Raw genomic sequence first — 1,153,433 nt, 5'->3', positions numbered from 1 at the left:
GAGAAAGAGTGCAGTAATATAAAAAGAAGAAAGCCCTCACCTTTGTGAGTAGCAGCGCCGTTGCCGAAAGCTGATGCCCCCGCCACAGCTCCGACTGCACTCGCTCCATTCTCCCCAGCCCCCCCAGAAATCAATCTGCCGCTTCACCTTGCGGGCCTGTGAAAACCAAACATTCAAGCGAACATGGTGAGACAGAACAAAAACAGCAAAATTGAAGTAACTACAGCATGCTGTACCAAGCAAAGGTGTTACCATTCCCTCTCCCTAGCTAATGGGTAAGGAGATAGAGGAAAAGGGACAAGAGCCAGGAACAAAAAGCCTTAAGTACTAGAAGAAGCAGCTAGTGCCCCACCCACACACGGGATCTCAAGCCCGAACATCTAAACTGCCATTTTATGGCCCTGCAGACCAAGTCCTGCGATCTTGAGCCAGCTGATCTGGGCCCGCCATGGCTGTGCCACAAGTCTTTTATTGCAGCATAGGCATACAGGCCAACTCTATTCACCTTCAATCCATTCGGCTGCCTCCTAGAAAGGATCCCAGCTCCTTCGGATGTTACCTCTCTTTCTCAACGCTCTAGACCAGCGGTTCTCAAACTGTGGGTCGGGATCCCAAAGTGAGTCGTGACCCTGTTTTAATGGGGTTGCCAGAGCTGGCGTTAGACTTGCTGGGGCCTGGGGCTGAAGCCAAAAGTCTGAGCCCCACTGCTCAGAGCTGGAGCTGAAACCTGAGGGCTTCAGCCCTCGGCGGTGGGGCTCAGGTTACAGCCCTCACCCGCCCAGGGCAGATGCCCTCAAGCTTTGGTTTCGTCCTCCCAACCCAGGGGGCAGGGCTCAGGCTTCAACTTTGGCCCCCCGGCCTGGGGTGGAGGAGTTTGGTCTTCAGTCCCCGTTCCCAGGGTCGTGTAGTAATTTTTGTTGTCAGAAGGGGGTCGTGGTGCAATGAAATTTGAGAAACCCTGCTTTAGACACAAAGCACTACTTTCCAGATTAGACAAAAAGATATGCTGACATAGGCATCACCATCCCAGACAGATCAATGGTGCCATCTACTCCTTTATCCTGTCTCAAGGCCCAATTCTTAAGAGAAAGGCATAAAACACCCACAATGCAGCTGTCTGCAATAAGATTCCAGGGAGAGACATTTTTTCCTGACTATCCTTGCTGTGCGCATCAGCACTGATAGCCCTAATCATTTTTGTATTGTAGATGGTATAACTGAGGTATGGTGTCAAGGGAACCCATAGAGGTACTTTAGACTAAGATAAGATATTGGTACTAAGCACAATGCTACCAGTAAGAGAACATTGCCCCAGAAGGGTATAGAATAATGTAGCTGGGGGAAACCTGGCTCATCACAATCAGCATGATCTGTACAGAGAAGGATGTGGAACTCGGGGAGGAGGGAGATATTCTGAGAAGGAATAATGATTGCAGGTGTGCAACGAGATTACTTACTATGAGATTAATTGGAAGGAAGAAAGGGGGAAAACAGTGCACCCCATGGAGAGATGGGAGTCCTGGAGCAATAATACATTCTGGATTTCGAATGGTAATTGAAAATAAGGTTTGTAACTAGGGTTGTGTGTCTGTGTCCATAGGGCTCTGTTTGAAAATCCTGTGGTTGAGAGGGGCTAAGCGTGCTGCTTGGCCAGTGAACCAATGTTGCTACCGAGAGGACGATGGAGCTGAGACAGGTATAAAAGGTTGCAACAGGAGTCAGGAGCTGTCTTTACAACCCCTCCATTTCTTTTGCCTTTTAATGTTATAATTCTATCCAAAAAGCAACTGAGTTTATTTGGCAGGATTTATGAATCCAGGATGCCTTCTGCTAATGGTTACATCACTCTCAAGGGCCCAGAGCCTGGACTGCATCCAAGCTATATTGGGTACAGCTCAGGAAAGGAGGGGTGAAAAGGTGACAGTGTCTTTGGGAATATATCCAGAGCTTCCCTAAACATTCCTGAGCACTTTAAATATGAACACATATAATAGTCAAATCTTAGACTATTTACAGCCTTGCAGAAAAGAGCAGCAACAGGCTATTAACCCCCTGTGTGTTAACTGCCACTGCAACACCTGTGCAATGAAGGCATGTGTGTTCTTGATAAAGCTGGCATTCCCCTGCACCCAGACATCATCTTCCAGTCGCACTCTGGGAATGGTCTCCTGCTGAAGAACAAGCTGTTGCAGGCTGGCATCTCAGCATGATGACATCACTCATTGTGATTTTATGTTGTAACAGAATAGCTGTTGGGTTGGGTCGGATCAGGCTGATCCTAAGACAGTTGTTTCAGATCTCCAGTACAACTGTTGACCCAGCCATAGCTTGACCCGGCCCTTGTAAACTATCAAATTAGTCCTTCCCCAGAAAACTGGGTGTGTAAATTCCCCCTTGTCTCCTGGAGATGGCTTTTTTATTTTCTACCTATATTTCCCTGCTCGTATACGAGTCCTTGGTGTAACACCCGTAGCTGTCTCTCCTCCTCTTTCCCTCCTGTACAGAATGTTTCTCCCTTTGCTGATACAACTGTCACAGGAATCATCCCACTATATTCCTGTAACTGTTACCAAATCACACTCATGATTGTCTTGCTGCAGCATCCCCTTGAGTTCTTCCTACCTATTTCCTGTGACGCCCTAGCATCTGTAAGGATGCACTGGAAGAAGTCGTTCCTTCTCCTTGCACTTTGCTGTCCTGTTTGCGTCATACAAGCTATGTACAACCCTCTTCAACCTCTTCCACTACAAGTCTACAATCCAAATCCCTTGAGATGAATCCCTTCGTGCTGACCATCTCTCTCTTCCCAGCTACAGCATGCCTGACTCAGTGAAACTGCTCTCTCTGAATTACAGGCACTTCCATGCACTTTTCCCCTTCTAGCCAATATCTCTCTGGCCAGACCACCCATTGCTGGTGCATAGGGTCCAAAGCTGATCTCTTATTCTTCAGTCTGTCTCACTCATTCATGCATTTCCCCTCGGTCAGAAATAACCTGCTGGATGTCTGTCTCTCCTTCCCACCTCGCCATTTTAGGAATGGTCCCATCTGTGGAGTTTAGGGCCTCTCAATCTTTTAAATGATCCTCCAGACCCCTAATCCTGTCCTCTGAACTGGTATCAGTCTGTATACTCCTTCTCTCTCCTCCTACCTCCTCTGCCGTATACACAGATGAATGAAACATGCTACAGTTCTGTTGCTCTGCAGTGTTTCTCCTCTCTACCAGCTGGCTGATTCAGAAGCAGCATTAATTCACTCTGGAAACAAAGGAGCTTTCAGTCAGCAGAAAGAGGAAGAAAACATCTAGATCAAATCCTGACGCAGGGCAGCTGAGAATCAGGTAACTGGGACGGGGGTAGAAAGGCAGCAGCTGCCCTCAAGCCCTCCCTTAGCACACGGCCCTGTGCGATAAATATTCAGGCTTTTCTGCCATAAGTGTATTATTGTTCTTTCTTCTCTGTACACAAATGGACATCCCCAGGGGCGCTTTACATTAAGGTTTATGGGCCTGCAGAGCCCAGGAGCAACCACCGACTCAACACTACTTCGTTTAGCCACAGCGCAAAAGGGATATCTCAGCAAAAGAGCCCTTGCTGAGCAGTACAGCGACAGGGGAGTGTTCCATTCTGAGCTCACTGTTCTCATATATTCAAAACAATACACTGGGCTTGTTTTGTGTGCATGTGTACAGACTTGCGTAAATATAGAGATATTTTATAGGTCTGTGTATTTATGACAAATACGAAATCTATTATTATAGGATCCTTATAATGAGCTGTTTCTAGATGCCATTATCCAGTTTTTGTCCCAACAGCCTTCCTTTGCTCTGCTCAGCCTCTGGTATGCTTTCATCTATTGTCAGCCACGATGACTAAACCCCTGTCCCTGCTGGACCCTCGAGCAGAATCTACAAAGTTCATTATTAGTGTACCACCCAGCTCCATTTTCCTGCCTTCAGCAACACACATCCACAGAGTTCTCTAATTTGCAATGGGTGTGCCTAGGAGAACATGTTCTAACATGCCAGAGAAAGCAATACAGGGTACAGAACTGCCCTGTCTGATACATAAAGTCATCAGAAATACAAGCCCTGGTTAGCTCTCCTTGTTGGGCAGCTGTCCATTGGGTTAAAGCAGTAGAATGACCTATGCCCCCTTGCCAACTGTCTCCTCTGCTTGGACGTCTTGTACTCCAAGGACATGGAGGATTTTAAAGAGTCAGATTACTCAGGAGAATGGGATATTGGGGTGACATGCTCTCCGTGGTCTGTGGCAGAGTGAATGGGCTGCTGTGCTCCAGAGCCAGCACTAGGCATAAGCAGACTAAGCAATTGCTTTAGGGCCTTGAGCAGCTCAAGGGGCCACCTATTAGATTTTTATTATGTTTTAGTGGGGGGGGGGAGGCAAAATATTCCTGTTTATGGCCCCTAATGGGCTAGCACCCCCACTGCTGTGCTCTGAACCAAGTGGATCTTTTAAAGGTCATTTCTAAGTTTAGTGTAACATTTGTAACTCCTGGGTTAGGGTATTGCTGACCTGATTTGTGTCATCTTCTGCTTATAAAGACAACTGTGTCCAGAGTAACCAGTTAGCAGTGTAAAAGGGATGCCTCCAGCTCGCGTGAGGATTGGTACTCACCCTGCCTCTGAGAGCAATTCCAATACACACAGTGCTCTAAGGAGCCCCTGAACCAATCAGGATACAAACAGAACTTATAGTACAAGGTACTGTGGGGAGGAGTAGAGAATGTTGGCAGTACCTGTGTGGTGTTGACCTTTTGGAGATTTCTCAGCTGCTCAGGGAGACGAGAGACAGATAAGTAGATAAGTAAAGAGAGATTTACTTACTCTGTGTATTTCAGACAGATAAGGTGGGTGAGGTAATATCTTTTATTGGACCAACTCCTGCTGGTAGGAGAGGAAAGCTTTCGAGCCACACACAGAACTCTTCTCTGAAAACTTCATAGAAAGCTTGTCTCTCTCATTAACAGAAATTGGTTCAGTAAAAGAGATTACCTCACCCACCTTGTCTCTCTAATGTCCTGGGAGTGACATGGCTACAACTACACTACAGATTGCAAACAGAGACAGCACTGGCAGGTATCAGGCATAAAATTCCTGTTGGAGACGCAATGATTTTATAATTATAGCATCACTTTATGGCTAAGAAGGAACTTACATTCTAAGGTCCTATTTTTTAGCATTTAGGGTCCAATCCATGTCACTTGAAAGGTTTTCATTGGCTTCAAAGAGCTTTGAATCAGACCCTTTAGAAGTTTCCCAAAGAACTGCACTGGACGCTGTATTTAATCAGCCCTGTTCTCCACTAAGTTGGCAACTTTATATTGTGAGCTGCTGTTCAAAACTCCTTGGAAATTCCTCAAAAAAAATCTGTTACTTGAGCCACAGTTAGCATTTCTGGGGCTTACTGAACCCAATAATCCAATTGTTAGACTCTACATTGATCTGGTACAAACCTTGCTTATTTGGGTGCACAAGCTTATTTCCAGAAAAAGAGAGGATGAAGAGTGCCTTCACATTGGAGGATTAGCTACAAGAGTCTGCACAATGTTACCTGCTGGAAGAGAAGGTATGGCTATCCACTTCAGTGATAAAAGATTAAAGTGGACTTGGTTCCCTATGTCTCATTGTCAAGTCACGTAGAACATTTGTAGCATAAAACTACAATCATACCCAGAGACTGCATAGGTCATTTCTCATATCCAGTTTGATCTTACAGTACTTTGTATTTCTTAGATAACTTTCCATGCTTTTATTTGCTAAGTCTGTTTAATGGCATCAAGTTTATCTTTGTATTGATGTACACCTGAAGTCTAATCAAGGGCAAAGGTTTCCATTTGGCCATTGTTGAGATATGTGATTGTGGAGTTGGGGGAAACAGTTATTTCAACACACACAAAAATGTTCTGATTCTTCAGGTTGATCTCAGTTTGTTTCATAATGGATTCACTGTGACAGTCCACTCTTGCCGTGCATGGAGTCCTCAGCAAGGAATGTGACTTTGCTGTGTTTGCATAATAAGTTGCTGAGAAACAAAGAAGTTATCAATGAGAAAAAATGGTGTTAATGGTCTTGGACCAGGTCTTCCTCCACATGTGGAAAAATCCTAGCGTCTGTGGCGCATTATGATCATCTAAGTAATAATAATCTGTATGTCATTTTCCTGAGTGACTGAAGGCCCAATCCTACAAGGTGCTGATCCCTCAACTCCCATTGACTTGAAGGGGAGTTGATGGTGCTCAGCGTCTCACAGGCTTATCCTGTAGAAACATGACAAGTGCAGTTATCTGGGTATTGATATCTGGGCAGATGGATTGATTTGGGATATACAACTCATTTTAGGCTATTGGTGTAACAAAGCAAATCAGAAATAAACGGATGTTCTATATAAAAGAAAAACCCTCAACACAGAGTACTGCAGGAAGCTGGTGCTGCAGGCAGGAAGTGAAGAAACAGATTGACAGAGCCAGACGGGTACCCAGAAGTCACCTACTACAGGACAGGCTCAACGAAGAAAGTAACAGAACGCCACTAGCCGTCAACTACAGCCCCCAACTAAAACCTCTCCAGCGCATCATCAAGGATCTACAACCTATCCTGAAGGATGATCCCTCACTCTCACAGACCTTGGGAGACAGGCCAGTCCTCGCTTACAGACAACCCCCCCAACCTGAAGCAAATACTCACCAGCAACTACACACCACACAACAAAAACACTAACTCAGGAACCCATCCCTGCACCAAACCCTGGTGCCAACTCTATCTGCATATCTATTCAAGGGACACCATCATAGGACCTAACCACATCATCCACACCATCAGGGGCTCGTTCACCTGCACATCTACCAATGTGATACATGCCATCATGTGCCAGCAATGCCCCTCTGCCATGTACATTGGCCAAACCGGACAGTCTCTACGCAAAAAAATAAATGGACACAAATCTGACATCAAGAATTATAACATTCAAAAACCAGTAGGAGAACACTTCCATCACCCTGGACACTCAACAACAGACTTAAAAGTGGCAATTCTTCAACAACAAAATTTCAAAAACAGACTCCAACGAGAAACTGCAGAACTGGAATTAATTTGCAAACTGGACACCATCGTATTAGGCCTGAATAAAGACCAAGTGGATGGGTCACTACAAAAACTAATTTTCCCCCTGCTGATACTCACACCTTCTTGTCAACTGTTTGAAATGGGCCACCTTGATTACATTGAACTCATTAGCATGACAAAAGTGATTTTTCCTCCCTTCTTGTCAACTGTTGAGAATAGCTCACTTCCACCTTAATTGAATTGGCTTGCTAATACCCCTCCTCACATTTGGTAAGGCAACTCCCATCTTTTCATATGGTGTGTATTTATACCTCTCTACAGTATTTTCCATTTCATGCATCTGATGAAAGCTTATGCCCACAAAAGCTTATGCCCAAATAAATTTGTTAGTCTCTAAGGTGCCACAAGAACTCCTCGTTGTTTTTGATGATACAGACTAACATGGCTACCACTCTGAAACCTAGTGCTGCCTGCCTGTATGTATTTCAGACAACAGCTAAATCTCTGCTCATTCTGGCCATGAGTCTCAGACACTCTGCTGAGGCTGGACCCAGGCAATCATTTCCAGTAATTCTGTCTGAACTCCTTATTATTCTTGCCTCAGAGACACAACATGTTTGTAAAGAGCTTTAAAGGAAAAAAGTGCTAAGTATCATTATTATGAATAATACAAAAGTCATCAAGGAAATGCATTCAAACAAAACAGGAACAACTGAAACAAGGTAGAGTAAACAAGGTGGTGGCAGCAGGAGAGGAAACACTAAATGGTATAGAAGTAGTGAGCACCAGATTAAAGAACATCACATTAACCTATGCACGTAGGTGTAAATCTAGAGATACCAGTGGAAGGTAGGAGTCTCCAGATTAATATACACTGGGCAGGATTTTCAACCAGACTTCAAAACAGCCTCCTGTTGCAATTCAGAGTGGGGGCAAATATGAGTCATTAGACATCCTCTAATTACCTGAACGACCAGATCGTATACCCCTTACAATGATGAGCAGTTACATACTGAAATAGCCTGAGTGACTTCAAAGGGACTGCTTTGATGATTGGGATTGCCACCAGCATGGGTAAGGGATTTGTAATCTGGCCCAAAAGATGCAAAACATGCAGGGTGCAGGTTTCAGAGTAACAGCCGTGTTAGTCTGTATTCGTAAAAAGAAAAGGAGTACTTGTGGCACCTTAGAGACTAACCAGTTTATTTGAGCATGAGCTTTCGTGAGCTACAGCTTACTTCATCGGATGCATCCGATGAAGCGAGCTGTAGCTCACGAAAGCTCATGCTCAAATAAACTGGTTAGTCTCTAAGGTGCCACAAGTACTCCTTTTCTTTTTATGCAGGGTGCAGTTATTTTCAGGCAGAAAATTACACTTGCAAAAATGGAAGCCAGGACGAGGCCTGGCTAGAAATCAGGCCCATTATGTGCTAGACAAACCTCAGCATGATAATCAAAATCTGCATAGCCAAGAGGGAAGGATGACTCATGTGCAAGAACTTGAGAAAGTGGCTGTCATCTGAGGCTTTGTCTACAGCAGGAAAATTCACTCTAGTCTCCCGTGGCACAGCTCCACATGCAATAGAAGTGGTGGAAGCTGTTCTGTAGACAGAGCTTTGGCAGTTTTACTGTTGTGTTATCTCCCCCTGCTCTGAGTCTCAGTGATAAAAAATGCCTCAATCCTAGCCTCCACCATCACTACCATTGATCCCAACTTTCCTAGAATAGAAGCAGCTTTAGGGCTTGTCTACACTGAGGCCTTTGTCTGTGTTGTCCATCTGTCTTGTCTTGTCTGACACCTAGAGCGTAAGCTCTAGGAGGCAGGGACTGTCGTCTTTGTTACTTGTCTGTACAGCATCTAGCACAATGAGCCTGTATCCTGCACCTAGGCACTACTAATACAAACAACAACAGAGGAGATGCTGGCAACTGGGCTGGTCTCCTCCCTGGGTCCCCTGGGTCCCCTGTATGGAGCCTGGGGTCCCTCATGTGTTGGGAAGAGGAGGGAGAGATCCTGCCAGTTCTGCTTGCTACCAGCATGTTCTGGCTGGCAAGGAGGGGAGGCAAAGCCTGGGACAGCAGGTGCTGCTGAGGATGGAGCACTGGGAGAGAAACTCATATCAGCCAGCTGGTGCTGCAGGCAGACAGTTCATCTGGGGAGCTACCTTCTGCTAGCTATTGCAGGCTGCAGCTCACTCTGGCCATGAATCTCAGACACCCTGCTGAGGCTGGACCCAGACAAAATTCTCAGTTGTTGCCTATGCCAGCACCTTCCCGCTCGGTTATCTGCTGCCTTCCCTGGTCTGACAGTTGATGTCATTAAAATAAAAAAGTTTGCCTACTTCAGACTAAAACCAAGAACATGAAAAGGGAGAAGAGAAGGAAAAGAGCAGCCACTAGGACACACCCTTCAAACAAATTAGTTTAAAGGAGTGCTGTTCACAAGCAGGCACACACACGTAAGCACACACCCCTGCCTGCAGCTCACACAAGTTGATTTCTATATTTGCATTATCATTATTAATTTGTATCGTTTCCAAGTCCATGCTCTCGAGCCACCTCCACTGAAGGCAGTCTGTTTTGAGGCAATGTCATCACATGGAAGTGGTCCCAATCAGTGTAGCCAGGCAGCATGCGTCCTTTAGGGCACACGGTTCATTGTCAGAAGGTCTTCTTCCCAAATTCCCCTCCCACCCAATGATACCTGGGAATTTCAGAAGCCAGCAGACTGTAATTTTTGTAGAAAGTTTTGTAGATTTGTGTGGGCACACGCTCAATTTTGGAACGCACTGGGCCCACTCCTACTCTCAGTCATGTCAGCGTTCAAATTCCCATTGACTTCAGTGGGAGCAGATTCAGACCCATGATGTGATTCATCAATCTCCACTCGCTGTTCTCAGAGCTGAGACAGCTGGATTTTCCACAACATTCACAGCTACTAAAAAGCCGGGGCGGGGGGGGGAGGCAAAATCCCTGTGTCCGCATACATCCTTTTCAGCACCCCTGCACACATCCTCCTTATGTGCTTCTCCTCTTACTGTTAATCCATGAAGCCATAAGGGGTTTGCTGTCATATGCTAGCCTGTCCATGTACCCATTCAGCTGGGGAATCATAGCATTCAGCCAATGACACTGTGGGAGCAGGGCAGGGCATGTAGATTCTTTTTCAGGCACTGGTGTGGGAGGCAGGGGAATTAATTTGATTAATTTTATTGTCCATGAAAGAATTAAAGGCAAATACTGTACAGTGCAGGAAGGCACAGCACAAGCCTCTCACATATAGCTCTCCCAGAGCCCCTCCAACTCAGCTGCATCATCCTTATTATTCAATCCCTACACAGCTTTGGGAATGGACCTCTTTACTGACTTGACACCTCAACTATGTTTTCGATCTGAGCACATTGCCCACGAGGCAGTGATAGTAACTCTGTAAGTTCCTATCAAGCTGACCCTCCAATGCCCCTGCTACTCCAGCTCTGGCTCCTCTCAGAGTTTTGTCAATATATCTCAGTCCTGCACTGCAGTACCCCATCTCTTTCAAACCTACATTTATTCTGAGCAAAGACTGGCCAATAATATGGACATGTTGGATTTGAGACTAGGTAGGGACACACATGTCACTTATGACATATGTGAAGCATGAAAATAGGTTTCAAGAGGTAAAATATTTATTATTATTATTAAATTATATAGCAGCAAAAGTATGCTTGTGTTTTGGGGAGCTACCTTCTGTTAGCTAGCCCCTTCTAAAAGACTACATATAGAGAGCTTTTAATTCATTTCCTGGGTTTAGATTTCCAGCAAATGTGAAGGTAACTCATAAAGTTCTATCCTTCTGGCACCTACCAGGGAATGTTCTAAATTTGGGCTCTTTTAGAATAGCAAAAACCCAGTGTCAGCTGGTACAGCATGGACTTTTGACCTGGGGCTTCTATAGAAGAAGAAACATTAGCAGTAACCTGATATTAGTGGTTTTATGGCCCAATGGAAGATATGTGCTTGACAGTAGTGATCAGAGGTATTTAGCCAGATGTTTTTGTCCAAGGGCCCTGGTTTGTTACTCAACCCTTGACAGAACATTGTGCATTTGTATAACACAAAATGTCAATAGCCTCCAGCAATGACAGTTGCCTATGCTCTGATTCATCAGAAAAACTTCTGTCTGTATTTCTAGGCAAAAGGTTGAGAACGGTTTACAACAGAAAAGTTACTGTGTCTACAATGAAGCCCACACATGATGGTTAGTTTTTTTTTCATGCTGCCATGTCACTGGACAGTCCTTTAAGCCCCTTTTGGAGTACTGTTGACTTCAGAGGTCCATACTACTCTGGCAAGGCTGAAGGGTGAATTACCTTTATACAAATACAACCATCTCACCTGACTCCTATTCTGCACGTGACTTGTTTGACAGTGAACACAAAACAACTGTTCCTGCCTCAGCAGCAGGGCTGCTCTGGGATTAGCTCCTACTACATCAGAAGAGGAGTAACAGAGCTCCACCATTTTAAAGACACAATATCTTTCATTAGAGGAAAACTGTGCCTCCAGCAAAATGTTTAAGTGCACCTTCCAGTTCAGTTATTTTCAAATTCTCACTGATCTCTGTGATTGCAGGAATCACAAATGGGGTAGGGACATTTTTAATGCCACGTGAGGCAGATTAAGCGTGACATTCCCTTTATGACTATGAGGAGTTATGCCTTTAATCTGTCATGGAAGGAACGAGGAATGACCCATCTGAATGCGTTGGTGCTTCCATTCCTCTCTCGGCTATTAAAGAGCATCTCCTCACACCTTCTTAGCTGGGCAGTTCCAGCATCCAATGTGGCTCTCACACCACAGAGGCACTTAAGGACAGACTGTTAAACTTTCCCTCCTCTACAGATGCACCACCGTTTCCATCCATTACACATTCTTTCAAGAGAAGTTACTGACTTTAGGACACATTGTCTAATATCAAAGACGAGCAGCGTAAAGCCATCCCCCAAAGATTCTCCCGCTTCACAGTTTCATGGAACAATGTGGTACGTTGCTCACATGGGATGAACTTTTTTGGCTCTTTTTTGGCCAAGGGTGCTGGTTTTGAACCAATTGTGTTAGCAGCTAGCAAGGAGAGATTGTGTAGCATACCCAACTACCTCATGGACCTTTTAATGCAATGACTAGCATGTGTGTGTACCACTATCCTCTATTGTGGGGTGGGCAAACTTTTTGGCCCAAGGGCCACATCACAGTTGCAAAACTGTATGGAGGGCCGGGAAAGGAAGGCTGTGCCTCCCCAAACAGCCTGGTCTCCGCCCCCTATCTGCCCCCTCCCACTTTCCACCCCCTGACTGCCCCCCTCAGAACCTCCGACTCATCCAATCCCCTCGCTCCTTGTCCCCTGACCACCCCCTCCCAGAACCCCCCACCCCTAACCGCCCCCCTGGGACTCTGCCCCCTATCCAACCCTCCCTGCTCCCAGTCCTGACTGCCCCGACCCCTATCCACACCTCCGCCCCCTGACAGGCCCCCCAGGACTCCCACACCTATTCAACCCCCCACTCCCTGTCCCCTGACCACCCCCCCTCAGAATGTCCACGCCATCCAACCGCTTGCTGTCCCATGACTGCCCCCGGGGACCCCCTGCCCCTTATCCAACCCTCCCCACAGCTCCCCGCCACCTTACCACTCCACTCAGAGCAGCAGGAGCTCGCAGTCCCACCGTCTGGCCAGAGCCAGCCACGCTGCTGTGCTGCCCAGCAGGAGCGAGAGGCCTTAGCGCTGGTGGCACGGTGAGGTGAGATGAGGTGAGGCTGCAGAGGAGGGGCTGGGAGCTAGTCTCCCCAGCCGGGAGCTCAAGGGCCTGGCAGGACAGTCCCGCGGACTGTAGTTTGCCCACCTCTGCTCTATTGGATACTAGAAAGTCAGACTTGCTCAAGTGTAGATGATCTAGTTCCCTGCTATTGGCTGGAAGTGCAGAGCATACAATCCTTATGACAGCTAACAGAGATTCTCCCTTATCTCAAGTGGCAGAGGCCTGTAGTTTTGGAGCAGAAGGTTCACAGTTTTAGCCCCACTGATGACAACCATTAGGTCTAGGTGGCATACCTCATGATTGTTTAGTTCCATGTAGCCACAGAATCACTATCAGTGACTTACTATTAAAACTGCCAGTATAGACTTTCTAACATATATACCTCAGTGTGTGTGGTGACTGGGCCCCTATACCTTGGTCGAGACGTGGAGGACAGATACAACATCAAGTGTATGTCAGTCAAGTATTAACTTTTTCAAGTGCATGTATGTAGTCATTTTCAAACAGGACACCAATTACCCTAAGTTCTCTACAAACACTTTGGCTGCCAAAGTTGAAACCCTCTACTCCAAGTTTCATGCCATCCCTGGTAACAGCCACTCTTGAGAAAAGGTGCTTAACTTACTGAAGATGCAGGAAGTGGCATCATTGTTAGCGTGAGCAGGAGGAACAAGTTCTTCATCGTCCTCTGTGGAATAAAGAGAACATTGATCAGAACTGCTGGTTTCTTACTCCTTCATGGCTAGAACTCTCTGTGGAGCACAGGTCAGGGACGGAAGGGGGCAAGCTGGTCTGGTGGGAGATCTGATGGAAGGGACTATGGAGTGAAATAGAGATTTAACAAGAAAAGATGATGGACTGAAACCAAAGGCAAGTAAAAGGTAGTTTGTCACTATGTATCCCAGACAAATCAAGGCAACTGTGAAGACTGAAATTATCCTCCACAGCAAGCCAGCATGTAATTACTGATCCCCAGCATTTCTCCTAAGCTTGCCTTTGGCATAATGAGAACACCATCACAGGGCATGTAGGGGAGGGGAAAGGGAGAGACATGCTGTTTCTTGTCCTCCCACCCACCCATTTATGCGTACAACATACCTTTTAAAAAAAAACAAAAAAACCCCTATGTATTTAAAATAATAATGTTCTGACTTCAGCCAATCAAAACCAGGAAATTCGCAGATTAAAGATTCTTTCTGCATCTGACTCACCCTGTTTGAGTTGGAGGAGTTTCAGGAGCAGGGTCTTAGAATACAGGAGGTGATCTTGCATGTCTAAAATCTTCAAATTTGGCATCTAAAATCCATATTTAGGCATCTAAAGATCTAGCCTGATTTTGGAGAGGTACTTACCACCTGCAGCTGCCTTTGAAGTAAATGGAAATGGTCAGGTGCCTACATTTATTTAGATGCCTAATATGGAATCAGGTGTCTAGCTTTAGGCACCCAAGTTTAAAAGAATGTGCCCCATATGAGCAGCACCAAGATACAAGAGTTTGAGTGAAGGGCTGAATATGGAAAGTTTAGAGGGAACATTGCTACAGCAGGATCAAACACCTGACTAGATGAGATATATTGTCAAGTGTGGGCTCCTTAGCAAGGTGTCCAATATTTAAGATGCTCAAGCTGCATGAGTATCATTTGCCAAGCCCATCCAGCAACGCCTCTGGCCTATAGGGCTCCAGAGTCACTGGGCTTGCCGGCATTAACACAGTCAGCAAGTAAATACAGCTTACATGCTGTTCCTGCCTCCAGGTTTCCTCAGAGACATTGCTTAGTAGTGAGGACAGTATGGGGTCTCTTCACCATTCCAGCACCATTCCTACCATGTCAGCTTATATTTCTCAGAACAAACTTCCTCTTTTGAGCATTAATGCCATTTCATTCCTTCGAACTGCCCTGCCCCACTGTGCCCACAATAGCCATGACAAGGCTCATTCCAGCCACCGGGGATTGTCAGCAGTGCTCAAATTTTAGGAGAAATTGGGGGGGGGGGGGGGGGGCCCCAGAGAGAGAAACCAACCCCTAAAAGTAGTAAGGTGGCTATCTCACTTCTGTCTAATGGCCCTCTTACTTCTCACTGCTGTTTAAATAAAATCAAGGCACTTGACATTCAGGGCCCCCCTACTTTTTTCTCCAAAAGTCAAGCACTGATTGTCATAATCCAAGGATGCCTTGGTCAATCCATCTTTTCTCTTCATCAGCCCCAGGAAGTAAAGTTGACATAGGAGCTGCTACATGGGTTCAATGCCTCCAAAGCATCTCTTCCTTCTCAAGCACAGACATGGACCTAAACCATAATTTTTAGCCTGTCACTTTAATACTCTGTCCCTTTAATATTAATACTTAATACACACGATTAGTTCCAAGCTCCCAGTTGGCTGAGATGCAGAATTTATAATATTATTGAGAACAGTGTTGATATTTAATAATTATCATCAAGACTAAAACCTTTCCTGCAGGAAAGTATCAAGTCAAGAAAAAGACACCTGAAAGTAAGGCTGTCTAGAGTAGCATCTTCTTTTCTAAATGCTCCCAAAGTTGCTTTGAAACAGGAAGCTGCTGTTCTGGGAATTTCACAGCTGCTGCAAAACTTCCATGGTGCCATGTCTTGCGTCTGGGGAGAATCTCACTGCTCTTAGCACTGACACATAGCAGATAAAATAACATACTACAATGCATTGAAAATATGCACATGGGTTCTGGTAATGCCCACTATCCCTGTATACTGGGGCAGAAAGGTTTACTCTTTACTGTTTCTTCCATGGGCCTTAGAACTACAAAGTCCCGGCAGGAATCCAGTTATACAAAATTCCCAGGGCAAAATAATAGAGTAGAGGGGAGAGGAAACAGAGAAAACAAGCATGAGGAGATCTCTCTTGAGAAGCTAACTATGTAGATCATGAGAAAATGGAACTTCATGGGGTTTTTTTTAGATGGACTTCAGTGGGCTTGAATCAGGCCCCTAGTTCTTCCTCTGAGACCAGTGGAGGATTATGCACGACTGTATATGAGAATCTGTCAAGTGTTCTCTATTCACATTTTCACTTTTTCACATTCTTAAAATCTAGGGAGAAATGGCCTTGACATTCTCCTAGGAGAGATAATTTCCATGTCCCCATCCCAACCAATCTACTGACTTCTGGCTGGAGAGGTGGAACAGGCGCACAAGGCTCTCTTTACCCAAGTGAATCCTGTACAGTGAGCAACCCTGAAATAGGACTCAGGTCTTGTGTGAAAAGAGCCGCAACAAAACTTGTTTTTCTAACACCTCCCTCAGTTGAAATGTTCAGGAAAGACCATGTGTCCATGCTCCTGACCAGGACTTTGGAACAACCAGAGTCAGGACAGTCACTGAATAATCCCAGGTCTCCAAAGAAACCAGACTCTGCATGCTGGGACAGGACACTGTGTGAGTTTCAGTTAATTCCAGTGATATGCCTAGCCATGCCTGACAGATTCAGTAAACTTATTTGTTCTGTCTTTTAACACTGAGTCTTACTGTAAGAATTAAAAGCTCCTACTGACCAGGGTCACAGTAGCAGCTCTGTTCATTTCCTATTTCTCCTTGCATTGGGAGTGTGGGGTGGAGTTTTGCTGCATGTGGGCTGTGAACTGAAGCTATGGGAAATGACTGGCCCAATGCTGCTGCCTTGTGTGCCTCCTGTCCCATTATAACTCATTACACCTTTCCTTATGGTTCAAAAAACACTCCCTTTTCATTCTGTGCTGGAACTGCATGGCCTCTCCTTCCCCCTCCCTCCATCCAAGATGCAACAGCAGAATGTGAAACAGCTGCTGGGACACTCCCTATATGAACATTTCTGCCACAGGGCTGAATCCTGGTCACATTAGGAACAGGGATAAGAGGAATAAGTTCAGCATAAATAAGCAACCTGAACCTTTGCCCAGAATTAGAGAAGGGCCTGGCCAAAACCTCAGCTCTGAACATTGCTGAAGGTTGGGAAGAATCCAAACTTTGTGGCTATCTTTGAAACGAACACCTCAGAGTAGACTGGTGAAGGGGATGAACTAATGCTTTGGATCCAATCACTTAAACTTGGTTGAAGTTTGGGTCCAGAGCCAAACTTTGAGACTTTCTTGCTCTGTAATGGACCAAACCAACACTCCAGAACCGAGCACCTTGAATGTTGGACAAGATCTGATCTGGGTGTGAATTTAGCAGCTCAGGGCCACCTGTCTCTGTCCCGAGAACTCAAACTGAGCCCCAACCTGAACCTTTTTGAGATTTGAAAGGGTGGGCCTGGAAGCAGAAGTGCCAGAATACTAAGAGGGGCTGCTTGGTTTGAATCCAACCTGGCCAGAACGAGATCCCATCAATTTTGTGAGAGGTGGCACTGGTAAAATTTGCAGCCCAGCTGTGCAGTCCCAAGAGGCTGGGATAAGCATCCAGACTCTCAGGTTTAACACTGAACTCACCCAACACTGAAGATTTTGAGGTTCACCCATTGCTAGCAATTAGGAGGCCTGGAAAGAGCTGATAGTCTGCACTGTAGCAGTACCTCCACCGTAGCTTTGACTACACCAGTGGAACACTGTGGCAATGGAAACTAGAAACTCAGTGAATCTCATTTCATTGCAAACTCCAAACTCGGACCAGACTCAGTAAGGCTCGCACCTTTCAGCGAGCTCGGGTCTATGTTCTGACACAGCCTCGGTCCAACTTATAGCTTCATGTGAAATCCTGGGCACCTTTACCCAGCTCTATGGGTGTCTGCCTAAACAGCTTGTGCAAAAATCATATCTGCATGTGCAAATGAGGCCATAGGAGCTCAGGATGAGTCACTGCACACCATACCCTTTTGGTCATGAGGAAATGGCTGATACGATTTAGGCAGCTGCTTTTCAAAATGGGTTACCCATCTCTCTCTCTCTCTTTTTAAACTATATCTTTTCACAAAATCATTGGACAGACAGCAATGCCTGGTTTACATGGTAAAAGTCCAGACAAGAGCAACAAAAATGATTAAAGGTCTAGAAAACATGATCTATGAGGGAAGATTGAAAAAATTTGGTTTGTTTAGTCTGGAAAAGAGAAGACTGAGTGGGGATATGATAATAGTTTTCAAGTACGTAAAAGGTTGTTACAAGGAGGAGGGAGAAAAATTGTTCTCCTAAACCTCTGAAGATAGGACAAGAAGCAATGGGCTTAAATTGTAGCAAGGGAGGTTTAGGCTGGACATTAAGAAAAACTTCCTAACTGTCAGGTCTGATTGCAGTCCTAAAATTCTATTCCAGGACAGATTTTCTGGGAAGTCTAGAAGAAAAACAAAAGAAAAAAAAATCCCAAGAAACATACCAACTAACCAATCAGAAAGGGAGTTTTAAAATTATGGAGCTTGATTCTTAAACTGGTTTAGTCATAGCTGAAAGTTTACATGAACAGAGAATCTGGCCCATGATGTTTTAAAAAAAAGTTTCCCTGTTTATTTTCTTAAAATGTTCCTAACTTTTGTTTTGCTCACCATATGCCCAAAATGGCTCAACTCCATGGGTTTTTTTTTGGTTTGCTGGCCTTGCCAGGGAGAATCAGGTAACTTTTTTAGGGTTTGTGGAGGGATTAGCACAGGAATTAGAGATTTAACATGAAGAGCGTGAGATGGGGTGAGCAAGTCCTATACAGAGGTAGGCAACTAGGGGCTCACTAGAGCAGCGATATAAAGAGGCTGGGAGAAGCCATATGAGGGTTAGCTCTCCCCTGGCTGGAAACAGGGTTGGGAAGGTCTGAGGACCAAGCGAGGAAGCATAGAGAAACTGATCCTTTGCCTTAGACAGGAGGATTAAACTGGGTCCAAGAGACTTCTTAACTTAATCGCTGTTTCTTTTCTCCCCTGCCTGAAGCAAACTGTCTTTTATTTGACATTTCTATCTCTGTTTTTGACCAAGCCAAAGCAAGCCCTGGTCCTGACTCCCTTTGAGCCAAGGTGGAAAAATACTCTGTATAGAAAATGAGCAAGCAAGTGTGTGTTAAAATGGTTGTATTGTGTTTCCCTTCCCACTCTCCTGTAACCTGCAGCAAAGGCCTGGGACACACTCAGACAGAGCTACGTTTAATATTTTAAAACGTCTGTACATATAAACTGGCTGGAAATGCTAGGAGAGAATGGAGGGATGGAGCACGACTAGGAGACCAGAGGGCAAACAGTGGTCCGACTTGGTGCTTGAGAAAGGTTTACATGGCAGTGGGGAACTGGCTGGATCCCCTAACTCTTCATTTCCATACTCGTTAACGTTTGACCTTTTGTAAAAAGGTGCAGGATTCTAAAAAAGTAATTTTATTTTTGTATTAGTCATCACTGAAACATGCTTTCAGCCGTAACTTTTTTCTTAAATGAAGTTGTTACGTTTTTAGATTTGAGGTGAATTCTGAACTTAAAATAAGATACAGACGATAGCATCAACAGTGAGAGCACTCTCTTACTTCATGGTTAAGCGCAGGTGCTTTGTAAGTTTCCCCTGCACAGCTGTCAACATACTTTAATTTCAACCTGCAGCATTGCCTGCTATTCCAATCGGGAACCCATGCAGCTCTGCCAACACACCTCAATCCTGACCTGCAGTACCTCATGCTATTCCAGTCCTATCCACCCCTACAGCTCTGCCAATGCACTTCAGTTGTGATCTGAACCATGCCTGGCAATTCCAGCCCTGTGAGTAAAGCTACGTTTGTGGTTTTGTATTAAGGACTAAACCAAGACACCCATACAAGCTTCTGACCCAATTAGTACTGAGATCTCCAGTCACTACCCCATCACTTTGACACCTAAGTCCCCTGTAATTTGGGAGGGAGAGATGGTGAGATCTGGGGCACTGTTCACAATAGACATATGATTATATCTAGATCACTGATAGGGCCCACCCAAGCTGGCCACATTATCACAAGGGAATCTTACAACAATGCCAAGCTTAGCAGAACTTCAGGAGAATCGATCAAGAGTAACTCATGGCAGACACTGTTGGACCTGAGAGTCAGGAACAAGCGTGGACAGGCAGACAAGAAGCTTGTTTCAATCCCACCACGTAGGCACTGTGAAAAGAGAAACTGAAAAACCATCAGCTACAACAGTGATGTCAGATTCTGGCACCTCCTGACCAAGGGGATTCCACAGTGAGGCTTCACCTGCACACACCCACAAGGGGTGGGATGGCAAAGCGAGATGAGGCTATGTCTTTGCAGAAATTGCACATCTGTGGCTTTCCTACCCCATGAAATCCACAGTACAGTCATATTAGTGATGTAGATTGAACACATTTGTAGGTATGCCTTGAGCATCAGAGAAGAGGTAGTGGTTGTCCCAGCCTGTAATGTTCCATTACAAGGAAAAATACAATATTTCATGGGGATAGTAATAGGCAGACAATAAGGGATCTGTTCAGGTTTAGCCCTCTGCAACAAGCCTTCCAGAGTTAAGGTTGCAACCAGGGTTCCATTACAAATTTCTTCAAAAAAATAAAGATGTAATTGTAACTTGTAGTTTAGTAATCTCACTGACTACACATGTTGATTAAGTCTCTATTACATTCCCCCATGTAAAAAATTTAGACAGCTACAAGCCACAGTAGAATAAACCTACAGAAAATACATGACAAGAATTAAAATTAAAAAAGCCTAAGCATTAAAAGGAATGAAAAAGACTAGCTAAGGATTTACATTCATATTCTAATACTGCTATGGGTCATTAATTTGGGGTTTGGATAGATTAGGAAAATGAGTGCGGTTTTAAAAGTTTTAGCTAACGTGTATTAACTAACATGATTTTAAACACTAGCACTGAATGTAGACAAAGACAGTGATGTTTAAAAACTTGTTATCTGGCTCTGGTTAACACACGTAACTTTGGGAAACTTCTTAAGAACCTAACTAGAGTCTAGATGCTGGGTAACTACCTCCAATTAAACTATTCCTCCCTCCTCAACAACAACAACAAAAGACAATTTTCTCAACCATACAAGTATTGTAATAGTCCAAGTGTAAACGTAAAAATAATCTGAACTGTTTTCTTTCTCTCTTTGCGCCTGTGGGGCCCGAGTCTCCTCTCCCTTAGTGGTGTAAATCAGAAGTATGTCTGAGGAAGTGATGGAGTTACACCAGTTTTACATTGCTGTGTAAGTGGCAGGAGACTAAAGCTAGCAGAATTGAAAAATCCTTTTGACTCCACTAAAAAAAGTTAAGAGGCCGTACCTGCGCTAGGAGAAACAGAGCTTCCGTCTCCAGGGCTGCCAGCCCGGCGTCTTTCAGCAGTTGCTAAAAATTACCTTAAAAAAAATAGCTTTATGAATGTGTGATCACTCCTGGCACTGCAGTGTGATACGAAAGGAAGCGCATATGGGACTGTGTGATCAGAGAAAAATGATAACTGTGTCATCTAAAAATAAACCTGCTGTTTGTTCCGCAAAGACCCATCACTGTGCTTCCCTAGTAGCAGCCAGAGCACAGCAGTCACTGCTCTTATAACTAAGTAGCAAAATAAACAATTCATGGGTGGTACAGTTTTTCCAGACATCATCATACATTTGCATGTTGAGTGTGTTTGTGCATTTGCGTGAGTGAGCAGGAACACATGGCGTGTACATATGCACAAGCACATGTGTAGTTAATCATCCAGTTCCATTCATATATGCCCCTCTTCAGAAACCAGAGATGCCTTTTAGTCACTGTCAGAAACAGGATACTGGATTTAGATGGACTATTGGTCTGATCCTAATGGAGTCAAATAAGAGACAACCTTGGGTGGACATACACACAATGAGCTCCTGCAGAGCAAAGATTACAATGGGAGATGGCTCTATTATCCTCACAGAAGAGTGTGTAAATTCCTCAGGATTAAGGGACACCTTTAAGGATTTACGAATGTATGTACTGGATCAGACCAGTGGTCCATCTAGCATCAGTATCCTGCCATTAACCATAACCAATATCGGATGCTTCAAAGGAATCCATGTCTACACTGCAATAAAAGACCCACAGCTGCCAACTGACTTGGGCCCACAGGACTTGGGCCCGGAGCACCGGAACCTGCATAGAAGTGGGCTGACCACCAGTGCCAGAACCATGCCCCCATCCCTGCTCCTCCTCTTCCCAAAAGGTCCCTCCCCCTACTCCTCCCCTTTCTCCCAAGGCCCCGCTCCCTAGGCAGGCCGGATAACCGGAGCCAGGCCATGGTAAGAGCTGCCCAGGGAGCCTGTGCCACTGTGGGGAGCCCCAGATCCTCCACCTGCTCTGGATAGGGAGCTGGAGAGCAGCCCCCAGCCCATGTCCCTGCCCCCTGGTGCATACCACCCAAGGCAGGCGGAGGGTCTGGGGCTCTCCACAGCAGCCTGGGTTCCCTGGGCAGCTCTTAACAGCCCGGCTTCAGCTTCCGGCCTGGCCAGGGGGCAGAGCCTCAGGAAAGAGGAGGAGCAGGGGCGGGGCCCCATAGTGGGGGGACTAAGGCCCACCTCAGCCCCCCCCACCAGGAAGAGGCAGGCACCACTAGCAGGGGCTGCACTTTGTGGCAGGGGAGCTGACCACCTTTTCAGCTCCCCTGCTGCGAAGCGCAGCCTCTGCCAGGCCTGCCTGAGGCTACTACACCCATGTTAAAAAGTGGATCCGATGAAGTGCGCTGTAGCCCACGAAAACTTATGCTCCAATAAATTTGTTAGTCTCTAAGGTGCCACAAGTACTCCTGTTCTTTTTGCGGATACAGACCAACATGGCTGCTACTCTGAAACCTGTTAAAAAGTGGGAGGGCCATGGCTCCCCTGCACACACACCCTGGTTCCAGTGCCCTTGGCTTGAGTCACAGGGCTATAACATTGCAGCGAAGCCATTCAGGCTCGTGCTGGAGCAGTATTATGTCTCTGGGAGAAAAATTATTCCTCCTGATCCCAAATGGTGATGAACCTATAGCCTAAAAGGAGAGGATTGATAACGCTCGTAATCCCATCCTAGGTACTATAATGCCAGATGCTATTCTTATTCACAGAAACAGCTCATTCTTTTATGAGACTTACTATTTGCACATGCTGTGCTCTGAAGAATCACAAGGCACAGACTTGGTTTCTTTAACAAAGTGTTTATCATTTTACAGATAAACTTTCAAGAGTGAGATAACCATCAGCAGCCTAAGGAGTAAACCCTTCAGGACAGGGATTCTCTCTTTTTTATGTTTGTACAGCACCCAGAACAATAGGACCTCAATCCAGATTGGAGCCTTTGGGCAATACCGTAATGAAAGTGTTGTTAATAATAATAAAAAAATTCCCAAGTTGCTCTACAGAGCAGCTGGGTCTCTAGATTAAACACAAGGCAGCACCAATGTATCACCTTTCCTAGCACATCATGCAAATTGGAACACAGCTACTCACATGCACTCCAGCTGAGTCCACGTGCATATCTTGTGAGATAACTAACCCCTTAATGACTAGATGAACTGACACTGCAGAACACTTACATCACACTTGATAAACACCTGGACTCAAAAAGGGGTGAGCCAAAACCAGAAACAGACGGCATCAGAAGGCAACCAGCTTATAAAACACCACCATTGCAGGTTATCCATTCTCTAACTTCTGTCTGATGCTGCATCCCAGCCTCAGAGTTGCCATCCTTCTGTTTAGAGAGAGACATTCATTTACAGCTTACTTTTAAAAGCAAACAGATTCAAATGTTTTTTTAAACTATTAAGGAGAGAGAGAATATGGAGAGACCTAGCAACAAAATTTTGCACCCCTGCTTGACATTTGCCACAAATCATTTGGAGTTCTGTCTCACAGGTTACATTTACAGGGGATGTCTTACTAGCCTAGCCTTAGGTGTGTAGATTCTATGGAATCAGAGTCTCCAATATCAGGGGGTCAACTCAGGCCTTTATCCATCTAATGTAAGTACATCAGGTTCCACACAATTTACTGTGTGGATGCAGTAAGACCTTACGGGGTCATTGTAAAGGCAAATTTGGCCTCAAAGTTGTTTTTTGTTGTTGGCTTTTTTTTTTTTTTTTTTTGGGGGGGGGGGGGGGGGGGGATAAACAACACAGGACACTTACAGAACTGAAGAATCTGAGAATGAAAGTGACTTAAAAAAAAAGTGAAACTAACATATCCTCATTGTTCAACCATAGAGAAATAATAAAGTAAACACAGAACATCTATAGTGGAAATTTTAATTTAATTTTTGAAAATTTTCATTTTAATCTGTTTTAGTAATGTAGGTAAAGCAATTTATCTTTTTAAATGATGTTTAAGTTACTATGCCTTTAAAAACCATGGCCCTATAAGTTTTGGTAGGCATTAAAAATCCCCCAGCACTTTCTATAAGAGCAGTGTGTTTGTCCTGCTATCCCTGGACAACAGTGCCTACCACACACACACTGTTGTACAGTGGGCTGTGCTCTTGCTTGCTGACCTCCACCCCAGAAATAGCTGCATTTTACTGGACCTGTGTCTATACCATTTATGAAACATTCCAGGATCAAAAAGCATTACAGAAAGAGAGGGGATCACATCTATCAAAGTACAGAGAGGAATGGGAGTATGAGTCCCAAAGCTGTCTACACACAATCTTGCTGAAGGGCTCTGCGCTGGTGCAATGTAGAAATGGGGAGCGTACAACCTAAATGTAGTGCAAAAGTTTCCAAGATCACTGAGTACAGAGGTACAAATCCTTTTAATCAAGCTTTACAAACAGACCCACCTAGCCTTCGTCCCCCTCCCCGTGCTCCTATACCAAGTCTAGTACCTCCTGATCTTGGGAACTCCTTGCTGGACAGCCATGAGGGTTTTCTGAGCTGTGTAAGTCCTTTAAAGCAGCTGGCCCTTCCCCAGGGAATACCATGGCACTTTGCAAATCCTATGCCTTTAGATTTAGCACAGCACTTGTCACAACAATAGCCATCCTTTTACCATCTCTTTCTCAGAGTGAGCTTCCAAAGTAGCCTTCTCAGCTGACATGTTCACTTGCTTAGCAACAGGAAAACCACAAAAGATGTCAGCGTGGGGCCTGATCCTGCAAACCCTTCCTTGAGAAGAGGTCTGCAGGATCAGGTGTAAATTCTGAACAGGTGAAATAGGTGTGTAATGATCAGGATAGAGAGACACTTCCTCTGGAAGTAGGCAGGTGCTCCTTCAATCCACACAGCTGTCTCCCATAGTAATGGTTATTTGAGTATTAATTACCAATAGGCACAGGAATCCACTGGCACCAATACAAGCCCTGCTAAACTTATATTGCTTTCTACACTCATGCTGGCAGGATCTATTTAGGCACCTAGCCCCTAGGCTCATCCAACATTAACTGATACCTCTTCCCTCTCCCCCAAGAATGTTAGTAATGGCTGTTTGATTATATTAGCCCCTGGACTAATTAACTTGGGAGTGTGAAGCAGCAGGGATTAACATTCACTGAATATATGGGTGCCTTCTCCTTCCCTCTCTGCCAGGAAATCTGATTTTGCAATCACAGGACTCCATTCAGCAAACATCTCTCTTGCCCTTTAAACTGTAGCCAGGCTGATAAAAAGTAGTTGGAAATAAAAAGCCATAAATGGCAAAGGAAAGACAAATAGACAAGTGGTAAATGAGATGAAGAGGAGAGGAAAGAAGCGACCCATAATGCAAAACTAACTCTTACCTTCTGCATCAGTTTGTTTGAAGGTGAGTGTAAGATTTAGAGGCACTAAAGCCACCCTGTAGCCCAGCTGTGTGTCCACTTCCCCACTTCTGTAGCTTAATCAGTGGCTCCAACACTCTCCTCTCCTCAGCTTCTGTTTGGTTACTAATCCTTACTGCACAGGAAAAGGAGAGTTGGATTTCATTTAACCCCTTGAGCCTCAAAGTTTCTTCATGAGTTTCCTGTTTTGCCTTTGAAAGCCAGAGTTGTAGCCGTGCACACATGGAAGAGCCTGATTTGGGATGATTTCCAGTTCCCTTTGAATGTGTGCGTGCTTTAATTGAAAATTGTGCTGCAAGTTATTGCCTGGGTGGAGCCCTTCATAACTAGTTTTATTGTAGCTGCCGGCAGCATTTCAAGAGACAGATACAGTAATTCCTAGTTCCACTTACTGTTCCTCATTTTCAATAAATTCCCAAGTCTAAATAACAAAATATTGAATTTAATCACATTTCCTTTGAAACTAGAGAATGGCCAGAACCACAAGTCATCAGCCAGGCATCCCCCAGACCGTGGGAAATTTGAATCCAAATCTAGTTCACAGCTGGCTCCATATCTATGACGGGCTTAACCAGACCCTCAGATCTAAAGGTCCAAGCATTTTGGAGGAGTTAGGCTATATCCAGAGATGAATATTGCAGCTCGGGTCCATCTCCATTTGAGATGCTCTTTTCTCCTTTAACATGCACCATGTAGTTCACATCCCTTGTGAAAAACCAGCAAGGAGAACAATTTAGCAACAGTAAAAACTGCTCAGGAGGAAAGAAGCTGACAGAATGCCAGTGTAGCTAATGGAGGACAGTGAGTTCTTGCTCATAGTTCGTAGAATATCAGGGTTGGAAGGGACCTCAGGAGGTCATCTAGTCCAACTCCCTGCTCAAAGCAGGACCAATCGCAACTAAATCATTCCAGCCAGGGCTTTGTCAAGCCTGATCTTAAAAACCTCAAAGGAAGGAGATTCCACCACCTCCCTGGGTAACACATACCAGGGCTTCACCACCCTCCTAGTGAAAAAGTTTTTCCTAATATCCAACCTAGACCTCCCCCACTGCAACTTGAGACCATTAATCCTTGTTCTGTCATCAGCTACCACTGAGAACAGTCTAGATCCATCCTCTTTGGAACCCCCTTTCAGGTAGTTGAAAGCAGCTATCAAATCCCCCCTCATTCTTCTCTTCCGTAGACTAAACAATCCCAGTTCCCTCAGCCTCTCCTCATAAGTCATGTGTTCCAGCCCCCTAATCATTTTTGTTGCCCTCCGCTGGACTCTTTCCAATTTTTCCACATCCTTCTTGTAGTGTGGGGCCCAAAACTGGACACAGTACTCCAGGTGAGGCCTCACCAATGTCAAATAGAGGGGAATGATCATGTCCCTCGGTCTGCTAGCAATGCTCCTACCTATAAATCCCAAAATGCCATTAGCCTTCTTGGCAACAAGGGCACACTGTTGACTCATATCCAGCTTCTCATCCACTGTAACCCCTAGATCCTTTTCTGCAGAACTGCTGCCAAACCATTCGGTCCCTCGTCTGTAGCGGTGCATGGGATTCTTCCGTCCTAAGTGCAGGATTCTGCACTTGTCCTTGTTGAACCTCATCAGATTTCTTTTGGCCCAACCCTCTATTTTGTATCCTATTCTTACCCTCTGGCGTGTCTACCTCTCCTCCCAGGTTAGTGTCATCTGCAAACTTGCTGAGAGTACAATCACACACCATCCTCCAGATCATTAATGAAAATATTGAACAAAACCGGCCCGAGGACTGACCCTTGGGGCACTCCACTTGATACCGGCTGCCAACTAGACACGGAACCATTGATCACTACCCGTTGAGCCCAACAATCTAGCCAGCTCCATGGTGTGCTAGAGAAGATGCTGCAGCCGGCACTGGATGGTCGTACGTTGTCTCTGCTGTAGCCGGACCAAGCGCTTCCTGAGCAACCTGGCATACAAGCTGTGGGTGGAGCAGCCCAAGGCCCTGCTGGAGAACCATCCCCAAGCTGACCAGAAATCTGTGTTGCCAAGTCTCATGATTTTATAAGAAGTCTTGTGTTAGCTGATGTTTTTCTTAACGCCCCAGACCTTGGCATCGTGTGAATATACCAGCCTCTCAGATTGTAATATTTTTTTAAAATAAATTTCTCGGCTCACAGTTGTGGAGAAAAGCTTGTAAACATGATCCCTAAAGCTTCCAAAGCCAGTAGGCAAATAAACAGAACTCCAAATGCCTTGTTTTAGAGATTACATGATTTTTAAGCCATTCTCACAATTTTTGAAAGCCTGGGTTAGGCAATGCTGCTCTTGTGACTGACAATTGAAGTTACAGGAGGAATTTTGGGAGGAGGAATGTAATTGCCCACACTGGAATCTAGCCAGGACATAGCCAAGAAACAGCTATGCCTACTTTGCTAAAGCAGACACTGGCTGAACACAGCATCTGGAGATTTTTAACCATAAAGATTGAAGAACTGCTCCCTGGGGATGTTGAAATAAAATCAGAACTGACCAGAACTTTCACTCCAAACTCAAACAATCTGAAACTTTGGTGAAGTTCATTTTATCAACCAAAAAAAACCCCCAACAAAACAAAACAAAAAAAACCCAAACCCAACCACCAGCCAAACAAAAAAGGCCTTGTACCTCACACTTCCTGATTCCAACAGGAGGGCAGGAACATGGGAAAACAAAGGCTGTTCTTGTGGGATTTTGATCCAGGCCCAGCTCATCTCAGGAAGTCTGTACTATAAGTCTCACAAGACAGCTTGAAATTGCAAAATTTCCAGGCCAAAGTGGTGCCCTAAGGATACATTCTAAGCAACGAAATGATTGTGTATAAATGTGCAACAAATGTCTCCATGGTGACCCCACGCTTGCTATTGTAAGTAGTTAAAGTGTACACTGTTTCTGTGAAAGAGGAAGTGATCCCTGTATACCTTGTAAGTACAGGAAACACTTTTGAATGAAAAAAGAGGTGACAATGCACTGATCCAATTTGACAGTGAACCTGAGATTTATGATGCACCAAATCTACCACCAACTGGAGGAGAATTTGGGTGGGTCAGGTCACCTGTTTTATATTGTTAATTAAACATTTTTGGCACGAAGCATGTTGTGAAGGAGATCCCTTCTGTTGTGCTGTTGATCTCTTAGGCAGGGGTCTGTCCTGGCAGCAGCAATTCCAGCTTTTCTTCCAACAAATCCTCAGAGCACTTTTAATGGAAAGGAACCACCATACTCCCTTATTGCCAGGGAGATTCCTTTCTCCTTTCAGAAGGACTGATTCATATAAGAATACAGAGCTTGACAAGCTTCACATGACTGATGGGCTGTTGCTATTTAAGTTTTCCTTCATTATTTTAGCAGGATCCAGTAATATCTGTGTACTTCCAGCATGGAACTGAGAGACAGGGACTTGGGTTCTAACCCCAGTTCTGCCATGACTCACTTTCTGATCCTGAGCATGTCACTTGATCCCTTGGACTCTCGGCTTCCTCATCTCTAACACAGGGATGACTATACTTACCTACTCCCAGGAGCACTAGCCTGTGAGAGTCGTTAATGTTCATGAAGCACTTTGAGCTACTCAGATGAAAGCTAGAAAGTATTATGAGACTTCCCTTGTAGATGGACTCTGCTGTGTGACTACAGCAAGGTGTGACCTGCTGAAGTGAAGAAACAGATTGACAGAGCCAGAAGGATACGCAGAGTCACCTGCTACAGGACAGGCCCAACAAAGAAAGTAACAGAATGCCACTAGCCATCACCTTCAACCCCCTACTAAAACCTCTCCAACGCATCATCAAGGATCTACAACCTATCCTGAAGGATGATCCCTCACTCTCACAGACCTTGGGAGACAGGCCAGTCCTCGGTTACAGACAACCCCCCAACCTGAAGCAAATACTCACCAGCAACTACACACCACACAACAAAAACACTAACCCAGGAACCTATCCCTGCAACAAACCCCGTTGCAAACTCTGTCATATCTATTCAAGGGACACCATCATAGAACCTAACCACATCAGCCACACCATCAGGGGCTCGTTCACTTGCAGATCTACCAATGTGATATATGCCATCATGTGCCAGCAATGCCCCTCTGCCATGAACATTGGTCAAATTGGACAGTCTCTACACAAAAGAATAAATGGACACAAATCAGATGTCAAGAATTATAACATTCAAAACCCAGAAGGAGAACACTTCAACTTCCCTGGACACTCAACAACAGACTTAAAAGTGGCAATTCTTCAACAACAAAATTTCAAAAACAGACTCCAATGAGAAACTGCAGAACTGGAATTAATTTGCAAACTGGACACCATCAAATTAGGCCTGAATAAAGACTGGGAGTGGATGGGTCACTACAAGAACTAAAAACTAATTTCCCTATGCTAATTTCCCCCCTACTGTTACTCACACCTTCTTGTCAACTGTTTGAAATGGGCTACCCCGATTACCACTACAAAAGTGATTTTTCTTCCTGTTGATAATAGCCCACTTTAACTGAATTGTCTTGTTAGAATTGGTAAGGCAACTCCCATCTTTTCATGTACTATTGTATATATATCTTCCTACTGTATTTTCCACTCCATGCATCTGATGAATTGGGTTTTAGCCCACGAAAGCTTATGCCCAAATAAATTCGTTAGTCTCTAAGGTGCCACAAGTACTCCTTGTTGTTTATACCAAACAAGTTACTTGGAATAGTTATTTTTTACCAGGAATTCTTGCACTGCTTCGTAACTGCCTCTCTGTTCCAGGGGTCTGGCCACCTATGCACTCCTGTGATATGTCTCCTGGAGTGCTGAGGACTGGCCCACTCAGTGCAGTGTGATCAGTTTAATTAACAGAACTTTTGTATGATTACAATTATTAGCAGATATGTTCTTTCTGTGGCATCTGGGTATAGGGCTCAGTGGGAGTCTGGTCAGGTTAGGAGAGGGGGCAATAGTATCTGAGTAGGGTGGGGTAAAGTACATGAAAAATAATTCCCAATATTAGCAGGGCTACAGCCACATGAATCAATAATCTGTGAGTACTGCTATTATTATAGTGTTTTTGACACACATAGGCTTGAAATGAAACAAAGAATTCAGGCTAACAATTTCCAAAACGAGTCTAAAGTCAGGCTCCTACATTCATATTTAGGCACCTGCCTGATTATCAAGTCCTGAACACCCAGGAGCGACCACTGATGGGCACTCAGCATTTTTTAAAACAAAATTTTCATATGGTTGTTTCTCATTTGCAGGGGTGAGGAGTAGGGGACTCTAGCTCATCCTGCCCAGGGTGGATACCAGCTGGGGCTCTTTCACCTCTTGATGCAAGGGACTGTATGTCCAGGCTATGTGGGGGGGTACTGACCTTTCATTCCAGCCCACCACTTCCCTTGGGAGTTCTTCCCCATGCATGAGCATGCTGGCCGAGTAGAGAAGGCCGGTACTGGATGGATGCTCTGGGCTTACTGCTAAGATGCAAGGGGTGAGTGCTCCCAAACAAAGCTATACTCCCGTTCATTCATGCCCCTGAGGGGCTGGGAGAGTCTGGCAAAGTCCTACGCTCAGTCTCAGCAAGACGACTGCTGAAATGACATGAGCTGCCAGCCAAGGATTCCCATACATCCGCTCATGGTACATCCCCCCCGAAATACAACCTTGATCAATAGTAAACGAATGGGCTTGTGTGTAAAAATCTCAGTGCGGAGCCTGAAGCTGGAGGTGCCGCTCTCATTCCCATTCAGATTCTTTACTCGGGCGCATCAAGACAGGACAGTCCAGTGAAGTCCAATGAAATCAGTCAGCACCCTGCCACTGCCTGCACCACCAGGGAAGAGTGATTGATATAAGAGCCTAGCCTAGCCGCTACTGGGTCAGGCCATGCAAGGCTTCCTCTTGACTAATGCGGTAGAGCTGCCTCCTAGAGACGAGGAAGGTGATGGGTTCAATTGTCAGCTGTAGTAACCCGCAGGACTCACCTGCAGCGGCAGAGGCACCCCTCTCCTAGTTGGGTACAACGACTTTATTCTCTGGCTGCTGCTCCAGCACAGCACAGCCTGGGCTCTAGAGTTCGTGAGTCAGATTCCGGCCCCTTCGCCAGCCCTTTGTGTCAGCTGGGCTCCGATTCCCACGCTGCATTTCCCCAGAGGGACAGCACACGAACTGACCTTTTGCATTCAGAGAGTTAGGCAGCTGCCCTTGCCCCTCTCCATTGCCAGGCAAGTGATCAGCCTGTCACTAATTATTTTTGGTCCATTTGGTCCTTTGGTGGCCTTTGACTGCAGGAGGTCAGGCTAGATGATCTGGTCCTTTCTGGCATTAAACTCTATGACTCTAGTTCCAACCAGTTGAGATTAAAATCCTGACCTGCTGGAGAGTCCAGGCCAGGTGAAATGAGAAAAACCAAGCACAAGCTTCTCATCCTTACCTTAAAAGAGAGGAGGAAAAACATGTCTGAATAATTTTGAAATTAAAATCTTCCAAAGTCCATGACTAATTTTAAGAGAAGATACTATTCTACATCTGAGAGTTTCTCTGACAACAAAACCTCAGAATAGACTGGAGTGGGGGAAGTGACCTGCTGGAGATGGACATGTGAAGATTTGGATATAAAAACAGAGGGTCCAGTTCTAATCTCCTTCATGCTGGTTTTAAATCAGTGGAGCTACTCCTGAGTTATACAAGCAAGAGATCAGGATAAGACCAAGATCAGTGGGCATGTTTTCAATTCCATTAAAAAAAAAGAAGAAAGCATTGGGATACATTTCACATCCCAAACCCCCTGTTTTAGGACATTTATATATAGTCATTTCACCATTCCTAAACAGGGCAGGATTTAGGGTCAGGCAACTGCTGGGGTGCCAGGCTGGGGGTGCCAGGGTTGAATGCTGTTTTTGTTGTTAGCAAAACAAAAATAGAATGTTTGAAGTAAAATATTTCAGGTATTTTGTATGTGGATTCATTTTTCCACTAACCTTCCAAGAATGTTCTGGACCTTTGTAGAATCTTGTGGAACCTTCCAGACTTTTTGAGAACTACATCTTCCTCGAACCTCCTTCTAGATTTACAGATTCTAGAGTGCACGTTTCTCGGCTTATATGAGAGAGAGAAATCGTGCATCAAAGTAATGAAATTGGCTACAAATGCAATAAAAAATAAGGTATTCAAAAGTTTAACAAATGGGCTTGGGGGCACCAAAGATACTCCTGGCCTGGAGTGCCATTTGGTCTAGGGCTGGCCCTGTTCCTAAAAACAGACACACACACTAAGGGTTTGTCTTCACTAGCAATGTTAAAGTGCTGCCAGCTTTAACGTGGCTTTGTAGTCATGGCACCAGTGCTGGTGTAAAAAAACCACCCTCAAGAGGGGCATAGCTGGTGCAGTGTCTACACTGCCACTTAACAGTGCTGAAACTTGCAGAGCTCGGGGGGTGTTTTTTCACACCCCTGAACGAGAAAGTTGCAGTGCTGTAAAGTGGCAGTGTAGACAAGGCCTTAGAATTCTCTTAATTGCCAAGAAACTGATCACAGGTTCAGAGAAATTGCCTTTTCCTCCTGGTGTCAAGGATTTAAATATAGAGTGAACCTGGCAGCCAGAGAGAGAATCCCATTTTGAGTGATTAACTTAGGAACAGTGAGTAATCTGCGTGGTCTCCATTAGTCCCTTTGTTGTTCCACAGAATTGAAACTGGAATAATTATCTTAGAGTAAACACATACACATACACACACACACAGAGCATGATATGAACGAAGTGAGAAATTACCTTATGCAGAACAGAAGCTCCCACAGCTGTGCATATAACATTTGTTTTACTTTTTATTATTGGTTTACATATTAATTATTTTAAAAAAAGTAGAAAAACAAAGAAAAGGTGGATTGGGGCTAGAAAATTAATTTGAAGTGAAAACATTCATAAGAACAAAACACAAGAAACTTAGTTCTGGATCCTATGTTTCTTGTGCCCTGCAAACTCCCATTGGACTGCAAGGAATGCAGGGTCAGGCTCAGACATTTCTATTCAGGTTACACTTTACAACGTAAAGGAAAAATCTCTTATCTCCAAAGTGTTTTTCAAATATTCTAGTCTGTCCCACCCAAAACAGAAGAGCTAAAGTTAAACCCCGGCCAAGATGATACAAATGGAACAAACTGTTATGGAATGGATCCTGCTTACACTGATCTCTAGAGTGAAATCTATTTCTATGAAGTAGAATGAAAGTCCCGGTGCACTGATTGCAGTTCAGACACAGTGACTCTGCTCAGAAGGCCTGATCATTGAAATCAATGGAAGGATTGTCTGGACTTCAATGGCTTTGGACCAGGCCAAAACTGAGGCTGTCTTGGAGGAGAAAAATGCATCTAACTTCACTCTGGGCCTGACTCTGCACCCTTTAAAGCCAATGGCAGAACTCCACTTGGCATCACTTGTGCTGGATGGGGACCCAGTAGAGCAGTGGTTTTCAAACTTTTTTAGCTGAGCCCCTCCTCCCATTTTGAGTTTCAATTTTTGGTTATGCCCCCTTCCCCAATACCTGCCCCTCCCGCCTTGGGTTTTCAGGGTTGGGGAAGCTGTGTGTGAAGGTCTCTGGGGGCAGAGCTAGCACTGGGCACAGAGGCATTGACACTGACCCACAGGCTAGGTAGCCCATTTAGGTGAGACAGAGGGCGGAGGTGATGCTCCCTTCACGAGCTCCCCCTGCACGGGACTGGCCCAAGCCCCCTGGCATCGCTGCCCCTCCGCCCCCCTGAACATTCCTCTGCACACACACACACACACACACCCCCACATCTTTCAACACAGGGTTTTCACTGGGACGCCAAAGCAGCCAACCAAGCAACTCCACCTCTCTCTTCAGACACAGGATCTAAGGACTCTCAGCATTAGCCATTCCCCTGAGCCTCTAGGTCAGTGATTTTCAACCTATTTACCATTGTGGGCCACATATGCAGCTCTCTATGTGTTATGAGGGACTGCATCCACACACTATATACACTACCTGTACTGCTCTGAGGACATCACATGGGCTGCAGCTGTGTGCTGATTGGGCCGCGGGTTGAGAACCAGTGCTCTAGGGCCTTGTTCTGTTGATCAAAAAGTGACACTGATTCCGTCAAAAGCAAAGAACATTATATTTTACAGGATAGCTAATCATTCGGGAAAAACAAACACACCCAACAGCTGCACACTGGCTATGAGAGGTGATGATTTGATGTTGGCGGTTTTAGAATTAGTTTTCCCTTTCAATTTCCCCTCTCTGCCTGCCCTTTGGCCCTCGCTGTGTGTTTGAGTTTGCTGCAAAAGAATAATAAAGAGAAGTTTTGAAGGATAAAAGGAAGCCGATCATAGAACAGTTGATGGGAAGAAAGATCCTCCTGGAACCACTCCAGCTATTCTGTTTAAGCTCTGAGGCTGTTTTCTCTAACCAGCCTCTCCCACACACACTCCCACCTTCTACCCCTCCCGCTATTCATTGTATGGTCAAAAGTCACCTGTTCTTAGCTACATTCAGCACTGAACATCCACTGCAGTGCTGGTGACAAGACAGCCATATGACAGAGACAGTGAAAGCAAAACAGCCTCCTGACAGTACTTTCCCCCGCCCCTCCTCCTCCATTTTCTTCCTCTAATTCCTGGTCCATTAATACACAGTTACTGAGATTTAATAAATGTAAATCTGGTGTCAAAATATAGCTCTTCAGTTAAAAAGTGTTAAAAAGTCAACCAAGATTTAATTCTAACACACCAAACACTCCAAATCATCATGAGCTGACTACACTGAAACAGAAATTTAGACAGAAATCCCAGCAAGTTTTACATTTCAGCTTGGAATGGGAAAAGGACAAGAATGACTGTAATAGCATTAACAACCTCTGTCACGCCTTTAGTAGCCAGTGCTTGGAAGCGTGAGGCTGAGACAATGCCACCTCTGCAAGTGTCTTTCAGTCGGGCAGTAAGAAAGTTTACCTCAAGTGAAAGCCTGACTGTATTGAAGCCTAATGCTAGCACAGAAAAGTCCTGCATATACTGTGACAAAGTGGAGTAATGAGAAGACAATCTCTCTCTCTCGCTCTCCTCTATGCAGTCACATAGTCCAATCCCCTCCAGCAAACTCAAAGTGGGTCCAATTCCTTTTCCGCAGCTCTGTCCTTGTGTGAACTCCATGGCAGATGTGATGGTGCCATGCTCAGGTTTTGCTGGTCACCACTACAACTACAATTTATATCTCTATGATCCAGGATAGGGGTCAGGGATCTTCTCCCAGCATGATGAAATGTGCAATCATTACTAAGGGGCATAGGATAGAATCCAAGCTGCACTTCTCTTGCCTTTCTGAGATCTCACCCCCACAAATAGGTGACTTTTTTTAGCGTGTCCCTTTGGTCTGGGGAGGATGTAGTCCAGTTCAGTCCAGTGATTTCTGGTTCCAGTGGTAGAAGGTTTAGGTTTGATTTTAGGTCTGCTTGGGAAATCTCATGCATCTCCTTTGTATTGCTTCACAGCTGCCTGTTGAGCTTCTGTGCTTGCCGTTCCTTCGCCTCAAAGGCAAACTTTGTATCCTGAAGCTGGGCAATGGTCTCCTTGGCTTCCTTCAGATCCTGGCAGATGCGCTCATACTTCTGCATCAGATCCTTGTTTTCCCGGCGCAGCTCCTGCACCACCTGGTTCACCTCCTCTGTCTGCTTAGTGCAGTGGATCTTCAGCTGCTCCACCTCGGACAGCATGATCTCCATGTTTTTTACCAGCGACTCCAGTTTCTCCTTCGACATCGTGCCTGGTATGGTTCCGTTCAACTGGCCTATCCCGAAACCGAAGGGGCCAAAGACAGGTACCCTGAGTAACATGCACCAGGAAGCCTGGCACTTGCACTCCTACTGTCTCTTTTTATGCTCTCCTCTGCTCATCCTCCCCATTTCCCTTCCCCAAAGCATCTCTAATCCTCTTTGCTGTGTTAATCTACTTATTTTCACTGCACTGTAGAAATCTGCTAAAGGGCTGACAACAGTAACATATGCACTGTGTAGCAAAAGGCCCAACAACACTCCCTCTATGCAGCCTCTGAGACTCGCCCATCACTCACCATGGAGATTCACCCAGGGGCTCTCTGCAGTGCTCATCGCTCACGTAGACTAACTGCACTTATTGCTCAGCCAAGCCTCCTGCAAGCCAGCACCCTCCTCAGCGCCTGCTAAGAGCATGGCCTGCCTCACCCGTTACAGCTTCCACTGGCAGCAGTTGCTCCAGAAAAAGGTATTACCTTATCTTTCTCTTGTCTCTCATATCCTGGGGCCAACATGGCTACAACAACCCTGCAAACAGACACCAGTGTCAATCAGGAGTAGCTCCAATGAAGTGAGCCATACAGTGGTATAAAACACGTGTAGGCAAGAGGAAATTCAAGCTATTTCTGCTCTGGGTAAGGGGGAGCGAGTGAATCAAGTTTAAACTTCTCACTCTTGCACAAAATACCCTACTGAGCTCCATACCATCCTGAAGCTTAAACCCAATCTCCTACTGTTCTCCCTCACTCCATCGGCTATCTCAGCTTTGCCAATGATGCCAACCACACAAATGACACAAAAATCATCTAACTATACACTCCCCAGATTCCCCTGGGCAATGGGCTGATGCCATCAGCCACTGGAGCCTGTGAGCGCTTTGCCCACTCTTTGGTCATGTGGGTGGGTGATGGGTACTTCTCTGGAAATTCCGTTAATTTAATAATAAACTTGCCCAGATAATAAGGATCATTCATTTGCTTGTGATCCAGTGTAATGACATTAACCCTGAGAAACTCATTCAGCTAAAACAGGGATGTCGCATACAATTCCACAGGAAGGAAATTTGATGTAGGCTAGTACTGGCCATCTGGTCAAAGCCTACACAGAAACTGGAAAACAGGCTCAAAAGATACCTTTTGCAAAGTAAGGACAAAAAGTAGCCCTTCATATTACTCCAGTCCATGCCTACACACACTCTTTCTATTCACACGTGTTCTACATGCACAGACATGTACAATCCCACTCACCCAACAGAGCACGTGTACAGAGACAGAGACACTGATACTGCTTCCATCAGACCGACCCCCAGCCTAGTTATGCTCAGGTACACAGCTCTTTGTATTGCATTTTATTTTGTATGCTTAGTGACAACTGGTCTGCTTAAGTGGGAGCCTTAAGTGGCCTCTGTGGCACTACCATTTGTGTTAAATGCCAGTCTGACTTAGAAAGAGACAGCCGTGTGCACACCTTGCTCCCAGAGAGACCTTCTCCCTCCATCCATCGGCCTCAGATCCGGACATTCTCTCTCTAATCTTGAGAAGTTTTAGGTGCTCATTCTAGAGCCATCCCCCTCCCCCGAGCTCTGACTATGCAGAGACAATAAATCTCCCTCACACAGGGAGTGGCTCCTCTCCTCCATGCCAGCTTAAGCTGAAGGCAGTGATGGAATCATGCAAGGCCTGACAGTGTTCAGTATTGGTATTTCAAGCCAGAGCCTTGGAACTTATCACGATGGGAGGTTAAAGGGGCCAGAGTCATACAAGAAACTAGCACTGGCAGGTGGACCAGAGCACTTTGCAAAGGCTTGAGGGAAAACTATGTACAAAAGGGAAGGAGGGTAGGGGGGAGTATAGACATAATTAAAATATATGTCCTAAAATCCTTGTAGAAACATTTGCACTGGCTTCCAGCCCAGACCCCACGTGACACGCATGGTAATGGAATAGGCTGGAACACAACAGCATTACAAAACTGCAGGTCTTCATTAGTGAGGAACCATCCCTGCCAGCACTGAGACGTACACATGGCAGGCCTACACAATTTAATGCAGATAGAATTACAACACCAATGCCCAGAGAAGGCAGTAGATGGGTAATTTAGTTGGACTTTAGTACAGCACGTGAAACACGCTCTCTCACAGTCTTACTCTCAAAACTCATTCAAACTGACTTGGATACAGACACTGGTTGTGGGAACTGAAAACTTCCTGAAAGACCATGGTAACATTAAGTTGAAGTGTGTGCGTGTGTGTGTGTGTGTGTGTTTCTAGTGGAGAAAAGCAGGAATCACTTCTAGCTCTGGTGTTATTCCATGTTTTTACTGATAATCTGGAAGAAAAAGTGAACTGTGTGTTCATGAAATTCGCAGGTGATACCAAATTGGGAAGGAACTGCAAATACCCTTGAGGGTAGAGAAATAATGCAATGGGACTTTGGGCATGACTTCAATAGGCATTGGACTGGGCCCTTAGAGAGGAATTGGAGACCTGGGCAAAAAACAACAAAAGGAGATTTTTCTTAGAAAAATGCAGGCTAATGTACATGGGGGAAAATAATTCAAACCACAACTATTCAGTAGGGGAGAGAACAGACTAGCAGCAGTGTAGAAAAAAGATGTGGGGGAATGGTATGGGACAGCACAACTTCAACAGGAGTTTGGGATTCAGTATCGCAGAGGAAAATAATTAAGCAGTGCTGAGCTGCATCACTTACAGGCTTCATGTCATGAATCAGCAAGGTTAATATCATTCCTTTTAAAGCTCTCGTACAGTGATTCTCAAACCGTGGGTCAGGACCCCAAAGTGGGTCGCAACCCCATTTTAATGGGGTCACCAGGACTGGCTTAGACTTGCTGGGACCCAGGGCCAAAGCCTGAGCCCCACCGCCTGGGACCAAAGGCCGAGGGCTTCAGCCCGGGGCACTGGGGCTCAGGTTACAGGCTCTCTCCCAAGGGCTGAAGCCCTTGGGCTTTAGCTTTGGGCCTCCCTACCCCAGGGTGGTGGGGCTTGGGCTGGCTCAGGCTTGGGTCCCCCCTCCTGGGGTCATGTAGTAATTTTTGTTTTCAGAAGGGGGTTGTGGTGCAGTTAAGTTTGAGAACCCCTGCTCTAGTACAACCGCTCCAGGGACCCGGTGTTTAGTTCTAGGCGTCTCACTATCTGAAGGGGACTGACAAATTGGAGGATGTTCAGAGAAGAGCAACATAAATGATCAGGAGGCTGCAGGGATTGGTTCATGAGGAAAGGTTAACAACTGCATGGTCCAGGGAATTTTTGGGACTGTTTTTCAGTCGTGCCTAAGCCCCAAGTGCTCTGGGGAGATGACTGGCACAAAAAAAGTGCTTCCATCGCATTATTAAGGAAGGGGCTGGCGTACAACCAGTGACTGCTGGTCTAGTCACGTCAAGGTCATACTAAATCAGAAGGCTTGAGTTAAGCCACTCATTGGCTGCTCTAGACACACTATACCCAAAGACCCCAACTCCTAAATGACCACCAACCCCCGCCACCCAGGAGAGTACGCGTTTGAGAAAGAGATGCCAACAGATGGGCAGCACTAGTGCTACGGATAGGAGAGACAGGAGCAGGAGAGCAAGAAAATTACAGGGAATAGCACAGGGTGAGGGAAGGGGCTTCTTGGGGTTTTCCATACTGGTTGGGAACTGCCACTACTGGCTGCAGCAGTACCCTCGACCATACTACCTTTCCAGCCCCAGAGGCAAGAGAGAGAGGAGGGGGATCACCAAGAAGGGCACCTGAGACACAAATGATTCCAAAGCACAAGCTCACCTAACACGTACCTGTGTGTCGAGCTGAGGGGTGCTTGGAAGAGGGTGACACAAAGGCCTTTCATCTCCCATTACAGCAACTGTACCCTGGGCATTTTCGTTTCTGGGCTCTTCCAAAGGGGCACAGGAGACACCCCTGGGATAAGTCAGTGTGTTCCCTCACACTGCCTCCAGGCATTCCTCCACACTGCAGGGAGCACAACTTGAGAACAGACATTTAAATTTGCAACCAACCAACCAAGCCCATTAGTGACAGTGGATGTTAAAGACAAACACATAAAACCTGGGAAATATAGCGTAAAGCCATATATCACACACATCACCTTCTCACTCATACACTCACCCCCCTTATCTACCACACAAAACAACAGTAATCAACCACAGTCACCAAGGTGACACCCATACAACCTTAATTCTTAAGAGTAGCAGCGCTGTATTCCAGAGTCAGGATCCTTATGAGTGGTTTATGCCTTCTACTTCCTTCCAGTTGGATTTTTTTATATGTAACCCTTCTGTCAGGTGTCGTCAGAAGCAAAAACATGCCAGGTACAGTTTTCTAAGGGTTGCTATTGAAAACTTAAACATCAGATTGAGCTCCGGCCAAAAACCTGGGAAGCTAAATTACCTCCCCTGGGTCTCCATGACAGGCAATATTTCCCAATCTGCAAGCATTGAGTCCAGGGGTTTAAAACAAAAATCTTTTTATATAGGGGTGGAGAAAAGGAGAGACAGAATGAACTTGGGAAAGCCAGCTATTAACAAATCAACCATGTTCTGCAGGGTGTCTGAGCAACAGTCTTAACCTCAGACCCTCTCTCACAGCTGAGAGTGGCTAACATCTTCTAGCCCAGTGGCTCTCAACCTTTCCAGACTACTGTACCCCTTTCAGGAGTCTGATTTGTCTTGCATACCCCCAAGTTTCACCTCACCTAAAAACTACCTGCTTACAAAATCAGACATAAAAATACAAGCGTCTTAGCACACTATGACTGAAAAATTGCATACTGTCTCATTTTTATCATCTCATAATTACAAAATAAATCATTTAGAATATAAATATTATACTTACATTTCAGTGTATAGTATATAGAGCAGTATAAACAAGTCATTGTCTGTATGAAATTTTAGTTTGTGCTGACTTTGCTAGTGCTTTTTACGTAGCCTGTTGTAAAACTAGACAAATATCTAGATGAGTTGATGTACCCCCTGGAAGACCTCTGGTTGAGAACCACCGTTCTAGCCACTTCTCTCCTTCTCCCCACTCCCTCACTCACAGTTTGTTGTCTAGGATAGGCAGAATCCAAAATTCAGGCAGGTCCTTCTCCAGCCCCTAAGGGAAGTATTGTCATTGCAGCACCAAGAACTCTACCACCTGACCCAGCTGAAGTGATTTCAGCTTTGATTGCTGGATAGGGAGGCCCACACCTGAATCCCTTAGCTAAGCTGTGGCACTGTCTGGCTTCAGCCCAAGCCACCTCAGTGCTGTTACCTATCTCAGCACTGCCTCTGCACTGTCTGCTGCCTCAGCTGGCCCCCTTGAAGCTACCTCAGCCCAGCTCTGTATGCTGCCTCAGCTCGCTGCTGATTTACAGAAGGAGCTATGGTGTATAAAAGTGGTTCTCACCCAGGAGTCTGGGGCCTCCTGGGGGGCCTTGGGCAGGTTTCAGGGGGTCCACCAAGCAGGGCTAGCATTAGACTTGCTGGGGCCCAGGGCAGAAAGCTGAAGCCCCACCACCTGGGGCTGAAGCCAAAGCCTGAACTTAGTTTTACAAGGCCCCTTTGGTGTGGGGTTCCGACCAACTGCCCCGTTTGCTACCCCCTAACCCTGGCCCAGGGTTTGATATACAGAAAAAACTGTTGTTGTGGCACAGGTGGGCCGTGGAGTTTTGGTAGCATGCTGAGGTGGCCTCAGTAAGAAAAAGGTTGAGACCCCTGGCGTATAAGACCCTTTACAGAGTCCTTACCACCAGTCAGGTACTCCCCTCTTCCCTCCTTTTCACCCTCTCCAGCCTCCCTTACCAAACTGTTCCTGACTGCAGTCTTGGTCATGGCAACCCCCTACCCCAGGCACATTTAGTGCTGTTCTTTCATTCCCCAACAGGGATAATAGCATTTTATTGCACCCCAAGCTCAAAACTTAACTGAGTTTTAACGAAAATGCCCCAAACTGCCAGGCCCCTTCAGTTGTTTTCCTCCCCCCGGCCATGGAGCCTTTGCCCATCTGGAGTTCTCAGGCAACTCTGGGTCATTCTTCTCCCTGTTCACCAACAGGTGTCAGTAATGAGCTCCAAGCCCTCTAGAGCTTCAGGCCTTGGGGCTTACATACATATTGCTAATGCCCTCATCACATTGGGAGCCAGAATACCATGTTAGATGGATTATTGGGCCACTGCAAGATGACAATGCCTGGGTCCTTGCATACACTATCATCACTTCTAAGTATAACAGAGAGTGGCTGATTTCCCATATCACTACATATGTATGTTTGCCTTTATACTTTTCAATCTCGTGGAATTCAAGGCAGCCTTTGTAGGTTCAGCTGCATGTACAGCTACATATTTTATTTATTTTGAATTAAAACTCCACACCGAAGGGTTCCCATCCACAGCCCTGGCCACACTGACTTACCTTAGAAAACACAATGTTCGAGAAGTTTACAAAATAAATCAGAAAATCGTTGAAAGCAGCAGCACGTCTTTCCCTCCATGCTTCATCTAGTCACCAGTCAGAAGATCAACACGCTACAGAATGGGTTTTATATCAGGTGGCCGGGCAAAGGAAAAACTGTTGACATTTGAGATCTTTCAAGTGCACTTAATGGATTTGTCTCAAAATCAGCGTGATAGGGAAATCAAATATGGAATAGCAGAAATCAGTTCTAAAAGTGACCACAATTACATTAACTCCCTCCTGGGCATTGATAGGTCCTTTGAAAAATAAAAACAAATGCCTTAAACCCACCCTATTAACACATGAAGAAGATGGGAAAGTCTCAAGTTATTAATAAAGATCTAGATACAAGGTCACCCAGACGTCAAGCTGAGAGAGACGAATAGCTGTGACCTACAAATTTCTGAATCCTTGCCTGACTGAGAATAAAACAGACTGAAGAGTTTTGTACTATCACCTTCCTTGCAAATAAAATGAGATATTCCATGAGGCTATGCCTTATTTATATAAGTCTTCAAAGCATGAGGAAAAAAAAAAATCTCCCATTCACCATCACCCCCGTGACAGAGTGCCGTAAGAGATTTCAGTCCACTGTACAGAAGTCGATGACACTGAAAATATTCATATACACACACACGCCATACATTTTACTTTCTGGGCAACACAGCGCCAGGCAATGGTGGGGATAGGATGCGTTGCTGCACAAATTATGGTAGCTGAATATGGGAGGGAAGGGGGTGCAATGGTACCTTCTTGGAAGTATAGGGGAGGCAGTTAGGTAGAAGGGTGAGTGCAGGAGGATGTCTGCTATAGGGGGGCAGCGGGGTGTCCAGCATCTGGAACCAAGTGGGAATGTCTGTGGGAGCTTGCAGCCATTGTGGTTGGAATTAATAATAATATTTATATGGGAAATCAGCAAACACCAGTTTATTAAATCCAAAGGCCAAATGGTATTTTATGCAGCTGCCTTAAACATGTCTAACAGCCTAAAAATAAACACTCACTACAATCAATACAGTAACAAAGTATTCATAAGCATGTGTTCAATATACTTACAAATAGACCAGACCTAGGAATGACCATCTCATTTTGGCATATTCCAGCATGATTAGGTAGAGTCTGACAAAGAACCCTTCAATTCATAACCCTTTAACAAACAAACGTCATCACCAATCAGGGCAGGCCTTAGGGAAAATGGCACCCTGGGCAAACTTGTATTTTGGTGCCCCCCCCAACACCCCTGCTGTCTCCCCACCCATCCCCCCCAGACTCCCGCTACTTCCTCTGGCCCCCCACCCATTGCCCCTGCCCCCCACTGCCTCTCCTCCCCAGGGTCCCTACCCATCCCCCCCCTCCCCCAAGCTCCCATTCCATGGCCTCACACCCAAGGCAAACCCCTCTCCTTGCATCTTGGCCATGGTGCCCCAGGCTGTCAACCACTTTAGCTAAAAACCAATTTGAGACAGTTCACCCTTATTTCCATTCTTAATCCAGATAAGATTTACAACCTCCTTTCTTCCCAAGGTTTTTCCTCCCCTCCTTCTTACTGATGAAGAGTTTTTGCACTTGGGTTCACATAGGCCCTAACGTCTGAGATAACACTGGCGTGTGGGTGGGGAAGGGCCATGTTGGTTCATTTTAAGACAGATTTCTTGTGTCTTATAGAAAGCCTCTGCAGTCACCCCTATGTCAGGGGCCTTCTTTTTAGAAATTTCCCCTTATCTCATGAAGTTATTTTTTGAGCCAGACATCCTCCCTACTTCATTCCACCTGGCCTCTTTACTCATTATTTTCAAGGCCTTCCTTCTACTTGCTAGTCAGGGCCTCTCTTTACAACATATATATATTTTCTTAAGGAAACTTAAGATAAATATAAAAGTAAAGAATTAGAGTTATCCTACAATTGTTGTGCCCCTCACCTTCTCTTCCCACCACCACCACCTCTTCTTCCTCTCATCTGCTGCTTCCCAGCTTGGCCCAAACAGGGAGAGTAGAGGTCCTTGGCAGTGAGCAGCAATTACAGGCCATCTCTAGGGCCTACCTGGATGTGTGACCTCTCAGCCTGACTGCAGCAATGTGTAACAGGACGGCCAAATGCCTAGGTGTGACACAGCCTGTGTGACCCTTGGCAGCCCTCTGGAACAACATGAGTTTGGCAACCCCATGTTAGATAAATGAGTAATCAGACAAATCACATTTTTCTACAGATCTGCAAGACACCAAACAAATCTTATCAAATAGATGTTTTATGATTAATAAAATATTTGAGACCGATAGAAGCATTTTAGCATTTCACTTTGCAAATCCACTCGGGGAGGAAATAAAAAAAGGGCTGGATGATAACTGATTGACGTCACAGTAATGTCACAATCCCACTAACAGGGACAGAATGACTGGCTAGTCTAACTCCAGTGTCACAATCTCACCACTTAGTACAGAGTTGTTCAGGGCTATAGAGCAGGAAAGGAGGAAGAGGAAAGAGGAGGTAGGAGGTGAAGTTATCTCTGTCATCAGAACCCTATGGAGGGGTGATCAGCTATGGATTTAGTACAGTGGTTCTCAAACTTTTGGACTGGTGACCCTTTTCACATAGCAAGCCTCTGAGTGCAACTCCCCCACTAAATTAAAAATACTTTCTTATATATTTAACACCATTATAAATGCTGGAGCTAAAGCAGGGTTTGGGGTGGAGGCTGATAGCTCATGACCCCCCCCCCCCCCATGTAATAACCTCACGGCCCCCTGAGGGGTCCCAACTCCCAGTTTGAGAACCCCTGATTTAGTATTTGTCAACCAGCGAGCACCACTTTGGAAACACACTTTATGCAAACCAAATGGTTTTATTTATACAGGTAAAGCATGCATCATGACAGGGGCTTGTCTCAGGTTTCAGAAAACACAAAAATGAAACAAGGTATATAGTAGAATACAGATACAGACAAAACCTATCAGCTTACATGTACAATGCTCAGTGGTTTATTTAACTCCAGCCTTCCAGGGAGACTGCAGTGGAACTAACTATAGTAATCTAGTGATGACTAGAGGCCTCAGTTCTTATGCTCAAAACCAGAACCGCCAAATATTACTCATTGGGAGGAAAACTACCTCAATCTTGGATTCATAAGTTTAGAGTCATTCCTGGTGGCAGTGTAGAATTTTGCTGTGTGTTTCAATGTGACATTTAACCCCCCCACCCCGCATTCAAATTATGACAGCTTTATAGCCATGCTGATCTCCAAATGCAGATTTAGATGGTGTTGCCCCTTGCAGAATTTGAAAAGTTTTCTGCAGGTTTCTGATGACCCTGCAGCCACAAAGTGGTAATCTAAAACAAACAAACAAGCATGCCCTACTTTGCAGATAGAGAGTACATTTATCCAAATATATTGAGGCACTGCACAAAGAGGTATTTCAAATTCACTTTACAGACTGAGTGTAAGCTCTTGAGGGGAGAGACTATCTTTCTGTACGTCTACCATGCTTTTATGGGTCCCAAATCCCTGACTGGGGTCTACAAGCACTACTGCAATATAAATAAAACAGGGAAACCGAAACACAAAGGATGAAGCAATTTGCTCAAAGATGATTCTATTTTTACCTCTGCCATTGGCAAACGTAGGTTTCTTTCCTAGGTCTAGTTCTCCAATCCCTAGCCCATATTGCCCGCAAAAAGGGGCTAGTACATTCACATAGTCATAGCTGTGGGAGGTCTGCCCTATCACTTTCATTTTGCATTGTTTCCCTAGTGGCATTCTTCCTGTTAACCCTTTGTAGAATCCTCACTTCAGGAAATCCTCATCAAATGGTATCAGACTGGACAGCAGCTTTAAGACTTATGGACGCAGTCAGTAATATCTCTTCACGCTGTTGTCTCTGTACTGTTCTCTCGCATAACCTGCCTCGAAGATTCCAAAGTAGATAATCAAATGACAGCTTCAGCTCCTCAGGAAGTGAGATTAAAGGATTTATTGCTGCTATGGCAACGGCCAAATTCTACTGTCCTTAAAATAGTTTTGAAACCTTAGCAGATAACTGGGAGTTAATCTATGACTCACCTACAGGATTCAGTACCAGTTACCCAGAGTCTTGACACTCACTTTATAAAAAGAAACCCTATTATAAAATGTAACACTTTCTTTTTAACGTGTATTTTCATCCTGCACTTGGAACTCCCTGTTAATTGATGCTGAGAATAGAAACAGTGGTTGGATCCTTAATTATAGCACTCTGATCACAGCTCTGTAAATTATATTTGGTGAGAGTTTGCCCCAGATATTTTAAATTGAGGGACCAGCTCCTGTCTCAGTTCTGTCCTCCACGTGATGCCTGTTTAATGTCCCGAGTTGGGGACAAGTCCCCTTTGCTGAAACTGGATGACACAATAAGGTAGTGAATAAATAACCAAACGTAGTTACAACATAAAGACCAGACACCACCATCTTTGTCAAACCTCCCCTTGGCATCTGTGGGTGTTTTGCTGTGGACTGAAGGTAGGGTGTAATCTTACATTTATATCCTGGTGCACTGACCATAATTAAAAAATGGAGGTCCTGTGCGCCAAATAAGTTTGATACCTATGCAGTGGGCCCTGATACTTCAGGGGACAACACAGACACTAACTGCGGGAGTTAGGACACTTCTCTTTGGGGCAGATTATTCCATGATGGAGTTGTTTGCAGTGTCCTCTGCAGATCTGGCACTGAGTAGAAGGACCATTGGGCTTATATGGTATGACAATTTGTATGCATCGATTATGCTGGAGAAGAAACAGAATTAGCTTGTGCTGTCTTCTGAAGAGTGTTCTCCTTGGTGTTCAGCCATCACATCAATGAGCCTAGAACCGTGCTTAGTTGTGGCTAGTGCTAACCAGATCAAAGGGGTAAACCGATTAGTCACTGAAATCTGGATTCAGAATCTCCTCTTCTGACAAGGGGAAGTTCTGTTGAGTAAGATGTTTCCCTTTTCACATAGTTTACAGATGAAAATTGCACTTAAAAAAACAAGAGTACACAGGAATTATCTATTAATACCATCTGAAGACAAATTAAAAGCACCACCCAAATGTAAATGCAGTTTTAAAAACAGTAAAGGCCCCAGTTCAGACTTGGTGTAGCCTTACTGAAGGCTAGTATTTATTTATTATAGCACCCACAGTGTACCAAGTACTTCACAAACAATGAAGAGGGGTGGTCCCCTGCTCTGAGCGGAGGAGTTACTGCCACTTACAGCAGATCAGAATTTGATCCTAAACTTTTGCTAATGAATTCAGTCACCTCTCATGCCTCAGTTGCAATTTCCCTGCAATTCAGAATCTAACAATATCTATTGCAGGCAGGGCAGCCCTTTCCATGGTAATGGAGGGATGGCAAGATCTTAAACATCAACTCAGAGTAATCTCATGTTACATAGGCCAGGCGATTACATTAGAGAGGAAGGAAGTAAGAAAAGAGATTCAAAGTGAAGGGGTGGATACATTGTTATCATTTTACTTTGCAAATCCTGAGATTTTAGAATGGTAAAGCAAGTATTCTCAGTTCTGTATTTAAAAAGGATACACATTTCAGCAAAACAATAATTCTTAGAAAGACCCCACAACCTGAATTAAGTCCAAAGTCTTCATTCTGCAGAAGGTGCTGCCTATCTGAGCACATATACGTAACCTTGAACGATCCCAAGATATCAGACCTTAAAATTGGGACACCATTTAAAACATCCCTGAAATGTTATTAGCTAGAATTTCTCCCTCCCAGGCCTTATGTGGTTGGATTCATGGTGACTATACCAGACTTTATAGGCAGAAGCATACAAAAATAGTACAAATAGTTTGTTTTTTAAAATGGAACATTTCTTATATGTTAAACAGAATGGAAAATTTCTTACCAAAACTTTCTGCAGCCCAGTATCTCCTACAATTCTGGACGTCTGAGAAATAGCAAGCCATGAATAGATGTGGGGAGGGTTATGAAACCAAAGTTCTGTATGAAAGAAGTACCCCTTATTTTGGTGAGCTTGCTCAAAAGTTGGTATTTATTTCTGGGCCACCGCCTGCAGCACCTTTAGGCCAAAGGAGGCCTCAGCAGAAGATCCACCTCATAGTGCTTGGTTAATGAAGGTGTTAGCTGTAGACCCACATGGCTGCTGTGAGAACTCCAATGAAACCCATGCAAACAATTTACAGACCAAAATTATGTACTGAATCATTCTTGAACAGCTATATTTGAGAAAGTCTTAAGCTGCTTGTGGACAATTCAACAACAATACAGCTAAGTTCATCACAAATTATTTGCTAAGGTATGTTCATAATTTGAGTTACATTTTCTATTTTAACAGAGACAGGACAAATCTCAGTAAAGGAAACCTCAGTTTCCACACAACAATGGTAAAATTTACTTACATTTGCATCACTCAATAGGAATAACACTGAAATGTTACTGTTTGAGGGGTGTAAGGCTTTTCCCTCACTCTTACAGCTGTGAAATCAGTATTCAGTGTTGTACATTTAGATGGTTTATGAAGTGATTTCTTCCCGAGTGACCTACATAAATGTTGCCTGACTATGATTATTTTTGCTGCATAAAACATCCTGAATTTCAACAATTTAATATAGCTTATTTCACGCCTTAATTATGTCTCATGTGGGTTCCTATAATTGGTTTTGACAGATTCTCTAAATTAAAATGAACGGAAGCTTTAAAAATGTGTTTTTATGGGAATCTAGTTTGAAGAAATTATTCCTTTGGGGAAAAAAAGGCTTTTAAACATCTCTTTAAAACACGATTCTTGTTCTTTAAATACTGAAGCTAAAATCTGCAGTGTTTAGGCATCCAATACAAGTTTAATGTTTAATATAATCATATTGAAACCACGACAATCAGCAAAGTTAGGATCCATGCATTCTTTATTTTAATGATTAGACAAAGGAAAATTTGCAATAATCTATAAAACTGTATCTTATCAAGAACTGGAAAGGTGTTTAAAAAACTTATTCACATTCAATTCAGATTATGTACAAACCAGTGTCTGTAAAAAAGAAAACAGCAAATGCTTGAGTGTAAAATAATCCAATTCTAGTTCATATTCCAGCATTCCCAATGACCAAATTTATGCTGTAAAACAAGATACTACCGTAGTGCAGACATGTTCCACAGTCTTCATTATACTGGTCTCAACAGCATAGCTGTCAAAAACAGTTTCCCCACCCCCTTTTATTTATTTAAAGTTTTTTTGAGAAGTTTCCTAACACTTCTTCATCCGTCCTGAAATTCCACTCAGATGTAGTCCAGGATAATTCTTCCTCGCTGTGGCAATGGCAGAACGAGTTGCCATGTACAGTACCAGAGTCCAAACAACAAACGCACGGTCTGCTTTTTACTCCAAGGAGGTTAGCCATTTTCAGCAGAGTTCAGCCCTTGAGTATTTGGCTTAAAATCAGGATTTGCTCCCAGGACAGTTTGAACATGGTGCTCTACACAAGCACGTAGACCTCCAGACTCACCCTACACTGACTGCATCTGAATGCAGATGCACCACAATCAGAAGGAGCTTCCAGTTATTTATAGTAGCAGCATTCAGTATAGCCATGAAAATAATTCCCCATTTACAAATATCTGTTATAACCATCTGCTCTGGACTAAATCTGAAAATAAAAGCAATGAGGAAGAAAACATATGGTATAAGTCCAAGCAGACATTTTTAAGCACTCCTACAACTCAATGATGTTTTGGTTTACGATATTTTGCAGATGAGTAGCCATTAAAAGAGAATAATCACTTATGAAAATTTGAAAAGTAGGGAAACTATCAGAGATGACAGAATTTAGTCTTGAAACCACAACACTTACTGGTTAATCAAATGTGACAGACATGTTTGGAACACAGAGGAGAAAGATCCACAGCTACTGGGATAACACAATAAAAGCTAAGAGCTTCTGCAGACTAAGGTGTTGTCAATAGTGTTCTAATTTAGGAATCAATAACCCCCTCAAAGAGCTACAAAATATACCAGAAATCTCTGGATTATACAAAGTAGACCAGATTGAAATAATCCAACAACAAATTAGATTTGTATTTTTATGGAAGGCTAGAAGAGAAATTATGTCAGGACTTAACTTCATACTTGTGCATTAAACTCCCAAATCCCAAGAAATGCAGAATGAACACTATTCTTAATTAACCCTTCTGGACCAAGTACTGAAGTGGTCTAGCATCACAAGATCGTATTCAGCATGTGTGCTACCGTACTTCAGTGTAAAAGGGCAAATCAAGGAAAGAGTTTCAATCTTACTTTTGCATCTCCAGGCTTTAGCAAGTGTACTCAAGGCTTAATGTTATTATATTGGTGTATAATCTCCACCACAACCTTCTGTAACATAGCTAGAAGTTAAAACTCCAGGATGGCAGAATTTTAGGCAGTGGAAGACTGGCAATTTAAATGTTTTGAAGATTCTGAGTTGTTCTTTAAGGGCCAGATTCAACACTCACTGAAGTAAATGGAAAGGTTCCTATTTACTTCAAACAGGCATTAGATTGGGCCTTAAGGGAGTCAGAGTTCCAGCAGTGACTATTTCAAACAAAAGATAACCTCTGCATTTTACTAATAACTCTGTTAACTGAGACTTGGCTCAGATGTACAAATTGATGATAGTGATACCAACTTTTGGCAATCCTTTTCTATATAAACGACAAGCAATAGTTAGAATGCCCAACAAAAAAAAAACAGCTGAATTTCTCAGAGATTAATGCTGATGAAAGGATCAAGTAACAACAGTAAAGAACGCTCAAACTGCAGAAAACTTTGTATTAAAAATCCCATTTAAATGAAGTTCCACTCAAGTAATATCTGGGACAGTGAACTAGTCCTTACAATTACACAGGCAGTTCTGACCTAGACAGCCAGAATGAGGTACCGAGATGTGGTTACTTTATTAATGCTATCCATAATGAATTCAACAGGCAAATGCAGCCACTACCTAGAATGCAAATACTTTCAGATTAGAAGAGCGTGCGCACCTTATTTGATGTAACTGCCCTGATTTGCAGATGCCAACATTCTGTGGCTAGTTGAGGTCACACTGAGCAATATACAGAAGTTCCCAGGACATTAAAGATGAGGCAGTTAAAGAAAGCAAAGCGTTCTTGGTATGCAACACAAATGCAAACACCTCACCATATTACCTAGTACTCAAACAACAACTTGAGAATGTGCATGAAGTCTCAGTCCTACTACTACTCCATGTTTTCTGAAGTTGAGCTCTTTCTGGAGGGGAGAAAGTTTGCTTCAGAGGCTCTGTTTATACTGGTTTTGTCCATTAGGTGTTTAGAAAGGACTCCAATATTAAACTTATGTAAGCTGCAATGCCATCAATAGTCAGACCTTTCCATTCACCCTATGCTTCATTGAGGTCAGCTGCACCAAAACCAGGCTCTTCGCTTGCACAAAAAGTTTTTCTCCAATCTCATCCTCCCAAAAATGTCCTATTCTAAAAAAACGTTCACTAAACACCAAATCATGTTAGTTTTAAATAAACAACAACACCACAACAAATTAAGGTGGGGTTATTAAGTTTAGTTTCAATTTTTCACTTTGTATAAAGGCTAACAACCCATGCGCCTTCTTTCAGCTGTTCTGGGACTCTCTTCTCCCTCAAGCTTCTCCAGGTTTTGCCAATCTCCTATTCCATCACGCCTCATTATAACTGGGAAAAAAGGCCATACTTTTTATTCCCAGGCAACACTAAGTGATGGCTCACTTGACTAATGAATATTCATTTATCAATACACTATATAAAATAAAATCACTCAGTGTTAGGTGTTAGCCTGAAATAAGCTTGAGCGGCTGATCCTAAAGCTTAACATGTAACAGAGAAGTCAACTGAATGTTACTTAGGAAAAACACTGCCCTTCATTTTAATTTGCTGTAATCCAGAGCCTTTCAACTATATGTTTTTGGAGAGAAAGGTTTGAAGGAAACAGTGGAATGCTACTAAAAATAACTCTCCATTTCTCTACACCTGACAATAGAAGGTTAAAATCCTGGAATGCTTTGGACGGAGATGCTGCTGCAAATGTCTGCCTATTTCATATGCCCAAAGATCCAGTGGCGGAGAACGGGAACTTAGAGCAATGCAGTCCGGTGTGGCAAATGGCCATCTAAAGGCAGAGTTTGAATTGATGTTATTCTAGCAAAGACGTTAGCGAGACGACAAAAATAAATCCAGAAATTGTCATGTAATTTTAGTAAAGAAAATTTTAGAGTATTAGTCCTCCAACTTTTTACAAGGATCCATGTTAGGACCTCATGATTGACTTGTTCCACACTATTCAGTCCAATCCTTGGTAGCTACATCAGAAATTGGCGGCAGTAGGACAGGATGCACGCTCTATCTTGAGAATGCAAAGCGTTAGTAAATTTGAGTACAGGCTCTTGTTCCAGTGTGAAAATAAGCTTTTAGATTTATCAAAACCAAGCACACTTAGGCACAGAGGCTATTAAGGGGTGGAACTCTCTTTAGGAGAGACTATTCTTTCTCCTTCGGTCCCATTGCTGCAATACCTGGCCCTTTCCTACTGACCCAAAGTGGGGTCAGGACTCAACTGGTGAAAAACATTGCTTTAAAGGTTTATTTTGGATTGACTCTCTTCAAATGGTTTACATGTCAAATCAAACAACTTTGCTAACTTCTTTTGTTTAATCTCATGGCAGTCCTGAGTGCCTTCAGCATTGGGAAAATATCAACCTGTACCCAGGGCTCACGTTGCTGGTAGAAGCATTAGCAACTTTACACAGGTGGTCCTTATTACATGTTTACAATTCAGAAATTGCTTGTGACTTAATGGCATCCAAGTTAGTCCATCAATTGAGAAAAAACCCTTTTTACACAGAAGAATCATATGCTACCCAGTGCAGTAGCTCAGGAAAACATGGGAGGAAGTTGCAATGATTCAGGCCAGAAATCTTGAGCATTGAACTTCACTGTCATGTGAGGACCAAGTAAAAAATCCCTTTTTCCTCCCAGATTTTCTAGAGTCAATATAAATGTCTGTGGAATATCAACTTCATGTGTGCTAGATATAAAACTGATGGAATGCTAGCTGGTCCATAAAGGGCTGCACCAAGTTATCTGTGGCAAAGTAGAAAACGAGCCCAAAGGTTATGGAGATTGGAAGAGCTGGTAAAGCCTTCTTAAAGATGGCAAGAAGCAGTAGAGTAAGGCACAGACCCTGGAAAGAAGGACAAGGAGACGTTACATGGTAAAACTCATGACAGCAAAAATATGTATTACAGAACACATCAAGATGAAGGGCTGACAAAAGGGTTGGTAAATTACATTTTTTTTTGCTTTTCCACACTGAGTGCTATTAATGTCAGGATTAACACTTACTACGCAAAGTAACTCACTAATGAGCCCACTCAGTAAAGCACTGAAGCATATATTTAAAATCCCACTGAAATCAATAGGACATAAACATGAACTTAAGTGCTGTGCTGAATTGAAGCTTAAGTGACTGATCCTGCTCCAACTGAAATCCACAGCAAAACTTGCAGTTTAAGTCCATGATGGTAAGATCAGGCACTGAATAACCAATATGCAAAATCCCAAAGGAAAATATACAACAGCAGCCCCCTTGGCCACTGAAGAATGCACTGAAGTATCACCACCATCACCACCACATTACATTATACTCACAATTAGTATAGCTACAAAACAGGCTAAAGTTGTGTTCCAGTCTCCACTTGCTGTTGCTGAGGCCTTGCCAACCAGAACACTGTAGAAAATGAAATCTCCTAAACCAAGCTTTACTCCCCCTGCAATGGTAAAAATATGGAAGCGTTACATAAAGACCCAAAACAACTCCCACAGCAAATGACTTCCATTGTACGTATCTGACAGAATAATCCAAGGAACCCAAAAGAAATTAGCAGATTCTTCTTGACCCTCCCGCTGCAGAGCTGTTCCAGTCACCAATACACATGAATGTGTCATGTCGCAGTTTGCCAGTACACTTCATTGTATCAAGTTATAAACAGATTAAATGTCACAAATCAAACACAAGAGATATTTTTTTACACATACCCCCATTTTAAAATTAAGTTAGCAAGGAGTCAAAATGGGAGGCTTGGAATCAATGAGAAGTAGAATTTTTTCAGAAGCTGTTTTAAAGCAACAAGGGAAGAAGCACTTATCTGCATGACTATCTCTTCCAGATAAACACGGACATCAGAAAATGGAATTTAAAAGGGAAAAATGAATAGAATACGCAAACATAAAATGTTCTGGAAAAAAAGGATAGCCAAAACGCAGTTCACAGAGTTCTACAATGTAGCTGATTTCATCTTTCGTCAGAGGTGTGGCTAGGTCCCAACAGAGTACTCCATTTTGACACAAACGGGTCATTTCTAACATCTCTAGAGTAAAAAGGAGGACCTCTGCTCATTTGCTCCACTTTATGCAAATCAGAGGAGGTCTTCAGACTCCTAATAATTGCCAGCGTGACTCTGAATTGAGCAAGTTTGGATGTTCCTGTTATATTTGTTATAGATCTAAGCCACTTTCAGTTGTTTCATTTTACAGCAACATTTTGCCAAAAGACTATTCCTATTGCCTGGCCTAGTGGGCAGATGAGTCATTTGTCATTTTGGAGTTTCCACTTACATATCTTCCAGCTTACATATTACCAACACCCAGCAAAACATTCCAGTGACCTCTTGTGTCTTCTACAGAATCCTTATTCTGATAGCTCTGAAAGGCTCTTTGTGTAATTATGATGCATCTTTCAGATTAAATGGATGTTTGTGGTTCTGCAGTACGTGGACCCTTCAAAAGTGCATGAGCCAATGTGCTCGTTTTTATGGTAATTACCACCTTGGCAGGGACTTTAGTAGCATAATATCCAATTAACAGCATTTCTGTAAAACAGAAGTAAAGAAGATTTCCTGTATATTTGTTCCACTACATAAGGCTCAGACAGCGCCATAGCTTTTTCAAAGCCTCTAAGTCAAGGCTGTCAAACACCCGGATGGTGGGCAAGATCCAGCCCCTTGGATACTCTCATCTAGCCCACAGCTCCCTTTCTCACAACAGTGCAATCCAGCTCTAGGCTCGTTCTGCAGGAACCAAGGGAGAGCTGGTGATTGAGTGGGCACCTGCTGAAGAGGAAGAGCCGAGGAGTGAGCTTATGCCTGATTGGCCACATGCAAGGAAGCCCCAGCCCCTTCCACCTCACCTCAGCATTCCTCCTCCTGCTATGGCAGCTGCCTCTGCATCTTCTGCCACCAGGACTGAGCCCCGTTGCTTCTGAACTTCCCTTGCCCCTCAAATTGTTTCTGTTCATCCTGGCCTAGTGGGAAGGGCCCCAGAGCTCTGCTACCCCAGATGAGGCACAGAAATCTAGGACTCCTCTTCTCCACAGCAGCTGCTCTCTCCTTCTCTCTTCTCCCTGTCTTTGTCCCCTTCTTCCCTCTCCCTCCCTGTCCCCTTCTTCCCTCGCCCTCTCCTCATCTTTCCGTCAGGGTTCCAGATAACCCCATCAAGCCCTGCAGCACCAGGTTTATGGGAGTGGGTCCTCCTCTTCCCACCATGTTTTTCTTGCCACTGCTGCCTCCACCAACCAACCCAGCCGCCTGTTACTTTTCAGACAAGTGGAAAGGAAGAATTAACGTAGCTAAACAGACGCACTCTACAGTCAGAGGATGCTGGAAAACATGCTCCTTACCGGTGAGGTTTGTTTCTCTGGCCCACAAACCCCAAGTCAAAGTACACTTCGGCCCTCACCTCAGAATTAGTTTGACACTCCTACTCTAAGTTATAATTATTGGGTTTTTCTAGAGAGGTCCTCAACAGTTCCCTTCTGAACTCAGAGGAGTCCCCATATCTTAACCATTCCCCACATTTATTTTTCAGCCTAGGTCTACACTGAAAAATTAGATCAACCTAGCTACGTCACTCAGGGCTGTAAAAAATTTTGCACCCTGTGTGACATAGACAGGTTCACCTAACTCCCCCGTGTAGACGTAGCTGGGTCAACAGAACAATTCTTCCGTCAACCTATCTGCTGCCTGGATGGATTATCTACATCGATGGAAAAACCCCTTCCATAAAGGTAGGAAGGGTCTACACTAGAGCGGCACAGCTGCAGCACCATAGCTGTGCTGCTGTAGTGTAGACATACTTCATTCATATGAGGCTATGGCCATTAACTGGATGAAATGCTCTGCATCCCATCCGCACTGATCTTTGATTTGCAAGGTGGTCCCTCGTTTTGCAGGGACTCAGCATGGTTGCCCCTGAGCCTCTGCTAGCACAGGAGCGGGGTGTGACTGTACATCCCTTCCACTTAGTTCTTGTCCATGTTCACTAGAAATTTCCTGTGAATCTGGGAGGACTGCAGCTCAGGCTGCAACAAGTGTGGGGAGAAAACTCCTAGTCTGCCTTTAGACAGACAGTCCCATGAAGGACAGACTCCAGAAACCCTTTTCTTTACTACCTCTTAAACCTCTACAGTGGTTTCAGCTCTTTCAAACAGAGAGAGACAGTCCCAAAACCACAGGGTTTGTAGTAAATCAAGATTATTGGCGAGGGGAGGGGAGGGGAGGGGAAAAGAGATTGATTGATTAAAACAAAAGAAACAGTCTGCATAAAATAGCTAGTCTTCAACCAGGCAAAAGCCAACTTAGGTCACTACTGGAAATCAGAAGCACCTTACACTTCTCATCTCCCTGGAGTCCCTCAGTACCACCGCTCAGGTTACTCTGATCTGTTCACTGTGATCTCCCCTAAGACTTAACCATTATGTGTTTCCTAAATTCATTCAGGATCATGTTCACTGCTTTGGACCAGCTCTTTTGGTTCCTGTTTATCCTGTAAGAACTTTTACAGTTTGGAGCCTTTTGAACATGTACACACACAATAGTCTCCCAGCCCCACTCCAACATCTCATTTACAAGGATAGTTTCCCATACTCCTAAAGGCCATGCTTTCACATGCCTATTGTCTTGACTGGAGATGCCAATCTAAACCTAACTCAATCTGTCTTTAAAGAGACAGGTTGTATTGTTTTATAAGTCACCCTTCACTTTATTGTACTCTATCAGCTATGAAGCACTTTCAAATTAACACTGATCTGTCACAGAAGATACCAAGCTAGAGGCCAAGTGAAGCACTGCATGGCAGCACATTCCAATCCGACTAGATTACCAGGCTCCAAGAATATTAACAACTTTTTTTTTAACTCCTGGTGAAAAGGTTCATTGTTAAAACTAAAAAGTCATTTTGGAAACAACTTCCGAATATCTAAAACATCTAGAATTGCAGCTACTATTCAAAATTTAATTTCTCATCATATTGAGGTCTAATTTAATGGAAAAGGAAGTATTTGAAAACTAAAAGAATTATGCAGAGTTAGGACTAGCAGTTGTCCTGATCTCAGTTCTAAAGGGCTTTCAAGAGACAGCTGTAGAAGGAAATTAATGCCTTACCGTTACTTATCACTGACTACAGTGATTAATAATCCAAGCTCCAGAGACACATGCTAAACTTTAAGAGAAAAATTCAGTAGGAACCTTACTGCATGGATCCAGTACAGAATTTGTTTACTTACCTTTATTAGCAAAGTGACATTAAAAAAAAAAAATACTTACAACATCCCAAATCACTCTTAAAAAACACAAAACTAGTGGGTTGCAGTAACAGACTATCACTGCTTGCTCTGCACAGTGATCACTGCATGCTAAAACAATTCTCTCTCAAGTCAAGTTGTGTTGAACAGTAACTTGATGAAAAGGGGAGTGTTGAGAATGCTGTCTTACCATGCTGATGATATTAAACATTTAAATACTGCTGCAGTGTATTAAACGCTCAGCGATCAGTACAATGGCTACAAAGCTACTGCCACACAACGTGAATTTCCCAGCATACTTCTAACAAGTTATTGCTGGCTGACAAGTATGACCAGCAGCACTGTAAATATGCTACTAGAACTACTGATTGTAGAAACAGAGGGAGAAAGACACACATCTTGGAACAATTTATTATTTTCTTCATTTAAAATACCCACATGGGCAGGGAGAAAAAGTGCCTACAGCTGGGACAGGAGTCTAACACTTACTTTAAATAACAATCCATTCAGAAAACTATAACTGTCTACTAACACAGCCAGTCTACACATAAAAGAATTAGATCAGTTGTTAAAAGACTAAAATACACTCCACCCCACTCCCAAGATCCCTGTGCCCCTAAGTGTCCTTCCCAAAAGCTCTAGCAAAGAAAGAGGCTTTGCAGTTCACTCTGAAGGTCAACAGAGATTTGGGTTATTTTGGAGAAAGGCAGGCAGTAAACTCCAAAGATGCGGTTATGAAATACACCCTACTAACATCCTAGCACTTTCAACAAGTGCCTTCACAACTATGGCAGTAACGCACGGGGGGGGAGAGAGAGAGAGAGAGAGACAGAGAGTCTGCCAGACAGGCAGGTCTGAAAATGCTTAGTGCTCTACAGGTCCAACACCACCTTAAATTCCACCTGGAAACGAAAAGCCTGCCTGTGCAGATCCCTGACTCCTGATGTTATGTGCTCACAGCGAGACACTGCATTTAACAAGCAGGCTGCTACAGGGGGAAAAAACAAAAACCAAGCAAGCTGCAACATCCTGCATTGAACTTTGGTTTCTAATTAGACTTAACATTTAGTTTTGTGCAGAGCGTACTGCGGTATTCTAATCTTGAGGTGACAAAAGGCATGGATCGCCGTTGCAAGGTCTGTATCCAAATGGATGACCATCTCTGACCATCAGCAGATTGAAAAAAGCCATTCAGGTCATTACTGTTATATGACAGTTTAAGCAGATAGGGAGCTAACACAGTTGATCAATAGCAAAATAAGAACACTTATCTCAATATCCCCCCTCTGCAGCATCTCAAATGAAAACGAACAAAGACACCTAAATGGAGCTCCATCCAGTCCTGTGAAGGTCATCAGGTGGATCAACATGTCCTCATCATTAGGGACTTTTCAGCCCGTCCTTGCAATACAGTGTACTATGTAAGTAACATATGAATGAATAGACACATTATCTTTAGCTGACTGAAAACCAAATGTACATTTATTCAGTCTTGGAACAATACTTACTCTCTTCTGGGTCCTCGCTGGCTTGGGAGTTACTAGGGAGAGCCTGAACAGCAGCCCGGGATTCAGGAGTTGATTCAAGGGGCCCTATTCGGGTATCCCTTTGTTGCTCCCATTCCGGATTGAAACCTCCGTCATCCATGTCAGCATCTTCATTCTGAGTCTGGTTCGGTGCGGCTCAAGGGAAGAAAACAATAGTATAAAACCTATTTCAAAAGTGTTTCTCATACAAAAACACTCCTGTTAATACAGTCAGACACATGGGGTAATTGTCCTCCTCTAGTTGGCACTGGTGAGACCTCAGCTGAAGTACTGTGTCCAAGGTTAGGTGCCACACTTTAGGAAAGATATGGACAAATTGGAGAGAGTCCAGAGGAAAGCAACAAAAATGATGAAAGGTTTAGAAAACCTGACCTATGAGGAAAGGTTAAAAAGACTGGATATGTTTAGTCTGGAGAAAAGAAGACTGAAAGGAGGGACCTTCAAATATGTTAAAAACTGTTATAAAGAGGACTGTGATCAATTGTTCTCCATGTCCACTGAACCCAAGACAAGAAGTAATGGATTTAATCTGCCACAAGGGAAATTTTAGGTTATATATTAGGAAAAACTTTCTAACTATAAGGATACTTAAGCTCTGGAATAGGCTTCCAAGGGAGGTTTTGGAATCCCTATCACTGGAGGTTATCTAACCTGTTTTTTAAAAAAAACACCTGTCAGGGATGGTCTAGGTTTACTTGGTACTTCCACAACACAGGGGCCTGGACTTGATTTTTCAAGGCCCTTTCCAGCCCTTTTCTAACATAAGAATGGCCATAGTGGGGCAGACCAGTATCCTGTCTTCTAACAGTGGCTGATGCCAGATGTGTTAGAGGAAATGAACAGAACAGGGCAATTTATCAAGTAATCCAGTTCCATCTTCTGGTGGTCAGAGGTTTAGGGACACCCAGAGCACGGGGCTGCATCCCTGACAATCTTGGCTAACAGCCATTGACGGATTTATTCTCCGTGAATTTGCCTAATTCTTTACTAAGCCCAGTTCTACTTTTGGCCTTCATAACATCCCCTAGCAACAAGTTCCTATGTTGTGTGAAGTACACTTCCTTATGTTAGTTTTAAAACTGCTGCCTATTAATTTCATGGGGTGACCCCTGATTCTTATGCTATGTGAAGGAATAAATAACACTGTCATTCATTTTCTCCACACCAGTCAAAATTTTACAGACCTCTATCATATCCCCGCTTAGTTATCCCTTTTCTGAACTAAAAAGTCCCAGTTTTTTTAATCTCTCCTCAGATGGAAACTAATAATTTTTGCTGCCTTTCTCTGTACTTTTTCCAATGTAATATATCTTTTTTGAGATGGGGTGACGTGAATGGCAGGCAGTATTCAACGTGTGGGCATACCATGGATTTATATAGTGACATTAAGATATTTTCTGTCTTATTATCTATCCCTTTTCTAATGGTTCCAAACATTTTGTTTGCTTTTTTGACTGCTGCTTCACATTGAACTGATGTTTTTAGAGAACTATCTACAATGACTCCAAGATTTCTTTCTTGAGTGGCAACAGCTGACTTAGACTCAGTCATTTTATATGTATAGTTGGTATTGTGTTTTCCAGTGTGCATTACTCTGCACTTATCAACAGTGAATTTCATCTGCCATTTTTGTTGCCCAGTCACCCAGTTTTGTGCAATCCCTTTGTAACTCTTCTCAGTCAGCTTTGGACTTAACTATTCTGAGTAAGTTTGTATCATCTGCAAATATTGCCACCTCACTGTTTACCCCTTTTCCAGATCATTTATGAATATGTTGAAAAGAACTGGTTGCAGTTCAGATCCTTGGGGGCAGTCCGCTATTTACTGTGAAAACTGATCATTTATTCCTACTCTTTGTTTCCTATCTTTTAACCAGTTACAGTGAGATTGTTGATGCAATATGAGGTTACAGCAAAATGTCATCCCATTATATCATGATCTGACATGACAACATGAGGACATTTTGTCAGCAGAATGTCTTTGAATCTCTCCAGTGAGACAACAGCTCTATACCACATGCTCACTGGATGGGAGCCCTTAGAAAAGGGAAGAAAGCAGAACCACTCAGTGTTGTACAGAAATCTGTGAATGGACTATCAGGAAACCTGATCAAATCCTGCCCTTTCAATGTGGCCTTTAAAATCTCATTTTATAAACTTTGCCTTTCCCTGCACATGGATGTTGCCTTACCACAACTATCCTCTGCACTGAACTGAGCTCAGTCAGTACAGGAACTCCTCACTTAACATTGTAGTTATCGTCCTGAAAAATGCAACTTTAAGCGAAACGATGTTAAGTGAATCCAATTTCCCCATAAGACAATGTAAATGAGGAGGTTAGGTTCCAGGGAAATTTTTTTCACCAGACAGAAGACTATATACTTTTTGTGTATATATATATATATATATACACATACACACACACACACACACACACACAGAGTATAAGTTTTAAACAAACAATTTAATACTGGTACACAGTGATGATGATTGTGAAGTTTGGTTGAGGTGGAGGAGTCAGAGGGTGGGATATTTCCCAGGGAATGCCTTAGTGCTAAATGATGAACTAGCAATTGGCTGAGCCCTCAAGGGTTAACTCTCACACTCTACAAGGCAGCAGGAAAGGAGGGAGGGCAGACAGAGACACACACCCTGTGTGTGTTTGAAAGACAGAGATGTGCATTTCCCCTTTAATTATGAAGAGTGGGGTCAGAAGTACATTGACTTGTTAATTAGATCAGGAAGCTGAGACCGACAACAGCTGCTGCTGCCTAAGGCAGCAGCTCTCTCATCCGTGTGTCCCCCCCCTGCTCTATGGACGATGGGGTAAGCAGGGTGCAGGAGCTGGGGGGGAGAGGGACACCTTGACATTAGCCTCCCTCTTCTTCCCCTCCCCCCCAACGGCAAGCAGGAGTCTCGGGGAGCAGTTCCAAGACAGAGGGCAGGAGCAGCACATGGCAGTGGGGGGAGGGACAGCTGAACTACTGGCAATTGATAGCCTGCTGAGCAGCTGCTGCACAGGGAACTTAAGGGAGCAGGGAGCTGACAGGGGGGCTGCCGATCCACCCTGGTTCCAAGCCCCCACCAGCTAGCTGCAACGGGCTGCTCTCCCTGCAAGCAGTGGACAAAGCAGGCGGCTGCCAAATGGCATTATAAGGGAGCATTGCACAGCTTTAAACGAGCAGGTTCCTTAATTGATCAGCAAGGTAACCATGTTAACCGGGACAACTTTAAGTGAAGAGTTCCTGTACTTGTTGAGACAAGTCTCTTAAATAGAAACCAGGAGCTCCATAATAATGAATAGCTGCAAGAATATTAATTGCATATTAACTGAACATCATTTGCAGTCAAGACAGATTATTTCTAGTGGGGCTTTCACTCTTAGGGAGTGGAGAACCATTTGCTGCCCGGTCTGTGCAAAAAGAGTGTTTAAAAAGCTCCATCTGAAAGCAGGGACAGTTCTCTGTGAAGATGTTCTATAGTAAGAAAACATGCAAAAGAAATCCTCACCTTGTTTATCGTAAGTGGAGCTTTTGGAAGCTTTCCGCTGGGCTTCCGGGTCTTCCTCAGCCATGTTCACTAGCCATATCATCGTTGCTGTTGAAGAAAACACGCTGGTCAACATGTGCCAGCAGACAAACTCTGGTCTCAGCATTGGGCTATCGTTTCTCTACTACCTTTTTTGCTGCAACTATCTTCTGTCACAGGCAGTTTTACTTCCTTTTAAAATACTTAAAGGCATACTAATAGATGGGATTAAGTCAGTTTCAGCTACAACACATCTTCTAGATCTGACTGGATACAGACTGGTCATAATAGATGTTATAAAAATGATAAGTCAAGTTGCAGCTGCCTTAGAGATACAGTTTCCTTTTAAGAGTACACACTGAAAAACTGAACTGAACTGATGATTCTTCTCCTACTCTCTTGTACAGAGCAACCAGATTTTCATTTGGAAGTAGAATGACTGGTATTGAAGTAGCACCAGTTTACACAGGCAGTGCTGGTAACTGAATCTATAGAAGTTATTTTTCTTTTTAAAAGGCTGGTCACTTCTCCTATTCTTTTACAATTCAACTGTATTCAATTTAAGTTGTTTATTTTTTAGGGCTGTTTCCCAGCCCTAACTTCCACTTCTTGGGCATACAGAAGGGCTGAGCCAGCTATTGGCGGATGTTACCAGTACAACAGAACTAAGATGCATCCGATGACGTGAGCTGTAGCTCACGAAAGCTTATGCTCAAATAAACTGGTTAGTCTCTAAGGTGCCACAAGTACTCCTTTTCTTTTTGCGAATACAGACTAACACGGCTGTTACTCTGAGAACTAAGATTGTGACAGATAAGTCAATCCTCACTCCACCCAACTCTCTCCCTCCACCACACTTCTCTCCTAAGCAGCCAACTGGAGTCTACAACATAAGACATTTCTACTGTGCTTGACATTTTAATACGTTTTCTGAATCAACATGATATTTGCTAGGTTTTCAGGACATCATAGTATACCAAAGCTAGTATGTATGGAAAATGTCAGTGGTGGATACCCTAACAGATCAGATCTCCAAGTCACAATCTGTCTGATGAGTTGGACATCACCACATACACCCACCCTTCTATATCTGAGATGGCAATATCTAGGTAATAAACTGCATTTATCATGCACTTCTGGCCAGCTTTTAAAACACTGATCTTTAATGTTGATTTTTTTTTATTTTGGATAAAAACATGGCAATTCCCCTTAAACTACTAGAGTCTTCCATTCAATGTCAAAGTATTTTGGATTTTTTTATAGCTTGCCTTCTATAGAGCCTTTCAGATGATCTCAAACAGTTCCCCCCCCCCGCCACAAAACAAGCCTCACAACACCCCTGCGAGATAGGTATTGGCCCCATTTTATACAAGACAACTGAGGCAGGGGGATGATCAGATATCGAGTTAATGTCAGAGCTAGGAAAAAGACAACTCCTGACTCCCTGTCATCCCACAAGAGCACAGTCCCTCTCCCAATGGTAAGGTCTTACCCAGTCGGCTTTCTTATAGTGTTAAAATATGTAAGCGGTTTAACCAGATGTTCTGAATTTATCCAGTCTGAATGAACAGTGCTTAAAAAGCTCTATACACTCCCAGTAGCCAGAAATCAATATGCAAGATAAGCAGGAATCCCCAATAGTGAGCTCCATGGGTGATGCCCTGGTGAGAAGACCAGCTGCTGGTAAGGGAGAGGAAGCTGGCATTACCATAGTGGACCTCACTAGGCGGCTCAGGTTTTTTTAATCAGTTTCCGGCTGCTGGGTACCTGATTAGTCTAAAATATGGCTGCTGGAAGGGAGAAATAACTCTCTTCCCACTATCCCAGAGACTCTTAGCTGCTGGAGGTGAAAGTGTGTGTCTGGTACTTTATCTTCACCTGGCATTTTAGTTTCAGTTCTCCTCCTCTTTCATCCCAGAGTTTTCCGGAGCAGCAGCAAAGTAAAATTGGTTGATTCTTGACAATTTCACTGCTGCTCCCAGGATTAGCAACAGCAGCAGTGAAACTGATCAGATTTGTGCTAGTTTTACATTGCTGCTGCTTACTAGAGCTGGGCAAATAACTGATTTTTTTTGGTTCTACTTGAGCCAAATCTAAAAATTTGGAAAAAACGTTGGTGAATTTCAACCCAAAAAGGTCTTGTTTCCAGGCATTTTTAAAGGCCAGATTCACAAAACTGCCAGAGGTAGTTGTGGTCCTTACCTTATAACTTTTAGCTCAATGGTTAAGACATTCACCCAGTATGGGGGGGACCTGGGCTCAATTCCCCCATTTGCCTGATATGGAGCCAGGACTTGAACTTGTGTCTTCCCCCACTCTGAGGAGAGTGCCTGGACTATAGAATATCCTGAGACAGGTCTCTCTCCTATTGAAGCTATCCCACTTTGTATAAAATACTTGAATAGTTATTGGAACATAGAGAGAAAGTAAGAACCACTCTATAGCTCAGTGGTTAGGGCACTCACCTGGGACATGGGAAACCCAAGTTCAAATCTTTGCTCCAATGCATAATTATGTATACAAGGTAGAACAGTTTCAACAGGAGAGACTGAGAAAGATCATAACACAATATCCCAGAATACACCAAAATATAGCCCAGTGATTAGATGGGAGGATGAGGAGAGACCCAAGTTCAAGTCCCTGTTCCATATCAGTTGGGGGACGGATTGAACTAGGTCTCCCACTTACTGGGTGAGTGCGCTAAGCACTGAACTAAAAGTTACAAGGTGGGCACACCCCACATATACTTTGTGAATATAGCCTAAACATGTTTTTAGGTTAAAACTAGTCTGCAGATTTGTGTCAAAATTGCAAATAATTTCAGGTCGACAAACTATGAGCAACACCAGAAGCAGACACACACAGAGAACACAGAAGCAGTTCACATTTAATAAGGTATTCCTTGCAACCATAAGCTAGAAACATAATTTTTAAAAGTCTGAAGAAAATTGGTTTTTTGCAGGAATACATGGGATAGGATCCCCTCGCTCTGTGGCGAGTAGATTGTTTAAGCCTTGCAAATGGATAAATATTTCTAAATAGAAACAAAGCCTATCCTAAGCGTGCTACAGTCACATTCTACTGATGCTGTTTTGGCCAGACCAAGATCCTTTACCATTTTTTCCCATTTTAATTTAAAAAGAACAATGTGTGCTGTTTTTATCTTGGAATATCTTATAAAGAACATATTTCAGGTTTCTGAGTAAATAGCAAATTAAGAATTGAGGCCCAAGGAAATGAAATGTGATCTCCAGCTGCGCATGCAACAGAACATATTAAAGCAAAGGAAGCCAATGGGATGATTACATCTCCTTTCCTCAAGGTCAGGCAAGAGATTACAAATCTAAAAGCTTTAACGAAATATACTTACAGGAATAAATAAGTGCTGGGAAGAGTGTTTCATTTCTCTCTTGAGCTGTTTCAACCAACATACGAAGAGGACCTTTAGGACATAGGACAGCAACCAGATCTGCAGGGGAGAGCACACAGAAAAGATCCTGTACTACAGTATTACAGACTTGGTTTTTAAAAAAGTTTTTATGTGAGATTGGCTGCAGGGATATGGTAATGGGATACCCTCTAAGATGCTGCCTGGAATATAGACCAGGTTAACGAGTTTGTCCCAGTCCTGTTTTCAGTGATAAGATACAAGCCCAGTGGATGTAGATATTGATGGTAAATAGAGTTGATAGTTTATTATATCTAAATTATGTGGCAGGGACCCACCCCCGGTCAAGCCCTCTCCACCATTCACTATATCCCTCAATTCTACTGCCACTTTTAATGTCTGGCATACAGAGGTGTCAGTGCATGCCGCACACTTGCTCACTGTAGGAGGTGCAAGAGTGGAAGACTGATGGTCAGAAGTCTGGGCCTTTGGCATAAACACATAGGTTTTCCATGTTTAACTTCTATGATGTGCAAGTGCATGGTTCTCTTTGGTTCCTTCATGTTCCCCAGGGTCTGTTGCCCTCCATCCATTTTAGGTACTTACATGATCTCTCTCCCCTCCCCCCCGCCATCACTGCAGTAATTGAGTGCTTCTTTAATGTATTTATCCCCACACCACCCCTATGAAGCAGGGCAGTATTATTATTCCTGCTTCACAGACTGAGAATTTAGGCACACATGCTGAGTGACATGCCCTTGGTCACACAGAAACTCTGTGGAATTGAACCCAGGGAACTGAGTCCCAAAACAGCGCCATAAACCACTGAGCCATCCCTGCTGGCTCCAGTCATCAGGGCACAACCTGAGCTCCACAGGGAGAAGAGCCCTACTCCCAAGAACTTTAGGAGTAAAGACGCTTATAACTCTGTGGGCAGCTGGACTAAAACCCTGCAGCAGGGCTCCCTGGTTTCTCCAAGAAACTGGAAATTATGGCAAATTCAGATAAACTCAAATATTGGGAATTTTAATAAATTAAATAAGAATGCAAATACAGTGGAGTTGCATCTTACGCGGGGGTTAGGTTCTAAAGTCAGCATGTAAGGCTAAAATCGTGTATAGTCAAAATTACCCTTGAAAATCCCTTAAATCGCCCATAAAGTACAGTATACTGTACATGGTTTTGTGTATACAACCCTGTACAGTAATATGTATAAATGTATAATGCACACAGTAATGCACAGTATATAAGAGTACATATGCAAAATATAATTTTACAGTACTGTATTTTTAATTACAGGGGGTCACTGGGGCTTGATGTCGAGCCAGGTGATGGAGAGCTTGGGTGACGGGGAGCGAGTCGTAGACGAAGTGGTTGGCTCTGGTTCAGCTCGAGAAGTTGATTGCGTTGACTCATCTGATGCTGGTTGTTTTTCCTTGAAAAAACATGGTGATTGGCAACTGTTGCTGTTGTTTCTTGAGCTGCTCATACATTTCTTGATACAGTCTCAAATTGTCCGTAATACAACGTGTGATTTTGAGGCTGTGTTCCATAGAGGGATCGTATTCAAAAATTAAATCATTCTTCATTGACAGATGCAGCTTCACCAGTAGTCTGCACGTTTTTGAGGTTGAAGAGGTTCCTAAAATTGTTAAACCAACCTTGGCTGGCTTTGAATTTCTTCTCATCGGAAGACTGTCCCTCCTCGGCGGGAGGTTTGCAACAGCGCGTAGAGGCTAAGAGCCTTTTCTTGCAACATGTTGGCATCGATAGGCACACGTTTACGGTTCATGTCTTCCAGCCATAAGTTTAATGCCTTTTCAGTCTTCACTAAAGTCTTATCACGCACCTGGCTCATCACTTGAGCAGTTATTGGAGCACTTGATGCCACAGCTTGATGAATTTCTCTCTCTCTAATCTTGATGGCACAGATGCTAGATTCATTGCAGCCATATTTACATGCTACGTTGGAGACGGACATACCGTCTCTCAGTAAGTCCAGCACAGCCAGCTTTTCCTCCAGCGTTGGAACAGATCGCTGTTTCTTCAGTTGAGCACCAGATGAAGTAGTTGGCTTGCGTTTAGGGGCCATGTTGTACGAAAAATACGTATCTTTAAACACTAGAATCACACTCAGCACGGCGAGATGCTCACACTATGAGAGGCACGCGGGAACTGAGACAGACTGAGGGAACAGCAGATTCACATCTCCCATCTCACGCTCACTCTGGGGCATATGCTCATTGAGTGGAATGGTGAGCAGAATCGCCCGCACTATTTACAGGTATCTTGTTATGTTTCTTTTTTTTTTTGCCGAGCGCGTATAGTTGAATTTGCGTAAGTTAAATACGCGTGTGATGCGACTCACCTGTACAGTAATTAACATATCTCTGGAGCTATTCTGACATTACTTTTAACGAAATATTACTTTTAATGTTTTTCATGCTGTCCCCAAACTGTTGTTTTTCAGCATGCTGTATATTTTTAAACTCAGACCATGTAGTTTCATCACAGAAGCTGGTAGAGGCATGCTTGGGGTTTTGATGACTGGGTAGTAAACAATGCAGCATCTGACAATTTTGGAAACCAGGAAGCAGCTGAAGCTTTGTGTACTGGGGAGGTTGTGAATTCCTCTCCCTGCCTTGTAGGCAGGGATGGGTGTAACTTCAAATTTGAAGCAGGATTTCATTCCAAATTCCTCATTCCACACCCTTGCTGCCCCACTGCACTCCATCACAATACCTATGGAATATCCACCTCAGCACTCGGGGATAAGCACTCAGTCTTGAGGTTTCTGCTAAAATTATAATAAACGGACAACTCTGAAACTTAATGACATTGTTGATGTTTGGATTGCTAACAGTCCATTGCGCACACATTGTAAAACATCTGGTAGATCAATAAAGAAAGGTTAATCACTTTATGATAATGGGAGTCCTTTGAGATGCATGGTCCCTATGGCTATTCACTGCTCCCACAACCAGAAATTCTTCAATAGCAGTGTCTGTTGGTCCACACCAATGCACTGTGTCTCCTCGCGCTGCAAACAGAGGGTGTGAGTGGTGGGGCAAACCAACTGCCTCTCCAATTCCGACTCTGCTGTGAATCACGTGAGAATCCAAAGCAGAAGGGAAGGAAAGTGGATTGTGAATACCCATAGGAACCACACATTTCAAAGAACTCCTGTTACTATAATGTAAGTAACTTCCTTTTCTTCGAGTGCTAGTCTCTATGGGTATTCACTATGAGCGACTCCCAAGCAATGCCTATTGAGAAGGCAAGTGCGAGGAAGAGCTTTGCACCATGGGCGGTGCGCAACGGAGGCTGTGGGAGGCTAAGCCTCCCCAAACCTCACGCCACTGGGGTAGGAGAAATGGTGGATTTGGGGCCCCCAGAAAAATTGCCCCACCCCACCACAGCCCTGGGGTCAGGGCAGGGGCACAGACCTTTTTCGGTCTCACAGCCACAACAGGGAGAAGGAGAAGGGGTGAAGCAGTGAGTGGGGGCAGGGCCTCGCGGGGGGAGAGAAGAGGCAGAGTGGGGGCAGGGCTGCAGGTGGAAGGGGCAGAATGGGGGAAGGGGTCCAGACTCTCAGCCCCAGCCAGAGCCAAGAGCTGTGTGCAGTACCAGCCAAGGCTGAGAGCTTGACTCCGGCTGGGGACGAGCTCTTAGCCCCCATCCTCATAGCTCTGACTGAGCCCCAACCCCCACCCCCCCCACCCCCTGGTCAGGGCTGTGGGGGGGCTGAGAGCAGCAAGCGGGGGTGTGGCCTTGGAGGAAAGAGGCAGGGCTGGGGGCGAGCCTCCCCAAGGGGAAGCTTCAACCGCCACCCATGCTTTGCACCACAGTTAGCAGGATTGCAGAAACGAAGGAAGCACCCTCAGCTGAGGCTTGAATCAGGGAATAGTGCCTGGTAACATGCCAATAGAGCCAATCTGCCAGTCTATAGGTTTCCAAGAGTGGGACTCCTTGAAAGGATGCCACCGAGGCAGCTTGCACTCTGGTAGAGTGAGCCCTGACAGACTGGGAAGGAGGGGCTACTGCCCTCTCATAGCAGAGAAAGATTCAGAATGGATTTCCAGCTGTGAGTCCCTGGAAAGACATAGCCTCTCCCTTCATCCTCTCAGATATGGAGACAAATAGTCATGGAGATCTTCTAGGAAGGTGTACATCTACAGGTCTGACCAGTGCATAAGGAATGCATCCTCTCTGAAGCAGTTCTGTGAGCATCCAGAGAGCAATAAGTTGAGCACCTTCTGTTGTCCTGGGTTGCAAAAAGTTGGAAGATGGGGATCCCCAATGGGAAAAGATTCATTGGGTGACAGATAGGTAGAGCTCCCACTCGTGAAAATGCCTGCTGAGGCTATCTGCTAGGGAATTCATTATCCCAGGCAGATGCACTGCAGAGGATGATCTGGTGCTGGATGCACCAGTTTCAGAGGTGTACCACCTCTCTGCAGAGTGATACAAACCTTGATCCTCTCTGTGTGTTTATATACTAAGCAGTGGTCACACTGTCTGATCTTACCTGGACCCGAATGGATTGAATGAAGGGGAGGAATTGTTTGCATGCTTTGTGGACTGCTTGAAGCTTGAATCGGTTGACCTGGTGTATGCACTTTTAAGAAGTCCAGGAGCCCTGAGCTATCTGGTCACCCAGGTATGCCACCCCAGCCTCAGAGGGACACATCTGTCACGAGTGTCTTTGTGGGTGGGGCAGAAGCAAAGGGAAACCCCATCACACACAAACACTCTCTCTCTATTCCCATCAGCTGAGAGATGTCCAGACACTGGGAGGAAGCGCGACTCTCTTATCCAAGGAATCTCTTTGGGACAGACCTCACGCAGCCAAACTTGGAGCCTGCATAGGTGAAGCCTGGCGAAAGGGGTCACATGGACGCATGAAGCCATGTGGCCTAGAAGTACAAAGCAAGACCAGACTGCCATCTGAGGACCGAGACAGATTGGCTACCAAGCTCTCTTTGCGAAGAATCCGTACTGTGGCTACACATGAGTCTACGACCGCTCTAATAATATCTATAGTCATTATGGGTGTTAAAGTGGACACTCCTGTATTTACTTGAAGTTCCAAGGAGTGGCATATGTATAGCAGGGCAGCAATTGCTATTCGTACTCCTGATATGATTGCCCCTTGAGGAGCCAGTGACAGACTCACAGGGTTGGTGCTATAGCCCCAGCTTTGGAACAGTCGTTTGGATTCTCTAAAGTAACATTACAATTTAAGAGAACAGGTAAGTGGAGCGTACAGAGGTATTTTATAGAATGTGCAAGTCTCACACAGGCTGCCAACCTGCCTGCTCCCCCTTGAACAAGAGAAAGCGTGAATATTTATATATGGAGAGTTTGAAAAAACTAGGATTATTAAACTTGGAAAAAAGGAGTATTTGCAAGGATTTGACTGAGGTATTCAAAGTGATGAGCAGCATAATGAAATATGAGCAGCCCCCTTTTTCATCAAGTCCTCTGGTTCTTGTACATGGGACAATGAATGAAACTAAAAGAAGTAAATATAAAATCAAAGGAAGTCACTGAACCAGACATATCAATAAAGGTGGTCATAAGAGTATAGCTGTAGGAATACACTACCGACCACTTGACCAGGATGGGCATTGTATTATGCTCAGGGAGATTATGAAGGCTACATAAAAAGAAAAGCCAATAATAATGGGGGATTTCAACTATCCCCATATTGACTGGGAACACATCACCTTGGGATGGGATGCAGAGATAAAATCTCTGGACATCATTGACTGCTTCTTGGAGCAGTTAGTCCTAGAACCCTCAAGGGGAGGGGCAATTCTTGATTTAGTCCTAAGTAGAGCACAAGATCTAGTCCAAGAGGTGAATATAGCTGAACTGCTCCGTAACAGCCATCATAATGTAATTGAAGTTAACATCCTCGGGGGGGGGGGGGGGGGGGGGGGGGGGGGGAAAGAAACCCATCACAGTAGCTTTTAACTTCAAAGAAGGGGAATTACACAAAAATGAGGAAGCTAGTTAAACGGAAATTAAAAGGAACAGTCACAAGAGTGAAATGTCTGCAAACAGCATGGAAATTTGAAACGTCAGAATAGAGACTCAAACTAAATGTATACCCCAAATAAAAAAAACCAAACAAACTGAAAGAGGACCAAAAAAAAAAGTCACCATGGCTAAACAGCAGAATAAAAGAGGTGGTTTAGAGACATCCTTTAAAATTGGAAGACACATCCTACTGAAAACAGAAAGGAACATTAACTCTGGCAAGTCAAGTGTAAAAATATAATTATGCAGGCCAAAAAAGAATTTTAAGAGCAACTACCAAAAAGACATAAAAACTAACAGCACAAGTTTTTTTGAAAAGCAGCAGAAGCAGGAAGCCTGACAGAAAAATCAGTGCAGCCACTGGACGATCAAGGTGCCAAAGCAGCACTTCAGGAAGACAAGGCCGTTGCAGAGAAGCTAAATCAATTCTTTGCACCAGTTTTCACTGCAGAGGACATGAAGGAGATTCCCATACCTGAGCCATTCTTTTTTAGGTGACAAATCTGAGTAACTGTCCTAGTCTGAGGTGTCAATAGAAGAGGTTTTGGAACAAACTGATAAATTAAGTAGTAGTAAGTCACCAGGACCAGAATGTATTCACCCAAGAGTTCTGAAGGAACTCAAATATGAAATTGCAGAACTACTACCTGTGGTATGTAACCTATTGCTTAAATCAGCTTCTATACCAGATGACTGGAAGATAGCTAATGTAACGCCAATTTAAAAAAAAAAAAACAACTCCAGGGGTGATCCTGGCAATGACATGCCATTAAGCCTAACTTCAGCACAAGGCCAATTGTTTGAAACTAAAATGAAAAACAGAATTATCAGACACCTAGATGAACTTGATTTGTTGGGGAAGCGTCAACACAGCTTCTGTAAAGGGAAATCATGCCTAACCAAAATATTAGAATTATTTGAGGGAGTTCAAAGCATGCGGACAAGGGTGATTCTGTTGATTAGTGTACATGGACTTTCAGGTTTCAGAGTAGCAGCCGTGTTAGACTGTATCCGCAAAAAGAAAAGGAGTACTTGTGGACTTTCAGAAAGCCTTTAATAAGTTCCCTCACCAAAGGCTCTTAAGCAAAATAAGAAGTCATGGGATAAGAGGGAAGGTCCTCTCATTTTTCAGTAACTGGTTAAAAAATAGGAAACAAAGGGTAGGAATAAATTATAAGTTTTCACAATGGAGAGAAGTAAACACCGGGTCACCCAAGGATCTATGCTGGGACCTGTGCTATCCAACTTATTCATATATGATCTGGAAAAGAGGATATGATATAAAATTACTGAAGATAGTTAAATCCAAAGCTGATTGAGAAGAGTTACAAAGGGATCTATCTAAACTGGGTGACTGAGCAACAAAATGGCAGATAAAATTCAATGTTGCTAAGAGCAAAGTAATGCACAATGGAAAAAATAATCCCAACTATACACACAAAGTGATAAGAACCATTAGCAAAGGGATCGATAAGATGACAAAATATCATAATGCCGCTATCTAAATCCATAGTATGCCCACACCTTGAATACTGTGTGCATTTCTGATCACCCCATCTCAAAAAAGATATATTAGAATTGAAAAAGGTACAGAGAAGGGCAAAAACAATGATGAGAGGTATGGAACAGCTTCCATACGAGGAGAGATTAAAAAGACTGGGACTGTTCACTTTACAGAAGAGAAGAGTAAGGAGGGATATGACAGAGGTCTATAAAATCATGACTGGTGTGGAGAAAGTGAATAGGGAAGTGTTATTCACCCCTTCACATAACACAAGAACCAGGGGCACCCAATGAAATTAACAGGCAGCAGTTTTAAAACAAACATAAGGAAGTACTTCTTCACACAATGCAGTCATCCTTTGGAACTCATTGTTATGGGATGTTGTGAAGGTCAAAAGTACAACCGGGTTCAAAAAAGAATGAGATAAGAATCTGATAACTGTGGAATTCACCCCTACCAGGTTGAAAATAGTCCAAATGTGGTGACCTTCAGGTCACGCTGTGAAGCCTGTGTTCCTTGGGCTAGCACTCAGGGAAGGATAAGGTGCTCCGAGTGTGGGGTTTCTTTGGGGAATCCGAGGGGTGGGGATTATTATTATTATTGGGTAACTGCCTATTTTATATTGGACAGGAATTGCTGCTGTTTGTTATTGTTATGGAGTGTATTTCACATGGATGGGACAGTCTTGTCTAAACATCTACATTGTTCAAAGTGAAATAAATAAAATCTTATGACTACTAACCCTTGGGTTCATGCCAGCTGTGATACAAGGGCCTAATAAGCAGTTGACCTATGAAAGCCAAGGAAGACTCTCCCCACCTCATTCATAACCTGGGTCAACCAGCTAGTGCTATGCGCATAAGGAACATTTTCACCTTTTTCTGAGGCATCAGATACCTAAGGACAATACTGGCCCAAGATGGACAAAGGGCCAATCAAGTCTGATTAATCCTGTATTTCTACAAATATGGAGAAAAAAAACAAACCAGACCCTCACCTTTCCCGCTATCAAGGAATTTCAGACTCTGTGTTCATCTGCAATTAAAATTCATTTCTGTGTTTCCGAATTAATTCAAATTCTTTATGAGCAAGTTTGCATTGATCCTCCTCTTTGCTATAAGAAATTTCGATTATACACTAGGAGCTAGATTATACACAAACACATGCTTGCGTTAGCTCTTGTCTTGGTCACGTGAGTATCAATAGCAGTGTAGCATGGCTAGCGGAGGTATGGCTGAGCCACGCCAAGTACAAACACACCCAAAACCAGGGGTTAGGTACTCGGCACAGCTCAGCCTCTGTTGCCACGATCCATGCTACCACCGCTTCATTGCTACTTATACTCGCGCTAGCTCTCATCAAGCTAGCGTGAGCATGTGTACACAAGCAGGGGAAATCATACGCCTAGCTTGTCATGTAGACGTAACCTTAGATATTCTGGCCTATTATGTAAACCAAATCAGTCTTTGAGACACATCTGCCCTTATAGCAAGATCATGAATAGCATAAAATACAGAGTACCATTCCTACTGAAGGGTTTCAGTGCCCTTTAAAAGTGTATGATAACTGTCTGAGACAGGTTATGTGATCTCTAGATATAGTTTATTGCAGCCTTCTCTGGGATGAAACAGAATGTGATAATCTAGAAAAGGAAATGACTACTATAGCAATTTGAACTGTGGGAGAGTGTTTAACCATGCCATGACTAGATCCTCCTGTGTGAAGGGACTTTTCCCTAAGGAAAACTCCTAGAGGAATTTCTGAGATTACCCCCTTCTTGTCAGGGGATGGATTGGCCCCCTTGGTATCTGGAAGACCCTAGGGAGGCCACAGCTACCCACGTCAAGCCCTTGTACCCAGGATGTGGCTCCAGCCTCCCAAGGAACTGCTTCACTCTGGAAATGCAATAGCTCCCAAGGGCCCTTAAGGGAGTGGGAGACACAAGAGTTATTTTCAATGAGACCAGGAGGAGAACTACAATATGGGTCACATGCCTATCCTCTCCTCCCTTGTACTACCCCAATTCCAATCCCATCTGCACTTCCTGCAGACCTGGAGCGGGCCCCTCATAAGGTCCAGGGTATGTGGACAGAGACAGTATTGCAGGGGCACTCAGAGGTAACAGCCATTTGAGGGGGACTTACCCATGGGTTAGATGTAAGGGAACACAATCTGGTCCCTGGAATTTGAGTAAGACATTGCAGTAAAACCCTTGCCCTGCCTGTGTTTGGACCCTGGGTTTTATGTCTGATCAAACAGATGGAAGAAGTGAAAGTAGGAAGAGGGCATGCCATCATCATTGCTGGTATTATGCTTTTTTCAGGATCTTACCATATACTGAAATCACAGCTAGGATAAGCCATGCAGTCCATTCAGGAAGGTATTTAATGAATACCAGCGCCATGAGAGCACTGATCATAATGAGATATGCTTGCTGGAGCCGGAGCGGGCCTTTCCAGTGAATGCAGATCATTCCCACCACACCGAAGTTCCAGATCATGAGCGCAAGGGTGATGTAGTCCATGGCAACGTTATAGGTTTTAAAAACCTCACTAAAACATTTAAGAAAAGGAGATTAGATAAAGAAAACAGGCAACTGTTTCCCTAAAGCAATGGCAAAAAACAAAGAAGGCAAACTTGAGAATTAGATTTTAAAACTCTACACTCCATGTATTTTAACAAACGAAGTTGTTCTTTTATTAGATCTTAATTAGATCTGACAATGACTCAAAGAAACAGTTTGCTTTTTGAGGAAAAGCTAGTTTTACAGGGTGTGTTTCATTTAAACTATTTCAGGTTTACTAATTCAGTTTTCTGCAGTACAATCCTCCACTGACCCTCCTTTCCTTCTCAGTCACAGATCAAAAAGCTGTCAGCACAGGACATCAATGCAAAGTAGTTACCTTGATTAACCTACAGATGGTCCTCCATTTTGTAAGTAAAATTTCAAAAAAATAATTTCCTGGCACACAAATGGCTCTGTTAGCTACCTGCATGGAATGTCAACTAGACACATAGCACCATTGTGTCAACCACGCAAGGGAAGGAGGATGTAGTGTGAATGCTTCAGCTGATCAGACATTGTCCTAGGCCCTAATGAACTGATTTTTTTAAACTGAAGAGAACAAAATATTCTGTGAAATAAATATATCTAAGAAATTTAAAGTTATGACGGCTCTCCAGGAATATAAGCCTGGGGTTCTTCATTCATTTTTGTCCTATTAGATGAAATCATAGTGCTAACTCAGGGGTAAGAAATGCATGCTGACTGTAATAGAGTGTTTGGGGTCTGCATCACCATTATAGCTGCCCACCATTCCTAGAAAGTAAAAATCTCCCTTGAGGATGGAGCTATGTTTCTCAATCAGATATGAGAGATTACTGAATACAATGAATGGAAAAACTACCTCGCAGGGAACAAGTGTATTTTCTCCAAGTCATAGGTAACTTCCACTGGCCTGTGAAAAATCAGTGCTTGAGCTTGCTGAACGGCCATTCCTGATGAGGTGGTGAAGTGCTGCTTCAGGATTTGACTTACAAGACAAGTACAAAGCCTTGAAACATGGGTCTATTCTGCTGTAGATGCAAGTGCATAACTTCCATTAGATATAATAGAAGTGTGTATCGGTGACAGAACAGATTCCTTTCAGTAGATTAAGTCTTTGAGACTGTTCCCAAATAAATACCCTTTGCATGGCTGACCCACCAATTACCATGGTGACATGAGGACAACTGTTTACGTATGCTTATGGTGAAGAGACAAAGATTGGCTGGAAGGCAAATTCTGAAGTTGAAACTCTTGTAGACTTACCCCAAGTAGATGAATGAGAAAAAGAAAAGCAGCAATAGAGAAGAAATGATAAGCCAGCCATGGATCACCTGAAAGAGAAAGACACATCAATAAACATCTCCATTTCAAACTGGACATTTTAAAGTTAATTACATCTTTATCAAAAATGCCTTTTTAAGGTTCAATTTCATAAGCAGAAGATATAGTAATATCTGAGCCAGTTTTCAGAGTACCACTTACAGCCCCCAGCCATATTAATATCTTGTGGTTAGAGCAAGGGAATGAGATTCAGAAGTCTTTGGCTCCATACCATACTCTATACTGATACATTGATTTTTGGCTAGTCCCTTGACTTCTGTGCCTGAGTTTACTCATCTATAAAATGGGGCACTACTTAACCAACCACTGTAAGTTGCTTTGGAATCCTTGAATAAAAGGTGCTCTACAAGTGCAAAGTATTTTTAGCATATTAACTTACAGCACTTTGATAAAGTTGGCTTGATGTCAAAGCAGAAAATACTGCATTGTAAAATACATGGAAAACATCTATTAATTTTTCTATTATTTAAAGAAATGAACAGCCCAGTTTCCAAATCATTAGCAGAATGTATGTGTAACCTTATGGATGAAGTTCAACGTTAAAGTGTTATATTTATGAATTCTAGCATATTAAAATCAACTAGAATTAGCATAAGGCATCACGTAAGGAATTAATGAATGTAAGCACCTTTTTATTGCATATGAAGAGCAAATACTAACACACCTAATAGTGTGATCTATACACATCACACAATTTGATAGCAAAATACATCACCATGTATATCAAGATGACAACAGTGTTTTGAGATTAAAGTCTAGCAAGACATACATGAATTTTACAAAAAAAAATTACATTAGAAAATATCATCAAACCTTGTTTTAAGGAGTGAGCATACTTTGGGACAAGTCCTTCATACTAATGTCCCAGACTAAAAACAAAGATTGAAGAGAATTTGGAAAGCCCTATAACTATGATCATGTCTGAACTGACAGGCTGCAAGACGACAAAATGCTAGATTTCCTAAGTACCCGATTACAAAAAACAAAGCTCTGAAATGCTACATCAAACTGGTAGAAAATCATCCAAAACCCAGGGAAAAAAGCAATAGAAGAGATCTTTCAAAAACAAGTGAAGGAGGGGAACGGACAGTCTCTTCAGAAAAACAGATTCCTAGAATTGTAAGTCAAAAACTCCAACCTGTTAAAGACTTTGGGCAAGTTCTGGCCTTAAGAAGAGCACCTTTGAGGTGCAATGGGGTATGAAAAACATGAAATATAAAGAAATATTTTTTCTTCTAGACAAGGAACCTCACACACAAGCTAAGACATGGACCCCACAACTAGTTTAAAGTTCTTTGTAGATAAAGAAGTCAGAGGCAGTAATTTAGTACTTGCTTGAACTGGTTAAAATGGCACAAGGAATCCTACCTGTGTTGAAGCCAGATTCAGAGCAGAATTTACTATTCAAAACAACTATACATCCAAGAGAACTCAATCTTTCTGATCTGGAGTTTTGTTTTTTTCTCCTTATTTCCCTCCTTGCGAATGGTTTATATTGGATTTTAAACATTTTTAAAAACAATAAAAACTTATGAAATTTAATGTTTTACCTTGTAGAGATTATTTCTGTTTCACTAGTATTTATTTTACTTACATGAAACAGCAACAACCTTCTAACAAACAAAAGAGAGTCAAGTTTCATATAGGTTTTAAATGTATTTTCTTAAGTGTGTTCAGAGTCCTCTGCAGGATCTCTTCCACTTTCTGTCTCTTCCTCTGGGCCATCCTTCATGATGTATCCCAGTTTACAAAAAAACCTCAATGTAACAAGACTTGTTGGCAAGCCAGGGTAACCTCACAGGTTAGCCTCTCTCTATATCTGATAGAGCCGTCTCAAAAAATAAAGGATGCGCAGCTTTCTCCTTTGCATTAAACATTCGGTTTTTAAATGCTGTTGGCAGGGAAGACGTCAAATTTCTGTCACCAACAACTGTTACAAGGAGAAGAACTCTGAAGTTGGGGATCAGCTTTACAAATAATGTGTAAGGCTACAGATAAGAGTGAAAGACTGGATTTTGTTTTTAAAAACAAAATCTTTTCAGGTCACTTTGATGGACAAGATGACATAACTTTATGGTTAAATGAAAGACACATTAGCAATAAGAAAACCCCAAAGAAAACTGTCCTACTGCCTAGGAAGAGAAGAGACCTGGAGGTCCAGTGTGCCTGAATACTAATGTCCCATTCTAGCAAAGAGCAGGTCTGCTCTACTGAACAAATGCCAAAAAGTGCATAACTAAGGGAGTGGTTCTCAACCAGTGGTACACAGAGGTCTTCTAGGGGGTACATCAGTTAACCTAGATATTTGCCTAGTTTTACAACAGGCTACATAAAAAGCACTAGTGAAGTCAGTACAAACTAAAATTTCATACAATGACTTGTTTATACTGCCCTATATACTATACACTGAAATGTAAGTATAATACTTATATTCCAATTGATTTATTTTATAATTATATGGTAAAAAGGAGAAAGCAAGCAATTTTTCAGTAATAGTGCACTGAGACACTTTTGTATTTTTAATGTCTGATTTTGTAAGCAAGTAGTTTTTAAGTGAGGTGAAACTTGGGGGTATGCAAGACAAATCAGACTCCTGAAGGGGATACAGTAGTCTGGAAAGGTTGAGAGCCACTGCTCTAAGGCCCCAATCCTGCAATACTTACAAGTGCTTAACTACCGTGAGTAGCCTCACTGATACCTAACTGAAACAATTTGGTGTATCACACCACTTTCCACGCCAGTAATGTGTGTTCTTCACATTACATGGCTTTTCAAATATTAAATCGTTTTCAAAACCACCTGTCCTTTTCTCATAGAAGTTTCTCAACACACGACATGTGAAAGACAAGTGTTATCCAACATATTTCATAACATGTCATGGCAAGTTTCTAGACTTCTGATTAAAACATTCCCACGTCTCACCTGACAATGACTCCTAACTGATTTGTTGGTACAGAGTCAGCTTGCCTGCTAAAAACCTGAATAAAAGGGACTCGCCACGGTTTGCAAAATACAAGGAATTAAATCTGGAGCTCTGGCAGTAAAAGAATTTGCTTAGACAGACTAAAAATATGGGGGAATTAAGGCAAAAATAGAAATACATGAAAGAATAAGAGAAGCTACTCAGACAAGCTGAGAAGGCTTGATTTCTGGTGGTTAGAGTCAGAATCTGAAATCACGACCAGCTCTACTATTGATTTGCTCTGTAACCTCATGTAAGACACTTCACATTTGGGCCTCAATTTCTCCAGTTGGAAAATTGGGACAATACTTTCCCTACCTCAAAGGCATTTTCCCAGACATAATGCCTGAATGAAAGGCACTACAAATGAGCAAAGTAGATAGCATACTGCCACCACCTGGGATGTCAAATATTTTTTTGCTAGAAGTTTGTTTCTGTTCACTAAAATGTAAACCAACAGTGATTCTCTACATACCCAGCAGAAAATTAGATTTATATTCAGCAACTGGGTGCCTGGATTTTTCAGCACTTCAGTGCAACGCTTGGAGATATTGTGTTAGCTTCATTAAAATTCAAAAGTTCAACATTTTTCATGAAGTAAACATGAAAATAAATACAATCACTACCAAAGCTCCAATATTTATTTTGTCATTAAATTTAGTTTTATGCAGTTTACATATTCACTTTCTGATGTGCCAAAGATCTTTGTAATGACAGTGCACAACTGCACTGTAGAAATGGCCAAGGGGAAGCTAGAGGTTTTGGCAGCTTGGTAAGCACAGGTGAGGCTTCTGGCATCTGGAGAGGCCCAAAAGACAGTTTGGGATTGCGAGTTTAAGCACATCAGTTGGCCAGTTCTACTAAAATATCAGCAGAGAAATAATTTAAATATCTATTTTAAACTATCATTGTTTGGGGTATTGATTCAATACCCCATTGTGATAAATGGGGAAGTTAACACCTCATAAATCTTGTTCCGGAGTGTCTGCAGACTCAGGCAGATGTCACTGCATCCATCACAATGTGGTGACATTTTCAAAAGGCTTTTTTTCATTGCATCCATGCAGGTTAGAAACTTCCCTCAAAAATCTAAGAAGCTGGAACTAAATTTTGAGGCAAGTTTGATAGCAAATTATGTGACTGTAAAACACAGATATTCAAGGGTCTGACTAAAGAAGACAGTATATCATTTTGTTATTCCACATCCTGCTTTATTAAGCATTAAAGAAAAAAACACAATCACTGGGCCAAAAGTAGCCCACACCCACAGCTTTAACATGGAGCTTTGACATATGGAGACTGTAAGTTCTAGCAAGTTGATGCGACCCTCATCTAGATTAAGTTTGAGCTCCCATCAATAATACCATTATGTATTTTTGAGTCCTGATCTCAGGTGACATACTGTCACACAAAAACATTGCTGTTGAAGTGCATTTTATTATTGGCAATGCCAAGATCATGCCTTGTCCACTTTTACTCCATGAAAGACTATGTACTATCTGATCAAATAAATTGTCCATTCCCCCCCACAATATGGGGAACAAGGCTCCAAAAACTAAAGCAGTGAACATCCGCAACTGATGCTGCCAGTTTAGTTAATCATGATTGCTCTTTCCCTGATAATACATTTCAGTAAATAAAAGAAGGTTAGCAGAACTAATTACCAAGGTTAACATTTGTGCTCACCTTATAGCACCTGTATTTGTAAAGCACAACAAGGAGTATGGTCATGACAATGATGACACTGATCATGATGGCAGCATTGAGAATAGAGTTCAGAGCTCTCTGTCCCACGGTGTCTGTGTCTTCAGTGAACGGAGTGTAGATACTACAATACAGACCAAAAAAAGAAATGAAATTCCAATACATATTCCACATAAAAGTTTTCTAGATAAAAGCTCAGGATCAATAGGTAGATATTTAAAGCCAATTTCTCTCTTGACATCTCAGTACTTATCTTTCAAATCAAAGTTACAAAAGTGAGAGTTATTTTCTGCTTAGTAAGAGAGCAACCAACATTTAAAAACTATTTTATTTATAGCAGTAGTTCTCAAACTGTAGGTTGTGACCCCAAAGTGGGTTGTGACCCCATTTTAATGGGATCACCAGGGCTGGCGTTAGACTTGCTGGGACCCAGGGCCAAAGCCCTCAGGCTTCAGACTTGTGTGGTAGGGCTCAGGTTACAGGCCCCCCACCTGGGGCTGAGCCCTTGGGCTTCAGCTTTGGTCCCCCCACCCAGGGCAGTGGGGTTCGGGCAGGCTCCGGTTTCAGTCCCAACTCCTGGGGTCGCGTAGTAATTTTTGTTGTCAGAAGGGGGTCGCATGCAATGAAGTTTGAGAACTTCTGATTTACAGCATGCAAGTAAATGTGAATTAGGTCACACTAAATACATTTGGGCCTTTGTACATACACCATCTAGTGGATATTCAATAAAATGCAACCTGAAGATAAAAATGAGTAGTGCAGGGGAGGAATTAGATTTTCTGTTCTGTGGGAAATTCCACGAGTTTAAAAAACACCTGTTCCCAAAACAGAATAAAACCAAAATTTTAAGACTTCCTAAATCAATGTAATTCAAAAACAGTAATTTCAGATCAATGTTTCATTCTGATCTTAATATTTTAAAAAATTGAATTTTTTTGCAATATTTATTTTGAAGCCACAAACCAAACATGTTCTGACATTATCAAAAAGTTGTGTGTCAGTTTTTTTCCTCCAAAAATGCGTTTTTGTTAAATTCAACATGTTTCCACAAAATGTTTCTCCATTGGACAATGCAGATCTGTTGAAATTGAAAAATTTAGTTGGAAAATTTCTCGACAGCTCTTGATAATGTATTTATTTCTTTGTCAACAAGCAACATAAACAAACCCGAACCCTGCATACATATGGATGTTCATTAAGCTCTCATTTTTCACCACTAAGGAAGCTTTAATTTTTAATGGAGTGCAACTTTCATGGCCTGTGCTCAGAATTAAGTCCATATCACGTAAACATCACACAAGAGGCACAAACTATTCAGTTAAAGGCCAAGATTCAGACGAAAGCAATGGTGAACAAATTATCTTGAGAGAGATGCTTCTACAAGGGAGACTTGAAACTATTGGCAAAGCTGCAAAGAGAAACTTCCGGTTTCATCGTGGTAAGTCCTTTAACTTACGCAAGCACAAGAAAAATTGGGTTGATCTGATAGGAAAAACCAGTCTGGATCAGTCTCCAGGCTGACAGGAGCTGGGAACAATGTTGAAAGTAGGGCTGCTGGACTCCAGAAGGACCAGCATCAAACCAGGGCTTGGGTTAGAAGAAAGTTCATTGTATAACATAGGCACTTGAAGATGCGCAGACACATAGTAAAGGAAAGGATCCCCAGCAGATCCAAACCAACAAAGACAATAAAAAAAAAAAATTAGAAGATTTGATACATACAGCTGTCCATCCTTGCGTGTATAAAAGCTGACAGACTTGATGGTTGCAACAACTACCACCATGCAAAGTGTGACAGGTGCAAAGAGCATAATCACATGCTTTGCCCCATATTTCAATGTCAACTCCTCATCTTCTTCATCCTGTTCCACCACTTGCTGCATGCTATTCTGTGGCTGCCCATTAGTCTCTGATTCAGGGTTGTCATTGCGCCTTCGCTCACTATTATCATGGCGTCGTCTCTCACTGTTGTCATTCTGCAAGATAAGTAATCCCATTTCCATAAGCATCTATTTGCCATGTGTTCTGTATGCTACGCCAAGGAGGCTGTGGAGTGGGGAATATACACTGTACTATTGACTGTCATATAGTTTCAGCAGCAAGGACCTAAACAACAGCATTTACAATACACTGCATGAAAACTGTGGACAGAATGGAAGTATATAAAGTAGGGCTGTCAAGCATTAAAAAAATTAATCACGATTAATCGCTCTGTTAAACAATAAAAGAATACCATTTATTTAAATATTTTTGGATTTTTCTATATTTTCAAATATATTGATTTCAATTACAACACAGAATACAAAGTCTACAGTGCTCACCGTATATTTATTTTTGATGAAATATTTGTGCTGTAAAAAAAAAAAAAAAAGTATTTTTCAATTCACCTCATACAAGTACTGTAATGCAATATCTTAATCATGAAAGTTGAATTTACAAATGTAGAATTAGGTACAAAAAATAACTGCATTCAAAAATAAAACAATGTAAAACTTTAGAGCCTACGAGTTCACTCAGTCGTACTTTTGTTCAGCTAATCATTCAGACAAACAAGTCTGGTTACATTTTGCAGGAGATAATGCTGCCCACTTGTTGTTTACAATGTCACCTGAAAATGAGAACAGGCGTTCTCATGGCACTGTTGTAGCCAGCGTTGCAAGATATTTATGTGCCAGATGCACAAAAGATTCATACATCCCTTCATCTTCAACCACCATTCCAGAGGACATGTGTCCATGCTGAAGACAGGTTCCACTCGATAACGACCCAAAGCAGTGCAGACCGACGCATGTTCACTTTCATCATTTGAGTCAGATACCACCTGCAGAAGGTTGATTTTCTTTTTTGATGTCTCAGGTTCTGTAGTTTCCACATCAAAGTGTTGCTCTTTTAAGACTTCTGAAAGCATGCTCCACACCTTGTCCCTCTCAGATTTTGGAAGGAGCTTCAGATTCTTAAACCTTGGATTGAGTGCGGTAGCTATCTTTAGAAATCTCACATCGGTACCTTCTTTGCGTTTTGTCAAATCTGCAGTGAAAGTGTTCTTAAAATGAACAATATGTGCTGGGTCATCATCCGAGACTGCTATAATATGAAATACATGCCAGAATGAGGGTAAAACAGAGCAGAAGACATACTATTCATCCCCAATGAGTTCAGTCAAAATTTAATGAATGCTTTTTTTTTTTTTTAAATGAGCATCATCAGCATGGAAGCATGTCCCCTGGAATGGTAGCCAAAGCATGAAGTGCCATACAAATGTTTAGCATATCTAGCACGTAAACCTTGCTATGCCAGCTATAAAAGTGCCATGCAAATGCCTGCTCATACTTTCAGGTGACTTTGTAAATAAGAAGCTGGCAGCATTATCTCCTGTAAATGTAAACAAACTTGTTTGCAAGGTGAATTTGATTTAAATCACTAGTCAGGAAGACTCAATTTAATCATGGATTTCTACATAAAAGTGCATTCTTGTTTGTTGTTATACATATTCTTCACAACTCAAGAGATAGATGTAGGTTTCATTTGTAGAAGATATACACTATAAATTTTTGAAGTGATTTATTCTGAAAACTTTTCAGATTAGTGTTACAGCTATATCAGAAAACGAAAGATTGTTTGGTTATTTCATTTACCAAAGGTAATTGAAGCAGACATTTATGAAGTCATTGGGAGGGAATTATCTCCAATTCAACAGGTTAATTATTAATATTTGGAGGATTTTCTTGTCATGCTGTATTAGGAGGAGAACATCACCAGACAGACATTTAAATTGTTTTAACTAAAATAACGTTATGTATTCCGGATTATTTTCTTCAACAGCAAACATATAATATTTTAACAAAACAAGCATATGAATTTTTGAATTTAGTTAAACATTCAAGTTTTTTAAATCAGGTTTGTTTTTGTTAAAATTGTTTTTAAACTAAAATAGTTAAATGAATTTTTTTTAAACACAAATCAAAAATTAAATAGACTATGTCAGCCAGGTCAACATGAGAAACTCAAAATATTGGCTTCTGCAGCTAACTCAGTCGTCTTCACCTTCATTTTCCCATTTGTTCATAATCTGGAAAAGAAAAACAAGCTTTCCTGCTTTTTCAAGTCCCAAACGGTTTCTCAATTTGGAATGAAATAGTCCAAAGGAAGAAAATATTCTTTCTACACCAGCAAAAGAAGCTACTGCTGTTAAAAGTGAGATTATCACTTCAACAGTCTCTGAATCCAAGTGACTTCCACCAGTTCACTTCTTTAAAACATCATCAGCAAACATATATTTCTTGGATGGTTCTTACTCCCAAACCGGGTCTCCTTTACAGCCTGCTGCCATTATAGGTTTTCCCTTCTCGTGAGAGAATGGTATGGTAGGTCTCAAATCAATGACGGATACACTCAGAAAGACCTCAAGACTTCTGGAATATACTGGTCAGACAGTTTCACTTATGTTTCTATTGCCAGTCCCTCCCTTCTCACATTTATCTCCAGACCTCTTCTCCTTGTCCAGATTGATTCCGTCCCCAACAATCTTCTATTCATTGAACTTTCTGAAACTTTGCACTTTTAGAGAGAGGTAAGGGATTGACTCTGTGTACACAAATATTCAGAGGGACAACTGGGTTGAGGTCTGTTATTTCTCACCTCTATATATTAGTTATTTTAAAACATTTTTGCTGTTAACAAGCATGTTATCTCTGCAAAACTAAGTATCCACAGTTTGAGAACTGCAAAAGTAAGCATCTCTGATGGTATCTTCTAGACTGAGCACTGAGTTCCATTTGGTAGATAGAAAGATTAACCTAAATAATCTATACAGAAGCCCCTGCAACTCCGTAAAATTGGGTCCCTAATCCATGAACTATTGGAACTCATTTACAAAACTTTTCTTAAACATTACATGAACATATTGTCTCATACTATAGAATTAGAATTTATAATCCCTATTCCATGATGAGATATCTTTGAGCTGTAATGTATCTAATTAAAGCTATCTTTAGGTAGGTTTTTTCCCTCAAAAAGCATTTTATCAAAAAAATCCAATTTAAATAATAAAAATCCAATTATTTTTAATTTTTTTAAAAAAAGTCATTGATTTTTATCCACCCTGCTTGTTTGTGTTAGCGACTGGCTGAATAAGGAGCAGAACTGAGTAGACTTGTAGGCTCTACAGTTTTACATTTGTTTTGTTTTTTAATTCAGTTATGTAACAAACAAAATCTACACTTGTAAATTGCACTTTCACAATAAAGAGATTGCATTATGGTACTTGTATGAGGTGAACAGAAAAATATTTCTTTTATCATTTTTACAGTGAAAATATCTGTAATAAAAATATAAAGTGAGCACTGTACGCTTTGTATTCTGTATTGTAATTTAAATCAATATATTTGAAAATGTAGAAAAACATCCAAAAATAGTTAATAAATTTCAACTGGTATTCTATTGTTTAAGAGTGTGATTAATTGTGATTAATTTTTTTTAAACGTGATTAATTTTTTTGAGTTAACTGAGTGAGTGAACTGCGATTAATCCACAACGCTAATATAAAGCAATATTAGGAACTCTAAAACAAGACAAGTTGTTAAAATTGATGTTGCTTTTGTCCAACAGCATGGATGTGTCTTCTACATAAACTGAAATTACACAAATTGAAGGGCCTATTTTTTTCCTTGGGTGGAGATACTGTCTAGGCATGAGCATCTGAAAGCAGATGTTAGCGCAAAGTTTGTAACAATTCTAACTTCTTACACAGTTACTGAAGATGGTGATAATGTGACATTTATGACACTTGTTGCATGAAAGCCCCATGAAAATTATTCTGAAACCAGTCTTCATGCAGTTTACATTCACTACACTATACTGGGCAATTTCTACCATTATTAAAGCTGGAAAAAACTCTACAAATTGGTCTGGCATTGCATTTCCACAGTTTTACAAGCAAGAAAACTGACATATGAATAATTTTTAAAAACTCAGATACTTCTCACATTTTTAAAATTAAAAAGACAATTCTCATGCGGAACAAACAAACTTGTGGCGTGAGTATATCAATTTTTCCCCCCTACAAAAAGGGATTTAGTTTAGATCAGCAGTCCTCAAATTTTATAACACCCTTTCCCTAACAGACCTTTCCATAACTAGACCATCCCTGACAGGTGTTTCTCTCATCTGCTCTTAAAAACCTCCAATGACAGAGATTCCCCAACCTCCCTAGGCAATTTGTTCCAGTGCTTAAGCACCCTAACAGGAAGTTTTCCCTAATAACCAACCTAAATCTCCCCTGCTGAAATTTAAGCCAATTGCTTCTTGCTCATCCTCAGAAGTTAATGAGAACAACTTTTCACCCTCCTCCTTGTAATAACCTTATATGTACTTGAAAACTGTTATCATGTCCCCACTCAGTCCTCTCTTCCAGACTAAACAAACATTTTTTTTTCAATCTTTCCTCACAGGTCATGTTTTCTAAACCTTTATTCATTTTTGCTGCTGTTCTCTGGATTTTCTCCAGTTTGTCCACATAATGGGGCACCCAAAACTGGATGCAATACTCCAGATGAGGCCTAATCAGTGCGGAGTAGAACAGAAGAATTTTTGTGTGTCTTGCTTACAACACTCCTGCTAATACACCCCAGAGTGATGGTTTTTTTTGTTTTTTTTTTTCCCCCCCCAACAGTGTTACACTGTTGACTCATATTTAGCTTGTGATCCGCTACGGCCTCCAGATCCCTTTCTGCAGTATTCCTTCCTAAGCAGTCACTTCCCATTTTGCATGTGTGTAACTCATTGTTCCTTCCTAATTGGAGTACTTTGCATTTGTCCTTATTGAATTTAAGCCTATTTACTTCAGACCATTTCTCCAGATCATTCTGAATTTTAATCCTATCCTCCAAAGCACTTGCAACCCCTCCCAGCTTGGTATCGTCCACAAACTTTATAAGTGTACTCTCTGCCATTATCTAAATCACTGATGAAAATATTGAACAGAACTGGATCCAGAACTGATCCCTGGGGGACCCCACTCGTTATGCCCTTCCAGCATGACTGTGAACCACTGATAACTACTCTCTGGGAACGGTTTTCCAACCAGTTATGCACCTACCTTATAGTAGCTCCATCTAGGTTGTATTTCCCTAGTTTGTTTATGATAAGGACATGTGAGACAGTAGCAAAAGCCTTACTATAGTCAAGATATACTACATCTACCGCTTCCCCACTATACCCAAGGTTTGTTACCCTGTCAAAGAAAGCTATTAGGTTGGTTTGACACAATTTGCTCTTGACAAATCCATGTTAACTGTTACTTATCACCTTATTATCTTCTAGGTGTTTGCAAGCTGACTGCCTGATGAAGTAGTTTGTTACTTACAGTATTGCTCAGGTGGTTGTCAGGGAAGTTTTCTGTCAGCTGCCCATGCTGGAACTGAGGTAGGTGTGCAGATAGCTCTGTCATTGGGACAGCTCTGTGGAAACCAATTATTGCTACACAAAACAGAACTTTCCTCTTGAGACACTGCAAGGAAAAGCAGATCTGTTAAGATTCCATATTTACCAACTCTTTTTTAAAAAAAAAATTTCATAACTCATGTAGATCAAGGATAACCATTTCCCCTTCTTCTCTTTGGTGATGTACAACCATGCTACATTTTCATGAAAATCTACCCGACGGGGATTTCCCAGCACAAAAATAAAAAATTATCAGAAAAGTTAGTCAGCCATGAGAGTAAACAAAAGAAGTGCCAAGTTTAGGATTCTATAAGTTATTGAGAAAGAAGATAAATTCTTTATCTCACCTTGAGCAATTATGCAAACATTCATTGCACATTTGTTCAAAATGTAAACGATATACTTCTATTTTTAATTAGACTGCAGAACATCCTCCTATAACTTTCCTTAGCCACATTACCTCACACCACACCCCACAGCCAAGTAATGATAAACCAGATGCAGGATTCTTCACTCTTGGCTCACTCATTCTCAGGTTGGAGATCTCTCAGCTTCTGGGTACAAGTTTATAGTTTTAAATCTTGACATTTGAAAAACTGAAGTTTGACGTATAGCATTTAGTATCTTTAATGCTCTGGCAGTTGCCTGGAGTTACACAGAACAATACTTCCATTCAATTACTAAGCACAAAAACCTTCAGCAGGCCTTCAAGTATTAAGGCATATTCACACCCCCTAATGGATATCTCTTGGGCAAATTTACTCAAACGTGCCATGCATAATATACGTGATAGCCCCAGTTATTACTTAAAATCTATGCAAGCTCTAATGTAAAAACAGTAAGATACATATGAATGAATCTCTCCCCCTCCCCTCCCACTTCCCCACCCAACAGCTAAGTACTAGAACCAGGAAACACGACTGTAAAAGCCAGGACACAGGAAAATAATTCAGTATGAGTTTTAGAAAAAACTAAGTGACAAACGTGGGGGTGCTGTTTAATAAATAATATTGTATCTGGATCTCTCACTAGCTGAGTGTTTCCATACCATACATGGAAATTGATATTTCTCCCTAGAGGTCTGTCTGGGTAGCAGAGTCTATCCACCTCAGGAAAGAGACAGGAAACTCTTTCTAATAATGACTTCCACTTAATGGTCATTAAGAGACAATGCCAGAGTGATCAGCTCTAATGGCTCCAGCCTGCTCTAGTAACATAAGTGGTAAGTCCATCTAAGGTAGAAGTCAACAACCGGTCGATCACTACTGACTGGTCGATCCTAGAGGATCTCCCAGTGTGCGGAGCCACATGCTCCCTGCCCCAAGGGGCGCGTTGGCCCCTTCCGGGAGCAGTGTGGGGCTGGGGTAGGCAGGAAACCTGCCTTAGCCTCGCTGCGCCCACCGCTGACTGGGAGCCGCCAGAGGTAAGTGCTGCCCAGCAGGAAGCCGCACCCCAACCCCCATCCCTGAGTCCCCTCCCAGAGCCAGCACCCCATACCCCCTTCTGCACCTCCTCCCAGAACCAGCACCCCAAACGCATTCCTGCACCCCAACCCCCAGCCCCTTCCTAGAACCAGCATCCCATACCCCCTCCTGCACCCCAACACCCTGCCTCCTCCCAGAGCCAGCACCCTGTGCCCCCTCCTGAACCGCAACACTCTGCTCCAGCCCTGATCCCCCTCCCAGAGCCAGCACCCTCTCCTGCACCCCAACCCGCTGCCCTGACCCCCTCCCAGAGCCAGCACCCTGTACCCTGTCCTGCATCCCAACACACTGCCTCAGCCTGGAGCCCCCTCCTGCACCCAAACTCCCTCCTAGAGCTTGCACCCCAAACCCCCTCCTGAACCCTAACTCCCTGCCCCAGGCTCAACCCAGAGCCACCTCCCACACTGCGAACTCCTCCACCCCAGCCCAGAGCCCGCACCCCTCCTGAACCCCAACTCCCTACCCCAGCCCTGTGAGAGTGAATGAGGGGGGCAGGGATATGGAGTGAGCGGGGCAAGGCTTTGGGGACAGGGCGGGGCAGATCCTGGGTTGCCCTTAGATTCAAAAAGTGATCTTGGGCATAAAAAGGTTGGAGACCACTGCACTAAGGCTATGTCTACACTAGTACTTTTGTCAGTAAAACTTTTATGGGGGTGGGGGGGAAGGTTTTATGAAAAATACACCCTCCTGAGTGACAAGTTTCACTGACAGAAATGCTGGTGGGGACAGCGCTATGTCAGCGGGAGACGCTCTCCCACTGACATTGCTACCGCTGCTCGTTGGTGGTGGCTGAATTATGCCAACAGGAGAGCTCTCTCCCATCAGCATAGAGCAGCTACACGGGAGACCTTAGAGGCGCAGCTGCAGTGGTACAGTTCTGTTGCTGTAAGGTCTCTAGTGTAGACGTAGCCTAACTGAGGCTTGGTCTACATTGGGAACTTACATTAGCATAGCTGCGTCTCTCAGGGGTGTGAATGTTCCATGCTCATGAGAGGTGCAGCTATGCAGACCTAACCCCCAGCACAGACAGAGCTAGGTTGATGGAAGAATTTGTCCATTAACCTAACTACCACCACTCAGCGAGGTGGATTAACTATAACGACAGGAGAACCCCTCCCTCCCATCAGCAATGGTAGTGTCTAGCTGTGCCGCTGTAGCTTTTTAAATGGAGACAAACCCTAATGTGCACCTAGGCTCTTGGTTTTAAAATCTTTTCCTCAAAGGTCATCTCTCCACTACAAAATTATGTCAACCTACGTTATGGCAGCATACAGTCCCCGCACTTATTACATCGTTTGTGCGTGTCCACCCTACCCTCCTTGTGTCAGCAGTGCGCATCCTCACCAGGAGTGCTTGTATCAATGCAGAGTGCAATGCACCCTGGATAGCTATCCCACTGTGCAATTCACCACCATCCAGCACAGGATGTTTTGGGAAGTTTCTGCAATGCCTCTTGGGACAAAATGAGTCATGCAGGGGTGACTGGGAGCATGGATTCAAATCCCCATAATGCAGTGTTCTTCACCCCATAATATTTAGTGCCTCTCTTCAAAAATCCCTGCAAATCCCCACGTCCCTCCTTGCTGTTTGCCATCTGTGACAGAAGCATGGATCCTACACAGCTCTGCACTATTGTGATAAGCTTTGCAAGAATGGGCCGCCTGATCCTGCAGTATTTGCAGAGCTGCAAGAACAGGACGATTCCCTGGAGGCTAGATTTCTGTGAGATATAGAAAGAAACAATTCAAGGTTGTTAGCAGCATTCAGGGAGCAGCTGCAAATGGTTGAGGGTTGGTTCTGGGCTCAAGAAACAAGCACTGACTGGTAGGATCGCATTGGCATGCAGGTTTGGGATGACAAGCAGAGGCTGCAGAACTTTTGGATACGCAAGGCCGCATTCCTGGATTTGCATGCCGAACTCGCCCTAGCCCTTCAGCACAGGAAGACCAAAATGAGAGCTGCACTAATAGCTGAGAAGCAAGTGGTGATTGCACTGTGGAAACTTGCAATGCCGATTGCTATTGGTCAGCTGGGAATCAATTTGGAGTTGGGCTGTTTTGATGCAAGTGTACAGGGCCATTAAGCGCCTGCTACAGAGGACTGTGACTCTGGGCAATCTGCAGGACATAATGGATGGTTCTGCAGCAATGGGCTTCCTGAACTGCAGTGGGGCGACAGATGGCACACATATCCCTATATTAGCACCAGACCACCTTGCCACAGAGTATATCAATAGAAAGGACTACTTTTCTATGGTTATGCAAGTGCTGGTGGCTCACCAGGGATGCTTTACCAGCATCAGTGTGGCTTGTCAGGGAAGATGCATGACGCGAGCATATTTAAGAACATAGGGACGTTCAGAAAGATGCAAGCAGGGACTTTCTTTCCCGACTGGCAGATTACCATTGGGGATGTTGAAATGCCAATTCTGATCCTGGGAGACTCAGCCTACCCCTTTCCCCCATGGCTCATGAAGCCGTACGCTGGTCACCTCGACAGCACCAAGGAACACTTCAACTACAGGCTCAACAGGTGTGGAATAACAGTTGAATGTACCTTTAGCCCAGAGGTGGGCAAACAATGGCCCGTGGCACCATTCTGCCCGGCCCCTGAGCTCCTGACCCAGGAGGCTAGCCCCTAGTCTCTCCCCCGCTGTGTCCCCCCCCACAGCCACGCTGCCGAGCGGGCAGCACCCTCAGCAGCACTCTGGGCAGCGTACCTGGCTCCGGTTGGGCGGCGGCCAGATATGCTGCTCTGAGTGGCATGGTAAGGGGGCCGGGGCCAGGGCATTGGATAAGGGGCAAGGGATCCCAGGGGGGCAGTCAGGGGACAGGAGGCGGTTGGATGGGGCAGAGGTTCGGGGGGGGGCGGTGTGGTCAGGGGATGGGGAACAGGGGGCAGTTGGATAGGGCAGAGGTTCTGGGGGGAGCAGTCAGGGGACGGGGAGCGGGGGGAGTTGGGTCCGGGGGAGGGAGGGCGGTTGGGGCGAGGGTCTCGGGAGGGGGTGGTCAGGGGACAAGGAGCAGGGGGGGTTGGATGGGTTGGGAGTTTTGAGGGGGGCAGGCAGGGGGTGGAATGTGGGAGGGGGCAGATAGGGGGCATGGGCCAGGCTGTTTGGGGAGGCACAGCCTTCCCTACCCGGCCCTCCATACCACTTTATACCCCGATGTGGCCCTCGGGCCAAAAAGTTTGCCCACTCCTGCTTTAACCATTTGATGGTTCACTGGCATCGTCTACTTATGAGATTGGACCTCAGTGAAAAAAAAATCCCAATGACAAAAGCTGCCTGACGTGTCCTGCATAACACCTTTGAAGCCAAGGTGGGAAGTTTCTGCTGGGGTAGAGGGCGGAGATGGAGCAGCTGTCTGCTGAATCTGAACAGCCAGATACAAGGGCTATAAGAAGAGCTCAACGAAGAACTATATGGCTCAGTGAGGCTTTGAAAGACTGTTTTAATAGTGAGGCAGAGAGGTGTGTGCAGCTGTAGCGTGCTCTGCCTGGCCTTGCTCTTTTGCTTACTGAAGTAATCGCTGAGTGGCATGGGAAAGCGTCCTAATGCAGTGGAAGAAATAAAGCAGCCCTCCCCAAAAGTCTTCGGCAAAGGATTTCAGACTACCCTCACTAAAGTTTAATCAAGGTTGCTATTCAGGATTCACAGGACCTCCTGGTGCATGTAAACAAACTGCTCCACACAGCCCTGTGCACCTAACTCTAGAGGGAAATGAAATGCAGATAGTAACTCTACCTCTCTTGATTGTTTCACTACCTCTTCTAACACAAGTAAAAAGAGTAAATCAACAGATTTGTCCTGCTACTTTGGGGGTTCCATCCCTGTAATTTCAAAGCAAACCACGTACTTACCAGAGGTTCCTTCCTCTGCATCAGTGCTCGACTTTCGGGACTGGCTGGACTGCGGTGAAGTAAAACACATGTCCTGGCTCTCACAGCTGGATACCCCAGTTGCCTGTCCCCCCAGCTGCCTGTCCCCCATACTCTTCCTCCACTTCTTTGTCCACTTCCTCCTCCTTGCTGTTCATGGCAGGAGCCTGTGACTCGGGCTCCTCCTAAGCATCCACAGGGCTGTTGGAGGTGGCGGTGGGGCTCTGCTTATGGCACGAAGCTCTTTGTAAAAGCAGCAGGTCTGTAGCTCTGCACCAGACCGATTGCTGGCCTCCCTCGCTTTTGGTTCAAGTCTTTGGCTTTCACATGGTACCGAGGCTGGTCCCTCTTGTAGCCCTTCCCCTACATGCCCCCAAGCAATCTACTCATAGATGTAGAGGTTTCTACAGCTGAATCGGAGCTGTGCCTGCACAGCCTCTTCTCCCCACAGACCCAACCTAACTATGTAGTGCAGACCAGGCCTAATGCTTTGTTCAAGCTACTAAATAAAAATACTTGGTTTTAAGAAGGCTCTTGGTCAATATTACTGATCACAGGTTCCTGAAGGGAAGAAATGCACTTGGACCTGCTGGGCAATAAGAGGTTGGTATAGCGTACTAAGTCCCAGTCTAACCATCGCAAGATTCCACCCCGAGACAGATAAGGGCAAAAGACCAAACACGAGATGGGGTGCACTCAGAAAGACCTGAACATCAACAATGATACAAAGCCGTGATGTCAACAGTGATACAAAGTATCAAAGAAAAAGAAAAGAGTGGCAAGGAATCCATAATAAAAGGGCACCGTCTCAAATGGGTCAAACTCATAAAAACAATCTTTAATAAAATCTAAATCCAATACAAATGCTTCAAAAATTTTTAGCAACAAACGAAAATAAAATTGCTTTAAAAACCAATCAACATTACCTGAAATGAATCACTTGGCTAGGTAAAGTGGTATAGGGTTTGAGTTTTGAGTAACACTGGTCTAACTTCTATAGGGAGAGGCGGCTGTATAGTGTGGATGGCCTCCACCCCAGTAAAAGAGGAAACCATCTCTTGGGAATAGGTTAGCTAGAAATGTCAGGAGGACATTAAATTGACAACAAAAGGGGAGGGTAAAAAGAGGGAAGATGTGATCGTTCACTGAGGATAAAATCAAGATGTCGAGAACAGCATTAATTAAGGAACCAAAGGATAAGGAGAAAAGAAATTATTTAATTGCCTCAACACCAATACTAGGAACCTGGATAATAAACAAAAGGAATGGGAATTGCTCATTTATATGCATAAATTTGATCTATTTGGTATTACTGAAACCCACTGGGATGATTTGCACTATTGGAATGTTAAAATCAATGGTTACAACCTATTTAGGAAGGACTGAGTGGACAAAAGAGGAGCAGGAGTGCCACTCTATGTCAAAAATGGCATTATCTGTTTCTGAGTCACTGATAACTCAGAAGAAAATTACCTTGAATGCTTATGGATCAATGTCCTAACACAACGAAGATGGGGTATTAGCTGGTGTCTGTTATAGAGCATCAAACCACACTAGGGAACAGGATGAACATTTCTATCTATAATGCGTAAAGAATAAAAGAGATGCATGATCATGGGGGACTTCAATTCGATGACTTGCTGGAGATCTCATGCTGCCAGTACTAAAACATCCTTGACATTTCTAAATATTACAGATAATGTCCACCTAGTCTTGATGGGACAAAGGGAAACTGATCACAGAACTAAAAATTAATGGTAGCTTAGGTACAAATCTTCATGACTTGATCACATTTATAATGGGCAAACAGAATAAAGTCCAAACTAGTGGAACATATACTTGGTGCTTTAAAAGGGCCAGTTTCACAAAGCTGAAAGCAATTATGAGTGAAATCAGCTGGGAAAACGAATTTAATCAGAAAAATATGAATGATAATTGGGAATTGTTTAACAACACTTTAGTGGATGCCCAAAAAGCCGCAACTGAGGAAGGATATATAGGTTAAAAATCCCACCTGGTTTAAAGGGGAAGTGAAGGCAGCTATAAACCATATATATATATATATATATATATATATATGTAAAAAACAAATGGAAAAAAGGGGACATTGACAGTAATGAATATAAATCAGAGGCAAGGAATTGTCGAAAATTTATAAGGGAAGCAAAGGGACACAAGGAGAAATTATGTCCAGAAGAGTTAGGACAATAAGAAGGAGTTTTCTAAATATATTTGGAAGAAAAAGAATCCTAACAATGTTACGGTTCATTACTCGCTGGAAACGGTAGAATAATGCAGAAAAGGCAGAACTATTTATTGAACATGTCTGTTCTGCATTTGGGGAAAAACAAACAAAAACCAGGTGATGTAGTCTCATCGTATGATAACACGCTTTACATTCCACCAGTATTACTGGAGATTATTAACCAGCAGCTACTAAAGTCTGACATTTTTTTAAATCAGCAGGCTCAGATAGCCTGTATTTAAGTTTTAAAAGAGCAGGCTGAGAAGCTCACTGGACCATTAATGTTGATTTTCAATAAACCCTGGAACATTGGGGAAGTTCCAGAAGACTGAAAGTAAGCTAATATTGTGCCAATATTTAAAAATAGTAAATAGGATGACCTGGGTAAGTATAGGCCTGTCAGTCTGACATTGATCACTGTCAAGATAATGGAGTGGCTGATATGGGACTTGATTGATAAAGAAATCAAACGGGGTAATATAACTAACCCTAATGAAGATGGGTTTATGGAAAATTGACCCTGTCAAACTAACTTGATATCTTTTGATGAGATTATAAATTTGGTTGATAAAGGTAATGGTATTGATATAACAGACTTATTTCTGTAAGGCATTTGATTTGGTACTGTACAACATTTTGTTTAAAAAAAATGATAACATTAACATTGCACACATTAAATGGATTTAAAACTGCCTGATAGCTCTCAAAATGTAATTATAAACAGGAAATCATCATTGACCAGGTGTGTTTCTAGTGGTGTCCCACAGCAACCTGCTCTTGGCCCTATGCTATTTAACATTTTTATTAATGACCTGGAAGAAATCACTGATACAATTTGCAGATGATACAAAAATTGGGGGAGTGGTAAATAAGAAGAGGACAAGTCACTGATACAGAGTGATCTGAACTGCTAGGTAAACTGGGCACAAACAAACAAGATGTGGCTAAGTGTAAATGTATACATCTAGGAAGAAAGAACATAGGCCATACTTACAGGATGGGGGATTCCTTCCTGGAAGCAGACACTCTAAAAAAGATTTAGGGATTATTGTGGATAATGAGCTGGACATGAGCTGCCAGTGCGACACTGTAGCCAAAACAGCTAATACAATCCTCGGATGCATAAATAGGGGAGTCTTGGGTAGGAGATTATGTTACCTCTATATTTGGCACAAGTGTTGGATATTAGGAAAAACTTTTTCACTAGGAGGGTAGTGAAGCACTGGAATGCGTTACCTCGGGAGGTGGTGGAATCTCCTTCCTTTGAGGTTTTTAAGGTCAGGCTTGACAAAGCCCTGGCTGGGATGATTCAGTTGGGAATTGGTCCTGCTTTGAGCAGGGGGTTGGACTAGATGACCTCCTGAGGTCCCTTCCAACTCTGATATTCTATGATTCTATGTGACTGCCTGCTGCCGAAATACTGTGTCCAGTTCTGGTGCCCACAATTCAAGAAGGATGTTGATGTATTAGAGACGGTTCAGAGAAGAGCCATGATAAGAATTGAAGGATTAGAAAACATGACATACAGGATAAACTCAAAAAATTCAGTCTAACAGAGACAAGGCTAAGGAGCGACCTGATCACAGCCCATAAGTACCTACGTGGGAAATTAGTATTGAATAATGGGTTCTTCAATCTAGCAGAGAAAGGTATAACATGATCCAATGGTTGGAAGTTGACCCAAATTCAGACTTGAAATAAGTAGGGCCCTACCAAGCCACAGTCCATTTCGGTCAATTTCATGGTCATAAGATTTTAAAAATAGTCAATTTCACAGTTTCAGATGTTTACATGTGAAATTTCAGGGTATTATAACTGTGGGGGTCGTGACCCATAAGGGTGTCGTAAAGCTATTGTAGGGGGGAGGTCACAGCGTATGCAGGGTCATCACTTTTCGGGGAGCAGGGCTGGCCTTATTGGTGGGCAACCACCCAGGCCCCATGGTCATGGGGTGCCATGGTCTGTACCCCCCCCCCAGCAGCTAAAGAACTCTTTAGGTCTTGAACATTGGGCCTGGAGTGGGTGAGGGGCAGGGCTTGGGACGTTTCAGCCAGGGCCTCGTACCACACATCGGGCTCGAGCTGCTAGTCTTAGCAGGGCTGGGAAGGGACAGGACTTCCTCTTCCCCTGCAGGGGCTGCTCCCAGGTCAAATCCACCTCCAAGAACCTTCCCCAGCTGCAGCAGGGGACGAGGAAGTCCCATCCCTGCCCAGCCTGGCCATGATTAGCAGCTAGATAGGAGTCCTTGGCTGGGGCACCCCCAGCTCTGCCCCTCTCCTATACTAGCCAGATTTCACAGGGGAGACCAGATTTCACTGTCCACAATGCATTTTTCATGGTTGTTAACTTGGTAGGGTCCTAGAAATAAGACACTTTTTTTAAAAAAAAAAAAAACAGAGCAACTAACCATTGGAACAATTTACCAAGGGTTGTGGTGGATTCTCCATCACTCTCAATTTTTAAATCAAAATGGGGTGTTTTTCTATGTTGTGGTTATGTTCTATGTAGATAACCATTGTTGTGGTTATCTAGTGTGGCATCTTGTATAACAGAGGGGCCACAGAACTTCCCCAAAATAATTCTATGACCCTAAAACGTCTGAAGTCAAAATATTACAGTACTGAGAAGAACCTAGAAGTGAACAAGTATAAGCAAAACTGATTATTTTCCCCATTAAAATGAAAAAGGAAACAGAGCAGTGAGTTACGGTCATGGTAAATTTAATTTTAAAAACTTTACATTTAATCATCTAAGTTATTAGTAATGTGTAAACAAATGTGTTTCTTTCTAACACTATTAAGTCAAGTGTCTCTTTAAATTAGGAACAGAAAGGAAAGTATTTACCCAACCAGAAGGCAATTGTTTTAATTACCAAACACTCCAGAGTCTATTACAAACTTCATAACAGGACATCATCTGTTTTAGCAGTATTGTATATTCCTTCTAAATTTGACAAAGCAATTTTGCTATAGACATTTCAACCTGCAAACTTATCTTGTAAAAATATTTCTCAGTCTAAAAACCACAGAAAGGTAAACCTTGCATTAATTTAACAAATTACTTGAACTGGGATTTTGTTTTAATTGCTAGCATAACCTCAGCGTTGATCTAGAAGTTAGAGATATTACTTTACCATCAGCAGCAGTCTGACAAGGGATTCTGAACAATGCTATCACCAGCGACATTTCCTGGCAGTTTCAGCGCTGGTGGTAAGATCAGTGGGTAGTCAGATGTGGTCAGTACTCTCCCTTCTCCAACTATTCACAATGAAGGAACCTGCAGGACTGAATTGGCTATTGTCACTTAGAGGACAGCGAACATCTGATTATATGATCTGGTAACTTCAATAATCCCACGGTCTGGCCTACCATGCCACTGGCTGTGGCAGAATTCATTGGATTCTTAACCCTACACTGTGAAATAGCATCAAAACAAGTCAACCAGTTTCACTCCTCCCTATAAATCAGTCTGCTCAATGCTTTAGTTTCTTGTATGTCCAATTCACTGTGATCCTCTTAACCCCACTTTAAAGTAATTGCCACAACATGCATCTAACAAATATGTCATCCCTCGGAACAGTAATGCAATGTGGAATTCAGTTACATTGTTAGGACTTCTTATTTCCTGAAGTTGCAGATATACAGCTAACAATGCTATGGAAGCAACAGTAGGACTGGGAACTAGACATCACTGCTTGGTGACCTGTTGATTTAGAAGAGGCATAGACAGACTGCAAAGGAAGTCCTTTCAAAGGGGGTTTGTAACCATAAAGTAGTATCTGAGAGGTGCAATGCTTAGCAGATGCCTCATTATCAGAAATGCTCAAAATCCCAACAATAAGACACTCTTCCTTGAGAGCCCAGTAGATCTGCCTCTGCAGCACTCCTCAGAATCAGAAGCAAGCACTAAACTCAGTTCCTCCAGACATTGAGATCTGGATCTCTTCACTTTGAGTGCAAAAGAAATCAGTGTTGACCAATAAGATGACAGTCCCACAGTTAACAAAACAGCTGTAGGATAAAGCTAAATTACAGGAAATACATATCCTAAATATGTCGATGATTAGTGCAGTATAAAACCCTATATTAAAAGGACCCAGGAATCCCTGCTACACTCTTCTTCAGGACAAATTCTGTTTCCATCAATGGCTATGGCCAATGGGTCAGCCACTTCACAAGAATTTGCTAGAAAGGAACCTCCTCTCTCCATTTGATCATTTTAATGTTGTCAGAATTGACTGTCACTGTGGTACTGGACAGTTTCACAATCCAAAAACGTCTTCAGTTCTTACCACACATTCTAAATTTTGTTTCAAGAGCAAGCATAACTCAAACCTTCCATCAACCACACGACTAAACTGGCTTCTACATAGTAAAGCCCAGAAAACTGTAGAATAAGGGCTAAATACTTAGGTCTCGCATTAATGAATTAAAAGCTTCCCTCCGGTCTCAAGTCAGATGCTTAAAAGGTGGGAGCACCTTACAGCAGACATGATGCAACTTCAAGTAGCTGCTGCCCTGAAGAATTTTTACTGAAGTCTAAAGAAGATAAAAATAGATACACATGATTCTGCACCTAAAGTCAAACCCCTCCTGTATGAGCGATCCTTGCCAGAGCTTTTGTTTGTTTGACGTGTAAGAATATTTGGTGCAGGTTAAAGATGTCAGAGTTACGGCCTGGCTACAGGAGGGGCAGCGGCAGCAGCAGCGCCTCCAACCTGCCCAGCAGCGCCCCCACCCCCTCAGATTGTAAAGCTCTTTGGGGGCAGGCACCATCTTTTTGTTCCGGCCTGGGCAGCGCCTGGCACAAGGGGGCCCCTGGGTCAGGGCTGGGCTCTGGCGCTCAGGTAACACAAACAATCAACTCGGGTGTGGAGGAAGGAAGCACTGGGAGGAGGAGCCCGTGTCCGTCCCTTCAACCCCCGCCGCTCTGGCCGTGGGCCTCCTACCGGCCCTGCTGCCCCGGAACACAAGCAGGGACCGTCCGGGCGCCAGCCCCTCCCTAGGCCCTGCGGGGTCAGCGGCTCCCGGAGCCCAGCAGCGCTCAGCGAGCGGGGCCCAGGCCCGTACAAGGCGCACCCAGCCCGGGCTCCGGGGTCGGCGCAGCGCCGGGAGTCACAGGGGCCGGAGCCGCCCCCGCCGGGACTCACCCGAGACTCCAGGCCCCTCGGAGCACGCGGCCCCCTTCCCCCGCCACTCACCGCCGCTGGTTTCTTGTTTCCCTTCCGAGCGTCCGGCCCCAGCTGCTTCCGGCCCGGGCCCCGCCCCCACCCGATGACCTCACTTCCGCTTCCCGTGTAGCTGTTCCGGTGACCCCCGCGCCAGTAGCGGGGCGGGGTCCGGCGGCCAGAGGGCGAAGAGCGCGGGAATTGAGCGCGGCCTTTGCATTGACGCCAGCCCGCCAGGGCCCGCAGCCAGCCCAGGGGAGCGGCCGGAGGGACGCTGCGCACTTGTCGTGCTGGGTTTGCGGTCAGGGAAACGGGCTGGGGGCAGCCCCGGCAACTGTGGAGTCACCGTCCTGCCCTCGCGTTCCGTCTGCAGCCCGCAGGACCTCGGCGCCCCGTGCTGAGCTGCTCGGGGCGGGCGCAGGGAACGACTTAGAATGTGCTGTTGCGGGTGGTGATCACTCAGCCTGGAACTGCACCTCCACGACCAGGAAAAAACTGAGCCATAGCACCCGAGGAGAGGTTTAGCCCTGGAGTTGGAATAGAGCCTACATCACGGCAGAGCCTGTCCTCCTTCGTAAACTAGTTGGACCTTTTCCTCAAACAAGCACCTCCACGTGTCGTTAGCTGCTAAACAACTTTAAATACTACAAAAAAAGGGTAGGAAGGACTTGGCTTTCACGAGGTAGATCGCAAAAAGAAAAGGAGTACTTAGTCTCTAAGGTGCCCCAAAAAATTTATTTGAGCATAAGCTTTCGTGAGCTCACTTCAGCGGATGCACGAAAGCTTATGCTCAAATAAATTTGTTAGTCTCTAAGGTGCTCCAAGTACTCCTTTTCTTTTTGTGAATACAGACTAACACGGCTGCTACTCTGAAACCAGGTAGATCATGATACTAAAAACATAGGGTAGCATAAGTAGCATCCTCCTTCCAGAAAAGAGTCTGTTCTTGAATAAGAAGGGCTTCTTATTCACCTCAATTTTAGAGAAAGCGATCACCTATTAACAAGGTAGAAGATTTTAGGCTCTTACATAGTGTACAGTAAAAGTACTATGGTGGAGGCTCTTAGGAGATCTTGTCCTTAAGTCACTTGATGGTAACTTCTTTGCAATCCAGAAAGCAAGGCTAGAAGTGTTCTAAAAATAACTTAAGTTCATAGCAGGATGAAAAGGTAAAATAATTGGAAAGTGAGAAACCTTCTACAGCATGCACAGAAATTTCTCACCCTGAAATCCTTCAGGCTCATTGTTGACATCAAGCAGCATGAAGTAGCATAGTCAAAGGAAAGCAGCCAAGTAAATTAAGAAAAAAAAATAAATATGCACAAAATCTTAGCATAAATCCAAGTTTGGCAGAAAACCAGAAAAGCTGCTGCAGATTCAGCTAATAGACCATATCCCATCTTCACATATGTAATTTCTGGTCTACTTACCCTAAATATGGGATCACTAAAAGTCATCCCACCCAACCCATCATAGGAAAATGTTAGCATTCTGCCCTAAAAGAAAAGGAGTACTTGTGGCACCTTAGAGACTAACCAATTGATTTGAGCATAAGCTTTCGTGAGCTACAGCTCACTTCATCGGATGCATTCTGCCCTAGTTCCACTACACTGTCAAGGGAGCTGTCAAGACAAAAGGGATAAAGCAAGACCAGCTTTCCTCAGAGGAAGACAAGCTCAGGTAGGGGTTAAAAAAAATACCATTGACAGAAATTGGAAAGCATTGATCATCAGTTAGACTAGAACAATCTCCCACAGAACTGGAAAGCCTGTTTAAGATATTCAGAATTGAAGTAAACAAAACACTCAATATAAGCAACAATCCTGCAATTACCAAGAGATGGACTAGGTCTTAAAATTATAGGAAGAAGCTGAGTGGACAAAATGTGTGAAACAGGCTATTGCCCAAGTTAGCTATTTTATCTGAAACTTTGCCTGAGTGTTACTCTGCCAGGCGAGTCTAGCTCTCAAATCAACTTTTCTTGGTGTTGCAGTTTTAGTGAACTAATATGAAAATTTTCACCTCCAATAAGTTGCTATTGGGCCTTGAGCGTTGAGGTTGTGCATTGTGGGCTTGACAGGCTTCTCTGTTTGACCAGGGTAGTTGCATCTGTTCACAGTGTTCGAGTTAGGAGCTGCTAGTGGGTTTTCTTTGGATTGATATAGGCTACTGCCTCACAATTGTCTTTGCTTTTTCTACCAAGGTAGGTTGGTTCAGTGGGGTGCTCTGAATACAAAAAAGGTGTTTGGTAGTTGGTATGCCACAAGTTACAGTCTTCGTGCTGCCTTTAAATAACCCATAAAAAACAGATGGCAGTCTACATAGCTGCGTTCTTCATTTTCCTGTTGTAAATTAGTAGTAATGAGCTTGTCCTGTTTGATCAGTCACCAGGTGGAGGGAGGACTAGGGGAGGGGAATGCTTGAAGAACAGGGAGCCATTGCCCTATGACTCATCATCTGACTGACACTTAAAAATATTCCCCAAATTGAGGGGTATATCGCCTCATTTCAAGATTTTAATTTTTTTTAAATCATTGTAAAAAAAATCTAAGCTTCATGTAAAGTCAGTAAGCTTGCTTTAGTAAGAATACAGTAATTGGGACTTTGTGGGGATGGAGGCAAATTCAGGTTTGAAAAGGACTAACTTACCTTATTATATTTGAAGGATGATCCTGAATTCCATTTTCAAAAAGCCGAAAACCCTATTTGAGATGGCTATACACCCTATAAAATAAATGGGATTTCTTTAAAATCTAGTGTAGACACTTTAGACAATCTTGAATTTTACACTGGGAAGGATTCTGTATTTCTCTGTTTAACTGTCTAGTGCTGGGGGATACAAATGGTTATCTAAATGAGAGAATTCAAATCAGACCACCACAAATTCCTTCAAACAAACACTGTATTTTCAAACTGAAGTTAAGCGAAAAACGCTGAGTAGCCACTATAAATCAGCCAAAATTAAATCAGACTTATACTTTGGTACATGTGTCAGCTTTCTGTGGGGTCGTGTGGACATGCTGAGTGTTTTACAGTACAATAGTCAGTCATAAATTGTGAGACAAATTGAGTCAAACTAGTGCCTGTAAAAATAAGGCTAGTCAGTAAGGTTATCAACTAGGGCTGTCAAGTGATTAAAAAAATTAATTGCACGATTAATCATGCTGTTAAACAATAGAATACCATTCATTTAAATATTTTTGGATGTTTTCTACATTTTCAAATATATTGATTTCAATTACAACACCGACTACGAAGCATACAGTGCTCACTTTATTTTTTATTACAAAAATTTGCGCTGTAAAAAAAAATGTTTCAGTTCACCTCATACAAGTACTGTAGTGCAATCTCTTTTTCATGAAAGTTGAACTTAAAAATGTACAAAAAATAACTGCATTCAAAAATAAAACAAAATGTAAAACTTTAGAGCCTACAAGTCCACTCAGTCTTACTTCTTGTTCAGCCAATCGCACAGACAAAGACGTTTGTTTACATTTGCTGGAGATAATGCTGCCTGCTTCTTGTTTACAATGTCACCTAAAAGTGAGAACAGGCATTCGCATGGCACAGTTGTACCCTGTGTCGCAAGACATTTACGTGCCAGATGCGCTAAAGATTCATATGTCCCTTCATGCTTCAACCACCATTTCAGAGGACGTGTCCATGCTGATGACAGGTTCTGCTCGATAACGATCCAAAGCAGTACAGACCAACATGTTCATCATCTGAGTCAGATGCCACCAGCAGAAGGCTGATTTTCTTTTTTGGTGGCATCAGAGTGTTGCTCTTTTTAGACTTCTGAAAGCAAGCTCCATACCTCGTCCCTCTCAGATTTTGGAAGGCGCTTCAGATTCTTAAACCTTGGGTCGACTGCTGTAGCTATCTTTAGAAATCTCACATTGGTATCTTCTTTGCATTTTGTCAAATCTGCAGTGAAAGTGTTCTTAAAACGAACAACATGTGCTGGGTCATCCGAGACTGCTATAACAAAATACATGGCAGAATTCGGGTAAAACAGCAGGAGGCATACAGTTCTCCCCCAAGGAGTTCAATCACAAATTTAATTAACCCATTATTTTTTTAAACGAGCATCATCAGCATGGAAACATGTCCTCTGGAATTGTGGCCAAAGCGTGAAGGTGCATATGAATGTTTAGCATATCTGGCACGTAAATATCTTGCAATGCCAACTACAAAAGTGCCATACAAAAACCTGTTTCACTTTTGGGTTACATTGTAAATAAGCAGGCAGCATTATCTCCTGTAAATGTAAACAAACTTGTTTATCTTAGCAATTGGCTGAACAAGAAGTAGTACCAAGTGGGCTTGTAGGCGCTAAAGTTTTACATTGTTTTGTTTGAGTGCAGTTATTTTACAAAAAAAATTAGTAAGTTGCAGTTTCACGCTAGAGATTGCACTATAGTACTTGTATGAGGTGAACTGAAAAATACTATTTCTTTTATTATTTTTACAGTGCAAATATTTGTAATCAAAATAATATAAAGTGAGCACTCTGCACTTTGTATTGTGTTGTAATTTAAATCAATATATTTGAAAATGTAGAAAACATCCAAAAATATTAAATTTCAGTTGATATTCTATTGTTTAACAGTGTGATTAAAACTGCGATCAATCAAGATTAATTCTGAGTTAATCGTGTGAGTTAACTGCAATTCAACAGGCCTATTATCAACATGAAAACCAACACAGAGAAGACACCTTGTTGGACATTTCTACTGCTCATATTACTGACACTTAGATTCCAAGGTGGTAGCCCCCTTAGCATTTCTTTACATTGACAGCTTTACAAGTCTGCCTGCTAAGTCATGACTTGCCCCATTTGACAGATCCTACCCCTTTATACACAAAGGTGAAATCCTGGCCCCCTTGAAGCCAATGGCAAAACTACCACTGACTTCAGTAAAGCTAGGATTTCGCTTCAAGTGTCAATTACGTGGTCCAAAATTATGTCACCTAATATAAGTTGATAGATGCATGAAAATATCAAGTATTAATCTGCCTTTATGACACCTGTATACAAAGTTACGTATTTTCCTTATCTGTAAAATGGGGAAGAGGGCCAAATTCATCCATGGTATTACTCTTGAAATTAATGGAGTTACAGCAGGGATGAATCTGACTCAGAGGTTAAGCAAGAGGCTTAAGGTTACTAAGGGAGCTGTGTCAGCAAAGGCTTTAAAACAACTCGAGTTCCTGGCTGTAAGACCCTGAGCTCAGTCTACCAGACCATTCAAGATTGCAAACAGTAAGGTATCCACCCTTATTTAAGCTATGAGAAATCCTTCTGGCCCTTACCTGTATCACGGTGAAACAGTGAACTGGTAAGGCCTTTCTAAGGCAGAGTTCTAGTCCTCCCAGAGAAACTAGAGAGCAAACACTACTAAATATGCTTAAGTGGCATATAGTGTCAGTTTCTCCCTTTTTAAAGAAAAGGTGGGGCACCATAAACATGAACCATTTCTAATCTCGCAATATTAAAAGCTTTCCCAAATCTTCATAGTTTAATATCTCAACACTTGTGTCATAAATATAAAGGGAAGGGTAAACACCTTTAAATCCCTCCTGGCCAGAGGAAAAACCCTTTCACCTGTAAAGGATTAAGAAGCTAAGATAACCTCGCTGGCACCTGACCAAAATGACCAATGAGGAGACAAGTTACTTTCAAAGCTGGAGGGGGTGGGGTGGGGGGGACAAAGGGTCCTCTCTGTCTGTGTGATGCTTTTGCCGGGACCAGAGCAGGAATGCAGGTCAGAACTCCTGTAAAGAGTTAGTAAGCCATCTAGTTAGATATGCGTTAGATTCTGTTTTGTTTAAATGGCTGATAAAATAAGTTGTGCTGAATGGAATGTATATTCCTGTTTTTGTGTCTTTTTGTAACTTAAGGTTTTGCCTAGAGGGATTCTCTATGTTCTGAATCTGACTACTCTGTAAGGCATTTCCCTTCCTGATTTTACAGAGGTTTTTCTTTTACTTTTTCTTTAATTAAAATCAGGTTCTTAAAAGAGAATTGCTTTTTCATTGTTCTTAAGATCCAAGGGTTTGGGTCTGTGTTCACCTATGCAAATTGGTGACGATTTTTATCAAGCCTTCCCCAGGAAAGGGGGTGTAGTGCTTGGGGGGGATGTTTCCAAGTGGGCACTTCCCCTGTTATTTTTGTTAGACACTTTGGTGGTGACAGCATAAAGGTTCAAGGACAAAACATAAAAGTTTGAACCTTGGGGAAGTTTTAACCTAAGCTGGTAAGAATAAGCTTAGGGGTCTTTCATGCATTCCCAACATCTGTACCCTAGAGTTCAGAGTGGGGAAGGAAACTTGACAACTTGCAGTTCACTGGAAGACGTGAAAGCAAGCTAAAATGGTTCAGAAAAAGACTTAATACTCAATAGCTGTTTCATTCTGAGAAATTAAAAGCATGAAGTTTCTTAGTGAAATGTAGTAACTCTGCTTAGAGACACCTGAAAATTGGAAGCAGTAATTTACTAAAATACAAAATATTACCCCGAGTAAATGTTTGCCATCTCAAATTTTTTTAAATGAGGTTTTTATATCTCCTAATTTCATATGTTTAACTCCCATTAATGGGAATGTGCATATATCAAAAGAATAGGATCCCATCAGTGAGAACTTCTGTCCCCATTATGGCAACAAAAAAATGAGCTAGTATTGAATAGAATCACTGGTATTTCTAATTTGTTGTGTTTGGAGGTGGTGGAAGAGGGATTAAGGAGGAAAAAAAGCCATAAATTAGCAACACAAAAGGAGAGACTGTGACGGTATCAACTACCCCAAACCACAGACTTGACAAAGAATCTTCAACCCTGGATTCCAGATTGACCTAGGGGGTTCAGCTACAGCTGTAAGGTCAGTAGAGAAGACATACTTGGGTAGCAGTGTCACACCTTCACTTATCCACATCAGACATGTGTATCAGCTCCAGAAAGTCTTCAGGAGTGTAGACTCTACAATGTTGAAACAGTTACTAATGAACAATGGGCTGAAGATGCCCAGCTGTAAGTATAATACAGCATCTGAAAGGAATGGCTCAGCTGTATAAAGTGGAATCTTTGAATACTTCAGGAATGATAGTGTAGTTCCTGTAAAGTAATCTCTTCAAAGAAACCATTTATCTGCCCAGTGCCATCAGACTGCTGCAATAAAAATCCAACAGAACAGGACCTTCCTTGCCATTTTATGTGCAATGAAGCTAAGCATCTTATTTGTGGTTCCCCTTTCATTTCATTATACATACTAATGAAAAATGAAGGTTACTTGGAACCCAAATTGAGAAGACTCTACATATTTACACCTATGGATGTGGCACTGCCTGGTGGCACCTAACAGTAAACCCTCCTCCAAGAAGTGCCCCTTAGAACACATGTGCACTGCCTTCTCCTTACATCAGCATTTCCAAACATTCCCAGGGAAAGGCTAATCTGAGCCTTATTTTTCTTAACATAGGAAACAAAAAAAATCTAGATGAACTCCTAACACTCTGATTTCAATTTTAATAATATGCAAGATCCATTCTAGCATCTGATGTAAGTAACGCAGATTCCCCTTTACTGGCATGAGGTTTTGGGGGAAAATTGTAAATTTATTTTCTGATTGATGTGAAACTCATAATATGTTTGGTAAAAGCCTGGGATCAGGTCTCAGAACCACCTCATCTTTATGAAAATTTGTAAATGGCAAGTCAGCCATCAACCAGAAGGGTGAATGAATCGCACACCCTCATGGTATAGCAATAGGAGACCACTTTAATAGACAAGTAAGGAACATTCCACCAGAAGCTCAAAAGGTAGCCTCATAAGCATAGACAAAAGTCAGATTAAGGAACTGTATCCCTTAGAGGAGGATACATGTTAGAAAGTTTACAAATGGGTTATCTAAACAATGGTAGAAAGAGAGATCTGCCATCAGCCAAAATATGATAAGCTGAAATAGCTGCCAGGTAAACTTTTGACGAATAAGATGACCTTTCAGATTTTAAGTACATTAAATGTTTCAAAGTACAGGGTATGGAAGCAGAAACCGGAGAATCAGATTTTACCTGCATCTAAGGAACAAATCTAGACATTTTAAATGGTAACACTTTCTAGTAGATAGTTTTCTAGAATTAAGCAGTATATTCCGTACTAATGTGGATCATAACTATTCAAGACTAGTCAAAGTCTGATAGCCCAAACAGTCAAATGAAGAGACACTAAAGATCAAGATGAACTATACTGCCCTGTTGCTGTGACAAGAGATCCTGAGACAGAGGAAGACACATATAAAGACTGTCTGACACCTAAGCAAGTCTGTATACCACTGGGGAAATCAATATCGTTTTTGCCCTGTCCTGATTAATCTTCACCACTTTCTGAATTAATGGAAGGGGTGGGGGCGGGGGGGGACATACAAAAGACCCCTTCCCTAATATAGAAAGAAGGCATCCGAGATGGACTCACTGTCCCTCCCCACTCTTGAACATAAGCGAGGACACTTTTTATTGATCCTTGTAGCAAACAGACCTACATCAAGCCAGACCCAACAGGAGAATGTCTTGTGCTACTTGATCCTTCAAGGACCACCTGTGAATCTGAAAACTGTCTCTGCTGAGACAATCTGCTAAGCACATTGCTCTCCTCTGCTAAATGCAGGATAGATATTCTGAAGAATGCACCCATCCCATAATCTGACAACTTTGGCATATAACTGGAAAGAATGAGGACCCCCTTTTTTGTCCATGTAAAACAGAGCGGTTGAATTGTCTGTCACTAACTGAACAACTTTTCCTTTTATACAAAGAAGGAAAGATACGAGGGGCAAATGAATGGCTCTTAATTTCAAATACATATTGCAAGGTCTGTTCTTGAGAAATGCAGTAATCTCAGATTGTAAATTGACATTAATGGGCTCCCCATCCACTGTTTAATGCATCTGATGTTATAATGACCAATGGCGAAGTGGGACTGAACAGATTGCCTCTGGGAACATTTGCTCTCTCCATTTACCACCGTGGTGAATTTAGAACATCCTGAACCATGGGGACAGGACATTTTAAAGACTTTCCAGGTAAATTGTGTTGATTTGAGACATCTAATGCTGCAACAGTCTCATTCTGAGATGAGCAAATAGAGTTAGTTAAGTGGTAGCTGCCTTCAAACCCAAGAGATCCAGGAAGAGCATAACTTCCCAGGATTGGCAGGCTCAAATTAGCAAAACCACTTGCTCTACTTTTAGAAATATGTCCTCTGGAAGAAAAGCTTTCCCTGCTATTGAGAACCTATTTATAGAACCTATAAAAAGAACTCTCTGAGTTGGACAGAGATTTTATTTTTTGACATTTAGAAGCAGACCCAGAGCTGAAAAGAGGGACACAGTTAACATGATGTGAAGTGACAGATCCTTGCTTGCAGCAGCTTTTGGCAACCTATAATATGGGTAAACAAAAATACCCTGTTTTCTCATGTGCGCTGTTACCACAGAAAGGCACTTTGAAAACACACTTGGTGCTATGGTCCCAATGGACAGGCACCTTGTACTGGAAATTGCATCCCACCACCATGAAACATAGGTAATTTCAATGACCATGTCAGGTAGAGATATGAAAGTAAGCATCCTTTAAAATAGAGAATGGCAAACCAATCCATAGATGCAAACAGGAGAATTACAGAGGCCAGGGTTAACATACGAAATTGGAACTTCTAGATGCATCTGTCCATTTTTAATTAAGAAAATTGTACAGACATACACACCCATTTTTCTTCTGTACCAGAAAGTATCTTGAATAGAACCTCTGACCCCACAGATATTTGGGAACCACCTTGACTGCTCCTATCTGGAGCAGTCTGTGTAGTTCTGTAAGTAGAATAGCCTCATGGCAGGGTTCTCTGAAAAGAGGAGGGTAGGGGGAACTGAAAGAGGATAGTCTTTCAAACTGAATGACATAGCCTCTCAATTTCTAGTGCCCGTAAGTTGGATGTAATCAGCCTCCATTTGTTGATGAATTGGGCTAGCATTAAATTAAAAAAGGACAGATGCTCACTGATTGGTCCACAATTCTCACATCAAATCTGAGGCCTGGTGTTCAAAGAAGACAAAGAAAAGGGAGCAGATGTTTCATCTTAGGTCTGGATCTGAAAGACCTCTTTTTATGCTGGGTTTGAAATGAAGCGGGGGGTTGCTGTTGCTGACATCTCAGATTTGAGGAAAAATAAGCAGACAATTGAGGGTAATATTGCTCCAATATCAAAAAGGTGTAGACTGTCCTTTCTGAGCCAGGGTTAAAGACCCAGAGAGTTAGCAGTGGATCTAATTTCCTTTAATTTCTCCAACAAGTTGTCAGTCTTATTGCTGAAAATATCTGCCTTTCAAAGGGGATGGTCTTTCACCTTAACTGTAGTGTTTGCAGACAGAGAAGACGAAGGGAGTTAAGCATGCCTCCTCAAGTTAACTGTGGATGCAAGTGCTATGGTGAAAGAGTCTGAAACATCAAAAGATGCTCTGAGGGCATGCTTTCCCATGTTCTGTCCTACCAAAATAGAATTAAGCCAGCATTTTATCATCTAGCAAATCTTGGACAAAGAAAGCCAAGCTTTCCCACAAGTGGAATTGGTAATGGGTCACACAATTAAACTCCCAAAAGCAGAGTGAGTTCCGCCAGACCTAAAGCTGTTACTGGCAGTACACAACCAGGAAATTTGGCATAGATTCAGGGGGAATCTGATACTGTTAGCCTATTTCCAAGAAAGCAGACAGACAGGAAGCAAGAGATAACCAGCCTTAGGCTGCAAAAGACTATCCAAGAATAGGAAACATAACCTTGTTCGTGGACGTAGCATCAAGAATGTCAAAAACTCAATGAGTTGTTTTCCTCCACAGCCACAATGGAACTTTTGAGCATCCTCCGAAAGGGAGAAAGCAGAAGCTACACTCACGTGCTCATCAGGTGACAAATCACATTCAATATAAATATCCATTTGTTCCTGCTCAAAAAAAGGGAGTAGTCTCCTTATCCTCTTCTTCGGAAAGCATATCAGGTCTCTTTTCAGAAGCAGCAGCAGATTGTTTCTTCTTCATCACCAACTTCCTGTCAGATCTAAGGAACACTCAAACACAAGAAGGTGCACATCAGTCACCACTGTTAACATCCTCTTTGGATCTGAGGATAGTCCTGGAACAGGAGTGGAGGATGGAACTGGTGCCATAAGCCTGGAGAGTATCAGACCAGAGAAATACACAGGTCCACAACTCTGGACTTTGAAGTGGAACCCAGAACCGATTTGGGTTTCAAAATCAGAAGCACAGAGGCTATGTCAGAATTGGGTGGCTCCAATAAGTTGGACATTTAGGATCTTGCACTGCTAATGCTGGCCACCTTCACCCTCAGCTTTTTAAGAACCAGTACAGTTGGAACTGAGATGGCTCTAGGTTCCTTAGCAGGCAGTCGGCTCTTGTCTACCAACGGTGCCTTGAAGCCTTGACAGCTTTAGTCAAAGAATCAGGAGCCAGGACCGACAAAGATCCCAACAACCTGGAACCCTTACACAAGTTAGCCTTGCTATATGGAAGTAACCAGAGCTGAAACAGGGCTCTTGGTCTTTGGATCCCACGAACCTTCAGAACAAGACAGTGTAAGCAGCAAGAGCGTCTTAAAGCAGCAGTTTTAGTCTGTTCCGCCAGTTCTTGCATGCTCTGGGTGTGAAAAATCTGGTAAGCAGAACACCCGAAGAGAGAGTAGGAAGGCAGCTGAGAATGAAGCCCATCTCATGAAGCCCAGCTACTGCTTCTGCTGTTCCACCATCACATGGACCCAACCATATGTACTATCTAAAGGGCCTTACCAATTTCACGGTCATCGGATTTTAAAAATAATAAATTTCATGATTTCAGCTATTTAAATCTGAATTTTCAGTGTTGTAATTGTAGGGGTCCTAACCCAAAAAGTAGTTTTTTTTTTTGGGGGGGGGGGGGGGGAGGAAGAGGAGGAGGATTGCAAGGTTATTGTAGAGGGGGTTGCAGTACTGCTATCCTTACTTCTGTGTTGCTGCTGTTGGTGGCACTGCCTTCAGACCTGGCCAGCTGGAGTGTGGCGGCTGCTGGCCAGGAGCGCAGCTCTAAAGGCAGAACTGCTGCCAGCAGCAGCGCAGAACTAAGGATGACATGGTATGGTATGTTGCCACCCTTACTTCTGTGCCGCTGCTGGTGGGGCACTGTCTTCAGAGCTGGGCACCCAGCCAACAGCCACTGCTTTCCGGCTGCCCAGCTCCGTAAGGGTGGTAACACCGTGACCCCCCCCCACCCCCTAAAATAACCTTGCAAACCCCCCTGCAACTTCCTTTTGGGTCAGGGCCCCCAGTTTGAGAAATGCTGGTCTCCCCCCGTGAAATCTGTACAGCATAGAGTAAAAGTACACAAAAGACCAGATTTCACAGGGGAAGACCAGGTTTCATAATCCCTGACACGTTTTTCATGGCCGTGAATTTGGTAGTGTCCTAACTATCTATACCTAAAACTACCTTAATACTAAAAACTATACTAAGAACTTCTGTCTGGTGCAGCAGTTGGAAGGAACTGAGGTGGTAGTGGGTGCAGCGCCCCCTTATATAGCCTCCCTCTTGGAAATGCCAAGGGAAGGGGTAGGAGGGGGCACATGTGCGCTCTAATAGGCACTACATTTGAAGAAGGTTCTACTGTTAGGCGCCACCAGGTGGTGCAACACTCAGTGGGAATATGAACCTGATATTTCAAGGGAAATTGTGCTATATTTGTATATTGGTATTAATGCTGCTGGGTTATTCTCAGGATATTCAGAGCATCTGTATGGTTTTTTTGTTTTGTTTTGTTTTTAAACCAAAGTTAAATTGTAGTGCCCTGCACAATGGGGCCCTGATCCATGACTAGGGCCCCTTATTGCTTCCAAAACAGATACATATTTTTCCTTTAATTTGTACCACAGTGAAACGTATCCCATGATAAGAACAAAAGTACTTTATGTGCTGTTGTAGCACACCACACCAAATTTCCACCAAAGTTTATGGGACAGTTAACCAAAAGATCTCATGACCAATATATAGTTAATCCACTTCCTCACTGTACTGACATGTCAATAGTATGTATTCAACAAGCCCAAGTTTCCACATGTTCAGAGAATAAAATAATTTAGAATGGTCAGAGTGTCAAATATCCATCAAAATAGTTTATGCGCTGTAGTCATGTTGGTCCCAAGATATTAGAGAGAGAAGGTGGGCAAGGTGAAGAAGAGCTCTGAGTAAGCTTGAAAGCTTGTCTCTCTCACCAATAGAAGTCAGTCCAATAAAAGATAATACCTCACCCACCTTGTCTCTCAAAATAGTTTACACAATCAACTGTAGCAACTCTTTTCTAACTGTATTTTGAAATAACCCTGTTCCTGTATGTTGAAAGAAAAAAACACTTAAGGAAGAGACATTTTATATTAAGAATTCTGCAGCGCTATTAGGGATTACTTTATTCTGAAATCCATTCCAGCAAATAGCATTTCTTCCTTTTCTGTATACTAGTGACGTCAATTCCATGTAATGCTTTGAGATTTAAAAAGCCTAGAAACATCAGAAATATAAGTTTTCAAACACTAACTGATTGTTTTAATAAATATGTTTACAGGAATCCAAGGGGAAAAGACTTAAGTCCATAAGCACAACACAACCATAACCAGAGAACATCCTAGAGGATATTGATCTTTGTATATTCACAAAAACTAGAATCATCCTCCTCTAAGTGGGTGGAAAACAGCTCAGTAAAACTAGTCTCAATGGGAAACCACATTAATAACTTAAGTAACATGTGCAACAAGAAACAGGCAACACTAGCATAAAAACTTTACAGTCAGTGTTGCATTCTGAAGGGGGGGGGGGGGGGGGGGGAATCAGTTATGAACCTGCAGATATCCAATCTTGTGCACTCACTACCAAACATACATGAGTGATATAAAATTCTCAACTTCCTTAAAACCAATTTCCAAATAAATCACTAATCCAATAGTTTACACACTTAAGTACTATTTACCCAACTAATCCATATTTGCTTAACATTCCAATTTAAATTTTACCAAAGTCTTGTCCACCCAGATCTTCATTCAACTCAGTTTCTCTAGGAAGCAAGTGCACAAGCATTCATCAAATTCATTAACATCATTTAATAGGCAGGTATGTAGAGCAATCCTACTGGCTGAGTGTGTTCTGCTAAGCAGAGATCTAGCTTCAGTTTCATAATCTGTTGGGGTGTTGAGCAAAATACCAAGTGCGGAGAGCAGTTTGTGTCTCAGTGACATTTGCTTGGCATTAAAGATCAGTTCAACTTGCTCTGCTACAATACCATTAGGGACAGAGATGGGAAGATTGTATTAGAGGGAACAAATAAGGCCTTGAATTTTTAAGTTCAACCAGCTCTCCTTCCTCCCCTTCTCTCTTCATTCCCACCCTGGAGTTCATAGCTTCAAATTTCATCAGCATCTGGAAGAGCCCCCGAAGGTGGTGGTGGTGGAGGGGAAAAGGGTGCCATTGGGGTAGTATCAAGCGGCAGTCATACACGTTGAGCAAAAACTAGTCTGGAGGAGGTTGGAGTGTGTGTGGGTGTGCGCAAAAAAACAAAACCCAAACTAAACCACAACATAAAACAATATTAGATCTCAACCCAAATAAAGAAAAGCACACTTTAAACATACAAACTCAAAGGGATGAAAAAGGGCAAGTTAGGAGTCGGACCACATCTGCACTCTTCCGTTAAGCCCATATAGAGGAGTTAAAAAGCCTCTGTGGACATTTGTTCTGGTTCCTGACCTGGAACAGATATGTTCAATAAAATGGCATGCTGTATGAAACTCCAAAAGAATTTGAGCCCCCAAATCAAATATATACATTTTTAATATTTGAAATATTTACATGGCGGAACCTTTACACGATCCCATTTGTTAAGAACAGTGTTTTCAAATGTCCTCTTAAGATGCAAGAATCTAATAACTCAAGGTCACAGTTATGCTTTCTAAACAGGTCAACCTGTATCCTTCAGTTAAATACAGTTACACAGATACTTGAACAGCTGTACTTAATTTGTTTGCTATTAAGAATTGTGTTTAAAAATTAAAAATGTTTGAGATTGTTTTGCTCCCTGGAAAACGTTCATCCTGCAATCAAGATGGCTCATCGCACATCATCAGTGCCTTTTTACCTGGGTATGAGATAAAAAATGCAGTGTACAGTACATCTCATCATTTATACCACATCAGCTTGTTTATAAAAATCCCATACAGACAAGGCAGGAAAATATCACCCTCTTTCAATGACGATACAGACTGCTTACAGTACAAAAAATGAAGGAAAACAAAACCAGGGCTGGTTTGATAGTAGACATAAAAACAGACTTCTACATTGTTTGAAAAAGTATGATTTAGTTTTATAAACTGCTATGGTTAATTATATCCTTCAACCTTTTCTTTCCCAAAATGTCCTAAACTGGCATATTAATTTCTCTTCTAAATTCTAAAAAAAGGTGTTTTAAAAGTAATTTCTTAAAAATCAGATTATTTTTGGAGGTAGGAAGGGCTAGCAGAGAAGGGCTAAAATGAAATAATTGTGCACAAGACATCTGAGGTAAAAAAGCATTAAATAGTGCTCACTGAAGTCCTATCGTCAACATAACAGAATAAGAAGCATCCTGCAATCTACTCCCTTTATGGGAAGGTTGAGCATCTGCAGGAGGGATTCTGGCCAGTTTCACAAGGAATTCTAAATTGGCAAACACCACCACCATTTTTCCTGCAGGTTCACATACAATGAAAAGCTTAAGGCCACTCCTCTCCCTAAGTCAGATGAGGGGGACAAATCAACAGTCGCAGGCACGCTCACACACATACTGTGAAAGCCAAGAAAGTCGCTCCATCCACTTATTCTATTTTTACAATTCTAATTTCAATCCTATTATGATCGTTCTTTAAATTAAAGGGGGGGGGGAGAGAGGATGATACACTTTCAGTAAAATCAATTATCTTGGTCTGTATGATATAGTTCCACATTAAGTGCAAATGTTTTGCAAAACAAGGGAGTCTTTTTAATATTTACAAGGAACAGATTTGCCGAACAAGATCACCAGAGACTTGTACAGTAGCTGCATCTTATAAAACATACCAATAATTGTACCTGGTGAATTATAAAGAGAACCAACGCAGGATTCATATAACCATAACCGAGGGGGGCAGAGTGGCCTCAACTGAGCAGAGGACAAATTTTTTTTCACATTTTCTACATAAAAAAATACAGGTCTCACAAGTGTCTCCGAGGACAGAGAAAATTCAAAGTTCTTGAGTGATGGAAAAGGAAAACAAAAAAAACAAATGGAACCCTAAAAGCAAGGAGAGTGCTTTACTTCACTAGACCGATTTTCTTGGCTTCTGTTTCGTATATCAATAGCCTCCACATTTTGACTATAAACACTTCCGCTTCTTCATCTAGTACCTACAGGTGGGGGAAAAATATATATTAGGTTATGGTGGGTTTCTAGGTAGTGACACTACAGTTAAACTTAGCAGAAAGACTTATTACTTTGGTAGTGTTCATAGGAAAGAAACGTCTGGGGAGCAAAATAAATTGAGTTATAAAGTTATTTTCCATCATTAAGCAGCAATATTAAGTTGTTCCTGGAAAAAGTTGTATGTATTATTGTCAAATGGTAGGTGATATGATCCTAGTACGCAAAACTAAAAAGCTTTTGAATTTTTCAGTAATGCATTATATAAAGTTTAACAAGTATGGCTAGGGTCCTCTGATTTGCACAAGCAGATTGCAATCACTTCACATATTTTAGTTTGAAAGTGAAGTGAACCCAAGGTATCTTATTTCATTAAGTTGACTTCATGTCGTATGTACTTATTTTTATTATAACTCCAAGTAATCAGTGCTACATTTAGTCATCTAGGGAAGGCCATATTTTATTCACAAATTAGGGATAGGGCCAACTGAAACTCTGGATGTGAACCCTAAAGTTTGGGAGGATGGGAGTGGAAGTGTCAAAAGTTCTGATCCATATCTAAACTTTGTGGCTGACTCCTATATCTTTAGGATGGGCCAAACCAAAATATATGTTTTTCTGAGCCTCCCTCTGAAATTTGGAAATGTTGTAATCTGGATCCAAATTTTGTGACTAAGGGTTATCTCTGCAAGCTATACAAGCAGTGGCACAGATAGTTCGTATTGGAACCTCTCTTTCACACTGTGTGTTCTATCACTATTAAATATCTGTGCATCATGGTCCCCAACCACTCCTTCCACCATCAACAGTTGTTTTACAGAATAGCAACTGAGCAATTTTAAGTTTCAGAAACATGACTGCATGACAACGATCCAACAGGCTGAACTGCAAAGCAGTGTTATCCTCTTATCCCATTCTCCAGCACAAGTGACCATGCTGCTATCCTCCCTAACACAGAGATCTGCAATCTGGAGGTCACTGCCAGCTCTTCCTTTTTCCTACACAATATGCCCAAAACTCAAGCTTTCTTCTCTGTGTAAAGCATTAGTCCCAATCTGAGCACTACAGCCACCTGTGGTCTGGTCTTCCCCACATCCCACCTGCCCCCTTTTAATGTGAACAAAACACAGCCAGTAAGGTCAGAATCTGACCTCCCTATTGCTTCTTTGGATTCTTCCAATGGATCTGTTTCACCACATCAAACCTCAAGTTTCTCAAAATCATCCCCTATGTAACTCTGCCCCTGCCTACTTACTCTCCCATGCATTTGTTGCCCCATTGCACCACCTTGATGCTGTTTGTCTGCTCCTCCAACTGCCTCATAATTTATTCCATGCTGCTCCCTATCCTTCTATAGGATGCCCTTCCTGAGGTGACTCACATGGCCACCACCCTCTCCTTTAAATCCCTTCTGAAGACTCACTTCTTCTGCAACACCTACAAGAAACTAGCTAAGTCATCTATTTCTCTTTTCCTTTATCTATCTTATGAATGAACTGTTATTTATGTGGAAAGGGAAGACAATGTTGGGAGGGCATAGTGAAGCTTGCAATTGCATTTGCCTCTCCCATCTCTGTAATGGAGCTGAACTGTAGGAGGTGGTTGGGGTGGGGAATTTCATGTGTAACTTAAAAATCCCAAACTAAGATGCAACTGAAGATGTGATCCCCCCCATCCCCCAATGATCACTTTGCTTGTATGCTGTACTTATTTCTTAACACAGCTTGCCCATCTAGAATCTACACAGGTAGAAACCATGTATGCCTCTATATTTAGAAAGTGCCTAGCATATTTTGGGCTCCATCACAATCTAAACAACGAACCGTATGAATTTTGCCTAGCATCAATACTGTTATTAGTTTAACAAACAAATATGAACTGCCTAGGTGCTTTCTCCAGGAGGAAGAAGTTGACTTGTGCATGCTTGACAAGATACCTTTTCCACCAAAGGAACAAAACCCTTCTCTCCAGTACCAAAGAAATTTGCAGTTTTAGATTTTACATATGTCAAATCATAAAGGCAAGGATGTGGAGCCAGTCTACTTGTAAGTGGACTGATTTGAAGTATGTAAAACCTAGAAGATGACTATTTTGGAAATGTACATCCATTTCCAGTTTCCTTCTGAACATTAAACATACTACACTACCCCAATTAAGAAAGTCCATCACCAATGACTGCATAATGCTATCATAGTGTATCAAACTTCATCCTAAGTTTGCTGTCAATTGCTATACCCAAACTGCTGCAGAGAAAGGGTCCATAACTGATGAATACTGGCAGAGAGTCAAAAAAATTCGAAGTTAGAAATTCTGAGTTTGTAATTATTAGCTTCTACATAATGTATACGAGGCAACAAAACCCACCCATCTGAATTGAGAGGTATGAATGGGCCAGGGGGAAGCATGAGGGGGGAAAAATAGAAGATAATTGATATTCAATTTCAGCTTACCATGGCAACATCATCCAATATGCTCTGCGGTGAACTATGAGCCATAACCTGAAACAAATAAATGGTTTTCAGTCTACAAACTGAGAACTAAAGAACTGTACTCATATTAAAGATCTCTGAAAAATGAACCTAAATTTGAAATTGCTATAGCGAGCAGCCCACTGTTTCTCCACAGCAAGTTAAGAATTCTTAAAGACTGCATCTACTTTCACAGTAGTGTTAGTATCAAGGTCAACATGTGGGACAAGCACCAGCACTGACTAGCTCCAACAAGCCACAAGGGACTCATTCAACTAACTGTTCCTACACTTCGAGCCTGGCTGTGCTAATTTGGGGAGTGAGGGGGAAGGAATTCCCCCTCCTCCAACCTGGATCTGCTACTGAGAGAGGATAGGGGGAGAATAGTGAGTGGGTGGGTATCAATCATCCCCCCTCACTTTGTTTTATTTGTTAGAGATTTGAATGGATTTATTTTAACATATTTGAAATTGTTTTTCAGAGCTCAAAGTCCTTTTCCAGGAGAGGGTGGCATTATATATAAAATTTAATAAAGTTTAAACAAATAAATTAAATCTTTGCTAAAATTAATACCTCCTATCAGAACTGTGCTCCAGAAGCCAGGCTTTTATTTAAAAAAAAATAAAATAAATGTTTCTAGCTCTGTGGCTGTGAAGAAACCTTTTTAAAAAAGTGAACCAAATGTAAAATCAGTCCAGTGGTCTCTGCCTGAATCTGCAAACAGCTTGTTTCAAAGCTGTTGCAAGTATCAACTGCCACATTCATTTCAATGATCTATTAAATCTGAAATCTAACGATGCAAGTATCAGTATCACCATGGTTAAATATTTCAAATACATTCATTTTATATCCAACGTGCTTATTCCACACTCCCAAAGTGTCTCCCACATTTTTCTCAGATGTCAAAAGTCTTCTGAACCAAAAAAGCAAAACCTCCTGCTTCCTTCCAAGAACTTCTAATAGTTATGGATTTTCAATAAAACACTAAAAATTAAGACCTATGGAGCAAGGTAAAAAACTGAATTAAGTATGAAAGTGAACAGGGATAACATACTGATTATTATTTACTTTCCTATTTAAATTATATAAACATCTCTTTTTTAATTCATCTGAAGTTTCTGCAAAATCTCATCTGCTGCCCTGGAGGGTCTCACTACAGAAATCCAGTTAAGTGTGCACCACACTGCAAAGAGCCTTGGGTATATGCATACTACGAGTAAGTATTAAAGGAGCTGTCTTGTAATTGGGTACATGTACTAAATCAGTGTTGGCTGCTTGCTGCTGGTCAACATTGCAAACTGGTAGTATCTTCAAATGGTTATTCTCCAGCCATTGTCTTTTTAAACTGGAAAAAAAAACCCAGATGTTTAGAAAGTTATTCGGAGGAAAATTATATTAACCTTTGAACAAACAAAATCAACTAGTGTGGCTTCTTCTTCACCAATATATTCTATTATTTTCTTGTTGATCCATGGTCTAATTCGACGTTCCATTAATGTCTGAAAAGGAAAGAGAACACCATTTATGTCAGACTTACCATCATCCTTACTGCCCATCAGTAGTACCCAGAAGCCAGCTACTAACAGTGATGTAGAGGATCTAACACACAAATAGCTAGTGAAAGATCCAACATTATATAAATGTCAGATCAATAATTTAATTCAATTAATACCTGCCCAACACACATGCAGACCAATTTTCTGCAAAAAAACTTGTTAGAACTTGTTAGAAATCAAAAGCTATTCCTTAGGGACCTGGTGACACAGTAAATTAAATGTCCCTAATTCTCACCTATGGTTTAAATCAAAAGTTTTGTAAGTTTCTGGTGGACTTTTGGTCCTATCATAAAACCATTATATAACTTGCATCATTAGCTGGGGAGAGGCCCAGGAGCTAAAATAAGCAGGCATGGCATGATGCAGAGTAGATGCTATCTGTGGACAGGAAGTACAGCATCAGCTGTCATGTTTGATTCGAGTCAGCACTATTGATCTGACTCATGGTGACAAATGTTTTGTCTTTTAGTGAATACCATGGTGCATCACTTGGCAGATTATGCTCTCCGATCAAAATTAGCTTTATTTTTTTTAAATTAAAGCAACGGTTACTCACTGAATCCACAATAGACCAATCAAGAGGATAAGCAAAGAGCTCTGGTTTGGCCGTGGGAATTTTCTCAATAAGACTCTTAATATGTTTGCGCTTTTCTTCTGTATTGACATTGCCCTTGGAGGAGCCTTTATCTTCTTCACCATAATCTAAGGGGACCAATTTCCTTTTCCGGGGCACATCATCACTGTCTTCATCCTCAAATTTATTGAACACACTGTCCACGGGGAGCTTCTTTCTCTTCACAGCATTGGGCTGGCTCGGACTATTGCAGGCACCTACAAAAAAGGCAGGAGAGAATAATAAAATATTTGCAATTTACTACTGAAGGTAGTTTTGTTTGTCTTCACAGTAAAATTCACACCCCTAAATAAGGAATAGGGATATAAAAATTGTTCTCTAGTGCTCAGAGCAGAGAAAATGGGAGTCAAGACTCTTGTTCCATTCTGGATTATCACCAGTTTACTGTGCTGCTCTGGGAAAGTCAGCCTCTCTATCCCTTATTTTTCTGGTCTTTGTAAAGGGTGTTATGAATAAATGTTTGTAAAGCATTTCAGACCAGAGCCTACTGAAGTCAATGAACAGATTTCAATGGGCTTTTGGTCTGATGCTTAAAATGTCTTTTGTCAGAAGACCTGTAAGTGCAAAGTATTAACAGCTCACTAGCAGAGCACTCTTTAGGAAACCACTCACTTAACATGCCTAACCTGTTTTCTTCTGCCCAGATTTTAGACAAATTAGCTAATATTTTAAGATACCTGTGAGCAGGAAGAGCATCCTAGGTATTGGCAATTTAGCATATCAAGTTGCTCGGTTTTGCTCCCAAATCTACAATATAATTTGGAAAATTGAATTGCTTCTCAACTTCCTATGTTTCTTCTCTCTCCAAACCCTCAAGGAAAATTTAAATGAAATGCCAACTTGCCCAATTTGAGGCTAAGTCCTATTTTAGGCCTATGCTCCTCTGGCTGTTGCTGATCAGGCGAGTTTTCATGAGGGATGATGATGCCACAGGGAGATTCATCACCAGGGGTGTTAGGGGTTGCATTGCCACTAGCAGATGAAACAGATGGGGCAGAGCTGATGGGTCGTAGGGTTGGTTTAAGGCAAGGCTTCTGTTCCGGTTCCTCCTCCTCTTCCTCTGGTTCTTCCTTTTTTTCCTCTTTTTCTGGCTTTTCCTCCTCTTCTTCCTCAGATTCCGGCTCCTGTTTGATTTGTGGCTGTCGGCGCCTTTCAGCCTCTTGTTCCATCTGCAAATAAACAGCCAATTAGAGAACATAAAAACTTCTCAAAACCAAAATTGTGCTATTTGGGAAAATTCTGATAAAGGACCTACTTAAATGTCCTGCCCTCTACCCCATGAAATGTCCACTGCATAATCTGTTATTAAGGACTAAAATATACACACACAAACCCTACTGCTGTCTTCATAATCAGATAATCCTGGTAAATCCAAATAATCTTTTAAACTCCACTTTATTTGGATTTTTAAAAAAATCCAGATTAACAATTTTATGATACTTACATAAAGACTGGAAACCAAAAAAGCTTTCCATATCTACATTTGGACGAACAAAGCATATATTACCACCAGATCAGCTATAAACCTCTAATTTATTAAATATGTACTCAAACATTTAACTTTGCCTAATACTATAAAAATATCTATGCATTTTCCTTTGTCAGACCAGTTGCTGCTTACCCTCTGGAGTTCTGCATCTGGATCCGGATGTCCTTCTGCCAGAAGGCGCTGCCTGATTTCTTCCAACTCTTCTTTCTCCCTCTTCCTATCTCGTTCATCTCCTTCCATTTCTTTCTCCCTATCTCGCAATCTCTTTTGAAGAGCACTACCCCTGAAGAAGATACAAACTTTGTGTTTAAAAGTTAAGAGCTAATGAAAGCCATCTAAGACACAACTGCTTGCATTCATTTTTCCATTAAGTAAAACCACAAGATGTATAAGTGCACCTTGAACCCTCTTTTCTCATAATGGGAGATGCTAAAATGTCAACTCCCATTCTATACACAACTCCAAAGAATCAGCATCATCATGCTCAGCAGATAATGAGACATGCCGAGAGACAAGTGCTCTTTCTGAAATCCTGAATGAAAAAATTATAGTTAGAGTGGGATCACTTATAAAGCTAGGAAAAGAATAGTAAGTGCTCTATAGACCTTAGTGAACCTGTACTTGATAAGAACTCCTCCCCATTTTAATTCATCAGTTAAGTTTTTTGGGTATTCCCATAAGAAGGATCCTCACCACCCAGACTTAAAATTTTTCTGAATATAATTCACAGCCCTAGCATAAAGAGCAGAGAAATAAGTTTATATAAAGGTCCACTCTTCCCTTCCTTTCCCAGTTTTGGGACTACTTTGATCTCATGTTCTGCCTCACCCTAATGCAATACCTTCGTCCCTGTTAAAGGAGTGGGAAAGAGAGATGCTCCATGAATCAGTAAGTGTTACCCAGTTCCCTCATTTTTAATGTATGGACTCCATGAGGTAATCTAGGTTCTTATGATCCCTATCTCCACAGTATTTGAGTGCCAAGTTCCCTGTACACTCATGCCTCTTATTTTCTACCAGTAACGATGACAATTTTATTAAACAACTAGATAACGAGGATTGGATTATACCGCTTGGTTGCTTACTCAAACATACCTGTAATATTTTGGATCATCTCGGTCATCATCATAATCTTCTAAAAATTCTTTTAGCCGTTTGGCTTCTTTTGCCTGTAGCAAGTAGAGACATCAACATTACTGTAAAGGTTTTCTACTCCTTCCTCTCAGACAAAATCCATCCAGTTTCATTCTATCCCTGTTTAAACTACTAAATACAGATTCCCCCTGCCAGCAGATGGAGAGCTTTTGGAGTGGCATCACCCCCCTCCTCCCATATAAGTGTGTGACAACTCACTAATGTATGTCCATCTCTGACTGGTAGGATAAATGTCCCTCACTGGCAAGCACTGAAGTTCTCATTATCTAACATCTTGAAGCTTTTTCATATGGTCAATATTCTTGTGTCCTAAATAAGAAAACCACAATAGGGTTCTTCAAATAACCTTGTTAAAAGTCAGTTTAATGGATTTGAAAGTGTCAGTTTAAATGGGCACTATCAGTTCCATTTAGTCTTGAAATTTAGATTTTATAAAACCAAAAGTCTAATCAACATAAATAATTCTAATGAATAATTTTAGCTATAAATACGCCTTTGCAATGTGCTGCAGCATTGAGCTCATCCACGAGCCAAAACGTGACAGAGGAACAGAATCTTAAACCAAAAAAAACCCCAAAACCCTCATTCTGCAGAATCTGAACATGCCAAGCATACCACAGGAGTACATCCAGCAGACTAGATCTGACCAATGTCCTATACATCAGAAAACAGACTACGTTTACACTGAAAACTTGACAGGTATGTTGGTCACAGTTGTAACATTTCATACTGAAGGTGCAATTCTCTGTAAGACAACTAGAGTATTTTGCAACTGCCTGCCTCTCTCCCTGTTTTGCTTCTGCTAGACCCAGGCAAACAAGCTTTATTTTTCCAGGATCTCTTACCTAACGCTTCTGCTTTAGGTTTTAAAAGCCAACTAGCAAAATTATGTGGCTAGTTAGCTTTAAGCTATTGTATACAAAAATCCATGTGTTCTGTTGATATAAGTAGGACAATAAATTACAGTATATTTCACAGTAGCCCTTTATGTGACGAAAATTACAGAATCTGCCTCAGTTCTAATTCAGACACAGGAAAAAAAAATTAAATCCAATTGCAAATAGCAAATCTTACCATTTCCCTTCGTCTTTCTTCTTCCCTCTCAGATTCTTTTTCATATTCTCTAGTTTTCTTCCGTTCTCTGATCTCCCAGTTTTTAAGACGCTGCAATAAAAGTATATGAAATACTCTCCAATCTCATGAGCATTAAAAACAACTAAAAAACAAAACCAGTTTCTACACACTTAGAAATAATTAGGTCAAGATATACAAATTCGCTACTTCTAGTTTAAGCCCTTGGAAGAAATGGGCCAGAAATTGACCCTCCAGACGGATTTAATTTTGTAGAACATTGTGTTCTGAATCGTGTCATCCAGTGCCAAAGGGTTAGATATGGGGTTGGGAAAAAAGTGGACTGTTGTGCAGTAAGACAACCACCAAGAAACACACGATTAAAAAGTCACTGACATCAGAAGTGACTTTCCAAGGTAACCTGAAAGGTTTGAAAAGCAAATCGACTATCAAACTACCTCTTGATAAGCAGCTTCCTTCTCACGCAGTTTCCTTTCCAGCTTTCGCCGTTCATAGGCGTCCTCTTCATCTTCTTCTCGGTCCCTTTTCTTGTCCTTTTCTCGCTCACGCTCCCGTTCTCTCTCCCTTTCCCGCTCTCGTTCTCTCTCCCTTTCCCGCTCTCGTTCTCTCTCCCTTTCCCGCTCTCGTTCACGTTCTCTGTCTCTGCTTTTCTCTCTAAGGACAAGGACCAATATAGTTAAGCACACAACCAGATAGCTTATCTCCTCTACCAAACAAGAACAAACAAGTATTGGATGTAATTTCAAACACGTAATACAGTATTGATGCCTTCTCTCAGGGTGGATTTGATTTAAATCATTAGTCAGGAAGACTCGATTTAATCATGGATTTCTACATAAAAGTGCATTCTTGTTGGTTGTTATAACCTTAATACATATTCTTCACAACTCAGAGACAGAGGAGACCCAAACTGGGTCTCATCTACTGCCTACTGCCATTATAGGTTTTCCCTTCTAGTGAGAGAATGGTATGGTAGATCTCAAATCAATGAAGGATACACTCAGAAAGACCTCAAGACTTCTGGAATATACTGCTCAGACAGTTTCACTTTTGTTTCTACTGCCTGTCCCTCCCTTCTCACATTTATCTCCAGACCTCTTCTCCTTGTCCAGATCTATTCTGCCCCCAACAATCTTCTATTCATTGAACTTTTTGAAACTTTGCACTTTTAGAGAGAGGTAAGGGATTGACTCTGTGTACACAAATATTCAGAGGGACAATTGGGTTGAGGTCTGTTATTTCTCACCTCTATATATTAGTTATTTATTTAAAATCATTTTTGGTTTTAACAAGCATGTTATCTCCGGAGACACGAATCCACAGTTTGAGAACTGCAAAACTAAGCATCTCTGATGGTATCTTCTAGACTGAGCACTGAGTCCCATTGGGTAGATAGAAAGATTAACCTAAATAATCTATACAGAAGCCCCTGCAACCCTATAAAATTGGGTCCCTAATCCATGAACTATTGGAACTCATTTACAAAACTTTTCTTAAACATTACATGAATATATTGTCTCATACTATAGAATTAGAATTTATAATCCTTATTCCATGATGAGATATCTTTGAGCTACAATGTATCTTACTTAAAACTATCTTTAGATCGGATTTTTTTGATAAAATGCTTTTTGAGGAAAAAAAGCAATTTTAAATTTTTATTTTATTTTTTTTTTAAATCATTTATTTTTATCCACCCTGTCTTCTCTGGAGTTATTCCTCTTGTTATTGTACAAAACGATTAGATGTAGTGATGGTGTTGATTATGTAAATCTGTATTTAATTTTTGCTGTTTTTTTTAAACCTATTACTTAGTCAGCCCAACCATAAACACTTGGAATCACTAAGCACATATCGCAGTAGCTAGTATTCACGGGTCAATGTTCTCTAGTAGTTTTCCACATACATGCCCCAAAGCTATTAGTCCCCTTTATTTTCCAGGCCATCGTTTTACAGTTTAAATAACTCTTAAGGTTTGTGCTACTTGCAGAAATCTCAGTTTGAACTGCAAGCTCAGTCCCTCATTCTTCAGACTACCAGGAACAGAGGTATGTCAGGTTAATCTTGGTGACAGGGAGAGCAGGTCTTGCTGAGCAGAAGTTGGTTTCTTTTTATTTATTTATATTTATATATGAAACTTTCCCTTATCCTCTTAACAAAGGGTATCACCTTGCTGCAGGACTATTACAGGGAGAGAAAAGGAACACCTCAGGACGGAGGGCAGATGCTCTGTCTGAAGAGGCATAAAGCGATCTTTGGTGGGGATATAGGGGGTGTAATGCAACCAGTTATGAAAAAAATAACCCTCAAACCCAGTCTGTATGAAAGACTCACATCCAGCTGCCTCACCCAGCCCTATAAGGATTCTTCTTTTCTTTCTCCCTACCCACCACAAAAGCAGAAGACAATAAGAACGCCAGATAGTTGTGCAAGGTATGAAAGATCATCTTTCCATAAACCACCACCCCCCCCCGCCCCCCAAAAAAGAAGTCAGACTGGACAACTGCCTTAGGTATGAATACTGCCCCGCTCTATTTTTTATATAGGACATAAAAAATAAGTTTACTGCTGGCCTGAAAAGCCTTGTATACAAAGCTTCAATCTTAAATGAATTTAAGGGTATGTTACCACCTACTGAGAGATATTCACATTTATTATCTTTCACATTATTTTTAACCCTCTACTGCCCCATAAGCATTCCAATTCTGACACTCTGTAATACCTCTATCTGGCTCTACCTTCACAAGACAGAGGCCTCAAAAGCATTTAGTCAGTCCCTTAAATTTAGGGTGCAGACACTGAGTGCCAAGGCTCATATGTGTACACCTCCTTGAAACAAACACTCTCCCCTCTTCCCATTTGGCTCACAACCTGCATACAGACTTTGCATCACCATGTTTAGCCACTAGCTTCGTTGCAGTTTAGCTCTTTTCATACTGCCGACTGGCTAGGATGACAGGTTGAGCAATAAGGCTTCACCTTTTGTGGGAACGGTCACATGCTTTGTGTGCTTTTGATGTACAAAATAAAAGTTTTTTAAAATCATATTTCCTATTCTACATGGACCTTTTTTTAACCTAGGATTGAGAGCTGTCTTTTTTCTAAGTGGAAAAAAAACAACAATATATTGAACTATATTCACTTGCGTAACTAGAGTTCTATTTCAGCAACTCAAACTTTTATTTACCTTGATCTGCTTCGATCCTTGTTGCGGTCTGAGCTCCTTTCACGGTCTCTGTCACGGTCTCGATCCCGGTCTCTGTCTCGGTCTTTAGTCCGGTCACGATCCCTATCCCGCTCTCGTTCACGCTCCCGTTCTTTCTCCTTCTCTCGTTCACGCTCCCGTTCCCTCTCTCTTTCGCGCTCCCTCCTCTCTCGTTCACGCTCCCGTTCCCTCTCTCTTTCTCTCCGTTCTTTTTCAATTTCCTGTCTCTCTTTCTCTTTTTTGCCTTTCTCCTCCTCCAGTTTCTAAAAACCAACAAGAGAACTTTCACAGTTAATTCCATAATTGCAGGAATCTGATAATCCCGGCGCAACACGTAAGGCTAGTAATGGACGTACCAAAACCGCCAGTGATTTAACATTTAATGTATTAAATAGTTTGTTTGGAACTCATAAGTATGAAATCAAAATGCAACAATCACAAGACTAGATTTCGTGCAAAAGCATAGATCTACACAGACCAGCAATCTCCAACCTTGGATGGCAGGGTAGGGCTGGCCTTGGATTGTTGTATAATGACTGGGTGCACATACACCGTGCACTCCCAATCATGGTTCACAGCAGAGCCACAGACTCCACAGGTGCAATGAACCACTTGGGTACAAACAAAATGAACTTTTAGCTAACAAAATTCATTCTGCTCAGCTGGACAAACAGGATTCAGTGGATGCCCATTGGGACAGAGTTGTTTCCCCATGGTCTCAGCAGACCATGTCAACCCTATCTGAAAACTTGGGGTAAAGAAATTCATCCATTTGCACACTGGTGCACATGCCTCAACAGTGAGCAGGGAGCTGGACCCCTCCCGCTTTGCCCTTCCTAAAGGGCTCTAACTCTTCACTGGTAAAAAGTGAATTCTGCCGAACGGAATCCTCAACTTTCATCCCTACATAATGGAAAGATTAAAAAAGGTTGGAAATCACTCATTTGAAATATAGAAACTAAAGGGTTATCTGCTACTGTTTTACTAAAATTGTATACAGTTGCAACGTTTCCATTTAAAAACAGTATCTATAACCAGAACTCCTATAAGACAATAGAAAATACATCAATAGAATGATAGATAAATCCATCCTTGGAAGCAATTGTTGTGTGTTAACTTACAGATGCTGTGCTAGGACATGGATCGCCAACACTGGATTAACTTTGCCTATAAGCTATGTTTCTGGGAGGAAGAGCAAGTACACGGTTCACAAAAATACCAAACAACAAAGACAGACCAAGATTGTCAGCCTGACAGATGCCAGAACCCCACATGGTTTTTACACATACTGAGCAGAAAAAACAGGTTTTATCCCCTTTGGCTCCACGTTTACCACCACTGAAAAGAAATTAAAAACCGAAACAATAAAATGTGCATTTTCTTTTCTTTTTTTCTTTCTTTAAACAATGCATTTAAGACAACTTTAAAAAGCAATCTTACCTGGTAAATATTCTTCTGTCATGTGCCCATGGACCAGAGAACTGACAAAGGGTTACAGAAATAAAGCTAATTCACAAGAGATCAATATATCCAGCCACCATACCACACTGTATTGATAGTAAAATACAGGCATGCTAGTGTTGGATACATTGAAATCACAAAAGGAAAAAGGGATTAAAAAAATGGTAGGAAACTGATACTATGAAAAAAACAAAACTTAAATTCTACAAAATAGAGGGGTGAAAACTTAGAAACTAAGTGAAATTCTTTTATAGATGTCTTAAAATGTAACAAACTAATACAGTAAGATGTTAGATTATGCTATGTCAACTTTCAAAATCAAACTTACCTCAATTTCATATACTTTTAAAGAAAAGTTTATATACTGAAATAGTTGATACTTACAGATTATTTTAGATGTTCCAATAGAAATTTCTTTGCCTGAATTCCTGGATTTCCCCTCAAATACTTTGTTCATAGCAAAAATTGTCTCAGAGACATCTTTTCTCTGTACGAGTTATGGTCTCTTATGACCTATTTTATAAATTTGGTTCCTTAAAAAATCCAATTAAAAAAAATGAACTGGCCTATCTAGTTCATATCAAAACCGCATTTAACCAACTGCTAGCAGTGTAAACAAGAGAGTCTGAAGGGATAATGGGATGGAAAAAGCATCATAGATACACTGAAGTAATGAACAGAAAAGGGCAGGTAGAAGAATCATAAATCTTACCTTGAGCTCTCTTCAGACTCGTCCGTGCTGTAAATGGACGCCCCCTGCAAGGCTGATACCCTGACAGTCTGTGGTTATTGTTTTATAAACTCATATTAAAAACATGCAAAGGTTCACTGTGCTCATTAGCCAGCTGCTATGGATTCAACAGCCCTTTTAAATCATTCCACCCCAATATATGCAATGGCCACTTATAATTAAAGTTGATTTTAAAAGTTAAGAAATCCAAAATATCCCCCCAATAAAACAGATCAAAGGCAGTAAAATGCCTGACAGCTTCTGAAACAGTGAAGCATATTTTAATTTTTTTAAACCACGTGATTTGTTTATATTTTGTACCAGTGACTTGATAGGGCCTGGAATTAAACACAACTCTGCTATGTCTCACCATTGACCAGTTTCGTATTTAATTACTGAAATTCACCAGAAGATCTCTTCTGGAATTCTTTTCCTTAGGCTTTCATTCCCAAATTGAGTGGAGAGGAAAATGCAGTATTTACATTGCCAGCAGTGTTCCTTTTGCTTTATGTTGATAAAGTTGTCTGAAAAAGTACCGCCCAACAACTGCACAAGGTAAAGCTGAACAACAGGGGTACACTTCACCTTATTGCACCTTCAACCTTTTCATCAATGTCAACTTCGGGTATTCAGAAAAGTGTTTGCTCAAACTGTGAACACTGGTTAATACTTCAGTGTGTCATGGACCACCTCCACTCTTGCTGGGGAAAATTAATACCGCCTTATAAGCTAAACATTGAAATATATTACATGCACAGTTTGCATTTCACTATCCATTAGTACCACCTTCCAAACCAGAAACATTCATAAATGCACTGACATTAACAGAAACTTCTGTAGGTTGGAACCCTGAAGTGGGATTTGCTGTGCACAACATTTCCAAGCCAGTTACCCCTTTGCATATTTTTCTGAGGGGGCATCCATAAATATAATAAAAAACAGAAGCTCATACTTACATCCTATTCCATGTTACTTTCCAAGCTGAGAGTTTCATCTTGCATTAGTCACCATATGATCTCTATCATAATGGTGGGGGTCAATGAATAGATTAGCTTTATGGGAATTTACAATTCTTCCATGCATCTAAATTTTGGTAATTCTGGTAACCACTGACCTATTTTTAATTTTCCCCCACTCAACTTAGAACTATTAAAATAAAAAAGTCTTAAATTTAAAATTAAAGTTTCAGCTCTCCATAAAAAGTTTCCTTGGATTACGTTATAACTGTCTACAGAAACACACTCAAGTGTATGTCTTACATTGCAGCCTGTTTAGTCTTTAGTTATAAATATATCTAACTTAATGTATGTGTAGAAACTTAAGTTGTGTCTATTCATGATAAAGTGAGAAGACTGCAAAGCAATCAATAGCACCTAAAAGTCTTACAAATGCCAAGGACAACTTAACGTGGTATGTGTCTTTTGCTGGCTTTTAAATAGCTCTCTCTCTCTCTCTCTCCATATATATATATATATATATATTACACCTCATTATAAACAGTATTTTAAGTGATATTGTAATGTATTGGTAAATTTTATAAAAGTGGGGTTTTTTGGGATTCTGTAAAAGCCTAATTTTGTATCAAGTGCAAAAACAAGAATACTACCTTGTGTGTGTCTCTGAATTTACTGATCTCTCTTGATATCAGGTCTCTTTTGTCTTCCTCCATTTCTATAGCATTTATATCCTCCTAAAAAACAAGGGGGACAGGAGGAAAAGCATTAAGAGCCATCTGTACATACACAGAAGAACAAGAGAAAAGTTTTTAAGGTTAGAAGTTTTGTACCAGTCTTGTAAGAGATAAATATACCCCTTCTGCAGTACCAAACCTGACAGTCTGATGTTAATGAGTGAATAATCAGATGGACAAGAGTCACAAATCTGGCAACTAGCAGTAAACATAGTCATTGTCAAAGCCTACAATGTAAACGAACCTTGGTGATGAGTGGATAAGGTATCAGTGGGGCCACTGGAAATCTGCGGAAAATCTGCGGAAAAATCCACGGAGATTTTTTTTTTTAAAAATAGATTGCACACTACTCTGAAAAACAATGTTTTGTATGTTTGAACTATAAGCAATATTGTATTGCTGTGATCTTATTTTTTTGACTCAACAAAATTACAGAAGAACCTCGCTAATTCTCCCTTCACTGATCTTTTTCTCAGCAAAGATTTAACAGATGTTGTAGTGAGGTCTCATATTAGTAAGACATCACAGAATTACAAAGCGTACTACAGGACATTAGTACACTATAATAATTTCATCATCAAGAAGACTAAACTACACTTGTCAAAATAAGTGACCAATACATTGTGGTGCATAAATCTTGCTTTATTTACTCGCTAATTCGCAAAATTTAGTCATCTGTAATGGATCTCCTGGTAGTTAGTGCGAATTAGCGAGGTTCCCCCATGCTTGAAATTCAAAAACAGATTCCACTCATTCGCCACTCCTCCCACACACCCTCATCTCCCCCACATCATCCATCATTCCTTCATCCAGTGGAACTAGTGAAGGACTCAGCTGCTATCCGCAGCAGTTTTCTTCCCATCCCCTTCAGGGGGACAGAAGCCCCAGAACAAGCAGTTTTTTTTCATATGGCATCTGCCCCCATCTTCCTTTCCCGCCACCCACAGATTCTCTTCCCCCTCCTTAAAAGTCAAAGGAGTGATGAACTAGGATCATCTCCCTGCTGCCACCTGCACCCCCACAGGCCAAAGATGGTAGCCTCCAAGATTCTCGTTTTCCTACCCATCAGGGAGAGAAGACAAAGTGCAATTTCAACCCAACAGCTGCTGTGTCTTTGGCAGAACATATTAATCTGCTCTGCTAGCTCAGACTGGTCTAAAACTAGATCATGCAGAAACAGCAGAGTTCCAAAAAGTACACTTAGCACTCAGTTTTTGCAAGATTATGGTGGCATGGCAATGTGATAGTATAGTCATCTGTCATTATCCATGACCATAAATAGCCACAGCACAATAAACATTTTACAGTCTTTTTTGTTTGCATAAAATACAGCCCACAGCATTAGACAATGACTTCATTCTTAGATTCTCATCCAAAAAGTTTTGCCCCAAAGAAAGGGTGAGGAAGGAAATCTAAATTCTCAACTCAGGACTCCTATACCTCCGGTTATTTTAGACTAAGAATGATGTGGGGATGATATACTCCCAGAGGGAGAGGAGTTGCTTCTTGCACTGCTCTTTCACACCCCATCAGCAGCTGAAGCTGCATTACTGCCTTGGAATGGGAATTATACAGTAGATTTAAGCAGGTAAAAATCTCAGTCCAACTAGATTCTGATTTCTTGCAACATTGAGTGGAGGTTGAGAGGTGTCAAGAGCCCATTTTCACATGGTTAGAGACTCAATTGCAAAAGGAAAGTGTTAGTTTGCTAATTGTAAATTCTTGGTTTTCCCCTCTTCTCCAGAGTTTATTTTAGTACACTGAAAGGATCACCCATGAAGGAGGTTTGCATCAGAACACTTCTGCCAAACACTAGATTTTTCTTGTGTCACAAAGCATAGGAAAGCCAGCTGGTCAAACAGCCACACTAAAACATTTTTATAATAGTAAATTATAGTAAAAATAATAAAATTATAACATGCCTTTCATCCCTGGAGGATCCCAAAGCGTTTCAAAACTATACACATATACCACCACTGAAATGCAGCCACCTCTGGGGTGTAAAGTAGCAACAACCAGCTGACTCATGGCATGCTATCGAACAGTGGGGAGAAGAGGAATTTTTGGCAAAGGACACCAGAGCAAACCACTACGCTTACAAAGTGTTCTGGGATCTTTAGCTGTCAACACAGAAAAGGCAGGACCTTGTTTTTTAATGTCTCATCTGAAAGACCTATAGACACGCAATAAACTGCACTGAATTCAATGTATCTACCTCAGAGGGATGAAAGGCTGAGTCAAACCTGCCAGGATTCAAACCTGTAGTTCCAGGAAGTCTAGGTGCTCAGACCCCCTAAGCCATCCAGAGGGGATGGCATCTAAAACTGACTAGATTTCAATTTAATACATGAAACTGCTGCTGACATCAACGCTTGTCGATTTGTTTTCTCATCAGAAGTTTTGGGTTAAAGTATTTGCACAGGGTTTGCCCATTATATAAAGGTGAGTTGAAGAAAAATCTGTTTTGTCCAAAATCAAAACACATACGTCCTCCTTCTTTTCCTTTTTCTTCTTCCTGGGGTGAGAGTCAGATTCCTGGGAAGGGGCATTGAGCTCGCTGGAATATTCTCGTATTAATACTTCAATGGCCCCTTTAATTAACTGATCTCTTCTCTTTGTTTCCTCATCCAGTGCTTCGTCATCATCATTTGTAGACTCTGGTCTGGAGTTCTAGGGAAAGCGGCAAATTTAGAGAAATCAGCAAACTGTCACACTAAATCCCACTCACGTGAGAGGAAGAATTTTGTCCCAAATGTTCATTTTTTATAATCCTGCTAGTGCCTCCACTGTGTTTACCAAAGTTTAAGAGCAGCTCTCAACTGCATCCTATTGCTCAGACCTCCTCACACTAGCAGTGCCAGAGAGGGACCGCATTCCAGGGTTTTACAAGTGGAACGGCTGTAGACTGCAACAGTAGGATTGTGATAAGACTGACAGGTCAAGGAAGAGACAGAGGGAGCAAATGGAGTATAAACAGCTGTGGCCCTAATGTTGATCTACCATAGCTTCTGATTTCTCTCTCTCAGGAACTGTGGGCCACTTCAGTAGCTCGCCTCTAACCCTTTTTTTTTTTGGAAGCCCACGAGACTATCATACAATAAAAATATGTTTTCCTTTTCTAATTAACTTTAAAGCAGTGAGCTATGGGGAAAGAGCTATTTTAAAGCAACTTTTCTAGAAAGAAAATACCATACCATACAAGAAGTTTCCTTATTGTTGATCATATATTTATCATCACTTTTTTCTCTTCTCCCAGTGGGGAAGCAGGACTAAGGGAAACTCTGGGAAAAATCTCCTTGCACCAATGTTATACAGAAGTTTATGAATACTTTGGATAAAGAATATCTTGCCCATTTACTGGCCCCTCCCCCCCATTTTGTAAAAAAATGGAATCTCACCTGAGAATCCAGCTGGGTGTCCCATCAAGCGATAGGTGGTAGGTAAAAGAGGGATAGCGGGAGGGAGGGAAGGGTCTGATGGAGCAGCAGCTAAGAATGAGGGGGGCAAGATGGGTTCACTTGGAGCTGAAGGGGCTGCCAGGTCAAGGAGGAGCAGACTGAGAAGAGCTAGAAAGCAGTGACAGGGAGTGGAGCTGAAGAGGTCCAGGGAGAAGAGGTGATCATGAAGAGGAGCTAATTAGATTAAAGTGTTGCTTGGTTTATCTCCCTCATATTAGAAATTAAGTGTTGCAATGTATATTAATACAAAAAAAAAAAAAATCAAGAAAACGAGTTCTGAGAAGAGCACTGCAACTTTCTGATCTGACAGTGGCCCTTGCATGCCAAGGAAGACATGAAGGGGTTAATAAAAAGGAACTGCAAGCACTTTGATAAACTTGTAATGCATTTACTATAACTCATACTAGTGTTTCAGTGGAGGTAGTATTTCATAACTTCTTACATCAATATTCCTCAGCAACTCACATTTCCTTCAACCACCAATAATGAGAACATACCAGGGTCTAATTTGTCTAGATCATTAGAAAGATGCCAGTCAAAACTATACGAAATCAGGGTGCAGAGCTTTTCTACATGGCGATCAACAGGTTACTAAAAGAATGTATCCTAAAAAGAATTAGGAATTTTCACTATATATTAGTGATTAAATTTATTTTCATCAGAAAGCTTCACAATGTCACAACTGACCATCTCTGCCTTCCTACAAAAAAAAACCCCACAAAAATTCACAGAAAGCACAATCCTTCCTGTTCATGTCCTACAGCTGCACTACAGTCTTAAGGTTACTTACAATCCCAGCCGTAAAGCATAGAAATTACAGCTGCTGCCAGAGGGGAAAAGGAAAGCTTTGACAGGAGTGAGTGCTCGAGTCAAACTTTCCTCCCTTAATCTAGGTTAGCAACTAGAGTACTTGTGCCATATGGATTTCACATGGTTAGCACTTTGTTGTTCTGAGCAATAGTCTTGTGACTCCTATATGCTAGGCAGACAGTCAAATTATGTTAAAAACCTGAGGTCATATTTATGCCGTGGGTCTGACTGGACAAAAAGTATTCATATTTCCTGCATATTCTGTGTAGCTTTCCGAGCTACTACAAAACGCTGACTGCAAAAGTTTACCAACCTTTTTGTGTTCATTATCTATAAAATGAAATTGAAAAATCTACTTTGGCCAGCTAGAACTATGAACAGTTGTTGCTTCAAGGAGCGAGCGTCCACTGGTACATGCCTTTGCTTGGGGCAATTAGAAAAAAAGTGCAGGTATTTTAAATGAATGAACACGCTCTATTACCCTTGCTAAAGAGAAGCATTAGCAAAAAATGGGCTGCATTAATCTTTGGTATAACTACTAGTTTCAAGCAAGTTACACCCGTGATGAATTGGCCCAGTAAATCCAGCACACCAAACTACCCCAGAAAGACAATTAAATAATTAAACTTGAAAATTGAGAATGAGTTAGATGGACAGTGACCCTGGTTTGATCCCCACAGGTGTTCCGTCAACTCAAAGATGGGGGGGGGAAAAAATACCCCACATGCTTAATGTTACATCTGCTTGTGATCTGTTCACAGCCTTATAACAGCACAGAAATAAATCTACTTCTTGGTCTTGCATGAGTTTTAAACAATTGTGAAGAGAAACTTAATTCAGCTGCAAGAGAAACTTAATTCAGCTCCCTCAGTCGGCTCATAAATTTTGTAACAAACATTTCTATATGTCACTTTTTAAACAACATCTCAAATCTCTAATTAAACATTAAGTTTCAGAACACGTAAGGTACAGTATAATATGTATTACTCCTCTTTAGAATGGATATAAACTGAGAATCATAGGTTCAGGCCTGGCTGATATACAGTGATGCATCAATTTAAAGCTGTGATTTTGAACAAATTTAGTGCAACTTTGCATGCAGACACCCTTAAATCAATTTAAACCTAGCTTATAATTGTAAATGTAAATTTGTAAATGTACAAAGGCAAGCTAAACTGACAAACAGTTGTTTGCATTGGTTAAATATGCAAATTTATGTGCAGACAAGCCCTACGGGTAAAATTCTCAAAAATGCTTAAGTAAATTAGGCTCCCAAGTCCCACAAACTTTCAAATGGGATTTAGGAGCCACAGTCTCGCCAAAGTCATGGAGTGAGTTAAGAGCTGAGATAGGAATAGAAACTAAGAGCCCTGGCTTCCAGACCTATTTAACTACTAGATAACCCTGTCTCCGCCCCTCATTACATAGTGCAGGTCACACCTCGCATACCTACCCCATTGGAAGCCCTTTTCTTTGCTTTCCATTCATCTAGCTGAGCTTTTGTCTTGGCATCTACTTTAACTAGCAGCTTCTTCTCTCCAATCTGGAGGTCGTGGAGTAGTCTCAGTGCTCGTAGAGTGGATTCTGGTTCTTTGTACTCACAAAACCCGAAAGCTGGAGGTTGATGATCAAGATGAAAAAGCAAAAAAAACCATGTCTTCAGGTAAATATTTAGCAGCTTTTCCCTTACAGATCATTAAGTAAGTTACATATTGGGAGCTTAGAACTAATAGGTTCTCAAACTTTTTAAAAAATATTCCAGAAATATGCATCATAAAAGGGAAAATATTTACTCTGCAAATTTACAAAAACATTTCACTGCATTATTCTGAAAGAATTACAAAATTTAAGATTTTGACCTTGTTCCTTTTTTGTAAAGATTTAACAGGAAAAATTGTCATAAGCAACTCAATTTAAATGCAAAATATTAGAGTTATATTAATTTGTCAGTATATACTTTAAAAGCTGCCTGATAATCAAAATAAATCAATCTGATCAGGATGCCAAAAAGCAACACTTACCTTGAAGTTTTCCAGATGCTCCTTGCACTCTCTTCCAACTCAAAACCAAGCCACACTTCTTGAAGGCAAAATTAAGAAAGGAATGTTATCATTTAATAAATTTAACGGTTGCTCACACAATACATAAGCAAATGTACCATTCTGAGAAAGAATCAAAACAGTAAGGGTTAATTTTGCTAAAACTCTTCTGTATTCCTATTTGGTACTAGCTAAAAGAAAGCTATTCTGGTCAAACTGATTGTTTGCTTTAAACACAAATCTAATGAACATGTCATTACTGCACCATCAGTGCCCAACTTCACCGCTTGTGAATTAATCCCACCACGTTTACAGTGATGACAGAATATTTACATTACACACCAGCTGAGGATGAAGTCTAACAAACCAACCACTACACTTACAGCTAGGAGCTGTCTTATAAGCATATCTGATGCCTTCTCAGAAATGTTGCCCACAAAGACAGTGGTAGTGGGACCGCTGTTTTCATCATTTTCTTTATTCTTTAGGCCTGGGTGCTCTTTTCTGGCTCCCAAGTGCTTTCCAACCATGGACACTGTGGTAGGAACTAAGACCTATGGAGGAAAAACAAGATGTCTGTATCTATTTTATAACTTACCAGAAAATGGTTTAGAGTAGTAAAACAAGGAAGAGTTGGAGATATAAAAGGTGTTTCACTACTAAGTTTCCAGCATAGCATGGTAATTGCAAGCCAATACAGCAGGACAGTAGTTTTAAGATTCTACACAGAATATAATAGATATTGCCTATTAGATTCAGAAGTATGAAATTGTTATTTTAAAATCATTGCTGGAAATGCAAGGCAGAAAGAGGTACATTTGTGCAAACAAATCACTTTTGGATAAGATGTTATGAGTCATCTTTAACTCAGTACCTGCTCCAAAAATGAACAATGAGCCTGCCATCCTTTGTTATATTGGTACACCTTAACATCTTATGGGAAACAGATTCTTAACAGTTATAACTGTAAATAGAAGATTAATTCTGGCTCAAAAAACACACTCATAGCATCAAGTACCATGTCCTAATACTTCCAGATTTTACACAGAAACCAATGTTTTACTTTATCAATCCACACCCCTCCTCTACGATAGCCTCTTTTCTTGAATGTGAAGAAGAAATGGTTTGGGAACTGGAGAATATGTAGTTAGGTATGGAGCATTCATGTGTGTGCACATCTTCCAGTCATGTTATAAAGAGGGATTTAAAAAAAGAAAATTCATTGTGTACATGTGCTTATTTCCTCCTCATCAATTCTTTAAGGCCAGGGGCAGAACCTTATTTCTTCCAGGATACTGAATAATGCATTTGTTCTAGCATCTTACTGCTATAAAATACATAATTTAGCATGAGTATATTTCTCTTAGAGACATTAGGTTTTGGACTGATTTCTTCAGCAGATTCCACTTTTGCAAGATTTTAGTAACAGCAGTCCCATTAGTTTAGATGGAAAAACAGCTAGGAAATGGTTTTAATACCTAGAATGAACCCAGATTTTATAGTCAAAAAACAACCCTACCTGCCAGTAAGAATCCATGTGTATAGATAAAACCACTAAAAGCTGTTTTTCCCTCAAGGTTTCCCTAAGTCCTGAGCATCTTTCCCCTCCCACAGCATTGTAGCCAAAAAGGACTTGTCAGAACTTGCTCAGTAGCTTGTCAGCACTGACTCTTCTGGTCAGTTTTGGTGAGTGCATCACCCAACACTGCTTCTATATGGGCTACGGAATACCTCATGGCACCCCGCAGGCCTATTGATCTGGTAAACAAGAGATGAGCCAGCCAACCCTGGTGTTTTGCACGGCAGTGCAGAGTATTATCATGAGGCCATCTCTAAATTATTTCATTTGAGATATAAATAAAAGTTGAACTTTCTATTTTCAAACAATAGCTGTTTCAATTTCTTGCAGTTAGCAATTCCAGATATGTCCTTTTAAAACCTTGCCCAAGTCAGAGTTTAATATATCAGTCTAACATTTAACACCAAGCTTTTCCTTTCATGGTTGTGAATGTTAATGAATTGGGGGCAAATTACATATAGAGTAGTTTCAATCAATAAAGCATGTTTTGTGCACATTACTTTGCCTCTACTCCCAGTACTACTTACCGTTGGAGCAGGAGCCATAATGCCCATTGGTACAGGAATCATGGGGGTCCCTGAGGGAGACAGAGAGAATATCAGTGTTACCCACAAACACTCCAGAATAACAAAAACAGAATACATCTGAGCCAATCATGTATCATTGTATGCGAGGAAAAAGTAGTAAGTAACACTGGTATGCTACTGTGCAGACATGCCTGCAAATCAGAGAACAAATTCAGAGCAAATATGAAGTTCACAATGCATAGAATGGACTGTGCTCACTGTATGGATAGCTAGTCAACATTTTCCTATTGTTTCTGTTTATTCAGATCATACCATGGAACACCATGTATACTGCACAACATCCAAATCTTGCACTGAAAACAGAATTAATTTCCTCCTGGACATCTCTGATATTCTTTGTCGTATCTTAGTTCTTTAAAAACATTAATGAATTTACGTTCACAATACCCCTGAACCACAAGACCATTCTCTCTTCATGAAGTTCCCTGGCTCATTCACTACACTTTCCAACCTCTCCAACAAACGAGGCCTTACAAACAACAGCCTCATTCCATACTTGATTCATTCCCACAACATCAGTCCTATGCACTCAATGAGGCAGGGGGTCCAGTGGGGGGAAAAAAAAGTATGTGGTCATATAATTAAAGACGGTATCATAATGCATATGTACAAGAGGGCCAAATTAGGGTTGCATGGGCAACTTTAATTCAGGCATTTCCTAATTTGTGAGAGCTTGAGTTTGCAACCTTGATGTTCTTTTAATGTAGTACATTACATAAGAAACCTTCAGTTTTTTAATAACAAAAACTGAAAAACACAAAAAACAGTTAATCAGGTGAAACTATATGGATGTTTCTCTCCTCCTTCTTCCCCGCCACCCCAAAAATGGGTCACTGGGAACTTTAAACCCGCAGCACCCCACTATTACCTGACCTAATGGAGTAACTGTAAGCAGTAAAAAGGTTGTTATCTCCGATGGCAGGTCCACAGAGAAGAAGGATGGAGACACTTGGCCAGTGAGTGCTAATCGCTAGACAGCAAAGAAGCATTAAGACTCCAGAACAAAGGATTCAGAATTCAGATTCTGTAGGGGACTGTTCTCTAGTGGTTACAGATCCAAGTTCTGCCCATCCTACCCACTCACTCATTTCCCAGATACACTCCCCTCCTCCTCTTGTCCTCATATCTCTCTTCTTCCTGCTTGCATTTTTGTACCCCACTGCTCCTGTCCCTATCTTCCCTTCCCAGTTCCTGCTCCATTTCCTCATCTGTTGCTATTTTCCTCCACCCACATTCCATGCCCCTCACCCTCAGCTCCTCCCCACCCCCCACCAAATCCTGCTCCTAACCTCCCTCCCCCAACTGCCCTGCATCTCTTCCCCCACCCCCACTCCCATTCCTCACTCCTCTGCATTTAGGTCAGGCTGCTTCCTCCTCTTCCAAACTGCCTGGGCATCAGCAGAGGGAGCACAGAGAGGACAAGAGAGACAGTCTGCTCGCTCTCAGATATAGTGCCTGGCACCACAATGGCCCCCTGCAGCCACAAAGAGCAATTGCATGAAAAGTCTCTCAACATTTGAAGCCCTGGGATGGACCATGCGCAGTCTACTCCTGCGGGAATTCTGTGCCCCCAAAATTAAAAATTATGTGCACAATATTTTAAAATTCTGCCTATTTTATTTGTTAAAAACAATATAATCACACCACTTTCATTTATTTTGGTAATTTATTTTAGAATCTCTCTCAGTAAGTACGTCTGCAACAATACAGACAACAAAAAAGATTCAGAAAGAGTTTTGACAAAGATTCCATGCTAGGCATATTAGCACATCTATATGGTGCCACAGAGCAAATGGTAATACTAATATTTCCATGTATATCAAGCACAGAAGACTTTAAGGGTATGTCTACATAGCAAAAAACAAACAAACCACACACACATGGCTGGTCCATGCCAGCTGACTCTGGCATATGGGGTTCAGGCTGTGGGGCTGTTTCATTACTGTGCAGACTTCCAGGCCCAGGCTGGAGCTGAGCTTTGGGACCCTTCATCCCTGCAGGGTCCTAGAGCCTGGGTTCCAGCCCCAGTCTGGAAGTCTACACAGTGATGAAACAGCCCCACAACCAAAGCCCTGCAAGCCCTAATTGACTGGCACAAGCCAGCCACAGGTTTTTTCTTTGCTGTGTAAACATATCAAAAGGGCAGTACATCCTTAGGAGTAAAGTTAGACCGTGATTTGGCACAGCACTTAAATGTGTGCATAAAGTTCAGCACCTGAGTTTCCCCAGTTAAACTAGTGTTTTGCCAGATTGGGGCCTTAGTGAGTGGCATGGCTAAGTAGTACTCAGCAAGTCACGTACAGTCACTGGTATGTACAGTCACTGGTCTAGAACTGAAATTGTTGAAGATAATAAATTAGAAGGGCAATGGAAGTGGAAGATCCAGCACGGCAGTGGGGAGCGCAGGCCACTGGCTGCACGGAGGTGGAGGATCACCCTGAAGCCTCCCCCTCCCCTAGACACAGACCTGACCCTGACACAGCACAAGGGTTGGGCCTGCTCCAGCAACACCCTAAGGCCTTTTCTCTCCCCAGCTCCAGGCACTCTGCAATAGCGAGCAAGAGGAACAGAATCTTGCACGCACCCCCAGCCCTGCCACCCAATCCAGGTGTGGGGCAAGCAGGCTCAGCCCGATCCAGCTGTGTGGTGATAGGGTTGTGTGTGGGGCAATCTGGATGCCAGCAGCTTGGTTGGGGGTCTGGAGGATCTCAATGCATGGGGCTTGCTGGGGGGTGCTGAGTGCAGTGGGAATGGGACTCTGCAGGTAGGGATCCAGGTGAAGGTGTTGGGGCTCAGCAATAGAAGGGGAAGCCTAGGTACTGGAGGAGTGGGGGTCCAGGTGCAGCTGGTTGGGGCTCAGTGGGGTGGGGGTCTGGGTACAAGGGGATTAGTGGAGCGATCCAGGTGCAGGGAGGGTGGGGCTTGGCAGGGGGTCTGGGTGTATAGGGGGCAGCTCCCCACACAGTGAACCCTCCCTCCACAGCTGGGGAGCGATGGGGACAGGAAGTGGGAGTGCTGAGCTTCCTGCAGCTGGGGGAGGTTCCCAGGGATGGGTCTGACCCAGCCACTGGAGCAGCACATGCAGGGGAAGAGATGGCAATTTGTATCTCCCCAGGCTGCTCCCCATGCCCAAACCAGACGTGCCTACTTGGGACTGCTGCTCAGGATGGGCGCATGCATCAATTACTCTGCAAGGAAAGAGTAAAATCTGCAGGGGACATTAATTCTGCACTTGCACAAAATTCCCTCAGGAGTAGCAGTCTGGTCAACTCAAAGGAGCTGTCTGTGTATGGAGTATACCCAACGTTGACAATCAAGACAATTTAGCTGCTAAACTAAGAAATCTATACTGAGCATACAGACAGGTTTCAGAGTAACAGCCGTGTTAGTCTGTATTCGCAAAAAGAAAAGGAGTACTTGTGGCACCTTAGAGACTAACCAATTTGAGCATAAGCTTTCGAAAGCTTATGCTCAAATAAATTGGTTAGTCTCTAAGGTGCCACAAGTACTTCTTTTCTTTTTACTGAGCATACAGGAACTGTAATTTTTCAGATGCTTATAACTAGGTCATATTTAGGTGAATTTTCATAGGTAGGGCAAAAATTCACATTTCTGACACCATGACGAGACACACACGCACCCTTGCCAAAATTTCACCCCGTGTCCCATTGTAAAGTATGAAGGTGCTAGCGCTTGTCATTGAATCAGTTGTAAGATTTTTTTTTAAATATACAAAATAACCTTTTCCCCCCCAACCTTGTTTCCAGAAACCACCAAACTGTTTTAGCTGAAACTCTCCAAAAAAAAAAAAAAAAAAAAAATTCACCCAGAGGTAGATACTTGGCATAGGAAATTTCAGCCCAAACAGTTAAAGTCTGGCAAAACAACTGAAAACAAGATCTTGTAACAGAAAAGTATATGGCAATCTTAACTACAAGTGTCACTATTTGCCTGTAGTATTAGTCACAGAAGAGTAGAGAAGTGAGAAACCAGTGCCCCCTCTTTAGGGAAATAGGTGTTATCCCCACAGACTAGTACATTAGCGATGCAGATCATGCTTTCCAGTTGCAAGAAAGACTATGATATTTTCAAAGTCCTTCTCTCTTCCTGTTTACACCCCATATGGATTGCTAGTACTGAAACAATTAATTTGTTTTGTATAAGGTCAGACTTTGCAAGAGGAAAGTTCTTCTTCCTCTTATGTGGTAACAAGGAAACCTTCAAATAACAGAAGCTTACATGTATCAGCATATACATCAAACACTTTAGAATAGATTCTTTAAAATGCCATTGGGAAAGAAGAGAGATGGTACTCAGGTAATACTACAGAAAAAAATAGGCTTTAGAAAGTCTTGCAATAGAACGGAAACATGTATACACACTCAGGACATAGTAATGGCAAACAGGGTTACAGTTTTAAATTTCACTACAAAGTTTTCAGTGGCAGAACATGTTTATTTAATCAAAGAAGTGCAGCTTTAGCAGAAAAAAAGATAATAGCCTGTTGATCTCAAAAACTTCTATTTAAGTTTTAAATAATGTAATGCAAGAAGGGATTGGTGGGTGTGTGTGTGTGTGGTGGGGGAGAGGAGATGAATGTTTTTATATTCTACAAACCATTCCAGAATTACCCACTAGGACACAAAACTGTGTTAACATTTATAGCCATACATGAAATAGTTCAGCCACATGGCTTCTGAAAATATTTTACTCTACAAGACACCAGTGGATAACCCATACAGCCACACACAGGGTCAGCAAGGCATTTTCTGTAGCCCATATGCTGTGCAGCATTTTGCAGCAGTTTACTTAACTGCAACATAATACAACAGCTGCTCTCACCCTTCTCTCCCGCTCCACCAGCCTCCAACTACTCCCTGCTCCCAGCTACAGTGCAGAAAGAAGAATGTGCTGTTAGCCTGAAAAAGTAAAGCTTCTGTCTTTAGACTGAGGCTAGCCTATGCACTGGGAATGCGAAGAAAGAATGAGCGATCAATATAAGAGAAACTAGAATGATTGCTCCTAGTGCTTAATCATTGCGCTGAGGAAGAAGAGACACTGGAAGGGGAGCAGAATGGAAACAGAGGGAGAGATTTAAAAATGGAAGAAGGGAGACCGGGAAGTATAAGGAAACAACAATAGAAAATCAGAAGGAAAGGAATGAGAGAGAAATTTTAATGTTACAACAGACAGGTTTAGCAGAGGATTTTAACTTGCTTTTTGCATTAAATGTGCTTATGAGAGTCCAGTCAAAGCAAGTTCCGCCCCCCCCCCCCCCCACACACACACACAAAAACAGGTCTAAAAATTAGGCATCATGAGGTACTAATAGGTGTGTCTTCACCATGTAACAATGCCAGAAAGGGCACACACATTCCCATATGAAGCAGTATTGGGATAGTTATCCATATGGCCTGCTGACATCCTGTTAAAATATAGAACAGGATATTTAAGTTGTATCTCTTGGAGGAGAAACATGGTCCACAGAGTTCTTTTTTATTTTAGGCAATTATATATGTTCTTAGAAAGTTATTCCAAACCAAAATGTGCAGAAGTAATATCTTCAATCCCAGGGATCCACCTTGTTCCTTATGAAATCTCAGAACACTCCCCATGCCTCCAGAACATTTTGCTTGCTTAGAAAGTTAGAGACAGAAATAAACTCAGGGCTCCCAAGCTTCAATACAGAGAACAACAACTTCTTCTATGTTAGGGGATCTCATGGTCCCAAAAGTTGTCAACCTTGATAGGAAATATTTAGATTTGACAGAAGGATTAAAATAAAACCTGTATTTGTAAATTGGACTAGATTGTAAACTCCTTAAACTATAAGCCATGTCTTCACACAGTGCTTAGCATAAAAGAGCCCCATCTTGACTGGGGCCTCTCAGTTTTACAGGCAGTCCTCAACTTTACGACGTTTAACTTACGACGAACGGCACTTACGACATTTCTGAATTGACACCCTGATTCGATTTACAACAATTGGTTTTGACTTTACGACGCTCGGTCCCGCAATGGAGTGTATTGTGGTTCTGAGTTATGGCGTTTCGACTTACGACACAATTGGTTCCTGAAAATTGCGTTGTAAGTTTGAGGACTGCCTGTATTGTAATATAAACAACAAGGAAGGGTCCTCAGTGTGCAAATTAAAACCATGGCCAAGGGACTGCTAATGGACTCTGTAGCCTTTCACCTATGGGTTCAAGTTGAAAACAGGCTAGCAGCTACCAAAAGTTGCTGCTATATTTTCCTAGCACACATTCCCAGGATATCCAAGTGCCTTCCATGGTGTTTGGGTTACCATCCCCAAATGCTGTTACAGTAGCCTATTTGAAAAATGTTGAAAGCTGCAGTCCATTGCCAAGTAGGTAGGTGTCATAAAACCCATCACCACAAACAAATGACGTTAGGAGCCAATCTCAGTGGAGAGGATGAGGAATAATTAGACACAGAAACTGAGCTATTCTCACTCTAGAAGCTTTAATTTCTGTTCAGAGAAACATTGGGCATACCAGCGGGAAGCTTACTCATATTGTACATCTCTATGGATAAATAGGGTCTTCAACCTTAAAATACATGTATGCAATTGCGTAAGTGCAAGAGTGAATACAAAACGTTTAAAATTTAGTACAGGAAAAATTACTTAGTTCCGTAGTTGTTCTACTTGCTAACATCACTTACCAGGAGGTACAGGTGGAGGAAAACCAGGAAATTGTGGAGGTGGAATCCCAGGTGGAAGTGTTGGGATTCCCATAGGAGGGCGATTCAAGTGAGGTGGAAAAGACATTCTTGCAGCAGCAATCTGGAGTGGGGGTAGGGGGGGGAGAAAAAAAAAGATAGCCTCAAAACATCATCTATTCAAAGTGGAGTGAACTGACAATCACCACACTAACTCTGATTTTCGTGCTTCTAGGGACTGCCTGTTGAAATGCAAACTTCAGTTCATGTTTCCTTTCCCCAATTAAGCAATAACAAAGCAGTAGTGGAAGACTTCTTTTCTAATAGTGCTATTATTAAACATGAAAGTCTTGCCTTTTAGGATGGACTGATGCAAGAGATTAAGCTAATTCTTTATGCCAAACATTTCACAAAGAACTGTTTGTAGATAACGAGCTCAGAGAAAATACAATATGCCCACAGGAGTTACTTTTCCAATATCTAAAATCAGAAATAAATTCAGAATAAAGTTTTGCAATAAGCCAACTAGCTCTCCTGCACAGATGAAATAGTAATGTATTAGATGTTTATGAATCAAGTTACCAAGTTACCAGAATCAGCTAAAAGCAATATCTATTAATGGGACGAACACAAGGAAAATTTCTAACTTCAAACACAGTTGATAAGCATGCAGAGGGTTCTCCAGTCTATTTTTAACTTGCCAGTTCCCATGTCTGTTGGTTCAACTTGGCTGGTAGCTGATGAGCTGAAGAGTCAGCATGCTACCTACCCATAATAAAGAACACTCTAAAATGCACTCACTATCTATATATACACTTACAAGAGACCACTTACAATTTGAAAAGTGCACACACCTCCTACCAGCACAGAAGGGAGGCATATAGTCTTAGTTTCAGCACCATCATAGCAATTATATTCACAACTATTATTAAACTATCTAAAAAGTAATCTAGCTTGTTATTCAAATATCTGGTCTTTACAGATGAAACTGGTGTTAAAAAAACCAAAAAAACCCATGTGCTCATCAGCCTTACTCAAGCAGATAACGTGCACATAAAGTCTCATACATTAATGCATCGGTAACTATTACCATGCAGATACCCTACCATGAGCCTATATTCTTAAGTAAATGGGGTACCACTAAGTCAGAATGCCAGACTCAGCCACTATCCCTGAATCAACAGGGTTCCAATCCCTTCTGGAGGTGTTTTCTGTCCAGTTTTAAAAATGGGTTTCATTTAGCAAGAGCTGGTTAGAGAGCGATAATTTGGGGAGGGAAGGTGCACCCCAAGTGCAGGAGCCAGAATGAGCAGGAAATAGGTCTGCATGTGGATGGTGCAAGAGCTAGATATATGAGGAACAAAAACATTATCTATACCCCACTCGTGTTGGAGCAGGGAGGAGCAAGAAACGAGAGCCACTGGGCCTAGGAGTACTATACCTTCCATACATGGGAGCAAGCAGGAAACATGGTAGTGCTGTGATGTTAGCACTAAAAGCTAATACCACTATCCTACCATGATAACAGATAAAGAGAGACCTCGGAGTCTAGAGGAAGGAGTTACATGTGATTTTAGAATTCAGAACCAAGATTATTTTCAGAGTCTGGGAGAACTATGGAAATAAGCAGGCATGTACACCAGGGGCAGTGAGTCCAAGCATATTTGGTGGTGTTACTCTTGAGCTCACATCAAATATATCTCTAAGCAGGAGCAGAAAAAGCAGCTATTTTTTAAAGTTCAGTTCCTACTATTTAAAATGGAGCAATATGAAAGTTTAGCTTTTTTTTTTTTTTTTTTTTTTTTTTTAAGTTAGCCAATTAACAAAAGATTAAAGTAGAGACAATGTCCCTTTAACTGGCCCAAGGGCATCCAGCTCTTCCCACCAAAAGTAAAGGTAAAATGTATCTGATACAAGGCCTGAGGTGGTGGAGTAAACCAGGTAGCAAACAGAAGACTTCTCACATTTATGAGATCTAAGCTATACTTACATCACACAAAATAGACAAACTTTTCTACTGTTCAATATTTTTTAGCATGCCTCTCCTTTCGCTGTCCCTTTCACCATTAAGCTTTGAGAATCAAAAATCTACTGCCACACACAAGACAGTTTAAAGTGGCTGAAATACTAACATCTACGACTTTTGCGGTGGGAGAATGAGGAGATTCCCTTCTCCACCTAGGTATTTCAGTTGTGTACTTTCCTAACCAAAAGCCAAATGCACCCTGCCAAGCAATCACTTCCCAGGGTCCCAGGAAAGGAGAGATCTGAACAAAGGGACTCCTCCAAATGTGGGTACATAAAGACAGTTTTGGGGAAGGATGGCAGGAAAGAACTATTGGACCCAGACTTGTTCCAAATGAGCTGGAGGCTCATATGTCCATATAGGCTAAGTTTGTTTTTGATCAAAATCAAAGCAAAACCTAGCATTCAGTGGAATAACCTTTAGCCCTCAAGATGAATAAAAAAGAGTTGGTACAGAACAGACAGGGTTTACAACCTTTCACGTCTAGGCCTACAGTGAATAAAATGTGTTGCTATGTACACAGCTTGAAAAATTCACCAATTTAAACTTGTTTAAAAAAGGAACAAGTTTCTAGCCCTTGAAAAGATCTTACTAACGTGAATCAATTCAATGATATAGTCCTGAGTGAGTAGAGAGAGCTTCAGTACCTCTGCTATCCATAGCTTTCACATGCAACAGCAAAATTAAGTTAAAGGGAATAGCATATGTTTTTCTGCTGCTGTGTAAAATTCTCTTGGAAGAGTGAAACTGACAAAGATGTCAGTTTCATTCTCTGGCTATTAAGGAGAGCTCTGAAGAGCAGCAGTAGATACAGATATTGAAGCTATTCTCTGTGAAGGGAAGGTAGGGGAGAGACACCTTGTAGAAGCCAGGAGGTTGTTTTGGGTTTTTGTTTGTTTGTTTGTTTGTTTTGGGGGGAGGGGGGAGAGAGAGGCAGGAACCAGAAAGAAGAAGGAATTGAGTAGCAGGATTTCTCCAGTGACAATTAGTAAACTCATAGATAAGGGAGAGAAGAGGGCATGTGCTCCTTCTCCCTTCCATCAGTCAGAAGGGCCTTGGTGGTTCAAGCTAATCGCCAGGGTTGCCAACCCTCCTGGTTTCGCCGGGAGTCTCCTGGAATTACGCCCTATCTCCCGGAAGCTACTGAAGCCAAACTGGGAGATTTTAGGCACTGAAAGTCTGGCGGTGCAGTGGGGCTAAAGCAGACTCCCTGCCTGCCCTAGCTTCACACCGCTTCCAAAAGTGGCTGGCACATCCCTGCAGCTCCTGGACAGTTCTCCATGCGCTGCCCCTGCCCCGAGCACCAACTCTGCAGCTCCCATTGGCAGGAAACTGCAGCCAATGGGAGCTGTGGGGGTGGTGCTTGTGGGCACAGGAAGAGCACCCAGCTACCCCCAGGTGACACAGAGACATGCCAGCCACTTCTGGGAGTAGCAGAGGACAGGGACAGGCAGGGAGCGTGCCTTAGCCCCGCTGCACCACCAACCGGGAGCCGCCCGAGGTAAGCGCCTCCGGGCCAGAGCCTGCACTCCATACCCCCTCCTGCATCCACCCCCTACCCCAGCCTGGAGCCCGCTCCTTCACCGAAACGCCCTCCCAGAGCTTGCACCCTGCACTCCCTCCTGCACCCCACACCCTGCCCCAGGCTCAGTCCAGAACCCCCTCCCACACTTCAAACCCCTCAGCCCCAGCCCAGATCCCATGCCCCACTCTAACTGCCTACCCCAGCCCAGTGAGAGTGAGGGAGAGCAAGCGATGGAGGGAGGGGGGATAGAGTGGGGTGGGGCCTTAGGGAAGGGGCGGGGCATGGGGGAAGGGGTATTTGGGTTTGTGTGATTAGACAGTTGGTCACCCACAAACCAAAGGCTAATACAGAAAGATATGAGCATCCAAGCACAGTCCAGAGAGAACACCCTAGTAGGCATCCTGGCAGTTGGGGTACGGAGCTTCTCACCAGGTGCTGCCCTTTCATACTGGCCAACAATTAGTAGGGTTAGCTTTCTATATCTGATAAATTTTTCAAGCTCTGTCCACTCAATAGGTATATGGTAAACTTCAGATTTCTCCAGAGTGTTAAGAAAATGTGTGAAGTAATCACTTAAATGATATCGATATATTTTCACAAGTGAGAAGAGTTTACAAGTGTATATTATAGTTCTTGTTTTTATATTACCTTACACAAAGTTACAGGTGGCTTTCACTAATGCATTAACATAGTAGGACTTTACATGAAACTGAGCCTACACAAAATGTGTCAGTGATTAGAGTCCAGAGTTCAATACCTGGAGAATAGGTATCTAAAACACACAAGTCACCATCACAAGTGATGTCATTCCAAATACTGAAAAAACGTGGAGTGTTTACTACTGTCTCATTATGAAGCACTTCCATTGCATCATGGTTCCAGCATATTAGCAAGAAAGCATGGAAAGCTTGCACTGCTGATGCCATGTTCACATTCTGTGGCTAAAGAAACTAAAATTTCAATTACTCAGAGTACTTCTAAACTTTAAATATATAGAATATATTTTTAATAATGGTGGGTGAACAGACAGGGCTGTAAGTAGATCATGAATTTCTCATTACTAGAATCAGTAATGTAATTAAAACAATCAAGGACATCTTTAATTTTTTATTAAATTGGCAACTAAGCCTCCTTGCAGAAGTAACATCTTGATGACAATAACTTTGGACCCTATTAGCATTAGCCCCCAGAATAATTTTCCATTTGTTTTAATATTGGTCTTTTCAAAACCTGGTTGAGCAAAATGTGTAATTTCCTTTCCAAAGGTAACTAAAAGATTGTTTTAAAAACCTACAGAAAACAGCATTCAGAAGTCTGTATTCCTCATGCAACAGTTAATTACAACACTGTTAAACTGAGGCTGCACTACACAAGGTGTTAGTAATATCAATTGTAGCACAGGAATTACAGAATCTTCAACTCTTGCGAGCTGTGTGAATAAGTGCTTAATTTTTTAAAATATATATTTGAAGGTAAAGATACATATTATGTCATCATAGTAGTGATGCTATGGTCAAGGCTCTTCTGACTATTTCCATTTTAACTCTGATTTTACCTCACCTCCAAAATTCCTCCAATACTGTCCTTTTGCATTTCAAAGTCTGTATATTTAGTCTACAGTAAGGAGATTTTTTGCCAAAACATGAGGCAAACAAGAAAGCAGTTTCTGAAATAAGGGAATGCTGTTGGTGCAATTCACTTTTGGAAAATTCTTCTATTACTGTTTGGTTAACCAATTCCCAAAACAACTTTGTCTAGATTAGAAATTTAAGTTTGGTTTGTTCAAGTCTTAGGCAAAATCTGGTGCACATGCAGATATATTCCAATTCTTATTTTAGTAGTGTTTTTTGTCTGGCGTGGAATGCTTTACTGAAAGTCTAATTTTATATACAGCTGGTTGCAGAATTATGCTGGGTAGGCTTGTCAATTACATAATCAGAATTGCTCAAATTAAAAGGATGTTACAAATATTCTGCCCCTGATTTGAATACTATGTTACCTTGTATTTTGTTAAAAATGTGCAGTATTTTCATCACATCAGTGTTTTAAATACTTTCTAAAACAAGCAAAACTCCTAGGGTGAAAAACATTAGACAATTCTGACAGTACATGAGTCTTCAAAGGCTAGTCCTCCTAAGTAGTACCACCACCAAAGAATGAATAAATGCCCATTTATATGTTGTCCTAAAATAATTTGTACATTTTTCATTTCACTTAACAGCACAGGTTTGCAAGAAAAATATCCAAAAAATTTTAGAACAGGATGACCTCTGGAAGAGGAAACAACTGAAGAAGAAAATTGTTCCGGTCAGTATTGCCATTGAGTTCAATGTATGCAGAATCAGGGTCTAAATTAGGTCAATACAATCCTCATTATAGAATTTTAAGCTATTTTGAAGTAGAAAACAGCTAAAACTCCAGTTTGCCATCATTCTGAGGTTCTGTTATTGTATTCTTGGCACACTGGGATTTCGCTCAATACAGCTGCATAACTCAGGGGTGTGGATTTTTACCTTCTATGCATGCAAAGGCTGCCCAAGAGGCAGCACACTCTACCAAAACAGCAGACAGCCATTATCCTTCCCATTATCTTCCCTGCATGCCCTGCCTGACTGCAACACACTTTACTGTTCAGCCCCTGATTCTGTAACTTCTTGTGCCCACACAAAGCTCACTGTCAATGCGTGGGCTGCCTGCACCTCAATCCTGAGAATGGGAGGAGGATTCCTCACCAACATGATTAGATCTCCTCTGTGTGGCCAAGGCTACGGCATCCAATGAGCCTCCTTTCTCAGGAAATCTTTAGAGAGGAGCATGAAGACCCAGAAAACTATTTGCAAAGCAACTACTGTGGGGGTGTCTAGCCCCCATAAAAAGTACAAAAGACTATGATTTGGGCTTCTCTCTCTCAAGGCCTGACTGGGCCTAGAACCTGAACTTCCACACTTATGCACTGCACTGCACCAGTGGTGGTGGCTTATCTCGGGGTGGGCAAACTTTTTGGCCCAAGGGCCACATCTGGATGGGGAAATTGCATGCAGGGCCATGAATGTAGGGCTGGGTCAGGGAACTGGGGGCTCAGGGCAGGGGGTTGGGGTGCAGGATGAGGTGTGGAGTGCGGGAGGGGGCTCAAGGCAGGGGGCTGGGGTGCGGCAGGGGGCTCAGGGCAGGGGGTGTGGGCTCTGGGTGGCAGCGGCGTGCAGCAGGGCTAAGGTAGGCTCCATACCTGCCCTGGCCCTGTGCTGCTCCCCTTTGGCACCACGTCCCTGCGACCCCTAGTGGAAGGGGGGAGCAGTAGGCTCCACACACTACCCTCACCTGTGGGTACCTCCCCCAAAGTTCCCATTGGCTGCAATTCCCCATTGCCCCCTGCAGCTCCCATTGGTTGGGAGTGTCTGCAGGCAAGGGCAGCGCGTTGAGCCCTCTGCCCCCCTCCCCCAGGGGCCGCAGTGCCAGCAGCTTCCGGCGCAGCCACGGGGCTGGCAATCCCATGGGCCAGATCCATAGCCCTGACAGGCCAGATACAGCCCATGGGCCATAGTTTGCCCACCCTGGCTTATCTTCACCTCACAAACTGATAAAGACAGAGAGCATGCATGTGTGGAGGAAGTTGTTAGAGACTCCCCATTTTTAACTAAAATGAAGGGAAGACTATTCCCCTCTAACAGAGAAAGCTTCCATCTCTTTCTCAAAGCTTGTGTAGACATATCTGGGGAAATGAGAGTTGTTTAAAAATATTCTTATCAACACTTTTAAAACACTTGACTCCCTAGAATCAGGTTGAAAGTTTTGTTAATCACAACCAGCTAACATATTTTTGAATATGATTGTCCTTGTCCATATTTCACATTTCAAAAATCACATTTCACATCATGTTAGTTAAAATGTTCTCTTGCAATACATTTTACCAGTGTAGACATGATCAAAACCAATACAGTTTAAAAGCAAAATAGCTCGTCTTGGTCAATCCTAGTGGGATCCATAGCCAGCTAGCATGTTCTTAAACACCATGGGTTTTGGCCAAAGTAGGTGCTAAGTCGCCTTCACTGACACATGTAACTACCACCACTCACTCACCACTGGATCTACACAGGGCTAGGCAGTATGGACGAAGAAGTGCCCCCCCCTCCTCCATGGGGGGATGGCTACGCTCCGCGTTTCCAAGCTAGAGTATGGCAGGTGGCCCCCACCCCTCAGCGAAGGGACGTCCCCGCCTCCTCCGCTCATAGGGCAGAGACTCTCCGCTTGCTGGGGGAGGGGGAGGGGATGCACCAATACACACCCCAGGGCGCGACTCGCCCCCACCCCCGGCGCTGGGCAGCCCCCTCGTGGTCCTCGGTGGAGGGGGCGGGTTCTCCCAGGCGGGGGAGCGGGGGGGGGGAATTCTCCCCCTCCCGCCGCCGGGGATTGCGTCTCCTCCGCGGGCGGGTGGCTGGGCGCCGATGGCGGCTTCTCTCCCCACCTGCCCTCGGGACTCACCCTCCTTCCCTGAGGGGCAGGAGCCGCGTCCGGGGCACCGCCTCAGCCTCTCCCGCACACGTCAGCCGGGGATGGGGAAGGCCTGTCCCGCTCGCCGCCTCCGCCGGGCTTGGAGGCCTCTAGGCCGCGAACACACCGCACAGAACCAGGCGCGCCGCCGTGCTGTGCTGGGGGTCACGTGAGCCGCCCCTTCCGCCAGCGTCCCGGCCTGCACCGCGCCGCCCGATCATAGAGGCAGCCTGGGAGTTCTGATAGAAAGTCCGCGCTATACGCACAGAGACACAAAGCGCGTCTTACCATAGAGTGGTGATGGCTAGAAGGGCGTAGGGAGAAAAGGGGTGGCCGGCGCCATCTTTGCTGGGGGCAACCAGGAGCGGTAACCACTTGATTGACCCTTACTAGAGTCGCCATCTTGAGGTCAAGTGGCCGAGGCTGCTGGCGTCTCACCAGCCTAACACAAAAGCTTCACGGGGTAGGCATCCCCCTTCCCCCCAAGCCATCGCGGCTCAGTGCAGCCGCACCCCATCCTCAGCCCTGGCACCGTCCTGCCTGCCAGGTGCCAGCATCGCCCCATTGCCCTCAAGGCCATGAGCCGCCCAGGACACGCTGGTGTAACTCACAGCAGCTACTGTTGGTGGGGGCACACAGGGCGACCTGGGTGCCTGCCGCTGGCTTCCCTGGCCCCTTGCCCGCAGCGAAAGCGCGTTAAATGACATTTAAAAATACAGAACGCTGCCCCCTCCCCAGACTACTTTCCCCTCTAGGCAATTACTGTAGTTACCAGGAAGATACCATGAAATTGCCAGTGGAAAGAGGAAGTCGCTGTGAGCGTGAAGGGGAGGAAAGAGATTGTCTTGTGTAGACCATTAAAAGCTGGGCCACAGTAAGCGTAAGTTTGAGACTCCGTTTTACACAATAATTCAGCTCATGTCACATAGATCAGAAAAGGCATAAGCTACCTCACTCTTTCTTTTTTAAGCTTTCCATGGATTATAGACACAGTACATAAAGATAAGTCTTTGCAGGATCAGGGCCTAAAGATGGATGCATTGGTGGTTTAGTGGTGAGCCTAGCTGCTTTCTAAGGAGTTGACTCGGGTTTGATTCCTGGATCCCAATAAGGCAAGGAGGCATTTTCTAACAAACACCTACAGTAGTGCAACTGGTTAGTGTGTGTGTGTGTGGGGGGTACTCCTGGGGTTGTGAGTTCAAGCCTCACTCAGAGCTTTGGTTTAGGTTGGACATTAGGAAAAACTTCCTAACTGTCAGAGTGGTTAAGCACTGGAATAAATTGTCTAGGGAGATTGTGGAATCTCCATCACTGTGGACTTTTAAGAGCAGGTTGGACAAACACCTGTCCGGGATGGTCTAGATAATACTTAGTCCTGCCTTCAGTGTAGGGGACTGGACTAGATGATCTCTCGAGGTCCCTTCCAGTTCTGTGATTCTATGGCCAATCCAGTCCACCCACTTTCAAGTCAAGAGGACAGTGTTCACAGCAAGTGTTGTATATACAACAGCTTAGTGCCTCAAGTCAAAGAGAGCAGAGGGTGCTCACACTACAAATGTACAGCTGCTTTGTAGTGGTCAGTTTACTCAATGTTTCAATAGTCAGAAGGGAGGTTCCAAGACAATTTTCAGGAGAGTATGGGACAATACCTGTAATACAGACAAGTAATGAAGAGAGCAATGCGTGGGGTAAAGTTACTGTCCTATGAAGAAATCTATTTAATATATCTTGTTACAAAAACAATGCTGGAGAAATTTGCCAGATGTTCTAGATGAACAATAGCCTTCACAGAGAGCCTGCCAGTTTTTGTTGGCCTGCCTTGTAGAGGCTGAGACAATATTTCAGTTGCGATAGCACATTTACTCCTTGACTTCTGCTAACAAAATTGTCAATTGTGGCAGCGGGTTGGAACATTCAGCAATGAGGGACCAAACTGAGTCCACTAATTTGTTTCACACATACTCCTGAGCAACCAGCAGGCCAGTGAAAACATCAGTCTAGCACACCATTTCCCTTTAAGCTGTTTCCATTAGATTTGTATAAATTATTAGCAAAGATAATGCTAGATTTGCATATGTACAAGGATGAACAATTTTGGCAGTAGTACACTGTTTTATGAATACCTGACTCTTCTAGAAGTAACATTTCTTTATTATAGGCTGTTAACTTAAATAGGATAATACATAGATTAGCTACAGTTATTTCTCCAAACAGTAGCTACAATTTATACTTCCCCATAACTAATAAATAAGGCTATGTTTTAGTCACAGGTATTTTTAGTAAAAGTCATGGACAGGTCACGGGCAGTAAACAAAAATTCACAGTCAATGACTTATCCATGACTTGTACTATATACCCTTGACTAAATCTTGGGTGCTCTGGGGCAGAGGGTGGCCCAGTGGTGGCACGGATGCTCTAGGGGGGAGATGGCCAGGGGGTACCACAGGTGTTTGGGGTGGGGCAGCAGTGGACAGCCCAAGACCCGCATTGATGCAGGGGGCAGTGGCCCGCTACCTGGTACCCCCACTGCTGCTGGGGGGAGCAAGTGTCAGTGCGTGGCCCAGGATCCCCGCTGGTGCTGGATGGGGGCTACAATGAACCGAGACTGTCCCAGCAGCGAACAGTGTGGCTGGCCCCAGGCCAGATGCACTGGCCGCTGCAGAAGTCTCAGAGGTACCGGAAAGTCACGGAATCCGTGACCTCTGTGACAGACTTGCAGCCTTACTAATAAATATAAATGTAACAGTTGCAGTATCTAGCACTATTAGTCATGAAAATGTTTTATGAACATTAATTTATCCATGCAGTAGACCTGTGAGGCAGACAAATCTTATCTTCATTTTACAGATGGGAAAGCTGAAGAAGAAAGAGAGGCAGGATTGAGAAACGTAAAATTCCTGGCTCCCATCTCCTGTTCTCACATCACAGCTTGTTGCTTACTCCTTTTGAGACTATAGTCTTTCTGAAAAAAAAAATTAAAATCGAAATTCACAATACCACTTCCAGAGATACGAATAATTCACAAGACAATTGTAATTTTTCCCCATTTTGAACCTTATTAAGAAATCCATGTTATTTTGGTACTTTGACTCACACAGACACCAGTTCACCCATTCGTTATTAGGTATAGACATCTACCTATTGCGCTTTACTTTATCCTAAATATTTAGACCCCACCCTCCCCCTTCCCAACTAGTCTCTCTGATCAAGAAATCATGTAAATTGTTCAAGTATAGAGATCAGCAACAACACTTCCTTCCCACATCCACCTGCTCACCCATTATTCCAATATTATAAAAATTATCTTTCTCAAACCTAGCCAAATATGTTGGCTAGTCAGAGACCCCACTTTCCAAATGCCAATCACATATTTGGTTTATCCCAATCCACTTTATGTTTACTTGCTATGGGCCCCAGAATACTTTGCTCAACACAGCCTAGTACATTACTTAGTTACAAAAGAAAAGAAAAGAAAAGAAAAGAAAAGAGAGTTAACTTATCTGCAGAATGTATTGAATTTTTAATTCCATTTTTGAAATTGTGGTTGTTATAAGTATACTAGTATCTGTTATATACATGGTGGGCAGCTATACAGAGTGCAGAGTTAAGGTGGTTTCTGAAATATGCAATGTAACATTTTCCAAACTTAAAGTCAGCACTAGAACTCAAGTCCTTAGCTCTAAAATCCTTGAATTAAAGGGAAAGTCTTTGTTTTGGTGGTGAAATATAAGTGAATCCTTATGTTCTTTCTAAGCTGCAGCCAACAAAGGGTAGATTGCACTCTCTCACACACATTATAAATAATTATTTACAACAATCATTAACTATTTACAGACTATTCTCTTCAAATATAGCCTATGCATTGGTTTTCAAAGAAGGGGACCGAAGGTCCAGGAATTGTCAGAGTTCACCTTGAAGAGTTTTTTTCCAATACTTCCCTCAGTGAAAGAGAGTTTGGGAAGGCAATGGGGGCTCTAACGATATAGAGCATAGGTGATCCAGAAAGACAAGAATATTCCTACCTTTGTAGCTCCTGGGACATCTACATTGATTTAACCCCATCCCCATTCTTCCCTACCAGCACAGCTCCCTCACAAGCAATGGTAGTATTGTTCCTCTTTCCCTGCCCCACCATGCTTTTCTGTCTAAATTTAATTAAATTAAATTAAGGGATTTAGGTGATTAAATCCCTTAAATTTAGTGCCTCCATTTCCTCATCTGTAAAATGGGTGAAATAATCCTTGTACATTTATCACACCTCCCCTGCCCCCCCAAGGATACATCACTTAATATTCAATGCTAAACCTTAAACTTAAAACATTTTTGTTAAGTAGGGAAGTATTATCATCTTTTTACAAGATGAAGCTATTGAAGCAGAAAGAGAAATGGTTTGCCCTAGGTCACCCAGGAGATCAGTGCAGAGCTGGGAATGTACTCCAGCCATTCCACACTCTCCTTGCTGTGCATACTAGCAAGCCTGCCATAATTTCTCTTTCACTGAAGTTTGAATAGTCTAAAATTTGCATTACAATTATATCTTACCATATAAGCAATAAGCACCAAAATATTATTTAACATTGGTTTATCTGCACTGCTTTTTATAATTAATTATTTTCAGTCTTCTAAGAGACTGTTAAAACAATTGAAATTAAAGTTTAAAACTAGCTTTTAACTATGGTATTTGACAGTGTTTTTTCATATCTACACATTCTTTTCAAGAAGTTTGGCAACTACCAAAAATCAGTGTTCTAATAGGAATTAGCTAATCAGGACACGTGGAAGGTTGATAATTGAATATGGAGGATTTGATATTTGGAGACCCTACTCATTCAAGAATATTTGGATTCTGGGGGGAAAAAAAGGTAAAATGATGGGAAAAGCCACATTACAAGAGCAGGCAAATAGGGAAATGAGGTTTGTTGGTGTTTTTAAAGTTGTTTTCTATATGGATGCTCATACCCTTTCAGGAGATAGCCATGTAAGGACATAAATAGTACTGACAAGAAGATGGATGGTATGAATAGAAAATAAGAGAAGTTTTTTCAATGTCAAACAAGATGATCCAATCATCACAGTCACCAAACATGCAGTCAGGATGGAAAAAGGATATATATATTTTGGGTGTGGAGCTTGACAATAGCAAAGTCCTCTTCTAACAACAACAGCAACAAACTGTTTCCAGCAATGCCAGCACACAGAGCTCTCGAGGCATGATTATAAAATGAGTGTCCTGTGACAGCCTAAATCCAGCCACTTTGGTGCAGAATCCTGCACCACTGAAGCCATTGGGCATGGGACCAAGCCCATACTGGATAATGTAATAGAGGTATCTAAAATAATGACTGGTATAGAGAAAATAAATCAGGCTTCCCTATTTACCCTCTTTCCTATAATAGAAGAGCAAAGGGATGCCCAATGAAAGTAAAAGGCAACAATACAACTTTTAAAAATCCACACAACTAACCAGTACAGCCAGAGTTGTCCATTGACCATAAGGATTTTACATCATCCTCTGAAATATTAAGTCCTGGCCACTGTCAGAAACATGATATGGGACTAAATGGGACCATCAATCTCATCTGGTATAACAATTCCTGGCTGTCCTATGAATAGTCTTGTGAGATTTGAAAGTTTCCCCTCTCACCCTTGCGTGTGTATGCTGTGCCTAACATCCAGATGCAAAACATTTTCCAATTGCTATTTGAAGACATTTGGCTCAGCAACTGGAGTTGATATTGATATTCTTCCACAAATTTGATTCACCATCTCTACAGACGATCAACTAAACAAACAATGGACTGCAAACAGATTACCATAGGATTCTGAAATGGAACAATAAGACATTTAATTATCATGCAACTCTTCTAGTTGTTTATTCTCTTCTCTGGTAAATCTCTAGACCAAATTGCGATTGGTGGGGAAATGGAGAAACCAGAGATGCACACACACAGAGCTTACCAGACCATCCATGCTGCATGTAGAGCTACATCATGGGGGGTGGGAGGGGAGCGGTATTCTAGTTCCAATACAGTTGTCTGCTGACACAGTTAAAGCACATTTCCTTATTTGTAGCATAGATGTGACCTTGTGTGCTTCCAAAACATCCCTGAATTGTATTAAAGTCTTGGACACATCCAAGGCTTTAGCATGATTCAAGAACACTGTTAAGGTCTCATGTGTTGCAACATGGACTCCCAACACAGTTCTGGTTATCATGCAGATGATCTCATAGGTGAGTTAGACATCACTGAAGTCAACCCATTTATGCAATTCAATATCATCTGGATGATGTTTGTGTATAATCAAACCAGGGAGGCCAACTCGCAGAGCACTTCCTAACTGCATTTGAGAGAGAGTAGGCTTTTCACGGACATGGATGCTGAAAGTGTTTGTGAACACCACTTTGAAGATGGAGAGTACGTCTCTTTCCAGTTGTGACTAAAGTTCACTCAAGAAGTGCAAAGGTAAGATAATCCATCTCTCTATGCGAACCAAGGATTAAAAATTGATCTGTGGTTAAGACAAAGGACTGGGAGTTTGGGGACCAGGATTCTATTTTCCAGCTCTCCTGGAGCCTCTCTGTGGGACACTGGGCAAATCACTTACCCTATCTGTACCTCAGTTTGCTCATATGAAAAGTGGGAGGAATAACTACCTACCTACCTCATGACGGTGCTGAGGCTAAACTAGGGTTGCCAACTTTCTAATCGCACAAAACCGAACACCCTGTCCCGCCCCTTCCCTGTGGCCCTCCCCCTTGCTCACTACATTTCCCCTCCCTCGGTGCCTTGCTCTCCCTCACGCTCTCTCACTTTCACTGGGCTGGGGGTTGGGGTGTGAAAGAGGGTGAGGGTGCGGGCTCTAACTGGGGGTGTGGGCTCCAGGGTGGAGCCAGAAATGAGGGATTCAGAGTGCGGGAGGGGACTCCGGGATGGGGCAGGGAGTTGGGGTGCAGAAGGGCGTGAGGGCTCCAGCTGGGGGTGCGGGCTCTGGGGTGGGGCTGGGCATGAGGGGTTTGGGGTGCAGGAGGGGGATCCAGGTTGGGGGGTGAGGCTGAGGGATTTGGAATGTGGGAGGGGGCTGTGGGTTGAGGCAGGAGGTATGGGCTCTGGGCTAGGGGTGTGGGCTCTGGGCTGAGGCTGGGGATGAGGGTTTGGGATGCAGGAGGGGCTCCAGGTTTGGGGGGGTCTCAGGGCTGGGGCAGTGGGTTGGGGCACGGGCTTACCTTGGGCAGCTCCCGGTCAGTGGCACAGTGGGGCTAAGCAGGCTCCCTGCCTATCCTGGCTCTGTGCTGTGCCCCAGAAGTGTACAGCAGGTCCAGGTCCTACGCGGGGGGGAGCAACCAATGGGAGTGCGGAGCCAATGCTTGGGCAGAGGCAACGTGCAGAGCCCAATGGCCCCCCGACCTAGGAGCCGGACCTGCTGGCCATTTCCAGAGCGCAGCACGGTGCCAGGACAGGTAGGGACTAGCCTGCCTTAGCCTTGCAGCACCACTGACCGGACTTTTAATGGCCTGGTTGGCGGTGCTGACCAGAGCAGCCAGGGTCCCTTTTCGACCTGGCAACCCTTGGCTAAATTAATACAGATTTCTAAAATCTTTTGAAATGCTTGAGTTGAAAATGCTTTAAGAAAAAAAAAAGTGGAATGCATTAAAGAGGCCCAGTACCATGAAGATGGATAAGATATATCAGTTACTTTAGTAACATGCATGTTACCAGATTGCCAAAACTCAGCAACAGAGCTAGGCCCAACCACTTAGCAAGAGTTTCTTGTTCCCCACAAACACAAAGAAAGAGGGAAGAGTTCATTATTGAGAACATTCACATCACTGTTCAGCAGCCACTCTACTGAGAAGCATTGGCAGGCTCAGAGAGAACTGCATCCAGTGCTCCTCAGATGGTCATTAGGACAGAATCATAGGACTGGAAGGGATATCGAGAGGTCTGCTAGTCCAGTCTCTTGCTCTCAAGGCAGGACTAAGTATTATCTAGACCATCCCTGATGGATGTTTGTCTAACCTGCTTTTAAAAATCTCCAATGGTAGAGATTCCACAACCTCCGTAGGCAATTTATTCCAGTGCTTAACTCCTTGATAGCTAGGAAGTTTTTTCTAATGTCCAACCTAAACCATTCTTGCTGCAATTTAAGCCCATTGCTTCTTGTCCTATCCTCAGTGGTAAATTAGAACAATTTTTCTCCCTCCTCCTTGTAACAACCTTTTATGTACTTGAAAACTGTTATTATTTCTCCTATCACTCTTCTCTTCTCCAGAGTGAACAAATCCAATATTCTCTCATAGGTCATGTTTTCTAGACCTTTAATAATTTTTGTTGCTCTTCTCTGAACTTTCTCCAATTTATCTATGGGCATGGCTACACCTGCAGATGTAGAGTGCTGTGAGTTAAACCAGTCCTCAGAGAGTGCAGTAGAGAAAGCACTGCAGTATGTTCACACTGTCAGCTGCAAGCTTACTGGCGTGGCCACATTTGTGTACTTGCAGCGACATTGGGGGCGGTGCATTATGGGCAGCTATCCCACAGAGCACCTTTTCCCATTCTGGCGCTGTGGCTTGTGGGAAGGGGGCGAAGGGGTGTGGGGCATTCTGGGTCCTGTCCCAACACCAAGTGATGCATCAGTTCGCATCCCAGCAATCCCTGTGCTTCCGACCACATTTGGCGCCATCTTTCAGTTATTTTTATACTGCATGCTCTGTCTTCCCTTTCAGTCTGTGGGAATGGATCCTGAAGTGCTGAGGAATATGCTGATGGGTCTTGCCAGCATGCTGGGATGCGAACGGTCGACTTTTCCACTCCAAACTGGTTAGTGACCGATTGGTAGCTGTCTGGAGTTGCTGGCTTCCAGATTGCAATAGCCACCCGCTTCTCCATCATCAGAGCAGCTCTCAATCTCGTGTCCTTGCACCACAGGGTGGGGGCGAGCCCCTCACACAGACCCATGAAAGTGGCTTTTCTCGTCCAAAAGTTCTGCAGCCGCTGCTCGTCATCCCAGACTTGCATGACGATGTGATCCCACCGCTCAGTGCTTGTTTCCCAAGCCCAAAAGCCGCATTCAATGGTGGTGAGCATGTCAGTGAATGCCACAAGCAATCTTGTGTCATATGCATTATACAAGTCGACATCTTCATCAGACTCCTCACTGTCAGTTTGTAGCTTAAGGAGTAACTGGCTGGCTAAAATGCATGGTGATGGGGTTGAGTGCAGTGGGTAAGGGTAGTAGTTTGCAGGGCTGGGTGGTGAAGCTACAGGTGTTGGAGGCAGCTGGTGGCGATAAGAACCTGGATGTTGGGGAAAGTGGATTGGAGGTGACATGGGGTCACAAGGGAAAGAGTTTTGGGACAAGGGCTGCAGGGCGGGGCAGGTGCGGAAATGCTCTGCCTACATTGCTACGAGCGCCTGTATCGAGTCCGCTTGGCATTCCATAATGCTTAGCAGCTGCTCCATGCTTGGGTGCGAGGGATCCGCATTCTGCTGACAGACCCTCCTTTCACTCTCCCATCACTCCTGTGCTTTTTGATTTTCATTAAGGGTAATCATTGCTTCATGCAGCATGTCCTCTTTGCTTCTACATGGCCGCTTCCTAATTCTTTGGAGTCTTTCGTCCTTTGATAACAAGGACGGCTGAGATCTCAAGGTTGCATCTGTAAAGCCAAAATGCAACACTTAACAGAGGCAGCATTGTTCACACCAGACAGAGCAATGATTCGCCCATACTTAAAGAGAAGCACAGTCTACACAATAGCAGAAATTGCCCATCCCAAAGCGAGCGCACATAACCCACAGGAGCCCCAAAATGGTAAGTAAGCACAGGGGCAAGGGGGACTGATTGTTTCACGGCTGTACTGTGATTCTGTGCCTTGGGGAGAGCCAACAGCAGCAGGGGGCCCCTATACTGAACACTGTCCCCACATTTTCCACAGAAGTTCGTCCTGGAAGATATCTCGCTGCTGAGGGAGACCTGGGAAGCAAGGGAGGGTCTTCTGCCACAATGCGGCTTCTGCCCTGGCCCATACACAGCTTGCCTGTATGCAGCAATGGTCCCCCCGCTCCCCAAGACACAGTGATGCGGACATGTTAGCCTGACTGGGACAAGGAGCAAGTAGCTCTGCCAAGGAACCTGTGCAAGAGGTTTGCCCAGCTTCTGCATGAGACCTTTGAAGAGATCACTGAGGCCAATTACTGTGATGTGAGCACATCAACACCCTATTCCGCATCTAGGAATGCATGCAGCCCTAACCCTCCTTGCCCCAAGAGCCCACACTGAACAACTTCCTTCCCAAAATAAAAGCCACTTACCGGGCACCTCCTCTGGTGTTTGTTCTTCCCCAAGCACCAGCCGCTGCAACTGGCTACCTTCCTCCTGGCTTAAGAACAGCTCCTGGCTGCATGCATCTAGGGATGCCAGGTTGTCCTCCTCAGTACCCTCGCTCCTGCTTTCCTCCTCCTTCTGCCTTTTTGAATTGGGCTCTGAAGTGTCCATGGTGGTCTTCAGAGTGGAGGTGGGGTCACCCCCAAGTATTGCGTCCAGCTCTTTGTAGAAACGGCAGGTTGTGGGGGCAGCACCAGAGTGGCGGTTTGCCTCGCAGGCTTTGTGGTAGCCATTCCGCAGCTCCTTCACTTTAACCCTGCACTGCTGTGCGTCCCGATCATGGCCCCTTTCCATCATGTCCCTTGATGTCTGCCCGAAGGTATCGTAATTCCTACGGCTGGAGCGCAGCTGGGACTGGACAACTTCCTCTCCCCAAACACTGATGAGATCCAGCACCTCACCATTGCTCCATACTGGGGATCGCCTGGCGCTTGGAGGCATGGTCACCTGGAAAGATTTGCTGAGAGCACTCCACACCTTGCTGAGCAAACAGGAAGGGGATTTTCAAAATTCCCAGAGCATTTAAAGGTCTGACAGTTGGTCACCTGAGGGCAGGGCAGCAGAGTTCAAAGTGATGACCAGAGTGGCTAGAACTGGTATTGTGGGACACTTCTGGAGGCCAATCAGAGCGCATTAATAGACCAGGGCATCCATACTGGCCACACAGCGCTCCAGCCAGGGCACATCAAGCGTTATGCTTCTCGTCGAGGTGGATTACCAGGAATGTTCCAGCCGCAGAATCTGGGTGCTCTACGTGCCTTGTCAGTGTGGATGTGTCATGAGTTAGGGTGCCTGGGGCTGCTTTAAAGCGCTCTAACTTGCAAGTGTAGTCATGCCCTGAATCTTTCCTGAAATGTGGCACCCTGAATGGGACACAATACTCCAGTTGAGGCCTAATCAGAGCGGAGTAGAGCGGAAGAATTACTTCTTGTGTGTTGCTTACAAGACTCCTACCAATACATCACAGAATGATGTTCACTTTTTTTGCAACAATGTTATACTGTTGACTCATATTTAGTTTGTGATTCACTATACCTCCGGATCCCTTTCCGCAGTACTCCTTCTGACCCCCAGATCCATAGGTGCCGACTCCATGGGAGCTGCAGGGCTGGAGCACCCACAGGGAAAAAATGGTGGGTGCTGAGCACCCACTGGCAGTCCTCCTATCAGCTCCCTCCCATCTCCCTATACCTTGTGCCCACCGGCGGGCCCTGCAGATCAGTGCCTTCCCCTTCCTCCCCCCCGTGCCTCCCACCCACCACGAACAGCTGTTTCACAGTGTGCAGGAGGCCGAGAGGGGGAGTGGGGAGGAGCGAGGATGCGGCACGCTCGGGGGAGGGGACAGAACTGGGCGCAAAGAGGCAGGGTGGGGGTGGAACGGGGGCAGGAAGAGGCGGGGCATGGGTGGGGCCTTGGGGAAAGGGGTGAAGCCAGGGGTCGAGCATCCCCTGGGACTTTGAAAAGTTGGTGCCTGTGCCCAGATCCCTTTCTGCAGTACTCCTTCCTAGGCAGTCATTTCCCATTTTGTATGTGTGCAACTCATCGTTCCTTCCTAAGTGCACTTTGCATTTGTCCTTATTGAATTTCATCCTGTTTATGTCAGACCATTTCTCCAGTTTGTCCAGATCATTTTGAATATTAACCCTATTCTCCAAAGCACTTGCAGCCCCCCTCCCATTTTGGTAACATAAGGGTCCATCTAGCCCAGTATCCTGTCTTCCGACAGTGGCCAATGCCAGGTGCCCCGGAGGGCATGAACAGAACAGATAATCATAGATTCATAGATATTTAGGTCAGAAGGGACCATTATGATCATCTAGTCTGACCTCCTGCACAACGCAGGCCTCAGAATTTCACCCCCACTCCTGCCAAAAACCTCACACCTATATCTGTGCTATTGAAGTCCTCAAATCGTAGTTTAAAGACTTCAAGGAGCAGAGAATCCTCCAGCAAGTGACCCGTGCCCCATGCGATAGAGGAAGGCGAAAAACCTCCAGGGCCTCTTCCAGTCTGCCCTGGAAGAAAATTCCTTCCCGACCCCAAATATGGCGATCAGCTAAACCCTGAGCATATGGGCAAGATTCATCAGCCAGATACTACAGAAAATTCTTTCCTTGGTAACTCAGATCCCACCCCATCTAATATCCCATCAGAGGCCATTGGGCCTATTTACCATGAATATTTAATTACCAAAACCATGTTATCCCGTCATACCATCTCCTCCATAAACTTATCGAGTTTAATCTTAAAGCCAGATAGATCTTTTGCCCCCACTGCTTCCGTTGGAAGGCTATTCCAAAACTTCACTTCTCTGATGGTTAGAAACCTTCGTCTAATTTCTAGTCTAAATTTCCTGGTGGCCAGTTTATATCCATTTTTTCTTGTGTCCACATTGGTACAGAACTTAAATAATTCCTCTCCCTTTCCGGTATTTATCCCTCTGATATATTTATAGAGAGCAATCATATCTCCCCTCAACCTTCTTTTAGTTAGGCTAAACAAGCCAAGCTCCTTGAGTCTCCTTTCATAAAACAAGTTTTCCACTCCTCGGATCATCCTAGTAGCCCCTCTCTGTACCTGTTCCAGTTTGAATTCATCCTTCTTAAACATGGGAGACCAGAACTGCACACAGTATTCTAGGTGAGGTCTCACCAGTGCCTTGTATAACAGTACTAAAACCTCCTTATCCCTACTGGAAATACCTCTCCTGATGCATCCCAAGACCGCATTAGCTTTTTTCACGGCCACATCACATTGGCGGCTCATAGTCATCCTATGATCAACCAATACTCCAATGTCCTTTTCCTCCTCCGTTACTTCTAATTGATGTGTCCCTAGCTTATAACTAAAATTCTTGTTATTAATCCCTAAATGCATAACCTTACACTTCTCACTATTAAATTTCATCCTATTACTATTACTCCAGTTTACAAGGTCATCCAGATCCTCCTGTAGGATATCCCTGTCCTTCTCTAAATTGGCAATACCTCCCAGCTTTGTATCATCTGCAAACTTCATTAGCACACTCCCACTTTTTGTGCCGAGGTCAGTAATAAAAAGATTAAATAAGATTGGTCCCAAAATCGATCCTTGAGGAACTCCACTGGTAACCTCCCTCCAGCCTGACAGTTCACCTTTCAGTAGGACCCGTTGTAGTCTGCCCTTTAACCAATTCCTTATCCACCTTTCAATTTTTCTATTGATCCCCATCTTATCCAATTTAACTAATAATTCCCCATGTGGCACGGTATCAAACGCCTTACTGAAATCTGGGTAAATTAGATCCACTGTGTTTCCTTTGTCTAAAAAATCTGTTACTTTCTCAAAGAAGGAGATCAGGTTGGTTTGGCACGATCTACCTTTTGTAAAACCATGTTGTATTTTGTCCCATTTACCATTGACTTCAATGTCCTTAACTACCTTCTCCTTCAAAATTTTTTCCAAGACCTTGCATACTACAGATGTCAAACTAACAGGCCTATAATTACCCGGATCACTTTTTTTCCCTTTCTTAAAAATAGGAACTATGTTAGCAATTCTCCAATCATATGGTACAACCCCTGAGTTTAGAGATTCATTAAAAATTCTTGCTAATGGGCTTGCAATTTCGGGTGCCAATTCCTTTAATATTCTTGGATGAAGATTATCTGGGCCCCCGATTTAGTCCCATTAAGCTGTTTGAGTTTCGCTTCTACCTCAAATATGGTAATGTCTACCTCCATATCCTCATTCCCATTTGTCATGCTACCATTATCCCTAAGATCCTCTTCAGTCTTATTAAAGACTGAGGCAAAGTATTTGTTTAGATATTGGGCCATGCCTAGATTATCCTTGACCTCCACTCCATCCTCAGTGTTTAGCGGTCCCACTTCTTCTTTCTTTGTTTTCTTCTTATTTATATGGCTGTAGAACCTTTTACTATTGGTTTTAATTCCCTTTGCAAGGTCATCAAGTGATCCACCCCTGTTGCCCATTCCCAGTTTCTGACAGTTTGTGGTATCGTCCACAAACTTTATGAGTGTACTCTCTATGCCATATTATCTATATCATTGATGAAGATGTTGAAGAGAACTGGACCCAGAACTGATCCCTGTACTTGATATGCCTTTCCAGCTTGACTGTGTACCACTGATAAGTACTCTCTGGGAACAGTTTTCCAACCAGTTATGCACTCACCTTATAGTAGCTCCATTTAGGTTGTATTTCCCTAGTTTGTTTATGAGGTCATGTGAAACAGTATCAGAAGCCTTACTAAAGTCAAGATATATCACATCTGCTGCTTCCCCCCTATCCAGAAGGCTTGTTACCCTGTCAAAGAAAGCTATTAGGTTGGTTTGACACAATTTGTTCTTGACAAATCCATGCTGAATGTTACTTATCACCTTATTATCTTCTGGGTGTCTGCAAATTGATTACTTAATTATTTGCTCCATTATCTTTCACAGTACTGAGGTTATGCTGACTGGTCTGTAATTCTCCGGGTTGTTCTTATTCCACTTTTTATATATTTACCCTTTTCCAGTCCTCTGGAAGCGCACCTATCTTCCATGACTTTTCAAAGATAATCGATAATGGCTCAGATATCTCCTCAGTCAGCTTCTTGAGTATTCTAGAATGTATTTCATCAGGCCTTAGCGACTTGAAGACATCTAACTTGTCTAAGTATTTTTTAACTTGTTCTTTCCCTATTTTAGCCTCTTATCCTACCTCATTTTCACTGGCATTATATGTCCAAGCGCTACGAAACTTTTTGGTGAAAATTGAAACAAAAAAGTAATTTAGCACTTCTACCATTTCCATATTTTCTGTTATTGTTTCCAGCCACCCCTGAGTAATGGGCCTACCCTGTTCTTGGTCTTCCTCTTGCTTCTAATGTATTTGTAGAATTTGTTTTGTTACCTTTATGTCTCTAGTTAGTTTAATCTCATTTTGTGCCTTGGCCTTTCTAATTTTTTCCTATATGCTTGCATTGTTTGTTTATATGCATCCTTTGTAATTTGACCTAGTTTCCACTTTTTGTAGGACTCCTTTTTGAGTTTCGGATAATTGAAGATCTCCTAGGTAAGCCAGGGTGATCTCTTGCCAGACGTCCTATCTTTCCTATGCAGTGGAATACTTTGCTCTTGTACCCTAAATGATTTCTCTTTGAAAAACTGCCAACTGTCTTGAACTCTTTTCTCCCTTAGACTTGCTTCCCATGGCATCTTACCTACCAACTCCCTGAGTTTGCTGAACTCTGCCTTCTTGAAATCCATTATCTTTATTGTGCTGTTTTCCCTCCTACCATTCCTAATGATCTTCTTAAGATCATTAGAATCATGAACTCTATCATTTTAAGAAAAGGAGTACTTTTGGCACCTTAGAGACTAACAAATTTATTTGAGCATAAGCTTTCGTGAGCTACAGCTCACTTCATTGGATGCAAGCTCACGAAAGCTCATGCTCAAATAAATTTGTTAGTCTCTAAGGTGCCACAAGTACTCCTCTTCTTTTTGCGAATACAGACTAACAGGGCTGCTACTCCGAAACCTATCATTTTATGATCACTTTCACCCAAGCTGCCTTCCACTTTCAAATTCTCAACCAGTTCCTCCCTCTTTGTCAAAATCAAATCTAGAAAAGTCTCTCCACCTTCTAGAGGACCTAATTATTTGCAAGAGCTCAAGATACTTGAGATGGTGGTGGAAAATGAGCTATAAGTTGCTTTCCCCCCTTCCCAGTCAGTTCTGGAAATGAAAAGAAGGCAGGGCGAACTGTCAGTTTTCTCCACCTCTTGACCTGACATGAGCGAGAGGGTCGGATCTGAACTGGTGCCAATTTCCACTCCAGTTTTGCTGCTAGAGTGGGAGAGGAGGCTTTTGTGTGTGTTACTGGGTCATCAGTGAGGATCCTGAAGATATATGCAATGCTCCACCTGCCATGGCATCATGCTTGTGCCCAAGACAGCGCATCAGCAGAAGAGGCTGTATCCTCCTGGCTCTGAGAGAGATGTGGGAGAAGCACCCAGACCCCAGGGGCTTGTGAAAAGCCCAGCAGCAGCACACAGACTTCTGGGTGTAACTCCCACGTGAAAACTGTGGTAACCCAACCTGAGAAGCGGGGGGGAGGGGCTCTTTCAGTGAGTGATTACAAGAATAGGAGCGGGGAAATCACTAGTAGCATGAGAATAGGGTGGAGGCAAACCACCCCCCCCCCCCAACAAAACGTCAGCACAGTCCCTACGATAAAGCTCCCCTCTCCCTAAGTCACCAATCCACGCGCTCAGCCCTGCGCAAGTCACCCTCGCACCCCCGCTTCACCCGACCGCCCCCAGCCAGATTCTGTGGGCTGTGCGGAGCCGGCCTTGGAAACCACAATTCCCGGCCGCCTGTGCGCGCCGGCGGCGCCTCGTTCCGCGGTGCTCACCCTGGGACGTGCAGTCCGCCCGCGCCTCCCCAGGCATGAGGGCGCGGCGCGGCCGTACTACAACTCCCGGCGTGCCTCGGCGCCCTCTGCGCCTTCTCCGCTCTCACCTTCCTGTCTTCACGGCGAGAAAATAAGCCTGAAGTTCCCTGCGATCAGCTGATCCCCTCTGACAAGAAGGGGAGACGGAGGCGAGGAGCTGGGGAACTGGCACAAGCACCCCGCGGGGGCAGCCAGCCTGCCTGGTGGGGCTAACACAGCCATCCCGGGGGCTACACCTCAACGTGGTGGGGGAGCAGGAGAGAGGCAGACTCCCCCCAGGCTGCTGAGAGGAGGAGGAGGAAGAGGCGGCCGAGATCTGACTCCTTAGTCACTAAGTACTGGAGGGAGGAAGAGGAGGAGGAGGAAGGTGCCTGCTGTTTTGTAAACAATAGACAGGGTCGTGGAGTCCCTTTCGGGGGGCCTTCTTTGTTTCTAGACACAGTATACACCATCCCCCTCGCAAACCCGCCTGCCCGGTGATAGTGTTGCTGTTGTTTAACAGAAGGAATTACTGCTTTTTAAAAAAACTGTTTAAAATGACAAAATGTTGTTTAGTCTGGTTTAAGGTAGGTGAATGGTGAAAGAATGAGCAGGCAAGCAGCCGATACTACTGTTATTTAGTAAATGTAGAATTGTTTAAAGAAATGTGAAGTGACTAAAGAAAACATTTGTTTTAGCTCCAGGCAGAGTCTGTATTTGGAGTGATCAAGACACAAGTGTAAACAGCGCATAGGTGCAGTTTAACTCTCCTTGGCACCTCTCCCCCTGCCCTGTCATTGATGATATTTTTTAATAAGTTATTGCTTTAAACAAGTGTTTAAAATGACCAAGAAAAAAATTGTTAGTTGTTTTGATTTAAAGTAGGTGAAGTACCAGGCCACAAATATAATCAATCAGCTTCAATTTTTAAAAAGTTGTTTGTTTTTTACATATATTTTAAAGGACAGGTTAGCTGACTTAGTCACGATAGGCTTTGTGTATGGGGTGGCAACTGTAAACAAGTGTGGTCAGACAAAGACTAGTTGATCTGCAATGTACATGTAGCAGCTATTGGTTTTAGTAGCCTTATTTTGGAAATACTGTGTGTGTGAGGGATGCAAACAAACATCAGTGTGGTTATAATAACTTAGATTTTGTATCCAGAATCACAGGGCTGAGCATACAAGGAGAATTTCTTCTTTGGGAAAGCAGATCAGGAAAGTCCCTGGAGTGCTGTGAACTCTGAGGGAGGAGCTTAACTGTGGGGTGAGACTAGTGAATTTTCTAGGGAGCCAATGCTGGACACTGTGCATTTCTAAGGTTATCTACTTTCTTCTTAAGCTCATATGTTACTAATTAAAAGAAACCTTTTTTCCCCCCCTCGGCTCTAGGTGTTCCAGGGAAACGTTTGAACCTGCCTATTGAAATACCCCAGTCTGATTTCTCTACATCACTGAAACTACAGCTTCAAGTTAAGCAGAAAACCCTGTGGGTCAGCAGTTGAAACAACCAACCTTGTTTAAGGTTATTTTAGAGAAAGAACACTTCATCTGCACTTTACTTATCATTAAACCTTTTGGGGGGGGGTAGAGGGAAAGAGAGATTCAATGTTCAGGCGGGTACAGATCTTTACAGCAGCAGTCGTTACATTGTTTATAAAGTTAAGAATCCAAAGTCTTTTTTTGCAGCTTTTTGTCCTTGTGAAGACAGATTAATTTTACAACTGAAAGCTCTTGAAAACCTGTATATGTTTCCATTAAAAAAAACAAAAAACCTGGTCAGATAAATACAACTTAAAAAAGCTGAAGATGAGTGCTCACGCTCCAACAGCCGAGAAGGGACTGAACACAGCGCTCCTGTGTCAGGAAAGCTATGATTGCAGTGGGAACGATGAAGCAATCTTTGAGTGCGATGAGTGTGGGACCCTGCAATGCCAGTCCTGTGAAGAAAAGTTGCACAAGCAGGAAAGGCTGCGAAACCATGAACGTACCCGTATAAGACCTGGCCACATCCCTTACTGCGACAACTGCAAGGGTGCCAATGGGAATATAATGCACAACAATGCCACAGGATCCAGGCAGAGGGCAGCAATGAGGTGCCAGATGTGCAAAACAAACCTATGCGTGGAGTGTCAGAAGAGGATGCATGCTGGGGGAAACAAAAGAAAACACCCAATTACCATGTACCATGGTAGCAAATCCCAAGAGGAAGAGGAGGAAGGGATGGATGAGGAGACCAAAAGAAGGAGGATGGCAGAAAAGGTTGCTAGTTTCCTCCTGGTGGATGAAACAGAAGAGATTCAGGTAAGAACTATTGTATCTTTTGAACAGACAAGATATTTTAGTTTCTGTGTTACCCACACTTCTTGATAGTTCTGTTAGACTAAAGAATTCTTCAAGTGGAGTCTAAGTAGTAAGACACTTGAATCGTAAAACAGCAGTAATGATGAAATTTGGATAATCTGCTCTTGGTGCTAAATTAGCATCCTTGGCCAAAGTGGACTCCTCATTGTTTTTGCTGATAGTGCTCAGGAATTTTCTTACATGCCTAGCATATGAAAATAGTTATCATCCAAGAAGGGAATCCTCTCCTGCTGAGGTTGTCAAAAGATAAGCCCTTTGCACAGCAGAAGTCTTCTCTGGGAGAGATCATGTGATAATGAGCAGAGCTGTGGGAAGAACTGGGTGGACTAATGGAGAACAGATCAAAGTAAGCTCTTAGCTCAGAATGACCACTGCAGGAGAGCCTATTTTACCATCACCCTGATTAGTGTATAATAAATACTACTACCAGGCATGAGGGGCAGCATGGGAGAAAGCACAAAGGTACTGTTTTGAAAATTATCAGAGAGATAGCTGTGTTAGTCTGGATCTGTAAAAGCAGCAGAGTCCTGTGGCACCTTATAGACTAGACTAAGAGACGTATTGGCGCATAAGCTTTCGTGGGTGAATACCCACTTCGTCGGATGCATGAGTATTCACCCACGAAAGCTTATGCTCCAATACGTCTGTTATTCACCCACGAAAGCTTATGCTCCAATACGTCTCTTAGTCTAGTCTATAAGGTGCCACAGGACTCTTTGCCTGTTTTGAAAATGTAACCAGTGGATGGTGGAGGCTGGCATCAGAGGTGGGTGACGGACTGATTGGCAAGAGGAGTCAACATCATCTCTCACTATGTAGAAATACTCTGAAGGGCCTTGAAAGTGGCTTATATGTGATGCAATAGAGAAGTGAGAGCCAGTGGAAGGGTTCAAAGACGGGGTGACCTAGACAGAGTGATGAGCTAGGAAAATGACCTATCCAGCAGCATTCAACATGGATAGGAGTGGGGCAAAACTGAGTTTGTTAAGGCTAAAGAAAAGGATGTTGCAATAGTCGAGACATGAGATGAGAGTTTTAGTTGTACGGATGGTTACAAGAGGCCATATCTTTGAGATGTTCTGCAGAAAGAATCTGGAAGATTTAGATGTAGCCTGAATGTGAGGACTTAGAGAGAGGTCTGAGTCAAAAATCATTTCCAGGTTACAGGTCTGAGTGACCGGCAGGATGGTGGTGGTATCCACAGGGATCAAGAAAGAAGTAGTCTCCCTTCCCCACAAGCCCTTCCCACTAAGCGCTCTCTTTTAGCCACAGTGAGGTTGAGCTGACTGCTAGATATCCATGATGGCACGTAAGAGACAGGCTGAGATTTTATTTTAACAGGTGCTCCCTGTAAACATCCTTAGAACTTGCTCATTATCTTCAAAACTCTCCTTTGTCATGAAACCTACAAAAAACTTAGCAGTGGTTATGCTGCTGGTGTGTTGAGTCCACTGCTTATCATGCTGACCAATCCTGTCTTATTGTTTCTTCCCTCTCTGTATCCATCTGTTGTGTCTTGTCTTATACTTAGATTATAAGCCCCTTTGGGCAGGGACCATCTTTTTGTTCTGTGTTTATACAGCGGTTAGCACAATGGGGTTCTGGGCTCTGAGTACGGTTCCTAGGCACTATGGTACTACAAATAATAGGTTAGCTTTACTAAACTTTTCATCTTACCTCTTATAGTAGCTTTGGCCTAAGAATCACAGAGAACTGATATAATGGGTGGTTCTTACCACAGAGTGTGAATTCAATCCTTTGGTGTAGTCTCACCATTAGTAGCAGGTGGGATAATATCAGTTTGTCCAAGACTACAATTATGTAATGTACATGCTTAGGTAGAGTAAGCAGCCTCCTGGGCTCCAGCTGATCATGGAGATGGATCATGCAAGTGCTGGAGGAACCAGCTAGGGGCAGAGCTCTTCTTGATCTGCTGCTCACAAACCGGGAAGAATTAGTAGGGGAAGCGAAAGTGGATGGGAACCTGGGAGGCAGTGACCATGAGATGGTCGAGTTCAGGATCCTGACACAGGGAAGAAAGGAGAGCAGCAGAATACGGACCCTGGACTTCAGAAAAGCAGACTTTGACTCCCTCAGGGAACTGATGGGCAGGATCTCCTGGGAGAATGACATGAGGAGGAAAGAAGTCCAGGAGAGCTGGCTGCATTTTAAAGAATCCTTATTGAGGTTACAGGGACAAACCATCCCGATGTGTAGAAAGAATAGTAAATATGGCAGGCAAGCAGCTTGGTTTAACAGTGAAATCCGTGCTGATCTTAAACACAAAAAGGAAGCTTACAAGAAGTGGAAGATTGGACAAATGACCAGGGAAGAGTATAAAAATATTGCTCGGGCATGCAGGAGTGAAATCAGGAAGGCCAAATCACACCTGGAGTTGCAGCTAGCAAGAGATGTTAAGAGTAACAAGAAGGGTTTCTTCAGGTATGTTAGCAACAAGAAGAAAGTCAAGGAAAGTGTGGGCCCCTTACTGAATGAGGGAGGCAACCTAGTGACAGAGGATGTGGAAAAAGCTAATGTACTCAATGCTTTTTTTGCCTCTGTCTTCACGAACAAGGTCAGCTCCCAGACTGCTGCACTGGGCAGCACAGCATGGGGAGGAGGTGACCAGCCCTCTGTGGAGAAAGAAGTGGTTCGGGACTATTTAGAAAAGCTGGACGAGCACAAGTCCATGGGGCCAGTTGCGCTGCATCCGAGAGTGCTAAAGGAATTGGCGGATGTGATTGCAGAGCCATTGGCCATTATCTTTGAAAACTCATGGCAATCGGGGGAAGTCCCGGATGGCTGGAAAAAGGCTAATGTAGTGCCCATCTTTAAAAAAGGGAAGAAAGAGGATCTTGGGAACTACAGGCCAGTCAACCTCACCTCAGTCCCTGGAAAAATCATGGAGCAGGTCCTCAAGGAATCAATTCTGAAGCACTTAGAGGAGAGGATAGTGATCAGGAACAGTTAGCATGGATTCACCAAGGGCAAGTCATGCCTGACTAATCTAATTGCCTTCTATGATGAGATAACTGGCTCTGTGGATGAGGGGAAAGCAGTGGACGTGTTGTTCCTTGACTTTAGCAAAGCTTTTGACGCGGTCTCCCACAGTATTCGTGCCAGCAAGTTAAAGAAGTATGGGCTGGATGAATGGACTATAAGGTGGATAGAAAGTTGGCGAGATTGTCGGGCTCAACGGGTAGTGATCAATGGCTCCATGTCTAGTTGGCAGCCAGTATCAAGTGGAGTGCCCCAAGGGTCGGTCCTGGGGCCGGTTTTGTTCAGTATCTTCATAAATGATCTGGAGGACGGTGTGGATTGCACCCTCAGCAAGTTTGCAGATGACACTAAACTGGGAGGAGAGGTAGATACCCTGGAGGGTAGGGATAGGATACAGAGGGACCTAGACAAATTGGAGGATTGGGCCAAAAGAAATCTGATGAGGTTCAACAAGGACAAGTGCAGAGTCCGCACTTAGGACGGAAGAATCCCATGCATCACTACAGACTAGGGATCAAATGGCTAGGCAGCAGTTCTGCAGAACAGGACCTAGGGGTTACAGTGGACAAGAAGCTAGATATGAGTCAACAGTGTGCCCTTGTTGCCAAGAAGGCCAATGGCATTTTGGGATGTATAAGTAGGGGCATTGCCAGCAGATCGAGGGACGTGATCGTTCCCCTCTATTTGACACTGGTGAGGCCTCATCTGGAGTACTGTGTCCAGTTTTGGGCTCCACATTACAAGAAGGATGTGGAAAAATTGGAAAGAGTCCAGCAGAGGGCAACAAAAATGATTAGGGGACTGGAACACATGATTTATGAGGAGAGGCTGAGGGAACTGGGATTGTTTAGTCTGCGGAAGAGAAGAATGAGGGGGGATTTGATAGCTGCTTTCAACTACCTGAAAGGGGGTTCCAAAGAGGATGGATCTAGACTGTTCTCAGTGGTAGAAGATGACAGAACAAGGAGTAATGGTCTCAAGTTGCAGTGGGGGAGGTTTAGGTTGGATATTAGGAAAAACTTTTTCACTAGGAGGGTGGTGAAACACTGGAATGCGTTACCTAGGGAGGTGGTGGAATCTCCTTCCTTAGAAGTTTTTAAGGTCAGGCTTGACAAAGCCCTGGCTGGGATGATTTAGTTGGGGATTGGTCCTGCTTTGAGCAGGGGGTTGGACTAGATGACCTCCTGAGGTCCCTTCCAACCCTGATATTCTATGGTTGATCATGTGCATTCTGCCTTCTGTAGCATGAGGTGACTGACTTATGAACCTAGAGCAGCAGTCATAAGAGACAGCTAGGCCTCTTGTTTTCAGTCAAAGTGGGGCAAGGAAAAAAGCTTTGTTGCTAGAGTTTCTTAACAAAGAGAGGAAGAAAGCTTCCTGCAGCGAGTTACAAGGGCCTAGGTTCCTGGAAGCCACAATGTTAAATGGAGAAAGGAGGGTCCACTTATTGTTGATTCTCTCAGCTGAAACTCCCACAGCAACCAACGTCTCCCTCTCCAATGTAAGAATTTTACTTTCCTTGTTAACAGAGCAACCCTTTCCACCTCCTGAGTGCAGCCCCATGCTTGAGTTTCTCTGTAACCCCTGTAGTGAGACACCTTTTGTCAACTGTTGCTCAAGGGTATGGAATTGAGCTTCTTCCTGCTAAACACTGCACAGGATATATATACTGCTCCATGGAAACACTAAAGAAAGTTTAGGTGCCCTGGATGACTGCTGAACATAAAAGATGGAAAGGAAATTACATCCTGTACTTGGCCCAAGGATGGCCCATTAAAGATGATCTGGTTGGTCATTTTATGCAACTGTTGGGCAATAGATTGCTCTGCTGTTGGGGTCTAATGTTCCCTCTAATTTAAAAGTTACATGCACTATTGATGGAAAGCTGCTTTAAGGAGCATTGCTTAACTGCTTCACTCCCTGAATAGTCCTGAAAATACTTTATTACTTGCTAGCTTGAGCCAGGTCAGAGTCCAGAGGTGAAAGGATAGAAAGTCATGGGACACATTTTCCTAAAGAGGAAATCCTTAGCAATCAAAACAAACTAACAAAATGACTTCTGTCTTTGGAGAAGATCTCATCTCTGTGTTTTACTGCTTGCCTCTGTGTGTGGAGAAGCATTTGTGTGGCAAATGCTCCCAGTTTCTGTAACATCTTCCCCCCGCATCTGCTGATGTGGGAATATTTTGATGACGCTGTCAGCCTGAGCTTTTTGCCCAGGACTTTTCCCTGCTTTCCTGAAGCCTTAAGTGCCACAGTGGGGCCTTTGCAGCAGACTTTTAAAAGGAGGCAGAATTGTGGCACCAATCAGATGCAGGGCTTGCACAGAGGTTCCCAACTCTTAGGGGTGGGGCCTCTTGTTTGCATGGTCTGAAACTGGGGCTTCCATGTCCCTGGCATCTGTTTCACTTGTTTTCCTCTCTCCCCCCCCCCCCCCCCCGCCATTCGATTTAGGAAGCTTTTCTTTCCTATGTATCTTTGTGAATTTGTTTCTCCCCAGCTTCTATGAATGTCTCAGCTCTCAGTCCCTGTCATTCCCTCCCCAGCACTTCCTCATATTTCTCCTACTCCTTTTCCAGTTCCCTCTCCCCCACTTGGTTGGCTTTCTGTTCTCCCAGTGCAAAGAATGGTAGCAACTGAAAAGTGTTGACAGATGCAGTGCTCCTACAAAAAGAAAAAGGAGTACGTGTGGCACCTTAGAGACTAACCAATTTATTTGAGCATAAGCTTTCGTGAGCTACAGCTCAAGTGAGCTACAGCTGTAGCTGTAGCTCAGCTGTAGCTCACGAAAGATTATGCTCAAATAAATTGGTTAGTCTCTAAGGTGCCACACGTACTCCTTTTTCTTTTTGCGAATACAGACTAACACGGCTGTTACTCTGAAACCTGCTCCTACAAAGCAGCTCTTCACTCTCTACCTCCTGGGTCTGTAAGCATTTTGGAGAACATTAGGATACTTTTTTCTTAGAAGTGCAAGAGGAGTCATACAAAACTCAGCAGAATACACAACTCTGACAGTGGTCCCCAGCCTGACTCCTGGCTGATTTGAAAAATAATTCTTGGAAAGCATTGTATCATCACTTTTCTCCCTATGGCTTGCTTGTTCTACCTTCCCCCTGGGCAACTGGCTTCTTCTTGCCTGCAGTGAGAGTGTAGGTTCCCTTTCCTGCTTCTTGCCATTCACCACTGCATGTGTGGTCACACTTCTGCCCTCTTGCTGAACTAGGCACAGCTCTGAAAACAGGGTGTAGGCTACTTAGTATTTGCTTGTCCCTTAGTCTCAGGATGGTTTTTCAAAACCTAGCTAAACTAGGATTATTGGCAGATATGCTGGTGCCTTCCTGATGCTTACCAACGGGCTCTTTGTAGGGTTCCAGTGGAAGCAGAAGACAGGCAGACAGAACAAGTAGAGGCTTGAAGAGAAGCCATGGGAGGCAGTCTGGTAATCTCCTGACCACTTTTCTCCTCTCATGCAGTCTCTCTTGGCCTTTCCCACAGCTGTACTCCCCTGTTCCAGCCAGGGCCAGTCAGGGTATGTCTACACAGCAATGTAAACCTAGACCCCTTTGTGTCCACACAACAGTTGTGCTAACCTAGGGTCCCAGGACCCTGCAAGGCTGGAAAGTCTGAGCCTGTGTTAAGCTGGGATCTAAGGTCTGAGCTCTATTGCTTTCATATGTGCACACAGCTCCGGTTTGATTCGGGTCACAGATGTATCCCAGAGTTCCTTGGGCAATTTACTTAATCCTCTTTATGCTGACAATCTGTGGTACAGTCTCTTGCACTGTATTGCAAAATGAAGCCACACATCTCTTTGCAAATGGCAGCAGCTTAGGTCAGCGTTAGCCCATTGTCTGCTGAGCACTGGTCTGGAAGTGCCTTATCAGAGAGCCTACAGGGTTTTCAGTGGAGACTGCAAAAAGCTTCTGATCGAAGAGAGCTGCTTTCTGGTCACAAGAGCACAGCCCAGGTGCCTCAGTGCATACAGCCCCAGGGAGGGCCTGGGAGCAAGGGCCAGAGAGCGGAGGGGGGACTAAGCAGCTGCCCTGCAGGAAGAAGGAGCAGCACAACTGGGGGAGGATGACCCCCAATACCTTGGCTGCTCCCCTTCCCTGCACATCCCCACTCTGCTCTTTGCCCCTGCCCTACTCTCCCTGGGGCTGCATGTGCAGAAGTGCCTGGGACACGTGCATTATCAGGGAGGCGAGTGGGAGTCAGCCCCAAAACCTCCCCGCAGCCTCCTGTTGCAGCTGCTCCGTTTCCTCCTCGCTGCTGAGCAGAGCTTGCCTGGAGCAGGGAGCAAAGCTGATGGGTGGGAGACAGCTCCCGGCTGCCAGAATGTTGGGGGTCACCCCTCCCACAGCTTTGAGTCAGGAACTCTGCTGCTCTCCCTCCCTGCAGGGCAGCTGCTGGTTCCCCACTCCACTCTGTGGCCTTTGCTCCTGGGCCTTCCCTGCCCTCCCTGGGGCTGCATGTGAAGGGGCACACGGGCACTGTGAGGGTGGTGAGTTGGAGCCAGGCCCACAGCTTCTGGGGTGTAGTGGGGGCAGGGATAAAGGATCCTGGGGGAGTGCTGGAATACACTGTATCCCAAGCCCTGGGGATGCACTTCACTGCTCCGGAGCTGGCAGGGGCCAGGCTGAGGCGGGTGTGTGTGGTTTTTTTCCTCTGAAACCTACCTTTTATGTCAAACTTCAACACACACGCACACAAATAAATAAAAAAACAACCAACTAAAACCACCTTCATGGAACATCCCATTTTAAAAATTAAGAATTGCCAAGCTCCATTTGAATAGTCTGACAGCCCTGGAGCCTGATGGCCTAATTATCCTCAGGACAGGAGCACGTGGGCATTTTCCTGCCAGTGTGACTCAGCCTAGAGGTGAAGAGCCCAATTCTCATATTAGATGGTAGTTCATTCTACTGACAGCCACGAGAGGATCTAATTATGCAGTCCATGAGCTCCATATGGACACTTTGGACTCCATATGTCCCATTAATAGCACCCATCACAGTTAGGAAAAAGGGTGGGCAGCAGAGTTTTCCCACAGTACAACACATTTGTAAGGCTAGTGTGTCGACATGGGAAGGGGTGTGCTAGATGCTCTGGGCTAGGGTTACTTTGATTCAGGTCTGTGCACTGCAGTGTGGATGCCAGAGCCCTTGATTTGAGCACGCGTCAGAAAGTCATAGATTCATAGATACTAAGGTCAGAAGGGACCATTATGATCGTCTAGTCTGACCTCCTGCACAACGCAAGCCACAGAATCTCACCTACCCACTCCTGCAAAAAACCTCACCTATGTCTGAGCTATTGAAGTCCTCAAATCGTGGTTTAAAGACTTCAAGGAGCAGAGAATCCTCCAGCCAGTGACCCGTGCCCCATGCTACAGAAGAAGGCGAAAAACCTCCAGGGCCTCTTCCAATCTGCCCTGGAGGAAAATTCCTTCCCGACCCCAAATATGGCAATCAGCTAAACCCTGAGCATATGGGCAAGATTCACCAGCCAGATACTACAGAAAATTCTTTCCTGGGTAACTCAGATCCCACCCCATCTAACACCCCTTACCTTAGGGTTAAAATGCAGTGTACGTACTCAAGTCCAGGGTTCCCTGACATGGGTCAGCTGACGTGAGTCCCACTAACCCTAGGCTTACATTGCTGTGTAGACGTACCCTCAGAGGCAGGTACAGGAGCAGCCCTTGGAGCTCAGTGCCTCCCATTGCTTTTTCCTCACTATTGGCTGAGTAGCTTGGTGGTCATATGAAACTGGAACTGTCATATTCCTCCTAGTGAGATCTTGACTCCCTGCCTTCCCCCTCCCCCATCCTATTTCACACTTTCCCATTGGGCTCATAGGGGATTAGATTAAGAGAGAGTTTATGATGCAGTATGTAGAAAATATTCATAGAATCATAGAATATCAGGGTTGGAAGGGACCCCAGAAGGTCATCTAGTCCAACCCCCTGCTCAAAGCAGGACCAAGTCCCAGTTAAATCATCCCAGCCAGGGCTTTGTCAAGCCTGACCTTAAAAACCTCTAAGGAAGGAGATTCTACCACCTCCCTAGGTAACGCATTCCAGTGTTTCACCACCCTCTTAGTGAAAAAGTTTTTCCTAATATCCAATCTAAACCTCCCCCATTGCAACTTGAGACCATTACTCCTCGTTCTGTCATCTGCTACCATTGAGAACAGTCTAGAGCCATCCTCTTTGGAACCCCCTTTCAGGTAGTTGAAAGCAGCTATCAAATCCCCCCTCATTCTTCTCTTCTGCAGACTAAACAATCCCAGCTCCCTCAGCCTCTCCTCATAACTCATGTGCTCTAGACCCCTAATCATTTTTGTTGCCCTTCGCTGGACTCTCTCCAATTTATCCACATCCTTCTTGTAGTGTGGGGCCCAAAACTGGACACAGTACTCCAGATGAGGCCTCACCAGTGTCGAATAGAGGGGAACGATCACGTCCCTCGATCTGCTCGCTATGCCCCTACTTATACATCCCAAAATGCCATTGGCCTTCTTGGCAACAAGGGCACACTGCTGACTCATATCCAGCTTCTCGTCCACTGTCACCCCTAGGTCCTTTTCCGCAGAACTGCTGCCTAGCCATTCGGTCCCTAGTCTGTAGCGGTGCATTGGATTCTTCCATCCTAAGTGCAGGACCCTGCACTTATCCTTATTGAACCTCATCAGATTTCTTTTGGCCCAATCCTCCAATTTGTCTAGGTCCTTCTGTATCCTATCCCTCCCCTCCAGCGTATCTACCACTCCTCCCAGTTTAGTATCATCCGCAAATTTGCTGAGAGTGCAATCCACACCATCCTCCAGATCATTTATGAAGATATTGAACAAAACCGGCCCCAGGACCGACCCCTGGGGCACTCCACTTGACACCGGCTGCCAACTAGACATGGAGCCATTGATCACTACCCGTTGAGCCCGACAATCTAGCCAGCTTTCTACCCACCTTATAGTGCATTCATCCAGCCCATACTTCCTTAACTTGCTGACAAGAATGCTGTGGGAGACCGTGTCAAAAGCTTTGCTAAAGTCAAGAAACAATACATCCACTGCTTTCCCTTCATCCACAGAACCAGTAATCTCATCATAAAAGGCGATTAGATTAGTCAGGCATGACCTTCCCTTGGTGAATCCATGCTGACTGTTCCTGATCACTTTCCTCTCCTCTAAGTGCTTCAGGATTGATTCTTTGAGGACCTGCTCCATGATTTTTCCAGGGACTGAGGTGAGGCTGACTGGCCTGTAGTTCCCAGGATCCTCCTTCTTCCCTTTTTTAAAGATGGGCACTACATTAGCCTTTTTCCAGTCATCCGGGACTTCCCCCGTTCGCCACGAGTTTTCAAAGATAATGGCCAAGGGCTCTGCAATCACAGCCGCCAATTCCTTCAGCACTCTCGGATGCAATTCGTCCGGCCCCATGGACTTGTGCACGTCCAGCTTTTCTAAATAGTCCCTAACCACCTCTATCTCTACAGAGGGCTGGCCATCTCTTCCCCATTTTGTGATGCCCAGCACAGCAGTCTGGGAGCTGACCTTGTTAGTGAAAACAGAGGCAAAAAAAGCATTGAGTACATTAGCTTTTTCCACATCCTCTGTCACTAGGTTGCCTCCCTCATTCAGTAAGGGGCCCACACTTTCCTTGGCTTTCTTCTTGTTGCCAACATACCTGAAGAAACCCTTCTTGTTACTCTTGACATCTCTTGCTAGCTGCAGCTCCAGGTGCGATTTGGCCCTCCTGATATCTTTCCTACATGCCCGAGCAATATTTTTATACTCTTCCCTGGTCATATGTCCAACCTTCCACTTCTTGTAAGCTTCTTTTTTATGTTTAAGATCCGCTAGGATTTCACCATTAAGCCAAGCTGGTCGCCTGCCATATTTACTCTTCTTTCGACTCATCGGGATGGTTTGTCCCTGTAACCTCAACAGGGATTCCTTGAAATACAGCCAGCTCTCCTGGACTCCCTTCCCCTTCATGTTAGTCCCCCAGGGGATCCTGGCCATCTGTTCCCTGAGGGAGTCAAAGTCTGCTTTCCTGAAGTCCAGGGTCCGTATCCTGCTGCTTACCTTTCTTCCCTGCGTCAGGATCCTGAACTCAACCAACTCATGGTCACTGCCTCCCAGATTCCCATCCACTTTTGCTTCCCCCACTAATTCTACCCGGTTTGTGAGCAGCAGGTCAAGAAAAGCGCCCCCCCTAGTTGGCTCCCCTAGCACTTGCACCAGAAAATTGTCCCCTACGCTTTCCAAAAACTTCCTGGATTGTCTATGCACCGCTGTATTGTTCTCCCAGCAGATATCAGGAAAATTAAAGTCACCCATGAGAATCAGGGCATGCGATCTAGTAGCTTCCGTGAGTTGCCGGAAGAAAGCCTCATCCACCTCATCCCCCTGGTCCGGTGGTCTATAGCAGACTCCCACCACTACATCACTCTTGTTGCACACACTTCTAAACTTAATCCAGAGACACTCAGGTTTTTCTTTAAATACAACCCATCAAAGGCCCTTGCATAAGATGCTTCTGCGCCACAATGAAGTTAAACTTTGTTAGTATGGAGGGAGTGTTGTCTAGTAATTAGAAAAGATGTCTAGGAGTCAGGACCACTGGATGCTATTCTTGGCTCTGTTACTGACTTACTGTCCACTGGGCAAATCACTTCAGTTGCCTGTGACTCCCTGTCTGTATTAGTAAAATGGGGGTGATAATACCTGTTTTCCTCACAGCACATTGGGAGGCCAAATTAATGTCTGAGAAGGACTCTGAATACTATGAGCAAAAAGAATGAGGAGTACTTGTGGCACCTTAGAGACTAACAAATTTATTTGGGCATAAGCTTTCATGGGCTAAAACCCACTTCATCGGATGCATGCAGTGGAAAATACAGCAGGAAGATATATATATATATATATACACACACACAGAGAACATGAAAAAATGGGTGTTGCCATACCAGCTATAATGAGAGTAATCAGTTAAGGTGAGCTATTATCAGCAGGAGAAAAAAAAACCTTTTGTAGTGATAATCAGGATGGCCCATTTCCAACAGTTGACAAGAAGGTGTGAGTAACAGTAGGGGGAAAAATAAGCATGGGGAAATAGTTTTACTTTGTGTAATGACTCATCCACTCCCAGTCTTTATTCAAGCCTAATTTAATAGTATCCAGTTTGCAAATTAATTCCAATTCAGCAGTTTCTCGTTGGAGTCTGTTTTTGAAGTTTTTTTGTTGTAGTATTGCGACTTTTAGATCTGTAATCGAGTGATTGGGGAGATTGAAGTGTTTTCCAACTAACCCAGGAACCTATCCTCGCAACAAAGCCTGTTGCCAACTCTGTCCACATATCTATTCATGGGGCACCATCATAGGACCTAATCACATCAGCCACGCTATCAGAGGCTCGCTCACCTGCACATCTACCAATGTGATATATGCCATCATGTGCCAGCAATGCCCCTCTGCCATGTACATTGGCCAAACCGGACAGTCTCTATGTAAAAGAATAAATGGACACAAATCAAATGTCAAGAATGATAACATTCAAAAATCAGTCAGAGAACCCTTCAACATGAAAGCTTATGCTCAAATAAATTTGTTAGTCTCTAAGGTGCCAGAAGTACTCCTCGTTCTTTTTGCTGATACAGAGTAACATGGCTACCACTCTGAAATCTGAATACTATGAGTACAAAGTATTATTAACATTTCTGCTCCATTCTTGTCAGCTGTTCTGAAAAATAAATAACCCGGTTGGATTCCTCACAGAGCAGAGGAAGTATTCATTGTTCTCAGATTAGCACAAAAATAAAAAAGAGTACTCCACCTAGGGGATCAGTTACAAGGGGATCTATCTACCTTGCTTTCAGAAGTTGTTAGAAAGCTCGTTAGCTGTTTTGTACCACACAGCTGCCCCTTATGGATGTAACCTCCCTGGTAATTGCTTGGTTCCCAATTACTATCCTGTCTCAGGGTAATGGGTCCTCTTTATAGTTTTTCCCCACAATATGCCTGGTGTGCCTCAAGACCTTTGAAATTGGATTCATAGTCTCCATTGCTTGCCCAAAGTTTGTAAAAAAAGGTTTTGTTACTCCTGCCTTCTTGCCTTTCATGGGCAAGAGCCCAACAGTCTCATGTTCCATGCGTGGGCAGCCTGTACTTTTCAATAATAAAGTTACGTTATTTTTTTAAATGCCCAGCTGCGCCAATCAGGATTGCATTGTGCTAGGAGCTGTACAAACACACATGAAGCTACTGCCTCCACCCTGAACAATTTTCATTCTAAGAATAAAGATGGTCCTGATTCTCTCTTTACACCATTCCATAGGCAAAAAGAGGGTACAGTGGCCTCCCCTTAGGGATACCCTCAGCGTAAGGGGGCTTCCCTGGTGGAACAGTCCTATGCAACTCCTTGCAGCCCCTAGCACAAGGGGAGAGTTAATGGTGGGAAGGGGCATGGCTGGAGTGAGCTGTGTGTTAGGGGGCTTATTCCTTCACCCACTTACTTCCCTGGTCCTTCTCGCATGAACAGAGAGCGACAATACCCGAAGTCCAAAGGTGCAAACAATTCGATGTTTATTGGGGTGAACTTCCAGCAAGCATGATTCCAGTTTCCTTCCTTAGTATCCTCCTTCCCAGCTCTGACACCACAGAGCCTTACACCTGTGTCCCTGTTCCCATTCCTGCCCTTAGCAAAACATTATTCCAATTTCCTTACCCCCATTCCCTGTTCCCATTTCCCCAGTTAGCAAAACATGATTCCAATTTCCTTACCCCCATTCCCTGTTCCCATCTCCCCCACCCACACACTTCCTGATTGACTGCAGACTATATAGTAAAACTTGACTTCCGCTTTGCTATACCTTAACCAATCATGTTCCTGAAATTTAACTAACCAATCCTAACATTGTAACATGATTATGTACCCAATTATATCCCACCACCTTAATTAGTTTACACCCAGCAAAATTAATTATACAGCAGACAGAAACAATCACAGAACCAGACATAGATAATACAGACAAACAATAGCAAAGTGGGAACTATAATGACAAAACAATACAGAAGTGAGAATTTCACATCCCAGCTATTGATAAGTGAGTTCTTGCCAGACAGGATGCTATCAAACTAAGTTTCCTTTTACATTTTCTAGGCACTTCCCTTTCTCTGGAGGTGATAGGCACTATCAGGACAGGATTGTATCCTAACAGCCCAATAGCACCTTATTTCAGTGTGACTAGTTTGGAATGTGAGGATGTGACCGTTCCCTTCCCAGCTTATGGCTGCCTCTGTTGCTTAGCCAAAGGCCTTAGCCTAAGAACAGGGCCTCAGACTGTCACAGTAAGAAAAGGCCCTTACACCGGCAGACAGTGATTTTGATTCTCTTTTGTACCTCTATAACTAGCCAAGTGATAAGAATACACTTAAATTCTTAGAGTATAGGCCTTTACAGACAGGCCTGAATATCTATATCCTAATACTGTGCTCTGACTGTTCTGGGCTGACAGTGGCCCATAGGCAGCTGTGGGGGCCACATATAGAATTCTAGAGGCACAAAGTTGATTTAAAGCCTCTTTTGTTCCCTTCCCTCCCCACTGCCTGGGCTCTCTCTCAGAATTAGGGCCTATGATGGTATAAGGCCTTGTTCCTGCAAACACTTGTGCCCATGGTTACCTATCTTTATTAGTCCTATTGAAGTCTATGAGACTACTTAGGGTACTATAAAATTAAATGTGCAGAAGTGTTTGCAGGATCAGGGCGTAATTCACTATGAAAAATTAGATTTTAATTGTAACTAAGGAATACTTGATTTTATAAATTAACTACTTTGCATAACCCTTTTGGAAAGACTTTTCACATTAGCAAAAATCTCATGACAAGAAAGAAGAAATATTAGCTCACGAAAGCTCACGCTCAAATAAATTGGTTAGTCTCTAAGGTGCCACAAGTACTCCTTTTCTTTTTGCGAATACAGACTAACACAGCTGTTACTCTGAAACCTGACATTAGATAAACTGAGTAGGAAATCAAATCTACAGATTACCTTTTAGACTAAACGCTCAGCTTTGATCCTTCTGGCCCACTTGTCACACTGCCTGCTAAGAATGGAATCTCTAGTCTCTGAGGCATTTGAAAGCTGGAAAGGAGTGGTGGAAACAGGGTTGAATTAAGGCCTGAGTCCCTAGGCGCACCATAACATAGAGGCCCCACTGTGGCCCCATCCACATTCCATGGTCCTGCATTCCACTTGGAGTGGCATGGCAGAGGAAGGGCTCCCTCCCCTTGTAGAGAATCCCTTTCTCCTGGAGTGACAACAGGGACTTTCCCCTGCTCCCCTCCACTGAGGGGCAGTGAGGACACCAACAGGAGTCCCCTCTGGAGGTGTAGGGGCAGGAGCATGGGGTCCCCCAGTAACTATCCCAACAGCTGAGGTACATTGGGGTTGGTGGGTGGGCTTACTGTGCTTGTCTCATGGCACAGTTTCCTCCGTTGGGTGGTACTGGTGGGGCTTCCCAAAGCACTGAGATGCATGGAGTAGTTCACACCTCTTAGAGCCATTCTTTCAGTTTGCAGAACCAGACAGATATCATTCCATCTGTTATGCTCTGTTCATATTTTCAGACTTTAATTCACAACCATATGGCCTAGATTTTGGGTTTTTTTTTCCCCCAAGGAAAGCTGAGATTCTGATTTCATTGCCTGATTCCAGGAGCTGGCATTTTAGGCCTGGGTCTGTAGTGCTTCAGCCTTAATCCAGCCCTGGATGGAGCCCTGTAGTTTGAATAATTTAAAACTGAAATGGCCAAAACATTAGTATCACAGCGAGCCATGCTGCCTTGGGAGAGATGGACTGGATCTCTTTGATTTCCAACTTCTATGATTTAAATGCTAACCCTTTCTGAGATTCGCTGCTTAAAAATGCCTGACTTCTGCATTTCAAAAGTTCCGTGCTGTCTGTTATGGAGGCACTGGTTGAGACCACACAATTAAAATTGCAACTGCTGTTCCATTATAAAGCTTAATTTGACTCTTTCCCACTCTGACTTTAGTTGAAAGAGCCATTGGTCTGAATTTATGTAGGTATTACCTGTTTTAAAAATGATTTTTAGAAGTGTAGAAATAGAATGGTTTGTATTGCATAACTTTAAAAAAAACCCAGTAATTTTCAGAATGAAAGAAGTCCTTTTGTGATTCATTTATTTTTGCTCTTTTTTTTCTAGACATTGATTTATTGCAGATATTTGAAAACTGATATATATGACACATATTTGAACACACTGCCAGGAATCTTGTCATTTATTTTTCCATTGATTTCTGTTTTTTGTTTTGTTTTGTTTTTTAAATATACACTTTTAAGCGATGCAGTGGTTGTATGTTGGGGGATGTTGTGGTATATTGGTTGTCAAAAAAGTCTGTTGAATGATAGATTTGATGTTTTATACGTTTGGCATCTAAAACTATAGATTGCCAACACTTTTAAGTTTTAGTCACCAGAAATGCTGGGCCAAAATGAACCCAGTCAAAGAGTAGGATTTAAAAAGCAACAATCAATACAATTCAAACTAATAGAATTCCAAACTTCAGTTCAAGACTATCAATACAACACTACCTGAATATCATATGAAGCATTGTTGATTTTGTGAATTGTGTATGGCTTATGAACAGGAAGGCTTTGTACAACCTTTGCATGAATAAGAGTAAGACATAAAAGGTCCTATGCACAGTTCTGAGAGGAGAAAGTTCTGTGAAAAATGGATAAGACTAATTTAGATGTAGTAGTCATTGTGAGTGTTTTGTCTGTGGGTCAGAGTTAAGGTTGTTTGGGTGCCAGTCATTGAGAATGTTTTCATTTTATGGGTTTTGTACATGAATTTTAACATGTATTGTTAATGAATGAGATTGGTTTCAAGAAATTCATGGATAGGAGGTTCATCTTAGGAGTCTTGGGCTATCTTTTTACCTTCTCCCTGATCCCATCAGTTCATATGGCCCATAAATCTGTGGAAAGATATATGTTGACTTCAGTGGGCTTTGGATCAGGCCCTTTATTGGGTAAAGTTCAAAACAGTGTACTTAACTTCCAGACAAGTTAATATCCAAGTTTTTTGACAGTCTATGTTTCATGTCCTCAGGATGATCAAGAGAAGTTATGTTAATAGTTCTCTTGCCTTTTTGATGGCTTTGCTTTTATTATTGCTCAAGTCTCATGTTATTAGATTAGGTGTTATAAATTTCTGAGTATATAATTCCCTCTACAAGTGACAAGTGAGCCAAACATGAACCACATTAGCACTATGGATCTTTGTCCCAGTCTGGTGGCTGATCCACACAGAAGGATAAGAGTCTACTGATCCTACCAGCTACAGAAGTGATCCCTTTAACTGTAGTGGTAGAGTTTCATGCTTTTAGTGCTGAAGGTTCCACATTCAAACCCATTAACAACCCACTCAGGGGATGTCATCAAAAGTGCATGTTAGAGAGGGGCTTTTATGTAAGTATATGACAATTATTAACACAAATGCAAATAATCATAAATACTTATACCGAAAATAAGACTAAACGTGGTTATAACCTGTGATATGGGGAATAAGATAAGATTTCTTTTTATTAGAGGTAGAAGAGTGTGTTTATCAGTTATGATCTCTAAGTATAATAAAGCTGTAAATTAATCTCCAATGGCAAAAGGGAAGAAAGAGCACTATGGGCAGGGGGACTAGGGCTAAGGAAAAGGCCACACTTTTTAGACAGGTTTGTGCAGTTCTTTCTCTGAAATCAGATGTTGCAGTGTCATTTATGGGTGTGGTTTTGTTCCCCCCGCCCCGTGTCCCCTGATATTGTCACTTTAGAGGTGTGGTGTTATGCAGCATGAGAAATTTCCACAGCTGTGTTTGTATTAGATGGGCTGCCACCACCTAGGCCTTGGCATCAACACCAGGAGATGCTGTTGTTCACCGTGGCAGATCTGTGCCTCTTTAGCCTCCCCAAAAAAGGGGAGCAAGCAAGCATTTGAGTTCTAGATCTTCATTGCTTTCAGTTGGGATGAAGCTTAACAATTGTCATTGGCTGGCATAAATGGACCAAATCTGGGAGGGGAAATTGGTGAGCCAGTTGCTGTGGCTGGATTTTACACAGTTGTGTTGTATTCTCTAGGGATGCCCAAGTGTATTCAGTGCATTGGAAAGAGGTGAAACAGTTCAGTGTTCAGGTCACTAGCATGGTGTAATTTTAGAAGAGTGCGTGCTGAACAGTAACATTGGAGCTATGCAGATTCATATCACATTAATGCCCCTGCCCAGTGCTTAATTTGTAATGAAAGAGGTGCTGGGGCTCACTGCCCCTACCCAGTGAGGGTCTGGTCCAGGATCAGGCCCCTAATGAATTACAAACCTGTTGCTGGGAATTCTGTATGGAGCTGGCCTCCTCTCCCTCTCTCTAGTGCCTTCATGCTGCCAACATTGCTGATCCTCCCCCAGACCCAGACATCCCAGACCAGACATCTTGACCCCATGTAACCAAAGACACTGAAATATCCCCACTTGGTTGCCCAGCCAATAGTTAAGCAGTTGTATTAACAAAGCTGTTGCCCATCTGGCCTCCAGGGAGTGCCGAGGCCGTAATAGTCAGGCACTATGGTTAGTGCTAGCTTCTGGGGCAGAGGGAGGGAGGGGTTAAGGACAGATTATTTTTTCTTTAAAGACTGGCGTCCTCGGAAAAGGGCTGAAGTAGGAAACCTAGCAGATGTTTTTAAAGAGCCAGGCTTCTGCATTGAGCCTTACAGAGGCAATTGTCTTAATCAGTCACAATATACTTGAGCATTTGAAGCTGTCCCTTAAACACACAGCTGTCAAAAACAGGCACACTCCTGCCCCCAGCTAAAACCCGGGTGTGCCTTCGTCCTTCCCACTCTGTCCCTGGAAAGCCTGATAACTCCATGTAAAGGCATGGATGAGAAGGAGAGGTGCTTCTGGATGGTTTCCTTCCTTCCCTCATGTTGTGAGGCTGCCTGTAACTATCCTGGCCCCATACTCTATAATTTCTCCTTCTGAATGCCGTTCCAAGCCTTTCCCTCGAACACAGACTCTCTTTATTTTAATGTACAGTCTACATCTTGCTCACAGATTTCACCATAGCAGGGTGGGGCTTTAGAACCTGAATCAGTGATCTAAGAATAAACCTATTCAAAGAATCCATTGACTGCCTCCTGACCTCTGTGGATCCTGTGTTCTGAGATGTTCCAACCATACTGGCCTGCAGGGGAGGGGAGTTTTGGGACACTTGTGAGAGAAGTAGCATATGGGAAGAAATCTTTTCTATTCCTTTTCCTTGGAGATCACCCAGGCCTCCAGAAGTTAGTGGCCAGTAGAAGGGAAATCCGGCCCTTCGCTATTGAAGGGAACTCCATGGGAGGAGTGAAGGGGGGAATGAACTGAATTTAATCCCTCTCAGTAAGTGTTTTTATTTTGCTCTTCTTGTGACACAAATTGTCTTGAGCAAACACCTATTGAAGGAAGGATGCCTTGTCCCTATGTGAACACACATGGCAAACTACAATAATCAGACCTTCAGCAGGACAAAAACTTTGAACTCTAAAGCACTGTTATTTTCCAACTAAAATTAGGATTTAAGATGAGCCTGCCTTGTCTATCTGATCATCTCTTTTATCTGAGCCCCATTGTTGTGCTATCTGAACAGAAATGTCTCACAATCTGCCATTAAATAGTATGACAAGTCTCACTTATCCTAAGTAAAAGCCCCGGAAACCAGATGTATTGAAGGCCAGATGATGTGTTTTTTGTTTTGTTTTGTTTTTCAAACTTTTGTGGCTTAAAAAAAAAAAAGGCCTAGTCAAGTATATTACAAGGTGGAATATCCGGTCTGTCTTGCAGTTTTGAAAAGCCTGCTTTAAAAATTGCTTTAATCCACTTCAGAAGTGTGGATCTAAATCTCTGGCTTTTTTTTTTTCTTTCTACTCATCCCATAAGATGTATTGCTCCGGGGTGCTTGGAGAATTAGTGATAGGATATGGAGGAGCTGTCATTTGGCCACTGATGATGGAGGGCAAGAGCACCTACATGACTTAGAAGCCTGGGTCCCATTAAAAGTCAATGGGACTTAGGCACCTACAACACTTTGGTGTTTTTGAAAATTTTGCCTGGGACTCCTGTATGTTTGTAAGGTTTATAAAGGACCTAAATGGAAGTTGCTCATCCTCACGAACCCTGTGAGCCCTGAAGCCAGCTCTGTTTTTAGTGTTGTCTTCTCTAGTTTCCCATCTATAATGTTGTAATTTTCTTATTTTGGAAGGTGATGAATGAAGAAGACTTTATTAAGAAACTGGACTGCAAGCCTGACCAACACTTGAAGGTGGTGTCCATCTTTGGGAACACTGGGGATGGCAAGTCACACACCCTTAACCACACTTTCTTCTGTGGTCATGAGGTTTTTAAGACATCGCCAGCTCAAGAATCCTGCACGGTCGGTGTATGGGCAGCCTATGACCCAGTCTGCAAAGTGGTGGTGATTGACACAGAAGGTCTGCTTGGGGCCACAGTAAACGTGAGCCAGAGAACGCGGCTGCTTCTGAAGGTCCTGGCCGTTTCTGACCTTGTCATCTACCGTACGCATGCTGACAGACTCCACAATGACCTCTTCAAATTCCTTGGGGATGCTTCAGAGGCCTACCTGAAACATTTCACTAAGGAGCTGAAGGCAACCACAGCCCGCTGTGGCTTGGATGTTCCTTTGTCCACTCTGGGTCCTGCAGTCATTATCTTCCATGAGACTGTGCACACCAAGCTATTGGGCTCCGGTGAGTAGAGAGAAAGAAACAGTGAATCAAAATATAGCTAAATGTTATTTGTTAATTGGACTGCCATGTGGAAGATCTGGGTGAAAGTCTGGTCTTGCTCATGTTTCAGGCTGGCAGAGGGTCTGCAGAGGCAGCATGCTATGCTCTGATGGTGGAGTGAGGGATTTATGTCACAGGGTAGCAACCCAGTTAGCCAGTTAATGATCAACACTGATTAGTCCTGAAGGGAGTCTCCTGTGATCCTCCTCAACATAGGACAGTGACTGTGGCATTGGACCATGAAGATGGGTAATAGAACAAGGCAAAGTGAAAGTGGGGACCCTAACATTATAATAGGGATGTAGAGGACCCTGTCACAAAAATAAATGAAACAGATCATACTTACAGAACGAAATGGGTAAGAGGTATGAAATGGACTTGTTTATAAACCTGCACCCTTCCCTGGGCACTGGGATTTCTGGGGATTGGTACCATTCCTAGGCAGGCATTAATTCTAGGAAACAGACTGAGTGTGTGGTCGCCAATGGCTGGTGGGTTGTCCTGCTTCTTCCTATGGGAGTCGCTCAAAATACGCAATATTGCCAGTAGGTTTTCCTTCAATGCCTTACATGATGTCAGCACCACTATGTTGTCATTTCTCACCACTGTCTATTTCCTTCTTCAGCATTTTAACTTGGTTCATTGCATGCCAGACTAAGCATATTTAAGTCATAGTGCTTGTTTACAAATCTATGAGTGAAATCCTAGCTCCATTGAAGTCAGTGGGCGTTTTGTGATTGACTTCAAAGGGACCAGGAGTTCACCTACTCTTTCAAAGTGTACACTAAAGCCTGTTTTGGCTTTGCCCACCCCGACCACGCTCTAATATGTTGGGGGGAGCCCTGGTCAGTGCACCTGGCTACATCAGTGCAGATGGGGTTTAGCTTCCTTCTGTTTGTGTACATCCAGAAGTGCCCTGCTGTGCAAGACCACAGCAACTCCCTGCAGGCCAACAATATTGTTGCTGGCTTCTTCAGGGTGGGTGTTTGCTGACGACAAGGCCCTCGGCAAATAGAAAAAACAAGGAACTCAGCCCAGCATCTCCCTACAGTTATTTTTCAGAATGTATTTTTAAGCAACAAAGTGGCTATATAAAAATGGCATCACCGTCTCACCTTGGTAGGTAAATGTAGAACAAATAAGGAAGCAGGATTTCACACAGCATGTAATTAGCTGCTGGAATTTACTGCCTGAGGAGGTCAGAGTCAAATGCTGTAGCTGGTTAATTTTATGACCAATAATGTCAGTTGTAGTTATATGCACAAAGGCAGGGTATTAAAAACATATACTTCAGAGCATCAGCTGATCTCTGTGGAAGCCAGAAGGGAATCCACCCCCCTAACACACACCGTATGCAGCAACGCACAGTTGTCCAGCTTGACGGACAATGTTGGGATGTCTGAGTTGTGTTTTTTTAAAAGGGGTGGGGATTTGCCTTCCTATGAAGCATACACCATATGCCATTGCTGGAAGCATGTTCTAGGAGTTGGTAGACTGTTGGTCTGACCTGAAATTGCTAATTCTGTGTTGCTTGTTTTTTCTGGGTGAGAGTAGACCTAGACACTCCCTTTCCTGCCATAGGGTCTGCGCGTAGAATGAACATATAAGGAGTGGTGGGAATGAAGGCACTAACGCTAAACCTTTCACGGTATGGCCTAGTGGCCCGGAGCCAGGAACTGCTGAGTTCTATCACACTTTAGCATAAAGTTTGTTTTTTTATGTCAGATATGTCAAATTGGCCTCTAATTTTGGGTGCCCAGTTTTAAGACCAGTAAGCCCAGACTTTCAGAGATGCTGACCACCCACAGTTCCCATTGATTTCAGTTTTAGCTGTGCTAAGCAGCTCTCAACTTCGGTTGTAGGGGGCTAACACTGTATCCAAAACAGAGGTGACTTTTGAAAATGTTTCATTCTGCCCATGTGTCAAATGGGGAATACTTGTTTATCTGCATCACAGAAGAGTGGTGAGGAGTAGTTAGGAATGTGAGTATAGCACTTTGCGTTGTTAAAGCACTTCCTGGTTGTTAAATAGTGTTATGCTAAACCAGCAGTTGTTAATACACCTGTTACTGCTTTTGAATGGGTTTAGATCACCCCTCTGAGGCACCTGAAAAACTCATCCAGGAACGCTTCCGGAAACTGAGCCGCTTCCCCGAAGCCTTCAGCTCAATCCACTACAAGGGAACGAGGACTTACAATCCCCCCACAGACTTCTCGGGACTTAGGAGAGCTGTGGAGTACCAGTTGGAGAACAATACCACCCGTTCCCCACGACAACCTGGGGTTATCTTCAAAGCACTGAAAGTAAGTCATTTGCTGAAGAGTGTGGCTCACCAGCGGTTGGGGAAGAGTCTCCCAGGGTCCTTATTCATGTCTGTCGCACCATTCCCAAGTATCGTGTACCCTAATAAAGTTCCACACAAAGCTCTAATGCAGAATTGCAGATATCTGGAGAAAAGGCAAGTCTTCAATGTATCTCATATAGACGGTTGAATGGGCTGGGTGGATCTATCCTGGGGGAAGACAGCAGGACAGGGGGAAAATAAAGAAGAAAGGAGGGAGACCCGCTAAGGAATCAGATGGAAAGGTTAAAGGAGAACCAGAAAAGCAAAATCTCAAACCCACACCTGGGAGAAAGCTGATTGGGGGAGGAAAGCGTGATAAACTTTATTGCAAGTGACAAACAGTTCATGGAGGATATTTATAAAGATGCTCATGGATCTGGCCAGGAGGAGGTTATCAGTAACTTTCTTAAGAGCAGCATCAGTACTGTAATAAGGGTAGAAACTGAATTCAGCTCGAAAAGAGATGACTAAGAGGGGATATGATAGAGGTCTATAAAATCATGAATGGTGTGGAGAAAGTGAATAAGGGAGTAGGTTTTTTTTATTCCTTCAAATAACATAAGAACTGGGGTCATCCAATGAAATTAATAGGCAGCAGGTTTAAAACAAATGAAAGGAAGTATTTCTTCATGCAACACACACAACCTATGAAACTTCTTGACTGGGAATGCTGTGAAGGCCAAAACTACAGCGTGGTTCAAAAAAGAAAAGTTCATGGAGGATAGGTCCATCAGTGGCCATTAGCCAAGATAGTCAGGGATACAACCCCATGTTCTAGGTGTCCCTAGTCTCTGATTGTCAGAAGCTGTGAGTGGACAACAGGGGGTGGATCACTTGCTGATTGTCTGTTCTGTTCATTCCCTCTGGAGCACCTGGCATTGACCACTGTCAGAAGACAGGATACTGAGCTAGATGGACCATTGGTCTAACCCAGTTCCTAGGTTCTGATTGCAAGGGATCTGAGAGGTGAGGAAGTAAAGGCACTGGGTAAAGACAGTATACTGAAGGAGCTGGGAGGCAAAGGGAAGGAGGGAGATGTGGCAGTATCTGGAGAAGCAAGTGAGATCAAGGGAGGGATTGTTAGGATTAGAGATACAGTAGCATACTTGAGGGCCGATGGAAAGGAGCTGGGGGGGGTGGAAGAGAGGCTGAAGACCTCTCTAATATATCTATTATATTATCACCATAATACCACTGGGCTTCCTAAGTATTTAAAAATAAGAATAACAATCACTCTCTCTCTGTAGGAGAAAGAGCATGATTATTTTCTATGTATGTATGCTTGTGATGAACTTGGTTCTCCCTCAAAAAGTTGAAGAAAAGAGTTTTTTGCATCTGGTTCTGAAAATGGTTATTCCTGCGTCCACTATTATTTCCTGAGGGAGGGAGTTCCCTGATCTGGATCTGGCTTCTGTGAAAGTTCTGTCCCCTGCACTCATACGCTGCCTCCTGTTGGTGGGCATTTTAATTGCTCCAGGGGAATGTAGCTGTCATGGGAGGTCATGGTTGGGAAGGGAAAGGTTAGTTGTCAGGTGGTTAGGGCCAGCCTCAGAGAGGGCTGTGAATATCAGAACATGTGACTTGAACTGGACTCTGTATTCAGTGGATAGTCACTGCAGATAGCGGAATGCTGGGATGATGTGTTCACAATGATCTGTGTTACTAAGCAGACTGACTGCTTCAACTGGCTCAAAATACAGCAGTCAGTTCTGACAGGGAAAGGTTAGTTGTCAGGTGGTTAGGGCCAGCCTCAGAGAGGGCTGTGAATATCAGTATGTCGCTTTGTTTCTAGATATGAGTTGCAATAATCAAGTCTGGAGGTCACCAGTGTGGGAATCACTGTCCAGGTTTGTATCCGATAGGGTGGAGAGCAGTCTATGAGCCACTACAATGGGTATTTTTTGGCACCATAGCTATGTGACCATCCAGTAGCTTCGAGGAGTCCAAAAGAACCCCAAGGCTGTGATCTGACTGAACAATCTGAGAGCAGATGTTCACAATTGAGGGAGTTGTTACCGCTATAACAAGTCCTTTAGAGCTCTTCCCTCTCTTTCTCAGCATTGCCTCAATTCTTCTCTGGGTTCAGACTTAGCCAATTGCTCTTCATCCTGGCGCTGATTTCAGCTAGGCATTGGGAAAGCTGGAAGCCAGTACTGTTTACATTTGACATAAAGGAGACATACAAGCTGGGTATAATCCAGGTGGTGCTGGCATTACAGTCTGTATTGTTTCACCAGCTCTGCCACTGGCTTCCTATGGATGTTGAATAATATGGGAAAGGAAGGGACCATTGCCCATAGGAATGGCCCTACTGGGTCAGACCAAAGGTCCATCTAGCCCAGTATCCCGTCTTCCGACAGTGACCAGTGTGCTAGGTGCCCCAGAGGGAATAAACAGAACAGGTAACCATCAAGCGATCCATCCCCTGTCGCTTATTCCCAGCTTCTGGCAAACAGAGGCTGGGGACACCTAGAACATGGAGTTGTATCCCTGACTATCTTGGCTAATAGCCATTGATGGACCTATCCTCCATGAATTTATCTATTTCTTTTTTGAACCCTGTTATGGTCTTGGCCTTCACAACATCCTCTGGCAAGGAGTTCCACAGGTTGACTGTGCATTGTGTGAAGAAATACTTCCTTTTATTTGTTTTAAACCTGTTGTCTGTTAATTTCATTTGGTGACCCCTAGTTCTTGTGTTATGAGAAGTAGTAAACAATACTTCATTATGTACTTTTTCTACATCAGTCATGATTTTATAGACCTCAATCATATCTCCCCTTAGCCGTCTCTTTTCCAAGCTGAAAAGTCCCAGTCTTATCCATCTCTCCTCATACAGAATCTGTTCCATACCACTAATCATTTTTGTTGCCCTTTTCTGAACCTTTTCCAATTCCAATATATCTTTTTTGAGATGGGGCAACCACATCTGCACACATTATTCAAGATGTGGCGTACCATGGATTTATATAGAGGAAACATATATTTTCTGTCCTATTATCTATCCCTTTCTTAATTATTCCCAGCATTCTGTTTGCTTTTTTGACTGCCACTGCACATTGAGTGGATGTTTTCAGAGAACTATCCACAATGACTCCAAGATCTTTCTTGAGTGGTAACAGCTAATTTAGACCCCATCATTTTATATGTATAGTTGGGATTATGCTTTCCAATGTGCATTACTTTGCATTTATCAACATTAAATTTCATCTGCCATTTTGTTACCCAGTCACCCAGTTCTGAGAGATCCTTTTGTAGCTCTTCGCAGTCTGCCTGTGCCTTAACTATCTTTAGTAATTTTGTATCATCTGCAGATTTTGCCACCTCACTGTTTACCCCTTTTTTCCAGATCATTTATGAATATGTTGAATAGGACTGGTCCCAGAACACACCCCGGGGGGACACCACTATTTACCTCTCTCCATTTTGAAAACTCACCATTTATACCTATCCTTTGTTTCCTATCTTTTAACCAGTTACTAATCCATGAGAGCACCTTCCCTCTTATCCCGTGGCAGCTTACTTTGCATAAGAGCCTTTGTCAAAGGCTTTTTGAAAATCTAAGTACACACTATCCACTGGATCCCCTTGGTCCACATGCTTGTTGACCCCCTCAAAGAATTCTAGTAGATTGGTGAGGCTTGATTTCCCTTTACTAAAACCATGTTAACTCTTCCTCAACAAATTATGTTCATCTGTATGTCTGACAATATTGTTCTTTACAATAGTTTCAACCAGTTTGCCCGGTATTGAAGTCAGGCTTACAGGCCTGTAATTGCCGGGATCATCTCTGGAGCCCTTTTTAAAAATTGGCATCACATTAGCTATCCTCCAGTCACTTGGTACAGAAGCTGATTTAAATGATAGGTTACAGACTACAGTAGTTAGTAGTAGTAGTTAGTAGTTCTGCAATTTCACATTTGAGTTCCCTCAGAAGTCTTGGGTGAATACCATCTCGTCCTGGTGACTTTTTGCTGTTTAATTTATCAGTTTGTTCCAAAACCTCCTCTAATGACACCTCAATCTGGGACAGTTCCTCAGATCTGTCACCTAAAAAGAATGGCTCAGGTTTGGGAATCTCCCTCACATCCTCAGCCGTGAAGACCTATGCAAAGAATTGATTTAGTTTCCCTGCAATGGCCTTATCATCCTTGAGTGCTCCTTTAGCACCTCGATTGTCCAGGGGCCCCACTGGTTGTTTAGCCGGCTTCCTGCTTCTGATGTACTTAAAAAAAAAATTGCTATTACTTTTTGAGTCTTTGGCAGCCATCTAGCTTGAGTTGGAGAAGGACCTGAGATATTTTGATCCAGGGTGTTTGTTAACCCCTGCAGTTTCTTGGATTTGAGCCAGGATTATTTGGTGACTGGGTGAACCAAATGCCACAGAGAGGTCAGAGCAAGATGAATATGGGTGTACTTTCAATGTCTTATGGACAGGAGGTGATCATACACCAGAAAAATAAGTGCTGTCTCTATGCCATGTTCTGGCCTGAAGCCTGATTGAGAGGAATCCAGGAGACTGGCAAGCTCACAGATGGTACCGGAGACTCTTTTTTGCTAGCTTCTTGATGAGTTTGCAATTCCATAAGCCAAGGGGATACCAGGATGGCAGCTGCCATATTGAAAGGAACAGGCTGGAGCAGGGTGGGCAAACTTTTTGGCCCGAGGGCCACATCAGGGTGCGAAACTGTATGGAGGGCCGGGTAGGGAAGGGTGTGCCTCCCCAAACAGCCTGGCCCCCACCCCCTATCCGACCCCTCCCACTTCCCACAGCCTGATTGCCCCCCTCAGAACCCTCCCCATCCACCCCCCCCCCCCCGTTCCTTGTCCCTTGACTGCCCCCTCCCAGGACCCCCGCTCCTAACCGCCCCCCGGGACCCCACCCCCTATCTAACTCCCCCGTTCCCTTTCCCCTGCCCCCCCCCTGAACCTCTGCCCTATCCAACTGCCCTCTGCTCCCTGTCCCCTGACTACCCCCCGGGACCCCCTGCCCCATATCCAACCCCCCAGCCCTGGTCCCCTTACCATGCTGCTCAGAGTAGCATGTCTGGCAGCCGCGCCACCCAGCTGGAGCCAGACACACTGCCACGCTGCCCTGCATGAGCACACAGCACCGCTGCCCAGAGTGATGCCCATGTGGCGGCATGGCTGCGCAGCAGGGGGGACAGTGAGGGGGCTAGCCTCCCAGGCCAGGAGCTCAGGGGCCGGGCAGGACAGTCCCACGGGCCGGATGTGGCCCATGGGCCGTAGTTTGCCCACCTCTGGGCTAGAGGGAGCTTAGGTAAGGAGGAACAATTTAACTTGCCCTTCCCACCCTGGAGTAGCACTACTAAACATTTAACAGAAGAACATAAAAATGGCCATACTGGGTCGGCACATTGGTCCATCTAGCCCAGTAACCTGTCTTCCGACAGTGGCCAGTGCCAGATGCTTTTGAGAGAATGAACAGAACAGAGCAATCATCGATTGAGCCATTGCCTGTTGTCCAGTCCGAGCTTCTAGCATACAGAGTACAATGGATGATACCAAGATGGGAGGGGTTGCAAGTGCTTTGGAGGATAGGATTATAATTCAAAATGATCTGGACAAACTGGAGAAATGGTCTGAAGTAAACAGGATGAAATTCAATAAGGACAAATGCAAATATTCCACTTAGGAAGGATCAATCCATTGCACACATACAAAATGGGAAACGACTGCCTAGGAAGGAGTATTGCGGAAAGGGATCTGGGGGTCATAGTGGACCACAAGCTAAATATGAGTCAACAGTGTAACACTGATGCAAAAAATGTGAACATCATTCTGAGATGTATTAGCAGGAGTGTTGTAAGCAAGACACGAGAAGTAATTCTTCTGCTCTACTCTGCACTGATTAGGCCTCAACTGGAGTATTGTGTCCCATTCTGGGCGCCACATTTCAGGAAAGATGTGGACAAATTGGAGAAAGTCCAGAGAAGAGCAACAAAAATGATTAAAGGTCTAGAAAACATGACCTATGAGGCAAGATTGAAAAAATGGGGTTTGTTTAGTCTGGAGAAGAGAAGACTGAGAGGGGACATGATAGCAGTTTTCAAGTACATAAAAGGTTGTTACAAGGAGGAGAGAGAAGAATTGTTCTTCTTAACCTCCAAGGATAGGACAAGAAGCAATGGGCTTAAATTGCAGCAAGGGAGGTTTAGGTTGGACATTAGGAAAAACTTCCTAACTGTCAGGATGGTTAAGCACTGGAATAAATTGCCTAGGGAGGTTGTGGAATCTCCATCATTGGAGATTTTAAAGAGTATGTTAGATAAACATCTGTCAGGGATGATCTAGATAATACCGAGTCCTGCCCTGAGTGCAAGGGACTGGACTAGATGACCTCTCAAGGTCCCTTCCAGTCCTATAAGTCTATGATTCTAGCAGGCAGAGGTTTAGGGACACCCAGAGCATGAGGTTGCATACCTGACCATCCTGGCTAATAGCCACTGATGGACCTATCCTCCATGATCTTATACAAAAAAATTTTTTAAGCCCAGTTATACTTTTGGCCTTCATAACATCCCTTGAAAGACTTGTTTTACCAAAGCAAATGGACAGATTAACAGTATGGTACTTGTCTTTTCCAAAATGCCTCACAAAATAAAATATTTGAGGAGTTTTAATTATATTATTATTTTACTTTGTGCATAGTCACCCAAGGGACCATCAGGAATTGATTGCCTGGTAGAGACTGATATATACATAAAAGTCAAACAATATTGTATTAAAGAATGTGGTAACTCTTTAAAGTAGTAGCATGATATTTAGTTCATTTGTTCAGCTCTTCAGTATTATCATGACGGGCTCCAGGAAAACCTTATATAGATAGAGTTGCCTATTAGAGGTGATGTTTAGTTCAGGCTTCATGGCAAACAAAGCCTGTAAAAATGAAACTTTTAAAATAACATTATTCTGCCTCTTTAAAGCATTAAATGTAGCTTTTTAAATACTTTATAATACAGGTATAAGAACTAGGGTTGGACCCTGAAGCTCATTGTTAGCAGCGGTAGGCACGTTATAAATGCCCAAGACAGACACAGTTCAACCATTTTGGTACAATGGAGAGATCTATGTTGTTACCAGGGTAACTGGTCTCAAGGCAGTCACCTAGACATAGATTTGCAGCAAATGTTTTCCTCAGTGTCCCTACAAGAGAAAGTATTTTCTTGCCTTTCTTCTCTAGATAAAGATCTGACCCTTGGGATCAGTGAAGATCAGGAACATAGCTCCACCGGGGCAGTGCATAGTTCTGAGTATCTAATGGGGAAGGGGTGTGGGCAGAGTCTGTTATTTTGCTTTGTTGGTTTTTTAGTGAAAGAAGAAAAGTGATTTCTTTTGAAGAGAAGAATATCAACCTCTTCACCATTCCCCCAGCATGTGTGCTGTGGTGGTTTGTTTTTCTCACGTATTTAAGGGCTAATGCCACATTTGGTTTATGGTGCTGCCAGTTCACATCCAGCCCACATCAGTAATCAAAAGGCTGACATTTGAGAGCCACTTAGTGGTTTGTGTGGAAAGTGTCTGGTCACAGTCCAGGGGCTGGTCTACGCTGGCCATGCTAAAACGCTGCTCTGGCAGCGCTTTAACATGGCTTATGTGGTTGCGGCGCAGTGCTGGGAGAGAGCTTTCCCAGTGCTCTAAAAAAACCACCTCCATGAGGGACATGGCTACCAGCGCTGTCTACACTGACGCTTTACAGAGCTGAAACTTGCTGCTCTCAGGGGGGTGTTTTTTCACACCCTGAGCGAGAAAGTTGCAGCATTGTAAATTGCCAGGGTAGACAAGCCCCAGGTCCCAGTGGAGACGTCTCCATCACAAAAGCTACCATCACAACTGGCCCTAATTATCAAGCTTGTTTGCAGTCTGAGCTCAAAAGCCAAGGACTGAATGGACCATGGAGAGCGAGCTCCCTTTTCATCTCATATGTGGTCCCTGCAGAATAGGATTGAGGCACTTTGACAAAGCCCCAGGAGGGAAACTTTCACTATTTCACCATCACTAAAAGGTTCCCAATGTCCTTAATTAATGCTAGTTAATGTAAGTCACCTAGCTCAAACCTTGCATGGTGTGTTGAGTATGTAGGACCAAATGTTGTTTCCTTTGGTGTGGAATCCAAAACCCTTTTTATCCAGCTATTTACTCTGTGCAACCTTCTTCCTCCAACCCCTTCTGCCCTATCACAGAAGTTAAAGATGGAAAAAACCCTTGAGATTATCCATTCCATCTCCCTGACAAGTGCAAGATTGTTGATCTTGTTTGGTCTGTATTAGAGGGAAGGCAGGGGGGATTATAGTTTTCCTTTGTAGCTCATACCCGTATGGTTTCCTGGTCAGTGAACCATGATTTGTTAGCTACACAGCCCAGCTGGCCCTCTCCCAGAGAGGAACCCATGGAGTATCCATGAGAAGCCTCCCAGGATGTCCATGAAGATGTGTACCTTTCCAGAAGGCTGTCACTGGCCTGGTGAATCAATGTCCTTGTTGCTCTGAATTCCTCAGCAATTTCTCTCACTTGGTCTGACAGGCATTGAGCGACCGGTTCAGCGGTGAGATCCCCGATGACCAGATGGCTCACAGCTCCTTCTTTCCGGATGAGTATTTCACCTGTTCTACTATATGCCTCAGCTGCGGGTAAGTAGGCAAGAAACACACCCTCATCCATCTGGGAGACCGTACTGTCAAGATCTGCAGCATCAGAATGCACTGTCATAGTGAGGTCACAAGTACTCTGGAGAAGCATCATCAGCATAGGTGGTGACATCAGTGTGATAACTCCTTAGTCTGAATACAGAATTTGTATGTTTCACCTGACACCAGAACCCATTTGAACTCCCTGAAAAGCAGTTCAAGGTGTGTGCTGTGGGGGGTGCTGTCTCTGTGTCCCAGCTAGGCAATAGGGTCTCCTTTTCATTTATCAGCAATACCCTACTTGAATTACGGGACGAGGGTCAAAAAACTGTGGCTGAATTGCGGACAAGCCATGGAAAATTGAGGAAAAGTAATAATGGACCATATTATTTGCAGTAATAAAGCCCATTATTACTTTTTCCGTGATTTTCCATTGTCGGCCCTTGAGGCTGAGAGCGGCCACCCGGGGCTCCCGTATCAAAATTGCCGTCGAAACCTAAAATATTGTGGAATCTGCAATATCGCAAGTTAAGTATCAGTGTAATCTCTTTTTGCCCACATTGCTTCCGTAGTGTTCATAAGCATGTCGTCTCAGAACTGGCAAGTCCCTCAAAGGGCAGAGTGTGAAATGAGTGGTCTACAAGAATCCCTTGAAGTCAGAAATAATTGCCCTGTGAGACTTTCTGTCATAATCATGACATAAACGTCACCAAAACATACATCCACCCAGCCTTGGACTGTGACCTATGGCCTGTGACTAGAAGCCACACCCACTGGGGCTGATGAGATTTTGCATACTAACCAGTCAGATGCCTCAGAACTTGAGTGCAAGTCCTGTCTAAGGAAAGCCCAGGTGGTATGGGAAGTGGTGCTGGTAATTCAGTAGGTTGCAGTCATCCCTCTGAGTCTGTACTGAGCTGTATCAACATGGTGCTATGGAAGATTGTGCTGCTGGAAGTTCTGTCTATCAAATAAGATGTAAAACTAGGTTCCCTGTCTTTTGTGGTCATTAAAGATTCTCTAGCTCTTCTTTGTGAGAGATGGGATGTTAGTTCTCATGTCTTGGCCAAATTCCGAACTTGGTTAGTTCCATCTAGATTCCCTCTGCAGCTTCTGTTGGATAAGTATTCACTTCCTGTACTAAATTGCTGTATAACGTTGCTGTGAAACCACTGCTTACCCCACTCCATGATGGCTGCATTTCAATGGCTATACAAACATAAGATATTGAATAAAACCTAGTTTTAGTTCTGGCAACTTAGCTGACCTTATACCGAGATCTGTCCTGTATCAGTGACTCTCTAGCCTGCTCACTGTTTGCTTCTGAACTCCAGGTGTGGCTGTAAGAACAGCATGAACCATGCGAAAGAAGGAGTTCCTCATGAAGCCAAGAGCCGATGCAGATACTCCCACCAGTACGATAACAGAGTCTATACCTGCAAGGTAAGCAGAACCTTAGGGACGGGGTCCAGTACCTGGAGAGGGAGAAGTGTTACTCACATGTGCCTGTGGTCTTGCTCCTCTTTTCTGTTGAAGACTCGTGGCAACAAGATTCCTGTCGATCTTTAACAGTTCTTTGGTAATTGTTCTGTTTGCCGGCAGCCCAGTCGCACTGCTTGCGTGTTTCACTGGCTGAATCACCGGGGGCTGCACTGCTGCCATTTCCCAGGACAGGTTAAGCATTAGATGTTGCTCTTCAGTCTCAGTACACTGAATGGATAAGCCCCTGAATTGCTCTCCCTATTTCCTTCCCTCCACCCCTAATGTTGATATTTTTGGGGGGAGTCTATGTAACTCAAAGGTCACGTGGAGGAGCCTGGGGGTTACTTCACCCACAGCCATATTTTTATTGTTGTTTAGACAAATGACATCATTTGGGTCATAATGCACAAAAATTCCGTTATCAATGATGGGGTCCATCATGTGGCCCCTTTAGCAAACCATCTCCACAAACACACATCAGATAAGGCCTTTAAACCCACTCGTGACCAAACAGTCACATGGGACTCAGTGTCTGGGGTACCAAAACTTGTGATTCTAATCAAACACTCCTGTTCCAGGCCTGTTACGAGCGTGGGAAGGAGGTCAATGTGGTGCCAAAAACATCTGCTTCCACTGATTCCCCTTGGATGGGCCTTGCCAAGTATGCCTGGTCAGGGTGAGTACTTTCTGCTCTCCCTTTCCTTTCCTTTGCCAGCTCCTTTGGGCCTCCAGCCCCTTGCTAGGTAACCAGTTCTCCTTGTTCCTCACTGCAGATATGTGATTGAGTGCCCCAACTGTGGAGTGGTATACCGCAGCCGGCAGTACTGGTTTGGGAACCAAGATCCTGTGGACACAGTGGTGAGGACAGAAATTGAGCACGTCTGGCCAGGAGTAAGTCTTGTTGGGGTGCTTTGGAGATGTGGGTGGTTTCTTTCTTTCTTTTTTTTTTTTTTTGCATAATGGCAGAAAAAATGGACTGACTCTCGCTATGGCAGCTGCTGCTTGAAGTATGGAGCCTCTTCGAGGATGGGCATCCTCAGAGCAAGAGGCAGCCAAGTTTTGCCCAAGTGGACATTAAAAACTGGATTGGACAGATCACGCTATTGCAGTGGTCCCCAAGAGATGAGTCAGAAAACCTAACAGGTCTTTCCCATCTCTGATTAATAAGTAAAATGATTTCTACATTTTTATAGTGGGCTTTCATCCCAAAATGCTCCTTACACACATCCCCACTGAAATATAGCCACCTGCCGCACAGCATGCTGAACAACCGTGGGAATAAGGGACATATGAGCAAACCTCTTACTCTTACAGAAAGTGCCATGGGATATTCAATATCCACATGAGACAGGAGTCAGGACAGGACCTTGTTTTTTAAGGTCCCACTGAAAGTCTTGCACACAGTAAATTGAACAGTGCTCAGCCTACCTTGGAAGGATGAAGAACTGGGTTGACTTTATCAACATTTGGACTCCTAGTGTGAATGTTTAAACCATTAAAACATCCCCTCTCTCTAAAAAAGATGGGAGTGTGATTCTTCCGGGTGGTGTTCTCCATTTTAACAGCAGCAGTGGACGGGCATTTGCTCCAAGAAGCATCTGCTCAGGAGAAGTAAACGTTTCCTTCTCTGTTTTTCCATTTTCATGTAAATCCCCATTGTGTTATAGACAGATGGATTTCTGAAAGACAACAACAATGCAGCTCAGCGCCTGTTGGATGGGATGAATTTCATGGCACAGTCTGTGTCTGAGCTCAGCCTGGGACCCACAAAAGCTGTGACCTCTTGGCTGACGGACCAGATTGCCCCTGCCTACTGGAGACCCAACTCTCAAATCCTGGTATGTAGCAGCTGCCGTGCTTTCATGCTGTTGAGGGAAACTGCTCCCTTTGCTGAGCTGAACATAACCCTTCCTCCACACCTTCTCCAAAAAATAAAATGACAAAGTAACCAGTTAAAAAAAATCTGATAGATTTCAGGTGCCTCGTCTACTGTGGATTGCAAACTGCAGCTCACCCACCTCCTGCAGCTCTTCAGAGCCAACGGCAGGGACCCTTGCTATTCACGTTCTTGGCTTGGCCTGAGAAAGATCATGTCAGATGCCTTCTTCCCTGGATGTGCCATTTGTCCCCTTATTATTCCACTGACCCTTCCTGCTTCTTCAAGTTTGACCCATTCCCACCATCAACACTGCTGATAAAAATGCTGGCTCCCACATACTTGCTCTTGAGTATACAGAATCAAAGTTGAAGTCCTGGCCTCCCATTTTTGCATTCCCACTTTTGCAAGTGCAACCAATTTGTACAAAATATGAAGCTGGATATGAATACTTGGCCCTTACAATTCAATTAGAGAGAGACTTCCAACTCCTTTGAGAAAGCATATAAAAGGAATTGGGCAGATGACTAAACTGGAAATGACCATCTTATCTTTGTTTTCCAAAACCTTCAGGTGTTCACAGGTCAACTGCCCAGTGCTGTAGGCACCCAAGAAAGCATAGGTGTAACAATTCATGGCTGTAACCACAGGGTTCATGGTAATGCTGCTGGCCTAGCCACAGCATGCTTGTCTTCCCACGGGTCCTTTCTTTGGGTATGAAGTCACTGAGCCAGAAGGACAATGCTGGCACCACCCCAAGTGGAGTCTATGCCCAAGACACTTCAGTGAAAGACATCAAAAAGTCTCTGCAGTGCAAGTACAGATCAGTTAACTGTGAGACTTACAATACTTTCCCCACTCATGCAGGATCCAGTCACTTTCATAGGTGCCACGGTCCCTGCCATCTCGTGATCCAACTCTCGGACGCTTTTCTAATTGGAGATAATTAGGAAAATCAAACTAATAGTTTTTCTTTCTGGTTTGTCTTGTTCAGAATTGCAACAAGTGTGGCACGTCCTTTAAAGATAATGATACGAAACATCACTGCCGGGCCTGCGGGGAGGGCTTCTGCGATAGCTGCTCTTCCAAGACCCGCCCCGTCCCTGAGCGGGGCTGGGGACCGGCGCCAGTGAGAGTGTGTGACAACTGCCATGACAGCAGGGGCATCCGGTTAGGTAATGCTGACCTGACTGTGCTCGTTCTGGGAATGGAGGGAAATTCTCCACCTTCCTGTCAGCATTAACCATATGTTGTGTCTGAAATCTTACCACTGATTTTCTATCAAAAGCCCCATTCTAGGGCAGATAGGGAAGTTGGCTGATCCAACCTGCCAACTGATGCCCTTGTAATGGGTGTAGATGGTGCCATTCTTTTGGGTACACACCACCTCAGAGCAGGATTTGAAATCATGTTTGTGAATGCTTCTGGTGGGGAAAGCAGATGAACTCTGAGAGACCCTTTTTACTGCAAATACCATTCACAAGAAATTACTGAAAAATCTGATCTCTTGGAGGAATTATTTCTAAATTGGACTTTATCCCAATATCCCAGAAGGCAACATCTCCTGCTGGTGGGGAGATAGCATCCCTCTGCACTGGTCTTGAGCAGTCTGTGTCTTGTCCACGTGGGTGGAGGAAAAGCGTAACAGTGAAGGTCATGCAAATTTCCCCAGGGAAGGCACGGAGGGTGTGAAATAAAGGCTGACTGGTGTTTGGCTACACTGGGATGCCAGAGAGCCCCAGGCCTATGCTATGGGTGCTGCACCTAACCAACCAAGTTACCTTGGTTTAACATTAGTTTCTCTGATAATACAAATTAACTGAGACTTGGCAGGAACTGTGGCTTGCGTTTTGAACCATAACTCTTCTATCATGCAGATGTGCCCGAGTCACAGACAGAGGAGGAAGGTGGGACACTGATCGCCAGGAAGGTCGGTGAGGCAGTGCAGAACACTCTTGGAGCTGTGGTGACTGCCATAGACATCCCACTAGGTGGGTGCTCTTTGCTTCCAATTGTTTTTCTATCTAAGAACATGTTGGTTGCGTATGTCAGAGCTGTTTGTTAAACTTCAGTGCTTGAAATGAGCTGGCATGGCACACTGACACTTCCTGTCTCAGGGGGCCAATGTAGGTCGAGGGTCCCCCTTCTGACTTCTGCTCCTGCTGGGCCGTGGGCCCTGCCAAGCTCTCTCCCTATGTTTCCTCTACTTTCTCCGCATTTTTTTTTCCAGTTTACGCCTCCTCACTTCTGTTCTCTCCACAGTGCAGCATCACAGATCCTTGAGTTCTGAGTGTCACTTCTTCCCGCTACGCCCGTAGGGTTATTGCAGTGATCTGCCAGACTGAGTTTCCTAGGCTGTACTTAAAAAATCGTGGCCAAACTATGAGACATTTTATCAGGTTTTTTAGCGGTTCTGAGTGCCAGCAGCTGCAGTTGACATAACTGGGATCTACGGGTGCTCGGCACTTCTGCAAATCAGGACCAAGACATTTAAACATCCAGTAACTGGGAGGATGGTTCCTAATGCTGAACGTAGTACAATGACAGTGGGCTGGTTGTTCGTGCACTGGGTACCAGCCCAGGTGCCGCAGCAGGGACCTGGGTTTACATGTTGTTCCACAGCTGAACGGCTGTTTGTTCTGCTGACCAAACCCCCACAGGAGGTAGACAGCAGTAGGGAGTGATGAATTGCATTAACCACTGATCAGACCTTCTCTCCATTGCTCTGTCTGGAATTTAATCAGGCTGGCAGATCTTTTATTATCTAATAAAATGGAAGCAGGAATGAAGCTGCCAGATGTTGGTGTTACCACCATTGTACACGTACCTGAAAGAAGAAAAGGAGGACTTGTGGCACCTTAGAGACTAACCAATTTATTTGAGCATAAGCTTTTGTGAGCTACAGCTCACTTCATCAGATGCTGTAGCTCATGAAAGCTCATGCTCAAATAAATTGGTTAGTCTCTAAGGTGCCACAAGTCCTCCTTTTCTTTTTGCGGATACAGACTAACACGGCTCCTACTCTGATACCTGAAAGAGTGATGGTTAGATTGTTTTGACCACCCAGCTGAACCCAATGGACAGAAGATAAGGCAGAGAAAGCCAATGTTCTCTGAACGAGTCATGGCCGGAGGAGGTGTCCACCTCCACTTACCCTGGATGGCCTTCTGCAAAAAATGGCAAAAAAATAGCAATGTGGGGCTGTGCTTTTTTCCCAGCCCAGAATCTCTGCCTTTCTTGGCATAACACTCTGATTGTGGGATCATTCCAGTCATTCAGGGAGATTTGATCACCCTGTTCTCTTGAGGAGCCAAGACTAGGGGTTAAGAATAATAGCTGCCCTACTTCCACATGTGAAGTACAAGAAGCCCATGACATTGTGGGCTGTATGGCCCCCCGAGATCTATTAGATCTACTTAACTTGATATACCAGACTGAATAAGATTTAATGCAGGAATTTTCATGTTTAGGTCACTGGTCCAAATCTAGCCAAGGTCAGTAGTCACCAAGTGTTGTAAGCCACTGATGCTATTTGGTGCCTGATGTGAAATGAACTGGAGTTCTCAGTCTGGTTACTAGTAGACAGGCATCCACATCATGTGCTATAAATTGGTATCCTGGATGGCAGTCTTAGCACAAAGGTCTAGGATTGAGAGAGACTTGGAGACTGATCTGCTATCTGGCCCCTGACTTGGTCAGGGTTGAATGTGGAGGGGAAGCTTCCAGTGCATGTTGTGCCTATTGGATTTCATTCTCTAGGGCTACCAAACCAGCTCTAACTAATTATTAATTATTATTATTATTATTTATTAAACAGTGGTGTAGTGGTGGTAGGGTCCCCATTAAAACAATGCCATTGAATTGTACAGGGGCACAATATGAAAGATTTGGAATAGCCTGAACTACTAGCAGATGCCTGCTAGAATGAAGTGTTCTGTGGATCTTTAGATCTTAACAATTTCCATAATGAGCTCCTTGAAAAGGCCCAGCCGTGGCTGGTAGTCCTTGGGTCCTTCCCCTCCTCTGCCTTAGAACAGGAGACATTCTAATTGCTGTGGTTCTTTCTCATCCTTTGTAGGTCTCGTGAAAGATGCTGCTAGACCTGCGTACTGGGTGCCGGATCATGAAATCCTGCACTGCCACAACTGCCAGAAGGAGTTCAACATCAAGCTCTCTAAACACCACTGTCGAGCCTGTGGCCAGGGATTCTGTGATGAATGTTCGAACGAGCGCCGAGCGGTCCCTTCCCGCGGATGGGATCATCCAGTGCGAGTCTGTTTTAACTGCAATAAGAAACCCGGTGATCTTTAACCCCAGCTTCCTGTCTGGGTCCTTCACGATTCCGTAGGTTCTCAGGGTTAGAAAAAAATATTTGGTCTCCCTTTCACCTTTAGCAGCTAGAGTGCATGTTTCTGATCTCCGGCCTGCTCTCATGTTCTACCCATCTTGGAATGCTGGGACATGAGCTCAAGTGAGTAAACTGGACCTTCAGGTTTTAATTGTAAACTGATTGGGGAAGGGGGGAGCTCATGTAAATGAGCAACCCAAAATCCAGTGTATTTTATTCCAGTTTAAACATCTATATCTATATAATTTAGTATGTTAAGGATACCGGTGGCTAGTGAAGTTTTGAATATTTCTAGTTCAAATAAGAGATGCAGCTGGACCCTGCTGTATTGGGTTGAATTCATAGCCACTGCAGTGCCTTCTAATTCTTCTCTTGAAGCATTTTGCTCATCACATGGTCCTATTGTAAAGGTTTGGACCCTTTGCTGCCAAGAGGGTCCAAGGCTCCCCAAACATAGATGCATGAATTGCATCTGATAATGGGAGGGTCCCTGCCTCTGGAGGCTCCACCTGCTGGCACTAAAGGGTTTGCAAAATCTATTTGAATTGTGGTCACAAATACTAGTCTGGCAGGTCATGGGACTGCAGTGCAGGCGAGTGGAGGTGAACCTAGCACCATGGCAGACACCAAGCTAGAGTTGTTGAAAGGAAGACAAATGATATGGAAAATGCTAGGGCATCTGTGGTAGAAGCCATTTCCATGTCAGCACAAGATCACAAGGTAGCAGGGCCTCGCTCTTCTTGACCACGTTCCCATGCGCTTGGATTTCTTTCAGGAGGACTTTAACTGCTTTATGAGGTTTGTCAGAAACTAAGAGGCTTGTGACCAGAACGAGGCAAGTGCCAGTTTTCTGGAAGATTGCATGACCTGCAGTCTAGTGTTTGCTAGGCTTACTAACGTTTTAAAGGGTCCCCAGATCCATGGTGCCACCAATGGTCTTGCAGATGGCTGCATAGAAACGGCACAGATTTGACTGTGATCTTTCTCATAAAAACAACCACCAACCAACCAAACCTACAGATCCAGCTGGAAAACAGGAATCTCTTCTCAGCTCCTAGCAAGTGGCACTCACTGGACTTTACCCTTCCATAAAGGTCTGCATTGAACCACTGAATTTATCAGCAATGAGCAAACCACTGTGCTCAACTGATGTGCTCCCTTTCTGTGGATTTTAGCTCTCATGACAAGAAATAAAGAGACCATCATGAACTGAACTTTTGGCTTATGTAGACAAGGGATGCTCCCATGGAGGGGACTTGTCTCCAATTGTAGTGGCTGGAGTTTGACACGATACTCTGAAACTGATTTAGTCCTACCTGCTGTGTAGCTCAATGATTGACACCCTCCGTTAGGACGATATTATTAAATTAACTGCTATAAAAGACTAGACCCTCTGAACAAGTGTGCTGGCTTTGGCCTTTTAATTAATAGTTCTTGCTCTCACCCCCAAAGGAACCTGTTCGCAAAGTGACTGCCCCAGGCATCTATTCCCAGACTTCATGCCGAAGCTGAAATGGAATGTGTGGGAGGAAACCTTCCCTGCTGGTTAAACTTCCAGAGACTAACTTGTATTTTGTAATCAAAGGCTGTCATAAGCTGATAGTCACCTGGAAGGGAGTGGGGGATAGGAGTGGGTAACAGTCCTGTCTTAGAAAAGACATTTTACAGCATAGCTCTGCACTTTGAGTTGTTTATTTTTGAATCGGTGATGGACAATACAATTAATATTTGTTGTTGGTTTGAAGGCCATGCCCTATGTGGCTTCCATGCATGTAGCTTCACTACCATGTTAATGCACAAAGAGAAACCATCCATGACATTCCTTGTATAAAATCCTCACTTCAGAATCTCTGTGTCAGTGACTTGTCAGAATGTTGTCCTGCCACAGGCAGACGTACTGCCTCAGTCCATTTAAGACAAAGTGATGTCTATGCATTTCTAGCACGCACATTGTGGTGGTATCCAAGGGCTTCTTAGGACATGGAGTCCAATCCCAACTGACAGTTCTAGTGCTCTGGGCTGTTGGGACCATGCTGAGATCTTGTCAGCAAAGCAAGAGCCCTTTTGTTGTGCTTACCTGAAATGGGGTTGATGTCGGGGGAAATGTTGTAGCTGAGCATCAGTAAAATAAAGAAGAGGGCAACAGGTAACCCTAAATAAGGTAGCAACAGGAAAGGTAAGAGACTCGGCTAAGGCCATGTCTACACAGGAAAGTTGCTCTGGTTTAACTAACATCTCTTTTCAAACCAGTTTAAATTCCCGTGAGGACTCTTATTTCAGTTAAGTGGCTTATTTCAGTTTAATTTAAAGCTGTTCCTAATCCATTTAAACTAATGTGAAATAAACCAGTTTTATACCAGAATAAGTGTGTCTACATGGGGGTTTGCATCAGTTTAACTAGATTGGGTTAAATTCACACCTTAGGTTATACTGGTGCAACTTTCCCAGATAGACAAGGGGCTTGGCTGCACTTGCGAGTTACAGCGCAATAAAGGAACCCCGGGCGCACTAGCTCATTACCCGTCCACACTGGCAAGGCATGTGGAGCGCTCTGACTCCGCGGCTACAGCGCTGCTGGTACTCCACCTCGGCGAGTGGAATAACGTTTGCTGCGCCCCCGCTGGAGCGCCGCAGCGCCAGTGTTAATGAGGTGTAGCTTTGCTGCGCCCTGATCAGCCTCCGGAAATGTCCCATAATCCTCTTGAGTCAAGTGGCCACTCTTGTCATTGTTTTTGAATCGCTGCAGGAATGCGGATATGCCCTTTGAAAGCTCCGTTTCTGACAGCCGGCTGCTTATCTGCTCCGAGACAAAGCAACCATTACTGTGGAATGCTGTGGGAGGGGGGGCGGTCTGCTGCTGTCAGAACTTAGAAAACAGCATGCTGACATGCTCTCAGGCCCCCCAAAACCCACTCTCTCTCCCTCCACATACACACAACACACTCCCTGTCACACTCCACCCCACCCCGCATTTGAAAAGCACGTTGCAGTCACTTACATGCTGGGATAGCTGCCCACAATGCACTGCTCCCAATGCCGCTGCAAGTGCCACAAATGTGGCCACGCCAGTGTGCTTGAAGCTGTCAGTGTGGATAGATTGTAGCACTTTCCCTACTGCCCTCTACGAAGGCTGGTTTAACTCAAAGCACTCTACATCTGCAAGTGTAGCCATGCCCAAGGCCTAAGTTTTAATGTACTGTGCTTTGTCCTATGCTATATAGGAACTCCACACTTAACGTTGTAGTTATGTTGCTGAAAAATGCAACTTTAAGCGAAACGATGTTAAACGAATCCAATTTCCCCATAAGACTTAATGTAAATGAGGGGGTTAGGGTTCCAGGGAAATTTTTTTCACCAGACAAAAGACTATATTTTATATTTATATATATACACACACACACACAGTATAAGTTTTAAACAAACAGTTTAATACTGGTACACAGCGATGATGATTGTGGAGCTTGGTTGAGGTGGAGAAGTCAGAGGGTGGGATATTTCCCAGGGAATGCCTTACTGCTAAATGATGAACTAGCAATTGGCTGAGCCCTCAAGGGTTAACTCTCACACTCTACAAGGCAGCAGGAAAGGAGGGAGGGCAGACAGAGACACACACCCTGTGTGTGTTTGAGAGATAGAGATGTGCATTTCCCCTTTAAGTATGAAGAGTGGGGTCAGAAGTACACTGCCTTGTTAATTAGATCAGCAAGCTGAGACCATCCTGCCCCTGCTCTATGGAAGATGGGGTAAGCAGGATGCAGGAACAGGGGTGAGGGGGTCACCCTGACATTAGCCCCCCCTCTTCTACCCCTCCCCCCCACAGCAAGCGGGAGTCTCAGGGAGCAGCTCCAAGGCAGAGGGCAGGAGCAGCACATGGCAGCGGGGAGAGGGACAGCTGAACTGCTGGCAACTGATAGCTTGCTGGGCGGCTGCTGCACAGGGAACTTAGGGGAGCAGGGAGCTGACAGGGGGGCTGCCGATCCACCCTGGTTCCAAGCCCCCACCAGCTAGCTGCAACGGGCTGCTCTCCCTGCAAGCAGTGGACAAAGCAGGCGGCTGCCAAATGATTTTAGAAGGGAGCATTGCACAGCTTTAAATGAGCATATTCCCTAATTGATCAGCAATGTAACCATGTTAACCTGGGCGACTTTAAGTGAGTTCCTGTACTGCTCTAAGCTGTCTACTGTGGGCCCTCCCCTCTCCCTGTTCTGACAGCATCACGTATCAGGAGTGTGGGGAGAATAGAGCCTAGTCAGACTTTTTCTTTAGACCCTTCCCTGTTCCAAAAGGAGAGTCAAATTCAAGATCCTGCTTTCATGTTGGAATAGAGTCCCCAGGAGAAAGCCAGGGGTTCCTTGAGGGCTCAGCACTAGCTGCTGGTTGAGAGCCTTGTTCATCTCCTAGTGAAATCAATGGAAAGATTCATGTTGACTTAAATGGGCGTTGGATCAGGCACTTAAAGGAGATAAATATGCCTAGAATGTGTGCATTAACTGAGCCCAGCAGGAGCTGGGATTACCAGATTTCTATGCTTGAGGCATTAGTGTTTCATAAGAAAATGGCTTTGAACAAGCTCCTCTCCCTTGAACTTGGACAATGCTCTGTATTTCTGCAGCAGCATAAACTAACTGGGAAAACAATCTGAAAAATGAGTGTTACCTGCTTAATGCTTCAGAGTGTTAAGCAGGTAACACTGCAGCATCCAGGACAGGAAGTGGAAACCCCATTTTGAAGACATGGGTTTTTATTAGGAAAAGAAGGACCCGAAAAACTCATTTTTGCTCATTATTATTATTTATTTGTATTACCATAACAATTTAGGAGCCCTAGCCATGGACTAGAATCCCATTGGGCCAGGCACTGTACAACAGACACTCCCACAGCATCTAAATGGAGTGACTCTTGCAAAAGTCCACCTCCAAGCATCAGTAGCCTTTCCTGAGCTCTGGAAAAGCCCAAACTGGAGGTTGCTACATGATGTCAACCTGGAAGAGGTCTAGTAGTTGAATGAAGTTCACTTGGGAGATGAGGAAAACACTTATTATTGGAATTGAGGAATGAAACATCACTGGATTAAAAGCAAAACCTTATTTCCCTGTTAAATGAAAAATGCCATTCTCTTTCAGTATATTTCCAACAGACTAGTTTGTGGGTTTTGTAGATTACTGATTAGTGAGTCACAGTTAAAATCTTGTAAATCAAGGTGGGAGTTTGGCCTTTGCACCAACTTTCACAGTTCACTGTAATGGTAATGTTTCAGTGCTGCAGTGAACACTTGTCTTGGCAAGATTATTAATTTCAGTCTGTCCGAGATGTGACAAGATAACGGACTGTTTTGATTTACAGAATGAAGTAGTCTGTGTTTCATAGTATTTTTTTGCCAGAAAAGTGATGGCAGATTCACAGTGGATCAAGAAACCTCTACATCTTTTCTAGCAAATGTGGAAAAAAAAATTGATTAAAATAAGAATCGTGAATTGACATGCAAATATGCCTGACAGTTTGCTCAAGTGTGAAAATAATTCTTTACACAAGGTGTACAGTAAGCAGCTCAGATTTCAGGAAGAGGAAACATAGATGATTTTATTCTTTGCTCAGACTTATTTACTTCAAATGAGCTGACTGTGTCAGTTACATGTAAAGTGGTGTAAGTTCCTCTGAATAGACGGATGGATTTTCCTCTCCAATTTTGAGCCAGACACAGTAGGAGGTTTATCTGTTACTATAAATTTGTTCACTTTCAGATGGCCCCACACTGTGGAAATCTTTGGGCCAAATTCAGCAGCAACAGAAGGTATATATATAGCACATGGTGACTATAGACTACTAGAACTTAGACAGCCAGAGGGTGGAAGAGCAGGGTTGTGACAGGAAAAGCATCTAGCAGGAGGATATGAAAGAAAAGGAACTTCTGTCTTTGACCCTCCTGTTTTGTGTTTTTCCTGCTATAACCTCACCCTTCCGCTGTCCGTGTGGACTGTGAGTTATATTCTCTCCAGTTTACTCACTTGTAACTGACACCCCCTGATTTGTCACTCCTGCATTGGGCCTTTTGTCCGTGGTCTGGAAAACAAGACAATCCCTCCCCTGACCATAGTCTCAAAACTGTGCTTTTTTTTATATTATTTCTTGATCCATAGCTCTGCCATGCCCCACAACAACTAGAAACCACCCATCTGCCTGCTACCGCATCCCCTAGTGCCCCAGCTGAAGCCCTGGGAGACTGACCAGTTCCCAAGATGTTATGAATGGGATTAGCCTGCGTACTAACAGCATGAAAGCTTTTGGGTTTTCTACCTGGTCATACAGAGAACTAACTGTGGCTCTTTTACATGTAGTTCCCTTACCTCTAGCCAGCCTGCTAGAGTTTAAGTGCTGGCCTCTCATTTTTGTCTATGGAACATCTTCCCTTTTTCATGTGTAATCGGACAACCTATGCTTTCAATGACTGTAACAGCAGCTAGTGTAGCTACATGCAAGTATCTGGAGTTAAGTCTCTGTCAGAAACAATTTGGCCCAGATCCTCAAAGATGCTTAGGTACCTTAATTCCTGTTGATTTCAATGGGAGTTAGGCACCTAAACACCTTTCAGGATCTGGAACTTTGGTAGCAATAGATTTGTCCTTTAATAGATTAAAAGGGATTATTGGCTTTTCATTTTGATGGGGGGGGGGAGGGAGGGTCCCCTTTTCCTCTCACTGTTTTACTTTACAAAAAGTGAAAGTAAGGTGGGAGAATTAGATTTGAAAATTTTTCATTGAAAAAAAATTCATGAAAAATTACAGAAATGGGAGAAAATATGTATCAAGGATGGCCAAACTTACTGACCATCTGAGCTGCATACAATAATCTTTGGAAGTTCGAGAGCCAGGCACACCTACCAGGGCTCAGGGCTTTAGCCCTTCAGTGGAGTGGTGTGGCTAGGGTCTTCTGCCCTATGGGGAGGGGGATCTCGGTGCTTCAGCCCCACAGGAGGCACTTGCCAGGGTTTGGGACTTCAGCCCTGCTTCTCCTAAAGGCCCTAGGCCCAGCAGGGGTGCCCCATAGGGCTAAAGCCCCAAGCCCAGGCAGGTACCTCCTGCAGGATTGAAGCCCCTAGTCCCACCACAGGGCAGAAGCCCTGAGGCCCCCCCCCCCCGGAGAGTATGGTAGGTGAAAAATGGGGTGGTGGTGGAGCATGTGGCTCCCAAGCCATGATTTGGCCACCCACGATATATATAGTTTGTAATTTTCCACAAAAGTGGAAAGGTCCTTATTCTTTGCTAATCAGTTTGTGCAGGGCCACAGCCATTGCCACCCAAGTGCTACTGCTAAGGGCTTAAGAAATGAAGATTGCTGAGTAGTTAGCACAAAGTTACAGCAGGTGGAGCTAAAAATGATTGAAAGCATCAGTTTTCAAATGAAATCAAGATGTAAAACAGCTGCCTGGCTTCAGGGAGGAAGCTGCCTGTGAAAGGTACTATTGGGTAGAGCAGGGCAATGCCAATTGTATTTTTTAAAAAAATACTAAAGAAAGGGGAGGGGTCTTGCTTTCCTGCTGTTGCCAAAATCAAATAAACTATTCATTTCAATCCATGTTACATTTTTCAGCAATAGCAAAACACTCAGAGATTTTATTACAGAATGAGAGGGAATCATACCATGCATATGCATATGAAAATTACAATCTTTCCCCCAAACATCTCTGCTTATTACAGAAAGCTATTCTGACTCGTGTATTTTGTTAGTCACCAAGCATAAGTCACATAATGCATTTTGGGACTATTCAAGTTCTTCACAGTGGAAAGACTTCAGCTGAGAGATCTCAGCAATGCCAGAACATAGGAAAATTACTGTAGTCAAGCCTTGCAAATCAACAATTCATGTGACAGGAAGTTAATGTAAGTTAACAACGTGGCAGCTGCCAAAGAGCAAGGTCAGTTATTGTAACTAAGCAATGAAGTGTATTTAGTTTTCTGACTTTTACCATCTGTTAAAATGACCACTACCAGTGTGAACAATTCCCTTACAAAAATCCAAGTATATGCTGTAACAGTAACATCTCCAATGTAATAAATCATTTGATCACTGCATTGAATTACAGATTAAGTCACTAATTAATGTAGTTTATATATTGCATAAATAAAAATGTATCCGAAAGCTCTGCTGTTGCAAAGCTGGGCTTGTAGAATTCAGCTTCCTTTAGAAATCACAGTTTCACTGGAGTTAAATAAGTTCCCCCCCACCCCACTTTTAATTGTAGAAATTTCCTTTGGAAGGCTTAGGAACCTGATTTCTATTACTTCCAAATGGGTGTTAAATTCTTCCATTTCTACTCTGGAAAGCAGTTCTAAAGCATCAGACTGGACTTCTTAATGGGAAGCAGTAGTACCTAAAGGGTGGCTGTCAGAAAAACATCACAACTGTTCATAGCTACAGTGATGATACAACAGTGACAGATAGCGTGGACAGCTGTGGTCTACTGCAGTGGCCCCCAAGCTTTCTTGTGGGAATAGCATATTGCTATTCCCAGAAGACTGTGGTGGGTGCCAAACACCCTGCCGCCGAAATGCTGCCGCAGAGAAGCAGCAGCGGGAAGAAGCGGGAAATACGGCAACGCTTCTCAGCGGCATTTTGGTGGCGGGGTGTCTTGCGGGTGCACAAAAATGCCCCTGCAGGCGCCATGGCGCCCGTGGGCACTGCGTTGGGGACCCCTGGTCTACTGGTTGGAACACAGTCAGGAGAACTGCGGTCTGTCAAACTCGGCTTCTGACTGACTTGCCCACACCTTGAAAACATCACTTAATCTCTCTGTAACGGGAGGATAATAATTTTGTGAAATGCTTTCAAATCTATGGCTGGAAAAGGCGATCTAGAGAAAGTAAATTGTGCTGTTAGCAGATAGGTCTGGATCCTGCAAACACTGATGTAGGTGCTTAACTTTAGGCATAAGAGTAGGCTCATTGACTTCAATCTGACTACTCACACGCTTGAAGTGATGTACATACACAAGTGTTTGCAGGACTCAACCTGAAATGGCACCCGCCCCTGCTAAACAAGAACACCATTTACTCAAAGAGCCATGTTATGAAGTTTTGTTTTTAAAAATTCATTTTCATTAGCAAATCTTTAGTTAAACAGTGGTATTCAAACTAGCCCCTGCAATTGCTCTTACTTTGCAAGACCTACATGTGGAGCAACGAACGAATGTGAAAGGCCAGGAAGCTTAAACTGATGTTGGATTCATTCCTAGGGCACGAATACATTTTCAGCAGGAGATGAGGGCAATCAGCATTTTACAGGATTGGGCCTACGGTTCATAGTCATGAACATAATAGCAGAGCCACTGACGTAAATGAGAGTTTTGTCACTGGCTTTTGTGCAGCCAGGACTTTTCTCCATGGTTCTGTGGTCGTGGGCAGAGAGTGATGGAAAAGCAGCCAGGGAGAAATACTGCAGCAGTTGCACTCAGTAGGAGCAATACCCACCTTGTCATTCCTGTAACTTCTAGTTTTGGGGCTGCCATTTTTCAGTGTTCCCTGTGTGACTTGTGGAGCTCAATGCTAAAAGAGAAATCTCATTCAAGAGCAGAGAGAAGTGACTAATAAGAGGATCGTATGCTGCTTTCAGTACCTCATGGCACACACACTAACATGTTTCATTAAGGTAACAAAGATGGACTCATTCTCTGCTGAAATGAAGCTATAACCATAAGGAGAACAACTGGGTGTCTGTAAGGTTCTTTACTTCAGTAAACCTAGAGGGGCTCTTCTCAGAACTTCTGCTCGATTCCTGTATCCATGCAGTCCCAACCCCCAACAGATGTCAGCTACAGTGCTGTCCGATCATGGCTTGCCTCCGGATTAGGCCCAACTTCTTCCCCTCACTCACTGGGAAACTCTGCTCTTGTTGCTTGGAGCATGTCCATATGCTGGCATTGGATAGCAGCCAGCTGGGAAGGACCCCACCACAAAAGACGTTGAGTTGTGCTTTCTTTGGAGGGTATAGGGAAGCAGGGAGCAAACAATTGCCGCTGGTCCTTTAACAGGGAGGGAGGAAGCAGCTGGAGCCACTGCTGTTTCTAAAGGAAGGGGAAGGAGCAGAGTGACATCTTGAAGCAGACAGAAGAATGAAGCGCCCAGCTATAGGAGGGGAAAGCAGAGGGGATAGCAGTAGCCACAGCCAGCAAAAAGTTAAGTGCAGGTGGTGGGTTTAATTGTGGCTAGGGAGAGAGTATAGACTTGACTGGAGATAGCCTTGATTTATTAATATTACCATAGCACCTAGGAGCCCCAGTCTTGCACCACATTGGGCTAGGTGCTGTACAAACACAAAACACAAAGACGGCCGCTGGCCCAAAGAGCTTACAATCCAAGTACAATACAAAAGATAATGCACAGATACAGACAGACAAGGGAACACAAGGATACAATGAGACGTTGGCCAGCACGATAGGCTGTGGTTTCAGCACATCAGCAGCCTAACTACTGGCAAGTTTTTTGCAGGCATCATGGCAAAGGAGGGTTTCTAAGACCAGCATGAAGTAGCTTTGAGGATGTTTACAGGAAGCCGCTCCAAAGCGTGAGAGGCAGCAGGTAGAAAGCATGAAAGTGCTTGTTTGAAAAGTGGGCAATGGAGATTGGCATGACGACGGGCCAATCAGAGGTGAGCACTAACGGCTCGATAGCAATGAGAGATGATTGGTAGGGGTAGGCATAGACATAGAAAATGAAGGGCCTTGAAAGTGAAGACAAGCAGCTTGTGTTTGATTCAGTCTCAGAACCTATATAAAATAGAATGCAACAGGGAAGGAGGAGCCAGTGTAGAGATGCAAAGAGAGGGGTGACATGGTCAAAGCAACAGGCAAGGAAAAGTATCTTTGCAGCAGCATTCTGAACGGTAATGAGAGGGGCAAGACTGTATTGGTCAAGCCAGAGAGAAGAATGTTTCAGTAATAAGACGCAATATGAAAGCCTGGACAAGAGTTTTATCTGTGTGAATGGATAGAAAAGGTTGTACCTGAGAGGAGATGTGTGGAAAGAATCTGCAGGATTTAGATGTAGGCTGGATATGAAGACCTAGAGAGACTACCTACAGGCCAGAATGACAGGCAGGGTGATGGTGATATCCACGGGAATTGAGAAAGGGAGTAGTGGGAAGGGAAGATTTAGAGTTCTGTTTTAGCCATGTTGAGCTTGAGCTGATCACTAGACTTCCATTAGGCAAATGAAGAGCGTCACTTGAAGTTAAAAGTTTGTGGTTTTGGTAGCATGGCAGTGCAGGTATTTTTCATGAGGGCTAATAGGCTTAGTCCTTGGACAAACAGGTGTTGGGGAAATTTTTAAGCTCTGCTTCTCAGTCTTCCTCATTACGAGTAGATCCCTGTGCAGATATAAAATTTGAATTAGCATCCATCTGCGATCCACAAAAGTGGTCTGTGGATATCTGCGGATTTGCAGGGCTTTACAAATGAGTGAGTGAACAAGCATGCCTTCTGACTAGCAGAGACCGAACCTGAATGACTTCAGGTCCAGTCTGGGCATTTCTTGCTAGACCACAGTCCCTCTGCTGGGACACCAGGGCAGAGGAAGTAGATTATTTTGATATTGGAGTAGCAGGGCACTGGGACCTTTCCTTTCTAGCTGCCTTACCTACTGGCTGCTTCAACACCCAGCTACTGCTGCTCAAAAGAGGTTATTCTAGTGCCTTTAGCCACTGCCTGCACACTTGATCACATCTTGTTCCCCTGCACCCCCAACACTTCCTTTGCACCCCCATCACAAGCTTAATTAGAAGCCTTAGCTAGAGGGACTTTGGCAGGGGGTGGGGATGAATGTGTGTGCAGGGGCTCATCATGAATGCTTAGCTCATGGAAACAGCAGGCACAGCAACTGAGTTTCTTGCAATTTAATGGGCTTTGCCTGAAGGGGAGTGAAGAAAGCACTAGGAAAAAAAACAAGATGCCTTCCTGCCACACTTGTTTTAGCTGGTGTTCCCACATCAATGGTACACAAATATTACAGAATCCGTATCCTATCCAGGATGAGGATCTTGACTAGAGCTGGGAGAACAGTGGGGAAGGGGGTTCTAAATGTACTGCTTTAAATTCAAGAATGAATTTTGATTCAATGGAGTTCATAACCCTGTTTGTTTTGCTTTCTATGAATGTTCAAGCAGCTCAGGGGATACTAGCAGAAATGCCTGTACAAAAGACATTTTTAACTTCAAAATACTCCAAACACCAATTCTCAATTGAACAGTAGATGGTAACAGTCACCATTTGTACCAAGTTGTACTGGATATGGAAATCACTTACCCAGTCCAACTGAAAAACAGAAACAAACAATCTAAATGACTTAAGGATATAACCAAACAAAGCATGAATTGCAAACTGCAAATATTCTCAACAAACAGCCACAAGCAGGCCAAGAATTAGTAACTGGAGGAATTAGCCTAGTTGTTTGTTCTGTAAAGTTAATTTGAGAATTTTTCAGTCCGTATGCAAAAACATTACAAACAGGGAAGACCTCTATGTATATTATTCACTGGCATTTGTCCAGACACAATACTCCCACTAAGTGACTTTTTTTCCAGTAAAGGAAGCATTCTCCTTAATGTTTCACTGTTCTAGCAGGGACAGAGTTTTGTGTTTCAGCAATAAGTGGTGGTGTGGATAAGAAATCTGAAGACAAAGATCCAATGGCATAGAAAAGAGGGGACAGCATGCTGTGTTGGGAGAATGCAGAGAGCATCAGAGAAAGGGGATGGGGAGTAGAAAGAGGGGGGCTCAGAGAGGCAAAGTGGCTAGGCCTAGAAAGACACTACACAAAATATCAGTGAGTATGGAGCCCTGTGGGATGAAGAGAACTCCGTATATTAAATACATTCACTGTAATCTCTGAGGTTGCTTGTGTTCCTGGAAGCCTGACTGTTCCAGTTTTAACGAAATTTCTGTCAGGTATTAGAGAGCAGCCTTACTTCCTGGTCTGTCTGGGGTGCTCTCCATTACCTTTTCATTTATCTCCCTTATTGGAGAGACAGTAGAACAGTTAGCTTTTTCTATGCAACTTTTGCCAATGAGTTTCAGCTACTCGCTGAAAGTCAGATCCCACAAATGATCCTTCCTTCCAAACTCACAGCTGAATTAAAAAAACCTGTTCTCTGTATGAGCAGTTCATCACTTTTATTTACAACTGCCTGGTAGTTTTAGAGCAGATACAGTAGAAATTTGCTGAACCTGCTGGGCAAAGTTCAAAACTCCACACACAGAGCAGGCACACAACTTGAGTCAGTGCAATGGTGACAATAAGAGGCCACACTTAACAGCTGTCTCTTGAGACACCCAGGGGGGCTGGAAGATCTGTATCCCTGGTCTAGGGACAACATGGATTATCTGAGTTGTAGGAGAAGTGGTAGAGATCCTGCTTGACTGCCATGAGCAGGCCAGGAACTCCTCGGCTGCCTCCGAGTCTTGAAGAGAACACCACACTGGGGATGGAGTCCCTGGATGATGGGTGTGGAGAGGGAATCATTCTGAGCAGATGGGCATCTTGGAGACCCCAAATTCTTGTGTAGCAATCCTGACCAACTGGGGAGGAAAAAAGCACTACAAATCAGGACAAGGAAATGCTTCCACACAAATGATCATAACCAGCTTTGAAAAATTCTGATCCCAGAAGAGAAAAAGGGTATTTAACACACTAACAAAAGAACCATTGCCCATCTCCATCCATGCATGGAAAAAACCCTGAGCTCCTCCAAAAAGGAAGAACATGACTCAGATATTTTACTCTACATAGGGTGGGATGGATAAAAATAACTGTAGGCAAGAGCTCAAACAAAATCAGGCAACACAGAGCTTAATATGTCACTATCCAAAGCAGTATCCCAATTGCTAGGTTCTTTATTATCCGTCATAATGAGAAAAAAAAAGAAGCTCTTATCATAATTGTGCTGCTTACAGAGAATTCAAGAAAATGCGAACAAATTCAGGAATATCTTGGTGTTTCTATACCCCCTGTAAAGGGGTTCCCTTCACCGCAACAGCACCTCCTGGTGGCCAGGCATAGTGTATCAGCTGTCATTTGGTGTGGCACCCCCTAACGACATGCGCTCTGTCACGACAGCGGTGCGTCTTCCCGTAACCCAGCCCTCTGGCCAGGTCACAATATTTATGTCTGCCCCTTTTGGGGTAACAGAGTACAACCAAACTGTAGTCCAATTACCTTATTGCAGCCTTCCTTCTGTCTCTGGGCTCTGTTGTCCTTAAATCCCTTACTGCAGGTGGTTTCACCCTACCTTTCTCGGTGGCTAGTAGGGGAACCCAGGCCCTCCCTCTACTATGGGCTCAAACCCAGAGACCTTGTAAGCTGGCAGCCAAGGCCTACTCCCTCAGACTCTTTGCTGCCTCCCTAGACTGCTTCCTACCTCTTCTATCCCCCCACAGAGTGACTGCTGGCTCTCTCCCTGCACCCCCTTTCTGCCACAAACTTCCTAGCATTATAATCACAACCCAGCCCTTCCTCAGTGGGGTTTCATTATCAATTAAGCCTGGCTCTCTCTCTTGCAGGTGCTGAGAAGTATCTTAACTGACTTCTCAGGCCCACATTAATCCCTTCAGAACCTATGTGGGGGTACACATCCCATCACATGCCCCTTCATCCTACTGTTTCCTTTGGATATCAAAGAAAAGACCCAATATACTCCTGTTATTTAATATGACTTACCAGGATGTCTATCCTTCCATGTAAAATAATTACCCTTTTTATGGCCTCATGAAGAGGTTTAGCACTGTTTTCCTTTACTTCTAAATCAAACACTGGCCACTTTCGCTCCCATTTTGTCTTCCAATGTCTTTCCTAACTTCTAACGGAGAAATCCTACTGGCTGGAGCATATCTTTTGAAACCCAGAGGACCATCCTCATAATTAAAATGCATCCAAATAATTTTTGTTTTGAGTTACGCACTTGTGGTTTATTATTCTGTTCCCAAAGCCAGAAAGGAATGAATGCCCACGTAATTTCCAATAGCCTCTCTCTACAAATGCCCCACATACCTGGGTGTAGAGAACCAAACATACACGCACTACAGAAAAGCTGACACACCTGCTGTGACAAGCCCTTCCTCCTCATTTATTTGCAGAGGGAGAGTAGCATATTCGTTATGATGGCCCTCGTACTGTTTCACACACTTCACTGCTCTCAGATCCCATAGCTTTATCTGCAAGTGGAAATGGTAATAGAAGAGAGGACATTTTAGTGAAGCGGGGCAATTTTTGACAGTTTTTGCTGGTGATAGGGAGAGAAAGGAGCAGACACCCAAAGTTTTACAAGCTTCCAAGTGAATTCCTTCAGTTTTGGAATTACCACCTAGCTACAAGTGGACACCATTATTTGAAGCACTGGTTTAGGATACTGCCTGTGAGAAACCACTTATAGAAAGGCTCGTTCCATTTGTTTTACTGCAGGCAACTTGTCTAGTGGATTGAGCAAAGGACTGAGTTTTAATTTTGCTCTGCCACAGAATAGTTGGGTGGCCTTGGGGAAGTCACTCCACCCCCCATCTTGGGTCAGGGAATCCCAGTAGAATTCCAAGTTCTTGAGTGAGCGTGTTGTGGCTACTCCAGTTGTGGAAGTAGATAAAGGGAATTTGGATGCAAGCCTCTATATTGAGCAGGAGTCAGGCTAACTCTAGCTTTAATAACGCGAGATTTGTAGAAGCGGGGATAGTGCGAAGTGAGTGGAAAACAACTGTGAAAGAGGCTGTTGTGACCTTGTATTAGATAAGACTAGAATGCAGACTATAAGAGAAATGGTAAGAAAAATAAGAGATCATGAAGGAATATGTATAAACAATCTGCAGTTGTTGCTTATTATTGTCTGTAATAAAGGTATAAATACTTGCTCTAATTGTTTATCTGGGAGAGACCTGCATAGGTGGGGGAAACCCTGTGTCCTAGTGCACTCTCTCCCTCTGTTGCAATTGCTTGAGGTAATAAAGTGTATCTGATTTGCTGCACCCAACCTGAGAGTGAGAACTGTGTTTTTCTCCAACACAGCGCTCCGTGCTTATGCACCAGTTGGAGAAGACAAAGGCCATGTCTAAACTAGCAAGCTTATAGCAGCACAGCTGTTTTGGTGCAGCTGAGCTGCTGTACAATCACTCATGTAGCTGCTCTATGCCGATGGAAGAGAGCTCTCCCGTGGACATAATTAAACCACTTCCAATGAGCAGTGGTAGTATGTCGGCAAGAGAGTGTCTCCCACTGACGTAGCGCTGACCACACCAGCGCTTCTGTCGGTGTAACATATATTGCTCAGAGGGGTGTTTTTTCACGCCTCAGAGTGACAAAGGTTATACCAACAAAAGTGCTTGTGTAGACATAGCCAAACTCCAAGTATCTCAGAAACAGGAGTAAAGAGCGGAGAATACACACATCTGCAAACCATTCACACCTTCCTTCTGACCAATCAGTGAGCTGGAAAGCTTTGAGAGATTGGGTAGGGGACAAAGAAGAACTAACACACTTCCTAAAGACAGTGGCATCCTCTTTCAGGTCTGGGGTGGGACCCTGGCAATGGCCAATAGAACATATGAGACACTATCTAGCTTTCCATAAAAAGAAACTCTACCTTTCCAGCCATGTCCGCTGCCATAAGATAGTACTCAGCTTGGAGAAGGCGAACAGATGTGACTGCTGAGTCATGGAAAAGACGGACAGCTTTCCAGCTGTGACCCCTCCGGCTGCGCTGACGAATGTCAATGCTGAAAACCTCCCCTGAACGGCAGCCATTGTACAGCACTGGAGTCTAGACGAACCAGAACATGCAAGGCGATGAGTTTTGTAACATTTAACAGTATCAAACAGGTTTCTCTAGTCAGTTGTTGTGGCCACTTTCGTAGGAAGGGTTCAAGATACCCCTTTACTGTAGTGCCAGAATAATATCACCGTACATGGAGGATGACAAGAACCAGAATTGCATAGTCATGTTGTAAAACATTGCAACCAACTTAGGACTTTCATTCTGCTTTCAAATATTTAGCAGTAAAAAAGCAATGGAAACTTGGTCTTGTGGTTAGATCAGGGGAAGGGGAGTTGAGTCTCCTAAGTTCTAGTTCCACCTTTGCAACTAACTTTGACTGAGCAAGTCATTTAACCTCTCTGTCCTTACTTTCCCTATCTGTAAAATGGGAACAATACTGATACTTAGTGTGTGTGAAGTGCTTTAAGATGCACTATGACTGCAAAGCCTTATTATAATTCCTTTCATTTGTTGTTTCACTTTCTTTTTAATCTTTTTCTATTTAGCAAAATTGATTCCCCCCCAACCCACCCCACATTTCCAATGGAGCTTGAAATCAGTGTAGCTTATTTTTGTTGCTTTTCCATGGTCAGCCACATCATCAAGTGTCAACTTCATTACTGAGCAGCTACTGAATCCACCACAAAAAGTAGTCACAGTGAGTACAGGGCTGCTGGTTCCACAAAATCAGCAATGCGTAACATATCCCTAAGAAATCAAAGACCCATGTCCCTTTCTACCTGGGTGGCAAACTGTTGTGCCAGTACATCACTGCTTGTTCCAAATGTCTGCCGGTGACCAGTCATTGCATTGGTTACAAGGACTCGCCGCATCAGACCTAAGAAAGACAAAACAAACACATGGCCATCATTTGGGCAATACAGCTTGGAGGCAATGATGGTGCAAATCTTTCCTCTTGAGAAGTAGTACAAATACACTCCTGCTTACCTGTGCTGAAGCAGTTATCAGCCTGGGGGTTCAGGCACCAAGCACAGGACCAGGCAGTGGAGATCTTGAAGCTGCACAGCATTCCAGGCTGATCTCCTAAGGGTGGCAACAGGGACGAGAACAAACTGTGAAGCCCTCAGGCACCACAAGGAGATGTGGGAGGAAGCTTCAAGTTAACTGTGCCCCTAGAAAATTTCACCAGGCCGCCGTACCTCTTACAACTTTCAGGGTTTCTGCTTCCAGTGCACTAAACCACCCAATTACAGGCCTGCTGCTACCCACCCTGTTCTTCTGGAAACAAAAGGTTGCTCCACCAGATGCTTGAGTGATTGCCAAAGAACACTGCCATGAGAACTACTCTGTAGTCATAGGCATGACTCTGGGGGAAGGAAGGGAAGACTGAAAGAAATAGCTACATAATGCACCCACATTCTCAAGGTTTATAAAAACTGGGTACACACAGTGCTTTAATACAACTGCATTGGAACAAGGACACCATTTCGCCTTCCCCAAGAGCCAAAGCCTATCTATGCCCCTGCCTCTCCCCTTGATGGAGAATTCATGAGGATTTTCAGAAAGTAGCACGTTGGGCACTGAAATTATGTTTATGTGGGGGGAAGGAATGGGGGAGAAGTGAGGAAGGGTCTTGTTTGGACAAACACAGCTTTGAACATGCTACACTGCCCCCCCCATCTGCTGAATGAGCAAAGTTTAACTATATAGCAACAAGCGAGATTTGTATTGTGTTCCCTCAACTCCCAACCCAGTTCAAAACCAACCCACTGACAGTTCCTAAGTTTTCAGTTTTTATTCACTTCACACAAGTATGTTAAGACCAAGCCCTCAGCTTGGGGTTAGAGATGACACTGTAGGTGTCTTATGTATCTGAAGGCAGTGATTTCCAAAATTACCTTAGAACAGTGGTCCACAAACTGTGGGGCGTGACCCCTCTAAGGGGGCACAGTGGGGCCAGCCACCACAGGAGGCAGGGAGGGAGCACTAACCAGCCCCCCTCTGCCCCCTGCTTGAATCTGGCCCTGCCCTCTACCGCAGCTGCAGCTCAGGTGCTGGCTGCAGCCCCGTTCCTGGCCACAGCTCCAGCCTCAGCCCCCGACCATGGCTCCTGACCACGGTTCAGGGTGTGTGTCTGCACGTGGAGAGGTTCCATTATGGGTAAGGGAGGGGCATAATGGAAAAAGTTTGGGGACCACTGCCCTAGAACTACTTTTGTCATACTGGTAAAGCATCCTGCAGTCTTCAAACAGCAACCCTTCCTGTTAGCACTAACTCTGTGACTGTTTGTTTTTAAAAAGCCTCTGGAAATAACTCCTGTATTTTCACCCCATCAAGGTGCTTTACATGTTTGTCTTCATCAGACACTTCTTTGGTGTAAATTTAACAGTGGCCAAACTTGCACAGGACACAAAAATTAGAGATGTAGCAAAATTACACAATGACACTACAAAGAGACCTGGAGAGAGCAGCATAGTGAGGACTTAAGTCAACTAAGGGAGATTCCACCCTTATGAAAAGGAACAGCACAAATACAACATAGGGGAATGTAGCCAAACACATCAAATTAAAGCCAATTTATTTTAACCATCTCTCTTTAATATTCATATGTTTTCATGTGATTGAACACTATACACAGTGCCTGTCATGGGCTGGGAGATCAGTACTGGGAGAGGAGCAGAGGGACTTACAAGAGGACTGCCATCTCAAATAGTCCCATCAATAAACGTATGTGAACAATTACTGTGGGCAAAGGTCATACCTGGGAGAACAACTGTGCACTGGTTCACTCCATTTGAAAGGACCAGATAGCCCAAAAGGTGCTCACTCAAACTATTTATCTACCCAGGTTCTATGTATTAAGGGAGGCCAAATAACTTACATAGGGAAAATTCCAAATAAATATTTACTTTATAGGTGAGTACATTTTCTGCCAAGTACCATACAGTTAATATCTGATGCCATAAGCTATCCTTGTTAACTAGTTCCTAAAGTTATTACTATCCAAATCAGTTCTTGGGCTTCATTACACAGTGTTAATATTCATTCTTGTGACACTTACAAAACCACTCGAAGTATTAGAGAATGAAAATACAGAAGTCATCCCTCATTTAGGCCCTGTTCAGACTACAGCTTCTAACCAGAACAGAAAGGTATTCTACCTGGGTTAGAGTTGCTGAATAAGGATGCTGGAAGCAGACTGGCACAGCCTGGAGTTTCTGCAATCCCCATGAGGCACAACTTGCTGGAGGCTGTTAAAGAAAACCAAGATTTCTCCCAGAAGTGGCACATGTTGCATAAAATTACTCGGGGGGGGAGGAGAGACTGGTACACATAATATTCTGCCCTTCAACAGTGCCTCTTAGATTAACTTTAAAGTGATTTACAGTCAGTAATGAATTAAGCCTCATCACACCCTTCTCTCATAGGAATTAGAGGACAAGATCTGTAATTCTATGATTCTAATTTTAATATTTAACGTTACCCAACAGGGAAGGAGAGTGGGAGGAATAATAAAACCTTTCCTGGTCTTTCCAGTCATAAAATAATATCATCCACATCTAGAACTTTGGAGAGTGAAGACATAAAAAATAACCTTTTACCAACTACTTTGGGTCTGTCTTCCCCAGTGCATACATTTTTTTAAAATTGGGTTGTATCACATTGCCCTCTGGAGGTAGTAACAGGTATGGGCAGGATTTAAACTTATTTTTCCAGATCAGTGTGATGGAATTATGATCAGATAGATGGGGGAGAGTGAAAACTCCAGGCCTGCTGCAGTGCACGTCTGCAACATGACTCTGAAAAGTCCTCTTCCTCTCCCTGTAGTATGACCATGACACTCTGCTCCCTCACTCTATCCACTGGCTTCTTGACATTGTCTGAATCATTTTTTTGAACTCTTTGTTCTCCCTTTCAAGGGTCTTCAGAATCCAACACTTGCCTACATCTCCCCTTGTTTGCTAATACTCCAGCACACACCCTTTGTCTGCCAACAATCTCACTTCCATGCTCCTTTCACATTCTCCCATTTGTGTCCCTGCACCTTCCACGCAAGCCTCCGTCAGTACAGATGCACATCTTTTGTGTAAGCATTCTGCCACTAATCTCTAATCAGACATTCCCCATTGCCAATCCCAAACCTGACACCCTGATGGGTTCACAAAAGAAAAAAACACTTTTTCTACCCCAGCCCATTATTTTGTCATTTCTGCTATTTCCTCCCTATACCCAAAAGTGATTTGATGTAATTTATTCATTGTGTTAACTCTGAAGGTTAGGTTGTAAGATCCTTGTCTTTTGCCTTACTATATATCTGAATGCTGCCATGTGTACTTATGACTTAACAGCATACTTTCTTTCAACTTTAGGGCTTCTCTGGTTATTTTCCAGTGAACCATTAAGCCCTTTTGAGACCGGTACTTGGGATTTCTTGTTGATAAGTGGCTGTCAGTCAACCCGGGGAACTCTTTGCTAGAGGATGTTGTGAAGGCCAAGACTATAACAGGGTTCAAAACAGAACTAGATAGTTCCTGGAAGATAGGTCCATCAATGTCTATTAGCCAGGATGGGCAGGCATGGTGTCCCAAGCCTCTGTTTGCCAGAGGCTGGGAATGGGTGACAGGGGACAGATCACTTGACGATTACCTGTTCTGTTCATTTCCTCTGAAACACCTGGCATTGGCCACTGTCGGAAGACAGGATACTGGGCTAGATGGACCTTTGGTCTGACCCAGTGTGGCCATTCTTATGTTCTGTTTTGTGAAGCAATTTGTTGTCTAGTGGAAGCAAGCCTGAAGCTTTATTTATTTATTTTAAAAAAGGATATAAAACGTGAGAATCTTGATGAGTCAGCGATGCCCAGCACACAGAATTCACCTACAAACAAAAGCAAGACAGACCAATACTTGCTGTCTCCTGTTTAATTCAGGAAAGTGAATTTTCAAACATTCCACATAAGTCTGAAAAACTGAGCACACACCCTTAGTATACTGGAGAATGCCAAGAACATCCTGGAAAAAGACTAGTGATGACTAGCCCAATAAAGAGAGACAGGCATTTCAGCCTCTTGCTAACACTTGCATGAAGTAGAAAAAGGTCAGCACCCAAAAAAAACCTCCCCAAACCTGGATGGGTCCATTCAGCACATCTCTTAATTAAGACAGGTCTTCTCCATGGAACTGGGCACCTACAGGTTGTCGTATTTTGTCCTAAAAGTTCTTCCCATTCAAAGAGAGGCATGGATATTTTGTTTTGTTTTGTTTTTTGTTTTTTTTCTGTCTTAAGAAGAAACAGAGCAAACAAATCAGCAGTAGAATTAATCCCTCAAAGCCTCTCTTTTCAAGTGATGCCAAGAGTAATTCTGTGGTAATATACTGCTCATGAAAGGTACTGGACTGACTGCTTTGTAACACCGTTCTCCAAAACCAATTCAGGAGTATCAGGGCTCAGGTCTCTGTGGATTCTACATTTACTCAATCCCTTATTGCTGGATTCTTCCATTCTCTCTTCCTTCCCCCTGCCCTGCCCTTCCCTCCCCCCTTCCTCATTTCCACTCACACATCCCATGTTACAACATTTTGAGAGTTCCAGAACAGAAGGAAATCCTTCTGGATGAGGAGCCAGTGGAAGAATGGTACCTTGCGGTTTGTGAAGTAGAGGTTGTCATACATCTCCACCGTGAGAGAGTCCTTCCCTAAGCCACTGAGGTTGATGATACCATATTTACATCCTCCATGCTCTACATCATTCACAGTGAATATCCGCTCACAAGCTGTGTCTGCCTGCAAAAAAAGTGCATCACTATGGGCAATTAAACTAGACCTGGCTTTAGGTTGTCTGCTTGGGTCCCCAATGAGAAATCTATTAACTGTGCTTTCCCACCACCACCTGATTGCAGTTCAGCACCACAGACACTGCATGTGTGTGGCCATCTGCATTCTAGAGAAATTCACTAGAAAAACATTTAAGATACACCATTTTCCACTTCAACACCTGACAATAATGAACGCTGTCTCTTATTGGCTGAGTTCTGGGATGGCACTGTGGACAGATCTTGCTGTCATGGGGAACCATAATCAGTAAGTACAGGCTCCAGCATATAAATGGGGCTCCGCATAAAGAATTTTCATTCAGTGTAAATGTAGACTTTTCTGTCATTTGAAAGCCTCCTTCCCCTACTGGATCAGATTGGTGCCCTTGCAATCAAAGTGCTGGTCCTGAGTTCCAGATTTTTCTCTCATTTAAACCAGTGGAAATTTTCAGTACCCCCACTGGCTTCAACAGCTTTCACTTACATGGACCAGATCAGCAGAGAGCTTCCAAGGCAGCCTCTGTAAGATGTCTGCCCATAAAAGCTGCTTCACACCACAGCACCAGTCATAGCAGGAGCCATGGAGTAGGGGTAAGTTCAGGGCTTCTCAGCCTGCTTCTCCTCACTCCCATCTACATAGCCAGGACTCAGTGTGGGTGAGCTTCCCAGGTAGCCTCTGCTATCAGAAGTTCTCCCCCAACCCACAAAACCCCCCTTCAGATCCAGAGACTCGTGATGTCGCTCTTAACATCTACACAGACTTTTTGGACTATAAAATCTGCTCTATTCACAGACTTAACTCTTTCACCCCCATTCACTCCATCAATCTCATTCTTTTCCCTTTCTCCTCCCTCCCTTGTTATACTCCATTACCCACCAACCTCTCCTCCTCTCTCATCAGCAGAGCTTGCCAATTATCTTCATGACCTTTCCTCCCACCCTTCACCTGGCTCTGTCTTTGCAGACTGTAAGCTCTTCAGGCTAGGTGTTAAGAAAGCACCCAGCACATTTTGGGCACTACTACAATATAAATAATATGTAATTGAGAGCAATATTTGACACAAGGATTTATTCATTCCACCAAAAGAGTGAAAAAGAGTCAGTGCAGACTGCTTAAAGGAGAATGGTCACAAGGAAAAGACAACATATTCATGCCTGGCTAGCCCCAGAGCTCCCCAAGTCTGGAATACCTTCTGTATGGGAGGAGAAACTGCCAATACAATCTGCTACAAAGAAAAGCACTTCCCAGTGTATATAACCTATGTGTTGGGTCATTACAAATCCCAGAGCTCACAAGAAAATAACTACAGCCAAGTGCTCTCTAGCCTTAAAAATTGAAGTGCCCATAACATACCACTATTAGTTTAAAATTGTTGGTTCCAGTAACTGAGGAATCTGGGCTCCGAATCTCTACCTTCCTCCTTTGCATGCAGTTCACCTTTAATTCGTGGACCAATCTATAAACGAAAACATGTTTAACTATGCGGATATTTAATGCCAATGAAAGGAATTCCGGGTAAAAGGCATCGAGATGCTTCTTTATCTCAGCAGGTTAGGCAACAGGTAAACAGCCCAGGGAGCTGGCGGGTTGCAGCCCCACCAACGTATAGCACGAGCAACCTTCAGACCCCAAGACTCATGAGGTCACCAATAAATAATCTTTGGGGCCCCCCATCTGTATGTACACCAGCCTTGTCACACCACTGCAATTTCCCAATCAGCTTCAACAGCAGAAGACAGGTTGCTGGCATCTGCTGACACACTGTCTACAGTAGCGCTCTCACTTGGACCACTGAAGCCACACAAGTTAAGGAAAAGAGAAATTTCCTGTAGACTAGGTCCGTTAAAGTGTATTTACATAAGGGAAAACTCCACAATATGCTTATAAAGTGCAGGAGAGTATATGTTAAGGATGGGAAATTTCACACTCAAACTATTCAAAACCTGATGATCAGAAAATATTTTCTTGCATCTGAATTCTTGTCATTTTAGGGAAGACTTGCTGAGCCATTCTGTAGGCACGTGCAGTATAAAATGTAATGGAAAAGCTGCACAGAAAACAACGGGATGTCTTGAGAAAAAGGCAGTGTAGACTTTTGTATCTATTACTGATGCTTCCCCAGCTCTGTCCCTTACTGGAACAACAAGGTACGCTACGAGATTAATGGCAAAGAAACGTTAGCAGTAGGACTTTATAGAGTGAAAAAGGGATTTGAAATGATCTTACCTGCAATAATTGGTGGAGCTGAGTAACCCTAACTGCCTCTTGCGTAAGACAAGTGATGAGTTCAATCCAGCTCTGGATGTTTTCTATTAAAAAAGAACAAATGAAAGCGTGCAGTTATGTGTTGCATAGGATCAAAAGCAGCCCATGGTCCCTTCATGTCTGGGATATTTGGGGAACAATTTATCCCTAAGCCCTTGTATTTACAAGCTGTTTTTCAAAGAAGAACAAAGCACTTCCCATCTTTTTTTTTTTTTTTAAAAAAAAGTCAAAATATGCATTCTGAGGTAGAAAACAAATTAGAAAAGTCTCTGGCTGCTTCCAAACACAAAACTAACTGAATGCCCTTCAGTTTACTGAATTCCACATAGTTATCCAATTTTTGCTTAATACTATGTGACTATCTCATCTTGAGGTTCGAAATACATGAACCATTTTCACTACAAAATAATGTCTCAAGTTCTTATCTTAAATCAAAAACTCTGAAATACAATATGGCCACCTACTGCTGCCATAGAAACTTTAGCTTTGGCATTTCCTTTTTTATTTTAACTGTGCAACCTTAATGTTGCAATAACCGAGCTTTTCCATTTGTCATTTTACAGTTGGGCTGAATACTTTCAGTGCTCATGAAAGCAAAAGACTGAACAGTAGACAGAGCTGGGGCAAGGCAAAGCATACCAGGTTTTTACAATCCATTTTGTAGTCTGAACATAGACTGAAAGTCACTTTTTAATCAAATAGGTAGCTGGGGACTGACTTTCAGTGGCGCTGAGCACCCACAGCTCCCATTGAGATTAATAGGACCTGCAAGTGCACAGCGCCTGTGAAAACTAGCCCACTGATGTAGTCACTTTTTTAATGGAGGCATCGGTAGGCATAGCGAAGAAAGCATATCCTGCCCCAAATGATAGTATTTACTCTCTCTGAGAATTCATTTGTTCTGAAAACTTAAAAATGAATCAGTTAAAGAATTAAAATTAAACTAAAAATGTGCTCTTTAAGAAGTTTCGCACCTTGTGTCAGATTTTTTTTTTTGCCCCATGATCTCAGTAACATGACACCATAGAAACATCAAACTTCCCATAACTTACTAAAATCTTGTCCTCAAGCTACATCTGAATAAGTGTTAAGGATTAATCATCATTTTTCTTGTTATTCTTCATAGAAGTTTTTTTCAGCAGATGCTAAAGGACACAATGTTCTACTATAAAGAATTCTACAACAACTGGAAAAAATGACTACTAATCCTTTAAAAAAAAATGCATAGGCATGAGGTTTTAGTGAGTTTTATCAGTGAACTGTTTGAAGACTCTGTGACAGGGAAGAGTTAAGGTTTTAAGTTTAACCTTAACTGTGAATTTCCTGACTTTATCATACTTGGTTTTGAGATAATTACCTCATCCCTGTACTGTATTTTACCCTAAATTACTGATTATGTAGTCTCAACCATAACTCCATCTTAACATAGCTTTTGTTGGGGGTATGGACAAATGTTTGAACATCTGACCTTGAACAGCAAGCATTAGAGGCGATTATACCAAAGTTGAAACTGGAGGGTTTTATAACCTGTAGCCCATCCTGGTGTCTTGGGTCACAGCACAGTAAAGTTTAAATGACATTTCAGAGACATGACCCACCTTCTTTTGCTTTTCCTCCTCTTCTAACAGCTTCAGTCTCTTGCACTCCATCTCCTTGTACTGGAGGCTCTCTTTGGTGAGAGGGTTGTAGTTATTATGCCCAGGGAGCAGTCGGAAATAGCGGTTCTTTTCAGGGTCATAGTAAAATCCTGGTAGTTCTATAAAGAGCATTTACCAAACAAAATCAGATTGAGAACAAACTTTTTCTATTGTCCTTTGACCTCACCCAATTCCAGAGTAGCAGACAAGAGACCGCCACTTTGGGGATTCCAAGTCAAAAAGAACATGGAAACTTCTGCTTCCAGACTGGCAGGTCACAAATGGGGAGAGGTATTGATTACATTAATGGCCACCTCAGCAAAAGCCAGACCATGCTCCTACTATCTGCAGAAAAAAATGTCATTACAGGGATAGAGGGAGACCAGCAGTAATGGAGATTAAATTCAGCAAATAGAAATGGGGAAACACAGGGAAAGGTGCTCCAGAACAAAGACATGGCCATTCTTCTTGAACATAAATGAGTCACACTGCTGACAAAAAATTTTTTTTTATGATATCCCAAACACCAAGAACAATGGACAACTGATCATTGACCTAACATAAAAGCAGCAGTCCCTTTCCCCAGGACAAACACCCTTTCCTAATTACACTTCCCAAATCAAACGCTTAGATACCTACAATCCATGAGACATTTCAATTGTGGACTGGGCTGGCTCACTCAGGGTACGTCTACACAGCAAAGAAAAACCCGCAACTGGCCCGTGCCACCCGACTTGGGCTCACGGGGCTTTGGCTGTAGGGCTGTTTCATTGCTGTGTAGACTTCTGGGCTCAGATTGGAGCCCGAGCTCTGGGCTCCTCCCATCCTACAGGGGTGTGTTGTATTGTTACATTTTCTTTGTCTATTTAACATAACTCTTTCAATAACGTAACTTTTAGAAGATCTCTGCCTTGATGGCTATGGATATTAGAGAGGCGAAGTAAACTATGACAGGATCGTCTGTCTTCATGCACCCAATGTTTAGGTGCTGATTTTTGGCCCCTGAACACAATGGTCCCTTACCAGGTACTGGAGAGCTATGACATACTTCAGAAGAGGATCCACTGTTGCTGGTGTCTGCATTCAGTGAGTTCCATGGTTCCTCTTGTTCACACCTAACAATAATGCACTGTTATGTTCAGCTTGCAAAACTGTCTTAAATTTATTAGCCCAGACGCAAGATCTCCTCACACACCTTTTCTATGAAGATTATTCTAATGAAAAAGCTATTTTGCTTTGCTAAAAACAATGATTTTCCCTAGGTGAGTAGAATTTGGTAAGGCTGTTAAGTACATTGTGTATACACAGCATATGTACACAGAATGAACACACAATGTGAAAATAGTAATATTTCATTTTCATCTTCAAGGTATTGTATAAACATTAAAAGGTCACCATCATCTTAAAATCTAGTCAATTTTACCTGAAACTACTTTTAATGGGCTTTTTTAGTACAACTGCCCTGAGTTTTCTTGTCAATTTTTGTGATTTGCTCTCTTCCTGCCTCCATGTTGTTATGTAAAAGATCCACACAAATAACAGGGGAAAACACTGTCTCTACAGTGAAACTGACACCATGGGTGAAACCCTGGTCCTGCTGAAGTCAGTGTGAGTTCTGTCTTCAATGGGGTCAGGATTTCACCCAAAGTGTTTTGAAATGCACAAAGTAAACAAACTGAAGAGATCAGAGAAAATTACTTCTTTATTTCAATTACAGTGAGCTTAGCTATTTCTTGCAATAACAGTAGGTATAAGACTTTAAAAACAGAAGTAAGCTATTCTAAGTTGACGAGGTCCATACTTTAGGTTGAATTTCCCTGGGTTATTTTCTTAAGATTCTATTTAAAATTACATGCATAATGTGTTACTAATTCTCAGTGTTTCTGTTCATACCAAGCTCTGTAATGGATCTTATATCCTGTCATTCTGAAAGCAGTAGGTCAAGTTGGTTTAGAGGCTGCATGATTTAGTGTTCTGAGAACAGGATTAGGAGCAAGGAACTTCTTAGTTCTAATCCTGGCTCCACCCACTGGCTTTCTGTGTGGGATTGAACTAGTTACTTAAAGGACAACAATTAACACACAAAAAATCACTTCAATCTGAAACCCTTTTTTAAACCTGTTTCCCCCATATAGTCGGAGTGAGGGTCCAAATCCTGCAAACACTTAAACATATGTATAACTTTCCATGTGAGTAGTCCCAATAAAATCAATGGTCCACAATGTTTTCAGAATTAAAGCCTTAGTCAGTTTCCCCTACTATTTGTGTGAGTATCTCATAGCAACAGGGGAGAGAAAAAAATTTAATGCCACAAAAAATTATCAGAAAGACTCACAAAGGCAGGTGTAATATCTAAACTACTTTTTATTGTAAAAAATGGGCTAGATTTCAAGATAACAGAATCCCTATAAACTTTATCTCAGTTTCCCAATCTGTAAAAAACGGGAAATAATATGTACCTATTTTACAGTAAACATTAACAAAACAAATTAAGAAATACAAAAAACAAAAACAAACAAAAAAAACCCAAACCCCCAACCTTCCTTCCCCCAAACTACCTTTGTGAAAGGTCCTAAAATCTACAGCTAAAGTATTAAACTGTGTACACTTGCCTTTCAGTAAAGCTACAGTGGTTGTGTCTTCTGTAGTAGTTGGGATGGTAGGTTTGTCTGCGACTGCTCCACCCCTCCTTTTCTTTACCTCTCCAATTGTTTCTCTTCATGCCCGTCACTAAAACATACAGATACATATACAATCAGAATTTCCGTTCCAATTGTCTGGAAGGGTTCAACACACAGGGTATTCTCTTAATACATCATTTTCCTCATATTTCAAATTTGTCTTGACCCACTGCTGGTCAAAACTAAAGAGACAGTGAAGTGAAGGAAGAAACTTATTTTAGGATGAACACAGAGAGAATACAAAGGCCACATACTTGTAATATAAGTAGAGAAAGAACAACAGCTTGAATAATTTAAAAATGAGATTGGACTAAATACTGGAGACAATATAGTATGCAATAATCCTTATTTGGCCCACAGGAGAGCAATATAATGACGTAATATATGTTTTCCTCTAATTTCTATGTATGTTTATGTATGAATGCCCCGGTACCTAGAATTTCTATGGCCCAAATTCAAGCCTGGTGTAAAAAACTGTAAATCAATGGAAATACGCTTGCTAACATCAGGGCTGAATTTGGCTCTATGGAGACGATATGATGGCAGCAATAATATTCTTCCCTGCCAAAGTAAAAATTGCGGTGAGTTGAGTGCAGTGCTTTAGATTATAACATCACATGCTTTTTTGGGTGTCAAGTCTCTTTCTGTAAGGAATTAAGATATCAGATTGATGGAAGAAGAAATATCAGTTTTACAAAAACGACTTATTTGCCTGAGTTTTAGTTAACTTTTGGATGACCTATTTGTTAAAGCTTGGGTTATACTGAATATTTTTTTAAATGATAAATTCTGGTTATCTACATGAATATAATACCTGTTTTGTTTTTGAGTATTTTACTCTTGCAGCATGATGACAGAGATGACATTTACATCACAGTAACAATACACATAACACCCAGCAATTCACAATCAGGAGCGGTGTCCCATTATGCTAGGTGATGCATGGACACCTACAACAATATGGTCACTACAGGGTTTCATGAACAACTCCCCCCACCGCCCCATGCCCAATAACATGAGTCAGGCTACAGTGCTTGCTGGATTTCCTGAACACAGAGCAGCCAGGTGACGGGCTGTGCTTTTTTATCTGCTCTTCACCAACCTGCTTCTGAGAATCTCCCTCCTGTACCTTCATGACGTGCACAGCTGAACTGCTGAGGACCAGGTCCCTGCTGAACTGAGACTCCCCCCCCCGCCAGTAGCCCCAGAGGAGTCAGGGCCCTGACCACGTGCCCCCTGCCCGGGGTCCCCACCCACGGCCCCAGGGCTTGCTGCCTAGCGGAATCATGCAGGAGCGAGGCCCGCACGGGATGGGGGAGCCCGGCTCCCGCCCGTCAGAAACCCACCTCTCTGGGCCTACCGCTCCCGGCCGCCACACGTGAAAACGGCCCCGCCTCCTGCACTCGGTCCCGCCTCCTTGCCGCTCCCAGCCCGCTCACTGGTTCAACTGTCGCTTGTTGTAGGCTTCTGATTGGTTCTTAACAGTATCTATCATATGACATACTGTTTGCCCTGCCAGGAGAGCAAAGGGTCAGGCCTCAGGTGATCACTCGCTGAGGCTGGGGGGGGTCACGTCACGTCACGTCACGTCACGGTCTGACGGTAGAAGAACGCCGCGGGCTGCAGTGGGCTGGTCTATGCGGGAACGGGCTGGGGATTCTGGGCTGTGCGTGCGCAGTTGTAACGGTTGGGGGAGGTGCCGGTGACATCGCCTGTGACTGCTTGTCGCGGCGCCGCCCTGACCTGCGGCTCCACCGCAGCCGGGCCCGGGTCTCCGGGGCCCGCTCGTTTGTCTGCTCTCGGCGGAGGTGGCCCGGCCGCACCGGCTGTGCGGTTAGGGCCGGTTTTGTGGGTACCTGCCCCTGGGTAACTGATTCCCCGGCTCGTTTCCCCCGGGCTGCTCACCAGATAGGGCAGCCGCTGAGGTGGCGATGAGACGTTCCAGCCGATCCTCGCCCTCCGCCCGGATTGCACTAGCCCGAGGTCCCTGGCTCCCAGCCCGTCAGGAGTCTGAGCTCCTGCCGCCTGTCCCCGACCCACCACTCCCCGGAGGTTCGGGATCAGGGTTTGGATGTGGGCTTGCTACGGGGTGTTAATGGCCTCCTGTAGGCACACGCATACCGCTGTTTTGTAGGTTTGCTAGCTTAAGTTCAAAGGAGAAACTGAATTAGTAGAACAACTTCACTTCTGCAGTGTTTTTTGTTTACACTGAACATTCCTGGTTCTGGGACTGGGAGCCACAATAGCAAATATTTATGAATTAGTAGAACAACTTCACAATTAGTAGACGGCTGCTACTCTGAAACAAATTCTACTGTAATTCCATTGGCAAGAACCTACCCAGTGCGTCATGCACATTACGACTGTTAGATTATCTTGTTTACCAGCAATTAATCTTGCTGTTAGAGATCAACAGTAAGTTCCTCCTCTTAGGCCCCAGAGAACTCAGCAGTTCCCACAGCCTCAAGCTACAATTTGTTCCACAAGGACTCCCTCAAAACCTATACACTGTATATAGTTTATTAATGTTAAAAGTTATGTTAGTCTTTTATTGTAAGTCAGGTTTGTGCCTCAAATTCCTTTTCATCTGGTAGTTTATTCAACTGCATGAGGAATTTAAATTGGGGCTTTAGGGGGAGAATTGAGTTCTATTCAATGCTCTGCTGACTTGCTGTCTTACCTTGTGCCAATCACTTACACTCAATGTCCGTTTTGACCTTGTGAAATGGGGACAATAATACCCACTTTACAGGGGTGTTGTGAGATCAAATTCACTTTGAGAGCCTTGATCCTTCTATTCTTGGATAGAAATGCAGAATATTGTTCACTGAAGCACTCTAGGAGGTTCCAGTAACATTTTGGTATAAATACACCTGAAGTGAGGCTAGTATTCTCTGATGGAATTGGGGAAAGTTTTACGAAAGAAAAGACAGGTAAGTACAGGGAAAGAAATGAGTGTTTTCTCACTGAAACCCAGCTTCTACTGAGAGATTTGGAAGGGACACCTGACACCATGGAGACATAAAAGTTCACATGTACTCCTCCAGCACCAGTAAGGCAAGCTACAGGTGTTATTTTAAAAAATGAGCAATCCTCCTATACAAAGGAATTGAGGACCCTGAGCAAAAATCAGAGGTTTGGAAGCTATGCAAGCTGTCATGGCTTCTATGCCCTCTGAAATTCCTTGTCTAAAATACACGAGAGCAGTAAGTACAAGTAAGTAGATTAAAGGAAAACCCACTTTGAAATGTAAATGTAATTAAATGTCACATTCTCTCTCCCCAAAATTAATTAAAAACTTAGAACCTCATTTTCTTTAACAATTTAGGGAAGGGAAACCACACCCTTCTGTCAAGACAGATTGTTCCAGGAGGGTCAGTTCTCTAGTCCTTTCTTGCGTTCCTGAATAAAATAGAAGAATTGCAAATAAAGTCTGGGCGGGACAGCTGGAGGACCATAACATAGTAATTGGAGGTGAAAAGGTGGCAAGGGTACAGGACAGTCCTAGGTGGGCAGCAAAAGGCAGGCAGAAGGGGGGCAGGACAGGAGATAAGGAGAGAGGGGTCAAGAGGCAACCATAAGCAGCAGGAGGTTAGGACAATGGTGGGTAGGGAATAGGGGAAGGTTGTAGAGGCAGGTCGCAGAGATAAATGGCCAGCAGATGGCAGGAAGCATAGGGACTGGATTGAGAAGGGGTGGTCAGCCTGAGGCCCTTGGGACTCCTAAGAATTGGCCTTGAGAATGAGCGTGTTATGAAGAAAAATATATTTTATTACTAACTGAAAATGTGTTCCCTGCAAACTATTTTTCAGGAAGAGATGAGTGAAGAGCAAAGCAGCCTCTGAGCTCCTGCTCCTTTAAGAACAGAGAAAGCAGAGGGTTGGAGCCATGTAACCTTCTCAAGATTGGGAGGGGATTGGGGGCCAACCAACCATACAGCAGCTGATATAGGAGGCGCTGGGGCATCCAGGAGAGAGAATGAGTGGTGGCAGGAATCCTACAAAAACACGTAGCGTGCCTGTCATAAATATAAAGGGATGGGTAAACCTCTTTAAAATCCCTCCTGGCCAGAGGAAAAACCCTTTCACCCGTAAAAGGTTAAGAAGCTAGGATAACCTCGCTGGCACCTCACCAAAACGACCAATGAGGAGACAAGATACTTTCGAAAGCTGCAAAAAGAAAAGGAGTACTTGTGGCACCTTAGAGACTAACCAATTTATTTGAGCATAAGCTTTCGTGAGCTACAGCTCACTTCATTGGATGCATCTGAAACCTTTCAAAAGCTGGGGGGAGGAAGAAACAAAGCCTCTCTCTCTGTCTGTGTGATGCTTTTGCCCGGGACAGAACAGGAATGGAGTCTTAGAACTTAGTAAGTAATCTAGCTAGATATGCGTTAGATTCTGATTCCTTTAAATGGCTGAGAAAATCAGCTGTGCTGAATGGAATGTAGATTCCTGTTTTTGTGTCTTTTTGTAACTTAAGGTTTTGCCTAGAGGGATTCTCTATGTTTTGAATCTAATTACCCTGTAAGGTATTTACCATCCTGATTTTACAGAGGTGATTCTTTTTACTTTTTCTTCTATTAAAATTCCTCTTTTAAGAATCTGATTGCTTTTTCATTGTTCTTAAGATCCAAGGGATTGGGTCTGTGTTCACCTATGCAAATTGGTGAGGATTTTTATCAAGCCTTCCCCAGGAAAGGGGGTGTAAGGGTTGGGAGGATTTTGGGGGGAAAGACGTTTCCAAACGGACTCTTTCCCAATAATATACCGGTTAGACGTTTGGTGGTGGCAGCGATAAAGTCCAAGGGCAAAAGGTAAAATAGTTTGTACCTTGGGGAAGTTTTAACCTAAGCTAGTAAAAGTAAGCTTAGGAAGTTTTCATGCAGGTCCCCACATCTGTACCCTAGAGTTCAGAGTGGGGAAGGAACCTTGACAGTCCCCCTACTGTAATAGATCTTAGAAAGATTGTGGGGCCTTAGCCACTGACTTTAATTGATTTGGGGGGATTTTAGGGGTGGGGTGGATTTCCTGAGAAGCATGGCGGTTGGGGAGAGAAGAAGGGAGAGATTTGGGTGCTAGGTTATGTTTTTGGGATTGCTGGGATCGTGTTAAAGGAGGGAGGCTGAGTTCCTTAGGGCTGGTTGGAGGGAGGCAAGGGTGGGTGTTTCTGGGAAAGAAATAGTTTACTTCAGGCATTGTGAGTGAAGGTGATGGTTTCACAGGGGATGGATAGGGAAAGAAGGCAGAGCTGGGCATGTTTCTGTAGGATGGTGTGATTGGATGTGTATTCCGCACAGGTCCTGAGGGGGTTAATGTGGGTCTGAGAGGTCAATTAACATACCTGGGGGGGGGGAGAGACAGCCAGGATTAATTGGTAATCCCCGCTGGGAGTTGGATGGTAAGTATAGAGTCTGGAAGTTGGCTGTGGAAAGAGAATCTAATCGCCCTCTGTGGGATAGAAGAGGTAGGAAGTGGTCTGGGAGTCAGTAAGGAGTCTGAAGAAGTAGTCCTTAGCCGCTAGCTATAGGGTGTCTGGGCTGGAACCCAGAGTGGAGGGAGGGCCTAGGTCTCCTACCAGCTACTGTGGCAGGTGGGGTGAAGTCTCCTGGATAAGGGGTGTAAGGACCACAAATCCCAGCGACAGAGGAAAGAGCTGCTATGAAGTCATTGGACTGTAGCTGGGTTGGGCTCTCTGTGTCCTGGAAGGGATGGACTCTAAAGTGTGACCTTGCTGGAAGCCCAATTTGCAGGAAGAGAGACCACTGCAGAATGGAGTGGCTATTAGTGGGGGACATCATATGGGGAGACAGCTGCTATGCCATGTCTGGCCATATGGAGGTGCTCCTGCAGTGAGTGAGCCCTTTTATAGAATCCCCTTTTATATATATTTTATAGAATATCAGGGTTGGAAGGGACAAAAGCAGGGCTCTTTAAAAAGTTATCCACTGTTTCACTCTCCAGGCCCAGCTTCAACTGCTTAAAATCTAGTTTGGCACGGGGAACATGAGTGGGGAGTTGCCGTTATAGATTGCTCAATTTCTAAAGAATTTAAGGCAGAGTGAGAAGGGGGGTGGGGGGAATGGCAACTTTAAACTGCCCGTCCCCTCCTACCTGTGGCTCTTTGAAATTTTGAAATAATCCTTTTGGTACTTGGCTCGAGGTGGTTGGACAACACAGGGTTATTGGAAGGTGAGCAACGGAGGGACAGATCAGCAAGAGGGCACTAGTAGGAAACAGACAGTTGAGAGCTAGGGCACTGGCAGGCAGGTGGGCAAGGAGAGGCAATCCTCAGGTGGGTAAGGTGTCAGGAAGAGCCAAGGACGGCAATCAGTCAGCAGGGTGCTAAGGTAGCAGCAGCAGAACAACAGGAGGAAGGAAATGTAACTGGTGGCTTCTTCATATAGTCTCTTGCTTAAAACAAACAAACAAAAACAAAAAAAACCTTTCTTAACCTGTAGTTGTTTGTTTCTGCACAACTGGCTTTTTTGCCTTCCTCTCTTCATCCAGGGTGTGGAGGTTCCAAACCGAATGTTAGAAAACAGGAATGGTCAGGTAAGGTCTCCACCTGGGCCTCTCCAAAATATTGTCAGGGTTACAATAAAACACAAACCCCCCACTTAAGAAAACTGGGAAATGCTGAGTTAGGATCCCCCTTGCAAAATGCCAAAACTAGATTTTTGCCATTCCCAAAAGTTTAATTTAGAAAACTCAAACGTTGGGGAAACCAGGAAATCCACTTACTTGTTCTGTCGAATGTTTTGTCCCCGTTTTTCTTACTTAGCCTTCACAGGCTTGTTAAACAAGGGAAAATGTGCTGCTCGGGAGGTGCGTGTGGCATGAGAGCGGTTCTAAGGGGCTGTTCTTCCAGGATTCAACCCTTGGTTCGGTGACTTGTGCTTTAACTTTTAAGTACCTAGCACTAAAAGTGACTCAGAGCAAGGCCTGTGGAGATGCAGATGGTTGGAAAATTCCCAAGAGGCTGTGATAGGCTACCCATTTTTTGTTTTTTTGTGGGGTTTTTTTTTTTTGACCTGCTGCTGCCTGCAGAGCTGGGCCCTCAGTCAGCTGCCACCACTCTCCAGCCACCCCGCTCTGAAGGCAACAGCTCAGAAGTAAGGGTGGCATCATGGGCAGTGGATGGAGTCCCCCTTTGGGGAGGCTAGCCCCAGCTCCACTCCTTCTGCCTGCCCCTTTCCCCAGAGCAGGAGCTCCAAGTCCGCCCCCCTCCTCAGCCGGAGGATTGCTGAGCTGGCCGGAGCCCCGAGACACCCCCTCAGCTACCCAGAGGAGCCCCCAGCCAGCTGCAGCCCCAAGCTCCCCTGCCCAGAGTCCCGGGCCAGCTGCAGCCACACCGCGCCTCCCCTCCCCAGACTCCAAGCTGCTTGGAGAAAAGCATGCATCTCTTTTCTCCCAAAGACGCTTTTGTTATGCCCCACGCAGGTTCCAGGGCGGCTGAGGTGAGTACCTCCTCAGCCACCCTGCAAACTGCATGGGGCATAATAAATCAAAAACTTCCCCCCAAAATCCTACACCCGGGGGTCCGGAGGCTGTGGAAGCCTCCCCTGGCCTATTATACCCACCACCCATGGGTGGAATGGTATGATATTGCCACCCTTACTTCTGCACTGCTGCTGGCACAGCGCTGCCTTCAGAGCTGAGTGCCCAGCCAACAGCCGCCGCTCTCCAGCTGCCCAGCTCGGAAGGCAGCGCATAAATAAGGGTGGCAATACTGCCACCCCCCTAAAATAACCTTGCAACCCCCTTCCCCCACCACACCTTCTTGTGTCAGGACCCCCAATTTGAGAAACGTTTGTCTCCCCATGAAATCTGTATAGTATAAGGTAAAAGCACACACACACCAGATTTCACAGGGGGAGACCAGATTTCACGGTCTGTGACATGTTTTTCATGGCCATGAATTTGGTAGGGCCCTAGTTATTGAATTCTGGTTTATATCCTCCTGCATTAGCTTGTGAAGGCAGGAATTGCCACAAAACATCAATAGCTGGATTATGATAGCATACACTAACAATCATGATCCTCCACTTGTTGCATTCATGTGGCATCTGAGAACTTGTACTTCCAGTACATAGGTGTCTGCCTGTCAAGTTAGAGGTGTAGCTTCCCTAGACATGCCAGGGAATCAGTCTATAAACTCTGGTTTCAGAGTAGCAGCCATGTTAGTCTGTATTCGCAAAAAGAAAAGGAGTACTTGTGACACCTTAGAGACTAACAAATTTATCTGAGCATAAGCTTTCGTGAGCTACAGCTCACTTCATCGGATGCACAAAAGCTTATGCTCAAATAAATTTGTTAGTCTCTAAGGTACCACAAGTACTCCTTTTCTTTCTATAAACACTGGAACAGATCTGATTCCATCCAGTAGAGGGCAGTAATGCACTTACAAAAACACAGTGCAAGATCTGCAGCGTGTTTCTTTTGGAGTATTCTTGTAACCAGCTTTGTGCCCGTATTGCAATTCTATAATAATCAATTTAATATTTTAATGTGTATTTATTTGTATTTAAGTCCCAGAAGATGCTGAAGATGCTTAGAGAAGATCTACTGAAGGTGTTTGAAGAAGCCTGCTCTGTATCCTACAATATCAACTTCATCTCCACTGAAGGAAGGAGGTTCCCAAATACACCAAAAAGATGGAGAGTAAAATGAACTTTCACAGTAAAGTCTTTTACATGTTATAGCAGTTTGTAAAATAAGACGTGGTGTATGCAATCGTGCTGACTGTGTTAATGCAACATTACAGTGCTGCTCCACTCTGAGAAGTGATTCCTTGATAATTGCATTGTGGGTTCTATACATATTGGCTCTCAATATTTTTCATATCAAATGTGTTTAATAATGTGTGTGTATGTATAATATAATATATAGTTTTAATCTACTAGCCTTAGTAATTCACAATTCAAATTGGACTCAGTAAGCCTAGCTTCTTTCCTTGACATTCATTGTAAGCAGTGAGAGATAGTCCGTAAGTAAAACTTTGCCCTCTGCTGCCCCTTTGTAGTCCTACTGTGTGTGAGATTAGTCAGGTGTAAATGATTTGGGCTTAATACACTGTTCTGCTGAGGATGCATAAAGAGAAATGGAATCAAGCTCATTGGTTGATTCTGCAGAGCTAGCAGGAGTAAAAAGTAGTAAAAATTTTAGTTTAGAGTAAAACTTTCAAAAACATTTAAGTCCCATTTTGAAAAGTAACATTCGCATTTAGAAGCCCATTGAAAGTCAATGGGACTTAGATTCTTAAGTGCCTTAGTCACTTCTGAAAATGGGACTAAGGCCTTGTCTACACTGCCACTTTACAGTGCTGCAACTTTCTCGCTCAGGGGTGTGAAAAAACTCTCCCCTCACCCCCCGAGCCCTGCAAGTTTCAGCGCTGTAAAGTGGCACTGTAGACAGTGCACCAGTGCTGGGAGCCACTCCCCTCGTGGAGGTGGTTTTTTTACAGCGCTGGGAGAGCTCTCTCCCAGCGCTGGTGCCGCAACTATACAACCACGTTAAAGCACTGCCATGTCAGAGCTTTAACGTTGCTAGTGAAGACATACCCTTAGTTTCCAAAGTGACTTAGGTGCTTTGAAAATGGCTTGTATTTAGTTTCAAGGATGCTGATGTCAATGGTCATTCTTATATCTTGTTCCATAGTCTTAGTCCAAATCCAGTGAAAATTCTGTCTCCTCCCAAAACTGCCCTATGGATTGATAGTATCACTGCTCTGGTGGAAGGAAGCTGTTGTGGAAGGTCGTGGAAGCGGAGGTGATCCCATGGATAGCTGAGAATGTCAGGACAGAGAATTTGAGTTGGACTCTGTATTCAGTGGGGAGCCAATACAGAGTGAAATACTGGGATGATGTGCTCATGGAGAGGCTATGGGGAAACACCCTCACCACAAAAAAGTGTGCCATGATCTGCAGATGGTTGGTATCTTGTTATAAGTAATATCCTTTGAGGAAAAGACTTTGCTGGATGCCACTATTTTTTTTTTCTCTCTCTCCCCTCACCCCACCCCCTTCCTGCTGAGTCATTGTATCAGTTTACAGATTCTTAATGCAGTGTTTGCTGGAAGGTTATCCTGAACTGCAACATATTCATGCAAGGCGTGATGAAAAGTGGAAAGAACTGGCCAGTATCCCAGAGGAAACATTTTGCCCTAGATATAATACTATTGTCAGCTACTTCAGCCCCTTTTTAGTCTCCCTCAGATGTGAAGTTGAACCTTCATGCATCTGGAAAATATTTCCCTTCTACTGAGCAATACCAGAGGGCAGGGCCTTGGAGGTTGATTTTCTGTTGGAGTAGCAATCAATGGCATGGAGTCTGGTTATCTTCATAGGCAACTTGTTTACTTACAAAATACACAACATTCTTTGAACAGAGGGGGTCGCATATGGTATGTAGGCAAGATCCCTCTTTCAGGACTCTTAGCCCCAAACCAGTGCTTGCTTCCCAGGAAACAACTCTGTATCAAGAATTAACTCTAATTAGAGATATGAACACAGAGTATGAACTCTGTTGCTATTTGTAACAGCTCCTCCCCAAAGAAACTGTATGACAAAACTGACAATAATATAGCGTTTCTTCAGACCCTGTACCCTGTTCCCATGTGAAGAAAACAAATTTGTAAGATTATGTGGAAGAGTGATATCTAGTTACTCCTGCCATAACAATATCTAATGTTGGACACAGGACAGCCTCCCCCTCTGTTGGCTGGAGATTTATGTTGTTGAATCTCCTGTATCTGAGTGCTCTGTGTCTGAAGAAAAAGGGAGGTGCAAGGTTTTATGAAGTATGCAGGCCACTGTTGTGACAACTGGACCTACATATTTATCCAAATTATGAGCTCAACTGTAAAAACTATGTAAAAGTTCATAAGATCTTACAATAACCTATAATAACAAATGTTGATGGGAAAAGGTCTGATAGGGAGACAGAATAACTAGATTAGTCTAAACAAAAAAGACCAAGTTGATATGATTCAAGGACTGTGTTGAGATTCTACTTGCTAAAAGCAAGAAATGTGGAGCCAGAAGTTAATGAGCTTATACTGGGCTTAATTGTTGAACAAAATAATGAGGGGATGGGCTATTCCACCCATCACCCCCTTTTTAGTTCCTTAAAATAAATGTTTTTGTGGGGAAAGAACAAAAAGAACAGAGTGAAAGAACAGATGGAGACTACTGGAGTGAGCTTCACCATCTTGGCTGCCACCCGCACTGTCTCCTGGGCCCCCCTCTTCTTTGCCTTTGTACTGAGGGATGTCCTGACCTGAGAGAGGGACCCAGATGACATCACCACCCTGCTGGCCCCAGCTCAATCCCAGACACCACCAGGGATGAACAGTTATTATTACCTTTGATACTAAAAGACTGTCAAATAAGGGGGCTTTTCCTTCTAAGATTGGACTTTAGCAGCAGCAATGACTCCAGCCCATTTCAACTAATTTCTCTCTTCCTCAAAAGGACCATTATTACCATCTTTAATGCAATCTAGAAGACTGTCAAACAGGGAGTTTTTTCTTCTAAAAACTGTCTGCAGCTAAAGAGAAAGGGAACAAGGGCTGCTGTTTAAAATCAAAGCCCTATTTAACACTTTACATTTCGAATGCTTAGGCTGTTTTTCATTTTCCTCTGTATCTTTCAGAAAAGGTTAAATGATGTTTAATGGTGTATTTGCCATGGTGCTAAGCAGGCTGAGGTCTCTGTATGCCAATCCCCAGTCTTTGTTTCCAACTGTTTGATGTTGGACAGTGACTGGGTTATGTTAACACCTTTAGCTCAGTTATTCCATCTAAATTCATACAACACAACTCTCAAATTTTCTCCTGTTAGAACAAAAAAGACTGGTTGTGGGAGCTTTCCAGTCACTTAAAATACCTAGAGTGTTTTTCATTTGAGGCCTTTCAGGAGTACTATGCTGAAGGAAAAGGGATTAGAGCAGGGAGGGTTAATGTGGGAAAGTAGGTGGTTCTTTATCAACCGTATCAACATATGAAGCGGCTACATGTGGGTGGTTTGGCTTATTTGTTGGGGTGTGGGAGAATGTGAGAGGGAATTAAAACAAACAATGTCAGGCTCCAGTGGCCAGAGTGTGCCCATGAGGATGAGATTGCAAGGTTGGGTTCTGTGTCTATGAAACTGTAAAACTTACTTAAAAAATTGTACATGGGATGTGCCCTGCTCAGCTCCCTCTTGCCTATCAAAAGCTGTGAAATAATCAGGTTGGGGGGAGAAAGACTCAGGTCTACACTACAAATGTATATTGGCACAGCTGTGCCGCTGTAGCATGTCTGGTGAAGATGGTTTAAACTGATGGGAGAGAGCTCTCCCATTGGCTTAATAAATCCACCTCCACAAGAGGTGGTAGCTATGTTGGCGGGAGAAGCTCTCCCACAAACATAACGCTGTCTACACAGTGTGTTAAGGTCGGTATAATGATATCGAAGTAAGTATATAGTGTAGACCAAGCCTCAGACTTATTTGGAAGCAGTAAACTGTTTTGGAAGGAACTAGTAGATGAATCAAACTTGTAAACTAACAAATCTCTACAAAGAATGTATATGTTGCCCCTATTCTTAGTAAAGTCTAGTGAGAAGGTCTTTAGGAGTAGAAAAGAGACTGAAACTGGATGCCTATGTTATGGAGCTGAGAGACAGTTCTAGTCTTTCATATTTAAAATACTGGTAGCTACATAACTTCCTGGTATATAGGTTCCAAAAATCTTTGACTTTGGACTTGATTGGATGGAAATTAAAGGAATAGGTAAGAGCTATTAAAAATGACTTAGAGTTGGTTGAGTTATCATTCCCCACAAGAAAGTACTTTCTAATTAGGAACTGGAAATCTATCCAAGTCCCCAGGAAAGAACTGCTAAGGTAACTGGCTGTAGGATCTAAATGGCATACTCTGTGCTATGACCTTGTGGGGGATCAGGAAGGATGACAGATGGAGTACGCTGTATGAAATGGCTGAGAGCTTCCAGAGGCTACCAGACCATGGGGTATAAAATGGATTAATTACCTGACAAGATGTAATTGATTTTTCTTCCTAGGTAACAACTGAGTGTAAATTGACTAATAGCCATGTACTCATTTTCTCTATAAAACATACCTGATTTTATAAAGGACACAGAACAAGATAAAGGAGAGGTGGAAAGTATACTGCAATTGTGTCAACTGGTGGAGCATCCTCACCCTGAATACTGAATTAAGGTTTTGTTACCTCTGGTCAAAATGACACACGAGAAAGAGAAAATAAACAAGCGATTCAGTGCAATATACTGTTCATGTGTGTAGTTGGGGGCAAGGAGAACTTTCATATGAGGAGAAATTAAGAAAATCATATTTTATTTGAGGATAAAAGATCATACTAGAATATGACAGAGGTATATTAGAATAGTTCCCATCATGCAAGAGCAAGGAGGCTCAACAAAACTGAGATGATAAATGGATGTTATTGTTTATGTACTGCAGCACTCTAGATTCTCTGTGTCAAACAAATGACTGCTTTGTTCCTGAGCTGAAGAGCTGACCATTTCAGACCCTCATTCTCCAATTGGATCCATGTGGGCAAACCCTTATGCCTGGCTGGAGCCTCATTGTGTCCACTGGCACTTGGCATGGGCATGTGGGTACATCCATGCGGGATCAAGGCCGATCCTATAAAATGCTGAGTAGACCTGGCTTTAAAAATATTTGTTTAAATTTGGGATTTTTTTTTCTTTTGGTGGAAATCTGAAAACAAACAAAAAAGCTTCAGCCAAAATGTGAAATGCTGCTGTGATGCTTCATGGGAGTCGCAGTCTGGATAGTTCATACTCCCATTCTTCTCTGTAGGCTGCACATCAGGAGAGACATAGTCCATCTGGGCAGCATGGCTCATAGAAGAGAATGAGGACACCAGGAAACTGAATTTTCATGAGGCATGGCAACAGCATTTCCAGAAGTGTGCACAAATGATGAAGTGACTTGGTATGACGTTTTTCATAATTTACTTTTGGGCTGTTATGCAACCTGTGTGTGGGTCTCTTCCCTCCCCCCATGTCCCCAGAACAGATCACTTTTGAAAATTCAAAATGAAATAAGAAAAAAGATCAACTTTTGAGCTCTTCTTTTTCTTTTTTCTTTTCTCATCCTGAATAGAACTCAGAACCCACACAGACTGGTCAGTGTGCCTCACGGAACAGGTTTCTGAAGGTGGAGAGTGGGCTCTAGAATTTTCAATGGGAAGCTCTCCAATGCATGAGGGTACCACGAAAGGGGGAACGAAGTAAGGAGCAGATAGAGACAGGTGTGTCTAGCTTCTTAATTGTTAGACTTGTTTTCTGTGTACTGCTCCTTTAAATTTCTAGTTATCTGCCTGGGCAGTTGCCATTTTGTGACTTAGAATTGCCGCAACATAGAACAACAGAGATGGACACTGGTTTCTCTTATGGAGCTTTTACTCTTATTCTTTCTTGGTTTTTGTTTTGGTATGAAAGATTCATTCACTCTCAGTATATGATCTGAAAAACAACAGACAAAAAGGACAAAGGGAAGTCTGGAAAATGGGAAGTAGAAGCTTGTGTGGGAGCCAGTGAGATCAGAGGTATGCTGAAGTGGGGGCAGTATTATGAAGAACTTTCAAAGTCTGAGAAGCATGTAAGCTGCATAGAATTCTACGGGAAGCCAGTGGAGAAAATCAAAAAGATGTGGAGATGTGGTCAGAGGAAGCTTATTTAGATTTGTAATTATTAAAGAGTGCCTATCTGAGGCTCTGGGCTCCCTAATACTTATACAATATAATGAAAACCTAGCAACCCTGAAATCATTCAACCAGGAACTCAGCCAGCCCCCTGTAGAAACTCCTTTTATTTGCTTCCCATGATGATAAATGGGTGGAAAGGAAACATTTTTTTTAATTCAACAGATCTTTTGGAGCTATATTATCATGGGGCACTATTGATGCAAATAATTGTAGACCTCAATCCACCAGATCACCTAAGCACATGCATAATTTTAATGATGTGAGTAACCCCACTTATCTCAATGCAGCTACTCTGGTCTCTTAATGTTATTTCATGCTTACATTCTTTGATGGATCAGGGCCTTAGCCCCCAAGACTAGCTATTCGTATCTGGATAGCAATGGCATCTTCTGCTATGCTAGCTGGAGTGAAATATGTATGGCTGTCACTGCTTCACAGCAAAAGCAGACCACCAGATGGAGTCAGGAAGAAATGTTTCCACCATGGTATAATAATGCACAATTAAGCTTTTATGCTTTCTTCTGAAGCCTCAGGATTTGCTCACTTTAGGAGACAAGATGCCAGGCTAGATGGACCATTTTGTTCCTCTATGGTGACTTGTATTTGTGACCATATATGGTTATTTGACTAATGGCATCTGAATATATATTTGAATGTGCAGACACAGATCCCATAATTCAGAAAGCTGCTCTAGTGAGTAAACATCAAGTGAAGGATTAATCTTTATTTGTGAGGAATCCATTCTAGCAAGAAATTAAACTCCTTCATCCAAAGGAGGGGGGCTATTATTGGTGTGGTGTGGAGAAGAATCTGCTTTGTTTGTTGGTAGGTTTTATAGTCCTATCTTAGGCTTTTAAGCAACAGCCTAGGGTACTCTTTTCACATGATTGTTTTCCTCTCTGCAGTCTGTGTCAGCTAGTGGCCAGGTCCAGCACTGCTTAGCTTTTAAAATTAAATGAATAAGCCCAACTACAGTTGAACCAGTTTTCCCCTGTACCTTCACGGAAGTGCTGCCCAGAGGCTGGGGCAAAAGGGCAAATCCATGGAACAATATGATTATTGGATGAAACATGTCTACTGTGTACAACCCAAATGTACATATATGAATTCAAAAGACAATATAATGCTGAAAATGACTATTCATTTAAACAATTAACATTTTTAAAAATCATTTTACTGGCCACTTTCTGGTTTAAGACGCTACAAGCCATTGTCGAAAGTCGTTTACTTCAAGACTCTGAGCTTACATTTGATGATGAATCAAGGCTGATGAAATCACTTCTAAGTGCACTGGAGGGCCTTTGAGAATCTTGGCCTCTGTTTTTTGACAAGTCAAAATTTGTAGCAGCTGGTCTGGGCCTTGAACAAGATTTCAAAAAGAAAAGAGGAAAACATTCCATGATGAAGACAGGACCACTGCATGTGGCCAGGAAAATCAAGAAACTGAGTTCAAAGTTGATGTTTTTTACATTGCTCTAGATGTGCTTATATGCAAAATTACAAGAAGATCTGAAACAACTGAAAAAATCAGCAGCATATCTTCACTTATTTGGAGCCTGACAACAAATGATGCCAAGTACAGTATCTCAAAAGTTCAAACTATCAAAATGCTACCCAATAGATTTGATGGAAGATGATTCTGTTGAAGAAACTCACCTTTTAAAATAAGCTGAGAGAGTGACTATTTGAAAAAGTGATTTTAATTAAGTTGTTAAACAAGACTTACTAAAAAGGACTGCAGAATATTTCCCCACAGATCTGCATTGCTCTAAGGATTTTTGTCTCTATGCTGATTTTGGTTTCCCAAGAGGAGTGATCCTTTAGCAAATTAGCCCTGCTGCTGCTGCTGCTTTTTTTTTTTTTTTTTTTTAAAAAGCCTCCACTCTACCATGGGTAAATAGTGTGTATTGGCCTTAGTGATGCTGTCGATAGAGTACGATCTTGCAAGGAGCCTAAATTATAACTCATTTGATGCTATCTTTTTGTTTTTGTAAAGATAACGTGGCGTGATTTCTTTGGTGATAATAAATCAGCTTTAAAGTTTTCAATAGCATTCTTTTTATATTCTTTCATCTCCAGGGTGACTTTTCTGGAAAGGGGGCAGAGGTAGCCTCTGTTAAGCTGTCCTACAGTGGCTCAAGAACCTGAGTACCAAACTCAGGGCAGACTGTTAAGAGGCAGGGCACAGACCCCAAAGTAGCTGTGAGGTCTAGACTTAGATTTCACCAACCAATTATCAAGTGTAAACTCCTCAAGAACTACAACAGTCTTAATGTGGAGTCACAGATAGACCAGAGTACCCAAGGGAACTATCTTGCCACCCAGGTAGGCTTGCCTTTGTGACAAATGATCCCTTATACCAAAAAACACAACAGTATTCAGGTTACTCCCAGTACCAAAGGACCAGTCACTTACCTTAGGTCAAGTACACCTTAGATTTCACACCAAAGACAATGGCTGTAGCCAATCCTGTAATAAACTATCTAAAGATTTTATAAACTCAGAAAAGGAAATGAGTTATTTGTAACGTTAAAGCAGGTAAACATATATATGAACAAATGAGTTTCTATCTAAGTAATAGAAGCTTCTCTGATAAGCAAGCTCTATATGTCCTTTAGGGCTAAGGCAGGCCAAGCACTGGGGATCTTTTGCTTATGCTTAGTAATTCTTGCCCCTTAAAGCCCAAGTAGCATAAAAGATACAGTTCCTCCTTGTTAGGGCTTTTTATTTCTCTCTGCCCTGCCCCCTTCTGCTTCCAGTTGCCAATTCAGCTGTTGGGAGGAATTCAGTTGCACATCTCCTCTTCATGGAGGGTGACGTGAGGAGGGGACACAATCTGTCTTCTGATGTTCCACAATGGTTCGTCTGGTGTTAATGGGCCTTCTTTTGTTGGGCTAGAGAATACCTCCTGTTGGAAACTAGAATTTCACACTTGTTAATGCTTCTCTCATGTCTGATTTACGGTTACAGAGCAAACACTTAAATATTACCTTAAAACATGGGATACAGGTATAAGTGAGATGATGAAATGCTTGTAAATTGCTGCATGCCTTAAAGCCTAAACACATTTTTATAACTATTTATAACTGATGCCTATTTTAACAGTACTAACCCACAGGTCAGCCAGACTGGCTCTAGCTATGTACTTGTCAGTGTTCAAGAGTTTTGGCATGAGCTGGCTCCTGATCTGCCAATGTCACAGCCTCAGTTTCAGATTTTGCTCCACGCCCCCAGAAAACTCTGTGCAGCCGTGCCTTCAGGGATCCAGCTATTGGCACTTTAATTGAGGCTTCCTGTGACTTCCATTATGTATAAGTGAATTGCAGGAAGAATACATTTGAAATATCATTCTTGTCGTTTGGGGTACCATTAATTTAAAAATGTTTAGCCCAATGGTCAGGTGACAAGTAGGTTAGAGGGTAATTGTTTTGAACAGTGTCACTACTCACCTAGAGTTAAAAGACAAACTCTTTTCAGTGGGTACAGGGGGCACTTGTAAGCTAGCTACGATGATCTGTAGTTCTGAAAGAGAATGCTAGCTCTTTCTTCTGTAAAGTCATGTGGAATCCCGTGTAGATGAAACTAATCAGATAACTGTTTTCCAGGTAAAAGGGAAATGTATGCCCTGTACCTAACTGTCATATATCATGCAGCAGTAGCTAGCCACTCCATTCTTAAGTTTACAGCTAATTTTGTCTTTGAAAGCAAATTAACTTAATTTCATAACCAGATTTCTTCACTTAAGATCAGATATATTCCATTCTAAATCTGAAGCTTTAGAACAAATGAGTTGCCCAAGTGTGTTTTTTAAATCCCAAACCCACTCAGAGAACAATCTTTGAGTAAAAAATAAGTTTTGGGTTTTTTTGCATTCATGGAAGCTCCTTAACTTAAAGAACTGAGACTTTAGACTTTATTGATCATGTTTGCACTATATTAGTATTCCTGCATCACTGATTAGACTCCATGTCCTCTCCCAGCATGGACTGGGTTTAGTTTAAAATCTGGAAGCACTGTTTTCTGGGCAGTTCCTAAGCTGTTCCAGAGTCCTAGTCTGGACCATAGTTGGGATGTCCTCAGAACAGCATCTTGTGTTAACTCCAAGCTTCTGAATCAGTGTTATTAAGAGTTTTGCATGCACAACTGCCATTTTGGCTTGACACCAAGTATAAAAAAAGTTCAGCCAAAGTTATCTGTGACTGAAAAAGAGGACTTTAAAATAAAATAACCATTATAATCATAACTATTGACTTGCTACTGTAGTTCAGCTTTACATGTAGAGAAGATACCTTTCTCTATATTAAAAATGGCTTTTATGGAGCATGTCTGTACCAGTACATGTAAGTATTGCTAATCTGGATGCAGGACTGGTTTAAGAGGTAACGTTAAACATGTCTTGGATGGTTAGCTGCAACAAATCCTGCATCTTGGCAGGGGGTTAGACTAGATGACCCTTGTGGTCCCTTCTAAGCCTATGATTCTATGGTGTGCTCTTCAATAAGAGAAGCAGTTAAAGACGTGCATTGAAGAAAACCATTGAGGATCTTTGAAATCTTTACCCATTCTAAGACCAGTTGGGGCTATCAGGGCAGCAGTGACCCCACCAGTTTAAGAAAAATAACTCTCCTGAACCTGTGGATCTTCCCAAGAGCAGGGATTGAATTGGGCCAGTGCAGGGTGGCTTGGTGAGCTGATAGTTTTTTCTGGAGGCTGGTATTTTATGTTCAAAAATTTAAACTCTCTCTCTCTTTGTGTGTGTGTTAAAGTTAAGGTTTTAGCCCTTTGGGTTGTGAAGGAAAGCTTCAACATGAGCCAGACTTAAACAGAGAAGAGATGTCTGCAGACAGCCTGAAACAGGAGCGCCAAGAGTACAAATTGGTATACCATTAATTTATAATAATTATTAATAATATATTAAGTTCCTAATAATTTTTAGGGGACAAACCCCAACCAAGAAAATCCCTTTGTAATAGAATCACTGCTGGGCTTGTGGTCACTGCTGGGTCCCTGCTTGGGTGGGTGCATAAGACAAAGGCTTTTATTTGGCTATCACCCCTCTCAGGGAGGGCCCCACCTGCAGCAGTCTGTCCCAGCAACAAGAAGGCAAATTGACACAATTGTCCGGCATCAAGCCTCTCTTCCATGAGGGTGGCTGTGGCAGATAGCAGTCTCTCCAGTCATTCTTGATCCCAGCCAGGCTTCTCTCATGAAGTGAGAGCTTGAGGTCTCCCACCCCGCCATCATCCATCTGTGCCGGGCTCTCCTCCTGGTAACCCCTCCCACAAGCCTGCACGTGTAGTAGAGTTGGGCTGATTTTGCTCACAGCAGCTCATTAAGCCCTGCTCTTGGACCACTTTAGCCTAGTACTTTGAAAGGAGGTGACAGTTGGGGACTGGCAAAGCTGATAGCATCCTTTTAACTCTCAGGTGTCCCTGTGTAGTGCTTAGGGTTGTAGTCCTATTCATTCAGCAAGCATTAGCAAAGAGCTGCATTTCTGCTGTACCATGCTGTGCATATTTAATAATTCACTACAGGTCAGGAGCAGAGCTAGAACCCACACTTCAGCATGAAAAGCACAGGCGTCTACCTTTTTAGCTAAACTCCTTCAGCTGTAAGTAGCAAGCTCGTATTCTCTTTGGGGCCAGCCACTAGGAGACATGTTCACACATCCTTAGGCTATTTGTTACACATACAACTGCTAATTCTGCCTCCTCTGATACCAGTAGCAGAGCTTGGTGTAATTTAACACTGGGTACATCTACAGTGCACAAAACCCCCCAAAGCCCCAAAATCTGCAAGTGAGTCTCAGAACCCTGGTCAATTGACCTGGGCTTCCATAACGTGGCTGAAAATAAGTGTAGACGTTCCTGCTTGGGCCAGAGTCCAGGCTGTGAGTCTCACTCTCAGATTTTTGGGTGGTTTTTTTTGGCACTGTAGACGTATCCAGTGTTAAATTACAATGTCAAGCTCGGCTCCTGGCTTCAGAGGAGGCAGTATCTGAAGCATCTTTTGCATAAAATCAAGAGCAAGAGTAGACTTCATGGAGTGTCTGGCATTTCTCCCTTCTTGGGGTAAAAACCCGGCTAGCAGTAGGGTTTGTGTTTTCATTTTTTAGATTTTATTACTTTTTCTTCTTCTTGTTCTAGGTAGATTTGTTTCAGGGGATTGGCTTGTGATGGAGTATACAAATCCCACGCTGGCCACACAGTGCAAGTCTGTCTACCCAGGCTGGATCATGATTTAAATCAAGTGGAAAGCCTTGATTTTAAATCATTGATTTTAATCAACTTTTCCATTTGTACTTTTATTTTCTAAAGAGAGGTGCATTCTCACTGATTGATTGTAACCATTAAAACATGTTGACTTACAACTAAATAGAGCCTTTACACAAAATTTGGTACATCTTTTTGCTACCTAGGAGGGTATGCTATAAACATATACATTTATTTAAGCAATTATGTACCTTAATATGGTCAGTCTTATTAATTGTACATTTTTAGTGTGTTATTTTGCTTATTTAGTAGATAATAAATAATTTTTGCTCATGATTTATGTCAAGATGCATTAGGATGGTAACTGGAATTTACCACAAAACAGCATATTAATTTATTTTTATTAAACAAAACAAGTCCTTAATACAGTACATAATCTATTGTGCCATAATTGTAAAGCTTGACCTCACAAATTAGATGTTTTTTTTCTCTGATTTTTTCTTTATATAGAAAAGCAGCCTTTAACTCCTTTTTTTTATAGTGGCTCATGGATTCAGCATATTTATTTTATTTAAATGTTTTAAGAGATTATAATAAGTTTAGGCCTTACCATATTTTGTATTAAACTCATTTAAAATGAAATCTGAGTTTATTTTTAAAAGAAAAACTTATCATAATTTAAATAATAAAAAATCCAATTTAAATACAATTCAACTTTTTTGACAACCCTGCCCCCCCCCCAAGTTTTATCCATCCTGCTCCCAGATGGAGTATAGAAATACCTGAAGAGGCCACAGACTGAAGCCCTTTCTGTACCCACTTGAAGATAAATTGTGTCCTCTTCACTCACCCAGCAAGTCCCATTGAAGTAAATGGGTGAACAGATTTTGGCTCAGATTTCTGTTCTGTTCAGGTTCTTAATGCCCTTATCACATAGAATCTCATCACTGTAGAGTGCAAGTTCCTTCAGAATTCTTTCTTCCCATGTGTCTCAACTCTGAATGAGAGGGGCCACTTTTAAGGATGAGATGACAGTTCAATCACCAATGCCTATTTAGACCTCGGGGCCTCTCTTGAAACAGCCACCAAGAATGTAAATTAGAACAAATGGGATAGTGGTTTCTATTTTGCTGAAAACTTGTCCACTGGGAACTGGAATGAGACTGTCAAATTCATTCGTTCAAGTGTTTCTCTTGGAAATTAAATGCTGTAGCATAGATCCTCGTACTTCAAACAAATTAACAAAGTAGGGTGCACATGGTTCAATAGAAACATCAAATTTTGCTGGTGTGGACCTTTGTTTGTGTAAGATCTACAATAAATATAATTTGCCTGTTTCAGTTTTTTAGAATAATTCGGTCCACTGTGCTCAGCTGGCGGAACCCAACCCCCAATGTCAGAAAGACTGCTTGGTGTATGGAAGGCGGTCACAGCACTACAAGCCCCCCTCCTCCCGCTGTTTTGCCAGCCATAATAACATGTACAAAGGGACAGGGCTGGCCAGAGATTGGGGAGGCAAGGGCATCAGGGAGATACAGTAATGGAGGGCCTGAAAGAACTGGAAAGACAGCTCCTGTTGACTTCAGTAAGATTTGCGTCGAGCTCTGCATCTCAAAAGGGAGTTTAAAACTGGTCTCCTTTGACTGAAGCAATGATAGTGCTCCAAGGGTTGGGATGCAAATTGCACTTTCCTACTCCTGCAAGGATAAATCAAGCCCACTGAATTAAAAAAGAAACACAAATGAAAAAAGAAAATATAATAGACTATGTAACTTTTAAAGTATTCTGGGCCAAATTTGAAATGGAGCTATATACATGTAAATGAGGGCAGAATTAGGCCCTCTGTGTTATTTTTGGCTATAACAACTTGATAGTGTCCTGTTAATGTCCCCGTTCTCCATGATGTTGCTGGGCAAATTATAGGGTTTCACTTTTCTGGCCTTTGCATCACATTTCATCCCAAGCCACCATACCACTTGCTTGCCTATAGAAGACTATTCTTTACATGTTTTACTCACATCTCTTTGCTCATTGACAGTGATCTGGATCAGATATTGCAGCTGGCTTTTTGTCAAGCTATTCCACTCTGCCCCCCTACCCATCTGTTACTGGAGTCAATGTGTATGGGTGGGGGGGAAAGAGTGGGAATTTGGTCTGTATTAGCTATGACAACAGTAATGTCCTACCAGATTTCCAAAACTCTCAAGTGAGTAATAGCAGCTACATTAATGCCTGACGCGAATGACTGAGAACTTGGTTCAGTTTCTATACCCTGATACAAGGACCATCCCTGGAACTATGAACGCTTAAGCAGAAACCAGCCAATTGTAAAGAATATTTGTCTATAGACATTTGGGCTGTTAAACGATTTCTGTGCAACTTTGGGGATGATTGCTTTGATTGTATATTTTTTTAACCTCTGTCTTTTGAGATGGGAAGTAATGGAGTATGAACGTATTTTGATGTCTGAAAAAAATATTCGCTCCATTTGATATTATGGATAGATAGTTTTACCATAAGTTAAGTTTTTACCATAGTTAAAGCTGAAATATGCCTTCCATTATCAACTTGATTTTGACCTACCCTCTAACTTTTCGAAACCAAAACCAAACTCCCCGACACTTGGAATGTCATAACTGGAAAATGGTTTGATCTAAAAACTCCAGACTTGTTTTAATTTTTCATGACTAGTACTGATGCCTTTGACTAGGTTTTTGGGAAGTGGGATGTACAAACTTGCTGCGCACTTATGAAAAGTGTTTTAAATACTGCAAGCTGGCTTGTTTGAAATTTAAGAAACTCCCTATCAGACAAATAAATGCCCCCTATATTCTGCATCAGTTATAATGTATGTTTAATAAATCCTACATAATAAATCCCACATGAACCAAGGCATATACAATTGACCTATCCTTAAAGATCATCTGATGCTTCATGGAAAATTGTAACTACTATTTTTATATATAAACTATTCTACCTATTATATAATGTTTTCTGTCCTCCTCCTCCCTGTGTTTTTCATGACTAAGAACTTGGGCATGAAAACAATACTTTATGCTTAAGTGTTCCTCTGATCCTGTTGCTTATTCCTCAAGTGAAGTGTCATCATAATCGTCTCTCAAATCCAAATTGCTGCAGTACAAATGACTAAAATGTCACGAATAGAATTATGACTTCAGCTGGGGAGAAAACAGCAGGAGCAGATAAACCATTAAAAGTGAAAGACTGGCTTTCAAGCAAATGTCTCTATTGTAGTAAACCAGAGTGGGAAGAAAAACTAATAGTGAAGTTGATGTAGAATTAGTTCTAAATGTTTTTCAAGACTTTCCTGGTAGGGTATCAACTGCCTTTTAATGTTTTTTATCCTACCAGTGGAACCACTGATGCTTCTGGATGCAGTGATAAGTAGTCCCAAGGTTACCAACCTGACTTCAAAGATTAAATGACATTCTTTGTGTATGTACAATATATATTACATAAAAAAGTTAAAACGTTGAGGTTGCAAAGTCAAGTGCTCAGAAGTTAGGAAATGCCAGAGTTAAGGTTGCCTGTGCAATCTTAATTCAGCCCCCTTGTGAATATGCTTTATGATATTCTTTGATTACATGATCACATGTTATGAAAAGTGCTATATAAAAGCTAGGTATTATTTTTCCCTCTTTCATGCTGCCTGGACACTAGCAGGGTGAACACTGAGAGCACAGGAGTGACAGTTGCCCTGCTCTCAGTTCTGGTATCTGGCTCCACAGTGATCCTTTGCTGTTGGGAACAGAGAGAGGACAGAAAGTCCTACTCATCCCCATAGGCCCTAGGGCCATGCCCATTACAGATGGACTCTTTGGATGTGTTAGTTGCCAGACTCTACCAAGTCTGTGCAAACAGAGATTTTTTTCAAAGGCTTATAACTTAGCCAAATGTGGTGCTTTGTTTCTGACCCCAGGGCAACCCCTCTGCTAAATTTCAAGCCCTTGCTCCAAAGCATGAAGGAATTGGAGCTTCTCAACAAAATGGTTGTAAAATTTATTTTAATGAGGGGAAAACAACCTATTTTTTCCCTATCTTGTTCTTGGAAATGGCTGAACCATTTTTGCCAAAACTTTCAAAAAAGACAAAAACAAAAAATTCACCTGAGGCAGACGCCATACATGGGAAATGAACTGTAGCCTGAATGGCTGAAGTTTGGCAAAGCTCTAAGCAAAGGAAAATAGGGTTTTATAGATGTCAGGCAGCACCTGTGCCACCTATAATCCCTGTGTGTGTTTGTATCTTACATATATAAAAATACATACAAACACAGGAATCCCTTCATCCACTGTTGTCTTTCCTGAGCTGAAGTATGACAGCTTCAGTTTACACAATGAGTTAGAGGAAGTGAAGAATACTGTATCTAATTGAAATTGCAGGGGGAATTTTAGGCAGTCAACATTTTGTACGAAGCCTCATATGAAAGGTGGCACAGTGCCCCCTTAACACTAACTGCTTACTCTATGGGGAAAAGTACTATCCACAACAGCTCTTCACTGAGAAGTGAATCCAGTCAGATGGACTGACAGACACTTATCTTAACTTGTACCTCCCGCATAACAGAGGAGGCTTGTGAGGGCCGGTGTAGCGTCGGAAACTGCACCGGCTCATGAGGTGCTCTCTGGTAACAAGAAAAGGAGTACTTGTGGCACCTTAGAGACTAACAAATTTATTAGAGCATAAGCTTTCGTGAGCTCCAGCTCACTTCATCAGATGCATGCAGTGGAAAATATAGTGGGGAGATTTTATATACACAGAGAACATGAAACAATGGGTGTTACCATACAGACTGTAACAAGAGTGACCAGGAAAGGTGAGCTATTACCAGCAGGAGAGTGGGGGGGACCTTTTGTAGTGATAATCAAGGTGGGCCATTTCTAGCACTTTACAAGAACAGTAGGAGAGGAAATAAACAAGGAGAAATAGTTTTACTTTGTGTAATGACACATCTGCTCCCAGTCTTTATTTGAGCCTAAGTTAATTGTATCCAGTTTGCAAATTAATTCCAATACAGCAGTCTCTTATTGGAGTCTGTTTTTGGAGTTTTTTTGTTGAAGAATTGCCACTTTTAGATCTGTAATCGAGTGACCAAAGAGATTGAAGTGTTCTCCGACTGGTTTTTGAATGTTACAGTTCTTGACGTCTGATTTGTGTCTATTTATTCTTTTACGTAGAGACTGTCCAGTTTGGCCAAACTCCTTCCGTTTCCTAAAAAGAAAAGGAGTACTAGTGGCACCTTAGGATATGTCTACACTATGAAATTAGGTCAAATTTATAGAAGTCGTTTTTTTTAGAAATCTGTTTTATATATTCGAGTGTGTGTGTCCCCGCAGAAAATGCTCTAAGTGCATTAAGTGCATTAACTCGGCGGAGTGCTTCCACAGTACCGAGGCTAGAGTCAACTTCTGGAGCATTGCTCTGTGGGTAGCTATCCCACAGTTCCCGCAGTCTCCGCTGCCCATTGGAATTCTGGGTTGAGATCCCAATGCCTGATGGGGCTAAAACATTGTCGCGGGTGGTTCTTGGTACATATCGTCAGGTCCCCGTTCCCTCCCTCCCTCCGTGAAAGCAAGGGCAGACAATCATTTCGCGCCTTTTTTCCTGAGTTACCTGTGCAGACGCCATACCACGGCAAGCATGGAGCCCGCTCAGCTCACTGTCACCGTATGTCTCCTGGGTGCTGGCAGACGCGGTGCTGCATTGCTACACAGCAGCAGCAACCCATTGCCTTGTGGCCGCAGACGGTGCAATAGGACTGGTAGCCGTCATCGTCATGTCCGAGGTGCTCCCGGTTGCCTGTGTGAGGTCGATCAGGAGTGCCTGGGCAGACATGGGTGCAGGGACTAAATTTGGAGTGACTTGATCAAGTCATTCTCTTTAGTCCTGCAGTCAGTCCTATTGAACCATCTTATGGTGAGCAGGCAGGTGATACGGATTGCTAGCAGTCCTATTGCATCATCTTCTGCCGGGCAGGCAAGAGATGAGGATGGCTAGCAGTCCTATTGTACCATCTTTTGCCGAGCAGCCATGAGATTTGGATGGCTTGCAGTCCTTCTGCACCGTCTGCTGCCAGCCAAAGATGTAAAAGATAGATGGAGTGTATCAAAACAAGAAATAGACCAGATTTGTTTTGTACTCATTTGCAAACACCCCGCCCCCCGTCTAGGGGACTCATTCCTCTAGGTCACACTGCAGTCACTCACAGAGAAGGTGCAGCAAGGTAAATCTAGCCATGTATCAATCAGAGGCCAGACTAACCTCCTTGTTCCAATAAGAACAATAACTTAGGTGCACCATTTCTTATTGGAACCCTCCGTGAAGTCCTGCCTGAAGTCCTTGATGTAAAGCCACCCCGTTTGTTGATTTTAGCTCCCTGTAAGCCAACCCTGTAAGCCGTGTCCTCAGTCGCCCCTCCCTGCGTCAGAGCAACGGCAAACAATCGTGCATCTGAGTTGAGAGTGCTGTCCAGAGCAGTCACAATGGAGCACTCTGGGATAGCTCCCAGAGGCCAATACCGTCGAATTGTGTCCACAGTACCCCAAATTCAACCCGGCAAGGCCGATATAAGCGCTAATCCACTTGTCAGGGGTGGAGTAAGGAAATCGATTTTAAGAGCCCTTTAAGTTGAAATAAAGGGCTTCATTGTGTGGACAGGTGCAGGTTTACATTGATTTAAAGCTGCTAAATTCGACCTAAAGTCCTAGTGTAGACCAGGGCTTAGAGACTAACCAATTTATTAGTTTTGCATTGCTCAAAATGCCTTTCAAGAACCACTAGGGGGAGATGATGCATCAGGTTAGGCTGTGATTAATCTGCTGAGTGCGATTCCAAGGTTGTTTGACATGTTACTATTGCCTCCTCACTTTCCTAACTTCAGGGCAAGGAAGTTATAACAAAAGTTATAATTGATCAGAGACAATATTTGGTAATATGGAACAGTAAAGAGGAGAGATGAAATTAAAAAGGGGTGTCTATGACATTAGAGATTCTGTGGACATAGCTATTTGCTGTGTCTAATCCATGTTAACTTCTAACTCCACCACACCAATATATGATGTGTATATCCAGAGAAGCTAGCAGATAAATTAACCAGTTCATATACAAAGTGACACAAAAAACCTTCATGCGTGCAAATCCTGCCTTTGTTTACTCAGTTTGCTTTTTCAGTATGTTTTTATTAAGGTCACTTTTTCAAGAAGAAACACCATATATGGGCCAAATTCTGCTCTCAGGTACACTGATGTAAATCTGCAGTAATTCTTCTGAAGTCAGGATTTCCTAGCTCTCATGCTGGCTGTACACTACGCCCCCTCTCTCTCTGGGGATGAATTTTATATAAACATGGAAATCTGCATTGAAATTGAAAACTCCACTGATATAGTGTGTGGGGGTTTTAAAACCCAACTACGCATATACCATTGTAAATGCAGATAGCTCTGTTGGTTTCAGTGCAAATTAGAGTTTGATCCTGGGAAGTGCTGAGCACCCTGACCTTCCACTGAATCCAAAAACTCAGCACCTTGCAAGACTGAGCCCTTTCTCTAGATTTACTTGGTATCACAATCTGGCCTGCAAAGCTTTTGGTCTTTCAATTGTTATAGCTTAAATTTTCAAGTTTAGGAGCCTAAAGCTAGCTATCTAAATCTATATTTAGGCAGTCAAGAAATAAGAGGTCTGATTTTTCAAATGTGCTGAACACCCACAGTCCCACTAAGATCAAACGATGCTGTGGGTGCTCAGGTTTTTTTTTGTTTGTTTGTTTTGAAAATCAGACCTCTTATTTAGCTGCTTAAGTAAATATTAGGAGCCGAACTTTAGGCTTCTAAATTTGAAAATATTGGTTTATCTTCAGCACTGATATTCCCAATCTTTGTAAACTCTCATACAGATAGAGATGATACTCTGTGTTATTGCAAAATTATCACTGTCATGTACAAACTGGTCTAGTTATATATAATTCTTTACTGTTATAAATCAACTATCTATTTAAAGGTAAATTAGAAATCCAGATCTGAACACCCCAAATCTTTAAGACAAAAATTAGGATCCTCATGTGATCTTTGATGCTGATTCCTACCTCTATAATGGACTGAACCAAAATCCCGATCTAACCACTCCCACACTTTGGATCTTTATGTAGATCGAAACTTTGTGAATTGGACCCATCTCCAGTTTACATATTTTTCCTTGTGTGTTTTAAGACTGTACCCAGTAATATTTTTAGACTAAGAGTTAAATACTTTTTAAAAGCAAGAATTTAAAGATGAAACAAATATCTCTGCATGGGATGAAATAGTTCCGTTTCGTATTAGAAGTCTTGTACAGGGGATTGAGGCTACATGGAGCCTGGATCCACCAAAACTTTGTTCCCTCCCCCTGCAAAAATATTCCCCCTCAGTTTGTGCCATGAATGGTGGTCATCAGAATCACATATCTTCCTTTGGGATGTATTGTGGCATGACTCAAGAAGTTATGGGCGGCACTGTGGACCCAGAAGGATGCCCTTTGTCCTCTTCGGATCCGGTGTCTGTGGTAAATGGCCATCTTGCAGCAATCAAACAATACATTGGCTCATCCCTCCTTTTTTCAAGGTCTCCTACAGTCCTGGGCCCTTGCTCTTAAGGGGTCCTGCCTTATTCTACTGCCTCAGTGGAATTTTTGATTAAAATCATGACCCAGTTTCAGGAATGGAATGATAGAACTAAACCTGCTCCAGTACCCTATCTCTCATCTGTTCCACAGTCGTGGCACACCACCACTTCCTGAATTGTTCTCCTGTCCTGTCTGACCTCATCCCTGCCTGGTCCCCAGGGCTAAGACCCGTCTTCTCATTTAGGTCCTAGTCCAGCAATGTATTTGAGCACATACCTAACTTTAAACAAGTGACTAGTCCTGCTGACTACCCATATGCATGTGTAAATATCTCTTCTGAACTGGGGCCTTATACCCTTAACTCCTATTTTTGAAAACAATATAGTTCCTATGTTTCTCCCACATGCCTTAGAAATGCCTATAAATAAAATAAAGACCTTAGGAAAGTTGTTTAAAAATATGGTGGTTTCCTCATTGGGCCATTAGTCTGTCACCCTCCTGCTTTTCACCACCTTGCAGAGCATGAAAATAACATTTTGCTGCTTGTGCAGACATGCAGGTCAGAGTTCATTTACATGCTCAGTAGTATTAGGATTCCACACAATAACCACCTATTCCACGAGCATTCTGAATACTGTGCTAGCTGAGAAAACCCAGGCGTGGGTGTCCCCAGTACCACAGCATCCATTGGAATATAACATGGTTACATTTGAATTTGGAATACAAGTGGAATTCTCATGTCCTATAAAAGTAGGGAACGAGTGACTGAGGGAAACAGCTGCATGGCTCTGGCATGGCAATTTGCATACTGACCCTTGGTGTGTAACCTCAGTGCTCCAGAAGTTGGAATCCATTTCAGGAGGTGGGCATTTATTTACCCGGGAAAAGTGCGAGCTGTTGAATTATTCCAAGTGTATAAATAGAGTGAGAGAGTCGGCTGCTTGTCTGACCCCAGTGCAGACTTAATTAGCATGTGCCTTTCACCTGCAGCAAATGTAAGTACAGTAAATCCCAGGCTGTATTTTTGATTTTATCCTTCCCCCTTTTCTCAAAATGGACTTGACCAATGCATCTGTCTGGGAGAGCAACCAGGGGTGATCATGGTTGCCTGAAGGGATTAATATTACATAGAGAGAGAAAAGGCTATTAATAAAAAGTATTCAAGAAGAATGACCTGAAGGTTAGGAGATAGTGGGAAGCTACTGTAGGCCCAGTGCGGGCAGCAAAGCATACAGCTCAGTTTCATTTCTTGCTGTCATTTCTAAACGTTTGAAGAGTGGGCAAGATGCAACTGTAGGGCTTGATCCTGTAGCCATTGTGTGCAGAGAACTCCCAGAAGCTTGGCACATGTCGCAGCTGCAGCATTGGGATCCAAATGCTGGTATTTTGCAGAGAGAATGATAAAGCCCTTAAGGAGGGGACAATCTCCTTCAGGAAAACTGTGTGATAAAACAGACTATTTTGTAGTGCTCCAGCTTGCACAAAAGCAGTCATGGTATTGTCTTCATAAATATTTTTATTTACATCTAAATTGTTCTAACACCTTTGAGTCCTAGTGCCTAAGTTCTATTGTCATCCACCAGAAGGGAGGAAAGGGTGTGCTGTGCATGAGTGGGACATACCTTTGCCCTTCTCTGACCCTATTACACCATCTATGAGGATTACAAAAGTGAGGGGTTAGCACTTGACCAATCCCTGGCCCCACCCCTCCAAATGCTTTTGCCCACTAAAAAGACCCTAAACTTTTGACACCCCTGATCTTAGGCCCTGAGAAATCTTAGGCGTTCTGAGGTATAATCAGAAATAGTTTGTTGGCATCTTTTCTGATTTTGAAGATGGCTGGTGCACCCTTTCAAATATAGTGGTTGAAATGCCCCCGGGTTGGCTCTGTCCTTCAGCAAAATGGAAAAGGATGAAAGCAGCCATTGAAAGGAATAAGAAGATGGAGGGCATGTTGGGGTGATGGAGATTGTGAGCCTTACGTGAAGATGGTGTGCTTGGACTATCACTTCACCCTGAAATACTGGGTGGTAACAATTCTTTTCTGTCTTGCTTGAGTGAGCCCTTTGGGACTTGGGTTACACACCTGGTATTGATACTAGTGATACTTATGGTGTCCTAGAGGAAAGAATATATGATTCTTGGTCATACCAGCAAATATCTTGACTGGAGCCACTGGAGCCTGCCTAGCCTCATAGATCCCAGGTACTATCTGTGGTATCGGGACGATACACCTCTGATTCTCCTCTCATTGATGCTGGTGTAAATCAGGAGCACTAGTATCGCCACTGAAGTCAATGGCATTTTGCTGATGTAAAACCAGTGTGAGAGGAGAATCAGGCCCTATATGTATGCCTAGTATGTCCCTTACCTGGCAGCCTTACGCAGAGTCACACAAGGATGCTACAACAGAGTTGTACACGTAGCCTGACAAGCCGCATGGTTAGTAGCAAAAATAGTACTGTTCCCTGCAGCAAGCAGTGTCCCATCAGCCGCCGCCTTCACTCAAAATTACATAATAATCTTTGAGAGGTATTTTTCAGCTCTCTTCTACTGAAGCAGTGCGATATAATGAAGTGAGGAAATGACCAGCAGCTGAGAATACCAAAGTTCTTATACTGTTTTGACACTAAGGGCCTTGTCTTCATTAGGGAAATTTATGCAAGGTAGCGACAGAGGTACAAGTCCCTAAAGTAGACACACTGCACAGGTGTAATTGCACAACTATGACTTAAACTAATATAATTTACACCTGGTCTATACTTAAAACCTAGGTTGACATAGCTATGTTGCTCAGGGGTGTGAAAAATTTGCACCTCTGAGCACCATTGCTATGCCATCCTAATCCCTGGTGTAGACGTAGCTATGTTGACAGAAAAATGCTTCCACCAACCTAGCTACCATCGCGCAGGGAGGTGGAGTTCCTACAGCAATGGAAAAACCCTTTCAGTTGGTGTAGGCTGCATCTACGTTATGGGCTTATGCTGACATAGCTATGGAGCCGTAGCTATGTTGCTATCGTCCATGTCATGTAGATGTGGCCTTATCCTGGTAAATTACCAGGATAAATCCTGTGTTGCACCAGTCCAGCATGTCTATATTAGGGGTTGCACTGGTCTAACAACACCACTGCAAATTTCCTTAATGCTAGACAGGCTCAAACTTAGTCTGTGTCTACATTTAAACTGCTACAGCTGGTTGAAAAATAGAAAAAGAATTTTGTGAAATTTGTTGGAAGTTGATTCAATTTTGCAGGATTTGAGACAAAACATTTTTTTCAAAAATGTTCCAGAATATCTTTTTTGGGAAATAATTTTTTTTTAATCCCTCTTCCTCCTCTCTTTGACAATAAAGTGCAATCCAAAAATATTAATAATGTCCAGGTGTCCTTCACCCCACACTTTTTCATTTGTTTTTGACAAAAATGTATTTTTTGATTGGAAAGTTTTTTGGAAAAATTTAGACTAGCTGTAGCAGAAAGTGAAGCTAGTAATATTTCAGTCCCATATATGCTACAAAAATAAACATTTTGGACCACGTTATAACATGGCTTTTTTCCTTGCTTGTGTTAACGGAAAAAAAATAATAAACAAACGGCAGACTGGAAAAAAAATGGTGGTGTTTTCTCAAGCTCTGCCCACGACCTAAGGCTTCAACCGCCATCACTTCCACCCACTCATGATGCCAAATGAAATTATCAGTCTCAACAAATTGAGCATGTCTTCATAACATCTTCATCATCACTCTCCTTTCTTATATGCAGTGATGTTGATGCTTATTTCAGAGTTAACACCCCATTGAGATGAAAGGGCCAATTTATACTTCTGAGAGCTATTGTTTAAACCTGCTTGCACATTCAGACCATGTCTATGCTACAGGACTATAGCTGCATAGCTGGTGCTGTAACTACACTAGCATAACCATGTAGCATAGATGCAGACTGGAGCAACAGAAGAGTTTTTTCCCAGTGTGGTAGGAAATTCACCTCCTTGAGCAGTGATAGTTAGGTTTATGGAGGCATTCTTACATTTACCTAGCTGTGTCTACACTGGGGGTTAGGTTGGCGTAGCTGTGGCACTCAGGGGTGTGGGTTTTTCACACTTGTGAGAGCCATAGCTATGTTGACCTAAGTTTTAAGTGTAGGCCAGGTCTCAGAATTTATCTTCACAAACACAAGGGCTAAATAACTTCTTTAAAAATTAAATAATAATAATAATTAATAATACCCAGCTTTAAATAGAGCTTTTCAGCAGTAGATCTCAAAGTGCTTCACAGAGGTGGTCAGTAAATTTACCAGGATCCTATGACTGCAGAGGTGTTAAGGGGGGGTCCCTCTACCTTGAAAGGTCCATTGCAATATGTGCGCTCTACTTATGCTAAACAATCTGTTCCACCTTGCATGTGGTGTGACACTGAAAGTACCTTTCCCAGACCTGAAGAAGAGTTCTGTGTGGCTCAAAAGCTTGTCTTTCTTGCCAACAGAATTTGGTTCAATAAAAGATACCACCTCAACCACCTTGTCTCTCTACCAAGGTTAAAGCATGGTTACCTAACATGGTTATAAAATGTACTTTTCTATTCACACAGGCAAACGGAAGTCATGTTATAATATTCTTGGGCCACAACCATGTTTAAAAAGAGTTACAGCTGCATATAGGTAGTGTCTCAGGCTCCACCTACATCACAGTTGTAATTAGACTTGTCAGAATTTAATTTGTATCTTTTATCATATCAATGGATAATATCGATGTTTATTTCTAAGCATTTTTTATTTGTATTGTTTTATATTTTCACAATTATGGGGAAAGGATGGGGGGGTTAGATGATAATTATTTAATGACAGTAGGTGTTGAGATTCAAAAAGTTAAACTTTATAACCCTTAACACAGAAATTGTCAACAGCACATGTCAAAATATTCAAAGTACATATCCTTAAATTGTACATTAATAAGTTCTCAAACAGCATTTTTCTTACTTTTCCTATCTGTATATTTTGATTACTGTTGATGGAAATATTTTTTTCAGTGAAGTGACTGTTTACCAACATTTACTGATGAAAATACAATCCTTCCAGCTACAATGGTGGCAGGAGACCAGGTTGCCTCATGTCTACCCCGTGACCTTATTAAAATCTAATTAAAAATTATAGGGAAGACAGAACCTAACTGTGATCCTGGACAGTGTAAATCTTTTGCCTGGAGATGAGAACACAATTAAATCCCCATCTATACTACAAATCTGATCATGTTTATATCTCGGTCAGAGAACAAATGTGGTCCCCTGATTTGGTTATTGCTGTGCGGTAGACAGGGTCTTGTTTACCTATCTCAGAGGGGTGATATGAAGATTTATTAGTTAATGCTGAAGATGGAAAGTGCAAGGTATTATAATCTGATAGTACTACACCACCCCATTTACTACTGTAAAGTTTCTGTGTTCTTATAAGGCAGTTTGGAATAATTTAGTTTTCCCCAGTGTGACTCTTTGCATATCTTATTCGTAAAGGTGTTCCTACCAATCATTTATAAAAATACCTCAACTTTAGCAGGGCATGCTGAATACACCAGTGGCCAGGCTAAGAGGGGCATTCAATGCATTATTAAAGTGGAGATAGACCTGAACCAGAACCAGAGATCTGAGACATCCTTCCTCTCTCCCCAGGCTTTGGGAAACTTCAGCCTGAGATCTGAATTCAGATGTGAACTTTGCAGCACTTTCTCAGCTTTATTTGAACAACCCATTTTTAAACTAAAGGGACCTAAATCTGATCCTCCTGGGATGGATGTAAATCAGGAGTAACTAAGTTGGAGAACCAGTGGAGTGATATTGGCATAAAACTATGTGAGATTAGAATCAGGCCTCATGTGCGTTGAATAAATCTTGCTAGCCTACAGGCATTCAGCACATGTTGTTACAATGGAGGGAATTTTGCCTTTTAAAGAAAAGATTGCAGGTCACCTTTTGAGAATGTGACTCCTGAAGTAGTAAAGAATGAATCCTTGGTGCTGATTATACTTCATCCATGCAGCTCTGCAGTTACCCTTGTTCTGCTGACTATATAAGATTTGGGTGATGTGTTTGTAGAGGGTGTTGAGTCTGGAACTTTGACACTCTGATATCTTTCTCTCTTTACTTTGAGTTAACTGAACTACTGGTGGAGATCAAAGAAAATGGGGAGGAGGACTGACAAGGAACAGTGCATGCAAGATGTCTGCAGAGCTTTAAATAAATAAAAAGGGGTTAAGATCCTCAATCAGTTACAGAATATCTGTAGACATGGGGCCCTGTTTTGCAAACACAGAGCTGCACCTAAAGTTGAGAACTTCCATGCATGGAGCACTCTTACAGGCTTAGGTCCTTACAAAGCACTGTCCATATCGAATCCACATATTACAAATATAATTGTGTGCTACTGATCACACCTTAGATTGTTACAGCTGAAATAATGTTTTAGCTCTAGTAGCTTTTTGCCTTTTTTATCTATTAGTTTGCCTTTTGCATTTTCTTCAGCCTGGAAAATTAAACAGGCAGGTCAATTTCACTTCAGTTTCTAGTTGACTTCACTTTCCAGTTCTCAAGCAGTTGTCTTTATGTTCCCAACTTTGTTGGGGAGCGTATAAGTAAAAATCTCAACAAACTCCATTAAAACTCAAAAAAGAGAGAAAAATAAGGAATCTATTTCAAAAGGGTGAAACTCACCCATGATGCACTGCACTCCCAGAAAAAAGTAGGCCCTTAATATAGGCGGTGCAGGGTGATCAGGAGCCCATGTGTCCCCTACGCTACACAGAAAGGAGCACTGCACTGGCCCCATTGAGACCAGTGCAGAGAAGTCTGAAATGGGGGTAGGTCAGAGGAGTAGTCACAGGAGTCAATAGTCCAATGGCTGCAACGTCCCCATCACCTATGCAACCGGTATGGAGGACCTACAGCTGCTGTTCTGCGGCAGGGGTGGGACATGTTGCACATCAGCCCTGATTTGAAGGGGTGGGTTTCTCCTCTTCAAGCCCTTCACATTCCATCCACATAGAACTCAGGCTTTGTAGTGGGTAGAACAAGATTTTATTAAAAAAAAACAACGCAATAAACCCAACCTGCTCCTCCCACCCCCGCATCACCACCAAGTTTTGCTAAGGGTCTTGTGCAGCATGCATGAGTTTTACCCTACACGAATAGATTCATTATTTTTTTCTCTCTTAAGTTTTAATGCGGTTTGTTTAGCTTTTTATTTGTTCCCTGTACTGCTGGGGAGCATATACCTACCTACTTTATAACACTAAATATTTTAAAAGCATTTCCATCTTCTAGCAATCTCCCTGCTGTGATTTAGGTGGCTTTGAGTGATGTCATCAGCTCTTAAGTGGGGATCATAGAACCCTGAATTCAGGACTTGGTGGGTTAATAAATGAGAAAATGTGTGTATTTTGGTCTTGATTCTCCACTGACACTGCAAATCGGCAGTAACAATTGATCAGTGGAGTCACACTGGTATAAAACCAATGTTCGTGAGAGAAGAATGGGTCCCAAAAATTTCATTCACATGTAATCAGTTAATGATGAAGGTTGTGTGTGTGCTAATGGGAATAAAATTGGAATCCATGATAGTGTGATGTAAAGGTTTTATGAGCATGAGTTTGTGGTAGTCACATTACTCACACGAAGTGAAGCCACAAGTAAATTGTTTAGGTCATTTCAAACACAGGTCTATAAAACCTATCTCCCACACCATACCATCATATATTTTTATGACATTACACGTTACTAGACAATCTATTTTAGAAATGTTTTAGAGTTAAAAAATTATTGATACAATTTTTATATCCTGCCAGTAAAGCTTGATGCCTTAGTTACTATGGGCCAGATTCTCCATTTCTCTGGTATTGCAAAGTTGCCCTCAAGCTGCATACAGAGATCCTTGAGTGGCATAACACTACTGTAGTTACTCCTATGTCATGCCCTTCTTCTGACCATTGGCATATGGCAGCGGTGGCCAAATGTACTGACCCTCTGAGCTGCACAAAACAATCTTTAGAAGTTCGCAAGCCGGGGCACACCTGCCGGGGCTTGGGGCTTCAGCCCTGCAGCAGGTTGGTGGAGCTAGGTGATTCTGCCCTGCGGGGACGGGGTCTCAGGGCTTCAGCCCCATCTGTTGCGCCTGCTGAGGCTCGGGACTTCCGCTCCGTGGGAGGCACCTGCCAGGTCTTGGGACTCCACCCCAGAAGGAAGGAGGGTCTCGGGGCTTCAGCCCCATGCTTTGCGCCTGCTGAGCCTTGGGGCTTCAGCCCTGCACGAGGCACCTGCTGGGGCTTGGGGCTCCAGCTCAGTTGGAAGGGAGGTCTTGGGGCTTCATCCCTGCAGAGTGCACCTGTTGGGGCTTCAGCCCCATTCCTGGGAAACCCTGAGTCCTGGCAGGTGTGCCCTGTGCGGGTGAAGCCCTGACACCTGGTGGGCAGAAGCCCCAAGCCCCACCACCCTGCCGCAGGGCAGAAGCCCTGAGTGCCCCCCCCCCCCCCCCCAGTCTGATAGGTGGAGAATGGGGGGCTCTGCAAGCTGCACTTTAATTGTAAAAGAGCTGCGGCTTGGCTACCCCTTGCATATGGGGAATGGTAGGGGAAAAGAGGGTGCGTCAAGGGTTTTTCTTATGCCCAGATGATGGTTGGCTGCTGTAACAGCCCAGATGGTTGGGATTGATGGCAGCTAGTATAAATTAGAGGCTGGGACTGGCCTAGCGTCTGAATGGCCTAAGGATCAGGGGAGCACCAAGATAGTTTCAAACTTTGCAACTCCTTCCCTACCCAGCGTCACCAAGAGCTTATTGCCCACAGGTCATGCTCCCATGAGTCCAACTGTACAGGGCCCAAAGAGACTCATTAAACTTCTAAAGATGACCTAAACCAGCTTTTGTATACTTTAAAAATGTCATCATTTACAGTACACTATCATAGGACTTACCATTGTTTGGAGTGAGCATTGGTGTCTCCCCTTCCCAGTGGCATCAATCTCCAACTTCTACCACTGCAGGGCTAGGAGATATTGAGCTTATTTTCTTTTATATAGAGAAAAATTGTCTGTTGTCCATCCTGGGCCTCAGGCCAATACATTAAATTAGGTTAAAACTAGAAGAAGAATCAAAATAGATCAATACATTCCTCATATCTGTAGGGTGGGTGGGCTGTAGGTCTGGAAGCAAAGTTGTAACTTTGTGGGAGGAAGTTCTACATTTTGGGAAGAGAAAGACAAAACATTTCTGGAGCAGGTTTGTTTAACTCAGTGGTTCTCAACCAGGGGTATGCGTATCCCTGGGGTATGTAGAGGTCTTCCAGGGGTACATTAACTCATCTAGATATTTGCCTAGTTTTACAACAGGCTACATAAAGCACTCGCGAAGTTGGTACAAACTAAAATTTCATACAGTGACTTGTTTATGCTGCTCTATATACTATACACTGAAATGTAAGTACAATATTTATATTCCAGTTGATTTATTTTATAATTATATGGTAAAAATAAGAAAGTAAGCAAATTTTCAGTTATAGTGTGCTGTGACACTTTTTTGTATTTTTATGTCTGATTTTATAAGCAAATCTTTTTTAAAAGAGATATAACTTGTGGGTACACAAGACAAATCAGAATCCTGAAAGGGGTACAGTAATCTGGAAAGGTTGAGAGACATTTTAACTAAAATAACAGCTGTCTGAAGTTGTTCAGGGACTGGGAATGTTACAATAAATTCTGCGGAGATGGATTAGGGAGCACAATACAACTGAGGCAGTGAAAGGGACACAATAAGTTCTTTATGCACATAGCTTTGCAATTTATCCCATGGTTATAAAATGTATCATGGTGCTGCAGTTTACCACATGGTGCTGCAGTTTACCTTCATGCATCTGGTACCCAGTGTTCCCTCTACTTTTTCCCGTGCATGTGCAGAATGAATTTTGTTATGTGCACCAATATGAAGGTGATGTATGACACATCACCTCCATATTGGCGCACATAACAAAATTCATGTGTTGGGGGTGGGGCTAAGGGGTTCGGAATATGGGAGGGCGCTCAGGGCTGGCGCAGAGGTTTGGAGTGCAGAAAGTGTGGGGGAAGGACTCCGGCTGGGGTGCAGGCTCTGGGGTGGGGCTGAGGATGAGGGGCTCAGGGCTTTGGCAGAGGGTTGGGGTGCGGGGTGCGGACTCCAGCTGGGGGTGCGGGCTCTGGAGTGGGGCCAGGGATGAGGAGTTTGGGGTGCAGGCTTCCCCAGGGCTACAGAAGGGAGAGCAGACTCCCACCAGCTCTCTCTCCCAGCAGCAACACCTGGGCTGGCGGGAAGAGGTGCCTCGCCCTCCTGTGGCGCTTAATAGGCTGTTGCGCGGCCGTGTGGCTTAGAGGGAATTTAGTGGTACGCATCGGTTTATAAAAATAAATGTTATATAACCAAATCTATGCCCATCTAGTGATAATTGTGACCTTTCTGTGTGGCAGTTCATGGCCAGTAAGAATTTTTCTGTGGCAGTGGAGATAGAACCAATATTCTCCTATCATTTGACCTAAAGGAGAATGTCTGTCAGCAAGATAAAGCCTATGACAGACAGGTTTCAGAGTAGCAGCCATGTTAGTCTGTATTTGCAAAAAGAAAAGGAGTACTTGTGGCACCTTAGAGACTAACAAATGTATTTGAGCATAAGCTTTCGTAGCTCACGAAAGCTTATGCTCAAATAAATTGGTTAGTCTCTAAGGTGCCACAAGTACTCCTTTTCTTCCTATGGCACGCAGTTAAGCAGTTCTGATGTCCTCTAGCATAGGTCATTGGTACCTGAACATGTTATCCTGTTCATTTCTCTCTTTCTCTCATGGAGTATGTCACCCATGCGTTTACAAAAAGTTTGCAGTTGACTTTTTCTGTGGCCAACAGGGAAGTGTCAAACATGAGGATCCTAAGTCACATCCAGTGCCATCTGGGCCATTATTATATTAAATACTATTATAAGAAGCTTTGGCCTCTTTGGCCCCTTTCTTAATTCAGCCCTCTGTTCCAGAAGTGCTGCTGTCTCAAACCTCGTTTGACACCCAAACAGATCACAAAACATTGATACTTCCAACTGTCTGGGTTCTGAATGATTGAAATCAAAGGGCCACGATCCTTATTCTCCTCTCCCTTATACTGGCTTTACACCAGTATAATTTAATTGACTTCACTTGAGTTTCTCTAGATATTTATTGGTGTGACGAGAGAAGAATCAGGCCTATGTTTCCTTATTTGGGGTTAGGGGATGCCTGAAGGGAAGGGAGACCTTTGAGAGGTAGAGAAATGTTGTAAGGCAAAGCCTGCACTAATATCAGACAGGAAGAAACTTCTTAGGTCTGTCTGAACTTGATTATACTAGATCAACGCTGGTGTAACTTCACTGATTTCAGTGGAGTTACTTCTGATTTACAGTGGTGTGAGATCAGAATTAGCCACGTCTCGAGCGTCAGCTCATGCTGGATAATTCATTTGCAAACTCTTTTAATTAGTCACAGGTAAACTCTGACTTCCTGGAGTTGGTGCCTCTCCCAGAAATGGACTCTTAACTACAGCTGTATCTGTTCCAAAACTCTTGCCTCCAAGTTCCTCTTCTACCATGCAAGTAGGTGTCATATGAAACATAGGTTAAAATCCTTCCCCCTCCCTCTCTCCATGCTGAAAGATCAAAGGCCCAGGTCTCAACATGCTAGACAAGACAATCACTTCAGAAGTTGCTTTGTGGGAAAAACAGAAAACAGGCAGGCAGGCAGTTTGGCCACTGTGCATTATGTAACCAGTGCACTGGCTGCAGGAGCTGGATGACTGACATTGAGAAATTCCTAGGGGAGGGGGAGAGGGTGCTGCCCTGGAGTCACTGTAAGCGCCAGCAGTTCCAAGCAACCTGAAGGGGAAAGTGGCTTTCGGTAAAAGGAAACAAATTGGGAATAATAACAATAAAGCTGGAAAATCGGCTGCAGTACCAAATGTCAGTACACATGTCATTTATTTTCCTGATGAAATGGCATGCATCCAACCCTTGCACATGAACAAGGGGGCATGCCATTTGGGAAATGAAAGGCAGCCACAGCAATACAAAAAGACAATGTATTTTCCCTCATTCCTTTCTCTCGATTTCTTGACATGAAAAGCCAGATAACTCCAAAGAGTCTTGTGCTCCTCATCCTAGACCCCTAAATCTAGTTCGGTGTGGTGACAGCCCCTTGGATGTGTTACTGCCCCTTTAAGACCTGCTCTCTTCCAGTTCCACAGAAAGGGAGTGACCTCTGGGCTTTGACAGCTCCCCTAATAACTAGTCCAGCCCAGGCTCCGCCCACAGCGCCGGATTGGGCAGCGGGCCGGTATCCCATCCTCTGATTGGCTGGGCGCTTCCCCTAAGCGAACCTTTAGAACTCTGAGACACAATATTCTGTTACATTGTAGCAAAATGGCGACTGTCATTCACAACCCCCTGAAAGCGTAAGTAGGAATCAAAAATGTACATATTCCGCGTGGTTTAAATATGAAAAAAGGCGCCTTTCCGATGCTGCTGCCTGCCTGAGCCCGGTGCCTCCAGCCTCCCAGCTGATCTCTCCTCCCTCCCTCTTTCCTTTCTGAGCTCCTCTCTTTTTGTGCAACACACACAGACGTCTTGCGCTGAAATTAACAAGAAGAAATTGTTACATTTGTGTTGTGATTAATTGGCTGGCCGGGAGGAAGAGAGATTTGAGTTCTGAAGGGGAGGATGGCAGCGGGGTTTCTTGCAGCTCTTGGGGCTGCGTGGATCTTGGAAAGAGCAAGATCCTGCAGGACCCCTGAGGGGGGGCTTGCACTTGACAGAGTCCCGAGCCTGACGTCCGGGCAGGCTCCCCGGCTACCAACCCCGTGTCCAAGGGAGAGGGATCAGTCCTGGGAATCGGGGGCATAGTTATCGGTTTTGCCGTGCTCCGACAGCAATTCGGAGTTTTCTTTTGCAAACCTTCTTGGAGTTGGGATGACTTGAAGAGGGGGAAAGAATCAGCCCCAGCGTTTGCTGGCTCTGTAGCAAAGGGGGTTGCACCGCTCGTTTCCTAGCAGGGCAGCAGGGGCATTGCAATTACACTTCGGTTTGTGTGCGAGGAAGAGAGAAGCCGGACTCTCGTGAAATGAATGACTCGGGGTCACTGATGGTTGATTTTTAGGCAGGAAGTCTAGAGAGCTCTTTGCGTGCGGGAGGTTTTCGCTTTTAAAAGTGGCAACGAGAGTTGATTGTGTTTCCATCTTTGGATGGACACACTGATTACCGAAATCTGCCCGGATGTAAGGGCAGAATTTGGCCAACTGTTTGCGAGGAGATATAGGAAGAGAGGAAGGGGGCAGGTGCCTCTGCTACAGAAATGTGCTGGGTTCTCCGCTCTTGAATTAAGGCAGATGTAAGAGGGGCACACAGGAGGCAGTCATCTTTCGCTGGATCAGGTCCCTCATTTCCTCATGCTCCGCTGCACACACCGTTAATCTCGCAAGGCAGTAGGAAGAGTGGGATTTGGCACCGTATGTGGGGAGAGAAGGGGCTTTTAAAATGACTTCTGTGCTGGGGGCAGCTCTTGCTAATAATGCAAGATGCTCATAATGCGAGAAAGCAGAGTACCTGGTGGAGACACTTCATCTGGACTTTCTAGTCACACCGTGTGGGCGCTTTTATGCGTTTGAGTTTTTAGAGATGTAATTCAGACTTTGAGCTGCGTCCTTTCAATTAAACTCGCTCCGATTGGAGTTCGAAAAATACTTGGAGTTTTTTTTCCCAGGGATTCCTGCTGCTGTCTCTGTGCTGTGCAGCAATCTGGAGGGAAGGAAAGCTTTACACTGGGAGGGGGCACACAGCTGGCATATTTACATCACTCTTTCTCCATCTTGGCATCAAACGTTTTCTTACATTAAATATTCTTTCATTTAGCAAATTGTAACAAATCTGTTGAGAAGGGGGAAGTGCCGTTAGAACAGTGTTTATCAAAGGAGTAGATGTCTTTTGGAAAAAAAGAAGACCACCCCCGGTGAATATATATGGCTTATACAATGTTCCACCAATCAGCGTGCATATTTTATAGTTGTCCCAGTGAGAACAACTTATTAACATTCTCTCCACCCCCCCCCCCGCATTCTGCTGCTTTAATCATTTTATTTTTCAATTTAAAAAATAAATATGTTAGATCCTTCATTGTTGCCAATTTAACTGCATGGAAACAATATAGGTAACTATACAATAGGTTTTGTTATGTGTGTAGAGAGACAAGGTGGGGGGAAGTAATATCTTTTATTGGACCAACTTCTCTCCTGCTTGTGTGTTGTGTGAAATGCCGTGTATATTTGTGTGACTATGTAAATATTAATAACAAAGGAGGTTGCTTTTCTTTCGGGAAAGTCGTTCGTTTGGTGTTGGAAGGTGAGCTTCCCAGGCATCCGATCAGTCTCATGTCGCGTGGCGCCGGATGGTGTGTGTGTGTGTGTGAGTGTGTGTGCGCGGAGAGCCAAGGGAAGCTTGATTCTACTCTTGCTTACATGGGTGCAAATGAGGAGTAACTCCACATGGTGGTAAGCCCGTGTGAGAGTGTCGAGGACGGGAGCAGAAGGGAGGGGATTTGAACGTGGGCTAGCCCTTTCTGAACGACGTTATGATGTATTGTGTTAGCGGTTCACTTTTTGTAATTGTGGTACATGTACCATTCACACCTGTGATTTATATCTCCGTACTAAATCCTGCCTCGTTTGTACTTATAGTTAAATTCTTTCGAAGCCCAGTGCTGTTCCCAGTGAAGTCAATGGGAGCAGGAGCAGGTCTGTTATAATTAGCCCCCTATTCCTCCCCCTCCCTCTGGGGTGAGAAGAGAGGAAACAATAGACCTCAAGTGCAGGGTTTGCTTTTCTCTGTGAGCCTTTTAAAGTACCAATGCTGGGTAGGGGAAACAGGACTGTTACTGGCTGGCTGACACCATCTGTCTTTTTTTTTTTGGAACAACTTGTTTAATAAAACATTCTATTTCCATTTATTCTTACAACTTGCTGATCAGGAAACAATACACAAGTAAATAAATTATGCAAGGGATAAATTAGGACAAAAGCATTAAGACACATAATGGGGGGCGGAGGGGGGGGGGAGGGAAGGATGCATTGCACAGTGTTTTATCCTCATGTGTCCTTCCTGACAATGAAAGGGAGCTGAATGACATTTGCATTTCCTCTGTCTGCGTTTTGATTGTGTCTCAAAAAAAGAAAAAAGACACGCCCCCTAGAGAAACTGGCCATATAAAGGTTTCGCTCTGATGGGGGACAATGTAGATCCTATATAGATTGAAATACTAGCTCAGGTATTGTGAAATGCCCTGTGTGTTTTTGTTTATTTATGTATGTATGTAGAATATTCTTTTCGCTCCAGTATATAGACACTTACATTGCTCTGTTTATACTATACTAGTTCTCATGGGATAATATTTTCCGGTGTACCTGAATATCTGGTGTAAATACATGACATTGCATAGCTCAGGGCTGAGTCCCTTTATAATGACCAGTGACTCTTTACATTACCATTGCCTCTTTCTCTGTCTAGCTCTCCTTTTTCCATTGCTTGATCACTTTGGATGTCTCCATCTCTTCTCTGTCCTCCTCTCCTCTATTCGCTTCTCTGATCCAATCAACCTGACATGACTCCCATTGTTTCTGCCATTTAACACCTTGTTGTTTGCCAACATGGTGCTACAGGCAGAAATATTGCAGGTCTGAGTTCATCAGATCATAAAGAGAAGGCAGCAGGTGTCTGGATAAACACATTGTTTTGTTGAGCCAGGACAGTCATATTCAGAAACCATCAGTGGATAGTGGTGTGTTTTAAATTCAGGTTTTTTTTAGCAGCCTTCTGTTGTGTGTCTATATCTCTCTATATTTTTTTCTATCTCATTCTCTGCTTTTAATGCACACATCTTATTCTAATAGATATGAGATGCATGGATGTATGGAAGGCGGAAATATTGTAGAATAACACTTTAAATCACTTAAAATGTCATTCAACTGTCTCAGTGCACTTTACAAACACTAACAATTAAACTCACAACACCTCTGTGAAGTACTGTTATCTCCATTGTACAGAAGGGTAAACTGAGGCAAAGTGTGCTTAAGAAACTTCCCAAGTTCACACAGCAAGTCTGTGCTAGAGCTCGAGCTCAGAAAACTTGACTTCCATTCCTTTGTGTTCTCTCCACATTCTGATGTACATATGGTGCCATAATGTATTTAATGTAATTAAGATCTTGTCATTTAAAAAGTCTTATTCAGAAGCAGAGCTGATTTTTTTTCTCCACTATCTTTACTCCAACAGCTGAATTTTATTTCAGATGATCAATTAAACACATTAACTGGTGCATATGTTAACTGAGCTGCTGCCTTTTTTGCTTGAGACTTGCTCACACTGTAATTCTTGATCTGTATCTCCCAAAGAGCAGTGATTTCCTTTGGATAGCATGGACTCAGAATAGCAGTGCCAGTGCAAACTCTCCCCTTCCAATGCCCAGCTCAAGACCTAGAGAGCCTAACCCTGGGATGACGGGGTAGTTCAGTTTCTGGTGTTGGGGATAATTCATTCACCTGCTGAGGATATTGTTATAATGGATTTTGTGATATGGAAACTTGTTAGTGAGGAACTGATCTGGAATCACAAACCTATTTCATACAGGCCACAGAACAGCTCTTGGATGACAATTACTTTTGGTCACTTATGACTTTGGATTGAATTCAGCTGGTGACTGAGAGCTGAAGGGCTCTGTATCCCATTATCATTCCTTGAATCAACCCAAAATTGTGATTCAGTGCGGATGAGGTCCAATTTCTTGCATGTTGTTGCATAGCCATCTGGTTGCTAGTTTTAAATATTAAAATGAAAGCATAGTGCACAGCGCTCCTTTCAGCAGGTGTTAACCATACAAAAGGCTGGACAGTTGGATGGAAAGTTCATGCTTCAGTTTTTACAAGTTAAATGAAGGTGATTTGGATGGGGATGGGGAAGGCAGAATTGCATTTTGATGACAAAGTGGTTGTGTTCATAAAATCACTTGATCAAAATCTCTAAGAGTCTTGTGTGGCTTCTGTCGTGTTTGAAGTCAGTGAAAAACAGAAACATGCCCAAGTGTGACGTGTTTCAGGCTGAAGCTGCCATTCTCGCTGCAACGCTTTCTACCGTACCACAGCTCTGGCCTTCTGATAACATGATAGATGAATGTAGCTGCGATGTGTATGGGGAAACATGGGAATAAAAACAAAGCGGGTTAGAGGATAAACAAAAAAAGCCCTGATATGAAAACCCAAGGATATGCTGGGTTAATGTGGGAGACCGGATAAATGATATAGTTATGGCATTTTCTTTGGTTGCATGAGTGACTTGTGCACTATTACTTGTTGTAGTGCTTTTGTAATTTGTTTTGCTGGCATTCCAGTCTTTCACAGTCTGTCAGGTTGTATGGATGGATGGAGCTGGCATCATAAAATTGTCACTGAAAAAAGCTTTTGAAAGCCTGTTACTTGTGGTGTTCGTGCATTTGAAAACAATGGGTGATACGGGAGGTAGAGTGGTTAAGAGGAGCTAATGCCCTGGACTTGTTGGGTGTGAGAGAATGTCAGAGTTAGGGGCTCATTTTCAGAGTGCTCTTACTGGAGTACTTGCGCTCGGGGGGGGCAATGATCTTAATTTTCATTGTGCTAGGTGCCAGGGCTGTGATCGCCTTCTGCAATCTGTCAGCAATGCCTGGGTACATGGTGGTACCACCAGACAGCACGGTGTTGGCGTACAGGTCTTTACGGATAGCCACATCGCACTTCATGATGGAGTTGAAGGTAGTTTCATGGATGCCACAGGATTCCATACTCCAGAAAGATGTCTGGAAGAGGGCTTCTGGGCACCTGAACCTCTCATTGCCAATGGTGATCACCTGACCTTCAGGGAGCTCATAGCTCTTCTCCAGGGAAGAGCTAGAGACAGTGGTGGCCATCTCCTGTTCAAGTCCAGGGCAATGTAGCACAGCTTTTCCTTGATGTCACGCACGATTTCCCTTTCAGCTGCGGTGGAGTAGATTCACAACAACTGTTAAATTGTCTTAAAATGATAAAAGTTTACTATAGCCTATACAATGACCCAGAGGACTAAGGAGAATGGCATTCTGTCTTCACTCTGAGCCCTGGTTAGCAGCAACAACAGTAATGTATCTAATCCCCCATGTGTGGTGTTGAAAATATATGCTCCCCAACCTTAAAATCCAGTGAGCGTTGTATTCTGAGGTTGCTTTCAAATTAACGTTTTGTCCATCTTGCAAATCTGGCCTCTGCAATTAATGACAATTGGCTGTCCCAGGGGAAGGCAGAAATGATATAGCTCCAGGCTTCTCTCAGTAGGAAATAAACTGCCTTAGGATAGCCCCATCTCACACCATTTGCTGGGAATGTTTTTTTTTTATTCACTTAGGTTCAGCTCTGACTATTTGCCTAATAAATCTGTTTTATCAGGCTTGATCCTTATTCTGTGCTCATCACCCTGGTATCTGAATGTCTGTATGTGCAGTTGCCTTGGGCAAGAAGCAACTCTGTATTTTAGGGGCTTGAAGGGTCTTTCTGAGAGAAACCTCTGATCTGAAAAGACTTGTCTGAGTGAAACTCACCACTGTGCAAAGAATCAGCACAGGGCCTATACAACCCTCAAGGCTTATTCTGAAGACTTAAGTAGGACTTTACCGATGTATTAGCCTGTTACACCGAGGTGAATTTTGCGCTGTATGGACAATCAGGCTTTCAGTTTTATTAAAGGGTCACTGTCAACTTAGTTTATGCTCTACATTTAGGTTTTATTTTTTGGAAAAGGATATTACAAAACAGAATATGAAAAAAATATAATAAGGCAACTTCCTTTTTACAAAACTTTCCAGTAATATTTTCCTTTTTAATTCTCTTTGGATTTAAACTTTTTCCTGCAGTTTATGAACCTAACCCAAGAGCACTGGGCTATTAAGAACCAGAAACTCATTCTACTAAAGACGTGAAACTGATCAGTCTAGTTTCACTGTCTCAGCTGAGTGACATGTAATAAGCAAACAAACAGCATTCTCATTTAGCTTTAATAACCTAAAATGGTTAGAAACACAGGTAAGTTAAGAAAAAATGGTTTATTTCCTGACAACCCTGTTTTAACCACAGATTCCCAGCATATGCCACAAGGACGAAGAATATAGTGAATTGAGGGCTGCTGGCAGATATCCTCCCTGCGACCCCCATCTCCTCCACTATGGGAATAACAGGAGGATGTCAGTATGCTTCTCAATTTTCACTCTACCTGCCTGAACCGGGTGTGGTCAGTGAGTTGCAGTTGTAGCCACATGGAAGCTTTTGCTGCCACTGGAGCACTGACTGGAGGAGGCTTTCCCAGGGCGTGATTGGAACAGCAACAGCACGGCAGGGAAGTGATGCTGATGACTCTGCACTGGGTGGCTGAGATCAGCAGGGTGTGCCTGCCAAATCCCAAGTCATTGATTTCTCTTTCTGCTGGCAGTAGCCGTAGAAAGTCACCCTCCCCCCACCCAGGTGCTGATGGGGACTCTGGGTTCAACACCATTATTCTTCTCGTGGGGAAGGGTGGGGTGTGTTTGTCTGTCTTGTAATGGTGTGGCCACATGGTTTGCAAGACCCCGTGAAAGACGATACTGGGACAAAACTGATCCAGCTCAATTTAGCTTGTTTACACATAGATTCATAGATACTAAGGTCAGACGGGACCATTATGATCATCTAGTCTGACCTCCTGCACAACGCAGGCCACAGAATCTCACCCACCCACCCACTCCTGCGAAAAACCTCTCACCTATGTCTGAGCTATTGAAGTCCTCAAATCGTGGTTTAAAGACTTCAAGGAGCAGAGAATCCTCCAGCTAGTGACCCGTGCCCCATGCGACAGACGAAGGCGAAAAACCTCCAGGGTCTCTTCCAATCTGCCCTGGAGGAAAATTCCTTCCCAACCCCAAATATGGCGATCAGCTAAACCCTGAGCATATGGGTATGATTCACCAGCAAGATACTACAGAAAACTCTTTCCTGGGTAACTCAGATCCCACCCCATCTAACATCCCATTACAGGCCATTAGGCCTATTTACCACGAATATTTAATTACCAAAATCATGTTATCCCATCATACCATCTCCTCCATAAACTTATCGAGTTTAATCTTAAAGCCAGATAGATATTTTGCCCCCACTGCTTCCGTTGGAAGGCTATTCCAAATCTTCACTCCTCTGATGGTTAGAAACCTTCGTCTAATTTCAGGTCTAAACTTCCTGGTGGCCAGTTTATATCCGTTTGTTCTTGTGTCCACATTGGTACTGAGCTTAAATAATTCCTCTCCCCCTCCAGTATTTATCCCTCTGATAAATTTATAGAGAGCAATCATATCTCCCCTCAACCTTCTTTTAGTTAGGCTAAACATGCCAAGCTCCTTGAGTCTCCTTTCATAAGACAGGTTTTCCATTCCTCGGATCATCCTAGTAGCCCTTCTCTGTACCTGTTCCAGTTTGAATTCATCCTTCTTAAACATGGGAGACCAGAACTGCACACAGTATTCCAGGTGAGGTCTCACCAGTGCCTTGTATAACGGTACTAAAACCTCCTTATCCCTACTGGAAATACCTCTCCTGATGCATCCCAAGACCGCATTAGCTTTTTTCACGGCCATATCACATTGGCGGCTCATAGTCATCCTATGATCAACCAATACTCCAAGGTCCTTCTCCTCCTCTGTTACTTCTAATTGATGCATCCCCAGCTTATAACTAAAATTCTTGTTATTAATCCCTAAATGCATAACCTTACACTTCTCACTATTAAATTTCATCCTATTACTATTACTCCAGTTTACAAGGTCATCCAGATCCTCCTGTAGGATATTCCGGTCCTTCTCTAAATTGGCAATACCTCCCAGCTTTCTATCATCCGCAAACTTTATTAGCACACTCCCACTTTTTGTGCCAAGGTCAGTAATAAAAAGATTAAATAAGATTGGTCCCAAAACTGATCCTTGAGGAATTCCACTGGTAACCTCCCTCCAGCCTGACAGTTCACCTTTCAGTAGAACCCGTTGTAGTCTCGCCTTTAACCAATTCCTTATCCACCTTTCAATTTTCATATTGATCCCCATCATTTCCAATTTAACTAATAATTCCAGATGTGGCACGGTATCAAACACTTTACTGAAATCTAGGTAAATTAGATCCACTGTGTTTCCTTTGTCTAAAAAATCTGTTACTTTCTCAAAGAAGGAGATCAGATTGGTTTGGCACGACCTACCTTTTGTAAAACCATGTTGTATTTTGTCCCATTTATCATTGACTTCAATGTCCTTAACTACTTTCTCCTTCAAAATTTTTTCCAAGACCTTGCATACTACAGATGTCAAACTAACAGGCCTATAGTTACCCGGATCACTTTTTTTCTCTTTCTTAAAAATAGGAACTATGTTAGCAATTCTCCAATCATACAGTACAACCCCTGAGTTTAGAGATTCATTAAAAATTATTGCTAATGGGCTTGCAATTTCGGGTGCCAATTCCTTTAATATTCTTGGATGAAGATTATCTGGGCCCCCCGATTTAGTCCCATTAAGCTGTTCGAGTTTCCCTTCTACCTCAGATATGGTAATATCTACCTCCATGTCCTCATTCCCATTTGTCATGCTACCATTATCCCTAAGATCATCTTTAGCCTTGTTAAAGACTGAGGCAAAGTATTTGTTTAGATGAAAAGTAATCCAGAATAAGGGAGGGTGTGAATATAAAGTGAATTAACTATGCCTGTGTATCTCATTGTGTGGATGCTCTTATTCTGAAATAAAAGCATCCACATATGGAGTTAATCTGGAATGACTATTGTGAAATAACTCTCTGGGTAGACAAGCTTTTAAGATTACATCTCCATTCCCACTCTAAGGCCATGTCTACACTGGAGAGCTTACAGCACTGCAGCTATACTGATGCAGCTGAGCCGCTGTCAGATCTCTAGTGTAGCTGCTCTATGCTGACGGGAGAAAGCATTTCTGTTGATATAATTAATCCACCCCCGCAGTAAGCGGCCGTAGCTATGTCAGTGGCAGATGCTCTCCTGCCAACGTAGTGCTGTCCACACCGGCACTTATGTTGGTGTAACTTATCTTGCTCAGAAGGATGGTTTATTCACCCCCCTAAGTGACATGTTATACTGATATAAGTGGTAGTGTAGACATAGCCTAAGCAACAGTGGAGTCAAATAACACTCAATTACATCTCTCATTTTACCCGTCTTACACAAACTTGCTGTTCTCTTCTAGTTTATCCTTATAAATGGGTATAAACATGTTGACTCTTGACAAAAGTTAAATCTAACTATGTTAAATGAATCCATCCTAACTTACAGCTTCTACCCTCCTGCTTTCTATCTGGGGAGCCCTCATTTTGTCTTTTTTACACATTTTAAAAAGGCCAGGCTGTTTGGAGCTGTGATCAAGTCATTATTTAAGCTGTGATCAAGTCATCTAAAGGCTGCAGCCAAGATAGGGGCCCCAGTGTTCTAGGCACTGAAACACATAACAAGACAGGCCCTGCCCTGAAGAGCTTGCATTGTAAATAAATGAGAGACTAAGGGCTGGGAGGGGAAACAGAGGCACAGAGAAGTAAGATAACTTGCCCAGGGTCACACACCAGATCAGGTACAGACCTAGGAATAGAATCCGGGTGTCCTGAGTCCCACTGTAGTCACATATCCACTGAACCATGCTGTCATGAAGGTTATTTGGAAATACAAAGTAAATATTTTATATCAGGGGAAAATAATAGCCACATTTTCATTTCCTGTGAGAACTCAGGCCCAAAGAAAGAAACTTATGACTTGGAGAACTGAATTTGTTGTGTTTAATTGTTTTGGCCTCAATACTATTTCTTACTAGTGGTTGGTAAGTGATGGGAATAAAATATACTTTACGATTATGATGATGCTAGCTCTTTTTGACTTCTGCAGCCTGAAAAAGGGAGATTTGAAACACCAGTGGATCAGAATCTGCATTATTGTGAAATTCCTTTGTTCTTGACTGTGAATAAAACAAATAATGACTGTAGCTGATCTACTATGTAGTTTTCAAATAAATTATAACTGGTTCTACATTAAACACCAGTGTGCAATATTGGAAGTGATAATGTGAGCCCATTTTTAGCTGCATGTTTAACTTTATTGCTCGTGGTTTATTTTCTTAAAACCAAGGATGTTTAGAAAACTCCCGGTTTGAATTTTATGGGCTTCTTATCATTTTCATTTTACTTGTCAGTTTATCAGCATATACTTGTTTAATATTTAACATCAACAAATCAATAACAGTTTAAATAAACAGGTCAGTGCCTCTTATATTTGGGCCTGCACAGTTTGAGAGACCTGGCAGGAGTGAGAAAAGGGTGGCAATACTTCAGAATGAGCTCTCTCTGCTCTCGAGTGGTTTGACTGCAGTTTGGGCAGTATTGGGATGTCTCTGTTGCAACTTCCTGGTGTCTGGTGATAAACAAACCCTCCCCAACCTTTCATTTCTTGGTCACCTGGCATGTGCCAGCCTGGGGAACTTGACAGTTCTGTATGGTGTTTGGGTATCATGCTGATGAGAGTGACGTTACCACCCCTCAGATGGAATGAGAACTCTGCTCTCCTACTGGTGTGGAGTAACTTCATTGAGATCACCGGTGTAGTATTCTGAAATAGGTGTTAAGGAAATTAGACTCAAACCCACAATCTGTGGGAAGGGAAATATTTAGGAAACTTTGTCATTGACTCGAACTCATTTTTGTTGGTAGTTTGAGCGAAATGTTTTCTCTTCTCTCACCTTTCTTCCCTCCCCTTCCCAACCTACTTACTCCATTGACCTCTACAACTGCAGTCCTAGTCACTGATTTATCAGGGCAGGCTGGCTCAGCACTGTGCAGAGATTGCTTTTAATTAACTGTCTTCATTTTTTCCAACCTTCAGGGAGCAGCAACCCTTTAACGATTTTAATATTTTATCTGGATTTATATCTGCCTTATTTGTTGTTTGTGGCTCTTCTTGCTCACATGGTCTTCCTGAATTATTTCCCCAAACAAAATAATTTTTTCAGGTCCGTCAGACAGAGTGAGGAGGAGGGTTTAATGGATTCTGGAATGGGAGGGTGGGTTACCTAAGATTTGCCCCTGTTAGTTGTGGGAGAAGAGGGAGTTTGTGTGGTGGATTTCAGTTTTGCCACTGGAGCCTTGTCACAGGGCAGGATTCACTTTTGTGTTCTTTTTCAATGTACAAAATGAGGCAACTTTGGTGTCTAGAGCATGGGGCTGGAAGCCGGAGTCCCTTGATTCTGGATGGTGACTCACTGTGTGGTTTGAACGAGCCATTTATAACCTTGTTTTCAGTATTGTTTTGTTCTTGGCGGTATTGATCACTTGTAGCTCCCATACAGAATAAACTATTTAAAGGAGGCATGACTAGAAAATGGATATTTTAAAACCGAGTTAATTCTCTGTATATGCAAGTTGACTGGGTCTCTTTAATATAAGATGACTCTCTTTGTCCACTGGGTATAGCTCTACAAAAGGAGATTTCTTCAGACTGAGCTGGTAGCAGCTGTGCTAAGTTTCTCTCAGCTGGAATTTTCTCTGTGCATATCCTGCAGTGAGTATTGCAGGAGGTACAGTACAAAAGGGATTAGTGAGAATGTCTGTTACATAGAATATTAATATTTGACACTACCCTCCCAGGATCAGAAAGCATTTTGCAAACATTTGTGGAGTAAATGTCACACTACCTTTCTCAGGCAGGGAGATATTATTTTCTCCATTCTACGGATGGGGCAACTGAGACATATTGAAAGGGCAACTGAGACACATAGAAATTAAGTGCCTTACCCAAGGCTCTGTAGTGAATCACTGGCAGAGCCAAGAATTTAACAGCCACATTTTATTTTCTTCCAAGGCTGTGCTTTAGGTCAGTGGTTCTCAAACTAGGGCTGCCGCTTGTTCAGGGAAAGCCCCTGGCGGGCCGGACCGGTTTGTTTACCTGCCGCGTCCGCAGGTTTGGCCGATCACCGCTCCCATGGCCGCGGTTCGCCGCTCCAGGCCAATGGGGGCTGCAGGAAGTAGTTTGAGAACCACTGCTTTTGGTAGTAGGCCAATGATGTGCTGGAGGGGGCTTCAGTTAAATGGAGGATTAAGGCTATCTTCCTGCCTCTGATGGAGTTCCCTCCCTCTCTAGATATTGCTAAGCCATCCCTGACAGAGATAACTTGTCCCTGGTGCATAGGAAGATGCTTCTGAGGTGCAAATATTTTGCCATTGTAATGAAGCAGATTGCACCATGTGGGTTTTTTAAAAAAACCTCCCCAAATATGATACCCACAGGCCCCCTTTCCCTCCACATTTCAAAATACATGCACTGAACACGGTGGGATACTATCAATATATTGGTGGGTCAGATTCTGCTTTGACTTGAACTGATGGAATTCTAAGATAATGTTATTGAAACATTAATGTTATTGGAACAAAATATAAACATGTCCATGAATGCATCCGATGAAGTGAGCTGTAGCTCACGAAAGCTTATGCTCAAATAAATTGGTTAGTCTCTAAGGTGCCACAAGTCCTCCTTTTCTTTTTACAACTAAGTTATCTACCCAGTGATGTTGTTTGCCTCCCTTGGTTATGGTTAAAAGGGAGCATTTTTGTTTAAATGCAGAACAAATTAATAGATTCCCAGGCCCTAATCCTCTCAGTCTGTAGGCAAAAGCATGCCTGGGCCACAAAGTTTATCTGCCAGCTAAAAGGAACCTATTTGTGGGTGCTTCATTTCAAAATATTGGCAGCACGTCACTGCATAAGATCAGCCTTGTCATATAGCCCATCATTGATGCTGTCTCTTTCTTACCATCCTCTGCAGCACAGTTCAGTTTAAAGAAAACAACGACAACAACAACAAAGCCTGTGGGGCTGATTCTTGTGTCATAAGTGCTGGTGTAAATACAGAATAACTCCTTCGACATCAGTGGCATTACACTAGTGTAAAATTAGTGGAAGAGAAGAAACATGCTCCCTGTGCTCTTAATTTGTCTTGCTAACTTGCAAATGCAACTGTTCTAGGACTTTATTTGTTCCACTGAGTGGATCTGAAAATAGATTTCCCCCCTCCCCCTCATTATTTACTTTCTGGTCTTGTTTTCATAACCAGCTTATCCACAAAATACACTTTTTGGCTCCCCTGTCTCATGATATATCTTCAAGGTTACCCATTGCTAAGCAACCACCACACAAAGTTGAAGGCTGGTCAGCAAATTCTTGTGTATTTCTCTGGGTTATCTCTGGTATGAAACTAAGGGGCAGTTGGCACGGGTGGTTAGCCTCATCTGTCCTGTCTGGAAGAGGGGGAGGGAAGTGTGTTGGGCTGCTGCTGTGACTTTGGGAAAGGCTCTGACCTGAAAATGGATTGCAATTCCAACTGAATGGTTCTTTTCCTTGGTAATAGAATCGCACACCTGAGCTCTGTGCTCTTTGCATTAATTCCACCTCTCTTAAACTTTCCCAGTCAATTATCCATGTCCATCTACTGCTTTAGTAGACACAGGACCCTTTCTGCTGCAGCAGGCTTTTGGGGCTGTAGCGTTCTGTAGCAGCCCCCTCCAGCATGGTTATCAATCAGGACCTGTCAGCTTTCTTCCTCAGACACATCTATTTCAGGGCTGTAAGACGTGGCCTTTTGCTTTTGTTCTTTAAAAAAAATATTTATAAAGGGGCCATCTCAGGTGCTGAGTGTGTTGTTAGGGATTTGCATTGACAGTAAAGTTGCATGAAATTTATTGGTTTCAGTCTGCATGGGTTTCAATAAACCTCTGTCACTTTTAGTTCGTAGAGTTTTTTGGGCTTGTTTACAAAATTGAGACTAAAAATGGAATCAGTGACACTCATTAAGTTGATCATAGTTCTTAAACTATGGTCTGCAGCACCAGCAGGTCAGAGAGCTCTTCCAGGTGATTGGCCAAATGAATCATTTTGAGAACAAAGGAGGATTAAGATGTTGGGAAGAGAGGATCTTTCTCTTGCACTATGATCCAAGGCATAATAAAAGCTGGAGAACCTCTTTGCACTGCAAATATGTTTGTGAGGATTTGTCACAAATTTCATTGTCAAACCAAAATGCAAGGACCAAATTCTTGTTTGTCCAGAGACAGTAAAAAAGCTTAGCTTTGACATTCAGTGAAAGGTTCACGTGCCCAAAAAATACACTCAGAAAATTCACCTGGTGTGGTTTCCACGTTCAAGCCCCAAACTACCCACAGTTTCAGTAGTTCGGGGTTGTGTCAGGAATCGGGGCCTGCAGCAGAGCTAGTCTCCAGGCAGCCTCATCCGTATAGCTGGCCTGCGGCAGGCTGCCTGATTTAACCATGCAACTGATTGGCTGCAGAGGCCAGCAGGCTGGCTCTTAAGCCAGCAGCAGCAGCAGCTCTCTGGCTTCTCCGTGCTCATACTCGCACTGTGCCTGCTCTTGTGTGAGCTGGTTCCTGTTACTCCTGCCTTGCACCCAGTCTTGCCTCTGTCCTGCCCCTGCCTTCAACCCTCCTTGCCTGATACCCTGCTCACTCCAGTTCCTGACCTCCAGTTTGACACTTGGCTTTGGCTCCTGACTACAGCTCTGACCCTGACCACTGGGCCTGCCGTCCACTCCGACCACTAGGCCTATGCCTGCTCCGACCACTAGGCTAGACCTCTCTGTCCTGATCGGTTGACTGACTGAGAAGACCTTACAATTGGGGCCAGGGGCTCTTGGTGCTAACATGGACCCAACTAAGGCACCACCAGAACTAGCGGATGCCATCCAGAACCTGCAGGTGCAAGTGTCCGCTCTGCAATCACAGAATGTGGCCCTGCAGGTGAAGGTTGCTCAGCTGGCTCCTCCTACTTTGCCCCACCTGGAGCCTAAGATTCCTCTGCCCGATCAATTTCACAGAGATTGGGACAGGTTTTGGAGGTTCCTGACCCAGTGTGGGCTTCTGTTCCTCCTATGCCCCTGATCGTTCGCCATGGACCAGGGCTGTGGGAGGTTCATCTTAAGTTTGTTGACCAGGGAGGCCTTGGTCTTGGCTTCCCTGCTCCTGGAACAGTCCAGCCCTCTCTTGGAACAATTAGAAGAATTAATTCAACCTATGTCCACCATCTTTTGTGACCTCAACCATGTGCAGACTGTCAAGGCAACCCTTCAGGCCCCACGGCAGGGAGGCCAGCCCATAACCAAGTATGCTGCTGAACTTCATCGTTTGGCTTCTGACACCAGGTGGAGTGAGGAGGCACAGCATCACTATTTCCACCTGGGGTTAAACAAGGAGATTAAGAATGAGTTTGCATGGGTGGAACCTCTGCTCGGTTTGGACAACCTGATTGAATTATGCATCAGAATCGACGATCACTTCACAGAGCGGCATTGTGAGTATACCTTGATTTTCTGGAAGCTGCCATTTCCCGACACTCCAGACATGCAGATCTTTCCTGGCATCATACGTAGCTCATGCAAGCCAACCAGGTTTGCCTGCCTGTCTCTGATTCAGAGAAGCACTGACACTGGGATTTAGGCTTGTGCCTGTATTATGGGGAACCCAGCCATTTTGCCTTGATCTATCTAGCAAAGACTTGGGTAAAACTTGGGAAATACCATGTCCCCAGCCCTTAGGAGGGGGTATGGGCTGAGCTGGTGTTCTTCTCTCTCCAGTGGTTCCCAGCACTCCAGTGTCACAGTCGGCATAGCATGAACTGTGCGTCAGTTTTCAACACAACTCTGAATACCTCTATTCATTCAACTACTGGTAAGCTCTGAAATCCCCCGATAGGCCCTAGTCAACTTGTGGGCCTTGGGTAACTTTATGGACTTAAAGTTTGCTAAGACCTATACGGTTTCCATCATGTGCAAGGACCCTCCAGAGCTGCTCAAGACTATTGATGGGTCTTGTCTCTCCTCAGGACTGTAATCCACCACATGATACCAGTACTAGTACAACTAACTCAGTTTATCATCACAACTTTAGTTTAAGCCAGAACAACTTCTGTATTCAGAGAAGCTCCAAGCTTATCTAGCCACTGAGTATTTCATTCTTTTGCTCTGCTCAGTCAGAGGTGAGAGATGCAGAGCTAGGGGTTGTCAGCAAATGGGGGTATCAGAAAACCCTACAATTTGGATTAATCCAGGCCCTCATGCTCCTGTTTTCCTAAGTACACCCTGGTTTACCACCTATGACCCCCACAGTCACTGGTGGAAGGGGACCTACACTTTAATTTTAGGCATTGCCGGCTATCGTGCCCCTCCCAGGATCTGAGAAGCAGACTCTGCGGTTCATGGTGTCCTCTGGAAGATCCCAATCCCCAGACAACAAGACTGTCAGAAGCCCCAGTGCCCCCTGCAGCACTGCTGGCTGGGTCCAAGATTCCTCACCAATACTAGGAATTTGCTGACGTTTTTGACAAGGGCAAGGTGGACATCCTGTCCACACATCGGACTTATGATTGCCCATTCGATCTCCAGCCTGAAGCTGAGATCCCATTCAGTCGGATATACGCCCTCTCCGAACCTGAACTTCGAGCTGTCTGCCTTTACTTGCAGGATAACCCAAGGGTTTCATCTGCCCATCTACATCCAAGCAGGCACTCCAGTCTTTTTCGTAAAAAAGAAAGATGGCTCTTTGCAGCAGTGTATTGACTGTTGGATCTTGAACATGGTGACCATACAAATCCGCTTCCCACTCTCCATTATCAACGAGCTCCTAAACTGGCTCTGTGCGGCATGTATTTTCACAAAGTTAGTGCAGCACAGGGCCTATAACCTAGTGTGTGCGTGTGATGGAGACGAGTGGAAGACTGCCTTCCAGAGATGATATGGTGTCTATGAATATCTAATCATGCCATTCAGTTTATGCAATTGACCCAGCAACCTTTCAAAACTTTGGGATTGATATATTCTGCGATATGCTGGACCACTTTGTCATTATGTACCTTGATCACATTCTGATTTTCTCCAAAGACCTGGCTCTTCATGATCAACATGTGCATAGCATTCTTGAAAGACTATGCCAGAATCCCTTGTATGCCAAGCCAGAGAAATGTGAGTTTGATTGAGATACCTTTGAATATCTTGGATATATTATCTCACCGCAGGGACTGGAAAGGGACCCTTGCAAGGTGGCGGCCATCACAAATTGGGTGGCATCAAAGTATGTACGTGGAATCCAATGCTTTTTTTGGTTTTGCTAATTTTTATAGACAATTTTATCCCAGAATTCTCTGGTTTGGCCAGCCCTCTTACAGTCTTGCTGAGAAAGAGAGACCAGTTTTCATGGTCCCCAGAAGCCCAGGCTGCCTTTGATAATCAGAAGCAGAAATTCACCACTGCTCCCATCTTGATCCATCCAGACCCTGCCAGGCAGTTTACAGTAGAGGCTTCAAACTTTGCACCAGGGGTAGTCCTTTCCCAACCAGCTGCTCCCAATGATTATCTTCACTTGTATACTTTTTACATGTGAAAACTCACTCTCACTGAGACAAACTATGACATCATGGACAAGGAATTGCTGGTCTTTGAAAAATGGCACCATGTTCTGAAGGATGCTAGGTTCTCAGTCTAAGTCCTGACAGTCCATAAAATTTTTAATACCTAAAAATGGCCAGGCACCTGAACCAGCAGCAGGCATGCTGGTGTCTCCTTGCACAATTTGAGTTTGTGGTCACTCCCTGGATGGGGATAAAGAACAGGAAGGCAGACACATTGTCATGGAAGGATCAGTACTACAAACCCAGTGGGAAGACTACGTCCAAGATTCTTAAACCCTCAAACTTAATTTCTGACACCACAGTCTCTGACCTATTATCCTCCATCTGCTCTCAGTTACCGAGTGACCCATTTACCATCCAAACTGTCAAGCCCTAGACCACGACCAGGACCAGACCTTCACAGGCTTCACATTCCAGGATGGGATCCTATACCACGAGGGACATATCTATGTGCCCAAAGGGGCCACTTGGCTGAGAGTCCAACAACTCTGCCATGACGCTCTGCTAGCTGGCCACTTTGGCTATTCCAAGACCCAAGACCTGGTTTCCAGGAAATTTTGGAGGCCCAGAGGTGTTGCATCCTATGTAGAGTCTTGTGACCATGGTGCCTGGATCAAGAACCCCTCGTCAAGACTGCTGGGTCTCCTCCAGCCCTTACCTATTCCACTGCGGCCAGGGGCCATCGTTTCCATGCACTTTATTGTGGAATTATCACCTTCCCAAGGCCACACTACCTTCTAATGGTGGTTGACCACTTAACCAAGGTGGCGTATTTTGTTCCACATTGTGTGCTTCTCTCTGCTCAGGAGATAGCCTACCTGTTTATGAGTAACATATTTCATCTCCACAGCTTACCTATGGGTATGGTGTCTGATCGAGTATCCCAGTTTATTTCCTGCTTCTGGCAAGAATTTCTACACTTCCTGAGTATCAAGACCTAACCTTAACAGCCTATCACCCCAGCATCAATGGGCAGGCAGAGCGTGTCAATCAGGTCCTTGAACAGTACCTACATTCCTAAACTATCCTCAGGATGATTGGCTGTCCCTAATTCCTCATGCAGAGTTTGCATATAACAATGTTATGCATGCCTCCACCAAGCAGACTTCCTTCTTTGCTAACTGTGGTTTCCATCTTTGTGCTCATCCAGAGATCCCCTCTAAATCATCGATGGTCACTTTTACCAAACTCAGAACCCACATCCAGCAGGTACATCAAGAATTCCAGAGGCAGTTGGGCATTGCCAAAGCTATCTGCAAATGGTATGCCCACCGGGCCTGCCAGCCAACACCTGGCTTTGGGGTAGGGGACAAGGTCTGGTTGTCCACCTGGAATCTTTGATCAACTCGCCCCTCTGCAAAGCTGGGCTGTAAGTACCTGGGGACTTTCCAGATCATGAAATAGATTAATCTGGTTACTTGTAAATCACAGCTATCAGATTGCCTCAAGATTCACCCCATCTTCCATGTCTCCCTTCTAAAACCATTAGTCAAAAATCCCTTCCCACTCTGGACTGCTCCCCCTCCTCTGCCTACAACTGCTCAGGGCCAAGAAGAATACGTGGTTTGGCAGATTCTAGACTCTCACTGGCTTTGAGGAAAACTACAATATCTAATTGACTGGGATTGGTATGGCCCAGATGAATGTTCATGGGAACTGCAGAACAGATCTATACCCTGGATCTCTTGGATACCTTGCACCCCACTTACCCTGGGAAACCAGGTCCTGAGGCCTCTAGATGGTGCCCTCAAAGTGGGAGTACTGTCAGGAATCAGGGCTTGCAGCAGAGCTAGTCTCCAGGCAGCCTCATCAGCTGGCCTGCAGCAGGCTACCCGGTTAACCACGCAACCTGATTGACTACAGAGGCCAGCAGACTAGTTCTTATGCCAGAAGCGGCAGCAGCTTGCTGGCTTCTCAATGCTCATACCCGCCACTGTGCCTGCTCCATTATGATCTGGTTCCTGCTTCTCCTGGTTTGCGCTCAATCTTGCTCTGTCCTGCCCCTGCCTTGAACCCTTCTTGCCTGATACCCTACTTGCTCCAGTTCCTGACCTCCAGTTTAACCTTTGGCTCTGGCTCCTGACTACGGACTCTGGCTCGACCCTCGGCTCTGATATCTGTTTCTGCCTTCTGGTTTGACCCTTGGCTTTGGCTCCTGACTATGGCTCTGACCTCATCCACTAGGCTAGACCGCCTGCTCTGACCATTAGGCGAGACTGCCCTCATCTCGGTTGTCTGACAGTTTGTCCAGCTCTAACTGTCACTCAGGAGTTTGAGTTGAGGGCTGATCCTACTCCCTGACCACAGGGCAGGTTCATAGCTGTGTAAAGAGGCCTCAGGTACAGGACTTGCAATCAGACGGCAATCTGAAATTCACCCTTTGGGATGGGCAAGGTTAGGTTAGTTTTCATGCTGTTGCTTGGGCAGCGTAGAAGCCACCAAATGCATTAGGTGCCTCCATAATGTTCTGTCCTGATGTGTTATGGGATATGATGCCTGTGTGGGATGGGTGTCTGATGTCATCCAGCCATCGTGGATGGGAAAGGATGGCCTCTGAAATGTGAAGACTATCTCTGCTTGATTCAACTGATGGTTCCATTGTCTCCCAGCTTGCTGGGAGAGCTGTGGAGACATTCCTTAGGGGTAGGAGGTTGGAATGTCTCACTGAGGATGCTAACCATTCAGTGGTTGATATTGACTTGGTCTGAAGGGACTTCTGTCCAGAGCTCCTTAGTTGGAAAGATGGCTGTGATAGGGACGCCGGATGTTTATTGACCTAAAAACTGAGAGACCAGGACTGGGACTCAAACCTGGATCTCCTGCATGCTACATTAGCAGCAGAGCACAGGTTGGGCTATAATATTTAAGGCTATAATATTTATTTAAATATATATTTGGGCTATAATATTTAATATAAAAAAAAGGTGGAATATTTAGTATCACGTCTAGAATGTGTTGGTGATCTTGGGTCCCATTTCTAGTGAATAAGCACCTGCATCATGAAAGCCACTATCCTACTTAGCACTAATTGACCACCCTGTGGGCAACCTTATATGAGAAAACAAAGACTGAACACAGACCTAGCCTTAAAGATGGTTCCTCTGGGCAGGGATGAGGCATTTTGTGACAATGGGAAGCTTGCAGTACTGTACCCGTTCTGGGGAAATATTGAGGACTTTGGGGCCAAATTCAATCTGGTGTAAGCAGTTGCAACTCCATTTCATTTAATGGAGTTTCACTTGCTTAGACCAGGTCTGAATTTGACTCTTAACAATACATATGACCAGTATGGCATCCTGGCAGCTTTCACCAGAATTACAGTCATTAATTAAAAAGCCAAATGAGTGGCATATCTTAGATTTTATGAAATGACCTTTATTCTAATTTTTGATTATGTTGATTTTATTCTGACTGGATTGTGTGTTTGTGTACTAGATTGTATGTAAAACTATAGGAAGAGCGGATGTTTATAGTAGATGAGTCTTAGGAAAAAATGGTATTGTTGGCTAATCAATCTACTGGCCTTTCAAACACTTTGTACCGATTTATTGTAGCACATGTTCTACACACGTTCTACAACCCCATTGGCTGATTTCAACAACTTGTGTAATGGAAAAGAATGATTTTTTACAAGAGGACTCTGGGAACTTTTTGAATATTATAGCACTGTTTGGATCAATGCATATCCCAGAAACTCCTTGTGTAAGTGACCTAAAATCAGGCGATCAAACCTCTTCTCCCCTCTCCTTCCCCAGAGAGATGTCTGTAATTAGATAAAATGAGGACAGAATATGCATAAGTATCTGTTATGCTGGGATTCCTGCCCAGAAAGGAAACTAACGTCCTGATCTGGTCATAATTTTTTGCACCCTTTAATATTATTGACAGGGTTATGTTTGACAATGATGGGAGTTCAGAAGCAGATTTTCTATTAAAGAGCAGCTGCGGGCTCATGGTAACCTTTCTAAATTGACTGTTTTCCAAAACTATTTGAATTACGCATCCTATATCTTCTGTGCTGCTTTTCCCTCATCATTTGTTGCTAAGGACCTTTTATTTGTAAGGAATGGCCTGATTCTTCACTGCCCAGCATTTTGTGCAATCAATTTACACATGTGCAAAGTTAATGCGAATCACTAGCTGGCTGATTTGGTAGCATTTTACACCCACTTTGCGGAGGTATAAATGACTACACAAGGCGCAAGGCGGTATCGAATCAAGCCCAGAATTTTTATTTTTGTGCATATCATTTGGTGCCCGCTGCCTGTTCCTAGCCTAAAATCTTCCCCCTCTATCTGTGAAATGTAATTGGTTGTAATTGGTGAGGACTATTATGATGTGTCAAATGTGGGACATGCGCACTTTGCTTCACAGTATACTCCATTTAGTTAGAACATGTTTAACTGGGACTGTCTCCCAGAGAACTGATGTAAGGGCAAAATCTTTAATGAGTGCCACTTAATGGGGATGGTAAGTAACTCTGTTTGCAGGATTTGCCTTTAGGTGATTTAGTGCAGATGAGGCCTTTGGTGTGTCATTCTCATGCTCGTTCTATTTGCTCTTCTCCAGAGCTATGATATGTGCAGAAATGGGATGAATTGCTTTACCTGCTGTGTGTGTTTGCCCCTTGCTCTCCAGCCACACATGCTGGGCTGCCATGCCATGTGCCTGTCATTTGTCCCAGCCCCAGCACCGGAAGGCAACAGTTTCAATCCCTGTCCCAGTGCACAGAGGTCTCCTCCTATTTCCATGGGGCTTTGCAATAACCTGATGGGCTTAGCAGTTCTCTAACAATAGCATTGCAATTAAATTGTTGTCTGCTACTTGGGCACACCTGTTAATGGGGATGATGGCCGTTCCCTCCTCCCCTTCCAGCACTTCCTGACTGATGGGATTCTGCTGTGTGTTGCCACTGCAAGTTTCTAACAGGAAGAACACTGGGTGGTTTGAGGCTAAATTCCCATCCCCTTAGTCATGTTGAGTAGCCTCATTGAAGTCAATGGGACTACTAGTAACCTAAGGTGCTGATATACAGAATAAAGGGATGGGAATCTGACCCTGAGAAGCTGTCATTGCAGACTCCTGGATGCTTCTTTAACAACTGTACAAGATCAGTGTTTTTCTTTTTTTGTGTGTCCGTTTGGTAGGAGTCAACTCAACCCCCCCGAAGGTTTTACTTTTTCAGCTTCTTTTGCATTTTTCTCTTTGTCTCATGACTTAGCAACAATGAAATGCAAACTGTTAGCACTCATGGATCCTTCAGCCCTCTTCAGGAAACACAGTCATCAGTATAACCACTGAAGAAAGGTTTCTTGGAGCAGGATGGGAATCTGCATACTAGTTAGTCTCCTTTCCCTGCCTTGCTTCAGAATCCTGAAGGTAAGAGTCATAATTTTGTAAAGATAGGGTTAAAGTCAGTAAAAGGTTAGGTCTCCTCCTTTCTGTACATTCCCAAAGAAGGTAACAACCAAATATTTCCATTGCTTTAGCTGTGTATATAAATCAGGGAGCCCAAAGGCCACTCGACTGTGGCTATGTTTAAGTGTGAATTATTATTTTTGTAATTATGTTCCATCTGGAACCTTTATGAGATGAGGGGTTTTTTGCACATGCTGTAATGCACAGAGAAGGAGATTTAGGTTGATTATTTCTTTTCCATTGTCACATAACAGTGGAAGCTTGTGTGTCTGGATTGAAATGACTTTTTTCTGTATATTGAATATAGAGAAACCATAATAAAATTTACCACATTTGAAGGATGCCAATCAGCAGTAGAATAGCACATACTGGTTTGGTTTTTCCAGTTTATTTTAGTAATTTTAAAGATTATTGTCAATGTCCAATCTTATTTACGTTGGTCAACAGAAGTCAATGGCGTTATGTCAGTGTATGTGTAAGTGAGAGGAGAATCAACACCAGGTTATCTCAGAAGAATCCTGCTACTAGAGACATTTACATGAAAACAAGAGGGTTTTTGACTCCTTTCCCATGTGAAGAGTCATCAAAATTTCCTATTTGTGGTGGGAAAGTCCGATGAATAGCAGCCACCTGTGACATCCCAAACAGATTTAACATGGGAGCAGATGGCCTCTTGGGAATAGAGAGGGGTCTGAACAAAAATATTAGCTCCCAGTACCTCTTGTTAACTTTGAAGAGTAAAGCTGGATCTGAAGTTTATGACTCTCTCTCCTGTCTTTATAATGGGCTGGACCCAAACATCCACAAGCTTTTGGGGATTTCAGATCTGAATTAATCTCTACTTGTTTTCATGTAAATACCTCTACCAGTGAGAAGCGAAGGAAGGGATAAAGCAGAAAATATAACACATTGGCAGAATTGTTTTTCAGTACCATATTTTAAAAAGTTTTTCCATAAGGCGTCATCAGCTCTTTAAAATCTAAAGTTGTCAATGAGCCCGAATGGTTCAATGCTCTTAAATACGTTGGGCGGGGTTTTTGTTCATCTTTTCTTTCTCACAACTGTGTCTGGTAAAACTCCAGTAATGAAAACACTAGCAGAGGGGAAAAAATGAACTCTCTTTCAGCAAGTGGTGATGGTGACATTCTAATCAGATCATAACAAGAATGTTAGCAACGGTTTAGGTTTGGCATTAAACACACATACAGTGTTTGTTCTTTTATAGTTTCTGTATTACACAGTAAAAATAGCACAGTCATGAAACCCATTTGTCACTATTGTGCCAACTTCATTCAGCTGACCTGCTGCTGCTTTGAAGTTTTGAAGCAAAGTGTTTCATCCATGTGTTAATGCCAACTATACAATTTATTCCCCCTTCTTTCTTGGCCCCTGAAACCAATGCATAGTAATTATCTCTAGGTCTGGTGACACCTACAGAATGGCCCCTGCATCAAATAAGCCATGACTACACCAGATGTTTCCATACTTTGAGCCAATAAGAAACAATATGGACCACTGGGGACCTTCTCAGATTGCTGCAAGGAAAGTGCCTTTTGATCTTTCAGTATGTTCCCCTCCAAAAATTCATTACAGCTGCTTCTTTGCTTGACAGAGCCATTCCAAGAATGTACTGGTTGGAAAGTTTCCTCTTCCCTGTGACGGATTTGGAGCGCCCCGTAATAATTTTTGAATAGTCTGTGTTCTATATGTTTGTCATGATGATGGTTCTCAGGGATGTTTACTATATGAATATGTTGGTTTAGTTTAATAGGGCTGTTGGAAATAACAAGCAGGATGGCAAAAACAAGGACTCGTTATAAAGCATCCCTCAAACAAACACTTGGGGTTTTTTACAAGGCAGTGTGAGAGCCAGGGGCTTGGAGGGGACTGGCTCAACCTCCCATCAAACTGGTTTTGGACTAGCAGGGTCAAAAAAGCCCAGGGAGGGAGAAGAAAGACTTGTGGATAAAAAAGGGACTCTTCCCCTCTCTGGGACACTCAGATACTCCTCGATGTCTGAAGCGGCTAGGTCTGCCACGTCACCAACACAGCCTGTGTGTAGAGCTTTCATTGTTTTAAAAATCCTTTCTCTTATACTATGTTTTGTTCCTACTTTTAAGATAGAACAATACCTTTTTTTAAGAAGTCTGCTTTGGGTCACTGTATTCACTGGTCACAGCTGCCAAAAGGGAAGAACTTCAGGTGCCTAAATCCAGTTGGACCTGCGGGGTAAGAACAGTTGATACAGGGTGTACTGTACCCTGGGCTAAGAGTGGAAGAATCACAGATTCTACTCTGAGAGGGGTGATGGCATGAGGAGGTGCACGTGGAGAGACCAGAGAGAGGGTCAGAGATGCAGCAGCTCTGATCTGTGACATTTCCAATCAGCGTTTCTCTCTGACAAACCCACTCTGGTTCTCAGTAGTTGTTTCTTTTCGGAAGTATGTTTGCTGAAACAAATACAGTGAACCTTGTTATCACGGACTTTGCTATCCTGGAACCCCATTTGTTGTGAAGTTGAATGAAAGTTCTTATTTATGTCCGTGTATTGCAAGGTGCCAACTGAAGTCCAGGCTACAGTGAACTTTCACTGTGACTGAAGTTGTTCTGAGGATGAGAAAAGTGCCTTCACGATAAGAGAGTGCTCACACTAACCGAGGGAACCGTTGTTGGAACAGTGAATGTGGGAAATGGTCGTTTGTCTTGCCTAGTCTCACAATAGTTGGTAGTGCATCCATCTAGTAAGACTTTTTAATCTTTTTACACAGAATCATTTTGACATGTCCCCATGCACCATTCCCAACCTCTGTGGTTGTGCCAGTGCATTGTGAGACTGCAGAGGCACCGATCTCATAGATCCTAGCGTTGTGGCTGCAAGAAGGGGCCTTTGAGTAGTTTAAAAACACAAGACTCTTAAATGCAGGATGGAGTTAAGATCACTGGCTAAATCAGGACGAAGGCAACGCTTGTGCCTTCCTGTCAACACTGGGGAGAGGACGTTGTAGATTGTACCAGTTCACCCAGAGTTTATACCAGGCATTGCAACAAACGGAGACAACCAATGCTTATTCCATACCTGATCTGGCTGTTGTACAGAGCTGCAGGCAGCATCGTCCAGGCTGGGAGTGAACGCACTTGCATTCTGTTCCTGGCTGTGCTGCTGACTAGCCAAGTCACAACCTTTCTGTGCCTCAGTTACTGCATTCCAAAATGGTATAATAATCCATATCCATGTCTGTAAAAGCGGCAAAGAGGCCTGGGGCACCTTATAGACTAACAGACATATTGGAGCATAAGCTTTCGTGGGTGAATGCCCACTTCATCGGACGCATTCAATACGTCTGTTAGTCTCTAAGATGCCACAGGACTCTTTGCCGCTTTTACAGATCCGGACTAACACAGCTACCCTCTGATACCTGACACCATGTTTGTAAAGCACTTTGAGATCAATGGATGAAATGTACTCTGTAAGTGCTAAATAGTGGTAGTGTTGTCTGGGCGTGCAAGGCACTGCAGCAGCTCGGAGTGTTCTATATAATGGTCTTGCAACACCGTTTCACTTAGTGTAGACTGAGATGAAGAAGATTTTGCTGTAGTCAGTGTTTATGGATAGGACAGTCATTCCAGTAGAGAATAAAATCTGACTTCACATTCCTGTTAGATAAATTTTGCATTAATTATCACAACCCCCTGTTTAGATGGTTTCTTGGAGAGTCTCAACTAGGAGTTTTAATCATAGGGAAAGTTGAAATGATCTGATTTGACTAGAGGAAGCAGTACACTTGTCTTCCTAGACACGGTTTCTTTCCATTCCTGTACCCTCAAGAAGTCAGTATATGAGGGATGAGTTTTTAGTAATGTCTCAGACTTGCTCTAATCAGTGACCCTTGCTCCTCCATTCAGCTACCTCTCTGCTTATGTGACACTTTTAAAACATGTTTTTTCTAAAATTATTATTTATAAATAAGGGTGACTGTTGGCACTTTCACATCAAATGGCTATTCTGTCTTGGTGCTGTGTGGTAGGGAACTGGAAACAGAGGAGAATCCTGATGGGGAAACTGGGACATGTCAGTGCCTCAAAATGAAATACACCAAAGGAAACAGGATTTGCATTAGCATTTTGCATAAGCACTGCATCATTCAAAATCTCAGGGATACACTGAAAGATTCTTGATGTCTGATTGTTGGGTCCCAAGTAACTGGTAGCTCTTTAAATCAAGTCTCATTAGTGAGGTGTGAAACGGAGCTCCAGTATTCACACAGTGCTCTCTAACTCCCGAAGTCCTTTCCCAACCTTCACTGCACTCATAATATTTTGATGGATTATCTGGGGCAGCCTCATCCTTGGAACAACCAAAGAGTTGCAGGGGATACTGAGGGGGCGGTGGCTTGAACCTACCTGATTTCAGGGCTTCAGGGGACCAGTCAGCCCTGGCTCAGGTTAGGATGCAACTCAGGTCTGCTCTAACTGCCAAGTGTTCTTATGGTCCTGGTGTAGCTGAGGAATAACCAGGGCATGGGGATGTCCTAGCCACAACTCCTCCCTCCTGCTCTGCACCTGCCCCATTCCATCGGTAGGACAGCCCTTTGTGCCTGGGGACTCTGTTGGGGGTGACAACTCAGAACTGGCTGTGCTCTGTGGCTCCTGCTTTGGGCATCCTGAACAGGGGAAATCTATGCAGCTGCTTTGTGGCCTCTTTGCACTGGTGTAACTGGTGTTCGTGGGCACATGGCAGCTACAGACCCTGCATGCCCTTGGTCAGGAATCTGGAGCTGATGTTCCCAGGGCACTAAATGCATTGGCATAAAAAATCCAAAATGTATGTGCTGCAGGATCTTTCAGGACACTAGGTGTATATGAATGGACCTTTCAACAGGCAGGAGTAAGCTCGGAAGATCCACTTCTATTTGTGCGCTTGTGAAATCTTAGAAATCCTGTTTGGGGGAGACGACCAGAAAGTAAACACAAGTTTGGGGACAGAGCCGGGTGGGCATAGATGGCCTCCTTCAATGCCATGTCTAAGGAGGTGTTTGTAGTAGTGCTGGGAGTGCAGTGGTCTCTTGCCTCAATGCTATTACAAGTCAAGAAGAGGAGGAGAGAGCCCACTTGTGTGGATTTGGTTAGAGCTCAGAAGGTGAGATAAAGCGGAACTGCAAACAGGGATAATTCTTGAGGTTTTGATCCCTCCGGGGCCCAGGATAAAGTTGCATTTGTGTTTAAAATGAAATATTTGGTGGTGCCTGGCACCTAATGAGTTCCTTGCTGCAGCAAAGGATTTTGTGGTACCTATTAACCTAACTTCAGTCTCACACAGGTAAAATAGGGTCTGTTGAGTCAGTGGGAGGGAAGGATCAGAGCCAGTCTGTAGAGCAAATGCTTCTCTCAGGGCTAAAGACAGAAAAGGAAATGTTATTACTAGTTTAGAGCAGTACATGTTTGCAGAACACACTGGTAGGTCCATAGTGCCACCACACCTGGCCTCTGGGGACATCTGAGGAGTGAAACAGGCGGAGGGCTCTTGCCATAAAAGTGGGAACTGTCAAGATCTAATACTGAAACGCATATGAAAACTGTCAGGTTAAAGCTAGGGATGATTTCTCCAAGGAAATGCTTTACTGTGTACTCCGGGGGGAGCTCCGCACCCTGGACTCACATAATAACCTGTCCTGAATTAAAACAACAATCCCTGAAAGTGTGACTTACACATTTCTCCTTGTGCCTGGAATTTATTGCTGTGTATACAGCAATCAAAATGGGTGCCACCTACAATGATTTCTTGATTGGTAGGAGAAAAATGGTTGTGGTGATCACTCTTTTTCCCTCTCTCATACTGGCTTTTCTTCAAATATTTAAGTTCTGAGGTGAGACTGGTGTGTTCTCTCTCTTTGTACATAGTGTAGAAGGGGTCCCTAAACATGGCTTAGCAAACAGTTATTCTATACTATGCAAATAGTAACTCTGTACAAAGGGCATTCACCCCAGCCTATGCTTACAATGATAGCTCAGAGAGGTCTGCTCGGTTTCAGACTATCCTTGTTCTGCTAACTGAATAGTTCTGATTTTCTTTGTGGCCATTGTACAGTTCCACTATCTGCCCAGTAACCAAAGGCATCCAATTGCAAAATAGAATAGCTCAAAACAACAGACTGCTTAAAGGTGACTGCTGACTTGTTCCACCTTTTGAGCCAAATCCTGAGAGGAACCGAGCATCTGTAATGCTCATGAAAGTCAGTGGACAAAATCCTGAGGCTCTTACTTATATATATATATATATATATATATATATATATAAAATTTTTTTTTTACAGTGAAGTTTGCCTGAGTAAGGACTAAGTAAAACACTTGGGATTTGTCCCTCTGGGAGTTAAATGTGTTCAGCACCTATTAGGGAGCTTATAATCAACAAGCCAGCCTACGTCAGTGTTGACTTCTAAGAAGATCCCTTTCCTGCAGCAGAGTCCTCCTTCTAAATGGGTTGTAAGCAGGGCTTGAAAAATCCACTGTATCTTTCACCCTGGTGAGCAAGGTGCCTTCCCGCACCAGTGATTCTTTAGAAACTGACGACATTGCTATTTCTTTGGAAAGGAATGTTTCTGGCTGTGAGATTCTGTTTCTTTAAATCTGTAGGAGGAAGCTAGAAGGGGGCAAAATCTTCAATAAAGCAGAGACAAGTAGGCTTGCCAGGTGTCCGGTTTTTGACCGGAATGCCCGCTTGTGAAGGGACCCTGGCGGCTCCAGTCAGCACAGCTGATTGGGCTGTTGAAAGTCTGGTCTGTGGTGCAGCTGCCGGCTCCGGCTTCTGGAAGCAGCTGGCATGTCCCTCAGGCTCCTAGGCGCAAGGACGGCCAGGGGGGCTCCGTGCACTGCCCCTGCCCTTGGCCCAGGCGCTGCCCCAAGCGCCAGCTCCACACCTGCCATTGGTCAGGAACCGCAGCCAATGGGAGCTGTGGGGGCGGTGCCTGAGGGCGGAGACAGCATGCAGAGCCCCCTGGCCACCCCCGAGCTGGAGGGACATGCCAGCTGCTTCCGGGAGCCACCTGAGATAAGCGCTGCCTGGAGCCTGCACTCTGCACCCCCTCCTGTGTCCCAACTCCCTGCCCCAGCCCTGAGCCCCATTCCATACTCCCAACCCCTTGGCTGAGCCCTCTCTTGTACCCTAAACCTGGCCCCACCCCAGAGTCCCTATCCCCAGCCAGAGCCCTCACCCCCTCCCACACTACAATACCCTGCCCAAGCCTGGAGCCCCCTCCCACACTCTGAACCCCTCAGCCCCACCCCCCAGCCTGGAGCCCCCTCTTGTACTCCAAACTCCTCATCTCTGGCCCCACCCCAGAGCATGCACCCCCAGCCGGAGCCTCAACCCCCTTCATCCCAACCCCCTGCCACAGCCCCATGAAAATGAGCGAGTAATGGAGGGAGCGGGAGGTGGGGTCTCGGGGAAGGGGCAGAGCCTTGGGAAGGAGTGGGCAGGGCAAGGGTGCTTGGTTTTCTGCAGTCAGAAAGTCGGCAACCCTCTCACAGCATCCAGTGGACTTTAGAGTGGGAGAGGGGATGAGAGAGAGCAAGAGAGCTCTCCTTACATTTTTAGAAGTTAGAGTGGTAGGATTTGCCAGCTAGCTGGCAGATGATATACATGATCAGTTCCCAAGCAGAGTCCAGGCACCCTGGTAGGAATCCCAGAATTCTTCTCTTTCCCAGCAGCTGAGGGTGTGGGATAGCTTCTCACCTGGATGTTGATCCCAATCTTTTATATTGGTCTTTGGTTAGTAGAGGGCTAGTAAGTATTTCAAGCCCTCTGGTATGTGTGGGCGGGTATGTGAAGGTTGGTGAATGGGTGTGAGAAAGAGTGGGAGACCAATGGGAATCATGGGGTGAGCTATAAAAGAAAAGTATGGTATTGAGAGAGGGAAAGATGAGAGCTTTTTGGAGAGACAAGTGATGAAGAAAGGAGATAGAACTTGTCAAGGGGTAGGGAACACAAAGTAGGGAAAGAAAGAGAGAAAAGGATAAGTGGAAAGATACTGAAGACAAGGTTGGAAAAGATGTTTTATGAGCTATGATAGGAAAGGAAATGTGAAATAAAAGCTGATGTAACAAAAGTGAGAGTTGGAGCTAGCTACATTTTTAAAACTGTATGAAATAGAAAATTGCTTATTAATATTTGTATTATGGTAGCTCCTAGAGGCCCCAACTCATACTAGACATTGTACAAACAAACATATAGTAAAGGAGAGTCCCTGCCCCAAAGAACTTACGATTGCTACTATGTTATAATTTTTAAAAATGTACGACTATTGCTTTAAATTGCTTGTAGCATGGCTTTGGGGGTGTGTGACAGCACAGATACTTATTGCTCTGGCTAGTAGGCTTAGTCTTTGGGCTAGTACATAGGAATTGCCCTGTCAGATCAGACCTGTGGTCCATTTAGTCCAATATCGTGTCTCCAAGAAAGATAGGTACTAGGTAAATTTTTCAAGGTTTGCTTTCTGGGGCCACTGTTGTCCCTGGAAGACTGGTCATCATGGCTCAACCACAAAGGGCAGGGAAGTAGCATATGCCATCTGCTCAGATGTTGTGTGCCTCCAATGGATCTCTCAAAATCTATACAGGAATCTATAGGCCCTGGATGTTGTGCCCCCTCATTTGCTACCACTGGATTTGGAGAAAATGCTATGAGGGGGACCTTGTGAGATTTCTCTCCTGAGCCCTCCCAGATGGGGTTTCTTGTGGGAGCAGGTCAACTGATTTGGCTCTTTGTGACCACTTTTTTCCCCCTCTCACCACTAATTTTTCCTAGAAATCCTCTGAGTGGATTGATTTAAGTCAAAATTATTGTAATCACCTATGTTAATCATTTAAATCAGCAAGCAGGAAATCTTGATTTAAATCATTGATTTTAATCATGTTTTGCATTTGTACTTCAGTTATTTTGCTAAAAAAAAGTTGACTCTCATTGGTTGGTAACTATTAAAATATGTTGATTTGCCTCTAAATATAGCCTTTTCACTCAGTTTGGTGCTTCTTTTTGCTAACCAGAAGGATACATTTATATCTATACACATCTATTTGAGCAATTATATAGCTTAACTTACATTTATTCAGATTCTTATTTTACATTTTTTATTTTACATTATGTTAGAAAGTGGTGAATGATACATTTCTTATTTATTAGATTAATTTTTTACTTGTGACTTGTGTCAAGCTCCATTTGGATGGAAATTCAAATTTGATTAAAGTGCACAAAAACAGCATTTTACTTTTTGTATTAAATAAAGCTACCCTGAATGTGCTGCATACAGAAGAAAAATGATTATCAAAACATGTTTTGCAGTTCAATCTAATTCAATTGTTGAATAAATTAACTGTCTCTGATCACCCTGTCCTTCAGGATTTTAGGAGTAGTAGATCTCATCCTCTCACACTGAGTTTTTATTTATGGATTTGAAAAGGAAAACAAGCTTTCCTACTTGTTCAGCTCCCAGTTGGTTTCTTAACTTTATTCAACTAGTTCAGTTCAATAACTAGTTCATTCAAACTAAAATGAAAATATTCTCTTTCCTTTCAGAAGAGGCTACTGCTGTCAAAAGCTGGTTTGCCACTTTTAACAAACTCTGGTTCGAGCTGCTTAGCCAGTGAGACGCACCTGTTCAGTAGTTTGACTTTATTTAAAACTTGGTAGCAAACGTATTATTTTAAAATTTAATTTAAATGATTTGAATGGATTATAGGTTTCAGAGTAGCAGCCGTGTTAGTCTGTAGCCACAAAAAGAAAAGGAGGACTTGTGGCACCTTAGAGACTAACAAATTTATTTGAGCATAAGCTTTTGTGAGCTACAGCTCACTTCATCGGATGCATGCAATAGATGAAGTGAATGGATTATAGTAAGTTTAGGCCTTAACATGTATTGTCAGCTTCAAATTTAATTTTTAAATACATTTATTTTTTAAAAAACAAACCTTTATTTAATTTAAATTAAAATATCTGATTTAAATAAATAAAAATCCAGTTCTTTATTTTATTTTAAAAAAATCATCAACTGCTATCCACCCTAATTCCTCCTAAAGTTCTTGCAATCCTTGCATGATCTTAAAACACTAAGTCATAACTACTTAACAATAGCTAACAGAAATGTATGGCTTGGCCAAATACAACAAGAGCTGATTCCCAGTACTTTATGCATCTCGTTGCAATAGTAATTCAAACTGTTACTTAGTTTATCCACACTTCCATTTTTTGGTCTAAATAGACCTATACCAATAATCAGGATTTAGAAGGATGGGATGGGTTTGAGGGGAAGGTCTTAGATGGAGGATCAGGACATGATTATCCATTACCTTCCGTGGTGATGATATTTCCACCTGTGCAAAGAGGGTGTAAAAGCCTGTTCTGATCTGGTAGCATTTTGGCTTGGTGTAGACAGCACAAGGTGCACGGCAGTGGTGAACTCGGGCGTTACGGTAAATGAATCATAGGTTTAAGAATCAGCTCTTCCTTGCTGCCCCAAATGACTATTTCACCCCTGCTCTCTATTACTTTTACAGCAGGGAGAATAGCAGGTGCAGGTTTTTTCATGTGATAGATTTAAGACAAAGGCATACCAAACCCCAGCAATGAGTCACAGGAGTACAACAGACTATAGGCAGCACATAGATCAGTTAAGAGGGTGAGACTTCACTGAGGCCCTGACGGGGAAGAAGGTTTTAATAGAAACTTGGTATTATTTATAACAGATATAACGATGGCCTAGGAACATCTCCTAATTGCTGACCAGGGTCCAAATTGTGCATTGTGTGCAAATCCCCACATAGGAGAATGGCTGCTCTATGAAGTCCCCATCATAGTTTCCTACAGTTCCTACCTTTGTGGAATTGGGTGATGGTTTTATCATCTCAGTGGCTATTGATGGCAGCAACAGGGGTACAAACCAGATCTGGGGAGCCATGCTGCCTGGAACGTCCTGCCTCCTCTCTGGCAACATGGCAGAGCAGTGGTGGCAGGGACTCTTCCGTCTGCTGCTGCCCTAGAACACCATCCCGAGAAGGACTCCACACTGTGGAGGCAGCCCACAGACAAGTTACTGCAGCTTCAGGCTGCACTAACTTTGCTCCCAGTTCTTCGCAGGGTCGGTAGTCAGGGAGACTGTATTGTCTTCTCCACAGTCTGCCCTTCAATACTACAGAGGGCTCTCTCCAGTGTATGTATGGGAACAATGGGAGGAGGCGAAGTTTTATTGAAGATCCTTATGTGTACAGTCTGGACCCAGGACTTTGGGACAGCCACAGAACAGGCTTATCCCAGAAATGTTTTCTGATGTTTTACACTGAGCCCATGGCATGCTGGAGAGGACTTTGCATGTTTAGTCAGTGTCGTGTGAATACTCTGACTGTGTAGACATGATCAGGAAAGCTCTAAATTTAAAATCTCAGTGCTTTGAATTAAGGAGCTGCCAGTAATTTGTCAGTTGACCATTATTTAGCACTTTATATCTTCAAAGCATTGTACTCCTCAAACAGTAGTAATGAAAATCTCTATGACATTTTAAAGATGGGGAAGCGGGGGCACAAAGGGATGGAGTCACTTGCCCAAGACCATAGAGAGGTGGGATTAGCATTCAGGAGTTCCTGGCACCTTGTCATGTGCCAGATCATGCCTCTCTCTAGAATGCAGCTGTATCTCTGGTTGAATATTATTTTATATATATGTTTCTCTTCCCCCCCCCGCCCCGCCCCCAGCCCCAATTCTCCATGGTTGTCAGTCTCCCTGGAGACCCATCTCTACAAGAGCACCACTTGAGAGTTCCTGACTCCTAGTTCTCTGTTTGGGCCACTGTAACAGTATCTCCCTGTTACCCAAGTTAAATATGGCTTTGTCACACAACATGCAGAGCCCAGGAATTCCAGGAGCTATCAGTATCCGAATGGAGAGCTAGTTGACCCCCTCCTGTCCTTGTTCTTTTACACAGGGACCATGGGGGTGAGAGGGAAAAGAGAGGCGTTTTTCAGCCCATTAAAAGTGTTCTATTTCATGCTATTTGGAGGCAGTATTGAAATATACTGCCCCAACTCCTGAGATTTTCAGCCAATAAATACTATAAAGCAGGAGGCTCATCTATTTACCAAAGAACTACAGTATGTGCTAAAATGTAAAGGAAACTGCACAAAATAAAACCCACATCAATGGGATTAGGGTAAAAAGTAAAGTTCTTAATTCTGGATGACTGTCAGGAGTCTCACGTTACATAGTGTAGGCATAGGATTAAAAACCACAAGAATCTTGCTGGAAAACCGCATTGATAAACCTGCTCCTTAGGACTCATATTTCCAAGAATCTCCTTCAACTCCCATATTTCTCTCCACCACTGTAAAGACTGTGGAATCTACTTCTTTGTGGTGTGCATAAATCCTATTACCATTAAAGGGAGTTAGATCTCCTCTTTCCCCTTCATATCTTCATGGGGAAGAACCTCTCTGCCAACATTGATGGGAGAATAGGTAAAAGGGGTTGAGAAAAGGAGTCCACTCTTTTCCTTAATCTGAGTGGAGCACAAATACCTACTGTCCACAACCAGGTTCCCTCTAGTAACTATAATATTTACAATGTGTGAAGTGTAGATTTTCAAGGGCTAAATTCAATCCTAAAATAGATCCTTACTAGCATAACTGAGGACAGATTTGGCCCCCAGTGGTTGGTTTTGGAAACTTAAGTCCCTTTCTGCCACTCACATACTCTTGTGACGGGCACAATGGAAGAATCTAAATGGAGCAGGATAGAATTTTTGCAGGTCTGAATTTTAGTAGCAGAATAAGATTAACTCCTAACTCTACTACATCAAAATAGAACACACAAGTAAGATGTTTTGATCCAGTATGTTTCTTTCCTAGAAGTTTTAGGCTCTGCTCCCATTGAGTTAATTGATTCAGGACTGTATCCTTAGAGACTGTATTTGCAGATCCTGTTAGTGAGTGCTTGAGAGGCATCAAGGTTTTTTGGGGGCAAGGTCCTGTATTTGCATAATGATACAAAAATGAGAACTTAATCTCTTATCTCCATGTGCTGAGACCTGCATCTGACATAGGAATCCAATTTGTCTGAGGAAGAACTAAACAACACACTATAATGGGGAAGTAAAAAGACAGCACCTAAAAAAGGTAATGCTAGGAAAAAAATAAGAGTTTGATGGTTGAGTTGACTGCATTGTAGATAACAGTGTAATACCAGTGATCACTGCTAGGAACTTTTAATTTGAAAGGGAACCCATGAAGTCCTTATCTTTCTCTCTTTGCACCCCTCCCCCCACTTTACAAACTCCATTGCCTTAATGTTCACACTTCCAATGAAAGCAGGGCTTTTAAACTGAAGCAGCCCTCTGACCCCTTCACATGACACCTGGAAAAGGCAGATAATGTGATACTTTCTGCTTATCACAGGACACCTCGAAACTCTGTAAGAAGATACCTCTCCTTTCCTAGACCATGCCTCTGGAAAGCTAAGCAACCAGGACCCTGCCCTCTCTGAATTCTGAGAATATCATGCAAACTGGAAACTTGGGGCTCAAATGTAAAGATTTGCCAAAGGGAGACCCCCCCTCCCCACCTCTTTCTCTGGTCAGTTTGGCAGGAAAACCCTTTTGACAATTCAGAATGTGCCTTCGCTGGAAATGTTAATGAAAGCTGCAATATGCTGGTGCAGGGCTAGGAAAGAATGTGTGTGGCAGTTAGAATTCTAGCACAGGGAGTCAGGTGCTCACTAACTAGGCTTGGACAGGTTGCTTAACTGCTCTATGACCCAGTCCCCTCCCTGCCCCCAATAGGGGATAATAAAACTCGGGTACAGTATAGGAGTTTGTAAAGAGCTTTGAAAGTCTCTGTGGCAGGACAAATTATTATCATCGTCTGGAAGGGGCACTATGGCTATTAGACATTGCATGCACACAAGCACATCTCAGGTAGTCAGGGCATTGTGGCAGCCTCTCTGTCAGTATATTCAAGAAAGAGCTCTGGGATTTGGGAGGGGGAGGAAGTCCCTTGTCAGTAATAAACTTACCTCAGTGGGAGCTAACACCTGCAAAGGTATTGCGATGGGGGTGGGGGAGGTGCTGAAGGAGGAAAGGGAATGCTCTTCCTTATTCCTTTTGCTGGTGCCTAGGTCCTCTTGTTTATCTGCAGAATTGGTCTGAGCAGTGGTAGTGTAAGATTCTCCCACCCACCCACCCTGCTCTGGCGGGAGTGAGAGAGAAAGATATTCTCCCCAGCCAGAGGGCTGGATGACAAACTTGATGAACACAGAATTGTGTGTGGTGATATATTCATGCCCCTTAAAGTCCTCAGCTTCTCTGCTGAAACTGCCAGCAAGGAGGCCAATTAATGCCAGTAGTAGTGTTTATAGTGATGTAGATGTTTGTCCACGGTAAATGAGACTGAGACCCCCAACTCACTTCACAAGTGCTGTGTGCATTTCTGATGGCACTGTCTAAATAATAATAGGTCACTGATCATCAAGAGCTGTACTTAAAAAGGAGAGGATGAGCTTTGGGTGTATGCTCCAGGATCCCCATCTATGACATAGCAATATACTACTTCCCTATTGCACAGGGTGTGGATGAAGACCAGTTCATATTTGTATGGTTCTCTGAAGATGAAAGAACAGTGTGAAATGTGCAGATTTTATTAGCTGGCTCTTCGTGCCTGTGTTAGTAAAGAGAAATCCCAAACTGGACTGGAGCGGGGCTCTTTGTTGTCATCATAATGTATTTATCTTTCAACAAATTATTCACCCCACATGGAAGCTTGCTGGTTTTTTCCAGGAAAGGTGCCTGCTTTTGCCCAATCTTATGCTTGGTTAAGACACAAAGAAGTCAAGTGCCTACATACAGCTTAATTTACAGACTAGCTGCTGAATATTTGCTCTGCTGGGGAGGCTGAGAGTGGGGGAAAATATGTATAATGAACAATGCCTTCAGGCCTGCCTATTATAGCAGCGATTTGTGACTCCCACTGTGTGTTTTGCAGTGCACGGTTAGGTTGCCATATGCATGGTTTTTGGCCTCATCCCCCTGATCTTATAAGCTTTGTCTCCATTTTTTGTGTGTTAGTGCTCACGATTCAGTATGGCAGTCATACCACAGGCCTGCATTGCGTTAGAGCTGCTGGCACTGTCATGTATTGTATCTTCTGTGCAGTCTGGGTCTCTAAAATCAATCCTCCCGTCCCACTCTGAGAATAGGCTTATTCCCACATGAAATACATCAAGTCCTTACACTGCTCAAATTTCACTTAAACCTGGTTATAGTTTGACTAAAGATAGCTTGTTAAATTACCACACCAGAACTGTACAGCCACTCCTTTCAGAGGCATCTCTACAAAGAAAAAAGCTGAGGCTCGTTTATCTTCCTCTCCACCTCTTCTTCCTTCACCCCTCACCGGAAAAAAAAAAATCAGCTAATCAACCGTTGCATCTATTAAAGTTTTTTAGTCTGTGGGATGCTGCATGCAAGAGCAGATCCTGCAGAAACCTCTTGCACCTGCAGGGGAAGTGCTCCATATACGGTATGGACGCTGGCAGAGTATTGATTCAGAATAAAATTTAAATGATTTTGTTCGTTTTGCCACATCCTGTTTCCCTCGTTTACATGTGCACCGCATTGATACGAGGCAAGTCATTTTCAGTTTGCTGGAGCTAGAGATGGGCTTGAACTGCAACAGTTGGAGCCTGTTCCTTCAGGGGTGTTGGATCAGAGCTTTGTTTTTCTCCACATAGAGAGAGGGGCAGGTGTGAAATTCAGATCTAGATCTGGGTTCAGTCTGCAAGCTCCCCAAAATTCTGAGGTATTCAGACATGATTTTAGAATGATTTCATTTTAACCTAAGTCACTAATGTTCCTGATTTCCTACTCTGATGAAAGGAGGCAAGAATTTGACCATTTGATTACACAGCTTGTTGCCTTGCAATAGCTTGCCTCGTGTGGGGTATGACATGACAGTGACAAAAGGATCGGCATGTTTGAATCTCCGGACACTGCCCCATGGTCTGGTCTTCAGTAGCTCTCAGGTCCTGTATATCATGAGGCCTTGGATACTTTAGTGAAACTTTGACATGCTCCCACTGCAACTGCATGGACTCCTTATTATGCCTGTAACATACCTTCTATCTATACTGTATTACTCCCAACAGTGCATTTGGAGGAAACTTGTTCTGCACAAAGGATCTTTGTCATTCTTCCACTACGTCAGTCCCCATTGGTGCAGTGCCAGCCTAGACCCCAATGATCAATGTAATGGTTGCTCCATCCAGTTCCATTGGTCCTCCCTCCCAGTGCAGTCCCCAAATTCTACTGCCCACTCTGCAGTGGCAGCTCTGACAGCTCAGAGTACTGCCTCTGTCACTGGTCATGCCTGAATTGCCCTGACTTCCCAGGAGCTGCTCTGCAGATTCCCATGGTATTTGGATTTAGGACTCACCAAATACCCAAGCAAAATCATGTATTTGGTATTTGAAAAATCCAGTATAATTGGATTCATGTAATTCCTAATGAGGAATGGACATTTCATACTGGTGCATCAAATACTGTAGTTTGACGTATAAAATTTCTGATTGCAGAGTGTGTGTTCCAAAGGAAGAAACCCACTCATTCTCCTCAGCAGACTGAGGCCATGTCTACCCTACAAACTTTGGCCAATGCAAGTTATGTTGGCATAAAGCTGCCTCAGTTAGTAGATTATGCACATGCATACTCGGCTCCTTGCATCGGTGCTGCATGTACTCATCAGGAATGCTTGTGTCAATCTGCAGCGCACCGTAGATAGGTATCCCAGTGTGCAACCCACCTCCATCCAGTGCAGCAACTTTTGAGAACTTTTGGCAATACATGGTGGGGCCAGAATAAGTTGTGGAGGGGGGGACTTGGAGCAAGGGCTCAGCTTCCCGGTGCAACTGACTCCATCCCATAATGCCATCAATATCCCATAACTTTTGTGCTTTTTTTTCAAAATCCTGCGAACTGCATGGCCCTTCTCCCTGTCCACCATCTCTGACAGAAGCCTGGAGGCTGCACAGCTCTGCACTATTGTCATAAGCATTGAAAATACAGGCTGCACGATCCTCCAGTATTTGCAGAACTGTAAGAAGACCCAAACCAGTGGGGGACATGGCTATTTCTTGGAGGACAGATTGCTGCAAGCCATAATGAGAACCAATTCAAGGTGGCTGTGGTGTTCACAGAGCAGCTGCATGTGGTGGAGCACTGCTTCTGGATCCGAGAAATGAGCACTGGCTGGTGGGAGCGCATTGTAATGCCGGTCTGGGTTGATGAGCAGTGGCTGCAGAACTTTTGAATGCCCAAGGCTACATTTCTGGAACACTGTGCCAGTCTCGCTCCAGCCGTCCAACGCAGGGACACCAAACTGAGAGCTGCACTGACAGTGGAGAAGTGAGTGGCGACTGCACTGTGGGAACTGGCAATGCCAGACTGCTGTTGTCAGTGGGAAATCATTTTGGAGTTCGAAAATCCATCCAAGGATGCTTCATTGACATCAGTCTTGACTGATCATGGAAGGTGCATGACACTTGGATCTTTGAGAACACAGGACTGTTCAGAAAGCTACAAGCAAGGACTTTTTTCCCAACTGTCTGATTATCATTGGGAATGTTGAAATGCCAGTAGTGATCCTGGGGCACCTAGACTACCCCTTGCTCTCCTGGCACAGGGAGTTGTACACCAGCCACTTCAACAACACCAGAATGACAGCTGAATGCACTTTCGTAGACTGAATTGTCTGGCATTGTTTACTCACACAAGATTGGATCTCAATGGAAAAAAATCCCAATGGTTAAACACTGCCTGCTGTTTCCTGCATAATATTTGTGAAGCATACGGGGAAAGATTGCCGCTGGGATGGAGGGTGGCGGTGGAGTGAGTGCCTGGTAAATTTGAACAGCCAGACACAAAGGCTATGTGGCTTAGGGCATGACTACACTGGAAACTTCAAAGTGATGTCACGGGAGTGCTCCCGTGGCAGTGCTTTGAAGTGCGAGTGTGGCTGAGCCTGAGCGCTGGGAGAGAGCTCTCCCAGTGCTCCTGGTAATCCACCTCCACTAGGGGATTAGCTCCGAGTGCTGGGAGCCTGTTTACACTAGCGCTTTAAAGTGCTCTGACTTGCTGCGCTCAGGAGGGTGATTTTTCACACCCCTGAGCCAGCAAGTTAGAGCGCTATAAAATGTAAGTGTAGCCAAGCCCTTAGAGTGCTCTTGCAAAGCTTCCCTAACAGTGAGCCACAGTAATGCGTTGTGGTGTGCTGTACCTGGCCTGTTTTTGGGGCCTGTTAGGAATTGTGTGGTGCTTGGTGTACATCTATGAATATTACATGGTCAATGCATCTGTTTTTGGGGTGCATGCTGTACATTGATGATTATAACACTAATTGTCACCGATCCTATGAGTTATGCTGTACAGTAATAAGTAATTGGTTGCTTTCAGAACTGCTAGGCACTCTGCAGCATATATTGTGAACTAATAAAGATGAAATATGTTCCAAATTTTTATTCTGTAATAGTCAGTGGGGAAAAAAAAATCTGTGCAATTTAAAAGCAAATACATTAAAAACTTTAATAAATGAATAGAACAAACCTTATGAAGGGGAAAGAACATTCATGTCTATTTCAGTTAAACATATACACCAACCATAGCTTTCACAGGTCAGCGTGTGAAGCTGCCACTCTCTTATGTCCCCCGCCGTGGAGCGGTAGGGGTGGGGCAGCACGCCACTGATGCTATGTGGAATGTTGGGGATGGGGAGGTGCTGAAATGGAGTTCTCCATGGACTGCAGAAGAGGGAGGTGAACCTGGGATTGCTGAACCTGTAGGTCCACAAGAGTCTGCAGCATCTGTATTTGCTGCCGGAGAAGCCTTATTATTATGTACTGGTGCATCTCCCTCCTTTTTCCTGCTGGGCCTTTCTCCTTTCCACTCTTTCCTTCTCTAGGCTGTCTGAAGTGTTGACCCTGCAGGCCCTTTGCTCATGTTCTGATGCAGCACTGGCTTGCAGGATCTCATCAAACATGACATCCTAAGTCCTTTTCTTTCTCCTCCTTATCTGGCTCAGCCATTCCATGGCTGTGGAGGAGAACCCCTCAAGGTTGCAAGGGCAGCAGCTGCAGATAAAACACAGAAGTACCATTGTCAGTATAGTCACAATGGAAAGCGAAAGTGAAGATTTAGAACTCCCTTCCCTTGTTTCCCTAAAGTTTTTTAAACAAGATGTGCTTACTGACACTTCTTCTTCTTAATGCCTGTGCACAGCCTCACACCCATTAACAATGGGGAGCATGGCCCACCATGGATGAGGGAAATGAGGAGGGAATCGCTCGGTTGCATGAAACTATGAGTACAGTGGAGTCGCATCTTACGTGGAGGTTAGGTTCTAAAGGTTTGCATATAGTCAAAATTACCCTTGAAAATCCCTTAAATCGCTCATAAAGTACAGTATACTGTACATGGTTTTGTGTATACAACCCTCTACGGTAATATGTGTAATGTACAGTACATAATACAGTAAAGAGTACATATGCAAAATATAATTTTACAGTATTTTTAATTACATGAGAGAGAGAGGGAATAATGAAAGAATAAAAAAGGAAAACAGTAAACCTAACCACTCACCATTCATCCTGGATATTCTTGCTAGTCTACGATGACGATGATAATGGTGATACGACAACTATAACAATGGTGATGCGAAGACGATGAATGATAATCATCATAATTCATAGCGCCCGTATGATGAACGATGAGATGATGAAGGTGGGCGCTGTACACACTCCGATGATTAGTCTTCCTCTTCCTCTGACAACACTATTGGGGGGTCGTCAGGGCTTGATGTCAATCCAGGAGACGGAGGTGACTGAGAGCTTGGGGGATGGAGAGTGAGTCGTAGACGAAGTGGTTGGCTCTGGTTCAGCTCGAGAAGTTGATTGCATAGGCTCATCTCCTGGTGGTTGTTTTTTCTTGAAAAACATGGTGATCGGCAACTGTCGCTGTTGTCTCTTGAGCTGCTCAAACATTTCTTGATACGGTCTCAAATCATTTGTAATACGACGTGTGATTTTGGGGCTTCGTTCCATAGAGGGATCGTATCCACAAATTAAATCATTCAAGTGTTTCGCTGCTTGGAACACTTCAGCAAATTTATGAAGATTCCAACTTGCTGGCTCTTCCTGTTTGTCATTGTCATCTTCGTCTTCTGTAGAAGATTTTATCAGTTCCTCTAACTCTTTGTTAGCCAATGTTTCTCTATGGCCCTCAATTAATTCTTCAGTTTCTTCCTTAAGAACATCGATGAAGCTAGGCAGCAGTTCTGCGGAAAAGGACCTAGGGGTTACAGTGGACGAGAAGCTGGATATGAGTCAGCAGTGTGCCCTTGTTGCCAAGAAGGCCAATGGCATTTTGGGACGTATAAGTAGGGGCATAGCGAGCAGATCGAGGGACGTGATCATTCCCCTCTATTCGACATTGGTGAGGCCTCATCTGGAGTACTGTGTCCAGTTTTGGGCCCCACACTACAAGAAGGATGTGGATAAATTGGAGAGAGTCCAGCGAAGGGCAACAAAAATGATTAGGGGTCTGGAACACATGACTGATGAGGAGAGGCTGAGGGAACTGGGATTGTTTAGTCTGCAGAAGAGAAGAATGAGGGGGGATTTGATAGCTGCTTTCAACTACCTGAGAGGTGGTTCCAAAGAGGATGGATCTAGACTATTCTCAGTGGTAGAAGAGGACAGGACAAGGAGTAATGGTCTCAAGTTGCAGTGGGGAGGTTTAGGTTGGATATTAGGAAAAACTTTTTCACTAGGAGGGTGGTGAAACACTGGAATGCATTACCTAGGGAGGTGGTAGAATCTCCTTCCTTAGAAGTTTTTAAGGTCAGGCTTGACAAAGCCCTGGCTGGGATGATTTGATTGGGGATTGATCCTGCTTTGAGCAGGGGGTTGGACTAGATGACCTCCTGAGGTCCCTTCCAACCCTGATATTCTATGATTCTAAGCCATCACCACCCACTTGTCTGGTCACCTGAACAATGTTTTCACTTCTTTGTCAATGGTCGGAAAACCCTTAAAATCATTCACACATTCTTTCCATAGGTTTAGCCAACATGCATTGACTGTTTCAGCTTGATTGCATCCATTGCCAGTTTAATATAAGTGATACAATCAGAAATGTTGAAGGACTTCCAACACTCCATCATATTAAGATTGGGATCAGCATCCATAGCGTTACGTATCCGTGAGAATGTAAGCCTCGTGTACGTGGCCTTGAAACAGCGAATCACGCCTTGGTTGAGAGGTTGGAGGATGGAGGTGGTATTGGGTGGGGGTGGGGGGAGAAAGACAACTTCAACGTCGTTATGCGCAAACCGGAGTGCCTCAGGATGGCCAGGAGCATTGTCTATGATCAGCAACACTTTAAAGTCAAGTCCTTTCTCTTCGAGGTACCGCTTGACCTCCAGAATGAAACACTTGTGGAAACAATCCAGAAATAATGCTGCCATCACCCAAGCCTTTTTATTTGATTGCCAGAACGCAGGCAGGAGATTTTTGTTCTTGCCTTTTAGGGCACGGGGATTTGCAGCCCTGTAGAGCAAGCCCGGCTTTATTAAATGCCCAGCCGCATTGCCACAAAACAACACAGTCACACGGTCTTTAGCTGCTTTGAAGCCAGGGACTTGTCTTTCTGATTTCAAAGTGTAAGTGCGGTTGGGCATTTTTTTCCAGAAGAGCCCAGTCTCATCAGCATTAAAAACTTGTTCCGGAAGATAGCCCTTTTCTTCTGTGATTTTCTGTAACGGTTCGGGGTAGGCTTTTGCTGCCTCTTCATTGGCAGCTGCAGCTTCCTCAGTAGTCTGCACGTTTTTGAGGTTGAAGCTGTTCCTAAAACTGTTAAGCCAACCTTGGCTGGCTTTGAATTCCTTCTCATCAGAAGGCTGTCCCTCTTCGGCAGGAGGTTTGAACAGCGCATAGCGGCTAAGAGCCTTTTCTCTCAATGTGTTGCCATCGATAGGCACATGTTTATCGTTCATGTCTTCCAGCCATAGGTTTAATGCCTTTTCAGTCTTCACTAAAGTCTTATCCCATACCTGGCGCTCTCTCTCTCTCTCTCTCTCTCTCTCTAATCTTGATGGCACGGATGCTAGATTTGTTGTGGCCATATTTACGTGCCATGTTGGAGACTGACATACCGTCTCTCAATAAGTCCAACACAGCCAGTTTTTCCTCCAGCGTTGGAACAGATCACTGTTTCTTTGTTTAAGCACCAGATGAAGGAGTTGGCTTGTGTTTAGGGGCTGTGTTTTACGAAAAATACGTATCTTTAAACACTAAAATCACACTCACGCTATGAGAGGCACGCGGGAACTGAGATCGACTGAGGGAACAGCAGATTCATGTCTCCCATCTCACGCTCACTCCAGGGCATATGCTCATTGAGTGGAATGGTGGGCGGAATCACCCTCACTATTTAAACTATTTTAATTTTTTTTGCTGAGCACATATAGTTTAATATACGTAAGTTAAATGCGCATATGATGCGACTCCACTGTATAGGGCAATGGCACTGAATTCTGGCACCATTTTCCATAGCCAGTGGTGATTTCAGCTGATCCCTCACTCCTGAGGGAACAGGAGCAGAGAGAGCGCAGCTGCTGCTGGCATTCTGAAGCCACCTGGGTCCATATGTTGCTAGCCTCTGTACTGCAAGGGTGCCTGCCAAAGTTATCACCGACGGGTGTGGGAAAGTGTCCTACCGCAGAGGGGGAAATAAGGCTGCCATCCCTACAAACCTTTGGGAGAGGACTGCTGAGTACATCCATTAAAGTTTCATTGAGCTGTCTCAGGAGGATTCAAGAGACATCCCAGCATACATAAACAAACTGCTCTGCCTGCCCCCCCTCTCCCCAGCCGAACTCTACAGGGGAATCAAAAGCAGATAATACCACTACTTTTCTTTGCTAGTACAAGTAACTTAATGACAAGTCAGTAGCTGTGTACTCTTAAGTTGGGGGAGCCATCAGTAAATCACTGTAATGGGAAATACAATTACACACTTACCCGAGGTTCCTTCCTCTGCATTTGGCTTGACTGCCTGGTCTGCAGTGGAGACTCAGGCAGGCCCTGGCTCGCAGCACACCTCCCCACCGCCCAGTTGCAGGATGTCCCCCATCCTCCTCCATCTCTTCATTGTTCATACCAGAGGCCTGTAGCTCAGGCTGCTCAGAGGTATCAATGGTGGTCTGCAAGATGTGGGGGGACATCCTCCAAATATGGCATGCAGATCTTTGTAAAAGTGGCAGGTCTGCAACTCAGTATCAGATTGACTGTTGGTCTCCCTGGCCTTCTGATATGCCTGCTGTAGTTCCTTTGCTTTCACACAGCACTGCTGCTGATACCTGTCGTTTTCCTTCTCTTGCATCCCCTGTGCAATCTGCTTGTAGATATCCACATTTCTATGGCTGGTCCGTAGCTGTGCCTGCACAGCATCTTCTCCCCCCAGGCCCAGGAGATTCAATGTCTCCTGTCTAATCCAAGCCAGAACGTGCCTGGAATGTGCAGCCAGCATGGTCAGCTGGCTCAGTCGCACACAACAGTAAGGAGCTGCTAGGCGTGCTTGCCAGGCTGGATAATCGAGAAAAGACATTTCAAAAATTCTTGGTGCTTTAAATGGGAGGGGGACCTTCCAGTCTTTATGACCAATGGGCAGGAGAGTTCACAATGGTGACCAGAGCAGTGAGTGTCTGGGCCAGCTGCTGGGACAGAGCAGTGGGTGTCTGGGCAAGCGTTCTGGGACAGCTGCTGGAACACTCTTGGCATAAGTAATGCAGGTTTCAGAGTGGTAGCCGTGTTAGTCTGTATCAGCAAAAACAACGAGGAGTCCTTGGGGCACCTTAGAGATTAACAAATTTATTTGGGCATAAGCTTTCATGGGCTAAAACCCACTTCTTCAGATGCATGGAGTGGAAAATACAGTAGAGAGGTATAAATACACAGCATATGAAAAGATGGGAGTTGCCTTACCAAGTGGGGGAGAGGGGTCAGTGCTAACGAGCCAGTTCAATGAAGGTGGAAGTGGGCTATTCTCAACAGTTGACAAAAAGGGAGGAAAAACCACTTTTGTAGTGCTAATGAGTTTAATGTAATCAAGGTGGCCCATTTCAAACAGTTGACAAGAAGGTGTGAGTATCAGCAGGGGGAAAATCAGTTTTTGTAGTGACCCATCGACTCTCAGTCTTTATTCAGGCCTAATTTGATGGTGTCCAGTTTGCAAATTAATTCCGGTTCTGCAGTTTCTCTTTGGAGTCTGTTTCTGAAGTTTTTTTTGCTGAAGAATTGCCACTTTTAAGTGTCGAGGGAGATTGAAATGTTCTCCTACTGGTTTTTGAATGTTATAATTCTTGATGTCAGATTTGTGTCCATTTATTTTTTTTGCGTAGAGACTATCCAGTTTGGCCAATGTACATGGCAGAGGGACATTGCTGGCACGTGATGGCATATATCACATTGGTGGATGTGCAGGTGAACGAGCCCCTGATGGTGTGGCTGATGTGGTTAGGTTCTGTGATGGTGTCCCTTGAATAGATATGCGGACAGAGTTGGCACCAGGGTTTGTTGCAGGGTTTGGTTCCTCAGTTAGTGTTTTTGGTGTGTGGTTGCTGGTGAGTATTTGCTTCAGGTTGAGGGGCTGTCTATAAGTGGGGACGGGCCTGTCTCCCAAGGTCTGTGAGAGTGAGGGATCGTCCTTCAGGATAGGTTGTAGATCCTTGATGATGTGCTGGCGAGGTTTTAGTTGGGCGCTATAGTTGACGTCTAGTGCCGTTCTGTTACTTTCTTTGTTGGGCCTGTCCTGTAGTAGGTGACTTCTGGGTACCCTTCTGGCTCTGTTGAAAGTAGGATTCTAGATCACCACAAAACTGTGTCATGTTCGTGGGGGTGGTAATGCAGTGGGGCTAAGTAATGCAGTGTCTACTTTTGTGCTACATCAACCTCAGTATGTCAACCATGGCTCAGTGCCGCTCAAGGAGAAGGTGTTATGCATTGTTGTAACAGGGCGCTTACAGCAGTGAGAGACACATTTAAATGTAGACACATGCACATCTATGTTGACATCAGGCAGCTTACATTGACCTAATTTGGTAGTGTAGACCAGGACTTAAGGTGGTGGTCACCCTAGGAAAAAGGGTGTGTTTTTTACCTCAAATTAGCTAACATGTGGTATCTAACAAGAGGTGAAATTGTGGTGAAGACAAGGCAATTTGTAGTTTTTTATATATGTTAGCAGGTTGAGAGACACCCACAACCCCTCCCCCCCCAGAGCCCACCTGGGGGGCCTCCTCAGCCCACATACCTGTCCCCCTTCCTCCCAGAGCCCAGGGATCCAGAGGGAGAAACAGCTTGCTGCTTGGTCCCAGGCTTACACGGTGTTTCCTGCGCACCATCCTCTCCTTCCCTCCGGGCATGCTGGGAACTGCCGCTGCCAGGAACCCTCTAGTTCCCTCTCCCTCCCCCCAGGTGTGTCTTCGGCTGAGTCCAGTGGCCCCTGGTGGCAGCCAGCAGCACTGCAGCCCATTTCTATGGGGGTAAGGAAATTCTGCACGCACAATGTTTAATTTCTTCAAAATTCTGCATTGCGCAGTGGTGCAGAATTCCCCCAGGAGTACATTATATTGCTGGACTGATGGCTTTTAATGGCTGCACTTGATAGTGACATTAGCAAGTTCAGCATTAAGGGGCAAGTCTTGGTCACTTTACTCATGTGAATAGTTCCATTAAAGTCAATAGGACTACTTGGAAGAGCAAGGCTGGTATGTTGGAGTCAGGTCTGGGGTGGTCCTCACTCCTTTTGATATCACTGTGACTACTCACATGAGCAAGGCCAGTAAAATTTGGCTCTACATGTTTGCATTGTGCTATTTCTGTTAAACGAAGTCTGAACCACAGGTCCTGATTTTCTGGCACCTGTAGTTCACATGACACCTCCATAGACTGGAGAACCTCTGCAATAGTGCTATTGCTGGCTAGATCCTTTAAAAAGAACCTCACCCTGCCAAATTCATAATGCAGCAGTACAGGGAAACAAAATCATCGGGCCAGATTCTCACCTGTAGTAAATTTTGGTAGTTCCATGGACTTTAATGGAGCTGAGCCAATGTACACCAGCAGAGAAACTGGCCCATTCTCTTCACCGACTTTTTCCGTGAAGATTTTATTTTAATTCAGGATTTGTATCAACTCAGTTCTCCATGTTTGAAGCAATCCTGTGCTTGACCATTTTCTTATCACTGCATTGATGGCCTCTCAGGAGCAGCTCTCACTCTGTAGAACTGTGGCTTCTATTAGCAAGTTTCAGTGTGCTCTATTTTCCCCTTCCCTCCTCCTTCCCTGCTTTGTGTAGCAGATGGTGCTAATTCCCATGGTGATCCTTGAGGCAGCTGAGGTCTCTTCCCTGATGCCTCCACTGAATCATGGAAACTCCCTCTGGTCTCTTTGGAGAAGAGAACACATAGCTGATTCTTATCTTCTGTTTATGATTTTTAAGATCTTATTAGGATTATATTTCCCGTTGCTGGGGTTTTTTGCCCCTCTCCAAACTGTTCCCGGCATCTTTAGTATGACATTTCCCCTCCCATCTGGGGAATTTTCCTTTACTTTGTTATCAGCTGAATAATTTTGCATTCCTCTACGCACAACACAATTGCATTTGTAAACATTCCCTTTTGCCGCTATATTTACATTCTCTTTCAAGAGGAAAGGCTGACACCTTAAAGATAGTAAGATCATTTTAGTCTCATTAAAATAGTTCATTTTTTCCCTATTTTGTTTTCTGCTTCAAAGTCCTTTTTAAAAATTTTCATTTAACCTCAACTTTAGCACTAAAGCAGTCCCTGGCCTCTCCCTCTCTTTTGGGGCACCTCTCATGGCTGCCAACACTCCTTCCTCCCCATTGTTCCAACCAACTATGTATCATGCTCTCCCCTCCTGGATTCCCAATACTGGCTTCCAATCTCCTTCTATATCAGATTCAGATGTCTCATTCTCACCTTCAAAACCCTGCACAACTCTACCCTGGCCCTCCCTCTGGCGTAACTTCATTGAAATCAGTGCATTTATACTGGTGTGATTAGAAACAGAATTTGACCTCTTGTCTCTGATTGCCTCCTGCTCCGTCATTAGTGCCTTCTGGTTTTCAGTTTGCCTTGTTGGTCCTTTAGTTTCCCATAAGCGACTGGGCATTTTCCTATGGCTTAACTTCCTAGACCCTGTGCGCCATGATACCTAACTCCCCTCCTTTAAGCCTCTTTCAATATTCCTTTCTTTTGGTTAGCCTTTCTCTGCTGGTCTCCACACTGGCATTCATAGAGGATGCTGGACCAATTTCTGGTGCTGTTGAAGTCACTGGAAGTTTAGCCATTGATTTAATTTAGACCAAGATTTGTAATATAATCAGTGGTGTGGGGGAATGAAACCGAACTAACAAGTTCACACGTACCACCGAGCAGATCTTGTGATCTTTCACCATTGTAAGTTACAACTTCCCATGCTTTCTCCCACTGCCCTTTGTTGTTGTTGTTGTGTTTGTTGTTGTTTGTTGTGTGTGGGTTTTTTTGTTGTTTGGTTTTTTTTGTTTTTTGGCCAAGTCTTACTGTTAATCTATTTAGATAGTAAATTCCTAAGGGCAGGGACTTGCCTGTTTTCTTTGCTATAATGTGCCATGCACACCTGTGCACTGTATAAATGTAGCAATCCAAGGGGAGCAAGAGGGTGTGTCCTTCTGAAAATCTACCAAACTCTAGTGAGAAAAGGAATTGTATCATCTTCACACCAAACTGAATTTTTCAGCATGGTGGCTAGTACATCCTGGAAAGACGAGCTTCAGTGTCTGACTCTCCCCCTAGAGTGGAAATGAAAACAGAAAGGGGGGTGTAGTAGTTGATAGATATTTCCCCCCAACCCCATCCTTGTATCTCTTCATAGTGGAGAGGTATAAACACCTGAATGTCTCAGTTTGGGCAGATGTAGTGCACTTTTCAAATATTTGCATACAGACTTAATCTCTGTTCGTTCTTAATCAGGGAATTGCCACAGTCCTATGTTGTGGGAGAAGAAGCACAATGGCTGTGTGTGCTCCTTCGCTAGTTCCTCCTCTGGGATGCTAGTACCATGTATGACATCCTCTCTGATCAGCCTCTCAGGTGAGTCCTTAGAGGCCTTGGCTGTCCCAGTGACATATGTTTCAGAGTTGTTGTTTTGTAGAAAGCATTGTTTAGTTCAAACCCAATCTCAGTTGCTGGATGCAGTGGCTGTTGGGTCCAAACTTAAATAGGAAAATGCTACCAGAAATTAACCATAGAAACTATGTCTGTAGCATAGAAACTTCTGTCTGTAGCACTGAGGTCAAACGTAAAAGTATGCCTGGGGATTGAGGTTCGGGATGAGGTAGAAGTAAAATCAGTGGCTCTCATGCTCTTTGTGTGTGTGTGTGTGTGTGTGTGTGTGTGTGTGTAGGCTGGCTTGTGTATTGGTTATATAGATAGTCCCTAGCAGAGAGCAATAGCGTCATCAAGCAAACAGTTTCTCGGTTCCAGGAACTTCTAATCAGCAAGCACTATAACTCCAGGCTTCTTTCCCAGTCATCTTGGGCAAACGTGCAGATGTATTGTTTTTAACCCTTAATATAAGGCCTCCCTTTCACTCCAAATAGCGGTCACTAACCACCTGTGCTTTGTAAACTAGGTAGTAATACACCAAGTTTCTCCCAAACTCTGTTTGGCATTTTGTGGTACCAGTGGGATAATGCATTATATTTTAGTTTGCAGATGTCTTGAACCAGTTTGGATCTAAAGGTGTCCTACCTCTCACAATGTCATGATTGTTATAGAAATAGAGACATAGTTTTCTCTCAGTTAAAGTGATTTATCCTCCATTGAAGTCAAAGTTACTGAATGTGGAATTTTGGCCCTGTGTGAGAGATTCCTGTGATTTTTTTTTTTTTAATTTTTTTTTAAATCCTGTTTCTTAAAATGTTTAAGGTTCACTTGGCAACATTGTAGTCCTGGTTCTCCCCTACACCACTGTATAACAATCTACAGTATAGTCCCCAGTCAGTAGCTTCAGTGGAGTTACTCTTTATTTACATGTGGGTGAGAGGGGAATCAGACTCCTTGCGTCTCATCTGAAAAGCAAATGGTGGTGTGATGCAGTAGGAGAGCTGCTCTGTGCATCAGCCAGCAGTGAGGGTCTGTTGATCACCCCTAGTCTCTCTCCTTGATATGTGTTTAGCCAAGGAGGACTGAAAAGGACTCTTTAATTAGCCTGCTACTCCAGGGAGCATAAAAACTGGGACAGGAATCTAATCTGGCTTTCGTGGATGGTAGGGCACAGCAGTAGGCTGGCCAAAGAACTTAAATGTGAAACATTTTGTTTAAATATTTACATTTTAACCCTTAGGAAACTGGCCTGTGTTCCCAGCAGGATGTAACCTTGCCACTGGCTAATCTCCATGCTTTTGCTAAGGCTGCTGGTGGGGACTGTATAAAGGAAGGTCTGCAGCCTCTAGGGATTGGTCTGGGACCTCTTCTTGTAGTTAGTTAATCCTGCCCTGCTTCTCCTGTGGATGGTCTCCATCCTTTATCCCACAGACAGCCCTCTGAGTGGGAACCACCTCTTCTAGTTGTCCAGTTCTACTCTCTCCCTCAGCCCCGGAAGCAATATCTTCCTATGCCAGAGGCTGGGGATGTCCTGGCATGAATGGCAGAGCAGCTTCTTGCTGACGAGCAGGCCAGCTCATGAGAACAGGTGAGCAGCGAGAATGACGCTGGTGAGCTACTCAGGGTCCCTTTTTATACTTCATAGTGGAAACTAATGAAGGTGTTGGAGGGCTAATGTTGAATTCAAAGCTCTCCACATGATTGGCCTACCTTTTATCTCTGCCCCCATAACCTTCCTTGACAGCTACTTTCCAATGGAACAATGAAACTACTGGTCAATACAGAGAGGCTGAACGATAGTGGGAGCCACACCTCAACTTGGAACACACTCCCATGAGGGCTAAGAATGGCCACCAACCTCATGGCATTCACACCAAATGCAAAAATTACTCTTAGCTCTGTCTGTCACTTGTAATGCTGATATTATTCATCCATTTAAACATACTGAAAAATGCAGTGCTTTTTTATAAGGCCCAAGAACGTTATTTTCCAGTTCACTTCACAGTTTGTATATGCTGAGAAAAGGTTTTTACCTGGTGTGCTCCCGGTGCTGATAAAAATGTGTGCAGCTTTTCTGTAGCTCAGGCCTTTGGCAAAACAAATCCTGAGATCTCAACACTTTTATTTTCCTTCCAAGCTCAGCTTCCAATTGAACTTCTCGTATTGCCTTTGCAGCTTCCGCCTAGAACCCACATCCGACCCTTTTTTTGTTTTAACGTTATTTAGTTCCATATGTTTCCAAGGAAACAATCACCCTTGGAGTACCACCAAGAATGAATTTGGCCCAGTGAGACAAATCATGGATTGAAGCTTTATAATCTCTGATATGCTGTGGTACCAAAAACATTCTGCATGTCAGAGGCAGGGCTTCATTAGGATAATTCAGATCACACACTTCATTTAAGACATACTGCAAGTGAGGTTTTTTCCATCCCAGTTTATCAAAATAAATTTCAGTGATGTTGGTTCTGGTGAAAGTTTCTGGATTTCCAGAAGTTCTCTATCCAAAGAACCTGTACAACACGGTCAGTGGGAGTACTAGCTTCCCTCATATCTATTCCAACAGCATCCCTCCATAAGAACCTAGGAGAATTGTATAGCTTTCTCTACACTGATTTAGAAAGTGGATGGCTAAGGAATTGATGTAAGCTAAATTGATTGAGGGCGCCTCTAAACCAAAATAAGTGTTCCCACAAGGGAATTGCACCAATTTAACCAAACTGATTTAGTTTACTTGGTACAATTTCCTTGTATAGATGAGGCTATAGAGAAAAGTTTGGTCTCTAGACACATTCGTTCCTTTGCTAGGTGTGCTGTTGGTGGTGGTAGTGCTAGTTATGTGGAAACTTGTCCATTACAAAGTGAACTTCAATCCCCAACTCACATCTTATGGGTTACATGGATTCCTTTTGTTTTCTGGATAGGCTCGCCCATCTGGGATTATGAGAACCTCTTTCGTGCTGCCTCTCCCCCAGTCCCAAAACATTTCTATAGAAGTTGAAACAAAGATGCAGGGAAGTACGCAGGTGATGGACTGCTGGGCTTTACGGGCTCCCTTGTTGGGAGTTAGCAGGGGACTGAAGTGGATGAGGACTTTAGCTTGTGGGATTTTAAAACACTCAACCCATTTTTGAGGGAGATTGTAGGGGTCAGGGAAAGAAAGACGCTTCCGTTATCTGGGGCATATTTGTGTTCAAAGGAAAACTCTCCTCTGGGGCCTGTTATTCTTGAAAGCATCTCCAAGACTTTTATCATAGCCCAACCAAGTATTTTCTTTCTACTTTAACTAGTGATTGTGTATGGGATTCTGTCATTCAAAGAGTTCTGTAAGTACCCCTACAATGGAGATGTAGATTACAAGCTCTGAGGCACTTGGGAGGAGTCTAGAGGGTGGTAAAAGTGTCCAAACCCTTTTCATACATCCTTGAAGCACCTTGTCTTGAATTGAAAGTGACTGTTTGATTCAGAAATCCTATTATCTGAGGACCATTCTCACAATAACCCTAACAGCCCCTCTGTGTACTATCAGGGACTACTAATGGTTGTAAATGTCTGAGTAAGTTTTTTTTTAAACACTTTTAAATAAACCCTGAAAACACAGATGCTAATTTCACGGCACAGAATTTATTTCCCTTGGGTTCCTGAGAACCCAGTGTTTCTCCTCTACTTTACATCAAGACATGGCAAAAAGCCAACACATCAGAGGCATGATGGCTTGGGAGCCATGCACAAAGATCCCCAAACTCCTTTGAATTGAGACTCCTCCTACTTCACAATAATTGTACTGTATTTTACTTGTCAATAATGCTTCTTACCCCAGGATATCCAGCTGCTTTGCAGAGGGGTATGTGGGTAGATATTATCCTCACTTACGTAAAGAAAAATAAAGCAGAAGTAGGTTGCACAATTTGCCCAGGAATCAAAGCCAGAAGGGACACTGACTCCCAGTCAGAAGACCTTGCTTTCCTCAGTAACTTTAGTTACAAGCCTTTCTTCTATTCTGTTATAGGGAGGCTCCATATAATTCCCATTTGACTGCCACTTTATCATTCACAGACAAGGATTCTCCCTAGATGTCCATGAAACTGGTAGGAAAAGCACAAAAGTTAAGATCTGGGCAGACCTTCGCCAAGGATTGTTATTCTGTCCTCTGACTGGTCAAGCTTAGCTCCCCATCCACTCATCAGTTGTGCCATAGTATGTTGGACAAGTTGAACAAGAATTATTTTTAAATAGTCACATAGTTCTTAGTTCAAAAAACAACAATTAATACTCTTCCAAGTTAATAAAACCTTTACAGAATAAGGGAGGAGCAAATAAATTCAGATTAAATAAGAAGCAATCTGAACACTGACCAGAATGGAATGATTTTTGGGTGAGAAATATCTCAAAAGTGAGAATTCTTCCCTGATTTCCCCCCCCCCCGCCACACTTTTGTTCATCTCTGCACTTGCAGGTTGCATACAGAAATGGAAATGCCAAAATACTGTGAGAACAATTGCTTTTATGAGATGTCTGGCCTTTTTGGAACCCAAAATTATCAGAAATCCCATGAGGTGTTATGTTCATATGAAATCTCCATCCTAACTATGCAAAACCAAGTAGCTTGGATCAGAATTGAAACTGAGCTGAATCTAGTGAGGTTACAGGATCCTTTACCAAAGAACAGTAAAAATACTTAAAAAAAAAAAAAAAGTTTATGGATTTGGATTAAAACAGTTCATCAGATGTGTGTGTGGAGTACTAGAGTACCCATAAAGTACATATTGCATAAATGTGATCACTGACACGGTTTAAAAAAAATGTTCAGACAGAAGTGCGATTTATTTACGTTACGTTGGCAACGTCTCTTTTAAGGGTTGATCAAGAATGAGTTTCTGTAGGTTGTAGAGCATTTTTACTATCATCTCATCTCTCATCAGTGAAAATATAATTAAGAGGGATTAGGTTCTCTCTTCAGCCTTCCCGTCTCACTGTAAATGGGACCAATCCTGCTGTGAGGTTTTCTTGCGGCCAAGATGGAAGGTGAGGGCTATACCAGAAGATGTTCTTGGATTAATATGGTAATATAACACTCTTCCTCCTCCTTCTCCCATTAGAAATCATGCTACAGCTTTTGTGCTCCTCACATTACCTCAGAGTCATGGCTGAGGTAAGTAGGCAGAAGCCAAAGTCAACAGAGTGGCACCTGCCTATGCCAGCGGTGGGTCACTCCAGCCATTTTTTTTATTTTGCTTATATGAAAAACTCCAGGGCATTTTCAGGGTTAGTAATGGGCCAGGGCTTCTTTTTCACAGTTTATCAGAGAGTAGACTATGGCATCAGTGCAAGGCTGTCAACATCATGATTGGGTGTTTGGTTCAACAGTGACTTCATGAGGAAACAGTGTCACTTTACTGACCTACTGGCAACATAGCCTGCAGCACCTGGGTTTTCAAACTAACTTACAGCATCACTGCAATGTAAGCCACTCTGAGGTATGCAGCCCAATAGTACACAGCAGAGGAGGGTGACGTTTGGCTAAGAACTGTATGTGGAGAGAACCTCTACTATTATGGAATATTCCATGAGGGTTTTTAATGTCTATAAATTGGACAGGGCCTTGACTCTTAAGGTCTCATTCAAAAGATGCTCTCCTCCCTTCACTAGTATGCTGCCTGAAACAATATAAGTTGTACTTATTGGTTGTATTTGATACAGGAATGGATGATTTGAGTTGATCTGGAGAAAAGGAAGGGCTGTTTGTTGCTATATTTTAAAAGATTGTCAAGGTTGCTCATAGCCTTGGATGAATGGGTGCTTTTTATTTTAAAGTAGAAAAAAATTCAAATAAATGATAGACACTCAGTTTACCTACCTCAGATAGATCAAGGGCTGAACTGATCCCACTTGAAGATAAACGTGTGGCCTTCGGGAGTTTGTGTGCCATCATGAGGGATGGACTAAGCCATCTCTTTCAACTTGCACAGGGCGTTCCCTGTCATGGTGGTTTATTTAAGCCTTGTTTGCATAGCTATCTTCCAGTGGAAGCAGCATTACTTGAAATGGAATATACTGTTTGTTAAAGCTTTTTCCTGCGCCCACAACATGATTTAGTATAATGGGTTTGTGTAGCATGGAAGGGGAGAGAATGGGGTAAAAGGACAAGATCGATAGGTCTCTGCCTCTGAGCATGGTGAAGTCTCATCACAGTCTACTGTGATTTTTGCGCTGGGAATAATATGGCAAGGATTACGCCTGCTGCATGTGAACAGTTTCATTTGAATGAGAGGAACTTTTTGCTGGTATGTTAGGTAGAAAAATGCTTACGAGTAACTGAGCTCCTTGTTGACAGAATGGCTTCTGAGATACGTTCAGACTATCCATTTGTAAAGCAGTTCTGTGCAGTCACTACATGCTTCCTCTTTGGAAGATTTTCTGCCTGGGCACCTTCATAATGCAATCAAGCTGAATAGGAAGCCATGGTCGGGCTTGTATCCAAGGTAGCCTTCTAGTGAGGGATCTTTGGATATTCCTGTGTCTTTGTGTGTGTGAAAGTGAATTCATGACCTGATAGCACACAAAGCAGAGAAGCTGGACAGCCAAATAGACAAAGACTTGTGCTTGGCAGGGCACAGCGAGAAAGGAAAACAATTGAATAGTGTAGCTGAAAAAAAGGTTATAGGGTGACAAGATTGTAAGAACTAATAGGTGAATTATACTTCTTAACATCATGGAGACCTCTGGATGCAAACACAGCAACAGCTCCTGGTGGGCCAATCTGGGAAGATATTAAAATAATAAAAATAATATTACTTGTATTATCATAGTACCTAGAAGCCCCAGCCATGGGCCAGGACCCCATTGTGCTAGGTGCTGCAGAGACCTGGACCCAGAAGAGCTCACAATCTAAGTACAAGACAAGAGACAACAGATGGATGACAGACTAATGGGGGAGCACAAGGAAACAATGAGACAATGGTCAGCCTGTAACCTTCCTGTCCCTCTGTTTCAAATAAATATTAAGACAAATGACTGGAGTCACATGCAAAGGGAGGAAAGAACCAAAGGGGCAGTGGCAGGGAAGACATGTTGACTGTGTAGCAGGATGGGAAGGAGATAGAGTGTAGCCAGTTGGTTAAGAGCCGAGTGAGAACCAGGGTATCTGGGTTCAGTTCTTGCAGTGGAGCCTTGTCCTCTTTGTGCCTGTCTGTAAAAATGCAGATAACTCTCTCAACAGGCTGCCAGGAGGCTTAATTCATTGATTAAGGTGGGAAGAGCTGTAGAGATAAGCAGTGTTAGTAGGGAGTCACCAGGTAGTGGCATTGGCCAAGAAAGCTTTCAGCATTTATGCTTTGCTGTGGTGTTGTGAGCTCTCTTGGATACAGGCCTCACTGGTGCGATCTGTACGCTGGTCATCTTGGCATTGGGTTGTAACATGCACTAGGTGGGTGCTTTTCACCATAAGGCTGCTCAGAATAAGGCAGTCTGCTTCATAAAGAGTGTGAGTAGGAAGCAAGTCACACCTATGGCCCGTGATCTGCATTGTTTGCCAGTCTTTCCAGTTACAGTTTAGGGTGGTGCTTTTAACTAGGACCCAGCACGCTTAATGCTCTGTAAACAATATCAGAGATCACCTCCCTTCCTGTGGCATGCTGTGATGGATGAAATCGCCCAAAGCACTAAGCTATCGGCCCTCTAGTTTAACTGTGTAGGGAATCAGAGTATCAGCCGTGTTAGTCTGTATTCGCAAAAAGAAAAGGAGTACTTGTGGCACCTTAGAGACTAACCAATTTATTTGAGCAAGTGAGCTGTAGCTCACAAAAGCTTATGTTCAAATAAATTGGTTAGTCTCTAAGGTGCCACAAGTACTCCTTTTCTTTTTGTGTAGGGAATGGCAGAGTGTTTTCAGTGTGTGCGCAACAGTGGAATTTGCTCCCTACTTCAGTTCAGCAGAGCCCCAAACTATTCATCTTCAGCATATGCTGCAAGCTCTATATATTCTGCCAGGCTTTTCCAGAGAGGGAAGGATATATTGTGATAAGAGGGTGAGAGTTGGGAGGTGATTTTATGGGATTTGAAGTGTCTTTTATTTGTTTTCCTGTTTACTTTAAATGTGGCTTATTGTAACATTTTGTAAACATGTAAAGATCTCTGGGGAAAGGGGGCTTGCTCATCTAGGAGTTTGTTCTTTCTGCCCTGTAGCTCCTCTAGGAAATACTTGGTATTAAGACAATTTTTTTTCCCTTCCAGAAGTTCAGTCTTGCACAGTAACTTTGTCTAAGCTTTCATTTGTCACCAGTCTCTATTTGCCTTCTCTAAAGCTCCTAAAGGGGAATTGAAAGCCAAAGTCTGTTTCTTAAAGTGGATTATTTCATCAGCTCGCTCATTCATATTTCGAACGTTGCTGATCAATTGTACACCTGAGGAACTGCATTGTTTTGTTGTGCTGAGGGTTTCTCAGTTACAAAGCTTGGTTCTGAAAACCAGATTGGTCTTGAAAAGCAGCCTCCCTGTGGCAAATTCCCTTTGACTCCCTCCACCCACTAGCCATACAGCACCTTTACTCCCCTCCTGCCTGTAAGTGGACAGTAATGACATCATGAACATGCATTATTTTTCAAAATTTTCCCATTTGCTGGTGTGACTCAAGCCAGCTCAGAGTTTCGTAGCTGCCTCTTTCCCCTCCCAAAGACATTCCTCCTCGGTCATGCTGTCTGAGGAGGTTACTACTACTAAACAATCAAGTCCTGAAGTTTTTATTCATGACAAACCCTCACTGACTCCTTCATAATTTGGCCTATTAATATTTCTACCACCCTTTATTTTTAGCCTTCTTTCAGTATTAATACATGTAGGAACATCAACTTAAGTCATGATTCTCTCAGGACTCTTTTTACCTACTATTGTTAAAAATAACACCTCGGATGGCTACAACTCAGATCAGAAAAAAGCTACTGTATCCTATTTTTCAGGTTGATTTGCTGTGTACTTTTGACAGCACTTTGCATATAGTCAGTTTCACTTACGTTTGTGTGGATTTTTCCATAGAAGAAGGGGGGAGGGGGGGAAGAAACACACAACTGTAGGAAAGTGTCATTGAAAACCACACAGATTGGTAAGGGGGAAAACCCAATGGCAGCTGTCATGCCAGAATCTATTTTTAATTCACTTTTTCAAATTGACTAGGGCCCAGATGCACCTAGGTATTTAGGCACCTAACTCCCATTTTAGTGGGAGTTAGTCATCTAAATACTTTTGAGGATCTAGACCTAGGTTTCAAATTGGACTCCTTTGGGCCATATTGTTGAGACATCCTAACTAGTGGAAATGTCAGAAATCTAGCTGGCACCTTCTAACGTCTCTAACTGGGAAGCCTGCAAGAGTGATTGGGTCTAACGGAGTCCTGCGCAGGGATGCCCTAGGTAAGTTAATGGTGTTACACCAGGGATAGATCTGTCCCATTGTAAGCTTCTCCAGGCCTATCAGTAAAACAACCAGACAATGCTCTGATTAAAGCCAAGACAAGGAAAAGAGCAAAGGAAACTTTCTTCTTCTTCTAGGAAATGAAATTCTTTCCACACAGTTGGCAGGAACCCAAGAGTTCAGCTTTAACTTACCTGGGGAGGCTGCTCTAGGAACTCTGAAATTTAACTCTTACTGTAGTGAGTTTTACAAGATGTTTCATGGGTGCTGGGTTGTGTTTTTTTTCTTCTTCTTTGTCTTAACCCTCCTTTCTTCTCAAGCTCACCTAGAAAGTCGTCTTTGCACTCAACTTCCCATGCCCAAAATACTAACACAACCTGCTGGCTTTGCCAGAAAACGCTTAGCACATTAGCGGGTTTAACGGCCACAGTTGCAATCACTTAGGAGGCTGCAGAACTGCATAGATTTCATTCCAGGATCCCTTCCAGCTGGTGGCTTTTTTGACAGCACTCGGTGGCACATTTACAAGCACACAAAGCCTGCAATATAGATGAAATATGAGTTGCCGTACTACATGGGGAGCATAGTTGTGGAGGAGGAGGGAGGGTAACGAGAGCAGCTTGATAATGTCTATAGAGAGAGAAATTTGAAGTGGCTTGGGTAAGGTTTCCACTATTTAGTATCCTTATGAAAATGGTTATTACTACAGTTGCTCTGTTCTTGCTTAAGAAAAGGATCAGTGCTGACCTATCCAGCTCTCTCTGTAGTAAGTAGTATTTATGCCCTGTTGTTTTGGCTGGCTTGGGTAACTCTTGTCACCTGCAACTTATTTCTGTAATTGCCTCTGCGTCAGATTCTGCTGTGGGCTTTAGCAGTGTAAAATACAGACTAATTCCTTTGAGGTCAATGCAGTTACTCTGGATTTTTAAACTGGTGCATCTGAATGCAGAATTTGGCCTTCTGACTCTAGTAACACCTGCAGCAAGAACAGAGAGGCTCCCATGCTGCTGAATTGAGCCAGGCAACTGCTTATCTCTCCTGCAGATGTTTCTGCCTTTTTGTCTCCCTTAATGTAGGGAGAGGGGGAGTGACAGAGCATTGGAATGTGCCATATCCTTTCCGTTCTCTCCTGGTTGGTTCAGTGTAGCCAAAAGCTAGTATGGTGTAGGAGCTGGAGACTAGGTGCCAATCAACACAGCGAACAGGGAACTGTTTCATAACTAGTTGGTTCTCTGACCATATTATTGCATTTCTGACCGTGGGGATAGGCCCAAATCATGTTAGGAAATCGTGCTGTCATTCTAGCCCTGCCTTGAACCATATGCTAATGCTGTTGGGCCATATCCAAGTGTAATGACTGTTTAAAGGTGATAGCTTCCTGCCCATGTAGTACAGTATAGCTAGCATGTTTCTCAGCAAAATATCTCTGCTCACACTAGAGAGGGAAATTCTGCTGGAATGGTGCTAGCAATGGCCATGTTTGGACACTTCTGTAGGCAGATGGCATGGCAAGATTTCATGTGGGCCCGCCTTGCTGTTTCCTAGTGTATATTTTTTTTCTCTGTATGTTTCCTCTGGAGGGACAAGATGCTGGAGAGAGAGGGTACTGTCTCTAGAGGGATGGGACTCAGTTGCTCTGGTCTGCAGGGAGTAGCACTGACCGTCTAGCGCTGGCAAAGAAAAAGGTGTTTCTGTTGGTTTGGTTGTTGACAAGCATCCTAATGGGCACTGCATAAGTCTGCTGTGAGGACTGAGGACTAGATTACTTGAATCAGGTTGCCCTAGATATGCACTCCCAGAATGTAAAGGGGATTATACAGAATTTGGGGGATACCGGATTATTTTTTAATATATTGAGTATAAACCTATTTGGAAAGGCAATAAGCCATCTACTCCAACATGCCAGCTCTTCTAAACAATGATATTAATCCCCCTTTCACGTATTTCCACAACATTGCATGGTGCTGTAAGGAGTAAGAAGCTTTTTTTGACAGGTGTGCCCTCACTCCTTCCCATAATTGGGTATCCCCTATCTGAGTGGAATCAGACTGCAGATATTGAAGTGCTTGTGCATGCTGCAGCTTGGTGATTCCTGATTATGCATCATCTCTAAAGCACCAGCGGCTTGCTTCTGTTGTTGTTGTCTGGCTTTGGAGTTTATCTCCATCTACCCTTCCTGCCTCCCATTGCTTGCACATGTAACAAAGACATGCATTGGGCTAAATTCTCTATCCTTGATCCATGCAGAGGAATCTGGTCTGTGTGAGCCAAATCCACCATGCTGTCGCAGGAAAATGTTCCTAACTGGAACTGATTAGGACAGAAAGTAGCCAAGAAATACACGAAAGAGGGAATTGTGCTTAAATCATTAAATAAAAGAAAAAAACCCCCAAACAAATGGGAAGAGAACATGAAATTTCCTCTTTGATGTTCTGCGCTGGGCAGCTTTCAGTCTTTGTTTAAAGACTTTTCCCCCCTGTTTGCTTCTTGTTGGATTGTATCCAGTATTACAACGTTCATGTAATGCCTTGACTTAGCTATCGTTTTTCTTGGGATAATTATAGGTTAGCATAATGTATCTATTGTTCTGTTCCACAGAGCAGCATTGTCATATGGATGGCTGGGGTGGGGAGGGGGAGAATCTCTGTGAGTCTCCTGCATCCACACTGTGTCTTTAATTAGCATTCTTCCTCGCTTTTCCATCCTATGCTGAAGGCTGAGCTCTGCCCCTTCTCGGCCTGTTGCTTGCTCTCTCTTTCCAGCTGCTGTAATGGTGCTATGGCTGTCATTCCAGGCAGACTTCACTTACGTCCTAGAAGGTTTCTCTTTCGGAATGAAAATGACATTAGGCCACATGTTGAGCTACTGGTATTTATAAAGGAAGCATGTAGATTATCCTTTCCCAAACCATTAGTTGACAGGTTTCAGAGGAGTTTCTCTCATTAGTTTGAATAATTTTTATTAGTATCAGAGAGGAGAAAATATTATTTATTACATTGCTGTCCAGAGCCCCAGTCTGGGATGAGGATCCAGTTATGCTACACACTGTACAGACATGGAGTAGAAACAAGAGTCCCTGTCTTGAAGATCTTACACTTTTTTTCTTATATCAACATTTTGTCTTTGCCCCCAAAGGAAAGCGGTGGGGTACTGTTGTTGAATGTTATAAACTTGTCTTTCCGTGTTTGACAGGTGAGTAGTACCTAAGTGGGTGCTAGAAAAATAAAAATAATATAAAGTGGAAGAGCCTAGTTAAATAGCTACTGTTATATGCAAGGAAAAAAATCGTGGCTCATAATTAGGGCCCCCTACCAAATTCATGGTCCATTTTGGTCAATTTCACGGTCATAGGATTTTAAAAATAGTTTCATGATTTCAGCGATTTAAATCTGAAATTTCATGGTGTTGTAATTGTAGGGGTCCTGACCCAAAAAGGAGTGGTGTGTGTGTGTGTGTGTGTGTGTGTGGTGTCACAAGGTTATTGTAGGGGGGGTTGCGGTACTGCTACCCTTACTTCTGCACTGCTGCTGGTGGTGGTGCTGCCTTCAGAGCTGGGCACTTGGAGAGTGGCAGCTGCTCGGCGGGAGCCCAGCTCTGAAGGCAGAGCTGCCACCAGCAGCCACACAGAAGTAAGGATGGCGTGGTATGATATTGCCACCTTTACTTCTGCGTTGCTGCCTGCGGAGCTGGGCCTTCAGTCAGCAGCTGCCGCTCTGTGGCCTCCAAGCTCTGAAAGCAGCAGCGCAGAAGTAAGGGTGGCAACACTGCACTGCCCCTAACATAACTTTGTGACCCCCCTGCAACTCCCTTTTGGGTCAGGACCCCCAAATTGAGAAATGCCGGTTTCCTCTGTGAAATTTGTATAGTATCGGGTAAAAGCGCGCACAAGGCTAGATTTCATGGGGGGAGATCAGATTTCACGGTCCATGACACGTTTTTCATGGCCAAACATTTGAAAAGGCCCTACTCATAATTGGTTGAAAAGTCATGCAGTCAGTCATTTGGCTTCTGTTGTTGCCACCTCTAATGTAAACAATACTGAGTTCTGGAACAAGTTTATAGTCAATCAGGCTGCATATACAAATAGAGGCATCTAGATTAGTTATGCTGATGTCAGTGAAAAACATTTTTTGCCTTTGAGTTCATCAGGTAGCCTATGGAGATAGTTCCTGACTGGCTCATCAGAGGACAATAGTAGGCTTTTTTTCAGGACTTCAGACTCCCTTTGGAATGTTGATTTTTTTTTTTTTTTTAAAGGAAATAAACGCTATTACACTTTTGAAATCCATTGTTTTACTGCAGAAAGTTCCAGATATTCAGAATATATATTATAACATGTATATTGGGCCACATTCAACACTGGTATATTTGAACACAACTCCATTGACTTAAATAGTGGACAGGAATTTTGTCAATTTTCCCTTTCCCCCTGACCTCCCTCCAGCCCTATGCAGAAGGCCATCACACATGCTCTTCCCTTGAATCTCCTCTCTAAACCACAAGTCTACCATGAATCCTAGAAGTTAAAGATGGTGAAGACTATCCTGCTCCCTATCATTGCATAATTGTTCTCCACAGGACCGGACATTTGGTGTGAAGACTGTAACCCGAAGAAATGTTTTTGCACACTTATAGGAAGACAATTTGCAACTCTGAAATTATGTGTATGGGGCGGGGAATGAAGGGCATGCAAGCAGACTTTTCAGTGTGTCCTTGCAACATGACGAGGCCTTCTTAAATTAATCTCTTTCATAATAATAATTTGTGGAATTATGTCTCAGAAATGAAGAAACCAAACAGATGTACAATTTGGTAAACTGCAAGCATTAGATGGCCAAGCTTATCATCCCTGGTGTATGCTCATAGTGTTCAGGGAGTTATAGTGTGTGATGTATATGAATAAGGAGTGATGAATGTGACCCAAATTGTCTTTCAGTAAAATTCAATTTTTTGGTTTGCTTTCCAAAGGAATGGTGACTTAGAGATAGTGCTTTAGAAACAGATGATGTCTCTTGAATTCAATGCCTGCATCCTGAGAGAGAAGGAGAGAAGCAAGCCAGCCAATTCCTTACTGGGGATGTTTCCAGAGCTAAGGAACATTGCCAGGTGTGGTCACAGGCTGGTTCTGACCGCATTATGTATGTTTGAACAGCACTAGGATCCTCAGTACAACTGCTGTACTTATTGTATTTTCCCCTTTGTGCTCTGATCGTGGAAAACCACAGGTTAATCTCAGTCAGACCTTGCAAATGGTTGACACCATTGGACCAGATCCAGAAAAATTCCTTCCCCTGGCTTAAGCCTATTTACATACCACAGATTATTACCAGCTGGCACTCACCTTTTTTTATTCATTCCCACGCATCATGACCCAGGCAATTGGCTCACTTTTTTAGTATTTCCTTTATTCTCAATGTATTTTTAAAAGCCAAATAAATGATCCTTGTGTGTCTTGACATCTGCTGCAATCATTCCCATTGACTCAAATGACACCTTGAAGGAGATGGAACAAACTGGCTACAGTCTCTCATTGTGTCTTTGCTGGCCCTTACCCCACACTCTCTTGTGCCTGAAATCCACTAATGCTCATGACTCCAGCTGTCTTTTTTTTTTTTTTTTTTTGCTTTTTGTCCACTTTTACCTCAAAGAGCAAAATGCCATCTCTCTCCATTATCTCAGCTTAGATCAGGGACTCCTTTCATACCCCTAACATTGATCAAAGATTTTTAAACTGGGAGTAAAGCAGGAATCAGCTGCATGTTTGGGGAAGAAGAGGGATTAAATCTGAGAATTGCCCTGGGTCACTCCACATGAAGAGCCTTGCCTAACAAAGAACACACTATGATCATTATTTTATTTATTTCTTCATTATTAATATAATGCTCTCCATGTTCTATAGTGGCAGAAAAATAAGACCAAATTAATCTTTGGTGTCACTTGATTGCATTCTGTGGATTTATACCAAGGATAAATTTGCTTAAACTAGAGTTACTGTTACAATGGTTGGTCACTCTTCTGATGTTTTCAGATCCCACCCGCTCCCCTGAGATTTCAGGGAAGAGAGGAGTCAAATCGAGTCTGTATGTGTGTCCTAAATTTAGGATTCATTTTTGTTCCTGCAGGGATTCCAATTTTTAGTTCTAATCTAGGCTTCATAGCTGGTGGGGGGGCTTTCCATGGGATGTGCTGAATCAGTGAATTTCAAGGATGCTCTGGCCATGGCTCTTTCCCAGTCAGTGCCACCAACTTTCAGGGCTGTTCTGGCTGCCGCTGCAATCCCTTCCAGGCAGAGTTTCTCTTATCTGGGGTCTCCAGCCCTGGGTCATCTTGGTGGAAGCTGATGTATCCCACTCAGGACTGAATTAAGTGCACAGAGTGCAACAGAACAGCCAAGCTTCAAAGTAAGGTAAAAAGGTAAACAAACAGGCTAAATGATGAGAGACACTAGATTTATGAAATTCATTCTGGTTCAATAACCTAAATTGGCTCTTTCAATCAAGATAATTTTTTATCTTGACAATGTCTCTTCAAACATTCTTCTGCTGGCAGGGCTAAGGGAAGAGCAGAACACAATGGGCCTGATTCTCCTCTCACAGTGATGTAAATCAGAAGCAATTCCACTTAAGTCAATTGACCCAATAATTTCAGGCTCCTCCTGAACAGATTTTGCTTGACAAGCTGCAATGGGCTATATTCAGAGTTTGTTTAATAAGGGAAGCCTTCACCCCTGGGGCAACACTCCCAGATCTCACTAAACTCAGTATGAGAGACAAGGTGGGTGAGGTAATATCTTTTATTGGACCAACTTCTGTTGGAGAGAGAAACAAGCTTTAGAGCTTACACAGAACTTTTCTTCAGGTCTGGGAAATGTACTCAGTGTCACAGCTAAATACAAGTTGGAACAGATTGTTTAGCATAAGTAGGCAACACACATTTCAAGGGACCACTCATGGTGAAATGGCCCGTTAACATCCCTGCAGTCACAGGGGAGCAAGGGAGGGGGCAGGAAAGGCAGCTGCTTGTGGGGTTGTTAGTGGGTTATAGATTGTTGTAATAAACCATAAATCCAGTGTCTCTATTCAGTCCATGATTTTTTGTCTAGCAATGTTATGAATTTAAGCTCCCAGGCTCATCTTTTGAAAGTGTTGTGCAGGTTTCCTTTGATGATGGGGATAGATAGGTCAGACATAGAGCAGTGGCTTTGTGAAAAGTGTTCACCCACAGGTGATATGGTGATTTTGTCTTTTATAATTTTCCTGTGTGAGTTCATTTTGAGACTGTAGTGATCGTCTGGTTTCACCCACATAGTTGTTACTTGGGGCATTTAGTGCACTAGATAAAGTGCACTACATGTTGTGATAGGTATGTGTAGGACCCATGGATCTTGAAAGGTATGTTTTGGGGAGTGTTGATCATTGTATCAGTGGCGATATGTCTGCAGGTTTTGCATGTGTTGTTCTGGCAGGGTCTGGTGCCACCTTTTGAGTTGGTGCGTTCTAGTCTGTTGGGAGCTTGCTTCTGATGATGAGCTTGGAGAGGTTGGGAGGTTGTTTGAAGGCCAGAAGAGGGGGTTCAGGAAAGATTTCTTTCAGGATGGAGTCCCCATCGAGTATTGGTTGTAGTTGTTTGATCATACCCCATATGGGTTCCAGTGTGGGGTGGTAGGTGACGATAACTAGGGGTGTGTGATATTTCTGTATCGAAGCAGGTTCTCACTCTTGGTTGGCTCATTCCATGATGATATCTACTTCTCTGGTGAAGTGTGCTTGTTTGATGAAGGCAATTTTGAGTGTGTTAAGGTGTATATCGCAGACTTTCTCCTCTGTGCATATTCTTTGGATCTATGAAGCTAGGTATGGTGATCTGGGGTTTCTTCTATATAGTTGTCTGTAGGGTTTCAATATTGAAGCTGATTGTGGTATCCAGGAAGTTGATGCTAGTTTGTGAGTATTCTAGAGAGAGTCTAATGGATGGGTGGTGGTTGTTGAAGTTGTGGTGGAAATCTATGAGGGAGTTTGTCATCTGTCCAGAGGATGAAAATATCATTGATGTATCTCAGATAGATATATCGTTGGTTTCATGTTGCATTTGTCTAGAAATTCTTCTTCAAGGTGGCCCATGAAGAGGTTGGCATATTGGGAGCCATCCTGCTCCCTCTGGTTGTTCCTGTGGTTTGGACAAAGTGTTTGTTATTGAATGTAAAGTTGTTATAGGTGAGGATAAAATGGATGAGTTTGGCAGTGTTTGGGGTGGATATCTGAGGGCTGTCCATTGTCTTGTAAATATTTGAAGCAGGCAGCTATGCCACCATTGTGAGGGATGTTGGTGTATAGGGAAGTGGCATCCATGGTGGTAAGGATGGTGTTCTGAGGAAGGTTGTTAATGTTGTGGAGTTTGTGGAGGATGTTGGTTGTGTCCAGGAAGAAGCTGTCTCTTTGTGTGGTGAGTGGTTTGATGATGATTTCTATGAGTCCTGATATTTCTTCAGTAAGAGTGTCGTGGCCAGATATGATGGATCTGCCTGGGTTTCTGTGTTTGTGTATCTTGGGAAGTGTGTAGAAGATCCATGCGGTGGGTCCTTGGGGAATAAGTTTGTAGAGTTTCTTGTGGAGTTATTTGGGAAAGGATTTGATGATATCTTTAAATTCCCAAGTCCTTTATAGGAGGTGGTGTTGGAGAGTTGTTGGTTGGCCTTGTTAATGTAGTCATCACAGTGGAGGACGAGGATAGTGCTCCCTTTGTCTGCTGGTTAGACTTCTGTCTGGTGGTTAGATTTCAGGGACTGTATAGCTGTCCTCCCGGTGGTGGAGAGATTGTGGTGGATATGATGTTAGTTGTTGACTGTGAAATCCTTAACAATGTGGGTGAAACCAGACAGTCACTATGCTCTCTAATGAATTCACACAGGAAAATGATAAAAGACAAAATCACTGTATCACCTGTGGGTGAACACTAGTCACAAAGTGATCACTCTATATCTGACTTATCAGTTCTCAAGCTCAAAGGAAACCTGCACAATTCTCTTTCAAAACACAAACCTGCGAGTTTAAATTCATAAGTTTGCTAGACACTAAAAATGATGGACTGAATAGAGACACCAGATTTATGGTTTATTACAACAATCTATAACCCACTATTAACCCCCACCAGCTGCCTGTCTACCCCTTCCCCTTGTGTTCTCCCCTGTGACTTCGGAGATGTTAATTTGCCACTTCACCTTGAATGGTCCCTTGAAATATGTAACTACCTGTCCCACCTTTTGTTTAGCTATGACACTCTTAGTATGTTTCACAGACCTGAAGAAGAGCTCTGTGTAAGCTTGAAAGCTTCTCTTTCTGACCAACATAAGTTGGTCCAATAAAAGATATCACCTCACCCACCTTCTCTCTCTAATATCCTGGGACTAACACCGCTACAACAATACTGCGTACACTCAATATGGTCAACTTTTTGTATGGTCTCTGTTCAGGGTGCAATGGCAAAAAGCACTTTTATTGAGAGAAAATGACTTTTTAGCAACCACATTGTGGGATGCCATATTTATTCTGTCTGATGGATACAGTCTTGCCAGTGCTTGTGATTTTTCTGAGAGCCCCCAGCTCTTGGAATCCAGAGACTTCATGAGAGTCTCAGCTTTCATTTTTAAAAAAGTTCCTGGCTCTCCTGATTGTGGAGAAAACCTTGAAAATGGGAACTGAGTGTAACCTAAAGGCTCAGAAACCAGAAGACAAATAATAAGAAATGCAGATTTTTTTTTTTTAAAAAAAAAAAATCTCATTGTTTTTGGGAGCCTGACTCATAATTTTTGAATGTTTTTTGTTATCAGTACTGTGGATATTTGTAGAGCACCAGCCCCTGGAGTATCTAAGTGAATCCCCATCACTGGAAATGTCTAAGAACACGTTAGATAAACATCTGTCAGGGATGCTCTAGATATTCTTGATCCTGCCTCAGTGCAGGAGGATGGCCTCTCAAGATTCCTTCCAGCCCTACATTTCTGATTCTCTGATTTTTCTAGTTAAAACTAGAGATAGGCCTGTCTGTAATGGGTTGAATCTAAATGCTACATCCTATTTCTCCAGAATATGGGGCAATTAGGATTCATATCTGGATTTTGAGCCCTCTTCCCTGGAGGCACATTTGGATCTGAGGAGTTGGGTTGGCCTATTCTAGAGGTGTGGATCCAGAGGGATTGGGGAGGCCCATTCTAGAGTTTTGAGGCCTGATCCATGACTGCTTTATGTTGCACTCTGAACAGAGGGGTGAGTTGGGAGGAATACACAGGCACAGAAACACTTGACAAGTTTAGCAGAATTTTATTGGACTAAGACTGACAGTCACTGACAAGAACTTCTACTGGTACCTCCCTACCTTCTCTGGGTACAACCCTCCTTTCTGTATGGAGCATATCTAAGTTTTGACTTGTCCTGAAGTCTCCCTGGATTAGATTTACCTGACTACAACAGTTCACTTAGTAATGGGTAGGGGAGCCATTTTCATCTAGGGCCCAGAGTTAAGAACATAGGAACACAGGATGGGCAGAGACCTCCTGCGTCATCATGTCTCGTCACCTGTTACTGCAGGCAACCAGCTTCTCAGTCTCCCTCACACACTCATGGGCCCCTGAATCTCATTTTTTCTCTTTTCACCTGCCTCCACTCACACGCCTCCTTCCCAAAGTGGCTCTGCCACAGGGGAGCTGCAAGGAACAACTTTCCCAGAGGTCCACTTTAAAACTTCAACTGCCCTATTAACTTGCCCTTTGAACAAACCCCTCAATATAATGTGGTTTTAAACCTGGTGTTAGGAAGCGAATAGTGTACTCTGTATTCTCTGTACTCTAGAAAAACTCTTATACTGCAAATATGGCCTCAGTCTTCCACAATCGTGCCCTTGCACCTTGTGCAGTCATTAACACCTGTGTAAACTGAGTGGAAGATGCTACCATAAATCAGAATGGTAGCCTCTTACATCCAGCGTTCACGGGTGGTGACGATTACATGAGGTGCAAGGCAGTGGAGAATCAGGCCTCTACAGTTCAGATGCAGGCCTCGAATCCAGGTCCAGTTAGAGCATTTTTTATTTTAACCTTCCAGTTAATGCAAACTTAATTGTGTGACTAAAAATTAAGTTGATTTTTTTTTCCTGCTTCCTACCTCTTCTTTCTGCATGATGATTCTGGAATCAGAATTTAAATGACAATCATCAATAACTTTTTCTAAAGTAACTTTTGGTTCTGCAGAACAGACTATCGTACAAAGTGCATATTAATCTGAAGGGAGCAGATGTTTACAGTAATATGGCACTATTTCCACTGTCGTTCTCCCAGATAGAATGACATTTTAAAAAGAAGTAACTTAGGGTGAGCCCTCTTTTTGCATTCCATGGGGTTCCCCTCTAATATTCTATCAAGCTGCACTCTGTGCATCCCAGATCCACAAAAAGCACAAACCAACAAACAGTCCCTACAAAAACCCTGAAGCAGAAAGATTTGAAAATGTCTCCATCTTTATGCATTAAAAAGTTTAAAATCTGCCAGCCTATAGAGAATTATAATCACACACACAGCATGCCACCTTAAATCCTCTAGGAATTTTGCCACAGGTGCCTGACAGCTGCTGCCAATGTTTCCAGCTGTTTCTCCACTTTTGGATGCATCACACAAATTGAGAAGCCTCATCAACTGACGGATGAAGCTGGGGAGTCTGATGGATGAGCTCTGAAGGGTGGAATGGGGTGGGACATAGAATTTCTTGTGAGAGGATGGACTGAGGACATAACTGTACAGTAGCTGCCTAGGAACTGAAGGCTCCTTCCCTTAGTATGTTCTATAAGTGACACTTTTTACATTTTGTCTTTTTAGACCAAAAGTAGGAGCATTAGAAAGAAAGGACCATAACTACAATATTCTGTTTTGATTAAATCTTTCCCTCAAAAAGTAACACAGGAATCAAGAAGAGGTTCCCTCCAGTTATTCACACTGCCCACAAAAAGAATATTCTCCAGCCACAGTATCTAAAAATACATAATGTAAAATAAACACAGACATCCTCTGCTAATAAAAACTAAATCAAAGTTCCTGCAACTCATCTAAAGTAAAACAGTCAATGCAAAAACCTCAGAGATAGCAACCTTAAAAAAAGTATTTGATATGTGTGATACATATGTAATATATACTGTCTTAAACTCACAGAGACATATTGTTATTGAATGGATTCACAGGGGGAGCCACAAAACCACCATTGTGCCGTGTCCTGACACTGTGTTGTGATGTCTTTGTTGCTTTATTCTTGCTGTTGCAGCACACGATCACATACTGATGGTAAGCTATGTGCAAACATCTCCGGGCAATGTCAGATCATTAGGCCATGATTGTTTTGTGGCTCTTTGAAAATGGCATTTCTTCTTTCTTCCACTCTTTCTGACCAGGGCCAGCTTTAGGTTTTTTGCTGCTCCAAGAGCGCAACTGCCCAAGCAAAAAAAAAGAAAAAAAAAAAAAAAGGGTGGCCGGAATGACGCCGCCCGTGGAATTGTGCAGCCCCAAGCACGTGCTTGCTTTGCTGGTGCCTAGAGCCGGTCTTCTTTCTGACAGCCAACATAGAGGGGAGTTTTCCTCTTTCTACCCTTCCCCGTGGCAATTTGGAAGAATAAAGAGGGATCCCAGATGCTCTTGTTTATTTGCACAGCATTCTTGTTTGTAAATCCAGAATGAGAGGAGTTCTGATCAAACCTGCAGGCACCACCAGAACCACATGTTATCCTGCAAAGTGCTACAAGTTGTTACTGGTTTATATAATAGATTTTGCCCATCTGAGATTATATAAATTTTCTGGCTTCCTGGAAAACATTCTATGCTTCATCAGGTCACATGGTGCTCTTTCAGCTAGTCACTCTGCTTATTCAGAGAATGATTCAAGGTGGGACTAGTGTGTGTTTGTCTGACGGTGTGGAGAAGTGATCCGCCATCTGTTTATAACTCCTCCAGCCAAGGAGTCTGATCCTGAGAGGTGCTGTGTACCCACCATGCTCATTGAAGATAATGTGAGGTTTGAGACTCCAGCAGCGTTCAGGATCAGGCCTAAAAGTAAGCCATGATAATTCCCCCCCAATGATTCCATTCCCAATGGAAAAGTTTCCATGTATTGGAACTGGAATTGCCTCCAGCCATCATAACTCTGACTGCTAAGGGAGTTGGAGGTTGAATCCACAAAATAACTTCTATCTTTTATGCTCTCAACCTGACCCAGTTAGTGGTGGCATGAATCCAGAATTTCTTGGTGCTGAGCATGAACATACAGTGCATCAGACTGACAACATTGAGACAGCCATGCACCATGGTTTCTACTCCAGCTGGGGCCACACCTCATCTCATAAGGTTCCTAGAGGTACTATTGTAACACCAACAGACCCTGGTTGTTAGCAGGTAGGACTGAACCTGGGACCTCTGGAGCTTAGTGCATGAGCCTCTACCACATGAGCTAAAGGCCAGCTGGCTGTTAGCTAAAGATGTAGAGCAAACTCATTAGTCAGCCTCTCTCTCTCTCTCTCTCTCTCTGTCTGTCTTCCCTCCCCCCCCTCCCAGTGGTCTTGGTGCCATTGGATGGCACAGAACACCACACCACCCCCCAGGAGGTGTGTGGGAACTATGAACAGTGCAGTGTGAAGTGCTGTGGGCTTGTTCTGGTGCGTGCGCTCACCGTTGCTCCCTAGTAACACTATGTATGTGAGCCTAAGAGAGAGGATACAAAGAGACTAAGTAAGAGGATTAAAGCTACTTTATATGGGGCAGACTTAGAGGTCAAAAGGTTCTTTCCTGTTTGGAGATTCCTGACATCCTTATATAAATACAGTGGGCAATATTCATCCCTCGGGAACTCCAGTAAAGTCAGTGGAGTTTACACCATGGAGTATTTACTGTGTACAATGCTCAAATAAATTGGTTAGTCTCTAAGGTGCCACAAGTACTCCTTTTCTTTTTGTGTATTTACTGAAGTTCTCCTTCTGTTACCTACTCTCCCCTTCCATTGGTCCTGATTCTTCACTGCCTTGTACCAGGTATGCTCACATACAGATTTGCAAAGGGGGGTAAAACACTGCCAAATTAGAGTGGTTGCATTTTATCTGGACTTTGCTCTCACTTTGTGTTGTAAGTGGCTACACAAGATGCATGGCAGTGGAGAATCACGCCTATTGTATTCAGCCATTTGGGGTTGAGGTCTTGATCTCGAATAGCTTGAGCATGGGAAGCTTGGGCCTGATTCTCCCTTGCTTTTCACCATGTTGTCACTGACGCCAGTGCAAAGAGAGTGTGAAACATTCCCACACTAATTTGGTAGTGCTTTAAACCCACTTTGCCCTGGTGTAAATGACTGCAAGATGGAGGGCAATGGAGAATTTGGCCCCTTGTCTTTATATCTGTGTGCAAAACATTATATGCACCTATATAAATCGTTATGAAGAACAATCCTACAGGAGAAGGCCGGGAAGGCAAGCTCAGAGAAGCTCTCCTTGCAGAATTCCCCTCAAATTGTTCAATATGAGGGGAGAGGGTCAGGGTTTTGTCCTCTGTGGAACTGCCAGTAATTTGGGTCTCAAACCTTGACACCTTGAGGCAAAGGATAATCTTCAGTTTTGACAACCCCAAGCATTCATGAATGAGAGCCCCCAGAATCAGGAGATTGGCTTATGAATAATGATGTTTTGGAAAAAAAAATTGCCTTCTGGTTCCCAAGCCTTTAGGGGGCACCTGCTTCATGTTGTCTAGCTTTTCTCTGCCACTGTGAGGGCTAGAAACTTACTTTACAGTTAATGAAGCCCGAGATTCTCATGCAGGCTCCTTATTCCAGCAATTGGGCTTTAAGGAAAGTACCAAATGTTGTGAGAATAGTAATAAAATTGCAAGATTTGGCAAAGCCGGACCTGTGCAGAGACCCTGTACCTTTGCCCCGTCTCCAGGGTTCCCTTCTCTTCCACTGAGCAGTTTCTTCCTCTATTGGAGTCATGCTCGGAGGGCTTCCATCACCCCTTGCTACTCTGCTCCCTCGCACCCCCTCAACAGGAGTGGTTTGTTCCTCAGTGCAGAAGGGGCCATGGGAAACTTAATAGAACATGAAGCTGCATTTACCCTTTTTGCTTGGGGGGGGGAATGGAAGGGGGGATGATGCATGCACTTCCCTTCCTGCATCCTCCTTCTGTGCCTTGTACAAATGCTTAGACCTACAGTGGCTTCTTCATGGGGCCTGGGGCAAAGGGGGAAGGGGCTGCAGAGGTGACTGAATGCCCACTCCATGGTCAGGAGAGATCTGTGCTCAGAGGATTCCTTCTGCTCTTCGATCCTTGGGTAACTATAACCTCCCTCTCCCCTCCAGTTTTTGTGACCTTTATCAGGCCCCTTCCCCCACCCCCCTGCCAAATCCTACCGATGGCAGGACTGTTCCCTTCCCCGACTCCCTTCCCTCAGAGCTGTTTTCCTTCTGCTGCTGAATGTCAAGTGCTTTGAGCTGCAGTCCTGATGGGTGTGTGTGTGTGGGGGGGGCAAGGACTTGGATCTACCCTCTGAGACAGAGTGGAGCCAGGATAGACTGGTTGTTTTAAATTGTGTGGTGACAAGCTTTTTTCCCCCCCTTTTTGTTCCCGGAGGATGGCTGGGGAAGTTGGTTGTTGTGCCAAATGCTTGGAATGTGGTTTTTCTCCTCTTCCTCCTCCTTTTTCAGAAGAGAGACCTTTGTGCTTTGAAATATGTTAATTCTGAACATAAATCCAGACCGTGGCAAAGCACCCGTGGGATTGCACACCTACTGGAGTGTAATGTGGGAAGAGCCGCTCTCTTCTCCCCACCCTCCCAGCCGACTTTCTTGTGGCACAGTCCTGTTCCAATGGAAGTGGGAGTCTCTCAAGGAGTGCGTGTGTTCAGGGGAGCTGGAACAATTGCATAGTGGGGGTACTGCTGATGGAAACTGTGTATTTGGTGTTTGTTATTACTACTTCAAGCCAGGGGGTGCAGCAGCATCCCTCGTTCCAGCACTACTGAGTGTTCAAACGTTCAAACGTTGTTACATAACTGAAAATAACAAAAGTGTTGTTTCCTCAAAGTGATACAACCAGGCCAAAGCACATGCACAGAGGGCAAAGGTTGGCCCAGTGTCAGGTCACTTCAGTAAGAGTTTTTAGTGGCATAGCAAGCAAGTGTTGCCAAAGGATAAAGAAGAGAGACCTGTGCCCCTGGGAGCCCCTCAGTGCCAACTGGCAGAGGGCACGCCATACCACAACTCACATCTGGCATGACACACTCATAGCCCCAAACACACTGTTGTCATGATGTGTATTTAAAAGATGTTGTTGTGTAAAGTATCTTATGCTAACTGGTCACACGCTGGTCCCGAAAATAATTCGTGATGTAGGTACAGGTGTGTACAAAGAGTATAAACGCATGCTGGAAATATGTTCTTACAATGTGTTTTGGCAGGCAATAAAGCCCAGCCTGCCCTAGACAAAGGAATATGTATTTACTTGTCTGACCAGCTTGATTGCAAAGGACAATGAAAAGTACATTTAACTGTAAAGCCATCAAACTACAAATAGGGGAGATGACTGCTTAATGATCTCGATGAGGGATGGTATCTACATCCCCACAAAGTGTTCCTGGTTCTGAAATAAAGACAGTGAACTTTGGAGTAATGTAAGTGGGGGCAAAGAGACATTTGAGTCATCCATCACCTAGGGGGCAGAGGCGAGCAGCACTTTTTGAGTTCATGAAAGGTGGATCCTCTTAGCTTTGGAGGCAAGAATAGCTGGAAACATGGGCGATGGGTATCGTAGGCACGGGAAGGAGTTGCCTGCCCAAACAGCCTGACATCCCCCTGCCCATGCTCCACCCCCAGGCTCCATCCTGCCTGCTGTTCCCTGGGGTGGGCAGGCTGGGGGCCATGCTGCGCCACACCGCACGTCCTCCCGGTGCTGGGGCCATGCCGCTTGTCCAGCGCTGGGGCTGGGGCTGTTCTGCTGGCCCAGTGTGGGGGCTGGGGCCACTCTGGCCTCGCCGTCTGCCTGGGGCTGGAGGCACTCTGGCTGAGCTGCCTGCCGACCCGCCCAGTGCTCGGGCTGGCAGCTCGGCCGGGGGGTGCCTTCAGGGGTGGGGGGTCCAGCAGGCTGGGGTCAGGCACAGCCCAGGGGGGTTGGGGCATGCTGGCCGGGGGTTGGGCCAGGCGGTGTGGCCCGGGGAGGCTGGGGCATGCTGGCTGGGGGTCGGGCAAGGCGGTGTGGACCGGCGTGGTGGGGGTGAAGGTGGGGCTGGGGCCACTAGCCTGGGGCAGGGGCCAGCAGCTACAGGGGGAGGAGTGCTGGGGGTACTGGGCAGGGGCCAGCAGCCGCTCTGGGGGCTGGGCTCCGGTGGGCGTGAAGGGGCGGGGCCTTGGGTGGAAGGGGTGGGGCTGGGGCTAGCCTCCCCAAGCCAGGGGTTCACCCACTGCCCATGGCTGGAAACTGACCATAGGTGAGAAACCTGCTTAGAAAAGGACTGTAACTTGCTGAAATTAAATTTTTGTTACTAGGAGGCTTGTTTTGTTTTATTTGTAACCTGCCATTCTTATCTTTTATCACTTAAATCTCTCTTCTTTGTTAATAAATTTATTCTTGTCTTATTACAAAACCATCTCTGTGCTGTGTATTAAAGTGGAGAGTGAGTCCTCAGCTAACCTAGCAGGCTGATGTATGGTCTCTTTGGAGGCAGTGACTTAACTTTGGTGAGTGCCCAGTGAGACAGCCTAGATGCTGCAGAGAGAGATTTCTGTGGAACTTTGCAATTGGGGTTCACTGGTTGTTACCTGCAAGGCTGGGTGTGCACTGGCAGAGTCCTGGGGAGTTTGCTGGCATGGCAGACAAGCTGATGTGTCAGGGAGCAGACACATAGCTTAGCAACAGCCAAGCTCTTATTTGCTGAGGCTGAGAGGAGTAACCCTTAGGTATCTGTCAAAGGTGGCTATGGTCCACTCAGGATGGCTACACTGTGCTCAGGTTTTAATCCATTGTTTCAATTTGGCCTTACTGTGCATTTGTGAGCTGCTGGCAGGCTGCTATGTAGCGCAACACCTTCTCTCTTCTTTCTCCTTTTTTTCCCTTAGCTTTTTGATAAGTTGTGTTTTATGATTCCTGATCATTTGAGGCAATATCTCATCGTGCCCAGAGTAGGCAGCAGGGCAGACTCAGAAGAAAACACTTCCCCCATCCCCAGAATGGTGGTGGGAAGCAGCTGGCACAAGCCAAGAAGAATACACATGCATATAGTGCGCTGGAGCCCATCCCTAGAGAGTGGGAAGCAAAGGGGCATGGCACAGGTGGGAGTGGGATGGGAATGTAGTTACCGTGGCGTCGTAGGGATGTGTATTTGCTAGATTGTCTGGGGCAGCCCCAGAACAAGCTCTGACTGGAAGAGCTTCGGAAAATCACGTACCTGATACTACTGCTCCAGTGACTGATGGTGAATTAGAACCTGAAAGGACAGACAGGGAAATTGATTACATGGGGGGAAAGAGACAGAGAAAGATGGGGGATGGTAAGACAGCAGCAGAGAGCCTGGGTAGAGGGTCCAACAAGGGTTAATAAAACACACATTGACTGGGTCAGAGAACAATAGAAGTAAAATAATAAAACTTGCCCTCAGATTAAAATGGCTCTTTTGATTGTGCAATACCCTGTTCATCCTTCAGCTCTGAGTAATATAATACCACTTCACGAGGTATTTTAACCCTCTGGCAACACTTTACTGCTTGTGTCCTCAAACTCATCAATATTTTTGTAGCACTAAAACTCTTCTTTTTATCAACTTCACCAACCCTTGCTGAGCCAGCACTGCAAATCTGGGAAGAACCTCTGCTTCTGCCTTGAGAGATGAGATGAAAGGTTAGAGGGGGTGGAAGGCAATAGCATGAGCAATGCAGGTTAGGTTACTAGCGAATTCCTCTTGCAAGATAAGTTGAAGGCCTCTGAAAGGTAATTATTGGAAAGCATAAATTCCTGAGATAACGTGTCCAGGAAGAAATAGTGACAGGAGCAGAGGCCATGTGTTAAAGGCTAGCCATCACTTGAGGGGTATGGGTTATCCTTTCTCCCCTATTTTTCTGTAACCTCTCCTTGCTTTGACAGTTGAGTCCCTTGATTCTTTTCCTTCAGCTAGATGCTGCTCTTTTCTTGGCCCAGATTATGCAACATTCAGATCCATGTCTCCTTGCCATTACCAATGGAACTGATAGAAGGAGGTCAGAACCCAGGTCAGCTGGGCACCAGTTTAGGTTTTATCTTTGATTATCACTCTCCGAGCTATGTTAGTGAGGTCAGCATAATTGTGGCAAACTGGTCTGCTGCTCCCTTATTCTGTCAACTGATTTTGGTGTAAAAGAACCTGAACTACATTTCAGTGACCATGAGCAGTGGGTTTTGGAATATAGCAAATAAAATCCTGAACTGGTTTTCTGTTGTGGAATGTGCCCTTGTAAGTTTCTTGGAAGGAGAGGAGTCTGAACTGAGGAAGAAGCACAGGACTGGAAGTCATCAGAACCCATTTCTCTTCCTAGCTCAGCAACTTATTTCTTGCACCGTCTTGGGCGAATCATCTGGTATCTCTATGCCTCAGTGTCCTCATCTGTAAAATGGGGCTAGAGAATCTACATAAATTGAATTTTTTTTAACTGTAATTGATGTAAGTGTTCTCATAGTGTGGTGTATGTATGTCTGTATTCTTCACTTGTGCCAGCTAGCTCCCACTGAATGCATTCCATATACCTAGCGACATAAATATACAGGTGCTTTTAACGTGCTTAGAGAACCTCAGAATTTAATCATTTTTATGTGCAAAAGACTCATGTGCCCACCTGGAATGTGCTCTGGGTTCAAATCCCGCATGCACCCCATGAGCAGAAGATCCTATACTAGAACTCTGAATTCTCCAGAGTGCACTTTTAATACATCTCATTTCTCTTCCTGGTGGGAACAGTCCTGTACCAGCATGAGGTGACCCAATATGTCTCTTCCATCTCTAATATCTATGATTCTATTTTATGGAACAGAGTAGAATGCTGTGGTAGGGGAAAATGCATCTGTTGGACTTCTGCTGTAGATAAAATCACTGTTGGTGGAGAGAGGGAAATTTGATTCCAAATCCCCCTCACAATGTTCTTCTGCCTTATTTCACTAATAGGTTTAGTACAAGTCAAATGCATTTCTGGTGTAATTCACTCAAGTCTTTGGAGTTACATCAGTAACAGAGTGTCCCTTTGTGATAAAAAGATTTAATAAATAAAAGAGGCATAACCTTTATTTTCGAATCTAAGTATGATTTTGAGAGAGTAGAAAATTTAATTTTCAACCACAAGTATTTGTTGTTGTGGTACTAATAGCTGAATGGAATAGGTTATATTGTTTCGTGATGTATGTTTGTTGTATTAATTATGCTGTACCATGGCAATTAAACTGCAAATTATAGCTATTCAAAATTAGTGGACTGTTTTAAAAATATTTTTTGTTTGTGGTTGAATTTTTTGCCTTTTCTAAGGCTAACCTTAGATGCAAAGTAAATTCTAATTATTAAGTTTCTGTGGATTTATTCTGTATCTATATAATATATTATTTGATTGCAAGGATCACATTGTGTTGCTGGTGTTTTCACTGCAGAGTAGTTAGTGGGGGGACAGAATGGCTCACGTTACAAAGCACTAGTTGCTCCCACACTTGGTGTTGGTTGTACAGTATTGGCCTGACGCTCCATTGCCTTGCTTCTTGTGTGATCACTTTCACCTGTGCAAAATGGGTATAAAACTGTACTGTATAAGAATTGTTTCAAAATGACTACAAAAGAGGCAACGCAGTGGAAAATCAGGTCCTTTGACCCTATTCATTCAAAGTCTTGTGCTGGGGGAAGCACCTGAAATTTTAGTATAATTACAATTTTGTATGATGGGGAAGCCCAATAGAAAAATCTGCACTGTTTTGCAACCAGCAGAGTTATTTACACCTGTGCAAAATTTCTAACATTCTGACTGAGTGGCATTTTACAACCATGTAAATAACTTTCATAGAGTTTAAGACCAAGGGTCTAGGCTGATCTCCTGTATATCACAGGCCAATAATTTTCTCTCACAGTGAATCACAGCTTGTATCTTCAAAGAGGGCTTATAATCATCACTAATCCACACCAGTGAAGCAGGCCAGTAGTATTGCCCCAGCATTGCAGATAGGGGAACTGAGACAAAAATAGATTAACTGCCATGCCCAAGCCTCTGAGGGAGTCTGGGTCAGAGCCAGAATTAGAACTCAAGTCTGCTGCCTTCCAGACAGGTCAGACCAGCAGATCATACTTCTTACTGGTCCAAATTCCTACCATTCCAGGCTGTCCAGGTGGAAAAGAAGAGCCCAGTATGGGAATTCTGTGGATGGAAAGACTTTGCTTTTTACTGAAGCTGGCCCTAAATTTGTGATCAGATTAAGTTCCTCAGAGCTAAGGAGATTTCTAATGCTCCCAAACCCCTGCCGTTTGAAATGTTAAGTCCCCCTTTTTTAAAAAAAAAATCTCTTGGATGCCAGTCACTGATCATCCTTTTTTGGTGCTGAAGGTTTCACTAGTTCACATCTTTAGCAATTGAAGAGAGAGCACAGGACCTTCTGAGGAGATTAGCACCAATCTGAATTCTGGTTGCTGTCTTAACCTAGACCCCTTTTGTAGCTAATTATCTTGTCCACCTGTTGTTAGTTTAATTGGATGATACGGCACCTCTTTAAAACAGGATCTCTGGCCTGAGAGAGAGATACTTTCAAGGAACCTGCCTCTGAGCTTAACCTAATTGGTCACTTTGCTAAGTCTAATAGACCTGTACAGATTATACACAATGCCTGTCTCTGGAAACATCCCAGGTACCCTGTTTTGTGGTGCGGAGACTACCGCCTACCCTGACTCCCAATGGGAGTGGATGGAGGGAGGAAGGGGCAATGTGGATAAATTACTGCTGTTCAAAGCCCAGTGTCCCTGAATATTGCAAAGAAATTCACCTTCTGAACTAACTCATCTGACCACTGAAAGTCATACCTCACATGTAGGAAACAGCAGTGCCTAGCTAACGAAATTGAATGTTCATAGAATCATAGAATATCAGGGTTGGAAGGGACCTCAGGAGGTCATCTAGTCCAACCCCCTGCTCAAAGCAGGACCAATCCCCAGCTAAATTATCCCAGCCAGGGCTTTGTCAAGCCTGACCTTAAAAATCTCAAAGGAAGGAGATTCCACCACCTCCCTAGGTAACACATTCCAGTGCTTCACCACTGTCCTAGTGAAAAAGTTTTTCCTAAAATCCAACCTAAACCTCCCCCACTGCAACTTGAGACCATTACTCCTTGTTAACGCTTTGGTGCTGAATAAGGTACTGCGTTCATCCCAGAAGCATGAGCTTGCATCATAGCCTGATGTTCCTTTCTTTTAAATGGAGATGCTGCTGGGATACATACGCCTTCCTGACAGCAGTGGTGGGACTAAACAAATCTGCTCCACATACTGCATTTTTTGCTATGCCTCCATTTGTAACTATCCTTCTGCAGCTAGTTTATTTACATGAGACAGCTGAAATTTCAGACTGGATTAAAATATAACCTGTGAATGTAAAAAAAGAAAAAAAAATTCAGAACAATGACTAGTGTGCTTAGTCTGTAGGGCCAGATTCTCTGGTATGATCCAGCCCTCTAGCACCTCTCAGGTAGCACCGAAGGGCTAGATTCTCTCCATTAATGGCTGGCAGAGTTCCCCTTCACAAGGGGAGCTGTCCCCTGGCAAAAACATATACGGGGGATGCTGGGGATGGGTACGTGCTGGGGTATGTGGGTGCATGTTACACTGATCTTCCACTGGCATAAGGTTCCTTAGGTTCTTATGCCAATGGTATAAATTAGAGTAGCTCCCTGGCTGCTCTAATACATGGGCTGGGCTGGCACTGAATCAGTAAGCTGTAATCAACTTTCTGATGCCTCCCCATCTCCTCTGCCAGGCACAATGTACGGAACCTGGCACAATGAGGCCCTGACTCTGATGGGACCTTCAGGCATTTCTAAAACACAAATTTATTATTTTTCCTACATCTCTATACTGCTTTGCAATCTGATATATAGACTAAAATATACACGTTCTATCCACTGAAACAGTATGTAGGGAACGTCTTTTTTTTTCCCTATCTGTTTTCCTCCCAGACACTACAGCATCCAAACAGCAGGTTGCAAATGTCTTAAGAGATCATGGCTGGATTAAAAATAGACGTCTGACTCCTGTGCTGTGGAAAGTTGCATAAGATTCCCCTTCTCCCACAGAGCAAAACAAAGCCAATCAACTGGTGTAGAAGTGGGATGGATGTTTGATGGACTCTGAGCCTCAGAAAGCAGGAGAGGCTGGGAGGTGTGTGTGTGAGGCAGAGTGAAAGAAGCCAGGTTCGTATTTAAAAACCAAAAGAACCTATTTTGCAAACAGACCAGGTCATTCCATGGCCTTTCTGGAAAAGTCTGCCTTGCCTTTACTCGTATTCAAACCCTTGTACATCATTTGAGGCTCTTGCGTGGTGCCCTCACCTCTGTGCCATAGCATCCCCCAAAGAATCTGACAGAAAAAAACCCTTATGTACCCACCATCGCATGTCAGACTATAATTAAACAAAGACTGAGTGCTCCTCTGGGTTGTTCTCAATGGATTTTATAATCCATATGCAATACCTAAATACTATGAGGACAAGCCCTTTAGAAATGCTGATAGGTTGATCAGATAGATTAGACAAAAAATAAAACTGCCTCTGCTGATTCTGGACCAAGTGTGATAGATACCCCAAAATCCCACAGCAGAATCTGAGGGTAAACTGCCACGTTGTGTACTAGCTTTTTTTTCGTTGTGAACTTACCTAGGCCTGGGTAGAGTGAGTCACAGTAGTCCAGCTGGAGGTGATGAACATAAATTACTGTGATCAGACCGTCATTTGGGAGGAATAGAATGGAGTCTTCTTGTTAGTTGGAGGTGGGGGAAGGCACTTTTGGTGACTGCTTCTATTTGACTGTCCATGCCAGTGATAGTCCATTAGGACTCCAAGGACTTGCACCATCTTAGCTCCTCAGTTCCTCAGAGCATTTCTTGCTTCCAGACAGCTTCACTTCATTCTTGCCTAGATTCCAGTTGGACCAGCTTCTTTTTCCTTCTTTGCACTCTCATTCTTATACTGAGATGTCTGGGAGCCTGCTCTCTGGGTTAGTTGAGAAGGGTACATACAGCGGTGTGTCAATGTATTGCTGACATTGTATCCCACGTCATCTCACAATATCCCCTAAGGTTCTGCATAGATGTTGTTAAATGGAAGTGGTGACAGGAGTGAGCCCTGAGGCACTCTGCAGGTCAGAGCTCTTGGAGGAGGAGCAGCTGTCCATCATGGGTCTTTGGGGATCTGTTGGAAAGGAATGAGTGAAGCCAGCATAGCACAGTTCTCTCATGGCGTGCCAAGACAAGTAGTTGAGTCAGCAGGACCTCATGATCAGCCGTGTCAAAGGCAGCTGATAGATCGAGTAGTATCAGCGTGATTGAGTCACCTCTGTCCAACTCCATGAGGAGCCCCGAAACCCCATTGCTGCTTCATTTCCAGACTCTGCTATGAAGTCAGACTGGGAGAGTCCACATTTTCTGCTGAGGTTGTGTTGTTGGAGTTGATTTATCACTATTTTCTTGAATCTTGCCAAGGTTTGAAACGGGATGGTAGTTAGTCAGGTCACTAGTGTCAAGTACTGGTTTCTTGAGCAGTTTCAGGTTTACGTATTTTCTAATTGCACTCCTCGGCCCTTGCAATGGTACTTGGCCTTAAAATAAGAGTAGAGCCAAAAAGTAGAGAAAATAAAATCTCCGTGGGCATTCTGCTGCTCTTGGGAAGGGCAGTGAATTCTCTGCACTTCAGCACAGCTAGGGACACTAGCAAACCTCCAGAGAGAAAAGGCTGCTTGTTTCTTTCTCCTTTTATTTTCATCTTAACACCTCAATTGTTTGTAATGAGCACTGCCATAGAGGGAAACGATACTACAGAAGAGGAGGGTCTGACCTCTGTGGGACTGGATCCAATCCAAGTTTGAAGGTGGAGGTACCCAGCGTCTAGTAAGAATCTAGGAGCTGTATTTTAATGGCATAAAGTTCTGGGGGTGCTAAGTGAGTGTGATCTCTTCTGGGGTTGGCTGGCTGTATGTTTTTAATGAGTATTTCATCCCTTGGTTTCTAATCTGAGATGTGACAGGTGCTAAAGAATGCTCTAACTTATGCCCAGCTTTGAGCTACTCTAGCAGCTAGAGATTGGTAGCATGCACTCACCCTCTGGCAATGTACTCTGTACCAGGGCAGGATGGAAGGAGTGGCATAGAGCTACTACATTGGCTGTATGCCGGCCTGGGCTTTCCTGTATTCAAGAGGAATCCTGAAGGATGTGAAGGGGTACAAAGCAGCTAAGGTGTAACGTAGGAGCAGTGTCTTTAATAGTGACCTAGGGCCTGATCTAACTCTTGTATTAAAGTAGTGCTAGGTACTGTACAGACAAATATCTCTGCCTAAATAGACAAGATAGACAAAGGTTTCAAGAAGGGAAGGACTATTATCCATTGACTTTGGTCAGGGTTAGATCAGACTGTTACTGATAAGTAGAAAATCTTCATTTCTCAACATTTAAAAGGACATAGACCTAACAGAAATCACAGGGCCTGATTCTCCCCCCTGTTACATGGGTGTTATGCCAGTGACATTCCCCTGAAGTCAGTGTAATTGTATCAGCGTAACATTGGTGTTTAGAGAGATGAGAAGCAGGTCTTACATATTTTATGAATGGCTTTCCTAACTCACGTTGCTAACTACATTAAATGATTACATTTTAAAAAATTCTTTCAGGTTTAATTTACTTTTCACTATTAATGTGGTTTGTTTACTTTTTACTCTTGTTGAATTTGGTCAGTAAAACTAGATTGGTCCATTAAGTTTTGCTTAAGTCACTTCAGTTCTCTGTTTCCCTTCCCACTCTTTGTCTGTCCTATCTATTTAGACTGTAAGTTCTTTGGGGCAGGCTGTCTCTCTTGTGTGTATGTACAATGCCTAGCACAATGGGCTCTTGACCTCCTTTGATGCCTTTAATACTAATAATATTACTTCTTGGTTTTTCTGCATAAGCAAAAAAGTTGTCATGCTTGGATTGCAGCACTGGAGAAGATGCTTACGTTCAAAAATGCTTTTGGTCACATTTCTTTAAAAATGTAATGAAAATTCAGAGTGGGCCAAATTTACTCGTGTTGTGATTCCAGGGAAGTTCAATGTTAAAACAAACAAAATAACAAAGTTTTCCATTAAGATGTAACTGATGTAATAAAATGTTGCTTTGCTTTTTAGTGTCAATTATTCTCCCTGGTTTCAGCCTTCAGAACCAGAGCTTGGCCCAACCCTCAGACCACCACTGTAAATCCCCACTTCTCCAAAGTTTGAGTTGTTTGGATTTGGGGTTTTTAGATTCTGCTCATCATAAAAGCGCCAACTGTGAAATTTGAATCTGGATCCAAACTTCCCTAAAGTTCAGAGGTGATTGAGTCCAAACCAGAACCTTGCATCCACATCTCAATTAACTAATTAACATTTTTTATAGAAGAGAAAAAGCTCTAATTTAAAAATAATTACAATTGGTATAAAATATCTAGTCTCCAGCCAAACATAATTCTCAGTGGAGTTACGTGGAGGATGAATTTGATATACTAGACTATCAGCTTCTACTGATCATCAAACACATTTAAGTTTTGGAAAACCTTTTTTCCCCTTGTAGGAAAACCTAAATTTTAGGCTTAAACCATACTTGACAGTGTCACTTTAAGCCAAATATTTAACATTCAAAGATTTGCAGTTATTTTCAGTTTACAGCAGTATGGAAACTGAATTAGTCTCCAGCTATGACTCCTATCCTGGTTGCTGTAGTTTATTCTGTTGAATTTTTGTTAATACAGTATGCCGGTCATGCTCATATTTCATTGGGGGTGGGGTGTGTGTGATTCTTACTACACAGAGAACCTGTGCAGTGTGTGACAGTTTGTTTTCATCCAGTTTCTACTCTTTGTTCTATAAAGACCACCGTGTGTCTGAACATCCCTGGTTTAACATGGGAAGGAATTTGACTTAGCATTGCTGATACTCAAAGTGTGTAATCAAAGTCAGTAACACAGAAACTCAGACTGATCAGAGTAACAGTTCTTCTCACACACACGTGTATGGGAAAGCCAGCTTTAATTAGAGGTTTTAATAAGTTTTCACTTCTACTCAGTCAATCTCATACAGTATGTGCAGCTTTTTTTTCCCCTGGAAGAAGGGGCCTGGTATTGTCTCCCTGGGATCTGAGTGCAGAGAAAATCCTGCTGTATGCAGATCTCTCTCTGCATGGGCTGTACGTCCACATTACTGTCCTCTCCCTTTGTCTTCAGCATTGCATGCAAGAGGCCACACCTCTATTGGTTCTGGGGCCAGTGGACAGAGGGGGAAGATACACCATGAGTGTTGTCTGCTGCAAGAAACAATTGGACGGTCCTCTGAAAAGCTTTGCAGCTTGAGGCTGTATCAGCTGTTATGTGTAGCCCCTATATCTGACACCTTTTTATTGGCTGCTTTCCCTCCCTCCTCCACTTTTGCTCCCTTGGCATGGAATTTTCTCTCTTGTAGCAGACTAATTAATGCCAAATTCAGTGCAAGTTATACTACTTTACCACTTTACACCTATTTTCTGATCAACTTATGCCCATTGCTGAATTTCACCCAATAGGATGAGGGCCAGCTCCAGGGGTATGCTGTGGCAGCTTTGTGATGCTCCAGCTCGACGGCCAACCTGTGTCATCAAAGTGGCACAACATAGTGGAGAATTTAGCCTCACTTTGTTGAAAGTATGCCTTTCTTGCTATTAAAAAAGCTGTAACTAGGAGATTTAGGGCTATCTGTGGTGTGCAGTTTTTTTGTTTTTGTTTTTTGTTTTTATCATTCTCTGTAGAAGCCGAAGGGTCCACAAAGTTTGGAACAAATGGCTATTTATCAAATAAATTATACGATAATGAGAAGTCTCTCTAACTATCATCCCACCTTTATAAACTCAAGAACAATGGATTTGTCATGCTGGTAAATCTAGTATCCTACTTCCTGGCCAGTGCCCTAAGCCAGCTGTGGAAAGCTGTAAAGGGGCAAAGGTTAGATTTCTTTCCTGTCCCTTGCAGTGATCACCGTGTGCCATGTTGCACATACGGGTATGTTTCATTTCTGTAGTGCCAGTCATCTAAAGGACCACAAGCACTTTACAAGCTATGGGGTAACATGCTACATCAAGCCAAACCCTTAATGTGCAGCTGTACTTAGCTCTCCACTCTCCCTGATTATTCTACCTAGGAGCACAGATAAGTCCCTATTGCTAGCTCAGGGGGCACAGACCCATAAGCGTGCAGAGCATGTGTCTCACCTGCAGGACCAGCCTTGGAGCGGAGGTGTGTGTCTGCAGGTTTTGAAATGAAGTTCTCTTAAACTGGCCCAGTGTTTTTAAAGCAGCTTTTCAGTTGTTCAAACATACTGTGGAAGTTGCCCTTTGATACAGAACAAAACTATGGGCTCATTTTGTGAGCCGGATTTGAACCGGCAAACTAGAAGCGAAAAGCTTTGCCTCCCATTACTATCTATTTCCCTGACTGACGTTTGCATTATCCTTAAGGGTCTGTCTACATTGCAGCTGGGAGTGAGCATCCCAGTCTGGGTAGACAGGCCTGCATGAACAGGACTCCAGTTATCACACTAATAATAGCAGCATGGACGTTGCTGCACCGGTGCTAGCCACCTGATCAGGTGAGTCTGAGCTTGGATGGCTAGCCTGAGCCTCTGCCAGTGCAGCAACATCCACGCTGCCATTTTTAGCGAGATAGCTTGAGCCCTGTTAGCACAGGTCTGTCTACCTAGGCTGTGGCTCTCACTCCCAGCTGCAATTGGTATAGAATTGGTAGACATACCCTCAGTGTCTAATCTTCTTATGATTCTTACTACTCTCTGTGCCTTAGTGACACCCTGTGGCAGTAAGTGCCTCAGGTTAATGCATACAATGTGTCTGGGGAAAGTATTTCCGCGCATCCATTTTTAACTGACCCCATGTCCCCTTCTTTCCATGACTTGTTCAGGGAGACCAAAGCAATCTCTTACTCTCTGCTCTTTTCCTCCTGGCAGACTTGGAGACCAGTTTTACAAAGAAGCCATCGAGCACTGCCGCAGCTACAACTCTCGGCTGTGCGCTGAGCGCAGCGTCCGCCTCCCCTTCCTAGATTCGCAGACTGGGGTAGCTCAGAACAACTGCTACATCTGGATGGAGAAGAGGCATCGGGGACCAGGTAGGCAGCATTCTGTGCGTGTGTGTCTGGAGGGTAGGCCACTGAGCCCTCACGGGGTTTAATTACTAAAAACTCAAACCTGTTAAGGGTCACACAAATAGGAGAAGCTGCCTAAACCTCCTGGCCTGGAGGGGATTCCCTTCGGTAACTGCAGTGAGCGGATCCTAATTATTCTTTCTATTGCTTGACATGGTAGTTTCTAATGCTGCATCATCACAGCTCCTTTATTGCTATTGATCTGAGATAGTTGCATAATAAAGGACCTCTATTCAAGAGAGCCTTGGAAATATTCTAAAGGAGGGAGGACTCTCACCAACCTTATTTCTCAATCTCAATCTCAATCAGTCTTATTTTCTGAAATTCACTTTGCTCTAGTGATTACAGCAGGGGTCTAGGAGTCAAGAGATCTAGATTCTTTTCCCAGATCTGCCTTCGACAGATCATTTGGTCTTCACCTCTGTGTCTCAGTTTTCCATCTGTGAAAGGAGGATAAATGTCCTCATAAATATGTTATGAGGGCAATATGGGCCTGATCCAAAGTCCACTGAATTCAGTGGAAAGTCCTCCATTGACTTCAATGGGCTTTCGATCAGGTTCTAATTCATTATGTTTGTAGAGCATGGAAGTTAAAGTATTGCTGGGTCAACCCTAAGCACCCTACTCTAACAAAATTCCCGCTGAAGTAATTGAGAATGTAGCCAGATGCATTATTTGTTGAGAGAATGGAATTTTTGACATTTTGATCTCTTCCAAGTTGTTTGGTTTTTTTTTTCAATATTTGGGACAAAGACCCAAAGTAAGAGGGGAACACCCAAAATTTACAGTGAAGGGTTGATTATCCAACTGCCTCGGTGGGAAGTGTACACATTTATAAATAATTGGGGTTCTGGATAACGGATGTTCTCAGTTCAATAGACATTGGATGATATAGCTCTGTTTTGGATAATTGATGGTTGGGTAATGGAGGTTGCACCCGCTCCTTAACTAATGTGTGATTCATTTTAGAGCCAAAATAGTATTTTGTATAATTTGTGTTTCATGGGTTTCCTTTTTGCGTAAATCATTTACAATAAGCAAAAATGAAATCCTACCAAGATGGTGGTGGCAGTGGTAGTGGTGTTGGTGGTGGGGCAGAAGAGTAACTGTGGGTCTCTCAAGAGGAATGTGATTTGTAATAAGGGACAGCATCTATGTGTGCAGTGCTAGCGCCATGTCCTGCTTACTTACTCTTGTGAGTAGTCCCGTTGAAGTCAATGGGCCTACTTGCAGAAGTAAGGTGAGTTGTTTTGGTTCTTGGGGTTTGCAGCTGTGGAGGGAGCAGACTGGCTGTGTTCAGATCAAACTCTGTAGTGATGCTTTTGCAAATGAGAATAGTGGCAGGAAGCAGGCTGCCTTCCCTCATTCTAGCCCCACTTTTTTGCATGTGTTTCAGCAAATCTATCTAGGTGCTTAAATGGCTATAGAATCTGAATGTCTCAAGTGTTTAAGAAGAGAAATAACAATCTCTCACTCTTTCTTCCTTCCTAAACTCTGGGGGGAATGTCTGGATTAGTTTCTCGCTCTTGGTTTCTGTGTGTGTTCATGTGCATTTTGTACATGTGCAGGTTGAGGGAAAGCTAAGTCCAAGATGTGAGTTTTTGTGTCTAGTTCTGTTTGTGGGGAGGTCCTTGGTCATTCTTATTTCTTGTGGTAGACAGTTCCACAGTCTTGGGATGGTGCAGCCTGTTCCTTTCTCTGTGACTGGCCAGGTGGAGTCATAGCTGGCCCAGGGGCATATGGAGGAAACAGTTCCTACATTCCACCAAGTTCAGGGACTGGAATTTTCCCTGGCCATTTCACAGGGCACAGAATGGGGGAAGGCATCTTGCACTGTTCCCCACCTGCACACCAGGGCTCAGGGCTTGTGTGTACATAAATATTAACCCAGAATAAGGTAGCATGTGAATTTAAAACAGATTAACTATTCCCAATTAATTCCATGTGTGGATGCTCTTATTCTGGAATAAGATTGCCTTATTCCAAATTAGTTTACTCCATTTTGGTAGCAGATTAAACTAATTCGGAATAAGGTGCTCTCATTCCAAGGTAAGAGCATCCACACATGGAATTGATGGGGTATGGCTATTCCAGCATAACACCTCCCGCCTCACCCCCACCCAATGTAAACAAGTCCTGAGGCTAGGGTTGGCCCTAACTAGTTAAACCTTACAATACCCAAAGTAAGACCAGCTCTAAGTAAAGGATACGTGGGAGTCACGTCACTGATCACCGAAATGCAGCCACTCCTGGTGTGGGATATAGAAGCTGTGTTATTAGTGCACATCAACACTACATTATCATTTAGGATAAGTTCTGAAGGATGGTAATACCTTATCCACTTGAAACTACAAGAGGAGTTTGGGTAGGCAGAATGTAGTTACCTGAGCTGGAATTTGTCTTGGTCTCTGGGGACCTTCCTTCCCATGAGAAAAGTCTCATGGGATCTTTAGTGACCACCGTTGGTTTTGTTTCATCTGAAAGCTCCCTGTTCCAGAGAGATTATGCTTTGGCAAAACAAGCTAATTTTTGCTTTTTGTTGTTGTTAATGTATTTACCCCAAGAGCTTCTGTTCCTGCAGCATCTGGTTATGAGTGAGATACGGTTGTTTTTATCCGTTTGAACTCACTTACACACATAAGCAGGTATGCATTTATTATATGTAGAAGACAGATGCTGGAGGGAGCATATGCTACAAGGATGGCACAAGGCAGCCTTGTACCAGGCACACTGTTATCTTGATGTTTATAGGAGGAATCATTGTCTAGTGTTTAAAGCATAGGGCCAGGAGAGCTGGGTTCTTTGACCAGGTTTGTCACTAACTCACTGTTATCTTGGGCAAATTTGTCGACCTTAGCCATACTTGCATCACTGTGCCTCAGTTTCTCTGTCTATGAAATGGGGATAATAGCGTTTCCCTTTCTCACAGGGCTGTGATGAGGACTGATTAGTGGCAAGACATGTTTCATTTAGAATTTAAATAGGCTGAAGCCGCCTGTATCTGCATCAGCTACCAAACCTGAGGTCTTTTTTATTTAAACTATAATGATTTAGAAAGAAACCAAGAATCCCTCCTCCCCCATATTCGCTTTGCTGTTCCTTGATGTGATTAGCTCATTTAGTGCTCCCTTGGGTCTCTCTGTACCATCCATCTCTTGTAGCCCCATTGTGACGGGACACAGCATCTATCTGTGGTGTGAGCATTGCTGTTTCCAGGCTGCACACACTGTGCTTGTGGCAATATTAAACCAATGAGAATTCTCCACCAGGCACTCTGGTGTCTGGGTTGTGTGCACCCCTTTGCTTTGTTTACTGGCCTTCGCTTCCCCCATCTCTAACCTGAAGCACTGCACACAGGAAACAGAAAAGATCCAGAACCTCCTTTCACTTACACATGGTTTAAAAGCAGGAGAGGAGAGTCAGACGCCCCATGGATAAACTTGGTTTCTTACAGCCTTCTTGTAAAGGCGTTAGAAGGCTGCCTCTCGCGACACAGTTCAGGGTTAATTTCACACAACACTGCACATAACTCCCTCCCTCTTTTCCCTTCCTTCCCCAGCCTTTCACGCAAGCTTTGAGTTATGACTCTCCTACACTAATGAGATAAACAACATAACTCACTGCAGGTTCTGCTATTTCCTCTATAAGCAAATTGTTGGAACCTTCTGTGGTTGCCCTATAAGGCACAACAGTGCAAGACAACCCAGCAAGTACTAGAGAGGGCAAGAACTGTACATGTTTTACCGTGGGCACAGGCAGAGTCAGAGTAGGGGAGGTAGGTTCAAAGCAGATGTAAAAGGACCTCTCTCTTGCCACCTCCTCCACAAAAATGACCAATGGTTCACACTTTACTTGATCATGTTGATAGATTGGTGGTTGGGGGGTGGGGGACAATGGTGTAAATCTTCCCTCTTGAAAACGGTATCAAACCTGTGTGAATCAAGTGAAAGTTTATTTAGTGGCTGGCTAAACACTGCTGAGCAGGGATTTATTGAATAGCAGAGGAGAGCTCCCCTCAAAAGTTTCATAGGGTCAGTTTGGAGGCCTTCAGGAGCTTATCTGAGTCCATCTGGTGACGAATTGGCCTGGAGGCCTTCCTACAATATTTCTGGGACTTCCTGCTTCCAGCTGAGCTTTTAGTATTTTGATGTTTGTGATTCACCATCTTTGCTGGAGCCTAGAAGTGCCAATTTGTGAGAGACCGAGAAACAATAGAACCAAAGCTTTTCAAATCTTACCAAAAAAACAAAAAAAAAGTTAGGTTTTGGGTTAAAGCTCAGGTGCAGGATTTTACCCAAATCCCGCATCCCAAAGGAACAGGTCAAGGAACCTGATTCTCCTTTCTCACCATTTTTTACACCAAAGTAAGACTGTGAATGCCCCTGCACAGGGCATGTTTGTGGGAGGGTTATACTCCTTGTATGCTCCCCCACAATGACCCACAGCCAGTCACAATGTATACTTAATAATAGCAATTTAAATACTAGTTAAGGTTTGTAAAGTGCCTTGAAGAAGTATGTCAAGCACTATAGAAGAGCTAGGTAATTCAGTGTTTTTCCTTCCAAAGCCAGTCATAGACTATACACAACCCACTGAAATGCAGCATTCTCTGAGGTAGGGTGTAACAACTGTCACACTGCATAACAGGGAAGGGAAATTGTTGCTAAGGCCACCAGAGCCAACCCCCATTCTTACAGAAAGTGTCAATCCATGCAGGGCAGACAAGAACTTTGTTTTCAGGATCTTCTCCAAAAGCCCCTCCCATCCCCCAGTGAATTTGTTGGTGCTCAGTTTATCTGCTGTGACAGGGTCAGGCCAGATGGCTACAGGAGAGTGATAGAAGGCAGATATATTAGCCCCAGGTTAAGTAGGTCCCTTTTCCTTGGGTAAGGTAACAGGGAAGGTTCCAGAACAATCAGGAACTTTCTGGAAACAAGGCAGACAGGCTGATTAGAACACCTGCAGCCAATCAAGAAGCTGCTAGAATCAATTAAGGCAGACTAATCAGGGCACCTGGGTTTAAAAGGAGCTCACTTCAGTTTGTGGTGCGTGCGAGGAGCTGGGAGCAAGAGGTGGAAGAAGCTGAGAGTGAGAGGGCATACTACTGGAAGACTGAGAAGTACAAGTATTATCAGACATCAGGAGGAAGGTCCTGTGGTGAGAATAAAGAAGGTTTCGGGAGGAGGCCATGGGGAAGTAGCCCAGAGAGTTGTAGCTGTCATGCAGCTGTTACAGGAGCCCCTGTAGACAGCTGCAATCCACAGGGCCCTCGGCTGGAACCCGGAGTAGAGGGCGGGCCCGGGTTGCCCCCATCCCTCCATCCCCCCAACTCCCTACTTGATACTGGAGGAGTTGACCTGGACTGTGGGTTCCCCCAGAGGGGAAAGACTCTGGCCTGTTCCCCAATCCACTAGGTGGATCAGCAGAGACTGCGGGGATTGTTCTTCTTCCTTTCCCCATGCTGGCCAGTGATGAGGCTAACTGAGTGAACTGCATATTTGAGCCACGAAAGTGGCCAAACTGAGGGCTGCCGTGAACCTCTGAGGTGAGAAAATCCGCAAATGAGCACAGGACCCACCAAGGCAGAGGAGGAACTTTGTCACACTGCCTCAAGAGGATAAAGGGTGGCTTGACCCTGCTGGGATTTGAACTTTATTTTCTGGGAGTCTCCATATTTCAAACTGAAGACTTAGGCTGCACTTGCCAAATTTGATTTGCTCTTTCCTTTGGGGTGAGCAACTGGGATGGCCCAGTTTTCACAAGTAAGTAGGGTGTCAGTTTTTTTCATAATCAACATCTGGTTTGGGGAGTAGATTTTGTTCCTGGTTTGGTGAATGTTCTTTGCTTTTATGTAAGGCTGGCTTAGACCACTCCGCTGTCACCATATGGTAGGATTGTTCTGCATTATTGACATAGGTTTGATATTGTCAAGTTGTTCAAAAATGACCATTTGTGTCCATGGGGTTAAAGCCGTTCCCATCCTATCGGTTATAATTCTTTTTTTTTTTTTTTAAGTGGCGGTCTGGTTGCAGTGAACCCCTGTGCAGAGTGAAATATGTTTAGTGAGACATGTGGCTTCTCTGTAGGGCTGATTCTGCAAGATGCTGAGCTGCTTCTGGGATGCCGAATGCCTTCAGTTGTCTGAGCTGCTTCTCACTTTGCAGGATTGACCCCTATAGTATGGTAATACTGGGAATGGAGAAACAGAGATGCTTGAGAAAATAATGGGGATTTACAAATGCGAAGGGGACCACATTTATTTTTTGCTTTTAACCCACAGGACTGGCCCCAGGTCAGCTGTACACATATCCTGCTCGCTGCTGGCGCAAAAAGAGACGCTTACATCCTCCTGAGGACTCCAGGCTGAAGCTTCTGGAAATTAAACCTGGTACGTGTTTTGTGTTTTTTTTCTCACTTTCTCTCTCCTCTGTGTTGCATTCACTGAGGTGTCGTGGATCAAGTGAAGACTGGCATACGCACAGCACTGGTGCTTAGTCTCTGGACTCTGTCTTGGCCTGTCTCCTCCTTCTTCTCTTTATGCGGTGGACTTGATAAAATCTCCATTCTTTTTTTTAGAAAATAAAATAAATATAAGTCTGCAGGCCAAATTCATCCCTGGCATAAGTGGGTGTAACTCTCATTGAAACCACCAGGAGCTGAACCCACTTATATGAATCTTGTCTTCCATTCATAAGGATATAAAGGGACAATCAGTTATCATAAGAATGGCCATACTGGGTCAGACCAAAGGTCCATCCAGCCCAGTATCCTGTCTTCTGACAGTGGCCAATGCCAGGTGCCCCAGAGGAAATCAAGTGATTCATCCCCTGTCGTTCATTCCCAGCTTCTGGCAAACAGAGGCTAGGGACACCATCCCTGCCCATCCTGGCTAATAGCCATTGATGGACCTATCCTTCATGAACATATCTAGTTCTTTTTTGAACCCTGTTATAGTGACTGCCAAAGTGTTAGTAACATGAAGCTTCGCTATGGCCTCTGTTGTGAAATCTTTGCTAGGAAGAGGGGTGAGACCACTGATTTGTGTGCAGAATCGTGCACTGATAAATTTGTGTAGTGCCTAGCACAATAGGTGCTACTGCAATATAAATAGTTAATCATAACAGTTAGTGAGGATGTGGAACATTGTGTGTGTGTTTTAGTCCCTTTGATTTTCACCCTTGCTATCCTTGGTGCTCCTCCTTACCACTTAACTAATTTGAAATGGAGAGTCTGGATGCTGAATGAGTTATTGTAAAGCAGATGTGGAGGATCAGCAGCTGTGTCCGGTAGAGTGCAGTGTGGTGCATTCCTCAATGCAGTTAGTAGTAAAGGCATACTGTCTTTAGGGTCATATATTTATGAGAAAGAGGGAACACACTGGGAGCTGTATGTGGTTTTCAAGAGGAGAGACACAGCCAGTATAAAATACGCACATTCAACCGAAAATATAAATTAACAAAATATTAAAAAATATTTGACAGCATAAGGTGTCTGGGAACTGAGTGGTGAGCAACAATACCCGGAATTGGTTTTAGTGCAGTCATTTGTGGAGCAGGAGGTAGAAAAGATGCAGAGCCAAGTCTTGACTCCAGGGAGGTCAGAGGCAAAATTCTTGTCGACTTCAGTGAGACCAGGTTTTGGCTCATTATCCCCATGATAGCAGAGGTCACTAATAAGATGGGTAAAAGGAAGGAAGTACTGTAATTGCCAAATAAGGGTTACAAACCGTGGACAAAATCAAGACCAGGGGACTGATCGTGAACTCACACAGTGTAAAGGAGAAATTACTCTATTGTAATAAAATAATAATGATAATACAATATACTTTTGCACTGTATAGTATTTTTCATCTGTAGATGTCAAAGAACAGGACCATGTCTCAGCCAGTTAGAGTATTGCATTTGGTAATCGAAAATAAATACATTCAATACAAGCCCGCTTTAGTGTGAAATGCAATTGCATTAAAGTATTTTCTCTGTCATTTTTTAGTTCCATGCTAATATGAACATTTCACAAAAATCTCTCTGATAATTAACGATGCTCTTAGTGTCCAGCGCTGTGCCTGTGGAATTTAGTTTGTGAAATATTTTCATTTAACAGTAATTATCTTCACATCTTGTGATCTAACTCCTAAATAGCTGTTGCTACAGCAACCTTTGGACAACCACCTCTCTTTGGCCATTGTAGACTGGGACAGTTGCATGGGTAGCTGTAGTAAAATCATGTGATCAACAGTCTAGCAATTTTTATGTTAATACTAATTATGAAAACCCATAGACCATGCGGCAGAAATAAAGTACTGCATAAGTTCATTTGCTGTAACTACTTAAAGTGACAATGTAGCCATCATTATCACTTTGTATTACCAGGCAATTATGAATTACACTAAATATTTGACATTTAATTTCACATGTGCTGGACTCCATCTTTCGATGGTGAGATCTTTCATATCTTAAGAAATAAGCATTATGGCTCATGGGAATAAATCACTGTGTGTCTGCGTATGATTGCACATGGATCTTTATAGCCAATCTGTAGTGCCCGTCATCCAAGCGCCTCAAATCCTCTAACTGACATTACACCTGATCCTGAAGGGTGCTGAGCTCTTCTTGGAAAGTGAGGAGTGCCCTCATCTCCTATGAAAGTTGCTTATCATAGCCCAGGAGCTCAGTGCCTCTCAGGATTGGGTGCATTAAATGGACAGTGTCATGTTAAAATCATATATTTTCAAAAGACAGTTTTAGTATTTTTATTATTTATGTTCTGGTAGGGGCTATAGACCTAGCCAAGAGTTAGGGCCCCATTCTGCTAGGCACTGCACAACTACGTAGCAGGGAACTTACTCATACAGATGTTAAATGACTGGCCCATGGTCACGCAATAGCTGGAAATAAGCTGGGAATTGAACCAAGAACAGAACCCACATCTCCTGAGTCCCAGTCCAGTGTCTTAGCCATGAGATCATCTTTGTCTCAATTTTCCTTACCTATGTTACGAATAACATCCTTGATTATTAGAGCAGAAAAAAAAGGTGAAATCTACTTTTCACTGTGTAGACAGTTTCCTTTTAGCATTTCTCTCAGCTTGGCCAACTAAAATAGGTTAACAAGTTTCTTCATTGGTTCCAGTCATTTTCTAGTTAGTTACACTCTTTGTTCTCATACAGTAGTGCAAGACTGCAATGTTTCACTTAAAAATGTTGGAGGGAAAAGTTTGTTTTCACTAATGTTTAAAAAAAATCATGGAAACTTTTTGATTATTCCATAATTGCCTTTGAGTTTCTGCTATATTATAAACCCTAAAATCTGCAAAAAGGATTATATTGTAATCAAAATTGGTAGGTTCGATCTGTGGCTAAATTAGAACATTTCTGTAAAAGTTAAAGTGAATTGAGCAAGGTGCACTGGAATTACGAGACCCTAAAATTGTTGTTTACCAGAGTCCAAACCTCAGATAGGTGCCTGCAGACTTAATTTCACCGCAGTGATGTTTTTTTTGTGTAGGAATTGATCTCAGGTTCTGTAAACATTATTGAAAATGCTAAATTTTCACCCAAATTTGACCTGACAGCCAGAAGATGGTAATAACTTTTGATCTCTACTGACAGGGACTGGAATTGATCTAAAGGTGAGGAATTCTATAACCCATTACCAATCCATATTATATTGGCAGTATTCCCCCAAATCTTAAACTTAAAAATTTTTTTTTTTTAAATCTGCTTTTCATTCAAACACTTATGCATTTTTTTAAACAATGAAGGGTTTTATTTGTAACATACTCTCCAGTGCTTAAAAATAACATTTTTTTCTAGCTGATTTCGTTTTTCCTTTTCCATATGATAGTCACTGGTTCCACCTGCCAGCCCTTAAGTTTGTTGCAGAATTTGAAACGAACCCTGCTTATTTCTGCTTACTTTCTTGTATGGGCATCTGTCTGTACAGATTGCTGCTGCAGGGCCAGCAGAGGGAGCAACAAATAGCATGTGATTAGTGTGTGCAGGGCCTGACGCTGCTTTCACTTAAACAGATGTGAATTGGGAGTAACTCCGTTGAAGTTAGTGGATTTACATGAGTATAAAACTTGTGTGAGAAGAATTAGGCCCATTATGTATGTTTTATTTCTTTGTATAGATTTCTCTGTGACAAGAATGGTTTATTGTTTTTGTTTTTTTTAAATGTATTTATTTATTTAGGGCAATCTCAGTGAAACTATGACAGTTTTATGGTACAGTTAGGTCAAATGTTAGGTTTGGGTAAATCACAGACACATAGAAGAGACCATTACGATTATCTGGTCTGAACTTCTGCATAACACAGGCCATAGAATTTCACCCTGTAATTTCTGCATCAAGCATACAACGTCTGGACGACCTAGAGAATATCTCAAAATTATCCCTTGATTTCCACCATCTGTTCTACGTACAGTAAACTTGCAGGGAAGGACAAGCAGTGAAACATTTAACATTTTGAGGAGCAGACTTTAATTTTCATGAAGTATTTTATAGGGTACAGTGCTGCATGCCAAAATAGAAGAGCAACAGATATAATGCACATATGGATATAGTCTACCCTGTGGTTGTACAGCATGTATGCAGATATAATACTTTCTAGATCACTTTGGAGTGAAATTCAGCCTCATAGTCTGAGCACAAGACTGGGAACAGGAACTCCTGAGGTGTTTTTTTTTGTTTTTTTGTATTAGTGCTGGTCAGAAAATTTCAAAATGTTTGAAATTTGGAAGCAAAATGAGCCATTTGTGTTGTTTTGTAGAATTTCTAACTGCTACACTCCTATTTTTTTTTTAATCGGTTCTAAGTCTGTTTGGAAAACATTGATGAAAAATGGATAAGAGGAAATTCATTGACATTTCCCCCCTTTTTGGACCAGCTTTAGTTTTTACCTGGACTAAAGTAAATATTGATTCCTCTTGTGCCCTTGGACAAGTCCCTGCAGCTCTGATTCAGCAAAGCACGACAGCATGTAGATGACTAGTGAGTGCAAAAGCACTGCACAGTTGGAACTGTAAGCTCCCTATTCTCCACTATTTCTGTCTCCAGTTTGTACTTAGCAGACAGTGGCTGCCACTGGGAAACGTTTGTCATGCCCTGATCTTCATCCACCCAACCCTGGCAGAAGTTAGCAGGAGGGGGTTTACTCTAACGTCTGCCATAGGTGTAAACTATGCTAGTGGGAGAGGGGTCTCCTGCCCCTTGATACATTCCCCCTCCCCATCCCCTTATACACACCCTTAGCCCAGTCTACACTACCTCCACCATCGTTAGATCAGCAGAGATTCTCCCTCCAGTCCAAATCTCTAAGCAGTTTGTTCACTTTGCTCTTCTTATATGCTGCAAAGTGAACTTGATGGACCAGAGCATCTGGCCCACAGCACTTTATACCCATGTGTGTACAGGAGTAAATGACTGTACAAGACGCAATGCAGTGGAGAATGAAGTCGAAATCTTGCTACCTCAGTTTCTCTGTCGGTAAAATGGAGGTAATAATACTTGTTTTATTTTATCTATGTTAGGGAAGTGTTGCAAGGGTTAATTAATGAATATTTGTGAAGCGCTTGGAGGTCTTAAAGTGAAAAGGACTATATAAATTAAAAACATGTTGTTTGTTATGGGTTTTTAAACCACATTTTGGTCATCAACACACAGCCTTGCAAAACAGTCATGAAAATTTACCATCCCAGGAGCAAAATCTGCTTATCTACCCTTTCCAGGATGATGATGCAGAACAACTATTTAAACTCATTCATCCAAAATAAATAAATAAATAAATAAATCACTCCAGGTGAGTGAAGGAGTAGAATTTTGTAAGGCTGTATGAGCAGGGTAAATGTTGTAAAGATCATTCTGATGTTGCCCAGTGTAACTCTTTTTGCTTTGTGCTGACCTTCTGTGAGCCGTGCATTGTATGGCTACCAGGGCTGCCTAAGCTGTGATAACTTCCCTCCTAAGGGAATTAAAGCACGTACAATCCTTGCTGGAAGCAGTTATCTTGTGATAAGCTGTAACTTCTTAGCCTTCTAATTTAATTCTTTAGGTTCAAGGGCATGAGAGTGAGTGTGTAATATTGCCCCAAATGGAATTTCATGATCTTGGATGCCTGAAAATCAAACATACCCATTTCTAGATGAGCAAATAATTCTTGGTGGAGAATTAAGTCAGTAAAGCTAAACCACTTTTTGTATTTGTGGACTATCTGGAAGTACATTGCTATTTTCTCAATTTGTCTTTGGAATTTATGGGACTAACTTTTTGTCTCTTTCTCCCCCTTTCCTCTGTAGATTGAGATGGACTAGTTCACGGCAAGTATTTGATACTTGCTATTCGAAATTACACGTGTGTTGGTTAGCACTGATTGGTCTCATAAATCACATGGTGTGGCTTCTTTTCTTGCCAGCTCTTACAATTAGGAAAAGGGCTTCCCGAAGAAGCCGCTGGGGCTTTGAATCTCTCAAGTGGCTTGATCCAAAGCCAGTTGAAGTCAGTTGAAGTCATGCGCTAACTCCAGTGTGCTGTGGATCAGGCCAATGCAAAAGTAGCAAATAATCAGGACTAGGGAAATGTTAATTCTGTATCTTTCTGGGCCACCTAGGCCTTTCCCTGAGACACCATTCCTAGAAAATCTAGACCAGGTACAAAATGTGTGCAAAACTGGGGTAGTTTGGGGTAAAATTTTCCCAAGCACTCCAAGTCCCATTATCAAAAGTGAGGTAAGCACTCAGGAGCCAAAGTCCTATTGATTTTTCAAATATGACTTAGCCTCCTAAAAATTTTAGGTTATTTTTTAAAATGTTATCCAGTGGTCCTGATGCTGCAAATGCTTAAGCACATGCTTAACTGTAATCAGGTGAGCAGTCCTTTGGCTTCAATTAGATGATTTGCATGACTAAAGTAAAGCAGGTATTTACATGTTTGCTGGATCAGAGTGTGCGAATGAGGCACGTAGCTGACCCTGCATTTTTGCATGCACAATTATGTGTATATGGGCCTCAAATGAATGACACATACTTTTTAAATATAAAAAAATTGTCTTCTTTGAGGTACACAAAAGCAAATTTGAAAGATGTTAAAAGAAAAAACTGCAAAACCTGGAAATAATAACAAAAAAGTCCTGTGTGTGAAACTGCCATTAATTTGAACATATATAATTTTTACATTTCTGTTTTCAAAGGGTTTTTTGTTGTATTTTATATTTTGAGATTGCAGCTGGAAAGATAATATTCATCTTGAATGAGAGTTAAAATTGTGTTGTGCTGAAATATGGATGACTCTGTTATATCTGGCAAGAATGATCTGCCCAGCTTCAGACACTTGAAAGGAGCTTGATTTTTCAGAGGATGAGTGAACAGAATTTTAGCACCCTTACGGTCTCTCAAGTTGGGCCTTCAAAAATGGAAGCATCCAAACTTAGTCACCGTTTTTTTAAAAAAAACCTCTTGGCCAATTTGGTGGTGGTGGTTGTTGTTGTTTTTAATGTGGATGGCGTGAGATTTGTGATGTCCTTAATTAGGAGTTTCCTTGCTTTTAAGTGTTTTTTTTATTTTGTTAATGGTGTGTCAGATATGTACATTGTTTCCACACAGTAACTTGAATTAGATTTGGATATAAACTTTTCTGTTTCTGGAATTTCCCAAATTTTAAAAAATGATTATTTATTTCCTGGGTTTTAAAAATTTACATCTTTCACATTTTCTCTTGTGTAGCTGAATAAATCCATAAAGCCAGTTCCATGGGACACTCCAACTGCTTTGTGTCACTGGAACGGAGCAAAGCCGTGAGAGCACATTGGTCTGTAGAGGTTAGGTAGGAATCTGCCCCATGTTTTTTTACATTTTAAATAAAGGGCCTTTAGCTACTGACCCCTGTTCTCTGCCAAGTCTATTAACTTTGGAACTGTGACCCAGGTCCTGTGACTGGTGCCAGGAAATAAAAGTTCAGTTTCTTGTAAGCACTCCCGTGTGTTACTCTCATTACAGAGAGGTTAACTGAGAAGATTATTAAATTGAAGGAATGAATGGCACTGGTGAAGCTAATAATGGCTTCTGCAGAACCCTTCGTCATGTAGAGCTTGATCCTGCAAAGTGCTGAGCAATTCTTTGGGAGCTGGCCTGGAGTGCCTAAGGCAGCTGGGTGTGGTAACAGGTGCCTGGGATAGCTGGTGTGGGTGTGTGTGTTAACTGAGGTTGGACCTTGCCTGTGCATTCTCCCTACTTCCTTAAGTCGTCCTCCTCCTCCTCTAGCTTCCCACTCCCTACTGCCTGCTGCTTATCTGGCTGAGATCCAGCAGGGAGAGCAGGCAGCTTGAAGCAGAGAAGCTGCCTGGCATATTGCAGAGAAGGTGTCTCAGCACATACCTCGTAACCTCCCAAGGCTCAAATGTGGGATGCAGTGTGTGATGCAGACTCAGGGGTGCTGGAACAATTTTTATAGGGGGGGTGCTGCTGATGGAAACCATGGAAACCATATTGGTGTTTGTTTTTCACTATTTCAGGCCAGGGAGTGCGGCAGCACCCCTAGTTCCAGCACAGATTCAGAATGAGAGAGATGAATTATTCCTGATGGCAGTGTAAAATGGTTGAGATTCATTCCTTTAGTGTACAGGAAATAACTTTTTCCATAATGTTACTCTCACAATTATTTATTTCTGATGTAAGTAATTTTCAATTAAAAAAAAAAGGGGGGGGGAGATACCAAATCTGTGTTGAATGTAGATAACCTGAGGACTAAAATATGGGAAGTCCCTTGAAATTAGGCCATTTAAGAGGTACTTCAGTGCTTCTTAGCAAAAGGGAGGAGCAACTCCAGAAGCCTAGTCTACATGAGAAAAGGTTTGCCTATATCTAGAAAACCCTGCTAGTGTAGATACAGTTTATGCCAGCGAAGAATTCAGTGCTTTTGCCATTATAGCTTATTCTGGATCCCCAAACAAAATAAGCTATACCAGCAAAACCACTTACCTGCATCCGTGCTAGGGCTTTAGCCTGTATAAAAATGTCATAAAAGAATTCTCCCCAGCATTGGTACCCCCTCAAAAGCTGTAAGTGTAGAGGAATGCCTGTTACTCTTCTGGATGTAGGACATCCCAACAAGGAGGTGTGTCACGGCTGCCAAATGCCTGAGTGTCACATGAGATGAGTGATACATGCCCGCTCTGCTGAAGACTCATTTATCTCTCAAAGTTTGTTCTCTTGAGCAACTTCTGTCTCACATGACACTTGAAGTCAGAAAAAGTCCTGACAGTCCAGGAGCCTGGTTCTTCTCTCATGCTACTCTTATACCGGTGTGACTCCATTGACTTTAATAATTCCTCCTTATTTACATCCGTGTAATTTTGAGGACCGTTTGGCCCCAGCAGTTTTACAGTTCACTACCAATAAACAGCTGAGAGAGAATAACCAGGCTTCAAAATAATTTGGAATTTCTGGCTAAATGAAATGGTCTAAAATAAACTTCTTTTCGTTGTACTGCCTCTGGACTAGGTCCTGCCAACACTGCTGTTCCCAGTGCTTACTACCATGAAGAGTCCCATTGGAAGACAATGGAGTTGCTCATGGTAGTAAGCAGTACAGGCCTGGCGTTCCACTGCTCTGCACCTTGTGTAGTCATTTACGTTTTTGCAAATTGCTTGTAAAATGCTCTGGGACTGATTTTCAGTTGCAGGAAGGCCACTTCACACCATTCTGGCAGTGTTAAAGGGGCCTTAAAGTGGCTCTAACTGTTGTTTACACTCTCTTTAAGGTGCCTTTAAAGGGGACTTTTTGTTAATGAAATTAAGCCCTCTTAGTCTGATCTGGCACCCTCCACTTGACACAGGCGTAAATGACTACTCAAGATGCAAAGCAGTGGAGAATGGTGCCCTATGACTGGTAGTAAGATCTGGAGGATTGAGCCCTGTGGCTCCAATCCTGCAAACATTTATACATGTGAGTATCTTTAGGCATGTGATTAATCCCTTGAGTTCAGTGCATGCAAAAGTGTGTGCAGGATCAAAACCTTAGGGCTTGATCCTGCAAGGTGTTGATCACTCTGGCCCCATCCCACCAAAGCACTTAAGCACACAAGTAACATAATGCACATAAATAGTCGCGTTGAAGTCAATGGAACTGCTGGGTTAGAGTCTGAGTACTCAGCATTTTGTAGGACTGAACCCTCTAAAACTGAAGGACTGCTAGACCAGGAAACCATGTACTACTCCTTGTATACTCACTTATAATAAAGAAATTCTTAAAAAAATAAGAGAGAGATTGCGGAATGTCATTTTGTTCAATAATATGGCAATTTCATGTATTCAGTTCTATTAACTTCTTGGTATATGGCAAATTAAGTTGTTTTGTAGCTTGAAATATTATAACATTTATAGTGGATTATTTTTTCCAATGTATAATATAAAGGAATAAACAATAAATGTTAACATTAAGGTCCAGTTCAAAATGTTACAAGCCAAGCTTTACTTAGTTGCTGAGCAAGAGAGAACTCGGTGATAGTTTTCTCTCCACTACATGTCCGTTCCCTCTTCAGTGGACACTTTAAATCTGTTGTTTTCATTCTCTAGGGTCAACATTTTACAGCCTCATAATCACCTTGTACCTGATGGATATTAAATATGTTTTTACTGGATTACAATTCATTTCAATATTCCTTGCATTTAAATGCATAATAAATACAAGTATTTTATGCATCAAAATTCAGACATCACCAGTGTTTGCCTCTGAGCACCTTGTCAGTAATAATCTCCTTGGGGGAAGGAGGACAGGTGTGTACTGTGCATTGGGAGGGAGAAGGCATGTGTGTGGTTTCTTTTAAATGTCACCTCCCAGACCTAGATATCACTCTTTTATAATGCACAAGATTTTATTCCTCTTAAAAGAAGTTGATGATTTAGGGCCAGAGCCTAAGTTGGTGTAAACGGTTGTCACTCCAGCCAATAGAGCTGCATCCATTAGATCATCTAAGAGCCTGGCCCTTAATGGGGTGGGGAGGGATGGAAACTTTACTCCTCCTCCTTGAGAGAAATGAACGATTTCTAAATATAGGTATCGGCACCTAGATACTACTGGGATGGATGCCTTAGAAATACATATAATAATAATAAATACCCTGTGTAGGACCTATGGATCTACAGAGAAGACCTTTAAAAAGACCAACAGACCTTGTGTTATAGGAAGAAAAGCCGATGTTCACAAGTGTGGGTCATACTGTCAGGCATCTAAATCCACACTTAGGCATCTCAGCAGGTGGCTTGATTTTTAGAGGTGCTGAGTACCTGTAGCTTCTCTTGACTTCAGTGATGCTATATCCAGGAGTGATGCGGTAGAGATACTTGGTACATGATGATAAAATTAAGTTCATAGAAGCTAGGAATGTAAAGAGGGATGTGACATTTGTGAATGATGCTACTGGTGCATCTGCCATGTAATGTGCATTGCTGAAGTGAGGTAGCAGCACAGCTGTAAAACTGAAAACAGCAGTGCTGTAACTGTGAGTGATGCTATAGACCAGGACGGTATTAGCAAACACACTATTAATTGAATGGAGCAAGAATCAAGACTGAGTATCCTCTGAAGCTGCTATAACTGGGGATGGCATTATAAATATCTTCTTCTTTCTTATGTCTTCTTTTTCCTTTATGCCACTTTTCTTGATAAGGGTTGTGGCGGCAGCATGGAGAATAGGGAGGACCAGACCTCCCTTTCCTCTGCACAAGTTCCTCCTGAGGGATTCCCCAGCATTCCTAGGCCAGCTGGGAGATCTAATCTCTTCAGCGTGTCCTGGGTTGGCCTCGGGGCCTCCTTCCATGGGACGTGCCCAGTAGAGTTTCAAAGAAAGCCTCCTAGTGGGCATCCTTACCAGGTGCCTGAACCACCTCAACTGGCCTCTCTCGATCTGGAGTAGTGGCTCCACACCGAGGTCCCGGAGTAGAGCATTATAAATCTATGAACTTGTATATACTTTTGTGGGGCTTTGTTTTGATATCCAAATGAGCAAAATAAATCACCGTTCCTGCTAGCAATGATACCCCAAATACACCTGAACTTAGCAAATGCTACAGATGGAACCACTTTTCAATCCTGAATCTTAATTAGTTTCCTACTGCTTTAGTACATGGACAATATTTTAATAGTTATTGTGCCCTTTCCACCATTCACTTTTTCATATTGGTAGCAGTTTAGAAACAGTTTAAAGAAAGCTAAATAACCAAACATGCATGTGTAGATTGATGAGCTTGTCATACCATTCTCTTCAGCTTCCCCTGACCTGCACTCTGTTCCAGAGATGGATGATTGTTCTGGGAGGGAGAGAAGCTAGCAAATCCCACAACCAGATGTTAGGGAATGGACAGGGCTTCTCCTGGAACTCAGAGTACAACTGTGTCCTTCTGCGGGAAAAGGACACCCAGGTGCCTCCATCTGCCAGTGTTTATCTCTCCTTTTTTAAAAGGAGCATGACTGGGTTTGGTATGGCTGCGAGGATGGATGTGTCTCTGTGCATCAGAGGGGAATGACCAGTCATTTGTCTCTTCACTGTGGAGTCTGCCTGCAGCCATCAATCTTGCAGCCCAGCCCAGCAGCTCCTTTGGCTCATCATTAGTCTAATGAAAGGTAATACAGGAGGATCACAACTCTTAGCTTCTTGTATTTCACTTTCGTTTCCCCTTGGATGTTAGTTCTCTCCCTTCCCCCACTTTCATCCATCCTCCTTGCCATTTTCGGTAAGGTGAAGTGGAGGCAGAGGACAGACATTATTAGGGTCTAGGGCTTTATCACACAGTTTAGTTCCTCTCTGCTAGATGAGGAGGAGGTGTGAGAGAGAGACAGAGGGCATAATGCAGGCTAACAACATCTATGTCTCATACATTTTGTTGCAATTTTCAAAACAAGTCTGTTGTACTTTGGCTTGAATATGCAATGGCATGATTATACAAGCTTGCTGCTATTTCATCTTATTCCCTCCCCCACTTCTTCCTAAGACTCCTTCCTTCACCCCATCTAGTGTTTTCAAGTATGCATTGCATCTGCTTGCTCCTGTCCTGGTCTATTATAGTAGCATTCGATACAGCCAAATGGTATGGCTACCTAAGAGACCACCTTACACTTTATTTGCTGTTGCAACATTTGCCATCAGCTCAGACACTCTTGCTAACAGTTCCTAGATTTGATGGTCTAAAGGCTGCTGGAAAGGCTTGGAGGGATGTCTAGGACTCCTGAATTCACTATCCTGTTGGATTGACAGAGACAGTCTATTGACCTTCAGGGCACAGTGTAATAGGATTGTCTATTTTTTTTTCTCTGACTTTTGCCTCAGGGTGTGTATGTAGGGGCGGGGGATGAGGGATGACTACATGTTTGACTTATTTTGCAGGAGTCCATTTAGAACTGACATTGGTGAATTTAAACACATTACATGTGGACCAAAGTGATGTTTGATTGATACATTTAATAAATAGATGAATACATTTACTTTTTAATTTTATGGGTTGGTTCTAATGATCTGAACATCAGGTTTGAGTCAGATTCCCTCAAGAAACATACATTCAAACCCTGTTGGGGCAACTCAGCCCTTCATATTTTCGTTTGGGTTCAGCGCAATTTAATGCAAGAAGGTCTTTCAGAAAAGATGTAAAGTACTGAGCTGCTATCTGCTCTATATGGACATTGAAGATTCCAGGGGATGTTTAAAGAGTAGGAATTTTATCTTGCTATCTTTAGGCAATATTTTGCCTTCCCCAAACTGTTATACTACGTAGCGTGGCCACCTGCTGGCCTTTCACCCTTGGAGGTAGCTGCATTTTTATCAACACTCTAGGTGTATTATAAAGTGCTATTGTGACAGAGAAAATTGTCACTGGGAGCTCTTGGGAAAGAAAAGTCAGCACCTTTCAATAGACTGGGCAATTTCTTCTTGTGTATTTGTTAGGGCCCTGAGCCTGGAGCTCAGAGGGAAGGGTGGGTCATAGCTCCTCATTTCCCCAGTGCTATCAATCTGGTTTCAGATAGAAACCAGGAAGTGGATTGTAAAAAGTTTCATTCTTATCTGAAGGATGAACTCAGGTAATGATGTGGAGAAGGGTTGCTATTCTGGAATAGGAGATGAGAAAGCCACCGGAGCCTGTTTAAGCCACTCTTATGTCAGAGTGGGTAAGGGAGGCCTTGCTCCTCCATTTCTCTACCAGCAAGCAAATAGTTATAAAACCTGGTACATCTCTTCCAGAGGTGCACAGGATGGAACAAATGGAGCATGGCTGGAAGCTGAAGGCCCATTCAGGCAATGAGAAGAAAGCCAGGGAACTCTGTCAAATCAGAGGAGTCTCTGAAGAGTCAGAATTCCATGTCTTGGTGTTGGAGGGCAGGGTTGCAGTCTGAGCTGAGCTTTTTTACTATTTACTGTCTAAAACCCTTTTGTTTCTTTAATTCTGACCTCTTTTCCCTAAACCTCATAATAAAGCCTTGGGAAAAACATTAGCATGGGGAAATAATCTATTTGTGGTGTTGGCCCAATGTACCACGTGACCATGGAAACTTCCTTACAGTGGGCTACTGGTGGGGGGTCTCAGTCTCTCTCATTCGTACATTCTTTTTAAAATGGATGTTCTCTCTCTGTATCCTTGTCTTCCTATTTGCCACCCTTTTTACTGTGTTATCTGCACGTTGAACAAATCACTTTTATCTGCTTCTGGCCCTCTCACCTCCTTGCCAATTTTTAAGAAGTAATTATTGCCATGTTAGCATGAGCCTGCCTACCCCAGATGGCCCATCTGTGTCCACAGCTGCCCTCTGGCTGGCCTTTTGGAGGGCATTCTACTGCCTTTGAATGTCACCTTGTTTACCCCTTGCTGCTTCTTGCTCCTCCTCCTCCCTCATGCAGAGTCTTGCTGAACCTGCAGGCTGCCTTTCACCATCTGCATTGTCTCTGCTGCCATTAATCTTCCTGTTTTACCCATTTTGGTATTAATTCTAGAGTTCACATTTTAATCTAAAATCTTTATGGGGCTGTTGGAGTTTTTCATCTTCATGTGGCGGCAAGAGCTGAGGATACATTTGTTGTGCTTTTTCCCAATGCCAGAAAGATACTTATTGGCACCTCTGGAGGAAAGCGTCAATGTTTGCATTACAAGCGTGCCTCTTTGTAACAGTACGTTGAAATTACATATCGCTATCTGTCTGATGGCCTTTATCAATGTGGGTAAGTATCCTCATTCTTAGAGGTTTATCAATTGGCCATTTATCGCTATGTGTGCAAATAAAGTCGACTAAGTTTTGCACTTTCTTTTTCTTCACTGAAAAAATGGTTTAAACCTTTGCAAGCAGCTATAATAATACGTTGCACTTTATAGGCACTCTTATTTGAGGATCTGAGTGTTTTGCAAGCACTAAACAAGCCTCACCACACTCTGTGAGGTAAGTAAGGATTATCTCCACGCTACAGCAGGCAGAGGGTAAATGACTTGCCCAAGATCACACAGCAAATTAGTGGCAGGACTAGAGACAGCATCCAAGATGCTCAATTCCCTGTCCCATTTGAAACTCCTCTTGACAACTTTCCTTCCCTCTAGAGCATGTCAATTAAAGTTGCTTAAAGCAATTGGTCTAGCAACAATTGCAACAGTACCCAGCACCTGCCCCACTTCTGTGGTGCAGTTTGCTTATTAAGCATCCTGACTAAAATGTGGGGAATTCTCACTACAAGCTCTCTAGGGTGTCCTATGGGATATTATAGAAGTCCTGCAAAATCTCACAAGATCCCACAAATTACCTTAGGAGAATCTAAAATTTACATTTTTTTTTAGCAAACCGTAATAACACTTAGCACATCCCATTAACACTCCCACCCTTCCCTGAGAAGGTATGTAATTATAGTCCCATTTAATAGATGGGGAAACTGAGGTGGAAAGGCTGTAACTGCCTCAAGGCTATGGAGAGCATTGACACCGGAGCCAGGACTAGAACTTGGCAGCTCCTAATTCCTTGTCCATTGCTTAGATGTCTAGATCACACCTAGCTCCACAGCACCGTACCACCTGAATTACTGACTTCTGTCAAATGTAGGGATTATGCAATCTCTTTCCTCAAATACTATAATATAATTGTTACATGAGCCGATGCTGTGAAAGGGTGAGTTGCATTACGTCTTGTTTTAAATTGATATAGGATGCTATTTAAAGAGAGAGAATGAATGGCAAAGACTGCGAAATTAGAACAATGGTTTCGGAGGGGAGAATAGAGGGAGAGATCACTTTAGGATTTGATGCCCTGGGGGAAGTTAGCTGCTCCAGAATTTAGCCAGGTATTGTAAGTTTGAAGGTACAATGTTTTATATGTGCCATTGATTTATATTTGTGCTGAGAAATAAACGTGTAAATTACTTCTGAGACACAATCAACGGGAGGGCTATTTTTTTACTGTGATGTCTATTAGAGACTAGGCTACCATATTCTGCTTGTAAAACACACAGATTAGTAATGGGCAACTTTTACAATGCTTAACCATGTTCTGAGGACTGCTACCAGTCCCTGCAACCCTATTTCTCTCCCCCTTTGTTGGTAACCTCATGTGCTGTACAATTAGGTAGGTGCTAGTGGCATCCAGGGATCCTTCCCTTGGGCCCAGGGGAAATGTCTGATCATTCAAAGGCATCCTGGGGTTTTCTTGCAATTTATACCCAGAGTGTCCCATGGAATTGCACAGTCCCATAGCGCGCACACATCCTTTCTTGCTTTCTCTCTCTCTCTCCCCCCACAAGCCTAGTAGTTTTTGTAGGACAGGAAGGGATGAAGCCCTGGGACTTTCCAATCTGCCAGTGCTTGCTGGGGCATAAATCGAAGGAAAGCCCCAGTGGGCCTTTACATGTAGAAAGACTGTTTAGTGAGGCCCATTTTAGGGATCAGTGGGCCCCACTTTAATCTGCAGCATCCTACGGGGTGAGGTACAGCTCCAGTTTGCCCCCTGAAGAGAGCCTTTACGTGAGGGAGGAAAATCCACCAATTCATTCACCCCACTTAAGGCGATGTGTTGCGAGAGGGAGATAATAGACAGATATTGCTTCCCAAACATCTTCAAACTTTCCAGTAGGACTAGTTCAAGGACAGGTTTGCCATTCCCTAATGGTGACTTAGGGCCTGATTCTTACACTCAGCCCCCTTTTGCATCGCCAGTGCGGTGTGAAGGGGCATGATAGACAGGAAAATCAGGCCCTTAGTTGTGAAGACATTTGGGCATGATTTAATGCAGTAGCCTTTCACTTCCACTAGAGACCTGGCTTCTCCCAGTCTGTCTCAGATCAAAAGGGAAATGAATGTGATGGTTTCAGACTAGATCCCAGAAGATATTTGTCTGCACTACTAACCCACTGCACAGTTCAGCCCTACTGGCAGTTTCTGTTCCGGAGAGGCCCAGGACTGGGTTAGTAGGCGGTATCGTGGAGCCGGGTGGGAGTGAATGATCAGCACTGGGTGTAGGTCCCAGGACTGGAGTTGAAGGGGATTGCAGGTCAGGAGTGAAGTGCATTGACAGAATGGAAAGAAGGTAGAGGGTAGGGTTGGAATAGCAGAGGGTACTGAGGGTCAGGATTGAAGCACCATGGCAATGCTGTTTTGGCACCCAGAGTTGGAATAACAGGGATTGCGGCTGTGCATTGGCAGAGCTGTCTGAAGGTCCAGATCTGGAATAGGAGAGAGCTGCAGGAGATCAGGATTGAGTTGCATTGGCAGAAGTGTGTAGAAGGAAGCTTGCAGAGCACCTGCTCTCCCTCAGTATACCTAATTCTACTCACTGCTGTGAATCCATCCAATTCAAGAACAATAAGAAAATCACGAAACTGATCACAAATACAAAAACAAACAAGCGAGCAAAATATGCTGTATGCACTTGTTTTGCCCCAAACAGCTACAAAATCCAGCCACTCAAGCAAGAGCATTGTATTCTATTTCTTCTTAAAGTATTCCCCCCCGCCCCCTTGCACGCTAATGCTATATTTGTGCCTTGGAGATGAGCATATGATGGATGGATGGATGCTGCTTGTCTGAGTTTTTCACCACCTTTTCCCCTGGGGCACTCTGTCTGCTGGCAGGGAGCACCATCCCAAAAGATGGTATCTTTTGCAAACTCGACAGCTAACAGACAGCTTCTCTCTCTGCATATTTCCCAAAAGAAGAGCAGGCTTAATCTGGTTTTTATATGGCATATTTCATTATAATCAGTGTGACTTTAACTGTTCCCGATATGCCATGATAAATAAAAGGCTGGGGTGGGAAACAGCAGAGGAGCTGAGGCTTCACACTCTTGTGACGCTGATAGATTTTTATTTTAAAGTGACATGGGATTTAATTGCTCACTGAGCCACTGTCTGACACTTTCAGGCACATCCTGCCACATTCTGTTAATGAGCTTAGTGGCTGCATTCACCCAGTGGTAGATCTGTTTGCTGCGAATTAGGTGGCTTTTTTTGACCACCTGTGTAATTTTAAAGAGGTTGTGGCTATTAAGGCTACGTCTTTGGATTTATCTATGTTAAACAGCACTTATTGGATTCTTAATATGTAGTTTCCTCTGGCGATTCTTAAGTTTTAGAGAAACAGCACCAAAGACCACAAGAATCCCTGTAGCATAGTCACTGTTCGTCTAAGAGGCTTTTTGGAAGCTGGATTGCTTTTGGTTTGCACAGTAGCTGTCTCTGGTCTGATGGATCATGCTGGAACTCACCCAATAAGTATCTCTGTTCCCAATTAGACCTGGAAATGGAGCTGCTTATGAGTGCACAGAGATGATGGCTCCGGTGGCAGCTGCTACCGTGGAGATGGAAATGATCCATTGTGAAACAAATACATTACATTGTCTAGAAAAAGGGAAGGTTGTTTTTAATTTGTATTTTGAGTAGGCACTGTGAAGTTGTTTAGCCCCAAGTTCATTGTGAATTAAGTTGTGCGTATTTAAGGGTGGAACATACTGCTGTTTTGATAAAAACTGATATTAAAAAAAAAGCCCATTTTGTAGGACCAATAAAAATGTGCTTCTCTTAGAAGTAGCAAGTTCACTAATGAACAGACCCAGGAGTGATGCTGACATGGGCGACTGTTCAGATTCTGTGTAAATAAGTGTAAGGACCTTGATACGTATACAGGTTTAGCTAGTAAATAAAATTTACTAGTATTTAGCATTTAGCTAGTAAACAAAAATATCCATGTTAATTTAATCACTATGAAAGTCGAGTTAAAATCAGAAATTTAAGTTACAATCTCTCTCTCTGTGTGTGCAATGTTTACCTGTATCACCAGTTATATCAAAGTTAATTAAAACTGAAAAAAGACTTAAAATATACAAAAAGAAAAGGAGTACTTGTGGCACCTTAGAGACTAACAAATTTATTTGAGCATAAGCTGTAGCTCACGAAAGCTTATGCTCAAATAAATTTGTTAGTCTCTAAGGTACCACAAGTACTCCTTTTCTTTTTGCAAATACAGACTAACACAGCTGAAACCTTAAAATATACAAGTATTTTTGTATTTTATTTAGCTTTGACATTGAAACTAGCCTGGTCGTTTGCTTCCTGTATCTCACGCACTAGCCAGATGGTATTGCATTTGAAATTCCAACAGTGAGGAGATTTATATATAAAGTATATTGAAATTTCTATTTTAAACACATGAAAACTTTTATTCATATTAGTTTTAGTAGCAGCTTTGGGGGGTAATAAAGCTGAGGTACTCTCAGAGACTGAGATGTCAGAAGAAGAGGCGTTGGAGCAAACTGATAATTAAAAATAGCTACTGCCCTGAAGGATTGGAGGGCAGCAAATATAGTTACCTATATTCAATAGAAGGCTGGTCTAGGGAACTACAGACCAGTAAGCCTTACATTTGTACTCAGCAAATTGGTTGAAACAATAATTAAAAACAGAATAATGCAACACCTGAAAGATATGATAGGATCTAAACATCATGGTGTCTGCAAAGGAAAATCATGTGTCTCTGATCTCTTGGAAGTCGTAAAGTAATGGAAAAGGGGGAAGAGGTTGATGTAGGCCTGAGACCTGATCACCTCCCCCTCCCCCCCCCCCCCATATTAAACCAGCCTTGGGTGAAACTCAGGGAGTTCATCACTAAAATTGGAAAAAAAGGATGTTCTGCTGCTGATAAAGCACCCCCCACCTCAGGAATGTCCCTAACGAGAGTTGTAACCACCAAGGTTGTAAAGTAGAGATGCCCAGGCCCTGGGAAATTAGGGAGGAGACAGAAAGAGACTCAACAACTTTTATAAAGACTTCCAAAAGGCCTTTGAGAAGATCCTGCATAAGCAGCTACCAAAGAAGCTAAGTAGTTACGGGGTGAGAGGCAAAGTATTGTCACAAATCAAAAACTGTCTAGGAAGGAGAAAGCTAAGAGTAGGATTGAATGGTCAACTTTCATCATGGCAAAAAGGCTACTAGCTGGGTGCCTCAAGGTTCTGTACTACGTGCCTTGTTTAATATATCAGCTGTATGGAAAGCACGGTGAGTAGTGAGGTTGCAAAACTGTAGATGACATAAAGTTCTTTTTCAATTGATGGTCCCTGTGCGTATTCCACTGTGGGTAGGCATGTGCCCCATGTGCCTGAGAGTGGAAGATTTTTGCTAAGTGTCTGTTGGGCTCCACCTGCACCCTTCTCCTTGGCCTGCGAACCAAGGATTTAAGCGGTGTTATGGACCAGCCTCTTCAGTTCCTGTGAGGAACTTCAGAGGGACCTAAACAAGCTAGCTGAATGGGCAACATGATCACAGATACAATTCAGTGTCCATAAATGCCAAGTAAAACGCATTAGAGGGAAAAATTTGAACTACTCGTACACCTTATAGCAGAGGTGGGCAAACTGCGGCCCACAGGACCATCCTGCCTGGCCCCTGAGCTCCTGGTCAGGAAGGCTCGCCCCCGGCCCCTCCCCCGCTGTCCCTCCTCCCCTGCAGCCACGCTGCATGCGGCTTGCACCTGCCCACCTCCCAGGCTTTCAAACAAGCCTGTCCTGCCGCTCTGAGTGGCATGGTAAGGGGGTGGGGGGTGGGGGGCAGGAGGTCCTGGGGGCAGTCAGGGGACAGGGGGCGGTTGGATGGGGCAGAGATTCAGGGAGGGGGGCAGTCAGGATACAAGAAGCAGGGGGGAGGTTGGATAGGGGGTGGGTTCCCGCAGGGTCAGAGGGTCCTGGTGGGGGGGAGGACAGGGAGCAGGGGGAGTTGGAAAAGGGGTGGGGTCCTGGGGGGAGGTTCAGGGGACAAGAAGTGTGGGGGTGGATAGTCAGGGGTCCTGGGGGGCCTGTCAGGGGTCGGGACGGGCAGGGGACAAGGAGCAGGGGGGCTTAGATAGGGGGTGGGGCATTCTGAGGGGGGCAGTCAATGGGCGGGATGGTTGGGGGGGCAGTCCCGGGAGAGGGTAGTCAGGGGACAAGGAGCAGGGGGGTTGGATGGGTGGGGCGTTCTGAGGGGGGCAGTCAGGGGGCGGGAAGTGGGAGGGGGTGGATTGGGGGCAGGGACCAGGTTGTTTGGGGAGGCACAGCCTTCACTACCCAGCCCTCCATACCATTTCACAACCCTGATGTGGCCCTTGGGCCAAAAGATTTGCCCACCCCTGCCATATAGGGTTCTAAATTAACTCAGGAAAGGGACCTGGATATCACTGTAGACAGTTCAATGCTGACCTCTGCTCAGTGTGCAGCTGTGGTCAAAAAGCAAATAAGATGTTAGGATGCATAAGGAATAAGATGGTGAATAATATGGAGACTATTATCATGCCTTTACATAAATCAGCTGTGCAGCCTGATCTGAAATACTGTGTGCAGGACTGATCCATCTCTAAAGGGTATTGCAGAATGAGAGGGGCTTCAGAGAAGAGCAATGAGAATAAGAGGTATGGGAAAATTCTCACATGAAGAGAAATTGAAAAGATTGTTTACCACAGAAAGGAGGTAAATAAAAAGGGGATGTGATAGAAGTATATAAAATAATGACTGGTATAAGGAGCTTCTGTTCTCTCTGTCTCATAACACAAGAGGATATGGGCACTGAATGAAATAAAAGGTTAAAAATTAAAACCAATAAAAAGGAAATAATTTTTCACACAAGGTGTAATTAAACTGTGGAACTCACTGTCACTGGAAGGTGTTGAGGCCAAGAACTTAACAAGATTCAAAAAGGGACTGGACATTTATATGGATAACAATAATATACAGAATTGTCATGAAAACAAATATTTTGGAGGGGATATTAAACTTCATATTTCAGGGCTTAACTATTAGAGATCAGGATGACACCTGATGTCGGGGGCAGATTATCCCACATCTGCCTACTGTGGGGTCCTTACACCTTCCTCTGAAGTGTCTGGTGCTGCTACTGACAGAGAAAGGATATTGGACTAGATGGATCTCAGTTTCTCTGTTTGTAAAGCCCTTACTTTTCCCACAAAATCTAAATTTGGGGCCTAAATCTACTTATCAGTATCCCTTTAGATAGGGCTATAGGGGAAAAACTGCAGTTTGACAACCTTTATGGAAAATTCCTGTAGAATTTAACAGGAAGGAAACCATTAGGGTTTTATAGAAATTATTCCACAAACCTGATAGTATTTAACAGAGAATAAGATCTTTTCTGTAGGCTGATTTGAACTACTTTTCAGAATTCTATAGCTGGGATGTAATTCTCTGTCATATTATCTAGGCGGGTTCAAAAAGCCTTATCACTTTCTAATACATTCTCTATAGGATACTTTCTTAAGGGTGTGAAAGGACAAAATGATATGAGGAAAGGAATTTTCTTTTGTGATTCTCTGCATTTTGCCATATCCTTCAGCTCCAGGCTTTCCCCCACAACCGCAGTACAATATACCTTGTAGTGCAAGCAAACAGGCTGGGTAACCAAGTTGGGACTGGAAAACTGGGGCATTAGCAGTTGAAGTCCCAGTCCAACCTGTGCTTTTATAAAGGTTTCTCCCTCACCCTTGTAATGTAGCCTCCCGCTCCCCCTCCGGCCCTGTACATCTGCTGTGTTATACTGACTATCCATCTTCCGGAAGGATTGAGCTGAGCGCCTTTCAGAGCTCTTTTAAGGTCAACTCATTTATCATGAAGGTGTTAATGTTGGATGATATGAGGCTTCATTTCCTCCCCACCACCCTGTGCCCAGTAAGCTGGGTGGACCAACTCCCTCTTTCTGTCTCTACGTGCTCCATGCATGAGTCACTGAACAGTTTGGCTGCTAAGATGGCCCTGAAATGTGAAGCTAGGAAAGTACTAAAAGAGGAGAGAAAGCAGTGGGATGGTGGTTAACGCACAAGACTGGGCATCAGGTGTCTTGGGTTCTTTTCCCGTGTCTTCTGCTCATTCCCTGTGTGTTCTCACACAAGTCATTTAACTTCTCTGTGCCTCAGTCTCCCCATTTGTAAAGGGGTGTAATAATACGTACCTTGCAGGGGGATGGAAAGTTTAAAAATTAAAAGTGCTCTGAGATCCTAAGATGGGAAGTACTGTAGGAGGGCTGAGTATTAGTTGTAGTAGCAAGTAGCAGCACCACAGCAAACAAGTGTGTTTTTAGAAGGCAGCTGCCCTCCTTGCTGTTAAAGCCCTGCATTTTCCATGTTAGGTTTAATTTTCAATTTCTCTGTAACTTACAGGTCCCACTTTGTGTTCTTGGTTTAAGATTTAATATGGATTTTGTTGAACTCCCTCCCCCATTCCCTGTTCTAATGCATTTGTTTGCTGAATGTATCAGAAGCCAGAGACAGATGTAGCTTGTCAGAATGAAGACATGTGTGTTACTGATGCCCTTGAGTTTGCTTGAAGCTTCACCTTCACTTGCAACATGTCTGTTGACCAGCTGGAGTTTTCAGTCCTATGAGGTTCCAAAAACAATACTAATACCCTTTTGCACCACAGCACAGAAATTGTAATCAAGTCAAGACCATAGGGAGACGTTATTAGAGAGGTGCTTGAGCGACTCCATAGTTAAGGCTGTGTTGAAGTTTGCATTTGAATCAGGACTAAAATCCCTCTCTTCCACTCTGAAATGTCTGAATTTAGTCCCCAGATTTAACACACCTTTCATGGACCAACTGAATAAGGAAGAGGAGAGGGAAGGAGGGACCAGAAATTCATACAGGGAATTTCAAGCTGACCCCCTCTCTCATATTTAAGGGATCAGTTTCCCTCTTTTTACAGCTCAAGCATCACAGGAGAGAACCTGCATCATAAGCAGTGAAACCTGGTAGAAGGTGGTCTGGTGGTGGGAGAAGGTTGAGAACTCCATTCTGGAGAAATCCTGACGGAATACCTTGGCCTTTCCTTTGATGAGAAGTTGTCAGCTCAGTACTCCAGCTTCCATTCTGAGAGTCATTCTGGGAAAGTTTCCTCTGGACAACCCCCTGCCCCCGCCCCCGAGGTTTGGGGGTTCTGCTTGGCTTGTACTCTGATTCCCACTCAATGAGTGGGATAGTTTTTGCTGTGGCTACTACCCACATTCTGTGGTCTATTGGTTGAAGGTAGGTCATGAAGGTAGCTAAAGTCCCCTCTCTCCAATACATTTGAGAGAGCACTTTGCAAATCCCCTAGCCTCCACTTTGGCTCAGGGAGCCCCACATCTTTTCATGGCTTTGGGTTCCTGACAGACAGATAAGTGTCATTCTCCAGGGGCAAATGGCTCCCCTAGAAAGTAATTACACACCTCTGCACCACATGATGATAATTCATTATTTGTATTGTGGTAGTGCCTAGGGGTCACAACTTCAGTGTGCTAGGCACTGTGCCAACACATAACAAAAAGACAGTCCCTGCACTGAAGATCTTACAGTCTAAGTATACGACAGGAGATAGAAGGTGGATTCAACAACTAGATGAGGGGGTACACAGTGAGATGAAAGAATGGGGCACAGCAGTGAAACCAAGACAACAGATACTGATTTGTAAAACATCAGCCCTGGTTCCTGGTTCCTTCCCAAACATATTAGCCTGGGAAGAGGAACCTATCCTGGAAGAGAAGGAGGGAGGCTTGAGAAGGGTGGCTGTGGCAATGAGGGTACCCCATAATAAGAGGTTACTGTGGGATTATTCTAGTCAAACTCCTGTGTAAATGGAGTAGGAGATGGAATTCTTCCCTGCATGTATTTTAACACCCATGCTGTATTTTCCTGACTGCGGTACTTGTTTCGCAATCCAGTGATAGCAGGGCCGGCCCACAACATTTTGGCACTTGAGGCGGGGAGCTCAAATGACGCCCCCATACTCTCTCGCTTGGGCCAAAACTTTGAAAGGTCTCAATTCTGCCTTCTTCCTGTTCTACTCCTCTCATGGTACTGCTCTGCTACCTACCCCAATAAAGGAGAACTAACAACTTAAAATGACTTGTTCAAAAATTTTAAGTAATGCTTAACTTTCAAATGCCTGAACAGCAAATGTAACTTTCCAGTCTGCATAGTAAACACTGGCATTTTTATCTGTTTGAATAATCAAAGTGGTGCTTTCCATGCCTTCTTGGTTGCAAAGATTTGAACTGGTTAAAAACAGGGAACAAAGGGTAGGAATAAATGGTAAATTTTCAGAATGGAGTGGGGTAACTAGTGGTGTTCCCCAAGGGTCAGTCCTAGGACCAATCCTATTCAACTTATTCATAAATGTTCTGGAGAAAGGGGTAAACAGTGAGGTGGCAAAGTTTGCAGACGATACTAAACTGCTCAAGATAGTTAAGACCAAAGCAGACTGTGAAGAACTTCAAAAAGATCTCACAAAACTATGTGATCGGGCAACAAAATGGCAAATGAAATTTAATGTGGATAAATGTAAAGTAATGCACATTGGAAAAAATAACCCCAGCTATACATAAATATAATGGGGGCTAATTTAGCTACAAGTAATCAGGAGAAAGATCTTGGAGTCATCGTGGATAGTTCTCTGAAGATGCCCACGCAGTGTGTAGCGGCAGTCAAAAAAGCAAATGGGATGTTAGGAATCATTAAAAAAGGGATAGAGAATAAGATGGAGAATATCTTATTGCCCTTATATAAATCCATGGTACGCCCACATCTTGAATACTGCGTACAGATGTGGTCCCCTCATCTCAAAAAAGATATACTGGCATTAGAAAAGGTTCAGAAAAGGGCAACTAAAATGATTAGGGGTTTGGAACGGGTCCCATATGAGGAGAGATTAAAGAGGCTAGGACTTTTCAGCTTGGAAAAAAGGAGACGGGGGGGGGGGGCATATGATAGAGATATATAAAATCATGAGTGGTATGGAGAAAGTGAATAAGGAAAAGTTATTTACTTGTTCCCATAAGAACTAGGGGCCACCAAATGAAATTAATGGGCAGAAGGTTTAAAACAAAGAAAAGGAAGTTCTTCTTCACACAGCGCACAGTCAACCTGTGGAACTCCTTGCCTGAGGAGGTTGTGAAGGCTAGGACTATAACAGGGTTTTAAAAGAGAACTTGATAAATTCATGGAGCTTAAGTTACCAGGATGGGTAAGGAATGGTGTCCCTAGCCTCTGTTTGTCAGAGGGTGGAGATGGATGGCAGGAGAGAGATCACTTGATCATTACCTGTTAGGTTCGCTCCCTCTGGGACACCTGGCATTGGCCACTGTCAGTAGACAGGATACTGGGCTGGATGGACCTTTGGTCTGACCTAGTATGGCCATTCTTATGTTCTTATGTTCCTGAAGGTCCACAGTCTTGGCCAGCTCATGCTCTATTGAGATGGTTGGAAGGCTGACCAGCCTCTCCTGTGTCATTGTGGAGCATAGATGTGTTTTTATTAACTTCAGCTTGGAGAAGCTGTGTTCTCCACTGACAACTGTTACAGGAAGTGTTAGAAGTATGCGCAGAGCAACAATAGCATTTGGAAAGAGGGTGGTCGTCTTATTTGTGCACATATATTCCAGAACAGCCTTTGGAGTTGATCCTACTGAAATGTATCTTGAAAGGGCTTTCAGTTCATCACCTAAATCACTTGCATCAATATCGCCCATGTCATCATGTGTCAACACTGTCTCCAGTGCCCTGCATTACTGGTGTAGGTCTTCTTCAGGTATAGTGAGGAGTTTTTGGAATATCCTACAACATCCCAAATATACCGCTGTGTTCCTTGAGCTGCATGAAATGTTCTTCAACTGACTGTATTGCACAATCTAGCACCTGGTTAAAGAATTCAACTTTGAATTGTTGTTTGGGGTCTCTTATGGGATTATCCCGTGCCTCATAATCAAAATGTCGTCTTCTTCGGTGACTCTTGAATGGGTGGGAAAATTGCTTCAGTGTGAAGTTCCTCTGCCAACTTCTGTGCACTCTTCAGAAGGTTTTGAAATCCCTCATCTGACTGGTAAGACTGTAGGCATGACTTTGCTTTGTCCAGTTGTTCCATTGCTCCAGATATATCAAGGTCAACACCTTGGAGTCTCTTGTTTAGAACATTTATTTCAAACAGTATGTCATGCCACAACACTAAGCCACACAGAAATTGGAAGTTATGTATGTTTCTGGTGATTCCATTTCCCTCTGCCATTGTTCTCCCAAGAAAAGTTCCTGTCATAGCATTATCCTCCATAATGGCAACTATGGCATCATCTGTCTTCCCAATTTGGTGTTTGATAGGCTTTATTGCCTCCACTCGACTTTCCCATCATGTGGCACTCAGTGGTTTCAGTGTCAGAGAGGATGTTCCCAGATGTTGCTTTAAAATTTGCCATCAATGAGTTGATGCAGAGAAAAATACATAGATGCTTTGAATTACATTAAAAAATTCATCAGCCTCACCGGAAGCTGATGCTGCATCCCTGACCACCAAGTTCAAAGAATGAGAACTGTATGGGACAAAAAAAAGCTCAAGGGTTTAACTCTTGGATCCGTGTCTGCACTCTTCTGTTCTTTCCTCTCATGTTGGCACCATTATTATAGCCCTGACCTCTCATGTCAGCTATCGCAATTCCCGTATCTTCCAGCTTTTTAAGAAGCACATTTGTCATACCAGCTCCTGTAGTATCATCAATGTCAGTACATTCTAGAAAATGCTCTCTGACAGTCACCATTGCAGGGACATTTTCACTAGGTTCTGTTGTTGTTACAAAACACACCATTAAAGTCATTTGTTCCGTATGGCTGATGTCAGGTGTGCAGTCCAGAATAACAGAGTAATATCTTGCTGACTTCAGATCTGCCACAACCTTCTGTTTGAGTATTGTTGCCAGTAACTCTGTGATCTCATTTTGAATTGTTTTTCTAAGGTAGTGGTGTGTGTACATTTCTTGGGTGGTGACTCTTCTTACATGCTCCTGGAGTACAGCATCAAACTCAGCCATCAGCTCCACAATTTTAAGGAAGTTTCCATTGTTTGGCACATACAGCTGATCTTAAGTGCCACGCAGTGCTAGGTTTTGGGTAGCAAGCATTCTCACAATGGCAATGAGCCTTTTCAGAACATTTTGCCAGTAAAGAGACTGTGATGCAATCTTCTCTTGATGCTGATCATCTACGGTGGCCTTTAACCTTAGTCTCATCTCAAGCTCTTTCCACCTATGGAGTGCTCTCCGGTGATTTGCTGCTTTCTCATGGCATGCCAGATTTCTAGACAGATTTTTCCAGCCCTTTGTTCTTGTAGCACCCATTGTGGCGGAACATTAGACTGGAAGAGTTTGCAACAAAAACAGTATGCAGCATTCTGGGTTTTTGAGTACATAAGCCATGGCCTCTCCACTTTGTCACCATTGGGGATTTCACGCCAGTAATGTGTTGGATGGAAACGTCTATTTTCATTGTCTTTGGGGAACAGGAAGTTTTTCACTTGCTGTGGCCCATGCAGTACAAGGAAGTCCCTCAGGCTACTGCTCAAGTGGGTCCACAGTCCTGGAATATCTTGATTTAAGGAACTAAACTCAGCAGCAGCAGCTGTTTCTTGCGCCTCCACCACACTCTTGTCTGATCTACACTTTTCTTCAGGAATGTGCATGGTTACATCCATTTGAGATGGAGATATGGATGCTGCAGTAGATGCCAGGTCACCTGCACTCTGACTAACTGGAAGATCAGGCATCTCCTCACCACTCACATCCTCACTCTGGCCAGAAGGCTCACTGTGAACATTTGTGTCTATGTAGCTCAGGAGAGCTCCTTCCTGCTTAGATAGAAAAGCTTCCTTTGCTTTTTCTTTCTTTCTTCTGAATGCTGCCCCAGAGGGGTGTTTTCTTCTTTCATTCATGACTGCTGTTCTGTGTCAGCTATAGTGGCTCTCAACACTCAGTTGAAGGGGACACATAAGCAGGCTGGTAGCAGGGCCTGAGTGAGGGAAGATATCAGAGTCTTAAGGTCCTAACTGGCTCCTACTACTTCAGTTGACTGCCTGTTCTCTTCAAGTGGGTTCAGGGAAGCAGCAGGAAACAGGAAGCTCCCTGAGAAGCTGGTGTTAATCAGTCCAGGCTCCTGGGGGTGCTAGAGAGGTACATAAGAGGCTCCTCCTCCTCTCTCTCCCTGCAGCTCCTGCTGCTTTCTGTTATTGCCTCTCACCTTTTCTCCTGCCTGCCTGTTATGTCTCTTGTGCCCTCCTTCCTCCAGCACAGCACTCCCCCATCTCTGTGCATCTAGAGCAGAGAGAATACATATGCACCAGACACAATTTTCTACACTCTGGGTCCTAGTGGCGCTCCCGCACAGTCTGGCACCTGAGTCGGCCGCCTCAGTTCGCCTCATGGTAAGGCTAGCCCTGAGTGATAGCCATCCAAAACTAGCATACTGTCGGCTCTTTCTTCTGTGTGCCATGTTGCATCAAGCTTCCTCATTAATCCCTGTGTTTTTTTTAATGGGGGCACATGCTCTAGGCCAGGGGTTTCCAAACTTGTTCTGCCGCTTGTGCAGGGAAAGCCCCTGGCAGGCTGGGCTGGTTTGTTTACCTGTCACGTCCGCAGGTTCGGCCGATCGCGGTTCCCAGTGGCCGTGGTTCGCTGCTCCAGGCCAATGGGAGCTGCTGGAAGCGGCGGCCAGTACGTCCCTCGGCCCGTGCCACTTCTAGCAGCTCCCATGGGCCTTGAGCAGCGAACCGCGGCCACTGGGAGCCGCAGTCGACCGAACCTGCAGACGCGGCAGGTAAACAAACCGGCCCGGCCCGCCAGGGGCTTTCCCTGCACAAGCAGCGGAACAAGTTTGGGAACCACTGCTCTAGGCAGTGGGAGAACTAGAGTTAGGTTCCACCTCACAAGGGCCGGATTCTGCAATCCTTATTTACACTGAGTAATATTTACTCATGTAAGTAGTCCCATTGAAGTCCATGCAAGGGTTGTAGACTCTGGGCCTAAATAAGAAAAGTGGGGATCAATATTTGGTTGCACATCCCCTAATTATTTTTATTAATTCTTAGCAGTCTCCCACTGTATGATCTCTCTTCTCCCTCTTTCCTACCCCTGAAAAGTCTGGTTCTTGGCCCCTGATGTAAAATGATCCTGTACACAATTGAGTGTCATGAACGGTGCCAAATATATATATCCTGTTTTTTGGGAGAAGACCTTAATATTTTTAGCTACCTGCTCTAGAAAGCTATGTGGCTTTTCTTCCCATTTGGAGTATGGGGAGTTCATGTAAAAGAGAATGGTTTTTGTTTTTATTCTCCTTCAAGATAATATGTCCAGCCTTCCTTTGTTGCAACCCAACAGAGCAAATTGAAAAGGTCCCAGAGGTTCAGCAAGCTAGAAATGAATCCCCTGTTTAGAGGTTAACTAAAGTACTTCTCCCTCTTCTTTAAAATGGGAATAGGGTTAAGAGCCAGGCAACCTGCTACCTATCCTCTTGCTCCCTCCGCTGTGCAGTTGTGCACAGGCAATAGACATAAGCTCTTTGTTTTGTTTCTCAGAAGTTGATCTGCCTTTGAAGAAGGATGGGTTCACATCAGAGGGAACCACACTGGAAGCCTTGCTGCGCGGGGAAGGAATTGAGAAAAAAGTGGATACTAAAGAGGAAGACACTATACAGGAAATCCAGGTAAAAAAGAGCATTTATGTTGGCTGCACCATATGTCTCCATACTGGGACAGCAGGGCTGCCTTTAAGATTTTACCTTTCATTCTCCAAACCCAAACCATTTGTATGTTTGCAGTTTGTGCCTTTGTGTCAGAATGCTGTATTAATGCATAGTGATATCATACCCGTGTGCCACGGAATGTCATGAAATCCTGACACTATGTTGTGATGCTCAAAATAAATTCAGAATTTTGTATAACTATCCAAAACTATAACTAAAAGTGTCACAAGAATTGGGACTGCCTGACAAGTTCTTGATGGCTTGCAACCCAAACACGGCAGCATTGTACACGTGAGATTATCAGCTACGGCGACTGACTAGTGGAGAGAGATGAGTCCAAACCATAAACTGGATCTCAACAGCCTTGAGCTTTGTGAGAGTTCAGATTTTGATCTTAAATTGGGCCCATAGCTACTGATTTAAAAAAAAAAAAAAGTGGCACTGGCCAGTCTGTTTTCTTTGTCCAAACAGAATGTCTGAAAGCAAATAGCATAAATGTGTTTTTAATTTCTTTCATCTTTAATAATCCCAGTTATTATTAGTAACACGGGCAGGGAAAACTTTATTTATATCTTTCCATTATCCCTTTAAATATTAAATAATAAGGATTGCCTTCTGATCATTTACCAATATTAAAAGTAAAAACTAGTTGCTGGTTTCTGGTATAGCTAGGATCCTGCTAATCTAAGGGACTACTAGAAGAGTTATATGCAATGTTCAAAATGAAATCTTTGACTCTGGCCAGTTTTGTTGAGGTTTGCAAACCTTTCAGGGAAGCAGAGGCAAATTTTGAATGAGCTGAAGGCTGCGTTCAGAATGAACTTACACCGATCTATGGTTTCTAGTGTGAATCACGTGAAACCGGCAAAACTTGGTGATTTTGGCTGAGATGCAAGAGTTGGGGTTCGTTCCTGAAACTTGAAGCAAAACTCAAGTATGTGGCCCAACAGAGATCAAAACTGAAAATCGCGAGCATCAAATCTGCATAGCACTGGAACCCAATCCTGCAGCACTTACGCTTGCGAGCAGCCTCACTGAAATTTCGCCTATGTAAGGGCTGCAGGATTAGAGCTACTAGTGACACATGTAAGGAAACCCCTCTTACATATACATGTCTACATTTGCAAAAGTGACTTGTGATTTTGTAAGCCTCAGTTTTGTAGTGCCCAGCTTGGGACACAATAAAGGGACCTGATTTTTCAAAAGACAGATGGCCTGCACCTTGGTGCACCCAAAATGTAGGTAATGATTTTTAATCTGTTTTACATCCCTTTAAATGAGAATCTTCTTTTCTGTGGGATGGAAAATTGCCAAAGGAGAAGCATTCCATGTTCACAATGAGGTCTATGTGAAAAGCCTCCTTCATCTCCCCTTTTCTGATTTTAATAAACTCAAAGCCCTAAAGACTCTATTACAGCAGCTTCCAAGGTCACCAGAAGTCATGGTGCAGCATCTTTATGAGTGCCTTTGGATGCTGCTGTGCAATCTGAGCTCCCAAGTTATCCCTGACATCAGCCTGAGGAAAGAGACTTCAGAGACAGCGGAATTGACAGTAGTCTTGGCATCACTGCATTACAAAGTGGGGAGGGAAGAAGTGTCTGTACAAGGAGCCTTCAGCTGTACTCTCTGAGCTGTGACCTGTCTTATGGATGCCGGTTTCATCACGGAGCTGATGTGAGAGGCTTTGCTTGCTGCTGTTTCCTATGCATGTGCAGCTTTGTTGGATTCAGTCTGCACTACAATTACTTTAACCATAGCTCACTTTCAGCAGGTGGTAGGGATGGTTGGACAGTTGGACAAGATCATCATTAGTTCTTTGTGCCCATGCAGAGGTGTAAGGGAGGTTGCGTGTGTGTATGTGCAAGTCTCCCTCTTACTCCTCTACATAGGCTACACATTCTGCTAGTCTCGGCTTGGGAAGGTCCAGGAGGAAGCAGTCTCTGTGGGGCTGCTACTACTCCTCCCATGCAGGTGGGGGAGCATGAGCAGAGTCATAATTCCCTCCTTGGTCCCAGCTAGGAACTGCCCTTTACTATGGGCTGAGAGTAAACTTTCACTCTAGCCCTTAATGTGGATTGGGAGAAAAGCAGGGACTTGTTGCTTACATGCATTAAAATATGGTGAATTGGAAGAGTGTTTTGGAAGGACAGAGTAGGAAAATAATAGGTATTTTGCTAAAAAAAAGAATAAGAATTGCCCCCTCTTAAATAAGTGCAGTCACTATGGGCCAGATGTTCATCTACTATTTACATGAATTGAGATTTGGCCCCATGTGAGATCACTGTTGAACCAATGCCTCAAGTGGGGTGAAAACGGCATCATCTTTTGGAGTAGGTTTAAACCAAAGTCTTTGATCAGTCATTAAAAGTTGACCTGGCATTTTCCACAAGAATTAGAGGTATTACCTGGCATCCTGGCCATGTTCACATGTGGTTAATTGGTCTGTCTACTTTGAATTTGCCCTGTAATTTCAACTGGAGAAAGTATTCTACACTATCCCTCCTTAATACTGTTGTGTAGTGTTGCTGATGCAGAATGGAGTTGCTGGAGTTGAAAGGCACTGTGAAAATGGAAGATGTTATAAGTAGTTTTCAAAATTTTTTACATAGCATTTATCTCTTCAGGAACAAAAATTCTTCAGGCATCCTCTGGACTTTAAAAGTATGAAGTCGCCCCTACCAATATATGTAACTGTGTGAATTTTGAAATAATAATTATATGTGGTGATGGGCAGTGACTTAATGTTTCATCCTTCCAGGAACTAAAATTATGGGAGAAGACCAGGACTCACAATAGTTTGATCCCATAAATGGCCCCCTGAGGCGTTAAAAAAGAGAGAAACATAAATCCCAAACCCTACAAATATTAGACTTCCCACCAAACTCTACAGGTTATTTAAACTTTTTTAAGGGACACCATAACAGATATAGCAATTTCTTGCCTTTCCTCAGGAGACATTATTAAATTAAGTTTTAAATATCTTTGGTGTCCATTATATTAAATGCAAAGTTTGTGTATTATTATGAGGCCTGGGAGTTCAAAGGACTATACTGAAAATGTGCAAGCAAAAAATGGACTTTTGGGACAGTAAGTAAAGAAACAGCTGAACTGCTCTGCCTGGGTTCTGGTTCTGAATCTGAGACAATTATGAACTTGTAACCATGGGGAAAACCCAGTTGTGGGTTTTGAAGGACTGACACCTAGCAGAGTCTTTGTTAGAGTTGTGGGGTGATCTCTGGTAAGATTTTTAGCATGCGTGCAGGTTCTTTTGTTGTTTTGAATATGTTTCTCTGTAATGCTTTCACTTTAAGAATAAATGTGCTTGCTTAGAAAGAGCTGTGTGGTAACATATAACTGTGGGCAACACAGGCATGAGTGAGATGCAGGTGAGAGGTGATGGCTGGGAGCCGGGACCCTAGAAGTGAGTGCCCTGGGTGGACCATGGAGGGGGAATAGAGGTGCAATTGCCCTGAAACTGTGACAGATGTCCAATATCTTGGCTCAAAAATGTAAATGGATAAGATTATAGTAATGTGGTGCAGGTGTTCCTCCAGATTCTAAATCCCTTGTCAGTGAAATCTCTCTGTGTATTCTCTCCCAGCACCCTGAGCAGTCAATGCCAAAGGTACACAAGGCTCAAAACTAACGTGTTTTACTCCTATTCTCCCTCTGCTGGCTCTGTAGCAGCTTTTAATTAGTAATGATCCAGGAGACTGGATAGGTCAGAATTTGGTAACCGATTACAAAACCTTTCGATCACCTCTAACTCAGTGGTTTGAATCTGTTTTATGGCGGAATGATGTTGCCATCTCAAGACTTAGTGGTGGCCTGTCTGAGTGGTTTCAGACCAGCTCCTAAAGAATAAGCACTCACATCATGACTGACGCTGGGTGGCCCCTTTTTGCTCTCTTAGCAGAGATGCTAAGGACTGAGTGGGTTATGAAGATTGAATAATCCTTTCACCTCAACAGGAGTTTGCTCCGTCTCAGTATTGTGGGGGAAGCTTGCACTGTCACTGCTTGCTATATCTGCTTTGTGGATGCTTCCAGAGCTACCAAATGGGACACCTTTCCCCAAGCATGGAATTCACAAAAACAGGAAAAATTAACAAATCCCAGGCACAATTCTGTGAGGTGATGAGCATTCGCTACTCCCATTGACTTCAGTGGGAATCAGTACTTTGCAGGATCAGGACCCCTTATTTCCAGAGCTGTATAGCTACTTAAGGTACTGGTATCCCAAAAGGATATTAATTTCAAGGGCCATTAGAAACGCAGAAAATGAATGTTTCACTAAATGGGAAAAATTGTAGACTACTAGGGAAAGAAATGTTGATTTACATCTTCTAAGAGTTAATTTCAGAAGAGAATCTCCACGACCCCCTCACCCCCTAGACTGTGTCTTGCTAGTGTCTGGGATGTCAGCCTTAAGACTGGTATTTCTCAGGAACCATTTCCCTGTGGAAATGAGGGTGGGTGAGGGAGGAATTCTCTAACTTTTGAGGGTGTTGACTGGAAGGAATTGGGGATGCTTGGATCTGATTCTGGCATTAGAGAATTAGTACACTTGTCATTTTAATCACCTATTTAGACCTCTTGTTTGCATGTTGTATCCATTTTTGTCTGTCTTTACCTCTGAAATCTCTTTGGGACAGGGACTCTCTCTCTCTTTGTGTTTGAAGAGCACATTTTGGGCATTACCACAATCTCAATTGTAAATAATAGTTGACCATGTGTGTCTTCTAGCAAACAATCGTCTTTTCTTCTAAAAATGATTATTGTTCCCTATAGAGAGTTTTGGAAAATGATGAAAATGCTGATGAAGTGAATGAGGAAGAGGAATTAGAAGAAGATATTCCAAAACGAAAGAACAGGCCCAGAGGACGGGTAGGTTGGGAATCTATGAGAGAGGAAAGAAGGGAAGCAAACCCCTATTCTCACATTCTCAGTTGGTTTCTGACACATACACACACACACACACACACACACAGATATGCTGAAGTGATATCCATGTGGTAAATCACACACACACACCCCATAGATATGCTGAAGTGATATCCATGTGGTAAATTGTGCAATGACAGTCAGTGATTTTTATGTTTTCTCATATTTTCAGTTTATTTCTGCCTATTACTAAGAAATAACACTGTTGGGAGACTTAGAAGATGGAGCAAATTTATTATAGGGATGAATTTTTATTTTTAAAATAAAATCTAATAATGATGATTATTATTATCCTGTTATTACAATCCCCTGACCTTGAAATACCATTCCTTACTAAAAAGATAAATGCAAAAAATATTTGCAGTCCCATAAGCCAAAACAAAGTCATCTTTGATTTTCTGTTTTTTGTTTAACAATTTAAATACATTTCTCTATGTTCTTCAGAGATAAAGTCAGCAGTGAAAGTTTGTAGTAGCACTCTAAGGGTGAAATTCTGGCACAATAGAAATCAATGGCAAAACTCCCCTTGATTTAAATGGGGCAGGATTTCACGCTCAGGAGACAACATCCCCATAGTTTCCTATCATATCCTCTCACAGATCTAGCAGTAAGTCAGCTAAGTAACAAGATCACAATTTTAAAACATGGAGTCAAAATTTTCAAATGTAGATCCCTAAAGCTAGCCCCCTAAATGAAAGTAAACATGATTCTCAGAGATGCTGGGCACTTGCATCTGTCATTGACTGCAGTGGGAGCTGCAAGGGCACATAATCTCTGAACATGCCTTTTGGTGTGCTTGGTGGATGTTTTGAGATAAAAAACAGATAAAAATAAAATTAAAAAAATAAGAAGACCTGTTTGAAACCTTACTCATAACGTGTTTGTGCAAACCCTCTGTTCCATTATTTCAGCTTCCTGCTATTGTTCACTTTTGTGCTAAGACTCTTTGAATAAAGATCAAAATACTTTTTTTTAATTGGAAAAGTGTATTTTTCACTCTCCATTATCAAAATTGGTTGAACAGTTTGGCTGAATCTTTCTTTAATATTTTTTAAAATTTAGCCTTAAACAGAGCCAGAAAAGGGTGAGTTTCAAAAAACTATATGAATTAGTAATCAAAAATGGGTTAGAATGGATACACTCATACAACCTTAACTATAGCTATCACTAATACTTCAGCTACGTGGGCCTTTCCTAATAAACTTCCTGTCATGGAATTTGGGCATTCCTGTCATTGGAAATGAAGGATCAAATGGATAGGGAAAAAGATATTTAGGTTGGGAAAGGAGAATTATATTTCCTGGCATTCATTTCCATGCATCCTCAACCCATACAAACGATGCTCTGATGTTGTTATTGTTACATGCACTGCTGTACTCCCCTCTCCAGGAAGCTCTGTGAAAACAATACTAATTTTTTAACTTTACCATTATAAATAAAATAATCTCTGGGGGTTGGGAGCATTTAATTATTCTTCTCATCCATCTGGAAGCATACATTTATATCTTGCTTTCTGTTCTAGAGCCCCTTATTAAGCGCGGGCACAGTGCAACCAGCCACAATAGAATCTCTTTCCCTTGCCATGCTAGTGAGTCCTGCTCTGCTGGTGACCTTGACTTCTCACAGCGATGAGAATGCAGAGGGGAGAAAGAGCTCCAAATGCCATAAACTTTTAATTGAGTGAAGTCAGCATGTTGAACCAAAGCAGAATTATACTTTAAAATGTAGGGCCAGCTCCTCAGCTGGTGTAAACTGGAAGTCTGCCTTTGAAATGCCCTGCTCCTCACGAAGTGTGCAACCTGAAGTAGGAACTAGGACAAAGGGGTCAAAATTGAGGAGACTTGAAAGCTGAACCCGAGAAAGGACTGCACTTCCTTGCCTAGAAAGGAGGGATGGGGTATTGTTAAAGGATGGTAGACTACAGGGAAGGACATGCTGCAGGGAACTAGATTCCGCAAAGTTTGGCCCATAAACCTCTTGCTATTTGGAGAACAAATGAGCACTGAAGGCATTGACACAGGATTAATGCAGCAGAATTATTGCTCTGAACATTCCAAATTCTGTGTGTCCCTTTCTTTTCCTACAGCATGATTTTATTTTTAATTCTGGACCCTACATCTGTCCCTCTGGCTACTCTCTCTGTTTGGCTCCATTAAGCTGCTTCAAATCAGCTCTGTTGAGGCTTCCAGGCTTCATACATCAAGTATCCTAGTCCCTGCTGCATACCGGCAGGAGAATGAAGGCAGCTGTGGATGACTGAATCCAACAGACTGAAGCCCTGACAGCATGAACGTGGCATTCAGTTTTGTGCCCCTGGGGTGTCTGCCTGGTTTTCTGGCCCCCTAAGGCTAGCTCTGAAATAATGGATGTGCTAGTAAAGAGACTGAAGGCCAAGGAGATGGATTCACACAGAGGTTTTTAAAATCTTTGTTGGATGGCCATGAAGTTTGTTTAAAAAATATAAAAGCAATGCAGCTGCACATGTCCAGTACAAGTGCTCTTCAAGTACATACGGGGGGGTGGGGGGGGGACATTTTCAAAAATGCCAAAGGAGTTTAGGAGCCATGTCCTATTGAAAGACACTGACTCAATCTGAAAATCTCCCCATGTTTGATTTATGAAAAAGAGTATATGTGGTCATGTCATGAATGCTTTGCACTTGTATTTCTGTAAAGGACAGTTAGAAGGGAAACAGCGGGCTGTAAAATGCTAAGCAATGGATCTTAAATTGCCATTCTACTCTGAAAAGTGACTATATTATAATGACACCACCTTACTCCACAGATCTGCTCCATGTGTGTCTACAGAGTCATACTGCTAACTAGTGCCAAAAAGAAGTCTTTATTGCTCTTTTATTCCTCTTTGCCCTGCAGAACCAGTGCCCCTAGCCTGGCCAGGGGATTGGAGTCTAGTCTGTCCATCAATAGAATTGTTTAAGGTCCAATCAGTTACACCTGTGCTAACCCACGGAAGAAAATGGGGTTGCACAGATGTCACTAAGGGCCTGATTTGGCTTGTGCTGAGAGAAGGAAGGAACCTAGGCTTACTCTCAGCGCCTAGGGTGAGTTTGCAGAGCTGGCAGTCAGGAAAAAATATAATCTTTTTTATTTGTAAACTGAGCACTGAACCTGATATTGAATCACTGAGAGACAATGAACATGGATCGCATAAATCAATTATTGCAGAATCATTTTTCAGGGTAGATGCACCCTTTAATTTATTCTTACAAATCTTGTTTCCTGGATGCGCATCAGCTTCCTTAAAGATTGTGTTTGTAGTTACTATGAGGAGTTTGTGCCCCACTACATTTCATTTGATTTACGTTTGACTCACTCGAGGAGATCACACACTGGTCAGAATGTAGTGCCCTGCTTTGAACTCTGCTTGCAGGAGGCAAAACTCTACTGATCATATCTAACAGTATCCACCCCATCCAGCCAGTCACAAATCTGTCCCTCTCCTCCAGGATTACAATGAGGATAGGCTTATTCCTACCCCATCCAAGTGGTTAAGAGGCTTGCTTGGGTTTGTTCTGGAGACCTGAGCAACCCAATGGGATGGGGTTCATTTTAACCTGTGCAGTTTATGTAAGTCCCTCTTTTCATCATCGATCAATGGTATGTCCGTGTAAAACTGTCCCTCGTGCCTTGTCTTCAGACCCATGATGGAATACGGCTCAGTTAACTAGAGTGCTATTCAGTGTACATCGAAGAGATGCAAAGGTTAGCCCATAGAACGCTGTAGTATTTGGGACACTAATACTACTTTCTACATCTCTGCATCATCTTCAGTTCTACCTGCTAATGCTGCTTCAATTTCGTATTCTCTCAAACAAAAAGCAAAGGGATTCAGAGCTGTTAGCTCTAGGAGGGAAAGTAGGAGCCAAGGACTTATCTATTTGGAAGACTGAAACAATTAAGGTGTGTTGCTTTTGCCTGAGGACTCAGTGGCTCAGAGTATTAGGAAAGGGCCATGTAACCTTCTCCCTTGAGATCACTAGTTTGAATAGAGATCAGGCCCAAAGTTATTATCATTTAAAGACTGTCCATTGGCCGACATAAAATAATCCACATTGCAACCATGACCATTGTAACTGGTGCCCAAGGTGGCATTCTCAGCTGAGAATAGTGAAGATTGAATGGCATTAACACTGAACTCCATTCTTATCCCTGGCGTTCAGATCAGCACTGATGCATATACGTAGGGCAGCACTTTATGGATAAACCAAGGACCTCAGTCTCCTGGGCTATTGGGCTAGCACCTTTCACCAGCACAAGATGTACTTTAAAAATATTAAAAGGAAAGAATCATAGTTATATCTCATAATATTATGAGCCTGTTTTCAGACTGATTTCAATCGTGTTACTTCTAGCCACAAGTGGATTTATGCCCTCCCATTCATTCATTCATTGATTAGGCTCAATACTTGAACACCACCTCCTGTGACTTGACTGAAATATGCCGTGGCAGTGAGGCAGGAATCATTATAGTACTGTGACTAATCAGGTAGGGATCTCTACTCTAAGGGAGCTCTGCCACATTGAAAGCTCAATAAATATACAGTGTGTTTTAGGAAAAGGCAGGGCCCCAGTAATCTGGTTACAATGATGTAACGCTACTGAAGTCAAAGATGCATTTGGTCCATAGTTTATACTGGTTGGGGCAAGTTGAAAGCTGTGAGGGGCACCGGAAAGGTGTTAACATCCTTATTCTCATTGTAGGCTCGGGGATCTGGAGGTGGCAGGAGAAGGAACGATGCTGCCTCCCAGGATGACCATGACAAACCTTACGTTTGTGACAGTAAGTAGCACCCAAACTACCAGCTCTGCTTCCGGCCTGGTCCAACCAGCTCAAATGCAATCAGGGCTTCATCTTCTCCTTTCCAGCAAAGAGTCCTGCTGCTCTCTGACTTGCATGTCTTTCACCTGCTGCTGCTACTGCTGTTGGGGGTTTTTGCATGAAGGAAAGAAAGTGAAATCACCTCTCATGCTCTGTCAATCTCTCTCTCTCTCTGTGGCTTCTCTGCCTTAACACTCTCTCTCCCCCCACCCCCTTGTAAGATTCACCCTCTATTTCTTTCTCTGTTTCAGATTGTTACAAACAAAAGCTTAACTCAAAAATCTCTGACAAAAGTACTTCACCATTGTGTATCTCATTTATTTTTGTGGCGATTTCCTTTCTTTCAATCCCTTTTTAAATCTCAGTGGGCTAAATCTCAAAGTCCTAACTCTCTCAGCCCTTCCTCAGACAGAGCTCTTAGGGACATCAGTGGGAGCTGTGCCTCGGTAAGCACTGCTTAAAACCTGACTGCCCAGTTCTGTCACCAAAGGAAGGTGTGATTGTAGCCTGGGTAGGCATACTCATGTGGGCATTAATCTAGCTAGCTCAAGTACCAACAGTAGTGTATGTGTGGTAGCACAGGCTTCAGTGTGGGCTACCTGCCCCAGTGCCTCCTGCCAGGGACCCTGGGTATGCAGCTCAGGCGGCTAGCCAGCGCTAAAGTCCATGCTTCCATATTGTCACTACTATTGTTACCTTAGCTAGCTAGATGAAAGCTAGCATGGATGAGCCTAACCACACTACTGTCATATCTTAATTTGCTGTGTAGATGTACCCTGACTCACTGTGAGTAGAAGCTGACTCTGTGATGGGTTCCAGTAGGACTGCAGGTGAACTAAGGCATTACTCAAAACAAGCAAGGGTGTCAGACTGTGACGAAGAACTCCAGAATTTGGCATACTATGAATTCTTTTTACAGTTAGGATCTGTCCATTGGCATTTTTTCTTCTTCTTTTCAACTCTTTCTCACTTCAGTACATCCAATTCAGTGAGTGACATGCTGGGCCAAATCTCTGTCTTTCTGAGAAGCTCCCATTTCAATACCTAGCATAGATTGGGTGTTCATTGGGAATTTGTGCTGTCAGATACCACCTAGCATAGCAAGTGGTAACTAACCAAAGCTAACGGAGTGCTGTTGTGTGTTGAGTCGGTTCCAGGATACTAGAGAGACAAGGTGTGTGAGGTAATATTTTTTATTGGAGAAGTTGGTCCGATAACAGATCTTACCTCACCCATCTTGTTTCTCTGAAAGCTAATAGAGTCAGGAGGAGAGGTGACCATCTTCACTTCACAGCTCCAAAATGTTCTGGCGGGGTTTGGGATGAGTTGGTACGCCCACTCCTTTCTGCCCCCAACCTCCCAACTCTTCCAGCCCCAAAAGACCAATAATCACAATTGCTATCTATGAATCTGTAGTTTTTAAAAAATGAAGAAATCTGGAACATACACGAAAGGTTTATTCCCCACAGTCCAGCCATGCTCTTTCATGGTGAGGTTGGGTGACCCTTGTATGGCGTTGTGACTGGCATTCCAAATGTCTTGCTTTGGCAATGCAAATACTATGGGGACTCTAGGGGTGGAGTTCCTTAATGGTGCAATTGATTTGGGAGGGAGAAAGTAAAGCCTTGAATGGGCAGAATGGTCTCTAATATGTCTGCACATGAGTATAACCCCATCACAGGAGGAGGAGCTCTTTAGGTTGAAAGGATGGGGGACACCTCTGCAGGTTTATATTTAAGGATCTCTTTTTACATTGGAGGGTTAAAATTTCCCCTTCTAAGGGTTGTCCAGAGGTCCAACACATATTTTCTGTTTAAAATCCTGAGCCTTTCAGTGAGAGTGGATGTGTGTGTGGGATTGTCTATATCTCCTTTCTTGGAAATGCCCCCACATGCAAGGGCACTTCTGTGGATTATAGGCATTTTGAAGACATTGTGACTCTTTTCTGGTCACTCCCATTTCCCTAGTGAGAGTATAAATGATTTAGCTCAGCTGTGGGTTCACCCAGGCACCTTAGTGACATGCAAAGAGGTGATTCACAGATAGTATGTGACACATCAAAGATATCAACACAGGCAACAGAAATCTTAGCTGAAGCCAAGGTTATGGTGCATGTTGTACTGATGTAGTTTTGCCCATTGCTAATTCCTGGTTTACATTTTAGAGTATAAATTTACTTTTTGTTTTGAAAAATAAATCTTTCCCACTCACTTTGGCTGAAATCTTGCATTTTTAATAAACTTATGATCAGAAGTGGGGACCAACGAAGATGTCTAAGAGAAGGTTGTTATAGGTAACAGAACTCTTTTACATTACTATGGGGGAACGGAAAGAGGGTTGCTCCAGCTTTAGTGCCATCTTTCTTGTGTAAGTGTCATCTTCTCCCTCCCTTTTAATATTCATTAGAACTTATATAAATAATTTGTAGTGAATAATTTATCTGACACATTTAGACCCCTTTTCTGTTAATGAATTGTCAGCAAACAGTTTAAGATTTTTTAAAATTTATTTCTTCTTCAAAATTATTTGCCAGATATTTTCTACAATTATATCTTGATCTATAGATTGTTTGGGGAACGTTAATTCCCAATATTCAATGTATAAATTCACAGTGAGATTGGTTAGTTTTAGATGGGAGCATGCAGGTTACAGAGTATCGTTTCTGTTCCCTGTCTCATTACTCTTAGAATCACGTTACTGGTGTGAATAATTGCCTTCATGAGTCCAGAATTTGCTTTTCCTGTATATTCTCTAATTTTCACTCCAAATATTCTGTTTCCGCAAACATGCCTGCCAGTAAATTTGTTTGCTTGAATGTTTGTGGAAAATGAACAAACACAAAAGGAGCACAAACAGAACTGAATTGAAGTATTTATTTAAAGGATATAGTCACAGAAAATTCTTTGAGGAATTTGACCAGCTCTGCTTTCCCATTTATAAAACTGTACTTAGGAAACAGAATCTACTTCAACAGTTGTCAGTACTCACATAAAGGTCTGTGAGAAAGCTACCTGTCCATGTGTCAGCAACATGGCTGTGAAGGAGCTAACCCCTGAGCCCTTGTTAGCTTCTTCGCCTCTGACTTCTTGCTGGCAGACCTCCTTCCACTGGAAGATGGCAGTGCTACTCCAGAGAAGGAACTCAGCCCTGACCAAGTGGGGACAGGTAATTGGTTATGTGCCACCTGAGCGGATTTTGCCCAGTTGGCTGGTCCAGAAATTAGAGCTGCTTGAAAAATGGAACTTTCATCCCTCAGGAAAATTTTGGTTTTGTCCCAAATCGAGATGAAAAGTCAAAAATGTGGAATTTTTTGTGAAATGAAAATCTTATTTCAATCTTATTGAAATATTTCATTTGACTTGTTATACAACATACTAAAATGGTTGAAACATTTTGACTTTTTATATTACATTCTAATGTAACATAAAAGTTGAAACAAAATGTTTTGACAATTTCTCATAAAAAATAACAACAACATTGATATGTTCGTGGGAAAAGTTTCCATTTTGTTGTATCAGCATTGTCTGATGGAAAACTGGTCAATCTGAACATTTTCGACCAGCTCCACCAGATACCCTTGAAAAGGGGCTTGGAGAACGGGACCGAGAGGAGACCATGTGGGAGGGCTGTAGGCAGGAATGTGTACTGCCACTTACAAACACAGCCTGAATACATAACTAGGAGATAGGGCCATACATCCAGGCTAAGTAGGTGCCAGGGTACCAAACCATGCTAGAAAGCAAACCCAACATAGCCCGGGGAAGACTGGGGAGCTCCTACTACAGCAGCTTCAGATGAACAACAGGGTACAAGTTTCAAATGAAGGGCAGAGTGAATGAATGAATGTATAAATGACAGTAAAGGACAATTGATGACATATGGTCATAAATGTTGCCCCGTGGGATCCACCAGCCAGAGAAGTCTCACCACAGCTGTGTTCTTATCCATGCTTTGGTTGTCTTTGAAAATCAAAGATCTTCACTCTGGTAAAACTTCATCAACATTATATGAAGTTTAATAGCTTGGGTTCTGGAACAAAAAAAACTGTGAACAATTCTAGCTTCTGAATTAGACTAGCTGACGTTCTTCCATCTGTCTGAAGTGGTCCACCTGTGCTAAGTCATCTAGATGCTACTTAGGGTAGGTCTACACTGCAGCTGAGAGCATGCTTTCCAGCATGGGTAGACAGACTCTTGTTAGCTCTGCTTGAGCTATCTCACAAAAAATAGCACTGTAGCTGGGGGCTGCCCGGGCAGTGGCATGGGCTACCCCAGGGTGTGTGGGCAGGTTTGTTCTCAGATGGTTAGCCCAAGCTGCTACTGTGCTAGCCCCAGCTACACGGCTATTTTTAGTGTGCTAGCTGAAGCACTGCTAGCACATGTCTATCTGTCCGTGCTGGCAAGCACGCTTCCAGCAGCAATGTAGACATACCCTTATTCTTCTTCCTCCTTCTGTTCCTTTCCCCACCTCACTGTAACTAAGCTGCAAATATACTTACTTGCATCTTCTTTTAAATTCCATTGTTCTTTTCCTCTACTCTGTCTTCACATGTGGGGTTTCCCTTTTCTGCTTCTATAAAAGGAGTTGTTGCATGTAACTTTGTCAAGCATTTCCCTCTCTATTCTGTCTCACTGTTTCTTCTCATCTCTGTGTAACTTTTCTTCTCTTTATAGTGCACTTTGATTAAGACAGCTTACTTTATATAGCATCCTTTGTACATAGACTCTTTGAGGTTGGGATCCCAAGTGGGCCTTTTAGTCCATCCCCTTCACAATGGTAGAACTGGTTTAATTCTTCCTATCATCCCTGATGGACCGGTGACTAATCCAGCCTTGAGTATCCCTAGTGATGATGATTCTTGTCTAGAAGCTTGTTCTGTTGCCCCAACTGTCCTTTTGGTTATCAAGTTTCTCCAATTATTTAACCTGAATTTTCTCTGCTGTAGACTTACACCCATCACTTTGTATTCTCTTCTTGGTGCCTAATGAGAATAATTGTTTCTTGGCTTGTTTATACTCTCCTTTTCTGTATCTGAAGACACTTATCATGTCTCTCCTCCAGTTCTCTTATCAAGCTTGTTGCTCTCCTCCGAACTGTCTCCAATTTGTCTGTCTATTTTTTTACAGTGTGGTGGCCAAAACTAAACATAGCTCACAGCAGAAGGCTGAACTAGTGCAGAAGATAGGTATTAGGTTCAGTAACTATTTTTTTTGTTTTACCCATAATGCTCCTCATATAGCATATTCCTTTTGTGCACATGTTATGAAAGCTAGAGAGGCAATAGACCTATTGAGTTAGTTAGTCCATTCTTTTGCCAGTGCAGGATTGTATTCTCCAGGGCTATTTTCACTCATGATTTAAAGATCTCAAGCAAAGGGGCTTTCTCCACTGCCGCATTCAAACAGTCTTTATATTTAGTATACCTGTTCCGTCTCCATGCTACCTCAGCTAGTTATCCTCTGGCTTCAATTTCTTCATTTTATTAATCTGTCTTACTTGAAACATGTTACATTTATTTTTGTTGGCTCTCATAGTTATTAATCAGATGATTGATTTCAACTCATTTCTCCAATCTATCAGGCTCATGCAGGGCATTTTTTGTTGTTTTCCCAAGTGTCTGTGATCTTTCCCAACAGTCGTCCTCTGCACATGTCATTCTTGTATTCTCCACTCCATCTGCCAAATCAGTAATAAAAATATAGACTAGTACTGAACCCAAAATGGACTCTTGCAAGTGCCTAGGGCCAGTTTTTCAAAAGTATTTTGGTGCTTAACAATGCAGATAGGCACCTAGAGGGATTTTCCCCAAAGTATCTGAGCACTTCACAACCTTTAATATGTTTATTCTCACAATGCCCCTACGAAGTGGGGAAGTGCTGTTATCCTCATTTTACAGTTGAGGATCTATGGCACAGTGAGTAAGTGCCCAGGGTCACACAGTCAGTCTGGGGAAGATCCAGGAAGTAAACCCAGTCTCTCAGGTTCTTGGCTAATGCCTCAATCACTGGATCATCTTGACTTCAATTTACTTTTGAAAATCCCACTAGGTGCATCCTTTGGTACCTAAATACCAGTGTAAATGTGGCCCCGGTGAATATTTTGAACTTGGCCCTGAACAATTAATATTCTAAATTTGATTTTTGTTTTTTAAAAAAGCAGCCTTACATTGTAGGTTGACCTCCTCAATATTCTTCTAATTTTCTTGTGTGTCATGTGGCATAGTATCAAAGGCCTCATTAATGTCAGAATATACCTTGTCACCTGCATTCCCTTTGTACACTAACCCTATCCTGTTAGGCTGGGATTTTCAAGCAGCCTAAGGGAGTTAAGGCACCCAACTTCCACTGAATTTCAGTGGGAGCTGAGCACCCAACTAGCCCAGCATAGCATTTTACATAACTATGGCATAACTTGTTTTTTGCACACCTTTGTTGCTCTCTATTTATCACCATATTTTCCGGTATGTGCTTGCAAAGTAACTGCTTTATTCATTGTTCTAACAACTTACCAAGAATTGAAATTAAATTTGCTCCTCTACACTCTCCTGTAGTCTTTCCTCACATCTTTGAAATTGGCATGATCCTGCCATCTTCACTTGCGCAAACTTCCTATTGATTTCAGTGGCAGGTTTTCTGGAGCAAGACCTGCAGGATCAGATGTTACATTTGCTTTTTGCCTGGACTCTGAGACCTTACCTGCCTTTTTTGTTCTCAAAAACATTAACAATGGCTTTGATAGTACTTCCACTGGCTCATTGAACTCTCTAGGGTAAATATCACTGCATCCAGTTAATTTGAATATATTCTGATTATAGCCTTGTGACATGCTCCCTCAGAAGTCTGCTTTGTGTCACCCTTCCCTTGATAACTATTAGAAGCTTAAGTGCTAAACCACGGGATGACATTACTCTGCTTAGTGAAGACTGAAGAAAAGTAGCTATTAGGCACTAAGAACTAGAATAAAATAGAAGGGAAGTTAGAAGTGGATGGGGTTACCCAGTGTTGCTGTTAAGGATGGGTGAATAGGTTGACATTGGGATTCAGAGGGCCTATTCTTTCGATGATATTTAGGTGTCCAAAGCCAAATATCAGCCTTTTAGTCCATCCCTCACGACACTCAGAGGCTTCCTGTCCCTGCAGAAGGTCCTAGACCTCTAATTATCTGTGGTTTCCATGTAGGATAATGGCAGTCCTGTGCCCTGTGAAACTGTTTGGGAGCCAATGTTAAACGAATTTGATGGTCTCAGTCCGCTTTCTAGATAAGTGTCCATATAAAAACCTTTGTTACTCCTGCTACACTTATTGCTTATTGATTCCATTTTTGGCAGTCTCAGCAGAGAAGCCGAGGATTAAATAGATATGGAGATTACACGTCTCTGACCTGTAGAGGTGGGCCCCACTTAGATCAGGGTTGAGGCACACGGGTGGCGCAGCATAGGACTCTGTTGCTTTTTCTACCTGTGCTGCAGCTGCTCTGGAGATTAACAGAGGTCATCAGGTTTCAGGGTTTCCAATCCATAGCTTTCACCAGCAATTAGTTTAACCACATATAGTCACATTTAAAAAAAAAAAGACATTTAAACGTTTTGTTTCTGTCTTTAATATGCATGTAGCCTGAAATTAGCACAGTAGGTAGGTACCAGGGCACATCCAATTGGTCAGCCCAAACAGAACCACTCATTGTTTGGAAATCCAGTGGGAAATGTATTACCATTTTGTCATTGTGATTAACTAGACTTGCAACATGACACCCTTGATCAGCAAGAACCAAACCTACTGCTTTTCCACCGACGAAGTTCAAAATACAACCTGTAAATCGTTAGACATCTCCAACTTCCAGATTCTGATTATGACGGTTCTAATAATGGAAACTATATTCCAGAGCCAGTGCAAAACCGGGTTGGATTTTTTTATGTGGCAAATAGGAGATGGGGATTACTTCACAAAATGGCTCCCTGGCAGTGATTAATTTAGGCTTTAGCATTTGACATTCCCTCCAGTTGAGAAGAAAGAACAGCCATTTGAAAGCAGGCAAAACAGAAGCAAAAAGAAGACCAATGTATGGGAGAAGGTGTGGTGAGAATGCAGCACTCACACCTCCCCCAATTTCCTGTTTCCACTGACACATGGATGATTTTCTTCTGTCTCGTACTGGTGACAGATTGTATGTGTGTGTGTAGTGCTGGCTAGAACATAGCTCACCTCCTGCCAAGGACCACGTGTAACAGTCTCAGAATGAGAGCAGTGCAGCCAATAAATAGCTAGTGACAAAGCCTTTTGAGCCATAGACCTCAAAGCACTTTTTAAAACAAGAAGTATCATTATCCCCATTTTACATAAAGGAAAACTGAGACACAGCTGAAGTGACAAGGTCACAATACTCTTCAGTGATGGAGTTGGGAATAGAACCTGGTTTTGTGAGGCTCCCTGTGTATGTAACCAAACTGTCTCTAAGTAGGGCTTGTTTTCCCATAAAATAATTGGGTAAAATGTTAATTTCAGATTCAAAATTTGGAAGCAAATTAAGAAAAATCACAGAAGAGCATCTGTTGGAGACTGAGGCTTAGTAAGAGTTTGATCTGCACTGTTTCATTATGTGGCTTGCTCACCCAGTTTGTCCACAACATAGCACTCTATGGTTTATAGCTGGCTGAATGTAAAACATATCACTTAAGTGCAGGATGGACCAAAAGGCATATCGGGCCAAATCCTTCAAAACCTGGTTTGGTTGCCTGATTAAAGTCCAAGCCAAAAAGGGAGGACTTGCCTCAGTGTTAGAAAACAGGAGAAAATCTGTCAATTGCTAGACTGATGTGTCCATCCTGGAGGAAAGTGAAAAAAAAAAGTACAAGGCTGTTTAATGGAGTGCAGAGCTACATGGTGACGTTTGTAAAGTGCACATTCTTCATTTAAGGGGGAGGTGCATGGTAGCAGAGCATAACATCCAATGGATAGTTTTATCTGGGTTGTAAGATCGTGTTCTGATCTCAGCCTTGGCAATTAAGAGAATGAGAGAGATGTGTTCTGAGCACAGGACTGGGAATCAAGAACTCATGGGTTCTAATCCAGGTTCTGACAAAGGATCACTGTGTGACTTTGGCAAGTCACTGAACCCCTCTGTAATTCTGTTTCCTCATTTGTATAATGAGGATAACACCACACAGGAGCATGGGCAGGATTAATTAGTTAATGTCTGAAAATCCCTTTGAATATGGAAAACATTATAAAAGTGATAGTGTCGATAAAAGAGTAATTATTAACAATACCTATCTCTGAACACAGTGATATGTGAGGTTAATAAAATATATTCTATCTGGAAAATAAGAGATTAGGCAGAATTTAGAACATAAGAGTGGCCATACTAGGTCAGACCAATGGTCCCTCTAGCCCAGTATCCAGTCTTCCAACTGTGGTCAATACCAGGTGCTTCAGAGGGAATGAACAGAACAGGTAATCATCAAGTGATCCATCCCCTATTACCAGTCTGGGGAGATTCCAATATGACATCCAAGTTCTGAGTTAGTTGTTATTCCAGCATACTCCTAGGGAAGGTGGTGATTGTTTTGCCTGGATAAGAACACAGGACACCCTTCTCTCCTACAAAAAATAAACTTGCACAGAGACTAGGAAATCCTAAGAGTTTCAACAGGTGGAGTTGACAGTGTATGAGTGTGAGGAGTGGAAAGGTTTGGCCATCAAGAAGAAGCTGTGGGTTCAGCCTCAAACACCTGCAGATCCTCTGAGATCCTCCAACCCCTCAAGGTATCCACTGGGCCATATACAGTGGGCCCCCTCTCACTCTGGCTTAAATGTTCACTGGCCTCCTTCATTGCCAGGAATGCCCCTGCCTGCTGATATCCTTGGAAACCCCCCTGTCTCTATCATAAGGATTGCTACAGAAAAGAGGGGCCAGTTGCAGAATTTACGTACAGCCTTAGGCTGTGTTCAACAAATAACTGACAAAAACACGTAAGTTAAAATATTGTAGTGAAGTCTGTGAATAGTATCTGTAGCTCACAAGACTAGTGTAAATGTTTTTTAAAGTTTCCTTTTCATTCACATGAGCATAAATGGGATAGTGCAGGATACATCAATTTAACAATCAAGTAATCTACTATGAACATCTCTCCATCTGTCTTTTCCAAGGTATGTAATAAGAGTTGTATAAACCAGAGGACTTTATCTTTTAAAATCATACTTCTTTGTACTATAAGCCATATAACAATAAGTGTTTTCTATTTGTCTTGTTTGTGTAAAATGTTAAGGGTTGTGAATTCTTGCTGTTTGCCTGCCTGATAATTTTTGTATCACCAGTGTGTCCCATGTTCTGTGGGATGAAGGAAGATCTGGGTGGAGTTCTTTCCCCTTCTGAAATGCAATCAAAGAGTATCTGGCAGATACTGAAAGATGGGAGATCAAAGTTGCATTTCTAAAAGGACCTAAAAGACATTTCTTAAAGGACCTATACCTAAAAACAGTCTTGTTTATTAACTCCCCCCACCCCTGACAGGAAATTCAAAGTTAAAGTTACACTTAAAAGCAGCCCAGTGAGTTTAAAGTTTGGATATATATATTTAAGGCATCCAAACAATCTTAACTCTACCCCTATATATCTGCTTCTTCATTGTAAGTGTTATTTTTGTATTAAAGGTGTTTTTAAAGGGTTTTAAGAAGCCTATGTCTGTAGGCATTTTAATTTGGAAAAAGTCTGTACTGATACAATAAGTATATAATTGCCATCTTTCCATCTTTCATTCATTTTTTTCATAAGGGCTATGGGAAGCCTGTGGTCCATTGCTGTGAAAAACTTAAATTTGGAGGATACTCTCTTGTATTTCTGTCTGACTCTTATAGTGCACCAGTGGCCATGGGATCTGGGCAATGAAAGAAGAGGTACACAGACTCAAAACAAAAGTGGACTTTACTCAGACCTTCCTAGAGTTTGGTTGTTTGTACTTAGATTTCCCCGATCTCCCAATCTCGACTTCTGTTGCTGTGATTAGGCGTTTATACAAATATAGGCTGCAAGTGATGTATTAAAACTGTGATATGAACATGCTTGGGGATGGCTTTGATTTTTTTTCTTTTTTAAAAAAAATAATTGTAACAAAGTTTCCTAGTGATCAGGTTATATTTTGGAGTCTATTGCTCCAAGGAAAAGGGATAGAGACTTACTTTTTTAAAATAAAAGCTTTGGTCTCCCATCAGTCACATGGCACTCCATCAAAAGCCCACCAGGGTAGATGGGCTGTTCTGATATTCCAGTTGGATAGTGAATAAGTTCTTAAACATGCCTTCCACCCCTCCAAGAATTGATCTTGTGCACTAGGTCTCACTAAGATATTTTGATCACACTTAATTTGAAATTTCTAGAACAAACCATTTTTGAGATGGACAAAAAAGAAAAAAGACTTCAAAACACACCACCTATTTTTCTGATTCCCATGTCTTAGAAACAGCTTGTATAATTCCCCACAAATTTAACCAAAACAGAAGACACCTACAAAATTTGAAGAGGAAAGGATCTTTTTTTTTTCATTTGAGGACCAAGGGGTTAAAATTGAGTTTACAGTGGTAAGTGAGTCTCTGCCTTAACATAATATTTAACAATACCAGCAAGGAATATACACAGTACTCTTTCATGTGTGCACCAAGCAGCTATAATATAGTAGTGTCTTTTGGAAATTACCAACCAGGGCTGGATTGGACCTGGTGACCTAGAGGTGAGAGAGACCATATCACTTTATCAGTCCCCTGACCCAGCCAGTCTCCTGGGAATTTCAGTGTTAACATTTTATCCTTCTTTCACACCCTTATGCCGTAGATCTACTGTGTTTTATTCATTTGGTGCCTGATAATCCTTTCAGTTCCATGGGCACAATTACCACTGAAATTAATGAGACTTGCACCTATGTTAATGGACTCTGACCCAAGTTAATGGCCTCTCTTTAGTGTAAACTAATCATCATTTTACTGCCTCCTATTAAAAACCAAAAATTCTGGTCTCTTGGATAATAGGCCCTCACACTTGACCCCCTTGTTGGAACTCTCAGCAAAGAGGGCAAGGGCTGGATGTGTCATACAGACTGAATACCCCTCTTACTTTGGGAGACGGTCCCTCCTGAAGCATGTTTTCTGGCTAGCATGGAGGAAGCTTGCACTGCTGCTGCCTAAGTTGTGTGTTTCCTGCTCATATCAAGGCATTTCTTTAACTTTTTAATTTTTTTTAATATATTGTTTTTGTGTAAATAAAGGAAATAACATAAATGTTATACATGTGTTATTTAACCATAGTGGATGGAGAAAAATAGGACAAGAATGGTTATCATTATGAATCAATTATTCTTATTGATATCATGCCATAGATAAGCATGCTTTACAAACACGTAAGACCAGGTATGTTCTCTGAGGGAGTTTACAAATTAATTAGAACAAGTTGAGATTAAAATGTTACTTCACCAATTTACAGTCTGCAATTTCACATAATCTCCTCCTGAATGTGGATCATCCTTCTGCTTTTTGTGAAAAGTAGCAGAAAAGTTTTTAATAGTGCAGTCCTGATTACCGGAGTGTAAATGAACAAGTGCTTTTTGAGCTTTTTTGCTGAGCATTAGAACATTGTTGGACTCCTGCATGTGGGGAAGGTGAATGTGCAGGGTCTATCAGGAGGCATCAGACCCCTGACATTCCCTGCTCAATGAAAATCCACTCAGATCAGGTTACCAACAAGATAGCCCTCCAGAGCCTAGAAGCGCCAGGAGGATATACTGACCAATCAATAGCCAACAGGCCAGTTAAGAAGGCTTGCCTGTTTCTTCTCTGGGCAGTGCAGAGTGAGACTGGAATAGAGGAGCTGCAAGCTCCTTGTGATAGCTTAGGGCCAGACCAGGGCTTTGCCCTCAAGCACTGCAGATAAGCATTTGCCTTGGAGTTTTGTTTGTTTATTTAAAGGTGCAGACTGCCAAAGTTTGAGTTCGTTATTTTTAGTGTGCTGTGTATAGAATGATGACAAGCTTGTGGCCACGACTGGTGGACTGTGCAGGGAGTGCCTGCAGTACCACGCTTGGCGTTGCTTTCCACCACCTGCCACAGTGAAATAAAGTTGTCTAGAAATTGCACTGTGTATTACAGACACACAAATCACACGGTTAAGAGGCATTTTCAGAATCGGACCATCAGAGCACCTTAGAGGGAGCATTGATCCTAAGAACTGGATGGAGAGCCATGAGTTGCTGGGTTCTGTTCCCAGTGCTGACACCAACTGCCTCTCTGGCTTAGGCTTGTTACTTAGGGCTCAGTCCTGCAAACAGTACTGTGCAAGGTATGGGATGAGTGGACTACTCAGTAGTAAGTACTGGGTCTGGTAGTAAGAGTTTGCAGGATCTGTCCCTTAACTTCTGTGCCTCAGTTATCCTATCTGTAAAACTGTACTAATGAGACTTAGCTCACAAAATGGCTTTGAAAGAGAATTAGTTGATGTTTGATAAAGTGCTCTGAAGATGAAAAGTGCTAAGGGTTGGGTTGTCATTTTCACAGGCAATAACCCAAATAAAAATAAATTCCTATTAAAAACTTTAACATATAGCTATCCTGAGCCTTGTGATAAAGCTTGACCCATTGTAGAGTGTCATGCGAGCATAAGTACTTTCATGAATCTCAATGGCTTGAGTCTGTTATTAAGGCCTGTTGACTTGATGACCAATAAATACATGCAAAGTTTAATGGAGGATTCTCCATCATACAACAGATATTATGTAAATTAAGTTGTCATGGGATAAGAGGGAAGATCCTTTCATGGGTTGAGAACTGGTTAAAAGACAGGGAACAAAGGATAGGAATAAATGGTAAATTTTCAGAATGGAGTGGGGTAACTAGTGGTATTCCCCAAGGATCAGTCCTAGGACCAATCCTATTCAACTTATTCATAAATGATCTGGAAAAAGGGGTAAACAGTGAGGTGGCAAAGTTTGCAGACGATACTAAATTGCTCAAGATAGTTAAGACCAAAGCAGACTGTGAAGAACTTCAAAAAGATCTCACAAAACTAAATGATTGGGCAACAAAATGGCAAATAAAATTTAATGTGCATAAATGTAAAGTAATGCACATTGGAAAAAATAACCCCAACTATACATACAATATGATGGGGGCTAATTTAGCTACAGCTAATCAGGAGAAAGATTTTGGAGTCATCCTGGATAGTTCTCTGAAGACGTTTGTGCAATGTGCAGTAGCAGTCAAAAAGGCAAACGGGATGTTAGGAATCATTAAAAAAGGAATAGAGAATAAGATGGAGAATATCTTATTGCCCTTATATAAATCCATGGTACGCCCACATCTTGAATACTGCGTGCAGATGTGGTCCACTCATCTCAAAAAAGATATACTGGCATTAGAAAAGGTTCAGAAAAGGGCAACTAAAATGATTAGGGGTTTGGAACGGGTCCCATATGAGGAGAGATTAAAGAGGCTAGGACTTTTCAGCTTGGAAAAAAGGAGACGGGCGGGGGGGGAGATATGATAGAGGTATATAAAATCATGAGTGGTATGGAGAAAGTGAATAAGGAAAAGTTATTTACTTGTTCCCATAATATAAGAACTAAGGGCCACTAAATGAAATTAATGGGCAGAAGGTTTAAAACAAAGAAAAGGAAGTTCTTCTTCACACAGCGCACAGTCAACCTGTGGAACTCCTTGCCTGAGGAGGTTGTGAAGGCTAGGACTATAATAGGGTTTAAAAGAGAACTTGATAAATTCATGGAGGTTAAGTCCATTAATGGCTATTAGCCAGGATGGGTAAGGAATGGTGTCCCTAGCCTCTGTTTGTCAGAGGGTGGAGATGGATGGCAGGAGAGAGATCACTTATGTTCTTATATTATTTACTGGAACGCTCAGTGTGAGGCTTAACTGGGTAGAGGATAGAAGCATGCTGAATGGTCTTTGAACCAGAAGCAATAGGTGATTCCCAACTTTTGTGTCTGGATTTAAATCTGGAAAGCAGATTTTTTCTTCTTTTCTTGCTGCTAGTAATATTGGTTCCTTCTCCCCGAGGTCAGTAATCATGAAACAATGCTGCTTGGTCTCACTCTGGTTCCCATTGGTAAAGAGCCCATTATATCACAAAACATCAACACCACAATTGTCATTTAATTTAGTTTGACAGACAACCTTGTTGGCAGTCTCAGTGGACAGGTCAAGGACTGAATGGGCCATGGAGATTGACCAACCCTCTCAACCTCAGAGATGCTCCATCCAGGCCAGGGATAGGGACCAATGCTGGTGTAGTGTAGGGAAGCTTGAGTGTGTTGTACGTGTTCTGGGGATAAATAGAGGACATTAGCTTGCAGGGCTGTCAGTCTGTCATCTTTCATCAGCATTATATTTGCAAAGTTTCAGATAACAAGAAGAAGGATGTGCAGTGATGTTAGTGGGGGATGATGTATTAAAGGCCATTCTCACTGTTGCTGAAGGTACTGATATTCCATTCTCTTTTCCCTTCCCTCATGTTTCTTTCCCTCCCAGTCTGTGGCAAACGTTATAAGAACAGACCTGGACTGAGCTACCATTATGCTCACACTCACCTAGCCAGCGAAGAGGGGGATGAAGCCCAAGAGCAGGAGACACGCTCCCCACCCGTCCACAGAAACGAGAACCACAAACGTGAGTAGTGTTTGCTTTTGTCATCCCTTCAATCTTTTTTTCAGGGATGTTACCTCCCCCTTCGTCTGTGCATTTCAGCAGTTTCTAAGTTTGTTCTGCTTCTTTGTGAATGAGTGGAACCTGGATGTTTAGTGGAGCTAATCAACTTCAGCCCGCCCTGGTGCTGCGCTCAGCTAGTCAAGAATTCAGTTCAAACTCAGAATTAACTCTGCTGCAAATCACTCTTCCATCACTGCTCCTGTGGGGAGAAGATGACAAGGGGAGAGGGAAGGGAGCCACACCTGCCCGTCATCAAACAGCTCTTAGTGCTTAGTGTGGAGATCAAGAAAATGCACAATTCATGTCAGTGCATCCTCTTTGCTATGTTCTTTGAGAAAAGATCTTTATTCCCTTCTCAGTTTTATGGTATAAAATTCTCAACAAATGCCCCATGATCCCACATCCCCAAACACCACTTTCTAAATATTAATCTGGAAAAATCAAAGGACTAGAAAATTAACTTCACAGATCTGATGGCACAAGAAAGGACAGAAAGGCTGTGCTCTGGTACTCCTAGCACCAAAGCAGGGGGAAGATAGTGTGTTTGCTGGCACAGGAAAGCCCATTTTAACCTTTTTAAGACACAGGACTGGAAGTCAGGAGATTCATATTTTATTAGTGAATTGTATCACTTAGCCCTCCTCCGCCTCAGTTTCCCTGTGTGCAAAGTAATAATTGCCTCCCACTCAGAGAGATCATGTGGTTAAATTCATTGATATTTGTAAAATACTTTCAGGTCCTTAGATGGAAAATGCCATTTTAGTTCAAAGAAATTATTGTTGTTGTTTATTATTTATTGACAACAGAATGAAATACTTATAAGAATAAAATACAGGGCAAATCCTTTTCTTCCTGACATAAGTATAAAGTAAGAAACTTGGATCTAGGAAGCCATTTCCCCCTTAAGCAGGATAATCCATAATTGTCTCATGTGGTTGTGGGGAGGGGTTCCCCTTTCTCCAAAGCATCTACTACTGACCATTGTTGGGTTGGTCTGATCCCGCTGCGCAATCCTAAGGTTTCTATCACCTTTCTGCTCCACCTTTTCATTTTTAACATGTTTAGTAAGATGTTTTGACTTGTCCAGAAGCAGTTTTGACTTGCTGAGTTGTGGATAAACTTGAATTGACCATTACTCTATGGAGTTACTGTTCTGGCAGGCTTTAGAATATCACTATTGGCCATTATCCCACAGGGAGCTGTAAGAGAGGGGTTTTTGTTTCTTTATTTTGTGTGCTGTCTCTAGATTAGTTTTCTGTGCCTGAAATAGGGTCTACAATACTTATCTACCTGATGGGGCTTTTGAGGCTTAATTAATTAGTGTTGATCTTAGCCCTGCACAGATAAGCAAACAGGGAAGGGCACTGTCCCCCACCATTCAGCCTGGCACAGGGGCCAGAGGCAGGCCCAGTTCTTGCGGTTCTGAGGTTCAGGGAGATGTTAGCACTATGAGTGGTACCAAACTCCACAAAAGGAGCTGGGAAGGATGGAATGATATACCTCCTTCATTCCTCACCAGCCAGCAAACCTGGGCCATTGTGGAGGAGAGTGCACTCTGCTCTCTGAAAAAGAGTGCAGCAGGGGCTGCTCAGACTTGTGTGTCTCCCGGGCTCCTGCAGGCATTTTGCATGAGGCAGGTGCAATGCCTCCGGGAGAGGCAGCTGGTGTGCAGCTCCCAACACAGAGTGTAGCTTAATGCCACAGGCATCCCCTTTGCATTTGTAAATCACTCTGAGATCCAGATCCTTGAGTGGAATGTTCTCTCTGCTCAAGAATCAGTGGCCACTGAGGGTGGGGACAGAAACCATGTAAAAGTGCCAGGAGATTTCTGCTGGGGGGAGTCACAGTACGCTGGGAGGCAACTCTCTGGACTGACTGTTTATTCCCTTTTTCTGTTTGTTGGTTTACAGCCTGGAGATCAGCTCTTGCATATTCCCTCTTTCATTTGGCAGTATTTAATTTATGCTGCCATCCATCTTCCATGTGAATGCTAATTGTCCATGTTGCTAATATACAGTCATTAAATGGCCCCTTTGTACATGGGAAAGGTGGGGAGCCAGAGCATCAGATCCTTCCTTTCCCCTAAGTACTGCTGGGCATGTGTTATGAATTAGATTTGACAGGTCTGCTGTGTCACAGGGTCTGGGCTTCAAATATCCTTTCTGTGTGGGCTTGTGGGGGGAGGAGGGGATGTTAATCCAAATAGCTAATCTGCAATCTATGGAAGAGAAGGGCCAGAAATACAGTAAACAGCAGGCACTGATTATTTCCTTAGCAGTGTGGCAGAGAAATACACGCAGCCTAATTTAGAAAAGGCAAAGCAAATCCAAAGCAGCCATTTGGAATTTGCAGTGCTGTGGGCAGTGGGGTCTGTGGCAGCGAGGTTCTGGCAGACTGCTCCAGTATGAACTTCTTGCGATTTTATTCTCTCTACCACTCCCATGTCTCCTGTGCAGTCACTGCTTGCAGCAGTACCTGCAGTAACAACTGCCCTGCTGACACAGAAGGAACCTCTCTGGAGCAGAGCCTCTGCCAGAGTCAGTTATTGATCCTCTGACTGGTGCCAGCTCAACAGTTGATGGTCTCTCATCTCTCTCGCAACGCTTCTCTGCCCCCACACCCTCAATTACCCGCAGGCCATCTTGGATGGCTATATATATATTCCAGGGACTGAAAAAAATATTAATATAGGAACAGCCTAATTTAAACTGACTGGCTTCTGATGGGTCTGTATCACAGAACAACCACCAACCCAGGTGGGATGTTCCGTTTCCTCTGAACCTCTCACTCTCCTTATCACTGTTGCGTGGGTTTTGTTGTCTGCCTCACTGACATATAGTTCAGCCTTTCCCAGATCACCTTCTCTGACCTCCTATTTTCCCCTAAAACAAGGCAGCCTATGCTTTTTAATACAGGCTGTGACCATGCGGCGTTAGGTGATTTACTTCTATATCTCAGCTCACTCTCTTGATATAGGGGGATGTCCCTTCCTCAAGACCCAAACTTGCCTTAGTCCCATACAGACTTGTTATCTAATGTTGCAAATACTTGTCAGCTGGGTTTGAAATCATGAAAAAGAAGTTATAGAAAACTGTTTAAAAATCAGGCAAACCTGAACCCTGACAATAGAACAAAATGGTTCCACATCATGTCAAACCTGCTCTTCTGCTGTCTTCATCCTTCAATATTCGGCATTGGCGGCATGTGAGCTTTGAGCCCAGGGTGAGTCCATGAATCTGCCACTGAACACATGTTGCAATATATGTACATCTCATCCTAATGTTATAGGATGAACTGAGGTAGCTGCCGCCTGCAGATTTTGAAAGGTTTCTAAAGTGGGATTTTTATTAACTTGATATCTGTCTATTTAAGTATATGTGTCAATGAATGTGGTATTATAAAACTAATTTCATTGCTAAAGGAACAGGAAGGTGTGTGCCTGTCTGTAAGGAGCAAACCTTCTCCTTTTAAATGGGAGTGAATCATCTGAGTGGCACTTTGCTTTTTTAAAACTTAAACGTTAGGATAACTTCTAGTGTTCCAAAAAATTAGGGTCTCATAGCAGTGTCTAAAGTCAGTCATAGTGTTCAGACTTCATGCACCTGGACACCTCTTCCAATACCAGTCTGGACTTGCCATACACTCTACTAATGCTGCTGCAGTCCAGAGCACTCACACAGCTCTGCTAATATGCAGATTTGACTTGTCAGACCAACTGCTGTACCAGTTCAGGGCATCTTCCAGTTTTGCCCATTTCTTTGGCAGATCTTGTGATGTGGACAAATCTCTAGTTGAGAGATCAGTCAACGGCATTTGTGTATTCTAAGCATAATTAGATACCTACTCTTCAGAGATAAAAAATGAATGCACTAACCTCACTGTGCTTCCAAGCTGTCCTCCAGCTCCCCCACACAGCCTTCTTTGAAACATTTTTATTTCCATCCAGGCAGGGGGCTGGAGATGAATAAATGACAAGAGCCAGCCCCTCGGTTGGAGATGAACTGTTTGTTCCTCTCCACAAGCAGCATCAATTTGAAAAGCTACATCAGGCCTCCCTTTCTCTGCCTTAGCGCTGTTTCTCACTGGGGAGGTGATAGGAGCTACATTTGAATGCAGGAATGCTCCAACACCCACCTTCCTACAGGAAATCCTACAGCAGGTGCCTTTTCAGTGAAGAGCTGCATATGCCCTGATTAGATATCTCATTAGTTTATTCCATTTTTCTTTCTTTTCCTTTGTTGGTTTTTATAAAGGAATGAATGTAAATGTCATTTTAAAATGAAATTTGAGGGTGCCATCAGAATTATAGCAGAAGTGGCTGCTGTCATTAAGGTTGCATAACAGGTTTCATTTGTACTCTCTGTTTTTAGTTAATCATAATTTTCCCTAACATTTACCTTTTGGGCTGACATTTTACATGACTGAATGTTGTGGGGAAGTTTGAGGAAACCCTGTTCACTCATTATGAATGTGGAGAGGGTGAAAACATACATTTCCCCATCATACAAAATCTTCTTGAGACCTTAAATGGCTGGGTGCAGAAATTTTGGCAGGAAAGTAGCTTTCAATGAGGAGAAGTTTCAGAGTAACAGCCGCGTTAGTCTGTATTCGCAAAAAGAAAAGGAGTACTTGTGGCACCTTAGAGACTAACCAATTTATTTGCGCATAAGCTTTCGTGAGCTACAGCTCACTTCATCGGATGCATACTGTGGAAAATACAGAAGATGTTTTTATACACACAGACCATGAAAAAATGGGTGTTTATCACTACAAAAGGTTTTCTCTCCCCCCACCCCACTCTCCTGTTGGTAATAGCTTATCTAAAGTGATCACTCTCCTTACAATGTGTATGATAATCAAGGTGGGTCATTTCCAGCGCAAATCCAGGGTTTAACAAGAACGTCTGAGGAACAGTGGGGAGGAAGGAATAAACAAGGGGAAATAGGTTACTTTTTATAATGAATCAACCATTCAAAGCTCTATTCAAGCCTAAGTTAATTGTATCCAATTTGCAAATTAATTCCAATTCAGCAGTCTCTCATTGGAGTCTGTTTTTGAAGTTTTTTTTGTTGACGGATAGTCACTTTGAGATCAGAAATCGAGTGACCAGAGAGATTGGAGTGTTCTCCGACTGATTTATGAATGTTATAATTCTTGACATCTGATTTGTGTCCATTTATTCTTTTACGTAGAGACTGTCCAGTTTGCCCAATGTACATGACAGAGGGGCATTGCTGGCACATGATGGCATATATCACATTGGTAGATGTGCAGGTGAACAAGCCTCTGACAGTGTGGCTGATGTAGTGATAAACACCCATTTTTTCATGGTCTGTGTGTATAAAAACATCTTCTGTATTTTCCACAGTATGCATCTGATGAAGTGAGCTGTAGCTTACAAAAGCTTATGCTCAAATAAATTGGTTAGTCTCTAAGGTGCCACAAGTACTCCTTTTCTTTTTAATGAGGAGAAGCACTCTGAAGTGTTTTGGAGGAAATTGATTCTGATTTGACTGAGTAATTGGCCTTTGAAAATCATATGCTGCACCACGACCACTTCCTCCCTCAAAAAAACCAAGGCTGGCTCAGGTTTGGGCCCTCTGTATTGTGTAATTCACATATTTATATTTTTTTATTATAATTTTTCTCTCTCACCTCTTGACTCCTTTCTCCAAAGCAGAATACAAACCCAAGAAAGCCCCCAGTGTTTGACTGGGCTTGAAATTAGTTAACATGAGTTCACACATGCCTCATGGGTGCAATTTACATCCTCAAAGTGCTCTACATATTGGAGGGACCAATGTGTGCCCATAATGTACTAGCCCATTTTGGATGGGTGCAGAGCTGCACTGACCCAGTGTGAACTCCAGGATGGATTGTGCCTCAGGTAATGCAGTCCCTCCCTAAGTTTCCGGTTAGGATGGGAGTGCTGTATTGCCAACCCCAAAAGTTCAAAACTCATACATCAGATCCCTCACAATCCTGAGATTGGCCCAGAAACCAGGAGAGTTTAATATAATGGGTTTTTGGTCTGTCTTCTCATTTTTAAACTCCCCCTGGTCATCTCCAGTGTGTGCTGGACAATTACCATGTTGCCAGCTCTTACAGATTTACAGTGAATCACACGATTTTGGCCCCCTGCTGCAGGAGCTCTTACTAGAAGATTCAGCTGAGATCAGATTGCTCAAATTTGTATAAAGTGCTGCCTGACATCTCAGAGAGCTAACACCTTCTCCCCAAACCCAAAAAATCCAATTAATTAATGTGTCCTCCCAGCCTCTCACCTGCCCACCCACAGCCCATCAATTAATTACGGTCCGCAGCCCCATAGCCGTTCCTGTGAAAATGGCATCAGCTGCTCCCTGTCCTACCCAAAAACTCCTCTTGGCTCATAAGGGGAGGATGGGAGAACCCTAACGGCCTCCTGCAGAAACTCTGATTTGACTGCTTTTCCCACCTCTTGGGAAAGATCAGCCAATCACAGCTATAGAGCGGTGCTAGAAATCACATGAAGGCCAGAGCTTCTTGTGTCATCACGAGACTGATTCCAGCAGGGGCCAAAATGCTGTTACGGGAGGTGCCAGTTTTGGGTGTGTGCAGATTGTACCATCTCTTTGGATGGTGCAGCCTACTTCTCAGGCTTGCATGGCAAAGAATCTGGCCATTTCCTCTTATTTAGTTTGACTTGCATTTTTCCTCCCATGAATTTTAATGAAAAAGTTGTAAGAATAGTTTATAGGAGAGAGCAATACATAAGTGTGTGTGTGTGTGTGTGTGTGAGAGAGAGAGAGAGAGACACGGAAGGTGCGTGAAGTGAACTAAACTTATTTGAGCTCCACTTGGCCTGTCCTTCACTACACCCACAGATTATGCCATCTATCTTGTGTTATTCTAATCCAGAGCTCTGCCCTACATGAAAAAATTGGCATGTCTCTGCAGTGAGCCATTCCCTTTGCAACCCACCCCCATGAATTTCTCCATTTCTCATTAAAAACTGGGAATAAGCCAGGTGGAAGTGGGTGCATCTCCAGCTGGGAATCCATCTCTTGCTCTGTTAGAGGGTGGCTTTTCCTGAGGTATATCTTCTAGCAGCTGCTCCCCCAAACTCCCATTGATGTATTTTTTTATTTTAATTTCTTGTTTCTTGAGTCCATCTATTCTCTGTAGATGCATTGTGAGCAGCAAAATAAGGGGACATGCTACAATTCCTTACACTTGAGAGATGAAGTAATAACAGGTGGCAAGACCAGAGGCAACCGGAGCTAGGATTCTGGTTGCTATGGAAACATGTCAGCCCTCCAGAGGGATGAGATCTGTCAGCAGTAGGGGGGCAAAGAGAGCAAGAGAAGCACAGTGGCACTTACCCTATAGGTTCAGATTATATATCATCGAGTTCTCCAAGGGAAAACTTGAAATACACAGAATGGGTTATTGGCTGGCTTTGAACTGAACTGGCAGTCAAATGTTGGACGTAGATGTGAACGGTGGGGAACAGGTACAGGAGGGGGAATCTGGGCCTAAGTCTGAGACAAAGAAGCTTGTAATATTTTCTAAGAAAAATCCGTTTTTTTTCTTCGTTGCAAAATATGGGCTTTCAGGATATGCTCCCCTAGGTATCCATTATGGAATATTTGGCCTCAAGTGGAAGCAAAGGGCCTGATTCAAAGCCCTTTGAATTCAATAGGAAGACCTGTAGTGATTTTTGTGAGCTTTGGATCAAGCTGAAAGTAAGTAGGGCAATAGTGGGAACCCCCATGCTGTGAAGATTATTATTACCGTTGTTTATTATGGGAATGCTGGAAGGCCAACTGAGAATGGGCCCCCACTGTGCCAGGTACTGTACAAACACTGAGTGGTAGATGGTTCTTGCCCAGAAGAGCTTACAGTGTAAATAGACAAGACAGACACAAGGTGGGGAAGGGGTAGAACACACAGGCAGAGTGAACTCTGAGATGGCAGCAGATGGCGTGTTAGTTCCATTTACGTATTTGTTTATGTGGATGGGCAGCGGGTGAACCCCGCTCTGGGGAAGCTAGCCTGCTGGCTGCGCCCCTTCCGCCTGAGGCCCTGCCCCTGCACACCGGAGACCCTAACCCCCTGGCGACTGGAGGAGCCCAGTGGCATGCCCACCTCAGCCACGCTGGGCCTACCCCCCTGAGCGCCCGCCCAGTCCCAGCCATGCCGGGCTGAGTCGCCAGCCCCTCCGAGCTGGCCATGCTGGGCCGAGCCGGCCCCTGGACAGGATGGGTCCTGGCCCTGCCAAGCGCCGGGCCGAGCCGCCAGTCCCCCCCGAGCCAGCCACCCCGGGCCGAGCCACCCCTTACCCCCCCACCGAGCTGGCCATGTTGGGCCAAGCCATCCCCTGGACTGGACAGGCCGTAGCCCCACCAAGCACCCGGCCAAGCCCCTTGGCCTCTCCAGAGCTGCCAGCCCGGCCCCAGCCACGCTGGGCCGGGCCAAACTGCTGGTCTCCCCACACCCAGCCAGCCCCAGTGCACGGCCAAGCGAGCCGCTTCACTCCCCTGCCAGACCCTCTGGCCCACCGCTGGCTCACCGTGTTACCTCCTCACTCCCCTGCAACCCAAGGAGGAGGGACATGGTGAGCAGCGACAGGCAGGCAGCAGCAGACGGTGGGGGCCTCGGGACAGGGCCACCGCAGCCCAGGTGGCGGGTCGGCAGCAGCTGTTCCAGGGTAGGCTTAGCCTTCCCTTGCCTGTTATACCCATTGCCTATGTTTATGTGGGGTGCGTTAACTTAGGAGAGGATAAGATAAATGGAAAGAAAAAGGATAGGAAGGGGGTGGATAGAGCAGGAGTAAAGAGGGTAAAAAAAAATCCCTTTTTAATGGCATCCATCTAATTGTAAGCAATTTGCTGTATTCATTTAAAGTAGCAAACACCAAAAACCCCAACCTAAAACAAACGCCTCTGTCCTGATTCTCCATTACCTTGCAACTTGTGTGGCCATTGTGCAAAGTGTGTGCAAAACATTACTGAATGAGAATTCTCCACTCATTGCATGGTAGGATTTTATACACAATTTGCATTCAAGTTGCACAGATATAAAGGACTACAAGATGGTGCAAAGCAATGGAGAATTAGGCGTCTTCTTTGCAGTGTTGCCAACCCCACACATTTAAAAATCATGAGTCAGGCCCCAAAAATTGAGATTGGCATAAAATCTATGAAATTTAAAAAATAAATATGGAGTTCTTTTTATTTGCTTTCTGGTTCATGAGCCCCTGGGGTTCACGTTTTCAAGTACAGCTGAAACATTTCTAATTTTGAAATGCATAACAGGGACAAAAATTCTCTGTAATGATGAGGACTAGGAGCTTTTTTTCTTTTTTTTTTAAATAAAAGCTCAGATATTCATATGACTCCAGGAGTCACAGAGTTTAAGCCCAGAAGGGATCTCTAGATCATGTAGTCTGACTTTCTGTATATCACGGGCCTCCAACACCACCCAGCACCCACACACTAAACCCAACAATGGACATGAGACAAAAGTAAATAAAACCCACAGCAGACTAGGCTGTTATGTGCCACAATGAGAGAATAGGCAGGACCGAGGTGCACGAGTGCTGGAGGCCCCAGTAATGACAGGGAAATGATTAAATGAGATATACCCAGATTATCCCAGCAAGTGACCTGCACCCGCATGCAGCAGAGAAAGGGGAAACTCTCCAAGGTCACTGACAGTCCGACCTGGGGGAAATTCCCTCCCAATGCCACATATGGCATTCACTTAGACCCTGAGCATAGAACCAGCCAGCCAAGTACCTGAGAGAGAATACTTAGTGCCATCTCAGACCTCTGGCCCATCCCCTCAGTGGCCCATCTCCAGCCATGGCAATCCATGATGCTTCACAGAAAGGAGATAAAAAAACCTCCCATCATACACTGGGGGGGAAAATCCCTTCCTGACCTCTGTCAGTGGACAGTTGAAATCCTGAAGCATGAGCTTTAGGAAAATAAGACGTAAACTGGAAGTGAGCCCCCGGCTACTGAGTCCTGCCCCCTACCATCACAAGCAACCCCATAATTCAATTGCACTCATACATTTGTCCAATTCTCTCTTAAAACTAACCAAGTTGATTGCCCCCATAAGCTCGGGCTTTAAGAAAAACACGAACCTGTTTAGCCAAACCCAGCGTTTTAAAAAATGTGTTTTGAACTGGAGCCCTGTGGAATTTGAAGGTTAATTTGCCAGGATTTCTGAGATCCTTTTCTTTTGGTTTTAAACCACATGTGTTCGGTGGAGCCTAGGTCTTTTCCGCACAAAAACTCAGTGGTCTGATGAAAAATGTTTTTTTTATCTGATTTAGTTAAACTGATGTGGACACTCTTAAACCATTTTTAAAATGTCTTGTATTGATTTAGTTAAGTAGGTATAAATCTGTATGTAGACAAAGCCTCTGTTGAAAACACCATCACATTTAATTGAAATGACAAACTGCCCCTGATTTAGATACAGACCAGTGAATATGACGTGAACAGACCTGTTCAGTCAACAGTTCATGAAATTTTTGGGAATCCTGGTGTGAGTTTGGTGTTTTGTGGATTTACAATTTTTTTCTGTTTTGTTTCTCTTCCCTGGTTGCTGTGCAAAAGAAAAATGACAGGGAATACTGGCTAAGGCTCTGATTTTGCCTGTGGGTCCATTAGCAGAGGTACTCCATTTATTTGGGATTCTGTATGGACACAGTGATTGCTAGCAGATTCCAGTGCAGGATCAGGGTCTAACTGATTATATGAGGAAAGGGTGACATTTACTGTATGCAAAGTGCTGCGAAAGGCACAAAGCACACAAGCTAAAGAAAGAGAGAATGCTTTTCCCCCTCTAATTTCTTTCTGTTATAGAAATCCTAAGAGTTATTTATAAAAATCAAATAAGTGTAGGTAAAAAATTTTAGAGTAAGAAATAGAATGTTTAAGCTGACAGTGTTTCTTTAAAAGAAAAAAAAAGTAAAACACTTAGGATTGCTCAGTATCAACACAACCTCTCCACGTGTTAAGGGAGAGCAGGACATTGCACACCAGACTTGCCCAATTGAACAGGATGTTCAGAAGAGCCTCAGAACTCTGTGCCTTGGTATGTAATGTACTTAAAATGAAAATGTTTTGTACAATTCGCTTGTCACCCTAACTGAAAATATTTGGGGAAGGCTATTGTCACCAAAGTCATCAAATTAACGTGACAGCAAAGAGGAAAAGGGAGAAATGTACATAGTGTGTGCTCTTTAATTAAAAATGATTTCTAACCTGCCTGCAGCCCAAAAAGGACCAGACGGGGCTATCATTCCCAACAACTACTGTGACTTCTGCCTTGGAGGCTCCAGTATGAACAAAAAAAGTGGCTGTCCAGAGGAGCTTGTGTCATGCTCAGACTGTGGACGCTCGGGTAGGTGACTCCTCCTTGCAACTTTCTAAGATGAACAATTTAGCGTGATTCCCTTTTTGCTCTTTCTGATGTTTTGGGGTAGTTTGCTTATTGTTTGTGGGGAAGGATGGTTGTCAAAGTTTCTGTTCTGCTAATGGGCTAACAAGACAATTATGATATAATCTATGTATCTATCTATATAATGCTATATTGTATTTATTGGCTGCCATGAACATAAGTACTCATACTTGTTCTTATTTAAATGGAGGGAGAAAATCCTATGACAATGTTAAAGGATGGGCTCTGTCTTCAAATCCCGTAATTACAAATGTAAATTACTTTCAAGATTTATGAAAGTTGCATGACGAGCATTTCCATTGATTACACATTTCATGCATTTCTTCATCCAAAAAAGAAAGAGGGGGGAAATTACAGGGTAGGAATGGCAGTAGCTGTCAAGAATTATTCTCTTACAAGATGACTATCATTAATTCTGTTTAAAGAGGTTTTTATTTATCTGTTTTCTTCCTGTGTCTCTTTTTAAATTTAGGAAGTTGCATCTTTCCCCATCCTGAGCTGTCTTTATTTCTGGGTTATTGGTTGTTTTTTCTTTTTTGTTTTTGTCCCAGCTGAGCTGTTATTTTTGGCTGTGGAAGGGAGTGGGGTCTCTAACAACAGCATATTCCATCTCCAATTCAAATTTCCCAATTGTTGTGATTTTTTGGAAAGGGGGGAGAAAGGCCATGGATTATAAATCTGAAAACAAAAGAAAACTTTGAAATTTGAAACCTTCAGAATTGCTGCTACTTCTGCTCTTTATTCACTGGAAAGTGTGTGTTGTATAATTGCTGATATATAATGCAGAGTGTTCTGGGACTGAAATAACAGCCTGCTCATGCTCCCATTGAAATTAATATCAAAATTCCTATCAAATTCAAAGGGAGCAGGACTGGGCCCTAGATGGCAAATGTCCTCTACAGTTGTTCTGACCTTTGAAGATATCCTGAGTTGAAAACAATTACTTATTGCTGGACCAGTGGCAACCCTTGGTCTTCTAAGGGGCTTTGCTACAAGTGCTCTGCAGACACTAACATGAGTCTTTTTGTGTTTGCTTCATTATAAAGGAGAAGAAGCTTACACTGTCTACACTGCCACACTGGAGAATGACTCCCGTTTTCCCCTTTTACCTTGGGTGTTATTTCCTAGCCTCACTCATTTCAGTGTTGCCCCAATCTTGCACAATGACAGGGATCCAAATGTTCTGTCACGTAGCTATTTGTTACTGTAATTTCATATTTAACTTCAGAACATGACTGAGATACACTAGTTTGTTGGTGTCCTTGTTGTATTGCAAAGTAGATTATCAGGCCCCATGTAGCTGTTGTATCCTATCTGTGGACAAGCCCCCCAGAACAATTCCATTAAACACTTTTAACAAATTCTCATCCACCTGAGTCATTTACAAGGGTTCTCCATCTGTGTGATAGATGTATGATGAGAATGCCTAAAGTGCAACTATACATAGATTTTTTTAAGCTATAATATTAATGACTGGTGGCTGCCGTCTTTACTTTTCTTGGTGATGAAAGACAAACGGAGGAGAGGCCATGTGCATTCTTTTGTTTCCTCCCAGTGTTCAGTCAGTCAAATCACATCCCTATGAAGTGATTATTTTACTTACCGATTCTTTTATTATATTCATTTCCTTTTGGGGTACAGGATTTGATTCTAAGTCTGTTTCTTAGGAAATACAGTATAATTGCAACAGAGCTGCTTCCTTCAGCTTAAGGGACCAAGCAATTGGTGTATCATCATGTTAGTTAGTGCTTCTGAATAGCACCACAAACCTCCCGGCCCTACCAAACATGAGGCTTTCATTTTCCTAGGGCTCAAGGGCCATATTTTCTCCTGCATTTCTTGAAGTGGGATTCTGACATCTGTACTGCAAATTACATATCACATTTGATTCAGAAAAAAGTTCAGTTTTACAGATTTCAGTATTTAACTTCTCTTTTTAAAGCTTTCTTGTTGTTGTTTGTTGCTCCTGATGTCTGTGCTGAGAATTTCTTACCCTATATGGAAAAAATGGACTGAAAGACTTCCTAAACTTTCAAGTGTCCCCCAAAGCAGATCATTCTTTATTCTGGCATTTTTAGTGGCTAGATGGTGTAGATTCATTTTTGTTTTTCACAAGAGACTCCATAGAATTTCTAACCTGGAATATACTAATTTAATGAATATTTAGTCTTTAAAATGTTTTTCACTTTGTCTTCAAAGGAGCTACTTTAGGGCAGGGACAGGAAGAGATTGGGATGAGAATTTTTTAAAAACCTATCCCATTGCAATACTGATGAAATACCTAGTAAGTTGTTATTCTACAGCAGTAAATTCATGACAGTTGATGCCAATCTGAAGGACAATCGTGCTTAAATCTAACAGCTTCTAATTATTTATGTGGTCTAAAAATCTTTTAAAACTGATCAAAGTAATCAAGAGAGAATAGTTTTAATGTCTCTTGAAGAGAGGAAAACAACATTAACCCTTTCGCTGCCATACCTACGGGCATCTGTGTTATTGTAGGTTTTTTTCATTAAAAGAAAAACCAACCCCTTTTTACCTTTTCTTACTGCTATTCTACTGTCCTATGTTGTTGTTGATTTGTGGACACACACACCTACCAGGTTGATAGTCTGCATTGTTTGATAATTATGATGATTTAAAAAATAATGATGATGCCTGTTGCTTAACCCATGTGCTGATATATTCATCATACATGTCAGCTCATTTGGGAAGAGAAGGCAGGAAGGAGGAAGCAGCGCCAGCACGCACTACGGAGGACTTGTTCGGTTCCACATCGGAAAGCGACACCTCGACCTTTCACGGCTTTGATGAGGATGATGCGGAAGAGCCTCTCTTGAGCCGAGGAGGCGGCCATGGTAGCAGCTCTCCCTCCACAAATAAAAAGGGTGGCTGCTAAAATAACTAAACAGACACAGAAACTCTTTGAGCGATTTTCTATCCTTTTTACTACTATGATTATTATTACTACTTTTTTTTTTTTTTTAATTTTAGATCCCTTTTTTCCCCTTTGGGTGTGTACACTGAAAGCACAAACTTATAAAACCTAGACAACTACTTCAAAGAGACAGAAAGTTTTGATTCACTTTTTATTTTTCATTTTAATTTGTTTCCTTTCTCCTCCCCCCTCTTTCTCTCTGGAAACCTGAAATGTGGATTTAGTATTTTTTTTAATAATGAGCAGAGTTGATTTTCTCATCTTTTAATATATATCAGCAAACCACAAAAATACAAATGGGTTGGAGAGCAGAAACCCAACCCAAATAATTTTTTTTAATTATTATTATTATTATTATTTATATATTCTATATATTATTAGAAAAAAGACTTTTTAAATAAAAAATTACAAAAAACAAAAAAGCAATGGACGTCTACTTGATACTAGAACTGTTTCTAGAAAAACCACTGTGGGGTGGATTGTTTGAGATGACAATGAAGCCCTTGGTTTGATGACTTCTGCAATGTGAGATTTTGCACTTACTGTAGCGCGTGGAATTTGTGACTCCCCCTCGCGTACTTCTGTACCACTCACCTTTAGCAGCTTGAAAACGCAAGCAGCTCTGAAGACCATGACATTGAGGAACACATTTCCATCATTCCTCTGGACACCTCTGCACTCGTAAGAGATCTCCTCCTCCCCGCCCCCACCTTTTCATCTCCTCCTCACTCCGTGCGGCTTTTTTTCTTTTTTTTTTTTTTTCTCTTCTTCACCTTTCACCTCATGGAGAGCAATTTCCAAGCACAGGGATGGAATATAAATGGCAAGTCACAGGCTCTGCAAAGACAAAACAGCTGGAGGAATGAATCATGGAAGAAATTAAAAGGAAAAATACCTCACCTAAATTTTTCTTTCTTTTTTTTTTTAAATTCACACACACATTTTGTTGCCCACATTTTTCTCTGTCTGTAGTGTCTTGTGAGGCACTTTGTGTTGTTTTTCAATAGCTTCTCTTGAAATAAACCAAAGCAATACTCACTAAAGTCCTGAGGGCAATGGAGAAGAGAGTGATTCCCTCCCAGCGGCTGTCCCAGGACCGAGGAGCCATTTGGCAGATTTGAAAGGTATGTCCCAACAGAAATGTTTTTCAGCCACTGTGAACCCTCTGTGCTATGGATTTTCAACAAACCATTTACTGTTTTATTATAGCAGTAAGTCCTTTAAAGTAAACTGTGTGATTGTGTTATGTACAGCAGGCCAGACCCTGTTCCCTATTAATTCAATGGGAGTTTTGTCCGAGCAGGCTTTGGCTCAATACGTATAACCAGGAATAAAGCATACCCAGACATTAAGCGTGTAGGTTCCACCCTGCAGTCCTAATGCAAGCAATGCTCTCATTGTAAGGACTGCAGGATTAGGGGTAAGGATATATTTTTGGCATTTTATAGTGCCAACATAAACCATAAAGGTGAGATCCTGACCCCACTGAAGTCAATGACAGCATTTCCATTGTCTTCAGTGGAGCCAGAGTTTCACACCAAGAAGGAAGCTTGAGTGGTGTGTTCATGTTACCAGAACTCATAATAGAAACACATCCATGCACTGTAGACTTTGGGTGTACATTGTTCTAGTTCTTGAGTAAATCATGTCCAAAAAGGGCTGGTTATTTCCATTACTCTCTTTCTTTTGCTGGGGCAGCATAGCACAGTTTGTAACAGGTATTTTATGGCTCCTTCAGTCTTTTTGCCACAGTCCAGTGTTAAAATAAACTCTAATCCTTATTTTATTATTAGACATCTGGGTGTGATGCTTCTGTGCATCTTTATAGTTGACATCAGAAATGAAATAACTAATGGCCAGAATCTGCCATCAGATATGCAGATGTAAATCCGGAGTGATGCCATTGACTTCTGGATTCCATTAAGAATCTGCCCTTTTTGTAGAAAATAATGCTGCATAAAATTCCAAAATAAATGTGTATTTTTATATATAGTATATATTAATGCATGTGTGACACAAAGAGAATCTCCTTTAAGGCATCCCCATGTTAGTAATCTTTTCCTGTTGTTATTCTACTGGGCTATGTTCCCACTGCTGTGTCAAGTCATATTATAATCGATCAAATGTCAGATCAATGGTATTTTGACTTAACCATGTCAATGAAACATGAACTTTAACATTCACTCTTTCCACAATCATTGTTTTGTTTGAACAAATACATGGAATAGATTTCTAATATTTTGTTTCTACAGTCTGCAGTTTGTGAAGCTCTTCTGTGTTTATTAAAAGCTTAAATTCTATCTTGCTTCTGATGGCGAGCCGCAAGAACATAGCTGTCTGATTATCTCAAATCCCTGAAAGAATAATAGCCTTGTAGTCATTGTTTTGCTTATCTGTTATTTTATTCATATATATATAAGAATCCAGATATTATAATGTGAAGACTGAAGGAATGGAAGTCAGGGTGGAGGATAGCATGGAATGGAGTCCACAGTTGAATAGACACATAGGCCACATTATTTTCTTACTGACCCTAATGTGAATCCAGAGTAATACCAATAAAGTCAGTGGAGTTCCTTTGGATTTGTGTCAATGTAGCTGAGAGCAGAATCTGGTCCAGTAGTTCTGAAGACTTAAAAGGATGCTATGAACTTGAAATCTAATATATTTCAAAAAATGAGTTTAAAGTACTTTTTCGCACTACACCTGCCCTTCTCCCCGTCCACTCCAGCTAATGTTTATGGATTTTCAGTCACATTTGTAACTTTGTATTTTAAACATGTTTTTCTCACTCCTGTTGCGGTGTTAAAGGCCACACAAGCAACAGAGGACACTGCCTATACAAAGGAAGCAGTAGAACTGATTATTCACAAAGTGCTGTCAAATGCACAAAGTAAACAAACTAAAAAAAATAGAGAAGAAAATGTTATTTCTTATCTCCTTCTGCTACAGTTATCATACTATAGGGCAATGGTGCCAAACTTTTCTTGTTGCACCCCCCTCCCCCCGTTACTGCACAGCCAGGGCTTCCTCAGTAGAGGAACCTAGGTTGAACGTGGAGCAGGGGCAGAACTGGGAATGGCGGAGGAGCTGGGGCTAGAGGCTGAGCTGGCCTGGGGGCGGAGCAGGGGTGAGGAGCAGCTGCAGCTGGGGCTGGATCTGGGCTGGGGGTGGAGCAGGGGGCAGAGTGGAGTTACAGCTGGGGTCAGAGCTGGTTGTGTGGCTGGATGGCACCTCCTCCCCATCCTACTGTGAGGGCTGGGCCTGGCCCTGCCATGTGCCCCCCTGAACGTTCCTCTGTGCCCCCTGAGGCAGTTTGGGGACCACTGCCATAGTGGCTATTTTGAATTATACTAGCCTCAAAAAAATTTCAGACAGAATTGTGATTTTTTAAAAATTTGACTGTGTTTCTTTAAATAAATAGAGATCCCAAAAAAGGGTAGAGTATATTTTGAAGGAGAAAAGATTCATGGGAGTCATGTGGAAGATGGGTTAACAAGGGAAAAGGAAATGCTGGAACTTTGTCCTTTTTCGTTCATTTGTTTGGGTTTTAGTGTCTAAGTGTAAATTGTTCAGGGTAGAGATTTTGTCTTTGTCTGTGTGAGCAGGGCCTAGCACATTACAGGCCCTACTGAAATACAAATGATAATCAAATATTAATAATGCATTAAATAATGACTTACTTTCATTAATAAAGTTCTGATGATCATATATGTCAATTTGTGCCCATAGCCATTAGGTGCCAACCTTAATGGCAACGGAGCAGGGGCAAGGCTCTCAGTAAGAGTGCACTTGCATAAAAATATGCCAGCCAACATTTATTTTCAGTAGTGTACAAAATCCCCAGTAGCTATATTTTGTGTGTGTGTGTGTGTGTGTGTGTGTGTGTGTTTACACCCACTCCTTGGGTTGATCTGGCCCTGACAGACGAAGGAAGAAAGGATAAATGTATTGTGGAGGAGAGCACTGTAGTCCATGGGACTTCTTCAGATGTGCTCACTGTGGTAAGATAACAAAGGCGAGGAGAGAGCTGCAGCTCAGGGTTTAATAGGACAGGCTGAGCAGTGTGGGAGTGTAGTGTAGGAGTGGAGCATGAAGGAGAAGCTGGAGTTGAAGGCTGTGGTCATGGAGTCAATATGCAGAGTGCAGGGCAGTCAAGGAAGGGAGGAGAGAGTTGAGAGCAGTAGAGGAATCTGAGAGATCGCTGGAGATTGAATGTCACAGACAGTGATGCTGAAAAAAAGGTGTGATAACAGACAGGAAACGAAAATGTAGTGGTGGGAGAGGAAACAGTGCCTTGTGAAAACAAGCCTGGGAGAGTGACCATAATTGCGACTATGGAAGTGATCATTGGAATAGAAGTTAAATACACCCAGGAGTGTTGAATGGCATTGAGGCATGGGATTGAGAATAGGGGAAGAGAGTTGGCCATAGAGGTCAGAGATGAAAGCATAAGCAAGTCCACAGGGGTGCTAATTGATACTCTCGTAGGAGTGGGGAGAGGAGAGTTGGATCACATGCAGTTTTGAAGATAGAGAATATGTGAGAGGAGCTGTGATTAGCTAGAGGAAAAAGGAGGTCCCTGACACCACCAGCACCATGGACTTCTCAGTAGGCGTGGGGGAGTTGCACAGTCCTAGTCATGTATCCCAAGAAAAACAAGCCACTGACCAAGCCAAGAAGGCATAAAGAGAGTTTCTGGACTTGAATTCCAGGTCATAAATTGGGGGTGGGGGAGGAAATAATTTCTTAAGCCCCAAGGGAAATGTTGCACTCTACAACCTCAGGGTATGTCTACACAACATTTTGGAGCGAACTCCCCAGCCTGGGTCAACAGACTTGGGCTAGCAGGGCTCTAAAAGTAGCTGTATAGACCGTTCTTTGAAGTTGCGGCTCAGGCTGGAGCTCAGGCTCCATTGTTTCTCAGGTTTTATGTTCAGGCTTTTGTATGTTCCCTTAATAATGTGGGGGCACTTTCCCAAGCACCTCCCAACTCCTGCATACCAAAGGGCCTCAGAACACTTGCAGGAAGAACCACCGCTTCTTGATCCAACCCCTGCAAGCAGGTGGGGAATTAACATGGGCCTAGCTGATACAATGGCTACGAGATAAATATGAAGCATGAGCTTTATTTGGGCAAGTGGCAAAGAAGGGATGGAAATGAAATTAGCTCATATTTTCCTCCCTCTCCCTTCCTTAATGATTTTATGACTTGTATTTTTATTCTTTGTATATCTAATGCAGTTCAGAATGAAGCAACGAAGGTAGGATTACTTACAACAAACTAAATATCGCCTAATGAAACAAATGAGCAGCTCACATTAACTAGTGTCTCCTGTGTTCTGCTGCCACAGAAATCAGAGTTTCACCATTAGCTTCAATAGGATCAGCAGTCGGCTTTCTGGGTTAGTTTCTGCTACTGCAGTCAAACCGCACTGTAAATACACTAGTTAATGTGAGATGCTCATTTGTTTCTGGATGCGGTATTTAGTTTGTCATAAGTAACCCCCTCCATGTTGTTTTGTCTTTAAGCTTTTACATTAGTTTCTCATTTTGAGTTCAAATTTGCCATTTTATAGCTCTCTACTTTGGTTCTTGGTTGGAGACAGAGGCTCAGATTGCTGCCTGCTGATGCGTGGAACACATCAGAGCTGCATCCAGACAGTGGCTGAGCCCCGCCGGTTCTGGGACACCATCTGTTATGAATACATTCTCCCCCTGCTGTTGTCCCATAATTTGGTGAATTGTTTTCATGACCATTAGAGATGGTCTCTAAACACAATCTCTGATCTAAACACCCCCAAACTCTGAGTGTTCAAAATGTGGATTCTGATCCAAATTATTTGGCCTAGGCTCATTGCTAATGGCAATCAATTTTGCTTAGCCTACTCCTCAGGCAAATGTCTTATTGACTCAGCCGGGAATTTTGCTTAAATAAGATCTGCCCAGTATGTGTTTTACTGTAACATAAATTGATGCTTTCAATAAGCCCTATTCCTCCTTTTTTTTTGTATTTATTTGTAGGCTTCTAATTATTCATGTGTGTGTAAAATATATATTTCATAGGGAAAAAACTTTTGAAATGTTTTAGAGTTCAAACAACTGAGTTGGCACTATTATTCATATCCCTCTATCTTTAGTATCATGAAAAAGAAGAGAAATTATAATATAATTTTGAAACTTCAGGTTTCATGATTTTAAGGCCTGATATCTCATAATTTACTGAAACTAGAAATGAGTGGTGTGTCCAGAAGGAAAGGGGAACTCCCCTGTCTCCCAGCATCTCTTTCTGTCACCAATAGTTTCTGAGGTTTTGACTCTTAAGTTCATCACGGCTCCATGACTGAATACTTCCTGTCCTGGAACCTCTGACCATTGCAGTTTTGGGGGTGAGGGGGATGAGTGGATTTCACATTTTGGGGAAAGAAATATTTTAGTGATAGACTATGGTAGTGGCCATTTGACACTGCTCAGAGGTTTGGAATATAGGAGTTAGTCTCAGGGGAGATGAACTAGTGGGTGAAGTGCAGGTATGATATTCAGTTTTTCACTTGTTCCAGAATTATCACATGGCTGTCACCACCACATCCGTGTGTGAGTTCTAAAATTTGGTTGGCATCACATAACTCCTCAGGGTAGGGAACATGTGTTCCTGCCTTTCATACACATGTGGCTCTATATAAATGATTACAATAACAATTTAAAACAGCTCAGGATCTCATAAGCCAAAGGTCATAACCGCTAGTGAAGAAGCAGTTGTAGGAGATGAGTAATGAGGGGAAATGTAACTACATGTTCACAGTGAAAAAGCTCACAATGTTTGGGGATTTTTTGGGTGTAACCCCTTCACGTCCCATTTAACTTCTCTTGGTATTCATTTAGGACACTCACATTCAATGGAAACTGAGTTTTGCCTAAGTATATTTTAAAAGTTTGAAGTGGAGTGGGAGCCAAACTGGAAGATTTTGCTTTTGTTCTTTTTGAAGAATTGCTTTTTTGTATGTTTGGGTTTTTTTAGTTTTATTTTGTATTGCCTTTCCCTCTGCAGTCTGCCCTGCCCTCATGGACTCCAGCATCCTTCAAGCAAGCCATTTCCGAAGAAGGCCAAGAGAAGCCAGAATGCTTTGATATTTCTCCTCTCCTTGCCCAACCCATCCCAGCTGGCACAGGAGCCTGGACTGTGGAAAGCCTGCTGGCACCTGCTCAGAAGTTTTGGAATGCCCTAAGCTTGTGCAATACAAAGAAAACCTTTTCTTTGTTAAACGTCTTGATTTCACTGTCCTTTATGCGTGTGTGTAAACCCAGGTCAAACTGGAATTGATCTACAATAGAAATGACTGAAAAACAAACCAACACACTGAAAAAAAGACAACTATTTTATTTATTTCAATATTTAAGAGAGAAAAGAAGTGCTCAAGTTGCACAGTATTTTTGTTTAAAATACAGGTTACTTCAAAATTTAAAAGCAATTTTGTGAAGACATGAAAATTTAAAAAAGCACTTAATGTAAAATAAAGACTGAATATTTACTTTAAGGAAAACCTTTTTTTAAATTACGAAAATAAAGATCAACTCTGCTCTCTCTTACTTTAAAGAAGCCATTCATACATGTGCTGGGTATTTTTATTTTTTGCAAATTGGATGTGGTAAGTGAAGATTGTTCTGGTTTACTTCCTCCTAAATTCTTGGTACTGTTTCCCTGTTAGATATTTAAAGCTTATTTGCTTTACTGTGGCAGGCACAAATCTGAACAAATATACTGTTGAAAAAGCAAAGAACAGACCCAAAGGCTGAATTCTTGTTATCGGTTTTTGTGTCCAGGCTGGAAGGAATATTGATGTATCTTTTGTATAGAGTGAAACAAGTTTTGGCTTTACCAGTTCTGGGAAATATTGCGGCTGAAAATAGAGGTAAAAAAAAGGAACAACTCAATTTACAGCAGTGCTACATTTCATTTTAGTAACTCAGCAGCTCATTCTGAGAGCTGCTTGCAATCTAAGGGCCTGAGCGTGCAAGCATTCTGGGTGTGGAATCTCCCAGTGGAAGTCCCCTGCACTCCAAGTGCCAGCGCCGTTGCATAATTGAGCCCTAATTTGGGAACTCCTGGACATCCAAAGGCATGCAGAACTTCTTTTAAGCACCTCAGAAATAAGCAGCTGGGGTGACTCAGGAGGAGGCAAGTGTGAGGTGCCATGTGTAGAACCCTAAATTTAGTTTTATGGAGCGTGTGTGGGAAGGAAGGAGTTCATACATTTATTTTAAACTGTTACTCATCTTCTCAGCCTGGTAAGAGGTATTGATTCATAGATGAATTGAAGGACTTATTTGGTTACCCAGTCCATCTCCAGGGGCCAGTGCAAGATTGTTTCCTACAGTGCTTTGTGCAGTCTTGTTTTGAGTGTCTCAAAGATACAGGACAGCCTAGTCTCCTAAAGAAGGCCTTGGATTTGAACCTGAGGCCTAGTATACACTAGAAAAGGTTTCCCATTATAGCTGCTACTGGTGAAGCTGGTATCAGTTCCCCAAGAAGAATAAGCTATACTGGCAAAAACATCTTTATGCTCATATAACTGGGCTTTTGCCAGTATAGAAATGTTGCAAAACAATCACACTGACATTACTATGCCAGAAAACATTTATAGTGTAGAGCTGGCCTGAGATCCCTTGTCCCGCCTCATCCAGTGAGTCATCTCTGCTTAGTCACTAAATTATTTATTTATCAAAGGCATCTGGGGAGAACCTGTTCTTTTGCCATTGACAAGAAGGTGGTAGAATATGTGATGATAATGAAGGTCCTGACCCTTCATCTTGTTTCTTGCTCACCCAAGACTTCAGTTGACTTCACTGGGAATCTTGGGTATGTTAGGAATGCAGAATCTGGAGGAGTCCCTCCCATTCTTAACACCTAGGACCAAATCTGCAGGTGTAAGCAATGTAACATCACTGGTAGATCCCACTCCAGCTCCCACTGAATTCAATGGCAAAACTTATATCGCCATCAATGGGAGTAGAAGCAGGACACCTTGCCAGTTTTTTTGAAATCTGCAGTTGTTAAACTGCCTTTAAAAATAATCAGGTTTTGTTCTTTTAAACTATAACAAGATGCACAACTGTAATGAAACTTCTCAAACTGTAGGGTCTGGATTTAATTTGTGTAATATTCTTGTTAAATAAAAGTCTCCTTCTGATGCCCCCATTGTATATTTCTCTGTAAATATTACTTTATCAACCAATTCCACAAGATCTTTTTAGTGCATACTATCATCTCTAAAAAGCCCACTGTCAGATATACTTGCTGTACATACACTTTTTTAAGCTCTCTATTGTTACAATATTCTCTTCAAGGCTTAAAATAAAACCTCCTTCTCTATTGATTTTGTTTTCCTTTTCCATTTGGTAAATGATGACTTTTGTCCTTGGGTTTTGTTTTGTATTTGCTAATGAAGCTTGAAATTAACACAGCTTTCTTGTTTTTCTCTGTTGGCTGGATTTTGGGAACAGTGTTTGCTACTTGCTTCTGTGGAGGCAGGCAAAGGAGAGACTAAAATATTGCTTTTGTGTAGGGCCCAAGTAAATAAGAATGATTATTTTTTCCATCGTTTGGCAATAGCATTGGATCTTAAATGTGTATGTATTAATCCCCTTGAAATTAATACAACTCTGTTAAAGTAGGTCAAATGCAGAGTCTAAATTATTTGACACTGCCCCCTTTAGCATAGATTTTAACTGGTTACATCATTTTTTTTTAATTCAGAACTTATCCATCATATTTCTAATGTGCCATCGCTTCAGTATCTAGGTGCCAGTTTCAAGCTTTTGGTTAATTTTGTTGTTTCACAATGTAAACATTAAACCTCTCCTTCCACACACACATTTTGGGGTGGGGTGATGGGGAAGGAACGAGAGAGATGACTGTTTTAGGTCTGCTGGGAGCAGTAGCCTTTTTAGGTAGGTTTTTCTTTGTTTCTTTTTCCTCTGGTAACTGTGCTGTCATTTATCTGAAACTCTGCTGGGTTTCCCTGTCCCCCATCACACGCGCAGCTACCAGAAGAGGTTACAGAAGGCATTTTCAGTGTTCATGTGTGCATGCAATAGTAGCAGTTCTTAAGTGGTCTTCTGATGTTTGGGAACAGAGTCCCTGGAGTAGTGAAACCAAAACTGGGCTGAATGACAAATAACAGATCGCAAAAAGAAGAAAATCCAATAATTCTCTATAGAATCTAATAGGGATGAATCCAGTAGGGCTGTGTAGGAATTACGCTAAAACCCATAGAGAATGAGACTTTCTAGAATGTTTAAATCCTCCAATATAGTAGAGCTAATATCCCTGTAATAATATCCCTGTAATGGAAAGCTTACCATCCTCTGTTCATTTGTATAGCCTCTTTCACATGTGTAATTTTTATTTCAATCACTAGTTTGATTCCTGTCTCCATCGGGGGTGGAGAGGACTTGAAAATGTTGGTGAAAAAAGTTTTGAAGGGAAAGATGCTTTTTAAGCTACCTTTTCTCTCCCCCAATCACTGTAGCTGCCAGGATCCAGTTTGGCCCCTGACAAAATTTAGAGCCACCTAAAGGCTTTTGCAAGATATACCATCTGTAATGGCTGTCAAGGTGCCATTGTGCTGTACTCTGGCCATGCCCCTCCCATTCTTGGCAAATCTCGTACATTGGGGCTAGGAGGGGGCTGAGAGAGATTGGCAGAGAGCTGGTGGAATCTCCCAGCTGGCCTACTAGGGTAGCTCTAAGGCTGCTTAGGGTCACTATAGCAAACTCTAGGATCTGACCCTTAGTACCTTTTAACCCCCCTCGCCCAGCAACTTCCAGTTGCCTCTCTCTGGGCTTCACTCTTGGAGGCACTACCCACCCTCCCCCTTTACCTGAGTGCAGACGCCACAAAACTATTCTTCCAGAGGGATTTTAGACAGCGGATGCTCTTCTTCCCTGCCCCATATCTGGGCAGGGAGGAAGATTTGCCATAGCAAATCCCTGTTCCCCTTCCTAAATCCTTGATCACAGCAGTCTCTGCTCCTCCTCTCCTCAGCTGCAATGTGCCTGCGTCCTAGATCATTTCCAGCTCCCTGATGTGCTGCTGAACAGAGCACGCAGCCAGCAGGAAGATCAGTAAGAAGGTGGACTACCGTACACAGCTGTTGATCCTTGACAAGGAGAGAGGAAAACTGCAGGGAAAAATCCTTCCCTTGTATCTCCCTAGACAATGGGTAGAAGCCCAGTGATTTTTTTCCATTTGCCCTCGCTTTTCTCTTAGACAGGGAACTTTAGCTAGAGGGCAGGCTTAGCCACTAACAAATCAAGGAGAGAACAGATGTTATTACAGGACTCCACTGCTCATATCACTGTACCTTTTCTGTTAAATTGATACAGGCTATCTTTCCCTGCCCTGCTCACCCCCATCATCTCTGCCATTGTGTCCAATAATTGTGGATAAGCAGATGTTAGATATTTCTGCTAAAATGATCAGAAATGAAAGCTGGCATTTAAATTGGCCTTCTTAGACTTTTATTAAGGCCCCATCCATTCCCACCACTATAGAGCTACTGTTTTCGCTTATGCTCAAATAAATTTGTTAGTCTCTAAGGTTCCACAAATCCTCCTTGTCTTTTTGCAGATACAGACTAACATGGCTGCTACTCTGAAACCTGTTTTAGGCTGTTAGCTCTGCATAGAGCTCCCACCTAGAAGGCATTTTTAAACCCATAAGGTCCAGAAACATAATTATACTTAGATGAAAGTTTTAATTCTACAGAAACAATGTAGGATTTAAGGGAGCTCAGGTTCCCTCCAAGCTCCTGAGCAGTGTTACTTCTGATTGCACCCTTGGGTGCCCTGTCTAGAGTAGGAGAGTGTTAGATAAATACATCTCATTTTTCTGCTCTAGAGACGTGCTCCTACTGGTGATAGTGGTGAAAAGAGGGGAGAAGGAAACATTTTCTTTTTCAGTTGCATCTAATCTGCCTCCCCATGTCCACCAGGCTTGTACTGCTCCCAATCAATGTGGCGATTTATCCCGAGGGCTGTATAGCTGAGGGCTGTGATGGCAAAGTCTATGAGCTGTGTGAAAAAGTTGTGGGTTGGTTTGGCCTAAATTAATGTTTTACTAGTATACAGTTTCTGGTTTATTCCCACTGCTTCTCCGTACCTGCAGGAAGTCTTTTTCTGGTTAATATTTTCTTCCTAAAATTGTGAGTCCCAATTATAATCAGAACCATCAAACCAATGGTGTATGAGGGAGCATGTCCCCTACTCCCTCAAACAAAACCTTTAATATTCTTTTGAAGTGACCTAACCTCTCATTCCCCTTTTTGATGCTCCCTGACCAGAAGCCCGAGTCACCAAAACTTCCCTACTCACTAAAGCGTCCCTATTCAGGAAAGCATTGAATTAACTTCAGTGGAGCAGCAGCACCGTTTTCCTGAATTGGGGCTTGTATTTGTTTAAGCTCTCTATTGTTCCCTGGCAAACACTGTAAAATGGGATTTCCTTTGCTCCACCAAATCTGGACATTTAAAACAATTTAATCCTAGTTCTGATGAGGCCATCATATGATAAGACACAAGGGACTTACCCTTTATTGCATTGCTTTACTTCATCATTGTTTGACCCCAATGCATTTGTACTCCCATGATATGCACTGGTTGTGTCTAGAAAAGTACTCACCATGACGATGATTTGGATGATTGTTCATCCATCTGGCATCTAATTCTTCCATGATAAGGAAGTGTGCCGCCTTCTTTTTTTAAAAAAACCTAGATTTCTGGAGTACAGTTTTGTCATTGTCAGTATCATCATCCACACTGCTGGCTGGGTTTCAGTTTAAAGTTATCTAAAATATATGGAGTGGTACTGGGTGACCTACAGACAGGGGCCAGTTATAAAGCTGCACGGAAAAGATGACATATTTTGAACAATGAAAGTTGAATGATGGATTTTAGTTCTCTGAACTGTTGCTGCCTGCATGAAAGCAACAGAAGTTTTGGCAAATTCCTAAAGGGGACAGTCCTCCTTTGAACTCCTGGCTGATGGACAGCTCCACCTGGCAAGAGAAGGACATATCCCCGTTGGTTTTGCCAGAGAGATAATTTGCCTCTTGATGCTATTCTTAACCATCTCTGATGGCAAATTCCCTAAGAGACCTTCCAGTTCATATCTGTGTTCTCCTAAATGTTTGTGATTCTTTGAGACATTTTTGCTTGAACTGAACCCTTGAACTGAACCACTCTGCCTCATCAGCCTCTGGGTCTCTGTCATAGTATCAGCAGCAATGTGACTTCACCATGCAGTGCTTTGGGAGGAGGAGGAGCATGTTCTTCACGTATAACCAGCGTCCCTGAAACAGATTAGAGGCTTTAAAAAGAGCACTCCCAGAATTATGTCAATATTACTGGAGACTTAATTTAAGATGTTAAACATTTCTGTCACCAGGTAACAGGCATTAGTTACTTTTGTGCTAATCTCAGTAGCAAGTACTGTGACTGAAGCCAACTCGCTTAAGTGAGAGGAACCCGTATGATGTGAGGCAGTCAAGAGCTGATCAGTAACGAAGGTGGATGTTTTTATTTTTGTAATTGTCAGATACCCAGTAAAACAACTATATGCCAGACATAAAACTTCATACAACACCCTCTGCAGCAGGATCTCATTTTCTCCTTCCATCACAAATTCTGGGGTTTCCACAATACTGCTCTGCTTCTGGGTGTAGCTTATTACTATAACATAACACTCAAAACCTTTCAGCCATCTTCCCTAGCTCAATAAGTCATTTCAGTTTATAGTGGGCTTCAGCAGCCATATAAACCTCCTCCTTAATTAACCCCCTTTCCAGTCCTTTATCAGGGTTTCTCCTTCCTTATAGCCTTCCCTCCAAACTCAGGCTTTTGTAGCCCTTCTAGCTGGGGCTTTGTGCCCAGCAGGCTTCTGCTCCTTGTAGGTCCCGCAGCTGCTTCTTGCAGATTGCTCTCCCAGGCCTCATCTGGGAGCTCTGGAGAGCTGTCACCTGCCCTCTTCCCAATTGGCTCCCTGTTGATTTCAGTGGGTGTTAGGCAACTAAGCACATTTGAAATTCCCACTAGGCACCTAAATACCTTTACAAATCTGACCCCGAAGCCCCTTTTACACTGTTCTAGGAATATTGCCATTCTGTTCTGGCAGTGTAAAGGAGCCGTATGTAAATAAGAATTAGGCCTTCTTGTATTTGAGGGGCCCAGCACTAGTTCTCTTACAAAGGCTTCTTTGGTACCTGGATGCAGCTCCCTAGAAACCTGATCAGAGAGGTGCTGAGCACCCCCAACTCCCATTAAAGTTAATTGGAGTCAAAGACATTCAGAAACTTGCAAGCCTGCAGGCTCTATGAGAAAATCCCTCAGGCCCTTTGTCATGACTAGAACTGCCCATTACCAAGCCTGCTAGCAGCTAAAAAATAAAACTGCATCAGGGGCCTAAGAGCTACAATGAATTCCAACAGGGCAAGGCAATAAGTAAATAAAATAGTGTTTCATTTTAATTTGCATGATAGCCTCTTCTCAGTAATTCCTTTTGGTGCTGAATGGCCTGTAAGCATTTATGTCCACTGCTGTGGCACTTGCTAATTTCTTGTTTAATCAAATGTGATATTTAGCTGATATGAAATATCATTTAAATACATTAAAGGAATGCTATTAGCTTGTTAAAGCCTAAAATATGACTGACCTTTTGACTTGTTGTTCTGGTGAGGAAGATCATCTGGGATCTAACAAATGAATGTATGTTAGTCTGCCATTTTTCCACCAAAAAACAGAAACCACCACCACCTTGGCATAAATTAATGAAATCACTGTGTGAGCACCCCCTGCTGGTTGCAGCATGTCATTAACTAACTAAGCACTTCCCACTAAATGATGATATTTTGATGGAGAAGTAAATGAAAGGCAGCCATGTTGACCAATGCTCCCTTGGCAAGAGAGGAAAACCAAAGTGTTTAAAAAAATGGGGAATGGAAAAATGACCATGCAATTTTATTTTCCAGCTTCTAAGATTGTATTACAATCAATGACAAGTATGTTTATATATAATATATTTTCTCTCTCTCTCACTCACACACACTAGATGAAGGAGTCCATTAAATGAATGAATGAGGTAACTTACTCAGAATTGTTTTTCTTTCTGTTTAGCTGAGTGATGTGGCGCTAGTTATGTTGGAGTATACAATTACACGACTATATTAGCAATAGTATAAATTATAGGCGGTTCAACAGACTTGCATGGGAAAGCCAGAGCTGTTACGTTTACAGTATATGTTTATGTAGATTGTGAGCCATTTACTCATTATGCTGAATTTATCTACCTGTATGATACATAGTTACCTCATGTAACAGCAATGAGGTTACTGTGTATGCAATGGCATAATGTCTTATGCACAGTTATTTCTGCAGTTTATTGCATATTAAATAGTGAAATTTAAATAATTTCTGTGGAGTTTGCCATTTGATTTGAATTTTTGGGACCCATTCTGGCTAGTAACTTAATTCTGAGCTGTTCTTAACGCATTCTAGGAATTGAATTGGTTGGTTGAGAAGACTGATAAGATACTTCCCCCCTCAAATTCAGAAGTTAAAAACCAATCCACTCAATTGTGTCTGAGTCATTCTTATCTGATGGCTGTTTCGTGGCACATGGGTGAAATCACCCTGTTCAGAGAGACTAGGTCTTTGTACCACTGAAGCCCCTATGGACTTAAGTGGAATTTCAGTGGTGCATCACTACTAGTGCCCCCCTTGTTGGAAGTCTAAAGAGAAGCCAAGGACTGAAAGGCCCTCAGAAACCAGCTGATGCTCTCACCACTACCGATGGTCCCTCCAGCTCAGGTCTGAGACAGGTCAGTGTAGCAAAGCCTGTTTTGTGGATAAATAGGAGGCTTCAGGGTTGTCATCCTGCACCTTTTACGAATACTAAGGTCATGCAAAAATTGTGTTCTGGGGCAATGCTCTACTTGCAACACTGCAAGTCTTCCTTACAAAACAGTGTAGGGTAGAGTATTTTTTTAAAGAGCCAAACAACCTCATAAGGGGTGGGAGAGAGGGGGAAGTCCTGTGAAGAAATGAATTTTAAAAACAGAATTTTATAGCAACAACAAAATGGTTATAAAAGTCTATCCAAAAATCATCCCTGGAATGTAAAATACCATCTTAGAAAAGAGGTGTTTTCAGTGCTTGAAATGTGGGTGACACTTTTGGTCCCATCAGCTTGTCAGGCTAGTTCTAAATTGCAGTGCAATGTTGGTTGGGACCCCTTCTTCCACCTTTCAGGAACAGATGGCATTTCCAAGGTCCAGTGCATGCCTAGAAAACTGTTATTTTCAAGGGTTACCTTCAATGTATCAGTATGCTGGACAGCACTAGAATCCCCTGCAGACATGCCGCTGTCTGTTTGTATTAACACAGTAGTTTAACACCAGTGATGTTGAAGAAGGAGCAGGTAGTAGGGCAGCAGCAGTCAGGACTGTTGGTTCTAACAGATGGCAGGCTTATTGCTTGTATAGAAAGGGTGGAGATCATATTTATTTTAAAAATAAGGTTCTTTTTCACACACTGACAAATGGATACCCAGTCCATGGCTTCCCAAACACCTTAGACACTACAGCATTCCTTCCATTATAACCATACCGCTGGAAATCTCTGGCTCCCCTAGGATAGTAATGTCATAAATAGGCTATAGGGCAGATGTGTTTAATCTACTGGGAAGAGCTGATTTAACTAACTAACAAACAAAAACCCAACAAAACACCACCTTAACCCTCCATCCTTTATTTTAGTGTTTATGACCAAGTGTTTTTGCTTCACTGCTCATTTTGAAAGGGTTAGTGAGCCTGCCAGTTGACTGAAAGCTCTCTGGTGTGTGAGCTGGCCTGGCTGGGGAGCCTGCAGCGCATAGTGACGAGGTCTGAGCTGTGCAGGAGTTTTTTCCACTGCAGTTTGTTGAGGGATAATAACAAGGTCCCCCAGACAAGTGATGCGTTGGCTTTTCAGATTGTGGAGATTCACCCTGTCTGGACAGGCAGCCTACCTCCTTCGTCCACTCTTTCATCTTACTACTTCCTCACTTTGCTAGACAATTAAATACAGAAAACATCTTGTATTGAAAGGAATACAGTGCTAGGAATGCTTTACACACATATCCGCCAATACATACATTTGCTGGGTGTAGAAACTCAGCACAGTAGCAATAGCATTCTCTGCCATAGTTTATAAGTTGTATCATTTTAGTTATTAGGATCTGTGTTCCTGCTACTGAAAGCCCTGGTGTACAGAATCTGTGCAGTGCCTGAAGGCGGTTTCTTTCCTGTTGGCATTGGTAAGCAGCCTAACCGCCTTTTGGCAATTAGCAGATCATTACCCATAATGCTATGCACACTGTGATGCGGGCTGCTGGGTTTTTTGGAGGTCGCGCTGACCTAAATCACCCCCAGGAATTGTACAGTGTTGGACGGTTTATGCAATACAGTAACAAGCTGAGATTTCAATACAAGGTCATTTGAGTGCTCCCACGTTATTTTTCTTAGGCAAGAAATAGCCATTTTGCTTAGCAGCCAGCAGTCTCTAAAAGGGGTCAGTTTGGGAAAGAGGGAAGCAGAACATTGTTTGAGTCAGGATGGGAAATTCTGGGAGGACAATGGTTTCAATGGATCTAAGGTCAGGTTCCACTCTAACACCTCTCAGTTAGGGCCTGTTTCACAACTCCATTACCCCAGCTTCAGAACTGTGTAACTCCAGGAATGAATCAGGCCTTCTGTTGTCAGAAAGCTGGACATGCTAATCAGTGATCAGAACATATTCTTATTGCTCCATGAGAAACTGTGGCAAGTATGACTTGGGCTTGATTCTCCACTGCCTTGCACCTTGTGTACTGTGTGCAAACAGGAATGGTAGCTTTTTTGCGTCTACCCAAGGTGCAAAGCAGTGGAGAATCAGGCCCACCTTTCTATACACAGTCTGATTTTGATCAGAGTTATGCTGGTACAAATCTGAAGTCAATAGAGTTGCACTGATGTAAAACTGGTGTACACCAGGGGAGACTCAGGTGCATCATATCTCTATCTCTATCTCTCTATAACTTTACATAAGTGCTGAAGATATTCTTGTGAATTGCAGAGCCAGGTGATAAGCTTTTATCGTGCACCTTGCCCTTCACTTGCATTTTGCCCAGTACACCATCTCCTCTTGACTGCTTGTAATATTCTAAACCTCTGAGCAACTCAAAACAAAGGGCCAGATCCTCAGCTATGTAGGGCTGCTTTGCACAAAGCATTCTAAAGGATGGCCTAAGCAGCTGAAACACCATCCAACCTCTCAGTCCCCAGTACAATAGTAAGTCAAGGGATGGGACTTAGCCAGAATGCACTGTACTCTGGAGAGCCCTGACTGCCACAACAGCCTTTTGGATGGCTGCTGCAGGCAACTGTAAGTTAGAGCAGCCTCGCAGTTGCTCTAATTTACACCAGCCACTGAACTGTCCCCTAGGATTTTAAAGTTTGACACCCTAAGCAACCCAATCAGGAAGGCAGTGGGTGGAGCACTCACCACCGGTGAGTGCTCCAGAAGGGTTTCTTCCTTTCCCCATCAAATGTGGAATCCGTCCTCCATATTACTGTGGCCCTAGATCCAGGGCAGCAGAATGTGCAATAGTAAGTTCTGCACCAGTGACAGGTATAACTTCTGATGCTGTTTGTTACAACTGCAGGATTTACATGGCAGCTTGATACCAGTGGAAAGGGGAAATTCTTCTTTGAGTGATGGTCCCTATATGTATTCCAAACTCGGGTGCACATGCACTCCATGTGACGGAGCTGGAAATTTTCCATAGCAGTGTCCGTTGGCCCACATGTACGTCGTATGTTGCCTCATGCTCGAGGTTATAAGAGGCCGTGTGGGGCCACACTCCTTCAGTTCCCTCTTAGCGCTGCATGGTCGGAGTCAGAATCCTCTTTCCTCCATGCTTGTAGTCTATGTATGCAGCTAGTTTAGTTTTTCTTAATAGTGTAGATAGTTCATAATTAGTTAGTATGATTGGTCTTGCCCTGCTCAGGGCCTGTCTCGACTTCGCAGGGGGACTATGCCCCACATTATGGGGTTCAAAAACTGTGCGTCGTGCCCTTGCTCATTCTCAGTGAGTGACGAGCACCACTGTTGCTAGTACTGCTTGGGGGAGGTGCATCTTGCTGCATGCTGTGAGATCTGCAAATCCTTTCCCCCGCAGACCTGCGAGGCTCGTCTTTTGCGACTCCAGAAGTTCCTCATGGAGAAGGGTCTCTAGCTGTGTGGGGAGTCTGATCCAGGACCGATGGAACTGACAGTGCACCTCCCTTCACCGGTAGTGAATGCTCCACCCACTGCCTCCTGCCCAGATCCATCAGTACCATTGGTGCAGGGCAAGTCCAAGTGAGAGGGTTGTAATGTTCTCATGGGCACTGTAGCAAGTCCCTGTTGCAGACTGCCCCAAAGCACAGTGTTTCCTCCCCGAGCTGTGCCAGGTTGGGTGAGACATCGCACATGGACCCCACCGTGCCACCTCCTAAGCTCCCCCATGCAGTGGGTAAAGCTAAAAGGAAGGAGGAGGCACTGGTACCGCGACTGCCGTCCCAGCTGTGCAAAGAGACTGCCCTCCATGGCATGCTCCCCCATTGTGACTGGAGTCTCCACATGCCTCCACGCTCCAGTGGTCCAAGAGATATCCCCTGGATGCCTGGGTGCATCAAACCTCTGCTCCCAACAGCGCACCTAGACCTGCCATATCCACCCCTCCACTGCTCTCGGTACGGCAGCCCACTACTCTGGGGGACGTACCGCTCCTCTTTTGACAGAGACCACACCTGGCAGTTAAACACAGACGGCCCACATTGACGGCTCTACTGCTACTCGAGGTCTCTTTGGACTCAGACGGCTATTCATCAGGGGAACCATCATTCTCACCTGTGTCATGGCACAGCTCGGGCTCGGTACACTCCTGCACCGCTGCCTTGCCATGGATATCCTTGGGGCCTGCTGTATCCCCGGGACCCAACCCCAGGGGTACACTGGCTGCCCTGGAACCCATACCACCACCCATCTCTGCCTTCCCAGGTCTTGCACCCTTCCGTCCAGGCTCGTGTGCCGGCACAGGGCACGATCAAACGGTGCTCAATCCTTTAATCAGCAAGGGCTTCTATTTCCTGTACTTTCTCAACCCTAAAAAGGGAGGAGGAGTCTGCCCCATCCTCAATCTCCGACTACTCAATACTTTCATTAGGAAAATCAATTTCCGTGTGGTGACACTCGCTTCCATCATGCTATCCCTCGTACAGGAGGCATCGTTTGCAGCTCTCCACATGAAGGATGTTTATTTTCACATTGATGTCCATCCGGCTCACCACAAGTTTCTTCGCTTCCATGTGGGTGACAACCACTGCCATTTCAGAGTTCTCCCCTTTGGCATTGTGACAGCTCTAAGGGTCTTCACCAAAGTCTTTGTGGTTGTGGCAGCCCAACTAAGACAACTGGGGTACTCTGTGTTTCCTTACTTAGATGACTGGCTTCTGGTGACACCATCCCTCGCAGAGATGACATTGGCCATCTGCATTCTTGACATCTATATAAACGAGGAGCAATCTGTGCTTGTCCCGAGGTGGACAATCCACTTCACCAGGGCATGCCTAGATTCTGGGACAGCTTGGGCCTTTTCCTACCCTGACATCCCTAGTGGCAGCCCTATGCTGCAACCCACGTGCCATGGTGCGCAGCAGTCTCTGCCTCAGCCACATGGTGGCCTGCCCCCACATGACTCCACAGACCCGCCTGCACATGTGCTGTCTACAGCTGTGGCTCCTATCAGTCTGCAGACACCACATCGACTACCTGGATGCTACATTGATTGTCCCATGTCTGGTCCGGGCCTCCCTCGCCTAATGGACCGACCCCTCCAAGGTGCACCCCCTTCACCATTCCTGTCCCAACTGCCACTCTCACCATGGACGACTCCTTAGCCAGTTGGGGTGCCCACCTGAATGGACACATGCCCCTACACATGTCCACCCCCCCATCCACCTCCCTGTGCTGCTGGACCTCCTCATGCAGGACCAGGATGGAGTCCAACATCCCAGCCCAGGCCTGCTTTGCCTCATGGCCTGGCTTTTGGATGGGGCTTGCAAGACAATGCTTGTTCGACACTGGTGCAGCACATACTTACACTCAGCAGACAAGCTTCCACACGTGCGTGCTATGCAGCGAAATGGAAGTGTTTCATTTCCTGGACGCAATGACACCACCTCCCCCTCAGTGATATCTCTGTCTCCACCACCCTGGACTACCTTCTGGACTTCAAGATCTCAAGCCTCGCCCCCAGCTCGGTCCAAGTCCACTTGGCAGCGCTGAGTGCCTTCCTCCCACTCGGTGTTTATCTACCACCACCTGCTTTCTGAAAGGGCTGATGAACAGCTTCCCATTGCTCCTTAAACCTACACCCCCTAGGGACCTCAATCTTGTACTCTCTGCCCTCATCAGACCTCCCTTTGAGCCCCTGGCTATGTGCTCCCTCTCACAGTTATCCATGAAGGTCATCTTTCTCGTGGCCATCACTTCAGCAAATTGCCGTCCACGGTGGCAGAGTTCCAGTATACCTTCACCCTAAGTTTCTCCCGAAAGTAGTTTTGGAATTTCACCTCAATCAGTCCAGCCACTCCCGTCGTCCATCCTAAGCCACACGCCACTCTGGTGGACAGGACCCTGCACTCATCGGATGTCCGCCATGCACTTGCATTCTACCTTGATAGAACCTGTGCCTTTTGCACCCCTCCATGCCTGTTCGTAGTCATTGCAGAGAGGTTGCAGGGCCAAGCCCTCTCTTCACAGAGCATATCAAAATGGGCCTCTATATGCATAACAGAGTGCTATGGGCAGTCTAACACCCTGCTGACTGACGGGATTAAGGCCCACTACATGTGGGCACATGCGGCCACCGCCACCTCCCTGGTTGACATCCCCTGGCATGGCATATGCTGGGCACTGACCTGGCACTCCGTGCATACCTTCACCATCCACTATGCCATCACCCAGGAAGTGGCGGAAGACACAGCTGTGGGACAGGCCATCCTGCAGATGGCGATACCTCTTGCTTCCTCGCATCTGCCTCCAGGCTGATCACTGCTTGATACTCATCCATGTTTGGAATACATATAGGGACCGGCACTCTAAGAAGAAGAGGAGGTTACTTACCTGTAATTGGAGGCTCTTTGAGATGTGTGGTCCCTATTTGTATTCAAATACCTGTCCACTGTCCCCGCTGCTGCGGAGTGTGCTACTCAGCTGTAAGAGGGTGATTAAGGGTGCATCACCGCGCATGGCCCTTTATAACCTTGCCTGGAGCATGAGGCAATGTATGACACATGTGTGGGTCAATAGATACTGCTACTGAAAACTTCTGGCTCTGGTGCATGGCACGCATGTGCACCTGCATTTGCAATACAGATAGGGACCACACATCTCAAAGAACTTCCAGTTACAGGTAAGTTACTTCCTCTTCCCAATTGTCCAGTGAGACATAGAGAACTTGTACCCTGAGTTCTAGCCCAAAATATAGAACTCTCACATTATGACATTTTATTTATATTAAAGTGGTTTTAGGTAATTTTAGAGGCTTTTAAAATCTATTAGGTATATTAAGACCTGTACAGCTGGAGTATGTGTACTAAGGAAGTCTGGATTTACAGGGGAAAAGATTTTTGGAAGTACCAATAAAACCATTTAAAAACACTCTAAAGCATTTTAAAGGTATTTGTGTGTAAAATAGCAGCATATTCAGAAGACATGATGGTTTGAGGTGGGATAAACGTTTTACTGGCACTCTTTTGATATCGCCTGAATAATGCACTTATTGCTTTGCCACTTGTGTGTTATGCAGGTCATCCCAAACTGTTACAAATAAATCTTCCAGAGCACACCCTTCTAGAATGAATTGTTTTCTCTCTCGGGTAGGGTGTGTGTGTGTGTATGTGCACAACACCCCCCCTCCCCCGCAGATATGTACATAATGTTATAATACACACATCCTTTGAGCCAAATTTTGCTCTCAGTTAATTCTACAATCAAGGTGCTTGCCTGTAATAGCAGAATTTACCCCAGTTGATGAATTCCTCATTTTCTCTCTAAATATCTTCCATGCTTAAACACATTGTCCTTACATCTCTGGTCCTTTACCATTGGCAAACATTGATTGTTTTCCCCAACACCTGTATTTATAATGGAGCTGAAATTAACATATCTATTTTTGACTTCATTATTTATGCAACATTGATGAATAATGATAATAATTAGCACTGGTAATTTCGTCAGCTCTATTAATAAAGACCTTGCACCTATAACACCTTGTCTTCACAGATCTCAAAGTGCCTTAACGAACATTAACAAATTATGCCTCACCAAACTCCTGTCACAATAATTAATGCCATTTGACAGATGGAGAAACTGAGTCAAAGAGGTTAAATGGCTTGCCCAAGCTCTCATTGGAAGTCTGTGGCAAGGCTGGGCACAGAACCTAGAACTCCCAAATCTTTGCTCTTTGCTTTAGCTACTAGCTCATGATTTATTTTGATCAGAGATTTCCTGGGTGTTAGCTAATGTGGTGAGCTCACAACTTTGTGGGTTTTTTGTTTGTTTGCTGGTCGGTCTTGTACAAATAGTGGCAGGTATTTTTGTTTTACACTTTTTAATGCCCAGCAAGTGCTGGGGTTTTTCCCTTTAAAAATATGAATAATTGATAGCAGATTGGTTCAATCAGTATGAACACAGAATTGTTAAAAATATGGCCAGTCATGTCAGAGCTTTTGCCTTATGAGAGAAGGGCTGTGTCTACCCTACACATTTTTACCTAAGCTTTACCTAAAATTGCGAGCATTTCATGTATGCTAGCACTCTCAGGGTACATATGGGGTTGGTAGCCATGGTGGGAAATTTTAAGGGAAAATGTGTCGTATAATCAAGGCTAGAGAGAGAGATCTGGCTGGTTAGCTTCCTAGGGTAGAGGATTTTCAAAGAATTGCTTCAGGTTGGGAGGTATTTAGCTAGGAGACTCACTCCCATAATGATCATTGAGATTTGCATGACTACAGTCCTGCACAACACTTGGAAAGCATGTGAATGAATACAGTGAAGCCAGCACTATGGACTAAACAACCACTATAAAACATCCCTAGCGTTTCCAGGAGAACTTCATATATAGACCACACGCCAGTTCTCCTTTCAGTTGCACATATGCAATTCCCATTGACTCCAGCTGGAGTCATACCTGCATAACTCAGAGCAGAATTTGGCCCAATGTCTATTATGCAAGAGTTTTTTTGGCCCCGTAGGTGACCACTTAAAACAGGGTTCATTCTATTTGATATTCTTTTTAATTCAAATGCATTACTTCACTGGAACTGGCAGTACCTGGGAGCAAACTATCATCTCTTGAATGCAGTTGTCTGCACCTCCCAAGTGCTAGGGCATCAGAGTATCTTTTTTTTTTTTTCTTCCCCTTTGTCCGCACTGGTCAAGGAGAAACTTTGGGGTGAAGATTGCTGTGCTCTGCTACAGCTGAATGGCCTCAGATCCCCATCAATTATTGGTGGAGTTAATTCTTCCACAATTACTGGCATATTGGAGCTAGCTGACTGAATCAAGCTAATTAGTCTATTAACTAAGGCCACCAGAACCCTTTAAGGCATTTGGTCAGCAGCATCTGCAGCACTGGTGTTGCACGCCCACAGAATGCCAACTATCTCTCGGTGGGGTGCAGCAATGTGTGTATTCATATAGTGACTCTATTGAAAGAAAAGGGCAGATTTTCTCACTCTTATGTCACCAAGAGGCAGAAATAAGCTTTTTAGTGCCTCCTTTTCTCCTCTCTTTCTTTAATAATAAAATACTGGCTGGTTGTAACAATATCCGGCACTGATGCTTTTAACATTTTCAGTGATTTCAAGAGCTGAATTCAATTGTGGTCTTTTCTGAGGACTTGGAGCCAGAAATTCCTGAGTTCTAATCCCTACTCGGACACTGATTTTTTCTGTAGGCTTGGGCAAATCACTTAATCTCGCGGTGCCCCAGCTTCCCCATCTGTAAAATGGGAATAACAGTATTTCCCTAATACACAGGGCTATTGTGATGATCAGTGAATTAGGGCTTCATCCTGCAAACACTTAGGTGCATGAATAGTCCCCTTTAAGTCACTAGGACTACTCACATGCGTAAATATTGGCATGATTAGAGGTTTAGTATTTTGAGAAAGAGCTCTGATGATAGAAAGGGCTATGGAAACTCCAAGAATAAATACCCAGTTTTTCCAATTCTTGTAATTTGATCATGAGTCTTGTGACACATTGTGCTTTTTCTTAAAGTTCTGGCTCCTGGAATCCTGTGATTATAGAGAATTTCAGCTTTCTCATATTTATATGTTTCTAGCCTTATGGTTACTGAGGAAAGCTTCAGAATGGGACCCCGAGAGGCAAATACCAGAATGCAAATGAAAAGAACCCAAAATTTATTATTATTTTTTAGAAATCTTATGCATTTTAAGACAATCTCATAATTTTGCAGGGGCCTGACTCATGATTTTTGAAAGCCTGGTGTTGGCAATACTGCACATGTGTAAGCATTATAAACTATATCTTTAGGCAGACAAGTGAGGACAGGATCTGTACTTTACATGATATCCCCCATTAGAATTACAGCTTGCCCTTTTATTTTCAGTAATTGCTCTAATTCCTTGTAATAACAACACCAGTTATAGCAACACTGATTCCATCTTAGCACTATGAAGGGCTTGATTTCTGTTGTTACTTTACCCGTGGAACTTCCATTACCTCTATGGGGTGGCTGCAGCATTGGGCATTCTACCTGTGCCATCTATCTGTGGTTGTTTAAAGACCTGAATATTGTATGGACTACTGACAGAAGATAACCAGGATCCCCATGAGTTTTCATTATGCCATTGATTAAAACAAAAACAAACAAACAAAACCCCCCCCCACACATACAAGGTTGAGGAAACGACTGAAAAATACCATAATCTTCTTTGACAGTTGCACTGTATGCTGATTATATGTTCCTTTTGAAACTGGGTGAAAATCCCTTTTGCTTAGCATAAATATTTTTAGATTTGTTTCTTAAAAAAAAAGGAAGCTGGTGCTTATTGTTGTCTCAAAATCATCTCTGCTATTGTTTGGAAAAGATTATTGATTTGGATTGTTAATTTAAACAGTCTGCAGTGGTTGTGACAGCGCACATAGTTACAATTAACCTTGCGATGCAGAATTCATTATTGAAGAAGCACTAATGAGCCATTCTAAGGTTTGTACTGATCGCAGAATGCCTGGATGCAGCAGATCACTATTGGCCACAGTGTCATTCCTGGTCTTTAGTGTCACATAGTCTGTGAGGGCTGGAGAGATTTAAATGTTTTTTAAGGTATTTGAGTAAAATCTTCCTCTCTACTAGCCTGTACTAGCATTGTGTGCATACCCAGTGAATATTTCTGAAGTGCTCTCTCCCACCCCCAAATCAGCTGTCTACTGGATGTGCTGTAAGATCAAATAACACGACATTTGAAGCAACATTGGGAGAACTATAAAGTACTGGCCATGTAGGCCTGAGCCACAGAGTTCAGATCCAGATCTGAATGTCCACAATGATGGCGAGTGTTCATTCAGATTTGGAGTTCTGAGTCAGGGATATCTATGCATTAAACTGGTTGCTTACGGCCAAGGGATTGCTTGCTGCTACCCTCCTTCGTGCAGGTTTGGCTGTATGTGTTGTTTATAGCATTTGTTCCATAGCGAAAGTTATCGTTAGAGTGCAGTTATGGTCTGTTAGAAAAGTGACTTGGTGAACCTTTGACCAAGCTACTGCCTGTGTGCATTTTAGCATTCTGTCTATTGACTTTAAGGACACAATACATTTGAGCTACTTCTTACTCCTGTTAGCTTGCAGAGCTCATACGGGTATGTGAGACTGAACTGGAGTCTGTTATAATCAGGATTATTAACTGAGTTTCAACTGCAGAACCTTCATTGCACATCTCAAGAGCATTTTACCTTCCCTAAATACAGTTTATCACGGGATTGTAGAAATAAAAGTATTTCAAGGCAATCACAACCACAGATATGGTGCAATAAAACCTTTATAGCTCCCTGTCGCACACAGCTCCACCACATCTTGTCATGTAGGCCATTTCTTGGGCTGCTCTTTGTGCAAGCCTTTTTAGAAATACCTGTAGTTGCAAAACAGGCCTTTTATGTTATCACTGTGAATCTACCAAAATAGCAAAGAGTCCTGTGGCACCTTATAGACTAACAGACATATTGGAGCATGAGCTTTCGTGGGTGAATACCCACTTCGTTGGATGCATGTAGTGGAAATTTCCAGAGGCAGGTATAAATATGCAAGCAAGAATCAGGCTAGGGATAATGAGGTTAGTTCAATCAGGGAGGACGAGGCCCTCCTCTAGCAGTTGAAGTGTGAACACCAAGGGAGAAACTGCTTTTGTAGTTGGCTAGCCATTATCTATTCAGGGGACACCATCACAGGGCCTAATAACATCAGCCACACTATCAGAGGCTCATTCACCTGCACATCTACCAATGTGATATATGCCATCATGTGCCAGCAATGCCCCTCTGCCATGTACATTGGTCAAACTGGACAGTCTCTCCGTAAAAGAATAAATGGACACAAATCAGATGTCAAGAATTATAACATTCATAAACCAGTCAGAGAACACTTCAATCTCTCTGGTCACGCGATTACAGACATGAAAGTTGCGATATTACAACAGAAAAACTTCAAATCCAGACTCCAGCGAGAGACTGCTGAATTGGAATTCATTTGCAAATTGGATACAATTAACTTAGGCTTGAATAGAGACTGGGAGTGGCTAAGTCATTATGCAAGGTAACCTATTTCCCCTTGTTTTTTCCTTACCCCCCCACCCCCTTCCTCAGACATTCTTGTTAAACCCTGGATTTGTGCTGGAAATGGCCCACCTTGATTATCATACACATTGTAAGGAGAGTCATCACTTTAGATAAGCTATTACCAGCAGGAGAGTGGGGTGGGGGGAGAGAAAACCTTTTGTAGTGATAATCACCCATTTTTTCATGGTTTGTGTGTATAAAAACGTCTTCTGTTCTTTCCACAGTATGCATCCAATGAAGTGAGCTGTAGCTCACGAAAGCTTATGCTCAAATAAATTGGTTAGTCTCTAAGGTGCCACAAGTATTCCTTTTCTTTTAGCCATTCACAGTCTTTGTTTAATCCTGAGCTGATGGTATCAAATTTGCAAATGAACTGAAGCTCAGCAGTTTCTCTCTGAAGTCTTGTCCTGAATTTTTTTGCTGCAGGATGGCTACCTTTAAATCTGCTATTGTGTGTCCAGGGAGGTTTTTGTATATTGCTGTTCCTAATATCTGATTTGTGTCCATTTATCCTTTTACGTAGGGACTGTCCAGTTTGGCCGATGTACATAGCAGAGGGGCATTGCTGGCACATGATGGCGTATGTTACATTGGTGGATGTGCAGGTGAATGAACCAGTGATGGTGTGGCTGATCTGGTTAGGTCCTGTGATGATGTCGCTGGTGTAGATATGTGGGCAGAGTTGGCATCGAGGTTTGTTGCATGGATTGGTTCCTGAGTTAGAGTTACTATGGTGCGGTATGTAGTTGCTGGTGAGAATATGCTTCAGTTTGGCGGGTTGTCTGTGGGCGAGGACTGGCCTGCCTCCCAAGGCCTGTGAAAGTGAGGGATCGTTGTCCAGGATGGGTTGTAGATCACTGATGATGTGTTGGAGAGGTTTTAGCTGAGGACTGTATGTGATGGCCAGTGGAGTTCTGTTGGTTTCTTTCTTGGGCTTGTCTTGCAGCAGGAGGCTTCTGGGTACAGTCTGGCTCTGTTGATCTGTTTCCTTATTTCCTTGTGCGGGTATCATAGTTTTGAGAATGCTTGGTGAAGATCTTGTAGGTGTTGGTCTCTATCTGAAGGGTTCATTCACCTGCACGTCCACCAATGTAATATATGCCATCATGTGCCAGCAATGCCCCTCTGCTATGTACATTGGCCAAACTGGACAGTCTCTAAGTAAAAGGATAAATGGACACAAATCAGATATTAGGAATGGCAATATACAAAACCCTGTAGGGGAACACTTCAATCTCCCTGGACATACAATAGCAGATTTAAAGGTAGCCATCCAGCAGCAAAAAAAACTTCGGGACCAGACTTCAAAGAGAAACTGCTGAGTTTCAGTTCATTTGCAAATTTGACACTATCAGCTCTGGGTTAAACAAAGACTGTGAATGGCTAGCCATATTTATTTCACCTACAAAAGCAGTTTCTCCTCCCTTGGTGTTCACACCTCAACGCTAGAAGAGGGCCTCATCCTCCCTGATTGAACTAACCTCGTTATCCCTAGCCTGATTCTTGCTTGCATATTTATACCTGCCTCTGGAAATTTCCACTACATGCGTCTGACAAAGTGGGCATTCACCCACGAAAGCTTATGCTCCAATACGTCTGTTAGTCTATAAGGTGCCATAGGACTTTTTGCTACAAAAATGTGTCTACCAGACTCAGGTTCAGTTTGGCTCTTCCATTCTTAGCAGAGGGAGTGCCAGGAGCTGCTCTGCTCTGGAGCTTAGATGTGCTGTGGGAGTATAGCCACAGGAACACTCTGCTATGGAGTGTCCATTGTGTCATGCAGAACACAAGGCCAGTCTAGAGTGGAGCTGGAGAGCCAGAAAGGAGAGCAGGGAAAAGAAAACTCATTTGATTTTAATGCTATGAACTGTACATGGACAAATTCTCCAAGCGCTAGAGGGCCTGATCTAACTCCCAGTGCAGTCAGTGGCAGTCTTTCCATTGGCTGCAGGAGGAGTTGGACTGGGGCTATGGTCACCACAAAGGAGTGTGGTGAACATGAATAAGAACCTGACTTGGAAGCTGGAAGGACAAGTATCCATGAGACAATCTCTTTCTTCAGAAAGTAAAGAAACTCTGGTTTAGCAGAGAGAGCTAGTCCTAGGGATGTGCAATTGTTTGGCAACCTGTAGTTGCCTCTTCAACATTCACAATATTCCGGGACAGGGCATGGCGGGCTGCATGAACTGGCACCCCTTGCAGGTACTTCCTCTAAAAATAGGCCAGACTGGCACTGCTAGTAGATCCGACTAATGGGAAATGTTTTACAATCTCCATTATCATTATTTCCCCAACTCAACCTAGCCATCTTAAAGTGGCTGATTTCTTGTAGGCCTTGTGGCAGATGCAAGTCTTGAGAAGGGATTTAAAGAAGGAGAGGGATGGATCAGTTCAGGAATGGGATCCATTGGATGAGGAGCAGCGTGTAAGAAATTGCACAGATGTTTTGGGGAGGAGTAGAGAAGTAGGTGGTCCAGGCTGGTCTCATTAGCAAAGGAGAATAGGGCCAGGAGTGACATGATAAAAGACAGACATAGATAAGGAAGGAGGGGTAAAACTGGGAAGGGCCTTGAAAGCGGGAAATTTGAACTTCATGTGGTGTAAGAGGGGAAGTTAGTAGAGGGATTCGAAAAGGAAGAGGATGTGGCCAGAAGAACAGTCAAGAAGTACGGCTTTAGCAGCTGTGCTTTATACAGACTGGAAGAAGATGATGTTGGTGTCAGGGAAGCTGAAGAGGAGCAGGTTACGGTATTTACGATATGTGGTGATGAATGCCTTGATCAGAGTTTTTGAGTCTGGACAATAAAAAGCAGGATTCTAAAAACATTATGGAAGAAGAAGTGGAAAGATTTGGAAACAGTCTGGATTTATGGGGAAAGGAGAGGGAATGATTCCTGGGTTATGGGTCTGATTGCCAGGCAGGATGGAGATATTGTCAAGAGTAACAGACAATGCAGGGTTTATGTGTGTGTGTGCATATTGAGCCTTAATTTACTTTCTGTTAAATTTCATTCCATTCCTCCCAGTGTTGATTTCATGTGTGACTGAAGCTTGTAACTCTGTGATTAGTGCATGGCGTCCCTGTCTGAGTGGGTTTGCTTGATATATCCCAGCACTGTGCAGCCTTTGTGGACATCAATTAGTTGCTGTTGCAATGAACTCTTCTCTTACATGTCGTGTGGTGTGCTTGTTCAGATTACTGACATTAAAATGAACTTCTGTTTTTGCCAGGAGTTAACCCTGGAGGACCAACCAAGTGTCATGTCAGGTTCTGCAGGCTCCATGTCAGCAATAATCCCCTGAGTCACTCTCAGTTAGAGATGGGCTCAAATCACAAAATCTGTGTCTGGACACCTCATAGTTCAAGATCCTTGGTTTTGGTTTGATCCATCATAACGATAGGTGCTGTTTGCAAAATCTGGATCTAGTTCTGTGTTGAGATTTCAAATACTCCAAAGATTGGGGTTCTTCTTAGCCAGGGTTTTGGTCTGGGCCTGTCACTACTCTCAATGACACTGTTTATTCCAGCTCTTAAGAGAAGAACATTAACAGACTCTGACACTGATTTCTCCTTCCTTTAATACTGCCTCTCATTTATGTTCTGTTCATTCTTAATTTATGAACATGTATTTTACCACTAGATGTCCTTAGTTCTCATGCCGATCCCACACTAGCATAACCAGAGACCCAGAATCCTACAGCAATTGGTGATTGTATAATAACTGATTTATAAGAATGGCTATTCTCTGTCAGCATTATTGGGTTACCCAGCCGCTCTCAGAAACCATTTACGTAACTGCTGAGAAAATACAAGCTTCCAAATATTGTATAGTAATTATGGGAAAGTATAACAGAAAGAGAGAAACGTTGCTGAGGGATTTGGTAGTGAAAGGAACATTCTCACATGCACATTTGTAACCACTAAGGAATGACAGACCTTAATTTCTTTACTAGCAAAATATCTTCCACTTTTCTACTCTGACCACCTTCCTACAAATGTTTCCACAACAATGAAGTTAAAAGGATTTTCTTTCTCTCCCTATTAATAGCTGCCCAATAATGGCAGCTGTGCAAGAGGCAAAACATTGTGTATTTGTACAATATTCCTGAAGATGTCCAAAACTACATTTAGTGTGTGTGTGCATGTGTGTGTGTGTCTTATATACATACACACACACTTCCTTTATATACCACTTTCTCCCATGCAGTATGCAGTGTTAATACTTGTATATACAACAGAGGGTGAAAAACGTAATGTTTTCTGAGAATGAAGACAATATTTAACTCCAGGTGACCAAAGACTGTCTCAATCTTGAATGGTGATCTTGGGGTACAGTACTTTATTTCAGTGGTGTAGCTTTTTTTTCATGTTCTGTGTTGCAGAAGGAACACTCATCCTACCTTGGTTTGCTTGTTTGTTTATATTTTTCCCCTCCAGAAAGCCCATTGCTGACCCCGCACGGTGGTACTGCTGTTTCACAAAGCTGGAGTCAACACGCATGTAGGAGAGAGGGTTGTCACTCTGGCAATTTGTCCTTCCCAAATAGATGTGACTGTTTTGCTAGCTTTCTTTCCCTTATTTATTCCTTTTGGTTAATTCGTTTGCGGGAGTTGGTGGCTTTTTGTTTTTGTTTAACCTGGAGGGTTAGCTATGCAATTTGGCTTCTTCAGTGCCAACCAACTTGAGTAGCACAGAGCTCTTAAAAAAACCACCCCCTTCTTGCTGTACCTTGCCCCTTTTCCACACCCTGCTGCTCCCACTCAAGCAAAGTTTACAGAATCACTCTTTTATTTGTAGATCTTTAGACCGTGGGAAGGGAAGCTTTGAAAAGAGGAATAAAATCTCATTGCAACCAAGTCCTTCAATCAGGCTGAATTAACTGCCAATTAAAACATAATTCCATTCCTATTAAGATGGATGAGTTCCCTCTGAAAGTGGGAGCTGCTGATTTCTTTCTTCCTCTCACTTTCTTTTAAAAATGTTTTTAAGAGCTCTGAACAAATTACTGCTTTGCCAATGGGGAATTGGGCAGGGATTACTCTGATTTTTTGTGTGCCCAGCAGCGAAAGGGTTAATGCCTGCTTTCCTCTTTGGTATCCGCTAGTTGCAGCCCATGTTGTGATCAGTCCATGTCCATGTGCATTTTGTCCCCCAATTTAATAACAAGTAATTAAAAAAGTAAACAGTAATAACAACAGTCCTCTCCAATTTTCTCCAGGACACCCTACCTGCCTGCAATTCACCACAAACATGACGGAGGCTGTAAAAACCTATAAGTGGCAATGCATTGAGTGCAAATCCTGCAGCCTTTGCGGGACCTCTGAAAATGATGTGAGTTGGTTTTTTTTTTAATGTAAATTAGTGCTGGTGAAAGTGACTGCAATGACTGCCCTAGAATACTGTCCTCTGGTTCACTACAAAACTGTAAAACACTGGCAGCAGCGATGGGTCACTCCTCCATTGCTCTTTCAGTATACCTGAGTCCTGACGTGGAAAGAACCTCTCTGGTCCAGTTGCAGTGACTCATTTAATCATTTGTCTCTCCTGAGATTATCATGGGTGTCATATAAGGCCACTTTAGATGATAGTATTTGTGATTTGGACACTTGTCTCATAGAAACTGGACTGAAGCCACAAACCCAATGTCACATAGGTCATTGAACAGCTGTGATGTGGGCTGGATTTGAATGGCTGATGGTCTAGAGATGGCAGGTCTATCTCCTATTACTAATCCCCCCGTGTCACCCAATTTGAAGCTCATATGAATTTCAATTTTTATGATAAAACCCAAAACCATGGAAACATTTGGGTTGGAAGGGACTTTTTATTGATAATCTAGTCTATTTCCTTTGCTCCATAGCAAGATAGACGTCAAGCAGCTCTCTGGATTTTGTTTTTAGTAATAAAACAGAAAAATCTTAAGAGTCTGGGTGCATTCTGTTTTAAGAGCGAAGGGGGGATTTTCAGTGCAGTATATGGGTGTTGCCTATCCGAACAGAGTTTTTTTTGTGACAATGTGAAGAGCTACAGTCCTCGTGATAGGAACAGCTCATTTACATGTGAGCCACTAAACAGACCCCTCTCACTAACCTGCTGAACTTTGCAAAATTTGTTCTGTCCAGGCTGGAGAGTAAAAGGGTCCTGGCAAGAAGGGATTCTCTGGACTAGTAACACCAGAGATGATCAGAGGAATAGAGAACCTACCTTTTGAGAGGAGACTTAAGCTTGGCTTGTTTAACCTAACCAAATGAAGGCTGAGGGGAGATATGATTGCTTTCTATAAATAAACCAGCGGGATAAGTACCAGGGAGGGAGCGGAGTTATTTAAGTGAAGGGCTAGTGCTGAAAGAAGAACACATTGGATATAAACTGGCCGTCAGCAAGTTTAGGGTTAAAATTAGGTGACGGTTTCTAACCATCAGAGGAGTGAAGTTCTGGAACAGCCTTCCAAGGGGAGCAGTGGAGGCAAAAACCGAACTGGTTTCAAGACTGAGCTTGATAAGTTTACGGAGGTGGTGATATAATGAGACTGCTTACAATAGCATGTAGCCCATCTGTGGCTGCTAGTAGTAAATATCCCCAATGGCTGGAGATGGGACACTAGATGGGGAGGGTTCTGTGTTACTACAGGTCATTCTTTCCTGGGTCTCTGGCTGGTAGGTCTTGTTCACATGTTCAGGGTCAAACTGATCACCATTTTTGGGGTCGGGAAGAATTTCTCTCTGGGTAAGATTAGCAGACACCCTGGGAGGTTTTTTGCTTTCCTCTGAAGCATGAGGCGTGGGTCACTTGCTGGTTGAACTAGAGTAAATGCTGAATTCTGTGTAACTTGAAGTTTTAAAATCATGATTTGAGGACTTCAGTAATTCAGACAGAGGTTATGGGTCTATTACAGGAGTGGGTGGGTGAGGTTCTGTGAATCATAGAATCATAGAATATCAGGGTTGGAAGGGATCTCAGGAGGTCATCTAGTCCAACCCCCTGCTCAAAGCAGGACCGATGCCCAATTAAATCATCCCAGCCAGGGCTTTGTCAAGCCTGACCTTAAAAACTTCTAAGGAAGGAGATTCCACCACCTCCCTAGGTAATGCATTCCAGTGTTTCACCACCCTCCTAGTGAAAAAGTTTTTCCTAATATCCAACCTAAATCTCCCCCACTGCAACTTGAGACCATTACTCCTCATTCTGTCATCTGCTACCACTGAGAACAGTCTAGATCCATCCTCTTTGGAACCCCCTTTCAGGTAGTTGAAAGCAGCTATCAAATCCCCCCTCATTCTTCTCTTCCGTAGACTAAACATCCCCAGTTCCCTCAGCCTCTCCTCATAACTCATGTGTTCCAGTCCCCTAATGATTTTTGTTGCCCTCTGCTGGACTCTTTCCAATTTTTCCACATCCTTCTTGTAGTGTAGGACCCAAAACTGGACACAGTACTCCAGATGAGGCCTCACCAGTGTCGAATAGAAGGGAACGATCATGTCTCGATCTGTTGGCAATGCCCTACTTATACAGCCCAAAATGCCATTGGTCTTCTTGGCGACAAGGGCACACTATTGACTCATATCGAGCTTCTTGTCCACTGTAACCCCTAGGTCCTTTTCTGCAGAAAAGGCCTGCAATGTGCAGGAGGTCAGACTAGATGACCATGATGGTCCATTCTGGCCTTTAAATCTATGAGGGTATAATGAAGTGGAAAATCCAATCTCATATATGTGTGTGGTCCGGGGGTAAATGTCTCTCCATTTATCTGATCTTGCTGGTGGATTCCCCCAGCTCAAAGGGAGATTTATCAGTTAGAAATTCAAGCTGTCTTGTTCAATTCAGATGCGGCCAGAAAGGGTTGTTGTGGCAAAGTGAGGAGAGTGTGGTGGTTGACCCTGGAAGCAGAAATGTGAGGTTTTGTAAATCCGTTCATGTTCCGTACGTGCTTATTGTTAAAGCTATGTTCAAAAGTGTGCAGTACTGATTTACATATGCTTTTGTTCCCACCTCAGCAATAGAGTAATCAACATTCTCTCTCTCTCTCTTCCTCCCTCCCCCCCCCACCGCCAACAATTCTGCTTCAGGACCAGCTGCTCTTCTGTGACGACTGCGACCGTGGCTATCACATGTATTGCTTAAACCCACCAGTGTCCGAGCCTCCAGAAGGTAACATGTTCTGGAAGTCTACATCGAGAGCAACAGAAGGGCCCATGGGGAGGAGGGAGGAAATCAGAAGGTGGCCGTGGGCAAGGTGGGTGAAGGAATTGGGAACCAGACTCAGAGCAATGAGGCAGAGGCAAAATGTCAGGTAGCTTTGTAGTGCACATCTGATTGCTAACAGTTGGCTTACCAGGGAGGCAGATCAAGGACCCAGTCCTGAAGGAAAACAAGAGACCATTTGGAAGGGCTGAAGATTCTGTACTGGGGGAAGCCTGAGCTAGACGTCTCCTGTCTAGCGGGGATGAGGGCTGATAATCTGGTGAGTCTGGGCCCTGTTTAACATTAATCTGCCTCTCAGGTATGGGGAGTTTACAATACTCCTTGCTGGAGAAATGTGGGGAGTAGGCTGTCCTTCCTGACATATGCTGCATTTCAAGGGAGAAACCAATCTCAATGACATTTCCTCATGAAAACCTGGTAAATGAGAGAACAGCTCTCCTGTGTTTTAAAGTGACTCAGCAGATTTGGGAAATCCGCTAGGTTCGGTTCACTACAGAAGTTCATAGTTGGACGCTTCTTACCTGAATTTTATGTTGTTCTCCGAGTTATTGTCCCTACAGGTGTGCCACATTATCAATCAGAGGTTTTTTTTTGTCAGCAGTGTCTGCAGGTCCACCTGCATGTTACTCATCCTTGTGCTCCAGACCAAAGATACATAGGAAGGCGCCTACCTATTGCCATTCCAGTTCCTTCTCAACTGCCTGTGGCTAGAGACTGAATATTGTGGTGTCCACTAGATTAATCTTTTAGCTATACATTCTCCATTTCTTTTATTTTCTTTCTTCCTTTTATTTTTAGTACTCTTTTCCTTTTTTTCCTGCACAAGTTTGTGCCTTTGAGGGGAGGGGTTCTGTTCTCTTTTTTGTTGGCCATGGTTATGGCCTCTGCCACCCTCAGCCTTTCCTCACTTCTGGCCTCACTTCTGTGGGCTCTGACCAAAACCCTGCCAGACCTGCCATTCAGTAGTGGGCATTCTAAATGCTCCCAGTGCTATAGAGAGTCCCATATCCCATTGAAGTGCAAGGTCTGCTCTGGATTCAAGAGCAGATCAAGGAAACTGAGAGAGGATAGAATGAAACTGCTCCTTATGGAATGCTCCCTGAGATCTACAGGATCCCATTGCCCCCCCCCCCCCCCGCCGAATACTTTGGCCTCATCTTCTCAGACTGTTCTGGTGATTTCTTTGGCTCTAGCTCTGTTTAGCAAAAAACAATGGGTAGCTCCAGAGGCCCTGAAAGAAGAAGAGATCTTGGTCTCCTGACAAGGAGTCTAAATGGAGGGAAAAGTCACCCCAGAGACCAGGGTCTAAGGAGACTTTTCATCCTGCTGTGGGTACTGCTGAGATTCCTGCTTCCTTCAATACTGAGGACCCGATCTCACTGAAAAAGAACTCCAGCATGCTATGTACTGAAAAATATCTTGGCAAACAACCATGCTTGGCACCAGCCTCTGTACCTTCAGAGTCCTCCAAGCACAAGGACTCTTCAAAGAAACCACCACCGGCCCCAGCTCTGGCACTCTCTGAGGGCGACAGACACAAGGAGTGTGCAGACAGCCCATCTGTACTGTCTCTTTACCACTTGATTCACCTCAGCTTGAGGAGTACTGCCCTGGAATGCTGGTATTGACCTCATTCCTCCCCATGAGGACCACAGAGTGACAGAGGCTTGAATCTCCTCTCCTTAGAGACTGAGGGCTTTTCTGCCAACACCAGTGTACCAACCAGTACTGCAGCCCCCTCACCCAAAAACTTGGGCACCAGTATCGACTCAGATGCCAATACCTACTTGACCGCCAGTACTGACTCTCCTAGCCCCTCCATTGGACACAGCGGATGACAAATCTTCAGGATCAGACATCTCTGTCTAAGATTCGACCACCTTCCTATTCTAACATCCTGCCCCAGTGGTGTATCCTGACAATAAGACTCCAAAAACTAGTTGTCATCTATCCCACCAACTCTGGCAGGAACACCCCTGGGGTCCTGTTCCTTTCCCATATGTCCTGTCACACTGGGCTTTCTGGAACCCTGGATCCCCTATGATGACCAATTGTATAGAGTGTTCTTATGTAAAAGGGCCTGTCAAGAGGAGCAGCCACCAGTACCCAGAGAGCCTGTTCCCCAGGTTCCTGCTCCTCAGAGGACTAAGAACTAAGAGTTGAGGAGGAGGCACCTCTCTCCAATAAAATCCTCTTCATCTCCAGATGAAACCATTTTGCTCCCTTCACCATTCAGTATGGATGATCATAAATTTTGTCAAGATCTGATGACTTTGCAAATTCCCTTCTAGGAAATACAGAAGCCCCAGCACTTCCTTGTGGATATTTTCTATACCATGTCTCATGGCAAAATATCCCTGTCTGTTAATGATGCCCTGTTCTCTCCAGCATGTAACGTATGGCAGACATCTGCTATCATCTCACCTACATGGAAGATGGTTGACAAAAAACTGTTCAAGGGCTCCGAATACCATTTCTTCCCATCCCACTGCCCTGGTGGTCAACACAATCAGTGAAAGGAACAGACAGCTCAAGCTCAAATACCTGGACCTTCTTGGATGCAAGAGTTATTCTTCAGCTGCACTACAGTTCAGTGATGCCTTGTTGGTGAAGTATAACTCCACCAATTACATCAAATTTTCATATTTTATTGACCATCTGCCACAGGAGCAGATGGACCAATTTCAAGGCCTTATTTCAGAAGAAGAGACAATTGCCAAAGCATCCTTGCAAGCCTTGCTCAGTGTGGCTGGCACAGCCTTTCACTTTGTGGCTGCAGTTATATTTATGTGTCGAGGTTCAGGGCTGCAAACCTCTGGTCTTCCTAGAGAAGTGTAGAATACATTAGAAGATCTTCCCTTGGAAGGGCCCAAGCCCTTCAGCAATGAGACAGATGCGTCCCTGAACTCTCACAAAGACCCTGCAATCCTTGGGCATTTACATCCCTGCAACAACAACAACAAAAATATAACAAGTCACAGACAGTCCAACAGTCTCGCCCAGTTCAGTATTTTACTTCCCACAAGCAGTATTCTATTGCTGCCTCCTGGTAACCAACTTCATCCAAGTGGCCATTTTGGCTTGTTGGTTGACAGTCACGAATCACCACGCTGTATGAATCCTACGCTGTAACATTCTGTCCTCCCTCCACTTATGGGAATTCTCTCTCCCATTTCACACCTTTCTGGGAGCATATCAAACAGATGGATACTGGAAATAATTTCATTAGGATACACCATCCCATTCAACCACTTCCCCCTTCTCCCTGTCCCTTTTCAGGAATCCTTCTCAGCAGGGTCTCTTGAAGCAGGAAGCTCAATCCCTCCTATTACTGAGGGAATTGAATTAGTTCCTCCCAAATTCAACAGAAGAGGGTTTTACATTTTTGCATTCATCATCCTCAAGGCTGGGGAGCTCACTTTCAGGACTCCACAGCACAGGGCAAATGGACCCCAGGAATTGTTGTTGTACATCAACATTCTTGAGCTCAGGGCAGTCCAATACATGTCCCTTCACTTCCTACTCAGGATCCAGGGTCACTCCGTAAGAGGCATGACAACAGAGCGACGATATACTACATCAACTACCAAGGAGGCACAACATGCCAATCTTTATGTGCAGAGGAAATAAAGCTCTGGAACTGGTGTCTCACCCACCAGATTGACATCTCAGCCCATCTACCAGGTCTGCAGAACACCTTCGCAGACACTCTGAGCAGACATTTCTGCCAGGATCACAAATAAGAACTGAGCAATACTATCTTTCAGAAGACTTTTCTCACCTGGGGTTCTTCAGCGATAGACCTCTTTGTGGCTCCAATACAAAATGCCATCATCTCTGCCTGAGGTGAGGACTTGGTCACAACTCCCTGGAAGATTCCTTCTTCAGCCGTTAGCCTCAGGTTCTGCTATACACTTATCAACACAATTGCTCCTCAGAGTCCTGAATAGGCTGAAACAGCAGAAAGCAGTAGTTATCCTCTTAGCTCCAAAATGGTTGAGACAAATATAGTTCTCACCCCAATCTCTCCTTATTACACCTCTTGACCTGGCTCCTCGATGGCTCTTGGGCCTAGAGCAGGACTGTTCTCTTGAGCTGCAGTGTGTGCTGCTGAATAGTAGGAAGCCTGTCCTAAGGGAAACCTACTGTGAGGGGCCAGACCATATCAGACCAGCTGCTGACCTGCACCCTGACTAACTTCACTGCAACCAGTGAGCCCAGCTGCACTGCCTTGGAGCTGACCGAGTAGCCACAGCTCCTCATTGGCAGCTGGTTTAGCAGCTCTGCTTATAAACCTGGTCTCCCAGCAGATCAGCAGCTGCTAAGTGCATATCTTATCTGTAACTGTGCTTGCCTTGTTCCAATCCCTGCTCCTGCTTTTGCTCCAGCCCATTCCTCATTAGCTTCTGACTTCTTGCTTTGATCTCCGGCTCTGCCCCTGGCCTACAACTCTAGTTTACCCTCTAAAGCCCTGGCATTCAACTTCTGTCCTGGCACTGACCTTGGCTCGTTTCTGGTCTCTGCCCACCCTAGGCCCAGGGTTAAACAGTAGGCTGAACTCTCATTTCAACCACTGGGCCTGACTGAACATGGCTTGGTTGGCGACACCTACCTGCAAAAGTGGAAGCAGTTGAAGGGGTGTCACTTTTTGTGCAACCTGCCACTACCAGATTCCTGAAGGGAGTGGCCAACCTCTTTCCTCACATAGGACAGTCCACGCCACTTTGGAACCTTAATTTAGTTCTCAGTGCCTTGAGACACCCCCTTTGAACATATGGGAAGTTATTCCCTGCTGCAAAAACCTGCATTCCTCGTAGCCGTTGCTTCAGCCAGAAGAATAAGTGAATTGGGAGCTCTTATGGCTGATCCACCATATACTGTGTTCTACCAAGGCAAGGTGACTTTGTCCTCATTCTCACTTTTTATCTGAAGTCTCATCAGACTTTTACATCAACCAGGACTTTCAGCTACTGCTCTTTTTTACCCCAAACCTCATGCTTCAAGGGAAGAGACTAGTCTCAAAACTCTAGATGTGAAAAGAGCCCTTGCTTTCTATCTTGACAAAACTAAACCCTTCAAATCCTCTCCTAGACTTTTTGTCTCCATTTCAGAGAGAATGAAGGGAGCTCCTCTTTTCACCCAAAGACTATCTAAATGGGTCTTAACATGTTACAAAGCGTTTGGGGTACACCCTCCATGAAGGGGACTGCTCATTCCACAAGGGTGAAGTCCACCTCTATAAGAACTGCTTAAGAACATATCATTCCAGACATTTGCAAAGCTGCCTTCTGGTCATTGGTGCACACTTTTTCCCAGCATTATGCTGTTGTTCACACCTCTAGATCAGCTGCAGCTTTTGGTGAGGCTGTGCTCCAAATTGTTCTGAACTTGTCTGCTCAGTACCCTTCTCTGTACCTGAGGTACTGTTTGGGAGTCACCTAACATGGAGCCCCCATAGGAACAATAGCTTGAAGGAGACGTTTATTACCTGTACAGTAACTGGAGTTCTTTGAGATATTATGTCCCTAGGGGTACTCCACTCTGCCCTCCCTTTCCTCTCTGCTTCAGAGTCCTTGCCTTTGAACTTTGGGGTTGAAAAGAAACTGGAGCATTGGCATGTCTGCCCCTCCCTATATATTCTCCATCTGGAGCATGAAGATGTGTAGGGTGCAGGCACAGACCCGTGGATGCTGCTCCTCAAAAATCTCTGATGGAAGGTGCATGGGTGTGCATGCACACACATGGTGCACCCATAGGGTCAAAACATCTTGAAGAACTCCAGTTACTGTAGAGGTAAGAAATCTCTCCTTTTCTTCCCCAGTAGAGTTTATAAATGCCCTATTTAGAGATGGTCTTATGGTTTAGGCCTGTCTGTAATGTTTTATGGGAATGGTTTTGTTTTTGTTAATCCCCATACAATGTCATTAAACATGGAGTCATAATGGCCAATGAGACTCCATCTTCTTGTTGTGTTCAGGCAGCATGTGCAGTACCTCCCTGACATATTTAGACAAGCCAAAAACTATTTAGAGTAGTTTTCAGTGCTGTTCAGACCATCTGTACCTTGGAAAGGGAGGAATTTTCAGATCAGTATTATGTTCAGTACATAGTTATGTCCTTGAAAGAAATTCTACTTGAAAGTGTTTCTGCTGGTTCTGGTTTGTTAGTTGGTTTTGGAACAGAAGAACTGGCCCATTGATCTACTAGTTCTTGAGGTTAGTGGGCCTTCAATTAAAATCAATAGAGCCCAATAGAAACTGACAGAGGCCTACAGAATGATTCTAATGGAGTGTACTGGAATGTCCAACAGGGCTGAGACAAGAATAATTATGAATCAACTATGTAGCCATGGTGTGTAAGACCACAGGAGTTATGTTTTTTAAAATTTTGCTAAAGAGGAAACGAAACTGATAGGGAGAAACTTTTTGGAAACTGAATAGACAAGATTTCTGTTTAATTGGGAAGTGCCGGGATTAAGTTATCAAATGGCAAAAAGTATTGTGAGGCTGCACATCACAACTGACCAGTAACTTCTGGGGATAGACTGACTCTAAGGGCTTGGTTACACTTAAATTTTATAGCGCTCTTACTTGCTGGCTCAGGGGAGTGAAAAATCACCCCCCTGAGCGCAGCAAGTCAGGGCGCTTTAAAGCGCTAGTGTAAACAGGCTCCGAGCGCTGGGAGCTAATCCCCTCGTGGAGGTGGATTACCAGGAGCGCTGAGAGAGCTCTCTCCCAGTGCTCGTGCGTGACCACGCTCGCACTTCAAAGCACTGCTGTGGAAGCGCTCCCGCGACAGCACTTTGAAGTTTCCAGTGTAGCCATGCCCTAAGTGAACGATACCAGCGGGAAAGGAGCAATGCTGTACTTGCTTCAGAAATATATTGGAAATGCCAGTTGGGGAAGATACCTTCAGTCCCATTGAAACCATCCCTAGCATACAGTCTCAGTATTCAGAGTTAATACTGTGCATGTGAGATTGATTGATTGTTCATTGATTTACAGGGAGCTGGAGTTGTCATTTGTGCCGAGAACTACTCAGAGAGAGAGCATCAGCTTTTGGCTTTCAAGCCTGAGGAGCTCCAGGGATCAAGATGCAATTTGCTTCTGGAGTTGTGGTACCAGCACACAGTTCCCATCCAGAACACAAAGACACACACATGCGCGCACACACACACATCGAAGAGAATGGACACTCAAGTATAAGAAGAGATAACAATGGTATTTATTGTCAAAGAGTAGATTTCACTAATATAGTACCTCCTGGGTTCTACTAGAAGAAACATGTTCTCCTTTTAATGCTCCAAATGGAATCTTTTCACTGCTGTGCATGGTTGATGCTGTATTGTAATAGGCTCACATGCATTATGTTAAGGGGGAAATTGTTATACTGATACCGAGGAGTCGATTTTGTGTGGCCTTGTGCTTTTTTGTTTGGTCTTCTTTGTAAACAAAGAAATAGCAACATAGTTCCCAAAGCACTACTGATGAGATGCTTTGGTTGGGATGTTGGGAGCTGTTACTCCTCACAGGCTTGGCTGAAAACCGCTTTACTGCAACACTGTGTAGTTCTAGAGAGGCTTTGAAGGTTGTGGTAGCTCCGTTCTTCCTGAGTTGTGAATAACACGAGCATATTGCCACTGAGACAGGAACTGATCTAAAATTCCTTGGGTGACCGTTTCTTTGCTGAATCATCAAACCCTTTGCTTTTTACTGATATTAGAAATTTGATTTTAGTGTAAATGAAAGAAGAATAGAATATATATAGACTCAGAGGCACCTACTCCACCCCTCTCCAGTTTCTTTTAATGTTCAGGGAGACCATCTTAAAGTGGCGCTGTTATTAAGATCAGATCCAAAAGGCTGTTTTTTATTTATAAAGAGGTGAGGAGTAATGGTTTACAGAACCTGAAAAGAAAGATTGTCATGGTGGTTTTTAAATTTAAATAAAAATAGCTTTCCTTTATTTAAACAGTCCCCTGATGTGTAGCACACCCAAACAAAATAGCACTGAGCTCATGTATCAGAACCAGGAAGCATCACTGTAATTCACTGTATTGTCACTGTCCAAACTAAGTGAAATAGAGAAAAGTGAACAACAACAAAACAAAAGCATCAATGGAGAATAAGTATTTTTTAAACAATCTTCTCCATTTCAGTAATCTAAGGGGTCAAACATGTAAGGACTATTTTTTAAAAATATGATTTTTAAAGTTGCAAATATGCTACTCCTGATTCTATCAAGTATACAAGAATTGTCCTACAGTATCTTGGGTGTGACATATAAAATCTGTTTATAAAACAGGTTTAAAAGCTTGCATGAGAGGAGGAATGTAATATAGGTTGATGAATCCCAAGTAGCATGAGTGGCTCAGGATGCCTATGCAAGGTGGTAAGGACACTAAGATTGCATTTGGGATATACATATTAATTGAAGCCCCTCTGCAAAATTATTCACCCTGAGGATTTAAATTGACATTGTCAAAATAAATGTAATTTAGTTTAAAAAAGGTCCTTCCCTGTGTTACTAATAACACCTCAGACTGTTAAACTTAAATGAATTGTAAAAATTTACTTTACTTTACTTTTAATTTTTTATGTGGTTTGTTTAGCTTTTTCACTTCTTTCAGCTTGGACACAGAAACCAGTCTGGTCAGTTTCTCAATCTTGTTCTCGTGGACTCACACATAGTGCAGTTGTGTGTGAGTTCACAAAACTGCCCTAGAATTGTTTCAATCCCACAAAAACTGTTTTCTTTACATTCCAAGGTGGTACCTGAGCACTTTATTTCTAGCCCTATTGCACCAAATCTACCCCTCATGCAGCTCTGTTGTCTTCCCCTGGGATTAATTTAAACCATTAGTAGGGGACAATGCCCAAATGTAGCGTCCCAAAACTACGAGATAGTGTCAGTTGAAAAGTGTGCAAAAATCGTCTTTCTGACACACATTGGGAGGGGAAGATAGGAGCTTAAATCTCTACTACAGGCCTACCTTATACAATCCTAGACCATCAAATAGCATTTGTGTCCACACAGCTACAATAAGATGATTTACATACTATTTAAACAAAACCATTTAAAAACTTTAAATGACCAACTTTCTTTCAGCCTCATTGGGCAGCATGCTGAAGCACTTCAAACTATTCATCCCCATTGTCTCATCCAAATCTCTGAGCGGCCGTCACCTTTCTTTTCAGCTCCCTCCTGTCTGTTAGAATCCCCCTAGGAAGAGCTAATGGAGTCTGTCACATTTCTCCAATGCTCCCATGCACGTGGTCTTCTTAGTTTCCCTTGGCGGATGTGCTGGATCCATAACTAGAGACTGAGTCGGATACAAGATGCTAGAGGTGCCCACACCTTTTGGTACAGAAAACTGCACTGGCAGCTTGCCAGGCGCTGGATGGCCACAGCTTATTTGCACACACATTTGCATACATTAGTTAATCAAAATAAATTGCCATGACTTTCATATTTGCTGCCTGTTGCAGTTAAACCCTCATGAAAATTTTCAAGTGTTTAGCTGTGTCATCTCCACCTTGCACGTCCAGGGAGACAGCAGCAGCAGCAACCCACATCCTAGGATTCCAGGAGCCTCAGTTGGCCTATCAGCTGTACCTTGTGTTCCTCTACTCAAAGCATTAACAAGAACTGATTGTGTTAGAGCCTCTGTATTCCATATCCAATCTACCAAGGCAGAGTTAGTTGCTACAGTCCAGAATGCACATGTATGAGTTCAGATTAATAGTAACTTTCTTGTCATGGTCCAGTTACACTTCATTCATTCAGGCTTTACTCTCGCATATCTACATGCACAGACAGTTCCAGTTAACTTCTAGCAGCCTGATAAATCCAAAGCTTTCACCTCTCTGACATTAAGATGCTCCTGCGACTTATATCTCCCCGCTTCACAGCCTTATTCTTAGGCAATAGGCAGGTACATTCCACTCAGTAATAATTCTTAGCATGTACATAGGGCTGGACAACTTCAAAGTGTTTAAAACATTCATTATTTAATCTACACAATACCCATTATGTAAATAGTGCTGTACCCATTTTACAGAGACACAGAAAAATTATACCATGTCTTGCTCATAGTCATACAGTGAAAAAGTGGATTCACAGTCAGCTTTTTTAACCATCGGACACATTTCCTTATGCTACTCCTTTGCTGTACACTTATTTAAAGGAACAATCCACAATAAGGCAATTTTCGAAACCCAGCATAATCATGACATTCTCACAGGCGAACTAGGGAAATGTGGTCTAGAGTAAATTACTTTAAAGTGGGTGCACAATTGGTTGAAAGACAGTAATCAAAGAGTAGTTATCAATGTTCACTGTCAAACTGGGGGTGGGGGTGGGGGGTGGGGTGGTATATCTGGTGGTGTTCTGTCCTGAGTCTGGTACTAGTCAATATTTTCATTAATGTCTGAGATAATGGAGTGGAGAGTATGCTTGTAAAATCTCTGGATGACACCAAGATGGGAGGGGTTGCAAGCACTTTGGAGGACAGGATTAAAATTCAAAATGACCTTGACAAATTAAAGAATTGGACTGAAATCAACAAGAGGAAATTCAATTAAGACAAGTGCAAAGTGCTTCACTTATGAAGGAAAAATCAAATGCACAACTACAAAGTGGGGAATAACTGGCGAGGTGGAAGTACTGCTGAAAAGGATCTGGGGGTTATAGTGGATAACAAATTAAATATGAGTCAATGTGATGTAGTTGCTAAGAAGGTTAATATCATTCTGAGATGTATTGACAGGAGCCTTGTATGAAAGACACAGGAGGTAATTGTCCTGCTCTACTCAGCAATGGTGAGATTTCAGCTGGAGTATTGTGTCCAGTGCTGGGCGCCACAGTTTAGGAATGATGTTGAAAAATTGGAGAGAGTTCAGAGGAGAGCAACAAAAATGATAAAACGTTTAGAAAACCTGTGAGGAAAGGTTAAAAAAACAACTGGGCATGTTTAGTCTTCAAAAAAGAATAAGAGTCGTCAACTATGTTAAGGGCTGTTATAAAGAGGACAGTGATCAATTGTTCTCCATGTCCACTGAATATAGGAAAAGAAGTAATGGGCTTGATCTGTAGAAAGGCAGATTTAGGTTAGATATTAGGAAAACCTTTCTAATCACACAAGCATTTAAGCTGTGGAAGAGGTTCCAAGGGAGTGGGGTGGAATCCTCATCACTAGAAGTTTCTAAGAATAGGTTAGACAAACACCTGTCAGGGATGGTCTGGTTTTACTTGGTCCTGCGTCAGCGCAGGGGGCTGGACCTGTTGAGGTCTCATCCAGCTTTACACTTCTGTGGTTTGATGATTCTAAGCTCTAGTGTAAGGGAAAAACATTCTGGGGACTCTGTTGTCATGCTTCCCTCTCTTTTTTTCATGGCAGGAAGTAACATTGAATAAATGTCCATTCAAAGTTGAACAATTTTCACCATTTTTATTTGTTTCTTGGGAATGTTGTTTTTAGAGGCTTTTAAAAAACTAAATCGGTACATTAAAAAGTAAATGGTTGTGATTACAGTAAAGGGGTTTTTCCATTGGCTCTGGCACAGCTGTGTGAGTTGTTAGTGGTACTTGATGTGAACCAAATACTGAGGGTTAGACTAGGATAAAAAGGTGCGTGTTCTAAAACTGCTAGTGAATACATGTGAACTGATACTTTTAAAAACTCCAGTATACAGTATTTTAATGCAGATTGGAGCAAACTACCAAGGGAAATGATGGATTCTCCATCTCTTGAAATGCTCAGATCAAGATTGGATGTCTTGTTAGTTGATGTGCTTTAGTCAAACACAATTACAGTCAAACAGTTAGTCAAACACAGGAGTAACTGGGTGAAATTCTATGGTCTGTGACATACTGGAGGTCAGATTAGATCAGCAATTCTCAACCAGGGGTTTTTGGGCGGCCGCAAGCAGGCTTCAGTGGGTCTGCTGAGCAGGGCCAGCATTAGACTCACTGGAGCCCAGGACAGAGTGCTGAAGCCCTGCCGCGTAGGGCTGAAGCCTGGGACCCTGAGCCTTGCTACCCAGAGTTGAAGCTGAAGGCTGAGCAATTTAGCTTAGTGGGACCCCCTGTGGCAATTGCCCTGCTTGCTACCCCCTAACCCCAACCCTGGCTTTTATATGCAGAAAAACAGTTGTTGTAGCACAGGGGGGCCATGGAGTTTTAAAAGCATGCTGTGGGGTCCTCAGAAAGAAAAAGGTTAAGAACCCCTGGATTAGATCATCTAATGGTCCCTTCTGGCTTAAACTCTAACGATCTATTGAAACACATGTTAGCTGGTTGAGGTGACGTGAAAATAAGCTCCTCTCTGTACCAGGGCCCTGAAATATTTTTCATTAAAACATATTTGGTCACACATTTTAACCCATCCTCCCCCATCTTTTATCCTATTTTAGATGAGCCCTTAAAGTGCAGTTATGGGAAATGATTCACCTGTGTTGGGACAGTGAGTTGCAAACTGCTTCCTGTGTGCCCATGGGAGCAATTTTATTGAAAGAGACAGCCTAGCACCTCAGCTGTCCTACCCCAGGGATTCTTCCAGAGAGGAGCAACTATCAACTCAGCTACATTGGGTGAGGCTGTCCAGGAGATGTGTTGAATCCCCCAGCCAGCTTGGTCCTGGCCCTTCCGTGTTCTTGGCTCTACTGACTGGATCCTGGTCCAGGAAACCAGTGAGTAAGTGAATCAGGCTCATAGTCAGAAAAGGTGACTGTATCTAAGCAGTACCGACCCATGCGACAGATCTCTTCCCTGTGTATATCTGAGTCAGATGTGCTTATTTTACTATCACAAGCAAACACTCCCCGTTAGCCCTTCAGAGCTAATACAGCTATGGAAACATGAATAAGATCCTATTCTCCCTCAGGGAGCATCAATAAAATTGTCAGTAGCTTGATTTTGAGATCCAAGATTGAGTTTGCAGCATTGACAGCAAAACCACGACTTAGCTTTTAAATGAGTCACATTTGATGCAGAAGCAAAGAGAGAAAACTAAAGATGGGATCATCCAATTACATAGTCCTGTGTCTGACTAGAACCACACTTCACTCTGCTTGGAGGGAATTTTCTGTTACTACCCTGAGCTGGAAAGAGGTGCCAAAGAATGGCATATAATTAGTTTGGATTTCACGGTGACTGCTCCATGAGAGCCTTAATATTGTGTAGTTTGGTGGTTGGTTTGGGTTGGGGTTTTGTTTTTGTTTTGTTTTTTGTGAGCATGGCACATTTAACCTTTAGTTCTTCCCCTTTAGTGCAGGGCCTGAAAATAATTAACAGTTACTAAAAAGGAAAATGAGGGTGCTGCATTTTTTCCCTTCCCTCTCACAAAGAAAGGAATATTTGCATTCTTGACCAACAGCCTACAGTGATTGTATTGTGCGACTACAGGTGAGTCCCTCTTCATTTTACCTAGCATTGTGCTCACCTCAGAGTTAACAGGATTTTGTACTTTCATGATGTCTTGCATCTGAGGCACTCAAAGAGCTTTACAAACAGTAAATTTTACCTCATGCCACCCAAAGGGCTTTTTCAAAAGCACCTGCTAATTTTGAGTATCTCAGTTTTTAGATTCCCCGACTTGAGATTGTGCACTGCTTTCCGCAGTTGTTGAGCGCCAACTCCAGTTGAATATAGCCATATGCTAACACAGCTATCAGCATTGCTCGGGGTGGAGGGTGTCCATTTTCTAGCATGTGTTTTAGCGTGGTTGGGGCAGCACTATCCTTTAACTGTGTTAGCAAATAGTGGTTTAGCTCAGGTCTTGAGACTGGAAAGCCACTGTTAAACTGCATTCGTATGAAGCAAACATTACTCCCCGTGGCTTTTAAACTGCTATTCCCAAGCTTCTCTCCTGCACTCTGAAAAGGGTTTATTACACTCTGACTCAAAAAGATAATTTCCTACACAGCATATTAGGTGTGGGGCTGTTGTGTTTTCTCTTTATCCGCTGTCTGTTTTTTGAAAGGGGTCATACAGGAGGGAGAAAAAAGGATGAATGTGGAAAGAAATATTAATTAAGGCTGTCACTGCTGCAGGGCTAGTGTATCTTGTGCACAATGATATTCCAGGGGATTATTTTCTTCAGTGCAGCTGTTTAATTCAAAGCTCTTGCATCAAAGTAGTTTTCTTAGGCTTGGCCTACACTTAAAATTTAGATCAACATAGCAACGGCTCTCAGGGCTGTGTAAAATCCACACCTCTGAGTGCTGTAGCTATGTTGACCTAACCCCCAGTGTTGGCACAGCTAAGTCAACAGAAGAATGCTTCCATCAACCTAGCTACCATCACTTGGTGAGGTGGAGTTCCTACAGCAATGGACAAACCTCTTCTATCAGCATAGGCTGCGTCTACACTACAGACGTTATGCCAGCATAGCTGCAGCATTGTAGCTATGCTGCTGTAGTCCCCGTAGTATAGACGTGGCCATAGAAACAACTAAAACAAGGGATTGTAGGAAAGTATTTCAAACACCATGGAGCAATAGGAATCATTTAGAGTGGTACATGAAGGTAGAACTAGCAGTAACAGGAAGACAAATAAGAAAGGGAAAATTTAGATTAACAGAAAGATCTCCTTCAGCAAGATCTATCTATCCAATATATCTATGACTAAACACTGAAATTTGTTACTCTAAGAAATAGTCTTCCAAGGGAAAAGTGAAAGAAGCAGCATTGTTTCAGTTCAGACATTAAAAACTAGTCCGGATAAAACAATGGAAATAACACAATCGGGAACAAATCTGCATCAGGCCCTGGGAATAGATTTTGTAAAGCCAAAGAAGGACAAGATTTCAAGATGGAGAAGATGCACAATTATACCTAAGGCAGCCAATGGGCTGAGGAGGGTGAAATATTCACCCTGAAATTTAGCAAGGAAGAGGTTGTTAGAGGCTCTGCTGAAAGCAGTTTCAGTGGAGTGTAGAAAGTGGAAGCCAGATTGGAGAGGCTCGCACTGTTACCTTGTGATCCACCTGTCCGTCTGTTGTGTGCACCTGTTGTCTCTCACTGTAGACTCGGAATGTATGCCCTGCGGTGCAGGGACCTCCTTTTGCTATAAACCTGTACAATGCTTAGCACAATGAGTCAGGGCCTCTAAGATGCTTCCGCACTACAAATAAATAACATGTCTTTCCCATCTCCAGTTCCATGAGACTCTGGTCAAACTGTTGTTGAGACTGTTGCATGAAACCTCTAATCTGGCAGGAGCCAAATTTGGGATCTGAACGGAGGGGAGGAGCTGAAGCAATGGAGACGGGGCAGCACTCACCCAGTTCATGATAAACCTCTCCAAAGATTTCATTGCTAACATCAGACCAGTTCATAGTTTAATGTGTTAATGTTTTAGGACAGGGAAAGTTGAGTATGGGCTCATTTTATTTCACCCAATCCCAGGACTAAATCTGTGGCATTCTCTCTCTCTCACACACTCGCACCCCCTCACGCCCACCATGTCCTTTGTGTTTTCCTGATGTGAACCCTGTGTGCCAGCAACCTATGCTAGATATGGTTCTTAACTCGCCTGCTACTGCAGCAGCCACAATAACTGCAGGAAATATAGTGTACTCTATACAAGCTCTGCCCACAGTTCAAAACCACAGTGTCTCTACTAAAATGACCAGCAGTGAAATAATTAACAATATGTACATTTTAATTGTCATCTTTGGGCTTCAGCATTAACAAGCAATTGAACTAAATGGAGCAAGTTCCGCCTCTCAGAACTATTGTTTCTCTCTGCCTGTGTGCAGGCGTAGGAAGTAAACTCTACTTTAAGTTACTTGGGAGGTTTTCTTCACAGCCAGAAGGGATAGAATTTTTGTTTTGGTCCATTGGAATCAGGAAATCTCATTGTTATTCCCAGTTCTGCCAAAGACTTGATATATGATCATGAAAAGTCACCCAGTCTGTGTGTCTCAATTTCCCCATATATAAAGTGGAGATGGTAATTCTATCCCATCTTTGTACACAGCTTTGAGATCTGTGGATGAAAATCACTGGATAAGTACTAAGTACTATTATTTACTATTGTGAAACCAGGTCACAGCTGAAGATGGAGAAGAATTCTCTTCTAGTTATCCACTACACTGTTCTCTCCTACCCCATGAAAACCCTGACAGCCTCAGGTCAGTGGTACTGCACACACAGATGAGATTCAGGTGACAGTTCAGAGGTCTCATGCTGAACAGTCAAGGCCCTGCAAAGGAAATGAAAAGCTCGTGTTGATTGGCTGTGTTTTCTCATTCTGGTCAGAGAAGGGCAGGAGCTGGGACTGGCAGGCAGCCAAATCTGTCTTCAGTGGAGATATAATTACTAATAATGACCTCCAGCCCAGGCAGCTAGTTAAGTGGCTTTTCAGGGCAGGCACCAACCCCAGTCTGGATTATACGAGATAAACTCAATTTTTTGGAGGGGAAGGGAGCTAATGTCCTTCAGAGCAGGAGGTCTTTCTGGTCCCAAGGGAACTCTCCCAGCAGTAACATCAGCCCCCAAATACTTCACTGTCATGATTACCATAACAACACACTCTCAGTCAGCAGCATCGTTATTAGCACTGGTACCTTTAATTAGAGCCAGAATGTGAAACCCTTACTCTCACTGATGACCCGTACACACACAGACACACGAATAGCATGACTGACATCAAGAGGTACATTATGTAGTAAGAAAAGGAGTACTTGTGGCACCTTAGAGACTAATAAATTTGTTAGTCTCTAAGGTGCCACAAGTACTCCTTTTCTTTTTGTGGATACAGAATAACATGGCTGCTACTCTGAAACTTGTCATTATGTAGTAAGGCACTACTTAGCATAAGCAAGAGTGGCAGAATCTCGCCCGTAGTGTTAACCAAGGGATAAACTAAAAGAAGGATGATTGGAAGTTGCCAGCGGGTGCCCTAAAACCATGGAGGAATGTATGCGCACTTAAGTAAGGTGGGCTGGCAGACTATGTGAGCATAATCTGCATGGATGGGTGGTTAAAGTATAGAGTTTGGTGGCCAGGGAGCTGAGTTCTGTTCCCACCTCTGCTGCTGAATTGCTGCCTGATCTTTGGCAAGTCATGTAATTCTGTCATGCCTCCGTTTGTCTACCTGTAAAATGGGGAAAATAATTAACTTTGTCACCATGGGAGGAGGGGCCTAATAGGGTTTATGCCTTGATTTTACAATCGTTGATGGGAGCTGGAAGTGTTTAGCACCTTTGAAAATCAGGCCAATAACTCTTTAATGTTTGTAATATGCTTTTAGACCCTTGGGTGGAAGTGCAAAGTATTGTTATATTACTCGCTTATGCATCTGAAATATCCACCATTATTGTTATTTTGGAACAGGAAAACCATTGTTTCAGCTGAATTTTCCTCACCCAGGGCTTATAAATTCAAATGTAAGCCATATTTCATACTCTGCTGATTGCAGCTTTCTCAGATATTGACATCCTTTCAGACTTCATTCAGTCCAGTCCCCACTATGACTCAGTTCACTGAAACCCAACATAGGCCACCCAGGAGCTGTACCTGCCTCTTTCAGAGGATGAGGATAGGGGTTTAATTCAGCTTTTTTTCACATTCCTAATGAATGAGAAGACTGACAAAATCCACTTCAGGTTCTTCTCCTTTCCATGTTGTTTCAACAGCAAAGAGTGAAGCTGAATGCAAGTTAAGTTGAGCAAGTGGATCTTTATTAAACCCTGTGCCCTGTTCTCTTTGTTCACATTCCCTGTTTTTCTGGTGACCTCCAATGATTGTCCCTCCAAGGTACACGGGCCCTCTGACTCCAGTTCCACTGATCACAGCGCACATGTCCTGAGTGAGTGAGCAGGCTGTCCAAGAGAGTCTTTCTTGGTCTGGCACTAAGTCTTAGTGTTAGTTAGCCTCATTTTACCTGTGCAGTCCTGGGGAGTGACACACTGGGGAGTTTTGTCCATCGGGAAAGGATTCAAGTTATGCCTCTGCCATTTAATATTTCTAAGCTGCTAGTTAGCAGTAGTTGAGGGAATTGCTGTGTGGTCTGTGGTCATGAAAATTAAGATTGGAATTGCCTTTAAATTGTCTAAGATACAGAGTGGATGCGTGTCACATAGGCAGAAGACACCCTCTCCTCAGCCTGTGAACTGTGCTTGAACATAGTCATTTGTTGACACACCAGACAGTTGCAGGTATCGTAAGTTCAAGACAGGATTTTGATGCCCTTTGCCCACTGCTGATGGAGGCTTTGTCACTGCAGCTAGATGGAAAGAGAATCTATTCAAAATCAGAGGAACAGATAAAATGTAACACATAACATACCCGTCCTTTCACAGCTCCCCAGGGAATATAGCAAAAGGAGTTCTTGCCTGATTCCTTCTTATTTCCTTGCTCCTACATTCTTATGGAAAGGCAACAGTGACTGAAAAATTTCCAAAGGCCAGTTTCATTAAAGCTTTTTTGAGAATCATCTTTCCATATTTTGTCTCATCTCATCTCTTTTTCTTCTCTTAAAATAAAACCTTACTGTATTTCTTAACAACTGTATTCCACAAACTAGTTTAAAGGGGCATGTTCAACTCTGTAATCAAAATAGGCCCCAACCTAAATCTTAACACCTCCAAAATTAATGGTGTTTAAAAGCTAAACTTCACAATGGCTCCTACTTCCATAAAGGGTTGAACCAAACCTAGAGATCTGGAGAGCCTGGAATTTTGGGGTTGCTGAAATTCAAATATTGAGCTCATTCCAAGTCAGAATTAATAGTCTTGTAATGGTTTATCTGCTCTCTTGGCTATATGTAAAATGCTGTTTAAAAACATAGGGAAAAATGTTCCTTTCCATCTCAACCTGGCCCTCCAACAGGCATTGCATTTTACGGTCTTCCTACTGCAGCGGAAGTCAACATGAGCCTCAACATTGCTTAGTTTGTTGCATCAAAATGTAGGCTTATTCTTATGGGATTTTTTATCTGAGGACAGTAGTAGGTTTTCTTTTTTAAAAAAAATATTTATTTAGGATTCTGAGGACATTCCTTACAAGATATGATCAGTTCTAAAGTAGGCCATATTTTGGACCTCATTAGGTAGGCAAGTGCCCTCTAAGAAAAATGTTTTCCTTCCTACTTTCTATTTATCTGTAAGAGAGACAGACATTTGTCCTGTGAGATTTAAGCAACTGTTGAAAACTAAGATGGTGCTGGAAGCTTTGGACCATTTGCAGTCATGTCAACACGTAAAGTTCCTGTTTGGGCTCTCCTGGGACGTTGTCATTATGTCTGAAGTGACAGCCCTAGTTCTTGGGGCACAGTGTCTCAGGGGATTGATAATGAACACTTCCATCACCATCTCACCAATTCAAACCAAGCCTGGGTCATTAGCTGCTACATGTCATTACCATCTAAATGCTGTGCTCATGGATTTGTTGATGGGCATTTATGTGCACTGCCAGCTAGAATCTGACCTTTCCTTATTGTCATTACTCTAAGCTAAGAAACTGTAAATACACACACAACAGCCTATGTATTTTGTGAGCACTTTAACAAATCTTTCAAGCAAATGTGCTCCCTTTACTGGCTCTGCAGTAACAATTACTTAACAAACGTTATCCTCAGAGCTGTGTTGGCATCATCTGTGCTGGTGTGCAAGGGAGAATGTTATTGCCAAGTTTCAAGCAAATCATTACATATGACGGGCAGTCAGTGCTACAAAGAGCCCAAAGTTGTGGGTTTTTAAATAATTATCTTACCACATTTTCCCCACCCCCACTATTTCAGATTGAGCATTGCGCTTGGCTTGTGAGTGCTAGAACAGTTTTCCTCCCTCTTATCTAGAGATCTAGAGGGTGCAAACAAAGACTCTGGACAAATACCATCAAACTTTGGGAGAGTGTGAATCTGGCTCTTTTTGTTATTGGCGCTTAACATGGTGATAATCCAAACTTTCCTCTTTGGTAATAATTGGAACGGGAAGCAGGATAAATCCTCTGTGACATCATAGCACATTGCCTTGGAAACAGTTTTGATGTAATCCTTTGGGTTTTTTTTAAATACTATGGAAATGATACAATGATCCGGCCTACTGATACTGCAGCGCTTGGGACTATTACTGTACAATTCTGTAATCATTTATTAAAATAAGGGATAGACTCAGTGATATGTGAATGTTACTTGCAATGAATGAGGAAGAGGAGCGGGGGAGAGCCTTGATTCCCCTTTATTAAACGTGCTACCCCATTCTAAGGTCATGGTACAAAACGTTACATCTTACAATCGTGCTACTCTACTATTTGGACCATTGTTTTAGAATGTGTTTATAAGGATGAGGGATGGGGGAGATGGGGAGCTATTATTGATGCAGGACAAGGTATATGACATATACATTAAGGGAGTTTGTGCAGGGGACCAGATCCTCTGCTGAAGTAAACTGGCATAGTGCCACTGACTTTGATGACAGAGAATCTTGCCCAATGTTTTAAACAGGCCCAGATTAAAGTCTTTTGAGTCCCATTCAATAATTTAAGTGTTTTAGGCACGAAACCCATACCCAGTATCTCTCATTATTTTCCCCTAAAAATTAAACTTACTTTACACACATGAGAAAATAGGAATTGTTATCCCTCATCAAACCAGTCTAGTCTAGTGTCTGACAATGGCCAGTAGCACATGCTTCAAGGAAAGATGCAATAATCCCAGTAAGAGACATTATGGAATAACTTGCCATTAGAGCAAATTTCTTCCTAAACTCAAGCAGTTAGGGATTGGCTTATCAGTTTTAAATGTATTGCCTGTTGTTTTAATTGATTGTCCCCTTTTTTTTTGCAGAAGGAGAAAGGGTGAACAGAAGGGTGTGATCTACCTTCTCCATACCATTCATTATTTTGCACACTTCTAAACTGTCCTCTCTTATTCATCTCCTCTCTAAAGTCGTCTTTCCCAGTCCTTTCAATCTCTGTTCATATGGAAGTATTTCCCTGCCCCAACCATTTTTTGTCACCCATCTCTGAAATCAGCCATTTTCTGCTATATCTTTTATGAGGTAACTTGATCAGAAGTGAACAGTATTTAAGATCAGGGCATGTCATCAGTTTACATAAAGATATTAAAACATTCTTAGTACTATTTCTAGCCTACTTTTTACGCTTCTTGACATTTTGTTACCTTTTTGACTGTGGCTGCCAAATGAGCAGATGTTTTATTGAGCTGTCCGTGGTCATCCCTAGGAATCTTTCCTTAGTGGTTATAGTTAATTTGAAACCAACCTGTTTTCTAACCAATTTAACTGAAACTGCATGGACTTTTTCCTTGATGTTTCTGTCACCACACTAGTCACCCAAGCACCACAGCTGGTGAAGTTATCATGTTGATTGAGATTCCATGCAAGAGAGCTACCACCACAAGGAAGGTTGTCTAATAACATACGCATACAACCACCGTCAACATTTTTCAAGCTTTCACATAGGTAGGCAAAAATGTGGCTTTTTTAGTTAGAGGCATTCCGTGGTCCTTAGCATAGTGTCCAAGTACCTCTCAGACATTAATCAATCAAGCCTCATGTCACACCCTGTGAGGTACCCAGCTTGATTCTCGGAGCCCAGGCTAAGTTGGTTTGGTTGGCAGTTGGGGGAAAACATCTGTTAACTTGAAAACTGAACATATAGCCTATAGAAATCAATGAGACACCAGTCAATTTTGTCAATTTTTATAATGCCATTTTTATAGACTCAGTTTGTTGGAACTGCACTTTAAATATATTTAAAGTAATGAAATGTGCAACAAAATTTGTTTCTTATGTAATATCAATTTCAGTGTGAGGCCAGTAATACACAACTGTTGTGACTTCAACTTTCAATGCCAACACAGCATAAAATGCTGAATCCATTAGACATTATGAGCAAATCCTGACTCAAATTCTTGACCTGGCTGCTATGTAATTATTTAGTGTCAGTATACTCCACCAGGCTTTCTAGCCAATTAAAAAGTTGTAGGGCACAGGATATAGAGTCTTTTGCATCTAAGTCACATCTAGCCCAAGAAACGTAGATCAGAACTGGAATCTGTTAACTGATAGCTGTTTGGTTGCTATATGAAATGGATCGTTGGTCTCGAATTAATACCTAGTGTACAAATGTCCATACACAGACATAGCTGGCATGAATTGGCCCCCGTGTTGGCACTCTTAACAGAGAAGCCAAGAATTGAATGGCTATGGGGACTGAGTTATCCTTTAATCTCCAGAGTTGGTCCCTCAAGGTCAGGAGTGAGGCTATTTGCTCTGTGGATTGAGGACTTCCATAAGCAATAAATGTATGATGCATTATTTCTGTTAAAAGTAGAAAGGTATCTATTTCCAGTCTCTTAACGCCTTGACCTAGAAATTTGTTTATAACCACCCTTATCCTTTAAGGCAGATGAACTGTTGTCATAAAAGTAGCGGGCTGGGGAAGAGCAGGCTGATTGGATAATTTCTGGGCAATACTGAGTGACAATATCCATCCCTTATCCAGGAGACAGAATGTTCTCTTTCTTCTGCACACTCTGCATGCTATAATCTATTGAGCTGTTTTAATGTCAACTGAGTTAGTCAAAAAATTTTTTAAGGGGTATTCTGTTTATTCTTGTGTTCTTGTGAGGTTCTTACACATTTCTATACCCACAACCCTCTTTTCCATACTGGGGACGTTCTGAGAGACTCCCTTCTCATTTAATTGGGCTCCCCTTCCCATTTAGTAATAAGGAAAGAGAAGGGTGGTTTGAGACCTAGCCTCAGGTTGAGAACCCCTTACCTCTTCTTCTATGTATATATATCTCAATGTGCAGTGACTGCATCACAGTAACTTTAATGCATTATCTGTGATGTCAAGCTAGGATGGCTGGAGGTGGATAAGGATCCATACTGTTAAACCCAAGGTATCTTAAAATGTGAGGAGGCTGAGGAAGATTTCTAACTCTTGACTTTTTAGTGACCACTAGGTTTTCACAGGATGCCAGACCTTCTGTTCCAAAAGTAGTCTTTAATGATCTGAGCTGGAGAAGAGAACTTGGCTTTTGCTGCCTACTTCAAAATGGAGCTATTGGTGGTTACATGTAGTCAATTCAGATGGAGTTGATGTCTGGAGGAATCAACGTTGTTATGTATGGGCCAGTCCCAATAGTTTGTTACCATAGTACTCTAACACCAGTCAACAGAATCATGGGAGGTCTTGAGCTGGTGGCAACAGAAAGCTCCAACCAAGAGTCTTGGTTTTCAGGGTGCAAGTGTTTTGAACTAATGTTTGTGGGGAAAACACTGCAATGTCAAACAAACTTGCTTGCCCTCTCAGTCACAAAGTGAGTGCAGAATGACACTCAGAGGGAGGGGTGTTTATGTCTCAGTACGATGGGCTGAGCAAAAACATTATGAAACCTCCTGCACGAGAACAGCCAAAATCTTGAGTCACCATTTCAGAGAGACAAAAGCCATCCCTTTGCATATGCCTTTGGGGTGGTGATAGGGATGGGTGAGAGAGAGACCTCATCATAGTACCTTGGGGACAGAGGCGTAGACTTTGGATTTTCTCCAGGGGTGCTGGCCCCCTGCTTTGCCCCAGACCCTACCCCCACAAGTCCCCACTCTCACCCTGCCTCTTCCCACCCCCATTCTGCCCCCTCCCCTGAGCGTGCCATGCCCTTAATCCTCCCCCTCTCCCCCCAGCACCTCCTGCCCACCACTGAACAGCTGTTCGCGGTGGATGGGAGGCACTGGGAGAGAGGGGGAGGAGCTGATTGGTGGGGCTGCAGGTGGGCGGGAGGTGCTAGGCAGGGAGAGGGAAGAGCTGATCCGTGGAGCTACTGATGGGTGCTGAGCACCCAGCCCTGGAGCACTCACAGCAGTGGCACCTATGCTTGGGGACCCTACACTCTAGATCTCTTGCCTCTTTGGCTCCAGTGTCTTCTCAGATCTGAACATCCAAGAACAGGAGAAAAATATGTACTTCTGTTAGTTCCCTCATGTGTCTTTCTTTTTTCAGCCATTCACACTGCCTCCAGGTTTCCTGTTGTTGGCCTGTGTGGCACTTAATTGGAGTTTATACTGTGCTGCTTGGTTGCTGGAGTTCATTTATTACTGGTGGTTAGATATTAGGTTACAGGTTTGGGAACCAGTGCTTTATTGTCAGAAGAGCTCATCATGATATTTTCTCGACCTTCCTCTGAAAAGTGTAAACTTAAAAAAAAAAAACCCTCTGAAGTAACTGTATTGTTACTATGTGTGTATGTATACATTTGTTTTGATATGGTATGTTTGAGAATGCCCTTTGCTCACACCCAGTTTTCTAAAGTTCTTGTCAGACCCTTGTCAGACCCTTTTTTGGGGGCGGGGGCGGGAGGGGGGCAGTGGAAGCTTACATTTTAAAACTTGATTTTTTTGTTGAGGGAATGTGCACAGCTTTAAGTAGATGAGTATTTGAACCCAGGATGGTGCCAAATCTCTTTGCATTTCTAGATAGTCTTGGTCCAGTTTCTCCCAAGGGAACCAACTCACTTCCAAAACCCTTGGAAAAATATGCTTGATAAAGCTACAAGATAGCACAAGTTCAGAAAACCCATCAATTTGTCCTCCATAGAAACATACATTATGTTTCCCCCCAGTTTGCAGCTATGTGAAGATACAGTGTTCTAGATCCTCGACGGATGTAAATCAGCGTAACTTCACTGAAATTAATGGAGATGCTCTAATTTACATCATCTGAGGATCTGGCCTGCTACGTTTAGTGAGATTTGCTGGTTAGGAAAACTGAGGATAAAATCCTGTATGTGGGAGAAAGAAGAGAGAAGAGGGTGATGTGTGCTTGGGACCTCTTGACTTAATGTGACTTCTTGGATAGTCATACACATCTGCAGGAATGTATTCCAAGCATCTTGTACTGTTATTAGTGTCTTGTTCTGTGGCTAGTTAGCAGTGTTGACAACTTACCTAGCTAATATTCTGTTGCAACTTAGAGAAAGTGTAAACTATTAAAGAAAACAGGACATGAGAACTTGTGTGTACATTTTTTATACTAAAGCACTTCATTAAAAATGTGGAAAAAATCCTGCTGCTTGGGGCCTTTATTATGTGTTTAAACAGATGTGTGGAGCCAGAGAACCCTGGCTCTTTTCATGAATGTTTCACTGTTTATTTCAATTCCTTCAAACAAAGAAGGGCAAAATCCACACCTGCTCTGTGTTCATTACCAGCGAAAGTTGGGCCTGAGCCCAAACCCCAGATCTGAACACATCCAGACATTTGGGAAATTCAGAGCCAGATTCTGAACTTTGTGGCTTAGACCATCTCTAAGTGGTGACCAATGCAACTCTGTGAAGCTATCATACAGCTGATAACTAAGGGCTTGTTTACATGGTGCTGCTATGCAGACTACAGCGGTGTAAGTTGCAGAGCGCTCTGACATGTTGCATTGTATCTTCCCTGTGTAGACCCTGCTGGTGTGAACTAACAGGTACCTAGTTCACATTGATGCAGTCAATACCTTTTAGTTTGAGTAAGAAGGGTCTACATGGGGCAGTTAGAGAGCAACACTTTAGAGCAGAGGTGGGCAAATTACAGCCAGATGTGGCCCGCGGGACCATCCTGCCTGGTTCCTGAGCTCCCGGCCGGGGAGGCTACCCCCGGCCCCTCCCCTGCTGTTACCCCTCCCCCGCAGTTACGCCGCCGCGCGGGCAGCGCTCTGGCCTGATGCTCCTGTCGGGTAGCACAGCGGCGTGGCTGGCTCTGGCATGGTAAGGGGGCAGGGAGCGGGGGGGGTTGGATGGGGCGGAGGTTCTGGGTGGGGCGGCAGTCAGGGGACGGGGAGCAGAGGGAGTTGGATAGGGGGTGAGACCCTGGGGGGCCTGTTAGGGAGCAGGGATGTGGATAGGGGTCGTGGCAGTCAGGGGACAGGGAGCGGGGGGGGGGGTTAGTTAGGGGGGTGGGGTCCCAGGGGCCGGTTAGGGGTAGGGGGTCCTGGGAGGGGGCAGTCAGGGGTCAAGGAGCGGGGGGGTTGGATGGGTCGAGGGTTCTGAGGGAGGCTGGAAGTGGGAGGGGGTGGATGGGGGCGGGGGCCAGGCTGTTTGGGGAGGCACAGCCTTCCCTACGCGGCCCTCCATAAAGTTGCGCAAGCCCGATGTGGCCCTTGGGCCAAAAAGTTTGCCCACCCCTGCTTTAGAGCGATCTGCAGTTCACACCCCTGTCATCTGTACCAGGTGCCATGTAGACATAGTCCTAAGAACTAGTCAGTGAGTTACTATATCTTAGTTTTATGATGAGATAACTTAGAAGTTAACTAAACGCCTTTGTTGATGTGAAAGTGGAGGAAAAGGTTACCCCTCCAAAAATACTGTAGGCATACTGGAAAAATGTGGACTTTGTCTCACTCTGCAAAGACAGCCCACAAATGGTTCATGTCACATTCTCCAGAAAATCTGTCTTCTCTCCCTAGTCTGTGTATTAAATTTAAAGATACTAAAGTATCTATCCAGGTACTTATATGGATCCAATTACTGTAATATCTTGAGCCTAAGATGTTTTTGAGATCTATTTAGCTACAGGCTTCAAGGAAAAGCTTTGATAAAATGGTTGACAGTCAGAAGCTCCTTGGCTGTCTACAGAAATGTATGCAGTATGAATGGGCACTTTGAATGCAGCTTCCTGCACAATGTCCCTCTTCACCTTCCTTTGATAAACACACACACAAGGCTGTGAACATGGAAGTCCTCAGTTTTCAGTGGACATACTGTTGAGGGTTCCAGCATTAGATAAATCACGTTAACATGATGTTTTTCACTTTGTCACTGAAGTCTTGCAGCAAATGGAGACTAGAAAACCATCTTCCTCAGGGGGCTGGCTGCCTCAGATCAATGGTAATCAGAGTGTGGAGCCTTTCATTGTTAGGTTGCCTGTTGATATCTGGCATATCCCTATCTCAGTAATAACCCAAATTTATTACCATCTGATGGCTATCCTGTGACCTATGACTTATTGCTCTCAGTCTAGTTCTTAGTGGACAGATGTCCATGTCACAAAAACTACCACCGCAATTGTTTCTTTTGCTGGCCCTCTTAGCAGACAGGAAAAGTGAGTGGGCCCTGGGGAGAGAACCCTTCTTTCATTTTTAGAGGAGATTCCTCAATGTCAAAATTGACCCTGTTGGTGGGGAGAGCTTTCACCTCTTTTCCTCATCCCAGGTCTATAGATAAACAAAGACTTTCAGACTCCAGGGCAATTAATCCAGCACTTAATTAAACCAAAACTTAATTACACCCCCTCCCTCAGATTTCTGCTCTAAATCAGTGGTTCTCAAACTTTTTTCTGCCAAGGACCCCTTTGGCATCTCACTAATTGTCCCAAACCCCTTTCATTTCCAGTACTACCAGAATGCCCTTGTCAGTTTTGGATCACCCCCACCAGCATGACTTTTCACGCATGATGCATGAGAGGTCACGCTGCGGGGAGACTGCCATTTTGGCAACAAAATGGTGTCCTCCTTGTGGCAAAAGTACTGGAACACTGTTCAGGTAGAGTGACCACTTTACAGAATGCAAGAGCCTTGCCCCTCTATGGCCCACGCCCCTGCTGCTCCTCTTTTCTCTCTGAGCCCCTCCCCCCCAGCCAGGTGAGAAGCCAGAGCCAGGCCGTGGTAAGAGCCACCCAGGGTCCCTGGACCCTCCACCTGCCCTGGGTGGTGGGTCAGGGTGCCCAAGAGCAGTCCCCAACCCATATCCCTGCCCCACCCCAGGGCACACCACCCAGGGCAGGTGGAGGGTCCAGAACTCCAGGGCTCCCCACAGCAGCCCGGGCTCCCTGAGCGGCTCTTACTATTGCCTGGCTCCGGCTTCTAGCCTGGCCAGGGGCGGGGCCTCAGGGGGAACAGGCGGAGCAGGGGGCATGGCCTTGTTGCAATGGGGGGGCTAAGGCCCACCTCAGTGTCATTCCCCGCACTGGGAAGAGGCTGGCATTGCCCCTGAGCCTTAGGCAGGTGTGGAGTGGCACTGCAGGGAATACGGGACAAATGCCAGAGTCATTCAGCCTGGGACTGGGACTTGAAATTTACATTTTGGGACTGTCCCGCCCAATTAGGGGCATGTGGTCACCCTATTTTCAGATATGTTTTGGCCCTGGCTCAAGGGATGGACTCCCGAATAACCCATGACAGACTGTCAGGGGCCCCCACTTTGGAAATCACGGCTCTAAGTTACTCTAAGCACTGTTCTGTTATGCTATACATTATGCACAGTTCCGTGTGAAAAAGAAAAGCCAGTGCACCAAGGGTTTCAGGATCCTTTACTTTCTAATAGTTCTTTTTCCTCCCAAACATTTCATAATCCTGAGACAGGATCAAGTAAAATGGGACAGAATAAACAACAATGGAAGAATACTGGGTTGTCTCTTGTCCAGGGCCATATGCTCCAGAACCATGGAGGGGAAAAAACCAAATGGCGAAGGGAGAATGGGGGGATGGTATTGCTCTGCTTGGTGGAAAGGGATCTGAAGCTTTAGCAAGCTCAACCTTCTGAAGCATTATTTACCTTGACACCAAATGACTTCAATGTCAGTCATGACCTCAGCTGAATATTGGGCCCAGAAAGAAGGCTAAGACAGAGAGATTAACGAACGGGCTAAAAATGCCCGCAATTTACAACTCAGAATTCAACACTGAAGAAAAGTGAATTCAAACAGTGTATTACAACTCAAAAGCCATTGTGGTTCTTTTTTTCCTGCTTATTAGAGACCTTGAGGAAAGAAGGACCAGAGAAGGAGCAAAGACAAAAATTCGAATGGAAAAAATAAATCCTGTGGGCTAAATCCTCATCTGATATAAATCAGTGTCGCTCCACTGACTGCAATGCAACTATGCCAATTTACACCAGCTGAGGAAGTGGCCCTATATATCTATATATACTTATATTTGCAATCAACCTGTGGCAGGCTAGCTATTTTTTTTAAGAGGGCAGATTCTTGTCTTTTTTCTTCTGTATCTATGTATTTATGCAGCACTCATTACTGAAATATATCTGAGCACAATAATCCTTTTAGTGGGATAAGCTATTTTAAATTGACTCACCCTGGATTAAAAAACAAGAACAAAATCCCTGGGTTTAAATTGCCATGAAAAAGGAGGCGCAAATTCAGCCTAGTTTTGTGTACCCAAAATACATGTCAGGAGGTTCATGAACCTTTAAGCTCCATGAGGCTGCAACCAGAACCCTCCATTTTCAATTACCTTTGAATAGTGTGAAATATTCCTGGTGGCGAATCCACATGCACTCATGGGCAGAGTTGAGGCTACCTGAAGTCTTATGGAAGAGATTGTGACTTAACTGGAAGAGAAGACATTTCAGCCCAGGGTTAAAAAAATGCTGATTTCAAGATAAGAGTTTGAAGCCCTACAGGACAACATGGGTCTTTTGTCTCAACCCCAGAAGAAAGTCTCCATGGACTCTCAGGACAACCTACTTTGCTTTGGGTGATGAATGGTAGTGTAAACAGAACTGTGTCTCTGTGGTTACAGGCAAGTAGCTTTTAAGTTTCAACACATGAAAATGGTAATGTGTTTTCTCTCTGTATTTTTACATATTTGTGGTTTTCAATAGCCATAATGACCTGTGAAACAGTGACTGATTGGCGGGGTTAGGCCCAGAGACAAATCTCTTCCAAGTGGGCATTACCTGCCAGGAAATGCTCTTGCATTGGTCATTATTAGTCAGTGAGACTCTCCTCTGATAACCTGAAGCCTGACAACGATTTTCCAAGTGACAGTCTCCGGGATGGCTTAATAGACTACTTTGAAGTTGAAGTGCATGTTTTAAAAATGTTGTATTGGGTGCAAAAGGCAATGAGATACTCTGTTTAGCTATTACAGTGATGGACAGAGAGACAGATCCAAACAAATATATCTGACCTGCTAACAAATGTATCTTAAAATAGTATCACTATTATTTTTTTTAAGGTAGGGCTGGTCTTAAGACTTATTTCAGTTTTAAGATAAGTTTTAAGATTAGCTGGTCAGGTGTGTGATTGTTTGCCAGTGGAGTTATACTGCTCAAAGCCCTAGTGTGGATGCAGTTATACTGGTATGAAGGTGACTTACACAGATTCCTGAGTACTTTGATACTGATATAACTGTATCTGCAGTAGGAAGATTTTGCTGCTTTAACAATACCAGGGTAGTTAAAGCAGCAACACTTTGTAATGTAGGCAAGCCATTAACAATCTCATTCTTCATCAAATTATGCTAGTGTTTGTGAGTTGGTTGCCTGCAAATTTAACTTACTGTAGCTGGTAATTCAGCTTTTTGTCATTTTACTGGTACATAGGTTTCACTGAAGGATAAGCCTCACCTCCGCAAAGCCAGGATAAACTCAAGGGGTGATATCCTGGCTCCGTTTGAGAGACTAGCAAAACTCACATTGATTAAATGGGGCCAGGATTTCACCCTGGGAAATATGGGCTTTTCTAGTGAGTAGTGACTGTGATTCCAGCTGTAAAAAGTAAGGCTTCCTGAAGCACTAAAGGTGGATTTAATGGGTTGATATGGTATGCACTCCCAAAAGGGCCGTCGTGCAAATGGCTATTTTGATACCAAACACAGCCTATTGCTTACAGTTGCTGTTTTAATTTTTGTAATGCCCTCTGTATTCCTGGGAAATGAAAAGCTTTGTGAACGAAAATAGCCTCCTTCCCAAGGCTGCCTGCCCCTGCACTGAGATGAAGGAAGGCCTGTCAGTCGCGAAGAGAATGTCCTGAGAGCAGAAGTGCCTACACTGCAGACTGACCTTGGAGACAAGCAACCCAACAGCCACAGCCACAGCTCACTGTAATAAATATTTCCCAGCCGAGAACAGCAGAGTTAGGGAGATGAGGAGAAAATGAAAGGGCAGGGTTCAGCTTGTGATGCAAGATGATGTGTCTGGGCCTGGTTTAGTGATGCTGGAGGCTGCTTAATTGACAATCCCCGTCCAGATTTTCAAAGAGCATCCTGTTGTCCTCCAGGGACAAAAGATAATTAAAATCACCCTCGGCATGCAGAATTTGATAATGGACTTGTCGCATGCCAGAATGATGTCTGTGTGCTCATTTACAGATGGCCAATGCAGCCTGCTAAAATTCATCTTTACCTGTGCAGCACACCTGGGAGCACCCGAACTGCTAGTTCTGACACACAGTAGACAGAGGGACTTTGTCATGCTGTACCCTGTAAAGACTGTGATAAGGAGATACAGACACAGGCCATAAACTAAGCTTCAAGCAACGCTGTTCATAGCCCTTTATTTATTGTGTCACGGTCTAAGCTCCAACACTATGGAAGCTTGACTGGTTCAAGCTAGTTCAGAAAGGAAAGCTGTTCAGTTCACTGCAGTAATCCTAACTCACCCAGCCCTCCCCAGCCGTGACCTTGAGCCAGACTGTGCATATGGTGTGAAGCAACGGCCTGGGAATTATTGCAGATAGGAGGCTGCTCCTGTGCTGCATGTCTGCGTGGAATCCTGGCTTCTCCCAACCTAGCCTAAAGCTTAGACGGGGACAGGTGCAGCTGTCTAGCAGAAGAATTCCTTCCAGAGCCCCCATCCACTTTATACGGCACACAGTGCTTATGCGGAAATACTAAGGGGGCCTATCAACACCTTCAGAATTTTCTCAAGAGAGATTTGTCCACTGCAGGGCAATTTCCCTTTGAGGGGTCAGATTGTCCTTCTCTCAAGACACATCCTTTATTTAACGGCTCGGTTAGGGAAGCACCATTGCCAGGTTTGTGGGCCTAATGCCTTGGTCTCATGTTCCTTCACAAGCCTGGACTTGCATTTCAGCCATCAGCACTTCATTTGGGTCAAAACAACAACTCGTCTCCAAGGTAGGGTCGGTTGAGTGTTCATGGGCTCCACTTTGGGTAATGAACAGTATTAATGTCCTCTGTGTGACACTACAGCTGAGAGCCTCATTAAAATGTTTTCCTGGGGGAAGCCAGGTGAAGAGTCAGATATCAGCTTTGCTTCATGTTCAACTGTGTACCTATTACAGTGGGGGTGGGGTGGGAGGTTATTTGGTTAAACACTGGGCTTATTTATCAATGGTTTCCTTATTTCCTACAGCAACTGCTATTCTGGCACTGGCGCTCAGCATTAAGGGACGTTTTAGGCATTGACTGGAAAGTCTGCCTGAGGTGCCATGTTCAAGCAAGTGCCTGGCCTATGGGAGGAATTCGCCTGCAAGAAGACCCTCTCCTTTTGGAGCACAGCAGCAGGCAGAGGGGCCAAAATCTCATTCCATGAGCACAAGAGGCAAGATGAGCCATGAGCTCAAAACACTTTGCTTAGAGGCCTCACCCTGAGGTGTGCACAGGGTAGGGCGAGCCTGGCTGGCCAGCATAGATTCCCCACCTCAGCAGTGGGAGGATGGAAAGAGCTTTAAAGGTTAAGGGAAGGAAAGTGCAGGGGCAAGGTGTGAGACAGGGAGGGTGTGACCAGAGAGAGACGCAAAGGCCAGAGGGAAGAAAAGAGAAGTGGATAACTCACTTTGTTGATTTGGGGGAGATTTTTTGCCTACGTTAGGGGCGTGCGCAAGGAGGGCAAGCAGGGACATGGCCCTCCCTTTCATGTGGAACACACAAAACTCTAGGTCAGGGCGGGGAGAGCGAACTCCTCCAGCCCCACCCGTGCCAGCAGATGACTGCTCCTCTGAGCTGCTGGGGGAAAGTGAGCTCCACCAGCCCCTGGGCTGTGGGGGTGAGGGGGCTGCTTCACTGGCCCCAGGGCTGTGGCTGGGAGAACCATGTCCTTTGAGGATGGGAGGGGAGCCAGCTCCTCCGGCTGTGCGGGGGCGGGGGGCACAGAGTGCTTGCCCCTGTCTCCTGTGCACCTAGGGGCAGTCTGGGCCTTCCCTCTTTTTGTTTTGTTTCCATTATTGTTACTGAGAAGCAGAGATAGGGTCAGACTAAGGAGGAGGGATAGGAGGGGGTGCTCTTCCAAGATCCATCTCTGTGAGTCACCAAAATGAGACGCTGCTCCTGGGTGCAGATATTCGAGATATGATCGTGTGTGCTGTCTGAGTTGACCAGTAGTGGGACTTTGATGTGCCCCTAGGCTGGGACTTGGCTCTTTCTTGAGTGGGAAAATCGGTGGTGGTTTTTCCCAAATGCAACCCAATTGTGGCGCCAAAATGAGACATGACACACAGTAACTAGTGCAGATCTGTGACCCTCCCTCTTCATACATGAAGGATGAAATAGTTAATATTGTTGGCATTTACATTATCACTGGGCATCTGAGTTAAGCCCTTACTGAGAGGACTCAGGCAGTTCACATGGCTCAGAGCTATTATTAAAGGCTCTCTGTAGCCTCATATCGACATCTCTGTATCAGTTACACTGCTCACTACTCCTGGGGACGTGCGCAGAATTCATGTCCCCTGTAGATTTCTTTGCTTCCCCACAGAAAAATGACTTTCTGAAGGGGAAGCAAAAGGAAGCCACAAGAGTAGTCACCTGCCCCTCCCCAGCAATGGGGGTGCATCATTTTGGGCACCTGGAACAGCTGGTGGAGAGGTAAATCACTGTAGGGGATGGGGTGGGGAATGTGGGGCTAGGAATGCCTCAGCTGGTGGCTCCTGCCCTGCGCCGGGCTCAGCTGCTAGTCCTGGCTGGGCTGGGGAGGACAGTACTTCCTCTCCCCCTGAAAGGAGCGGCCTGGGCCAGGTCAGACCCACCCCCAGAACCCTCCCCCGGCTGAAGGAACCTCTGCATGCACACCCTGTCCCCATAGCTCATCAGCCATAGGGGGAGGGGGCACTATATGGGGAGCTACTCCACCATCTGCCCAATCCCTGTGCATCCAGACCCCCACATATACAGATTCCCCCCTGCACCCAGAACCCCCCACCGAGCCCCCTCCACACCCCAACCCCCACCCCGCTGAGCCTCACCTCCTACAGTCAGACCCCCCCACTAACCCGACCCCACCCTTCACCCAGACCACCCCCCCTGGTGAGCCCCCACACTCTAACCGCCATGCTGTTGAGTCCCCTGCACCCAGATCCCAACCAGCTGCACCCAGACCCCAACCAGCTGCACCCAAACTCCCTACCCTACCAGCACCTGGACCCCCACCACTAAGCCCCTCATACCCAGTCACCTCTGCCCCCGCTGAGCCCCATGCCCTCCTCACCCAGAGTCACCTGCTGAGCCCCAATCACCTTCACCTGGACCCTCCTTGCCCCTGTACTTGGAATCCTGCAATAAGCCCCTGTGCATCCAGATTCCCCCCCCAATCAGACCCAGATTGCCCCCCACAGAACGTGGCTCTCCCCATACACACTTGGATCCTGCTGGGCTCAGCCTGCCTGCCCACACTTGGTGCACTTGGCGTGGTGAGGCAGGGCCCAGGGGTATTTCTGGGGCAGGCCCAGCCCTGGCGCTGTGTCATGGTTGGGCGCAGCCTCACCACCAAATCCATGTCCTGGGGGTGGAGAGCAGGGAGGGCTGCAGGGTGATCTTCCACCTTCGTGCAGCCATTGGCCTGTGCTCCCCACTACCATGCTGGAGCCTCCACATTTATTTATTGACAAATAAAATTTGCAGAATTTTAAAATAGTGTGTGCAGATTTTTTTTTTTTTTTGGCGCACAGATTGGATTGGGATGGGGGTGGGGGCAGGGGCAGATTAGTTATATCTGCACTATGAGCTAGGGCTATGATTCCCAGCTTGTGTAGACATACTTGATGAGAGCTAATGTGCTAAAAACAGCAATGTAGCCACAGTAGTATGAACAGAGGCATGGGCTAGATGTGCCAAGAAGAAACCCACCTGAACCCCATGAGTATGTATTCAGAACAGCTGGCCTGAACAGCTTCACCTCAGTCCCTGGAAAAATCATGGAGCAGGTCCTCAAGGAATCAATTCTGAATCACTTAGAGGCGAGGGAAGTGATCAGGAACAGTCAGCATGGATTCACCAAGGGCAAGTCATGCCTGACTAACCTAATTGCCTTCTATGATAGCTTTGTGGATGAGGGAAAAGCTGTGGACGTGTTATTCCTTGACTTTAGTAAAGCTTTTGATACGGTCTCCCACAGAATTCTTGCCAGCAAGTTAAAGAAGTATGGGCTGCATGAATGGACTATAAGGTGGATAGAAAGCTGGCGAGATCATTGGGCTCAGTGGGTAGTGATCAATGGCTCCATGTGTAGTTGGCAGCCGGTATCAAGTGGAGTGCCGCAAGGGTCGGTCCTGGGGCCGGTTTTGTTCAATATCTTCATTAATAATCTGGAGGATGGCATGGATTGCACCCTCAGCAAGTTTGCAGATGACACTAAACTGGGAGGAGTGGTAGATATGCTGGAGGGTAGGGATAGGATGCAGAGGGACCAAGACAAATTAGAAGATTGGGCCAAAAGAAATCTGATGAGGTTCAACAAGGACAAGTGCAGAGTCCTGCACTTAAGACGGAAGAATCCCATGCACTGCTACAGACTAGGGACTGAGCGGCTAGGCAGCAGTTCTGCAGAAAAGGACCTAGGGGTTACAGTGGATGAGACGCTGGACATGAATCAAGTGTGCCCTTGTTGCCAAGAAGGCTAATAGTATTTTGGGCTGTATAAGTAGGAGCATTGCCAGCAGATTGAGGGATGTGAGCATTCCACTCTATGCAGCATTGGTGAGGCCTCATCTGGAGTAGTGTGTCCAGTTTTGGGCCCCACACTACAAGAAGGATGTGGAAAAATTGGAAAGAGTCAGCAGAGGGCAACAAAAATGATTAGGGGACTGGAGCACATGATTTACGAGGAGATGCTGAGGGAATTGGGATTATTTAGTCTGCAGAAAGGAAGAATGAGGGGGGATGTGATAGCTGCTTTCAACTACCTGAAAGGGGGTTCCAAAGAGGATGGATCTAGACTGTTCTCAGTGGTGGCAGATGACAGACCAAGGAGTAATGGGCTCAAGTTGCAGTGGGGGAGGTTTAGCTCGGATATTAGGAAAAACTTTTTCACCAGGAGGGTGGTAAAGCACTGGAATGTGTTACCTAGGGAGGTGGCGGATTCTCCTTCCTTAGAGGTTTTCAAGGTCAGGCTTGACAAAGCCCTGGCTGGGATGATTTAGTTGGGAATTGGTCCTGCTTTGAGCAGGGGGTTGGACTAGATGACCTCCTGAGGTCCCTTCGAACCCTGATATTCTATGATTCTATGAACCCAAACTAGGAAGTGAAACAAACACAGAGTCATTTTGGTGTCTACTAAATTGGAAGCACATGGAGAGGGGATTTGTGTTTGTCAGATGGAGAATTATGGTGCAGAATCTTTCCAGAGTCTTCCAGAAACTTCAAATACTCTAAAGTTGTTTGCAGGGTACCATAGCAGGATAAGATAGAGGCTTTGTTTTTGCATCTGTAAATTTGTGTGGTGGAGTGGGAGCATGGGTGGAGCCCCCCTTCGGGAAGGCTCGCCTCCCCCCCCGCCCCACAACGCATCCCTTCCTGAAACCCTAAACTGCTCTGTGGGAAAAGTGCTTGTCTCTTCTCAAAGAACCTGAGCTCTATATGCCCCATGCAGGTTCTAGGGTGGTTGAGGAGGCGATATGTGCTATTCAGCTTCCTGGGTACCATAATAAGCAAAAACTTCTCCTGTGCAAACTGCCAAAATGGGGCGGGTGGCGACAGTGGCTGCACCAGGGGAGGCTTAGCCTTTCCTGGCTTATTAGACCTGCTGTCCATGAGTGGGAGGTAGCCTAGCATCTGTCTGTCTGTATTATCAGTGTAATTTTAATCTCTACTATGGCTTCCCCCCCTTTTTTGTTAAAGAGATATAGAAATACCCCTTTGGAAATTGGTGGAGGGCAGTACCATGCCAGACGCCCAGCAGAGTAAGTATAATTGCTTTGGACTGGTTGGCTAGAGTACATCAGTGTAGCTCCATTGACTTTGCTACACGGATTTAGGCCTGCTGAGAATCTGGCTCTATTTTAGAGTTAATGGAAGTGTTATCTGTTTTTAAAATGTACCCATTGTCTAATGCCCTTTTTCTTATTGCTGTCGCAGGAGGTAAGAGCACTGAGGAGAACTTTCTATTTCTGTAGAACTGTTGCTAGTTAACATTACAGCAGATCAGTAAAATTGTATTCATTCTAGCCTGTGGTCCAGGGAGTGTTCCAGCAGAGCCGAACCCAGCTAAGTGAGTCCTCAATTGTTTTTGGGTTTGCTAATGGCAGGGGAAGGGTGAGAAACGGGGAACACAAGATGAAATCTGAAATCAGCCAAGCTTTACCTCAGCTGCTTTTGGGTCTGGCCAAGTATACTGAGTTGTGCAGGTGCCCATGATCTGTGTGGGCCCGTCTAGACTTTGGGCATGTTCTTATCAGGCTTCAATTTCACCAATAGGGCTTTGGAAAACTGGAAACATTCCTAGAGGGCAGAAGAGTGCACGCCTTCAGCTGCCACTGCACATACAATGGGATCTTTGAAAATTTAGCCCTTGCTGTACATGAAGGAAACAGACTGGTCTAAGCTGCAAAATTTGGATCCAAATGTTGAATGTCTCTGAAAACAGGGTATCCAGGTCCAGGTTTTTAGTTTGACTCATTATGCAGTAGGGGTAGAGGCCAATGGCAATTGCACTTCTAGGTTTGTAGTCTAGTCCTTCCCACTGCCCTACCATTAAAACCAAAGTAGATACATACCATAGGTCGGTATGTCAAGGCAGAGGGAGAATTACAGAATGTAAACATATCTGAGTCAGGAGAATTAATAATAAATCCTTATATGCTAGCAGAGGAATAATGTTAGGATATCTATAGCCAATATCTTCACCAATAATGTTACCTTTTGGGAATCACTAGGCTGAGAGAATTTACACTATTTGCCTTTCTTTTACTGTGAACTTGTGTGGCTGAAGGGAAGAAAAATAACTATCTCTGAGCCCACAAGCTTTGTGTACCAGAGATTAGTGCCGGCACAGGAGAAAGACACCCGCTTCTTTCAGGTATTAACTTTCCCATGATGTTAAACAGAGCCTGTGTTCAAACTGTTCTGAAAAGATCTGACTCTGGTTCTGCTAAAGGGTCAGCACAGTGAGTGCAACAGGGACCAGTCAAAGGGTGCTTATTACAGAGAGGTAGCTGGTTTCTGTAGCATCCCCTTATCTTATTGTTAGCCGGGTACACGTGTGTATGCAGCCCTCGCTGATAGATAGCTGGATGATACATGTTACATACAGTTATACAGCATATATATTTCAATAATGGCATGTTCATCGGAGGATACATATTTAAATAATGTAAATAATTGACATGCAATAAGGGAATGTACTTTATTGAATGGAATGAGACCAGGAAGGGCCCCACATCAATTCATATTCATATCCTGTGCATTCCTTCTCTGTTAATCTGTGTTTTAAAGGAACCTGCCCCCTCTGGGAATTCCATCATCAGCCCTCACTGGCCTCATTTTGTACATACTGTGCCTTCAAAAATAATCCAGTCGCAAAGCCAGAGGCTGATGTTGGCTTCATTTCTGGAGTGAGCATTTAATTTTCTACTTTGGCCTGTCCTTTAAAATTCAATATTTAAAATAATAAAAAGGGGAAAAGAAGAACTTGACTACACTACTCCCTCTGGCTGTGATCACAGCCAAAAGCAGCATCTTATTACAAAGATGGCCATCCCCTGTTCCCCCTTTTTAATGGGACCATATCTACGCTCCCTGGGGGTTTCCTTTTCTCCTGGGATAAATGATAAATGCAGGTCCTCACTCTTCTTCAATCCTCCACTGCCGTTTTGTTTTTGCCTTTGATTTTTTCCATGGGCAGTATAAAGTTTTCAGAGGCAAAGAAAGGATTTAAATGTATGCTGTTTGCTGAGCCTGGCAGCTAGAGCTGGGTGACTCTCACAAACATGAATCTTCCCCAAATCTGATTTCTATTTCAATCCAGCTGTGTTTGTGCCTTGTTTGTTTGCTATTCTGTGAATGTTCATAGCCCCAGTTTTTGTTTGTACAAATATTTGGGAGGGGGAGAACTATTATAAATGGATCCACTGAGACCTTTTGCATACGTTAGCATCTCCACACCGGCAGTGCTGGCCCGGCCACCCTACCTATATACATACAGTTAGTTGGTGAGAATATGGCAAAAGAAAATTGTCTAGACAGTCAATACATTTAGCTTCTAGCCTTCTCCCTCAGTCTGGAGAGAGCGCCACATAGCCAAATCCCATGCCCTTTCTTATGCCCAAAAAGATAAGATTTTATGATTCCAAAAATTTCCTAGGCCTATCTCCAAGCTTTTCCCCATGCTGTCCCCCAGTGATTCAACACCTTAATGATTGCTTCAGGCCCTGCTGCTGTTTATGAAGAGTAGGTCATAACACCAGGCACAATATGTGACTTAAGTGACCAGTCACACAGATAAAATACCAATTGCTGGCTGCTCAAAAGCCCACTCAGACAGTCAGTGAAAACTAATATATTCATGTGAATGATTTACCAGCCAATTACGAAGAGGTAACACATTTGTAAAAATCATTATTGTTCCATAGATAATTTCTGAACAGGCATAAAAGGGCCAAGTCCAGTGAATAAATATTTCACATCAGGCTATAGCAAGGATCTAAATACATAAACAGAAGCAGAGATTTATCTTTTGTGGAAAACTCCTATTGAATGTAATGGAAAATTAGAGGGTGTCTACCCACAAAGTAGGTAAAAAAGCCCAACCAGGCCTAATAGACAGGTGCAGTGCTTAATTTGTAATGAAAGAGGTGCTGGGGCTCAAGCAATTTTTGTACTTTAATAACTGACGTGGCAAACCCAGAGGTACTGAGTCCATGAACTGCCAAGCTTAGAGGTGCCTGGCATATCCCTGGCAAGCCCTTGCACAAATTAAGGACTGGACAGGTGTCTATATCACAAGAACCACCATCACAGTTGGCACTAAGTGACATCCTTGTAAAGCTGCAACGAGCCATGGAAAATGGGCTTCCCTCTCACCCCTCGATGTAGTCCCTGCATTTTAGAATTGAGGATGTTAAAAGGATGGTCTTTTGTGGAAAAATTTGGATGGAAAAATTTGTCCACTCAATGGCTTCTCTTTTTTGGATCAATAGGGGATTTATCTCCAGAAGTGACAAACCAGCATCTTTTGCAGTAATAAATTCACTGCATTAAAAAGAGAGAGAGAGAGAGAGAGAGAGAGAGAGAGAGAGAATGCAAGAGCTGCATAAATACAGCCTCTTGTTTAATTTATGCTGAAACATTCTTCTCCTCTCTGCAAATGCAATTAGAAGGAAAGATGCATGGAATGGGGTCATTAGAAGAGGGGGAGGCAGGACAGAGCTTGTGAGCGTAATGAGGTAAAACAGCCAGAGTGAACAACATCTACTTTTTGTAAACAGGCAAGTTACCAATAAAAAATGGTGGCTTTGGGCCAGATCCTTTGAACTCAGTTTTGCCCATGTACATCCAAAATAACGCCACTGAAGTCAATAGAGATGCAGCAGTGTAAAAACCAGTGTAGCTGAGAGGAAGCTTAGGGCCTTTAACGCCAACCTAGCCCACTAAGAACGGACTGCCGTTCTTCACAAAGGGACTATGCAAAAAATATTCCCCCGGCAGGCACACAGAACTACCTCTGCATCGATACATCTGTGTCTTGGTTCCACTCTGCATTTGAGCCAGGGCTCTTAAGTTTGGAAAGTATAGCTTTTCTGAGCAGCCTGCTGCTTTGACTTAGTCAGCTCTGCTACAGAACATGTACCATCCCCCACAGTTTTCACTGTATTTTTCTTGGCTTACGTACACACTGCCAGTCAGGAATTATGCCTTGAAGAATGCACTGGAATCAGGGCTCTGACCTTTTCTGAGCATATTGGGAGAACTGACCAGAAGTCTGTTTTTTGCTTTGGGTATTTGTAATGCCAAAACCAAGCAGCTTCTTCCTGTATTATCCTTTCTCCCAGATGTGTAGATGATGATAAGAAGAGTGGTTTCCTTTTCTTTGAAAATGGTGTTTGGTGTTTAGTTGTACAGCGCATAAATCAAATCAGTGGGACATCTTATGGGAAGTGTGACCCATGTGGTGAAAGTGTGCAAACATGGACCATGCTTCCCAAGTCGCTCTACTGAGAGAGGGGACAAGAGACCGTGTGACCTGAAACCAACCACTTTCACCTAGTTTTGTGTTGAAACAATGCAAAGCTGCGAGTTTCACATGGTTTCAATGTGCAACCATTAATTGGGACATACATGTTCAAACTGCAGCCCTGGCTCACTTGAAATGCAGCCCCTGTCTTCCTCAAAACCTGGCCCTGAGATCACTCAAAACCCCTCTCTGGGCTCAGTTGCTCAAAATCCTTCCCCAGGCTTGTTCAAAAGGTGGCTGGGCCAGTGTTTGCTTGCAGCCGGCTCCCTCCTAGACACATAACTCCAGGCCTACACCAAAGTCAGGCCTCTGGACTCACTCAAAACATTAACCAGCCTTAGTAAGCCTATAGGGGAGGCTGAACTCAGCTTCAAGTCTACCATGAACTCAAAAGCCACGCACCTTTTACTTGGTGCCAGGTTGGAACTCTCTAGCTTTAAAACCTAAGGTAACTATTTCTTCCCCCAGGACAAGTGATCCAGACACTGGAGTCACGTACTGTCATTCCTGAATGTTCAAAATCCTCAGCAACCTTTTGCACAGTTGGCTTCTGGATTGCTGAGGTGCCTAATCTGCAGATATACAAATTAAGTTACTACTTCGCCTCTGCCCCCGGCTCAGTTGCAGCAGAACCAGATTTACACCAAAAACGTAAGTGACTCCTGCTGGATTGTATGAGCACATGCTCTGGCCCAACGTGGCTACCGTGAAAATGGGCTTTAGCCTACACTGCCATAATGACTGGGTCGTGTAGCTGGAGAATGCTATGATTTGTGATAGCTCAGTCAATCAGCAGTCTCAAGAGCTACGGCACTAATCTAGTCCTGCAGCTCACTCCAGCATGACCCAGTTAAAGGCAGAACTCTGGAAACTGACCAGTTTAACACCTGGAACCTGGCTTTCCAGGGAGGCTACTAGGCCAAATATCTGAGTGTTTCATGCTGTAGAATAGCTCAGGTCTCTGGACTAGAGCAAGCCCTGCCCCACCTTCTTGCTGCCAGAAATCCTTATTCGTCTCTGGCCTGCGTTCCCAGTGCAACCCTCTTATAGCTGGTTCTACCATCCTGGACCCTGCAGTAGGAGGCAGGTAAGCCACAAGCACGTGCCCTTGGGGATATATGAGGACGCGGACATGGAATCAGAGCAGAGGCAGGCTGCGGTAGAAAGGCAGTGGGGTGACGTGTGATGAGACTAAGCCACAGGGAGGAGGAGAGTTCAGATTGGCAAGAGGGTCTAGTGTACTTTGGATTCAGCTCTTCACTGCAATCCAAGGATGAGTACACTTGTTTTTAGTGCTGCAAGGGTTAAATCCATTCAAAAGCACTCTCTCTCTTTCACACACACACACACAAAGCCTCTGATAGAAATAATCAAAATATTTAATTAATATTGTGCTAGTCCAATAAGTGCAATTATCTTCCAAGAGTATTTACATGTCAGGCTATAATTAGAAACCTGCTTGATACAACCCATGACGTTTGACAGGTCATGGTTTTCATTATTTACTAAATGTTTCCATATGGCCACTCAGTCATGAGTGACTATGAAATGAGTTGACCAGCCTCAGCAGAGCTGAGGGTGCATGAGAGCCATGGATGGGACTGGGTGAGGAGTGAGTCATTTTCCTCCCAGGACGCTCAATAAGCATCATACTTGCCTTAGCTAAGTGCGTAGCTCCTGGAGTCATTTTTCAGAATTTTTAAGGGATCTGAATAGGGAAGCATTAAGGTGAGGGAGGGGAGGCAAGGGGCATGCATGGTCTTTTCTAGTGATGATCAACCATTTTTTCCCTAACTCTACTCCTTGCTTTTCTTTCACTGAGGCAGATATTAACACTCTGTGGTCCCTAGGGAGACAGAGGCTGCTTTAGTTACCATGGGCGGGAAAGACGCAAGGGAATTGGCCTTTTACCTAGACCAGTGTACTAAGTGCTCAGAAACTGTGGTCATCAGGGCCATATAAGAAAGTACAGACTGAAAGAGAAATTGAGATTTGTTTTTTAGAGCGCTAAGGAGTAGCCATCTGTCTGAGGATGAAAACAGTTTGGCTATGATATAAGTTTGGACCAAACTTCAGTTAGCTTAACATCTCTGAGTTGGTGCAGAGATTCTGTTAAATAGGAGTTTACGAGCTAACTCAGAGTGAGGCAAGATGGCAAATTGGGCCTCTTTCCATATCCAGTGTGAGTTATTTTTACACTAAGAATTTTTGAGCCCTGCCTTGTGTAGGCACACTGGTCACGTCTTGTTCTTTTACCGCTTTTTTTTTTTTAGGGACCTTTTGCTCTGTTGTCCCTTAATACGATAGTCTCAGGATTCCCCAGCCTTCTTCCATTTGAGAGATTTAAAAACTTTCTCCTATTTCACATTACTCACTACATTTCTTAATGCCTAGAGTTTGCTTTCCTGAAACCTGATATCTTTTATTGCTGCATTCTGTGAAATCATTTGTACTGGGTGGAATTTGGGTTGCTTCTGCTCACTGATACAGAAGCAAACTTCCCCACAACTCATTCATTCTCAGTCCGTTTCCCACTCAGTAAGCAGTAGACCCAGGATGGCTTTGCCTCTGATTAGAGTCTCTACTTTCTATATCACGACGTTGTCTTCTGTGTCACTTAGGAACCTCCCTGACAACACGAGTGGCTGGATTTGCCTACCCAACAGAGGGCATTTTTCATGAGCATTACATCACTAAAGGCCCTTTACGTTTAGCAGTATCTTATTCATTCCAATGGGACTTTTTGCAGAACCACTGAGCATGGGCAATGGAGATAGAAACAAGTATCACTTTAAAGTATCACTTTTAAAAAAACCCTCCCTCCTGAACGGACCAATAATAAAACATGCAATTAAAACTCTGTTCTAAAATTGTACCATTGGCCAGGATTATACCAGTATTGTGGTCTACATTTATAAGACACAATGGCTATTAATCTTTTTTATGAAAAAAAACACCAAATCATTGTAATGAAACTTGTGTAGGATTTTATTTAGCGTTCCAATAATCTATTGCGGTTTTGGTACATATTTTGTTATTCATTTCAAGAAACTGTTGCTATTGATAATCTATATACATGCAAAGAAGTAACTGCTTCTACAGAATTGCCGCATTACAAGTTAAACAGCAATACAGGTCTTCGTCATCAGAACCTATAAAGATACACATTGCAGTGAGAAGGTTTAGCACCTAAAATATTGCCCCTGAAGCCATGAGAACTTTGCTCTTTCTGTAGAGACACCTGATCAGCATTTGGTAGATTTGTGAACCTAAAGTGCAATGGGTAATTGGGGGAAATACTGGGGAGTGAAAATTTTGGTGTGGGAATACAGGAAATAGAAACAGCATCATGTTTTTACTCAGTGAAAGTTTTACTTATAAATGTTCACACTGGAAACATATCTAAAATTAGAGACCAACAACAGCACTGAGCAAATTTTCATCTGACTCTCTAACAGCTACCAAAGTAGTAGCAGATGCATCTGTTTGTATATGCAAAAGCCTGCACTTGCATATGCAAATTGGTTATTAGAGCACAATTAAATGTACAGTTACACACCTGTAAATACTATGGGTTCATTTTGAGATGCCTGCTTGAGATCTAGCCCTAAGTGCAGAAGGAAAGTGCAGTATTAGCTCTTAGAGCATTGCTGGTTTGCTTTGCTTTGTGTTGTTTGTCGTTGCTGCCTTTTGTCAGCAAGTGAAGCCTCACCAGCCTGCCCCCTCACCCAATGACAACTTTTTGATTCTGCCTCCGTTTTGTGGTCTCCCTGCCAATACACTGAGGCCACACAAAGGGACCTATGTGAGTCAGGAAATCTGGGTGCAGAAAGAGGGCAAGAAGCTGAGGAAGGAGCCCAGGTCACTGACCACCGTTACTTTTAATGGACCCCGATTGGTCACTGGAGGCCATTGTGAGCCAACATTCTCCAAGAGCTGAGCTCAATGCCTCTAACAAGGTCCCTTTCTCTGCTTTGGTTCAGAGTGTGAAATCTGTCCTGGGTTTCCAAACACCCTCTTCCACTTGGCAGTGCGTAATACTACCACTAGGTCATTAAGTTGACCAAAAGTGCATTATTTTAAAAAAAAAAAAACCTACCCAAGTTTAAGCACAAAAAATAGCATGGGCCAAATCCATCCCTGGTACAAATTTATTAACTTCAATGAAGTTACATAAGGGATAAATTTGGCTGGGGAATCAAATTTATGAATCCAACATGAAGCCAGCTAGTCTATTCAACTGAAATATATGTTGGGCTCAGTTTGATCTGCTCTTGGCTTTTCTTCAATCTGTAATAAACACTTGAAACTAATTGATTAAGCCTTTCTGGGAAGTTGTAGGGTTTGATGGAGGTTCGACATGGGAGGATGAAAAACTTTAATTGCAATATAACTCCTCAACAACCATGTGTATTTCATCATATGAGGTAGGACTCCTTCACTCAGCAGCTAGTCCCCAGCTATATATTCGCCAATAAGCTCTAAATCACGAGATATGGACTTGATGCAGGAATTACTAAGGAAAAGTCCCTTGCCTGTGTTACACAGAAGGTCAGGGTAATTGATCATAATGGTTCTGCCTGGCCTGACAATCTATTAATCAATTAATTAGTAAGACTTGTCCTGCAACCACTTGATTGTACCAAATTTACTCCAGATCAAGCCTAGCTGAGAAGATACTGGATGTTGGTCTAACGAGAGTTGGACATATACGATATGAAACAAAACTAGGTTGAGAGTTGCTACTCTAACAGGTCCACATAGATCCTTTACATGGAATTCCTCTCATTCGCCAATACAAAGAGAGATGTGTCCTATAATTTGGATTACAATGGGAAAAAAAACGTGTCTCAAAGGAAAGGCGGGAAAAGGATAAAACACTTGTGAGCCACACAGATTGCAAGTAAATACCCTGCCAGAGAAGAGGTAAGAATGAAGTTATTGAACCTAGCCTACTTACTTGCCAAGGGAGACTTACTGTTGTAGTGGGCAAAAGACGCTAATAGACATAAGCACCCTCCTTAGGGCTAGTGAAAGCCAATGAAATCAAGATGCTATGACTAGCGAATTAATGTGAATCTAAACATTTCAATAAAGTTTTCTTCTTCCTTTTTCCACTGAACTGCTTGACTGAACCATGGTGATTATGTGTGTGTTGCCTTTCATTGATATAGAACACCTGGCTAGCTCTCTTGCACATCTGTGATCATAGCAAGCTGTCAAGCCAGTCATTGAGAAGGAAGCATGGTGATTGCCTTTCACGGCTGAGAGCTTTCTATTTTCTACTAAACATTTGGATATATAACCTCCGAATTGGCACCATCTGGACCACTACCTGAATATCAGCATTGCCTGCATGGATACTCACATTATTTGCCAGCTTGTGTTTGCAGTTTGGATAGGAGGTGTGAAAGGTGAGGAGATTTGGCACAATATTTGCAGAAGAAGTACAGGGCTTTGTTTGGAATTTAGTTGCTCTCGTCTCCTCTTCGGAAACCTTCAGCATTCATCCAGAAGAGTTCTCTAAACCTGATTCCCTCGAATGTCAAGTGTGCAGTATTCAGTCTAAACAAAATTAGCTAAACTAAGGACACCCTTCATCAGTACATTTGACTAGGTTTTTTGAATACAGTGCCTGTTGTTACACTGAACTCAGTGCATGCTGGGACAGGACTTGGGAATTTAGTCCATGTAAGGTGGATGGATAGTTACATAGTGCAGACACATAACCATCAGCTTTATTAATGATACCTCACTATTAAATGTCTGGGTCAGCTTCTGCTCTGCTACAATGGTATCCCACTAGTGTTGCGCCATTAAATTTAGTGGCGTTGAGCTGTATTTATACTAATGTAACAAAGATCACAATCTAAGCCCCAGTGCCTTGATTTAAGGGGCTCTCGGTTACCTGCAACACAACATCTGGCTGGGCTTTTGTGCTGATGCATGAATTTGAAATATCGGTGCCATTTGGCTATTAGTGTGACATCTTATAAATAGCTACATACTGTCCCAGGTACCACCTACAGTATAAGGGTGTTACTATAAGAGTGGCACAGTCAACTGAAGCAAAGAAGCTAACACTCATACCATAAAAACTGCACCAGAGGCAACCTAGTACTTATTTGTAAGGGAGCCCCCTGCCTCTGTTGCCTTCTGGCTTGAGTAACAATAAGCACCATGGAGTACAGCAAGTGCGAGTATGCTATACTGTCAGTAAACCCAAGCAGGGAAGACCTGAAAATAGATACAAAAGCATCATTGCATTTCTGTGATTTTTTAAAAAGAGCTTTGTATTTTTTTTTTTTTTAAAAGGGGCCTCTTCCAAGAGTGACAGTGCATCAGGCCACTGGCCAGTCAATAGCTGACATCTCTTTGGAAGAGGCATCGTGAGGAACTGCCAATGGAATAATCTGATTGGCTGAACAGTTGCAGGTGCCTTCTTATTATTTATTATAAATCCTTTACCCTTTTTAAATTTTGTATATGTTGTTTGTATCCTCCCTAGTGGTGGAATGGTCTACCAGGAGGGGAGCTAACTACAGACAACCTCTGCTAAGCTATTAGTAACATGATTATGAGCAAATACTCTTTGCTTTACTCACATGCACAGGTCCACTGGCTTCAACTGGCCTGTTAATATAAGAAAGATGAGCAAAGATTTGTCCCATCATTCACGGTGTCTTGTTTCACTGATAATGTTGACCCTATGCCAGGCTGCTTTTGCTAGTGGCAGTTTGTGATGAAGTCAAACTGCAATTTCCCAGCTGTCCATCATAAAGCAAGTTCATTATGGAAAAACTGATACCTTTACAAGTTATTTTTCAGCATTATTTTTCAGATAAAGGACAATGTTAAACTGCATTTATTTGGACTACAGTTTTCTGTGTGCTATGCTAATCATGTAGGAACCTATGACCCTACTTTACATATATTATATGCATAGATTATGCCAACACTATTTGTGCTTTCTACAAGAATGACCAACTCATGAAGTGTACCTAGTTCATATTGTCTGACTGTATCACAGCCAGACGGCAGCACTAAACCTAAACCGTAGAATAATCTCAAACCAAGACAGGCGCTAGTCACCTGCCTCACATCCATGGAAAAACTGACAACCCTATCTAGGACATAGCACTTAACTGGGGGTCTTGAGGAATGGCACCTCCCAAAGAGAGCTTGTCTGTGCACAGCAGGGGTGTGTGTGTGCATCTGAGTAAGCGTGTGCATGTGCAGGCTTGCCTGGCCCCCATCACCTCCCTACTTTCTTTGGGGCAAAGTGTGACTGTGACCCTGGGGCCTCTTGATGCCAACTGACAGTGGCACAGAGGCGATGCATAGGGTTTTACAGGCAGTCCCTCGTCAGGTGTATGCATAATAATTCACCAGAGGATGGTATATAAGGGCTGTACCAAGAGCCAGTAATTTACGAGTCGGCATTGTCACTGGGAAATGTATGTAAGGATAATATTTAAGAAGTTGTGTGTCTATCCTGGGAATTGTGCTCTTGAAATTTAAAAGCAAATCACCAGCTGGTGACAGGCCTTGGACAGCTTCTGTTCAGGCACAGGGTAGGAGATGCTTCTCTCTGTCTGGTTAGGGAGTGTGTCATGCATTGTATGCATCACAACAGTGGCCTGGTTGCATTACTGAGCCTGCTATTAACCAAAAGAGTGAGAACCACAGAAGAGGAAACCTGCAGGAAAAACAAAAATAGCAACGGGGGAAGTAATCCTGGTTACAAGTAAAGACAATGGTTTTCGGGAGGGTATAACTATGACTGCAGAGGTACCCCCTGGATCTCTTTACTGAGGAGATGAACTGTCAGTGTGTTCTGTCTTATGAAAGGAGGGTCATAGTCAACCTTCCTGACAAATGCTACAAGACTTTGAGTGAACTAAACCTCATTAGACAGGACAGTACTTGTTATTTAAGTCTAGGTTCTAGCATGCATGTTATGCTTTTTTTTTTTTTTTTACATGTAACCCTTTGTTTCCAATATTTCTACTTGCTGTCATTTCAACCTGTATGCGTTGCTAAATAAACATTTGCTTCTTTTCACTAATAACACATCTAAGTGCGGTGCGTTAAGCGGCACTGTGATCTAGGGTGGGTATTGTTCCTTTGGGAGCAGTGGATCTGGGAATTCTATGAGTGCCCAGTGGACCAGGAGCTGGTCCTCCAGGGCGACACGTCGAGGGTTTGAGCATCCCTATCATTAACCTGCAGAAGGACAGTGGAGCCTGCATAGTCTGAGAGGGGAGTGCTTGTGTTGCCCGTGGCTGGGGGAGTCAGCAAGCTGACCCCTGGCAGGCACAGACAAGGCTTCCCCATGCTAAGGGCACGTGGTACCGAAGTGTCTCACAGCCGTGGCTCCCCCCTGGGGATGCACAAAAGGAGAAACCCCTGTACTCCCCAAGGTCACAGACAATGACTGTGATTGGCCCTTTATATGGGGTATGTAAGAAGGGATGTTCCCTGTGTCCTGACCCAACATATGGTCATGCTAGGCCCAGTCTGGCCTCTGATGGTTTTTAGTGTTATGCTGCTGAAATAGTTTATTTAAATTCCTTAGTCACGTCATGGTGGCTAAAGAGCTGGTTGTGGGCTGAGCTAGCTAGTCCCAGGGCTGCCTCTGCTAACTGGAAGACACACAGTTCCCTACTGAGAGGCAGAGAGTTAAGAGTTGGGTACATAGTGGCTCATCACTTCCCCTTCACTCATTGTGCGAGAGGCGAGTGCTAGACAGTGGAGCTGAGCCCATGCTGGATGTCACTTGTTGTCCCTTAGTCACTGCCTCAGGCATTAGGTTTGCTCCATAGTGAGGAAGCCACACATTGTGCCTCAGTGAGACAGGAGGTGGGCTTGAGAAGACGTGGTGGTGCATAGAAGTCTGGAGTGTAAATATGCTGGGTTCTTGTCCTTTCCTTTCTGGTTCCCAGTTGGATGCTGTCCCTGACTCCCAAGTGCTTCAAGCTGCCCCGGATTGGTGGTTCATTCTGGGCATATTGCTCAATTTCCAGTGCTGGACACCCGCAATCAACACGTGACAATAACTGAAATGTAGAACACCTGTATTCTGTTACATGAGGCACCCGAATTGACAGATTATAATGGTTCACTATAAACCTGTTTGACAAATGTTTTTTGACTGTATACATTAAACAAACCATCTACAAAATTCCATCACAGGCAGCCATAAAGCCCCACGAGCAGGTTCTGAACCCTGGCATTTCAGATCCTGGCATTTCAGAGTTCTGGTTCTGGGAAGGTGGTGTAGTCATTAGTGGGTAGGATAACTAAGTAACTGAGAGGCAGCATGACAGAGCAGCAAAGACGTGGGTTCTGTTTCCAACTCACCTGAAGTAAACTGGTATGACATCGCTTGACTGAGGGGAGGCTACTACATTAGGGCTGTGGTATGAAGCCTTGGTAAGCAAGAAGGGCAGTGAAGTGCAAGTACAGTCAGTAGGCCTCAGGTTTGACCTCATCATTTGCTACCTCCTACTCCCGTACACTTTCCCCAAGGCTACAGAGTATTTGGTTGGGGTGGAACATTGCTTGCCTCTGCCATGGAACAGGCAGCCTCATTCCGCCAAAGTGCAGAAGATCCTGCACAATTTGGTGCAGTTGAGGGGTCTGCTTTGGGTAAGGTGACCAGCTGGCCAGTTCTTTCCCAGGACAAACACGGTCTTTCAAGGGGCTGTGTGGGAAATTTGGCACCTTAGTATTTGGACATCTAAGTGAACTGGTTTATGCTCAGCAGCTCCCCCTACCCCACCAGCCGGGGGGCACTGCTGCAGGCTCTGGGAATAAACTCCACTGGCTCCTGCCTCCAAGGAGAGCAGCTGCAGCAGCACCTCCAGGTGGAGGCCGGCCACAGTGGCATCAAGTGACACCAGTACTTCTGCTGGTATCAACACCAGGACTCTCCAGGGGCAAGAGCATTGTCAACATTCGTGCAAGCAGGAACCTGATGAGTGCTAGCTCAAGCCCAGGAATAGTGTGCAGGCTGGGTGAGTGCAGGGAATGGGTTCCCCACAGGGGCCAGGGGAGGAAGCACTGGGATCTGCACTGGAGAGAGGTTGAGGAAAAGAGACCACAAGGCACTAGCCCATACTGCACCCCAGGTAGGATGCAGCCTCCGCAAGGCCCTTCAACATGTCCAGGGAAAGGAGGCTCAGAAACAACTTTCCCCTCCCCTCCTGCCCCCCAGTAACTCAGTGCTGCTGCTCCTCCCTGCAGGCTCTGATGCCCCCAAGCAATAGGTATTGCTCCCTCCCCCGAGTGATAGGTATTACGTGCCCATCCTCCCCCCGCCAAGTGCTAGCTATCACCCCGCCTCCCCAGGTGATAGCTGCCCTGTTTATTCTTTGAGACTCTGGTCACTTTAAGCCTCACCCAGCTGTTTCATGCTTTCAACTGCTTCCATTCCCTGCTTCTGCACCCCTTGTCCCAGCCAGTCAGTCCCCCTCGATGTACCTCCTCACTCACTTCACCAGCATAGCCCCACTCGCCTCCCTTCCCCACAAGCCAGCCTGCCTGCTCCATCCTCTGCCCTCCCAATCATCCTGCCCTAGTTTATGGACATATATAGTTATGTAGACCAAAATAAAGAATACGTACAATTTTAATTCTAAACAGGATGGGTTGTGTGGGAGGTGGATAACTAATTACATAAGGAAACTTACGTAAAATGGAGCTGCAGCTCTCAATTGTTTTAAAACATGCATCTGGCTTGCTCTTCTGACCACTGAACAGCTGTAGCATAGCACAGGAGATGCTACCCTAGAGAGGGGCCGGAGCTACAAAATGTGTTTGTTACTTTTTGGAGCTCAGTTTTCGGTTCAGTCCACCTCTAATTAAAACCTTACCTTATGGGCCACTTACAGTTTATTATGTGGGCCTAGAGATTGGTCACAGCGTGCCAGAAGTGAGCTCCTACTAGATGTCGTGATGTCACACAGGGTACACTTGTCAAAGCATTGCTAAGGCTCAAAGGTGGGATAAAAACCTGCACTAACACAACACCGGGAGGAGGAAGCTTTAAATGATGTTGGAAATGGAGACCAGGTGTCTTGGCAATGAAAGGATCTTAGTTTGGGAGGGAACAAGCGAACGGCTGAGATACTTAGCTGTACGGGGAGGAGAAAGCAGTCAAAAGCAAACTGGGGGGCTGATTTTTCAGAAGTGCTGAGCATCCACATCTCCTACTGACATCATGGGGAGCTGCAGCTGCTCATTTTAACCTCTCAGAGTGAAGCCCTGGGCCTTTTGAGACAAGCCCCTCACTAAAAAGGCTGCCACCTTCCAAAGGAAAAAATACTAGCCGGGAGCAAGAAAAATGCTGTTTGAATAATTTTCTACGTTCACAGTGCACAGTAGAACTTTCCTCTGTACAGTTAAAAACACCAGCTTTTGCAGTCTGGGTTATTTCTGCGGTAGGCTTAAGGTACAATTACCAGCTGTGCTGGTGAATGAGCTGGCTGGCTACCCTATGACTCAGTCCTGCAGTTCTTTCCCAGACAAATCTCTTTAGCAACTTCCATGGGCGTTTTAGCTGAGTAAACATGATGGGTACTCTATACTCAGATTACTGCATACCGCACCTGGCAGACCCTATCTGTAGAGCACAGTAAATGCCTCAATAACTTTTCTGTAAATAACAATAACCAACAAAATTTAGCTTTGCCTGGTTTCTCATCCCTTTTCTTTCCATGAATAATCAAAGACAGACATTTATTTCCAGGAAAGTTTATGGAAACAGTCACATTTAAGCAAATATTGGCAAATGTTTCTGGAAAGTGAATATTGAACACACATGCACCAGTTCATGCTGGAAATCTGATTCTAAATGGTAAGCTCAGGGGGCAGAAACAATACAATGCAACCTTTGCACCCAATCAAAACTAACCAATACATTTTGAATTTCAAATGTCAAGTGCTGGTAACAACCTGCTTTTGGCGGCATTATAGACCAAGAATTACTTGAAGATTAATAACTTTGCAGATGATTTCAAATAGTGACTAGACCTGCAAAAACTGCAATCTTCCCACAGACAAATTGTGGCCAGTAAAAGAGATGCAATGAATCAAAGAAATTCTTTGCTTTGAATTATAGGCTGACGGAAGGGAATGCACAGTCTCTAACCATGGGTGCTGCTTCTGCCTGGAGTCACCAACCATGCCACCATTTTTGGCAAACTGGTGTCTACACCCAGGAGGTAGAGAATAGCCAGGTGTCATTCATGGGCACTTAAAATGTACAGTTTGACCATGGGAGAGGGGAAAAAAAGCGTCCTGCTCTGGGGAAATTCACTCTGATCCTGGGGCCAGAACAAGGTCTGTGCAGCTCTGAATTTCCACTCAAGGCCTCAAAATAGCACTTACCATAAGTGGGCCCTAAGTGGTGCATAGGCCTCAGGCTGGTCCTCTGCACAGGGGTGAATGTCGCTCTACATGAAGTTTCGGAGTGGGGCACAGAGCCAGCCAGGGCCCAGCTTTCTTGTCAATATTGTTTTCTGCTAGGGCTTTAAATTCCCTCATAATCAATGGTTTGTGGTGATCATACCTGTAACATTCATTACTACGTTTATTTGTAGCTATAGCAACACTATCTGGATGACTGTACCATCACCACTACAATAGAACCAAGTCTATAGCCATTAGTTATTTGCATCCACTAAAGAGGCAGGCGGAGTGGGTGGTACCTATCAGGTGCAGGGATCAGGTCCTGCAGGAAGCAGCAGGAGGTGGATGGAGTTACAGGGGGCATGAAGAGAGCCACTGCAGAGAAGGGAAGTGCTTTCTGGGCCCCCCTCCTTATGTGAGTGCTGAAAGGATTTGTGGCTGCTGTTTGTTACCTGGGGTGGGTAGATGGGTTGATGCCTCCATTATAGGGTGTTGCAGGGGGTCACGGACCTCTTCCTCCGACTCAGTCCAAGTGGGGATCCTGAAGCTTCTTCCCCTAACCCTAGTGGGGAGCCCAGTCACTGCATTCACCCCTTCTAACTCCTCCACTGCCAATGCTGGCCAGAGCCGCTTCTGCCAGCCTGGTGTTGCCATTGCAGATGCTGCTGGCTGGGTGGGCCCTACTGTCTCCTCGGAACATGTACTCAGATAATGTCAGATACATTATGGGCCAAAGCCTCAGCTGGTGTAAATCACCAGACACAGATTTATAATGAAAGTGGCTTTGCCCACTTAACTACAGCGAATACCTACATCCACATGTGTAACTATCTCTGTACAACAGTATACCATATACAATACCAGGCTGATGGTTTCAGAGCTGCCTGGGAGCTTTGGACATGCTCTCTTTAATTTCAGTGGGACTTGTGCATTTAAATCCCTAAGGTGGCTTTGAATCTATGAATCCTAATATCTGCGTATGAATATAAAGAGAGAAGGCATGATGGTGTGGTGTTGTATAAAGCTTTTAGCAGCATGAGCTGGGGAATGATGCATTACTCATGAGTGGTGAAGGCCCAAGTCTGTTATGCAAGTCATTCTTTATGTGAAAAACTAATCTAGGAATGAATTCAAGAGGTGTACAATTTTTTTCCTGGGACTACTTTCCAAACACCTCCCACCTGTAAAGCCAGGTGCCTTACTCTCTGTGAGACCAACTGTACTGGGTTCTGAGGGAGCCATAAAAATAACCTAAAATGGCTTTTCTGCTCCTAAAATTGTCACAGTTTTAAAGACTCACATCTTGTGCCTTTTCAGGGCTGGAATCAAGTGCTGGGTCCCACGCCGATGGTGGGCACCTCCCTCTTTCCAATGGTATAAAAAATCACCTTTTTGGTCATAACAGACTTTAAAAATTATATTATTTGTATGTATGGCAAAGTTGTCACTGATCCAGTGTTGAATCTTGCCCATCCTGGACCTGGGGTAATTTTGGGGCAGAAAGGGGGAAACATTTCTCTGGCTGGTTAACTTTTTAAAATGGCAGCCATTTGAAACTGTTGGAATGTTGGAATCTGTCCTGGGGGAGCTACTGTGTGGGCAGAGGGTAGATGAAGTGGTCAAAGATGCATGATAAATGTATTTATCAACTGGATATCACCATAGCATATGTGGCAGTTGCATGAGCATGCATACACATCATAGTGCCTTGCCAGCTCATACAAATGACTGGGCAATCCATTGTGAGGTGTTCATTTTTGCTAATTAGTGCAATTTTGCAATTCCCATGAAAGCCCAGGGATGTCTTTCCATTGCCTTTAATGGGATTTTATTAGGCATTAAGTGAACAAGTAGTTAAAAGAAAAGCAAGGCTACTGCATTACTCAGCAGTACAACTTGGACAACTTCAGTTTTAATTATTTCTGAGAATACTTCATAATCAACTTGCACAAAGTCAATATTTTGTAAAAAGACTGTGGTCTTAGTGAGCTGCAACTCTGATCTAGAATCTGCTATTAAACCTTTGCTGAGAGAGGGAGGGGCGAGAGTGTCATTTTCTGTGTGAACTATAAAGCATACTGATTATTGAAGTGTGGGTTAGTGAGGTCCTTCTGTACATTCATTATGATGTTTTTCTCAAGTGTTAATAAAAGAAAAGGCAACAAAGCTGGTAAGGGTCTTTGAGGACCTGACATATGAAAAGAGACTAAATATATATAGCCTGAGGGGAAAAAGGAGATTGAAAGGAGACATCACAGTCTGCAAATATCTACAAGGAGTCAGCGATATCAGTGGGGAGGGAAGAGGGGGAAGATTGGTGTAGGGAGGGATAAGTAGGAGCAAGGGCATGAAGATGCATAAAGAAAACCTTTAGGACCAAAAATCTATTGTGCCTTACATCCTAGGGACTTCAGAGGGGTAGCACGGTGCTTAAATCTGCTCAGAGATGGCTCTTTAGACTTTACAGAAGAAGGAATTATTCTTCTGTTGCAGTGAGAATGCTTGGGGTATTGAAAACAGTGTCTGGGGGTATCTGCAGAGGCTCCATCCCAGAAGATTTTCAAAGGCAAGCTGGATAAAGCAACACTGGTGAATATTCAGTAGGGAAAATCCTGCTCATTGCAGAGGGCAGAACATGCTGAGGTGCCAGGTCTTTTATTATCTATGGTTCCACGATTATTGGTAGTAAAGGGCACTTTAATAACAAAGCTATTAACAGCTTTATTTATGCCATAGCTGCTTTCCAAGAAGGAGAAATCCGTCGTGTCAAAGATGAATGCAAACACAAGGCTCAAAGCTCGATCTTTTCTTTTGGATTTTCCTTTCTTTTTACACAGAGACCACGGTGTTCTACTTAGTGAAGGATTCCACAGAAACAAAGCAATACCAAGAGCAGGAACACCTTAATATAGTAATGCAGCCACTTTCTGGGAACTGTTTTCTTGGCCATTGCGGGGAGGGGAGGATGTGTCACATGACATTGGCCTGCAGAGATGCCATGAGTGACGCACTGTGCCATCTCTGGCAAGGAGCCAAGAGGAGGTTGCTAAACTGGTTTCCTTTACCCCAGGACACATCACACCTGTGACACAACATAGCCCCCAAAGCCCTGGGAACAAGAATTCAAGAGTTCATGCCCAAACCTGTCTCCTGGGGATGCAAAATGCTCTGCCACCAGATTCACTGGATCTGTTTAATAATACAGGTGTAGAGAAAGAAAAGTGCATGCAACCAATTCTTCATTCTGCTTGATGGTTACAGATTTACTATTGGTCACGCTCGGGTCTCTACACTGACTCTTCCATAGTCAGATAATTTGGTGCACATATGATAAACCACGGTTTGCTACGCTACTTTATAGAAAGCTGTGTTAGCTCTTTGAGTTAAAGGGTTATATGAAACTGTGCCAATTTATGGATGGCACCTGGAAATTGGGAGCATTAAGAGGGGCAGGATGGAGAGTTTAGCAGGAAGGTTCTAGATGTGGGTGGAGTAGTTAAGCATTCAGAACCAGGTGGGAGGGTGAAGAACCTTCAGGAGGCCTGAGAAGGTGCTCCATGGTTCCGGGCAAGTAAAAGGGTGGGGTGCACTTTGCAGATGTTCTGAGCATTAAGATCTTCCATTGTTTTTTAGTTTTTTGAAGTTTGTGAGAGCTGAGGTGGGTGAGGTGCTTTTGGTTAGGCAGACATGAACAGTCTAGACCAGCAGAAAGCTGTTATCTCAAATCATAGACCAACTTTCCCAAAGCCTATTAGTGCCCTGGGGTGGGAGGTCAAATGTCTGAAACCTGACACACACTGTTCCTGGAAGCCTGAAGAGAGGATGTGTTCCCTTCCCTATTACAACATACAAGGATGCTGTCAGTGACTAGTTGTCCTGAAAGAAAAAACATGACAGCAAAGACCAGTGCCAGCATTGTGCACCCAGTTAGTTCTGCCAATATGCCACTCCGGGTCTGAATCTGCTCATTGAGCCAAACTGTGCAGTGGGTTTGAGATTTGGACAAACAGGGCCTAATATGAGCCAAGTCCTTCACATTTATTTTTAATCATAACGTTTGTCTAAGGCACAAAGCAGCTCCTTATTGGAACGTTTTCAATACAGGGCAAAGTCCTTCAGTCAGATTAATCAGGCAGATCTTGATGTGACCCTCCTAGCTAAACAATCAGGTTTTCCTAAAAGGTGGGCAGAGGCTAGGCAAGCAGGATGAGATTTACTGAGGGAGGGAGGCAGCTGTGAATGAAGAGAGGCTGCTAGGAGCTGAACTAGTGGGGACTGAGGCAACATTGACGATATGGTGATGCAACATTCTACTGTTGTGAGGCAACAAAAAGGCACTCAGGTACTTGGTGATGAGTGCCCTGGAATTGCCTGAAGATATGTAAAATAAGCAAACAAATTTGTCCTTCAGGATAAAGAGCAAGAAGTAGCAGCCCTCTTGAGTCTGATTTTCCTGATATTACGTGATTTGTTTCCAATCAATAGGCCACAAAAAGCCATATAACCGAGAGTTACATGACCTCCAAAATGAAAGCAGAGAGCACAAATGCTGTGATGGCTGCGCTGTGGTGTCACGGTCCCTGCAGTCTGAGCATGCAGAGTGCTACCCACTCATTCGTGGTAGAAGGCAAAGCTGTGCTCTCGCACCTTCCAGCTGACTCTAAGCTTTCCCTAGAAGTCTCAAAAGGCTAAATCTTAAACACGCTTCCATGCCTGCTTAAGACCAAAAATACTCAGAGGCACTGATACATTTCCACTGCGCTGGAGGGCCAGGCAGCAGAGTTCACACACAGAGTCCCCCTCCTTCCCATTGCACTGTGGAGCAGACATCTAGGGCAATCCTGGACAACATGGTGGAGGACAGGAGGAGTGTGTGTGTGTGTGTGTGTGTGTGGGGGGGGTCATGCACAAAAGCCTGGGAATCAGCACACAGATTGAACAGTGGGGTGCAATGAATCGGGGAGTGGCTGTGGATCCATGCTGAGGCTGCAGTAACCCCTGTGCTGATTGTAACACTGCTCCTAAAGTGGCACTGATTCATGGATCCTTTAGTGAGAGATTCACTGTCCCCAGCTCTCCCTTGGCCCAGCCTCACCACCCCTTTGCTGCCCTTACTGCAGTCGTTGCTCATGGGACCGCTGAGGAGCTGGGTTCCACAGCATGAGCCTCTAAATTTTGCTTTGTGCAAATGCAGCAGACCATGGTGCTGGCTCTGCAGCATATGGCGCCCCCTACATTCCAGAGAAGGAACTCGGATTGGGTTCAGCGGGAACTCACAAAGCCCAAACCCATGTTGGAAAGGAGCCACAGAGGGGTCCATTAGCCACTGATAGCTAGCCTGGAGCTTGCTACATAGCTCTGGGTGCCCTAAATCACACAGTGGTGCAGGGCTGTCCTGTCCCCACTTCTGCATTTCAGCGCATTTTTCTCAGGAAAAAAGCCTACAGGTTTTCATTTTTCAAGGTTTGGCCTAAAGTGACTTCAGAACAGCACAGAGTCATTTTAGACCCTTGGCTGCTTCAAGAGGGAATTATGTCTACATACAGAAGAGTTTGGGATTGTAGTTATATGGTCTCATTGCATAAGATAAGAAGGCAACCCACTCTGCCCTCAGCAACAACCTGAAAATAGAGCAGACGTAAGAGGCATTGTCTAGCCTGAGCTTTAAAGGGGTGACGTTAGCACATGATAGCTAATATCACACCTGAAAGCCCAGTCTAGACAAAGCTAGAGCCTCTTTCCTTGACAGTGCAGCTCAGGGTTCTTAGCTACTGTTTAAAAAACCCATCATGAAATCATTAGCTCTCCTGCTGGCCTAGCCCCTGTGGACGGGCGGAAGAGAGCTCAGCTTAGCATCCCAGCCAAAGGATGGATCCTCTAGTAATGCACTTACTAGAGGTGAGGGTGGGAGGTGAGACCACAATCTTCTAGCCCAAAGGCAAGAGGGCAGCCACACTGACACTTATGGTGATAGCCATAAACCGATGTTAAAAGCACTCAAGTAATAGGATCAGAATGTAAAGGCAGCCCTTTGAAAGCTCATTTTCAAGTGCTTATCGGCAGGATTAGAGGATTGCAGGCTCTTAGCTGTGAGCTTTGCAGATGTTTGGGAGCGGGAGACTAAAGCTATAGCATGTGAAAAGTTGATCAATTTTGACTTTCTCATGCAGTAAGATTACTTTTCTCACAACAAAGTGGTTCTTCCAAACACTAAGTTCAAAGGACTATATGGGCCTGAGCCTAGCATATTGTTTACATAGTTCACGGTCATTTTGAGTCTCAGGTTATAAACAGTGCTTCGAAGCTACACAAACTCTCACAGCTTAAAATACAAAAATCACACCAACCTACCCTACCCTGCCATGTACTATAGTTTAGCAACATGTGTGAATCCTGCTTAATAATTAAACCAAAACTAGGGCAAGCCAAGGAGTTTGAAGGCAGAACCAAGCCAAGGCATTACCACATTAGTCAAATCATGAACCGAGCCATTTATAGCTGACTATGCCATCTAGGAAGAGGAAGCTACGTAAAGTGACAGTAAGGCTATTGTGTCTCGGGACAGGAAGAAATGGCAGAATGTTGACACTAGGATAGTGGTTCATGGACCAATAACCAGCTGTGATCTGTCCCTAGGGTGACCAGACGTCCTGATATTATTGGGACAGTCCCGATTTTAGAAGATTTGTCCCACGTACATCGGTCAGGACACCTTTTGTCCCGATATGGGGACCATCCGGACTGCAGCCGCTCACTGCTTCCTGGGGCAGCTCCCGGTGCCAGCCCACCGGCATGAGCGCCATGTGCTGCAGGGATGGGGCTTGCAGGCGCCGGGAGCGGGCAGAGAGCCCTCCAACCCCCCCCCCCACCCAACCCGATCTGACTCATGACCCTAGGAGCCAGAAGGACCTGCCTGCTGGATGCTTCCCGGGATGGGAGCTGCCCCAGATAAGCACCGCCAGGACTCCCCACCTCGCCCCCTGGCAGGTCCCTCTGGCTCTTGGGGCGGGGTGGGGGTGGGGGCTCTGCATGCTTCCGGCGCTTGCAAGCCCTGCTCCGCGGCTCTGGCAACTCCCATTGGCGCTTTTCCCGGCCAATGGGAGCCACGGAGCTCGCACTTGTGGCGGGTGCAGCACGTGGAGAGTCTGGAGACTCCCCTCGCTGCTCTCACCCTAGGAGCCAGAGACCTCCCAGCAGGCTGGTGAGTGCGGTCAGGGAAGGGGGCAGGGTGTGATGGTGAGTGTCTGGGAGGTGTGTGGAGGGCGCTGGGTAGTGGGGGAGGTTTGTGTGTTTTGGGGTGCTAGGAAGTGGGGGGTCTGTTGGGGGGTGATGGGCAGTGGGAGAGATCTGTGTGTGTCAGGGCACTGGGCAGTCTGTGGGGGGCATTGTGTTGTGGTGGTGGGGCTGTGGGGAAGGGCACTGGAAGGGAAAGAGGAGAAATCTGTGTGTATTGGGAAACTAGCGAGTGGGGGGTTCTGTGTGGGGTGCTGGGCAGCTGTGGTGGGGCTATGGGCAGGGGGGCGCTGGGCAGGGGTGTGTGTGCACAGCACTGTGCATTTGTGATGAAAGGGTTGTGGTGGGGGCGGGAATCTGGGCATAGTGGATCCAGGGAGTGCTAGGCAGGGGAGCTGTGTAGCGCAGCATGGGCCTACCCCATGTGCCCCCTCTCATGGCTCCGGTCGGGGCTGTGCACCTGTGTCTATCTCTCCCCCCCACCCCCCCCACCGCTCGCCCAATGTGTCCTGATATTTCACTCTTGCGATCTGGTCACCCTATCTCAGACAATAGCAGGGAGCGCTGTGCTGGAGTCCGACTACCCCAGCTTCCTTGAAAGTAAACTGACAAATGATGAAGTGTAGCGCGTACTAAAACATTTTTGGTTACCTTGCCGCAACTTTTTCGTAGCCTGGAGTGGAAGCATAATTTTGTCTCCATTGTCCATTGACAGTATCTTGTGGTATTTGACTGCCGCATCTTCGCAGTCTGATATCATTTAACTGCAGCATCCTCCTATGGCTTCATCTGAATATTACTTACTGCAGCACCTTATTACTGCGGCAAGCTGTGGTACCGTAGTGCTGGACTACCCTGCTCCTAATGTATCACAGTTTCCTGGCAGGCACTATCACTGCATTATCCCCAAACTCATTTACTGAAGCATCCCAATGGTGCCTTATTGATGCATTATCCTAATACTATCTTACTTCAGTATCCTGTGTTGCCTTATTGCTACATTTATCCTGGTATTATGATATACTGGAATGCTGTGACATCTTATGGTTGCATTGTCCAGATACCACTTTACTGCAGGATTCCGTGGTACCTTTTATACGGAGAGTACTTTGCTGCACGAGCCTTGGGTATCTTATTATTGTCTTAGTCTAACATTTGGCTGTACTGTCGTGTGGAACTGTCTTACTGCCTTGTTCTGATACTACGCTACTGCAATATCCAGTAGCACCTGTGTTATCCAAAGACATCTTTACAGCCGTATTTCACAGCAGTAGCCTTGTGGTAATGGGAAGCTTTATAAACAGCTTCCATGCTACTGAGATTTTAGAAGCCCTCCACCTTGCTAGTTGGCATAAGGCCTTTCCCTGAAACAACGTCATTTAGAGCATGCGTGGGGGTGGAAAACTGCTTTCCTAACTCATCTTCAGAATGGTGAGGTAGTTGGCACACACCAGACACACTGTAACATAGCAGGATTGCTGCTGCGATACCCAATGGGACCCTGTTGAGCAGACAAGAGTAGCATCACATGGTATGTATAAAGGCATTAAAAAACAATTCAAGAATGCAGTTCGTATAGAAGTAGTTGCATATAAATACTATCATGCTGAAAGAAAGTGAGACACCAATGCGGAGGAGTCTGTATGTGTCCTCAGAAGGACTTGGCTGCTGTCTTGCTTTTACAGAAATTGAGTCAGAAAACCAAGTAGGTGCAAAGCTCTCTGATCTCCAGAGAAAATGCAGCTGTGGCTGCTCCGCTAGTCATTGCTGAGCAGATCAGATTGCGTGCATGTTCACTTAACTAGCAAGTTGTTCAACATCCAGGCCCCCTTGGGTATATATATATATATATATATCTACACATACACACTCTCTGTAAAAGTTCCTTCTATGCTCAGCATACTATTTGCACTGCACAGCCACAAACAGAGTATTCACTAACTTTTGCCCTTTCTGACACAGAAAAGGAGGAGGGGGAGGAAAGAAGGAACAGGAAGCCTCTTTCCACTCTCCCAGGTCACAGATCCAAGGTATAGCCTAACATCAGTGCTCCTTGCTGGGAGGATGGCCAGGTTTCCCCCATCCCTGTACACCTGCCAGCATGCAGTAGCACCAGCAGGTGAGGAGCACTATACAGCACACTCCTCACCAGCACCATGAAGCATTCTGCTTCCACGTGTCCCTTGCGGACAGAATAGCTCAGAGCACCTTTGCTCAGCTGCTCCAGCTTCACACTCTTCCAGAACCCAGCATTCCAGAATGGAGCAAGGGCTCAGTTTGCTGCTAGAAACTCAGCACGAATAAGTGTTCATACCTGCATGACAGCAGCTACAGTCCTCCCCTAACATTGAGTGCACACAGCCCACCTGCCTGCAACTCACGGAACACACCCATATGCTTTACGTTTCATGTACACATCCTACCTGAGACCACTCTATGCAGCCTGACTTGGTATTTCATAAGACACTCTCCTTATTAGTGAAAGCGGCAGGGCTGAGATACCTCTGCCCACAGGATGTGCAGCAGCATTCATGCAGCAGTAAGATAGTCTGGGGTGGAAGCAGGAATTGTCTTATAAAACTTGGGTGACATGTGCCACTGATGGGTTTTACACAGAAAAAAAATATCTTTGGGAGGCCAGCCATCACATTCTCAAACTCTTGGGGATGGCTGCAGGTATGATAGCCAACTGGGCCTGTTGTGCAGAAGGCCTCATTATTACCAGAGGCTAGGTGGATAAAAGAAAGACAGAAAATCTTGTCCAGTGGGGATGGACAAAGTAAGATCTTGAGGGTGACCAAATGTCACCTCAGGGCATGAGACCATCTGAACATGTATGTGCCCATGCACTGAGGTAGCAGTTCTGCAATCCTGGGACTCAAGTGTGGTTTTGGTGTACAAAAGGGAAGAGTTTAGTCTGAGGCTCTAGGTTAACATACTATTTATGGCAATAAAGCAAAAGATAACAAATACCACTCCTCAAAGCTCTACTGCGTAGTCATACAGGCAAAGGGCCTGATCCTGCACTCACTTAGGCAGCACTTCCATTGATGTATCCTGAAACACAACACAAGTTTCCTGGAAGCAATAAAGTGCCCTTGTGGGGCATTTCATTTCAGTGGGGAGGGAGAAGAGAGAGAGGTCTTTTTTTTCTGACAGAAATTGTGTTATCCTAATTTTGTATATGGATAGAGGTTAGATACTAGTGCAGCTGAGGTACACATGTAACTCACACACCTTCTGGGTGTGGGGTTCTGTCCCATCTAGTGGCACCGAGACCACTGAGAGATTAACGAGTCTGCTCTACAGCTTTAGCTAACAGACACTTGGCTTTTAGCTCATACGGTAGATACTCATGCGTTTAGCTCCAGAGGTCCCAGGTTCAATCCTGCCTGCTGACGCTTGGGGTCTGTCAGCATTACACATATATTATAGATAGATAAATGGATAAGCTAGCTAGTTCTGCCTGAGTAGGGATGCTGGATTGGAACCTATATCAGAAGTTTCTACCACCTGCACCAAAAGACATCTTAGTGTGTGAGTGAAGACAGGCAATAGACAGGTACTTATTCTGAACCACTTGCTAGTTCATGAACTTAAAACTATCATTACTCATTAGGCAGTTTTTGTGACACTAACTAAATGAGCCACATTTGGGGTTTTTTTTAAGGTTTTGTATATGTACAATATACTGCAGCTGACTACAGGTCATTTTCTACTTCTGCAACTACTCTACCTGGGTTTTATTATTAGATGAATTGAATGAATTACTTTACTTCAGTTCTTTCCTCTTCCTCCCCCTCCCAAGATACATGTCTCAGCTCTTACAGAGACTCCTGAGAACAGTATTGGGAAGCCTCTGGGTCATTTTTCAAGCTGTACTCCGGGGCCTGGTGTCTCACACAAAGGTTCAGCCAGTCCTCATTTTTCTGATGTTATTAGAAATGGCACATCCCAGAGGAGTGGCATATCTGAGAATTAAAGAAAGGACCGGGCAGTGCACATTACTGTTCAAAAGGTGTTCTCTGGTATCCAAATCCCTGCCCCAGTCACAGCATGCTTCTGCTCCACCCTTGTGTAACCTGAACCAGGAACGCTCTCCTCTCTGAATTCTTCCCTCCGTTGTAAATCCTGAGTGACCGGCTGAAGTCAATCGAATTAGCTTTACCTGGATAAATGTGCAGATTTTGACCTGCTCTGTTTGGAGTGGCTAGACGTTTTCCCAAAGTGGTTCAGGTCAAGCTATTTTCAATTAAATTGAAAAAAATGATAAGGAGGTAAAAAAAAATCTTAAAATAAAAAGGAAAGCAAATACAATATAAAACATTACTATGTGTGTATATATTATACATCTAAAACATTGCCTGGTAACCACAGGGCAAACGCTGATCACGCTAATGTACATGCAGAGTAACTCCGCTGAAGGCAGAGGATTTACACAGAGCTCAGAATCTGACTGTATGGGCCAGATCCTCAGCTAGCTGCACTGACTTCAGCTGATGATCTGGCCATGTATCTTTGGACATGCTACATGCCCTTGGAAGGACAGCAAGTGAAGAGCTAAAAAGTGCTTTTCCAACTGTTGGTTGAAAAGAGGAAAGGAACAAAAAAAATATAAAGTCAATGAAATTGCTTCCATCCACAGCAGACGTGAATTAGGCATTTTTTGAGCTGGAGAAGCAGCTTCTGGTAGATATTTTATTGGACCCGGATGGTCACCAGAAAGAGAGCAAGTGGCAATGATGGTGGTGGCATTTGCCAGGGAGAGAAGAGATGAAGGGTAAATACTGATCTTGCTCAGCTCTTCTTTCTCTAGGTTATGGTTGGGACTGATTGCTTTCCTCATAAGCTACTAAGCCCTCTGCCTTGTTGACCTTTCGTATACAATGAAGTGTGATCCTTTGAAACCAAGTAGGAACCAAAGTACCTTTATAGAACTCAATGTCATTACAAAGCTGTACAAGTAAGAAAGTGTTGATGTAAACTATGAAAAGAGAAACCTCCGGTGAGCTGATCTCTCCACCTTGTGCTCCTTTGTCTCCCCTTGCTCTCATTCACACTCTCTCTCACAGTGACCCATTCTCCCCAAAATGAAACTCGTCCATGGAGGTGGAGTGCAGCTGTCCTTCAGGGATGTCAGCAACTGCTTGTCCGGCTGAGGCTGTCAGGAGGATTGCATCAGGCCTGTGAGGCGCTTGCCTGCCAGAGACTTTCCCTAGAGAAACAAACAGAAGAAGAAAGCCAAGCTGTGAGTGAAGCTGCTTCACAGTAAAATAGATCAGCCTGTTCAATCAGCTGGGCCGTGAAGGGCAGGAGACTGAAATGGTTGAAAGGCTGCAGATGCAGCTGAGTGCAGGGGATAAGGGTGGTGACAGGAGCATGTGGTTTCCTACCCATGTCAATGCTTACACAGGGGCAGTAATTTGTATGTAACTGAATTCTTGGTATTTCAACTCCTCTGTGCCTCAGGTACCTGATCTTGCAATGGAACAATGAACATAGGTCGTACTTACAGAATGGGGGACTCTATCCTGGGAAGCAGTCACTCAGAAAAGAATTTGGGGGTCCTGGTAGATACTTAGCTAAACACGAGCTCCCAGTGTGATGCTGTGGTCAAAAGAGCTAATGTGATCCTGGGATGCATAAACAGGGGGAGCCCAAGAAGGGGTACATATGTTATTTTACTTCTGTATTAAGTACTATATTAGACTGCTGCTGGCATACTTGTCCAGTTCTGGTTCCCCTCAATTCAAGAAGGATGTTGATAAACTGGAGAGGGTTCAGAGAAGAGCCACGGGAATTATTAAAGGATTAGAAAACATGCCCTTATAGTGACAGACTCAAAGAGCTCAATCTATTTAGCTTAACAAAGAGACGGTTAAGGGGTGACTTGATTATAGTCTATAAGTATCTATATAAGGAATAAATATTTAATAATGGGCTCTTCAAGCTAATAGCGAAAGGTACAACACGATCCAATGGCTAGAAACTGAAGACAGACAAATTCAGACTGGAAATAAGATGTACATTTTTGACAATGAGGGTAATTACCAATTGGGACAATTTACCAAGCGATGTGGTGGGTTCTCCATCACTGGCAATTTTAAAATCAAGATTGGATGTTTTTCTAAAAACTCTGCTCTATGAATTATTGTGGGGAAGTTCTCTGGCCTGTGCTATACGGGAAGTCAGACTAGATGATCACAGTGGCCTCTTCCGGCCTTGGAATCTATGAAATGAGGTTCAGCTGAATGTTCAGCAAGAAGGGTATCAGCTCAGACACTGAAGTCTGCCCACTGGCATTATCTGAGGGGGATTACACTTTAATCTGTTAGTGTCAAGAGAAGTTGAGTGATGGTATGAGAATTAGCCAATGTAAAGCTCAATTCTACCTCCCTTCCTCACACTGAATAGTACTTATCCATGGGAGTTAACCTATTGAAACCAATAGGACTAGTCACATGAGTAAATGCTGCTCAGTGTAAGTAAAGGTTGCAGAATTGAGCCTATGAGTACTCTGACAGCTTCCTCACAGTGTGTACTGGATATGAGCCACCTGGGCGCTTGACTCAAACTCAAACTCTGGGCACTAATTATCAGTCCAACAGAAATACATTTAGGACAAACATATTTTTCAGATGTTTTAATCAGTCCCTTCCCTTCTACCAAACCCCTTTCTCCACACCTCAGTCATCTCTCACCATGTCTACTGCAAACTCTACCTCTCTGGCATCCCTGCTTGCTCTCCTCCAGGCCATTCAAAACACTAAAGGAATTTTGCTCTCCAGGGCCGCGATACTGCACCATTGAAGTCCACAGGAACTTTGCCATTGATTTCAATAAGTATAGGATTAAGGCCCAGGTGCCCATGTCACTACCAGATTTGAATCCCTTCATTGGATTCCGCTTGCACCATACAGATCTCAGCCCCCGGTCAGTGCATATCAGCCCTGCCTCATTTCTTGTGCACCTTCAGAGATGTGCTTGTTAAAGGGACATTGCCAACTTTACAGCTAGTCAGATTTTAAAAATAGGTTACATGTAATTTCAGGTAAGTTCAGCAGCTGCCAAATCTCCCTGGTCATTTTTTCTTGTTTGACAATAATACTCTCCTAGTATAAAAACATACTGAAATAAGCTTACAAGGAATATCAGAGCTCTGCTACCTCTAACAGGTCTTATACGGAGCTTATTTTATGTTACTGTATTTAGCCAAAATACCCAAATTTTTGGAAAAGTCTTATTTCTTGCTGTTTCAAAGACTCACACAAAGAGCAAAGGGAAACAAATGACACAGTGAAATTGGCTACATATAAAATGCAGTCAAATTCATAAAAGTAAATGAACTGAAAAATAAAGAAAAATGTTTTTTCTCTGATCTCTTCCCGTTATAGTGTTGTTAGGTGTAACCTGTAAAAATAGTAGGTTAAAAAAATTGTAGACAGAGGTTTGATTTTACACAGAGATGTGGCTCTTTAACTATATATTAAGTTAACTATGCCCACATGTGGAGTACAATTTACCACCCAGCCATATGTTGGCAGATTTTTGTTAAAAATTTACTGCACATGAACAATGTTTAGTTTGCAAAGCTTCATAACTTGGCCCAATCTTGACCCCTGGTCTCCACTTCCTGTTGCAAGTAAAGAGAGGGGAGTTGCTGGCTGAGGATGTTGGGGGTGGCGGGAGGGGAGAAGGAGGGGGAAGAGCTGACAGGCAGTCAGCAAACAGTGTCACAGCTTCTCTGCTGGAAGAGGGGCATCCAGTCCCCCATCCCCATGTTTCTTCCATGTTTAACAGTCCAGCTTGGGGTGAGTAGTAAAAGAGGTCCCATCCCCAATGCTGAATTTAATGTGTGCATGTTTAAATTGTTCCCAGGGCCAGGCTGCTTAGAGGGACTGGGGCAGCTGACAGCAGAGTTAGGGCAGAAGGGTTGCATGGTCTCATGGAAAGCAGAGAATGAGTCTGAAAATGGAGGTCAGGGCCCCATCCCCACAGCTCTTAAAGCAGCAGAAGGGGTAACTGACAGGTGAAATGTTGGTGATGAGCTAGCAGGGGTTAGGCCTTTGAATCAGAACAGCATGGGATTGTTGCCAAGAAGCTGTTCCTTCCTCTGCCAGAGGCTCTCACCATCTGCTCTTACTCTTCCTAGGCAAAGGCAGGACATGCATCTCCCCACTCCTTTCCCGCCATCTGCAGGGTCTTTTGGTAAAAGTATTGGCCTGTTAGCCAGGAGATCGATGTTCCCAGCTCTGCTACAGACTTCCTGTGTGTGAACTTGGACAAATCACTTAATCTCTCTGCACCTTGGAGGATAAATTTGTCAATAAACTGGGAGGGGTTGAGATAGTATGGTGTTGAGGATCAGATAAAGAGATACAAAGTGTTTTAAAATAATAAAAGAATCTATGCCCATTTTGCAAAATATGAAACTTCAAAAGATGATGCCAAATCAACTGTCACATATATATTCTGTGTGAAGCTAGAATGGGGGAGGGGCTCACCGAAGTACCTAGACAAATTGATTCTGTATATTTTTGGCAATAGGTAGAGAAGGGCCCCTAGGTGAAAATTTCAGATCTGAAACCAAAGAGCCCCAATGTTCGGGTGGATTTAGGTGCAGGGTTGTGGTTCAGCCCACTACAGAGATAGGTCCCAGGTGCAAAGCTTGGATCTGGATCTGCTCACCCCCAAAGCTGGAGGGGTTTAGTTTAGCGTTTTCTCTTTATACAGGTCCTTCTTTTCCTTTTACATTTTGAAAACTAAATTTTGTGAGGAAAAAGGGTGCAAATTTTCTGTATTTAATACAAATAACAAGGGAGTAAAATTCACAGATGAAAATACCGGGCCACATGTTTAGCTGGTGTAAATCAGCTCAACTCCGTTGACTTCGGTGGAGCAATGCCGACTCACAGCAGCTGAGGATCTGACCCTCTGTATTTATGTTTCCTTTGTAATCCCTTCATTGCTTTATACTCCCAGAGTCCTCTAGGGAAAGACATAAATCCACAAAATGTTGCTGAGTGTGGTGCTTCGCATGTGGAGTTAGCTGAGAGAGCTGAAATAAAACAGATCGTGCCGTACAGTTGCTTAGTGGCGATGCACCTGGTCATCCTCAGGAGAGTGAGTTAGTCCTGCATTTTGACACAACATTCCTTCCAAACCCTGCTCTCTCTGGTTGGCCATAAGCCACATGCCACAGTTTTTCAAAAAGGGCTTCAACATTTGTTAGCACCATCGCTTCTGCATGCAAATGACAGAATGTGTGTACCCGGAACAGAAGGCGGTAGTGGCTCCTCAGGAAAGGCAGGGTGGGCACTGTCCTCCCTGATTTAAAAGAGATGCAGTATGACTGTGACAGAGTAAAAAGAAAAGGAGGACTTGTGGCACCTTAGAGACTAACCAATTTATTTGAGCATGAGCTTTCGTGAGCTACAGCTCACTTCATTGGATGCATACTGTGGAAATCGCAGTATGCATCCGATGAAGTGAGCTGTAGCTCACGAAAGCTCATGCTCAAATAAATTGGTTAGTCTCTAAGGTGCCACAAGTCCTCCTTTTCTTTTTGCGAATACAGACTAACACGGCTGTTACTCTGAAATGTGACAGAGTAGTCTGTCCCATCAAGGGTAGTGGTGCCTAGGGAGCAGCCCTCCCCTGTCATGTGGCATGGCCCTTTAAAATTTTGAAAGGTCTGATAAATACAAGGATCTATGTGATATTGACAGAGAGGAAGTGGTCACGAATACCCTTTTTCTCCAGCCCTGACGCCACAGACAAGGGCCTTACACAGGCTCTCCAACGTGGTTTGGTGCTGCTCTGCTACCCTGGCCAGCTGCAAATCCCACTGTTTTTGTTGTGTCTTCCAGATTTGCCAGAGGACTGCCAGGATCTGTTTGGATGACTCTGCTTCCTCCAGCAACTGGCATGGGAATGCCAGAGACCACATCTGTGCCCCATACATCAGCTTGGGAGAGGAGACCTTCTTCTGGCATTTCTTCTTCATTCTCCAGTTGCAACTGTTCTCATTCATCTGGGATCGGAGAAGGTCCCAGTTCCCACTGCTACTACCACAAAGCAGACATGGGGAGCTGCTCTCAAGTGTGCCCCCTCCTGGCCCTGCCGGTGCATTGCGTGCAGCACTCAGGTTATTTCAATCAATTATCCAGATCAGATTAGTTTGAAAAATAGATTCCTTTCATAGGGTCTGGCTTATTACCTCTCTCTTCAAAGTGTAACTCATTGCAGAGTGTAACTCAGTCGCTAAAGTTAACACTCACTCTGGTGCCATATAAGAGTCTTGATAGATTTTCTTGCTCCAGTTAGGGAAGACCCAGCCCTCCTCCCAGAGCTGGGTTGTACTTCAGTCAGTCACTCACTCTTAAGACAGGAGTCCCCAATGCTCTTCCTTGGAGCTGGGCTATGATTTCAACCATCTGTAGGGCCTTAGCTAGCTTCTCCTTCAGCTGGTCCCTTTCCCCAGCTGGTCCCCAGGATTCAGCAGGTGAGTCCTCTCCTGCTACGAGGGTGGCGACAGCATATAATCTCGCCCTCTTCCTTAACGCTCATCCCAACTGGCTGAGAACAGGGGGGCCTTGCTCTGCCCATTCTGCAAAGCTCCTGGTTCTGGGCTCATAACCAAACAGTGATGGGATTTCCTCCCAAGCACCACTTATTCCCACTTCCTCTCTACAATGTCTCATAAGTCCTTGTATATATTGGAGTTGCAGCTAGCAAGGGATGAGAAGAGTAACAAGAAGGGTTTCTACAGGTGTTAACAAGAAGAAGAAGGTCAGAGAAAGTGTGGGACTCTCAGTGAATGGGGCAGGCAACCTAGTGACAGATGTTGTGGAAAAAGCTGAAGTACTCAATACTTTTTTTGCCTTCTATTATGAAATAACTGGCTCTGTGGATATGGAGAAAGCAATGGACATCATATACCTTGACTTTAGCAAAGCTTTTGATATGGTCTCCCACAGTATTCTTGCCAGCAAGTTAAAGAAGTATGGGCTGGATGAATGGACTATAAAGTGGATAGAAAGCTGGCTAGATCGTCGGGCTCAGTGGGTAGTGATCAATGGCTTGATGTCTAGTTGGCAGCCAGTATTAAGTGGAGTGCCCCAGGGATCGGTCCTGGGGCCAGTTTTGTTCAACATCTTCATTAATGATCTGGATGATGGGATGGCTTGCACCCTCAGCAAGTTTGTGGATGACACTAAGCTGGGGGGAGTGGTAGATATGCTGGAGGGTAGGGATAGAGTCCAGAGTGACCTAGACAAATTGGAGGATTGGGCCAAAAGAAATCTGATGAGGTTCAACAGGGACAAGTGCAGAGTCCTGCACTTAGGACGGAAGAATCTCACGCACTGCTACAGGTTGGGGACCAACTGGCTAAGTGGCAGTTCTGCAGCAAAGGACCTGGGGATTACAGCGGACAAGAAGCTGAATATGAGTCAACAGTGTGCCCTTATTGCCAAGAAGGCTAACTGCATATTGGGCTGCATTAGTAGGAGCATTGCCAGCAGATCGAGGGAGGTGATTATTCCCCTCTATTCGGCATTGATGAGGCCACACCTGGAGTACTGCATCCAGTTTTGGGCTCCACACTACAGAAATGATGTGGACAAATTGGAGAGAGTCCAGCGGAGGGCAACAAAAATGATTAGCGGGGTGGGGCACATGACTTATGAGGAGAGGCTGAGGAAACTGGGCTTATTTAGTCTGCAGAAGAGAAGAGTGAGGGGGGATTTGATAGCAGCCTTCAACTACCTGAAAGGGGGTGTGACATTGCACTCCATATGCTTTATGAAAATATGTTTATAAGTGTGAATATGATGTAACAGGAATATGCCTTATGCAAAAGGTCTCTAGTAAGGTATCATTACAAAGACTATAATCTACTGAGTGTGTTCATCTTATTTGTTTGCATGTATTAGTTCTATGTCTGGAGTTAAGAGAATAAGATATAAACTCGTATTGCTGTTGTAAACATATTAAGTGGAAGCCATTAAGGGTGCTTCAGAATCAATGAACTGTGAATGAGTTTATTTAACTGCAAGCCTTCCTGCGTACGTGTGGGCCAGCCCATGGGTAATAAAGAATGAGGTCTCACAGGACATGTGTCCATGTCACTGGATACTGGAATCCAACTTAAATCTGGTTCTTTTCCATTTAGAAGGGGGGATGGGGACCCAGAGAGACAAAAAAATTCCCGCCTCGGGCCAAAGTTATAGAACGAGTGGAACAGGACAAAGGGGGTGACCAGTCATGAGAAAGCCCCTGCTTACCACCTAAGATGTCTGCTGGAACTAACAAGGACTATACCAGGGGAAAGGATTGGTCCCAGACTAGGAAGGAGTCTAGTCTGTGAAAGAAACTTACTGGAACATCTCTGAGGGTGAGATATTACCTGCAATCAGTTTCTTAATGTATTAGGGTTAGATGTGCGTGTTTTTGCTTCATTTTGCTTGGTGACTTACTTTGTTCTGTCTGTTATTACTTGAAACTACTTAAATCCTACTCTTTATACTTAATAAAATCATTTTTGTTTATTAATGAACCCAGAGTAAATGATTAACAGTTGGGGGAGCAAACAGCTGTGCATATCTCTCTATCAGTGATATAGAGGGCAAACAATTTGTGAATTTACCCTGTATAAGCTTTATACATAGTAAAACAGATTTATTTGGGGGTTGGATATCTGGGTACTGGAGAGGTAACCTGCTGAGCTGTTTTTGGTTAAAGTCTGCAGCTTTCGGGGCATGGCCCAGACCATGGGTCTGTGCTGCAGCAGGCTAGCATGTCTGGCTCAACAAGGCAGGGTTCTGGAAGTCCCAAGCTGGCAGGGAAAACAGGCGCAGACGTAATTTTGGCACATCAGGTGACAGTCCCAAGGAGATCTCTGTGACCGAAACCATCACAGGGGGTTCCACAGAGGATGGAGCCAGGCTGTTCTCAGTGGTGGCAGATGACAGAACAAGGATAAATGTTCTCAAGTTGCAGTGGGGGAGGTCTAGATCGGATATTAGGAAAAGCTGTTTCACTAGGAGGGTGGTAAAGCACAGGACTGGGTTACCTACGGAGGTGGTGGAATCTGCATCCTTAGAGGTTTTTAAGGCCCAGCTTGACAAACCCTTGGCTGGGATGATTTAGCTGGGGTTCGTCCTGCTTTGAGCAGGGGGTTGGACTAGATGACCTCCTGAGGTCTCTTCCAACCCTAATCTTCTATGATTCTGTATCAGACTTTTCAAAATCTTAAAGGGCCATGTCCTGTGACTGGGCTGGGCTGGGCTGGCTGGGCCCTAGGTACCACTGTCTTTAAAGTGGCAGTCTATGCCATCACAATGCCATTTTTCTGCAAAATTTGCTGTCAGTTTCATAGCCTCACTTTGAGATGTCATCAGCCTCCCCTGACAAATGGGATTTCTGAATCCTTCTCACACAAATTCTGTTATTTATGAAGGCAGTTGTCATAAATATAAAGGGAAGGGTAAACCCCTTTAAAATCCCTCCTGGCCAGAGGAAAAATCCTCTCACCTGTAAAGGGTTAAGAAGCTAAAGGTAACCTCGCTGGCACCTGACCAAAATGACCAATGAGGAGACAAGATACTTTCAAAAGCTGGGAGGAGGGAGAAAAACAAAGGGTCTGTCTCTGTCTGTATGCTGTTTTTGCCAGGGACAGAACAGGAATGGAGTCTTAGAACTTTTGTAAGTAATCTAGCTAAGTATGTGTTAGATTATGATTTCTTTAAATGGCTGAGAAAAGAACTGTGCTGAATAGAATGACTATTCCTGTCTGTGTGTCTCTTTTGTAACTTAAGGTTTTGCCTAGAGGGATTTTCTATGTTTTGAATCTAATTACCCTGTAAGGTATCTACCATCCTGATTTTACAGAGGTGATTCCTTTACTTCTATTAAAAGTCTTCTTGTAAGAAAACTGAATGCTTTTTCATTGTTCTAAGATCCAAGGGTTTGGGTCTGTGGTCACCTATGCAAATTGGTGAGGATTTTTACCAAACCTTCCCCAGGAAGTGGGGTACAAGGGTTGGGAGGATTTTGGGGGGAAAGACGTGTCCAAACTACGTTTCCCAGTAAACCCAGTTAAAGTTTGGTGGTGGCAGTGGAAATCCAGGGGCAAAGGATAAAATTAATTTGTACCTTGGGGAAGTTTTAACCTAAGCTGGTGAAAGTAAGCTTAGGAGGTTTTCATGCAGGTCCCCACATCTGTACCCTAGAGTTCAGAGTGGGGAAGGAACCTTGACAGCAGTGATTGTGGGTCCAGAGCTGAATGCACAGATTGCAAGGTAAGGGGTCCAGTAGTATGTATTTGTGCTAATTTGATCCCAATATCATGTCTCCTCTTTGGGACTTGTTTAGCTGAGATGTAGAAGTCAACCAGGAGAAAGACTGGAAGAAATTAAATTGGTCCTCACTTAGGTATGATAGATGCCAAAAAAGTTAAAACCCCAAAAAATATTTTGGGCCAAATCCCACAGTCTTGACTCAGTCAAAATTGCCTCGTTGGGCGTGCTGACTAAGGAGTTCAGGGTTTGGCTGTCAGTGTGGCTATGACGGTAAAATATGGCACTCCGGATTTGCATTTTCTTAATAAAAGTTCTAAACAAAATACATATTTTCTGCCATTTGTATCTATCAAAAATAAAACCAACCCAACTTGCCTCCCATCCTGCCACGGTGCTGTTGGCTGGCTTTATACAGCATATGATTTTGGTTTCAGCCTGCACCCACCAAATATTGATTTCTGACTGTCAAACACATATGATGATCCACTTAGGTCAAGGATAAAAGTGGGCACAGTCCTGGGGGTAGACCTTCAACAGGGGCTAAATCTTAAAAACAAACAAAAACCACCAACCAACCCCCCCCACCTAAAGTCTTTCAGCAGCAAGATGTTCTTCCTTGGTAGTTATAGCAGCAACAACCAACTAGCCAGACTTTTCTCAATCAAAGAGTATGTTCCAGCTTTAGGGGTATTGCTGGAGAGTTTTGGAAAGGAAAAGGGGTTAGTTCCTTTTTCAGCTGTTCTGCTGCACACAGTGGTACTTCACTGTAGGTGTCAAGAGAGGATCCAGTCCATATCTATAGCAGGTGGGTAAGGTGCTCCTCAGCTCTGTTTATAGAGCGGAATGAGTTTGTTACTCTTGAACTCTACCATTTGCAGTAGTTGCAGTTTTAGAAACAGGGACAGACTGCGGCTCTGATAGGGCAGCAGTGTGTAATATGAAGCTGGATTAACCCCAAGATAATTTTCAGGCAATTCTTAAAAAGGACTTTGGCCATTCATATTCAGAATCTGACTTCTGACTGTCCAGTCCATTCTACTATTTGATCAGCTGTGGGACTTAGGGATCCAGTCCTCTGGAGTGCTGAGCACCCTCAGCTCATGCCAAAATCTATTGAAGTGAAGGGTACTCACTATGTCTCAGGAGATGATTAACATCTTGCAGATTTGGGCCCTAGGTGACCTGCTGCTGAACTAAGATTTAAAATTCCATTAACATTCAGCTTCTTAATGAAGTGTAATATAGTAATGAAGCACAACTGCCCCGTAGAGGCAAAAAGTCAAATGAAAACAAACTTTCCATCAGGCTTTCTGCATAAATAGAGAACAGCATTTCTTTCTAACCTGCTTTAACAGATTGTGAGTCTTTGTGTGTTGTGTTATTCCCCATCTTGTACTTTGCTAATGCTGTATACAACAGGGGAATTTCCCTAGTTTGGCTGCTGTTCTCATAGCTAGGAGATTGGGAGGATGTTGTGAAGTAACCATCTTCAAAAAAAGAAAGTTTTGTTTTGGCCAGTTTTTGTGGTTTCAGAATACTTGAATGTGCTCTGGCCAGCACACAGACACATGCAGACATTATCAGCATCAGCATGCACTAATCAGCAATCAGCATGCACTCTATCAGTTACCTACCTGGGCAGTGTTTATCCTATGGGGAATTTGGTGGTTATGGGATGGCAAAGAGGACGTATGTGGGAGGGCTTCCCGCATCTGGGCTTCCCTTGCCAGACTCACCCAGATCAAATGAGTTGAATGCTACAAGAGTTCCTGTCCATAGTTCCTGCCAACCTCCTTTGACATCAGGTTAGGACTTCAAGAAATTGATTCAGATATAAGTCGGTATTCCTGCCCCCCCGCCCTCCTGCATCCACTTCTTGCTGCCATTTCCCCTGTTTGTTTGATCTCTATGCAAATCACCCTCCAGGAGGGCTGAGACTTGAAGCTATGTACATCTTTTGGAGGCAAACAAATGGCACTTCAATCAGACCTGGGTTTAGGCTTGAACATGACATTTCTCATGTGGTGATAGATATTTTTGACATTTTGGACTGAAGCAAATCTTAACTAAAGTGGCACAGGCACATCAATTGAGTATTGAACAAGAGAGTGTTGCTACCCACCAAACTGTTCCTCGAGAAAGACATTTTCCAACACTGTCCATCTTTTCATTGCTAGACTTCTGTATGGATCTTAGGGCAATTTCATTTTTTAATGTTCTTTTTATTAGACTTTTTCCACAAAAAGACAAGTTGCCAACATAAGATAAGTAACAAATTAAGAAAACAAAAGATAAATATGAAAGATAGTTAAAGAAATCCAATAATGATAAAGTAAAATAACTTAGTTGAACACTAAATCCACACAGACATTAAAAGAAAAGGAGTACTTGTGGCACCTTAGAGACTAACCAATTTATTTGAGCATAAGCTGTAGCTCACGAAAGCTCATGCTCAAATAAATTGGTTAGTCTCTAAGGTGCCACAAGTACTCCTTTTCTTTTTGCGAATACAGACTAACACGGCTGTTACTCTGAAACAGACATTAAAAACATTAAAATTAGTATACACAAAAGTAATGGACAATACGGCCAAAAACATGCCTTACAGAAAATACAAACCAAGCACATAGCGTGGCTTTCAACATTAGGTGTACAAATAACAGCTCACTTCATTTCCAGCCATGCCAACAACTCCTAACCACTGTGTTCTCAAGAGTTCCTTCCAAAACACTGCAGACTGGACCTCTTATCTGGAGACATTTGACCGTGGTACTCTATCTCACTACTGCTCACTGTTAGTCTGAGTGACTATAGTTTACTCTTCTCCAAAATCAATAGCTTGGGTGTTTGCTCTTTCCCCTCTCTCCCCTGACCCTGGTTGTGTTTCTCGCTATACCCCTGTCAAGCTTCCTTCCCCACTCTGAACTCTAGGGTACAGATGTGGGGACCCGCATGAAAGACCCCCTAAGCTTATTCTTACCAGCTTAGGTTAAAAACTTCCCCAAGGTACAAACTTTGCCTTGTCCTTGAACAGTATGCTGCCACCACCAAGTGTTTTAAACAAAGAACAGGGAAAGAGACCACTTGGAGACGTCTTCCCCCAAAATATCCCCCCCAAGCCCTACACCCTCTTTCCTGGGGAAGGTTTGATAAGAATCCTCACCAATTGGTACATGTGAACACAGACCCAAACCCTTGGATCTTAAGAATAATGAAAAATCAATCAGGTTCTTAAAAGAAGAATTTTAATTGAAGAAAAGGTAAAAGTATCACCTCTGTAAAATCAGGATGGTAAATACCTTACAGGGTAATCAGATTCAAAACATAAAGATTCCCTCTAGGCAAAACCTTAAGTTACAAAAAGACACAAAAACAGGAATATACATTCCCTCCAGCACAGCTTATTTTACCAGCCATTAAACAAAAGAAAATCTAACGCATTTTCTAGCTAGATTACTTACTAACTTTACAGGAGTTGGAAGGCTTGCATTCCTGATTTGTTCCCAGCAAAAGCATCACACAGACAGACAGAACCCTTTGTTTTCCCCCACTCCAGATTTGAAAGTATCTTGTCCCCTCATTGGTCATTTTGGGTCAGGTGCCAGCGAGGTTACCTTAGCTTCTTAACCCTTTACAGGTGAAAGGTTTTTACCTCTGGCCAGGAGGGATTTTATAGCACTGTATACAGAAAGGTGGTTACCCTTCCCTTTATATTTATGACAAACTCTATGGGCACATGCTTGGACAACAGGTGAATTAAAACTAACATTATCCATCCCTGCTCTATTTTCAATTTTACTGAGTATGTCCTATTCTTAAAACATTTACCTCACCAAGGCATGTACTTTACCATGGTAAACAGCAGTAAAATGTACAATAGCCTCCAAGTATAAAACAAGCAAAGAACAAAGACATATTTCAAAACCCACCAATTCCTAGAGATCCATTTGCAAATCTTGGTGATCATCCCTATGATCTCATACGTAATGAGAGAAAGATCATCTTCTGTCAAGAAGCAGTTATTGATCCTTGATTCTGAGAACTAGTTTGTGCCAGCCCTGGTATCAGTTAGAGCAGCCTTGGGGCTGCTCTAACTTATGCCACTGGCACAGAGTCCTAAGCAAACTCTGGAGAAGGACTGTGATAAAAATATGTGATCTGGAACATAGAAATATATTGCAGGATTTGCCCATGCCAGAACCACCACCAGCCTGATATCCTGGCAGAGGAAAACAATGATTCTGGAAATCAATTCTGCCGGTTAAATTCGGCAGTAATTTCTCAGGTCAATTATCTGCAGTGAAAGTTTTGCATCAATATGGACTGCAGGATTTGGCCCACTGTATGTCAAAGCTGATAAAAGGAGATTAGGGGTTTTTTAAATGGCACAATAGCAGTCTAGAACTCCCTCCTAACAGCTGTTATCTTCTTTAATATGTTTAAGCAGTGAAAATAAGTAATTCCCAAATATCCTCCAGGTCACAAAATATCTTGATTGCTAGTTATAACATATATGCTATTTTCTGATGTTCACTGGAAGGGTTAGAGTTAGGGTTAAATCCCATCTTTTATATTATCTAATAGGTAAATTGTAGATAGAATTATGTTATATGCAACTCCTAAATTATTACAGCCAGTGCACAGTTCTGTGGCAGAATGTGTCCTATTAATGTTGAAGGAGAAGCCAGCATTCTGCGTTACTGTTTCACTGCAGATGCAACATCGGGTTCTAGTCTTCTCACCATGAACAGGGGGGCTTTAATTGCTTAACTCCCTTTAGTGGAAATAGGAGTTACTTACATAAATATCTTGCATGATAAGAAAAGAATAGAAACTTGTGAAGTCAAAGTTCATTTGCTTGCACCTGTTTTGAGAAGGAAATTTAGACCAGGCTAAGTTGAAATCAGAGCCGGGTCCAAAGAAAAGCCCAGAATTGAATCTGTCAATTTGAGGGTATTTGAAATCTGGATTTGAATTTAGCAACCAGAACTCAATCTCTAGCTGAAATGTATTGATATTTAATAGTTCAGAGCTTGAATGTAGCTGGAATAAAAGACAACGAAGGAATAATAGTTTTTTCTTACACTTCATGTAGCGCCTTTCATCCAGAAGGCTCCAAAAGCACTTTACAAACTATATATCGGGATCACTCACCCACTGCTGGAATGTAGCGACCTCTGGAGTGTTACACAGCAGCCATTCTGCGCCAGCTACACTACACAACAGTGTTCTTAGGAAGGGACGGGAAGAATAACTTATCCAATAGAAACTATGGATACTTATCTTTAAAGGAGCCCTTGTGTAGAAGAGAATATGAGGCATACACGCAATACATGCAGCCTATTTTTACAGTAGATAAAGCATGCTGTGTAAGCCCATGTAGCACATACATAATACAGATATAGTATTATGTAGATACAGGGAATAGATGCAGTATACTCAGGCATGCAGCATATATTCAGTACATGAAGTGCATACAATGTCTGTACAGTCCTCTACAGTGGTAGGTATTAACCACTTATAATAAGTGTTACACTGAACAGAGGCCATGTTGTGAATGTATATTAGATACCCTCACACTGTTGGTGCATTCTGTTGCTTTCTGCCACCTGAGTAGTGCAGGTACCTTTCTCCACTATAGTCACACCTCTTAGAGTGACTGTAAATACAAAATGATTAAAATATTGAGCAGACAAACTATTATTTTTATTTTAATAAAATATCCTTCCTGAAGGTAAAGCAATCTCATCTCCAGATAGCTCCCTTAATGCAACATTTGAGAAGTTTTGACATTTATTTCAGTCTCTCTCTCTCTGAGCTAACTGTTCCTGGTACCCACTTTGTTTGCATCTCAGGATACTGCCCCTTTATGCTTGTTGCAATTTGGGTGTATTTATTCTCTGCTCACTGGTGTCTTTGACTTTTAATTTTAGGCCAGGTGGCACATTTGTTTTCTTATAGTGCAAGTGGCAAATAGTTTCCACGCCCTCTCATGATGTCACCTATTTATCTATGTTGCATTTGTCCAGTGTTTGGAAAGTCACAGGTAAATAAAGGTGAACTGAAAGGTCTACATGATTTTCAGGGAATAAGTTAAAAAAAGCAGAAAGTCCTGGCCTGTTGTGTGACTATACCAGGTACTTACCCATCAGCCAACCAGAAGCCTCCTTTCACAATGTTCACATCATAAACATTTATAAAATATCTCATTAGAATTCATGTAAAATATAATTCATTCAGCTGTGAATGATGAGATCCCATCCACACTTTTCGCATGTATGACATCATACTCATGGAGTATGACATTAAACCAAGAGGGACTGGGCTCTTGGAGTGTGATGTAAGAATGACTCCAATGGCACACAAAATGAGCACACACAATGAGCAGAGTAGCATGAGGCAGCAGCAGTGACCAAGAGCTAGGGGTAAAGTAAAAGAGGTGGGGGTATGAAAGTGGCAAAAAGGGAGGCAGCAGGGAAAGGACTGCATAATATGCAGGGTGGGGATAGTAGGGAGAGGCAAAAGGTTGTGCGTGGGACAGGGTACAGCAAAGCAAGGAAGGAATGGCATCCCATGTGGGGCATAGACCCAGGAGTCTGATTTATGTATAATATAAATTAAAAACCAGAAGAATGGTGACTTTAAGGTTCTCTGGGTTTCACTGACTCTTGTGGTTCACATTGTCACTAGAATATTTTGATTCTGTTATTGTCATATAATTTCCCCCAGGTCAGGCAGTGTCCCTCCTATTTGAATTAGACACTATGTACTCTACTCTCTATCTACTGCTGGAAATTGGTTCTAAAATTCACTTTTACACATCAAATTTGACTACTTGTTTTCAGATGTCACCAGCCTCTACCGTCAGCTGTTGACTCTAGTCTGGTGAATATTTAACAAATATAGCAAAAATCCTGCAGCCAGCTACCATGTAAAGTCCTACATTATTATCTAAATAGATTTCACTAATACATATATAGAATCATAGGACTGGAAGGGACCTACAGAGGTAATCTAATCCAGTCCCCTGCACTCATGGCAGGACTAAGTATTATCTAGATCATCCCTGACAGGTGTTTGTCTATCCTGCTATTAAAAATCTCCAATGATGGAGACTCCACAACCTCCCTAGGCAATTTATTCCAGTGCTTAACCACTCTGACAGTTAGGAAATTTTTCTTAATGTCCAACCAAAACCTCATTTCCTGCAATTTAAGCCCATTGCTTCTTAACCTCTGAGGACAGGACAAGAAGAACAATTTTTCTCCTTCCTCCTTATGACAACCTTTTATGTACTTGAAAACTGTTATCATGTCTCCCCTCTGTCTTCTCTTTTCCAGACTAAACAAACCCAATTTTTTCAATCTCCCCTCATAGGTCATGTTTTCTAGATCTTTAATCATTTTTGTTGCTCTTCTCTGGACTTTCTCCAATTTGTCCACATCTTTCCTGAAATGTGGCGCCCAGAACTGGACACAATACTCCAATGGAGGCCTAATCAGCATGGAATAGAATGGAAGAATTGCTTCTCATGTAACATTCCTGCTAATACATCCCAGAATTATGTTTGCTTTTTTTGCAACAGTGTTACACTGTTGACTCATATTTAGCTTGTGGTCCACTATGACCCTCAGATATCTTTCCACAGTACTCCTTCCTAGGCAGTCATTTCCCATTTTGTATGTGTGCAATTGATTGTTCCTTCCTAAGTGGAGTACTTTGCATTTGTCCTTATTGAATTTCAGCCTATTTACTTCAGACCATTTCTCCACTTTGTCCAGATTATTTTGAATTTAATCCTATCCTCCAAAGCACTTGCAAACCCTCCCAGCTTGGTATCATCTGCAAACTTTATGAGTGTACTCTCTATGCCATTATCTAAATCACTGATGAAGATATTGAACAGAACCGGACCCAGACCTTATCCCTGCAGGACCCCACTCGTTATGCCCTTCCAGCATGACTGTGAACTACTGATAACTACTCTCTGGGAACGGTTTTCCAACTAGTTGTGCACCCACCTTAGAATAGTCCATCTAGGTTGCATTTCCCTAGTTTGTTTATGAGAAGGTCATGTGAGACAATATCAAAAGCCTTACTAAAGTCAACATCTACCACTTCCCCCTATCCACAAGGCTTGTTACCCTGTCAAAGAAAGCTATCCGTTTGGTTTGACAAGATTTGTTCTTGACAAATCCATGTTGACAGTTACTTATCACCTTACTTTCTTCTAGATGTTTGCAAATTGATTGCTTAATTAGTTGCTCCATTATCTTTCCAGGTACAGAAGTTAAATTGACTGGTCTGTAATTCCCGGGTTGTCCTTATTTCCCTTTTTATAGATTGGCACTATATTTGCCCTTTCCTAGTCTTCTGGAATCTCTCCCCTCTTCCGTGATTTTTCAGAGATCTATGACTTGTGCATATCAGTTTTCACAGCATTCTAGACAATAGAATTTTAGTATACAAATACTCTTACAGCTACTGCAGGCTGATTGGCTAACAGGGACCCACTATTGCAACTCTTAATCACGCATTAAACATTTATCAGTCTGAGCCTATTGTGAAATACATTTGAAAATGAACAAAGGGCTTCTAAAATGGTTTCCTACATCTCTATACCAAAAAAGGGTGTCACAAAACAAAGATGCATCTTTAGACTCCTCCAATCCTGGAGCCAGCCTGGCTCCTGGAATATGTTAGATCAGCAGCAAATCTGCCCTAAATTACCCATGGTTGCCAATAACCCCAGCAACTGAGTATAGATAGAATATAGGAATGCTACGGCCATGCCTCTTTTCCCTGCTCACACCCACAACACCAGGATGAAGGGTAGTGTAGATGCCAGTAGCATGGCTCTGTGCCTCTGATGTGAGGAGAAGCCTCAGGAAGATGTATCCACAGGATTTATACTGACAGTCAGTGTTCATGATACCAAAGTCTCAATTTTCATAGTTCTATCTGTGTCCTGCAGTAGCTTTCAGGGTGTTTAAAAATTCCTTAAGTAGCCTAGACAGATAAATGATATGCTAATAGGCTGGAGCATGGCCGGAACCTGTAGGCTGACAGTTCAAATCTTGTCTAGGCTGGTGGTAAATTAGAGCTCTAATAATCTTACTTTTGCTTGGTGGCCTGTGTGAAATGGTTTAAGCCCAGCTCCAAGTGGACAGGTGCCTAAATCACAAAAACTGCCATCACCATGAGCACTAATTAACAAACCTTCCCAGGGACGGGCAGGTAATATGAAATATCCTCTCACTCCAAGAATGGTCCATCCAAGTCATAACACCTCACAACATAAAGTCAGAAATGCTAAGCCTAACCCACAATACCCATCTGGACGCTGGGCAAATGTAAGAATAGAGTTTACTCTGGTAAGGCATGAACGATCCCACTGACAATAAATTATCAAGCGTAAAATCTGCAGTTAGTACAGGAAACAAAATGAAGAGAACCACTGAAACTATCCCGAATTCCTGAACAACCTCAGTGCAAGGTTTGGCAAAAGTTTATTTGGATTAAATGAGAAAGATTAGATTACCTCTTATTAGTGAAGTAGTTACTCATTTTTTTAAAAAAAACACCTGATCTGTTGCACAACACATTAAGTAGCAGCATAACAACATATTGTCCATTGCAGCACGCTCATGATAGGATTCCATGGGAGTCTGCAACTCATGAGTGGGTTATGCTGGCAATTCTCGTTGATGTCTCAGTTCACAAACACCACACATATCCCTTAAAATGAAGCTAAATCAGTTAGCATAAAACTCAATACAAACAGCAGAGAATTGATTTTAAAAATTAAAAATCCTAGAGGACTCAAAGAGCTCCATACCTAGCATTGTATTGGGATCACAATTCAAAGACTTATGGGTTGAAAGAGAAAAACCAAACCAAACCTCCCCCCAATAATTTAGTGCCAACATATAACAAGCTTCTTGAGTCAAAGTCAATTAAAACCTGAAGTTGTAATGAAAGAACTAAATGCCAGGAAACTAGGATGAAAGAATTACTACCACAATAACACCAAACAGTTACCACCTGTTGACGACTGAGTCATGTGCAGTCTGGCCTAGTGGTTGGAGCAAGAGTCCAGCCTACCAGTTAGTGCTGAATCCAGACAGGGAGGGTCCAAGAGTGAAGTCAAGAGTTGTAGCTGGGTGTCAGAGACCAAAGCCTAAACCAAAGGATTAACTGGAGTCACAGTCAGAAAGCATAGAAGAGGGTCAGAGCCAGGAGTCAAAAACCGAAGCCTAAGCCAAAGGGTTAATGGCAGTGCAGTCAGAAGGCGAAGCTGAGGGTCTGAGTCGGGAGTCCAGAGTCAGGAAGAAGCCAGGAGCTTGAGCAGGAGCAGGTACAGGTTGGGGCTGGAGCAAGGCTAGAGAACACAGATGGAGGGACAGGTCCAAGTGCAGCTGTGTGCTAGGAATAAGTTGAACAACCACTGAACTGCTGCTGTTACTGAACTTAACTATCAGCCTCCTGATTCCTTCAACCAATTATCAGGTGGCACAGCCAGACAGCTTCTATCAGGGCCAGATGTGTTCTACCAGGTTGCCAAGAGATTGGCTATGCTGCAGGCTAGGCCCATGACATTACTCCCACCTCAAGGGAGCCTCATCGGAGCCATGGGACCAGGTTTTAGAGTGTATTTCTGATGGAAGGCAGGTACGATCCGGAGCATGGATGTTTTCTACCAGCTCCCATGATTGCTCTTCTGGTCCATAGCCTTCCCAGTCCACCTGATAATAGCATTTGGCTTGAATTCACTTAAAGTCCAGTATTTCCCTAACCTTGTACTCCTCTTGGTCCTGGACATTTACAGGGAGAGAGTGAGGAAGCACAGTGGTCAGGAAAGGGATTCTCTACATAATGTTTCAGACACGACACATAGAAAACTGGGTGGACCTTCAAGAATTCTGGGAACTGGAGACTAAATGCTACAGGGCTAATTTGTTCCATGATCTTAAATGGGCCTAGGTCCTGGTGGTCCAATTTGGCTGAAGGATGTGCGCACCTTCCACTGACACGGTTGGTGTGGCTTGGCATTTGTTGGCTGGCATGATGTTTGTAACTCTCCTTGGCAGCTTCTAGGTGTTTGGTAAGCTCTTAAAGGTGGGCAACTAGATCTGCTGCAGCAGGGACTTTGGAATCTGTAGGTGCAGCTGACTGGAGGCAAGGATGGAAATCATAATTTCCATAGTACATTTTAAGTCGGGTAGATGCATGGGTGGAGTTGTTGTATGCAAACGATGCATATGGCAGAAGGACAACCCAGTCATCTTGATGATAACTGAGAAAGCAGTGGAGGTATTGTTCAAGGATCTGGTTCATTTGTTCTGTCTGCCTATTGGTCCGTGGTTGATAGGATGAGGAGGTAAGTGGTTCCATTCTTAAGAGATTGCAGAGTTTGTGCCAAAACCAGGAAGTGAATTGTAAATCTCAATCTGAGACTATTCTGGTCAAGAGACCATAGAGCTGAAAAATCTAATCTAGGAAAATATAGGTAATTTCCAGGGAGGCTGTGATGGAACAAATGGAAATAAAGTATGCCATCTTAATGAGGAGATGAACAGCGATGAGGATAACCATGCAACTCTGGAAATGAGGTAGCTTCACGATGAAATCCAAGGATACCAATGACCAGGGTCAAGATGAGATAGGCAAAGACTATGGAAGAATGAGTGGTTTGGCATGTGGCCACTGGCTTCAACAGCAGAGACCATATGAACTAATATACCTCTTAATGTCAGTAATCAACCATGGCCAATAGAAATTCCGTAACTCGGTCTTGAGTTTTGAAGTGGCTGAAGTGGCCAGCAACTGGTGTATCATAATACAACTTTAACATCTTGAGACTGCGCTGGTCCTCTAGGATGTACAAGGCACCTTCTACAATAAAGCAGACCATCCTTCAAATGAAATACTGAGCTAGGCAGATAATTAGGATAATCTAGGGTCTGTCAGATTTTAGTAGCTTGGAGGTCTTGGGGAAGCAGGCACCAGAGGAGGGACATCAGGTCCCTGTTTGTTAACCCTCGAATAAAATTTGAAGGGCATAAAATGGTAGCCAAGGGAGCTGTATCTGACTCAGCATATTCATCCTTGTAGGACAAGGTGTCTGCCTTCCCATTTTCTGATCCAATATGGTAGATGATGATGAAATTGAATCTGGCAGAAAACAGTGACCAGTGGATCTGTCACTGGTTATGGTTCTGAGCTGTTTGGAGATATTCCAGATTCTTGTGGTTGCTAAGGACCTGAACCAGGAACCGAGCTCCCTCTAGAAGGTGCCTCCATTCTTCGAATACTGTCTTTATCGCAAGTAGTTTCTTGTCCCAAACATCATAATTCTTCTCAGTCGGGTTAGTTTTCATGAATAAAAGGCATAGGGGTGAAGTTGGTTATGAGACACAGTATGTTGTGACAGAACGGTTCCAATGAGTTCATTAATAAGTGGCAAAGGGTAGTGGTTTTGGACTGTCACTTTGTTCAGAGCTCAATAGTCAACACAGGGTAGTAAGAAGCCATCATTAGGTTGCCAGAAGACGGGCTCTGCTACAGGCTAGGTTCCTGACACCACTACTGCAAATGGGAGAGAATGTTAGATTCCAGTTAGAAATTAGTTGGCCACCCGGCATGGTAATAGCTGTACCAATCACAAGAAGATCATGTGTCACAATCACTCTTAAAGATGTAAGCCCTATCAGCGGAACAGAAGACATCTAAACAAAACCAGGGAGGAACCATGGCATGCTGTGTCTTGAGGACATCCAGAATGCTGCCCACTGTGCTTATGTACTGAGAAGAACACAAGTCCACCAGTCAGTGATAACAAAAGCAATAGGAGCATCAACTTTTCCTGTCTTCTCCTCCTCTCATTTTGACTGTTGTAGGTCTGTCCTTAATGGCCAATGGAGCTGCACCCTTATACACCAGCAGAAAATATGGCCAAAATGTGTCTGCTAATCTCTTCATTTGTACTTAGACATTGAAACATTCCCCTGCTCTTAGACGGCTTGATGTCCATTTGCTAATCCAGTATCGCCTTAGTTTTCAGGTTCCTTCAGAGTCATTAAATGAATCTTTAATTTCATATTTTTAATCTCCAGCCTGTTTCCTAGGCACTTGAAATACTAGATTTCTATCTCCCTAACCCCTTGTCTTTCTACATTGGGCTGCACTCACCATTTGGAAGAGCTCCCCTGCCTCTCTGCACCTGACTCCTTGATCCTTTCCATACCCCATCTCTAAACTCATCTCTTTACCATGATCTAGGACTTCTAACCTACTCATTAAAAAAACTCCTCTCCCTGATTCTTTGAATCTCCCTGAATTCATTCATTCTCTCTGACTGTTGGATTCCTTTTCACTTCATGTTTTACTATACCATACAGATGCTAACTGTATGAGATGTACTGTAATCTACATTTAACTTGTATGAGCATACATAGGCTGTAAGCAGCTATGAAACATTCTGTAACAAGTTTATACAAATGACACTTAAACATAAATTCCACTGCATTAGCAGAGAGAGAGAGAGAGAGAGAGAGCACGTACATGAGGGGATTGTTCCATAAGCACTAATAATTATCCTTCACAACAGGCTTACTGTTTTAGCCAGAAGTATGACATATACACCTTCCCAGGCCAATGACTTGGCATCAATTATTACATCCTGTACACTGGCTCTATGGCTAGGCACTTTGGTTTGGGCTGGTATTTGACGGGCACCACCATTGCATTGGCAGACACTTGATAGGTAATGCTGCCAGTGGCACATTTTTACTTCTCTTTGTCCATACAACTATCTTTGCAATATTCATTAAGCGGAAGAGAAGTACATAAGAACTGCCATACCAGTTAGGACCAATGGTCTGTTTAGGCCAGTATCCTATCTCCTTACAGTGGCTAATCAATTAGAGAAAAGTTTTGAAACACCCAAATAAACCTAAACCATACAAAACTATCCCCTGGCTAGAATTCCTTTTCGACCACGACTGGTGACCATTTTATGGCCTGAAGCATGAAGACTGATACTCCTGGTCATTTACAAAAAAATCCTAGCTATTGTACCTGCAAGTGCTCTTTTTGTTCATATAAATGTCAAGTAGGAATGAAATGTGGGGGCCCCTAGTGCTCAATATTGTCACTTGCTTTCATGCTGGTTTTCTCATGGTGGCAGCCTCCTGGAATGTTACAATTTTAGAAGAGTTTGGCTTCTGATCTGAACTTTATAGCTTAAGCTCAGCTCTGGTAGTCGCACATATGCATCCTGCGAAGGATGGAAATCATGGTTTTAATCTCAGAATTGGCACTGGTCTAACTACCAATTGGACTTCAGGCAATGGAAATATTCAAGAAGCTGAAGCATGCTATGAGGGAACCATCATCTGTTTCTCCTTTTATTAAATGTGGGAAATATTATGTGCTACCAGCAACAAGACAGGAATGGACCCAATGGCTTTCACTGTAATATAAAAACACCAATGTTTTCCCTCCATGTATTCATTAAAATATATTTTTCTTCTACTCATGGCCCTGATGGATCATCCCAGCTTATGAAAACTAAGCTTCTGCCTGTCTGATTATTAAATCATTTCCAAAGCAGATGGGAAACTACAGCGGTTTAAACAACTAGGCTGAGACTGCATGACTAAAAATAGCACTGGTAGGCTATTTTTAATTAGTAAGATGATCACACATGTCAGAGGAGAGAAATGTAGATTATATGGATTTATATGTGTGTGTGTGTGTGTGTGTGTGTGCTTAAAATTAAGTTATAACCCTTAATACCAGGTGCTATTTATAATATGATATATGATGTCTGATATTTATGATGTCATTTATCTATACTTGTGAGCAGAAAAAGGATAATTCAGCTTTGGTTATGTCACTCCTTGCCATACACTGAAGAAAACTGTATTAAGTTAAACCTGCCACTTGCACAGTGCCATCTTTGTTAAAATGAGGTGGATTAGAAGGCACATTGAAGCAAGAGGCTGTCAGATCTGCAAAGTCCTGCCCACCTTGACTGTGACTGCCCCCTAGATTTACGCCACAAAAATCTTCCCAAGGCCCCTTTGAAAGGTTTAAAAGATTATAGGTTTTGAATTATGCTTTCAAAGAATGACCATCAAATATGTGGCCCAATGGGCCGGGTGAATCTTGATGGATGTGTAAGTAGGGTCTGAATGAGCTCTCCCCTGATACCTAGTGTTGAGCTGGGGGAAAAGACTTCAGGAACAGACTGTGTTTTGATAGACATGCCTACTCTGCCTAAGTGCGCAGCATGGTGGAGCTGCTTTGCCAAAATGATCACTTTTGGCTCGTGTTGGGTTACAGATCACTTCAGTATTGCGTGCAGTGGTAATGAAATGTTAACCTTATTGTATGAAAAAAAGATAGCAGAACTGCACTTAGCCTGCCCTGAATGAGGAATTCCCCCTAAACTGAATCTCACTCACTAAGGAGGGGTTAGGGATACCAAATCCCAGTGAAGGAGAGAGGGTGGATACAGGTGTTCTGACATAGGGGTGTGGGCTCTGCCTAAGGAGCCCTGGACAACATTTGACTCTCCCCTTTGTACTGTTTAAAGACAGAGCTGATTGGACTCCATTGAGAGTCCTTTTTTTGTTCAGTGATCACTAGTGCTGAAATCAGTAATAACCAGGTGCTGAGCCTTACCCAGGTGTGGAATAGTGTTGCAGTGAAAGTCACTGCACAGCCTGCACTAGCAGTGAGGTTCCCCACTACCCTCTGACATCACTGAGACTGGGTTTAGTGGTGGAACCTCAGACCATCATGTTGCAGCAGAGAGACAGAGGTAGCAGAGTGCGGTGGCAGTGGGATGGTGGTGGCAGAGTGACCAACGGTGGCAGCAGAGTGAATGGCAACCACTGTGAGCCAGTTGCAGCCGCAGTGCAGTAGCTGAGGCATTGCTTGATGCTTCCCCGCTTCCCCTAGATGGGCGGTGAACTCATATGAATGTACCTCTGAACTGTGGGTTTTCACTGACCATGGACAGCAACTGTGAGTGGGGTGCAGTGGAGGGAGAGAGGAGTGATATGTTAAAGGAACATTTGTTGTTGGACTTTCATGCTGAAAGGTGAGAAACTGAGGCAAAGGACACTGCCCAGCATGCTCTGGGGTGTTTGCTTGCTCATGGTCATTTGCTTTCAAATTGTGGTAGTGGTGTTTTCCCAAATTAATGCTGGGTTCCTTTTCCCCGTTTATTAAAAGTTTTCCTTGCTCTACACAGAGTCACTGCTTGTGACAGGGGAAGTATTGCCTCTTAGAAGCACCCAAAGGTGGTGTTTAATTTTCCCGGATTACCAGGTGCGGCTTGAGCCAGTTCCGTTTTGTATTGCTAAGAGGAATCCCTAGATATTGAACCTGGCCCTTGTTGCTGCCGACTCCACCTGGCAGAAGTGTTGCAGATGCTTACATCAGACCTGTATATCTGTCCATATATTTTTAAGGACTCACCCTACATTAGAAGAGAACTTTGCATTTGCTCCACTTATGGAACTCTCGTGTGAAATCAGTGACAATTCTATGCAGAGAACAGCTGTGAGATCTGCTCCACAGTATATACATGGACCATCAATGTTGCACTGGTGGCTGTGACATTTGGTACTAAGACTGTACTGCTGTTCCCCCTGGCTGTGGTACAGCTGGGGTAAAGCCAGAGCTTGAAGGGAGAGTGCATGGGTGTGAATAGACAGCAGTGTTGATGATGCAGGGGCTGCCACAATGTACAGTGACAATGTCATTGCCCATGTGTTACTTCCTGACTGCTTGGAGGAGGCCTGAGGCTCAGAAGCAGAAAGGAAAATAACAATGAAAATATGAGCTGCAAATATTTCATAAGAGAAGTTGAGGAGTCTGAGGATATCTGGCATGTTGTGAGTTATCAGGTCAAGTGAGCCGGGACATGAAATATAATGCCCTGATTCTGCAGGTAGAACTCCCTTTGGTGGCAATGTGGAGCTCCACTGGGGAGCAATTGCAGAATATACCCTTTGTTACATAAGGGTCGTGGAGTAATGAGTACCCTCCCCGTGTAGTTGTGCAAAGATATCAATCATTGCTTCAGGAACATTTGTAAGTAAAACATGAAACATTTGTTTTTCTGACAATTCTGAAAGCTGCTGAAGGGCAAAATGTTGCCATTTCTGTTGGGTTTAATGTGAAAATGGTGGTATCTGGCTTCTGCAGAAACTTGGCACATTTTACAGTAAGAAAAGATTTTACACTAAGAAAAGATTGTATGCAATTTCATCTGTGAACCTCCTTCTGAGTCAAAACTACCCCATGAGAAGTCCTGGCTTTATGGATTTGTAGAAATTAAGGTTCAGGATGAAAAGAATCATCTTAATAAGGTCTTGCTCTTCCTTTCTCCTCACTTGTCTTCCCTGAAGGCTCCAAGTTTCGGTCTGGCTAGTAGGGTGCCATGGCGTCTTTTCTGATAGTAGTCTACCTGGTCTGGAGTTAAACTACATCATCCAGGATAGCAAGAACCTCAGAACATGACACTATTTTTAAGAGCTTAGGGACTGAGCCCACAAAGCATTTCACCCACCTGAGAAGGCATTTTGGAAGCAACAAAAGCTTGTATTTCATTTTTACCTAAAACATGAGACAAAAACTGCAAAATATTTTGTGGTTTGAAGAAACCATATAACAAAATAAATGTTTGCCCTTTTCTCCAGTACTGTGAATCTCTCTTTTCACACCTCTATATTTATCAAACAAGTCTGAGGAGCCACAGGTCCTGAACCCAGGCCCATGGGCTGCTGCCACATTCACAACTCCACCCAACAGCCTGCCAAGGACTGGCATATTGGGAGCCCTAGCACCTTACATTCCACTGAAAGTACCACCCATGCCACAAGGCCCTGGTTGGAGGATCTCTGGAGCCCCTGATTGGACCAGGTACACTATTTAACCCAGAAGGGGATACAAGACACTGTCTGTGCAACGAAGTGGATCCTGGCTTGCTGTTGCTACTCCCAGCCTTGATGCTGGTTCCTGACTTCATCCCTGCCTTTTTCCTCGTTCCTGCTTCTGTTCTCTGACCCTTGGCTTGACTCCCTGACTCTAATTCAGCTCTGGCCTCTGACTCTGGTCCTGACCTTCGGCTCTGATTCCTGGCTTTGACTCTGGATTCCATCCTCTGGTTCTGATCCTTGCTCCCATTGCCCAACTCCTGCTCTGACCACTGTGTCAGACCAAACACTTCCCAGCCCCTGACAACAAGGAACTATGACATATAATAAGTCACAACAGAGAAATATTGAGGGTCCAATTTTCACTTACACTAAGGCTCGTTTTATGGTTTTCTGGCAACATAAAGAGACTTAAACGGTGTGGATACAGCCCCCAGGGAGGTCCTGCTCAGCTGATGTAGTACCTAGGTTCAGAGGTCCTCCTCAGCTGATGTAGTACCAACAAAAAGGCTTGGTGCTGTCTGTGCTCTCAACGCACAGTACAGAAGGCAGATTGTGGACATGTTAGAACATGGGTGGGCTGCACTCCCTTATGTCTACTCTCAGTTTCCCAGGGCACTTAAGTGGCCTGTGGAAGCAGACCATAAATTAGAATAGCCCCAATTTACATCAGAGGCCTTGTCAGTGCTTGCCTGGGTCCTGAATACAGTGAGCACAAAGATGGCTTAAAACTATCATCTATCCCCCGCCTCCCCCCCCCAGCCCCGTCTCTAGTGCACGAACAGTGTAACTGAAAATCAGGCCAAAAGAGTTTTGATCATATGACGATAGGCATAAGGGGGAAAAATTAGTAGTCTGTAATATTATCAAAAATCCAGTTTCCTGTGTTGTTTAAAACAGCTTATTGATCTCATAAGATTTTAAACAAGAACAATTATTTTGTTTAAAGTGACAATGACAGGTTAAAAATCATATGGGTCAGATTTTCAGGTGATGTAAATTGGCTTGGATCCATAGAAATTAAAGTACAGCTAAACCAATTTATACCAGCTATAAAATGCAAGGACATCATTTACAGTTTACTGCAATACCTAAACTATAGATCAATCTATGATGATTGCCTTGACTATATTTTATATCATAACCCTAGTACTTCGAGACGAGATTTTCATACTAATCTTGAAATCAAAATCCTAAATACCATATTCTGCTCTCAGAACCATATTATGCTACTGTAAAACCAGTTACTCCACAGAAGTCACTGACTTACTCTCAGTATATATGAGCATAACTGGGAGCAGAATCTGGCTCCAAGTGTAAAAATATCTATACTATATTTCTTTTTGTTTTCTTCTCTCTGACTTTCTGACAATTTTAGAATACACACACACACACACACAGATTGGCTGAGTAATATTTTGTATATGATTGTGTTGTAAACATGGGGTTTTTTATGTCTCCCATATGCATTAACTATATTAAAGCACTACAAAGGAAACCTGCCAGTAGAGATAACACACATCTTTGGAGTCTGCAGACATATCAGATGTCACAACTGAGTTTCGCTTGTATAGTTAGCATGACAGCATCAGAAAGAACCCCTTGATGCCTACACATTGTATTATAGCTCACACTTACCTGAGTAGTTTCCCCTTTTCTATCTGTGTATCCAAATATTTTATCTTTATATATATGGTGCATGCGTATGTATTATATAAAAATATACATACATGTATGTACACACACAAATACAAGCATATGTACTGTAGCTACACATAGTACAATTCCTTCATTACACAGGTGTTTGAAAATGTAAGAAAGATCATGTTCTTTTCACAAAATCTTGTACTGAACAGTAGCTTCTTACAGATTCAACCGCATTCTGACTATCATCTTCATCATCATACATCACCTTCTCACAACACCAGCAACAAATCTGGGCTACCAAGGAAGTTGTTGCAGTTGATACATAAAAGGTGCAATATGGGTATATATGTGTTTATATATATGTTATCATTAACCATGCACAGAAATCAATATGGATACAATACAAATGACGCTATTATAACCATGCTGTCCTACTACAATGTGCAGGGTAAGCCATAACAAATATTGTAGTGTGAAAATAGCAAAACCACAACCTGCCTTTTAACGCTAACCAAAATTGGCCTATTGATGTGGTGATTTTTATCCAGATTGCACATTATGGAATTCTGCTCCCCTCCCCCCCACAACCCTTTCTTAAGAGCTACAGTTTTGATGAGCGACTGAATTAAAAGAAAAGCTGCAAAAAGGCTAGCTGCCAAAAAATTAAAAAAGAACTAAAAAGTTAAGCACCAACACCCCACAACTAAAAGTAAAACGCCGAGGAAAGAAAAAAAAATAAGGAACTTACCACACTGCGAGTGAACTTTTCTAGAGAAGTTCTACGACCTTGCTCATTCTCTGGCTTTAAGGGGAAAAAAAGTGGGGAGAAAAAATACAGAAAAAAAACCTTCAGCTTAAATGCAGTTTTTCAAAACAGCAGCAAAACATAAGGAAGCAAAAAAATAAACAAAATAAATTAAAAATTGGATTTATTTTTTTTTTTGCAAACAGCAAACCCTTAAAGAATGAGAGCCACCAGCTGTCTTGGAGAACGACACTTTTTCTTCTCTTCTGTTAAAAATGTGCTCCATAGCTGAGTCAAAGCTATAAAACAGGGTCTGTGTAGTGTTGTTATTGATTTCTTGTTGAACTTTCCTTCTGTAGCTGTTTGTGCGGAGACCTCTGATTCTGGTTAACATCTGCCAAACAGTTGATTGGAAGCTCCTAGCCAGATTTTAGAAAGATGGAAGAACCACGTCAACTTTATAATTTTCTGGGGAGTGAATGCAGTGCTGGAGAAAAATAGCACTGGAATTACAGCCTGAACTCCTCTGTTTATTGAGAGGGTAGAAGCAGATTTTCACCGCACTGCATCACTCAATGTGCCTCACCTCTTCTCAGGAGAAGCCACCTAGGTATGAGGCAGCATATGTACACTGTGTATGGCTGTGGAAAGATGAGGTCATGTTTTTGGCCCGGGTTTTGGTTTACACAGAGCTTAGGGATATTCATATGCTAGAAGTCATAAAACTTCATTGCAATAAGACTGAAATACATACACCATTGGCTTATTAGCATGTACATGAAGAACATGGCTCACCTCAGGACTGAACAGTATTTCATTTGGCACAAGAGAGATTCTTTTGGACACTAATGAGGAAAGAAATTGATGAGTTATTGGCATGTTTGTCAGTATGTTGAATGGAAAAGACCTAATAATTAGAAAAAAATCACCAGCCCTTGGCAGAGCGCAACAGCCACCTCCCTTCTCCATTGTTTGGCTGCATTTAGACATTAGTAAAAGGAAGTAGAGAACACATCATTTCACTATATTTACACAGATCTCTCCAACAGCCAATAAATCCAGCAGAACATTTGACAATAAAGTACTCAGAGACTTTGTCCTTCAATCTGAATTTTCTGAAAAGATCCATGAGCATAAGGAATTTGAGAATCAACTCTTAAAGAGACTTGGGGAGTATAGAGAGATACAAAGCATCCACACCGCCACACCTGACCATCTTCAGGGAACCCAGTTGAAACAGTCTGCAGAACTTTCTCAGTAATGATACATTGTCTGAGGAACAATACATGCAGAAGGACTGTCTGTACCACATAGTGCATGATTATAATTGCTCCAAACATAAATGGGTGTTCTCCATTTTATTGCTGTATGGTCCCATCGCCAAGATTTCCTATAGATAGGTTTGACTGTGTACAGAATAAAGTGGGAAATAGTCATGCCAAGTGACAGCTTGAGGATATGTCTGTATCAAATTGTGAAACCCATTTTGTTTCAGAAGCTCTGCTTTGTACTGTAACCTCCTTCTTGGAGTGTGACCTTCATGCTGTGTTGTAACCTCCAGGGTAGATTAAAGCACCCATTTTGTGGCAGGAACTTCACAGCTAGTGAAAAATTCTAAAAAGCTGAGACTGAGCAAACAAGGGCCACCAATGTTGGATAACTTTCCTACTGGAACAATAGATTTTCTATCAGGAGGGCCATTGACTTTGAATGACTGTCTACTCAGAAACTAATGGGGCCAGGGAGCGGGCTGGAGACTAGAACTTCTGCAGAAAGCACAGAGGTGAAGAGGGGTGCTTCTCTAAGCAAGAGGCAAGACCACTGCCCACAGGCAAGTAAGAAGACAAGAAGGGATACCTAGCTTAAGGATGCCGCCCAAACCCAGGACTCACAGGAAGGGTGAGATCAGGCCTGGGGGGCTGTGTTCAGGACTGTTTGCCATTCCCCAAAGATCCATAATTCCCTAGTGTGCTTTTTAAGAGCAAAGTCTATGATTAACAAATTCCTTTATTACGCCTGCATTCCTGGCTCATCTGTCCCTGAAGGGGTTAGCTGAGAAACAAGAGCTCTCACAGCCAGGTGGATCCTGGGGGAATATGTCTAAGCAATTGGACATATTCCACTGCCCAAGAATAGCATCAAACACCCAGGGTCCATCCAGAAGTGTGCCCGAGAGACCAAGGGTTAGGGACAGTGAAGAGTCATTACCCAGATGCAGGGGGCTTAGAAGCATATGGGTTCCAGCAGTGGGATCCATTAACAACTGACTGGTGTCCATCCAGAGAGGAGGACTGAACCAACTATGCAGACTGATGAAGAGAACAGCTGAAGAGGGCCAACAAGTTGTTATGGAAAACAGGGGAAATTCAGTAGTGTGATTGCAGACAGAAAGCTTTGAGCAGTGCTTGCACCCTGGAGACAGAGTCCTGGAAAGAAACTTATGTGAATGTAGCGAGCCAGGGAAAAGATGATGATATTGGGAGGATACAATTTATACTGGAGAAGAGGGAAGAAGAGAGGGCCATGTATATGAGATAAAACCCCTAAGAGAAACAGATACAAGTAAAGTACTTCTCTAGAATCTTCTGCCTGTAATTACCTACCAGCTGTGACTTCAGCTGGAATATCAACCCAAAATGACAAAGAAGGAGTACAGAAACAACAAAGAGAAGATACAGAGAATCCAAAAGGAAGGCAGGTGAACTGGTGAAGGCACCTGTAACTGGATATATGCCAAGCCTTTACAAGATTATATTGCCAATTCATTACCTCTACCACCAAAGAGCAGCACTTTAATGCCTAGAAGACCAGACTGAACGAGCTGTCAGTGATGAGCCCTCAGAGACAGCAGGGCCAATGGAAATGGACAGTGAAAGAAAACAACATCCCTTGTCTGCATGAGACAACCACGAAACATTCTCCTGTGTAACTATTTAAAAGAGCCAAGATGCCACCATAAGGCATCCAACACAAATGCTAGAGATTCTAGGATGATGAAATTGTATAACTGATCTATACAATAGTGTTATTTTAAAAAATATATTCGTTTACTGTGTTTTTAATTCTAAGGACAGCATTTCAGTAGGGAGAGAAGAGGAACAATGAGGCCATGCTTTCAATACTAGTATTCATTGTGCAGGTTATACTGATATTCATATTCAAGAACCATGTATAAAACAATGTTAAATTGAGGGTTTTGGCCAAATATAAGTTAAAATGGCAGGTGTAATTCCAAACTGGACCACTGGGGAAGCTGTTCATTGTGGCTTCTATATGGCACACCAGCAGCACCTCTCTGCGCAGTACAAGAGTTGGTGGGGGCAGGAAAGCTGACGTGGAAAGTAAATAAAGGAATGATAGGTAAGGGGTGGGGAAGATGAATAGACTCTTCCTTCTGATTGGGTAAACTCTTGGAGAGTCAGAGAAACTCACCCCGCCCAAAGGGGTCCAGGGTAAATCAAGATTGGGAAGAGCCCAGTACAGAAAGAAGACTCCTGCTCCAGGAAGTTAAGAAGTTATCGTAAGTGATGGTCCTAGTCTTATTGCAATAAATGTCTGCTTCTCAAGCAAACTCTTCATGCCTGTGAATTACTCCCAACCCTTCTACCTACCCAAAGAGCAACACCTTCCAGGATGCCCAGCTAGTGCCAGTTGTGCTGGTGATCTTTGTGAGTTGGACTTCTGTTGAACCTGTCATAATTTGGTCACTGTGTGACAGCCACTATCTTGACCAACTCTGGGGACTGAACCAGGGACATCCAGGGCTGAAAGCACAGATCTTTACTAGTGGAGCTAAAGAACCAGACTCCATAGCTGGGAGCCATAACAGATCTATACCCTGTGTGGTTTGGGCACTGTGGGGGTTGTTTAACATTCACACCACAGCGTGTGAGTGGAGGGAAGAGAGGAAAGTACAAGTAGCCTCCAGACTCACTCATATGTGGCCAGTGTAAGATTAAGTCACAGTTGCAGTCCCTGTGCACAGGGAAGGGCAGAAACTCCTTCTTCCATGCACTCACAGGGAAGCATGTCACCCCAGGGGAGGCACATGGGAGCGGTAGGGAGAAAGTGAGGCATGGAGCTGCCCTTTGACACAGATCAGGCCAAGGGCACCACTGCATCAATCTAAAGGACAACGCAGACTGTGCAGTACCTTTGTGTACTGGGCCTCTCAGAAGCACTGTCCCTTTTTGACAGTGGTGTAGCTAGGAGTGGAAATTTGGGTGGGCCCCGACTTTCAGGTGGAGGCAGAGGTGAAAGTAAGCCAGTACGGTCCGGTACGGCATACAGGCGAGAGCAAGTACCCCGCAGCGGCCGGAGCCCCAGACCCTTTAAAGTGCTGCCGGAGCCCCTGAGGTAGTGGCGTCTGGGCTCCAGTGGTGCTATAAAGGGCCCGGGGCTCCGGCTGCTGTGGGGAGCCCCGGGCCCTTTTAAGCACCGCCCAAGCCCTGCTGCCGGAGCCCTGGGGTAGCGGTGGCAGGGCTCTGGCGGTGATTTAAATGGCCAGGGTCTCCAGCTGCTTTGGGAAGCCTCGGGCTCTTTAAAGTACGCCCCCCCCCCCCCCCCGAGTCCCGCTGCCGAAGCCCTGGGGTAGCGGCGGGGGGCCTTTAAATCACCCCTGAGCCCTAGGGCTCCCAGCTGCCTCTGCAGCTGGGAGCTCCGGGGGTGATTTAAAGGCCCCAGGGCTCCCAGCCACAGCCAGAGCCCTGGGGCCTTTAAATCTTGATTAAAGGGCCCGGGTATTTAAAGGCCCCGCCTCTTCCGGTCGAGGCCACGCCCCCCAGAGCAGGACTCCAGAGTACTGGTAAGTCCTTTAAGTTCCTTTCACCCCTGGGTGGACGGGCAGTGACAGATTGTGCTAGCTCAGCTTCTCCCCCGACACCATGCCCTCTTCCTAGCCCTGGTGCCCCCAGATACAGGCCTTCACCTGCCGAGCTGGGCACGCTCATGGACGGCTCAGAAAATGGCAAGGCAGAGCTGCCGGAGTGTAGATTTCTGAAGGGCGGGCGCATAGCTCCGCCCTGGATTTCAGGTGCCCATGTGATGCTCTACACCCCTACTCAGATTTGGGTGGGCCTAGACGCTGAGTGGGTGGGCTGCAGCCCACTCAGGCCCACCCATGGCTACATCCCTGCTTCTTGACCTCCCACTGAAGTGATGCAGCTTTGCCTCATCCCCCGCAATGCCCAGTGCTTTAACGGCACAATTTTGACAATGAAATGAAATATCTAGGCCAGTGGTTTTCAAACTTTTTAGGCTGCGTACCCCTTTCCAAATAAAGTAGTCTACCACGTACCCCCATCTGAGATAGGGTCACATATACCTATGAAAACAGAAAAAAGAGAGTCTGTAAAAGGGATAGCACAATGCAATACAATGCACAAGCCCTGGAGTGTGTTGTCCCAGATACAATTATTATAGCAAACATAGGCCTAGTTTAACTTCTGTATTCGGGGAGGCATGGATCCCAGTCAGCAGCTGCTGCTCTCCGGCCACCGAGCTTTAAAGGTGGCGTTGCCGCCGCCACCAGCAGCAGCACAGAACGTCAGAGCCGGCCGGTTGGAAAGTGGCGGCTGCTGGCCGGGCTGTTCATGTTGTTTGCAGCACGGGAGGGCTCTGTTTTTAATCCTGCTCCTGTGCTGCCCCTCAGTACCCACTCCCACCTGCTCCCGCATTGTTTCTTGAATTTTTATCCCGCTCCCGCTATTATGGCCGCAGGTCCTGCAGCACCTGTGGGACCCCAGTCCTGCTGCAGGGCTCTACACTGAAGGCAGCACTACCACCAGCAGCCGCGCAGAAGTGAGGGTGGCAATGGGGGCTGATGGGGCAGCCCATCCCCTTTGCATGACGATGCATGGAGGGTTAGAGTGTTCAAATCCCTTTGGGTGGGGAAAAGGAGACGCAGGGGCTGCTCAGCCCCTTGTGGAGGTGCATGAGGACTCCATTCCCTCTGCATGGATGAGTTGGGAGGGTTGGGGGTTCCCATCCCATTGCATGGGGGTGCAGGAAAAGTGGGTGGGTGCTAGTGGAGAGACATCCTGAGAACAACATGTCCAGCCATTGCTAGGACAATTTTAGAGCCCTGACGTGGGACTGGCACCCCACAGATGCCGTAGGGCCCACTGTCGTAATAGCAGAAGCATGGTAAAAATTCAGGAAACAACGTGGGAGTGAGTGGGAGCGGAAGTGGGTATTGCGGGACGGGATGGGAGCAGGATTAAAAAAAACAGTCCTCCTGCACAGCATACAACATGAACGCCCGTGGCCAGCAGCTGCTGCTGGCCAGCTGCCCAGATCTGAACTTCTGCACTGCCGCCTCGCTGCTGCCGCTCACACCAGGAGAGCTAGAAACGTGGCTGTTTTAGACTCCGGAGCGCCTTTTGGTAGCAAAGGTTCAATTCTCTGGCAAATTCTACAACTGAAGAATCAGGAATGTCTGGAACACTATTGTAGGGAAACTGGAGTGGGTGGTGTAAATAGACCACAAGGATTCAGTTTGGGGCACTGAAATTTTGTATCAACTGACAAGCTGTAGCATATAAGTTTTATTCTAATACTGAAAGGGTTCACTGGGAACTACCATCTGAAAATTTAGCCATGCTAAGTTCCTATACTGAAACCTGCCTTGCAAACACTCCCAGCTCCAACATATGACACACTTACGGTGAACTGTATTAACGCAATAGCCCTGAGTTTAAATCTAACTGTCTAAGGTATCTAAAGAACACCAGTCACCAGAGTATCAGGTTGTTGATCAAAGCGTTACATTTTTCTATTAAAATAAAAAGCACTCAAACCTGGCTGCAAGCCAAGCAGCTGACATGCACAGTTTCGGCAGGAGCGCACATTTGTGCTGGCTGTATTGCTCTCCAGCATTTCCTGCCTGCTTGTCTACAAAATGTGTGACTGGCTATGTGTTATTGAGGTAACCGCTTGCCTGCCTCGGTCCAGCTCAAACCAAAGGTGCTTGAGGCTGCCTTGCAAAGTGGAGGAAGGAAACTGAAAAATAAAGTAGTAAGAATTTAGAAAAATAAAGAGTAAGGATCTCTGTATGTTGTTTGAACATGTCAGGTAAAGCACAGGACGTGCACCAAAATGCCTTGAAGTATGACAACGATGCTCGTACAAACACACAAGCTTGTTCAAGCAGTCCTCAAACGTGGAAAAAGAAAACTTACCCTCATCAGCAGTAAACAGACAGAGCTACTGTACAAGCTAACAGTAGGATACAGATTTTTTAAAATTTTAAAAAGCTTTTATTAAAAACAGCTGAGCCCAGTTAGGTGTAGAAAAAATCCAGAATATGATGGGCTATATCACTAACCATTTACTGCAGCTCTCTGTCTTTTTTCTATTGGTTAATTATTTATCAACTGTTCCAATTTTAGTTCTTTTGAGTAAAGAGTCTGTTAGTACAGGGCAGTGTAGACATTAGAAAACCAACTACAAATGATTAACAACATGATTAGTAGGAAATCTCTTAGCATTCTTATGGCACTCAAGTAAAGCTCTATCGCTAAGAGTGAAGTCAGTCACACTTCCTCTGAAGGGATTGAGAAGGGGATGGAAAGGTGCTGAAGTTAGCTTGGCAGACACTATAAGGAGACAGAGAAGGTGAGAGAGCATGAGACTGGTTTTCAAAGAGAACTTGTTTGCAACGGAGACTCCTCCCATGAATGCTAATATGACTTTTGAGTTCTCTTCTCTTTCTAATATGTATACTAAGGTCCTAGTTGTGCTCGTGCTGGAACCAATGAAAGTTTTGCCATTGACTGAAGGAGAGTATGAACGAGTTCTAAGAGCTCAGTATTCTACACTGTAGGTCCACCATTCATATGGAAACTGTTACTAATTTCTCCTCAAGGCTTTTGTGTTTCAGAAGCATGAGATTCATGTATTTCAAAAGGAACAATATTTTACTAGGCATAATTATAAGCAAGGCTTGAAAAATTCCCTTGATACTCACTCACCTGTGGACTAAGAGTCAGGTTATCAATTACCCTGCACCTCACATAGTCATTGACACCAGCGCAGAATGAGTGGAAAACACTGCTAGATCAGAGGGGTAGCAATTTACACCTACTTTGCACGCACTAGCACAGGGCAATATGGAATATGGCCCGATGTGTTCTTGTTACGGGAGAAAAACTACTGCCCTACCCTCCTAACCAAGCATATTTTATTTACATTGGCGCATCAGCTCTCCCTCCCCAGTAAACTGATGATAGATCCCACTCCCACCTATTTGCAGAGCTCCTCCACTGTTCTACCCCTCCTGGGGCTCAGATAGCTCTCAGCCCCTCACCTGCAGCTGGGCCCTCTCCAACCCTCCCCTCTCCTCCTCTTAGAAGACGGTGGCTCAAAGGCCCCCCTGCCCCTCCTTTTTGGTGAGAATGGCTCTTGCTGCTTGCTGTTCATTTTACACAAATGTTCCACTCTCGGAAGAATGTCGGTGCATCAGCCACTCTCCTTACTGCCCCATCTCCTGAACGAGAACTAGCAGTCTCAGGGCCCCTCCACTCCCTCCCTCCTATTTATCTAGGTTCTTAGAATGACCCCTCCTGTTGAAGGAGCACCGGGGCTTGAGCTGCTCTGCTTTTTTCCTTCTCCTCAGAGCAGGAGCCAATGAATATCTAGCCCTCCTCAGCCAACACACCCTGTCAAAATCGCTATTTGCCCTCGGTGAGTGGGTGAGGAGGTTTTTCAAGGCCTAAATGTAACAGGCATTTCTTCTCTTGCATAAAGCTCACTGTCATCCAAGGACATGGCCATTTTTTGGCTCCTGAAGGGAAGGGATGGTGGTTATTGCCCACTATAAAATGTGATAATGTATGTATCAATAGAAATATGATGTTTGGTCTTGCACAGCACAGGTGTGGCATGTTGTGCATATGCACAAGAAGTAAAACGCAATGGGTAGGCGAAGGAGTGCAGCAGAACCCAATCCTGCATCTGTTAGACAGCTGCTGACAGCAACCTAATGAGTCCTACTTAGAAGCAGGAGTGAGGCCCACAGACAAACACATAGCTAAGTTGCTCATCTGCATGCTTACCAGGCTAAAGGCCTTTTCTCCTCAGATACATGGATGCACTGCCCACATCCTTCCCCTTTTTCACCCTGCCCTTTTCAGAGTAAGGAGGCAGGCAGGCATGCAAGGGTGACCTACTTCTGTGCAATGCAGAGACCTACATCTAGCTCTTAACCTTCCTTGTTCCTACATGTAGCCTCCAAACACACCCCTGCTGGAGCCAAGTCTTGCACTCCAAGTAGTATACCATGGATTTGCAGGCTCTAGGCCATCATATTGTGGTACATATAACAATGACAACGGTAGGAAAGAAGAAAAACTCCATCATGAATGAATAAGGAACTCCTAGCCTATACATGGCCCATGTCCACCATCTGTGTATCCATGAGTCTGTGTAAAGTATATTCATTTTCCTCTCTCCTCCTCATAACTCTGCTAATGTATCTGAATCCTGGCCCACAAGCCCCTCTTGCTCATTCCACTTCCAGACCCTGGATCAGAAACTCTCACATGTGCAGTTATTTTGCGATGTGGAAAAATGATACTTTGCACTTACACAGTGCATACAATATAGAGATTTGGACCTAAGGATCTCAAAATATGCCAGACATTTTTACAGATGTTAATTAAGACTCACAACATCTCTGCTACACAGGTCAGAATTATTACCTGCATTTTACAGAATGGGGAGTATAAGGCATACAGAGATTAAGTGACTTACCCAAGGTCACACAAGAAAATTAGTGGAAAAGCCAGGGAACAAACACAGATCTCATGATTCCCAATCCTGTACTTTTGCCACATGGCCCATATATGGGATGCAATGTACGGCAATGACCCAAAATGAGGGGGACACAAAAATACATTCATACAAGAAACTTAAAATGCAGTGGGATTCACTTCCTCAGTATAAATAACTTTCTGTAATCTCAGTTCCATGATTCTGCATTTCTGCCATAATTAATAGTGAACAAGAAAAGCGAAGGCACATCACAGGTTTGGAATGCGAGCCAGTTTGGGACTAAAATGAGTGCTGTCCTTGAAATGAGGACATTTGGGAGGTATTCCTGACAAGGATTCCAACTTTTGGGGTGAAATCCTGGCCCCATTGAAGTCAATGGCAAAACTCCCACTGACTTCAATAAAGCCAAATTTTTACTCTTGGGATTTAAACTGAAATCCTCAATATTGAAAGGCTCTGGTATCCCACTGTTCTTCCTTTACCCCCAGTCCACATTCCAGGCTGCCTCAAGAAGCCTTAAAGGACTCTCTCAAATCTGCTATAAAACTACTAAGGATCTACCAGGTAGGTCAGTATATGGAAGCTTCATTTTCTTTCAGTCACCATCTTTGTGCAATCAGGGGTACGTCTACTAGCTGAACACAGTAAGATGTGCTTTACAGCTTCTGAAGTAACTTTAATTTCCCCCCCACCATATGTTAAATTGGTGAATGCCACATCTACATGATTTTTGCCACAGTTTTCTTTTTGCTTGGATATGTTTACTTGAGTACTCACAGCTCTTTCTAAAATAAACTAGATTCTTATTTCCACTGCAGTGTTAGCATGACACTGAAATCTGTTCCTCAGGTGGCATGAGAATCGTTAAAATCATGCTGACAGGTCTAGCACTTGATCTGACAGCAAACAATGATTCCAAAGAAATCTTTCATTCAAAACTGGAGCCGGGAGGAGAACTTCCCTTTGTATTAACATATGAACCATCAGGTCCTAATGTTTTGAAAGGGAGAACTTGAGAGGGAGAACATACAGGGACTTCCGTAGGGATAAGACAGCAAAGGTTTTTAATTTCTTTTACATCATCACATGGTGTTCACGAGTTTTAACTGCACCTCTTTCTTTCCCTCAACCTCTGAATTCTGACCCAGGTTTAAAGAGCAACTTAAAATTTCAGATGTCAGCTAGGACTTTGTATTTCTTCTTCTGGTCTGTACTCGTCTAAAACCAGCTGGTTTTAAAACACAGGGCCAGTTTATGTCCTCAGTCACACCACTGCAATCCAACTGAAGCGAATGCTAGGCACAACGGAGAGTAAAGTTTGGCTCATTATGTCACGATATGCATTTTGAGGATCCATAATAACAATGACCATGTAAAAAGTCAATGGGATTTCATTGAGTTGTGCCAATAAATTGTAATTTGACAGCCCATTGAGAATGCAGTGGAGAAACAGCAGAGAGTATGGTGATGGAAAACCACAAGCTCAGGCTCCAGTAGCTGGAAGTAATTGTATCTAGTGTTTTGTAAGTGGGTCATACAAAGGTAGGTGCGTGCACACAAACACATTCTCGCTCTCTCTTGCAGAGTACTGGAGCAAGCTCGGAGGTACAGAAAGCATTTAAACACAGCCACAAATGCAGAGGTAAGTATCTTACCTTCCAACCCCCCTTGACTGAATAGAACTGGCTGGATAAGAGCTGACTTAATCCTACAGAATCAATCCTTTGCTATTCTGAGTGGGGAATTCCTGGCAGAAAATATGTTGCTGGCAGTGGACGTGCTGACATCCAGGGGATGAAAAGAACTGAGGCTCAGGTCTTTGGTGAAGAACATGGCTGAAGTTCTTGATTTCTCTCTGGGTTACAATTATTTCTTGTTTAAAATAAAAAGCAAACATTTTCGGGGAGCAAAGAGCTGGGAAAAGGAGGAGGGGGTAAGACATTACAGGGAGGTCCCCAGGTAAGGCATCCCAAAGGAAGATCACATGGTTACATCTAGGATACTGTACCATCTCCCCAATCTTGTTACCCTGACTAGTAAATGAACACATTTATGGGGTCTAATTCTGATACAAGATATCATCTTTGTCATGAAGAGGAGACAGTGGACTTCTAATTGCCTGCATTGAGTTTGGAAGACACGAGTATAATCTGAGCATTTTTCCATATTCTGTGTTTTGACTGGCTGGCCATTCTACCTTTCCCCTGCCATGGTTGCCAAAGCTCTATATAGGGATGCCATACCCTGGGCCTTCAGGTGAAGGAAACAAATGTTCTAAAAAAAAAAAAAAAGTAAATGAAACAATATTCCCATTTTCACACTAGCAGCAAGCAGCAGGCGAGAATCAACAGGTGCTAAGAGATGCAAGCATGTCCTTCCCAAAAGATACCTTCTTCTTCGCCAGCAATAAGTCTTGGTACGTGTTAGAACGGAGGAAACGTGCGTAGCTGTCACTCTTCATCAGCTTGTAAATGTGCTCCTGTAGGGCAGGAGGAAAGGAAAGTTTGAGAATTGTTACCAAATGCCATTCAGAAATCAGAGGGATTCAAAACAGTCCAATGAAAGGGAGAGAGAGAGAGAGAGACAATTAGAAAGAGGGGGCAAAGTCCTAATTATAATAATTTATCATTTGTATTGTGGCAGTGCCCAGGAGCCCACGTCCTGGAGAACTCTATTATGCTAGGCACTGTACACCCCACCCAAAGATGGTCTCTGCCCCAAAGAGCTTGCATGTATTAATCTGCAGCCTAAAAAAGGGTTGATTTTGTAAAGCCAAAGGGTTGATTTTGTAAAGCCCAAGGCTCTCAGAAACTACTATATTATGACCAGATTCTGCCATCTAGTGCTATTGAAATAAAAAAGACTACTGAAGGAGTGTTGTACTACTTACATGAGAATAAGCATGAAAGAATCTGTCCCTTAATGTCCTATCATCAAGGTTCGAACAACCATTAAGAGTTTACTCTGAGGATGTCATACTTACAATCTGATACTCCGCTTCAGAGCTTTGGTGGGTGGAGTTTCTCTGCAATCAGACAGCTGTTTCCCCCCTACCTCACATCATCAACTTGCTTGTTCAGTTTTAATTCATAATTGAATGTATCTTGAGAAACTCAGTTATTTTTCTACTTCCCCTGTGAACTCTTAATAACCTCATGCCAAACAAAACAAAATCAAACCTAAATATACTTGATTGAGTAAAGACAGAGAATAGCAGTAAAAAAGAGAATCTAATTCACAAGAGGAAAAACAGGAACACTGGACATTCCTATTAGTTCTTTGCCTGTGGAAACCTCTTTTATGCTGTTAAATTGTGTATATTTATATCATAAGAAATCTTTTTTCCCGACCCCAAAGCTTCAGTATTTAAGTGCACATGAACCTTTAGGAGAGAGGGAGAACCAGTGAAGGAGTTGGTTGCAAACCAGCAACGCTCCAGCATCCATATACTTTTGCTCAATCCTGGAGTTGTATGTGTGTGTCTGAGTATTACCTTATTCAACGTTTTTACTGTGTTCTCTGTAAAGTAGGCATTGCTGGCAATCTTTTTACTCAGACACAGTATAATCTTTACCCTCTGATGTGACCTGGCTTGGAGCAATCCTTTACTTGTCTATTTTGCTTATTCACTTTCTGATGCCATCATCCTCCAGTGGTGCAATGTTCTATAGCTAATGAATAGCACAAGATTTTACAGAAGAAAAGCCTGTTTACAGCAAAGCCAAAGTCTTTCTGTCCTACTGCATCCTTAAGAAAGAGAATCTCAAAAGACATAAACACAAGCAAAGTGGGAGGGTAGCTTTATTTCCCACTACCAATACAGCCATGAGATTTGACTTCCCCTCTCCAGCAGCCATGGAATATTTGCTCTAGTTGTTTAGCATTGAACATAGAGAGCCAAACTCATAGCCAACTAGAGGGAAAAAAATAAAGTATATGTCATGAGTTTGGTCATTAAAAGCCTTATATTTTTCTTGTGTGCATGTGACATTATTTATTAACTCTCACAGTATTTCAGTAAGATTGTAGGACTCGACTGTATTAAATTCAGCTGGATGATGACTGGCTCAAGTTAATTTCCTCTTATATCACTAACTCCATGCCCAGCAACGAGTATTTCACAATGGGCAAGAAATCAAACTATGTCAAAACACACACAAGCTTTCCCTGTCCTGAGACCAGGAGCATTGTAGAGATAATTCCTTCTGTAGGTTGGGAATATTTGGGGGCATTGATGGAAGTGACATTCCTGGTCTCTAGAGAGTAAGTGTGCCTGGAGTGTCATAGAGGATCAGTGTCTGTGTAGGGACTGGGCCTATCACGGAGATGAGATTCCCTGCCTCTGAGGACATGCTGGGAGCACAGTAGAGATTATGGCCTCTGAGGAGTGGGTGGAGGAAAGTGTAGATTTCATCACTTTTTAGCATAGTTACGAAGAATATTCTAACCTTGGAGAAGGCTACAGGGGGGCCCGAGCACAGAAAATGTGCTGTAATACATTACTGGTGCAGGGGTTTGGATGCCACTTAATGGGGGGAAAAACATAGTGGCCTATACTCCCCGGTCCGAGGACCTGACAATTTCTGCATGGCCCAATCCCATATTCCAAGAATCATTGCCTCAGGCGGTGCCCTTAGTGAGTGCTGATGTCTGGGATCTAGTACATAATGGAGAAACCTGCATTCAGATCCTGAGGCTTGCTGTCAAAAGGAAATGATCCTCATGGGGTAAAAATATTTTCAGTCCTCATAGCCGCAGAGACATACAGACAGATGGCACTAGATGTTTGCAGGTTAGAGAGAGATGTACCAAACCAGGTCAGTTCACAGTAAAGCTGTTGCACCTGTACTGTAACAAGGGCAAACTGTCCTCCTCCAAGCCAAGACAACAGACTCTATTTGTTCTTTGTTAGAAAGAGTAGGGACTTGACAGCTGAGGCTGGGAGAACAAAACAATGATTCATCAGATCTTGAGATTAAAGAAACAGTGAGCTGACACCTTGACTGTGTCCCTCCCAGGAAAGACAAGGCAGAATCACACCCAAAGCTCTAATGTAGATGTATTCATGTCATTTTTCCTGAACATTCTCTCTGGGTTTCCACACCTTGGAACCAGCAAACAATGATATTGCAACTGTTCCTCTGCAGGGCACTGACATTATGGAATTGTTGATAATTATTCCTAAACTTTGAACATTAATGAGGAAAGGTGGTTGACCATGGGAAATAGCTTCCAGAAGCAAAATCTTGTTCTTCAGTTATAAGTGTTCAAGGGTTTTCTTAAACTCACGACTGATGACATGACAGATATGCTGATCATTTAATAACATAGCTTTTCTGAAACATTGACTGGACATCTGAACCAGCTGTTCATGTTTTGCAGGGTCTGCAGAATGTCTTCCAGCTGACATCTGCTCAGCATAGCTCCCACTGACTCACTTGAAGAGCTGCTGAGAATGGACCACAAAGGTTCCAGTTTGAATTGTGGCTGCAATAATGTGCATACACAACAAATCCAGCCACTGGATGGTGGATTCTAATAACTGGCTAAGTCCATACTGGTCTTTGATACCCTCCATTAATAGTCACCAATGTATTGTTGATACAACTGTCATGTTAGAATCTAGGGAATCTGCAGCCCATTGAGATGACTTGTAATTATAGTGTCTAGCACCTCACAATTTCTGAAATACACAGAAAAACAAGCAAATTCAAATAATAAATATTGGGGGAAAGACAGATTGACAGTGGGGTATGTGGGAATTTAGCTGCTCTACTCTCATATAGGGCAAATAGGCGAGTCCCATTGTACATATGACTTTAATTCATTCCTTGTTCTGGGCTATCATTACTACCTACTGTGATCCCATTTCCTAACCTACAGAGCAGCTGCATGTGTTTCTCTTCTTTACTGTGTGGCTGAGAGGATGAATAACCTGTTGGGAGGCTATAATCTTTCTCTACAGACATTTTTAGGGATGTGAAAGTGCAATGCCCTCTACAGACATGCACATTCCAAGACATGCTTATCTACATGGTGCTGCTGACAGGAAATTCAGGGCTTTCCAGTTGGAACGTTGGAAGAATATTGCATTTTACAGAGCATGTATCCCAAATCAACGAGTTAGCTGCAATCAGCACAGTGACTATGTAAAGCAAACACACTACTTATGCGATCCACAACGGCTCAGTTGCAACTCTGGACAGTAGAGTCTATTTCATTAGGAGAAGGTTGGGCAGTTTGCTGGAATTGCCCATTACTCTTACTCAAGGAGTGCCATGGAAAAGTTATGTTCTGCCTTGCACTGTTGTTCAGAAGAAGGAAGAGACATTTTATTTTAGGAATAGCAACAAGTCCCCTAGCAATCCTTAGGTACTGCCCCTCAGCGTTAGCAATCACAATGAAACTAACAAATCCTCAGTCCCGTGCACTAACCTTAAGACAACACCCCTCTACGTAATGGTCTAAAAAATAAGCCTATAATATAAATCTCATAAATGACTTTTAAACATCAGCGAAGGGAGCATCCTACTTTTACAACTCTAGAGTAAGTGGAAAAGAGCATTTTTCAAGAACAGGCCAGGGGGCTGGCTCTTATTGTCCATCCTATTGGCTCTGTTTAGGGCCTTCTCTCAGAGGCTCAACTCACCAAACCACAGTCTAATGTTGTTTCTGTCACATAAGAGTGCCACCATCCAATCACAGTGGACGAGGTGCCTGATATTGCATCGAAATGTAGGTCATCTAGTCCATGCCACAGGACCAAGTATACCTAAACCTTTCCTGATAGATGCTTGTTTAACTTGTTCATAAAAACCTCTTATGTTGTGAATCCACAACTTCCTTGGTAACCTATTTCAGTCCCTAACTGCCCTTATAGTTAGAAAGTTTTTCCTAATATCTAAACTGAGTCTCCCTTGCTGTATATTAAGCCCATTACTTCTTGTCCTACCTTCAATGGACGTGGAGAACTTAATGTTAATCACAGTCCTCTTGAAGACAGACCTTAACTTATCTGAAGACTGTTAACAGGTCCCAAACAATCTTCCTTTCTCAGGACTATGCCTGCCCATTTTTTTTATACCTTTCCATATAGGTCAAGTTTTCGAAAGCTTTTGTCATTTCTGTTGCTCTCCTCTGGACTACCTCCAATTTGTTCACATCTTTCTTAAAGTCTGGCACCCAGAATTGGACACAGTACTCCAGGTCAGGCCTGGAGTCGAGCAGAATAATAACCTCCCGTGTCTTACAAATGACACTCCTGTTAATACAGCCCAGAACGTTATTTGCCTTTTTTGCAGTTGCATCACAGTTGACTCATAGTCAATTTGTGATTCACTATAACCCCTCCTTTCCTGCAGTAATAACGCCTAGCCAGTTAGTTCCCATTTTGTATTTGTGCTTTATTTTTCCTTCTTAAGTGTAGTACTGTGCATGTGTCTTTACTGAATTTCACCTTGTTCATTTCAGACAAATACTCAAATTTATTAAGGTCATTCTGAATTCTAACCCTGTCCTCAAAAGTGCCTGTAACGCCTCCCAGCTTCGTGTCATCTGCAAATTTTATTAAGGTACTTTCTATTCCACCATCCAAGTTATTAATGAAAATATTGACGAGTATCTGACCCAAAATAGATCCCCACTGGACCCCACTAGCAGGGGGGCTGGAACAACTTTTATAGTGGGGTTGCTGAGAGCCACTGAACCAGACTGTAAGCCCTGTATATGATGGAAACCACTTCAAGCCAGGGGGTGCAGCAGCACCCTTAGTTCCAGCACCTGTGCCCACTAGATACATCCTCCCAGTCTGACAACAAACCATTGATAATTACTCTTTGAAAGAATCTTTCAACCAGTTGTACACACACCTTATAGTAGTTTCATCTAGACCACATTTCCCTAGTTTGCTTATGAGAATGTCTCTCAGACTCAGAGACTTTAAGGCCAGGAGGGACCATCGTAATAATATAGTCTGACCTCCTGCACATTGCAGGCCACTCTTGTAATAGACCCATAATCTCAGGCTGAGTTACTGAAGTCCTCAAATCATGATTTAAAAACTTCAAGGTTCAGAGAATCCACCATTCAACTCTAGTTTAAACCAGCAAGTGCCCCATGTCCCTCACTGCAGAGGAAGGTGAAACCCCCCCAGGGTCTCTGCCAATCTGACCTGGGAGACCATTCGTTCTCCACCTCAAATACGGTGATCAGTTGAACATGGAGCATACCATCAAGACCCCCTGCCAGACACCTCAGAAAGAATTTCTGTTGTAACTCATGTGGGACTGTGTCAAAATCCTTACTAAAATTCAGATATACCATCTTTACTGCTTTCCCCCTTCCAATAGGCCACTAACCCTAAGTAAGAAGGTAGTTAGGTTGGTTTGGCATGATTTCTTCTTGACAAATCAATGTTGGCTATTCCTTAGCACCCTGTTATCCTCTGATTGTTTAATAATTACTATGTATTACTGAAACCTGGCTAGATGACGCAGCTGGAATTGTAGTGGCTCATGTTGCTTTAGCTAATCACTTAGAGTATGCCTACGCTGCAAAAAAAGGTATACTCGGCTCAGGTCAGCTGACCCGCATTAGCAAGCTTGGGTTAAAATAGCAGTGAGGACATGGGCAATGAGACTTTTAACTCAGGTTAGCAGCTTGAGTTCAACCCCAGGCTCCTTTATAGGCTTTCACTCAAACTGCTAATCTGAGATAAAAGATGCATTAACCCGAGTTAGTTAATTTGAGTTCAGAATGCATTTTTTTTTCAGTGTAGACATACTCTTAATCTGGAATATGGAGAACGGCAGTGAAAATAGAGGTTTGCTTTGTTCACCTGATATCAAGCAAAGCTGATCTCCCCTCCCAAGGATGGCTTAGTTTGGGTCTGTGCACCTAATATCAGGAGTCTCACATATTTATCTAGTTATGAAGCCCCATGTCACAGTAATACCAGTGTCTCACATGTGTTAAAACAGTCACAAAACGATCTCTCCCCCTTTCTCCACCTGTAGGAGTAAACATGAACAGTTAGCCTGGGTGTATTTTTGTGCCTGTGGATGTGAAGACCTAATTGGAAAGTGAAGTCAAAAAGAAGAGAGTGTTGCATTTTGTTCTGAAGGCAGTAAGGTCTTTGTGGTCATTCTCCTCTCTTTGGGTAGTGAGCTGTATTGAGTTACATGGGAACCTCTCTGAAAATTCTGTCTCCCTGGGGTTGGCAGCTCCATCATTCCTATGGAACGCAGCCATTGCAGGAGGCTATGGTTGTGGATGCAGAGATGATCTCTCATGTACCTTGGGCCAATTTCATGCAGGAATTTGAGTATCAAGACAAAGACCTTGAAGTGTGGAGAATGGAGCATTGAGGGGATGTGCTCACAACAATCTGCTTTACGGTTAGATTTTTCAGGGTATATGGCTCCATTACTCGATAGAGTGACATGATCATATCTAAGAATGAATGATACATATAGTTAATTATCATCCTCTAGCAAAGGAACTAAGGTAAAGTATTCATGCTGATTAGATCTACAGGTATCATTTGTTCACTCTCACCTGTGGTCTAGTGAGTGTGATCAGAACAGCCCTGCTGTAGGTTAACTCTGTCTCCTAAAAGATCCCAGAGGTAATGCAGGTCACTTGCTTCTACTCTCTGAGACTGTACGGTATCTCCAGACAACAGTCTTTGCTCCCCAGTCTCTGAATTTGAGCAGCTGAGAGCTACAGGTCTGTGTATATCCAGCATTCTGGATAAAGTATCTTTTTTGTTTACAACATGTGAATTCTGTCTCTTCTCAAGTTTGAAGAACACTATACAGTGCAGGAGGTGTACAGCCATTCCATATTCTCTGTGCATAGCTTTACATCATGTCTGTTACATTTTGCAAATAATTGCTCAGTTGCTGTTGCAACATATGTTACACTGTAAATGTGAAAATAAATAGTAAATTTTAAAAAGGAAAATGTTGACACTTCTGTAGATTAGAAAACAAAGGACCAACTAGGTAGTAAATCAGGGAACTTTTCTTTACCATAGTTATGAGAGACCGAAAGGAAATCACACCCCGGCAATGGCTGACAGCTGAAGTGTGGGGAAGTAAACCCTGATAAGACGCAGCACCCCTGTGCTGTTTTCCCTTCACATGCCACATCTTTGGAAAGAGATGAAGGACAAGCTTTGTAAATTTTCTTGACAAGAAAGGAAAGAAAAAAAATATCAAAGTTGGAAATCCAGATGGGAATGTGGGAGGTGGATGAGATAGCAGAAGCTGTCTCAAAGCTGCACCTGCTTCAAATCAATGTGTTGCAACAAGATCTTAAGTCTCTCCCTCCCCCTCCCCCAAGCAATCAAAGTACAATGACCCTGACTAGGGCAGAGGGTGGCAGCCGGCCAACCAACCAGGACCTTGGGAATACCAGACGAGAATGTTGGAAACGGCTGAGTGATTTAAAAAATAATTTTATAATGCTCTCTTCTAGGCTGGGTACCTGATAGAGCTCAGCAAGCATTTTCTTCATTCAAAGTGTCCTTTCTAGTGGAAAATCTTAGCTATTTTCTCTGAATTGTGTGTACAAGAGAAGGGCAGTTTCTCTGGTTGAAAAGTGGGGTTATTGTTTTTTTACATCCATCCAAAATTTCATGTGCTCCCCGCCTGGTGCAAAATCTACACAAAGTCCAAGCTTTTTAGGTCTTGCAGGCTCTGGGCTCAAGTATAATGTTCCTGCAACCTTCCAACTCAGATGGCATTCCAATATGCCCCAGATTCTAGCTTGCTAATAGAGAGTGCCCCACATTCTGGTATATATTTAGGAGTAAGCAGAAGCTAATGCTTGTCTGTAGCTGTTTGAATGGACGAAGACACATCTTGAGATTCTCTACACCCTGTATGTTTTAAGGTACAGTTTCTATCACATTTGGAGTATAAAACATTCTTTTAGAATAAAAAAAATCCCCCATTAACAGAGGATCTACACAAGGCCTGTGCACCACTTAGGTTCCACAGGCTTCACATTACATTCCTCCAGCTTGTCCTCTGGAATCCTGTCCTGGCTTACAGGATCCTTGTACCACAACAGCACAAACACAGACCCAGGGATCATCAGCAAGCTCTGTGCAATAAAAGAACAGAACAAACCCTGGAAGAGAGTCAGTTACAACATTTAAACCTTTTCTGTGTCATTGCTGAACTTAATGTTCTTAATAAGCACTCTTATCTGATCATCATTTAGTCTAAACGAGTACTGAGAACTGCACTGAAACTTGATTCAGATTAGGTAGGAGGAATTGCCACATCAGCACCAGAAGCAGAAGGAGCTGATAGCAGATGTAGTTCAGAGTATGCATGAAATATGTAGCAGGAGGAAGGATCTAACCTTACTATACCCTAAAAGAAAAACACCCTGTTTACCCTTCCCTTTGTATTTAAGACATGCCCCCGAAATCACAGATAGGGTGAAAAGCTGGCTGTTATTTCTTCCTGGAGCTCTAGGAGAAAATAGAGTTAATAAGACACATGCACCTCTAAATATACTACCAAGTATATAAAGACTAACAATATTTTCCACATCTCAAGGACGATTTTAACCAGTTGATTCTGGGAAACTTTCACAGGAGAGTGCATCAGCCACTTTGTTAGAAGCTCCTGAGATGTGTTGGATGTCGAAATCAAAATCTTGGAGAGCTAAACTCCACCGAAGAAGTTTTTTGTTATTTCCTGAGGCGGTATGAAGCCACAGTAGCGCAGCATGGTCGGTTTGCAGGTGGAAACGCCGTCCCCAAACATATGGGTGTAGCTTTTCCAGAGCGTAGACAATGGCGTAACATTCTTTTTGACTGACTGACCAGTTGCTTTCCCTCTCAGACAGCTTCTTGCTGAAAAACACGACAGGGTGGAATTCTTGATCCGGTCCTTCCTGCATTAAAACTGCTCCCACACCATGCTCGGATGCATCTGTGGTTACTAGGAACGGTTTGTCAAAGTCTGGGGCCCTTAGCACACCGTCAGACATGACTGTTGCTTTAAGGTGGTTAAAGGTCTTCTGACACTCTTCGGTCCACTGAACGGCATTTGGCTGTTTCTTTTTGGTTAGGTCTGCCAGTGGGGCGGCGATTTGGCTATATTGCGGTACAAATCGCCTGTAATAACCGGCCAAGCCTAAGAAGGATTGGACCTGTTTCTTTGACTTTGGGACAGGCCACTTTTGGATAGCATCCACTTTGGCCTGTAGGGGGTTGATAGTTCCTTGACCCACCTGGTGTCCAAGGTAAGTCACTCTGTTTAGGCCTATTTGACACTTCTTAGCCTTAACAGTTAGTCCTGCCTCCCTTCTGCGCTCAAAGACTTTTTGTAGATGTTCCAGGTGTTCTGCCCAGGAATCCAAAAATATGGCCACATCGTCAAGGTAGGCGACTGCATATTCTCCTAATCCCGCTAGGAGACCATCTACAAGTCTTTGGAAAGTGGCGGGTGCATTCCGCAGCCTGAAAGGGAGCACATTAAATTCATACAGCCCGACATGTGTGGTGAAGGCTGACCTTTCCTTGGCGGATTCATCTAGCGGTACCTGCCAGTACCCCTTGGTTAAGACCAAGGTAGAGATGAACTGGGCCCGTCCCAGTTTCTCTAATAGTTCATCTGTGCGTGGCATTGGATAGTTGTCTGGGCGAGTTACAGCACTTAGCTTACGGCAGTCCATGCAAAAACGTATCTCCCCATCTGGTTTGGGAACTAGAACCACTGGAGATGCCCATGCACTGTGGGAGGGGCGGATTACCCCCATCCGTAGCATATTCTGGATCTCCCATTCTATAGCAGTTTTAGCTTGAGGAGACACCCGGTAAGGTTGGACTTTAATTGGGTGAGCATTACCTGTGTCAATGGAGTGGTATGCCCGTTCAGTCCGTCCTGGGGTGGCTGAGAACGTCGGCGCGTAGCTACTGCACAGCTCCTTGACCTGCTGTCGCTGCATACACCCAAAGATCATGGAGAGGTTCACCTCTTCCACGCCACCAGCACTTTTCCCTTCATAGGAGACACCTTCAGGCCACTCAGCGCCATCTCCTCCCTGGGCTGTAAACTGACAAACCTTTAATTCTCTGGATCGATTAGAAGAGCTGAGAGGCGGTGGGTTGCTCCGGGCCGCCGTACAAGCTCTCTGGAGGCTTTCATCTGCTTCCTGTTCAATCTGGAATTGTTCCCTTGATGCTGCAGACATCGGTTCCTTATTGGATTGTGGACCTAGGCGTGGTCCCTCTGGAAGAGATGTAGGGGATGGGGTTGTTCCTGTTGACTGTGAACCGCTCTCTGCTGGTGCACTACATTGGGGTTCAGGCTCCAGCTGAACCTCTTGTGTAGGGTTATTGGCTGCTGCCAGTTCCGGTTCTGGGACTGGCTCTGTCTGGGTCTCTGGGACTGGATCCACTACTGCTGTTCCAGACATTGGCATGGGGTCCGGGTCCATCACCTCTGACCGGGTCCTGGTAGAAGCTTCCGGAACAGAGCTAGGTGGGATGGCTTGCTTAGCCTGGCTGCGGGTGACCATTCCCACCCTCTTGGCTCACTTCACATGATTGGCCAAGTCTTCCCCCAACAGCATGGGGATGGGATAATCATCATAGACTGCAAAAGTCCACGTTCCTGACCAGCCCTTGTACTGGACAGGCAACTTGGCTGTAGGCAAATTGAAAGAGTTGGACTTGAAGGATTGAATTGTCACTTGGATCTCTGGGTCAATTAAATTGGGGTCCACTAAGGAAGCATGGATAGCCGACACTTGTGCTCCTGTGTCCCTCCACGCGGTGACCTTCTTCCCGCCCACACTCACAGTTTCCCTCCGCTCCAAGGGTATCTGACAGGTATCTGGGCCTGAGGACTTCTGGTGTGATTCCGGTGCACTGAACTGTAATCTTTTGGGGTTCTTGGGGCAGTTGGCCTTTACATGCCCCGGCTCGTTACATTTAAAACATCGTCCAGCTGACGGGTCACTGGGGCAAGGTGGGTTGCTGGAGAATGGTGTGGCAGGACAATAAGGTGTCTGGAGTATTCCTTGGTGTGTAGTTGGGGCCTTGGGTTGCCCACAGTAGTAGGGTGTGGTCTGAGGGTGTCCCTTCTGGTATCTGCTCCAACTGCAACCAGGTTTGTTCCTCTCTCCTCCCTCCACCCGTTTTGTTCCGGCTTGCCCCACCTCTCTGGCGGTCTGGGACTGCTCATATCGATCAGCATAAGAAGCAAGACTTTCTGCTGAGTCCATTTCCTTATCCCATAAACACTGTTTTATTTCCTCCTTGGACATATTCAGGAATTGTTCCTGAGCTATCAAATCACATTCCATCAAAGCTAGTGACACCCCTTCCTTGGACCCATTTACCTAACAGATCCTTCATCTGGTTTAGATAAGCCACATTACTTAGACCAGGCCCTCTCTTAAGGGTTCAAAATTTTACTCTGTACGTTTCAGATGTAATTTGAAATTGCTTTAAAACCAAATCCTTGAACTTATTATAGTCAGAAGCCTCATCAATAGGCATCTTATTGAATATGTCCAGAGCTCTTCCAGTTAATTTTGCGACCAATGTGGTCATCTTGTGAACTTCAGGAATTTTATGGAGAGTGCACAGTCTCTCAAAGGTGAGAAAATATTCAGCAATATCACTGGATTCATCATACTGTGGACATAGTCGCTCCCATTTGTGGATTGTTGGGGAAGGATGGTTAGGGTTATCCAGTAGATTCCGCTCAGCCTTTGCCTTCTCCATCTCCAGTGCATGCTTCTTCTCTTTTTCCTTCTCCACCTCAGCATGCTTCCTCTCTTTTTCCTTTTCCTCCATTTCTTTTTCCTTTGCCTCCATAGCTCTCCTGTGAGCAGCCTCTTGGTTTTTTTTCTGTCTCTCTCGCTGCCTCCAGTTCTCTCCTGTGGGCAGCCTCTTTGGCTGTTTCTGCCTTGGGCTCTGCCATGTTTGCCTCTCTGTTTTTAACTAACTTTACACCCGAGAGTTAGAACTAAAACAAACAAACAAAAAACTTGGCTTGTCAAAACAAAAATAGGTTGTGCTGTAACTGGATACCTATGTTGTCTGACAGTGATTGTCAGCCTACAGAAAAATCCTTAAAAAAAACCCTAACGCCTTTGTCTCCAGGCAAATAGACAGAAAACCCCTCTAGTTGCTCTTAGGTAAAAAACAACTTCAGGTCTGTAAAGACTTGTGAATTTCCCTGCAGGAGGTTAACTACCCTGCCTTTAGGTAGAGAAAACTCCAGCTCACAAAAGACAATTCCCTTTTGTCTCTGCTCTGGCCCCCAAGCAGAGACAAAAAAAACCCTCTAACTGCTTTCAGCTTAAAACCTGCTTTCCAGCAGCCCAGAGGAAAAAAAGTATGTCCTTTTAAAAAATCTGTGCTTCTGGTTCAAAAAATCCCAAATTGGTCTTAAAATAATTTCAAGTTAATCCCACCGCTCTGCCACCATGTCAAGGTTCCTTCCCCACTCTGAACTCTAGGGTACAGAGGTGGGGACCTGCATGAAAAAAACCCTAAGCTTATTTTTACCATCTTAGGTTAAAACTTCCCCAAGGTACAAACTATTTTACCTTTTGCCCTTGGACTTTATTGCTGCCACCACCAAGCGTCTAACAAATATATAACAGGGAAAGAGTCCACTTGGAAACATCTTTCCCCCCAAAATCCTCCCAAACCCTACACCCCCTTTCCTGGGGAAGGCTTGATTAAAAATCCTCACCAATTTGCATAGGTGAACACAGACCGAAACCCTTGGATCTTAAGAACAATGAAAAAGCAATCAGGTTCTTAAAAGAAGAATTTTAATTGAAGAAAAAGTAAAAGAATCACCTCTGTAAAATCAGGATGGTAAATATCTTACAGGGTAATCAGATTCAAAACATAGAGAATCCCTCTATGTTACAATCCCTTAAGTTACAAAAAGACACAAAAAACAGGAATATACATTCCATTCAGCACAACTTATTTTATCAGCCATTTAAACAAAACAGAATCTAACGCACATCTAACTAGATTGCTTATTAACCCTTTACAAGAGATCTGACCTGCATTCCTGCTCTGGTACTGGCAAAAGCATCACACAGACCAAGAGAACCTTTGTTTCTCCCCCCCTCCAGCTTTGAAAGTATCTTGTCTCCTCATTGGTCATTTTGGTCAGGTGCCAGCGAAGTTATCCTAGCTTCTTAACCCTTTACAGGTGAAAGGGTTTTTCCTCTGGCCAGGAGGGATTTTAAAGGTGTTTACCCTTCCCTTTATATTTATGACACCCATTAAAAACTCAAAGGGTTTTAATTCAAAATGCCCTTAGCCTTCTGCAGCACACACACAAAAAACCCCACTCTTCTGCATTTGTTTTTTTCTTGTTTCCATTGCATTTTCAATTTTCTTCCCTTTTCTCCCTTTTCAGACTACCTTTGTGTAATCATTTTAGCAGTGTCTGCATGTATCAACTATATCAAAATTACAAAGTTCCCTGGTTGAGCCCCCTGGTTAACTAGAGTGGTGCTAGCTAGCATTGCTACGGTTAAATAATCATTGTAGACTCTGTTGGAGCCCTAGATTTTTAGAGATTTATAGTTTAGAAAAGAAATGTTTCAGGCTGGTAATTGACACAAAAGGTCTGCCTGAGAGTGAACTGCTTTGGAAAATTTGAGAAAAATCTATTTGACCATTCTCAAGTTATTTAAGTGACACAATAAATTACATCTGAAGTTTTAGCTGTTGGTTTTCCTTTGCACTCAAACAAGTGATACTGTTATTTAACAACTGATGCGTAATTAGATCATAATATGGATTTACCTCTTTGCTAAACTAGAAAAGCATAAAACTATGACTGCAACAAACACTGGGATGAAGGTACAGTAAGGTGGTGATGGGGAAAAAGAAACAAACATAAGCATTCAGAGCTCATTTTTAGTAATGTAGAGGAATCCACTGTTTATCCCTGTAGATCCACAGTTGGAAATGCAATGTAAAGCTTTACGGTTAGTTTATAATGTATAGATGGTAATATAACATATCTTTAGCATCAGAGCTATTGGAAATCTATGTGATAGTTGGTTTTTCACTCTCAAATATATGGTGGAAGTGCAAAACTGCTAGGTGTTCTTTACATGCTCATTGTGGGAGCATACAAAGGTGTAGAGTTCTGGAATTCAGTATAATCCAGAGGTCAGCTTTGTACTACAGGAGGATTTAGAGCTAAATATAAAAACAGCTCTCCCTGGGAGACAGGAGGGGACTCAGTATTCTAATGTCATACGAGCAGCTTTAGGTTTTGAGAGCAATGGTCATTACTAAGAAGTTGATTCTCACAATATGGTGAAATCCTGGTCCTTGGCAAAAAACCTGAGTGACAAGGCTTTGCCTCATGGAGGAGGCAGGCTTTGCAAGGAATGGAATCCAGGAGACACTGCATAGTGAAGCCTCCATAAACTGCAGTAGTGGCCATAGCCCACTGCATCCCCATACATGTTGTCCAGCTGATACACAAGGTTCTTGAACTTACTGTTCAAGACTTTGCTGTAGCCCCAATCCATCTGCCACTTCCCTTTCCACTTTCCCGTGAAGAGAACACTACTACAAAGCTGAGTTTCATTGTGTGCAGGGATATTTGGAGTCCCTCTGCAGCAGAAGTGGCCCTATGGAAGTAGCCTACAATAGCAAATATCATACAACATGTCAATGGCAGGGGCTACATACAAAAAAAGTGTCCCTACTGTGATAAATTATGTCAGTCCTTTTGGAGATAAATGGAGAACACATGCTGGGTCCATGGGTAGATTTGTACTATTCGCAAGTTATTGCAAAGTATCATATCATATGTTTGTATGCTCTGACTACAGATTTCAGATCAGATTTTGGCTTCAGAAGTTGTATGTTGAGTCATCCTGGAGGAGTTGCTATTGTTTGCGGCACAGGAAGCTAGTATGCTCAGTATTCTGCAGACCACTCTTCCTTGGGGAAATGCTGTGTGGACAAACACATTGGCCAATGTACTTCTCATCTCATTCTCATGTGCTTTGGAGAGACCTATGTTACTGAATGTACAAGGAGGGAGCTTGTTCCTTATGCCCTCTTCCTAACCCCAGGCCCTTGTGCAGTACCGGAAGGGAGTCAATCATTGAGGTCTCATCCCGCAGAGAGACAACAGCTTGACAAAGGCTGTCATTTTAGACTTCATGACAATATGTCATTTGTCATGAACTGGTGAGATTTCAAGTCCATCAGTCCAGTCACAAAATATGGACACTAAACAACAAATTCAAAATGAAAATCATTTCAAAACCATGAACTACTTCAAGATTTGTAGCATGCACACACGTTCTTTTTAAAAAAGTCAGGAAACTGAAAGAATTAGTTGTTGAATACCTTCTACTGTGCAGAACCCTGGTTGGTATTTTTTGTCTTCTTCTTCTACAGTAACAGGGACTCAGATCTAACCCTTCCCCTTCACTTTCCTGATTTTCACTATTTGCTACACTTAATTGTTCACCTGAAGATGGTCCCCCATTAGATTCATGATGTTTGGTCATAGGCTGCTCTGTGAAATCCACAGGGTATTTATTCATCCTTTAGTCTGCATATTAATGTAAGCTTAACAGACAGACAGACATGGTGAGGGTTCTGGGGAGAACTATACTTCTGCAATCACAATAGACCACACCTGGGTAGAGAAACTGGAGAGAAATGGAAGGAAGTGTTGCCCCCTACAGCCCAAAGGAGCTGGACACAGACAAAGGAGCAAGGGAGAACTCTACACCTGGTTTGTGCACAGTCTCTTCCATAGAAGGATATCACAAAAAGTTTAATAACTGAGAACATTAATTAGGAAAATGCAGTCTGGAGATAACAGCAAAAGACTGAGTCAGGACTCCTGAGTTCTGTTCCATGCTTTGTCATTAACTTGCTCTGTGACCATGACCAATCTCTAAACTTCTCTGTACTGGCTCAGTTTCCCCATCTGAAGACTGGGGATAATAATACTTATTTTCCTTTACAGTAGTGAGTGTGTATGTGGGCTGGCTACATGAGTGGACGTTGAAATACATGATTAAATTGTTTGTAAAGTGCCTTGAGGGTTTTGTACAAAAGATGTTACAGTTCTGCAAAGGTTTATTATTTTTAAACTTTCCTTTCTTCCAATCACTTCTACTCAAGACCCATCAAAAAGAGATCTGTCTACTGAACGGGCAATATGAAATACATTGCTCTTCATCTGCTTGCTTCATTTCTTCCTTGCTTGAAAACACCAAACAAACAATACACACACACACACACACACACACACACACACACACACACACTCTCTCTCTCTCTTTCTCAGAGGTTCTCGCTTTCAGGAGAAGGGAAAATGAGAGCTCACCCCACACGTGGAGAAGATCTCCATCAACCCATTAAGTGTTTGCTTTTAATGTCAGAGATCAACATGGTCCTAATGTTATTACAGTAATAGTCTCAGCTAAAGATGGAATCAAAATGAAAGGCTGATCGCTTGAAAATTTGGTAGAAGTTCCTATCTCTATAATGTGCCAGAACAAACTGGATCCAGATTTGGGGCTGCTGAAATCTGGAATTGGATCCAAACTTCACGGGCCAGGTGCATCTCTAGTCTGAGCAGATGGAGTCTGGCACAATGATCTAACTCTGCTTTGGAATTAAGTATCTGAGCAGTACAGTTAAACCCTTACTTGAGCTGGGATCAGAACTGAATTTCCCTAAATCATCTCCATATTAAACAATAGCTGATTACCTCAGGTAATTGAACATAAATCTAAAATAGCTGTTTGGTTTATCAAACCAGAAAACAAACAAAAAAAGTCCAACTAACCATACACAAAAGAAACCTCAAGTGCAACTTTGTGGCACATTGTATTAAAGTATGCATGGCTCCAGAATCTACCAGGAAATGTCCTACAACCAAGCATTAATATCAGGAAATGCAGCGCATTCTTGTGCTATTCGTTCACAATGCCATGGCCTGTGAGACTGGAACATAGATCAATGGCTCTCTGAAGGGTAGAGGACATTTCAACTGGCTAGGAACCTAATAAAAATTTGAAAAATAAAATAAAATGGAGTTTATTAAAAAAAACTCAAAAGAATGTCAGGAAAAAGTAGAGCTTGTGTGTCACATAATCAAGCCCCTATTTCTACCTCAAGTAAGAAATGGGTTGGTGATCAGCAGCTTCATTTGCAGAAGGGGGATGTTTGGATAGACTGGTACCTATTTACTTTCCAAAGCTGACCCTGGCAGCGTCATGTCTTAGGGCCTCACACTGGTTGCTCAATGATGCTGATACCTGTTCTGAGAGTTTAGAACTTGCTAAGTGGTGCACTGGTTTAACTGAGCTGATCTTTCCCTATGGTGTCCTTGTATTAAAAGCTGCTTTAGTCCCAAGTGAACACTGTTTTGATCATTACAATCTTTTGCTTAGTAGACAGTTGTCTAAGAGCAGAAAATAATCATTTAAATTGGCAGTGTCTCCTCCGGAGGAGACCAGGATTGGAATAACAAAAGATGCTGCAGATCAAGGTTGAGGAGCATTAGCATAGCTGTGTATATCGGGGATCAGGGAAGAATAAGCAATGGGGGTCGTGCAGATGAATGAGGTGCACTTGTAAAAGTATCAGGGTGGGAGTGGGGAGCTGGGCTCAGGAGTGGAATAGCATAGAACAGGGCTAGACAGGTCTTAAGTATACTGGCAAAGATGGATGGGGGCCTGGGATGTGACTGGAATAGCAAGAGGTGCGACAAGGCAGGATGGATGTGCATAAACAGAGCAGTGTGGGAATACATGAGTAAAATATCAGATGGGGGGAGTTTTGCAGGGCCGGATTGAGTCATGTTAGCAAAACTGAATGGGGCAAAGGTGGCAAAATCCTTACTCATGCATAAATCTATTTTATTGGGACCACTGTAATGCACACTAAATTTATCTAAAATTTAGATCTGGATTATAAGTACTCCAAAGTTCAAGGATGTTTGGATCTAAGATTTTTGTTCAGCTCAGTATAAAGTTAGGGGTCATTAGCAAAATTCAACCCCACTGAAAATGGAGGTAGGAGTGGGACTTGGATCAAGAGGTTTTGCCTGGGGCTCATCTACAATGTTTTCTTAACCTCCCTTGTTCTGCGTGGTTGTAACTTTTCTGTATAAGTTCTTAGTGCAGGGAAGATATGTTCTGTAAAGCATTGTGTACATATACAGTGTTATATAAATGAATTATAACAATAATATGCTATAGTTTGACTTTTTGGTCTTCATGTGTTCAGTAGTTTGAAGCACATTTTGTCATATTACTTCCTTCCCTTTTATTCCTATGCCAACATTTCTTCCCTGTTTTTCCAGTGTGCTCCTGGTATTCTGTACGGATGTCATCTCATAGTTCAGCATGCAGGCAAGATACTACTCCATGGTCACCTTTTCCTATTTTCTTAATTCAGATATAGTGTTTTCCTTTTCTCAGCTGAGCCAACCCTCTCTCCCCTCTTAGAGCATCTCGAAGTCATTGGCATTTAATGAATGCACTGTTTGGTAAACTGAATTAGTCTCTCCTTATACCAGGACTTTCACATTGTTTTATTCTGTCCCCTATCTTGTGTAGTTTTAACATAACAGTCACATTTCCGCCTCCCTGCCATTAGTATGTTTTGACTGATTCTGTCTGGCTTACACCACAGGAATGTGATGTGTTGAACTCTCATGGGATCTTGGTGCCTGTACACTCAGACAACGGAAAGGTGCCCACAACATTCCAGGACTTTGGAGCCAGCCAACACAGTTTCACAAGGGGGCAATGCTGACCAGGGAAGGGATGTAGTTAGGGTACTCAGGGTATGCTATGTGGAGCCTACACTGATGAGGCTCCAATTGAGCACATACCATATCTTAAAGCAGCCATCTTCTGACTGAGCCTCTGTGAAAGCTGGCTGTGCAAACAGAATCTGCCTTTCTCCAGGGTGAATCCATGGTAGCTCCAATAGTTTAGTTTTCCACTAGGCATATGGCATTTATGTTACCTCCTATGTCTGCTTTTTCTCATTATTTAGCCTCATTAGTTAATTTGCCAATTAACTCAGAAATTAGTGGTATGGCTTTCTAAGGGCTATAAACTATTAGAAGCCATCTACAGTGCACAAGCAGCTAACTTGGATACATGATCCCCATGAACTCACTCTGAATTCTATCTTTGGAGTGTTTTTGTAGGTAGAGGATTTGATCTCCAACTCGAATACAGGAGATTACAGGAGAGCACCTCGGACTCATTGAATCTCTTGGTCATGGGAATATTTTCATTAACTGCAACAGAAAGTGGTGGAATCAAAATCTATCAGGAGGCAACCACATTTAACTAAAACTTGTCTTAGGAACTCCCATTTGATTTGATTAGCTCCCTTTGGGCAGCAATTAAAATTGAAATTGATCAGTCCAAGTCTAGATTTTCTGCCATCTTCTTCCAATTAAAAGTTTATTGAAAGCAAGATGGACTTCTTAACAATAATTCTACTTATTGTAATAATTTTCTTTTGCACTCACTCTTGTTGTGCCTGTAATAACTTTGGGTTATATTTTCCCATCACAATTTCTCCTGCTTAAAGGGGATCTGCAGGTGACACGGAGATGCCACAGCTCCTGGTCACCTGTTTTGGGGTATGGCTGATGGAAAAAGGTATGCATTGTTAATCTCCTGCTATAAAAACTGCTTTCAGGCTGCTTTAATTTATGCTGGGGTCTGCCTTGGAACCTTTGCACACACCCCTTCTGACTCATGATCAAGATAGAGAGGAATAAAGCATTTGATTCAAGTTTGAAGATTCCTCTCCTAACCTTATAAAAAGCACTATTCTACAGTCATGGTCCAAAATACATCACAGCTGACAGCAGTGTTAATGCAGCATTTTCACTAAATTAGATCTCTGAGAAATGTACAATCTAGTGTGCATAAGGCATGGGGACGAATGGAAGATTGTTCTTTGTACCCAATACAGGCAGGCTGAATATCTAGTAATGCCATTTGGCTTAACCTATGCCCCCACAAACTTTTAACATTTTGTAAATGATGTGATCAGGAACATCCTGGACCAATACCTGATCATATGCCTTGCTGATATACTGGTGTTTCTGAGAGCCCTGAGCAGCGCTACCATCATGGCTGGTCCATCCTGTAGAGGCTTTGGACGCATGATTTGTACACCAAACTACAGACGCGTACCTTCAACCAGTCCACCATTGAATTTTTGGATTACATTATTTCCCCAGAGGGTATTCAGATGGACCTGCACAACTGGATAGAATCCCGGACCCACTGAGAAATTCAATGCTTCCTGGACTTTTGCAAATTTTTATAGGCAATTCACCACCAATTTCTCTGAACAAATATCTCCCCCACCCCCTGACTTCCAACCTTCATAAAGCTGTTTGGTTCACTTGCTTGGCTGAAGCCCAGTGTGCTTTTGACCAGCCTTCACCATGGTCACAAATCTGGCACATCCCGATCTGACTCGCCCATTTACAGAGGAAGCAGATATGTCCAAGGTGACAATCAGGGTGGTACTCCTGCAGTGATTTGGACCCCAGCATACCAATCTCTGAAAACTCACCCCCCACAGAAACGAGTTATGAAACACTGGACAAGGAGCAATGCACAATCAAAACTGCTTTTGAAGAATGGCGTCACCACCTTTGAGGGAGCTCAGCACCCAGTACAGGGTTTTTTTTAACCATAAGAATTTTGAGTTCCTCTGCAAGGCCCAAGCTTTGACAGTTAAGGTGGGCTTTGTTCTTCTCTCGATTTGAGTTTACAATCACTTACCACTCAGGAAACTGAATTGGGAAAGCTGAGGTTCTATCACAAAAGGGGGAATACTACTGAGAAAATGAGGAACTTACCTCTGAGCTCCCTACCTCCTCAAGCCTAGTAAGTTTGTCAATGCTGCAATTCATCAAGACCCGGTCCACCTCAAAGAAGACCGACTTACCCAAGGAACATAGTCTATACCCTTAGGGTCTAAGAGGCACAGGATGGGACAACATACTTTGAGAGCATATATGTCCCCCCGGGATACCCCCGACTGGAGGTGCTATGATAGTGCTACAGCATTCTGCTGGCAGATCATTTTGGCCACCTTAAGACCTCCCACATGACTGCCCATTTTTTCTGGTGGCCCCACATACAGGCGATCATGGGCTAAGTTCAAGAGCTTGACCCGGTACTTAGTTGGAACTACCAACTGTCTCTGAGGATGCCAGTCTTCCTGGTGTCCACCAGAAAGAGTTTCCTTGTATAAAAGTCCTCTTTCTGCAACAAACCTGGATCGATTAGAAGAGCTGAGAGGCGGAGGGTTGCTCCGGGCTGCCGTCCAAGCTCTCTGGAGGCTTTCATCTACTTCCTATTCGGTCTGGAACTGTTCCCTTGATGCTGGAGACATCAGTTCCTTATTGGATTGTGGACCTAGGCTTGGTCCCTCTGGAAGCGATGTAGGGGATGGGGCTGTTTCCGTTGACTGTGAACCGCTCTCCGCTGGTGCACTATGTTGGGGTTCAGGCTCCAGCTGAGCCTCTTCTGTAGGGTCATCGGCTGCTGCTGGTTCAGGTTTGGTGGGGCCCTCTGGTGTTGGGGTTGCAAGTACTGGATTCAGTGCTGGCAATGGGTCTGGTGCTAGTTGTTCTGCCAGTTTCGGTTCTGGCTCTGTCTGGGTCTCTGGGACTGGATCCACTACTGCTGTTCCAGACATTGGCATGGGGTCCGGGTCCATCACCTCTGACCAGGTCCTGGTAGAAGTTTCCGGAACAGAGCTAGGCATGACGGCTTATTTAGCCTGGCTGCAGGTGACCATTCCCACCCTCTTGGCTCGCTTCACATGATTGGCCAAGTCTTTCCCCAACAGCATGGGGATGGGATAATCATCATAGACTGCAAAAGTCCACGTTCCTGACCAGCCCTTGTACTGGACAGGCAACTTGGCTGTAGGCAAATTGAAAGAGTTGGACTTGAAGGGTTGAATCGTCACTTGGATCTGTGGGTCGATTAAATTGGGGTCCACTAAGGAAGCATGGATAGCCGACACTTGTGCTCTGGTGTCCCTCCACACGGTGACCTTCTTCCCGCCCACACTCACAGGTTCCCTCCGCTGCGAGGGTATCTGGGAGGTATCTGGGCCTGAGGACCTCTGGTGTGATTCTGGTGCAATGAACTGTAATCTTTTGGGGTTCTTGGGGCAGTTGGCCTTTACATGCCCCGGCTCGTTACATTTAAAACATTATCCAGCTGACGGGTCACTGGGGCGAAGGGGGTTGCTGGAGAACGGTGTGGCGGGACGATAAGGTGGCTGGAGGGTTCCTTGGCAGGTAGGTGGGGCCTTGGGCTGCACCTGGTAGTAGGGTGTGGTCTGAGGTTGTCCCTTCTGGTACCACCACCCATTTGGCTCCAAACTACCCCGCCTCAATTACAGTTTTGGGCTTCCCATCTAGGATGTATCTTTCTATTTCCTCAGGAACATCCTCTAAGAACTGTTCCATTTGCATTAGGAAGGGCAAATCTTCTAGAGATTTAAAACTTGCTCCTGATATCCAGGCATCCCCATGTTTCACAATGTGGTAGGCATGTCAGGTAAATGACACCTCTGTTTTCCACCTTAAGGCTCTGAACCGCCGACGGGAATGCTCGGGTGTTAGCCCCATTCTGACTCTCACCTTGGTTTTAAACAGTTCATACTGGTTCATGTGTTCCTTAGGCATTTCAGCCGCCACCTCAGCTAAAGGTCCACTGAGCTGCGGCCTCAGCTCTACCATGTATTGGTCTGTAGAGATGCTGTACCCAAGGCAGGCCCTTTCGAAGTTTTCTAAGAAGGCCTCGGTATCATCACCTGCCTTGTAGGTGGGGAACTTTCTGGGATGGGAAGTGGTACCTGGAGAAGGATTGCTAGGGTTTGTTGGTATATTCTGCTGAGCCTTTGCCTTCTCCATCTCCAGTGCATGCTTCCTCTCTCTTTCCTTCTCCTCCTCCACATGCTTCCTCTCTCTTTCCTTCTCCTCCTCCACATGCTTCCTCACTCTTTCCTTCTCCTCCATTTCTTTGGTCCTTGCCTCCATTCCCATCCGCATGAGATCTATCTGTCTTTCATGTTCCTTTTGTTTTTCCTCAGCCTCAAATCTGGCTAATTCCAGCTTTTGTTGAAACGTGGAGTCTGTCATCCTAACCTCTCTGTTTTTAACTAACTTTACACCCAAGAGTTAGAAATAAAACAAACAAACAAACAAAAAAGCTTGGCTTGTAATATTTTGCTGTGCTGTAATATGATACCTATATTCTGATAGTGATTGTCAGCCTACACAAAAATCCTAACCCCCCCCCCCCAAAAAAAAAAAAACAAAACCAAAAAACCAAAAAAACCCAAAACCCCTAACACCTTTGTCTCCAGGCAAACAGGCAGAAAAACCCTCTAGTTGCTCTTAGGTAAAAAACTTCTTCTGGTCTGTGAAGACTGGTGAATTTCCCTGCAGGAGGTTAACTACCCTGCCTTTAGGTAGAGAACACTCCAGCTCACAAAAGACAATTCCCTTTTGTCTCTGCTCTGGCCCCAAAGCAGAGAAAAAAAACCAACCTCTAACTGCTTTCAGCCAAAAACCTGCTTTTCAGCAGCCCAAAGGAAAAAAAAATTCCTTTTCCAATCTGTGCTTCTGGTTTAAAAAATCTCAAATTGATCTCAAAATGATTTCAAATTAATCCCACTGCTCTGCCACCATGTCAAGGTTCCTTCCCCACTCTGAACTCTAGGGTACAGATGTGGGGACCTGCATGAAAACATCCTAAGCTTACTTTTACCAGTTTAGGTTAAAACTTCCCCAAGGTACAAACTATTTTACTTTTTGCCCTTGGACTTTATTGCTGCCACCACCAAACGTCTAACCGGTATTATTATTATTAGGAAAGAGTCCGTTTGGAAACATCTTTCCCCCCAAAATCCTCCCAAATCTTACACCCCCTTTCCTGGGGAAGGTTTGATAAAAATCCTCACCAATTTGCATAGGTGAACACAGACCCAAACCCTTGGATCTTAAGAACAATGAAAAAGCATTCAGTTTCTTAAAAGAAGAATTTTAATAGAAGAAAAAATAAAAAGAATCACCTCTGTAAAATCAGGATGGTAAATACCTTACAGGGTAATTAGATTCAAAACATAGAGAATCCCTCTAGGCAAAACCTTAAGTTACAAAAAGACACAAAAACAGGAATATCCATTCCATTCAGCACAGCTTATTTTCTCAGCCATTTAAAGAAAACAGAATCTAATGCATCTCCAGCTAGATTACTTACTAAGTTCTAAGACTCCATTCCTGTTCTGTCCCCGGCAAAACCATCACACAGACCAGAGAGAGAGGCTTTGTTTCTCCCTCCCCCCAGCTTTTGAAAGTATCTTGTCTCTTCATTGGTCATTTTGGTCAGGTGCCAGCGAGGTTATCCTAGCTTCTTAACCCCTTACAGGTGAAAGGGTTTTTCCTCTGGCCAGGATGGATTTTAAAGGTGTTTACCCTTCCCTTTATATTTATGACATAGACCGTCTGACTAAAATGGCCTACTTCATCCCCTGCAACCATCTTTCCTTTGCTGAGAATACTGCCCAACTCCTGATGCAAATCATAGTTCATCTTCACAGACTTCCAGACCACATAGTTTCAGACCAAGGCCCACAGTTTACCTCTTGCTTCTGGTGCGTAGTGCTCTGGTTACTGGATGTCTGCACAGTTACCTCCCCATGCACCATCCCCAAACAGATGGGCAAACTGAAAGGGTGAACCAAGTACTAGAATACTTTAGATGTTTCATGAACTATCACCAGGATAACTGCTCCATGCTTCTGCCGTATGCAGAGTTTTCATATAGCACTGCCAACCAGGCCTCTTCAGGTCAGAGCCTCTTCTTCTCAAATTATAGGTTCCACTCCCACATTCAGCTGGCATTACCAGCAGCCTCCCTGATCCCTGCTGCCACTAATTAGGTCCAACAGATTCATCTTATCCAGAAGGAGCTCAAGAACCAGCTAGTGGTGAAGAAGGCTTACAGGAGGCATGCACACTTTTTGACAACAGGGAACTCTGGCATTCACAGTAGGCCAGAAGATGTGGCTTGCTGCAAAAAATCTCCCGACCAGTCGACCCTCCCGAAAACTGGACCACCAGTTCCTGGGACCCTTCCAGATATGACAACAGATCAACTTGGTTACCTTTATACTACAGCTTCTCCAGTCCCCCAAAATACATCCAGTTTTTTATATTTCCGTTTTGAAGCCCTATACTAATAATCTCTTCCCCAACCAAACCACACCACCACCACCAGTCAAAATCCAGGGTTACGAGTAGTTCAAAGTGCATGCCATCCTAGATGTCCAATAGACATGTGGACACCTGTACTATCTTGTGGACTGGGAAGATAATGGTCCCGAAAAGCACACCTGAGAATGTGCTTCCCTTGTCCATGCTCCAGGTGAGGGAGTTCCAAAGGACTCACCCCAACAAGTCTGGACCAGCACCACTCTGAGGGGGAGCCTGAAGGGCGGGTGATATAAGTACCTGTGGGACTAGAATTTGAGACCATGGAGGTTCCAAGATGCTAACGCTTTCACATTGCCACCAGGAACTCAGTCTGGGTTTCGTGAGGGAACCCTGTGAATCTAGATACTTCAGGAAGTACCATCCAGTGGGGCCTGGATGGCAGACCTCTGATTGGCCTATGCCAGTGTATAAACTAGGAAGCCATCACAGGGAGCTGTGTGAGCAATGATGCAGACCACCTGCTTGCTTCTGCTCCAGGCCTTGCCTTATTGTGAACCTTAGGCTCCATCTCTTGACTCATCCCCAACTTCACTACTTTCCTCCCCTCTGTAACTGGTGTCTGATCCTGACTTCCTGGTATCCTGACCTGGCACAGCACCGACTCCGCTACTTGTCTCTTGACGCCAACTTGGTAACTAACCCTGTCCATGGCCTGGACCAGACACTTTGCTCCAACTTAGCACTCCTTGTAGATTTGTCAGTTTAGGAACATCTTTGTTTCCAGGAGAGTATTAGCCTCTTAAAGCCAATAGATTTAGAGAAATACAGTTCACCCTGCCTGAGCTGAAATCACTGAAGTCCTTTCCAACTGCATCTCTCTTTTTTTCTTAAAATTAAGTGGATAATGATGTCATAGTAGAATATAAGGAGTTATCATAAAACTAGCTATTTAATTACTAGTTTCCTACTAGTAATAAAATCAAAATCCAAACCTGGGCGTCTTCAAAAGTGTATCTCCCCGGGTCTTGGACATTTTGACTTGTTCTCTCATAGCTGTGAGAGTCCAGGTTGATAGGGCTTTGTGCCCCTGGAGATAGAAACTCTTGCCAGATTTCCTCCACTCTGGTGGCGACATCCTGCAAAGATTGTCTTTTGAGATCTTGGACAGCCAACCAAAACCTTTTACGGGGAGTAACAAAACAGAGAAGAAAGAGAAAAGAAAAAACCTCAGAAATAACTTTGTGGATCAACCCTAGCAGAATCCTGAACCAGTGAGGCCTGGTCCTACACCTACTGGAGTCAATGGCAGAGTATCCATTTATGTATTTGACTTGGAGAGGTCCAACATGCTCTACACCAATCCACTAAAACATCATGAGGGGCAGAAAAGTAACTCTAGAATGTCTCATATTCAAAATGTGCCACTTCCCTGCATGTCTGACTGTATGCATACAAACTGGCTGTCATTCCTATAAGCCCTGCAGGGTCCATATAGCTACAGGAGAATGGATAGCCAATATCCACAGTTTCAGAGAAAGGCCAAAGAATATATCTTGGTGAACTTGGGCCACCACATGACACTGTAAAGGAATAATATTCCTTGCCCAACTCTCTAGCCAGTAGCTGGCCTTTCCTACACACCTGGACTTCTAACATGAGTGAGGTGAGTGTGCACCATTTTCTCTCTTGTTATGATCAGTGTCATAATAATAGATTTGTCTCCTGCTCCTCCTTGTTGTTACAAACTCTCTCACCAGACTGAAGTACTTAATCCATCTGTGAAATCTGTGAGAGACAGCAGTGGGCTGTGCTACTTTGACCTTTTAAAGCCTCCTGCAGCTTGATTGGCTGGCCATTCATGGTCTCCTCCTCTACAGCCCTAGCAACCGGCAAGAAAGAATAGGGGCAACCAGCCAACTGAAATGAAGAACACTTCAAAGATCAACAATTTTGTGGGCCCACAATCAGCATCAACAGTTTATATGGATCATTACAATGAATATTTTTCATTCTCAAGGCAAATGATACTAGCTCATCGCTTAACCCATCTTCATTACAGCCTTAAGATTGCAATCTGGTGTAGTCCTCTTTGGACATTATAATGGAGGACAGATACTGTATAATGTGCAGGGTCAAACTGTATTTATAAAGCACGTCTGTGAAAGGCCTCAATCCTTAATCTGTAAAAACTTTCTTCTCAGGTTCTGACTGCAGGGGGACAGGGAATGAGAGAAAGTGTGTCATTTCATGGCTAAGACATATAAAGTAAACAAGAAACCCTTAGCAAAAAGGGAAGAGGCAAAGCTGCATGGTCACTGTGCTCAGTGGTTGCATAACACTAAAGGGATCACAGCTTCCTGGAAAAGGAGAATAGCCCAAGTAGTCTCCGTCCAAACAGCACACATTGGTCACAGGTGCAAGCAAGTGCATACGGGGCCAGATTTCCAATTAGGCACAGTAGGCACATGGCTAGGGGCGCCTTACCGCTCTAAAACTGTGTGCAACACAAAAGTCAGCCACAGGCGGGGAAGGCACTGAAGATGCTGTGCCTAGAGGCGCATAAGGTGTAAATCTGGCCCTGAGTGCATTATGTAAACGTATGCAGGAAGCGGCACCCACACCAAGGCACTTGGGAGTATAGCAACAGAGAGGAGCCAGGGCTGAAATAAATAAATAGAAGGTTTGCTGGGTAACGTTCAGCAGACACTGAGCAGGAAGTTATAGGCATGAATTGCCATGGACAAAGGAAGGGCAGAGACAAGCCAACAACAGCATCAGCTTTTTCCTTCTGTCCTTGTGCTGGAGCCTGTCTAGGCATGACTTACTATCCTGAACTAATTCACATGAAGTGACTAGCTGTCCTACTTTGTGACTATTTGCTGGGGCGTTTGCAGAACTTTGGTACACACAGGGCCTAATTCTGTAACCCTGACTTACAATGAGTAATGCTTATAGAGATTCTTTTATATATAGTTACTATTCTCTCACTCTACAGTATGCTGGCAGTGAAATGCACTGGGACTGCACCAAGGCCATTTAGTCAATGTTCTCTAAGTTGGATTTCAGCAGTCAGTTTTATAAAATAGGGAGACATTTTTATTTTGGGTTGGCTGTGGTGTCCTATGTGTCCTTATTTCCTCTATCTTCTTTTAAGATGTCCACTTAATTTGTAAGGATGTCATGTCTATAGCCTATCTTTCCCCCTTAATGTTAAATGAGACTGCAGAAAGCTGCCCAAAAGGGAGTGTATCTGGGGTATGGAGCTGCAGGAAGGTGGTGTGCTAGGGGTAGGATGGAGCACTGATGCAGCAATTCCTAAGAGAGACTGCAGGAGCTGGTGTAACTTAGAGCAGCCTTTAGGCTGCTGAACTGACCCCTGGCTGGAGAAGCTACCTTCCTACAGCCTGATCTTTTCAGCTGAGGGTCTGGTTCTATATTTATAAACTTTATACTTCCTTCCCTGTATTGTCTTTCCCTAGCCTCCACCTGGAAGCTGCTCTCATTTCTGCATTTTAGCTCCGTGGGCAGGAAATGTGCCTTTTTTTACTTGTTTGTGAGGCACCTAGCATGCTCGGGAGCACTTACAAATAAATAAGTAAATGGTCCCTCCAGTGCACAACCTGGGTGTAATGCGTGGGTATATTCTAGGATGAGAGTACAGAAAGGAGCAGGATTTTGATCCCGGTCTCCTGAATGGTTATGTACAATTTGCTACCCAGGCAAACGTGACATAAAAATTATTCTCACTGCTGAAGCACACAGTTCTCTCTGTGCCCACAGTAAGTTCAGCAATAGAGTTTTTGTGCCCTCTGGTGGCCAAGAGAAGATTAGAGAAATGAATGTTGAATGTGAAGGCATTTTAACTTCAGTAAAGTTTCAGATTTTCATTACAACATTTGCAGTAAAGAGTGTAACCATCCCAGTAATAAATCTAACTGAAACTCATAGTATAACTCAGACATCAGCATTGTCTTCTGTTCAGCCCTTCTGTAAATTCACCATAATATGATTGCATTTTGGTGCAAATACTATGGCTGGTCAAAAATTTCTCATATAAACATTTTATTCAATGGAAAATTGGGTTTTCAATTCATTTCCACCCTCCCCCCCCATTTTTGATGTTTCATCAGAAAACCAAAAATCAATACTTTCAGTTTTTGGTCAAAAATTTTGGTTTTCTATTAGTAGTCAACATTTTCCATCGGAAAAAGCATTTTGCAACTAGCTCTGCCTTCAGCACTTGGTTTTCCAGAGTTAGCCCATCCCATCAACACACAGAAACACCTACTTTAGTGTGCTGCACACTTTGCATTTCTATTCTACTCAGATTTTTATATCATGCTCATCACCGTAGTATCTAAGTGCCTTTGGGCATTGTATACAAAGGATGGATGTGCTATCTACTTAGGTCTGCGGTCAGGGGTACAATTTCCCTTCCCCTTGGATAAGCTGGTTTCTCCCATGATCCCTTTTAGCTTTCTTTCCAACTGACACTCTTTGAAGCTGGGAAAAATCTTCTGACTGGAGGACTGAACATCTCAGCAATCTGCTATACTTCTTTGAGCTCCAAAAAACCAAGAAAAGCAAATCAAATTGCAGATCAAAGATAGTGACAGAAAGGTGAAAGAAAAGAGTGAGAGAAAGAACAGTGAAATCAACAGTGAGAAAAAGGATGGACTTTCCTGCTCTAACATAAATAACAGCCAGTAAATAAATAAGTTATAGAGTTCAACCAAACCCAGGAGTGCGTGAGCCCAATCCTGCAGTTCTTACATGGGCAGTTTCACTGAAGTCTCACTCAAAGGACCAATTTTGCTCTCCATTACAGAGGAGTGCTGTAGCCCCACTGAAGTCAGTGTAGTGAATCTGGATTTACGCCAGTGTAGCTGAGAGCTGACTTTGGTCCAATTTGCTCCTTTCCTATCCATCGACACAGTTAACCTCATCCAGATTCTCATCATCTTGTGTCTCGATTACTGCAACATCCTTTTTTTTTTTTGGCTTGGAAAATGCAGTCTTGCCCCTCCTCATATCCATTCAGAATGCTGCTGCAAAGATCATTTTCCTAGCCTGTCACTTTGACCGTGTCACCCCTCTCTTTGCATCCCTCCACTGGCTCCCTCTTCTCTATCACATCAAATATAAGCTCATTGTCTTTACTGTCACAGAACTTCACAAGTTATCCCCACCCTACATATAATTTCTCATTCAGTATAAAATAGTTGACTCCCAGTTCCAATCAGCCTGTGATGTCTGTCTCCATTGCCCACTTATTACATTTTCAAACACCTTGTTCTTTTTTCTATGCTGCCCTTCATGCTTGCGAGGATCTCTCTGAAAACATATAGAAAACTAACTCATTATCCTCTTTCAAATCTCTCCTTAACTGTGCTACGTGGCTTGCTTACATAAAACTGGACAATGGTTAGACTGCTGCTGTACAGAGACCACTGCCAATCATGCTCACCAGTACTGACATTGTTTCCTGATACTCCCCATCAGTTTTTCTGTATCCCTCTTTTGTCTTATACTTAGATTATGAGCTATTTGGGGCAGGGATTGTCTTTTTATTCCGTGTTTGTAGAGCATCTAGCAGAATGGTGTCCTGGTACATGACAGGGGCTCCTAGGCATTATGATAATAATGAAATGGAAAAACATTTCAAGGAACTAAATCAGCCAGCCCAGTGCACATTGCAGGAAACCTCTTTGGTTGCACTCCTGGTAACTTCTGAGTTTTCCAGTTTTCACCCATTTGTATCTGTCTTGTTGGCCACTCAGTAACATATGGGTCTATTCTCCCCTTGATGTGTGCATGTAACTCCTATCAACATTAATGAAGGTTGCATTCATGCCCTAATGAAAGATTATGTCTCCATTGTGATCACCTCACACATCTATTGATATCTGTTGGTTGCAGGGTCTTTAAAGAATGGTTGCAGATGGGGATTTTCTAGCAAGCGTGGATCATTAAATAATCGTTCATCCTAAAGAAATTAACTACAACTTCTCAGACATTCATTAGTAAGTACAAGTATAAATTTTGCTTGATTGTGTCTAGCACTGGCCTTCCCTCTGTCCCTCCATACAATTCCACACCTCTGTTGGTGCAAAGCCTTCTACAATCCAAGATGTTTCTATTTTCTCTCGTGAATAGGTCTTCATTTTTCTCTCCTTGTGTTAGTTATTATCTAAGGCCTCAGTCAGCATGAGGATCTGCTAATATGGAACCCTGTGTTTGTGTGGAGTCCCACTGGAGTTAAGGATCTGTGTTAGTGGATTGCCAGGCAGGGTCAGGGCCTATCCTGTAAACTGTTGTTTAACTCCGTTGGGCTTTGGGATAGTTTGCGTGAAAGGACTCCTTCCCTTTTGCACGTATGTAGGCTTTACCTCAAGGTTAGAGAGAATACATATCGGCATCGGGAGTGGCTAGCGGTGACACAGAAAGGTAACAACTTGATTTCTAATTATGATACCCTCAGGATTCATTAGAGTAGGCTGAGTGCATGCACACCTGCCAGAGGCAAACCTTTTGCCCTTCATTAGTCCAAGCATGAATGCATTTCACAGAGGGAATCTGAGGAATGCACCATATTTAAATGGCAAAGATCTAACCAGTGTTTCATAATGGCAGATTCATTGCCAGAACAAGAACACAAATGTACATAAGTGCAACGAAGATGTAGAAGTTCAAGAGCCACTTAAAGGGGCTTGGTAAGGTTAAAGACCATTTAAAAATATTGCCTTGCTTGCGTTACAAATAACTTTTTAGATCAGTAAAAGTAAAAAAAAAAAAATGAAAATTGTATTTTTTTAAAACTTTTTATGCTGTTCATTTACTTTTTAGATTTCTCATTTGACTCAGTTTCCCTATAGTTTAAAACAATTTTCCAGTGAATTTCACTTTTCTCATGCACTAACTCAGTGCTCTAATGTCTACATTGTTCACCCAGTTCATTCATATTTCATTCTTAAAGTTAAAATAATTACACACATTTAGAGGCAGTGAAAGACACTGGGTTAGATTTTCAGGTGGTGTGAAGTGGAGTCACTCCATTGATTTCAGGAACCACATTAATTTACACCTGATGAGAATTGGGCCCTATTTAATCCTCTTTATATCCTCAGAACAGATATTGTGCTGGCAGCAGAAATGCAAGCAGCCCAATATTGCCCTGCCAAAGTGTTCTAACTCTCCTCTAGAGGGACTGCTTCTTAGGGAGAAAGGGTGATTCAATCTCTGTGCCCGCTCAGCTGTTGGCCGCTATACTGAGATTGCCAACAAGAATAACATTTGATAGCCACTGTGATGATGTAATTTGGAATGTGCATGTCTGTCTATTTTTACTGGACTCCATAAGAACTGCAGCATTCAACATTCATTTCCTTGTTCCTGAAGCTTTAGAAACACAAAATTAAGCCATAGAAACATATGGGAATTTGAAGCCACCTTTAATCTTCAAATGAAGCTATATTCTCACCGCAACTCTTACCCTTACCTTCCTGTGCTAAGGTATTGCACTTCAGCTGGTAAATGAGGTCACCACCCACTTTCTGCAGCCCCTGACCCAGGGAATTTCAGCTTTAATTTCCTGACTTTTAGTCTCTAAAAGCCATTTTTACATACCTTATTTTTTGTGGCTTAAATTTCCCATTATGCAGTGGTGTTAACTATAAAGAAGATACTGTAGGGAAATCTATCGGGATTTTGCATATTCAAGGACTGCATGACTTGGCTCTGTATTAGAAATATTACACAGAACATAAACCATCCTTTAAATTAGTTTCTGGACTGCATCCCTCCCATGGACTGTGTTTCCATTATGCATACCCATGGGGAACTCTTTAATGAGATTAAAAATTGTTGACAATTGTATAATTTGATTCTCATTAAAGAATAGGTTTTGTTTCTGCTATTCTTTATGATATTGACTCATAGTGTATTGTGAAGAGTTTGTCACATCACATTTCATGTTCTCTGAATTATTTAATCTATTTAAATTAAGGAAAGTTAAGGAATTTATTTTGCTAAAATCCCAATAAACTATGATGTCCCTTTTCAGCCTGTCCATTCCTCTGATTTCAGGTATGTATAAGGTAGGTGTAAACATGGACTCTCCCCTTTCTAACTGCCCTAGTTTTCTCTTCCCTGCTGGATTCATTTGGTGATGCCACAATTCCAGATGTGGTCAACCAAACTCAGTTTAACTTCAGGTGCTCGCTGTAGGCACAAAGCATGGTGAATTTGATCCTGAACTTCATCAGAAATAAAGACAAATCAGGACACAATATCACTGCTTCACACCACTATGCAACCTTAATTTGACCCCCTTTTTTGGACGCATTATGATATTCTCTAATTACATCATCACATACTACTTCTTCTGTAGAACCCCTGCACTGCTTATTGTATATGAACCCATATGTATGTTCTGATTCATCACAATGTTCAACCTTTGCAAGCTGCAGGTTTATTATTGACACACTGACAGACCCTTGGCAAAGGTGGCTTTGGTCATGATTATCTACATCTTTTCATAAATGCACCACTTGTATAAACGTCTATTAAATTTACAGTGCATATGCTGTGGGCCAAATCCTGTAACTCTCACTCAGTCTTTACTCCTATTGACGTCAATGAGCGGTTTTGCCTGAGTAAGGATTTCAGGATTTGGCCCAGTACATGAGTGTGAACCTGTGCATACAGCTCAAGTGGAGGGGTTTTACCTGAGGTTTTCTGAACTGAATTCGGACTCCAGAAAACGAAGGAACAGGTCTCGCCCCACTGGATCCTTCAGCACCTCATCTATAGAGAAGCCCCATCTTTTCACACGCTGTTGGCTGGGCTCTTTGCTGTTAAGGTGAGGGAGAGGAAAGGTAAGAGTGAATGCATGTCCATCTGTGGTCCAAAAAGGCTGAATGTCAATTGACTCTATTCAACATCAAAGGGAAAAAGGATGACAAACCAAAGGGTGAGGCTTCTCTAGTAACTCACACAAATGGAGGCCATCATGCACCATATGCAAAGAAGAACTGAAGACTAGGGCACCCACTCCTCTGAAAATCTGGCCTTTTTAAGGTGTCTTAAATTGCATATCCAAAAATGGAAGCACATAAAATCACTAGTCACCTTTGAAAATCTTGTCCTAAATACTTCCCTAATATTACTGTTCCATGGAACAGTAATTTCTATAGTTACATCAGGGATATGGTATATTTGCAAATGGGAGAAGGTGGTGTCTGCTATTGCAAATTAGAAGAGAGGTTTCCAGGAGAACAGCAATGCATTAAAATGTGGCTCACACTATGAAAAGGCTTGAGGAGTCTCTGATTAAGAGTGACATGACTTTAGGTAACAAATAAGAGACATCCATTAAAATACAACATGGTTGCTCAGAGTAGTAGTACTAGAATCTTGGTCTCCTTAAGACAAGTGCAAAGCCTAGCAAGCGACATGATTTTCTGTTTCACAGTTCACAGATGAGGCCTGGTCACGAAAGATTCCTAAAATCAGAGACTCTAATCGATAGTGGGGGTCCCTGCAAAAAGGACAAAGGGGGCCAGGATGCAGGAGTTTAAATTAGTGTGCCTGCTTTTAATTTTCCTTTGGTGTAAAGATTAAACAAAGGTAAAATAAATGTCACTGGGGGGATGGAGTCTTTTAAAGTCTTCAGAGTAGCAGCCGTGTTAGTATTAGGGCATGGAGTGAACCAGGATTTGATATGACCTCCACTTGACAGCCCAATCTGTATCCAAAATTGAATTACTTTACAGTTGCATTTCCCAAAGTGTGGGGTTCCAGGAAGGACTAGCTGCAGGGTCACAGTAGCTGTATAAATTAAGATGGGTAGGCCTTTGCCAACACATGGTGGGTTTGAAATAGGTGTGAATTGTTTCATTTTCCTGAAAAGGGGGTGGCGGGGAGCCTCAGCTTTCAAAATTATTCAAACAAGTTGCAACTAGATGCAGATGCAGCTAATGTTCTTGCAGTAGAGAATAAAATGGACCTATTGAGCTACTGTTCTCCCAGAAAAACCGTCTTCTCATTTTCATCACCAGGAGTATCATCTCCATTAACTTGACCTGAGACCCTAGAGGTGGTGAGGCATTTCTTTTACATTCATATGCAGCCCTGATACCAGGTTTAAATCATAGTTCTCAGGAGCACAAAAGTCCTTCAGGAGACACCACACTGGCCACTTGGGGAGATACAGTTATAATATAGGTTTAGATATCAGGGTACCAGCACTCTGTTAACATCAGAGGGGCATTTTGCTGCAGTTATGGCTGTTTATTTGATACAAAACTAGTTAAAGAGATTAAAATTGCATCAGGGTCTTGCAGGGCAAGCAAAAACCAAAAGTGAAACAGATTAAAAATAAGTCCAGGGTATCACAAAATAAAAGATAAGGGAAGTAGGGACTAAGAAATGGACCACAGATTCCTGTGTGCAATGGAGGGAAAGTGGGGAGGTACCTTTCACAATTGAGGGAAACACACAAATCCATTTGCTGTGTCCTTGGATTTCTTTTGGGACAGGATTTGATGTCTGGCTGCTGAGTCTGCTACTCCCCACAGGCAACCATGTGCCTGGAGATGATGATTCAGCATGGACTGGCCCTCCAGAGGCAGACCCAGTATTTTGATTTTGAGTTTTTTTACCTCCAAGTTCCAAAGAGCAGGTTTTACCTTAGGTTTCCATCTCATAGTCAGGCATGAACATGATTGGAGCAAATTTGTAGCTCCCCTTTGAAATATTTGACTATTTTAATATCACACCCAGGTCGTATTTGGTCCTGAGTAGGAATGCCAACTAAATATTCACATAGTAAGAACAAAGGATTGGGAGAAGCGGACGCTGCCTAATCACCATGGTGCCTGAACTGAGGTCTAGCAATATGACCGATGGGTATATGTGAATGAGCTGGGGAGCCAGGATCCAAATACTCTGAGCTGCACTCAGAGCTGCTCTTGCAACTGCTAGACATACGCTCAGGCATGATGATTCTAATCCCAAGTGCTACTGTCATTGTGATCCGAGTAAATAAAGACACTGGGTTTAAACTTTATTCTGCCTTATATCTTGGGTAGTCATTCACACCTGTGCAAAGTGGGTATACAATATGACCATTCCGGTTTAGCAAAACTGCACACCCATTTTTCAAGGGTATAAATAAAATAACCACACAAGGTGCATGGCACTGGAGAATCACCACTACATTCTTTCTTTTACCTTTTCACGCATTTATTATACGCCATAGAAGAGCAAAACAAACAAGAAAGTCCCAGACCTCTCTGTGGCCATCTAATATAACTTATGAAAAGAAAAAAATAGCATGAGCCCTTATTTCTTGCAAGCATGTATCGCTTCTGAACTTACATGCGTATACAACCTACTGTCTATATGGGGCAATGGGGGGCACAATACAAACAAAATGAAAGGATTGCTTTAAGGTTATTCATAGTTCTATGGAATTTCAATTTCTTACCTCATTTCTATGTCCCATAAAGTAGCGTCATCGCTTATCCAGGGATTGGAAGGTTCAGCAGGTGTTATAAATGGATCATATTCAATGTACTGGTCTGAGTACGTTATTAAACTAGGACAGGGGAAAAAAGAAAAGAACAGCTGTGGCCTACATGCTTACATGTGAATTGACAAACTACAATTTTTCAACAATTTTCTTTTTAGTTTTACATATTGGTCAAATTTTCCAACAAGCACCTTGATGCTTTGCCCCATGCCACCTCTTATGCATGGAAGTTGCTCTCCAGAAAATTTCACAAAGCCACTGCATTGTCCTCTTTAAAACTCACGTCTGCTGTGGTGCGTATAGAAAAACCCGATAACGGTTAGGCAGCTGGTGTGATATGGCCAGGGCTTTTCACAGTGATCATGTTGTTACCATGTGATCCCCAGTCAGTTGTATCCACTTGTTGTCTTGTCTTGTACCTAGGCCTCAATCCTGCAAAGACTTCTGCACATGATTACCTTTATGCTCGTTGAGTAGTTTTATTGATTTAAATGGTATTATGCACCGTGCATAAAGTTACGCACGGGAGTGGGGGAGACTTTTTCAGGATCAGAGCTTGACTGTAAACTCTTCAGGGCATGAGCCATCTTTTAGTCATGTTTGTGCAGTGGCTAGCACAATGGAGCGGCAACCTCTACATGCTACTGCAATACAATAAATAATAGCTGCATCTTTTAATAATCTAAGTTTCAAAAAATTTAAAAAATGGTGTACATGTTGGTAAAGCTCCATAAATTAATTTGCAAGGAGCTCAGCATCATGCTGTGCTTCTGAGCAGGGAAGTTTTTGAGCGGTGTTTATACTAGAGCTAAGTAAATAATTCACAATAAGTTATTCAGCTAATTACGTTCCTTTTTCTTCTCACAGAATATCCACCAGCAGATTGCAATTCCCTCAAGTATTACCTGAAATGATGTGATTAATATTTTGTTGAGTATTTTGTTTTTATTACAAATATTTGATATATATGCCATGTTGCTTACTTGTGACTGGTTAGATATGGCACGTATTATAGTTTCTATTCCTTGACTGAATAAGTGTGAAAGCACTTGCCAGGTAAATATCTGAGGGTGCAGATTTAAAAAGTGGTTTCCACAAATACTTTCAGAAACAACTTGGGAATTCCTCTTGTGGGAACATGTTTGTGAGTAGAACTAGATCAATCAAATATTTGCAATGGGGGCGGGGAGGGAATCCACAACACGAAGATAAACATAGCTAAAGGAAATTTGTTTAACACAGACACTGAATAGTCACGGACAATTTTTAATTTTTTTATTTGTGTCACAAAAACCAGAAAGTTGCTCTGACCTACCCTACTCACCACCCCTCCTCTTTTTTGGTCCTAACTGTTGTCAGAAGGCATTAAAATCACACACTTTTGTAAATGTAGTAGGTTCCAATAGACCCTCAGGGCATCCAGTCCCATGATGTCTTATCTCATTTCATTAATTACATTTCACGATTGTTGAGGGTTAGGGGTTGGAGGAGGGAATGGTATCCAATTTCAGAGAGCAACAGCAATCCCGGAGATGGAAATGCGAGAGGAGGTCAAAAAATCAATCAGGTGCACTCTGCTGTGAAAGTTAAATGGCTCCTAATAAAATAATGAGAATGCATTGCAAGCATCACGAATAGTAGCAAAAAATAAGTCAAAATTAAATAAAACAACATGGACTAAGTGCCTTTTGCTGATTCAGCCTATCAACAGCAACTGGATCATTGCTTGTCTAAATGAAGTTATAGGCACAGGCAATCCTAAGGGAAAGAAATGTAAACTAGGGCTTTTGGCCTTTGAAGTGATGTAATATAATTCTGACAGAAGATGTAGAGGTTATGCTTCACTGAGGTGTGCAAGAACGGTGTTAGGCATTTCTTACACGCACATTCACAGGGGTACTATTCATGCAGGGGATTCACAACACCCTTGGTATGGTTGACACCCATCTTGAAAGTCACAGGATGCTCCTCCATGGTTCTGTTCCAGGTGGCAGGAAATGAGCTTGCCATTCATTTGAAGAGGCCCAGATTTACTTCAGGAGTCATTACAATGGAGTGGCACTACACGATGGTGCTGTATCAGTACACATTCATGCAATGTCAGAATGCGAACAAGAAAAGCTCAAACATGGTGGAAAGGAGTGGGTGGAATTTGTGAGGTTAACAGTAACTTCACTCAAGGTACCCAAATCCTAAAGCCAGCAGTGGTGTGTGGGTCAAGTGAAGAAAAAGGATGTGGGGGAAGGAAAGAAATACTCTTTTCACTGAGTATTTCTGGCACATACAGCAACAGAGCAATGTTTGTTCCCTCAGGAATTGCTGTGGTGGCTGGATCACCATAGAATCATGGAAACCTAGGGCCAGAAGGATCCTAGAGAGGTCATCTAGTCATTCTGTCTGGACTGACGTAGGATCATGTATGCCTAGACCACCTCTGATAGGTATTTGTCTAATCTGTTCTTAAAAACCTCCAATGATGGAGATTCCATAACTTCCCTTGGTAACCTATTCCAGTATTTAGCTATCCTTACAGTTAGAGAGTTTTTCCTAACTTCTAACCTACATCCCCCTTGTTGCAGATTAAGCCAGTTACTTCTTGTCCTACCATCAGTGGACATGGAGAACAATTGATTACTGTCTTCTTTATAGCAGCCCTTAATATATTTGAAAACTTATCACATCCCCCACTTCAGTCTTATTTTCTCAAGACTGAACACACACTTTCTTTAACCTTCCCACAAAGGTCAGGGTTTTCTAACCCTTTTATCACCTTTGCTGCTATCCTCCAAATGCTCTCCATTTTGTCAACGTCTTTCTTGAAGTGTGGTGCCCAAAACTGAACACAGTACTTCAGCGGAAGCTTCACTACTGTTGAGTAGAGCAGAACAATTACCTCCTGTGTCTTACATACAACACTCCTGTTAATACACCCCAGAATGATATTTGTCATTTTTGCAACTGCTTGACATTGTTCATTCAGATTCAATTTATGATCCCACTATTACCCTCTGTGGCCCAGGAACCTCTTGCTGCCAACTGGCAGAGGGCATAATGGGGGCACAAGGATTATAGGAATCCCCTGGGTCTGGCATTTACATTCTAGTTGACCAAAGAGGGTCATTTGGGGTCTGTAATAAAAGCCTGTGTCATTCTGGTCATCAATATAACTATGAAACGTAGGTACTGATACTATGTAAGAGTTATGTACTATATACTGAAAATTATGTTCTTAAGGGATGCAACTGTGGGGTTGGTCATCAGGAAAGGTGAAAAGCAGGTTTTTCTCCAGTCAAGTGTTGTTTATCCGTATATCTGTTTATGTTTACGTGTAAACGGAATATTGTCTGGTTCACATTGGGCAACAATTAGTATTCTAAGTCAAATGCTAATGAAGAGCTGCCGAGGACTTCAGAAGGAAGCTATCAGGAAGAGGTAAACAGTGCGGGGGCAAGGGGGGGAGGGAGACTATCTTGAGATACGCATCAAAGGTGTGACTGGTATATTTAGCGAGGGAAAGACGATACTTTGGTATCCTTCACTGAGGAAGTAAATGGACAGTGAGCTCACTTCATAAAAAAGGATCTTTCAACCAGGCTTGGTTGAAATCACTGGAGAGAACCTTGGATAAGAGAAGCTTCTTTAGACAGAAGGACAACCTGTTAGTTAAATTTAGTCTCTAGAAAGTGTGTTATGATTTACTCACTAGCAATCATTTGAATCTCTGTTCTCTGAGAAAGCTTATTCTTGTTTTCACTGTAAGTATATCTAAGTGCCATGTGTTTAGCAGAGCTGTGTTCTAAGGGTAACTAATAAGCTGTGGTCCACTGTTCCTTTGGAAACAGCAACTCTGGCAGTTCTTTGAGTGTTCAGTGGGTAAGGGGACGGATGCTACAGGGGATGCTTGGAGGACTCAGGTATTAGTATGCCTATCACTAACCCGCACGGAGAAAGTGAGGCTAGCGGAGGCCTGGAAGATAGTGCTTGTGCTGATTCACAGCAGGCATAGAGATTTCCTCACACTTGGGTTAGGTCGCAGGGAGCTATTCCACCCCCAGATCCTTTACCCAGTTCCAATGCCTAGCCACTTATTCCCAATTTTTTTATTTGTGCACTTTATTTTTCCTTCCTACGTATAGTACTTTGCACTTGTCTTGATTGAATATCCTCTTAGTGGTTTCAGACCAATTCACCAATTTGCCAAGGTTATTCTGAATTCAAATCCTGTCCTCCAAAGTGCTTGCAACCCCTTACAGTTTGGTGTCATCTGCAAATTTTATAAGCATACACTCCACCCCATTATTCAAGTCATTAATGAAAAGAATGACTAGTACCAGACTCAGGAGAGACCACTGAAGGTCCCCACTAGATATAGTCTCCCAGTTTGACAGCGAGCCATTGATAATTGGCTATTGATAATGGGATAAGTATGGCTTTTCAACCAGTTTTGCATCCATTTTATAGTAGTTTCTTCTAGACCAAATTTCACTAATTTACGTATGAGAATGTCTAAAGCAGTACTAAAATCAAGATATCACATCTACTTCTTTTCCCATCCAGTAGGCAAATAACCCTGTCAAAAAAAAAAAAAAGAAAGGTCATCTAGGAGGTCATCTAGCCCAACCCCATGCTCAAAGTAGGACCAACCCCAACTAAATCATCCCAGCCAAGGCTTTGTCAAGCTGGGCCTTAAAAACCTCTAAGAATGGAGATTCCACCACCTCCCTAGGTAACCCATTCTAGTGCTTCATCATCCTCCTAATGAAATAGTTTTTTCCTAATAGCCAACCTGGACCTCCCCCACTGCAACTTGAGACCATTGCTCCTTGTTCTGTCATCTGCCACCACTTTGAACAACCTAGCTCCATCCTCTTTGGAACCCCTCTAGAGGTAGTTGACGACTGCTATCAAATCCCCCCTCGCTCTTTTTTCTACAGACTAAATAAGCCCAGTTCCCTCAGCCTCTCCTCATAAGTCATGACCCCCAGGCCCCTAATCATGTTTGTTGCCCTCCGCTGGACTCTCTCCAATTTGTCCACATCCTTTCTGTAGTGGGGGCCCCAAAGCTGGATGCAATACTTCAGATGTGGCCTCACCAGTACCGAACAGAGGGGAATAATCACCTCCCTCGATCTGCTGGCAATGCTCCTACTAATGCAGCCCAATATACCATTAGCCTTCTTGTCAAAAAGGGCACACTGTTGACTCATATCCAGCATCTCATCCACTGTAACCCCCAGCTCCTTTTCTGCAGAACTGCTGCTTAGCCAGTCAGTCCCCAGCCTGTAGCAGTGCATGGGATTCTTCCATCTTAAGTGCAGGACTCTGCACTTGTCCTTATTGAACCTCATCAGATTTCTTTTGGCCCAATCCTCCAATTTGTCTCTGGACTCTATCACTATCCTCCAGCATATTTACCTGTCCCCTCAGCTTAGTGTCTTCCACAAAATTGCTGAGGGTGCAATCCATCCCATCCTCCAGATCATTAATGAAGATGTTGAACAAAACTAGCCCCGAGACCAACCCCTGGGGCACTCCACTTGATACTGGCTGCCAACTAGACATCAAGCCATTGAGCTAGCCAGCTTTCTATCCACTTTATAGTCCATTCATCCAATCCATATTTCTTTAACTTGCTGGCAAGAATACTGTGGGAGACCATATCAAAAGTGTTGCTACAGTCAAGGTACATCACATCCACTGCTTTCCCCATATCCATAGAGCCAGTTATCACAGAAGGCTACGAGGTTGGTCAGGCATGACCTGTGCTTGGTGAATCCATGTTGACTGTTCCTGATCACCTTCCTCTCCTCCATGTGCTTCAGAATGGATTCCTTGAGGACCTGCTCCATGATTTTTCCTGGGACTGAGGTGAGGCTGACTGGTCTGTAGGCTGGCACACTCATATAAGAAGGGCTGTGGGGCAGAGCACAGTTCAGTAGCTGCCTGGAGCTTGAGGGGAGAAGACCAGTCTCCTAGCAGCAAGAAGGAGCGCCTGGGACAGAGCAGCGCTGCAAGTATGGGCCAGGGGAGCTAGAGAGAGCTCTTGGCTGGCTGTTAGGACCTGCAGACTGAGGTAAGAGCAGAAGAGAGTTCTGGAGCTGTGTGGGAAGCAGCCCCGGGACAATGAACTGCAGTTGCCGCTGAGAGAGTAGCTGGACAGAGTGCAGGTCCCGCAGAAGGAGGGAATACAGAGTGTGGCACAGCCAGAGGGCAGTGTCACTGAAGAGAAGGGGAGTGATGCTAGTTCTGGAACAAAAATGATGGTGGTGTGGCACCACCAGAGGAGGGCGCCTTGGTGAGCAGACCTAATTCCCATGACAGCCGGCAGGAGGCACCAGAGCAATGAGTGAACCCTGTCACAGTCCCAATTTGGGATAGGAAAATTTGTCAAAATCTCAAAAAAATTTGCAGGACAGTAAAAGCATATCCTGCCTCACTCTATCCCCAGTTTCCCCATCTGTCAATGGCGATATTGATACTGACCTCCTTTGTAAAGCACTTTGAGACCTGATGCAAAGAACCAGGTAAGAGCTAGGTGTTAGTAGTAGTACTGACATCAAAGGAAATTCCTGCTGCTCAGCAGGCGCTGGATCCTGGATGGTGCTGATTGGCCTTAATTTCCACTGACTTCAATTAGAGTTGAGGGTGCTCAACATCTTGCAGGAGTGCTCAGCATCATGCAGGATTGAGCCACCAGTGATCAGCTCATTTCATGATTTAGCTGCAGATGAGAAACACAGCTGTTCAGGAGATTCAGGGTATGCCTACACCGCAGTTAGACACCTGTGGCTGGTCCGTTCCGGCTGGCTCGGACTAAGGGGCTGTTTAATTGTGATGTAGATGTTTGGGCTCGGGCTGGAGCTCAGGCTCTAGGACTCTGCGAGGTGGGAATTTCAGGTATCAACCTCCTGTGGGAGTTAGAGCACAAGGCACATGCAGGTTGAGTGGCTGGACTGTATTATGTCTTGCTAACACCGCAACTTGTTTCCCTTGCCCCCATCCCACCCCACCCCCCCACCTCCACCTTGGAGTTCTCTCATGACTGTCCTGAAATGCCTTTATACTGAACTGAAAAAATGCCAGTTGGTGTTGCATAGGGTGCTGCTGTCATTACTTGGCTGTCTAACGGAGAGCACAGGAAGAAAGTCTCTGTTGTGCTGTAGCATGCTAAAGTGCCACACTGTCAGCTGAATTAATCTCTTAAAGTGTGGACTTACTCTGACAGTGACTGTAAGAATGGCACCTTCTTACTCAACAGAACTGGTCCTTGTGTGTTCAGCATTTTACATGCTGACTGGAGAGACAACAATCGTTGTTTCAGATAATTGTTCACATCAGCTCATTCCTTCTCATCTACCCTCTCCTCTGTCCAGCCACGTAACTAATCACCCCATTTATTATCTTCTCCTGCTCTGGTCTTTGCACCTCATTCAGTGTACCTCCCCACGTCTGGGATTCTCTTCCTGGCCCCGTTCACTATGCCTCTAAACGCCAGAACAAATCTCAAGATTTGACTGTAAAAGAAACATGTAACCCTATAATAAACCTACTAAAGTAACCTCCTGGGTTTATTGCTGCAACTCTTATCCTTCCCCCTGCCTTCCAATGTCTGCTACAGTAGAACCTCAGAGTTCTGAACACCAGAGTTACAAACTAATCAGTCAACAACACAACTCCTTTGGAACCGGAAATATGCAATCAGGAAGCAGCAGAGATTAAAAAAAAAAATAGCAAATACAGTACAGTGCTGTGTTAAACGTAAACTACTATAGAAAAAAAAGGGAAAGCAGCATTTTTCTTCTGCATAGTAAAGCTTCAAAGCTGTATTAAGTCAATGTTCAGTTGTAAACTTTTGAAAGAACCACCATAATGTTTTGTTCAGAGTTATGCACATTTCAGAGTTACAGTCTCCATTCCTGAGATGTTTGTAACTCTGAGGTTCTACTGTATCTGTTTTCCTTATGTCTTACAGTTACCTATGGTAAATAGTACAACACCTTTTGACTTCTGTGGGAGCAGGACAGGCCTTAGACTGTACACTTCAGGACAAGAACAATGACCTTTTCTTCCTGGAGGTCTTCATGCCTTGAACATTGTTGATAAGAACACTCTGTCTTGGCTTGACTGGATTGCATACGCCAAATTAATAGGACAAGAACATTTTTGAAACAAAAGTTTCTTTTTTGGTTTGAAAAAACTTTTTATTTTGAAATTTTAGTTAAATTAGTTTAGTTTAGTTAAAGGTTTTTGTTCCTGGTTTTTTAATTGTTGAAATAAAAACAGAATGTTTTGAAATGATTGAAACAAAACATTTTGATTGACCTGATCTGAATTTTTTTCCCAGATTATCCGTTTGTAAACAAGTTTGAGATTTTGACTTGTCCCAATTTGGGATGGGAAAATGTCTTGAAATCTCTAAAATTCTCATTGGACAGGAAACTATTTCCTGTCTAGCTCCAGTTGAAATAACTATTTACTTTTGAAAATTTTGGCATCAATAAATACTACTATTAATAACGACAGTTCAGCTCTACTTGAGGAACATGTATACTCAGTGTTAATAAATTAATGAGGTCTGCTGATTTTATTGTTCAGAATTAATACAATTCTTGCAAAATTATAAAAAAAAGATAAATTTGTTTGTCTACAAATTACCTGTCTGGAGATTGTTACTACCTCATGATATCAACATCCTTATGGGTGAAATCTATGCAAAATGACCTTTACTATAAAGCACAAAATTCAGCTACTAACTGCCAAGGGGAAGAATGGATTCAAAAAGCTTAGAGCATAAATATGGATGTGATCATTTTCAGTACAGCAAAATATCATTACATTTATGCAAGGTCCTATGAAACATTTGAACGTTTTCTTTTTAATTAGTTACATTTCCATTTAAATGGTTAGTTTTGATGATCCAACAGGGAACTTACTTTTAAGCATGTGCCTTCTTAATTTGCCTAATTCTGTATAAATATGTTGAAGGCAGGAGCTGATTCTGTGAAGCACAGCATTTTGCAAGGTAATGTCTTTTTAATTTGTTTTAAACATGGCAAATTCCCAATGTTTCTCAATTATTTAATTATTTTTCTATAAAGGACCAGCCTTCACCTGGTACTGCAAAAAATATAATGATCATTGTTCCATTGCTTTAGATTACAGTACAGTTCTGCTCTGCAAAACAATTCTACATAGCATTATGGGGATCCCTATTTGTATCAAAAATTCCATTACAAATTTTCTCAGTTTACAAGTAACTAAGCTGCTGTTTTCTAACTGCCAGCCCTGCAGACTCACTGGGATGGTTCTTTTCTGGCTCATGCTTTATCACCAGCAATAAAGATTCCACAGGATAAATTGTGCAGTCATTTGCATCTGTGTGACCCTAATGCCTTAAAACAGTGCCTCTCAACCTTTCCAAACTAGAGTACCCCTTTCAGGAGTCTGATTTGTCTTGCGTATCCCCAAGTTTCACCTCACTTAAAAACTACTTGCTTACAAAATCAGACATAAAAATACAAAAGGGTCACAGCACGCTATTACTGAAAAATTGAGTACGGTCTCATTTTTACCCTATAATAATAAAATTAATTGACTGGAATATAAATATTTTACTTACATTTCAGTGTATAGTATATAGAGCAGTATAAAAAAGTTATTGTTGGTATGAAATTTTAGTTTGTACTGGCTTCACTAGTGCTTTTAATGTAGCCTGTTGTAAAACGAGGCAAATATCTAGATGAGTTGATGTATCTCTGGGAAGACCTCTGTGTACCCCCAGGGGAACATGGATCCCTGGTTGAGAACCACTGTCTTAAAAGAATGCCCTGGTTTGCACAGGTGCAACCCTAGTGCCTTCAGTGAGGTTGAAAAGCTGTAAGTGTGGGCAGAATCTGGCCCTGCAATTGAAATTGCACTGGCAATTTTATAGATGATGCATGATTCAGAAGAGAATCCAGCTCATTCTCCCAGAGCTGCTCTGGCTAACAGGAGTAAAGAGCCGTAAAAAATTATTTTTCATATAAAATGAACTGGGAAATTTTGTAACTTTATGGAAAAATGTCAAAGTTGATCATCTGAGATGATGAATAGAAATACTATATCAACAAAAGAGTATTATAATAATGTAAATCAAGAAACTCACCTTTCAGCTACTTTGGACATTTTTAAACAGTGTCTGTCTATCTGCACATTCAGAAAGGTTATCTGGGGAAAGAGATGACGATTAAAAGAGATTAACAACCGAGCAGATCTAGAACCAGGGGTGCTAGAACTGGAGAGGCCAGGGGCGCAATGCCCCCCTCCCCTTTTTAACATGAGCATAGTCGGGCAGGCGCAGAGAGGTGGTGGCAGAGGTTGCGCTTCACAGTGGGGGAGCTGATAAGGTGATCAGCTCCCCAGCCACAAAGGGCAGCTCCTGCTAGCGAGGCCAGCCTCTTCCCGGTAGGGGGGCTGAGGTGGCCTTAGCCCTGCCTTGCCACAGGGCCCAGCCCCTTGCTCCTCCTCTTTCCTCCGCGAGCTGGAACCGGGCAGTGGTAAGAGCCATCCAGAGAGCCCAGGCCACTGTTGGGAGCCCTGGACCCACCACCTGCCCTGGGTGACATGCCCCAGGGGGCTGTTCTCAGGCATCCTGGCCAGGGGGCAGGACCTTGAGGGAAGAGGGGGAGCAGGGAACGGGAACCCAGGGGAAGAGGAGGAGCAGAGGGGGTAGGGCCATAGTTGTGACATCAGTGCCCCCCACCCCACAGTTTTACACAGGTTCCGGCGCTCCTTTCTAAAGCATCCACTGATGTGACACAGTCTTGGCTTTGCATTTCAAGTGACTTATCAGTTTGCAAGGAGTAACCATGGGTTCTCTCACAGGTGTCAGAGAAGACAACAGTGGGACAGATTTACTTGTGCTGGAACAGGGACATGTAAGTTGCCCCTCCCTGCCTGCATTCGTAGGGTTGGCTGTGCCCTGGAGGGATTCTGATCATAACTGCATTACCCCTTAATATTCAACTCTTGCTACACATTGGTGGTATGGTGCCTGTCTTCCCCTGGGGGGCTCTACTACAGAAAACAGCTTTTATTCCTACTGGAAGTTCCCTGGAAGCTCTGCCTGTGGAAGCAGTACTGAATGAGCAGAACCTCCAGCTGCTTTGGATACGTCTTCCTGCCTTATCAATACCACCCACTTTTTGAGTATCCTTGGCGACCTGAAGGAGAGGCAAAACTATGGCTAGAGACAGTATAACACACATAGAATTCTTTATAAATTTGGTTGAGTTTTTGGCTGGGGGTTCCTTGCAAACCTGTCCTGATTTTTTGTTGAATGCATTCATTCTTTGAAAGTATTTGCCAAATATTTTGGCAAATAATTTTCAGACTGTGGGTTGTTCACAAACTGTTTGTGTTGCCTATTTGCTATTCATGGCATGGGATTGGTCACAAAAGTCACAAGGCATTGCATTTGCTCCCTGATTGGATGACTGGAACATATTTAAAAGTTATAATTACTTAAAATAAACCTGCCACACAAATTAGTAACATTTTTTGGGAAATGCTGTCTGTAGGCAGGTAAGGTGAGTGGAATTTTGGACTTGAGAGCCACTCTGTTAATTTGAAAAGAGAATATGACATGTAGCATTCATCTCAATGTACCTGCATGTCCCCTTTCATATTTAGCTTTTGATACATGCTACTTTGTTCAAAGCATGCCAACATCACCTTACATTTCTGTTGTTTTGCACCAGGAAACATAAGCATGTTTCTGGCTTTATTGATATTTCAATAAAAATATAAACATCTTTTTGAAAATAAAGTACTCAGTTCTTGGAGGAGTTGTTCTAAGGCAGTCTACTTACTCGTTTTCGGAAGTCCTCTTTTGTAGTTTTTCGTATGGGTTGGGAGGGCATATGTACAGGGCTTTGGGACTGAGAATCTTCTGTAACCCCATATACTGACTGAAACAAATAACACGAGAAATTACAGAGTATTATTGTTACATACCTAAGGAAAATCTGTGCATGAAAACAGTCAAGTAATGAGCCAGCAACTGTCTACTGTTACCTTTTCAGAGATCAATAACTCTTAAATCTGGAACAAAGTTCATAAATGAGCTTGTATAACAAATACCTGAGTGGCGAATAGCTGTAGCTGTGTTAATTGAAAATTGTGATTTCTCTCTGACGAGCCCAACTGAGAACAAATGCAAATCTCTGCCTGATAATCAGAGGTACATGAGAGAGTTTTTTTTCTGATTCCCTACTTTAGTATGTTAGTTGCAAAAGTGAAACTTCTACATTTTATGAAACTCATATTTTTGATGAAGGCTTCAACTCTGCTTTTGATTAACAAATCTTGACACTTACTTCAAAATTTCTCAATATCTGCTTGCTTATTATAAATTACCGCATTTTCAGTCAATCAAACCCTCTATTTCTTATGCCTGAAGCACTCTTATCTAGATATAAAATAACTGTTTTTTGCTCTACTCTACAAGTCTATTGCATTTCCACAATGAATGGAGACATTTATATTTGAGAAGTGTTACTTTGCTTGTCATGCATTTTTGGGGGTATACAGGCTTCAGGGAGACTGCCATGTGCATGAAGTTATGCAGGTGTGTTTATGTTTATAGGATCAGTAACTGAGATGGGGGTGGGGTGGAAATCATATTCTAACTCAAGTGTCTCTTAAATATGATACTAAACAACTTTAAGAGAACTTACAGTAATAACTTTTAACCCTGAGGCTTTGATACACTGAAAAAAGGGTTAATATGGTGTCAATGAGTCAAGTTTTCCACAAACCTTAAAAAACAACAGCAACAACAAAACAGTAAAACACCATCAAATCACCGGTAGTGCATTTATTTGTCAGGTATTGAAGGCAATAGCAGGCATCTTTTTGTTCAATTAATTATTATTTTTTCTTTATTTGATATTTGTATGAAACATTGAAAGGTTATGATGACATTTAATAGCCAGCATATTGACATGTTTGGGACCATCATGCTGATATGCAACAGTTCATTTATGTTTGTCTATATTTATTAAAATGGGAGCTCTGTGGTCACTAAATGACAACGATGACTATCCCAGGCAAAAGAAAAAAATAATCAGGTCTTAATTCGAAAAGAGTGCTGTCTAGTGACTACAGCAGGGGTCTGGGAGTCAGAACTCCCTAGTGCTGTTCTCAGTTCTGCCAAGACTTGGACTGGTACCTGTCCATTTGTAAAATGAACATAATAAACTTACTTACAAATGTGGAGGCTTAATTAATATTTGTAAATTACTTTGAAATTCTCATCTGAAAGAAAGCAACATACTGTTGGTGTAAAACATAGTTGTTACTGTTCTGAAAAAAAAACCACCCTGACCTTTTTAACCTTCTGTGGGTTTTTCATACGACGACATTTTCTGATGTCCATTTCTGTTGTGTTCACGCAGCCTGGCTAAGAAAAGGGACATTCATAATATTACTATCGATGTTAACAATGTACATACCACCTCCTCCCACTGGAAAGCAATAATAAAACACAGAGTTTTCATCCTTTGCTTGCAGCACAAATATTGTTACAAAAATGCACAATAGGATCTTTTTCAAAATGCTTTCTTTAAGGTGTGTACTACAAATCATATTCGTTAATCATTTGGTTCTGTAGTTGTTTGTACTTATGTACTTGTGATTTTTTAATTTTTTTCTTTTACATCATTTCATATCATACCCAAATGTGCAGTTTTTGAATCATGATTGCCATATTTGGGATCGGGAAAGAATTTTCCTCCAGGGCAGATTGGAAGAGGCCCTGGGGGGTTTTCGCCTTCCTCTGTAGCATGGGGCAGGGTCACTTGCTGGTGGATTCTCTGCACTTTAAAGTCTTTAAACCATGATTTGAGGACTTCAATAGCTCAGACATAGGTGAGAGGTTTTTCGCAGGAGTGGGTAAGTGAGATTCTGTGGCCTGCGTTGTGCAGGAGGTCAGACTAGATGATCATAATGGTCCCTTCTGACCTTAATATCTATGAGTCTATGAGTCTATGTTAAGTTGAATCTCAGCATCCAATTTATTTGCTCATAACTTCAGCACACAATTTCAGCACGCAAATTCCTTTCACGCTGAAATTACCTGGTCTCAGCTCAGAGCTGAGTTTTTCTAGAAAACTTGAACAAAACTGGTTTAACTGCTTTTGAATTCTACTTATGAAAAAAAAAGCCCTTTACACGTCTACTTTATGTTAAAATCAGAAATTTTGTGCATGCACAAATCTAAACCTTTTGAAACAATTTTGTTCTCAAACTTGGCTTGTTCTGAAGATCTCCTAATGGACAATTGAAATGTGAAGAAAATCCGTTCAGCAGTTTTAAAGCTAACTTCTCCATGCAGCATATCCACATTGCTAGGTTTTCTAAGTAGCGTAATTTAAAAAGAGACTTACCACTGGCCTGTGCACATCCCAAAATGCTCTTTCTTGGCTGTCCAAAATTTTCCTTTCAGTTTTATCCTTTTTTCTGTCAATTCTGGGAAAATAAAGAAATGAAACAATCCACGACTTCACTTTTCTGACTTGCTCCCAATTTTCCCCTGGATTTTTGGACCCAATTGACAGCAGTATCCAGTACTCCTGTTCTAGTGACACATATTTCCATACAGAAAAGTCAGATTCCAGATGCCAAGTGATTTGCAGGGTCATTCCACCAGCCTGACGAAAGGGATCTTTTGTTTTCAATGAGAGAACTTTTTTGTTAACATCTGCTCTGCACCTGGCAGCGAATAGCCTTTCTGACACCAGATTTCCCAGTCCCAGTCAGCGCAGCACTTAAATTGAAGTCAGTTTACTTAACAGTTATGCATTAACTTAATGGCTGTCCTGTATCAGGATCCAACAAGTCAGAAAAACACATGACTTCACAAAATTGTTCCATGTGCGACATACTAAGAACTATTGCAAATTCTTCATGGACAGATCCCCACATCATAAATACCAGTAACACCATCAAAACTGGCACTGATACCCTTTTAAAGAATTTCAGAAGACAAGTCAGAGACTGAATGGGACAAGGAGAATGAACAATCCCTCTTAAGCATAATGTGGTCCCTTCAGAACATGTCTGAAGCATGTTGATGGAGGAGTGTGGTGGAAGCCTACACTGGCACTACATATGCTGTACCTGTTTTGTTCCTATACAGGGGGCGTCCGTTTCTAAAGCTCTCAATTCAGCATCTTTATTGACACTATTTTTAAATGATAATTTAAAGTAGTAGTTGGGAGAAAATTCATCATTGTGGGAGTTATTAGTTATTTGTCTTTATCACCATCACCCCTTGTTGGAGAGGTTGCGATCAGTTGTTGATCCCCAGCCTGACCTATAAATGGAATTATAACATCACCTCTTGGAACATAGCATCATGAGGCTGAGACAATGACCCAGATCCTTGGCTGCAGATGAGGGTCACATAGTGCAACCTGGGAGGGCAGCATGCAAAGGCTTTGTGCTCCCCCAGTTCTGGGTCAGCTAGCATAAAGTTAGAGCAGCCTTCAGGTGGCTGTCAATGGGCCTAGGGCATGGCAGCTGAGGATAAGAGACTCAGGGCTTGTCTTCACGACTGGGGAGATCAATGCTGCTGCAATCGATGCAGCGGGTGTCAACTTATCAGGTGTAGTGAAGACTCGCTAAATCGACAGCAGAGCACTCTCCAGTCGACTCTAATACTCTGGCTCCCTGAGAAGAGTAAGGTAAGTCGATGAGAGAGCATCTCCTGTCAATGCAGCACAGTAGAGACACCAGGGTAAGTCAACCTAAGCTACATTGACTCCAGCTGTGTTATTCACGTAGCTGGAGTAGTGTAACTTAGGTCGACTTACCCCCATAGTGAAGACAAGCCCTCAGATACAGCCCACTTTCTTCTAGCCTCGCCCCTTATGCCAGACAAAGGTGTATGGGATTGAATAGGAGATGTTATGCCAGCTTTACACCACTGGAAGATTCCCATGCCCATAGTGGGTAATCCTCCTGTGGCTGGTTACACCGACTTTAGGGCTGCTTTGTTCTAGTAGTAAAGCATAAAATGGTTGCAACACAATCCAGGCTCTGGGCTTTTTATATATATACAATCTCCAAGAATGTGCCATTGATTACAATTTTTAAAAAATTAGAAATATTGATTATAAAAATACAGTATAATTAATTGCATTAAGACCGTGATTTTCAAGCATTGCAACTAAATCCACTAAGCAGGTGGCCTGATTTTCAAAACATGAAGCGACCACAGCTCTCATTGAAGTCCACATTGAATATTACTGCTCATATAATGCTGCCCAGGGCTTTGGCATGTCCAGCCTACAGGTAAATACACCAATGGAATGCTATATGCAAGATGGGGGTGGGGAGTACAAAACTTGATATGAAAAATAATGTTTCCAGATGCTTGTAGTTTTTCAGTTTAAATCTTACTCTGCTGTGCTGGAAACCTAAGCCCAAACAGCACTGGAGTAGTGCCTGAAAACCAAGAAATGAAGCCAACTAGTGACAGGAAGTGATAGTGACCAGTTGAGTTTTACTGCTCCAAGTGAATGAAATGGAGAAAAAGTAAACAAACAGCATTGATAGTGAAAAGAAAATAAGACTTAAAATCCTTCCAGTTGTAATAATCTATGTTACTAGTGTCAGAAGTACATAGTTTTGTTTGATTATGATTTTTATCTTGGCAGTGAACCTTTAAGCATCTCAAAGACTAATTATTATTGTAACTTCCAATTTTCTCATCTCATCAGAATACTGATATTCTGAACTGAAATAATCCCTTAATTACCATGTTATTTTAAGGATAATTACCATGTTCTTAAATGGTCCATAATTACAATGTAATTACAGTGTTAATCAACAAAGTACTACAAATATAGATACACACACATGCATATATACATATACATAATAATAAGTAGCAATCTCTTTTCATTTTGTAACATTTGTTTTGCTGTTTGATTCTGAAAGTGCAAATTCCCTCTGCTTTTTTGGTGTTTCCCAAGAATACAAATATCTGTATTCTGTAACACTAATATGTCACCTTCATCTTCCTTGTAGTTTTCATATGTGACAACTCCTTCTGCAACATGGACATGCAGACTTCTAAGCACCCTAATTTCACAAAGCCAGAACCATGCACCCATTGTGGCAGTAGCAATGTCATGTTGCATATACTGCTAAGAGACTGCACTTTGTGATCATGGGTAAAGAGGAGGCAAACTGTAGATTCCCAGTTCTGGGTGGAATGACAGGAGGAGGGTGAAAAAAAATTACTCGTTGTAAAATATGAGTAAGCCTTACTCATATTACATAATAGTCCACAATGATTTGGTAGCAAAAGGAGGTCAGTTAGTATGGATACAATAGAACGGAGTTTTCTGGGATTTGATGTATTCAGTGGGAAAAATAATTGGGGATATTTGCAAAACAAATGTACTGTGTGCAGCAGGACTGTACAGCTACTGCAGAAATGGCAGCACTTTTTATCTTCAAAGTACTTTACAAACATTAACGCATACACCTGCATGGAAGGTATTACTCTTCCTACTTATGCTGAGTGGGAAATTGAGGCACAAGTGGTAACAGACTTGAACAAGAGCAAGAAGCTCAGGAGTTCCTGGCTTCCAGACCTGCGCACAGACAATTAGACCCGTCTTTATCTTGGCATTTTTTCCTCAGGGTATGTGATCTTGTGAATTAGTCCTGTTTCCAGTGTGACAGGGACTAGAATTTACCAATAAGTCCCGAGTTATTTGGGCAAAGACTTTAACTGGGAAACATTCTCTTAATCCAATCCCTTCCCCAACAAAGCTCTAAAGACTCTTCCAGTTCACTGAACTGGGAATACTTACTTCACTTGGGCCTCTGCTTGCATAAAGATGAATTCCCACTTCCTTGCAAAAGCCCTCTGCAGTCTTGCTAAGTTTTCCTGATAGGAGAAACAAATAAAGAGAACAATTAAATCACACCAATTATAACTGCAGTTTAAGAACTAAATTATTGCATCAGTTTTTTTAACCTGGAAAGCTCAAAACACTGAAATTAATATTGGTAAATTGTCTCTGTAGGCAAAGTATGATATGAATGTGTGGTGTGTGTCCCCCTTACAAGCCACCACATAGCAGGAACAGGACGGACCAAAGCAAGAGTTGTATCAGGGTGTGAAACAGACTGCCAGAGCTCTACTAATAAAACAGCGTTGGACTTGTTTCCACGTATTCCTCAGTGTACTTTCTACAAGACAATACTGTGAAAGTTTTTGGAACCGACAACTTCCCATTCTGATAGCAGCTGCCTGCTGCCTGCACACTTTGCTTTTGTGGGGTGGCTGGGTGGAGGAGGAGGGAGGGTATTTTCCGGCCTTACTTGTTTCATAAAGGATAACCATCCCTCAGTTGTTCAATGGATTGTTAACCCTGAAAGCATTCCACAGTGCAGAGGACTGAAGTCTGGGTATTGTCAGGGCAGTTTATAAAAGGAAACTAGTTATTTGTCAGGACAATGGAAATAACTAGAGATAGGCCCAAGCTGCTCACGTTTGGATCCAGATAACCTTTAGCCCATTATCGCAATAGCTCCAATTCAGGAAAGCACTTAAACACATACATGTTGGTTCATAAATTCACAGACTCCAAGGCCAGAAGGGACCGTTAGATAATCTAGTCTGACTTCCTGTATAACAGGCCATAGAATTTTACCCATTTACCCCAGAAGTCCATACGTACATAAATCTAAATTCATACACATTCAGGAAACCATTTGAGCATGTGCTTAAGTCACATTGAATTCTATGTGACTTAATCATATGCCTTAAATTAAGTACATGCTTAAGTGCGGTCCTGAATTGGGATGCTCTCCTGAATTATGGGTTCAGGAAATCAGCAGTAGCTGGTAGAGAGGCAAAAGAAAACTTAACGAGGCCCACTGTATATTGGTGTAAATCAGGAGTAACTCCACTGATACTAATGGAGTGTATCAATCTGCAGGTAAATCTGGCGTAACTCCGAGAAGAATCAGGCTTGTATTTGGCCAACAAAAGGAAAAAAACATAAGGGCACCTGAACTTAATCTTCCAGGCCATACTATGGTTTACCAGTAGAAACACAGGGATCCTATGAATCTACATGCAGAGCCCATGACCAGAAAAAAGCATCTCCTGCAGATTGAGGGGTGAGGTTGGTTTAAGGAGGATTTATATAAGGAGAGAAAATGGAAGAATCCTCCAGTGAGCACACACCCTCCAAAAAAGTTTATAAAAATAACTATGCAGAGGATTCCTCCCCAGTTCAATGAGCCTGATTCTCCTCTCACTTGCACCAGTTTTACACCACTACCACTCCCTTGATTTTATTTGGTGTAATGGCGATAGGAAGAGTTGATGCCCTTATCATCTTCCTCTTTCTTATTAAGAGGGCAAGTTTGCAATTCAGATCTCTAATCATGTGAGAAATGAGAAAGTGACAGAAAACCAAGAGCTAATTGTTTGCCATCGGAGCGTTACTATTCTCAATAGACACTTGTATGCAAAAGTACTTAGTACTGTAGCCTCATGGCATGAGTGCCAGTGTGGGTGCTGGTGCTGAACAGCCCTTTTGTTTCTTTATAACGGATCCTTATAGAATTTAGTTAGTCAGGTGACTGCGTGATTATCATTTTTTTAAATAATGAAACTGGAGATATGCAGAAGCAGCGCATCAGCAAGAGGATATACAGTGCATGTGGATTTTAATATTCCACACCTTGTCTAACGTTCCAGGGTAGCGTTACTGGGAGTACTACATGCATTTCAAGGATGGAATCTGTGGCCGAAATCCACAAAGGAATTTAGGCTCCTAACTGCCACTTTAGGTGCCTAAGTCCAAAATTTAGATCCTCAAAATCACTGCTCGGTTGCTGCCTACCCATGAAGGGACCTACATTCCCTAGTTGCCTATGTTTCTGCTAGTAAAGTCCCCTAGGGCCGGAGGACTAGGAAGTTAGTAGGGAGTAAGTTAGGGTGTGACTTTAACGTGCACTAGCTATTCTGCACTAACTCTCCATGGGAACACTCTTATTTCACACTAGAAGTTCCTTTGTGAGGTTTAGCTTAGTAACTTAAAAATGGATAAGCTACACTGCACAAAGGCACTGTTAGTGCAAAGTAAGGGTGCCCGTATGGGGAGTTCATGCAGAATAGCTAATGCCCGTTAAAGTCACACACTAGCTTATTACACACAACTTCCCATGTAGACAAGTCCTTTATTTCTTCTGGCGGCTATGTGCAAATCTTCCTAAGTTCTGATGCCACTGAGCTGCTCAGTGCTGAAGTGTCAGTGGGATCCTCACCACCTACCTCTATTGGATCAGGCTCTGTATAAAACACAGGAGGAAGAGGTGGTACCTTTATATCCAAGAGCCCAATGGATAGAGCACTCATCCTTTGTACAAGAGGCCTGGGTTGAAATCTCAGCTTTGTTGACTGGGAACAGGGACTTGAACTCAGGTCTTCCACCTCCTAAGAGACTGCCTTATCCATTTGGCTATAAGGTTCTCTGGGATGGGCCTTTTTCAGTCTCTCCTGTTGAATTTTTTCCATGTTTTATAAAATACATACATAGACACTGGAGCAGGGACTGGAGCCTGGGTCTCCCAGGACCTTGTGTTACCTGCTAGGCTATGGAGTTATGCTGACTCTCTCTCTGGCCCAATGGGAGGTGGGAGATTTAGATTAGTGTTAGAGCAGAATTTAACTCAGTATACTGCGGCTAGACAATTCTGTCTACTGTTATTTCCTACTGTACATGGAAATGCAGTCCATAGGTGGATTCAGCAGCAGCAGTCACTGAAGGCCATATTTTGTCCTCAGTGTATTTATATACCATTCCTATTGTCATCAACAAGACTTGTGTGGAAGGATCCAATAGAGCATACATAGTCCCTTGTGTGCAAAAGCAATCAATAAAGGGTTCTTTCTTCCTTTATCTCTAGTCAGTACAGGGCACATCTGTGGCATGATGGGGACAGGCTGGTCTATGAATTAGATATATTAAACAGGTCACAGCTAGGTCACATTTGCTCCCAAATTTAGATTTTATAACAACAAGGTGAGAGGGGGAAATCAGTTTTGTTTGTTTGTTTTAAAACAAAACCTAAGACCAATACAAATGTTTTCATAAATTTAAAAAACATTTCTAATAGAAACAGTTTTTCAAACAACATTCCACTGAAGTATTTGAAACTTAACCACTACTCTGTTGAGCTAGTAAAGGAGAACCTGAAAATTAGATTGACTAGAGCCCGATAATAACCAAAAGTGCAGTTGGCTAGAATGCTTTCATAGCCTACATTCAGAGTAATGCAAAAAGCGAATGACTTGTAACATAGGTTGAGGGCATTTTCATATGCTTACTTGTTAGCCTGACAAGGCCTCTTTACTAAACATAGCTAATGCCTGTATATGGAATTTGGAAAATGTAGCTCAAATTAATTTTTTTTGTAAATCATTCCTTTGAGAGTCTACAAATATGTGATATGCCTCAGTGGCAATGTAATTGTCCAAGAATGTTAAACTTGTAATATATCTAAACATTTTTTACCCCACTGGCTCCTGTAAAGACAAACACTACCCAGAAAAGCAGCCCCAGTGTAAGCTTTTGTGCAACTTGCCCCAGATCTCTGAAGGAGTATGCTGTGGATACTTAAAGGTGAGACACTAAAATGTGTATCATGGACATCCTCATTTATGAGTTTGATATTCTCTCAAGGATTAACCAATAGAATCTTTTGAAAATAAATAAAAAATAAACTAAAATAATAGTGATAATAAGATAGAGAGCTCCCTGCTAAAGGTGAATTCAAATCACCAAGAAGAAAGATTCAGTTTTCGAAAAACGCATTGCTCCCTCCCCATGAACTGTAACATCAGTATACCTACGGCTTCATAATCCGCCAGCTCCAGCCTAGCTTTGTTCTGCATGGTCCGCTTGCAAAGATAGATGGCTAAGGGGAAAGCCATAACAAAAACAATTCAGAAAAAGGCACTTACTACAGGATGGAAAAAAAACAACCAAAAACATTGTTGTGCATGTATTGTTCATTCACATAGTTAAATCTGACCTAAGGAATGACAGCGCTAGATACCTAGCTAGCATTTCCTGTGCACGGTAGGGGTCTCAAGTCTCATGGGACGATACAACCTTTAAAGATCTGGAGACATCTCAATTAATAAGAATGAAAAAAGCCGTTTTATTTAGACACAGCTCTGCTTGCATCTTATGGGCTATATTATGGCTTTATCAACAAAGCCCCGGGTATGGGGTGGTGCCCAAGGGGGAGTCGAGTCTCAGAAAGGCATAATTGCTACTGGGGCTGGTGAAAGATGCTCTCATCAGTGCATTGGCCATGCTCCACAGCTGGTGTGGAAGGGGCAAGAGCCATTACCCTGTTGCCTCCTCACCCCTTTTTTGAGCATCCTTCTCCTATCTAGAGCACAGGGAGTGAGAAGACTGTGCTTGGGAGTGGCCCTGTATATCATCTCCATTTCTTTTCCCTTTTTTATTGAAAAAGTATTCAGATTATTGATATGAAAATAGCAATTTGAGCCAAATCCTGAGGGGAGCTGAGCGCCTCTTTGGATCTGATTAATTGCTTTTAAGATTCATCAGTTCCATCTGCTTATTCCCATTTAAAATCATTGTTTTGTCCAACACCACAACTAGTTACCATAGCAATTGCTGTGAGTGTATATACTGGGGGTTGATATGGGCCCAGTGTATTCTGTACCATCCTGCATTTTGAGGCAGTTAGCATCAGGACTTTGCAACTGGCCCCTCACCTCTATTATGGGCTGAAAACAGAACATAGAATCCCACCCTACACAGGAGCTGGGTCAAGTTCAGATTAAAATCCAAACTACATAACATGGGCCCATATCTCCAATCTTTGGGGTCTTTGAAATGTGAACCTGGATCTGAATGTGGTAAAAGTCCAGATCTTACACCCTCTCCTAATCTCTTTCAGGGCTGGATACAATCTGTCCCACAGTCTATAGAAGCAGAGCTGGTCAGAAAATAGGGGTTTGTCTGAGGGAAATTACTTTTTTTAATAAAAATTTTCACTAGAAAATGTCAACTTTTCATTGAAAAACATGGATTTTTGATTTTCTGACAAAATGAAAAGTTTGACACAAATAGACACTTTGCACAAAAGAAAACTTCATTTGGTTTAAAACCCTATATTCTGTTAAAAATTGACAGCATATTTTCAAGTAGCTCTACAGACGAGATTCAGATATTGCATTAGAGGCACTGTGACAAGACTGGATTAATTCGAGTATTGTTATTCTTGGTATTTATATATTTCAACAGTTGTTTCATCTGGAAGCCATTTATAGGGTCAAAATAAATCCAGATCTAGTCATCTCAGTGTATTTCCACATTCCAGGGACTGAACTATCATCAGAAGGCCAGTTTCAGCCCCATAAATGTCTTTGAAGCATCAAAAATGTAGGTAAAAAAATGTATACACAGCTACTAAGACTTCAGTTTTATTTGGGTTTAGCTGAAAACTGCCAGTTTGGGCTTTATTCAGGATTCTGAAGAATCCACATGGACAGCCCTAACTGATAAACAAATGCTGATATTGGATATGTGAAAATGAGCCCAAAGGGGCTCAAAGCTAATGCATCTGCAGCATGTTTTCAGCCTTGGGGCAGGTCATAGAAGGCCTTTCTTTGATGGGCACTATTACACACAATGCATTGCAGTACAATAATCTGACATCTACATCCAATTTTTAACTTAATATTACAGAAAAAAATCTTCTGTTTCCAGATTGTTACTATGATATGTACAGAAAGTATTTTCAGTGTAACCGTGCACATACATTATACACAGTGGTTACCATAAAAATATTTAGCAAAGCCTTTGTAAATAATTAACATTATTGTGATTCTTACCATGGCTTTTCACAGATATTCCCTACACTTAGGCAAACATAGAAAGATGTTAATAACTATTACTGTATGTGGGGATCGCAAACGATCCCTATACATGGTTATGGGCTTCCCGTTTACCCTACCAAATATAATTTCCAAAATCCACAATGATGAATGATTGTTGCCAGAGGGAGGGAGAAAATTTTTTTTTGTTATAAATTGGCCTTAGTTACTGAGAGATCTTTTAAAGAAACACTTCCAGAAGCCCTTGTTTTATGAGAACACAGATGCATTCACTTCCTCTGCCAATGCCACAGTGGGATGGAATAACTGATTTTATCGTATAGATATGAGAACAGTATTGCTTTCTCTTGTAGAACTACAAGGCACAGAGACAGCTAAAGACAACAACACTGCTGTATTTTCTTTATGCATTATTCCTATCCTCAGCCACTCAGACGTTTAATATAGTGTACTGTGGTTTATTAGCTCATAAACCAGTGTTGTTATTCTTCTGTCAGCAGTTATCATCTGATAATTTAAACATATTTCCCCTTTTCATGTTTTTAATGCCATGTATCAGAAAAGCTTAATTTTTGTTTGACACTGCTAATGATATATTATTGTTGGTTAGATAACTGTTTATTGAGCAGCCGGTTCAGTGCCCAAACAGGATTAATGCTTATTGACTAACAGTTCAAATTCAGCTACAGATCAGAGAGTATTCCACCACAGAAGCAATCTTTATGCTACTAGATCCTACTAATTCTTACGAGGGAGGTACTTATACCTTCACATTGACTATCATCTCACATCCCAAGTAGTCCTGTTAAAATCAATAGGACTATTTGAGAAGAAAGGTGCTACTTGATGGGTGAAATCCTGGCCCCATTGAAGTCAATGGCAAATTCCCATTGCATTCAATGGAGCTGGGATTTCACCTAATGTAAGGATGGCATGTGATATGGCCCTTATCTGAAGTTGAAGAGGAAATTCAGAGCATGAAATATTGTAGACCACTAATAAATAATTTCTACAGGGCAATAGTGTTACTTCTGACACTTTCAACAGGAACGTCCAAAAACTAGAATATTTTATTCTCACCATAGTCTGTATTTTCTGGTTCCCAGCAGTTTGAAGGCCAAAAGTATGGGGCCTGAAAAACAGCACATCATATTTTAACAATTTAATTTAAGCTTAAACAACAACAAACCTTAATGCAGCTGATAATTATAAATATTATGAAACCCCTGACAGCCAAAAGTCCAAACTACATGATAGTTACACTGCAGTTTTAATGTGAATGAAAGAGCAACTCCTCTGTAGCTACGAGAGTTACAGTGCACTATTATTATAAGTGCCAAAGGTGGGCATAGCCCTTTGCATGCATGTAAGAAGACAGATCTTTGTGCCAAGGAGCAGTGAAAGGAACTGTTAATGAGCACATGGAAGTGTCAAAAATATTTAGTCCAAATCCTACTGTGACATTATCTGATTAAAATATGACCATGCAAATCATTGTTGCTACCACTGTTATATAATTACAACGAATCTTACACAAAGTATGATGCATTGCCAGAAAAGGTTAAACATCCTGCAGAATAAATGACCCAGATCCAACCTTTAGAGACATGTTAGAAAAGTATGTGAATGGTAATTAGGGCCATTCCATGGTAGAAAGGCTAGAACTTTGAAATGCAAACCTATATTGTTAGAAATTAGCGGTGATACTAATTGTAGGTGCGCACTCATATCTTGTTAGAGGTTAACAATGTAGTCAAACAGTCCCTGTCTATGCCGTATTCTGTTAATTCAGAGATCAAAAGGACATCTTAACATTTAAATGAACTGTAAACATAGCTATATCACTGTATTCATCTCTCTTTGAAATGTATAGCAAATCACCTGCGAATGGTGGAAGAACAGACAATTGCCGTATGTTAATCCATGTAGCTAATTACTGGTGATGCTTAGGAAATAGGTCTACTTCGAAGTCTCCCTGATTGCCTATTGTTTGCCTAAGGACTCCGAGCTGTCAAAAGAAGGCCTGGAATTGTATAAAAATGTATTGGGTCCTGATCCTCTTTATCTCAGATCTGCTTGATGCTTCATGCAGGGGAAGCTTAAGTCCTAAGACTGAGATCTCCATTGGACTATAACCTACGGACTAATTCTGAAAGAACTCTTTGCAATTACAAAGCTCACCATCTCTACTATGAATCTGATCTCAGAACTGTACTCATGTCTATATCTATACTGATCTTTTAACCAACATTCTGTCTCTCTTTTCTTTTTTGATAATTTTTAGTTTAGTTCATAAGAATTGGCTGTAAGCATGTATTAGGGTAAGATCTGAAATATTCATTAACCTGGGAGATAATGGGTCCGATCCCTTGGGATTGGTAGAACTTTCTTATACAATGAATAAGATTTTCAGTAATCCTCATCATAGTTGACTTGGGTGGAGGCTTGAGGCTGGGTTGCTTTAAGGGAACTGTGTTGTTAGCTTCTTGGTAACCAGCAAGGTATTATAGAAGCTGTTTTGTGCTGGCTTGGTAAATCTAAGTATTGGAATATCCACCAGCTTTGGGGATTGTCTACCCCATTCTCTGCAGTTCACCCTAATTGAGTAACCTCAGTGCGGCTCCTCTAGCCCTCCGGTCACACCTACCCTAACAGAGTCCATGCGAAGACAAGAGGCTGATATATTCAGATTAGTGGAGTAGGAAGGTGATTCTACCAGAATATTTTTGTGTAGAATGGCTGAGTCAAAATATGTGGCAGGGCACTGAGAGATGACCAACGGGTAGACAAGGTTCTAGAGCAGTGGTCTCCAAACTTTTTATGCACGAGATCACTTTTTGAATTTTAGTGCAACCCAGGATCTACCCCACCCCTTTCCTGGGGCCCCACTTCTTCCCCAAGGCCCCACCTCACTCACTCCATCCATCCTCCCTTCGTTGCTCACTCTCCCCCACTCTCACTCACTTTCACCAGGCTGGGGCAGTGGGTTTGGGTGCGGGAGCGGGTGTGGGCCCAGGGCTGGGGCCGAGGGGTTTGGAGTGTGGGAGGGGGCTCTGGGCTGAGCCTGGGGCAGGGGGTTGGGGTGAAGGAGTGGGTGATGGGTGCAAACTGTGGGAGGGAATTTGGGTGCAGCAGGGGGCTCTGGGCTGGGGCAGAGTGTTGGGGTGCAGGAGAGGATACGGGGTGCTGGCTCCAGGAGGGGGCTCAGGGCTGGAGGAAGTATGAGGTGCTGACTCTGGTAGGAGGCTCAGGGCTGGGGGTTGGGGTGTGGGAGAGGGTTCGGGGTGCAGGAGGGGGAATGGGGTGCTGGCTCTGGGAGGGGCTCAGGGCTGGGGGTTTGGGTGTGGGAGAGGTGTGGGCTCCCACCGGGTGGCACTTACCTTGGGCTGCTCCTGGTCGGCAGCGAAGGAAGGCTAAGGCAGGCTCCCTGCCTGCCCTGGCCACAAGCTGCTCCCGGAAGCGGCCAGCATGACCCTGCAGCCCCTGGGGGATGGGCACATTGCTCCACATGCTGCCCCTCTCTGTAGGCACTGCTCCCGCAGCTCCCATTGGCCATAGTTCCCCATTCACAGCAAATGGGAGCTGTGGGGATGGTGCTTGCAGGCAGGAGCAGCACAGAGACCCCTGCACCCCCCGCCAGGATCTCAGGGTCGTGCTGGCCGCTTCCAGGAGCGGCGCATGGCCAGGGCAGGCAGGGAGCCTGCCTTAGCCCTGCTGCATTGCCAGACTTTTAGTGGCCGGAGAGCACGATCGACAGGCAGAGGCTCCAGGACTGACCAGTTGATCGCAATCTACCGGTTGGTGACCACTGTTCTAGAGCAAAAGACACTGTATGGAAAAAGCAACATGATCTGGTGACAGTGCATATGTGGGATGAAAATGGGGAAAGGGAGTTAAACATGACACTGATGTTGGACCCTGGCTGACAGGGTGGATAGGAGTTTTTGACAGCTGGAGAGGACATCCTGTTAATGATCCTTTCTTGATAGGTCTTTTAATGAGGCCCAGTGGGAAAGTACAACTGTAGAGGTGAGTTAATGACTATTTGGTAATTAATCTACACTTCTGCTTCTAAGTGAAAACAACATGCAGCAGTAGGGCAGCGGGAGCTAGTGGTGGCAGTAGCAGAGGCAGAGATGAAAGCCTTTTCAATAAAAGCTAAACAAAGGGCAACACAGGAGGAAGGGAGGAGTTAGATGATGGAGAAGACAGAAGAGAGAGGACAGAAAGATAAGTGGCCTAGGGGAAAGAGCCCTGGAACCTGTTCCCAGCTCTGATGTGGGCCTGCGGGTTGACCTGGGGCAAGTCACTTCACCTCCCTTAGCCTCAGCTTCCCTTCTGTAAAATGGGGATAATCATAAAGTGTTTGCAAAGTGCTTTGAACTCTAAGGATGAAAAGAGCTATAGAAAACCCAGGTATTCAGGTATTATTAGTGTTACTATGGACCATATGAAAGGTGGAAACAAATTCAATTTGAAATGTTACACAACGAGCTCCAGCTTTGTTCTTTCCTGGTCATTTTCAATAATAGACAATCTGTTATAGAAAAGGAGCTTCTGGAGCCCAATCAGTGAATTTACAGGGAAGGCTTGGATCAGCAGATTTCAGGAAGAATGTATAAAAAAAACTAGGTCCTGCAGTTAAACATGACATCTAGGAACAGAGTCAACATGGGGAAACTGAGACATGGAGCATTTAAGTGATTTTTTCCCAAGGTCACAGAGACTCTGTGGCAGAGCTAGAAATGGAATCCTGATCTCCTGACTTCCAGACCTATGCTTTAATAGAAAGATGATCCAACTGACCTAATATAAAACTGAGCATGAAACTGAGACGCAAAATCTGGATGCAGACTTCTAACACTTCAGTGTTTGCATGTGTTCAGATCTGGGGGTTGCTCCAGCCCATTACACAAAGAAAACTAGCTACCAAATTCAGGGCCAGGTTCAGATTCTGAAAATGACTTACTTCAAAGGTTTGGGGTTTTGATTCAGAGGCATCAGATTTACATACTTTGGGACTGTAGAACAAACTTTCTTAAAGGGATTTCACTGATACTTCATGGCTGTGCCCAAATAACCTCAATAAGCATAGGGATCTTTGTGTTGTATGAACTTCAACAGCACTCAGTGTATAGGTAAACATTTCAGTGCTGAGGGACAGTAAATATAGAAGCAACAATGTAGGAAGCAGAGGGCTCACCTACCTGAAAACGATAGAAGGTCCCATCATCTTTCAGGGTAAGAACATGGTCTGAGATTGGAAAGATATAGCCCTGTGCTGCTATAAGACTTCCCATATGTATTGCTTCTACTGTGAGAGGGAAAGAAAGAAAAAGTAAAAATCTGTCAGACAGATGTACACTAGGGCAGCGTTTCTCAAACTGGGATCTGCAAGGGTACTCCAGGGGGTCCGTGGGCCCTGCTGATCAACTCCTCCCCGCACCCCCAGTGCCTCTTCCATACAGCTGTTCCCCCGGCATGCAGGAGGCACTGGGAGGGAGGAACAGGAGCAGAGATAGGGGCAGGAGAGGGAGGGGGCAGAAAGAGGCAGGGAAGAGGAGGGGCAGGGGTGGAGCAGGGGCAGGAAAAGGTAGGGAGGGGTGGGGCCTGGGGTTAGGGGTGAAGTGGGGGTGGGGCCTGGGGCTGAGCAGGGGTCTTGGGGGTCCGCAGCAAAATTTTAAATCAAAATGGGGGTCCTCAGGTTACTAACTTTTCAGAACTGCTGCACTGGAGAATCCATTGCTCTCAGCAGATCTGATGGTGGCTCACAGTCAGATTTGGTGTACCCCTCAGTTCCCCAATAAAATTATACAGAAGTGAAAACCAACCTTATAGTATTGGTACGACTCTACTGAAAATGTTAACCTGATGATTTTAATGTCCCCATTACAGGGTGTCACTTCTCTACATTGTGAAATTCAATTCAAAGCCCATTGTACATTGCCATTAACAAGAAACCCATTCCAACAGTGAATCCCATCATTTCTCTATATTATACAAACAGATGCTATACTGCTAACAGCATCTTTATTAATATGGCAACAAATTATAGAAAGGGAGCAAAGGGCTTTACTCGGAGGGAAATGCACGGAGGCAGAGGGATGCTGTTTTGTAACTTTTGGCAGCACATGTGGCAACTTCAGTTCCCTCTCATGGAGGCTGCACATCGGGGATAGCTCCCCAGCGGATGTAACCTGTCAACATTTCATTGACTTCAGAGTTACGCGAGTTTACACATGTTGAGGATCTGCCCTTAGGTGCACCGTCAGGGCCCCAGTCTTAGAGCAAAACAGGCCTTCTCACCTAGGTAAATGGCTAACAAATGGCTTGAAAGCATTGTACAGGATTCTAGAGTTAGCAGGACAAGGTTCTACAATTCACTGATCTGCTGAGGGACCGTAAATATGATTCATATCCCTTTCCTTCCCACTTCTCTTCTGATGACTACAACCTCATTGCTTTATCAGCACAAGACTCAGTGGCAGACAGGTAACTAGTATCTAATGCGACACACACACACACACACACACTACTGGTAGGTTGTTCAGTTTCAACAGTCATATTACCTGGGTCCTCAATGCTGAGGTTCCTCATGAGCCACTGCACAATGTCAGTACCTGCAAAGACAGAAACGCACTACACATGTAAGACCACAAATGTTTGTGGAGACACACCATGTTTAAACAAGAAGAAAAGATTCAGAAATTCAGGTCAATGCATTTCCTTTTCTATTCCCACTGCAGGCTTGAAGAATCTCTTTACCTGTGTGACACTATTACACATTTATTTATTTAGAGTTATAAACCCGCACAGGTGTCTCATATGATGGACATCTTGATTTAGTTTAAATTACACAGCATGTGAATGCCACAGAATCTACTCTCCGCACAAGGAGTTAGGCTTGTGAAAGCCGCTATTATATCTCAAAGAAAGAAAAGACCTCATTGCTCATTACTAACTCTTTTACCCATAACTGTCAGAGGTGATTCCTAGGCTAGAGCAGTAGAACAGAGCAGCTAGTCAAAGACCAGGGGGTGGGGAAATGACGTATGTGACTGATGTGAACTAAGCTCATGTCTTGGGGAAAGAAGTGAGACAATGTGTGCCGGGAGGGGGTGGGAGTTCTCTTTGAATGTGTTGTTTGCTAGTGATATCACTGGAGGTTTGTGGAGACTAGGGAGGAGAGACTGGGTCTGGGCTTTTCAGCTCTAGTCAGGTACAACAAATGCAGTTCTCTTGTAAGAGGTGTAAGACCTTTAGAACTGATTCCCTACATGCACATGGCCACTCTGCTGCCTGCGTGAAACACATGGGAGCAGAAAATGTGTCACTGTTCACAGGCAGATCCTTTTACTGATCAGTAAAATGTAACATGATGGGATACAAAATGTTGCCACCTTCTTTAAACCATGTACTGAGCTGCTAACCATGATGTAGGCCATGTCTCGAGTAGGCATCCAAATCCCCTCGCCAGCTTTGTAAAACACAACCAGTGTGAGTTGTCCAAAGTCACACAGCAAGTCAGTGGCAATTTAGCTAGTCCATACTGGAGCCAAACTGGGGAAATCCCCCCTTCCAATACAATGCACTGATTCCACATCACTCTGGATATCGACACAACGGCAAGACTTCTTCAACGCACATTCAGTTTAACTAGAAAGGTTTACACACCCATGCGCAGGTTTTCAGTGCTCACAATAATACCATGGCATTATACCGTGCTCTATGCGCTCAGAGTGCTATACCCACAACAACTAATTACCATAGGGTTCAGTCTGCCTCAACCAAACCAGAGGAATTATCCCTTGCATGGAGCACATCTTGTGAGGTCAGATTAAGGATCACAGAAATGAGTCATAACATTCTAATATGCCGGAAGAATGAAAGATAAGGACAGGGAGATTAGTCAGTACTTTGGAGATTGAAGGGCAAACTCAGGGTTGATGTATGAAAGTGCCAGCCTGACTTGGATGACACTGCACCCACTTAAACCAGACATAGCCAAAACAAGTGTGAAAAGACAAAGAGAGCTGGAATATGTGAGAAAAGGTTTAAAAACAGAATTGTGTTGATGAACTGATCTAAACTAGGTTGGAGATTTCTGTACAGAAGTTGAGATTTTAAATAGAGATTCGTATGAGCGATAAAGATTGGCTCTGCTTTTAAACTTCCCCAAAGTTCAGAGGTGTTTAGATATAAGGTTCGGTTCTGGCCCATCTCTAATTTAAAATTCTAGATGGAGGGGAAATAATAATTGGTTCCTGCTATATATTACTCCACAGTCCATTCACTCAGTTCCTAGATCAGCAGCCAATATGGGGGTATTGGCTACAGGACTCATTTTCCCTCTGACTCCATTTTTGCCTTGATTAGACATGTTACATTGCCACTGCTAAAGACAGTATGTTCAGCTTAATGCATTTTTTAATTATGGAGAAAATTAAAAATCATGACACAAATGAACCCCCCCCAATACATAATCAATATTGTATTGATCAGCTCATAAGGAGCAGCATGTGGAAGCAAGCACAGATCCCAGAGTTTGTTTTGTCTGCAAAAAGGTATGACAATCCCATGAAAAACTTCCAAAAAGGGATCAGTTTGAAACTCTTATTCTTTTTTCTCAACCCCATTTTCATTGATCCACCCTGAAAAATTATAATAGTGTGGAAAGTTTACTTGTGCTGTTTAATTTTTTTGCCATTTTATTGTGATTCTTATAAATTACTGGTTTACAGCTCCTGTTAAACCGAAAACTTCTATTTCAACCTTACTGACGGAACTGTGAGCAGCCACGCAAGAATATATTGCTATTTTGTCAGCCCTCTGATACCACACAGTATATGAAGGAACTGAAAGCATAACCCAAAAATAAGTCCAAAACCATCACTTGAAATCATGGATTTTAATCTGGCTTGGTTTAAAAAAAAAAAAAAAAGAGTGTCATTTCTGAGTGTTGCCAAGAGATTGGAGGGTTTTATGCCATTCTCCAGCTTTCCTGAGGCAGGCAGATTATCTTTCTGCTGAGTTTGCTGAACCATTATTTATCTGCCAAGACCAATTATTCAACCTCAGGACAACAACAAGCCTTTCTTTCCCCTGTTAATTACTGTCACTTTAATACCCATGTCACTAATTATTATTCAATCCCAATGAAAACACTTCACCCCCAAAACCACTTTCAACTTATAGGCTTACCTTGGCTTCAGATCCACCTCTGCCATAGGCTGTACCACTACAGCCCAATCTCAGCCATCTACAAAATACTAGTTAATCCATCTCTCAAATTATCGAGTTTGCATTTATCTATAAAAGTCAGGGTAGGGGGAACAAGTTCTAGTTAACAAATCCCCTCTTCTTCATGTCCATGATACAAATTCTTTTAAAGCCATTCATCCATACCTAAATTCCTCTCAGAATCTCATGGTCTCCCAGGGACCATGCTAAAAGTTCTCAAACAATTCACTTTACCAAAGAAGGTCTCTTCTAGCTGTTTTCTACGGTCCATATTCTCCTTTTCTTCCCTGCTTTCCTAATAGCTCACCTTACCTGATCACTCTCGTTACAGTGTGTATGGTAACACCCATTGTTTCATGTTCTCAGTGTATATAAAATCTCCCCATTGTATTTTCCACTGCATGCATCCGATGAAGTGAGCTGTAGCTTACGAAAGCTTATGCTCAAATAAATCTGTTAGTCTCTAAGGTGCCACAAGTCCTCCTTTTCTTTTTGCAGATACAGACTAACATGGCTGCTACTCTGAAACCTGCAATTTAATAGAATACTTTGGCTGGGCTACTTGATCCTGCCAAGTTTCAAGTTCCTACTACAAACTGCGGAGGCATTAAAGATATTTTTAAAAATAATTGGAAATGTTTTTATAATGGAAAGCGTCGGTGACTCAAAATGAAGGAGTTTCTACCACTCCCCCCACTATAATCTATACACATACATTCCTCTGTGACAATATACTCACTTCAAGGATAGTTAACAGTCTGGGGACATCTATTTCCCCCTTTTATAGAAGGACACTATTGCTTAGGCTGTTATTTGAAGCAGCTGTAGGTGAAGTTACATAACAACACTAAGACTGAATCTATCTGAACATAAGGTATAACTATATCCATTCATCTACTTATCTGGTTTAGAGACAGAATAATAACTTTATATTTCCTGCCATTTCCTCCTTTACTTTTGGCCTTCGCGGTCTCATAAAGGTACCTAGTGTTTCCAGAAGGCCAGTGCCTGTCAGCATGACAAATAGCAAGCCAGCCATGAAAAGATAAAATACAAAGGAATGTTTAAGTGGCATGGCCCCAGCTGGGATGCATTTAAGGAACTGAATCACCACAGCTATATTTAGCACCTTTTCTACCCTACCTAGCCCGATCCTCCTCTTGTAGAAGAGTCAGTCCTGTTTTGGGAGGGCCATTTGGAGGGAGCTAAATGAAGCCACGATGGGATTCACCTATCTCCCTCTCCCTGCACTGGAATGGAGAAAGGAACAAGCACAAATAAGTAACCGCCACTAGCAGTACCTAAAAACCCCAACGACTCACTGCATATAACAGAAAACTTGAGGGTTTGTTTACTCATCAGTGGACTGGGTGTATTCCTAACCTGTCAGAGTACATTTTCAAAATCCCACCACACCTGTGTATGCCACTGCAAGTATTTCTAGTCCTGGGTCCCTAGTGAGAGGAAAACTACTTTATTTGTAGGAAATACAAATACAATTGGAGAGAATAGAAAATTAATTCTCTGAAGAACAAAGAACCCAGAGGCTCAAAATAGTTCTGAAGCTTTAAAGGAAATGCAGAAATGGAGACAGAGCAGGAGACAGGCTTTTAAAAGGTTCAGTGTTTCTTTTTCTGAGTTACTCAAAAACCTGAATAATGGTCTGGGGCAAGCTGCTAAGCATCGGTGATGGTTTCAGAGAAGCAGCCGTGTATGGTGGCTCAATGCCCAGCCTCTGCAGTGATTCGGAGTATGAGACCTCAAACTACCCAGCTGCAGCATTAAGAATGGAGGACTGAAATTTGCCACTTCAGGAGCGAATGAGACAGTGGTGCAATGTACCCCTACTTCCTTCATTACATACCATACAACAACAATTCCAGATCAGTTTGCCATACAGTTCTGCCTCATTCTTTGTCCAACATACACACCGAATGAGACAGGTTCTTGAAGAAAAATTCTATACGATCAGGTAATAAAAGACTAGATTATAATGCATTGAGGGCACAAGTAACGTTCCACGGCCACTCTTAACTTTATTCTTTCCTCCTTGATGAGGGCTTAACTTTAAAACCTTAGCATATTTAAAGTGTGTTTTAATGGAAGTTTCAAAAATGTGGGTTTTTTTCAAATGAAAAATGAAGAAACTAAATAAATTAGCATAAAATAAATTCCTACCTGTTCATCTGGAGGAACGTTCATGTTTGCTAGACTGCAGTGGAATGCTCTGGACAGGCACTAAATAAGCAAGCAATGAACCAGAAGCCTTTGCCTCTTTCCACACACAACTTTCTATACCATTCAGAAGATGACAGAAATCCTTTGGAGTCCCACAATCTTCTATATGCCCCCTGACCCACAGTACTTAGTCACTAATTGTAGAGAAAGATGCAGCACTGCCTACAAATTTTCCTAAGTTATGCATACAAGCAGAACCTATTGACCACTGGCAACCACTGAGAGACTGCATTACAAAATTCACTGTGCACAGGCTAAATACATGTTCAAACGCTCATAACTTTGACCAGTCACAACTGTCTCCAGAGCACCACAAGGCAGATCTGTGACAATCTCCCCACCAATTTCTATTTCCCCCATCTATCACAGATGTACTAAAGCTATTTACAAAAGTTAGTTCTGTCTCTCTTTTTTTTTCCTCTTTCTCCAACAACAGCAAAAGTGTAGTTTTCCCTCTCTCATTTCATTCTTGAGAACCACTGAGCCGTTTTGGCACACATTTTTCAAAACATTTCTCCCCAACTAACACTAAACCTATCAAATTTATTTCACAGCACAAAGACTGAAAAAGTCATAAATATCCAAAATGACCTTTTACAATATAAACACTTTTGCACGCTTAACTACGCAGATTATTCCATACTCTGCTAATAATGACATCAATAAATGATAAATGGAATTGCACCAATGTGTATCTGAGGGGAGCATTTGCCTCCATGGTACATCTGGGAATGATGGGGTTAATTTTCATGCTTTCACTTCCAGATGTACAGCTGTCAACTTTGGTTGGACAAATTCCTGGCGATTTCATCATATGACTGAATCTTTAATTAAAGATGAATCTTTAATTCCTGGAGACTCCAGGACAATCCTGGAGGGTTGGCAACGCTAACCAGATCATGTTAGAAAACAAACAAATAAAACAACCCTTGCTGAAGGACAAACCTGTTTACTATGGAATCTCCCAGCATGGTTTATTTCCTCAGAGCTCAGTCCTAGAGCTTTTCTTTGGCAACCCCCTCAGTGGAAGTTTTGCCTGGGTAGGGAGTTCAGAATCTTGGTCGTAGTACATATTTTGTGTAGTGCTCCAACTTTTGTGATGGAAAAGTGATATCTCTTTGACTCTTCTTCACACTGTGTCACAATATAGGGAAACAGTTTATAGCATTTGCCTGCAAAAAATCATGTAAATACATACTAGAGTAAGCTTGAAAAGCCCCAGCACTTCTGTCTGAAAGTGTGATAATTAACGCTCCTCATTAGCACTGATAATTGCACTACTCAGTGTCAGCATGGAGCCTCATCACAGCAAGAGCAGCATGGAATTTTTAGCAATTAGGATTTTCTTTACATTATGTGCACTTTAAGTCTTGCCTATGCATTATTTAGTATTATGGCAGCACCTAGAGGTCCTATTGTGCTAGTACTGTATACATACAGAATGAAAGGACAGTCCCTGCTCCAAAGAGCTTACAGTCTGTGTAACAGTTTACAATTTAAGCCCCCAAGTCTACAATTCATAGCATGATGGCAGATTGCTGCGCCTGCTCAGATCCCCCCCTCACCTCCATGGGGATCCACACAGATATAGAAGTTTGCCTATCTGCAATAAATTGCAGGATCGGGGTTAAGTAGTGATCATAGTACTATGAAAAACAACAAAGGACTACACCTAGTGAATAGGCAGTCCCTGTCCCCAAAAAGCTTACAGTGGAGATAGCATTGTATTACAAAAGTACTACAAAAATAATAAAACAGCTGGATAGCTAGATTACCAAAGTACTATATCAACACTGGGGGAATCTAATGTCATTGTTCTCATGGTTTATTTTATAAAACCTTCTTGATAGATTCATATAATCATAAATCATCAGTTGATATCCTGCTCATTCACAACCTGACAGGCAATCCTCAGCAGCCAAGTATATGATCTGCAAAAGGATGGTGAGCACAAGAACTAGACAGGAGGAGACTTTGGAAAAAAAAAACCAAAAAAAACCCCAATGTTGATAGGCCAAATTAAAGCTGGAGAATGCAAAGTATACAGCTCAACTGTCAGCTTATTAAAGTCAAAGAATAAATACTGTTCTATGAACTAAACTTACAAAATTGAAACAGTGCTGATAATGTGTTTCTGTAAAATGAAACACTCTGCCATCAACTTTTATTACTCTCTTACACTTTGCTAAAAGCGGTGCAAGAAATTTTGAAAAATCAAAACCTAATCAAAGCCTGTAAAAAAAGAAGCTGTGTTCAATCAAGATTAATCTGAGGGGACTATGAATGTTTTACTGGTTCTTATGAGTTCAGAAACACTGGGGCTGGAAAAAACCCAGCTGCTTTAAAGATAAAAAAATTATCATGGCTTATAACCTCCCATATTTCCTGGCAATGCTCCTGTCCTCAGCAATGTGATTTGGGAAATGCAAGTTATAATCCCCTTCTGCTTGAATTGATTTGTAGGTGAAAAGCTCTGAGAGGCAAAGGGTAGGGAAATTCTTATTATGCAAATTTTGTAGTTTTCAAGTACAATAAATGTATCTGAAACTTCCCATAAAGAGCTTGTTATGAAAGTGATCAAAAGAATTTATATAATGCTCTTCATCTTGAAAACCTTCAACATGTATTAACTAATTCTTGCACATCCACTGTGAGGTAGAAAAGAATTATTTAGTCCTTTTTACAGAAAGGGAAATTGATGGACAGAGAGATTAAGAACAACATTTGCAAATGAGGGTGTCTAATGTTAGGTACTTAAATCCATATTTACTGTAGGCATCTAAATAATTGGCCTGATTTTCAGAAATGCAGATTATTCACAACTTCTATTAAGTCTGAAAATGTGTCGTACTGAAAAAAGATTCAAAGAAATCATTTAGCTTCTCTACAATGACCTTATCCTCTTTAATTTCTTCCTTAACTCCCTAGTAGGACAGCATCCTTCCTGCTTCTGAATTAATTTCTTGTTACTTACTTTTCAGTGTGTTGGCCGATAGAAGTGATGTTATCATTGATTACAGTTCATTTATTTTCTACATTTTGCTCCATCCCATTAGTAGTTTCCTGAATGTTGATTGCATAGAGAGACCCATGGAACAAAGCGTTGCTATAGGCATCCACACAGACAGTTTATCACTTTGAATTAACAAGAACTGAGATGGCAGGGAAATATCACAGACAACACTGTTCCTGGACTTTTTCTGTAGCCCTCCTTCTCATCCTCTTCCCTGCAAAAGCCACTCTGAGAATGTTGGATATGGAGGAAGGCAGGAAAGGATTGCTCTATTATAGGTGGAGCTGGTTAGTTCAGGTTGTCTAACTTTATTATAAGGCCCTGTTTTCAGCTGTGCATAACTTTGCCAAACTAACTGTTTGGGTCAAAATTTTCCATGTCAGGTGTCTGCTTCAGGCTTAATATTTTTGTAGTTTGAGCTAAAATGGTTCAACTGTTTCCAAGAATGAGGTAAAAGAAAAAGTTTCAGAGTAACAGCCGTGTTAGTCTGTATTCGCAAAAAGAAAAAGAAAAGGAGGACTTGTGGCACCTTAGAGACTAACCAATTTATTTGAGCATGAGCTTTCGTGAGCTACAGCTCACTTCATCGAATGCATACTGTGGAAATTGCAGAAGACATTATATACACAGACACCATGAAACAATACCTCCTCCCACCCCACTCTCCTGCTGATAATAGCTTATCTAAAGTGATCATCAAGTTGGGCCATTTCCAGCACAAATCCAGGTTTTCTCACCCTCCGCCCCCCCACAGACAAACTCACTTGTCACTTTGGATGGGCTATTACCAGCAAGAGAGTGAGTTTGTCTGTGGGGGGGCGGAGGATGAGAAAACCTGGATTTGTGCTGGAAATGGCCCAACTTGATCATCACTTTAGATAAGCTATTACCAGCAGGAGAGTGGGGTGGGAGGAGGTATTGTTTCATGGTGTCTGTGTATATAATGTCTTCTGCAATTTCCACAGTATGCATCCGATGAAGTGAGCTGTAGCTCACGAAAGCTCATGCTCAAATAAATTGGTTAGTCTCTAAGGTGCCACAAGTCTTCCTTTTCTTTTTCTTTTTGTAAAAGAAAAATACATTGTTTTGCCCATGTTAAAAAAATCTTATAGCCATTTAGCTAAGAAGCTCTAGTGCCCCCTTGCTCTGGAGAAAGAATTTTGAAATTTAGCAGGGGGCTGCCCAGGTATCAGGGAGGGGCCTTTTTCCATCCCGGTGAAAATTTGCCCATGTTATAAGCCTGCAAAAAATCTCAGTTCACACATGCTTTGGATTGGACTGCTGGAAGAGAAGTGATGGTGTCACGGTTAAAGCAATTGATTGCTGTCCTGGAGAACTGGATTCTATCCCTGCCTCTACCACAGAGTTCTTATGTGACACTGAGCAAAACGCTTGAGGCAAAATTTTCACAGTTGTGTGTTCTTCCTTTTCTGGGTGCCCAAGGTGAGACATTTGGGGCTAAACTTGCGGAATTGCCAAAGGCTCACAACTGCAGCAGACTTGGAGCTGTGCTTTGAACATATGAAGTGCTATAAAAAAAGTCAAAGCACTCTTAAAAATTAATCAGGCCCTAAGTACACAAAATTAGTGGATACTTTTGACAATTTTGGCCTTAATCTCTGTCCCTCAGTTCCCCATGTATAAACTGGGGTTAATACCACTCCCTCATTTCACAGAGGTGTTGGGAAGATAAATTCATTAGTGCCTGTGAAGCACTCAAATACTATAATGAGAACACCATAGTATCACCCATGAAGAAATTAAGAATTCTGTCTTCAGTGCAGGGTTTGGATGGAGTGAGATAAATGAGGCCAGGGCTACTCGCTGAATGTGGAGGATAAAAAGAAATATTGAATAACTAGCCATTCATTGAATGAGGCAGGGCTCCTGTGGAAAAAATAGAGTGCGGTTAAAGACTGTCTCATAATGCACACACACCAGGGCAGCAAATTAAGGTTGCACAGGAAATTTTAACTCTGATTTTAACTCCTAATTTTTGAGAGCTTGATTTTGCAACATTAATGTTGTTTAACGAAGGTGTGTGTGGCGGTGGGGGGGTTGTGTTTTGTGGTGTTTTTATGTAATACTTTTAGACAAAGCAGAAGAATCACCTATTAGCATGACAGGAAGCAACACATTCAGTGGTGTTTTCAGGTAAATGGTACAAGGGCATCGTATGGGGATATAGCAACTAGAAGGCCCGATTACCTTCTCCGTATGATAAATATGTAGCAAACACTCTGCTCCTCTCCATGTCCCACACTTGTGTGTCGGCTACTGGCTCACCTGTTGGACAGATATGCCATTCCCATTCATCCATTCCTTCAGCTCTCCTGTACTAGTTAAGGTCTATGACTTTCTCTGAAGCTGTTTAATGGTATTCTCTAGGTGGGGTGAGATGCATTCTGAGAGGCAAAGCTTGCACCATTACACAAAGTGCAACATTTCCATGTGTCTTGTCTCCTCTGACACAAAACTTGGGCAGCATAGCACCCCTCTGCTGCTTCAGAGAACATGCCAGCAAAAGTAAATGGATATGCTAATCAGATTATAGAGGGTTAACCTTGTCATTTATTGAAAGCCCATTAAAGTGAATGACGAGGATGTTTGCCTTTCTCCTTGGTTTGATCTTGTCATTGAAGCAAGATGGGCAGCACTTCTGCAAGAGTGGAAAAATTCTTTCACAAAGAGGGGAAATGTCCCAGACCCAACTTGTACTGTAGGGTGTTGGAGCACATTCCTGCTGCAAAGGAGGTTAGAGGAGATAGCTTTGGAAGGGGAACTACCACACACTGTAATCATGGGCACGGAAGGGGAAAATAACATGAACAGCAGAGATATCAGAGAATGAGACCCATGAAAGACACAGAACTGACACTGCTGTAACTATGATCCAGGCAGAGATTTCAAAGCTTCTTCAGTTTTGCTATAGTTTAAATTAGTTCATAATGTAAAGGCTGCAATTTTAAATCTCTCAACGTTCCAGTCGGTCACTTTGGTCTTTCCTTCCAGTATGTTTATTTCATACAGACAGGCACACGCAGAATTTGGCTTTATACATCTTAAAAACAGATAGAGATTAACTTTACAGGATGCCTCGATCCAAAAAGTCCCTCTACCATGCCTCCTCCCAAATGGGCTCCTTGAACTTCCCCTCCCTGATCCCCTGGACAGACTTTTGGGGTATGTCAACACTGCAATTAAAAAAAACCCACAGCTGGCCTGTGCCAACTGACTCCGACTTGCGGGGCTCAGGCTAAGGGGCTGTTGAATTGTGGTGTAGACATTTGGGCTCAGGTTGGAGCCTAGACTCTAGGAACCAGCCAGGTAGGAGGGTCCCAGAGTTCAGGCCAGAACCTGAACATCTACATGGCAATTAAACAGCCCTTGGCCTGAGCCCCATGAGCCTGGATCAGCTGGCATGGGCCAGCCGCAGGTGTCTAATGGCAGTGTAGACATACCCTTGGTTTCTCACTGTTGAGTCAGGCTGCTCAGATCACTAATATAGAATTTTCAGGGTCCATGCTCAGTCTCCTGCTAATCCATAGGCTGACACAGCATTCTCACACCCAAAAGAAATAAAGCAAAGCATCCCTGAAGACCAACCAATGAGTGCTGAGGAATCCAACTGGCTGAAAGTGAGCTAAGGAGTTACAATATCACTTATCCTGTACTTAGGACAAACCAATACAGGCCCTGGACTGGTTGAACATTCTGACATCTGCTTTCAGTGAGGTGCCAGGCCACATTCTGATATCAGTCACAGTAGTGTATATCAGGAGTAATTAAACTGATTTCAGTAGTTGGACTATGACTGATTTACATTGGTGTAACTGAGATCAGAATCAGGTTTGCTGTCTGCAGAGACGGGCCTGACCAAAACCCTAAATCTAAAATCTACAAACTTTGGAGGGGTTCAAAATCAGAATCTGGTACAGATTCAAATTTTGTTAATGACCCCCATCTGTATACCAGGCCAAACCAAAGCCCCAGAGGTAGCCTCCTCTCACAAGGCCAAAATCTAGGACAAATTTAAACAAAGGTTCAAAATTTCTGACTTGTGCCCACCTCTGCACATCTCAGGAGATGGATCTTCCTCTCTGTCTTAGGTATTTATTTGGCCATATGAACACCTCAAGAATCTTTAACATATTTATCCTCACAATGCCCCTGTGCAGAAGGGAAGTGCTATTACCCTAATTGTACAGATGGGAAACTGAGGCACAGAGAGGCTGAGAGACTTGCCCAGAGTTACACAAGAGTCTGCAGCAGAGTCTTCAGCAGAGCAGGGGATTGAAATTGGGTCTTCTAATGGCTAGGCTAGTGACCTGACCACTGGACCATCCTTCCTCTCCATTATTCACTGAATGAACATGAGAGATGGAAAAGTTTACTTTGTGTTCATGCAGCCTCAGCAGCAACACAGTTATCAGCATTTACAAGAAATAGTCCATTCACCCAATCCACACTTGAACTTGCTGGCCCACTGAATACTGACCTACCACAGACCTACCTCAGCTGGCACCTAGCTCGGCTGGCAAGCACTGCAGATGGTTAAAGATGTATTTTTATCCGCATCTACATTTTTAATAATGTTAGACTTGCTTTTCCGCCCTCTCTAGCATTAAATTACACCAAAAATGACTGAAAGCAGCTTGTATAATTTATCAGGTTGGCCTTTAGCCATACACTAACATTTAGACACTGCTGTCAAAATAATTCGGCAACAAAATGGCAAGGGAAGCAATTGAAACATTGCTGAATCCGGGGCTTTGAAAATTCTGGTGTATATACATATTTCATACTGACAAGCTTTAAACAAACAAAAACGTTCTGTCATGTAAATCAGACCTTGATAGTTTTTCAATAGCAGATTCTCTTCTTAAGGGAGAAGGAAGAACTGTAAAACATCAAGAGCCAGATACTTGATTGGGGTAACTCAACATAGCTCCACGATGATCTGATTCTCCACTACCTCGCACCGTGTGTCGTCATTTACACCTGCACCCACAGGGAACCAAACATTACCAAATCCAAATGCTTCACTCACACAGTAGGGTATTAAGACACTCTTTGCAAAGGTATGAACAAAAATGCACAGTGCGAGGTAGAGGAGAACCAGGCTCCAAGTGACCCAGCATTTCAAATTATTTGGTATAATATTTGTTTACTAGAGACCTGACCCTGAAGGCTTTACGTAAGCAAGGCTCTCATTGATTTCAGTAGGAATTCTGTCTGCACAAGCACTGAAGCATTAGACACTAAGAGCTCTGGCCATGATAAATCACTATATTTTGCTAGGAGCTCAAACAGTTCCACTATAACTGCATCAGCATTACCTGTGTATTGTTCTGGTGTAGATGCAGACTGAAGGAGAACAGCTTTTCCACCATGAGAAGAACCCTCTGGTCCTGACTTCCTGCTAATATTCTCCTCTCAGATAGTAAGGACAGCCATGTGCAGTGCTTGAGTTCAGCAACACCAGTAATATGAACTGGGGAGTTTAGTACCTAACAGCCCTGCATCTTTTATTCTTTCTTGTAGGTCTGCAAGAGTTGAAATCTGAAACATCAGCCATGAAAATAAAAGGTGCTGTACTGCATAACTTCCTGCCTTTTCCCATCTCTTAGCAGCTAGAGGCTCTAATCTTGCAAAAGCACCAATGTGCTTGGAGTCATAGGGTATGTCTACACTGCAATGTAAGTCCATTTACACACAAATCTCTCAGACTTGGGCTTGGACCTATGCTCCTAGGACCCTGCGAGGCTGAAGGGTCCCAAGCCCGAGTCAAGCCGCGATGCAGGGTTCAAGCCCTATTACTTTTCAGTTAGACACAGCCCTCCCCCGACTTGGGGCCTGGAAGTCCATCAAAAGTATCCCATGCGCAAGCTTCCTTTGTCTTCTCTATCCCAAGAATCTCCAGTCCACTTCAGTGAAAACAGAAATCACTCCCCTTGGCATATGGCAGCAGCTCAGTGAGTCAGCATTAACTCTTCCATTGTCTTTGGTCACTGAGCTGAAAACACACCAGCAGAAAGCCTTCTGTGTTTGCAATGGAGACTGGAACAAGCCTTCCGCAAAGTGCGCTGCTTCACGGTCACAGGAGCACAGCCAGATTTTGGAAAATCCCTGGTGTGAGGCCAGGAAAACTGTGGACTTTATGAAGAGTACCAGGAATGGCCATGCATCCCAGCAAATTGTGAAGAGGTTGGCAGCTTTGCAAATTTACTGGACCGGTGACCAGTGCAGGGAATGGATTAAGCAGCTCAAGAGTGAGTACTGGAAAACCAGGGACCAGAACTGCACCTCAGGCAACTCACTGACATCGTGCCCGTTTTATGAAGCGTTTGATAGAGAAAAGGCATGCCAAGAGGCAAGAGGAAAGGTTCAGGCTGGCTGCATGCTTGAGGACAGGGTTTCAGCAAGGGAGCAAGCACTTGCTTCGCTGTTACTATAACAGGAATGGCAGCTAAGGGAGGAGGATAGAGGTTAGCAGAAAGAACTGCTTGAGCAGCTCATATCACTAATGATTGCAAGAGTGAGTCCCCTGCAAGTTACCCTCTGCTGCAGTCCAGAAGCAACTTGGAAGACTCTTGGCTGGGTGGCCCACGAAACCAGCCCCCATGAGTGGCAGGGCAGGGCAACCCACACAGCCCTCCGTACTGAACCACTCCCCTATGGAGCCTCCCTCCCACCCCCACCAATAGTACCAAGTGCACAACAAATGGGGGGAAAAGGAAAAGGGGAACACGCGGCCAAGGGATATGCCACAGTAGGGGGTTTCTGGCTTGTACATGGCTTCACTGGTTGTACTGGTTTAGGCACCTTTCTTCCCCGGTAAGGTTCTGTTTTAGTGGTGTTTTGGTGTGGTTATGGCAGCGGGCCTGCCTGGGAATGGGGGAATGTTGTGCTTTTCTAATATATGTTTATAAATACAGTTTTTCATTTAATCAAGAAAGTTTATTTCTAGCATAGTAAAGGTAAACACATGATCAGGAACAATTAGGAATTAGTATGCAAAGACTATCCCTCGATGCAGTTATCTATAGCAGTGGTTCTCAACCTTTCCAGACCACTGTACTCCTTTCAGGAGTCTGATTTGTCTTGCGTACCCCCAAGTTCCACCTCACTTAAAAACTACTTACTTACAAAATCAGACATAAAAATGCAAACGGGTCACAGCACGCTATTACTGAAAAAATTGCTTACTGTCTCATTTTACCATACCATTATAAAATAAAGCAATTGGAATACAAATATTGTACATACATTCAGTTTTCAGAGTAGCAGCCGTGTTAGTCTGTATCTGCAAAAAGAAAAGGAGGACTTGTGGCACCTTAGAGACTAACAAATTTATTTGAGCATAAGCTTTTGTGAGCTCATGCATCCGATGAAGTGAGCTGTAGCTCACAAAAGCTTAAACTGAAAGAAATTTGTTAGTCTCTAAGGTGCCACAAGTCCCCCTTTTCTTTTTACATTTCAGTGTATATTATATAGACCAGTATTAAGAAGTCATTGTCTGTATGTACTGTATTGTACTGACTTCGCTAGTGCTTTTTATGTAGCCTGTTATAAAACTAAGCAAATATCTAGATGAGTTGATGTACCCACTGGAAGACCTCTGTGCACGCCCAGGGGTACGTGTACCCCTGCTTGAGAACCACTGCTCTATAGCAATTCATACCTCAATCACTCCTCAAATCAACCCATACTGTGAATACCACGCCCCCGACCCCTATTTCATAAGTGGTCATGCCATTCATAAGTACATTGCATGGAACAAAACTCCTCACCCCTTCCCCAACCACTGAACGCCCCCGGCCAATCAATGAGCCCCCCGCCACAGGCACATTCGTAGAGGAACTATTCCCCCACCTCCATTGCGTCATGCAAGTCCACAATGTGGAAGCGCAAAGTATCCCTGACTTCTGTTGCCTGGGTACATCCAGCTTCAGCTGAGGTAGGCGCACTTGCTGGCTGAACGTACTGGTTCAGCAGCCCTCCCGCTCTCATAGGTCCATTCAGGGGGAAATAGCTCACCTCTGGCTTCACAAAGATTGTGATGAGCTCAGCAAACCACAGTAATGCTGACAGCATCGATGACCCTGGCATCCAAACGGATCTGTAAGCATCCTGAACAGGATTTCAATCTGCCGAAAGCACATTCAACCACCATTCTGCACCTGATGAGAGTGTAATTAAACCGTCTTTCAGCAGGGCCTCTGAGATCAGGGTATGGTTTCATAAGCCAAGGCAAAAGAAGGTATGCAGGGTTCCCCAGAACAATGGTGGGGACAGTAACTTCATTTATGATAATGTCATGTTTTGGGAATAGTGCCCCAGCCTGTCCATGAATGAAGACTGCCGACTGGCGAAAAACACAGCATCATGAACTTACCTGTGCAGCCCATGCTGACATTCATAAATCGCTCTCTGTTGTCCAGGAGGGCCTGCATAACAATGGCGTAATACCCTTTGCAGTTTATGTAGTCATTTGCTCCTTGAGGAGGGCAAACTATGGGCACATGAATCTCATCAGTGGCTCCAGCACAGGTAGGAAACCCCGTTCTCTCAAAGCCAGCAATTACTTCAGTAATAACTTTTATGCCTGCCACCTTGGGGTAAACCACATGCCTGATTGCCTCAGAAACTTCCACTGCCACTTTACCCACAGTCAATTTTCCCACACCAAACTTGTTTGCAATGAAGCTAAAGCAGTCTGGGTAGCCAGCTTCCAGACAGCTATAGCAACCCATGTCTGGACCAGCAAAGATGGCCTCATGTGTGTGTCTCTTTATGCTGAAGGGTCAGGGCAAGCTGCTTACAAAGCTCCAGAAATGTAGTTTTGTTCATGTGAAAGTTCTGGACCCACTGGTGGTCATCCCCGGTCTGCATGATGATGTGATCCCCAAGTCTTTGCTTGCGATCCTGCTCCAGAAGTGCCAGTCTATGTAGGGGGACATCATGAGAGTCATGAGCAGTATCTGCCACCGAGAGTTTGCCATTCCTGGGTACTCCTCCTCCTCCTGCTCCATCATAAGCTATATTAGGTGCCTTTGGTGAGCCAGAAAATGCCACCAAAACATCCACCAGTGCCCTATGGAAGCTTTGGTTATTTTCTGATACAGGAGTAAAAGCAAAAGCAACAGAAGTTCTTGAAAAATCACCTCCTCCATGTTGCTGGCTCTGGTAGCTAGGAGGACACTGAGCAAAAAGACAGCTTGGCAGGCTGTGTTGGTGGTCAGTTCAACTTTCCTGTAACGTACAGGGTGGACATTCAAGTTTCCCCATAGTGCACCATGGTCAAAGGGCTACAGCAGCCACTGAGGCAGGATCAAGTAAACCTAGACCCTCCTCCCTGACAGGTGTTTGTCTAACCTGTTCTTAAAAACCTCCAGTGATGGGGATTCCATGACCTCCCTTGTAACCTATTCCAGAATTTAACTATCCTTTTAGTTACAAAGCTTTTCCTAACATCTAACCTAAAACTGCTTTGCTGAAGATTAAGCCCATTAGTTAATCTAACCTTCCAGGGACAAGGAGAACAATTGATCACCATCCTCTTTGTAGCAGCCTTTAACATATCTGAAGACTGTTCTCAGGTTGATCCCTCATCTCCTTTTCTCAAGACTAAACATGCCCAGTTTTTTAACCTTTCCTCACTGGTCAAGTTTTCTAAACCTTTTATCATTTTTGTTGTTCTCTTCTGGATTCTATCCAATTTCTCTATAACTTTCTTAAAACATGGCACCCAAAACTGGACAGAATGCTCTAGCGGAAGCCTCACCACTGCTGAGTAAAGTGGAACAATTACCTCCCGTGTCTTACATTCAACACTCCTATTACTATACCCTAGAATGATATTTGCCTTTTTTCCAACTGTTGGTTCAGATTCAATTTGTGATCCACTCTAACCCTCAGGCTTTTTCCCCCAGCAATACTGCTGTCTAGCCACTTATTCTCCATTTTCTCTTTGTGCATTTGATTTTTTCCTCCTAAGTATACTACTTTATACTTGTCTTTATTGAATTTCATCTTGTTGACTTCTGACCAATTCTCCAATTTATCAAGGTCCTTTTTGAACTCTAATCCTGTCTTCCACAGAGCTTGCAACACCTTCAACCTTGGTATTTTCTGAAAATTTTAGAAATATACTCTCCAAGTCATTAATGAAAATAAAGTAGTACAAGACTCAGGTCAGACCCCTGTCAGACTCCACTACATACATTCTGTCATTTTGAGAGTGAATCATTGATAATTGATCTTTGTGTATGGCTTTCAGACCAGCTGTACACCCACATTATACTGATTTCATCTAACCCACATTTCCCTAGTTGGTTATGGGTGTCATGTATAACTGTGGCAAAAGCCGTGCTAAAATTAAGATATATCACATCTATTCCTTCCTTCCTACCAACTAGGTCAGTAATTCTGTCAAAGACTTAAGTTGGTTTGGCATGATTTGTGTGACACAGAGGCCTATTGGTGAGAACTGGCAAAGGGTCACTTTTCTGTAACAGTAATTCCTAACAGACCCAACAAACTCACTACACCCAACAATAGCTTACATAGCATTTAGCCAAAGAAGGTCAAGCGAGGTTCTAATAAAAGCTTGATCCTCATAATTGTTGTGAGATGTATGTATGAATGATATTTAAGGAGGTATGTATGGCTACAGCTACACTACCAATTTAAGTCAACAAAATGTATGTTGCTCAGGGGTGTGAATTAGTCAATTTAAGCACCAGAGTGGACAGCGCTATTTCAGCAGGAGAGCTTCTGCCGTCAACACAGCTGCGGCCGCTTGTTGAGGGTGGATTAATTAAGTCGACAGGAGAGCTCTCTTGTTGATTTAGAGTGGCTACACTAGAGCATTTACAGCAGTGCCACTGCAAGCTCTCTAGGGTAGCCACAGCCTATATATACCAGAAAACATGTTTTAAAGTCTGAATCAAAGCAGGGTTGACAAGCAGCCTGACCAGACAAAGGATGTATATTCACCTGTCTTCCTTGGTTCACATGTAAAATAGGCTTTGGAAGCACACTTGAATACAAAATCAACCTGAGGATGTGAAGGCAACATGAAACCAACACTCCAGAGAATAAACCTTGGGGAATCGAAGAGGAAGGTAAAAAAAGACACCCGCCCCCCTCTTCATCCTTTACTGAGGAAGCAAAAAGGATAGTGCTTTTTGCATTCATGAAAAAGAGATCCCAGCCATGTCAGTTGGAGATGCTCAAAAATGACTTTAGGTGAGAAACTCCTTTAGACGAGGAGTTAGTCTATTAAAATTAAGTTTAGACTCTAGGAAGAGTGTTATACTTCTTGTTTTATATGTAACCATTTCTACTTCCATTTGTTAGCCTTACTCACTATCTCTTAAATTGTAGCCTTTAATAATAAATTTATGATTGTTTTCATTATATATATAAATAAATGTTTACACACACACACACAAGTGCTGGGATGTTATTTTGGATCTCATTCTAAGTTGCATCTAACAAGCTTGTGCGTGCACTGTTCCTTTCGGTACAGTTTATAGCGGAATTTCTGTAAATGTCTGGTGGTTGAGGACTGCAGAGGAATGCCTCAAGGAGGTTCAAAGATTGGGGTGCATGTGTGAACCTGCAAGGCAAAGTAAGGGCTGTCAGAGCCCTGAGGAGATTGTTTGGGTGGCTAACAGACTGGTGGGGTCAGGGAGATGACACCCAGTTAAGCACAAGTAGATCCTCCTTTTGTTGGAGATAGGGGAGTAACAAGATGACTCAGTCCTGGGCACCCTAAGAAAGCATCAAAAAAGTATCTTTCCAGGTATCAAAGTTAGGCTGACTGGGCTATAATTCCCCAAATTCTCTTTGTTCTCCTTTTTAAAGAGGAGTACTATGTTTGCCTTTCCCCAGTCCTCTGGGACCTCACCCATCCTCCATGCATCCTTGGAGATAATCATTAACGTTTCCAAATTTGCTTTAGCTAGTACCTTAAGTTCCCTAGGGTGTATTTCAACAGGCCCTGTTAACTTGAATACATCTAACTCACCAAAATATTCTTCAACTTGTTCTTTCCCTGTTCTGGCTTGTGTTTCTTCCCCCTTGTTGTTAATATTAATCATGTTAAGCATCTGGTCACAATTAGCCTTTTCAGTGAAGACTGAAGCCAAATAAGCATTAAACAACTCAGTCTTTTTGGTGTTGTCCATTATTAGCTCTCCTTAGGAATCCTATTTGGGGCTCTGCATGGGTGTAAGTGTCCAGGTGAGCAGATCCCTTTGCAGGATCAAGGCCATAGCTAATTTCTTCACCGATGATGACTCTCTGTATGAGACACATTTATTAAATTATTACCATTTGTTGCCGGTTGTAAAGGTGCTTGGCACTGTCCAGAACAAAGGGGAGACGTGGGCCCTACTACATGGAGCTTTCACTTCCAAGAGGTTTTTAGAGTTAGGATTAAACGTTTAGAACATGTAAATCTATTCCACATCCAGTGCAGCATTTAGCATACATGTTATGTTTTTTTACATTTTTATTTTCAGTCATCTGGCGTGGAGTTGTGTCCACATAAGTGAGGGTAGAATATGTTCCTATATAAGGAGGAAATTTTATTAACCCAGCAACATGCCTAAACCTCTGCCCACAACTAGAATACTAATTGTTATGCTTATTGCTGAAAGCAGCTAGAAAGGCCTTTCTGAAACTTTAGCACAACTAAGAGACCAGGAGGAAAGGAGGACGTGAGTGACTATGTGGAGTAAACATGACCCTGTGCCTTCCTGACTTGAGTTTTTTCTGAAGCATGTAGTTTTGCAAGATGGAAAATCTGGCAAGAGTTTGCTATTGCTGTGTGAAATACAGCTGGTTAATGGAGGGAAAGCTACGCCTTACAGGCTGGAAAACTCCACACTGAATTTAGCTTCTGCTCAGCAGTTTGTTTCTTTTGACGGGCAAGCTATGCAATACTAACAAATTGGGTATAAAAAGAGGGAGAAATCTGAAATCAATGGACACTTGAACACCTTAAGTTCCCCTGCAGATGGAGGGCCCGCCCCTGGACATGTACAGTTAGCCTCTTGAGACCTCCTCAAGCCTTTGTTTAACTATGAATTTGCGGTGATCTACTAATCTGTTGCAGACATGTGTAAGTGCTTGAGACTAAAGTTGCTTGTATCTATCATCTGGATGGACTTGTCCCCATTTGATTTACTTCCTGCCACCATCTTGCAAAGAGTAAAGTTACCAAGAGCTTTGGGTTCAGCAAAACTCTGGGTAACATCTAATACAGAAGCCCAATCCTATTCAACAAAGCAGTTAATTCTTAATTTTAAGAACATGTTTTAGTCCCATTGACTTCATTTGGACTGAAGTATGTGCTGAAGTGCTTTGCTGAACAGGGATGGACTTAAGCACATGGTTAAATGCTTTGGTCAATTGGGGACAAAGATAGGAAGAAACTGGGTAAATTAAGAAAAGTGTTTATTTCCATTTATTCATCGCCGTCGTTACTACTAGAGTTTTACTATTGGCGGAGACAGTACCACATGATCCCACAATCTAAAAACGAGATACCCCTATACTAAACAACTAAAACGCCATCAAATTTAGGACAAAAGATACAACTAAAACACCATCAAATTTAGGACAAAAACAAAACATACACAGGCTACAACATTTTAGTTTGAAGAGGAAAGTGTTGATCCTTGAGTTGAAAAAATGCTCTCCAGTGGTATATTGTGCCTAGCACAGCAATTCAACCTCTGCATGTGGATTTTCCTCAGGCATTTAATATCAGTAGATTCGGAACTCAGATGCCGCTTAAAATTTTAGTGCGCTTCTTCATGTGTGTACATTCTTGATTAAATGGTCAGATAGATTTCTCACTGATGTCTATAGTAGGGCTTTCAAGTAATTAAAAAAATAATCGTGATTAATTGCATGATTAAAAAAATTAATCATGATTAATCACACTCAAACAATAATAGAATACTATTTATATGAATATTTTGGGATGTTTTCCACATTTTCAAATATATTGATTTAAATTACAACACAGAATACAAAGTGTACAGTGCTCACTTTATACTGATTTTTTATTATAAATATTTGCACTGTAGTTCAGTCACTTTAAAATGTAAAATAACTGCATTCAAAAATAAAACAAAACTTTAGAGCCTACAGGTCCACTCAGTCCTACTTCTTGTTCAGCTAATCGCTCAGACAAACAAAGCATGAAGGGGCATATGAATGTTTAGCATATCTGGCACATAAATACCTTGCAATGCCAGCTACAGAAGTGCCATGTGAACGTCTGTTCTCACTTTCAGGTGACATTGTAAATAGGAAGCAGGCAGCATTATCTCCCGTAAATGTAAACAAACTTGTTTCTCTTAGCGATTGGCTGAACAAATACGACTGAGTGGACTTGTAGGCTCTAAAGTTCTATATTGTTTTGTTTTTGAGTGCAGTTATGTAACAAAAAAAATCTACATTTATAAGTTACACTTTCACAATAAAGAGATTGCACTATGGTACTTGTATGAGGTGAATTGAAAAATACTATTTCTTTTATTATTTTTAGAGTGCAAATATTTGTAATTAAAATATAAAGTGAGCACTGTACACTTTGTATGCTGTGTTGTAATTAAAATCAATACATTTGAAAATGTAGAAAACATCCAAAATATTTAATAAATTTCAATTGGTATTCTATTGTTTAACAGTGCGATTAAAACTGTGATTAATCACAATTATTTTTTTAATCATGATTAATTTTTTTGAGTTAATTGCGTGAGTTAACTGCGATTAATCAACAGCCCATAAGATTTCTGTTTTCATTGCCAGCCTAGTACATAAAAACATACAAATATATTATTACGGACAATAGGATGTGTATCCAGCTCTTTACTGACATTTCCACAACCTTCCTGTCTCCTAGGCTTACAACTTTGGTGTAATCTCTGACTGCCATCACTGCTTCTCTCCTCATATCCAGTCTCTAGGTCCTGTTGATTTTTCCTCTTCATTGGTACCAGCGTCCTCCATTTCCTCACTGTGTCCGCTGCTAAAATTCTTGTCCAAGTTTTGGTCATGTCTCTCCTTGCTGACTATACCTTTCTCCTATCTGTCACCTTTCTCCCTCCAATCTGACACTGCTAAAGTCATCGTCTCTTGTCGTGTCACTTCCTTCTTCGAATCCCTCCATTACCTATCACATTAAATTCATACTTCTTGTCTCCATCATCCAACAAAGTCCTACATAATCTTGCTGCCACCCACCCTCTGATTTCATTCCCTCACACTCTGTTCTCGCCCAGTACTTTGTCTTAACTGTTCCTTTAGTCTGCTCCTCCTCTCTCAGCCTCATTTCTTCTCTTGTGCACTCCTGCACTTGGAATACTCTCCCAACTGCTGTCCGCAAAGTGCCCTCTCCTTCACATTACTCTTTAAGGAACACCTATTCGAGCAACGCCTCCCCCACCTTTTTCTGAGTCATAACCCTCACTTCCTACCTTGTCCGAATTGTTGCCCAACATCTCGTCCTGTGTATCTTACACTGTTAGCCTGCTCAGTCTGCATTGTTACAGTGTTGGGCACATTTACGATGCCACAGAAATTATTAATAATAAACAACAAACAATTGAGTAGTGATTATAATCAAGGAGCAAGTAAAAAGCCGGTAGGAAATTATTTGCTCTTTCCTAAGCTAGACTGATTTTGCAGGATTTGGAGCAGGAAGAAATGCAGTGAAAAATATCAATTAACTTATTTTAAATAGATAAGCAATATAATGCATTTACTGCCCTATGGCATCAAGCTCCCAATCTGCTTTACAAAATAATCTATAAAATGAAGAAGCGTTCAGGAAAGCAGAAAGCACATGCAAACAAATTCTCCTGCAGTTTAAACAGTCTTTGTGATGCCAACAGAGTCTGTAGGTTGCAGCTGCAGACAGCATCTACAGGTAAAAGACTCAAAGTGATTTTTTTCCAGCTAAGAAAACACTGAGCTTAACTAGCAAAATATATTCCTTCTTTCCGACAGGTTTACAGTCAACATTTTATTAAGATCCTTTACAGGCAATATGAATCTTGATCTGGAAAACAGAATTTGTGCTTAGCTTTCAAAGCAAACACTGAAGACTACATTCGGTGACAGACCTTGAATCTGGAATAGGCTCAACGAGAGACTGAATCTTGTGCCCTATTCTGAATCAGACATCAACATTTTTTCAAACCTCTCTCTTCTGTACACGCAAGCACAGGGCATAGCCTTGATAAAACAATTTATTCTGCAACAAGCTGACTGCCAGCCTTGTTCAGGGCAACTTGCCAAAAAGCAACATCCTACAATACCTATGAATATGTTGGCAATATCCTTGCTCACTATGTTGTCCATTGCTGTTGTCCTGTTTTCAGTCTGGAGAATGATCCACAGCCCAAGGTTCAGCAGCCTACCAGGTTTTGTTTTTTTCGGTTCCTCAAGAGGCTCTACTGTAAGCAATGTAAGTGTCACCACTGATTGCTGATGAAGGCCAATTTGCCAGTTTATTCTATAAACAGTGGTGTCAGACACATCAACTGTTATGTACTCAGTGAATGGAACTGTGCCCTCATTGGCATAATTTGGGGCAATCTGCCCCAACAGTGTTTCGCAGCATGCACAATTCTGCTGTGTCAATTGATATTTCTAGCAAAACAAATGATACATTTTATTTTCTCACAAATAAAAAAACAAACATCACTTAATCCAAAGGCTATTTTAGCCAACTCAATTTTTTCTAATAGGGCATTAGGATTTTTTTTTCAACCATTTAAAGCTAAGAAATATTTATATGGTACGTTAATGCATCTCTGGAGCCTTTCAAGAGATTCTAGAAACTAGAGTTGAGTGAGTACTTCAGAAACCTCCTACAACATTCACACAAATAAAGCATTGACTTTGTTCCACCTTGGCCCACATCTCTTTTGCGTTTACTTTCCGGTAAAAATAATAATAGTTTAATATTTAGATTGCAGTAGCACCCAGAGGCCCAATAAGGCTCTGTACAAAACAGAAATGAAGACACAGTCCCTGCTCTAAATTGCATTATAATCTAATAAATTACTGGCAGGAATGTTTACAGGAATGGCTACATTTAGATGGATATTAGTGGAAAGGAAATTTTGTATTCATAGACGCAAATATTCACATTGGAAACCGGTTTCTAAGCATTACATACATCCAATCAGGGAACAGAAATGATGCCACATGATCTTTGGGGCCATCAAAGCTGACCAAAACAACTCAATTTTCTAATCTGGAATACAGCAAGCTGTTGGTGATCAGTCTGCAGATCAATAATTGTTTGCATACGTTATTTGAATAATTAATAAATTCAGTAAAATAAACCATACAGGGACCATTTGGGAACAGAAAAAGATCAAAAATTATTTGCTGCAAATTATACAGTCCATGCTTGTCAATATATGCTTCAGTCAGAAAAATAGGAGTTAGGTGATCTTGTCTTAATTAATGTCTGTGGACCTTAGTTCACAGCCTAAATTCACCACACAATCTGGTGCGATTATCAGTCTTTGCTCAGATTAGATATCAGTGTAGCAGGTCAGAGTTAAGTGGATAAGCAGAGCTGGGAGAAGGGAGCCAAAACAGGAATAGGAATGAGATGACAGGGTCAAGATAGAGGTTCATCTAATGGTGGAGGTCCAGGATAAATAACGATAGTAGAGATAGGGATGAGGTGTCCTGGAGCTTTGAATTTCTTACCCTGCCTAACCTGTGCATTGATCTAGTTGATTAGACCTTTACTCTCGGGAACACTGTTTCACCCAGGAAGCTGGAGGGGAGGAAATACAGAAGCATTTACACGTAGTGAATGGTACAGAAGGGCCGAAAACCCTAGAGCCAAACATTCTTCTCCATCTGGAACTTTGGCAAAGTTCAGAATCCATATTTTACAAGTGAGGCCTCTCTCTAGTGAACAGAAGTGGAGTAGCAGCAGCATGGAAGGGGTGGAGGAGGAATGAATGTACCCAAATGTCAGAAGAAACCTGTCATCACTACTCTGTTTTGACAGAGTGCGGCACTAAGCCCTTTATCAGCTGGTATATAAATGAAATCCCATACAAGCTGCAATTCAAGTGCAGCACTGCTGCAGAAGTATGAATCAACTGTGCGTGAGGCAAGGAACTTTCACTGAGCCATCTGTGCTCATCAGGCAAAGTCAGTGCTCTCATTTAAAATATAAACACATTTCTCTTTGTTTTGTCTTTTTCTTTCTCCTGGAGCTTCCCCTCATCTTCCTCCATGCCCTTCCTCTCCAAACATTCTTCATTGCTAAAACTCCCTTTGAAGTTAGTTGGGAGTGTTAGTATGCAGAATACCTGCTGTAATGAACACTCCAGTGGAAAACAACAAGCTGTCTGAAAACTGGGACTGATTCATGGGCCATCAACTAGAAAGGGATGTTTCTTGCTTGCTGTACAATATTAGACTTGTTTCATGGCAGATTTTTTTCCCCCTCAGCTCAGCAGCACCTCCAAGCAAAAGCTTCATTAGGCTAGAGTTCAATTACTTGCCACAAGGTGGTGGTGCTATCCGTGAATTACAGAGCAAAGGCCCCTTCAGTAGCTCTGGGTATCTTTTCTGCATGTAGATTACAGGCTGAATGGACATATTGATTTTGAATGTCTTTTAAATTAGCAATCATTAGCCCCCCAAATACTGCTTATAGCTATATAAGCTTTATAGCTATTGATCTGAAATCCATCTAACCATCAATTTACAGAAATGTAGAGAAGGGAGAAAAGACCACTGACGTTGAGTCACAGCAGAGCCTTTCTTGCAAGGGCTATGCTTGATTTAAAAATGTGACTGATTTTACAGATAAAAACATAAAACACACAGTCCTGAGAGAAGGGGCTAGAGCAGGTAACTGAATAGAAACCAAAAAAAGATAGAATGAGAAGAGGAGAGGGAGAAGGACAAAGAGGAGAGCTCACCCATGGGGTAAAAGAGATAAACAATAGAACAAAAGCACTACACATAGTCAGTGACATGGTCGAATGCCTGACTTGAATCCCAAGATGGGATGGCGAGGGGAGAGTGAGTGAAGGTTCTGTTGACTTTGATTATTTCACTTTCTTCTTGTAAACGGTAGGAGGAACACACAGGAGGAATACACCTTGGTCACCGTGATGTTGGTTTTTTTGTATTGAGCCATTGGCTTTCAGTACAAAAGTTCCAAAAGAAAGATCTTGTCATACTGGGGTTGCTTGCTTGTAATTTACTGGGGTGTGAGTCAGTTAAGAATGTGCACTCATTATGAGTGTATCTGTACATAGCATCCATTCCAAGCTCACTCAGGCGCTTATTTTGACTACTCCCATGCATAATGTTAAGCACATGCAAAAATGTTTGCAGGATCTGGGCTTCAGGTTACTGCATGTCTTCTATTTTTGGGATGCCAAGAATTTCTGGGAATCTGCTTATTTTTATCAAGAACGCTAACAGGGACATTTGCTTCTGAGGATCTAAGACACAAGGGGTGAAATCCGCATTATGCAGTATGCCACTACTACTGACAAAATATAAAAATGTAAAAAACAAAATTACATTTCAAAACAAAAATTTTCCCAAACTGATTTTTTTTTTAAAATTCCAATTTACGGGAAATTTCAGAAATACTTGTTTTTGTTTCAATTTGTACCAAAACCAAAATGTTCAAATCTCAATTTCTCATGAATCAGAAATACCAAATCTCGAGCAACTCCGGAAATGAGTGGAAAACATGTCAGGAGACAGAACATGCATGTAAAGAAAATATCAGAGAGAAAAATATATGGATTTCCCAACGAATGACATTTAGAGCTATGTTGATCTTAGCTCACACAGGGCTCTGCTGCCAATCCTAGGTTTATTATTAGAAGTTATTTCCCTTCATCAGCCCTGTATTTTTGTAGCATCAGCCTGGAAATCACATCTCAGTTCTTTCTCCTGCAGACCTTTAATTTCTGCCAAGTCTTTCATATTTCACAGGAGAAGCCTGCAATTTGGTGCCACCCTCTGCTTTTAAAGGATGCGTTCTCCAACTGCTGTTTGGGTGTATGGGCACAAATTACGTTTGTGAATGCTAAAGGGGACATATTTTGCCCTTCAATATGTGAACAGGCTTTCCATTAAAATCCAGAAAAGACCCTTGTGCGCACCTGAATGAAGAGTTTGCCCTTTATTAATGAATACATGCACTAGGTTTTTTGCAGTTGGGAGGGGTGGCGCACGTGGAACCTGTAAAATGTATAAGTACTAAGAAACCAGTTGCTGAACTCATAATGACCTGTTGGTTCATTGCTGACCTTTTATTCTCCCTTTCATAAATTTCCTCTACTGTTTTCCGGTATTATGTACCAGTAACAGTTACAGTTAAGGGCTTGTCTACACAGCGTGGCAATGCACCCTGGAGGGGTGCGATTTCTAAAGCGCACCCATGTGCTGTGCACTTACTGGCCTGCAGAGACTCTGGTGGCACAAAATCAACGTTCCCTCGTTGCGTTAACACAGTGCTGTTTAAAACAGCACGATGCTAATGCACAATAAGGAACTTTTAGCTCCTGCCAGCAGGGCCTACATGGGCCAGTTAATGCACAGCACAGCACACTTTAGAAGTCACGCTCCTCTAGTGTGCATTGCTGCATCTTGTAAACAAGCCCTATGGAAGTTAAACAGTTTCCACTCCAGCCTCCTGCTTCCAGCAGCTCATAACTTTCAAAAACTTTCATAATTTCAGACTGGCATTCTCAAAGTCAGTCTCTAGCTCTGCTCCTTGAGAAGAGCATTGAAAATATGAACAACATAAGTCACCAGTAACCAAATGGTAGAGTGAAAAGGAACAACTAGCTGGGCTCCGCTTCTGCAGTAGGAAGTTGGGAAGGAGCCCCTTTGCACACATTTATGTAACATCAGTCAGTTACATTTGGAATACATCCTGAAGAGACATCTTGCTAAACCTCCCCTAAGTAGGGTGACCAGACAGCAAGTGTGAAAAATCGGAAGAGATGGTCGGGGGTAATAGGAGCCTATGTAAGAAAAAGCCCCAAATATCGGGACTGCCCTATAAAATTAGGATATCTGGTCACCCTACCCTAAGCATAGAAGTGTAATAATCATCAAGAGTCAGTTGTGTGGTAGAGGTAGAAACTGATTTGCAGGCCCATCCAAAATTACACATCACATCCCCCAGCAAGTTCTTCACCTCTAAGGTTGGAGAACTACGCTCTACAAGAACAGCAACATATTACATACATGGTATGTTTTTACCCACCAATCAGATGACTTTCCCTCTCTATCTATTTGCACAACTTCCTGAGTCAAAATAAAAAATGCTGCCAAAAATAATCAAAATACAAAAACAATCAAGAGGTCAAAATATTGTTCTGCTATAGATTATGTGTTAACTCCCTGCTGGCAATCAGGATCTCCCAAGTTTTACTTCTCCTGAGTTCTTACTAGGTGGCCATATGCTGTACAATCTCTCAGTGGCTCAGTTTTTCTATCTGTAAAATGGGGCTAACAACATTTAGCTACCTCTCAGAAGTGTTGTAAAGATTAATTAGTGCCTGCATAGCAGTTTCAAAATGTAAACCATTATGTACTTATTATATTGAATATGACTAACTCTTCCTGACAGAATTTTCTAGTGCTGTCCTTACTTGCTAACAGTTTCTCCTTTGTAAATGTTCATTTCTAGTTTTACTCCTACAGACTCAAAGCTGTCATTGCTCTGCAAATAAAGTTTGTGTTACACCCAGAGTAACTAATGTAGAATCCTGAGGCAAGTAACTCAGAATATTATTTCCTACCTGAGCCAACTAAATGAAAGGACAATATGTAGAAACCCTCAGCAAGTCACGCACAGAATCAGACAAATCAATGCAAGTCTGAATCAGTTATCCTGATCACACAGCTTTATAATCATGTGTCATTCTCCTTCTTCGTTCTGTGTTACATAGCACTGTACTGTAGCTCAGTAGTGCTCAGAGATTTTAGGCTATTTGGGGAGAGGTTTTGCTATTTTTCTGGCACATTTATCTATAACAGAATGCCATGTACACCAATATCACTCTGTAAACACTCATCAGTTCACAGAGCCACACCCCATGACCACTCATCTTGCAAACAGACTCGGAATATAGCAGTTATTGTACACTGGCTAAACCAGAAAAGCACAGAGAGAGGCTGGTCTGGCAAGACTAGAATAAAACTATAGCCAGGGGTGACCGTAACATTAAGCACTTACCGGTACGGGGGCCAGCTCCGGCCCCCAGAAGGGCGGAGCCTCAGGCAGAAGGGGTAGGACTGGGGGGGGTCAGCTTCCCCCAGCCAGTCCATCCGCACTGCCTGGCCTGCGCCGCCCGGGGCTCCAGCGGCAATTTTAACGGTCCAGAGCTCTGGCCACTGCTGTGGTAGCAGCAGCCGGAGTCCCAGGCCCTTTTAAATCGCGGCCCTGGGGCAGCTGTTCCTTTTGTCTCTCCAGTGAAATCGCCCCTGACTGTAGCAGCTATTCACTTGTGATTGTCAGACTGACAGTGCTGGCTATGAAAAGTCTGTATGTTCAACATGTTTGTACACCCACGCCCCCTGCAGAAGCGATACCTATGTGATATGTTGCAGACCCATGCAATACATTATGGAACCATGTGTTAAATAAACATATCACTCACCACTGACCACTTCATCTACCCTAAGCATGTTATCTCATCCGTCCTGGGTCTAATATTACAAGGCCCTTGGCATCAAATCAATCTACCAGCGAAATATTTCCTTCTTGTCCCACTAAATGTGAAATCACTACCCAAATTATGCCTGCATGCAGCCCACAATGGGCAATAATCAGTGCTGGGCCAGTGATTGCTTTTCTATACATAAATATGCTATATCATGACTTTAAAGGCTAGTAACTTAGACCCCTGCAGGGTTATAAACAGGGAATTTGAACCACTGGGAAGGGGAGATTTTTTCCCTTCCTAATAGGACCCAGCAGTCACTTTTTGCCCTGGAGGTACCTGAGATAGTAAACCTAAGAATCAGAAAATGTGTATAGATAGAAAATCTATTTTTAGAGCTGTTTAAAATGTAGTATATTTTTCTATTCCCAGAGTCTTGCACAATTGGTAACCAAGGAGCCTGTCTTTGCAAGGAGAGGGATAAAAAAAAGTTTCTAAAATGCCCTTAAACATTCTTCTGATGGTGTTGCTGTAACATGTGTGTCTTTAGATCAAACCACGATATATTTTGAATAAAGGTTTTGTCAGCGCTCCATGTGGGATGAGGTGCACAACTCACTCATGACCCTGTCACTCATCAGCACTTCACCTAACCCAAACTCATGCTGATAAAACAGCTGGAGACTTCCCAAATGTTGTAAGGTAAGTTCTGTTTGTCTGGACAGATACATAATGGTGTGACCTGAAAGGTTTTCTGAGCATGAGTTTTGGATGGGTGCAGAGTTGATGAGTTGCAAAGCTATGAACAAGTTATGCTAGGGTGACCAGACAGCAAGTGTGAAAAATTGGGACAGGGGGCTGGGGGGTAATAGGAACCTATATAGGAAAAAGCCCCAAATATCGGGACTGTCTCTATAAAATTGGGACATCTGGTCACCCTAAGTTATGCACCTCATTCCAAAGGAGGGCTGAGAAAACCTTTAGACCACACCATTACGTATTCCACATACACTGTCCAAACAAAGAGAACTTGCCTTACAACCAGGGGTGAGAGGCAGCCGGTACAGGCCGGTATGGCGTACTAGTAAAAAGTGGCCGCCAGGACCGGCCCGTACTCAGCCGACGTTAAAGCGCTGCCGCAGCAAAGGACCCTGCTTAAAGTGCTGCTGCACCTTAACATCATTGCCCATTTGTTCCCCCCGGGCCACCGACCGGGCTTCGGGGGGCGGGGGGGGGCGGAGAAGGAAGGAGCAGCTGCCCTAGGCAGAGCCCCAGGCCCTTTAAATCGCCGCTGGAGCCTGGGGGGGGCCGGGTCAGGCAGTGCAGATGGGCTGGCTGGGAGACACTGACCTCTCCCAACCCCGCCCCTTCCACCTGATGCCCCGCCCCGTCCAGTAAGTGCTTAATGTTACTTTCACCCCTGCTTACAACTCTTGGGAAGTCTTCAGCTGTTTTCACATCTTGTGGTGTCATCTGTTTTAAACTGCCATTGGACTTGCTTAACTGTTCATTGTAATGTTTGTAGAGCATTTTGAAGAGATGAAGTACAATACACAAGTGCCAAGTATAAACTAAAGCACTAATCAACTTAATTTTTTGAAATTATCTGTAGTATGAGTGTCACCGCTTCACCACCCACTAGGAGAACTGAGAGAGGACATTAAGAAGAGGGACTATAATTCTGGTGGATATGCATGGGTGGAGGGGAGAGATCCATAGTGCTTTAAAATGCAGGGGACCCCTTCCCCTGTGGGAAAATATTTCACCTGGGCCAGTCATTGAGTAAACTCAGTGGAATTACACCAGAGATGACTTTGGCCATTTTGTTTGTTTTCACTCTCCCCTTTAATAGACAAACTACAACTGCTAAACCATTACAGGAAAATAAAAAACAGCACAAAACTCTTTTTGAAAAAGACTCCTACTGCGATTATTGGGTTGAGAGAAATCAATGATCCACACAGACTGTCTGTTTACACCATCCTACCTAATGGTGATTTTTAATCAGTATGTACCTTATCCTCTCTCTATGGCTTGTTTATATACCTATGGTACTTACTACACTGATAACAGCCAGTATATATCAATTACTAGAGCTACCAGAGCACGAAGTGTCCTTACCTGCCAGTGAGGAATGAATCATTTTGAACTCGACTGTTAAAGTTAATAACCACAAATAAAGCTTTTTGCACATGCCATTTGTTCTGAAAACGGTACCAGCTGTGATAGCCTCAGCCTACTTGTGGCCCAGCCAGAATTAGAACTGAGAAATACCTTGCTTCCCACGCTGTAACTCAGCCCATTAAAACACGGCCTCCTCTTTAAGGGCCTGATCCTGCAAGTCACAGAGCACTGAAGTCAATAAGCATTTAGATATGATGATGAAGAGCATAGTAAATGCCTAGAGGGAAAAAAAGACAAAAGTGCCTATATTCTTGAGGGTACCTGACAAGTGTCACTTTGCACCTCAGAGGGTCCTAAATATGTAGATTTAAATATAGCAAGTACAATTGTAAAAACACAAACTATTTGTTTTAACAGTTAAATTAAAATTGGAACTAAAGCACAATATTTTAGCGGCCAGGGTGATTAACCATTGGAACAAACCACTAAGGGAAGTGTTGGATTCTCCATTTCTTAAAGTCTTCAAATCAAAACTAGATGCCCTTCTGGAAGATCTAATTTAGCCAGACACTACTGGGCTCAATACAGGGGTAACTTGGTGAAATGTAATGACCTGTGATATACAGGTAATCAGACTAAATGATGTAATGCTTCATTCTGGTCTTAAACTCTATACATCTATGAATAGTTTCTCTGTTCTTGCTCTGGTTAGGGCACTGTGAACCCATCAAGTGGTGCATGGGAAACACAGAACCCTGCACACCACTGTCTTAGCAGTCAATGAAGGAGAACAGATTTTCCAATTATTTAGACTTCAAATGCAAAACTTTAAATCCCCACATATGTTCTGTGGCTCATTTGAAATCTAAACTCTTAGAAAACGGTCTGTTCTTAAGATTTTCAGTCAGGCTGGGCATGGGGCACTAGTCCAGAAATCAGGGTGGTGACAGAAAAGAAGAATGTACAGCAGAAGGGCCGTAGAAATGCAGCTTTGAAACAGTTGCTGTGCATCCATAAGCACCTAACTGGTTATTACCTACCTGAGCCACTATGTGACTCCATTGCCCACCTTTCTAGTACTGACTGCGTCCCCCAGTACTACAGTTGTGCTGTAGATACAGTGAACAGTTTAACACATACCCATGCTGATCTGTTCTAATTGGGCAGTAGTTGTTGTGTTAAGCTTTGGTATCAGGGAAGAAACTATTCCTTTAAAAACAAACTGATATTAGGAAAAACTATTTCATTAGGAGGGTGGTGAAGCACCGGAATGGGTTACCTAGGGAGGTGGTGGAATCTCCTTCCTTAGAGGTTTTTAAGGTCAGGCTTGACAAAGCCCTGGCTGGGATGATTTAGTTGGTGACTGGCCCTGCTTTGAGCAGGGGGTTGGACTAGATGACTTCCTGAGGTCCCATCCAAACCTGATATTCTATGATTCATGATGAAATCTTCCCTGAGGATGCTGAAAGGTCCACACAAATGCATTGCATACCCTGCCAAATTGCATTTTAATGAAAAAAGCCATATTGCTGATGGGGCCTAATTGCTTCATTCAAATTTAAAGGGGATAAGAAAAGTTGATCTATAGCAAAAACATTAGGAATATTTTTTATCATCTTGTTTTTATCTCTGCAGGAAGAATAATCAGTGGCTATCTGGGGCTGGAGACTAATAGGTTCTCTGTTGACTTAGTTTTAACTAGAAATGTCTTCTTAGGTGAAGGAATTTTAACATTTGGTTATTAAACTCACACTTCTGGTTAAAAAAACTTATTGTAGAGTGATTATGTAGTTTATGCTGGTTTAGATTGCTCCCTTTTATGAAACTAAATTGCTGGATGCTTGTGTGCAGTCTATAATTTTGTATTCTAAAGTAATGATTCCAGTAAGTAAAATAAATTCAGTCCTTTGCCTGTTCTCTACTTCTTTAAACGAAACTCTTCCCCAATATGTGTAAAGGGACAAATGAGAATTAGATGCCCAATTCCCATTAGCTATTAATGGGAATTGGGTGTGTAAGTGCCTGTAATGGTGGCCTGGTGTGGAACCATGGTTACATCTCTGTCAGTTTCATCAATTGGGCTTTCAATAAAGTTAAATGAGTCTTGTATACAGTGAACAATGCCCTTGCAGGGATTTAGTTTATTTAATCAATTGCCAAACATGGCATATAAACCAGCCTTCTTCTGCTCTAAGTCCCCAGGCTTCTCCACCACATGGAGTTCTGAAGTCTCTCCCCTGCTAACTCAGGGTCTCTCTCAGGCCCTCCCTGCCTTGAGAGCTTTGTGGTTTCTTTCCTCTGGAACGTTCTCTCTTTGTGTTCTGGAGGCTGTGCCTCTCCCTGCACCCTTGGGAGTAGCTTCCTACACAGGAACTTCCTCTCTATGTTCTAGGGCCCCCTACCTGAGCACTCAAAAGCCTTTATTAGGCCCAAGGGCTGCTTACCTAATTAACTGCCCCTCAGCTGCTTATCCCATTAACTACCCACAGGTTGATCTGGGTTGGCTCATTCTCCTTCGAGCAGTCAAAGGCAGGCTGGGTGTCTGCCCCCCAGAGGTGCAGCTCCTGTGTCACTGCCATTTGTACATATTTGAAAGTCTCCCCCAGATCTATTTATCATATGTTTTGATTGTTCAAAACAGTACCGCTCTCCTTCTAGCTGCAGTGCCCTGGGGACATCCTTTCCACGCTCCTGACTAGGCAATGGAACAACAAAAAGGAGATGCTGGCTAAAAGTTTCAAAAGCTCCTAAGTGACTTAGAAGCCTAAAACTCATTCTCAAAATGACAAGTATTTAGAACCCAGATCCTCAAAGGTATCTAGATGCCTATTCTCCCATTGACATCAGTAGGAATTAGGCACCTAGTATGATTTTCAGCTGTATCTAGTCTGCATCTTTAGTATGTAAAGACCTTTAAAAATCTGGCCTCAAGTCATTTAGGCATTTTTGAAAATGTTTCCAGCTGCCCCCACATAATCCATCCCAGTGTTCACACTGAGAAAGCAAAAAGACAAGACTTCGGAAATTAGCCAGCGCTGTTACTCTTGTATTACAAAGATGATCAACAAAGGCCATAATGATATACTTCCTATTGTATCTCAGTGCCTTCAGTTAAGGAGCGTACAATATACTGTCAGTGTAAAAGATGCTAAATTTTGGCGCACATCCAGATTTATTATCCCTCAAGGTAAATATAGTAGCTTTGCTTCATTCGATATTTACCTCTCAATCAATAAGTCTTGATGTGCATGTCAACAGTTGTCAATATCTACTTATTATATATGCAGTCCATGTGATTTACTGTATTTATGCTGTGCTTCTACAGTATTTATCTGAATATAAATAAATATATCCATCCATTTCTGGACCACCACACACACACTGAACTTCCCTCTAATTTTTTACATCCATGTGCAGAATGAATTTTGTTATGTGCATCAATATGGAGGTGATGTGTGGCAGGGATGAGGCCGAGGGGTTCGGAGTGTGGGAGAGGGCTCGGGGCTGGGGAGAGGGTTGTGGGGAGGATGCAAGAGGGGAGGTAAAGGCTCCAGCTGAAGGTGCGGGCTGGGGATGAGGGGTTTGGAGTGCAGGCTGCCCTGGGGCTGTGGCGGGGGGGAGGGAGAGAGGACTTCCTCCAGGCCTCTCTCACCACAGCAGCCCAGGGCCAGGGGAGAGGTGCCTCTCCACAGCCATGGCAGCTCTGGGGCCAGGGGAGAGGCACCTCTCTCCGCCTGCACGGTCCTTGATAGCCTGCTGCACTCCCGTGCAGCTTAGAGAGAACTTAGCTCCCAGTACAAAACTTATAAGACTTACCAAGGGGTATTTGTCCATACATTATAAGATCTTAAACCCTCTCACAAGCAATCACCTCTTCCTTGAGCCTGCAGGTAGTCCCAGATTATACTCCATGATGCATCAGGTTATTCCTTTTCCCCTTGCAAAGTACTAGTCATCTTTTTATCAAACAGATGAGGATTGCTGGTAAGACCACCCTTATTTTGTCCAGTCACAAACCCTCTCCTTCTCCCTCAGGTCCTGGCCCAGGGTCCTGTGTCGCTCACCCCTAAATAGAGGAGACGGACCTTTCTCCCAGCCATGAGGAGGAGTTCAGGACTTGTTTTCCTGGGCTGCTCTGTATGCAAGTCCTTTTAGTTTGGGGCATGGCCCCGCTAGTCCAGTTTCACCATAGTTGGGGCTTTTCTGCAGGTTACCCTTGGCAGGGGAAGACTTACTTGCCTCCAGTGGCTGCGTTGGCAGGCTGGTCTGTGCCTTCAGACAGGCACACAGAGAGCTCCTGCCTCTTTGCCAGTCAGCCCCTGACTGAGCCAGGCTCCCTTCTTTTCTCCCCCCTCCAGGCCTGGCAGTGGCTGCAGGTATAACAGGGCAGGGCTCGCTGAGCCCACAGGTTTTCTTTAACCCCTGCTGTGCCCGGCAGCACTTTCTCTGCTCCTTCACAGTGTCCTCTGTGTCAAACACTAAACTCCACCTCCATGGCAGCATACCTCTGTATGTGACAGACAAATCTAAAAGCAGGGAACATTCTAATCTGGTTTCAGATGATTTCCCCACATGCCTTTTGTGTTTTTTATTGTAACAATATCTGGTTTACACACTTGAAAGTTACAATTAAAATACAACTGAAAACAAACACAAGGCCACAGTCTTGGTGCTGTTGGTGCAAGAGTATTCTTCTCTGCAGATCACGCTTCCTGGAACATACCACCATATCACCAACTCTTCCCACCTCATTGACTCTATTTAACTTAAAATCTCATGTAAAATCCATCTTTTCTTCTCTCTCATCAGTGTGGATTGCCCCACAAGATCTGCATATTGCTAGGAGGAAGGAAGAAGCAGGAGGTGATGTGCATCAGCTTCTGCCTCTCCAAGGTTGTCATGGAGTCTCCAAGCTCATTCCCTTTTGTGGTGAGTCCCTTGCATAGTACAATCCTCCTTTGTAGTGGTCCCAAGGGCAGCTGCCTGTGCTGAAATCCATAGCAGCAAGGCTCCATTTGAAGCTGCCCTGCCAGAGCGCCAGCGTCACCACTGGGGAATGGAATCACTCTCCAGAGGGCCTTGTGTGCTCAGTAGAATCTCTGTGGTGCTTGGGGGCTGGATCCTTCTCTCACAAGGTGAAATCCCACCCCAGAATTGAATGAAAGGAGGAAGCACCATGGGCAGAACCCACTTGGAGTCTCCCTCTCCCCAAAGCCCCTCTTGAGGGTTCCCACAGAAAGTCATGATCTGCTCCACTGTAACACTTAGAATCAAATGCTTTAAGTATTTATTCCCTATTCAATAGCTCTTATAAGAGAGGGTACAATAATTCCAGGAAACAACTTCCTACACCACTAGGTCCATTATTATTATTAACAAAAATGATGAGGTGGACAAGAAAATGCAGTTATAGTTCAGGGTTATACAGCAGCATGGAGTGGGATTTCCCTAGTGCTTTAGAGAAACAGGACAATGTAACAGTAATACTGCCTGAAAATCAAATTTGCTAGATAGTGGGACAAAGCAGGATGAATGCTTCAGGCAATGATCTCACTTAGCATTCTGTCAGAGGTGCTCATCTAAGAGATGAAGAAATTTACTCCGACTAATTAGGCATTATATATTAGCCAAGGTCATAGCTAAAGAGCAGGTGTTACTTCCCCTTAAGTGAGAAAAGCCAGCAAAGTGGCTGAAAAGACTAATTTAGCTATTCCAACTTCTGTTTCAAGCTCTGGATCAACTGTTCAGGGTCATCAGTTCAGGAACTTCTGCCTTTTGATTGTACTCTGTTCATGTGATCTAAGGCAAAAAGGAAAAATCACTTCTGGCCTATGAAGCCCAAGCCCTTGCTGAAGTCAAGAGAAATCAAACAGAGCACCAGGAATGGGGTGCAGATGCTGTGTTTGATGAGCTCTGACCTCTCCAGTAAGCATGACTGCAATTAAGAAGCATTATCATAGAGGTTGTACATGTATAGGGAGGGGAAAACAAGGAGTCTCTGTTCCAAACCACACCAAAAAAGGAATTCTCAGCAGGAAGTAGAGAGTTTAACTCTGAGCTCAATAGAGAGCATCTATTAAAAAAGTGGATCAGGTGCCTGTGTGGGTACAAGATAATGGGGCTTGACTACACTTGTGCTGGCTTTGAGCATTAGAAGGTTTTCAGCATCACTCACGTTAGGTTTAGTTAATGTGCAGGTTAACAGCGGATGAACAAATGGAGAAAGTTTCTTCCTAGATCCTAAAACACAGCAATGGAGTGATACAGTTTGTATTGAGAATCTTCAAGTAGAAATCAGGAGTAACTCCACTGAAATCAGAGTGACACTGGTGAAAGTGAAAGGAAAATGTGATGCAATATCTCCAGGTGCTTTGGCTAGGGTGGCAGCTGGGTTTATGAGCTAGCCTTTATCTGGAAAGGAAGTGTGTGCCTAGTCACAACACTGAAAATGATTTGGTGATCTTAAAGGTGATCTTTTAACCTTTTATAACCACCAACTCAAATTTCAGAAATTATGTCTTCAAGTTATGCTTGTGTAATGCCATCACTTTGCAATTATGTCCTTGGGTGCAAGCACGTGGCCTTCAGTGGGTTTGCCCAAAAGTAACTGGTTAGGAACATAATCCCTATTTCAACAAGTCACTTAAGCACAGGCTTAACTTTAAACACATAGGTAAGTGCCTGATGTGGACCCAGTGGCAAAATGAGAACAGACACATGCATAGAATTAAGCGGCAGGCTGCAACTTTTATTAATCTTTAACACAGGCTAGGAGTGTTACTTGCCCATCGCCCATATTCTCCTATACCAAGCATTTAATTGGTTCCAGGGCAGGGGTTCCAGGGCTCTTTACCATATAACCCATAACATGGGGCAGGCACTCCTTAGTCTACCCCATAGGACTCAGGTCTCTGAGTCCTTGCACCCTCTGCGCCATGAGGTGGACAGAGGGTTCAGCATGAGCCCAAGGCCCAACACCAAAATCCCTGGTCTTTTCCCTCTGAGAACTGTTCATTTTATTCTCTCAGCCACACTGGAAACTGACTGCAAGTTGTGACAAATAAACAGCTCCACCCCTGTACCTCAGTCAGGTACTAAGTGCATTCCTACTCAGCCCACTATGGCTTGCAGGTGCTGTGAGAAAGGCAAAAAACTCCCTGGTCTTCTGCCAAGTGGCCTATGGGAGAAAAAATTCCTTCCTGAACCTTTGGCTAGATTGGCTAGAGCTGTAGCATCTTTCAGGCTGGGTTCCCATTCCTGGGCAGGGTGGGCTGCTAGAAAGGAGCTGAAAGAGGCTCCACATGGCCCCTGTGCTGGGCTAAATCCTGGGAGCAGAGGAATGCTGGCTAATCAGCACCTCTCTCCTCCAGCTGGCCAATGGGTGCCAGAGACTCTCAAGAGGAGATACCTATTGTCCCTTGGCAAGCGTCTCCCTCCCTTGCTGCTGGGACTGTTCCCCTTTCACTGCTGACAGTATCAAGTTCCCCCACCCATTGATGCAAGTGGGTAGCATTTTGCTGAACTGGGTAAAGGCAATACAAAATTAGGACCAGACTCCAACTCATTTTCTCTTAGCTGCTCTGGCTTTTCAGAGATAAAAGGAGGAAAAAGTAGTTTACATATAAATATGTAACAGTGGGCAAATCACTTCTATTTTTTACTACCTCTATTACCCATCTGTAAATGGAGATAAAATTTCCTTACCTCAGAGCACTGCTGTGAGCCACTTGGATTCTATGGTGAAGGAGGCCATAGAAGTATATAGATAGAAGGCTACAGTTAACTGTGTATGTAACCCTAGGCCTTAACTCTGTGTGCCTTACCTTCCGCATTAGTGAAGTGGGGATAAAACTTAACAACTCACTTATGGAGGAAAGGTATTGTTGACAGTGCACTTGTAGAAAGGCATCTCTTTTTATGCTAATTTAAATTTATAAATAAAAAGTAAATGATACCTTTTTAAAAGCAAATTGGCTATGTTTGCAGGCTTCCTCTCATGCACGTACCTTTTATTATTACTATTATATATTTATAGCACTGGGAATGGGCACGGTGCTTTAACCACACATATTAAAAGAGATGCTGAAAAACTCAAAATCTTACCCAGACAAATACAGTAACTAGAAAAACAGTGAATACATGGGAAGTTATGAAGACCTTCGTGGTGACATCCACATAGGGTTTTGAGGAGAAGCAGCAAGGTGCAACGCACACAGGTTGTGGGAGGCTATACAAAGTATAGGAAGGCAGCATGGAAGAAAGTATGAAGCTGAGGGTGTCAGGAGGAGACAAAGCAGAGAGGACTATCAAGAGTGCCATAAGGGGAACAGAATTAAATGAGTACTGAGATGTGGGCAGGCATGGCGTTGTGCAGATCCTGGAAGATAAGGAAGCAAAGACTGAAATTAGTGCAGGAAAGGCACAGAAACCAGGGGCAGCTAGCTAGAAGTTTTTTCATCTAAACTACTGTTTTGGCAAAGATGCTAACGAAAAGCATATAAATACTCAATATTCTCTCCCCATAGAAAGGGTTAACAACCAAAGAAAGCCTAGATCAAGGATCCAAGGATGGAAGGCTGTAGCAACTACACTTGTATGGCCCTTAAGGGGATGGTGTGCTCTAAATACACTCTTTAAACTGGATGGGGACTAGCAGAGGACTGGCTGGCTGAATCCCATCTTACTAACAATAGCCACCATCAGACTGACAGATCACGAGCAGGGCACAGCACACTAACTTTGTTTTCATATTTCTCTTTCCTTACCTACCTGTACCTCTCTAGATTGTACGGAGTTAAATGTTGATCTGCTTATGTATCATTTATTTTCTTTTGATTTGCATTCCTCTTCTTTTTCTTAATACACTTGAGTTGCAAGAATGAACGTCGAGAGTCTGAGACCGTTTAGAAGAAATTCGCACAGTTCATCAGAGAAGTTGAACAGATCCTTCACACTTGAAAGAAGAGATGACAAGAGGGCAGGCGGTATAGTCTAGCCATTTCAGGATTTTTAGTTGAAAGACAAGGACTAGAGGGATCTGTGTCATGAAGAGCAATTGCTGCCGGGGTTGTGGTTAGAGCGACACACAAATAATCCAGAGAGCACGCACAAGAGCTGAGCTAGAGGAGCCTGTCATCACAGAGGTCTGAATCCAAACTTCCATGATTCAGTTAAAAAATACAATGGCTAGTGCAAAATCTTGTGAGATTTACATTTCCTGGTCCCCTACAAGTGCCCCAGGTCGGCTGCAGGTGTAATTATACAAGATGCAATACACTTTAATGCACAATTCAGAATGAAATTATTTAAGGAAAACAGTTGGCAGATTTTGAACTACGTAGGGATTCAAAAACATCATAGACTGAGTCCAGATTTGGGAGTGTGTCAAACATGACCCAGATACCTATTTAGAAGTTACACCAAAACTAGCTCACATAGGACTCAAAAGAGCAGGCTGATCAGATACAGCAAAGAAATCACCATGGATAATAGTACTAGCACTTTATTGCACTGACAGCATTAGAGACTCCTCAGATGTCCTAGTTCTTGCCCATCTTTACAAAGAGAAAACAATCATGACAGCATATCAGATAGACATGAAAGGGGACATGTTTAGCAGCTTACATTCTTCAGATCACAATGGGCAAAATTGCAGTGGGGCTGGATTAAAAGGAAAACAAAGTAACACCAGCCATACCATTAGCTGAAATGGAGAAAGGCTCTTATGTGCTCCAATAGTATGTCAGCAGCAGATAGGGAGGGCCCAGGTAAAGTCTTAGAAGCATTCCAAAAGCATTTTCAACCCACAAAAGATGTCATATATAAAAGATCTCTCTTCAACAAGTGTTATAAAAAAATCCGGAGAAAAAATAGATCAGTAGATTGCTAAACTATGCAAAATGGCTGACTCGTGCAATTATGAAATCTTAAAAGATGAACTAATTCATGATAGATTAGTAATATGGATGAAAGATGCAGGAGGACAAATGAGAAAGCTCAGGGAGCTCCCACTAGCTGTACAAAGGGCTATAGACATGCGCAATGTTGAGTAAATAAGTTCACAACCAAATGCAGAGCATTAGTGGAATGGACACAGATCATTCACCAAAGAGCACAGGGAAAGCATGAAAATACAAGGAAAAAATACACCAAAATACATGCAAAAACAAATGGCCAAATACAAAACAGAGGAGAAACAAAATGCAAAGAAAGACCTGTTAAGTAAGAGGAGAAAAACATGACAAATGGAAAATGCCCCATATATGGGAGTTAATAATTTTGGCAAGAGAAATTGTTATACCAAAGCAGTATACCAAAGTAGACAAGGAAAAAAGGAAAATACTGAGGAAACTAATTGTGACTCAGGATGAGATTTGTATGTATGTGACATTAATGCAGTGGGAAACAGCAAGCATAAATAATTTGTAAGGCTCAAACTGGTACCAGATGCAAGGAGAGGGCAGCAGCAAGCAAACAAACAGGAAATTGAGTGCTAGTAGACAGTGGGGCATCAGTGAATGTGTGAGGCTACAAAGGCTTCCTCAGCATTATGCAAGAGAAGAAAGCAAAACTGAAACCAAGCAAAGCCAAATTAAAAGTATATGATAGCACGATCATAATACCACAAGCACAATGTAAACTGCAAGCAGAATACCATGGTAAAGAACACAGGCTGAAGTTTCAGGTGGTACAAACACCACAGAAATGACTGCTTTCAAAACAAGTGAATTTGTGCACCTAGTGATAACAACTGTGAAAGTTATGGCAATTCTCTGCCATATCCTTGAAAGAACTTGTGGTATTAGATGTATGCATCACCATGGGCCAGGATTGTATGTAACCTCTCTAGGGGGGAAGAGGTGAGAGATATTGCAATGCCATGCAATCTCTTTGTGGTCCACTGCTCTAAATGAATGATTTATGTATGATTATGTTCTGCTCCCCAGGGAAAAGGCTACCACAGCTCCTCCAGGAAGTAAAAAGAGGTGGTGGTGATTAAGGCGAGTCAGCCAAGTTGTAACCCCTCAGAGAGGTATCCCCTCCTGGGGAGGCTTCTTACATACACTAGCTCAAACTGGATTTTCCAGAGACCAACAAACAAAGACAGGATGTTTGGATAAATAGCCTCGCTCAGGGCCTTCTTTCCTGATCCAGCAAATGGACGGGACCTTCTGTCCAAAGGAGGGGAGGAGAAGCCCTTGTAGAAGGGTTGGAAGGACTTAAACTGCTAGGGTCCCGTAAGACCGATGGGTGACCTTTGGTAAGCTGTTAGCATGCGTATAGTAACTTCGATTGTTTTAATATGCTTTCCCTGTAATGTTTTTACCTTAAGAAAAAATGTGCTTGCTTAGAAGGAGCTGTGTGATAACTTATAACTGTGAGCCATACATTAGTCATAGCCTTAGAGAGGAAGCAAAGTGAAGGCACTACCTGTTTAGATAGTCTAGCATGGTGGGAATAGCACAGTGTAAGGCAGGAGACTATGCAGCCTTAAAAAAACCTGGTCAGAAGGTAGTCAGATGCAGGTCTCCGCCTGGGAGAGGTGATGGCTGGGTGTTGGAAACCTTTAAGTGGGTGCCCTTGTTGGATCACAGAGGGGGAATACTAGTACAGTTGCCCTGGAACTAACCCCGTGGAAAGGAACTCATTCAATAGACACACAAGCACAACAGGAAACATATCCAGAGCAAACACTGCACTGTGTTTGCTTGCAGCACAGCTGTTACAAGATTACCAAGGACTGGCACGTTTCCCATACATATTACACCTGGAAATACATAAACCAATGTGTCCAGCACAGCATCTGCCTTGCAGAGCAAGCTTTGCAGTAAGAAAAAAAAATAATGGGCACAATAAAGCCAAATGGGAAAAGGCATCATTGCTAAAGTGACAGAGCCCACAAGCAGGTAACCAGCGTTTTAACCACTGAGGAGCCAGTCAAGCTGTACATCTGCATAGACCTAACAATGCAAACAAAGCACTAAAAAGAGCTCACTACCAAGTGCTTACAATTGAAAAATTACCACCTGACTTGGCAAAAGCAAAAATATTCTAAATATTTGATGCCATGGATGGATATTAGCAGGTGCTACTGGATAATGAAAACAGCTACCTCCCCACATATTGGACACCAGTATGTAGATATGTGTGGTTGAGAAAGCTGTTTGGGATTAAACATGCAGTGGAAGAATATTAATGCCAGAAGACAGACATACTAACAGGACTCACAGGGATCAGCCTCACACCTGATGACATTCTGATGTATGGATGTGGAGACAGCATGGCAGAAGTTGTGCAGATCATGACCACAACCTCATCTGTCTACTAGAAAGAGCCGTACAAGTAAATTTAAAATTAAACAAAAACAAGATGACATTGCAATGGACTAAAATACCATGCGTGGGACTCTTATCTAACCTCTCAAGGGCTATGACCCTGACGCTGAAAAAGTAAAAGCAATAGAGCAGATGTCCATACCCAAATATATTAAATCAGTTCAGAGTCTATTAGGATCTGTGAACTATCTGACAGAATTTCTTCCAAGTCTCTCAGTTCTGTTTTGGCCCCAACTGCATGCCACACAAAGAGGGGGGTTTACTTCACTTAAGCAAGCTATATGTGCAAGTCATTTCTGTCACTGAATATGCCTAACCCAAATAATTGCATATATTTTGAAAAAGATATGTGCAAAACCAGATCCTGGGGCACTAGGCCTAGGTATGGAAAGTGACGGGGGGGGGGGGGGCGGAATATACTGCCAGAGGACTTTGCACCCAAGGAGCTCCAAATACACAAAGAATAACAGGCCCCATTAAAAATCCAGCCTTTGTCATTCTGCAGTGATTGTGGTTCAGTGGTATTTCCTATTCTAAGTATTTATTTTAGTGGTTACTGCAGAGCCTGCAATTGTGAATGTTCAGATTTTAATGTTGCTAACTTTAAGCCACGAAAGCCGGGTTATTTGAATTACAAATGGCTTGTGCTTCTATCCCCAGTTCCCAACGTTGAGGTTAATTCCTGTCGTATCCCTCTCATACAACTCCCGAAAGACAGGCAATTTACTGTAGAGACGTAACAAATACCCCAAATCAGAATGTTTTGCTCATAGCCACAGTACTGATACTTAAAATTGTGGGTCACTGCCCAGCGAAGGCGAAGTATAACTGAACTTCACTCCCCCTTCTGCCGTGGTATCTCATGACAGCCAAAGCCTGTGCTGAGTCCCATTCCCTTACCCATCCTCCCTCGATCCCATCTCCATTGCTCAAGTATCCCTCCTGCTGATACGGCTCCTTCCATCCGCTCTGTACCTGCCTTCATAATGACTATTAGCATCTGAATTATGCTTTGGTATTGACCAGTTACCGATAGTCTTTGTATCTGATTATTTAAAGAGAAGTGGAATCATCCAATCCCCAATAGATGTAAAACCAAAACCATAGGACAGGGAATTCCACTAAAGTGCAACACGAGACTATAAGGATAAAATAATTGCATATCCAACTTTTTATTGTGTAAGAAAAATGTTACTTTTCTCTTCAAGTTCATGTGATATTTGGAATTATGATTTAAAAGTGAACATGCTTGGGATTTTTAGTTAGGCTTCTTTTTAAAGCTCATTTGTTTAGTTTTTCAGTTTTAAGAATTATACATTGTGAAGCCAAGTTCATACTGTAGAAGGATTTGCTCCTAGAAATTTCCTGTTCAGTAAATGACTATAATACTGAGGTAGACACAAGCAATGTCATGCCAGATATCCTCTTCCTGCAGCAGAAGCAGGGATCACATAGGAATTAACTGAAAGAAGACCTAACTGTTTAGTGGTATTTCTCCGCAGAACAAAAAAATATATAGTTTTCCCCCTGCATATGGTAGTGAATCATACAACTAAAATATCCAAGCGCCTTAATTCACACTGCACTTAGAGTAAATCCAGAGAAAACCAATGAGCAATTTTGCAGGATTTATCAGTTAAAGAAATATATATACGTACTTTTTTTCAATAAAATTGGGATTCTGTCCATTTTTGTTTCTTTATATACAAAAAAGGTCAGAAAGGTTTTTTTCTGCTTTCCTTTTACATTTGAAATTCATGTCTGGTCTACACTGAAAGACCATGGCCAAGTCTATAGGGCTTCTAGGCATTGTGGTATTACAAATAATAAATAACTTAGTCATTCCTAATCGAACTGGTTAAGCACAGACAGTTCAGTGTGTCGACACTGGCCATGTTGATTTGTGTACTGGAATTTGAGAGTCAAAGTCAGAAGGGAACATTTTGTCTGATCTCCTTTGTAACACAGGCCATAAAACTTCCACAAAGTAATTCCTAGAGCAGAACTTTTAGAAAGATCCAATCTTGATTTAAAATTTGTCAGTGATGAAGAATCCACCATGACCCCTGATAAATTGTTCCAATGGTTAATTACTCTCACTGTTAAAAATGTATGCCTTATTTCCAGTCTGAGTTTGTCTAGCTTCAACTTCCAGACATTGGATGGTGTTACACCACTCTCTGCTAGATTAAAAAGAGCCCATGATTAAATATTTGTGCCCCATGTAGGTACTTACAGATTATAATCAAGTCACCCCCTTAAGCCTCATGTTGTTAAACAGATTGAGCTTCTTGAGTCTATCATTAGATAGATCCTTTAATCCTTTAATCATTCTCCTAATCCTTTAATCATTCTCCTAGCTCTTCTCTGAACCCTCTCCAATTTATCAACATCCTTCGTGAATTGTCGGCACCAGAACTGTACATAGTATTCCAGCATCAGTTGCAACAGTGCCAAATAAAATTAAAATATCCTCCTGAATAGGAGCAGAGATTCCCATTTATGCATCCCAGGATCACATTGGTCTTTTGACCACAGCATCACACTTGAAGCTCATGTTCAACTGAGTATCCACCAGGCCTCCCCAAATATATTTCTGAGTCACTGCTTTCCATGATGGAGTCCCCACCATTCTGTAAGTATGGCCTCCATTCTTTGTTCCTAGATGTATACATTTACATTTAACCATATTAAAATGCATATTGTTTTCTTGAACTCAGTTTACCAAGAGATCCAAATCTCTCTGTGTTAGTGACCTCCACTCTTCATTAGCTATCACTCCACCAAGTTTTGGTACATCTGTAAGCTTTACCAGTGATGGGTTTACATTTTCTTCTAGGTCACTGATAAATAGCATAGGTACAAGAAACGGATTCCTGTGGGACCCCACTAGAAACATACCACTTGATGACAATTTTCCATTTATAATTACATTTTGAATACTGAAACTCGGTGTCTACACTAGTGCTGTGCTAAATCTTTTCACTTACAATGACCTCTTGGAAGGTATCCCACTGTTCCTGGCACAGTTCCCAAAAGCAGTGGATTCTGGGTGCTTTCAAAAAGCAGCTGCACTGGGGACAGTAGGAGGACCATTTTAACCTATTTCTTTTTAATTTTTTTTTGTTGACCTGAAAATAAACATTAAAACTACACTAAGATGACAATCTGAGATTTGAACGGCACAGAAAGCTTCAGTTATGCCTTCCCCATTAACTGTAACTTGGCTACATTGTACATAGAGGAGATATCCTGCTATTAAACTTACCACTATGTGTAAAGGAATAAAATATACTACATGTGAGACTGGTGGTACAGTTACTGGGGGAAACCATAACTTTGGATATCCTGACTTTAGTACATAGATTTCATTAACATAGTTTTTTTTTTACATTTCATTAGAAGAAACTATCATGATTTATAATTTAAGCCTCTTTAACTGAAGGTCAGGGCTTTCTCACTAAATACCTTGAAAATTTGTTTGATTAAGGCAGCTGGAGAACAGTAAATAAGAGCGAGTAAAACGTACTTACTGAATAATGTGAATGATTTATTTTTTTAAGCGCTGGAATGCCACCAAATGAAAGCTGAAATACTCTGTGATTGATTGATTCAGGATGGTGCCTTTCAAATTATGTTCAATAAAGATTTGTGGATTCAATTTGCTATCGATTGTCACTTGGTATTTAGCATAATTCATTCCACAGCACTTAATGGTATAAATGGTTATTTGTCTCAGGGTCATATCTCCCCTCATGCCTTAGAGGGCATGGACATCTCCCATAGAATTGATGCGGCTCTGTTGCACAGATGATGGAGGGAAAGCCCACCAAAGTATTGGGGGTGGGATAGAAAAGGACAGAGAAGAAGTAATGAGTGAGAAGACATGAGGCGGGGTTGGTAGATCCACCACTACCACAGATCCACTGCCCACTGTAAAGGAAAGGCAGAACAGTTGAAGTATTACAGCCTCAGGACAGTTGTTCAAATTCAGTGACCACACAGGATACATGATGGGCCTTACATTTAATCTGGGCTCTTGTGCTACAGCATTCCGATTCTGAAATAAACTTTCACAATCATGTTGTGCTTTTGAAGACATCAGGACAAAAGCAAGAGTCATTAATCATTCATTTTCATGACTTTCTACAGGTGCTGAAAATTGACAACTCTTTTTAATGCTCCATCTATTAACCACAATATTCCATCAGCTAAATGCAGTGTGTTTCATAAGACTGTAGTCAGCACCGAGAAAACGCTTACCTAGTAATGTTTTGATACAACAAGTGAACTATCAATTCATCTAACCACTGTTTCTATAGTTAAGTTATCATCAAGTCAGCCCCATTTCATTCCAGTTCCTAAGCCTGTGCTGAAGGCTAAAAGTCTTGAAAGCATCCTTAAAAAAAAATTAAATAAAACAAAAGGTGACTGTGGCTGCTTGTGCCAAGCACAGAATTCTTGCTGGCTGCTCTCATCGGCAGTCTGGCCTATTAACCTCTATGCCTTCTATTTTACAACAGGCAACAATGTTTTTGTGATGTTCCAACTTGATAAGATGGCTAAGTCTTTTTTTCCCCCCTTTTGAAAATGTCTCTGGTGTCTGTAGAGAGAAGGCAAGTCATGGCAGAAAGTCTAAATCGACTAAGGGTATGTCTCCATTTGAGGTGGTAGGTGCAATTCCCAGCTTGCATGGGTACCTGTTGGGTGGCTAACTCGAGCCACCACCCACGCTATCCTGGCTACACTGTTATTTTTAGAGCTGGGTACATCTGTGTGACCTGGGAAACACACCTCCCAGCTCAGTTGTAGACACATCTTAAGAGTGAGGCAAATCCTGTCTGTTAGACAGATTCTTATGTGCCCACCAGAAGCTCAATGTGACAGGTCTGTTGTCTAAGCCTCAGGCTCATCATACCTTGACTTTACGGTAATCACACATTCACCCTGGAAGGGTATATTCAGCCCTTCATTCTTCCACAGCAGATAGATTAGAGTCTGGATCTTTTGGATAATACCTTATAGCTCTGGCTACTCTGTGGACATGAAAGATCACATGACCCATTATGAAACTTTGCTACAAGGTTCTAGGCCAAATTTTACTCCTCCCTACCATTGTGCACTGTGCTATTTCCTTAACTACTGCTCTCCACTGCCAACATGGCTGTTTTTAAGTGCTGTCATGTGAAAACTATTGCTCATTAAAGTATCTAATTCCAACTATTTTAAAAAGTGAACTTTAAATTATTTAGGGTCAATCCTTGAGGCCTGGATATGCATTCTTACAGATCATGTTAGCCCCATATGATTCGTAAGCAGGGATGAACAATCTTGAAGGAGGCAGATGGCTAAAAATCAGTTCTTTGGGAGAAGTGTATACAGCCACCTTCGAAGGAAGGCTGCCCCACCTCCCTCACAAGCCCAGAATAGCTGTGGCATCAAGCAAGCCATGCAGTTTAGTCTGTTTCTCTGCCAGAGCACTGGGAAGGCCAGTATTAGGGGATGAATTGCACAGAAATAAATAAGCACAAATCAGGCTTAAATTAGAAAAGCACAATGTATTCACAATATGGCTGTGAATCTACTTTAACTATATGGAGTCTGATGCACAACTGGATTGTAGCAGAAGGCAATGGCACATAATACACAAACGCCACTTCATTACTCTGTATATGGATAGAAATAGTGCAGAACCCTGTTAGATATTTAGTCATAATGCACAACACAACTACTATTCTTACATTTATTTTCTTGTTAGTTATTTACTGGAGAATTATATGCTGTGCATATGTCTGTGTGCACGCATGCACACTCACACCCCCACTCAAAGATATGCAGAAAGTCCACATTTTAATAATTTAGTTTCAAAGACTGATCATTTTCATTTACATTTTTACAACCTTGTCTTAATCTATAATATCCCCAAACCCTCTAAAATCAGGCTCTCTGTATCTTTGCTTTGCAATGAATTGAATGAGAAGACTTAGCAATCGGCAGGGAATTAGTGTACTTGTAGCACTGAACTCATTCTCCCCCCTACTTTAATCAAAACTAGCAAGTTCAAAAGGGAAAAGGGGTAGAAGGAATTGCATATAATGCTGGCATAACTCTTCTGCTCCTTAACTGGGTTCATTTGTCTCCTGGCACCGGACCAAAAGAGTTTAGGAGAAGACTGAAGAAGAAAATTGCAAGCCATGCAGTACGTGTATTGGAACTGACATGTCTAATACGATATGATTCATGGACACTTTGGACTACACTAAATAAAGAGGTATGACAGCCCGCCCACTGTGGGCAGAGTGGATTACATTTTCTAATGTGAAGAGGAGATGCATAATAAAGAATACCACTGAATTGTGGTGAAGAAACCCACTTCAGTGTTAGCTTGAAATAATTTAAAAACATAACTTGCCCAGAGCAATTGATTTCCAGTAAGAAGTAAATATATATGAATATGGGGCTCATGAGCTGGTTTTCATTGCGTGACTATTGGACACCATTGAATTTACTGTATAACATAGATATGGAAAATCACCAGAAACCATTTAAGATTAAAGTTGAAATGTATACAAACACACTCACCTGAAAGCTATTTGGGGAAGTTGGTTTGAACTTTGGGAGATTCTTATTTTATCCAAATGGGTTCATTCATCATTACCAAAATAACTGCATATGCAAATTGATCCTTACTTTGTTTAGAGGTGGGACCATCACCAAAGCCAAAATGCAGCATCCAAGCACTACCTACACTTTACACCACCTGCGGTACTGAAAATACAGCCAACATGCTAGATTTCAAGTCCTACATGAGGGCATTTTTTTCAGCAAGCAAAACTGTAGAAACAAAGATGGATCCAAACTAGAAGTTCAGATTCACAGTTTGACAAGCAGGTGGATTACTGGAACTGAGATATTGGCTTCATCTATTACAAAGATAGGGACCAGCTGTAAGTTTGGGGATGTTTCATGCTAGATCTCAAAGTTCAGGGATGCTGGACAAGGCTCAGCTAAAATCATGTGGCCAGACTAAGTAGGCAGATGTGCAGCGGGGCCAGGGGAAGAAGAATCCTTTTTGGAACCAGTCTGTGGAGGCTCTTTCAGGCTAATAACTAGAGCAACCCTTCACAGAATCATAGAAATGTAGGGCTGGAAGAGATCTCGAAATCCTCTAGTCCAGCCCCCTGCACTGAGGCAGGATCAAGCAAACCTAGACCACCCCAGACAGGTGTTTGTCTAACCTGTTCTTAGAAACCTCATGCCCAGTCCCCATGCCCTGCTCTCTATGTACTGCTGAGGAATGGATTGCTGTATCATGCCTCCCCATGCTGACTTTCCCACTTGCACACTTTCACAGCAAAGGAGACCTTCATGACTGCAGAAGAGGAGCCAATTTTCCCCCTTAACTGAAGTGCTTGACTTCTGCAACCACATGAGAAAGGAATCTGAAGAAGGCACATTCCTGAGGAAAGAGACTATAACCTTATCCTCACAGTGGTCTCAAGAGTTCATCTCCACAATGGCCTGGCCATGAAAAATGGTTTTGACAGAAATTGAGAATCCTCCTGCACAGTCTGTGCAGGTGGTAAAATGGTTCTACTTGACCATTTGAACACAGAGCTCCATTGATAGGGAGCACTATTAATAATAAATTCTCTCTTTCCCAGCAACATGGACTTTATATCCTCCAGCTGAATGCCACTTTATCAAAGAGGAGGCATTCTGATTTGTTTTGGGACCATTGCACACACACTTCTCAAAAGATAGATGCTTGCTTGTTAAGGAGAAATATACAGCAGTTTAAGCTTAGTTTAGATCACTAGTCTCAAGTGAATGTTTGTTCACACCAAGAAAACTACAGACCAGCTTCCACAAAATTGGCAGTTTCTGTTCAGAGATGCCCAGGACTGAAATAAAAGAGATACTACAAATCTAGAATGAAGTGCATTGGCAGAGCTGTGTAGAGGTAGATTGTATTGCACCTGCCTGCTCTATGCCTGGTTCTCAGTCTCCCCATAATATTAGAATGCCAGGGGAAAGCTGCAGGTTAGGGGTGAAACCCTTTGGCAACGATGTCCGAGATGTAAGGGGTCACGGCTGAAATATTTGGGGCAAGTAGAGATCAAGTTTGAGGGGAATTTGCAAAACCAGGCCTGAAACAGCAGGGATATGACAGCTGAGAAGCAAATTGGCAACCTTTTGAGAGCAGCAGACAGGAAAAGCAGGAATGTAGCAGTTTACAGGTTAGGAATAAGGAGAAATTAAAGTGCTAGGTGGATCAGGACTGGAATAAAGGTGTGTATATCAGAAATCAGGTGTACTGGTGGAGCTGGGTGAAGAAGATTGCTGTACTAGAACAGAAGGATGTTAGTGGATTACAGCAGTGTTTCTCAACCAGGGGTACTTGTACCCCTGGAGGCATGTAGAGGTCTTCCAGGGGGCACATCAACTCAGCTAGATATTTGCCTAGTTTTACAACAGGCTACATAAAAAGCACTAGCAAAGTCAGCACAAATTAAAATTTCCTACAATGACTTGTTTGTACTAATCTATTTACCATACACTGAAATGTAAGTATAATATTTATTTTCCAATTGATTTATTTTATAATTATATGGTAAAAATGAGAACATACACAATTTTTAGTAACAGTGTGCTGTGACCCTTTTGTATTTTTATGTCTGATTTTGTAAGCAAGTAGTTTTTAAGTGAGGTGAAACTTGGGGGGTATGACAAATCAGACTCCTGCAAGGGGTACAGTACTCTGGAAAGGTTGAGAACCACTGGGTTACAGGTTCAGATTAAGGTGAATCAGAAGGGGATTGAATAGCTAAAAGGTATTGGACTACAGGTCACCCCTGAGGTACATTAGCAGAGGTATGAACAAGCTCAGGACCAACATGGAGAAGATTTGGAATCAGGTTTGGCAGAGCTGTATGTGAAAGGGGATGTCCATATCAGAATAGCATAGGTGCTGCAGATCAGTACAGCATCACTTTGGCAATGGTGTACACAGAGCCCTTGTGTGAAAAATAGCAGTGTTTGAAAGCTGTGGGGTCCTTGTACAGAAATACCAGGTTAACAATGAGATGCATTGGCAGAGGTGTAGAAGTCAGGTGCAATGGAACGGAGGTTAATATGCTGAGGAGGTGTACTGATGCTACTTTTTGATAAATGGAATACTATGGAGTGGTGAGCTGCAAGTTTACGTGGGCTCCAGTAACCGAACACTATTGGAGGCATCATTTGCTTTACCTGAGAGGGGAAGGTGTGGTTTCTTCCACTGCAGTGAGTGCTGTTCTAGACACAGACTACAACAGGCATTTAGGGAGATGGGAGATTCACATCCTTCTGTACACAACACACATGATCGCCACTGGCCAAAGATGGGTGTTGAAGTGAAAAAAATGGCATTATTCTACTCAAACCTCACCTCCCAGAGTCACAGTCCCATAATGTCTCATATGGCTCTCCATTCTAACCCTCCTCTGACAGCTCCCTGTTCCACCTTCCCTCCTGATCTTTCTCTGATTTCCACCCTTCACAGTTTACACACAAAGCTGGGAAGAAGGGGGAAGAAAAACGCCAGTATTATATACTGTGTTGCTGCAGTCAAGAAGGAGCCTCATGAGTATTACACCATGGCTATTGTCAGCCTGACAGTAAGTCATGCCTTGGCATTTTTGTTACATCTTCCATGTGGAATTGGATTGGTTGTGAAAATATAGAACATCACTGGATTTCAGAAATTAAACTCTTTCCAGATAAGTCTATTCTTAGCGCCAAAGGCTTTGAAAGTATGTCTTTTTATGCTAAGAACATTAAGCAAATTAAGGGTTAGGAAATGTGCTTAATTTGGCATTGTATTATGACAAAACAATCTTTCTTTTGTTTTTATCATAGATATAAATCTAAACAGCATCAATTTGCAAGGGGGGGGAGGGGAGGAGAAGATAAATGCAGCAGACTTCAGATTCCTTATTTAACCTGTTTTTCCCTGCTGTCCAACCTCCAAAGCTCCAGGTCACAGCCACAATTGGCTGAGAAGAACTGGCTGAGGTTTCAAGTCAGCTGAAGGGACACAACACATTTCCCACATTCTCCTCTGAAAAGGTTTCCACAAATTTTGGATTAGGTTCTGTTATTTTATCTGACTCCGTTCGCTCCATCCCTCTTTACTAAAAATGTTTGGAACTGTAGTTCTCCTCTGTGAAGAGATCCAATTTCAAGGGGACACTATTGCAGCTGCTATTCTGGAACAGCAGAATGCAAAAGGGCACTTTTCACTCTACCAGGGAGCTGTCTCCCATGGTGGTGCTTAAAGATAAATATAATCAGCTTAGAGATGCTGTTGTGTCTCCTGTTTTCTTCCTCCTCCTAATGGCTTGATGACTAGATCAATGGCTTAAGCAGGTCAATGAATATTAACAAGAATATGGGCAACCTCTCTTAGCTGAATAAGGATTGAGCTGTCCTGTTTGTGTACTCTGCACTAGAGCTTATAGGATGAATTTTCAAACTAGATAAAACGGTTATTGTCCTTAGGCACTTTCAAAAACAGTTGGTCAACACATGCTCCAGTCATAAGCCTCAATTTAGTGTCTTTTCACATCTCATTGTAGATTCATGTTTCTCTTCCATACCTAATCCTAGCTTAATCCTGAAAACTGCTTAGTACATTGAGTCACACCCTGGAAATCAATTGGACTACTCACAGAAGTAGAGCCTATTGCTTGATAAGAGGTATTTGCAGGATTGAGCTCTAAATCAGTAGCAACACCATGCCACTTTCCATATTCTTGCCTTGACTCCTACATTGCTGGAGGTCTGTATTTCATTCCTGTGCTGAACTTGGACAAGGGCCATTTTTTCCTGATACAGAGATGTCAAATCATGCTTCTTCTCATCCCTCTGACTGAATCAGCCTAACCTGCAAGTCTCTGGTCAATCCAACCTTCCTCAAAGTAGATTTTGCTGCCTATTTACTAGAGGATATTGGCTTGTTGCATTTTTACTAATCATTGTAAGGAGTTGATTGTCAGTGAAATGTGCCACAGAGAGCAAAGTGTCTTTATCCACAGAACAGGTAAAACAGCAGTGAAAGCTTCCTTAAACTGTCCCAACGATGTGCTTCAAGCCTGGCCTGGAAAAAGATACTCCAGGGCTGAGAGGGCATTTCAGGGTTAATGCTTTATTCAAATCCTTATCTTCTCTGCTGGGATTGCAAACAAAGTAGAAAATTAGAACTAGTAGTTGAGGGATTTTGTGAGGTGCGCAGCTGTCCACTGGGAACTGCACTGAGACCCCTGACTCATTTTACATCTGTCACTGAGGGTATCTATCACATGGCACTGACTTTTGGTCTCAATAGCCATGGACAAGTTCCAAGCTGGAGATCTGGGAAGGAATGGCTCTATATTTCGATGCCACGCTCCTGAGACACCCCTGGTTCCACAGGTTGAGACACAACTTCATTGTGCTAGAATGGTCCCTGTAATAGAGAGTTCATATTCCCACGGGGCTCCTGTCCTCTCAGAAGAAGTCTAAAGGAACTGTAATGAAGTATCTGGGGAAGACAAGAAACAGATTCCTCACATCATCTTCCCAGCTGCTCTCCCCAGTGCTCTTCCAAGCTTCTTGACTTTAGCTGACCTTTTTGTCTATCTGCTGATCATGTGCTGTATTTGCCAACTTTATTTCTAATGTCTCAAACAGGAGCCTGTATCCCCCTGTTCCTGTATGATGTCACTATATAGGATATTGCATGGCAATGTTGTGATGCAGACTAGAGCTATACAAACACTTAACAGGTTTTCAGAGATCACCCTAAGGAAATCCAATCACTTGGTTAAAAATTGTTACTCTTTACAGAAGAGAACCAATTTGGCATAATCTTTTATGCCTTGACTGAAGGGCACATCCAGAAAATAGGCGCAGATCAGTCAGCTTTTCCCTTCATTTCCTCTTCCTCCAGCACCTCGCCTCTTCTTCGTGAGTTAACAGGGCCATATTCCTTTTAGTACTAATTCATAATCTTTCATTCAAACCATGGTTCTTACCTGTGACAACGCTGGGAATTTTAGACAGAAAGCTCTTGACTGTTCGGATGGGAACTCCACCTGCTTTGTCATCCTGCATTCTTGTAATTATATCTTCAATCTGGCAAGGGGGAAGGAAAGGATTACATTGGGTTTGCAAGAATAGTGACTATAGATACTCATAATGCTGATAAAGTATTGGCACCAGCAAAAACGAGGTGCCATGGAATCTTTTCATGTCATTTGCTAAGATTTGCTAAGCTATTCCAACTCCCTTGTCACTGGCGAGAAGGGGGAAAGGGATTGAAAATGTATTGATATGATTGGTTAATGCATGGTTTACATGAACAATCCTAGAAGTGGAAGACTAAGTTCCAGACATGTCAATGACTTCCATTTTTTCCTGTTGGGCCATACTTTGATTTCTTACTCAATCAAAACTCCCACTGAAGACAGCTGGCCCAGAATAACTAATGCACTTCAGAGGTAAAAGTAAAAGAATTGGAAAAAAATGAAGCAAGTGGAAAAATTAAGCAAAATTTCAGATAGTTTCAGTTGCTCCTGGCATTGGTTGCCACATATTTGGGAATAGCTGCATCACACATGTTATACCAATAAAATAAAAACCAGCAGGATCTTATTAAAGGGAAAAAAGGCAAAATACCACATTTATTGTGAATACAGAAAGAATCATAGTAAGCAGTTAGTTACAGCTGTAACATTCCATTCAATCTCATCTTTATTCACACATCTATTCATACACACACACACACACACACACAGGTTCTGCAAAGTTGTTATCATAGTTACCAGCCTTAGAGTTGCTCATGCCAAGCCACTGGCCAGGTGGCCTGGACATGAGGAGGGAGCAGGGCCTTGTCAGATGCTCATCTGATGCTCCTGGAAGTTGCTTTGCAGAATCAGACCCCAAAGTTCTCACTTTTTAGAGTCTATTTTTATAGGAATTTCTTCCTATGCCAGTCTATGGGAATTGCTTCATCATGCTGTTGCTGAATCAATCAGCAGATAGCACATTCCTGACGGCTCCAAGATGTTATCTTGTTCTTTAGTTCTCCCATTCTTGAGGCTGTTGGGTGGATTCCAGTCTGCCCTCCGGGGGTCCTCTGGTTATTTCCACTTGACGCCTTCTTCAGCCGATGGACACTGGATTCTTAGGCTGGCACCTCCCTGATCATTCAGTTATTATCCACACCAAGCATCCATCCACATACATCCTCTATCTCTATTTCAATCACAATTGTTAATACAACAAAAGGGCGGGGAGTTTCTGGGTGCTGTTTCTGTTGTTAGAGTATTGCTTTGAGTCTCTCTCTCTGTGAATTGCTTTGAGAACAGACTCTGTCTTAGAATGTACTAACACAATTAGCAGCTTGCAAGTTTCACACACAGAGGGAGAGAAACAGTACCAAAAACCAAGAGACCTCTTAATTAGTAATACCCTGGAATTTAAACTATGGGAAATCAAACTCATTTGTGATTTTAATACAGAACTTCTTTAATATGATCCAACACACACTCATGGCTCCAACACATAAATAATATAATCAGTCCACACGTGACAATATTTATTTGTTGTTGACTGATAATGTGATAGGCCCTACACAAGGGGAAGAAAGTTCCTGTCCTGAAGAGCTAGCTCACGACATCCAACATCATTTCCCTCCCCCCTTATTCCACATGCCTCCGCAAAACAGTGGAACAAATCAAAGCTGAAGTTGCTTCCTTAAAAAGTGCAGTGATGAGAGTTACCTTGGGAGCTGGACAAATGGTGCTGTGCGCATTGCTGTACTATTCTTACTAGTTGGCATCTGACTAGAACGAGTTGAAATTTGTGAGTGCGCATCTGTGTAAAAATTAGTGTTGATGAAAGGAGATACCAGAAAGAGAAGTTAGTATGTCTTTCTTATTGCCCTAACAGGTACACCATTGGTGGCAGCAGCAGCAGCTCAAACTTTCTAATACTCCCTTCTCAACTACAGCTGTGTGAAATAATGGATTTTTTGGTTTGCTGGCAATTATGAAAAAAATAAAATTCATTTTGGTTCAGGTCAAAACCAAATTAAAATTTTTGTCAAATCAAGAAGTTGAAAAAGGCTTGTTTCGGGTCAAATGAAACATTTAATTTCAACAAAACCTAGACATTTTGTTTCATTTTCAACCTTTTAAAAGATTTTTGGGAAATTTGAAACATAAAATCCTTTCAAACTGAAAAATCGAAACATTTCATTTTGAAAAAATGTCAAAATAAAATGTAGATTTTTTTTTCTGAATTTTTGATCAAAAAGCAGTTTAAAGAAACAGACAAATTGGTAAAACATTTTGGCATTTTTTGTTTTAGAAGTTTTGGCTGATGCATTTTGCCCATCTCTAGTCTCAATCCTTACTCAATCCACACCTCTAGGAGTGGGAAAGGAATTCAGTTTCCATTCCCATCTTATTGCTAGCCTCTCTGCTGAAACTGCCTTCACAGCTGAGAATTTATGCCAATTCGGGGGGGGGGGGGAGAGGGGTGTTTTTCGTGATGTGGAACACTTACAGTCACTGCTGATCTGGGCTCTTTTTGAATCAGCAATCTAGAGGGAGAATACTCTGCTTAATAATCACCTGAGCCATGCCACACACTCTCTCTCTCTCATTATCTACATGTCCAGTCTGCTAAATTTAGAGCATATTTTCCATATAGACAGCACGAAAGGAGAAAGGGTCAAGAGAAGATTAATCACAGAGCAGTCAAACATTTCAGTAAAGGAATATGGTAGAATCAGGCCACTTTATTTCTCTATTCAGAATCACTGGTTTTGCCCCCACTTTAATACTAATAGTGGAAGAAAAGATGAGAATTGAAAATTCTGGTAGTTCTGCAGCATGCCTTCTAATTTAGCCACACACACACACATATGTTAAATTTAATTACATTATGGTCATTATTACTGAGCTGTTCAACTATATTAACCTCTTGGACCAGATCCTGTGCGCCATTTAGGACTAAATCTAGAATTGCCTCTCCCTTTATGGGTTCCAGGACTAGCTGCACCAAGAAGCAGTCATTTATGGTGTCTAGAAATTTTATCTCTGCATCCCAGCCTGAAGTGACATATATCCAGTCAACATGGAGATATTTGAAATACCCCATTATTATTCAGTTTTCAATTTTTGTAGCTTCTCTAATCTCCCTGAACATTTCACAATCACCATCATCCTGGTCAGGTGGTTGGTAGTATATTCCTACTGCTTTACTCTTATTATTCAAGCATGGAACTTCTATCCATAAAGATTCTATGGTACAGTTTGAGTCATTTAAGATTTTTAATATATTTAACTCTATGTTTTCTTTCACATAGTGCCACTCCCCCACCAGCATGATCTACTCTGTCCTTCCTATTTATTTTGTATGCTGGTATTACTGTGTGTGATGGTGTATAATTGGAACATGACCATTTGTATCATTAATACTGCCATGGTTAGACAATTGAAACACACCTTGTACAAAGTATATTGTGTAAGGTGTCAATGGAAGTTATGGTTGCCAAGTATGATTATCCTGTTTATATGCATGTATCATTTTTGTATCTGAAGTGATGAACATATATATATATATTTCAAGTGCATTTGCTCCTGGGATAACACCCACCAGGTAATTTATATCCAATCTGGCCAGCACATTCTGAATGAACTGTTCAAGTTGATGGCCCATTAAAGAACACTCCACTCTCACAATGGGCCATAGAAGAAGCTCTTACTCACCTGGTGAGCCTTCCTGTGGATGCTTTAGCCAGAATGTGGGTAATGGCTGCTCCTATGAGTCATCAAGCCATGTAAGGGCATGTGACTTGCTCACATGACCCTGCATTCCATCTTGTGCCTGTAATTTTCCACAAACTAAGTCTGAGAGCAGAGGTGAACGTAAGCCGGCCACCGGAGCCCCGGGGTAGCGGCGGCAGGGCTCTGGTGGTGATTTAAAGGGCCAGGGGCTCCGGCCGCTGCGGGGAGCCCCGGGCCCTTTAAAGCGCCACCCGAGCCCTGCTGCCGGAGCCCTGGGGTAGCGGCGGCAGGGCTCCGGCAGTGATTTAAAGGGCCTGGAGCTCCACTGTGGTAGCGGCGGCTGGAGCCTCGGGCCCTTTAAATCGCCCCTGAGCCCTGGGGCTCCCAGCCACCTCTGCAGCTGGTAGCTCCGGGGGTGATTTAAAAGCCCCCAGGGCTTCCAGTCACAGCCGGAGCCCTGGGGTCTTTAAATCTTGATTTAAAGGGCCTGCCTCTTCGGGTTGAGGCTACGCTCCCTGCTCAGGACTCTGGAGTACTGGTAAATCCTTTAAGTTACTTTCATCCCTGGCTGAGAGCTGTGTTTGGGACAGTGAAATTCCCTCCACATGGGAGAAGGTATATAAGACCCTGGAAGCATCTCCATTTTGCCTCTTTCCTGCTCTGATCTCTGGACTGTGGACTTACACTAAAAGAAGCATATTGACTATGGACTGAGGACTTTCCAATCTTTTGGAAGTTACCAGAGATGTTACAAGCCAGCCGTCTGTAACATCATTGCTACAAACCTCATCCAAGAGCTTTGCAATGATTGTATGTATATGACTTCCTTAACCCTTTTAAATCTCTCCTCTTTCTTTTCTCTTATAAATAAACCTTTAGATATTAGATATTAAAGGATTGGCAACAGCATGATTATTGGGTAAGATCTGAGTTATATATTGACCTGGCTATGTGGCTGATCTGTTGGCATTAGCATTTGTATACAAACACTTAGAAAATTTGTCAATATTTACTTGTCTGCCTTCATGTGATGTAACTGAATGGGACTCTCTTTCATTTGACTGTTTATCTTCAGCTCCTACTTGTACTTTATAAACTTCTATCTTCTCCTCTTTATTAGGATATAGAGAATGCCTGATAAGAGATCCTCCCCTATGGGATGTCTCTGTCCAAACTGTGTGCTCCTCCCTAACTGTCAGCTATTCCCCACCTCTTAAGTTTAAAAACTTCTCTACTACCTTTTTAATTTTACATGCCAGAAATCTGGTTCATTTTGGTTTAGGTGGAACCAATCCTTCCTGTATAGGGTCGTCCTTTCCAAAAAGGTTCCCCAGTTCCTAATTAACCTAAAACCCTTCTCCCGACACCATTGTCTCATCCACACATTGAGACCCTGCAGTTCTGCCTAACTGGCCTGCACATGGAACTGGAAGCATTTCAGAGATGGTTACCATGGAGGTCCTGGACTTTCATCTCTTACCTAGAAGCCTAAATTTGGCCTCCAGGACCTCACTCTGATCTTTCCAAATGTCACTTGTACCTACACATATTACGACCCCTAGCACTGCACACAAGTCTGTTTAGATGTCTTGAGAGAGCTGCATCCTTCACACCCAGTAGGCAATTCACCATGCAGGTTCTCCCAGTCATCTCTATTTCTAGAAATTTAATTCCCCATTTCTATTACCTGTCTCTTCCTGATAACTGGGATCCTCTCCCACGGGGGGTATCCTCAATGTGAGAGGATACCATGACGTCTGGAAAGAGGGTCCTAACTATGGGATCATTTCCTTCTGCTCCAGTTTGATGGTCTTCTTCCCTGAGACTTTTATCCTCCTCTAAAGCACAGAAGCTGTCAGACTGGTGGTGGGAATGCTCTACTGTGTCCCGGAAAGTCTCATCTATGTATCTCTCTGTCTCCCTTATTTCCTCCAGTTCAGCCACTCTGGTCTCCAAAGCCAGTACTCAGTCTTTGAGGGCCATGAGCTGCTTTGCACCAAATGCACACATATGCCACCTGCCCACAATCATAATCATACATGTGATATTCAGTTCAATCAATTGGATAGCCCCTACTCTGCACAGATACATATAATTATTTCCAAAAGCCAAAATAACAGTAGGGTCTGATTGCTGGGGCAGTGGAAAACTCAAGTCCCTTCCTATTCACTCTAAAATATGAGGGGATTCTTGCCCTTTTGAGGACATTCAATCTCTGTTTCCACCTGGAGACAATGGTGCCAGTTCTAGTGGGATTGACAAACTAAACACTAGTGCTGTGCAGATATCAAATATCTTCAGGACAGCCTTTTCTTTGATCAGAGGTCTGAGGCCTACAAGATGCCCCCTGTCCATGACACATCCAAGGCTCCTCTTCTACCAATTATGGATGTTTAAAATATTCATGGCCCCCCTCGTTACACTAGGAGTTGGAGTTCTGCAATTCTTCCATTCCCTTCGGAACGCAGGTCTGATGCCTAGGGGATACTGGATGCCCCTTTTTCACAGTGCTTACATTTTCCCTATGCTTTCCTTAGGATGGATGGGCAGGAATGTAACCCTTGCAAAGAACCTCTCTCCACCACAATGACAGACTGAAGCATTATAGCCATGAACCTGGATGATTTCCTCTTAACTTTAGAAGCATTTTAAAAAAAATCTCAAGTCAACTTTGATTTGCAGGCTCCACTTCTACATTTTAAAAATTAATTTAATTCCAAGGTTTCCTGGGGTTGTAAGGCAGTCTTGCCTACTGCAGATGCTGAATTTGATCACCATGTTTGTAACCTCAGGCTATCACATGAATGAACTACTCACCCCTTGTTTATATATTAATTTTAAACTGACACATGCACTGGTGAATGGATCAGCAGCAGAAACCAAAACACAGAGAAAAATGCTATTAAAGTTTCAACAGACTTGGTTGACAGCTGGTTATCCATATTTCACAGACTAATGTTGCCTCCCTCCAGCAATCAGACCACTGAGGAACAGAACAGTTTTACTTACACCCTAACTCTGTGCACCACTGAGACCTCTTAGTTGGCCATAATAGTTTTCCCCATTTAAGAACTGTTGGAAGAGTGTCCCAGGCTGTAAGAATACACATTTCAACAAGGACTCTCAAAGAAATAAGAGCATCAAGACATCAATGAATGGCCTGGCAGCCATAACAGAGCCCTACAAGGCACTTTCAAAACTACGCAGTGAACAAGAACATATGCAATTACAGTGCCCCATCTACACTGAGGACATGGAACTGCTAGTGAGCAGACGCTGGGTGAATTATGTCACACCAGCTTCTGTCCCCACATGGAAACCAGAAGTGCAGAGGCACTTGAAGATATCAAAATTTGCTGATTCTTTCTGCGTCTGTCTAAAAGACAGCTTTTGCTATTGATTCACACTGCTAAAACTCTTGTTCAGGCTCTCATCATTTCAATTACTGCAACATCTTCTCCAGCCTTGACAAATGCAATCTTGCCCCACTCGTATCCGTTCAGAGTGTGGCTGCAAAGATCATTTTCCTAGCCTGTCACTGGGACCATGTCACCCCCCATCTCTGAATCCCTCCACAGGTTCCCCCCACCAATTCCATCAAACATAAGATGCTTGTATTCACTTTCAAGGCCCTTCAGAATCAAACCCCACCCTACCTATCACTTCTCATTCACTATCAAGTTGTCAGTGCTTGCTTCAGATAAGCTCATGATGCCAACCACCATTGCTCACTATTTAAATTTTCAAACAAAGAGCTCCGTGCTTTCTCCCATGCTGTCCCACAGACTTGGGAGGTAAATGTCCACAAAGTTACCACCTTCCAATCCCTCCTCACTATCCCCTTTCAAAACTCTTCATCATGATACCTACATAAAACTGGACAATGGTTAGGCTGCTGCTGTGCTGAGACCACCTTCCATAACGCTGACCAATATTGTTTCATTGTTTGTACTCCTCCCATCTGACTTTACCCATCTGTCGTCTCTCGTCCTATACCAACAATGTAAGCCACTTGGGGCAGGGATCACCTCTTTTGTTTGTTTGTGCAACACCTTGCATAATGGTCCCCTGGTCTATGGTAGGGCCCTGAAGTGCTACAGTAATACAAATACCAAATTGTAATAATAAAACAAGAGTTAAGCAAAAGATTCCCAAACTAAAAAAAAAAATACAGTTGAAAAGTTTGATTCGCATGTATTCTATTATCCCTGGTTTACCAGTGGAAAAACTGAGGCATAGAGCAATTAAGTGACTTGTCCATGGTCACACTGCAAGTCTATCTCAGATCCAAGAATAGATCCCAGATTTCCTGTCTTCTGGTCCTTTTTAATCATGAAACATTGACCAAGATTTTTGAACACAGGTGCCTAAAGTTCAGCTCCTAAATTCTTATTTAGATGTTTATCTAAGCAGGCTGATTTCTTTTTAAAGTAGCATCCAGAAGCTTCCAGCTCCCAAGCCATATATTTCTTCCAGGGCAGCTGATATTCAGGATGGAGCAAAACTTTTCAGTCAGACTCTGAACTAGCAGAAACTTCAACCTGATTTAAGATCTGAATGAGTTAAGTACCTCAAGCCTCCATAAGCCCAACTACTGTGGCACCTTTGAATGGAAATCAGACACACAACACAGCTAGATCTTTCTATTTCACACTAGAGGGGAGGAAAAACAGCTTTTGGGGGACATGCTCACCAGGAGTAGTTAAAATTAAAGGACACTTGAAAATGTGGGTCTGAGGTCTCCAGTTGTAGTTGTGGGACTAGAGCTGTACAAAAATTCTTTTATTACAAAAAATGGACTAAATTTTCATCAATATTTTTGCCATTTTTTTTAGTGTTTTGGTTTCCAATGAAAATTTTCAATTAAAAATTAATTTTGTTGCAGCGAGAAAAACATCTTCACTCCTCCTCTGCCTCTCCCCCCCCTCCACGCCAAGGCATAGCTTTTCATAATCTCCTCCCAAAAAAAATCATAGAAAATTTCAAACAAAACCATTTCTTTTGAAGGGTTTATCAAAATAGACTTTTATCTTTTTTTGAACAGCACTACTGAAAAATCAGGCAACTATAAGAGTGTGAAGTTAGGCATTTCAAAATAGAGACATCCAGAAGTCTGACTATGACATTCCGGGGTGCAATCCAGACCAGTGAGAGTTGTGTCGCCTCTGCTCTGCAACTTTGGGTGGCCTCACAATGCCTTGATCCTGTAGCTCCCACCTGGGGCACTCACAGTCTGCCAGCATGCAGGTCACACCTTGAGTGCCTGTGTATGGCCATAGCTCTGATTCAGTAGATCCCAGCAGCCTGTCAGCAAACACCATCCACACTCTGGATCCCAGCAGCCTCGGTTATTATTTGCAGGGTGACCCAATACACTCCCAGTCCTGAATTCCCCTTCCCCTACCCCCACAAAATGTGTGTTCTGTACTGTCCGGCCGTCTCCTGGAAACATCAGATATTGTAGGTCCCTTGTGCCTGCAAGGGAACAATATAGAACAACTTCCTCCTTTTAAATAGAGTTACCACACAGCCCAGTTTAACCAGAACCCTCCATTAGTTCTGTTTAAAGAATACAAGTTTATTTAACAAAAAAGATAAGTGAGTACAAGTACTAAGGCATTAAAGCTAGAAATGGTTACAAGAAAAATAAAGATATCAGGCTTCCTAGCACTCTACTTAAATTAGACTTGGTGAAATTCTTACCATTAGTTTTCAGTTGCATTGCTGACCAAGTTTCAGGTCAGGATCTGCTCCCAAGGTCCAATAGCTGTTTCTTTTGTCTTCTTAGGTGAAAAGAGAGAGACGGACATGGAGAGAACACTTGGGGTGGTTTTGCCTCTTATTTTATAGCGGTCACCCTTTCAAAAGCATTTTCCTGAGTGCAGCCCCTAGTTAGAGTTCTTTCCAGCTGAGAGCAAGGAGACATAGAGCCTGGTGGCTCCATGCTGTTTCTTTTCACCTGTGTATGCTGAAATGCAGCTTTTCTTTGTCTTCTTTATTCCCCCTCTTGCTGTCTGTTTACAGCTGATATGCAAATTGAGGTAACCCCTCCCCCCAAGCTTGTTTAAAGATACTTTGTTTGAATGTGTGCCCTTAACATCATACCGGGGGATTTCATAACTTTACACAATGTTGCTACAGACATTTTGACATGATATTATTGACCAATGAGCTACTCATTTTCAAGTGATAATGCCTCACAAAGCATATGTTGTACAAACATTATTACAATAGCATGTCGGGTGGGAATACAGGGGTGCATTCCATCAAAATGACACTTTTGAGGCTTTGGGCATTAGTGACTTGCCCAAGTTCACACAATGAGTCAGTGATAAAGACAGAAAGAGAACCCAGGTTTCCTGACTCGGTCCCATGCCCTGTTCAACTAACCCTGCTGCCTGTGGTTTTTGTTGTTGTTGGGCTTTTTTTTTTTTTCCCAAAATTAAAATAAAAAAAAAAATACTTGCCATCATTCAGGGAGGGAAAATAGAATTATGGACCCAAAATTACATTCACATTTCAAACCCCAAAATTTCAGTGAGTTTGCTTGGTGAGTGTTTGATCCATTATAAAGAAATTATTGTTTTTTTGCAAAAGCCGAGTTTCGGGGTTTCTATGTTGAAACCTTCGAAAGTTTGCAGGTGTTTGCATCCAAGGTTTTGGTTCATGCTCATCTTTGGAAATGTTTCAGGAAGTAGGTGACAGTCATAAGAAAAAAAAAAGCTCACTACAGCATCAGACATGCAGAAAAACAAATGAGTATCAAGTGTGAAGGCCATTTTTATAGAGTGTATCAGCCTAACTTTGCAAAGCACTGCTTATTCGTAACTGCTAATGACTCTCTTCAGTTCCTGCCTTTCATTCAAGTTCCTTTCTGTCTCGAAAGTAGCAAAAACGAGTCCTTGGATATTTCATCTCATCCATGTGGGAGGCAGAAAACAGTACAAGCAAATGATGATCATCTTTCTTAATCCAAAGTGCATGAGCTTCATTGAACTGGCTTCTGCCAAGCAGAAATTATGATAAGAGGAGGCAATTTTTTTCCCATTCTGTGGTCATTGATATTTCTTTTAGCTGTTCACTCCCTCTGTAGTAGTAAGGGGAAATTTTACTTATCCAGGGACAAGTGATAATGCCCTGGATACTACTAGCTTCTTGAGAAACCAATGGAAAATTAATTTATAAGCTGACAATTTCAGCCACACAGTGTGTGTATAACAAACCACACAGACATAGTTTTTCTCATAACTGGAAGCTGTCATATGACTCCAGCCACCTCTCTTTATGGTCCCTCTGTCCTAAGATAGCTGCAGTTCACATCAGCACACTTTCACAGCATTTGCAAAGTGTTTTGAGGCTCTAGGAGCACATGACTATCAACACAAAGAGGATTCTGAATGTAATAGTTTGCAATATACTGTTGTAGTCTCATGCACTAAATCCCAAATCCACTCCTTTATCCATCCAATATAAAGGGACTTATGAATATTCATTAGACCTTCTCCCATTCTATTCTCAGCACTTCCAGTAGCAAAAAAGCAGGAAGAGCTTCAAGCCCAGCTGTGCTGTAAACCACTATTCTGGGGTGAGGTTGGACAGCAGTCGCCTTTCCCATACAAGTTACTCCAGTACCGCCTTTGTCTGCTTGTTATAATAAATGCAACAAACAACCACCACCAGTCTGATTTTGAAGAGTGATTTCCTGGATTCCAACACTGTGGGACAAGAGAATGATGAACCTGCATTGTGTATCCTCATCTATGAAGCGTGTCTTTGTATGAATAAGACTCACTTATATTTGATGAGTAAAACAGTTTAAGTGAAAGGGGAGCCAGAGCTATACAAAACAAAATCAGATTTATCTTGATTTTCCTCTGTCCATTTTAATGGAATTTCCAAAATGTTCCAGAATTTAAAATAAATTCTGTGATGTTATGGTCCAGTCAGTGTCCAAAGAAATAGACATCACTACCAAAGTAATTTCAGGGCTGTGTCTCATTGCCACTCCAGGGTTGTCATCTAATAGTTTCAAAATCTAACACCCCACATTCAATAGTAAATGGTTTTTAACTCTGCTGTGAACTTGTTTGCTTTCTCCCCATATCACAGCAAAGGAGGCCACTAGCACATGGCATACTTGAATTGAAGCATACTGACAGAATCACTTAGGTTTGTGTTGAGTCAGAAATGCAGAAGCTGACTGCAGCATGTGCAGGGAGATAAATCAGAAATAAATTAAAGTTGTCTCACCTGCCAAGGCTCAGTCATGGGTGCTAGTTTTCAGCTTCACAATGCTGCTTTGTTGAACATATATCGGTACTTAGTAATTACTAGCTAGTGAGTTCAATTCAGAGATCACCAGAGTCTAATTTTGTCAACTCCTTCTAGTAAGCTTGTAATGGAACCAGTCCTTTTATCCCAGCCTCTTAATCTGCATTTGTCCTCTTTTCCTCTGTCACGGAGTCCCTGGGCGATGCTCTGGAACTGCTCCCCATGAAGCCAGTCAGGATTCTGGGGAAGTCTCCTTTCTGTGAGCAGTCTATCTTCAGGACACAAAGCTCACACAGCTTCTACCTTCCTGGGTCTGACCTCGGAGCATTCAGCATCCTCTGCCCCTCCGTGCACTCCCCACAGCAAGTCCACCCAGGTGGGGTCCTGGGGAAGCCAGAGGGTCCTGCACCCCAACTCCGCAGTCAGACGTGACTCTCAGCCAGCCAGTAAAACAGAGGTTTATTAGACAACAGGAACATGGTCTAAAACAGAGCTTGCAGGTGCAGAGAACAGGACCCCTCAGCTGGGTCCATTTTGGGGGGCAGTGAGCCAGACAACCACGTCTGCACTTCACTCCATGTTCCAGCCAGCCCCAAACTGAAACTCCCTCCAGCCCCTCCTCCTCTGGGCTTTCCCCTTTCCCGGGCCAGGAGGTCACCTGATTCCTTTGTTCTCCAACCCTTTAGTTCTCACCTTGCAGGGGTGAAGGGCCCAGGCCATCAGTTGCCAGGAAACAGGGTGTTGGCCATTCTCTGTGTCCAGACCCCTGCACACACCTGCCCTCTAGGGCTCTGCAACGATCATACACCCTTACCCCTCCACCGAGATACTTAAGAACTGCATAGGGGAAACTGAGGCACCCCCACACTATTCAGAGGAAACATGAAGAACAGTCCCACTTCGTCACACCCTCCACTCCCAACCACTTTCTGGAGACATTTGGGTGATATCTGCTTCTTTCTAAATGATCCACATGTGCCAGTCTGATCCCTTGTAGCAACTGCCTGAATCTTAGCAATTCACATCACATGCTAACCAATGGCAGAATGTTCTGTAAGTATTACTCAGCAGCACTAATATTAAACCTAGAAAGGAAAACACACACCTTACATTGAATAGACACGATATGGTATGCAGTTTATACTGTTTTGCCTTCTAAACTGAGAATTCTCATGAATGCTGACTGGAGTTTGATGGCATGGGGAAGGATCAACCTCTATGAACTAACGTGATGATAACTGGATTATCAAGTATGTTTTACCTTCTCAGTTGGATTGACGTGTAAATTAAAAATCAGTGTTTCTCAATCCCAAACCCCACTTACCACAATTTTCCACTAGACATTCCCAAATCCTAGCGTTCTGCCTGCCCTCTTCACTCTCCAACCCCTGCAACACAGTGCCATGTGTACAGGGACAAGAAAAGTTCACTTGAGAAGATTTCTGAAAGATTTCCTGCTTTAAAGATCTTGTCAATTTCACCTTGCTGTTCTCAGACAGAGAGAGGAGTCTAAAGAAGTGCTCATGTGTCTTCTCCCCAAGACACAAAGCTGGGAGTCAGCAGACGGGTTCTATTCCCAGTTTTGCTGCAGAACTAAAGGTGTGACCTTGAGCAACAAGCCACTTAATGCATTTTTGTATCGGTTTTCCCATCTGCACAATGGAGATAATACTGAACTACCACACAAAGGAGTGGTGAAACTTAATTCAGTGTCTTAAAAGCCATCTGAGTTCTCCAGATTCAGGATAACGAGAGTCTGGTGGCACCTCAAAGACTAACAAATTTATTTGGGCATAAACTTTCGTGGGTAAAATACCCACTTCAGATGCATGGAGTGAAAATTACAGAAACAGGCATAAATATATATTGGCATATGAAGAGAAGGGAGTTACCTTACAAGTGGAGAACGAATGATGAGGTGGTGTCAATACCAAGAGAGGGAAAATTGCTTTTGTAGTGAGCCAACCACTCCCAGTCCCTATTCAAGCCCAAATTGATGGTGTTAAGTTTGCAAATGAATTGTAGCTCAGCAGTTCCTCTTTGAAGTCTGTTTTTGAAGTTTTTTTGTTGAAGAAAGGCTACTTTTAAATCTGTTATTGAATGTCCAGGAAGATTGAAGTGTTCTCCTACTGGCTTTTGTATGTTACCATTCCTGATGTCTGATTTGTGTCCATTTATCCTTTTACGTAGGGAATGACAGAGGATGATATGTGAGGACAAAAAATATAATCCTCACCTCCAAACTACCTTTAGAAATCCCATTAGATGAAAACAGCCACAGCGAAACATATTGCAGAGGAGCACTGATAGGAGTCCTGTTAGGACCATTTGGGTGTATTCCACATGATTGATTTCTTATGATTGCTGAGGGCAGGTGCATGAATGGATCTTGTCCTGTCTTAATTTCTATTTCTTTGTAGATTTCAGGACTAACCACCGGGGCGGCTCTAGCAATTTTGCCGCCCCAAGCAGTCGCTGCCGAATTGCCGCTGCGGCAGAAAAAGTGGTGGAGCTGCTGCCAAATTGCCATCGTGGGACACGGACGGCTGCCCCATTCTAATTGCCGCCCCAAGCACCAGCTTGGAAAGCTGGTGCCTGGAGCCGGCCCTGCTAAGCACTGATTAAAAGCAGCGTGTTCTGATCAGGTGGTCAAAAGACAAGTTCCCCGGTGACTAATGCGTTTCAAAACAACTCTTTGCTCTGTTCTTATGTCCTCTGGGAGGATGAAACAAAGCAAACAATTTTGACCTTGAGACTGGTAGCTTCTTTTAGTACTTATGCACATCCAGACTGAATAGAATCAGAGTGTATCAATATCTACAAATGCATCAGGTGTTATTTAAGTAGCGCTGCAAATGTTCCTGTAGTTTTATAATATGAAAATTTTGTTATCCAAAGAACAGGCTCTCTGGGCTTGAGTGTCATATGGAGAGATAGAATCATATAATCGTAGGACTGGAAGGGACCTTGAGAGGTCATCTAGTCCAGTCCCCTGCACTCATGGCAGGACTAAGTACTATCTAGACCATCCCTGACAAGTGTTTGTCTAACCCACGGGCACCAACTTCCTCCCAGCCACAGGGGTGCTCAACCCTCCGCTCTGCCCCCACCCCACCCCTGCCCCATCTCTTCCCGCTCCTGCTCCGTCCCCGCCCCTCCTCTTCTCCCCCAGTGCCTCCTGCATGCCACGGAACAGCTGACTGCAGTGGGCAGGAGGTGCTGGGAAGGTGTGAGGGGCTGGTTGCCAGTGGGTTCTAAGCATCCACTAATTTTTTTCTATGGGTGCTCCAGCCCTGGAGCACCCATGGAGTCAGCGCCTATGGTCTAACCTGCTCTTAAAAGATTCCACAACCTCCCTAGGCAATTTATTCCAGTGCTTAACTACCCTGACAGAAAGTTTTTCCTAATGTCCAACCTATGCTGCATTTAAGTCCATTGCTTCTTGTCCTAGCCTCAGAGATTAAGGAGAACAATTTTTCTCCCTCCTCCTTGTAACAACCTTTTATGTACTTGAAAACTTATGTCCCCTCTCAGTCTTCTTTTCTCCAGACTAAACAAACGCATTTTATTCAATCTTCCCTCATAGGTCATGTTTTCTAAACCTCTGTTCATTTTTGTTGCTCTTCTCTGAACTTTCTCCAGTTTGTCCACATCTTTCCTGAAATGTGGCATCCAGAACTAGACACAATACTTCAGCTGAGACATGATCAGCACAGAGTAGCGCGAAAAAATTACTTCTTGTGTCTTGCTTACAACGCTCCTGCTAATACATCCCAGAATGATGGTTGCTTTTTTTGCAACAATGTTACACTGTTGACTCATATTTAGCTTGTGGTCCACTATGACTCCCAGAACCCTTTCCGCAGTAATCCCTCCTAGGCTGTCATTTCCCATTTTGTATGTGTGCAACTGATTGTTCCTTCCTAAGTGGAGTACTTTGCATTTTGTCCTTAATGAATTTCATCCTATTTACTTCAGACCATTTCTCTAGTTTGTCCAGATCATTTTGAATTGTAATCCTATCCTCCAAAGCACTTGCAAATCCCCCTAACCCCCAGCTTGGAATTGTTCACAAACTTTAGAAATGTACTCTTTATGCCATTATTTAAATAATTGCTGAAGCTATTGAACAGAAACAGACCCAGAAGTGATCTCTGCAGCATCCCACTCATTATGCCCTTCCAGCATGACTGTGAACCACTGATAACTGGTTGGAAAACCACTCCCAGAGAGTAGTTGTGCACCCACCTTATAGTAGCTCCATCTAGGCTGTATCTCCCTTATTTGTTTATGAGAAGGCAGTATCAAAAGCCTTACTAAAGTCAAGATACACCACATCTACCACTTCCCCCATCCACAAGGCTTATTACCCTGTCAGAGAAAGCTCTTTGTTCATGACAAATCCATGCTGACTGTTACTTATCACCTCATTATCTTCTATCTAGCTATTATCTTCTAGGATAGCTATTAGGAAAGGCAGTCTTGTCTACTATGTAGCAAAAGGGGCTGGGAGATAGGACACTTCAGTTCTAGTCCCAGCTCTGCCACTAGCTTCTTGTGTGACCATGTTCACGTCCCTTAGATTCTCTAGGCCTCTATTTACCCTTCAGTAAGATGAGCATGCACCACTGTCACCCTTCTTGCTGAACTGCTGCAATGTATCATGAAAGATGTAGTCTGGCAGGGGAGCCTGGAACAGAGGAGAATGGGAGCATGAGGCATCCAAAGTACAATTGTCATGAGGCACAGCAGCAGCATTATCTCCAAATCAAAATATTTGGGGTTTGGATCCAAATTTTTGTTTTTCAGATTGTTCAAGTTTTTCAATGAAATGCTGACGTTTTCTGCAGTAAGCAGACAATTCACAACAATTCTTAGTTAAAAACCCAATTTTCCTTTGAAAAATAGCTTTGATGGAAAAATTTCAACCAGCTGTAATCTATAGTTTTCTACCAGCATGGTCCACTGTGACTGGGTTCACAAATGTGTTTTATTCCGAGTCCCTGGAAGCCAGTATGTAGACTCTTATTCAGCTAGCTTCCGACATGCATTTCAGAACATTTTCTTGAGACTGTAATTGCCACTTAAGTATTCCCACCATAGGTGTATTATTTGGAGCTGGTTGGAAAATGGAATTTCTATCCTGTGGAAAATTCAGACATTTGTTTTTGTCTCAAGTCAGGATGAGAAGCTGAAATTTTCCACAGGATGTAAATTCTGAAAATTTTCAGTTAATACATGTCAATTTTTTTCATCAGAATGAAACAGTTTGTACCTGAGAGTCACATGACTGGGTTTATTAGAAGAGATGTAGTCCTCCAAGGAGCCTGACCCACAGGGAAGAATGGGGCAGAACTAAAACTCTCATAAGGGAATAGACACAATAGGGAAATGTAGTTTAATATTGAAATAATTAAATGGAGCATTTTGGGTACTACTGTAATGCCTAGGAGCCCTGATTCTGGACCAGGACCCAATTGTGCTAGGTACAGTACAGAAAGAACAAAAAGATGGTCCCTGCCCCACGGAGCTTACAATCCAAGTTTAAAACAAGTGACAACAGATGGAGACAGACAGAGCTACCACCTCCCCCTCTTAAAAAAAACCCAACCAGATGGTTTGGCATAGTTTAGAGACTAGCCAAACTTCATTTAAGATAAGCCAAGTCTGTGCACATACAGTTTTTTAAACAAATGAGCATGATTCTGCAGTGGAAAGCACACAAAGTCAGATTAACTGGCTGCTTATTGAATCCTACAGTGTACAGTAAACTAAACTGTCACAATTACCAATGAGCTATGAAGTAAGGCTACATTTCAGCAAGGTACTGTAACTGCACCTGTACAGTATGTATCCAAGAAGCAATGGTGGGCTTATGGGCCATATTCAGAATGAAATCTCACTCCACACACACGTGCATGCAGTTTCCCCACTCAAACTATAATTCCCTGAAAAGTTGTGTTCTGTTGCTCCAGCTCATATTTTGGTATTGTTGCTCATCTTTTTTTTCCTATTCACTATTTCATTTATTTCCCTTCCATTCCCCCCCGCCTCCCCCCGCCCCAGCCAAGTGAATTAGAATGTCAATGAAAGATGTGAAAATTGACAGCACTGGTAATACAGCCCTCTCTTTGTGCCCAGATCAGGTACTGTATAGCACTGGTTGTGGTAGTGCAAGCTTCCTCCATGCTGCCTCCCAAATGTACCTTAATCTGACCTGAAGGAACCATCTCTAGGGATGAGAGGAAAGTGCAATCACTATGTCCTTTAAGTCCTTAACCTCTCTTCTCAGAGAGCCAGGTAGTGCCAAACGTGGTGGTGATCTGATGTGGATACTTATCAGCTAGTAACACGACTAAGAGCCCCAGGTCATTTTATGCAGACCACCTACTACCAACACCATTCTTGATTAGATTCAGACTGTTGACCTAGGAAAGCTCTACAAGAATTAACTGCAGTTTAATAAGAGAATAAGAATTTATGATGGAAAGCAAAATTAAACCACAGGTTGGAATCTGAAGTGGGAAAAAGTAGATTAAGCTGAAAATTTCTTCTTTCACAAATCAGTTCTTTACAGGCTTGTGGGGGGGAGGGGTGTAGAGAGAGAGAACTCTGTTTAGAAAAGCTTTTAATAGAGTGATCTATTGCAGGGATTGACGGAAGTCTGCTGCCTCACTACAGAAATTTTTAGACGCACAAGTTGCCTTGGTAACAAGAAAGATTTTGTTTTCTGTCGCATCACTGCACCTAACGTAAAAACAGCCAGGTCTTCAGACTACATTAGCTTATACAATGACGACTAAAAAGTAGAATTCAGCAGACCTGCCTGACAGAAATGCAGATAAGGGGGCTTTTTCAGAAGGGGTGAATTCTGTACATTCATAAAAGAATTTCCCCCATCCCCACACACACTTTCATTCACTATATGTCAGAGTACCAGCGTAAGACCCATTAATCTAATAACCAAGAGCATGAAGATGCTGAGCTGTGCCACAGAGAAACAGCTTCTGTACCAAACTCATCTAAAACAAGCCTATACATACAAACGCTCTGAAATAGCAACTGTCAGAAATAAAAGCTGGCCAAAGCAGTTCCAGTTCACCAGCCTTTCCGATCAGTTTCACTCTATGTGGTGTTTGCTACCCTGAGTATCACTGTGTGCTCACTTTGAACCAACCCCCAATATACAAAATGAAATACAGCAGAAACCAAGGATTTTCACCTGAATTTGTGCTGGAACCATAAATGAGCTCATCTCATTGAAAAAGCTTCAGGAATCTTAAATCCTTCAGAAAATCTGGGCTGAGATTCATGTTTGTAATGAGACCCAACAGGCCAGTTTTGTAAGATTTGGGGTTTTGTAACAGTATTTTACAAGACTTAATTTTAATTTGAAATTCTATGAATGAATCAGTGGAGAGGGTAGTGAGGATAGCCAACTAGTCACAGAACAGGGAAGTTTGTGTACCACTGATTCCTGAATTACTGGTCAACTACCACTTCAGATTGATTCAACGAAGATGCATACTCTACTCCAGTTAATGAGCCATAGCTACTTTGATGCAAAACTGAACAGAATGTCATCTAAAGTGAAGATGTTTTCAAGAACATAACAAGCATAATTAAATTCCAGACTCTCTATTTAAAATATCAGGGCCTATTTTGCCCTGAGATACACATGGCACATATGAGGGCATCTCTGGGTCTTAGTCTCTTCAGAGACTGCAGGGCTGAAAGATCGTCTTAATGAAATCATGGATAATTTTTGACTTTTTACAGGAAGACCTCTGTTTTCAACATGTAGAGTCAACAACATGCTGTAAAATGCAGGCAACAGTCATAGGCAAAATTAGGTAAGAATTCATAATAATGGGTTGCAATATCTGCTCTGTGAAATTTGTGAAATCTGGTAGCACTGGACAAAAGTTTCTCCTTACAAAGTTGCAAATTTTCATTAATACGTTTCCAGCTTCCCACACAATAACCCAGATGTTAATTTGGAGCTATTCAGAAAATAGTTAATAAAATATTCCCACTATGAAACCCAGCCATTTGGCACTGATGTTCTTGAGAAGAATGTCACATTAAAGAGCACAGGATCACAAATACTGGCTTCCCTAGAGAACTGATGAGCAAAACTGTACCCAATATACCCCACATCTTTATGTTTGTGGCCACTAAGTTTATACACATTAACAAAAGCAACTCAGGCTGGACAGTCTCGCCAAATGATTAACAAATGCTCCATAAAAACATTAAAGATCCACAAAACATTCTTGTGTGTGTTATATTGCACCACATAATGCAGTGTGGCAGGTCATTTCATGCAGGACTTAACTCTTTGCCATGCAATGTATCACAAGAAAGATTAGATCTAAAAAAGTGTGGCAAAGTGGATGCAAAGTTTGCATTACTAGCAACCCTGTTTACCACCATCAACGGGGTTGTATTTTCAATATAGCTCTCCACAAGGGTATGCAACCCCAGTGTCTCTTAATTTTTGTATAAAGTAATTCAACTAAAAGAACATATTGCATTAAAAATGTTAAATGCAATAATCAAAATGTGGGGAAATAAGTTTGCTATCTGTCTCTTCAATGTTAATGCTGTTAAGTGGAAGTGTTCTTCCCAAAAGAACCCATTCCAGAAAAGGGAAGGAAAAAAACTGTTTAAAGATTCTGTTTGCTAGGGAGTCGATATTTAGCTCAGTTTTGCTTACCTCTTCAAGTTACATCTGATTTGCACATCCCTTTCTTGTAATGCTTTTTAAAAATAGGTATAAAAAAAAGTTTAAAAGTTCATGCTCATGAAAAATGCCAGATCGACAGCCCTGAAGAATGAAGTCTTCAATTTATCCCCTGATTAGGTATTGTTGGAGCACTGGCACAGCAAGTCTTTACACACTGCCCCTTGCCAGCATGCCCCAGGCAATGGCATAGAGGGCTAGTCCACTGGCATTTCACCTCTAGAATTTCATCCCACATCATAGAGGGGAAAGACTAATAAGACTAACCCACTATGCCACTTCGCATTAACAGTAAAATATATTGTCAATTGCTTAACAACTTTGTGACTGTTTTATGATGCCAATTAACTCTTCTCATTGTATTATTAATAGTTTATATAGCTACAAATACAAGCTAGTTGAAAAACAGTTTAAAAAAAAGAGTGGAGAACATTCTGGAAAACCGTAGAAAAAAATCACCTGAAATTTCAACCAATGACAAGTCATTTACAATAAGGTACTATAGAGATAGGAAATAAATATCACTAAATACAGTAATTCACAGAACTTTTGCCTATTGCCATAGATTAACACAACTAACAAGGGAATTTAAAATAAGATGTTCTCAAAACTCAAATCTTGCTACTAAAGAAATTCTACAACTTGTGGACAAGCACCAAAAAGGGTAAATATGATGTGGTTATTACATATACAGTATACATATCATGTTCCTTCTTGTCTGTATGGACCGCATCTAGCACACTGTGGGCACTACCACAAACAAGTGATAATAATATTAATGGCATACACACATTATATGCACACACACATCATTTAACATACATATATGTAGAAGTCTGAAATAGATACGGATTCAAATCAAGACACCAGATTTTAACTCCCAGATTTTGCAAAGTACAGATCCAAAGTTCCAGACTCAGACCAACTTTTAAAATGGGGTAATACAATACCCCACCATCTGGACAGCTCTAACCCTTGGAAAAATTTGGATCTTTATTTGAGCTTTGTTGCTCAGGCCCATCTTTACAGTGAAGTAATGCTCAATAAGCAAAGCGGTTATTTTAAACAAATCCCCATTAGCTACAAAATTACATTCAGCAAAATCACATTAACAAATGAGGTCTCTTTTTTAAAATGATCAGTTTCATGCTCTTTTATTGTAATACGATCAAAGGTGCGACAGCAGCTACACAAGTTTGCTGGGTAGCAGTTGTCAAATCTAAGAAGCATAACACTGAGGAATAGAAGATACATATATTCATTTTAAAAGGTATCAGCAGAATCCATTTTTATTTAAAGAGTCAAAAAAATGCTCTTAGAAATCTCTTTAGGGGCTTAAGCTAAATCTGGTGCTGGAGCCAGTAATGCCCAGACAGTATGGTCATCTTAAAGGACTACTAGAGACACTAACATGAGGGCATTCTAATTGATTCTGACAACCATGCATTATTACAGTTAGCATGGGCCCTATGTAGTCCTGAAAGTAAGTTTACAGTAGCTGACAAAAATCTAAAGAAAGTGACCATCCTTTCAGAGAGATAAAAAATAAATGTTATACCCTAAATGAAATATGTCGACAGAAACAAAATAAAGCCATTTTAACTCCTTGACCACAGGCATTTTCTAAATTACCAGCCAAGCCTTTATCCACAAAAGTACTTAAACACATACTTAACTTTAAGCATGTGAGTTGTTTCATTGATTTAAAGGTTTGTACAAAATCACTAAAGACTATTGTCCCTTCTTTCAAGATCAGTGACCTATTCTCACACTAGTGTGGTCCCTCTGCCAAATGGTAGCATAATTCTGGGTCTTTGCAGGTCAGCTTTCCCATGCAGGAGAAATCAGTGATGGATATATTCTAAATGTAACTTGTTTTGTTTACACGTATACACCAGTCCTGGTACAGAGATGATCAAACAGCATTCAGCCAATCACATCTTTCCAGAATCTGAGCCCAACTCCAATGCCCAGCTCCCAGAAGACAATTCTGCTTCAAGGATAGACTCTAATCAGAGACCAAGAGCAAACTCTCCGGCTTCTCACACAACTCCCTCTCCCCAGGACCTCGTATAACCAAAAACTAATACTAGCATTTCTTCTAAGATTAAAGATATGCTCCTACATGAAGAAGAAACTTGAAAAACTGCATGTAACAGCATCACCTGGGGATTCCTGCCAAAACAATACCAATACAAAAAAACCCTACATTACTCCTTACATATTAAGTAGACAGTACAATAACTAACAGCTGTAACAACAACTAACTTTGTTGGATAGTAATAGTAATTCACTTAGAACAGACACCTGAAAGTCAAAAGGACAACATGAAAAAAATGGCAGAAGTTGGTTACCTCCAGAGGAATTTTATGTTAAGTTCACTAGCTACCATGCACAGAAAGAGGAAAAATCAAAAGCAAACAATATTCACAATTTGGCAAGGAATGAGAGGTCTAATCCAATATTCCTGAACACTGCTACAGGATCTCCACATACAAAGCCAGTATCTGAGAGAAATCAAGCTGAATAATGATCAAGTGTGACCCTATCTGATCAGAAAAATAAAGACAGTTATGGTGCCAATTCAAGAAGTGCCAGTCAAAGGAACCAAATATTCTTGTATTTGCAGAACTGAGTCCAATAGCATAGCAGAGAAAAAGGGGTTTAGTGAGTTAAACACTATTAATAAAAATATCTCCACTTCAGTCATTTTCCTAAGCAAGTTACAGGGATCATATCAAGTTATTGCATATATATTAGGACACTTATAATTAGCCACCTGCCAGAATAGATTAAAAAAGATAATGCAACAGATATTGGGAATGGAACAAGAGGAGGGGTACTGAATTGCTGGGAGATCTTGTGCCTTGTTTTTTATCTGATCCTGGTCTGCTCTGACCTACAGAGAGAAAAGAGGGCTACAAAGATCTTTGGTTTTATGCTGGAGATGTTCCATTTAATACTAGGAATTATAAATGAAAATATAGCTGTACTTTTTGGAGTAGATTTTACTCTGGATTGTTATCCAAACTGTGTTCTCACCCCCACTCCATTTTCTAAACCCTCTCTCAAAGGCACTCTACAAGGAGAATGGAAAAATGACTTTTATTTAATTAAAAGAAAATAAGAAATTGGAGTTTTAAAAATTTGAATCTGATGTTTCCATTTTTTCGTTCAGAATTTGAACAACCATCAGAACGTGTCATTTACTACTGGTATGGCCTGAACCAGTGACATAGCCCCAGTCTACACACAGAAATTGCATTTAATTAAATGAATTTGGCACCGCCCTTGGAGGTGGACACTTTTTTATGCACTGATCCTGTAAAACCATACGCATGCACTTAACCACACTGTATGAATATTCCCATTGAAGTCAGTGAAATTACTTAATGGCCTGAAGTTAAGTACGTGCTTAAATCTTCGCAAAACCAAGGCATTAAATAGGTTTGAGTGTGACTAACATTGTTTAGTATAATTCAATTTAAGTTAAATTGATATCAACCACTCAAACTTCTTTAAGAAAGTCTAACCAACTTAAAATAATTTAGAAATGTGTTTAGTTAAAATTGGTGCAGTTTCTATATATACACACACAGTTCACAAAAGTTACAGGTTCCATAGCCTCTTACCCTGAGCCACCCAGTTCCGAAGCTACTTTCCTTTTGTACTGGTCATAATCATAATGAAAATACATTCAAAATTAAATGGAGGACAAAGAACAAAGGGATAAAAAATCAGATGTGTTTATAATGAAATGTGGTCATCTTTACTGGATTCATTAACATCTTAATTTACTGGAACTCTCATTTATTACACTCAGGGTAATAGGATAGGCACTTTCCCTTCACAGAAGAATTTTCAGAATAAGGCAAGGGGATCAACTTCTGTCATCACTCAGTTACAATTCTCATCATGACTGCTATTATTTACTTCACCGGCTGATTTCATGATTTATTCAGTAGTTCCACTACTAGCTAAATTATTTGGTAGTAGCTATATTTCCAATTTACAGCAAGGAATAACTTATAAAATACTGTACAAAGAAATTTCATAGTTAAAAGAAACACATGCAATTTCATTTCAGATGGCTAGAAGGAAGAACTTTTCACACCACCATATTTTCTCTCTCTTCCCCAAAAATGAATCAAACATACTGCCAGTTGCGCTGACAATTATGGCAGAAAATTCTGTCTCTACCTTTATTTCTAATCTCAGACTGTAGTTTCTACGTGAGCTATCTGTCTTTTCTCCCTTATGCCAGGAAAGCAATTGGAGCCAACTGCTAAGGTATTCAATTATCTTCTTTGTATCTAGTTTCTTCAGAGGACAAGACAATTACTGATTTGAAAGCAAACAGAAACTAGGGGCAACGGCTTTTCCAGAAGACCTGCAGCTTGTAGTAGTGCTTAATGTCCACAGTCCATACCTCCACAATATACTTTTTAACCATATATTTTATAATGCACCTAGAAACTTTTCCTTAAAGTTCTTAGACGTACCTCACCTTGATAGAGCATACACATTCATTTCAGTCAGGCAAAAATGGTTACATCTTTCATAAAGTCTGACAGGAATACCATTTTTTCCCCCAAATGTCTACTCTTTGGAAGCATCTTACTCATACATTGTTATATTCAAGAAAGCTTGGCACTAAAGATTCTCTGCAAGCAGCTGATTTGGTCCCTGCCCTTTTGGCGACTTCACAGTTCACCAAGCAAGACTGATCTGCTACCTGTAGCATCTTAAAGCAGGCCATATCTCCTCCTTACTGCTTTCCATATCACCATGGCCCTGTATGGACGCTTACACTGACAGTGGCATACAGCCAACTTTATTCCCCCTGATGATACCCTCACAACAGGGTAACATCCAATAGTTGCAAGTGAAAATGTATAATGCACACAACTGAAAATGAAATTGCATGTTTTCTGCACGCAATTTAGGCATGCCTTGCTTGATCAATCTTAATCTGTTAGTTTACAACTCTAGGTATAATTGCTTGACTGAGCATTGTGATTTTCCTATGTCCCTGTCTATACTGGGAAACAGTCCGTGCCCTGAAAACAGTTTAAAGAACTGATCTTAAAAATGTCTTTAGATAATACAGTTGTGCCTCCCAATGCTGGCCAATGTGCATGGAGCTAAATGACTGTAAATGTAGGCCTGTGTGCACCGTCTATAAGACATGTGATTTTATTGGGAAAATTCAGAAGTTTCCACAAATACTGGGTTGGGTGGTAACTACAGGAAATGCGACAATGTTAGCATACTTTAGGATCTTTGTAGTAGATGACAGTAAGGAAATATACATATTGGTGGTGATGGTCTTGTGTATACAAAAAAGCTGAACCATTGATGAAAACAATTTTCAGCAGCCAGTCCCCCTCTCCCCCACTGCCCAAGAGGTAATAAAAATGCGGTTACTTACCTGTAACTGGAGGTTCTTCAAAATGTGTGGTCCCTAACTGTATTCCACTAAAGCTTTACGCATGTGCAATATGCGTCCAGGGCCAGAGATTTTGAAAGTAATAGTGTCTGTTGGTCCACACATGCACTCTTAGCTCACCTCACTGTTTCATCCAAGGCTAGAAGGGTGGGACGGACTGACCGCATCTCCATTTTCTTCTCCACTGCGAATACAAGAGATCTGCAGCAGAGGGTGGGAAGTGGAACACAGGGACCAAACATGTCAAAGGACCTCCAGCTACAGGTAAGCAAACTCCTCTTCTTCTTCGAGTGATAGTCCCTATTGTATTCTACTGAGGATAATTAACAAGCAGTACCTACGTCAGAGGAGGACATGAGGATGGGGATAGAATGGTTGAGCAGAGGACAACTGCACCAAATGAGGCATCTATCGCAGAGACCTGCACCAAGGTGTAATGTGTAGTAAAGGTATGTACTGAACTCCATGTGGCCACTCTGTCCTGAAGTGGCACACTGAGGAGGGTGGCTGGCCATGGTTGATGCCTAGACTCTTAGGGAATGGACCCTCATGTCAGGGGTGGAAGCAGTCCTAATAACTGATAAGAACAGATTTAAAAATTTTATTAAAACTAATGTTTAAAATCAAATTGACACAAGTTAAGAAGGAAGGTTCTGTACATCTGGGGTCAGGCTTGACTTATGAGAGATTACAAGTATCGGTTACAAGGTTCACAAGACACATACGTAGTACATAACCAGCATAGACCCAGATTGGGGTACAGTGTAATGCACATCAAAATCCACTTCCAGATTCTTTGTGTGTAGATTGCTTGTCCCTTAACCTTCACAGCTATTGCCATAAACAATCTAGGGGGATTTCCTGATCAGTCTCATCCTTTGTAGGTAGAAAGCTAAGGCCCGGTGGACATCGAGGAAGTGAAGGTGTTGTTCCTCTTCCGAGGTGTGAGGCTTCAGGAAGAAAGCAGGTAAATGGATGGGTTGGTTGATGTGAAACTGGGATACGACCTTTGGCAGAAACTTGGGATGTAGGCACAGGAAGACTTTATTCTTATGGAAAGTGGTGAATGGAGGGTCTGCCATCATGTCCCCAAGTTCACCTACCCTTCTCGCCAAAATGATAGCCACAAAGAAAGCAACTTTCATGGAAAGGAGGGGCTTAGAACATTAAGCCAGTGGTTCAAAAGGGTGTTTCATTAGCATCAGTAGAACTAAGTTGAGATCCCATTGGGGAGCGATAGGTTGTACGGGTGGGAAGGTTCTCATGACATCTTTCCAAAACCTGGCAGTCAATGACCGTCCTGTCTGGGGAGATTGGAAGAAAGGGGACTCCCATGAAGACCTGTTGCTGGTCCATCCACCACTGGAAGGAGGAAAGTATCTCGGGGGAAACTGTCAACATGAAAAGTCCCTGACATAGTGCGTGTGTGAGTAAACTCTCTGGAGCCAAATCTGGAGGCAAAACAGGTGGAGATGAGCAAATGCGGTGATGTATGTGCACAAGGCCACATGGCCCAGGAGGAACAGGCAAGTCCAGGCTGGGACAGAGAGACTGTTGACTACTGTGGCTATGAGTTCTTGCAGAGTGTGGAATGTGCCCTTTGGTAGGTAAGCTTGTGTTGTGACAGAATTGATTGAGGCCCCTATGAAGCCTAGGGACTGTGTGGGATCCAAAGTTCATTTTTCAACATTGATGCTGACTTTGAGGGAGGAAAGGAGTCTGAGCAACACGGAGGTTCAGATGTGGGCAGTGTGTCTCTGGATTGCGCCTCTAGGAGCCAGTCGTTGAGATAAGGGAATACAAGGACCCCATCATGCCTGAGGTAGGCCACCACAATGGAGAAAATGTTGGTGAAGACCCTGAGAGCAGTGGTGAGTCTGAATGGCAGGACCCTGTATTGAAAAGGCTGAGGCCCTACAATGAAGCTCAGGAACTCTCTGTGGGCAGGATATGTCTATGTGAAGATAAGTGTCCAGCATGATGGCTGCTAAGGTGACCATACAAAATGTGGGTTTGCAATGCAGCAATTGAGATGGCAGAGATTCAGGATTGGTCTCCACCCGCCCTTCTTTTTGGGTATTAGGAAGTAGGTTGAATAGAATCCTATCCCTTGATAGTTCAGAGGGACCCGCTCTATTGCCCCTCTTTCTAGTAAGGAGCCCACCTCTAGGGCTGTTGTGAGAGTGGTTCCTGAGGAGAAATCAGGGAAGGGGTTGTTGTGGATGAGGTAGCATGATGAACTCGATCATATGGCCATAGTGGATGACATTTAGCACCCACTTGTCCTTGTTATTGCACTCCAAGCTGGTGAAAAGAGTGCTAAACAACCCCCAAAGGGGGTGGGGTGGTTGTATGGCAGCTCTCTGTGGTTTCTCATTTATACCTGTTCTGTGGGAGTTGCATCTGAGAGGAGGAAGACTGCGAGCATGGTCCTTGAGGACAAGATCTTTGGGTCTTTTGACGCTTCCTTGGTGGTTAGAAAGGCCTCTGATGGAAAAACTGGGAGGTTCGGTAATGTTGCGTTGGCTCAAGCAATACAACTTACGTTTCAATGCAGGTATGTAAATTCTAAAGGAGAAGAATGCAGTTCTCAAATCCTTGAGAGTATGAATTTGCTGTAATTTGGCATTTGCATTTGGCAAACAATGCCTTGTAATTCAAAATTCTGAATTAAAGGCTGGCGAAAGAAGACTTTGTGGCCTAAAAGGTCTGGCCAATTGCCCTCTCCGTTGTCTGGGGCAGAGTGAGGCTATTGTTGTATAGCCCATTCTGTTGCAGCCTGAACCACAAGTGAGTTGGGATAGGGGGAAGGCAGGGTTTGAGAACAGAGACTCAGACTCTTTGTCTGATACATAGCATCTTTTTTAGGCCCCTTCTGGAGTAGGAATACATGTCGCCGATGTATGCCAAACTGTTCTAGCTAGCTTGAGGATGGCATAATCAGAAGCAGATTAACATTTATTGGGGGCTGTGGGCACAAAGAACATTCCCCCCCCCCGCCACAGGGCCCCACCACCCACTCCCTGCTCCTCCCCTTTCCCCAGGCTGCACCCCCACCCCACCATGGGACCTCACCCACCACTCCATCACAGGACCCCACCCCCTGCTCCTCTCCTTCCCCCAGGCCCTGCCCTCTGACCTGGCCAGAAGCTGGGCTGTGGTAAGAGTTGTGCAGGAAGCCTGGGCTTCTGTGCGGAGTCCTGGATCCTCCATATGCCCCTGGGTGGTATGCCCTGAGGGGCAGGGATATGGTAGCAGGTTCCAAAACTCCCTTGTTGATGATGAGTGGTTTACAGACTGCAGTCTGCCCCAGTGAGTGGGGCTTAGATGATGACTGGCAGTAGCCACTGAGGCAAGGTGGGTTTAGAGGGTTGGGGGTTCCCCAGCGAGGGGAGACCCAGAGTGTGGGGGTACTGTTGGGGTAGAACCCTGAGGTAAAGGGGCACCGGGGTCTGGGAGGGACATAGGGCCAGTGTTAGGTGAGACATAGGCCTGCAGAGGGAGCTCCGAAGGCTGGAAAGAGCTCATTCCTGAGATGACCAGCAGGAGGCGCCATGCCGGTGAGTCTCGCTTTGCTACAGTGAAATAAGCGAAGCCTCCCTGACAGATCAGACACGTTCTAATGATGGGTACTGTGGCAAGGATCCCCAATACGGCCAACATGCTGGATCCAAAAGATGTTGTGGAGGGCCCATGCATAGGGAACTAATGGCTCTGCATGATCCAGAGTGGAGGAAACTGCTACGATGTAGAAGGCTGCCATTGGTACTTGTAATGGCAAGAAAGCATGGAAAGACCCTGACCCCCACAGATTCCTCCAAAGACTAAAATTCTGAGACTAGTTTCATCGGTGGTACTGGCAGAAGCGTGTACATGGCTGGAGTCGGGGGTGAGGAGTGTCTGAAGTGTGGCACATCTGGTGCTGGAAATAATGTCTCCCTTGAGGTAGAAGGACCAGAAAGTGTGGGGATTTAGGTTCTCCGAGGGCAAACACATCCTGGGGTTCTGGCACTTTTCCCAATCTCCCAGAATCAGCACTTTTTTAGTCACCGGAACCGGTAAGGGAGTGATAGTCTTCCCTGGAGTGGACGGCTCTTTAGCTCTGAGAGGAGCCAATGCTAGGTGTGTGCACAGGTCCACACTCAGTACCAGCAGAACCACCACCTTATGCAGCTTCTTCTCATGCTTGTGTGCTTTAGAGTACATTCCGTCCCCATGACTGAAACTTGTTGAAGGAGTCTCTCCCTTCTTAGGTTTAAAGGATGACTTACTGCCATGTAAGGGAGGGCACAGTCTGGCCAGTGTATGAATGAGGTCTCCTGGTGGTTTCCATGAGATGCTTTGGGAGGTGGAGAGCTCAGCCTTCTCTGGTACAGCTGGGGAAGGACTGGCAGATACTGCACCTAGATGAAATGTAGGCTACTCCCAAGCAGTAGAAGCAGCACTGATGTTCGTCGCTGACCGAAAAATAACAGAGGCAGGAGGCACAGATCTTAAAACCTGGGTTTTCGGCATAGTTCACTTGGAACCAAACTCCCAAGAACAAGACCTCCAATTCTATTCCTAAAACTAACTACTATACAAAAGATAATTTTTATTATTTTTAACTGTTTAGAATTGAATATTTTAAAGTGCATCACATGCAAGAGGACAGTAGCAATAGTTCCAACCTGGACCATGAGGTGGTGAGAAGGAACTGGAGATGTGGTTGGTCCACCCTGCCCTTTATCCCCCCCAGACTAAACCATGAGGTGAGCTAAGGGTGCATGCGCGGATCAACAGACACTAGTACTCAAAATCTCTGGCTTTAGGTGTGAGTGCGTAAACCCTCAATGGAATACAATAGGGATCACTGAAGAAGAAGGTTTTGGTGCTAGCCTACAAGACAAATTTCAATGCCACTTTAGAAAGCATGACTGAGACTTGCTATGTATGGGAAAGCATTTCTGAAGTGCGAGAGATACTGTGTGTGTCTAAAGGGGGCATGGGCAAGAGATTGGCAGAAAGGAAGTTCAGTGACTTAGGAATTACTCAGGTAACAGTTGTTGAAGATGATTACACTGATGCAGATGGGGTGGCAAAGAAGGCTTAGTGTAGACAGAAGGGCAAATTTCCACCAGTACAGGGAGGATTCACTCAACCAGCTGTTGTTTAGCTGATACAATACAACCAAATGAACTACAATCCACTGAATACTGCAATGCAGGCAAATGCTCACTTGTGTAGGGGTAGGCATCCAATTGAATGCGGCATGCATAGCAAGTAATGATTGAATCTCCTTAGTCATTCTGAATTTTGTCAGTTGTTTGCTTCCCTCTCCGCCCATTTCAAAGCTTCCTCTTGCATGTACATGTGGTAAGTGCTGGATAGATTTATCCTGAAGCAATGCTTTTAGTGAGGCAAATTAATAATAATTACTAGCCTACCTTGAAAGTATATTGTAAGGAATAAGTCCAGTTTGACTCAGTTATGGGCCATGTCTACATTAAAGAATTGAACCGTTCTTATATAAATCCATGGGATTGTTCTGGTTTAAATCCAAATGCATCTGCTAGTCATGCTGATTCATAACCACTGCAGTTTTGCCTCAGTCCACAGCAGCAATTCTTGAAATCATTTCAGTTCAATGCTTTCTTGCACTTCTCAAGAGAGGCAGTGGATCTGGGAGAATGCACCATAGGAAGGCAGTGGGAGGACTAGCTAAGCTATTTCAGAATGAACCATTTAATGATCTCACTGCAATAAAATGGTTCAAGCTGAAACAGTTTATATTAAACTAGTAGTTAGCCTTGCCTAAGTCAAACAGAATCTGTAATGTATGTATTTGAGCACTTGGGTGTGTGGACCTGATATGCTTGATAAGTGTGCTAGGAAGACCAAGCCATTTAAAATGGTAAATTTCTCTAGCATAGACAAGGCCATAATGAAGTACTTCTCTCCCCACTTCCCCCCACAGGCTAACTTTACTGTAAGCAAATTTTCATTATAAGCAGAATTGCCATTTTCAATACCCTACTGGTCTGTAAGATATAAATAAATTCAAAGTCTATGAAGTCACTAAGCAGCTCATTTATTTAAATATAGCATATGATTGAGTTGGAAGTTGTTACATTAATCTGTCAAAGGAACAATTAAAATTTAAAAAGCAAAAACTCTTCCAATCTTCTTTAATTCATTCTTCTTTCTATGATATCTATTGCTTAGAAGATCAAAGATTCCCTATTCATCCATGCCTTCAGGGTTCTTTTGGCTATTGTTAAGTTTCTTTCCGCTCAGTGTCTGAAGAAGTGTAATTTTTCCAGCATTTAAAAAGGGTTAAAGCATGTTAATGAAGTGATATAGGTCTCTATTAGCATTTCAATTATACTAATTGGCAGCTGGAGGTGATCTGCAGCCAATGAAAGGAGCCTAGGAGGTGTTTAGTTGCTTTAGTTGAATAGTATCAGCCCCCTCAGAAATCCCTTGTTCCCTATATCTTGAGTTGTGGGTAAAAGGATCAAAGTTCCACGGGAAATAATTAAAAAGGATTTTGTATTTAATTCAAGGAGAAGCTTTGTTATAAGCAAGTGTATTATCAGCAGGGTCCATATTTTTATTTTGGACTGAATAAATACAGGTACTTTCTTGCTTACTGCTTTGACATTGCAGAAAAGGGATTAAACGCAGAGCACAGTCACCCTGGGTGAGGGGAACAATTGTTATGTTCCTTGCCTATATGACTTGATTCACACTAGCATTTTTGGTCCTAAATTTTCCCCATCACAGGAATCACTGCTACAGCTTCACAGGCGGTAATTACAATGGGAATTCTGGTATAGACAAGGGCACCACCAGCTGCTGATACTTTAATAACCATCTTGCCTACACCTGTTCTGAACAGGGTTAGATGACAGACTCACCGTAGCATATGTACAACGTGCCTCAGGCGGCACCCAGGATTCTTCACCGAGTTTGGTTTGCTGGTTGGATCATTAGCTTGGGCCAGGTACTGACAGGGAGTGTGAGGTGAACGCTGATCCATGGCCCCTGAATGCTGATCCATGCTGACTGCCTCTCTCTGCTTGTGCCTGGCGCTGGACTGGTGGGGTATTTTATGGAAAATAGTTTAATATAGATACCCCATGATAAGCCCTGTGTAACATATGGTTTAGACTAAGCCACATGTCAGATGAGAGCTGTCACACCTAATCTCCTATGACGGGGTGGCCAACCTGTGGCTCCAGAGCCACGTGCGGCTCTTCAGAGGTTAATATGTGGCTCCTTGCATAGGCACTGACTCCAGGGCTGGAGCTACAGGCGCTAACTTTCCAATGCTCACTGTTCAACCCCTGCCTCTGCTACAGGCCCTGCCCCCACTTCACCCCTTCCCCTAAGGCCTTGCCCCTTCCCGTCCCCTTCCCCGAGCCTGCCGTGCCCTCGCTCTTCTCCTTGGCCCCCAGAGCCTCCTGCGTGAGGCATAGGGAGGGAGGGGAGGTGCTGATGGGCGGGGCAGCTGGCAGGCATGGGGGGAGCTTATAGAGGGCTGCTGACATAATACTGTGGCTCTTTGGAAATGTACATTGGCAAATTCTGGCTCCTTCTCAGGCTCAGGCTGGCCACTCCTGTCCTATGACATTATGGGAGAGGAGGTAATTATGGACAAATATTTGCACTTTTGACACATTTAAGTTGTTTCCTCTAGTTTTACTGCATTTTTATAGTAATCACAACTTTCTAAAGAGATGTAAGAATCTTAATTTTTAGGAACCACATTGAGTTCCGTTTTCATGGTGTTCAGAAAACCGTACAACTCTCACATTTCATATTCAAGCGATCTTCATTTAAGTGTAAGTAAGTTCTGCTGGCTTCTGATCTCTAAGACAAGACTCCTGTGCAATTTCAGTCTTACCAGACAGAAGTCTAGAGAAAGACATGTGCACAAAGAAAGAAACCTGTTACCATTTGTTAAACCTGGGAGAAAAGAGATTTAGGTTCTATTCTAGCTTCACCTCAGATTTCCTAAGTGACTTGGAGTAAGTCCCAACCTCTCTGTACCTCAGCTTCTCAATCTGGAATATAGGATTAATAATACCCTCACTGGGAGGCTGTGAGACTTCATTACTGTTTGAAATCCTTGTATAAAAAGTGCTATAGAAATGTGAAGAATCTCCACTATTTATAATTTGGAAGGGGGTAAGAAGTATAAAAATGGGACTGGGGTGATTCTGGGAATTGCAGAGCGGAAAGCCTTACTTCCAGGCTAGGTAAATTTGTTCAAATGATAACTAAAGATAGACTTATAAACACCTTAACAAACATAGTATGATAGACATCCCAATATGCCATATGTCAAGGAAAATTGTGCTTCTCCAATCTAGCAGAATTCTTTGAGTGTTTCAAAAGGAGTGGACAAATGGATAGCGGATGATATAATTTATTCTGACTTTCAAACAGCATTTGACAGGGTCCCTCACAAAAGGCTATTAAAGAAGCTAAGTATTAAGAGGGTGAGGTAAAGTACAGTCATGGATTCAACTCTGGCTAAGAGACAGAAAGCAAAAGGCAGGAATAAATGTTCAATTTTTAATATGGTAAAAGTTTAACAGCCCCATGATTTTGTACTAGGGCTGATATTTGATATACTTGCAAGTGGAAGAAGTGGCTAAATTTGTGAATAACTGTTTTTTTAATGGGGTCTGATCTCAGATAGGGATTCTACGCAATATTGTATTACAAATAATAATTGATGTTAGGCATGACTAGAGAAGACTGGCAAAAATTATATGCATGGAGACATTTCCATATGAGGAGAGACTGTAAGGGCTACAGAGAAAAGAAGTCAGAGGAGACATGTTAGTGCTAATTTTTAAATAATAAATGGTATAAAAGAAGGTAAATTAGACTCTGCTGTTTATGGTCTATTGTATTTCCAGAACAAGGAGCCTCAGAAAAGGAATCCAATTTAAAAACAGACAAAAGGAAAAATACTTACATAACTTAGTACCAGACTTTGGAACTCATAGCCACCACATATTAGGGAGGCCATGAGCCTAGTAGGAATTTTAAGAGGAATTTATATGGATAATGAAAACATCTACTTACATTAGAAGGATAAAGAACAATTATAAAAGGATACATATGGTAACCCTACAGGACTCATTGCATAAACCTCCAAGGGCTTGATCCCGCTCCATTGAAGGCACTTTCACCATTGACTACAATGGGAGCAGGATCAAACTCTAGATGAGAAAGGTTAGAAAGAAGCTTCCTCTATGGGAAGGTTACTCCATTAGCGTTTATTGCACCTTCCTCTGAAGCTTTGATACTGGCTAGTATTGACAACGAGACACCAGACGAGATCAGCCATGCTCTGATTCAATAAGGCAATTCTTATAGTCCTATATTAGTGAATGCCTGATGGGAATGTGGTCATTTTAATAAATTTCTCTCACTCAGTGCTCTTCCCAAGCTGGCCTTCAAAATCTGTCACAAATATCAAATCAAAGTCACCCAACTTTTTTTAAGTCCATAAATAGCTACCACTTTCCAAGATATAAATGAGGGAATATTTTCACATAACTTAACCAGACGAATAAAAATAGAGGGGCAAGAGCTTTATGAAAATATGGATCCAAAACAGATTATTAATAAAGTGACTGACTCAAAGAGCCAGATCTCTTAACTGGATTGCCCAGAACCACCAGCACAAACATGAGCTTGTAATGTAATCGAGGCTCCAAAATTAAAAAAAAAAAAAAAGGGGGGGGAGTACCCTCACAAAACAATATTTCTACACCTTTTCTCTTGGACTGAAGCTATGATATGTTTCTCTTTCCTGGTATTGAGTCTATCACAAAGCCAAGTATCTGTCAGTCTCAAGATTTGCATTCCTAGTTTTGTTGCTTACTGTTTTCTGGTGCTAGTATCCAGTTTACCTTATTTGTGCCTTCTCTCCTCTGAAAAGCAAAAAGCTATGGTCCTCTAATAACATGGGCTGCACACTGTTGATAGTTCCCCTAATTCATTTTTAAACCTTGTTTTACCTGCTGAATTCATCTTACTAAGTGTCCTTTCAACTGCAAAAAGTATTGACCCAACAGCATGTATGGTGCTTAATACTGCTGCATGGAGAAATTAACCTTTCCTTAGAATTTCCTGTGCATCTATATAGATTGCCACAGTGTGAAGGGGCCATTCATGCTTTCAGCAAGTGGCACTATATATTTTATTAAATGTAATTTCTTGTTATAGGGCATAGTCTTGATTCCCATTACAAATTATACAGGATTATAGCAAACTCCACTTGTATTATATGCCTGTAAGAAATTTGTTTAACTGGAAAAATATAACTTAAGTTTCTCTCTCTCTCTCTTTTATGTGTATGGGTGTGAGAAGAGGTAGTTGAAATACTATTTCCATTGTGTTTGTAGTGATTTGATACCAATGGCTGGAATTTCTGAGTACAAAACCCATATCCAGAAGTAGTTTGGAAACTATCAAGCACCAAAAGTGACTACACAGTACAACATCTATCTGGCCCATCATCATCATATCTGATGCAGTGTCACCGATAAATTAAGTAATACTCTCTCTTTTATAAAGAAGGCTTTAAAAAAAAACAACCACAAAGAGGTTCCAATAATAATATGAACCACAACTATAAAGCTCAAGCAGCATATATCTTTGTTACCCCAAACTTGAGATGGAACAACACTACATGGAGCTGGGGTGTGTGTATTCTATGGTGTTATAAGTTCATGAAAACACTAGTTTTGGGAAATATTTTGTATAGTTTCTTTTCAAGTTTTAAAAAGATGCTCACAACCTTCAGATATGGGATTTTCACTCTGATGCCAGGGAATTACACATTAGTAGTCTTAACATGCAGCTTTGTGTTGTCATATTTTATTAGCGTTCAAGTCTGACATCAATACTTAGTGCTGAGTTATTATTCAAAGAATTTAAGTCTTGACATGGTGATAAATATCACCTTCTACCATGTATTATAGTTTATTAAAGCCTTTGAAGACTGAAATATTCACCATTTGTATGGATTCAATGTTCTCTTGTTCCAGAACTTCCTTTTTTCTAAAGAAATAATCTAAGTTTTCTTCCCTGGAACAAAGGGACGTCACCTTTGTAACAGAATTTAATAGAAGCCCAGAAGATTCTCCAGCTACTGAAATTTCAGAAGGCTAATTTTTTGTAGTCAATAAGTAATGTGGCCCATTTGGTACTGTTTTATGTTGTATTGCTTTATTGTCATTGATGAGTTGCAGCATACTTGCAATTAAAGAGAGGCTCAAACTGAAATCAGGATTGCTGCCAGCAACCTTCAAATTTATGAAGTACCATCCAATGAAGTGAGCTGTAGCTCACGAAAGCTTATGCTCAAATAAATTGGTTAGTCTCTAAGGTGCCACAAGTACTCCTTTTCTTTTTGCAAATTTGAATTGTTTAGAGAAAAATCAAAATCTCATCAATCTGGTGAGACATCAGACATCTGTTTAAACTGAGGTATTTCTTCATACACAATATTAAGGGGGTGGGGGAGCAAGAAAGCCAGGTAAGTCCCTTGGCTTATGCCTATTTATAGCTGGGTAGAAACAGAGTATCTATTGAAAGCCATACTTTACACATTAACTTGAATAGGATGCAAAAGCTCTCAGAGGAATCTCTCTCTCAAGAGCACTCTGTCAACTCACTGTCCTCACTTCCCTGGTCTTCGGTATCAGACAGGTGGCTCAACAACCCCTATTTTCCTATGTCTTTCATAGAGAAGAGGTTTAATGAAGTACCTAACTTCATCATTTCGCTAATATCCAAACATCACAGATGACCCAAATCTTTACAATAGGCAGCAACAAAACTTTGGATCTGAACACCCCTAAACTGTGGAAAAGTTTATATCCACAACTGAGAGTTATTTCTTTCTACATCGTGGGTCATTAATCTAGAGGCTGCAATAGTGCTTTACAGCACTAAAACCGTATGGCACTCTTAAAATAATTAGAAAGACACGGGGACAAATTCAGACAGCGTCTGGTTCCAGGACCGTGTGGCCGATATGAAGAAATGGCTATGAATACTCTAAGTCCCTGACATTATATTACAAAAGTCAGGGTTGTTTTGGTTTATGAGATTTCAGAAGCTGATTAGCCCCAGATCATAGGGATGGGCTAACCTTTATATGTTAGGAGATTAAGTTTGGTCTAGATAAGCAACCAAAAATTCAGAAGCTTCCCCTATTGTTCATTCCAACTATTAGCCAAACTTCACAAATGCAAAATTGGTGTCAAAGTATCATGCTAACAGAATCTTGTGTGGCATTTTGTTTTTTTTTATGCTTCTGGCAGACACCAGACAAAGATGTTAAAACCAAGCGCTAGTTATGATTTAACATTTTTCAGTTGCGGTAAGTGCTGGTCAAGTTATTCATTGTGAATATGTTGATGCTACAAATATATTCACTATTCATAAATATTTGTCATATAATTTGAATAAACAGTTTTTCTGTCTATTGATTGTTCATGAACTGTTGCCTTTTATTTGCTATATATAGTGCAGAGGTGGTTACCTAAGTAACATGTTATATTTTCTGCTCCCTGATGGGATGACAAACCTTTGAAGAGGAGACTGCGCAAGTGACAATTAGCAAATAATCTTGGTAATGTATGAATATAATTGTTTGCTTGTCGCTATGGCTATTTGCTTGAACTACAGCCATTCCCCAAAAACTCGTGCAGATAAAATCCCATTAGTGTGAGTGTTAGTGCTTAAACAAAAAAGGGCACATGTGGTCAAACCAAAACACTGATTCAGAATCTGAATGAATGTTGGTGAACAGAGTTTATACAGCATTCAGCCAGTTCAGGGTGCTATATCTATCCATATTTAAACTTGAACACACATGCACAGACACAAAGGGCATACAGGGAGCTAGTATTTTCCCAACTTTTGAGTGTCTTTAAACCTAAAGCACTCTTTCAGAGAGACATTTCTGTCCTGCCTAAATGCAGGGGTGAAAGTAAGGGGGTACAGGCCGGTACGGTGTACCAGTAAAAGGTAGCCGCCAGTACTGGCCCATACCGCTGACTTTAAAGCGCTACCATGGCAGTGCTTTAAGAACTCTGCTTAAAGCACTGCCGCAGCAGCGCTTTAACGTCACTGCCCCTTTTGCCACCAGCCACCGACGGTGGGGGAGGCGGGAAGAAGTAGCTGCCCCGGGGCCGCAATTTAAAAGGGCCTGAGGCTCCGACCACCGCTGCCACTACCACAGCAGTGCCGCCCTGGGCCCTTTAAATTGCTGCTGGAGCCCCAGGTGGCGTGGGCCAGGGAGCGCAGATGGACTAGCTAGAGAAAACTGACCAGCCCCCCCAACCCCCCGCTTTACACCCAAGGCCCCGCCCCTTCGGGGAAGGGGGGGGGCAGAGCAGCTCCATACCGGTAAGAGCTGCATTTTACTTTCACCCCTGCCTAAATGTGACAGAAAACTTAAGAGTCTCTTAATTATGTAGCACTGACTGCTAATTCCTGTTTTGCCTTATTCACAGCAGTAGTTTTATTGAAGTAAATGGGACTATGTGTGGGTATGACAAGCAGGACTTGGCTCATAATGTGGTTAATTATAATGGGGGGAAATCAGCAGGAGCTGGACACCTACCTTCCATTTGTCCTTTTGACAAACTCCCCCACGTCTTGTTTATACAGATTGTACTCCAACCAAAGAAAGCTGGGATAATACAAGCATCATGAATCTGTTACTTTTGGTAAAGGTCCAAACCATTGCATCTGCAATCAACACAGCTAAACAAAACTGTATGTAAGTTGCCATCTCAGTGAGCTTCTGCTCTTCCTAAAGCTGCATGAGATTTTCACACCTTTCTCCCAGGCTCAGGGACAGCTGCAGCAGGGCCCTCTTCTCCCCTTGCCAGGACTGAAGGGCAGCTCCAGGAGTTATTCATCCCCAGCCTCCTTCTCCAGACTTGGTGTTGCAAGGAGGGAGAGGAGCAGAGAGCCAACTGACCGCTTGTCACAAGAGGAGAAGAATAGGGAGCAGAGCCATCCTGAGCTGCTGGGGTCTTTCTACTCCATCTTCTGCCCCTCCCATGTGAATGGTGATGGCTGCTCCATTTTCCCCCCTCCTCTATCCTTAAACAACTCTTGGCTCCTGAGGGGTGGAAGGGTTAGAGCTAAGCCTCCTCCTGCAGGAGCCCCAGGGGCATGCACAAGGAGGGGGGGGAGGGCAAGCAGGAACATGGGCCATGGAAGGGACCTTGAATATGTCCCTCCAAAAGCCATCACATTTTTATTCCGGCGCACACCCCTGAGGGGACCAGATCAACTGCTTTTCCATAGGAGGTGAGAAAGACAGCCAATCACAGGGGTTTCCCCTATATGCTGTCAACCTACCAGTTGGAAGTGACATAGGAGGAGAAAGACTTAGGTGTATTGATCAATCACAGGATTACTATGAGCCACCAGTGTGATGTGGCTGTGACAAAGGCTAATGCAGGCCCAGGATGCATCAGGCGAGGTATTTCCAGTAGTGAGAGGGAAACATTGTTACCATTATACAAGGCAATGGTGAGATCACGTGAAATACTGAGTAACATTCTGGTCTCCCACGGTTAAGAATGATTAATTCAAACTGGAACAGATAAAGAGAAGGGCTACTAGGATGATCAAAGGAATGAAGAACCTGCCTCACGAGACAAGGCTTAAGGAGCTTGGCTTGTTTAGCCTAACAAAACAAAGTCTGAAGGGAGCTATGGTTGCTCTCTACAAATACATCATAGGATTAAACCCCGGGAGGGAGAGGAGTTATTTAAATTAAGGGCCAATGTTAGCAAAAGAACAAATGGATATAAACTGGCCATCAGCAAGTTTAGGCTTGAAATTAGAGAAAGGTTTCTAACCATCAGAGGAGTGAAGCTGTCCAACTGCCTTGCAAAGGGAGTAGTGAGGGCAAACCACCCCAACAAACAAACCTAATTTGTTTCAAGACTAAGCTTGATAATTTGTTTATGGAGGGGATGGTATGATAAGGTTGCCGACCATTGCATATGGCCCATCTGTGACTCCTATTAGCAAATATCTCCAGTGGCCAGAGATGGGGCATTAGATGGGGAGGGCTCGCAGTTACTATAGAGAATTCTATCCCAGGTGTCTGGCTGGTTGGTCTCACCCACATGCTAAGGGTCTAACTGGTTGCCAGATTTGAAGTCAGGAAGGAATTTTCCCCCAGAGACCCTGGGGGGTTTCCACTTTCCACCACATCATGGGGCACGGGTCACTTGCTGGTTTAAACTAAAGTAAATGGTAGATTCTCCGTAATTTGAAGTCTTTCAATCAAGATTTGAGAACTTCAGTATCTCAGCCAGAGGTTATGACCTACTATAGGAGTGGGTGAGTGAGGTTCTGGGGCCTGCAATGGGCAGGAGGTCAGAATAGATCATCACGCTGGTCCCTTCGGGCCTTAATGTCTAGGAGTCTACATAAGAGCTTTAAAAATGCAAAGCCTAGCCATCAGCTTCCTGAATAATGAAAAATTCCTCCCTAACTGCTGCTGCTTCTGTCCTGGTGCCAAGTGGTCCCTCTGTTAGCGCTTGCAAGTGTGCATGAAAAGAAACAAGTCCTGACAGCTCTGAGATCAGCAGTCTGGGCTTCATGCTGATTGCTGCATAGCAGTGCACAAGGGATTTGAGGGCAGGAGGTGAGAGAAGATGGTGGAAGGCCATCAATAATAAATGTTAAAACAGCCAGAGAGAGAAAAAAGGAAGGAAACTACATGGTGGTTTTCAAAGCTGTTTGGGATTCTTGAAAGGCTTCTCTGAACCCATGCTACAGGAAGACACCAGCAAACATACTGTGTATGTCTATAAGTGAATGAATTGGGTTTACTGTCAAAGGCATAACAGAGCATCAAAGAAAAGCAAAAACCAAGTTAGAAATATCTTGCCTTTTGAATCACTTACTAATCAGAGGTGCTCTGGGGCAGTGTCATTCATTTTAAGCACATGCAATGGTGTAGAAGTTCAGAGGGAAGTTCATTGGAAAGGTGGGAAGATATGTACAAAAATTCAATGCAAATTCTTCTCTACCCTTGTTTCATAACTCCAGAGATCAGACTAGATTTTAACACGACCTCACAGTATAGATTATCAGAATTTTGGTTCAGAAACACAAACTATTAACAATCTTGTACAAAATAGACTAGATCTTATCAAGCTAAATTATCTAAACTGGAAAATCTTATCAAGTTCTCTCTCACACCCATACAGACATTAAACTGTAAAATTCTCAATGGCTGGCAGCCAAACAGCGGTATCTGTGTCCCTGCCTTTCTGATATTGTTCTAGGATCTGATTCAGTTCCCATTCGAGTCACAGAAAAGACTACCACGGACTTCAGTGGAACCAAACTCTTATACACCTTTAGCATTACAGATGATGGAATACATACCTAGGTTGTTCTTTAGTATCATGACTGCAGTACTGTCAATCCCAAGAATTTTAAAATATTTTTTTAAAAGATTATATTGTGGTTTTTCGCCTGCCTGGATTTTTGAATATCCTCTGCTCACTGCTAATGTGGCATGATAGTTACAGTGCTGCTAACTCTCCCAAATTTAAACAGTGAGATTATTTCAGCCCTTGCTGCAGGACCTCTGGCTGGGTGCCTGATGGTTCAGCTAGGGGTCTCAAACTCAATTTACCTTAGGGCCAGTGCCAGTCCTCAAATCCTTCAAGCAGGCCAATAATGTCACTGAAGATGGTGTTCAGAAAAGAAAACGTTTATATTGTATTTTTTATTTTGAATTTCTTAGAAATAATAAAACTGTCATACAACTTTAACCATTCTTTGCCTGCCAGAGAGTTTTTAGTGTTTGCCAGACACCTGGCAATGCTTCCGTCCTGTCAGTTTGTTGATGTTTGGCCGCCGTGACTGAGCAGTTGAAACCTTCAGGATTGTAGCAAGGGGTGCCTCAGATAGTTGTGTTTGGTCCACTTTCCCACTCTCCATGCTCTGGTGACGGCAGGACCTTGCTGGGCTGGGCTTCCTTGGGCACAAAAGCGGCTAAGGAGGAGGCACAGTCATGGCCTGCCCACTGGTCAGATGCAGGGTGTGAGGAGCATGGCTACTACCCTAAAGAGATAGGGCAGTGGGTGGGTCTAACCCTCCCTGTGTGTCTGGGATTATGCTCCCATCCGGTTCAGTGCCTCCTGGTGCTCCTGCTGAGATGGCCTCTCCTACACAACCTATCAACATTACATGGGACACTGGGTAAAAAAGTAAATAACGGGCCCCACTTCAGTACACAGACCTGCAGTGCCAACAGCTAGAAAGAACCTCATTCCTTTCTTCTTATCTTCACCTTATCTTATCTGCAGGCACCAGGCACATGGCACATTGCCTCCATGCAGGTGCCATCCCCTGGAGCTCCCACTGGCCATGGAGTCAGCACTCGGGGTGGGGGGACAGAGGCAGCATGCCCCCTTGTGCTGTCATTGGAGCCTCACAAGTCACGCCACCTCCCAGCCCATTTCCCACTCTTTTCCCTCGCTCCCTTGCCCTCATACCACTCCGGCTGACTGTGCCCAGCAACTAATGATGCTACCTCCATGGCTGATTCTGCCTGGTGACTAGTGATGGTTTCTCTGGCCCTCTCCCCCAGCCAATGGGAGCTGCAGGGGGCGGTGTCTGCAGCAGACAGATAGGCTCTGCATCTCTCCTGCCCATCCCCACCTTGTCTGGCAGCCGCGAGAGCTGGATGAAAAAACTTTTTAAAAAGTTTCCATGGGCCGCAGTGGGGAGGTTCTTGGGCCGCAGATGGATTTCAGCTTTTCCCCAAAGCCCAACATTCTAGCCAATTAATTCTATGCCTCCACCCAGCTACATCTGTCCATCTCCCAGACCAACAATCAATTATTCACCCCTCCAGTCCCTACATCAACTTTGCCCCCTCAGTGTACTTCTGCTCCTCATGCAGCTACATGGGATCTTTATAGCTTTCTCCCAGGCTTGGGGTCAGCTACAGCAGGGTCCTCTTCTCCTCTATCCAGGCCCAGAAGACAGCTCCAGAGGTTATTCACTCCCTCTCCTCCTTCTCACACTTGGTGCTGCAAGGAGGGAGAGGAGCAGACTGACTCTTTGTCACAAGAGTGGGGGGAGAAGGAGGAAGCAGACCCACCAGGGTCTTTCTGCTCCCTTCTCTTCAGTGAGAATGGTGTTGGCTGGACCCTTTGTCACTTCCCCTATCCAAAAACAACTATTGGTTCCCAAGCGGGGTGGGGAGAACTAAGCCTGCCTCCTGCAGGAATACTGATCAGCTGCTCTTCCCCAGAGGGTGGGAAAGGCAGCCAATCTCAGGGGTTTTCCTGTGGGCAAGGCTGGAAATTGCATGTGGGCTAGACCTTCTCTTGTCATGGCATGCCTGGCTCACAGTGCCTGATATTTTGATTAAAGCCCCAGCTCCTAGAATCCTGTGAATGTGAGAAACTCAACTTTCTGTTCTTTAAATACATTTTTAGGCCTCCTGGTTGTGTGGAAAACTTTAACAATGGGATCCAACCTACAAGTTCAGAAACTGGTAAGCACATAAAAAGAATCTCAAATGTAATTTTGTAGAAGTCTCTGTACTATTGAGCCAATCTTACTATTTGGGGGAGGAAGGGGGCTGACTCGTGGTTTATTAACCCTTGGAGCTGGCAATACTCACTAATCCTACATGGTTGAAGGGAGAGTTTGGAGCCCTGGATGGAAAGTGTCTGTGTCAGTCCTGCAGAATTGCAACTCCAGAGAGTGTTGGTGGGAAGGGGTGGACTAGCTGGGACTCATGTTCCCCTGTCCTTTCCAAAATGCTATAAGGATGGGACATCTAATTGCAAAAAAAGGAACCTCAACTGTAACTGAATATTTTTGTTTTGGAATGAGTGTAAAATAAATTATATTACACACACTGTTTCTATATTGGAAACAATGCCGAAGCCAAAAACAGCATTGGCATGTGGTTAAAAACAGTTTGTTAGCCCAAGACAAAGTAAAGCTGGGAGCAGCTACCACATTAAAAATTCTGGTGATAAATCAACCAAAACATTGTGTTTTTTTAAATCTACTCGGAAGAGGAACTGGACATGAAATTTGACAGTTTATGACAGTTTACTGAGTTCTTAGCAAAACCTAGAATCTGTAACATGGCTGGAGGAGATGTGGTGGAAAAAAACGGTTGTTCAGACTAACTGATCTCTCCCACCAATCAGAGGACGCTCAGGAAACAAGGCATTTTCACTTTACAGGGTTATTCACTGCACTGGCAGACATTTTTTCTGAGCATGAATGAAATATACCATAACTTTGTAGCACACAGAGCTTGGAAGGCAGACAGCTCTAAATGTATTGGCTCTTTTGGGGAGAAAGATACACTAAAAAATATTAACAGGAAGAAAACCAAAATTCTACTGTCCCTTGACAACACACAGGCTTGATTCTGTGCCCATGAAAGACAATGACAAAAACTGCATTGACTTCAGTGGGAGCAGCATCAGTCTCAGACCCCAAAACAACAGTGCAAAATAGACAATTGCCACAGCAATTGACTGCCCAATACTGACTACTAACAGGCCAGATACATTAGTATGTCTTTAAAAACCTCCAATCACTCCACAAAGCAGTTTCGCTGTGCGTGCTTTCACCACAATTTATTTCATGTCAGAGACCAACCAAGTTGTTTGGTGCTTGAGTACTCTGCAGTATATAGCAGTAGGGATCGGGTTACTCTGGGTTTCATATAAAGCCAGCCCCCTTTCAAGACATGGCATATTTCTTCTCAGCAGCTATCGATGGAACACCCACACCTTCTCTGGACCTGATTTTCTTGAGGCAGATTTAGTGTCAAATGGCCTAATTCCCAAAGCCTCTGTACTCCCACAGCTCACATTAGCTTCAATGTGAGTTGGCATTACCCAGCACCTCTGAAATCAGGCCTATTGCTTGGTTGTTGCATAGTGACTTTCAGAAGTCTTCCACTAGCTCACGTCCCCTCTCTTTCCTACATACACCCATGGGAGCTCTAACCGGAATTTGGATATTAAGTTTCTTTCATAAAATCTCTATAAACTATGTAAAGTGATGACATTAAGTATATCTTTACAGTTTGTTATTTCTCCTTCCAGTATTTGAAATGCTACCTTAGAATAACCTTATGTTTTTGACAATATTGAATTTTCTTTTAGCCAACATATTCTTATTTTCACAACTGTACAAATATGCTTCTGTTTGGCAGACTTTTTTATGATGGGTTTTTATTGACCTTTTTACCCTTGTTGGCGCAACACATCATTCATGTCAATATATCTCTGGGGAGAGGATGTTTTTTAGTTCCCTCTTCTGGTTCTGCACCAACAGATCAAAACATATTATAAACCTTATATGTAAACTACAGGCTAAGGAATGTTTTTCTTTAAATATCTTGATGACTTGGCAGTGGATATTTACAATCCATTGAACATTACGCACCAGATGAAAAGGTCCATGAGCAGAGGAGATAAGGGATATGTTTTTATTAAGAAGCAAAGACATGGTTGCCTGCTACTTAGCCTTACTTTTGTTTATGATAGCTTTAGAACCATTAGCTATTGCTACAGGAGCTAGACGTGTAACACATAAACACAACAATCTGTGATTATTATTCATGAGTAGTTTTCTGCTTTGTTTACTACAGCTTTTCTCGAGTCCCAGGTTATTTAAGGCCTATTCTAAATACTTTTCACTCACTTAAAAATATCATGCATAACTTGATGCACTTGTCGTGTGCGAACAACAACTTGGCACATACCAGTTGCTGAGCACAAAGAAATCATACTATTAGTTATACTCATACTGAGGTTCAATGCCAGTTTGTGACCAAAGCTTAAGTAGCAATCTTAAAAAAGCCTCTTCTGTATTTGTTCCGACTTCTCTCCTTTCTCTAGGCTCCACTCACCACAACTACACTGGAAATAGGAAACCAAATAGACTCCCCCTTTTTTCCCCAACTGTCTTTTAGTCCCCTAATTTAGGGTTAGATTGTGCTACCTGCATGCTGGCCATGGTAAGGGGCTGTGCAAAGGTGAGTGCAGTGCCCCAGAGGGAGCATGGGTATCATTTTAGACAAATCTGGGGGCAGGGGGCAAAGCTGTGGCAGTATCCCCACTTCCGCCTCCCCACTGAGGCTATGGCTGCTTGGGAGGGAGGGGAAGGTTAACAGGCTGGTCCCACGCCAGGGGGTGGGGGAGGGGGAAGTAGTGGGCCAGTCCCATCCCATGGAGTGGAGGAGGGCACAGAAGGCCAGGAGTGGGGTGTTTCACCAATGGCCATCCTGGAGCAGGTATCTGGGCCAGCTCACTCTGCAAACAGCTCCAGCCCAGTATGCTGCTGCTTCCTGTCCGGCTGGCAAGGAGAGCGGGGACAGCAGAAACAATGCACCAACAAGGAACCCCACCCCACCCCACCCCACCGCATCCTTCACAGGCCCAGGGGAGACACCTTAGCACCAGCTGACAAAGGGCTGTGAAAAGTCTGAGCGAACTGCCCCCTGCCTCATAACAAGTGATGCCTCTGACAGAGGCATTGCACCTAAAAATATTGTCCTGTGCTGCTTTTAGGAGCCTAAAAGGAGGGATGGGGAGCAACGAGACATCCCTTTATCAAGTATTGTTCATTTCTCTCAAGCAACCAGCCACCTATGCTGGCCAGTACCCAGTGGGGGGGTTCGGGGAGTGGAATCCTGGCTATGCCTACTCTCCACTCTTTTGCTCCCAAGCGGCATCTGGAGCTGGTATGCAAATAGCCATAAAGCAAGCTGTGTAAAGGGATGCAGGGTGTGTGTGTGTGTGTTATTTGTATGTCCCTGCATGTCCACATAGGGCGAGGGTACAATCTGATCTTTAAATACTTGATACTAATGGCCTTTTTATGATGCCTTTCAGCTTAAGAGCTTAAGGAATTTTATAAATATTAACTAAGCGTCAGAACTGGAACTACCAAACTGTTCCTAAATATCTACTTCAAAACAATCTGTGGAAAATATAAAAATGTAAAATTATGTTTTTTCCACATATCTATGCTGCCTTTATTGCACTAAATGATTTTTATTCAATATGCCTAATGCTGTTCCATGGTATAAATAAGGAGCAACCCCAAAGTCAACAGTTATTCTGAATTTACACTAACAGAATAGAACTAGGCCCGAGGCTATTTTTTAATGTAATTGGCATCACCCTGCAAACTGGACTTGTACTCTATCATGAAAAAAAAAAAGGAATTGTCTAAAAAAGGTATTTTGGCCATAATATTTTGGGTTTGGTATTGGCAGACCTACTCACACCCCTCCCCTCCCTTTGAAATAAGCAAGTAATATTCTCATTTCACAAATGGGTAGACTGAAACAGAACAGATCCTACGGATGTAGAGTGCTGTTGACTTCAACACCAGCTGAGGATCTGACCCAGGCAGTTTAAGTGACTTGCTCAAGGTCACCGAGCATGTGAAGAGAACATAACACAGGCGTTCCAGCTGCAAACCCTATCTGAAGCTCTAGATCCACTTGACTTAGTTGTATTTTTTAAGTTAACTTAATGCCCAAACCTCACTAAAGCAAAGGAGTACCATACAGTAAAACTCACCATCAGCAAACCAGGCAACTCGAACCATCCATGTGCTTAAGTACTTTGTTGAACAGAGATGAATTTAAGCACGTACTTAAAGTTAGACTCGTGCTACTTAGCTCATTTCAGACAAGGATTGAATCTGGAGGTTCTCAGGTAAGGCAAGGCTAAATTACAGCTCTGATTTAACAAAACTAATATATGTACAGATAAATCATTTAAGATTTTGCTCATGATTCTCATGAGTTCTGTTCTTATACCAGAGGTGGGGAGGAGGCAGAAAGAGGTTGCTTTAAGTCCCTTTTGAACTCTGTGTTCTAGGTATTTGGGAGCCTTCCCAATAAATCACCAGCTGTCTTAGAACAGTTGTAATTTATGCTGAGGCTGTCCATGACCCTCTTGGGGCTGGGAGCAGCTAAAAAAGCTCCAGCCACTCTCCTGCCCTCCTCCCAACACGCCTTCTCTATTCTACAGGTTGCGAGGGGGCTAGCGTACAGCTGTTCCATCAGCTCTATGCCAGCTGGGGAATCCACTTACGTGGGGCTACTTTTCAGGAGCCATTTACACTCCCTTGGACGTAAAGGAGAGGCATAAAGGGGCCACAGAGTAAGAGAACAGCACCTGAATAAAAGCTTAGAAGCAGACTATCAGATTTTGATTCCTTTTCCTAACTCTTTCCAATCCATATGCTCAGTTTAGACTAAAGAATTCTCAGATCATTATATGCATGTGGGATAGCTAATGATAATGGATGTAGCTCCCTGTGCTGAAATACCAAGAAAAATGTTCCTTATTTAGTAAAGCAAAATATCTTTAATTAGCAACTGGCTTTCATTAATGTCTTTAAAGGGAAAATTCAGTTGGCACCTACCTTGAAGGATTTTTACACTAGTTAATTAGAAACCACTATCCTAGCTAATGAAACCTTAATACAACACGTTTATCCTCCCATGTGAAGGGGGCATCTGACAAGTATATGTAATAAGGCTCTCACAAATGCAGTGCTCTCTAAGGCAGAAATAGTGGGGAAAGCCCAGAGTTTAGAGAGGAGCTAATAGACCCACCTGGACAGGGCTGAGCAGTTACTACCCAGTGCTGTGTCTGGAGAGAGGATCATGTTAGCCAGCCCTCCCAGCCTCTCCAACAGAATCTGCCAAGAGAGGAGGGAATGAGGTAGCATTAGTCCCTTGTGCAAAATGATCCTGGTGAAAGAGGAGGGTGGCAGGTTGTTCTGCTGCCCTAAGCAGAACATCCTGCACCAGGCGTGGGAAGCTGGAATGACCATGCACACCGCCCTACCCAATGGATCATCCTGCAGCAGGGGCGTACAGTTCCCTTCATCCCCAAAGATATCATTCTGGTCTTTACTACTGTCTTGCCATTGAATCCAAACATGCATTCACAGATACAAAAGGTGATGCCAAAGTTACTGAGATGTGGCACCAAAGGGTAACTTCTGCAATATCATGATGCTTGTTTCTAGTGGCCATTAACTATAGAAATAATTATTGGCATGATCCAGTTCTACGGGGCACATACATTCACAGAATGCATAGTATCAGAAAGATTCATACATAGGGCCCTACCAATTTCACAGCCATGAAAAATGTGTCACGGACCTTGAAATAAGCCCTTCCCAATGAAATCTGATCTCTCCCTCACTGCTCGGAGTGCCCCAGTTAGGGGGCTCCTAGCTGCAAGTCCCAGCTGGGATGGGGAGGGAGAGGACTTGTCCTTCCCCTGCACCTCCACTCTCACTCTCAGGGGGAGATCAGTCCCACCTCTGAGTGCCTGCCCCTGCTGCAGGAAGCTCCAGCCCCAGAGGTTCCTGCAACTAGAGGAAACTTGTGGAGGTGGGTCCAATATCCCCCTGCTCCTGGGAACACTCCCACCAGGGAGCTCCTAGATGTGAGTCCCTGCTGGGCTGGGGAGAGACAGGACTTGTCCTTCCCTTGCATGGCAGCTGTGGGAGGAAAGAGGGAAGTAGGGGGGAGATCAGACCCACTTCCAGGTACCTTTTTGGTTGGGACCCCCATGGTTACACCACCATGAAATTTCAGATGTAAACAGCTGAAAAAATGAAACTGAACCAATTAAAAAACTCTCTGGCCATGAAATTGGTCAAAATAGACCATGAATTTGGTAGGGCCTTATTCATACAGTCACAAGCAGAGGGCCACATTTGTTTACATATCTTCTCCTCCACCTGTAGGACTGACCCACAGGAATGGCTTTGATGAATGACATCTGCACCAAGGTTAATTTTGCAGATTAATTTTGAGCTGTTAACTTTGCAGGCTCTCAACCACTATGTTTACTGGAATACAGTTTACTGGAGAGACAAAGGTTTTTATTTAGGGATAATATTCCTATTTGTAAAAAAAAAAAAAATCTCTCTGGTAAAAACCCAAACATTTTGGCAAAAGTGACCTAATTTTAAGTATTTCAAGTAATGTTTTAAAAAGGTTTACTACGATTAAGCCAAGTTCTGCTTGGGCTTATCGGAAGTGTGCTCATCTCCTCTGGCAAAAGTCTTTCAATGTCACAGAGGCCTTGACAGTGTTTTGCTGAGTGATTGAATATGGAAATACTGCAATATCCTGTTCACATCACTTGCTTGACAGCCCCAGCTGATGAATATATACCATCCCTATTGCGCTTTGATTTTCCCTTGTAATATTTTTGTTGTGATTACTTGATACATGTCAGATTTCTCTCACAGTACCATCCACTTTTTTTATTTTAAGCATACATTTACAGCAGAGAGGAACAGATATAAGAATTGATTTTATCTGTAGGAATTCCAATTACAGTCCTCTGAATTTTTTTTCTTTATTTCAAACTGATACTATGTACACTTTCTGGAAACTTATTTTTAAGTGACTAATCAAACTACTAAATGCACAGCAGATGATTAAAGGGCACTGTCAAACTACAGTGATTTGACCTAACATATATGTAAATGTTTATAACTTGAGGAATATTGAACAGACAAAAGATATTTTATGGTTTAAATGCACTGTAAATAATTTTTTGTAGAAACAAATACTCTCCCTGTTGTCTCTCTGTTCTGTATCATCAGTGAACTAACCAGCATGTTCCTCAGGTTCAGATGATCTGTGTGCATTATTACTGGCAATGTTTACTGTACTAGTGCACCACAAAGGAAGTAGCAAACATGATCTCCACTGGAATTTTGGCCACTGTTGTTCAGTGAGGCTGTGGAAGTACTGGAGAACCTATGTCCCTGCTGGCTGATGAGGACTAAGAGGTATAGTAGGCCCACTTTTACAACAGAATCATATTAATTGTAATGTGTATGTGAAACAGTGTGATTTTTCAAACACTTATAACTCCATCAAAATCAGTTTTCACTAGAATGCTCACAGACATTTCTTCTTCCTAGGGATTATTTCTTTGTTAAGTGTCAATATTCAGCCCCTATCCCCTTTCAGCACTACAACTGTTGAAAATAAATACGATTGGCTATACCCTTTGAGGTGTGTTTTGTTACTCCATTATGTCATCAGAGCCCCTTAAGTTACAGCATTGCTTTCACTCAGGGCATATTATCCAAATATTGTGCATTGTCATTCTTTATTATAATTGTGTAATACTAAAAAGGTATTTGCATGTTTAAGCAAATCAGCTAATACAACTTAATTACCTCCCTTTTCCCCCTCCATGATAATCTGCATCACATCAACTGCCATGCTATTACAGAGTTGGGTGGCAGCAGGCTTTGATTTATGGCCAAATAGAAGGTGTTCTGCAGGTGAGAACTGAGGGCAGTGGCAGACCTGTGAGAAAGCACTGACTGCTAGAACAAAGGATGGTGCAGGTGAAGACTGAGGTTCGTTGGCAGAGCTGCTTGGAGGTCTAGGACTGGCACAGCAGAGGATGCTAGAAACCAGGAATGAGATTCATTGGTAGAGCTGTGTGAGGAACATAGATTACCCACACTATGTCTGACTCAGTGCTATTAGTCACATTCTGATGAACACAATCTATCACAACATTTAAATGCAAAATGTTTAGGGAACAATATCCATGTGAGTAGGCCATTAGGAGCAATGAAATTGGCTCTCTTGGTACATGTAATTTTAGGATGAATGTACTGCTTGTGAAATTTGAGGTGATCTATAATTTCAAAAATTATAGTATTACAAAAAGGTGTTTCACCAGCCACTTTGAAAAGGGGGCACGATAATGGTAGGGGATTTTGTTCTTGTAGTTCTTCCACCTACACAGAAATGAAACAATAGGCGAAACACAGCAAATGTAGCAGCATGGGTCTGAGCTGTACAGTTTCTCCTGGTCTATGATTCCCCAGATCATCCTTAACACCTTTTCTAGAGAGGAGCACAATTTTCATATGTTAACAAGGCTTGGATGCACAATGGTGAACAGAGCACAATCAGGCTAGTTTCAGATATCATGGGTAAGTTGCTATGATGCTGGCAGACCACATGCCAGCTCTTGCCAAGACTTTAGGCATCAGCTGAGCTCTGACAAATTCATAGCTGAAAACCAGACCAGCTCATCTGTATGTTAACATTGTTCAAGAATTGTAAAGATGTGTTTAGTTGCTGCTTGCATTAATCTTACTTGTGATGTCAGTATCCCATGCTATAAGGCAATATAAGGGTTGCTTTATAACTGAAAATGCCTGCTTTGAACTTGTGAACTCACTCAGGAGGAGTGGTTTCCATGCCCATCAAGGAGGATGGTCAAAACTAAGTGGGCTATTGTGAAACACCATAATACAAAAGACTTTCCTAATTGCCCCTACATAGGCTATGTGCAAAAGGGCTCATCCTATCAGTATGAATTCTAGGATAATGGAATAAATATAGTTGACATTAAAATTTTTCATCTCTTTGCTGTTTGAGACTGGAGCTAGGAAACCAAAGCAGAGATATCTAGGTTGAACCTAGGTTAGCCCTAAAAAACATTCAGTGCTGACAGATGTCATCTCTGTTACCTTTTGGAGCCTTACTCATTTGTGCACACATGGTGCCTGCTTTAACTTGTAAATAAGTTATTTCCTTTTCCTAGTTAATAAATCCTTAGTTTACTATAGGATTGTCTACAAGTGTTGTCTTTGATGTGAGATCTGAGGTACAAGTTGACCTGGGGTAAGTGACTGGTCTCTTAGGACTAGGAGTGACCTGAATATTTTGTAATTTTTGGAATAAAGCAACCATCTATCACGATGTCCAACTTGCCTGTGGGGCAAGATAGACTGGAGAGCCCATGGTGGCAGGAGCAGCAATTTCTGGGGCAGACAGGTGATGGGACTATGGCAGAGAGGATGAGAAACTACCGTAATGCTCCCCTCGAGGATGGGGCTGTTGCACTAGCACTTAAGAACCCTCTCAACCAGCACAGAGCAGAGGCTGTGGGATCTACTAGTGAATAGGGTAAATGCTGTGGACAGAAGCTGGTCCAATAAAAGATATTACCTCCCCCACCTTGTCTCTCTAATAGCCTGGGACTGACACAGCTACCACACTACATATGATGGATATGGAGCACCTATTCTGAAATAGCTTTTTAGGCACCATCCCCTACACCACATCCCCCTGAACTGCTCAAGCCCCAGGGCACTCTGACTACATAAGCACGGCCAAAAAACACCAGATTTGAAAAATCCATTGAGCGTCCAATTCAAACCCAAGGCTCTGAACAGACATCCTGATAGCTATTTGCCACTGCCCAGCTTTTGGCAATTTTTAGCCCTAGTATCTCTGTTCTGCAGTTTCATATGAGGATCATAATAAGAATTTATCTTAACAGGGTGTTGAGACTTATTTCATTTATATTTGAGATCCTCAGGAAGAAAGCTCTATGTAAACACAAAGCATTGTTATACTTGTTAGTGCGATGCTTAGGTTCATTCAGGATTCAGCCAAACAATAAATCACCAGGTTTGAATGGATTTATTCCATTCCCCCACCCATACTTCCATCTGACAATCTGTCATCTTCACTGCCTCTAAATGTAACCCTAATGCAGGTGCTTCCTGCTCATCTTTTAAATAAGATATCAAATCACCTAGTCCTACAGTCAGTGTGCGTGTGCTAGGAATCTGAAGTGACAGCTCCACTCTGCCCCACATATGAATGTTATTAATTGACACAGGATTTTGTATCATTTTAACCGTAAAACAGGATTTTGATTGGCTATGCAAGATTTTAAAGAGGTGGTGGAAGATATGCGAGTGTCTGAAAAACTCAAACTTACAATCTTTTAATGATGACAGCAGTCATCCAACTAATGTGTTCAAATAAGTCATTTTATAATAGCTACTGTACAAAATGACTCTAGGGATGGCTACTATGAGCTAATCAAACTTAAGGGATTAGAAGTTGTCTGCTGAGCCTAATGCCTTGACATCCTATGAGTATTTATTATCTTATGATAATACATGAGAGAAAATGTGGTTATTACTTGAAAGTTAATAAGACCCTTACAGCATTCAAAAGCTTATCAGGCCCAGCACCACACTGTAGTTTATTTCCTGTGTGCATGTGTATACACACACACACACACACGCTATCATCAATGTCTTTTCTCAAACCCTTTTAGCTGTTGACCCAATTTAATGCCTGGCTGGAGATTGTCCTCCCAGCTGTAATTAAAGTAAAAAACCTTTACAATAAATGTATTCCTCTAAAGCCCATGGCATCTGTTTACTCTTCTCTCTGTGTGCATGTGCACAAATTCATTCCAAATATATACTTGATAGTGTTTCGAACACTATCATCCCAATTTTAAAAAATCACCCCAGAATAAATACTTGGTTTCTTGTAATGAAGCGGCTAATCCTTTAGCAGGCATTTTCCAGTACTTTATAGGCTAAGAAAATAGTTCTGTCCTTACAGCCATCTGCAGTGTGTTATCCATAATGCTTTACTATCAAACTTTCTCTCTGCAGTGATTACATTGTTGCAGCCAGTCTAACTTAATTCAGTATTTGCTTCTCTGAAATAACCCTACCTAGACTATAATTAATGGGGCACAGGTGAAGGATGGCCCCATTGCCACCCAAACAGGCCCTACCCAACTCTTTGCTCAGAGCCAAACATTAAACTCACCCACTTACACACTAGCTATCCCAATATAACTACATGAATTTATCACTTATCCTATCTCTACTATTGTTTGTTAAACCCTTTGTTTTGTCTTGTCTTATATTTAGATCGTAAGCTCCTTAAGGCATGGATTGTTTTATTCATCTGTATAATGTCTAACGCAGCAGGCCTCCAGTGCTGATGGGCTCTCCATGTATTGCCACAATATAAATAAAAAGGTACTCCACCAGCAATTTCAATATAGTAGGATGTTACTGAACCATACTGAAGTGGGACATTTAATGACCATAAAAAAAAAACCTACTCAACCTCTTTGGGAAACCACACATGGCTCTCAGAGTACACACATTTCACAAGAGCTCTTGCTTTCCCTCTGCTGCTCACTTCTCAGGCAGATTAAGTGGAGCACTGATTAGAAGAGTGCTGAGCTAACAGACTAAAGCCACCAAGACCTCTCCTGCGTCTTCAAAAAAGCAGCAAGGAAGAGAGGAGAAATGTACTATACTGCCAGCAGTCAAGAGGAGAAATGGTGGAGACCAGAGAGATCTTTTCCCCTTACTAACAGCCAAGAAAAAGAAAAAAGCAAGCACCCCCTTCCCAGCAATTTGCGAGGATTGAGAGAAGAGGATGGATGGTGACTTGCTCATCATGGAGTGCTGCAGAGTAATCAGAGTCTTGTACTGATGCCTTGCTATGACTCAAACATTACTATGAAATGCCATATATCATGATGGCCACATATGACAAATCAATGTCACAATCATAGAATCGTAGGACTGGAAGGGACCTCAAGAGGTCATCTAGTTCAGTCTCTTGCATTCATGGCAGGACTAAGTATTATCCAGACCATCCCTGACAGGTGTTTGTCTAACCTGCTCTTAAAAATCTTCAGTGGTGGAGATTCCACAACCTCCCTAGGCAATTTATTCCAGTGCTTAACCACCCTGACAGTTAGGAAGTTTTTCCTTATATCCAACCTAAACTCTCCTTGCTGCAATTTAAGCCCATTGCTTCTTGTCCTAGCCGCAGAGGTTAAGAAGAACAAATTTTCCTCAGTTCCTTGTAACCTTTTATGTACTTGAAAACTGCTATGTCCCCTCTCAGTCTTCTCTTCTCCAGACTAAACAAACCCAATTTTTATAAGTCTCTCTCATAGGTCACATTTTCTAGACCTTTAATCATTTTGCTGGTCTTCTCTGGATTTTCTCCAGTTTGTCCACATCTCTCCTGAAATGTAGCGCATCCAGTTGAGGGCGAATCAGCGTGGAGTAGAGCAGAAGAATTACTTCTCATGTCTTGCTTACAACACTACTGTAACAGATCCCAGAATGATGGTTGCCTTTTTTGCAACAGTGTTACACTGTTGACTCATATTTAGCTTGTTATCCCCCACATCCCTTTCCGCAGTACTCCTTCCTAGGCAGTCATTTCCCATTTTATGTGTGTGCAGCTGATTGTTCCTTCCTAAGTGGAGTACTTTGCATTTATCCTTATTGAATTTCATCCTATTTACTTCAAACCATTTCTCCAGTTTGTCCACATCATTCAAAGCACTTGCTACCCCTCTCAGCTTGGTATTGTCCACAAACTTTATAAGTGTACTCTCTATACCATTATCTAAATCACTGAGGAAGATATTGAACAGGACCAGATCCAGAACTGATCCCTGAGGGACCCCACTCAATATGCCCATCCAGCTTGACTATGAACCACTGATGATTACTCTCTGGGAACCGTTTTCCAACCAGTTATGCACCCACCTTGCAGTAGCTCCATCTAGGTTGTATTTCCCTTGTTCATTTATGAGAGGCTCATGTGAGACAGTATCAAAAGCCTTACTAAAGACAAGATATACCACATTTACTGCTTCCCCCTATCTACAAGGCTTATTACCCTGTCAAAGAAAGTTATTAGGTTGGTTTGACACAATTTGTTCTTGACAAATCCATGCTGACTGTTATTTATCACCTTATCTTCTCTATGTTTGCAAATTGATTGCTTAATTATTTGCTCTATTATCTTTCCAGGTACAGAAGTTAAGCTGACTGGTCTGTAATTACCTGGTTGTCATTATTTCCTTTTTTGTAGATGGGCACTATATTTGCCCATTTTCCAGTCCTCTGGAATCTCTCCCATATTCCACGATTTTTCAAAGATAATTGCTAATGACTCAGATATCGCCTCAATCAGCTCCCTGAGTATTCTAGGATGTACTTTGTAAGGCCCTAGTGACTTGAAGACATCTAACTTGTCTGAGTAAATTTTTAACTTGTTCTTTCTATATTTTAAGCCTCTGATCCCACCTCATTTTAACTGGCATTCACTATGCAACATAGCATCAGGACTTCACTCTGTGAACCTCTGAATTACTATTCAGTGACTCTTGGTGGCTTTCATTCTGGGCAAAACTGAGTATCATTGCATCTATGAAAGTTAAAAGAACAGTAAAGGTTAATCTAATCTCATGCTTCAAGGCATAAAATGATTGTCTGCAGGATGGGAAAAGGTTTTCTGCTTATTATAGTACTCTGCCAATGATGGTTCTTGCCTTCCTCTGAGATGGGAAATAGCTGGAGATAAGACAATACTGGTTCATCTATTGTAACAGGAACTGTGGCAAACTATGTACAATAGTAATTTAACTATAAGAATAACTAGAACCTCTGTCTTATTTCTGCTTTCCTGTCCTTTTGTGTATCGCAAGAGGACAAGAAATGGGATAGCGGGGGAAGAATCAATTTATGTCAATTTCTGCCATGGAATGTTTCAGACAATGGTTAAACTTTGGCAAAAGTTATAGGCAACTGAAAACATGATCTTAAAATGGGAATTGTCAGGCAACCTTAACTTTAGGTGGCACTACCAGCTCTACCTAGAATATATAATGTTGCAAAGAGACATACACAGCTTTATCTACCTATTTTCAGAACCTATTTGTAGAGGGGAGGATCCTGAATTGTAACCCAGTTTGCATAATGGTGATCAAATACAATCAATATGGAGAACATCCACTGAAGATGTAATTTTACTCCTCAAGCATAATATGAATAGGATGTGACATGAAAATGGAGCAGAAAAAAATATATAGCTACATTACCTTTGTGACCATTGTACACAATGTGGGTGGCAAAGAGCCCCCATTAATCACAGTAATTAAGTTGGATCATTTGCACAACAACATTCAAATTGTAGGAACAGGACTTAAATGCTGTCTTTGTGCAATGATCTGTAGCTGATAATGCAATTGCCAGCCAAGTCTGGCAAGAGTACTCTAGTTTCATAGTAAGTGCTCTCCTCCATCAAGGCATATTGCTACTCAGAGGTGGTGCGGAGAATTTCTGGTACAAAACAGGCACAGTACAGAACAGAGGCTGTTCCAGGCTGTTTACCAGCACCACACATCATATGAACCTCGAGATGGCAAGACTTACACAGGTAAATGGCCAGTGGCATTATTCCCAGAATAAGCGAGAAGTGATGTCAAATTGTTTTAGAGGAGTTCAATGTTAGGTTGGGTAGACAAGATACCAGTCCTTCCCCTGTATAAAGAGCTGCATGGGTGCCTTTGAACTGGTACCAGCCTGAATGGTTAGCAAAAGTAATGAAAAGAATTTAGGTATATTGTACCGGTGGGCCTAGTGCTTACTTGCCTTTCATTAGTATTCTAAGCCAAATAGGCCCACATACTTCATGGACTAAATTTTATTTTATTAATTTGACCACTGTCTACTGGTGGTATATTCAGGCTCAATCCTGCAAGCCCTCCATGTGTGACACCTTTCCCTAACTCTTTAGCCTCATCTACACTAGGAAAATTACCCAGTGTTCTTGCAAGTGTAAAGGGGCTGTATGGTGGGTATGAATATAAATACATTCCCGCTTTAAATCCAAACTTTGAACTCCAATGTAAAACTGATCTGGATCTGATCCAGTTCCAAACACTCTAGCCTCAGGTACGTAAGTTGCTAAAATTTGAAATAGTGTTTTAAACTATTTAAAAACAAAGAGAAAAGAAGAAAGGGTAAAAAAATCAAGTTATTTGCTGTCTCCTTCCATGCATAGAAGCTACTGTAGTTATCCTCAACTATTTCTTATGTTTTCTAAGGAGAATATTAGGATTTCTTTCTAGTACCTCGAGAAGATGGATTTCTTAGCCAGAGTAGGCCCAAGTTTCTCCTCTAAAATTGCACCTGAAACGGATTTTTGGCCCAGTTCAATTTTAGAAAGAGAATTAAAGCAAAACTTCTGGTCTTCTACAGAGTTTTGGGGTGGGCAGTGCTCGGTGGCTGATTTAAGTCCATCCTATCTGTGGAAGGAGACAGAAAATAATAGTCGCTTTAGATTTTTTTTTCCCTTGGGTTTTTTAAACAGCTTAAAATACTATTGAATTTTTTCAGCATCTCCACCAAAGGTAAAATGTGTATACATTTATCACGGACTAGATATCTGGAGTTCTTTCCTGAGTCTCCCCTTAAGAAGCATCTCCATTTAAGTTGGACCTTGGAAGACAAGGTTTGTTCTCAAATAACCACAATAAGGGCTTTTAGTTTTTAAAGTAGATCTGAGCACAGAGAGTTCATTTTTAAAAAGTCTGCTCACACAGAAACTTGTGTGAGAAAAGTGTTCTTTGAATCTTTCACCTTTACAAAAGTTTGTATTTCTAAAAATTCTTATGTGTCTAGGCTCAGAGCTCAAATCTCCTGGGAGATTGCTGCCATTTAAAGTCCAATCTCTATTCTAGGTTTCTGAAATGAGGTCATTCCTTTATATCATGTCACTAAGTGCCTTTTACCAAAGCTGTCATTTCCTCTCATGGTGCACTTGGGAGAAACTTCTAATTAGCTTTTCTTCTATTTGCATTTTCCAAGAGAACTTGTACGAGCATTGCAAGGATCTAATTAACATTTTCTATATTCCAAAAAAATTGCCTAGCATCATCTCAGTCTCTATAGTTACAGTGAATCTTTGAAAAACAGTATATTTTTCCCCATGAAAAAAAATCTAAAAAGTTAGTACAAGCTTTGGTAGCATAATAGCCTTCACACCCACAAAAGCCCAATCCAAACTAATTTTACAGCGGTCACTGTGCTCTTAACTTGTGAGGGTTATTAAAAATACAGAACCTAATTCTGACTCAGTTATGCTGCATTTACATCAGTGTCACCACATTGTCTATGACTTACTCCTGATTTACACCATAGTGAGCAAGATCAAAGTTGGGTCCATAGTCTCTGTATTCACAAAACAGCATATTGCCTGATTCACCACTATTAGATCAGTTCTATGTTGTTGTAACTATTGACTTTGTTGGGTTTAGATTTCATGCCAGGTCTAGTGAGAATCAGGCCAGAGAGCTTTCAGGAGCTCTAGTTTTCATGGAAATTGAAATCCGAAGAAGCTTTTTTTTAAAAAAAAAATTGAATATTTCTGATATTTTCAATTGAAAATTTAACGTTTACTTTACTTTGATGCACCAGTACCATCCCTTCAAAAACCATTTAAAAATGTTTTGCTGTACTTGGAAAAATGTCTATTTTATTCTGATGCCAAATTCAGCTTGACAAGTTGTCCTCTTTTCAGCCAGTTACTTTGCCAAAGGACACATTCCCTGCATGTTTTGTTTTTCCTTAGAAAAGGGATTGCCTGTATGCAGTGTCAGAGGTAGACGGCCAGATATTCTTCCATGATTAAGCTATATCTGTCCAGCTAAGAATTCCCCCCAATGGCAAGATCTCTCATCTGACCCAGAAACCACCCCCCACCACAGCCAGTTCCTACCATCTTCTTTCCCCTAGCTCTGGCCCCAGCAAAGGGACATATCAAAGCTAGGAGGGGCACAGTTGGAAAGCTGATGTGGTCCGATCCCCAGCTGATGGATGAGCCCATGGGGACAACTGCCAGTTCAGATGGCTGCTCTAACCTCCTTCGGGGCTGGAATTGCAGTGTCATAGATTCTGAGCATTTTATAACTGTTTGCTAGCCTCTGTGAAATAACTGTAGTGATCTCAGTCCAATTTCTGGGGATGGAGATGGAAGAATCAGCTCCTAGAACCCAATCATGCTCCCACTGAAGTCAGTGAGAACTGTTAGGATCTAATATGTAATATGGAGTAGATGTTTAAGAACAGAAATCTGTATGTGCGAGAGACATGGAGTTTCAGAGCTCAGACTTTTCCATGGAAGCCCAATGCATTGTATGCTTTGCACTTGGTACATAGAGCAGAGCAAAATGTTTGCAACAAAATCTCAATCCAAGTGAAACTAGCATGGCTTCATTTTAGGGTTATTATTATACAACACTGCAGACAATGTTCAATGAAAGATCCACTAAAGCTCAAGAACCTTTTGAGTGAAAGAAGTGCAGTATCAGGTGAACCTGGGCTGATGTCTGGCACATTGAGGTGCACATCAGAGTAGAATAGGACTAGCAAGTATCTTTAGTCTGTTTTGAGTGGAGCTCTAAAAGGGGATTTATGAGAACAGTGACCATTTCATAAATTCCTGCCATCTGAAAATTGAATACTTGAAGACTGCATGTTATTCCTACAAAAATTGTGACAATGGCTAGGTGTGCTGAGACCACTGCCTATCATGTTGACCAATGTTGTCTTGTTGTTTCCTTGTGCTCCCCCCATGTATATGTTTGTATCCGCCTATTGTCTCTTGTCTGAGACTGTAATCTTTTTCTTCTGTGTTTGCAGTATCGAGCCTCACAGGGTTTGTAGGGATTTCTGCAATACAGTTAGTTAATTCCATACTACATGAAATTATTCAGTCTGCAGTCCCCAGGGAACTGGCTGGAATCATATTCTTTAACACACATTTCTTAATATAAAGGAACCCAAGCACATTTAAGGATTCTAGAACGTTATCTGGATGTGGGATGATCTTGATTTGTTCAGAGAGATTATCAAAATGAGTTCAGTTCCCTGTTAATTATTTATCACCACAATGGCTAAAAGAATGCAACAGAAATGAAATGGCTAATCCAATATGTGGAAAGGAGTTGGAGCTCTTAGTGACACCTAGTATGCGAGCCAGTGAGATGAGAAGCATGTCACACACTTGTTCTTCTGTAAAAATCTTTGGCTGTGCCATACCACAAGAGGTGTTGAGATAATTGGGACTATGAATTAAGCCTAATTGTAAGGTTAGCTGTAAAGAGTAACAGTTCATAAAGTGTTACAATAACCTACCATAGAGTTAACAGAAGAAGTTGTAACACCCCCGCTCCTCCCCCAAAACCGCTACATTTGTACAAACAAGAAGGCCTACTAATGTAATTCAAGGCCTGTGTTAAAATTATGCTTGGTAAACTAAAACTAAAACAAAATTGGTGTCTCAAAAATTATACCTATTGGTGGACAAAATAATGAGAATGAACCTTTCACCCCCTTACTCCCTTTTGGGGTTCTTAAAAACTTTGGGGACCCCCGTGCCCCCAAAACAAGAGAAGGATACCATGATGCTAGCTAAACTAAAAGAAAAAAAGTCAAAGAAGCAAGCTTTACCATCTCCTGGGACCCCAGACCTTCATCCTGATAATAAGAGATGTTCTGACCAGACTAGCCCAGAGAGGGAGCCAGATGACACCACCACCTCCAGTTGAATTCTATACACCACCCGGGATATGAGACTGTCTCTCCTCTTCACCTGGGCCATCCACCTACCTCTCATGTCCTCTTCCTTATGTCTGCTCTTTCCTTTTTCCATTTGTTTAAGGAAAAAGTCTGGCTTGGCCAGCCAAGACTGCATATTTTGAAACACTGCTGCAATCCTGTAACCAGAAAGGCATCCATATGCAGTGCATTAAACAGCTGGATGTTCATACAAGTTTGCCAGATCTCAAAGTGGCTGATAAGTGCCAGATCTCATGTGTTCGGCTTGTGTTTTTCCAACAGTGAAGTTGCAAATGAGATTGAACATCAGAGAAGAAGCTGCATTTGCTATCTTTGCTATTCTTCTCTCCCCCCTTAGGTGTTTGTCTTGCTCTTAATTTTATTTTTTAAAACAGCAGCAGCAACCACACCAGCCCAACTCAACTAACTTATTTCCCCCACCCCAAAGGACTGTTATTACCATCTAAAAGATTGTTGTGTTGTAACTGTGTTGGTCCCAGAATATTAGAAACACAAGGTAGGTAAGGTAATATCTTTTACTGGACAACTTCTGTTGCTGAAAGACAAGCTTTCGAGCTACACAGAAGTTGGTCCAATAAAAGCTATTACCTCAGCCACCCAACAGGCTGTAAAAACCTCCACAGCCCACTTGTGCCACAATAACTGGTTTTCTGCATATAAAAGCCGGGACCAGCATTAGGGGGTAGCAAGCAGGGCAACTGCCTGGGGCCCCATGCCCTGCAAAGCTGCATTGCTCAGGCTTTGGCTTCAGCCCCAGGTGACAGGGCTCAGGGCCCTGGGGCTTCAGCCCCATGCGGTGGGTCTTTCAATGTAATAACGTCATTCTGGGCCCCAGTGAGTCTAACACTTGGAGGACCCCCTGAAACCTGCTCGCGGACCCCCAAGGGGCCCCGGATCCCTGGTTGAGAACCACTGATTTAAAAGACTGTCAAACAAAGATGTTTTTATTTAAAAACTCTACAGCAGTTAAGGGAAAGGGAACAAGCAATACGATAAAAGCCTACTGGATACTTTACATTTCAAATACTTTAATATTCCCCCCCCCCCCCCGATGCCCCACCTTTCCTTTCTTTAACTTTAATAAAAGGTTAAAAAAAAGTTAATGGTGTGTTTGCCATGGTACTAGGCAGGCTCAGGTACAAAACCCTGAACCTCGTTTAAAACCATTTAATGTTAAACAGTAACTGGATTATGCTAACACTTCTAACTTTTGGGGCCCATATATTCCATCTAAATCAGAAGAACATTTTTGGTGTCCCTGATGGGCCTAAATGGTTAACACGTACTCAAAAGCCGGCACTTTGGCAAACAATTATTTTCAAAGGGTTTAAAAAGCTCTTAAATATGTTACGCTTTTTTTAAAAAAAGCATAAAGAGTAAACTGTTAATTTTGTTTAGAAAAAAGGTCAATTTTTTATACTAATTTAAAAACACACACTTTGTTTTGTTCTTTTTCTTTTGTTTATTTTAGGGTTTGTAGTTTTTGTAAATACATTAAACCTTTAAAAGTTTAATGTAACAAAGGCTTTTAAAAAGCTGCAAAAATAAAGTTTCTTACATTGTTAAAGGTTAAGTTACTTTAGTAGAAGTTTGTGTTAGTATCATCATGCTAATCCCACCCCCGTACTCTGCTTGTTAACAAAACACCATCTTAATTCAGGGTTGCCACTGCACTGACTACAAATGAAATTTTAAGACAAGCGCTGTTGCATCAAACATTCCAAAATTGGTGTTGGTGGGGTTTTTTTTTTTTTTTCAGTTTTGTCCCCTTATTGTTTTGCTTTGCAATTTTCTCCTGTTTTTAATGTTGATTTTTGTTACAGTTGTTTTGTGCCTATAAGACAGCATGATGCTAGTGTTGCAGGTTAAATCCACATAATGGGCTAAGTTACAACAACAGCCATGTTATCCTCACAAATAGTGATGGTGAAACAGGTGTCCAGGGTCTGTCATAAATGCCTGCATATTTTTTTTTTACCATCTTTGGATGTTGCAAAGAGCTCATAAATGCAAAAAATGATTCCAAGAAAAACCACACATGAATTTGCTTCTTTTTAAAGACTGCAACCCACCTGGGTTAAAAAAAAAAAGCCATCAAGGCTAAAGTTTTTTCTAGAAGAAAGAAAATTTAACCACTAGAGCATAAAATTTCCATGGTTGTGTAAATATGTAATTATAAATGTAAAAGCAGCAAAAAGAGGGAAAGTTTCTTCCCTCTCTACCCATTCTGGGTATACAGCCAAAAAAGCAATAAAAAGTTGGTTTGTTTTAAACATCTTACCAATATAAAAATAGTTTTAAGTTTGGTCTTAGCTGCAAATAAAGTTCTTACCTTTGTTAACATCTAGAAAACATCTACTTAACAAAATTTGCAAATAAGAAATTTACAAACCTTAAAATAAAGAACTTCTCTTTTTCTATATGCTTGAACTAAACTAAGTTTTTTGTTCATAATTATAATTTTATGAACAAATATCTGATCCTATGTGGAACTGGTTAATCAAAATATTATGTTGTACATTTGTTGGCCCAATTATTACCCTAAGTGAAAGCCCAAGTGTAAAAAGTGAAAGTTCATAAAGTGTCACAATAATCTATAATAAATGTTAATGGAAAAAATGTAGCACCCCTCAGCCCAAATTCATGCAAACAAGAAGGCCTACTAATAGAGTTCAAGGACTATGACAAAATTATGTCTGGTAAACAGTAGAAGACCAAAAATCAATAAACCAAAATTGGTGTATTAGAAATTAGACCTACTGATAAATAAAGAAAGAAACTATTCCACCCATCACTCCCTTTTGGGGTTCTTAAATACATAAACCCACCACAAAGGCAACCGCAACACTGGCTAACTAAAAAAGAAACCAAGCAAGCTTCACCATCATGGCTGCCACCTCCACTATCTCCTAAAACCCTAGACCTTCCTTCATTAAAATCTTAAAAAGTGTCCTAATGAAACTGGGCCAAAAAAAGAAGCCAAGTAACATCGCCACCTTCAACAGCTCTGGCTAAATCCTGATCATCTCCCCACTGTCCCCCATGTGCCCTTTTCCTTCCCTACCTTATATTGTCTCTCTTCTTTCGCTGTCCTTTTTCCTTTGGTCTAATAAAAACTGGTTTAGATGGTCAAAGCTGCATATTTTGCAACACTGCTATAAGGCTCTAGACAAAATGCAACTGAATGCAATGCCCTAAACTGCCCAAAGCTGGTACAAGTTTGCCAGATCTTAAAGTAAACCGTGTGTTGTGCCTGTGTTATTCCAGAAGTCAGGTTGTAAAAAAAATTCTAAGTGTCCTTCCCCCCGCCCTTTAAAAACTCTGCAGTTAATAGATATGGTTAAAATACGAGCTTTATTTAATAGTTTATATTTCAAAAACTTTAAACTCTCCCCAGTCTGGCTTCTCTTCTGTATCTTTAATAAAGGTTTTTTAAAAACCAACAAACTTGTACGTGTGTTCACCATGGTTCCAAGCAGGCTGAAGTTTCTGTATACCAAACCCCAAACCTTGGGTAAAACCGGTTTAATGTTAAATAGTAACTAAATTATATAAACACCTTTGACTCTTTACACCCATATATTCCACCTAAATTAATACAACAGATGTCACAACCTTCATTGCTTTCTTCTGGAACCCAACACCTTGGTAACAATGCCTCTAATTTGAAGGAGTCTCTAGCATAGGAGGTATATGATATTTCACATACATGCTACTGGGCATCTTAATTGGGGAATAATCATTCATTTTATTCAGTAACGTTGTTTCAAAAGAAACATCTACCAGATGGCTCATAGGGAGTCACTCTACAATTGCCAGCAGAAAACAATCTGGGGCTAACCAAAAATACTTGCAGTAAGCATAGCCCCCAATGTGGGATAGGCCAATGAGTGACTATGAGCAGGGGATAACCTCCTGAGGTCTCTTCCAACTGTATGATTCTATGTCCCTAAGAAGTGCTCACTCATTCATCAGCTTTGCATGGAAAGTTGGGTAAATGAGAATAGCTAATGATAAATGCATTGTCATTCTCCACCCAGACTGAACCTATGTGAGAATATATACATTGGGCTGGGGAAAAAACAACAACAAAAGCCCACCAAACTTTGTTTCTAACGGCTTTGGCTCCTTACAATCACTCTATTGTAATTCATTTGCGAATGAAACCCAGAGATGGAATAAAGTCAACTAGGCTGAAATACAATCTATTATTATATTTACCTTGCTAGCTCCATTCCCCAGAAGGCTCTGGTCTCAGCCTTTAATCATGGATCTCAGCTTGTAAGAGGAGAGAAAAGTATATAAACTGGAACTATGAATTAAAACTGAAGGAAGCTGGTTGTAGATCAAACCCATTTGGGCAGAAGCAGGGGAAGGCTCTCAGTGTTCCATAACTCAACACTTCAGAGCAAGATAGAGATCTCCTCTTTAGGCTATCAAAACTGAACTAAAAAGCTTTATAAAAATAAGCCAACCAATAAAAAAGGCTAGTTAAGATCCCACATAATTATCTGAATACATGTTTTAGTAGCATGGCTACCACCCAACTCTTATTTTCAATTCATCAGGGCCCCTGTAAACACTCACGATACTTTGCTGGGAATAGGCGATGTATCACTTGATGATTACCTGTTCTGTTCGTTCCCTCTGGGGCACCTGGCATTGGCCACTGTCAGAAGACAGGATACTGAGCTAGATGAACCTTTGGTCTGAACCAGTATGGCCGTTCTTATGAAGTTTCCACTCCAAAGTCCTTTAATTCACTCTTCACCAGGCTGGCAACAGAGTTTGTCAAAAACAGAGCTCAAAAGTCCCGAAACAAGTCTTTCATCAGTTTCAGCTCAGCACACTCTCCTATTTCCCAGGCTTCTCTAGCCCAGCAGTTCTCAACCAGGGGTCTGGGGCCCCCTGGGGACACAAGCAGGGCCAGGACTTGCTGAGGCCTAGGGCAGAAAGCTGAAATCACACTGTGTGGGGCTCAAGCCCAGGGTTCCTAGCCCAGCCACCTGGGGCTGAAGCCAAAGCCTAAGCCACTTAGCTTTACGGGGACCCCTGTGGCGTGGTGCCCCAGGCAATTGCCTAGCTTGCTACACCCTAACGCTGACCCTGGCTTTTATATGCAGAAAAACAGTTGTGGCACTGATGGGCCGTGGAGTTTTTATAGCATGCTGGGGGGCCCTCAGAAGGAAAAAGGTTGAGAACACTTACCCTAGCCTACTACCAGACCTCTGGCAGTCTCAGCTACTCCTCTCGAACACACACTCCCTCCCTGCAGCTTCTGCCACCTTCTGTATTGGAAGTCTTGATTGGAGCCCAGGTGGGGCTCATCTTTAGTAAGTGTTAATTTAAGTGTAGGGCTCTCCAGCCCAAGGGTAGATTTAAGTTTGGTTCAAAATTTGGCTTGACTCCAAAATGTCAGCCTCAGCTTTTGCACATGTGCATTAAAATGGGAGTAAACAGACATCTATGTGACCTAATAGTTATACTTTGTACTTCTCTAGTATGTTTGACCTAAGCCTCTCAGAACCCTTTACAAACATTTGAACTAGTGATGGGTGGGAAACAGTTTTCCTGCCCCATGAAAATTTCTGAGATTTAAAAAAAATACAGAGAGAAACGGCTCCCAAAGGAGAAACAAGGAGACTCACAACAGAATAACCAACAGCCTGCTGGCTTGGACATTCTGGTAGGGTTTGGGAGACTGAGGTTCAGTTCTTTTGTCTGTATGAGACGGAGCAGAGACTTACCTGGGACACCCATATTTTGGGGGTGGGATTGTGCCTTAACTGCTGGGCTATTCTGGGATAGCTCACTTGCTCCAGAAATTCCATCCTTGATCTGAGAAACTTTCCCGGATGAAAATTTAGTCAAATCTGGTACATTCTCATGACATGTTTTCGTTCTGATGAAAAAAAATGTTTAATTGGAAAATTCCCAACCAGCTCCCATTAGAATCCAGTTCACCCAGCCTTGTGCCACCACAAAGCCATCCTTCCTTTTTGTGCTCATACAAAACTTGCAGGCACGATTTCTGAGTATGATAAAAAATTGACTTCAAAATTATAAAAATATATTGAACAAACCAGTTTCTTTCTTCACCTGCCAAGACTTGCATCCCGACTCCTATGTCTCCCCTCTTACAGTCAGTGACCTCACTTGGAGTGGCCCGTCCATATACACGAACTAGGCAGTCGCCTAGGGTGCCAAGTTAAATGGGGCGCCAAATTCAAGGGAAAAAATCAAATAAAAATGAAAAAAATACAAATAAAATAATGAAGATGTCATTTCAATTCCCATGCACGTACGGAGGGAATATGAAATATAATTCATTTCTCTACATTTCTGAGAATTTATTAATATGTCAAATCTTTTATTTACTGCAAAAATAAATTTTAGCAAAAAAAATTTAAATTTGCGACGTAGGGTCAAGATGACCCACTCCGCAATTTTAATAAGCGCTAACTCAGCCACACAAAGATCCGCCAGCAGCAAGAGCTGCAATGGTGGTGACACCTAACTCGAACATAAATCAATGTCGCATAGCCAGAAATTCATGTAGAGCAGAGATATCACAAGTTGGTACACGTCAAAAACGGTCATTTTAACACACGTCACAGGTAAATGGTTAAGAATTGAGTGAATACTGTGGAAAATTGTGTTTCTTGGTGCAAAGAAGAATAATGTCTTTAAGCATTATAAATCCAAAATGTGAATATCTTTAAGCATTATTAAACCTTTGCGTTATTATCTGGCTGTATAATTATGAACTTTTCTTTTTTATAACTGGTTCATATGTAATAAATAAGGTCCATAAAAGAAAAGTAACAGTGTTAACGCTTAATAGACTACAAAAGTGATGACGTCAGACTCCAAGCGTATAACCGTGAGGAAGGGGATTACTTTCCAAACAACTGGTTTCAGGTTATAACATCAAAAATGGTCATTTTGTTCCATGTAAATGCTGTAACTAACTGTTTTAATAGGTAAGTGAATGTATGTTACTAATCATCGAACCTTTAAGCAGTGAAAAGACGTGTTGGGATGGCTGCAATGTGGTTTAAATCGCCAACCATGTGGTGTGTCAGCCATCCTTAATGCTATAATGCTTGCAGTCAGGAGCACAGTTAGTACATAATATTTAAATGCCCCATGGCAGAAAGAGGAAAAAGAAAACCCTCAGGAGCTGAGTATCATAAAATGAAAGGCTGAGAAGGAAAAGGACCAAGCAAAACAGCAGAGATCCTTCCTGAAATATCTTGTCTTTAATCCAAATAAAGATTGAAGCAGTTCAAGGCATCCAGATGAAGAAATTTTACTTGGAGAGGAGTTTAGCTCATGTCCGCATGGAAGCGGTTTGGAACATCAAGATGAAGGTATATTACTTCAAGATGAGGGCAGCTCACATCCACAGAAAAGCAGTTTGGAAACTCAAGATGATGGAAACTTACTACTAGATGAAGGCAGCTCATAGCATCATACTGATATGGAAGTGGAGAAAATTTATTCACCTTCAGAGACACATGCAGAAATTGAAGTAAATGAAGTAGAAGGAAGAAAAGATGAGGAAGTTAAAGTATGGGGACCCAGCTTCATGGCCCAGATGTGATGACAGCGTGCAGCAAATTCCCGTGGAACATGGACCCGAACAAGTTCATGAATTTCCCTTCGCTAAGGATGGAAATAAAAGAAAATTCTCTGCTCAGCATTACAAGAGGAAACTCATTAATGGGGAAGAAATTCATCGAAACTGATTACAATATTCAGTGTCAAAGGACTTTGTGTTTTGCTTTTGCTGCAAGTTGTTTAGAAATCAAGCAACTGTTACATCACTGACTGAAAATGGTTCGAAGGACTGGAAAAACATATCTTCAATTCTCTCTTCACTTGAAAGTAGTACAGAACATTTGGAATGTTTTCAAAATTGGAAAGAACTTGAATTACAATTGAAAAAAGGAAAAACTATCAAAGAAAATGTATGTGTGATCAAGGAAAAAGAAGAATATTGTCAAATATTAGAGCATCTGATTGCTTTAGTGAGAGTTCTCGGTGGGCAAAATTTAGCATTCCACGGCAGAAATGAAAAGTTATAAACTCCAGGTAATGGAAACTTTTTGAAATTCGTTGAATACCTAGCTTTGTTTGATCCAGTCATGAAGGAGCATCTATGTAAAATAACTGATCATGAAACAGGTTCATTACTTAGGAAAAAATATGCAGAATGAACTGATTCAAATCCTAGCAAATGCCATTAAAAAGAAAATTGTAGAAGCTGCCCATTATGCAAAACACTTTTCGATAATACTGGACTGTACACCAGATGTGAGTCATGCTGAACAAATGATGACTATCATTCATTTTGTGGATATGGAAAAGTCTGCAGAAGAAGATAATGTTGAAGTGCTCATAAAGGAACATTTTTTGGGTTTCATACCACTGAAGGAGATGACTGGAGCATTTATGACAAACTATTTTACAAGAGCTTGAAACAATGTTATTATCTGTTGAAAACTTACATGGCCAAGGCTATGATAACGGGAGTAACATGAAGGGTAAAGACAATGGTGTGCAAAGGAGAATGATGGAAATCAATCCTAGGGCCTTCTTCATTCCTTACAGCGTGCATTCTCTGAATTTGGTTGTCAATGCTGCGGCTAGATGCTGTTCGGAGGCAAGCAGTTTCTTTGACCTGGTGTAACGTGTTTGTGTGTTTTTCTCAGGCTCAACATGCCGCAGGGAGATTCTGACTCACCATTTGAATTCTCTAACTATGAAACCACTTAGACAAGATGGGAGAGTCGCACTGATGCTTTGAAGCCTCTTCACTATGAACTTGGAAACATTTATGATGCCCTAATTGAAATTTCTGATACTACCTTTACTGATCTGGCAATACGGCACATTCAGATGCAGAAGCTCTTGCAAATGGCCTTTCCAAGTTCAAATTTGTGACTACACTCATTTAGTGGTATAATATCCTTTTCGAGATTAACCTCAAAAGTAAGCAGCTTCAGGAAAAGAACTTGAACATACATTCTGCTATTCAAAAACTGCAGCAAACTAAAAATATTCTGGAGGAATTCAGAAGTGATGAAGGGTTTGAAAGAACACTGGTAGATTCTCTCGAGCTTGCTGAAGAAATAGATTTTCCGACAATTTGAACCAGAGCCAGTTCGCATTCAGCAAAAGAAACAGCAGTTTTCATATGAAGGACGAGATACACCCATTCAGAAACCAAAACAAAGGTTCAAAGTGAATTTCTACTTCGCAGTCCTTGATACTGCTATTCACTCGGCTGACGAAAGATTTCAACAGATGCAGCAGCTAGAGTCAGTATTTGGCTTTTTATTTGATATCCACAGCTTGCAAAAGAAAACAGCAAAGCAGATAAGAGAATTTTGTATAAAATTGGAGTCGGCACTGACTCATGAAAATTCAAAAGGCATTAATGCTACAGATTTGTGTAGTGAGCTTCAGGCTTTTTCAAGATGACTTAAGAAACATTCCACTCCTGAAGTAGTCCTGAAGTTTGTTTGTGAAAATAAACTCGGACAGTTTTCCAAACATTTTTATAGCTCAACGCATTTCTTTTAACTTTGCCAATTTCTGTAGCTAGTGGGGAACATAGCTTCTCAAAGTTAAAATTGATAAAAACATATCTGCATTCAGCAATGGTGCGAGAGAGGCTTGTTGGACTTGCCTCAATATCAGTAGAGCATGAAATAGCTGGAAAACTGGATCTAAAAGAACTAGTGGCTGAATTTTCAAAACTTTAAGCAAGAAAAGCATGTTCCAGCCACTGCCTCTCCACTCACTCTGTGGGGAGTAAGGTGACCAGATAGAAAGTACGAAAAATCAGGACAGGGGGTGGGGAGTATTAGGGGCCAATATAAAAAAAGCCCCGAATATCAGGACTCTCCCTATACAATCAGGACATCTGGTCACCCTAAGGGAGGCAAAGGAGACAGTTACACTGGTTCAAAACCCACTGGGGATTTTCCCATACCAGAGACACTCAAGCAGGGAGACTTGGGGGGTGGTTTCTGTTCCCTTTGAAATGTTCCCAAAAGCACTGATTGTGGCCCCTTGACCTTTTGGAAATAGTTTTAGCCTTCACACTGAAGAATGTGCACAGCATTGGATTAAGTAAGGTCGGTCACCTTTCCTTGTATGTGTGTGGTGGGGGGGGGAAGCACTATCACAGAATATCAGGTGGGAAGGGACCTCAGGAGGTCATCTAGTCCAACCCCCTGCTCAAAGCAGGACCAATCTCCAACTAAATCATCCCAGCCAAGGTTTTGTCAAGCCTGACCTTGAAAACCTCTAAGGAAGGAGATTCTACCACCTCCCTAGGTAACCCATTCCAGTGCTTCACCACCCTCCTAGTGAAATTTTTTTTCATAATATCCAACCTAAACTCCCCCACTGCAACTTGAGACCATTACTCCTTGTTCTGTTATCTGGTACCACTGAGAACAGTCTCGATCCACCCTCTTTGGAACCCCCTTCAGGTAGTAGAAAGCAGCTATCAAATCCCCCCTCATTCTTCTCTTCCGCAGACTAAACAATCCCAGTTCTCTCAGCCTCTCCTCATAAGTCATGTGCTCCAGCCCCCTAAACATTTTTGTTGCCCTTCGCTGGACTCTTTCCAATTTTTCCACATCCTTCTTTTAGTGTGGAGGGCCCAAAACTGGACACAGTACTCCAGATATGGCCTCATCAGTACCAAAGAGAGGGGAATGATCATATCCCTGGATCTGCTGGCAATGCTCCTACTTATACAGCCCAAAATGCCCTTAGCCTTCTTGGCAACAAGGGCACATTGTTGACTCATATCGAGCTTCTCGTCCACTGTAACCCCAAGGTCCTTTTCTGCAGAACTGCTGCCTAGCCGCTCGGTCCCTAGTCTGTAGCAGTGCATGGGATTCTTCCGTCCTAAGTGCAGGACTCTGCACTTGTCCTTGTTGAACCTCATCAGATTTCTTTTGGCCCAATCCTCTAATTTGTCTAGGTCCCTCTGTATCCTATCCCTTCCTTCCAGCGTATCTACCACTCCTCCCAATTTAGGGTCATCTGCAAACTTGCAGCGGGTACAATCCACGCCATCCTCCAGACCGTTAATGAAGACAGTGAACAAAACCAGCCCCAGGACCGATCCTTGGGGCACTCCACTTGATACCGGCTGCCAACTAGACATGGAACCATTGATCACTATCCTGCCTGTTTCAGAGTGGTAGCTGTGTTAGTCTGTATCAGCAAAAAAAACCCAAGGAGTACTTATGGCACCTTAGAGACTAACAAATTTATTTGGGCATAAGCTTTCGTGGGCTAAAACCCACTGCGTCGGATGCATGCAGTGTAACATAACAATTACAAGAAGAGTTCTTTGTAGCTTGAAAGTTTGTCTCTCTCTTACCAACAGAAGTTGGTCCAATAAAAGACAGCACCTCACCCACCTCCTCTCTCAGATTACAATGAGCATGGCTACAGTGCTGCCCATCTGATGATTTCTATCCATTAAAATATTAATGAATTAACACTCATCACACCCCTATGAGGTAATTATTATTCCCATTTCATAACTGGAGAAAGTGAGGCACAAAGGGACTAAATGACTTGCCCACGGCTACACAGAGAATCCGTGGGCTTGTTTGTATGAACACTTAGTTCATGGCAGGATGGGATGTAAATCTACCACACACTAGCCTGCCGTGTCCTAGGATATAGTGCCTAAGGAAACACAAAAATAAGCATGGACCCGGCTGCCACACACCGAAAATTCTGTAATGCCCTTTGATCTATCCCACTTTGAAATAGGAAACAAGCAAACTATGGAACCTTTGGTGTGTGGCAGCAGGGTCCACATGGACACCAGGTGCACAGCAGGCTAGTGCAGGGTACATTTACACCCCAACTTGCCGTGAACTAAGTGTTCATATATACAAGTCTAGTGACAGAGCTAACAGAACCCAGGTCTTTCAAGTCCCAGTCCTGTATAACAACTCTCAGTTTCAGGGCAACTGTACCTGTATCCCCCACTGTGGTCCCTCGAGGGCACTCTATCACATTCCAGGATGCAATCCAGACTCATGACGGGTTGTGTCACCACCTCCCCTGCAAACTTGGGTGCCTCACAATGCTTTGCTGATATTTCTCTCCACTCAGGCCCCCTCACAAACAGCATGCTGATCACACCTTGAGTATCTGTGTATAGTTGCAGTACCAGTCCAGCAACTGACCACAGCGGCCTGTCAGTAACACACCAGCCCCACTCTGGCTTCCAGCAGCCTTGGTTACTACATGCAGGGTGACCCCAGCACACTCCCAGTCCCGAATTTTCCCCAACACATGTGTTCTGCACTGTCCAGCCCTTCCCAGTTCAGAGAGTATAGATCCATTGCCCCTTACAGGGGCAAATATACAACAGTTTGATACTCTAACTGGAGTTACCCAAAGAGTTTAGTTTAACCACAGCACTGGATTCGTTTTGATTAAAGAATAAAACAAATTCATTTAACTGCAAAGAGATAGGTTTTAAGTGAATGCAAGTACAACGTATTCCAGTAAAAAATGGTTACAAGAAAAATAAAGATAAAACTCATTTTAGTAGCTACGATTTAACTAGGCTTGGCTCAAGGTAAAATCCTTACCACATGGTCCCAGCAACATAGCTGACCTAAATCTCAAGTCGGAATCTGCCCCTAATAGCCAAAGGGCTGGTTCCTTTGTCTTCTTAGGTGAAAGATCAAGAGAGAGATAGGGGTGCTTTCGCTGCTCACTTCTGTAGTCCAGTTCCTCTTTGAAGTGGATTCTTCGGAGGATTACCCCTTAAAGCAAAGTTTATTCAAACTGTAAAAGCGACAACATCGAGTCTGGGGGTAAAGGCGCCCCCATGCTCTTTCTTCTCCTGTGTATGCCGAAATGCAGATTTGCCTTGTCTCTCTCATGCTGTCTCAAGGACCGTGTTTACTATTTATATGTAAATTGAGGTAAACACGCATGCCTTTGTTTAAGCTAGACCTGCTTAACCACTCCTGACTGATGGTAGCACATGTTCAGACCCACGTAGCCTTAAGATCATACAGGGGGATTTCATTACTTTACACAGAAAGTAGCTACAGACTTTTCACTATGATACTACTGACTAGTGAGTTATTAGTTTTCAAAAAGATACCTCACAAGGCATATTTTGTATCAAGATTACTACAATAGTTTTTAGGGTGTGAATACAGGGGTGCATTTGGTCACACACTGTATAGGCTCCTGGTTTCTCAGCCATCACCTCTCTTGGGTAGAAACTCACATCTCCCTCCCTCCTGAGGAGGGGTTTTCCAGGCTGTACAGTTCCCTGCCTACACCGTGTTATCCCCAGACAGCTTACACAGGCCAGCGTCTTCACTTTGCTTCCTCTCCAGATCTTCTGCACAGTGTAACTTCTGCAGTTACCACACAGTTCTTTATAAGCAAGCACATTTATTCTTACGGCGAAGGCATTATAGAGAATACGCATTAAAACAAACAATAAAAGAACCTACACAGTTGTTAAATAGCTTATCAGAGGTCACCCCAACTCCAACCTTGGGTTCTGGTGGGTGTCAGTCCTGAGTTTTGTCCATGATTACAAAATCATAATGGTTTCAGATTCAGAACAAGAACCACCATGAATAGTTCAGCTTTTCCTTTAAACAGCTTGGGCCTTTGATCTTGGCCTCATGTAACAGGTAATTAGTAGACAAAGACCCTCTTCTCAGGGCATAGCTTCAAAAAGCAGAGCTTTTTCATAGCTACAGATGGGGCGTTTGCATTGACATCCTTCTAGGCATTCCCCAGGAAATCCTCACCAACACCATTTTGGTCTGGGGCTTTGTTCGATAGGATCCTTTGATCCTCAAGGCCTCACACCGCATCTTCCCCTAGAGAGGTTACATACAATGCAGGACCACAATAATAGCTAAACTTTGCATTTAATACAATGGTCCCCCAGAGATACTTAAACTTAATTCAATAAGGTTTTTCTGTTACAATAACCACACCATATCCTTTTTTGCCCATTTCACCCTTTAAAGGGAACAAGACAGACATGAAAGGTAGCACAGAGAACAAAGTGGTCATTACTGGTTTATCACCATCCCTGGAAGTACCATTTATATGGCAGGGGACTGTCTGGACAATGGTGAGAAACAAGGCAATAGTTTGTAAGGTTGTTCGAGTGGATTAATAAGCTGCAGCCAATTGTATTGTCCACAAACACTATTGTCCATTAAGGCCTCAGTTCAGTAAAGCATTTAAACATGCTTAAACCCATTCCTATTCACCTATTCATTTGTTTAACATAGATGATTTGTTGATATGGTGCCTAAGGAAACAAAAATACAGCATCAGAGAATAAAATGCAGATTCTTTGGCCCGAAAAACACAAGTTTGTGCCCAGAAAATTAACCGAACAAGTCCACTAACTCAGCCTGTAGAGGGAACCCAAAGACTGTACACTTGAGGAGATCATAACATTCCATCAGATAGAAAGCAATGTGGTGTTTATAGAAACAAAGAGCTTAAGACTCCCCATTCTTAACTCTGTCCCATCTTCTGGGACTCCAGCATCTACTATGGTACTATAAGAATCTAGAAAGATACACGTAAAAAGAGAAAGAGAGGGAGCGCACATATAGAAGAAAATTTTAGGACCAACTTCATCAGCTTGCTATTTTAATTTATTTAATTATTTCTCTCTCTTGGCACGGCTCCCCAACATCAGGGAAGATGATCTGGGAAGATTTCAGTGCCTGTGAAGAAGCTGTTTGCTAACAGACTTATACAGTATTCCCAGTGTTTATATTGCTTTTTCTGCTTAAGTGATGCAGTGTTCCAAATGTTCTTGGAATGAATAATGTTTGCAAGAAAGTCATTAGGTATGTTGGCATCAGTTGCAAGCAAGGGTCTCTCACCACGCCACCCCCAACTCCCTGAGAATTTCTTCTACCAAGCTGTGATGTTTTGGAGATGCTACAATGGGTTTCCCATGAGTTTTCTGGCAGCCCACATGAATCCCTTTTCAGCATCTCAAACTCCATTTGCATGTGAAAACACAGATTACTCTAAAAAAAAATCCAAATGTCAGCTGATTGAGAAACTCTTCTACTACATTTCATGGTTGAAATTATTTAAGGGCAACAGAGAGAACTTTGTGGACAAGTGAGTGCATCTGATAGAGATTAGGAAGCTTGAAAATTATATTTTATTGTTACAGCGAGTCACATTGTATAGAAGAAAGTTATCAGACTTCTCTACTACCCTTTTCACGGAAGTGTCAGCCCTAGAACACTTTGTACCCACTTTTAGTAACAGTTCAGCTGCACCAGTGCTTGCAATAGTCTAAAAACCAGGATAGAGAAGATTTGGGTATTTATTCCCCATGAAGTGGTAAAAACAACTGAGCTCTGTCTACACCAGTGCTTACTCTTGCTAGTGCTAGCTTAACTGTACCATTGCTGGGAAATGGATACACAGTTTTGTGTTTAGTCTATAGTGAATATTTAATATCCCTAAAGTTACCTGTTGTTGCTGAAGCTATTTTGGAAGTAGCTACCAGGATGTTAGAAATACATTGACACGTTCTACTGCTTCTGGATTGTGCTCCCCTCTCTTTGTGCTCAGGAATGTATAAAGTTCAGCCCACCTCCTCAACGTCATCCCCTCATCCTAAAGAGATTGGTATTATTCAGATGCAAAATAGCCATGACAATTTGTTTATGTCTGAACTGAAGGCTTCCTATACCATCTTCCTTAAAAGTTTACAATAACTCAAGACAAGTTATGTAATTACAAACAACATCGCTTGCCTGATAACCTAAGTCATGTAGAATGCAATGCCATCCATACAGCCTCAGAAACAACCCTTACATTATAATCAAAAAGGCTGATAAAGGAGGTGCTGTTGTCATCATGAACAGGTCTGACTATCAAAAGGAGGCTGCCAGACAACTCTCCAATACCAAATTCTACAGGGCACTTTCCTCAGATCCCACTGAGGAACACACTAAGAAACTGCACCATCTACTCAGGACACTCCCTACACTAACACTGGGACAAATCAACATACCCTTAGAGCCCTGACCGGGGTTATTCTATCTACTACCCAAAATCCACAAACCCAGAAACCCTGGACGCCCCATCATCTTGGGCATTGGCACTCTCACTGAAGGACTGTCCGGATATTTGGACTCTCTACTCAGACCCTACGCCACCAGCACTCCCAGCTATCTCCGTGACACAACTGATCTCCTGAGAAAACTACAATGCATTGGTGATCTTCCAGAAAACACCATCCTAGCCACCATGGATGTAGAGGCTCTCTACACAAACATCCCACACACAGATGGAATACAAGCTGTCAGGAACAGTATCCCTGATGATGCCATAGCACAACTGGTTGCTGAGCTCTGTAACTTTATCCTCACGCACAATTATTTCAAATTTGGTGACAATATATACCTCCAGACCAGTGGCACTGCTATGGGCACCTGCATGGCCCCACAATATGCCAACATTTTTATGGCTGACCTGGAACAATGCTTCCTCAGCTCTCATCCACTCCCGCCCCTTCTCTACCTATGTTACATCTTCATCATCTGGACCCGTGGGAAGGAAACCCTGGAAGAATTCCACCACGATTTCAACAGCTTCCACCCCACAATTAACCTCAGCCTGGACCAATCTACACGGGAGGTCCACTTCCTAGATACCACGGTGCAAATAAGCGATGTTCACATTAACACCACCCTATACTGAAAACCCACCGACCACTATGCCTACCTTCATGCCTCCAGCTTCCACCCAGGACACACCACACGATCCACTTTCTACAACCAAGCGCTGAGGTAAAACCGCATTTGCTCCAACCCCTCAGTCAGAGACCAACACCTACGAGCATCAAGCATTCTCAAAACTACGATACCCATACGAGGAAATAAGGAAACAGATCAACAGAGCCAGACGTGAACCCAGAGGCCTCCTGCTGCAAGACAAGCCCAAAAAAGAAACCAATAGAACACTGGCCATCACATACAGTCCTCAGCTAAAACCTTTCCAGTGCATGATCACTGATCTACAACCCACCCTGGACAACAATCCCTCACTTTCACAGGCCTTGGGAGGCAGGCCAGTCCTCGCCCACAGACAACCTGCCAACCTGAAGCATATTCTCACCAGCAACTACACACCGCACCATAGTAACTAACTCAGGAACCAATCCATGCAACAAACCTCGATGCCAACTCTGAACACATATCTACACCAGCGACACCATCACAGGACCTAACCAGATCAGCCACGCCATCACTGGTTCATTCACCTGCATGTCCACCAATGTAATATACACCATCATGTGCCAGCAATGCCCCTCTGCTATGTACATCGGCCAAACTGAACAGTCCCCACGTAAAAGGATAAATGGACACAAATCAGATATTAGGAATGGCAATATACAAAAACCTGTAGGAGAACACTTCAACCTCACTAGATACACAATAGCAGATTTAAAGGTAACCATCCTGCAGCAAAAAAACTTCAGGACCAGACTTCAAAGAGAAACTGCTGAGCTTCAGTTCATTTGCAAATTTGACACCATCAGCTCAGGATTAAACAAAGACTGTGAATGGCTAGCCAGCTACAAAAGCAGTTTCTCCTCCCTTTGTGTTCACACCTCAACTGCTAGAAGAGGGCCTCATTCTCCCTGATTGAACTAACCTTGTTATCCCTAGCCTGATTCTTGCTTGCATATTTATACCTGCCTCTGGAAATTTCCACTACATGCATCCGACGAAGTGGGTATTCACCCACGAAAGCTTATGCTCCAATATGTCTGCTAGTCTATAAGGTGCCACAGGACTCTTTTACAGATCCAGACTAACACGGCTACCCCTCTGAAGCTCATATTCAATTGTGATCCGTTATAACCCACAGATCCTTTTCAGCAGCTCTACCATGTAGACAGTTATTCCCAATTCTATAGTTGTGCATTTGATTTTTCCTTCCCAAGTGCAGCACTTTGCACTTATCTTTATTGAATTACATCCTGTTTAATTCAGACCAATTCTCAGATTTGTCATGGTCATTTTGAATTCTAATCCTGTCCTCCAAAGTGCTTGCAACCCCTCCCATCTTGGTGTCATCTGCATATTTTATCAGCATACTCCCCACTTTATTAGACAAATACTTAATGAAAATATTGCTTAGGACCCAGGATTGACTCTAGCCAGTACCAACAGTCCTTCAATTTTATGAGCACAAATTTCACAAACAAAATTTTTTTAGAAACCCCCAAACCAGATAAATCAGTGGGCTGACCTTGAATGCTGGATATTAGTGACCTTCCATAACTCATTCTCGGCTCAGCTTTGCTCCATCATGCATGAGTTAAAGGGTCATCAATCTCTCTCTGAAACAAATGGTGCTTTCAGAGCCTGCTCCTCAGATCCAGATACCTGCCATTGTTCTTTCCAATACAGGCATTTCCAAATGGAGAAAGTACTGGAGCTAGTTTAATGAAGGAAGTTCATGGTTATTTTATAAGAATCACTATTTTTAGAGGGATTGTCACTGCAAGGGAAGAAAGGGACACCAAAATACCATCATTACTTAAACATAAACCCATATATTCTTCACGGAGTAATTTTCATCTCACTTACAGGGGAGATTTTTCTAAGACACAAATGGCAGTTAGGCACCTAACGCCCACTGCTTTTTTTTTTTTTTTTCCCAAAATGGAAAGAAGATATTCTCAGTGTGATCCGCAGGGACTGACTTGCAGAAATTCCACTAGTGGAATTAGAGGGTAAATCCCAGCATACCCAACTAGAATTGTACCCCTTGCTGCCTTCCCTACTTATCTAGATCTAATGGAAAGGCAGCAGGAAGAAGCTCAGAATAATGCTGTACATAGCACTATGTGAGAGGAAAATAGATTCTGTTGGAAATCCATAGTTCCCTTTATTGTTTGCAGTGGTGCTGTGGCCATGTTGGTGTAGGATATTAGAAGCACAGGGTGTGTGAAACTGGCCCAATAAAAGATTATCTCATCCACCTTGTCTCTCTCATCATTCCCTTTGGTCTTGTATACTCTAGGAAAATTCTCAGTTGGTGACAACGGGTGTGTCAAGGTTCCTTCCCCACTCTGAAAGCTAGGGTACAGATGTGGGACCGGCATGAAAACCTCCTAAGCTTACTTTTACCAACTTAGGTTAAAAACTTCCTCAAGGTACAAACTATTTTACCTTTTGCCCTTGGACTTTCGCTGTCACCACCAAATGTCTAACACTGGTTACTGGGAACGAGTCCGTTTGGAAACGTCTTTTTCCCCAAAATCCTCCCAAACATTACTCCCCCTTTCCTGGGGGAAGGTTTGATAAAAATCCTCACCAATTTGCATAAGTGAACACAGACCCAAACCCTTGGATCTTAAGAACAATGAAAAAGCAATCAGTTTCTTAAAAGAAGAATTTTAATAGAAGTAAAAAGAATCACCTCTGTAAAATCAGGATGGTAAATACCTTACAGGGTAAACAGATTCCAAACATAGAGAATCCCTCTAGGCAAAACCTTAAGTTACAAAAAGACACAAAAACAGGAATATCCATTCCATTCAGCACAGCTTATTTTCTCAGCCATTTAAACAAACAGAATCTAATGCATATCTAGCTAGATTACTTACTAAGCTTTAAGACTCCATTCCTGTTCTGTCCCCGGCAAAAGCATCACAGACACAGAGAGCCTTTGTTTCTCCCTCCCCCCAGCTTTTGAAAGTATCTTGTCTCCTCATTGGTCATTTTGGTCAGGTGCCAGCGATTATCCTAGTTTCTTAACCCTTTACAGGTGAAAGGGTTTTTCCTCTGGCCAGGAGGGATTTTAAAGGTGTTTACCCTTCCCTTTATATTTATGACAGGGTGTCAGCAATGAGTGTAGCTTAACTAGTGATGAACATGGTTTACTGTAAGAGTTCTCCAGGACAAAGCACGTAAAGCAACATTTCTACCTATCCTCCTGCATCTTTTTTTTGCGGGGAGGGGGGAGGGAGGAGGATGTGGTTTGCACGAAGTTCACACACTTGTACTTGCTGCCTTGGTTTACCATTGTCAGTGCAGGAGGAAGGAGGGGAGAGAGGTGAGGGTAAAGGAGGGAAAGATGGGACATCCCCCCATTGGAGTTTACTCAAATCAGGAAAGAAAAGTATAACTACTTTCATACATTTTAGACTGGAAGCAAGAGCCCATAATTCAATACATTAAGCCCTTTGGGAGTGAAAGATTCTCTGTCTTGAATTGGAGACTCATCCATCCAATCGTAAAGCAGGTATATGCTTCCGTGATTTATAAGAGAATATAGTAATAGCTGGATAGAAGCAGATTAATGTGGCATGTGCATAATTTAGATCCAAAATGAGCTGCCAGCGTCAGTATAATGAGCCTTAGCTGTGAGGTATGTTCCCCATTCTCTTGCTTGTCAGGCATTTCAATTATCTCTCTCACACTTTGTTATAAATAAAGCTGCAAGGAGATGTTCAAATCCAGGCTGACTGCAAGAGTCAAGGGCTTAAGGAACCCAACCTTCACATGCATATATTTGTTTTTAACTCAGGATTACTAGAATCCAAGATAACATCATTACGCAGAAGAGACCAGGTCAATTTTCCACCACAAAAGTTCAGATTTGTTTAGCCCCAGTTATGCCACTCCATGACCATTATTTGAAAGAAAGAAAAACATAACCCCAAAACATTTAAACTGCTCAGTTCAGAATTTCGGGACCCTAGACTTTACAGCTCTGGAAATTTCCAGGTTCCAACAGTCTTTCTTGCTACCAACAAAAGCTCAGAATTCTTCTCAAAAGCATCTGCTTTCAGACCTTGGCAATTATATTAATAGCTAGTACCAAAATAGACTCATCTTCCCTCCACTACCATTTCCCCCTCCCATGTTTTGTCCTACATTTTCACTCACCACTTGGCATGTCTCTCTAAGCCAGGAAGACAGAGGAAGAGGTTCTATGGAAACAATTCATAACTGACATCTGTCCAAGACTCTCAGCACAGCTATGTATAGTATAGATGCAGTTATACCAGCAAAACTGCATTTTTATAGCTTGTTTTGCTTGTAGCTTGTTTTGCTTATAGGTGATTTTACTATACTGGTACAAAGCTCAGTGTTGCAGTTGTAGCTGGGTCCACACTAAGAGCACTTTGCCAGTATACAATACTGATGTTCCTATACCAACAAAGCTTTCCTAGTGTAGACGTTCCTTTATACACCATATAGTACAGCACAAATTATAATCAAATTAAATAGACGGACATTTGCAACTTTAAACAAACAAAAAAAACTTTGAGAGGTCAAGGATTTATTTATTTATTTATTTTTTATAGAGGAGCTGACTTCCCTGATTATTAACTGCTACTTAAACTGAACATGCTCCAGTCTTTAAGTACTTGCTTTCTATAGACTTTGCCCTTTCATAACTTCATCTGTTCTTTTTTTGGTGGGGCTTTCTTTAGAATCAAATAACTGCAGCTTTTAAAATATAATCATTTGAATTTTAAAAGAGATTGTATCTGCTCCTGTCTGTGATCCTGATGTTCTTTCCACGAACTCTAAGACACAGATCATTCTATAACAGGCAAAAGTCCTCCCCATTAACATCTTCCAGAATTTGATGAATTCTAAAATAAACTATTAAAAGAATACACAACACATGACATACAAATTTTCTGGAGGAGAGCTATTGTTTTTCTCCTGCTAAAATAAGGGATGCCTGCTAACAATGGTTCTTTCTCCATAATTGGAAGATAGCTTAACTTAAACGTAACTGATAATTTTTTCCTAGAGACGGTTCTGATTTGGAGTTTGGAGACAACTTCCTTATTCTTAGCCTCATACTCCTGGACTTACAGTTTGTTGCTATTATGGAGGAGCTGTAGCAGGTTCATAGTTAAGAAGAAGTTGAATTTTAAACAAAGAAGAATTAAATCCCTTAAATTAACCTTGAATGTCAGACACAGCCTTACCAATGTGTATCATTTCAACAAGGACAAACTTGAATTTTCTGGGTAATTTTTATCGTATTTAGTATTCAGCTGTAGTTAAAGAATACAATAATCCTGCTGTGGCACCTTAGAGACTAACAAATTTATTAGTCTCAAATGCGTTAGTCTCTAAGGTGCCACAAGGACTCCTCGTTGTTTTTGCTAATACTGACTAACAAGGCTCTGAAATAATTCTGCTGTGACAGTCATGAAAAGGCTATGTAATAATCTAACAACACTGAGATGCAGTAATGTTAGGAACACTGTATGTGACCTGGTCAGCTAGGTAAAGTTACTGTATAACTATGGTCGGTCACACAGTATGAATGACTGAACTGATATAAAAAACTTATACTAGGGACAGTGGAATGTTTATAATGCTTGAATTCAATGCAGACTGAGAAAGAAGGCAACACAATGGCTTCCCAGATAAGAAACTCCAGGCACGCACTTGAAAGACATGGAGGAGGCTATTAATTTCAGGGATCCTATCTCCTGTCTTGTTTCACCATAGCTGGGAGTTACAGGTCTACAAACAGTTTAAAAGTGACTTGATTCCTGTAAAGCAGGTGCTCAGTGGACTGGGCAAGAATTAAAGTGATGCTCCTTGCCACAGGGGAGTGATCAGTGAGCTGTGACATGAAGGTAAGCTGACAGAGGAAGAGGCTCTGAAGAGGAGTCTATAAGAAGCTAGACCAACCAGGTCCCCAAGTAGAAGACAGCTAGATACCCGGTAAGCTAGACATGTGTCTAGTCTGTTGTATTGTTTTAAGATCTGTTTTTCTCTTAAATGATTTTGTTCTAACAATACTTTGCAGAAAGAAGGTTGGCTGCTCACTGGTTGCCACTGTCATGGCTTCGAAAAGGAACAGAATTGCAGGGTCTGAACACAAATCAGCCCTGCTGAGTTATCATGATTGATACACGTTGGACTGCAACCCAGAATGCTGTCCAAGAGGGAAAATTGTGGGATTTTACAATAAGTAACAGGAGATAGCTAGAGGCCTGAGAGGATGCATTTGAGTCACAGATGCAGTTCACCCCCTCACTGTGACACCTTCCTTCTTGAGATATTTTTCCTGAGAGTCTAACTTTTTAAAGCAATGATATCGTAACAATCACAACACTCCAAGGCTTTTAATGTTACCCAGGAGCTACCGCATTAGACATTAATATGGGGAAGTTTTACAACACTATTATAAAGGCTAAACAAAGATAGTTATCTTATTTATTGCAGTGGGTTTCTTTTGCACCAGGGAAGCACAAAGAAGCTGTCTCTGCTATGGTCTTCCTAGTACAGAAACAAGGGTCTGCAGCCTGTACCTGTGGACCAGAGACTGGGAGCACAGACTTGTCAAGAAGATGGAGATTTACAGAATCTTAGAAATGTAGGGCTGGAAGGGACCTTGAGAGGTCATCCAGTTCAGTCCCCTGCACTGAGGCAGGACCAAGTAAATCTAGACCATCCCTGATACGTGTTTGTCCAACCTGTTCTTAAAAAACCTTCAATGATAGGGATTCCACTGCCTCCGTTGGAATCCTGTTCCAGAGCGTAATTACCCTGGTAGCTAGAAAGTTTAACCTAAATCTCCTTTGCTGCAGATTAAGCCCATCACTTCTTGTCCTACCTTCAGTGGACACGGAGATCAATCATCATCCTCTTTACAACAGCTTTTAGATTATCTGAAGATTTATCAGGGCCCCAATCATCTTTTCTCAAGACAAAACATGCACACATTTGGGGGCGGGAGGGGGGAGTTGTTTTGTTTTTAAACTTTCCCTCCTACTTCAGATTTTCTAAGCCTTTTATCATTTTTGTTGCTCTCCTCTGGACTCTTACCGATTTGTCCACATCTTTCTTAAAGTGTGGCACCCAAAGCTGGACACATTATTCTAGGTGAGGCCTCTCAAGTGTCAAGTAGAATGGGACAATTACCTCCCATTTCTTACATACAACACTTCTGTTAATACATCCCAAAAGGATATTAGCCTTTTTTGCAACTTCATCACATTGTTGACTCATATTCAATTGCAATCCACTATAACCCCCAGATCCTTTTCAGCACTATTACCACAGACAGTTATACCCCATTTTGTATTTGTGCATGTGATTTTTCCATCCTAAATATAATACATTGCACTTGTCTTTACTGAATTTCATCTTGTTGAATTCGGACCAATTCTCTAATTTGTCAAAGCCCTTTTGAATTCTAATCCCGTCCTCTAAAGTGCTTGCAACCCTTCCCAGGTTGGTGTCATTTGCAAATTTTATAAGCATACTGGACCCAGGACAGACCCCCTGCACTGGATCCAACAAGATAAGCCCTCCCAGTTTGACAGCAAGTCATTGATAACTACTCTGAGTACAGATTTTCAACATTCTGTTGCACAAGGCTAACCAGGCTGCATATCTGATGGTGAATGAAACTATGAGTTAAACTTTTGGACCTCTTTACACAAAGTGATGCTGGCGAAGTAGCTGACTACTGCTGTTAGATTAAGGGCCTAATTCTCAATTACCTCGTTCCTGCACTTGGGGCAGTGATGGCATGTGTGGTGGTGGTGGGGGGAGGGGAGACATTAAGCCACCTCTGCATGCTCCATATTCTGGGGCCATGTAAGGGCCTGTCAATACATCCAGCATGCTTAGTGTGGAATGTATGTCTGTAATTAATCTAAGGCCCAATGCTGCCATGTGCTGAGTGCCTTAACCTCCTATTAGATATTAGAGGAGTTGAGTGTCTCTTGCAAAGTGCTGAGCAACTGTGGACCATGCCTGGTGTGGGTCACAGCTGAGAATGCAACATTTAGGGCAAACTGTAAGAAACAGGGCAAACATTCATATCTTACATGACATACAGTAATGACACATTAGTGATTGTAACAGTAGTGTACACATGATTATTATTCTTTTTATATAGCATCACAGAAGCCTCAACGCATCACAGTGTGAGACCCATGCACTGTAAATCTCTAGAAGCAGGGATACCATCTTCTTTGTTCTGTAAACTGCCTCATAGAGTATTGGCATTCAGTAAATAATACGAATAATGACAACACTGAGGAAAAAATGCTGGTCCTTCTAGCCTGGTATCCTTTCTCCTACAGTGGCCAAAACTGTCTTGAGAGAAAACAAACCTCCCCCCAACCTCAACACATACACACACACAAAAAATGCAACTAACTATGTCTACACCATTTGGAGAGGATACAGAGGGAATTTTCTGTTCCCCTGTCATTTCCACTGGGAGTCATCTCATTGTATTTCTATTAAAATTATGGAAGGATGGGGACAGAGCAGTGAACAAATCCAATTAAAATACCTTCTCCAGCTGTTGATAATGCTTAGATCTCTTAGAATTAATAACTTCCTCCCACACTGGACATAAGTGGATATCCAACTTGTGAGACTGAAATTGGGCAATGATACTACAAAGGTGTATTTGCTATCTGAGGATGCAGAGACACACCTGTTTAATGAACAGTTGGAAGGGATCCCAGATAGAAGGATGTCCTGGTAGTGTTCTATTTTAAAGCAGTAGCCCAAAGAATTCAGATTTGCTACCAATGCTCATGTTACAAATTGACAAAAATATAGGCTCACTTTAAGACAATCAATGTAATTATTTAAGTGATGAAAATTGCCATGTAAATGAAAGCCAAAGAGAAATTTTGTAGTCAGAGAGAAGTAATACAATGAAATGATTAACTCCCAGACCACTACCCAAACAAAGTCTCAGAATTGCCAGCAAAAACACCAGAAAAGTGTAAATATTTCCATTTTCTTTCTTCCACTGCTGTATAAACCTAGAAATTCCCTGTGGCAATTGCTACCATTATAAGTTTATATCACCATAATTAATAATGAAAACAATAGCAGAGACAGCTGCTAATGATAATGCTATACAGTTAATTAAGAGCAGTGGGGTTTTAATTGACTCAAGTGTCACCTGACAGCACCACATACACACACACACACAGAGCCTGAGCAAACTCTGCATCCTGCTTATCCTATACAGACCTCTTCTGCATTTCAGTGCATGGTACACACAAAGCCTGCCATGTCTTACAGACACTTTCACTAGTGTTTGGGTTAGGTCAGGTTTTTAACTCTTCAGGAGCATCTCTTGAGAAGTACATGAATAACCTCAGTATGAAGGTGACTAAGATGTCAATTTTTTTAAAAATGTGCAATCCTCAGAACACTGGCACTTATAGAATAGCAGTTGTGGGCCACATGATAAACTGAAGGGGGAGAAGGTCATCATTACCATGAAGGCAATGTGAAAAAATTCTCATCCCTGGAGAAACCAGTGAAAAAGAGTTGCAAGTTCTTATGAAACCTTCGGGTTTCTCTCAAATCCCATGAAACGATAGTTGATAGTTTTGAAGCCATCTCTAGTCAACATCTCGTGTGTTCTTTAAAACATGGTATTTCTAAAACTACACACAAGAGACATTTCAGAAGATATAAAGACAGTTATGCAGTGATGTGACACCCCACCAGAAAACACCTGTGCACAGGGCTATATTAGGAGAATTTGGGGTCACAGGCCTGGATGGCTCTGCCCCATGCCTGAGATTTAAAGTGAAGCATACGCTCAAGTGCTTTGCTGGATCAGGACTGAAGAACTCAGTATGGTGTGCACACGATATTGCAGTTTTAGCTTATAAAGCACAGAGTATGGTTTGTTTTGCTAGTTTCACTTTTAAAATGCTTGTGGAATAAATTAGACTTTTGAAACACTTGTGTGACATCGTCTAGGTTCATATTTGGTATTTGATTAAATCTATTTAGCTGATTAATCAAAGGAGGAATTTAGCATGTTATAGTTATACTACTGTATGTTGTCAGATGTTTGGCTGTCTGTATGCGTGTGCATTCTCTGTGTGCCATTCCGGCTCTGGGCAGGTAGCTGGCACAGCAGACCTCGAGCGAACTGCCCAATGACCACAAGATCCATTAAGGTACAAAGGCACCAGGCCAGGTTTATTGTCAACGAAGCACGGAAATAGCACCTGGCAGACTCTAGGAGGATACTAAGACATGTATGCCCGTGACAATGGACGCAGCTCAGCGAATGGCGGGACTTTCCATTCTCCCCTCAGCTGGCCAAAGACACTCTCTCCGAGATCTCTCTTTATACACCAATACAAACAAGTTTCATATGGGCCCTCTGATGTGGCCAGGTGCCACCCTTTGCTGTATCTATGTTCCAACCATTACCTTATACGTGTTGGTTCGATCAAAACATCTCTATCCATCATGCTGTCATCCTGATCCTATCTTTCAGATGGGTCAGCATGTTCCTGTTATCTTTGGGGAATGTGCTGGTATCAAGGTGTTCTGGTACCACCCTTCTGGAATGTGCTTGCATGTGCATTCTTGTGCCTGGCACTACGTAGGCATGTGTATTTCTGCAATATCAGCCCTGTTCTTGCCAGGTTCTGTGAGCAGGCCCTGCCTCTAGTTCACAACCTGACTTTGCTTTATATCATCAAGGCTTTGACCACTACTTTAGTCCAGGCCTCATACCAGGCCTCTGATAGAGGCAAACGGAGGGAGTTTGCTTGAGAGTTCGCTTGGGGGTTCCCACAGCAGGTTTTTTGCCTTTCAGGCTTCTGGGAGCAGTAAATACAACATCTGAGGAGGCTCTTAGAAGGAAGACATTATGGATAGTGAGCGATCAGCTGTTCTGACCTGCACAGGATGTGCCATGTTTGTCTCTCTCCCAGCTCATAGAAACAGCTTTGTCTGTATGACATGCAAGCTGGTCTCCATATTGGAAGAGAAGGTTAAAGGACTAGAGACCCAAGTATCAAACCTGCATTGCAACAGAGAAAATGAAGATTTTCTGGATAGAAGTCAGAGTTTGGTACTGAAGGCACAGCATGCAGAAGAATCTGAGAGGGCTGTGCAAAATGGGGAAGAAAATTGGCAGCATGTGACCTCCAGAAGAAGAAAGAGGAGAACCCATGTACCCACAATGCAGATAGAGGTAAGAAACCATTTTCAGGCTCTCTGCACAGTCACTATGGCGGAGAATGGTTTGGAAGAGTCATCTGAGGGAAGGGATCAGAAGGAGACCCCATCGACCGGAAGGCATGGGATGCATTGTCCTAGGGTTGGGCGTTGCATGACCACCACTCCCAAGAGGAGGAGATGGGTGATGGTGGTCAGGGACTCCCTCCTAAGGGGGACAGAGTCATTCATCTGCCATCCAGACCAGGAAACTCGAGAAGTGTGTTGCTTGCCTGGAGCTAGAATTCAGGATGTGACAGAGTGTCTGTCAAGATGGATCAAGCCCTCGGAGCACTACCCCTTCCTACTTCTCCACGTGAGCACCACTGATACTGTCAAGAATGACCTTGAGCGGGTCACTGCAGACTATGTGGCTCTGGCAAGAAGGATAAAGGAGTTTGAGGCGCAAGTCATGTTCTCGTCCATCCTCCCTGTTGAAGGAAAAGGCCCAGTTAGGGACCATCGAATTGTGGAGGTAAATGCATGGTTACGCAGGTGGTGTCAGAGAGAGAACTTTGGATTCTTCGATCATGGGAAGTTGTTCCAGGAAGACAGATTGCTAGGAAGAGATGAAATCCACCTAATGAAGAGGGAGGAGCACTTTCACAGGCAGGCTTGCTAACTTCGTGAGGAGGGCTTTAACCTAGGTTCGTCAAGGGATGGTGACTTAAGCCCAGAGGTAAGCGAGGAAGTGGGATACCGGGTGGAAACACAAGGAGAAGGGTGTAACACGGGAGGCCTCCTGATTCATACTGAGAAAGTAGGGAAATCGGCTAGTTATCTTAGGTGCCTGTACACTAATGCAATAAGCCTGGGAAACAAGCAGGAAGAATTGGAACTCCTGGCACAGTCAAGGAACTATGTTGTGACTGGAATAACAGACTTGGTGGGGTAATTCACATGACTGGAGCACTGTCATGGATGGGTATAAACTGTTCAGGAAGGACAGGCGGGGGAGAAAAGGTGGAGGAGTTGCACTGTATGTAATGGAGCAGTATGATTGCTCAGAGCTCCTATATGAAACTGGAGAAAAGCCTGTTGAGAGTCTTTGGGTTAAGTTTAGAGGCGAGAGCAACAAGGGTGATGTCGTGGTGGGCATCTGCTATAGACCACCGGACCAGGAGGATGAGCTAGATGAGGCTTTCTTTGGACAACTAACAGAAGTTTCCAGATCACAGGCCCTGGTTCTCACGGGAGACTTCAATCACCCTGACATCTGCTGGGAAAGCAATACAGCAGTGCACAGACAATCCAGGAAGTTCTTGGAGAGTGTTGGGGACAACTTCCTGGTGCAAGTGCTGGAGGAGCCAGCTAGGGCCCATGCTCCTCTTGACCTGCTGCTCACAAACAGGGAAGAATTGGTAGGAGTGGGTGGCAACCTGGGCAGCAGTGACCATGAGATGGTCGAGTTTAGGTGACAAAAGGAAGAAAGGAGAGCATCAGAATAGGAACCCTGGACTTCAAAAAAGCAGACTGACTCCCTCAGGGAACTGGGAGGTTAATATGAGGGGGAAAGGAGTCTAGGAGAGCTGGCTGTATTTTAAAGAAGCCTTATTGAGGCCATAGGAACAAACCATCCCAATGTGCAAAAAGAATAGCAAATATGACAGGTGACCAGCTTGACTTAACAGAGAAATCTTTGGTGAGCTTAAACACAAAAAGGAAGCTTACAAGAAGTGGAAATTTGGACAAATGACTAGGGAGGAGTATAAAAATATTACTTGAGCATGCAGGGGTGTAATTAGGAAGGCCAAAGCACTGTTGGAGTTGCAGCTAGCAAGGGATGTGAAGGGTAGCAAGAAGGGTTCTACAGGTATGTTAACAACAAGGTGGTGGTCAGGGAAAGTGTGGGACCCTTACTGAATGGGGGAGGCAACCTAGTGACAGAAAATTGATGTGGAAAAAGCTGAAGCACTCAATGCTTTTTTTTGCCTCTGTCTTCACAGACAAGGTCAGCTCCCAGACTGCTGCACTGGGCAGCACAGTATGGGGAGGAGGTGAGCAGCCCTCTGTGGAGAAAGAAGTGGTAAGGATTATTTAGAAAAGCTGAACATGCACAAGTCCATGGGTCCAGATCTAATGCATCTGAGGGTGCTGAGGGAGTTCGCTGATGTGATTGCAGAGCCATTGGCCATTATCTTTGAAAATTCGTGGCGATCAGGGGAGATCCCGGACAATTAGAAAAGGGCAAATATAGTGCCCATCTTCAAAAAAGGGAAGAAGGAGAATCCAGGAACTACAGACCGGACATCCTCACCTCAGTCCCTGGAAAAATCATGGATCAGGTCCTCAAGGAATCCATTTTGAAGCACTTGGAAGAGAGGAAGGTGATCAGGGAACAGTCAACATGGATTCACCAAGGGCAACTCATGCCTGACCAACTGGATTGCCTACTATGGTGAGATAACTGGCTCTGTGGATATGGGGAAAGCAGTGGACATGATATATCTTGACTTTAGCAAAGCTTTTGACACGGTCTCCCACAGTATTCTTGCCAGCAAGTTAAAAAAGTATGTATTGGATGAATGGACTATAAGGTGGATAGAAAGCTGGCTAAATCATCAGGCTCAATGGCCCAATGTCTAGTTGGCAGCTAGTATCAGAGTGCGCCGGGGTCTGTCCTGGGGCCGGTTTTGTTCAACATCTTCATTAATATTCTGGACGATGGGATGGATTGTACCCTCAGAAAGTTCACGGATGACACTAAGCTGGGGGGAGAGGTAGGGATGGGGTTCAGAGTTACCAAGACAAATTGGAGGATTAGGCCAAAAGAAATCTGATGAGGTTCAACAAGGACAAGTGCAGAGTCCTGCACTTAGGATGGAAGAATCCCATGCACTGCTATAGGCTGGGGACGACTGGCTAAGTGGCAGTTCTGCAGAAAAGGACCTGGGGATTACAGTGGATGCAAAGCTAGGTATGAGTCAACGGTATACCCCTGTTGCCGAGAAGGCTAACTACATATTGGGCTGCATTAGTAGGAGCACTGCCAGCACATCAAGGGACGTGATTATTCCCCTCTATTCGGTACTGGTGAGCCCACATCTGAAGTACTGCATCCAGTTTTGGGGCCCCCTCACTACAGAAAGAATGTGGACAAATTGGAGAGAGTCCAGTGGCGGGCAACAAAAATGATTAGGGGGCTGGGGTACACGACTTATGAGGAGAGGCTGAGGGAACTGGGCTTATTTAGTCTGTAGAAAAAAGAGTGAGGGGGGATTTGATAGCAGCCTTCAACTACATGAAGGGGGGTTCCAAAGAGGATGGAACTCGGCTCTTCAAAGTGGTGGCAGATGACAGAACAAGGAGGAATGATCTCAAGTTGCAGTGGGAAGGTCTAGGTTGGATATTAGGAAAAGCTATTTCACTAGGAAGGTGAAGCACTGGAATGGGTTACCTAGGGAGGTGTGGAATCTCCTTCCTTAGAGGTTTTTAAGGCCCGACTTGACAAAGCCCTGGCTGGGATGATTTAGTTGGGTTTGGTCATGCTTTGAGCAGGGTGTCGGACTAGATGACTTCCTGAGGTCTCTTCCAACCCTAATCTTCTATAGAAGGCCTTATGTCTCAGCCATATTCCTACTACACTGTAGACTAAATTTTTGAAAAAAATTTCCATGTATATAGTGTGATTAATTTTCTTTGAATCAGACATCCAATGTGTGCATTTCAGATATCAGACTGAAAGGTGTGACTGGATAATTATTAACCTTCAGTGTGGCCTAGTGGATAGACCACTAGCCTCAGACACAGGTGGCCTGGGTTCTATTTCTGGCTCTATCACTGGCCTGCTGGTGACCTTGGGCAAGTCATTGCCCCTCTGTGCCTCAGTTTCCCCACCTCTAAAATGGGGCTAACGATACTGACTTCCTTTGTAAAGGATCTTGAGATCTATGGAGGAAGAGTGCTATATACGAGCTAGATATTATAATATTGGTGAGCTGGAGAACTAGACCTTTTTCATGTTTTCTTCCTCTGATATTTTCAATATTTTTGCATATGACTAGCATACCAATATTTGGCTGGCACACCGCTATTTGTCTCCTTACAGAACACAGATAATGTTGGCCCTCTGTTATTGCAATGTCTGCATCAAGCAGAGTCCACTTCGATGAAAGGCTTCCGCTGAGCAGGGCCAGCTCTACCGTTTTTGCTGCCCCATGCAGGATGTCTGAAGACAGAAGCTGCCGCCGAATTGCCGCCGCGGCAGCCTGAGGAAAGATTGCCGCTGCCGCGGAAAAACGAGACACCGCCCTGACAGCACACGGACTGCCGCCCCTTTCACAGTGCCGCCCCAAGCACCTGCTTGGAATGCTGGTGCCTGGAGCTGGACCTGCCGCGGAGTCAAAAAAACAAACAAACAAAAAAAAGCAGCAGCATTTTGAAGAATTGACAGTAGCTTTACCTCATCCTCAGATGTAGGTATCCTCAGCTGCTTATGTGTCATAGCTTTTGACACACACAAAGTTACTTTTGAATATATTTGGTTGAAGAGGCACGTTACCTTAATGATTGCTTGTAGTGTGGCAGGGAGGAAAACGTATCCAGAAAAAGAAATAGAAGACCTATGTTTACATCACTTCTAATGTAACCATGGGGCACCAAGACACTTGAGAAAAAATCCTTGGTGGCTAAGATCTCAAAAAAGAAAAGAGTGAAGAACCACCAGGAATACAAAGTAGAGAGCGTACTCTCATATACCCAAGGACATACTTTAATATATTCTGTCCTTTCATGTATAGTCATTTGGATGAACCAATTTGCATTATTGTTGTAATGATAAAAATTGTAGATGGATAAAGTGAGCAGACAACTTCTGTGTTTAGTGGTATACATGGGATTGTATTCATTTTTAGATTCTAAAAAAATTCTTGTGTGGCAGATGGAGGCAAAGACAGACATAGTAAGTGAACATAAACAGTCTAGTACATTTGAACCAAATTTTCAAGAGCTGCCTCTAATTTTGAGTGCCACTTTTAAAATGTAAGCTTTAATGTTTAGCTCTGTGTTTAGCAATTTGGTAAAAATAAACCCTTAAACTTTTGCCCATTTCTGGAACTGAACTTTAACAGAACCTTTTCATGCATCAAACACCACAACGTTCACAATTAAATTTGAAAGCCACAAAATTTGAGGTCATATTTAGGTTTGATTGGGTGAAATTTTAATTATGCAAAAACATAGGGTTTTTTCCATTCAAAGAAATTTGAGTAAATCCTCAATACTTAAATAATTTAAATAATGTTTTGCACGAAAATATGCAAAATTTCCATTTTAATGTGAAAAGCATCTTTTCAAAAAATTTTACATACAAGAAAACTAATAACATTTTGTGAAAAGCTGTTTGCTATTACTGTACTTCCCTAGATGTAAGCACAGGTTAGTCGGGGACAAGATCTGTATCTCAGCTATTAATAGAGCTTCCCAAAACAGGGTGGGTTTTATCTGACAGGATTCTTGCAAACATTTTTCTCAGTTTTGATCTGCATCTCTCTGCCTCTTTTTGCTCTGCAATCACTTTGAGTCTCATGTTTGAACAAACCCCAAAATCTGAAAGCAAACCTTAGTCATGAGAACCTCTTTTTCATCAGTCATCTCAAGCCAGTAATTCTGCATGATTTTGATGCAAAATCAACTGGGTCCAGGTCCACCCCAAAGTTTCACAGACCTTCACAATCCTATTGGGAAATCTGATCTGAGTTTCATATTTGTAATAAATCCCCAAACAAGTTGAATATCAATTGCTTTGGGGTTTCAGTGCAAACATTTAACTCCACTCTGTTATATGCCATCCTCATGTGCCTTAGCAGCTTTACTAATGCATAAGCCAGAATTCACTAGTTTTTACAGAAAGCCCCTGCAGTGTCAAACCCAGGACTATAGGATTTGAATCCTGGACATGTTTCCAAAAGCTTTAGGTCATTGCCAAGACAGTGTAGTTTTCCCCCCCGTGAATAGGAAATGTATTTAACATAGAACAAACTAGCTTTTTATACATCCGCTAACAGATACACACTCATGACCCACTCTAAGTAAAGAGACTGGCATACAGTACAAAAGGCTCGGCTGTGATGACAGCTCTGCACATCTGGCCCACAGGTATTGCCATAATTAACTAGCCAAGCAGAGAGAGACTTATTTGGTCAGAATATACATATATAAACCGTGCATACAGTATATGTAGATATAAACATGAGAGGGAGAGTGACAGTGTGAAGAGTAAGAGTGTGATGTGGGGGCATGGGAACTAATAATATTCATCTCCGATAACACGTTCATTGCCTGAGTCAGCACCCCTCCTCTCACCTCTCCATCCTCAATATGAATCACTATGATGCTCTGCACTCCTCCCTGAAGCAGATTGTATGCAGGTGGCACCACCTGCTATAAGATCTTAATTTTCTTTGGTAGCTTAATGTTAGTGCTCTTGGACTTTGCATTTTAAGAGTTTCTCCAGAGTGAGAAGAAAAGGAGTAAGGGACAGTGGGGTTGTGGTTTATTTATTTATTATTATTAGCAGCAGCAAATTGGTATTGATGCACCAGTGGTAGATAGAATATGACCATAGATGTACCAATAAGAGTTTCAGGCTTGTCATCATAGGTCACTATTTTATTGCAGCTGGGATATATCAACTGTGATAAGCTGGAGAAATTCTATATACTCTCCTGCTTCCTCTTCCAATTTTGTGTCTCTACTCTTATTTAGATTGCAAGCAACTGGGGCAGCAGCTTTGGGTCAAATCCTAGCCCCATTCCATCCTCTTTGTACCACTCTGGCAGCAGAAAGAGGGTTGAAAGCAGTCATAGGGGAATTCCCAGATAGCATAATACTGGTAGAGCTACCACTTGCTTATGACCGTAACCCCAGTAGAGGAGACAGGAGGGGGCTGGCATTTTAGTGCTCTGCACTCAGGCAATTCTGGGCCCCGAAACTGCCATCAGGATGTGGAAGAGAAAGAAAGAAATCATGGAAAGCCAGCTGGAAGCCAGCTATGTCCCTGCCCTCTTCAGGTGCACCAATTGCTGCTCCAGTGCACCTGAGAGACTGGCCATTTGTATTATATATCAGTTAAGGCACCGTACACATATTTGGCTCAATAAAAAAGAATAGATGTGCTTGATGGTGGCAAAAAGACAGCACAAATTATCTTTGAGATGGACCAATGACATCTCTGGCTTAGCAGCACCTATTTTACCAACTCCTGCTGTCCCTACTCAAGGGTTAAAGATGTACTCAGGGGACTGATTGTGGCATTAGTCTTCCTGATGCTACCGCACACGCATTCATAGAGTGATACCAGAAACCTGTTGCCACAATTTATATTGTGCAAGTACTTCAGCTTTTCTGGTCTCTTTACAATCACTGTTTTCAAAAGCTACATCAGCCTGTCTACAGTGGTCAAGAGCACAACTGTTTCTCTCAGGCTGGCAGCCAGCACTAACAGTTACTGAAGAAAATTGTAGAGTGTTCTTTTGATAGGCAATATCTCAATGATGGTCTCACAGACAGAGGCAAACTAAAGTGGCTGCTGGCACATCACTAAAGAAGTAGCTTCTGAGGCAGTGGGAGCTATGGGCTGTTTGATGCATAATGCCATTGTCTGCATTAGACTCTTCCATGATTGGTGTGGATGGGTTAACAACTGTGGTCTCCTTGGCAGTAGGTAAAAACAAAACAAACAAACAAAAAAAACAACTCTGTCTACAGGTCAAGCAAGGTCTTCAGAGATACAGGGGCTAATCTGAACCAGTTTGTACCATTTTATCTCAGAACCTAAGGTCTAATGCTACCTGACCTTCATCTGATTGGATTTGAAATCTTCACCACCCATCTTTGTGAAAACCATATCAATTAAGGCTTAGAATAGAGTACTATCATTGCAAAATAATGTTTATAAAAGAGGCATCTTAACTGGCATAGTAAATATACTGTAAAGCTGATTGAGTTACAGGTTTGACTTAGACGATAAATACACTCTGGAACATATATAAATTATAAACAAGTTGCCCTTTACTGATTAAAACTTTGAGGCAGACAAACTTGACACATGTCTCCTGTTTAGGTGTTCTGGTATCCAGAATTGATCTCTCTTTACATTTTAAGGAACAGGTTCATTATATACTGTAATTTCAAAGTAACAACAGCAACTTGATTTAGGTTCAGAAAAAAAAAAAAAACCACACATGTCTAGGCAGATTTTTTTAAACAATTATTCCTGCCAAAGCCTGCCCTATAGCACTTGTCTGCACCATTTCTAATCTCTCTAACCCCCACCATTCACCATACTTTTAGGGTAAACAAGAAAATCAATAGATGCTTCCATCACATGGCTTACTCATGACCAGCTGATGTCATAATTGTACTCAGTGTAGACAGGAACTAAGTCCTATGTTAACATCATGTTAATTAACAGGATCTCATTTTCTAGCCAAGAGCAAGCACGATAGCTGGTACCAGTTTCAAGCTGCTCAAGGAAGAAATCTTCTGGCAACACTCATTCACTCTTCTGTGACAGGGAAAAGTACGCGCTACTCAAGAAAAAGTTTCAGGAAATTGTGCGGTTCTGGAACTTTCTGAAAAATACATATATGAATATATTCAATGGTCAGGTTTGGATCCCTGATTTAGAATGATCAAAGAGCCAGGGGGCTTTACATTGCAAAATATGAATGGACATAAACATGAATCACAAAAGGATACCTGCCAAACTCAATAAAATTCACTTTTAATAAGCATTACTTATAAGATCACTGAGCTTAGATAGCCTTTGAAGGGTAATTTTTTATCTATTTCCTAGTTGTGGTAACAATCTCAATCCTCATCTCAAAGCTCCGCTTGGCAGAGAACCAAGGGAGCAAACATGGGTGTATGTTACTTCCTCCCCCCGCCCCCCATCACATTCAAAGTGCTCGGCAGTGACAATAAGGCCTAGAGATTTTGCTTTTATTTATATTTCTGATTTAGGGTATTCACTTTATGCTTTTGGATATAGCGATCATTTGGGTGTAACAGTCCAAATGGGAATCTCCCAAATCCATCTTTATAACAGGGTTCCAGTGAAAATACATTTTAAAAACGTTTTCTTAAACAGTTTTCTGAAGACCATCTGCGCTCCAAAATGTTTTACAAATAAGTTTAAGATGAAATATTCTATTCTTCAGTTTCCCCCGGATATAACAAGACAGCATAAAAACAAGACTACATTGTAAAGATAAGATGGAAATGTTAAAGCTCAGTGGGGAACATTAGTTAAACATCTTACTCATCATTGTACTAGGATTATAGAGGCCAGTGTTTTGTTTCATGGAAATGGAGGTTTTATGTTTCACTAATGATGAAGATGGGAAGCTGGAAATGATGCTTGTGCTGAAGACAGACAAGTAATGGATAAATCACACTAATCCATGGGCAGCTGGGACTAGAAACTTCATCTTTTGTAGCCAAAGAGACAGGCATCTAGCACTTAGGCTAAAGAGCTCCCTTTGCTAGTCACAGCAGCAGGTCCCTTTGTCTCTTTCTGAGTCAGCCCCTAGGAAACATCACTCACTCATCAAGCCAGCAAAGGCTGTATTTCCCTCAAGTCAGAGAATGTTTACCACAAGCACCTGAAAGTTCAGATGCGTTCAAGTGCTTGTGCAGAGCCCAATCTAGAACAAAACTAATTGCTAGTTAAATCTCTCCTGCATCCACATGCATGCATATACATGAACACACATGTGATTGACTGTCTATTGTCACTTTTATTGTGAAGAACAATCCCGTATTAGCTGGAAGAACAAGCAATTGGGTCAGCTAGGAGCACAGGACCCCACTTCCAACTGTTGTAATCACCCCATAACAGTCCCATCCATGTTGACAGGCCAGAGCCAATAGACAGATTGTCTCTCTGCTTCAGTGTCTTCTCAAATGTCCAGGATGCTTGGATCCTGGAAATGACAATTTTTTATTCATGCACATCTAACAGTTAACATGGGATTGTGAGTACCATCTTGGAGATATAAGACTTGGCTCTCCCCCATCCCCAACATCATAAAACTGAGGGGGTGAAGGAGAGCGCGCAATATGAGCAGAGAGCTTTCTAAACTTGACACAGTAGGCCCAGTGCTATGTTTACAGGCTTATAATTTCATGCAATTTCCCTCAACCAGGCATTCATTTGTAGCATGTTTTAATTATTGTTTCCTTATAGTTAGGGTTATGTGCAAGGGCACGCAATTTGATCTGTGCATTTGCATGCCTGATGTTGGTAATTATTTCTGCGCTTGTTAGTGACTAATTTAAAATGTTTCATTAAACTTGAAATAAGAACATAGAAAGGAAATTTAATCACTACTGTGGGATTCCATTGTTCTTTGACTTCTGTGGGTTTTCGGAAGATAGAAAATTCTTTGGACAACACAGATTTAATCAGCCAGCCCATCCCCTCCCTCTTGTAAGAATACTTACAATTGCTAATTCTAGCATCTATAGTCTTGCATCAGTAGAGACAACCCTCTTGAATGCTGAGAGCATAATGTAAGGTTAGAGTCATGCTTTTGCAGAAGCAGATAATACATTCATCATTATGATAGCATGTGTTCCATGACCTACTATATGATAAAGGGCACATAAAGACCTCTCTGTTAAAACTGCCATTGAAACCAATTGAATTTTTGCTAGTGTATGGACAGTAGCACTTGGTGCTATCATTGCAGCCTAGTTTTACCCTTCAAAAATTGCATGCACTCCTTGGCTTTTAGGGGCATTATCTCGCAGGCACCGACAAGCCATGGCTGTAGTGCTCCCAACTCCAGTCATTTCAGTTTTTGTGCCTATTGGTAATGGCATATATCAGCCATATAAATTATAGATCGTGGGTAAGCGTGGAGGGGAAGGGAGGGGTGAAAATAAAACACTCAACAATAATGGATAAGGCTGCAAGTCTTTCATGAAGGTCACAGATTCCGTGACTTTCCAGGACCACTGGGACTTCTGCAGCGGCAGGTAACCTGTCATTTAAATCAGCTTCTGTACCACCAGATGACTGGAGGATAGCTAATGTGACACCAAATTTTTAAAAATGGCTCCAGAAGCAATCCCAGCAATTGCAGGCCAGTAAGCCTAACTTCAGTACCAGGAAAACTGGCTGAAACTATAGTAAAGAACAGAATTATCAGACACATAGATGAACACAGTATGTTGGGGAAAAGTCAACATGACTTTTGTAAAGGAAAATCAGACCTCACCAATCTACTAGAATTCTTTGAGGGTGTCAACAAGCACGTGGACAAGGGTGATCCAGTGAATATAGTCTACTTGGACTTTCACAAAGACTTTGACAAGGTCCAACATCAAAAGCTCTTAAAGTAAGCAGTCATGGGATAAGAGGAAGGTCCTCTCCTGGATCAGTAATTGGTTAAAAATAAAAAACAAAGTTTAGGAATAAATGGTCAGTTTTCAGAATGGAGAAAGGTAAATAGTGGGGTCCCCCAAGAGTCTGTACCGGCACCAGTGCTGTTCAACATATTCATAAATGATCTGGAAAAAGGGGTAAAAAGTGAGGTGGCAACATTTGCAGATAATACAAAACTATTAAAGATAGTTAAGTCCAAAGCAGACTGAAGAGCTACAAAGGGATCTCATGTTTGACTGGGCAACAAAATGGCAGATGAAATTCAATGGAGATAAATGCAAAGTAATGTACATTGGAAAATATAATCCCAACTATACATATAAAATGATAGCAGCTAATTTAGATCCCACCACTCAAGAAAGAGATCTTCGAGTCATTGGGGATAGTTCTCTGAAAACATCCACTCAATGTGCAGTGGCAGTCAAAAAAGCTAACAGAATGTTGTGAATCATTAGGAAAAGGATAGATAATAAGACAGCAAATATCATATTGCCCCAATATAAATCCATGGTGTGCCTACATCTTGAATACTGTATACAGATGTGGTTGCCCCATCCCAAAAAAGATATTTTGGAATTAGAAAAGGTTCAGAAAAGGGCAACAAAAATGATGAGGGGGATGGAGCGGCTTCCATATAGGGAGAAATTAATAAGACTAAAAGAAAAGGAGTACTTGTGGCACCTTAGAGACTAACCAATTTATTTGAGCATGAGCTTTCGTGAGCTACAGCTCACTTCATATGCATCCGATGAAGTGAGCTGTAGCTCACGAAAGCTCATGCTCAGATAAATTGGTTAGTCTCTAAGGTGCCACAAGTACTCCTTTTCTTTTTGCGAATACAGACTAACACGGCTGTTACTCTGAAACCTGTCATTAATAAGACTGGGACTTTTCAGCTTGGAAAAGAGAGAACTAAGTGGGGATATGATCAAGGTCTATAAAATCATGACTGGTGTGGAGAAGGTAAATAAGTGTTATTTACTCCTCATAACACAAGAACTAGAGGTCACCAAATGAAATTAATAGGCAGCAGGTTTAAAAACAAACAAAAGGAAGTATTTCTTCACACAACCAACCTGTGGAACTCTTTGCCAGAGGATGTTGTGAAGACCAAGACTATAACAGAGTTCAAAAAAAGAACTAGATAAGTTCATGGAGGATAGATCTAAAAACGGCTATTAGCCAGGATGGGCAGGGATGCAAAACTATGCATTGCCAGAAGCTGGGAATGGGTGACGGGGACAGATCACTTGATGATTACCTGTTCTGTTCATTCCCTCTGGGGCACCTGGCATTAGACACTGCTGGAAGACAGGATACTGGGCTGGATGGATCACTGATCTGACCCAGTATGGCTGTTCTTATGTTCTCCAAATGGTGGTGCCTCTCAGGAAGTGTTCTAACCTGAATGAATTTGCCCAGCCACCCTCCACTCGTCTTAGTTCCTGATGGGGTGTGGTTCCCCTCCCTGATGGAAGTACATACAATCTCTCACCCACAGGTGATACATGAACTTAATACAGTAAGATTTTACTTACTTCAATAAGGTTTGTCCAGGATATTGCAGGAAATTGCCATATCAGTCACATTTATCCATGTAATCAGTCAGGAGCTTAGAGCAAGGAATTAAAATGTTGATATCAAAGGAGTTAAAACTGCCTTCCCTCTACAATGTTCTCTATAAATGACAGGTTTTCTTTAATGTATCTGGAAAGGTAATGGAAGTACAGCCAAGCCCAGTAAACCTAAATCAATTTGTAAACTGTATTAGTATTGGGATTAGAATTTCAGAGTAACCAGCCAATACTACACTCACCCCCGCGAGATTTGCTTTTTGTTTTGTTTTTTTATTCCAGCCTCCAGAGATATCTAGTTATGAGTAATGGTATACAATCGCTAAGGCAATACAGCTTCTCACATTCAGATCACACATGCCTCTGCAAAAAACATTATGGATTGAAAATTAACAGATATTTATGCTCTCTCCCCACATGGCACATTTAAATTCACTCAAAAAGAAAACCTGTAATTAAAATCAATTAACAATGACTGACTATACCACCATCAGAATAGTGACTAATTTTGCTATACTCCCTTGGAATTGGTTTTTTGTTTGCAACAAAAATAAATAAATAATTACAGTAATTATAAAGCTGGACCCAGACAGGACTGGGAGTAAGAGGGAAGTGCTTCAAAAGGACTCAAAATTGGGTGATTAAATAGCCAGGGTGGCAACAAATACCCACTTCCATTCTTGACTGGCCAAAACGTCACACCTGACAGTGGCCACAATGATCCACTTATTGGCGACCTCCAGACTCAATTATTGCCACTCCTTATGGCTAGAAATTAATCTGCACACCCTAAAAAAATGTCAGACAAAAAGTAGCAGCTTATTTGTTTAGCTCTAGCCCCCCACTGAATGAAGAGACCAATTCAAGATCTCCACCCTCATAGCCAAAGTCTTCCATGGAACTGGCCCTTGCTATCTCAGAGACTGCATCTCATTCCACCCCTTCAGCCTCTCACAACAGATACATTTCACCTGAGCTATTCAACTGACCAATATGATGCACCAGGCGGTGACAGACAGAACTTTCTCAGGAGCTGGACCTAACCTTTGGAATTTAGGTCCAGCAAAAGATGAGAAGGACCAAAGACCACACCATTTTCAGAACTAAATGCAAGAGCCATTTCTTTGACTCACTTTTCTTTGACCAAATTCTATAATCACAGACACTCTCTCAGTCGCTGAAGAATTAAGCCATTTCTCCTAAAGGCAGGGGAAGAGGCTAGAGATATTGATATTACTGTTTCTATTTTTAAGTACTTGGGATACATTCAGACCTTCAGAGAGGTAGGCAGATAACAGGTGGACACTACAGTACTGTCCACCTGAGAACTCCAAAACACATTATAAAATTCATTAATTTTAGCCTCAGAACACTCCTGCTATCATCATTTTACAGATAAAGAAAGTGAGGCACAGTAAATGATTTTTCTCAAGTTCACACAGGAAGTCTATGGCATAGCTGGGAATAAAATTCAGGTCTCCTGGCCCCTAGCTTTATGCCTTTAACCACAGACCACCCTTCCATACCTTAATCTACTATGCCTTCTATACCCTACTGCTTTTTATTCCATAACTATCTGAAGGTGGTACTTTCTTTTACAAAGAGTAAATGGTTAAAAAAAGCCTGATAGACTCAGTTTCCTTAATAATGAGACATTCAGCCTAACTCTGTATTGTGCATTGGTTAGATTAACATACTGTAACTGGCTGCAACTTAATCACAGTACAGACTGCGAACAGACTTTTTCTCTTCTAAGGAAATAGGGGTCTTTTTTCTTTGTTTTAACGATACATAACTTTCACTATAATTGTATCATACTGTATGATGTACATTGGCATATTGTTTTATTACCCACATTACAATGCTCTCAGGTAAGTCAGTTCAGTGATTCCAACAGCCATTATAAAAACTGCAGGGGATAAAAGATTGTTCCAAGTGGCTGGTCGGCATTCTGAAAAGTTTTTTTAATCTATGTGAGCCACCGCACAGTGGAAACTGCATTTACACAGAACAAAAATATAGCTCACCATCCTGAGAAGCAATTTCATGACAGCAAAGACTGTCAACCCTTAGAGAGAAGAAAATTCATTAAGTAGCTCAGATCCCAAAAAAGATTAAAGATCATCATAACTCTCCTGGGGTGATGTCCTCTGACAGGCAAAGGAGGAGTTGGAAGGTCATTCAAATACGGTACCATTGATTGACTAAACTGAGGAACATGGTTAACTAGGCAATCATTACCCCTGCTCAGATTAATTTTCATTTGACACATTATGTTTTATTTTATTTGTTTAAAATACACATGGATCAGTAGGAGGAATACATGGAAGCAGTTTTGCTTGCACATAATCAAATGCATGCTAAGGAATTGGTGTTGCACAGTCCCATCCTGGAATTCATGCTGCATGTATTATAAGGGATTATTTTTTATCTTTTTTTAATTTACTGAAATTGTTTGTGGTTATACACCTCTAAGCCACTCTAGCACTGTAGCTAAATTTTAGAAGGTACTGAGAACAGTAAAGAAGAACACATTTGCCAAAAGCTTTAACCTACTGTATTGGCAAATACCAACACCAAAGATACAGTGCACACATCAGAATCCAAAGACAGCACCCTGGTGGAAGTCTAATATATCTCAACCATTACTTCACTGTCTTTGCTATAGGGGAAAGGCCTTCTCAGCAGGGCAGGGCTCTGGACCCATTTGTGGAGAGAAAAATCAGGTATTGTGGTATTAGTCTTAGATAGTAAACTCAAGATTTTACCTAGCTGGTGTCTGACAAATTCTGAGCTACCCCACACCACAGTTGCTTGGAGAGTGAGAAGCCTGTCCCCAGCTCTTTCTCCTTCCTGTGCCTTACAGTGGGCAGAGCAGGGACTGAGAGTCAAGGAAGTTTCATGCTCTCTTCCTCCCCTAGGTGATGGGGACTCGGGGAGAGGAATGGAAAGAGAACAGATCTTCGTAGTAGCATGGACGTACTGGAAGGAACGCATCTCTTCAGCGCTGGACACACACTTTGTCTAGAACGCTGCTCCCCATTCTTCCCCAAATCAAGCTAAGAGAGGAGAGTGTCAGTGAATCAGACCCCGTATGTGGGGGCCATACTCTCCACCACTAAATAGTGATGCATTTACCTAATAGCTAGTTTAACCAATCAAGGGAGAGAGCCCTTTTAAAGTCTTGTTAATGAAGGGGGGTGGGGGGGAAGTACACAACAGATAAACACAAATGAGGGAGAATATATAGTAATAAGGCTAACAGTTCCTCAGTTGATAGATTACCTATAGATAGCTCAAAGATAGCTATGGCTATACATAAGTCTCCTTGCGACTGCAGGACTCTTCCCTAGAGTACATTTAATAGTGTTTGGCCCAGTTCAAATGTAAATGTCCCATGTAATAGATCTCATTGGCAGAGCTTTTTCCTGACATCTGTCTTAAATTCTCCCTTTTCTTAATTTCATCCTATTATACCTTTCTTTATCTCCCCAAATAGTTCTTCTCCCTCCTTGGTGCTTACACTCTTATTATAACCTTCAGACCTCCAGATAATCTGTATATTAAATCTAATGGAAGAGTGTGAGATTAGGTCAAGCAAACACTAAACAAGAGTGCTAATCATGTGCTAGTTAATGAAGTCAGTATCAGCAATAAACCTGTATTCATTCACGATTCGTTTTAATTTATGGAGAATTCCATATGGAAGAGGAAAGTCACACAGATAGATGTAAAGTCTGATCCATACCTGTTAAAGTCATTAAAAAGATTCCCAGTGATTTCAGTGGGATAGGAATCAGGCCCCTAAAGGTCATCCCTCTAACTGCACATGCAGTATAGAATTATTGTGTTATTCAACGCTTTTATATATTTAAATAGGTGATACTAGAGCAGCCAGTAGCCCTACCTCCTAGCAGGGTGGCTATATAGAGTTATGTAGTTTTACTCCAGCATTCAATACCGTCTGTTAGCTGAATGTTTACAGCTAGACAAACTTATATGGAAGTCACCTCATGTCTGAGGCAAGCAATACATCACGAGTGCCTTCCTGCACTTGGATGAAAGAGGTTTATGAAGCAGAACTTACCTGTTCTGGTCAAGATCCGTAGTGAGGGATCAGGAAATGAAAATGAGCATTTTGGGTAGGAAATGTGAAATTCATCTCCTGAATTCAGCACCTATCCTATAGTTGATTACAGGATGTCTGACTCCATGTCAGAAGCCAGACAACATTTCTTTTCCATACTGTGTTCCATGTCAAGAGGAAGACCATGTCTGTCAGGAATTTTGACCAATTCAGAAATAAATCAGTCAATTTTAATAATGTCTCTGAAACTTTTACAAAGAAGAACTCTTTCATGATTCTGGGTTTCATTCATTCCCCCTTCAGCTGATTTGCTAACATATCTACAGCCAATATAGTTGTTTTTTGTTGAATAGTGGATATTTCTCTCACTATAATATTTGAGTTCCAGAGGACATTTCCCAAGTACATATCTTGTAGTAGGGGATGGCATCCTGCCCTTGAAAGGGAACAGATTTGACCAAAGACATCTTTTCCATCTTTAAGGCCTATGTCCGTATATCCTAGGTACTGTCCGTCTAACTAGAAGTTTAAACTACCGTATTTTGCATAGTATCCCTTCACATCACCTGATAACGATCAAATTACATGCAGCAAAATGAAGTGGCCACAGAGGTGATATATTATGCATATGTATTTTTATCCTGCTGGCAATCCTGAGAGGCAGGATGGATAATAGGATATGGTTTCACTAATGGAAAATACTGGAAAAAAATTATAGACCTTGGGACTGTCATTTGGAGTCAATGTAAATTGAGAGACAAGGGGCATGACTTTGCTTTAATAGCTTTGATAGTGTGACAGACAGTGTTGTTGTAGTCATATCGGTCCCAGGACATTACGATATCTCTATACTACCACTTAGTTACGCTGGTATAATCTATGCCACTCACTCAGGGGTGTGAATAAACTAGCCCTCAGAGCATCATAAGTGTGGACCAACATAAGCACCAGTGTGGACAATGCTATGTCAGCAGAAGTGCTCTCTCCTGTCAGCATAGAGCAGCTACATGAGCAATCTTACAGCTGCATCTGTACAGCTGTGCTGCTCTAAGCTCGCTAGTGTAAACATGGCCTAAGAGAGAAGGTGGGTGAGGTAATATCTTTTATTGAACTAGCTTCTGTTGGAGAGAGACTGAAATGACTATGTTGTTAAATAAAAAAACCACCACCCTTTCCAATTATATAGAACATTTCCTCTGAAGAGCTGAAAAATTTCACAAATATCTGTCTTACAAATTTCTCAAGCCTGTATGAGTGCATGAATTAACGAATATATTTCTGGTGAAAGGCTCTGCCATTGCGCCACTGATTTTAAAATGACTGGTATCATCTGAAATCCAGTAACCTGTATACATGCAATAAGGACACAAATTTCTGATTAAATGACCTATGGAGGAAAAGGTCTTGTTTTGTTTCTCTGCAAATGCCTCATTTTATTTTAACCAATGGGATTGCAGTATGCAACTAAGCTTCAGGTGGAGTGTAATCGTTGACTGAGGTACCTCTGAGCTATAAGTTTAGCTGCTGGCTTCTGAACAGCTCAAGATGGACATATTGCTACAAGGGAAAGAGGACAGGATGGCTAAGAGGAATACTGAGGACAGAGAGTGGAAGCATGAGAGAAGTAACAAAAAGGAGGTATATAGGTAGAGGTGACACCAGCAGCAATTTGCATGAGCGTGAGAGAAGAGCATGTACAATCACATTTCTACTTGATGTAACCTCATATATTTTAATGGAGTAATAACAGGAATAAATTTGACCCTACGTGTGTTATATCAATAAAATAAAAACCAGCAGGATCTTATTAAAGGGAAAAAAAGGCAAAATACCACATTTATTGTGAATACAGAAAGAATCAAAGTAAGCAGTTAGTTACGGCTGTAACATTCCATTCAATCTCATCTTTATTCACACATTCATTCATACACACACACACACAGGTTCTGCAAGGTTGTTATCATAGTAAGCAGTTAGTTATAGCTATAACATTCCATTCAATCTCATATTTATTCACACATTCACACACAGGTTCTGCAAGGTTGTTATCATAGTTACCAGCCTTAGAGTTGCTCATGCCAAGCCACTGGCCTGGACATGAGGAGGGAGCAGGGCCTTGTCAGATGCTCATCTGATGCTCCTGGAAGTTGCTTTGCAGAATCAGACCCCAAAGTTCTCACTTTTTAGAGTCTATTTTTATAGGAATTTCTTCCTATGCCAGTCTATGGGAATTGCTTCATCATGCTGTTGCTGAATCAATCAGCAGATAGCACATTCCTGACGGCTCCAAGATGTTATCTTGTTCTTTGGTTCTCCCATTCTTGAGGCTGTTGGGTGGATTCCAGTCTGCCCTCCGGGGGTCCTCTGGTTATTTCCACTTGACGCCTTCTTCAGCCGATGGACACTGCATTCTTATGCTGGCACCTCCCTGATCATTCAGTTATTATCCACACCAAGCATCCATCCACACACATCCTCTATCACAATTGTTAATACAACAAAAGGGCGGGGAGTCTCTGGGTGCTGTTTCTGTTGTTAGAGTATTGCTTTGAGTCTCTCTCTCTCTGTGAATTGCTTTGAGAACAGACTGTCTTAGAATGTACTAACACAATTAGCAGCTTGCAAGTTTCACACAGAGGGAGAGAAACAGTACCAAAAACCAAGAGACCTCTTAATTAATAATACCCTAGAATTTAAACTATGGGGAAATCAAACTCATTTGTGATTTTAATACAGAACTTCTTTAATATGATCCAACACGTGTTGTGTAACTTGCCAACTCATCGATTTTTCCTTATACAAGTAGCAGCTTACTTCACTTTACTTCAAGTATATGTTTTGTTTCCTTCAAGTATACTAAAAGTATAGAGTTTTTCATAAGGCTTAGTCCAGAAGATCCAGGTTTTAGATTAGTATCCGGTTATCTGGGCAGCCAGCAGTACATGGATTCAAAGAAGCAGAATAGTCAGGTGGAGAAAGGACAGGAGGAGTTATCCTCCATGAACGAATATGGTGTAGTGGTTAGTGTAGGCACATCTCACCTTAAGACTCACCTCTGCCATGATGCCTACAAAAACCACGTTGCTGATCATGGCTAGGCAGGTAACGAGCTGTGCCTATTCCTTTCCCTTTTCTTTTTCTAGTCCCTCCCTCTATGCCCAATTTTAAAAAAAACCTCAAAGCCTACAATTCATGTAACAAAGCTATACCAATTCTTCACCATATTCATTTTCTGGTGTGTTGTATCCACAGCCCCTCTTCAAGTCATGGATTGTTGTTTTTCTGTTTTTGTATAACGCCCTGCCCAATAGAGCCCCATCTAAATTAGGAACCTTGGGATCTACCATAATATTATATTTTACTACTGCTACTACTGATAATCAAGGCTAATTGAGTCTTTTCTCAGCTCTGCCACTGAGTCACTTGTGTGACCTTGGGCAAGTCATTTAATCATGTGCATCACTTTGCCAATTGTAAAATGGGGATAACAATACTGTCCTGACATTGTCAAGTACTTTGCAGTATATAACACTTTTACTCAAAGATCTCAAAATAAAAAAAGATTTGACATATCTTGCTTCACAACTCACGGATCCTGCTTTCCCAAAAAAGTAAAGAACAATCAAATATGAAAGAAAATAATCTCCTCTCTGGATATGAATGTACCCACTCTTAGAGAGAACTTTTCAATACTCTGCTCCTTAACTTTCATTTTAAAAAAGTTTCTGGTCCTTGTCACTTCAGAGAAAAAGACTGAAAATGTGAACCCAGAAGGCAAATGAAAAGGACATCAAATTGACCATTATTGTTTTTAAATCTCATTATTAAGCCAATCTCATGATTATTTAAGGCTTGGAGATGGCCAGGTTGCGAGCTCCAACTGAGGTCAGCAGAGGAGCTCAAGCTGGAGCAGCCTCAACATAAATTTGAAAGAGCAGCTGGCAGGGTGTTCTCTGTGGAAGGTCCTCAATTTTGGAACTTGCTCCCCGTGTGGTCTGCCAGAGCCCAAATTTGTTAACCTTCCTGATTCTCTGAAATGCCCAGTTTTCTCTCTTTTCATTAAGGCAGTTGAGGAAGAGGTAGGCTGAGGTGGATGTGCTTATGGACAGTAATGTATCAGCTAATCAGCCACAGCATAGGGTGAGCCCCTCTAGTTACAGTTTAGAAATCTGAAGGAATAAATAAAATAACTGAGAACACTGTTTTCTATTCTGCCTCATGCATAAGCAACATTAACATCTACTGTCCAGAAGCCAGAGGGAGTAGTGGGTGCTCAACACCTTTCAAAAATGAGGCCAAAATGTCTATTGACTATTTTTTATGAACGGTGCTGATGTGCGAGCCAGAAGGAACTCAGTTTCATTTTCAGATCCCTGCCTCAATTTGAGAAGCTGACAGGTAGGCAAATTATCTTGTGGCTGAGCACATTGGATAAAGAATTTCTGAGAAAGAAAGAATAGAGATGGGATCCTGCTATGTCATATTTAGGGTTACACTTGAGACTGAAAATAAGCTGATCTAAAGTACTTATATCAAATGTTTAATAAGAAGGGAAAATATAGGCAACCAACTCCCCCAAATCCTGAGTGCAACTATAGTCTAGGATAGGGGTTCTCAACCTTTTTCTTTCTGAGGCCCCCCCCGCAACATATTATAAAAGCTCCATGGCCCACATGTGCCACAACAACTGTTTTTCCTGCATATAAAAGCTGGCATTAGGGGGTAGCAAACAGGGCAATTGTCTGGGGCCCCACGCAACAGGGCCCCCCCCCGCACTAGGGTTGCCAACTTTCTGATTGCAGGAAACAGAACACCCTTGCCCTGCCCTCTATCCTGCCCTTCCCCGGGCTCCACCCCTTCCCTGCCCCTTCTCCCAGGCCCCGCCCCCACTCACTGGGTCATCTGACCCAGGCTCAGCCCAGGGACAAGTTGCTATGGCATGCTTAAGTGCTGAGTCACTGCAGGCTGTTTTGGAAGGGTAAGTCAGTGCAGATGGGTTGTTGCTGCATGCCTGAGTGCTGATTCACCTCACCTCTGCTGTAAGGGCACCTGTGTGAGCAGCCCTGGTTTGGCTGCAGGTTTGCCTCACGGTAAGAAATGAAACTCCCAATCTCTCCTCTCTCCCTTGTTCTTCCCCGCCTTCGCTCATTTTCACTGGGCCGGGGCATGGGGTTCGGGTGAGGAAGGGGATGAGGGGTATAGGATGGAGGAGGGGGCTCCGGGCTGGGGCCAGCCATGAGGGGTGCAGAAGGGAGTTCCAGGCCGGGGGGTGGGTCTGAGGGGTTCGGAGTGTGGGAGGGGCTCCGGACTGGGGCAGGGGGTTGGGGTGCAAAGGGAGGTGAGGGCTCTGACTGGGGGTGCAGGCTCTGGGGTGGGGCAAGGGATGAGGGGTTTGGGGTGCAGGAGGGGGGCTCAGGGCTGGGGTCGAAGGGTTTAGCACAGGGGAAGAGAGCTCAGGGCTGGAGCAGGGGTGCAGTAGGGGGGTCAGGATGCAGGCTCCGGGCAGCACTTACCTTAGGTGGCTCCTGGAAATGGCTGGCGTTTCCCTGCGGCCTCAAGCAGAGGCGCGGCCAGGCAGCTCTGCGCACAGACTGTGCCTGCAGGCCCCGCTGCTGCAGCTCCCATTGGCCGTGGTTCTTGGCCAATGGAAGCTGTGAAGCTGTCGCTCAGGGCAGGGGCAGTGCATGGAGCCTCACTGGCCACCCCTGCACCTGAGGGCCACAGGGACATGCCAGCAGGGAGCCATGCGGAACCAGGGCAGGCAGGGAGCCTACTTTAGCCCTGCTGCGCTGCCGACTGGACTTTTAATAGCCCGGTCAGCAGTGGCGACTGGAGCCTACAGGGTCCCTTTTCAACTGGGTGTTCCAGTCAAAACCAGATGCCTAGCAACCCTAGCCCCCACCAAGCTACATTGTTCAGGCTTTGACTTCAACCCCGGGTGACGGAGCTCAGGGCCTCGGGCTTCAGACCCAAGTGGCGAGGCTTTGGATTTCTACTCTGGGCCCCAGTGAGTCTAACATTGGCCCTGCTTGGTGGACCCCCTGAAGCCTGCTTGCAGCCCCCCAGAGGGGCCTGGACCCCTAGTTGAGAACCACTGATCTAGGACTTTATCTCCTGGTACCATAATAGAGTTTTTTCTTGAATGATGCTGCTTCCCCACCAAAATGAACCCCCACCCCCACCCAATTGTTTCAATCTCCTGTACAACAGAATTACCCATTCTGCCTCAGTTTCTTTTTACTTGTTGGCTTATTGCTGCACTTGAAATTGGCCACAGTTGGGTTCCCTGGTGCTTTATAGCAGCCACTGTTAGTGAGCGACCAGTTGAGAGAAAGACTCTCTCTACATCAAATTAAGGAGAAAAAGGCACTATAATTTCCCTGTCAGGCTTGGTTAAGATAATGTGTATGCAGGACTGAAAAATAAAAGAGCAGGAGGTGGGGACAACTAATCTAGAGCTTTCCCACTGCACTCTTCAGTAGTTATCCCATAAGCCCAAACTGACAGGTGGGGGAGAAATGAACTGGTTGGAGAGACACACCAAGGCAGTCACTTAGAGTCAATGGGAGATGGGGACAGGAGGAGAGCTCCCCATACAGATAAGGGACTAGACTGTTAAACTAATAGAATGTTACGATTTATCAACAGCAAACAATATGCATTAAATATTGGCATACAAGCGTATACACAATTAAAACAGAATGGGTCTTTGACTGTACACTCTCCAACCCCAAATTCTTATGAAAGATAAGTGTCCAGCTTATCAGTTGTCAGGCTTAATGGTCAGAGCAGAAGTCAAAGCCGATGTCAAGTGGGGACTGGGCCAAGGGTGGTTCTGGAATCGAGATCTGGGGACAGGTCGAGGTCAGAACCAAGATCAGAGTCCATAGACAAGCCAGAATCAGTACCATAGCCAGAGTCCAGGTGCAAGTCAGGGATCAGAAGCCAGGTGATCAGAGTCTCAGGGTCAGGAAGCAGAGGCAAGGCTGGAGCAGGTCAGAGCAGTGCAAGAACAAGACTAGAACAGAACAGGGATCAGGCAAGGTTGGGGCAGGAACAGGAGCTGGGAGCCTCCAAAGTCTGATACACTGTGAGGCATGGGGTAGGTTACTGGTCAGGTAGTTTTGCACAGACTAATCTGCAGCTCTGGCAGGGTTGGGGAAATAGCCGAGTCTGGGGGTCATCTGACCCAGGCTCAGCCCAGGGACAAGTTGCTATGGCATGCTTAAGTGCTGAGTCACTGCAGGCTGTTTTGGAAGGGTAAGTCAGTGCAGATGGGTTGTTGCTGCATGCCTGAGTGGTGATTCATCTCACCTCTGTTGGAAGGGCACCTGTGTGAGCAGCCCTGGTTTGGCTGCAGGTTTTCCTCACGGTAAGAAATGAAGCTCCCAATCTCCCCATTCCTGAGGAAGAATTCATTTTATAGGAAGATGAAGTTATGCCACTCCAACCTTATTTGAATCCTAGAATTCATTGATCAAAGACTATTGTCTGGAGCTATGTAAAACGTGTACTGGTGCCACAGCTGGTATTAGACCACTGGACCCCAGGTGAAAATGCAGCTATTGTTCTACTCTTGAAGAAAGTGGCCACCATAATATCAAACAACTATTTGTGCCATCAAGAAGGAAAACTTCATTCCCTCACTGACAGCCGATTAGTAGCTGTATACACAAAACAAACATCAGCATGATTATAGAACTCACCAAGTACCGCTGAGGAATGCATGAATTTACTTTCAAACCTGTGGGTAGGCAAAACATTCCTCCTAACTGGGAAATAAAAGTCCAAATGTGATAATACTACCCTACATTTGGCAAACAGAAACAGTGGCAGATGGATTTTTCTGTTTACTTGGCAACCGGACATTATACTTTTTGACACTGGCTGTATACCAAGTGGCAAAGAGAGTAATTGGATAAGTAGCAATTTTAAACAAGGCTGTTGCTTAAAACAGGGACACATGCTGAGCCAGTGATGAATTTCATCACTAAAAAACTTGGAGATGCTTAATGGCTTATTAAAGATGCTATTATGAAAATGCTATTATGAAAACCCCACCCTTTAGAGGAATGTTAAGGCATGTCCTGCTGCTTATAAATTTGATACACTTGAGCGTGCACACAGGCGTATAACATTTCTACATGAAATTAACTACTGAGATGAATACTGTCATGCATGGCAATTGAAAGCAAAACCATCCTATTCAAGGGCTATGGACTAAATCATTTCACACAGTCCAGCTCTTAGTGGACAAGTGTCAACTCAGAATCCACCATCACACATACAGGCACCCTTGTTGTCCATCTCAGCAGAGCAGCCAAAGACTGAATAGGCCAAACACACTGAACTCTTCTTTCATCCCTAGAAATGGTCCCTTCTGATCGGACTTAAGTTGTAATGGAGGGACAGCATGGGGAAAGCTTGTACTGCTGTTGCTGCTTATGCTGAACCTCTCCCATTGATAGACAACTTCAGTCTCCAAGGTTGTTAGTTTTTAACAACCCTAAATTCTCTCTCACACACACTTTTTCTTTATTCTCCTGAAAAGATACAATTTTAATTAAGGACACGATTTGGTATTTTGATTTGAAATGGTCTAACCATCCCTGTTTAAACAGATTTACATTATTCTATAACATACAGAATCACAAGCATAGAGGTTTTATAATTTTTACTTTTCTCCTTCCTTTTCTAAAAGAGAATTGTAGCTCCAGATCCCATAGCTTTACATCGAGCAATGAATCAGAAAGGACCCTAAAAGTTTAGAACAGTCTCTGGAGACAAGGATAATTTACACCGTAGCTATTCATTTCAAGTAACAAGCAACTATTAACTCCAATTTTTTTGCCTGCAAACACTGGCAGAGTTTTGCTGCTGTTCAGACAGTTTCAGCCCACTCAGTCCTAACAGCTTGATTTTCCCCACTGGTATGTCAGGAGTAACTCCACTAAAGTCCTAGGAATTACACCAGTGTGTATCAGAGGAAAATCATGTCCTACATTTCAAAAAAATATATTGATAGGCCAATTAGTAATAAAAGCCAGCACTTTGGTAAGGCCAGAAAAGTGCTCTAGTAGCAGCAGCTCTTGTAATTCTAGTGAAGTTGCAGTAAATTGTGATGTGTTTTTCCCTTTTTCCTTTAGAGGGTAGGTACAAAAATGCTATTGCTGGCAGAGCCGGTCTTAACATTTGCAAGGCCATCTAAGAATTACCTAATGGGTTTGTCAGGTTCTCAGCAAAACAGTAAACAATTAGTTTGCAGCATCAACTGGTATCAAAGGAATCTCCATGGGATGCACATGAAATGCCTAGACCTAAGACCTGGACCTATGGTGGATGTCTCCAGAAAAAAAAAAGAAAAAAAAAAAAAAAGTACATGAAGCATAGATTTCTCTGTCTGCTTCACAGTTTAACATAACTTTTTTTTTTGACAGAAGCCTTACTCTTTACTCAGGAAATCTGGGGGTTGCAGAGGCAGGTTAGAAAGCATTTCTTCCAGTAGGTGCTCACACTGCTGGTGTCACACAAAAACACAACACAACATCACTTCATCAGGATTTTCCTCTCTAAACGGAAATTTTAAACACTATAAAACACAACCATAAGAACAGTCAAATTGTGTCAGACCAAAAGGTCCATCTAGCCCAGTATCCCGTCTTCTGACAGTGGCCACTGCCAGGTGCTTCACAGGGAATGAACAGAACAGGCAATCATTTAGCGATCCATCCCATCGCCCATTCCCAGCTCTGGCAAACAGAGGCTAGGGACACCATTCCTCCTCAGGGCTGGATTTACATCTTGCCCCCCCTCCCCCAGGCACAGGGGCTTGGAGCTGTAGGTGCCCCTCCCCATGGCACCTCAGAGCTCCTAACCACTGCAGGGGCACCCCACCACTTTTAACCTTTAGGTGCCCCACCACCCCTTCCACTGCCCAGCACCACACAGACTCCCCCACTGCCCATCACCCTAACACCAGCGCCCCCCACAAATCCTTCCCAGAGACCCACTCTCCGAAGTCCTGCTCCCTGGCCATACTCACTGGCCCTGCTGGGAGGTGACTCTGTCCACTGGGCTGAACGAGGAGTGTTACCATCAGGGCTGCATGGGGCCTTCACCCGGCCCTGCCAGTACCTGGGAGCAGCAAAATTCGAATGTTTAGGTGCCCCTAGAATGCCAGCACCCCTAGGCACATGCCTACTGTGCCTAATGGGAAATCTGGCCCTGGCCCTGCCCACAATGGACAATAGCCATTGATGGACCTATCTTCCATGAACTTATCTTGTTCTTTTTTGAACTCTGTTGTAGACTTCACAACATTCTCTGGCAAAGAGTTCCACAGGTTGACTGTGCATGGTGTGGAGAAATACTTCCTTTTATTTGTTTTAAACCTGCTGCCTATTAATTTCATTTGATGACCCCTGGTTCTTGTGTTTTGAGAAGGAGAAAACACTTCCTTATTTACTTTCTCCACACCAGTCAATTTTATAGACCTATTTTTAAAATCAATTTTGTTAAAATGGCAGCTGCAGTTCCACTTGATTAAAATGACAAGGTCTCTAAACTCTCATGCACAAGACAATAGGTGCATCACAAGCTAGGGCTGCCAATTTTGGTTGGACGTATTCCTGGAGCTTTCATCACATGACATACTCAGGAATTAAAGATTAATCTTTAATTCCTGGAGACTCCAGGGCAATCCTGAAGGGTTGGCAATCCTATCACTAGCAGGGAACACACATGCATTTTCCTCTATGATATAGTATTGGAAAGTTGCCACTCGAGCTGGTCAAAATATTTTTGACTAAGCAGTTTTCCCATCAGAAAATGCTGTTTTGTCAAAATCAAACTGCTTGGTAGGTACGTGTCGATTTTGATGCAATTTTCGATGGAAAAAATTCAAAACAATTCAAATCATAATGGAGTATTTTATTCCAACTTCATTTAATTTCATGGTTTTTTACTTTTAATGAACGTTAATATTGTTTATATTTAATCTTTATAAATATGTAATGTTATTAGCAAAACAGTGTTGAGAGCTTGTGTGTCAATAACGTCATTTCAATGTTTCCAAACTAAAATATTTTGGAATCTTTGTACTCCAGTAAATTTCAAAGTTTTTAATTTTTGGCCTGATTCAGCACAAAAGGACATTTCAAAATGTTGTAATTCCCAGGGGATGGAAATTCCATTTTCCAGTCAGCTCTAGTTGCTATATTGCAGAGGCACAACCACACACACACTATCACTTGGTATATAAGCACCTCAAGTATTTAAAAATGAAGGGGACATCTTTTCCTCTCCAACTTTTTGCAGACCTCTTGCTTCCCCACTCCCTGAGAGTGGCTGCAGGACTAATACATGCTGACCCAAGTTTCCCCACATCTTAACTTTTTTATATGGTTTCATCTCTGCATTAGGGGTGTAGGTATTACACCTTCCTCTGAAGTATCTATTATTGGCCACTAGATACTAGACTAACTGATTCAGTAGAATAGTCCTGTGAGACAATAACCCCCGTGTTTCTATGGAAGAAAGACAAAAGAAAAAATACGGAGAGAAACACCTAAGACAAATTGATAGCGTTCTTTACTTACACTGCTGTCAATCAAGGGGAAATCTGATACTAAACTGGGAGGAGTGGTAGATACGCTGGAGGGCAGGGATAGGATACAGAGGGACCTAGACAAATTGGAGGATTGGGCCAAAAGAAACCTGATGCGGTTCAATAAGGATAAGTGCAGGGTCCTGCACTTAGGATGGAAGAACCCAATGCACAGCTACAGACTAGGGACCGAATGGCTAGGCAGCAGTTCTGCGGAAAAGGACCTAGGGGTTACAGTGGACGAGAAGCTGAATATGAGTCAGCAGTGTGCCCTTGTTGCCAAGAAGGCCAATGGCATTTTGGGATGTATAAGTAGGGGCATAGCGAGCAGATCGAGGGACGTGATCGTTCCTCTCTATTCGACATTGGTGAGGCCTCATCTGGAGTACTGTGTCCAATTTTGGGCCCCATACTACAAGAAGGATGTGGATAAATTGGAGAGAGTCCAGCGAAGGGCAACAAAAATGATTAGGGGTCTGGAACACATGACTTATGAGGAGAGGCTGAGGGAACTGGGATTGTTTAGTCTGCAGAAGAGAAGAATGAGGGGGGATTTGATAGCTGCTTTCAACTACCTGAGAGGTGGTTCCAGAGAGGATGGTTCTAGACTATTCTCAGTGGTAGAAGAGGACAGGACAAGGAGTAATGGTCTCAAGTTGCAGTGGGGGAGGTTTAGGTTGGATATTAGGAAAAACTTTTTCACTAAGAGGGTGGTGAAACACTGGAATGCGTTACCTAGGGAGGTGGTAGAATCTCCTTCCTTAGAGGTTTTTAAGGTCAGGCTTGACAAAGCCTTGGCTGGGATGATTTGATTGGGGATTGGTCCTGCTTTGAGCAGGGGGTTGGACTAGATGACCTCCTGAGGTCCCTTCCAACCCTGATATTCTATGATTCTATGAAATCGAAATAAGGCACAAGAGCCTTGTTAAGGACATAGAGTAACATCTGACGTTTAGCCTTACTTCTGAATTTCCTTGCTCCAGTGGGTTAGAGTCAGACCTCAACATCAATTTAATATCATTTTGGGGTGGTTTAATTTTAGCAATGTATTTTGTACATTCGAGGCACTGTGGGCATATCTAATTTTATCCCTACAGTATACACTTTTACATGTATCTTGTTTTATATACAAACCAAATGCATGACTCATTTTATACTCAATACAAAATGAATCTGCGTTCGACCATAACTGTTGCTAGACATTTGTAAAGCAAATTATAAAGCATGTTTTCAAATGATTATACCCACATAAAATGCGCTTGTTGATGGTGCTCAGTCAATTGCTACACCTATTTAAATTCTTGAGAGCTGCTCCCGGGTTCTTCATCCACCTACAAGTTGGTCAGATTCCAAAATGCAGCACACAGGAATCATCATATTGGATGTGATCAAAAGTCCACCTTGGCTAGCATGCTGGTCTGACATTGGCCATTACCAAATGCTTCAGAGGAAGCCATAAGACCCCTATAATGGATAAATACGATATAATTTACTCATAGGATAAGTTTGTTCCTAATGCTGGGCAATTATTATTTATATTGCCATAGCTCCTAGGAGCTCTGGTCATAGACTGGGACCCCACTGTGCTAGGCGCCGCACAAACACACAACAAAAGGAAGGTCCCTGCCTCAAAGACCTTGCAATCTCAGTAATTAGTGGTTACCTTATGCTTTGAAAAATGTGGATTTTATATCCTTTATACATTAGTTAGGGTACAAATGTAATTGTGGATGTGGAACTATGTATAACACAAACACATGATAATAAACAATTTAAACAAAGATAGATCAAGGGTGCTCATTTGCAACTGGAGCATGGGCAGGGAATTCTTGCATAAGAGAAAAATACCAGGAGAACTCAAAAAAAAAAAAACAACCAACCGGCAAAGGAAATCCTACTGCATATTTGATCAACAGACCAGCATTTAACACATCAGCATTTCCCAAGAGCAGTCGGCACGTTTGCTTCCAATTGGCAACTTTTCCTCTCAGCCAAAGTATTCAGTGAATGAAGACCTTTGCTTCAGATCATTACATTCACACCAGTTTTATTCACACTTAAAGGCACAAGGAGTCTGGGAGAACTGTTTCTCCTCTATTTATCAGAGGATTACAGGAAGCTTTTGAGAGTGCCCCCCTGAATTTATATTATATACATTCCAAAACAGAAATTAATTTTGATAGATAACTGAATTTAGCAAAAACTAAATATTTTTCTTATTTTAAAGAGAAATTACTGTTTAATTTTGGGAAAAAATCAAATATTTTTATGAATTTCTGTTCCACTATGTTAAATAAACATCTTTTCAGTATATTTTCTTTTACCACTTCAAGTCTGCTTATTTCCAGAACTACTGACAGAAAGTGTGTGTGGTCTATTGATTAGAGTATGGATCTGATACTCATGAAATCTAGGTCTTATTCCATACTTTGCCACTAAGTTCCCATATGACCCTGGGCACATTACCCCATTACTTGTACTCCAGCAGCATCTCCACAGGTTAACTGAAGTCCCCCCCCCCCCGCCATTTATTGGGCATTGTAAAAAAAACACTCAGCAAGACAGTTCCTGGCTTGAAGATTTTACAGTCTAAACAAATGATGCCGTCTCACAAACTAGGGATATTTTCCTTATTTTGCAGGGCAGGAGGGATGTGAAGCTTAGTTAGATAATGTCTGCACAGTGCCCTGAGAACAGGATATGAAAACTTTAAAAATACAAGGTATTATTACTAAGTTTGTCACAGGTCTGTTCACAAAACTATTTCCAGACACTCTGGTTAGAGCTGATCAAATATTTTGGGTCAAAATTTGTTTTTTTAAAAGGTTTGGTTTTGAGATGCAAAATCTAAAATTTGATGAAAATGAAAACATTTTATCTGCTTTGATTTTGGGGGGGGGGGGGGGCAGAAAATACAATACATTTTCAAACCAACTCCAATTCTATGCTTAAAGAATGGAGGAAAAGATTTCTCAGTGGTTGACTGGATAACCATCATGGATGGATGAATCAAGTATTTGAGATTTTCCATATAGCATTATTATTAGTGATATCTGGCTGATGAACACACATTCACACATGCTGACCAGATCTAGTTCTGGCTAGCTGCTGCTAACTGGGAACTTCCTTTTGCTCCTTCACATGCAAGGAGGAGAAGGGAAGAAATGTCCCTTACATCTCCAACCTCTGAAGGGACCAAAGATAAGAAGATTCAGGGCTTAGCCTTCTACTTCATGCTTTCTTTTCCCACAGCAAACACAGGTTCACCCCAACTTGTTTTTAGTTTTTTGGGCCTTGGTTCAACAAGCTCTTAAGCACATACTTCACTCTAACTTTTCTGCTATCCTATACTGATAAGCAAGTAGGGAAAGTAGAAAGTGTATTTAGTCCTACTTTGACTTCAACAGGATGTAAGCATGTGCAAGTGCCCATGGGATTCGACCAGTTAGGTCCTTAGATGTTTTTGAGGAGAAGTGCAGTGGTTTTTAAACTCCTTCCTCTTCAAGGAAAGACTCAGTCCGCCCCCTCCAGCCTGCTTTTTCAGAGGCACCTGAAATAGTTGCATAGGGGTAGGGTATGTGGCAGAGGCGGGCAAACTATGGCCCGTGGCCCATATCCAGCCCATAGGACCATCCTGCCCAGCCCTTGAGCTCCTGGCCAGGGAGGCTAGCCCCCGCCCCCTCCTCTGCAGCTCGCGGTGCCGCCAGCGCTCTGGGCAGCGAGGCTGCAAGCTCCTGCCAGGCAGCACGGCAGTGAGAGCCGCCAGGTGTACTGTATTAAATTGCTCCCCGTAGGAATGTGCTACTTATGGAGCACCAGGATTGGCAGCCATAAGTAGTACACCATAAGTAGCACATTCCTATGGGGAGCAATTTAATGCACTATACCTGAGTAGGGAAGGCTGTGCCTCCCCAAACAGCCTGGCCCCCACCGCCTGACTGCCCCCCTCAGAACTCCCGACCCATCCAACACCCCCTGCTTCTTGTCCCCTGACCGCCCACTCCCGGGACCCTACCCCTTATCCAACCCCCCGGCCCCCTTACCAGGCCACTCAGAGCACCAGGACTGGCAGCCGTAAGTAGTACACCGTAAGTATCACATTCCTATGGGAAGCAATTTAATAGACTACACCTGCCCTCCATACAGTTTCAGAACCCTAATGTGGCTCTCAGGCCAAAAAGTTTGCCCACCCCTGGTATGTGGCCTCCCAGCCACCTACTCTGCTCCCAATAGACTAGGATTCAAAAAGATTCCTCCAGCCCAATGGCTGCCATTGGAGATGGCCCCACTAATTCACTGAGATGCCCCAAAAAGAAAAGGAGTACTAAGATGCCACAAGTACTCCTTTTCTTTCTGCAAAAACAGACTAACACGGCTGCAACTCTGAAACCTGAGATGCCCCAGAATGCAATGCATCTCAGGAACTGATATCCTATGGTAAATGCAGATGTAGGACACACAAGGAGTGGTAATTTATCGTTTAACTTTTCCTAGTTATGGAGCAGAATTATAGTAAATATCAAGTGCAACTTCATAACCTTTTGCAGATGTCAGCTTAAGAGCCATTTTCCCCTTTTTCTTTTAAAGCCATTAGGCTCTTTCATGGTGTTATTTTTAAATTCTGCTTATGAAGTTGAGAAAACAAAACAGGAAAAACCTTGTGAACAAAACCTTTAGATTATATAATAATTAATATGAAACAGCAAGGTGTGTTTGGCACAGAATATATAGTCTGCAGTATGTCTCTCCCTCCTCCCCTCATCAACAAACTGACGAGCAATTTATTTCACACAACTTCTCTGAAGTATCAAAGACAATAAACCTGATAGAAGGATATGGTGGCTTCAGATACCTCTACTAAGTATACAGTACTGCACTTGATAACCCAAGTGGGAAAGCAGAAATAAACCTCGATGTTTCTAGACTGACTTCTCATATTGTGTAGGAAAGGGCTGCCTCAGACCAATTATGAAAATTTCTCCAACTAAAGATCTGCTACTTAGCTATCTTAGGGGAAATTCACTCTCTGCTCCCTTAACACTAGAACAAACAATACTTTATAGTTCTGCGTATGTAATACATTTGATCTCAAATATATATGTGTTTGAAAAGACAGCGAGACATGAATGTTGGTTTAAAGCTATTACAGAGGAACAATCTCAGGTAATTACCCACAAAACCTGATTAATATGATCTGTCAACATATCTAGTGCTCTTCTATGGATCACAGAATCAGAACAGTTTGGTTTACAGGCTGTTGGACTCCCAACCACTTGTGCTGGCCTGGTATCATATCAGATACACTATACTGGAAGAGCAGGGACTATAAAGCAAAAATGCTACACCTGATCTGCAATAGTCATAGTGTGCCCTCATTTGCAGTGCGATTGTAAATTCAATTGCTAAGACTGTGGGGATTGCTAAAGCAAATCAGTTATTGGCACTCCTTTAAGGAGCACTCTTTGTGTGCATGTTATCCAGGCCCATGGAAAAAAGAGAGAGACCCTTAACTTCCCAAAAGTATCATTCTGAGGAGCTGGACATCTGTGCTGACCCCATGTGTAGAAGTGAGGAAAAATGCTTTATAAAACATTACAAAGTGTGAGGAGGCTCCCTTTCTAAGGCAAGCCAAAAATGACTGCTATGATTTCATTTAATGCCCTTCTCCTTACTCACATGCAGCACAGAGTAAAATATGCAGGATATGGTATGTAATGTAGGACTCATTTTGTGACCTGTATTGTGAGAAACTACCTCAATGTGTCCCCTCACTATCCTATGTGCTACACATGCATCCATGACAGAGTTTTGCTGATATCTGGAGATAAGTAAGTATCACCCTGTCATGGGGTCACTCACCACAGGTGGTGCTTCCTCCTGGTCCCACTCTGGGGATTAGCTCCTTCCATGTGCCGTGCCCTCCTCTGTCATCCTGTGGCCCCCTCCCACTCCAGGAGGTGCAGCTTCCTCTTTGTGACTTGGCCCTCTGGACAAATCAGTATGTTTCTCCCTTTCCAGGGTATCAAAATATTCCAGAGTGAACTGTCCACTCTCTACTGGCTTATCGGTGCCACTTCCCCGATGGCTGGTAGGGGAACCCACGCCCACCCTCTACTCCAGGTTCCAGCTCAGGGACCCTCTGATCAGCATCCAAGGCCTGCACTATCCTATACCTTGCTGCTTTTCCCCTGAGCCTTTCCTACCTTCAGGCTTCCTTTGGTTTGCCAGCCCAAACTCCTACCTCCCAGGAAATAACTGTAGACTACTCTCTATAGTCCCAAACATGCCTCCCTCCAGCTAGGGAATAACTGCAGACTACTTCCCTACAGCCCCAGCTGCTCCCAGTGACTGGGCTTTATACAGCCCCCTCCTGTTCCTGTCCAGCTGAGCTCATCTAATTAATCTCTCCTCCCTGCCTCCTCCTCCAGGTGCAACCTGTGCAGTTAATTGGCCCAGCTAGCCACCTTCACCCCTTCAGGCATGGGGGGGAGGTAAACACCCGTCACAACCACTCTCTTCTGTTCTCTCTTTTGGATTATTTTGTTTTATTAACTGTTTTTCACAATATCAACTTGCTCACATATAATTCACTAGTGGTTAGTGAGAGAATGCTTTGCCAGTAAATAGTTATGAGGTGTCTACATCATGATCTGTTAGTCACTTGTATTGTGTTTTATAGTTGCAATATATTAATATGTTCTATATACATGTACTTTAATTTAAAAATACAATATTAATTATTAATAAACTGCCTGCCTGTTTTTGTACGATCAACATCCTATTTTTAGGAATTTACACGTGAGGTCATTAAAATTGTAATGTTGACATTTATTTCAGGCTACAGCTTCTGCATAAGCTTTGAGGTTGTTTGTAGGTAATTCTGTAAAGACAACAAAAATAATTAAGGGGCCAGGGGCATCAACTAGGAGGAAAAGATTAAAGACTAAAGATGCTTGGTTTGATTGAATGATAACTGAGGGGCGATATAATAACTACCTAGACATTTATGGAGAATGTAAAGTCCATAGGAAGAAGAGGAATTGTTTATGGGGGCGGCACTCAAGCAGCAAGATGGAACCAAGGAAAGGAACAACACAGAAAATCTTCATAATGGTGAGATTTATTTTATTTTATTTTTTAAAGACAGGAATCCTCTTCCAGCTGACTATTTAATGGAGTATTTCTGTGGCATAGATGGGGGTTAATGGGGTTAGCTTTGCAGCTGCCTCCTTCCCCCCTCTTTGTTTAAACAAAAAGAGAGGCTTTATAATTAGTCATCAATTGCCTTAATGTCCTCAGTCACAACAACCTCCCTCACATGGCCACAGGAAGTCACTGCAAACTAGCAAAACAGCTTAACAACCTGAGGATAAGAACCACAAAAATGTAGGACCAGTCAAACAACTTCACTATTAAACATCAAGGGCCCAAATCTGCCTCTTTAGTCTCAATGAATAATACACTATTCCGCAAACTGTCACACTGATTTCTTCTGGATTACTCTCAGCATAAGATACTACTAATTACAATGGGAGAATAGGACTCTAAATGTTTAGTCTGTACAGTGGATTGGATACCGGTAATATTTCCTGCTTTACCAAGGTCAATGGGTACAAAAATGTATCAGTGTCAAGAGCTGTTCCCTATATCTGATAAACTATCTCTTGGTCCAGAAAGAAAAAAACACACAACCTGTAAGTGACAAGAACAGCAGCAGCAATATAGATAAAGTGAGAGCTTTTCCAGTGGCGAGCAAGCTCAAACACACACAGGCCACTGAGGTCAAACATGAGTTATTGGGCTTAGTACACTGTAAATGGGTGAAATTCTATAATCTGTGTCATACAGGAGGTCAGAGTAGATGATTGGGCCTTCAAATCCACACTTTTATGGGTTCTCTGTATTATCACAGGTGAATATCCATACCACACCCACCCCATGCTCTACTTCTCTGTTTTTTCTTATGTTTCTTTGCTCTTATCCCACTTGCTGATCTCATTTAGTAGTGACTTCCTTTTTTTCCCTTCAAACAATCTTGGCACTGGGGGTGTGAGAATCTTGTCTGTTACCTGCTTCTAGGGTCTGATACACTCTTCCTGTGTCTTCACCTCAAACTCTTCATCTCATATACTGTTGTGTATTTGGTTGTTGTGGTAATAGCGCCCTGTTGCTATGGCAACTGAGTTAGATTATTAGGGGATAGCCCAGCCAGTTTTGGCTGGTTTGGTTAGTTCAGTGTGTGAAAGTAAATGGCTGCTTTCATGGCTCACAGCTCTCTATGTCTCAAGTGATTTTTTCCTGAAACTGCTTCCCCAAGGATACAACAAAGTGGCGACGAGAGCGGGATCCCTGTGCTGCCCCAGCAACAGAAGGAAGTAGAAGTCAAGGTAAAAAAAGAAGAAGAAGAAGAAAAAGAAAAAAAAACTACCAAAATCTTTTAGCTGTTGGAAGGGGTGAGAACTGGCTTGTTTGCACTGACTGGGCTGGCTTGTTGGCACTGACTGTGAAACCTGAAACTAAAACCATGGCTACACTTACAGGGCCACTGGAACCTTTTGAGGAGAATATAGTGCAATGGCATGTGTATACTGAGTGTTTTGATCTTTTTGTTATTGCAAATGACATTACAGCAGAGAAGAAGGTGCCAATATTCTTAAGTGTTGTGGGGGCTAAAACCTACTCCCTGCTACGCAGCTTACTACACCCTGTTAAGCCTGAGACCAAATCTTACAGTGACATTGTGGAAATCCTGGGGTCCCATTTTTCCCCCAAACCACTAGTAATTGCTGAAAGATATAGGTTCCACAAAAGAGACCAAAAAGAAGATGAAACGGTTGTACAATTTGTAGCAACTTTAAAAAGGCTAGCAGAACACTGTGAATTTAAGGAGATGTCAAATGATGCTCTGCGTGACAGGTTAGTATGTGGTCTGTACAGTGAAGCTATATGGAAGCGCCTATTGACAGAGGCTCAGCTTACCTTACAGAAGGCTGTTGATATTGCAGTCTCCATGGAAATGGCTACAAAGGAGGTGCAATACATCGGTGCATCCCCTAGGGTGCATAAAGTATCACAAGAACCTACCCACAAAACTGTGCAGAGTCAGGAATGTTACCACTGTGGTAAGCCGGGTCACCAGCCATCAGAATGCTGGTGTAAGGACCTGGTGTGTCGACACTGTGGCAAAAAGGGACACATTGGGTGTGCCTGTAAACAAAAGAAAAAGAGGCCTGTGGTCTGGCCGGCCAAAAAGGGGAACCTGCATACCCTAGAGCAGACCCAGGATGATCAAGGTGACACCTCATTGCAAGAAGTGCCACTGCACGTTTTGTCTTTGGCAGTGGGCTCACATGAATACCGGGTAACCCCGTTGTTGGATGGCAAACCTATACACATGGAACTGGACACGGGTGCAGCCATCTCGCTGGTCTCTGAGACTGTGTATAAAGAAAAGCTACAGCATCTTCCACTTAAGGCAACAAAAACTGTTCTGAAGACATACACGGGAGAAGCTGTGCCCATGTTGGGCACTATTGATGTTACGTTGGAGCTCAGTGGACAGGCTGCTAAATTGCCGCTGTTTGTGGTGAGAGGTAATTACCCAGCCTTAATGGGTAGGTCTTGGCTTGGGAAGATTCAGCTCAAATGGGCAGAAATGCACCGAATGACTAAAGAAACAACCGGTCTGACCACTATACTAAGGAAACATGCTGCTGTTTTTGGAGAGGATCTAGGAAGTATGAAGGGAATCACTGCGACATTGAACATTAAACCTGACAGTCAACCAAAATATCTGAAAGCCCGAACTATGCCATATGCCATCAGGCTGAAAGTTGAAGTGGACCTGGAGCGCCTGGTCACCAATGGAGTCCTAATACCAGTTACCTGTGGCCCATGGGCCACTCCTATCATTCCAATAGTGAAGAAAGATGGCTCCCTCCAGATCTGTGGTGATTTTAAAGTCACTGTCAACCCGGTGTTGTGTGCAGAGCAATACCCGCTTCCCCACATTGATGACCTCTTCATGGGCCTGGCTGGGGGACAAAAGTTCAGTAAGATTGATCTGAGTCAAGTGTATTTACAGATGCACGTGGATGAAAAGTCCCAAGAGCTGTTGACTGTTGTGACTCATAAGGGGCTTTATCGATACTGTCACCTACCCTTTGGAATAACATCTGCTCCCGCCCTGTTCCAGAGGGCTATGGACCAGATCTTGTGTGGTCTACCAGGAGTTCAGTGCTATCTGGACGACATCCTGGTCACTGGAAGGAATGAAGAGGATCACTTAAAGAATTTAGTGGCTACCCTACAAAGACTGGAAGAGTATGGCCTACGAGTCCGCAAAGACAAATGTGAATTCTTCCAGCCCTCTGTTGAATATTTGGGATACATCATTGATGCTGTGGGTCTTCATAAGGTCCCTGCAAAAGTTAAGGCTGCTATAGAGGCTCCCCCACCTCGAAATGTTAGCCAGCTGCGCTCGTTTCTAGGACTATTGAACTATTATGGAAAGTTCATCTCACAGTTAGCAACACTGCTAAAACAGCTTCACGAACTCCTTGGGCAGAACAAGACCTGGAACTGGACTGAAGCCTGTAATGTTGCATTTAACAAAGCTAAGGATGCATTGCTAAATTCTGAAGTTCTAACGCACTTTGATCCAGCCTTACCCCTACAATTGGCCTGCGATGCCTCCCCTTATGGAGTGGGAGCAGTCATGTCACACATTATGCCTTCGGGAGAAGAGAGACCTATTGCTTTTGCTTCATGCACTCTAAGCAAAGCAGAAACTAACTATACGCAAATCGAATGTGAGGCATTGGGAATCATTTTTGGAATTCGGAAGTTTCATCAGTACCTGTTTGGGAGGAAGTTTACTCTTCTTACAGAACACCGACCTCTGACGTCAATTTTTGGGCCCTACACAGGCATTCCCCCATTAGCTGCTAGTCATATGCAACGTTGGGCATTGTTACTTTCAGTGCACACATATGAAATCAAATATCGGAAATCCACTCTGCATGGAAATGCAGATGGTCTCAAGGTTGCCTTTGCCCGTCAAACATCAAGATTCTGCCCAAAAGGAAATCTTCTACTTTGAACACGTAGAGAATACACCCATCACTGCTACTCAGATAAAGAAGGCAACTCGCATTGACCCAGTATTGTCCCAAGTTATGGACCTGGTGATGCATGGAAAATCTTGACGAACCTCTCTGGTCTCATCTGACCTTGTTACCTACATGTTTAGGAGGACGAAGTTATCAATCCAATCTGGTTGTTTGTTGTGGGGGAGACGTGCCATTATCCCACCACCACTTAGATCACAGATGTTAGAACAGCTACATTCTAGTCACTGTGGAATAGTGCGCATGAAGGAAATTGCACAAAGCTATTTTTGGTGGCCTGGATTGGACAGTGCTATTGAAGAGAAGGCAAGAGCTTGTATGTCATGTCAGGGTGTCAGGAATGCACCCCAGTGGGCGCCCCTACACCCATAGGACTGGCCTGAAAACCCGTGGCAACGTATTCATGTTGACTTCGCTGGCACCCTGGAAGGAAGCATGTTCTTGGTGGTGGTAGATCCCCATTCTAAATGGCCAGAAGTCTCTATAGTGCAGTCCACTACTGCAGAGAGTACTATTCAAAAACTACGGGGACTCTTTAGTCATTTCAGTCTGCCAGACCAACTTGTGAGTGACAACGGACAGCAGTTTGTCTCTCAGGAGTTTCAAAATTTTATGAAGGCAAATGGGATACACCACATCACTTCAGCACCATATCATCCATCCACCAATGGATTAGCTGAAAGATTTGTGCAGACTATGAAACAAGCTTTGAAATCAGCAAGGGGACAACACTCCATTCAAAAGCGTCTGGACACCTTCTTACTTTCCTACAGAAACACACCTCATGCTACGACCAAGGCATCCTCGGCCTTTCTAATGATGGGATGACAGCTGCGCACTTGCTTTGATCTGCTGAAACCTTCTGAACCCAGACAAATTGTGCAATGTCAGCAGCAATATCAAGTTATCAGACGTGCACCCAGAGCAAAAGACCTAACCTTTAGCTCAGGACAGCCAGTTTTGGCTCAGAATTATACTTCTGGAGCTAAATGGGTCCCCGCCACGATCATCGCTCAAATAGGACCTGTTTCCTACACAATCTGGACCGCAGAGAATCTCACCTGGCAGCAACATGTAGATCAGCTGTTGCCAGGTCATGCCAGTCCTCAGGACACACCTTCAGTTGAGTTGTCTGACTTCACCTCTTCTGGCGAGACACCGAATCATGAATCACCTGTTCCTGACTATTCTCCATTACTGCCGGTGGCTGAGATACCCCCTTGCCTGGAACAAGCTGATACCACCTCCTCACCCATTTGCGCTACGAACGCTGAGCCCACTGTCAGGCCTGCACCCAAGGTATTTTTGGGTGCAACACAACCAGAAGTTTGCCATAATCCACCTAGAAACAGAAGACCTCCTCAATAGCTGGATCTTTAGCTTGGGCAAACTCATGGTTATGGGGCAAAATAATCCCCAGGGTTTAGCCGGGAATGGAGGCAGTCTACTCTCCTTCTCTAGTTTAGTGTTTGTTTTATTTAGGGGATGTTCTTATTAAGGGGGGAGGAATTTGTTGTGTATTTGGTTGTTGTGGTAATAGCACCTTGTTGTTGCTATGACAACTGAGTTAGATTATTAGGGGACAGCCCAGCCAGTTTTGGCTGGTTTGGTTAGTTCAGTGTGTGAAAATAAATGGCTGCTTTCATGGCTCACAGCTCGCTGTGTCTCAAGTGATTTCTTCCTGAAACTGCTGCCCCCAAGGATACAACATATACAATCAACTGACACAGCCTCCTTTCTCCTTGATCCAATCTTCAATTTTCTGACCTTCTGCCATTGTTTATTTCTAAAGCAAACCAAATCCACAACTCGGAAAGAAACAAAGAAAACCCTGAACATTTTCTTTCCTGATACTCAACCATCCTGTTTACTTTGGTAAAGTTTTAGAATGCAGTTGACATGACAGACATTATAGAAAACATCATGTTTATATGTATATTTACAGACTACCGTTTGCATTCTGGTTTCGTTTCCTCTAGTGAGTTTACAGAAAACCCTCTTAGAGGAACAAAAAATGGTTTTTTTAAACCAATTAGCTGCTTTCCACAATGTGGTTTCACTGTTAAGTAGATCCGCTGGGATAAAAGGAAGTCAGGCTGTGCTGATGAACATGTGTCGAGAACGGTCCTGTGTCCTGGCCAGAACGAAGCCCCTTCAGAACAGCTTGTATTTTTGAGCTCAGCCAAAATGAGACAAAAGCCTTTCAGCATTTCAGAGGCTGGGCTTTACTGTGCTCAGAAAAAATAAAGGTAATGCAAGCTGGCAGAGCAAGACAGAAAAGAGGCAGCTATGTGGAAGGTGAGCCAAACTATTCTCGATGAGAGGCGGGCCAACTATCATCTCTCGGAGGGAGAGAGAAGGGAACGCAGTGCAGCAGGAGTATTTACACCATCATCAGTCTCCAAAGGGACACTTATCTGCATCAGTTTTTTCTTCAAAATAGTTTTTTTTTTGCATGTTATAAATTTTTTTGTTTTGTTCACTGAATGTTAGAGACTAATCATACATGCTCTGTTTCCACAAGCATGAACGTAAAGTACAGAGAGCCATGGGAGCCCTTAGTATTTGTGTTGCCCTCCTAGTAGTTTGTACTAGGTTTTCTGATTAAAAATAACAGTAACATTGTGTCTGTGCACAAAAGCATGACGACCCCTCTCATTTCTTTGTGAGCTCCCCACGCTTTCAGTTTACTTTGTTGTGCCTCTTAGAAAGTATGATATCCTCCACAAAAGCATACAGTGCTGATAAACATACAGCTCAGATATGGGAGTAGGGTAGGTGGAGAAAGGCAGCACTCTTTTTTATCTAGGTTACACTCAAAGGACCGTACTTTTGGCGTTTTGTTGTTGTTGTTGTTTTCCATTTTATTTCCTCTCTTTTTCCTTCAGGCCTGAGGTATTATTCAAGTCCTTTCAACTACCTTTTCCTCTACAGGTTTATAAATTGATGTACTATTTGTGTGTGACTGTGAATTGCACATTGCACCTTGGGGCTGAAACTTAATAATTGTTCTCAATAAATGAGTGATAAAACATTGCTATTACAGACGGATATAAAATGCAACTTATTACCAGCCTCAGTACTTGCAATTATTTCTGTATTAACATAATGGCAATTTATAGACCTATAATGCTAATTATAGGCCAGATCACTGGCCAAATTAATCAGCCAAATTATACAAGCGACCACATTTAATTGTGACTTCAGACTTTGATCTAACCTAGATACGGATGCACAGATTGGAACATAAGAGAGAGAGGAGATACTTCCAGGGCCAGAAACAATGTAAGTGCCCAAGGAAATATTAGACACAGGAGAGGCACTAATATAGAAAAACCATGTTTTCCATTGCATATTTTAGTCACATTTTTAATTTTTATATGGGATTAAAATAACTGACAATTTTCTCTTTCAAATATGCAGCACTTGATTGTAGTTAGGCCAGTGTTGGGTGTGTGTGCGTGTGTGTGTCAGGGAGGGAAGGTTCACACTTGCAGCCATAATCCTTGTTTCAGCATTCCTAGGCAGGAATTTTCAAAGGACCCATGGGAATTCAATGTAAACACCCATCACATATCAATGGCATTTGGATGTTTAACACCTTTAGATACCTTTGAAAACCCAAGCCCTAGTGTCCAAGAACATTAGAACAGCCCTACTGGGTCAGACCAAAGGTCCATCTAGCCCAGTATCCTGTCTTCTGACAGTGGCCAATGCCAGGTGTCCCAGAGGGAATTAACAGAACAGGTAATCATCAAGGGATCTGTCCCCTGTCGCCCATTCCCAGCTTCTGGCAAACAGAGGCTAGGGACACCATCCCTGTCCATCCTGGCTAATAGCCATTGAGGGACTTATCCTCCATGAATTTATCTAGTTCTTTTTTGAACCTGGTTATAACTCTTGGCCTCCACAACATCCTTTGGCAAAGAGTTCCACTGGTTGACTGTGTGTTGTCTAAAGAAATACTTCCTTTTGTTTGTTTTAAAGCTGCTGCCTATTAATTTCATTTAGTGGCCCCTAGTTCTTGTGTTATGAGAAGGAGTAAATAACACTTCCTTATTTACTTTCTCCACACCAGTCATGATTTTATAGACCTCAATCATATTCCATCTTAGTTGTCTCTTTTCCAAGCTGAAAAGTCCCAGTCTTATTAATTTCTCCCCATACCCCCTAATCATTTTTTGCCCTTTTCTGTACCTTGTCTGAGATGGGGCGACATCTGCCTGCACCATTCAAGATGTGGGTATACCTTGGATGTATATAGAGACAATATGATATTTCCTGTCTTATCTATCCCTTTCCTAATGATTCCCAACATTCTGTTCACTTTTTTGACTGCACATTGAGTGGATGTTTTCCAAGATCTCTTTCTTGAGTGATAACATCTAATTTGGAACCCATCGTTTTACATGTATAGCTGGGATTATGTTTTCCAATGTGCATTACTTTACATTTATCAACAGTGAATTTCATCTGCCATTTTGTTGCCCACACTCAAGATGTCTAGGACAAACAGGGACACTAGACCAGTGTTTCTCAGTGACCAGTCTGTAGATGAGTGCTGGTCCCTGAGATCTCCCTGTCACTGTTTAGGAAGGCAGCAAGCCATTCCCTGGTATTAAAAAGGTTGAGAAACACTGCACTAGACGAACCAAAGGAATACAGCTATCACACGGTTTACCTGCTGCACCAGTCAGCAGAATAGGTGCAGTGCAACATGGGGTATACATTACACTCTTTCAAAAGGTGCCCATGGTTGTGTTCCCCAACATTCCTGCAGGCATTCTGGTTCAGTCAGCATTTTAACTTTCTTCACTTCCTTTACTACCTCTACAAGTATATTTGTCATCACCTTCAGAAAACTGGAGAGGCATGCTATTGCCTCATCTCCCATCCATACCGTCATCTCCTCTTATCTTGACTACCGTCACTCTCTTTTCTATGGACCTGTCAAGTTTCAGACTGCATCATACACAGATTGCTGTTCCCTGCATTCTGACATGAAGCACAACCATATCACCCTATTCTCATATAAGCCCAATGTCCCCACACAGATTTCTAGTTGAAGTTTAAACTTACTTGTATGTCCAGCCTCTCAGTCTCTCTGCTCACCGTTTTTATCTGACGTTGGCCTCTGAGCTGCCCATTCAAGTAATCTCACTATTGCTGATACAGCAGCCTCCTCATCTGCAGCTCCTGCCATCTGGAACAGCTTTCTTATACTTCTGTCATCAAATCTTCAGCTCTTCACAAATCTCATCAGAAAATATATCTTGTCCCCCTTGCTTAAAACCTCTTAATTTCTCCCTCTCTGTTGTTATTCCCCATTGTAACTGGAAATGCTTCCCCTCCCCCACCTTCTCCTTTCACACAAATGGACCCTTGAATTGAAACAATGAACCCAAAGCCCTTTGGAATTTGAGAAGTTCAGAGCTAGATCTGGATGTCTTAGGTTGGGCTCATCTCTAGTTTTAACCATCTGGCATAAGTATAAGTCATTTGGGATACAATTTTCCACTAAAGCGTCTCTACAAAATAAAGCTGTATTATTGTCTTAACTGGGCAGTACTGCGTTCCATCACAAGTAATTCCAAGAACACAAACAGCCTCCAAATGAGTAGCGCAAATCAGTTATTCATGTTGTCTTCACTGAAAACATTTGTTTCAAACAGAGCAATTAGTAATTTGTCTCACAAAACAGTGATAATTGATAACTGCCTCTAATACACTGCCTGCTATTACTGTCACAGCATATTTTAGAATAAAAATAAATAGCTAATAATGCACATTTATTTCAACATGCTGTGCATTATCAGCTATTTATTTCAATACTCTGTGTGTCATCAGAAGTTTGACTGACAGCCTTTTTATTTTTAATACTGCTGCGGCATAAACACTGCCTTATCATAATTTAGCTTTGATAGAGTGCAAGGTTAACACTGACAAATGCTGTGGAGTATTTAGTTAGCATCATGAGGCTAAGTTGCTAATGAAAGATGCAGGCAAAGCTTTGCATTTTTGGCCAGGGTTCTCAAATAGTAAAGTCTATCTAGTCTTGGGTCAAAATGGATTGTCTGGACTCATGGGTTAAAAGCTGAAGGGCTGGTTCTAAGGAGAAAATATCCAATTGTCCTAATTCAGAAAGAGAACTGGTTTTGAGACAGTTTCCAAATACTATCCTTACATATACCACATTCATTCATCGATCCATCTATCACCAGGAGGGCAATTTCAACTTCCAAACATTACAATTTTTCATCAGAAGAGGTGCTTCCTAGTTAGAAATGGGCAGAGAAATAAAACAGACTGCATTAATGAAATTTACCATACACACACACCCAAAGAAATTATTTAGCCTTTGAGTATTTTCTTCACTTGAGGTAGCTAATTAGAGATAGACTGAATAAAAATAAAGAGACAGAATTACAAGATAGTTGATTGGCTATTAGCTATTGATCGGATGCATCCAATGAAGTGAGCTGTAGCTCACGAAGCTTATGCTCACATAAATTTGTTAGTCTCTAAGGTGCCACAAGTACTCCTTTTCTTTTTGCGAATACAGACTAACATGGCTGCTACTCTGAAGCCTGTCTGTATGTATAAAGTTACTTGAATAATCTAACTGAAATGACATTATAGCTTTTTGGTTATAAATATGAATGCATTTTAAGAGGGAAATGTTTGTTCTTATAATCAAAGGCTTCAGCACACGCCATTATCTCTCTTCATTTGTAAAAAGTTACTCATTTTAGTTTTATGTGAGCTGTTTTATTGAAATTTTATAGTGCAATCTTGGAAAGCTTCCTGCAGATGGCAGCAAGTTTTGTTTCTGTGATGGTTATATGAAGGGAAGGAATCTAGGTGAATATGGAAAAAGTCCAAGAAAGAATACTGCACAGAGCAGGGGTGATCTTATGTCGAAATTGCATCTGCTCTTAGGCCATGTCTACACTACCTGCCAGTCGGCACGTAGTGATCGATCTATCGGGGATCGATTTATCACGTCTAGTGTAGACATGATAAATCGATCCCTGATCGCTCTGCCATCGACTCTGGAACTCCACCATGGCGAGAGGCGGAAGCTGAGTCGACGGGGGAGCGGTGGTTTTCGATCCAGCACCGCGAAGACGTGAAGTAAGTGATTCTAAATCGATCTAAGATACGTCGACTTCAGCTTCGCTATTCTCGTAGCTGAAGCTGCGTATCTTAGATCGATTTCCCCCCCCTGCCCACTATAGACCAGGCCTAAGTATAGCCTAGAAACAGAAGTCCCTATCTCACACCTCATTATTTCTTAGTAACTGGACCTGCTATGTAGAGATGCAAGAGATGTAAGCAGCTACGTAAATTTAGGACTATTTTTCACTCTACCATGATGAAATTGAGCACCCGTGTTCTTGTCAGGTTCAGCAGTTGTGGTGAGGTCAGTGATTAGACTAACTTGGCAAACAGTATCCCAGTCACCACCAACTCACTCTGTCCAAGTGCAGCAAGACTGTACCAAGTTCTTTCAGCATTCCGGACAGGCGCATCACTGGAGAGAAATTTACCCTGCAACAGGCTGGTGTTAATATACACGATGCTCCAACGAAGTATGAAAATGTGTCAAAAACCTATAATAATAATGATAAATTGTATTTACATAACACTTTTCATCTAAGGACTGCAAAGCACTTTACAAACATTAATGAAGTCTCTCAACACTCCTTGGGGTAGATATTATCCACATTTTCCAGATACCTAAATTGAAGCCAAGAGTGAGTGAATATGTTACCAAAGTGAGTCAGTGGCAGAACCAGGAACAGAACCCAGGATTTCCAACACCTCACCCCACCAACTCCAATCAGTGAACAACATTCCACTTATTGCAACCAGATAAAATATATTTTAACAATATCAAAGTGTATTTGCTTAATTTTGTTACTATGAAATCTTAGAGCTAGAAAACATTTGTATGTTTAAATCTAGGAATCTTCTTGTACTTCCCAAGGGGAAAACTAACACAGATCTGACCCTCCAGGCTCAAAGGCTATTGAACAATGGCTGTATCACTGTCATTCACATAAATTATGAAATAGTTATATTTGTGAATACTTGGATATGTTGGGTTTGATTCTACTCTCACAGAAGTTCAAAAAAGAACTAGATAAGTTCATGGAGGACAGGTCCATCAATAGCTATTAGCCAGGATGGACATGGATGGTGTCCCTAGCCCCTGTTTGCCAGAAGCTGGGAATGGGCTACGGGATGGATCACTTGATGATTACCTGTTCTGTTCATTCCCTCTGGGGCATGTGGCATTGCCACTGTCAGAAGACAGGATACTGGGCTAGATGGACCTTTGGTCTGACCCAGTTTGGCTGTTCTTATGTATGTTCTTATGTAGTGAGAATCAAGAGTCAATAGACTTACACTGATGTACAGCCTGTGTAAATAAGAGAAAAATCAAGCTCTACATCTCTGAATTTGCTTGTTCCCAAGAGTCCACATAAGCACTGGGCTGTTGAGATACTTATCTCATGTTACTCTGCAGGACATGACATTATGTATGCCACTTCAGTGATTAACATTTAAATATTGCATTTCTGAAAATATTGGCAACATTTCCTCATTTAATTGAGGGATTTCTGGCTTTGTTGTTACCACCCATTATCACCCTGGAAATATCCAGAGGATGCAATTTGTCCTCTGCTGTCTTTCCTCAGGCCCCAAGAGTGTCTGTTTATATTAAAGGGAACTTCTTGGCTTGTGATTGACTGGTGTGTTCCAACCAACCAGTCACAAGCTCAGCAAGCAGCAGCCTGCTGATGCCCACCACTTTGACGACATTTGTAAAACCTGTGACAGGCCGTTGGAATGTTAATAGACTGGAAAATGGCAGAGGCTAAAAAATAAGTTAAAAAGCTCCCTTTTCACATGAGTCTCCTTTTTACATGGGGCGATACTGGTCTGGTTCTACAGAAATTATACCTTATTGCTGTGGGTCTAGAGGTACAACATGGTACCTAGAGATAGTAATGAGCAAAGAGTTCTAAAATTTACTGTCTAAAATACTATGTTTATATGTTAGCAAGCCACCCTAGAGCCTCACACTATAGCAATGATAGTTTGCACTTGTAGATCATCTTTCATCCAAAACCCCAAAATGCTTTAAAAACATTAAGCGTCACAATGTACCTGTGAGATAGGTAAAGTGATCCCAATATATTTCTTACCTTTCAATGGAAAGGCGGCACTTCTGAAGTGAAATGTTTTAGTCTTCAGGAGCACTACACAACAGATTAAGGCAGGAATTGAAGAATGCCATACCCAATTCAGAATGCAAGGGGAATTTAGGAAGGCAAAATGGATTTGAGTCAAATAGGACAATGGATTTAACACCTCTAATTTTACAAAAAGGACAAATGGATTGTTAAAGACAACAAGAGGGTAAATCCTCAATTGTGTGTCTCATTCAGAAGATGGTGCCTCCTGCAGCACAGTGCCCCTAACACCATGATGCAGCATTGGTTCAATACTGAATCAAAGGAACGTATTCCTCCTACTGAATCACCTATGAACTCTTCTTGTAACCCTCTAAGTCTTCCTTTGAATACTGAACCTGTCTGACCCTACTTAGCTTGTGAGATATAACAGAATCACAGCTTGTGGTATGACTCCACTTTAGCATTACTTTAAAGATACATTATAAATGCAAGATGAAGTCAAAAATGGACCATATGCTGTGGTACACTTTGATACAAAGAGTATAGAATATTTGCTTTGATTATGTGGCCAAATGCAAACAGGCCTGCTGAGTCCAAATTCAGCTTCCTGTGGCAAGAGTTACTGAATTGTTGGATAAGGGAGACCAAAAGTAGTTCTGATACTTAGAAATACGTTTGAGACTCACAAGAGAGTGAGTTTGTCTGTGGGGGGGCGGAGGGTGAGAAAACCTGGATTTGTGCTGGAAATGGCCCATCTTGATGATTACTTTAGATAAGCTATTACCAGCAGGAGAGTGGGGTGGGAGGAGGTATTGTTTCATGGTGTCTGTGTATATAATAATGATATTCTGCAATTTCCACAGTATGCATCCGATGAAGTGAGCTGTAGCTCACGAAAGCTCATGCTCAAATAAATTGGTTAGTCTCTAAGGTGCCACAAGTACTCCTTTTCTTTTTGCGAATACAGACTAACACGGCTGTTACTCTGAAACCAATCAATTTTTGATTCTTTAGTTATGTAGGGGCTGAGAGTACTGTGGAGATGGCATGCAGTCTTGGGAGAAGTGGTGAAGTGGGAGGGATTGTAAGTTACTATAACTCAACAGTGACCTTTTTAGGATGGTTTAGAATATTTATAAATACTTAGCACTTGCATAATGCTTTTCAGCAGTAACTCTCAGAACACTCCTAAAGGGAGTCCTCTCCACCCTCCTTGGCCAGAACGATGATGCCTATGAAGCAGGGTGGGGATGGTGTAAAGTTGTGGGGAGATCCTTGGGATTTCAATAATATACAAGGGATCCCCGAAAGCAGGGGTGGGCAAACTATGGCCCATGGGCCAGATCCGGCCTGTCAGGGCTTTGGATCTGGCCCATGGGATTGCTAGCCCCATGGCGCAGCGCCGCTAAGGCAGACTCTCTGCCTGCCCTGGCCCCACGCAACTCCCGGAAGCGACTGGCACCACGTCCCTGTGGCCCCTGAGGGTGGGGAGGGCAAGGGTTCCATGCTCTGCCCTCACCTGCAGGCACTGTTCCCTCACAGCTCCCATTGGCAGGGAACAGGGAACCGTGGCCAATGGGAACTTCGGGGGAGGTATCTGCATGCGAAGGCAGTGCACAGAGCTCTCTGCCCCCCACTCCCCGAGGAGCCACAGGGTCGTTTGTGACGGCTGCTTCCGGGAGCGGCATGGGGCCAGGGCAGGCAGGGAGCCTGCCTTAGCCCCTCTGCGCACTGCTGCCACCCTGGAGCCACTCAAGGTAAGCAGCGACAGGCCGGAGCCTGCACCCCGCACCCCTCCTACACCCCAACCCCTGCCCTGAGCTCCCAACCCCCTGTCCTGAGCCCCCTTCCACACCCCAACCCCCTGCCCTGAGCCCCCTGTTGCACCCCGCACTCCTCCTGCACCCCAACCCCTTGCCCTGAGCCCCTTCCTGCACACTGCACTCCCTCCCGCACCCCAATCCCCTGCCCCAGCCCCACATTCATGGCCCTGCATGCAAGTTCCCCACCCAGATGTGGCCCTCAGGCCAAAACGTTTGCCCACCCCGGCCCCAGAGGAAAATTGAAGTCCCAGGACACAGAAAACATGCAAGTGATCTGCATTCCCTGCTGCAGCGACAGAGAGGAGAATTTTGCTTAGTGTGACTGTGTTACAGCAGCATTACACTCTGTCAAAAATGCATCTGGAAAATTTCCCAGATTGTACATTTGATCCTTGGAGAATGAGGCTGACCTGAGAAGTATTACAGGAATAATCCCTCTGTCTCCACTACTAACAACAACTGGGTGATTCCTTAAACCACCACAAGCCGCCTCCCAAAAAAAAGATCTGGCTGCTGCTAGTTGACAAATGCAAAATGAATCATTTGTGTGATAAACACTCATAGCTGTTTGTACACAGCTACTGATGCATCTCTACTTGCTATTTTTCAATAGGATTCTGAAGCTTTCAGACTTTGCACAGAGATCATCTACCCACCACTGAAATGCATTCTCTCCTCTGGTGAAATGTGGTAGCCATGCTGTGCACACATTGCAAATATATGATGCAACAATCTGTGTCTATACATGCAAGTACTAATGAATGAACTAATTTTGCCCAATTACAAACGCATCCAAACACCATTGGCCAAATTCTCCACTGCCTTGCACCTTAAATAGTCATTTACACCTGTGAAATGTGAGTATAAAATAACTACAGAATATGCAAGGCTTTGGAGAAGCTCGCCTTGAATTCTCACGTTAGTGGGTTTGTGTTTTGCTTCAAAAAGACTGGAAAAAAAGAGTGAAGAGGGCACAGAAATAAAAAATATCCAGCAAAAAGGTAAGGTGATAAATGAGGGAGAGAGAGTGCTGATTTCACAGACTGCTGAAAGATAAGAGGAAAGATGTATTACACAGAGATGGCAGTCTGTGTTCAAATGCAGTTTATCAGTGAACTTCACCTGGCTTCACAGTACAAAAACATTTTCCTGCTGCCTATAAAAAAAATCAATATTTTGTAATTCCCTAATTAACCACTGAAAGCAATCAAGAATTCTAGTCTGAACTGCTTAAACATGTAGGACTAGACTGTGTGTGGCCCCTGTGAGCATGTGCAGGAGGGTATGTGGGTGAATGGATCAGTAAACAGTGAGGGTAATTAACCATTGGAACAATTTATCAAGGGCCATTGTGGATTCTCCATCACTGGCAATTTTTAAATCAAGACTGGATGTTTTTCTAAAAAGCTCTGCTCTAGAAATTATTGTGGGGGAAGTTTCATGACACCATACGGGAAGTCAGACTAGATGATCACAGTGGTTCCTTCTGCCCTCAGAATCTACAAAAGCTGATTTGAAATTTTTTACAAAAGTTGTATTTCCCTTTTTTAAAGGGACACATGAGGTTTTTTGTTCCCCCAAACAAACACCTTCAGGAGAAAGGAAATGACAGTGGCTCAGCTGTCAGTACTATAGTCTCTAGAAGAGTAGATCATTGAAGCACGCCCTAGAAGGTGAATAAATAGGCTCCATTTATCTTCATCCCATTGTGGGTTTACAGGGCAGTGTACTGCTGGAGAGGTCAGTGACTTTTGGAGATATCTAAAGTTAATGCATCCAGAGATCTTGGGAAGCTCGTGTGTGCTGTAGAGGCAGTTACTAACACCTGTTCCACAGCTGTAGGCTGCGCTCCCCAAAGCCAAAACCTGTACTCAAAGCACCGAAGAATTCGGACCTTACACACTATTGTGATAATCTTTGTACAAAATATGCCTTTTGGGGTATCATTTAAAAACAAATAATTTGCTGGTCAACAATATAATGGTGACATGTATGTAGCAAGATTATATGTAAAGTTATGAATTCCCCCTGTATGATGTCACTAGAACATGTTCAATGTGTGACCAAAACAATGAGAGCCCATTTACATAGAAATCAGCTGGGCTATGGGAAGACCACAGGAAGGGAAGAACAGCATGAGGTCATCCTGCCTTTTGAAACAAGGTCAATGAACGTTGAGAGATATGCTTTCCAAAGATTCACTACACTATAAAGGGAGGGGCCGAGAACCCCTAAGTTATCCATCACTAGACAGATACAAGCTATGAAAATGGGTCCTTCAACCAAGGAGGGTTTGAAGTCCCTGGGTAGTGAATAGAGGTAAGAAAATATACCTTGAACAAAACCTGTATTTTGCTAGGTTAAGTTTTAGACTTTCAGATGCGTGTTTTTGCTTTTTATTTGCTTGTAACCCTTTCTAACTTACTCCCTTTTCTTTGCATCATTTAACCTATGTCCTATTGTTAATACATTTGTTTTATTTTTACTATAAACCAATTAAGGTATATCTACCCCACTTAAGTTAAAAAGCTGATGTGCCTTTGCCTCTTATGAGAAAGAATCAGACCTTATCACATCTCTGAGCTGTTCAGGAGGGGGCTGGATATTGCAGATTGTCACCTTGCTGGTTGTAACCCAGGCTGTGGCTGTCTCTGCTCTGCACCTGGTGTGTTAGTAGAGAAAGGGTTCCCTACACTCTGCTCTCACCAGGGCAGGATCCAGACCCCGTTGTCCTACGCACTGTATAAACACAGAGCTAGTCAGTCCCTGTCCTGAAGAGTTTATAGTTAAAAGAGAACATACCCAGGCAACACACACAAACTGGTCAGTGTGGCAGCTCTTGTTCCGGTTTCTTCTTAAACCCTTGATTCTTTCTTTCTTCTTCTTTAGTTTTGTTATATCTCATGCTTGCCTTACTTAGTAACAGGCAGGGAATCAAAAACAGTTAGACAAGGAAGAATTTGAAAGTGGTAAGCATTATTTTGAACAAGCTATGAAAGTGATTCCTGCATCACTCATCCTGGTTGTAACAGGGCTCACTCACCACTGTGGCGCCTCCTGCTGGCTGTCTTTGAAATTAGCTCTGCATGTTAGTGCGCCTTCTTCGGGTGGTGCCTCGCCACCGTCACTCCTGCTCTAGGACCCATGTCCCTCCAAGGACCACAGTGTCCTCTTCAGCAACACAGCCCTCCAGCTGTGCCTCACACTGTGCTCCCCCTTCCAGGAGACCTGCAGTCCGCTGTTCAGCCACTTCCCTTAGTGGCTACTGCAGCAAATTGTCTAGCCACTTCCTCATGGCCCCAGGGCCTCAGCCTGCAAACCCCAGCAGCCAGCCAGGAGCTGTCTCTCGGTCCCCCAGTCCCTGCTATCCACACTGTTCTGTCCAGGGTGCTGACAGTTCTCTGAGCTCTCCAGAGACATAGTCCGTCCTTCCTTCCTGGGCTCCCAGCAGAGAACTGTCCTCCTCTGCCCTGCAGCTTCCTTTTTATATAGGTCTGATTGGCTGCTCCCTTCAGCCCTTCTCTGTTTGGCTACCTCCTGCACAGCCTCCCTAGGGCTCTATTAACCTCTTAGCACCCCATCACACTAGTTTATATGAACAAAGCTGATCGTTTGAGCATCTTTTCTCCTTATATCCAGCCCAAATTTTGTAAACATGATGCTCAGGTAGATAGATGCTCCTCAAACTTTGAAACAGTCGCTCCAAACAAACTGTGCCAGATTCAGCCAGAAAGAAAGTGCACAGCACTGAAGGCAGTATTGTTCATGTTCTACTTGGTCATGCATCACAAAAATTATTTAAAGTATAATGAGACTTCATGCATTTGGGAAATGAAATGCATTACATTTTTCAGACTTATAACAGCTTTGTAATAGAGACGCAATAAAAATGTATTGCATTCCCTGGCCAGTGAACCTTTGCTCTCAGTAATTAAAACAACTCCCATTATAAAATAAATATGAACTCATCTACTTTTCAGTCTGCTTCCTCTACTACTTCAAAATCAGTTGGTTTTATTTAACACATACAGTTATGTTCAGAAAACCTCTTTCAGGACCAACCTTCCCAGCCTGACTGCACATACAAACTAAAATCCTTGGTTTGTAAGAACACAGTCATTCCTCAAATGGCCACCAGTACCTGAATATACAGGGTCAGATCCCCTGAAGTCTGTGGAAAGAGGCATGAATAACATCTCCCTGTGACAGCGTGGCCTACTGAGGGATTCTTCCAAGCAAGGGTAAGCAATTGTACCACCACTGCCCTTCCCTTTGAGTTTTCCATGAAGAGTAGGTTTAATTTCTGTTGGGGGCTCCTGCTGGGGGATGCATTTCAGGGGTTGCATCAGTACATAACAGGGTAGCACAAGTTAAGCTCTCTCCAAAATCAGAACCTCCCACTTTTGAGACCTTCACACCCTCTGCCACAGTGGACCTTCTCCCTCAGAAGCCTTCTGCCAGTTAGTAAAATAACATGAAAACTGCTATTTTAAATGGCTACTGCCTGTACACAAACCAAATATTCTATAAGAAATTTCCTTTTCTTTCTCACTAAGATCACCATCAGCTATCCCCTTTGTTTGCTCTTTGCACTTAGTTTGGATAATGAAACAGATCGGTTTCATTTTCTGATTTTCATACATTAGCACATAAGAACATTAAAATGGCCATACTGAGTTAGCACAATGGTCCATCTAGCTCAGTATCCTGTCTTCCGACAGCGGCCAATGCCAGATGCTTCAGACAGAATGAACAGAACAGAGCAATGTATTGAGTGATCCATCCCATCATCCAGTCCCAGCATCTGTTAGTCAGAGGCTTATGGACACCCAGAGCACAGGGTCACATCCGTGGCCATTAATGGACCTATCCTTTAAGAAATTATCTAATTCATTTTTTTTAACCCAGGTATACTTCTGGCCTTCATAACATCCCCTGGCAATGATCTCCACAGGCTGACTGTGCATTGTGTGAAGTAGTACTTCCTTTTGTTTGTTTTAAACCTTCTGCCTATGAAATTTAATTGGGTGACCACTGGTTCTTGCTTTACATGAAGAGGTTAAAAACGCTTGCTTGTTCACTTTCTCCACAGCATTTGTGATGTTATAAACCTCTATCACATCCCCCGCACCCTTAGTGTCTCTTTTCCAAGCTGAACAATCCTAGTCTTTTTAATCTCTCCTCATAGGGAACCTGTTCCATACCCTTAACCATTTCTGTTGCTCTTCCCTGTACCTTTCCCATTTCAAATACATCTTTTCTGAGATGGGATGATGAGAACTCCAGGCAATATTCAAGGTGTGACAAAACCATGGATTTGTATAGTGGCATTATATTTACTGACTTATTATCTATCTCTTTCCTAATGCTTCCTAACATTGTTATTTTTTTTATTGCCACTGTACATTGAGTGGATGTTTTCAGAGAAATATCCACAATAATGCCAAGATCCCTTCCTTGAGTGGTAACAGCCAATTTAGACCCCATCATTTTATATGTATAGTTGGGATTATGTTTTCCATAGTGCATAACTTTGCATTTATCCACGCTGAATTTCATCTGCCATTTTGTTGCCCAGTTACCCAGTTTTTGAGAGATCTCTTTGTAAATTCAAAGCAGACTGCAAAGAGTTAGCTATCTTGAGTAGTTTTGTGACAACTGCAAACTTTGCCATCTCATTATTCACCCTTTTTTCCATAACATTTATGAATATGTTGAACAGTACTGATCTGAGCACAGATTCCCCAATGTGAAAACTGGCCATTTATTCTTATCCTCTTATCCCATGTCTGGTTACTTTTCTTAAGAGCCTTTGATGAGGGACTTTGTCAAAGGCTTTGTGAAAGTCCATGTACACTATATCTCCTGGATCACCCTTGTCCACATGTCTGTAAACCCACTCAAAGAATTCTAATAGATTGGTGAGGTATGATTTCCTTTTCAGAAGTCATGTTGACTCTATCCCAACAAATCACGTTCATCTATGTATCTGATAATTCTGTTCTTTATTATAGTTATAACAAATTTTCTGGTACTGTAGTTCGGCTTAGCAGCCTGTAATTGCCAGGATTACTTCTGGAACTTTTTAAAAATTGGTCTTATGTTAGCTATCTTCCAGTCATCTGGTGCAGAGGCTGATTTAAGTGATAGGTTACATACCAGACAGTTAGAGGTTCTGCAATTTCATATTTGAGTTTGTTCAAATATGCGTGAATACCATCTGGTCCTAGTGACTTATTACTGTTAAATTTATCAATTTCTTCCATAATCTCTTCTAACACCACCTCAATTTGGCACAGTTCATCAGATTTGTCATCTACAAAGAATGGCTCAGGTGTGGGAATCTCCCTCACACCCTCTGCAATGAAGACTGATGCAAATAATTCATTTAGCTTCTTCCATAACATCCTTGTCTTCCTGGAGTACTCCTTTGGCACCTCAATTGTCCAGTGGCCCCACTGATTGTTTGGAAAACTTCCTGCATCTGATGTACTTATAAAATGTTTTTGCATCTTTTACTAGTTGTTCTTCAAATTCTTTTTTGGCCTGCCTAATTACATGTTTACACTTGATTTACCAGAGTTTATGCTTCTTTCTATTTTCCTCAGTAGGATTTGACTTCCAATTTTTCAAGGATGCCCTTTTGCCTCTAAATTCCCTTTTACTCTATAGTTTAGTCATGGTGACTTCTTTTGCTCCTCTTACTATTTTTTTATGTGGGATATACATATAGTTTGAGCCTCTATTATCGTGTTTTTTAAAAGTTTCCATGCTGCTTGCAGGTATTTCGCTCGTGACTATTCATTTTAATTTCCATTTAATTAGCTTCCTCATTTTTGTGTAGTTCCCCTTCTTGACATTAAATGTTACTGTGGTGGGCATCTTTGGTATTCTCCCCAAACCATAAGGATGTTAAATTTAATTACATTATGGTCGCTGTTACCAAGCGGTTCAACTATATTCACCTCTTGGACTAGATCCTGTGCGCCACTTAGGACTAAATCTAGTATTGCTTCTCACCTTGTGGGTTCCAGGACTAACCGCTTCAAGACGCAATCAGTAAAGGTGTCTAGAAATTTTATCTCTGCATCCTGTCCTGAGGTGACATGTTCCTAGTCAACATGGTGATAGTTGAAATCCCTCTTATTATTTATTAATTTATTATTATTATTATTATTGAGTTTTCTGTTTTCGTAGCCTCCCTAATCTTCCTGAGCATTTCATAATCACCCTCACCTTCTTGGTCCGGTGGTCAGTAGTATATCCATACTGCTATACTCTTTTTATTGAAGCTTGGGATTTCTATCCATAGAGATTCTATGGTACAATTTGATTCATTTAAGATTTTTACTATACTTGACTCCATGCTTTCTTCACATGTTGTGCCACTCCCTCACCCAGCACAACCTACTCTGTCATTCCTATATACTTTGTATGCGGGTATTACTGTGTCCCATTGATTATCATCATTTTCCCAAATTTCTGTGATGACTATTATATGACACCCTCATTTAATACTCTCCTCTTTACTAGAATATAGAGAAATTCCGTTAATACATTTTCTCATAAGGAATGCATCTGTCTGAACTGTGTGCTTTTCCTCAACTTTCCCCCCAGCCTTTAGTTTAAAAACTTCTACGACCTTTTTAATTTTACATGCCAGCAATCTGGTTCTATTTTGGTTTAGGTTGAGCCCATCCTTTCTAAATAGGCTCCTCTTTTCCTAAAAAGTTCCCCAGTTCCTAATAAACCTAAAACCATCCTCCCTACACCATTGTCCAATCCACACATTGAGACCCTGCAGTTCTGCCTGTCTAACTGGCCTGCACATGGAACTGGAAGAATGTCAAAGAATGCTACCATGGAGGTCCTAGACTTTCATCTCTTACCTAGCAGCCTAAATTTGGCCTCCAGGACCTTTCACAGCACAGCACAACACAATGCTGTGGTGTTCAAGTTACCCACAGTGCGGGAAAATGTTTAACTATGTGCTCTCTAATTTAAAATGATAAATGAAAACAGTTAAACTATCAAAAATACTTCTATTTACAATCTTAATTAATATATACTTTCCACTATTAAACCAATCAACTGGTTTATGATCATCAATACAGCTGTATTTTGTCAGTAGAAAGACCTAAAGAGTGCACAGTGGAGGGTATAAAATAAAAGTATTGGGGAACCACTGACACCACCTCCTTATAGATGTTCTTTCCTATTGAGATCCTAAATTGCAGTCTTTTGCTGCAGTTCTGTTCCTTTTACTTCTGTATTTAGCACAACAGACCAAAATGGACTAGACTTCTGATATTCGAAGTACCCTGTGCCAACTCTTGAGAGACTTGGATCCTTTCCCACTACAACGCATTCCAAACAGAGAGGTGTGTCACTAGACCAATGGAAGAGTCAAAATGAGAAGTGACACCCCACAAGGAAACAGGGGCAGCTGATAAGTGAAAAGGAAAATGACACTGAAGGGAACAGGCCTAGGGGAAAGGATATGCACTAAGGAAAGGAAAATATTGTTCTCAACTGGACAAGGCTCAAAAGAAGCACAAGGATCTGAAATGAAGGCATACAAAAAATTAAAATGCAGAAATCTTAAGACAATATGGGATCATTTCTTTCGCATAAATAATTTCTATACCCTCTGTCACAGATTCATCAGGTTTGATCTATTCCCCAGCCTGTAACCAATGACTTGAGTGTGACCTCTTTAGTGTGCTGAACCCAAGATCCACACAGTTCCACATGGATAACCCATGGCCTCCACCACTCTGAAATTGGACCTTTGGGTGCCAGCAATCCCTGTGTCTTCCTGCAGCAAGTCCAGCCAAGCCAGACTCCTGTGGGAGGCTTTACTCCTTCAGCTTGCAATGCTCTATGTATCTGCAGGTTTCAGAGTGACAGCCGTGTTAGTCTGTATTCGCAAAAAGAAAAGGAGTACTTGTGGCACCTTAGAGACTAACCAATTTATTTGAGCATAAGCTTTCGTGAGCTACATCCGATGAAGTGAGCTGTAGCTCACGAAAGCTTATGCTCAAATAAATTGGTTAGTCTCTAAGGTGCCACAAGTACTCCTTTTCTTTTTATGTATCTGCAGTGACATCAGGCAGCCTCTTCAATACAAGATAACAATTTATTAATCAACCAGCATACAGAATCAAAGTCTTTGAGTTAGCACAAGAGAGGCAAGCTTAGGATATGGTTCGTGTTGGTGGAAGCCAGGGTGTTGGCATGTCCTGCTCCACTGAGCCCATCCTCGCCTGTCCTGTCTCCTTTGTCTCCCAGTTTCAGGAGCCCTGTGTGTCTGTGTAGCTTGCTCTTCTGAACAGAGACATGTAACACGTCTTCTCTGTTCTCCAGACACAGCCTTGCTGTATTCACATGTTCAGCTGCCTCTGCAGCTAGGTCTTAATTTGTGGTCATTGAGGCTCCTATTGTCTCAGTAGGGTTTTTCCTTCAAATGTGTTGGTTCTAGCCCAGACAGTCCTAGCCACTGTATGTCTTAAATACCTTGGTCTTGCTCCCTACTGGGAGAAAATAATTCATTTTCTTCCCTGGACATGGGACATCAGGCTACATAATGGGTACAAAGCCATGCAGAGAGCTCATAAAAATATTACAGAAAACTCCCATATTTGTTACACCCTGACTTTCATTGTTCAACATTTCTGAAATACAATATTTATAAATATAGAAGAAAGAAAGTGTCAGGTCTGCGTGGAGTAAGGGAAGAGTTATAATGGCATGATCAGGAACAGCTTAAAGTTATGGGCAAGAGGCAAAGACATGGGCAAGAGGCAAAGGACGCTAACATCTCACACTATACCCCTCCATAGATTAGTAGGGCTTTGTGTGTGAGGAGAGTGGGAAGGAGCTAATGTTTTGAAATCCTGTGTACTGTTTCCTTCAAAAAGCGACAGGAAGCCAAGCAGGAGTAAGGATGGGGAAATTGTAGGTATAGACTTCACAGTGAGGCATAGAAAGAGTAGCTTTAGTGACAAACCTGTTGGCCTTATTCTAACAAAGTTCCTTGTCTATGCTAGACGAAAGCATCTTCTGTGATTCTTTATCACTGTTGCATGACTAATGTCTGAGTGTTGTTAAAGAGAGCCACAGAAAATGTGCTGTGTCATCTTTTTGTGAGTCTTCTTTATATTCATCCTGCAATATGCTGCTCTCCTTGGGAAGCTGTGTTTCTATAAATGGCTGTAGCTTGCCACAAGTGTACTTCATGCAGTCTGAGCAGCATGGAGGATTCATACAGTCTGTACAATGCAATACTTGTATATTTCCAGAGAGAACCATCCCACCCCCTCACCCCCCGATTGCACATCCATTATCCTCATTGTTTACTTTCATATCTTCTCCTTGCCTGATTTCTTAGGCACAGTGAAGTGGGTAACTAAAATAAGTAATTCACCAACTAGAACTAAGCTCTTCTCCATATGATCCCATTTTTCCGCTCTAGTGTGTGATATTACATAATGTTGACATTAATGCACCAGAGCTCTGTTCCTCTTCCTTTTCATCTGAGATTCTTGCTATTCTTTTGAGGGTCCAGTGTTTTCTAATTCACAGTCTGCCTTGGCATTAGGAAACCTATCAATGGCCCCTTTTCAAACCTCCTGGTTCATATCATTTCTTTAGTTTTGACACCTAAAATCTGGAACTCTCTCTTTAAGGCAAAGACCTGTTTTAGAAAGGCTGAAAGAAAGGACGAGATGTAATGTAGTCTCTCCCTCTCTCTCTGCTTTAGCTGAGTTGATTAAAAAATTGATTCACATCCCTGAAGTGAAGCTTGCAAACTTTCCAGTTTCAAAATTTAAGTGAATTTAGTGTGAGGTTGACACTGGAGACAGAGGTCTGGTCTACATTACAGACCTATATTATAACTATGTTACTCAGGGATGTGAAGAATCCACACCCCTGAGCGACATTCTTATATTGAAATAGTGCTGTCTACATGGGGGGTTATGTTGGCGGGAGAGCTTCTCCCACCAGCATAACTACCGCCTCTCGGGGAGGTGGACTAACCATGCTGACAGGAGAGCTCTCTCCTGTCTGCTTAGATCATTAAGTGTAGACTTGCCCTGATGCTCTATTCCAGACAATGGTTACAGAAAAGGCAGTGGGAATGCAAGCTTCTTAACTCCTCTGGACTACCCAGCACACTGTTGTATGTTGTTTATCCTTAATACGTTTGCAGCTCTGTGTTAACTGAAAGATGAACCATGCAGAATTGTGCAAAAACAGCACAGGGACTTGGAGAGAGGAAGGGTGTTCTCCCTGCCATGGGATATACAGTATCTTCCTGGCTAGAAAGCTGAAAGGCACAGCAAGAAGCCAGGCTCAGAGGGGAGCATGGTTAGCAATCCCCCGAAGCTATTGTTTGAAGCCTGGCAAATGTTTATGTTTCTTACCTTGAGGTCAATGGTAGCTGTACCTTTATTTAAGAACCTTAGAGAAATAGCCTCTACCTGCGCTCTTCCAGAATAAATTACCCATGAAGGCTTTAACTGCAAGACCCTGCCCACACTATAAAAATAAACATGTTTAAAAAATGGCTATGTACCAACCATGCTGTGATGTTATAACATTTTTGCTTACCTGTGTGGACAGAATAAACTGAGTCATAACATTTATGAACCACATATTAACCCTGGTGGGTACCTCCATTAAAAAAAACTGTTCCTTATTATAATTATTCCTTTTTCGTCTACACAGATATGAAAAAAATCATGTTCACAACTGAGCTACATGTTCAGATATTGATATTTATGTAGTGCAGCTAGGGCTTTAAGGTGGCATCTTTTTGTTCTGTATTTCGGCAGCACCTCGCACAATGGGGTCCTATTTGACGACTGGGGATTCTACATGTTACTGCAGTACATGCAATAATAAATAATAAAATAATAACAATATACTACAGGTTAGTCTCTAAGGTGCCATGAGGACTCCTTTTTCTTTCTAATAACATACTAGGCATTTTTGTAAAGAAGTTCCCCCAGTCGCAACTCAGTAGAAGCAATACTGGTATCGCTAATATAGCAAAGGCTCCAGGTTCTCCCTGGTGTTTTAACCACTACAACAGCAAGTCTACACAACACACTGATAAGAATGCCAGGTCCCAGCAATGCCTGGGGCTCACTGCATTGCTTCCTCTCTCTGATGGAGATCCACCTGTGCTACCAGTTACGGGAAATTTGTCAAAAAGAGGCCTACTATAGATATGGCTTATAAGTGTTATTTTAACTATAGTAGTAACCCAATTCTGATTTTCTGTGTTTCTCTTTTCTCTAGCAGTATTCATACAGCGTATCTCTTGAAAGCAATTAAAACTGGACAGCACCGCAAATTCCACTCACCAATGAGCCATGCTGAATATTTTTTCTTTTAAAAAAATTAATCTTTGAATTAAGTTTTCTCATCAAAGCACCAGTCCTGATGCTAATGTCAGGAAAGCATGGGAAGTAATTACTCCCACAATCGGTTTCTCATACACTTGTGTCTGTTCTAGGGCATCTAATCTCTCTCCTCCACTTCATTAAATCCCCCCGGTGCCTCAAGAAAAACGTGTCCCCCTGTTCTCCTTACTGCAGATTAAAGACTTCAGTGCCACCACAGGTCAAATATTTGGAAGTACTCATTCCCCGCCTGACCACCACTTTATATTATCCATATACATATGTTGATAATCTGGGGCAGGGAGCTGACACTGGGAAGATTCCACATAGCATAGTTCTATCGTCAGAATAATTAGCATGTTAGACAAAATAAATAAGTAAATACATTTCCTTAAGAAGTCTTTTTAAAAATTGCATCTACCTGACAGGCAATGAAACTCTTTTTGCATTCCCTAGTACAAGAAGGAGGGAAACTGTAGGGTTGGGTCAAGAGAATCTTCACTTCTCCACTACCAATGTATAACACCAATCAGCAGGAATTTGGCCATAACTCCATTTTTAAATGTTATGGTATATGGGATACACATGTAATAAGATTTAAAGCTTGTTTGGAAGTAACAATTTTATCAACTCTTCAGGGAAGACAGTAACAGATCAATAACAACTCACACACTTAATAACATGTTACGTTAGCTTTAAATGTCTTACCACGGGTGACAGACATTAATCCTAGTTTAGTATTTTGACAGAAAACACTGCACTGTATAATTTATCTTATAATTATTGATATTGTTGACTAGAATCAAAATCAAAGCTGGTTTAATCAAGGTGGCAATCTATTTTCATCTTAGCCCATTTCATTTCATTCTATTTACTGCAACTACCTAGCCATGAAAATGACACTAAGTATGACGTTCAATAATGCAGAATACTGCTCAGCATGGAAATTTCTATAGGGATAAATGTCTCTTCACATCATTTGTGAAATAAAACTATATCCCACCTTTGAGAAAAAGTGAGGCTATGTTCAGTGAGGGCTTGTCTGTATACAAACGGGGACTGAAATAACTAACCTAGCTTCCAGTCACAACTTTAGTTCCAGTGTGCACGAAGACAAGCCCTTAGTTGTTTTCAAGAGGTTGATGAACTGGTTTCTCCATGGAGGAAGCCTCTCTCCTCTGGTTCATGGGCCAAATTTTGGTCTCTCTTCCTGGGGTGCTGCTGAGGTCAAGGGAAAAGCACCTATGTAAATGGGAAAGGAATTTGGCCCAATGTCCCCTGCTGAGGAAAGTTACACACCAGGAATCACTGTTCAGGGACGAATCAAAGTTTATACTAAAATTTTAGTTATCAGTAGGGCTGTCAATTAATTGCAGTTAACTCACGCGGTAAACTCGAAAAAATTAAATGTGATTAATCGCACTGTTAAATAGAATACCAATTGAAATTTATTCCATATTTTGATGTTTTTCTACATTTTCAAATATATCGATTTCAATTACAGCACAGAATACAAAAAGTGTACAGTGCTCACTTTATATTTTTTTATTACAAATATTTGCACTGTAAAAAACGAACAAAAGAAATAGTATTTTTCAATTCACCTCATACAAGTACTGTAGTGCAATCTCTTTATCATGAAAGTGCAACTTACAAAGGTAGGTTGGGGGGTTTTTTTTAAATAACTGCCCTCAAAAACAAAACAATATCAAACTTTAGAGCCTACAAGTCCTACTTCTTGTTCACCCAATTGCTAAGAGAAACAAGTTTGTCTACATTTACAGGAAACAATGCTGCACACTTCTTAATTACAATGGCACCTGAAAGTGAGAACAGGTATTCACATGGCACAGTTGTAGCCGGCATCGCAAGATATTTACATGCCAGATGCACTAAAGATTCATATGCCTCTTCATGCTTCAGCCATCGTTCCAGAGGATGTGCTTCCATGCTGATGATGCTCGTTTAAAAAAAAGCATTAATTAAACTTGTGACTGAACTCCTTGAGGGAGAATTGTTTGGTGCCTGTTCTGTTTTACCCACATTCAGCCATATATTTCATGTTATAGCAGTCTCAGATGATGACCCAGCACATGTTGTTCGTTTTAAGAACACTTTCACTGCAAATTTGACAAAATGCAAAGAAGATACCAATGTGAGATTTCTACAGATAGCTACAGTACTCGAACTAAGATTTAAGAATCTGAAGTGCCTTCCAAAATCTGAGACGGATGAGGAGTGGAGCATGCTTTCAGGAGTCTTAAAAGAGCAACAATCTAATGTGGAAACTATAGAACCCAAACCACCAAAAAAGAAAATCAACCTTCTGCAGGTGGCATCTGACTCAGATGATGAAAATGAACATGCGTCGGTATGCAGTGCTTTGGATCATTATCGAGCAGAACCTTCCATCAGCATGGACACATGTCCTCTGGAATCGTGGTTGAAGCATCAAGGGACATATGAATCTTTAGTGCATCTGGCATGTAAATATCTTGTGATGCCAGTTACAACAGTGCCATATTCTCACTTTCAGGTGACATTGTAAACAAGAAGTAGGCATCATTATCTTCTGCAAATGTAAACAAACTTGTTTGTCTGAGCAATTGGCTGAACAAGAAGTAGGAGTGATTGGATATATAGGCTCTAAAGTTTTACATTGTTTTTTTTTTAATGCAGGGCTTTTCGTACATAATTCTACACTTGTAAGTTCAACTTCCATGATAAAGAGAATGCACTACAGTACTTGTATTAGGTGAATTGAAAAATACTATTTTGTTTGTTTTTTACAGTGCAAATATTTGTAATAAAAATAAATATAAAATGGGCACTGTACACTTTGTATCCTGTGTTGTAATTGAAATCAATATATTTGAAAATGTAGAAAACATCAAAAATATTTAAATAAATGATATTCTATTATTTAACAGTGTGATTAATCACGATTAATTTTTTTAATCGCCTGACAGCCCTAGTTATCAGTATAAAACTGAAACACTCCGTGTATACAAAACATGAGCAGATGAGGGGTCCTGTTGCCAGTTTGCATTTTCCATTCATTACTCTCACAGACAGCCCCACTATCAGACTTTTGCTACTGCCAAGTTGCCACTGCAAAGGAATTCAGGAAACAGTGGCAGACGCTGCTTATGAGAATGGGAATTAAAGATCTCTCATGACATTGCCACCCATTTCTGCCAACTAGGGCAACCTGATACTTACAGGGACAAAATAGACAATACTGCATCAAAAATCCCACTTTTAATATCTATGGAAAGAGAGGTTTCAGAGTAACAGCCGTGTTAGTCTGTATTCGCAAAAAGAAAAGGAGTACTTGTGGCACCTTAGAGACTAACCAATTTATTTGAGCATGAGCTTTCGTGAGCTACAGCTCACTTCATCGGATGCAGTGAGCTGTAGCTCACGAAAGCTCATGCTCAAATAAATTGGTTAGTCTCTAAGGTGCCACAAGTACTCCTTTTCTTTTTATGGAAAGAGAGATTTTTAAGTGGACCATAATTAATAGTGTTCCAGTAGTGGGCTGTTAATCCTTACAGCCCTACAGGTGACTGGGTACGTATGTTCTTAGAATTCTAACATGAGGAATGGGAGACAACTATGCTCTCCCTCCCTCCCCTTTCTTGTCCTTTTTTGAATGATCTCTCCCCCACCTCCCTAGCCCTATACTGGGCCTTCTCCACAAACATTGAAAGGGGGACAGTGACTTCCTTGCTAGTCACCACCTCTTTAGGACAGAGCTCAGAATAAAGCTTTTAAGCGCTATGCCAGGAAGCTTCCATCCCTAGTTGTTGCTTCACCTTTATGTTGCCCAACCCGTGCTACTTCTGTCTGACAGACCAGCCTAAGGAGTCAAATGGGACATGACAGGAATGCTCCAGCCACTCTTCCTCACAATGTCCTTACAAACCTACCCTAACCCAGGAAGCAGTGTCCTGAGGACTAAGCAGCTGCTGTGCCACATCCCAGAGAGAAAGCTTTCAGTGATGGGCAATGTGACCTCCCTACCTACCTAACCAGGGTATTGTGAGGATTAATTAATTAGGACAAAATTTTCCAAACTTTAGAGCCTGAAGTCATGCAACCAACTCCGTTTTTGGACAACCAATTAAGTCACCTGATTTTAAGAGGTGCTGAGCACCAGCAATTCAAAGTCAATGAGAGCTGGAGATGCTCAGCATTTCTGACAAGTCAAGCCATTTATTTATATATATCTGTGTGTAAGCATCCATACTTGAAAACGTACGTGACAGGGGGTGCTTGACTCACTGTTAAGCTTTCGCCTGGCCATTCTAGGGATTAGCTTTGTGAGGTTGATGCCCCTTCCTGCAGCTGCATGCTGTCTCTTCACCTCTCTCTGGGTCTGCAGCTCCTCTCTTGCTCCATGAGCTGCTGCTGCGTCTTCGTGACTCAGCCCCTTCAGCCAGGTCACCGTATGCATTTTCCACTTCCAGGGTATCAAAGTCTTTCTTCAGTAATCTTAGGCAGTCTTCCCATTCACTGCCCCATCGTATCACTTCTTCAGAGGCTGACAGGTGAACCCAGACCCACCCTCTATTCCGAGTTCCAGCTCAGGGACGCTCTAGACCTTACTGCCTTTGCCTGAACCCTTTCCTAACCATATAACACTCCCTCCCCTCTCAGTTTGCCAGTCACCCAACTCCCTCCTCCAAGGGAGTAATTGTAGACTGCCTGTCTCTGCAGCCTCCAAACACTTCTCCCAGGCAGCGTCTGCAAATTGCCACCCAATCTGCTTCTAATTTCCTGACTTTATACCTCCAGCCCAGGCTCTCTCACTGAGTCAGGGGATTGCTTAGCCACCTGATGCCTCTCAGCTGTGGCACATTGGGTTAATCAGCCCCCTTCTCAATCTACATTAACCTTTTCATGGCCAGTGTAGGGTGAACACCCCATCACACCTTTGTATTTCTAAAGCATGATCTTCAGATGAAAGACACTAATCTGTGTTGCCAACTCCCAAAGTTTTATCAGAAGTGTTGTGTTAATTGGAGATTTTCTTAAAATCCCAGCACCAGGAGTCATGCTATTGTGTGAAAATCTCAGCTCTTTTTTTCTGTCTGTCTTTTAAAGTAAGTTTCTAGCCTTGGTGAATGTGGAGGATAGCTACATGAATGCTAATTGCTCAAATACCAGAAGTCACATAAAAATCTCCAAATTTATAATGTACTAAAATCATGATTTTAAGATAGGTTCATGATTTTTGGGGGGCCTGACTTTGAACACTTAGGATTGTCAATATTGCACTGTAGACATGCAGAGTATTTATTTTTCCAAAATTTCAAAGATGAAACACACTGAGCGGGCTATTTTATTCCTTAAAATGATTATAAATGTATTACATTTTCCTGTGTGGAATACTTGGAAGAATACAGGTCTCACTGAATTTATATATTTGAAATAAGACCAGGTCCCTGTAGGTTAATGATAAAGGAGGGATGTGAATCTCCTGATCTATGTTTTCTTTCCAAACTTCAAAGTAGTATCTTTGAAAGTACTTTTTACTAATCATCTTTCCAAAATATATTCTGGCTACTGCCAGACAGTTCAAATAACAGAGGACTTCTCAAAAGGAAAAACTAGTTTCACAGTAAGGTGTAAAATTAGTTTGTCTTTTTTTTTTTTTGAAAAAGTTAATCTCCAGTCAGCTTGGTCAACTGCTCACGATTATTTTTATTTTATAAGCTCCTAATTCATTCTCTGATCCTGCAAGTCACGACATCTGTGCGGAGCCCCATGAGGTCTTTCTTTCATGAATACAGAAGTCCACCCATACAACAGCAATTGCAGCAGCAGGGCTTTGCTTTTTATCTTCCAAAATGGCCATTTGATTCTCTTATTTTCTATGTAATTCGACTTATTTAATTTAGGGAAAACTGTGTTTTTCCTACTATTGCCAGTCATCAACTGCTACTCATTACTTCTTGTACATTGATAAACTTTTGTCATTTGGCTGAGAGTGGAAAGCATTTCAGAAGTAATCACCCAAGATCCTAATAAGTTTTAAAATTTCCAGTTTAAACAATTAGACACACATAAATCTCAGCAGTCTCCTATGCACAATTCTGCACACATGTTGTTGCTATTAATGAACTGCTGATGAGAGAGAGCACTCTTTCCTCTGTGTCTCTCTTTAATAGTCCCTAAGTGGCCTTTATGTACAATTTCCTTTCTAGTAATTCAAACCAGATGGTCAACTGTCACTGCACTCTGTATGTGTGCGTGCGGAGATAGAAGGGTGGATTGGGATAGGAGGGGATATGCTATGCTTGCTTGCGGGATGAGGTACATAATCAATGAAGAATGACAAATTCATAGCTAATGTCTAATATGGAATCATAAGAGGAAATCCATTATTTGACTTCATAGACAGCATTTCTGGGATATACAGTATATAGTATAGCCAAGGATTCACTTGACCTTGATAACCTGTGTTTCAGTTTTTCTCACCTGTAATAGTAATACTTACAGAGCACAGTTTTATGCGCTCTCACAGCTCAATGGTAAGTGTTACTATTCCTATTGTAGAGACAGGTAAGTGACTAGCCCAAGGTCACAAGTTCATATTAGAACCCAATCTTGTCTGACTTCTAGATACATGCTTAATCAACCAGATCAGTATTTTCCTGGCAAGTCACTTAAGGACTGTGTGTCTCAGATCCCCCACCTGTAAAATGGGGATAACGACCGCCCTGCACCTTTAAGCGGGGAGGTGGGGGTGGGGTGTTTGGCTGGCTGGCCAAGTGAAGGGAACAGATCTTTATTGCTGGTGGCGGGAGGGGAGATGAAAACTGCTGCAAAAAGGGGTCAGCATGGTCACTGGCTCATCCCTTAGGAATGCAGGGTTTAAAAGGGGCAGCTCGGTGCCCAAAGCGCTCCTTTTTACATGGACCAAGGCTGAGACATCTAATAATAACGGTGTGGCCTGATTAAACCCATGTCAAATACCTCCTATCCTTTCGGCATAGCCAGAAAACAACAATAACTACTTCAGAGAGATTGTGAGATTAATGTTTGTCATCTTCTCTCAAATCCTCAGACACGATGCTTATATTTAGGGCTGTCAAGCGATTAAAAAAATTAATTGCAATTAATCGTACCGTTAAACAATAACAGAATATCATTTTATTTAAATATTTTTTGATGTTTTCTACATTTTCAATATTGATTTCAATTACAACACAGAATACAAAGCGTACAGTGCTCACTTTATATTTATTTTTGATTACAAATATTTGCACTGTAAAAAACAAAAGAAATTGTATATTTCAATTCACCTAATACAAGTACTGTAGTGCAATCTCTTTATAATGAAAGTTAAACTTACAAATGTAGAATTACATGTACAAAAAATAACTGCATTTAAAAATAAAACAGGGTAAAACTTTAGAACCTACAAGTTCACTCAGTCCTACTTCAGCCAAATCACTCAGACAAACAAAGTTTGCTTACAATTTGCAGGAGATAATGCTGCCCACATCTTGTTTACAATGTCACCTGAAAGTGAGACCAGGCGTTCGCATGGCACCGTTGTAGCCAGCATCACAAAATATTTACATGCCAGATGCACTTCAACCACCATTCCAGAATACATGCATCCATGCTGATGACGGGTTCAGCTCGATAATGAACCAAAGCAGAGCCAATCGACGCATGTTCATTTTCATCATCTGAGTCGCATGAGACGCATGTTCATTTTCATCAGCATCTGAGATGCCACCTGCAGAAGGTTGATTTTCTTTTTTGGTGGTTCAGGTTCTGTAGTTTCTGTATCCAAGTGTTGCTCTATTAAGACTTTTGAAAGCAAGCTCCACACCGCGTCCCTCTCAGATTTTGGAAGGCACTTCAGATTCTTAAACCTTGGTTTGAGTGCTGTATCTATCCTTAGAAACCTCACATTCGTACCTTCTTTGCATTTTGTCAAATCTGCTGTGAAAGTGTTCCTAAAACTAACATGTGCTGGGTCCTCATCCGAAACTGCTATAACATGAAATATATGGCAGAATGTGGGTAAAACAGAACAGGCGCCACACAATTCTCCCCCAAGGAGTTCAGTCACAAATTTAATTAACACATTATTTTTTCAACGAGCATCATCAGCATGGAAGCATGTTCTCTGGAATGGTGGCCGAAGCATGAAGGGGCATACGAATGTTCAGCATATCTGGCACGTAAATACCTTGTAACGCCGGCTACAAAAGTGCCATGTGAACACCTGTTCTCACTTTCAGGTGACACTGTAAATAAGAAGCGGGCAGCAGTATCTCCCGTAAATATAAAGAAACTTGTTTCTCTTAGCAATTGGCTGAAAAAGAAGTAGGACTGAGTAGACTTGTAGGCTCTAAAGTTTTACATTGTTTTGTTCTTGAGTGCAGTTATGTAACAAAAAAAATCTACATTTGTAAGTTACACTTTCACAATAAAGAGATTGCACTACAGTACTTGTATGAGTTGAGTTGAAAAAAATATTTTTTATTATTTTTACAGTGAAAATATTTGTAATAAATATAAAGTGAGCACTGTACACTTTGTATTCTGCATTGTAATAAAAATCAATATATTTGAAAATGTAGAAAAACATCCAAAAATATTTAATACATTTCAATTGGTATTCTATTATTTACAGTGCGATTAATTGCGATTCATTTTTATCGCAGTTAATTTTTTTGAATTAATCGCCTGAGTTAACTGTAATTAATCAACAGCCTTACTTATATTATTACATTTTTCCTGTCTATGCCAGTCAGGAAAATATGTCAGTGGCAGCAGATCTTTGTGCTGTTCCCTGCTGCAGTGTGTTGGGGACAGCCACTTATCACCCCTCTTCTTCTCTCAAGACTATTCATGACTGGATATTCGCATGCCTTCTCAACTAGAGCATATGGAATCCTGAAGAGGTCTCCACACCACTTACAGAGGTTGGCTAGAAGAGAACCAAACCAACTCGTATAAGCCAGACAGTATTACAATATAATTACAACTATAGCAAAATGTACAGACTTTACATCACTTTCCCTATGGTGTTGTGAGGCTTAATTCAGTAATACATATTTATAAAGTAGTTTGAAAACCCAGAGAACCCTACTGGTTTCAGGCACTACTTACATTGGAGATCCCTACCCTTTGTAACCATAAGCATAGCCCCGGTAGCCCTCCCCTTTCTAACCCTACGCTAGCCCAGGACGCCCTACAATTTGTAAGCCTAACATTAACCCAGGAAGCCCTACTGGGCCCAAGCCTATCACTTGCCCAGGGAACCTACCCTTTCTAACCCTTAGACTACACCGGGAAGGTTTACCCTCAGGAATGCTAAACCACACTTGGGATCCCAACAAGCCACAGGCCTAACTCTAGCCTGGGAAGTGCTACACTATATAACCCTATCCCTAGCCTGGGGAGCCCTAACTTTGTAACCCTGACCCTCATTGGGGAGTCCTACCCTTTGTATCCCTAATCCTAGTGCAGGGAACCCTGCCCTTTGTAACACTAATGCTAAATTGGGGAGTCTTACCATTTCTAACCCTAACCCCCAGGGGATTATTACTGTTTTACCTAAACTGATTAGAATACCTGCTATTTCTAATGGCAACAAAGTATCCAATTCTGTTTTCCTGTGGATTTATGCATCACTTATAAATAAGCATAGAAATGTGGGGTTGGAAGCCAGGACTAAGTAAACCTGGGCCATCGCTGACAGGTGTTTGTCCAACCTATTACAAACCACCAATGGTGAGCATTCCACAACCTCCCTTGGAAGCCTATTCCAGAATTTAGCTACCCTTATGATTAAAAGCTTTTCCTAATATCTAACCTAAATCTCCCTTTCTGTAGATCGATGCCATTCTTTCTTCTCCTACCTTCAGTGGACATGGTGAACAATTGGTCATCCTCACCTTGATAGGAACCCTTAACGTATTTAAAGATTGTTATCAGGTCCCCGCTTCAGTCAGTCTTTCCTCAAGTCTATACATGCCCAGTTTCTTAGACCTTTCCTCTTATGTCAGTTTTTCTAAACCTTTTATAGTTTTTTTGCTCTCCTCTGGACTCTCTTCAATCTGTTCAAAACTTTCTTAACATGTGGACATAATTCTCCACCTGAGGCTTCACCAGTGCTGAGTAGAGTGGAGCAATTACCTCACATGTCTTACATACAACGATCTTGTTAATACATCCCAGAATGATATTAGCCTTCTATGCAACTGCATCACTTTTCTGACTCGTTCAATTTGTGATCCACTATCACCCTAGATCCTTTTCACCAGTACTTTCACCTAACCAGTTATTTCCCATTTTGTAGATGTGCATTTGATATTTCCTTCCTGAGTGTAAATATAATTTACACTTCCTAATGTAAGTACCAAATACAAAATCTGAGTAAAAAATAACTGTGAGAATGGAGATTATCTAATTAAGGGTTTTTCTACATGGGGAAAATTTACCAGCAGAATTATATTGCTATAACTAGTATAATTTCCCATGTGGACACACTTTATTGGGATTTAGAGTGCCTTTTTCAGTTTAGCGTATATCACTTTGGAAGTGATTTAAGCTAAACTGAAAAAAGGCAGTCTAAATCCTGAAAAAGAGTGTCCGTACAAGGAATTATCTCAGCATAGCTATAGTGGTATAATTATACTGGTATACGGTCTCTGTGTAGACTAGTCCTAAGTTAGAATTGGAAGGAAAAGTTGACTACTGCAGTACTTAGACCATATATTTTTGTGGGCAGATATGAAAATAAATACCAAAGTAAACTATTCTTGGTAGAGAGCTCACTATTCATGTAAGTATATTCCTTTAAAATGATGGGTGTTAAAGCAATCTCTCATATGCTGGCCTAAATTACTGAGGAGCTAAAGCAAAGAAAAGAGAGTCCAAGGCAAAAAGAACTGCAGCCGTGGGTCTGAAAGTGATCCTCTGGAATAACAACTTTCACCAATGGTCCAACTATAATTCTTATAGAGCTGAAAGCAGCACTCTCTAAAGAGAAGTTATAGTAGTTTATTCCAAATGTTAGGACTCCATCTGATAGTAAACATTTGCGGGGGGAGGGAGATGATGGGAAGCTGCAGCAACAGGAATCCCATCACCTCCACTTTTATTATTGTCTTCACCTACTGGCCTGAATAAGTCACAACTTCTGAATTTGGTATACGAGAATAAGTGAAATGCATAGTTACATATGGCTTACCCAAATTGGGACAGAAATTAAGAAAGCATTTTAAAGGATGTTAGCCAACTCTTAAAGAGACAAGCAGTCATTTTCACCAAAATGAATTAAAACAGTTTCAGATCCACCTACTCTAGAGTCCTTCTCCAGCTTTCCCTCCCCACACCATTTTGATGGGTTTACAAAATCATGGTTTTCAGTAATTTTTCTCTTCCTTGTTGCTGTGTGAAAGTCTGACACAAACAGCAGAGGAAGCTAACTAAATGCATAGTAGAAACACAAAGTGATTCTACACAAAGTAAACTAACTAAAAAAAAACTGAGAACAACTTTTTATTCTCTGACTTTTCCTCTCGTACTGATCTTAGAGGCCAGTTACAACAATAGTAACTATACAGTTCTCACAGGTGAGTGAGCTATTTAAATTTACCCTTTAACATGTTTTGCTTCTAATTCTCCTTCTTCTGTATTTTTTTAAACCAACCATGAAAGATGCTTGGGTGCCAGGCTTGGGCTGTCGCTAATTTTGAAGCCTTTTTTGACCTTTGTGTTCATCAAAATGTTTGAGATTATTTTTAAACAGAAAAACTACTTTGTTGCCAGTAAGCTAGAGTTCAGTCATTCCCTTCCCTTCTTCCCCAACAAAAAAGGCCATAATAAAAATATGAAATATGAAATTCTATCAGTGCAACGTGATAAAAGTTTGCTTACAGCCTGGAGGATTTTCACAATGAAAGAAACATCAAGGTTGAGTGGTAGTACCAATATGTATTGCTCTGAAAAACTAAAAGCCCACTGCCTCAGCACAAATAGATTCATATTAATAAAACACGAAATCACATTCTTTTTCCATTATCCCTTTTCAGGGAAATCATAGTAATTTACCTCACAATTTAGAAATTTTGAAATAGACAATATACCCATTTAAACAATACAGCAAATCTTCTCCCTCTCATACAGTTGGGATTTTTTTAGGTTTTTATGTGCAGCAAGGTGGTGGTAGTGAAAAATGGGCTTTCTAATCATTCTGTTATTAGACGAAACCAAGAACAATCCAGAAGTTTGGAGAAACACATTTCCCAAGCCAGGGCAATTGAGAATCAAGCCTCTACATGGAATAGTGGGTGAGAAATGGCTGGAGTTGAGAAGTCAAGTGAGAGAACAGAGAGTATGGTAGAGTGAGGTTTAAAACACAACTCACATTTACTTGGTTCCGGATACAAGAAAAGGGAGGAGTAATGGGATACTGTCACTAGATATATTACATTCAAAAATGAGAAAAAAAATACAACTAAGGTGGTGTCAACTTTAATCATACCTGAAACCTAATTGAGCCCACTCATGTTTTTCATCATGTCCTATCACTAGTGGGCTGGGGAAGAAACACGCACCAGGAAATACTGACTCCCAGAATTAAAGGATTGAGAATAGGCTGTAGGACCAGGGCATCTGGTATTCAGCTGTTCAGTAGAGACATCAAATCATTTACTTACATGACATACAGTATGAAGTGATACACACATGAAGTGGATGGCAGAAGCTCCACCTGTCCTACCTGTATCCTGATTCAATTAAAAACAAGGAAGTACAATGATCTGGATCAACATGAATGGGTATTACATTACTTGATGGTATCTATTTTAACTCTCATGCCACTAAGTCAATGTCTTTCCTGGAAGTGTTGTCTGGGGAACAGCATTATGGCATCAATGAACCATAATGTGATTTATAAGAGTACCAACCACACACAGAGGTGACATTTTTGTTAATACTTCCATGATAAAAATCTCAACAGTGAGTAACAACAAGGACACAGGAAATAAGGGCATCTCTAATGTTAAAAATTGTATGCTATCAGTTGGTACATGAAAGAAGAGTTCCAAAGCATGCTGTCAACTATAACTGTGGGAGGAAATGGTATGAAACCAGTCCCATAACAGTGAAAAAAACCACATCTTCCATTGAATGTGTCTTGGAATTGCACAGATACTATAGATTATCTTTTTACAGCTACTGCTCAACCACAGGCATACTTATCCTGGTTAGCAAAGAGTATTATGAAAAGCATCACAAAAACATGGAGAAATCATAACCTCAGAATTCCCTAAATATCATGGAATTCTGAAAGATGGAGCCTGAAATTCTGGCCCGAGAGAATTCAATTACACAAATCAGAATGACTTCAGTGGGGCCAGGATTTCATGTGGGGTATCTATGTAGATGCTCATATAGATAAAATATATGGAAATGGTAATACTCTATTTATTTTAATTGCTTAAACATTTGCATTCATAATGAGACTGAAGTTTCTTGCCTCCCATTTAAATCATGCAATATAAAGAATAAACAGTTACCAGAATAGATAATGCACACTAGCACTGCAAACCTGTACTTATAAAATCAGCTACAAAGAGGGTATCACGTAATTTGGTTCCAGATCACATAAGAGTATAATTATCACAAAAGAATTGTACATTATAATAATATTAACTGCTCAAGTGCTTCTGAGGGCCAAGTTATATCCAGATAGAATGCACCCACTGGACTGAACATATCCAGTCCATTTCCATGTTCCTCTGATTTCAATAGACTATTAGCAGATGCTCTAAACACCTTCTGATTTCAACACCTTGCAGCCTGATAAACTCAAAGGTTTATCAAAGTACCAGTGTAGCTAGATACTGCAGAAGTCTGAGATCATGTGAAATGTTCTGTGCCATGTCCTTCACTCTGAATTTGCTTCCTCCTTTGGGCTGTAGTCAGTCCCTTAATGTTATCTTAATATCAACAATTGGGTAAATTTCCTTTTATATATCTGTAACGTTTACATTGATTTCTGCAGCATGCATTTGTTTTGTTAACATCAAGTGATGTCCTCCTGGAGATTTTATATATGTTTCTGCAAAAGTTTTGTTAAATATGTAATAGATTCGATGAAAAATATGCTACAACAAAACATTCCAACCAGATCTAGTCCAAATAAACATGTTCACTAAATACACACAACATGCAAGTCTTGTTTTTTTACACACACACATGCGCACTCACTTTGGCTGGTTTCTAAAATACAGAACACAGTGATGACAACTAGACAGCTCACAAAGTATTTAAAAAGAACAGGAGTATTTGTGGCAGCTTAGAGACTAACAAATTTATTTGAGCAAAAGCTTTTGTGGGCTACAGCGCACTTCCTCGAATGCATGCAGTGGAAAATACAGTAGGACAATTTTATATACACAGAGAACATGAAACAATGCGTGTTACCATGCACACTATAACGAGAGTGATCAGTTAAGGTGAGCTGTTACCCGCGGGGGGAAAAGGGGGGGGGGCGGGGACCTTTTGTAGTGATAATCAAGATGGTCTATTTCCAGCAGTTGACAAGAATGTGTCAGTGGGGGGGAAAATAAACATGGGGAAATAGTTTTACTTTGTGTAATGACACATCCACTCCCAGTCTTTATTCAAGCCTAATTTAATGGTGTCCAGTTTGCAAATTAATTCCAATTCAGCAGTCTCTCATTGGAGTCTGTTTTTGAAGATTTTTTGTTGTAATATTGCAACTTTTAGGTCTGTAATAGAGTGACCAGAGAGATTGAAGTGTTCTCTGAATGGTTTTTGAATGTTACAATTCTTTACATCTGATTTGTGTCCATTTATTCTCTTACATAGAGACTGTCCAGTTCGGCCAATGTACATGGCAGAGGGGCATTGCTGGCACATGATGGCATATATCACATTGGTGGATGTGCAGGTGAACAAGCCTCTGATAGTGTGGCTGATGTGATTAGGCCCTATGATAGTGTCCCCTGAATAGATATGTGGACACAGTTGGCAACGGGCTTTGTTGCAAGGACAGGTTCCTGGGTTAGTGTTTTTGTTGTGTGGTGTGTGGTTGCTGGTGAGTATTTGCTTCAGGTTGGGGGGCTGTCCTGGCTTACAGACAGCCTACTGTGTTCCTCGCACATTCTTGTCAACTGTTGGAAATGGCCCATCTTGATTATCACTACAAAAGGTTGTTGTTTTTTCTCTCCTGCTGGTAATAGCTCACCTTAACTGATCACTCTCGTTATAGTGTGCATGGTAACACGCATTGTTTCATGTTTTCTGTGTATATAAAATCGTCCTACTCTATTTTCCACTGCATGCATCCGATGAAGTGGGCTGCAGCCCACAAAAGCTTATGCTCAAATAAATTTGTTAGTCTCTAAGGTGCCACAAGTACTCCTGTTCTTTTTGCGGATACAGACTAACATGGCTGCTACTCTGAAAAGTATTTAAAGGGATATTACCCAATTCTACAATAATACACTACAATAACTATTTAGCTCAACCCAATGTCTCATTGCCCCTGCAATGTACTCTGTATTTGTGTGAGAGAGAGGAAAAAATAGTGGCTAAGGGGTTGCTTTCTAAGGTCTGGCTCACAGAGAAGATGAGGGACCTGCTATTACTAAATTAAGCTATTCTTTAGCTCAAGTGGTAGAGATGTAGATTTTGGGGGATGAAGATATAAAGTTTGGTTACTTGTAACTGGAGTTCTTTGAGAGAACTCAGCATATTCATCTTTATGGATAATGCGCCGACCGTGGTTCTACTCCCAGCTCCTCAGGTGTGTGTGAAATTAACCTGGCAATTGTGTCTAATGCCTCAGCATCCTGATTTACTACCATATTACGTTCAAAAGAGTAAGAGGAGGTCCTTGTTCTCTATAGCAGGACAGCAAAGCAGCAACAAGTAGACCATCCTGTAAATTCAGAGAGCACTATGGAAGCTTCACTAGAGGACAGAGTACAATTAACATTTTGTGCACTTATGCTAGTGTATTGGTTCCCAAAATGTGGTCTGAGGAACCCTGACTGGGGCCTGTAGGGGGTCCTATAATGCATATAAATAAATAACTTCTTGGCTATGGAGAGCTGACTGGTCATATGGGAATGGCTTTCCCCCTTTTCTCCAGCTGCTACGTTGCATTAAAGACAGCTAAGAATACCTGAAACACTTTCCTAATACCACTTATCCATGTAAGCAACTGTAATCCTCACTAGGAAATTGTGAGATTCTTGTGAGATCTGTGATCATGAATGAGAGGGGAGGTGTCCATTTGACAAACTGTTAAGATATGGTCCCCATTATGAAAAAATATGACAGCTGCTATTCTTAGGTACAGAAGCCATCACAATCAACTATTACTTATCCCATGTATTACCATTCATGTAAACTCATCAGTGACTTTTTCTTGAGTTTAAAATAAAATAAACACATGTTTTTTAAACTTTGCACTCTAAGAAACAGTAAAACCTCTGCCATTCCTTGTACATGTTTTCTGGGTGGAGGTGTTCCAGCTGCCAACTTATGTTCATAAATCAGCAAGCATCCTTAAATGTACTGGTTACTTAGTTAACAGAAAACCTTTCTGTAAATATCCACAGTGTGTGCCAACAATGCCATGTTGGGAGCTATATTCCTCCTGTGAAATACAGGGAGGAGAGCAATACATGACAGAGAAACAGCTGGTAAAGAAGCATAAGGAGTTCTTTCATTCATGTGAAAAGGGTAACTACAAAACAGATGGTACAAATATATCTTTGCAGTATGGTGCAAACACACAGAAGCTAAATAAAATAAGCAACAACGCACAATAGGGATAACATAATAATCATTGTAAATGCCTTATCATTTAAATAATGGTGCAAATGTATATGATGCGTCCCAAAACAAAGTAAAGCATGCTCCTTTCCCAGAGGAACTATCTAAGAGAAACAAAACAAGACACATATACTAGCTTAGATACCAAGATATGAAGAGATCCTGGAAGAAATGGGGTTTAAGGTGAGATCTGAAGGAGAGAGAGAGTGTGTGCTTAGCAGATAAGAAAGGGGCGGGGGGGAGGGCCACAGATCCTAGGCTGGTGTAAACTGTCATAGCTCAGTTGAAGTCAGTGGAGCTATGCTAATTTACACCAGCTCAGGATCTGCCCCTAAGAAAGAGTTCTAAGTGCAGAGCACAGTACAGACAAAGACACAAAGGGAAAGGGCAGAAGGAAATTAAGGGAGCAATAAGGAGAGCAGACTGTAGGAAACAAAATGAAATGGGGACAGAAGTGTATGAGGGTGAAGGATGAATTAGGAAGCTGAAGGGGAGAACAGATGTAGTAGGTTTGTTTGTTTATTTTTGGGGAAGGGGGGGCAGAAACAACATAGACAGACCTCGATTAAAATCTTCCTCTGTGATTAGACACATTCAATCTATCTGAGACCATACACTTATGACACCCTTCTTATAGGGAAACAGATTTTCTATTTTAAGTGTATTTCTGAGATTACAGCCAGCATGTAGCCATCTGCTAGCAAGCTCGCTCGCTCCTTCTCCCGCCCTCCAGCATCAGCACCACCACAGCCACCCACCTAAACAACAGGGAAACCAACAGTGCTTAATCTGTGCCAGGGCTTGGCAGGGCTGAGCCCCAGCACCTCTACTCTTGCCACGTCAATTATGAAAGTAAAAAAAATTGCTTGAGCCCCAGTACCGCTTTCATTACAAATTAAGTACGGGAAACCAAACTGCCTCAGAGAGATTATGGTGTCACTTCTGCAAATAAAGGAATTCAGTACAAAAGGAATTTGGTGCAACATGCAACTAGACAATGGATATGGTCATATTTAGTATACTCATCTTACTCTCTTTACAGCACATGCATTCCCATCACAGACAACAAATGCAGTAAAGCACATAAGCATGTGCTCAACTTTAATCATGTGAGTATTCGCATTGAAGTCAAAGTGACGATTCACATGTGTAAAGTTATGCATGTGCCTAAGTGCTTTGCTGGATCAGGGCTGAAATGCAGAAAAGTTGACAAAATATGAATGATGGGCCAAACTGCGAGAGACAGTAGAGCTAGTCAAAAAACTATGATAGAACCACTTTCTGTCATAGAATGCAGTTTCATCAAAGTCAAAACCCTTTGCAAAGTCATGCTGATTTCACTAAACCTTTGTTAAAAGGAAAGCCAGAAAAAATTAGATTTTTCATTTTGAAACTACTTTTTATAAAATGTTTTTATTTTGTATATTATGCACTATAATATAAAATTAAATTAAAAAGAGTGAAATCAAAAATGTCTAAATTAATTTTTTCAGAATTTTCTTTCATGAAGAACTGTAATTTTTTCAGGTTTTGTTCCTGTGATACTTTCAGGTTTTGTTCCTAACTGGAATTAAGAGAAGTGTTGTAATCTCAAAATCCTTTATGAAACTGAGTTTCTGTCCTCTGCAGAGCTCAAGGAAATAGTAATAAAGAGAGAAGTAGAACAGCAGAACATTCCAAAGAACATCGAAGTATAGCATTCAGTGAAACGTCAACTTCCTAAACACCTAAAATCTCACTTGCATTTTAGAGAGGTCTTTTATTTTTTATACAAATTTAAATTGTATATACGGTAACCAAAAGGAGAAAAAAATACTCATCTCCAATCCCACTCCATAAAAAGTAGAATTTTCAATTCCCTAAATGTAAACTATACCAAATTTTTCCTAAACAAACATATGTTAACAACATGAAGGATGAAAGTGTGATTCAAGAGAATTTAGCTCCTCCCTGCCTCCTCCCCCCCAACAAAAATTACAGTTTCCTTACAAAAATTCTACAACTTCAACAAAACATTTAAAAAAAACATGGAAATGATCAGCTAAGGCATCCAGCCATATGCCCCTAAAACTTGAGGAAAACATAATTCTCCTTAGCATGGTCAACAAAACAAGAGAAATTTGGAGTTCATAGGCCAGACCATTTTGGAGTATGAGCCAAAAAACGTAGGTTTCAGAGTAACAGCCGTGTTAGCCTGTATTCGCAAAAAGAAAAGGAGTACTTGTGGCACCTTAGAGACTAACCAATTTATTTGAGCATAAGCTTTCGTGAGCTACAGCTCACTTTCATCAGATGCATACTGTGGAAAGTGTAGAAGATCTTTTTATACACATAAAGCATGAAAAAATACCTCCTCCCACTCCACTCTCCTGCTGGTAATAGCTTATCTAAAGTGATCACTCTCCTTACAATGTGTATGATAATCAAGTTGGGCCATTTCCAGCACAAATCCAGGTTTTCTCACTCCCCCCCCCCCCCCACACACACACACAAACCCACTCTCCTGCTGGTAATAGCTTATCTAAACTGACCACTCTCCTTACAATGTGTATGATAATCAAGGTGGGCCATTTCCAGCACAAATCCAGGGTTTAACAAGAACGTCTGAGGGGGTGGGGTAGGAAAAAACAAGGGGAAATAGGTTACCTTGCATAATGATTTAGCCACTCCCAGTCTCTATTCAAGCCTAAGTTAATTGTATCCAATTTGCAAATGAATTCCAATTCAACAGTTTCTCGCTGGAGTCTGGATTTGAAGTTTTTTTGTTGTAATATAGCAACTTTCATGTCTGTAATCGCGTGACCAGAGAGATTGAAGTGTTCTCCAACTGGTTTGTGAATGTTATAATTCTTGACATCTGATTTCTGTCCATTTAGGAAAATTACAAGGACTTTTTCAAATAAATCAATTTGTCAATAATGTGTCCAAATGGGGTCTCCAGTCAGGCAATAACGGGAAGCTAGTTTCTTCCTTAACTATGGATGAGAGCAAGCTAATCTATAATGTAGGTTCCAATTTTTTAATATTATTTTAATATTGATGAGAACTCCAGATTCCAGTGATGTGAGAACATTTTTAATCTCTCTCCTTGGAATATGATTTTCATTAGGGATATTGCAAATTCTAGAATTTCAGAGCAGTTCAGAATCTAAACTATCCATTAGTTCCCAGACACCAGAAGCTCAAAACCTAGTTCTCTGTTCCTCAAGGTGCTAAGCACCATCGACTTCCATTGTCTAAATCACTAGTAAGAGTCTTCAGTATCCTGCTGGATCCATGACTGCATCTTCCCACAAGATGAGAAGGAGGCTCAATTAATGTATTAGGCAGAACTATTAATATTAGAACAAATATTTTGGAAGGTGAAAACACTTAACAACATGAATTTGTGCCAATATGGAATCCCAACTTTAGTGCCAACACACTTTAAAGGGGAAAAACTGACTAAACATTTTGCAAAAGCCACATTGAATGCTGCCCACTTGGTAAGACCTGATCTACAGGCAAATCTTTGTAAGAAGCAGGCTGCCAGAGTAGGTTCCCAGTCCTGCACTGGAGCCCACTGAATGGTCTTACCCAGCATGGTACCTCCTATGCTTCCCTCCCTTTCCCTGACAAATATTTTCCTAGAGAAGCTCCCCAACATCAGAATTGTTTTTAAAAGGACAAGCACAATGACAGACCTGTAGAAAATCCTGTCTCTCTTAACTTTATGAGATGCGACATGTCAGAAAAGATACCTCTATGGAGGCAAACCTCTGCAATGAGATGCAGGAGTCCCCGGTGTGTTGATTAACTTGATTAACATATCAGGTACTAGTAAAATGCTGTAGAATTAAGAGTGATGCAGAAAAAGCTAAGTTCCTCTTTCGGTTATCTTCCCACTTACAATAAACATCTACTTTGACTCAAATTTATTAGCTGTTTGTAAGTATGAAAATGCATTTATAATTACAAATATAATCTTATTACCCTCTTTCATTTTTCCCTGCTACCTAGTAATAAAAGCATGACAATAATTCCTTTACATGGGATGTAGAGAATGGAAGACAAAACAGTGTTAAAGACAGACAAGTCTGTCACGCTATAGTGGATAACTGCAGGTTTATTTGTAAAGATCCTCACACAGAGATTATTTTGCTCTTATAACCTTACTGTTCACACACACAGTATATTTTGTTATATAAACTCTAACAAAGAAATCTCATTTACTTTATTTGATCTACCAAACCTGAACATTAATTATTCAGGGCATATAATTAACTCCCAACAGAGTCAATGTTCTAGATGCTGGAAGATTCTGCCCGGGGGCAACAAAAGTGAGTACAGCAGTTCCATATGACAGGCTTGTAAAATAATTTCAATTGAGACTCTAAACACCATAATTGGGTTATAAGACGGAGTAGTCTTCTTACATTCTGGAGTCTTTCACTATGCAGTAGCTTCAAGACCTTGCACCATTTTACCTCTTGCCTTTCTGTCTGCTCTCATTTCTTTTCACTTCTCCCAAACTCCATGACCATCTGCCTCCTTCATGTCTTTCACCCCATTCCCATCTCCATCTCCATGTCTTCTTCCATGCAGCCCCAATGGTTATGACCCTGGACTCTAACCAGGCCCTCCTTTGCTTCCACTCCCTCCTTCACTCACCCCAATTCTGTCCTCAAAACACACCTTTATAAATCCTGGAGTTCTTCCCTCCAAGTTTACTCATAGGGGATATAAGTGAATATGAGACAGATGCTTTTGTTGCTTTCTTCTTTCATCTGTTGTCAGCATTAGAATGTATACGCACTTTAGAGCAGAGACCTCGGTTTCACCTTTTGTCTGAGAAGAGCAGAGCACACTCTGGGCACTATAAAGGCAATAAACAAAGGAAACAACAAATGCTACACTTGATAGAAAAATCACATTTGGTGCAGAGGCAGAGATGGCCTTACTTTTTGGGAGGAGGGGCAGTAGGAAAGGGGAAGGTGTTCTTTCCTGAATCCCCACACCCATATTTCCCTCCCTGTCCCAGCAACTTGGGTTACTCCCACAGGATTCCTAGATACTTTCTCCTAATTTCTTCACCTGGGAACATGGAAGATTCATTGGAGCCTTTGGAAGCTTGTCACTGACACTTCCCCAAACAGAAGCAGCATCCTCTTTTGGGGGCAAGTGAAGCAGTCACTTTAAGATGGTGGCTGTGGCCCCCTTCTCTCTCCACACTGAGAAAAGAATGAACACAGCTACCCTTCTCTGACTTAGAGGACTCTCAACTGGAGCTTGTTAGCCCTGCACTCTCTTCCCTTCTGCCAGTCACTTCATAACTGCTAAACCATGACAGAGCTGATCAGAAAACAAGAATTCTGTTTCACAAAATTTTTTGAGGTTTTGAAATTTGGATTTTGTTCTGCATCAGAACAAAAATTAGACGTTGCCATGTTTTTCATGAAAAAACAGAGACAGAGAGAGAGAAATCAACCAAGAAAAGCCAATAGCCTGGTGGTTAGAGCACTCATCTGGGATGCAGCAGGCCCAGGTTCAAGCTGTTGGCAGGTAGCAGGCAGAGAGGGGACTTGAACCTGCTCTCCTACATTGTAGGTGAGAGCTCTAACCACTGGGCTATTGTCTAGTGGGTCTGCGCATTTTTTCTCTCTCACCAGAAATTCCATCTTGGACATGAGCAACCTTCGGATGAAAATTTTGTCAAAACCGGCATGTTTTGCACAAAACGTTTCAGTTTTAACAGAAAAAGGTTTAGTAAAAAAAAATTGACCAGTTCTTGACCACAAACATGAGTGGGAAGTTTTTCTCATTTAGTAGAGTGAGGAGGCAATCTCCCTGGCTGAGCTCACAAAGCCTCCCAGCTTCCACACTCTGTGCAGCATGAGAAATCCACTCAGACAGGGTGAAAGTAGAGGAGCAAAGAGGCAGTACCAACTCAGGGTGACAATGTCAAAGAGCTACCCACTGGCCACCCACAAAATTTCCCGAGGGAATGGCACAGACACAGGAGGCTTTCACAGAAAGTAAAGGGGGAGACAGGGACTTAGTGTGAGAGATGAGTGGCCAATCACAGCCCTATCTCCCTCTGAATGATAAATCATTTAGAAAGATTCAGCATGCCCAAGCCCTGATCAGCATAGCCCCTTGTGTGGTGGCACTGTTTCTTGGAAATGAACATTGTATAAGAAGATGCATTAATACTGTTGGCTGACATAGGCTTCTGTTGGTGATTTTTGCTTGTCTTCCAAAGCTCATCTTAACTCTTTCCAAATCTAACGGACTCCAAAACTTAGTATTTGCTACCACAACACATCCACAGCTTCCTGAGCTCTGCAAGCCCCAACAGACCATGGATGCTGGGTCTGGGAGCAGAGCTGACCTGTTCAAATGAAATGTTAGCCTGTTTTGGAAGCCCAAATCCTCTCTATCCCCTCTGGGAGAAAACAATCAATCTGACTTACAGAGGCGTACGGAGGGGCGGGGGAGATGGGAACTTCATATGCTCTAAATCAATAACACAGGCTGGACCTGTTTCTGTCCCCACCACAACATGAGACACTGAAGTCACTGAGACACTTCTATGCACAGACTTTTAAGAAGGAGGGGGACATCACCTGAACAAATTATGGGTGGTCTGAGTGTTTTTAAATTGTCTTGTGTGGCAAAGTGGGCTGGGGGACTGGGCATGAGCCTGTGAGTTAGGATATTTAGGGTCTATTCCTAGCTTTGCCACTCACCTGCTGTGTGAGAACTTTGATGTGTCTCAGTTTCCCATCTGTAACATAGTAATAATGATACTTACTTTACAAAGCATTTTGAGATTTTCACATTAAAAGTGCCACTTAAAATCTAAGAATAATTACGTTGGAGGTTTGGTTCAAGCTTCACTTAAGATCAATGGAGAGAGGACAGCCCTCACCTCCCATTCCTTCAATCCCCCTGCTGGTAGTATTCAATAAACCCTAAAAAGTCAGATTTATCTGCAGAGAAGGCTATTAAATGCATAATCCCCCAGCTCAGTGTGACACCTTTCAGGTTTCTGGAGAAACCTAGTCCACAGTAGGCATACTAAGTGACTTGAACACACACAATTGTATCATAATTTGACACATCCATCCTCACACACACACACACCCTTCCTCAAATACTGTTTTGTTTGGGGGAGTAGCAGATAGGGTAATCCTTGGTTCAATGAGCCATTTAACTCTTAGCTGGAGCCCTCCCATCTTAGCCATCCCCGAGGATGAGTTTTGGGTCATCCATCTCCTTTGAAATGCCTCCCTGACTGACTAAATACTAGTCATCCACATAATCTCCTTCCATACCAGGACATCACAGATTCATTTGGTATGTTTATCAAGCCCCTGACATTATTTCCTTGGAGCCAGTTGTCTTATAGGTTTGAACAGGGTTTAAACAAACATCCAAATGTTCAGGTGTGTACAAAATGAACTGCTGGACTTTCTGAGGGTCTCCATCCTGTCGTGCAGTGGTTTTCAAACTTTTTTTTATTTGTGGACCCCTAACAAATTTTGAATGGAGGTGCAGATCCCTTTGGAAATCTTAGACATAGTCTGTGGACTGCAGACCACAGGTTGAAAACCACTGTTCCAGTGTTTACTTGTGCAGACATACATGGATGCACAAATGGAGACTATCTTAACTGTTTTAACAATGATTATATGCTTCTATAATCCTCTGTTAAGTGAAATCATGTCACTTCTCTGCCATTTACCCACATGCCCTAGGGTATCCTCCTCCTCTGCACTTCTACAATTTCTAACATCTTAAGATCTTAAAAGTAATTTATGATCAATTAATGAAGCCTCACTACACCCCCGTGAAACAGGAAAGTGTCGATGCCTCCATTTTACAGAGAAGTAATCTGGGACACAGATGGTAACATCTTGAAAAGCATTTAAGGGCCAGATTTTAGATGCCTAAATACCTTTAAAAATCTGACCATAAGTGACTTTAGAGCCTAAGTGCCACTTTCAAAAGTGACTAAGGTTATGTCCACATTATATCAGCTACAGCAGTGCAGCGGTGCTGCTCTAGCTCTTCTGGTGAAGACACTGGAAGCTGACAGGGGAAAGCTCTCCTGTTGGCTTAATAACTCCTGCCTCCACGAGAGGCAGTACCTATGTCGACAGGAGAAGCTCTTCCACAGACATAGTGCTGTCCACACCAGTGCTTAAGTCAGTATAATTTACGTCACTCAGGGGTGTGGATTATTCAAACCCCTGAGCACTGTAAACTATACTGAAGCAATTTGTAGTGTAGACATAGCCTAAGTGTGTAACTCACTTACAAAGGTGGAACTTTAGGTGCTTTTGAAAATTTTACTTTGAGAGATTAAATTAACTGCCCAAAGTCACTCACTGAGTCAGTGTCAGAGCTAAGAATAGATCCCAACAGTGCTAATTTTCTATACTCACAGTCTGACTGGGAGACCCCCTTACTGACCACATATTGGACTGCTCTGAGAGGAATCCATGGCTCTGGGTCTTAGGTGTTTTAAGCTTTTGGTGTCTGAACAGAGCCCAGACACTGCCTCAATCTTGCAGTCCCTAGGCATAGTATCAGAGTGCAGAACTGCAGTCTAACAATCCCTTCTGAGAGCTAGAACCCACTGTCCAGATATCTAGCCCTTCTGTGGGCAGTGCTGACCCTTCAGACTCCCCCATACTTAAAAACACCCTCACCTAGAACTCCTCCACAAAGGAGTGAATGTTCTCGTTTACCATTTAATTGTCTCTGGAGGCACACAACAGTTGAAGCATACAACACTGACACATTTTGCCCCAGAGCCTAAGACAACTGCTCTTTTACTTAATCATATAAAGCACAAGAGAGTACAGTTTATTTAGAAAACATTAAACATTTTAGCCACAGTGTCCCTCACTAGCTCACCCTTCCCCTGGGAATCCTTGAGGACCATCTGTGTCCAGGAAGGCAGGCATGGCCCCCTGCCTGATGCAGGTCCCAGCATGCCAGGTTACTTCTCTTGAGCTAAAGACAAAATGGCCGAAGACCCAGATAAATCAGCTCCTCCATATTTATCATTCTTAGCTGCCTTCTGGCAGGTGATGTCTTTTTTTGCCTCTCCAGGTGACCTGAAAAACCCTGCCAGGTTACTTTGGTGTCAAAGTGATCTCTTCTTGCTAAACCAGTCCTTTTGATTGAGAGTCAGTCTATTCTTTAGAGCAATTAGATTTCAATGATCAAATATTTTAAGTCAATGATGCTCTTGTTATGCTTTTACTACCAGCCTTTGAAATTTTAGCCCAACAGTGAGGCAAAAAGATTACAGAGAAGCTAAAAGGCTGCACATTTAAAGTGGAGTTTGCAGCTTGGTAGAGCTACATGGAGTGTATAAGCTCACACAGAATTCATAAACTCTACAGACATTTCCAAATTGTCACACCTATCTCCGGTCCACTAGAGAACAATCTCCCCATAGTTTTACTACACTACTACGTGCCTACAGTAGTCATGACTACATTTTGTTGATCAGTTGAAGAAGGGCAGATATCAACAGAAGCAATGACAGGGGTAGATCTGGGCAGGAAATTCTGTCCCATGAGTTTTTTCAAAATTTCAAAAAAAATTCCCATTCCAAATTGGGATGAAAAGGCAAAATTTCAAAAAAATTTGCGAACTGATAATCTGCAAAAAAAAAAAATGGATTGGGTTAATTGAAATATTTTATTTTGATAATTTCAAAACATTTCATTCTCATATTGACTTTTTTACATTTTAATCATTTTTGTACAAATTAATTAAAAATTAGAAATGAAAAATCATTTTGAACCAAAAAAACCAAAACTTTGTTTTGAAAATGTTGAAATGGGACATTTTGACAATTTTGAAACTTTTCTTTTAAAAAAATTTTCGACTAGCGAGAGTCATTGAAACTGACCCACTCCTGAGAAATGTTTCGATTTCAACAAAACAACGTTTTCTGATAAAAACATTTCACTGGAAATTTCCCAACCAGCTGTAGCCTAGATTATCACTGTAGCATCTGAGAAAGGCAGCAAATGGGATTAATGCAGTGTCAAATAGTGTCATTTCTTCAACAGTATCAATGTTAAGAGGTGATTTTTCTAGGATTACTATCATTATCATCATTCCCTGCATCCTAAGAGCATTACAAAATATGGATATTTAAGTATTTTCAGTATCCTTGGGGAAATACTTACCCCATTTCTACTTATAAGCCAACTTACTATCGATACATATACAAACAAGAAAGAGCGAAAAAAAGTTTGGTTACATACTGAGAGTGTAATTCTGTTGTGGAGTTATGCTGACTAGAGGTGTATTGTCACATGTTATAACATCAGTTTAACCTCCTGACTAAATTGAAGCCTTTAATTTTTCCTAGCTGTCTCTGTTCCCCCAAATCCAACCTTTTTTGGATCCACTCTGATGAAATTTATCCACAAGTCCTTTCAAAGCAGGACATGTTGTATTTTCCCTCCTTTAATCAAGAGACCCTTTTGTCTGTGACCTGAATCAAGACCAGAAACAGTTCTGTTTTCATTTTGCAACAGCGGAATGGAGAGTGCAGCAAATTCAGAAGCTTCCTTGCTCTAGTCTCAACACCTGTAGAAGGAGTTTTATCACCCTTTTAGGAGATGCATAAATTGAAGCACAGGGTAGTTAAATGACTTTTTCAAAGACAGTGACTGGGATGGTAAGAGAACTCAGGAGTCCTAGCTTCCAGTCCTGAGCTCTAACACTAGATCACAACCTCTTCATGGAAAAAACAGAGGACAAGGTAGCTGATTAAAAGTAAATGCATCCCTTTGTTCCCAAAGTTCTCATTCTTTGCTAGTTACTTGGCCCACCATCCAATATCATATATTAAATTCTTCCTTCATAGTTCCACAAGCCTTTATAAGGCTGCTAAAAGCAGACTAATATGGACAAAAGGCCAACAGATAGGGAAGAAAGAACCAACAGGTATTTCTTTCACAGATGTATAATAAATGTGGTAATACTGTCTGGTGCTAATAAACTTTATTTTTCAGATACAGTGATGAGCATACTGCTGGCCTGTGTGCTTCCTGAGGAGATTGTGTAGTGCCTTTTCAAGATCGGTTGCATTTTCTGGCAATTTCAGGCCTTGCTATTTTTAATTTCTCTCTCTCTCTCTCTTTTTAACCTAACCTTGCAATGATCAGTTTACATTTTGGCAGGTGGCATTCTTTATATTTCATGTCATTTTCTTGTTTTGTACATTTCTAACCAATGTGGACATTTCTGTATTTCCAGTCCCAGTTATGGTGGGACACAGAAGTTGGTGAGCACAGGAGTTAATCTTATGATGACAAATAGGAGCCTTTCACTCCCAATATTTGGACAACTCCTTTCAGCAGTGGCAAATCACAGTACCTCCAGAAGCTTCTCTGCTGGACCCTGGGCCTTATTACTACTGAATTTGAATTCTCTGGAATTATAAAACTCAAAGAGTAACACGTGCCTCTGAGTACAGAAGTTTAGAGTTAAGCAACTGGGAGGTCCAGGCATCCAGAGCTTCTGAGCTGCACAATGAAATCAAGAAAAAAGTGAAGTGGTGAAGATGGTGATGCAAGCAGGAAAAAAAGCTCATAGTAAAGTTGGCAAGCTTGGATTTGAGAGTCACATCAGTGGACAAGGGGAATGGGGCCAAGACAGCCAAATAAGGACTACTGAGCCAATTTTTAACCTCAGAAAAGGTTTGGTAGAAGTTGGGTTATATTCAAAGGAATAGGTGAAAATTTGATTCTGTTCACATTTTTAAACAAATTGGTTCACCCATTCCTGATTTAAAACTTGTTATCCACAAAATCATTCATTCACCATGAAATTTACTTTCCTCAATTGTCTTTTGAGCCTACATTCTACTGTACATCTATACTGTCAATATGACCCAGCATACACCTATTATAGATCACGTTTACAGAAATCTGAAGGCTGGTACCGGATTGTAAGACTGAGAGAAGGAAAAACACAGAGGAGGAGAGCAATAGCTCAGTGGTTTGAGCACTGGCCTGCTAAACCCAGGGTTGTGAGTTCAATCCTTGAGGGGGCCATTTAGGGATCTGGGGAAAAAAAACTGGGGATTGGTCCTGCTTTGAACAAGGGGTTGGACTAGATGACCTCCTGAGGTCCCTTCCAACCCTGATATTCTATGAGAGGGTTAGTATAATTCACTATTAAGACCTGAGCTCAAATTCTTGCTGAGGTAAAAGCAGAAAATAAGTGTGAGCGGCAGTTTTCTGAACTAAGACTAAGGGACACTAAGATGAGAAAAACAGTTTGGCACAATAGGTCATCTTTGACTTGACTGAAACACTAGGCTGTGTTATAGGGCAGCACTGAGAAGAGCTGGGGGGAGCATAAGCAGAGCTTGTCCAGGTTAGCCTCGGTCTAATAGGTGCTATTAGAATCTCACCTTCAAGAACATCAAGTTCACTCACAAGTTTAAGAAGAAACTGCTAGAAAGAGGAAAGCAGAATCCATAACATAAAACCCTAGCTGATGCATCTAAAGTGGCATTAAAATGGTTTAAAAAATGCGTATTCTAACAGCTCAAAGCAGAACAGAAACACTTATGAGATATGCAGGAAACTGGATTTATTCTTTTTCACATATTTCATTTTAGGCTTACTGACTATCATCTGTTTCCCTATTGGCCTATAATTCATTGCCGGTTTAGGAGACCCACACACAATGACGTTCATTCTATATTCACTTCCAACTCCTGGTTTAAGCGGATGTCCTGACTGAAACCAGAGGGCTATTGTGCATTTTCTTTCTATTTCTCTCTTGCCTTCTACTTTTCTGTCTCTGATGAGTGATGTTTAAATGTTAACTGTCAGTGAACTAGCCTGCCTTAATTAAAGATAAAGACATGTTTAGACTGATGTTGAAATCAAAGAATCACAACATTACTACTGCCGAAGCTGGAATTTTTGGAATAAAGATGAACTAAAGCATAAAATATTCCAGACAAACTTCATTATACCAAGATCTTCTCAGGGAGGAAAGATGTCCTAGCTGTTAAGACATCGAACTAGAATTCAAAGATCTAGGTTCTATTCCCAGAATGCCACAAACTTGCTAAATGATCTTGCTCAAGTTGTTTAATATTTTTGTGTATCAGAGCACATCTGTAAAATGGGGATAAATAATATTTCCCTATCATTTAGCAGTGCTGAGAGAATACATCCATTAATGTTTGTGAAGAGCTCACAATGCTGAAAAGAACCACAGAAAAAGACTAATTCGATAACATCTTACCAGACTATCCTATCCGGTTAGAGTCGCACACGTTGCTGTGACAAGAAAAATTTCATGTGTATATGTGATGGGCTCAAACCCAAACCTTGGATCCAAACACCTCCAAATTTTGCAATTATTGACTCTGGATCCAAAACCTGTGGGTCTTATGCTTGTCTTTACTGTGCAACTGCACGAAATCCATGTTGCTCAATCTTTTCAGGTTGGTGACCACTTATCCAAAGTAAAAAATGTTCCCAATCTTGCATTTACTATAAAATTAAAAAATATATCAATGAGGTGGGCAGCGGGCATGGCTAAAGCCAGCTCTCTCTGAAATAAAAGAGGAATACATTAAAGATCAAAAGAACCAAGCCAACCTGAATCCACAGATCTGTGCCCTGAATAAGAATAACCACCCATGGAGCCAGTTTTGAAAAGAAAGAGAGAAGGCTGAAGACATCTGGCATATCCCAGTCCCAGAAAGCAGCCTCTGGGGGAGAAAATCCAGCAACTGAATCCAGTGCCATCAGCCAGCAAAATATATTCAAAATGACTCTGAAAGCTTGGACACGTTGAACTGGACTCTCATTAACCCATAAAGAGACAGTGGGTGAGTGCAATGAGATTTTTTTTTTAAATAACTAAAATTGTACTGTTGTGGTTGGGAGAGGAAATGTGGCAGTGGCCATTTTGGACGTCAGACAAACATAGGGGAAGTGCGGAAGCAGCCATCCTGAAAGAGGTGCAACAAGCAAGGAGGAAAGAAAAGAATATCTAGATGTCTGGGAAAGGAAAGAAATTTTCCAGTACAAAGATCTCTTTTTCCTCTGCCTGAAACAAAGACACACCCAAACAGAGATTAACTCCCCCTCCAGCAAACAAATTATGGAGGCGGGTGAAGAAGCACCAGTCTCTAAGGCTGACCTGAAAGACCTGTTGTTAAAAATCAAAAACATGAATATGGAGATGAGAGAAGAGTTCCAGGCTTACATTGGAGATATAAAAAGTTAAATTAATGAGATTAATGGGAAAATATCAGACGTGGAAACAGGATTAAATTAGCAATTGGGCAGCATTTCTAATCTAGATGAAAGAATACAAATAACTGAAAAAAGAAATAGAATTAAAGATGGAGGAATTAAAGCTGGAGGCCATAGAAAATAGAGAATGCAGGATTAAAGGTATTCAGAGGAGACTGAAGGAAGAAATCTGCTGGGGACATTGGATGATATTTTCCATTACACATTAAAACTGGACCATAAGGATCACAATCATATTGAGAGGGCTCAAAGATCCCATTTCCCCAGGCCCCTAGCTGGCTTCTGACCAAGAGGTGTGATAGTCCGTCTACACTATTATCAAGACAAGGCTAAAATACTGAGGGCATTTAGGGAAAGAGCTGAACCAAATGATTATTCTTAATCAGCAGGCTCGCTGACAGCAATTCCGGGCCCCAGGGCAGAACAGTCAATAGGCCCCCACGCACACACAAGCAACCACCTCACCCCTCTGGCAGCGGCTCCTAGGCGGGGGGGCCCAGGGGGGTCTCTGCGGGCCACTGCCCGCAGGCTCCACCCCCACAGCTCCCATTAGCTGCAGTTCCCAGCCAATGGGAGCTGTGGAGTCAGAGTCAGCGCTCGGGGCGGGAGCAGCGCATGGAAACCCCCTCCCCAGGGGCCACAAAGACATGCCGGGCGGCCACTTCTGGGAGCAGTATGGAGCAAGGGCAGGCAGGAAGCCTGCCTTAGCCCCGCTGCGCTGCCAGCAGCGACCAGGGGCCCCTGGGCCCTTACCCCCTTTGTCCCCCCATTCCATCGCCATTTTCCCAGATCTGTTAGTTTCCACCCTTAGAAAGCGAAGAGAATTATACCAAGTGATCATAATTCTTAGAAAGAACAATATAAGACACAGATGAGGGTTCCCATTTACATATGGTAGTTCCCATACTACCATGACTCTCCAGGGCAATGTAATAGAAGAGTGATCATGCTAAAAAACTTCTTATTGTTTCAGCATAACTCATAGTTACAATGAGCCAATATATTTTAATTAAGGTGTCCTGTAAAGGTGAATGTGTCACCTTTGCTAATGTATATGCTCCCAATAAAAGACAATCTTCTTCTTCCCTTTATTTATTTATTGATCAGTTATTTAGGAAGTTTTAGGGAAAGGGATATTATTCTGGAGGGGATTTTAATGAGGAGTTCAATCCCACTTTAGATCGACTGAATGTACACAAAGGGTGTTCAGAAGGAGCAAGTGCAAATTCGTTGCATCACTTGATGATGTGAGCTGGGAGATGAATCCAGATGTCAGGGACTATACATATTCTTCTTCTACTCATAGATCTTATTCCAGGGTTTATATGATTTTTTTCTAGGACTTTGGCTAATTTGGTCACAAATAGAGCTTTGTTGTATGACCCGTTGGAATTCAAGAGCTGGAAGAAATTTTTCAGAAATATACAGAAAAAAATGATAAGAAAGAGATCAAATCAAAACATTCTCTGGGCTGTTGGAAGGGTGGTAATGAGGGAGAAATCCTTATAAATACAACACCATACCTTAAAAAGATGGGAGTTCTTAAAGAACAGAGTTCAGTTAAAGAACTTTATGTTTTGGAAGGCACACGTAATTCTACAGGATCTAAAAGAGTGTATAAGAAAATAAATGAGAGAGAAGATTAACCTGTTACAAACAGATGTGGCTGAGCAAATATTGGGATACATTAAAACTATATTATGAAAAGGGAAATAAAGGTTTTAGCCAGAATTTTTTAAAAGAAACAGGATCCCTCTGATTGGAAATAAAAAGGAGATTTTGTAACTGGGCATCAAACAGATCTCTGAAACATTAAACTTTTTCCATACTTTGTGCACTTCAGAACATCTAAATCTGTGAACTTTTAAATAGATATTTGAGAAGTGTGAAAATACCTCAGCTCTCAGAGAATGATTTTGCAGCTCTTGATAGGCAATTTGCTGCAGAGGAAGTTGAAGTTGTAATTAAGAATTTAAAATCCAGTAAAGCACCAGATTCTGATGGCTTTTCTGGGGAGTATTATAGAGCTCTAAAGCAAGTGTTGGTTCCTATTTTCATGGAATTGTTTAATGGTATATTGCAGGGGAACAAGATTCCAGGATGTCTGGAAAGAAGCAAAAATTGAGATCATTGCTAACAAAAGAAAAGATCTTACCAACTGTCACCATACAGACCTATTTCTTTAATTATTGCAGACGTTAAAATGTATGCCAACATGCTAGCAAAAGGACTGAGTGTCACCTTGCCCAGCTATGTTCACCCTGATCAACCTGAGTTTGTTGTTGGCAGGCATCTGTATGATAATATTAGGAGAACTCTGAATTTGATGTATATTATTAATTAGAACAATTCTTCTTGCATGCTGCTTTCTGTGGATACTGAGAAAGCTTTGACTGGATGGAGCAGACAGACTTTAGTAAGGTTTGGTTTTGGTAAACAGTTGTATAGTCGACCCTATATACTCGTCCTTGAGGATCTGCTTTGGTTAATGGTCATCAATCCCGATTCCCTCCTTTTCATTTGTCTCAGAGCATGAGAAAGGGTTGCCAGTTATTTCTCCTCTATTGTTTGCTTTGGCAATGGAGCCATTTGCAATAAATGTGAGAAACAGTCCCTTGGAAAAGGGCATCAAAATGCCTTCTGGAGTAGAACACAAAATAGCTTTGTATGTTCATGATGTCCTGTTATATTTGCACGGTCCAGAAGCTTTGTTAAAAATTACAGAACAATTGACTTTGGAATTTGGGTAGGTATCAGGCTTCAAAATAAACTATAATAAATCTGACAAAGGAGGTGCTGTCGTCATCATGAATAGGTCAGAATATGAACGAGAGGCTGCTAGGCAGCTCTCTAACACCACATTCTACAGGCCATTACCCTCTGATCCCACTGAGGGTTACCAAAAGAAACTACACCATCTGCTCAAGAAACTCCCTGAAAAAGCACAGGAACAAATCTGCACAGACAAACCCCTAGAACCCCAACCAGGGGAATTCTATCTGCTACCCAAGATCCATAAACCTGGAAATCCTCGACACCCCATCATCTCAGGCATTGGCACTCTGACAGCAGGATTGTCTGGCTATATAGACTCTCTCCTCAGGCCCTACACTCCCAGCACTCCCAGCTCTCTTCGGGACACCACTGACTTCCTGAGGAAACTACAGTCCATTGGTCATCTTCCAGAAAATACCATCCTGGCCACTATGGATGTAGAAGCCCTCTACACCAACATTCCACACAAAGATGGACTACAAGCCGTCAGGAACAGTATCCCCAATAATGTCACGGCAAACCTGGTGGCTGAACTTCGTGACTTTGTCCTCACCCACAACTATTTCACATTTGGGGACAATGTATACCTTCAAATCAGCAGCACTGCTATGGGTACCTGCATGGCGCCACAGTATACCAACATTTTTATGGCTGACTTAGAACAACGCTTCCTCAGCTCTTGTCCTCTAATGCCCCTACTCTACTTGCACTACACTGATGACATCATCATCTGGACCCATGGAAAAGAAGCCCTTGAGGAATTCCACCAGGATTTCAACAATTTCCATCCCACCACCAACCTCAGCTTGGACCAGTCCACACAAGAGATCCACTTCCTGGACACTACAGTAACTCCTCACTTAACGTTGTAGTTATGTTCCTGAAAAATGCGACTTTAAGCGAAACGATGTTAAGCGAATCCAATTTCCCCATAAGAATTAATGTAAATAGGTGGGGTTAGGTTCCAGGGAAAATTTTTTTTGGCCAGACAAAAGACTGTATTTTATTATATACATATATATATACACACACACACACACACACATAGTATAAGTTTTAAACAAACAATTTAATACTGTACACAGCAATGATGATTGAGAAGCTTGGTTAAGGTGGTGAAGTCAGAGGGTGGGATATTTCCCAGGGAATGCCTTACTGCTAAATAATGAACTAGCAATTGGCTGAGCCCTCAAGGGTTAACTCGTTGTTAATGTAGCCTCACACTCTACAACGCAGCAGGAATGGAAGGAGAAGAGACAGCATGGCAGACAGAGACAGAGACACACACCTTATGTGTGTGAGAGAGAGAGATGCGCATGTCCCCTTTAAGTACGCTGACCCACTCTTAAGTACACTGCCTTGTTAAGTTAATCAGCAAGCTGAGACCACAGCTGCTGCCAGGAAGCTCCCTCCATCCTGAGCCCTGTCGTGTGTCCCCCTGCTCTATGGAGATGGGGTAAGCGGGGTGCAGGAGCAAGGGAGAGGGGGACACCCTGACATTAGCCCCCCTCTTCTCCCAACCTCCCCAGCAAACAGGGGTCTCAGGGAGCAGCTCCAAGGCAGAGGGCAGAAGCAGCACATGGCAGTGGGGGGAGGGACAGCTGAACTGCAGGCAACTGATAGCCTGCTGGGCAGCTGTTACACAGGGAACTTAGGGGAGCAGGGACCTGATGGGGGGCTGCCGGTTCACCCTGGTTCCAAGCCCCTACCAGCTAGCTGTAACGGGCTGCTCTCCCTGCAAGCAGTGGACAAAGCAGGCGGTTGCCAAACAACATTATAAGGGAGCACTGCACAACTTTAAACGAGCATGTTCCCTAATTGATCAGCAATGTAACAACGAAACAACGTTAACTGGGATGACTTTAAGTGAAGAGTTACTGTACAGTGCTAATAAGCAATGGTCACATAAACACCACCCTATACCGGAAACCTACTGATCGCTATACTTACCTACATGCCTCCAGCTTTCATCCAGACCACATCGCACGATCCATTGTCTACAGCCAAGCTCTAAGATACAACTGCATTTGCTCCAATCCCTCAGACAGAGACAAACACTTACAAGATCTCTATCAAGTGTTCTTAAAACTACAATACCCACCTGCTGAAGTGAAGAAACAGACAGAGCCAGAAGGGTACCCAGAAGTCACCTACTACAGGACAGGCCCAACAAAGAAAGTAACAGAACAACACTAGCCATCACCTTTAGCCCCAACTAAAACCTCTCCAGCGCATCATCAAGGATCTACAACCTATCCTGAAGGACGATCCCTCACTCTCACAGACCTTGGGAGACAGGCCAGTCATCGCTTACAGACAGGCCCCCAACCTGAAGCAAATACTCACCAGCAACCACACACCACACAACAAAAACACTAACTCAGGAATCTATCCTTGCAACAAAGCCCGTTGCCAACTTTGGCTGAGGGGGAAAGGCCTTGGGAGCAGGGGAGCTCCGGCCTGGAAACCCCCAGGCTGCGAGGCCTAGATTAGGGCCTATTAGGTACTGGGGTTGCCAGGGGGCAGCCCACGGGTAGACAGAGGCAGCAGGTCCAAACCCCCTCGCCTGTGATGAGTGGCTGATACACTGCAGTCTGCCCCAGGGAGCGGGGCTAAGCGATGACTGGCAGTAGCCAAGGCTGAGGCAAGGTGGGGGTAGTGGGTGGGGGTTCCCTGGGGAGGGGAGACCCTCAGGGATTGTTGGGGTTTACTGCCAGGGGGCAGCACGCCAGTGGGAGGAGGCACCAGGTCCTGGGAGGGACTGGGGCCGGCGGTAAGGCAGATCACCAGACAGCAGAGGGCGCTCCAGAGGCTGACGAGCTAATTCCCAAGGACAACCAGCAGGAGGCGCCGCTGGGTGAGTCCGGCTTTATTACATGGAGAAACATACAAATCGTGTGAAGGCAATTTACCCTCCAATGTGGAACAATATAATAAAAAACTTAGAGGAATGGAACAAATATGAAAATTCTTGCCTAGGTAAGGTATCCTCAGTAAAGATGAATGTCCTCCCAAACTTGTTGTTTTTGTTTCGGTACATCCTTGTTGGTATCCCTGACATGATAGTGAAAAGGGTCCAAAGTGACCTAGACAAATTAGAGGATTGGTCTAAAAGAAATCTGATGAGGTTCAACAAGGACAAGTGCAGAGTCCTGCACTTAGGACGGAAGAATCCCATGCACTGCTACAGGCTGGGGACTTGACGGGCTAAGCGACAGTTCTGCAAAAAAGGACCTGGGCATTACAGTGGATGAGAAGCTGGATATGAGTCAGCAGTGTGCCCTTTGTTGCCAAGAAGGCTAACGGCACATTGGGCTGCATTAGTAGGAGCACTGCCAGCAGATCGAGGGAAGTGATTATTCCCCTCTGTTTGGCACTGGTGAGGCCTATTCTGGAGTACTGAGTCCAGTTTTGGGCCTGACACTACAGAAAGGATTCAGAGTATCAGCCGTGTTAGTCTGTATCCGCAAAAAGAAAAGGAGTACTTGTGGCACCTTAGAGACTAACAAATTTATTTGAGCATAAGCTTTTGTGAGCTACAGCTCACTTCATCGGATGCATGCAGTAGAAAATACTGCTACACCGAAACTCTATGCTTGTGAGAGGAGAAGTATTGCCTCTTTGAGGCACCCAGGGGTGTGTGTAAGATTTTCCCAGGTCACTGGGTGGGGGCTCGAGCCGGTTTTGCATTTGCTTTGTTGAGAGGGAACCCCTATGTACTGAACCTGGCCCTTGCTGCTACCAACTCGGCCTGGCAGAAGGGTTACATTTTATTTTCTACGGCATGCATCCGATGAAGTGAGCTGTAGCTCACAAAAGCTTATGCTCAGATAAATTTGTTAGTCTCTAAGGTGCCACAAGTACTCCTGTTCTTTTTACAGAAAGGATGTGGACAAATTGGAGAGAGTCCAGTGGAGGGCAACGAAAATGATAGGGGGCTAGGGCATATGACTTATGAGGAGAGGCTGAGGGAACTGGGCTTATTTAGTCTGCAGAAGAGAAGAGTGAGGGGGGATTTGATAGCAGCCTTCAACTACCTGAAGGGGGTTCCAAAGAGGATGGAGCTAGCCTGTTCTCAGTGGTGGCCGATGACAGAAAAAGGAGCAATGGTCTCAAGTTGCAGTGTGGGAGGTCTAGATTGGATATTAGGAAAAACTATTTCACTAGGAGGGTGGTGAAGCACTGGAACGGAATGTCCCGGCTTGACAAAGCCCCGGCTGGGATGATTTAGTTGGGGTTGGTCCTGCTTTGAGCAGGGGGTTGGACTAGATGACCTCATGAGGTCTCTTCGAACCCTAAACTTCTATGATTCTAAAACATGGGAGGATGTGCTATTAAAATTCATATGGAAACACAAAAGACAAAGAGTGTGTTCTAAAGCTCTGGATAAGCTTATAAAGTGAAGTGGACTAGCTTTTCCTGTTTGGTTTATTATGCATCACAATTAAAAGATGTGATCAATTGGGTTAACTATAGACCATCAAAACACTGGGTAAAACTTGAACAAGACTGGAGCTCAAATATAGCTGTTCATAGTAATTGTTGGGTAAAGAAAAAATTTAGATCACCAAAAATAAAATCACCCATTCATCCAGACCACCTTACAAGCTTTGGGAAATTTTTTAAAAATTGTGGTTGCTGAAGCCCTCGTTCTTAGCTACTTTCATTATTAATCAGAAATTTATCCCTAAGAAATATCAAAGTGACTAATTGTTGTAGGTAAGAGTTAAGATTACTCAGTTTGGACAGTTGTTCCTGGGTCTTGATTTGAAATCATACCAAGAGATATAAAATAATGTTAATATAATGATCCCATATTTTCAGTATTTAAAAGTCAAACATTTTATTGTGAAATCTGGATATGAGGAGGCTCTATCTAGACCTTTAACCACATTTGAGGAATTGACCCAGGAGCAAGCTGGAACAAAAGGTTTACTTTGTAAGATAACAATTTTGATTGAAAAGTACGTTGACAAGAAAACAGCCCAGATGAAAGGGAGAGGAATCTGAAGAAATTGATCTGAGAGAGTGGGTCTCTATGTGTGAAAGGGGGATAACATAGCTTCTATTTGTGTAGCTCATAAAAAAAATTGTGAACATTTATATAGATGGCATTTGATTCCAGTTAAGATCCATCACATTTTTCCTACTGGAAAGATGCTCTGTTGGAGGGGTTGTGGGGAAAGAGAAACATGCTTTCATATGTGGTGGTTGTGTCCAGGAATTAGACAGTAGCGGGAGGAAATTATTGAAAAGATTAATTTTATGACAAAATGCCAGCTCCCTAGAGATCCCCTGACGTGCTTACTAATGTTCCAGTAAGAGATCTACATTTTAAACAGAACAACACATTCATTTCTTTTTTATATTGTTAGTTAGACTTTGCAAGTCATTGGAAAAATGTGATTCCTCCGCCTGTGGAATTGTGGTATAGTAAAATATGGACTGTCCATGTAATGGAAAAGCTTTCGCACCAAATACGTTCAAAAAGAGGATAGGCATTTAGAAATTTGGTCACCCTTTTTAGTGAACTCAGAAAAAGAGGATCCCCAGCCAGCAACCCAGAATCTTTAGCGAAGTTCTTTGAATATAAACCTGATCCTGAATAAGTAATAAGTAAGGTATGATGTAGTATGCTAATATTTTATTGTAACTCTGCCTTAATATTTGACCTTGAAAGGTAAAGTCATGCAAGGATGTGAGGAGCTAGATTTTCTTTGCTTTAGAGTATAATACAATTTTCAATCCTTCATGATCCCAATGAAACCCCACCCCCAAACCGCGGGACTCACAACCCACCGGCTGAGAAACACTGCTATAAATATTTGTTCCGCTATCAACTGTTGTGCTAACTGTACCATTATTTGATTAGACCACAATGAATACCAAGTAACAAAGATAGAATTATTGCTATTATTTGAAATGAGGTAGCACCAATGATACATCTCAGGAGCCAGACCTTGTTGTGAAAGGCTCAGTACAGAAACATCAAAAGATATGAACCATGCCCCAAGGAGTTTACAGTCTTATTTAAATTCTTGAACTTTAGAAGCAGTTATAAGTAACACAGCAATTAGGCAGCCTTTGACCAAAGTGCCAACAATGTAGCACAAGATCTGATTTAGATAAACCCATTACATACATAATTACAGATTTTTGGCTTAGACAACTGATGGTCCCTTTTTAGCGAGGATTTGACATATACAGCACTTGTAACTGATGCCACCCTGAGAATCATGTGCCACTGTTACCATTTAGAATGGAAAGTCAAAGACTCAGCAATACAGAGAATACTGCATACACGGCCAAAAAAACACCCTTATTTTCAGTATATCTATCAACATTTTATATGTTGTCCTTTGTTGAGCCTGCTTTGTAAAAATGTAGGTTTCTGTTTTATGAAACACAGAGCAGGACACCGTTCTGCTGAAAAAAACCCCCAAAAACAAAAAACTTCTGAGTGAATATGTAATATTTATACTCAGCTGTACAGTACTTTAGAAACATGTTCAATCAACATCATTCCTGGTATACTACCATTAACTTCCCTAGAGTTAAACCAATGATGAATTTGGTTCATTATCTATTACACACACACAATTTTCTAACTTTTGTGGGGATTCAATTAAGTAAGTAAGTACTTATTAAAGGAAAGCTTTCAATAGGAAATTTATCTTTCACAATAGTTGCCTTTTTTCTGTTATTCATATTATCACAGTAATCTTATGGAAATATCCACAATATGATCTAGTAAAATTAATATATTGTTATTGTAACTGAATTAGGAACTCTTTTTAAGGGTATATTTTCCTCCTGAGGAACACATACTTAACTCCCAATGGCTTTACACAGGAGTTATGTTCATATCAGCCATTGTGCAATTTAAATTGCTCATGATTCCACAGGCCTCAAAAAAATACTTCCGAACACCTTCAAGAAACAAGGATGCCAGTAATTTAACAGGGGTCACTTCCACAGGACTCTAACATGGCCTGCATTTCTCTGAATCAGAATGACAGAGACCAGAAAACCTGTGGGTCCTTGTCATTTCCTCAGGGTAGAAACTGTCTTGCATTCTGCGTTTGGTGCAGATCCTGACTAGGGCCTAAAGACACTGCTATAATAAAATTAAAATAAATTTGAGCTTTTGGGGAAAAATCTTGGCCTCTTCACAAAACACTCTGCTCACTAAACTGTTAAAGTTACACCAGGGAAGATTTGTACTCTGTGGTTAGATTAGATTGTGTCTAAATTTAGGCAATTCAATATCCTTTGTTCTCTGCATCAAGGCAGAAAGGAACCTGGTCCCTCTGGCTGCTGAAAAAGCCTGTGACAGGATAGAACAGTGCTACTTATTCAAGTTATCTACTGATGCGTTGAAGTATAATACAAGATACACACACCTCTGCTGGTGGCCAGTACTAATGGTTTCCTATTTCAATTGTTTTCTGCTATAGAAGAGCATCAACTATTGCCTTGTCTGTACTGCCTTTGCATGCCAGGGTGACAGCCATTCGTCCTACAGATTCTACTCTGTGTGTGTGTGTGTGTGTGTGTTTTATTTTTTATAAATATAAAATACACACACACAAGCAATAGAACTTCTCAAAAGTAATTCCTAGAGCTTATCTTTTAGAAAAACATCCAATCTTGGTCGAAGAATGGTCAGTAATGGAGAGTTCAGCACAACCCCTGGTAAATTGTTCCAATGGTTAATTACATTCACTGTTTAAAAATTTACACCTTATTTCCAGTCTGAATTTGTCTAGCCCCAACTTCCAGCCATTGGATCATGTATTATCTTTCTCTGCTAGATTGAAGAGCCCATTATTAAATATTTGTTCCCCATGTAGGTATTTACAGACTGTAATCAAGTCACCCCTTAACTTTCCCTTTGTTAAGATAAATAGATTGAACTCCATGACTCTATTATTGTAAGATATGTTTTCTAATCCTTTAATCATTCTCTTGGCTCTTCTCTGAACCCTCTCCAATTTATCAACATCCTAATAGATCTAGACACAGTATTCCAGAAGCAGTCACACCAGTGTCAAATACAGAAGTAAAATAACCTGTCTATTCCTACTGGAGTCTCCTCTATTTATGCATCCAAGGGTCACGTTAGCCCTTTAGGCAACAGCGTCATACTGGGAGCTCATGTTCAGTTGATTATCCAACCTCCTGCTCAAATCTTTTTCCGAGTCACTGCTTCCCAGGAAAGAGTAAGTATGCTCTACATTCTTTGTTCCCAGCTTTGTAGATGAATTTAGATGTATTAAAACACACATTGTCCACTAGTGCCCAGATTACCAAGTGTTCCAGATCACTGTATATATTAGTGACCTGTCCTCTATTATTTACCATTCCCCTGATTTTTTTGAATCTGTCAATTTTATCAGTGATAATTTAATGTTTTCTTCCAGGTCATTGATAAAAATGTTAAATTGCATAGGGCCAAGAACTGACCCCTGTGGGATCCACTAGGAACACATGCACTCGATGATGATTTCCCATTTACAATTACATGTTGAAACTTATCAAGTTAGCCAGCTTTTAATACATTTATTGTGTGTCATGTTCATTTTATATTCTAGTTTTTTAATCAAAAAGCTATGCAGTATCAAGTGAAACGTGTTTCAGAGTCTAGATATATTACAATAACACTAACCTTTATCGACCAAACTTTTAATCTCATCCATAAAATATATCAAGTTAGTCTGACAGGATCTATTTTCAACAAACCCATGTTAATTGACATTAATTGCCCTCCTTTAATTCTTTTTTAACCAAGGCTTGACTACAGTAATATGCAGAACATACACACCCATACAATGATTCTATACACCATGTGGTTGGGGGATTGTGCTAATTAAGTCCACTCCAGTGTCTGGCTACTAGTTGTCAGACATGATAAAGGGAACAGGGAGGGAAAGAGGAGGAACCTCTTAATTATATATGGAGAAACATACAGTGAGGCAGTGGATTCCACAGAGATGGGATAAATAAGAGACTTCTTAAGGAATATTTAGCTCCTTTGTTTAGCAAAGAAGGGGGCACCTAATGATTTTCTTCTGTCTTATCTCTTAGTTTTCTTCTGCTGCTCATTCTGCAACAGAAAACAGGGAGAGCACTTTTCAACTTGTCGATGCCTGTGAAAATAACATTTTGATAGGCTTTATTTAATTATGATTTCAAATTACTAATGAGCAAGCAAAACTCATCTGTGACCCCAGCCTGGGTCACAACAGTGTGGAAAAGCTCTCCTTTCAGCACCTAGTTACATGGTAAAACATCCTTTGATGTGTTCCTTTGAAGCCAGGCAGAATTAGCTTTCCAGTGGCATTAAGAATGACCTACTTGCTTCTGGTGCCAACTAGGGTTCGTTCTCTCTCTCTCTCTTTTAATTCTGGTGGGGAAATGGAGTGCTTGTTAATTCCACCCCAAGTAATTTAAATATTTTAGGGGTGCCGCATCCATTTTACATTTGCTGATCATCTGCACAAAGGGTGAAAATGGCAGGTTACAAAGAGTTACCCTTGGTAAACTGGTCTAATGCTTTGTTTTTATTCTTTAACATCTGGAATTAGCTTCTTCTTGTGAAAATGAGGAACTAATATTTCCCAGACCAATCACCTGGATTTGATCTCCTCTGTACTCCTGTGGGAAGTGGTGTTTTTGCAATCTGAACCTAAATTCTAATTTTGGAGCCCAGCCTCCTGTCTACTCTATATTATTGGGCACATTTTGGAAAGAGCTCAACACTCAATGGCCACTTACAAATGGCTGGGGGAAAATGCTGAAAAATACAAACTCACACATCTAGTCATGTTCAAGTTTACTACATTAAATCCAAGAACAGCTTGTTCAATCTAATGTTGCGAGCATGTCATCAAACTGCAGTGTGATGACAGCACTTCAGAAAACCCCATCTTCTAGCATGCCGTTCCTAGAATCTAGTTGGTAAATGAAGAAGGGGTGAATGGGGAAGTGGAAAACCAAAAAGAACCCTCTACTTTCATTTATACTGAGGCTATTTAACACTGCTTTGGCATAAAGGGGCCTTCAAGTAGATGAAAATTTCATTTAAATTACAAAAAGAAAAGGAGTACTTGTGGCACCTTAGAGACTAACCAATTTATTTGAGCATAAGCTTTCGTGAGCTACAGCTCACTTCATCGGATGCATACTGTGGAAAATACAGAAGACGTTTTTATACACACAAACCATGAAAAAATGGGTGATTATCACTACAAAAGGTTTTCTCTCCCCCCACCCCACTCTCCTGCTGGTAATAGCTTATGTAAAGTGATCACTCTCCTTACAATGTGTATGATAATCAAGGTGGGCCATTTCCAGCACAAATCCAGGTTTTCTCCCCACCCCACACACAAACCCACTCTCCTGTTGGTAATGGAAATGGCCCACCTTGATTATCATACACATTGTAAGGAGAATGATCATTTTACATAAGCTATTACCAGCAGAAGAGTGGGGTAGGGGGAGAGAAAACCTTTTGTAGTGATAATCACCCATTTTTCCATGGTTTGTGTGTATAAAAACGTCTTCCGTATTTTCCACAGTATGCATCCGATGAAGTGAGCTGTAGCTCACGAAAGCTTATGCTCAAATAAATTGGTTAGTCTCTAAGGTGCCACAAGTACTCCTTTTCTTTTTGCAAATACAGACTAACATGGCTGTTATTCTGAAACCTGCCATTTAAATTACAGTTACCCCCATTTTAAGGTCCTTTTCCAGTACCAGAAACTGGTGTGGTGACATACATCCCCACACTAGGTCTGTATTCAAGTGTCATCAATCACTGGGACTGAACCTCAGATCTTTTCAGGTGTGCCTGCCCTTAATAACTGTATAGCCCTTATCAACATTTGCAGATATTAATTTAATATAATAATGGTAATCAAATCATAAGTTTCAATGCAAAATTTGATCACTGCAGAGATAAAGAAGGAATTCCCTCCACCACCCCAACACACCCCCTGTACAGTATTGCATAAATTGACAATGCATTAATGGTGTGAGTGCATTTGTTGCGTGGGAAGAAATTACCTTAATCTGAAGCAGCAGGTATTGGCTACTGTCAATGGCAGGATACTGGAATAGGCAGGCTATTGGTCTGATCTGGTACAGCAACTGCTGCGTTCTACTTTCCCTGCAAGAGACTGACAATTCCTCAGCTGCAGAGAGGCTGAAAAACCCTGCTGCTCTTTCCCTCCTGCTATAGCTGATAATGAATTAGATTAGAGAAAGACAGTAATTCCAGGAAACATAGGATTTCTCACCCATGAAGGACGGATATTATAGTTTCTTTCACAAAGTACTTAGGAACTGCTCAAGTGAAAGACTCTTTTGAAAGTGAACAAAATAATTCTCTCTCTACAAATGAAAGAAATAGAATTACCCTTCTTGGGTGAGATATTCTTCTTGTTCCTTGGGAATGAATTTCAGTTTATTTCAAATTAAACTTTCTGGCTTTCAACATGTTTGGCACCTGCAGGAAATGAGGTATGGGAGAAAGGTTCAGTGATCCTCAAGACATAGGCTAAGAAAGTCCCAAATCACTATTTTTCACCTGATTTTGCAACATGTAAGGAATTTTTCTGGACATGAAAGAGAAGGTCTAACACTGCTGGCTGAAGCCAAGCGAGCACTATACAAGCTTCCATAGCACAAATCTGTAAGTGCACCTCAGTCTTGACTTGCACTGCTGAGTCTCTCCTAATCAGAGAGTGCCATTTCTGTTACAATCTGTGATTTTTTTGTGATGTGAAGAACATAAGAACAGCCATACTGGGTCAAACCAATGATCGATCTAGCCCAGTATCCTATATTCCAACAGTGGCCTGTGTCAGATACTTCAGATGGAATGAACAGAACAGAGTAATAATTGAGTGATTAATCCCCTGTCATTTAGTCCCAGCTTCTGGCAGACAGAGTTTTAGGGACACCCAGATCATGAGGTTGCGTTCCTGACCATCTTGGCTAATAGTCATTGATATGCCTATCCTCCATGAATTTATCTAATTCTTTTTTTTTTTTTAAACCCAGATATACTTTTGGCCTTCACAACATCCTCTGGTTGACTGTGCGCTGAGTGAAGAAGTACTTCCTTATGTTTGTTTTAAAGCTGCTGTCTATTAATTTGATTGGGTGACCTCTGGGTTACATAAATGGGTAAATAATACTTCCTTATTCACTGTCTCCACACCACTCATGAGTTTATAGACCTCTATCATATCCGCTCTTAGTTGTCTCTTTTCTATGCTGAACAGTCTGTCTTTTTAATCTCTCCGAATATGGAAGCTGTTCCATCCCCTAATCATTTTGTTGCCTCTTTCCATACCTTTTCCACTTCCAATACATCTTTTTTGAGATAGGCTGACCACAATTGCATGCAGTATTCAAGATGTGGGCATACCATGGATTTATACAGTGGCATTATGGTATTTTCTGTCTTATTACCTATCCCTTTCCAAATGGCACCTAATATTCTGTTATCTTTTTTGACTGCTGCTGCACATCCAGCAGATGCTTTCAGAGAACTATCCACGACTCCCAGATCTCTTTCTTGAGTAGTAACATCTAATTTAGACCCCATTATTTTGTATGTATAGTTGTATATTTAGTATGTATATGTTTTCCAATGTTCATTACTTTGCATTTATCAACATTGTATTTCATCTACCATTTTGTCTCCCAATTGGCTAACTCTTCACAGTCAGCTTTGGACTTTACTTTCTTGGGTAATTTTGTATCACCTGCAAACTTTGCCCCTTTTCATTGTTTATCCCTTTTTCTAGATCATTTATGAATATGTTGAACAGCAGTTGTCCCAGTACAGAACCTTGGTGGACCCTGCTATTTACCTCTCTCCACTGTGAAAACTGACCATTTATTCCTCCCCTTTGTTTTGTGTCTTTTAACCAATTACTGATCCAGGAGAGGACCTTCCCTCTTAAACCATCACTACTTACTTAGCTTAAGAGGACTTATCAGCCTGAAATTGCCAAGATTGTCACTGGAACCTTTTCTAAAAATCAGCATTATATTAGCTATCCTTCAATCATCTGGCACAGAGGCTGATCTAAGCAATAGGTTACATACCACAGTTAGTAGTTCTGTAATTTCATATTTGCGTTCCTTCAGAACTGTTGAGTGAATACCACCTGGCCCTGGTGATGTATTAGTATTTAATTTATCCGTTTGTTCCAAAACCTCCTTTATTGACACCTCCATGGGACAGTTCCTCTGAGTTGTCACCTAAAAAGAATGGCTTGGAATTGGGAATCTCCCTCACATCCTTTGCAGTGAAGACTGATGCACAGAAATCATTTAGCTTCTCCGCAACAGCCTTGTCTTCCTTGAGTGCTCCTTTAGCTCCTCCATCATCCAGTGGCCCTTCTGATTGTTTGTCCGGCTTTCTGCTTCTGATGTACTTAAAAAGAATTTTGCTGCTAGTTTTTGTGTCTTTTGCTAGTTGCTCTTCAAATTCTTTTTTGGCCTGCCTCTTTGTACTTTTACACTTGACTTGCCAGGGTTCATGTTCCTTTCTATTTTTCTCAGTAAGATTTAACTTCCAATTTTTAAAGACACTAGACCAACTGCTGCCATGTCTGACACTCCCATACAATCTGACTGACTGCAGTGCAGTCACACATTGTGTAAATCAGGATAGAATTTGGCTTACTGCATACTCATTAAGTACTAGAAGATTGAACCCAACTCTTTTGTACTTGTGAACAAAGCAAAGATTTTTAACCTAGACCAGTGGTTCTAAGACCAGGGGTACGCAGAGGTCTTCCACTGAGTACATCAACTTATCTAGATATTTGCCTAGTTTTACAACAGGCTACATAAAAAGCACTAGCGAAGTCAGTGCAAACTAACATTTCATACAGACAAAATGAGAGAGTAAGCAGTTTTTTCAGTAATAGTGTGCTGTGACACTTTTGTATTTTTATTTCTGATTTTGTAAGCAAGTAGTTTTTAAGTGAGGTGAAACTTGGGGTACACAAGACAAATCATACACTGGAAAGGGGTACAGTAGTCTGGAAAGTTGAGAACCACTGACTTACACCTCCAGAAGTCATCCAGCTTGACACCTACTACCTTATTTTTCTTTACTCTTACGGCAGTTATGTTTATCATACAGAATATGTTCAAGTAACACATTTCATTCAAGTCTCAACTTTTGCGATCCAACTGAAAGTCTACAAGCGTAACATTGCAAAATTATTTTAAGTACTTTTTTTTGTCCTGCTTGGATGAAAAGATGGGAGATGAACTAACCAGTAAAACTTTTTTTTAAAAAAAATCACTTTGAAAATAAAAATTAAAGCACTACAAACTAAATTCTAAAATTGCTTCCTATTGGCTAGCTCATGAAATACTACCATTGCAGCCAAAGTTGCACTCCAAAAAACAATTTGGCCTGAAAATATTAGTCCCTGAAAATGGCTGTAATTTTCAGCCCAGCATTTACTTTGACACACCACCAGCTAAACAGACAGTTGGTCTCTATTGCATGCATGCTGTCCTCTTTGCTGCCTCCTTAAAACTGGAAGCCAAACAAGATTTTCACTGATGTTGATTTGTAATTTGCAAGATGATAGTGCTGTACTACCTATAATTTTGTAACAAATTTAGTAAAACGCTTTTCACACACTCCAAAGTGCTATATATACATAAAACATCCCAAAGAAATGCAAAAATGCAAGTGGTTAGTATCTAGAAAAGTAAGTTTCATGGTCCAATTCAAATTGAAACAATTGGGTCAAACGTGAATCACTATAGTGGGACAACCTGGATGAAAGACATAAATAAAACTGGCAAATGGGAGCAGACTGAATTCTAAAAAACAGAGCAGAAAGGGAGTACTTTTTCTGAGTGTGTGTATATACAGAAAGCAAATTATGCAGCTAAAATGATGTTCAGGAGTGAAGGGCTTTCAATGGCAAGGTGAAAACCTGAAACTGAGCAAGAAAAGAAAAAAAGCAGACATTTAGGTAACAGGATCACATAAGAAACGGAGCCCACATGAGTATGAGTGAACTGCTATTTGGACAAGTTAAGCCAATAGGACATTACAAAAATAGTCCAACCAAGAGAGAATCAGAGCATGTACCACTCACTAGATATGCTCAAAAAGAAAAGGAGTACTTGTGGCACCTTAGAGACTAATAAATTTGTTAGTCTGTAAGGTGCCACAAGTACTCCTTTTCTTTTTGCGGATACAGGCTAACACAGCTGCTTCTCTGAAACCTGTAGATATGCTCAGTTCTACATGACTGTAAGTAAATGAAATGAAGGCAACAACTACAGAATTAATACAAGAATGAAACAATGAAATTACAGTAAAAATGTATGCCTAACATTCATGACATGGGGAAGAAGAAACATAAGAAGAATTTACCTCTAACCATCAGAGGAGTGAAGTTCTGGAACAGCCTTCCAAGGGAAGCAGTAGGGGCAAAAGACATATCTGGCTTCAAGACTAAGCTTGATAAGTTTATGGAAGGGATGATATGATGGGATAGCCTAATTTTGGCAATTAATTGATCTTCAACTATTAGCGGTAGATATGCCCAATGGCCTGTGATGGAATGTTAGATGGGGTGGGATCTGAGTTACTACAGAGAATTCTTTCCTGGGTGTCTGGCTGGTGAGTCTTGCTCACATGCTCAGGGTTTACCTGATGACCATATTTGGGGTCAGGAAGGACTTTTCCTCCAGTGTAGATTGGCAGAGGCCCTGGGAGTTTTTCACTTTCCTCTGCAGCGTAGGGCACAGGTCACTTGCTGGAGGATTCTCTGCACCTCGAAGTCTTTAAACCACGATTTGAGACTTCAATAGCTCAGACATAGTTTAGAGGTTTGTTACAGGAGTGGGTGGGTGAGATTCTGTGGCCTGCGTTGTGCAGGAGGTCAGACTAGACGATCATAATGGTCCCTTCTGACCTTAAAGTCTATGATTCTATTAAATGAAATGGCAACTCATAGGGCCAAAACACTGAATTTGTTTTATCTAAAAAAGAAAAGGAGTACTTGTGGTACCTTAGCGACTAACAATTTATTTGCGCATAAGCTTTCGTGAGCTACAGCTCACTTCATCGGATGCATTCACTGGAAAATACAAGTGGGGAGATTTATATACACAGAGAACATGAAACAATGGGTGTTACCATACACACTGTAATGAGAGTGATCACTTAAGGTGAGCTATTACCAGCAGGAGAGCGGGGGGGGGGGGGGGGACGACACCTTTTGTAGTGATAATCAAGGTGGGCCATTTCCAGCAGTTGACAAGAACGTCTGAGGAACAGTGGGGGGTGGGGGGAATAAACAAAGGGAAATAGTTTTAGTTTGTGTAATGACCCATCCACTCCCAGTTTCTATTCAAGTCTAGTTAATTGTATCAAGTTTGCAAATTAATTCCAATTCAGCAGTCTCTCGTTGGAGTCTGTTTTTGAAGTTTTTTTGTTGAAGAATTGCAACTTTTAGGTCTGTAATCGAGTGACCAAAGAGATTGAAGTGTTCTCCAACTGGTTTTTGAATGTTATAATTCTTGACGTCTGATTTGTGTCCATTTATTCATTGGAAAACATATACATACTAAACATACAACTATACATACAAAATAATGGGGTCTAAATTAGATGTTACTACTCAAGAAAGAGATCTGGGAGTCGTGGATAGTTCTCTGAAAGCATCTTGTGTAGACTGGTCCAGGCTGAGATTCATGGTGGGATGGAAATTGTTGAAATCATGGTGGAATTCCTCAAGGGCTTCTTTTCCATGGGTCCAGATGATGAAGATGTCATCAATGTAGCTCTCGTCCCCTAACACCCCTACTCTACTTGTGCTACATTGATGACATCTTCATCATCTGGACCCATGCAAAAGAAGCCCTTGAGGACCAGTCCGCAAAAGAGATCCACTTCCTGAACACTACAGTGCTAATAAGCGATGGTCACATAAACACCACCCTATACCAGAAACCTACTGAGCACTATTCCTACCTACATGCCTCCAGCTTTCATCCAGACCACACCACACGATCCATTGTCTACAGCCAAGCTCTACGATACAACCGCATTTGCTCCAATCCCTCAGACAGAGACAAACACCTACAAGATCTCTATCAAGCATTCTTACAACTACAATACCCACCTGCTGAAGTGAAGAAACAGATTGACAGAGCTCGAAGAGTACCCAGAAGTCACCTACTACAGGACAGGCCCAACAAAGAAAGTAACAGAACGCCACTAGCCATCACCTTCAGCCCCCAACTAAAACCTCTCCAACACATCATCAAGGATCTACAATCTATCCTGAAGGATGACCCATCACTCTCACAGATCTTGGGAGACAGGCCAGTCCTTGCTTACAGACAGCCCCCCAACCTGAAGCAAATATTCACCAGCAACCACACACCACACAACAGAACCACTAACCCAGGAACCTATCCTTGCAGCAAAGCCCGTTGCCAAATCTGTCCACATATCTGTTCAGGAGACACCATCATAGGGCCTAATCACATCAGCCACGCTATCAGAGGCTCGTTCACCTGCACATCTACCAATGTGATATATGCCATCACGTGTCAGCAACACCCCTCTGCCATGTACATTGGTCAAACTGGACAGTCTCTACATAAAAGAATAAATGGACACAAATCAGATGTCAAGAATTATAACATTCAAAAACCAGTCGGAGAACACTTCAATCTCTTTGGTCACTCGATTACAGACCTAAAAGTTGCAATTCTTCAACAAAAAAACTTCAAAAACAGATTCCAACGAGAGACTGCTGAATTGGAATTAATTTGCAAACTTGATACAATTAACTTAGGCTTGAATAGACTGGGAGTAGATGAGTCATTACACAAACTAAAACTATTTCCCCTTGTTTATTCCCCCCCTTCACCTCCACTGTTCCTCAGATGTTCTTGTCAACTGCTGGAAATGGCCTACCTTGATTATCACTACAAAAGGTTCCCCCCCAACCCCCGCTCTCCTGCTGGTAATAGCTTACCTTACCTGATCACTCTCCTTACAGTGTGCATGGTAACACCCATTGTTTCATGTTCTCTATGTATATAAATCTCCTCACTTGTATTTTCCACTAAATGCATCCGATGAAGTGAGCTGTAGCTCACGAAAGCTTATGCTCAAATAAATTTGTTAGTCGCTAAGGTGCCACAAGTACTCCTTTTCTTTTTGCGGATACAGACTAACACGGCTGCTACTCTGAAACCTTTGTTTTATCTATGTCTTATACTAAAAGTTTAGTATGTATCTAATTAGAGAGTCACACAAAGGAGAAATAGAGCTTCAGGTGATACAGAAAAAGTTGTGTGATACAGATTTGTATAGCATCTGTATATAAATGATAATCCAAGCTGTAAGAGCTGCTAAGCGTGCCTACTGTTTGAAAGTGTATGGATAAAATAAGCCAGCCTAGGACAGATCCCTGCATAATACCAATAAAATACATGAAGAGGGCAGATTGGAACCATGGTCCATCCCATACTCTCAGAGTGGTAAGATCTGAACCATGAGTGGAGGGAGGGATGGATGGATGGAGAGATAAAATTGAGTTAATATACGCAATGGCTACCCTTTAAAAGATTTCACAGCTGTCAGTGACAGATGTGAAAGTCTGATCTCCCTGGTGAAGAGTTGGTTTTGGCATTACCTCTAAATCCATGGCCACACACGTCTTATTCTGGCATGGTATCTCAGAGATGTGCCAGAAAGACTTTTTTTTTATGGGGGATGGCAACAAAACCCCACTGGCTGCTAGAATGGGCATAAGTCTCAAGCAGAAGGAAGAACCAATGAGAAAGACCGGCTACTTCATGAATCATAGTCTGTTGCCAACTCTGTCCACATATCTATTCAAGGGACACCATCATAGGACATAATCTCATCAGCAACACCATCAGAGGCTCGTTCACTTGCACATCTACCAATGTGATATATACCATCATGTGCCAGCAATGCCCCTCTGCCATGTACATTGGCCAAACCGGACAATCTCTACGCAAAAGAATAAATGGACACAAATCAAACATCAAGAATTATAACATTCAAAAACCAGTTGGAGAACACTTCAACCTCCCTGGTCACTCATAGAATCATAGAATATCAGGGTTGGAAGGGACCCCAGAAGGTCATCTAGTCCAACCCCCTGCTCGTAGCAGGACCAATTCCCAGTTAAATCATCCCAGCCAGGGCTTTGTCAAGCCTGACCTTAAAAACTTCCAAGGAAGGAGATTCTACCACCTCCCTAGGTAACGCATTCCAGTGTTTCACCACCCTCTTAGTGAAAAAGTTTTTCCTAATATCCAATCTAAACCTCCCCCATTGCAACTTGAGACCATTACTCCTCGTTCTGTCATCTGCTACCATTGAGAACAGTCTAGAGCCATCCTCTTTGGAACCCCCTTTCAGGTAGTTGAAAGCAGCTATCAAATCCCCCCTCATTCTTCTCTTCTGCAGACTAAACAATCCCAGCTCCCTCAGCCTCTCCTCATAAGTCATGTGCTCTAGACCCCTAATCATTTTTGTTGCCCTTCGCTGGACTCTCTCCAATTTATCCACATCCTTCTTGTAGTGTGGGGCCCAAAACTGGACACAGTACTCCAGATGAGGCCTCACCAGTGTCGAATAGAGGGGAACGATCACGTCCCTCGATCTGCTCGCTATGCCCCTACTTATACATCCCAAAATGCCATTGGCCTTCTTGGCAACAAGGGCACACTGCTGACTCATATCCAGCTTCTCGTCCACTGTCACCCCTAGGTCCTTTTCCGCAGAACTGCTGCCTAGCCATTCGGTCCCTAGTCTGTAGCGGTGCATTGGATTCTTCCATCCTAAGTGCAGGACCCTGCACTTATCCTTATTGAACCTCATCAGATTTCTTTTGGCCCAATCCTCCAATTTGTCTAGGTCCTTCTGTATCCTATCCCTCCCCTCCAGCGTATCTACCACTCCTCCCAGTTTAGTATCATCCGCAAATTTGCTGAGAGTGCAATCCACACCATCCTCCAGATCATTTATGAAGATATTGAACAAAACCGGCCCCAGGACCGACCCCTGGGGCACTCCACTTGACACCGGCTGCCAACTAGACATGGAGCCATTGATCACTACCCGTTGAGCCCGACAATCTAGCCAGCTTTCTACCCACCTTATAGTGCATTCATCCAGCCCATACTTCCTTAACTTGCTGACAAGAATACTGTGGGAGACCGTGTCAAAAGCTTTGCTAAAGTCAAGAAACAATACATCCACTGCTTTCCCTTCATCCACAGAACCAGTTATCTCATCATAAAAGGCGATTAGATTAGTCAGGCATGACCTTCCCTTGGTGAATCCATGCTGACTGTTCCCGATCACTTTCCTCTCATGTAAGTGCTTCAGGATTGATTCTTTGAGGACCTGCTCCATGATTTTTCCAGGGACTGAGGTGAGGCTGACTGGCCTGTAGTTCCCATGATCCTCCTTCTTCCCTTTTTTAAAGATTGGCACTACATTAGCCTTTTTCCAGTCATCCGGGACTTCCCCCGTTCGCCACGAGTTTTCAAAGATAATGGCCAAGGGCTCTGCAATCACAGCCGCCAATTCCTTCAGCACTCTCGGATGCAACTCGTCCGGCCCCATGGACTTGTGCACGTCCAGCTTTTCTAAATAGTCCCTAACCACCTCTATCTCCACAGAGGGCTGGCCATCTCTTCCCCATTTTGTGATGCCCAGCGCAGCAGTCTGGGAGCTGACCTTGTTAGTGAAAACAGAGGCAAAAAAAGCATTGAGTACATTAGCTTTTTCCACATCCTCTGTCACTAGGTTGCCTCCCTCATTCAGTAAGGGGCCCACACTTTCCTTGGCTTTCTTCTTGTTGCCAACATACCTGAAGAAACCCTTCTTGTTACTCTTGACATCTCTTGCTAGCTGCAGCTCCAGGTGTGATTTGGCCCTCCTGATATCTTTCCTACATGCCCGAGCAATATTTTTATACTCTTCCCTGGTCATATGTCCAACCTTCCACTTCTTGTAAGCTTCTTTTTTATGTTTAAGATCCGCTAGGATTTCACCATTAAGCCAAGCTGGTCGCCTGCCATATTTACTATTCTTTCGACTCATCGGGATGGTTTGTCCCTGTAACCTCAACAGGGATTCCTTGAAATACAGCCAGCTCTCCTGGACTCCCTTCCCCTTCATGTTAGTCCCCCAGGGGATCCTGGCCATCTGTTCCCTGAGGGAGTCGAAGTCTGCTTTCCTGAAGTCCAGGATCCGTATCCTGCTGCTTACCTTTCTTCCCTGCGTCAGGATCCTGAACTCAACCAACTCATGGTCACTGCCTCCCAGATTCCCATCCACTTTTGCTTCCCCCACTAATTCTACCCGGTTTGTGAGCAGCAGGTCAAGAAAAGCGCCCCCCCTAGTTGGCTCCCCTAGCACTTGCGCCAGGAAATTGTCCCCTACGCTTTCCAAAAACTTCCTGGATTGTCTATGCACCGCTGTATTGCTCTCCCAGCAGATATCAGGAAAATTAAAGTCACCCATGAGAATCAGGGCATGCGATCTAGTAGCTTCCGTGAGTTGCCGGAAGAAAGCCTCATCCACCTCATCCCCCTGGTCCGGTGGTCTATAGCAGACTCCCACCACTACATCACTCTTGTTGCACACACTTCTAAACTTAATCCAGAGACACTCAGGTTTTTCCACAGTTTCGTACTGGAGCTCTGAGCAGTCATACTGCTCCCTTACATACAGTGCTACTCCCCTACCTTTTCTGCCCTGCCTGTCCTTCCTGAACAGTTTATAACCATCCATGACTGTACTCCAGTCATGTGAGTTATCCCACCAAGTCTCTGTTATTCCAATCACGTCATAGTTCCTTGACATCACCAGGATCTCCAGTTCTCCCTGCTTGTTTCCAAGGCTTTGTGCATTTGTATATTAGCACTTGAGATAACCTCAATTTCAGACCAACAAAAAAACTTCAAAAATAGACTCCAACGAGAGACTGCAGAATTGGAATTAATTTGCAAACTGGACACCATTAAATTAGGCTTGAATAATGACTGGAAGTGGATGGGTCATAACACAAAGTAAAAACTATTTCCCCATGCTAATTTTTCCCCTACTGTTACTCACACCTTCTTGTCAACTGTTTGAAATGGGCCATCCTGATTATCACTACAAAAGGTTTTTTTTTTCCCCCTTCTGATAATAGCCCACCTTAATTGATTGGTCTCATTACAGTTGTATGGCAACACCCATTTTTTCATGTTCTTTGTGTATATATATCTTCCTACTGTATTTTCCACTGCATGCATCCAATGAAGTGGGTTTTAGCCCATGAAAGCTTATGCCCAAATAAATCCGTTCGTGTCTAAGGTGCCACAAGTACTCCTCCTTCTTTTTGTTGATACAGACTAACACGGCTACCACTCTGAAAAGAGAGAGATTAGAAAAAACATCTTTCCACCTCTGAGCAGTCACAAACTTAGATCTTGCTGGCAAGAGCTGACCTTCTCCTCTGCCTCTTCTAATTCAGTAGCGGCAGCAGGAGCTTTATGTTTCCATACAGTCCCTCTCCTACAGTCCCTTTCCGACACATCTCTGGGTGATGAGACATGCCAGTGGTAGGAAAGGAGCAGATGAGGGAGCACCCTTTACTGTGACTGCTCAGGAGACAAAAATACTCTCCTCCATTCCCCATACAATTTAAGGCCCAGGATCCAGTTCCTCTTAGTGTGCATCATCTGGAAGGCAGTGGCGGAGCTAGTAGGAGAAGTGGGGAGGGGGACAGGCCTCTAGGGGTATGGGCAGGTCCTTGTCAAGCTGATGATGCAATTGACAAAAGGAGGTGTACAACACCAATTTTCACATGGAGCTGAAGAGCAAGCCCCCCCCACACTTACCCAGAAGTAGTGGCTCCTGTCCCAAAGGGCCCAGCTCCCTGCTCCAGGTGTTGTGACATGGTCCACCCGGGTCATGTGGCCCTGCACCACCATACACCATATTGCAACGCCACTACACTCAAATTTGGCCCAGCTGCCTCTCCATCATGATTGATGGGCAGCCGGGTCAAACCTGAATATCACTGTATCACCATACATGCGGTGGCAATGCCTGGAGTGGGGTGCAGGGCCCAGCCCTATGGGATAGGAGCTGCCGCTGCTAGGTAAGTATGGGGCAGGCTTGCAATCCAGCCCACGAGCAGTGACCCATCTCCCCCATTGTTGCAAAACCTGGCTCTTCCATTGCAGGAAGGCTTACAAGTAACAAAATAAGGTGTCTGCTATTCAGTAGCCCAGATATTTAACTTTGAGAAATCTCTAGAGTCCTTCCTTCTCTGATAAAATGGAGCCAGATCTTGAAGAGGATTTGATGGGGATCTGGATGCACATTAAGTCCTGCTTTTATAAATAAGTTTCACAAAAAATTGTTCAGATGATCATCTGTATTGGCCCAACAAAACAGTTCCCCATGTTTAAGGCAGCATAGTGGGAAGAAACAGAGTTGAGTAAGTGGTTTGGTGATTTATTCCTAAACTGACATATATAGAAATTTTCCAGACAACAGACCCTTTATTGTATAGGGCAGGTTCAGATTCCAACATTAAACTGTTTGATCAGCCAGTGAGAACATTTCCTGATTTACAGGGGAATAGGATCTCTGTAACCATGAAAAATTACAGATCAGATACAAAGGGAGAACAAGCAATTTATCAATTATATTTGATTTACTCTTTGGTCCAGGATAACTCAGGTATGGACGTGACACACAGATTGTTCCAGAGGTAACTACACTTAGGCTCACAAATACTTGCAATTTTAATGCTATGTTTCTGGGATACTTCCTTTCTTTTCCTGCATAAGAACACGGACACACACACACATACATACAATTAAATGCTCATTGGTGCAATTAGCTATTAGACTGCCAGCAACTCACTGCTTTTCTTATCTACTGCTAAAAGTGGTTTTATTTTAATTACTGAGTGCATGTTCCATAAGAACGTCAAAGTCAGGATTTTGTTTGTTCCAAGATAACAGAATAAGTCTAACAAAAGTTTTTGTAAACAATTTCCCTCACTTATATCAAGTAAATCCAGTCCAACTGCATCTGAATTTTTACCTTACTTTTGATGTAAAAATTATATCATCATAGATAGTGGGACAAGAAAAGACAACCTAGGATATCTAGTCTAATTCATGCATTTTTCCACCCATGTTCCTCACTTCATCACTCCAACCAGCATTGTATGTAACTTGATCTTGATTCTGCAATGTTGCTGGCCACCCACTTTCTTGTTTCTTGCACTGCCTGTTTGCTCTTAATGTTAACAATTGTTTCCTAATATCTGGCTTAAACTTTTTTTCCATTAACTTCAGGCAACTGCTCCAATTCTAACATCTTCTGAGACTGAATAATCCCCTTCCTTCATTTAAATTCTTACCTTGAAGTATTTATAGCCTAGGATCATATTCCTCCGCTTCGCTGAGTCTTGTCTTTTTAAAACCCTTTTTTATGGGCTGGATTCCGAGGTGTGAATACAGGGAGGTGTGAGTTACCGCTCCCTGAACCAGCTAAACCCCTTGTGTCCTGGGTAAGCAAAATTAGGTAGCATTACCTCTGCCATTCTCCCTCAAGGGCTTCTGTTGGGACAGAGGAAGCTTTGGGACAGCTTTGCTTTATGGTCACCGCTGATGAGATACACTGAATCAACTCACCACCACTACTAGTTGCCCACACTCCCTTCTCAGTAAGTGCAATCAATCTATGGTACCATCCCTCCGCAGCAAAATTGAGGTTACGGCTGCTGTGTGCCACTGCAGTCTCTTTCCCGCAACAGACTTCCCACTACTAGGACTCCGTAGATCCACCAGAGGAGGTTCCATTCCTTCCAAATCTCTTCATACATTTATCATTTTTATTGCCTTTAGAGGCAACAAGGAAAGAGAGAGAGAAGCAGCAGGGAAAATGCGAGGTAAAGGGGAAAAATATAGTAGAATATAAACCATTAGAGAAGGGGAGGTGGGCAGCAGGCACCAGACAAGAAGAAATAGCATGAGCAGCCTCTGGGCAAAAAAGAGAGGAAGATGATGGGGCCAGCTGGCCATGAGTAGAGTTCCATCAATTTCCCCCCATACACACCCAACTTAACTCCCTGAATGAAGCTAATCAACATCCCTCAATAACAGTTATTTTTCCACATTTACTGGTTTTAAATTAGTATGGACTTTGGACAAGTAGAGTAACCAGGAAAAAAACTTGGAATTTTGCAGTCATACAGGGAACATAACTGGAGCACAGAATCTATAGCCCTGGGGGAATGCTCAGGGAATGGATCTGCATAGGAACACATGAACAACAACAAGAGTTGGAAGGGCTACCACAGTGCACTGAGTTCATTTTTAACTTCATGAAATAATAAAAAAATGCTTAGCATATAGCTTAGCTTTCTCTGATCAATATTTATTATTGTTGTATCTGCCATGTAATGGGAGCTGCAGGAATCTAGATAAATGGTTTGAAAGGTCATCTAGTTTCACTGCAATTTCTGTAAGGAACTCTCAGTAGATTCTGCTGAAATGCTATTTTGAAACTTCCTACAGTAATTTCAACAGCTATATCTCCCCATATAACTACACAGACCCCAAAGGGGCTAAAATGACCTCAGAAGGGGCTACTTGACAGGACAGGCTGCACCTGGGTGAGGTGTAGGCAGGATATGCAGTTCTATCTGAACCTGAATCCCAGCTGGGCAGGAAGAGGCTAGGCTTGTATAAAGCCCGGGAGAGAAGAGCAGAAGAGGGCTGCTGAATCACTCTCAGGACTGAGAGAGAGGAGTAGGAAGAAGCCTAGGGAAAACAGCTGCAAGGGTGGGACCACATGGACCTTAGCTGCTGATGTAGGGTCCCTAGGCTGGAAACCAGAGTACAGGGTGAGCCTGGGTTCCTCTACCAGCCACTGGGGAGTGGCACACACAAGGCAGTGGACTTTAAAGACAGCCTGAGGGGGTTTGTTTAGAGATCCTTTGATACACCAAAAGGATGGGAAAATTATAGTGACCTGACCAGAGGACCAAGCCACAAAGAGAAAGCACTGCAGCTTGTGGACCGTGAGAGAGCCACAGAGTGAGAACTTGGGAAAAGCACCAGAAAAACTGCAAGAGGGGATATCAAACCAATGGTGAGCTGATCCTCAGCTGAGCCCCAAGGAATGGCCAGAGAGGTGAGTGGCACGAACCCTGTGACACTGACCAATATCAAATTTTTGCCAGGGGCACTGCAGCTCTGCACAGGCACCCCCTTTATATTATTGTAAAAATTAATAAGCACTTGTCCCATTACCTCTCTGTTTTGTTTTTGTATCGCTCACCAACCTGTCTGTGCCTGTTGTCCTTGTACCAACCGTGTCATTCTGGATGATTTAATTAAGCCAAAACAGACATGCAACTCTCATCCAATCACTGGAAGAGCCAGACATTCTTTTGTAGTTATGTGTACTGGGGCAAGTATCTTTTAATGTAGCTGTGATAGCAGGCAATCAGAAGTCAGGAATCCTGGATTCTGTTCCTGACTCTGCCACTAACAGGCTGCATGACCCTAGGTAAAGCTCTTGGGTAAATTTTACACTGGTTTAGAGGCTTGCTTTAGGCTCTACACACCACAATATGTATCTTAATTGGGCTCTAAGTGGTATATAGGGCCTCAAACAGTCCTACTTCATTGGGTTCAATTTCACATTTCACATTTATATGCCTCACTTCACCCTCCTTTGAAATAGGTACAATACCCAATTATTACACAGTGTTTGAGAATTTTAATTAATGTTTTTAAGGAACATTGAGATTTGCCAATGTAAGGTGGTACAGAAAGGCAAACTACTACTATTACAGTATGTTAAGCTTTGAATACATGCTTATGCCATTAATGTCTTAAGATAAGATTTATGAGGACAGGGCTGGAAAAACGGTGGGTTTTTTATGATCATTTAAAAGATAAGCCCCAGTATCATATTTAGTTGCACTCTAAACAACCCAATTTTAAAAAGAAAAAGCAAGCTGTCTTTTGGACTGCTGATTTGATTTTTCTTTCTAATCTAAGATGATCATGATTTAATATTTGAACTTAGTGATTAATATTGAACAAAACATATTGTCAGCCAAGTGAAGAGACTAGTGAAGGAATATAACTGTTTTAAATTTAGAAGGCAGGTGTTCTGATAAAAGCGCATCCAGACAAGAAAAACGAAGGAGAACTTGTCATTATGCCATTCTTTGCTGTATTTACAGATATTTTGGAAAACAGTTGAAAATAAATAAAGAGAATAAAAATTGAACAGCAAGGGTAACAATCTTCTATAAGAGGAGTAATGTAGACAAGGGCTTATATTTTGAAAAATGATTAGTAATTCTGGTTACCCAACTGGAGACCTCTTAAAGGGGCCTGATTTCAGAGCATAGGTGCTCAGAATTTTCTGAAAATTTTCTTTTATAGTGTCTCAACTGGGAAACCAAAAGTTGAGGCACCCAGACTCACTAGTCACTTTTAAAAATTTAGGCTAGAATTCTTAGGTTGTTTGCTTTTTCCTGTTATTCAGCCTTTAAAAATAAATAAATAAATAGTCAGCCAAGAATGTAAACTCCTGCAGATACACAAATGCTTTTTTGTTTGAGGAGTTCTCTCTCAGCAAGTCTAGGATTAAGTAGAGAAGCAAAACTGAATTGTGGTGAACTGAGCTGTGAAAATTGCTTCACAGGCCAAACCGCATGAAAGATTTGGACATCTAATTCAGTTCTATTAAATTAGAATCAAGAGACAGAGAATGATGGTGTGTTCAAAAAGGCATGCTTACTCTATGTAGCATATTCCTATGGTCCCAGCAATGGAGTAATCATAAATAGTGATAGATGAACCCTGCAGGATTCAGTTCATGAGGGGCTCACAAAGGGAACTCTAAAAGGTTTAGCCTGCATGGGTTGGCAACCAAACAACCCTGTGGATGTAAGTCCACTTGGAAATTCAGGTTCCACACTCCTACATCTACGGCCACTCATGGTTCCACTCTACAATGACTTTCAAAAACTGTGGAGAAGGGTGGTGGGAGGAAGAAAGGAGAGTGGCTCTTGCCTGGTAATCCCTCCTTTCAAGTTGCAAGACAGGGAAATGGCTACCTGGCACACTTTGGAGACCGCAGGAACTCAGCCCCAAGACAGAGTATGAACAGGGTCAGGCCACCAGCATCTCCATTCCCCAAATCAGCCACAGGTGCAGATGCAAGGGGAACCCAGAACTGGGAGGGGCTATGCCAGTGGAGGGTATCGGGCTCTGCAAATAGGCCCTGATCCAGAAAAGAACCTAAGCATATGCTCTATGTTAAAGGTGTTTCCGTCTAAAATAATTTTGGCCATAGAATCAGTCAGGTCTGGGGACACAGGCTGATGTTCTTAGATTGCACTAACCCACTCTGATGTTCAGCGGGTTCTGGACTTTACGCGAACTATCTGCACAATTCTAGGCATTCTAGATCCTTCTGAGATATCTGCACACAGTGTTGCATCTGTCCTTACTGGGGAATGTTTTTGGTTCTCCTATGGAAGATGAATGTTTGCCCTTTGTAAGAGAAGAATTTTTGTACTCTTTTCTCTGTTCATTTGTTTATTCTATCAGCAACATGTATTATGCATGACAAGATCACAAGACATTTTTTTCCGTTCCACTCGCAAACATTTTTAGAGGAAGTACAAGACTTTCCTCGTTTGTGTGGATGCTGGGAGTACAGGAGGGGAGTTGTCAATTTGTTTGGGGGTTTGTTTTTGTTTTTAAATCCTCTTCCTCTCCTCCCCAAACTACTTTTTCTGCAATGGGGTTTTCTGGCAGCAAATGAAGCTCCCATTACTGTCACTTCTGTCATCCTATTCCTTTAGAAAAATATATACTTACTATTGCTGCTCTGAGCTTTGGCCACTTAGGGATCACCGTACATAATCACACCCTTTACACATCCAATGACCTTCTTTGCAGCTTCATAAATAAGCACTGGTCACCCTCGTAGAATAAAAGGCCAGTCACCAAAGAAAATGTTATTCTTGAGATGGGGGGGAAAAGATGTTAGAATAGCTACACTATACAACAAAAGATCCAGAGGGCACAATAGATTTCATGCCACTTCCAAATCAGCCTGTAAAGCATGAAACAACACCCACTTCCACATAATCACAATCTAGAAAAGCCCTAAAAGCTTACTAAAATGCCTCCTGGGAAGCTCCCTTTGAAAACCAACTCCATAAATTCCAAAAGAAAAATGCACATAACAGTAAATGCCATTTAAAAGAGGAAGAGAAATAAGAAAAAAATGAAAATCCAAGGCATCAGACAACACAAATTGGGGAGATATAGATGAAACACACACAAGCCAATAATCAAAGCCTGGCATCCTTTACCTCATGACCCCTACAGTAACTGCTGGGAGCTCATTATCTTCCAGTAATAATAAGTTCATGCCCATAGTGGAAGGAAATGAATTTTGAATTTAAAATAAAAGTCCCTACACCAAGCCTGACATTCAGAAGCAGACTATTTCCTGCCTGGAGTCACACATTCACAGTCACTCGCTCTATCAGTTAAAAGGTGTTGGAATTGCCTGAAATGTGATTTGTGGGAGTGTCTGTAGATGCTTTTAGGAACCTGCAATGCAGTTCCCACAATTTCACAGAAGTGGCATAATTACAGCTGGATCTGTCTTGACGTCCATTTAAAAAAAACTGGTAAAAGACAGAGTCAGTGATGTGTCATGCTCCTATTTTGAGGCTAGGGTATTGTGAAAAATGTATATAACTTTGTGTAGAGATTTTATCCTGCTTTACGTAAAGATATTCTACTTTGAGGATTTCCTGATGCTTTATGTAACAATTTTATGAATTTTTTCAAATATTTTCATAACATTTTAATACATTTAAATAAATGATAAACCAAATTGTAAGTAGTAAATAAAAAAAACTTTAGTGCCCAGAAGAGGCAACAAACAGGGGAGTTTTGTAAGAGAGTTCTCCAGGAGGAGCAATATGTGACCTCTGCACTGAGTTTGTTGTCTTGTTTGTTTGTTGTGTGCTTGCTGCTTGCCATGTGCCTGCTTGACTGAAGTTTATAGTGTGGTCTGTTTGGGGGGCCTTGTGCTGAGCCTAGTCACTTGCTAAGCAAGGCTGAGAGCTTCCTAATGAGGCTTAGACTCCTAATCCCTTTAGGATCCCTTAACCAGGAGGCAGGGCTACTCAAGGAGAACAGGGGTTTAAAAAGCCAGCTCCTAAGCTACCAGAGAAGCTAGGGAATAAGAGCAGCAAACAGGGGAGTTTTGCAAGGGAGTTTAGAGGGGATATGAGAGAGCTAAATAGACCTAACGTTCTCTAAATTTAGGCCAATAAACACCCTTCCCCCTCCCCCCAAAGCCACAGAAGTAAAAATAATGCAGGCAGAAGTCTATCTGAAGAATGGGGGCTATCCAGTTTATTGCTCTGAATGCAGCATGTATGATGTATGATTACCTGCCTTGTGGGCAGGTGGCTTATGTGTGCATATTGTGCAAGTAGGTCATGGCCCTTAGAGACCAAGTATGGGTTCTTGAGACCAGAGTGGCTGAACTGGAGGAGTGAAGGGAGACAAATGTACATAGATGAGACTTTCCGGGACACAGTAGAATGGTCCCACCTCATCTGACAGCCTCTGTGCTGTTGAGAATGAAAGACCATCAAACTGGAGCAGAGGGAAACAATCCCATAGTTGGGACCCTCCTTCCAGATGCTGTTCTACCATCTCGAACTGAGGATACCTCTCTGGGGAGAGGGGACTCCAGTTATCAGGAAGAGACAGGTAATAGTAACAGGGGATTTGATTATTAGAAACACAGGTAGTGGGGTTTCTGGGATTTGCTCAAGGACTTCATCTGCAACCACAGAATTACGGTTAAGGAGATCTTCAAAATGTTCTTTCCAGCAAGAATTGATGGCTTTGTCGTCCTTCAGAAGTGTGGTTCCATCCTTAGAACAAAGAGGATTCATACCATGACAAATTGGCCCATAAACAGACTTGGTGGCACTAAAGAAACCACATGTATTGTGGATGTCTGCAAGATGTTAGAGTTCTTGTGCTTTCTCAGACCACCGTTTGTTCTTGAGTTCTCTGGTTTTACATTGTACTTTCGCCCTCACCTTGGGATGGGCTTCTCTTTATATTACAATTGATGTCATTCTGCCAAGCACGAAATGCCATTCTGTTCTCATTGATAAGTTGTTCAATTTCAGCATCATTCTCTTCAAAACAGTCCTGATGTTTTCTGGTTTGGTAGCCTATGGTTTCCTCACAGGCACTGATGATTACTGCTTTCAGCTGGCTCCAATATTCCTCAATTTCTTCCAGAAACTTAGATGGGAGCTTTTCTTCTAAGACTGCTTGGAAGTGGTCACGCTTAATAGGGTCCTTCAAATCTTGAACCTTCAACTTGTGCCTGACCTGCTTCTTTTGCAGCCTCCATTTAGGAGCGATCTTAATTTTCATCGTGGATCGACTAAGGCGATGATCAGTCCAACACTCATGAGCACTTATCATTGCTCTTGTGAGAAGTACGTCTCTACAATCTCCGGAACGGACTGTGATGTAGTTGAAGAGATGCCAGTGCTTTGACCATGGGTGTCTCCAAGATGTTTTGAACTTTTCCTTTTGTTGGAAAAGAGTGTTTGTAATAATAAGTTCATGTTCAGCACACTTGGTCAGGAGCAGAATTCCATTTGAATTGCTTTTGCCTTCTTTCCCGATTGTTCCTTTCCACAGGTCTGAGTCTCGTCCAACACGTGCATTGAAATCCCCCAGAAGGATGATCTTGTTTTCTGCAGGGGTCTCCGATAAAATGGTTTCCAACTGAGAAAAAAAATCTTCCTTTACATTCTCATCGGCATCCAGTGTTGGTGCAAAGGGGCTCACAATAGTTGCCTGTTGATTTTTGGTGAGCCTCAATTGGAGTGTCATAAACCGCTCGTTGATGCCAACTGGTACCTCAAAGAGGCACCTTACGAGCTTGTTCTTTATAGCAAAGGCCACTCTATGCAATTGGGGTTCATCTATAGATTTTCCCTTCCAAAAGTAGGTGTATCCTCCTTTCTCCTCCCTCACCTGTCCTTCATCAGCTCTTCTAGTTTCGGACAAAGCAGCAATATCAATTTAGAGATGAGCTCAGAGACCCTTCCAATTTGTGAGGTACACAATGCCACCAAGCAGATGAAGAACAACAAGGCAGCGGGGATCTCCACTGAAATCTTTAAAGATGGTGGACCAGAGCTAATTCGGCAGCTTTACCTGCTTATCCTTAAAATCTGGATAAAGGAGGAGATACCCAGTGAAATAAGGGATGCCCTGATTGTGGAAATTATTGTGGTATTTCCGTCCTAGCCATTGCAGGCAAAGTTCTGCCGTGGATCCTTGCAACCCGCCTTCTGCCCCAGTCAGAAGAAATTTTCCCGGAGTCACAGAGTGGTTTCCGACCATGTCGTGGAACTGTGGATGTGATCTTCACAGCACGGCAGCTGCAAGAAAAGTTTTGGGAGCAAAACCGACCACTATGCATGGCTTTTATTGATCTAACTAAAGCCTTTGATTCATTGAATCGCCGTGCCCTCTGGACTGTACATTCTAAGATTGATGTATTTATCAGGACATCCAATGTCCTAAAATTGCTTCATGATAACATGAAAGCAACTGTTCTGAGCAGCACTCCCAGAGTGAACCTTTCAAAGTACAAACAGAAGTCAAACAGGGCTTTATCATCGCTCCAACCATGTTTTTGCGGTTTTTACTGACGTCATTCTTTACCTAACTGCTGGGAAGTTTACAGCTGGCATCGAAATCATTTACAGACTGGATGGAAAGCTGTTCAGGCTTAGCAGGCTGAAAGCCAAGAGTAAAATTTCCACAACATCTATTGTGGAACTTTAGCATGCTGATGACAACCCAATCTTAGCCCAAGCTGAGAAAGATCTTCAAACTATCTTGAATGCTTCCGCATGTCTTGGTTTCACTCTTAATAACAAGAAGACTAAAGTGCTCTATCAGCCCTCTCCAAATGAGGTATTACATGCTCCATCTATCAAAACCAGTGAGTGACACTGGAGAATGTCTATCACTTCCTCTACCTTGGAAGTCCTCTTTCATCCAAGGCAGATATTGATGCAAAAATTCAGCATCGCCTGAGCTGTGCCAGTGTAGCTTTTTCTCATTTATGGCACAGGGTTTTTGAAGATCACAACATTCAAAAAGACACCAAGCTTCTTGTTTATCAAGCCGTTATTCTCCCAACACTGTTGTATGGGTCCGAAACTTGGATAACCTATAGACATCACTTGAAAGTCCTTGAGAGGCACCATCAACACTCCCTTCATAAGATTCTAAAGATCAAATGGGAGGACAGGAGCACCAATATTAGTGTTCTGGAAGAAGCCAAGACTACCAGCAGCGAGGCAATGGTCATCCATCAGCAATTCCGCTGGACTGGTCACATTGTCCGGATGCCAGACCATCGCCTCCCAAAACAGGTCCTGTTCTCTCAGCTGAAAGAAAGATACCATAATGTGCGTGGACAATGGAAGTGTTATAAGGACTTGCTGAAGGACAACCTAAAAAACACTGACATTGACACTTGGGAGACACTTGCCCAGGATCATTTAAAATGGAGTGAAGTCCTACGTGATGGTCCCCTGTATTTTGAACTTGCTCACCAACAAGCTGAAGAGGACAAGGGGCATAGGAGGAAGGAAAGACTGGCTCCCAGTCATGGTCAACAGCCTCCTGCTGAGCCTGAAAACATCTGTCCTCATTGTAATAGAACTTGTGGTTCAAGGACTGGCCTTATTAGCCATCTGAGGACCCATAACGCCCCGGTAATGAGTGATCACCCATCATCATCATCATCAGTGGGGTTTGTGATGACCAGAAGAGCCACATGCTGAACTGGCTCCCAGGTGTGAAGGTTGAAGATCTCGGGACACATCTATACAGACTTATGTGCTAGGCTGGAGAGGAAGCAGTAGTTATGGTACATATAGGTACCAATGACAGGGGAAGGGAGGAGAGAAGTCCTGGAGGCCAAATCTAGGTGGCCAGGTAAGAGATGAAAGTCCAGGACCTATGGTAGCATTCTCTTAAATGCTTCCAGTTCCATATGCAGGGCCAGTTAGACAGGCAGAACTGCATGGTCTCACTCTGTAGATGAGAAAATGGTGTAGGAGAAAGGGGGTTAGGTTTTTTAAGAACTGGAAAACCTTTTAGAAAAGGAGGACCCTATACAGGAAGGATAGGCTCCACCTAAACCAAAATGGGACCAGATTTCTGGCATTTAAAATTAAAAAGGTTGTAGAGAAGTTTTTAAACTAAAGAGTGGGGGAAAGCTGACAGTGCAGTGGAGCACATGGTTCAGACAAAATAGAGCCATTTGTTGCAGTATTCTATTTATTTTGCAGTGCAAAGATGTCTTAAGTTCTCTTTCAAGACACCCACAGATCAGCACAAAGTGCACTCTAAAATAAATAGTAGTTATTCTGAACCTAAAAGGGGATATCCATCAATGTCTTATAATGGCTTAAAATAGCTAAGCATTTTGAAATACCTATGTAGCCTGAGATGGGCACATCAAAACTCAAGTTAGCTCAAAGCTGAAGGCATTAATTAAACTGTGGGCCAGAGTACTTTTTCTATTGTCAGGTTTCAGAGTAACAGCCGTGTTAGTCTGTATTCGTAAAAAGAAAAGGAGTACTTGTGGCACCTTAGAGACTAACCAGTTTATTTGAGCATGAGCTTTCGTGGCATCCGATGAAGTGAGCTGTAGCTCACGAAAGCTCATGCTCAAATAAACTGGTTAGTCTCTAAGGTGCCACAAGTACTCCTTTTCTTTTCTATTGTCTTCTCTCTTACTATATCTGCCACTAAAATAAACATGCCATGCAGTAAGTCTGATTTTTCAACCCATGTGATATCATCTTGAGGGTATGTGCACAAAGGGACCTAAGATGGACCATGAGGGAGAGGTAGCAATAAACCACATAGGAAGGGGGTGATGCAGCATGTTTAGATGATTGTTGAATTTGCTATTTCACAGAAATAATGGTATGGAACTACAGTATTAAATTCTCTAGCCTGGCTGCCATTTTGAGCATGCAGAGGCTAAAAGCCAAAGGGGTGGAGAGAGACTAATCAGGCATGGCCAGCAACCTGATAGTTCCCGACACAAAGATGTATACATCCCCCTGTACAGGTGTATTGTAATATAGCACATAATACTTACTGGGAGAGACCCCCCAACACCCTGCACTGTCAGGTTAGTTCTCTGTATGTGGGGTGTGATTTGGGGTTCTCCAACACTGTCTCCGCCTCAGTTTGGGTTGAAGAGATCCTGGCTGTCCGGTCAATCTTCTCCTGCTCGGCTTCCAGGTCAGCATTCACAAGGACATCCTTGTTGGAGTCCACAACATGCCAGAGTTCAGGGGTGGCCTCCTTTGCAAATATCTGCTCCATCTCCTTATAGAAAGCACATAACACCTGAGCTCTCCCAGAGGTCCTGTTATTGTCCCTGATGTTTTTATATCCCTGTCAGAACATGTGTACTTTGTGGTGGCACACTGGATCGGGTCCCAGGAGTGTCCCCTCTCCTTCATTTGTTTCAATATCATCTCATTTGTCTTGGCACTCTAGTGACTGCTCTTAAGATAGGACTGGACTGTCTCCTCCCCACACAGGGCAAAGCAAGCCAGGACCTCAGCACAGGATTACACAGAAGCATATGGCATGGCAGCTGTATACGGATGCTTTATGATCAGTAGGTGTCTGGGTGTGTGAGTTCACACATATGCTGGAATTGTAAAGTGTTCTACCTGAGTGTGTACCTTCATTTAAAATGGGGAAGTGACATCCAGTGTAGCCTATAGGTAAGGCATAGGTATAAGTTAAGGTAGTAATGAGCCTACAACCCTGACGGCCTATAAAAAACAGCATAGCTACATTAATCAAGGTATAAAGCCCAAAAAGCCTTAGCATAAGGAGCTAACCAAGAGTAACCCCTAGATCATAAGATATCACAAGAAAGAATTCTGTAATACACAAGTATGCCTAAACTGCTGACAGGTAACCACCAAATGCTTGTTTATACCAGCTTTGGATATTTTAAGTTAGGAACATCAGCAGATATCTGACCACAAGAGTGCCATGACATGCTAATAAGCTAGAGGTAAAAGGATTAGTAACCTATGGGAGGAGAGCACCTCAACATTAGTAGGGTGAGGAAATACAAATAATGAAAAGGGGATGAAACCCTAACTGAATATGCAATAGACAGTGGCGTCAGCTTAACACATTATAAAAGTTGTATCCGAGCCTGTGTCTGTGGAGATGTAACTCTCAGGAGAAGCCAGGAGGCTGACCACTGGGGATGATAGCGATGGTGAGTTCAATGATGAGGATGATGACTAACACTCTAGGCCTTTTTGCAAGGGATGGTGTGTGTACATGGATGCTCTGCGCATGTTCTGTATTGTCTCTATCTACCTCGCTGGGTTGGAGTGTTTGTAACTTTACTAATTGTGTTAATAAAATGATTACAGATACAGAAAGTTTTCCTAAGTGAGAGTGTTGCAATCATGCATGTTGTGATTCCCAACTGAATAGTAATTTTAATAATACTGGGCCTGATCTTGGTTTGAGAACCTACCAGAGTGTTAATTGAGAATTCTTAGTTAACCAGTATAACAGGCCAACCCAGGTGGGCAGCAAAGTAGTACAGGATAGCAGGATGGGAGGACTGCCAGAGGAAGAACAGTTGATCCAAAAGAGTAACGCATCCATACCTACCTTGTTACGGGAAAACACATTCCAAAAGTCAATAAACTCACTTCCAAAGTGGATTAGTTAAAATGGGTTGAGGTGTCAAATTATTCGAAACAAACACTTGTGTGTGGATGCAAGGCAGGTGCATCCTGAAAAAAACTCAAATTAATCTGAAACAACTTGCAAGTGAAAACAAGGACTCAGGTGGCTACATCCCATTTTCAAAAGTAACTTAGGCACTTAGAATATCTCTCTTTGAAAGTCAATGGACTTAGATTTCTAAGTGCCCAAGTCATTTCTGAAAATGGGATTTAGTTAAGTCACTTAGGTCTTGCAACGTTGACCAAAGCAACACCTAAATACCTTAAAAAATCTGGGCCTAAGTGCTTACGTCAATTCTGAAAATGGGATTTAGGCTCTTAACTTACTTAGGTACTTTTGAAAATGTTACCCACGGTCTTCATCACCCCAGCTGGCCTGTTACTGTGGAAGACCCATCTATGAATTTTATTACATATTATTCACTGGTTTTAAACAATACTTATTGCAAAACTTAAGGATATTTTGCTTAGTATAATATGACCAATTGGTTTTTCCCTATACATTTGCGAATTGAATTCTGCATATTTTCCTTATGACCCCAGCATTATTTTTCCATGACACACTACCAGTCTTGACATAAATGACATGTGACATGAAGAAAACTTATTTTTAATCAAGAGGAAAGTTCACTCGTTACATGTCAATGAGTATATTTTCTTCCAGAATCATAAGGAATTATGCATGTAAATCCTAAATCTCAAGATAAGAAACTAACTCCTATGCACATGAAATCTTAGACCACTCTATGCAGAGCAGCTGCAGGAATGGCAGAATATTCAGATAACTGCAAAACAAGAAAACACATAAAAATGGAGACTTCCTGCACAACTTTTCAGTGATTGTTACCAGAAGTATATACACAGTAACTCAGTGCTAATTATGATCCTGATTAGCAAATTACTTAAGCACATGCTTAAATCCCATTGACTTCAATGGAAGTGAAGCATATGTCTGTGTGCTATGCTGAATCAAGGCCTATGTCTAAATTTTTTTTCCAGGACACTGGAATCATATGACACAAGTATCTTAATACATGACATTTAGCAAAGTATACCTAACTCTGTGCTTGTATACCTCTTCTTCCAAGAGACAATGGAGTATCTTTGTGAATACTAGCAACAGTATCTTGAGGCGAGATTGCACAATGGTCAAACTGAATATGATTCTTATCAACTACCGTGCTTGGAGGGTTTAGCAGGTATTCAATGAAAAAGCACTGGATGCATCAGCATGGCTTTGTGAAGTCACGATTAATCCTGTTTAATCATTAGTTTTAAAAGGTCAGAATTGGTTCATGACACAGAAAATCTCAATTTGTTCCTTGTGGTGAGTTTCTTTCTTTCTTTTTTTTTTTTTTTCCATTTTTCTCTTGCTGTCTCGGACCCCCATTCAGGAAAGCACTTAAACATTTACATTAGCGCTTTTGAGAATCAAGATGTATTCCTGAACTGGGGCCTCACTTTTCATCTGTGGATCCCAATTTCGAACAAGAGGACTGAAACTTCCAAACAAGCAGTCAGTTATGTTTTTCCACTCTCTCCCGTTTTGATTCTTGAAGCATGCAGTATCTGAGCACCACCATGGCATCTGAAAATTTATTCAGCCTCACCCTATTGGCTATGAAATACTTTTCTGCATAGCATAGACTGAGATCTATTACACAACACTAACCCAATCTCAGGACTCAAACTGCAGAAAGACTAAGGACAGTATTACAAAGATGGAGCTCCACCAATAAAAGAAACCTTTTAAAAGGTTATTTGAGGGAAGGACTATTTGAGGAATTCAAAGAAAATAAATTCACAGTGACAATTTTAGCTATCTCTTTCAAGATTTCACAAATAACCTAATTAACAGACTGGAAGAAGTCATTACCTGAGAAATTTTATCCTCCAAAACGCTATTAGTAGAGGCTCATTTATTAATGAGGTCTAGGCTATGTCATCCACTGAAAACAAAAGTCAAAATATACAGATAGCACTGTTTTTAATGGAGTTACCACAAAACACATCAAGCATTTTGTGATAGCTCAGTAAATAACTTAGGCCACTGCTATACTTAAATGGCGATGGGTGGCAAAAATGTGGAGAGAATACATGCAGCTGCTTCACTGCCATCAGAGTGAAGTGATTTTACCCCTTCCACCCCAAAAGAAAACATAGCTCCAATTAAACATTAATCTTTGTTGTCTTTGTACTTGGTTTTGTAATATCCTGAAATGCCGCATCTAATCTAGCAAGCTACCATGCCTTTAGAGGCAAGTTCACTGAGCCATTCAAAACTCTTGTACATGGCATAAATACACTTTTAGAGATCACCTCTTATTTAACAAACAAAATCTCCTCTTCCTGTCACTGTCTGAGTTTGAGCAAGGGGATGGATATGCTGCTCTCTCCTGTGCAGGTAGAGTTCTTCTGACTTTGGCAGCAGTACAGCACTTAGCATTGACTATGTAACTATATCTTGAAAGGAATTCTGTGCTAACTGCTCTGGTTGACTAGAAATAAACAGTGGACTCAGACTCGTTCTGAGACACAGGAAATGGGCGAAAGCTTTCTGGAAAGACTGATGAGTTCTAACCGGTATTAAATAGACTCATGTGGAAAAGCAAGATGACAACTAAAGAAACCTATGAAGAACTTAAGAAAAAAGAGTTAGAAAGTCAAAAGGAGAACGGGAGTTCTTGTGGGTGTCAAGTAATTTTTACTAACTACAGCATTTGGGAACTTTAGCCAGTATTCAACGAGAAAGCATTACAGACTTTGGCACAGCTTTGTGAAGTCTAGAAATGAGCTGACGAACCTAAAGTCTGACCAGCTCAATAGGTCACCAGGGCTGTCAAAGTAACAACCAGGAGAAGCCCACAGAAAGGAGAATTAATGGAAACACAATGCTAAAACCAAAAATGGTATATCTTCAAATTAAGAGTGTGAATAAGTAGCTGTGAACGTGTGGAAAGGCAAACAAAATTCCTGTTGTTGACTTAAGAAGGGATCCTGAAGAATGAGATTTTGATTATTAATCATTTTTATTACTAAAATGTTTTCTAGGTGCCTTAAAAGAAAGATTATGTTATTGCTGTATAAATGACTTGGGGAAATCTGATTAAACTAATAGATAACTCTGTTCTCTAATCCCCCTAGCCCCGAAATGGTTCTTCTCTCATAATTGCAGAGATCCAATCCTGACAGCACAGCTATGCACAATATTTGAGAAGCTGAAATAAAGGAAGACTCCTGAGATACATTTGCCCCAAAGAGCCATTGTATTATCACTTCTGCTACTGCTTCTGCTCAAAGTAAACAGCATAGCTCAAAATGAAGACCTCCCTTAAGATTGTGGGAGCAGCATTCATTATAGCTTCTACTATGACAGAACATCTGATGGGTTAAGTAAGCAGTGTCATTACAGGTTTCAGAGTAACAGCCGTGTTGCTACCAGCAGGAGAGTGGGGTGAGAGGAAGTTTTGTTTCATGGTCTCTGTGTGTATATAATGTCTTCTGCAGTTTCCACGATATGCTATGCATCCGATGAAGTGAGCTGTAGCTCACGAAAGCTCATGCTCAAATAAACTGGTTAGTCTCTAAGGTGCCACAAGTACTCCTTTAGTGTCATTACACACACCCTATTCTTCAAAATATTTTCACTTGCTGAAATGAAAGAATATCTCTGGAGTCACTCTCTCACTATAAATCAGACATGTAAGTTATATCCAGCCATAACAAAATGTTCACATCTGACAGACCTGTGGTCAGAGAGTTCCAAAGAATTTTAAATTGCAAATTCTAATCTGTGCAAGTACAAAATTATTACAGATTAGGAGCATGAAACACAGATTTAGAATTTGCTGGTCCCTTGTGCGGTCACTTAGGATGGCTTTCATTATATACTCATACTCAAATACTGGGGGGAAATGGAAGCTCTAGAGGGAGTAGTGAAGACCTTCAACTCTACCCCCTTCCCCTACCCACAGCAACCAGCAGGCTTGGTGGAAGAAGGTGGAGGGCTAGAGAAAGAATGCTTATTCTCTCTTTCTGCCACCAAAGGGGTATGGGTAGAGTGGGAGGACAAACTTAATCAGAAACCTACAAGGCAGAGTCCAATATGAACCATGGCGCTAGCTAAGCAGGGTCCAGTGACAGCCCTTCAGTAGGAATCACAACAACCTCTCCTCTCCCAGCAGCTAGCAAGGTCGCAAGATTGACTTCTCTCCTAAACATTGTGCCAGACAGAGAAGAACCCTCATCTTGTGTATCTATCTTTGGATATTAGTTTAACCTTTCTGGCACTTAGGTGTCAGTTAAACTTGTTAAACTGTGGGGATTGGAACATGAGAATGTACATGGAGGGAGGGACGGACAGGACAGGGAGGGCAAAATAGGGCCCTATTAATAGAGCTGTAAAGTTTATTTAGAATATAGGACATATAGTTTTTAAATAAAAAACTATGCAAACATGATGAATTCCAAGACAAAATATGACACTGAAGAACGTATATTTACATCAAAATAAGCAATGTTGCAAGAATATTGAGGCTGCACAGGTAAGCAATCAAGTCAGGAAATGTCATAGTTAAGGTTATACATACAGCCTTAATTCTTTTCCCCTTTCATTCACTACCATAGCCTAATTATATGATTACATGCTATTTCTCACATAACACAACATATCACGCCATTTTTCCAACTACTTTAGATAGCTATGTGGCATTTTCCAGTACTACGTGCTATCACTGTATAACAGCCAGAGTACATTAATTTATTGTGGTCTTATACAATTTATAGGCTAGGTATAGTAACACAGTATACGTGAAAATTTGCTTGCATGTATACCGTAGTCCATCTAAAATTAGCTCTGTGGCTAACTGCTCATAGGCGCTGTTGTTGATTGAAAATAAGTTCTATGGAGCTGTACACTAAATGTTACAACATCACAAAAATATTCCTGTGTTTCTTTTTAAAATAATCGCTAAAGTTATTTTATGCATTGCCTCATATTAAAAACAGCTAAACAGAGTTTGCTCAAACTTAAAAAGAAATAAATTTCACTTTCCAGGCAGAGACCAAATCTCAAAAGGTTAATTCCCAAAGGGCAATCTTTCAGAAAATTATAAACAGCTGAAAACAGGAGATTAAAAGAGAAAACAACATGCAACTTGAAACTGAACTGCCCTTGCCCCACTCACAAAAACATACAGCAAGAAAAAAGATTTCAGTCTCAGCCTTGGAAAATCACATATCCTTTTACAAAAAAAGACTGAAACCATCCATGACAGTATACATATGAAGTCACATCACTACTTTTCTATGCACATCAGTCCCTTGAACAATTATTCACTTCTTGAACTTGCCATTGAATAGTTATTTCCTGAAGCTCACAAAAGCACAACCATGGAAGCAGCAACACAGGCATTTCAAATCCTCACCAGGCAAGAAAAATATTACGGTCTGGTTTGCTTCATTTCTCTTCCTTTTCATATAATAGAGTAATGTTCATGGAACTGGAGTATAATCACAATCAACAGCTTTTGTGATTAAATGGTACAATGAAGCTAAGATGTCTGATAATCACCTGCAAACCCCATTTATTGTTTTACATAGTCCTCTGCTATCAATTATCCCATAATTAAGACAAGATGAAAGTAAACAATGTTAAGAACATAAATTTCATTACATGGAGAGTGATTTTAAAAAAAAACCCTCACTACCAAAGACAGTAACATGACTAAGTGGAGCGCCAAAACAGGGTGGTTGTTTTGTTTTTGATTTTTTAAACAGATCCAAACAAGTATTTGGAGGATAAAGTACCTAACATACCAAATTCTGATAACTAAAGCTTTGATTGGGGGGTTCTTTCTTCTATTCATGGAGAGTGTCTGATGTAAGTACAGTGTTAGTACTTTCTTCATATTTATTTTCCTCTCCAGGCTACTGCTTGGGTCAAAGATGGAAGGATGAAAGTTCTCAGTCCTAGTTCACTTGGAATACAAAGTTACAACATTATTTATTCATTCCTTTATATTTCTTTTATGGCATGTTTTTGTTATTGATTTTATACTATATTAAGGATGATGGCGCATAGGGAGAATCAAAATAAAAGGCATCAGTGCAAAGTATTTTAATGGAAATAGTTCAAATTTTTGTAGAAGAAACTATCCCCAAGTTTAGTTAGAGACACAAACAAAATGCTTCTTCAGAGAAGATTATAGATAGGATGATAATTGGCAGAGAGATGGAGCTATAGATGTATACAATAGCTCCTGAGACATAATATGAATATAAAATTTTGCAGTTGAAGTTTTACTACCTGGAACAACAGAATTATTTAATCCATCTGTTAAATAATAGTGCCTAATATCTTGCTGGACAAAATTACTGCTAATGCTGTGCATACCATGTTTGTGCCAGAAATCCACAGGCAACAGTAGAGTCACAAAACAGATGTTGGACACCCCTTCTGCAACAAAGAAGCACAAAAGCATTTAATTGTGCATGGTCTAGGAACAAGGAGATTGTGACGGGGTGCCTCTACCCTGCCCTGGCTCTGCAGGGGTTAACTGTGTATTGCAGGCTGAGGAAGCCATGCCCCTTCACCTCTGCTGGCCATGCTCAGCCTGGAGGCAAGATATAAAAGGAAGTATCCATGCTCAGTCTGGGCAGGCTGCTGAAGGGAGAGGATACAGATTGCAGGCTCTGTCCACGGAGCTGCTCCAGAACCTGCTCCAGAACCAGAAGCAAGGCCCACTGAGCCCCAGAGAGATTCCAGGCAGCCTAACCAACCCAGCGTGGAGGCCATGCTGTCAGGAGCTATGCTGTCTGAGGACCCCGGAGACCTGTGGGAACAGTGGCCCATTGCTGGCGAAGACAGGGTAGGAAGCAGCCCATGGGACTTAGACTTTTCTCTGGTGGGTGAACAGGAGAACCAGTCAGTGTATTTCTGGAGGATCCCTGCCTACTCAGTGGCAAGTAAACCTGTCACTGCCAGGGCCCTGGGCTGGGGTTCAAAGGAGCAGGGAGGACCCGAGTCCTGCTATCTGGGGTGCCACCTACCCCAAAGTGGTGCCCCACTTCCCCAATAGGCCACACAACCCCACAAGAGGGGTGCTACCTTAGTGGCTCTGGCCATTAGGCCACCCTGCCCTGACAGTGAGGGTTGCTTTATCAAGTCTGGCCATTGGGCCACACTACCCTGACTGTAAGGGGCTTCAGGATTGACTCCGGCCATTAGGCCATGCCGCCCTGAGCCGAAGGGCTGCTTTGTTGACTTCGGCCATTAGGCCATGTTGCCTTGAACAGAAGGACTGTTCTGTTGACTCTGGCCACTAGGCCATATTACCAAGTTCCATAGTAAGGGTGTCATAAATATAAAGGGAAGGGTAAACACCTTTAAAATCCCTCCTGGCCAGAGGAAAAACCCTTTCCCCTGTAAAGGGTTAAGAAGCTAAAGGTAACCTCGCTGGCACCTGACCAAAATGACCAATGAGGAGACAAGATACTTTCAAAGCTGGAGGGGGGCAGAAACAAAGGGTCTGGGTCTGTCTGTGTGATGTTTTTGCCAGGGACGGAACAGGAATGGAGTCTTAGAACTTAGTAAGTAATCTAGCTAGATATGCGTTAGATTATGTTTTCTTTAAATGGCTGAGGAAATAAGCTGTGCTGAAAGGAATGGATATTCCTGTCTTTGTCTTTTTGTAACTTAAGGTTTTGCCTAGAGGGATTCTCTGTGTTTTGAATCTAATTACCCAGTCAGGTATTTACCATCCTGATTTTACAGAGGTGATTCTTTTTACTTCTATTAAAATTCTTCTTTTCAGAAACTGAATGCTTTTTCATTGTTCTTAAGATCCAAGGGTTTGGGTCTGTGGTCACCTATGCAAACTGGTGAGGATTTTTACCAAACCTTCCCCAGGAAGTGGGGAGCAAGGGTTGGGAGGATTTTGAGGGGAAAGACGTTTCCAAACAACTCTTTCCCAGTAACCGGTTAAACGTTTGGTGGTGGCAGTGGAAGTCCAAGGGCAAAGGGTAAAATAGTTTGTACCTTGGGAAAGTTTTAACCGAAGCTGGTAAAAGTAAGCTTAGGAGGTTTTCATGCAGGTCCCCACATCTGTATCCTAGAGTTCAGAGTGGGGAAGAAACCTTGACAAAGGGTCTTCCGCATAGGACCTAACCGTCCATGGTACAGCCTCTTCCCTCTCTTGTCACCAGGCATCCAGTGACGGGGTACACCTACCCCGTGACAGGGATATTTATTCATGTAGCCTCAATGACCCAGCAACTGCTACATGCTCCTCCTTGATGGATAAAATTGAGCCCTGGAAAGAGGGGCAGCATAAGGCCTATTCACCACTTACGCTGTCCTCGTATTTTGAGCACATATATGGGACCTAATTGTGTTCTGGTGAAAACTGGTTTGGATTTGACTTAATTATGACTTCTAGAAAATCTTGCACTACACATGTGTAGTACATTTTGGATGCATTTTTTAACAAAGCTCATGGAGCCTAACCTCTTTGCCAATAGAGTTATGGCTGCAAAGATTTTGACTCCTAAAGTGCACAAAAGGATGTAGAAAAATAGGAGAGGGCCCAGAAAGGAAACATGAAAGTGATCCAAGGACTGGAGAAAATGCCTTTCAGTGAGAGACTTAAATGAGCTCAATCTCTTTAGCTTAGCAAAAGGAAGATTGAGAGGTGACTCGATTACAGTGTATAAGTACCTTTACAGGGGCAAAATAACAGGTACTATGGAGCTCTTTAATCTAGTGGAGAAAAGTACAACAAGAACCAGGAAGTTGAAGCTAGAGAAATTCAAATTAGAAATCAGGCACACATTTTTATCAGTGAGGGTGATTAACCACTGGAACAAACTCCCAAGAGAAGAGATGTCTTCGCATCAAAATACTGGGTGTCTTTCTCGAAGATATGTTTCAGTCAAAAATAAGTTATTGGGCTCAATACAGGGGTAACTGGGTGACATTCAATGCCCTATGATATACAGGAGTTCAAACTAGATGATCTTCTGACCTTAGCCTCCAATAACTCATATGTCTAGGATCTCGAATCCTGCATTGCCAGGAGAAGGACTCATTGATCTTTTCAAAGGCGTGATTCCATATTATTACATGAAATACCCTTCATTCCCATCTCTCCCACATCTAATCACATGCAGGCTTGTATCTGAAAATACTCCTTGATGTACAATTCAGCAATGATTATTTCCAGCAATGATTATTGTTGATGACAGATTTTAACTTTATGGGTTTCAGAAGTTACAATGTTATCTGGGCAGTCCAGCTCAGAATTTCCTTCCCCTACTTCATGCACGCAAGAAAGGAACCAGTGGATTTAGTCAGCTTCTTTGGTTCATCTTTTCATATCGCCAGGCTTCTGCTTCATTCTATCAGCACCCCACTACCAACCTGTAATGCTGGCTCCTCCTGCTCTCTGGCTAAAAACTGGTCTCTAGCTCTAGGTTCTTGACTTCCCCCTCTCGACTGGCTCTATAGAATAGTGATGGAAGCGTTCACTGTAATCCAATTAGATCCCTATTGTGGGGGAAAGCGAAGAGCAAGAGGGAACTGCAGAAGCAGATCCCAGCAAAGCATGGAGACAGAAAACAAAATGCTGAGGCCTGGAGGCAATAAAATAATTAATTCTGTAGCAAGAATACTGAATTCTGTGGTATCTTGGAAAAATACTAAATACTTAAGCTGCACAGAGACCATAGGAACTGAATGAGATGACTGAGAAGTCTACACCTCTCAGAGACATTTAGCGAAGCTCTTTGCCAACTCAGACGGAAATTGGTTTAAAATAGAGCTGTCGATTACTCACAGTTAACTCACGCAATTAACTCAAAAAAATTAAATGTGATGACAAAAATTAATCGCAGTTTTAATCACACTGTTAAACAACAGAATACCAATTGAAATTTATTAAATATTTTGGATGTTTTTCTACATTTTTAAATGTTGATTTAAATTGCAATATAGAATACAAGTGTACAGTACTCACTTTATATTATTTTTATTACAAATATTTGCACTGTAAAAATGATAAAAAATAGTATTTCAATTCACCTCATACAAGTACTGAAGTGCAATCTCTTTATCGTGAAAGTGCAACTTACAAATGTAGATTTTTTTTTTTTGTTACATAACTGCACTCAAAAACAAAATCTAAAATTTTAGAGCCTACAAGTCCACTTAGTCCTACTTCTTGTTCTGCCAGTTGCTAAGACAAACAAGTTTGTTTACATTTACAGGAGATATTGCTGCCCACTTATTTACAATGTCACCTGAGAGTGAGAACAGGCATTCGCATGGCTCTTTTGTAACCTGCATTGCAAGGTATTTACATGCCAGATACGCTGAATATTTGTATGCCCCTTCATGCTTCGGCCACCACTCCAGAGGACATGCTTCCATGCTGATGATAGTTTAAAAAAAAAAGCATTAATTACTTAGTCACTGAACTCCTTGGGGGAGAATTGTATGGCTCCTGTTCTGTTTAATCCCCATTCTGCCATATATTTCATGTTATAGCAGTCTCAGATGATGACCCAGTACATGTTGTTCATTTTAAGAACACTTTCACTGCAGATTTGACAAAACGCAAAGAAGATACCAATGAGAGATTTCTACAGATAGCTACAACACTCAAACCAAGGTTTAAGAATCTGAAGTGCCTTCCAAAATCTGAGAGAGAGATGAAGTGTGGAGCATGCTTTCAGAAGTCTTAAAAGAGCAACACTCCGAAGCGGAAACTACAGAAGCCGAACCACCAAAAAAAAAAAACAACCAACCTTCTGCTGGTAGCATCTGACTCCGATGATGAAAATGAACATGTGTCAGTCCTCACTGCTTTGGATCGTTATCAAGCAGAACCTGTCATCAGCGTGGACACGTATTCTTGAATGGTGGTTGAAGCATGAAGGGACATGAATCTTTATTTACATGCCAGATGCACTATCTTGCAACACCAGCTAAAACAGTGCCATGGAGAACGCCTGTTCTCACTTTCAGGTGACATTATAAACAAGAAGTGAGCAGCATTATCTCTTGCAAATGTAAACAAACTTGTTTGTCTGAGCAACTGGCTGAACAATAAGTAGGACTGAGTGGACTTGTAGGCTCTAAAGTTTTATGTTGTTTTGTTTATGAATGCAGGGGGGTTTTGTACGTAATTCTATATTTGTAAGTTCAACTTTCATGATAAAGAGACTTCACTACAGTACTTGTGTTAGGTGAATTGTTTTTTACAGTGCAAATATTTACAATCAAAAATAAATATAAAGTAAGCACTGTACACTTTGTATTCTGTGTTGTAATTGAAATCAGTATATTTGAAAATGTAGAAAACATCCAAAAATATTTTTTAAAACGGTAGTCTATTGTTTACCAGTGCGATTAATCGCAATTAATTTTTTTAATTGCTTGACCGTCTTAGTTTAAAGTCTTCAAGGTTATCTTTACAATAATAAGGGATAGAAACTTATTTTTAAAATAAAATCTGAGATTCTGGAACACAATTGTGCAGCACGGGATGAATTCTGGGATAAATCCCACAATCATGGAACCCGTGGAATATATGGACCGGGGGTGCCTGTATACTAATGAACTCAAACTTCCTGGACACTGTTCTCTCCTTCAGTTCAAATGGCAATATCTGAGTAATATGGCTTATCTAATAGGGAGGATTGGGCAGAGTAGGCAAATCTTTGGTCAGGCACTCTAATTTACTTCCATCTCACTGGGCCAGAAATCATCTTGTGAATAAAACAGTCAATATGGTACCTGATCCTATTTGACTTGTTTTTATCTTCCTGTATGGAATAAAAGTTGATCTCTTCACTAAGTCAAAGGGAAGAATGACTAGATGATTATTTTCCCTGGATGAGTGCGGGGAGGAGAAAAAAACACAAAGGAAAAACCAGGCCATAATGAGAGCTGCCTGTGAAATATCACTGCTCCCAATAGTTCACACTGACACACTGAACACAATTCAAAAAAGCCACATTTCAAGGTTCATTCCAAGCCCTAGTCTCTTCATTTGTTTGCTCAGCCTGGAGTGGGGACAGGATTGCTGAGCATTGCAGCTTCAGCTGCGTCGCCCTTTCTTCTTATTCGTAAGTGGCATTAACAAGCTCTGAAAGAAGGCGTGTTCTCTTCAGTCCTAGTGGTGAACAACAGGACGTGATGTGTGCAAGAGTTAAATACTGAGGGAGAGTTCAAGAAAAAACTGGTAAAATCCTTTCTATCATTACCATGGTGGCTCAATTGATGAAACAGTTTTCCTGTTCTATAACCAGATTCTATCTTTGTGCCACAGCCAGCTGGTCCCAAGGGAAATGGTTCAATACCATTGTCAGAATCTGGGTGTGGAGCCCCTCATTCCCAAAGGAGTTCTCCTCCCTCTGGACCCTCAGTGTCATTCTTAACATGCCAAATTTCTCTAGAGTAGACAAGGCCTTTATTCTTCCCTAAGCAATTGTAAGGGGAAAAGAGAAATCAGTGTTAACCTCGTGTTCTCTGGGAACTTGGTACTGAGATGGTGCAGGAACAAACACACGCTCAGTGCCTGTGTGTGGTAACCTTTAGAATGCAATACAAAAGGCACCTGATCAGTATGCCTTTTCTTAAACAGATTGGCATTTATTATCTGTAGATATGGGGAAGGAAGCGGTACAAGAGAAATGGTATATTTTGTGGCTAGTTTTTTGTGTTAGATTCACTTTTAAATACATGTCAATATAATAAAATAAAAGTATTTTGCGCTGGTCATCACAAACTGCTTAGTCATGCTGCTGATTTAGCAGTTTTAAAAAAAACTGCTAGAGACTAGCTCCAACACCTATTAAAGTCACTTGAAAGACTCCTGTTAATTTTAAAAGGCACTGAATTGGGCCCTAACTTTTTCACACTTGTACAAACAAACCCATGACTTCAGGTTCACGCTTTTATAGTTCTTTGTTTACAGGTTCGATGAGGAGTTATTTGATTCATCGAGAACTTATCATGATTATCTTATTTCTAACCCCTTTGCAACCAAGTACTTCTCACATGGCTTTACTGCTTTGTAAGCAGTTTCCTGATTGCAACAATCCCCACAACTTTTTATAAATCTAATTAGGCAAATATCAAAATGAGTTCTGTTCAGCTGCAGGGGATTTCTTTTTTCCACAAGGGAGATAAGGAAGCAATGGAGTTGGAAATGTAAACATAGGTGAAGCATATTTAGCATTCAAGTAATCGTTGGTTAACACTGACTGTAAGAAGTTCATCATCCTAAAACCAAAAGACTGCTGATGGATTTTGAGCAATTGGAAGCAGAATGACCTTTAAGCAAAGGGTCTTTGGGTCCACAGAATTTGCAGAACACGGTTTCATCTCCCCTTAATAGTGTGCCTGTGGTGGAAAGTAAGATTGGTCAGTTTTGTTAACATTTTTAAATAGAGCACTTAATTGGAGTCTTTTTTGTTTTCTTCTGAGACAGAACTCACTTTGCATATTTCATCCCTCAATAAAAATAATTTTGTGTCTCCCTAAGGAAAAGATACCTGTAAGTGGGGAGAAAAAAGCAGTCCTGAATTTAAAGGGAGGGACACAAGGGATGAAGAGTTTTCAGAGTAGCAGCCGTGTTAGTCTGTATCCGCAAAAAGAAAAGGAGGACTTGTGGCACCTTAGAGACTAACAAATTTATTTTTTAGTCTCTAAGGTGCCACAAGTACTCCTTTTCTTTTTAAGGGATGAAGAGAAAGTCAGAAGAAGACAAACATTTTTTCCACTTACTTTTAGAGAGACTAGGTGAACTAGAGATATGTTATTAGACAAGACATTTCTTGCATAAGTGGCTCATTTCAGCAGCTAATTTTCTTTGTGCTATAAAATAAGCACATCAACATTTACACCTTAGATATCAGTTCCCTCTGCACAAGAAATAAATTCATTACAGTGCAATACATTTACTGGGATAATACATTCACATTGCCCTTACTTTGAATTTAGTGCACAGGATGTGATTAAAGTGGAAGCATAGTAATAAACAGTCATGTAAGGGAACAATGAGAGGGGGGCTCTTTCTTACATCAGAGGAAACTCAGGGTGCTAGCACAAATAAAGTTGGTAAGGACATGCTGCTGGCTGTCAGCCCTACTAACAACACTTGGTGGACAATACAATCAGTAGCACCAGCCTTTGGAGGATAATACAGGATTAACAGTGACCTCACAATGAGAAAATAAGGGGAAAATCTGAAGATCCCATTTGGACCAAATCTGGGAGGGGGATCAAGCTATTCAAGACAAAATCAGTTCCTACAAAAAATAAAGATCAGAAATACTCAGCTCCACCAATACAATTTTGTTGTAAGCAGCATCTTACAGCTCATCTAGGGGATTCATTAATGCACCCTTTGATTAATGTTATCCTTTAATAGGAGAACACATTTTATGAAGCCAATTTGTTGGTCCCTTGAGTAGTCACTTGGGAGATTTTCACTGTACTAATGTATTATGAAACTCAAAATTCTGAAATAATTCTAAATGATAAAAGTATAGAAAATAACTCCCTATCCCCCTTATCTCAAAACCAGACTCAATGGAGCAGTTCAATATTTTAGAAGTTGATTTAAAAAAAAGAGATTTCAGAATATACAGTAAAATAAGTGATCCGATTGGCTGAACAGGCATACTGTGGATACTCTGTAATGAAAGCAATTTGTCACTGTATGACAGGGAGAGAACAGCTGTGACTCATTTCACAGTCTACCAAACATGAAATGAGTTTTTTCCATCTATGATAAGCTGCACCAGCTCTTGCCATAACTATTAGGAATTACCACTATCATGACTTGTAAAAAAATGGGTTGGTAAAAATTAAATTCTATGGAATGAAAAGTACTTAAATAGCTATTACATGAAACTGTTAACTGACCTTTGACCAAGTTGGCTGACATTAGATGTAAAGATTGATTTCTTTATGTCCCCATGATACTTAAAAACAATAAAAGATTAAGTGTTATTGCCCATCTTTTGTCACAATGCTGCAATGTGGTGACCTTGGCGTTTGTTCGTTGCTTACTTTTAAATTGGAAAGACTTACTGAAAAACCCCTTGCTGAGATAGGAAGAAGGCTGTGTAACAGTATTGATTGGAAAGGATGCTTTTAAAGGTTACTTATAACTTGCATTGTCATTGTTTTGCCAGCATCAGAATGAAATCAGTCACCAGGGCTGCCCAGACCCTGGCAGCCAACAGAAGAAGCTAATAGTGTAATGTTAGCCAATCCTTCTCACCAAGATTGAATCACCTATGTAGTTCTTTCAACCCCTGCAGTCTTGAAGCATAAGAACCCCAAGAATGTTTCCAAATCAAACCTTGTTCCTCAAGCACTCTTTACAATGTGCACAGTGACCAGTGATAAATTACATTCCCTTACAAGATTTTGTCCTTCTTTAACATCTTTCCATAAAATGAATCTAGTGTAATGTCACGACACATCCAAGATGAAACATATCCAAAATTGTCAAATTTTTGTTAGTGGAACCTTTTTCCATCAGGAAATGCAGATTCAAAATCAAAACATTCCATGGAAATATAAACATTTTGTAAAAATTTTGGGCAAAAAATTGTAGAAATCATTTAATTTCAACAGGCTCAAAATATTTTGTTTCACAACATATCATGATATGACCAGAGCCATCCCTAGCTATTCTGTGGCCTTAAGCAGCCCCTCCTTCCCCCCACCGGGGGGGGGGGTAGGCCTCCATGGTGGGGGCTGGTTTGGGGGGCGGGGGGAACCACCCCCCAGCACTCACCGGCAGCACAGCTGCAGCCGGGTCACTGCACTTTCCAGCTCTGGTGAGTGCAGGCCTGGCCCTGCTTCAGTCCTCAGGGGAGTGGGGACGGGGCTGAGGCCGAGCAGGGGCGGAAAGAGGCAGGGCTGTGGCAGAGCAGGGGCAGGGGCCATGGGGAAGAGGCGGGCAGGGGCTGGAGCAGCAGGCAGCTGCATGGGGCACCAGGAAATTTGGTGCCCCAAATTTCCTGGTGCCCTACGCAGCTGCGTACTTTGCGTATTGGGAGAGACAGCCCTGGATATGACAACATATTAGTCGAAATATTTTTACTTTTATAGTATAACATAAATCAATGAAATAAAAATATTATTTCAACCTTAATCAACAATATTTTATTAAGGTCGAAACAAAATGTCATTTCAATTTTTCCAGAATGAAATTTCAGAATTTTGGTTTTTTTCATTCCAATTTGGAATGAAAAAAATCAACATGTTGGAATTTCACATGGAACAGGAGTTCTAGGTTCTGATCAGCTCTAATTATACATCTAACTTTTGGTCTATTTTAAAACTAGTATGCTCCAATATGGTTAATATACCCCCGTGTAAAATGTATAGGACCATCTTGATTTTGATATTTCTGCCCTGTGTTCTGCATGGCTTGCATGAAATTAAAATCCTGTCAACATATCATAAGGGCTGACATATTGAATCATCTTTTTGTGGTGTTACATCATCATGTGATTATGTTTGCATTACAGTATGAAGATGCAATGACAAACATCTTAACTTTACAACAAAGGGATTTTCTCTCGGAGGACAGAGTATTAAAGTGGAACCCTATCGTGAGGAATTAACCTCTAATCCCATGTTTCATTACTGTTTTTAACCCTATCAGTTCATTTTCAAGAAATTCAAGATATGATGTAAGAAAGTAAAGGAAAAGGAAAAAAGAGCCACCAACATCATTTTGGGTCTCTCAAATATATACGTTCTTCCCCTTCCTCTCAGGAAGCATTTAGCTAACAAAAAAATGTGAAGGAAATTCTCAGCAGGGTTTCCAGAGGTGTGCACATTCATACTACCACTGGCAATATTGTTATAAATATTGAAACCTGGGTCTGGATGGTTGCTAAGCAAAAGACTTACCCTCTGCACCACCACATTGTAATACCAGATGTGCTAACTGCAGCTGATACTCCACAAACAGGGGAGTACACCACTGACTCTGTGGGATCAGATGACTAACAGCTTCTGACTGGTTACCTCTTAGCATAAAGCTTCCTGTTCCTGCCATACCCCTTGTCAGAGCAACTAGTTGTTAGGCCTGCTGCAGACCTGACCCCTGAGACCAAGTTCCTGCCTCCTGCTCCTTATTCCTATTATCTTGCCTTGTTCCTGCTCCCTCGCCCTAACTGCAGTTATTGACTCTGGCTTGACCCTTGGCATGACTCTGACCTCAGTCTGACCTTTGCATGGCTTCTAATTGACCCCCTCTTTACCCCTGGTGTGATTTCAACTCTAGCTGTGACCTTTAGCATGATCCTGACCAGGATTCTACTCAAGGCCCCAACCATCAGGTCAGGTCACTCACATACAGGCTCTGACGATTTTCTCAGACCCTCTTGGTCTCTTCTGGGACTCGTTGCTGAACTCCTGGACCAAGTATGGACATTGGTAGGGCTCCTGCTTTACTGATGCCCCAAGGGTCTATGAGTCCACAGGAACAAATCATTGTCATCCAGGCTGAGAACCAGAGACTGAGGGAGCAAGTATGGCATTGTCAAATGGAAAATTGCTCTATGATGGAACAAGTTGCAGCACTCAGAGCAGCTGTGGGTACCCACTCATCCTCTCCTTTCATCACCAGCTCGGGCAACCAGCCCCAGAGTTCTGTTACCAGAGAGATATGGTGGCGCCCGCAGTAAGTTTCACAGGTTTCTTATGCAATGCAGACTCCTGTTTATGCTCCAGCCCCAGGAATACACCATGGACCAAGCTGAAGTGGTGCTGGTTCTTCACTTGCTAACCAGCAAAGCCTTAGTATGGTCTTTTCCCCTTCAAGAGCAAGACCACCATGTGCTGGCAAGCTGGGGTTCTTTCCTGCAAGCATTTGCCACCATTTTTTGACGACTCACATAAAGCTCTCATTGTGGAGACTGCTTTACATAAATGTCAGCAAATCCTGGCATCAGGCCCTTCCTATGTTGCCCAGTTTAGACGCTTGGCCACACACACACACACACACACACCCCTCCCCCCCCCCCCGGAATGAGGTCGCACTCATCCGTCAGTTTTGGCTCTGTCTCTGGGACTAATTAAAGGACAAGCAGGAAGGGAAAGACCCTCCCACCAGGTTGGAGGCCTTTATGTGTATCAGGATAGACACCAGACTTCATGAACGACAAATGGAATGCAGAAGGGCCCTGCCTATGTTCCACAGTTGTTTAAGGTTCAGCCTTCATACTTAAGGAAACTCAGCCCTGGCTGAGCCCATGCAGATAGACATGGTGTAGCCCCATCTAGACCAGGGTGAGCAAGAGCTCTGGAATCAGGAAAACCTCTTTCTACTGTGGAAGAGCAGGATAAACAGTATCCATGTGCCCTGCCAAAATCTCCACCAGCCCGACAAAAGGAGAAAAAGATTCAGCCCAGGCTCAGTTGGGTTTCAATCCTGGGCACTACCAGCAAAAGATCCTAAGGTTATGTTCAACCAGGAGGCCCTCATTCCTTCCCACTTCTACAAATTCCCCTGCAATTGCAGATCCCGCAGGACAAGCAGGCCTTTCCATGCAATGGGCCTTGATTAACTCAGGAATGGGGGACAATTTCATGGATTTTTCCCTGTCCCAGGTCCTTGGCCTTCTGATACAAGCCCAAACAACCACAAATAAGGAGGGAACAGTAGATGGGTCCCCACTGAAGTTGGGCCCAGTTACTCAGGAGAGATAGTATCTTTGGAAGTGGTGACAGGGGAACACCAGGAAGTCCTACAGTACAGTCTTATTACCATGCATTTTACCTTGATTTGGATCTTACCCTCTGTATCACCATGCTGAAAGGCCCAACAGAGAAACTTCAGTTACCGCCATGCAAACAGGAACTATACTTACTGATGCAGTGGGATCAGCTGACTAACAGCAGTCTGCTGATTGGTCACCTCTTAGCATAAAGCTTCCTTCCCCATCCCTTGCCTGAGCAACTAGTTGCTAGGCTAGCTGCTGACCAGATCCCTGAGACAAAGTTACTGCCTTCTCACCTTGTTCCTGCTCCCATGCCCAGGACTGTTGGCATGATTCTGACTCCAGTTTGACCACTGGTGTGACTCTGACTGCAACTCTGGTTTAACCCTTGGTGTGGCTTCTGACTCTGGCTATGATCCTGACCACAACCACAGCTCTACTCTGGGCACCAACCTTTAGATCAGACCACCCATATGCGGGCTCTGACAGTGATAAATTACTTATCCCAGAGGTTGCGGGCTTGCCGAGGGGAGGGGCAAGGAACTGGCAAATCTATTTGTTTTTCCATTTAAACAGAAAAAAAACCCTCACTAATAACTAAAGAAGAATGCAACAACACTGCACAAACACCTGCTATTAAGCTGTACTTTGCTGGAAATATTTTTACATATAGTTTCAGTACAAATATACTGATTATGTAGATAACATAAATGTGTTCAACTTGTATAATTCAAAGTGGGGGAGAAGACTCACTTTTGGAAAAAGACAGATCCTTCCTTGAGGAAGTGTTGTACGATGTAGTCCATTGCAGAGTTCAAAAATTTGAAATATGTTTATGAGCCCATAAATGAGTTCTCCCTGACAGAGATGATACGGCTTTATCCAGAAAAGGGGTGAGTTCTGACAAAGGCAGGGAAATCACTCCAATTCTCCTGTCAATTTTATGGCAGAACAAGAAGTTCTCCTATGAAGCATCACTAGATTAATGCAGTTTTTGTACATACAATTTACCAAGCACACACCAGTGAAGGCAGCAACAAGGCTCATTAAGGGGAATAGCTGTTGTCATTAGATACATAATCCTACCTCTAGGATGGTGTGAGGCACAAAGCTCTGCCTAGCAATGCTAACTCTCCATGGGTATAATTATCTTATGAAAACTAGCCATCCTTGTCTGGAGAAGCCTCATGGAAAAGTTCAGTTTCATACAAAACAAAAAAATCTGTTATATGCTGAATGATTTACTTACATAACGAGGCTTGAAAAAATACAATGCCTCCTGTTTGTTGGCTGTTTAGTAATGAATGTTTATCATATAAAATTCACCAGCTGATTTATGTATACTGAATTCCTTACTACTGGTTCAGTATTTTATTGGTTTGAGGGTTTATTGATTTCCCCTCCATTCCATCAAAAACAAAGGATAGATTACAATAATACTGTCATGCTTGAAATTTGAATGATAAAGGTTAAATTTTTAATTCCAAAATTAAAAATACATATCACTGAAATTAACAAACTTCTTTCTCAAAGACTGACCAAAAAACCCATTCACTGAATATTTCCTCAGTTCATGAGAGAGAGAGAGAGCATTTAGAATAAGTGAGAAAACTGAGAGATAAATAAATTTTACCACCCAATTCTGCTTCAGACAAAATGACTTTGAAAATATACATAAAAATTAAAAAGAGCATATGCTGAGAGACCAGCAGATTGAAGACATTTCAAAACATAATGACTTGCATGTCTATAACCCTGTGCATTGTACTGAATATTTTCCCCTTGATATAAGAAAATTTGCATTTCCTTAACTAAGGTTTCATCCACACTGAAAATATTGGCAGGAGGTGAAAGTTCTTATAAAGAAAAGTGAAAGTTTACAAATTTAACAATTATTTAGAATAATGCCAAGATCTGCAATTTGTTGTTCTTTCCTTCTAACCTCCATTCCAAAGTATATTGATCACAGTTCAGTGGCAGAATGACAGTGATGTGCAATACTAGATAACATTTAAAAAAAGAACCTTCCACCGCCTTGAAAATGCATCCGTAAAGAAGTACATTCACCCCAATATCCTTCCTCCTATTCTCCTAACCTTTGGGGAATTTTAATACCACTAGAGCTTCATGCCACAAAAGTGGTAAAAAACAAAAAGGTTTTTGCTGGTATAGCTTATTTTGTTCAAGGAACTGGTATAAACTATGCCAGCAAAAGCTGCATCTACTCAAGGAGGGTTTTCTGGTATAATTATAATGGCAACCCTTCTCTAATGTAGACTAGGCCTTGATTATGTAAGTCATACCCTCCATTCTGTGCAGAGCATGGCAATAAAGTCTGGTTGTTGGGGTTTTTGTTTTTTTTAAGTTACATAATTTAAGTAGTAGTAGTTAACAGAGAAATAAAAGTCCAACAACAAAAAAGTGATGAACGCTTACAAGAAAAAATAACCATGGATTAGCAAAAGAATGGATTTCATGAGATGTCAATAGCTTCCCTCTTTCAATTTAGTCATTCAAAAAGATCCCATATAGGTGCTTCATCAGCAGCTTACATTCTTGGAAACTATAATAAAAAACATATTTGTGTATTTAATGGAGTTAAGGGTCTAACCCAACGACTGTACTATACATACCATGGCCGTTCATAGGTAGTGTTAGCTAGGTGGGGAAATCCCCTTTGAAATGCTATTCATATATCCCAGCACAAATTGGAAGGAACAAGGGAGGGAGGGATGGCAGAGCAAACATTCAGTTTTGAATTGGTTTGTTATTAAAATGGCACTGCAGTCTCAGAAGAGACTGTGTGTGCACCCAGTCAAACAGTGAATCTGGTGATCAGAACAGCTATATGGACTGATTATTGAATTGCTGAAGCCATATGTGAAAAATGTTTAAATATTTATTTTAACTCAAGCCCTAATTTTTTGCCCTTTTTTACTCTTTTAACTCAGTGACTACAAAATTCTCATCAATGTGCTAAATATCTGCATACAGAGTCTGGTTTATTCATAATGATAAGGTGACAGATGGGACCTATTTTTAAAACACTGCCTAAATAAAGGGAAGGATAGTTTCATTCAAAAAGGTCATTTGCTGTTTACTTTAGAAATTAAAGGTTTGAGGACACTAATGCCATCAAAATGATCAATATATTGATGTTTAGGTTCCCTGTGATTAATAAACAAACAAATAAAAAGGCCACTTAAACATCACCTGCATCACTCCTCCCCTTACCCTCACTGCTTCCAACAATGCAATTACCAACACATTAAAGTCTATATAAAACCATTTATCAGGAAAATACCAGCCAAAGCCATTATACATTCTAAATATAGCATCCCAAATAAAAATTTAAACAGTACTTATACCAAATTATTATTAGTATACATACTCTTACAAATCAATACTTATACTGAACAACGGAAATATTTTAAGTTTATGTACCTAAATATCAGACTTATTGGTAAGTGGATATTTTTTGATATGAAGAGACTGCTGAAAACAAGTACCCTTTGAGGGCTGAGACAACTCAAAGTAATGAAAGACAAGGAATAACGTGTGCCACATTTAGCTTAAGTCAAGACTATGTTGTGCACTGGTAATAAAAAGAGAAAAAAAAGACTATGAAGTCTGTCCTTTCATTTGAATTGCATAGTACAGTTTAACACACTGCAAGGATTAGAATCCTCACCAGAGCAATACATTCTGATTCCACTTTGCTTTTAGCTCAATTCTATTTCTGTCCTTCTGCTTAAAATTGCTTCTTCTCTCTACACAGGTACCTAATGCTCTATAGCTGCCCTTCTGGAAACCTTTCCACCACCAGCTGGCCTGTGTCAACTCATGAAGTGTATCTGGCCCAGTATGTATAAAGTCCGAGGTATAACAATCTGAGCCCCTACCTTCTTGAGCACCTACCCAGAGGTCTTTACTGCTTTTGGACTGAATCAGGAAAGGGAAGCTCTGAAAAATCCAGTATCCCAGCTCTAACTCATCTAAAATATTTGGTTTCCTATGAACAGCATGTACAGACTGACCCAGTAACAGTGGGCCACAAAGAAGGCCCTTAAGAGAGCCTTTTCTATCGACTTATTGCATGAAGGGCTTAAAATCAATAGAGCATAGCTATTGATGCAATTACTCACTGATCGACAATATAGAACAGAGGCGGCCAACTGTGGCTCGCGAGCCACATGTGGGTCTTTTACCATTAAAGTGCGTCTCGCAAGCCCCCTACACCCCCCATTCTCCGCCTCCTGAACTGGAGGGGGGTGGGGGAGCTCGGGACCTCTGCCTTGTAGTGGGATGGTGGCGTAGGAGCTTTTGTCCAGCAGGAAGGAGGGTCTTGGGGCTTCAGCTCTGAGGGGCACACCAGCCGGGGCTTCAGCAGAAGTGGGGCTGAAGCCCTGAACCCTGGCTCCCAGCAGGTGTGCTCCGACTCTCGAACTTCTGAAGATTGTCATATGCGCCTTGGAGGGCCAATAAGTTTGCCCACCCCAATATAGTAACTAGGGACTGATACAGGAATAGGCAAAGGGCTAAATTAATCCCTGATGTAAATAAGATGGGTGCATTGACATAGGTGCTGGAAGTAGGGGTGCTACCGCACCCCCTGGTTTGAAGTAGTTTCCATTATATACAGTTTGGTTCAATGGTTCTCAGCACCCCACTATACTAACTGTTCCAGCACCCAGTAACTCCAGCACTGAAGTTAAGAAGAGCTGTGACTTCTTATTCCTGCCAGAATTTCACCCAAACTGTCCAAATGTCATTGCTGCCTGTCACTTGGATGAGAGCATGGTATGATTCAGCAATCTAAATTAGTGGAACTGAATGAGGAAAAAACAAAATATGTCACTTATTCCATTTACAATATAATTTTTTAATAGAATACTTTCAGCATTAATGGAATATTTTCAATTAATATGAAGTTTTTCAGAAGTAATGGCACATATATTCAATTATTCTAATAGAGCTAATTTACAGCTGAAGAAAGTCTTCACTTAAAAGGCTACACCTCTCCTCTTTGTTATGCTTAATAGCATCTCTACAGTCTACATTCAAGCTGACAGTCTGAAAGACATTTTGCTATAAACATCTCCATTTCCTTTTATTTCTACAGACACCTCTAAACAGCTCTACCTCTCTTCTAATTCATAGGCTATATCAGGGCTTTCACTGTAATACAACATCACTACATGTATTGTGGCATAAAAATAAATGTCTGTTTAGCAATTTGCAAACCTTAGAACAGTTACTCCAAATTTTCTCCCTCTTCTCTTTACTATTACATAGCATGTGAATACATGAGATCATTACACCAGTAGGTTGTACTCACCACTACTCCCAGAGTGACATAAAACTAAATGCTTATTTGAGAGGTAAGCTTATCCCTAAAATACCTATTTTTCTGTCACTATTGCCATGCTACTAGAAGAACAGAAATGACTAAATACATAAATAAAAACTGACCAGGAAAATGTTGCTTGCACAGAACACATAATTTCCCTTTGATGTCTGAAGTGAGAGTCCTTACAATGTGCTTAGAAAGCACATATTTTTAATATATTAAGTATAGAGTATAGCATATACCCATTGGTGGTTTTGGCTTACATGAAAAATATTACCTCATAACTTTAAATGGTTATCTTCTTTGGGAACTAAAGCTCTCAAACTCACAACTTTGGGTAAAAAAAAAATGAGGAATACTTGTGGCACCTTAGAGACTAACAAATTTATGTAGGCATAAGCTTTCGTGGGCTAAAACCCACTTCATCGGATGCATACAGTGGAAAATACAGTAGGAAGATACAGATACATAGAGAACATGAAAAAATGGGTGTTGCCATACCAACTGTAAGGAGACTAATCATTTAAGGTGGGCTATTATCAGCAGGAGGGAAAAAACCTTTTGTAGTGATAATCAGGATGGCCCATTTCAAACAGTTGACAAGAAGGTGTGAGTAACAATAGGGGAAAAATTAGCATGGGGAAATAGTTTTTACTTTGTGTAATGACCCATCCAATTCTCGAGTTTCTCATTGGAGTCTGTTTTTGAAGTTTTTTTGTTGAAGAATTGCAACTTTTAGGTCTGAAACTGAGCGACCAGGTTGTTCTTCAACTAGTTTTTGAATGTTATAATTCTTGATGTTTGATTTGTGTCCATTTATTCTTTTGTGTAGAGATTGTCCGGTTTGGCCAATGTACATGGCAGAGCGGCATTGCTGATACATGATGGCATATATCACATTGATAGATGTGCAGGTGAACAAGCCTCTTATGGTGTGGCTGATGTGATTAGGTCCTATGATGGTGTCCCCTGTATAGATATGTGGACATAGTTGGCAATGGGCTTTGTTGCAAGGATAGGTTCCTGGATTAGTGTTTTTGTTGTGTGGTGTGTGGTTGCTGGTGAGTATTTGCTTCAGGTTGGGGGGCTGTCTTTAAGCGAGGATTGGCCTGTCTCTCAAGATCTGTGAGAGTGAGGGATCGTCCTTCAGGATAGATCCTTGATGATGCACTGGAGAGGTTTTAGTTGGGGGCTGAAGGTGATGGCTAGTGGCGTTCTGTTACTTTCTTTGTTGGGCCTGTCCTGTAGTAGGTGACTTCTGGGTACTCTTCTAGCTCTGTCAATCTGTTTCTTCACTTCACCTGGTGGGTATTGTAGTTTTAGGAACGCTTGATAGAGATCTTGTAGGTGTTTGTCTCCCTCAGACAATGCCCATCTGCCATGTACATTGGCCAAACCAACTGCATGCATCCAATGAAGTGGGTTTTAGCCCACGAAAGCTCATGCCCAAATAAATTTGTTAGTCTCTAAGGTGCTATGAGTACTCCTCATTTTTTTTTGGTGATACAGACTAACAAGGCTACCACTCTGAAACTTTGGGTAGTTTTCCCTCAATATATCCAAATGGATATACTTTATAACCACATGCAGCATATATGTGGGGATGATACCTTTGTGATAAATTGCTTTATTTCTACAATATAAACTGTATTTCTCATGCATTTTGAACAACTCCTCATCTGTATCCTGCCCAACTGCCCATCACCTCCAGCACTACTTTAACACTTGAAAACTCTGAGCAGCTTAACAGCTGCCACTGATGTATTTAAAGAGAACCTGCCACAGAAAATGTTTTCCTCCTCACTCCAAAACTACATTGGTCCATAGTCTAAGGGCTGGTCTGCACTTAAGTCAATCTAAGTTACACTGCTTCAGTTACATAAATTACATAACTGAAGTCGACGTAACTTAAGTCAGTTTACAGTGCTGTCTACACTACGCTATGTTGATGGGAGATGCTCTCCCATCGACTTAGCATGTCTTCACCGGATCCGCTAAATTGACAGCACTGCATTGATTGCAGCAGTGCCGATTTAGCCGGTAGTGTAAGCGTGGTGTAGCGGGGTGGTCACCCTCTCCCGGCCCAAAGGGGGTTAAAAGCCAGCCCTTGGAGAGGGCCGGGGCTGGAAGCCTTAAGCTGGGCTGATTGGGAGGCAGCCTCAGATGTGGCCATGCCCCAAACAGACCACAGCTGGCTCATAAAAGGGCTGTGGGCCAGGCGCTGAAAGACTGTCTCTAGCTTCTGAGAGGGAGGACCTGGCTGCAGGGACCTAAGCAGAGTACCTAGATTGGAGCAGGGCGGAGGAAGGGCCTGAGGAGCTGGGGAGCTCCAGCCAGGAAAGCCCCAGGCTGCGGCCTAGTATTAGGCCCAACAGGTACTGGGGTTGCAGGGACAGCCCAAGGTTAGACAGAGGCAGCAGGTCCAAACCCAACCTTGCCTGTGATAAGTAGCTTATACTGCAGTCTGCCCCAGGGCGCAGGTGCTAGCTGGTGACTGGCAGTAGCCTGGACTGAGGCGAGGTAGGGATAAGGGGTGGGGGTTCCCCGGGGAGGGGAGATCCTGCAAGTGATGGGTTACTGCCAGGGGTCAGCACCCCGGTGTACATGGGGCACCGGGTCCGGGAAGGACACTGGTGCCCTGCATAACCGGGAAACCAGCCTGCAGAGGGCGCTCCAAGGCTGGAAGTAGAGCTAATTCCCAGGACACCAGCAGGAGGCACCGCAGGGGTGAGTCCCACACGCTTACAGTGGCCTAAGACTAATATTTGTATATAAACAACATAACACAAACAAATTTGGAGACATATACGTTCCCTTGATGAATTACTGAGTAGAACTCATGAATAACTGATTTTTCAGTTCACTGGCAGCTCGGGGGGTGGGGGGCGGGGAATCAAGGGAGGACAAACCGCAAATCAAAAAAGTAAAGAAAAGTTTTGTTTCAGATTAAATGAAACATTTTGTTCAGCCCAAAATAAAATGTTTCATTTTGAGTATTTTTACTAAAAGCAAAAGAAATGAAGGGCTAGGTTTACAAAAATGGTGGTAATAATGGCGTCACCCTACTAATCTTTAGCCCAGTGGCAAGAGCACTCACCTGGGATGTGGAAAACCCAGACACATTTCAGAATTTTTTTCTTTTTTCATTTTGGCTAAAACAATTTGCCAAAATCAATAAGAATTCGCAAAAATGTTTTGGTTGACCTAAATCTGCATGTTTTGGTTGGAAGAAAAGTCTTTAAAATGTCATCGAGCTCTACTACTGGGAAATATAGATTCTGCATTTAAAATGAAAGTTGAGAATCGTATACTTTTTAAAATAAAAAAATTAATAAAGTGAAAACCTTCTTATTAATACATGCACGGACAACCATACAACACATTTTCAACTAATATGTATTATTTCAAATAAAACAGCCACAGATATGTAGTACTGTGTAACAAGTGTTCATGAATCCCTTATACTTAGTAACCGTTACTTTTAAAAGTATCTTTCAAGAATTTTTAATTTTCTTACACTAAAATTTGGGATGGTGGAAGAAGAGCACATGACAAGAGGACAAGTCTTAAGAAGTTCTTCATAACATAAGTTTGAGAACTACTGATTTTAAAAAGCAGCACAGTTTACTATATATATAGTACATATGTTATAAATGACAATGCTGTGGCACTCTATAGTTACACAATAGAGCTTTATGCAACTGCATATGTTCTAAACTTCTCTAATGTATGGATATCCAAAAAAAAGCTAAAGCATTATGAAGTTTTTCAACTCCATAATTCCACAGACAAGCATGAAACAAAAAAACCTAACACAAATGTTTTAGTCTACATGCAATAATGTGAATTTTCAAACATGAATTACTTTATTATTTAAAATAAAAATGAAACTCACCTGAAGTTTATTCTTCACTGAGGCCTGGCTGCATAGTAAGTTTGAAGTTCATCCATTTCTGAGCTCTCTGCACAAGAGTCCTAATCATACATGCACACACTCAAATATTACATATTTAAGAAATGGTTGGAACATGACCATTCTGTGTGAAATTCCAAGATTTTGAAAAAAAAAAATTTTTTTAGTCAGAACAAAAAAAAAAATCTAAATTTTGAACCCTACCGGGGAACAGAAATTCAAAAAAACCCACCTGATTTGGAAAAATATAATTGTTTGATAATGTTGAATCATTTTGATAAGGTATATCATTTTGTTTTGATAATTTCAAAGTATTACTACACACTATTAGATATACATAATATTATATATAAATAATACTAAAATTAATATTTCAAATAGGTCAAAACAAATGATCATTGATATTTTCAGAATGAAAAGAAAAGTCAAAATGATTTGTTTCAACACTTTTCTATCAAAAATTTATTCAAAACTGACATGTTCCGACAAAATGTTTCAATTTTGACAAACCTACATTTTCCAATGAAAAACTTGTGTTGATATTTTTTTCAACCAGATTTAAATATTTATTTATAGAATTCCTCCTCCTCTAATTTAAAAATGGCTGAAGCGATGTTGCACAAACTTGGCTGAAGCCAAGTATGGAGGGTTTCAATTCTGAAGGAGAATTTGAGAAAGTATGGAGGCTGAAATGCAATCTTCCAAAGGAATTCTACCCCCTCATTCCACCCTTTCCAGTGGGGTACAGGTACAGGGGAAGGATGAATCAGACCCTACCTGTACAGCATTTGCTTTTACAAATGCAAAAGCAACACATTAATACTGAAGCTGAGATCTTTGTGTGTATGAATGACTATATATAGAATATAAAGAAAAGATTTCTAAAATGTTTCCTGTAACATCATACTGCAGACAGAACAGTGTTGTAATAGAGACTGAAATGTTTCTGTAAATTAATGTGAAGCAAAGAGGCTGAAATTGTGACAGAAATCTGAACTGGGAACAAAAGCAAACATTAAGAGCAAAGTCAAACAGGGAGCAGAAAATAATGAAAAAAAAAAAAAAGCCGTAGATAAAGACTTTCTATCTTTCTCTTGCCTGCTCCCCACATTACACTTCATAGAGGGAGAAAGTTTGGTTTTACAAGGCCTCTGGAAGAAATAAAGCAGATTTCTAGAACAATGGGAACTTTGTGGGTCTCTTTCATACCTTTCATCTCTCAAATAGATGCCTACAGGATCTTCTTCTCTCTCCCCCTTTTTTAAAGTACCGACTTAAAATCAGGAGCATAGAGCAAACAAGCAGCAGATCCCCAGAAGCAAAGGATTTAATATCAAGCCCTGAAGTAAAGTCTATGCTTTAAGAGTTTGCCAACCTTTTTTATTTTATGTAGTTTAAGCTAAAATATTTTCAGCTAGAGTGCATTCGCTAAGTGGACACCACTTTGCATTCTGTATTCAAAGCAATTTCCTTGGAGATTTTAGTACTTTTTTTAAAGGATCTATATTTTCCAAATTCTGTTCACAATGAGATTCCATTTTGGAAAAAAACAAAAAACAGTAATAGATTAGAAGACCAGAAGAGACCTTAGTCATCTACTCTGACCTCATATAAACCAGGCCATAAGGCTTCCCTGAAAACTAATTCCTGTTCCTACCAGAGCCTATACTTTAGTAAAACATCCTACCTTAATTTTAAACTTGACAGGGACAGAGAATCCACCACAACACTTGGTAAGCTGTTCCAGTGGCAGATTACCCTCATTGTTAAAAATAAAAGGAGGACTAGTGGCACCTTAGAGACTAACCAATTTATTTGAGCATAAGCTTTTGTGAGCTACAGCTCACTTCATCGGATGCATTCCTCTGTACGAGTTTTTTCATGAAGTTGATAGATTTCCACTCCATACGGCTAAATGCAGTGCCTTGCATAATGACAAGTTTCAGAGTAGCAGCCGTGTTAGTCTGTATTCGCAAAAAGAAAAGGGATACTAGTGGCACCTTAGAGACTAACCAATTTATTTGAGCATAAGCTTTCGTGAGCTACAGCTCACTTCATCGGATGCATCGAAAGCTTATGCTCAAATAAATTGGTTAGTCTCTAAGGTGCCACTAGTACTCCTTTTCTTTTTGCGAATACAGACTAACACGGCTGCTACTCTGAAAATTGTTAAAAATGTGCCTCTTATTTCTAGTCTGAATTTGTTTGGCTTCAACTTCCAACCACTGGATCTTGTTATATCAATGCCTGCTAGACTGAAGAGCTCTTTTTTAAATCATTTGTTTGTTCCACATATAGTGAGTGGTTACAGACTGTGATCAAGTCACCCCTTAACCTTTTCTTTGTGAAGATAAGCAAATTAAGCTCCTTGAGTCTATTGCTAAAGGTATGTTTTCATGATGCATGATGCAGAGGTTTCTGGCAAAGCATTATCAGCTTTAACTTTAGAATGAGCTACTTCAGGAGTAATACCAGACAAAACTCAGTCAACCCTGCCCTCTCTGCTGTCATGCAAAATGCATAACTCCAGAGATTCACAACAAGGTTATTAGTGTCCCCTGAAGCAGTCCAAACAGAATCGCAAGATATTACCACTACCACTATATACCCCAAGTCCAATTTTTTTTAATGTCAACAACTTTAATTTGTATTTTATCTGACATTTTAAAAAGCCAAATAAATTGTCAGAAAAGCCTGCATTCGTAATTGCTTCACTTTATCCTTTACCCTTTGATTTATGGTTTCTTATAATATAAATCCATTCCTAAACTTGTTCCTTTTTTTATTCTTATGCCTATATCTCAATCCAACAGATCAAAGTTAATAAAGAAGTAAAGACTCCTATGACATTCATTATTTGTACTGCACTAGTACCTAGGGGCCCCATACAAGGTCCAGGATCTCACTGTGATGGACGCTACAAACATTCCAGTAAAAAGACAGTCTTTGCCCCAGAGAGTTCTCAATCTAGGCTTATAGCGAGGTTAAGCATACAAAAGGAACAAACAATCAGGAGCCAGAGGGGACGACGGTAATACATAATAGCACTTTCCATCACAGAATCTCAAAGCAGGTTACAAAAAAATTTACATATTCTACTCATTTCACTTGTCCAAGCACTCCAAGCAGATCAGTGGCAGAGTCAAAAATAATAAACATCTGTGTCTCCTGACTCCCAGTCCTGTGCCCAAAGTACTGAAACACACTGCCACCTTATCAAAATGAGCTCGCCATCAGTAAACCAAATTGTGCTGAAGAGCTCACAAGTTAAAGGATAACAGTGAGTCAATGCTAAAAGTCCATTTGTATAGGAGAAAGATTTTTTTGATTTTTTTTAAATACAGAAAAGCACTTAACTGCATCAGCCTATTAAATATTTCACCAAGAATAAGTTTTTTCAGGAAACTGTAAAATGTTTGAACACAAACAAGAAGGAAAGAGATGAGAAAATGAAAGGTTTTGTTTAATATTTCATGCTTTGTAAGAAGGTTGTTTTCACCTGAAAGCATAGGTGGTGGAACTAGGGGTGCTGATGGTGCTGATGCACCCATCGTCTTGAAGTGGTTTCCATTATATACAGGGTTTACAGATTGATTCAATGGTTCTCAGCACACCACTAAACAAACTGTTCCAGCGCCCCTGCCTGAAAGTGCCCTTCAAGGTGAGAAAGTCCAGCAACCTTATCTTTTTCTCGATGTTGACTTAAAGGCCACAATAGTTTCAACATGAAAATATTATTTTCACAACCTTAGGACTATCTATCCACTTGTATTCTCTCCACTTTTGTGGCTCCTTCCCTTCAAACCCCATTCCCACTAGCAACTCTGAGGAATTTTTGCTCATCCTAGTGAGAACTCTTCCAGTATATAAGAAGCTTGGCTTTAGCTTTCTGACTTTGTTCCCCTAATAAGGAATAAAAGTGTAATAAAAGGGTTTTACTAAAACAGGGTGTAGAGGCTGGGAGATCATCACAGGTAGATTTTCAACATTTCTAGCTGCATGATATTAGAAAGACAGTGAATAAGATTAAGCTGAGGGGGTTTCTGCAGAATCACGTTCTTCCATCTGAAGAAACAGAATTTTCATCAGCTAAGTGTGACTACCAGATGATACTATGTATGGAGGAAAGAATATAAAAAATATCAGGACAAGGCCTTCTGGTCTTTAAGTATATGATTCCTGCATCCTTGTTATCATTTGAGTTTTCATAATTTGTGATGTTTAAGGTGGAAGTGATGCATACATATTTTGATGTTTGGCACAATACATAGTGATGTAATAGCATTCTGTCTCCTGGATGATTTATAGAAAAATCACAAAGTTATTTGTGAACTGAGACAATCTTCTCTTCTTCAGGCTAAAGTTACCAAGTCCAGTGCTGAATTAGAGACACTGAATATTCCAAAATGCTTGGGGCAAGCTATTTTGTTTGCCCAGGTACAATCTAATGTGAGGTGGCACATTTCCAGAGCCCAGTCTTACTTTGGTCAGCTTTATTCTTTATTTCATCAATATGGATAGGTATACACCACAGATCAGCTGTCCAGGTCTCCATCTATCAGGAACTATTCCTAATTCCTCTTATTCTGTCTCACACAACATACTGACTATGATTATGTTATTGCTGGAGTTATTCCCAGCACTGATGAATGCATGTTGCAACTGTCACTATTTTGTTCCTTCATTTCATTTCATTTTTGTTTTAAAATTAAATTTTGAGATTAGGGATAAAATCCAGGCTCCACTGAAGTCAACAGCAAAATTCCCATTGACTTCAGTGAGGTCAGGATTTCATCTTCAAAGGTCATTTCAATTTAGATGTGCCATGGTGCTGAGGACTATATTCTGCTGCACCCAGGAGCCTCATCTGAAGTCAACAGTGCTACCCAGAGGGAAGAATCTGACCCAGAGAATCAGTGATATGACACTCTTCCATGCGAGAGGTAGAAGTGTACATTTGGGGACAGAAATAAGGTGGGAGCATAGTACATCTGTTTATTCTATGCATGTGTGGTCATGGAATCTGCTCCTTGCCACAGAATTGTGCTCCAGAATCCATAATTTCATTTTAAAATATCTTTTCAGCCCTCAGGGTTGTGAAGATCACCCCAGAAACGCGAACCAAGTGTAAACCAATGCAGTGTTGTCTTTCTGAGACAACCTAAAACTAAAGCTGCTGGGAGTTATGAACTGACCCATTCTCCTAAAGGTACTTTAAAATGTCAGCATTTAACTATTGCATTGCTGATTAGCAGGAGCATTCAGCTGAGGTGCCTGCCAGAGGTCAAAAGCTCAAACTGTCCCCTATCCAGCTGCCAAAACATGCAGCTTCCCCGATAACCCATTTGATGCATTTTTGAGTTGTAAATACAGTAATCTGCAGCCTTGACAAAAAGTGGGGAATTGTATAATATAAACTAAGATCTCAGAAATATCACAGGGGTTTCTATACTCACAGTATAATTCATTTTCATACTTAATTCATTGCAAACCTACAATAATGCTGCTACAGAATTTTCAATCTCTGCACCTGAGTGCCACAGAATACGGATCCCAGTTTGATGCCTGGGCCTTGTTTACCACTAGATGAGATCAAACGAAAAACTTTGGATCTAAACACACCCCTAGACTTGGGGAATGTCCAGATTAGGGTTGCCACCTTTCTAATTGCTGGTAACTGGACACCCGAAGCCCTGTCTCTGTCCCCTCTTTTCCTCCAGGCCCTGCCCTTCTCTGCCTTTTTCCCCCAAGGCCCCACCCTGTCACTTGCTGGATCATCTCGACCTCCCTCCCCACACTAGCTGGCCTCCCTCTACTCTGGGGCAGTCATGGGAGTTACTGTGGCCTGACAAGGAGCCTGCCTGCAGATAGAAGGCAGCCCCGGCTGAGGTTAATGACCTAGCGCCCCACCTTCCAGTCCTGTGGTAACTGGGATTTTGGTGTTCAGTCAGTACATCTGACCGGACAATGCCAGGTCTCCTTTTCGACCTGACTTTCCAGTTGAAAACCAGGCACCTGGCAATTCTAGTTCAGGTTCTGATCTGAACTTTGCACCCTAGACTCACCCTAATTAAAACATATTATAGTTTGTTTTCTTTTGCATTTCCCAACACAATACATTCACATGAATCTTACCACCTGATGGTATTTTTGTTCTATTCACTGGACCCACCTCTTTTGGGGACACTCTAAACAAAGCTGTAGGGATGAACCACCTTTTCAGTGGACAGAACAGCATGGAAGTGACACCAAGTATACAATATATATGACCTAGGACCATCTTTATTGTCACATCCTTTAAACAGCAGTTTATCACATTCACCAAACAAAGAGGGCAACCCACCTGAACCAAATAACCATGCAGAGCAAATTGAAAGTTTTCCAACTGAACTTTTTTTTGCCAGAAACTGCCAGTTTCTCAAAATCAAAAAACATTCTGCATGAATATGTTGATTTCAATGAAATTTTGCTGAGGAAAAAAATCAAAACAAAGATTTTCTACCTTATCAGAATGGAATGTTTTAATTTTTTTTCTTTTGGAATAACTTTTCATTAAAAATATTTTATATTATTTTCTTTTAACATCACAAGCCTGTAATAGACAAGTTCTCTCTTGCCCCAAAATAGAGTGAAACCTTTAACAGCCTCATGCAAACAGCAGTTTGGGGGGGTGGCGGGGGGAGGGAAGTGTTTGGACAGACTAAGACTACCACTTTGAAGTTCAAGTGCTCAATATCAGAATGAATTAAACAAAGTTTTGAAACTGAAAAGAATGAGCAATGAGTGAATATGGGAATGAGCGACAGGGGATGGATCACTTGATGATTATCTGTTCTGTTCATTCCCTCTGGGGCACCTGGCACTGGCCACTGTCGGAAGACAGGATACTGGGCTAGATGGACTTTTGGTCTGACCCAGTAGGGCCATTCTTATGTTCTAATCTCAGATGATTCAAAGTGTTCGGTTCAGTTTGTCGATGCAGATTATTTTTGTCTTTTTGGTCAGAAATACCACAGGATTAATCCTTTGGTGCATTTTGGTATCTCGGTTTCCAGTCTTAGATAAAACCAAGAAGTGTGATTGCACGTCAAAATATCAAAAATTAATGACAAAAAGGTCAAGCAAAAAGGTTCAGATTCGGAGAATTTGAATCTCCAGTGTTAGACTCAGAAAAAAAATTACACAGTGAGATAATGGCCGTTAACAACTTCCATTAACAAAAGCTGAGCAACATGATACCAGTAAGCAAAGCACTTTACAGATCCATTCTTAGAAAATGCTTCTAATTTTTAGAGGCACTTGATGAATGATTCTTCTTTGATTTAATACATGTTCATCCAAATCCAAACAAAGCTTTTTTTGGATTCAAAGAAGACTGACCGTAGCTGTTGGTGATTTAGCTCACTGGAAATGAACAATGCAGAAAATGCAATGACTTTCACTGTGAATAGGTGAGAAGTTTGAATAAAAATGCAGTGTGAATGGGAAAGTCTTATTAGTGAGTGTGAAAAGCTGATTAGTTTTGTCAGGCATGCTGCATAAGTATGAGGATTTTCAAATATTCTTGTTAGAAAACAGTGTACAGGATTAGAGGGTTAAACCTGAAGATGCCTGCAGGTTTCCCTTGCTCTGGGGAAAAACATTTAGAGAGGTGTACACTGGTCAGTGGAGAAATGTCAAAAATCATTAGGCAAAATGGAGACTGAAATAAATACAAGGATTACCTGCAAATACCAAACAGTCCTCCTCTGAAATGAAATGAGTATGCCCCGGATGGTAAAGTGAACAGCATTAATAGTTCTGAATTTGAGACAATTCTGCTCCCTCAGCCTGCACAAACAATTCATATGCATTAAAATTTTGACACCAGGTAGCAGTGCACATAATGGCAAATAAGAAGAGGGATTGTTCTAAATTAAGAAATGGAACTTTATGCTTTCTGGTTATATTTGCATGGGAAGCTCTTCCTTGGTCCCACCATCACCACAAAACAAGCTGGTTGAGACAAACTGGGGTACCACTAAACATCTCTCTGAATTGACTTCCCTTTTAACTTAACTTTCTCTTGATACTGCACCTTCTTCTTCATTCCTTCCAGCTTGACATGACACCACAAAAAGCCTGTATGTAAAAAGCTAGCACAAGACTTGGGCAGACAGTGGCAACATAACATGGTACCACATGGGTACCAAATTTCAAGCATTTTGCTAGTCTTGGTTGTCAGGAATTGGGACCAATATGGAGGCAGCATTTTCATCCCCTTTGGAGTGAGGGGGCAAGGAAAGATAGAGTTAATTCTCCATGCTGTTTTCAACTCATATCTCCAATATTTCCCAGAGGCAATAATGCATGATTTGTAGAGGACCCCAAATGATATGCAGTCGTATGAATGAGACCCTAAAGAAGCCACATCCAGAACCACTTGATCGGAATATCACTACAAGAGAAAAGCTTCAACAGTCATGCTGAGTGATTCCAAATAAGCTCACTTTAAAAATACAAAGAGCTATCATGGAATAAACCCAGCTACTGTCTCTCTTAATGGGTAAAGGTGAATCTTGCACAGTGTAATTCACCTGTTCATTAAACAATTCCCCTTATTCCATCCTTCTTTCTAAATGAAATGCTCTAGAGATTAAATTATTTCTAGACTACCAAAATCATACATAGTAAATGCGGCACAGGAAGAACTGCCATTATGTCAAAGGCAAATATTGCATATTTACATCTCTGCAAAGTAATATGGACAAGACACAAAGAGTAGCCCATAAACCGAATTAAACTTAAAAGAATATTGAGGTTCATAAAGATGCACAAATTTAGTTATACTGTGGATAGATATGGATGGAGTTCAAAGGTGTAATTAGAGCAGAATCAGAGAACACTGTACTGTTTCTTCTTTGGAAAGGGCCCAGTGATAGGCAGGCATCAAATAGTGAAGGGGAATGAAAGGGGGTAATGTTATACAGTAGCTAGCTAGACTCATCTCTGCATATAAAACTATTCTTCAGAAATCCACTGGATAGCAAACTTCTACTAAAAAAATACTCAGCATAAAATGAAAATTAACTCTGCAATTGTCAAAAAACTTCTAAATCTGAATCCTGCACACATAGATTTCAAAAAGAAATTACCCTACATTTAAAGCATAAGTAACGAGACGAATCTTTCAACTTGCATTCAGCTAAACAGGACTATCCCATCTCCATGAGGTCGTGTGGAGGTCAACAAGACACAGGCAAAGCAGCTTTGGTATAAGAGGGAAAGCTTCTGTTACCCCTATATCTGATTGACCTGACTAGATGATCATTTTTCATCATGCAATGTTAGTCACCAAAAGAGATATCCGTAATGCTTTGAAGCATTGCACTTATTATAATAAAAAAAAACCATCACTTTGGCTGACAAAGTAGCAAGAAGTGTGATTTGCACACAAAATAGTGTCACACACATCTGGGTACTAAATTCAGCACAGAAGTTGGCCTTTGGTGTTCTTAGTCTCCATATTTACTCTAAAGAGCAAAAAAGATTTTTCTGCACAAAGCTTGAAATTTCTAGTAAACATGTCACGAATACCCCGATGTGGATATAGGCAGTGGTGAGCTGGAGCCGGTTCGCACCGGTTCCCCGGAACCAGTTGCTAAATTTTGAAGCAGTTTTAGAACCGGATGTTAAAAATTGTTAGGAAAACAAATGTTATAAAATGATCTTAAAACGAATAATCTTAATCTTATAAAATGGTGTAGAAAATAATAGGGCAGGGGTCGGCAACCTGTGGCACGCCTGCCAAAGGTGGCAGGTGAGCTGATTTTTACTGGCACGCTGCTGCCAGCCGGGGTCCACTGGCCCCACTCAGCCCACTGCCTGCCTGGGTGAACAGAACTGAGCAGTGCCGGTGGCCAGGACCCTGGCTGGTAGGAGCCAGCGGCCGGAACCCCAGACCGGCGGCGGGTGAGCCGCTGCCGGTCTGGGGTTCTGTCCGCCACCCCACTCAGCCCGCCTCCGGACTGGAGTTCTGGCTGCTGGCCCCTTGCCAGTTGGGGTCCCAGCCATTGGCCCCTCTCAGCCCGCTGCCTGCCTGGGTGAACGAAACTGAGTGGGGCCGGTGGCCGGGACCCTGGCTGGCAGGAGCTGGCAGCCAGAACCCCAGACCGGCAGCGGGTGAGCCGCTGCCAGTCTGGGGTTCTGTCCACCACCCCGCTCAGCCCGCCGCCGGACGGGAGTTCTGGCCGCCGGCTCCTGCCAGCTGGGGTCCCGGCCGCCGGCCCCTTGCCACCCTGCTCAGCCCGCCGCCGGACTGGGGTTCCGGCCGCCAGCCCCTTGCCACGCTGCTCAGACCGCCGCCGGACTGGGGTTTCGGCCGCCAGCCCCTTGCCACCCTGCTCAGACCGCCGCCGGACTGGGGTTCCGGCCGCCGGCCCCTTGCCAGACGGGGTCCCGGCCATCAGCCCCGCTTAGCCCGCTGTCATTCTGGGGTTCCGTGGGGGGCTCAGGTAAATGTAAAATTTATAACTGGAATGGGAAACCTTAAATTAATGAAGACTTGTAATACGGTGTACAAAATAAACTTCAAATGCAAAGGGACGCAGAATGCTAGCAGTTAAAGAGCCGTTTCTACAACAGATAGTTCCAGACTTATGTTGCTATGCGCGTGCACATGTAATGTCGCAGGCTGCGACTCGGTCACATCCAAGTTCGTCCTGACGCAAGACAAACGTCTCGTTTATTATTCCTGGTTGCACTTGCCTCGTTTGTGCACTTGCTCAACTGTTTTCTATACAATTCAACACGACCAATGAGTCATAGTCAGTCTGTTTGTTTCTAGTAAATTGCGTGTGATATTTCGGTGTGTAATACTAACTGGACTGTTATTCGAAGATTAAAGTTTTCTATTCAATATTATTTACCCTTCATAATGAAACGCCAGAAAAGCATTTGTGACTGGTTTTCCACTAAAATGACAAAATCATTAGTCAGTAGTTCTAGTAGTGAAAATAAGGATTTAAATGCTGAAAACGCCAATGACAATAATTTTGGTGATGAAAATATCTTAAATGTTGAATCATCTGAAAATGTGTCCGCAATGGAAGAGGATTTACGTGATTGTGAAAATGTAGTACCCAATTGTTGGACTTCTGAGCAGGCACAATATTTTTTAAAGAAATATAATGGCTTGATAATTGAAGGCAAAAAACTTGGCTGTTCCCACTGTGCAAATATGTCACATTTGGGGGTCCTCGGAGGAAAATCTTTACACATTTCTTCGGAATGGCAAAAGTGTACTATTAAAGCATCTGGAACTGATGAAAAAAGTTCAGCAACCTTCATTAAGAAACAAAATGAAGGAACATTTTGAATCAAGCTCTCATTTGAGAGTTATAAATATTTTAAATGAATCTAAAAAAGAACCTCTCACTACAGTGATTGATAAAGTTACTGAAAAAAATATTGCAATAACCAGCAAAATTTTCAACATAGTTTACAGCATAGTAAAAAGAAACCGACCAATGTCAGACATGGAGGATGAAGTAGAGCTACAAATTAAGAATGAAACCGATTTAGGGAACTGCCTACATTCTTGATTTTCGGCCATCAGAATCGTAGAGCATATTGCTGAATTAATAAGAAAACAAATTTTTAGTAAAATCATTGAAAACAATTCAAAGATGTGTATTATTATTGATGAAGCTTCTACAATTTCAAGTAAAACTGTGCTTGTAATTCTTATAAAATGTGAATTACAAGATTCTTCACCAACAATTTTTCTCAATTTAGTGGAATTAGAATCAACAAAAGCAGAAAATATTTACAATGCTTTGAGAAATATGTTAACCGATACAGGATTTGACACAGAATATTTAAAGAAAAATTTAATCGGATTTTGTTCTGATGGCGCAAGCACCGTGCTTGGACATAAATCTGGAGTTGCTACAAGACTCATTCAAGATTTTCCAAACATTAGAATTTGGCATTGTTTGAATCATCGGCTACAACTGGCTTTAGATGATGCTATAAATGATATCAATGAAATAAGCCATTTCAAGATTTTTTTGGACAAGATTTATGCAATTTTTCATCAATCAAATAAAAGTCAGTTTGAACTTAAACAAGTTTCTGAAGAACTATATATTGAAATAATCAAAATAGGCCGTGTTTTTGGTCCACAATGGGCTTCTTGTAGCCTTAGAGCTGTCAAAGCGGTCTGGAGAGCTTATCCAGCTCTTTATATTTATTTTTCAAAAAATAAGAAATTTTCTGGCATGGAAAAAAGATTGAAAAACAAAGAATTTTTAAAAGACTTGGCATTAATGATTGACATTTGGAATGAACTTGCATTATTATCAAATGCACTGCAAGTGAGACAATTGAGTTTAACAAAGGCAGATAAGCTAATCAAACGAACGATTGATTTTTTCATACAATTAAAAGATAGTTTTGGTATACATGAAAATAAAATTAATGAAATGATAGAAAGTGATGCTTTTGACTGCATAGAGTTTGAAGATAATGTAAGGTTTAAATCACTGCCACGAGACAAAGTAATAGAGTGTATTATTGAAAAAATGAAGGCAAGATTATTAAACGAAAATCACATTAAATATAAAGAAGATAATTTAGGTCACTCTAGTAATACACCTAAAATAGTTGAATTATTCAATGTTATGGATCCCACTTCATGGAATATTGAAGAAGTCAGGTTACTTTGGAAATCAGGAGAAGAAAAAGTGCATGAATTAAACAAATTCATAAAATTTGTAGTCGATTTAAATGATTTTTGTGACTATGTAGAGAATAACATTCACTCAAAACATCTTCCTGATCCGGAAACAATAAGGAAAGCAAAGCAAATTATGAACACAATTGCAATTTGTTCTGCAGAAGCAGAAAGAGCTTTTTCGTTGATGAATATTATTTGTAGTGATAAAAGGGTGAATTTAACAATTACACATATCTCAAGCTTTATGACCATTAATTTGTTGGGAAAACCACTAAGTTCCTGGAATCCAATACCATATGTTAAAGCATGGATGAGAAGTCATCGATCCGCATTAGATACCAGAGTTTGTGTATCCAACACCAAAGATTACGGAGAAGATCAAGAAGCCATTTGGAAATTACTACCTAATTAGTAATAAATAATGTACTTAAATATTCTTTAAAATATTGCTTGTTGCATTGTATACTTCAACATGAATATATTACACTTTTTATTTGTAATAACTTAAGTAGTTCACATGTAATATTTTAAAATATAAGAATAATAGGCATTTCATTCTTAAATATTATCATTTGCTTACTCATACATCTCTTCTTTATATTTTCTTCTTTTCAAATGTATTTTAAATTCATTTAAGAAAGCAATACCTTGTTTCTATTGTAATAAACATGTAAAAATGTTTTTTATTTTTTTTTGTTGTTAAGTGTGACTCCCAATGACTCAATGCATTGCCACTTCTTATGGAAAAAGGTACAAAAAATACATACGGTGGCACATCCCTTAAATCAGAACTTTTTATAGGGAACCGGTTGTTAAGATTTTGGCAGCTCATCACTGGATATAGGGGTGGGGAGAGGAATGCTAATTCTATTTCAGACATGGTCTTTTGCACAAGCATTAAATTCAAAATCTAGCACTCTCTTATTTGTGTGGTTAATGTAGTTTTCACCCAAGACGCAAGAGCTACTTCTACTAAGCCATTAAACCAACCAGATAAACTACAAAACCTCTCCTGGTCCATGCATGTTCTGAAGTGGAGTTAGCAATGAACCAAACTATAGAAATTTAAGGAAAAAAAATATGTTTAGCGCTCCACAGAATTTCATCTGCAAAGAGACCTCAAGGTTGTTCTGTTTGCATGTTAATACCTCATGTATATATTTTTATGCAGCAACATGACTTGTTACACGTTTTCAAGAATAGGTTGTTAACTATTACTGTGAGACTGTAGGAATCTACTGTGTGATGGTCTTTTATTAGTCTTGATACTTTTGAGAATGGGAAAAAGATATGTTCTTTGTAATAACACTCTTGGATTTGAGAGGGAAAATGAAGGTAGTATTGAACATAACTACAGAAATATACATGGATAGTGAAAAACCTATAGTGTTACAACCTTAGCATTTTTAATAGCCTACACATCAGCTCAATGAGAGGAAAGAAGAGCAGAAATTTCACTGGTTAATTGGAGGGGAGAAGGGAAGGTGGATTAGATATAAGCCCAAACCAAACCTCAAGACCCTAAATACCACTAAATGAGAGGAAAGTTTGAATCCAGAATTATTTGTCTGGAGCCCTCTCTACAAAATATATATTCTTGCAAATTTTCACTATCCTGGACAGTGGCAATAGTGATCTCAGCCTCCAATCTGAGCAGGTTCAAAGAGGCAGGTACTTAAATTATTAAACTGCTTACCAAAGGTGATGCCCCACTTTGAATAACACTAGTAATCTTATGCTAATATGAGCAGGGGACTGGTATATTTAGGGTCCTGTGGGAATTTAATTCTTTCATGATGCCACTTCCACTGTTAAGAGCCAGGGAACATGTGGGACAGAAAAAGAAGATCACAAACAAAAAAGTTAAAACATTATTACATAAAACATTGTGCCAGGCCCCAACCTCCAAACTTTTTCAGATTTCCCATGTTTGTGCAATACTTCCACTTTAAGATCTTTAATTATCATAAATTAATCACATCCCTGAGGCATTATGAGGCAGCAGGCAATGGTGGATGCCTCTAATCTCTCTGGGGTGTAATTATTTTATGATAACCACACCTCAGGGTTACCTGATTGCAATTATGGAAAATTTTATTCTCTCCCCCTCCCAAGTCCACCCTTTTTAAAATTAAATACATCTCTGACCTATTTTACACAATCCCAATGCCTTGCCTTAAAGTGCACTGTAAGACTTTGTTCTTTTCTGTAGAAAGTACAGGAAGTCTAACCTCTTTTACTGTATGAAGCATTTCAGTACTATATAAACTATTAGAGGGAAGTATTTTCAGAGAGACTGGATTTCTATAAGGATTTATTCAGTGTTTGACTCAGGAAGGATTATCATCATCAGTAGCATAATGGAAAGTTGGGAAAATCTGTTATTGTAAAAGCTTGCCTATACGAACACTTAGCTTGCAGCTAGCTGGAGCGTAAATCTACCTCGCACTAGCCTGCCACACACTAAATGTTCATGTGGATGCAGCTGCCGCGCACTAAAAGTTCTGTAATGCACTTTGATCTACCCCACTTTGAAACTCCCTCCCTCTATGTGAACAAGATATAACCAGGGGATTGAAGAAGCATTGAAGGAAAGAATTCCACAACCGACTGGCTTGGTACAAAACAACCACACATTTCTCCACTGCCCCTACTACATTATTTGGGCTATAGTAGCCCATAGAACTATACATGGGGCTTTTAGGACTGGTGATCTGCTTACTACTCTGCTTATCTTCTAGACATTACTACCATCTATCTCTACACTATCAGGGCATAGTCTGCAGGCCACCCACCTTCAACAGATTCATAAATGATCTGGGAAAAGGGGGTGAACAGTGAAGTGGCAAAATTGACAGATGACACAGTTACTCAAGATAGTTAAGCCAAAGCTGTCTGCAAAGAGTTACAAAGGGATCTCACTAAACTGGGTGACTGGATGACAAAATGGCAGCTGAAATTCAGTGTGGATAAATACAAAGTAAATCATATTGAAAAAAATAATCCCAACTATACATACAAAATGATGGGGATCTAAATGACTTGTTACCACTGATGAAAGACCTTGGAGTCACCAGGGATAGTTCTCTGGATGCATCACCCCCCTAACCCGTTAGGAAAGGGATAGGTAATAAAACAGAAAATCTCATAATGCCACTATAAAAATCCATGACACACCCACATCTTGAATACTGCATGCAGTTCTGGTCGCCCCATCTCAAAAAAGATATATTAAAATTGGAAAAGATACAGAGAAGGGCAACAAAAATATTTAAGGATAGGGAACAGCTTCCCTATGAGGAGAGATGAAAAAGACTGGGACTGTTCAGCTTACAAAAGAGATGACTAAAGGGTTATAAACTTATGAACAGTGTGGAGAAAGTTAATAAGGAAGTGTTAATTTCATCAGGTACCTCCTAGTTCTGGTGTTATGTAAAGGGATAAATAACAGGTAACAAGTTTAAAACGAACAAAATGAGGTACTTCTTCACACAACACGCAGTGTACCTGTGGAACTCCTCGCCATACAATGTTGTGAAGGCCAAAAGTAAAACTGGCTTAAAAAAAGAATTAGATAAGTTCATGGAGGATAAGTCTATCAATGGCTATTAGCAAGATGGTCAGGGACATAACCCCATGCTCCAGGTGTACCTCAACCTCCAACTGCCAGAAGCTGGGACTGGATGACATTCAGAATTGCCCTGTTCTGTTCATTCCCTCTGAAGCATCTGGCTGCTGTCAGAGACAGCATATAGGGCTAGATGGACCATTGCTCTGACTCAATGTGGCTGTTCATATGTTCTTATGAGGCCTGGACAAAAGCATAGTTGTATTTTGAGGGAATAGACAGTCATTAGGATTAAATTATTCTTTCTGCAAGAAAACTGAAAAGTGCAGCAACTTCCATCATCTCATCTTTCCTCCCTGAATCTCCTTCTAGCACACTAGCATATGTGTTTCATTTATTCACTCTTGCTCTGTTCAGCAGCAGTGCCTTTAGGGTGGCTCTAAATACTAAAATATACATAAGCACAATAAGCCCACAACAATGCACTGACATGAATTTTACCTGCATGCATGTTAAAGAAGTGTTTGACTTATCAGTCACTAACTTATCATTTGTATGTTATACCACCTAGACTGTGCCATTTTTGTTCTTATTCATCTAAATGGATGCCTAATAATTGAGTTTAAGTCCAAATGCAGATGCTTAAAGAAGTGTTCTTACTTTCAGAAATGAACAGCCAGCCTTTCTCACTAAATTCAATCAAAGCTGCAGGGGCACAGCACTTTTCAAAATCTAGGCATTTATTCAGTCACCTAAACATGAATTTAGGAGCCTACATTTAGGAAGCCATATTTGAAAATCTTGGCCATACCACCTAATGTTGCGGAACAGACATGTAATATAAGACAGATTCCAGTCCCAAAGAACTTAAAATATAACAAGATAATTAACAGACAAAGGGGAACTTGGAAAGGAATGGATTAAAGATACCCAATAGTATATTAGAACCCACACTCTAAATTCCACTTTTCATTGTTACTTAGCTCTATGCCTTGTGCTGATTTAGTTTATCCTTCCTTATCTCCTTTCTATTACTTTAAACCTTGCCCATTTCCTCTTTTCTGTTATTATTTGTATTACTGTTAGGGAAACTGCATTTCATTGCCATGTTTTCCTTGCCAGTTTTGTGTTCTTTCATGTATTTTAATCCTTGCCAAATAGCCTTTTAACAGCGTACCTCACAGATGTGGAGGTTGATTCCTGTCACAAGCCTCTACGATAATTTTGTTTATGAAACCAAAGTCTGCCATAGATTTTCTCTAACAATCATAAATATTCTTGAACGCCAGTGCTTGAAGCAGAACCTTGACATTAAAAGATCAGCTGCCAAATATCTGAAGCTGCAGACACCAAATTCTTCCATTTAAGAATTAAATTTTGATAACTGGAGGAATGATAAGATTCCATCAGAGACTCATAACAGATTTGTTAAATTTGGTATTTATATTAATGAGATCTGGACAGTGGATTCTACTGTAGACTTTACAGGCATTATCCTATTTCCCCTAAAAAATGATACACTTACGCTTCTATAGAGCCTTTCATTTAAGGGTCTCAAAGCACTTTACAAACATTGATTGAACCTCTCAGCGCCACTGAGACAGGAAATCATCATCATATCCATTTTATAACTGGGAAGACTGAATTAACAGAGAAGGCAGGCAGGTTACCAAAAGATAGATAGCAAAGATGGGTCAGAGCCAGGAACAGAACTCAGGCAGGCTGATTCCTGTTCCCATGTTCTAGTCACCAGACCTTGCTGACTGAGTATGACCTTCCCATCAATGAGTAGCATTAGTCAACACGCAAACTAAGATGTATGGTAAAATCCAAACCCAGAAGATATTTGGCAAGCTTTATGAGTATAAATAAGTGCCAGCCATTGCTGGAGTAACATGTGCACTCAAATATCTGTTTATGTGTAGTTGGAGGGAGTTGACTGTCTGTGTTTTGAAAACCACTAAATTCACCATTCCTCCTGAAAGTAATTATTTTATGTATGGGTGTCAGCTTCAGACAGACATGGAAAATGGGCCTTTTCCTGAACACTTAATCACATACGCAACCGCTGTCAATCTGAAAAGCCTTTACAAAGCCAGACCCACTTGGATTTGGAATTGCTCTTGCAGCCCTTGGAGTGCATTACATTTTGTTGACTTTACTCAGCTTTGAAAATCTCACCTCTAAGTTTCTTTTTCCAACCCCCACTACCCAAACCCAGTTGCTGACTGATGGGAAAAGTACTACTGCAAACCAATGACATAAAATAAAATACATTCCAAATTGATAATGGAGGGAATTCATCTTTCTGAAAGATCAGACTATCATTGCTGTAAGACATAGGTTTTAGTCACAGCAAAGAGCATTTAGGATAAGCGCTATAGGTCTGATACCAAGCTTAACAGAAAATCACTCTTCCAAATAGAACTGCAGCAAAGTGGCAGGGAAATTATTGTCACAAAGTTAATGTATTTGCATTGATTCTCCTGGGCCAATGCCAGGGAACTTTAATTCAAACTCATTAGGGAGAAGCAAATAAAAACTGCTGCTTGCATATTCACTCTTCTTCTCTTTTGTTATAAAGTATTAATTAAACTGCCTACAGCCTTACCAGAATGCTAAATAACTAGGAAGCAGAAGACAAAAAAAAATGGTGACTCCATAAACAATGGTAAAATCTGTACAAGTTTGATTAAGAGCCAGGATTCTGTAATACATTGTGTAAGGGTATTAAAGGACAACTCTTTTTTCTTAAAAAAATTCTTTCATTTTTCTGTTCTCCATTATTTTAATCCTGCACGCTTTAAATGTTACGATGAAATATTTACCCTATGACAACATAAACATTTTGGAGTAACGTTGCAATCTAAGCACAGGAAAATACTAAAGTTAAGCAACTGGTAAAGTCAATACCAAAATAAGAAAAATGTTTCTTTAAGTTCATTCACCATAATATTTTATTTCTTTAGTTATTAAAAATCTGTACCTACCCAACATCCAAAGTGAACAACAGTTATATACAAAAGACAGATCAACCACACCATCGTCTTCCCTATTCTCTCAAATTATCAAAAATAAACTTCTTCCCCATCCCTTCTTAAATTACTTTAACCCACACAAATTTACCAATACCGTCAAAGAATCCTGAAAACAACACTTCATCGATTCATTCCGTTTCAATTTTATTCTGTGCCACTTCAGAAACTTTTTTTTTCCCACAGTGCCTTTAATGGAAATAAATAACATGGCTGATTTGGCGGCAAATAGATAGTTTGACAGATTGAAGAGATTCCGTCACAGGCCTGAATCTTACCCAGCAGGACTAGTAACCAAAAGTCTTTAATTGCCAATGGCTGCATGGGAGTCTAAATGGAATGAGTGCATGGTATCAGTTCACATCTTTGTTGACAGATATCACATAACAATAAACACCACCATAATTGGCACCTTTCCTGGCAATCTCAGGAGAAAGGCCAGAGACTGAATGGGTGTGGAGACTTAACTACTATCCATCTCAAACCTCACTACTTCCTCCAAAACATAGAGGGGGAGACTGATTAGGAGAACAGTCTGGGGAAGCTTGTTTTGTGGATACCTGGAGGACTTTGGCTCAAAGGCTGTCAATCTGGCACCTTTCACCAGGATTTTAAAAATGAAATTTAGATGCAAATGTGACCATTTTAACATGTTTTTGAACATCAGCCATAGTAATTTCACCACAGCTATGTGGAAATCATTTGTTAATATTTAGGGCTGCATGAATAACTGGGTTTTTGGTTCCCTGGCAGTTGCAAAAAAATTAAAAATTGGTTCTGACTGAGCTGAAAATGATTTTTTTTAAAATTTTTGCCCCAAAACAAAACATTTTATTTTTTTCAGACATTTTAAAACAATTTTTAGAAGCCACGGAAACATTTCTTTTTGATAATGTTGAGAAATAGTTTGTTTCAACATTTCTGAAATGTTTTCTTTTTTTGTATCAACCAAAACAATTTGCCAAAACCTATACAAATTTGCAAAATATTTCAGTCAGCCTGAATCTGCATTTTTAGTCAACATTTTAATCTGTAAGACGTTGTGCAACTCTGTTAATGTCTGCTGGACTGCCAGGATCAACAGTTTGGGAATGGGAGGTATCAATCATTTCATAAGATTTCTCAATGACAAACAAAAGGGATGTTTTAAAGACATTTAGGATTCTTAGGACTAAGCAGAATGTCTCAATTGATGCTATTCAAGATTGGGACTAGGAGCAAGGAGATGACAGATGGGATTGGTCAACCTTACACTCCAAAATACTATATCTAAAAGCACAGAAATACAGTAGTTTAGTCTCAGTAAGTTGCAAACATTAGTTATTTAAAGTATGAAGTCACTTAAATCTTCAGTGTTTTTGTCTCCACCAGTGGGCAGACAGGATGATTAGCCTCATTCCAGATGTATAAGGGGAACAAAGTTATAAGTTTTTTTATTAAATAGGATCTCATTTAGCTATTCCTTTGATTTATAGTTCAAAAAGCATAAAACAACACTTCATTTTACTTTAAAATGTTATTTACATGATTATCATTAAGTGAATCTCAATAAATCCAAGAAGTGCCGTATGCTAGGATATGGATATTTCTCTGGTTAGTACATGACAGCATTATGACTAACTAAATGCTGTCAGCATAATTATTTTACAGCACAAAATATGTGCTATCAGGACTTATTGCTGTGTAAGAAATGTAACAATATACTTAATAATAACTACACACATTTACATAGTACTTTATTTATTATATATACTAGAATAGTAGTTCCTAAAAGCCCTATTATGCTAGGAGTTGTACATACATATAGTAAGAGATTATTCCAGCCCCAAAGAGCTTACAATTAAGGTAGACAAGATAGGCAAGCAAGAGAAGGAGCATTATCCCCATTCAAGAGAAAGAAGACCAAGGCACAAAGAGACGAAGTGATTTGCCCAAGGTCACAGAAAGTCTGTAATAGAAACTGAACCCAAATCTTCAGAGTTCCAGTCAGTACCTCAATCACATGATCATCCTTCCTCTCTTTACATCATCAAAGCATAGTACAAACTAATATAGATATAATTCTTAAAGGCTTTCCTAGGTACTTCCTGCACTTCCTACATCCAATTAGCTGCTGGTTAAGCTTTCTAAACTGCCTTTTTCTTTCCACATCCTCCATTTTTCCATTACAACGTTAGTATCCAAAAGTGTAAGTGGAGGGTTAATGGTGGAAGTTTAGCCCAGGCCCTTGTTGTGAAATCACGGAGAAGGCATGCATGCCAGGAGGATTTGGTCATTGAATCCAAATGCCTCTAAACTAGGTGCTCCTATTTTGGATAAACTCTCAATGATACAAGGATATTTGAATTATCAGAATTAAACTGACATCTTAGTGATATGAATAATTGGACTCCTCTCTTAGAGCTATTGATTTAATGTATCTGTAGATCTAAGATATTGCACTAGCAACAGTATACTTATCTACATATCAAAAGCAGTCTTCACAGCCAGAAGGGATTTTAGAAAAGCTCTGCATATTGCTGGAAATGAAACCTTAGATTCTGAGAGAGAGAACCTACAAATACAAAAGAAAGAGCATAACTTTAAATCTAGTGGGACTGCACACTTTCAGTCCTGTGGATCTCTTTTACCTTTGCACTCCACCACCTCTATGTTGTCAGCCTTGCACCTGAACTATTTGGACTTTGAGCTGTACAACACATAAGGTCTTGCCTTTTCATTTACCTGTAAAGTGGCAGATACAATTATGGTATTATAAATATCACTGTTATTTTAAAATATCCCGTCATGTTCCAATTCTCACCATAACAGAGCTATCTTCCAACTGGAAAGTAAAGTGGACTTTCATTGTTCACGTCTATGTGGATCTCTTAGTTTACAGCTGGCACTCAAAGATAAAAATATTCCAGCAAATAAAAACTATTCTTGCATCTTTTTACAATTATATTTAGTGCAAAATCCAGCCATTATGGCAAATTCTGTCATTATACTAGTTTGGGGCCTGACTGGAAGTCCATTGAAGGTAATGGGAGTCTTTCTATTGACTTCATGGGCTTTGGATAAGGCCTGTAACAAGATCTGGGCCAGCTAATATTAAATTAACTTTACTGCAAGGAAAATTCCAGTCAGTAGTTGTATGGGAGGCCTCCAAGGCAACACAGTGTGCTGCAGACAGCATTGTGGATAAGTCAGTAGGTGAGTCAGTATTAATCTACTACCCCAGCATGGTATTAAGGAGCACTGTGATTTTGGATGGCCACTTTTCAGATGAGACTTTAAAATAAGCTACTGATCTAATATTTCTTTTAAGAATAGGAGTGTCAGCCCCAGCATCCTGGCCAAATTCCAACTTCAGTTATTATATTTTGATTCACGAAAGCCTCTCTCTCTATAATTTTGTCTAATACAGCATTCCTTTTCAGTTCCTCTACTAAAATTTAATAGATTTGAGCTGTTAAACTGATGCTATGTTCAATCCTAGACCTGGCTGCATTACATGATAACATATACTAAAGTAAAGGCTCTAGGAATATTATGGGTATTTCTTTCATTTTAATTAGTATTCATTAGCTAGAAGGGAACACTATTCCACAGAGGTATCCCTGATTAAGCAATTTTTAGCTCTGATTTTTAAAAAATTATTACAGAATTACATTTCTCTAAAATTATAACAAGCTATGGCAAGTTATTAATTTTTGTCTAGAGAATAAACTATATTTTAAGATCTAATGAGCACTTTAATGATTTTTGGGAAAGCTGAGATAATAAAATTGAAGGAAATAGAGAAGAATAAGAAGAGTGAATTGCACACTGAACAAAATTATTACCTCATTTTCCTTGTAATTTTATACTGTAAGTCTGATGTCAGAAGCATCTAGGGTTACCAGCAAGAACTAGCTGCCCAAACATGCTGTCGCTGCATGAATTAGCAGCCTGTAAACTAGAATAATAGATGGTAAAAGATACAAAGATAACTTAAAAAGTCAGTTGATGGAATAAAGCTAGTAAGAGTACACAATTTTTTTCTTTAAGGAAATATAGGCACTTTAATTTCTCCATTCATCTCTCTTTGACCAGTGTGACTTTACACACATACACACACACAAACTCAGCATCCAGGTGCTAAAGGGAACTAGTGTTCAGAACTGTCATTTCTTTCCCATCACTAGCCCATCCATTCCTATGACGTGCAATAAGGCAAAAGAAGTACAAACAATATGGAAAGAGGAAAGATAACAGAAAGAATACATTATGCGTTACTGGTAGTTAGCAAGCCACCCTTTGATATCCTCAGCTTCTGGATAATGGATCATGTGCATTATTTATACCATTATACCCTTAGTAATAATATCCTTCAGCTAGAAATGGCACTTCAAATACAATAACTTAAATTCTTATATCATCTCATATTTCTTCAAAGATATCCAGATCATGATTTCAAATTATGCTGCAGTGTAACAACCTGTCCTCAGAGAACATTTTAAAAAGTTATAAAGGTTATATTTTAAAAGCCATTTAATATGAAATACTGAATGGTTCCCACTAATGCATGCTACTCCTAGAACACCCAGAGGCAAGTACACCCAACCCACTACGTTATCCCTATGCTCCTCCCACACATGCCCATTACAGTGCCCTCCAATCTGCCCATTCCAAATGACCAACTCTCCACCAACGTCACTTCCTCCACCTTATTTTGTTTGTAGCTGTTCTCAATATTACAAAACAATCATTTGGCCCCAGCACCAAGACAGAATTAGACATCCCAGCTCAACTCTAAAAACCTTGTGGGAGGGGAAAGACCCACAGTCACTACTCATATAAAAAACATATTAAAGAAAACATATAAAAAAAGATTTCCTCTGATTACAACTCATTTCACATGGGAATGAGGAGACAGTAATTATGCCAATTAATGTCCCCCAAAGACCAGCTGTAAACATGAGAAAAGATGGTCTCTAGTGTTCTCCTCTCTTAATATAGCTAGTTGTATAGTCAGTGTAAAGCAAGAGGATTGCTGTATTGTATCATGTATCCTGTGACCCTGATAGAATATAGACTATAAAGAAAATTCATTGCTCTGATTGGTCCATTAAGCAGCCCTTGCCTAATGAAAGAAACATTGCATATGTGAACAAAACCAAAAGTCACCTTGTAAGTCATTAATGCTTCACAACTGGAAAAAGAGGAAGGGCAAAATTCTGTGTAAATGACCATGAAGCAAATTGGGGTGGGACAAGAAGCATGGGGTAAGATGGTGCCTCAGAAGAGGCTAGCAGACACACCATAATGCACACTATTGGTTAATGCTACTCCAAAATGAAGCAGCATGTGCTCTCCCAGTGCTGAGGGAAGTATGCCTGCAGTGGGGCTTGTGTCTGGACTGCTCTCCCCAACCATGCTCCATCAGGGGTGTGAAGTTTCACCAGTAGTGTTAACTGTGCACCCTATCTAGTACTCCAGGGGAGGCATGGATCTGTTATCTTCCCTACTCCTTCACAGATGTGCTAGGAAGTAAAGAGTCTCTCTGAACTGTCTCCTGCCCCCAGCTCATCTGTACAAGAAAGATTTTAGGGATTTTTCCCTAAACAGGAGTAATGTGAATACACCTGAAAGGCACAGCAGATAAATGTCACTTCTTAATTCACTGTAGTCACTCCAACAATGTTGCAATGAAAAATAAAAAAGGCAAATTACTCTACTCTAATTTATCAGCTCCACCCTCTTCTGCAACACAGATTTATTGCTAGCAGATTTTCTCTCTAAAACCATTGACTCTAGGGCAAGTTCTTAATCAGTCATAGCCCCACCTACCCTACATATTCCAAAATGGGGCCACAATAAAAAATAATATTTTTTTCTTTTTAAAGACAACACAAACTTTAAAAATTAGAACATTACAAATAAACAATTTAAGTGCAGTAGTCAATCTCACTGTTAATACTTTTTATAAAGTTAACAATGGATATACTTATTTAAACTCCCATCAATATTATATCTGAGTGCAGACCTTAGACAAAGGACGCGACAACAGCACTGTCCAATGGGTATTTCTAAGTTGTATTGAAGTCTTAAATATTTAACACTTTTTTAAAACTGTTTCATGCCCAAGATCCTTTTAGCAAGAAAAGTTAAAAGTGCCACATGTGCAAATTGAGGTCATTATATCCCAAATGATAAAACCAAACAAAATGATCTAATATTCATACATTTTCTGGAGCGTCTCTCTTTGTTTAGTATTGTCGTTAGACACTTTGGCTGAGAGGAGGACTGTGAAGTGAAGCTGTGCAATTCTTTCGGCTGAACTGTTCTCAAGACAGCACTCTTCTACAGAAAGAGACAGGACTCAGGAGAGCATATAAATATCTTATAAAGCACTGGAACACTCCTGTGACGTTGCACGCCATATGTTTTATGGAAATATGCTAAGGAGTGCGAATATAATGTAACTGGAATATGCTTCATGCAAAAGGTCTCTTGTAAGGTATCATTACAAAGCTTATAATCTACTGAGTGTGTTCATCCTATTTGTATGTATGTATCATTCTGGTATCTAAAGCTAGAAATATGAAGTATTACTCTAAAGTCCAATTGTAACTATGCAAAGTGTGGGCCATTAATGGTGTCTTGGAATCTTAATGGCTCCCATTAACCAGAACAATTGGTTGTAAATGGCTCTGTTTACTCGCAAACCTTCCTGGGTACGTGCAAGCCAACCCTGAAAGAATGGAGAATGAGGTCTTACAGTGACATGTGATCATGTCACCTGGTACTGGAATCCATCTTAAACCTGGTGCTTTTCCATTTAGAAGGAAGGGTGGGAACCCAGAGAGAGACAAAGGATTCCCATCTTGTGCCAAAGCTACAAAAAAAGGGGGTGGAACAGAACAAAGGGGCTGGCAGTCATGAGAAATCCCCTAGTTACCACCTGAGCTGGAACTAACAAGAACTGTACCAGGGGAAAGAATTGGGCCCGACTAAGAAGGAGTCTAGTCTGTGAAAGAAGCTTATTGGAACATCTCTGAGGGTGAGATTTACCTGAATTCAGTTTCTTAATGTATTAGGCTTAGACTTGCGTGTTTTTGCTTTATTTTACTTGGTGACTTACTTTGTTCTGTCTATTATTACTTGGAACCACTTAAATCCTACTTTTTATACTTACAAAAATCACTTTTGTTTATTAAATTAACCCAGAGTAAGTGATTAATACCTGGGGGAGCAAACAGCTGTGCATATCTCTCTATCAGTGTTACAGAGGGCAGACAATTTATGAGTTTACCCTCTATAAGCTTTATAAAAAGTAAAACGGATTTATTTGGGGTTTAGATCCCATTGGGAGCTGTGTGTCTCAGTGCTGGAGATAGGAGTACCTGCTGCGTGGTTTTCAGTTAAAGCCTGCAGCTTTGGGGACGTGGTTCAGACCCTGGGTCTGTGTTGCAGCACGCTTGCATGTCTGGTTCAACAAGACATGGTTCTGGAGTCCCAAGCTGACAGGGAAAATGGGCTCAGAGGTAGTTTCAGCATGTCAGATGACAGTCCCAAGGGGGTCTCTGTGACCGAACCCATCACAACTCCATGATTAACTTTCAGCAAGAAATAGCTTTTATTTCAACAGTGTGAAGTAACAGACAAAAAAAGTTTCAAATTCCACACTCGCAGCGACTCTACCCCTGACCTGACCCAAAAGAAAGTGTGAAAATGCAAGAGGCCCAATTAATGACCTTATGCAAAACAGGACCAGGGCCACTGCTCTTAGCTAAACTGGTTGCTACGGCACAGGGCAAGGGCTACATCTCATTTACATAATTCTGCAGCAAAACTGTTTTCTTTCTTTATTAACGTAATGGATTCACATAACACAAGAACTAGGGGTCACCCAATAAAATTAACAGGCATCAGGTTTAAAAAAAACAAAAGAAAGTACTTCTTCACACAACACACAGTCAACCTGTGGAACTCATTGCCAGGGGATGTTGTGAAGAACAAAAGTATAACTGGGTTTAAAAAAGGAATTAGATAAATTCATGAAGGACAGGTCCATCAATGGCTATTAGCCAAGATGATCAGGGATGCAACCCCATGCTCTGGGTTTCCCTAAGCCTCTGACTGCCCGATGATGTGACTGGATGACAGGGGAGCAATCACTCACTGATTTCCTGTTCTGTTTACTCCCTCTGAAGCACCTGGCCATTGGCCACTGTTGGAAGACAGGATACTGGACTAAATGGACCATTCGTCTAACCCAGTATGGCCATTCTTATGGATTATGAGTGTTCCTGGTTTTAATTAAGGATGGGACAAAACATGATGAACCTCCACCCAGTTTTAGAATAGAAATATCTTTGCGGTTCTGGAACTGTGACAGGCCAGCCAGAGCAGAAAAACACTATCTACACTTAGGGACAGTGTAAACACCTTTGTGCTGAGCATTATCTGGATAGAATAGAAAATGTAGACTGTTCTGACCCCTCTTTCCCCATTACCACCTTCAATTTACCAGCCAGAAGGGAACATGGGCAGGGGTGCTGGAGCAATTTATATAGTGGGGTTGCAGAAAGCCATTGAACCAAACTGTAAATCCTGTTTATGATGGAAACCACTTCAAGCCAGGGGTGCAGCAGCACGTCCAGACCCATAGTTCCAGCACTCCCATGTCCACAGGTGCAAGAAATCTGACAAGAACTTGTTCTTGTGATGTTTCCAGCCTAATTTTGCAACAGGTTATCTGAACTGAATCTGAATTCTAAAAATGTTGAGGTTTCTCTTAATAATATTAGGTCAGATGGAGGAATTTTATAAGACTTGGTTCAGGTCCTAGCCTACAGGATGCCCTATGTATCCCTCAAGCTACTGCATAGTGAGACTGGCCAGAAAACAAGATTTCCATAAGATTTGGTTTCATTCCAATATGGAAAATAAATGAGCCCTTTTGATTTTTTTTGCAAAAAAAAAAAAATGGACAAATACAGAGAAAGACGAACATCCAACCCAGAACATCCCTATCCCAGTGGGCAGGCCCTCACCTGGGACATGCGAGACCGAGGTTCAAGTCCCTATTCTGAATCAGGTAGAGTTAGGTTATTCTGGTCTCTCTCTCTTTCTGGTTTTGACAAGAAATGCTATCCACAACCTGAGAAACCTTTGTGACAAAAGTTTAATCAAAACTGATATGTTTCTGTAAAAAAAAAAAAGGGGGGGGGGGGTTGTCAAAAAATTGCCAGCCAGTTCTACTACATAGCATACACCTCCTCAGTGAATTCGTGCCTTTTCATAATAATTTAATAATTTGCTCAGCAGTGTGCACAATTCACTGAACAAACAACAAACAGGTTCAAAGGGGTAGTTTTAAATTTATTTTGTTTTGAAAATTACCAAAAATATTTAGGTTAGAGAAACAAGAAATGGTACACCGGCTCTTGCTAATTGTTTCTCCTACTGCCATCTCAGTGGTGCAGCTTTCACTATTTAGGTACAGGAAGAATTTTTTTTATTATTATTATTTTTAACATACCTTAGGGAATACCATGATTAAGACCAAGCTAAATAATTACAGTTATTAGCCATGGCTGAAAAACTATGAAAGCCCACAAATGACTGAACACAAATGCTAAGCTAGTTACTTCTGTTACAGTCTCTTCTGTATGTCTCTCTGTGGAAAGCTTTTAATAAAGATTGTAACCATGAGATTTAAAAGCAGGTGGCCCTGAGGATTATTAATATATAACCAGCCAGTTTATAGTTGGCAAAGTAAGCAATTTTAACTATAGTCTATGAAACTGAAGAAAATATTTAAATTAGTTACTTAGATGAAGCCATTTAAACTCTCTTGAAACTGGAAAATTAACCAATATTAAAAATTTAAAATGTAATTAATTTTTTTCTTTTTGATTACCAATGTTTAGCCCCTGTTTTCTTTTCAGGAATACATGGTTTAACCATTTGGTAATTATCAGGAGAAACCATAAGTTTTTTAAGTTACCACAGCATTCTAATATTTCAACAGAATTTATTATAAAAAAAACTTTTAAATTGTAATTTCTTGGCAGTATTTTAGTCAACTTCCTTTCACCAATTTATGTTGAAGTTTTGAGGAGGGGTTTTCTTTGGTTTGGGGGGGGGCGGTTTGGGGGAGATGTTTGTCTGTGGCTCCTTGCTTCTAGAGATGGGCAGAATGAGTTGTGAAGTGCTTGCTATTTAAGCAGAATAGCAGGAGATGAGTTTGGGACGCTTACTTTAAAGTCTTTTTATATTCTTTTCCTTCTTATATGTATGAAATTATAGGAAAAAACTTTTTATGCTTGTTTAAGTTTTTATTATTGGCTCCGTGCCTTCAGGTTTGGCTTAGGTGGCACTTTTAGCTCCTCAATATGCAGTTTGTTTAATGAATACCTAACATTTCTCAATTGCCTTTATTTTTCTTGTGACGGGAAAGATTTAGATAACTTTTAAAGTTAAAAGTAACTTTTTTTATTAAGTCCATTTTTAAATAATTTTTACTTTTATTAGAGTTTAACAGGAAATTAAATTCTGTTTTTAAAAAGTCCAAACACTTCTGTTCTTTACATAAAAAAGATTACGTTTTCAGAACAATTTTTTTTTTACATTAAGTAACTTTTAGAAAGTCTGTAGCCTAAGTTGGTGACTTTACATGACAATTTTTGTGACAATTTTTTTGTTGTTGTTTTTCTGCGTTGGATGAGCGTTTGATTGTGCAGTACGAGTAATTAAATTCCCCATTACTATAAATATTATATGTTTAAATGGCTTCTGACATTAGTAATTAGTCTAGCATCAAATGACCTTGCAATATTTGTACATAATCTGTTTTACTATTTATATAACAACAAGTACAGGCAGTTGTTATATTAAGGCTTTTGCATTTAGATACAAAATATTTGCAAATATACATATTAAAAGAAGTATATGCCATTTAAGCATCTGAGAAACAACAAAGGTTTTCGCTTTTAAGTGGGAAACATGAGTTGGAAAAAAACCTGTATTTTCTATAAAACATATCCCACCATAAATGTTTTCCCTAAAAATGTTTACATGGTTTGTCTGCTTGATGTTTACTTGTCTTTGGGAGGTCAAAGCAGAAATCATCTGAAATTTTTGTCATTAGCTTTAATATTTTGTAACATAATTACCTATGTGTACTGTTTTACTTACTTCAGGTTTCAGAGTAACAGCCGTGTTAGTCTGTATTCGCAAAAAGAAAAGGAGTACTTGTGGCACCTTAGAGACTAACCAATTTATTTGAGCATGAGCTTTTGTGAGCTACAGCTCACTTCAAGGTATGCATCCGATGAAGTGAGCTGTAGCTCACGAAAGCTCATGCTCAAATAAATTGGTTAGTCTCTAAGGTGCCACAAGTACTGTTTTACTTACAAGTCTCTTAGCTATGACATTCTTGTAGGTATATTTTAATATTCAGTAAAGGTGCAAACAAGTATGTAACAACTTAAAAAATAAGATATAATTTTATTAATATTATTTTGCATCAATATTGAGACCTTTGCCCCACAGCCATGAGGCAGGAAGTACTGTGTTTGCCTATGGGGCAGCAAAACACACTTTGGCATCTGGTTGGGTTAATCAGTCTGCCCGATATTTAATTTCTATCTTCTTCAGTTCATTTAACTTTGGAAAGAGAGAGATGGGAAAAGGAGAAACAAGACAACAATTAAAAAAAATCAGGCAATTGCTTCCCCTTGAACATGATATGACAGCTTCTCATGAAAAAAAAAAGCTTCAGAATGTCTTAAGATACAAAACATGGCTTTTTAAATGGAATTTCATTTGCATCTATTGATGGTCCTGCACACATAACTCCATTTATTGAAATGAATCCTCCCACTCAAAGCTTAACTCAGAGCCTCTTGAAGGAAGCTTCTAATCCTCCAAAGTGATATTTTATTAATCAGGACAGAGAAAAAGTTTAGCTGAAATTCGCTTTTTTTTTTTTATTAGAGTCTCTCTCTTTCTCATATCCACTTTCGTCTTAACTCCTCCCTCTTGCATCTGATTTTAAAGTCTGAGACAGCATTAGAAAGTCTAGAAGTCATTAGTGAAATGAGTGGTGGTGGCCGCTCTACTTAAACAGCACCAAAGTTGCTTTTTCTGGGAGAGTGGCGTTATCTATTCAGGACTAAGCCACAGCATGTGGGTGGCAACACATCAGCCGACATACGCTGCAGACCCAGCACAGTTTACAACTTCCCCTAGTAGAAGGGAGACCAGGTGAAAGGCTGTGACTTGTTATATCAATCTCCTTCTTGCTCTGCTCCAGGGGCAGCACAACGCCATCCGGCCCCTTGCTAAGGGCAGATTGTTCATTCACAATTACACAGAACCACAGTTTCTTTTTCATAACATCAAAGAATAGCTTTTACTATTGATTACATTTCTCCAATCCACTTCAGTACTTAATCAATTGCTGTGGACCTTTATTACAAGTGTGCTACCACATGAGAAAAATTACTTAATTCCTGAATATAGTGAGTAATCAATGTATAGTTGACCAGTGGAAAAATCTTTGCACTGTTGGAATTTTGTAAATTCTTAGATGAACTCTAACATTTCCTACAACACACACGCAGAACTGAGTACTAGCACTGTTCTGGAATTTAAGAATAAAGTATCACTGTTTTACTGCAGTATGAAAAAAAACTATAAATGAAGAAACCATGAAATACTGTATAAAGATAATGATATTTAAATGTTAAAGGGAACATTTATGCATGTGTCAGATTCAATCTGTTATCAAGGCTTGATGCTGCTTAATTTGAATCACCATTCCACATGCTGTGCTTCTCCAATTCAGATCAGTGTTGCAGCATTTAGAACCACAGAAATTAGAGATGGAAAGAGACCTGTTTGATAAGCACATCCCTCCCCCTCCAAGTATAGGATATAGCCAAAGGTAGAGGATGTATCAGTTCTTAATCTACCGACCTGGGGCCTGAAGCTGTTCACATTACAGTCCACAGGAGCAAGGCTGACCCTTGATTAGTTCTTTCACATTTTTCATAGCACTTTGAGCAATGGTGTAAACACTAGAGATCAGTATTGGCAGCCCCAGCCATTCCAAAACTATGAAGCAGAGAGCAAAAATTCATGCCATTGGCTTTTGAGATTTTAAAAAAATAATGAATTTCTTTTTAATTTGTCTTCTGGCTCCCAAGTCTTCAGGGCATACTCATCTCTTGCTTGCAAGCTCTTCTCCATAACCGTAAACACTTAGAAACTTACTTTAAAAAAAAACACGAAAGCAGAGATTCTCATTCAATCTCTTGATTCTAGCATTAAGAAAATTACCAGATATTATGAGATTCATAATAAAATCATGAGAATTGGCAGCCCAGATATATTTGAAGATACCTGCAGTGATTATTACGACTTCCTTAAAGGACTACAGAAAAATTCACTTAATCACAGTGTGTGTTGGGCAGCCGTGCAATCCTGGAGGGGGTGTGTGGGAAGGTCTGCCATTTTAAAGATAAATAAATTCAGCCTGTTCACATGTATCAGCAAAAGATGACCAGAGCAGCAGCCAGAGACACAGGAAGATGATACTTGAGGTCGAGGAACAGCAATATTATCTGGATACACAGTATGAACTAAATCAAAGACCACTAGAGAAATATGTAACCTTTTTTTAAAAAAGGGGAAAAAAGCAGTTGTGGAAATCTCCTGCTGCAACTCTAGACTTACCTTCTTGACACATGCCATCAAACTGACAACATGGCTGCTTGCTGATCCATTATTTCATATTTAATTTTTTTTATAAAGAGAATTTTAAAGAAATAATTAGTGATTTAGTCATGATTTACATTGCATCAAGTGATTAGAAACTATTTTATATTCCATCACAGTTTTCTGTGCGTGGGGTGATGAGAACATTAAAATAAAGGGAGAAATGTTTTTCTGAGGGATTAATAGATTATCAGATGCACTGTATGAAGGAGAAGGGAGTTAGTCAGAACAGCTAACTACTGAAGTCATCTAAGCTTTGTTCTACAAAGTACAGGTTGTTTCCATTCATAGCGCACCCTGAGAAACAAAAGCTCCAATGGTTTGTGTACGGAAGGAGCCATTATACCCAAGAGATGGGTCCAAATCAGAATATACAGGAGTATAATAAAAATAAATGTGTGATTGATGCCAGAGAGCTATACTGTGATTATAGGAACCAGAGGTCCTGGTTTAATGAAGTCATGTAGCTTAAGTAGGGCAGTCCCAGACTTCCGCTCAGTTCTTGTGACACCAGGTTTTTACTAGAATCTTGAGACATCTCATCACTCCTGGCTCTGTGCACCCCAGCCAACATCCAGGAGGTGGAAGCAAGGAGCAGCTTCATGCATGTACCACTATCTCTTTCTCAAAAGGGAAGAGTGAAATGAGGGAGCAGAGTAGCAGGAAGGCTGAGGACCTCCAGGAATCCAAGAGAGCAGCCAGAACAGGTGTGGCATTATCAGGAATTCACTTATTTAGTGGGAGGAAGCAGTAATTTAATTTGAGGGGAAGAATATTTATTGACTGGGGCAGAATTAATAGGCTTTGCGGAGCATTCTTCATTCTGTCATTCATGTCTTTCCCCACTTTTTCTCTGGGGGTTGGACTGTCATGTTTAGTTCTTGCATGGGCCTCTAAAAACCTAAGAACCTACCTCTGGCATCTAGGCACAAAGCAGCAGGAACTGGCTTTTATGCTTCCAGCAGATCTTCAGGTTGCTCAGGGACTCAGCACTAGAGGAGGATTTTTGGGTCACTCTGGACCTTAGCAGTAGGAGAGAAGAGAAGGGTAGAGGAATATAGAGAACTCGGGGGCAAAACATGGGAATGCAGGAATTAAAAAGGAGTAAGATACTTAAGTGGAAGAAAGAGTGACAAGTACGAAAGGAAAATTGTGAGAGGAAAAAGGGAGATTGAGGAAAAAAACTGAGGAAGAAGGGTGAAGAAAGGAGAATAAAGGAGGGGGCAAGAGAACTGGGAAAAAATGGAGGGAATATGACTAATAAGGCTCTGAAACACTCATCTGACATGGTGACGACTATCATAATCCAGAATGTTCATTCTGAACCATTTTACCAGTACAACCATGTGTCAACCATGATGGCTAGTCCACAGCTATCAAATTACAAATCTATATTTGCATTGGTGCATTGTGCAAAAATTTGAGCAGCTCTCCCATTCCCTGAGTTGCTGGTGCCAGGGCCACTTTACACATGGAGCTCTTTGGGGTGTCCTTCTGCATAAAGTCCTGGAGTTCAGAGGGAGGACTGGCTAACCTAGTTACAAAAGCACAGCTAGGTGATCCCATCTACATATTATGTAAAAAGAGAGACTTACAATTCAGACAAGGCCTTATAATTATCCCCATACAGCCTAGCTCACAAACAAGATTCAAATATAGTGCACTCACAATGTAGGAACCAAGAGTTATTTACATAGCTATGAACCCTATCTGAAGCCATCTATGTGTAAGGGGACTGTTGCCCCCTTACTAACATTCAGTGGGGGTGTTTTGGTTGGCTACTCCCAGTACTAAAAAGGGGGAAGGGTTGATGGGTAATCAGGGCCCTGAGACTGACAGGAGGAGGAGAGGCCAATGCTCCAGGTCAGCCTGAATGACAGGGCGAGCAGGCTAATCAGGGAGTCAGGAGGCCAGGGAGGTCCCGTCCTCCATGTGAGCTGGAATTGCCTGGGTCAGACAGAGTGGGGGCTGAGCAAGGAGAAAGCAGGGGCCCAAGCTGAGCTGGGGAGCAGAGCTGTGCCAGATCCAGAGGGACCAGAAAAGCAGCCCAGAGAGAGCAGACCCTGTGCTGGGAGCAGAGCTGCAGCAACCAGAGCCAGAGGCACAGCCCAGAGAGAGCAGACTTGCCTTGGGAACAGAGCTGCAGCAACCAGAGCCAGAGGGGCCAGAAAAGCAGCTCAGGAAGCAGGTCAGTGCTGGGAGCAGAGTCACAGAAGCAGCCTGCAGAGCAGACCTGTCCTGGGAGCAGAGCTGCAGCAACCAGAGCCAGAGGGGCCAAAGAAGCAGCCCAGGGAGCTGGAGGCAGAGCAGCAACAGCAGGGCAGAGACAGAGTGGTGCAGCTGGAGCCAGAGCAGTCTGGAGCTGGGTGCGGTGAGCAGCTGGGGAGACCAAGGGGGTCCCTGGGCAGCAGGCCCAGCACAGGGGGAAGCCTCAGCCAAGAGGCTCTGCAGCCCAGGCTTGGATCATAACCCGACAGGGCGGGGGCAACACTGGGAAGAAGGGTCCTACCACTTAGAGCCTGAGAGCGTGTGGCCACCACCAGAGCAAGTGTCCAGCCCACAGCATCCCTGCAGCACAGCCAGGGCCTGAGAGGGAGGCCTGGGACTTACAAAGAACAGACTGTGAACTGCCCGGACATTCCAGAGACACTGTTTGTGATGTTCCCTGCCACAGAGCGGGTTGATGTGTTTCCTTTAACCTTTCCCATTTTTCCTTATTCTTTTTAAAATTGTTGATTAAATAACTTGCATTTGCTTTAACTTGTATGTACTGGTCAGTGGGTCAGAGAAGTGCCCAGTTCAGAGAGAGTACCCTGGAGTGGGGACACCCTAGCCCCTGTCCTAGGTGACCACATTAGGGTTGGGGGTCGAGCCCCCCAGGCATCCTGCCTGGGCCCAGCCTTGTTGGGGTTACGAGGACTCTGCCAGACAGGAGAGTGGAAGGGGAGTTCTCAAGGGAAGGGAGGCCACTGGGTAAAGGAAGTGGGAGCGAGGACTCAGATCCTTTCGCTAGCCCACTTCACCGGGGTAGTGCAGAAGCCAGGAAAGTTCCCCACAATAGCGGGACTATTCCCCTGCTTACATATGTTACAACCTGATTAAAAATGAGGTAAAAATACGGATGGGCCAATAGTAGATGCCTTTTTGTTTCTAGAAATTGCTGCTAAAAAGCATGAGATAGCCTATATTTAAGTATTAATATTGTTTGTTCAGCTCAGTAGTTTCTCGATTCAGTTTGGTTGGGCTTTTAAATGAACAATCCAATGCTTAATGATACTTTAGGCAGAAAGAAAACAAAACATTCATATTTAGCTATTTGCACAAAACATGTGAAAATAAAACAGCAAACATACTGAAAAGACTCCAAGACCATAATGTCTGAAAAATGCTAGCAACAGCAAACACACATGGAATGATATGAGAAAGATGTTGAGAGAGAGAAAAGGACTCCTCCTAACAAATATGAGGAATTTTACAGGTGCTAATGCTGGTATACCTAGGCCTCTAGCTGAATTGCCCTTAACATCCTCCCCGCTCTCCTGCAAAACACACTGGCTACTAGGACAACTCCAAAAATGGGTTTTATAGCTCCTGGTCCTCACTCATCCTTTTTCAGTCCCTAAGCATTTGAGAAAAATTATGACAATGGATCACTGCTATTAGTCTCTGATACCTCCCAAGAGACAGTTTTATCATTAGAGTTACAAAAGGGACAAGGGCAAAGAGAGCCAGAAAAGACAGTAAAACCAAGTAAATAAAAGAGAGACACTCAACTCACTGAAAATGAAGAAGATTGCAAAAAAGTATGAAGAAAAGTCTAATTTTATGAATTATCTGCTAAGCGAAAAGTATTGCTCCAAGCAGAGAAGCAATACTCGGGAGTTAAGGGACAATATTTCAAAAGTAAAGAGGTCCATGTGTGTGTCCAAAACAAACAAAAATTATTGCACATATGCACTATGTGCTTACCCGCTTACTTCAAATGCATTCATATATTAGAGAAAAGCATAAGCAAATGACTTATTTGCTGCCTAATGACTGTTTGGCATGCATCTTCCTATTTGCATGAACAACTGTAGTAACTTTGTTTGCACAGTGCCTCGTACAGTGGAGCCCTCATCTCAGATGAGGTCTCTAGATGCTACTATAATACAAATACAAAAATACCCACAACATAGGCACACCTTAGTTAATGTACCTGCACCACCAACACCTGGTTTTTAAAATATGCTCCTTTTGCCATTTGTACAAAGTTTTAGTGGTGTGGCATTAAAGGTGGAGATCAATGTGCCACAGGTAGACCAGGTGCCAGCTCACACCAACGTCCCTAGGCCTCAACAGAACACTGACGAATACATAGCTGGCTCACCTATATATTACTACTGTTTAAATAAATAGGTATTAGATTTACAAAAATGTGTCTAGTGTTTAGACTTTATGAAATGCTTGCAAATTGCTGCATGCATTAATCTCACTTATATCACCTGTATCCCATGTTATCAGATAATCTTTAAGTGTTTGCTCTGTAACTGTAAAAGTGTTTGCTCTGTGACCGTAAACCACCAGTCAGGAGAGAAGCATTACCAAGTGTGAAATACTAGCTGGGCAGGAGATAACACCTCCTGCGACACACAAAAGAAGGCCCATAAACCTCAGACAAACCACTTTGGAACAGAGAGGACAAAAGACTGCTGATCGTTCTCCCCCCACCCCTGAAGGGGAAACATGCATGTGAACTTACCCAATCAGCTTGAATTCTCAGGGGCAAGGAATAGAAATCCCTACTAAGAAGAAACTGTATCTCTATGCTGCTTGGACTCTGTGCCAGCAAGATTTCTAAGCATAAGCAAAGGACCCCCAGTGCTTGGCCTGGGTTAGCCTTAAAGGACATAAAGAGCTTCCTTATTATAGAAGCTTCTGTTACCTTTTGAAACTTAAGACTAACTCCTTCATGTGTGTATATTTACCAGCTTTAAGTTTGTAAATAACTCTCTTGTTTCTTTTTCCTAGTTAATAGATCTTTGGATAGTTTATTATAGGATTGGCTACAAGCTTTGTGATTGCTGTAAGATCTCAAGTGCAATTGCAATGGTAAGGGACCATCCTTTGAGACTGGGAGTAACCTGAATATAATTGCGATTTTTTTGGTGTAAGTAACCATCTATCACAAAGGCAGGCCCACCTGCATGGCAAGATAGACCAGGGTATTTGAGGGGATTGTCTGAGACTCCATGGTTAAGCTGTTATAGTGCCTAAGGAGTTTACACTTGATACCTGGCTATTGAAATCTAAGTATAGAACTTACAGCCACCTTGGGGGGTGGGGGTGTGCCCTGCTTCCTAACAGTCTGTCCTGAGGCTGGTATTCACGTTTCTGAGCCGCTGCAGCACAGCTTTTGACAATCAACGTCACAGCTTCCACAGACCAACATTTTGCCATATTATACAAACTTTAGGATCGTTAATATACATCCTGCAGCTATAGAATTCAAACGATGACAGTGCACTTCATCACATGGCTTCCCTACCCATTAAGCAAAAGGTACGCTGTGCTAGCTCAGCTCAGGAAGATCTACGCAGGTCTGTCACACTGCAGCAGATGACACACTTCAGCAGGGCAAACGGAGATGACAACATTTTTCACAGATATCCATTCAAAGTAGCCAGGCAGAAAAGAGGGAGGAGAAGTAGGAAAAGGAAATTACTAAGTGCTCTGCTGGTTTACTTTAGGAAATGACAAGTGTGGAACAAGGAGGGAGGGAAGGAGATGCAAGATGCAAAGAATAACTTCCAGTTGAGACCAGTTCAGCACTACTCCTACTGTGGTTGGATCACTAGACTGTAACTTACCAGATTTTAACATTGGGGGTTTATATAAGAGGTATACAGTTTTTAAAAGGAAGTATAAAATGATTTTAGGGGTTAGCTTGGGTCTACTGAAACACCTTTAACCTTAACTCTACAAAGGATTTTGTTTGGGAACTTCTCTGTTTTTCAGTAAATGACAAAAGTTTTAACTGAGTTGGTATATAAGGTACACAGGACATGATCCTACTCTGCAAGATCTTATTGTGGCTCAACAGTGGACAATTTTAGTATGTTAAGGGGAAGCATGTGTGGTTAGAGCAGAGAGGGGAGGGATGTTATTGTTCTGCAGTACCTTGGGGTACATATCAGTAGTGGACAATGGAGGGGAATGAAGGAGAAAGGGTCTTTTATACACATTGAAATTTTGTGGTTTTATTGTATATAAAAGACCCATCTTTATACATCTTAAAACACCTCAAGAAGGATATAGCAGAAATAGAGAGCATTCAGAGATGGGTGATGAGAATGTTAGGGGCATGGAAAAGACTCACAAGGAGAAAGATGGAAACAATTGGGACTGTTTACCTTAGAGGAAACATTATAAAGCTATATAAAATAATCAATGGTTAACTCTTTTAAATAATCACAGCATAAGGACTGTCGCGATATTTAACTCTCTGTCCCGCATCCCCACCGATGTACAGTTGGGATGCCATTCGTCCCGATATTGTAGGGTTACCAGGCCTCTGGCTGGTGCGGGGCAGGCAGGCACCCTACCCAGCTCCGCACCTTCAGGATAGGTTGTAGATCCTTGATGATGCGCTTGAGAGGTTTTAGTTGGGGCTGTAGGTGATGGCTAGTGGCGTTCTGTTACTTTCTTTGTTGGGCCTGTCCTATCATGTGCAGTTAAGTTTTGTTACTGCCTGTTGCTCTACTTTTTTTACTTCCCCCATCTAACCTGACCTCTATCCTCTACCAGTCTGAACCAGCAACACTGTTATTCTGGCCTCTCACTCTCTGTCCTCCCGGTTAATATACCCTCTCTGTTCTTCTCCTAGTAGTCCTCTCCACATCACCATTCCAGATTTGCTTGCCTTCTTACATTCAAAGTGCTTGCCAGTTCTGTGTTTCCATAGAGTTTACCTGGAACACAGGCTGCGAATGTAAAAGTTATTTTTAAAAAAAATTTTAACTAACCTTTTTTTAAGAAATGGAAATGTTTAAAAAGTGGCAAGACAGAGAAACATTGAGGTTAGCAGACCATTAAGACTTCTTAAATGTGTCAGGTGCCAGCTGCAAATTCACACTAAAATTACTCATAACAGCAACTGCCTTTTGAAATTGAATTTTATTGCTTACTTAAAAGACCAAATGAGTAACAACAAAAATTCACAATTTAAACAGTTCACTGCTGCCAAAAATTCCAGGTGTATCTGGCAAAACTGAGCTCCAGAGGTAGAAAAGTCCTATTAGATCATCCAATTCATCTCCCACCCATGCAGGATTGTTCCCTATGATGTATTCTTTAGAGCTTTGTTCAGTCTAGCTTTGAATACTCAATCAGTGAAACTTACAAACTTCCCCTGGGAGACTATTCCGCAGCCTAAGAGATCTCACTGAGAGACTCTTTCTGATATTCAGTCTAGAGTTTCACTTTTTTTATTTCATCCTATTGCTCTTGGTTATATTCCTCAACTACTACCTGAAACAATTCCTATCCCTCCTTAGTGCTTACATTCTTTGAATATTTTAGAATGCTATGCCCCTGCTTAGTCAAGCCTTTTACTCTTTCCTCATATATCTTTCCCTCCAGCCCCCTGATCATTTTTTGCTGCTGCTCTGAACTCCATCCAAATTCACCAATTTATTTCTGGTAATGAGTCACTCAGATTTGTTTTGTTTATTTACTAATGCCAGATGGCATCAATGAATGCTTCCTCTCTTGATATGGTCCACAGAGTTTGAACTTTTAGGGGCTAGATTTTTAGAAAAATACACCAGAGCTTGGATTTCAAGGAAAAGTGACAGCCCTGAAAGTGAATTAATACTTTCTGCTATTGTTTTTCCTCTTCCCAGCCTTCTTTTGCATTTGTCCCTCTTCCTGAAGCACCCTCAGCACCACCCACAAATAGAAATAAGCAGCAGCATGGCACTCACTTCCAGTGAAAGCCCTTGTGTTTAGACAACTCCTGCTTCCATGAAAAGTAGGCTAAAGGATAAAAGAATGTGCTTTAAATACAATTTTAAAAACACAAAATTAAAAATTTTCCTATGTGCTATAATCACATCAAAAGCAAAATCCAACATCTTTGCCAGACATGGCCAGAGCCACACAAAAAATATTGTTACTAGTTTTTAGTCACAGTTCAGTACATGAGTGGCAAGAATCAAATGTGGCAGAGTGCAGTAAAATTCTCAACTAGTCCCAAAGCAGAGGTGAAAGTGGGCCAGTACAGGCCGGTACGGTGTACCGGTAAGAAGTGGCAGCCAGTACCTGTACACAGCTGATGTTAAAGCACTGCCGTGGCAGCACTTTAACGTCACTGCTCCTTTTGCCCCTCACCCCGCAGGGCCACCGATGGGGGGGGGGCAAAAGGGACAGCTGCCCCAGGGCCCGGTCACTTAAAAAGGGCCTGGAGCTACCGCTGCTGCAGCAGCAGCTGGAGCCACGGGCCCTTTAAATCGCCGCTGGAGCCCCAGCTGGTGCAGGCCAAGCAGCGTGGAAGGGCAAGCTGCGGGAGGCTGACCCTCCCAACCCCGCCCCTTCCGCCCGAGGCCCCACCCCTTCCAGGGGCCCAACTCTGGGGCCCCGTACCGGTAAGTCTTTCATCTTATTTTCACCCCTGCCCAGAGCTCCACAAAACAAGACAAATTACAGCAGGCACTTATTACAATCCAGCCCACATCACCCTATCTGACAGATCTGTTTGCTTCTTTGGGCTACATCTTGAGGTACACACAGAGATAGGAGGGTAGCATGAGCTTTAGCTGACTGGAAACCACCTTCTGTGACTGACAGAGCGGTATCACTACAGAACATAGACTTCTTTTGTGATGACGTGAACAAGGCCCTGCTGCCAGCCAGACAAGAGTGTGTTGTAAGATGGGAGCTGGGCTGCTGGCTTTGAAGGAAGCTGCTGGAGAGTGCCCTTTCAACATTCAGTGATGACATGCCTTGTGACTATTATCAACCTCAGCACCAGAAAGTTAATTCTGAAGGAAACAGAAATAAAAAGGATTTCTCAAAGAACCTGATTCGAATAGCAACCAGAACAGTTAAGAGGAGGCTTGCAAGCCACTGTAAAGAGTAGCACAAACTAATTAGAGCTAAAAAACTTCATTTTGTTTTATCCTCACGTTTATGTGTACAGAGACATAAAACTAAATGGTGACTGTAACAGGATGGTTTGCCCCTTTAAGGGGCAAGGGATCTGGGGCCAGACAGCCCTGTTCTGAAGCAGAGCCCCTTTAAGAACAGGTGTTTGGGCCTGGTAGAGGGGATTATCAGACCCAGCTGGGAAGGGTCAGGTAACTACCTAATAAGACCGGATTCCTATAAAGGCTGAAAGAGCTCAGTTGAAGGGGAGCTGGAAGCTAAAGGAAGAAGGCTGGCTCTCATGGCAGGCCCTGGACCAGGGGGAATCCCAAGCAGATGGCATCTAGGAGGATAGGGAAGAGATGGCTAGAACAGGGAGGGCTCTAGCAAGGAGCCCCTGGGTCAGGGGAAAGTTAGCTGTTGGCTTTATGTTAAATTGTTTTATTTGGGGATTTGCTGAAGATCGTCCATGCATTCAGTAAATGGTGTCCTGAAGAAAAACCTGAACAGACACTGGGTATGGCATGAATCCTTTCTGGGCTGGGGAGACATGCCAGCAGCCTATAAGTAACCTACACATTACATTCTTGTCATTCAAGTGTTGGCTTCTTTCTTTGGAGGGATAAGGAAAAGAGAGAATTGGGTTTTAATACTCTTATTCTGCAGCTGAGGAATAAGGAACAAAACACTTTCCTTGGAAAGGTACAAACTAACCCTGATTCCCCACTTTGAACTCTAGGGTATAGATGTGGGGACCTACATGAAAGACCCCCTAAGCTTATTCTTACCAGCTTAGGTTAAAAACTTCCCCAAGGTACAAACTTTGCCTTGTCCTTGAACCGTATGCTGCCACCACCAAGCGTTTAAACAAAGAACAGGAAAAGAGCCCACTTGGAGACATCTTCCCCCAAAATATTCCCCCAAGCCCTACACCCTCCTTTCCTGGGGAGGGCTTGATAAGAATCCTCACCAATTTGTACAGGTGAACACAGACCCAAACTCTTGGCTCTTAAGAACAATGAAAAATCAATCAGGTTCTTAAAAGAAGAATTTTAATTAAAGAAAAGGTAAAAGAATCACCTCTGTAAAATCAGGATGGTAAATACCTTACAGGGTAATCAGATTCAAAACATAGAGAATCCCTCTAGGCAAAACCTTAAGTTACAAAAGACACAAAAACAGGAATATAGATTCCCTCCAGCACAGCTTATTTTACCAGCCATTAAACAAAAGGAAACCTAACACATTTCTAGCTAGATTACTTACTAACTTAACAGGAGTTGTAAGGCTGCATTCCTGATCTGTTCCCAGCAAAAGCATCACACAGACAGACCAAACCCTTTGTTCCCCTGCCTCCAGATCTGAAAGAATCTTGTCCCCTCATTGGCCATTTTGGGTCAGGTGCCAGCGGGGTTACCTTAGCTTCTTAACCCTTTACAGGTGAAATGATTTTGCCTCTGGCCAGGAGAGATTTTATGACACTGTATACAGAAAGGTGGTTACCCTTCCCTTTATATTTATGACACTTGCACACATAACAAATACACTAATAACAGACAACTACAAAGGCTCAGAAAGTTAGACAGCTACTGGATGAGCTATGTTGAAAAAACAGCACTTACCAGCCCTAAACACAAAAGCACCATCCTCAGCGAAACCCAGCACCAGAAAAAAAAATCACAACAATACATTAGTGTAATAACAGCATTACTGAATGATACATGGAACATGCTAATCAAGAAGTACAAGTGCACTTGGATGGAGTATGGATGAAATTGTGATAGTACTGACATCTGGTGTACCCAGAGTAGAGAAATTAATCAAGTGGCAGGAGCATTTTTCCCCATTAATATTGCAGATCACGCAACAATTATTTTACAGTGATAACAGTGAACCAGCAGCAGCCACAGAAACTGAATACATTTATAAGTGCAAAAACTACGTGAGGAATAGAAAACTGGTGAACATAGTAAAGTAAAATCACATTTTCAGGACTGGATAAAGTGTTTCAAATGGAACCAAGGCCCTCGATTCTGGGTGATGAAACCAGAAACTTGGTGGCCTCCTTCAAAGTACAGGTCCCTGATGAGCTTGATGGTGGTGGTTGGAGCTTTCAGATCGTGGAATCAGGGTAGCTATAGCTGGTGGTAAACAACTACAGCTACTTTTCAGTTAGCAGCTTAAATGAATTTATATCACATTTAAAGCCAAAACGAAAACACATAATTACTCAGAGAACTGTAGTAGGTTAACATTCACATTCCAGATCTAACATGCAACAACAAAATCCAAACCAAGGTTATCAAAAACAGCAAGTTCCAAGCTTGATGCTGTGGATGCAACCCAAATTATTTTCCAGCATATGAAAAATTATCTGAGATCACAATCGTGCAGTGAAAAACAAAATCTTGGAATATGACAAAAGCATATTTCCCTTATTTATAACCATTTTGTTAAACAAAGAAATGAGTAAAAATAATTTAAATCAGGACTGTTCTATATATGCAAACGTCATTTGTGCTGAATGACATAACTTAATAAAATTCAGCATTTCTCTCAGGGCACAGATAAACAGATGGTAGATCATAGTTTTTCCTGATTTACGCAGGAAATTTCATTTTTAGTCAGCAGTTTCCCACACTGTATAGAAAACATTTTCAGTGTTTTACTGTTCCTTATAGAGAGACCCAATTCAATAGTCCACAGACACACAAATCTGAAAATAAATCAATGCTCTCATAGCTATAATTTAAAAGATTGTTTTTCCTTCAGCTTTAACTCCCCCACCCCCAGAGTACTTCAAAACGAGACATTTTATCACAGTGAATGAATGTACTATATCCATCTGTTTAAAAAAAAATAAAAACAATACTGTTGGGGTTTTATGCTACAGTTTTATAAGTTAAGCTTCATACGCTGCCAACTGAGATAAATTACCGGTCAGGATTTCAAGTCATTTCCACTTCCCGTTTTAAGCACCATGGTTCTTAAATACATACATCAGTTACCTCAAAGGTACCATCAGGCCGTTTAAAAATTTGTAATGAATCCACTGTATGGAAGAACAGACTATATATTGGATAAGGGTCATAAAGCATGTAATTTTTAGTAAATTGAATAGGTAAATAATTGCTTCACTATTAAAAATATGAATTGCAAACTGTATTAGCATTGGTCTAGTCATTTCATGTAACAAATGTTTATATATTACATCTACAAAGAAGTAGTACTTGCAAGCATAGAGAAACATCAGCCCTCAAATCTTATAAGTATTTGCTGCCCTATGAAATGTTACATACATGCTCTCAAACTGAATAAAAGATATATTTAACTTTTAAAGGGTCAATAGGATCCTTCTACAGATGGCACAGAAAGTTTTTAAAAACAAACACAAATTCATTACCTTTCTGTAAACAATCATATTTGGAGAACTCTCCTCTGGGTCAGCAGTTTCCACATTACTTTGATCAGTGGCTCCTTGGGCCATGCTTAACAGTTGTCACTCACACTGCAAGGACAAGAATAGAATACAATGGAACATCAAGTCACATAGAAGTATGATAAGATACATTCCAAATTCAAAGATGGATATAGGAGAGAGAAAGGGACAGAGAAATGCGCTCTGATCTCATTCCTGCGGAGATTTGTCACACTCACTTGCAGGATAGCTTGTATGTGTGAGACAGAAAAACATTTTCATTTTAATGAAACACTCAAAGAACAAGAAATACTTAGCCACAAACAACTGTCTTTATCAAATAGCTGTCTTTCCCCATTTCCAGCCAGACATTGTAAGACCCTTTTCAGAAAGTGAGAGATAAGTGTTTTGCACAAAACTTCCTCCCCTTACAATAAACCCAAAAAAATAGAGCACTACAGGCTGCTATCTTCTTAGGAATTTACTTCTTTTCCTTATATGCTGTATGTGCCTGAGACACCCCAAATCAAATTCAAAATGGAGAGAAAGAATACACTTGAATGATTTTCACAGGAACAAGTCAAATTGCTACTGTTCTTAAGGGAGAACTCTCACTGGTAGAAACAATAGATTGAATGTCATGTATGCATGGCACATCAACATCAATCCAGCTTCCTCTGTGTCAAGGTCACAGTTTGAGTCGCAGCATCTGTACCAGTTATGAACCTGTTAGCTATGAACTACAGAGACTGCAAAAGCCACAAGAGGCATTATTGCCCAGTGGAGGCCAACCTCAACCCAAAGGAAAATAGGTTTGTCTGTAAACTAAAAGCTCCAATCTACATGTGATTTATTAGGCACTTAAGCTGAAATTTTCAAAAGCAACTAAGTGTCCTTGGAACACAAGTCCCATTGAAAACCCAGCCTTAATGTTTTTATCCAACATCAGTGGTTCTCAAAGCATTGTGTAGGGTGACCCCATGTTAAGCCTCCAAACTATTGTCTGTTGTATCTCCCATTCAGCCATAGAGAAGGTAAGGGCAGCCATTACCCCAGGTCTATTCACAACATCCAGGTTGAAGACCCATGCTATAAAGATCTGATCCTTTGACCACTAAAGTCAATGAGAGTCTTTCCATTTACTTCAATAGCCATTGGATCAGGCCCTAAGTGTGCATTATAAGTTATTATGTAGTGAGAATTTTTTAGACCTTGAAGTTTCCATTCCTACAGGTCATTTAGTACACTGACATCCTGTTCCACTTACAATTTCTTCTCTTTAATTTGATAGCATAGGCCTGCTAACCTGTCTGTCCCCAGCCCAGGAAGAACTAACACCACAGACAAGTCTCTTTCAGGCCCTTCCCTCAATGCATGACTAAGTCACATTTAAAAAAAAAAATCACAAAACAACACCAAAAGCTCTTCCCCTGAGCAACTCTGCTCCCTAGCCTGTTGTAGGGACCAGCTTCCCTTCCCCAACTGAGCCACTTTCTGGCTTTTATAATTGCTGGGTCTGACAACTGAACAGTGCTGGCTGGCCCCAGGACCCCCAGCCCTTAAAGGGACAGACCATCCTCTTACAGATAAGTAATGACAACTGAAATTTTAAATCCATTGGTGCTATTTCCAGAGAAATGACACTGCTGGTGGAGGTTGTCTCACCAGCTGTCTTAGTTACCTTAATGGTTTCAGTATTACCTCCACAATGGCTTTGATCAAAGCAAGGGGGTTTTGAATTAGTTTTAACATATCCAGGCATCAGTCTAGTGTGAGCTAGCTGTAAACGTCAGCATCTACAGTTCCTAAACACACAAAATACTAGATATTACCTAGACAATTCAGTGACTGGTGCTCTCTCTATATAGATACACACCTTTGAGCAGCCGAACATTTTATTTAAAAAGATCAAGGGGGCACAGTCAGTATTTTAGGGCAGATTCTGAGGCAGCACAAAGCAGTGAAAGCCACCTGCAAGTCTCCTGTTGGGGCGTTCATTAGCATGGGGCAGAAGTTGTAGAGTTGGCAGAGGCAGTTCCTACACCAGCTCTACTGCAGCCTCTGATGTAGTGGGTGTGGAGCGGGCAAGGCAGGAAGAGGAAGTGCACTTTGTTTCAGCCATCCCCAGCTGGTGGGTGCTCCATAGGGGATTGTTTCCAGATGATACAAGTTACAGCGGTCCTACACTTCCTGGTTCTGGGCTTTAGCCCAGTTTAGAGAAGTCATAACTGGTTGTTGGTTTTAAATTTCTCCTCCTTTTCCCCTTTCCTGGACTGCCCTGTGTGGCTGTGGAGGGGAGGGGAGCCATCCTTTCCTACATACTCCCTTAGGCTCAGGAAGAGGCCATCAATCTATTTGTATTATTATGGCACCTAGAAGCCTTAGTCACGTACCACGAACTCATTGTGCTCAGAGGTAGAAACAGACAAGTCCCTGCCCCAAAGAGCTTAGAATCTAAGTATAAGACAAGTGACAACAGATGGATACAGGAGGCCAGGGAGCACAAGGAAACAGTGAGACAGTATTAGTCAGCATAATAGTATGTGGTTTCAGCACACCAGCAGCCTACCCATTGTCAAGATTCCTGAATGCATCACTGCAAAGGAGAGTCTCCTTTCCTCCCTGCAGCTCCCATAGCCCAGCAGGTAAGTAGGTAATGGAGCAAGCAGCATTACTCTCTTCTCCCCCCTGTGATGCAGCCAGCAGGAAACTGCTGAACAGCCAGAAAAAGACAGCAACTACTCAAAGTGCTCCCAGCTCATACCCAAGCTGCTTCTGAGGCTGCAGAGGAAGCAGGAGGAGGCAACTGGAGAGGTGGTGCCTCCTCTCCATAGTGACAGGCTTGATTCTAAGAAATCAGTTTAAAAATTGCAGAGTGTAATTCAGAGAGGAAATTTAACTTCATAATTATATACAAAACTTTTTACTTAAAGTTTTCCTCAAGGGCCACAGATTTAACATCACTGCCTTAGATGGATTAGGCACTTGTGGGAGTGTGTCATGATCCGCAATAAAAAGCACAATGGCTCACACCTATCTGTTCTGGACTTTAATATTAGAGCTGACTGAAAAACAGAATTTCCATTCCCCAGAAATTCCAGTGCTTCAACATGTTTTCATTCAAAAAAAAAAGGGGGGGGGGGGGAATATTTTAACTTTCCACAGAATGAGAAGTTCAGTTTGGAAATGTTGACACATTTCATTGTAACATTTTTAATCTAAAGGAAATTGACAGATATGACAAACACGGGCATATATTTGAGATGGTTGCATCAATTTTATAAATGTTATCTAAGCATTCCGATAGTCTAGAATATGCTCCAAAGAGAAAGTCTGGGATACACTTAAAACCTCTTTATCAAATGAGGACACTCCACCAGAGAAGGAGATTGCACATCATAGAAAGTCATCCAAACACCCAGAGAGAACTTGCTTCAAAACAGGGGGGAAAAACAACCACTGATTACACACCCCTAGTTATCACCTACCACCCCAGACTGGAACCCATACAGGGTATTATCAAACAATTATAACCTATACTCAATGGGGAACACATCCTGAAATAAATCTTTCCTGGACCCCCCTCTTCTGGCCTTCAAACAATCCTGCAACCTCATAAAGCTCATCATCAGAAGCAAGCTCCCCAACAGACTAGGCCACAACTCAAAGCGGTACCAAATCCTGCCCTAACAGATGCAAAGCCTGCAGACATGTCTTCACTGCTAAAATTATAAATACTCCCACATAGCACACCTTTCAAAAGCGATGGGTCCTACACATGCCTATCACATGTAGCATACCTCATCAGTGCATCCAATGCCCCCGCAACAACTAGGTCGGTGAAACCATGAATTCACACAGAAAAATGATAAAAGACAAAAACACCTCGTCACCCATGGGCAAATACTTCACAAAGCAATAATTCAATATCTGACCTCTCTGTCCTTGTCCTCAAAAGAAACCTGCATGATACCTTCAAAAGATAAGCCTGGGAACTTAAATTCAGAACTCTGCTGGAAACTACAAACCATGGACTTAACAGAGACACTAGTTTTGTGACTCACAGGAACAATTTGTAAAACACTGTTGCCCACTACACCCTCCTTTGTCCTACAACTGCAGGAGTGTTCATTTTCAGTGGGCTCCTACAACATGGGTGAAACCCTTACGTTTAACAATCTATCCCACTTTGTATTTAGCTTGGACACTCTGGTTACCTTCCCCAGACCTGAAGAATAGCTTTGTGAATCTTGAAAGCTTGTCCCTTCCACCAAAAGAAGTTGGTCCAATAAAAGATATTATCTCACCCATCTTGTCTCTCTCATCCGACTCTTCTTTGTGAACCAGACCTTGGAAGCATGAAAATTTAGAAGACTATGATATTGAGATAGGGCAGATAATCTGGCCTGTGGAATATTCAGAGACCTGTGTATCAATACACACTATATATATTTGTGTGTTCCGGCCTCACTGGGTGGATTTTCTGTGGAATCTGGAATCACTAGGGGAAATTAATAAAAATCCCAATGCCAGTTATGCAGATATGCTACCTTTGAAGGTTTATGCCGAGGAGAAAAAGGCATTGATTGTTTCAGGAGGCCTGGGCAACAACGGCCTCAAACTATATAAACGTGTGAGTTTGAACTGCCAGAAGACCTTCATTTTGATCCAACAAACTGACATAAATTTTAACCAAGGGGACAAACCCTGTTGAAGGGTTTGAAGGACTGGAACCTGTGAAAATCTCCATGTTGAAGATGGGTGACACCTGGTAAAATTATGTAAGCTTATAGATTGTTTATTGTTTTATGATGCAGTTTCTCTGTAAGGCTTTTGTCCAATAAATGTACTTCACTTTATGAAGGCTATCAGATCTCTGGTAAACTGCAAGCCTAAATGCCCCATGGTTTGGAGGGAGAGGGACACAGGTCACAGTCCATAGAGAGGTGGTTGCTAGAAGCCTGAGATCGAAGGGCAGCATCCCTTAAGCAGACCACAGACGAGACAGAGGTGCAGTTACCCTGAAACCATGACAGAAACATTTAGAGATTCCCCAAAAAAAATTATTTTGGTTTTGAGTCCATATTAATCTCTGCGTCCATCTGAGCTGTCATGGTGTCCTATGGGAGTTGTAGTTCCAAGTCCTTCATTCTCCCCTTGGGTATGTCTACACAGGGATAAAAAACCCACAGCTGGCCCTAGTCAGCTGACTTGGGGTCACAGGGCTCAGAATTGCTATGTAGATATTTGGGCTCAGGCTGGAACCTGATCTCTGGGACCCTTCACCCTCACAGCCCAAGTCAGAACATCTACACAGCAATTTTTCAGCCCCAGAGCCAAATCAGTTGACCCATGCTATCTGCAGGTTTTTTATCCCCATAACAACATACCCCTAGGGGCCCATGGACTACTTCCCCCATGATACATGTTGGTCTCTCCTTGTGGTTGAATTGCCACAGTGCCTAATGAAGGCATGGGGAACTCCAAACTACAACTCCTATGAGGCACCACAGCAACTCAGGCAGATGCAGAGATTGCGTGTTGCCCCAACATGCAGCATTTTGTTTTGGGTCAAGAAACCAAAGTGAAATGGTTCAGTTTGATTTTCCCCATGGGAATTTTCTGCACGAAAAGACTGATTTGACACAAATGTCAATGAAACCCCAGTTTTCAACAAGTCAATATTTTGTACAACATTTTTCAGCCAGCCCTGCTGAATATGCTAAAAACATGATATATTTAAAAGATATCCACCAAGACCACCAGTCAAGGGGTCAGTCTACCTTCAGTTCCACATGAGAGATTTAAAAAGTTAGGACTATTTAGTTTAGAGAGGAGGTAAATAAGAAGTGACATGATAGTAATATATCAAAGAATGAATACATTAGGGAAGGTCAGCCAGGCACTCCAGTTTATTCCTTTGTGTAATGAAATAAGGACATATGCAATTAAATTAAAAAGGCAACAAATTTAAAACTGTGGAAGTTATTTTGTTAGCCAAACAGATACTTAACCTGTGTAAATCAGAGCAATAAGACATTGAGGCAAAGAGTATAACAAGATTTAAACGTGAACATGCATTATGAAGGCATCTGGGAAAGGAGTCTATGATATACACATTTCAAGACCCAATGTCCAGCACTTATAGACTTCTTGTGGATTTGTGAAAATAGCTTTCTCCATGCTTACATTACGACTGCCTCCCACCAACTGCAACATCCTCTCACATCTCCCCTGTGACAAGAATTCCTGACCTTCTCCAAGCTGCTCAAGCCTCTAGTACTCCCATGACAAAGACCTACACACCTGGACCCTGCCCTCCCTGAAGCCTAACTCTTATATTCTCCTGTAGCAAGGGCCTCCAATCAAATTTCTTCTACACTGGCAAATCTAAGGTGTACTATCTTCAAACTCCCACAAACACCTACCAATATAATTTGCCTACCATTGCCTCTTCTTCAAAGTTTTGGGATTCCACATTTTTAGTTGATCCAGAGCAGCAGTCATTGCATCTGAGGGAAGAAAGAGGTGGTTTTCACCACCTTTCCACACCTCTTCCCCCCTATTCCTGGAGGCTGCCAAGGACCATAGCACCCCAGCATAAATTAGAGCAATTTGGGGGCTGCTCTAAATTACATTGTCAAATAACAGTTCCCAAGAAGCTACTCCACTGGCCAGGATCATCTTGACCCACCACCCACCAGCCCTGCTCCCTCCCATCCATGAGAAGCCCTGAGCCCAACTTAGAACACCACACACTTCAAAGGAGCCGGGAGTGACTAGCTATATCAGTTGAGAGATTCCTTCATGGGAAGGCACCAAGGAAGACTATCATCTTTTGTTATTGCTGATGTGGGTTCAAAATATATTTCTTCCTCCACCAACAACCCTTATTCTCACACCATGTGCACAAGCACACACATTTTGCAGTCCAACTTTACGATTCTAGCTTAAACCTAAAAATATGGAAATACTCAGTTGTAGGGACACTTAGGTCAATTCATGCACAAGAGTTAGATATTTTAATGCTTTTTTTAAAAAAAAGAAAACCAAAGATAAACAGAAATGTTTCTACCAATTGTTTTTCTTTCCATGTAGCATTAGCTATTTCTATACATTGTTGGAAACCCAACGCTGCAATATTGTTCACTTGCATGAGAATCTGCAAATGAAACTAATTTCTCTATCCAAAATGATTAAATGCAAAAAATATTTAAAAAAGAATAGATGGTAAAAAGTAATCAGTTTTAAAATTCTTTCACTTTGAATAAGATGCTAATATAATTTACACTTTTATAGCACTTCTCATCCATAGATTTCTAAGTACTTTAAACCACAAAGCATTTGGGTATTATTATCCCAATTTTATGGATTGGGAAATTTAGGCAGAGAGGTTAAGTGACTTTCCAAAGACCACTCAAAGTTAAAGTAGAGTTGAGAATGGTCCTCGTGCCTCCTGACTCCCCAGCTCCATCTTCAAGACATTAGAGCAAAAGGTGCGCTCCCTTGATATATCACAAATCAAGACCTTTGTTTTTTTTAATTTTTGCTTTTTAAAAAATATATTAATTTTAAACTGACAGTGCACATTTTACAGATGATACTTCTGATATCTAGTCAAACGGCCTCCTGCAGTGTTATTCAGTTGTGCTTCATATTATCCAGACATCACAGTTTTCATCCTTACCCTTAAATGGCCATATTTTCAGATTTTTCAGACAGGTCTTTAGTATCCTTCTACTCTTTTTAAAAAAGAGAGAGAGACTGATATACTGGTGAGAGGTTTTCCTGAGGGCATGTTCCCAAAATGCACACAACATCATCAGAGGAATGAGAGTTCACCTTGTCTTCCATTATGCCAATTCAGGATTGTTTTCTGCTATGTTTTGTCTAGTACAGTTCAACAAGAAAAGAAAGGAAGTTAAAAAAGAAGTCTCATTTAATTTACTGTAATAGAATACTGAGTTTTGGGGGGGTCATGGTAGCGGCAAAGTGAAGTCAGCCAAAGCACGGCTGAACAGCTCCTAGTAGATCTGCAAAGTAATGCTTTCTTTACTCTGCTTCATTTGATGCACTTAGTTGAAAACTGTTTTTGATTTTCTTTTTCCATTGACGCAAAAAGGAGGAAAAAGAGAACATAAAGGGAAAGAGAGAAAATGTACTCAGAGCTGCTGTTCAAGATGAAAAGCATGGCAGTGCTAGGTTCCTATTAAGGCCTGTTCCATTTGTGCTGTTTACACATGCATAAACTGTACAAGTTAAATGAAAGCTAAAAAGATCACCAGCTGTTGATTGGAGCTCTGCCTTACTTGCATGTTAGTGACCAGGCTCAATTCAATTCCCAGGTCTCATTTCTCACTCCCTTCACCAGAAGAGGCTGGGAGTGGTACACTGGCATTATATTTAAGGCACCCAGGTGAAGTGCCTCATGTCACTCTGCAGTGACTATTCCAGCTGACACAGTAGCAGTATTGATACACTAAAGGAAGTGCCAGTCCAGCCTTCTTTGGCTGAAAGGCCGGCCATCACAACAGAAAAGTGGAGAATCCCCAGGGCTCCAGAGGTATATGGAACCTAGATGGAGAAGAAAGAGAATTTTTTGCTAAGTGAAATATCCTCTTAATAGTAGCTATCTTAATACACCATAGTTGCAACCAAGCAAAGCACATGTGGCCTTACAAATCATGTTATATTTGGTTTAAAAGGTTTTGAATATTATTGTAAGGTAAGTAACACTGAAAAAAATCAACAAGAGAATAAAATTTTGTAAGTCACACCATTTTCTTCAATTTTTTGTTTCAGCACGATTAATATTTTCCTGCTTTAATACTACAAACACAATTTAAGCTAATAGAAATCTATTCTTTACATGATAAGAAAGGTTCAGTTCATCCATCGCCTATGTAACCCAAGCCTATCATATTTGCATGTATTTTTAAGAAATTACAGGTTATCCCTTCCATTAATAATCAGACAACTCTGCAGAGACTGTGGTGTTATCTCAGGAAGGTCAAAAGTCACTTTGAAATGAGAAGAAAAACATTTTTCTTTAATCAGAGTGTTTCTCTGTTTTACTTGATTTTGGAGCACACCACCAAGAAAGATAAGCATCTGGACTACAGATTTATACATAGGTAGGTGAACTCTATAAATTTAACCTATGTAGATGTAAAAATAATTAGTCAGTGTTTCAGTCTCGGGTTTCAATGAATGGTCCAAAAAAGGAGAGAGTGAATAAAAATAAAGTCTTCTGAGAAATATTTAATAATGCAGTTACTGTATATTCCTCCTTTTTCCTTCATGCTTCCTATGCTGTATGATTGTAGCCTTGTAAATAATGTTAATAGAAGTAATCATCTTTAACTGTATCAAATTTAACAGTCAGCTTAGATCTGATATATGCTTACTTTATTAAAAATGAACTGTATGCTTTGTGAGAGATACATAAACGTGCAATTGACTTTAGTTGTTTGCTTTATGTAACTCTAGAACTAAACCCAAGAATTTTTCAGTTTAGTAAGGCATAACTGCTATGAAAGAATATGCTGGCAAATAGGCAAATAAACTTGCATTTTATGTGCTTTTACAAACAGTCTGTGTGTAAAGATTACATGTTGTTACTTGTTTATATAGAGAGTTGGAGAAGCAATAGGAAAGGTAACAATGTTTTGACAGAAAATAAAAATGGTATTTATTTTTTCAATGAAAACCAGGGAGCGTATGGAGAAAAATTATCTACAAGAAATTCAAGATATGGTAAAATTAGGAACAAGCTGGCCCAGGGGATGGGTAATGGAGTATGAGACTGTCACCTCTAGTTCATTGATTCATAGCCAGCCAGTGTAAGTAATGACTGAAAATTGTAGCTACCTCAAGACCATAGTATGGGTTCACACTGTGAGGGAGATAACAGAATGAAACCCATTTAGCTAACTGGTCAGACAAAAAAAAACCTCTAGAGGTTGTGAAGCAGTACAGTATATCAAATGTAAAACATGCTTCTAGATTTTTATCACTTTTGCTTTTGACTTCTTTGTGTCTAATATCAGATAAGTGACTGTTGAAAACAGAGTCTTCTTAAGCAATAAATCTGCACTCTAGATGAATTCAGGGACCATTTGTTTCACCTGGACTTTGAAGAGATGTAAGTGGATTCAGGCACAAACACACATATTGGTATTTGATTATGTGTTGCTGCTTGGTAGAAGGGAGGAGTTGGTTGTATTGTGCTTTGTTTGTGTAATAAATAATTGGAAGGATTCTCAGAGTCTGTGTATTCATCCTTTTATTTATTCTAAATCAAAATAAAATATGTATCTTCTTCATTAATTATTAATTATTATTATTATTTGTATTTCTGTAGCACCTAGGAGCCCTAGTCATGGACCAGAACCCCACTATGCTAGGTGTTGTACAAACACAGAACAATGATACTTCAGTGACTAAAAATGTTTTACTACGTTTTTCTCCTCCCAGTCCTAATATAGCTACAGGTCAACGAATTGAATTCTCTTCTGGCTTATGCATCATTAACACAATTATTAACAGAATTCAGATTGCAGAATCTTTAGTGGTAGTGGTGATGGCAGTGCAGAAAAATCCAAGTTTGACTTTCAGATCCTAGGTTGAAGTACAAGGCAGGCAGTGAGGGGAAAAAAAATACACTCAGGGAAACAGAGTATATTTGTCTTTTCAAGGAATCCATTTCAATCTTCGAGCCTCTTGATGCCATTTTAGAGTTACTTTTCTGAGTAGAACAGCATTTTAATAACTGCTCTCAACAGCATATCAGTGCAGGATTGTTAAACTAATTCTGTGAAGGGGGCAAAATTACAATTTTAATTATGACCTGTGGGCTCTTGGTCTGGAGGGACCACCACTAGTAATAGAGCATTTTGTTCTGCTTGTTCTGTTAGCCAACCCATAGGGACTCTGCTGAGATTGCCTAGAAGGGTGCCCATTTTCATGTTGGATTTTGAATTGTGGACATATGTTCACTCAACTGGATTGAGGCCACTAACTCACACAAACCACTTTTCTGACATTAGCCACAAAGCAACCAAAAGAAAAAATCTAGAAGCATATTTTACATTTGACATACTGTACTGCTTCACATCCTCTAGAGTTTTTTGTCTGACCTGTTACCTAAATGAGTTTCACTCTGGTTTTCCCCACACACAATGTGAGCCGACAATATTCAACATTTTGTTCTTGGTATGAAGATCATTTACAAGATTTTTTTAAAAACAATGTTTAGTGGCGAATTAAAACTTTAATAAATGTGCTAATAGCTTCTTGTAGGATAAGGTTTTGTGCCTACTATTGATATTTTTCCATTACATATTTCCTTCTTTTTTGCTTACACCCAGCTCCACTCTTGCCGGAAAAATAATCTCACTAGAGCGGACAGGCAGCACTTGACAAAATGTTCTTGGTTGGTGTAAGAGGTTATTTATCTCTCTCTTATCTGACTGGGTTCCTGGAACCTCCTGGGAAGAACAGGAGGATCATCAGCTGTAAAGAACAAATGGTTCCTTTATGTTACATCAAGATCTCCAAAGTCACTTAAACTGTGATAACCAATATGTACAGTAGCCTTGAGATGCAAACACTAGTGTATCTACAGCCCAGCCGTTAATCTTCCCTGATGCTGGATTTTGAAGTGAGACAACAGGTGATGACAGCCAACAATACCAAAATCCTAATGCATGGATATTGTTAATAGAAATCTGTATAATAAAATGCTAAATCAATCAGCCTGAATATTAACAGGACCCTTCAATATGCTTTCTAAAGTACCTAGTCAATCAAAAATAAGACAGCTGTAACATCCTAGCCATCTCCACAGGCCAATCTTCAACCTAAGTATTTAGAAAGAGAGCAATATACTACCTCATCTGAGTCACAGTAAACCACATGTTTTGTAGGGAGGGGTGGAGAGAGAAAAAAGGAGAATTAAGAGAAGATATTCCGCAAAGGTACCTAAATATTCTCCTTAAATGCATGTAGTATTTTCCAAGCAAAACAGCTGCAGATTTGGGGTTCGGTTCAGCACTTCCATAAAACTTCCTCTGAAGTCAACCAATATAATGGAAGTGATGAACTGGACACTTCTAGCATGTTTGATTTCAATGGTAAGTTTTGCCTGGGTAAAGAGCACAAATTTCAGCCTATAAAAATGGAACATATTAATTGAATACCCACACAAAAATCCATCAGCATCTCCTGACTGCAATAAAATGTCATATGATAATTAATAGCAATAACTGGGTTTGTATAATTTTTACATTTAAAAAACTGCCTCTGTCTGAGATGTCATGCTCCTGTCCATATGTGCGAGATTGGGAGCTCATAGTGACCACAGTTGTGCAAATCTAGTATAAAAAGCAGTTTGGTGTCATTAAAACATACCCAATTTCCCTGCACTCACTAACATGCATATCTAAAACTCTCGACTGTTCATGTGCTTGAAAACTTCTACAGCCATTTGAGTTGCTGAACTGATAATTATCTACCAGAAAAAGTCTACCTGGTCTGGTGGAATATTTAGACCCAATTCATTAGGTAATTAGTTAAAGTGACAGGAGGGAAAGGACAAGAAAAAAATAATTAATTAATTTGAATTCAATTAGTTTCCATTAACTCTAAATTGATGTTTCACATCTGCTGCCATAAATCTCTCTAGAATGCCACTTGACAGGAGGGAATCTGTATCTTTATATTCTATTTGTTAGCTGTTCTTTACATTACAGTAGCACCTACAGGTGCCAACCAAGATTTGTATACTGGTAGGCAATGTAAAACAACACACAGTAGAACAGTCCCTTCCCCAAAGAGTTTACAGCAGGTGTATCAGGCATCCTGCCCAAATCATGTAGTTTTGTGGCCAGCATGATTTAAGATTTTGCAGAATCTCAGCTTTAGTTTTATTTAAAACATAAGTTTCTAATCTTCATGCCTGCAGTAATAACTTTCCAAACATGAACCTCAAGTGTAAACTGATAACACGATGTCTTCCATTCAGCAGACAGCTTGAAACAATGAGTAAGAGCCACAAACGCTTCTGCTCCCTATTAATCTGATCAGTGTGCCAGTTCAGAGGACTAATGATGACACTTGACTGTCAACATTATCTATTGCATTCCTTATTTTAAGCAGATGGAACAGGGTATGGAGGTGGGAGTAAAGCCCTCATAGGGTGGGATTTGGGAGTTGCTGCAAAGGGGAAAAAAAGGAAAAAATAAAAAATTATTTACTACATAAAGAATCTCTCCTTGATCTCTGTGCAAACCTCCCATGGATATTAGTGGGGTCTTCCCCTGTGGCTGAAAGGAATAGGACATCCTGAATTTATACCCCCAAGTCGTCAACCATAACCAAACATAAAATCCAGCCCTTTCCTCCAACAGAGTTTGGCACCCCTTGTTTATAGTCTGAATAGACAGGATAGGCAATGTCTGAACAGGAAAACAGAGGCACAGATGGGCAACGTGACTTCTTCCAGAGTCACACTGCAGACCAATAGAAAAACCAGGCTCTGGCCTCTGGAGTCCCAGTTCAGTGCTCTATCCATTGGCCCATGGTACCTCTCATGTATGCAATGTGGAGGTTTCGTGGTTAACTAAGATGCTTTCCAATAAAATTATAAAAATGGACCAAACTCACAGAGATGAAGGCACACACTCGGGAATTACAAGATTCTGCCAACAGCTTCCGGCTATGCTTGCTCCCTCTTGAAACAACTGCTACAGCAGGACATGTGTGCTGGCGAAATGAGGGCTGATGGAGCAGATGGAGAGAGCCACACTGAAGCAGGTATGTGCTGGGGAGTCCTTGCAGAGCCTCTCGTTAACATTTCCCCATTAAACTGAAGGGAGGCTGGGAGTGATTTCCCTCTGATGGAGTTTACCCCCAGTCCAGATACTGAAATCTTCCGTGACAGAGAGGTATTATCCCCAGCACTCATAAAAACAGAAGAGCAATTCTTATGGCCATAGAAATGCACTACAAAGAAATTATTTTCAAAATACTATAGCAGATCATCACTGACCCCCCCAGTCATTTCAGGATATATAAACTGAACACTCTGGTAGACGGTCAATACACATACTTTTTCAGGAACAAAGTATAAACATTTCCAGCAAGAGCACTTACTATTAACTTGTTTGTCAAGTGCCTCCTCCCTCGGTTATGAAGAAAGTGTTTTTGTTTATATCTGAAACAAATTAACAGACTCCCAAATCCCTTGTGCCTACCCTTTGAACACATCCAACCCTGGGACAGGGGGTTTCATCACAAGCTAAGATGGAAGTACCAGCAGCACATCACTGTTCCAATACTTCCACTAGAGGGGGAAGGCAAGGTCATACCAAGAGTAAATAAAGGAGAACCAGGCAGATGGATGTTGGGGAGAGATGTGGCATTGCTGAAGCTATAGATAGATGACCTGGGGCATTGGCAGAAAGGACAGGGGTAGCAAGAACAGCTGCGATAAGAAGAATGAGAGAGGGAAATAACTAAAGAAGAGAGAAGAGCAGTGTGGGGAACTGAGAGGGAAGCACCAAGGACAGATTAAAGCTAAGTCAATCAAAAACATAACACCCCAAAATGGCCCTCCAGGAAACATGTATCAGTGGGATGAAAAGATCATTCTGAGAGAACGGACCCTTTCTGGTATGCACACCACATCAGAGATTATTTAGGGATCAGGAGCCAGCCTGAAATTTGAATTTCCTACACTTGATTGGATCCTTGTCTAAAGAAACAAGATGTCTAGTGTACCACCGGACTATGGTTGTAGCACCGATCTGTGTGTGGAGGTGGTCTCTCTCTCTCTTTCCAGCTATGTTGGGGTGAACAAGTGGGAAAAGAAACCACTGTAGGCCCACTCCTTTTTCCCCCTACTGATGACATTAGTATCACAATGGGGTGGGGACTTCAGATTCTCTGTTTCCGCGAGAAATATTTCCGCAATATGTTGTCACCTCCGATAGCCACATGCTTATGAGCTTCCTAAGAGAAATCTGCCTCAAGATTTCTTTCTGCATGCCCCATGAGTTATACCCAGCACCACTATGAAATCCCATGTGAGGCAGTTGTTTCCTGTATGTTCTCTTTCCCATCCAAACACTTGGCTCCCCCAATTATATCCTTTCTTAAAAAACAACCTCCTTTTAGACAACCCGTCCTTCAATGATAAAAAAGGCATGGTCTAGTGGTCTAAGCAGAAGGCTAACAACCAGAAACTCCCAGGGACCTAAGACTGCATCTGAGAAGGATTTTCTGTGGTCTTCAACAAGTTATTTTGTCTCTAGTTTACCCATCTGTAATAGCAGCGGTAATAGTATTGACCCACCTCACATAGGTGTTGTAAGGAATGTTAGTGATGATGTGGTTTGAAGATGAAAAGTGTTAAGTGTTACAACTGTTATTCATGGGTTCCCTGTCTCCCTCATCTAGAAGCAGACCAGAATACTCCTTGATTGCCACTGCTTAAAGATGACAGATCGTTTTTCTTCCATCAGAAATCTGCAACTCATTTTGAATATATAGTTAATGTGCATAATCGATTCTGTTTCTACTAGCATGATATACAATAACAAATGAAACATAACAACTTGCAGTTATTTGTAGATATTTTCAGATGCTCTCAAAACACTTTCCAGAGTTGAGTGTTAAACCTATTTTACATGTGTGGAAACTGAAATGAAGTGACTTGCCCGAGGTCTCACACCAAACAGAACAGATCTCCTCCTTTAATCATTAGTCCGTAGTCTCCTTTAACAAAAATGGAAGTATATATCATATTTATTATTTTGGAACAACTAAAATGTGCTAGAAATATCAAGAGACTCAAGTGGAAACAATTCCCATCCCAAAAACTTTAAGTTTAAATTTGACATGACTTAACAAGTGAGGGTAGTAAACAAACCAACCAGCAAAAAAAAAGGAGAACAGAGTGGGGAGATGTGGGGAAAAGGATAGGTATTGAACACAAACACACAGATTGGTCAGCTGAGCTGCAATCAGATTTTTTTTTCCTGTTATTCAGCCTATTTTTAAAATTGGTATTAAAGGGCCCAATTTGTCCATAAGTGTTTACCTTCCAACAAAAAGTGCCACTATGGGAAGGCTATACAGTACACCAAGATCTTGTTATCAAGAATAGCCGTGGAGAATATAATAGTGAAGACACACTGACTGTTTAACAACTATAAATGTCAGAACTATAGAAATTCAGAAATGCAAAAGGATAAAAGCAATCCCACCCTAAACTTCATCTGAACTTGTGATCTCAAACTATGGTAGTATTTGTAAAGTGCTATCAGTCTTCATAGAGGAGATTCACCGGGGAGCTATAAAGCTGCATCCAGTTACTTTGCAACTAAGCCAATTCACTGGCCAAACCCTTCCCTTCGGGGATGAGATGAATAACCGCACTGATGCCAGACATGCCAAACTTGCTAAAAAAAAAACGCAGAAATTGGGCTTGTTTTTGGCTTAATTGGCTTGTGAGTTGCTTGTTGGGCTTGTAGCTTGTTGCTTCTTTTTTTTTCTTTTTTTTCCTTGGCTCCCGGCAAGGGGGAGCAAGCAGGGGCAACGGGGGAAAAGAGTCAGGGGTGCACAGCGGGCCCACCACAGTCCCAGACTTCACGGTGGGGGGATCTAGTCACATAGAGTGTTGGGGTTCTTAGGGATTGGCTTATTTTGGCCTTGTTTGGAAATGGAATTAGCTTGATTTTTGGCTTATTGTGAAAGTCGAGGTGCTTATTTATCGCATGAAAGTTGGCAACTCTGACTGGCGCTCTTTGCCCTGGGGCATGAGGGGGAAGAGAATTCAATTTCCTCTCCCTGAGAGAACCCCCACTTTGCAAAGTCAGTTTACATGGGCATTGCACAGTGCCTCAGGATCTGGTCCACTAAATGAAGTGATGAGGAAAAAATAGTAATACTTTCTCTCCCATTTCAGTCTCGGGGATGAGGTTCTCTTGTTCTCTTTTCCACAATAAAAAATGCTAATTGTGATTTACAAAAGTGACTTACAATGGATGGACTACATTTTCTGTTACACTAGTAACAAAATCAATAGTTTGAAAACTACTAGAGAAAGATTAATAATGTACAAAAAAAATTTGGAGATCAAAAGTACAGTACTAACATTCTAATATGTGCTGATCAGAAAGCAAAAATCAAATTATTAATATCGGCAAATGTAAACTCCAATAGAATTATATTCCAAATGCAGAACTATTCAGCTTAAACTCCCTGTGCTGAACAGGGCTTAATCAAATAAATTCCCTTCAATTAAGCTTAATATAAAATGGCATGATAACCAATCCACCACTGCATCAGACTATAACACTGTCTCACTTCAAACTCATCAAGGTGCTTAGAGTTCTTACAGGTTGCTCCTTCTCAAGAAAATTAAAGATTGCCAATTAAAGTAAAATGGGAAGTTTACTACCCAAAAAATACAATTTTTTTTGAAGATTTAGGCCCACACAATACCCCAATCCACATGCAGACAGTAGTCAAAACTCCATATGTGGATTACGAGCATTGTGATATAATATGAATTATTTTGTTGCACTTCTATAGCCCCTTTTACCTCAGAAACTCACACCCCTTTACAACAGGAATGAACTAATACTCACTCCTATGACAAAGACAAATATTATTATTCCCAGTTTTACGGGGGGCTGAACTAAGGCACAGAGAGGTCAAGTGACTTGTCCAAGGTGATACACTCAGTGGCAGAGCAATGAATTGAACACAGGAGGCCTGGCTTCCAGACCATTAGTCAATATTCCCTCATCATCTATGGCCCTGGGCATGTAGCATATTCCATCTACCATTACTTGGATATTTGTACTAGTCAGTTTTCCCCTGTGAGGAGGACTTTGCAGCTGCCCTCAGAGGCCTTCATTACTGCTCCGAATTTAAACCACAAAGAAAGGGAAGAAGCACCCTTTGAATTTGTCAATGTGTGTCACTCCTTTTTTGGCTATAGAGCTCACTAGTGAGTAATATAAGTGACTCCTCTTTATTATCCGATATGCCTAGCCCCATTTTCAAATAGTCCAAGCACACTGCCTTTGTGTTATCCCGCCACAGCTGAGTCAGGAAGCAGGAGAACAGGACAGTGGTTTCCTACATGGCAGTGAAAAGCAGAGTATTACTAAGCTCCTGGGACAGCGAAATGTCAAAATTTTACCCCTCACTTTAACTTATACATATTTGTTGATATTCATTGCCATTGACTGCAGAGATGCTCAAAAGTAGCAATAAATCTGATAATACGCGAGTGGGCAGCAGCAGCCTGTCTTGCATCCATAGCCTTTCTATACACTTGATAGCCAAGGAGAAAATTATGGGTTAGCTTTTCTTCCTTGCTTCTCCTCACAAACAATGAGCAGTCTCCTCCCCAGTCAAAAAAGAATGGCAGCCTCACTAGTGACAACTGCGTCTTTGAAAAGTTTTGTCAAGTCTACACATTTTTGAAAGAAAAGCAAAATCAAATACATAGTGAAGACTTCCAAAGTACTTCAGATTGTATATATATGCTCAACCACCACTGTAATGCAGCCACTTCCATTTCACAGCACACAGCAACACTACACAATAGTTTACGACAGGAAGTGGGGAACACCGTATCAAGTTGAAACTGCAAAGGAAATTTTGGGTAGGCAGAATGCAATAATCTGGACAGAGAGAGACAAGGTAGGTGAGGTAATATCTTTTATTGGACGAACTTCTGTTGGTGAAAGAGACAAGCTTTCGAGCTTCACAGAACTCTTCTTCAGGTCACAATGCTAGAACGCCACTGAAAACAATAGCATGAATTGGAATTTGGGACCAGATTTTCAAAGGTAATTAGGTGCCTAAACATGCATATAGATGCCCAGTGGGATTTTCAAAAGTAGATTATGTGCCTAACTCCCATCAAAATCAATGGGAGTTAGCACTTAAATGAGATAGGTCCTTTTGAAAAATCCATTGGGTACTTATCTGCATCTTTAAACCCACATCTGGCCCTTGGTCACTAGCATCTCTTCTCTCATATATCTGGCTGTCTACCTGCCTCCATTATAAACAGTACCATAGAATCCTTAGTGACAACAGGTGGCTCAGATGTCAATTTTACCTCTGATCTGACATTTCAAGCAGTGAAGTGTCAACTTACATTATGCTGTTCAATACTGATTTGAAGGAGCAGAACCCTAATGAATCACCAGCATGATTCCTGAGAATACCAACAGTTTCCTCTGGAGGTCTTCCATCCAAATACAGACAGGCCTCACCATACTAAGTCATAAGAGATGAAAAGATAATACCAAAAAATGGTATAGAAAATAATGCATTTCGAAGCCAGTTGAGAAAATCTCATAAGTAATGGGCATTATTTCAGCTGCTAAAGCAAGATGGAATAATATTAATTTATAATAATCCACTGTTGCTCAGTAAAGTAAATCTGACTACTCATATGGTCCCCATCACTATCGTACCTACATGTCTTACCAGAAATAATAAGGCAAAGGTTTTCCCTGACTGAAAATCAAACTCTGTCTCTGGTGGTAAGAATGCAAAATCCTGCCCACGTGCCCGTGAGGGGGAAGCTATGTTCCTCTGTTTTAGGGCACTGTTGAGGAATAACCAACCCTAGTTCTGACATTATTGTTAGATAGATCTGTCACTGCTGTTTCAGTGAACATATTATGGTAGAGATAAGATTTGATCCAAAATCTTGTTGTCTCAATGAAATGGTCAAGACCATTCTGAGCCAGATTCTTTAAGATAGCGGTCTTCATTCTTGAAGTGCTGGAGAGCATCACCACCATGGAATGGACTCACAGACATCCACAAAATAATTGCAACATGACAGCCTAAGATTGGGAAGACTGAGTCATGACATGACAACATCATTAGTCAATTTAAAATGGACTGATGTAACATCACAACAAACAATGTCAAGTTGCCATGCTGCAGCTATTTTGTCTCTTTCTGGGACTTCAACTGGCACAGTACATTTTCTTTCTCCTCCATCTGCTAGCCCACTGTAGTCATTGGGAGAGTATTTCCTTCTCCTTTTCTCCCCTTCCTGGGTGCTGAAAGAGACAGTGATGGATTCTGGCAGTTCTGATCCATTACTCAATTTTCCTCCTGCTGTCTCGCACATGTTAAGCAATGCAGAGAGCATCCCTGTGACCAGCACTCTGCTCACTTTCATCAGACCTGTGGGCTACACCAGAAATACATGCTGGACCCTGAAGAACTTCCTATGCCTCCAGAGAGAAGGGTTGGGGATCACTACTTTGCGGAGATGTGTTTTTGCCCTATCCTCAAAGGCTATTGGATGGAAACAGTTTGCTGTGCCATCACTCTTACAGTAATGATCAGCCACAGATTATGGGCAAGCAGTGTCAATAATAATGATAGGTTTCAGAGTAACAGCCGTGTTAGTCTGTATTCGTAAAAAGAAAAGGAGTACTTGTGGCACCTTAGAGACTAACCAGTTTATTTGAGCATGAGCTTTCGTGAGCTACAGCTCACTGCATCCGATGAAGTGAGCTGTAGCTCACGAAAGCTCATGCTCAAATAAACTGGTTAGTCTCTAAGGTGCCACAAGTACTCCTTTTCTTTTTAATAATAATGATGCTAATGATAATATGCAGCTGTGTGTTACAGCTTTTCCTGGAATAGTATTAAGAGGGCAACCATAAAATTAGTGAGATGACTTAATTGTGGCTTTGGTATAACTCGCACTGAAGTATGTGAAAATTGTTGCACTCTCTCTGTCTCACCAGTTCATGATCTTTGCTGCTATTTAAATTCCACCACACTTGCATACACGGACATTTACCATTAATTATTTTAATAAATCAGGGCATTAGAACAAAATAAAGTCAATTTTGGCAGGGTCTAAACAGTTTCTTTGGCATTTGGCATAGAGATTCAAACAATGAAATGTATTATTCTGTGCCTTTAGTGATATGCCCCTAAGAAAATAACTGTTCTTCAAGCATTTGACCTTGTTTAAGAGAACTGTATGAGCAGATTTCCAAGGGCACATATGAAATGTGCTTAAATCACCTGGCAAAGAAAATATTGCACTTCATAATTAAACAAAAGATTGATAATTCTTTTGACATCCAAAAATCAGTATAAAAGTGGTATTCACTGTAAAGCCAAGTGATGGAAGAAATGAGGGGAAGGGGGGGAAGCACGTGCAGTCCCTTAAAAAACAAAACAAAAAACAAAACCACACTCTCAGAATTCCAATGCACTTTGTATCCTCGTCGAACTCCCAAAGCTCTAATTTACAGCTGGCATCTTTTGGTATGATCTGTACTGAATAATCACAAATAATACTTTACTTTGTCTTTTATTAAGCGCCTTTCATGCCCAAGGATCTCAAAGCACTCTGCAAACTGCGCGAGCGCACACACGCAAAACAAAAACTGAAACGCAACCACCTTGCGGGGGAGGGGGGGCGGTAAAAAGCAGCAGGAGCAGAGCATCACCATGACAGAGGAGGGAAGTTTTATCATGCGGTACTATTTACAAAAGACAGATTTTCCTGTTATTCGCAACAATCCCCACGGGAAGCTACTTAAATAAATAAAACCAACAAAGAGCGATTTACTGGGGTGCATCACATAAGCCTTAGTTTCAAAAGCGCCAAGGAACACCACGCTACTCTGTGATAGACGGGTTATAATTAAGGCATGATCCTGGAAAAACCTCTCAGGGCCAGGTCCTATAAATCCTTACTCGCTTTAGTAGTGTACTTGGGAGCAGTCACGCGGATTTCCGTAGGGACAGCGTGCGTGAGCAGGCGGGTTCCTGAGAGTTGGGCTGTGCAGCAGAGCCTACGCGCTCTTGGGAGCGGTGACCGTGACTGCCCTTTCGGTAGGGCACCACAAAGCACGGAGACAGGACGGGTAACCATACGCCGCCCTAACCGCTGCAGACGGCACGGCCGTGGAGCTTTTTGCTGGCTCTGCATCCTATTCCCCAATCTTCCCTCATGACATCACAATTGGTTACTAAGGAAGGAGAGCTTGACAGTGTCACGCAGGAGAATGACTGTGCGCGGAGAACAGGTAGCGGCCGATCGCTTAAGCAACGATCTTGTCTTCAAGCAAATGTCCTTTGTAATTAAGAGCGAAAATACATTATAGCTATTTGCTGCTACCTAAACAAACCTGTCTCCGAAGAGCAGGTCGTTCGGCAGCTTGCCGTTGCTGTTTAGAGCCACATCCATCCTACTGCTTATTTTAACTCCCTAGCCAGTGTCCCATCTCAGACTCCTAACCCAGAAAGCCTCGCTGCAATGTTTTATATGGCATGACAATTTGTCTTTTTAAAAACAAGGCAGCAGCATTTGTTTAAAGTCCCGATGACGTGGATTCAGTGAGCATTGCAATTACTGCAGGAGACAGGTGAAACAAACAGATTCACATTTGCATTAAAAAACACCCACAACCCTAGTAAACACCATTTCCTTCCTCCCCGATGCTTTGCAAGAGCTGACATTTCTCAAACACAACGATGTGACTCTGAGTGAGCTGGCTGGCTGGCGGTGGGTTAGATGAGGTGGCTACAAAGCACCAGCCTCCCAATGTTTTCTACTGTGCAGGGCTTCGCGTTGGAAGGGGCAGACTACTCGCTGTAATTACAAGAGAGAAACTTTCCGCTGTGTTGCTGTGCGGGGAAATCTCCTGCTCGGGGAATCTCCCAATGAAGTCCGTAGTCCCTCAACCCGCTCCCCCACAAAAGAAAATCAAAGAACCCAGCAAAAACGCCACGCACAGCGCTCCCGCTGCATTCAAAAGCTACTCAGCCAGCGGCCAGAGCCCCCGCTCCCACCTCCCTTCCGAGAGCACCTGTCCGCAGAAAGTATCTTAGAAAACTTCTCCCGAAATCCTTGGAGCGAGGCGAGCTCATCATTTTAACACGTGCAGCGACACGCCCGCCTAAGAATGTGCGATAAGCGAGGGCTCTCGCTCTACCCACAACATTTTGCCTTGAAACCACACTGACTTCCTTTCCGATAGAAAATTTGATCACCCAAAGCACCGCGCGCTGGCCCCAAAGCCCCTGCTGTATATATTGACGTACCGCCGTTCCCCACCAAAGATTTCACTGTCGTGCTTTTGCTCAGCCTGGGGCTGCAATTTGACAGCCAGCACAGTAGAGACTCTTATAAACTACTGCTGAACTCCAGTCTCCCATCTTCCTTCATTGATAAATGCAAGTGAAGCAATATAGCTGGAGAACCACACACAAAAGTCCCCCCTTCCCCCAGATTGGTTTAGTGATCCCACTATGTTTTCTTCAACCGCAATTCTTTTTCATCCATATAAGATCGTTTTTCTTTTGGAACAAGCCCTTCTCCAGTCGGCTGTGTCAGGGAAGCTTGCGTACATTCACAAATACCATCCCGTGGCTTTCATTTAGGCACAGCACACACAATCATATTTGAATAACGTTACTCCGAAGAACAGAGTTGCAGCTCCTACATGACAGTAAACCAGTTCATTCTCTCTCTCACACACACACCCTATTCTCACATACACATTCAGAACATGCAGCCCGCTCTGGAAGAGAAAAAAAGGTTTTTATCCTATATTAAGAACCCGCCTGTATCCCCACAAGGGTTCCTGAAAACACTGAGCACAACCAACATGCGTTGACTCTCAATCGGTTTTGTAGACAGAGCTGAATTGCAGATTTAAAAGCTCTCTCTTTAAACAAACAAGCAAAAAGCCCCGAAATGTATAACATCCTCTGCCCATTAAGCTCCTTGAGAAATGTGTGTGCAACCACTCCAATTACCTTAGCAACCAAAGAATTGCTGAATTCCCCCTTCTGCTTTTTAATTTCTCCTCAGAGACAGGAAAGAGCCTGGTTCATGGTAAAACTGGAGGAAAAAATGAATGGGAGAGATTTGCAGGTTCCTGAAGGCTCTTTCCCCCCCTCTTTCAAAATTCCTTGTTCTTCTCAGTGTCCCTGGCTGCAGAAGAGACTGAGGCTTTGGGGTGCAGTTAGAGAAGATGGAAACAGGAAGGCTGCTGCTGAAGAGCCACTGGCAACATGCTCTCCCCACTCTCTCTCCAGCCACTGAATCTTTCTGGCTGATTTTTCTGTCCTTCTTCTCTCTCTCTCTCTCTCTCTCTGCACACTCACACGCCGGTGTCTCAGCGCACACTAGAGGGGGGAAAACAGCTCCCCAGCTGTGGGAGCCCAGTGCTACAGGAAAGATACAGAGAGCGAGAGAGAGATGAGAAACGGGGGGAGGGAGGGAGAAGCTGCTTCAAGTAAAAGATTTGTCCCTTGCGAACGATTTGCCGCAGCAGCGCCTACTGTAGGGAAGAGCGAGGACCTGCAGCCTCATTACGTGCACCTCATAGGCAGTAAGGGACAAAGAAAGCAAGGACTGGGTTGGAGATCAAGCAACGCCCCCCCTCCCCCCGCAACAAGAGTAGATTCCCCCTCAGTTCAATTGATGCCACATGGGCTCCACTACACCTGCCCTCGACTTTTAGAAATGGTCTTCCTGGGGAGAGGTTGGACAGGAATTTGTTTTGAAATGGAGGGGAGCAAAAGAAATCCCCACAGCCCCCCTCCCAAACTATCTGTTCTCCTGGAACACTGTTCAATAATTTCCCAGCCTCCGGCTGTGATCCTCCCACACACCATTTTTGCTGTATGTTTATTAATTATGGTTATTAGCCAAGTAGATGAGGATGAACTATTTACCTTTGTCCACAAGCTTTGAGATCTTTATGTGACTCCTTCCCTTCCATCCCTAGGCGATACTCTCTCTCTCACACACACACACACACACACAAAATCACTGGAGAGATGCTCAAGTTGCATGGCAGAGGGTGAAGGACTAGTGCAAAGAACATGCATCAAGCTAGCAGTAAATCCTGTAGGTTCCCTCAGATAACTTGGCACCATGTTTTTCATTTTTTTATTAATTATTATTAGTATTATTATAGAGGATCAAATGCTTGAACCTATTGTGAGTCCAATGAAACCATTTGCAAAAGGACAGACTGAGTGATGTAGCTCTTGCAGGCAGAGCTACCTTATAGGCGGGAAGCCTGGTCAGTCAGTCATACCTGGAAATCTCAAATTCCTCATAAAATATAACATTAATGCACGATAGTACTGAGCAGAAATGGGAGTTGAGATGCCCCTGTTGGCAGGGTGGAAGAAAAAACTTTTTAAAAACTATTTTTCTTGTGAGGAGATGTGTTTGATCTTTGAACTTACTTCAAAGGCTGCTGTCCCACTCTTGCAATGAATATAAACGGGATTTTTCATTCAAGCTGCGGGACACAAACCCTAGAGTTTTCAGCTCCTAAACTAACTAAGCAGTGTATGAGATATTTAATGTCTCCATGCAGGGTCTTCCTGAGTCCTGACCTAAATAGTGTCACATTGTACTCACAGAGAACTCTGTGGAGATCATTTGAGGCTCATAGCAGCCAAATATTGTGCAGCTCCAAGCTGCACAGTTGTAGAGAACATCCATTTGCTCAACACACTATGCATGCTCCAAGCAGTGGCAGGGGTGGGACATGAAGCTGTAGAAACCTTGGCAGATGTGAGTGGGTCCTGGGTTTTCTGGGGGGTTTTCTGTGTGGTAAGAGAACATGGAGCTAATATGCAACATCACCACCTCTGTTGCTACCTGCTCCAGGATGCACCTTCCCTTTTTTATACTGTCCTGGAGTGGGAACAGCAAGAGGGGAAACAGAGAGGGTGCCTGGCTGCCTGTGGAGCAGGCACCATGACTCCCAATGGCTGCAACAAGCAACTGCAAGGCAAAATCTGAGCCAAGCAGAATGGATGACAGGACAGCCACAGGCATTAATGTCACAAGAAATGCATGACACACAACCATAGAGGCCTCTGGGGGAGGAGGGGAATTCACAAACCAGTTATGGACACATTCCCACCTTCCCCCACACACAAACTTCCGTACTGTATGGGCCATCCCCTCTGCATCCTCCCCGACCCCTGCACGATGGCAGGGCACAATGGAATAAAATACAATCTTATCTTAAATGGAGTTACCCAGATACATCTATTTAAACACAATGGATTACATAAAACAGTAAAACAAGTTTAATAACTACAAAGAGCGAGATTTCAAGTGGTTACAAGTACAGAGTAAAATAAAGATAAAACACTTACTAGTATCTACTTAAGAAACTATCTTAGCTGCAAAGCAAACTCTCTCACCACATGCTCCAGCAGTCTTACTGACCAAACTTTCAGGTCAGGACCCCTCCCCCAGAGTCCAACAGCTGTTTCCTTTAGTCTTCTCACGTGCAGAAAATCAGCTTGGCAGGGAGAAAGAGAAGGGGCCTTTGGGGCTGTTTGTCCCTCCTTTTTATAGTTTCAGTCCCCTTCTTGAAAAAATAATTCCAGCTGACACCCAGAAAACAAAGAGTCTGTGTGGAAGGATATTCCCTGCTGGTTTTTTCACCTGTTTGAATTTCTTTTGTTTTCCCTTCCTGCTTGATGACTCTGTTTACTGCTTAAATGCAAATTAAGGCAAGCACACATTCCTTCCTTTGTTTAGGACAGACGTGACTTCTGCCTGGGCTGTGCAGTTTGGAACATGTGTTAACAGCATCATACAGTGGAATCTTATGACTTCACATACAATGTTGTCACACACATTTTGCCAGGACAATACTGACCAGCAAATTATGAGTTTCAAACGATACCTTACAAGGCATATTTTGTACAGAGATTATTACAATAGTGTGAAGGGTGTGAATATAGGGGCGTATTCCATTATACCCACCTCACTAAAAGATCTTAAATTGCAAGACCACCTTGTACCAGTGTCCACACTCCACTCTTATCCTACTACAATTCCTGTTGCGATGCTTTATTCTTGAAAACCTCCAAGAATGGGAATTCCACAGCCTCCTTAGGTAATCTGTTCCAGTGCTTACCTAGCACTATAGTTAGAATTTTTTTCCTAATATCTAACTTGAATTTCTCTTGCGGCAAACTAAGCAGATTACTTCTTGTCCTACCCTTGGTGGACAGGGAGAACAATTGACTACTATCCTCTTTATAAAAACCTTTGACATATTAGAAGACCGTTATCATGTCCCCCCTCTGTCTTCTCTTCTCTTCCTTTGGCTCTATGACAGTCTATTTCTGTTTGTCTGTCTTGTTGATTGAGATTGAAAGCTATTTTGAGCATAGACTGCCTTTTACCCTGTTTATGCAGTGCCTAACACAATCAGTTCCTAGCTATTGTTAGTGCCTGAAGGTGCAACCATAATACAAATAATAAATAATCATTGCCAACATTCTGAAGGAAAATAATGTTTTTGTGTAAATCAAATGGTAAATAAAGATATTGATTTATCAACCACGCTACAATGTTTCCTATGTATGCCACTGCTTCAGCTCCAGTTATATTGAAAACCTAATCCACCTCTTCATCTCTTCTTTTCTTAACTGTTTCAATTCCTCCTTCTATTTGGCCTCCCCAAGTCCCAGATTCTAGCACGTGCAGAATGTTGAACTCTACTTCGCAGGCAGTAGATACATCCTCCCTCATCTTCAGATACTTCACTGGATATGCATTCATTTTAGTATCTTGTTCCAACACTACCTCTTGGGGCTAAATTCTGCACATCACTGAAGTTGATGAGATTTCATGGGGTGTAAATCAGTGGAAACTTTAGCATTGGGTATTGAGAACCTTCTGTGGACTAATTCCAGTTGTAGCGGACCTTGTCTCCCTCTAGTCCTTTTCTCACTTCTTCCACTCCTTTACCAATGGCCTCCCTTGACATAATCCCTAGTTAGCATAATCCTTGTAGCTCCTCCATCTAGACCTTTTCAATATCTGCGTCCTCAGCTCTCAAAATCTCATTTGAAGCTTCTTTGCTCCTCTTTTGATATCTCCCCCTTTAAACATTACAACGATTATTTAACTCTGTAAACTATTTTGGGATTCAGTCTTTATGAACGCTATGCAAAATAAGGCTGAATTGTATTGTTTCGTTGTTCCCCTCACCTCATGTATTAACACAAAGAGCTTGAATTTGTGCTTCTAAAATTTCACAGGATTATTTACTTTTTGAAAACCCATGTGTTTAAAAATATTTCTATTTATATTAGTTTTGTATTTACACTAGTTGTCAGTGTACTTTAAATAAAGCTCAAACATGTTACACAGTATTTGCCTTATAAAGCCTTCTTATATTTTTAGCACTTTTGAAACATATACTTTTGTCAGGATTTTATCAGAAAAATAGTTAAAACTACTAGTTAAATTGAACTAGAAAATTATCCCAGGACTTTACTCTGCCTACCACCAGTGTCACATCAAGGACTGAATATTTCAGTATCTTACACCACTTCAGCGCCAGAAAACTTTATTTCTATTCTGTTTTGTTCTATCTTTCTTCTCCTATCCCTCCCAAAAGAATACAGAGACAGCACTTAAAGCAGAGGTTGTTAAACTACAGCCCGCGGGCCACATTCGGGACTGTCCTGCCCGGCCCCTGAGCTCCTGGCCCGGGAGGCTAGTCCCTGGCCCTCCCCTGCTGTTCCCCCTCCCCTGCAGCCTCAGCGCGCCGCGCAGCCAGGGCAACACTCTGGGTGGCCGGGCAGCGCAGTTGCAGAGCCGCAGCCTGACCCCGGTGCTCTGGGCGGCGCGGCTGTAGCACCGCCACCGGTGCTCCAGGCAGTGCGGTAAGGGGGCAGGGAGAGTTGGATAGAGGGCAGGGGAGTTCGGGGTGGTGGTCAGGGGGTGGGGTGGTCAGAGGGCAGGGAACAGGGGGGTTGGATGGGGCAGGGGTCCCGGGGGGTCAGTCAGGAATGAGAGGGGGGGTTGGATGGGGCGGCAGGGGGCAGTCAGGGGTAGAGGGTCCGGGGCGGTTAGGGGGGTTGGATGGGGCAGGAGTCCCGGGGGGGCCATCAGGAGGCGAGAAAGGAGTGGGGGGTCAGATAGGAGGCGGGTGCCAGGCCACGTCTAGCTGTTTGGGGGGAGACAGCCTCCCCTAACCAGCCCTCCATACAATTTTGGAAACCTGATGTGGCCCTCAGGCCAAAACGTTTGCCCACCCCTGACTTAAAGGGAAACTACCAGGTCAAATTCAGACCAAAATGTAGGGTCTGTAAAAATAACTTTTTTCAAAATCTAAGATCAGTGGAAAGGTTTTCTGCAAACAGATTTTAAATACATTTTCCTGCAGTGTTTCCAGCCCAAACATTGCAGCGTTATGCTAGCACCTGAAAACCAGAAAGTGAAGTTGACTAGAAATATTACCCAAGTAAAAGTGACCAGTCCACTTTCATTGTTCAAGCTCAACAAAGGAACAGTAAACAAAACACAAATAAATTAAGCTGTAAAAAATTATTTCAGTTTTAATAGTATAAGGTGCTGCTTACATAAGTAATCTTTTATTTGTATTTGTTTTTCAATAAAAAGGGTCAGTGGAGACTGAATCCTGTCATGTGTCAGCAGCATTAATCTTTCTTATCCAGAACTATGTCATGAGACCAGGAAATAAAGAGTAATCACATGGCAAAACTCCTGTGCTACATAGTTAGGTCAACCTAATCCCCACTGTACACACAGCTACATCAACAGAAGAATTCTTCCAGTGACCTGGCTACTGCCTCTCAAGGGGGTGAATCTATTACAGCAACAGAAAAAAACCCTTCTATCACTATAACAAGTATTTACACTGCAGCATTACAGCAGCGTAGCTGCAGCACCGCTGCCATGCCACTGCAGGCCAGTACTTGTAGTGTAAACATACCCTTATGGTAGGCTTTTGACACAAGAGGGCTGGAGCCGGCGCCGGAATTCAGCCATTAATTGTAAGATCTTTGGGGCAGAGACAATGACTTCCTTCCAGTTTGTACAGTACCGAGCACAACAGGATCAGAGCCTCTAGATTTTACCCTGATATAAATATTAAATGCTTATTAATAAGCAAAACAGAGCTGGTGGCTCTCAGAAAGGTGCTGCTGATACCTCATCAAATGTCACTTCCTACTGGCAACATTAAGAGACAGAAAACATAGCTCCCAGTTGGAATGACGAGAGAGGCAGGGAGTCTTTCAGAATTGTTCAAGTTCTGTTTTTTAAAACAATATTTAATCTTACAGCGACCTAACTTAACAACAATTTGAATGTCTTGGCTTTTCTCATGCACCCCAATGGTGATATTCATCTCTTGTGTCTTAGCCAGCATCATCACAGGGGGCAGGTTCTTACATCACTGACATAAGGTCTCTCGGGGACCTTCACCAGTGGAGAATCAGGCATGTCAGAGCTTCACACCACCATGTATGTTCTCTCCCTTTATGCTGTAGAACAGATTTCAGTGCAGGAGATGCAGCCACCTCTGCCAGCTTTATACTGGTGGAAATTGCCCTTAGACAGTGGAAATTCTCCAGTGGGAATCTCCAGGCACTTTAGGTTCACTTTGCACCACTTTCACACACAGTAGAAACTGAACCTGGCAGACTGGAGAATCCAGCCCATCATGTATACTGAGCCACGACTGAAATATCAACATCAAGTTAAATCACTACATCTTCAAGGACAATGCAAGCTGTGAAAACATGGACAACTTAATCAAAAGCATTCTGAAGCAAGCAGAGCCAGGCTGCTCTAGCTTTATTGTTCAGCTTCACTGAATTCCTAGCATTGTGCAATGGGATTTCAGCTGTCTGTGCACACATGATGTTTATGTCAACTCTAATGCTTCTTACATTTTTGAATGGACTTTGCAAGATTTCCATGGGGCTTGTTGTCATCAGAAAAAAAAAGATGGTTGCGGGTTTCACAGACAAGAGAACTTGGGCCAGAAGTGAAAGTAAGCCGGTCTGGTCCGTACAGCGTGCCAGTAAGAGCCGGTACACAGCCAACCATACTGGCAGGGCTGATGCTATGTGGCAGAGATGAGTGAAGGACAAACAGAAAATTCAAGCCCCTTCCTTTCAAGATAAAGGAAAGATTCACAAGGAATCATTTATTTGAAGAAATTTACTTTAAAAAACAAATCAGAACATTTCTTTATAATTAGTCTGAACAAACCTCACAATTATTAAGTGTATTTGCCATTCAGAATTATTCTCAGGAATTTCTTCATTGGATAGTTCTTGTGCTGCAGACCAGTCACAAGTTTGCTGTAGATATTTGCAATTTTAAATACATGTAGTATAGGTTAGTTACATAAACCATGTTTATAAGTGGTGTGGAGGGAGGATGAGGAGGTTGAATTGTGGGGGAAGAAATTAAATGTGTTTGAGTTTTTTTAAAATAACTACAGGATGTGTGCCGATCATCACTCTGATCACATTGTTTGTATGCTGTATCCATCCTGCCCCCCATTTTGTTGTCTTAGATTGTACATTTTTCAGAGCAGGGACTGTGTCTTCCCATGCATTTGGAAAACACCTCACATATGGTGGGTACTACTGCAAATCCACTAATAAATATGTAGATAATAAATTATTTATCTTTCCTGCCTGGATGATTTATGTCACCAACCAACACATCTCAAATTTCAAAGTATATATATTCAGTTGTAATATTTTCAGTTCATGATGTGTTGGTTAGTTATGTAAGTCATCCTATCATGGAAAACAAACACCACCACTTGACTGATATAACTAACCGACAGCTTGAATTTCAAAATGTATGTAATTTACACTGTATCAGTTAGTTATGCAAGTCACTCGGTGCTGCTTCTATTCCCTCCTTGAATAACTTACACAGTAAACACCTCAGCAGACATTCTGATTTTGACAATAGAATATGCAATGTAAAATTTGCTTTTGGTGAATATTCAAATATGCAAGCTAAAATTAGTTTTGTGAGTACTCACACTAATAAAGCTTGAGCATTCAAATGTTTGTGGGAAATTACCATTGTATTGTAAATATGGTCAAATTAAAATTCATTTCCAAATTCAAGTTGAATATTCATGGACAATTTTTCCCGACTATTTCCTCACCTCATCTGCTGGAAAGAAAGTGTACTTAGGAAGAGGGTGTAACTGAGATTTTCAAAGCCATATTAGGGGATGTGGATGTCCAATTCTCATTAAAATTATAGGAATTGGGTAGCAAATCCCTTAGGCAGCTTTGAAAAAACTCTCATCCTGCATCTTTAGTAGAGTGAGATGCTGTAGTGCCTTCTTTGGTTCAAAGGTAAAGCACTCAGTTGGGAAGCTAAACAGTCCCCTTCTTTAACTATCTAGCCCATGCTACTGCTTATTTAACTACATGAGAGAAAGGAGGAATGTGAAATTAGAAAAAAGCAAAGATAGTGGTGATACCAAATGGTGGCCCAGGTATTCTGCTCCCTCTTTTTATGAGGCTCTTTGTTATAAGTTGATCTCTGGTATGGGCTTATTGTCTTCAGTTTCTCAAACTCACTGAAGTCCCCCCAAACTCCCTATTTGGAACATAAACTTTATTTAAATATGCCAACCGCAAAGCTACTAGAAAGAGACTGATAGGCCCTGATTCAATTAAAACAGAAGTGAAATTGTTCTGCATCGTTAAGCTGGAACATCAGAGCAACATGCTTGCACAATGGCCATCACAACGATGCAGAGGGCCTATTTTAAAAGACAAGATTTTTAATTTTTAAAAACAAATTGTCCAATAAGCTTGTTTTATAACAGTTTCACCATTACAAAGCTCCCAAAATATTTAAAGATATATGACACAAAATGTAGACTTGAAAATTGTAGATTTTTTTATGACTAATATTTCCTTTTCTGTTACTGAGCATCCAGTTTTTCAAGCAATGATCAGTTTCCTAAGACCAGGCTACAAAGCACCCAGATGAAAGCAGGTAGCAGGTGAACTGTTAGACACATTTGTTGATGGCTTAAAGGTGGAAGAACACAACAAACTACGCTGAAAGGCAGTTACATTAATACAAATGGCTGGAGGAACAGGCACAATGACCCAGTAATAGCTAACTGGTTTATGAATCAGCGGTTGATACTGGAAGCAATAAGAAGACTGGAAAGACCTGTGCTACACTGGCAAGAGAAGCCAAGGCATTAGAAAATGAACAGTGTGGTTGTGTTAAGAGCTACCTGATAGACAATCAGAAATAGATGCAAAGTATGAGAAGTGATTTGGAACAAGATGACGACACTTTGATTACATATGGATGTGCATCACATCGGCTAAATCTGCTTGGACAAGACCTTACACCAAGTGCTTTGATGAAATATGTTGTAGATTTACAAAAGTATTTTTGTAACTACCATCAGCCTGGAGCCTGGTAAAAAGAATGCCAAGTTCTGTAAAACCCCAAATCCCTGGTGACACATGGTGTCAGAACAGTCAAACATCATGCCTGGAAATGTATGTTTAAAAATTGGCCACATTATCTCAGGATTGTGAGTGATCATGAGGCAGAACTTGAAGATAGAGTGGTCAGTATAATTAATAATCAAGGGATTTACAGGGAAGCAAATAACTTGGTCAATTGAAATCAGTTGCTTGCCGCTTGACGCTCTCCAAAGGGACATGTCAACAATTGCTGTTGCATGCAAAGTATGGTTGGATCAACTGATCAATAAAGACTTTACACCACTCAAAGCAAAAGTACAAAAGAGATTTCATGAGGCAATTACTCCTGTACACATGTTGGCCAACCTCTTTTATCCAAAGTAGGCAGAAAAGAAGTTTGTCAGCTGAACAAGAAGGATTTGCAAGGTAGTGGTTGCTCAGCAAAAATCCCAACTTTCTGCCATATTTACTTGCATCTAAAGAAGAAGTGCCGTATACAAAATCAGTGTTTTATTCCACTATTAAGGAAAGAGTTTCCTCTGCAACATGGTGGAAATATCTGAAGAATGTTGATATTCCATCTGATTTCATACAACTCGGTGGTGCAATTGCATCAGTGTCCAGCAAGTTGAGCAAGCATAGAATGAATCTTTTCCAACTTTGGATACATACATTCTAAACTGAGAAATAGGCTCCATCTAGTCACTACAGCAAAGTTGGTCTTCTGCTACAGAAAGAGTTTTATGGGAGGTCTCAAATAAAAGCCGCTGTGACACTAGTCATCAATATCATTGTAAAATGCATGTCCAGATGTGTTGTAAGGAGTTGTGTATATTTGTGCTGAAAGTTACGTTCTTTAAGTCTGTGTCTAGCTACTGGTCACTAGCAAGGATGAAAACAAATTTGCTGTCAGACAAATGTTTATCTAGCTGACTATTTACATGTAAATTAAGTATTGTATGTTTCATAATGGGACACCAGTCTGAACTGAATATAAACAAAGTATTGCAAGAACTTTAAAGGAATGGAGAGAAGTAAATAATGGTGTCCCTCAGGGGTCTGTACTGTGCCCAGTCCTATTCAACATATTCATAAATGATCTGGGAAAAGGGGTAAACAGTGAGATGGCAAAATTTGCCGATGATACAAAACTACTCAAGATAGTTAAGTCCCAGGCAGATTGCGAAGAGCTACAAAAGGATCTCTCAAAACTGGGTGACTGGGCAAGAAAATGGCAGATGAAATTCAATGTTGATAAATGCAAAGTAATGCACATTGGAAAACATAATCCTAACTATACATATAAAATGATGGGGTCTAAATTAGCTGTTACCACTCAAGAAAGAGATCTTGGAGTCATTGTGGATAGTTCTCTGAAAACATCCACTCAATGTGCAGCGGCAGTTAAAAAAATCAAACAGAATGTTGGGAATCATTAAAAAGGGATAGATAATAAGATGGAAAATATCTTATTTCCACTATATAAATCCATGGTACACCCACATCTTGAATACTGCGTGCAGATGTGGTTGCCCCATCTAAAAAAAAATATACTGGAATTGGAAAAGGTTCAGAAAAGGGCAACAAAAATGATTAGGGGTATGGAACAGCTGCCATATGAGGAGAGATGAATAAGACTGGGACCTTTCAGCGTGGAAAAGAGACGACTAAGGGGGGATATGATTGAGGTCTATAAAATCATGACTGGTGTACAGAAAGTAAATAAGGAAGTGTTATTATTATCCTTTTTATAACACAAGAACTAGGGGGTCACCAAACGAAATTAATAGGCAGAAGATTTAAAACAAACAAAAGGAAGTATTTTTTCACACAATGCACAGTCAACCTGTGGAACTCCTTGCTGGAGGATGTTGTGAAGGCCAATACTATAATGGTTAAAAAAAGAACTAGATAAGTTCATGGAGAATAGGTCCATCAATGGCTATTAGCCAGGATGGACAGGGCTGGTGTTTCTAGCTTCTGTTTGCCAGAAGCTGGGAATGAGCAACAGGGGATGGATCACCTGATGATTACCTGTTCTGTTCATTCCCTCTGGGGCACCTGGCATTGGCCACTGTCAGAAGACAGGATACTGGCCTAGATGGACCTTTGGTCTGACTCAGTATGACCGTTCTTATGACACTTTTCTACCATCTTTTATCCCAGGAACTCAAAGTGCTTTACAAACATAAAATGAAGTAATTACAGTCCTCAAACCATTTTGATGTAGTAAGTATTATAGGCAGAGCTGATAGCACTGCCTTTAGTTAAGGTTCTTTGATAGAATCCTGTTTTTAGTTGCTTATAACTTTGCCAAACTTTAACGGTATGGGCTTAAATTTTCCATCCTAGAGTCTGCATCAAGCTAATTTTTAAGTTTCAGCTGTTTTGCCCATTTTAAAAAAATTCTTACAACTTTTTTCATTGAGCAACTCTGGTGTCCCCATGCTTTGGACCAGGGGCTTGAAATTATATCGGGCTTGGCCAGTTTAGGCCGTCAAACATTGTCTCAGACAGTGGTTCTCAAACTTTAGCAACCCAAGGACCCCCATTTTGATTTAAATTTTTTCATGGGCGCCCAAGCCTCCCGTTCAGGCCCAGACTCAGGCCCCCCACTCCACCCCTTCCTCCAAGGCCCCATACCATCTCTTGCCACCACTGCCCTACTTCTTCGCCTCCCTCCCAGCACCTCCTGCACTCCAATGAACAGCTGTTCCCCAGCGTGCAGGAGGCGCTGGGAGGGAGGTGGAGGAGTTGAGGTAGGGAGGAGTTCATCAGCAGGGCCCGCGGACCCCTGGAGTACCCTCGCAGACCTGCAGGGGTCCACAGAGCCCAGTTTAAGAAACGCTGGTCTAGGAGATCATTGCATTTCTCATGTAATTATAGTCACTCCTCTTATGATTTCATATCTTATAACAGAGTTGGTTGACTTTTTTTTAAATTTGGTATTTTGCCACAATTCTTCACAGAAATTTCAAATATTGACAAAAAGAAGGAACAATAGTTTGTAAAATTTCATCCTGTTTTTTTAAATCAGCTCTACCTTATAAATTACGATCCCTGAGACACACTACGGTAACACATTAGTTGCACAACAAGACTGTGACTGTACAAGACATTGTAACGGCTATGTAAGATAATGCTCAGGAGAATAGCTGAGAGGATAACCTGCATTAGGTGCAATGTATTGGACTTAATTACCCATGAGGTCCCTTCTGTTCGTATGGATCCAATTGTGCTGTTAGAGCCACATACAGGATTAATATGGAACCCAGATCTACATCTAATGTTCAAATTTAGAGCTGATTTCTGAGATACGGTTCTATGATGAGATATATTAACAAGTGGAGCTGAATGAACAATTTTGAGTGGATATTTTATTTCTATTATTTTAGTCTCTTTTGTTATTTAATAATTTATTCTACAAATTATTGGTCTGTGGTTTGTTTTCTAGCAGTTTACTGCAAGAATTTAATATTACCAATTTATGGCTTGGTTAGTTTTGATTGGATTGTAGGTTACACAATATTTTTTCTGTTCCCTGATTGGAGCATCCGGTTTCCAATACAATTACTTGGCTTCTGTGAATATTTGCTTAAAATTCACTGTTGTCAACTTTCCTGCCAGTAAACTCATTCACTGAAATATTCATGCAATGCAAACACAGAAGGGGCATGAGCCCAGGTGAAGCAAATTCAGCTATTAATTCAAGTGGATATTTGTGGGAAATGTTTTTGGTATCCATTTAGCTCTGTTAGCAACCATTTGAGATGCAGCTGTTGTTTCAGGACTTGGCCTGGCTCAATTCTTTCCATCCAGCTCCCTTCCCCTATCAGTCCTGGTCCCACTTTTGAAAGGGCTTCTCTATCCCTTAGCTCAGCAGCAGGTGGTAACAACATACTGAAATACAGGAATACTTTATACAGGAAAAGACAAGTTCTTAGCCCAACTATCCCATGATGCCCTGCAATATTACATTAAGAGCACCTCACTTAGAATAATGTTGTTGAAGTCTGCAATATAACGACTGGACACATTATGCTACTAGTGAAAATAAAGGCTGAAGGAGGACTATGAAACGCAAGCTCCTCTCCTCAATATCTGTAAATCCTTTAGACACAACCCCTCCTAATTATTCACCCCTTCTTGTCAACTGTTGGGAATGGGCCACATCCACCCTAATTGAATTGTCTTGTTAGCACTGACCCCCACTTGGTAAGGCAACTCCCATTTTTTCATGTACTCTATATTTATACCTGCCTACTGAATTTTTCACTCCATGCATCTGATTAAGTGGGTTATAGCCCCTGAAAGCTTATACCCAAATAAATTTGTTAGTCTCTAAGGTGCCACAAGGACGCCTCATTGTTTTTGCTAACCCCATCCTAATGGGCACAAGTATCCAATTCTCTCAACTGCAACTGCTTCTCCAGATTCTCATCAATTCTCATCCTTCTCATCAATTGTACCTCTAATAGCCTAGCTTCCTTCAAATATGATTTGCAATACTTACATTTTTATACTTTTAAACCTACATCAAACAAATGAGTAAAAATCTCCCTACTATTTGTTTAGTGTCTGGAGATGACTCACTGCCCGTCTCCTTTGATTATTTTAGAAGGAAGATGTTACCATCATAATTTTACATTAAACCTTTTTTAAGCAACTAAAGTGGCCAGCTACAACCTCATTCCCCAAAGTTCTCCTCTCTCTAACATGATCAGCTGGTCCCCCTTAAATTCCCTCTATCATATGACATGACAGAAAGGGAGTTCTGTTTTCCTAGAAGCTCAAGTATTCAGTTTTTATGATGATCAGGTAAACAAAAAAATAACCCCAACACAACACTTACCTACCTACCTACCTACCCACACACACAGTGTCCCCAGAATGAAGCACAGAAGTGAAGCACAGTTTTTATATTCTGGGCTCCATGACAGACTCGAGCCTTAGTTGTATCCTTTCTTTCTTTTGTAAAATAGATGCATTGTTTTGGTTTTTGCTAGGTTCATGTGCACATTAATTGGCCAGATGACATTGTGGTTATTTAGATAATCATAAATTTATTCAAAACAAAGCTCAGATATTCCACTCCTTCTCTAGCACCACGTAGAGAACTGTGTTGTTTGAGGGATGGTGCACAGGGACAGGCAGTGGACACGCTTTGTTTTCTTTTACGGGGCAGTAAAACACTTATAGAATCTAGTCACAAGGGGCCTCATTCTGTGAGGTGCTGAGCATTCTCACCTCTCATTGACATTGATGGCATCTCAGGATCGTGACGGACTGGTCCCTGAGCCTGGGGAAAGGCCAAAAAATAAAGGGAAGAATGAGTCAAAGCACATTAAATTCCTTCTGATATTTGCTTCTATTTCAACCTTTAATGACAAATTCTGATAATTATTTGTAAAGGAAATTAAATGCAGTATTGTAACCTTATGGCTGATTTTATTTGCATAGGTCTCCGAAAATCCAAAGGCACAGTCCCTACAAATACCACTGAAATGAGACCATGTTACATATAGGCTCACATAGTAAAGCATAAAAATTGTCATATGCAGTAATGTAAATTACTATATATTCAAAGGGGGAGCAACTGGGGTCAGCATCAAAAGCACTTTGCATGTGGAGTTGACTGCAGAGGGAAAGATATTTGGCTCATCAATAATCATCAATAACTTTGATCAATTTTCCTCTTTAGCTAGCCCAGCATACACAGATTTTCAGCACCTAAACACAGCACTGCCATTTGCAACTACTGGATTATCAGGAAAAGACCTTGAAGGAAATGGAGAGAGAGAGAGAAATACAGGCAAAAGTGATAATAAGCAAGACCCCTGTTCTCATCTCATCCTTCTAACATTAGTATTCTGCATAGCCCCTTGCCTCCTATTAGCCTCCCTGACCAGTAGTTGAATACATCCTGCCAACAAGTAGATGCATCTAGCCAACTATGTGCCAACTCCCTCCCTTTGGCCTTGCCAATTTACAGTACCCAGCTGCTGAATGTGCTAGGCAATGTTTACCCCACACACTTTAATTATACATATAATATATTTGATAATCTGCATCTATCAAAGGAGTTAACTATCATACTTAAGTTTTAGCAAGAGCAATTTAAATACGGCTACTGTAGCAAAAATCCAGTACACTGGCTCATGGGGTATAGAAAGTGTAGGCAGTTGAAAAAAATATCTGCTTTAAATATTACATCTGGGCCTGCTTCCATGTACCAAACATTTTGGTCAAGGCCAGATTAAGGTTTCAAGTGGCCTTAGGCAGGGAACAATACTATTTTGGGGCTTTCAGGCCATGGGAATGTTCTGCAATCTCAAACAGCCCACTATATCTGTCCCTCAACGTTGTTTAGATATGGAACAGCTATGAGTCTGCTGGGTCACAGAGCTAGCTAAATAGAATAGCTATAAAATCTTTGTTTTCAGAAGCAATCTGCCACCTAAATGGTCCAATAAATATAAACACTACCCCCTTCAATGGATGGGTCCCCAAAATACCATAGAATGTTGATCAGTCTCTTCATTCACCCTTCCTTCATAACCTTGATTTAAATAGTTGAAATGAAAATCTATGTTGGCTTTTGATGCCCTGTACTATGCTGTAAGTAATGCAGCACGACCTAGTTATACTGACAAAGTAAAAATTCACTAATAGGCTCTTTATAAGAAACATTTTAGGTCATTGGTTTAGTCTGCTGCTAAACTAATACCTTGATGCAACTAGTTACATTTCATGTGAGCTGTTGTGTTTACTGCAATTACTTCAAACATTTTCAGGCAGTACAGACCTTGTCTAATTAAGACTCCTATTTATATCTCTCTCATTTACTAGGGAAGCAAAAGCAGCCTAGAATCATAGAATATCAGGGTTGGAAGGGACCTCAGGAGGTCATCTACTTCAGCCCCCTGCTCAAAGCAGGACCAATCCCCAATTTTTGCCCCAGATCCCTAAATGGCCCCCTCATGGATTTAACTCACAACCGTGGGTTTAGCACGCCAATGCTCAAACCACTGAGCAATACATTTCTCCCTACCTTTTATTTTTGGAAAGCAGGTAAGTTTGCATATGGTCTATTTCCTTAGTCAAAACTTAGTCCTAGGGCACCACTTGTTTACCTGTATTACTATAATATACTTGCCGACATTAGATGTTACGTAGGCCTCTCACTGTTCCCATGTCTGAATGCAAGTGAGTATTTAAATGAGCTTTCTCCCATTTTTCCTTCCCAACGCCCAGGGCCAATAAAGCAATCCAGGGCCCTGGACACGACATGACATGGTTCTCCCACCATGGTCCCATCCCCTACTTGGCGTTGGATTTAATCATACCACCCTAAATATAAGTTTACATAAAAATGGGATCTGAAACGAAATCATTTTGGTTTGGCCCATCTATAGGCGTTTCCCACAATTTCAGTCAATGCTCAGACTTGTCAGTGATCTGGGAATAATTTATATTTTCATCTAGTTATTTCTACTATGAGGTCAATATTTCTCTATTGTTTATCTGATCAAGATGAGAAGGCTTGGGTCACATTCATAGTGATAATGGAAAAGTTGCTAACTATATTAATTGTGAATCAAACTAATGAAATTTGACATCAAACAAGTTGATGTAACAGCTTGTTACTAGCCAGAAGTGATGCTACGGAATTTCTAAATATGAATTTGTTTCTACATTTACAAGAAAAAAATAGGTTTTATGGGTTGGGGCTTTGTTGTTTTTTCAGTATTTTTGATTGAGCTGTACAACTATAAAGGCCAATCCATACATTGCATTTTATTGTTACCTGTTATTTCAATAATGCCAAAGGTATGCATATCACTTTACAAACATAAAACCACAAGGAACCTGCATGTGAAAGAATAAGGGCAAGAAGTGGTTATTAAACATTTATATTATGGTAGCCCTCAGAGACTCCGACTAGGATTAGGGCCACCTTTAGGATAGAAACTGAACAAACAGAGGTAAACACAGTTCTGCTTCAAATTCTTTACAGTCTAAGGAGTAAACTGTGTGTTACAGGGTGGGCTCTCACTTGCAAACAATGAGAGAAACCAGTAGAACTCTTTGGTTGGGGAGGGAGACAGAGGGGCTGGAAGTAGGCCATTGTCCTTTGTGTGCCACTCCATGTTTGTGGGCAATTATCTATAGCTACTGTGTTGCTTTCCTGCCTGTCTTTCCAACAGCCCCCTATTAAGCTATATCAATACGTTCATACAGGAAAGTCTCATAATCCAATATATAACTTCTTCTCACTGACCAAGTCACAGATAGTGTTCATAAAATGGTTCATTCTCACCATTTTTAGATTATTGTATAGCAGCTCCTCCTGTCACAGCCCATATTGGATACTTCAGAGAAAGCGGTATGAATTCCCATAATGGCAAGTTATTGAATTGTCAGCCCATCTGGGATGATTTTTTTCCTAGCCCCAAGAAGATAGCGGTTTCTATACATCCTGAAGCATGAATACCTATATCATATATTGAAATTATCATGGGATGGTAGAAACATTAGAGTTAAGATTGCACAAGGATTTCCATTTTAACTGAGGTGAGAAAAACCTATAAAAAGCTTTTAGTGAGAAAATTAGGGTAGAATCCCTATTTTATTAACTAATTAGATATTGAGGAGTTTATAAAATTGAACATCTCAGAATGACCGTAGCTTGAGTTTTCAAGGGCAGTTTGTGGTGAAAAAATAATATAAGGTTAGTTATGACATTTTTTTTAAATGTGTCTTGTGTCTAGTTTGACATTTTCTTCAGATCATCCCTTAAAATGTACAAGATAAGTTAACACAGTGAGGCTTTTGTCTCCCCCAGTGACTAGATGCTAGGTCATCTGTGGGGGAAATGAAGCCTGGACCTCATGCTTTCAAATCTAGAGTTACTACTGTTTGAGCTAACAGAGCAGGGCCGTTAACTCATAGGCAGGAGGAAGAGCCTACAGATAAACCTCAGCATATGCTATAGCTACCAGAGGGGGAACAAACAGCCATTATGTGCATGAAGGTTTATGCAATGTTTTCAGTAGCGGAGAAGGTTGAGGGCACTTTGGAACAACTTTTATATTGGTGGAGTACAACATGGGACCATGTATGAAATGCTGACAATACTTTGGTCTGAGATTAGCAGGTCAGTGTTACCCTTCATTGTTATGCCTGGTTGTCAGGGGCTCAGTCTCCTCCATAGTCTCCTCCATTCACATCCATGTCTCCCACAGCCCCTTTCATTACCAGCTTGCTTCCTCCAGCACCTGGTGAACATTCTTAAGCTTACAAACTATGGTGGAATCCAGGGGATGAATGCCAGCAGTAATCACATGTTTGTGTTGTGTGTGTGTCAATTGGGGCTTTCACACAAATAAATGTCTCAAACAACCAAGGAGACTAACAACATTTCAATAGAACATTTCGGGCATTTGGCTGCATATAGAATACTAGTGTCACATATGGCAGGTTTGAAGGTAGAGAGATGTACTTCATACTGGCAGAGATGGGGGAACCCAGAGGAAGGAGGAGGAGCACAGCTAATAGACACCTGCTAGTGCAGCCACTCCTGGTTAAACCCAAATTCTAGAAGTATAGAACAGGCTGTGGCACGTTTTCAGAAGAAAGTGATGGTCCATACTCCTTCAGGGAGTCCCCTCATCAACAGATAGGTTCTCATCACTGCTTAAAATGGTGGGCTGCTCATCGGGTAACTAATTTCAGTAATTTTTCGGCAATGATAAAACGTTAGACACAAAAATCCTGCACATCCTGTGGTATGTTGCCGTTTCAGACCCCTTCATGAAGGTTGGTACAATCCAGAGCAGCTTCACAGCATTTTAAGTGTCTTCTCTCCCCTCTCACTGTGGAGAACTATCCCTGAGATACACCTATCTGTATTTTTAGAAAGAAAGTTAAAAAGACTACAATTAGTGACAATTAATGACCCACTTCACCCATCCAAATCCCTCAAGCCTGGAAATAACAAGTCAGGGGAAAAGCCTTCAGCATTCCCTGCCATCTTCACATTGACTATCATACTGTTGATTACACCAAGGCTTTCAAAGATGGGTCCTGATTCAGCCTTATCTGTCAATAAAAGTAGGATAATTAAGTATCCGAAAATCTATCTAAAGTAACCGTTCACATGCTCTTTATCTGTATACATGTTATAGGGCAGGGGCAGGCTGCAGCACAACAGGTGTACCTGCCTCAGTTTCCCCTTGGTCTGGCCATAGAAAGAATAATCTCTTTAAGCATCCATTCAAAGTTCTACCTTTGGGCATAATTTATTCTTATACATGCACAATAATCCTCAGAACTCATAATAAAACCCTTTCTTCCAACTTCCCCCCACACCCTCACAACAGGTACAGTCACAGTAGTTTTTCCATACCCCATCAGGGGACAGTACTTCCACGTTCCCCACCCAAGAGTCAGTTTCCACTCTGTTTGTAGTTTCTTGGCTCTTGTTTCAGGCCCCAACTCTCCAGGCCATTCACCAGAGAGATACCAAAGTTGCTTCCATCCCACAACTCTCCTACCACAGCCCCCAAGTCAGGTCTCCCTCAAGAGAGCTCCCCATTGTGTTCCACTCCCCAGGCCCTCTTGGCTGAGAGTCCTACCCTTGCGCAGGAAACATCGGTCCAGGACCAAACCCCTTGTTCTGGACTCAGCTTCCCACAGCCCTCCACTCAGGCCTGCTGCAAGGGGGCTTCCTACAGTGTTCCACTCACCCCGTCTTCCCTGCCTGGGAGTTATAACCTTTGATTAATGGGTTCCCAATGAGTAGTTTAAAGATAAGTAATAAAACCAAACTGAATTCTTTAAGGTTCAAGATTCCAGGACAATTACAGATCATTTAATTTAGTGGAGGACTGTGAATGACAACTGAAAAAATTAAACAGTTTATTTAAAATAAAATGGTTAGTTAAAGCAAGCAGGCATTACAGGAGAACCACACACTGTATTCATACTCACACTCTAGTGTAATGAGGCATGCAGGCGTGACCAGAGTCTGGACAAGAACAATGGGTACAATCTTTTCTCTAATAGTACCTTGATGGTGGATAGGTGCAGCTCTCTAAAAATCAGCCTACTACCCCTTTCATAATGACTCACAACACCACCCCATAATTAATCAGCATGAAGCCAGCTTTTTACTATATCTATATTTCTACTACCATAATCAAAATACCTTCTACTCCCTCATTGACAATTTAATATTAAATATCATCCTAATTAACATCTACATAAATATAATTATAACAACTATCAGTATAGACAGCATTCTTCCAAAACATTCACATTTCATTGCATTTGCTTGTTAAAGCCAGTTACAACAAGAAGTTGTCCTAACTTACCTCTCTTCACCTTCACTCATATTTTATCAGGCCTCTCTTAACTACTATCAAGCCTATTTTTAGGAAATAAAATTTTGGGCTTATTTACATTTCAACACATTTCTATATTACATATGCAAGCAAAATCTCTATAGACTGCAGAATCCCACTCCAACTCCTGGGATCCACCCTCCAGCATCAACCCTCTTGTTTCAGGCTCACATTCCCTTAACTAGACTGGGTCTTCCCCTTTGGCTTAGGGGCCACTACTCAAGCTCTCCTGTAATTCAGGACAGGTTCCTCCAACTGAAGTCAGTCCTCACCCATAGTTTTCCTCAGCATTTATTCTTCCCAATAGTACCCTGGACTAACTCTCCTATACTGCTCCTGTTTCTAGCTAGTCGCACCTTTCCTCCTTAGCAGCTCTCATCTGCCCCTTTTCCTAACTGACTCCTCCACTGGTTCAGTCTCTCCCAATTTATATGGCCCAGGTGCCTTCTCTGTAAACCAGTTGGGGGACAGCTAATCAATCACAGATGCACTGGATCTGCTCCTTCTTAAAAGGGCCAGTCACCCATGTGACAATGTTGTGACAGATATGGCAATTTCTTGGACAAACCTTACTGAATTAAGATAAAATTTATTGAATGAAGTATTTTAGGAGTCAACTGTATTAAAAATACAAATGTTTGTCTATTATTGAGGGACTATATGTAATTTCTTTAAGTGGGAGACAGAATTCAAGTAAACCGAGGAAAATGTTATGAACATCAAAGGACTCTTAAAACAATAGACCAGACAAGATTGAATTTTAGTTGAGTAGGTTTCCTAGGAAATACTGGGGGGAGGGTAATGTAAATCCTTTTGAAGTTACACCTTGAGGAGTGTAGCAAGGGGGACATGGCTTCCTCCAAGACTGAAGGAAGGGGAGGAACCACTCTCCATCCCCTGGTGGGTGGAGCCTGGCAAGCCATGCCCACCCCACTGGAAGAAGAGGGGTGGGACAGGAAGTTTAAAAGGTGGGTCCTGCAGCTCAGTTAGGCAAGAAACAGAAAAGGAAGCAGATGTCTCTTGACTATTGCTGAGCCCTATATCCAAAATAGAGTTCTGCTGAGAACTCAGAGAAGGTGCTTGGGCTGCTGACTGACCAGTGCAAGGAGGAGCTACTGTGTACCCCAGATAGATAGAGGAATCCCCGGAGACAGAGGTACACTCTAAAGGGGTAGTAGGAAGTAGCCCAGAGATACCAGACAATAGTCTGGTTGTGTTGCCAGAATTCAGGACATTGTGTTTTGGTGGGATCCCTGCTGACCCAGAGGTGGAACCCTCTGCCATTGTTAGGGCCTTGGGCTAGGACCTGGCAGAGTAGAGTGAGCCTGAGTCCCCTTGCAGCCACCCCACCCCTGGCCTGAACTTATCTGCTCTCTGCCTGAGCCAGGAGGCAAGGCGAAAGACTGTTTATTGCTCGACCCTGCCAGAGGTGCCAGAGCCGCAAGACTGCTAATTCCCCTTTGAGCCTTGCCTTTATATATATGTGGTAGTGAGAGGGCGAGGCCTCCCTCCAAGACTGAGGGGGAGGGATAGCCACAGACCCCTACACAAAAAAAATCTACTGTCTCTGTCTGATTGCCTACTCATGGTCTCTGCAGATCAAAGATGCAAAACTGAATACAGTAGTGATTCACAGATTCCTGGGCGTGCTTGTTCTGAGCTTTTGACTACAGAAAAACCCTTTAATGTGGCCTGATGAACTGTTCACTGGCTCGAGCCCTTGTTGGAGTTGTGGTGGGGGGTGATCTCTGGTAAGCTTATTAGAATGCAAGTAGGTTTTTACTGTTTTAAATATGTTTTCTCTGCAATGTAAGAAACCATATGAATAAATGTGCTTGCTTAGAAAGAGCTGTGTGGTAACTTATCACTGTGGCAATTACCCTGTTCATAGCCTTTTAAAAGAAAGCAAAGCAGAGAAGAGCAGGCCTACTTAGGCAGTCTGACTTTTCTGGGGAATTCACAGTGTAGGCAGGGAAGCATCCAGCCTGGAAATACTCTTCTCAGGAGGGAGAGAGATGCATGTTTCTGCCTAAGAAAGGTGACTGCTGGGGAGCAAGCAGCTTAAAAGTAAGTGCCCTTGCTGGAGCGTGGAGGGGAAATATAGATGCAGTTGCCCTGAAACTGTGACAAATGTGTCTGGTCCTTCTTGAATCCTACAAACCTCTGTCTCAATAACATCTTGTGACAAGAAGTCCCACATGTTAATTATGGGGTTGGGGGGGTGTATTATAAATCCTTTTATTGTTTTTAATTCATTGGTGTATCAGATTTACTATATCAAGTAGTATTTTGTAAATCTGTTTTTGGTCTCCTCACTAAACTATGCATTCTTTTTTCTCTCTCTCTCCTCATATGGAAGTCTCTCCATGCCCTCAAATCATTTTTATTGCCCATTCCTGGACCTCTTCTATTTCTGCTATATTTTTTTCAGGTGACCAGAACTGAACACTGTATTCCAGAAGACAGCAATTTTGACCAATAGTTACATTTGCTACCTTTCAGCATCCCCTGTAAAGCAGCTGATATTAATCAGACTGTTTTTTAGCAAGAGCTCAACCACTTCATTTTTAAATTTCGTCAGAATGATTTCCCTTCATTCCGCTAGGTCCTGGCACCTGCCTTTTGGCTTCAGTGGAAGGTTTGTTTTTGTGTTTTTTCACTGAAAATTTTAAGAAGCACAGTAGAGTTTGGTGGAAAATGGTTTCTCTATCCTGCCAAATTTTTGAGATTTCAAAATTTTTCCTGTTTGGCATCAGAACAAAACTGAGACTTTTTATATCTTTCAATGAAAAAACAGACAGCCCAAACCATATCAGAATAGCCAGTGAATTGATGGTTGGAGCACTTACCTGGGATATGAGAGACCCAAATTCAAGTCTCTGGTCTGCATCAGGCAGAGAAAGGACTTGAATCTGACTCTCTCCTGCATTCCAGCTAAGTACCCTAATCACCTAACCATTGGCTATTCTGGGGTGACTGGAGCACACTGTGTCTACCTGAGAACCTAGGTTTGATGTATCTGCATTTATCAAGGGAAAAAAACTACCAGCTCTACCCTGGAGCAGTAAATTCCATCTGAAAGCGAGAGCCAGCAGGGTCAGGAGACTGGGATTGAGAGTTCTGAGTGACACCTCTGCATTCTGAGCATAGAAGTGTTGCAGCTTTCTCCAGTGACATCATAGGTCTGGGACATTGGCCAAGAAAGCAATTAGCTAGGATAGATTGACAAAACCTATAAGGGTCCTGGCCAAATTAAGAACGTCATCAGTTCTGCCTGCCAGAATACAACATGCATTTTGACATTGCATCATGATGCAGGGGAGGCTGAGTTATGCAAATTTGAGATTATAACTGGAACACAAACAGAACTGGATTTGCCTCCCAGCCCCGTAATGGTCATGTGAAGGGTTTTTAATGATCACCTGCATTAAACTCAAATACAGTATGTGCTAACTGCCCCCACTAACAAGGTTCCAAGGTGCATTCAGTCCAGAAAAGTTTAACTAAACTTTAAAAAAAAAATCCCCTCTGAATTTCAACTGGAAAAATAAATTTCTAATCTGTGTCATAATTACATGATTGGGTTACATGAGACTCTTGTGTTAGCACAGAATAATGCATTGTAGGCTAGATCTGGAGAGAACCAGGAAGTGCCAGAGGATTTCATAGGCTGGTGGGGGGAACAACACATTTTTTAAAAAGACACTTTTAACCTATTGTGACAGTGCCCCCCATAAGGCTTTATGGAAGTATACTTATGCATTTATATGACATAACTAGAATGTGTTTTACACTACATATGCCATGTAACATATCGCTGTGAAGTTTATCATCTACTGAATCTATTAATCCTATTTGTATTCATGTGTCATTTTGTACTCAAAGTTATGAATATTGACAGTATACTTGTTTAATTTTAAATAGCCTCAGTGAAGCAGTTGGTCAGCTTCCTGAGGAAAGACCATTCTCAGTAGGTGCCCAATCAAGAAGCCCTTAAGCCAACAATGAACTTGGAGATGTCAATCCACATCTGGGCTTTCCCAGGAATGTGGCTTGGCTGATAAGGAACTCAGTCATGCATGGAAATGTGACTTGTCCAGGTGACTCCAAAACTCCATTTTGTAGCTGGACTTTGCATAGGAGAGAAGAGGGGGTTTCCACCCACAAGAGAGTCTATTTAAACCCCTGGGAGACCCCTCCAGTTTGTCTTCAGCTGGCTAAGGAGATACCTGAAAGAAACTGGAACAAAGGACAGTAACTACAGGGGGTGTGAGTGATTGCTGGACCCAGACTAGAAGGAGACTAGTCTGTCAAAGAAAGCTTACTGGAACTGGTGAGCTTTTTATCTGTAGTCAGTTTCTTAGACATAGACTTGTGTGTTCTATTTTATTTTTCTTGGTAATTCACTTTGTTCTGTGTGTTACTACTTGGAACCACTTAAATCCTACTTTCTGTATTTAATAAAATCACTTTTTTTTTACTTAACTCAGAGTATGTATTAATACTTGAGGGGGGCAAACAGCTGTGCATATCCCTCTATCAGTGTTATAGAGGGCAAACAATTTGAGTTTACCCTGTTGTAGGGGCAAGGTTGTGGAAGACTGGCAAGGAGCTAAGTGGTGGACTGAGTATGTGACTGGATGTAAGCAGAGGGTGCAGGCAGTTTCAATGAACTTTGTCTGACAGACCCTGCCAAAAGACATTGTAGCATAGCTCAGCATATTTTTGCCTGTAAATGAGTCAGTTTATGTAATAAGCATAAATCGTGTATATAAGAATGTAGCCAGCTGTTGACCCCATGTAACCCCAAAATAAGCACGGAGAATATAGCACCGCAGAGGACTCCCCCCGCCCCCCTCCTCCCGGGGGAGTCCTGCCTGGTCAGCTGTCCCGAACAGCCAGAGACACCCCGCAGCCCCTCCGCGCGTCCTAGGTGCTCCCCGCTCAGATTGGAGCGTAAGTTCTTCCTTCCTTCAATAAAGCATAGTTTACTACTCTTAGGCCTGAGTGTCCTCCTTTTGCTGGTATCTTCCCCCCCAGCCCATGTGGGCACACCTGTATAAGCTTTATACAGGGTAAAATGGTTTTATTTAGGGTTTGGACCCCATTGGGAGTTGGGCATCTGAGTGTTACAGACAGGAACACTTCTGTAAACTGCTTTCAGTTAAGCCTACAGCTGTTAGGGGACGTGGTTCAGACCTGGGTCTGGCTCAAACCAGGCACAGCACTGAAGTCCTGAGCAGACAGGGCAGGAAAGCAGGAGCAGTAGTAGTCTTGGCATATCAGGTGGCAACCCCAAGGGGGTTTCTGTGATCCAACCCGTCACACCTATGTTTGACTGCCCTGTAATGGATAGGAATATTCCTGTAGCACCTTCATTCATTAAAACAAAAAAAGTAGCTACATATTTCTTAAAAATAAATTAACAAACTAGGTCAATTGTCTAACTCACCTAGAAATAATGGTCCATCTGCTACTATCCCTATATTACTTACGGGGCAGACCCACTTAGCTTTCCTCTGGATTTATTTGGAGATTAATTAAACAACTTCTATTAATAAATGTCATTTCTCCAAGGAGGTCTGCCTTCACTCCTTGAAGAGCTAAAGTAGTTTAGACTCCTGTCTACATATGGTCCTGTTCATTCCATTGCCATATATCACAAAACAGGGCCCCACTGAAGTCAATAGGCCCCACACAGACTGTAAGATACTTTCCAAAAGTACAGAGACGAATATAGGAGGCGAGAAACTCATTCATCTTGCATCAATCAGGCAAACGACACTGGATTTATAACCAATCACATTGCAACTCTAGAATCAGCACAGCTCATAGATTTGGCAATATTTCAAGATGCGTGACATTTTTGCTTGCTAAATAAAATATTCAGATATGTCTTAATTTAACCCCCTAAACATCCTCTTTAAAATGGTAAAGGTACATTTGTATAGAGTAAATCAGCCTGGATAACACAATCATTTTAATTCATTCTATGATTTCATAATTTTATGTTTTAGAGGAAAGTTACTCAAGCTGTCCAAATCCTTAAGGAATTCTTAATTTAGTAATGAAATGTCATTTCTCCTCTATCTCCCTTCCCCCCCAGTTATATTTTTCCCAAGGCCCTGTCTTGTATACATCTATCTTTTTAGACTGTGACTTTTGGGGAAGGGACTATGTTATATATATGTGTATTACTCAGTGCTGAGAACAGTGCTAGTGCTAAACAAAAAAAATATGTTGGATCCCCCATTAATTTGACACCATCAATCCCAAATAAACCTCCCATCCTCTTGAAGTGTCAGGGTGTCCATTAAAACACAGAACAAAAGATAAAATAGGAGCAACCAAGAGCACCATCAAAACAATATTTAGATCACATAGGGCTTGATCCAAAGCCATTTGCTCAAGCCCATTGGACTTAAGTGGAAGCAGGATCAGTCAGACCCATAGCTCAGGGAAATACAGTACATCAGCTGAGAGGCAAATGCAGCCCTGAGATGGGTGCAACCTCCATGTCCCTGTAACTTGCTATGCAGGAAATGAAATCAGGTTATAGACCTGATCCTACAGACCCACTCAGAACTCTCACCAACTTCAGTGGGAGATTGGCCTCAGTGAGATGTACAGACAACTGCAGCTTTTAAAATTATTTATGGTGAACTCAACTGCCAAGCAATTTCTGTCCATCTGTCAAGATAGATACAAGTACAGCCAAATGTTATGGTTAGCTATTTTTTTTATTTTTACAAAGATATGTAAATCTATACACAAGACATTTCAATACCCCAGTTCCCCCAATGCTAACAATTACAGCTGTGAGAGGCACTCATCTCAGAAGCTGCAAGTGACTCATTTGCACATATTGATTCTGCATTGCATGATTTACTTACCCAATGTACTATGGGCCTGAATCTGATCTCAGCTGCACAATACTGTAACTTGGTACATGAGCAAGTAGATCAGGCCCAACACATGTGCAGAATGCAAAATCTCTGTGCTCTGCCACCACTCACATACTTAATTTACCATGTTATCTAACTCAGAATTTAAGTTCCCTGTGGTAGGAACAGTGTCTTCCTCTGTTTTGCACTGCATCAATCTTAATGACAGCACTCAGTAAATAATTAATAATAAAAAAAACTTCTTCATTGGAAAGGATATTGAACTACACTGAGTTTTGACTATAAAACATGCACAGAATAGAGAAATGCAGATTAAAGTGCTACTGTGTCCTGATGAGCTAGTTTTAAAAATAAATGTATCAGTTCTTTAAAAGTCAGCTTTATAGTCATTAGGATTGTGTGGCAATGATCTAGAAAGTGCATGTGCCCCATGGTACTGCATGCACATGAAGACACTAACACTAAAAAAGTTTTAGACTATTTGTTAAAATCATAACCGAACAGCTAGGAGGGGAGTGGATTTGCTGCCATCATCGCTTTTACTTTCAATAAAAATACTTCTGAGAGGATAATGACAAGACACAAAAGATTCAGTGTTAGTCAGATTTTTTTTTCCTCTTAAAGAGGACCCTTTCCTGAGGTTAGTTGCAAACAGGACTGATAGGAGGAGAAAAGAAAAGGTGGATACCAAATGTAGGAGAATCCAGTGAGCATCCTTAACCCTGTGTGAAAAGCTCAGAGAAGTGATTTCCATCTCTCTGTCAGACTGGTTTTAAAAGGTGAAGCCCTTCAGAAGAAGATAATTAATGCTTATACATCCACTTAAGAGAGCAGCGTAGTCAATCCATTACTCAAGAGAACCATTGACTTGATATTTTTCTATCCACAGGCTGTAAGCAAACTATAAACCCAAGATCTCCAGTCTATTGGATGCACCTGGACATTCAGATGCAGTCCATATCTGAATATTACTCTGTCAAAGTTCAGCGCATCTGCCCCTGTATTCTCCCCTTTGTCGTTCCCCCCGCCCCCCATGGTCCAGCAATGGCCCCCACTTTTAGGCTCCCAGCTCCTCAGCCATAACCTCTCTTGAGAGAGGCACTGACTTTGTCAACTCATGGGGGGGTTCTCACCCCCTGCTCCGCCACAGGCACCACCTCCCTCCTTCCCCCAAGGCCCCATCCCTGTCCCACCTCTTCCCACCCCTGCTCTACCCACACCCTGCCTCCCCCTGCCCCTGTCTGCACCCTTCCCCAAACATGCCCCGCCTCACTCTGCCCCCTCCCCCCCAGCGGCTCCTGCATGCCGCTGAACAGCTGATCGTGGCGGGACGGGGGGGAGGAGCTGATCACTGGGGCTGGCAATGGGTGTTGAGCACCCACTGTTTTTTTCCTTGGGTGCTCCAGCCCCAAAGCACCCATGGAGTCGCTGCCTATGTCTCTTGGGGCAGAGACCCATGTGTCTCTCTCCCTTCTTCACGGGGTTTTTTCCAGGCTATACAAGTGCCCTGCCTACACTGTGAATTCCCCAGCAAGCCAGACTGTCTAAACAGGCCAACGTCTGCACTTTGTTTTCAACTCAGCATAATTGCCCACAGTTATAAGTTATCATACAGCCCTTTTTAAACAAGCACATATATTCTTACACAGAGAAACATACTAAACACAATAAAATAACCTACATGAATGCTAATCAGTTTATCAGAGATCACCCATACTGCAACAAGGGCTCTGGCCAGTGATCAGTCCTTCAAACCCCACCAAGAGGTGTTTCTGTAGTTATAAGTTCATAACAGCTGTTAGCTGTGAACAAGCACCCCATGAATCTGAGTTACTCTTTTATACAGGTTGGCCCTTTGATCTTTAGATTCCAAGAACAGGGCAGCAGACAATGGTTTCTCGCCTCAAGGCATAGCTTCAAAAAGTTGGGTCTGAAGGTAGGAATTTGTGTTTCCCTCCCCACAGGTATTTCCTAGGAAACCAAATTTAACTTTGTCCCAAAAGTTCCTTCTCAGGCACATTGCTGAAAATAGTCCTTTGAAGCTCATAACACTCTCCAGGGCTTATGTTGACCACATCTCCTCTCATAGAGAAGCTACATGCAATCCCACAGTAATACATAAACTTCATATTTATAATACAATGGACTTCAAAACTGTTTAAACTTAATTCAATAAGATCTCCCAAACATGTTGCAAGTAACTGCTACATCTGTCACATACTTCATTACACAAATATCTAAAGATGGGCCAATTACCATAGCTAAAATAAGAAATGACCCAACTCTCTACCCAAGTCTTGAAAAGACCCTTTTTAGAAGTGTAAAAGGGTGGATTGAGTTAATCTCTTTGGAAAATATTTGTGCATGCTGCACATTTCTGACTCTGCACATTCTAGATCTGTCAGGTGCCAAAAATGTAAATGCTGCAACAGCAGGAGAATTTCTTACAGTATTTTCAGTCTGATCAGAAACAGGGAGAACCAGAAATCTCATGAGAAAGCCAGAAATGATGTCACTGAATGGTCACCAAGCAGAATGTGTCTTGAAAGAAACAAGAACGGGGCTTTTCTGCTACATCTTTCATTGTACTCAATGGAAAGTTTCCCAGTGACTCCAATAGCATTTGACTTGAGCTCTTAATATTTGCCTCACACACTTCCAGACCTTCCAGAGAGTGTATCACAAGGGGGTCCTGGCCCACAGTTGGGACTCTTATGCCCCACAGCAATACAAATAGAGAATAATAATTTTAAATGATGTTTCTGCCACATGGCTCAAAGGGTGTATGTAGGAAATAGCACTTAATCTAGGAGTTCCTGGCCTGGATGAGCAGCTGAGAAGTGGGCAGCAAATGTGGTGCTGTTGGTTTTTAAACTGAAGTAAATATATATGCAGTGGGAGTTTTAAAATATTTTAATTCTGCCAATATTTTTCAGTTTCAGAATTTTGTGGTAGCATATGATGATATGAAGATAATAGGCCAGATCCTTAGCTGGTGTAAATTGGCATAGCTTCCCCGAAGTCAGTTGATCTATGCCAGTTTACACCAGTTTTGGATCTGGCCCAATATTTTCATAAAGCAATTACAAATCCAAGTAGCACATTATGAATTATGTTGTTTTCTGAGCCACAAAAATCAGTGCTTTTTGAACTATTTTTTGTTTTACTCCAAGTTGCCTCTTTTGTGGTTTTTTTCCATCACCTATTTTGGCAGCTCAATATTGTCGCTTCCAACCTACTTCACTGTGATTATCAGAGGGGGTTCTGGACAACTTCAGGCTTTCCTGCATAGAAGTTTTCTTTTTCTTGATCATAATGAACACATTCTCCTCCACCTTACCATAGCGTGGAAGAACCGAGATCAGTTCTGCAGTCTTAGGGATTGCCGACATGGGATATTAGTGCAAGACAAGCCAGGGTGTGAATCTACAGCACACTGGCTTGCAACACAGTAACAAATAATGCGGACATTGCTACAGTGCACTAAGGTTCCATAGTGTGCTTTGACATACTGCTATTTGAAACAGGAATACGTTAAAGCACATTTGTAGTGCACTTTAGCAGTGTCCACATCAGACGTAGTGCACAGCAAACTAGTGCAGTGTAGATTCCCATATTGGCTTGCTGCACAATAAAGTCTTGTGTAGACAAGCCCCTAGCCAGATTCTTGCATAACTTTGTGCCATGAACCCACAGTACTCCATAGCTGAAAAATCTATTCTTATCCAGTACAAAGTCTCCAGATCTGGAGTTCACAACTTCCTGCTTCATCTTTCATAAATTACTAGTTAACCATGGCAGGTTGTGTAGATGTTTGGGCAAATAAGAGCTAGTGCATCAGTGATAGTTTTACTCTATCAAGTTTTCATAGTAGAGAGATGCTTTTTCTATATGCAAAACTCAGCTCCAATAATCAAGGTAGTTTTTTTTTCTCTTCTCTCACATCACTGCTAAAATCAAAGTATTTCACAGGCATGTTCTTTATTATGTCCTCAGTTATACCTGTCAAACCTTATTGTCTTCACTGGGAGTCGAGGCCTTTCAGCATCTCTCATAGGGTCTTAGGCAGACACACTCAGATAATCCTGTTCTTAGTCATCTACTGTATATGTAATGGTATGCATTAGCATGAAAATATATACTAAACTACACATTTAGTAAGAAAAGGACAGATTATGGCTAGCACCTGTGTGGTTGGACAGCCCAAAAGGGCATAGGGAATCTCCCCATCATACCTCCTACACAAGAGCTGACTACAGTTGCAGACCTTCACTCTTCTGATGGGGGAGAGGGGAGAACTGGCCAACTTTCCTAGTGACTGGGACTCTTCCCCAGTTTCATGTCCTTTTTCTGGAATGCACATACTTTAATCAGCTGCTCCCCATTCTCTATCTCAAACTGAAGCTGCATTGTCTTGATGAGGGGATATCCCCAGAGACTCAAACTATAATATTAGTCGGACTTCTTTTTTGTCCCAATGTCAAGTGTGTAGTACTTCACATCCAATTAAGATGCTCAACTCCTCTATATAAGCAAGCCAGCAAGTGGGAGGTGGGGGTTGAGGGAGAGATCAAACAACTGCTGATGTTCAATGCCTGCAGATGACAGTTTCCAAGATATTTCTGGGGATACACTTGGCAGGCACTGCCTGCAATTTCCCTCTAGATACATATAAACAGCAAAAGCACAACAGCAGTCACTTACCAGAAAAGAGATAATTATGTTAATTTTTCTACATGTAGAAAAGATGGTTTAAAAATGGGCTGCTTAAGGCATCCTTCCCCTTACGGCCCCCTTCTTTCTCATCCCACCCCACCCCAGCATGTCAAGCTTGACATTTCAGCAGTTAGTTGTATTCCTGGGAGTAAAAATCCAGGACTTCGTTGATCCCCAGTCTTCTGCACAACAAGCCAAGGCTGTTTTTTCTCTTTGGGTGAGTAGATGGCTGAGTGGCTTGTGAATGTTCCCTGAGTGCCAATTTGAATAGCAGATACAAAGATAATAATACTGTGCTGTTCTACAGTGCCTTCTATCAAAGGGTCTCAAAGCATTTTACAAGCATTAATTAATTTTGGTTGGGATTTTCAGAGGAGCATAAAGGAATTAGGTGCCAAAATCTCATTGAATTTCAATGGGATCTGAGTGCCTAACTCTTAGTCCCCTTTGAAAATCCTAGTCTAAACCTCCCTGTGATGCGAGTACGTCTTATTAACCCCATTTTACAGATGACAAAGCTGAGGCACATAGGAATAAGTGATTTGCCAAGGTCACACAGGCAGTCTTTGGCACTGTCAAATAGCAGACTGTGGTAATAAGCAATAATCTAGCTGTGGAGGTCTCACTGCCTTTCTAGTAGAAAGTTGTTTTATATTCAGTCTCTAAAACTTTCTGCGGTTAGTTTTTGCTTTGCAAGAAAATCAATAAAACAAATTTAGAGGTTTGAGGAGGAGGAAAGGAGAGGTCCAAAGCAAAAAAGGGGGTGACTTACTTCTGTTAACTTCAGGAGTTCACTTCTAGTTATCCACATGTGAGTTTTGTTAATCTCTTCATTCCTGATTTATTGTTAAAATCAAGACTAGATGTTTGGGAGATAGGAAGTAGTGTCTGTGGCGGTGGGAATGGCTAGAGAGACAGGGGGAGGGAGATTAAGGAGGGGGGAGCAAATAGTAAATCAAGACAGTGGGGAAGCCAGGGGAGCAGGAGAGTTAGGTGAAATTTGAGTTGGTGTTGGGGGTGGTAGGGAACATAGCAGGATCCACAAAATAGGCAGATGTAGGGAGGGGAGAGCAGGGAGTTTTTGGAGGGATTCCTGAGGTGGAGGAAGGAAGACAGGCGGATGAAGGAGGATAGGGCAGGATTCCTGTTGGCCAGTGAAAGCATGTTGCAATGATTCCTGGCTGGCTGAGGAGGCACTTTGGCAGTGTGTTCCAGCTTTGCTCTGCTGGCCAGCTTGCTGCTTCTTCCAGCTAGCAGAGTTGCTGCTGGAGATTAAAAGGAGAGGCCGGTGAGGGAGGGAATGAAGCTGAGAGCTGGGTAGAAAGGAGCTTCTCCCTGCAGCCCTCTCACATCAAAGGTTTGCGGGGCTCCCAGGATCATGCAAATCCTTTGAAGTGCAAGTGATTCTGATATGCCACTTAAATGGCGCCTCAGAACCAAAGTAAAATCAACATTCACACCAGAAATGCAGCACTATAAACCTAAGTGAAATCCTAGCTCCATTGAAGTCTATTGCAAAACTCCTATGAGTTAACTGGGTTTAGGGTTTCACCACTAAGTGCAAGATAGGGTTGATACTTGCTTTGACTAACTCCCTACGTGCTAAGTGAGCCACCTCGGTAGTGAGCCAGAACTGCTCTTACTTCAAAGGGCTTGTAGGGCTCATAGAAAACTACAAAGCTTTGGTGTCAGGAGGCAAGCCTTGAAGCCAAGTGTCCACCCCCTCATCCTGACTAGCCCTCCCTCTTCTTCCAGATCAAGTTATGAGCAATCTGTTAGCCTTGAAACACACAAGATTTTGTTTAGGTATAATCATGCTGCTAGCAGCTGGATTATTGTGGTCACAGGTAATCATGCAGACTAGTATCATCTATGGGTATGTTAACACTTCTGGCTTTATGCATGTCAAGGGATGGGTTTTTGCCCCTACCCACTGCTCCACCATCTACATGGGAAACCCTCTAACGGGTGTTCAGGGGCACAGAGAATGTAAGTTAATGTACCTGCCTGGGGGTGTGGGTAAGAAAAAGCATTAACATTTGATCCACATCTCTAGCCGCCTACTTTGTGGTATGAATGCAGCAATGATGCGGTGAATCACCCTGGAGTCTACATAGTCCTCCACCATCATTCCAACAATTCTGTGTCCTGTATCTTCCCACCATTCGGCCTCCTCAGTTTTCTCCCACTTATTCTCTGTGGACCAGAAGTAACCTGCTGTTTGTATTCCCTTGCTCAGCGTTTACCCCTCCCCTTTTGTGCGTATGGACAGCTCCACTTCCACATCTCAATTCAGCCCTGCCCTGCCATATTTTGTGCCTTGGCCTTTCTAATTTTATCCCTACATATTTGTGTTATTTGTTTATGTTCATCCTTTGTAATTTGACCTAGTTTCCACTTTTTGTAGGATTCTTTTTTGATTTTCAGATCATTGAAGATCTCCTGGTTAAGCCAGGGTGGTCTCTTGCCACAGTTCTTACACAGTGGGATAATTTGCTCTTGTACCCTTAATAATGTCTCTTTGAAAAACTGTCAACTGTCTTAAACTGTTTTTTCCCCTTAGACTTGTTTCCCATTGGGATCTTACCTACTAATTCCCTGAGTTTGCTGAAGTCTGCCTTCTTGAAATCCATTGTCTTTATTGTGCTGTTTTCCCTCCTACCATTCCTTAGAATCATGAATTCTACCATTTCATGATCACTTTCACCAAGCTGCCTTCCACTTTCAAATTTGCAACCAGTTCTTCTCTATTTGGCAAGAATGGTGTCACCTCCTTGAGGGAGCACAGCATCCGGTACATGTTTTTACTGACCATAAGAACCTCGAGTGCCTCTGCAAGGCTTGAGCTTTGAACCAGAGGCAGGTATGGTGGGCCTTGTTATTCTCTCGATTCAAGTTTATGATCACTTACCTCCTGGGGCACCAAAACAGGAAAGCAAACGTTCTATCACAAAAGGGGGAATACAACTGGGAAAACAAGGAACCTACCTCCAAGCCCCACCTAGTTCCTCAAACGTAGTAACTTTATGAGTGTCGCAGTCCATCAAAACCTGGTCTCCCTTATCTGGTCCACCACAAAAGAAGGCTCAGTCACCCAAGGAACACAATCTACACCATTAGGGTCTAAGATCCACCATTCTATGTGGGATGCAATAACACTTCAGTAAGTGCAAATAGTATATATTCCCGCAGGGAGCCCCCAGCTGGACGTGCCAAAACTATGGAAAGACACTCTGTTGGCGGGTAACTTTGGCCACCTTAATTCCTCCTGCATGGTTGCCCCTTTTTTCTGATGTCCCCACATACAGGCTGAAGTCCAAGCTTATGTGGACTCCTCTGAGTGCTGTGCATGTACCAAGATACCCCAAACTAGATATCTTGGCACCTTAATACCTCTGGATACTCCAGCCAGGCCTTGGTCTGCCATCACCCTAGACTTCATTGTGGAACTACCAGTGGCTACACAATAGTCTTAACAATGATGGATCATCTGATTAAAATGGCCTACTTCATCTCTTGCCACCACCTGTCCAATGCTGAAACTATTGCCCAACTCCTGGTGCAAACCACGGTTCATCTTCACAGACTTCTAGAGCACAGTTTCAGACTGATGCCCACAGTTTACCTCTCACTTTTGGCGCAATGCACTCAAGTTATTAGACATCCACATATCCACTTCCACTGTGTACCAACCCCAAACAGATGGACAAACAGAAAGGGTGAACCAAGTACTAGAACAGTATTGGAGGTGTTTCATGAACTATCACCAGGATAACTGGTACATACTCCTGCTGTATGCAGAGTTTTCATAAAACAACATCAACTATGCATCTATAGGTCAGAGCTCCTTCTTTGCAAATTACAGGATCCACCCCTGTTTTCACCCAGCACTACCAGCAGCCTCCCCAAACCCAGCTACCACCAACTGGATCCAACTGATCCATCTCATCCTGGCGGATCTCAAGAACTCCCTAGAATAGGTGAAGGTGGCTTACAAGAGGCATGTGGACCATCAGTGACAGGAAGCGCTGGCATTCACAGTAGGCCAGAAGGTGTGGATTGCCACAAAGCATCTCCAGACCAATTGGCCTTCCCAAAAACTGTACCACCAGTTGCTGGGACCCTCCAAATATGCCAGCAGATCAACCCAGTTACCTTCCACAGTCCCTCAAAATATACCCAGTTTTCCAGGTTTTATTTCTGAAGTCCTATACTGAGAATCCCTTTCCTGACTGAACCACATCATTGCCTCCCCCAGTCAAAGTGCAGGGTCACAAGGGGTATAAAATGCATGCCATCATCAATTCCCAATGGACACATGAATTACGGACCCAAAGACAACATGGAGAACCTGCTTCCCATGTCCATGCCCCAAACTCTGTGAGGGAGTTCCATAGGACTCACCCCAAGAAGCCTGGGCTGGCATCACCCTGAGGAGAGGGGCCTGAAGGATACCAATTTCTGGTATCCTGACCTGGCTCGACCCAGACCTGGCTACACATTTCCTGACTGCAACTTGGTAACTGACTAGTGCACACTGGCTACCCATTGCCTGGCCCTCACAAGTATTTTTCCATTCTGGTATTTCAAAAATATTTACATCCTTGATTGCTTCCCCTGCCCAAGACAAAAGTTAGAGCTGCTATTGGTAGATGTCCCTGATACATTATTTCACCCTACCCTCTCCAAGCAAGTTCCACTTCCCAAAACTTTTTCTATTAAAAAATATATCATTGTTACTTACTAGAGAGAGAGAGCCTGTGTGTGTACATGAGTGTGTGAATGAGAGAAAGAGAGAGAGACACCCCTCCAGTGCCAGAAGTGAGAATGTCTTCTCATGAGAAAAACTGAAGGAGTGATTTTCAAGCATTCCTTCATGTTGTAAGTCATGGCCTTGTGAGAACAACAAAAGCTGGTTTTTTCTTTTTGGTCCGCCACATGGTAATTCAAATAATATACCGTGTTTTTTATTCAGTTGGGAGGCACTTAAACGCCTGTTGGTGTGACCTCCTGTGAACCACTACAGGCACCACTAGTTGCCAGCAGCATTTCCATAGAGAGAGGAATGTGGCCAAAAAGCACAAGAAGCACCTTGCCTTCCAGAGGGCCAAGGAGGAGAGGGATACACTCCACGAGGACAGACCGCTAGAGAGATTCTTTGCACAACAGAGGAGGAACAAGGAGGACCACCAACTGTTCCTGGAGCAGCTGGTGACCATATGAGCCAACAGGATGGTTCAGCCAGCTCCATTGGCAGGTCCACAGTCACCTGAAATCAGACATTCTGTGCCAGCTGCAGTGTCTGTAGTTACACAGGTTTATGTGCCAGCACAATAGGAGTCTCCTCCATAGCTGCACATCCAGAAATCAATGTAGAGCTCACTCCTGCACAAACATCAACGCTCCCACAGCCTGAATTTGCATTGTGGACTATTGACAGTTTGATGTGCACAGTGAGTTATTTGTGTGTTCCCTGTGTTAGACAGTTATAAAAATTATGTTTTGTGCTATTCTAAGTTTTCATTGCAGTTTTGAATGGTTATCTATCATATTTACTTGCCTGTCTTTTACACTTATATAATTTGGAGTTTTCACTGTTACAGTTTCATGCTGCAGGCTTGGTTATGTACTATTTATTATTTATGCATTTACTTATTAATTATGTATTAGGTGTTATTATTTTACTAATTTATTTTATCTTATTGTTATATTGTGTACAGTACTATATTAACTATGTTTCTGTTACTATAAATGATATTACTGATATGTTATGATATGTATTGATTCTGTTTTACATTACTGTTTCAGTTATTTATTTTATTTATTTATTTATTGCGGTTTGTATTTGTTATCATTTAATTGTTTGATAAGGTTTCATGCAGTTGTATGTTGTGCATGTTGCACTTATGCCTACATGCACACTTATTGCTTGTGGGCTTCAACTGTGGGGAGGTACGTTGCACTTGGCTGTTCTGCACATTTGGCCATATCTTTGTCTTTTCCTGTGACGTATTATGTTTTGCAATGATGGGGATTATTTCTGAGGGCTCTCTGCATGAACAGTGAAAGTTATCAGGGATCATAATAAAGGGGCTCAGATGCATACTTAAAAGAAATGAAACACACAGCCCCATCCCCATCCCCATCCAAAGCCCTTAATCATCAGACAACCACACAACGGTGTGTGATGCCTCGATTGATCATTGTTTGCTGTCTAGGTGACTGACCCCTCAGTTCATTGTACACCAACACACTGCATATTGGGGTTTGGTCACCCATGCAGTGTGCTCAGGCTGTGTGCTGGGCATGCATGGCCCCCAGCATTGCAGTGTCCCCCAACAACCCATGCAGTAAGGCATGCGCCCATAAGTGACAGGAGAAAAGTGAGAACACAGGTAACAGTTATTAACAGTACACAGAGTCCAGGGCCCCATTACATCATCATATTTCATTTACAGCACCCTGACTTGCAAATATGGAGGCACACAAGGCATCCCTTATTTCCCTTACATGCCAGGAAGCAGCCCCAGAGAGGACAGGTGCCCTTTCTGATTGCATGTACCTGGTCTGCAAATCCATGATGTCTTGAGTTCACTCCATAGAAAAGTATTCTCCTTTACGTTTGCATATGTTGTAGAGGGTTCTACAAGCAATAATCATAAAGATGGCTGTGATGTTGCACCCCATAAGGCTTTATGGAAATATGCTTATGAATGTATATATGACATAACTGGAATACATTTTATGCTACAGATGCCATGTAACATATCACTGTGAAGGTTATCATCTACTGAATCTATTAATCCTATTTGTATGCATGTGTCATTTTGTACTCAAAGTTATAAATATTGGCGGTATACTTGTTTAATTTTAAATAGCCTCAGTGAAGCAGTTGGTCAGCTTCCTGAGGAAAGACTATTCTCAGGAAGTCCCCAATCAAGAAGCCCTTAAGCCAACAATGAACTTGGAGACGCCAATACACATCTCAGCTTTCCCAGGAATGTGGTTTGGCTGATAAGGAACTCAGTCATGCATGGACATGTGACTCGCCCAAGTGACTCCAAAACTCCATTTTGTAACTGGACTTTGCATAGGAGAGAGGAGGGGGTTTCCACCCACAAGAGAGAGTCTATTTAAACCCCTGGGAGACCCCTCCATTTTGTCTTCAGCTGGCTCAAGAGATAGCCTCTCCACCCCCAAAGGATACCTGAAAGAAACTGGAACAAAGGACAGTAACCACGGGGGGTGTGAATGATTGCTGGACCCAGACTAGAAGGAGACTAGTCTGTAAAAGGAAGATTACTGGAACACCTCTGAGGGTGAGGTTTTATCTGTATTTAGTTTTCTTACTGTATTAGGCATAGACTTGCGTGTTTTATTTTATTTTGCTTGGTAATTCACTTTGTTCTGTCTGCTATTACTTGGAACCACTTAAATCCTACTTTCTGTATTTAATAAAATCACTTTTTACTTATTATTTAACCCAGAGTATGTATTAATACCTGATGGCGGGGGGGGGGAGGTGGCAAAGAGCAGTGCATCCTTCTCTATCAGTGTTATAGAGGGCAAACAATTTATGAGTTTATCCTGTATAAGCTTTATACAGGGTGATTTATTTGGGGTTTGGACCCCATTGGGAGTTGGGCAGCCGAGTGTTAAAAAAAAGGAACACTTCTTAAGCTGCTTTCAGTTAAGCCTGCAGTTTGTGGGATGTGGTTCAGACCTGGGTCTGTGTTTGTAGCCGGCAAGCGTGTCTGGCACAGCCAGGCAGGGCTCTGGAGTCCCAAGCTGGCAGGGAAAGCTGGGGCAGAAGTAGTCTTGGCACATCAGTTGGCAGCCCCAAGGGGGTTTCTGTGATCCAACCTGTCACTATGGCACTAGCCACAGTGGTATCCAAATGGTTCTGTAAACAGTACCATCCTGTTTTCATCCCGTCAAATGCACACTCCACCACTACCCAGCCACTGCTGAGAATTTAACTGAACCTTCTCCTGCCAGGTGCTGTGTTGTCTGGGTATGCTTCCATGAGCCTTGGCCGGAGCTGGTAGGCGTGTTCCCCAAAATTAACAGTAGGCACCAACACCACATTGATAACAACAATAGCAGGGGGAAATAGGGCTCCTCCCAACAGGTATGGTCCAGAGCTCCCAAAAACCCTCACTTCACGCATCTTGTCTGTACTACCCACACTGGTTTTCATGAACCTTTCTCTGGGGTCCACCAGAGCCTGCAGAATGATGGCATAGCACCTTTTGCAGTTTACATATTCACTTGTTCCCTGTTGCAGGCAAATTACGGGCACCTGTGTGCCACCAATGGTCCCCAGTGCAGTTGCCGAACCCCATTTCTGTGAAAGCCAGCTATATTCCTTGGATATTTCCAATGCCAACCACACATGCGTAAATCACAGAACATAAGAACAACCATACTGGGTCAAACCGAAAGTCCATCTAGCCTAATATCCTGTCTTCCAACAGTGGCCAATGCCAGGTGCCATAGGCGCAGGAACTAGAGATATGAGGGGTGCTGCATCACCCCCAGGTTTTATGCGGGGCTCAGGCTGCCAGCCCCATGCCCGGGCTCCGCCCCTCCTGGCCCTGCACCTGGGGCCCCAGCTGTTGGCCCCACACCCAGGGCTCCACTCCCAGCCTGCACACGTGTCCCAGCTGCCGGCTCCACACCCAGGGCTCTGCTCCTGGCCCTGCATGCTGGGTCCCAGCTGCCAGCCCCATGCCCAGGGCTCCACTCTCAGCCTCATAGCTGGAGCTCTGCTCCTGGCCCTGTGCCCAGGGTCCTGGCTGCTGGCCTGGGGTTCCATGCCTGCCCCGAGCTGTGTCCCCAGCCTCAGCCCCCTTACTCCTGTTTGTGTCCCCCTCTCCCAGAGCCACAGCTCTGCTCCTGGTCCCAGCTCTAGGGGAGAGGGGGGTGCGAGGACAGGGGTAAGGGGAGACACAAGGTAAAAAAGGGCCTTTTCAGTTTCTCTGGCTTTCAGCAACCCCACTATAAAAAGTGTTCCATGACTGCTGCCAGGTGCCCCAGAGGGAATTAATAGAACAGGTAATCATCAAGTGATTCATCCTGTCACCCACTCCCAGCTTCTGACAGTAAACGATAGCCTAGCACACTTCTACCACCACAACCCCCACAGCTGACTTGCTGACACTAAACTGGCTAGCCACAGACAGGTAGCAGTCTGGGGTAGCCAGATTCCAGAGGGCAGTAGCAGCCCACTTCTGCCCTGCTATGGCCTCCCTTAATCAAGAGTTCTGGCACTGGAGGGTCAGGGCTAGCTCCAGTCCCTCACACAGCTCCAGGATGGTTTGCTTCCTCATGCAGAAGTTCTGGAGTCGCTGCTGGTTGGTTATCCCAGGTCTGAAGGACAATGTGGTCCCATCACACTGTGGTAGTTGTTCTGCACCAGAAATCCTGCTCCACACATGGAAAATAAGCACCAATTGTGGCATGCATTAGGTCTGTACAGTCTGTCATTAATAGAGCCTTCTATGAGTCTCAGTGCCTTCTTCATCTCGGAAAGCATTCCTGAAATGCCATCCAGCATCTCGCCAAATCTCTGCTCCACTGCATAAACCATTCACCTGCAAGCAAGAGCAGCTGACTAAATGGATCCATGGCTTGGCCCTGCATTGGAACAGACAGAAGTGAGCGACTTGCACATCCAGAAGTGACAGGCATTCTTATGTGGCTGTTGAAAGCACTTCCACATGGGTGTCTCTGAAGGACGGACAAGTTCTCCCACAATAGACTGCAAACCAAGCACTAAAGCAGCTCGAGGTCTCAAGGAATACTGGGACTGTGGGATATATGAATCCAAGCACAAAACAACATGTAGCTGCAGCATCAGCATGGATGCCGCTACACTGGGTGTGGCACATGCACGCTCTACAGTGTTGACTCTGGCAACAAGCTTAGTTAATGCCCTGACACATGCACGTGAGCCAGGACACAGGTACACCCCTACTATAAACATACCCTAACTGTTTCTTTGTGCTGCCCCCATCTGTTTATTGTATCCACCTGTTGTCTGCAGTCTTACACTTAGATTATCAGCCCTTCAGGGCAGGGGCTGTCTCTTTGTTATATGCTTGTACAGCATCTAGCACAATGGGGCTCTGGTCTCGGGGCTCTATTGCAATACAAATAAATAATAGACAACTGAAAACACAGACAAAAAACTCAAAGACAGACTATTTTAGGTTAATATAATGTAAGTTATAACAAAATACAAGTCATTGGTACATATACAAAGTATAATTTTAGAGTAATTAAAATGTGATGTATTAAGTCTAAAAGTCAAGGGATAATAAATAATTCACTCATTTAATTAACCAGTTACATGAATTAGTGGTAATTGTAGGTATCATAAAGCATAACCACAATGTAATTACAATGTAATTGCAGTGTAACTACAAGGTAGTTACAGTCACTTAATTAAAATGTAACCCCTTCATAATAGCTTTGTTACAGTGGGAAATGAGGTAAAAAACGGGGAAAAGAAATCCCAGCTCAGAACCCAACCAGTTTGAGCAGAATCAGAAATGATATTCATTCAGCTACACTTACAAACTCACTGTCTCTGCACAAAAGAGGTATTTCAAAAGTGTTTATGGAGTGACAATGCGATGGGATGTAAAGTGTTTTCAGTAGTCAGACACAATATGAATGAGTCATTCTGAGTCATGTTGTAACTTAAGATAGTATTCCTGTAGTAGAATCTCTGTGCCATTAGTGGGGACAGGCAAAGCTCAATAATGGGAGAAATTGCCAGTTGTGCAATTGTCACACTTTCCCTACAATTGTTTTGGCTTGGCAGGCCTATTTTTTAAATGTATGTGTTGGGCTGGTGCCAGCTCACCCTCCCCCTTCAATCCCTTTCTGCCAAAAGCTAAAGAGGTTTTTTGGTACACTTTTTCAAGAGCCAGAGCTTGCTGATTAGCTCAGTGAGTCTTTCAGCACTTGGCCAGCTCTGAGGAAGCATGAGAGGCACCCTTAATAACTTCTAAAAGAACAGAAGAGGAGGCTAGGAGGGAAGAACTCAGAAGGGAGTGAATGAGGGAACAAAAGAAAGATGCAGAAAAAAGTAAGGGGGAAATGAAGACAGGTGAGTCTAATCAAGAGAGACCAGATAACAAACTGAAGATATACCTACAAGCATCCCCAATAATAATATCCACGTTGTACCCACTGCAATATTTTTCCATTATTTCCAAAGGTGGGATTCATGTAAGGCTGCCACCCAATGCTACCTACCTTTCATAGACTACAGCCCCAAATCTAGTCTCCCATTCCAGAGCAAAGGATACTGTCAAATGCCATGACCTCAAGTACCAGCAATATCTACAGCTACTACACTTCCTTCCCATCAAATGCTGACAGCACCATTCCCCACTAATCTTAGTGCCTGAATGACGTCTGCTCCTGGTTGAAGAGCAAGTGGCTACACCTAAACCCCAGCCAGATGGAAATGAGGCTAGTAGGCAGAAGGAAATATTTCAAAGAACCAGCCAACACCATATCATCACCCTCAAAATAGAATCTGCCTTACTGTAGAACACTCGGAGGCTTCTGTAATGTTGTAACACAGAGATGGGAAAGGGAGGTCAATTAAGCAGGGAAGTTCCCTGGATCAAATATATGCTACAGTATTACAGGATCACAGCACCTCGTGTATGAATCAAATTGCCATACTAACTTCCCACTTTTCCAATATCTGTCTATATTTCTTTCAAATTATATGTCCTTTAACCTTCTGTTTCATATTCTTTGCACAATTTTCCTGTTCCAGTGAAATAATCAACTTCAGTCAATTCTGCTGAGTTAACATTCTCAGTTTTTTCAGATTAAAAAAAATAGAGATGGAGTCCATTCTCACACAGAGTGCTTTGATTCCCTGGGGTATCAGTTAGAAAGGGATGAGCAAATCAATTGGGTTAGAATGAGAACCCACCACAAACGTCATTCGTTCCTCAAACCAAACCACATGTAAGGTTTGAAAGTGTTCGGATAACCCCAGCCACCATCTGCTTACCTCTCCTTCAAACAATTACCAACCCCTATGCTCCTTCCTTACAGTGGCAGTGCTTGCTAGGAAGGAGGGCAGACAGACAGGTAAACTGTTGCTTCTCTGAGGTGGGGCTTCTTCACTGCCACTCACCCAGCATCTTCAGCTTGTGTAACTCATTTCATCTCTTCTTGGAGGATGGCTTTGGAGACACTGTATTGTGCACAAACAGTCTGATTGGCCTTTTTTACGATGTCACAGCTAGGTACCAGTGATGCACAGCTAGGACCTCATTATAAACATTCCTATGATCATTATATTTAGTAGGGAGCAGAAAAAAGTTATTTGGGGGAGGGGAGAGATGAGATTACGATAAAAAGGGCAGCCTCAATGGAAAATCTTGGGTCATCCCCCTCTATTGGCAATGCCGGGGTTAATGTATCATTGCACAGAGAAGAAGTGGAAAGAAATGGTAGTACAGTACCTGGTGGAGTTTTCTTCTTCCACAGATACTTGATATCTTCCAGCCATAGATGAGCCATGGCTGAATGTTTTCCTGATGGTGCCTCAAAGGGGAATAGATGTTGCTGGGCAAACACGAACAAGCATAGAAAACATGCTCTCCAGCCATGGATCTGCCATCCACACAATGTAATGAATTTGGGATAGCCACTTAAGCCTCACACATGCAACTTTTTCCTTAGCACTGGGAAGATAAGAGATGAGTGTGGATAGATGATGGTGAAGGGGGGTGGGCTGGTGGATGTATATGGCGCAGGTAATTGTGGAAGGTGGGAACTATGTAAAGGTATGGGGCTTGGTTTGTGAAGATGCGATCTTTGGATAAATAGCCTGTTTTAAACCGGCTCAGGGCCACCTTTCTGATCCAGCAAATGGACGGGACTTCCTGTCCAAAGTGAGCCCCAATCCTTAGGACAGAGGTGGGCAAACTACGGCCCGTGGGCCACATCCGGACCCTCCTGCCCGGCCTCTGAGCTCCTGGCCCAGGAGGCTAGCCTCCAGCCTTTCCCCTGCTGTTCTCCCTCCCCCACAGCCTCAGCTCACTGCGCCACCAGCACAATGCTCTGGGCAGCGGGGCTGCAAGGTCCTGGGGCAGCGCAGCTGCAGAGCCCAGCCTGACCCGGTGCTCTGTGCTGCGTGGTGGCGTAGCTGGCTCCAGCCCAGAGGTGCAGCCGGCTCCAGCCAGGCGGTGCAGCCACCAGTGCTCCAGGGAGTGCGGTAAGGGGGCAGGGAGTGGGGGTAGGGGGTATTGGATAGAGTGCAGGGGAGTTTCAGGGTGGTGGTCAAGGGGCGGGGGTGGGGATAGGGGTCAGGGCAGTCAGGAAGGGGGGGGTTGGATGGGGCGGCGGGGGGCAGTCGGGGCAGGGGTTCCGGGGGCAGTCAGGGGACAGGGAGAAGGGGTGATTGGATGGGGTAGGGGTCCCAGGGGATCATCAGGGGGTGAGAAGTGGGGGGGGGGATAGGGGGCAGGGGCCAGGCCACGCCTGGCTGTTTCGGGAGGCACAGTCTCCCCTCACCTGCCCTCCATAGAATTTCCGAAACCCGATGCAGCCCTCAGGCCAAAAAGTTTGCCTACCCCTGCCTTAGGAAAAGCTTGGAAGGACCTTGTCCTACTGAGGCCCCATAAAACCAAGTGCTCATTCTGAGCTGAAGCTGTGATGAATTTACAATCACAGAGAACACCCTTGTGTAGGGTTCGAAGGAGTAATCATCAACCAGAACGCTTGTTGAAGCAAGGGAGTGATTTCTGGTAAGCTTATTAGCATGCATGTAGGTTCTTTTATAGTTTTTAATGTTTTCTCTGTAATTCTATCTTAATTATAAATCTGCTTGCTTAGAAACAACTGTGTGATAACTTATAATTGTGGCAATCACACTGTGTGCCGTCCCTGAGAAAACAGGCCTGCTTAGGCAGTCTGTCTTTTGCTGGGAAAAGTCATAGTGAAGGCAGGGAACTATTCAACTTGGAAATACCCCAGTTAGAAGAGAGAGACAGGTCTCCACCCAAGAAAGGCAACAGCTAGGGGCCAGAAGCCTGAGAGTGGGTGCCCTTGCTGAACCACTATGGGGAAACAAAGGTGCAGTTGCCCTGAACTCTGACACTATGGATATCCCTTTATTTTATCTTCATCTTCTCTGCTGTCTTGCCATTGTCCTCTGCAGCAATGAGAGCCCACAGTTTCTGCTTAAGGCTGCCCAAGGTGCCTGGAGTACTTGCCAAGCATCTTTTCACTGAAGGGAAAGGGGAAGGATGTCATTGCTATTAATATGGAATCAGTTCTGGGTCTGTGTAGATGGACTCCTTCTTTTTCCCCTCCCTCATTCTCTCTGCCATCTCTCTCATCACCTGAGCCTAGCCGAGAAACTGTTGCTTTTGCCATTCCTGGAATATTTTCAAAGGCACAAATGATAATGACTTTCAGTGGGAGTTAGGTGCCTAATTGCCAATTGTGCCTTTGAAACTTCCCCAACTCTGTGGTTTCTACCATTCTCCCATGGTATTTAAAAACTGCCTGTTTGCATATGCTAATTTTCACCTAATAGACCAGTGGTGAGCAACCTGCTGCCCGTGGGCCGCACACAGCCCATCAGGGTAATCTGCTGGTGGGCCGCCAGACTGTTTATTTACATTTGCACCGTCGCCCACAGCTCCCAGTGGCCTCGGTTTGCCGTTCCGAGCCAATAGGAGCTGTGGGCAGCCGTGCAACTGTAAACAAACAGTCTTGGTGTGCCCACCACTGTAATAGACACTCCGACCCAGTCCTAGACCACCAGGAAATTTACATGGACTTTTCTGACATATCTGGCTAAGCACAGGTAACTCAGTTCTCTGCATGCCTGCCCCTTTCCCTAGTTGGTCATCCCAAGCTCGGTGTATGTTTCTGTGTGTATCTGCGTCAGAGCAGCATTCATTGCTTAGCAACATCCAGTGAATGAAGTCACAGAGAAAGCACTAGATCTCTGATATGAAATTACTGTTTTCTAGAATTGAAGCATTATTATAAATCTGCATTGTAATAGCATCTAAAGACCTCTTTCAGGATCAGGGCACCAGGAAAATACAGTCCAGGCTGCCATTGCACCTTTAAAGTTAGGCCTCTGGCAATTAACCAGAAACCTTTCTTATATTCCCTTGAAACAAAGTAAAGCTGACAGGATTTGCATGCAGTTTGTGCTGGCTGCAGTTCTAAGCCGTTAGAGGGAAGCAGGAGGAGGGCCAAGTCTTGGAGGTTGGCAACGCACCACTAATTGTCTAAGCAAAAGGGGGGTCTGACAGGTTTGTCACTACAATTTTCTTAATTATCTTTGATCTTCATCAATGCCTTGATTCAGCAAAGAAATGGAGCACAAAGTCTTCCTATTCCCATCCACCTACCTAAGTGCTTTGCTGAGTAGGGATGGATTTCTCACCTGATTAAATGCTGAATTGGGGCCAAAGGGCATATTATTTGTGAAGATAGCAGCTGCTCTGACTCATGTGTCACATGTAGCTACCCTGCTGACAGACTTGCCTAGATCCACAAGGAAAGCAGTGTCTGCCAGGTAAACATCTCACCTTGCACCCATTTACATAAGCACCTGTCCTCTTCCTACATGATGTCCCCAATCATATACTTCTCTAGTGTTTCCAAGCCTAGGCGATGTTCTCTGTCCTCATAGTGTGGGACTGGCAGGGAACTGTGACTGCCCCAAAGGAGACACACAGTCACAAGTCAATCACTAAAATGTTTGTTAATTTTTGTTCTTACCTTCCCCTAATCAAATTTGATGAGATGCACATTTCACCATGACCCAAAGGGCACTCAGAACCCCATGAGATCAAATTCTGATTCCTGCATTTTAGGAAGGTGACACCTAAAGCATTTTACTTGTTGCAAGATTCCCCCCCCCACCCCCGAAAGGGGATTTTTCAGCAGTTTCTTGGAATCTTTCATCCAACTCTTTCTTTGCAAATGGTTAAAGAAATGAGACTAATGTATCGAGAAACTATACTATAAATTTGTTAGTCTCTAAAGTGCCACAAGTACTCCTTTTCTTTATACTCCTTAAGTATTGCTGATTACTTAATGCAACACTAATCAACCAATACCTAAACCCTCATACATACACAAGACTCTATATATCTTTCTGCTGCTTCAAACTAGGTGTTTTCCTTTTATGAACCCAGTCCAGATTTTTGTTCATGTCTGTCCTGTCTCAGTCAATTCATCCCTTCTATGGAAGCTGCTAGGCTCTCAGCAAAACTGTCTTTAGGCTGGATCCATTTACCACCTTCCAGCAGAATGACCTTTTGTGGATTATTCAGAGATCAAACTTCCTTCATCACACATTAAACTGATAAATTTGTCATGGAAGAGAGTACAACCTCCTCCCACATACCCCATTCCTCCAAATGAAGAGCAGCAGAATGGGTATTAAATAATACTCTTACAGTCTCACAATGACTCAAAAAGAGGTATGTTGTGCTTTGGCAAGATACACACTGGACTCCAACAGGAAAAGGATATCTGAATTTGGTACCCTCTGGCCACATTTTCTGCCAGCCTGAGTAGTCAGGAGGGACCATTCCATGCACAGCTGAACTAGAAAAGAAAGCTTTGATCTAATTTATAGAATAATGTACTATATAGCTGAGGGAATATGAACAAATGGATGTTTCCTCTATTTTACTGTAGCTATGTTTTGTTAATATTGAATGGCCCGTATGAAAATTTAATACAAGGAATGCCACTGGGAATTGCATTTTTATGCTTGACTTGCAGAGATACATTCTTACTAATTAAAGTAGCCATTCTACCTGCTAAAGCTGCACAGACAGCACAGTATATTTTTCATGTCCATATGTTTAAGATTTTTATTTTTGAAATATGTGCAACAACACTCTATTTTGTGGCAACTGATTTTAAGTCACTGATTGGCATATACAGAATAATACAAGAAACAGTGCTTTCACTTTGTTTGTGATGATAAGTCCTAATTTCTTTGAGTGTACTTTTGCCTTATTTACATGGAAGGGAGTCAACATCCAGATTCTCAGAGGTGATCTTTCAGTTTCAAGAGGTAATGGAGAAAACGTTCATGTTAAGCTTTTATCCTTTAAGTAATCACCAGGTTTATTCAAGATTTGGGCATATTGCTCCCATAATCTATGCCCATCATCAGTCATCTTTTCCCAACGCTAATATTCACTGTTATTTCATCTATTGTTCAATAGTGACAGTGTGTTTGTTGTTTAGTAGTTAGAGCAGTGGACTGAGAATTAGGACTCCTGAGTTTTGTTGTTAATTCTGCCCCTGACTCACTATGTGATCTTGGGCAAGTCATTTAACTTTTCTGTCTCTCAATTTCCCCATCTATAAAAGGAGGATAATACATATGAGACTGAAAAGGGTGTTGTGAGACTTGTTTGTGAAATACTTTGAGATTCTCACACAAAAGGTGCTATATTTTGCAAATGCAATATGTTACTATTAACATATCGTAAGGCCATAGTCACAGATAAACCTGCCCTGATTTGGAAATAAATCTCAGCTTTGCCAATGCACTTATGTCACATCAAGAGACTATTATCCAAAGGCAATGACCACCAATTTTTCAATTACTTAGCAGCAAACCTCAGAAACAAAAGTGTACAATGCAGTAAAGGTGCACAAGACGAAAAATGACAAGATGAAAATCACATTTAAAATCAATTAACCATGTAAATCCCACAAACAAATAAAACTGAAAAATATATATATAAAGATTGGATTTGTGTTTCACCATTAGTGAACTGATATCTGCTGACTTTGGCACTTCCATAAGCTTGGGCAGTGAAAGTAGATGGATCAGTTTCAGTCTCTGGTTCTCATGCACTATCCCAAGGCTGTTGTGGGTTGGGTTCCCAACTCTGCAGGTGAATTCTTAGAAGAAATATTTATTTTTAATATTGAAAACATTTCTATTAATAAATCACTTAAATTCATGGGCAGTGTGTAATGGAGGCTGGGGGAGGCTAAACCTCCTCAAATGCTCTGTGCCATGGCGGGGCTCTGAGCTCCTCCAGGCGGCCAGGGCTCTGAGCTCCTCCAGGTGGTCAGGGCTCAGGGTGGCTTGAGCAGGCAGGCCAGGCCTCCTCCAGCCATGGTGGGAGGCTCAGGGCTCCTCTGGCCCCAGCAGGCGAGAGTGGGGAGGAATGGGAGTGGGGCCTAGGGCAAGGTGGGGGTGGGTTCTCGAGTGGAAGTTGCAGGGTAGGGGCTAGCCTCCCTGAATGGGGGAGTCATGCACCACCCATGCTTAAATTTTCAAAAGTGACTAGCGATTTGGGGCTTCTCAGTTTTTCGGGGCTTAACTTTAGCACCTTAAGGGTACATCTACACAGCAAACATAAACCTCATGGCAGTGAGTATCAGAACCCAGATCTACAGACTCAGGCTTATGCTACAGAGCTAAAAATAACTGTGTAGACATTCCAGCGTGGACTGGAGCTCTGGCTCTGAAATGGACCTCCCTCTCAGGGCTTTAGAGCCCAACCTCCAGCCTGAGCCAGAATGTCTACACAGCTATTTTTAGTGCTGCAGTGCAAGCCCAAGTCTGAAGACCCAAGCTCTGGGACTCGCTGCTGCAGGGTGGGGGTTTGGTGTGTGTGGGTGCTGTGTAGACATATCCTAACAGGGCCAGATCTTCACAAAATGCTAAGCACCCACACTCTGAAAATCAGACCCCTTTAAGTTGTCTCCTGTTGGGCACTCAAAAGTTAAGGAACTCAAGATCACTAGTCACTTTAATGTAGGCCAGTAGATATCGTCTCCTCCTTGTGATATACGAGACAACCCTCTATTGGTCAGAGCACAAGCTCACTATACCCCCTAATGGTTCGAGTCTGTGAGTTGGTGACAGTGCCTAATGGTTCAAGTCTGCAATCAGCAGAAGCGCCTAGTGGTTCAAGTCCCTGAATGCTTAAATTTTTTACTTTCTTCCAATTTTAACATTATCTCACCACATTCCACAATCATTTCCTAAGGGAACACAGTCTTTTACATTGCATCTCTCTATTAGCTTTTAAGTCTTTCAGTGCCCAAAATGCTTCCAGTTCAATAATCCAATTATGTAGGAGGAGGAGATTAGAAAAAGGGAAGCAACCTCTGAAGACAATTATGTTTCTGTGAAGTGGAATTAATTTGCAACAGAGTCACATGTTTCAACCAAATTTAGGGCTCTGCTGGCATCCATGCAGAGAATCATAGAAGGTAGAGAAGGGAAAGACCTATTAAATTCCATCTAGGCAGTCCCCGGAGGTCCAGTGCATGATTATTACCTACAGTGTCCTCTTGAGTCCTTTGTCCTCTTTATTTCCAAACTACTGTCTCAAGCAATGGGGCTTTCAGCCATTGAACTAAAACAGTTTTGACAGATAAACAGAGGAATGCCATCAAGTTGCATATTAGGCCTCACTTTGCTCAGCCAATTAATACAATATAACTAGGATGTGATTCTCCACTGCATTACACTATGAGTAGTCATCTACTTCTTTGCAAAATGGATGTAAAATTCTACCATTCTGATTAACTTTTTACATCTAAATTACTCAGGTGTAAATAATTATACAAGGCAGTGGAGAATGAGGCCCCTAGTTTTATTATACATATACATTAGTAGTGGGTATAACTCCACCACATGAGTCGTGTTGTGTGATGTATTTATTTGAAAACACCTGTTTATATCTTTATAATTCTCTCACCAGCCTTCTCACACTGAAACGAACTTCACTTCAACACGGTCAATATAGTAAAACAAACAAGGAGTTTGTAGGTCAAGCCATTGTGGAGATAGGAGGAGCCAAAATAGTATTAGAAAAAATTTAAAAACTGAAAACCACCTTATGTTTTTGAAACCATGAGCTCAATTGTTGGTCCTGGTCTGGGTGTGTTGTGCTTCTTGGGAAAGCCACCTTTCCCCCTCTCCTTCTCAGCTCCATTGAGCACAGACTTGACAAAGATGAGGACTGAGCCCATTATCTCCAAAGAGCTTGTTCAACTTGAACCAACTTTTCCAAACAAAGGAGAAATTCTTCCCTTGGGTACCATGTAACATTTCAGATGGATTGGTATAATAATAGTGAAGTTCTGGTTATGCATGCCAAAAATCAGGCTTAGAATAGGAAGTTTATTTCCACCTTAACTATGGGGAAAAAATCATGTGTTTATAATACCAGATATTTTCTTATAAGCTGCCTGTAAAACTCTCCCTGCTTCTGGAATCTGGCAGTGTGGCAGTCACAGCTTCAGTCCAAAAGACCCTCTGAAAGATTTTATGAGAGAAACTCTACCACTTTTTCACATACACAAGGCCCTCCTTTACATCCACATCCAATTAAGGAATTTTATTTTGGACTAGATTATCAAGTTTTTAAGTTTAGCTCTTTTGTCGTCAGGGTCTCCTAGCATCCTAATATTCCTGCAATGGATTTGATATTCAAGGAATTCAGGATGTCTGTCTGCTCACAAACTACACTTAACAGTATACAGTTTTCTTCCTGGAGTAAACTTAAGCTGCCATATTGTACTATTTGAATTTTAATTCCTCAATTCCCACAGGAGCACTGAAGCTTTCTTTAAGTGCATCCAGCTTCCTCTAAACCAACCAACCCCAGTCCCCCACATGACTCTATTTATTATTATAAGTCAGCACATTTACTCTGTCATCTGCCTTTATCAGAAACAGCCTACTCAAAGAAGCCAGAATGAATTGCTGAAGTGGCATGGTTTTGATAGCACAAAATCAATACAGTAAGAGAGATGAACAGTGCCACTTGGATGTAAACAATTCGACTCTGTACTCCTGCAGTGGCTTTGTTATTATTGTCAGTAAGGTCTGTAATTTTCCTGAAAATTAAGCAACTTGGCAAAATTCTAGAAATTAACTTTCATTCCTTGTAGCCAATTAGTTCTTTTTATCATTTAATTGAGTTATTGCTGTAGTTAACTCACATATTATTTCAGAGGTAATCAATGTGTGATGTATGGATAAGTATGAAAAGATTATAGAAGTAGAAGATTGACAAGTATTTAGGAGTGACAAGTAAAGCACAGCCTACAGGCTAAGGCCTGTAAGATTTCAGCTTAGCCACACTATGATGCAGGTTTAAGGAGACTAGACATGAGTGGGTGACCTAAGACTGACCCTATAACAATAAGACCACATGATTACTGTAAAAGATGAGCCAATAAGTGATGTCACAGAAAAATAGATCACAGGACACCTGATTGTAACATCACAGAAAATTCTGTTCTGGCCACAGGTAATCCTAGGGTTGCCAACTTTCTAATTACACAAAACTGAACACCCTTGCCCTGCCCACTGTCCCACCCCTTCTCCAAGGCCCGACTGCCGCTCACTCCATTCCCCCTCCCTCCGTCACTCACTCTTGCCCACCCTCACTTACTTTCACCAGGCTGGGGCAGGGGGGTTGCGGTGTGGGATGGAGTAAAGTCTCCAGCTGGGGGTGCAGGCTCTGGGGTGGGGCCAGAAATGAGGGTTTCAGGGTGAGGGAGGGGGCACCAGGCTGGGACAGGGGTGTGGAAGGGGTGAGGGCTCTGCCTGGAGGTGTGGGCTCTGGAGTGGGGCCGGGGATGAAGGGTTTGGTATGCGGGGGGGGCTCCGGGTTGGGTTGCTCAGAATGTGGGAGGAGACTCAGGGCTGGGGCAGGGGGCAGGCTCCGGGAGGGAGTTTGGGTGTGGGAGGGGGTATGGGCTGGGGCAGAGAGTTGGGGTGCGAGAGCCAGTGAGGGGTGCAGGCATGGGCTCTGGGCGGCGCTTACCTCAGGCTCCCAGAAGCAGCCGGCATGTCCAGCTTCTAGGCCAGAGTGAGCAAACTTTTTGGCCTGAGGGCCACATCTGGGAATAGAAATTGTATGGCAGGCCATGAATACTCACAAAATTGGGGTTGGGGTGTGGGAGGGGGTGAGGGCTCTGGTTGGGGGAGCAGAGTGGGGCCAGAAATGAGGAGTTCGGGGTGCGGGAGTGGGCTCCAGGCTGAGGCAGGGGATGAGGAGTTTGGGGTGTAGGATGGTGCTCCGGGCTGAGACGGAGGTGTTTGGAGGATCAGGGCTGGGGCAGGGGTGCGGGTTCTGGCTGTGGGTGCAGGCTCTGGGGTGGGGCCGGGGATGAGGGGGTTGGGGTGCAGGAGGGTGCTCTGGGCTGGGACCAAGGGGTTTGAAGGGTGGGAGGGTGATCAGGGCTGGGGCAGCGGTGCGGGGAGAGGCTCAGGGGTTCAGACTCCAGGCGGCTCCTGGAAGCAGTGGCATGTCCCTTCTCCGGCTCCAACGTGGAGTCATGGCACCTGCAGCTCCCGCTGGCCACGGTTCCTGGCCAATGGGAGCTGCGGGTGTGGCGCTTGGGGTGGGGGCAGTGTGCGGAGCAGAGCCCCTGGCTGCTCCTACATGTAGGAGCCATAGGGGGGCCATGCCACTGCTTCCGGGAGCCATGTGGAGCGGCCCATGACCCTGCTCCCCAGCTATGGGATAAAGTCTCTTCTGTATTGTGCCTTGTCATAAATATAAAGGGAAGGGTAAACCCCTTTAAAATCCCTCCTGGCCAGAGGAAATCTCCTCTCATCTGTAAAGGGTTAAGAAGCTAAAGGTAACCTCGCTGGCACCTGACCAAAATGACCAATGAGGAGACAAGATACTTTCAAAAGCTGGGAGGAGGGAGAGAAACAAAGGGTATGTGTGTCTCTATATTTTGTCTTTGCCGGGGGTAGACCAGGAACGAAGCCTTAGAACTTTTAGTAAGTAATCTAGCTAGGTACGTGTTAGATTATGATTTCTTTAAATGGCTGAGAAAAGAATTGTGCTGAATAGAATAACTATTTCTGTCTGTGTATCTTTTTTGTAACTTAAGGTTTTTGCCTAGAGGGGTTCTCTATGTTTTGAATCTAATTACCCTGTAAGGTATTTACCATCCTGATTTTACAGGGGGGATTTTTTTTTTTATTTCTATTTACTTCTATTTCTATTAAAAGTCTTTTTGTAAGAAAACTGAATGCTTTTTCATTGTTCTCAGATCCAAGGGTTTGGGTCTGTGGTCACCTATGCAAATTGGTGAGGCTTTTTATCCAACATTTCCCTGGAAAGGGGGGGTGCAAGTGTTGGGAGGATTGTTCATTGTTCTTAAGATCCAAGGGTCTGGGTCTGTAGTCACCAGGCAAATTGGTGAGGCTTTTTTACCAAACCTTGTTCAGGAAGTGGGGTGCAAGGTTTTGGGAAGTATTTTGGGGGGAAAGACGTGTCCAAACAGCTCTTCCCCAGTAACCAGTATTTGTTTGGTGGTGGTAGCGGCCAATCCAAGGACAAAGGGGGGAATATTTTGTACCTTGGGGAAGTTTTGACCTAAGCTGGTAAAGATAAGCTTAGGAGGTTTTTCTTTCATGCAGGTCCCCACATCTGTACCCTAGAGTTCAGAGTGGGGGAGGAACCTTGACATGCCTTATTAACATAAACCCCTTGTTGTTGAGATGTCTGACCTTGCAGAAAGGATGAGAGACTTAGGAAAGGAAAATCTATTTGTTTTTTCATTTAAATAAAACACACTCTTATTAACCATAAAGGGAGGGAACACCACCCAGAGTGAGGGAGGAGTCACATTTGAGGAAAAGGAACATTTCCTTGCCAGAGTGAGTTGCCAGCTTTTTGAAGCTGCTCAAGGGGTTGGAATGTAAGAAAAAGTCCAGAGAGATGGATTAGTGGGCAGAATGCAAGGTGTGATGACCAATGGTGCATGATTCTGCAATTTATTACATAGGTTTCTTGTGTGAGCATGTATACAGATGTAATTACTTTTTGCTCAAAGTGAGAAATATTTTTCTCCTCCGCCCCCAGAGAGGGAGATAACTCAAAACCAGCTGAAAAGAATGCCCACCAAACTACTTTTAAGTTATGTCAAGCATGGAAAGTTAGAGCCAAACAGGAATTGGCCACAACACATTTGCTGCTTCCAGAATCGGCCCGTATCCTCTCAGCAGCTTTCATTCAAATGAATGGAATGTCGTCTGGATGCATCATATTAGTCTCTCAGGACAGGGTAGCGCACTCTTCCAGGATAATATTGTATTTATGTCATCCCGTGATAAAGGGCCACAGTCTGCACTGGTGAGGGAGCGCATGCAGAGAGGTGCTGCTCAGCCCCCATAAGTGTTGTGGCCAATTCCTGTTTGGCTCTAACTTTCCATGCTTGACATAACTTCAAAGTATCTTTCTGGATACAAGTTCTAGATCTTTACTTCTACAGCTGCTTCTTATTCATTATGGGCAACAATGGCCCCTGTGTATGTTAGTTAGCACAAGATCTATGTAACATATAAGCCATACTTGGAGGGTTTAAGTGGGACTTAACTGGTGCACATGCTTTGTGGTGGCCCTGTGTATGCAGGTGAATTTTATCCTATCAACAGGATTGTCTCTAAACAGAATGTGCCTAAATTATACAAAGGGCACTGAGGGGCCTTATAGACATGGCTGGCAATCCAGCAGCACTGGTGACACTAAAAAACAACAACAGCTGGCCAAACATAGCACAAAAAGCTACTTACCCTCAAAGATGAGAATGGCACCGGACAGTAATGACTGATTGATTCAGAGTCCAGAATTTCTTTCCACACATTCAGGCGCAGACCAAAAATTCTTTCATGGCCAGAGATCTGAATAATGAAAGAGACTTTGAATACAGTTAATTAAAGCACTGAAGACATTACCTGCTACTTTCTGACAATCACCTTTAAATCTCACTCTGTGCCCTTCCTAAAGTCTTGCTAAACTGTACCCAGTAAATAACATTTTCCCCCTATTCTTTGCTGCAAACATTTTTCTGTCCCCTGGAAAATATAATATATAATCATTTGTTATTCACTTTTAAATATTTATGAGTGAATTCAGTGTTCTCAAAAGTAAAATTTGCAAGCTTCCCACACAGCTCTGTCAATGTACATTAATTCTTAAGGCCAGAAATTGGGGGAATGTTTCTTACCCTGTGAATTTGCTGTAATCAGTGGGTTAAAGACAAGAGTTTGTAGCAGATGCAGCCCAAGATTCTTCATCAACCTCAGTGCTCAACTGTAGTAACATGGGAAACTCTCACCCTGGGTTGGTGACATGGACTCAGCCCAACTCCAGCTAAAACAATTGGGAGTATTTCCATTGACATCAATAGGAGTTGAATCTGGTCCATGATAAGGGTATATAGTATTTCACTGGAATGTTGCAAAGGACAGCTTTTCCTTCTGTGAATCATCTGAATGACAGAAATTAGGATCGGAAAAACTCCATGAGCCAGTGCAGGATTACTTCATACCATACGTACTGTAGATGGTAGTATTTGTTTCTAAGATCCTTGTACCACAAAACAAACAAACAAACAAAAAAAAACCTTGGACTTAGAGAACATCATCATCTGCAGTCTCTCAGCCAATGGTTGGAGGAGATCATCAGGGAACTTAAACAACAATGGAATGGGAAGAAACCTCTCAGTGTTTAAGTTTGCTTCCTTCTGTGGTTTAAGAGAGAGAGCAAAACTAGTTCTGCTTTCTCACTCCCCATTGATTTTAGCATTAATCTGTGCAGAACTAGTGCATGATTAGTAGACAAACACCAACAGTTTATTCAGATATGATAGAAAATAACCATCAGTTTTTGGTAGTCAAATGGTGACCTCAATCTGTTTTCTGGTCAGCAGGCTCTCCTGTCACAAAAATGCATCACAACTGGCATTAAGTGCACCCTATGTTTGCAGTCGCAGGAGAGAAGCCAATGGATTTAAGTGGCCTGGGGACTTAAATAATCTTTCACATCTACCCATGTTGCCTCCAAGTCAGAGTTGAGACAATAGAATGGGATTGAGCTGGGTGTGGAAGCCTGGAAGAGGAAAAGATTTATGGGGGGAAAAGACTCAGTTAGTAAGCATGACTATTTGCCATATTTGCAAAACTGGTACCAAGGAACCTCTGGTCTCTGCATTTCTGCAATCTCCACCACCACTTTGAAATATTTTTGTACAGAGATAATCACACACAGGCCAAGAAAGCAAGAACAAAAAAAGAGAAATTTCTGAAGTCTTTTCAGCTTTTATGACTCCCTCCAAAATGGTAGCTTGTGCTAATTAGAAACAGTGTCATTTTCAAATGGTAAACCATTATCTGCACCTTCTCAGCATGCAATCCACTGTAATCCTACAACATGATCACATTAGACCTCAGGCAAGGACCCGGTTGCTAATAAACTGATAGGTTGCTTTCAAAAATTTTGAATTTTCTAGTCTTTTAAAAAATACAGTTCTCTTCTCCTGTCCCTTGCTGGTTTGATGATACAAAAGAAAGGCTTGTCTGAAAGATAGCATGTAAGTCCATCTCCTTGAACTTTTTATTAAAGGAAAACTGCATTGATGGCTAGAGACTTTAGAGAGCTAAAATAAATATTGATTTAATAAGAGTATGGAAAATGAATTTTCAAAGCAATAATAAGCAATACCTGCCATTATTTCACTATCTCCATCACCCTGACTGGCCTTGGTAGGAACTGACATTTTAATAATATTTTCAGATAGTAGGCCTAATCTAATGACAGAATAAAACTCAAGGACACAGCTCGCCATCTGAGTACATAAGAAACCAGAGATTTTCAAAGTTGCTGTAACTTCTGCAATTTAAAAAGACAATTTTTAGTTAATGTAACAGTTTTTTTAAAAAATGCTTACATTTAGAGATGGGTCCAAAACAAGCCCCCCAGCATTAGACACCCCTAAACATTTTAGAAGTTTGGATTTGAAGAGCACTTTGTTGTGGCGCCAACTCTGTAAGGAGCCAAAATTAAATCAAGAATCTGAAAAATCCCAAAGGTGGGAGATGCCTGGATTAGAATTTTTCAGCTCAGGATCTGTCTTGAGTTAAATTAACCAATTTCTTAGAAAACACATTACAAGTCTCTAATTTGCCATACATTCAAGAGCTGAGCAAATTCCCTGAGTCCTGCTCTACATCACCAAATGGTCAAGATGGCAGTATCAGAAACTTTTGGCAGTGCTTTTTAAAAACAATTTTAACGCCTAAAATGAGTTGCAATTCACTCCTGTACAGAGTGTCAGCACCACGTGTATGCACGACTTAAAACTTCAAAATACAGCACAAGTGGGACATTAGTGATGAATTAGTTTTGTGCTGGCCCTTTGCATAGGGTTGTTTTTCACCCTGAGTGATTTACTCTTCTTTGTAATTAGATGTAGTAACTGGAAATTAGATTCTTTCCTGTTGAAACATTTTATTGATTTTCAAATCATCATACAGCCACAAACACAAAACACAAACAGAAAGTGATACTAATATACTTAAAAGGAAATGTTACATGGCCTCCCTCCTAAGAAGTCCTACCTTCAGTTTTAACAATGTCTCCTAATCTGGTTAGGCTGGAACAGTAGGTACAGGTTTTTGATTGATCAATCAGTAGGTAGCTTGTCTGAGATGCACAGACGTTAAGGGATTTGCCCAATGCCACGTAGCAAGTCAGTGGCAGAGTCCCAGGCGTCCTGACCTCTGTTTCCTACATTTACCGCTAGAAACACTGGGATAGATTCTACCCCCATCCCAGTCCCTATATGTTACATTCGTGGCTTACATGTGTCAGCAGCGTGCTGCAAGGGACTGGGAAAGAATTTCCCTTGTGCAGACACAGCATAAGGCCACTGTTATCAGCTGTACCCCTTGCAAGACGCCATGGTGGTGGAGGCACTTGGATGGAGGGTCTCTGTAGTACACATCACTACAAAAAATCTGGACTACAGAGAGCTTGTGGGTAGCCTTCAACCTTGGGCCTGCTCTAATTTATACCAAGGGTCATTTTCAGCTCCTGGAGCAACTCAGATTCAGGAAGGCACAATGATGATTTAAAACCATCTTTACCTCCTGTGTTGCACCTGCTGGATGCCCAGCACAAAAGCCTTACTGCATCTCTGTGGTTTTAAATTCTAGATTCCTGCAACATCAATTTTTAAATGATCATTTAAGAGGCATAAGTAAGTCTCTTACAACTACAACAACCCCCTTGAAAGGTCAGTGAAACATAGGCCCTAAAATGCCTTGATAGAGTCCCTTCAACATTATTGACAGAGGAGAAACAGAGAGATTATAGAGAGCAGCTATGGTATAGAAGGTGGCAGGTGGGGATCAAAATGAATGCGATACAAGAAGAGGATTACAATGAGGGGAGAGGGAAATATGTGATATGAAAATAAACAAGATTCAAGTGGCTGCAATGGAGACTAAGGATAAAAGAATTTTCTCTACCTGAAAGGAATTCATTAGCATCTCTTGCCTAGAATCTATGTCTATGTTTTTTTAATGTTGCATTATGAGATCCCTAACATTTTTAAATGCTTCACAATTTCATCAGCTAGATGTCTTTCCGGCATCTCCAGTAAAATGTTTCCTTATATTTATCTCTGTAGCTAATTTTATATACATGTATTCCATAGAGCTGCATGTGAAGTAACTGACAAATAAATATTAAACTGCTTTGAATTTGGAGCTGTTGGGAACCCCACCCCCCCCCGGTAAAGTCTGGGTTGAAGAGAAAGAAAGAATGGGATAAAGTCTATTGTATTTGTAAGGCAGAATTCCATGATAGGCAAAAACCAAGGGACAATCACATTGATTATTATTTACCCCAGTTTTATATAGGGTCTAGTAACTCTAGGATAGGATCCAGTAACTCAAGGCTGCAGGTTTGGCAGAGAATCCTGTGTTGTTGAATCTCAGGCTGGAGGTTTGTCATAAAACTGTTACTTTTGTTTTTTAAAAACAATTTTAACTCCTAAAATAAGTTGTACACTATTTCCAGTTGGATGCTAATGGCAGCCTGGCACTTGAGATAAAGGGAAAGGCTAGTGTCATTCTTATAACAGATCACTATACATCTAATTACAAAGAAGAGCAGAGGTGAAAGTAAGCCGGTATGCCCTGGTGTGCCGTATCGGGGTGGATCGGCTTCCCCAGGCCCAATTTAAAGGGCTTGCGGCTCCCAGCAGCAGCTGGAGCCCCCGGCGCTTTAAATTGCTGCCAGAACCCCACTGCCGGAGTCCTGCCGGAGCAGCAACTGGGCTGGGGCAGCGATTTAAAGGGCCCGGGGCAGTAGCGGCGGCCGAGCCCTGGGCCCTTTAAATCGTCCCCGGAGCCCTGCCACCGCTTCCCCAGGGCTCCGGCAGGCTCCGGGGACGACTTAAAGGGCCTGGGGTGGTAGTAGCGACCGGAGCCCCGTCCCCGGAACCCTGCTGCCAGAGCCCTGGGGAAGCAGCGGCGGGGCTCTGGGGGCGATTTAAAGGGCCCAGGGCTCTGGCCGCCGCTACCGCCCAGGGCCCTTTAAACCGCTGCCAGAAGCCCCGGCTGCCACTTTTATCCCGGGGAGGGAGAAGGAGGCACTTGCCGGTACAGGGTGGGCTGGGGCTGGTTCTGACCTCCCCCAGCCCTGCCCCTTCCGCCCAAGGCCCCACCCCTTCCGGGGGCCCCAGCCCAGCCCCGTACCGGTAAGTCCCAAGACTTACTTTCACCCCTGAAGAAGAGTAAACCACAAGAGCTAAAATTTGGGTTTCAAAGGAATCTGAAAATCTCAGAAAGAAAAGGAGGACTTGTGGCACCTTAGAGACTAACAAATTTATTTGAGCATAAGCTTTCGTAAGCTACAGCTCACTTCATCGGATGCATGCAGTGGAAAATACAGTGGGGAGATTTTATATACACAGAGAACATGAAACAATGGGTTTTACCATACACACTGTAACGAGAGTGATCAAGTAAGGTGAGCTATTACCAGCAGGAGAGAGAGGGGGGAAAAAAACCACCTTTTGTAGTGATAATCAAGGTGGGCCATTTCCAGCAGTTGACAAGAATGTCTGAGGAACAGTAGGGGGGTAAAGGAAACATTGGGAAATAGTTTTACTTTGTGTAATGACACATCCACTCCCAGTCTTTATTCAAGCCTAATGTAATGGTGTCCAGTTTGCAAATTAATTCCAATTCAGTAGTCTCTTGTTGGAGTCTGTTTTTGAAGTTTTTTTGTTGAAGTGTTCTCCGACTGGTTTTTGAATGTTATAATTCTTGACATCTGATTTGTGTCCATTTATTCTTTTATGTAGAGACTGTCTGGTTTGGCCAATGTACATGGCAGAGGGGCATTGCTGGCACATGATGGCATATATCACATTGGTAGATGTGCAGGTGAATGAGCCTCTGATAGTGTGGCTGATGTGATTAGGCCCTATGATGGTGTCCACTGAATAGATATGTGGACACAGTTGGCAATGGGCTTTGTTGCAAGGGTAGGTTCCTGGGTTAGTGTTTTTGTTGTGTGGTTGCTGGTGAGTATTCGCTTCAGGCTGGGGGGCTGTCTGTAAGCAAGGACTGGCCTGTCTCCCAAGATCTGTGAGAGTGATGGGTCGTCCTTCAGGATAGGTTGTAGATCCTTGGTGATGCACTGGCGAGGTTTTAGTTAGGGGCTGAAGGTGACAGCTAGTGGCGTTCTGTTATTTTCTTTGTTGGGCCTGTCCTGTAATAGGTAACTTCTGGGTACTCTTCTGGCTCTGTCAATCTGTTTCTTCACTTCAGCAGGTGGGTATTGTAGTTGTAAGAATGCTTGAAGAGATCTTGTAGGTGTTTGTCTCTGTCTGAGGGGTTGGAGCAAATGCAGTTGTATCGTAGAGCTTGGCTGTAGACAATGGATCGTGTGGTGTGGTCTGGATGAAAGCTGGAGAGATGTAGGTAAGTGTAGCGGTCAGTAGGTTTCCGGTATAGGGTGGTGTTTATGTGACCATTGCTTATTAGCACTGTAGTGTCCAGGAAGTGGATCTCTTGTGTGAACTGGTCCAGGCTGAGGTTGATGGTGGGATGGAAAGTGTTGAAATCATGGTCGAATTCCTCAAGGGCTTCTTTTCCATGGGTCCAAATGATGAAGATGTCATCAATGTAGTGCAAGTAGAGTAGGGGCATTAGGGGACGAGAGCTGAGGAAGCATTGTTCTAAGTCCGCCATAAAAATGTTGGCATACTGTGGGGCCATGCGGGTACCCATAGCAGTGCCGCTAATTTGAAGGTATACATTGTCCCCAAATGTGAAATAGTTATGGGTGAGGACAAAGTCACAAAGTTCAGCCACCAGGTTTGCCATGACATTATTGGGGATACTGTTCCTGACGGCTTGTAGTCCATCTTTGTGTGGAATGTTGGTGTAGAGCGCTTCTACATCCATAGTGGCCAGGATGGTGTTTTCAGGAAGATCACCAATGGATTGTAGTTTTCTCAGGAAGTCAGTGGTGTCTCGAAGATTGCTGGGAGTGCTGGTAGCGTAGGGCCTGAGGAGGGAGTCTACATAGCCAGACAGTCCTGCTGTCAGGGTGCCAATGCCTGAGATGATGGGGTGTCCAGGATTTCCAGGTTTATGGATCTTGGGTAGCAGATAGAATACCCCTGGCTGGGGTTCTAGGGGTGTGTCTGTGAGGATTTGTTCCTGTGCTTTTTCAGGGAGTTTCTTGAGCAGATGGTGTAGTTTCTTTTGGTAACTCTCAGTGGGATCAGAGGGTAATGGCTTATAGAATGTGGTGTTGGAGAGCTGCCTAGCAGCTTCTTGTTCATATTCCGACCTATTCATGATGACGACAGCACCTCCTTTGTCATCCTTTTTGATTATGATGTCAGAGTTGTTTCTGAGGCTGTGGATGGCATTGTGTTCTGCACGGCTGAGGTTATGGGGCAAGTGATGCTGCTTTTCCACAATGTCAGCCCGTGCACATCAGCGGAAGCACTCTATGTAGAAGTCCAGCCTGTTGTTTCGACCTTCAGGAGGAGTCCATCCAGAATCCTTCTTTTTGTAGTGTTGGTAGGAAGATCTCTGTGGGTTAGTATGCTGTTCAGAGGTGTGTTGGAAATATTCCTTGAGTCGGAGATGTCGAAAATAGGATTCTAGGTCACCACAGAACTGTATCATGTTCATGGGGGTGGAGGGGCAGAAGGAGAGGCCCCAAGATAGGACAGATTCTTGTGCTTGGGCTAAGAGTATAGCTGGATAGATTAACAATATTGCTGGGTGGGTTAAGGGAACCGCTGTTGTGGCCCCTTATGGCATGTAGTAGTTTAGTGTCCTTTTTCTTTTGTAGAGAAGCAAAGTGTGTGCTGTAAATGGCTTATCTAGTTTTTGTAAAGTCCAGCCACGAGGAAGTTTGTGTGGAAGGTTGTTTTTTTATGAGAGTATCCAGTTTTGAGAGCTCATTCTTCATCTTTCCCTGTTTGCTGTAGAGGATGTTGATCAGGTGATTCCGCAGTTTCTTTGAGAGCGTGTGGCACAATCTGTCAGCATAGTCTGTGTGGTATGTAGATTGTAATGGATTTTTTACCTTCAGTCCTTTTGGTACGATGTCCATCTGTTTGCATTTGGAAAGGAAGATGATGTCTGTCTGTATCTGTATGAGTTTTTTCATGAAGTTGATGGATTTCCACTCCATACGGCTAAATTCAGTGCCTTGCATAATGACAAGTTTCAGAGTAGCAGCCGTGTTAGTCTGTATCCGCAAAAAGAAAAGGAGTACTTGTGGCACCTTAGAGACTAACAAATTTATTTGAGCATAAGATTTCGTGAGCTACAGCTCGGGTCTTTATGAGAGATGGGTCTTTACCTTTAAGCAGTATGGCAGATATACTCACTTGTCCTCTAGACTATATGGGTGAAATTCACAAATGTGCAGAGGATCAGCAGAAGATCTATGCATCCTTTACTGCCTCAAAATAGGGCTTAAGTGGGACATAAATAGTGCATAGACTTTGTGCTCGTTCTTTACCAAGAGGTCAACTTTACCCTATGTGCATAAATTTAAGTATACCTAAGAACAAATTTGGCCTTTCCATCAGAGGCAACCAAAAGATCATCAGTTGCTGTAACCAGATTTCCCTCAGTCATTCGCATCAGATTTCAAATATCCAAGTGCACTTTCATGAATCTAAGGAGGTAACTAACTAATTAACAAAAGCCTATTATAATTCCTTCTGTGAGGCAGACAGTTTTTGGAGACATGATGGTCATCAGGAGTCACCAGTTCTATTTATAAGATTTTAGGTAATGAAACTTCCATAAATATGTTTATCAGGTAGGTGATTAAAAACTTACAAGAATTTCAATATTACATGTCATCTAAAGGCAAGATTTTCCAATTAGTGCCTAAAGATGCAGAAAGCTACCTGAGACTTAGGCGCCTAGGTGCTTTTGAACATCTCACAAGGCACCTATCTGTATACCTTTAAAATTCTGGCCTAAGAGACAATATGTGAGATTCTGGTCCTATTTGAAATCAAAGGCAAAACTCTCATTGACTTCAGGAGGGGCAGGATTTCACCCAATTTGTTTGCTTATGTTGTATGTTGCACTGAGGTATGTTGTGTATGTTGCACTAGGATTTGGGTGATCATGAGTGGGAGGACTCAAATTCCAACTGAAGCTAAAAGGAGTACTTCTATTAACTTTAATCAAAGTCAGATTGGATTACTAGGGACATAGTATAAAGGGAAGATGTCCCACGGGCTGCCCATATAGAGTTTTCACTAAGGTTAAACAGTTACAAAACAGTAAGTAGTACATCCTTGAGACAGGATTGTAACCTGGCTATCAATTTTACAGAGTTTTAGGGTTGGGTGAAATTCTTTCATTCTAGCATCATAGAACATTAAATAATTTTAACAGCATCACTGGGAAGCTGAAAAGCTATATATTTATGAATAAGGGATCAACAGGTAAGAAAAAAGCTCCCCCTTTATTGAGTAGAGGCTGTTCTCCTTGATTGAAAAGTTGGAGGTTGCTAAAAGTCAGTGTGCCAATGCACTGGCAGTCAAGTCCTAGCCCTGTCCATCCAAACTCCAGACTGTGGTTATACCGGAATATATTAATGGATGCCTTTAAGTGCATCTCTAATCTATGGGCAATCACAGACCTCATTTAAGATGATGGGCTAGCCACACTTCATTCAAACAAAATGGAGGAAGCAATTAAAGTTATTTATGGTGTAAAATAGCTGGGCACACTAGAAGCCACTGCCCAAGGCATTAGACATGCAAGCCAATCAGCAGCTAACTCATACAAGCCAAGCAGTTTCCCTGGGAACTGAATGAAATCACAGGGACTGGTGCACTGATTAGGTTGCAGCTGGTGTGTCTGTATGAAAGCAACCAGAAAAGCAATCATGAACATGGCCCTGGGAAGGAACAGAGACAGAGCTCCTTAGTTCACAGTACTGGCTAGAAAGGCAGGCTTGGAAATTGTGAGCAAGGAAACTACCTCCTGTTGTTTGTTCCCACTGTGTTTAGGGAAAACAGTGTACATTCTTTTTGAATCAACAGAATTGCCCCAACGGCATAACTGTCTAATTTAATCATTTTTTCCTCTTAACAGAAACAACCCGGCAAGGCCCTGTATTGCCTAACTGCTTGGGCCAAAGGGGCAACACTGTTATCTAATGTGGGTGCCTGTATATAGACTGATTCATGCTGTTGTGCAAGATATTCATGAGACAAGAAATCAATGGAGCTGTGAAATTGGGACCTCCATATGGGAACAAATCCTCCCATCCATGCACTGCAGCTACAACTGTTTCCGGTGGGGTCAGCATCTCTTGCTCCTGTTGTGCCTTCCTCCCCAGATTATATAGCCCCCTCTGAGCAGGGCACAGGGAGCCCCTGTCAAACTGTGTTTCAGGCCATGCAGCTGGAACATTCCCCCGGAGCAGGCTTCCTACATCCAGCAATCCCCATACAGGACTATACTAGTTCCCATGTATTCAAGGCCTGTTATGGCCATGGGTGCAGTGAGTAGCACAGGATTTGTCTTTTAGTCACCAGGAGTTGAGGTTTGTTGTTTGGTAGGGGGAAGGGATGGTGTTAGGGGAAAATGTCTGCTAATTTTCTGATCTCTTTTTCACTGCCTCTCAATATTCATGAACAGTTCGCACCCCTGATGGGTGGGCTGGTCACAATTTATTATGCATTGCACTTTATTAAGTATTAATGCACCTAATTAAAATGATTCACCTTGACATTTTTTCCCTCTGCATTATCCTTGCTGGTAGTAGTAAATTAGGTGAAGTAGGGACTTGAATGCTCTCCTATTGCTCTTTTAGAGCCCCTACAAGAGGTAGGCTATTTCTCCTGGCCTCTCCCCACAGCTGGTTACATATGTTGCTATAATTAATGCTTTCCCAAACCTCAGCCACTAGAGCCAGATTCTGGTTCCCCACTATGGGCATGTAAGAGGGAGAGGACACAGGGAACCTTTCTCCCACAAGTGCATCTGCTCCCAGGCAGCTAGACTCCTGCTGCTGATGTTCATGCAGCTGGTGAGGCATATCATAAGTATTAGGCTCTCCACAATGGGCAGTAAGGGCCGTGTTATATACCAGTGCACCTTCCATTCCGACAGGCAAGCCAGGGCTGGTGCTGAAGGGAGAGCACACCCCAGAAAGGAAGTGCCAACACTTCTTTCCACTGAAGACATTTTGCCTGCTTCAGTCCGCTGGAGGCAAAATGCATTCAAAAATTTTCACTGGTGCAGCAAACCACACATAAAGCAGAATTGTTTTTTAAACACCACAATATACCCCTGAAGCACATTTTAAAAAGATTTCCCTGGTATTTAGTTACTACATGAATGGCTCATGTACTGGGCTTGATTTCTTTTTAACTCATTTGTTGCCCTATCTAGGGCAGCTTGGCATTACCTGCAGTCTCTGCTCTGGAGACGTTCAGGACTGGAGTACGAGGGGTGCCGCAGAAGAGGACTGATATGTGGTGGCACAGCTCTACTAGGTAGAAAGTTTGGTCTTGTGGTTAAAGCAGTGAACTGGAATGCAGACAATCACAGTTCAGCACCTACTCCTGCCACAGACTTCCAGTAACACCTTGGGACAGTTCCCAATGTGGATACTACTACTTCCATTGCCTCCCTTATCTAGTTAGACTTTAGTGCAGGGACTGTCTCTTACGATGTCTGACGCTACATGGTTGTGATTTGGTGGGGGCCACTAGGTGCTACTATAATGCTAATTAAAAGCAATAAAAATAATAAATCTGCTACAGCACCTCCTCACTCCATGCCTGGTTCTAGACTGCACTATGAAACCTCACTTCCCTGAGCAACTAAGTCACTCCATTCGTTCTGAGAAAAGAAATGCAAATAGCTCATTTTAACTTGAATACACACCAAAAAAAGTGTTATTTTAGAGATATCTTTCCCATCAATTATTGTAAAACTATCATCAAAATAATAGATAAGCCAACAAGTAAATCAAGAGAGAGGGTCAAATGCTCTTAAACTGGTGTGACACCACTGAAGTGAGTGGAATAGCAGAGATGTAAGAGAGGAGCATTAAACTGCAGAGCTATACATTGTAGGTGGGTAGTGAGTACAACCAAACCCCATATCCGAACAACTCTGAGCTTTGGAAAACCAAGATGGAGTTCTTAACTTCATGGAGAGGCTATATTTTTTAATGGGGCAAACCAAACTCAAAACCCAAACAGTCTCTAACCTTATTGATTGGGCTCATCACTAGTCACAAGGAACAAGGTTCCAGAATAAATATCATCAAGCACCTGAAAATGAGAGATACAGAAATCCCATATAGTTAGAGCAACACCAATAGTGAGTAATAAAAACCCAAGCCATTCAATAGGTGCAAGCTGTTATGACCAGGATGCAGGCTACCTGGTCTAATAGTCAGAGCAGTAGACAGGTCTAGTGGGCAGGGAACAAAGCCAAGGGTCAGCACCAGAGTCAACTGCCAGTTACCAGAGCCAGAGGTCAAGACAGACTCAGAACCAGGAATCAAAGCGGAGTGTCAGAGCCAAGGTCAGACACCAAATGCTGGAGACAAGGGTCAGAACTTGGAGGCCAGGATCAAAGCCAGGACTTGTAACTGATGATTGGAGGCAAGAGCAGGAACTGGAGGGGAGGAGAGGCAAGAATCAAGCACAGAACATGAGCATGGTGGAAACAGGAGTGAAGGCAGGAGCCAAGCAGAAACAGGGTTGGGTGCAAAAGGCAGAGCACAACTAGGGTCCAACACAGCCACAACAGGAAATCACCTTGTTGCTCAGACTAACTTCCTGTGCCTCCTTCTGGCTTAAATAGTGCAGTTGGACCAATAGGTGGAGCCGGGTGATCCTCCAATCAGGGCTTCTGTGGGTGGTGTCTTGACTGTGGCTATAGTCCTACTAGTTTCTCAGCCCACCAGGTTTCAACAGATATTGGGTAGAGGCCGGGATGCAGTAGCTGTCTGAGGACTCCCAGGTCTGCGTTCAAGACCTGGGACATCACACAGCCAGACCTGTCTCAACACCATCAGAAATGCTCACACCAAAACATCTGTGTTTTCCACACCTCTAATCAGTACTCTGCATAAATGGTGCTTTTGGTTTATATAAAATGTTAATTACATTTTTCCCCAATGGAAATTACTGACATAGATCAGCTCTGACTACAGAGAATACAACAGGGGAGTGACTGAAATCCAAAACCATTAAATCATTGTGGCAATTAGGATTACAGCAAACTCAACAGCACTTGTATAAATTACAATTATAACTGGCTCTGTGGATGGGGGGAAGGCAGTGGACGTGTTGTTCCTTGACTTTAGCAAAGCTTTTGACGCGGTCTCCCACAGTATTCTTGCCAGCAAGTTAAAGAAGTGTGGGCTGGATGAATGGACTATAAGGTGGATAGAAAGCTGGCTCGATTGTCGGGCTCAACGGGTAATGATCAATGGCTCCATGTCTAGTTGGCAGCTGGTATCAAGTGGAGTGCCCCAAGGGTCGGTCCTCGGGCCGGTTTTGTTCAATATCTTCATAAATGATCTGGAGGATGGGGTGGATTGCACCCTCAGCAAGTTTGCAGATGACACAAAACTGGGAGGAGAGGTAGATACGCTGGAGGGTAGGGATAGGATACAGAGGGCCCTAGACAAATTAGAGGATTGGGCCAAAAGAAATCTGATGAGGTTCAACAAGGACAAGTGCAGAGTCCTGCACTTAGGACGGAAGAATCCCATGCACTGCTACAGACTAGGGACCAAATGGTTCGGCAGCAGTTCTGCAGAAAAGGACCTAGGGGTTACAGTGGACAAGAAGCTGGATATGAGTCAACAGTGTGCCCTTGTTGCCAAGAAGGCCAATGGCATTTTGGGATGTATATGTAGGGGCACTGCCAGCAGATCGAGGGACGTGATCGTTCCCCTCTATTCGACATTGGTGAGACCTCATCTGGAGTACTGTGTCCAGTTTTGGGCCCCATACTACAAGAAGGATGTGGAAAAATTGGAAAGAGTCCCGTGGAGGGCAACAAAAATGATTAGGGGGCTGGAACACATGACTTATGAGGAGAGGCTGAGGGAACTGGGATTGTTTAGTCTGCGGAAGAGAAGAATGAGGGGGGATTTGATAGCTGCTTTCAACTACCTGAAAGGGGGTTCCAAAGAGGGTGGATCTAGACTGTTCTCAGTGGTAGCTGATGACAGAACAAGGAGTAATGGTCTCAAGTTGCAGTGGGGGAGGTTTAGGTTGGATATTAGGAAAAACTTTTTCACTAGGAGGGTGGTGAAACACTGGAATGCGTTACCTAGGGAGGTGGTGGAATCTCCTTCCTTAGAAGTTTTTAAGGTCAGGCTTGACAAAGCCCTGGCTGGGATGATTTAGTTGGGGATTGGTCCTGTTTTGAGCAGGGGGTTGGACTAGATGACCTCCTGAGGTCCCTTCCAACCCTGATATTCTATGATTCTATGACATGAGTACAGCAACATAAGAGACAAATTGAATCACAGGAGGAATACAAAAGAAGAAAAGAGAGGTAGAGTTTGGAAAGAATGTAATTAAATGGAATTGCAGTATTACATGCAACTTCCAAGCTGTGATCCTCTTAAGAGCAGAAAGGAAAACCAGTGGCAACACAGGTCCAGAGGAGCAATACTGTCAGGGAAGAGTGAGACCAGCAGAGGCAGCAGCCCCCATGAAGGATGGCGTCCATCCCTGCAAGTCAGGAATGAATGCTTCCCCTTGGATATTTATAAGGCTTTTCCACCTGAAAACTCCAAAGGATTAGAGGTGTGTCTGAGCAGGTCACTTTTCCAGCCTGCTCCAAATCACAGTTAATACATGTTGTTCAGGGTGAGAATTCACCTTATTTCTATGGTTTGGCTTTATTAACAACTTCAGTTCCAACCCTGGTCTTTTCTCAGGGCTTCCTTCCCTAGGGCTGCTCAGCCTGACACCCTAGATTTCTCCTTCTCAAGAGAGACTCCCATCGCCTTTATGTCCAGGGTAGTGTTAAGGAGCCACCAGTAGCAATAAATCAGCAGGACTCACTTAGCATCTCCCAGGAGGATCAACGTCTGCTAATAGGGCTAGTCCACAGGAGTCTTGCCATCCCCAATTATAGAATGCTTTACAGGAAGTAATTAAGTCACTGGGGTTAGACCAGGGGTGAACATGGCTAAATGACTGTAAGAAGTCAAGACTCCCATCAATTGCTGGTGGCTAATACCAGGTTAATACTTGTTCATTTACTTATTCATGGTACCCACAGCGTGGTAGGCATCTTAAAGAACATACCAATAGATATTCCCTGCCCTGAAGAGTTTACCATCTAGTGATGGGCATAATGCAAACAATAGTCGGGGAAATAGGAGGGTGAGAGGACCAAGGTTTAACTCAGTTGTTATGCATGAATTGTTCCTCAATGTGTACAAAGTGTTTCCCCTCAACCTACAGAAGTCCTGTTCTAAGGCAAAGTATCCTTTTGTTCACCCTGTCCTCCTGCCCCACTTTCCTCCCTTCTTCACTAACCAAACCAAGCACACATTCCACCCCATCCTCAGACCAGATGGCAACAACATGCATATGTCTCCTTGCCACATCATCCATACCTTTCCCTGAAGACCACCCCCTTTCTAGCACAAGCCCCCATCTTGAAATCAAAAGTTCCCTGGGTGGTATTTTAAAAAGTGAGCCTGTCCCTTTTGAAATGTGACTAGTAATTCCAGATGCTTCAGTGCTTGAATAGCCAATCTGAGACACCTTAAAGGGGCTTTATTTTCAAGAAGGTCAGTGCTGAGTACTTTCTCACAGTTAAGCCTCTTTAAGGTGTTCAAGTTGGATACGCAATACCTCTAGTCCCCTTGGAAAATGTAGGCCCAAGTATATATAAAGATGTTTTATTTGCCATATAGTAAAAGAAATTAGCCATTGTTAAACCACTTTGACATTCTCAGCTAAATAAAAGTGTAAGGTTATATTTATTAGTAATAATATGTTTAGTGCCCTGATACTGTGGTGATTGACCCTCTCTAAATTGACCCTTTCTTAAGAAAGTAAAATGTAATATTGACTTCCCATCTTCATGAGTGAGCTTTACAACCTTGGTCTCTCTAATAATCAACAATAATGTGAATTGTAAATGCGGTGAAGATAATAAACCTTATTGAAATCACTCCTCTGTTTTGTGCTCTGTTACAGTGATTGTACAGTATTTGGATACGAAAAGGAATTGAAAGAAAAACTGTTTTGTGATCCTTAATTTAATCTCTGAGGAATTTGCTCGCCCAAACAGGTTTTGTATCAAAAGCTTTTTCACCTTACAAATCAGAAAAAGAATGTCAGTGCTTATTTAATGACATCTAACTTAGGGGCTGGGTGAACTAAAAAGAGCCAGATGCAGTTGCTACCACGGGCTTGGCAATAGATTATGATAAATATTTACAAACACACTGTCTCTCAGCTTGATTCAAATGCAGTATTTCATGGCACAAAAATGTTTTCTGTCTCTGGGCCTTTAGAGCAAAACCCACACATTTTCCCTGCTATATATTAAAACAAAACATTTCTTTGGTTGTGCTGTTTTCATGGGGCAGTCCCATAGCTTCTAGTTAATAATACCGTACAATATTTTCAAAACTCATGCTACAACACATCATGGCACTGTGTTGCTATGTGGTGAAATTTGCCCTTTCTGCTTTAATAGGGTCAATATCACAAAACCAAAAAGAATTATGTGCCAAATCAGCTGGGAGGAAGAATTTAATGAGAGAAGTATGAATGATAATTGGGAATCATTTAAGAACACCTCACTAGATGCCCAAAAAGCCAAAACCCCAAAACTGAAGAAGAAGGCTGTGCTGGTTAAAAAATCAAGCTGGTTTAGAGGGGAAGTGAAGGCAGCTGTAAAATATAAATACATAATATAATAACAAATGGAAGAAAGAGGACACTGATAGTAATTAATACAAATCAGAAGTTAGCAGTTGTAGAAAATTGATAATGGAAGCCAAGGGAGTCTATGGCCTGCAGAGTTTAGGACAATAAGAAGCAGTTTTTAAAAATATAATAGGAACATAAACAATCCTGAGAATAATATTGGCCCATTACTAGATGGAAATGGTAGAATCATCAATAATAATTCAGAAAAGGCAGAAGTGTTCAATAAATATTTCTGTTCGTATCTGGGGAACAAACAGATGATGCAGTCTCATCATATGGTGATTACACTCTTTCCATTTAACTAGTATCTATGGAAGATGTGAAACAGATGCTACTCACATTAGCCATTTTTAAATCAGCAGGTCCAGATTATTTATATAGAAGAGTTTTTAAAAAGATGGCGGTTGCTGGACCATTAATGTTGATTTTTCAGTACGTCTTGGAGCACTGGGGAAGTTCCAGAAGACTTGAAGAAAGCTAATGTTGTGATAATTTTTAAAAAGGGTAAATCAAATGACCAAGGTAGTTATAGGCCTGTCAGCTTGATATTGATCTCAGGCAAGATAAAGGAGCACCTGATGTGGGACTCAATTAACAAGAACTAAAGGAGGGTACTGTAATTAATGCAAATCAACGTAGTTTTATAGAAAATAAATCCTGTCAAACTAACTTTTTTTAATAAAGGTACTACTGTTGTAATACACACAGATTTCTGTCAGGAGCATGACATTTTGATTAAAATACTAGAATGATATAAAAACAACATGGCACACATTAAATGTATTAAAAACTGGCTGAGGGTTAAGTCTTAAAATGAAACTCTAAATGAGAAATCATCATTGATTAGGTGTATTTCCAGTCAGGTCCAGCAGAGATTGTTAGGGGGCTTATTCCTTCACCCACTCACTTCCCTGGTCCTTCTCGCATGAACAGAGAGCAACAATACCCGAAGTCCAAAGGTGCAAACAATTCGATGTTTATTGGGGTGAACTTCCAGCAAGCATGATTCCAGTTTCCTTCCTTAGTATCCTCCTTCCCAGCTCTGACACCACAGAGCCTTACACCTGTGTCCCTGTTCCCATTCCTGCCCTTAGCAAAACAGGATTCCAGTTTCCCCACTCCCATTCCCTGTTCCCATCTCCCCCTTTAGCAAAACATGATTCCAATTTCCTTACCCCCATTCCCTGTTCCCATCTCCCACCCACGCCCCCTCCCTCCCACCCACGCCCCCTCACTTCCTCATTGACTACAGATTATATAGTAAAACTTGGGTTCTGCTTAGCTATACCTTAACCAATCCTTTTCCTGAAATTTAACTAACCAATCCTAACATATTGTAACATGATTATGTAACCAATTATATCCCACCACCTTAATTAGTTTACACCCAGCAAAATTAATTATACAGCAGACAGGAACAATCACAGAACCAGACAGAGATTATACAGACAAACAATAGCAAAGTGGGAACTCTAATGACAAAACAATACAGAAGTGAGGATTTCACATCCCAGCTATTGATAAGTGAGTTCTTGCCAGACAGGATGCTATCAAACTAAGTTTCCTTTTACATTTTCTAGGCACTTCCCTTTCTTTGGAGGTGATAGGAATTATCAGGACAGGATTGTATTCAGGACAGGATTGTATTCCTAACAGCCCAATAGCACCTTCTTTCAATGTGGCTAGTTTGGAATGTGAGGATGTGACTGTTCGCTTCCTGGCTTATGGCTGCCTCTGCTGCTTAGCCAAAGGCCTTAGCCTAAGCACAGGGCCTCAAACTGTCACAGTAAGAGATGGCCCTTACACCAGCAGACAGTGATTTTGATTCTTTCTTTTATACCTCTAACTAGCCAAGTAATAAGAATACCCCTAAATTCTTAAAGTACAGGCCTTTACAGACAGGCCTGAATATCTATATCCTAACAGAGATCTGCTCTTCATCCTGTACTTTTTAACAGCTTTATCAATGACCTGCAAGAAAACATAATATCATCCCTTTTAAAGTTTGCAGATGATACAAAAGCTGGGGAGGGGGGGGAGTAGTAAATAAATGAAGAGGACAGATCATTGATTCAGAGTGACCTATATTGTTTGAAGAAAAGGAGTACTTGTGGCACCTTAGAGATTAAAAAATTTATTTGAGCTGTAGCTCACGAAAGCTTATGCTCCAATAAAGTTGTTAGTCTCCAAGGTGCCACAAGTACTCCTTTTCTTTTTGCGGACACAGACTAACACGGCTGCTACTCTGAAACCTATATTGTTTGGTTGAACTGGGAGCAAGAAAACAATATTTGTTGTAATATGGCTAGATGTAATATTACCAGGATACAAAGAATGTAGGCCATACTTAGGACGGGGGTGCTGTATCCCGGGGAGCAGTGACTTTGAAAAAGCTTAGGGGGCGGTGGTGGATAATCAGCACAACATGAGCTTCCAATGTGATGCTGGGGCCAAAAAAGCTAATGTGATCCTGGGATGCATAAACAGGGAAATCTTGAGTCTGAGTAGAGAGGCTATTTTACCTCTGTATTTGGCACTGGAGTGACTGCTGCTGGAATACCATGTCCAGTTCTGGTGCCCATAATTCAAGAAGGATGTTGATAAAGTGGAGAGGGTTCAGAGAAGAGCCATAAGAATGATTAAATTATTAGAAAGCATGCCTTATAGCAATAGATTCAGTGAGCTCAATCTATTTAACTTAACAAAGAGAAGGTTAAGGGTGACTTGATTATAGTCTAAGTATCTTCATGGGGAAGAAATATTTCATAATGGGTTCTTCAATTCAGCAGAGAAAGGTATAACATGATCCAATGACAGGAGGTTGAAGAAAGACAAATTTAAACTGGAAATAAGGTGTACATTTTGAGCAGTGAGAGTATCCAATGACTGGAACTATTTACCAAAGGTGATGGTGGATTCTTCATCGCTTACAGTTTTTAAATCAAGATTAGATGTTTTTCTAAAAGCTATACTCTAGGAATTATTTTTGGGAAGTTCTGTGGCCTGTGTTATACAGGAGGTCATATCAGATGATCACAGTCGTCCCGTCTGGCCTTAGCATCTATTAATCTATGTTGAAGCTCGGATCCATGCTTATTGTCCTTGTTGATTGTCACACTAATTCATGCCCATGGTCTTACCAACAGATACTATCCATTTACAACTGGATAAGCAGTAAGACACTAGATTACCTGCCTTTGGATCAAAAAACTTTTCACTTTAGATGAAAACCAGGATCCTTTTCAGACAGGAGTTCCAAAATTCTGGTAAACTGAAAAGCCAAAACAAAAAGTTTATGATCTACAGCATCCAGTCCAAAAACTGGATTAAGGCAATGTAAGGACTTAGGCACATCCTCACTTGCCACTCTGACTCCATGCTCTTGCCACTCTCCCATGCTGTGACCATACCCTGTACACTATGGTCCTACCACTCTTTGGGGTGGCAGCTGTACAAGCCATTCACACAAAAGCCATCAAATGGGCTTGAGGACACAAGGTTGCCATCACTCCTTTTTAGGCAGGCTGGGTCTCCCCCTCCATGGACCACCACTTTCCACAGGTGACCTGCGGGTTTCTTCTTTTAGCTCCCATGAGCTATGATGGAATGACTGCAGCATGACCCCTGCCAAAACCAGAATCCTCTTCTGGGATGATGTTGAGAGGGCCCCCCACCCCCCGGTGCAGTGAGTTGTAAAGTTAACAACCCAATAAGGTGAACAAGGCTGTTCCCAATTCTCAGAGCTATTGTTTCAGGCTGTCTGCAGACTCAGACAGATGTCACTGATTTGGTTAAACTCTGTTTGTGTGTTTAAGGTTCTTTTTGCAACTAAGTGGGGTAGAAACAGATTTATTTATTCATGTATTTATTTAATTCTTAAACAAAACAGATTCTGACCGCATCATGTCACTCCAAGAGCCAGGGCTGTGGACACATGCCTATAATGTCTGGGCGTTAGTACACCCCCATCCAACCCATATAGGCAGACATTCCAAAGTGAAAATGAACCTATGGTAAGCCTTTGGGTAGCAGGACTGTCTAAAGCTAATCTGGCACTAGCATGAATTGGTGGAGTTCACATTAGCAACTAGCACTTGGAGAATTCTCTTGTTAACCTCTTGATGTTGGTCCTGAAATTCTGCCGGGCTCTTTGATGTCATCCTAGATTCCACAATTATAGGATCTTGCTATGAATAGCTCTGAATTTATTGTCAACCCTCTGATGTGTTCAGCTATATAAAGGCAGCCCCCCTTCCCAACATCTTGAACACAAGTTTTCTTGGTCCCTTTACAAAAGCAGAGATCTTAAACCAGAAAAATATATTGGCAAAGTATGTGTCTATTTTCTGTCTTCAAGTAATCTGAGAAGTCAGTCTCATGAAGAGATGTTACACATTAACTTTTCAGTCAATTAATGAAAGTAATGGATGCACTTTGAGCTTATTTGTAGTAACCTTACTGTGCTATGAAACAAAGGCACTGACTTTCCAATGTGCCGGGAGTGCTCGACCCCCTCTCTGCCCCAGGCCCGACCCCCACTCCATCCTTTCATCCAAAGCCCCACCCCCACCCTGCCTCTCCCCTCCCGCCTCTTCCCTCCCTGTTGTGTCCCCTCATCCAAGCATGCCTTGCCCTCACTCCTCCCGCTCTTCCCCAGTGCCTCCTGCAAGCTGTGGAACAGCTGATCATGGCGGGCGGGAAGTGCTGGGGGGAAGGGGAAGAGCTGATCGGGGGGGCTGATGGTGGCTGCTCAGCACCCACTATTTTTTCCCATGGGTGCTCTGGAGCACCCATGGAGTCGTCACCTATGCTATGAAATAATATTAATATATGTCATCTGACCAATATACTCTGGATTTTCTGCCAGTGGGTTTGAAGCTCTTCCAGTGGCTGACACTAGACTCAGCCATTAAGTGTTTGACCCACCTATCCACTGATCCGATTGGTGTCAGATCAGTTGTAGGAGTTTTAAAGAGTTGGGGGGAAATTAACAGTGTGATAGTATTAAGAACAGAGTGGGAATTACTAATATTTGTTGATGCATAAAGCACCATATTCCCATTAACTTGTACAGTAATAGGAGTAAAGAAAAGTAAAGACCAAGCTCCTTCAGGAACCTACCCCTGTAAGTGGCTTTGACTGTGTGTGTGGTGTGGGTCGGAAGGAAAGGGAGAAGATGAGCTAGACTCGGGGTGGAGGAGGTAGACCACTCATTCTGTTGACTAGGAGATGCAAGAAGGGACCAAATAAAGTCTTTGCCTAGGGTTCTAGCACACCTATAGGTCCTAGAGAAAATCGAAGGCAAGTTGTTAGTTGAATTTGAAAGCCTTGGTTGGGCTGTAAATCTACATCAATTTTAGTTATATATTTTAGTTTAGTTTAGTGGAAGCCTTGAATGCCAATAATGAAATATGTAACTTGATTCTCTAACGGATCAGCAGCCATTGACGGTGGAGAAATAATGGGGAGACATGAGAATTGAGCATATTGAAAAATGTACCTGCCTGCATCTCTAGGGCTGGATTGATGATCATGAGTGCAGGAAGCAGGCATTTAACAACACGATCACTACATGAGGATTCGAGCAGGAAGGCTATTGTAGTAGTCCCATATGTTAACTGAGCACACACTATAGTTTCAGTGATTAAAAAGGTTAAATGACTGAAAATTGGCAATGTTAAACAAACTCGGCACCTTGCTCTCCCCTTCTTTTGGCTAGCCTTTCACAACTAAGTACCTTCAACTGCCCTCTGGGCTACAATTAAATGAGATTATATATATGATTTGATAATATATGATTAATATGTTATTTAAAAAATCTTGGAACCACTATGTGCCAAACCTAAACACCACAAACTCAGATGAACTTATCACCTCCACTCTTCCAACTTTTGCTAATTCATTGGCAAACTAATACGGTAAAGATTTTGAGTCAAGGAATTCATCTTCTTGTATCTCGCTGATATTTTCTGCTGAGTATCTACTCTGGGAAAATCTGGTCCCCCTGTTCAGGTGTCTCAAGTTGGATACACAAAAACTGAAGGACTCAAAATCACTAGTCACTTTTGAAATTGTAGGCCATAGTGTCTAAAATACTACACACGTGTGCTGTAGAAATAATTAGCTATAATAAAATGGCACAAATGAACAACTGTGTGAATTAAAAAAAATTGCTTAGGAAGGACTTCTAGATTCTTTAGCTATCAAGGAGGCAGCATGAGAGTCAATTTCTGAACTTGAACAACTAGGCAGCACATTGAAAATTTGTCCATGTTTTAGTTAAAGAATATAACACCGTGAAATCATCTAACAAAGACAATCTGCCATGTGAACCGTATCATGACTCCTTACACATCAGCCCTGTGAAAATGGGATGGCTAAGAATATTGCTAAGAGCCCCTTAAAGACTTACCTATAGATTTCACTTCACTCAGTTGTGAATCATTTGTACTATGTAATCATACGAGTTATCATCCTCATCCATCCTATATTTAACTTCAGTGATAGTAAATCCTTTAACTTTAGGAAAACCCATCTTAAGGTAACTGCTTAATGTCTTGCATCATTCTGTATGTTGTCGACATATGGATCACAATTTGCTAATTCTCAGGGGATAGCCTCTGTTGAATACGGAGGAAATGCTTTATGTTTGCTTTCCAAACTAAGTGCTCTTAAGAATGCAGACACAGTATTCAGAGGCTGCTCTATATTCAAGAAACATTCACTGAATTGCTGAATGAATACAGTAATCACACCAAATAAGAACAAAACTAATGCTGGGACAAGAGTTTTTTTTTTTTTTTAAATTTGCAGCTTTTGGCTGGTGCAGCTAAATGGCAGAAGCTAAGCACACAGGCTGCAAGAAATACATCAACGTCTTCAGAATATGACAGACTGGTAAAGGACCTTCTGGAACCAAATGTGGCAATAATGGACGAGCCGCAAGCTTGAATGACCGTGTTGGAGGGGAAGTCTCAAGCCTTCAATTCAAAGATCAATGCACTCGACAGGTAGGTTGATGAAGCAGAACAATAGATTCAGCATACAGAAGATGAGGTACTAAAACACACCAGGGGAATAAGAAAATCCTTCATTCAGAAAATGTTAATGAAATGCTATTTACTTTTAGAAAGAAAAGTCAAGACGTTTGAGAATTGAATCCATTCCCATAAAATGCAGTTAATAGGCATACAGGGGCTGAAACTCTTTTTAGTTATTATTTCTTGTTGTTATTATTATTATAAATGAACTATTTGCTATATATATACATTATGTCATTATTATTATTTCTTCCTCTAAGTGATTTGTTTATAAGAAACTTTTTCTGTTCAAGCTGAATGTTAAAATAGATCCTTTAATACAGAAAAATGTTACCATATTCTGATTACTTGCATGCTTAAAGTTAAGCATGTGCTTAAATGCTTTCCTAGGTCATAGCCAGAATGCTCAGCAGTTTTCAGGATTGAGCCACCAATGCAGGAAATGCTCTCATTTATTTTAGCAGGAATTGAGCCTGCATAGGACTGCAGATTGGTGGTTGTTTTTTTGCATAGTAGTTCAAGAATTGTGCACAGCAGGTAAGTGCTTGGTTCTGATGTCTGAGTTATGTCATCTAGATTGATTCACTATGCGGAAAATCTCTCCTGACCATGACGTTGGCAGTGATGATAAAAGAGGGAACACGCTCTCTTCTTCTTTTTCTGCAGTGGTACAGTCTCTCTTCTTTTTCTGCAGTGGTACAGTCCTGTAGGAAATCTTTGTAGTGCTAGAAGAGAGATTCAAAATGGATTTCACGTGACCAATGCACTAGCCTTCTGCCTGTGCACTTCATCTGACCTGGTATAGGAATGACCCCCTGAGTACATTCTCAGTCACCACAGAAGACAGTGATTTAGGAACAAGGTATTGATGGCTGACATCATCTGGTGGTTTTACTGATCTACCAACTCAAGGGCACTGCATACTGGCCTTGTAGTTGGGTAGTTTTCTAAGGCATGCTGAAAGGTGGATGGAGTCAGGAACGAATCTGCTAATACTGCTACCAAAGATAATAAACATATAGACTGTGGTGATGATTTTTAGGATGTGGACTCTTGCCCACTGGGGAACTGCACTGAGAAACCCAAAACATTTAATGTAAGATTTCTAAAAGCCATCAGATAAATATATTTTTTGCATTGATCAAGCATTCTTCCTCGTGCATATGTTTCTCTAGTTAGTATAATACAGCACATGGATGATAGATTGTGTAACTTTTGTTATTGGGTAGTTTTTTCTATGTGAAACTACTGCTGCTGTATTTAGAAACAGGGTAAAAAGAATTTTCAGACAATATTTGTGAATTTTGGTTGTACTTCCTAGTGTATGAAAGCTCTTCTGAATATTTACCACTCTTAAAAATATTGTTAGCAATGTATATTTATAATACAATAAACATGATTACAATCTAATAAAAAGCAGCATCTGTTTGGGCTTTGTTTGGCACTGCCCAACTGCTGGTTTTCACAGTGTGGGAGAGTGACAGATCTCTAGACTGGCCTCCTCATATGGAACAATTAGATGGCAAAATTCTCTTCAAACCTACTTAATGGCAAGGACCTTATTTGGATTATTGTATAAAGACTACAACATTATTTAAATGTGATCATGCCATTTCAATGAGCCTAATTGGCAACTAAAGGTCATTCTCATTAGGGGCTCTTCAGAGAAGGATTCACTGAAATAAATTAAATCGTGAAATAATTTTAACATATTGCTTTCCCCCCACCTGCTTCAAACACTTTGAGGAGTTAGTGGGAAATTGGGCTTCTAGGACCAGAGATGATAGGAGTGGGGTGCTGTATGTGAGTTCACTGCGACATAATATAATAATGTATATCCCAGCTATGTGAGGAGCTTTCACCATCATAATAGGTTTATGTCGGGAGGTGGGGGTAAGGGAGTGGACCACTCACTGTGTGTACAAGTTCTGAGATAACCTGTGAGAAGCTGAGGGTGGATGGTGTGGAGAGGAGATCTAGGATCATTGCATCAGAGGTTGTGCCAGTGTGAATGTTGAAGGTTTCCAAGAAAATAAGTAATGGGAACTTCATCACTCTATTTGGCGGTTCTCAAGGTACCTAGGACAGTGCTTCATCTTGTTACCCTCTGCCTCTAGCAAGAGGGAGGCTTGCCCATGGTATGGCTGGTTGTTAGCTCCACAACACCGCCAGCCTTTTAGCCACTCAGGCACTCTCCTCTGGGCTATGTCAGTTATCTCTGCCTCTCAGGTTAACAAGAGGTGCACTGTGGTCCACAAGTCACTTTGAGTCATTCCCCTGTGATATCCAGCCCATGACACTGGCAACTCAAAGAAATCACAGATCATCTACTCCTGAAGGAGCACTGTACCCGTTTACCAGTTCTATCTGTAGCCCCATCCCCCTTAGCAAGGGACTGTGCCCCAAGAGCCATACCTTTCGGGCCCCCTGTGGGGTCGAAGACAGAGTCCTGCATTGTTGACTCCCGCGAGGCAGCTGGATACAGGGGGGAGCCAAAGAGAAAGGCTGCTGGGCCGAAGATTGAGCGTGCATCCCCCCATGCTCCCGCTGCTGCTGGCAGACATGTGGAGCCAGGGAGAGGGTGAGAGCCTGGAGAGGCAGCGGCTGAAGGCGGGAAAGTCCCTGAGAAGGTTCTGGAACACAAGCAGGCCTTGGGAGCAAGAGACAGCACAGGGGCAGGAAGAGGAGAGGTCGTGGTCACCCTGGTGAGGGCAGACAACAGCAGTCACCAGCAGCCAGGCTGAGGGCAAGCAGCCTCTGACCCTGTGGAGAGACCCGGATGCCTAGGAAAGCAGGAGGGAGCCCAGCTTTCCCGCCATGTGGGAGAGACCAGCCGAGTAGCAGAGGGGAGAGAAGGTCTCCCTGTAGCTTGCCGGCACAGCACTTTTAGTCCCAGCAACTGGCCTGTCACTAACCCCAGCCTGCAGAAAAGCCTCAGAAGGGGACACTTCACTCACTCCTCCTGTAACCCGCCGCCAACAACAGGAAGAGACAGCCCATCTGTCCTGCCACCACCTGCAGCCTGCTTGACCTGCAGCCAGCCTGCACCAGCTCCTGGACTTGGGATCCAGAGACTGGACCTGCTTGCATCTGAACCTGTGGGTCCCAATCTTTAAAGACTGCCAGCACCATTCCAGAAGGGAGCGGATGGTTAGTCCCTCCCCAGGGAGGACCTGCTTGCCTGCACCAACCTCCTGACTGCTCAGTCAGAAAAGGAACCTGAGTGAGTACCTTGTATTGTAGTTAGACAGCTAGTTAGGGTTAACTTTGCACCATTAAGGCACATTGCATCTGCACAAGGCCTTTCATCTGCATGGATCATCAAGACTTGCACTGCCAGTTCCTGGTGTAATAAAATGTGTTTTTAATAGCATCTCCTTACAGGCCTGCAACATGTCTCCACATGCATCACCTGGGTACCTGAGACATGCGGGACAGACGGAACTGAGCAGGGACACACTTTTGGTTAGGAATATTGGGGAGTGTGTGGTCACATGATATCGTATGCTTGCCAGCATAGCCTTGGGTAATTAAAAAGCATTATTAATATCTCTAATCATTTAATATTCTTATTGATCGCATATTTCATTTTAATCAAATCCTTATAAAGTTTCTAGCTATCGCTTTTAACTTGCTTGTTTGTGCGAGTTTGAATTATTTGCGAGTTCAAGCGTGGTGGCCATTGCCTGAGTGTGATTAATCCGTCGTCTCACTGGAGGCACTGCCAAACAGCTTATTTCTTCAGGACACATGGAGGAGGAGTCAGGCACCAACCATAGAACTGCAAAATGAACTAGGTGACAGAAACTTTGGAACTATCCAGAGACTGTGAGATACCCCTCTCCTGTTCACTCATCATACAAGGTACTAAGACAGAGCCAAAAGGGGAATTACAGATCTTAAATCACCACTCTTGAAAAAAAAAATCACACATCACTTGTGACAAAAAAGAAAGAAATTTATTTAAGAAAGAATAGAGATTCTACTAGAAACAAGAGAGACAGAAACAAAAGGTTATAATACAAAACAAATCATAAAACACAAACCTGGGTCTGCACTACTTAATAACTATCTTTTCTATCTACTAAAGTAGGCTTCCTCCCCCCAACGCTTAGTCTGTTGCAGAGCTGGCTGGCTTCTCAGGAACCAGACTCCAATATTTCATGAGAACATCCCTGTTCCCCAGTATGACATCTCAGTGAAAAGATCTGGAGTGCCTTTCCCCCTGTGTTATCCTGAATCCATCTTTTGTCTTTATTAATAGAAAGGGGGAAGGTCTGTCATAATTTTTTTTTTTAACCTCCAAGTGGTTTCAGTTGTTTGCAGTTGTCTCTGATGGTTTTCCATTGAAAGTCTTGGGATGGAGCAAGGCTAAATAATTGAGCCTTGCATTACTTTACCAGTTAACCAGGGCAGGGTGAAAACATCCTCATGCTTGCATGGTTCATCACGAAAACATATTATCCCACGTGACTAACTTTTACTCCAACGCCAGAAAGCATATTTTCAATATAATTACATTATTCCTTAAATATTAGCCATGCACACATCTGACCATGATTATGAATCTTGACAAGCTACAAGCTTTCTGTAGATACCTTACATGTTACTGTTTATGGAGCAATATCCTGCAAGACATGTTTGGTGTAGTGAGTTTGTCAGGTCTAAGGTGAAAGCTGTTTGCAAAGAACAGGGGCCCCTTTGCCATTGAGCCTCTGTCTCACACCATATTAGGCAGCATTTTTGTCAGCTTCCCTAGGAAACCTCTCCTTTTTACAGGTCCAGAGATCAGCAGGATGCGCATCTTGGACTTCTCTCTGCATTAACAGAGTAGAAAGATGCACCTGAAGGTTCTGGGCTCAGGGAGCCTCTCCTGTATTTGAAACTAGAGTGGAATAGGATGGCTTTTTCCACTACATCTTTCTGTTTTCTGTGACTGGGTCTGTAGCAAGCTATTATTTGGGGGATGAGATGAGTGAACGCTGGGGCTGCAGTGTCATACAGTGCAATACAGACCAAGTCAAGGCATGGGTGTCTCTTATGATGATGCTATAGATGACAAATGGGTTTCTTACCATTGATCTTGTATTGAGCTTGGGATCCCGGTGTCTGCCTTCATGTTCCTCGGATGGGCGTTTCCCATTAGTGATAAGTGGGTACATCATGGTTTGGGAGAAGTTTTGATGTCATTTGTTTGTATGGTCACTCCTGTCCTGGGCTTTGTGCTGCTCTGGAGGGAAGGGTAGGAAAGGAGACTGCAGAGCCTAGTGAGTAACCTGTTAGTTCCCTCTGCAGGTTGCAATTGATTGTTGCAGGTAAGGAAGTGTCTTTTCCCTTTGCTGCTGTGGAAGGAAGGAGGAGAATTTCATGAGTTTTGGCTGTTTTTGGTTTTCACTATAACAGAGCTAGACATGGAAAAAAATCCCAGTTACTTTTCCTAGATAATTTTGAAAAAAAAATTCACTGAAAAAATTTAAAAAAAATTTTTTTTTCAGTTTTTAAAAAACATTTTCAGTAAAAATTTCCAGTTCTCATTTGTCGTTAAGAACCTGGAAAATTTCGACTAAAATGAAAATGTTCTGTGAAACTATATATTTTTGTCAAATAGCCATTTTTCATCACAAATATATTGTGCTGAAATCATCCTGAGCAGCTCTGTACAGTACCAGCCAGTCAAGTATTCCTTTTCTGGTTAATATCTTTGTTCATAGTTTAAAATATTTGTCAGCACACATTTGTGCACACTTTGAAAGCTAAAACTGCGGAAGAGCTGGGTGGTTAACAGAGATAGAGCTTTGCAATCTCCTTTGTCCCACTTAGGGCAAAATCTAAACATCAAGGGTAATTTACACTTTTGTTGCCACATAGGAAAGTTTCTAGCTCTTTTCATTACAGAGTTTGGCTTGAACATGTCAATGGATCACTAAGGTTGGATTCTTGCCACTGTGGTTTCTAGACACAAGTCCTTGTTGAAATGCTGTCACCTGTCCCCTCTGACCACTTTCCTTGTAATTTAGTTCGATTTTTGATCTGGAGCTTTTTTCCAAAAGGGAGTGAAAGGGAAAATGTCTGCAGCACATAAGAAGTAGTAGGCTGCTCCACCCAGTGGGCACAAGTAGTAGCCACAAGAAGCCTTCCTTCCCAGAAAAGGATGTGAAGGGGAAAGAATGAAGGAGTGTAAGACATGGAAGTAAAGCCCTTGAGACCTAAACAAATTCTATCAGGGCATGTATTGGGCTGTAGTGTTGTAAGGAATAGCCAATATGGATTTGTCAAGAACAAATAATCTAAACCAACCCCATTTCCTTTGTTGACAGGATTACTACCCAAGTGGATACGGGGGAAAGCAGTAGATGTGATGTATCTCGATTTTAGTCAGGCTTTTGACACAGCCCCACATGACATTCTCATAAGCAAACTAGGGAAATGTGCTCTAGATGTAATACTATAAGGTGGGTGCTAAACTGGTTAAAAGACTATTCGCAAAGAGTAATAATCTGTGGTTTGCTGTCAAACTGGGGGAGTAGGGGGCTTATCTAGTTGGGTCCTGCAGGGGTCAGTCTTAGCTCCGATACCATTCAATATTTTAATTAATGAAGTGAGTAATGGAGTGGAGAGTATGCATATACAATTTATGGTTGACACCAAGATAGGATTGGTCGCAAGCACCTTGGAGGACAGGATTAGAATTCAAAACACCCTTGACAAATTGGAGAACTGGTCTGAATTCAACAAGAAGAAATGTAATAAAGACAAGTGCAGAGTTTTCATTTAGAAAGGAAAAATCAAATGCACAGCTACAAAATGGGGAATAAGCAGCTAGGTGGCAGTACTGTAAAAAGAATCTGAGGGTAATGGTGGATCACAAATTGAATATGCGTCAATAATTTGATGCAGTTGCAAAAATGGTTAATATTCTGGCTTGTATTAATAGGAATGTTGTAAGTAAGACATGGGAGGTAATTTTAGGAAAGCTGTGGATAAATTGGAGAGAGTCCACAGGAGACCAACAAAAGTTATAAAAGGTTTAGAAAACCTGACCAAGGAGTAAGAGTTAAAAAACCTGAGCATGTATAATCTTAAGAAAAGACGACTGTCAAGGAACGTGATAACAGCTTTCAAATATGTTAAGGGCTGTTATGGAGAGGATGATGATCAATTGTTCTCCATATCCACTGGAGGTAGGACAAGAGCAATGGGCTTAATATGCAGTAAGGGAGATTTAGGTTAAATTTTAGGAAAAACTCTCTAACAAAGAGTATGTCTATACTGCAGGAGGAAGAAAGCCTCCAGCCCAAGTTAGACAGACTAGCACTAACAAGGCTTGAGCTAGCATGCTAAAAGTAGCAGTGTGCTCATTGGAGCTCCTGCTGGAACTCAGACTCTCAGCCCTAGGGACTTGGATGAGCTGGAGAACCTGAGCTCCAACCCAAAGCCCTGTGTCCACACTACTCTTTTAACATGCTTGCTTGAGCACCTCTAGCACAAGTCTGGCTACTGGGATTAGGAAACTTGCTCCCAGCTGCACTGTAGACATATACCCTACAAAGATAGTTACGCTGAAATCCCTTGGACATCTCCAAGTAATACAGTTCCTGGTAGCACCTAGTACTACCTAGTACACATTTGTACCACAGGGCAAACAAAGCTAGTGGCCTCTTTCATTAGGCCAATAGGTAGTGGCATTCAGAAAAAGCTTAGACATTTATATTGATAATGAGAACATCCACAGTGACATTAGATTGGATAAAAATACGGAATGTACATCCTCATGCTTCAGGGTATCAGTCAACTACTAACTGACAAGGGCTAGGAAGAAATTTCCATTACAAGCAGGTTATACTTATACAATAATTTTCACTGTCAGATTTCTTGCACCTTCCTCTGAAGGAAGAGTATAAAAATATTGCTCGGGCATGTAGGAAAGATATCAGGAGGGCCAAATCGCACCTGGAGCTGCAGCTAGCAAGAGATGTCAAGAGTAACAAGAAGGGTTTCTTCAGGTATGTTGGCAACAAGAAGAAAGCCAAGGAAAGTGTGGGCCCCTTACTGAATGAGGGAGGCAACCTAGTGACAGAGGATGTGGAAAAAGCTAATGTACTCAATGCTTTTTTTGCCTCTGTTTTCACTAACAAGGTCAGCTCCCAGACTGCTGCGCTGGGCATCACAAAATGGGGAAGAGATGGCCAGCCCTCTGTAGAGATAGAGATGGTTAGGGACTATTTAGAAAAGCTGGACGTGCACAAGTCCATGGGGCCGGACGAATTGCATCCGAGAGTGCTGAAGGAATTGGCGGCGGTGATTGCAGAGCCCTTGGCCATTATCTTTGAAAACTCGTGGCGAACAGGGGAAGTCCCGGATGACTGGAAAAAGGCTAATGTAGTGCCAATCTTTAAAAAAGGGAAGAAGGAGGATCCTGGGAACTACAGGCCAGTCAGCCTCACCTCAGTCCCTGGAAAAATCATGGAGCAGGTCCTCAAAGAATCAATCCTGAAGCACTTACATGAGAGGAAAGTGATCAGGAACAGTCAGCATGGATTCACCAAGGGAAGGTCATGCCTGACTAATCTAATCGCCTTTTATGATGAGATTACTGGTTCTGTGGATGAAGGGAAAGCAGTGGATGTATTGTTTCTTGACTTTAGCAAAGCTTTTGACACGGTCTCCCACAGTATTCTTGTCAGCAAGTTAAGGAAGTATAGGCTGGATGAATGCACTATAAGGTGGGTAGAAAGCTGGCTAGATTGTCGGGCTCAACGGGTAGTGATCAATGGCTCCATGTCTAGTTGGCAGCCGGTGTCAAGTGGAGTGCCCCAGGGGTCGGTCCTGGGGCCGGTTTTGTTCAATATCTTCATAAATGATCTGGAGGATGGTGTGGATTGCACTCTCAGCAAATTTGCGGATGATACTAAACTGGGAGGAGTGGTAGATACACTGGAGGGGAGGGATAGGATACAGAAGGACCTAGACAAATTGGAGGATTGGGCCAAAAGAAATCTGATGAGGTTCAATAAGGATAAGTGCAGGGTCCTGCACTTAGGATGGAAGAATCCAATGCACCGCTACAGACTAGGGACCGAATGGCTAGGCAGCAGTTCTGCGGAAAAGGACCTAGGGGTGACAGTAGACGAGAAGCTGGATATGAGTCAGCAGTGTGCCCTTGTTGCCAAGAAGGCCAATGGCATTTTGGGATGTATAAGTAGGGGCATAGCGAGCAGATCGAGGGACGTGATCGTGCCCCTCTATTCGACACTGGTGAGGCCTCATCTGGAGTACTGTGTCCAGTTTTGGGCCCCACACTACAAGAAGGATGTGGATAAATTGGAAAGAGTCCAGCGAAGGGCAACAAAAATGATTAGGGGTCTAGAGCACATGACTTATGAGGAGAGGCTGAGGGAGCTGGGATTGTTTAGTCTGCAGAAGAGAAGAATGAGGGGGGATTTGATAGCTGCTTTCAACTACCTGAAAGGGGGTTCCAAAGAGGATGGCTCTAGACTGTTCTCAATGGTAGCAGATGACAGAACGAGGAGTAATGGTCTCAAGTTGCAATGGGGGAGGTTTAGATTGGATATTAGGAAAAACTTTTTCACTAAGAGGGTGGTGAAACACTGGAATGCGTTACCTAGGGAGGTGGTAGAATCTCCTTCCTTAGAGGTTTTTAAGGTCAGGCTTGACAAAGCCCTGGCTGGGATGATTTAACTGGGACTTGGTCCTGCTTTGAGCAGGGGGTTGGACTAGATGACCTTCTGGGGTCCCTTCCAACCCTGATATTCTATGATTCTATGATTCTATGAAGCATTTGGCACTGATCACTCCCAGCGACAGGATCCTGCAACACAAAAAGCGATAAGCTATGCCCCCTAGAAATCCTAGTGATACACACAGGTGACTACAGCACCGGTAAGGTTGCAGTTATTTGGGTATGGCTTTGCATTGTGGCTGCTCACACCTGGACTAGACTAATCCAGGTGCCCAGACACAGTTGCCAATCACCCGAGTTAACTCTGTAGCGAACACATACGCTGACAGACTTTTCTCAACAAAGGGAGAAATTTTTTCTACAGTATATTCCCTATCTTACTTGGGACATTAGAAGGGCATCACTCACATATACTGTTGGTTCCTTTCAGTGGATGAAAAATCTTTGGCACGTGTGATTGCCTATTTGCCACTGAGCAGATTCAGTTTTATGTCTCACTCCAAAAAACAAACAGTTACTAACCTTTCCGTAACCATTGTTCTTCGAGGTGTATTGCACATGTCCATTCCAATGTAGGTGTGTGCATGCCCCAAGCACAGTTGCTGGAAATTTTTCCCTCAGTGGTATCCATCAGGTTGGCTCTGGCACCCTCTGGTGCGCGTGTCCAAAGTGCTGGTATAAGAGGGCCAGGCTGACCCTGCATCCCCTCAGTTCCTTCTTTCTGGCCAACTCCAAAAGAGGGGTAGGAGGGCAGGTCGTGGAATAGACATGTGCAACACCTCTCAAAGAACAACAGTTACGGAAAGGCTAGTAACCGTTTTTCCTTCTTCAAGTCCTGGCACATGTTCATTCCAATGTAGGTAACTCCCAAACCGTTGACTCGGTGGTGGGCTTGGAGTTTACGGACATGCTGACTGCAACATGGCTTGGCCAAATCCAGCATTGTCCCTGGCCTGTTGAGTGATGGAGTAATGAAAAGAAAACATGTTCATTGATGACCAAATTGCTGCTCTGCAAATGTCCTGAATAGTGACCTGTGTTAGAAATGCCGCTGAAGATGCTTGTGCCCTTGTGGATATGCGGGGGTGGAACACTCGCCAGCTCATAGCACGGGCGGATATATGGCATAATCCACAATGAGATTCTCTGACCTGAGACAGGGAGGCCTTTCATCCTGTCTGTAACCGCTACAAACAACTGGGTGGATTTCCAGAATGGTTTAGTCCTTTCGATGTAGAAATCTAGTGCAACGTCTAATGTCCAATGAGTGGAGTCTCTGCTCTTCCCTGTTCGCATGTGGCTTAGATAGAAAACCGACCGGAAGATAGCTTGATTGCTATGAAACTGGGAGACCATCTTTGGAAGGAAAGCAAGGATGAGGACTCAACTGCACCTTATCCTTAAAGAAAATCATGCCTGACAGCTCCAAAGCGAGGGCACAGGTCTCCGGAACCCTTCTGGCCGAAGTAATGGCCACTAAGACGCCACCTTCCAGGAAAGGTATAACAGGGAGCACATTACCAGTGGCTTGAATGGGAGCCCAGTAAGCCTCGACAAGACCAGGTTGAGAACCTGGAGGGGACAGGTTCTCACACCTGGGGGTACAATCACTCTAAGCCCTTAAGGAAATGGACAGACATTTTAGTTTAGGAAAACTCAGTTTGTATAATTTCTTAGATTCTGTTCTGTGCTTCCTTTCAACAACCATCTTACATAAAATATTTAGAGGTTAAAATTACCCTCCTGCCACCCTTCATCCACTTTGGACAATTTAAAATGTCAACCCAAGATAGGGTATATCACAGCACAGCTAGAGTAGTTTATCTGCCTGCTAGACTTAAGGCTAGGAATAGCATCCATTAGTGTAGGAGGTGGATCTGATGAGAGGAAGCTACACACCTCTTATCACTTGACAGCTGATTCTCCCTACTGAGAGGAGGCACTGCTATCTGAAGTCCTGACTCAACACAGCAGGGGGAAAATGGCCTATGACAACCATACTAGACATCTAAAAGGTTTTACAACAAGAAAAAGGTAGGAGGAGAGACAGGAAAATCAGTGGGGCAAATTATTTGGGGAAGTGGGATTTTTTCCATTAATAGCCCCAAATGTACAGTTCCCTTTAAATCCAGCCCTCATCTCTTAGGGATGTAAGAGGAAGGGAGATTAAGAAAACTGCATATTAAGAACACATATAACCAGCAAAAAAAGAAAGAGACATTTATCTAAACCACTGCAGTGTTGACTCAGTACCTCCTCAAGAGAATGACACGATATTAATGAAGGACGATTTACTAGTTGAGAAACTCATATATTAAACTACCCAATGTGCAAACACTTTCAAAGATAAGATGAAACCCGTATTGTGATTTATAAAGGAAAGAAACCGACTGTAGCCATGTGACTCTTGTACGTGACTATCAACCAGGAGGTTAGCAAATAACAATTGCAGCATCTTTTCCTCCAGGGAAAACATTTAGAACCAGAAAGAAGAATAAGTTAACATATGTAGAAACAGAAAATTCCTCAGCTTGGAGTTCAACTCTGTCCTATAAGCCTGGGTGAGGAGTCCCACTGCACCTTCGCAAGGCATTCTCTCTTCTCCTCCCTCTTCCTAGCAGACGCTCATTAGCCTTGCCCCCATCATGTGTGCAAAGGGAAGAAAGATGAATCAAAGCTAATATTAATTCCTTGTTCACCAGAGACCAAGTACTTGCACTGACACACCCTCTTAATATCCCAATGAACCATGCAATTATTTTTGTACCCCTAATGTGGATAAAATAAAGTGGAAGTCATCAGAGTGCTTGGTTCTGGGTTTGCTTTTATCTTCTTTTAAAAAGACGGTGAGAGAATGGGGTTTAAAACCTGCGCCAAAAAATAATGGGGGGGAGGGTTTGTCAAATAGTTGTACTTTATAGAGCACGTGGAAGAAAATTAAAAGAAAAGTAGCAGAGTAAACATAAGGGGAGATGAAGGGAAATGGACATATGTAAAGAAGACATAGGGAGCAATGAGGAGACAGAAGGGAATAGGAGAGGGAAGAGAGAAAGAAATTTGTCCTGGAACAGTTTTCTGCCCCAGTTCTTCTACCGTATTCTAATATCTCCCATGCTTGGCCCACAGCAGCAAATAGGATAAGCAGATCAGGTTTTCAAGGAGACAAGTGAAGCAGTTATAAGAAATATGCTAGAGTGCACATTTAGAAAACCACTTCTGTAGCTTGATCTAAATAAATTGTTTCAGGGGCAAACTGATTGAAAGGCAGGAGTCTGAATAAGCCTGATTCAATATGCTAATCTGGCTCCCTGATGAACATGCTCTCCCTTTGGTTCACTGGGGCAGGTTCCATAGAGAAATTCTGCTCAAGCTGATTAGAGGCCCAGGCCAACATTTTGAGACTCTACGGCAGAGGTGGGCAAACTACGGCCCATGGGCCCGTCCTGCCCGGCCCTTGAGCTCCTGGCCGGGGAGGCTAGCCCCCCTCCCCTGCAGCCTCAGCTCGCCGTGCCGCCAGCGCTCGGGCCCCGCTACTCCTGCCAGGCAGTGCGGTGGTGTGGCTGATTTCGGCCAGGCGGCGGGGCTGCCAGCACTTGCTGCTCTGAGCGGCATGGTAAGGGGGTGGGGAGTGGGGGGGTTGGATAAGGAGCAGGGGGTTCGGGGGGCAGTCAGGGGATAGGGAGCAGAGGGTGGTTGGATGGGGCCGAGATTCTGGGGGGGCAGTCAGGGGATGGGGAGCAGGGGGCAGTTTGATAGATATGGGAGTCCCCGGGGGCCTGTCAGGGGTCGGGGTGTGGATAGGGGTCGGGGTAGTCAGGGGACAGGGAGCAGGGGGTGGTTGGATAGGCATTGGAGTCCTGGGGGCCTGTCATGTGGAGGGTTGTGGATAGGGGTCAGGGTAGTCAGGGGACAGGGAGCAGGTGGGGTTGGATAGGGGATGGGATCCTGGGGGGCGGTTAGGGGTGGGGGGTCCCAGGAGGGGGCATCAGGGGACAAGGAGCAGGGGGAGTTGGATGGGTCATGGGTTCTGAGGGGGCAGTCAGGGGCCGGGGGCCAGGCTGTTTGGGGAGGCACAGCCTTCCCTACCCAGCCCTCCATACAGTTTCACAACACCAATGTGGCCCTCGGGCCAAAAAGGTTGCCCACCTAAGGCCTAAAGTTAGCCACCCAATGGCAGGAGGTGCTGAGCACCAGCAGCTCCTATTGAATTTAGTGGAAGCAGCACTTCTGAAAATCAGGCCATTTTTATCAAGGAACAATGATACAGAGATGCAGGCAATTACTTTGTGCATCGGGTTTGAAATTTTGGTTTAAATTCTATCAACTTGATTCTGCGAACTCTTGTTTTCCAATTAAATACCTCTCTGAATTTCCAGTGGGCATTCACTGGTCCATTTCCTTTCAGCCTTATTAATTGCACCCAGCCTTTTTGCACTGCTGTGGAGGCCAAGCCCAGCTCCAAATATTAAAGAACCTCATCCTCCTCACCCTAACTCCACCCACAAGCCTTGTTTGGGTTTAATTGCCCTCCACTACATATGGTCACACTCTCAGTTGTCCTTCCCAGAGTTAACACAGTTTATTCAAAATACCTTTGTCACCCAAATCTGCTCAGCCCTGGGATTAACTCCCATTTCATAAACATGCACATTTCCCTTTTCACTGCCTTTCAGAATAGCCTGCAATGTCAAACCAGTGCTAAATAGATGTTTTTTCAAGGAGAAAAGAACTGCCCTTGTTTGCAGAGGCCAACACTAGAGGGAGCCAACAGCCTTCTTTTCAGTTTCCCAATTCTCTGAGTGAGCTGCTTGCACAGTGCTTTGATAAAGATTTTTTGTAAAGGATGTAAGTTAACTAATAAAGTGTAGTTAAAATTAGCTCCTCACTTGGGAATTCAGAAAAGCCTTCACAGAAATCCATATGGGATTGGTTTTTCTTTTGAATGCTGTTGCACATGAGAGTTCACACCACTTAGCTGGAGAATAAACTCTCAGCTATTGCTCTAGCATTGATTTTTACATTAGTGATTAATTGTTGGTTGCCTAGTAGGCTTTCTACCATGTGTCTTAAGTGTCAGTACTGTGATGGAAGCTTAATCTTTTGAGGCAACTGTAAGAACTGCAAATCTTTATTTTTTTCACTGGTTTCAGAGTAACAGCTGTGTTAGTCTGTATTGGCAAAAAGAAAAGGAGTACTTGTGGCACCTTAGAGACTAACCAATTTGAGCATAAACTTTCGTGAGCATCCGATGAAGTGAGCTGTAGCTCACGAAAGCTTATGCTCAAATAAATTGGTTAGTCTCTAAGGTGCCACAAGTACTCCTTTTCTTTTTTTCACTGTGATCTTAGATGCTCTCTTAAAGCAGCAGGGTATTTTGCCATGTCTATGTATCTGATTAGAGGAAGGTTATTATACAGTTGTCATAGTGTCACAGAAAAAAATGGAGATTTTCCTCAATCAAAAATGAAACAGGTGGAAGTGGCAGATCCTTTTGTCCATGAAGTACAAAATGTGTCGTTCATCATGGAACTAATTCCGTGCACAGTTTTAGATGTGCTGAATCCTTCTGGGTATTGGGTGAAGAGACGAAGATGGGGGTCTGTACTGCCAGCACTGGGTGAAGAGGCTGATGCTTCAGCAATGCACATGATATGATCAACATGCCAAGAGGGTTTATTTTTCCTTCTCAGGCATTTTATCAACACTCCCTGAAGACACTGATTAGTTGGCTGTCTGAGCTCCAATTGTTGTTGGAGCTCTAGTATAGCTCTTAGTCTACAGTCTAGCTCATATTAGTCTATAGTTAGCATAATGTAGAACAGCAGCTTGGAAAAATCTTAATGAAAATTTATCAGCCCAGGCGCAAAATATACTTGCCCATATTTACTCATGTGGACGATTATAAAATAATAAGAATTATATTTTACTTCTTGTCAAAATAATCACTCACCCAAGGTGACCAGACAAGTAAAATTTTACAAGACTATTTTATAGGATTGTCTTACTCCAGAGGTTCTGTGACCCACATGCTGTAAGTCTATGGAAATGAAACGTTTTGACACCCAAGCAGTGAGTGATCAAGGAGGAAGCTTGCCCAGGGAAGTTCTCTCCAATATGAGGTGGGCTGCAAGACATTCAATCAATAAAGGGACAAAAAGATCAATGAGTTAAGAAGGAAAAAGTGAGAGCATCATTAAAAATAGTTATACCACTTTGAGCTGTAGCTCACAAAAGCTTGTGCTCAAATAAATTGGTTAGTCTCTAAGGTGCCACAAGTACTCCTTTTCTTTTTGCGAATACAGACTAACCCGGCTGCTACTCTGAAACCTGATCCCCCAGCACTTCATAAGCGTGGCCAAGCACTATAATCCTCATTAAGGACACATTTCAGGAGAGCTTCCCTACTTAGGACAGCACGTAAGCACAGTTTAAGTCTCATTGAAACCAATGGCACTGAAGCACATGCTTAAGTACTGTCCTGAATTGGGGCCTAGATGTGGAAACAGACAGAAAAGTGATCTGCCCAAAGTGTGAATCAGAAATGAGAATAGATCGCAGGTGTCCTGACTTCTAGCCCAGGATCCTATTCACTGGATTGCACTGCCCTCCTCCCACAGTAGTAGTCCAAACACCTCAGGTGTCTCCAGTGACATTCTCATGAACAAACTGTCTCTCAAACTTAGAACTAAGTGCTGTAGTGTCCATCACAATTGGGTCCTCAGGTCAAACAGTGTTATTCATCCTCAAAGAGTCATAACATCAAAGGAGCAGTCCCTTTGATTAGTGGGGGGAAAAGAAAACAAAAACCCTCCAGCATGTGACAACATTTTCTTAGCGCAGATTTACTTTTCAGCAAACTCCTCGTGCCTTCCCTGCCCACCTGCCCTCCTCCTCATCCCACATTTTCTGTGATCCTGGGGAGTTGCATCCCACTGTTTGATATTGAGGGGTTTGCAGGTGCAGGGATTTACTGTAACACACACACATTTGCCAGTGGGATGGATCAACAAACATTAACCCTCTAATGCCAGGAGGAGTCACATTTTCTTTGCCATAAATGCCCACTGCATCAGTGAAAGCACAGAAAATCGTTACACAATTAAGTTTGCAGCAAGTTCTGTGCCCATTAAAGTGCTGTACATCCTCCTCATATAAGTTGAGACATGTAGATAGACCAAGACTTTCAATTACCTGAGACAGATAAAGGAATAAAGCACTGCAAGTTCAGATAGAAAAGACTTCCAAGTTGCTTGAGCCATTAGTCTTGCTCAGCCATCCATCAGTTCATTCCTTCCCTTCACAAAAGAGTCGCTTATCGCTTTTGGCCTCCTGATTATGCATTTCTAGCTGCCCTCTTTGAAGAGAGGCATCAGTAGGTAAATTCCTAAGTTTTTTAGATGATTTTACAAAGCACTTATTTAATTTTTACAAAATCCACCCTTCCCTTCAGAGGCAACTGCATGGAGGCCTCCCACAAGCCTAATCTTCCTCTTATTTTCAAGATTACCCCATGTTGTGTGTGTAAGGTCACCTGGAGGTACTCTCTACTTTGTATGGAAAATTGGGGTTGTATGTATGTGGCTGCATAGTAATGTACACAAATCAGTACAATAAGTGTTGGTGTCCGAATTCTGGTCCATACACTTAAAATACAATATTTTAGATCAACTCATCAATCTCTGTTTAAAATCATCTCACCAGAATAATCTTAACTGGCTATGGCTAAACTACAAGAGACTCCCTTGTATAAAGGAAACTTGCCAAATATAAAGGGACCAGTTTCTCATTATAAAGGTCAAAATTCCCCCTTTGGACTAGCCTGTGGAATTCAGACAGAATGATCTAGAGTCCATGTAGATCCAACCACAGGAACTAAAAGATCATGCTACTCTATGTTGGGAGGGAATGTCTGTGTTGCCTGCCTCTGAGCAAATTGGAGCCTGGGAGTTTATTACAACACGTGGTTAGATCTAGTTATGAAGAAATTAGCACTTCTAATAAATCAGACCATATAACTGGAACCTGACATGTCTCTATTATCACCCAGTAACTCCCATATATATATATATACAATTACTGCCGGATGAAGGTGGGCGCCGTTTTATCCTGGGTGGACAAGTGTCTTTCAGACAGATTTCTATAAATCCTAACAAAAGTGCTGGCAATGATAATCATACTCAGCAAAATGCACTAAAGACAAATCTACTAGTTCACAGCTCCTGGGCCCTCCTTGGGCCATCCCACACTATCACCTCCTGCCTCTATAAAATTAGCCTGGTGCTCCCAACAACTGCTGATCCCTGTGTAACATGCTGCTGGCGACACCCGGAACAGTGAGCCACCGTGTTACCTCCCTGCCTCCGCAAGAATGAACTTTACCGGAGATTAGACTGTGTGTCAGCTTCCTGCCACACTGGTCTGTCTTCCTTACCCGCAAGCCCCTCCAGGCTCTACTAGCCCAAACCTTGCCTAGTAGGTAACAATCAGTGAACTCCAGCCCCTGAGCACCTCAGAGATGTTTCTCTGCCATGCACAACCCCCAACACTGGATAGTCAGAGAAGATATTAAGTTCATTGCTCTTTTAAAGAAAGAGTCAGTATATTACAATGTATTAACTTAACTGGGGTAAATATACCCTTCCCTTCTAACACAGCACACTGAGTTAGTTTATAGGAAAAATAAAACAAGTTTATTAACAAAAAGAGATGGGTTAAGTGATACCAAGTAAAAGGAATAAAGGTAGAAATGGTTACAAACAAACAAAAGTAAAAATATGCTTTCTAATGGCCAAGACCTAACTAAACAAGCCACAGTCTTTATTCAAGGTCCTTTCCTCACCAATCTTCCTTTCCCAGCAACAGCTGGCTAACTCTTAGCTAAGATCCTCATAGAGTCCATGGTTTTCCTTGTCTCCTCAAGGGATGCATAATCCAAAAACTTTTAAGGAGTCCTCATATCTTGAAGTCTGCCTTTGTTTCAAGGGTTAAATTGATCCCGGGGGTTTAATTTCCTGTCTCCTCCACGGAGGTGGCTCCACCTTGATTAAGATGTCCCCTGGTGTGTTCCAATGTGATGCTTCTTGCTGTAATTTTATAATGTAAATCTTCCCTTCCTGCAAGCTCTGATACAAATGAACAGCCCATTAAATCTGGCCACACCTTGAAGTGTTGGCCTCTTTCCTTTATCTTGACAGGCCTAGTTTGAACACCTTTTAGGAACTGATTTTAAAGCACAATATCAGTGAGTATCCATAATTCCACACACAGCACTGTCACATACATTTCATCATATTATTGACCAGTGTGGTGTTAGTTTTTAAATGATACCTCACAAGGTATACTTTGTACAAATATCTTTGCAGTGGTGTGTAGGGGGTGAACACAGTGGTGCTTCCCACTGTCTCCTGCACCCAGGTCATCTCTAAGATGCCTGACCCTCCCACAATCTGCTCCTGCTCTGTTAGTTCCCTTCCATTACAATAATGACATCATCTGACAATGAGTGCTGCTCTTGTCTAATTGTTTCTCAAAGTCTAGGAATATATGAGACACATATATCACAATAGGTCAGTGCCTGACTCAGGGCAGGGACTTGAATGTGGGTCTTCCAATCCCAGGTGAGTGTCCTGACCAGTGGGCTATTCTGGGGTGGATCTCTTGTAGGGTTTTTTGTGAACAGTTTCAAAAGGCCCCATTTTAATTCCACATTGGAACAAAATCAGATCTCAAAAATTTTCATGAAACAAAATTCTTGTTTTCTGGCTAATCCTACTGATGACCTTGCAGTCTGCAAAAACTCTTCCTGACATGAGACCCGATCCAACACTCACCCAAGTCAGTGGGAATCTTTCCATTGACTTCAGGGGGCATTGGTCAGGCCTGGGGACTGCAACCCTACCTGCAGAAAGTCCTCTTACAAACCTGGGACACCCGTTCCCAGGTGTTAGCTGCTCGGAAACTGCAGTGATTAAAGTGTTAAGGATTTAATGACATTTGGCACAGTAGGCTTTTCCTCACTGCAGTGTTAGCTTGAGGTGCAACTTGACCAGGGCCGCCCAGAGGATTCAGGTGGCCTGGGGTCTTCGGCGGACTTTGCTGAAGACATGGAGCGGAAGGACCCCCGCCGCCCAAGTGCTGCCGGAAACTCTCGTGGGGGCCCCTGAAAACTCTCATGGGGGCCCCTGGGGCATATTGCCCCTTTCGCCCCCGGGCGGCCCTGAACTTGACTGGCACCCCAGCCCGACTCCCATCTCCACACACACATGTCTAGATTGAGCGAAGTGGTGCTTTAAACTAGAGCTGACTGCCCAGCAGGGGGTCTGGGTTACAGCTCAAGTCCTGCTGATGCTGGCACTACTAAGGCAGTGGGCACATGCAGCACTGTCTGCTGCTAATAGGAACACGCTGCAGCTCAAGTGTTATTGTGCAGGGTGACCTCTCTCACTTGCGCTAGGCTAAACTGGGGGGTTAACTCAGGGCAGATAACTCAAGATAACACTGCAGTGAAGAAAAGCCCTTGGACAGCAACTTTCATCTCAGAGCACTTCACTAAGGTGTGGTAGAATGGGATATTCTCTCCATTTTAGAGTTGAGAAAACTGTAGCAGAGAGGTTAAATAATTTAGTCCAGGTTATGCTGTGAGTAAGAGAAGAACAAAATACAGGTCTCATTTCCTGACTTCAAATACCGTTTTCTACCTTACCTTGTATTTGGTGTTCTTAAAAAAATATGAATGGAAGACACCACATATAGATTGATATTGTTACCATTGTCTCTCAGTCCTAATAATCGGTGCCCAAAGACCTGACATCCAAGGAAGAAATCTCTCAGAGGAGACCACACAGTGCAAAAGCTTATTTTGTGACCAGATGTCAGGTCTCGTGAATAAACAGGGAATTATAGCAAGCATTAGAATATCACTATGTCAGCTAATCCCCCACAAAGGTTTCTGGTTTTATCACAGACAGAGATGGAAAAGACCTTATTACCTCTAGTCCATCCTCAGGGAGCAGAGGAGGATTATTCTCTACAGGATTATTTCTGGCGCTTTGTTTTTTTTTAGAAGTAAAATAGCTGTGATTAATTTTTCCATCCATGAGAATCTGAGGCTAGAAGTGCTCAAGAGCCATGCTGTGCAAGTTCTCTCTGCTAATCTTTAGCAGACATGGTGTCATCCCCACGTCAAATACTGACTCTAATTCTCTTCCCATCCTTAAAGCAGAAGTGCTGTTGTGGGGACAGCTTAGTTGCAGTATGTGGCACAGAGTACGATCCAGGGGCGGTAGGGACAGCATTTATACTCAGGGTTTATATCATCACCAGCAAAAGCAAAGTAGTTCCAGGATGATCAATTTGCATTTTATTTAATTATATGACTCCAATATCTGCCTCATTTCAATTTCATTCCTTTCCAGCAGCTGCCAACATTCACATCTGCTCTCAGCACCAGTGCTACAGTAGCAGTTATTTCCATTGATGTGGTTCTGGAGGGGTAAAGTGATTAGAATTACCAATATCCCCTTTGTCAAGATCAGAGTGACACTGGTGGGAAGAGGGAAACACTTTGAGAAACTAACCAAAACTGACCTCTCCCTCCATCAGACAACAGACTTGGCTCACAGCTTTTCAAGTCCAGAGAGTTGTACAAGATGCTTAAAATACTGCAAAGTGAATTTCTATAACATTATTAATAACAAAGCGTGACTTTGCTGTTATACCGCAGGGCAGGTATTACCAGAGGATCTCAAAGCTTTACACAAACTAATATTAACTACTGAGGCCCTGAGAGGTTAACAGCTAAATTTTTTAAAAAGTTGTCACTAATTTTGGGTGTGTCTATTTTTTAAGTGGTCAACCTAAAACCGAGATTGGTCTTGTGGCCTCTAAAAATAGACTGTTATTGCAGTCTCAGAAATTGGACAAGCAAATTTAGTGACCACTTTTGAAAATTTGGGTCTAAATAACTTGCCCTTACCCCATCATCACACAATGGCGCAGTGCCAGATCTGGGAAGAGAACCCTAGAGCTCCGACACCCAGTCTCTTGTTCTAAGCACTGTCTGCACGTATCAGTTCAGCTTCAGAATCCAGTGTTTTTGATTTAAATCATTTACAATAGTCAAAGTGAGATATTGTCTGGTTTGTGAGGGAGAGCAAACAAGGTGGCTCTAGAATGAAGGACAGTTGAGCGTTCAGTTAAAAACAGGCTGATTGCTTTGTTCCAGCCGTGAAAGAGACAGTGCATTTTGTAGAAGGGAGAGCAACTTGTGGCCACATATAAAATAAAATCCAGGTAAGTGCAACTTATAGGTTGTGTCATCACTGGAAGGAAGGAACGAACGATGGATGGATGATTTCCTGATATGTAGACACGGGCCACACTCCACTCCTTCTCACTCCCGAACTTTGGTATTTCTGATAAAACTGAACCCAGGTTCAAAATGTCACTGGGAATTGGGTTTGCAAACCCCAAATCTGACTGTAGCAATGTTTTTCAAAACCAAATCCACCCCAGTTTGCTCCTTATTGGGATGTAACAAAACTGAAACCATTCTGCAGCACTTGGTTCATATAAAAATAGAAGCCAGAGCCAAATCACTTCTGCTTTTGGATTTGAAAAAACAATGCCCTATCAACAAGCACTTGTAAAAACAAAAACAAACAAAAAACCCCACACACCCCTCTTGTAAATTACAGATACCTATTACTTGCTTTCTGTATCATAGTCCAAGAGAATAGACCAGTTTAGCAGTATGGCTTGCTAAGATTTACATACCAAAGATTTGGAAAACAGGATTTGTTATACTGGCTCAGACCACTTCATGCGGACCTGTATCCCGCCTCTGGCAGTGTCCAGAAATCCCTTTACTGCACGTAGCTAAATGTGTACCACGGTACACAAGGGAAAAACCCCTTAGTAACTAAAGAAGTGATCAGCTTATGCCCCCAAGCTTGAGATTTGATTATCCTTATCTTAACAAGCATATGTACAAATAGCTTTGCCCATAAAGCAAATTATACAACCCTTTAAAAAACCTAGCTGTAGTCACTGGCTGTGATCTTCTGCAGCAGTGGATTCCACCTGCTACCCACCTGCTGTGTATATACCTTGGGCCAGAGCTTTAAAGGTATTTAGGGATCTAAAAATGCAGATAGTCATCTAATGAGATTTTCAGATGTGTCCAGGCACTTCATGCCTATTGAAATCAATGGGGAGTCAGACACCTAACCTACTTAGGCCCTTTTGAAAACCCCACTAGGTGCCTACCTGCATATTTAGGTGCCTAAATACCTTTAACAATCTGGCCCCTATTTTCTTTGTACTTATTCTAAATTTTAATGCCAGTAATTTTGAATTATCATATTATTAGACAGCCTAAGAAATGGAGGTACTCGGTTCTCATTGCATCCTTTGGCACCAGGTCATTGTGTCCCCGAATCCCTAAAGTCAATGGTTAAATTTATGCCAATCCACACCTCGTCTTCTGGTTTTGGCAACTATATAAACAAAAATCTCAACATCTCCAATGTCCCCTCCTCTGATCTTTGGTACCTCCTCTGATCCTCTGATCTTTGGTCCAAGTCAGTTAACCCCACCTTGCTCTCTCTCCTTTCCGGAGCGAGAAGGATCCTTTGTTACCAGGGACATGTGGGCAGCTGGAGAAACAACCAAATCAGAGATATTTTCATTGTCTTTGAATTTAAACAATGTAGTATTCATGGAGGCAATGATAACTGAAAACACACACTTCTGTTTAAAAAAAATGTAACTAATGCTCTTAAACAGAACATCTAAAACCATGACAAGAGATCAGGGGAAAAAACTTTGTTTTTTCAGTTTGTTTATTTCATGCATTTTGATGGGACCTGGTGTATAGGGCATTTAGACTATCTCCAACATGGTGAGTCTATACAGTTTCCTCTTTTTGTGACAGTCTCTTTCATAGCTACACTTCAATAATACAAATATGGGGGACAGATTTTCAAAGGTATTTAGGGCCTAGTGGAATTTACAAAAGTGCTTAGGCACCCAGCTTCCATTGACTTCAAGTCTTGTGATTTCATAGTCACACAGGACTGGATTTCAAGTCTTCAAGTTATTGGGAGTCAGGCACCTAACCTGCTTAGGTGCTTTTGTGAATCCCACTAGGTGCCTATCTGCATATTGAGGCACCTAAATACCTTTGTAAATCTGACCTTATGCAACTATAAAAAAAATTGGCAGGGGGAAGTCTGGGGCAAATGTAGGACCGGAAGCTACTTTGAATAGATTATTTTTTAAAAAATTGACTCAAGTGCAAAGTGTCCCTTTAAGAAAAAATAGAGAAACTGGAAAAAATAAAGCAAAAAAAGTCGTATTCTTACATCCAATTAGTAGACTCAGTTCACAGTCCATTGGAACACACACCCCCACCCCAGTATTGCTATCTCACTTCTTCTTTCCTGGAAGGGACTGTCTCTTATGGAAGGAAGCCCAGGTTTGGGTTGTTTGTTTCCCCTCAACACCTTTCCAGAAGCCCCCTTGCTGGGCTTGAGTCTAAGTGTAATCTCCGATATAAAGACCATAAGAACAGCCGTACTGGGTCAGACCAATCAATGATCCATCTATCCCAGTATCCTGTCTTCCGACAGTGGCCAGTGCCAAATGCTTCAGAGGGAATAAACAGAACAGGGCAATTACTGAGTGATTCATCCCATCATCCCCACTCCCAGCATTTGGCAGTCACAGGCTAGAGCCACCCAGAACATGTGGTTACATGCCATTGGGGTATGACAGAACTTACTCCTGCCATACAGTTAACCATTGTCATTGCCCTGCTCGACCTCAGGGCTAACCAAATTCAGGCCTACTATCAGTGGATGCCACTCCCACTTGAACAT

The 1,153,433-nt window shown here is 42.6% G+C and overlaps 7 protein-coding genes and 4 long non-coding RNA genes across 42 annotated transcripts in view; 3 read left to right on the top strand and 8 right to left on the bottom strand.

Moving 5' to 3' along the window:
- PAPLN (papilin, proteoglycan like sulfated glycoprotein) overlaps positions 1-25,654 on the bottom strand; it is a 70,411-nt gene extending 44,757 nt beyond the window's left edge. For 2 of the 3 annotated variants that reach the window (XM_027818125.3, XM_043547962.1), the window contains exons 1-3: positions 25,512-25,641; positions 13,507-13,569; positions 41-156 (exon numbers count right to left, since the gene is read on the bottom strand). In XM_027818125.3, the coding sequence (XP_027673926.2) occupies positions 41-156; positions 13,507-13,569; positions 25,512-25,520 (188 nt within the window). In that variant the 5' untranslated portion in view covers positions 25,521-25,641. Of the gene's footprint in view, positions 1-40; positions 157-13,506; positions 13,570-25,511 lie in introns of all 3 variants that reach the window. The other variant, XM_037900344.2, reaches the window with a different exon arrangement.
- Positions 25,655-36,806: 11,152 nt separating this feature from the next.
- Positions 36,807-41,456, bottom strand: LOC122466115. Its single transcript, XR_006291384.1, has 3 exons — positions 41,389-41,456; positions 40,523-40,680; positions 36,807-36,859 (listed from the first exon to the last, which is right to left on the bottom strand). It is a non-coding gene; the product is annotated as an uncharacterized LOC122466115 (long non-coding RNA).
- An 8,208-nt stretch (positions 41,457-49,664) lies between these two features.
- Positions 49,665-103,395, bottom strand: PSEN1 (presenilin 1). Of its 7 annotated transcripts, none has more exons than XM_037900342.2 (12): positions 103,213-103,367; positions 90,328-90,471; positions 85,286-85,315; positions 84,687-84,940; positions 82,947-83,088; positions 78,221-78,288; positions 76,741-76,961; positions 66,843-66,941; positions 63,455-63,541; positions 59,907-60,080; positions 54,471-54,589; positions 49,665-54,003 (listed from the first exon to the last, which is right to left on the bottom strand). In XM_037900342.2, the coding sequence occupies exons 2-12, from the start codon at positions 90,409-90,411 to the stop codon at positions 53,848-53,850; spliced, it is 1,434 nt and encodes a 477-aa protein (XP_037756270.1). In that variant the 5' UTR covers positions 90,412-90,471; positions 103,213-103,367; the 3' UTR covers positions 49,665-53,847. The 7 variants fall into 7 exon arrangements, with proteins under 7 accessions (XP_037756270.1, XP_037756271.1, XP_027673923.1 ...); XM_037900343.2 differs by having other exon boundaries at positions 103,162-103,269; XM_027818122.3 differs by lacking the exon at positions 103,213-103,367 and adding an exon at positions 101,146-101,296.
- Positions 103,396-118,070: 14,675 nt separating this feature from the next.
- Positions 118,071-158,654, bottom strand: RBM25 (RNA binding motif protein 25). Of its 2 annotated transcripts, XM_037900333.2 has the most exons (19): positions 158,352-158,654; positions 150,325-150,445; positions 143,581-143,630; positions 141,858-142,028; positions 141,457-141,514; positions 140,889-141,049; positions 137,655-137,837; positions 135,412-135,465; positions 135,084-135,167; positions 131,269-131,549; positions 128,519-128,735; positions 128,064-128,153; positions 126,930-127,003; positions 125,968-126,118; positions 125,191-125,515; positions 124,269-124,543; positions 123,557-123,655; positions 122,139-122,186; positions 118,071-119,675 (listed from the first exon to the last, which is right to left on the bottom strand). In XM_037900333.2, the coding sequence occupies exons 2-19, from the start codon at positions 150,428-150,430 to the stop codon at positions 119,583-119,585; spliced, it is 2,520 nt and encodes an 839-aa protein (XP_037756261.1). In that variant the 5' UTR covers positions 150,431-150,445; positions 158,352-158,654; the 3' UTR covers positions 118,071-119,582. The 2 variants fall into 2 exon arrangements, with proteins under 2 accessions (XP_037756261.1, XP_037756262.1); XM_037900334.2 differs by lacking the exon at positions 135,412-135,465 and having other exon boundaries at positions 158,352-158,588.
- Positions 158,631-218,941, top strand: ZFYVE1 (zinc finger FYVE-type containing 1). 4 transcript variants are annotated; one of them, XM_043550218.1, is made up of 12 exons: positions 158,631-159,240; positions 176,561-177,472; positions 197,852-198,356; positions 200,485-200,699; positions 209,285-209,391; positions 210,723-210,831; positions 211,449-211,546; positions 211,644-211,761; positions 212,538-212,708; positions 213,741-213,921; positions 214,624-214,737; positions 216,825-218,941. In XM_043550218.1, the coding sequence occupies exons 2-12, from the start codon at positions 176,978-176,980 to the stop codon at positions 217,055-217,057; spliced, it is 2,346 nt and encodes a 781-aa protein (XP_043406153.1). In that variant the 5' UTR covers positions 158,631-159,240; positions 176,561-176,977; the 3' UTR covers positions 217,058-218,941. The 4 variants fall into 4 exon arrangements, with proteins under 4 accessions (XP_043406153.1, XP_007055801.2, XP_037756266.1 ...); XM_007055739.4 differs by lacking the exon at positions 158,631-159,240 and adding an exon at positions 175,188-175,557; XM_037900338.2 differs by lacking the exon at positions 158,631-159,240 and adding an exon at positions 175,598-175,756.
- A 4,815-nt stretch (positions 218,942-223,756) lies between these two features.
- DCAF4 (DDB1 and CUL4 associated factor 4) lies at positions 223,757-247,743 on the bottom strand. 2 transcript variants are annotated; one of them, XM_037900331.2, is made up of 14 exons: positions 247,577-247,743; positions 246,162-246,279; positions 244,573-244,664; positions 243,511-243,668; positions 241,874-241,956; positions 241,001-241,103; positions 239,474-239,617; positions 238,663-238,712; positions 236,996-237,075; positions 234,822-234,917; positions 234,614-234,711; positions 233,703-233,879; positions 232,176-232,290; positions 223,757-230,658 (listed from the first exon to the last, which is right to left on the bottom strand). In XM_037900331.2, the coding sequence occupies exons 2-14, from the start codon at positions 246,269-246,271 to the stop codon at positions 230,444-230,446; spliced, it is 1,521 nt and encodes a 506-aa protein (XP_037756259.1). In that variant the 5' UTR covers positions 246,272-246,279; positions 247,577-247,743; the 3' UTR covers positions 223,757-230,443. The 2 variants fall into 2 exon arrangements, with proteins under 2 accessions (XP_037756259.1, XP_007055800.2); XM_007055738.4 differs by lacking the exon at positions 247,577-247,743 and adding an exon at positions 247,333-247,550.
- A 130-nt stretch (positions 247,744-247,873) lies between these two features.
- Positions 247,874-267,360, top strand: LOC119566432. 7 transcript variants are annotated; one of them, XR_006291962.1, is made up of 6 exons: positions 255,705-256,161; positions 259,713-260,210; positions 260,382-260,529; positions 265,752-265,863; positions 265,905-266,596; positions 267,132-267,360. It is a non-coding gene; the product is annotated as an uncharacterized LOC119566432 (long non-coding RNA). The 7 variants fall into 7 exon arrangements; XR_006291963.1 differs by having other exon boundaries at positions 255,712-256,161; positions 266,520-266,596; XR_006291965.1 differs by lacking the exons at positions 265,752-265,863; positions 265,905-266,596; positions 267,132-267,360 and adding exons at positions 247,874-248,282; positions 254,762-254,911 and having other exon boundaries at positions 255,890-256,161; positions 260,382-263,033.
- A 20,855-nt stretch (positions 267,361-288,215) lies between these two features.
- Positions 288,216-513,994, top strand: DPF3 (double PHD fingers 3). 11 transcript variants are annotated; one of them, XR_005225499.2, is made up of 13 exons: positions 288,216-288,285; positions 378,740-378,900; positions 385,217-385,324; positions 415,780-415,907; positions 420,737-420,832; positions 425,611-425,689; positions 441,250-441,387; positions 452,701-452,829; positions 489,017-489,129; positions 491,865-491,946; positions 499,005-499,220; positions 504,414-504,693; positions 505,269-505,404. XR_005225499.2 is itself a non-coding variant. In XM_007055736.4 (11 exons), exons 1-11 carry the CDS (start codon positions 288,254-288,256, stop codon positions 499,073-499,075), a joined length of 1,137 nt encoding a protein of 378 aa, XP_007055798.2. In that variant the 5' UTR covers positions 288,216-288,253; the 3' UTR covers positions 499,076-503,434. The 11 variants fall into 11 exon arrangements, 6 of the variants coding, with proteins under 6 accessions (XP_007055798.2, XP_037756258.1, XP_037756256.1 ...); XR_005225503.2 differs by lacking the exons at positions 504,414-504,693; positions 505,269-505,404 and adding an exon at positions 512,794-513,994; XR_005225502.2 differs by lacking the exon at positions 504,414-504,693.
- LOC122466463 lies at positions 441,857-445,644 on the bottom strand. The gene is made up of 2 exons (XR_006291958.1): positions 445,301-445,644; positions 441,857-443,644 (listed from the first exon to the last, which is right to left on the bottom strand). It is a non-coding gene; the product is annotated as an uncharacterized LOC122466463 (long non-coding RNA).
- Positions 513,995-552,971: 38,977 nt separating the features above from the next.
- RGS6 (regulator of G protein signaling 6) lies at positions 552,972-1,048,317 on the bottom strand. Of its 3 annotated transcripts, XM_043550214.1 has the most exons (18): positions 1,047,972-1,048,317; positions 1,024,119-1,024,223; positions 724,658-724,757; positions 667,509-667,559; positions 666,147-666,253; positions 662,020-662,071; positions 658,915-658,979; positions 654,854-654,930; positions 651,413-651,494; positions 650,353-650,427; positions 648,836-648,934; positions 647,131-647,192; positions 636,942-637,052; positions 634,180-634,305; positions 626,446-626,632; positions 599,554-599,643; positions 587,397-587,450; positions 552,973-557,959 (listed from the first exon to the last, which is right to left on the bottom strand). In XM_043550214.1, the coding sequence occupies exons 2-18, from the start codon at positions 1,024,200-1,024,202 to the stop codon at positions 557,909-557,911; spliced, it is 1,473 nt and encodes a 490-aa protein (XP_043406149.1). In that variant the 5' UTR covers positions 1,024,203-1,024,223; positions 1,047,972-1,048,317; the 3' UTR covers positions 552,973-557,908. The 3 variants fall into 3 exon arrangements, with proteins under 3 accessions (XP_037756255.2, XP_043406149.1, XP_043406150.1); XM_043550215.1 differs by lacking the exon at positions 587,397-587,450 and having other exon boundaries at positions 552,974-557,959; positions 1,047,972-1,048,307; XM_037900327.2 differs by lacking the exons at positions 724,658-724,757; positions 1,024,119-1,024,223; positions 1,047,972-1,048,317 and adding an exon at positions 675,392-675,581 and having other exon boundaries at positions 552,972-557,959.
- Positions 1,048,318-1,066,062: 17,745 nt separating this feature from the next.
- Positions 1,066,063-1,069,337, bottom strand: LOC122466398. The gene is made up of 3 exons (XR_006291837.1): positions 1,069,222-1,069,337; positions 1,068,836-1,068,888; positions 1,066,063-1,067,366 (listed from the first exon to the last, which is right to left on the bottom strand). It is a non-coding gene; the product is annotated as an uncharacterized LOC122466398 (long non-coding RNA).
- Positions 1,069,338-1,153,433: the final 84,096 nt, after the last annotated feature.

Source organism: Chelonia mydas, chromosome 6 (genome assembly GCF_015237465.2).
Source record: "Chelonia mydas isolate rCheMyd1 chromosome 6, rCheMyd1.pri.v2, whole genome shotgun sequence".
Taxonomy (NCBI): Eukaryota; Metazoa; Chordata; order Testudines; family Cheloniidae; genus Chelonia; species Chelonia mydas.
Note: the sequence above shows the minus strand (reverse complement) of the source record. Positions and strands in the feature narration are given on the sequence as shown.

What these genes read in the sequence shown, in the direction of transcription:
- RGS6 (XM_043550214.1), bottom strand. Translation starts at nt 1,024,202, where the DNA reads ATGGCCCAAGGAGCCACTGATCAAAGTAATGTGGAAACTGCTGACCCA. An exon ending in GGGATGTGCACAGGCCAGTG is followed by an intron (nt 650,428 to 651,412) that starts GTAAGTCTCTTT and finishes CCCTTTTCTTAG; the next exon opens with CCAGGCTGCGTGAACACAAC. An exon ending in ACCCACAGAAGGTTAAAAAG is followed by an intron (nt 648,935 to 650,352) that starts GTCAGGGTGGTT and finishes TATTTGTTTCAG; the next exon opens with TCAGTATATGGGGTTACAGA.
- PSEN1 (XM_037900339.2), bottom strand. Translation starts at nt 95,770, where the DNA reads ATGCAGAGGAAGGAACCTCTG. An exon ending in TGCAGAGGAAGGAACCTCTG is followed by an intron (nt 90,472 to 95,749) that starts GTAAGTACGTGG and finishes TTTTCCTTGCAG; the next exon opens with TGTCTCAAGAGGAAAGTTCT. An exon ending in CTCCACTTACGATAAACAAG is followed by an intron (nt 60,081 to 63,454) that starts GTGAGGATTTCT and finishes TCTTCCCTTGAG; the next exon opens with CCGCACCGAACCAGACTCAG.
- DPF3 (XM_007055736.4), top strand. Translation starts at nt 288,254, where the DNA reads ATGGCGACTGTCATTCACAACCCCCTGAAAGC. An exon ending in CAAACCTTACGTTTGTGACA is followed by an intron (nt 425,690 to 441,249) that starts GTAAGTAGCACC and finishes TTTCCCTCCCAG; the next exon opens with TCTGTGGCAAACGTTATAAG. An exon ending in AGTGTCCGAGCCTCCAGAAG is followed by an intron (nt 491,947 to 499,004) that starts GTAACATGTTCT and finishes ATTGATTTACAG; the next exon opens with GGAGCTGGAGTTGTCATTTG.
- DCAF4 (XM_037900331.2), bottom strand. Translation starts at nt 246,271, where the DNA reads ATGAAGAGAAACAATTGGAGAGGTAAAGAAAAGGAGGGGTGGAGCAGT. An exon ending in CATCAAGATTCTCACGTTTT is followed by an intron (nt 237,076 to 238,662) that starts ATATCCTTTTTT and finishes AGCCTCCAGCAA; the next exon opens with GTTGTGCCTCATGGGGATTG. An exon ending in GGAAGGGCTTGTCACAGCAG is followed by an intron (nt 230,659 to 232,175) that starts GTGTGTCAGCTT and finishes TTTCCTCCCCAG; the next exon opens with TTGGTCAGGATTGCTACACA.
- ZFYVE1 (XM_043550218.1), top strand. Translation starts at nt 176,978, where the DNA reads ATGAGTGCTCACGCTCCAACAGCCGAGAAGGGACTGAACACAGCGCTC. An exon ending in CACCAAGCTATTGGGCTCCG is followed by an intron (nt 198,357 to 200,484) that starts GTGAGTAGAGAG and finishes GAATGGGTTTAG; the next exon opens with ATCACCCCTCTGAGGCACCT. An exon ending in TTATCTTCAAAGCACTGAAA is followed by an intron (nt 200,700 to 209,284) that starts GTAAGTCATTTG and finishes TTGGTCTGACAG; the next exon opens with GCATTGAGCGACCGGTTCAG.
- RBM25 (XM_037900333.2), bottom strand. Translation starts at nt 150,430, where the DNA reads ATGTCTTTTCCACCTCACTTGAATCGCCCTCCTATGGGAATCCCAACA. An exon ending in AAAAGGAAAAGAAGGAGGAC is followed by an intron (nt 135,466 to 137,654) that starts GTATGTGTTTTG and finishes ATTTTTCCGCAG; the next exon opens with ATTTTCCGCAGATTTCCAGT. An exon ending in CAGATGCAGAACTCCAGAGG is followed by an intron (nt 125,516 to 125,967) that starts GTAAGCAGCAAC and finishes GTTTATTTGCAG; the next exon opens with ATGGAACAAGAGGCTGAAAG.